The sequence below is a fragment of the Sus scrofa genome, chromosome 18, assembly GCF_054392235.1.
Source record: "Sus scrofa isolate SSC_HxYL_T2T_F1_AM1 chromosome 18, Sscrofa_HxYL_maternal_Yorkshire_Landrace_v2.0, whole genome shotgun sequence".
In the NCBI taxonomy this organism is placed as follows: Eukaryota; Metazoa; Chordata; class Mammalia; order Artiodactyla; family Suidae; genus Sus; species Sus scrofa.
Window position 1 is genome coordinate 63510615 of NC_139400.1, and position 1114429 is coordinate 64625043.

The 1114429-nt window shown below is 46.9% G+C and overlaps 9 protein-coding genes, 5 long non-coding RNA genes, 5 other non-coding genes and 1 pseudogene across 96 annotated transcripts; 10 read left to right on the top strand and 10 right to left on the bottom strand.

The window, feature by feature from the left end:
• Nucleotides 1–3407: 3407 nt before the first annotated feature.
• Nucleotides 3408–84604, bottom strand: RALA (RAS like proto-oncogene A). Of its 3 annotated transcripts, none has more exons than XM_021079219.2 (5): nt 84390–84604; nt 18508–18660; nt 17014–17222; nt 13596–13770; nt 3408–5305 (listed from the first exon to the last, which is right to left on the bottom strand). In XM_021079219.2, exons 2-5 carry the CDS (start codon nt 18619–18621, stop codon nt 5183–5185), a joined length of 621 nt encoding a protein of 206 aa, XP_020934878.1. In that variant the 5' UTR covers nt 18622–18660; nt 84390–84604; the 3' UTR covers nt 3408–5182. The 3 variants fall into 3 exon arrangements, with proteins under 3 accessions (XP_020934878.1, XP_013841295.1, XP_020934877.1); XM_013985841.3 differs by lacking the exon at nt 84390–84604 and adding an exon at nt 70059–70292 and having other exon boundaries at nt 3408–3678; XM_021079218.2 differs by lacking the exon at nt 84390–84604 and adding an exon at nt 70059–70292.
• Nucleotides 84605–102201: 17597 nt separating this feature from the next.
• YAE1 (YAE1 maturation factor of ABCE1) lies at nt 102202–118082 on the bottom strand. 2 transcript variants are annotated; one of them, XM_085004911.1, is made up of 4 exons: nt 117910–118082; nt 116477–116598; nt 113760–114022; nt 102202–103392 (listed from the first exon to the last, which is right to left on the bottom strand). In XM_085004911.1, the coding sequence occupies exons 1-4, from the start codon at nt 118036–118038 to the stop codon at nt 103364–103366; spliced, it is 543 nt and encodes a 180-aa protein (XP_084861037.1). In that variant the 5' UTR covers nt 118039–118082; the 3' UTR covers nt 102202–103363. The 2 variants fall into 2 exon arrangements, with proteins under 2 accessions (XP_084861037.1, XP_003360265.4); XM_003360217.6 differs by lacking the exon at nt 102202–103392 and having other exon boundaries at nt 111409–114022.
• A 103-nt stretch (nt 118083–118185) lies between these two features.
• On the top strand, nt 118186–263568 carry LOC102158154 (uncharacterized). 44 transcript variants are annotated; one of them, XM_085004944.1, is made up of 13 exons: nt 118186–118649; nt 119946–120012; nt 154602–154664; nt 223755–223847; nt 229475–229624; nt 229724–229854; nt 229961–230054; nt 239100–239306; nt 252009–252170; nt 253567–253687; nt 254827–254938; nt 256509–256643; nt 258634–263568. In XM_085004944.1, exons 3-6 carry the CDS (start codon nt 154658–154660, stop codon nt 229747–229749), a joined length of 276 nt encoding a protein of 91 aa, XP_084861070.1. In that variant the 5' UTR covers nt 118186–118649; nt 119946–120012; nt 154602–154657; the 3' UTR covers nt 229750–229854; nt 229961–230054; nt 239100–239306; nt 252009–252170; nt 253567–253687; nt 254827–254938; nt 256509–256643; nt 258634–263568. The 44 variants fall into 44 exon arrangements, with proteins under 44 accessions (XP_084861070.1, XP_084861078.1, XP_084861039.1 ...); XM_085004952.1 differs by lacking the exons at nt 239100–239306; nt 252009–252170; nt 253567–253687 and adding an exon at nt 255068–255670 and having other exon boundaries at nt 118186–118537; nt 258634–259675; XM_085004913.1 differs by lacking the exons at nt 229724–229854; nt 229961–230054; nt 239100–239306; nt 252009–252170 and adding an exon at nt 255068–256376 and having other exon boundaries at nt 229475–229672; nt 258634–259675.
• Nucleotides 200832–687030, bottom strand: POU6F2 (POU class 6 homeobox 2). 5 transcript variants are annotated; one of them, XM_013985842.3, is made up of 10 exons: nt 686798–687030; nt 594600–594771; nt 483124–483215; nt 479845–480073; nt 343752–344083; nt 271040–271186; nt 238307–238513; nt 219167–219335; nt 208530–208698; nt 200832–204524 (listed from the first exon to the last, which is right to left on the bottom strand). In XM_013985842.3, the coding sequence occupies exons 1-10, from the start codon at nt 686900–686902 to the stop codon at nt 204020–204022; spliced, it is 2127 nt and encodes a 708-aa protein (XP_013841296.1). In that variant the 5' UTR covers nt 686903–687030; the 3' UTR covers nt 200832–204019. The 5 variants fall into 5 exon arrangements, with proteins under 5 accessions (XP_013841296.1, XP_020934743.1, XP_084861014.1 ...); XM_021079084.2 differs by lacking the exon at nt 686798–687030 and adding an exon at nt 685983–686120; XM_085004888.1 differs by lacking the exon at nt 686798–687030 and adding an exon at nt 680046–680236.
• Nucleotides 224534–227665, bottom strand: LOC146395115 (uncharacterized). The gene is made up of 2 exons (XR_014833342.1): nt 226971–227665; nt 224534–226518 (listed from the first exon to the last, which is right to left on the bottom strand). It is a non-coding gene; the product is annotated as an uncharacterized LOC146395115 (long non-coding RNA).
• On the top strand, nt 514684–527276 carry LOC146395116 (uncharacterized). Its single transcript, XR_014833326.1, has 2 exons — nt 514684–514796; nt 522999–527276. It is a non-coding gene; the product is annotated as an uncharacterized LOC146395116 (long non-coding RNA).
• LOC146395117 (uncharacterized) lies at nt 680130–681015 on the bottom strand. The gene is made up of 3 exons (XR_014833329.1): nt 680928–681015; nt 680707–680753; nt 680130–680201 (listed from the first exon to the last, which is right to left on the bottom strand). It is a non-coding gene; the product is annotated as an uncharacterized LOC146395117 (long non-coding RNA).
• A 40049-nt stretch (nt 687031–727079) lies between the features above and the next one.
• Nucleotides 727080–727907, top strand: LOC100519753 (uncharacterized; annotated as a pseudogene).
• Nucleotides 727908–757161: 29254 nt separating this feature from the next.
• Nucleotides 757162–922176, top strand: VPS41 (VPS41 subunit of HOPS complex). Of its 5 annotated transcripts, none has more exons than XR_014833344.1 (29): nt 757162–757199; nt 768228–768266; nt 798154–798261; nt 805598–805675; nt 828788–828862; nt 835177–835239; nt 838186–838251; nt 857521–857640; nt 858688–858834; nt 866750–866816; nt 878021–878118; nt 882424–882553; nt 883960–884075; nt 885580–885636; nt 887826–887887; nt 889542–889623; nt 892052–892144; nt 894729–895726; nt 897077–897675; nt 899906–899947; nt 900092–900142; nt 902135–902272; nt 909908–909962; nt 910659–910799; nt 912413–912549; nt 919093–919192; nt 919294–919338; nt 921135–921214; nt 921782–922176. XR_014833344.1 is itself a non-coding variant. In XM_085004958.1 (29 exons), exons 1-29 carry the CDS (start codon nt 757179–757181, stop codon nt 921931–921933), a joined length of 2640 nt encoding a protein of 879 aa, XP_084861084.1. In that variant the 5' UTR covers nt 757162–757178; the 3' UTR covers nt 921934–922176. The 5 variants fall into 5 exon arrangements, 4 of the variants coding, with proteins under 4 accessions (XP_084861084.1, XP_003134954.3, XP_084861085.1 ...); XM_085004958.1 differs by having other exon boundaries at nt 894729–894856; nt 897531–897675; nt 919093–919196; XM_003134906.7 differs by having other exon boundaries at nt 894729–894856; nt 897531–897675.
• Nucleotides 922177–936277: 14101 nt separating this feature from the next.
• Nucleotides 936278–936776, bottom strand: LOC146395118 (uncharacterized). The gene is made up of 2 exons (XR_014833345.1): nt 936581–936776; nt 936278–936510 (listed from the first exon to the last, which is right to left on the bottom strand). It is a non-coding gene; the product is annotated as an uncharacterized LOC146395118 (long non-coding RNA).
• Nucleotides 936777–950754: 13978 nt separating this feature from the next.
• On the top strand, nt 950755–976106 carry LOC100520117 (zinc finger protein 282). 3 transcript variants are annotated; one of them, XM_021078538.2, is made up of 8 exons: nt 950755–950963; nt 953780–954199; nt 962644–962770; nt 963248–963367; nt 965597–965716; nt 967089–967205; nt 968669–968782; nt 973647–976106. In XM_021078538.2, exons 1-8 carry the CDS (start codon nt 950799–950801, stop codon nt 974459–974461), a joined length of 1998 nt encoding a protein of 665 aa, XP_020934197.1. In that variant the 5' UTR covers nt 950755–950798; the 3' UTR covers nt 974462–976106. The 3 variants fall into 3 exon arrangements, with proteins under 3 accessions (XP_020934197.1, XP_020934198.1, XP_020934196.1); XM_021078539.2 differs by having other exon boundaries at nt 967092–967205; XM_021078537.2 differs by lacking the exon at nt 950755–950963 and adding an exon at nt 951912–952058.
• A 7588-nt stretch (nt 976107–983694) lies between these two features.
• ZNF212 (zinc finger protein 212) lies at nt 983695–997405 on the top strand. 6 transcript variants are annotated; one of them, XM_085004963.1, is made up of 5 exons: nt 983695–983851; nt 992455–992839; nt 992960–993086; nt 994281–994373; nt 995400–997405. In XM_085004963.1, exons 1-5 carry the CDS (start codon nt 983706–983708, stop codon nt 995537–995539), a joined length of 891 nt encoding a protein of 296 aa, XP_084861089.1. In that variant the 5' UTR covers nt 983695–983705; the 3' UTR covers nt 995540–997405. The 6 variants fall into 6 exon arrangements, with proteins under 6 accessions (XP_084861089.1, XP_084861087.1, XP_084861088.1 ...); XM_085004961.1 differs by having other exon boundaries at nt 995419–997405; XM_085004962.1 differs by having other exon boundaries at nt 995422–997405.
• A 2996-nt stretch (nt 997406–1000401) lies between these two features.
• Nucleotides 1000402–1016564, top strand: ZNF783 (zinc finger protein 783). 8 transcript variants are annotated; one of them, XM_021078756.2, is made up of 7 exons: nt 1000402–1000593; nt 1004463–1004864; nt 1004950–1005076; nt 1005207–1005335; nt 1010200–1010328; nt 1011586–1011693; nt 1013542–1016564. In XM_021078756.2, exons 1-7 carry the CDS (start codon nt 1000570–1000572, stop codon nt 1014360–1014362), a joined length of 1740 nt encoding a protein of 579 aa, XP_020934415.1. In that variant the 5' UTR covers nt 1000402–1000569; the 3' UTR covers nt 1014363–1016564. The 8 variants fall into 8 exon arrangements, with proteins under 8 accessions (XP_020934415.1, XP_084861127.1, XP_084861130.1 ...); XM_085005001.1 differs by having other exon boundaries at nt 1004995–1005076; XM_085005004.1 differs by lacking the exon at nt 1013542–1016564 and adding an exon at nt 1011854–1012116.
• Nucleotides 1016565–1028661: 12097 nt separating this feature from the next.
• On the top strand, nt 1028662–1028733 carry TRNAC-GCA (transfer RNA cysteine (anticodon GCA)). The gene has a single exon. It is a non-coding gene; the product is annotated as a tRNA-Cys (tRNA).
• Nucleotides 1028734–1032319: 3586 nt separating this feature from the next.
• TRNAC-GCA (transfer RNA cysteine (anticodon GCA)) lies at nt 1032320–1032391 on the top strand. Its single transcript has one exon. It is a non-coding gene; the product is annotated as a tRNA-Cys (tRNA).
• A 5707-nt stretch (nt 1032392–1038098) lies between these two features.
• TRNAC-GCA (transfer RNA cysteine (anticodon GCA)) lies at nt 1038099–1038170 on the bottom strand. Its single transcript has one exon. It is a non-coding gene; the product is annotated as a tRNA-Cys (tRNA).
• Nucleotides 1038171–1048876: 10706 nt separating this feature from the next.
• Nucleotides 1048877–1048948, bottom strand: TRNAC-GCA (transfer RNA cysteine (anticodon GCA)). Its single transcript has one exon. It is a non-coding gene; the product is annotated as a tRNA-Cys (tRNA).
• Nucleotides 1048949–1055739: 6791 nt separating this feature from the next.
• Nucleotides 1055740–1055811, bottom strand: TRNAC-GCA (transfer RNA cysteine (anticodon GCA)). The gene has a single exon. It is a non-coding gene; the product is annotated as a tRNA-Cys (tRNA).
• Nucleotides 1055812–1061671: 5860 nt separating this feature from the next.
• LOC102160792 (uncharacterized) lies at nt 1061672–1082054 on the top strand. 7 transcript variants are annotated; one of them, XR_014833362.1, is made up of 6 exons: nt 1061672–1061857; nt 1062366–1062487; nt 1065267–1065396; nt 1068703–1069528; nt 1080309–1080454; nt 1080553–1082054. It is a non-coding gene; the product is annotated as an uncharacterized LOC102160792 (long non-coding RNA). The 7 variants fall into 7 exon arrangements; XR_014833364.1 differs by lacking the exon at nt 1068703–1069528 and having other exon boundaries at nt 1061672–1062059; XR_014833361.1 differs by lacking the exons at nt 1080309–1080454; nt 1080553–1082054 and adding an exon at nt 1072984–1075075 and having other exon boundaries at nt 1061672–1062059.
• Nucleotides 1070386–1101120, bottom strand: ZNF777 (zinc finger protein 777). Of its 4 annotated transcripts, XM_085004984.1 has the most exons (7): nt 1100756–1100844; nt 1100314–1100421; nt 1095311–1096171; nt 1093861–1093987; nt 1091511–1091624; nt 1076012–1076263; nt 1070386–1071871 (listed from the first exon to the last, which is right to left on the bottom strand). In XM_085004984.1, exons 3-7 carry the CDS (start codon nt 1096154–1096156, stop codon nt 1070718–1070720), a joined length of 2493 nt encoding a protein of 830 aa, XP_084861110.1. In that variant the 5' UTR covers nt 1096157–1096171; nt 1100314–1100421; nt 1100756–1100844; the 3' UTR covers nt 1070386–1070717. The 4 variants fall into 4 exon arrangements, with proteins under 4 accessions (XP_084861110.1, XP_003134958.4, XP_020934347.2 ...); XM_003134910.6 differs by lacking the exons at nt 1100314–1100421; nt 1100756–1100844 and adding an exon at nt 1101059–1101120; XM_021078688.2 differs by lacking the exon at nt 1100756–1100844 and having other exon boundaries at nt 1100314–1100490.
• Between the last annotated feature and the right edge of the window lie 13309 nt (nt 1101121–1114429).

Sequence of the window (1114429 nt, forward strand, 5' to 3'; positions counted from 1 at the left end):
TGCATTTCATGACGAGGAACCTCTTTTTGTGCGCTTATTTGCCATGTAGTGAAGTATCTGGTTTATGTCTTTTGTCCATTTTCTAATTTTCTGTTATTTTGGAAGTTCTCTCTACATTCCAGATATAAAGCCTTTGGAGGCTCTATGTAATCATATATTTAAGAAAATTTCGATTATTTCAAGCAGTACCCGAATGCATCCTTCATCAGAACGTAGGATCACGTTTAACCCTCAAGCCCTTTCTCTCACCATCCTCTCTTGGGTAACCATGATTATATATTTTAGGTATATCCATCTAGATTTTTTAAAAACAGCTTTCTCAAGATAAACTTATAGAATGTACACAGTGTGGTTGGTATAAGGGTTTTACAAAAATGCTATCTATGTCTCAGGAATATTTTAGAGGCGTTCCTGTTTGGGTGCAGTGGAAACGAATCTGACTAGTATCCACGAGGATGCAGGTTCGATCCCTGGCCTTGCTCAGTGGGTTAAGGTTCCGGCGTTGCCGGGAGCTGTGGGGTAGGTCACAGAGGCGGCTCGGATCCTGCATGGCTGTGGCTGGGGTGTAGGCCGGCAGCTGTAGCTCTGGTTCAGCCTCTAGCCTGGGAACCTCCATATGCCGTGGGTGTGGCCCTAAGCAAAAGCGAAAACGAGTGTTTTAGAGCCCTCTATGCTGACAAGCACCTCCAGTCCGGTCCTCTAAGCTGCTGTGCCGTATGGACGTGCGAACGAAGGGTGTGTGTTCTCCTGCCTGGGCTGTCATGCGGGTCTCGGCGGTCTCACCGCCTGCAGCCTGACTCTGGGCGCATGCGCAAGCTGTTCTTTCGGGCGAGGTGGCGAAAGGGGATCCTGAGAGCGTGAGGCCCGGGCCTTGGCTGGTGTCGCTGTGCTGCCTTGACGCCCTCCCAGGTGTGTGTTTCCCAGGCCCCGGCCAACAGCCGCCTCTCTTCCGCGTGTAAGACGCACCCGCTGGCATGCCACTTGTCCACCGCCCGCAGACGCGAGCCGTGTCCGAGCGAGGCCTGGAAGGGGGTGGGGTCCGGACGCGTTGCTGGGGAGGGTCCCCTCCCGAGCGCCTCCTGTGCCCGGGCGCGAGCCCGCCCACCCGCTGTTCGCCGCTCTTTAGCGGGCGGCGTCGGGGAAGGACACATGGGGACGACGCGAATGCTCAGGTGGCTTCCAGGCCGACTTCCAGGTGCCCGGGAAAACGTCTAAGTATCTTCCCACCCAGTCTGGCGTCTCTGCAAAGATCCGCCCGCACCAAGCAGCGGCGCCGGCGCTGCTCCGGGCGACCCGCGGAGCGGGGGAGGCCTCTCGTGACCCGCTCCGTCCCTTCCGCGTGGACAGACCTTGACTCCCGCTTGGGGGCCCTTGTGACCGCTTTGCCCTTGGCAGCGAGCAGGCACCTAAACGTTCAGCTGTTGGCTTTCCTGGGGGCTTTGGCTAAAGGCGACCTTGTTCCTCCATCAGCTGAACTGTGCACGTCACCAGGGCTCTCACGGCCTCTCTTCAGCGGCTGTGACATGCTCTCCTGCCCGCTCCCTCTCCCCAGAAAGGCTGCTCTTCGAGGACGGAGGCAACACGAGCCCGACGTCCCTCCCCACCCACCCGGCAGCTGCACGCAGGGCTGCTGGCGCGAGGGCCTGGGAAATTCTTTTGCAGTTGGAGGAACAGGGGGCGAGAGCTTTGGGGCCGCCAGAGAAGGCGGCCTCTTGACAGATGTTATGGAAAAAGCCCTGGAAGACCGACTCTGCCGCTGAGCTCTGAAGTTTTCCCTCTGGAGCGTGGTCTTTCTCTTTGCAGCGGGGCCGCAAGCACGGGAGGCCTCTGTGTTCAGCAACCTCTGCAAGCTCTCCGCAGACCGTCGCTGACCAGGTGGCTGCAGCCTTGGGGAAACCTTGGCCGTTTCCCACCTTGGTGCAGGCCTTCAATAATTAATCCTAGTCTCTGCTCTGCCTCTTCCCTCTGCCGTGATTCAGAGCATGGGCTAGGGAGCTAGACGACTTGGCTTCCAAGCTCAGCTAAATCGTTTTACCAGCTTTGGGGCCCCGGGCAAGTCATTCAACTGCTCCATGCCTCAGTTTCTCCATCTGCAAAATAGGGACTTAAGGGTAGCACCTACCTCATCAGGTTAATACTAAATTACAAAAAACACAGCTTTGCTCAGGGCGTGCACAGATGTGTTTGCTATTATGACGACTTTGCAATCACAAGAAATAGGGGATTTAGCCCAGTGTAAGGAGACCCAGACCTATTTTCTCATCTTTTTAAAACTTCCTTTTCTTAGGCATGAAACACTTAGGTACTTTTTCAGTGTGAATTTCTGTACTTGTCCCTAATTCATGTTTGTCCTTCCATCTGTTGTCCCAGCAGTGGCCAGAGTAGGTGGTCCATAAAAACCTGCTGATAATGCACCGTACATCAGCTATACTTCAACTAAAACAAATCAGGAGTTCCCTGGTGGCTCAATGGGTTAAGGACCTGGAGTTGCCACTGCTGTGGCACAGAAGCTCGGGAACTTCTGAGTGCTGTGGACACAGCCTCCACTGCCTCCCACACTTGACTCGCAAAGTGATTTGCTAAAGGAGACCTCTACCTAGATTAGATAAGAGGATTACTTTGAAAACTTTATAGGAAGTTTTGATGAATGTTTTAAGGCAGTTATGTAAGGTTGCCGAATCTTAAGTATTACATCCTTGCCACGGAATTTTGAAAATGACATTCTGACTGAGTCTGAGACCAGAACTTCCTCTAAGTACCTATTCAACATCATGGCCTTGATGGGTGTAAACATGGGTCCCAGAGTGAAGTTAAAAGTATGCCAAGCCTAACGTGAGTGTGCTCACACTGGCACCGTTTAGGAGTAAGAAATGCGAGTGAATTGGATGTTGAAAGGTTGTGCTCAGCTTTGGGCCGGATGGTTTCTAACCCGGAGGCTGAGAGTGTTAATGGGCCACCGTTTCTCACCAGACAGCAAATGTGAGGCACGGGCCTGAAGCTGGACGAAATGCGGTTGGGGGGTGGGGGTGGGGTCTTCCTGCTCCAGCTTGGAAATGAACGTGTCTGTGGATCAGTCTGACTTAGAACAGGGATATAGAGCTGCCACCCACTCACTCTAGAGTGGGCTATTCGAGAAGCAGCATTTGCGTCTGTGACTTTCGCGACAGCAGAAGAGTATCTGCTGTGCAGCTGTGCACACGGGCGCGTCCATTTCTGAGCCTTGGTTAAACCAGAGCCACAGAGGTCACTGACAGTGAGGAAATCTGGCAGATTTCTTCTCGCACAGAAGCCCCTAAACTGATAGCTCCAAAGATTTCGTTGACTTAAAATCTCGGGTAAGGATGCCCAGGTCAATAAATCTGAATTTTACACGTAACGTTGTAAACATCAAGGAACACCACAAACGCTAAAAAAAAAAAAAAGAGAAAGTTTATTGGTCTTTAAATGGCTCAAATTGCAAAGAAATCAATCGGGTAGTGGCATCAGCCTAAGACACATGATGCTTCTTTGTCGTTTGGCTTCATAGCACCTCGGTACCCAGGAGAGGAAAGGCCTCAAAGCAGAGTCACAATGGTAGTGGTTGGGCCCGGCTCAGGGACACGGCGATGCGTTCACACGGAGAGCGCTGTGCCCGAGGGCCGGGCTTCCATGGACGTTTACTTCTGCACACAGCACAGCCTATGGAAACAGGAAGGGAAAGATGTACACCTCGACCCCTGAAGGGCAAATGTTCCGCATGACAAGCTGGACGCAGCATCTAAGGAGTTCGGTTCCTAAAGAGCCTAGTTGAGCTTCACATATGCACATCTGCTACCTGGAAGGCCAAGCACGTCTTTGACTTGTTGAAATTAGGACGGAGCCAAAAGAAACACTCTGGGATGAAACCAGGACAGCTCATTCGACAGAGAGGAATCTGACAGGGGCGTGTTTCCCCCTGGATTAGGTTCTCGAGTGGCCGGTGGGCCCCAGCGGCGCAGCGCACGGCCCGGGCCTACCGTCTGGGGCACACGCGCCGTCTGCGCTGTGCTTGGCTTTGGTGGTTTGAGGACAGCTTGGGGGGTGCAGCTGTGGTCCTCATTACAGCCACAGACCACAGGGACGCCCGGCACCTCCCGTGCAGCCAAACTGCAGCCCCAGGAGCACAAGCGGAGCCGTTCACGGGCGGCAGCACCACGGTTCCCGAAGGTTCTGGCTTCTCTGCGCCCGGCTCCCGGGCGTCAGAAACTTCCCACACACTGGCCACTTGCCGAAAGGGATCTGCAGGGTCCAGCATCTTGGAGAAAGAGGGTTGGTTCACTGAAACACTAGTACGGAATCCTACAAGCAAATGCTGGCCCTTCCTTTTCAACTCCATTAGGGTTAATTAAAAGCGAGCAAGGCGCTCTGGAACCTTCCTTTCGAGAACCAGAGTATGGCACACAGTTTCAATTGGACAGACTCCTAGCAGTTATTTCTCGAGAGTCTTCTACACAGAAGTTGTTCTCCACTCTGCGTGGACCTCTAGTCCCTCTCTAGGACACCTGGGCAGCGGGGCCAGGCTCAGGGAGGACACACCCAGAACGACGAGCGGGTATGTTCGGTTTCTAAATTAAGGCATAGAAAACATTTCCATGTACAAGTTGCCACCACTTTTCTAAGTTAATCACCAGTAATGGAAGCTCACAGACGAATGACTCTCGATTTAACTGTATGCAACAATCATGCCAGTAACGGCGTCTCTGTATTTCGCATAACAATGGTTAAAAAGTGGTACAGCTTAACAATCATGTTCACAACTGTCATTTTTCAAGGCAGTAGAAGACCAAGACAGTTTAAAAGGATATAAAATCTAAGCTTTATAACAAACCAGAGGACGCGGCCTTTCCTCCCACTGCCCACCCCGATCTCATCTGAGTAAGTTCAAGAAAGATTGCCGGCAAAACACAAGCTCCCACGCTACATTCAGACCGTGATACATGTAGGCGATTATGAAATAAGTTGAACTTTGCTTCTTGGTGAAGCCACATTAATTTCTTTTTTAAGTGAATTTGACTTTCAGTGCAGTTCCAATTCATGCTTTTAGAGATACATAACAATTTCCAAAATGTTAAAGTAATTTCAGTCAATTGAGCCTTCAATGGCAAAGCTTATAAATTATATTTATTAGTATATGGTCAAGATAAGAAAGGAGTTTGGGCTTTGATTATAAAATGCAGCATCTTTCTCTGATTCTCTTGGCTAAACTTTTCCTCTTCTTTTTTCCATTCTTTTCTTTGCTGTCTTCCATCTTTCGGGCTCGAATTTCCCTCATTAAATCAAAAAACACCTAGAAAGAAGAGAAGAGGTTAAATTAAGTAAGAGGTGCCTGGTGCTTCTCCGAATGACAGCAGTAAACCTGGGGACATCATGTGACTGTTTAAGAGCGCTTGTTGGGGGAGTGCAGGGAGAGGGGAGCACACAACTGAAGCCTGCTTCTCCAAGTACATACTGACGAAGTGGGAAGAGGATTTTCCGAATTTTTGGCAAAATGTGTTTATCTAATATAATCTAATCTCTCCATCTGAATTTCCAAGGTAAAAATGAAAAAAAAAAAACCCCAAAAACCACAAGTGATGATAGCTCCAAAACTAAAACTTGATGGATTACATCTGAGTAAATTTCTTTTTTTTTTTTTTTGGTCTTTTTGCTATTTCTTGGGCCGCTCCCGCGGCATATGGAGATTCCCAGGCTAGGGGTCCAATCGGAGCTGTAGCTGCCGGCCCACGCCAGAGCCACAGCAATGCGGGATCCGAGCCGCGTCTGCAACCTACACCACAGCTCACGGCAACGCCGGATTGTTAACCCACTGAGCAAGGTTAGGGATTGAACCCGCAACCTCATGGTTCCTAGTCGGATTCGTTAACCACTGCGTCACGACGGGAACTCCACATCTGAGTAAATTTCTAGTTAGCAAATATAACTTTATCAACTAATTAATTCGTATTTAACACAATTACAATGAATAACCTGTTTTCCTTCAGCTCCATTTTAAAGAACAGACTGCTTCCTTTGTTTTGATGCCAGGCACTAGGGCTTATGGGACTATACTTGAAGACTTATCAATTCTTGTTTGATGTCTAGAACTTGGCAAATATGGGGTATATTAGCATAATAATTTAAAAAATTACTGGTATAACAATTCAAAAGTTAAATATCAATAACTAATGTTTGGGGGCACACACCAAGAAGGGCCTGGAAGGATATGGACTCACTGTACACGAATAGTTAGAAGTGTGTGAAAAACTTTATGGGTGACACTTTTGCATTCTGGATTTTTAAAAAAAATTCAGTTATTCTAGAATAAAAAAACTTGATAAGATTAAAAACAAACAAGAAATATAAAAGAGATAATGTTCTAAATACCACAGCCAAAGCCATCCTGAGAAAGAAAAACGGACCTGGAGGAGTCAGGACCCCTGACTTCAGACTATACTACAAAGCTAGAATCATCAAAACAGTTTGGTACTGGCACGAAAACAGCGCTGTAGATCAATGGAACAGGACAGAACGCCCAGAAATAAAGGTGCACACTTAGGATCAATTAAGCTAAGACTAAGAAGGCAAGCGCACACAATGGAGAAAAGACAGTCTCTTCAAGAAGTGGTGCTGGGAAAACTGGAGAGCTCCATGTAGAATAAAATCGGAACATTCGCTACCACCATCTGCAAAAGGAAAGACCTAAAGCTCAGACCAGATTCTGTAAAACTCTTAGAGGGAAACACAGGCAATATTCTGACATACGCTGCAGTCACATCTTTTTGGATCCACCTCCTCATAAGGAAAAGAAGAACAAAAGTAAACAAATGGGACCCAATTTAACTTAAAAGCTTTGGTAACAGCAAAGGAAACCATAAATAAAACCAAAGCTAACCCAGAGGATGGGAACATATATTTGCAAAGTGGACCAATAAGGGATTAGATAGAGAAACAGCTCGGGCAGCTCAGTATCAGAAAAGTAAACAGCCCAATAAAAAAATGGCAGATCTAAATGGACATATCTCCACAGACAGATGGCCAAAAGTTATATTAAAAGATGCGCAGCACTGCTAAGGATTAAAGAAATGCAAATCAAAACTACAATGAGGTACCACCTCATGCTTGCTATATGAATGGCCATCTTCGAAGAGTTAGAATAAATGCTGGAGAGGGAGAGGAGAAAAGAACCTTCCTACACTGTTGGTGGGAACATAAATTGGTACAACCACCATGAAGAACAGTAGGGAGTTTCCTTAAAAAATTAAAAATAGGAGTTCCCGTCGTGGCTCAGTGGTTAGCGAATCCAGCTGGGACCCATGAGGTTGCAGGTTCAATCCCTGGCTTTGCTCAGTGGGTTAAGGATCCGGTGTTGCCATGAGCTGTGGTGTAGGTCGCAGACGCGGCTTGGATGTGGCATTTCTGTGGCTGTGGTGCAGGTCAGCGGCAACAGCTCCGATTAGACCCCTAGCCTGGGAACTTCCATATGCCACAGGTGCGGCCCTAAAAAAGACAAAAAAATTAAAAAATAAATAAAACTAGATAATCAACAAGAACCTGTCTACTCAATACTCTGCAATAGCCCTACATGGGGAAGAATCTGAAACACAATGGCTGTGTGTATGTAAAACAGAACCACCTTGCTGTGCACCTGAAACTACAAACTGTAAACCAGCTATATTCCAACATAAAACAAACACCCTACAAATGCATGTTAGGTAAGACTGCTGCGCCTTTTCAAATGTGTCCAGAGCTCTCTCATGGAAACTTTTTTTTTTTTTTTTTTTTTGCTTTTTAGGGCTGCCCCTCTGGGGTCAAACTGGAGCTGCAGCTGCCGGCCTACCGCACAGCCATGTGGGGTCCAAGCCACGTCTGTGACCTACACCATAGCTCATGGCCATGCTGGACCCTAAGCTACTGAGCGAGGCCAGGAACCGAGCCTGCATCCTCATGGATATTAGTTGGGTTCGTGACCCACTGAGCCACAACAGGAACTCCCTCTAATGGAAACTTTAATTGAAAAGCCAGGCGCCAAACAGTATATGTTTGGGTTCAGAACCGAACTTACATGCATTTGCCTGCATTTTCAGAAAGGATCAATGAAATGATAAACCAAACACTACCAATTTCCTTTTCAGGAGAAAAGGAACAGAATAAAAAGAATAATGGAGCATCTCTGAATATACTTCGTTATATAATTTCTAGTTTGGAGAATTTAATGTTTTACATATTCGAAAATGAAGTTAAAAACACAAAAGCAACTGCTAAAACTGAAAATCAAACTAAAACGAAGACTATATGTCAAGATGGTGACATAATCATCCAGAGGAAAGAATTATTTCAAAAGACATACTGAAATATTCCTCTCAGAACAACAGATGCTCAGAATAAAAATAAAAACAAAACCTCAACTTCAACAAAAAACAACTCTACGCTGCAGTTCAGTCATGAGTGGTAATAGTGGTATTCTGCTCTTTTAGAATATGTATGTATATAAATATGCATTGGAACATGACAAGTAATTGTGTCACACTAGTTTAGAACCCAAAACTTCCAGTGTAAGAGAAAAGAGATGAAAACAAATCCAGGAGGTAAATGTCCTGAGCGCTAAAACCGGATGGGCAAGAGCAGTACAACCTCATGCTTTCACTCTTAATAACTGACAGGTTGGAGTTCCCGTCGTGGCGCAGTGGGAACGAATTTGACTACTATCCATGAGGATGCGGGTTTGATCCCTGGCCTTGCTCAGTGGGTCAGGGATCCAGCGTTGCTGTGAGCTGTGGTACAGACTGCAGACTCTGCTCAGACCCTGCGGTGCTGCAGCTGTGGTGTAGGCCGGCAGCTACAGCTCCAATTGGACTCCTACCCTGGGAACTTCTACATGCTGCCAAGTGTGGCCCTAAAAAGCAAAAAAAGCAAACAAAAAAAAAGAAAAAAATCCACATGTTTTTTAGCGCTATTCACTGAAAGGCCAGGAAGCCACGAAACCCAACAACAACAAGCAGACTGGCCCCCAGGTTGTGGCTGCTAAATACAGTTGCTCCCACTGAGACTATGGTTGCTTTCAGCTGGATGGCTGATTCCTGAGCTGGAGTGAGAACAGAATGGAAGTCAGAAAGCCGGGACGAACAGACTAACGGGCTGAAGTCAAATGGACACAGGACCAACACAAAAGGACACAAACAGTCAGAAGGGAAAACGGAGGAGCTGCTGCTTTGGCGCAGTGGTTTAGTGATCTGGTTTGTCTTCGTGGAGCTTGGATCCTTGTCGTGGCACAGTGGGTTAAAGGATCCGGCGTTGCCTTAGCAACAGCCCAGGTGGCAGGTGTGGCTCACTCGATCCTGGCTGACATAACCCCCTGAGTTCTTCCCTGTTTGCTGCTGCTCCACTTCCCAGAGCCTGGGACTTGGGGATATGCCTCTGCTTCGAGTCCCTACCTGCCCGGCTGGGCGGGAACCTCCAAGCTGACTACGGGTGATTAGCAGAGTCCTCCCGGCACTGCTTTCTGATGTGGATGCATCACAACGAATCGGATATGAGAAGATCTGTGTTCTGATTTCAGATACGTCCCTGCAGTAAACTTCAAAGGAATCCCTATTGCAACCCGCCAAAGGTCACCCTAACTAGCAAACCTGGCGGGAAACATTTTAGGTCTCCGTCAGCCAACGTGGCCAATTACAGCTAAAGGAGGTCCTGTTTCGAGTGCCCAGTGGGAGGAAATGAGCAAAACGGAGAACCGGTTCTGATGAACTCAGGCAGGCGATGATTCCCGAAGCACGGGGCTCCTTCCGACCTCTGGTAACAGCTTTCAAACTCTTCTCGCCTTCACTCCCTCCCTCTCTTCTTCTCGTTCCCTTTTCTTTCTTTTTTCCCCGCTGTAGGGCAGCTCCGCCTGTAAAAACTTGAGTCTTCTAAATTCCAAACCCCTCTTCTCACATAAATCAAAATCAAAACTAGTTAAACACACACAGGCTCAAAATGCTTAGCCCGGAATAGAGCTGGAAAAACACATATAAACGTTATCAGAAATGACCGCACTCTCTCTTTAACATCGTGGGCTGTTAGCTTTAATTTTAAACCTTTGCCTTCACCAGTTTCCTTATTTTCAGTACATAGCGGCCCCTAGGTTACCACACAGATACAAAGGAATTAAGGATCTACTGAGAGCGCCAACACAGAAAGAAAGTAACAAGCACAGGTAGGTGTTTTTTTAAATTTAGGCTTGGAAGGCATGGTGTGGATGAGGAGACAATATTCGCAACAGATAGAAGGGGGCTTGTGAGTAAGAAAGCCGCCCCTGCCCCATCTGATCAAGGGGCAGAAGAAAGCAACTGGGTAGCAGATGCAGCGCCACAGGTATTCCAACCCTTGTTTTCCGGGAAACGGTGAGGAGGCCACACCCGCCCTGTGACTCGGAGCCGGGAATGTCCTTTCTCCGCAGCTCAGTTTCTCATCTGCAAAGGCAGCGCTGGGGGGAGACCTACGCCCCCCAGGGTTAAAGACCAAGCAGCCAGCGCTCACACGTGCCTGGAACCATGGGATACACCACCTCCTCGGGAAGAACAAAGGTAACCTAAGTGCAACCTAATTTCCGGAAGTGAAAGAGCTGCTGCAAGTTACTCTTCCTGAGCCCCGGGGGTTCCTATCTGGCAGCCACTCTTCAGGATGCAGCGGTGAAAATGCATCTACCTGGGACTTAGGTCTCTGGTCAGATTCTTACCTACAGTCCTGATATATACACACATGTGTGCTTGGGGGTCTGCGTGTGAGTGCGTTTCAAACACAGGTGGCAACCAATGACAGACCAAGTACAAATACAGTGTTCGTACTTTGCTTTTTTCCCCCATTTGCCAAAACAATGGAGAGAAACTAAGCAGGTAGGGGTCAACAAGGAGAGTAGGATTTATTACGTCAAGAGAGCCGCTTGTGGAGTTCCCACTGTGGCGGAAACAAATCTGACTGGCATCCATGAGGTTGTGGTTCAATCCCTGGCCTCGTTCAGTGGGTTAAGGATCTGGCGTGGCTGTGGCTGTGGTGTAGGCTGGCAGCTGCAGCTCCGATTCAACCCCTAGCCTGGCAACCTCCGTGCGCCGAGAGTGCGGCCCTCAAAAGAGTAACTAATTAAATAAATAAAAAGAGAGGCACTTTTATGTTGAAGAAAGAATTTTAGAAATGGACTGGTTTTTCAAATGTGCCAAGTACACTGTTCTGAACTGTGCTTTGTCATGTACAATGTTGACGAGCATTCCACACAAAGACATTTAGCTCTCTCTTCATTTCTTTCTTTCTTTCTTTTTTTTTTTGCTTTTTGGGGGTGTACTCTCGGCATATGGAGGTTCCCAGGCTGGGGTTGAATCAGAGCTGTAGCTGCTGGCCACAGCCACACAGGATCCAAGCCACGTGTGCAGCCTACACCACAGCTCATGGCAACAGCCAGATCCTTAACCCACTGAGCAAAGCCAGGGATCGAACCTGCGTCCTCATGGATGCTCGTCAGATCTGCAATGGCTGAGCCACGATGGGAACTCCTCTTCACTTCTTGTTGATGACTGCATAGTGTTCCACTGTATGCACACACCAGAATTTAAAGCAGTTGCTGGACACCTGGATGTTTCTAGTCTTTACCACTAGACATACACTGACGTGTCAATGTATTATTTTATCTCTCTGTTAACATTCTTCGAATTTGAATTGTTGCAGCCATGACTTTGATAGATAATTGCCAAATTGCCCTTCCATGAACATATGAAGTTTCCTTTTTTATCCATACTCCTGTCAACAGTATTACATCAACACCGTAATACAGCTTTTTTATCTGTCACACTGGGAAAAAAGGATCATTGTATTTTCAGATTGCACTTCCCTTTTTTTAAGTGAGACTAAACCTCTTTTCAAGTTTGAAAGGGGTTTGCATTTCTTTTTTTTTTCTTTTTTCTTTTTAGGGCCGCACCTGTGGCATATGGACACTCCCCAGGTTAGGGGTCAAATGGGAGCTGCAGCTGCTGGCCTCCACCAAGGCTACAACAACGCCAGATCTGAGTCAGGTCTGTGACCTACCCTGCAGCTCACAGCAACGCTGGATCCTTTAACCCACTGAGTGAGGCCAAGGATCAAACCCACGTCCTCATGGATACTAGTCAGGTTCTTAACCCGGTGAGCCACAATGGGAACTCCTACATTTCTGTGACCATTTTTTTCTGACCATTTCTCCACTGGGTTGCTGGTCTTTTTCCTACTGTCCTGGGACAGCTCTGATAATGCACACCACCGTCCTTGCCCAGGGCCTCTGAAGACAGCAGGTGACACCACAGGACGGCTCTGAGCCTCGGAACTTGGACTGTTACTGTTTTTGCCTCTGTTCTACGACCCACTCAAGACACTGACGAGGAGGAAACAAAGCACGTATCTGCGGTGATGATGTTCAGTGTTGCCTTTCAAACCCCCAAACACGCTGAACCTTCAAGTACGTTTCACTATTGCTTTAAAAACATGTGCCCTAACTTCAGAGGAAATGGGTACAGGGAGCAGAAACGCCGCAGTGCTCATTTTGTACAGAGATCTTCAGCCTATAGGAATCTGACCATGTGACTAAAAAATCAATCCGCTTAAGACAGCAATGACACTGTCTTACGACTTCCATTAAATGAACAGAAGGAATTGCTGATTTTTTTCAAACATGACTTTTGGACCAGGTTATTACACATCTGCGGGCAGGGCAGACGGGCTCACTAACACCTGCAGCCTCCTGCACGGTGTCCCTCTCAGGACGGTCCACAGTCCCCACCCTGCAAACCCAGGAGCTCACGCCACAAGCCAATTCTCAAGTCTCACCTCAACCAAACGGATCCACCTCTCCAGGGAAGCCCCAGGAATCGTGTTTATCAGGCTTTACAGGCAATTCTTCTGCACATGAGTTTGTGAAAGGCACTCACTGAGGAGAGCCTAGAGAGCTGGGGCTGCAAAGGGCTCCCCCCGACTGCCGGAGGGCCCTCAGAACCTGTGCTGCCCTCGCCCAGGGCAGGCCGCCTGAGTGCTGCTGACAGCAGGTCCAAGGCCCTGGGGAGGCTCCCGGGAGTGAGGTAAGGGTGTCCCTCTCCGGGTCTGCAGGAAGGGCCCAGCTGAACAAAGCGGGACGATGAAAGGGCAGAGGGCCGAGGAGTTCCCTTTCCCGGGGGTGGGGAACAGAGGCTGGAGTGGGAGTGCTGTGGGGGTGACAGAGGCGACGAACTCCTCGCCCCTGGGGCTCCTGCATCTTGGGAGGATGTCAACGGGGCCGGGAAGGCTTCGGCTCAGGGGACTTGGCAAATGCCTTCCAGATTCTCCAGCCAACCAGAATACGGGGGAGAAAAGGCAGGGCTTCAGGTCAGGCCTCGTAGTGAAGCCAGTCTCGCTGCAGTGTCTCTGGTTTTAATGCCTCTGGGGAAACTACGGACAAGGGGAGGTAAGACATCCTACCACGCTGTCCTGGAGCACTCGGGCTGATAAAAACCAACGTGGGTTACATCTCTACTGGAAAGTCTCGCAGCACCTCCAGACAAAAGGGGGCAGCGTTAGCGCAAACCAACGGTTTTCCACACAACGCAGCGGCGAGAAGGGCGGCCTACCTTGTCGACATTGGCTCGCGTTTTAGCGGATGTTTCCACGTAGTTAACATTCCACTGATCCGCTCTGGTTTTGGCCTCTTCTACAGAAACCTGCCTTTTATCTTCTAAATCTGATTTGTTTCCAACCAGCAGAAATGGAACGTTCTCATCTTCTTTTACTCTTAAAATCTGCTCCCTGGAAGTAAAAAAAAGAAAAAAAAATTGGCAAGAAATATGAACGCCATCTCTACATGTTCAAATGGCACAGCAACCACTGACCTGTGCCAGGAGCACTGAGTTGTTCCTGTCCAGGAACAGTCGGCTCACGTAGCACCTGGGAGGTAGGAAGCACGTCTTCCTCCTTCCACCTCTGGCCCCTCGAGCAGCAAGCTCACTGCACCAAAGAGGGAAAAATCACCCCCAGGAAGAGTATGGACCCGGCTGCGGAGCTAAGAAACCAAAGTACCGCCTCCGAAACGCCTTTTTAGAAATGAACTGCTCGTATCAGAGTTTTAGACTCACAGGCAGCGGTGTGGAGCGTACAGCCTGTTCCCACACACTCGGCGGCCAGTCCCTACTCTGAGCCCTGGAGCCACTCATCACTGTCTACGCACCAGTAAACCACGACGATGACCCGCGACTCCATGACATGACCTAGACGGCTGTGAGCTGCGAATCACACCTGATGAACCAACACGGTTACAAGGAAGCCCCATCTGCCTCGATGCTACTGTGCTGCACAGATACCGGGTTTTTCACAGGCTGAAGATCTGCAGTCGCCCTGCGTCAAGCACGTTTACTGGTGTCATTTTCCAAAAGCATCCGTCCACCTTGTGTCTGCGTCACATTTTGGTGATTGGCACAGCACACCAAACTTTCCCACCATTGTCACATCTGTCACGGTGATCTGTGGTCAATGACCTTTGATGGGACAGCTGTAATAGTTCGGGCATTTTTGCTTAATGTGACGCTCCCGTTATTTTGATTTTTTTGTCTTTTTAGGGCCTTACCCGCGGCATATGGAGGTTCCCAGGCTAGGGGCTGACTTGGAGCTGTAGCTGCTGGTTACACCACAGCCACAGCAACATGGGATCTGAGCCGTGTCTGCGACCTACACCACAGCTCATGGCGACGTGTTTTGGAGGCTATTACAGAATTTTAGAATGGGAAGAAGGGCAAAGCACCTTTACAAACTGGTGCAACCTCTTCATTTTTATCCTAAGGAAAGTGAGAGCCAACAAAGATAAGAGGGGTTTCTAACATTTCTATCAAACATTTAGTAAGCACTACAAATTACATGCTAGCACCTGGGCCAAAGGTGGGTGCTGGGGACACTGCAATGGGTAAGAAACGGGCTTTACTCCCAAGGGTTTTTATCTCCTCAGGGAAAAAACCCACATAAATGAATCTCAGTATAGAGTGTGGTGAGTGAGCTACTGGAGTTGTGGCGAGTGTGTAGCACACACCCCGATACGGAAACACGGGGTTCCGCCCTGGTGATGGGAGGCCCAGGAAGGCCAAGGGCAGAGGAGCTGACACGCCACTTGCTGCAGGTGAGACACGGGGACTGCCCCGGAACCATTCCGACAATCTCCAACATGGCTTTCCTAGGGCTGGGCGGTTACTCAGACCATGTTTTCTTTAAGGAAAAGCCAACACATTGGAGGTACAACAGAAGGGTGATGAATGATTCACTGATTTTCCGTAACAGCAACAGCCTGAGATTCCTTCTCTTGGCATAAAAATATTTCCTTCCTTTGAGATTCCACTTTGGCTTTGGTGACAAAATTTATTCCATTACTTAGGCCAGAACCTGCTACATAATAAACACTCTGATTTTGTTTGTTTTTTGTCTTTTTAGGGCCGCACCCTCAGCATATGGAAGTTCCCAGGCTGGGGATGGAACTGGAGCTGCAGCTGCCGGCCTACACGACAACCACAGCAATATGGGATCCGAGCCACCTATACCACAGCTCACAGCAACACTGGACCCTTAACCCACTGAGTGAGGCCAGGGATCGAACCTGCGCCCTCATGGATGCTGGTCAGATTCACTTCCGCCGAGCCATGACGGGAACTCCTACAAATAATTTTTCAAGTTTCTCAGCAGAGCCTCCTTGCATCTCTCACAAGGGTCCCATCTTAATAAACCTATTTCTTGACTATCAAAATAAAGTTTCTCACTGACTTTTTTTTTTTTTTTTTTACAAAGAAGGTTCTCTCAGAATCTTTTACGGTCTCGAGACTTTCATTTATGTGTTAAAGGAATGCTTTGGGAGTTCCTGTGGTGGCTCAGCAGAAACGAATCTGACTGGTATCTAGAGGATGCAGGTTTGATCCCTGGCTTCGCTCAAGAGGTTAAGGATCTGGAGTTGCCCTTGAGCTGTGGTGTAGGTTGCAGATGTGGCTTGGATCTGGCATTGCTGTGGCTGTGGTGTAGGCCAGCAGGTGTAGCTCCTATTCAAGGTCTAGCCCGGGAACCTCCATATGCCATTGGTGCAAACCTAAAAAGCCAAAAAAAAGCGTTGGTTAAGCCCACGTGCAATTTCTTGTTTGAGCACAGGAATGACCTTGCCCGGCTGTGGAAGCCTCCTTAGCCTTCGGGGCTCGCTCGCTCTGTCTGTCTCCCTGTCCCTCTGGCGCGCGCGCGCACAGGCCTCTCCCCATTCTCTCCCGTCCTCGGGATCCCGCGGGCGGTCCCTGCCCACGTCTCCTGCTCGGTCACGCGCTTGCTCGGGGTCCTGGCTCATTGCAGGAGGCTGTGTGCATCTCGAAAGCAGAGGACGTCAGAACACATACACGTGCGAGGAGGTACAGTCTTGGCGAGGCCACAAAGGACTAAAGGACGCTGTATTTCTCTGATGTTCAGAGCGAACCCCTCTCCCCCCAAAAGGACAGACCTGGACTAATAAGCCAACCGTGCATGAGAAAGAACAGCCACAGCGTAACGAAGCCCGGCCGCCAGTCTACGGCGGCGTCACCCCTTTAGAAGCTGCCTTGGGCGGAGCACAACTACCCGGGGAGGAGGCCGGCGCTGTGCCCGCCCCGCGTGACCCAGGCGCTGGGCCCCAGGGACCCGCCCCGAAAGCGTCCCCATGGGTCAGAGCCCCTCCTGCGAGCCGAGCACAAGGCCGACGGCAGCCGCGGCTCTGTGCTCCAGAGCGAGACCGTGAGCCCCGCGCAGGGAGACGCCGGGCACAGAGACGGCCGCGGGCACGGAGACGCCGCGGGCACGCAGACGGCCGCGGGCACGGAGACGCCGCGGGCACGCAGACGGCCGCGGGATCGCGAGCAGCCATGCGCCGGCCCCGGGAGGGCGGACGCCGGGGGCAACGGCGGGCGTCTCGCGGGTGCCCGAGTGGAAATGAGCCCGGAGACCCGAGGGCCAGACCCCCGGGGAGAAGCCGCCCCGCAGCGGAAGGTCACGCCCCCGACCCACCTGAAGTCGGCGGTGGCCGCGAAGGACTCCAGCTCCGTGATGGAGAAGACGCAGAGGAAGCCCTCGCCGCTGCGGAAGTAGTTGTCTCTGATGGCCGCGTAGTCCTCCTGGCCCGCCGTGTCCAGGATGTCGATCTGCACCTCCTCCCCGTCCAGCACCACCTTCTTCCGATAGCTGTCTGCCTTCGTCGGCTCGTAGTCCTCCACAAACTGGCAAAGACGAGAAGCCCGGGCGCTTTAAAATCATCTCCGACACCCACCATCCTTCCGGGGCGGAGGTCCCGTCACGGCTCAGGGAAATGAAACTGCCTACCATCCCCGAGGACGCAGGTTCAAGGCCTGGCCTCGCTCAGTGGGCTAAGGATCTGGCGTTGCCGTGGGCCGTGGTGCAGGTCACAGACGCGGCTGGGATCCCGCGTGGCTGTGGCGTAGGCTGCAGCTCCAATCGGACCCCTAGCCTGGGAACCTCCATGTGCCGCAGGTGAAGCCCTAAAACGACAAAAAAAAAAAAAAAAAAAAAAAAAAATTCAAAAAATCAAATAAAGTACTTTTTCACTTTTCCCCTCTCCAAATTTTTTACCATCGTTGCCTGTAAAGCAGGACAACTGGTGGATGTGAGGGTTCTGCGTGTGCGAAAGAAATGTTGATAAGCAAGCAGTGAAAAGGGACACTGAGTGACAAAAATCTGCACAAGTGCTTCTCAGAAGATGCGGCCGAGCTCTTGGTTCCTCATCAGAGATGGCTCTCCTTGGGCAGGCTGGGTACCTCCCCGAGGTTGTTTTCTCGTAACAGAGAAAGCATTGTTTTGAGGATTAAGAGAGGAACCATACCTCTTTGCCTCTATTTGGGAGGAAGAAAAATTGAGAAATGCTTAAATTTGATTCCCAACCCTTGAATCCTTTAGCCTTGGTAAGAGTCCTTTGGGGAAAGAACAATTGCCAGGCCTGGGCTAAGATCTTAAAGCTGGGCAATGACGTCCGATGTAAACACACGCTCACTGATCTGTACCCTGTCTAGTAGGTTTATTATTTTTTATTTATTTTTAATTACTCAAATGAATTTATCACATCTATAGTTGTATAATTAATGTCTAGTAGGTTTATTTTAGGGACACAGCCTTGATGTGACCATGCCAAATACACAATAAATAACTGATGTTTCACTGAAGTTATTAAAAGACTCCTTCTGTGTGCTAACGTCAAGTCGGTTGGGTACTATATCCACCAGCTGTATTAATTCAAGGTGGGACTCTCCATGAAAACACGAAAAATGAAAAAGCCACAGATTGCTCAAAAATAGACACCGTTTCCAGTATGGTTCTGTTTTTTTAGAAGCATAAGGATTTTAAGGACCTTGAGTTCTTGACGTGTTAAATCAAGTTGTATACGAATGTTGGCTCTCAAGACAAAAACAGATGAGAAGGAGCTTTCGAGGATTCTAAGAATCCACCCAAAACCGCACCCCAACAAAGCTAGAGGACTACTGCGATACCCACCTCGTCGTACATGAACTGCAGAGTCAGAGCGGACTTGCCCACGCCGCCGCTGCCCACCATGATGACCTTGTGCAAGGCCAAGGAATTCTGGCCCTTGGGCTTGTTTGCAGCCATCTCGCGTCACAGGGTGTTCACCAAAGGCTTAGGAAGAATCTAAGAAAATGAAGGAACGAGCAATGTGCAATACAGTCTTCCTCCGAATTCCGGCGTAGCAAAGAGAGAGGATCCCTAGGCTTCGAGAGATTACTTTCCCCCTGCAGGGACTTCAGACAGATGGCCAATGAAGCGTGCTCACTTGGGGGAAGAGCCACTCATCAGAGAACACCATGGCAATAAGACAGGTACATGACCCAAGGGCTTTCCAAGGGTTTTCAGTAAGGAGCTTCGTGACCGAAAGTGAAAACGTCCCAACGCGATCACATGCCGACAACCGCGGAGTCTCGGGGGTACCGGAGGACGGTCACACAGGTTACAAAAGAGGCGGAACGAGCACTCTGTTTTCTTAGTAACCCCTACTGGCAATAATTGGAGAGACGTTTCTTCTAATTTCAGTAAGAAACTGAGCAACCAAACTCATTCCAGCCACCTGCTAGTGGACGTAGAAACAGAATCTAACACCCGGCTCCCGAGTGTCACGATTCTGGAACATCTGTGTATCTCGGGATGGACGGCTCGTCCGACTTCCGCACCTCCATCTAGTGAGCCCTCACTTTCCTTAAAACGTGCCAAGTCTCCTCCATCCAGGGGCCCCGTGTGGAAAGACCAGCTTCCCTGGAAGCTGAGGTGGTGATGCTCGCTAATGGTGCCCAGGTGCCTCTGGCCATGGTACCAGGTCTTAGAAAAAGAGGCGGTGAGGTCATGGCAAACACCGATTCTATGCGGAGGCCCCCATAGGAGACTGGTTTTTGGTTTTCTTTTTTGGGGTTTCTTTTTGCTTTTATTTTTAAGGGCCATACCCGCAGCATATGCAAGTTCCAAGGCTGGGGGTTGATTCGGAGCTACAGCTGCCGGCCTACACCACAGCCACAGCAATGCCAGATCCGAGTCACATCTGCAACCTACACCACAGCTCACGGCAACGCCGGATCGTTAACCCACTGAGCAGGGGCAGGGACCGAGCCTGCAACCTCATGGTTCCTAGTCAGATTCGTTAACCACTGTGCCACGACGGGAACTCCTTGCTTTTATTTTTAAGGGCCACACCCGCAGCATATGCAAGTTCCGAGGCTGGGGGTTGATTCGGAGCTACAGCTGCGCGCCTACACCACAGCCACAGCAATGCCAGATCCGAGTCACATCTGCAACCTACAACACAAGCTCACGGCAATGCCGAATCCTTAACCCACTGAGCGAGGCCAGGGATGGAACCCACATCCTCGTAGACCCTAGTCGGGTTCAGCGGGTCCTGAGCCATGAAGGGAAGGCCAAGGAGACTTTGGTAACAGAGGTCCTAGGGGGCGCCCGTCCTCCTGAGCGCCTCTCTGACTTGCTCGGTCAGGGCACAGCTCTCCCAAGATGCATCTTGTGGGAACACCCCCAGCCTGCCCACCACTCCACCCTGTACCAGCCTCGCCCAGCGGGTCTCTCCTTCAGCTCTGCACATGCTCTTCTCTGCCGCGCAGCCTTTGCCACGCAGCTCCCCCATCTGGCATTTGCATTCTCATCAACCCCTCTGGCCTTTGGGGCAGCCTTACCTGAAACGCTCAGCCTACATCAGACTCTCCCCAGCCCCGTGCTCACGTGGCATCTGATGCTTTTCCTTCATAACCATCACAAGTTGAAATCGTCTGAGCATGTGAGTTGTTTAGCATGGGTCTTCTTTCTTAAGAACCAGCAGTAGAGTGGGTACCTGCTGGGGCTGCGTCTGTGTGGTTTGCTTCGTGCTTCGGTTAAGCAACACGGCTTGGCCAAGTCAGTCATGCAGGACATGAGTCTGACTTCGCCTCGGGGAGTGCTCCGGGCTGCACTGCTTTACAGCAGCTGCTGCTACGGGAGAGTCACTCTCAAGTTCGGGCAAGGAGGTCTGTGCCTCACGCAGTGGCTGTTCAGGGCACGCAAGAGCTGGGCACTGCTTAGGCTGCCCCAGAAACCATGGCCACATGCCCAACTGCCCCATATGGAAAAGCCTTGAGGAAAAAAAAAGCAACCCATAATCCTGCTTTCCGCTTGACAATATGACTGTGCTATACTTCGTCAGAGACGGCTGCGATCTGCACAGAGCCTAAGTGAGGTCACGGTCTGTGTGCCATTTGCGATTCTGTTTTTTTTAGTTTTTGCTTTTTAGGGCCCCACCCATGGCGTGTGGAAGTTCCCAGGCTAGGAGCTAAGTAAGAGTTGCAGCTGCCGGCTTAGGCCGTAGCCACAGCCCTGTGGGATCCGAGCCGAGTCTGCAGTCTACACCGCAGCTCACGGCAATGCCAGATGATGAACACGCCGAGTGAGCCCAGGGATAGAACCTGCGACCTCACGGATACTAGTTGGGTTTATTACCGCTCAGCCATAATGGGAACACCTGCTCCTGTTATTCTTATAAACATTTTAGCAGAGGGAGCTTGGACTGTGAAGTGTATGGTAAAGAATCCACATTTGGAGGCTAGACGTTCAATTTTACCTAATAAACAAGGATCAAGCCCCTCTTTTTCCTGGATACCAAGAACATGATCATTGGATTCTGAAAACTCTCACCATTTCTGAGCAGTGATAATCAAACAGCGCAGTTCAGATCAGTAACTGAAAGTCGAAAAGCTCTCCTGTATGAGCAAGTTTATGGAGCATATGCTGCTGCTCATGTTCCTCAAATGCGTCAGCAAATGACGTCTTTCTCATCACTGTGACCTTTACTTGCCGGCAGCCATAACCATTTCGTGGCTACGTAAGGACTCTTTTTAAGACAGTAATACCTCATGAGCTCAGGGTGTTACCACATCATTAAGTGAAGAGCTGAGTACGTGTGTTTTGTTTTTGTTTTTTGTCTTTTCTAGGGCAGCAGCTGCGGCTAGGAGTCGAATCAGAGCTGTAGCCCCCAGCCTACGCCACAGCCACAGCCACTCGGGATCGAGCTGTGTCTGTGACCTACACCGCAGCTCACAGCAACACCGGATCCTTGACCTGCTGAGCGAGGCCAGGGATCAAACCCGCAACCTCATGGTTCCTAGTCAGATTTGTTAACCACTGAGCCACGAAGGGAACTCCGAGTGTGTGTTTTCAAAGCAAAACATTTAGCAGTTATACCGACTGGGTAGAAGCATTTTCCCTTCCAGTCTGTGGCTTAGACAAAGCAGGGGCCCCAAAGCCGTCTTCCCAAAGTGCAAAAGCCCCTCAGAACTACTAGCACATCCCATTCTACCCAAAAAAGCAGCTCCCTAAGGCCCTGTCCCCGTTTCAAAATCCTGGCTTTCCACAACTTAGCCCTTAGTCCAGATGTTGGAACTTTAGACAATGTACACGTAAGTAAGCAAAGCCTATTAGTGCTCTAAGCACAACGAAGCAGACACGGGCCACTGGGAGAAAGGGACAGGGAGGGGCTACTTTAACCAGGATGGTCGTGGGTGACTCCTCCGAAGAGGCAGCCTGTGAGCTGAGACCTGAATTGGATAAAGGAACCCGCTGCCTCTGAGGGAAGAGCATTCCAGACCCAGGAAGGACGAGTGCAAGGCCTCAGATGGGGAGGGCCTGCCATGTTCCAGGGGCCAGAGGAAGAGCGGAGTGGATGGAGCCCCGTGAGCAACGGCAGTGCTCACAGGAGGGGAGCTTGCGAGGGAGGAGAGGCCAGATCATAAAAGCCTTGCAGGCCGTGGAAAGATGCCTGCATTTTATTCTAATTGTAATGAGAAGACTGTGGGGTGTGTCTAAGCAGGATTAGGACATGATTTATGTTTTTAAAAAGATGACCCTGCCGGGTGTGTGGCGAATGGATGCTGGCTGTGCAGGTGCTGAGAAAGCAAAGGGGTCTATCCCATCATCCGTGACCAGGTTTGGCAAGGTGGAGGCTGCCAGTGACCTCGGGAAGGGTCACGTCACCGCAGCCTGGACGGGGTGGGCTGAGGAGAAAACAGAAGCCGCAGAAAATGGACTTTCACTCAGAAGATGAATGGAGACACGGGCCACAGATCGACATGGATTTTGTTTGGGTTGCTTTTTAACTATAACTACGGGATGTTTACATGAAAATCATCTACAAGAGGCAGAAGCTAATGATGAAGAAGGGAAGGTGCCTCTAGGAGCAGATCAGGGGACTTGAGACCCAGGGTGCACAGGAGCAGGTATGACAGAAGGTGCGGTAAAGCAGAGAACAGGGGTACAGGTCCGGGCGGCAGACAGATTTGGCTATTACTTTGCTTCCTCAATGAAATACGATTCACAGAGCAATATCGTGAGGAGCTAGAATTCAAAAGCAAGCCTGTCTAGACAGATTAAGGGAACAGAAGATACAGAAATAGATTCAAGGACACACTAGAGTGTGTAATAAAGGCATTTCAGACGCAGGGTCAGAGAGAGAAGCCAGGAGGATAAGTCAGTGCACGGGGCTGGGTAACTGGTGGCCACACAGAAAACATACACTGGACCCTGTCTCCTCACACCAATGTAAACTGTGAGCAAGAAAATAATAGTAACAAAAATAAATTGTGAGCAGATCAAAGATTTATATGACAAAACGAAATCACAAAAGCACCAGGAAAAAAACCCACAAAAATTTTGTTTTATAATCTTAGAAAGGGAAAGACATAAAGTGTTACATAAAACAACTTTGATAAATTTTACTGCTCAAAACAATTTCTACGTGGTAAAATCTTTTATAAGTAAAAAGGTAAACTGAGGACTATATTTGCAATTCACTTCAAAGATAAGAGGCAATTTCTCTCTATAAAGAGTTATTAGAAATAAGACCAACAACTCTAAGAAAATGGGCAAAAAATATGAACTGTCACGGAAAGGGAAATACAAATGCTCGAATATGCTCCGGCTTTTTGCTGAAAAGAGAAATAAGATTAGCTGGGAACATCACTGTTTTACCCAAGAGACCTGTAACAGTATCGCACAAGGGCTAACAAGCTGTAGCCCCCCCTGGCCTGCTTTTTGTGTGGCCTGTGGCTAAGAATGGTTTTATGTTTTTGAAGGGTTATAAACAAAACAAAGCATAACCAGGAAGAACATGCAATAGAGAAAGTATGTGGCCCCGAAGATGTTTACTCTCTGTCCTAAACAGAAAAAGCTTATCCCTGGGAGTTCCCATTGTGGCTCAGAGGTAATGAATCTCACTTGTGTCCATGCGGATGCAGGTTCAATCCCTTGCCTCACTCAGTGGGTTAAGGATCCGGCATTGCCTTGACGTGTGCTGTAGGTTGAAGATGTGGCTCGGATCCCACATGGCTGTGGCTGTCCTGTGGTGTAGGCCGGCAGCTACAGCTCCAATTCAACCCCTAGTCCGGAAACTTCTATAGGTCATGGGTGCGGCCCTAAAAAGCAAAAAGAAAAAGAAAAGAAAAGAAAAAAAAGAAAAAAGAGAGAGCGAGAGAGAAAAGGCTCCTCTCTCCCTGGTGCAGCAGAGGTATAAATGGAAACATAGAGTAACTAGTAACCATTAAAAAAAAAAAAAAAAAAAAAAAAAAAGACACTCTTTACCCACTGATATGCAGGGAGCTCAAACATCATTAAAGTGAAAAAAACAAGATATAGAACAATGTACCCTGTATGCTACAAATTGCAAAAAAGGTGAGAAAAGATTATTTAGAAGTTTCTTGGTTTTATATCTGAAAGGATATAAAAACATAGCAACATCCTGTGAGGGTGGAAATTAAGTCACTGGTGGAGAGAAGTGGGATAATGGCTTTGTACTAATTACCACTGTGATTTTTGTTATCATGTGAACATATGTCTTATTTTAAAATTACAATTAGTTACAAAATAAGCTAATAACAGGAGCCTGCTTATTTTCTGCCCTCACTCGGAAAAAGTGCAATTAACTACTTTCTTGGTACAAACTAGGCACGGGAGGAATGACCCTGAATTTTAAGTGAAATGTGACTTCTCCGTGTGTGTTCACAGACTCCTGTTTCCCCCTTCGACTAACGAGACAGGAACCCGCATTTCAAATTGTTTGGTTTATTTGCTTCAACTATCTTCTACCTTTTACGGTTCAAAAAAATTTTTTTTAAATTACAAAACTGCTGCCTCCCCTTTGAGTAACATTATATTTCCATGACTTACATATTATTAATTTTGCTTTTAAGGCTGCACTTGCGGCATATGGAAGTTCCCAGGCTGGGGGTTGAATTGCTGCAGCTGCCGGCCTACACCACAGTCACAGCCACGCGGGATCCAAGCTGCATCTGAGACCTGCACCACGGCTCATGGCTACACCGGATCCTTAACCCACTGAGCAAGGCCAGGGATCAAACCCACATCTGCATGGATACTAGTCAGGTTCGTTTCCACTGCGCCACAAAGGGAACGCCAAGATTTCCTTTTTTCCGTGGCTGACTAACACTCCATTGTGTGTGTGTGTGCACATGCGTGCGTGCACGTGTGTCTGTGCCACGTTTCCTGCATCTGTTCATTAATGGGCATGTTCGTTGTTCTGTGTCTTGGCTACTGCAAATAATGCTGCAATGAACATGGGGGTGCATGCATCTTTCTGAGTCAGTGTTTTCGGGTTTTTTTTGGATAAATACCCAGAAGCAGAACTGCTGGATGATGCGGTAGTTCTATTTTTTAAAAGTCCTCAAATAATCCCATAGAATCTATTTGGTTATGATAGGCTTCCAGTTTTCAACCTTACCGTTATCTCTGCTTCACCCAGAAGCTAGACACCTATGCAGTGCTCGCAATGGTGACTTAAATTAGGAAGCACCTAACTTCTCCCTCCCCCCGCTTCCTCCATCACAAATACATTGAGCATGTGTGGCACAGTTCTAGGTACTGGGGACACGGAGTTGAATTCTATACGCCTAGACTGTCTTACGGTTCTTGGTATCAGAAGTCCAAAATGAATCTTAAGGGGCTAATTAAAGTCAAGCTGTCTGCAGGGCAGGTTCCTTCTGGAGGCGACAGAGGAAAACTGTTTCCTACTTCTTCCACTTGTAGAGACTGGCTTTCCTTGGTCCCTGGCGGCATCACTACAATCTCTGCTTCCTGGCCATGCTTCTCCTCCACTGTAGTCAAATTTCCCTCTGCCTCTTTTTTTTTTTTTTTTTTTTTAATTTTTAACATTTACTTTTTAATTTTTTAAATTTTTTATGAATTTTATTATATTTATAGTTTTGTACAGTGATCATCACAACCCAATTTTATAGCATTTCCATCCCCTTCTGCCTCCTCTTATAAGGGGACTTGTGGTCACATTTAAGGCCCTCAAGGAAAATGCAGAAAAATCATCCCCAAAGCCTTAACTTAATCACACCTGCAAAATCCCTTTTGCCACAGGAGGTAATATTTAGATTCTGGGGACCAGGACAGGGGTCTCGTCAGGTCATTGTTCAGCCTACCTCACCCAAGAGGAAGTGGGTCATGGCGCCTCACACCACCCATCTTCAACCCAAACTCTAACCTATTTTAAACTTTATGAAAATTTCTAAGAAACAATCCATTCTCCAATATTTAATAAGGAATACTCTTCCAAGTAAGATATCAAACACACCCTGTCCAGTAAGAACAAAAAAACCAACGATCTTTGTATTTCCAGAGTTTACTATTACCTTTTTCAGACTTTGAAAATAAAGACAATCATTATTAGGCTTTAGTTTAACAAAGCGAGTAGCTGGTAAAAGTTCTTACTGGGAGATTCCTTGTTAATAAAAGAGATTCAGTGAAGCACCTCCCCCTCCAATGTGAAGAGTGTACTAAAGGCTGTGATCCCTGAGGTTCAGTTCCTATCGACTCATCGCAAACCACTACTGAGCACGAGGAGGCCAAATCAGCGACTCACCCTCAAATGGAAAGTGTTTCATATTCATAACTCATAAATGACACCCCCTATCTGCAACAAGAATACCTGCTCAAGGAGCTCCTGTTGTGGCACAGTGGAAACAAAGCTAACTAGTATCCATGAGGATGCAAGTCTGTCCCCTGGCCTCGCCCAGTGGGTTAAGGATCTGGTGTTGCTGTGAGCTGTGGTGTGGGTCAAAGACGAGGCTCGGATCCCACACTGCTGTGGCTGTGGTGCAGGCCCCTAGTCTGGGAACTTCCATATGCCCCGGGTGGCTGTGGCCCTAAAAAGCAAAAAAACAGAAGCAAAAACAAAACAAAAAAAGAAAAAGAATACCTGCTCAGTAAAGGAATTCAGTTTAAAATAATTTTAGAAGAGCTAGAATATACTTGATCAAGAAAGCAAGATACAGAATTCTATTCTGAAAGAGATCTGAGACTTTGGGTTTATTACCAGGTACAGATAATATCACTGGCACATTTCTCCAACCATTTAAGGAATAGGTATTATTAATACTATTTAATGTTTTACAACATTGGGGAGTTCCCGTCGTGGCGCAGTGGTTAAGGAATCTGACTAGGAACCATGAGGTTGCGGGTTCGGTCCCTGCCCTTGCTCAGTGGGTTAACGATCCGGCGTTGCCGTGAGCTGTGGTATAGGTTGCAGACGCGGCTCGGATCCTGCGTTGCTGTGGCTCTGGCGTAGGCCGGTGGCTACAGCTCCGATTCAACTCCTAGCCTGGGAACCTCCATATGCCGTGGGAGCGGCCCAAGAAATAGCAAAAAGACCAAAAAAAAAAAAAAAGTTTTACAACATAGATAGAGCCTCCAAAGAATCCAGCACATTAGAAAAATAAACCAAAGTGACCAAGCAGGATTCGACCAGATACGCAAGAATGTCTATACATTAGGAAGTCAATGCAATTCTTCCTATTAATAGATGAGAGAAGTCAAAGATTATTTCTACATTATCAGGAATGACATTTGATAAAATTCAAAGTCCACTTCCTATACTGATAATATAATTTCACACTTAGGCCAAAGGAATCAACTAAAAAAGTTACTATAGATTTCAAAGGTAAATGGTTATAAAATCAATCCAGACAAAACTACAATTCAAAAAGGCACATGCATCCTTATGTTCACTGCAGCCCTATTCACAATAGCCAAGATACGGAAACAACCTAAATGTCCATCAACAGATGAATGGATTAAGAAGATGTGGTACATGTACACACTGGAATACTACTCGGCCAAAGAAAAGAATGAAATAATGCCATTTGCAACATGGATGTGACTAGAGATTATCATACTAAATGAAATAAGTCATAAGAAGAAACACAAATACTATATATTACCACTTAGATGTGGAATCCAAATTATGGCACAAATCAACTACCTACCTACAAAACAGAAACAGACTCAGACACAGAGACTTGTGGATGCCGAAGGGAAGGAAGGAGAGAGTGGGACGGCCTCAGAGTTTGGGGTTAGTAGAGGCAAACTAACACATTTAGAATGGACAAACAATAAGGGCCTACTGTACAGCGCAGGGAACCATGTCCAGTCTCTTGGGATGGGCCAGGACGGAAGGTTACTTGAGAAAAGGAATGTACATGTGCGTACGACTGGATCACCCTATGCTGGACAGCGAAGCTGACACAATGTGGCAAATCAACTCTACTTTAATAAAGAAAATGATAAATGGTTATACGATCAGTATGTTATATAAAAAGATAAGTTTCTTGTCAAATAACTGGTTAGATATATAATGCATGTCTCTTTACGACAAGACTCACAAAGACTATATACAACTAAGAATAAAAGGAACAAAAAACTGTGTAAGATATTCATGAAGGGAGTTCCCTTAGAGGCTCAGCGGTTAACAATCCCAACTAGGATCCATGAGGATTCGGGTTCAATCCCTGGCCTCGCTCAGTGGGTCAGGGATCTGGCACTGCTGTGAGCTGTGGTGTAGTTCACACACTCGGCTTGGATCCTGCATTGCTGTGGCTGTGGCACAGCCTGCCAGTTGCAGCTCCTATTCAACCCCTAGCCTGGGAACTTCCATATGCCACAGGTGTGGCCCTAAAAAGCCAAAAATAAAAAATAAGTAAAAACAAGGGTTTTTTGAAAGCAGGTTTCCAAAATTAGTATGGTAATCAATGTTGTGCATTCTTTGTATGGTTTGGATGAGTGGGTAGTATATCCAATTAGCTCTTAATCTAGCCTGCTCTAATTAATACCATGTCCTATCGTCTCTCCTGTCTCTGTTGCTACTGACTCAAGCTTACAGTCTTTTCAGGACTCTATGGGGAACAAAGACTCCACTTGCAGCTTCCCTCATGGGTATGCTGGGCTGGGACTTCCTCCACCCAGGTTCATCCTCCAACCCCATCTGTTTTCTGTCTTCTGGAACCTGGAAAGTCTCTGTTTTGCTGAGGCTCATTCCATCTGTTCTCATTCTCGGTTATGGATTTACCAAGGTCTGACTGCAAATTCCCCCCCCCCCCCCCCGTCATTTCACAGGGAGCTGGGGCTACAAAGGAACAGGGCACAGTAATTTAGTCCATCGGCTTTCCCTGTAAATGAGTTAAAATCAAGAGCTGATTTAATTTGGAATCCCCAAATACTTCAAATTTAGGAACTATGAAAATCTCTACTAAAGACATCTAATTAAAATTAGCCTGAGGGTTTTGTTTTTGTTTTCGTTTTTTTGCGGAGCAAAGAAAACCATAAACAGAATGAAAAGATAACCTACTGAAATGGGAGAAAATATTTGCAAATGATATGACCGATAAGGGATTAATATCCAACATATATAAACAGCTCATATAACTCAACATCGAAAAGCAAATAACCTGATTAAAAAGAATGGAGAGAAGACCTGAATAAACATTTTTTCCAGAGGAGGCGCAGATGGCCAACAGGCACATGAAAAGATTCTCAACGCTTGCTAATCATCAAGAAAATGCAAATCAAAACCAGTGATAATCACCTCACACTGGTCAGAATGGCTATCATCAAAAAGACAACCAATAAATGTTAGCAAGGATGTGGAGAACAGGAAACCCTCACACACTGCTGGGGAGAATGCAAACTGCTGTGGCCACCGTGGAAAACAGTATAAAAAACAGAACAACCATATGTGATCCAGTAACTCCACTCCTGGGTATAGACATGAAAAAAAATGAAAACACCAATTCAAAAAGATACATGCGCCCCAACGATCACAGCAACATTACTTACAATAGCCAAGATAGAGAAGCAACCTAAGTTTCCATCAACAGATGCACAGATAAAGAAGATATGGTATATACACACAAGGGAATACTACACAGCCATAAAAAGAACGAAATTTTTGCCATTTGCAGCAATATGGATGGATATGGAGAGCATTATGCTAAGTGAAATAAGACAGAAAGACAAATGCTGTAAGAAAAATGCAGCAAACTAGCGAATATAACAAAAAATAAACAGACTCACAGATACAGAGAACAACTAGTGGTTACCAGTGTGGAAAGGGAAGGGGGGAAGGGCAATCAACAGGTAGGGGAACAAAGAGGTAAAAATTATTAGGTAGAAGATACAAGAATATACTGCACAACACAGAAAATAGAGCCAATACTTTATAATCACTCTATTGTATACCTGTGACTTAAATACTACTGTCCAACAATTACCATAAAAAAAAAAATGAGTTTAGCCTGAATTTTAAAGAATACAAGTTATTAAAGAGTTCCCATCATGGCGCAGCAGAAACGAATCCTATCAGGAACCATGAGGTTGTGGGTTCAATCCCTGGCCCTGCAGTGAGCTGTGGTGTAGGTCGCAGATGCGGCTCGGATCCTGAGTTGCTTTGACTCTGATGTAGGCCGGCAGCTGTAGCTCCGATTTGACCCTTAGCCTGGGAACCTCCATATGCCACTGGTGCGGCCCTTAAACAAAAAAAGAATACAATTTATTCAGTACCAGCCATAAGAATACATCAGTTTGCCGATGTCAACTGAAGAAAGACGCACAAGCTACAAGTTACGAGGTGTTTTACTCGGAGACCTTAGCGAGGATGACAGCCTGGGAGGCAGCCTCTCAGACGCTCTGAGGACCTGGTCCAAAGAGATGAGGGAGGAGCCAGGACACACAGGAGTCCCTGCTGAAAACCACCCACCCAACCCCAAGAACCACCCCCACACACAAAGACATCTAACGTTAACGCCTTCAGGGCTTCCTGAGTATGGGAAGACTCAGGAGGCTGGGCTCACCGAACATACTCCTTAGACGTGCGTCCCAACTGTCTAGGGCCAGTATCCTGTTTTCCCCACCCTGAAGTCCCCTCGGGTGCACTGCAAGGGTGCCTGCAGTGGCTTTTTACAGCTTGATGGCAGGCGACATTCGTGGTTTACCGGAACAGCAGATCACATTTTTTCTCTGTCCCCACAACAACTGGGTGACCAAGAATCACCAACAAGGAAGTCGTTAGGATGCGGCTACATCTGGCATAAAAGGGGTGGGAGTGAGGCACAAGAGGGAGAGCAGAGAAAGGGGGGCCAGTAGCGGGCATCACTAGAGAGGAGCGTGGAAATGATTCCGTCCTGCCGTTGTCTTTAGCCCGGGACAGGTAGCTGAATGCAGTTCTCAGGGAGCCTACTGACGAGTTACGGCCCTGCAAGTTACGGGCCCTGACACTCTGCTAACAAACCAGGAATTCAAGGCTAACGTTTAACTCTACGGGAAGAAAGAAAAACTCCCTTTGGGTCCATTGGCCTTTACTAAGGCTCTTTAATAGCTCACCCACTGAATTTCTACTTCATGGAATTGTTGTTGAACAGCCAATTCTTTTTAAAGAATAACAAGGAGCCACTAAAGAATGAGAAAGAAAAAAATGTAAACTAGTAACTGCTGAAATCCTGGCTTGCTCTGCACAGCACCATGTTAACCTCTTCGTATGTGTGATAAGATGCTCACTGTTGAGTGTGGCTCAACAAATATATAGGAAATACCACTTTTTATTTTTATTTTTTTGGCCGAGCCTGTGGCACGTGCAAGTTCCTGGGCCAGGGACTGAACCCAAGCCACAGCAGTAACCAGAGCCACCGCAGTGACAGCGCTGGGTCCTTAACCTCTAGGCCACCAGAGAACCCCAGGAATATCAGTTTTTAAATTAAAAACTTCCTCTGGGAGTTCCCGTCGTGGTGCAGTGGTTAACGAATCCGACTAGGAACCATGAGGTTGCGGGTTCAATCCCTGGCCTCGCTCAGCGGGTTAAGGATCTGGCGTTGATTGAGCTGTGGTGTAGGTCACAGACGCGGCTCAGATCCCGCGTTGCTGTGGCTGTGGTGTAGGCCGGCAGCTACAGCTCCAATTCGACCCCTAGCCTGGGAACCTCCTTATGCCGCGGGAGCGGCCCAAGAAATGGCAAAAAGACAAAAAAAAAAAAAAACAAACAAAAAACTTCCTCTGACAATGAACACAAGGAATATATTATATGAACTTATATTTAATGGTAACTTTATATCCTCAGTTAAATTCTCCCCTGAGCACCTGTGTACCACAGGTTCACTTCCAAGGGCTCTGCTGAGGGCGGTGAACACTCCTCGTCCTACCTGGAGGGCTCACCGCCAGCCGCCCACACACGCAGCACACACGCATGCACGCGTGGGACGGGGGCTCCTTCCTCCCGCAACGATTTTCCACGATCTCAAAAGCAATGCGTGTTCATCACAGAGAACGCGGAGAGTGAGGGGGCGAGTCACCGTGTGTTCCTACCACTCACGGTTAATATTTTTGAATGTGTATCTTCTTCTAGGACTACCTTATATGAAGCATTTAACCAGTCATATGGTTCAAGAAACTGGGAGAAACATTTAAAGGAAAGCAGAAGAGAGAAAAGGAGATTTAAAAGATCGTAACATCTAGAGATGGGACAATGACATTCGAAGAAAATATTTTTTTCATTTATCGAGTGTTTATGACAGATACTTTTTCAACTACTTGAATATCTCACAAAACTCTCAAAAGACTTAATAACTACTATCCACTTTTTATAGGTGAAAAACCTGGGCCACACAGAACTTTAAAAAAAGTCTCAAATCACACTGCTGATGTGGAATGAGGATTTAAAAAAATCCAGATCCTGAGTGTTACCACCTAAAGTTTACTACACTGTGGAAGAAAATCCTAAGAATGACTTTTTAACAAAGCTTGGGACACAGACAGTTTTCGATGCAATTTCTTTTAAAGATAAACAGATAATTCTCATGGGTATTTACAGAAAAACTACCCACATCATTTTATCTGAGTTATAAAGTCCATGGCACAAGAAGAGGGATAATCCTATCAGAAAAGCCGTACTGCAACTGCATTCATGAATGCGGAAAGTCATGAAATACAGACGCCGGAGTTTTACCTCTTAATAAAACAACAATCCACTAGAGCTAAATGTTTTATCCCAGAAATATAATAATAGCTTAATATTAAGAATGCTAGAAAATAATATAATCACATTAGGCCCAATGAGAAGAGCCATATAATCAACACAAGAGAGAAGAAAAAGACATCAGAAGGAACGCAATACTCCTTCCCAATAAAAAGGTTTCTGAATTAAACACCAGAGGCTGTCCATATGTATTCTTCTTCTTCTTCTTTTTTTTGCTTTTTAGGGCCACACCCATGGCATATGGAGGTTCATGGGCTAGGGGTCGAATCGGAGCTACAGCTGCTGGCCTGTACCACAGCAACTCAGGATCCGGGCCCAGTTTGGGCCTACACCACAGCACATGGCAACGCCGGATCCTTAACCCACCGGGTGAGGCCAGGGATCAAACCCGCAACCTCATGGTTCCTAGTCGGATTCGTTTCTGCTGCGCCTCGACAGGAACTCCTGTCCATATGTATTTCTAACAAAATGCTTCACACACAAATTTGAAAGCCATTTTTGTACAGGAGCCACACTAAACTTCTATTTTAGAAAAGTATACTCGTGACGAAAGCAAGCACACTTCATGTGTTGGGAAAATGCAAATGAGAGAGAACATGTTAGTGGGAGTTAGAAAAATGGCTCCAAATTCTCTTTTCTGGGTCTTACTATTCTTGTCTACAGCTGCCAATGAACTAAGTGAAAAAGTCTGCCCATAATTCTGGACTTATCTAAAGCCCACCTACCTGGAGATTTCAAAACAATGGTTAAAACTAAGAGGACAACACAAATAAATAACCATCAGTGAAGGGAGACAGCTGCTGTTCAAAAACCTCCTTCCGTTTTCTCCCGGCTACATTAAAATTATGAATCATACAGAGAAACCGCACTGTGAGTCTAGTGAGTCAAGGAAGTTAATACTGAACTGCTGTCTGCTCACTACTGTTCATTCTCTTTTTCATGAACAGGCAAAAGAGTATCTGAAAAGCACAAAATTCTAACTTCAAGTTGTAGGAAAGATAATGTGAAGTTACAGACTAGGGGGAAAAGAGATTTGGGAATTCCCAGAAAATCAAGAAAATATTTTGTAGCACCTAGATTTCTCTTTCCAAGATTGAGTACTGATAAATCTTAATTTGAGATTTGATCATATCTTAAAGTTAAAAATGAGAGTCATCTGTAGAGTCATAACACCAAAGTTGCAGTTCATGACCAGACGACCGACTATATCAAGGACACACAGGAGTTCCCGCTGTGGTGCGAGTTAAGGATCCAGCGTCACTGCAGCTGTGGCTTGGATTCAGTCCCTGTCCTGGGATCGTCCACAGGCCACTGGTACAGCCAAAAGACAAACAAACAAAAAACCCACACAGGTCTGTATTAAAAAAAAAAAAAAAAACAACAAACCTATATTAAAATAAGAATAACCTGAAGGGAAGATTCTTTCACAAGTATTTTAAAGCTGGAATATGAGTTCGAACCATCTGGGAAGCCTCTTAAAAATATAATTATCCAGGACCTCTGCATGAAGAGTCTAACTCACTGGTCCAAGATGAGGACAGTGTATTTCTTGTAAAAAGCTGCCGAGATGATACCAATTGCATCTTGGTTAAGAATCACTGCTCTGTACGTACATCTATAAAGCTAAGCCGTATGAACTGCCAACAGATCTTCTTTTTTTGTACATAAAAAAGCAATTTCATATGATTCATCTAATAGAAGGTGGCCAAGGATTAACAACAGCTACCACTTACTGAATGTGCGACTTTGTACTGGCACCAAGTTCTTCCTAGCTGCTGTGGAAACTCTGATAACACGAGACAACGGGGCACAGGCTGACTCTGCACGCGGAGGTGAGGGGACAGAGAGGCAGCTGAGAAAGAAGAGCAGCTGAGTCAGGTACGATGCCACCGGGCAAATTACTGTTCTGTTTGGGATAAAGACCATGGCGTTACAGATGTATCCATGGGGACAGGAGAGACGGGAGATGCTAATTTAAAACGAGCCCTGCATTAAGCAGCTGACTGTGGTCGAGGAAGGGACCACCCTTCTCAGGAGTGTCCAACGAGTCTTTAAACATCGGGAACACAGACCAGAATGCAAGTCCTTCCACTCGAAGGGAAAGAGAGGGCTTTCTGGGACAGTCACGGCTGATCAGGAATAGTCGGGAGTCACAGGCCGGGCAGCAGCCCCATGCACAAGTAAACCCTCCCATCTTTCCAAACACCCAGTCATACGTTTAAAATTGAAATATTATAACATGTGCACCTAAATTCAAACCAGTGGAGAGAAGCTGTAGTATTTCTGATACTGACTCACAAACTTTGAAAAACTTATGGTTTCCAAAGATTGGGGGGGTGGGGGAATGGGCTGGGGGTTTGAGATGGCAAGGCTACAAAACTGGGTTGTGGAGTTCCCGTCGTGGCTCGGTGGTTAACGAACCTGACGAGCATCCATGACAAAGCGGGTTCCATCCCTGGCCTCACTCAGGGGGTTAAGGATCCAGTGTTGTGGGGAGCTGTGGCGTAGGTCGCAGACGAAGCCTGGATCCCATGTTGCTGTGGCTGTGGTATTAGGCAGGCAGCTACAGCTCTGATTGGACCCCTAGCCTGGGAACCTCCATACCTATGGGTGCGGCCTAAAAAAACAAAACAACCCCCCCCACAAAGACCCCCAAAAAACTACACAGAATCAAAAAGCCCCAGGGCTGATCATGGGAGGATGAAGGGGGTAACGGTGCTCCTGGGCCCTCTCACTGGGCCTTAAATAATGGGAATAAACCACAAAATCCGGAGTTCCGTTGTGGCTCGGCGGGTTAAGAACCTGACTAGAATCTATGAGGATGTGGGTTCGATCCCTGGCCACACTCAATGTGTTAAGGGTCTGGTGTTGCCGTGAGCTGTGGAGTAGGTTGCAGACACGGCCCAGATTCCGAGGTGCTGTGGCTGTGGCGGAGGCCAGCAGCTGTAGCTCTGATTCGACCCCTAGCGGCCCTATTAAAAAAAAAAAAAAAAAAAAATTGGGTTGTGATGATCATTGTACAACTAAAAGTGTAATAAAACTGAGTAATAAAAAATTAAAAAAAAATAAAAAAATAAACTTCCAGGGAAACAAACAAAAAAATTTGTAACATTTCATTATCAGGCTTCCGCTAACGTAGAAGATAATCTGATGATAAAAGAGATGACATTTGGAAGGTCTGGACCAGAGAAATGGAGATTTTCCTGGAGACCTCAAACAATAGTCTTCGGTGGTATTCTAGTCTATTTCTTCCAATTTTACGTCTGATATGATCTTAGTAACTTATTTTCATTTTTACCTGAAACTTTCACTGCAAGATATTTTTTAATGTCAGGTCAATACAATGCAACTAAGTAACCACAGAAGGAAGTCTTTAAATAATCCAGTCCTGGAGTTGCCATTGTGGCTCTGTGGTAACAAACCCAACTAGCATCCAGGAGGATGTGGGTTCGATCCCTGGCCTCGCTCAGTGGGTTAAGGATCCGGCACTGCTGTGAGCTGTGGTGTAGGTTGCAGACACGGCTCAGATCCCACGTTGCTGTGGCTGTGGCGCAGGCTGGTGGTTACAGCTCCAATTCAACCTCTAGCCTGGGAACTTCCATATGCTGCACGTGCAGCCCTAAAAAGCCAAACAACAACAACCACCACCCAATCCTCTCATTTTTCACATGAGGAAACAGGGGCTGGAGAAGAGTTATTAAGTCACTTGCAAGAAACTCAACAGAAAGTTGTGGCAGTTAAAATCGGAACTGACCCAGGGGTATGATCCAGCAGAGTCTACAAGTCTGTGCCAAGGCAGGCAGATTTGATGTGAAATCACTGTGTACTCACAGATGACTTCTGAAGCAAATATACTTACCCTCTCTCATGCCGGCATTCTACTCTTAAATCCAGGGTTCAGTTCAAGGGACGGGCTGAGCACATTTGTTCTTCTTGCTAACCGGTACCCACCTACACGTCTCCACATTCACCCATCCATCATACTGGCAACTGACTCAACTAATGAAGTCAGTTTAACTAACCTCCTGAGGGATCTAGTAGTTTTCTGTTATGCCAGGTGTTCAAAAACGGGGTCTTGGTTACAACAGTGACAGGTGCTGAATGAAGACAAAGAGACTTGTTACAATAGACTCTCTGTAACAACAGAGCATTCTGGTTGCTAGATAACTGGCTGCTTTTCATAAATCACCTTTTTTCTCCTTTCTGAGTTCTTGGCGCTGTCAAGCAGGGACCTCAAAGAAGATCATTATTAACCAAATTAGTGAACCTTGACTCTAAAGGCTTGAAAGGAAAAAAAAAAAAAAAATTAAAGCTTTTACATGCCTTGAGTTCACACTGAGAAACAGCCAGTACGAACAGATGAAGCCTATATTTGTTAAATCCCAGCAGACTAAATTCTTAGGCCTAAATATAGCTGTCATTTTCATAAAACCAAGAAGTAGCCAGAAACAAGAAAATTCAAGTAGTTCTGGGCTTTGAATTGCTAGTTATATTTTAGACAGGATACAATTGTAATATACAAAGCCTGGCATCAAATATAAGACATCAGCATAGGGGTTTTGATCCTGCTACCCCCCCAAAACTATATACAAACTAAAATACCAAAGAGATTGACACAAATCCCCCAGCCTTTTATATAAGCACAACCTATCACAATACAAAGTAAAATTACCTGGACGTGGCTTACTTAAAATCCCCCGGGGTCCACACTGCTCCGGGGTGAAAGTCAAAAGCCTCTGTACTGTCTCCATTACCTGTCCCTCGTCTACTCTTCGCCCTAGACTTTACACGCCCCGATCCTGATGCATTTTTCAGTTTCTACGCGTGAAATACGTGTAGACAATTCGGGGAAGTTTGGATTAAATGATACCAAGTAAAGAGGATCTGTAGGTAGCTGCACACTGTGCTCCCAAGGAAGCTGAAGAGAGCCTGTAGGCACCGGCATGACATACTAATGACCCGAACAAAGAAATAAAAGGTAGCGTCGAAGTAAGTCTGTAATAATCACAACATCTTCCTGATGCTATGTTCCCACCCACACATCTTTTAAAAATAGGAATAATAAACTAGGGTCACAGTATGAAGAAAAGATTAAGACACTGGAAAAGAAAAACTCCGGCTACCAAAAGTGTACCCAACTACTGTCTACATAATTTAAAAAATTTTATGTGTAACAGCTTTACTGAGGTAGAACTTAAGAAACCACACGTATTTCAAAGTTCGCCCCTCCCTTCCCCGTTCCCTCCCTAATACATCAATCTGCTTTCCGTAACTATGAATTAGTTAGCATTTGCTAGACAAAATGTTTAGAATTTAAAACTAAAATTGCTGACAGTGGGTTAAGGATCTGGTATTATCACTGCAGTGGCTTGTGTGCCGGCTGCGGGGTGAGTTTGATCCCTGGCCCTCGAACTTCCACATGCCACAGGCCTGGCTTAATAAATCAATAAATCTAAAATTACTGAGGAAGAGAGAAAGAAAGGCAGATTTTCACTCACTGGCAGGATCTCAAAAGTGGAATGAGCTGTCTAACTTCCCATCAGAGAATTCAGGCAGAAAGAAAGGGAGGTAGGTAGACCGAGCTGATTAAATAATTCCTTCTCACGCCATACACATTTCAGCTATTTCTAAGATGACTAACTTAATGCATAGCTGATATGTGACACTGTGTTAAATCAATGGTGAAAGAAGGTCTTGACCCATATAACTTAATAAAAATGTTTACAGCTAAAACATTGTTGCCCAATAGGGTGATGCAAACGTGTGAGTAAAGAGAAAGACCCACTGTCCAAACAGAACCGTTTCTGTGATGCATTCCCGGCCTTCCGACCGTTCTCCAGGCCTGAGTGGGTAATTTCTTGGTGGTTCCAGAGCATTTTAGACAAAACTTTTTCCCGTGCTTCTCACCACATTAATTACTGGGAGCTTTTCAACAGCAAAGAGGTGCCTTCCCACCCCACCCCCCAATTCTGTAGTTCTGCCATTTAGCACAGTATCGAGCAAAGAACTAGCATATGCAGAGACATTTGAAAAAGAAATTAAACTCCTGAAAATGACTTCGGAGAACAGATGACCAGTACTGGTAAAATTCTGAGACATTCCCCTGAAGAAGAGGAACCCCAGTAAAGAAGAATTGATTAAGGGATGGGCAGGGAGAGGAGAGCCAGCAAAGGAGACAGGGAGACCGCTCCCACATCCGACAACACTTTGCTGTATGACCTGCAACTACGATGGACTGTGCATTACGGACAAATTGAACACTGGTCTCAGAGGCTAAGTTAGCATTTACCAAACTAAAAAAACAAGAAAAAACCTCTGAAAAAAGAAATGGAATTGTCAGATAGTTCTGCTGTGCTGAGCTGAGCTGACACTTCATGCCATTTTCTTAATAAATTAATACAACTGTGTCAATTTATATAACATTTGATACAAAGAAATCCAATCTTCTGATAATAAGGTCATTTATTAAAATCACCATAGCAAGTTACAAATCTCTAGGAAACATTTTTGCTTCTTAATTTATATAAGGTTGTATAAGTATTAGACCTGCTCTATTCTTACAGCCAACCCAGTAAGTTTATCTATGTTAAGCTATGTTCACAGTGACTGAACTATTTTCACAAATTAGCTGAGGACATAACAGGGTCCCCTTTGAGAACCCAATAAAGTCCATGGACCCTCAACATGGAAACCCCACCATGGTTCTAGTTAAAAACTAATATAAATGAGGAGTTTCGTCCTGGCTCAGTGATTAATGAACCCAACTAGCATCTATGAGAACTTGAGTTTGATCCCTGGCCTCGCTCAGTGGGTTAAGGATCTGGCATTGCCATGCGCTGTGGTGTAGGCTGCAGACTTGGCTCAGATCCTGTGCAGCTGCAGCTCCAATTCGACCCCTAGCCTGGGAACCTCCATATACCATGGATGTGGCCCTAAAAAGACAAACACACACACACACACACACACACACAAACTAATATAAATGCAATAAAGCTTATACCTACAGTTAGTGCTTCTGCTGAATTTTTTTGTGAGTTATTAGTAAAAACCGGTATTTGTTTTTTTGAAAAAAGGTTACTGTAATCATGGTTGTCAAGGAGACCTAATGACAGGGATATTTCTATAATACAATCCATAATAAAAGTGGAGGGTTAAATTATAAATAGCTATATAACACAATTATAAAGCAATCATTAAAAATGACACCAAGGACAGAATGACACTGAAAAATGTTCACAAAATATGGGAAAGTAGCTTACAAACAGTATTTCTGCATGAGCTTTTTAAAAAGATTCATATTAGTACAGACGGGAAAAAACATTAGGTAGCAAAACAAAAATACAGTAAGAGCAATCAAAACAGAAGAACATGAAAAATGTTTAATTTCCAGGGCTATTCATTTATCTACATTACAGGTTTTTTTTTATTTGTTTGTTTGTTTTTGTTTTTACTAATAATATTACTTTTGTAATCAGAAGAAAAAGCTTTCAAAAAAGAAAAATATTTAAAACAGTGTGGCTGGGCTTTGATAGAATCAAATTGCTGCAAGCTGCCATGCGCACCTGAGCGACTGGTCACATACGGCAAAGCTGAAGTCCACAGCGCAGCGCACAGAGTGTGGCAGAGGTGGAAGCAGGTCTGTGGTCGCCGCCTTGAGTGCCTGCAGTCCCTGCCTCCCCTAATCACACCCTTGTTTCGTCTCTTCCTACACGGAACCAGCCTTGATGAGTGTGATCAATGTAACACAGCAGAAACGAAGGCATGACACTCCCTGGAACCGGTAATAAAAGACTGAGGCCTCTGCCCTGGATGTGAGCTGAAAAGGAAGCCGACCCTCTGGACCCAGACAAAGGCTGCGGTGTCAGACCAAGTCCTGCCTGACAACTTGATGACAGCCTCAGGAGACTGAGTCGGAACTACACAGCTAAGCGACTGCCCCCCAGAAACTGTGAGCTAAGGGTTTTTTGTTTTAAGCTGCTAAGATTGCAGTCATGGGTAAGCAGTGACAGCTACCTACACAGACTACACAGTTAGCTCGCAGCTTTGGAGACTAGAGCCCTTCTAAGAATCTACCTGAGGAAACAGCACCTAAGTGAGAATTCATTTTGCTCAAATTCAAGGTTCTGACTTCTTACCTGGTCTGACCCAAGCAGAAAAGATATCTGAATACCTTTACAAACTGTTCATTAGGAGTTCCCGCTGTGGTGCAATGCGATGGGCAGCACCTTGGGGGCACGTGGGATGCAGGCTGCACCCCTGGCCCAGCAGAGTGGGTTAAGGATCTGGCATTGCTGAAGCTGCAGCTTAGGTTGTACCTTCAGCTCAGATCTGGTCCCTGGCCAGGAAATGCCACCTGCCTTGGGGTGGTCAAAGAGGACGGGAGAAAAGTTCGGTTCCTTAGATTTACCCTCTACGTCTTCACCTCGCCCTCTCACATCTCACCCCCCGCCCCCGCTCCTTCAATCTAGAGTTAGGAAACTCCTTCTGTAGAAAGCCAGAGAGTGAGTATTTTAAGTTGGTAGGTATCTCAGGGTTCAGACTGGACCCGTTCTTCCTGTCTACAGCCATTCTCTTCATGATCTCACTCAATATGTTTCTATAAGGGGAGGGTCAAAAATCTCTACCTCCAGATTTCATCTCTCCCCTGAACACCAGACATATTCAACTGCCAACTCAGCATCAACTGGCTATCTTAACAGGTAATCCAAACTTAATTGTCCAAACTCCAAACTGTCCAAACTCTACTCTTATCTAATTTCACCAACCAGCCTCTCTTCGTTTGCCCTTTATCAATAAAAGGCAACCCCATTCTTCAAGTCACTCAGGCCAAAACCACTGGAATCATTCGTGACTCCTCTTTCTCAGCCCACATCTGATCTGTTGGCAAATCTGTAGGCTCTGCTCTCAAAATATACCCATTCCTAAAAGACTTCCTATGTCTCTCGGAATAAAACTTTACAATGGTCTGTAACGTCCAAAACTATCTTGCCATTTCTTCTACTAGAAAATAAACAATGGCTCACTTCCTCGTATCCGTTAGGACTCTCTTCTGTAGAATGGAAGATTCATGAGGGCAGGGAATTTTTCTTTGTTCACTGCTATATCTTCATCACCTTAGACAGTGCCTGACACTTAGTAAATCCTTAAGAAATACTTGAACAAATGAGTTAGTTGTGAAAAGAGACCGAAACAAACAAAAACACACCAACCAACCAAAAAGCCTTGCAAACTTGATGGAAAACCTACTGGCAAATGTATATTAACTTTCTTCTCAATTTCCATTTCACAGTGTTTTAAAATCATCATCAAAGCCCCTGATAACTTACAGCAGAAAGACTAAGTCGACGCACCTAAGCTTTGCCATGTACTCAGTCTCTAAAGACTCTGGCTTTTCTAACACTTAACTGACCTCTGATGACTATGGTTTTCAGGTCTGCAAAATGATGACTGAACCAGGAGCCCTGGACCCTTCAAAATCTACAAACTTCTACAATTTTACATATAACTTCGGATGTTCCCCAAACCCACGGGGATCTGACCGTGGCTTCTATAAAGGCATGCTGATAGGGAAATGCAAGTCTGACTTCCTGGAAAAAATGTCACACTATATAAGAGAACAGTCATACCAGCTTATGTGATACAGAAGTGAAACAAACTTTTTTTTTTCCCCGACTGCACCTAAGGCATATGGAAGTTCCCAAGGCAGGCATCCCGACACAGGCCACAGCTGTGGCTGCACTGGATCCCCAGCACACTGCTCTGGGCCAGGGTGAAACCCGAGCTGCCTCAGAGACAACGCTGATCCTCAACCTGCTGGGCCACAGCAGGAACTCCCGAAACAAACATTTGCTTAAGGGCTTAAAATGTCCAAAGTGTTAAGCTAGACATGAAAAAAGTTATCTTCTGGTCTCCAGTGATAACCATGGAAAGTAGGTAGGAATTTTCATCCTTTTTTCAGATGTTCGTAGTAGACCATGTAAATGAGTCCATTAAAGCTATCTAACATGTACAAGGTCACAGAGCTTCTAAGTGGCTGCGCAAGAATTCAAATACAGGCTTATGAAACCCCAACTCTACACTATTTCCAATGTAGCATATACCCAAACTGGACACAACACATGTGGAATGGCCACAGACAGTGAAGGAATCTTTTGATTAGAGAGACAACGTGCTGGACCCCACCTCCAGCATATTTACAAAAATCATCTTCATTGTTCAGTCATAGGTCATTGTGAAAAATAGTTCCAGAATTCACAAAATAACTCCTCTAAGAGCAGAAGCTATGTAGATTTCCTACCAGAAAGAATCCTTTCATAAGCTAATAGGAACACACAGATATATTTCTGAATACAAAGTACTGAGATAAGCCTGCTTATTTTTAAAGAAAAAAAAAGCTTAAATCTGTGGATAAACATCTACTGTATCCTAATATTTTAGTGTTTATCAAAACAATTCTATAAAGCAGGCATCATATAAAAAAATAGGGCTTGGGAGTTTCCATCGCGGTGCAATGGAAACGAATCCAATTGGTATCCATGGGGATGCAGGTTCGATTCCTGGCCTTGCTCAGTGGGTGGGAGATCTGGCTTGCCATGAGCTGTGGTGGCGGTCGCAGACACGGCTGGGATCCCGAGTGGCTGTGGTGTAGGCCGGCAGCTGCAGCTTTGGTTTGACCCCTATCCTGGGAACTTCCATATGCCGTGGGCAAGTGCAGCCCTAAGAAAACAAAAAACAAAACAAAACAAAACAAAAAAAGGGCGTGGCATTCTTGGAGTTCCCATCGTGGCTCAATGGTTAACGAATCTGACTAGGAACCATGAATGAGGTTTTGGGTTCAATCCCTGGCCTCGCTCAGTGGGTTAAGGATCTGGCATTGCCGTGAGCTGTGGTGTAGGCCGGCAGCTGAGGTTCTGATTTGACCCCTAGCCTGGGAACCTCCATATGCCGCAGGAGCGGCCCTAGATAGGAAAGGCAAAAAGACAAAAAAAAAAAAAAAAAAAAAGGCATGGCACTCTCTTGTGGCACAGCAGGTTAAGCATCTAGTGCTGTCACTGCAGTGGCTCAGGTTGTTGTTGTGGCGTGGATTTGATCCCTGGACCAGGAACTTTCATATGCTGTGGGCGCGGCCAAACACCAAACAAAACAAATCAACAAAAAAGACTCGTAAGACTATGCAAGAGATTATGCATCCCCAACATTAATCAACCGCATAGCAACGGGAATAAAGCCCATCTGTTCCCAACTGCTACTGCCCATATCTACATGGATATTCACAGAGAACTCCAACTCCAGCTAGTTAATAACCTGTTCCTTCTCCTATGGTCCTCATTTCCACGAATGGCAACATCATCTACTTGGGCCTGAGAATGACTGAGGACCTTCACACGCTCACTAGGATGGCTGCTATTAGAAACAAACAAATAAAAAACCGAAAATAACAAGCGTCAGCAAGAATGTGGTGAGACTGGAACCCTTGCACTCTTGTTGGGAATGTAAAATGGTACAGCTGCTGTGGAAAACAGTATGGTGCTGCCTCAAAAAATTAGAAACAGAATAATCATATGATCCAGCAATTCCTCTTGTGAGTATAAATACACACCAAGGAATTGAAAGCAGGGTCTCGAGATATTTGTACACCCATGTTCATAGCAGCCTTATTCACAACAGCGAAAGCATGGAAACAAACGTGTCCATCAATGGATGCACAGATAAGCCAAATGTTATACGTACATACAAAGGAATATTATTCAACATGAAAGGCAAGGAAAGTCTGCAGTCTGCTACAACATGGATGACCCTTGAGGACACTGGGCTAAGTGAAATAAGCTAGTCACAAAAAGACACATTACGTATGATTCCACTTATGTGGGGTATTTAGTCAAAAACATAAAGACGGAAGTAGGAATGGTGGTTACCAGGGGCTCGGGGAAGGGCACATGCAGAGTTAGTGTTTAATGAAGACAGAATTCCCATTTTACAAGATGAAGGGTTACGGGGAAGGATGGTGGTGACACTGCCCGACAATGTGAGCACAGTAACACCACTGACCCGTACTCTTCAACACAGTTAGCCGGTAAATGTTATGTTAGTGTACTTTCACCACAAAAAAAGGTGGAAACAAGCAAAGAATAATTATACAGAACTAAAAAATTAAAAACTGTAGTAAACTACATACATATCTGTATTAGTTAGCTACTGCTGCGTAACACATTACTCTAAACTTACGGCTCAAAGAACAATTACTTTCTTAAGGCCTGAGCAACTTGGCGAGGTGGTGCTCGCCCAGGGACGCTCACGAGGTTGCAGACTGCAGTCATCTGAAGGCTTCAACAGAGCAGGAGGCTCTGCCTCCAAGATGACTCACTCACAAGGCTGTTGCCAGGAGGGCCCAGAGCTCCTCCACATCTGGGCCTCCTCCCTGGGCTGCTTAAATGGCCTCATGACATGAGAGGTGGCTCCCTCCAGATGAGTGATCCAAGAGAGCGAAGCCGAAACCGCATACCTTTTATGATCTAGTTTTGGAAGTCACCCAATGTCATTTGGTCAGCCTTATTCAATGTGAAAGGGAACCATATACAAAGGGGTATGTGACTAGCAAGAGGTAAAAATCTCTGGTGGGCTTTTCAAAGGTGGCAACCCCAAAGAACGTTATATACAAAACGATGAAACACTGCTGTGAAAATCTAAAGACATAAATAAGGTCATGCTGATGGATTGGAACACTCATTACTGCAGTATCAACCCTCCCCAAATTTATCTTAGCTTCAATGTAATCCCAATAAAAATCTCAGCAGGTTTTTTTTTTTTTTGGTGGAAATTGATAAATTAATTTTAAAATTTGTATGGAAACAGTAACAACAAGAATATCCAGGAGAGCATCAAAGTATGTAGGGGGTTGTCAAACTAGGCTGCCTGTTTTTGTTTTTCTGCAACAAATTTACTTGCTGTTAATGATACATGTTTTAAGAATGCTGAAACAATGTCTCAAACTTATAGAATAAGTTGCAAGTACAATACAAAACCATTTTTCCCCTGTGTCCTTTGAGAGTAAGCTGCTGACAGTGATGCTCCATCTCACCCAGACACCTTTGTGTTTATTTCCAACAAGGACAATCTCCTACAACAAATAATGCAGCCATCACCATTGGGAAATAGGTGATAACACATTTCTACCACAGAATGTTCAGACTTGTTCAAGATTCTGACTAGTTAGAACCACATGTTGCATTTAGTTGTCATATCTCTTTGGTCTCCTTCAACCTAGAATAATTTTCATGCTTTCTTTGTCCTTATGAACTTGATAATTCTGAAGTTTACTGGCCAATTATCTTGCAGAATGTCCCTTAATTAAGTTCTGTCTGATGATCGGATTTAGGTTATACATCACTGTCGAGAAGAATACAAAAATGATGCTGTTGCTTCTGTCTTCGTTTCTTTCTTCCTTCTTCCTTCATTTCTTCCTTCCTTCCTTTCTTTTTTAGGGCATAGAATCGGAGCTGCAGCTGCTGGCCTACACCACAGCCACAGCAACACAAGATCTGAGCCGCATCTTCAATCTACACCATGGCAACGCTGGATCCTTAACCCACTGATCGAGGCCAGAGATTGCAGCCACAGCCTCAGGGATACTAGTCTGGTTTGTTACTGCTGAGCCACGATGGGAACTCTGGGCTTTCCTTTCAGCAGACTTTATTTTCTCAGACCAGTTTCAGGTTCACAGCAATGTGCCTCTTTTTGTAAATAAAGTTTTCCTGGGACATAGTCACTCTACATTGTTCATGTACTGTCTACAGCTACTTCCTATCTACAGTAGTTGAGGTGAGTAGTGTGCAGAGACCATCCGGCCTGCAAAGCCTACAACATTTCATATCTGGCCCTTTAAGAACATGGTTGCTGGAGTTCCTGTTGTGGCTCAAGAAGTTAAGGACCCGATGTGGTCTCTGTGAGGATGCAGGTTCAATCCTCGGCCTCATTCAATGGGTTAAGGATCGGGCATTGCCACAAGCTGTGGTGCAGGTTGCAGATTCAGTGTTGCCAGTGGCATAAGCCCCTGCTGCAGTTCTGATTTGACCCCTGGCCTGGGAACTTGCATATGCTGCAGATGCAGCCCTAAAAAGAAAAAAAGAAGTTTGCTGACAATTGCATGCAAATCAATGAAGTCTGAACACATCTCACACCATACATAAATTTAACTCAATATGGCTTAAAGACTTAAATGTAAGACAGAGCACCGTAAAACTCCTACAAAAAAACACAGGCAAAACATTCTGACATAAATTGTACCGACGTTTTCTTAGGTCAGTCTCCCAAGGCAAAAAAAATAAAAACAAAGACAAACAAATGGGACCTAATCAAATTTACATGCTTTTGCACAGTAAAGTAAACCCCATAAGCAAAACAAAAAGACGACTTACAGACTGGGAGAAATAGTTGCAAATAGTGCTACCCACAAGGGCTTAACTTCCAAAATATACAAACTTCTCATACAATTCAACAACAAAAAAACAACCCAATCAAAAAATACACATTTCTTCAAAGAAGATATACATATGGATAGGAGGTACACGGAAAAAAATGCTCTCTATCTCTAATTAGTGAGAGGCAAATCAAGACTACAGTGAAGGACCACCTCACACTGGTTGGTATGGCCATGATTACTAAGTCTACAAATAACAAACGCTGGGGAAGGTGTGGAGAAAAGGGAACCCTCCTCCACTGTGGGCGGCAATGTAAACTGGTAGAACCACTACGAAGATCAGAATGGAGTTTCATATTAAGAAACATATGACCCAGCAATCCCACTCCAGGGCATATATCCAGAGAAAACCGTAATTTGAAAAGATACATGCACCCAAAGTTCAATGCAGCACTACTTAGGATAGCCAAGACATGGAGGCAACCTAAATGTCCATCAACAGATGAATGGATAAAGATGTGTGTGTGTGTGTGTGTGTGTGTGAATATACACACAATGGACTATTACTCAGCCATAAAAAAGAATAACGCCATTTGCAGCAGCACATGGATAGACCTAGATTATCATACTAAGCAAAGTAACTCAGAAAGAGAAAGACAAATCCATATGCTATCACTTATATGTGGAATCTTAACTGCAACAAATCAACATATCTAGGAAACAAAGACAGACAGATACAGAGAATAGACTTGTGGTTACCAAGGAGGAGAAGCTGGGGAGGGGAGGATTGGGAGATGCAAACTATTACAGAGAGGATGGATAAACAACGAGGTCCTACTGTATGGCACACGGAACTATATTCCATGTCTTGTGATGAACCATAATTGAATATAAAAATACATATGTACAAATAAATCACTGCGCTGTAGAGCACAACATTGTAATGCAGCTATACTTCAAGAAGAGGAAGAACATGTTTGCGGACTCCTAGTCTATTGCCCAGGAAGACTTATAAAAGCTAAAGTAATTAGGACAGTAAGACTAAAGTAATCTATTAGTGAACAGATACACGGCGAGTTGGCAAGCTTTTACAGTTACAAATGTAAACGAACCCACTTTAAAAAGATAATCTCACCTGAACATCACCTTGAAAATTAATAATTCCTAACCTGTTTAAATCCACAGTTTCACTAGGTTTTGAAAAAATGTATTAAAAATACACACATGCGTGGGAGTTCCTGTTGTGGCTCAGTGGTTAACGAATCTGACTACCATCCATGAGGACAGAGGTTCAATCCCTGGCCTTTCTCAGTGGGTTAAGGATCTGGCATTGCCATGAGCTCTGGTTAGGTCACAGACGTGGCTCGGATCCTGCATTGCTGTAACTGTGGTGTAGGCTGGCAGCTACAGCTCCAATTAGACCCCTAGCATGGGAACCTCCATATGCCGTGGGTGTGGCCCTAAAAAACAAAAAAACCCAAACCAAAACAAAACAACACATTCTGATGAGTGTGCAAGAAATGATCAACATCAGGGAAAAAGAAAATGAGCAGACAAATTTCAATACAAACCTGTCCAGAATTGTTAGATAATATTGAAAACTGAAGACCATTATTAAGGAAACACAAATACCATAATTATCCCATTTTTATCTGTATACCTTGGAAGGAAGGCATTTATTTCAACAACGACAGCAACCAAAACAAATATAAAACAAGCTCAACCCTAAAACCAGAGTTCAATGACCATATCACAAAATGTTAACCTCCACTAGAAAGAAGATTCCATGTGTGCAAGGATTTTTGTATTTATCATGGTCTAGTATCACCTGAAGAGGGCTTAGATTATTTTTTATTTAATTTTCCAGCTTTATTAAAGTATAATTGACAAATGTTAATTGTATATATTTTAATTGTATAATGCCATGGGTTTAATACACTAATTATTTGTTTTATGAATGAACCAAGGCTTTCAAAAGTTTTAAAGCATTTTCAACTACACTGCTTTCACTAAACAATATTTTAGTGAACTATTTTACTATTAATAATAAATTTTAAAAATTTAAAATAGCATATACAATCTTTAGTTATTTTCTAATTTATAGTGCACATTGTATAACTGCACAGAAGTACATGCATACGATTTAAATGCAAGCAACACATGGCAGTTTCTAGAATTCTGAACTGATGGGGTATATGATCAAAAAGAAATTACTTGGGGAGTTCCCATCATGGCTCAGCGGTTAATGAACTCGACTAGCACCCACGAGGTTGCGGGTTCAATCCCTGGCCTGGCTCAGTGAGTTAAGGATCTGGCATTGCTGTGAGCTGTGGTGTAGGTTGTAGACACGGCTCAGATCCCACGTTGCTGTGGTGTAGGCCCACAGCTACAGCTCTGATTGAACCCCTAGCCTGGGAACCTCCATATGCCGCGGGTGCAGCCCTAAAGCCAAAAAAAAAGAAAAGAAGTTACTCCTCCACAGGAGAGGTACTCAAAGCACAAGCAGCTCATGAACAGGAAAGAATAAATTTGAGACCACACATTCAGAAACTTACAGAGGAACCTGACAGTATTTTTATGTCTGTTCACTTTAATTTTTAAAATGAGCTTGTTTTCTACTAAAATTTCATTTTTCTACTAATTTATTTTTATTGTACTTTATAAAAGTATCAGTCTGCTATGCATAGAGAATTTTTAAAAACAGTCCTTCATCAAAGATAATTTCAGGAGTTCCGTCATGGCAGGGCAGAAACGAATCCGACTAGGAACCGTTAGGTTGCGGGTTCGATCCCTGGCCTCACTCAGTGGGTTAACGATCTGGCATTGCTGTGAGCTGTGGTGCAGGCCGGCGGCTACAGCTCCAATTAGACTCCTAGCCTGGGAACCTCCATAAGCTGTGGATGCAGCCCTCAAAAGACAAAAAAAAAAGATAATTTCAGAAGCACTGCTGCAGAGAACAGCCAAGAGGCAAGCTGATCATAAAGCTCCCTCCATTCTTTTCAACTGCTCTCCAAGGGCCTGAGATGAGGGGGGTTAAGGTCTGTTTACAGCCCTCCCAGCTCTCTCCCCCAGGCCCATTTTGCTTCGCTCCCTCACCCCTCAGGAATCCACCACACTCATGCCAAAGGCAGGAGTGAACTTGATGCGGTGGTTCTAACACTCGGTGTCCAACTCAACCTGACCCACCTCCTTCACCAAACTCCCACTCACCCTCCTCTTGGCCACTTCCGCAAAGCTCTCCCTGTTCCTCAAGCCTAGGGCAAGAGCCCGCCCTCTTGTGCGCCTGGCGCACAACAGATGCTGACTGATTTGGCAAACATTTTATTAAACAAAACTTACGTTCATGTCATCAGACCACACTGTCTCCCCCAGAATGCTCTACACTTTTATTTAAAATTTTACACTCTACTGAGAATAAATGGATGTCCACCAACTCCAAATGTTAAAGAAAAAACAACTATAACTTCTTAAAAACCCCACCCTCAATTACTACCTTTCTTCCCTTTTTCATTTAGCTCCTAAGGCCGTCATTGCCATCACGCTCCAGTTGCGGAATGAGGAAGACACACGCTGGCAACGACGTTCATCTAAACGACTTTGCTGCGACCGCCCCCAAGGGAAGGCTGCTCTTGGAACCCAACTGCCCGCCTCCCACCCTGACACAGGTTTAAAGTACAGCCGTACGGACTGAGATCTCGCAAAGAAGCTACGGGAAGAAGCCTGCTGCTGTTCGTCCTTGGCCCAAGCGTTTTACTGTAACCGATACCATTCTATACTGACATTAAGTTGACAAATGAGTTCTGGACCCAAAAAATGTTACAACTATAATCAGGACTTTAAACCAAAGAGCACTTCACATTTTTAAGATTTAAGGGAAGCCTGGTCACATCATACTTCTTGATGTATCAATAAAAAAACAGGAGTTCCCGTCATGGCGCAGTGGTTAACGAATCCGACTAGGAACCATGAGGTTGCGGGTTCGGTCCCTGCCCTTGCTCAGTGGGTTAACGATCCGGCATTGCTGTGAGCTGTGGTGTAGGTTGCAGACGCGGCTTGGATCCCGAGTTGCTGTGGCTCTGGCATAGGCTGGCAGCTACAGCTCCGATTCGACCCCTAGCCTGGGAACCTCCATATGCCATGGGAGCGGCCCAAATAGCAAAAATACAAAAAAATAAATAAAAAAAATAAAAATAAAAAAACAGCAAAAAGTAATTTATAGGCAGAAATTGGGTTTCCTGTATGTTACACTCAAGGGGCAGGCGATGACATGCATTTTACACTGCACAACACAACTATTCTTAATAGGAAGTTACTAAAACTTCACTAAGAGCACAGGTGAGCTTACTGTTTTACAGTTCGCTATGGTAGTAATGTGCTCACAAGATTACTGCCAGGTTTTAAAGCACCAAAAAAAGACCCCATCAATATCTGGACTGTACATTTTAACTAATCTTTTTTGACTGAAGAATGAATTGTCAAAACCAAAGAACAGACTGTACCAAAACTTTAAAGATGTAATAAAATTAGATACAGGTTAAACTCATAAGATAATGGACAGTAGCTATTTCACTAATTAACCCAAAAGAACAACCAAATGAACAGTCTGGAGGAAAAGGAAATGAAGGCTGAAACCTAAAATATTTCTGAAGTAATACAGTCTTCTTTTACCTCCTAATTTAAAAGAAAGCAACTGTTAACTAGATAATTTTTTAAAGTAAATACATACTTTTTTGTTTGTCTGGTTTTTTTTTTTTAGGGCCAAACCCCCAGCATATAGAAGTTCCCAGGCTAGGGGTCAAATTGGAGCTACAGGTGCTGGCCTACGCCACAGCCACAGCAACACCAGATCCAAGCCGTATCTGTGACCTACACCACAGCTCACGCCAACGCCAGATCCTTAACTCACGGAGCAAGGCCAGGGATCGAACCCGCAACCTCATGGTTCCTAGTCGGATTCGTCTTCCCTGTGCCACAACGCAAACTCCTCACATACATTTTTATGTGAAAGTTTAAACTATGTTTCACTTAGCCTACTAACAGCATTCTCTAAATACGTAACAACTGGCAGCAGGGGAAGTGGATCAGAATACGCTAGTCAAGTTGTGAATAACCTTAACACATCCACGATGGGACAATCTTGGTAATCAGGCCACAGTTATGAGATGGTAAGTTCCAACTGCATAGACTATCTTCCAAAATCAATCAATGAGCGATAACTACTATTTACCACACTTAATGCTCATCATACACACATCAAAACAAAAAACCCAAAAAACCCATTAGAATCACTCAACAAGACAATAATCAATCTGGCCACCAGAAATGGTATCTGGATAGGACAGCATTTTACTTTTTCAGTTGCATTCAACAAAGATTTTGCGTTCAGAATTTTATGTCTTACAAATTTCTCAAATTAATTGAATAGTTTTAAAAAATTTCTTCTTGATAACCCAGAATCATAAGAATCAACCATTATCCTGTTCCTGGAGACTATTATGAATTCAGGGCGGGTTTCCTGGACTGAACAGCCCTAGAAGCTGGAACTCTGAATTCTCCTATGGCCATTTTACAGTCTCTCTCTGCCTCTTCCCTTCCTGTCATAGTTGTCCCTCACTGCTGCCACTGCCTGTGTGTCTTCAGAGCACCCCTTAATCCCTAACAATTGTTTGGACACAAACTCCCAGGCTTACTGTAAGTGGATATAAAGAGCAGAACGTTCTGAATGATGACTGTTCTCTTGAGCATTGGATGAATAATAGCCTTTAGTGCCAAGACCTTACCTTTCCACTTTGGTCAAAAGTATGTTTTTTTCTCCCCCATTTGTTTGTTTTTAAACTTTATTTCCTGATTCTTAATGGTGTAGCCTTGTTTCCTATCTTCTACCTCACAGGGCTGTGTCTGGATAATTAAATGGAAAGAATGAATCTGAAACTGCTTGGGTCAGGGTCTGGACGCAGGAGGAAATCTACAGACTCCAGTAATTTCCTCCTCCCTCTTCAAGTGAGTTTCATATTTCAAGCTGTCAAATTTGACCAAGTAAGTGGATGCTACCGTGTTATCTTTAGAAGCTTCTGATCAGGATGGTTAAGAACTAACTACAGACATGAAGGATGAGTCTGAACAGGCAGACACTTGGGAAGGTGGCAAGGGAGTGGTATGACTGCCGTCTTCAATTACTTGAAGAAATGTATATGTAAAAATGACTATTCTTTTTTCTTTCTTTTCTTTTCTTTTTTTTTTTTTTTTTGTCTTTTTGTCTTTTGTTGTTGCTGTTGTTGCTATTTCTTGGGCCGCTCCCACGGCATATGGAGGTTCCCAGGCTAGGGGTCCAATCGGAGCTGTAGCCACCGGCCTACGCCAGAGCCACAGCAACACGGGATCTGAGCCGCGTCTACAACCTACACCATAGCTCACGGCAACGCCGGATCGTTAACCCACTGAGCAAGGGCAGGGACCGAACCCGCAACCTCATGGTTCCTAGTCAGATTCGTTAACCACTGCACCACGACAGGAACTCCTTCTTTTCTTTTTCTTTCTTTTTTTTTTTTTTTTTTGTCATCTTTTTAGGGCCACATACACGGCATATGGAGGTTCCCAGGCTAGGGGTCTAACCAGAGCTCTAGCTGCCGGCCTACACCACAGCCACAGCCAAGCCAGATCCAAGCTGCGTCTTCGACCTACATCACAGCTCACGGCAATGCCTGGATCCTCAACCCACTGATCAGGGCCAGGGATTGAACCTGCAACGTCATGGTTCCCAGTCGGATTCGTTTCCACCATGCCACGGTGGGAACTCCTAAAGATGACCATTCTTAATTCTGTCAAGAGATGCACTGTTTAACAAGAGCTCAAAAACTCATCTGTGTGCTAAGTGCTTCTCCAGAGCAAAGGGGGATAAGATCACAAGATAGCAGACTTCAGTTCAAAACAAGGATGGATTTTTAAATTAAAACATCCAAAACAACACATTTCCACAACATCACTACATGTGTTTAAGCAGCAGGAAGTGGCGAGGTAGTTCTGGGGGGATCTCAGTTAAGGCTGGAGGATTCTATCAGATGCCCTTTAAATGCCTGTTCTCACTCTATAAAGAATACATTTTTACAGACAGTCCAAAACCAGAAGTTATTTCAACACTTAATTTTCACACTAAAAATATATCCTGACAGGTACTGGAAGCAACACAAGAACCACACAGTATTCAAAGTTATTTGTTCAGCTTCATGATGGTATTTATGTATCACCTATATCTATCTATTGAGTTTAGATTAGAAGCACTCCGTGATAAAAAGTATTTTCCTTTTTGAGCAGGAAAATCGCAACCACATCAACAGCACTGTCCCCATCACCACATACTCAGTGTCATGAAAAGGAACTGGGAAACTAGCCTGAAATTCAAGGGGGAAAAAATTGCTTCAGAGATGAATCATACAACATATGGACAATGACAGAGCTTGAGAGTCCAAGTAAATGAAAGAAAGAATCTAATCACAAAAATGGGTTTCAGCAATCTGTAGGGAGGCAGGAACTTCAAGAGAGTTGGATACACCCCCCCCCCCCCCCCCCCCGTCTCAGAGAGCTAAAGAAACTACATAAAAGAACTCTCAAAAGAAGTATGTATTTTATTTGTTGTCTTTTTAGGGCCGCACCCGAAGCATATGGAGGTTTCCAGGCTAGGGGTCGAATTGGACCTGGAGCTGCTGGCATACACCACAGCCATAGCAACGCCGGATCCTTAACCCACAGGGCAAGGCCAGGGATTGAACCGGCAACCTCATGGTTCCTAGTCGGATGCGTTTCTGCTGTGCCACGACGGGAACTCAAGAGAAGTATATAAAATCAGGCCTGACGGTCGGTCACGCTGGAAGGCAGGTCTTCCCCTCACTTCCATGGGCAGCAGGAAGAAGTATGTGAAACGTTTTAGCTTAAATGAGCATGTTTAGATAAGAAAGAACTACAAGTAAAGGCTCATTTAGAGTTAAAATTAATCAGACAATGAGTGCGATTTTTTTTCTGCCAAAACTCCAGATATTAATCTCCTATTCATTACTTTTGGTTTAATTTCATAAAAGTGGGCCAAAAAAATGACCCGACGCCCTTAAAAAGCATACATATGATCTGTCTGCCCGGCGCCCCTTCTTCTAGTGGGAAGCACCTTCTCCTTACTGCATCATGACAGGACTACAAAACAGGGCATCCAGCTCCCTCGAACGCTGGGCGAGAGACCCAGGCTGGCCAGAGCACGCTCTTCCTTAAGCTAGTGAGAAAGACTGGCTCCTAGATGAATCTGAAGATGAAAGTGGCCACCACAGTTGGCCAGCACAATTCAGAAAGCAGCCGAGCTGCGGAAGGAGCAACCCAGGCAATTTGTTTCGCCTCAACTGGACATCTGGCTCTTACCACTGGAGGAGCACTGATACCCACAGGATCTCTGTCTGCTTCTTGCGGTTCAGAAGGGAAAAGCTTCTCACTGCTTAACTGCAAAGTGAAAATGAAGGTAACTACACTGTCTTTAGGTAATCTACTACCTTAGGACTAGACATGACGAACAGAAGATTTAGCTTTTATTTCAACCTCCAAAAAGCCCCGCGGCAAATTAGAAAAACTAAGCAAGGCTCACAGTTAGCATCACCACAAAAAAAAAAAAAAAAAAAAAAAAAAAAAAAAAAAAAAATTTGCACTCTGCGAGAAAATCTTTGCAAATCACATAACTGACGGACTTGTATCCAGAACACACAAAGAACTCTAATGACTCAATAATGAGAAGAAAAATAAAATAACCCAAGTCTTAAAAAAAATGGGCAATAGATTTCAGTAGACATTTCACGCAGGAAAATAGGTAAAAGACTAACGAGCACATGTAGAGATGCTCAACACTATTATTCATTAGAGAAATGTGAATTAAACCACAATGAGATACTTATTTATACCCACTGGAATGGCTGCATGATGTTTTTTAAAAAAACTGTAACAACTATTGGTAATGATGCCGAGAAATGAGAATCCTCAAAACACTGCTGGTGGGAATGCAAAATAATGTACAACCACTCTGGAAACCAGTTTGGCAGTTTCTTAAAAGATTAAACATAAATCCACCATACAACCCAGAGATTTCACTCTATAACACCCATGAGAAATGAAAACACGTCCACGCAGAGACTGTGCATGAGTGTTCATGACAGGATTATTCATAGGACCCCAAGAGGGGAAACAACCCGAATGGCCATCAACTGGTAAACGGAGAAACAACACGTGGTCTAGCCCGGAACGGACACCCACCAGCTGCTCACCAATAAGACGCACTACTGACACATGACACAGCATGATAACCAAAATGCTGTGCGAAGAAACCCAGAAGGACTGCCTGCTGTGTGTTTCTATTTATACCTAATGTCCAGACAAGGCAAATCTGTAGACAGAATATAAACCAATGGTTTCCTAGGGGCAGGAATGGGAATTAACTACAAAGGGGTAGAAGTGATGTTATACTGCAGTGACAAAAATGTTTTAAAACTGGATTGTGGTACTGACTTTTACAACTTAGTACTAAGTCAGTAAAAAATCACTCTAAACCTAAAGTGGGTGAATTTTATGATATGTACATTGTGTCAAAAAAGCTAATTAGAAAAAAATGAAATAGACTAGAAAAGACATAATAAGCAGAAATTATGAATCTTGATTGGATTCTACATCAGAGGAAAAAACAGCTGTAAAAGACAACAGAACGAAAATCATGGACTTGGAGAATAGACTTGTGGTTGCCGAGGGGGAGGGGAAGGGAGTGGGGTGGATTGGGAGCTTGGGGTTAATAGATGCAGACTATTGCCTTTGGACTGGATGAGCCATGAGATGCTGCTGTGTAGCACTGGGGACTATGTCCAGTCACTTGTGATGGAGCAGGATCATGGGAGAAAATAGAATGTGTACATGTACGTGTGACTGGGTCACAATGCTGTACAGTAGAAAAAAAAACTGCAGTGGGGAAACAACAATTAAAAAATAAAAACAAAAGTTTCCAAAAAGTAAAAACAAAACAAAACAAACAAAGACAATGGAAGACACTAAGGAAATCTGACTTTGAACTAGACATCATGTCATGGACTCTGCTAAACGCCTTAGGTATCATCACGATGCCGCAGTCACACAGGAGAATGTCTTCCTTCTCAGCAGATGTAAGCTCAAGTACACAGAGGCAAAATTTCACGTTTCCCATCTTCTTTGAAATAGCTCAGAAAAATAAAAGCATCTATACCTAGAAAGATAAAGCGAATGGGGAAAACAAGAACTGGCGGTTGGTGCACACAGGGTGATGAGCAAACACCAGTATTCCACATACTGCTCTGGAGAACCGTTGCATAGGTTTGAAATGATTCAAAGCACAAAGCTGGGGGGTGGGGGGAAGCACTTTATTTTTTCTTTAAAATTTTTTAATTGAGGTAATATTGGTTTATAATATTAGTAAGTTTCATGTACACATTATATTTCTACTTCTGTATATCCTACAATGTACTCACCACCAAAAACATACTTTTCATCATCTGTCACCTACAGCTGGTCTCCTTTATCCACTCTGCCCCCACCCCTTCTCCTCAGATAACCACTACTCCGCTCTGTGTATCTATGTGTTTGTCTCTGTGGTTTGTTCGTTTGCTTTTGTTTTTTTTTTAATATTCCACATAAGTAAAATCAAAAGTATTAAAAACAAAAGAAAGGGGGAGTTCCTGTTGTGGCTCAGTGGGTTACAAATGCAACCAGTATCCATGAAGTTGAGGGTTCGATCCCTGGCCTCACTCAATGGGTTAAAGATATGGCGTTGCTGTGAGCTGTGGTGTAGGTCTCAGACGCAGCTTGGATCCTGTGTTGCTGTGGCTGTGGTGGAGGCTGGCAGCTGGAGCTCGGATCTGCTCCCTAGCCTGAGAACCTCCATATGCCCCAGATGTGGCCCCAAAAGGCCAAAAAAAAAAAAAAAAAAAAGCAGTATTTATCTTTCTGTGTCTGACTTACTTCACTTAGTATAATACCCGCAGGGTCCATGTTGTCACGAATCACAAGATTTCACATTTTTATGGCTGAGTAGTATTCCGGTATGTGTGTGTGTCTTTATCTATTCATCGGTTGATGGGCACTTAGACCGTTTCCAAATCTTAGCTATCGTAAATAATGCTACACTGAACACGGGGTTCATATATGTTTTACCCATTGCAATAGGCATGGGGTGATATCTCATTGTGATTTTGATGTGCATTTCCTTAAAAACTGGTGTTGCTGAAAATCTTTTCATGGAGCACTCTCATTGTAAAATCTAACTAGGGATAAATGGACTCACCAAAGTAGTTTGCTGTGCATTTCAGAAAGAGGCACATGGTTGAGGTATAAAGACTGTCGCTGCCACCTCTTCCGTCTATAACCATGTTAAAATACAGAAAAAAATGGAGGGAACAAATGAAAACTGAAAGTATAAAATAATTATGCACAGACTCAGCAAATTAGAGCTTCCTGGAACTGCTACTGCCAACCAATACTTTCTGGAGTAGTCATTTTAGACCAAGCAACGCAGTTATTACTTGGTGCAGAAATCTCTGAGCTGTATAGGAGCATCCACGAAAACACGGCGGAAGGAAGGTCAGTAAATTTTTCCTACCTGAAAGAGCACCCATCCCATCTCTCTCTTGGATGATGTAAAGATCAAATGAAACCATATACATAAAAGTGCTAAATTTCAATAAAAAAATTTGGGGGGGGGGCTTTTTAGGGCTGCACCCACAGACTAAGGAAGTTCCTAGGCTAGGGGGCAAATCAGAGCTGTGGCCTCTGGTCTACACCACAGCCAGAGCAACGCAGGATGCAAGCCACATCTGTGCCCTCCTCCACAGTTCACGGCAACGCCAGATCCTTACCCCACTGAGTGAGGCTAAGTACGGAACCCTCAACCTCATGGATCATAGTTGGGTTCGTTAACCACTGAGCCAAGAAGGGAACTCCCATTAAAAAACTTAATCACTCACACTTTGTACTTTCTTGGTAAGAACAGGAATAGAAACAGGATTACACCTCGCATCAGGAGTTCTCGTGGCTGAGCGGAAACAAACCTGACTCGGAATCCTGAGGACGCACAGGTTTGATCCCCGGCAGCTCAGTGGGGTAAGGATCTGGCATTGCCGGGAGCTGTGGCAGAGGCCAGAGGCTACAGCTCCGATTTGACCCCAGCCTGGGAACTTTCATATGTTGGGGCTGTGGCCCTTAAAAAAAAAAAAAAAAGAAAAGAAAACAACCTAGCCTCATATTTGGTTACTCTTGTCTAGAATTGGAGTTCCTCAATTTGGTAGTCAACACTGCCCTAACGATTCTTCAAAACCTTATCAGTGTTCATTATGAATAATTCCCTTTCACTACTGTAACTTAGGCATTTTTGTCTTACTACCTACTATGCCACAATTTGTTAACAGTGTACTTTTTAAACAATTTTAAACAGTTTTAACAGCCTAAATTCATCAGACACACTCATGTAAAACAGGAATCTTGTTATGAATCAAAAGGAATTGGAGTTCCTGTCGTGGCTCAGTGGTTAACGAATCTGACTAGGAACCATGAGGTTGCAGGTTCGACCCCCGGCCTTGCTCAGCAAGTTAAGGATCCGGCGTTGCTGTGAGCCGTGGTGTAGGTTGCAGACTCGGCTTGGATCCCGTGTTGCTGTGGCTCTGGTGTAGGCCAGCGGCTACAGCTCCGATTCGACCCCTAGAATGGGAACCTCCATATGCAGTGGGAGTGGCTCAAGAAATGGCAAAAAGAAAAAAAAAAAAGAAAGAAAAAAAAGGAATGTTCACCTGGAAGTTCAAACAAAAAGTCACATTTATCGTTTTTACAATAAAGGAAACACTCTTGGAACTGGACCTTAGATATGTAAGAAGACAGATGTGATATGCTAAGAGGTAGATTACCTCATGCACACAGGACAGCTTAGACAAAGCACCCTAGCAGACGGCAGAAGATGCGGCAGTTACAATAAAAAAGATGGGGAGTTCCTGCTGTGGCTCAGTAGTGACGAACAGGTTTGATCCCATGGGTTCGGATGTGGGTTCAATCCCTGGCCCTGCTCAGTGGGTTGAAGATCCAGTGTTGTGGTGAGCTGTGGTGTAGGTCGCAGACACAGCTCAGACCCTGCGTTGCTGTGGCGCAGGCTGGCAGCTGGAGCTCCAATTTGACCCCTAGCCTGGGAGCTTCTATATGCTGTGAGTGCAGCCCTAAAAAAGACCCCCCCCCCAGGCAAAAAAAAAGAAAAAAGAAAAGAAAAAAGATGGAAAACCATACATATTGGTGAAGATGTGGAGAAACTGGAAAACCTCAAATACCAATAGTGAGAAGGTACAATGGTACAGGTGCCTCAGAAAACAGTTTGTCAGTTACTTAAAATGTTAAATGTGGAGTTGTCACGTGACCTAGTAATTCTACTTCTAGATATACAACCAGAGAAATGAAAATACATGGCCATGCAAAAACATGTACATCAATGTTCATGGCAGCATTATCCAAAATAAGCCAAAAAGCAGAAACATCCAGCTGTCTGTGAACTGATGAAGAGATAAACAAAATGTGGTATAACCATTCGATGGAACATTATTCAGCCATGAAAAGGAATGAAGTACTGATACATGCAAAAACATGGATGAGCCTTGAAACATTACGTTAAATGAAAGAAGCCAGAAACAAAAGACTATCTATTGCATGTTCCATTTATGGAACCAGAAATGTCCAGAATGAGCAAATCTGTACAGATGAGAAGTAGATTTATAGGAAGGAATGAGGAATGATGGTTAATGAGCATGAAGTTTCTTTTGGGGGTAATGAAAATGATTTTGAATTAGACAGGACCATGGCTGCACAGTTCTGTAATTATACTAAAAACCACTGAGTTATACACTTTAAAAGTACATTTGAGGGTTATGTGAATGACATCTTAATAAATCTGTTATTTTAAAAAAAATCAAGCCTTCCTCCATTCCCCCAAATAAGCAAAGGACATAAAAAGACAATTCGCAGAATAAATGATATAAATCACCAATGAATGTGCAAAAAGTTCAAACAGTTGTAACCAAATAAATATAAACTTAGTAACAAAACATAAAAACAAGAATAGGCTTTATGATCAAGGCCAAAGCAAAGAATAAGAAGAGGTAGGCAAAGCAAATGATCAAATTTTATTTTACTCTGGGGGATTTTGCCTCTCACCACATCTGTCGCCATTAAGCATCTTTTACAGAAAACCCTGCTAAAAACCACAACCAGCAAATGACGAAGTAAGAGACATAGAGAATTACGTCTCTGTGTTGTAGCTGCAGTGCACAGGCAAGGGAAATAGGGAGGTCTCAGAGACTGATGGGGTAACGGGAAAGTTACCAATAACCCAAGAACTAAGAGACAATGGCTGATGCTCCAGAAACCTAAGACCTCAGGGGATAGGAATTTCCTGTCACAAATACAACGTCTTAGGCAGAAAGATGAAGGAAGACAAAACGTCTTCAGACTAAGAAGGTGGGGGTAGGGAAGGGAGGCAGAAAAGAGGGGCCCGAAAAGACCAGCTTCCTCTCCCCAGACCTCAGCGCGGCAGCACAGAGCAGAGGGTGAGACCCCAGGATCCGCAAGGCAGGAAAGCCCCTGAGCGCCACCCACAAAGGCAGAACCGGGCCAGGGGGCAACAAGACCCAGAGAGAAAAAGGCAGCAAGAGTCCCAGGAAGAGTGGAAACGGACCCCTGGCCAGGGACCTGGTGAGTGAGAGCGCCTCAGCCTGGCGACGTACCAGCTGTCCCAGAGGACAGCAAAGACGGTCGCAGACTGCAAGTTGAAGGGACTTCTAAGGAGGAGCTCCTGGGCATCGGGATAAGAAATTCATAAACACCTACCACCCTGGGGAAGGAAATGCTCAGAATGACCGAAACAGAACAGGATGCGGACGTGGAGTTGACAAAATAGACCCAGATGAGCTTGAAATGAGAAGAACCTAAAGAAGATACGCTACTTGAACTTTCCGGGTGCATTAAATGGCAGTAAAATGAAAACACTCTTCAGAACATGGGAGACTGAGCACTGGCGTGTCCATAACTGCCACGCGGACACCATGTGTGCAGGATGCCAGGCCAACACCTGATTCCGCATGAACATACACTTCCCGCCAGGGGACTAGATCTTTACACATGAATTCTAGAGAGAGAACTGCCTCAAGCCAGACGGACCCAGGCCCTACAAACTTGTCTAGAACTACCCCATATCACAGATGAAAATGTACCATGGGCCACCCCATGGATAAACCCATGTAGTAACAAGCCTGACTTGCCATATGACCTAGAGATACAAGGACTCAAGCCATAACCACACCAATGCAAGGTGAGCCTAATTCATCCGCAAAGCACAGAAGCCACTCAAGACTGGGAAGCCTGGACGGAAACCTTGTTTTAGCCGCGAGCAGAAATGGAGGCTCCAAGGCACCCGCGACCAACTGAGTGAAAATTACAACGAGGTCTGGAGGAACTGTGTAAGGGCAAGAACAAAACTCAGCACTGGGAAACTACCTTGCTTATCATCACACTTTGCTGCTGCCCACCAAAAAGTCAGCCTTCTTGCCTCTTGCCAAATCTATCGCCATTAAGCATCTCTTACAGAAACAGAGAAGGACGGCAGTCTTTGAAAGGCGTTCCATAATTAAATTAATACCTAGCACAATGCGCATCTTTATACAGCCACAGAGAAGATAATAAAGCACTCAACATCCCTATTAAAGACACTGCATACCACTATTTAACATTGTTCTGGAGATATCAATGCTATTAGATAAGATAAACACCTTAAGGCACAAACACTGGAAAATAAGAGGATAAAATATTTCCAGGGGACATGATAGTGTATTTGGGCCAAACCAGAAGCGATGATAAAAGTAACTCAAACAGTAAGAATTCAGCAAGGTAACAGAAAAACATGCAGAAATCAGCAATATTCATATACATGAATAATAATCAGTATGCATAACAGGTAAGAAAATTCTATTAATAATACCAACAATAACGAAAAAGGTAAAATACAAAATATGTAGGAATAAACTTCACAAGAAATGTTCAAAATGTATATGAAGTAAATATCAACCATTCCATAGAGACACAACAGTAGATTTAAGAAAATGAAGACATTGCCCGTTCCAGACGATGTTTCAGTACCATCAAGAGATCAGTTCTAAGTTAAATAACAACCCGATACAATCTCAATAAAAAATAGCAATGAGCTTTTTACTATGATTTTTATTTTTTCCGTTATAGCTGATGTACAAGCTCTGTCGATTTTCTACCGCACAGCAACACCCTGTACACATACGCATTTACCTTCTTTTTTCTCACATTATCGTCTCCATCCTAAGTGACTAGATATAGTTCCCAGTGCTACACAGCAGGATCAGCAGTGAGCTTTTTAATGAACTTAAGACAAACTGATGCTAAAGTTCCTATGAAAAAATAACACGTGCAAGGCTAGTAGGGAAAACACTGAAGAGGAAGAGCAATAATGGGGCACCAGCCCCACCAGACAGTAAATCACATACAAAGCCCCCGTTATTAAAACAGTGTAGTACTGATACATGAATAGTCAGACAATCCAAAAAACTGTAGCTACAGCCAACTACATACAGAAATCTAATATACGATAAAGGGGGCAAAGCCGCTTCTTTTTGTTACCTAAATGCTACTGGGACCACTTGACAACCACGTGGAAAAGAGAACATCACACCCATTCCTCACACCATAAACAGAAATATACCACGAATGGATCAGAGACCTGAATGTTCTCTGTATCATACATGAAACTGTATTAGTTCTACAAGAAAGTATGGTTGGATTCCCCTATAAGCTGTGGGCAGCAAAAAGGCTATATCTACGACTAAAAATCCAAATGCAATAAATTTAATATATTTGACTACACAGAAACAAACTTTTGCACGTCAAAAAAAACAAACCACAAGCAATGCCAAAAGAAAATGTATGCAATATATGTCCAGGTTAAACGACTTATTCTTAAATATAAAGCCTTTTAAAACTGAAGGGAAAAGACCAAAATCTACTTAGAAAGTGAGCAAATACCATGAACAATTTTTTAAATGTAAAAAATGGCCCTCAAACATGAAAAAATGTTCAATTCACCTATAATAAGAGAAATACAAATTAAAACTACACTCTGATACCATTCCTCACCTATGAGGTTAGCAGAAATTCAAAAGCTTGACAGTATGTTCTGCTGCTAAGCCTTTGGCAATATCTAATAAATCCTACATATGCACATATCCCGAAGATATACGTCCAACAATACAAAGAAAAACATAACACAAAGATTTTCATTACATCATTTGCAAATGAAAAATACTGGAAATTAATGTCCAAGTATAAGAGAACAGGCTGAATAAACCATGGAGTACTATGCAGTTAAAAATGAAAGCTACTTAACTTTTGCGTGTTACTTTTTTCAAATAGTTACTAAACTGTCAGTACATAAATACTTATTAAGTTGTCTGGAGCTAACTGATAAATTAAATCACTAGGTGTTTCTTTTGACCTAAGGATGCTGCGAAAAAATTACTGACACAATAAAGATGTCATGAGCTGAGAAAGTCTGGGAGCTTCTGATAAAGGCCTGTGAAGGCTTTTGAGCGTGTGTGCGTACCTGTAGTTAGGAGGCTACTACAGACTGGGGTCAACACAATTTACAACGGGCCCATGAAGGCACTGTCCATAGCAGTAAGTGCCATGGCAGATTTTATGGCAGCATGTAAGGAGAGCAACAAGCCAAGCTTAGAAGTTGTTGTTGTTGTTTAATTTCTATTATTTATTTATTTATTTTGCGGGATGGGGTTGAAAGAAGAGAATCAAAATACAATTTTTGGAGAGTATAAGCTAAACTGAGTTCTAAAAGACAAGTAGGAGCATATATCAGGGGGAAGAAGGAGTGGTTAGAATTACAGAAGAGGGAATGAGGGGCTGAGAAACGGCTAGCATACCAAAAGCTGGACTGCTGGAACTGAAGACCCTGGGGAAAAAAAAAATGAGGCTACAGAGTTAGTTATTCGGTAAGAAGGGGATCTTAAAAGTTTTACATATGAAATTAAGGATAAAAGGAATTTGGGTTTTGCTAATTACCAAGAAGGAGCAGTAAAAGGGTTTTAAGCAGGAAAGTATCAAGACTGCACTAAGGAAATGTAGGGAAAGACTAACACAAGGGACGCAACCAGAGGCGAAAAGCTTACACCAGTAATCCAGAACACATCGAGAGAGGGCAACCGAACTAAAGTGTTCGCAATCACTCAGTAGTGGGGCACCGTCCATTTTCAACGGATTCCTACGCTGGCTACTCAGCTGCTTAAGCAGAGACCCTGTGGCTTCGAAGATGCAATCAGGGTCTGTGTGCAAACTGGGGGTCTCTGCCCCCCCTTCGCAACCCATCTCAAAGTCGAATTCATTCCATCATCTTGTTGGGTTTTATTCTCGGAGATAACACTGTCAACCCTGATATTTAGTTTCAGTAAGTAAATTCTGCAATGAAATTGGATCCAAGACGTCAAGGAGATTACGTGTGTCAAGTGCCATGTCTACTGGGTCTAACACAGGACTCTAGAAGCGAAGGCCTTTAAGAAAACCATCATATTTTACAGACGCCTGCTGTGTGGCCGGTAGAGAATACCCTCCTGACACTGAGGAATTAAGTTTTCACCTCCAGGTATAATTGCATCAAAGATGCAAATTCTCTTCTAAAATTTACTCAAATATCTTTTAAGAACTCACAGAGGGAGTTCTCATCATGGCTCAGCAGTATTATCCCAACTATAGTATTAACCTGACTGTTATCCCTGAGGACGAGGGTTTGATCCCTGGCCTCACCTAGTGGGTTAAGGATCTGACATTGCTGTGGCTGTGGTGTAGGCCAGCAGCTACAGCTACTATTTGACCCCTAGCCTGAGAACTTTCATATGCCATGGGTGGGGCCCTAAAAAGAACCCCCCCTTCCCCAAAAAAAGAACTCACAGAGCTTTGATCACATTTTTCCTAAAAGATAACCAATCCTTATGAGTGCAATAGGGTGGTAAGAAAGGTGTTTTAGAGCTGAAGAAAAAAAGGCAAAGAATAGCTGTTACTAACCAGGTCTGTAGAATAAGCTGTTTTTTACTTAGAACTGTACATTTCCATTTTTTAAACCAAGAAATAAACACATTCTCCAAATTAAGCCCACTTTTTAAAGTCTTTTTAGGGCCACACCTGTGGCATGTGGAAATTCCCAAGCTAGGGTCAAATCAAAGCTACAGCAACCTGGAACCCGAGCCATGTCTGTGACCTACACCACACCTCATGGCAACGCCAGATCCTTAACCCACTGAGTGAAGCCAGGGATTGAACCCATGTCCTCATAGATACTAGTTGGGTTCGTTACCACTGAGCCACAATGGGAACTCCAAGCTTTTTCTCTTTTTTTTTTTTTCGACAAGGTCCACAGGCTTGGAAAGAGTGAAGAGAAACCTATTGCCACTGAGGAGCAATTAGACCCTTACGAGCGTTCTGCCACCTTTAAGCCTCCATGCTAAACCCAAAGAGAAGATGGCAAACAATCTGAAACAGTAAAAACGGACCCATACCTTTACTTTTACCATCCTTCCCGCTTTCACACAACCTCTCCTCTGTCTCCTTCCCTCCTTCCTTTTCTTTCTTCCTTTCTTTACTGGCCGTGCCCACAGCACAGAAGTTCCTGAGCCAGGGTTCAAACCTGCGCCACTACAGTGACCCAAGCCACAGCAATGCAATGCTGGATCCTTTAATTGCTAGGCCACCAGGGAACTCCCTCCTTCACCGCCTTTAGTTCAAGAAAGAACTAAGAAACAATAGGATTTCAGGAAAGGTCTCTACATATAGGCTTCTGCTAGTCTTCTCCAATAGGGACTATTCAGGTACTTGAAAGGTACAGAGCAGTGATCAAACACCAAAGCTGAGTTCCTAATACCGCACTCTCCCAAACACCTACATGAACAATGCCCAACCATTCTTCCCTCATGGCACACACAGATGGTGGTAACACACTGAAGGGCACAAACAGAAGCCTGCTGTCTCAGGCCACCTGGCCAGGGTCACTGGTTACCCCAGGCCCCTTGTGATGGCCAAGAGTACTGAGGAGACCAGTATCTTTGCTTTCTTAAAACTCAGCTCAAGCAGAACCAAACTTTTCCTCAGCCTTTTCGGAGTAACTGCAATAGCCAATGCTCTCAGAAATCATCACTCGAAAATCCAAACCCTATTACACACTGCTTCTGGCAAATAACTTCGCTTAGGCTTAAGTAAGCATGGGAAAACTACCTGTCTTGCAGAAGTATTGTGGAGAATAAAAATAATGTAAGTAAAGCCCCTCTAACAGCGCTTCACACAATCCATGTGAAAACTTTATTACCTAGACCGTTGTTGAAGTAAGAGAAATCTGACCTCTATATAGCAGTAATGTCACTGAGAAAAGAAACTGCAGGCTTCCCTCTCCTCAATGTCTAAAATTAAAACATTTTATACAACATGGAAACCATACGTTGTCGTCCAACTTCAAAATCATAATCTTCTCCCCCATTAATATCTGCAGCCTCTTATTCCAGGATTTTAAGTGGCTGTCTTCACAACTCATGATTACTGATACACTCGTGTAAGAAGTGACACCGGTACATTTGGTTATGTTCTGTAGAAGCTGCACTTGGAAAACCAGTGCAGGACCCAGACATCCGGCGAGGAAAGACGACATCAGCACTTTTTTCACTTGAGACTCCCTCCAGTGAAAATAACCCAACCATCTATAGACAAAAATTATCTCCCCAGACAAATGGTAGACAGGATTCTTTCCTATAATTAGCCTCTTTTCTCAGAAAGCCTTGCAAAGCAAGTGTTGTATGAGGAATTACTTCAAAATAATTGATACAGATGATTCCACACTCGGCAGACCCACCGGAGAACAGCGCTTGGACCTCTGGGGGCGGGGAAGTGAGAAAGTGGCTACTGGTAAATCATGTCAAGGTCACAGAGGATGTCAGAGGACTTCCATGTACCCATGGGGAAAAAATAAGCCAGATAAGCAGTCCTGCAACGTACCACATTATCCCAACAACGGTAACTCCCTGTTTCCTCTCTTTGGTTATGATAGGATACTGTTATCAACTCCAAACATACAGCACTACCACGCCAAGGAAATCTCTTCCTGATAACCCTGGGCAAAAAAGCCCAAGTAGTGACCATTTAATATCGGAATGCAAGTTATTACAATGCCCCATCACAATACCCCACATATAATTTTAACCTTTCAGGGAAGGATAGTTTTGGAAGAATGGCAAAAGATTCTTCTCAATTTGCCCTTTGACCCTGCTAAAGAACAGAATCTGCATGTGTCCCCACACCGAAAACACACACACACACACAAAGAAAACCTTAGCCCAACGAAATAATGTGACTACTAGACGGCAACTGTGAGATCACCTACACCTTCACTGATTCCGGGAAGAACTGTGCCAGGAACTTCTATGTTCTGGGCACGTGGCAGGGAAACCCAGGAATGAGTAGGACATGGCTCCTGCCCTGAAGAAATTCAAAGGCTAAAAATAATGTTTTAAGAGTCACAAGAGTCATTCTGCAATAATATTGCACTGGTACAGGCAGAAAAACCTACGCTAATAAGACGCTGATTACATTAATAAACATAAGCTAAAAGGAATACCTTTCAGTGGAAACTGTGAGTTTACTAATGAAGTTTGTTATCCGACTCCTGGAGCATGATTAAAGTTGTAATTTACTTCCCGGACAAGAATGTAACTCAAGACACGTATTTCATAATGATCCCTCCCTGCCCCCAACACAAGTCCTAAATGAGGTGCTTTTCCGCTTGACAGGCAGGGCGTGGCACTGGATTCTCACACAAGCTCAATGACACTTGGACGAGGTCTCCCAAGTCTGGACATTCAGGTTTCCACGCAAAGGCCAGTCAACACCCTAATTCCCCCTAAACCTTGAAACAACACCGCCACCTCTCTGCGCCGTGTCCCCCCCGCCCCTTACACACACATACCCGGGCTGCAGCACACAAACCACGTCTTCCACTTCTGGAAAACCTTTAGGAACCAGCCATGGAGAAAACACCCCCTCATTCAAAATGCCTATATTCTCTTCCTCGTTTCAGAGGCTTGATTCTCAATTACCGGCCAAACCTGTGCAAGAGCCCAGGCCCGGCTATTCATCTAATGACCGGACCATCCAACGACGTCGGCCTGAAAAAGCCATTCCTTTAAACTGGCACAAAACCCTGCTGGAGGTGCTTAAAAAGCAACTGCTCCCACACCGTCAAGGGCTGGAAAGCGAGGAGAGGGGCGGAGGGAGGCGCGGGGACTGCGGCGGCGGGTCTCCCCAGGTCGCGGGCACCGCCCAGGCGGGGACCTCGGCGCGCCGGGCCAGAGATGCGAGGTGACCTTCCGACGAGGCCGACTCGAGGGGGTGCCGCGCTCGGGAGACCTCGCCGCAACCTCTCGCCCTCGAGGGTGCACCCGCCCGCACCGCGGCGAACACGACGCCCCGGGTTCCAACGCGAGCTCGTCCCGCAGCTGGTTCCCGGGCAGAACGCGGGAGGTGCAATCTCGGCGTCTGGGCCCTGCTCCTGGGCCGCGGCCCCCCGCCGCCCGGACACACCCCCGCCGCCGCCCAGGCGCCCCCAACCCTCCCGGGGCGGCCCGGGCGGGCATCGCTCACCTGCACCGCAAGCGGGTCCGCCGCCCCGCGGGCTCCGAAAGCCGCAGCTGCGCTGGCTCCGGCCGGAGCGTGCTCGGCCCTAGTCGTCCGGGAGGCTCTGCGCCAGGAGCGGCGGAAGGTGGAGCCCGACGGGCGGCGGCAGAGCCCGGCGGCAGGAGGAGGTGGAAGAGGACTCGGGGCGCTCGGCTCTCAGGAGATCCACCCTCCTCCTGGCCGCTCTGCCGCAGCCGCCCCCGATCACTTCCGGGGCGCTGGGGAGTGGGCGGGGCCGGCTGGAAACAACTTCCTGCCCGCGGGCGGCGGGCAGGGGAGGGGTGGGGTTGGGAGCCGCGGCCGGAGAACAATGGCCGGGAGGGCGCGGGGCGCCGGCGCCCGCCCTCGGCGCGCGGAGGCCCGCGGCCCTGCCTTTCGGGCGGCCCCGCCCCGGCCCTCGGCGCCCGGCCAGGTGAAGTCACCTCCCGGGGGGCTGGGAGGGGCCGCGGGCCTCGCAGAGGTTCCCGGATCTCGGCGTCGGCGCCGCGACGTCCCTGTGCCCCGTCTGGGGACCAGGAGGGGCTCCGGGGAAGGAGGGAGCGCGGGGCCGCCATCTTGCCTCGGGGCAGCCCCTCGCCCGGCCGCCGCGCGGGGAAGCGGAGCTGGCGACGTGGCTCCCGGCGGGCCGGCGCTGCTCGCGACCTCACGGCCAACTGCTGGCCCCCGAGGACGGGCCTCCGCCGCAGTCTGGGGTCCCTTGCTGAGGCGACTCGAGCCTCCTACCGCCCGGCCCGTCCGGTGTCCGGTGCGGCCCCGAGAGCCCCCGGCCCCGTCCTGTGATTCGGTGGCCCACGTTGGAAGTGGTTCCCCTAAGGCGTGGGCTTTGTTTAATCCGTCCGCAGGCTCGGAAGAGGTCCTTAGACACCTGCGAGCAGCTGCGGAGTCTTTTAACATCTATTTATTCCCTGTCCTTGCGCCTCCCCATCCCCCGATGGAGCTTAACTCCGTGCTTAACACCGTCCATGCGAGGGACGCCCTCTGTAATGGAAGCATGGCATACGGAGGGAAGAATGGATGGTGTTAGATTTTTAAAGATAAATAGGGATGTCACAGCATAGAAAAGGGGTGGGATGGCAAATTCAGATCCTGACTCAGAGGGCATGCAAGAAAGGGAGAAATAATGAGTGTTGAGAAGTCTAGGTAGTAATTACGGAGTTACAGGTTCAAGCCCAGCTTGCTGAGAAGGATGAATCTGAAGAAGCAGACAGGAGCCAAACATGAGCCGTCTTTGATGCCTTGGTGAAGCAATGAATAGAGGCATGCCTGACCTTGGACAGATAAACAACTGAAACTGTTTTTAGGAGGACAGGTTAGTTAAAGGGAGGAGAAGGGGAAGCAGAGAGCTTGTAGACGAGGGGCTGTTACAGAATCTAAAGAAAGGGTACGAACCATAGTGCGAGTGCCAGTGAGCATCCAGAGAAACTAAAATATTCGAGCTGTCCAGTCAAGGGATCATGATTGATTGATTCCTGGGGGCAGGTGTTGGCTGAGTAAGAGAATGCAGGTGTCAATGATGCCTTGTTCTGCCTTTTCAGGGAGGATAAAGGTGTATTTTGCCAAACGAGTTAAGGAGGGTTGGACTGCTGTGGGAAAGGGGGTGGAGAAAACGCGTGCCATTTTGGACGTGGTGCCCTCAGGCACAGGTGGTGCTGTCCGATGGTAGTTTCTGTGTGGATCTAGAGCTCTGGGTAGGATGTGGTGTGAAGTCAGAAACACCGCAGGCTTGTATTAGCACATCCAAGTCAGCTGCGCAGTCACTTCATCGCGCCCAGATTCACAACCCCTTCCGTCCCTACTTTTTCTTGGGAAAATTGCTGAAATACTCCATTGAAAAAAACCCCCAAAACAAAAACACCACATATGCTTAATGTTCTTTTAAGGGCCATATTTTTTCTAAGGACAGTACAAGAAATTGAGCTGACAAGACTAATCTGTCTTTAATTAACCTGTTAAACTGGCCACAGAGGGCTGATTGAGGATGGTGAGTTGTACAAATACCTGTTGAATGGAGAACTAGGAGGAGGGTGACTTCAAGAAGAGGGAGCAATGGGAACCCAAAGCCAGCCTGAAGTTCACTAGTCAGCCTGCCTCAGCTGCTGCTTGGTTGGTCACAGCTATGCTAACCCAGCTTAAAGCAGTCAGAAATGGGTCGTTTCTGAGCAGAGGCTTTGGAAAGCCAAAAGTAGCAAAAGCCCTACAAATAATAGCTAAGTGGCAAACCAAAAGCTAATTACTAGTTTTTATTCTATATTCCTGTATAGCAGCATTTTTGGAACACAAAAGTGAGAAATTCTCATCTTTAGTTCTGTGATTATTCAAATACACTATTCTTAATTTTCCTAGAATAGAAATACATTTAAGGTGTATTAAACAACCATGTAATGGATGATACACCGAACCAGAAATGAGAACAACAGCCTTGAGTCCCAGAGCTCTTTTCACTGCATGACCCCGGCAAAGCCATTTCACCTCTCCATGCCCTAGTTTCTTTGACTGTAAAAGAGAGAGAATCATAACTTTCTACCCACCTGCCTCACAGAGATATTCTAAGAAATAAAAAATTAATGCTTTAAAAGCTCTTTGAGGTACTCAGATGAGAGGGCATAATTGTAAGTTTATGTAATTAATAATTTGCTCTAATACCCAGTAGAACTCATGAGCATTCCAAAATTTACTGCCTGGGCCACTCAATATGAAGCTTTTTCTGTTTTAAAATACACTTAGATTTCTTCTTGACTTGCTAGTTTTTATTATTTATAAACCAACTTTTTTGTTTGTTTCTTTTTTCTTTTTAGGGCTGCACCCACGGCATATGGAAGTTCCCAAGCTATGGGCCGAATCAGCCTACACCACAGCAACACCAGATCCAAGCAGCGTCTGCGACCTACACCACAGCTCATGGCAACGCCAGATCCTTAACCCACTGAGTGAGGCCAGGGATTGAACCTGCATCCTCATGGTTCCTGGTTGGATTCATTTCCTCTGTGCCACAACCGGAACTCCTAAACCAACATTTTGTTGTATGGATAAAAACTAAAAGAAAAGTTTTACCAACTACGGTTCTTGTGTTTGCCGCTACTTAGAGCTAATATATGCTTTGGGGGAAGTACAAGACACATATGCTTTTGTCAGAATCATAATTTAGAATTAATGACTACTGCTGTCATTTCACTGGAATTTTCTTTTTCTTTTTTATTTATGGCCACACCTGTGGCACATGAGTTCCTCCGGCCAGGGGTTGAATCCGAGCCACAGCTGTGACCTACATCCCAGCTGCAGCAATGCCAAATCCTTTAACCCAATGCTCTGGGCTGGGGCTCATCAAACCCAGGCTTCTGAAGCGACCTGAGCTGCTGCTGCTGGATTCTAAGCCCACTGCACCACAGTGGGAACTCCTGGAATTTTCTGTTAAAGCATTACTCACGTCCCCATAGAATAATAAGAATTTACATGAACTTTCGTGTTTCATCTGAAGCATGAACGTGAGCATTCCTGTAAATCTGTCATTCCCATCACTGGTTAATCAAAAATACAAGATAGGGAAGTTCCCGTGTGGCTCAGTGGTAATGAGCTCAACCAGTATCCATGAGGACGCGGGTTCGATCCCTGGCCTAACTCAGTGGGTTAAGGACACAGCGTTGTGGTGAGCTGAGGGGTAAGTCTCAGACCTGGCTGGATCCCACGTTGCTGTGGCTGTGGTGTAGGCCCGCAGTTACAGCTCTGGTCAACCCCTAGCCAGGGAACTTCCTTATGCTGCAAGTGCAGCCCTAAAAAAAATTACAAAAGAATGTATGGTCTTTTAAGGTTTCATCCTATGTCTATCCCTAAAATAGATGAAATTTTGCCCCTTAAATTAGTATCTTCAGTAATTATCTTTTGAAAGGTATATGCAGATGCAAACATATAAATTTAAATATATTCATGGTAAATAATGTCTTAATTTTCATACATGTGCTTACTGTATACCGATTTATAAAAGTACTGTGTCAAGGTACGATTACTATACATATAGAAATAACAACAAAAGGCTCCTAGATGTACTAGGGATCAGATGAGAAAGTAGTTGGTTATTAGCAATTTATCTCTATTGGTGGAAAAACAACTCAAAGTACACATTTTATTAGAAGTGGAGTTTTATAAGTATTGTCTGAAATACCCATGGCACCCTGACATTTGTATTACTTCCTCTTGTTTTCACAATTTTGTAAGACATGCATTGTTCACAAAAAAAAAAAAAAAAAGGCTCAGAAAAGATTGTCTTCATCTGCAGATGACATGATACTACGTGTAGAAAACCTTAAAGACCCCCCACAAACTGCTAGAACTGGTAAATGAATTCAGCGAGGTGGCAGGATGCAAGATTCACACATAGACATCAGTTGCATTTCTTTTTTTTGCTATTTCAGGGCCCCACCTGTGGCATATGGAGGTTCACAGGTTAGGGGTCGAATCAGAGCTTCTGACCTACACCACAGCCACAGCAACTCGGGATCCGAGCCGAGTCTGCGACCTACACCACAGCTCTGGCAAGCGGAATCCTTAACCCACTGTCCGAGGCCAGGGATCGAACCCACATCCTCACGGATCTCAGTCGGGTTCATTAACCTCTGAGCCCCGGAGAGAACTCCCCAGTTGCATTTCTTTACACTAACAATGAAATATCAGAAAGGGAATGCAAACAAATAATCCCTTTAAAAGCTGCATCAGAAAGATACAATCTACAGATGTAATGTGACCCTATCATTATTCATGACATTTTTCATAGAACTAGAAAAAATAATTCTAAAATTTTTATGGAACCACGAAAGACCCATAAAAGCATTCCTGAGGAACAAAGCAGGAGGAAAAACCCTCCCAGCTTCAAAGACAGTATGACAAAGCTGCAGTAATCAGGGTGATATTGGCACAAAAACAGACACATGGATCAATGGAAGAGAATAGAGAGCCCGGAAATAAACCCAGACACCTATAGGCAATTAATCTTTGACTAAGGAGGCAAGAATATACAAGGAAAAATACTTTTCGGCAGGTCGTGTTGCGAAGTTGGACAGCCACTTGAAAATGAAGTTAGAACACACCCTCACGCCATATACACAAACTCAAAATGGCTCGAAGACTTAAAATATAAGCCAGGACATCATAAAACTCCTAGAAGAGAACATGGGCAAAACATTCTCTGACATATATCATACCAGTGTTTTCTTAGGTCAGTCTCCCAAGGCAATAAAGATAAAAACAAAAATAAGCAAATGGGACCTAATCAAATTTACAAGCTGTTGCACAGCAAAGAGACCATAAACAAAGCGAAAAGACAACCTACAGACTGGGAGAAAATAGTTGCAAATGATGCTACCCATAAAGGCTTAATTTCCAAAACAGTTCATACAATTCCATGACGTAAAAGCAAACACTCCAATGGAAAAATGGACAGAAGCAATGAGGTCCTGCTGTATAGCTAGGGTACTATATCCGGTCTCTTGGGACAGACCGGGATGAAAGAGAAGACAGGGAATGTATGTATGACTCGGTCACAGCAGAAGTTGGCACAACATTGTAAATCAGCTACAATTAAAAAAAAAAAAGAAAACGAAAAATGGGCAGAAGACCTAAAGGGACATTTCTCCAAATAAGAAATACAGCTGGTTGGTTAGGAGGCACACGAAAAGACGCTTGTCATCGCTAGTGTTAGAGAAATACAGATCAGCTCACACCAGTCAGAATGGCTATCACCAAAAAGTCTACAAAAAACAAATGCTGGAGAGGGTGTGGGGAAAGGGAACCCTCCTACACTGTTGGTGAGGATGTAAATTGGTGCAGCCCCCATGCAAAACAACATGGAGGTTCTTCCAAACACTAAAGACAAAAAAAAAAAAAAAAAAAAAAAAAAAAAAAAAAAGAGTTCCCGTCGTGGCGCAGTGGTTAGCGAATCCGACTAGGAATCATGAGGTTGCGGGTTCGGTCCCTGCCCTTGCTCAGTGGGTTAACGATCCGGCATTGCCGTGAGCTGTGGTGTAGGTTGCAGACGCGGCTCGGATCCCCTGTTGCTGTGGCTCTGGCGTAGGCCGGTGGCTACAGCTCCGATTCGACCTCTAGCCTGGGAACCTCCATATGCCGCGGGAGCGGCCCAAGAAATAGCAACAACAAACAAACAAAAAAAGCTAAATCCCAGCTTTCTCTTGAGAACAGATTCTTTAGCAAGTTGCATCCATGTTCCCATTTACACCCTGTTCTTTCATTGAACATGAATCCATGTTTGAATCACTGGACCGCTTACGGATGGTAATTATCCACTCATAATTGTCACAACCTCCTATTTCGTTGGTCATCATCCTGTTTTATGTTTTAGACACAGCGGTCAAGGATAAATGTCTAGCGCTTTAATATAGTTCTTTTTCTTCACATTTGAACCCCTAGGCAATCAACTTCAAGTCCAATGAGCATCTGATCTGGGCTAAAATTTCACAACTTTAGGCATATATGATGGGTTTTTTTTGTTTTGTTTTGTTTTGTTTTTGCCTTTGTCTAAATTTTACTGCGATCCCAGTTCACCCAAGAAAAAGCAGACGACAGGGTGGGGGGGGATTAGCGTGCAGTGTCCACTGCCACCTCTCCCGTGTTCTCATCTCTGCTGTTCTTCCGTCCGGAGAGCATCGCCTCACGCCTCCCCTTCCTCCCTCGACTCCCCTTCGCTCATCTTTCAGTTCACGTCCCCACTCGTCATGACTCCTACCCTTCTTGGACATCATAACTTAGACGTCGCTTCATTCGGGAAGACTCCGCCCAGCTTCCCCGCCGACGGAGGGCGACTTTTTCCACATCTTTGTTTCTTTCTGTAGGACGACGTCTCTCTCCTCCAGCACAGAAGGACCACCTCTTCACGTGGCCCCTGATACTTTCCAATCCTCGCATCTCACAGCTCTCATCCCAACAAAAGGGCCAAATGCTGTTTTTCCTGTTTCCTCACAAACTCTTGGGTAAGGCTGCCGAGTGGTCGGGTGGGGTGAGAGGTCCCCCCTGGAAGCAGCCATCAGCAGGAGTCACAGAGAACAACGGGGTGCCCACTACCCACCCCTCAAGAGTTGAGGGCTCTGATGGCTAAGTTTATGTATTAAGTACACTACGGTGTTTAATTATTTAATTAAACTCAGATCCAGGTGTTGCTGTGAAAGCATTTTACAGGTGTGGTGAACCTCTGCAATCAGAATTGATTTTAACTAAAAGAGGTTTTACTTTTGATAACGTGGGTGGGCGTCATCCAATCAGGTTTTTGTTTTGTTTTGTTTTGTTTTTTTAGGGCCACACTCATGGCCTATGGAGGTTCCCAGGCTAGGGGTGGAATCAGAGCTACAGCTGCCGGCCTACGCCACAGCCACGGCCATGCCAGATCCGAGCTGTGTCTGTGACCTACACCACAGCTCATGGCAACGCCGGAGCCTTAACATACTGAGCAACGTTAGACATTGAACCCACATCCTCATGGATACTAGTCAGGTCCATAACCCACTGAGCTACAATAGCAACTCCCATCTGGGGCTATTTTTTAAAGCTTCCCAGCGGATAACAAGGTACAATCAAGGTTGAAAAACCGCTGTGCTAACCATACAGCTGTGGGAGCCCCACAACCCTGAGCCGCAATGGGAACTTCCATCCCATCAGATGAAGGCCTTCAGAGCAAAAACATGTTTCCTGGCAAACAGGAAATTCTGTCTCCAGTCTATAGTGTTATCTTGTTTTCCCCTTGGCTGCACCCACAGAATGTGGAAGTTCCCAGGCCAGGGATGGAGTCCAAGCCAGAGCTGCGACCTATGCAGCATTGGATCCTTAACCCACAGCACCAGGCCGGGGATCAAACCAGCACCTGCAGGGAGTTCCCATTGTGGCTCAGTGGTTAATGAATCTGCCTAGGAACCATGAGGCTGTGGGTTCAGTCCCTGGCCTTGCTCAGTGGGTTAAGGATCTGGTGTTGCCATGAGCTGTGGTGTAGTCCGGCAGTTACAGCTCCAATTAGATAGACCCCTAGCCTGGGAACCTCCATGTGCCGAGGGAGTGGCCCTAGAAAAGACAAAACAAAACAAAACCTAGCATCTCCACAGAGACAAGCCGGCTCATTAACCCACTGGGCCACAGCAGGAACTCCTGTAGTGTTACCTCCTGCTGAGTTTATAGCCTGCCCGATGGATTTTGGACTTGCCGGCCCCACAGTCATGTGAGCCAGCTCATGAAAATAAATCTTTCTATATGTGATTGGTTCTGTTTCTCTGGAGAACCCTGACTACACAGGGACCGTTCCAGGATATGATAGAATCACTGGGATGGGAGCCAGGCAGCAATCCCAACGGTGTGTCAGTGACAGGAAGATACACGAAGAAAAGGGAAGGAAAAAAGGGAAGAACAGTGGTAATAAAAAGGCAAGAATATTAGAATGTGGCTGCGCACCGACTCATGCAGAGCTATCCTTAAGTTTTCTAACCCTTCCCTAATGCAGGAGTAACATAATCGTATAAATACACGGAAACTACCGTCCCTTTCTAAGTCAGATGAAATTTATCCCTTCATTTTGAATTACTTTCGTCAGTAGACAGTAAGTTTTCTAGAATTCATACCTTACTCTGTTGACTCTCTCTCTCCCACTGTTTCTTTTTGTCTTTTTTACGGCTGTACTTGGGGCACATTGAATTTCCCGGGCTGGGGATTGAATCTGAGCCACAGCTACAGCAACACCCGATCCTTTAACTCACTGTGCCCGCCTGAGGCTAGAACCCTCGCCTCTGCAGCGACCTCAGCCCCTGCAGTTGGGTCTTAACTCACTGTGCCACATCAGGAACTCTGGTTTTCTTACTTAACATTCTTATACCTTATTTTCTAAATAAATGTATTAGCTTCCTATTGTTGCTATGACAAATTACTACAAATTTAGTCGCTTAAAAATAAAAACAGGAGTCCTCTAGTGGCTCAGTGGGTTAAGGGTCTGGTGTCATCACGGATGCTGCTTGGGTCGCTGTGATGATGCCGGTTCCACCTCGGACCCTAGAACATCTGCACGCTTCGGGCGAGGCAAAAAAAACCAAAAAAGAAAAAAAAGTGTTCTTTTACCGTTCTGGTCAGAGGTCTCACATGCTTTGGCAGCCTTCTGTTCCTGCCGGAGGCTCTAGGGGAGCATGTCCTACTCTTTGCCTTTTCCAGCTTCTAGAGGCTGCTGGGTTCAAGGTCTCCTCCATCTTCAAAGTCAGCTGCATCACTCCGGCCTCTGCTTCTGTCGTCATACCTCCTCTCGGAATCCGCCCTTCCCGCCTCCTCCTTCCAGGGACCGGTTTCGTTTCCTGATCGCAAGAGCCTTGAATTCATCACATCTGTCCATTTTTTCCTTTTTCTTTATTTCTATGTGTTGCCACGTGAAGTAACATATTCGCAAGTTGCAGGGATTCAGGACAGGACTTTGGATGGGGGCCTTTTACAGGATACCACAATAAATAACCATCAAACTGATACACATGAGTAAAAATCAAATAATATTGAAAGTCACTTTCTCCTAGGCTAGTATTTTTAGGGTTTTTTTGTTTTTGTGGTTTTTTGTTTGTTTGTTCTTGCCTTTTTAGGGCTGCACCCGTGGCATAGGGAGGTTCCCAGGCTAGGGGTTGAATTGGAGCTACAGCTGCTGGCCTACACCACAGCAATGTCAGATCTGAGCCATGTCTGTGACCTACACCACAGCTCATGGCAATGCTGGTTCCTTAACCCACCGAGCAAGGCCAGGGATCGAACCTGCATCCTCATGGATACTAGTCAGATTCGTTTCTGCTGAACCAGGACGTGAACTTCTATGTTTAGCTGTTGTTTCTATTTCTTCTCATATCTATCTTCCTCTTTCTCAATAATGGGACTTTGCCGTTGCTTTTTCAACTGTAGATGTTAACAGCTTTTGTGTCTATTTCTTCTTGTATTTATCTTCCTCTGGCTCAGTAATGGGACTTTGCTCTTTTCAACTGTAGATGTTACAGCTGTGGACGTGCACGGTGATGGAGAAGGATTTGGCTCTGTCAGAAGCACCCTTCACCTTTCTCAGTCCTCCCAGCTGGGTAATGTCGTTTTTGATGAATGAATAATAAAGGTTGACATCATTGTGATGATACAAATATTCTTTCCTTTAAATCCAAATAGAGCCGTCTGGCTACATTTTGTTTCCTAGACACTTGTCTTTGGGTACTTGCTCGGTTGTTTCCTGTACATGATTTGCTATCCAGATGTTCTTAATGCTTCAAAGTCTTTCATCATATTATCCATCAGGTTTCCTTCCTCCTGGGCCTTTTTCCTCCTGATCTGTGGCCTGGCTCTTCTCTGGGTCTACGGCAGACTTTCTTCTTGTCCTTTCTTTTCACTGCTTTCGTAGATTAAGTTGTGTTAAAAAAAAATGGTGGAGAGTGAGTAGAAAGTTGTATTTCTGACATGTTGGACTATTTTCCATGTTCTACAGTGGAAAGAAAAATGTTAAAATTACTTAGTCGTTAGGATCAGAAGTCAGGCTTGACTTGGGTGTAATGTGAATCCTGACAACCAGATGACACTCAGAATGAGTACGGGTCGTTTCTTTTCCAGCTTTATTGAGGTGTAATTGACACGTAACTTTGTCTCAGTCTAAAGTGGACACAGTGACTTGGTAAAGTCTCTGCAGGTTGGAAGAGGGCGGTTGCCGTGGACACACCCGTCACCTCACGTGTATTCTTCTCTGTGTGATGACAAGGTCATCAGTATTGTTGACAAGGTCACCGCGGCGTCCAGCACATCCCCGGAACTTACCATCTTGTAAATGGAGTTTAGACCTTTGACTGCCTTTGCCCACCCCACCCCCCAGTCCCCACCAGTAACCACCCATCTGCCCTTTTTCTCTGAGCTTGGTTCTTTTAGATGTCGCATATGTGAGATCGTAGAGCGTTTGTCTTCCTCTGGCTATTTCACTTCGAGTAATGGCCTCAGGGTTCATCCACGGGATGACAAATGGCAGGCAGGATTTTCTTCTTTTTCAGCGGCTCAGTCATTCTCCGTTTTGTGTGTGGGCATCACGTTTTCTTTGCCCATTCATCCTTAGATAGAGGTTTAGGTTGCTTCCATGTCTTGGCTACTTTAGATAATGTGGCAGCAAACGTGGGACCCAGACGGCTCTCAAGACAGTGCTGTCCTTTCCTCAAGGTGTATGTACCCCAAGTGGAATTGCTGGACCCTATACGGTGGTTCCATTTTTTTCTTCAGTTACCAGTCCCCAATATTTTATCTGATGAATGAAAGAATTGTTGAGAGCATTTGTGTACATGCCCATCTGATATTTTTCTGAAGAGCAGGTAGATCCCTTATCAGTAACACCGACAATGAATTCGTGCACAACCAGTAAAATCCTGTAATATGGAGTGAAACTCCAGAAAATGTAAACTTTTAATTAGACTTTAATTCCATCTAATATGTATGTTAAATAACACGAGCCTCTTTCCTGGCTCTCCACTGAGAAGGAATCACAGTCAGTCCTTCTGTAAATATTTCTCGGGTACTTATTATGTTAAGACAGCAAGTCTCCCAAGAGTTCTGATTTTTGCCGCGTTCTCTTCTCTTCTCTATCTCCTTCTTTTTCTCCATTCTAGAATCACCCATTAAACGTCCTCTCCGGCCTGTTCCATCTATCTTTCACTCCCTGTCTCTCCGTCTCTCCCTCGTCTCCTCCCCTCTCAGCTGTCACTCGCTCAACCCCGGTGCCCTCTGTGCGTTCACAAGGCCTTGGCCATATGCAGCTTCCCAGCGCTGAGCTGAATGGTTTATAGGCATTCAAGAAATTACTGGCTATTGAAAGATTTTAGAACTGTAGGCAAATGGTATTTCACTTACGCCGTCGCATCTAAGTCAGTTGTTTGTTTTTTTAGGGCCTGCACCCAGAGTATACGGAAGTTCCCAGGCTCGGGTTGAATCGGAGCTACAGCTACCGGCCTGCACCACAGCTACAGCAATGTGGGGTCCAAGCCGTGTCTGTGACCTACACCACAGCTCATGGCAATGCCGGATTCCCGACCCGAGTGACGCCAGGGATCGAACCTGCATCCTCTCAGATACTAGTCGGAGTCGTTTCTGCTGTGCCCCTAAGTCAGTGCCTAAGAACTGCCCATCTCTATGCCCTTGTAACAGCAGGCGTCTTTGTCGACATCAGGATTATCCCGTAGTTTCATCAGTTAATCGTCTAACAGAGGAAGAACCCAAGGAGGATTCATAAATCCTGTGATCTTTGGACTTGGCCAGAAGGTCATTAAGGATTTTGGTGGAAATGGAATCGGTGCAGAGGAAAAAGGCCAAAACCAAACAGACGCATTCGTTTTCTAGTGCTGCTGCAAGTTGTCATAAACTTAATGGCTTAAAACAACGTGAACGTTTTATCTTACGGTTCTGCAGATCAGAAGCTCTACCCAGATTTCACTGGGCTGAGAGCAGATTGTCAGCCAGGTGCATTCTAGAGGCTGCCTGGTTTCCGTGGCTCGTGGCCCCTTTCTTTGCCTTCAAAGGCAGCAACCTCATCTCTCTGCTTCTCTTCTACTTTTAGGATTCTTGGCCATTGCACTGAGCCCATTGGAATAATCAAGGCTCACTTCCCTAAAATCAGCTCATTAGCTGATTAATTCCAACTGTGACCTTCACGTCCCTTTGGTATGTAACGTGACATATTCAGAGGTTCCAGGGACTAGGACACAGACATTCTAGGGGAGATGGGTATTATTCTTTTTATGTATCTATATCTTTATTGTATGTATTGTGTTTTAATTGATGTATATAGTTGACTCACAGAGAGGGGCATGATTCTCTCTGCTACAACGAACAAACAATAAGAGAGGATCCAGGCAGAGTCCTGAAAAAGGGACAAATTACGGCATCATCTGGAGTAGTGATAACAAAGAAGCACGGAAAGTAAGGGAGCCCATTGGTGCTGGGAATACTAGTATTTTCATAGGCTGGAAAGAACTTGGGTGTGTCAGGAAATAAAACACCAAAGCAAATTTATACTAGCAAAAAAGTATTAAAATTTCAGAAAAGAATAAGAAGTGTACCAGTTATCTCTCGAAGGACTCAAACGAAATGACAGCAGGCAAATTTGTGCAAATCACTCTTGAAACAAGAAAGTATATTTCTCTTAGGTTCGATAACAATTTCAAAAGGATAATACCCCACACCTGCACGATTTGGTGAATTTTGGACTGTGAACTGATAAACACATATATAGGACTTCTCACAACTGCTACATAATGCTCTCTTGGAGTTTGGTTTTTTCCAAGTGCTATTTTGGTATCATGCCTGAGGTCTTTTAATTTGCCTCTAAACCTAGATGGAAAAATCCTGGTCACATCCTCATGTGTGCACAAACACAGCAACTGGGGTTTTCTCTCTATCCCACCATTCACCCCCTCCTACCTCCATGCTCAGAAAAAAATCACAAGGGTGGAATAGATTTATGCAGCACAGAATCAAAGTTCTACTTTTTCCTGCCTTTCTCACTCTGAGCCACAAACTGATCGTCGTCAAAGAGGGCAAGGTTAAAAGTCTCCTTTCCTTTTGAATTTGCCTGAGGTTTCCTAATGTTAAAAACTGCAGGTGGAATCGAATACACTAGCATTCTTTTTTTTTTTTTTATCTTTACTCACTAGTATTCTTCTAGTTGCCAAAATTTTATTAAGTGAAATGCGAAGTCTAAATATTAAACGTATATTTCTGAAATGGCTTTTTTAAAATTTTTTTTTTTTTTTTTTGGCTATGCCCACACCATGTGCAAGTTCCTGGGCTAGAGATCAAACCTGCTCCACAGGAATGGCCCAAGCCACTGATCCCCAACCCGCTGAGACATCGGGAAACTCCTAAAACGGCTAAACACAATCTATAGCTCTCTTTATTCTGCTTTTGACTCAATGGGCTTGCATTTTCTCTTTTCGGAGTGCAAAAAAGTGAAGCTAGATGTCCCAAAGGGAAAAAAAAAAAATGGAAGCAGTGAATTAATACAATCATGGGATTTTAAAGTTGTAGGAAAATAAATAAATAAATAAATAAAGTTGTAGGAGACTTTTGAGGCAGCGTCTAAACCAGAGAATTGCTCAGCTGTTTTACTATGATCCTTGGACAGACGACGAAGGGAAAAACATCCCGAGGCCCACCTGTTTCCATTTTCGAATGAAAAGAGATCAGTGATGGTGAACCGATGGTAGAAAATGAAGTAGAATCAGAATTCTAGTAATCCTCAAACCAGCAATAAGCAAAAGGGGTAATCTGCAGAATGTGACTCACCTGTTAGAACTGAAGAAAGGGCTTGCTTTCTGGGGACCCAGGAGAGCCAACGGTCTAGTTCAGGCCAAGTCCAAGGGCCTGAGGCCAGAAGAGCCGATGATTAAGTTCAGGTAGAAAGTCAGCAGGGTAGAGACTGAAGAAGAGTCAACATCGGTTTGACTCTGAAGGCAGGAAAAAAGCTGATGTCCCAGCTCAAAGGCAGGAGCAGTTCCCTCTTACTTGCGGGAGGGTCGGCTTTTTTATTTTATTCAGGTCTTCAGCTGATTGGCTGAATCCCACCCGCGTTAGGGAGGGATATCCGCTTTACTCAATCTGCTGATGGAAAGGTCAGCCTTCTCCAAAAACCCGTACCAGGTGCTTTCACCTGGTCTGGTTTCCCACCAAAGCAAGAATCTCTCAACACCACGGTTGCTGGATGGCTATGTTATATTGGCCTGAAGAGTGTCTCAGTGGAGTTTCAGTTTGTCCTACTTCTAACTTGTGGAACTACCCAGAATAAGTCTATACTCTATTCCACATAATAGCCTTTCAAATAGACTAAAGTGCCTATTATATTCTGCCAAGCATTGTTTTGTTTCGTTTTCCAAGTTAAATATCCCCTGCTTATTTGTCTGATCGTCACAGTACGTGCTTTCTTTGAGGCACTCTGGTTTTGTCAGTTTTCATAAAATGTGATACCTTTAACCAAACCCATTATTCTAAATGTGCTCCAACTCCTTTATGCTGAAAAAACAAACTTCAAGTCTCCATTTACGTCCTTCCCAGAAAGGAACGTTTTGTTGAGCCACTCAAACCCTCATTTGTGACCATAGTTGATAACGAAACCAGCCATAATATAAGTGGTCAAAGTGCCTTACACAAATGATTGAAATGTGTGTGTATCTCTACTGCTGGAAATACATGTATCTCACATTTCCTGTAATGGATCATTTTCCATGAGACTCAAAGTCAGTGGGGGGCACACTAAATATCTAAAAACCCTAATTTTCTTTTCTTTCGCTTTTTAGGGCCACAGCTGCAGCATATGGAGGTTCCCAGGCTAGGCGGTGAATCAGAGCTACAGCTGCCAGCCTATGCCACAGCCACAGAAATTCTAGATTCGAGCTGCATCTGCGACCTACACCACAGCTTACGGCAATGCCGGATCCTTAACCCACGGAGCGAGGCCAGGGATCAAACCTGCAACCTCATAATTCCCAGTTGGCTTCATTTCCGCTTTGCCACAAATGGGAACTCCTAAAAATCCTGATTTTCTTAAGCCTCTACCCATCCCTCTTGTGACCCAGGTGAAGTGACTCATCCCAGCCCATGAGTAAATCCTGATTGGTCCAAGCCAGTTAGGATGTTTCCAAGGAGATTGGTTTACTGGCAGGCTTGTGATCCAGATCTGGCCAATTCGACACATAGGAAAGTCTGCTGGGAGTATTTCTTGGAAAGAGTTCCTCGTTCATAAACAGGAGATGCCAAGAAATGGCCTCCTTCCTGCCTCTGGATGTTATAAGTGGATATACTGCCAGGAACTGCTGTAGCCATTTGGCTATCAGCTGAAAATGTCAGAGGAAAAAGATATCGAAAGAACCCGAGTCCTCGACACCACCCAGCCCTCCTCCGTCCTTTCCGTCCTTCCTCTGTACCTGCTGTCACACCGGAGTGCGAGCTCCCTTACTGATCAAGTCACGCTGAACCAGGGCTTTCTGCCACTCGTGGCCCAAATCATCTTCATCGCCACATTCGTCCCCTGAGCATTTCAGAAACGGAGTTAACCTTCCAAAAAATGAGCTAATCTTCCCCAAACGGAGTTAACCTTCAAATCTCAGCTGGCGGGGAATCCAATATCCTCCCAATATCTCTCTGAATTTCCTCGGCTGACATTCTCCAAGTCCAGCCTCTTGATTCTGTTGAACTCTTGCTGTCTCATCTCATCTCCTTTGGCGAAGTGTCTCCTTATACACCGCGTCGGTCCAGCCACGGAACGTGGCTTCTTTTCCTCCATACAAAAAAAGATCCGCTCATGGCAGACCCACAAAGTGTGTCCGTGCGCGTGTGTGCGCGCGTGTGCTCGCGTGCGCGCCAAACCTTATTGAAGGTTTAGGGCAAGGGAATAGCGTTTACATTACTCCATTAAAACAGTTTAAAGTGGATTATTAGATATCCTTGTTTTTAAACATCCTCAGCAATTCTATCTCTTGGAAATTTTCACGGTCACCTTTCAGAGTCACTGGTCTCTGTTTTCATTCGCCGGACTCATCTTTTCAGGGAGAAGGACTTCTTTGCAATTCTCAGACCCTGTTTTCAAATCAATTTAGTTTTGCCCATGCTTAGGGACTCCAGTTTATTTTTGCATATCAAAACCCAGTGTGTGCACTGCTAAATTAAGAGCCATCTACTTAACTTTGCGTCTTACTTTGGAGAAGCAGAGAAAAATTGGCGGATACTTACAACTTTCAGTCTCTCCTTTCTTCCTCGTCTACCAGTCTCTGCAAAAGGAAGGAAGCAACACAGTGAGTTATTTTTCCACTGATAGAATTCTGCCACTCCGCCTTAGAAGAAGGAAGCAGCTGTAGTCCCTCTGAGTTTTAAATAACATTTTCTTTCCTGTGATACACATGCGTGCTAATATAATGAGTAATTTTGCTAGAATATTTGCAAAGTGAATCCTCTTGGAAACTGGATTTTTTGGTGTGTGTTGGCAAAGAGCTCTGCAGCATCCCTATTTCACCAGTTTCTACTTCTATTAAAACGGGAATAAAATCAAATTCTACTTTTACAACATCTCAGAAATGTACTGTCTAATGAGCTCTGCAAGTCTCTTAGGTAGCAAGGAAGCCAAGTCATGTGACTGTTCTTGCTTCAGTGGTCCACCGGCTGGAGTGCCTTGGGTTGGAGTGTGGTGTCTTTCTGGCATCAGCAGATGGAGGAATTTTCAGGGAGAGACTCTCAAGGCTTAGCCAGCCCTGAATTTAATCCTGCACCTCCAACTGGATATTCCTTTAGGTCTCGTCTTTTCTCACTGGTTGTTTCCTTGAGTCGCTCTAGTCTGCTCCTAAAAGGATGGCAAACATGATCCGAGGACAGTGACGATGCCACAGAAATTCCTGTTAATTACCCCTCGGTGGTTCAGTTTTCAAAAGACACCTGCTCTTAACCAATTAATTCTCCCCTCCTTCATTCCTTCATTTAATACCTGTTGTGGGTCTTCTGTGTGCAGCGAGTTGCTGGGTACTTTTCATCATGACTCCCCTGGAAGTTAGAATATGCATGAAAATACTTCAGATTTCTCATTTCATATCAGTATCAAATCTGTATAATGACCCACCTAAGTGTTGGCTTATTTTCAATGGGATTCAGTGCCACAAAGACCAGCCAAGTTAAGGTAGCCAGATTGTTCCTGATAGTTCATTGCTGCACTTACTGTCAGTTATCCTGGAGAATTCAAAAGCAATACTTTTATAAGCAGAAGACTTGTTTACTGGTGTTCTTGGCCCATAAACCTGTCACAGTTTTTTTTTTTTTTCCCTTTCTTCAGCCCCACCTGAGGCTTATGGAATTTCCTGGGCCAGGGGTCCAGTCTGAGCCATGGCAACGCTGAGTCACAGCAGGAATACCTACAATTCTGGTTTTATTGTTTGTTTGTTTTTTAATATTAAAGGTGATGACAGAACTTTGACTTAAGTAAGTTAGACAATGAGAATTATTGTGTAGCTGATCTCAATCTGCTTACTGTATCTACCAACTTAGTCAGCTGTAATGTCAGAAATTAAACATGCTTCTGGAATTTAGTAATATCATGCTGGTTCCAAAAACTGACTTAGATAACTTTTTAGAACTATGCTTACCCAAAAAGTCATTTCATTTTGCCCTTGATTGTATTTTATTTGAATAGTGTTGGCTTACACAAAATAATACTCAAGCCTCTCAGAATGTATTCAAACCACAAAAAGCTACACTTACGTATTCACATATATAGCACTTTTTAAGATGACGATGCGACTAACTTGTTGAATTGGTTTCCTGAGGCTACAGCAACGTACATCGTTCTGGAGGCTGTACGGTGCTGGGAAGGATTGGCTGTTCTGAGGATTTGTGAGAAAGAATTGTTCCAGCCTCTGATCGAGCTCCTGGCAGTTTGCTGCCAGTCTTTGGCATCCCTCTGTAGATTCATCACCTCAATGCACGCCTTTGCCTTCGTGCGGTGCTCTCCCCGGTGTGTGTCTGTCCCCACGTTCCGACTTTTAATAAGGATACCAGGAGTGCTGGATTAGGCTCCTAACATTCTCCAGTTATGACCTCACTTTTTTTTTTTTTTTTTTTTTTTTTTTTTGCCTTTTTGCCTTTTTGCCTTTTTGCCTTTTCTAGGGCCGCTCCTGCGGCATATGGAGGTTCCCAGGCTAGTGGTCTAATCAGAGCTGTAGCCACCAGCCTACACCACAGCCACAGCAACACGGGATCTGAGCCTTGACTGTGACCTACACCCCAGCTCATGACAACACCAGATCCTTAACCCACTGAGTGGGGCCTGGGATCGAACCTGTGTCCTCATGGTTCCTCGTCGGATTTGTTAACCACTGTGCCATGACAGGAACTCCAGACCTCACCTTTAAAAATAATGAAAAAATGTTTTCCTTATTGAAATATAGTTGATTTACAATGCTGTGTTAATTTCTGATGTACAGCAAAGGGATTCTGTGTGTGTGTGTGTGTGTATATATATATATATAGAGAGAGAGAGAGCCAGCTGTGTACATATATGTATATAGTATATAGTAAAAAATACGCATACGCACTTTTTTACATTCTTTCCCGTCATAGTTTGTTACAGGGTACTGAATATAGTTCCCTGTGCTGAACAGTAGTTTATCTATTTTATACATAGTATAAATAAAAATACATATAGTATATATATATATTTTTTAAATGAGAGTCGCAATGTTTATTTCAGGCTCTCTCTCTCTCTCTTTTTTTTTTTTTTTGTATTTTTTTTCCCTTTTTGCCACACAGGCAGTATGTGGGAATTCCTGGGCCAGGGATTGAACCTACGCTGCAGAGCAGCCACCAGAGCCACAGCAGTGAGAACGCAGGAGCCTCAACCCGCTAGGCCATCAGAGAACTCCCTATATTTTTATTTATAGTCGCTTGTATCCGTTCATCCCAAACTCCTAATTTATCCCTCCCCCCACCTTCCCCTTTGGTAACCATGACTTTGTTTTCTATGGCTGTGACTCTGCTTTTGTTTTACAAATAAGTTCATTTGCATCATATTTTTTTTATTATTTTTATTTTATTTTTTGTCTTTTTAGGGCTGTACCCGTGGCATATGGAAGTTCCCAGGCTAGAGGCTGAATCGGAGCTATAGCTGCCAGTCAATGACACAGCCGCAGCAACGCCAGATCTGAGCCGTGTCTGTGACCTACACCACAGCCACAGCAATGCTGGATCCTTAACCCACTGAGCAAGGCCAGGGATCCAACCTACGTCCTCAAGGATACTAGTCGGGTTTGTCACCACTGAGCCACTAAGGGAACTCCCTGTATCTTATTTCAGATTCTGCATAGAATGGAATGGTATTCGTTTTTCTTTTTCTGACAGACTTTACTTAGTAGGTCATCTCTGGGTCCATGTTCTGTAAATGGCATGACTTCATTCTTTTTTATAGCCGAGTAGTAGTCCTTGAGATGCACACAGTTAAACCCATAACACTGTGGAGTTCCCCTTATGGCTCAGTGAAAAGGAATCTGACTGTAGCCATGAGGACGCAGGTTCGATCCCTGGCCTTGCTCAGTGGGTTAAGGATCTGGTGTTGCTGTGGCTGCGGTGTAGGCTGGTGGGTACAGCTCCGATTTGACCCCTAGCCGGGGCACCTCCATATGCCCTGGATGTGGCCCTTAAAACAAAACAAAACCCTATAACACTTGTAATTAAAAAATTTTAAGTTTTATAAAGTTATTCTTCCATTCCTCCAACAAATATTTATAGTCTATATGCCGAAAACTATGCTAAGTACTGGGAATTTGATTCTAAATAAGATGCCATCCTTATTCTCAGGAAAGTTCAGTTCATGGACCTATGCCTCTTCATCTATAGCTTTTTCACTTTCAACGAAATGAAATGATATAAATAATTAAAGATTATTACTTACTGGGATAAAGACAATAATGACGACCAATATTTGCTGAACACTGCGAAACATCATTGTGCAAATTATCTCAGTTAATCCTTAAAACAACACATCGTGGCAGGAGCTGTTATTTACAAATGAGGACGCTCGGGCTTTCAGAATACGGCAGAGTGAGGGTATAAACCTAGATGGCCTGGCCCCTGAGCCGGACCCTCCTCTACAAGCCTCACAGTCTGTGTCTCCTGATGGTGGAAGAATGGAAAGAACGCCTGTCTTCTATTTCTTTTTCTTTTTCGTCTTTTTGCCATTTCTGGGGCCGCTCCCGCGGCATATGGAGGTTCTCGGGCTAGGGGTCTAATCGGAGCTGTAGCCGCCAGCCTCCACCAGAGCCACAGCAATGCCAGATCCGAGCCGGGTCTGTGACCCACCCCACCGCTCATGGCAACGCGGGATCCTTAACCCACGGAGCAAGGCCAGGGATCGAACCCGCAACCTCATGGTTCCTAGTCGGATTCGTTAACCGCTGCGCCACGACGGGAACTCCTGTCTTCTATTTCTAATGTAAGTTGGATGATTCCGTGAGTCATTACGGAAGGGGATCCAGCCTAAATGTTTCAAAATGTTCCTGAAGACGTTAATAGGATCTTTTCTACTGTGAAGAAGCCATAGTTCAAAGGTGACTGCGTATTAGGGACAAGCCTTGCCTTTGCAGGCTGTTAAGCAATGGCAAATACCGCGAGGGAGCGAGCACGGGTCACAACCTAACCCAGGTTGTGACGTCGGGAAAGTTGTCCAGGAGATGGCAACATTTAAGCTACCTCATGACGAATAACTCTTGCTGGGAGTGGCTTAGAGGTCGCTGGAGCTGGTAAGCTTTTATTTTGTCAGTTTCCACATGTTCCAAGTAAAAAAATGCCTCTCTTTCGCAAACTCTAAAAGAAATATCATTTTGGTGATGGAGAATTTAGCCGTGTGCCTACCTTTGTCTTTGACTATGAAGGTCAGACATTGAAAAAGAGACACAGGCAGTACAGCCGACTGTGTATATAACAACTGGGCAGGGCTGTCGCTGCTCGAGTTAGAGAAAGAAACTTGCTGTATGCAGATGTGATCAGAAAAACACAGGTGACTCCTTGTCTTCTCAGGAGGGCTTGATGCGAGGCAGTTTCCAAATGATTTCCTGGAGTTCCGAATCTCTTTGCGTCTTCAAACCCGACCCTTCCAGACCTGAAGTCCCCATGTATCTGTGTGTCGCCCGCACAGGACGGCCTTTAGAAGTGTGAGGAGGTCGCCGAGCATTGCACTGGGAGTAGGAGGTGAGGACGCCACTGCCCTCTTCATCCACGACGTAGTAGCTGTTTAGGAACCAGTTATTTATTCATTCTTCAAATTTTACAGTCGGGTATATAAACTGTACCATCTTTTTTTATTAAAGTATAGTTGATTTACAATGTTTTGTCAAGTTCTGCTGTATAGCATGGTGATCCAGTCATACACACACACACATTCTTTTTGTCATATTATCTTCCATCACGTTCTATCACAAGTGATTGGCTGTAGTTCCCCGTGTTATACAGCAGGACCTCACGGCTTATCCATTCTAAATGTAAATGTTTTCATCGACTGACCCCAAACTCCTCGCCCATCCCACTCCCTCCCTCTCCCCCTTGGCAACCACAAGTCTGTTCTCCAGGTCTGTGAGACTGTTTCTGTTCTATAGATAGGTTTATCTGCGCCATATTTTAGATTCCACATATAAGTGATATCATATGGTATTTGTCTACCTCTTTCAGTTGGTATGAGAATCTCTAATTGCATCCATGTTGCTACAAATGGCATTATTTCAATTCTTTTTTATGGCGAGAAACATTCCATTGTGTATACGGACCACGTCATCTCAATCCATTCATCTGTCGATGGACATTTAGGTTGTTCCTATGTCTTGGCTGTTGTGAATAGGGCTGCAGTGAACACAGGGGTACAAGTATCTCCTTGGATTGTCGTTTTGTCTGGACAGATGCCCAGGAGTGGCATTGTTGGATCATATGGTAGCTGTGTATTTAGTTTTCTGAGGAACGGCCAGACTGTTCTCCATAGTGGTTGTACCAGTTTACTTTCCCACCAACAGTGCAGGAGGCTTCCCTTTTCTCCACACCCTCTCCAGCAATTGTTGGCCAGCAGGCACATGAAAAAATGCTCAGCATCACCAATTATTACAGAAGTGCAAATCAAAAGTACAATGAGGTACACCTTCCACCCGTCAGAATGGCTATTATTAATACGTCTACGTATAAAGTATCCTAATAAAGCTGTATTTAAAAGGACATTTCTGTGCGTTCCAATGTTTCTTCCCCCAGAGACTCACACAGTTGGGCACACAAAGGTTTCCAGCACGGTTGGCAGTGCGGCCTGGCTCACGTCCCATGGTAGGCTCTGCACCGCCTCAGGACCAAGTCCCAGGGCGCTCATCCTTTCTCGTTTCAAGGTTATGCCAGAGGATGTGAATTCAGAAATTTCCTGTGCAGCCCTCCAAAGACCTTCTATGTATATGTCCTTGTCAACAAAAAGAAAACATTTGAGTGGCGTGTTTAGGACTGTTCCAAGGCACGTCCTCAACCTTAGAAAACACCCCCAGTCTGTATCGTTTCTGCTCGCTAATCCTCAGGTATAAAACAAAACAGGAAGGGTAAGTCAGAACAAGTGGCCCGGCAGCATCTTTTCAGCAAGAAAATGAGATAGGAGCACCGGAGGATGAGAAGGGAGACAGTCCTCTTTCCAATAGGTTTAGCTCTAAACTTAAAAAAAGAGTTCCTTTCGTGGCTCAGCAGTTAACTAACCCGGCTAGTGTCCATGAGGACTCAGGTTCGATCCCTGGCCTTGCTCAGTGGGTTAAGGATCCAGTACTGCTGTGAGCTGTGGTGTGGGTCACAGACATGGCTTGGATCTCTTGTGGCTGTGGCTGTGGTGTAGGCCGGCGACTACAGCTCCGATTGGACCCGTAGCCTGGGAACCTCCATGTGCCACTGGTGTGGCCCTAAAAAGACAATACATACATACATATATATATATATCAGCACGAGTAACTTATATCAGGCAAACCATTCCATAGCTAACATTTACAAAGTCTGGACAAAACATAAGAGAACAACTATATGAAGGCATTGAAAGTGACCAAAGCAGGCAGAAATTTGGAAGGGAATCAACACTTGGAAGAAAGGAAAAACATTGGGTGAGTTTTCCATTTTTTTTTTTTTAATAACTCTTTACCTGAGGGTAGGCTGGAGGCAGCAGCACACAGGGAGCTAAGTCTCAGAAATCTGCAGTCTTGTGGGTTAAGTATTCAGAATCAACGCAAGGAACAACCACAGCTGAAACGTGAAGGAGACTATTTCAGAAAAGAGAGCGCCTTAGAAAGGCCCTCAAGTTAGGCGTATAAAGTCTGCTTGAAAATCTGACTCAACCCTGTGCTATGTATGTGCAGGGCAGAATCCAAGCAGCCCGTGTGAGGCTAAAAGAACTTGATAGAGTTTTCAGCTGCTGCTTGACATGGAGAGACAAATTTGGAGTTCAAATTCTGCCCAATTAATTGTCAACTAAAACAAAAATCACTATTTTGGAGACCGTAACAGTTTAGAGTCTCTACAGCCTGCTCTTCCACGTGTGCAGGATACGATCCAGAATTAGAAAGAGGAAACGGGAAATCGCAACCTCTGTTCAAAAGGCAAAGGAGATCAACCCCAGGACCCTCACATGCCGTAAACTAGCAGACAAGGATGCTGAGGCAACTGCTGGGACTACACTTCAGGATGAAAAACAAAACACTTTTTTTTTCCATTTTTGGCCACACCCATGGTATGTGGAAGTTCCTGCGCCAGGGATGGACTCAGAGCTGCATCTGTGACCTATGCCACTGCAGCAGTAATGCTGGATCCTTAACCCACTGTCACAGTGGGAACTCCAGCAAAATGTAATGGGTGAATATATAGGAAATCTCAGCAGAGAAACAGAAACCAACAAAGAAATAACCCAATGAAAATTCTAGGACTAGATATTAAAATATCTGGTATAAAAATGGACTGGATGGGCTGAACTGCAGATGGAGGTAGCAGAAGCAAGAGTTATTTGGACAGGTCAATGGAAGTGATCCAATCTGAAAAAAACAGTAGAAAGCCTGGGAAAAAATGAGCAGAGTCCCAGTGACTCTTTGAACAATATCAAGAGGTCTAATGTTATGTATAATTGGAGTCCTGTGGGGAGAGAGAGAGGGCGAGCAAATGACCAACATTTTGAATATTCAATGGCCACAGTGTTCCCAAATTGGGTAAAATACTCAAGATACTTGGTGAACACCAAGCCGTGTAAGTTCAAAGAGACCGACCATGTGGGCTCCTCATACTCAAACTACTGAAACACTCAATTAAAGACAGCATCTTTAAAGCAGCCGGAGGAAAACAGGCCATTGTCAGCAGGGCAACAATGAAACACAACGACAGCTGACTTCTTATCAGAAGCCAGATGGCAACTGAAGGGCATGTTTAAAGTTTTGAAGGAAAGAAAACATTTGAACTTTATGTTGGTTTTATATCTAGTAAAAATACACTTCCAAAATGAAATCGAGGTGTTCCCGTCATAGCTCAGCGTTAATGAACCTGACTAGCATCCATGAGGTTGCGCGTTCAATCCCTGGCCTCGCTCAGTGGGTTAAGGACCCCGAGTTGCCATGAGTGTGGTGTAGGTTGCACTTTCGGCTCGGATCTGGCAATGCGGTGGCTGCGGTGCCGGCCGGCAGCTGTAGCTCTGATTCCACCCCCAGCCTGGGAACCTCTGTGTGCCGCGGGTGCTGCCTTAAAAAGACAAAAAAAAAGGGGGGGGGGGAGTGAAATAAGGGTATTTTAACGTAAATGAAAACAAAGCGTTCATAGCCAGTAGACCAACCCTACAAAAAATCTTAGAGACATTTTTGTCCTGGGCGCCAAACAGCTTCCTCCACACTTTCTGCAGGCACCTGTGTCCAAACCTGGAACAACGTTGCCACTGAAGCCGTTTACCTGGTGGATGTTAGGTGCCAAGTTGTGTGGAATTCGAACTTACGTGTCGAGTCCTAATTCCCAGCACCTCCGAACATAACCTGCTTGGAAGTGAGGCTTTCGTGAGGTGATTAAGTCAAAGTGAGGTTTTCCCGGTGGGCCTCATCCAGCGAGATGCTGGTCCTTGTAGGAGGAGGACATGTGGACACATGGAGAGACAGAGGGATGGGCGTGCCCAGGGAGAGGACCCTGAGGGCGCAGCTAGAAGGTGGCCGGCCATCCGCAAGCCAGAGAGCGAGGCCTCAGGAGGGGCCGCACCTGCTGACACCTGCATCTCAGACCGCTTGTCCCCAGAACTGTGACAAAGCAATTTCGGTTGTGCAGCCACTCAGGCTGTGGCATTTTCCCATGGCAGCCCTAGCAAAGTAGTCTAATGGGCGATCCCAGGAAGCCGGAGAGGGTAGGGATGGAAGAGAGGGAAAGAAAGGCAGTATCATTAAGATCGATGGACACAGAGGCTTCGTCGCGAAGGCCGGAGGGAACAGTGTTAGGGCCACACCAGCTAAGGGGACGGGCTCTGGAGCCTGGCAGATATGCGCTCAATCTTACTAGCTCTTTATGTATTTATAACACAGCGATAATATCACCACCTAATGAGAATAAACGAACACTGTGTAATATCCTTGGCCAGTATTTGACATACTTTAAATGCTCCCCAGTATCATCATTTGATCATTTGATTCCATGACAGTGGCGTGAGATTAATGTACATGAAGATAATTCCTTTAGTATTTCTAGTAATTAAATCAATTAAAATTTAAGTTGTGGTGGGAATCTTACCAATATCACTGTGATTTCGAGTGCTCTGTACAGTGTCTTAGGAAGTAGCTAATATCCTAAGTGCTTACATATACAGTATATACTCGATCATAACTCATTCATTTATATATCTGAGTTTTATGTTGGTGGGGCTGGGCCATCGTGGAGTTAGATGCCGTAGTGATCTGAGTTTCCTGCTGCTACAGTCGCATCCTGCCAAGCACAACACACACATATTTTATTCGTGGCACCTGTCGGGTGTTTTCTTTCTCCAAGCCCTGGGGTTTAGAAAGGGAATTTTGGTGAGTCATTGTCTTGGTGTCTTGTGGTGACGTGCGACCTTATCGCCTGCCTACTGCCTCCAAGCACGGCTTCCTGAAACCAGGCTGCAGTTCCCTAAATGCCGACTGGTTGCAATGGTTTTGTCACTGCTGCAGACGCTGCCACGCCATTCCTGGAATTACCCTTGATAGGCCTCATGGGGCCTTCTGGCAAACAGGAGAGTATTTTGTAACAGAGATGTCAGGTGCTTAAGTAAATTACTTTTAATTATGAAAATTACAAAGGCTCATAACAGAATTAGTCATCAAAACAGATTATTCTTTTATTAGCAGTAATTACGAAGAATAAAAATTTAAATAGAGAAGGTCTATCTTCACATTTAAAAAAACTTTAGATCATATAACTGAGACTGAAAGAGCCGATTTACTTAAAGAATTTATTAAGGGAATGTTGAAAATACATTTTTTTTTTTTTTTTTTGTCTTTTTGCTATTTCTTGGGCCGCTCCTGCGGCATATGGAGATTCCCAGGCTAGGGGTCCAATCGGAGCTGTAGCTGCCGGCCTACGCCAGAGCCACAGCAACGTGGGATCCGAGCCGCATCTGCAACCTACACCACAGCTCACGGCAACGCCAGATCGTTAACCCACTGAGCAAGGGCAGGGACTGAACCCGCAACCTTATGGTTCCTAGTCGGATTCGTTAACCACTGTGCCACGACGGGAACTACTGAAAATACATTTTTAACAGTTTTGTTTTTATTAAAAGCATGACAAGCATTTTATTGATTTCGGTAAAAGAAGAAATCAATTTATGTGTGTACTATAACTAGTACTAGGCATTGGGAGATAAAAAAGGGATTTGATTTAAAATGTTTACTCATTTCTTGAACAGCTATTTATCAAGCAGTAAATATTACCAAGCACTAGTCTAGGTGCTATAGTCATAACTGTGAATAAAATCCTTAAAAAAAAAGAAAGAAAAATTTACTACCCTTACATTTGAAAGAAATATTCTAACGAACATATCCAGAAAAAAATTTTGAAAGAATAATGACCAAAACGAATTCTTTATGTCAGCAAATGTTAAAAGAAACAGTCAATTAAATCCCAGGTGATGATCAGTGACGGCCGAGTTATTTCTACTTTGGAAAATGATTTACCACAACCAAAACAACATGCATATTACAGGTAACTGAGAAAGCTACCATGAAAGTGGCAACGCAATACTGAACAGAATAGTCAAAGAATGGTGGCCATTTGAAAACTTTAAAACCCTGCACCAACAAGCAATCCTAGATGACCTATAGAGCTATCCGTTCCGGGGAGGTAAGATTCCAGGGATAAAATAAAAGGGACACTAACAGAAAATACGTTCCCAGAAGGTGTCCATCTTGCTGGGCTCCCCGGACGCCTGTCAGGCCCTCACGAGGTGTTCAGGAGCCTACTTCTGTTCAGAGGAATCAAGTCCTGGCCAATTAAGTCGCATAAACTAAATTCAAGAGACCTGGACAAGCCAGACTGATTATGTCACTTTATGCATGAATACCTTTCCAGAGAATAAAATCCTCAAAGACATTCAAGACATCTTTCCCCAGAAAAAAGGCGCTTGGATGAGTTTAAGGACGTCTGATGCAGACTGCGGGACAGCTCACGGGATCATCCTGGGGAAAGCCATTCCCTCCGGGTGTCTGCTGAGCCTTTAGCACGTGTCTAGCGCTGCGCGAAATGCTGAGGAGTCAGCGCTTAGGAGCATCTGTTGAGGAGTTCCCGTCGAGGCGCGGCGGAAATGAATCCGACTCGGAAGCATGAGGTTGCAGGCTCGATCCCTGGCCTCTCTCCGTGGGTTAAGGATCCGGCGTTGCTGATCCGTGAGCTGTGGTGTAGGCCACAGACGAGGCTCAGATCCTGAGGGGCTGTGGCTGTGGGGGAGGCCCGTGGCTCCAGCTCCTATTCGACCCCTAGACCCCTAGCCTGGGAACCTCCATATGCTGTGGGTGCGGCCCTAAAAAGACAAAAGACAGAAAAAAAAAGAGAATCTGTTCAGTCCTTCTGAGAGTTAACGAGCTCACGGGGTAACACTGTGTAGGCAGCACCAGGGGAGCAAAGAGGAGAAAGTTACGCCGTGGCCTTGGGACAGTGAGTCATGGTTTCCCAGAGGCGATGACACTTCAGCTGAATTTAAAGGAGGAGACAGTGGAAAAATTCATTCCAGCCGCCGCAACACTCACAGCGACACGGAGTAGTTGGGAAACAGCCGACGTTACTGTCGCTGATGTGTGAGGTCATCTGACATGGGGACACTGGAAGCGGAGGCTGGGCCAGGGCTCTCGGGCCTAAGGAGATATGACCAGACGGGTGTCTCAGAAGATCCCTCTGACCACGCTGCGGAGGACGGGACGTGAAGCGGGAACTCCGCGGCCCAGGCCAACGCTGTCAGGCAGGCGACGTGAAAACCCATGGGTTTGAAGCTGTTTCTGAACCTGCCTGAGCATGTGCGGCTATAGGAAACCTTTCCCCTTGGACGGGGCTGGGTCCACACCGACGAGTGCGTCTGAATAGATTCTTTTGCTCGCATCCATCCCGACAATAAGAAAACAATGAATCCGAGTGTTTATCTCTCCGCAGACACTGGGTGTCCGCCTTTCCTTGGCGCTGAGGACACCACCTAAATCACCGATGAGGTTTGAGAGCGAGCAGGCAACACAAACGCTAACACTCCCTCCCACGCAGTGAGTCCAGCAAGCCCCTCACTAGAGAGAGAGCAAACAAGCCTGAGTTACGCAGGACTCCTCAGGAGGTGGGGGCGCTGGGCTCACTCCAGCGGGGGGGAGTGGAGGGAGGGCTGTGGGATGGGTGGGGAATTTGAGCCTCGGTGGTTAAACACTCTGCGGAAGAAGACAGGATTTCTCACACAGCTAAGAACCGGGTTTATCCACTTTGAAGAAGAGGAGGGTTTGGCCTGGTTTTGTTTCACTAAGAGACAACAGAATTTGGGGTCCCCAGTTATACAGAAAAGATGATTGGTAAGTAATTCCACACACAGCAACAGCACTGTTTGAACACTGCTGACTGTAACTAAGCGACCCAGGTACTGCCAAACTGATGTTCCAGCGGGAGGACACATTTCAGAGGGGACGCCGCTGCTCCTTTGCGCGTGTTTAGGATTGTGCAATCACCAACCAACAAACAGCTTCAATTTTAGATTTCAGAGTCTAAACTACATGCGCTCTCGAGGCCGCCTGAACTATAGCTACATAGACAGCTACATAGTAGGGCCTTTTATCCATTGCTACCACTTTTCAGTATTCATCAATTTGTAAGGTAAATTAATTTCTATCGTTTCTAAAATTATGACTTTTTTTCAGTGTTAATTTTAATTTTGGCTGCACACTCAGCATGTGGAAGTTCCCAGTCCAGGGATCAAACTTCCATCACGGCAGCGACCCAGCTGCTGCAGTGACAAGAGACACCCTTAAGCTGCTGCACCATGAGCGAGCTCCTAAGTGACTCACCCTTTTTATAATAAAAGCCCTTTATTTTAAACTACAACTAAAATGGTATGATACTTAAATTTTTAAAGTAAACCCTAAAAATGGAGTGTGATTTCTTGAAACATCAAAAAGGAGCAAAAGGGAATAGAGGAATCTTGTTTCATCTGCTGCTAAGACCCAGTGCATGTACCTCGTGAACAACGTTTGACCAAACAGCTACATACCTGATGCACGTGGGGAAGCCCTGTCCTCGGAGGGACACATGGGGAAGCCCTGTCCTCGGAGGAAAGGCTGTTAACGTGAAGAAACGCTGTGGCAGCTCCTGCCACCGCTGTGCAGGAGGACAGCTATCATTTCCCTTCTTCCGGGCGTTGCCAAGCGCCCGACTCTAGAAGGAAAGCGTAACGCTAGCTTCTCAGGACCAAGACGTCCTCAGTGCAGGTCGTTAATCCAGGGCGAGTGAAAGACAGCCCGGAGGAACGCTAACCTGAGAGACAGGACAGCGGTTTGGATCTTTTAAAAGTCCTGGACTCGAGCCAAGACTGAGATCGACTGGAAACAATGAGCCACGAAAAGGAAATAAAACTAGCAGTGACTGGAGAGAAGGGAGGACGATACACACGGAAGTCTGTGCCTTCTAATTTCCTCCTGAGTTTTATCCTTCAGGCAGTGGCTTTAGACATCGCCTCTTCCAGAACCCAGGTGTTGTAACGCTTCCTTTAGTACCTCGAAACGAAGTTGGGAGGTAATTTATCGACTCAGGTAACTAAAAAAATTATGAGGGGGCCCTAACGATAACATAAAGGAGAAATAAAAGGAAGAATATTCACAGCAGAGGAACCTGTATTGCGATGCTCAGATGCTGGTGCACAAGCCCACTAAGCCATGACAGAGGCACAGGCAAGGGGCAGCCGGGCAGGTGCGTTAAACTGGTGACTTGATACGGGAGCAGTGTTGTCATCAGCTGGCCAAGTTACAAGCACAGCACAGCACAGTCCTTCCATTAAGACAGTGGTCACATCCCCGGAAAATTCAATGTAGATTAAGCCGTACCCCCGCCCCCCATAAAGATATTTCATGTTTTAAAGAAACCATGGCATGAGGAAGTTTGAGTAAAGAAAAGGGTTGTAGAAAAAGGTGGAAGTGAAAGTTCAATTCAAGTCCCGAACGCTCCCCCGTGTAGTGGACCCTGGCCCTTTTGGGTGCCCAGCATCAGCCTCCTTCCCTGATTGGGGATCCCCCTCCCACGGCGGGAGGCTTGCTGGCAGACGTGACTCTCTTAGTGTGGGTGCAAGAGGTCCCTCTCTCTGTCCCCGGCAGGACGATTAACTGCACACTCTTGCCTGGGATTCAGGGTGGGAAGGGATTAGGGAAAACCCCGGATGACAGATTATCTGCAGCATCAGCAGCGTCGTCAAGTGTCGAAGTGGCTAGTGGTGGCTGGCAGGCTGCTGTCCCCCTCCCTTAAATTTCTGAGCTTGGTTTCCCCTTGGTTCCCTGCGATCCTCCAAGAATCTGGGGCTCGGGGGGGGGGGGGCGCTTCCGTTGACCAGAATCCATTCGCTGAGCACAGCCAAGAGCCCCGACAGGGCTCATCTCCTCGGGGCCTCAGTTTCCGCGTAAACACAATGATTTACCATCCAGGCTTGCGGGCCACAGTGGAGGGCAGATTGCACACTAGCTTGAGCTTTAGTTTCTCCAAGAGGCTTTTCCAATCCATCATCTCATTGGGCTCGGAGGGACAGGGGTACTCTAAGACACTGTAAGCAGTGCTTGTCCCCGTGCCGGAGCCTCAAGAAATGACAGCCACCGTGACTGACACAGATACGTGGGATATATTTTTAAGCGAAAAGATAAACCTGCTTTTGTTTATTCGGTATGATCTCATTTCAGTGGGATTTGTTTTGCACACCAACAAATCCTCTCTGAATATAGTAAGTACTCAATAGAGATCTGTTGAAACAATGAATTTCTATGAAATAACGTTGTGCCATTTGCTAGAAAGATCCTGGAAGAATCTGGAGAGGTTATTTACTAGTTTGCCAGGGGTGCTGTAACAAGATACCATGGACCAGATGTTCAACAACAGAAATTTATTTCCTCGTAGTCCTGGGGATTAGATACCCAAAGTTACGAGGCCTCACTCCTTGGCTTGCAGGCGGCAGGCTTCTTGCCGTGTGTTCACAGGCTCTTTCCTCCATGCACTCAGCGGGACGGCTCTGGGGGCGTCCAAATTTCTTCTTTAAGGGTAGTAGTCAGACTGGGGATGAGGCCCATCCTAACAGCCTCATTTAAACCCCATCGACTCCTTAGAGGCCCTTGCTCTCTCTCTTGGAACATTCTGAGGCCCTAGGGGCTAAGGCTTCGACATGAATTTGGGGGGACATACAGTTTAGTCCACAACTGGTGGCCACATGGTAGGTTTACTTTTCCTAAATAATCTTTTGACAATGTTTCTGTAATGTTTGGGTATTATTTTACATAGAGTCTAATTACTTTATCATTTGGAAAAGTAAGTGTTAGGATGAAAGTGTTTGTAATTGAGATGCAGTGACACCCTAGTGAGACCCTAGGCTTAGATCATTATTGTCGTCGTTGGCGTGACCGTCTGCCGGAGATTTGACGTTCTTTGCTGCAGGACTGACCTGGGCAGTGCAGGATGCATGGCAGCCCCTCCCCACAACTACTGCCAGGAGTACCCTTCCCTCCATCACTCTGGCAGCCAAAAACCGCCCCACCCCGCGCTTCCAAAAACCTCACTGATCACCGCCACTTTACTTTTATTTTTTAAATTTTTTGTCTTTTTGCCTTTTCTAGGGCTGCACCCGTGGCATGTGGAGGTTCCCATTCTAGGAGTCTAATCAGAGCTGTAGCCGCCAGCCTACGCCAGAGCCACAGCAATGCAGGAACCAAGCTGAATCTGGGACCTACACCACAGCTCACGGGAACATTGGATCCTTAACCCACTGAGCAAGGCCAGGGATCGAACCCGCAACCCCATGGCTCCCAGTCGGATTCGTCAACCACTGAGCCACGACGGGACCTCCTATGTCAGGGGAAGCTTGATTGTGTCTGAGTGAAGGCAGAGAATCAAGACAGGTCAACCTCTTGCTGCAGTTTATCCAAATTGCAGGCGTGATGCTCAGGAGAAAATGCAGCAAGAGCTAACGTGCGGTGAGAGCCAGGAACCTGCGCCAGGAGCTGTGCGCAGTGCTTCGCGCGTGCAGATTCACTCCATCTTTACCGCAACCTGCGATGAGCACCAGCACCTGCGAGAGGAAGAGACAGGCACAGGGTCCGCGACTTGTGGGAGACGGAGCTGCGGCTCAGAGCCGACGTTCTCAGCCACTGCAGGGTGCCCGCCCTCCCCTCCTGAGCGCGGAGGGTGCCCAACGCCTGGCAAGCGCTGCCTTACACCCCTCATGGTGCGTGATCCCCACGGAACAAGACGACGGCTGCCATGAGTTCCGCTTTACACACTCGGACACGAAGGGGCTCAAATCTCCTTGGGGAAGTAGACGGCTCACACGCACACCGTTTATTCACGGCAAACTTAACCAACGTTATTGCCACAATCAAGTCCATATCGAGAACCAAAGAAACGATATGAATATACAGACTCCTTCAAATCCCTGTAAGTTAGCAGTCACTTCTCATTGAATTTTCTGAGGTTCTGTCCGAGTGTCTTATTACTGGATATTATACATTGTGTAGAAGCGATTTATATGTATGATATTGGTTTTCCCCAGGAGTGAGTGCAAAAGAACACAACTGGGCTAACAGTAGTCCCAATTTTTTGAACCTTATTGATCTTTCTCTTTTAAAACAGAAGTAATATTGTAACAAATCCGATAAAAACTTTATTTCTTTAAGAGAAGGCAGTCCCAGAGATTTTTAAGAAAGCCAGTTTACTCATGCTGCCAAGAATGCACCCATGTTCTTGGCACACTACTCCCGTTATGGCTGGTGTAACTGGTAGCATCAGCCGAAGTAAAACCTTACAAAGCCTGGCCGAAAGAGAACTGAAGGCAAAAAGCAATGGCTTTTTTGGCATACTTGGAAAAATGTGTGAACTTCATAAACTTTTGCTGATTTCTTGTACCCCTTACCAGAGAGTAGTCCGGGGATCTTTTCCTGATCAACTGCTTGAATTAAGCATATTTGTCTTTTTCCCAGATTCTGATTTCCAGGATAAAGTAAATATTGTTCTTTTTCTTGAAAACGAATACTTCTCCAAATGGTTTTCTTTTCTTATTGTCAAATAGCCCAATGACATAAAAGATAGTTCTGAAAGGAAGTTCCCGTTGTGGCTCAGTGGTAACGAGCCCGACTAGTATCCACAAGGACTCGGGTTCGATTCCTGGCCTCACTCAGAGGGTTAAAGGATCCAGCGTTGCCGTGAGCTGTGGTGTACGCTGCAGATGTGGCTCAGATCTGGTGCGGCTGTGGCTTTGGTGTAGACCGGTAGGTGCCGTTCCTACTTGACCCCTAGCCTGGGAACTACCATATGCCACAGGTGTGGCCCTAAAAGGTAAAAAAAGAAGAAAAGTTCTGAAAAAGAAAAAACTCCTCTAATCCTGACTCTTTAATACATTTACCATAACTGAGAATAATCTTCAGATTTTTATCTCCGAAGTTTTACATCATTTGTACACATGCGTACATGACATCTGATGGCGACTTCCACTTAAAAAATGAGTATATGGTGTTTCCTTGCATGGATGTGTCAACATTTACTTAGCAATTCTATTGCTGGTTGTTTGTTTCCAATTACTTTCTAGTCGACATAGGCAGCCAATCTTTGTGTTGAAAGTTTCTGTTGCCCGTTTACTATTTTCTCAGGTCAAATTCCTGGCAGTGGGGTACCGCTGATTTGGTACCTACTCTGTCAAACCAGAAGCTACCCTGATTTTCACCACACTTAGCCCCTCTGCTCATTCTATCAATTGAACCACACCTGTCAATGGCCACTTACTCTGCCTCATTTTTTTCAAGCTGTCCCCTGGTTACTTGCTTTGCAACAGCCGTGACTGTGAGGAGGTCAGAGGTCTCCTGAGCACAGCACAGAGGTGGAGCCTGTGAGCAGCTGAGCAAACGCGGATCACACCCCTGACCCCAGTCCTGCTGCTGCCTTCGGGAGGCACGCCTTTGTTCTAGTACATCGAAATAAAACCTGGTCTCTGAGCTCTCGGACGGGATCACCATCAACACCACGCCCGACTCAGGAGGCCCACGAACCTCACTCGGGCCCACAAGGTTAAAATGCAGACTAATGACGTCTCGTTTGGCATCCTGAACAGCAAAACAAAGTTATTTCAAATGAAAATAATTTAATTGGCACCCACTGGGGATTTAAATGTCTAAATGAATTAAATGAGTTTTGGTCTGTGGCAGTAGTTTCTAGTACAGCTGGTAGATTAACATTTATGGTTAATTTTTAACAAGCAGTGATTTTATCACTGAAGGTTCCTAATGTACAATTTGCTGTTTCCCTGTACTTTATAATCACAAATTAGAATCCCTGGTTATTTTAGGATCTGATATTTGAAGAAAAGTGTTTTGCAATGTCTCCGAAGAAGAAAAAGTTCATTTTCAAGTTATTTACATTAGATCTTCATTTTGGTCCAGCTTCACTTTATTGACAAGAATGGTCGGTACTACTGCTGTCAAATCACTCATATATTATTACAAAGGATCTAACAAAATAATTTATGCTCAAAATTCTTTAGGAAACCTTGTAAGAAAGGAATATTATATAACAGTAAGTCTGCAATTCTTAAGGGAACAAGCTTAAATATGAGCTGGAATGAGTTTTATCTGATATGAGAAAAACTTACCTATAGATTTGCTGACTTAAAAAAAAGGTTGCAATGTATTTGCTAGGGTAACAAAGTAAGCTGTGGTCTCTCTGGACCTTCCTATCCGGTGAATCCTGAGTTGCCTGAGAGTGTGCGAAACAGAGTGAGGGGTGAGGCGGAGGGGGAGGTTACAGTTGAGGCAGTGCCCTCGGACAGAGGAGAAATGCTTCATGCATGTAAAATTCTGATTTTATACCACTTCCGTTCAAAGGCTTTGGGGTCTAGGTGTTTATTTTTAGGCCTCAGGGATTTAGAGACTGAAGGGTGTTTTCTGCTATGAACCAGCTTCCTGCCTGATGATTCTTTCATTTTTAAAATTCTTAGCCTCGAATTTTTAAAAAAGGGGTGCACCCTAACCCACCCAATTTTATAAACGACTTAATCTGGCACAGATAAGAGCTTCGGGATGATCGCTGGCTCCCTGCTCTTGGGCGCACAGCACATATCGGGGTGCACTAGCGCCACCCGGTGGCCTTGAGCGAATCCAACAGCTCCTTGGAAATAAACAGGATGCAGCTCAGGGCCTCTCTCTCAAGACAGAAACACGCAGGAAAGCACCAGGTTGGCGTCTGCAAAAGTGAATCTGCTGCACGTGGTTTGGATTCTACGTTGTTAACCTTCCCTATGGGAATATCGGGCTATTTACAGGGCAAGAAAAGAGTCTGGTGTATGTGAAAGACTCTTGGTTCTTTTCCGCAGACCTGTAGCAATAGCTACACCTCTCAATAGTGAATGCCTTGTTTTCGAAAGTAGGAATTTATGAAAAAGCTAAAGAAACATTATCACAGTGAGTGACACCAATTATCCTCTCCATGAGGCGTGTAGAGGGTCTAAGGAGTCCAAGGAGAATTTAGTTTCTGTTTATGCTACACACACTTTTTTTGGGTCTTTTTAGGGCTCCACCCATGACACACGGAGGGTCCCAGGCTAGGGGTCAAATTGGAGCTGCCGCTGCCGGCCTACACCACAGCCACAGCCACGCTGGATCCAAGCCACATCTCTGTACCTACACCACAGCTCATGGCAACACGGGGTGCTCACCCACGGAGGGAGGCCAGGGATCAAACCCAAGTCCTCGTGGATACTGGTGATTCGTTAACCATTAACCGCAGAGCCACGGCGGGAGCTCCCAAACACAGCTGTCTCTTCCCTTTCCTAGATGACCCAGTTTCTCCTCCCAGTGGGGAATGGAATCTCTCTTGATGTAAACAAAATTTTCGTTCCTTGTAGCTGCTTCTCATTACACACCATAAATACTACGTGCTGACTGGGGACGACTGGAAAAATGCAGCAAAGGAGACGCGAAGGGCCAGGGGAAGGTGCAGCTGCGCCCGCCCGCGAACGGTCGCCGCGGCCGTGTCGGTTCTGCACCTGCTCGCCGGGCGCCGGGGTCGCACGTGGGCTGCTCGGCACACGTGGTGCGGCCACAGGGCCCTGGGCTCCTCGCCTCCGGGGTGGGGGGACACCGCACAGCGCTGCTCAAAGGGCTGCCACGGGGAGGAGCAGATGACGCGGTGCAGCCTTCCGCCGCGCGTGTGCACATCGTGCCCCCGCTCCTGCTCTTGCTGCACCTCTCGACTGTGAGCGGACACGACGCTCCCGCTCCAAGCGTCCAAGGCCTTCTGCCAGGAGCACTTTTTGCGTCCTTCCGCATTTCTTCTTTTGCAGCTGTTTCTCTCTTCTGAATAGCTAAACTGCATAAGCGTAATTTAGTATCATTAAAAGTTACATTGAAATATTACTCATTTGTGTGGATTTTTTCTTTTTTCGGCTTTTTTAAGGGCCGCTCCTGGGGCAGCACATGCAGGTTCCTCGGCGAGGGGTTGAACTGGAGGTGCAGCCGCCGGCCTACCCCGCAGCCACGGCCACAGCCACGCCAGATGAGTCACATCTGTGACCCACAGCACAGCTCACAGCCACGCCAGATACCGAACCCACTGAGCGAAGCCAGGGATGGAACCTGCGTCCTCACGGATACCAGTGGGGTTCGTTAACCACAGAGCCACGACAGGAATGCCCCCATTTGTGTGATTTTTAATGATTGGTAAATATTACTGCTTTTGTGTTTCTATTTAGCTTAGTACAAGATGAAACCAGAATTTGTATAGTGGGTTTTTATTAATATGAAAATTAAAAGAAAAAACTAAAGGGCAAACATAAAGGTTAGTTTTCCCTTCTAAAAACAAAAGGCTGTACCATGATGTATTTTGGAACCCTGAATTCCCAGTTTTATTTCATTTTGGCTGGAAGACTCAGTTAATTTTCCTCGTATCAAGCGCCACATACGCATCTACACTCAGGCTGTGGTGCTAAGTGCCGGGATACAAGAGTGAGCAAGGGGTTTTCCTGAACAAATCTGAACTCTGAGGTACTGAAAGCGGCACAGAGGGAGCCCTGGGAAGGGCGACTACCTCTGCCTGAGAGTCAAAACATGAGCTGGCACTGAAGGATAAGTAGGAACGTGCTGGAAAGGATGAGGAGCTGAAGTGTCCTGGGCAGCCGGGAGTAAATTCAGAAGTTGGGAACTACCCATAAAGCACTGAAGCACTGTCCATAAGGAGTGTGGTATGGGAGTTCCCGTTGTGGTGCAGTGGAAATGCATCTGAGAGGAACCATGAGGTTGTGGGTTCGATCCCTGGCCTCACCCCGTGGGTTAAGGATCTGGAGTTGCTGTGAGCTGTGGTGTAGGTCACCGATGCAGCTCGGATCTGGCATGGCTGTGGCTGTGGCGAAGGCTGGTGGCTGTAGCTCTGATTAGACCCCTAGCCTGGGAACCTTCATATGCTGTGGGTGCGGCCCTAAAAAGCCAAAAAAAAGCAAAAGCAAAAGCAAGAGCGTAGCATGTGCCTGGTGGAGCAGGAGGCGCTTGGGCCTGGAAATGAAATTCAAGTTTACACTTTATCCAGTAGAAGTAAGGCGTAACGAGCAGGATGAGAAGCGCTGCTGCAGAGGAACTGTAAAGGGGACGGTGCAAAACGTGCAAAGATGGAGGGACAAGTGGGAGAACTGAGAGCCCGTCCGGCAGTTGCTGGTTCCGCAGCCACCAGGGATCTTAGCAAAACAGTCTGAAGCTGAGGAGTGAATGGGGAGACGGCTGACTCTCCCTCCAGTACGTTTGTTGAGAGAAGGAAGCAAATGAGAACAAAAGCAAAAAAAGCAACTATGGTGAAGTATCTTCATGATGGAGACCTGCGACTTTCACTGGAATAGAAACTGTAGAGCGAGAAGTCTGAAGGGCAGTCCACAAACACGACATGCGATGTTTACTTGTCTCTGGGTCTGAAATTACGCACGTCTCTCTAAAACGCCAAGTAAAGCTCTAAGGAGGTACCACCACACACCGGCCACAACGGCCATCACGAAAACACCTACAAATAAGGAACGTTGGAGAGGGTGTGGAGAAGGGACCCCTCCTGCCCGTTTACTGGGAATGTAAATTAGCACAGCCACTACGGAAAACCGTGGGGAGGCACCACCAAAAACTAAAGATAAGAGTTGCCACATGATCCAGCAATCCCACTTGTGGGCATATATCCAGACAACACTGTAATCTGAAAAGATCCATGCACCCCTATGTTCAAAGCAGCACTATTTATAACAGCCAAGACATGGAAACAACCTAAATGTCCATCAACAGAGGCATGGATAAAGAAAATGTGGTACATATATACAATGGAATAATACTCAGCCATGGAAACTACGGAAATAATGCCACTTGCAGCAACATGGATGCACCTACAGATTATCATACTCAGTGAGGTCAAAGGAGAAAAAGACTGTATGACATCATTTATATGTGCAATCTAAAACATGACTCAAATGAACTCACCTACGGAACAGAAACAGACTCGCAGACATTTAAAAAAACAGACTTGTGGTTGCCAAGTGGGGGTGGGATGGACTGGGAGTTTGGGACTGGCAGATGCAAACTATTACATGCAGAATGCATAAGCAAGGTCCTACCATATAGCACAGGTGACTACCTTCAATATCCTGTGATAGCCCACATGGAAAAAGAGTATTTAGAAAAAAAAGGGTGTCTCTATACCTATCTCTCCATCTTCGCCCGGAACACAAAGCTTTATTTCAGTTTGAAGATAGGTGACAACTACAACTTGGGCTTGGCTCAAGGCTTTTATTTTGGTTTAGCATAAACACAGTTTATGCTTAGTGCTAAGGAGATAAGCGAGGTAAGGATATAGGTAGGTGAATTCAGCTGCCCACTCCCTGCTTGTTTGTGTATCACAAAAATTTTGGTGGTCTCAGGAGCTCCAATGACTTCTGCATGTTGTGGGCACGGCCAAAACAAACAACAACAACAAAACAAAACACCCCCAAATTGGCCGTCAAATGTCACTTGATATCCTCAGCATGTCTGAATATGTCCTGAAATACTATGCGCTCTTCTGGCTTAAATCTGTTGCTTGAATTTCGTCATGTTCAGTGAGCTCTGAGGAGGTTCTAAGATCACAAGAGTACATTTTCTCAATCTCTCTTTTTTTTTTTTTTTGTCTTTTTGCCTTTTCTAGGGCCGCTCCTGCGGCATATGGAGATTCCCAGGCTAGGGGTCCAATAGGAGCTGTAGCTACTGGCCTACGCCAGAGCCACAGCAACATGGGATCCGAGCCACGTCTGCAAACTACATCACAGCTCATGGCAACGCCAAGTCCTTAACCCACTCAGCAAGGGCAGGGATTGAACCCGCAACCTCAAGGTTCCTAGTCGGATTTGTTAACTACTGCGCCACGACGGGAACTCCTCAATCTCTTGAAAGACCCATTTTATCAGATTTTCTCTCTCACCGTGTCTTTTAGAATAGATGGTAGATACACATTAAGATTATCAATGAGGCAACCATTTGGTGTCTCTGAAGTAAAGCGTGTTTTATATATATATACAAATTTGTATTCTGGGCCAAAATATAATGAAAAACCCTTTTCTGATCTTATATGCTTAGGTCCTGGAGCAAAAATCTGGATCTAATTTTTCCACGCTAGACTAAGAATATTGCTACAAGTAATAGAGATGTCAGTGGTTTGATGCTTTATCACTAAGTGAATATGAAGCAAAACTGTAATTAGGAATAATCTGGCACATTGTCAGGTAGCAGGCTAACTCATTCATACTTGGAAAGACTAAGTACTTGAGCATGAAACATACATACATACATATATATATTTTTGGTCTTTTTGCCATTTCTTGGGCCGCTCCCACGGCATATGGATGTTCCCAGGCTAGGGGTCCAATTGGAGCTGTAGCCACTGACCTACACCACAGCCACAGCAACGCAGGATCCGAGCCGCCTCTGCAACCTACACTACAGCTCACAGCAATCGCCAGATGCTTAACCCGAGCGGGGCCAGGGATTGAACCCACAACCTCATGGTTCCTAGTCGGATTCGTTAACCACTGAGCCACGATGGGAACTCCCATGAAATGTATTTTTAATGGAATTGTATCCTTACTTTTAAATAAAACTAAAACAAACTTCAACAAATATTATATGATATCATTCATATGTGGAATCTAAAAAATATACAAATGAACTTATTTATAAAACAGAAATAGATTCACAGACATAGAAAACAAATTTATGATTACAAAAGGGGGAAGGGGTGAGGAATAAATTAAGAATTTGAAATTAACACACATACCCTAGTATATACAAAACAGATAAGCAACAAGGACCTACTGCACAGCACAGGGAACTACAGCCAATATTTGGTAAGAAGATACAAGGGAAACAACGTGTGTGACTGAATCACTTTGCTGCACACCCGAGACCTCAGTCAATCATACTTCAGTAACAACCGAAACCATTTTTTTTTTTTTTTTTTTGTCTTTTTAGGGCAGCACCAGCAGCATATGGAGGTTCCCAGGCTAGGGGTCGAATTGGAGCTGTAGCTGCTGGCCTGCACCACAGCAACGTGGGATCCAAGCCTTGTCTGTGACCTACACCACAGATCATGGCAATGTCAGATCCTGAACCCATCGAGGGAGGCCAGGGATTGAACCCGAGTCCTCATGGATGCTAATCGGGTGAGTCAATCCCTGAGCCTCGACCGGAGCTCCCTTTTTTCTTTAAAATTTCGGGATAAACCTTTTGGAGAGAGGACTGTCTCCCTTCTCATCTTGGATGCCAGTCAGATTCACTTCTGCTGAGCAGAGATGGGAACTCCCTGAAGCAAACTTTAGTATCTTACTTTTAATCATCAGTATAAACATTTCTTCAGCTTCTTAAACTTATTAGCCTCTTAATTTCAATATCTATAGGTATCTACATATCTATATATCTATGTGTGTCTACTTACAACTTTAGCCATTAGGTTTTTATTTATTTTATTTTTTGTCTTTTTTGCCATTTTCTTGGGCCACTCCTGTGGCATATGGAGGTTCCCAGGCTAGGGGTCCAATGGGAGCTGTAGCCGCCGGCCTACGCCAGAGCCCCAGCAACGCGGGATCCGAGCCGCGTCTGCGACCTACACCACAGCTCACGGCAACGCTGGATCCTTAACCCACTGAGCAAGGGCAGGGACTGAACCCGCAACCTCATGGTTCCTAGTCGGATTCGTTAATCACTGCGCCACGACGGGAACTCTGCCATTACATTATTTTTTATTCCTCTGATTAGCTGATGAGGTCCTAACCACAAGACAACATGACAGGCGCAGAAGGCTAAGTCCTCACAAAACAACAGTTGATGGAGTTCTTGATATATTCAATGGACTGGTTGTGTCTCTGGAGCCCCAGGACACAGGCTTGATCCCTGGTCTGACACGGTGGGCTACAGGACCCAGTGTGGCCACAGCCATGGCACAGGTTACAACTGTGGCTTGGATCTGATCCCTGGCCTGGGAACTACATGTGCTGTGGGGTGGCCAAAAACGAAAAACAAAACAGCAACTGATGCTTGAACCACATGGGTCTGAATTGCAAGGAGGGTCTACTTATGCTTGGATTTTTTTCAACAGTAAATACCACAGTACTACACGATCTGAAGTTGATTTAATGGCAGACCCATAACTGTAGACATGGAGGGCCGGCCATGAGTTAGTTATATGAGAATTTTTGACCTCATGCTGGGTGGGCACACCTAACGCCTGTGTTGTTCAAGGGTCAACTGTGGCCTGATTCTTTCTTCATTGTTGTTAATTCAGAGTCTGAAAACGCTTGACTTTCATCAGAAACTGGAATTTCTGAGCACATCTTAACACTACATAAAAATTACCAGTGACAGGAGTTCCCAATGTGGCTCAGTGAGTTATGAACCTAACTAGTATCCATGAGAATGTGGGTTTGATCCCTGGCCTCCATCAGTGGGTAAAGCATCTGGAGTTGCTGTGGCCACAGTGTAGACTGGCAGCCACAGCTCCAATTGGACCCCAGCCTGGGAACTTACATATGCTGAAGGTGTGGCCCTAAAAAAAAATTACCAGTGACAAAGATAACAGGCTTATGGTACATTTAAGAGTGTTAATTCTGAAAACCTTTCAAACTTCTGTGAAGTGTTCAATGTGGAAACCAGTACAAGTTTTGGTTCTAGCTTGTTCAGAAACAAAACGCTCTATGAATGTTCCTGACATTATTTTCATTATTACAGCGAAGATAATTTTACAGCTGTTTGAGGTGCTGTAACACGTCTACTGACACCCCCAGCTGTTTCACCAAACTGGCCGTCTGCTCCAAAATCCAAGTGAGGCTTGGGTTTTCGGAACGTGCAGGCTCCTGCGTTCCGCAACATTTTAAAGATGAACAGGCTACCCCACTGAGGTTCTTACCACAGCTTTCGTTAACCTCAGCGTGACCGTCACAGAATCTTTCCTCCTCGGCTTCGTCAAGCTCTTCCTCAGCTGGAGCTACATGACCAAGGTCCATGTCCTGAATGGAGTCCAACAAACCCACAACACGGGGCTGTGAAATGACTGATTTCAGACGTCTGAGCACATACTCTTCACACTGGCCAACTGCATCCAGAAGATTATTTATCTCACTGATCAAAGCTGAACTATTATCATGAAGGTGACACCAGGAGAGCAAAGCGCTGAGCAAAAATATAAACAAGAGTTAAACAGGAAAACAATTACGCAATCAAAGGCTTTTAGAATTCTTGACGCTAAGCTTACAAGTTTCTCTTAAAATTATTAATAATAGTAACACAAGTCAATAATCAGGAAACTAAAAAATACAAGGATATTATCTTTCAATAGGAATTAAACAATTGGACTTAATCGTATAAACTGTTTCTAAGTCACGACCTCTTCTTCAAGCTCCACACCCACTTTTCTTGATTTTAGATTCTCCCCTCATGACTGTGTCGCTTCTGCTGAAGAGGGACACAACTCAGAGAACGAGCTGAGAAATTAGCTCCTCCTTTAAGGACATCGACCTGCTTCCAAACCAGTGATTTGCAAGACGGGAGGCACACAGAAGCACCTGGGAAACTTTTAAACTCAGCAAGGCCCAGTCATACCCAAGACCAATTAAATCAGAATCTCTCCGGGGATTTTTTTTTTTCCCCTTTTTTCTTTTTAGGGCTGCGCCTGCAGCATGTGGAAGTTCCCAGGCTAGGGGTCAAATCAGAGATGCAGCTGCCGACCTACACCAGAGCCTCAGCAACACGGGATCCGAGTCAGGTCTGCAACCTATACCACAGCTCACGGCAACGCCAGATCCTTAACCCATTGAGTGAGGCCAGGGACCGAACCCACATCCTGATGGATACCAGTCAGGTTCATAACCCACTGAGCCACAACAGGAACTCCCATCTGCGGATAATTTTTAAAGCTTCTCAGCTGATAAGAACGTACAATCAGGGTTAAAAACCACTGTTCTAACCATACAGTTGTTTGCCATCAAAACTAAAGGTTTGGGGGGGAAAAATATTTTTTGGTCTTTTTGTCTTTTTAGGGCTGCACCTGAGGCATATGGAGGTTCCCAGGCTAGGGGTCCCATCAGGGCTGTAGCTGCCGGCCTACACCAGAGCCACAGCAACTCGGGATCCGAGCTGCGTCTGTGACCTACACCATAGCTCAGGGCAATGCCGGATCCTTAACCCACTGATCGAGGCCAGGGATCGAACCCTTGGCCTCATGCATGCTGGTCAGGCTCGCTAACCGCTGAGCCACCAGGGGATGAAAGTTTTCGGACAACTTCACCTTTTCAACTTATGTGAGAGAGCAGACACTTTGCTGAGCAAACAATTTTCTTGAAAGTTAGAATTCTTCCAGCCTTAATAAATACCTTTACTTTTCCTGTACAGATAGTACTTGTATCTTTTGACATTTGAGACTGCTCATGTCATGAAATAACAGTTGTGGGAAGTAATAATGTTTTTAAAAATGGAATCAGTTGATATAAGATTTAGCAATAGGCTTTCTAAATATAAAAGATTAATTTAACTTGATGGAAGGACAAATACGTGATCTTTTTCCCACTGTGCACTATAAATGCTGATTCCTGACAGCTGAATTTTATAAAACTTCAAAAAATTTTTTTCCTTTTTTTATGGCCACACCTGCAACATATGGAAATTCCCAGACTTGGGGTCGAATAAGAGTTGCAGCTGCAAGCCTTTGCCACAGCCATGGCAACACCACATCTGGGCCCCATCTGTGACCCACCCCACAGCTTGAGACACCGGATTCTTAACTCACTGAGCAAGGCCAGGGATTGAACCGGCGTCCTCATGGAGACTATGTCAGTTTTTAACCTGCTGAGCCACAAAAGGAATGCCTCAAACCTCAAACTTTTTGTTTTGATAGTTTTTATTTTTTATCTTTTTTTTTTTTTTTTGGCTGTACCCATAGCATGCAGAAGTTTGTGGGCCAGAGGTCAAACCCAAATTGCAGTTGCAACCTGCATCACAGCTGGGGCAATGCCAGATCCTTAACCCACCATGCCACAAGGGAACTTCTTATATCTTCCTAAAATCAGTGACTTCTTGAAGCATTTTATGCTGTTCTCTAAAGAAGGCAGTTTAAAATGTACAAAGCATCAAGGATACACCTGTCATGCTCCCAGCTCCATGTGTCATGTGATCACTTGGTTCTGAAACACGTCATTACTGCCATGGAATCTTGATGGGTGTTCAAAGTTCAGGATAAAGTAAATGGAATCATTTTTCTATCACCGGCTACAATCTTCATCAAGTCCTTCTGGTCTAGATGTCTAGTAGACTGTTGTGCCACATGCGCAAGACTAAAAGCTTTATTCAAAATTTGAAGTTCTTTTTAATTCCTTGAGGTATAGATTGGCGGTGATTCCGTTAGCAAACAAATACATATCCCTATCGTTTCTTGGCAATAAAGACAACACCTGGCTCACATATTAAAGCGGATGAACTTTTGACGTTTTGAAGGCGACTTTATTCTACTCTCTGCAGCACCCTCTTACAGTTAACACTAGGAAAAGCACTTCAGTTTAAACATTTTATTTTTAAAAGTCCTCCAGTAGTACTGAGGTTAAAATGATTCAGCATTTAAGTTTTAAAAATTACCTCAATGTTCCTCTGAGTTGTCCATAACTTATAATGACTCCTGCACCTTCCTTATAGCCTTGATTGAAGCCTTGCTGAAGAGTTACTGCTTTGCCAGCATCTATCCCATCTCTATAACCCTCCTAAATATAAGGAGATAACGAAGAAATTACCGCTGTAACTAACACCAAGTAAACCACCGTAGGTTTTCCCAATAAGTCAGAGACCCAATGTACAAAACTGATGAGATAGGCCTTACTGTGTTATCCTGCTTCTGTAACACATGGCATTGCCACCCACACAACCAGAGTAGACTATGCTTCTCATAAAAGTTTACTATTGGTTTTTCCCTTCTTGACGTCTAGACCCACTGGGCGCATTTACAGATACTGATTCTATATAGTTTAAAAAACTGTGTTAGCAATAGCTCCACAGAAAGTAAACATGAAGAATTAAGCGTCTGGTCCCTTGGCGACTGGATGGGTGTGGGTGGATGGGGCGGGGCAGTGAACAGGGCTACCGAGGTCTTGGAAGTGAAGTAGGGAAATAGGAAACTGGTTTAGCAAAAAGATGAGAGGCTTGGTTTCGGAAATTTTGCTTGATCCCTACATTCAAATAACCTGCAAATTCTCTGTGGCAGGGATTCTGTCCTGCAAAGCACTCAAAAGATGCCCAACACATACTGGTCTAGGCTCAGCCTCACATACGGCATTTCTATTTCAGAGTATTTGCCAAGCAACTATTATTTTACTGAAACATTAAATAAGGGCAGATTTGATGGCAATTTAATGGCTGGCAAGGATATTAGGTGGAATGAACTTCATCATTTGGTACTCATCCCGAGCTGAGCTCCCAGCGCTTCGCCCGGAAACTGGGTGTGTGGTATTAAGCAGCGTCCCGGTGAATAGCAAGACAAATTAGAGACAGATAATTCACATTCAGTCACAACCCCCCCCCCAACCCCACAATCACAGTCCCTTACCGGCCACCGGCATTCCACTCTCGCCTTCCCACACCGCCCTTCGACACCAGTCTCAGTTCAGTTTTTCCACCTGTCTCGGTGAACTCCCCTTCTACCTTTCGGGTGCCCCATCCCCCAAGCAACCCACGTACACTGTGCACGTGTCCTTCGACAGACGTCATTAGAACGGTGTATACTTTTCTCCCCCACCCCTTCCTCGCCGTCCCCAGCAAACCGAAGCGCTTCCAAGCCCAGAACGACTTTATTTCAGTCCGTCCCCAGCATCCCACGCAGCCCGCGGGCGCCCGCGGAGCGCGCACGCTTCCAGGTACCGCCCTGGGAAATGCTGGCAGGACGCGGACCGCGCTGAGCGGCAAAGGGTCGGGAGGGCAGCGCCGGGCCAGGCCCGGACTCGCCGGCCTCCTCGCTCGGGACCGCGCTTCCCCGCAACGCCCGGCACGGCAAGGGCCCCCCGCCCCCCACGCAGCTTTACTTTGACTCGTCTCTGCATGTGGCTCCGCCATTCCCGCTGCACCAGGAGCGTCTCGTCCGCTTCCTCGTCAAACACGTCCCCCTCCTCGCCAGGACCTGGGACCAGAGCTGCGGCTTGAATCCACGACATCACCGAGGGAGCCCCCGCGCGGCACGGCACCGGAAGCGCCGGCCACTCCTTCCGGCCCGGGGGCGGGGCGGAGGCTGCGAGCCGAGCCCGCGGGACCGTTGCGCGTGCGCGTGGGGGCGCACGACGTGCTCGCGGCGTCAGCGCTCTGCGCGCGCGTCCGGGACGGTCTGCGCTCCCGCCGGCGTTTGCCGCGCCGCTGCCTCGCTCGTGGGCGACGCGGCCTCCCCCGCCGTGGGGTCTGTCCGACCTCGGTGCCTGCGGAGGGCAGTGCCGACTCTCAGTGAGCCTGTCCGCTCCCGTCGCGGTCTCCGCCGGGGTCTGGGCGTGGGGACGCGCGAGTGGGCACCCGCGCAAGGTAGTCGGCTTCTGGGAGGCCGTTGGAGACTCCGCCGCCACCCCCCGCCCGGTGCTTCGCGGAGGTTGGAGCGCCCGATGCGCTTTAGTTGTTAGGAGCGTGGAGCCGAGGGTAACATAAAGTTGGATGCTACGGCATTTCGAGGTCCGTACATATAGAGTCCACTTTCAAAACGAAGTCCTTTTCTCGTTGCTTCACAGTATCCTCCGACGACCCCGTTCCTTCTCAAGTGCCGGAAAAGGAGCTTATTGGCTGGGTGAGGACTGGCACCTGTGCATCTCTGCGTTCTCAGCGCCGTCACTGTTCTGACCTGTAGCAGGTGTTGAAACATGTTAATGAATGGGCACCGGCAGGACTCCTGTTTTGCCCTTTACTGGCTCATGTAATGATGATTTATTTAGCTAACAGATACTCCTGAGGAACTGCCGTGTGCCAGGCACCTTTGTAGGCTATTGGGATACATCGTGAAGGACACAGACGAAAGTCCCAGCTTCGGTGGACTTTAATCTAGATTTGACAGAGAGTAAACACTAAGCGCTATAAAAGTAAATTATGGTCGTAATACATACATGCCATGAAAAAAAATTAAGAACAAGCAAAGTAAGGAGAATCATGATTATGTATGGGTGATACAGGTTATAACCTTAGGTGTTCACAGAGATTCTTTTGTATATATTTTTTGTATATATGAAAAAATATATGTGATGTACTCGTAGGTCCATGGAATATGTATAAAAACAGTCTATACTTTACCATAAAAAAAATACCGTAATAAACGACAAAGCAGATTTTACAGGTCATAGTCTTTGTAATCCAACAAAATTGGTATGAAATAATAAAAACTGCCCCAACAAGGTTAACTGTAATTTAAATATCATATTGGACATTAGAAACACCTCCCTAAATAACATTTGGATCAAAAAAGGAATAAAAATTAGAACAACATATTCAGTAAACAAATCAGAATACTTCCTACCAAAAACCTTGGGAACAAATGAAAGCTGCCCTACTAGGCAATTCTGTAGGCTTTAATGTCTTTATTATTAAAGAAGAGGGAAAAAAAGATACAAAATTACTATCAGAAACAAAATGGTAGTACGAGAAGAAATAAAGAAAACAATTGAAATTAGTAAAACAAAAAAACCCCCCAAACTTGCATCAGTAAATCCAAAAGCTTGTTTTTTGAAAACACCAATAAAACAGATAATCCTTTTTTGACCCTGATTTTAAAAGAAGAGAACAAAATTATACAAGCTAGAAATGAGAATGGAGGTGAGGGTGGAGAAGGAAATTCAAATGTAAACTATTAACTAAAACTCAAAAGCAACATGTTTGAAAACTTAAAAGATATGAATGACTGCCTAGTAAAATTTATCTAACAAGTGGAAAACATGAAGAGACTAATTACCCTAGAAAAATTGGAGATTCAATGTCTACTATAAAAAATAGCATGGAGACTTGACAGTTTCACAGTTATTAAATGTTTTCACAGTTAGATCCTTTTTAATCTTTAAAGAGTTATAATTAATTTTTTTTTTTTTTACTCTTCTAGGGCACAGAAAAAGATAGAAACTCCCTAAATCATTTCATGAAGCCAGCTTTACTGTAACCTGATAAAGGTAATATTTTAAAAAAAACTCCACAGTTCAGGTTATTTTGTGAATATGTATTCAAAAGAGAATCCAGTGCCTATGAAAGGAGTAATTCAAGGGTTGTATTTTGTTAGAGATTAGGAAATCTGTAAGTATATTTCATTGCATCCATAATTTAAAGGAGAAACACCATATATTGTGTGAGTGAATGTGAAAAAGGCATGTGGAAAACTAAAAAAAATCATTCTTAATAAAATAGAAGTTACGAACTCATAGGGACTATGTAAAGTCCAACAGCGAGTACTATTCTCAACACTCAGAGGTTAAGATACTTCCTATAGAGTAGGGAAAAAAGAGGACATCTGCTGAGTACCATTGTTATTCAGTGTTCTTTGGAAGACTAGTGAATGCCAAAAAGAAGTTAACGTAGGCTTAGAAAATCCGCCGGATTTCAGTTAAAAACAACTGAATAAGGGAATTTGGTAAGATTTCTGGATATAAGAAATATAAACAGGCATTCTTGTTGTGCCTCAGGGGTAATGAACCTCAGTAGTCTCCGTGAGGGTGCAGGTTTGATCCCTGGCCTCTCTCAGTGGGTTAAGGATCTGGCGTTGCAATGAGCTGCGGTGTAGGTCGCAGACATGGCTTGGATCTGGTGTTGCTGTGGCTGTGGGGTAGGCCAGCATCCGCAGCTCTGATTTGACCCCTGGCCTGGGAACTTCCATATGCCACCAGTGTGGCCCTAAAAAGACAAAAAAAAAAAAAAAAAAAAATGTGTGTGTGTGTGTGTGTGTGTGTCTATAAACAAACCAATAGGCTCTTTATTTTCTATCAATAACCATCCAGAAATGTAGTGAGGTAAATATTCCCCTTGCAATACAGCACGTACTATTAGAAATAGTATTTATGTATTTGTTCAGTATTTGGTATTTATTTAGTGTAGATATTTATAAATGTTGGGAATGGATGTTAAAAAATCAGTTTTATTAAAAAGGTATGATTTATATGCAATAATATGCATACATTTTGAATATGCAGTTTGTTGAGTTTTGACATATATATACCTATATAACCATCACCCAATCAAGCTATAGAAATTTCCATCACTCTAGAGAATTCTCTCATACTTCTTTGCAGTCAGTTCCTCACCAATGCCTCACAGAGGCAACCCCAATCTAATTTCTATCACTGGAATCACATAGGCTCTTTTATGTATTTGGCTTCTTGAACTCAATTGAATGTTTCTGAGATTTATTCATGCGTTTGCATGGGCCAGCAGGTTGTTCTGTTTTAGTGCTAACTACTCTTTTCATTGTATGGATGTACCATGGTTTGTCCTTTCTCTGGTTGGACATTTGGATGGCTTTCCGTTTGGATTGTTTTCAGTTTTGGACTCTTGTGAATAAAGCTGTAACGAACATTCTTGTACAGGTCATTTTGTGTTCACATGTTTTCCTTTCTCTTGGGTAAATATCCAGAAGTGGAACTGCTAAATCGGATGGTGTGTATACATTTAACTGTATGAGAAATTGCTAAACTGTTTCCATAGTGACTGGACCACTTTACATTCCCAGCAGCATCGTACGCCAGGGTCACTTGCTCCACATTTTCTTCCTCACCTGGAATTTTCAGTCTTTTAAGTATTAGCTGTCTTTTTTTGAAGTTCCCAGGCCAGGGATTGAACCCACGCTGCAGCAGCTACCAGAGCCACAGCAGTGACAGTGCTGCATCCTTAATGCACTGAGCCACCAGGGAACTCTAATATTGGCTATTCTGATAGGTGTGTAGTGGTGTCTTTTTGTGGTTGAAATGTCCATTTTCCAGATATTTTCAGATGCTTATTTGTCATGTATATATTTTAAAAAATGAAGTCTTTGCTTATTAAAAATTGGGTTGTCTTGTTATATTTAAAAGTTTCTTTATATATTCTGGGTATAAGTCTTTGGTCAGATATATGAATTGCAGATAAATTCTTTGCATTAGTTGTATCCATCAGATAGTTGTGGAGCTAGTGGTGGGAGTTGATGAGGCTTTTTTGGGGGAGAGGGGGCACAATACCTGTGGAAGAGGAGGAAGCATGATTAGGCAGGGAAAGCTTATATAAAGGGGTGCCGAGCTGATCCCCATGCTAAGATAGGAAGGGAGAAGGAAGTGGGATTGGGCAGGGGGAGCTTCAGGCAGTAGGTAGATCTGGGCAAGTCTCGGCTAACATACAAGAGGGGTCTGGAGCAAAGGGCAAAGAGGAATTCTGCATTAGGCACACATGGCCAGGCCTAGGTACCCCTGCCCTGCTCAGTAGTGGCTGGGGGAATGCCCTGGATGCCTTGGCTAGAAATCTGAGGGGAATCCCACAGGTGCCAGTGGCTGGAGACTGACAGCCTACTCCGTTGTCAAGAACTTGATCTTTCAAGGTCCTTTCAAGTGTATGATTCTATTTTTTCCAAAAGAGCTTTCCTTTCCTTTCCTTTTTTTTTTTTTTAATGAGCTATAAATAACAACGACGTCTCCTGCATAAATTTTGGTGTCACAGTGTGAACTTACTCAAAATATTTAGTAAACTTATCTTGCATCTCAGTATCTCTTATATAAATACCCTATGATGAGGTCAAGCTTCAGGATTCACTCTGTTCTCTCCCAAGTCTTCTGCTTATCGTTCATCCTTGTCTCGTCTTTCAAAGCCTTCAATAACTCTTTTTTATGTCCTTCTCTTTCCCATCTCTTGCTCAGTTTCATTCTTTATCTCAGTCTTCCACACTTTATTTGTGCCTTTTGCCAACTGCTCTTTTGTGGTTGGTGTAATAAACTCCGAGAGGGCACAGACCTTTCTCGGTTCCTCTTCAAAGCTTCGCACATATACTGGCTTTAATCATTGTCTCTGGCGACCAGCCAGCACAACTCCAGAGCTCTTGATGCCAAGGGAAGTAGTTTTCCACTTTTTCTTGTCCCTTCTAAATTTTCATGTTCTGTGAACCTCCGGGGCATCCAGTTAGTCACTGGAGTCTTTGGGTGCTGACTTTTAATTGCTTACATGGCGTTTTCTCGAAGCCGTGAAATATGTACTGGAAAAATAAAGTCATTGCTAGCAGTGAAAATGATAGGAGAGCATTAAAAACATGGCCTCTAAAGTCAGGGCCTGAGAATTCGTAACCTGCTGAACTGCAATGGGAACTCCCCGCAGCTTAGGCTCTTAAAGCGCTTATCTGAGCCCCAGCTGTCTCTTCCCACTTCCCAGCAATCCAAGGGGCCGTGAACTGGGATGGTGGGGTCGCAAGACAGAGCCAGCCTGGACCCCTGAGCGACCACTCTGAGGGAGCTTCCCTGGAGAGCCCAGGTCTAAGGTAAGGAGGACTTTAACTTGTGAAGCTGCTAGGCGTACACGTGTTACCCTGCAGAGCCCTGCAGATGTGAGTACTGTATGTGCTCGCTGATCTTTCTAGGTATTTCCTCATGCTCTCATGGTTTCAAACAGCATCCAGCTGCCTCACCTCACCCTCTCCTCATGGGTGTCGTTACACCAGACCTTACCTCTGCTTTAGACTTGCGCGTTCAGCTATAGGTTGGACATTTGTACAAAGAAGTACCAGAGGAACCTCCTACTTAATCTGTGTAAAACTGAACTCATTGTCTTTCTGCCCCAAACCCACTCTTCTTCCTGGGTTCTCAGTGTCAGGGGGTAGCACACCTGTGCCCTCACGTTTTGAAAGGCGCGGTCGTGAGGGGAGTTGGTTGAATATGGCCCTGGAAGGCAGATGTCTGTGCAAGGGACTATCATTCAGCCATAAAGAGAATGAAGTCCGGAACCTGCTTCGGCACGGGTGAACCTTGAAAACAGTGTGCCAAGTGAAAAGAAGCCAGTCCCCAAAGGCCACGTATTATGTGATTTCATTATGTAAACTGTCTAGAATAGGCAGATCCACAGAGCTGAAGATTGTCTGTCACGGGTCAGGAGGAGGGTGAAGTGGAGGGGCCTGCAGGTGGTGCAAGGTTTTCTGTGGAATAATGAAAATATTCTGGAATTAGATAATGTTGATAGCACGCACCTTTGTGAATATACTAAAAGCCACTGAACTGTATACTTTGAAAGGTGAATTTTATGGTATGAGAAATATCTCGTTTAAAAAAATTAACAGAAGAGAAGATGAAATTTTAAAAAGTCAATAGGTTACAGTTCTAGATCAAAACAGAAGGTCAAAGGCTAGTTTTGAAGAAAGCCTGTTATCTTGTCGCACAGATTTCACCGTCAGTGTTTGGAGAACACGGTGTCTCTGATAATGATGTAACCTCAGTTTTACACTATAAAGCCAAACTCGACAGTGCAGTTTATACTAAGCAGTGTTACTTCAAGATGGCTAGCAGAGTGAGAATGGAAAAAGAAGAAGCTTTGAAAATGGTGAAGCACATGCAAGTGTAAGATTAAAAGCTGCATCATACAAATCTAGACATCAAAAATGTTTTGTGGGATGCCAAAGTTATATTCACTTGTATAGTTATTTATCATGTAATTGAAATCTAGTTGGTTAAAAAAACCCGCGATAGAGTATGGGCTCTGGTTTTAGACCACTGGGGTTCAGTCAAAATTTAGCGCTTCTAGCTGTGTGGCCTTGGACCGAACTTGTCTCTGTCTCGGTTTTCTCATCCATAAAATGGAAATCGTGCCATAAATTTTAAGATGTACCGTTATATTATGTACCACTAAAACCAAATGTTTCGGTCAGAACCACAGTGAGGTACCACTTTATACTCATTAGATGTCTTTAATCAAAAAGTAACCGAGAGACTTTGGCCCGTGAGAGAGTAGAAGTTGCCACTCTGTCCTAATAACGATTGAAATACTGAACAGATAGAACAATCAACAGCTCTTCTTCCAGATGCATTAGAGAAATGAGATCCCAGGGCAGACTATCTCTCCCAAATTGGAGAGACAGAAAGTGGACACAGAATCACAGCATACTGGAGCATAAACCCCAAAGCAGACAGCAGTGCCAGGGTAGGAAAACCTGAACAGTAATTGATGACTCCCTGGAGGCCCAGGAGGCCCTGGAGTGAGTCCCCCCCACTTAGAAGCAACCAAGATGTCCTTCAGTAGGTGAATTGGTAGGTTCCGTTACATCTGAATGGTAGACTATTACCCAGTGATAGTAAGAAATGAACCATCAAGCCCTGGAAGGACATGGGGGGAACTTGATGCATGTTATTAAGTGAAAGAACCTGGTGTGAAGAGACTGTCTATTGTAGGGTTGAGCTGGCAGAGAGGGATGAATAAGTGAGGCTCAAAGGGCTTGCGGGCGGTGAAACTACCCTGTATGAATCTTACCGTGGTAGATACACTCTGTTATAAATTTGTGCAAACCATGGAATGTGCAACACCGAGAGTGACCCCTGAAAGAAACTGTAGACTCTGGGTGATAAGGACGTGTCCACGTAGATCCATCAGTTGAAAGGAATGTCCTACCGCAGTTCGGGGAGGCTGGGGCAGGGGCAGGAGCTATGTGGGACATCTCTGTCTTGTGCCCAGTTTTGGTGCAAACCTAAAGCTGCTCTAAAAGACAAAGTATTATGAAGAAAATACTGGTGAGAGTTCCCTGGTGGCTCGGTGGGTTAAGTGTCCAGCGTCGTCACTGCTGTGGCTTGGGTCACTGCTCTGGTGCAGATTCGATCCCTGGCCCGGAACTTCAGCATGCCCTGGGCGCAGCCAAAAAAAAAAAAAAAAATATTGAGCAACTTCCGACAAAAAGGTCGAATCTTGTAAGATAATGGAAAGAGAGACTGAGGGAGAAAAAAGACGGAAGAAGTTTTATTCCTGATACTTCGCTATGCCTCAACTTTGCTGGCCCTTCTGAAAACATGCAGTACAGGAGATGAGGACAGACAGTCCTCAAGGAAGGCAGGCAGATGAAAAGAAGTCCAGCATCACTGATCATCAGGTAAATCAAATCAAAACCACAGGACGCCACTACACCCCTGTTAGAATGGCCAGTAGGAAAAGCAATGACCGTACCAGTTGCTGGTGAGGATGTGAAGGAACTGGAACTCTCAGATTCTGCCTCTGGAGGTCAGATGCCAAAAATGTGAGAGCCACTTAGTAAAACACCCTGGCACTTTCTTAAAAAATTACTGTGTAACCCAACGATTTCACTGGTAGGTATTTGCCCAAGAGAAATTAAAGCCTCTGTCCGTGCAGAGGCTTGTGCATGATGATCCAGCAGTGACAGCAGGTTTGCTGTTGTTTTGTCATAGCTGCATTGTAGTCTGTCCTATGGATGTGACTGCCCAGCACTGAAAAGGATCGGCCGTTGATGCCACACCAGCATCGATACATTTCAGAATCATCATGCTAAGTGAAAGAAGCCGTACAAAAAAGGATATATATGCTGAGTCAATTTGTATAAAACTCCAGGCAATGAAAACGAACCTCTAGTGACAGCCGGCAGATCAATGGTGGCCAAGAGATGGCAGGTGGAGGGTGAGGCGGGAGGATGGAAGGATTACGTGGATACGCTCATTGTCTTGACGTGTGATAACTTCTCAGCTGCGAGCGTCTCAGTGTTTATCGCATGGCACACTTTACAAGTTTGCATGTTGGAGGTGCCTGTTGTGGTTCAGTGGGTTAAGAACCTGACAGTGTCCGTGAGGATGCGCGTTGGATCCCTGGCCGCGCTCAGTGGGTTAAGGGCCTAGTATTGCTGCAAAACTTCGGCGTAGGTTGCAGATGCTGCTCACATCATGCAGATGTTCCCGTGGCTGAGGTGTAGGCTGGCAGCTGCAGCTGTGGTTCGACTCCTGGCCTGGGAACTTCAGTATGCTGCGGGTGCAGCCATTAAAAAAAAAAAAAAAAAAAAAAAAAAAAAATTCAGCAGTTCCTGCCGTGGCTCAGTGGTTAATGAATCCGACTGGGAACCACAAAGCTGCGGGTTCCATCCCTGGCCTCGCTCAGTGGGTTAAGGATCCAGCGTTGTCATGAGCTGTGGTGTAGGTTGCAGACGCAGCTCGGATCCTGTGTTGCTGTGGCTGTGGTGTAGGCCGATGGCTACAGCTCCGATTAGGCCCCTAGCCTGGGAACCTCCGTATGCTGCTGGTGTGGCCCTAAAAAAGGCAAAAAGACCAAAAAAACCCACAAAAAACAAACAAACAAAATTCATGTCTGAGGAAAAAGCCATAAAGATTAGACGATCACCACAGCGGATGCAGCGACACAAGCCCTTGAGACTATCCACTGCCCAGTCCCAATGAAAAGGACCTTAGCAAACAAGGCAAACCAGGAGCTAGACAAGTCACTGACACATAGAAAAATAAAGTTAAAAAATTGTAACATTTATGATAGGATCACATCATCCAGTATTTGCGAATAAGTAACAAAAATGTATAAAACTTCCGTGTTAAAAACTATAAAATGCTGGGAAAAACTAGAGTTTCGCGGATTGAAAGGCTCCATGTTGTGAGCTGCTGATCTCGCACGTCCAGGAGGGTTGGGGCAGGGCTGTGAGAAGGGTGGGAAGCACCCGGAATTCCCAGACGCTGATGGTGGGCGTGTAGGCTTGTGACATCACCTTGGATCCTCGGCAGTGTCGGAATGCACACGTGGCCCCACACCGAACGCAGCTCAGCACTTCCACTCCCTGGTGCACGTCCGACAGGAGTGAGTGTGTGCAGCGCTGAAGGACATGTGCTGGGCTGCTCGCAGCAGGCCTGCTCCTAATGCCCCAAATCTGGAAATGCCTCTTCGTTCGCTTAGTTCTGCTTCGACATCTTAGATTTCGTAGTTTTCCTCATGTTTTGTTAGGTTTCTACCTAAGTATTTCATTTTTAGGAATGCTAACGTAAATGCGCATGTGTTTTATTTTATATTCCATTTGCTCATTGTCAGTATAAGGCAAAGTGACTGATTTTTGTATATTAACTGAAACCTTCCTGTAATTGCTTATTAGTTCCTGGAGTATTTTTGTCTTTTTTTTTGTTTGTTTTGGCTAATGCTCTACATTAGATCTCCAGAAAATATTTACCTTCTAACTGCAAGTTTATAACCTTTGATCAGTATCTCCACAGGCCCCCCCGCCTCCTGCCAGTCCCTGGTAACCACCATTCTACTCTGTTTCTCCAAGTTCAGCCTTTTAAGGTTTCACATGTAGGTGGTGTCATGCAGTACTTGTCTCCGTCTGACTCATCTCACTTGGCCCAGGGCCCTCAGGCCCATCCACATTGTTGCAAATGGCAGGGTCTCCTCCTTTCTCATGGCTGAGTACTGCTTCACGGCACTCAGAAACCACGTCTTTGTCCATTCATCCATTGATGGGTATACAGGTTACTTCATGTCTTGGCTGTTGGGAATAATGCTGCAGAAACCTATTTTTTGTTCCTTTGTATATATACCCATACGTGTGATTGCTTGATCTTAGGATAGTTCCTTTTTTTTTTCATTTGTTGGGGAACCTCTTATGTGTTTTCTTTAGTGCCTGAACCAGTTTACATTCCTGGCAAGAGTGCACAAGAGTTCCCGTTTCTCCACGTCCTCGCCAAGGCTTGTTATCTCTTGTCTTTCTGATGATAGCCATTCTAACAGGTGTGAGGGGATATCTCATTTTAGTTTTGACTTGCATTTTTGTGATGATTAGTGATGTTGCCCATTTTATCTTTTTTCTCTTTTTTAGAGCTGTACTAGAAGCATATGGAAGTTCGTAGGCTAGGGGTTGAATTGGAGCTGCAGCTGCCGGCCTACACCACAGCCGTAGCAACTCGGGATCTGAGCCACGTCTATGACCTATGCTTCAGCTCATGGTAATGCTGGATCCTTAACCCACTGAGCGAGGCCAGGGATCGAACCCACATCCTCATGGTCGGGTTCGTTACTGCTGAGCCACAAAGGGAACTCCTCCTCTGCCCATTTTAAAAGGAGATTGTTTTGTTTGTGTTTTGTTATTGAGTTGCATGAGTTTTTAAAAAATATATTTTGGATGTTAACCCCTTATGAGATAGGTATATAGTTTACAGATATTTTCACCCATTCTGTAGATGGCATTTTTATGTTGTTGTTTCTTTTGCTTGTTAGTTTGATGTGGTTCCACTTGTTGATTTTTGCTTTTGTCGCCTGTGCTTTTGGTGTCACATCTGAAAAGTCATTGCCAAGACCAGCGGTGAATTTACCCATTTTCTTCTAGAAGTTTTATGGGTTTAGGTGGTATGTTTTAAGTCTTCAATCCATTTCAGGTTAGCTTTGAGCGTGTGAGATAGGGTCCCATTTTATTTTTCGGCACGTGGTTAGCCAGTTTTCCCAGCATCATTTATTGAAGAGGTTATCCTTCCCCCATTGAACATCCTTGGTGCCCTTGGCAAATATTTGTTGACTATACATGCGGGGGTTTATTTCTGGGTTCTCTTTCTCTGTTCTGTTCCATTGGTCTATTTGTCTGTTTTTATTTCAGTAGCACACTAAAAACTGTACTGTAGCTTTTTTTTTTTTTTTTTTTTTGTCTTTTTGCCATTTCTTTGGGCCGCTTCCATGGCATATGGAGTTTCCCAGGCTAGGAGTCTAATTGGAGCTGTAGCCACCGGCCTACACTGAAGCCACAGCAACGTGGGATCTGAGCCGCGTCTGCAACCTACACCACAGCTCATGGCAACGCCGGATCCTTGACCCACTGAGCAAGGGCAGGGATCGAACCCGCAACCTCATGGTTCCTAGTCGGATCACTAGGAACCGATGCGCCACGATGGGAACTCCTGTACTGTAGCTTTGTAAGATAGTTGAAATCAGTTGCCTCCAGTTTTGTTCTTCTTTCTCCTGATTACTTTGGCTATTTGGGTTCTTCTTTGGTTCCATAGAAATTTTGGATTATTTTCTCTATTTCTGTGAAAAATGGCACTTGGTTTTTGATGGGGATTGTGGCTTTGGGCAGTGGGGACATCTTAACAATATTTACTCTTCCAACTGATGAATATGGGTTATCTTTCAATTTTTTTCTTCACTTTTTTCCATCGGCTTTATAGTTTTCATTGTATAGATGTTTCACTCCCTTATTTTTTTATTCTTAAGTATTTATTGTTTTTGATGCTATTGTGAATGGGGTTGTTTTGTTTCTTTTTCAGATATTTTGTTGTTTGTTTATAAAATTATGGAGTTCCTGTGGTGGCACAGTGGTAACAAACCCAACTAGTATCTATGAGGAAGTGGGTTTGATCCCTGGCCTCGCTTGGTGGGTTAAGGATCTGGCTTTGTTGTGAGCTGTGGTATAGGTTGCAGACATGGCTCGGATCTGGCACTGCTGTGACTGTGGCATAGTCTGGCAGCTACAGCTCCTATTCGATCCCTAAGCCTGGGAACTCCCATATGCCGTGGGTGCAGCCCTCAAAAGATTAAATAAATAAATAAATAAAGCTGATTTATGTATATTGATTTTGTGTCCTGCAATTTTACTGAATTCATTGATTAGTTCCAACAGTTTTTTTGGTTTAGTCTAGGATTTCTTTTTAAATATATAGTCATATCATCTGTAAATAAAGACAATTTTACTTCTTCCTTTCTGATTTAGATGGTCTTTCTTTTTCTTCCTTCCTTCCTTTCTTCCTTCCTTCCTTCCTTCCTTCCTTCCTTTCTTTCTTTCTTTCTTTCTTTCTTTCTTTCTTTCTTTCTTTCTTTCTTTCTTTCTTTCTTTCTTTCTCTTTTGTCTTTTTAGGGCCACACCTGCGGCATATGGAGGTTCCCAGACTGGGGGTCTAATCGGAGCTGCAGCTGCCAGCCTACGCCAGAGTCACAGTAATGCCAGATCCGAGCTGAGTCTGTGACCTACACCATAGCTCATGGCAATGCCGGATCCTTAACCCACTGAGTGAGGCCAAGGATCAAACCCGCAACCTCATGGTTCCTAGTCAGACTTGTTTCTGCTGCACCATGATGGGAGCTCCAGTCTTTTATTTCTTTATCTTGCTTGATTGCTCTATAGCTGGAACTTTTAGGGCTGTATTGAATAAGAGTGGTGATGGTTTGCACCCTAGTTTTCTTTCCGATCTTATAGGAAAAACTTCGTCTTTCATCACTGAGTATGATGTGAACTATGAGTTTGTTGGTTATAACACTTACTATGTTGAGATACATCCTTTCTATACCCACTTTGTTGAGGGTTTTTTTGTCTTTATTTAGGGCCACTCCCGCGGCATGTGGAGGTTCCCAGGCTAGGGGTCGAATCAGAGCTGTAGTTGCTGGCCTACACTGCAGCTCATGGCAACACCGGATCCCTAATCCACTGAGTGAGGCCAGGGATCGAACCTCTGTACTCATGGATACTAGTTAGATTTGTTTCTACTGAGCCACGATGGGAACTCCTGAGATTTTTTTTTAAATCATGAAATAATGCTGTATTTTGTCACATGCTTTTTTGCATCTGTTTAGATGCTTATACAATTTTTATCTTTTATTCTATTAATACGGTGAATCATACTTATTGATTTCATTTGTTGAACTCTTCTTACATCCCAGAGATAAATCCCTCTTTATCATGGTGTATGATCCATTTAGTGTACTATTATATTTGATTTGCTAATATTTTGTTGAGAGTTTTTAAGTATCTATTTTCATCAGAAATAATTGATCTATGATTTTCTTTTCGTGTAGTGTCTTTATCTGGCTTTGGTATCAGGGTAGTGCTGGCTTTGTAAAAATGAGTTTGGGAGTGTTTCATCCTTTTTGACTTTTTTAGAAAAGCTTGAGAAGGCAGTAGTCCTTTTTAAAATGTTTGGATGAATTTGCCAGTGAACCCCATCTGGTCCTGGGCTTTTCTGTATTAGGAAGTTTTTGGTTACTGATTCAATGTCCTTACTCATTGCTGGTCTGGTCAGATTTTCCATTTCTTTATGATTCAGTCTCGACAGGTTGTGTGTTTCTGGGAATTTGTCCGATTTCTTGGCGTCTGTTTGCTCATGGTGGTTTCTTATGCTCCTGGGTACTTTTGTGGTATCAGTTATGACTCCCCCCATTCATCTGACTTTGCGTATTCTCTTTTTTTCTTAATTTGGGTAAAGATTTAGTCTTTTTTTAATCTTTTCAAACAATCCAGCTCTTAGATATTTTCTGTTGTTTTTCTAGTCTCTGTTTGACTTATTTCTGTTCTGATTTTTATCATTGCCTTTTCCTGGTTATCTTGGGCTTGGTTTGTTCTTCCCTTTCTAGGTCCTAAAGTTGTAAAGTTAGGTTGTTCTGAGTTCTTTCTTTTGTCTTAATAAATGCATTTATTGTCATAGACTTCCCTCAAAGAACTACTTCTGCAACATCCCATAAGCTTTAGTATGTTGCATTCCTGTCTTCATTAGTTTTGAGATATTTTTATTTATTTTTTTTTTTTTTTATTTTTTTTTTTGTCTTTTTGCCATTTCTTGGGCCGCTCCCGCGGCATATGGAGGTTCCCAGGCTAGGGGTCAAATCGGAGCTGTAGCTGCCAGCCTACGCCAGAGCCACAGCAACGCAGGATCCGAGCCGCGTCTGCGACCTACACCACAGCTCACGGCAACGCCGGAACCTTGACCCACTGAGCAAGGGCAGGGATCGAACCCGCAACCTCATGGTTCCTAGTCGGATTCGTTAACCACTGCGCCACGAAGGGAACTCCTGAGATATTTTTAGATTTCTCTTTTGATTTACTCTCTGACTTTTTGGTTGTTAAGGAGTATGTTGTTTAGTTGCCGCATGTTTGTAAATTTGCTTGTTTTTCATGACCTTGACATCTCTGTGGAGTACTGGCAAGGCATCCTGAAGACTGTCCCCAGTATGAGTTTGCCTGATAATTTTTAAGAGTTAGCCTAGAGTTATGTTTTTTGGGGAAGGAATACCAGCGAGGTGAGCTGTCCTTTTAATCACATCCCGTCAGGGGATAAATGACCTTCACATGACACTAACTCCCATCACTTGGTCACCGTGGTGTTTTCCAGGTCTCGCCGTGGTGAAGATACTATTTATTGCTTGTCTTCGCCCTCACAGTAGAAGGTCTGTGAGCTAGGGGTGCTGCGTGTCGTGCGTGCTTCTGCGTCCTCAGGGTCTGGGGCAGTGCACAACCTGCAGGCACTCGGTGGGCGTGTGTCGAGAGGGTAAGTGCGTAAATGGAAGGATGCGCTGGGTTATCCCTAGCTTCCCGCGTCATCAGCTCTTTCCCCAGTTCGTGCTGACCCTACTTGCGATTACTAACAGCAGCGGTGTGAGAGCGTATCGTCTGCGTGCAGTACTGCCACCCGTTGCTCAGTGCCTGTGGGCATTAGCACCCCTTTGTGGACGGGGGACTTTCGAAAACTGTGTTTAATTGTGGCTCGAGAAGCCAGGGCAAGAGCGTCGAGGCCCCGTCCTTCCAGGCTAGGCGCGTGCACAAGCAGCTCGGGTGACAGTCGAGTGTGGAGAGCCAGGTCCCCTTCCCTCCGCTTCTGAGCCCCACGTTTCTGGGCGATCGGCTCAGCCTCTTTGACTGTCCCATCTCTGGAATGGGGGTGGCTGTTCTTCCCTGGCAGGTTGGTGTTGGGATCAGGGACTTCGCACTGCGCTGCGTTTCTCTTTCGGTGTCGGGATTTTACTCAGCAAGTGCTGGTTTTTACTTCACAATCTTCTGAAGCACGTGGTTGAATTAATTCTGTATTTTGGGACAGTCATTTTCTACAGAAGAGCATCTTTTATCTGGAAGATCAGTGCAGACAATTCCATTTCATCCAGAGCTGCTGATTTCAACATTTGCTTAGAAGCGGGCTGCGGCTTCCATTGTAAAACGCATCTGGCATAAGCGCAAAGAACTGCTGTTATTTTCCTACAGGCAAGAAAGCTGATGGAAGAGAAATACTTCACCCATGTGCACAGAACAGTTTACCCTCGTGCTGTGTGTGCACCTGAAGAGATACCGTAGGGTGCCCTGCAGCGGATGTGGCCCAAGCACTTGGCATTCACCAGAGCCCCGCCCTGCAGGTGCTTTTTTGGTAATGCGGCTCTTGCCTCCTTATTTCAGGAGCCGAAGTGACACAGCCCTGGTTTCTAATTTGCCCAGTGACTGAAGGTGCTGGTAACGTCACGGATTCCTAGTTCTTGAAGAAAGGACAGCGGGCATCGGGCTTGAGGGTCACATGTTCTGTGGGACTCGCTGCACGTCGTCGATGATTTGTTCTCCTGTTCCAGCCAGAGGAGTGGAGGGACGTATTTCAAATGCCCACTGGCAAGGGCTCCAGGTTCTTCTGTAAAGATTTGTGAAATTCCATGCCTTTGAATCTTGTCGGCAGTCCGTGGACATCTTCCAGGCTTCCTTGCGTAGAGCTTTCAACATGCAGAGCTGAGCTGGCTGGGCAGGAAACGTGTACATGAGCCTGTGTGCTTGCGTGTGTGTTGTGTGCTTGTGTACATGTATGTCTCTGTGAAGCTGCCTGGATCAAAATGCCAGTGTTCTGTCCCTTTCTGGTCGGAATTTACTCTGGTGATGAAACGGAAGCACCTCCTGCGTGGTGAAGCGGACCAGTCGAGTCCCGCTATTTATTTAGTCGAGTCGGCTCGGCTTTTTGGCTCCTTTCTTGTCCTCTTCTCAGCTTCTCATGAGCTGTTGAGTTCAGGGCAAAACCCTTTCCCTGCACCTCTGACAGTTCCCTCTGTGGGGAGAGGCAGGGGCAGTAGGTGTGAGTGAAATTCCTCTAGAGCCTTCAGTTTCTGTTGGCACCTCCATTCACGTGTAAATCACCAAATCTTGTCGGGCAGTTTCCACCTCTTCCCAAGTCATCAGGTGGTGGGTGGTGGAGGTGGCATAGCCCCAGAAGTTGGTTCGTGGGCTGCAGGTTCAAAAAAAGCACTCGTGACTGTTCTCAGCCGCTTTCGAGGTTTAGGAGCAGATGACGGAAAGGCAGAATTAAGCAAAAGTCATCTTATTAGGAGGAAGGACTTCAGCTGTTTGCTTTACCCTTTGTGGGTTGGTTCAGATTCAGAAGTTTCTATGGTTCTGTGAAGCAGGATTCTGGGCAAAAAATAAAATGAGCGGTAGGTCCCGCCAAATAGGTGCGATTTGCGATTTCCCTGCGAACCCTCTGAGGGTCCGCGGGGCTTACGGGATGTCCACGTAGCTGGTAAACATTTTTGGGTGTCTCAGGAAGAGATTAACATTTGCTTTTTTTTTTTTTAGGGCTGCACCTCTGGCATATGGAAGTTCCCAGGCTAGGGGTCCAATCGGAGCTGTAGCTGTCAGCCTACACCACAGCCACAGCACAGAGCTGCATCTGCGACCTACACCACAGCTCACGGCAATGCGGGATTCTTAACCCACTGACCGAGGCCAGGGGTCGAACCCACAACCTCCTGGTTCCCAGTCAGATTCGTTTCCGCTGCTCCAGGATGGGAACTCCTGCCTAGGGCTTTCTGAGCTCTAACCTAGGGCAGTTTAGAAGAGAAAATGACTTTACCATATGTTTCTTTTTTCTTCGTTTAAACAGAAGATGGCTGTTGTTGGGGTGATGCTCTCACAGAGAAGGGAAAGCAGGGCCAAGGTAGAGCCAGTTCTGGCTGATCATCCGGCACACTCACCTTCTCTGCCAGCTGAGGGGGTGCATCTTGTTAGCGAAGAGGAAATATATTTGTAGAGTGATTTGAAGAACATGCTGACAAGCTGGCTCGAATCATTTAAAATGTTCACGCTTTTCCCTTTGCTGCTGGCAGAGGAATCCTGGCAGGGGAGGGTGTAACTAAATGGTCCTGTCGCTGAAGTCGAGAGGCCAGCCCAGGACGCCACAGAACTCGACGGTCCCCTTTCCCTTTGCCCTCGGAGCTGGTCTGTGTGACATCCCTGAACCCTCCGAGGAAGCGACCTTAGAATCCGCCCTCGTCTCTTGGGGCTGCTGTCACAAAAGACCGCAGACGGGGGAGCTTATAAATGGCAGAAACGTATTTCTCACCGTTCTGGAGGCTGGAAGTCCCAGATCAGGGTGCCAGCCCAGGCAGGTTCCGTGGGCACCCACTTGCGGGTTGCGGAATGCCGATGGCTCGCCGTGTCCTCCCGTGGTGGGGGTGGGTTGGGGGGCAGGTGAGCTCCCAGGGCCTCTCACGAAGGCCAGGGCGTGAAAGCAGGGCGGCGGAGCTGGGTCTGAGGCACCGTGGAGGAGCGCCAGCAGGAGGGGCTGCCGAGCGGGACTGGGCCCGGTGGTGGCTGCCCCGCTAGGATGTTTGGATTTGGTGTGAAGACGCAGATGGCCCCTGGCATCTTCTAAGCAAAGGAGCGGCCTGACGCCCGTCCCGTCTTTAAAAGCTCACTCCGACTACAACCTGGAGAGTGGCTCGGAGGGAGGTCCCCGGTGCAAAGCGTGACGGACCCCACTCTGGCTTGAGGACCGTGCTGTGTAGTCCCCCAGCGTCGGGTGTTTATTGGAGCGCGTCCGAGTCACAGTCCCGACTGCCCATTGACAGTCGGTTGCCTCCACCAGGCTGCGCTCCTTTAGAACAGGGACTATGACTTTGATCTCAACGCCGTATAATAACTGTTCGTAGGAAAATGAAAAGAAGCCCTGTGAACAGAGCACCACGTCCAAGTGTTTCTAAATCTCTCGTTCTCTCTTCTTAAAAAAAAACCAGCCTTGGAGTTCCCTTTGCGGCTTAGTGGAAATGAACCCGACTAGTATCCACGAGGATGCAGGTTCCATCCCTGGCCTCGCTCGTTGGGTTAAGGATGAGCTGTGGTGTAGGTCACAGATGCGGCTTGGACCTGGCGTTGCTGTGGCTGTGGTGGAGGCCGGCAGCTGTAGCTCTGATTTGACCCCTGGCCTGGGAACTTCCATATGCCAATTTTTTTTTTCTTTTAGGGCCGAAAGAAAAGAAAAAAACAAAACAAAACGAGAGGCGGTGGGTGGGGGATGAAGGGGCATAAAGGGGGTGAAGGGGGCTGAAGGGGGGATGGTGGGGATGAAGGGAGGCTCCCTTGACAAAAGGGCTGGAGGTTCAACAGCCACTGCCTTTTCTTTTTAGGGCCATACCCATGGCCTATGGAAATTCACAGGCTAGGAGTAAATGCAGGTGCAGCTGCTGGCCTGTGCTACAGCCACAGCAGCACCAGATCCGGATTTGAGCCGCATCCGTGACCTACATGGCAGCTTAAGGCAACACCGGATCCTTCACTCACTGAGCGAGGCCAGGATTGAACCGGCATCCTCACAGACACTGTGTTGGGTTCTTAACCCGCTGAGCCACAACAGGAACTCCAACAGTCGTCTTTAAGTACTGGTATTTTTCTGGATTGCGAGATAGGGTTCTCCATGTAGGGGGAAAGCCACCAAATCCCCCACATTCATCAGGACAGAAACGAGGCTGACACCCACTCGGGCAGCCTGCTCTCAGAGCCCACCTCGGCTCCTCTCCCCAAAACAAGGAGCCGATAAGCTCTTAACTCTCAAAACTTCGTACCATGAGAATTTGTGTCCCACCCACCCATTTCTGCATGATAATACAGTGAGATGAAAAGTATGGAAGCCAGTGAAGGAAATGAAGGCTCCATGGGGGATAAATTTGGCCTTTCATAAAGGCATCGCGCAGGAGGGCGGACGCATTAGGCTGTGAATATGAATCACGGTCAGACAGGGTCCCACTGGCAGAGCCTCCCCCCCCCGCAGAGCCAGCCTGCCATTGTCGCGGGGCTCTGCGTGGAGTGTGGATTGATGACGAGCCTTTCCTTGGTGAGATTTTGGGCTCACGTCTCGTTGATGCCTCTGCCTGCCAGGTGGCAGAGCCTTTATTTGTCGTTGCATTTCTCAGCCACTTCTTGATCTCTGAGGCTTAAGTGCATAGATGCTGAAGCAGTGCAGTACGTAGGCCCTGGAAATGAATTGGTAAACATGGAGAAGACAGAGCCGAGGGCAGGAGCTTATCCCACAGGATGACAGGGATGAAGAGAAGAGAAGGAGAGATGGGTGCACAGTATCAGGAAAAATAACCCTGGCCGCTCAGCTCTAAGAGTTAACCTCCCAGGGGAGGCCGAGAAAATCCCGCCGCGTGGGGCATTCGAGAGTGGATTTGGATGGTGTGTTGGAGCTTCTCCTGGAGGGGGTGAACTCAGACAGCACCCTCCCCCCCCGCCCAGTGGTCCTTTGTGGTTAGGATTCTGGGTGTGTGGTCAGGTCTTGCTTTATTGAATCCTTTGCTACAACCAGTATGCATCTCCGCAGGCCGAACTGAAGAGCAGCATCTGAGGTGTTGGGCCATGGTGGGCACGCGTGCCGTGCCCGTGGTCTGGCTGGTTGAGGGCTCTCCATGTGGCATCTGATTGGCAGTGTGACCCCTGCTCCCTCCCCTCGCTGCTTTTCCTGTCCCCCGACTTCTTCCCTGCTCCCGATTCCTCCTCGCCTCCCTCCATAAAGGAAACAGAAGGCTGGTGGCAAAAGCTTGGGAACCATCCTGTGCGGACAGGTCACCCCGATGTGCCCGTTGGCTGCCAGCTCTCCGCTGCTCACGGCAGAGTGTGGTTTGGCGTTTAGAGGAGAACATGGCGCTCAGCCCCTAGAGTCGGCGAGAGGCCAGGAACTGCTGAGACCCGCTGGCTGGCCCGCAGCGGACCAGCCCTGCAAAGCCTATACAGTTGCCGTTAAAATCTTCTCCCTGCTCCCGCCCCAGAGGTCTCTTGGGGGTTCGGGTCTTTTCTGTAAAACGTTGCTAATGATTGGATGGCATGAGGGTGGGAGGGGGAGGAGCAAAGGGTTAATTCCCTACGCATAAACCACACCTGTCGGTGGAGTTCCGGTAGGAGAGTCCAGAGGGAACACGTTGAAGGCTAGCTGCTCATTCTTTTTCTTCTCCTGATTAGTTGTAATTGATTAAAAATACTTATATTTGTGAAAGTCTCTGAAGCTGGAGCTGGATCAAGTTGCTGATGTGATCTCAGAACTGGATCTGAGGCAGGCACAGGAGCCTTGGCAAATCAAACGGTTGCAAAGCCATTTTTCATAGACATGGAACAATCTAAGCTTTGTGGGGAACCACGAGAGACTGAAAAGCCAGGGCACTTTTGGGAAAGAAGATCAAAGGTGAAGGAGTTCCCGCTGTGGCTCAGCAGGTTACAGACTGGTATCCATGTGGACGTGAGTTCAATCTCTGGCCTCACTCAGTGGGTTAAAGATCCCACATCGCTGTGGCTGTGGTGTAGGCTGGCAGCTGCAGCTCCGATGAGACCCCTAGTCTGGGAACTTCCACGTGCTGCAGGTGTGGCCCTAGAAAGGAAAAAGAAACGAAGATGGAGACGTCATGTCCCCTGATTTCAAACTGTGGTAATCAGAACAGGGTGGACTTGTTGTAAAAATGGACACACAGATCACTGGGACAGAATACAGAAAAGAGAGCCGGGAAGTAAACCCACGCGCGTGTATCGCCAGTTAGCTTACAACAAAGCAGCCAAGAATGCGCAGCGAGGAATGGATAATCTCTTTAGTAAGCGGTGTCGGAAAACTGGAAGCTACACGTAAAAGGATGAGACTGGACTGCTGTCCTACACCATACACAAAAATGAACTCGAAATGGTCAGAGACTTGAGTGTGAGATCTGAAACCTTAAAAATCCTAGAGGAAGACGAAGGCAGTGAGCTCCTTGACACCGTCTTGGCAGTAAGTATTGACTCTTGACACCATTAAGCAGAGGCAGCACGAGCAAATACCAAGTGGGACTAGATGGAACTAAAAAGCTTCTGCAAAGGAACCACCAGCCCAGTGAAAAGGCAGCCTTGTGAATGGAAGAAAACATTTGCGAATCACATATCTGATCCATACACAAAATACGTAAACTGGAGTTCCCGTCGTGGCTCAGTGGAAACCAATCTAACTAGTATCCACGAGGATGCAGGTTCGATCCCTGGCCTCGCTCAGTGGGTTAAGGATCCGGCGTTGCCGAGAGCTGTGGTGTAGGTTGCAGATGCAGCTCCGATTCAGCCCTAGCCTGGGAACCTCCATATGCCTTGGGTGCCGCCCTCAAAACACAAAACAAACAAAATGTATGTAAACAATACATGCAACTCAATGGGAAAAACAATCTGATTAAGAAAATGACAAAAGATCCGAGTAGACCTTTTTCCAAAGACGGCACTGATGGCCAACAGTTGCCTGGAAAGGTGCTCAGCATCACTCATCACCAGGGAGTGGGGTTCCCACAACCCCCCTTTAGGGGTAGTAATTTGCCAGAATGGGTCACAGAATTCAGGGACTCACTTTCCTTACGTTTACCAGTTTATCGTAAAAGATATTATAGGGGATACAAATGAAGGCTAGGTGAGGGGGTACATAGGATGAGGTCTGGGGGGGTCTCGAGCACAGGAGCTTCCACCCTGTGAAGTTGGGGTGTACCACCCTCTCAGCATGTGGATTCGCACCAACTCAGAAGTTTCCTGAACCCCATTGTTTAGGGTTTCCTTACATGTGAATGACGGGTTAAATCATTGGCCCTTGGTGAGTGGACTCTCTCCTGCCCCTGTTTCCTTCCTGAAGGTTGGAGGGAGGGGCTGAAAGTTCCAAGCTTCTTATCAAGCCCCATCCAGAAGCTATCCAGAACTAACTCCCCGCCCCAGCAATTCGTCTCATTAGCCTAAGAAAGACATTCATTGCTGGAGAGTCCAAGGGATTTAGGAACGGTGCACAGGAACTGGGGGTAAAACCAAATATTTATTTTTATTGCATCACAACCACCAAAGGAAATTACAAGTGTTCCATGACATCAGAGAAAAGTCAGATCCATTTTTAAGACCTCATCTTGCGATATTAGACTATCATGTAGTGGGAAAGGACTTGGATTCTGGAGTCTGCCGGTCCTGGCTTTGCCTTCTGGGGCAACTCAGAGCCCCTCCTCTCCCTCTGCATCACAAAGTTGAACAATGTCAGTTCCCGGGAAAGTGTGAGTTCCCCCAGCTCTCCTACAGGACAGGGACTTCTTGCCTAGGGTGTTATTTTGTTGGCTTGTCTGTTCAGGCCTCTGCAGGTTTGTGTTGTCTCCCCGCCCCCGCCCCCTGAAACCACGTAAAATGGGGAGATTACTGCTTGGAACTTGCAATCCCATTATCTGTCAGCCTATGAAAGATAAAAACCGCCACTAGTGTATCCAGAAAGTCATTTTTCAGTAGCCATCGGTGACAAGAATTACATTTCTCCTCAAGGACATCTTGATGTGGCGTATAAATATTCAGGTTCTGTAGACTTTTAAAAAAGATACCTCCTTTCTTGTGTAACACGAGCTCCAAGGTCAGATTCAGGATGACTCAAAGCTGGGAACTGGGAATTCTCATACAGAGAGACGAGGAGCAGTTGGGGAGCAGGCTGAGGGGGTTGAGGCATTAGGACCTGGGTCCTGAAGCAGGGTTGGCCTGTGGGTTTGAGAACCATGTGGCAAGTCCCTTACCCTTAGGCCCACGTAGACTGGCCTGTTTGTGCCCCGAGGGCCTTGCTGCCCTTGTGGGGGTTGGGGAGGAAGATCTGTCTCGTCCAAGAAAACCTGGGGCCTTGGGGGCGTCACTGGGGCCGTGTGAGTTCTTGGACGGGCTCCTTTCACAGTTTTTAAAAACCCTTCAAGTACTTGCTGGGACCAGTTCCTCATTTTGAGTTGGCAGCTTCAGAGCACAACACCCTCCCTCTGCTCTTTAAAGGTAACTGAAAAAACCTGAAGAGTAGGTGTGAGGTATTGACATTCAAGAAGAAGGGGGAGAGAGAATCACCCAAACGCTTGAAAACCTCTCCAGAACCCCTCGTGCGAAATAACTGACCAGACTCACTCAGGAAACCAGCGGCAGGTCAAGTCTGATTTGGAGGAGCGGAGGCTGGCTTAGGTCCCTCGCAGAGATGCAAACCAGTCCCCATCAGTGTCATGGCCCTTGGGCCACCCCGGTCCTGGGATTGCAGACGCGGCTCAGATTTTGTGTTGCTGTGGCTGTGGTGTAGGCTGGCGGCTGTAGCTCTGATTAGAGCCCTAGCCTGGGAGCCTTCGTATGCCAAGGCTTTGGCCCTAAAGAGCAAAACAGAAAAAAAAAATTTGTTTTTCAGCCTGTTGGCGCCCGTAGCTTTGAATTCTTGATGCTGTGACAGCAGCACAGAGTCCTTCCCCGCGCGGGTAGCAGCTGCGGAACTCAGAGTTGGTCTGGTCCAGATCCCCAGAAAGTCTGGGGCTGGGGAGCGGCGTTGAGCCACCTGCAACACCGGTCACTCCTGGGAGAAGCCCTGGGAATGCTGTACCTGTGCTGCTCGAGGGTCACTCCGCTTCTTTTGACAGAAACGGGTCCACACTGAGCTTTATGGTGAACCAGCAGTGACACTTGGAGCAAGTCGCTTAACCTCTCTCAACACCCAGCTTCCTCTTCTCTAAACCATGGAAAGGAGAAATTGGCACAACATTGTAAATCAGCTATACTTCAATTTTTTTTTTTCTTTGTCTTTTGCCTTTTTTAGGGCCTCACCCACGGCATATGGAGGTTCCCAGGGTAGGGGTCTAATCAGAGCTGTTGCCACCAACCTACACCACAGCCACAGCAACGCCACATCCGAGCCGTGTCTGCGACCTATACCACAGCTCATGGCAATGATGGATCCTTAACCCACTGAGTGAGGCCAGGGGTTGAACCCACAACCTCATGGTTCCTAGTCTGATTTGTTTCCGCTGCGCCATGATGGGAGCTCCATATACTTTAATTTTTAAAAAAGGGAAAAATAAAACACAGAAAGAATAGTTACTCTACTTACAGGAAAAGTTGAGAGGAATAGTAGACATCATACATAAATGATACAAATGAACTGATTTACAAAACAGAGACTTATAGACGTAGAAAACAAATGATGGTTTTACCAAAAGGGGAAGGGTGAGGACACATTAGGCGTTGGGATGAACAACACAGATTACTAGACATAAAACAGCAACCAGGACCCACTGTGTAGCTCAAGGAACTGTATTCAGTACCTTGGAATAACCTGTAATGGAAAAGAATCTGCAAGAGAAGAGCTGTCCACCTGAAACGAACACAGCGTTGTAAATCAACTTACTTCAATTTAAAAAAAGGCTCCCGTGGTGGCTCAGTGTGTTAAGAACCCAGCACAGTGCCCATGAAGATAAGGGTTTGATCTCTGCCCTTGCTCAGTGGGTTAAGGATCCGGAGTTGCTGCAAGCTGTGGCACGGGTCGGAGATGTGGCTTGGATCCGGTGTTGCTGTGGCTGGGGCATAGGCCTTCAGTCGCAACTCTGGTTTGACCCCTAGCCTGGGAACTTCCGTATGCCCGTGTGCCGCTGGTGCCTCGGTAAGCAAAGAAAAGAAGTGTGAAGCTCAGTGCTGCCACCTAGCAAATGTCTAATAATAGCAGCTGTGCAACAGGTGGAATGTACTTGCAGCCACAGCCTATACCCAGCCCTGGGCTGCAGTAATATGAGTTAAGGCAAGTGTTCCTAAGATTGTATTCTTTCTTCCTCCTTGGGAAATGAGAGAACTTTCTCCGAGGTTCCTGCCTGGTGGCTGAGGAGGTCGTGGGGGTGCTGAAGGTAGTTGGAGAAACATCTCAGTAATGGAGGGTGGGCGGAGCCTCGGGCCTCATGGTGCCGCACAGCCTGGCTTTTTAGCGGCAGAGCAGAGGGTTACTCACGGCACCGCCACTGAGACCTGTGCAGCTTGGGGTTTCCTTCTGTTCTTTCATCTCCTGCATCAGGTCCTTCAGCAAGTTCCGCCTCTTCTTTCAAACCTCACTTTTCTTTTCTTTTTTGACACTGTTCTTGCTCTGGCCCAAGCTCTTGTCTCACGCCTGAGTTATTGCCAAAGTCCTTTCCTACTTTGCCCCCTCATTTCATCTGTAAAATATTAAAACTACTGTAGTTGATTTTTGTTTCAGAAACAAAGAGAGTCAAAAGTAGGAAAACAGTGAGAAGGCACAAGGAAGAAGTAAGTCTCCACCTGGCGGTGGCAGCGTCTTGATTTCTTCCTACTTAAGCACTGATACAGTTGCAGCTCAGAAGGAATCGTATGTGCGTAATGTTTTACCCCTTTGGCTCTTTTACTCAAGACGGCGTCTATTGCTGTGTAACAAACCACCCCCAAAGTTAGCAGCTTAGAGCAGCGGGCTCGTATCACCTCACTTGGTCGGAGGGTCAGGGGACCGCAGGAAGTGCTTAGCCAATGATTCTGGCTCACGGCATCTCATGAGACTACGGTCAAGGTGTGGCCTGGGCCGCAGTCATCCGAAGGCTTGGCCCGGTGGGAGGACCTGCTTGCAGGATGACTTATTCCCATGGCTTTTGACCGGAGGCCTCAGGGCCTCTGCCACCTGCACTTCTTCCAACAAGGCAGCTGGCCCCCCCCCAGAGAGAGGGGTCCGGGAGAGAGGAGGGCACGGCAGGGCCGTGCTGTCTTTTTTTCCGACAGCGTTTCGAGACATGGTTCACGTATCTCACAGTTCACCGCAGTGGTTTTTAGTGTATTTATGGGGCTGCACTACCGTTAGCTCCACGTCGTCCCAGAACTTCTACTAGGCCAAATGAAGAGTGGTGCTCCCCCCGCCCCGCCCCCGATTGCTCTGTTTCTATACATCGGCCTCTGGTGGACATGCAGTCATATGCTGTGTGGCCTTTGTGTTCGGGCTCGTTTCCTTAGCATGATGTTGTCAAGGACTGTCCGTGTTAGAACACGTCCGTGCTTTCTTTCCATGGCTGGGTAGTATTCTGCTATATGGAAAGCATTTTGTTCATTCATTAGTGGGTGGACATTTGTGTTTTCACCTTTCAGCTAACATGAATACTCCTGCTAGCTCATTCGTGTGCAGGTTTTTGTGTGGACATTTGTTTTCATTTCTTTGGAGTATGCATTTAGGAGGGAATGGCTGGGTCATGTGATAACTCTGTGCTTAACATTTTGGAGAGCTGCCTGATGTTTTTCCGAAGAAACTGCACCATTTTGTCTTTCCATCAGCGGGACGGGAGGGTCCAGCTTTTCCACATCGTCACCAACACTGTGTCTTTCAGTATAGCCATCCTAGTGCCTGTGAGGCAGTGCCTCATTGTGGTTTTGATTCGTGTTTCCCTAATGACTCATGATGCCAAGCAACTTTTTAAAAGGTGCTTATTAGTCGTTTGTACGTTTGTATGTCTTTTTTTTTTTTTGGTCCTTTTAGGGCCACACCCTTGGCATATGGAAGTTCCCAGGTTAGGGGTGGAATCAGAGCTATAGCTGCCAGCCTATATTGCAGGTCATGGCAATGCAGGATCCTTAACCCATTGAGCGAGGCCATGGATCCAACCTGCATCCTCATGGATGCTAGTTACATTCTTAACCCACTGAGCCACAATGGGAACTCCCTGTATGTCTTCTTTTGAGAAATGTTTATTCTAATTCTTTGCTCATTTATGCAGTCGGGTTGTCTTTTTATTGTTGAGTTGTATGAGTTCTTTACATATATTGGATACAAATTCCTAATCAGTATATGATATGCAAATATTTTATTCCATTCTGTATGTTTTCTTTTCACATTCTTGATGGTATTGTTTGCGGCAAGAAAGTTTTGAACTTGGTTTTTTTTTTAGCTGCACCTGTGGCATGCCAGCCTGAGCTGCTGCAGTGACAATGCTGGATCCTTAACCCACTGCACCACAGGAGAACTTCAAGAGTATTTTTTTAAATTCAGTTTTTTTTATAGTTGATTTACAGTGGTGTGCCAACTTCTTATACAGTAAAGTGACCCAGTTATATTATTTTTGCCCTTTCTTATATTATCTTCCATCATGGTATATCCCAAGAGGTGAAAAAATATGGTGGTTTCTCAGAAAACTAAATAGAGAACTACCATATGATCCAGCAATCCCACTCCTGGGCATCTCTCCAGACAAAACTACAATTCAAGAAGATACCTGCACCTCTGTGTTCCTAGCAGCACTATTCCCAACAGCCAGGGCATGGAAGCCACCTGAATGTCTATCAACAGATGAATGGACTAAGAAGATGCGGTGCATAGATACAGTGACACACCACTCAGCCGTAGCAAAGTAGAAGATAACGCCGTTTGCAGCAACATGAATGCAACTAGAGATTCTCATATTGAGTGACGTCAGTCAGAAAGAGAAAGGCAGAGACCCTATGCTACCACTTATATGTGGAACCTACAATATGGCATAAACGAGCCATCTATTCCGCAGAGACGGACTCACAGATGTGGAGAACAGACTCCTTGCCAAGGGGGGGGCAGTGGGATAGACTGGGAGTTTTGCAGTCCATACGGTTGCATTTAGAGTGGACACAGAGTCAGGTCGTCCTGTTCAGCACAAGGAACTCTGTCCCGGTTCATGGGATAGAGCCTGGCGGACGGCAAGAGAGGGGATGTGTGTGTGTCTGACTGGGTCCCTTTGCTGTGCAGCAGACATCGGACCAGCACTGTAACTAACTATCCTTTCGTAAAAAAGACTTCGTCCGCGAGGGAATTCGGAAGCAGTCAAAGCTTCTGTTATTTCTGAAATTTCCCTTTCCTCGGGGGCGGGGATGGGGGGACGCTGACACCCTATTTGATAGGGACTTGCTGAAATATGAGACGCGGCGTTCCTGTCATGGCTCAGTGGAAACGAAGCTGACTGCTGTCCATGAGGGCGCAGGTTTGATCCCTGGCCTTGCTCAGTGGGTTAGGGATCCGGCGTTCCTGTGAGCTGTGGTGTAGGTCGCAGATGCGGCTCAGATCCCGCGTTGCTGTGGCTGTGGTGTAGGCCAGCGGCCACAGCTCCTATTTGACCTCTAGCCTGGGAACCTCCATATGCTGTGAGTTCAGCACCAAAAAGACAAAAAACTAAGCAAAAAAAGAAACATAGCCCCTTGTTATGGATAAAATCAGTGAGGGCCAGCTTGTCTTTCCTTAAGCATTTTAATTACTCAAGGTATTGTCTCTTTAACAATAGGACTATTCTTGCTAGATTTCCAGTGAACTATTTCTCGTGCCTCATAAAGTACAGTTCATTGATAGTCTGAAAAAACTCCCGTATCTCAGACATGACACATTCTCCTGAATCCCCCAGCTTGGAAGTCTGTTGACAGCAGCAATGGTGACAGGAGAAACAGCCTCGCCCTGTGATTCCCAAACAGTGATGCTAATGCCGTCCTGTCCTCTGAATCGTGTCTTCCTAAGTGAGCTTGGCCCTGTGTTAATCCGACTTTTGTGCTGTCGGGACTTTCAAAAAGAAGTTTATAAGGGTAGTTTTCATTTTATTGGCCGAAAGAGTGATTGAAAAGCTGGCAGCAGGTGGCGCTGAAGGACTGAACTTGGAAATGGCCCGTGGGGTGTCTGGCCTGTGGACTGGGCTTTGGGCCCTGCGCCCTGTGTCCCAGGCCCGTTAAAGGAAGGAAGGGCGAGCGCAGCCCTGGCGTCCGGCGAGCGCCCAGAGCCAGCGATGCTGGCCTCGCCCTGCCTACCTGTCTCGGTCTCTTCCCTCGAGAGGCGACCCCCCGAAGGTGTGGGTAGACGAAGGCCTCAAGGGGCAAAAACACCAAAACCAACCCAGGTTTTGTGAAGGACAATGAAAACGCACTGCTCAGAAGCGGCTTTGGAGGGCCGGCCTTGCTCTCGCCGCTGCGGACTCCTCTCCAGGAATGTAGCCTGGTCGGGGTGGCGGCGGAAGAAAAGAGCATCCGGAAATTCCTTCTCGGGGACCTTGTGCAGAAGCAGCCTCCATCGCTCCAGGCCCAAACATGGCAGGGGGATGGGCCCGATTTCCCGCCAGCCTGCTCTTATTATCTGCCCCGTCCCCTGCTTTCTAGAAGTCTCCAATGTGCCCAGAAATGTTTTTCTCTAGGGCCGTTACCAGGAAAGTAAAATTCAAAAGGGAGACTTTGGAATTTTTTAAATTTTTGGACCATATTCACAGCATGCCGAAGTTCCCATATCAGGGTTTGAATCCAAGCCGCTGTGGTGACAATGCCAGATCCTTAACCTGCTGAGTCACATGGGAACTCTGAGAGGCTGTGGATTTAAAGAGGAAAATAAACTTCCACCGGGCCTCCAAGAGGACGGAAAGGAGACCAGCAGGAGGTGAAGTGGAAAGGTCTGCTTTGGAGCTCCCGTCGGGGCGCAGCGGTTCACGAACCCGACTAGGAACCTCGAGGTTGCGGCTTCGATCCCTGGCCTTGCTCAGTGGGTTAAGGATCCGGTGTTGCCGTGAGCTGGGGTGTATGTTGTAGGCGCAGTTTGGATCCCGAGTTGCTGTGGTTGTGGTGTAGGCCAGCGGCTACAGCTCCGATTCGACCCCTAGCCTGGGAACCTCCATATGCCGCGGGTGCGGCCCTAGAAAAGAAAAGAAAAGAAAAGAAAAGAAAAAAAGCCAAAAAAAGCAAAGATCTGCTTCAGGGAGCCTGAAAAAGCCACTAAGTTGAAGCATGACAAATATTCAGGGAGAGAGTGGGCACGTGGAAGGTGCCTCCTGGGGCAGAAATACTGGAACATTGAGAGGGAGGGTCTCTGGGAAGTGAATTTGGCGGGGGGGCCACTGGGGAAGGAGGGATGTTTTTAAATTGTCTGGAATTTCCACCCATCAGCGTTTTTCTTTTCTCAGGTCAGGTTCACTGAAAAAGCAAGCTGAGGGGTAAAGGTCTTACCGATGCTTGATTGACATGAATCTCTTGCAGGGTGGTTGTGGGTACCCTTTAGAGAAACAGGGCACATCGCCCAGGGACACTTGGGGACACTAGAACCAAGTAAATGACTCTCCACGAGTGATTCAGCATCATGTCCAGCCGGATCTGACCCTGGGTCCACACAACGCGTGCTGTCTCTTCATTCCCTGGTCGCATTATTCTCCCGCTGTCGGAGGGAGGCTGAGCGTGGAGCCTCCTGAGTGGGTCAGCCCCAAAGACAGTGGCAGCAGGAGTGGGATTGCTGACGTAAGGCGACGTGATTTATCCTCCATCCCCACTGCCCTCCTCCCTGGTCAAGGTCCTCCCCATGACGGGGTGGGGGGGAGGACGTGGTGGCAGGTGAACCGTCTTGGGGCCTTTGGCTTGGTTCTCACCTTTAGCTCGGCATGACCTGGACAGCTGGGTGTTCCTTGGCCAACAGGGAGGCAGCCTTTTCTCTTCGTCTTCAACGTTTGGTCCATTTAGTTCGACATTCTCTTCTGGAACCGTTATTTAGACACCGTGCTGCCAATTGACACTCGTTCAGCCCATGCGAGCCGTGCCATCAAAGAAGGGACGTGACTGGCTTTTTCAGGAGCTGAGTCCGAGATGGGAATGTGATTGATAACCTCCTCTGCCCACAGATTAGCCGCTGCGCCTGCTGGGGACCGTTCACGACTTCCCACCGCTCTGCTGTCTTTCATTTAAGGCCTCAAAGGGATTCTAGAAACGTGTGCCCATGTTGGCTGACACATAAGATTGGTCCCCTCACCCTGTTTTATTGAGATATAATTAACAGATAACGTTGTATAAGGGCAAGGTGTTCAAACAATGATTTTTTTTTTTTCTTTTTACGGCCTCACCTGATGGATATGGAAGTTCCTGGAGCCAGGGGTTGAATTGGAGCTGCAGCTGCAACCTGTGCCACAGCCACGGCGACACCAGATCCTTAACCCACTGAGCAAGGCTTGGGATCGAACCTGCGTCCTCATGGAGATGACCTCGGGTCCTTAGCATGCTGAGTCACAGCGGGGACTCCTGCGTCGTGACTTGATGTGTGTGTTTGTTGCTCATGTCCCCAGGGTTTCCTTAATGATGGTTTAAGGTGGGAAATGATGTTGAAAAATGAGCACAGTGTTCGTAGACCAAAACATCAGCCGTGGCATCGTCAGCAATTTGCTGTGGTGCAAACTCTCTTGGTGTCAGTTTCTCCTTGGCCAAATGGGTGTCGTCTGAGGGAGGTGTCCCCTCCTCTAGTCAGTTCTGGGACTGAGGGATGACTCCCTCCCTACTGACAGCCCCTTATTTCCCTGCCCTCAATCCAGCCTTTCTCACAGGACAGGGGACGCTCCACTTACTGTCTGGGACGTGTTACCTCAACTCACTGGGGCTGGCATTGCCCTTGATTCTGCTCCTGATAATAGAGCCCTGTCTCTCCACCAAGAGTGCGCGGGGCTCTCAGGCCGTAGAGAGCAGAGCTCATGGGTCTCCTCTTTGGGGGAATTTTCAAGGAAGGACAGTAATTCTTGGCCTCAGTGGGGTCTGAACCTGTAGAGGCATCCTTTCCTAGTTGTCCTGATAATAGGCAAAGCCACCTCTCTCCTGGTGGCTGTGCCAGCTCAGGGTGTTATTAGTTTTTGGTTTTTTTAGGACTGCACCCGAGGCATATGGTAGTTCCCAGGCTGGGGTCACATTGGAGCTGCAGCTGCCGGCCTACACCACGGCCACAGCAATGCCAGCTCTGAGCCACCTCTGTGACCTACACCGCAGCTCAGGGGAGCGCCAGATCTTTAACCCGCCGAGTGGAGCCAGGGATTGCAGCTGTGTCCTCGTAGATACCAGTCTACTGCTGAGCCACAGTGGGAACTCGAGTCGTCCTTTCATGCTCTTGCACCGTGGTTTCTGCCACCACCTACTCTTTGGTGATGACACCATCCCGCGGGGGCAGGGCAGGAAGAGCACCTCATGTGTTGTCCTGAAATGGTTCCGATCAGCCACCTCCTCTAGGTGCCCCGGGCTCTGTGACCACGGTGTGGGCACAGGCACGCCACGCTGTCACACACCAGGAGAGGTGATGGGATTCAGACTTGGGTGGTGCCCGGGCAGAGCTGCTATAGACAGGAATGTCTCTTATTCTCCTTTCAAAGGCAGCCGCCTCCTGTTGTCATAAACCCTGACAAAAGCTTGATGTCCGGGGCACTTCTTCCTGGTGGATCTCGGTAAAGAGGTGGAGCCACCACATGAATTCGTCTTGGATGACAGAACCACCTGGACATTGGGCGGGGCCAAGCTGAGGCCTTCGGGAGCATCAGCGCCCCCTTCTGTCCACTCCGCAGTGGGCAGCGCCAGGCAGCATTGCACATTTAGTTTTGGGGTTTTGGAATTCGTTTTTTGTTTTTGCTTTTTAGGGCCACACCTGCAGCATATGGAAGTTCCCAGGCTAGGGGTCGAATAGGAGCTGTAGCTGCCGGCCTACACCACAGCCACAGCAACGTAGGATCCAAGCCGCATTTGCGACCTACACCATGGCTCATGGCAAGGCCGGATCCTTAACCCACGGAGTGTGACCAGGCATCGAACCCGCGTCCTCATGGATACTAGTCAGATTTGTTCCCACTGAGCCACAATGGGAACTCCAGCCCTGCACATCTAGGATTAGAGGGTTCTTAGAAAACACCTAAGGCATTGAAGGGATCATTACAAGTTAAAGCAGCACTTTGATTATGTGTCCATGCCGTCCAGGTCTGTTAGCTGTGAAGTCTCAAACATAGATGCTATTAAAAAATCTCCACACCCAAGCTACGCTGTGTGTGTACGTGCGTGTGCAGGTACGTGCTTAATGCTCACTTACTGTCAAGCTGCGTGTCGTTTCATGAGTGTATTTGTATGGCAGGGGTTATATTACACATGCATTTTCCTTCAGTCACTGGAAGCTTTTAAAGTCAGAAAATTTGCACTAATAGAGCTAATATTTTATGTATTCCCTTAGTGCATCTGTTTAACATGTAGTCAAGGAGTTCATTGAAATAAATGCTGCGGTTGAATTTTTAACAGTGGCAGCATAAATATACAGCCATCTATAGTCTTTATGCCCATGGGGCCCAGGAAAATGAGCTGTGTAATGAACCCCTGATTGATCTGGTCTTTTGGCTGCTAGGGAGAGTCTGATTTCCGTGCAGAGCAGGATGTACCCCTGAAGCTGAAGGTAGCTCGATATTTTTTGTGAGAGAAAGTTTCTTTGGAAGGACTAAGCAAGCATTTATGCAGCAGAATCCTTATGTTATTCCACCTCCTTGAATGTCTCCATTTACGCCGAAGAGTTGGGAGGCGGGGGGCACAGCCTCTGAGATCTCGGGTTATTTACTCTGATTCCATAGGTGTGGCAGCTAGAAGCTCGCAGATGTGATTAAAAATTAAGTGGAGATTTATAGCCTCTCGTAAGCGTTCCAGTTTTCACCATGATGGAGAAGGTGAAAGCTGGGGCGCCGCTGACAGTCGTCTCAGACTTTGGCAGATTGTCCTGCATCGCACTCCAGGCCTCCATAGCTGGTAGAGGAATGGAATCGGTGCCTCTAACTGTGTGTCAGCTCTGCAGTTGCTTTCCAGCTCTTTCTTGACCAACTCCCCACCCCCCCACCCCCGCTCCCCGGCTCTCGTCTCATCTTCACTTGTTTTTGTCGAGTAATTTTTGAAGTTAAGAACATTCAGCTCTGTGGAGGTTTACCTAGTAGAAAACAGCTAGGGCTTGCTTAATCCTGAGGCATTTTACTTCTCTCTTCGTAATCTCAGTGCTCCCGGTATAATATAGGGGTACTGCTGTGACTCTGTCAGTTCAACCATCTGGATTGTTGTTGTTTTAGTTAATGCTGTACCCATGACCCAAATAGGAAGGCTCTGCTCTCTCCAGGCATTGCTATGTCAGAAAAGGTTTTACAGCCTTGCCGAGGGACTCCAAGGAAAAAAACAGGAACCTTGAGGTAGACGTTGCTCTGAACGTGGCTTGGTGTCACGACTGCCCTGCCCAGGTCTGTTGGAATAGGACATGGGAGTGTGTGCGTGAGTGTGGGGGGCGGGGTGGAGGCTAGTGGTGAGCCCGTGTGACAGGAAGAGGGCCTGAGCAGCGCCGCAGTCAGGTGCACATCTGGGAGATACATAGCATCCTTTTATTCGGTGTCAAAAGCAGGCTAACTAGCTAGGATATTTTTTCAGCCTTCTTCCAATGGTAGCTTTATTTTTTATAACTTTTTTGTCTTTTTGGAGATATACCGATTTTTTTCCCCCTGCAGCTCAGACAGCAGAAGAAGGTCAGCGTCTCCAAGCCCCCAGCCCCACTGTGGCTCCCCTGTGCTGAGTTCTGTTCCATTAGGATATGAGACTCTACCGGCCCAAGCTGCCTTTTCAGAGCCGCATGTCTTAGTCTGTGTGTTGGGCTAGTAATCAAATTTTCTTCTTTCTGGGGAAGAGAGGAGGTCGGGAGGAAGGGAGCCTCATGTATCTTTTTTGTATTTTCGCTGTCACTATTCATCCCCCTTTGGTCAAGCTTTATAAACGAATAAAAATGTTGTGTATGGGACAGCTCCTGGGGACTGGGGAATCCTATACAAACCGGTCAAACGTGTTTTTGTTTTTGTTTTTGTTTTTAGTTCTGAGCAGAGGTCATCTATTATTTTGTAAAATAAGACCCCTTCACCCTTCTTTAGGTAGAATAATGGCCTAAATTATATATGATTGTGATGTGTGGAACCGAGGGGTGGCTAGTGTGCTCGGATGCTACTTTGTCGTTTAGAAGATGGACGTACAGAGGAGTCTCAGCTGCCCAAGTGACAGGCACTCGGGTCCGTACTGACAGCTGCAGACGTGCACAGGCGCTTTAGACAAGGTTATAACCCAAGTAAACATACGGGGCGAAGGACTCAACCTGATGTTTATGGTTGAAGAAATCGTGGTGGAAGGTGGTGTGAGGCAAAGAATGGGTGTGTATGCACAGCGCTCTAAATCAACTATAACAAAAAGAAAGAAGAAAAAAAGTCTCAAACGTGGGGAGCTGTGTTCCATTTCCCTTCTGGAGCAATTATGAGCTCTTAATAATAGTGCTTTTGCTTTTTTTTTTTTTCGGCTGCACCTGTAGCAAGCATGTGGAGGTTCCCAGGCAAGGGGTGGCACCTGAGCCCCAGCAATGACCTGAGCTACTGCTACTGTGACAACGCCAGGTCCTTAACCTGCTGCACCACAAGAATACTATGCTCTTTGGTGGTGAAATTTGTCTAGAGAAATCTATATTCAAATTTAAAAGTATTTATTGTGCCTTAGCAGGTTTATTGGTTTAACAGTGGTGGTTTGAAGGCGAAGTGGTGTTAGAGCCGTTGGTGGTAGTTAATAGCGATTATAAACTCTGTTGAGAAGTTTGGGTTCTGGTAAATCCAACTCAACCAGCAGACATAGTCTCTGTAGCAGTCACTTCTCTGCCAATGGCTCCTTGTCATCATTGCTCCAGGCTTGTCACACTGTTGCCGTTGGAAATATGTTATCAGCTGGCTGAGAAGAATAATAGGGTATCTCAATTGTGTGTTGGCTTTGGAGCATGGATCTCAAGTTTGGGGTGTTTGAATCTATTTGTTAATTAGTGTTACAAATGGTCCATTTGTCCCTGGGCACACCCTGTTTCAGCAGTCAGCCTGGTGTTAGGTGATCATGGAACATTTACAAGAGTAGCTGTAAGAGTTTCCTTATGAGAAGACAGCCACTGGCTTGGCTAGGGTTCAGCTCAGAGGCATGCACCGTCTAGAATATGAGGGCTCTTTGGGAATGAGTATTTGATAAGACGTGGAGTGGAACGGGCCAGCTCAGTGGTTCCTAGGTGCAGGCAGATCTGATCCCGCCCGGGGCCAGTTAGCCAGAACTAAGGGGAGAGTATTCAGGAAGAAGGCGGTCACAGGGCGGGAGGTGAACGTCAGGACACCAGCTTGGGGTTTCAGCTGTTAGTCTGTGGTCGTGCCAGTGGTACTGATGCGAGTGGGGAGAAGGCTATGTAGGAGAATTAATATCTCATTTTAATTTCTCCAGGGCACCGTTTCCTGAACGTTTCGCCAAACTCTAGGATTTCTCAAGATGTCAACACAATGCCAAGTAAGTTTGACAGACATGCTGTATCATGTTCCCATAATGACATTCATAGTGAGTATTGGATTACTGATGATTCCAGTCAAAATTCTGCAGAATGGAACCCTAATTATTTTGTTTAATTAACCATTCACTACCCTTATTTGCCTGTGGAAATGCCCTTAGCTCCTAGTTGATTTGTGCTGCAAGAAGACCTACTGATGATCAAGCAACCAGCCTTTTCTCATTTAGGTTATCGTCTCGTGTCTGTTCTCTGGTTGTGTCTAGATGGTTCTGGGGACCACACGCCTGAGGGCCAGTGTGCATTTTCACCAGAGCCCAAAGAGCTGAAACACACAGTGACAGTGACGGTCATTATTCTTTTACCCTTCCAAGCTTCCATGACTTAAACTTTTAGCAGTCTCTTCAGGCCCCATCTGTTAAGAAGGTGAGTGGACTATTCCAAAATCCTGGAAACCTTGGATCTTGGCTGTCAAATTCTCTTCTCAGATGCGAAACGAGAGCTTTAGGAAGAGAGTCTAAAGACCATTGCATACATCAAGGAAGGACATTTTAGTGGGGAGAGAAAGCAACGTCTCTAAACTGTTACAAAAAATACCATCTAAATATTACCTGTCTGTGAAATAGAAGGACAAGCTACAGGTTGAAACTGTTGAAGCTGAGTGGCAGGTATTCTGAAGTTCATTGTAGCATTCTTTCTACTTTTCTCCCCATGTTTGAAATTTTCCATGAAAAAAGTTTTTTCTTTTTTTAATAACTATATGTTTTCAAAAAGAATGAGTCTGTGCTCGAAGAGATATTTGCACATCCGTGTTCATAGCAGCATCGTTTGCAACAGTCCGAAAGTAAAAGCAACCCAGTGTCCCTGGGTGAATATTCGCGAACAGAATGTGGTGTGTGCATGCGATGGAGTATTTTTAGCCTTAAAAAGCAAGGAAGTTCTGACACCCGCTACTACCTGGATGGATCTTGAGGACAAATTCTCAGTGAAATAAACCAGTCACAAACAGACAAATACTGTATGATTTCACTTATAGGAGGTATCCAGAGTGATCAGACTCAGAGACAGAAAGTAGAACTGGGGTTGCCCGGGGGGGGGGGGGGGGTGGGTGTTTAAGGGTCTAGGGTTTCAGTTTTGCAAGATAAAAGCATTCTTCTGGAGGTTGGCCTCACGATACGAATGTACTTAACACGACTGAGCTGTACACTTAGAAGTAGGGAGGTAAGTCTTATGTGTATTTTATCACAATTAAAAATATTTTTCAAAAGAATGAAGAAAAAAGCTACCTGTGTGTAACGGGCATTCTGAGGCGCACCCGTGTCCAGTGCTCATCTCTCCGAGCACCCACGTGGGTATGTGGGTGTGTCTCTCCTGGCAGATAGGTGGCGCCATGCAGCTAATTCTGGCCAACGCGTTGTGAGTCGATGCTTTTAAAAGCTTTCGCCTTTGAGTACTGGTGTGAGAACTCCAGCTCTCCTTCTTTGTCTGCTGTGTCTTTTGAGGCTTTACGGTCCTGACTGTGCCTGGGGGGACCGTGGCCTTGAAGAGTCACCTGGATCTGCGGCTGACTCCGTGTGAATGGGAAACACACTTTGTTGTGTGAAACCAGTGAACTTTGTGGGTTTCAGTTACTGCCTGTCTCGAGTTATTGTGAAACCAAAGGAGATGATCCAGGTGAACTTCCCAAGACTTAGCTGCCCTTCTGTAAAGCACGGCGATCGTTCCTGACGCCCAGCGGGGTGAGGATTAACTGTCAGAGAGCCTTTCGCCCCGAGTCTGTCCCTAAAAAGTCTCAAGAACTCTGAGGTGTTAAAACAGTACTAGTACTATCTGTGGGCACGTTTTCTGACTCGAAGTCCTTTATCTGATTTGCAAACACGTTCTCGTCGGTTTGTGGCTTGTCTTTCATTCTCTCAGTCGTGTCTTCCAAAGAGCAGACGTTTTAAATTTTGATGAAATTCAGTTTAGTTATTTGTTTTTTATGTGTTGTGCTATTGGCATTTACTAAAAAGGCTCTGCCTTGGGAGTTCCTTGGTGGCACAGTGGGTTAAGGATCTGACACTGGCACTGCTGTGGTGCAGGTTTGATCCTGGCCTGGGAACTCCTGCTGCAGGTATAGCCAAAAAAAAAAAAAAAAAAAGCTCTGCCGACCCAATGCCACAAAGCTTTTCTCCTGTATTTTCCTCCCAAAAGTTTTATTGTTTTAAAACATACATTTAGGTATGATCCATTTTGCGTTAATTTTAAGTAAAATGTGAGGCATGGATCCAGATTAATTTTTTTTCTTTTTGGCATATGGTTATCCAGTTGTTTCAGAACCATTTGTTGAAAAGGTATTGTCCTCCACCAGTTACTTTTGCACGTTTGTAAAATAATCACCTGTCCCCGTGTGTGAGGGTCTATTTCTTCACGCTTCATTCTGTAGCACTGATCTGTTTATTGATCTTCATGCCAGTGCCACATTGTCTTTAGTACTGTAGCTCTGTAACAGCTCTTGAAATCAGCTAGTGTTAGTCTTCCAAATCGCTCATCTCTTTCGTAATTATTTTGGTGATTCTAGATAATACTTTGCACTTCTGTATGAACATAAGAACTAGTTTAGTCCATTTGTACAAAAAAAGACTTAAGATTTTCATTGGAAATTCACAGAATTATTGATCTAGTTGGGGAAATTGACAATTTAATAATACCTCGTCTTCTGGTCCATGAACATATTAGATCTTCTTTAACTTCTCTCAGTAGTTTGTTACAGTTCTCAATGTATTAGTCTTTCAGTTTTGTCAGACTTCACCCTTACGTATTTTATGTCTATTGATGTTGTTATAAATGATACATTTTTTTTTTTGTCTTTTTAGGGCCTCACCCATGGCATATGGAGGTTCCCAGGCTAGGGGTCTAATTGGAGCTGTAGCCGCTGGCCTACGCCACAGCCACAGCAGCACAGATCCGAGCCGCGTCTTCGACCTACACCACAGCTCATGGCAACACTAGATCCTTAACCCACTGAGCAAGGCCAGGGATCGAACCTGCAACCTCATGGCTCCTAGTCGGATTTGTTTCTGCTGCGCCACGACAGGAACTCCTAATGATATGATTTTTGAATTTCAATTTCTGATTATTCATGGTCAGTACGTAGAAGTGCAGTGGGGTTTGGTTTATCGGTACGACACCCTGCCACTCTGCCAAACTCTGATTTGCTTATTCTAGTTAGCTTTGTTTTTGGTAGGTTCCAGAGGACAGTCCACATACATGGTCATGCTCTCTGTAGAGAAGAATGAGTTTCTCCTACTCTTTTCCAAACCGCGTGCCTTTCCCCCTTGGCTGGCTCCAGCCTCCGGTACAGTGTTGGACAGGAGGGGTGAATGGACGCTCGGGGGGAGCCTCCAGTCTTTGGTCATGAAGGACGGGATCAGCTCTAGTGTTTTCATAGATGCGCTTTTCCAGGGTGAGGGAGTTCCTTTCTACTTCGGGTGTGCTGAGGGGTTTCTTCCTTCTTTTTTAAAAATCAAGAATGGATGTTGTATTTCGTCAAATACCTTTTCTGCATCTGTTGGCCTTCTTCAAGCCAATGAACCAGTAGCCAAAAGATAAAGATAGTTTCCTGTTTTGGCCTGAGGAGATAAATGTGGCATTCAGTTCTTTTCATAATGCCTGTTTTCAGTTGCAAAGGACATTGTTTAGAGTCAGTCAGCACGGTTTGTTGAAAAATGAAATTATAACTTATCATCTCCTGGAATTCGTGATTCTTTCTTCCACAATCCCAAGCTGCTTCTTTTCCTGGCTCTCTTACTTATTTATTTGTCTTTTTAGGGCCGCACCCATGGCATATGGAGGTTCCCGGGTTAGGGGTTGAACTGGAGCTGCATCTGCGGCCTACACCACAGCTCACAGCAACGCCAGATCCTTAACCCACGGAGTGGGGCCAGGGATTGAACCCGCGTCCTCATGGATGCTCGTCAGACTTGTTTCCACTGCACCACGACGGGAACTCTCTGGTTCTCTTATTTTTGTTACTAGAACTACTATTTTTCTAGTTAGTTATAATAAAATACTATTCATTCTCTGAGTAAAACAGGAATTATGATAATAAAGGTTTTGATTTAGTCCAGTCAGCAATCAAAGGTTTGATTTAGTCTAGCAATTTGGTCTGGTCTGGTCATGTTACCTCTTGCCGATGGTTTAGCTGAGTTCTTGGAGAAGCAGATGCCAGGATGGACTTGGGATGGCGGTAGGAAATGACTGTCAGGTGTTGCCACAGCAGAATATCATGCAGTGGGTGGCTTAAACAGCAGCGATTAACTTCTCACTGGTCTGGAGGCAGGGAAGTCCAGGATCAGGATGCGGGCCGATTCGGTTCCTGGTGAGGGAGCCTGGAGATGACCAGCTCACACAGAGCTGTCGGGGTCTCTCCTTGTGTCCTTGCAGGACCCTGACCTCGTTGAATCAGGCCGGTCCCGTGGCCGCGTGGAACCTTGGTCGCCCTCTCCAGGTGCACTCGTACTGGGGGGTTAAGGCTGCAGCGTAAGGTCGGGGTGGGAACACAGCTTGGTTCATGGCGGAGGGAAGGAGCCGGAGGCGAGGGGAGCCTTCCGCGTGTGGCGCAGGCCTGGCACTTCTGAAGGAGGAGAGGAGGAGGATGGTGGGGCAGCAGGAGCCTCAGACTGCAGCACAGCTCGAAGAGCGCTCTGGTCAGCCGGCGGGGCCTCCTGGGGCCAAAGTCCCCTGTCGAAGGAGCCCTGTTCACAAGCAGTGGGCCCACATTGGGACCTGCCCTGTGCTCCGTCGCCGTCTGGGAGCAGGGTGGGAAATGTGGCCTCCGTGTGCACGTGGGGATGGGTCCGGAAGGGCCGAAGCTGGGGGCATTCGTCAGCTTTGTTTCTTGCAGCAGATCTGAGAGGTCCATGCATGTGGCTGCCACCCCGATCGGTCATTGGTAAAAATGACAGTATTGGACTTTCAGGTTTAAACTACTACTTGTAAGTGTGTTTTATTTGGAAGTACAGTTTTATGTGAAAAGAATTCGATTCTAACATCTAAACATCTTGGAATTTGGAGTTTCCATTGTGGCTCAGTGGGTTACAAACCCAACTAGTATCCATGAGGATGCGGGTTCGATCCCGGACCTCACTCAGTGGGTCAGGGATTTAGCATTGCTGGGAACTGTGGTGTAGGTCGCAGGTGCAGCTTGGATCTGGTGTTGCTGTGGCTGTGATGTAGGCCAGCAGCTGCAGCTTTGATTTGACCCCTAGTTAGGGAACTTCCATATGCTGCAGGTATGGCCCTAAAAAGCAAAAAGCAAAAAAAAAAAAAAAAAAAAAAAAAAAGAGGGGGCGGGGAGGAAAAGAAAAAATCTTGACATTTCACCTGAAATGTGTATGTCTAGATTCTGGTGACACCGGGCCATTTCCTGCGTGCCTGTAATGGTCCAGAGCTGCGTAGATATGGCGCCTCCCGTGAGCCTCTCTGTATTGCTGCTGTCTCTACCCAGGCTGCTCCCTGCACTTACAGCAAGTGATAGGCTCTCCCTCTAAGGAAGACCTTGAAAAGCAATTTAATAAGTGGGTTGGGAAAGAGAGAGTTTATAAGATGTTACAATTGGAAAGGGAACAAAAAATATGAGCAAAATACATTAAAAGTTCACAAAAGACATATACATGGTCACATATAAACCATCCAATCTTCTGATTAGTTTGGTGCCTGCTCTTAGTTATTGTCTTAAGACAAATTATCGTTACAACGAGTTGATGGTTGTATCAGTTTACACTCCTGGCAGCAACATTGTGAGGTACTGTTTCCCTGAAACCATGCTAACCTTGAATCATACCTTTTCTCTTTCATTTTTGCCAGTGTGCAGGGGGAAGGGTATCTCGTTACTGTCTTAATTGGCATGTGTTCTATCGCTGAAGTCTTCTTTCCTTTGCGATAAGCCTTATTTGCAGTATGTGTATGTTTCTCCGGAATAATGATGGCTGCTTTATTTTTCACCTCTTGGGGGTTTCAAATTCACGACATTGTGACGCTTTTCCTAACTGGTAGATATCCTACGTTGTCATTAAATACGTAGTAGGGTATCAGGGTGTGCCAGCCTGAGGTCCTATGAGAAGCAGATGTCAAGATGGGATTTGAAGTGTGTGACTCATTCGAAGGAAACTCCTGTGTGAGAGAAGAACAGGGAAGAAGCTGGATGAAGAGGGGGAGCCGCGACCACAAAGCAGGTCTGATCTTGTGTGAAAGGAAGGCGAGACGACGGGGAGGAAATGTTTCAGACGGTCCCGCAGTCTCAGGCAGTCTTGGTCTGGCTCTTGGGTAACCTGGAGCCAAATGTCTTGGGTCGGGGAGCCCTGCATCTCCCAGGAGTGTCGACTGGACTTGGTGTTTATTCCTGTCGTGCTGGGTCGTTGCCTGGGAGCATCCAGGGGAAGCATGGCCTTGGCACGCACTGTGATGGGCTTCAGAGCACAGCAGCTGGGTTCTTGGCTATGAGGCCCCCTGTGCGGATCCGTGAGGCAGCTGTCGCTGCTGCCTCAGTTCCCTTCACACCAGGAGTTCTCTTCTAGTGGAGAGAGGAGTGCCTGCACGAGTAGCACTTGTCGGAGGACCGGAGAGCCTCGCAGAGAGCAGCTCATCCTGTAGGAAGAGGTGGTCACGCCCGGGGCTGAGCGTAGACACCAAAGTTTACTCGTGCTGAGGGAAACGTCCGAGCAGGGCCTCCTGCCTAGCTCTGGACTCCGCCTGCTGGCCCAGCCTCATGGAGAGGCGAGGAGGTTCAAAAGCTGTAAGGAACAACAGAGAGCTGGTTCAACTAAAGTTTATTAAGGACACAGGTAGCACTGCTCTCATAGTCTTGTAATGGGGCTTAACGCACAGAAAGAGAGAGAGGCATTCTTCCAACTTCTGTCTCAAAATTCTAAGCGGTAGCTAATAATGCAGGGCCTGGTGGGAAGTGGTTGTGGAAATAGGGGCTGCGGTGGTGCCTGGGGAGTTGGCATCTTTCAGGCAGAGGGATTCTGTCGAGTCAGTAGGAAGGTCTGGAAGGAAAAGAGGGAGATCAAGAAGAGAGAAGAGAAGAAGAGCAAACTAACTCATGGTAGACTCTTCGGTGGCCCCAAAGTGGTCTTGCTCCTGAGTTGCTTGTGGCCATGGGTGTGTGCGTGCGTGCGTGTGTGTGTGTGTGTGTGTGTGTGTGTATGGGGAGTTTGGGGAGGCCAGTTGCATAACTGCTTTCATCTAGAACTGGAGTTATCTTAGGGTTGCTCACGGACTCTGTATCAGTTAAGCTGGGCAAAGTTATGCTGCACTAACAAATAACCCCTACGCATAGTGGTTTAAACAACAAAAGTTTACTTCTTGCTCACGTTACTTTCGTCGTGGGCTGGCTGCTGTTACAGCTGGAACGCTGCTTGTTATCTGGTCCCCTGGGTGACCTGGCGAAGGGGAAGGAGGAAGGACACAAGGAAGCACATTTGACTATGAATATTTTTGCCTGGAAGTGATGCATCATTGGCCCAACAAGCCAGGGACACACCTGAGTGCCATTGGGGGGGGCGTGCAGAGAACATTGACAAAGACTCATGAGGTCTGTTATAGTCCCCGCTTTCGGGGGGCTCCACCTCAGCTGTGTTCAGGCGTCAGGGTCTTGGGGAGGAGTTACACATTAGTTCCATGCATTTTTCTCTTCAGCTGCTGTCTTAGCATCGTGAGACTCGGCTTATTTGTGCTCTGGGGATGCTGCTCTAGCTGTTCCCTCTTCCTAGAGAACGTTTCTCTCGAGTGTTTGCAGGACTAGCTTTCTCTTGTCATTTAGATGTCAGCCTCCAAGTCACCTCCCCAGAAATGTCTTTCTCCATTGCCCGACAGGTGGGACCCTGGCTCTCCTCCCCGCCAGCTCGCCTTTTTCACTTTACCTTCTCCTGCTTTCTTTGCGGTACAGTGTCGATCAGAAAACACTCGATCTGATAATTTTGGTGTCCTGCTCATTGACTGTCCATATTCCTCGTCAGAACACAAGCTTTATCCTTATTACTCTATGCTGCCTTTGCCAGCCCCGTTCACAGGGTTGTGTGATGAGGCAGAAAAAGATCGGATAGTGGTGGAAGGAGGAGGAAAAGAGGCTGGGGCGAGGGGCGGGGCGCCAAGGAGACCTGGGACCCAGAGTTGAGGGAAGGGGGTTTGTGCAGTGAAGAAGGGCTGCTGAGTGCTAATATTCCTTGAGAGGTTCGAGAAGAGGTGAAACCACTCTTGAATTCTCTCGACGAGAACGTGTGCCTGTGGTCAGGAAACTGCAAATGAAGAGAGGCTGATTTCACAGTCCAAGGGCTGCCATTGCAGGCTTGTCCTCTGCTGGACTCTGGTTGTGTGTGTCCCCGTCCGTAAAGGTGGCCTCTAAGGTAACGTCTGCGTCTCTGTAATGGGGGCGGGGTGGAGGATTCTGGAACAACCCCTCACTTATGCGCCAGTGGGGCCAGAACAGTACTTGACCACAGGAGGGGCCATTTCTTCATGCCAGCTCCTAGGGAAGCTGCAGTGGTCATGAGCCAGGTGAGAGCGGGTGGTAGCAAGGAGGTGGATCCTGCCAAAGCCTGGCCACTGTGCACGGGTGCTGAATAGAAACGCGGAGGCGGTGTGTGGGCCAAAGGAGAAATGAGTAGCTTTTATGGCTCAGCTGGCAAAGGAGGCCATGGCGGGCTAATGCCCTAAAGACTGTGCCCTCCCGTGGGAGGGAGTAGGAGGCGGTCTCGTAGTTTCTGGAGTGGGAAATAGGCCCACAGATGACTTTCAGGGTAGATGCAAGTTTTCATTCTTCTTCTTCTTTTTTTTTTTTTTTGTCTTTTGTCGTTTTAGGGCCGCTCTGGCAGCATATGGAGGTTCCCAGGCCAAGGGTCCAATCGGAGCTGTAGCCGCCAGCCTACACCACCCTTCCCAGCAACGCCGGGTCCTTAACCCACTGAGCGAGGCCAGGGATTAAACCCACAACGGATTCGTTTCCATGGCGCCGCGACAGGAACTCCAAGTTTTAATTCTTCTTAAAAGCTGGCGTTTAGTGGCCCTGGAGGTGGTTCTGGTTACCCTCCTCCTTTCTGGAATGAGGAAAAAGCGTCACCAGGTAGTTACTGTCTTCCATTTGTTGGGGGTTTTGTTCTGCAGAAGGCCTCCGAGATACCGTTCTGTGTATCCCTTGGGGGGGAACCAGGACCTGCCCCACGGCTGCACTGTTGTTTCTTGACGGCTCCTCCCTGGTCTCTGCATCCCCGCCTGTCTCTGATCAGCAGCTGGCCAGCTTGCCCTTTGGAGCTCAGGGAAGGTCATGGAGACTGAAATCAAGAAAGTGGGGCACACAGAAAGTCTTTTTTGCCCAGGAGCCCCCCAGGGCCCTGCTCGGTTTCATGGGCTGATGCTTTCCTCCGTTCCCTTGATGTGAGTGCGAGTGTGTGTGTGTCTGTGTGTGTGGGGGGAGAGAGGTAGCAATCTCATTTGAATAATTTAAGTATTACCATGGACTTGTCCTTTGGGGAGAGAACAGTAAGAGAACACTCTAGAAAATGACTGTTTGTTGAAATAGGGACAGAAGACTGGCTACTATTCTTCCGCTACCCTTTGAACTTGTAACCTGGTGGGCGAATAGGCCGGTCCATGAAGTGTGAGTCTCCCAAGGCATTTCTGAAGTGAAGTGTTAAGTAAGACGCCTCGGTGGCCTGCAGATGGGATCGTTAAGAGAGGGCCCTGCTGAGCAGGTGGGTCCCAGCCCGGCTGCTGGATGACGAGGGAGCCCTTGCTTTGGCAGAAGGCCAGGTGAGAAGGCTTCCAAGTTGGAGTGTTCTTGTGTCCTTGATGGCAGGATCCCAGATTAAAACTCTAAAACCTGGGGTTGCTGGGAGTTCCCGTTGTGGCTCAGGGGGTTACGAACCCGACTAGTATCCATGAGGATTCAAGTTCAGTCCCTGGCCTCAGTGGCGTTGATGTGGGCTGTGGTCTAGATCACAGATGCCGTTCAGATCCGGCGGTGCTGGGGCTGTGGTGTAGGCCGGCAGCTGCAGCTCCAATTTGACCCCTAGCCTGGAACTTCTATGTGCCGCAGGTGCGGCTCTAAAAATCAAACAACCCCCCCCCCCGCCCCCCACAAAACCCCAGGTCGCTGCTGCAGCGCAAGTTTGATCTTTGGCCTGGGAAATTCGCATGCGTTGTATGTGGCCAAAAAAGAAAAACAAACAACAAAACAAAACTCTGAAACCCAAAACTTCGTGGTGTCTCCATTAGTGTTCTTGATTGGGACAGGCCGCAAGGAGGGGACCTTGGTCCAGCTCACGCCCAGCTCACTTTTCCAAAGGATCCTGACCAGGGGCAGTCCATGCCCCAGACACGTGTAGACCACCTTGAGTGAGGAGATCAGGATTGGAGGGCAAACTCCAATGGCCAGGCATGAAAATAACATGAAGGTAAAAGTAACGCGTTGAGGAGTTGGAGGAAAATTTTATTTCACATTCCTTTTGAATGAAAGCACATCCACAAGACGTCCTAGAATTAAGTATTTTTGTCAATTATTTAGTAAGTGCCTAATTTGCTCTTGCTCGGGAAGAAAATGACATGGTTGTTCCTAAATTATTCAACAGTGTTTTGATGGCATTGACAGAGCAAGTAGGGAAGTATTGACCACTCGCCCTGCTATAGGAAACCTCTAGTGCGGCTCGGGTTTGTCTTGCGAGATGAAATTGAAGAGAAGAAAGGTCATTAACTCCTGCGAACTACATCTGCAAACTGTGATGGAAAGTCACATGTAGAGTTCACTGTCCTTTACCACACAAGGTAGAAGGCCCACAAATGAATTCTTTTACGAAACCTAAATGAACTTCAAAACTGAAATCTGGTCGTTGCTCAAGGTTTCATTGTCCTGGCTTCCGCAAGGAAATTTAGTTTGGTGATAAGATCTTTCTCAAGTTTTCCTCTATGGGATTTCATAATCCAGCCCATCTTTCTTGCCCTTGTAGATGTCTCTCTCTCTCTCAGTACCTAGGACAGTAAAGAAATGAAGGATCTTTCTGGGGAGTTTTTCTTAAGGTTGACTTTCTTGCTGCGTCCTCTGAAGAGGATGAAGAGAAAGCGAGAAACCGGGGTTATTGCTAAATCCTGATGAACTGTCTCTGGACTCAGTGAGTTGCTCTAGCAGGTTTTTGGGGCTGCTGGACACCTTGTCACGTTGTTCTCCTCCGGGTCAGAATTCAGTGAGGAAACATGATGCTTGGCAAGAATCTTTGACCCCAAACTGGAAGACCGAATCCCATCCCTCTTGGTATTGAGTGCTGGACAGATGTGTTATCTAGATACAGCCTATCAAGACGAAAGAACATTAAGTGGCAAAAATATAATCCTTTTAAGGATTACCTATTAAGTGCCTGTTGGATGCTTTGGTCCTTGGTTCTCACATCAACCCTATGAGATGATTATTTTTTCAGCCCCACTTGATGGGGAAGTTAGGATTTCAGGAGACTCAATAAGTTGATCAAACGTTCACTGGTGGGGAGGGGAATGGTGGGTGGAGGGGAGCTTGGATTTGAACCCATCATCTTTAACTTCCGGTCACAGCATCACACCTAGTAGCGGAGTGATCACTCCATCTGAGGACCTGACAGTATGGTTGGAAAGACGAGCAGCGTGCATTGGAAGGGTCCATAGTTCAGGGAGGGTAGAGATGTTTTGAGCATCTGCCATGAACCAGTGCTCCAGTCCATTCTTTTGAATCAAGACCTCTCAGATGGAGTTTCTGTCGTGGTTCAGTGGTTAATGAACCTCACTAGCATCCATGAGGACTTGGGTTTGATCCCTGGCCTTGCTCAGTGGGTTAAGGATCTGGCATTGCTCTGAGCTGTGGTGTAGGCCAGTGGCTACAGCTCCGACTCAACCCCTAGCCCAGCTGTCCCTTTTTTTTTTTTTTTTTTTTTTTGTCTTTTTTTTTTTAAGGGCCGAGCCCATGGCATATGGAAGTTCCTAGGCTAGGGGTCCAGTCGGAGCTGTAGCCACTGGCCTACACCACAGCCACAGCAGCATGGGATCTGAGCCTCATCTGTGACCTATACCACAGCTCCTGGCAATGCTGGATCCTTAATCCACTGAGCAAGGCCAGGGATCTAACCTGCATTCTCATGGATACTAGTCAGATTCGTTTCCACTGAGCCGTGACGGGAACTCCTGGAGGACCTTATTCTAACGAAGAAATAATAGAGAGGCTTTCAGTAGCTGAGCCCTAATACTTAAGATCCTTAGGCAAAAGTGGAACTATTTTGGTGTAATCAGTTACGTTGGCAACTTTTTCAGTCATTTACTTGGGGCAAGATTTCAGAATTCATGGTCTTAATTTCAGTTGAAACTGTTCTTTCGTGTCTAATGGGGACTGAATTGTGATAGTTTTTCCGTTTTCTCAGAAATCTTCTTTGTTTATGACAGTCCTGGTACATCTGCAGCCCTGCATTTCAAGCAGAGATGAGGAAACGGTATGTAAACATTGAGCCATCTAGTTGAGTTACTTAGTTGCACAATAATCCACACTTGGTTTTTTTTTCAAAGAGTGAAGATTCGCGCCATCATAACTGTGCCCTGGGGCCCCTAACTCGGTGCCTGAGGTGCTCGGGCTGCTCAAGCAACTTGAACTCTGCGGATTAGATGCTTTCTGTGGGACCGAGCGCTGGCGTGCTGTCCGTTGGCCGCTGGCATCTGTCTTCTTCTCGCAGGTCCTCTTCTCTCTGAGCGTCGCGTGTTGTCGACCTGAGCTGTGGCCCAGAGGCGCGCTGTTGAGCTGGGGTCGCCTGGAGCCCCAGTGCCTACGCGGCAGTTTCGAAGCTTTTCCTTTTTAAACGCGGGTTTCAAGGCCGACTCCTGCCGTCTCTGTGTCTCCGTTTACTCCCGCGAAGAGGGTTCTCATGAAGCCACCGTGGGCGGTGCGCTCAGCCCCGCGGGCCGTTTCTGCCGCCTGGTCGTGGGGGGGGGGGTGTCTGCGGGGAAGGCCCCCCCCCCTCCTGGTGGGGGCAGCGGCGGAATGAATACAAACCTCTCAGGTCGCGCCCCCTGCCTGCTCCACACCGTTCGCCTGCTGGTCGCTGTGAGCGGCCGTCACGTGGGCCCGGCGCCCATCAGCACGTAGGTCAGAATATGTCCTTTTGCCCCGGGGACGAGGCCTGTGTCTTGGCGGGCGGGGGCGGGAAGCTTCGGTAGAGCTGCAGCAATGCATCCTTCAGGGGGTGTCCGCGGGTGCGTGAATTATTGACAGTCAGTGGGTTTGTCTGCCTCTGATTTCCTGCTCCTGTTCCCACAAGCTAACCAGGAATTGTGCTGTCCTCCCAAGCAGAATGGAAAGCTTTGTTGTTTGAAAGCAGCCCCCTTCCGTTCTGTTGGTTTTGGCAAAGATGAGCTTCTCCAGGAGACCCAGGGAGGAGGAGAGAAAGGTGCGTGTCTCTTGGGGAAGATGGTGGAGAGCAGAAGGGAGAGGGAGGCCTGGGTCTTGGCATCGGAACCACAAGGTGGCAAGGATGGCTGGGCCTGAGGGAGAAGGAGCTGCCTTCCAGGGACCGCGCAGGCTTCTCTCGGAGGCGTGGGTGGTGACCAGTTTGGACGGAAGAACAGAAGGTGTCTTTGCGCAGGGACTCTGCCAAAGCTCCTGGGCCTTTTCATCACCCCGGGGCATGGAGAAGCCTTATGAATGACACCCGAGGGCCTCAGGATCAGACTTCATTTGAAGGAAAGGAAGTAAAGCGAGCGAGATTTCCGAGTCCTCGGGTCCTCGGCGTGATTTCATTCCTGCTTCGAGTCCAGCTGCGCCAGGTGGGGAAGGCCCCAAAGACTCGTGGCATTGGCGCCAGCCCCGCAGAGCTGCCACTTGCCTCTTGCAAAAGTTTTCAGTTGAAGAAGCCTAAGAGACAGAGTAGGAGGAGTGTTACATTGTATGTGACAAAGACATTACGTCGTCATTAATATTGCAGGTCACTGCTTTGGGGGCAAAGTCCTTGTTTTATTTTAAGATTTTTAGTAGGGTTTATTCCGAGGCTTAGAAAACTCAGGAGAGTCGGGCCTTCCAGACAAATGCATTCGCCTTGACCAAATGCATTTGCAGCAGCTTTCCAACAAAGGCCTGGAGACTACTCCCAATTCACCCTGGACTTAAAAAAAAAAAATGTGTATTTTTTTATCCTGCTTTGAAAATGGACCAGGTTTGGGGCACTAGTTCACAGAGCTACCACACCCCCTTTTTCTGCCCAGGGAGTGGGGAGAATGAATAGGTCAATCAGCTGACATATTTCCATCCAATTTCAAGGATAGAATGTGTTCATTTTCTGACTAATGGCATGTCATTTTGCAGAAGCCTTTGGTCGCGAATTAATCCTGGAATCAAAACAGATTTTCCGGGGAGCAATCTTCCATCAAGTATTGATTTTTTTACACTCATGGAGTCTGTACTCCCTAATTTAACCTGACAATGATTCTGCACAATGGCCTGGGAGCACCTTGGCAGCTCGCTGGAGGAACTTTTACTGTCTTTTCTTTCGGCAAAGTAGAAAGGAAAAAACCCATACCAGCTAGCCCAGTGGGTCACTGGGGGGTGTTTATGACCTGCTACTTCACTGGTGGTGCTTGGGATGGACAGGAGGCTGCCTTCTAACTTGGAAAGCAGTGCTGCGAGAGAGAGCTGGGCCTTGCTGAGACTCTTCAAAGGACCTTTTTTTTTTTTTTTTTAAAACTGCCACTATTAAACAAATCCCTAATATATCGTTCAGTCATGGCTGGTGTTTTCAAATGATGCCATCTTGCTGTGCCCACCAAACGGAAGAAAATGAGAAAGCATTTTCTGAAGGGAGGCTTTTGCTTTTGAATTTCCATAAACTGTGCTGCTCTTTTCTTCCCTCTGTTTTCTCCAAGGTGCTTTTGGATTCGTCCCTTCCTGGGTGCCTATCCGATTCTGGTGAACTCAGCAAAGATCCTTGAGCTGTGCTAAGTTTAAAAAGGGGGCCTTGGGAGTTCTTGAGTCCCACTAGTATCCGTGAGGATGCGGGTTCAATCCCTGGCCTTGCTCAGTGGGTTGGGGATTTGGCGTTGTGGTGAGCTGTGGTGTAGCTCGCAGATGCAGCTTGGATCCCATGTTGCTGTGGCACACATAGGCCGGCAGCTGCAGCTCTCATTCGACCCCCAGCTTGGGAGCTTCCATACGCCAAGGATGTCCCTCTAAAAAGCAAAAAAAAAAAGGGGGGGTGCTTAAAGACCTGAATATGACAGAGTCCCTCCTTCAAGGAGCCTGGGGTTCGAAAAGCATGGATGAAACAAGCACATTGCATCTGTGGCAGAGAAAATAAAATATGGAATATATGGACATGGGCCATTAGGGTGTTGGGAATTTGTTTTTATTTTGTTTTGTTTTTAAACAAGTGGCCACACCTGTGGCATATAGAAGTTCCTGGGCCAAGGGTAGAACCAGAGCCACAGCAGAGAGAAGGCCGAGTTGTCATGAAGTGAGCCACAGGGGAGTCCAAGGGGTGTTGGGAATTTGGAACGAAGATGAGCCCACACCTACTTGGGGAAGATTGGAGAGAGCTTTCTGTAGGAAAAGGCATTTGAGCTGGGCCTTGAAGGCTGGTGTGTCACAGACTGTTAATCACTGCTGCTGAGTGTCTCTGTGCTTCCTGACATTTCCCAGCTTCCCTTGCAGGTGGGTTGGGACCATATGACCATTTCTGACCAATGGACTGAAAGTGAAAGAGACATGAGTCATTTCAGGCGGAAGCAGCTGTCCCTCCCCTACCTGCCGTCTTCCCGGCAGAGTGACCGGATGGGGGAGAACCTAGCTCTCCAAAGCAAGGACTGGTGTGTGAGCCAAACCTAACCTTTCATGTCGCAGAACTGCTAAGAAATCTGGGTTCCTTTGATGTCGCAGCCTAGACTAGCTGAACTCATTCACGTGATCTTAGCCGCGAGGCCGAGAAGCAATAGCTGAACTGATTCAGATGGGTGGAACTGCTGAATGAGAAGTGATGTCAAAATCCAGAGCAAGGTAATTAAGGTGGTTCTTCATAGACAACCCTGTTTGATGGGCCGAAGAGCTCTGAGCTCGTGGAAAGTAAGTGCTTCCGTAGCTCATAGAAACCAGGGGAGGTCGTAAGTGAAGCTGAAGTGTCTCCCACTCCTGAGGTTATTTGGGATGACAGCAGGTACGTTTATTACAGATGGAAAATGGAATCAATGAATCGGCTGAATAATGCATTAGGCAGTCTTAGGGTTTCCCTGAGTCGTGGTATCTTGATAGATGAGTGCAGTTTGGAAGTCCTATCTTCTGCATTTGATGTCTTTAACCTAAGGAAGAATAAAAAGGATCAGTAGTGCATTCATTTAACCTGGCATCTGGAGAGACAGGAGCAGTGGAAGTAGAATTCTGGCCCTCGAAGAACTCGCAGCCCGATTGGGGAAGCAAGATTCCCAGCCTTGGAGCGAAGGATGGAAGAAGGAAGTGAGGTATGACCGGCCTGGAGAGTCGCAGGCCAGAGAAAGCTTTCTGGAAGCTGCGAGCTGGGTCCGCAGGAAGTGAGAGTTCCAGACGGTTGGAGAGGAGGGGAACAGACAGTCCCACTGGAGGGAGCGAGGGACTGTGTGGAAAGAACCCTCGGAAAGTTTGTATAAAAGCCATCCCAGCTGTCATCAAAGAGGCCGGGTCCTGCCCTGGCGCATTGGGTTAGGAATCCGGACTGCAGCGGCTTGGGTCCATCCCTGGCCCAGCGCCCCTGGCCTGGTGCAGTGGGTTAAGGGGTGTGGTGTGGCTGTGGCTCAGATTCAATACCTGAGCCCGGGAACTTCCATATCCTGCACAGCAGCCGTTAAAAAAAGTAATAATAAAAAAAAAAAAAAAAAAGGAAGAGGAAGGAGCAGATTTAAGGAAGAACCAGGGACCCCCCCGCCCCCGGCACTGTTTTCTTGGTATTTGTTGTTTCTTACAGGCCTGGAAATCTCATGAAAGATCTCCGGTTGGCCCGGGCTGTGCTCTGCTCGGGAGAGAGGCTGTCCTGCCTCTCAGCCCGAGGCTTCTTTCCTTCTCTCCTTGGTTATGCATCAGGTTGTTACTGCTTTTGACAGCCATGAAATTACTCCGTTAGACCAACTCGTATTTAAACAAATCCAAAATGAGGCCTGACCAATACCTTGTGTTGCTTTCTAGTGCTGTGACCCTCGTGAGCACCAGTCTCTTTTTATGTGAGGTGAGAAGTAAATTAAATGAGGTATCGACGTGATGCACTTGGTGCAGCGTTGGGTCTGGTAGACTCCTGGCCACCGAGAAGGCTCTTACCAGTTTATTGTTTTCATCGTGACATTGAAATGCGTTTGTGGTCAGAGGGAAAGCTCTCCTGGATGGTGGTAGAAAACGGAAGTTGACTTTGTTTTCAGTAATTTCAGGTCCTGTTTATTTGCCTTGTTGGAAATCCACAGTTCCACACTGTTGGGAGCAGAGCCATTACTAATATTTATGGCTTTTAAACGATTCACTCTCTGAGTGTTTTCCTTGCTTTCGTCACCAAAATAAGGAAGTTGTTTTCATGTGTTTTGCACGTGAGAAATGCAGTTACTAACTCAGGTTTTTAGCTTCTTGGAAATTACGGTTTTTCAGAAATGGACAAAATACATCAGTTCCTGTTTTGTAAATTCTCCAACTCCATCTTCCTGTCTTAGTACCTTCAGGGTGAGACATTAGCCAACTGTTTCCCCCCTGCCTTGTTGTATAATAGGGGAAAGCCACAGTTACTATGCCTGATTCTCTTGCCTTTTTTATTTCTCTGTAGGAACAAAAGGTTAAATTAACAAAAAATGGATCAACTGTCATTTGAACAAGTGAACATTATAGCACAAGTTTTGAGGAGGTTAAACTCTAGGTTGTAACCAACGGGCAAGATCCCTTGGGTTGGAAACGGTGATTGAAGCAGCGTGTTTCAGTGGCTTTACGCAGATGTCCTTTTAGAGAAGTCTTTTTTTTTCTCTCTTACAAATTAAAGAAAACTTCTGCTCAGTTGAAAGAGAGCCGCCTTTATTCTTCCATTAAAGATCTTAAAAAGAGAAAGTCAGAGCGGGTCTGTACATTAGCGACCTTGAACGTGATTGCAGAGTGTCCGTGATACGCAAGAGCCGTGGAGGGAGGTGGGCTTTTCACCCCGGTGAATTTCCAACTTTATCCCTTTTCAAAACACATCAGTGATTCTACTGCAGTAAAGATCTTTAGATTTGCGTGAAGCCGCTTTCTGATTCTCCAGAGATGCTGCCATTTCGTTGTATTGGTGGTTTGAGTTGTGTTTTGGAGCCAGACTTCAAAGACTCGAGACAGCTGATTGTTCCTCGGAGCCTTCAAGGTGGGGAGGGTTGCGGGGGGGGAACATCATTTCTTGTCCTCTGACTCCAGGTGTGAGTGATTGTCAGAGACCACGTCTCATGCGTCACCTTCACTGCCACATAGGCCTCCAGGTTGGGAAATCCGAGAAGGCCCTGGCAGCTTGAAAGCTGGAGTTTGGCTCTGGGTTCCCAGTAGAGTGAGGACCTTCCACCAGTGATTCTGGGGCTGGAGGTCCACGTCCTTGGATGAGAAGCCCTTAAGAAATGAGGCGGGTGCAACACGTACAACATGGGCCTTTTGGGGGGAGACTCAGGGCACAGACCATTAGTCCGATAGACATGGGTTTCACTTCTCTCTCGGTTATTTTCTTGGGCAAGTTGCTTAAACTTTCCAAGCTTTCTTTTCCTCAGGCTTATAACGGCGGTAAGAAGATCTCCTGGATGGGATTGTTGTGAAAATCCAGTACACGGAGTCCCATGCATGCTGCATTCACCCATGTGCTCCTGCACGTGTGTGCACGTGCACACACACTCAGGAACACATGTACATAATTTTTTCATGACGCACTTAGTTCAGTTCCTGGCAGGAAGAGTTTAATAAGCGGCAGTTGTTCCTATTACAGATAAATAGCTTTGTCCACACTTCTGTCATGGCACACAGATGCAAGTGGAGAACTCGGATAAAATGGAAAAATCCGGAGAAATAAGATTTCCTAAGGTCTAGTCCTCAGCCAAAGTGAAATGGGGAGAAGCATTGTTTAAGATTTTCTTGGCCAGGTACCTTCTGTGGGCAGAGTGGAGTGTGGCTTGATTTGTCTCTTCTCTCTGGGCACTTGGGACAGAGACAGTTCCGGAATCATTGCTTCCCTAACCTCAAGACCTGACTCTTTTTTCTTTTTTTTTTTGCCTCTCCACAGCACGCGTAAGTTCCTGGGCCAGGGATCAAACCCTCGCCAGAGCAGCCACCCAAGCTGCTGCAGTGACAACCCCAGATCCTTAACCCCTGCTCCACAGGGGAGTTCCAAGACCTGACGTTAGAATAGAGAGTTTTCTTAATATACATATATGTTTTCTTTCTGAACATCTGCATTAAGTGCTTCTCACTGGTCGTTAGAAGGACCTGGCCGCGTCTAGACTGTTGAGCGACACGGTGGAAGAACCGTGTTCTGTGTGGGCGTCTGGGTCCTTTTGAGCGTGTGTGTCTCAGTGCGTAGAGTCCCGTTGTCAGAGAAGGAGGGAGTGTCGTGTCTAAGTTCAGGTTTGAGATCTTAAAAGCCTTTTTAAAAGGTGCACTAACGCATAGAATTGCTTTGCATGGTTTAGAAACAGGGAAAAAAGGAAGCGTCTAAGCTTTACGTTTGGTTCTGATTTAGTTATTTTTATGGTTGGGAAAGAACTTTAAAATGCAGGTTTGAAAAAATACCTTGGGGGTCTGTTTTGTTCACTTTTACCAAAAAGACTCACTTGTAATCACTGAGTAGGAGATAATGATCATTTGAAATAATGAGATTTAAAAATCCCATATTAAAAACATGTAGCCACTCAAAAATAAAGACCATTAAAAATATTTGTAAACAAGCAGAGGTGTGATCCCAGAAAATACACTGTAGGAAAACAAAAAAGGCCACGGATTTCAGCTTAGCAAGATGTACAAAGCCCTATAGTAATTACATCATAAGACGTCTTGCAGTGGGCACGCTCCTAAGATGTGTGCATTTTAATTTGGGGACTTTGGATCCTGTTCCGTCAAATAAAATTTTCCTAACAAAATTTGGTTGACTTGAGCACGTTTCTGATGTGCGATGGGAAAACAAGGATCTCGGACAGTTAGAAAGCAAATCATCTTTGTGGATTTAATTGCCGTTGACAGAACAAGGCCACTGGGCTGGAAAGATAATCATCATTCAGCCAAGAGGCATTATATAGTTTGAAATCAAGGAAAAAAATTCTATTAAGTTAAAACAGCTGGAAAATGAAATCAAATAAAGAAAATATTTAATTTAAAGGATTTGCTTTATTTTTTATTTTATTTTTTGGTCAGTGAACTTTTTTACGGCAAATGTGGCATGTATGACTAAGTCTCACATGTCCAGGCCAGGCATAAACCGATATTTATTGATAAATGTCAATCTTGAGAGAAAATAATGGACCTGCTGCTTTTAAGTGTATTGCATTTCTATAGCAAACCATTTTTTTTTTTTTTTTTTTTTTTGGCCAAGGCTAAAGAAGAACCCTGGTTCATCTTAGCTTCAGGCCCAGGAAAGCCAGTCCCTGGGAGGGCATTTGGTCCAACAGTTCACTTGTAAAGGGATTCAGACAAGGTCACAGCAAGGCGGACCTCTCTCTCCCTTCCCGAGCTGGACCCCTGCTCAGATGAAGGCATCTGTTCCTCCCAGACCGTTGCCGTCATAGTGGCTTGGTTTTGTGTCTGTGAAGCCTACTGCTTCTTTTGCTGTCCTTGCTGCTGCTTCTCACCCTGCCGGCTTTGTAAAGGTCCTTTCAAAGCCTGGTCCACTGCCCTTTGGAGACCATTCCTTCCTGGCCCTCAGCCCTCAGCCCATGGAGGACCATGGCAAGGAAGGGTGCGCACGTGGTCACGTGATTAAAGGATACTGTGCAGTATTGACGCAGACATAGCCTGGATTCGAGTGCGTTTTCCTCCTTCCCCAGGGTCTGAGCCTCTGTACTGAAGACAGACAGCATCTCCTGGATCTAAATAGGGTCCCTGGGCCAGTAGTACTTCCGCTATTCAGTCTCTCTCGAATCTCTTTTTTCCAGGAGCCACCAGCCATCGTGGGTATAGGAGATTCACTCATGTTGCTTCTTCATGGACTTACTCGTCTTGCTTTTACCTGGTGCCAGGCACCTGTACCTGCCCTGGGAAGTACAAGGATAGTTACGAAGGAACTACTGCTTAAGATGAGCAGTGGTGCTCTAGAACGAAGCTTAGGTTCTTTTCCCATTTCCCTGAGATCAGGCCCTGAGGTCACGCGCCCCGACTCTGACCGTCTCGCTCTGCTGCTGCTCCTTCTCGTCAGCACTGCTCCAGCCCCTGGAGGTGCCCTGGCATGTTCGCACTCGCTCGCCCCTGTCATTCTGCCTCGGGAGTGCAGGGCAGGAGTTCGGCTTTGGTACCTGGAGGTGAGGTGGGGAATTACGGAGGACCTGTGAAGTGGGAGGCAGACTCAGCGCGCAGAGGCGCTGGAAGACGAAAGGAAGAGATTAGGAAGAGTGGAGTCTAGTGTAACCTGGTCACTCGAGCTCGGCAGCTCCTGTTTCAGCAGGTCCAGCCGCCCCTCAAGGAACCCTCCGTGCCTCAGGGGCTACCAGAGTGTCCTTCCCACGCTCAGGGGCCCACTCTCTGCGTGGTGTCAGGGTCTCCATAAAGCGCACTGGGCACCCTGGGTTTCCTGCCTCGGCCCCAGTAGGTAGTGGCTGCTGCATGGCCGGGCACAGAGGTCGCTCCTCTGGCCTCCCCTCTCCTCTGGGCTGTGGTCCTGCCCGCTCTTCCTTCTGACCTGGCCGTCTCCTGCCGCTGGCCCCGTTGGCTTTCTCTTACGGCGCTCCAAAGCCGTGGTACCTCGGCCTGCTGGGCTTCCGTACGAAGGGGAACAGTTCTTGTGGTTTTTACTTCTTTCTCCCTCGTGTATACGGGCAAGTGCCCAGAAACTGGCTCAGGCGTAGGTTTGCATCGTAGCCCCCTTGCTGCTCTCAGAATCCCTGCTGTGCTCCAGTGGCTGAGGCCCTATGGCCAGATCAACACCACCAAGCCTTCTGTCTTGAAAGCTTCTCATCTCCCGCTTCACCTCACCACATCGTCTAAAACCTGGCTGAGGGGTTCCTGTCGTGGCTCATCGGGTGAAGAGCCTCGTAGTCTCCGTGAGAGTGTGGGCCTGTTCCCTGGCCTCACTCCGTGGGTTACGGATCCAGTGTTGTTGATGTAGGTTGTTGTAGGTTGTTGATGGTGTAGGTCGCAGATGTGGCTCAGATCCGGTGTGGCTGTGGCTGTGGCACCGGCTGGCAGCCGCAGCTTCAATTCGACCCCTAGCCTGGAAACTTCCCATAGGTTGCAGATGCAGCCATAAAAAGAAACAAAATAAAACAAAAAAACCAGCTGAGGATGCAACCCAAATCCCCATGTCAGCAGATTTCAGAGAACCTTCTCTTGGTAGCTCCCCACACACCCAGACAGGCCCGAACATGGCAGCACAAACTAAGACGTAGGTTAAACTCCACGCCAGAAGTTTCAGAACAGCTCCCTCGGGGCTGGAAAATGTACCAGACCCGAAGTTACAAAAGTGCTGAATTCCACTTGGTGTTCCATGGAGGCTGGAGACCTTAAATTGAAATGGTACCATCCAGCCCCTGTCCGTCATTTTTCCAGCAGTGTTGAGCAGCCCAGGAAGAAAAGAGAGGTTTGAATCGAATCGGGATTGAGGATGATCAGGGCTCGTAGGGCGTGGAATACAGAGTGTGAGGGATTGAAACAGTTCGTAGGACGTGTTGTCGGGATGTCGATTGGGAAGCTCGGCTGGGTGGAGCAGAGAAGGAAGGGGAGTTTGGGGAGTTGCTGGAGTCATTTGTTTAGTAAGCGTTTATCAGTCACTGACAACACGCCGGGCAGGTGCAGCACAAATTCTGGGAAAACTGCTCCCGAGAAGTTTCCAGGCTCGTTGGAGAGGTAGGAGAGGACGAGTGTAGGGTGCCAGCGGCTGCAGTGCTCTGGGAACTGAAGGAGCACAGCGGAGGGGTGTCCAGCTTCGCCTTAAAGATGGGTGGAAGGGAATCACACCTGCATGGGAGGATCTAGTAGACAAGAAGGAATCAGCCAGGAGGAGAGACAGGAAACGTAGGCTCCCAGGCCGAAGGACAGCGTAGGCGGAGGCTTGGAGCTAAGAGAGGAAGAGGGTGGCAGGATCGGTGCAGGATGGCGGGCGCGCGGAGGCCTGTGGAGGAGTGGCGAGGGATGCGGTTGGGTCGTCAGGGACCAGGTCGGGAAGGGTCATGGAGCCTCGTGGCACAGTTTCAGGGCGATCCACCCAGCTCTGTCGCTTCGCTTCCGCCCCTCCTTCCCGTCCCCCACGAAACTCCCTCACTGCTCCCTGGCCGGAGCTGGTGGTGTCCAAGTGGGCACCCAGGGCCCAAGTCCGGCATATTCAGAGGGGATCATAGGCAGCTGGGCATAGAGAGGTAGACAGAAATCAGAATGTGGGGAGAGAGGGAGGGAGGGAGAGAGAGTGAGCAGCTACCAGCTTCCTGGTTTTCCAAGAGCCTGCAGTTGATAACAAAGCTTATGCCCTTGTAATTAAGTTTCCCCTTTGGCACTCAGTCTAGCTCGCATGCGTTACTGCTTCTCATAACCAAAGGAGCCTTGACGAGGCTCATCAGGGAGAGGACGAGAAGAAAAGGCCTAGACAGACTCTGCGGGACCCCACCTTGGGTGGAGTTGTTTTATGTCTCAAGTCGTCAGAAAGAGAAGGACACATACCATGTGATATCACTTACATCTGGAATCTAATATATGGCACAAGGGAACCTTTCCACAGAAAAGGAACAAACTCATGGACTTGGAGAACAGACCTGTGGTTGCCAAGGGCGAGGAGAGGGAGTGGGATGGACTGGGAGTTTGGGGTTAGTAGACGCAGACTGTTGCATTTGGAGTGGACGAGCAACGAGGTCCTGCTCCATAGCACAACGAACCGTATCTAACCACTTGTGATGGAACACGATGGAGGATCGTGTGAAAAAAGGAATGTATATGTGTGTGTGACTGGATCGCTTTGCTGTACAGCAGAAATTGATAGAACATTGTAAATCAACTACAATAAAAAATTTTTAAAAAGTCAGTCACAAGCTTTTCTAATCTAGGTTGTAATTTCCTTGGCTGTACAAGTCACTTCAAAAGCTTACTGGGATTTTATTCTAGTTCAGAGGCCACCAGACCCTGACCCATGGATCAAGTCCGGACCGCTCCTTATTTTTGTAAATAAAGTTTTACTGGAACACAGAGACATTTCTTCATTCGTATGTTGTCTATGGTTGCTTTGGCTCTACAAAAACAGAATCCAGCAGGTGCAACAGAGACCGTAATGGCCTGTATGTACTTTTTCAGAAAAAGTTTGCTGACGCTTAAACTAGTTGATTGCTCTCAGCTCCATGTAGCCCATCCACAATTCTTTTCATATTTAGGTTTTTTTAATAATTCTTTTCGTTTTCATCCTCATGTCAGCCTTTCTTTTTCTTGCCCTAATTGTCCAGTTTCTTGAGCTCATCAGATTTAGACTGAAGATCCACATGTTAAGTCTCTATTGACTGAAATATTTCTTCCAATAGGAAGGATTTTCTGGGCATCACATCCTTAGTTAAACCATAAGTCTGAGGCCTCTGAATCTCTTCAAAGGTTTGAACAGTACGTTGATACCGTGGTCTTGAGTTGACTTTATCTCAGGGCTGAGTTTTATTTGGCCCTCATTGCTTTGAGGCCATCTAAGTTTTATCTTCCCCAGTTGGGGTAGATTAGAGAGCTTTCTTCTTTCAGCCTACAAGTCCTTGAATTTCTAGCCTTTCTTTTCTTTCTCATTCTTACTCGTGCACCTGCAGATACTTTTCTGAGCTTACAGTTTTCCTGCGGTACCTTGTCAGCAGCAGCCAACACATCCCTTAATATTCTGCTTTCTACCCCTTTCCCTAAAACTGCAGGTTCATTCAGGACGTTATTTACCTTTCAGGTAATCTGAAATTACAGTTTTGCCCACATTTCACCACTTTTGGATGGCATCATCTTCCTAGCTTCCAATAACTGGTTCTTCAATGTTCTAATTGCCCACTTAGCCAATGCCACAGATATTATAGGTATTTCTTGTGGTGGCAGCTCATTTCTAGGTACCATTGAAGCCTATCCACCAAAGCCACAAGAAACATTCCTACAGCCAAATAAAATTAGGTGTATTAACTTGCTCTAGCAAAGGAAATTGCGCACTAGGGGAACTGTGGGTGGGTGTGTTGGAGAGAGGAGTCAGGAGAGACTTGTTCTAGGACCTGGCTTGTGCTGGGTAATGGTTTAAGGAAGTGAGGGGTCATTCTAGATTGGGGACTTTCAGGAATGAGAGAAGTTCAGTGATTGGGAATCTCCCCAATTTTCTTATCTAGGAGATGGAGGAACGAAGCAGAGCTAGGGTTGTCCCTGGTGAGGAAGCAGGGGTCACTCAAGTGTGGTGGTCCTGCGTCCTATCACTAGGGCAGCCACGAAGGACAGTGGGACCAAAACAAGAAGAGCTGATGGTGGACAGCGGCTGCCTGGGCGAGAAGGCGGCAAAGCGCCCTCCTGGACTAGAGACGCATTGCCCTGGTCGGGAGAACTGCGGAGAGAGGGGCTCCAGGGGGACCTTCCCACAGGGCCACGAGGGTGAGCCAGCCGAGAGAGTCTGCGCTCAGCTCACCAGGCCCAGAGTCACACACCCCAGTGATGATAGGCTGTCTCTCACGTCTCCTCCTCTCTCTTCCTCCCTTCCCCTCAGGCAAGGAATGACACAGAAACTAATGGGTAGGGGAGAAGGGGGCCCAGGGACCATCTTCCTTCTTGACTGAAGGCTTCCAGTCTGGGGAGGGGAGGCATTTCCACGCGAAGTCATTTCCGGAATCGAGGAGGCTCTGTTTCCAGTGTCACGTGACCACCAGGCAGTCGTCCAACAGGAGTGGGGATTCAGGGGGCCTCTGGCAGGTGGAGGGAGGCCCTGCCCAATGGAAATGGTGGTGACATTGTGTCTGTCACAAATGGCACTTGTTCACCGTCCTGTGACGCTCTGGTTTGCTGCCTGAATGTTCCTACTGGAGCGTGAGCCCCGTGGGCAGAGCAAGCAGGTCTTTCTTGCGTGTCACAGTATTCTCGGCAAGTGGAATGTGGAGAAAGTGTGGGTACTCACGAAACAGTTCCAGAACGAACGAACGAATAAGGGAAGGAATGAATTGTCCCTCTAACCCCTCAGGCTCTGCTTTCAAAAATTTTTAATCAAAGTGTAGTTGATTTACAATAGTGTGCCAATTTCTGCTGTACAATGAAAAGTCATTCATATTTCTTGGGCTCTTCTTGTTTGTATTGTAATCAGTTTGTTTTTATTTTTGGTTGTGGTAGCCCGTGCCCAGGCTAGATTTCCCCTCAGAAGGAGATGCTGTTTTGAGTATGGGAGGAGCCAAGATGCTCTTTGACTTAGAGCTGGGCTTAGGTCGTCAGTAACCTTTGTCAGTCATTGACCTGAGATGATTCCTGGTTTTGAGCTCAGTAGGCTACCCAGGGAGCCTTGGCTGTATGTGTTTGTTCCATGTCTGAAGTTAATTAGGTCCAGCCTGCACATTTTTTTTTTTTTTTAACTTAGGAATGATCTTTTTATTTTATTTTTTTAAATGATTTTTAAATGATTTTAAATGATTTAAAATGATTTTTAAATGATTTCCCATTATATTGGTTTACAGTGTTCTGTCAGTTTTCTTCTGTACAGCGAGGTGACACAGTCACACATGCATGTATACATTCTTTTTCTGACATTATCCTCCACCATGCTCCATCACAAGTGACTAGATGTAGTTCCCAGTGCTATACAGCAGGATCTCATTGCTTATCCATCCAAAGGCAATAGTTTACATCAGTTAACTCCAGATTCCCAGTCCATCCCACTCCCTCCACCTCCCCCTTGGCAACCACCAGTCTGTTCTCCAAGTCCGTGAGTTTCTTTTCTGTGGAAAGGTTCATTTGTGCCATATAATTAGATTCCAGATATAAGTGATATCATATGGTATTTGTCTTTCTCTTTCTGACTTACTTCAGTTAGTATGAGAGTTTCTAGTTCCATCCATGTTGCTGCAAATGGCACTATGTTGTTCTTCTTTATGGCTGAGTAGTATTCCATTGTGTGTGTGTGTGTGTGTGTGTGTGTGTGTGTGTGTGTGTGTGTGTTTATATGTCACATCTTCTTAATCCATTTATCTGTTGATGGACGTTTAGGTTGTTTCCATGTCTTCGGCCTGAGCATTTTCACCAGCAGTTTCTCTGTGTTGACTGTTTCTTAATCCCAGTTACACATTAATGTCATCTAGGGGTTTTTTTAAAAGATATCCATACCCTGGGTCCACTGAAGACCTGGAAGTAGAACCCAGGAGTATTGTTACTCATATCTTTGGAAAGAGTTCCCACCATGGCAGGTGTTGACAAAGCTGTGTGATGAATCTTACGTGGTGTGAACTGTTTCCTGGTCATGGACTGTAGGACTATATGTTGGCCCATGGGTAGGGTTGTTGATAAAATTCAGAACGTCCAGTTCAAATGGGTTCTACGAATAATGTTTATTATATTGTTAATGTATTAATTTTAATGCTCTTGTGACAAGCATACTTAATATTAAAGCATTATTCATTGTTTATCTGAAATTCAAACTCAACTGGGCTTCCATATTTTAATTTTCTATATCTAGCAATCTGGCACAAGGAATTAGGTAACAAAATAACCAGTCCTTCACTAGAGATTGTTTGAGAGGCCCTGGTGTGAAACACCCAAATGCTGGTCAGTGCTAATTAGGGGGAGGTCTCTAGGCAGGGTTGTTGGCTGCAGATAGCAGAAACCTGCTTTGGCTAATTTAAGCAGAAGAGAAATTTGCTGGAAGTGTAGGTAGTATATAGATAATCCATAGGACCAATGGAAAAGATGTACAACCAGGCTAAGAAAAGGTAAGAACTAGGGGGTCTGGGAAGCCCAGGGCACAGCCAAAGCCATGCTGCCGAAGCATCTGGTTAGGAGGTGCCCCTGGAGCCACTGACTCTTTGCCTGTCCTTTGCTGGCTTTTAGCTCTGCCTCCATCAAAGTCTCTAATCACCTCTGGACCCGTAGTTCAAGTTTCCAAGTTCCAGGTGGGAGCACGTGCACTGGGCCATGCAGCCAAGCCCTCTGGCTGCCAGGGCGTGGGGAAGGAACCTCCTTAGACCTGTACAGGGGGAAGCAATTCCCCAAAGGGAAAACTTTTTTTTTTTTTTTTTTGCATTGGGGTGGCAAGAAATGATAAACCTGCACTGCCGGGGGCCGAGGTGGACTTCTCGTGGGAGCTGTGGGGGTTTGGAGCGCCATCTGTTCTTCTGAATCATGCCATTAACTGGCTGGGGCTTAGCAGTCACTCCGCCTCACTGACCCTCAGTTTTCTTATCTGCAAAATCAAAGGTTTCCAGATTTTGAATTTCACTGAATGGTAAAATTTCAAAGGGAATTTTGGGGATGAACATATGCATCTTGCCTTTTTTTTTCTTGCTTTGTCCAGTAAAGACATCACTTAAAACGACTCTCGGTTACTGTCACTCTCATTTTGTAAAATGTACTATATTTTAATACCAAAAGTTAGGAAGGGCATCATCTCAAAATACTGATTAGGTCTTTAAACCGAGGTAGCATTTAGAAAAACGTAGTTGTTTACATTGGCATTTTTCTTTTTTTCTAACTTCCCTTGGACTAGCGAAGGACTAGCTCTACACCGCGGGTTAGCGCTGGGGAAGCAGCAGTCTTAACGGCTCTTCTGAGATGATGATGCTTCGAATTTCCGGAGGCCGGAGGAGGGGAATTTTTTAGGCTTGTCGTTGGCAATGAAAACTTGGGCCTTTCGACCCCTCAGCAGATCTTGTTTGGGTGAACTCCAGCGCGTGGCATACGGTCTGCCTTTTAATGTGCATTAAACACACACAGACGCCTCCAAGGGCAGGAGACCTTTGGGACAGGACCGTCCGCCTCTTTGTATTGCTTGGCGTTACTGCCGTGGGGTTGCCCAGAGACCTTGGCAGCGAGTGCATTTCTATACAGCTTAGAAATCAACCCGCTGGTCAGTACGAAGGGAGAGCTGGTAGACGTGCCCACTGACATGACTGACTGCTGGTTCGGCTTGGCCTCCCCTGGCAGAGGCGCTGGTGAAATGGGGGTGCACGAAGCTCACGAGGACGGCCCCCATCTCGCCTTCCCGCTCTGCAGAATCATGCATTCTGGGCAGCGGGGGTTGAGGGAAGCGAATGTGCACGTTTCCAGGAAAGAAACCACTGACGCCTCTGTAGATACTGAGGAGTGACAGCGGAAGGAAGAGGGACCCGTTACCGACCGTGGTTGAAAGTGTAACGCAGGGGAGTGGCCCATCAGAAGGAGGGAAGCTTTTCAGCTGTGAAGACCCGGGTTCCAACAGGGGGAAGTGGGGCGAGGTCCCCGGGTTCCAACAGGGGGAAGTGGGGCGAGGTTGGGAGACAGAGGCCAAACGGATGAAAAACGAGCGGGTTTTAGTGCAGCGGACAGCCCTGCCTTCACCAGGGGCTTTATGTGGCCCCAGTGGTTTGCTTTCTCTGCCCTAAGATCTATAATTCTGTTTTTCTTCGTAGATTTTGTGTTGACTCGTTTCGAGTCCTCCATTTTCTCCCCTCCCCTTGCCCTCCTGTGCCTGTGGTTGTCTCTTTTTAAAATTTTATCTGGCGAGTCCAGTTTGCTTTCCTCTTTGTGCTGATCCTTTTGGTTTATTGAATGTATGCCCATGTTATTCATTCTGATGTTTTTCCTTGCAACTCTCTCTTGTTGGTGTGGATGCTAGGCTATTTGAACACAATAGCTACCCTTTTCAAAGTAATCTTTCTTTTACTCACTTTCTTAGCCCAAGTTGCCCATTGCTGCTCTTTGCCAAGTTCATAACTAAGCCAGCTGGTGGGCTGGTGGTTTTTATATGTGGGTACTTTTGTCCTGGGACAGCGTGATGAAAAAACTGACTCCTAAAGAAATACACCAGCATTTCTGTATAAAAACATAAAAAACAAAAACAAAAAAACTACCCTTCACCATAGCCTTCTTATCCCAGTGCTACTGCCAAAGGTTAAAAAACTTTTGGACTCCTCTTTTGAAACTGTTCTTAGAGCTCATTTAGAAATCATACCAGGAGTTCCTGTCGTGGCACAGCGGAAACGAATCGACTAGGAACCATGAGGTTGCGGATTTGATCCCTGGCCTTGCTCAGTGGGTTAAGGATCTGGTGTTGCCATGAGCTGTGGTGTAGGTCGCAGATGCGGCTCAGATCTGGTGTTGCTGTGGCTGTGATGTAGCCAGCAGCTGTAGCTCCGATTAGACTCCTAGCCTGGGAACCTCCATGTGCTGTGGGTGCGGCCCTAAAAAGCCAAAAAAAACAAAAAGAAAAAAATAGAAATCGCACCAGAAAAGTGGTCGGATTGCTTATTAGTTACATCTTTTGGGGGGGGGCTGCAGTTGTGGCATATGGAAGTTCCCTGGTTGGGGGTTGAATCGGAGCTACAGCTGCCAGCCTACATCACAGCCACAGCAACACCAGATCTGAGCCGCGTCTGCGACCTACACCACAGCTCATGGTGACGCCAGATCCTTAACCCACTGAGAGGGGCCAGGGATTGAACCTGCATCCTCAAGGATACTAGTTGGGTTCATTATCATTGAGCCACAATGGGAGCTCCTTAATCACATCTTTTTATTTGACCTAAGTTTATATTATTTAGCATTATCACTCCTTATTTAATTAAATCTTCTTCGTATGGCTCTATTTATAGGATAATATTAAAAATCTAACAACACAGGCTGATCAGAACAGGTGCTGGTTATACCTATAGTGATATATATCCTCTGAATATCAGTTCTGCCTTACGGTATTCTAAAATATTAAAAAAAAAAAAAACCACATATGGTGAACTTTGATATTTTTTTGACTTTCCAGTGTACAATTCTAGCTACTCTGTAATGTGTTTTTTTGTTTGTTTGTTTGTTTTTGTCTTTTCTAGGGCTGCACCCACAGCACATAGAGGTTCCCAGGCTAGGGGTTGAATCAGAGCCTGCCAGCCTACACCAGAGCCACAGCAACGTGGGATCCGAGCCATGTCTGCAACCTACACCACAGCTCACAGCAATGCCAGATCCTTAACCCACTGAGTGAGGTCAGGGATCAAACCCGAAACCTCATGGTTCCTAGTTGGGTTCGTTAACCACTGTGCCACGACGGGAGCTCTTTTTTTTTTTCCGATCTGTGATGCTACAGTGAGTACTGCTTGGCCTCTTGCTCCTGAGGATAAAGGGCTTGAGCTTTTCCTCTCTCCACTCCATGGCTCCCAGGGATGGGGCAGAGTCTTGGCCAGATACCCTCTTGAGAAAATCCAAACCAGGCAAAAGTATTTTTAGCATTCCTTCCAGATGGAGGCCGCATCCGTGTCCTGTGTGATGGCAGTGGTGTCCGATGCTGACCATCGTGGGGGAAGGAAATATCCACCTCAAGATCTTCCTAGGCTTTGATGTGGGGGGAGGAGGATACTCAGCTCAGGCTCACTAAAGGACTGAGACCTGTTCATAGAATTACAGGATGCTTCCCCTTGCCCCACACCGTACCATTGCAGTAGGGCGTCTATTGCATAACATAGGAACGACAATGGAAATCCTAACGGGACAGCAATGGAAAAACTACATGTCTCAGACCTGACTTAACGAGAAACCTCTAGGGAAACTCAGAGACAACAGAGGAGCAAGAACAAGGACACAAGAGGAAAATTTAGCCTCTGACCCCACAGCTATGGCAAATAGTGAGCACTGCCTTACTCTGAGCCAGAAAAACCTAAAATCTCATGCAAGAAGCCTGCCTACCTCAGTTCCTTTTACTTGCTACACCATGTCAGTTTTTTTTTTTTTTTTTTGGTCTTTTTGCTATTTCTTTGGGCCACTCCCGTGGCATATGGCGGTTCCCAGGCTAGGGGTCGAATCGGAGCTGTAGCCACTGGCCTACGCCAGAGCCACAGCAACGCAGGATCCGAGCCGCATCTGCAACCTACACCACAGCTCACAGCAATGCCGGATCGTTAACCCACTGAGCAGGGGCAGGGACCGAACCCGCAACCTCATGGTTCCTAGTCGGATTCGTTAACCACTGCGCCACGACAGGAACTCCCACCATGTCAGTTTTCATCAAAAGATTACAAAGCATGATAAAAGGCAAAAAGCAAAACAAACAGAAAACACAATCTGAAGTGACAAAGCAAGCATCAGAATGAGACTTAGATATGGCAGATATTTTGGAGCCATTAGACACAGAATGGAAAGTAACTATAATTATGACAACATTGTAAATCAACTATATTTTAATTAAAAAAGAAAATAAGTAGAATTAAATGCTAAAAACATCAATGGAAAAGGCAGACAGTATGCCAGAAGAGATGGATTATGTATGCAGAGAAATAGAAAGGCTAAGGAAGAATCAAAAAATGTTGGAAATAAAAAGTGTTGTAACAGAAATGAGGGATTGCTTTAATGAGCTCATCGGTAGAATGGATACAGCTGAGGAAAGAATTAGCAAACTTGAAGATATGTCAGTAGAAACTTCTTGGATAGAAAAGCGAAGAGAGAAAGGAATGAAAAAGATGGAACAGAATATCCAGGAACTGAGGGCAAGTATAAAAGGCATAAGATGTGTCGTGGGAACAGCAGGAGGAAAGAGGGAAAGGAACAGAGAAATGCTGGACGCAATAATGTTTGAGAATCTTTTGAAATTAGTGACAGACACAAAACCACAGATCCAGGAAACTCAGAGAATAAGCAGGAAAAATAACAAACAATCTACACCTACCTACAACCAGTCGTCTCTGATATTGAGGCCATTATCATATTCAAACTGCAGAACATCAAAGTCAAAGAGAAAATCTTGAAAGCATCCAGAAGAAAAAAAAATACCTTTGTTACAGAGGAGCAAAGATCAGAATTGTATTGGACTTCTCTTCAAAAACGATGCAAGCAGGAAGAGTGAAGAGAAATATTAAAAATGTTAAAAGAAAGAAAGCACCAACCTGGCATTCTATATCCAGCAGAATTATCCCTCGAAAGTGACGAAATAAAGACATTCTCAGAGAAACAAAAATTGAAGGAATTTGTTGTCAGTAGACCTGCCCTGCAAGAAATGTTGAAATAAACCTTCAGAGAGATGCAATGTAATACAGGTCAGAAATTCAGATCTATGTAAAGAGCATTAAAGAAGGAACAAATGATGGTAGAATAAAGTATTTTTTCTTGACCTAATAGACAATAGCTTGTTCAAAATAATAACAGCAGTGTGTTTGGTCACAGCTTAGATGTGAAATGAATGACAGCAGTATCATAAGGGACAGAGAGGGACGGAGGGTATTCCATTCCAGGAACTTGCACTACCTGTGAACCAGTGTAATGTTATGTTATTTGAAAGTGGGCTTGGGTTAGTTGTGAGTGTGTATTGCAAACTCTAGGGCAACCACTAAAAAAAAAAAAAAAAAATTGAAGAAGAAAGTATAATTGGTATGAAAAGACAGGAAAGAAAATGGAATCATAAAATACTCAGTTAAAACCAGAGAAGGCAGAGAAAGAGAGGAAATAAGAAAACAAAAAAGCGATCAGAAAACAGAGGCAATGAGTAGAAAACACAAATATAGGAAATATTAATCTAATGGTATCACTTTAAATGTGAATGGTCTAAATAATAAGTAAGTGTTTTTAATCCACCAGAAAGAAAGTATCCAGATCCCCCCTTCTGCTTTTCTTGATAAAGGCTCTGATTATTATGTTACCCTGATGGCATTGGTATCAGAAGTTGGGGGCACGGTTTCTGAATCGCAAGAGAATTAGAGAAGACATTGAGTTGGCCTTGAGATGCCACCTGGGCTGCTCTCAGGGTGCTGGCGGTCTTCCTGGGGTCAATAGATTTTCCAGTATATCTGGGGTCCAGACCCACCTGTTTTTCCAGTTACCCAGGGCTCCCCGAGGACCACAGCTACAAGGATCAACTGCAGTGGTGGTTCAGTATTTCAGCTCAGTCAGCATTTGTGGGTCACTTAGTACACACCCAGAGCAGGGGCTGGACACTCCAAAAGGAGTGAGACCCAGCACTCCGATCACAGTGCTGAGCAGATGGACATTTAAACGAATTACTTATAGGATGAGCAGCAAGTTGCTGGACTTCACGATGTATGCATTGTCTCATTTTTATCCTCAGAGGTCAGAAAGCAGGAGTGTTCAGGTAGAGCTTGTTTAGTCTGCATCTGTTTCGATTTTTAACAATTGTGGCCAATATTATGATTTAGGAGCATTCACATAAAAATAAAGGTAGAAGATCTGATGGCTCTGGCCCTGCCCTTCCGCGCGGAGGTGACAGGCCAGAGCTGACACAGGGCTCTGTCCTGGAGACAAGGCGTGCCCTCCCCAGCTGTTGTCCCTGCCATCGAGGCCCAGCACCAGTGGCTTTTCATCCTGTGCTTACACTGCTCTCCTGGGTCCGTTTTACTCATATACATTATCTTCCAGCCCTGCAGGCATTTAAGTTTCTGACCTTTGTTACAACTTTAATTCTCATAAAAAGCAAATCTATAAGTAAAAGCCAAAGGAGGAGTTCCCGTGGTGGCTCAGCAGTAACTAACCCAACCAGTATCCGTGAGGACTCAGGTTCCATCCCTGGCCTCGCTCAGTGGGTTAAGGATCCGGCGTTGCTGTGAATTGCCATGTAGGTTGCAGATGAGGCTCTGATCTGGCGTTGCAGTGGCTGTGGTGTAGGTGGCAGCTGTAGCTCCGATTCAGCCCCTAGCCTGGGAACTTCCATGTGCTGAGGGTGTGGCCGTTTAAAAAAAGGAAAGAAAAAGAAAGAGAAGTAAAATGAATAGTATTTTATTTAATGACCTACATTTAAAGGAGGTCGTAGTTTATACTTGTCCTTAACATCCTCTAAAGTGTCTGGATGATGCATAAGCAAAGTAGGCGTTTATCCTCAGAGGCTTCCAGATCACAGACAAGGAGTCAGCCTCTCCAGCTCTCTCTGTTCTGGGCTGGGCCTTTTTTTTTTTTTTTTTCTTTCTTTCTTTTTTTTTTTTTTATGGCTGCACCCACGTTATATGGAAGTTCCCAGCCCAGTGAGTGAATCCAAGCAGCAGCTATGACTTATGCTGCAGCTGCGGCAATGCTGCAGCCGTAACCCACTGCACTGGACCAAACTTGTGCCTCCCCAGCGACCTGAGCCTCAGCAGTTGGATTCTTAACCCACTGCACCACACTGGGAACTCCCCAGCTTGTATGATTTATCATAGTTTTGCAGCAGGGTTTCAGCATCCTCTGGATGATGGACATCCTTCGGTCTCAAGCTGGCCGTGTGCATCCTTTCTCTGAGAGGCCCAGGGTAGGCACCGGAGGTGGGCATCTGTAGCTGGAGGAAGCACGGCGTCAGCTCCAGGGTTTCCACCTGCAGTTTGTGTGATGCTTTCTTCGGCCAGGATTAGATGGAAATGGTAAAAAGGCACAGTGGCAGGTGCCGGGCAGGACGTAATTCTGGAAAGAAACAAGGGAGAAGAGTCACACATGGTGCTTGTGCAATGCTCTGGGCACCTGGGGCGGGGAGTCTGGTTTTCGTTGGGGGCATGGAGGGTGAAGCAGTGCGGCTTCAGTTTGGTGAGCAGGTCTTGAGTGCAGACTGACCTGGTCTCTTAGCTCATTTTCCCACTGACGAGCCAGAAGACTGGGCTGGAATCTTAGCTTCTCTCTGCTTCAGTTTCCTCTGCAAAAGGAAGAAACTAGACACAGGCCCAGCTAGTTTTATTGTGCTTCGCAGATCGTGTGCTTTTTACAGATTGAAGCTTTGTGGCATCCCTTCATTGAGCAAGTCTGTCTGTGTCCTTTTCCCAACAGCGTTCACTCACTTTGTGTCTCTGTGGTGTATTTTGGTAATATTCCCGATATTTCAGACTTTTTCATTATTATTGTATTTGTTGTAATGATCTGTGGTCAGTGATTTTTTTTTCATGCTTTTCAGGGCCACATCTGCAGCATATGGAAGTCGAATCAGAGCTGTAGCTGCCGTCCTACGCCACAGCCATAGCAACGTGGGATCCGAGCCACATCTGTGACCTACACCACAGCTCATGGCAACACTGGATCCTTAAGCTACTGAGCGAGGCCAGGGACTGAACCCACATCCTCATGGATACTAGTCGGGTTCGTTTCTGCTGCGCCACAGTGGGAACTTCTGTGATCAGTGATCTTTGATGCTTCTGTTGCCAAAAGATCACAGCTTTTACTGAAGGCTCAGGTGGCGGTTTATCATTTTCTAGCATTGAAGTATGTTGTAAATTAAAGTCTGCATGTTGTTTTTATGGCATGCCGTCCCACACTTAATAAACAACACTATAGTGTAAGCATAACTTTTCGATGCACTGGGAAGCCAGAATTTGCGTGACCTGTCTCACTGAAATATTTTTTTTATCGTGGTGGTCTGGAATCAAAACCGCAATGTCTCTGAATATGCCTCTGGCATCTTACAGCGTTGTCGTAAAGACGAAACATGAGTAAAACCCGGAATACAGTGCCTGGCACGTTGCAATTGTTCAGTCACCAAATGGTGATTATCATTGTAGCTGTAACCAGTATAGACTCACTAAATCAGGTCAGGCTGCCCAGTTAAATGCGAATTTCAGATAGGCTATCTATCTATCTAACATGTAAGAATGTCTCATGCAGTATTGCTGGTATCCTTTTATTAAATTTGTGTTGTTGTTTATATGATATGCAATTTTAATTGCGTGTCCTGTGTAGTATCTGCTGTATCTGGCAACCCTCACCCGGCCTGCTCCCAGACTTAGGCCTTCATTCAGGCGCCACAGATTTACTGAGCACAGGTGTCTGCCGGGTGCTCTTCTCTGGCTGACAAAAAGGAAGTCAGACCGCGGCTGCGGATGTCGAGGAGGAAGAGACAGGCCACAAACGCAGACCGTAAATCATTAAACTGCGTCACGTGGGAGCTGATTTCGAGTGCAGGGGGGAGAAGGACCTGAGCGGGGGCTTAGAGAGGCTGGAGCTGGCCGTGCAGGTAGCGACACTCTTGAAGGTGGCCCTTATAGTCACTCGAAAGATAAGATTTGAGCAAAGACAGGAAGAAGGGGCAGGAGTAGGAGCTTGGCCAACATGTCCAGTTTAAGCCGAGCTGCCGAGCCAGGCCTGGTGCCTGGCACATTCTAGGAGAGGCAAGGAGGCTGGGTCCACTGGCCCTGTGCAGGGCATGGCCTCCGGGCTGAGCTCCGCCCTTGCTGTTACCTTCAAGTTGCCAGTGTCCCCTGGAGCTGACCCCTGGAGCTCTTCTTTGGCCGGGGGAGCTGTCCCTCTGCTTCTTGGACCAGCCCCTCTAGAGGGGCCAGGATGAGAGGGAGGCCAGTGAGGTGCTAGGATGCAATTTTCAGGAGGCGCTCGCTCTCAGGGGGTGCCCAACGGCTTACATTTCGTGGCCTCGGGGTCTCCTTGGATCATCTGATCCCGGCCTTGCTTCTCGAGGTGAAAGTGGGAACTTTATACCCCAATGCCCCTTCGCTTTCAGTTCACACAGGACCTCCTCCCGTGTCCCGGGAACCACTGCCAGGGCTGTGCTGAGCTCAGGCTGGTCCCCTCTGCTGGGCCCTCCCACACTCACGGCCGTCTCCTTGTGTCCGATCTGGCTGTGGAACCCCCCCCCCCGTCTTAGGTGTTCTGCCTGTGTTTGAACCCCAGTGGCGGGCTGGCTTTCAGGCTTTTCCTGCAGGACTTCTGGGCCCCATGCAGATCTCGGGGTGTGTCTGAGCCTCTGTTCCAGGGTCAGCAAACATTTCATGGACATAGGAAGTTCTGGACACATCCTGAAATGGTGCCTGAGGTTGGGTTTCCCAGAGACAAAGATTCAGTACAAGCGATTTATCAAGAGGGGGCTTCCAGGAGTTCCCGTTGTGGCGCAGTGGTTAACGAATCCGACTAGGAACCATGAGGACTCGGGTTCAATCCCTGGTCTTGCTCAGCGTGTTAAAGATCCAGCGTTGCCGTGAGCAGTGGTGTAGGTCCCAGGCAAGGTTCGGATCTGGCGTTGCTGTGGCTGTGCTGTAGGCCAACAGCTGTAGCTCCAATTCCCAAGCCTGGGAACTTTCATATGCTGAGAAAAGCAAAAAAAAAAAAAAAAGAAAGAAAGAAAAGGAAAAAGTCCTAGGGGGTCTGGGTGGAGCAGAAAGTGAATCCACACCCAGAGTCCAGGGAGGACTTATGCGGACGTGTGACCCTCAGGCCAGCATGACCCAAGGGATCGGGGTGGGCAGACTTAGCTCACTCGGTGAATGCAGTCAGCCGCTGTTACTGGTAACGAAGATGTTGGAACACGACGCCGCTGTTTGCACACCAGCTATGGTCGCTTTTGTGCAGTAACAGCAGAGCGCAGCCCTCGAAGCCTAAAATATTTGCTCTCTCTCTGCCCTTCACAGAAAAACTGCGCCAAGCCCTGTGCTAAACCTCGAACTTCCTGCCCTCGGGTCCACGTGCTCAGCTGCACTGTCCTTTGTCTTCCCCTCGTCATCTGGCCCAGGGAGGGGCCAGGTTTGGGACGTGGGGACAGGGAGGGGGCAGGAGGCCAAGAGCACCCGAGACGTACCCCGGCTGAGAGAGCTGAGCCATGTGTGCAGGAAGCAGTGAGTTTCCGTGTGGCTGAAGCGGAGACGCCCCTCACACTCTGAGTTTGGGGGAGCAAAGACGGAGGGAGAGGAGGGGCGCGGGGTCGCTGCCCACTCCGCTGCCACCACCGGGAGGGCCGTTTGCTATTCTTGGCGGGAGGTGTACGGAGCCGCCCTCAGAGGCCAGTGCTGCCCTCGGAAGGAAGGCTTGAGAAACCCACTGTTCTGACTCTCTTTGAAGACTCAGAGACACTCACTTTTCCTTTTTTTGCTTCTCCTGAGGAGTCTGATAGTTCTAGAAGCAGAAATAAAAAATACATCTACGGCAAGTGCTTGAGCCCACATCACTTTTTGCAAAGATGGGCTGGACTGTAACCTCCCGGGAGCGAAGCCAGGAGCCTGTGGCTGGATTCAAAGAAAAAGTAGGATCTGCATACTGATGGCTCGGCGGAGGGGCTCGGCGGGTGAGCCTGAAGCCTGTGTTATTGGAGAGAAACAATTAAAAATATTTGGGAGAGTTCCTCTTGTGGCTTAGCGGAAACAAATCCGACTGGTATCCAGGGGGATGTGGGTTCAATCCCTGGCCTTGCTCAGTGGGTTAAGGATCCAGTGTTGCCATGAGCTGTGGTGAAGGTCGTAGATGTGGCTCAGAACCCGCATTGCTGTGACTGTGGTGTAGGCCGGCAGCTGCAGCTCTGGTTTGACCCCTAGCCTGGGAACCTCCCTATGCTGTGGGAGCGGCCCTGAAAAGCAAATAATAATAATAATACTAACATAAAAATTAAAAAACAAAAATATTTGGGGTGCGTGTATGTGTGTGTGTGTGTGTCGGAGTGTGTTGTCAGGTAGCAGAGAAGGTCTTGATGGGTTTCAGTTCTCTTCCCGTGCCATTGTATCCTGGACTGGCTCCCCATTAGGTCGCGTGTATGACGCCTGATGTGGGCATGATGTGGTCATAGAAGGTGTGGCTAGAAGACGTGGATGAGACAGACGACGTGGTGACTCAATTGGAAGACAGAACTGTCCTTGGGATGTAAGAGGAAGGGTCTCACCTTAGGAAGGAGCTCACGCCGCCAGCTCCCCCAGTCCTGCCCGAGCCCCTGGGACTCGGCGTCTCTGTGACTGAAGCCTCCTCTTCTGCTTCTTCACTGTGCCTCTTGGCTGGTGTGTGGACCCGTCTCAGGTATCGCATCTCTTCTCAGACAGCCAGGGGCGCTTGCGCTTACCTCCAGGACGAGCTGCATGGTGGGTCTAGTGAGGATTCTGGGTAAATAATTACTGATTCGGGGCAACTCATGCAGCTGTGGTGTTCCATTGAGATGGGATTTCAAGATGCATGCGTTCCGTTTTTGATTTCCTGATTTACCCTCTGTCCCTGGACTTCAAGACAATCGTTTAAGATAGCCTGTAAATGTCAGAATAGAGCGCTGTTAAGAAACACAGCTGAACTATGATATTCTTACAATGGAAATTTCTTTCTTTGTATTTTCTAGTTTTTCCACTTCAAGCATAGCTTACTTACAGAGTAAGAGATATGGACACCAACAAAAACTGGAAGGAAAAATAAGCAAAAATGTCTCCCAGTTTATATCTTTTCCTTCATTTATAGTCATAGACGTGACCCAAGTGGTGGCCAGACCCATGGGCTCCAAAGTGGAGCCTCACGAGGCCCAGTGATCCTCTCCGGTGACGGTTCGCTCGGGAGTATATGCCTCCCCATCCACGTGATTCTCAGCGGGGCGGCCCCAGAGCAGTTGTCGGCAGCACTGAGTGTAGCGAAGCGGGAGCCCCAGATCTCGGAGGAGAGTGCACGATTCGGAGCCATGCCCGTGTGTGGTAGGAACCCAGAAACGCCAGGCTCTTTGCCGCTTTTTCTAGGGCCTTGATAAAGCAGCTGCGGAAGACGACAGTAGTCCAGGTCACCACAGATGTTGTCTTTGCACACGGGCCGCTTGCTTTTTGACTGAAGTTCCGTGTTTGGAGCAGCTCCAGTGCTGGGTCTGTGTGGTTACACTGGCTCGCCCGCCGCTGTGTATACACATGTAGCCAACGCCCTAGGAGCATTCTCACTTTCAGAGATGATGCCACAATGTGTTAATAAGGCCCATTAACACATACTGAGGCTGCCATGCAGGCCCCAGACAGCAGTGGTGCTACAATGGGAAGCAATGGGAAAGTGTGACCTGCCCCTAAACGGGGCATCTCAGCAGGTCTGGTAAGGAGCACAACTTGAGGTCTTAAAAGCGACCTAAGAGGAGTCCCCATTGTGGCTCAGCAGGTTAAGGACCTGAAGTCTCTGTGAGGATGCAGGTTGAATCCCTGACCTCCCTCAGTGGTTAAGGATCCAGTGCTGCCACTAGCTGCAGCGTACGTTGAAGATGCGGCTTGGATCTGGTGTCCTGTGGCTGTGGCCCAGGCCGTCGCTACAGCTCTGATTTGACCCCTAGTCCAGGAACTTCCATGTGCTGCAGGTTTGGCTGTAAAAAGAAGGAAAAAAGATGACATAAGATTATTAAAGACGGTTTTGGAGCGGACCCACTCCACCAGGTTCTGGTTCAGCTTCTGTTTCTACACACTGCAGTTTCTTCGATTGCTGATGGAATTACTCAAATAACTTGCTATTTTCCTCTCTCCCTTTTCCATTGTTTCCAATGCATTTGCCTTTGGAATGATTAAAACTCTGCATTCTTCTTGGAGTTCCTGTCGTGGTGCAGTGGAAACAAATCTGACTAGGAACCATGAGGTTGCGGGTTCAATCCCTGGCCTTGCTCAGTGGGTTAAGGATCTGGCGTTGCCGTGAGCTGTGGTGTAGGTCGCAGACGCGGCTCGGATCTGGCATTGTCATGGCTGTGGTGTAGGCCGGAGGCTACAGCTCCGATTCGACCCCTAGCCTGGGAACCTCCGTATGCCGCAGTTATGGCCCTAAAAAGACAAAAAGACAAAAGAAAAACAAAGTACGTGGAGGAGAAAACTTTGAAAAATAAAACATGTTAAAAAAAAAAAGTCTCTGCATTCTTATCTAGAGCCCCTAACTCTCAGTCCTAATGAAGACACACACACGTATAGGCGTTTCTAACTTTCCTTCATGTATTTTTTTTTTTCGTTTTTTACTATTTCTGCCAAGTACTAGTCATTCAGTACTTGGCAGAAGTTGTGTTATTATGTTCCCCTAAATCTTGGTGGACTTGGTAATTAGATAATTGGAATTTATCATCAACAACAGGAAGCCTTTCCCTAAACCATCCATACGTCAGGTAGTGTACATTGGCAACTCAGAGACAGGGGGTGTCAGACCCCGTTTCACTGCGGTTTATGTGTGTTCACCTTGGCTGATACTCTATTTCCTGATGTATTCAGATGCTGGCTCCACTCCTGTGCTTTGGGTTCTTGGTCAAGCCTGTTGACTTTTATAATTCTTAGTTCTCATGTGTAAAGTAGAAATCACCCTTCCAAGGGTTTCTGTTAGGAGCAAATAAAACAATGTACATGAAGAAGCTTTGAAAACTACAAATATGAGATTCCTGTCCTTAATTAGACAGAGAAGATGTCACATACAAGTGACACCTGGCTTAAAGGGTAAGCTAAGTTCGTGGGTCATTCAGCGGCATCTGGCAGTAGTTTTGTAACGTGTCCGCGGTGGCTGATGAATGGGCAGACCTGGTCCGTGCTGCGATGGGGTGGCACAGTGACAAACACAGAGTAGAAGTCCAGCACCTGTTTGTGGAATTGAAGAGAATTGAATCTTAATGAGCGGAAGTTGGATAGGTCAGCAGTGCATCGGATGCTCTTCTGAGCAGCAGGCACAGCACCAAAGGTGCTTGGGGCGCTGGGGAACTTTGGTGAGAGGTTTGGTGGGGCTCGGGTGAACTGGGAATGGATGAGAGGTGGGGCTTTAGAAGGAACAAGGGCCAGAACATGAAAGGCGCGTATGTCGTGCTGGAGTTTGTGGTCCATCCTGAGGGCAGTGGTGAGCATCGGAAAGATTTTAAATAAAAGAGGGATATATGTTCACACAGGCTTTTCTTGGGGGCGGGGGCTGTGCCTGCAACCTGTGGAAGTTCCTGGGCCAGGGATCGAGCCCACACTACAGCAGTGACCTGAGCCACAGCAGTGACAACGCCAGATCCTCAACCACCAGGGACGTCCCATACAGGCCTTTTAGACTTTCTGTGGTGGCGTGTACCTGCTGCGAGGAGCCCAGCGTGATGGTCTGGGGAGAGGTGGGCGCGTCTGAGCTGAACAGCGCAGTGCGGGGCGGGGAGATGCAGACAAGAGACGGGGTCACAAGGGACTCGTGAGGCAGAATTGCCAGTTTGGGCAGTTTGCTCTGAGTGTGTGTGTGTGTGTGTGTGTGTGTGTGTGTGTGTGTGTGTGTAGATCATGATGACTCCCAGGCTTCTGCTTCGGGGGCTGACAGATGGGGCCGTGAGCGAGGAGGAGGCAAGCGGAGAAAGGCTGCTGAGAAGAGAGGGTACCTTATGTCCATGACCTGATCTTAGACAACAGAGAAGTGTGGCATGTGTGTTTCAGTTTCGTCCAGTGACACTGAAAACCGCCTTGGGTGTCATCTTCCCCGGCCAGGACTGTCCACGTGGTTCAGTAGGTAAATGGTGCAGAAGTGCTATTTCTTGGACTCCCTTCAAAGGGCAGAACAATGAGTGAGGACTCTGGGCCTCTGTGTGTTCGTGGGGAGCTGGTTTCAACTACTTTGTGATAGACTGCTTCGGAATTCTTTCCAGCCACAGAGGGTTGGTTTGTTTGTGTTTGTTTTTTGTCTTTTTAGGGCCGAACCCGTGGCGTGTGGAGGTTCTCAGGCTAGGGGTTGAATTGGAGCTGTAGCTGCCGGCCTACCCCACAGCCACAGCAACACCAGATATGAGCTGCGTCTGCCACCTACACCACAGCTCATGGCAGTGCTGGATCCTTAACTCACTAAGCGAGGCCAGGGCTGCATCCTCGTGGATACTAGTCAGGTTCATTACCGCTGAGCCACAACAGGAACTCCCCCTGTAGAGTTTTGATTACACTCATCAACCTGCATACGTGACACTGATCAGGTTATGTATATGCGGTTGGTTTAGCAGACATTTCTTTTTGGAACAGCTTCTGAAATAGTTTAAAACAGATACTGGCGATTGTCTTGTAGGCCAAGGCTGTTTCTCCCCATTCATTTACTGCTTTGAAATCAGCTTCAGAATTGCTTTCCATCAATTTAATTCTGAAATGTATTTTATTTGTAAAATATTGTGGTACAAGAAACATGGGATGGTTTTCATTTCTGGGGAAACACCACTGCTTTTGCAGAATGAATGTGAGTTTCTTGAAGGCTTCATTTTATTTCTGAGTCCCCAGCACATAGAAGTTTCTGGCACATACAAAGTGCTTAGCAGATATTTGTACAATACTGAATGACTGAATTTAAATGATAGCTATTTTTTTAAAGAAGACATTTCAGAGTTTCCTAAGCCAAACGTATTTCATAATAATAGGTATATTAGGCAAGACCTTAGCCCAGAATATTTTTAGGGTATCTTAGATGGAAACCTTTGAAAACGACTGCTTTGTCTTTCCCTACCCATGAGGGCAGTAGAATCTGTATTTTTTAAATTCTTTTCTTTAATTTTTATTTTTTTATGGCTGTACCTGCTGCAAATGGAAATTCCCAGGCTAGGGGTCTAAGTGGAGCAGCAGCTGCCAGCCTACACCACAGCCACAGCAACACCAGATCCGAGCTGCACTGGCAAGTTACACTGCAGCTCTCGGCAATGCTGGATCCTTAACCCACGGAGCGGGGCCAAGGATCAAACCCGTGTCCTTATGGACACTAGCTGAGTTCGTTACCACAGACCACAACGGGAATTCACTGTTTTTGCTACTCTTGAGTCATGCCATGCCTGTGACTGCATGTTCTGGAAAGTTTTGGCATTTAGACGGTGCTGCTACCTGTGGGCAGGAGGAAGGAGTTCATGTTATGTGATTTACTCATTCCAAAGGACGTGGGAACGTCTTGCTGAAAAAAAAAGAAGTAAGTCTTTTAAATTAGAATCACAATCTCTGTACTTGCAGTAACCGTAGCAAACGTTTCTTATTACCTAGAGATCACCCAGGTTTTTTTTTCTTGTGTCTTTTTAGGGCTGCAGCTTTGGCACATGGAGGTTCCCAGGCCAGGGGTCAAATTGGAGCCGTATCCACCAGCCTACGCCACAGCCACGCCAGATCCGAGCCATGTCTTAGACCTACACCACAGCTCATGGCAAGACTGGATCCTTAACCCACTGAGCACGGCCAGGGATGGAACCTGCGTCCTCATGGATACTAGTCGGGTTCATTAACCACTGACGGAACTCCCACCAACCAGACTTTTAAGACTTTGTTTGAACAAGTTTGACTTGGGATTTCTGTAACTTGCAACCAAAGGAATCCTAATTCCCTTAGTATTTGAAAAGTTAAAATAATCATGGTATTAACCAGTCTGTCGTGAACCCTCCTTTTCTTAACACAAATGAACATGCTCATTTACATGCTCACCACTTAACCAGAATGTCTGAGTTCAAGACACATTTCGCCTAGAAGCTCATGTCAAACAGTTGTTTATTTTTCATGGTACAAATTAAAAGTGACAGATCTGAAGCTGTTAAGAAATACACAAAGTGCAGCTTTACTGACCGTACAGATATTGCTCTAGATTAAGTACAGTTTTGTCAGTTTTTTTTTTTTTTCAAAACGTTAAGCAACCTGTGCAGATAAATCAGCTTTGGTTTCAATGTCAGAGCAAGTAAGGAGCTTTTAAATATCCAGTTTGGCTTCTTGGTCACAAGTCCATCATGTCAACCCGTTGTCATGATGCTTTTTTCAAAACAACCCAGTCTGTTTCCCCGCCCTCCTTCCTGCTGCTGCTCAGGGCACAGAGAAGCAGCTTGTCTTTGTGGTGCCTCCTCAGTGACCCGGTGGCCAGTCTGAATCACAGCACGTAGGACAAAAAAAACCAAACAAAAAAACAAAATCACTTCCTTAACAACAAAGAAACAAATGTGCCTCACATAATTTCAAGTTGAAGACAAGCAAATCACGTGACAAAAAGCTCATTACAAAATCTTATCCAAACATTTTACAGTCAAACATTGAAATGAAACTCAATTTCCTTTTTCTCCATTTTTTTTTAAGCTTGGTCATTAACTGGGTACAAGTAGAGTGCTGAGGTAAAACATTGATGAACAGTTTGTATTTCTTTTTTTTTTTTTCTTAAAATAGTAACAGTTTAGTATTGCAAGATTGTCAGCAACATTTAGCCATAGCTATACAATGTGCATATACCTACAAATACTGAGCTTTGGTCCAGCGTAGAGAAGATGAGCAAAGGCATTTTACAATTTCTTTTTGGTTATAGCTTGAGTTCTTTGATACGCCTCTACTTGTTTTTGTTTTTTTTTTTTCCCTAGCTCCTTTTGTTTTTATGTTCTCTCTTTTGTGGAGTGTGTGCATGAGTGAGTGAGTGTGTGTGTGTGTGGATGTGTATCGTGTGATTTACAAAATAAAGAAACCAAAAACCTTGCAATGCAATGAAAACTCTTAACTGTTCACAATGCTTTTTTTTTTGATCGAAAAAGAAAATGAACCCACAAGTGTAAAATATAACATCAGTCATTTTCTCTTTTTCATCAAGCAATGAAGAAGATGAAGACGACAATAATTTAAAGATATGTAAGAAAAATATCGAAGCTTGAAATACAATCATGTTATGCCTGACACGGCTTTTATTTTTTGTAAGTGGCAACCTTAACCTTCAGTTCATGGAAACATAAAAACACTGAAATGCTGCTGGCATATGAAGTTGTTTACAAGTGGAAATAAGAAATGTAAATGAGGCGGTAGGTGTGGCCCCAAAGACTTACAAGTTACACAGTGTAATTTATATTCCTAAGAATCTGTTCAGGCACCTTTTTATGCCTTGTAGCAAAAAATTTATCTGTAAAAAATTAATATAAGAAGCATTACAACACCTTATAAATAATTTATAAAACAATACAAAATTATAAAACTATAAAAAAAATCACTGCACGTGAATGGTTTTATGACTGTGGGATGAAGGTGTGATTTTATTCCACTCTGGAAGATTACTTTTGTTTTATATTTTCACTGTTCTAGTTATACTCTCCCAATTATAGATCTCTGAACTGAGCGGGCCTTATGTAACTGCTGCTGGCATGTGTTTAAACATTTAGCATCCATCACATTTTATCTTGTTAACTTCTCTTCTTGGGGAGCTTTTCTTGATGGAATTTGGAGAAGGTCCTAGGAGAATACAAAATCCGTGTAATCAGTACATTATCGGATTTCTGGGTTGGTGGTGTTTGTGCTGTTTTGAGCTGGCCAAGCGGGTACCGGGATGTTGGTGACACAGGAGGTCAAGTTGGCTGTGGTCCAGTCGGCATCAGGCTGGCCAAATGGAAACCCCTGTGCAAGCAACTGGTTCGACTTGCAGGATTTCACTTTAGACTCTCCTTGCTGGTGGTCTGTCTCCTGATTCCTGTATGAATCATCTGGGGAGGGGACGAAGGGTGGGGACAGTCACACCATTGCACTGACGCCACCGGCACAGGGGCCAGCAGAAGAACCTCAGGTCCCTACTGGGAGGGAGTGTGTTAGGGGAAAACGATGGCGTTTCTGATCACTTGGGCAACTCGAGGTTGTTTTGTTTTGTTTTGTTTCCTCTCACGATTTACTTCTAGATAGTACTAATTATGAATTACTTATTCCGGAGTATTTGCATCTCAGCAGGAGGCAGACTGCCATCCTCTCTTGCCTGTTCCTGTAACGCAACGCCTTTTGCCTCTCGGCGCAGAAGACCAGGGCAGGTGCCGAGTGTTTACCTGCACAGCCATCCTCGCATCTTTGCCTTTCTTCCTGGCTTATTAGGTTATTTTGGCCCACGGGTCTCTGGAGTAAGGTACTTTGAAAAGTGCAGTAATCCCCTAGTTCTAAGAGTGAAGGCTATCCTCTGTGTCTGATAAGCCACTTCAGTGCTTTTCCTTTCAGTGGAGGCACGTTCTTGTTAGAACTTCCTGTCCCCTCAAGAACCCAGGTGCACTTCCAGTTGTTTAATGCGTCTGCGAGAACTTTCGGCTCCACTCATACAACGCAAGAGTAATCAGCCCCCGCCCCAGAAGTCTGCTGGGGCTCCTGGAATGAAAGTGGGAGCAGAGAAGACAGGGTTTACGGCTGCGAGGCGGCCTCCCACAGCCCAGCCCCGCTTTTTGGCCTGTTTTCTTTGTCTGTGTGTGTGGCTGTGTGCATGCTGTGTGTGTATTTGACTGAAATCGCGAGACATTTCTTTGGCTATCAGACTTCTGAGAGAAATTGCTTTGCACAGAAGCATAACAGAGATGTAAGCATCGAACCAAGTGTGCAGCTTATGTTTATATTACAAAATTAGTTTTGGTCAGCTCTCCATGGCCGTGGCCAGCAGACGGAGAAGAATCCCACGCTCCGGTGTGGGCAGGGAGCACAGTTGCAGCTTATGCCAGTGTCGACCGTCCATCGAGCAAAGCCCTAGTTATGTTGGAGTCTCTCCTGCATTTCCCTGGGGTCTGAGTGGAAAAGACCCCGTCCCGCGCTGCGGCCTCCCAGCAGACCCTGGCGGCCGTGCCCAGGGGCGCGGGCGCGATAGAGGAGGATGCGGAATGCCAGCTCCGTTCCCTTTTCTCAGACCCACACGTCACACGTGAGAAGCAAGCACACGCTCCGGGACGCCCTCCCCACACAAAGGGAAACCACGACGCGCGCGCCACCCCCCCCCCCCCCCCAGCGACAGGGAGCCTCCCAGAATGGCTTGAGCAGCGGCACCCAGCCGGCAGGTGGTGACGGCGGAGGGGGAGGATGGGAGAAGCCAGGCTTGCTGCTTTCCCGGAAAGTACAAGGGTAAAAACTCGGAACACAACTTGACACGCAAAGAGGAGACTGGTGGTGGCGTTTCTGACTTTGGTTAATAGGTTTCTAGTGAATCAGCACTGGGACCCTGAAGGAGTGCCGTCCGCAGTCCCTCCTCCAGGGGGCAGGCTTGTATTCGCTTTGAACAGAGAAAAGTTTTTGTGGGTTTTGTTGTTGTTTGTGAGTTTTTTTTTTTTTTTTTTTTGGTTTAGTTGTTTTTCTTTTTCCTTAAAATGTGTTCATATTTTTCATAATATACAGAAAAAAGTATGTGGTTATTTGGTTTGCTTTAAGTCCATTAAAAAACTGGCTTTGGGGAGACAGGTGGGGGAGGGGACTATCCCCCCAACACCTGCACTGTCGTGTATTCCTTGTTTAAAAATTTTCAAAAAAAATTGTTTTTTCCTTTTCTGGAGAAAATCCAATGGACACGTATAATCCACCCCGTCCACTTGTAGATTTCTTAGTCTTTTACTTTCAAGGGTGATGATGGGGGCTACTTTAAAATTTATTTTTAGTGTAATTTTTTTTTTTTTTCTTTTTGAGGGGTTAGGGGATGAAGTCCCAAGAGTGGAGTTTAGTTTCTGCAGATTTTTTTTTCTTTTTTTTCGGATTCCAGGTGGGCATCTCTTTAGGAATTTTCCTCCAGCGAGTCTGTTAAGGGCTCCAGAGGGACTGCCGTGGCCGGCTCGTGCTGTTTTAAGCGTTTAATTGTGTTCTTCAGGGCTTGCCTCTTATTGCAGAACCAAACTCTAACTACTTCCCGGTCATAGTTCAGCTTCTCGGCAATTTCGGTCATTTCCTGCCCCGAGGGGTGTGTGTTCTTCTCAAAGTGAGCATTGAGGATCTCAAGGGCCTGGGGCGTGAAGGAGGTGCGCCTCTTGCGCTTTTTGGACGGTTCGCTCCCGATAAACTCGGTCAGGTTCTGCATACCTGCTCGGTGGCGGGCCTCAGCCTCAGCCATCCACCGCTCAAGCACCGGCTTGATCTTCTGGGCACTTTTAGGGGTGATGTCCAGCTTTTCAAACCTGGCAGGATACAAAAGGCCAGGGTTCAGTTTGGCTGTCAGACTGCTAGCTATAGTGCTCTCTTGGGCTTCCTGTGGTAGGAAAAAGTGGCTTCTCAGGATGGTGTGTCTGGGGGGAGAATTGAGAAAGAACAGTCTTACACTGAGTCCTCTGCCAGGGTGGGCCGCCTGCCTGCCTGCCTGCCTGCCTGACTGACTGGCAGAGCGAGTTCACTCCGGATGAGCAGCCAGCTGCAAGGTGCCCATCCCCCCCGCCTCCCCGCTCAAGCCAGCGTCCCCCGGCCCCCGCATGCTTCATGCCCCCGCATGCAGCCCGCACACCCACACACGGACCAGGTGAGCAAGGATGGAGACAGCACGACACGCCAGCCATCACGATGGAAACGAAACACCTCGCAGATCTTTTTCCTGGAGACGCTAGAGATCTAGGCTTTGATTTGAACCAAGCCCAGCACCCTTCCCCCCACACTGCAGAATCCTCTAGGCAGAAATTAATGCCAGGAAGTGACATCAAAGACACCGGCTGTCATGTTCTTCCATTTAAATGGAGTCTTTTTATGTTTCCCATTTGGGTTCCTTAAATTCCCCCCATTGACTTGGTGATAAAAATGTTCTCGCTATTATAATCATCAGGGCTGGCAACTGGGACACGGTTTTTTATGGTTCTCTTTTCATCTCTGTTTTGTGGCTCATTTTAATCTTTCTCCCTCCCCTCAACCCCTCCTGTCTCTCTCTCTCCCTGGTAACAAACAATTTTCACCGTATGTAAGTTAACAACCTGCTCCCGTTTCGGGTACGACACAGCCCCTTGCTCCTTTACTATTGGACTCAAACAGCTGGACACATCGTCATTACTGTGGACACCCCTCCCTGGATGTGCTGGGGCGACCTCCTGCCTTCCCTCGCCGTCCAGTGTAATGGTGTGCTTTTGCACCAGGGTATCAAGCTGCGTTTAATGTGCTATATCTGCAAACTGTACTTGAATGGTACCATTTTCTGTAAATGAGGTCTTCTATATATCAACTGCCATCAGCAATTCTTTGCCACACTGACTTAAAAAAATACGAAGCATCTTGGACAGTGATATACAGGGTTTTCAGAGGTTAGCCTCATATCAAATCCGTACTCACTCTCAAGGAAATACCCAGAAGTACCAATTCCTTTTATTTGTGTGTTTGTTTATTCGAAATCCAAATTCACAGCCCTCCAGGATGACAGCGTGGGCTGCACAGAGTTCTCCTCCATCTTTGAAAGTTCAGTGCTGTTGAAAAACAACCCTCTGACTGCAGAGTGCACCTTACTGCAATAGACTGTTTTCCTCGTGCTAAAATGAACCTGCTCTAGTCACAGTGTGTTTTATAAGGATGCTTGCAAAAGGACACAAAAGGGTAGGCTTCCTTTATGTACATTAATCTTATTTTTAGCACTGCATTTTAGATATCTTATGTTGTGATAAGCAGCACAAATAGTATCAAATTTTAATGGGATTCCCATAGCATTCCCTCCCACGTATAGTTGAAGGAATTATTTGTTTATTTAAAAAAACCCAACTTTTGGCTGGTCAAAGAGGAAAGAAGTACATTTTGCTTTCAGTATAAAACGAATTCATTATTTAATATCATTTCATGAGCTTTGCATTCGTGGCCAGCCCCCCCAAGGCCCTCATTGTTGTGTTGATTTGCTGTATACCATGTTTTATCGTCCTTCGCAGTGAAAGTGCTGAAGCTAAGTTCTGAACAGCCTGACAGCAGGCTTTATGACATCATGGCACAGTGGAGGAGGGGCAGCGTTTGTGATGGGCGGTCCAGTGTGCTGCTGGTGTTTCTTCCTGGGTCTCTGATGAGGAGGGACTTGTCAAGGCAGCAGCGGGAGCTGCTGCAGCTAATAAGGAAGAAGTGACACCAGGGTGTGCGGGCTCGAATGCAGATTCCTTCCCACCCTTACCTTCACTGGAATTTTTCCACTGTCAGACCTCTTTTTCTTTTTCTGGCTTTTCAGAGCTGCGCTCACGGCATATGGAGGTTCCCAGGCTAGGGGTCAAATCGGAGCTGTGGCTGCTGGTCTACACCACAGCCACAGCAACTCGGGATCTGAGCCAAGTACTCAGCCTACGCCGCAGCTCAGGGCAACGCCAGATCCTTAACCCACTGATCTGGGCCAGGATTCGGACCTGCGTCCTCATGGTTACTAGTCAGATGCGTTTCCACTGAGCCACGAGGGGAACTCCCCACTGTCAGGTCTTGGTCTCTTTTACGACTTCCATTTTTGTTTTCTTACCCCACTGAAGCACTAGAAGCTAGAGAGAGGCGTTCCTGTTGCGGCTCAGTGGGTCAAGAACTTGACTAGTATCCATGAGGATTCGGGATTGATCCATGGCCCCCCTCAGTGGGTTAAGAATCCGGGGTAGCTGTGAGATGCAGTGTAGGTCACAGATGTGGCTCGGATCTGGCATTACTGTGGCTGTGGCATAGGCCATGGCTGCTGCTCTGATTCGTCCCCTAGCGTGGGAACCTCCACATGCCATGGGATTGGCCCTAAAAAGCCAAAAAAAAGAAAGAAAGAAAGAAAGAAAACTAGGGGGAGGCCGAATAGTCAGGGCATCTGACATATTCCGTTATATAGTGAATCCCCCAGGTCCCTTTTCATTTCAGCCGTAGCTGTTTTTGAGCTTCCCCGGGGAAGATTTGAGAAATCAGCATCATTGAGTGGGAATGCCCAGGAACACTATGTGTGTTAGTGAAAACCCGAGCGCTTAAACCTCCGAAAGGAAATCACATTTTAGGGCTAAAAAGAAGCCATAGAGGATTTTAGCAACAACAGCAAATGGGCAACAACTGAAAAACCTGTGGCTGCCTTTATCACAAGGCTGTGGAGATGAAACCAAATTAATGTCTCCCAGCAAGGAGCAGCGGTATTCATATCATTTGATGCTGCTTGTTAGTGTTGAGGCTTCTGCACATGTCGTTTGGAATAACATATACAAGCCTTGAAACAAATTTCCCAGCAGTAGCATCCTTGTGTAGACTGAATAAAGGTTATTTTCTACAGGGAGGTATCTTATAAGAAAAAGCAGTAGGGGGACCCTACAAGCGCGAGGATCCCACGGCGCGTTTTGTATTTAACAGCAATCAGTGGGTTTTATGGAAAATCATTGAGCAAAATGTGAGCCGCAAGCCGCTGCCCCTACTGATGTCGTTTATAACCTCAGTCTTAAACTGCAGGGAAAGCGCACTTCCGTCCTTTGGGGAATACATTCAAAGTATAAAGAGCAGATAAAAAGACAGCGTTTCATGGATCACCAAGAACAAAATCCACTTAAATGAGTTTAGAGTTGGTTCCTTGGATTTTCCTGATGGAGGAGGACTCCTAAGACATTGCCCAGGAGGAAAAAGCTCTTACCCAAGTGCCTTTGTTACCTCATGCATAAACTCGGGATTAGTGCAACACACACATGCACGCGCGGGGTCCGCTTCTGGCGGCTTGACCCAGTCAACTCGAACAGACCGAGGCCGGCTTCTGTCACTTACTTATTGAACTTGGGGAGGGAGCAGGCGAGCTTAGGCCGAATGCTCCCTGCCCTTTTCTGAGCTGCGGAAAGCAGCCGCTTCTTTGGAAAAGTGAATGTGCTTTTAAAGTTGCGTCTGGCAAAAGGCAAGTTGACAAAATTCCTTCGTGGTCACAAGACGGTTAAGTTTGTTGTTTTTTTTTTAAGGTGAGTTTGCTTGCACCAACCAGACAGCCATCCCTGAGCAGAAGTGGCGGGAGCATGAGCGCCAGCTGGGACTGGCAGCTTCACAGAGGCCACTCTCTAGAAGAGAGGCCCCGCATGGGACGGTGGGTCCAGGGGGAGGCCTCGGCCCAGGGCGGGGTATTTCCAGTGAAACCGCCTCGGAAGCTCTTTGCGAGTTGACAGGAGTTATCAAGCCAGGTCCCCAAGTCTGCTTGAGCAGCTCCATTTCTATCAGTATCAGCAGTGCCAGCACACAGCCACCCCGAACTCCGTTCCCACACTCTAACCCTCCAGCTTTGCCCACCCGAAGGAGAGAAGCCGGGCCGAGAGGACAAGGAGGCCCGGGCCGGCCCGGAGAGGTGACAGCATGCGGGCACGGGTTACCTGCAGATGGCCGACTGGCTGTACGCGGGGCCCTCGGTGGCACTGAGAGCCTGGCCCACCTGAGTCTGGGTCAGGCCAAGGGACAGGCGCCGGATTTTAAAAGCTTTGGCAAATTCTCGGATCTCCTCCAGATTAACCCCATCCACCTCACCCGCTGCCGTTTGAGGATCTGTGGAGATGTGTTTAAAAATAGGATCAATACGTCACCGCACATCTGGGTACGATGGGTTCATCCCGGTTGAGCAGAAAGTGGCTGCATTTATGACAGCCAAGCGGTGGGGCAGCCAGGGTCGAATGTTCCTTGTCTCCCCAGTGAGGCACACAGGCCCCCATCCTCAACTCATTACATGGCCACACGTCCTCCTTCGAGAGAGCTGTAGCCCAGATCAAGCCACCGCTAGCCCACGGTCCCCCTTCCACAAGGCGAGGGCGCCTTCCTTAGGGCCTGTAACCATCAACGGCCAGGCCCTGGCTCGGGGGACGGCGCTCCATTTTGCCCATAGACATGTTCCGATATCATGCAAAGATACCGAGATGGAGAGGTGTCCATTTGAAGTGTCTTAATCGGACTCTTTAGTGCTAAAAATCGTCCCTGAAAAAGGCAGTATTTTGCATTTTCCATCCCCGGTCACCACGGCACTGTTACACAGATGGTAACGTCGCCTGATTTCCTGTGTTCACATCAGCCCCTCGGAAGAGCCTGCTGATGAAGCTGCGAGAACACCGTTGTGGTTTGTTTCCCCCCAGTAGCAGTTTAGTGACACAGACAGCTTTGTCCCCTGAAAGGGCGCATGATAAAAAATGCCTACTGCAGGAAGGCTCCTTTGGTGCCAGATAACGCGGTCAATTTAGGACTTATCAAGGGAAATGACACAACAGCTGGAGAATGAACACCCCCGCCCCCCGCCACCCTGGCCCGGGCTCCTGATCTCTGGATACAAGAACGCCTGCTCCAGGCTGGAGACAACACGGCTGGCCGGGGATGGTGGCGACTTCCAAGTGCCCCTCCGTCCTGCCTGGAGTGAAGCCCTCTCCTGCGAGCTGACCCTGCCGTTTGTCCCTCATTCCTCCGACTTAGGTGAAAGGTTTTTCTCTTCCTCTCCCTACACAAGAACCCCCCACTTGCAGCCCATCCCACGACTTGTCTAAGGCGCTCCTGTTACCGTGAGAAGAACTAAACATCTGTCGCCCAATGGCCAGTTTCTCAAGGACTTTGAAACAAAGCTGTTCATATCAATGGGGGGCTTAGCGCTTATGTAGATTCTGTCATTACAGGGGAGAGGGGCTGCGTCACTGGCATCAGCCAGGGAGGGTACGCTGTGCTCTCCTCTCTCATTAAAACAGAGTCCTGTAGGACGTTCACACGCCACTAGGCCTAATCTCGCTGGGGGAAGACAGGTGCAAAGTGGGCGTAGCCACAGCGGTTCGTCCGTCCGTACTTCCCAGGCGACTCCTGGGAGTCCCAGCGAGTGCAGAGAAGGAGCAAGAGAAAGAGAAGAGGGTTCCAGCCTCTGTGGAGTTCGCTGCCTGCAGGCGGCTGGGGCCCAGCCTTACCAAGGAGACACGATGCGAGGAAAATACCAGGTCGAGGGTAGTCAGGACTGACCGCGGGGCACCCGCACTGGAATTTACAGCGGAGGCGAGGTGACGGGGAGGGTACATCTGTCTGGGATGTCTCTGGGACATGTCACTGGGAGGGCCCCGCCCAGCGGGCAGCTTTTAGAGAATACTCTGGTCGGTGGCAGCCGGGTGTGGGCGGGCACCGCTGCAGCGAGGCAAGCGGGGCTGTGGGGCCCTCGAGGGTTTGAGTAGCAGGAGGAGGGAGCTTGTGCTGGGAGTGGGGACTTTCGTTTAGGACATTGAGAATCTACGTCCATGGGCAGGGGCCGAGGGTGGCTATAAAACTGATTTGGCTGCTTTTTCTCCCCAAATTCACCCCAGAAAGCTGGCATCACTCTGTTAATGAGGATTTGTTTGGGTTCTGCCTGGTGGGTGATACCTTCTGGATTTTTTTTTTTTTTTTTTTTTTGGCTGCACTGTTCCCAGGCTAGGGGTAGACCCTGAGCTGCAGCTGCCAGCCTGCACCACAGCTACAGCAATGCCACATCTGAGACGCTTCTGCCACCTACACCACAGCTCACAGCAACTCTGGATCCTTAACCCCTTGAGCAAGGCCAGGGATTGAACCCGAGTCCTCATGGACACTAGTTGGGTTCGTTACTGCTGAGCCGCAGTGGGAACTCCTGCCCTCTGGATCTTAATTCCCACCAGCAGAGCAGTCTGGGGCAGCTTGGAGGGTTTGCTAAGGATTCTGGGAAGTCACCTCCACGCACAGAGCAGCTCTGAGCCCCTTCTCCATTTCTTCATTTAAAAATTCCTGGAGTAGAAGTTGCAGATGAGCAGCTTGCAGAGAACACTCAGCTTTTCGAGTGCTTCAGTCTGGGAGAATTACTTGCCAACATTAAACCCTGGGAAATTTCCGGAGGACATTTGGGTTTCCTGTTTTGAAAGGCTAGAAGATTTGGCGGCCAGGGCCGCGTCTGCGCTTGGGCCCCGTCAGTGGGAAGTGGTCCCGGCTGCGCCTTCAGCTCCTCCTCCTCCTCCTCCTCCTCCTCCCCCTCCCCTGCAGCCTCCTCAGTCCTGCCGCCTTGCCGAGCCCTTTCTGCTGATCCTGCCCGTGGAGCGTGCACCCCCCAGGGGGCGGGAGTGGGTTCGGAGGTGGCGGTAGGGAGGTGGAAACGCCTTCGGGCAGTGGTGGTTGTCTTCTGAAAGGGCAGGACGAGCACAAACGGGCCGACCCCGTGCTGGGACCGATGGGACCGCTTCCTGGGGCGGGGGCGGGCAACTCCGAAGAGCCCAAACGGGCTCCTTGTTGTGGGAGAAGGTCCTAAGGAGAGAGCAGCCCGGAAGCTCCGCTGTAGAACAGAGCGGGACACGTGGCACAGGACAGCGCAGGTAGGGGGCCTGGCCACTGTCCAAGAGAGAATGAGGACCCGGCCGGCCTGCGGCTTCAAAACCAAGAGTGGGAAGTGGAAGCCGGGGCATTTCCTTGTCACGGATGGTTTTTAGGACAGTGGTTTTCTTAGTGCAGGAGGTCTTGCAGTCACCGATGGGGCCTGGGAGGGCTGTTTTTAACAAGCACCGCAGGCCATTCCGATGCCTGTGGGGGAACCCCTGACCCCCCAGACAGGAGCTTTCTCTGTGGCTCTGGTCTGGTGGAGTTGGGGCGTGGCCTCCTTTGACCCTTCATTATCCACAGACCCTACCCGCTGTGTAGGCAGCTCTGCAGGCACCTTGGCTTTGCCCTCCCTCCACCGATCCCGTGATTTATGGCAAGTGGCAAGAGTCTGGGGGTCAGTGGGCTGGGGTGGCCAGTGGAATCTGGAGTTGGGGGGGAGGGTTTTTCTCTGAGCAGAACTAAGCAGGTCCTGTGGGGGGTACATTCGTTGCCTTGTGTCGGCCCCACCTCTAGACGAACATGAACTTGAGTTAGGCTGGAAGGACCTGCGAGGTCTGCTCTACTCCAGTCCTAATTTGGCAAAATGCAGAAGCCGGCGGGTTAGGCCTTGGGATGCAGCTTTGGGTGAGTCCATTCTATTTCTATCTTCCCTTCCCTGGCTGCCTTTATTGTTGTCTCCTTACTAGTTCCTCGAGACTAGCAGCTAAATCCATGTGTGTGATTTGTGCAGGATGCTTTTGGCCAGATCACTAATAATAACCAGAGTTGAAAAGAAAGCTGTGGGAGTTCCTGTCGTGGCGCAGCAGAAATGAATCTGACTAGGAACCATGAGGTTTCAGGCTCGATCCCTGGCCTCGCTCAGTGGGCTGAGGATCCAGCGTTGCTGTGAGCTGTTGTGTAGGTCACAGACTTGGCTCGGATCTGGCGTTGCTGTGGCTGTGGTGTAGGCTGGCAGCTGTAGCTCTGATTCAACCCCTAGCCTGGGAACCTCCATATGCTGCGGGAGTGGCCCTAAAAAGACAAAAAAAAAAAAGAAAAGAAAAGAAAGCCGTGGCCTCTCACGCCCTCGCACTGAGCAGCGTTGTGTGGATTATCAACAGTTTTACTCTAAAGCTGGGGAGGGGGGTTCCTGGCCCACTGAGCCCGTGGACTTCTGTGAGGCCCCAAGCAAACCCTCCTAACACCGGGAAGCTGAACTCCTTCTTCCGTCTCTCACACGTATCCCACGCTTGTCTTTTTCCTGGTTCTACTTAGCGGATAAGACGGGAATTCTGGTGAAATTTAAACAGGGTAATGGTCTGTTGGGCAGAGGCCTGGGGAGGAGAAATCAGTATTTCTTTGTGCAATTTGTTGATGCTCGAGATGAGCTGCCTGGCTTTTTTTATATGATCGTTCTCATCCAGACAGTCAGATGACAAAATATATTATTGTGGTTTCCATGAATCCCAAGACCACAAAAATTTCTGCATCCAAAACAAGGGCCCACCTGTGGACAGATACTAATTTTGCCCCAATTAGAACATGTGGGTCTTGTCTCCCAAATTGGGAGAATGTGTCAGATGATGGCTGTAAGGTGGTTGGAATTAATGAAAAACGAATGCTGTTTTTATTCAGTCCTAAAGTTTGTCTTAAACTCTTGGTCTTTCTCCCCCACTGTTGGACAGTTCTTTCTTAAGCGATACAGGCTTTTCTGTTTGGGGAGGGGCAACAAGAGGCGAATGTGGTGAACAGACGCGCCCCCGGGAGGTCACTGTAGCGCTCAGTCCGCCCCAGAGGTTCGCAGCCCACCCTGTGGTCAGTCAGTCCGTCTGGCCTTTTTCCCCCTGTTCTGTTCTTCAGCCTTTTTGTCATAATTTATTTACAGTGTTCTGTCAATTTCTGCTGTACCGCAAAGTGACACAGTCACACACCTATCTGACTATAGATCTAGACACACACACACATCTATCCGTATCTATAGATATACACGCACATACATATCTCTCTGTATATACAGATACACACACACACCTATCTGTCTATAGATCTAGACACACACACATCTATCTGTATATGTAGATACACACACACACACATTCTTTTTCTCCTATTACCTTCCATCATGTTCTATCATAAGAGACTAGATATAGTTCCCTGTGCTGTAGTACGGCAGGACCTCATTTCTTATCCATTCTAAATGAAATAGTTTGCATCTACTAACCCCAGACTCCCAGTCCATCCACAGTCTGGCTTTCCATCATGTCATCCATTCTCTTGGTTCAGGGGAGGCTGGGTTAATTCTAAGGATGAATCTGAGGCCAACCTCAAATGAGAACCCCAGAAGGAGCCCCCAGATCCCCCACAAGACAGACCCAATACGATTAAGCAGCTCTAGGGTAACCCAGACTTGGATTTCTCTGCACAGAGAAGGAAAAGGCATCTTTTATAGAAGTTTGCTCCAGGCCATGTCGGCCCAATATATTAAATACCAGAGTGAGAAAGCAGTGATTTCCAGGGTTCACCCTGAATCTGAGCCTTGCTAAAGGAGCCAGCCTCTGTAGGGAATGACTGGCCCGAGATTTATACTGGCATTGACTGTTGGCAGCAGTTCGCAAGTATAATGATGATATTTCCCAAATCAATCTGGAAGGCATGGGCTGAAAAAGGAAAGATTTTTATGGCAGCTAAATGCAAATTCTGTGAAATCAAGCCTGTTCCATAGACTCTGTTTGCATGGTCACTGGGCCCATGTGAGCACAGAGGATGGATCCGGACAGGTGTTTTGCTTTGCTTAATTTAAAACACTTCACTCCTTCCAGTGTCCACCTGGGCCTCAGTGTAAAGGAGATGCTAAGTGGACGGCACAACTGCCCTCGGTCAAGGTCCTCTTTCCACAGCCTCTGCTGGTGGGGTTGTCCCAGGAGAAATAGGCGTCTATCGAGAAGGTGCCATGTATGAATTAACTGCCTTCTAAACAGCTGTCTGCATTCTAGTGCTGTCGTCACAGCAAATAATGGGCGTATCCACCAAATATTTCTGAGAAATAAGCTGTTTGGGAAAGTGCAACGCAGTTTGGGAGAACAGCTTGCTTGCCTTCTGGTGACTTCGTTGAGTCGTGGAAAATGGTGTGAGGTGTGATCCAGTGCTCAGGGCCTCCGCTGTGCCGTAAACAATCACCACATGCACCTTTACGCTCACTTTTAACTGGGGTTTTTCTGCTTTTAACAATCTGTCCTTTTGGTGTCTGAGAATTAGGTTTACAGGCCGAGGGTTTAAAAAAGGATCCTGAAGAACCAGACCAAACCCAGCAAAGAGTTAAAAACTCGTACCGTGTACATCTTCAGCCAGTTTGGGATTTTGTCAAGTCATGGGTGTGACTCTTCCAGACTTTCCAAAAGCCTTGCTTATGGAAACGAGAGTTACCTCTGGTGATGGTAGAGACGAGGCAGTGTTGACACAGGCGGCTGTGCAGGAGGTGGGGACAGGTGTGCAAAGGTCTCAAGGGTGTGCGTGTTTGGTATCGACTCTGTTCTTGTGCCTGGAGTAGGGCAGGTGGTGGAGGACCCACCAGTCCATCTGGAACAGTGGCAGGCTGCCCAGCTCTAGGCAGCCTCGACCAGGACTTTGGAGGTCCATTCACCAAGGTTTTGACCACAGGTTCAAAATCAGTTTGACCTGGCTTAACTGTGGCCTTGGCCAAGTGGAGGGTTTGTTGACCCATTAAACACCCAACTTAAAGATTATTTACTGCAACAGGTCCTTCTGTTCTGTCTCAGTCGCTGAAACTGAGATAACCGCCTACTAAATTGCCATAGTCCTTATTCATACATTGATCACACTATTTATTTCCCCTCATTGTAACTGTGTTTCTTTTGTTATCCGTTTGTCACCTCCCCCGGGGCAGGGACCACATCTTGCTTATTTTTGCCTTTCTCAATTTCTGTTCCTGTGCCTGCATATACCTGGTGCTGAAAAAGTTTGTTTGTTTTGTTTTTATTTTTTGTCTTTTTAGGGCCGTACCAGCAGCACATGGAAGTTCCCAAGCTAGGGGTCAAATCAGAGCTACACCTGCTGCTCTACGCCACAGCCAGAGCAACGGAGGATCTGAGCCGCGTCTGCAACCTGCACCGCAGCTCGTGGCAGTGCTGAATCCTTAACCCACTCATCGAGGCCAGGGATCAAACCTGCGTCCTCATGGCTACTAGTCAGGTTTATTACCACCGAGCCATGACGGGAACTCCTCAAAAAGTTTTTTGTTTTTAAGTTGGCATCTTCTGACTAAAACACGCTTTTCTCTCCTGTGATTTAACCTGTGTAACAACTATATTTGAAGTATGGGGTTGGGTTTCCCCTCATTAGCCTACCTGAAAATTTGGTGAAGTTTAGTTTCAGACAAAAGTAATTTTAAATGTATATCTCATGCTTGAATATAAATTTCAAAATATGCAAGACATCCAGTTTTTCTCTTCGTATTGGCCGGGAGAAAAAGCCTGTGCTTTACTCATGAGACATGAGTTCAGGCTTTTAAAAATTACTTGAAAAATATGTAGGTGATTTGAGCTATTCTGTCATTCAAATTTCACTGGATAAAATTTACATGAAAGCATCATGTCTTTTAAGGCAGCAGTGGCTTGTAAAAGTGTATGACCCATTGAAGCAGGCTGCCTGGGTCGCCATCCTGGCCTCGTCACCCAGGGAATTGTCACACACAGTGGCACCGTCTCTCAGCTCAGGCTGACTCTGGTCTCTCTGACATGAGGTGGTCAAGATGGGTGGTACTTTGAGGCCAGCTTCAGTATCTGAAAATGAGTATTTGTATTACTTGCTGCGAGTCTTAAAAATCTGTAAAATATTGAATGTGCTTTGAAAACCCTATTTGTAAATGAAGTCTTAGAGTTTTGTTGGGGGTAATTGATATCAGAAAATGCACCAGGTATTGCTCTTTCTGTGGTTGGATTTTGAGACAGAAGGGAATTAACTCAACAACATGCTCTAAACCTGTAGTTCTAAGCCCAGCGATGAGTTTGGGTCAAGTCTGACCCCCGGCGGTGGGGGTCCTCCTGGACCCTGACATATCTGCCAGAGAAAGTTCCTCATTCGGGTTCTTTATTATTTTTTTCCCTTAAAGTTATAGTTGATTTACACTGTTTCTTCAAGTTCTGTTGTACAGCAAAGTGAGCTAATCACTCACAGCTTCCTGTGCTGTACAGTAGGGCCCCATTGCCCATCCATTCCAAATATAACGGTTCCATCCCAAGACCCCAGACTGCCCGTCCATCCCACTCCCTCCCCTGGGAAGCAAAAGTCTGCTCTCTCTGGCTGTGATCTGGTTCTGTGATGTAGGCAGGATCATCTGTGCCATATTTAGATCCCACAGATAGGTGATATCATCTGGCATTTGTCTTTTTCTTTCTGGCTTACTGCACTTGTGTGAGAGTCTCTAGAGTTTCTTCAATAAATGGTACTGGGAAGACTGGAAAGCTACGTGGAAAAGAATGAAATGAGAACACGATCTCACACCATGCTCGTTCAGGTTCGGAATAGGAATTTGGAGTTTGCAGCTTCAAGTGCCTGCGGAGGTTCTCTCCCCCAGGTCTTTGTGTCGTAGCAAGCATGTGGAATGTGGTTCTCACCTTGTGCACCTAGAACCTGGATGTCCCCTTGGCCACTGTGCAGCTGAAATGTCATTTGGCCCATGAAGTAGCTTGCACTGATTGCCGAAAAGGCTAATCCATCCCTGCTCAGCTGGAGACAAGTGGCCAGAGAGAAACCAGTGCCCTTCACCTCTCCATCCATCCATCCATTCACTTCTGTATCCATCCAACATATGTTGAGTGTTTACCCTGTGTAAAATATCGTATTTGGTGGGGGAGGCCTGCACTTTCCGTATTTAAATATTTCACAGTAACTTATTCTCTAGAAGATGTTCGGTATCAGTTCCTTTTCTTTCAGGACCAAAGCTTAACAGCCTATCATAAATTTATGACCTTGCTGCTATTCAGAAATAGAGTGGGGAGTTCCCATCATGGCTCAGTGCTAATGAACCCGACTACTGTCCACGAGGGTGTGGGTTCAATCCCTGGCCTTGCTCAGTGGATTAAGGATTTGGCATTGCTGTGAGCTGCGGTATAGTTCGCAGATGTGGCTCAGATCTGCTGTTGCTGTGGTTGTGGTGTGGGCTGGCAGCTATAGCTCAGATTCGACCCCTAGCCTGGGAACCTCCATATGCCACAGGTCTGGCCCTAAAAAGACAAAAAAGGAAAAAAAAAAAAAACAAAAAGAAAGAAAAAAAATAGAGTGTTTTGTGGAAACTTATGCAGAAGATTGGATTGGAACAAAGTTTGAATTTTTTCCTACAACCACCCTAAGAAGAGTTTCTTTGTTGGAGAAAAACCTGGCTATAATTAAATTAATTTTGCATAGGAGTTTATTCAAGTAAGACTAGAGTTTTTGGCTCAAATGAGAACAGTTGTATAACTAAACAACCTAAAATGACAGGCTCTTGGCAATCTCTGTGTGAACTCTGAAACGCTGGTGTCAGCCCATTTTTAGCATCAGGAGCCTCCAGGCTGGTCCACTGAAGTCTGTGGGCATGTGTTTTAAGATCGTCCCGTGGTCTGTCCTTGTCTTCCCCGCTCCACAAGCATCTCTCTTGCCTGAGTTGCCCATGTCAGTGAACACATAGGTGGACATGCACGGATATGTGCACATGCGTATATTCTCTTGGGGGGTGTTGCTTGTGGGGGAAGACACGGCAGCCCTCCCTTTTGCTTTGCATCCCAGACTTGCCCCACGACATGCGAGAATCCCGACTGTTCCTGTTGTGACAGGTCACTCATGACACTTGACCAAACGCAGGTATTCACATGTGTCCTTGTTTTATCGCACAGATGCCTCTGCAGTGCTTGAGCCCTTTAAACCCATACCTGTTGGATTTGGGGTGCCTGTGCCCATACTCTGTGACTTTATATAAAAATAAAAATTGCACGAACGGTGAATAACATTCATTTAGACCATTGTCACATTCATGTCAGCATGTTTCTATCTGAGCGTGATACATAGGCCGTCTTCCCGTAGGGCCAAATACCAGCTCTAAAATGTATATATAGGGCCTGCTTAGGGAAGCGGGCTTGCAGGCTCACGTTACTTTATGAATGGCTGGGCAGAGGCTTCTCACCAGATTCCAGCCCATTCCGCTTCCCCCTCACACCACCGGGGGCAACTGTGAACCGACCCACCCTCCCAAAGGCATGCTGTCTTTTGTTTCCTCTGACGCCTCCAAGGAGAATGGCAGGGACCTCAAACACCCAGCAAAGCAGCTTGACCTGCAGCCCCAGTGCCTGTCGTTGGTTCTTTCAGTTCTGAGCAACATGGCTCATGCCCTGAAAGCTGCTCCGTTTCTCCCTTCTGAAGTGGCAGGGCTGACTCAGCTCATCCGAGAGCCCTTGTGATGCAAAAGGCCCTGCACACACTCACCGAGGGGGAGCTGCTTCCCAAAGAACCGTCTGGCCATGGGCACTGACCCCATCCCAGTGCTGGCCTTGCAGGGCCAAGCCATCCCTCTTCATCTTGAAAGACTCAGAGAGAGAGGGAGGGAGGAAGCGACGGGGAAGAGAGAGAGACAGAGAGAGAGAGAAAGGCATTGCAATTAGTCCGGAGGGGGCCACCATGACTTCCCCGAGCCAGAAGGGATACTTACTGCTGACTAACTGGCCCACGCTCAAAGCTGAAGAGGAGGAGGAGGAGGAGGAGGAGGAGGAAGCCTGCCGGACGGGGCTTTGAGACATGGATGCTTGGCTGTGAGCCAGGTGCAGAAGGCTGCTTTGGGAGGCTGCTTGACCCACTGACGTCTGGGAGGGTTGGTGGAGCTACAGAGGAGGATGTAAAAATACACAAAGGCATGAAAAATTAGGAGGAAAATGCCAGGGAACAGAAGTTTCATCTGGGGTTGAAACATTTTATTTCTAAAAACGTACACTTCTCTGAAAGAGTGCACGCCTCTTCCACAATTCGCAGGTCCCTTTTTTTTTTTTTTTTTTTTTTTCTGTATACAGTATGTTGCTGCTGCCTTGACAGGCAGTTTATGAGTAATTCTAAATATACTATTAATTTCCTACTCGGCTTGCTGGAGCGCCCAATTTGCTATACTTCTTGACCACGGCGTGCGAGTGGATTACCTCTGCCGATTCGGGCAGTTTCGGTGCACTTGGCAGGCTTCTCAAGTACGTACAGATTAAACATAACACCTGCCATCCACTCCGGGGTGCAAAGCAAGAGCAAAGGTGCACTGAGCCCAACCACTTTGTCTTGTGTAACCGGTGTTTTGAGGAAAGTTCCAGTTTAGGCTGAGTATGTGGGAACTTTCCGCTCCCCAAGACCAGAGAGTCTGAGTGTATCACTGCGGAGCTGAGACAGATGCTAAGACTCTGTAGGAATTCAGAGGGAGGTTGGGGTAGTCAGGACAGAAACCTCAATGTTTGCAGCTCTCTGTCATCACTTTCTTACTCTGCGCCAGCACCGGCCTCACTTAACTCTCACCTCCGCCTGTGGAGTGCGCATTATTCTGATGCCTCTTTTACCACGGGGAAGCTGAGGCACAGAGAGTTGAAAGGCTTTCGTAGGGTCACCCAGCAGATGCGGAGGAGCTGGTGTCTGGACCTATAGAGTCTGATCCTGGGGCTCAAGCTCATAGTCACGATGACGCAAGTAAGAATTTACTAATTTAGAGAGTCCCTGTTGTAGCGCGGCAGTAACGAACCCAACTAGGATCCATGAGGATGCAGGTTCGATACCTGGCCCCGCTCAGTGGATTAAGGATCCAGCATTGCTGTGGCTGTGGTGTAGGTCAGCAGCTGCAGCTCCGATTCGACCCCTAGTCTGGAAACTTCCATATGCCACAGATGTGCTCCCCCTCACCCCCCCAGAAGAATGAAGTAATTAAAAACTTCTGTGTGCCATACGGAAGGCTGTCTTTTTTCCTGTGCATTCATGACTCCTTTCCAAGTTATCAAAGCGCCGTCTTTCTGGGAGTGAGAGGAGTGTGATTGAAGGGAGGAAGGAGAGGGAAAGGCAAAGGCTTGCAGGGGCTGGGCCACTTGGAGGGGTCTCTCCCCGCTCGTGTGCAGACCTCCCAGGAAGCTGGCACCAAGGGCAGCCCCGGACCCGGCTCAGGTGCACAGGTGGCCTCAGCCGCAGCCACTCTGTTGATGGGACAGGGTACTTCACCGAGTGCTTTCCTAGCCATCATCACACCCCCAGAGGCTGGGAAGCTTTTATAAAAGGTTTTTAGAAAAGGAAGTCAGACCGGGATTAGAATCAGGCCGGGCCCTGAACTTGGGTAGGGGAGCCAGCTGCCGAAAGGCCCTGATGGCTCTCACTGATCTGAGAGTCAGCCTGGGAGGTTTCAACTTCAGATTTGTCACCGCTTTCCCAGGGTGTGTATGTGTGTGTGTTTCCATTCAGCTTTATTGAGAGAGAATTTACAGATAATAAAGGGCACCCATTTTATGCATAGAGTTTGATGAGCTTTGCCAGTGTATTCTTCTGTGGACCCACCATGTAATTAAGATACAGAACCTTTGCCTCATTCTATAAAATTCCCTAATCCCCTTTGCAATCAATTTTCCCTCAACGCCTGGCCTCAGACCAGACTCCTCCGCTTTCTTTCCACAATGGACTCGTTTGGCATGATCCTAAAAATAGAATCATTCGGTATGTACTCTTCCTACATCTGGCTTCTTTTGCTCAGATACTGCTTTAGAGATTTACCCATTTCGTTGCATAATCAGTAGCTCATTCTTTTTTTTTTTTTAATTGCTGAATAGTGTCTACAGTATATATGTATATCTCTGCCATAGACTGCTTGTTTATTCGTCTGTTGATGGACATTTGGGTTATTTTCAGCTTGGGGCTATTATGAATAAAGCTGTTATAAACATTTATGTACAAGTCTTGAGTGTCCTGTGTTTTCATTTCCTATATGCAAATACCTAAGAGCCGGAGTGTAGAGACTGCTGAGTCATACTGTAAATGCACGTGTAATCTCCAAAGTGGTGTCACACTGTAAATGCACGTGTAATCTCCAAAGTGGTGGTGGCCTTGAATGTGGCAGTGGGTGAGGATCCCGGTTGCTCCACGCCTCTCACCAGCACCTGGGTTATCAGTCTTTTTAATTCACTAAACCCTTTATAACCATCAATTAACAGTTCACTTGCAAACACTTGCTGGTATAGTGCTCCTTTGGAAATGCGCTTGGGGAGCTATTTCCCCTCTGGTCCTCTGAGCGCTTGCGCATCCTGTGTTCACAGAACATCCCTGTGCGGCATTATGGGAAGTAAATGACTGTCTCAAGACCTTGCGTCTGATGACAGAATCCAGGCTCCTCCCCCACAGTTCAGGGCTCTTTCCAGGGTGCGCAGCTCCCCCGCTCCAGATCTGCCTGCGGTTAATCTAAGTGAACATCTTTACTGCTGCACCCCTGTGCTAAGCGGCGGCTGGATGGTGAACTAAAGACAGTTATAATTGACACGGAACCCAAATTAATATGCATCAAGCATCCGCCTAAAGTAATCAGCCAATCTGCTGAGCACATCATCAGCAACTGAATCTAGTAAATTCTATCCTGCAGGGACACACGCCGAAGACTGAATCTATTTTTAATGTGTGTACTAAAATGTGCTGGGTATTTGCTTGTCAGTCACCCCCCCGGCCTACTGAGTTGTCCTTCTAAATACTGTTACTTGACAAAAGCTTTTCACAGGTTCGAGTTACTGAAGCCTGCAATGGTCTTCAGTTTTGCCATATTCCATCGATGTTTTTTTGGCCCTGGGTGTGGTAAAGTACCATCAAGGAACTGGATAAAACAGTAATCAATTAACATTTTTCTTCCTCAGACACAACTCAGTAAAGAAAAAATTACTAGGTTGCAATCGCACTTAGGAGTCATTAAGGCGAGCTAGGTTTTACGCACTAAGCTATGAAGGAGAAGGAATTCTAGAGATAAAATAGTTCTTTTACGAGTCTGTTTCACGTCTACACAGTCAGAGAGAGAGAGAGAGATGAATATAAGATATCTAAGAATCTAAGAAAAATGTCTTTTTTTCCAAAGGAAATAAGCATTTTTTTTTTTAGGACTCCAGGGTCCTGCTTACCCTCCAGAGTTCAACCAGACAGTTCAGAACAAGCAATAAAAATTCTGAAAGGTTCTTACTTGTCGAGAGTCAAGATTTTTATCAGCAGTAACATCCTAATGGAGCCCTTCTATCTCATCCCAGTTGCCAGTGTAGACATGCGTCTGTTAATTCTAGAATCACTCGGAAGCTTAGATGGATGAAGCTTCCTGTACATATCAAAATCATGCTGAAGCCTAACCCTGCTTTCGTAGCTCCTTCTCTCAGAAAAAGAGGTGCCACTTCTGTGACCTCTTCTCCCTGAAACTGCAATTTCAAAGATTAACCTATAAAAATATTCCATATCTTTGATATTCTTAGTTTAATGAATTTGGTGCATTGTTTTAAAAATGTGTTTAAAAATGTGTTTAAAAACGTTTAAAAATCTCAAATAAGAAAAGAGAAAGTAGAGTTTACAGAATTTACTTCATGAAACAACTCTGGGATTCAGTATAAAAACTTAATATGCTTTAAATCAGCTTCATTAAGAAAATGTTATTTAATTCAATTTAATTATGTTGTTTTTCAGACACTGACCTAACTGTGAAAATCACATATGTTTGTATTGGCAAAAAATATATGTATGATACCCAATAACATAACTGCCCCTAAACGGTTTACCAAAAGAAAATGCAGGAAGTTTGGGAATAACTAGAAGCGTGAAGGAAAAGGACTCCTTTTCCTTCCTGGAGAGAAAGGGAAACGTAGAAGCTTCTGTAAAGGCAAGTGTTTGTTACGCGGCTTTGAGCTTGAGAGGCCAGCTATACGGCTACCATTTGTTGGATGCTTCCACCTGTTTTTCATATGTTGTTTTTATCTTTTAAAAATTTATTTATTTATTTGTCTTTTTAGGGCCGCATGAGTGGCATATGGAAGATCCCATGTTAGAGGCTGTATTGGAGCTGTAGCCACGGGCCTTTGCCACAGTCGCAGCATTGCAGAATCCAAGCCACATCTGCAGCCCACACCATAGCTCACGGCAACACTGGATCCTTAACCAATTGAGCGAGGCCAGGGATTGAACCCAAGTCCTCATGGATACTAGGTGTGTTCATTACTGCTGAGCCACGACAGGAATTCCATACATGGTTTTTAATCTGCAATAACCCTCTTCATTAGGTACTGGCGACGCTGTTCCAGAAGAGGAAACGGGGGCCTTAAAAGTGGTTTACCTGGGATCGCACGGCTGGCATGAGCGAGCTTTGAATCCAGGTAAGTCTGACTCAAGCGCCCTCACTCCTTCCCTGGGAGCCTCTCAACTCCTGTCTTCTGCCCCAGGCAGTGCTTACTAGTCAGGGAAACAGCTGGAAGCTTGAGCCGGGACTTGTGGGAAGAAAGGCCATATATTCAGACTGATCTTGGCGAGCTGCCCTCAGGGCGGACAAGCACTCAAGTGGCCATCACGAGCATTCGATTCGAACACTGCTCATCTTTTTAAGTATGAAAATTTAAATAATTTTCTAACTTAGGATTATTCATTATGGGTTCCAAAGTATTTAAAATTTCATATATTTTAGAAAACATAATGGCTAGAGCATTATCCAAAAGTATGCTTTTGGTGTCGTCTGGGACACATCTCAGAGTTGTTTGTGGATTGTTCTCTGGTTTGTATAATGAATGCTGGTTACCTGCAGCGCCCCAAGTTTACTTTTCTCAGCACTGCATCCTGTTTCTGTGTCATCTTTTCTATTTATTCACCATATACCCCGTTAGACCGCCTGAAGGAACGAGCTGGAGTTTCTCTCCATCTAAGCTGAGATCATTGCTTTTTCTTTTCCTTTCCTTTTCTTTCTTTTCTTCCCTCCCTCCCTCTACCTTCCTTCCCTCCCCTGCTTCTTTCTTCCGTCCCTCCTTCCCTCCCTTTCTTTCTTTCCTCCTTCCCTTCCTTTCTTTCTTCCTTCCTCTTTCCTTCCTTCCTTTCTTGCTTGCTTGCCTCTGAATCAGGCCTGCATACGCTGCGTTATGGGCTGAACTGTGTCCCACCCCAGCTTCATATGTTAAGTCTGATATCTCGGAATGTGACCATTTGGAAACAGGGTCTCTAACGACACACTTTAGTGAGAGGAGGTTATCAGGGCGGGCTGGGGTCTTTATACGAGGAGGAGATTTGGACACAGGCAGGAACAGAGGAAAGGCCCCGGCATACAGCGGGGAGAAGGTGGGCGTCTGCAGGCCAAGGAGGGCGGCCTCGGGAGGAAGCCCCCCCGCCGACACCTTGGTCTCGGTCTTCCAGCCTCCAGAGCTGTGACCGCAGGATCTCTGTCACCTGAACCACCCGGTCTGTCGCACTGGTTACGACACTTCCAGCAGGTCAGCACAGGCCGAGAGGATGGAGGGCCACCCAAAAAAGCAGGAAAGGAAAGGGGCAGTTTGTGTCAGAGGCTTTGCTTCGTCGGTCCCACAGGGAGGGGCAGGATTCGGTCTGAAAAGCTTGATACTTCCTGCTGCCTCTCACAGGCTGGCCTCGTTGGGTGTTTTGTGCTGGTCATCAGTGCCAGAGAGGTTTCAGATGGTCAACAAAAGCAGATTCAAGTGCAAGCATACTTTAAAGGCTTTCTTGATTTTCCCTGCCACTTACACACATAACACAACGTATCCTTAATAATGCTTTAGTTTCTGGAACAAAGCCTCTTCGAATAAAATTCACAGTTGTTATGAAGATAAGTGGGGGTGACGAGTCTTGGAAAATGGGGTAAAATGCAGAAGCAGAATGTGATATACAAGTTGGAAAAGTCAATTCCGATAAACAGGAAAAGTCAAATGGGATTAAACATAGAGAAATTCATTTGGGAAGAGAGGAGAAACGCTACAAACATGTAACGGCAAAAAACAGAGGCGACCTGGGCTTTTATAAATACGTCAGAGGGCCGTGATGGACCACAGGCCAAAGCCCCAGTGCAGGGAGGCAGTGAGTGTCACCCTGAGCGTCCAGCAGGAGAAGGGCGGGCAGGGGCCACAGCCGGCCTCCCTGCCCTGGCTGGCATTTTCCCCTGTGCTGTGTGCCCGATGAGACCGTGCAGAGCAATGACCTCAGTGGTTCCCAGGATGGAGTGCTTTCAGCATCATCTGGAGAGCTGTTAAAACACACATCCCTGGCCCCACCCCACGGTGTCTGGTTCAGCAGGTGCAGGGCGGGGCGCAAGACTGCACTTCTACCACGTTCCCAGAGGCTGCTGAGGCTGCTGGCTGGGAGAACACACAAGGTTTTGGAAGGAGCTCCTCTTAGGAAAAGGAAAAGGGTAAAGAAAGTGGATTTATGATGCCTCGATAAGAGAAGCCAGAGCTCAGATTTAAGAACTGAGTAATTAAGGAGGCATGATGAATGCCTTGCTGTTACTGAGGAGTTCCTTCTCCTGTGGACAGGAAAACTGCACTACGTTTGCTGAAAGATTTAGGGTTCACCTCAGGACAGCTGAAATACTTGAACATTTCTGAGGATGGGAATTCTTGCTGTGGTGCAGTAGGTGAAGAATCCAGTGGCAGTGGCTCAGGCCACTGTGGAGATGCGGGTTTGATCCCTGGCCTGGCGCAGCGGGTTAAAGGAGCTGGCACTGCCACAGCCGTGGCGTAGGTCACAGCTGCAGCTCAGATTCCATCCCCAGCCCAGGAACTCCACATGCAGGAAGTGCAGCCATAAAAAGAAAAAAAGAAAAAAATTGAGGATATAGAACATGATACCCCAGGGGGATTTTAGTTATTACTGTGGAAAGTTTAAAAAAGTCAGGAGGGGCGATCCCGTTGTGGCGCAGTGGAAACGAATCTGACCAGCATCCATGAGGACACAGGTTCGATCCCTGGCCTCCCTCAGTGGGTTAAGGATCCAGGCTGTGGTGATGTGGCTGTGGCCGTGGCCAGCGGCTGCAGCTCCAATTCGACCCCTAGCCTGGGAACCTCCATATGTCATGGGTGCAGCCCTAAAAAATAAAAAGTCTAGAGGGAGTGATCCTTTTGGTAGAGTTTAGGGGACCTGCTGCGTTTCCTTTCCACTCAGTTCTGTGATTCTGAAACATCACTTTAACCTAAGCAGGAAGAAGGGCCTTAGGTGTAAGGCCCCATTACAGACACCTGCTTGCAGAGGGTAGATACGGGAAGAAGCGCTCCTGGCCTCGAGAAGGAGCTGAGAGCAGCGTCACCCCTCCAGGCACTTCGGAGGAAGAGAGGCGTGAGGAGACTCAGAATCTGAGCGGGATTCTGGGGAGACAGGGGCAGGAAACGCCCAGGCAGTCGCCCCACAAACCTGGGCCTCACGACCAGGACTCAGCGGGGACAATGACGGGAGGGCAGGCAGATCTGAGAGCCGAGAAGGAAACGAGGGATTAAACGGAGGGGAGACACTGAGGTGGGAGAGTCGGGAGAGAGGAAGGAGCCGGCAGAGGAAACAGAGGAGCGAATCCAGGCTGTGGGAGGGTCTTCCCAAGCTGCCGGCAGGTGCTCATTTAGAACAAACTGGAAAACGACCGAGGACAGCATCGGGGGCCCTGGAAGGGCCTGGCTGGGCTGCCCCGGAAGCGCGGCTCTGCGGTCTGGGGCCCCAGACAGGGCAGCGCGGTGGTTCTACAGCCGTTAGGTTGAACAGGATGGAGGGAGCCCCCAGTGCGGTCTGGGTCCTGAGCGAGGCTCAGTCTGCCCCTGCCCTTCAGGTCTAGACGCGCAGTGACGGCACAGTGCGACGCCAGTGAGCAGAGTGCGGGGAGAGCAGAGGGAGGAGGCCCTGCAGGGAAGCCTTACAAGGGAGGGACCCGGACGGGGGGTGGTGGGGGGGGACAGTGGTGGGCGTGTGCCAGACAGAGGAGGTGGGAAAGGCTAGGGCTCCCAGGCCAGGGGGCAGAGTTGCTGGCAGCCTGCCCTGGCACCTGAGCTTGGCAGGGAGTGACAAGAGGAGACCAGAGAGGGCAGACGCCCAGCTGTGTGGCTGGCAGGTCAAGGTCTCTTTTGCCCGGGGTCCGCATTTCATCCATCTAGGAAACCCTGCACTGTTTCAAATCCCTATGGGTGGAAATGCCTCATTTGTATCTCATTCTGGGGGCTCCAAGAAAAAAAATCATATGGCATTTTAGAGAGCTAATTTATTTTTCCTATTTACCTACCTGTCTGTCTGTCTGTCTATCTATCTATCTATTTTTAGGGCCACATGCCCAGCATATGCAAGTTCCCAGGCTAGGGGTTAAATCAAAGCTGCAGCTGCCAGCCTATGCCACAGTCACGGTAGTGTGGAATTGGAGCCGTGTCTGGGACCTACACCACAGCTCATGGCAACGCCAGATCCTTAACCCACTGAGCGAGGCCAGGGAGCGAACCAGAGTCCTCATGGATACTATTTGGGTTCTTAACTCACTGAGCCACAATGGGAACTCCTATTTATATTTTTATTTTTTATGGCTGCACTCACCACACATAGGAGTTCCTGGGCTAGGGATCAAATCCCAGCCACAGCTTCGACCTACACGGCAGCTGCAGCAACTCCAGATCCTTTAACCCACTCTGCTGGGCCAGGGATCAAACCCTTTTCTCCACAGTACCACAAGCCACTGCAGTCGGAGCCCACTGTGCCGCAGGGGAAACTCTCTAGAGGGCTAATTTAAATCAATTGGCTTCCTATTAGCACCCAGATTCCATTTTGAAGAACAACTGAGTGCCTTCATGGCTGGCTGTCTCCAAGCATTAGAGCTGTGGTATTTAATTTTTGAAAAATACTTGATTTTACAAATTGTAACATTTTTTTCCACATTCAAATGTCTCTGTTTCCTTTCTGACACTAAAAACTCCCCTTAATTTTTGTTGGGATTTAGAGGAAGGATAAATATACACAAAAATGATGTCTGTGCTGCTCATGAGGAGTCATTAACTTAGAGTCACAGGATTCTAAGGGCAAACCCAGGCATCTGGGGCACTCTGACTTTTGGGGGGCAGTTCCCTGTAATCCGCAGGAGTGAAGATTCCTAGGGAGGGGACAAAAGGTTGCTTTCAAGCGCCACCACACGTTTCTGAAGTCAGCGATTGTTTCACGCTCAGTAAGGTCCTTCTTTCTCTCTCTCCTTTTTATCTAGTCTTCTCCTGACTTTTATTTTCTCTCATTGCCCACCGAGGAGCTCTGATGAGACACGATGGAAGCGATATCTAGGGCTATCCGATTCTGCTGTATCTTTAAAAAAATATTGTTCCCGTTTCAGATGATGGCTTTACAGGTTCTCAGTCTTTCATCACTGGGATTAATCACCATCAAGAGCAGGTTTTATTCAGGTTCTCTGAGTTAGGGGAGGGCAGATGTAAAGATTAAAGATGCAATGACTTCTATTACATTAAAGCGAATCACCCAGCTCGTCTGGTCCGAGAGCTCCGTCCTTCCCTCCATAAACGTGGGCCTCCTTCTGAGTGTGGTTAGGGAACTCGGCTCCTGTAATTTATGACCTGTTTTACTGTTGGAGCGATGCTCTTGTGAGATCAAGCATTTGTCATAAATCACGTGAAAAAATAAATTGAGCAACTTCTCTACTGTGTAGAAATCCTCTATTTTCAGTGGTTGCTCATCTCATCGTTCTCCACTGGAAAGGGTAACAGTTAAAGAAAAAGTTGAAGGCCACCCTCCTGACGCCTCCAGCTCTGAGCTTTTTCCTTTTGGACTCTGGGCATTTTATGACCTGCTCTCCTCAGCATCCCAGCTTTCATATCAGGGGCTCCGACTTGAGCGATTCCTGTCGAGTCCCCAACGTGTTAACTGTACCGCACATTCCAAGGTGCTTCCATCAGAGCTGATGCCGAGAAGGAGTACCAGTCACCCACTGCCACCACCTTCCCACCATTTCTCACCAGACGCGTGATCTGCTCCTTTCCCTGTCCAGGTTTCCGGGGCTTGGATAGACCACGGCACGCGAGCCCTGAACAGCAGGACGGGCCACTGGAGCCTGTGCGACGGGAGGAGTCAGGAAGGTTCTCGTGTCACTCTTCTCAGCTGTGCCCACGTGTCCTTTCAGCAAGCACAGACCTGCCAGGTGTGTGCACGTCCGCCAGCAAGGAGGGTCCTGCCGCCCGGGCTGCTGGTGAGTTGCATCTGCGAGGCACATCCCTGGAGCCTGGCTGTTTCTTCCCAGTTACCCGATCTCCGACTCCACCGTGATGAGGACGGCGGCAGCGGTTGGCCCAGCAGAGGACCAGACAGTCTGCCACAGTAATGAGGCTTCATTCCAGGGGCCAACAGGTGCTGCTTGAGGAAGCTTCTGAGGTGTGTCTGTGCGCTCGAGAGAGACCGGGAATGGATGGGTGATGTCTGCCGTGGGTGAGGAGGTGAGGGGCAGGGCCCCACATGCCTCTGTTTTGCTGTTTCTCAGGTCCTTCTGGATTATAACCGTAGTACCTCGAACACAGCTGTCCCCTTCTGTAACAGCCAGTCTGTCACCCACACACCTTCCTTAGAAATGCAAGGTGAGAGTGAGAGCTCTTTATGCTAATTAATGCATCACCTTTTTGGCAATTTACAACTTGGCTGTGCTGACAGGTAGTTTGTAGCAGACTGTATGAAAGGAGGATGATCTCATTTTTCCCCTTTGCGATAATGTTGAACCAAAGTTTGAACAGATTAAAAAGCCACTGAGAAGCTCCCCTTGTGGCTCAGCTGGTTAATAACCTGACGGAGTGTCCAAGAAGATTCAGACTCGATCCCTGGTCTCACTCAGGGGTTAAGGATCCAGCACTGCCACAGTGTAGGGTACAGATGCGGCTTGGATCTGGCATGACTGTGGCTGTGGCATAGGCCTGGCACTGCAGCTCTGATTTGACCCTTGGCCTCGGAACTTCCATATGCCACAGGTGTGGCCATTAAAAAAAAGCCAATGAAACAGAGAACCTTGCCTTTTTGGGGGGAACTATTTAGAAGGTTGAGACTCCAATGGAATTTTGTAAATAGTAAAAGGAAGCAGGAGGGAGGTAGGGAGGGGGCGGAATGCCTCATGATCCTTCGTATTTCTGTGATGTCCGTTGTTACTTCTCCTTTTTCATTTCTACTTTTATTGATTTGAGTCCTCTCTCTTTTTTTCTTAAGAAGTCTGGCTAAGGGTTTATCAATTTTGTTGATCTTTTCAAAGAACCAGCTTTTCGTTTCATTCATCTTTTCTATGGTTTTGTTTCCATTTCATTGATTTCTGCTCTGATCTTTATGATTTCTTTCCTTCTACTAACTTTAGGTCTTGTATGTTCTTCTCTCTCAAGCTGCTTTAGATGTAAAGTTAGCTTGTTTATTTGAGCTTTTTCTTATTGCCTGAGGTGGGCTTGTGTTGCTATAAACTTTCCTCTTAGAACGGCTTTTGCTGCATCCCATAGGTTTTAGAGTGTCGTATCTTCCTTGTCATTTGCTTCTAGGTATTTTTTAATTTCCTCTTTGATTTCTTCAGTGATCCATTGGTTGTTTAGTAGCATGTTGTTGAGTCTCCACGTGTTTGTGTTTTTTGCAGCTTTTTTCTTGTTGTTGATTTCCAGTTGTATAGCATTGTGGTCAGAAAAGATGCTTGATATGATTTCAGTTTTCTTAAAGTTACCGAGGCTTGATTTATAGCCCAAGATGTGATCAATCTTAGAGAATGTTCCATGTGCACTTGAGAAGAATGCATATTCTGTTGCTTTTGGATGGAATGTCCTGTAAATATCTATTAAGTCCATCTGGTCTAATGATTCATTCAGGTCCTGTGTTTCCTTATTGATTTTCTGTCTGGATGATCTGTCCATTGCTGTAAGTGGGGTGTTAAAATCCTCCACTATGATTGTGTTATTGTCGATTTGTCCTTTTAAGGTTGTTAGAAGTTGCTTTATATATTGTGGTGAACCTATGTTGGATGCATAGATAGTTAAAATTGTTATATCTTCTTCTTGGATTGATCCTTTGATCATTATGTAGTGACCTTCCTTGTCTCTTAAAATATTCTTCATTTTAAAGTCTATTTTGCCTGATATGAGTATTGCTACTCCAGCTTTCTTTTGATTCCCGTTTGCATGAGATATTTTCTTCCATCCTCTCACTTTCAACTTGTATGTGTCCCTAGAAGTGAAGTGGGTCTCTTGAACAAGACAGCATATATATGGGTCTTGTTTTTGTATCCATTCAGCCAGTCTATGTCTTTTGGTTGGGGCGTTTATTTCATTATTGATATGTATGTTCTTAATGTCATTTTATTAATTGCTTTGGATTTGTTTTTGTTGCTCTTTTTTTCTTCCCTTCTTTTCTTGTTCTCTCCTCTTCTGGTTTGATGACTATCTTTAGTGTTGTATTTGAGTTTATTTTTCTTTGTTTGTGTATCAATTGTAGATTTTTGGTTTGCAGTTATTCTTAAGTTTTGATATAAGAGTCTATATATATATATGAGATTCTTTTAAGTTGTTGGTCTCTTAATTGCAAGTGCATCTCCAGTGTCCTGCATGTTTACCCTCCTCTTCTCATGATTTCTGATTTTGGTGGTATAATTGTACATGGATGATTTCATATCTTTACTGTATATATGCCTTTACTGGTGAGCCTTGTCATCTGTGGTATCTTTGTTCCCTGTTGCTGCCTTTTCTTTTCTGCCTAGAGAAGTTCCTTTAGTATTTGTTGTAAGGCTGGTTTAGTGTTGCTGAATTCTCTTAGCTTTTGCTTATCTGTAAATCTTTTGCTTTCTCCTTCAAATCTGAATGAGAGCCTTGTTGGGTAAAGTAATCTTGGTTAGAGGTTTTTTTCCTTTCATCACATTAAGTATATCATGCCACTCCCTTCTGGCCTGCAGAGTTTTCTGCTGAAAATCTGCCAATAGCCTCATCGGGGCTCCCTTGTATGTTATTTGTTTCTTTTCCCTAGCTGCTTTCAATATTTTCTCTTTGCCTTTAATTTTGGTCAGTTTGATTAATATGTTTCAGGGTGTTCCTCCTTGGGTTTATTTTACATGGCACTTGTTGTGCTTCCTGGATTTGAGCGAGTGGTTCCTCTCCCATTTTAGGGAAGCTTTTGGCTACTATCTATTCAAATATTTTTTCTGTGCATTTCTCTGTCTCTTCTCCTTCTGGCACCCCTATAATACAGATGTTGGTGCATTTAACGTTGTCCCAGAGTTCCCTGAGACTCTCTTCGTTTGTTTTCAATCTTTTTTCTCTTTTCTGTTCCCCATCAGTGATTTCCACTAGCCTGTCCTCCACCTCACTTATTCGTTCTTCTGCCTCCTGTATTCTGCTGTTGGCTGCTTCTAATGAATTTTTATTTCAGTTATCATATTTTGCATCTCTTCTTGCTTAAGTTTTATATCTTGTATCTCTTTGCTCAGTGTTTCCTGTAAGTTATCCATCTTTGCCTCCAGTTTATTTCCAATGTCTTGCATCATCTTCAGCATCAACAGTGTAAAGTCTTTTTCCTGGAGGCTGAGAATCTCCTGATCACTTAGCTGACTTTCTGGGGTTTCTTCTTTCTCCCTCATCTGAGTTATAGTTCTCTGTCTTTTCATTTTTATAGGTTTTTAGTGTGGTGACCTTTTTATAGATAATAGAGTAATAGCCTCTCTTGTTTCTGATGTCTGCCCCCCTTGTGGCTGAAGTAGGTATGGGGACTTGCTGTAGGCTTCCTCACAGGGAGGGACTGGTGCCTGCCCACTGGTGGATGGGGCTTATTCCTATTCCTCTGGTGGGTGGTGCCTTGTCTCTGGGTGAGATTAGAGGAGGCTGTGTGCCTGGGGGGTCTTTAGGTAGCCTGTTTACTGACGGGTGGGGCTACGATCCCACCTGGATTGTTGTTTGCCCTGGGGCTTCTCAGCGGCTGGCTGACGGGTAGGGCCAGATTTTCCCAAAATGGCCCCCTCCAGAGAAAGGCACTGCTGATGAACATTCCTGAGAGCTTTGCTTCCAATGACCTTCCCTCACAACAAGCCACGTTTACCCCTGTTTTCCCAGGATGTCCTCCAAAAACTGCAGTCAGGTTTGACCCAGATTCCTATGGAGACCTCACTATGCCCTGGGACCCAGTGCACGTGAAAGTCTCTGTGTGCCTTTTAAGAATGGGGTCTCTGTTTCCCCCCAGTCCTGCGGAGCTCCTCCGCACAAGCCCCACAGGCCTTCAATGCCAGATGCTCTGGGGCTCTTTCTCCCCGTGCCAGATCCCCACACGTGAGGGTTTGATGTGGGGCTCAGAACTCTCACTCCTGTAGGTGCGTCTCTGTGAACCAGTTAGTTTCCAGTCTGTGGGGCTTCCCACCCAGGAGGTATGGGGTTGCTTATATCACGTAATTGCCCTCTTACCTCTTGATGTGAACTCCTCTTTGTCTTCTGGAGTAGGATATCTTTTTTAAGGTTTCCATTCCTTTTGGTTGAAGAATGCTCAGCCTTTAGTTGTGAATTTTGTTGTTTTTAGGAGAGAAGTTGAGCTCTAGTCCTTCTATTCCGCCATCTTAATCCCTTCTGCTGGAATTCCTCATGACAGTTGGGCAGCGACTGTCCCCTACCTGAGAGCAAGCTGAGGAAGAGAAGGACGGTGGGGACCTTGGTTCCCCAGGCAGCGGTTCAGATTCCCAGCGAGAACCAGCAAGACTGGGAGGTGGTGTCAGCCTCTGGGAGGGACGTGTGCTCGGCTCTGTCTTGGTTTTCCTGGTGTCGGCCCCTCACTGGAGGAGGTCCTCTTGCTGGACACTCCCCTGCTCCCCTCACTGCTCCCATGTGGCACTTATTACAGATCTCAGGCACATATTTGGACCAGTCTTTGATGAATGTGCATCTCCCTTGCTGGACTGTAAACTCCACGAAGAAAGGGCTCATGTCCACCAGCCTAGCTTCCAGGTTCCGGGCCCGAAATAGGTGGTCAATAATCAGCATTGCTATTAAACAGATTTTTAAGTAGTCATCAAACCAACAAGTGGCTTTTCCAAGCATCGCCTTTGAGTGCCACCAAGAACGAGTGGTATTCATGGTTGGGTCAGAAGCCAAATCGGAGGCTGTGGCTGAGGTCTCTGGAAGATGGCATCTGCTTTGCTGCAGATGAATGATGAATCAGTGTCTTCTTCTTCCCTTTTCCTTTGTATTTTATTTCCCTGCTAAAGGCTTTGCATAATACCGCCTCCCAGCAGCTCATGAAACCACATCCTCTGTCACACACTCACCAAGGGTCTTCATCTTTCCTTTCCACCCCTTCCTTTGTTACTGCACCTTCCAGCTTCTCAACACACCCAGGTCACAGGGGTGCTTGTTTCAAAATGTTTCAGAGCTGATACAGACTTTAGAACATTACAACAAAGAACTGGAAGAACTGGGAGTTCCCACGGTGGCTCAGTGTGTTAAGAGCATGACTAGAATCCTCAAGGATGCGGGTTCAAGAAGAGACAGCCTGTTCAATAATGGTGCTGGGAAAACTGGACAGCCACATGTAAAAGAATGAAATTAGAACACTCCCTAACACCATACACAAAAATAAACTCCAAATGGATTAAACACCTAGATATAAGACCAGACACTATAAAACTCTTAGAGGAAGACATAGGCCAAACACTCTCTGACATAAACGACAGCAACATCTTCTCAGATCCACCTCTTAGAGTAATGACAATACAAATAAACGAATGGGACTTAGTTAAACTCAAACGTTTCTGCACAGCAAAGGAAACCCTAAACAAAATGAAAAGACAACCCACAGAAGGGGAGAAAATATTTGCAAGTGAATTGACTGACAAGGGATTAATCTCTAAAATTTATAAACACCCCTTACAGCTCAATACCAAAAAAACAAACAACCCCATCAAAAAATGGGCAGAAGATCTAAACAGACATTTCTCCAAAGAAGACACACGGGTGGCCAAAAAACACATGAAAAGATGTTCAACATCACTCCTCATCAGAGAAATGCAAATCAAAACCACTATGAGGTACCACCTCACACCAGCCAGAATGGCCATCACCAAAAAGTCTACAAACAGTAAGTGCTGGAGAGGGTGTGGAGAAAAAGGAAGCCTGTCACACTGTTGGTGGGAATGTAAATTGGGGCAACCACTGTGGAAAACAGTATGGAGATGCCTCAGAACACTAAAAATAGAACTCCCATTTGACCCAGCAATCCCACTCCTGGGCATCTCTCCAGAGAAAACCCTGACTCGCAAGGACACATGTACTCCGATGTTCACTGCAGCACTATGTGCAACAGCCAAGACATGGAAACCACCTAAATGCCCATCGACAGAGGAGTGGCTCAAGAAGAGGTGGTCCATATACACAAGGGAATATTACTCAGCCATTGAAAGGAAGGAAATACCAAACATTTTTAGCAACGTGGATGGACCTAGAAATTATCATGCTGAGCGAAGTCAGTCAGACAATGAGACACCAGCATCAAATGCTATCATTTGCATGTGGAATCTGAAAAAAGGACACAATGAACTTCTTTGCAGAACAGAAGCTGACTCATAGACTTTGAAAAACTTATGGTTTCCAAAGGAGACAGTTTGGGGGGTGGGGGGATGAACTGAGGGTTTGGGATGGAAATGCGATAAAATTTGGTTGCGATGATCATTGTACAACTATAGATGTAATAAATTCATTGAGTAATTTAAAAAAATATAATCTATGTGCAAATAAAACAAAATAAAATAAAATCAGGTTCAATCCTTGGCCTTGCTCAGTGGGTTAAGGATCCAGCGTTGCTGTGAGCTGCCATGTAGGTTGTAGATCTGGCTTGGATCTGGCATCGTTGTGGCTGTGGTACAGGCTGGCAGCTGCAGCTCTGATTCAGCCCCTAGCCTGGGCACTTCCATAGGCCACAGGTGTGGCCCTAAAAAAACAAAAAAAAGAAAAAAAAAATAGAAGTGATGTTTCTCCATCACTTTACCTGGTTTCACCTCTGCAGCATTTGACACTGTGTCTACTTCCTGCTTTTTAACCTGCTGGATGTGAAGTCTTCCCCCTTCTGGGCTCCTCTCCTACTTACCTGACCGTTTCTTCTCTCTCTGGCTGCCTCCTCCATCCCTAAAAGCTGGTGTTTCGCGAGGCGATTCCCTGGGCCTCCTTCCTCCTCCTGCTCCCCGTGCTTCCTCTGCTCTCCCTTCTCCTCCTGCTCCCGGTGCCTTCTCTGTCCACCTCACTTGTTTGCAGCTGCCACAGATCACCTGTGACTCTCAGGTCCAGCTCGCCCCTCCCGAGCTCAGCTGTAATTCCCGACGCGCAGATTCAGCACAGGCTCGCCCTCCCACTTTCTGATTTGTGTCTCACTCTCGTCTCCTGAATGGTTTGTATACAGTAGACGTTTCACCTTTTCAGTTCAACTTCCATTTGCTGCCAGAGTTGGTCTCTGGAAAAATGAAGCCGCCTACCATCCCCCTCCTTAGATCCCCCTCACCGGTTCCCGGGGTGCGGGGTAAACCACCACGTCACCGTCGCGGTGACTGTGTGAGTGCTTACTGGTCGGCACTATTCTGACCGCTTCACCTGTGGCACCCGCTTCCTCGTCCCCACTGCTCTGTGAAGCAGGTCCTGCTGTGTCCTGTGTCAAGATGCGCCTGATGTGTTCAGGGTCACACCAAGTGTGTCCTTTTCAGCTCGATTAGGAAGCCCTTTCTATGACTCCGTCTATGTTCCAATCCCAGGAACCTTCCTCTCCCTTCTTTTTTTTTTTTTTTTTTTTTTTTTTTTTGGCTTTTTAGGGCCGCACCTGAGGCATGTGGAGGTTCCCAGGCTAGGGGTCCAATCCGGAGCTACAGCTGCCAACCTACACCACAGCTCTTGGCAATGCCGGATCCTTAACCCACTGAGTGAGGCCAGGGGATCGAACCCGCAACCTCATGGTTCCCAGCCGGATTCATTTCCGCTGTGCCACAGCAGGAACTCCCTCTCATTTCTTAACACTCTCTCCTCCTGCACACCCCCTGCCTCCTGCCTGCTGGACCACTGCCTGCAATATTGTGGATCCATCTCTCACCTGCTTGACTCCTACGCATCCGTCAAGACTCAGTACCCAAACCATCTTCTCTGTCAAGACTCAAAACTCCCTGGACAAACTTGGTCCCTCTCATCTCTGTGATGAGACTCCCTTCCAGCCCAGAACTTTCTCTTCTGTTGCACACGGGGGCTCTGCTTATGCATCTGTGTTTTCTGCAAGACAACCAGCTTCTTGAAACCAGGAAGTGTCAGTCTCTCACCCCTGTTTCTTAGCATCTGGCAGGGCCTGCTATACAGTGGGTCATCCAGAAAGGGTTATTGAGGACAGCAATTAACCAGAAGCTCCATGAGGTCAGGAACCATGTCTCTCTTTTTCAGTGCTGTGTACCCAGCCCTGCGCATAATACACAGGAAGTGCTTGATCAAGTTCGATCTCTTGGTGTGTAATAGTTTGTTTCTTATTTATACTTAAGACATCAAGGGTCTTCTTGATACCTTTTAGAATTGACTGAAAATTAGGTATCATAAGCAGAGATAAATAAGAACATACCTATTGAATTTTAGGCCATCGTCTCTGTTATAACTGAATGCATTCATGTTTTTAGATTGGGAGCTGTTTAGTTATCACTCATACTCACTAAGAATGAAAAATAAAGTTACTTGCTTTTTAAAAAATAGGTACTGACGTGTTAGGATTGCTGGGATTCAGTACTTTCCAATTTAAAAGTGACTTTTCATCAGTTGAGCCCAAACAGAAGAAGGGAGGTAAGGAGCGGTGTCCTGGGAGCCACGGCTGCCGGGACAGGAGCCTTTACCTGCTGGCCGGGCTTGATGGGGGACAGCGTGATGCCCTGGGTGTTGATCACGGGCAGGATCTGGTTCCCGATGACGGTGGCGATGATCTGGCCCTGAGCGTTGGTCAGGAGCTGGGGGGTGATGGGCTGCACCTGAAGGCCCTGCGCGCCGCTGGCCGCTTGGCCGGCCGGCCCCGGACTCGGCAGCAGAGGAATGGTCCCGATAATCTGCAAGAGACATGACCGCGGGTGAGGCCTGGCCTCTGCGCAGGGTGTGCACGCGCCTGGGAGACCACCCACGCCCCGGCCTCTGTCGGGGCTCCCCAGGAGCCGATGCGGAGTCGGCGATCAGCTCTGGGGGTTCGGGTGTGGAAGAAAGTGGCAGATGGGAGCCTCGGAAGTGGAGAGAGACACACGCTGACCGAGTGCATGGAGGGAAGGGAAAAACATCTTATTCAAAAATAAAATCAGGAGTTTCCTGGTGGCCTAGCGGGTTAAGGGTCCAGTGTTGTCACTGCTGAGGCTCGGGTCACCGCTATGGTGAGGGTTTGATCCCTGGCCCCCGAAGTTCCGCATGCCACGGGCGTGGCAAAAAAAAAATTCGAAAATAAAATAAAGCATCAGTGGGGCAGAAACATTTGACTTCAGCCCGGGCAGCACAGACACCTGCTCTGTCTCAGAACCAGATGGAAACTCCTGCAGGCAAGGTCCTCCCCTGGCTGGGGGGCTGCACCTCTTCCCTGCAGGGCTCCTCAGAACAGCCTTGCTCTCTCATCTCTCCTGCCCTTCCCTGACATCCTGCTTCTCTCTCAAGGTCGGGGTCCGCTCCCCGACACCCCAGCAGGACGAGGGGCCTCAGTCCACTGGTGGTCATGATGGTCTGGAGCCTGGGTTCTGGAGTCAAGGACATGGGGTCCATGCCCAGCTGTGCCCTGTCCTCTCCAACACTGTCAAGGAGCCTGAGCTTTCTGAAGGCTTGAAAAAACGGATCACCAACACATAGCTGACCCTCAAAATACAGGTAAAATGACCACCCAGGACGAAACATGTCTAAAATGCATTTTAAATGATGTGTCTTAAACCAGGGCCTTCGTGGCAGGTGCGGAGAAGGCTCTTCTCTGCATCTGGTGGCCTCTGGCTTCAGTGGAGGCCTCGTGGGGAGCATCATGGCGTGGAAGGGGGGCTAGCCCTGTGTGGCGGAGAAAGGGAGCTTGCCCAGAGCACACGGTGTTTGTGGGGTCTGCAGACACAGTTCACACTGGTCCACCGTCAGGGACGGATCTGATCTGTAAGGGACACGGACAGCAGACGGGCTGCCAAAGGGGAGAGGGGAGGGAGTGGGCTGCACTGGGAGCTTGGGGTTCATGGATGCAAAGTGTTACATTAAGAAAGGTTAGGCAGTGAGGCCCTGCTGTATAGCCCAGGGAACTGTGTCCAGTCACTTGGGAGGGAGCATGATGAAAGACACTGTGAGAAAGAGAGTGTGTTTAGACGTGCTCCTGGGTCACTTTGCTGTCGGCGTAAATTGACAGAATTATAGTAAAATTTACGAAAGCTCATCTGTGAAAAAGAAAACACGATGCGTGTTTCCCAACATCACAGGCAGGTCCAGGGAACGTCGCAGAGCGTGGGTGCAGGCACCACAGGTTGCTTACACGGCTCTGCTCTGCGGGGCCCCTTCCAGGCTGCCTTCCAGTCGGGGACTGGGGTGACAAGGCCCCGGGGCCTCGTGGCATAGTGATGCTGTCTCCGGAAGGGCTTTCACGGGTGTGGTTTCCATTCATGCCCCATTCTCTCAGCGGCTCAGTCCCATGGCTCCCAGTCCGGCCCGCTGTGAGTGGACGCAGCGGTGGAGGGTCAGGGAGGAGTTTGTCGGCGGCGGAGCGGCTTCCCGGTGTGGCAGCCGCCAGTGCTCGCTGATCCTTGTGTCACTGGCTCGTCCCCCTGGGAGGACACAGCTGGGGCGGCGGGAGGGGCACCCGCACTTAGAAGAGGCCCTGCCTGCGTCCCCTTTGCAATTTCCCACTAGATGATAAGCTGTTGGTGCCCCGAGTTGATGGGGGACTCCACTTTCTGCCCCACAGTAGCCCAAATGGGGCTTTGAACGTGGTTTCTCAAGATCTGTCTTCGGCGTGAATGGCTTCTAGAACTCCGCCACTGCTGGGGTTCCAGAGGCAACTGGCCCCACAGAGGGCCTGCAGGATCACAGGATTCAGTATCAAAGGTTGGGATGGAGAAACGCCCCCTTCTCACCGTTGTTGCATCGCCCACAAAAGCGCCTGTGGGATGGTGTTAACGGCGGAGGCCCGCGAATATCGAGTGTCCACGGCAGTGGTCAGCGGCTGCCGATGAAGGCCAGGTAATCCTGCGAGAGGGGTCAGCCACGGGCCCTCGGGGCGTCTGCGGCTCCGCAGTCTCGCTGAGCAGGCCTGCACTGTCCCCCGAGCGGCATCGTGATGAGCTTGTCCCATCGGTGGCAGCGAGGTCGGGAGGCGTCCCCGTCAGTAGATCATGCGCGTGAGTACGTGGTGACGAGTGGTCCTGCATCAAGCAGCTCAGGCTTCAAAGTCTGTTCCTACCCCCACAGGCAATGTGGGGGCAGGCTCCTGGTCTCACTCTGGTGCTGGCTACTCCCCCTTTCCCCGCTGGCCTGGCACCGTGAAGTGTGCAAGCCCCCTTCCCCAGCGGCCGGTAAAAGCTCAGCGGCTGACCCATCCCTTCTGGCTTCCTTGCGTCTTGGGCCTGGGAGGCTCTGCTCCACCTGATGGGCCCGAGTCGAAAGCCTACAGAAGCTGGATTCTCGTAGGCGGCAGGGGCTGTGGTTCTATTTTAGGTGGGGTGTCAGCATGTTTACCTGGGAGAAAGCTTCAGACAGGCACAGCACCGGGCAGCACAGAACATGCCGTGGTGCAGAGAGAGGCGTTCTGCTCCCAGAAGATTTGACACGAGTCTGTTCTTTCCGGGCTAATGAGATGCTCTGCCTGCCTTCCGGGTAGAAAGAAGAAGCCAACGCGAACATCTCACCAGCCCCTTCCCCAAGTGCAGCCTTGCCTGCCAACCCTGCACGGCGACATTACTAAAACACGGTGCCAGGCTGGCTCCCCACCCCGCCCCCTTCCTCGCTTCTCCGGGGCTCTGGCATCACTTGCGGAGGATGGGACAGCGCTGGTGTCAGCCAGAGGGTCTGCAGTGGCACGATGGAGGGAACCCTTTAAGAGGAGGGTTTGCCTGCAAGGTGGCCGTTGGGGCGGGGCAGACGGGGGTGGGTGGTTTTAAAGTCAAGAAGGCCTCTGTGAAGCCGAGCCTTTCTCATCTTTATTCCCCTTTCGGGGCGCTGGGATCACCATCGCACTTTTGCCAAAACCTGGCGGTGCTTCATGGGGCGTCTTCTAACATTCCCGAGTCTTAACACACTCATTTTAATTTGCTCCCGGGCATCAAAGCAGGGAGATGGTCACACACCGTGTTGCTTAAACGCCTCGGATGTGCCCGTTTTGTCTAGGCTGGTCGCTCCCCCCCGCACTTCCACAGATCTCTCCCTGAAACTCCTCCGCAGACTCTGATTTCAGAAAGGCCGCAACAAGGAAAGGAGAGGAGCCGAGACAGAAAGGTGGGAGGTTCCTTACCTGGGAAGCTGTATTTTATTATTTTGTTTTCTTTGTAGGGCTGCACCCTCGGCATATGGAGGTTCCCAGGCTAGGGGTCAAATCAGAGCTACAGCTACTGGCCTACACCACAGCCACAGCAACGTCATATCCGAGGTGCATGCGACCCACACCACAGCTCACGGCAACGCCGGATCCTTAACTCACAGGCCAGAGCCAGGGATGGGACCTGCATCCTCATGGATACTACTCACGTTTGTTACGACTGAGCCACACGGGAACTTCGGAAAGTGTATTTTACATGAAAAGCCTTTCCCTTGTCAAGGGGAGTATTTGCATCTGCACATATTTCAGCTAAACCAGGGAATCAAGATGCTGGGGTTTGAAGGGCGATAGGAAAACTGATTTAAGGGCAAAGATGGAAAGAGGCAGCTTTCGAGACAAAGTTCTAGGACTAGTATTTGGAGTTTGATTTTCTGGCTGCCAGAGCCCCAGATTTCCTGCTGGGAGGAAGACCTGTCACGGAGCAAACAAAGCCACTAGGCTGGGACTTCAGATCCAGGTCCCAACCACACCAGACAAATTCCGGCTCTCCTGAGATGCTGAGGACTGGCAGACCCTTCTCTGAGTAAGGCACGGTGTCATGTGCCCCACCGAGGACACCAAGAAGACACGACAGGGGCAGGGGCAAGGCAATGAGACCGGCCCGGTGCTGCCGGGTACTGGCAGACCCTTCTCTGAGTAAGGCACGGTGTCATGTGCCCCACCGAGGACACCAAGAAGACACGACAGGGGCAGGGGCAAGGCAATGAGACCGGCACGGTGCGTGCAGAGATGCTAAGAACCCAGCCGAGACGTGATCTGCACCAAATGAGTGGCAAGGACTCTGATAGAAATCTCTGTACTCACGGGTCGGTGCTCAAAAGAGGTGGGAGTGAATGAGTGATTGAGAAAAAGAAGGGTGGGGATAGGCGGCTGGGAAGACTTCCTAGAAGAAAGGGGGCAGAGCCTGGTCTTGGAGTTTGGGCAGGATCAGGCAGGGCAGAGAAACCATTCTAAAGGAGAGAGCAACCTAGCGGAGAGAAACGTGGGGCAGTGCGAGTTGACTAGTTTGCATGCAAAAGAGGGTGCAGACACTGGGCAGTGGCAGATCGGCCTGGAAGGATCCATTTCCGGCCAGGCAAGACGTTTCCATGAATTGTTTTTGAGGGGGTGTGGGGAAAGAGTACTGAAACGGAGCTATTTCGATGGGGGATGGGACCAGGTTGGAGCAAACAGACGGCAGAGTCGGTCGAGAGACTGGAGACCAGGAGGCGAGTTGCCAGGGTGCCGTTGTAGTCGTCCCAGGGAGAAGCGCAAGGCGTCAGTGAATCCTTGACATGTGACCGGCTTCCACTTCAGTTCAGAAAGCATGGCCTGTTTTATGCCTAGGTTGCAACATTAGAGATTTTTGAGTGAGGTTATTGCCCCATCAATCCCGCAGCAAATAGCTCAGGCATCATTTGCGATGATCCTCTCTGTTTTTGCCCTGACTCCACCGGTAATGACTCATCTCGGATGAACGCCTGAGCCAGGACGAGGCCCATACTGGTATTGTAATGATAATTTGTGGCCTAAAAGAGTTCCAGCCTCTGACAGGGGACTTATTTGGACGGGGCTGCTCAGGTGTGCTTGTCTCTTCGCTTAGAGGAGTTACGAGCGTAAACCACAACTGAGAATAAAGTCCACGTTGTAAGAGCAACTAAAAGGAAAAAAAATCACTAAGTGATGACTGCTGTTCATCAGCACACCCCATTTCCATAAGGCTTGAAGTGGCTTCCACCTAACTCTGATTATCATTATTCAGCAGCACTTGTAACTTAAGCCACCGTAAAGATTATCTTGTGACTCCGCAGTTCAGGGCCATGGAAACGCCTTTGGGTTACCAGGTCATCATAACTATGCCCCTTTAGACCTCAGTTTAATTGAGGTATTCGTAGGGATGAATTATGGCTGATGGAGGGGGACGGGTGTTGAGTTTATTCACTGCCAGCACGTAGGTGTTACTGGCAGCAGTTGAGGGTGGTATCACAGAAGCCGAGGGCCTCCAGACAAGCCGTCTGATGGGCCACATGTCCTAATAGTCTATGACATGCTGTTAAACTCTGCCCCGGAGAATGTGATTGCAGATGTCGGTGTGACAAGGAGTTCTGTCGCACACATCTTTAGGAAAAGGAAACCCGCCAGTGCTGTAAATCAATGACTTTTCAGGTCTTTCAACCCATCAGCAGAGACAATTCTTTGCCAAACATTTGTGTAACCTCAGCACTTTTTGGTCAAGAGGCTTTTGTTAACACCTGGCATCACTTCGTCCATCCTTGAACATAGAGCTTCAGCATGCCAGAGCCGAGGAGCCATCGTGAGTGATCAGCAGTGCGGGAAGAGCCGGTCCCCTTCCCCTTCCTTTCTGGCCACAGCCACTGTTCTCTCTTCCTCCAAGGGATGAGTTTCGTCTTCTTTATATAATATGTTCACTTTAGTCTCACCGTGTTCCCAGGTTTAAGGTTAAATTCACAGTTACTTTGGCAGCTCTGATTAGAATGTTGATCCAGGAAGAACAGGAGAATACAGTTATTTCCCAAACAAAATTTAGTTTTGCATCGTGCAGTTGAGGGCCTTCTTGCATATGTCCAAGATGGGGAGGAGAGAAGTGTGCATGTTTAGAGGGTCTCTAGCAGAGACTCTGAACCACAGGTGTTAAAGGCATGAAGATCACCTGAGCTAGGAGTCCAGTCAGAGGAAGACACTCAGCTGAGGACAAAGAGTTGAATCTTGCAAAAAACGCTCATCAGTTGACCATGTTCAGAATCAGTCAGTGTCACGACTGATTAACAATGTCTGGCAAGGGTATGGGCACAGGGCATGCAGTATGCCTGAAGGTGGCATAACTGAAGCCCAGGACATGAGACAGATGAGCTTAGATCAACTTGTAAGAACTGAATGATATGCCTTGTCTTAATGAGCTACTGTGAGAAAGAGTCTTTCACAGTGTACATTTTAACACTTACGTTATGGGTGTCAGTAAGTACCCCACTCCTGGGAATACCTACCTACTCAGTGTTTTTCACTGTTGGTTAGAATTAGGATCCCTACTGGGTGCCCTTGTATTTGGCTTCAACTTCAGAAACACATTCACAGACGAGAGTAAGAACTGGAGGTGTCATGATCTTTAAAATGTCACTTTCACTCACATGATGAAAAGGATAATTTGCATGAAAACATGTAAAAACAGCAATGACAACAATAAAAAAATCCTCTTCCTTAAAAGTTTCTTAAAAGCCAGTACTTTCCTCACTGGTTGGGTTCCAGCCCAGGCTTTGCCGTAACTAGTGAGAAATTGTTGGTGAATTATTTCACCTCTTAGAACCTCAGTCTGATCATCTATAAAATGGGAATCATACTGTACACTTCATAAGGCTATTGTGAGGATTAAGTTAACACATGCAAAGCGCCCCCCCCATTCTGTGCTCTGACAACCAAAGAGGTGTTCCTTAAACGTTTGTTCATAACTTCATTTTTTTTACATTCTTTCGTGGTAATTCCTGGGCTTTTTTTTTTCTTTTTTCTTTTTAGGGCTGTACCCATGGCATATGGAACTTCCCAGGCTAGGGGTCGAATCAGAGCTACAGCTGCTGGCCTACACCACAGCCATAGCGATGTGGGGTCCAAGCTGTGTCTGAGACCTATACCACAGCTCAGGGCAACGCTGGACCCTTAACCCACTGAATGAGGCCAGGGATCAAACCATCATCCTTATGGATACTAGTTGGGTCATTACAGCTGAGCCACTAAGGGAACTCCTCTTGGGTTTTTTTTTTTTTTTTTTAATTGCAAGAGCTTTTTTTGAATTTCTCTGAATGTTATAATTTCACCATGAAAAGGATTTACCATGAAGAACAGAACACAGTACTTTGCCACAAAAAATAACAAAACCAGAGATGGGGTTCAGATGGCGGAAAAGAGGGACTGGAGCTCAACTTCTCTCATAAAAACAACAAAATTACAACCAAATGCTGAGCAACCTTCAACCAAATGGACTGGAAACTTTCAAAAAGATACCCTACTCCTGGAGTTCCCGTTGTGGTTGCAATAGAAATGAATCCAACCAGGAACTGTGAGGTTGCAGGTTCGATCCCTGGCCTTGCTCAGTGGATGAAATGATCAGATCTGACTGTAGTTCTTGGAGGATCTCCTGGGAAAACAGGGGTGAGTGTGGCTCTTGTGGGGGAAGGACACTGGAGGCAAAGCTCTCAGGAATGTTCATCAGCATGCGTTTCTCTGGAGGGGGCCATTTTGAGAAAATCTGGCCCCACCCATCATCACTGAGAAGCCCCAGGGCAAACAACAATCCAGGTGGGATCGTAGCCCTGCCCCTCAGTAAACAGGCTACCTAAAGACCCCCCAGGCACACAGCCTCCTCTAATCTCACCCAGAGACAAGGCACCACCCACCAGAGGAATAGGAATAAGCCCCATCCACCAGTGGGCAGGCACCAGTCCCTCCCCATCAGGAAGCCTACAGCAAGTCCCCATACCAACTTCAGCCACAAGGGGGGCAGACATCAGAAACAAGAGAGGCTATTACTCTATTATCTATAAAAAGGTCACCACACTAAAAACCTATAAAAATGAAAAGACAGAGAACTATAACTCAGATGAGGGAGAAAGAAGAAACCCCAGAAAATCAGCTAAGTGGTCAGGAGATTCTCAGCCTCCAGGAAAAAGACTTTACACTGTTGATGCTGAAGATGATGCAAGACATTGGAAATAAACTGGAGGCAAAGATGGATAACTTACAGGAAACACTGAGCAAAGAGATACAAGATATAAAACTTAAGCAAGAAGAGATGCAAAATATGATAACTGAAATAAAAATTCATTAGAAGCAGCCAACAGCAGGATACAGGAGGCAGAAGAACAAATAAGCGAGGTGGAGGACAGGCTAGTGGAAATCACTGATGGGGAACAGAAAAGAGAAAAAAGATTGAAAACAAATGAAGAGAGTCTCAAGGAACTCTGGGACAACGTTAAATGCACCAACATCTGTATTATAGGGGTGCCAGAAGGAGAAGAGACAGAGAAATGGACAGAAAAAATATTTGAATAGATAGTAGCCAAAAGCTTCCCTAAAATGGGAGAGGAACCACTCGCTCAAATCCAGGAAGCACAACAAGTGCCATGTAAAATAAACCCAAGGAGGAACACCCTGAAACATATTAATCAAACTGACCAAAATTAAAGGCAAAGAGAAAATATTGAAAGCAGCTAGGGAAAAGAAACAAATAACATACAAGGGAACCCTGATAAGGTTACTGGCAGATTTTTCAGCAGAAACTCTGCAGGCCAGAAAGGAGTGGCATGATATACTTAATGTGATGAAAGGAAAAAAACCTCCAACCAAGATTACTTTACCCAACAAGACTCTCATTCAGATTTGAAGGAGAAAGCAAAAGATTTACAGATAAGCAAAAGCTAAGAGAATTCAGCAACACTAAACCAGCCTTACAACAAATACTAAAGGAACTTCTCTAGGCAGAAAAGAAAAGGCAGCAACAGGGAACAAAGATACCACAGATGACAAGGCTCACCAGTAAAGGCATATATACAGTAAAGATACGAAATCATCCGTGCACAATTATACCACCAAAATCAGAAATCATGAGAAGAGGAGGGTAAACATGCAGGACACTGGAGATGCACTTGCAATTAAGAGACCAACAACTTAAAGGAATCTCATATATATATATAGACTCTTATATCAAAACTTCAGAATAAATATATATATATAGACTGGTAGGTGGAGCTGATTCCCATCCCTCTGATGGGTGGGGCTGTGTCTCTGGATGAGATTAGAGGCTGGCTGTGTGCCTGAGGGGTCTTTAGGCAGCCTGTTTACTGAGGGGTGGGGCTGTGATCCCACCTGGATTGTTGTTTGCCTTGGGGCTTCTCAGCGCTGACTGCATTTCTATATACTAACAGCAAAAGATCAGAAAGAGAAATTAGGGAAGCAATCCCGTTTACCATTGCATCAAAAAGAATAAAATACCTAGGAATAAACCTACCTAAAGGAACAAAAGACCTGTACTCTGAAAACTACAAGACACTGATGAAAGAAATCAAAGATGACACAAACAGATGGAAAGACATACCATGCTCTTGGATTGGAAGAGCAATATTACCAAAATGAGTATACTACCCGAGGCAATCTACAGATTCGATGCAATCCCTATCAAATTACCAAGGACATTTTTCACAGAACTAGAACAAAATACTCTAAAGTTTGTTTGGAAGAAGAAAAGGCCCAGAATAGCCAAAGACATCCTGAAAAAGAAAAATGGAGCTGGAGGAATCAGACTCCTTGACTTCAGACTATACCACAAAGCGACAGTTACTAAAACCGTATGGTTCTGGCACAAAGACAGAAATACAGATCAGTGGAACAGGATAGAAAGCCCAGAATTAAACCCACGCACCTACAGTCAACTAATCTATGATAAAGGAGGCAAGAATATACAATGGAGAAAAGACAGCCCCTGCAGTAAGTGGTGCTGGGAAAACTGGGCAGCCACATGTAAAAGAATGAAATTAGAACACTCCCTAACACCATACACAAAAATAAACTCCAAATGGATTAAAGACCTAGATATAAGACCAGACACTATAAAACTCTTAGAGGAAGACATAGGCCAAACACTCTCTGACATAAACGACAGCAACATCTTCTCAGATCCACCTCTTAGAGTAATGACAATACAAATAAACGAATGGGACTTAGTTAAACTCAAACGTTTCTGCACAGCAAAGGAAACCCTAAACAAAATGAAAAGACAACCCACAGAAGGGGAGAAAATATTTGCAAGTGAATTGACTGACAAGGGATTAATCTCTAAAATTTATAAACACCCCTTACAGCTCAATACCAAAAAAACAAACAACCCCATCAAAAAATGGGCAGAAGATCTAAACAGACATTTCTCCAAAGAAGACACATGGATGGCCAAAAGACACATGAAAAGATGTTCAACATCACTCCTCATCAGAGAAATGCAAATCAAAACCACTATGAGGTACCACCTCACACCAGCCAGAATGGCCATCACCAAAAAGTCTACAAACAGTAAGTGCTGGAGAGGGTGTGGAGAAAAAGGAAGCCTGTCACACTGTTGGTGGGAATGTAAATTGGGGCAACCACTGTGGAAAACAGTATGGAGATGCCTCAGAACACTAAAAATAGAACTCCCATTTGACCCAGCAATCCCACTCCTGGGCATCTCTCCAGAGAAAACCCTGACTCGCAAAGACACATGTACTCCGATGTTCACTGCAGCACTATGTGCAACAGCCAAGACATGGAAACCACCTAAATGCCCATCGACAGAGGTGTGGCTCAAGAAGAGGTGGTCCATATACACAAGGGAATATTACTCAGCCATTGAAAGGAAGGAAATACCAAACATTTTTAGCAACGTGGATGGACCTAGAAATTATCATGCTGAGTGAAGTCAGTCAGACAATGAGACACCAGCATCAAATGCTATCATTTGCATGTGGAATCTGAAAAAAGGACACAATGAACTTCTTTGCAGAACAGAAGCTGACTCATAGACTTTGAAAAACTTATGGTTTCCAAAGGAGACAGTTTGGGGGGTGGGGGGATGAATTGAGGGTTTGGGATGGAAATGCGATAAAATTTGGTTGCGGTGATCGTTGTACAACTACAGATGTAATAAAATTCATTGATTAAAAATATAAAAGTAAATAAAAATAAAAAAATATATTTAGATGAAAAAAGGAAATGAAAAATAATGAAATCTTCCTTGTCATTGAATATGCAAAGTTGGGATTTTCTGTGGAGGTACTAAGATTCAATAGGTGCTTCATCCCAAAAGAAGGGCTAGATCTTTATGCTTTTACAGAAGAGGTTTCTGAAAACCAGTTAGATGATTCCAGAACTCAGACACTCACAGTGAGGGTAGATGAAGAATTTTTTTTTTTTTTTTTGATACAGAGAATTTTTGAAATTCCGTGTGTCTTCGCTCTCAGGGATGAGGCACGGGTGCCTTCTCTTCCCCTCAGCATTAATGAAAGTGGCTGAATAAATACTGTCCTCTCCGTTTGGGGGACACACCCCGGGAAAATCTGGAGTTGAGATGCTGTGGCTTTAAGAGCTGACTGGGGAGGAGAGAAAGGCAGGGAGAGGAAGAAGGGAGGGAGGGAGGGAGAAGGGAGAGAGAAAAGAAGGAGGAGAAGAGGAGGAGCTTTTGGGGGGGCGGGGGCAGGAGGAGGTTGGGGGAAGGGGGGGGACGGGCACGAGCTTCAGTGCATCCATGCCAGCTCCACCCCGGGATGTGAGTGTCTTCCTGAACTGGTTACCATGGGTCTGAGCCATTTAAAATACTTGTCCCCGAGGGCCTCCTGGGCAGTGGGCACTGGGACAGCATCATCGATCGAGCTTTGAGGAGTGGTGGTGGAGAAAACCAAGCTCCGAAAGGGGAGTGGGCGGCTGGAAGAAGCCACTTAGCCACAGCAACGTGCCCTTGGAAGGTCGCATCAGGGCCTCGGAAGACCTTGCGAAAACGCTCCCAAGAGTTGGCCCGAGCCATCTGCCGGCCCAGAGATCAGAGGCCGTCCTAGGACAGGTCAGCCAAACGGGGCCATTCTTACCTCCCATCTGTCCTCAGCCTGACCTGTCAGAAACTGAGTCTGAAAGCTGAGGCAAGGAGCCAGTCCAACAGGGGAGGAAAGGGGACAAGCCACCCATTCCCAGGGCAGCAACACCAGGAAGGGGGCCCAGTCGTGGCTGCTACTGGCAGTGCAGGGAAATTTATTAGGCTCGCAATTTTGATTATGGTCGGGGAGTTGGGCATCTTAGTTGCAATTTAGGCCATCATAGGAGACTGTACTCCCCTAAAGGCAGCCCTGGGGCAAGAACCCCCACTTTTATCCAGGGGGAGAGGAAGGCCTATGGCCACTGCAAAGGTTGAAAGGGACAGGGGGGCTTTGATGACTATCACCCAGCACCAGGTCTGCCCTCTTTCCCCACTTATATGGGAAATTAAATTACTAGACAAAGAAATTCTAACTTGTAAACCTCTCCCAGTTTCCCACCCCTCTGGCTAACCCCCGAGTATATGTGAGGGGGGATCACGTGTGAGAGTAACGTACTATCTTTTTATTTTTAAATTTAATTTTAGCATTTGGAGCCTATAATGGAGTAGCTTGTCTAAATTAAACAAGACTTGTTCATGAATACTCGTGAGTGTTTTCTAAGCCCACTGCCACTTGTCATTTTAAAAACAGGTGAAAATAGGGACTCTCTTTACCTAAATTATTAAGGTCAATCAATAACACTAAAAAGCCTTTGTGGATCACACTATCAAGACTTGGTTACCTAAGGATGCTTGAAAAATTGAGGAGAAAGATAAGCAAGAAGGGGACATGGAGGAAGAGAGGAGCGGATTGAACGAGGTAGAGAATTTTACATTGTGAGCAGAATATACATTTCCCCGTAAACTGTGAATTGGTTTATTTCTGAGAAGTAGTTCCACTGCTATTTACAACACTGATTGTTGAAGTTTCAGGACCTAAAAACAGATACTCTTCAAATGCCTTCATCCCTGAAGTTCTTTTGAAGCTTCTGAAAACCTGGAAATGCCAACTGGGAGAGACTGGTGTCCGTCAAAGGAGAACACAGTGATACTACTGGGAAAAGGCAAGGTCAGAAAAGTCAGGGAATTTTGATATGGTCATTTGATGGTTAGGTTAGCAAGATTATTCTCCTTAGTAATCAGCAATATTTCTGAGTTGTAGTAATGATGTGTTTTTATGGGTCTCCATTTCCTCTCTCATCTTTAATTAAACACAAGACACGCATCAAATTCCCAATGCACTGATGAACACAGCCTTTGTTTGTTTAATGGTTAAGCCTCAACAGAGAAAATTTCTGCTGTACCCCCAGTGACCCAGTCACTGTAAATCAACTGCACCCTACTAAAAAATAAATTCAAACGAAAGGACGCACAGAGACAGGAGAAATGTCATGTGCATGCCTTTGTTTTCACGTCCGAACGACGAGCACAGGTAAAAGGACCGTAGAGCGCAGTGAGGATGACCACCAGCAGTTCCAAAGGAGTTTTGAGGAGCCATGTGCCGACAGAGCAGCGGCTGCATCCACTTACGCAGCCCCTTAGCAGCAAACGTCACGGAAGGGACCGCACGTCTCAGAAAACCGACAGGCCTCCGGTAAGAGTCCACCTGGGTGATACAATGACCATTCTTATTGGACCTGAGTCTTTCTCGAGCCCTTTGGCAAAATGGAGTTAGCAGCTGCAGCCCTGCTCTAATAATACTGTAGCCGAATCAGGCACCCCTACACTTTACAGCCGGGTGCTTCTTATTTCTTTTCTGCTTTAACTTTTTAATTTTTTTTTAAGGCATAGTTGATTTACAGTGTGGCGTCAGTTTCTTCTGTACAGCAAAGTGACTCAGTCATCCATATATATATACATTCTTTTCCTCACATCATCTTGTATCACGTTCTATCACAAGTGATCGGACAGGGTTCCCTGGGCTGTACAGCAGTTCCCCATTGCTTGTCCATTCTCAGTGTAATAGCCTGCATCTACTAACCCCTTTTTAGAGCCGCACCTGCAGCATATGGAAGTTCCCAGGCTAATGGCTGAATCGGAGCTGCAGCTGCTGGCCTAACCCACAATGACAGATCCAAGCCGCGTCTGCAACCTATGCTGCAGCTCATGGCAACGCTGGCTCCTTAACCCACTGAGCGAGGCCAGGGATCAAACCCGCATCCTCATGGATACTAGTCAGGTTTGTAACCCACTGAGCCACAGTGAGAACTCCTCATTTTAAATTTTAAGATGCATCCTGTCTGTTCTTAAATATTTTACTGTATTTGTGAGATCTGCAATTTTCTCTTCTATTTGGGTCCCCACTCAAGGGCTAGGAAATATTGACAGGAGAAAAGATGTATTGATCCAGAGCATAATCAGAAGATGAAATAAATTTACACAAGATGATATTACACTGAGATGAGAAGGAAGTGAGGGGGATCGTAAGTGCATGTGGGGCTAATTCCCGGAGTCGCTGGAAGGAGCCAGATCCTCTTCTTGAACACAGTGTAGGTACCTACCACCAACACCAGGTTTAAAATCGTATCTGAGTTACAGATTCACGATCCTGAGAAGCAGACTGGCAAGCCCTGGATTATTTGGGGGTTCTTGATTTCTCCATGGCTCTGTTTTCCCTCTACTTGCTCTGCTTACTTATTACTCAGCTGGCAGGTGGGATGTGGAAGACAGAAGGGGGAGAGTCAGCTTGGCAAAAGGGTAGCTCAGGTTTGGTTGGGCATGATCGTGGAACCAGAGGCTTCATCCAGGACTGGGAAGAAAAGCTCCGGGAGGTGCGGTCAGTTCTCCCAGCAAAGGTCAAAGAAGCAAGACGCTTACTGCTACTGAGATTTTCTTGGGCAAAGGACGTGGAACGCAGCGAGGTCCTTTGGAAACGGACAGAGAGCTTGCCGCTCTGTCCCCTGCCTGTTCTCCTCGGAAGTGCATTGCTTGTGGTTAGCATATGAGTATGAGTTTGGTGCTTATACAAATATTAATTCTTTACACACCAGAAGCATGCCTGTGTGGATGGGTAACACAGACATATCGGCAGAACTTTCGGTGTCAAGAGTGGAGGACTGAGATCATTCTTATAAAGGGGACAACAGCCCTCTTCAACTTTGTCTGGAGAAGGTAGGCAATTGTCTAAACCTGTCTGCTTTGTTCTGAATGGTTTAAAAGGAGGAGTGCTGCCTTCGTGCATTTAGTCATGCGCAGCTGCTCAAAGGCTCACTCACCCGCCCACTCACTCAGCAAATCCCAGTGCCCAGCACCGGGCCGTACCACACTGCTCTCCCTCCCGCTGTGGAAGGCTGGGCAACGACCCAGCTATCTGGATCCACGAAAACTTCCTGTAAGTCTTGCCATCCATGGCAGTAGCAATCCACCAACAAAGAAGAAAGTCTAGGCTCCCAGTGGTGAGGACAGTCAAGACGGCAGAAGTTCACACAAAACTAAAACCCCTGCTGCGGACAGGCGCCCTGTTGGCTCTTTTCCCTCCAGGGAAGCTGCTGTGGTTGCCAGCGACTGAGGGCCATCTCCCTTAGGTCCCTGTGTTGGAGGACCAAGAACTGCGAACTCAGGTGCGCCACGGGACGGCTGAATCACCCTTCACTGAGATAGGCTCTTATAGGCTCCTTATCCTCCTTTTTTCCCTTTTAGGGCAGCACCTGTGGCATATGGAAGTTCCCAGGCTAGGGGTCAAATTGGAGCTGCAGCTGCCAGCCTGCACCACAGCCACAGCATGGTCTGTGACCTACACCCCAGCTCACGGCAGTGCTGCACGGTTAACCCACTGGTTGGGGCCAGGGATCGAACCGCATCCTCATGGATACTGTCATGTTCGTTCCCACTGAGTCACAGTGGGAACTCCAGTATTATTAAACTTTGATTTCTGCACTCCACTGATTGAATGCCCACTATGTGCCAGGCACTGTTCTAGATTTGGGGCATCTGAGAAAGACGAACCTAAATTTTGTTTTTAGATAACTTTCTTTATGAAAAAGGAGATGGCTAAAAGGCCTGCAAAAGTCAGGCAGCAATAAGGGCTGGGTTATTTCTGGAGGGAGGGTGGGGTAGGTGGGAAAGAGACCCCCCCGCGCCCCAGGAACTGGTAGTTCTGGTCTCCAAGGACGTCACTGAAACCCCCACTTCCCGTGGCAGAGTAGAAATGACAGGCGCACAGGGGGAAATGCCCTCCAGTTTTCAGGACACGAGATTCCTCCTCAGCGACCACATCGTAACCCTGACTCTGCCATTTGCTTCCGCCACAGGGATCGACGTGAGCCCATTACACGGTCTATCATGCCCTCAAAGTGCCCACTCCTTCAGTGACGATGCGAGAATCTGCCTGTCGACTGAGGCCAAGTTGGAGTAAAAACAAAGGTATGTTTCAATGTGTAATCATTTATCACGAGTTAAAGTGTGACGCCTGATACAAAAGCAAATGCCTTCATGACCCTGCTTTCAATTTGTAGCTTCTTACATGTTCTTTTCTTTTTTTTGTCTTTTCAGGGCTGCGTGTGTGGCTCACGAGAGCTCCCAGGCTAGGGGTCACATCGGAGCTAGAGCTGCTAGGGGTCACATCAGAGCTAGAGCTGCCGGCCGATGCCACAGCCACAGCAACACCAGATCCGAGCCGCACGTGCAACCTACACCACAGCTCACGGCAACGCTGGGTCCTTAACCCACGGATTGAGGCCAGGAATCGAACGCATGTGCTCATGGATACTAGTTGGATTCGTTACTGCTGAGCCACAATGGGAACTCTATTCTTACATAATTTTTCAATGAGAAGAAAACAAAATATTTATAAATATAATCTAATGTGTCAATTTCCAATTCTCTTGAGCGATTTCACATTGTCATTATAATACTCATTATATCTGTCCAGCAGGGTGGTCCATACCAGAAAACAACTACACATTCTCAAGGGTGAACTAGAAACATTTCTTTTCATCATCCCTTTCCCCTTTTCCCCAGTGACTACAAATTAAACTATGAGTATTTTCACTTTCTTTAAAGCTGCCAACAGGGTGGAATTACTACCATTTTTTTTCCCTGCAAAAGAGAGTCACAACTGGGGTGAAGCCATCATTTTGCAGAAAGACGAACTTTGTAAATCTTTACATGACTTTGCCTAAGACTTTAAGTTGTAATGCCAACAACAACAACAACAAAACACCTAAAATGTGGGGAAGTATTTCTGCTTCTGCCTGTTGATGCCAGATTAAGAGACTAAATCAGATTAAAGTTATTTATTGCTTGGGAGAGCACTTTTTAGTCTGACTCAGCCTTAGACCTTGGAAGCTTAGTAAACATCCCTAAATGAAACCCTGGATCTATGTACTGTTTCTTACACATTTCTTCCCAGATGAGAGACAAAAGAGCTACAGCAAAGACAGCAAAAAAGCTAAATCAGGGACCAGTGATGTCCACAATGCCAAAATTCTTTGGAGCGGGGGGAAGTGGTGAAGGAAATGTTTGGCACTTACTTAAGGAAGTGCTGTGTGGAGGTCGGGGTTTTGAGCACAAGCCACCCACTCCCCTCACTTGGCCCTGCAACAAACCTTTCTCTGTGCAAAAAAAAAAAAAAAAATGCTGCATGCATTTAGCATCACCTAATGCTGTGAGTGCATTCAGGCTGTAAAGCTGAATTTAAATTAGTATAAACAACAAGCCTCTAGGAAAAGAAAAAGCATTGGGGGGAATGAACTCACACCAGGTGTCATTAAAGAAACGTCTGTTTATCCCCAGCCAGTTTCATGAGTCCAAGATGATTCGTTTGCTTTTGGTGAAGAGAATTTCTATTGTTGTGGCAAAAGTAAATGTATTTGGATACTTGCATGCAATATTTCTCTCTCTGTTCAATCGGAAAAAAAGTTATCTTCATCACTCTACCATAGATTACTTTTTCAATTTCCTCTCAGTCATGTTTTTTTTTAATGTTCTTTAGGGGGAGACCACTGGATTTCTCATTTCTCACAACAACGGCTGTAACTCATTAGAAATGCGCTGAGGAGACGGCCTCATGAGACGGCACCCTCATCTTCCTGGGTGACCAGTCTGCCCTCTTGTCACTAACCATCAGGTGGGTTTCGAGAGTGGTAACTGATAAGGGGCACCTCACTCTTTCAGTTGTGGTTTCTTAAATTTCTCTGGTTCTTATTTTCTTTATTTATTTACTTTTGACCTTTTAGGGCCACACCCACGGCATATGGACGTTCCCAGGCTAGGGGCTGAATCAGAGCTGTAGCTGCTGGCTTATACCACAGCTCACAGCAATGCTGGATCCCCAACCCACTGAGCAAGGCCAAGGATCCAACCCACATCCTCATGGATACTAGTCAGGTTCCTTAACCACTGAGCCACAGTGGGAACTCTTGGTTCCTATTTTAAATGTCCCTCAAAGTATATACATAAAATATATAGTATAATGTGTTTATATATATATATATATAATATATAACTAGACATAATATATATGATATATATTTAACACACACATACACACACACACACACACACACACACACACACACACACACACACACACACACATATATATCCAGTACTTCAAATTTAGTCCTGGGAAATGTCAACTCATTATAACAAATAAGCCGCTAGTGTAATGGTTTTCCAACAGTCTTGTTCTAAGCTCGGTAATTTAAAATTTATGTCAATAGTATGAATTTTGGTATTTTTAATTTCAAAGATATTTTTGAAGTACAGCCTTGTCATGAATGTTTCACAGTCATACCGGATGGTTCATTCATCTGCGGTATTAAATCATGAAGACCCTGACATTGAAGAGCAAGGGAGGTATTCAGTCACAAAACCATTAACTTAATGCACAGCTCAGAACTCAGAGATCGTCTGCTTACCTTCTCTAAAAAGTTTCGAGCAATGTTTGTGGCACCAGACTGAGTGTCTGAGAAGGGTGCTTTCTTACTACTTTCGGATTTTTCTGGGCTCCGCCTGCAAGGACAAGTCTACGTATGAAAACCACTGACATTACCCCATTTGTTTTTTAGCCACATCTGAGGCACATGGACGTCTCCGGGTCAGGGATCGAACCTGTGCCGCAGCTGTGACCTGTGTGAATCTGAGCCCCTGCAGAGACAATGCTAGATCTTAACCTGTTGCACTTCAGCAGAAATTCTGACATTATCCCCATTTATACTGTGTTATCTCTGTGTGAGCTGAGCGTGAGCAGACTCTACTTCTTCATTTTTAAAAAAGTATGATTTTGTGATGTCAGAACATCAAAATGAGTTCTTAGAATCCTGAGTAGATGTCACATTTCACCCTATGTTGCTCTAATATGTATATCGCTTTTTAAATGTAAATAATGATTTGAGTATCTTTCTTCTGAAAGGATATTGCCTTTTTACATTTAAAAAAAACCCTTAAGTCCTTCTTTGATAGAAGCGATGATACTGAGAAGAGATCCTCACGTTAAAATCCATTTTCAACTTGCAAACAACTCTTCAAGTTCTGTGTGAGTTTCAAACAGACTTTGGGGTTTTGCTGGCTGTGCAGATCACAAAATCTCTTCCTTTTGGTTGTGTCTGCGAGAGCCTGAGTACAGATTTACTGAAGGTTGACGGGCATGTGTTTACTCTAGAGCATAAGGGGAACCCAGAGACCTTTAATGAACCTCGCAGGTAAAACCCCCGCGGCCCTGCCTTTTGCTTAAAGCCAACACAACATTCTGTCTTAAGGAAAAGTGGAGGCTGTCCTATCCAGCCGCTCCATGGTCCTGGTACCAAGGCAAGCTAGACGTCACCTAGCCTGCTGGTGGTGACGATAAGGAGAAAAGAAAACAGTCCGCTCACTCTGTTGCTGATGGCCTCTGAGTCATCACACTGGCCCCTCTGCATGCTGGGGCCACCGCGGGTCTCGAGACGCAGGTGGTCAAGGGACTGAGGCGGGAGAAGCAGGGCCTGCCTGGTGCTCCCTGCGCCAAGCACTTCACATCCTTTACTGCCTTGATTCCTTACAACAACCCTGAAATGTTAGCACAGTGGCTGAAAAAATTGAAGAAAGGTAAGTAAATAGACAAATGCCGTTTTCCTCAGGTGCAGTAACGCCGGATGGCAGAAGGCTTAAAAGCACGTCCATGTAAAACTTCAGGACACTAAACAGACCTCCTTTGGATCAGCCACCCTCAGTGGATTAAAAGACACACAAGTGAGGAGGACAGCCTGATATTTACGGCAGGCACGGTACTAGGCACTTAGACGCATGACGCTGAAAGCGCCCCTCAGAGGAAAGCGATGCTTTGATGCAGCCAGATCTGGGCTCCAATCCAGGCTCTTTCCCTTTTCTCTAACCCTGCGGCCCAGGGCAGCTGGTTCTGAACGTCTGTTTCCTCAGTGGTCAATTAGACAGTAGCACAAGACCATCGCAGGAATGAAAAGCAATGATGAATGTACACAGCATCTGCCGAGCGTGTTAGCTCACATGGAGTGCTCGATTCATCCAGTCCACAGATGTTATTACTGTGTCTACGCTTACTGTGGGCTCTTCTAGCCACTGGGATCCGTCAGGGAACAAAGCAAAACGTTTTCAGTTAGTATTAGAGCACAGTAAGAAGGATCTCTGGTATCAGACAAAGTGGAGTTGGAATCCTGGCATTTCCAGGTGGATAATCCTGGAAGTTTCTTAACCTATGAAACGGATAAGCCGTGTTCCATCGAGATGAAATGAAACAGCATGTTGAATGCTAGCGACTCTCGGCATGTAGGAAGTGCTCAATGAATGGGAGCAATGGATTGATTTTATTGTTGTTTGTAATAATCCCCAACAACCCCGAATGAATATTGTCATTGCAAGGAGGAGACCACTGCAGCTGAGTGAGATCAGGTGCCTTGCCCGGGGTTGCGGAGCTGCCCGGGGATGAAGTCTAATTCAAACGCCCGTGGTCTTTACTGTGGGCCGCCTTCCACGTGAGCACATGGCGCTTCGCACCTTCCACCTCTGTTACTCTGAGACTGGACTCTTGTGCACATCTACGGACAGGTGTCAGACTAGGGGATGGGTGAGGTTTTTGTCCTTGTGTGTCTGTGTGCTGCTTGACTGATGCCATTGACTTCAAGTATAAAGCTGTATCGATCTTGATTTCACTGTCATCTTCTGAACTCCTCCCCCATGACATCTTCTCGGGATCTACTTGTGTTGGTATTTTACAGGGTGGAAAGTGTTAGCCGATGAGATGCATAGCAGTTTAGAGCAGTGCTCTCTGGCTCATGCATTAGGTTCAATTGGATCGTGTGGGCTTATTTCTGTACATCTGAACTTGCACCTGGCTCCTCTCACTGTTCGGAGTTGTGACTTTTCCAGTCCTACCGACCTCTGATCTATTTCTCATTTCTCTCTTACTGGCCCTTAAGTTGATGATGTGATGCCTACAGCTTTAAGAAGAATGCATCATATCAACAACTTGTGGGCCAACGAGAAAGCTGAGTGCATTATTGGGCATGTGGTGTAATAAACGGGACGGTCAGCATTGATTGGGAGGTTGACTGCATCTCATGTGAATGTGACGTCTTCGCCTCTCTGATAATATTCTTCTTAACCATAAAATTGTTTGCAGGAAAAGCTGCTGTTGCTCTAGAGTTGCTAAGTCACAGTTCAGGCCTCCCTCTCTTTCCTTACCCCCGACCTAAATCAAGTGTAGTTTTCAATCTTCCGCCGGAAAAGGTGAGACATAAACAGCTTCTACCTCCACTCCTGACTGTCATGAACAGCCCCAGGGACAGTCTTCCTGATACTGGCTCTGGTTAAGGTTATTCATCAAATAAATAACATCATCTCGATTACAAGCCCCCACACTTTTCTAGTTTTTAATATTGGTGAACTTAGGCTGCCCCTGACAACTGATCTGTTTAATGTGGCAATGTAGTTTCCCATTACAGAAAAGCTGTTATTAATTGATGATATAACTTCAAATCAGGAGTTTCTGAGACTCATAATACAGAATTGGATAGTTCTCTTTTTTTTACTGAGGGTTTACCTCATTAGAGGGGCAGCTTCCAAAGGAAAGAATCTAGAAACGTATGGAGCTTTGCCACTTTGGGAGCTTAACCAGTTCTAAAATCACGTTCCTGCGTCATACTACAAAAAGCCCCACCCAAGGATTTACGGGGCTAGAGTTCCCTGTGCGGCTCTGAAAGGCTCGCTTTGGTGAGCCTCCATGTGAGGCGCCCACCTCCTTCTCCATGGTTGTCCTCCTGGCTAGCAAGCCTTGCAGGAAGGCAGGGGACCTACGGTCCCTCAGACCCTGGCACCTTAAGTCTTATTTTTCTCTGGCAAGATGAAGTAGAGATCTGAGGTCAGCTTTTCAAGATTATCTCGTTGCTGTAGAGACTTCCCCCAAACGACTTCTCTAGTTCCTCTGATCAGCAAAAAATAACAATGGTGGGAATATTGATTGCAATACTCTCTATTTATTTTGGCAAGATCTATAGTTCTTTGCAGTGTTCAAGTGAGTGAAGGTTTATATATCTTCAAGAGAAATTCAGGAGGTTGATAGGGCAAGAATTACAGTTCCTGTTTGTAGATGGAGCAGTGAAGTTTCTGGATTTGTGACAAATCTATGGAGCATCCAGAAGATGAACCTAAGTCTTTGAAGCCCAGGAAGCAAGGGAAATGGGGGAGGGTGGGTATGGCTTCGGGGCTCACATCTCGGGCCACTTACTAAAGGGAGAGCTGTCTTTTTTTTTTTTTGGAGAAGCAGATTTAATTTTTTAGTAACGATTTTTTTCCATTATAGTTGGTTTACAGTGTTCTGCCAGGGTCTACTGTCCAGCAAAGTGACCCAGTCACACACACACATGTACACATTCTTTCTCTCACAGTAGCCTCCATCATGTTCCATCATTAGTGACCAGATATAGCTTCCTCTGCTACACAGCAGGATCTCATTGCTTAGCCACCCCAGATGCAGTCGTTTGCATCTGTTCACCCCAGACTCCGGGTGCATCCCACTCCCTCCCTGTCTTAACTCTCCCACGAGTTTGCTCATCTGCACAGCTGGGATAATCAGACCTACGGAGAAGCGTCCTGCGATCACACGTGACACCCGGCCGCGGTGAGGCCTCAGTGCGTGCGAGCTCTTATTTCCGTTGTTTTTTTCTAAAATCGCTTAGCCTAAAGGACCATTCTGCAAAAACACAGCACTGGGCTAAGACATAAAGATGGTTAAAGAGCTTTGCACATTGAAATGGTCCCCGTGGACATCAGTTAGGGATATTATTTTGCCACAAGGATGCATCAGTTGGAATGTAAACCATGCTAGTGAAACAAAGAGTGGAAACGTCACCCTTCCTTTGAGAGAGCTAGGTGTCTTCAGACTTACTGCTTGTCTAGAGTTACAGCTGGTTATTAGGTTGCTTCCTAAGTTAACTGGCCCCTTTCCCATTCTTTAGTCAGAACCATTGTGCCAACCGTCCCGACCCAGAACCCACACAAGAACACATTTCCCTATTTTCAGGAAAATGAAATATTCGTGGAGGAAGAATTTTTTTTTTTCAAAAATGCAGTGGCCAGAGGAAAAGAAATGTGTCAGCACACAAATCCAAAGTGCTGGTTTAGATGAGAGAGAGGGACCTGGCTCAGTCGTCAAAGGGAACCCCCTCACTGGCTGGTGCATTGTTTCTGCCCATGGCTTTGACGGTCCAGGACAGTTTGCCCCACTGATTTTGGCGGGGGGAGGACGGTAGCAGGATTTCAGAGGGCGCTTAATCTTCCAGGTTGGCTAGCTCGCTCGGCCGATGGCCCTGATGGAATTAACCCTTTCATTTCAGAACTGGGGCGGTAAAGAGGGAGCAGGAGGCGAGCGGGGCGACCTTTGGCAGGGCAGCGAAGGTTGGGCCGAACAATTCGCTGTCGTTCTGAGGCCCGACTGGGCTCTGAGACCCGCCTACGCAGCCGAGCCACCGCAGAAGCAAAGGCCTCGCATCAAATCCATCCCCCGTAATCACTGCACGCCTTCGGGGCTCGTTAGCGCCTTTTACCGCGAAGGGCGCCCCCACCCCCCAGAAGGGCGAGGACCTGAGGCCAGGCCTCCTCGCACTGAGCCCTCCACTCTCTCTACCCCTGCCCGGGCCTGCAGGTGACAAAGCTCGGGACCGCGGGGAGCCTGCGGGCTGCCTTCCGTTTTTTTGCCCGCTGCCTGTGTCGGGACTGTAGCCCCCAGGGGCTCTTCGGAGCGGCCTGGGGTCCCTTCTTTCCGCAAACGTGCTATGCAGGCGGGTGCACTCGAAACAGCAGCGCAGACATCACCGCAGAGCCCCGTTGGCAGAGCAGAACCTCCCTGGCGGTGGCTCCTTTTTGATCGAAGTCATTATTTCACGTTCGAAAACGTGGCATTTCCCAAAGAGAAAATTCTCCGAGATGTCAGGTGGACAAGGGAGTTTGGGGAAAGCGGGGTTAGAGAAATTAGAGGGGTTTGTGGCGCATTCGCTCGGTGGGGCGCCCCCCCGGCGGGTCCTCATCCATATTCATCAGCCGCTGGGCCCTCCCGCCCACCTGCCGCCTGGGACTCAAGTCCCCGGGCTCCGGGCTCCGGGGATGCGCACGCGACACCGGCGCAGCATCTCCTTGCGTCTCCCCTGGAAGCCCGGTTTGTGCGGAGTCGTGAGAGGCGCATGTAAGGAAACATTGCTTTAATGCAACAGCCTCTCCTGCAATGAGGAAACAGAGCTTTTAACTGGGCTCAGAGGGGAAATTTGATCTGTTAGTGGAAAGAGGGAGGCGGTTTATTGTGGTTATTGTTTTATCTTTATTACTCGGACGAAGCCAGGGTAAAATTCTTATAATGTTACTAACCCCCTTACACATAGATTTCCCAGCCTCTAGAATGAGCAGATGTAAAACAAAAATGTCATTCTACTAAACAATGTTACTTGCTATGCATTTCCCTGAGTGTGATTTAATTCTTTTACACCTTTAGAACAAACTTCATATAATACTTGCAAATGAGAAAATAAAATGTTTTTTATATGGAAACATAACTGCCTACAAGCCTTAGTTCTGGGGGCACAACACAGTGATGGGATATGAGAAAACAAAATCTCTTGCCGGATTGTTTTCAGTTTTAGTTTGGAAAACATGGCCAAACCCATTCGTTGAACGGATGGCCTACACAGATTGCTCTGTTCATAATATTTTGGGGGAAATACTACAGTCGCCAACTCTGAAGTTTTAGATACCTACTCTGAATTTTTAGATACCTACTCTGAATTTTCAACAGAGTGTGTTTGATGCTTATTTATTCAAAATACATAAATATATATTCTATTTTTGTATTACAATAGTATTCTGTAATATGATTTTGTAACTTTAAAAAAACCCCAATGTTTTAGGAGTTCCCTTCGTGGCTCAGCAGAAACAAATCTGACTAGCATCCATGAGGATGCAGGTTCGATTCCTAGTCCCCCCTCAGTGCGTTAAGGAGCTGGTGTTGCTGCGGCTGTGGTGTGTGTGGGCCGAAGGCTATAGCTCCTACTTGACCCCTAGCCTTGGAACGTCCATATGCTTTGGTTGCGGCCCTAAATAAAGAAGACAAAAAAAAAAAAACCAAAACAATGTTTTATAGTAAAAATTCAAAACTCACACAAAAGGCACCCCCGTCTTTCTCATTCTGATCACCCGAGGAAGCAAGGAGAGGGTGGAGGGAGGGGTGTTAGGACTTGGCTGTATCCGTGATGCTCCACTTGTAAAAACAAGCAAACGAGCTGAAGCTTGGGTGGAAAAAAGTTAGCGTCTAGGTGGCTGAACAAAGATGTCTTTTGTACTATTTTCCATGTAAAAATTATTGCTATTTTTCTATACATTTAACTTGCTTCATTGTAAAAAAATGAAACTCCAGCATTTATGTGAAACTCCCTAAACTGCTGACCAGCTGGCTTTAGCTGGATGTGGCTAAGGCACCTCGTTGGCTCTGGTCCCACGTCAGAGCGCCACACTTGATCTCCTTTGCGTAAAGTTTAAAATTAGCTTTACAGACGCGGCCAGCTGTGTCTTTGTTAGTTCTCTAATGCAACAGACCTAATAAAACCCACCAAGGGGCTCAGGGGACACTTACTGAATGAGTTCATTGCCTCTCAATCCTTTGGGTAAGATTTGCATGTATTATAACTGTATCTTTGTTCATCTTGTAGCGATTGTCTCCAAAAGAGTCTCACCTTTCTATTTAAATTATGGGTGGAATGACCTTAGCAACCCATAGTTCAGGGTGAGGTGCTGCTTTTTCATCCTCAAAGAATAGCTCTTGCATTAACGTATGGACAAATTCACATAATTTATTAAATTCTTAAGACACAGCAGACCCCATGGTAAGCACACTCCCTGCTCTTATCACATCTAAAACGCCACAACAAAAGTATGTGAAAAGTCTTATCACTCCCATTTTGCTGATGAGAAACAGAGGCCCAGAAAAGTCCTGTAACGTCTCTGAGGCCACAGAGCTAGAAACGTGTTCCTATCAGACCTGTTTCCTTCATTGCCTGTGTTCTTAGCAACTCTACTGCCTTCTAAAGATGTGAGTCGGCTTATGATTTATTACAATTCAGAGGAGCATCCCAATGTTGGCATTAAGTGTCTTCAATTCTGAAACGTGTAGTTTTTTTTTTTTTTTTCTTCTTTTGGCCATGCCCTCAGCATGTGGAAGTTCCCTGGCCAGAGATCAAACCCTTGCCATATCAGTGACAACGTCGAATCCTTAACCACTGGGCACCAGGGAATGCCCCTAATATGCCCCTAATACATGTATTTTTCACCACTTTTGAACGCACTTTTGATACTGCAGTGGTCCTCCAGCTGTGCTGGTGGTGTTCCTGCCTCTCCACCCATCCCCCCCTCCAGCCCGGGCTACTATTCATATCAGCACATTGTTTTTCTTTAATCACGGTCTTGTGGTCATTTAGGAAGTGGCCCCTATTCTGCAGCAAATCCTTCCTTCTCGCCAAACCAGCTCTGCTTAGCTGTCGTTTATTCATACAATGCTGTATTCTTGGTAACCTGAATGGTAAGTTAAGGTAAGTCCCTTCAAATTTTTCTTCCACTTACGTATAAAAAAGTAATGTTTGTTTTGTTTGTTTGTTTGTTTGTTTTGCTTGAATGGGTCTTTAAAGGCTAAAAAGAGGGTTTTTGACTTGCTGCCACTTAAGAAAATTTCACAGTGGTCGAGAACTAATTTCATCAGGAAACATTCTGAGCTTCAGTTAAAATGTAAAATGCTTTCCTTAGCCCCAGGATAAAATAAAATTTCATTTGCTTTTACTTATCTGCAATAATGCCAATAAAGAGATATTGCCGGGGGAACATGAGGGAAGCCAATTCTGTAGCTGAACAAATCGATGGTAAATCTACTTGCCAAATCCTGAACAATCCCACTGAATAAGTGTTGGGAACACACACCCCCCCTGCACAGCCATAAACTGCAAACGCATAGCTTCTTGATGAACAGTAACAGGTGACGCTCACGAGCGATGGCGTTATTGAATGTGTGCCGGGGTACTGGACGTTTCTAAGCCCTTTCGCCCTAAAAGCTGGTGCCATCATAGTCCCCATTGTTCAGATAAAGAAACTGAGGTACAGAGAGGGTAGGTCAACCAAGAGAGGGTCAAGGGTGAGTGGTTCTGGAACCCATTTGCTTTTCCTGTACACTGTACTGCCCCTGAGATATCTATCTCCAAACCAAAGGAAGGTTTCCAGAAGATGCTAGAAAAACTCCAAACCATGATGGTGACAGTGAGAATTATGACAATCATTGAGTCTTTCACAGCCTACTCAGGTACTATGGTAGGTATTTTTTTCACATGTTATCTCATTTAATCTTTATAACCTAGGAGTTTAGATTTGATTAGTTTTAATTTTTACTTATTTATTTGCTTCTTAGGGCCGCACCTGTGGCATATGGAAGTTCCCAGGCTAGGGGTTGAATCAAAACTGTAGCTGCTGGCCTACACCACAGCTACAGCAATGCCAGATCCGAGCTGCATCTTCGACCTACCCCACAGCTCATGGTAACACCGGATCCTTAACCCACTGAGGGGGGCCAGGGATTGAACCTGCATCCTTATGGATACTAGTTGGATTTGTTTCTGTTGCACCACAACAGGAACTCCTAGATTTGATTATTTTTTATTTTATAATGAAACAGGCTCAGAGAGCTTAGGTAATTTGCTTAAGGTCACAGAGCTAGTTATTGCTAACTTTGGATACAAACATGTCTACAGCTAGTGCTTCTCCCATTACCTGGCTTCCACACCTGTGTCAGTTCCCGATTCAGTAAGCAGAGGGGACCAAAATGTTCTTCTCTAAACAGAGAATTCTCCAAAGAAGACACATGGATGGCCAAAAGACACATGAAAAGATGTTCAACATCACTCATCATCAGAGAAATGCAAATCAAAACCACTCGGAGGTACCACCTCACACCAGCCAGAATGGCCATCATCCAAAAGTCTACAAACAATAAGTGCTGGAGAAAAGGGAACCCTATTACACTGTTGGTGGAAATGTAAATTGGTGCAACCACTGTGGAAAACAGCATGGAGATGCCTCAGAACACTAAAAATAGAACTCCCATTTGACCCAGCAATCCCACTCCTGGGCATCTATCCAGAGAAAACCCTGACTCGCAAAGACACATGTACTCCAATATTCACTGCAGTACCATATACAATAGCCAAGACATGGAAACAACCTAAATGCCCATCGACAGAGGAGTGGATAAAGAAGAGGTGGTCCATATACACAATGGAATATTACTCAGCCATTAAAAAGAACAAAATACCGGCATTTGCAGCAACATGGATAGACCTAGAAATTCTCATGCTAAGCGAAGTCAGTCAGACAATGACACCAACATCAAATGGTTTCATTTGCATGTGGAATCTGAAAAAAGGACACATGAACTTCTTTGCAGAACAGACACTGACTCACAGACGTTGAAACCTATGGTCTCCACATAGGTTTGGGGGGTGGGGAGATGCCTGGGGATGGATTGTGATGATCATTATACAACTAATTACCATTGGGACACTGTGAAGTTGCGTGTGATGTAATTTTAAAATACTTTAACATACCCGGGTAAGGCGTATGCTTTGTGAATTTAGAATGTAGCATTTTATTAGAATTATTCACTCTTAGGACTGGTGTCTGACTCCTAAATTAACTAAATGAATGGCAGGGTTAAAAGGGTCTAGTGCGGCTGAAGTTTTTCCTCCATATATGCTCATAACTACTAATTGGGAAAAAAAAAAAACATAAAAATCCTTAGCTATAATGACACATCCCATCCCTTTAAATTTACTGAGGTCCAGTAAATGGAAACTGATTCCAGGACAGGGAAGCAAAATTTCAAGTCCCAGGGGATGGGATGTCTTCCTGCTGAGAGTCTAAGCCCTAGAGCCAGAAGGAAGATCTGGACACGTCTTCTTGTGTGGGGTGGACATCTGTGCGGCCAAGGGCACAGACCTAGGACTCCCTGCCCTCTGAGCACGAGCCACTGGCCCAGGCTGCCTTGGAGGGGTGGCGTTCGAATTTTGAGGATGAGGCTCTGGTTTAGGAAGGCCAAGTCATTGCTCCAGTGTCATAGGACCAGCACGAGGCAGAGCCTAAACCCCATCCCAGGCAGGTATGAGTTCAGTCCCGCTCTTACCTATGGAATCGTGCCACCTTGGTCTCCACGGAGCCAAGATCGTAGCAGTGGGGAGCAGGGACCAGGGCATTTCTGAGAACACAACGCCTCCCCCCGACCCCCGCCGCGCCCCGAGACGCCTTCTCAACAGACCTACCTGACCAAATTATCAGTGGAATGAAACCCACTTTTCTAACTTGGGTTGGGATTTCAATGTTTTCCCTTGTGGGAAAGCGCTGATGTCAAGAATGCAGAATGAAAGGGTCTCGAACGGCAGGAGGGTTTCTCTTCGTCTCTTTTCTGGGAAAGCTCCACGGAGATTTTTAAGGAACTGAAAGGGGGCTGAATACGTCATCCTAGTTTCCGTGGTATTTTGCGCGTGGCTCATACGCACCCACGCCAAATACGGTCTGCCTTTGGGGGTGCAGTCTGACTACTTTACTTTGCAAAGCTCAAACAAGTGCTGTTGTGCTAAGGATATAGGGCTTCCCTTTTTCTGGGGAGGTGACGGTTTTCTATCACAAGGAGTAAAAGAACCCCCAGTGCGCTAATGAATGTAGCCCATTCCGCTAGGGCACGATGCCATGGGGTGTGTCTAAACTCTCAGACAAGACGTCACAAGCAGGCAAGATGGATTTCTCTGTAAATGTAAGTTGGGTCTCTTTTTTTTTTTTTTTTTTTAGGGCCACACCCGCAGCATATGGAAGTTCTGGGGCTAGGGGTCAAATCAGAGCTGCAGTTACTGGCCTACACCAGAGCCACAGCAATGCCAGACCTGAGCCTCATCTGCTACCTACACCACAGCTCAGGGCCATGTTGGATCCTTAACCCACTGAGCAAGACCAAGGATCGAACCCGCATCCTTAAGGACAGTATGTTGGGTTCTTAACCCACTGAGCCACAACAGGAACTCCTTTTTTTTAACTTTAGGAGATTCGTATACCATCTCAAACCAACTATCCTAACACAGTTTCTAAAATAGAAAAAGTAAAGCTAAAATCAACGCTTATTCAATAGATAGAGAGTGCCAATCGAGATTCTACTCGGAAGCCCATTTTCCCAAGGGTACTCGTGGGCTGGGAGAGCTGTCCCAGGACGGGGGCTGGTCAAGGCTGCACAACGCAAAGGTGGTAACTCTAGCCCCTGAGAAGGAGGCAATGTGTAACTGGCAAAAATTCAGCCATCCAACCATCAGAAGCATAAAACTCCTTAATAATTCCTTCTAAACAATAAAGCATTTTTCTCCCTCAAAAATACTTAAGTGGCAGGGCAGCGTGGTACCTTTCACGTGGACATTGGAATAAAGAAATCAGAGGGCCTACACATCAGTGGTTACGCTGTCTCTTGAACTCTTAAAATTTACATTTCCAGGCCCATCGGGGTGTCCTACCGGGGGCGTGACGCAAGGGAGTGGCTTCCAGGATGGGCCTGACCTGAGTCTGCGTTACAGACATCATAACCAACCTTCCTCCACTCCAATTCCCCACCCTCCAGAAATCTTAATAGGCTTCTGTGAGCCTCCATGCAGAGCCAGCTGCATAAAATGATCCTTTGCTGAAAAGGGATTGGAACAGGGTTCAAGCCGACATTGAAAGGTGACTGCAGAGGGCACGCTGTTCACACAACCCTTCTTTGATGTGTGTGGTGTGCACCTGTGATCAGATGATTCATTACCTGGGGCCGCTCTTTGACAAGCTCCATCGTTCAGGCCTTGGGGTTCTGACGGGGCAATCCCACACCGGCCCAGGAAATAGAACAAGGTCAGCTTCTTCTCTCCCCCCTACCCGCCCGGATGTGGATGGAGCCGGTTTAGTCTATAATGCATCTCTGTTTACTCTTTATGTAAAATCCAAACAGGGTACAAGACACTGGCCATGCCTGTTCTCCCGAGAGCGGGCCAAGCAAGACGTGGGAACCCCACTGCTGGGTACATAACCCGGGGAGGGAAAATCTTGGCAAGGATGCAGGCTCCTTCTCTCTTGCGTTTCATCATCAGAAACAGCTACACCCGAGAACCAGGTGCCCCAGCCGAGCGCCACCTTTGAAGGGAGGGCACCGCTGACACTATCGGCTTCAACCTCTTAGGCTCTGCAGGCAGCTTTTAGGTTTACTGGAGCCTTGAAAAGGGACCAACCACCCGCATTTGAAGCTTCGCCAGCATCTTGGTGGCAGGACACAGGCACTTAGTGATATGAGGGGACAGCCTGTGCTGTGGGGAAGTGTTATTGGTCCTGGCAGATTGAGTAAAACGCCAAGGCCGCTAGAGTCTGCTTCTTTTGTGAGAATTTGCAAGAGGCCAGGCAGGTGCGCAATTGGCAGTTGGCATCACTCTAACTCACTTTGTTAACCTTCACGAGACATCTTGACTGGAAACCCACCACCTCCCCTTGCATCCAGAAATTGGCTTTCTTAAGGCTAATTTAGAAATTGTCGAGCAATTAGGAAAGGAAACTTACCAGTTTCCTCCATTACCCAAGTTTCAAAAAAAATGAAAAAAAAAAAAAGCAAAACTGAAATTTTCTTTATAAAATATAACTTTAAAAAAAAAGGAGTCTCCTAGTCACGAAAAGTAAATTTTTTTCAATTAAGGTCATAACACGAGTCATTATATAAATAAAACCCAAAGAAAACTTAGACATTATAGGGGAAGGAAAAAAAAAATCTTGCTGCTAAAATAGACCCCTCCCAACCCTTGTCCTCATCATGGCCAGTAAACATAATTTATTTGCCTCGAATGGCTGTGATTACATATCACTGTCATGCAAAAGAAATTCATTTCCTTTCCAAGTTCAATCTGCCATAAAAATTCACTCTTGTTCCCGTCTCCCACTCACCTGTCCTTGTGCATTAGTAACTAGTTGACCCGTGACCCCCTGAAGACTGGAGAGGGCATTGCCAAAGCCCTGTGAACTTGCTATGGAGCCCATGGCTGCTGCTGCTGCAGCCGCTGCAGCCTGACTTGCTAGTGGATTATTAACCAGCTGCAAAGAGAGAAAAGATTAGGGTGAAACCACCGAGACAGGCACAGCACACGGCAACAACATTCACTTGGGGAGGCAGTTCTCACTCCGAATGGCTCATGCAAAGGGCCTGGAACCCGTGGGCGGGGGGCATTCCCTCTGAGGCTGTGGGGTTGGGGTGAGGTTGGAAACGGGGCTGGAAGGGACCTCGTCTTCACCAACCCCGGCTGCTCCGTGGAGCCTGGGTTTGGGACTCGAGCAGGTGGGCCGGGAGCCAGGTGGGCTGTCAGGACCTCCCCGACGGAGAAATGATTTGAGAGAGGTCTCTAAGTTTTGTTCTCTAGACTAAATGCAGTTCTGAGACACTGTCTGCTTTCCTGGAGGCAGCCAGTCCAAACGCGGGATGAACGCAGGATGGGAGGCAGTGGGGAGGAGGGAAGAGCGGGTGGGAATTTCTGCAAGCGGGTTTAGCGCTTTCACGGGTGCATCGCAGTCTCTTTTAGGGTCCAAGGTCATTCCACTGCCTTCTCCAAGGAAGAAGGAAACCAAAGTCAGGAGAAATGGAAACCTCCAGCCTCTGTGCTCTCAGAGCAAGAGCCTGCAGTGGGGGCATTTGGGGTCGGGGAGGGCCGCTCCTCCGAACCACGGGGTTCACGGCCAAGGACAAGAGGACCCTTGGTGAGCGGTCAGGTTGACCTCGGCTTGCTGTTGTAGTTGGTGTATGGCCTTCCCTTGGCCTCTTTCCTGGGACAAGAGGAAACAAGGGAGGAGAATTTGACTGGGGTCAGGGGAGGGAGCAGCCCAAGGAGGCGGTTAGGGCTGCCAAATTTTGTTTTTCTGTGGAGACCAATTCAATATTCTTTATCCTGCCAATTTTCCACGTCGCAGGTTTTCAAGCCTTCTGACCATGAGGCAGAAGTGTAGCCTGAACTAAAATCTGCATTTAGGTTAATGACTAGATATAAATGCAAGAAACATTTAAACTATTTTCACAGTATTGGTTTTGATACATGAATTTCATTTGTATTTATTCTAGGCTGTTATTTTTTTTCATACAGTTCCTCTCAAGTACAACAATTGTGTATAATAATGCATTTTTCCATCACCCATCCCCACATCCATGAAATTCCTGCATTTAGCAGAAACCTGCCAAGACTAAGCCTTGGTGGAAAAAAATTAATGCCATATTTAATTCAAGTTCTAGAAGTTCTTTTAAAGATGCTTCTTCTTTTTTCTTTTTAACCTGCTTCACTTTGTCTTTACTGTCTCTGTTTCTTTTCTTTTTCTCTTTTTTTCTTCTTTTCTACTCTTTCCTTCCCTCAAAACCTATTTTATCACCGAATTCCTTTGGAAATTTGCTGAGAGCTTACATCATCTGGTGAGGACAGAAATACTATCAAAGGAAATATGAAAAAGGACCAGAATTTAATAATTCCTTTTTCCCCCTCGTTAATGTGGTGTTTTTATCTTCTTGACTCATTTATAACCAAATTTCATAGAACTAATTCTACAGCAATACTATTGGCCCAGCACATTTTTTTTTGTTTTTTTAAGGAATGGATACCTATTTTCAGCTCATTACTTGGCCTTTATCTCTTTCCTAAAAGATAATAATGATTTTCTTTTTAAGAAGAAAAAAAAAAAAAATTCTCATTCATCAGCCGCAAGAGAAACCCTGTCTTATCCTAGATAACCACCATGGGATTTAAACTTCGAATTGGCCTTGATCTTGGTTTCCGGAGTAGATGTGTTTAGTGCATCTGAGGCCAGTAATGGTGGATGTTTAATATAAACGCTCCTTCCTCTTGGCTTGATTCCCTAAAGTGAAAGAGCCCACGGTGTGTTCTTTGCTGTCGCTCCTCCGCTGAGAAGACCGCTCTGGGAGCACCTGCTCCAAATGGCCAGGATGGACACTGCCCAGCGCCACACAAGTCCCAGGTCATCTGCCAGCTGCTGTGTGCACTTCTTTCATACAACACAAACTGAACTCATAAGCAGATTCCTGGGTTTCAGGGAGATCTCACAATAAACTTCTCCATCTCAAAGACTGAATTATGTGCAATTTGGTTTTAACGCTGCAAATGCAATTTTGTGGATAAATTTGGGGTGAACTTTTATTTATCTACTGCCTTTTTTTTTTTTTTTTTTTCCCCAGGACTGCACCTGTGGCATATGAAGGTTCCCAGGCTAGGGGTCGAATCGGAGCTGCAGCTGCCAGCCTACACCACAGCCACAGCAATGTGGGATCCAAGCCCCATCTGCGACCTCCACCACAGCTCACGGAAATGTCAGATCCTTAACCCACAGAGCGAGGCCGGGGATGAAACCTGGGCCCTCATGGACGCTAGTCAGATTCTTAATCCACGGAGCCACAACACAAACTCCAGCAGTGATTCCTACTTAAAAGCAAATACTTAAAAAAAATTGTAAGACATTTCCTTAATATCTAGGTCAATCAAAAATTCAGGTAGGAAATTTTGGAATTATTTTCTAGATACAACACAATGGTGTAGGTAAGAATTCCTGACATCCAGCTCACTTGCATATTGTTCAGCTCGAATCCCATGTCACTGCAATACAAGTAGGCATTATATAAAGGATAAACTATTGTTCTGAATATAAAACAAAGCAGCCACTTAAAGGCAGGCTCTGACCTTTTGTGATATGGGGCCAGCAACGGGTGCCTGTCTTTGCCTTGGAAGATGGCCTCAGCCATCACAGATTTAGATTTGGTTAATTTTTTTTTGAATTTTTCACCTTACTGTTATTCAAGTTTTCATAAAGGTATTACCTGCATTGGATACTGCAAAAGGTACAAATAGATGGAAAATGTATTCTCCCCTTCCCTACCTCCTGGTGCAAAATGTCCCCCGTAGCAGCAATCACGGAACCATTGGCTGCGTAGCCTCCTCAAGGCACACACCAGAGTGCACGTCTGCTGGTTAATTTTTTAAAACATGTTGATTTCCTCTATCTCGTGGTCTTCGTTTGTTCCTTTTTCTGCCACCTTCCCCTCTTAATGGAGCAAATGCCAACTGGCAGGCGCTCCTCCTTCCTGCTCTGCATCTGTAGGTCTTTGTGAAGGTCATGGGGTGGGGGCGCTCGCCATCCCTGAGAGGCGGGGCTAGACGTGAGGGCGGGGGAGTGAGTGGCGTGTCCGGCCGGGGGCCGGGGAGGGGGGGCAGGTCAATCTGTAAGTTGACGGCATCTCGGGTGGAGCGCTGGTGATGGAGGCAGCGTCGTAACTGCCTTTCGGCTCTTCTGTGTGTGACTCTGCCGGGGCCGGGCTGTACCATGCATGTGCATTTGCGGCAGGGATGGGGCGGGATGGCTGGGCAACCGCAGCCTTCTCATCACCTCGGGCCGCGGCGCTCGGTGTGGTCTCCAGCCACGTCCTATTAGCAGTGCTCCTCTCAGCACGTCTTCCTGATGGGACTCCCCGCGCGGATCCGGACAGCGGGGCGCCCAGGCACCGCGCACGCGCACGGCGAGCATCTTGACGTCCTGGGACCGACCGGATGTTCGCAGTTGCGGCCAAGGGCAGCCCTCAGAGCTCTCCGGCCCACGCGCCTCACCGCCAAGCACGGCCCCAATGAGGGCCCCGCGGCGCGTACTTGTGTTTTCATCGGGCCCCTCAAAAGGCGCATGCTGGCTTCTGCGCCTGCTTGTTTATGAACGTGGACGCTCTCTCAGCAGGGATGTGCAGACGGAAAGAGGCCTCATGCCACGTGCCCCTGGGTTCTGGGCCTTGAATACATTCAGCTCTCCTTTGCTAAACCTCACTCTAGACACCTACTACTAGAAACACTTTTTGTTTGGATTTTTAGGGCTGCACTAGCAGCATGTGGAAGTTTCCAGGCTAGGGGTGGAGCAGGAGCTGCAGCTGCTGGCCTATGCCACAGCCACAGCCATGCCAGATCTGAGCCGCATCTGCGATGGACACCACAGCTCACTGCAATGCCATCCTTAACCCACTGAGCAAAGCCAGGGATCAAGCCTGCATCCTCATGGTTACTAGTTGGGTTCCTTACCCCTGAGCTGCAGCGGGAACTCTGAAACACTAACTTCTTAAGACAGCTCTGTGTGCCCAAATTTTAGAGAGTGAAATAACAGAATGCTACAACCAAACCTGTTTCGTCCTGGTAAGGAAGGGCTCCAAACCTCACAGAGCCTGGGCCATCCGCTCATGCCGCTGTGGGCATCAGCTCTGAGAACAGACCCCCTTGGCCTGTGACTGCAAGAAAACCATGCCTCCCATTCTCAGAGGTTAAACGGGTGTAAAGATGGCACCGCAGCTCAGAGTGATGATGAGAATTAAGTGAGACAACATATACAAAAGGTTTGGAACAATACTTAGCGTATAGCGTGTTCTCATTAATGTCAGAGCCGTGATTCTCACCGTTCATTCTGTGCGTCGGGATTTTGAACTAGTAAGCTTATCAGAATTACAACTCCCTCCACAAATATCTTCTTATTCTGGAAATAATGTGAACACAGGTAACTGAATTCTGTTTATATATACATATATATATTTTTTTAAATTTTTTTTGGTCTTTTTGCCATTTCTTGGGCTGCTCCCGCGGCACATGGCTGGTCCCAGGCTAGGGGTTGAATTGGAGCTGTAGCCGCCGGCCTACACCGCAGCCACTGCCACACGGGATCCGAGCCGTGCCTGTGACCTACACCACAGCTCATGGCAACACCAGATCCTTAACCCACTGAGCAAGGCCAGGGATTGAACCCGCAATCTCACGGTTCCTAGTCAGATTCGTTAACCACTGCGCCACCACGGGAACTCCTGTTTTTATATTTTAAACTGAATTCTCTCACTATATTTTGCTTATTTTTATTTTACTTTAAAATTTTTATTATTTTTTGCTAACTTTTTATTATTTTATTTTTTTTGTCTTTTGAGGGCTGCACCTGTGGCATATGGAGGTTTCCAGGCTAGGGGTTGAATCAGAGCTACAGCTGCCGGCCTCTACCACAGCCACATCATATTTTGCTTATTTTTCAAGAGCAGCTTGAAGGAAGCTATTAGCCAAGTAATGTGACTATTGAATGAGGTGAGTTTCATAATTGAAAAGATAAACATGCTGTTTAAAAATATTTGGGATGGGAGTTCCTTTGTGGCACAGTAGGTTGAGGATCTTGTGTTGCCACGGTCGCTGCTGTGGGGTGGGTTTGATCGCTGGCCCCTGGAACGTCCACACACTGCAGATGGGGCCCAAAAAATTATTTGGAACTGGAGGGCGTCAGAAAGAAGTATGTAAAGCATGCTGCTGCTGCTTGCTTGGCTGGGACCTCTCATATTTGATCATTTACAGAGAAATGTACAGAGAAAGCACTGTTTTGATTCTGAGGCCAGGCTAGAGAGAGGGCAGACCAGCCACCTTTTCTAGTCTGTTATCTCACACTTTCTCCCCAACACGTTAAGTTAGGTTTCCAGAAGGAATTCCATTTGCCATTTAATTCCTGCCTCGTGCCAAAATACTGTGAGTGAGTCGGTCCCACGGTTACTGATTTGACAGTGAGGGCACAGAGGAAGAGGATTTATAAAAAGAATTTCCCGTAGGATGTGCAGGGGTTGATTTCTATATTCACGTATCACCAGGGGTACTCGTTACTCATCTCATCATGAGAATAGACCCACATTCTCAAATCTATAGTGCTTTCTGCACATTTTCATTAACTGTGGACACTAACTGGTAACGAGAAGAAAAGCTTCGCTAAACTTTCTTCAAGGATTCCTCTTAGGAGTTCCCTTGTGCCACAGCAGAGTAAGGATCTGGCATTGCCACTGCAGTGGCGCAGGTTTGATCCCGGCCTGGGAACATTCACAGGTGGCAGGTACAGCCAAAAACATAAAAGGATTGCTCTGTGATGATGTCATAGGTGTGACGTCAGATGGTGTCGCTGCACAACGGCGGGTCTTGCCCCTTCTTCTCTTTCTCTGAAAGACTCATCCTGCAGCCTGCGAAAGCGCGCAGGTTTGTTGAATCTGGGCATTCGTCATCAGGATGTTCTGTGTGAAAAGTGGCTGATGACATCCGTCTGTCATCATAAACCTCGTTTGCAAACATGTCAGCGTGGGTGGCATTCGCCTGTGGCCCTACATTCTATGGCTCTGTCTCTCTGCGGGGAGGACCTTGTGAATGCAACGGGCTCCAACCACTCTTGGGAGCATAATTGCCCACGATCTACAGTTTTATCCTTCGCCTCATGAGCTCCGTGAGTTTTACGGAGTATGGGTTTTGGAGCCGCTCTTTTTGCTACTAACTTTTCAGTTGAAAACTCGGGAACTGCGGTGCCACTTGTTTTTCCATGAGGGTGTCGATAAGCACACTTGTTGCAATCCCCCCCATTGAAGGTCTGAAATGACTCGCATCGCCTGCCTAGAAACATGGCTTTTCAAGTTCATCTACACAGAACTGGACTATACTTATGCTGTTCACATGAAGAACCCATGGGGACTCTTTTACCCAAACCAGTATCTCCCCCTCCTCCTCTCAAGTCCTCTCTTAAAGGGCAAGGAAGCGCCAGTAGGCAAATAGGGGCAGGGCGGCCGACTCATCTCAACGGTCCCCTTGCTGTGAGGTTGATCCTCCAGGTTTTCCTCGGGGTCTCATGATTATCATGTGTTATAAAACCTCATAACAGTTAGAAACCAGTTTTGTGCGTTTTAATATTGAGCCAAGCTTTGCTGCTTGCTCTCTGCCCCCTTCCCTGGAGAGATGACAGCGTGATGGATGCTAACCATCTTTCTGCCAACCAAGAGGCTCCATTCCCGTTGCTGGGAAGGCTCAGACTGGACGACTGAGGTTTGCAGTGAGGACTCTCGGGCACTGGAACGTCCTGAAACACCTGGGAGTCATCCGCGTAAAATCACACGGATTTCAGTGTGGTCTCAGAATGGATTTGATTTTAATTTTGTGGCAAAGCTGTTAAGTATAGTAACTTTCCATTAACACTCCAGTAACTTTTTTTTTAATGGCCACGCACACAGCACATAGAAATTCCTGGGCCAGAGGTTGAATTTGAGCCATAGCTGTGACCTACACCACAGGTGCAGCAATGCCAGACCCTTTAACCCCCTCTACTGGGCTGAGGACCCAACATGCACTTGTGCAGCAACCCGAGCCACTTCAGACTCCTAATCCACTGTGCCATAGAGGGAGCTCCTCCAGGAATCTTCTATCAACACTCAGCCATACTGACGAACAGAGGAATTTTCCAAATAACTGAAGTCTGAGGTTGAGTCCTCCAGAAACAGGATGGAGGGCGGGAGGGAGGAATTCCAGTCTGGGAGGGGCTCTGGGGCGTGACTTCCCACCCGAGGTAAGGAAACAGGCGGCCCTCACTCCACATCTGACAGTCAAGGCAACAGCCCTGGGTAGAGGAGAGGCTTGGGAATCAAATCCCCCGGCATTGTTGGTGGTGGGTTCCCAGGAGGATGGACACAGACGCCCCCCACCCCCCGCCCGCATCCCGAATGTGGCTGTTCATCTTGGGGACCTGCTGCGGGCATGGGTACAGCCCAGCACCCAGCACAAAATCTCTACCCTTCCTGGAATGTGGTTGCTCAAGCTGGGCAGCAAGACACAATGGCCTGCGGAAAACACCTGTCTGCGTAGACTCACCACCTGCAAGGACGAACTGCCCTCTGTCCTGGGACTCGACCCCCTCCCCCTCCCCTGACCGCCCCCTCCTCCTTCGCTGTTCCCACCACAGGTTCCCGCCATGAACTCCATCCAGCCACAGATGCCCGCCACAGAAGCCGGAGAAGCCCAGCGCCTCCTCACCGTCGGGCCGGTGCCATCTGGGGCTCAGCCCGCCCCCCTCTGAGGCCTTCATAAATCTCTCTGGCTGTACCCACGTGGCCTTGCACCTTCCTCCCTCGGCAAACCTGACCAGTGGCTCTTTGCTCCTGGGGCAAAGTAGAGTCCTGCCAGTGAGTGCCCTGGGTGCTGGTTGCTGAAAGCTCCCCCCACCCGCCCCGAGGTGGGGGCAACTTACAGAAAAGAAGCCTTCCAGGGAATCTGGGCGGGGACGGGAACACTGACTGCGACAGGCCAAACGTCACTCCCCTTCCCTCAGTAAAGCCTCCGCCCTGCAAACATTCATGCAGGGGGTCCCCGCTATGTTTTGGACACAGTGGGAGGGAGCCGGTGACAGACTGACATGTTCCTACCCTCTGGGAGCTTCCCGTCAAACAGGGAAGGCGATCTGGTGGGAGGAGATGGGAAGCGGGAGAAGATGAGCCGCCCGGGAGCAGCACCCGGACCTGGAGGGGGTGGCGTCCGGGCGGCGTCGGGGAGAGCGGAGGGCAGCCCTGGGTCTCAGAGTTGCAGGGACACGCGGCTGGCAGGGCCCGAGACATTCGGGCTGAAGGGGACAGGGAAGCAGCGCAGGCTGAGGATGAGGCGCTCGTCTTCCGCAACCGACTGCCTGGGGTCCCGTTGCGAGGCTGCCAGGCACGGAACCTCTCTGCTACGGTCTGCGGGCGCATCTCCTCTCTCCAGTTTCTCCCCGGCATCTTCATCCCCGACGGTGGTGCTCTGGGAGCGGGGCCCTCGGGGAGGCGCTCACGTCACAGGGGCGGAGCCTGTCTGAGTGGGATCCGTGCCTTTTAGGAAAGAGGCGCCCAAGGACACAGCCAGCAGGCACTGGGAACCAGGAAGAGGGCTCTCAGCAGAATCAGCCCTGCTGGGGCCTTGATCTTGGACTTCCCAGCCTCCAGAACTGTGAGAATTACACTTCTGCTTCATTAAGCCCTGCAGTCTGTGGTATTTTGCTACAGCAGCCGGAGAGGACGGAAACACTCGCCGTGTCTTGCTTTCTTCAGTTTTAGTAAAATGGGGACACGAAGAGAAGGGACGATGTCATAGGGATGGCGTGAAAAATACATGAATTAACACATTGCAAAAAACGCTCCTGGCCTGTCGTAAACACCATGCAAGTTTTGCTGTAGTAATTTCTATTCCTCCAGGAAGGTGTGGCCATTCTGCTGTTCTAGGGTTGAGTCCCCGTGGCCCCTCGCTCCCTCTGGAGTCACACCGGGCTTTTTGCAAGTCCTCAACCACCCTGGGGTGTTGGCGCTTGCTGTTTCTACAGATGCAACCCTTTCCCATTCACGCCTCTCTTCCCCCGGGTCAGCTCCTGAGAGACACCTTCTTCAACTACTTTATCTAAAAAGCTTTCTTTTAGAGATTCATGCCAAGACATGTACACGGAAATGAGGCTGAGGATGCATTTTAAAATCATCAGTGCGATGGAGAGAGAGGGTGGGGGTATCATGCAAGGGGGTCGGTCCACAGTTGGTCACTGGAGAAGCTGGATGGTGAATCGGTACGGTTCATGACACTATTTTTTTCTACTTTTATATGTGCTTGCAATTTTCCCTAATACAACGTTTTAACCAATTCCCTTTCGCTCTCCACCTAGTCTTCTCATGTATTTCATGGCACTTGTAGAGTCTAACATTCAATCGCTTACTTGTTTTTGCTCTTCATCCCTCTCTTTAGAATGCAGATTTGGGGTCGCTGCTGTATCGTCAGCTCCTTCAATACTTCCAGGCACCAAATACTACTGAGTCAGCCTTCGATCGACTCTGACTGAGTGAACGTGTGAGCTGACGATACCTCGGTCTTGCTGGGACCTTGGCGGGAGCTCGACCCTTCAACTTACAGAAAAGACTAAGAATTTCGGAGGCAAATTTCTTTACACTCATCTTTGAAAAAATACAGCACCATACTTTGGTCGATCACACCCGCTCACTGACTGGCTGGAAGCCGGAACACGGTGACTCTGTCCTGAGGGTTCACGAATCATCCCTGATGGGTCAGTTCCTCCTATGAGTCAGCACCAGCTGGCCTCTCAGCTGCCCTGGGGAGACTCCCGCAAGGCATCCTGGGAATATCCCAGGATATAAGGCTCAGCAATGGCAGCCTCAGAGATGAAGGCCCAGCTCTTCCCTGGACACCCCGGATCAAAACTGCATGCTTGGAATCGAGTGGGGACGGGGCTGGGTGGAGGGCGTAAGCTCTAGGTTTGATGCTATCTGGGAGCTGAAGGATCAGGTGGCAGTGAGTGGGGGCTTTTAGTGTCATTATTTTTTAATCCTTGGTTCGTGGTGGTGGAGATGGAGTTGGGCTAAGACGTCTACATGGCCAGCCCAGCCTTGTGGACTGGAGCAAAGCCCCTGCAGACAGCAGCATGGGCGGGAGCAGAAAGGCCTGGTTTCCCCAGATAAGGATGGATCCATGTGCAATGCTGCTTTGAGGCCAGATGACAGCGTGTGACCTCAACGGGGAAGGGGCGTGCTCTTGCACAGCCTCACTGAGCTGGGATGTCGGGAGGTATCTGGGCGCTTGGGCATTTAGATGGTCTGTGGTCACTGGATGCAGAGTCAAAAGTAAGGTTCTACTCAGATGGCTTCACAAACCCTGCACACCATTGCGGGCGGATGATGAGGGGGGTGGGGCATCTACGAGCACAGGTGGATGCCCTGGGAATGTTCTAGAAGTACACTGGAGAGAGAGGTGGATTGGCAGGGGGCCGGGTCCAGCTCTGCAGGCTGACTGATGAGATCTGTATCCAGGAAACAAGGACCACTTGAGGCAGGGGAAGAAAAAGAACAAGCCTGGCCAGCAAACTGTGATTTGGTGGCAAAATCTTAGAAAGCTCTGCGAAGGGATGCATTTCTTTTTTATGTTTAAATTTGCTGATAAAATTGTCAAACCCAGAGTTGAGGGGAAAACTAGCTTTTAACTTACCCCGGTCATTCGATTTTGAAGCAGAAAGGTCAACATTGTGGAAACCCATCAACCCCACATCAGATTTTATCCAAGTCCTGTGTACACCAATGCCGTGTTACCACGCGCTTACACATCTCATTTCCTTTTCTGTCTAGCCCTCCATTTAATAACCTGAAAATCTGTCTTTTTATTGAGTTTCATGCTATTCGCTTACTTACATACAATAGTGCTCTTCTTACCAATTGCCTACTGTCATGGCACATTAGTTAGGTGAATTTGTTGATGTTTCAAAATTACTCCTGTATTTTTTATTCTATCATCCAGTTTAAACAAGAGATTGGGAGCACTCCTCCGATGAAAGAAAAAGGGCTATTTTTTTAACAGAGTAAATTGCTTCCATGGTGCAGTCGTTGGTACTATTCTCATTTCTATAGCTATGAGAACGCACAGCTCACGCTTGCCCCACCCACACCTAATCAAGTTACTCCCCAACACGGGTTGAGCCCCTGCAGGGAACACAGGTACTACTGAGAGCAGAAGAAAGATAAGGAAGGACGAGGCACTCAGAGAAAGACAAGACAGGGGCTGCTCTATGGAGCCACAGGACAACTCTGTTCATCAAATATTGAAGATATTCTTTTTTTTTTTTTTGTCTTTTTGCTATTTCTGGGGCTGCTCCTGCAGTATATGGAGGTTCCCAGGCTGGGGGTCGAATCGGAGCTGTAGCCGCCAGCCTATGCCAGAGCCATAGCAACGCGGGATCTGAGCCACATCTGCAAACTACACCACAGCTCATGGCAACGCCGGATCCTTAACCCACTGAGCAAGGCCAGGGATGGAACCCGCAACCTCATGGTTCCTAGTCAGATTCGTTAACCAATGGGCCACAACGGGAACTCCTGAAGATATTAATTCTGCTCGTAGCCATGGGCCAGGCTCTGAGCCACAGCCCAGGGTAGCTTCTTACTTTGACTGCTTCCAGTCTAATGGATGAACTGCTGATTTCCACCTGCTGTAGCCATGCCATAAGAAAGTGGTACCCATGTCTGTGAGTCTGTTTCTGTTTTGTAGATAGGCTCATTTGTGCCACATTTTAGATTCCGCATATAAGTGATATCATACAGTATTTGTCTACAGAACCAGACTTAGAGACATAAAGAACAGACTTGTGGTTGCCAAGGGGGTAGGGAGAGGGAGTGGGATGGACGGGGAGTTTGGGGTTGGTAGATGCAAACTTTTACATTTAGAATAGATAAGCCATGAAGTCCTACTGTGCAGCACAGGGAGCTATATCCAGTCTCTCGTGAGAGAACATATGATGGAAAACAGGATGAGAAAAAGAATGTGTGTGTGTGTGTGTGTGTGTGTGTGTGTGTGTGTGTGTGTGTGCGACTGGGTGACTGTGCAGCAGAAACTGGCACAACACTGTAAATCAACTATCAACTGTACTTTAAAAAAATTTTAAAAATAGGAGTTCCCATCGTGGTGCAGTGGTTAACAAATCCGACTAGGAACCATGAGGTTGGGGGTTCAATCCCTGGCCTTGCTCAGTGGGTTAAGGATCTGGCATTGCCATGAGCTCTGGTGTGGACTGCAGACACGGCTTGGATCCCATGTTGCTGTGGCTCTGGTGTAGGCCGGTGGCTGCAGCTCCGATTCAACCCCTAGCCTGGGAACCTCCATATGCCGCGGGAGCAGCCCTAGAAAGGCAAAAAGACAAAAATAAATAAATAAAAATAAATAAATTAATTAATTAATTAAAAAATTAAAATTAAAAAAAGAAAGTGGTACCCAGAGCCCAGATGAGGGACCCTCACGAGACCTCAGGCATCCAAACCACCCAGGATGTTAGAATCCTAAAGGATGATTAGGAATCGATTAGGGAGAGTTGAGAAGGGGAGAAAAGGCTTCTCAGCCACTGGGAGTAGCGCGGTTACAGTGAGGGTCAGAGAGGGCATTTCGTGGGTGTTGAGCCACTGCACTGGCGCTTGATTTGGGGAACGTGAAGTAGCGGGGGGGGGAGGCAGAGGATGGGGTGAGGTGTGAGATTATGGAAGGAGCACTTTGCATGTCACTTTACAGGCTCTGCCCTTCGTTGTGTAGGTGAGGGTGGAGGGACCTGATCAGATCTGAGGTTTCGCGTGGTCACTTTGGAGATGGTTAGACTGGGGTGAGGGTGGGCCAGCCGGAGGCAAAGAAGATGAGAAAGCAGCTAGAGCAGAGAGGAAGGGCTGCCCCTCAGTAGGAGAAGGGGTGCGGCTCGGGGTAGCTTGGGACACGGAAGACAGTCTAGTCCACTATCCATTTTTAAAAATTAATTCATTTAAAAATTTTTTACTATGATTGATGAGTTCACTGTCCATTGATTCATGGAGCATCGACTCCCTGCTTCTCCTACAAAGAGCTTCCAGGCTGTGGGGAAGACATACCTGGATAGATTCGTTAAGAGACAGGGGTGCAAATCCAAACCATGATAAGAGATTACCTCATACCTGTTAGAACAGTTACTGTCAAATAGACAAGAAATAACAAGTGTGGGTGAGGACGAGGAGGAGAGGGAACGCTCACGCACTGTTGGGGGAAACGTAAACTGATGCAGCCGCTATGGGAAACAGCACGGCGGGTCCTCAAAGATTAAGAAGACAACTGCCCTGTGATCGCACGATTCCACTGCTGTATGTTTACAGAGAGAGAACAAATACACTAACTCGAAAAGATATCTGGGAGTTCCCCTCATGGCGCAGTGGAAACGAATCCGACCAGGAACCATGAGGTGGCAGGTTCGATCCCTGGCCTTGCTCAGTGGGTTAAGGATCCGGTGTTGCCATGAACTGTCGTGTAGGTGGCAGACAGATCCTGCGTTGCTGTGGCTTAGATCCTGCGTTGCTGCGGCCCTGGTGTAGGCCAGCAGCTACAGCTCCGATTCGACCCCTAGCCTGGGAACCTTCATATGCCATGGGTGTGTCCCTAAAAAGACAAAAAAAAAAAAAAAAAGATATCTGTACCCCCATGTCCATTGCAGCATCATTTACAATAGGCAAGACAAGGAAGCAACCTGAATATTCATCAGTGGATGAAAGAAAATATGGTGTGTGTGTATATATTAATATCCATATACTATGAATATTATTTAGCCATGAAAAGGATTGAATCTTGCCATTTGCAAAGCATGGACGGACCCCAAGAGCATTATGCTAAGTGATGTAAGTCAGACAGAGAAAGACAAGGACAGCGTGATGTCACTTGTCTGTGAACAGCAGCAACAACAGCCCCAGCCCGCAGGTGCAGAAACACACTGGTGGTTGCCAGAGATGAGGGTGGGAAGGTGGGCAAAATGGATGAAGGGGCCCAAAAGCTATAAACTTCCAGTAATAAAATAAACGTCATGGGGATATAAGGGACAGTATGGGGACTAAAGCTAATAATACCGTCTTGTGCATTTGCAAGGCGCTAAAAGAGTAGCTCTTAAAAGTTCTTATCACAAGAAAATAATTTCTAACTAGGCATGGTGATGGACGTTAACTAGACCAATTGTAGTGATCACTTCCCATGACATACAAATGTCGAATCATTTTGTTGTGTTTGATACTAATATAATGGTGTGTGTCAATTATGTCTCAGCAAAAAAACAGGAAGCGCCGGTGGGCACAGCAGGGAGCAGTGTGATTGGCGAACTGTGGGAAGAGGGGGCAACTGGATGGTTCACTAGGAGAGGAGCGAGGTGCGAGGGAAGCTCCAGGAAATAATGGATCGGAGCTCAACCCCGAAGAAATGGCAGATCCCCCAGCAGACGGGAGAAGAAGGGCGGTTAGAACACATACAGATTTACGGGAACATCAGAAATGCCTGGTGCGTTTGGAATGGCCAGAGCGGGGTTAGGGCAGGAGGTGGGGCTAGGAAGACCCTGAGATGGGTTGCGAAGGCCAAGGAAAAGAGAAACTGGGAAGCGCCTGTCTGAACGGCATGCGTGTGTCCACATGACGGAAGCATCTCCTGCGAGACTCCCCAGCAAGCTGGTGCGAAGAAAGCACCTGGAAGTTCACAGCCTCTTCCAGTGACGGAGACGCAGCCTTGACAGCTTTGCAGCTTGGGAAGCGAACTAAATGACACGCACGAAATCATAAAACACTTCATTGATTTTCGCTAAAGGGAAATCTAAACGGAAGACTAACCAAAAAAATTTGCATTTTGAACAATTAAAAAAACCCATTGTCTTTTTAATTTTAAACCCGTCATCTTTTAAAATACGGAATGTTCTCTGTTACCAAAAAACCCACAAAGATGGTTAATCTTAACCATGTAGCCAACCATCGTATCCATGGCTGTGTGCATGTGTCTTGAGCTGTGGTTTTATAAATGATAATTCTGTCAACTAAGTATAAGAGTCATATTCATTTGTAAGATCTCAAGTCTCAGAATCTGCCCAGAGGGAACGGAAGTCTTTTATTTACTTTGGGGCTATTTTACCCCTGAATATGTGTATTCTCTATAGATACTAATTTTACCACTGAAACTCATAAACTTTTTTTTGTCTTTTTGCCTTTTCTAGGGCCACACCCGAGGCATATGGAGGTTCCCAGGCTAGGGGTCGAATCGGAGCTGTCTCCACCGGCCTACGCCAGAGCCACAGCAACGCCAGAACCACAGCTCATGGCCACACCAGATCCTTAACCCATGGAGCGAGGCCAGGGATCGAACCCGCAACCTCATGGTTCCTAGTTGGATTTGTTTCTGCTGAGCCACAACGGGAACTCTGAAACTTTGTGTAGATCCAAACGAGTTCCATCTATCACTTATTTGTTTTCCTCTGCCCATTTAAAAAATTTTAAATGATTTTTATATCTTCCGTTACAGTTGGTTTACAGTGTTCTGTCAGTGTCTACTGTCCAGCAAAGTGACCCAGTCACACACACACACATATATACATCCTTCCTCTCACAGTAGCCCCCATCATGTTCCATCGTAAGTGACTAGAGTTCCCTGTGCTGCGCAGCAGGATCTCACTGCTTAGAGGCTCCAAAGGCAGCAGTTTGCAGCTATTCACCCCAGACCCCCAGTCCATCCCACTCCCTCCCATTCACCCTCGGCAACCCCAAGTCGGTTCTCCAAGTCCCCATCTATCACTTATAAAAGAACAAAACATGTGCTTCCTCTTTCTTCCACCCCAATAACCACATTGGTTATTAAAATATGCCTGTAACAAATGTTACACATAATATCGTGGTCTTATCCACCCATGGGCAGTGGAGAGCCTTGTGTAAGCTGTTACTGAATTCTTTTATTATGCATAATGGCTTGCTTGCTTCATAAAATTTACTCACTGAGCAGCTGTTGTAGAAGAAAGCTAATGAGAAGATATGCTATTCTTCCTGCAAAACAAGACCACATCTGAGGCAGGCATTATTTTTTCCCAAGGACCAGCAGAAGTCAACCTAGTTATTACTGATGAGTGACGGAAACTTTCGAACAGCCACTCTGAGTTTACGAGAGGATTAGATTTACTATTTAGAACAGGGAGAGAAGAACATGCATCTCTGGCCATGTCACACCCATCTTTAAGTGACGCCCTTAAGCACCTGCGTTCTTGCTCTGCCGTAAAGACGCCGAGGTAGAGAGCACAGCTCCACCTGCGTCAGGCATGCCTCACCTCAGCGCCCGCAAGCGCACTTTGCCTTCGGGAAGAACAAGTGGTCCAAATTATTAGAGGAAATACGACTCTGTAGATAGAGAAAGATAAGTAAGGGAAAGGAAAAAAAAACAAAAAAACCAAAAACAAAAAACCAAAAAACAGGACCAGAATGCTCAGAGGTAAGTAAAATCCTTCTGCGTTCACAAAATATATTGGTTATAGGTTGTTTGAAAAACATTAAGCTAACAGGAGAACCACTACCTGTAGGAGCCGTAAGCCAAGAAGATATAAAAAGTTGTTGTAGAGATCGTTTGGGAAGTTTCCATTAATAAAACCGAACACAGGTTAAAAAGCATAAAGCTTAATCTCACCAAGAGCAAAAGCAAGGCTGTGTCAGAATTTTCCGCATTTAGGGAGAAAAGAACAGGTCGTCCCCGATGGAAGAAACCGATCTACCCAATCAGCGCAGAGGCAAAATACATTTCAAATGTTTTTGCCCAGACTGGTAACTACTGAGAAAAGCCTGGCTGCACCTTAACAGGCAGAATCTAGGTTCCAGGGATGCAGCAGCGGATGTGAAACTGCTGGACATCAGGGCAGCGGGCTTCCTTCCTGAGTCAGCAGCTACCTGGACGTGGCGTCTTGCCCTGCCCCAACTCCATCTGGTTTGTCAGACGAGAAGGCTGAGCTAAACCAGTGGCTCTCAAGGTGCGGTCCCTGCTGATGGGCAGTTAAGGCACTAGAGTTTCAGAGGCGTGTGTTTAGGGTTAGCTCTGCTGGCGAACACTCCCAGTGAACCCTGAGGTCGCCGATGCATCAGCCCTCGTGCTGCTCCAAGGCCTGGAGACAGCACGGCTTCCTCCCCTCCGCGAGAGCTCTGCAGGGTTTGGGTTTCAGGCCAGCTCTAGGGAGGTTCAGGTTCACTGGAGTGGGCTGGAAGGGCTTTTTCCCACCGCAGTGGTTTGCAACGTGGCGTCCAGGGACTAGCGAACGAGGAGAGAACTGAAATGCCCGTTTTCAGCCTTCGCCCTAGACCTGCGGATTCGGAAACTCTGGGGCGGGAGTGGCGATCTGGGATTTAGCAGCTCTTCGGGTGGTGCTAATGCACAGCAAGGCTGGAGAACCCCCACTAGGTGTGCTCAAGCCCCTTCAAACTGTAAAATTCTGATGCTAAATGGTGGAATAAAACTTCAAACAGTGCTGTGGTGCTCTATGTTCCTGGAAGAGTTACTAAATAAATATATTACATTAAAAATGTTGGAGTTCCCATCAGGGCTCAGTAGTTAATGAACCCAACTAGTACCCATGAGGATGTGGGTTTGATCCCTGGCCCTGCTCAGTGGGTGAAGGATCTGGCGTTGCTCTGAGCTGTGGTGTGGGTTGCAGACGCGGCTTGGATCCTGCACTGCTGTGGCTCTGGCGTAGGCCAGCAGCTACTGCTCCGATTTCACCTCTCGCCTGGGAACCTCCATATGCCATGGGTGCAGCCCTAAAAAGACAAAAGACTGTCTGTCTGTCTATCTATCTATCTTTTCTAACAGTATGGAGGGTTCCTCAAAAAACTAAAAATAGAGTTGCCGGGTGATCCAACAATCCCACTCCTGGGCATCTATCCAGACAAAACTTTAATTCAAAAGATATACACTCCCCTACGTACATAGGTTTACTTTTCCAAAATTTTGGTTTTAAGAACTTAGACAAATTGATTAAGATAATCACATGGCTTTTTAAGAAAAAGCATCACACAACAAGGGGCAATGTAATTTCCTAGGGTTTACCAAAATAAATTGGAAGTTGGCAATGTCTTTAGAACAATGTATTTTTAGCTTGTAGCTCTACATGCTAGCAAGCAATGTTTTTATTTAATTAATTAATTAATTAATTTTATTTTTATGGCCGCACCTGCGGCATATGGAAGCTCCTGTGCCAGGGGTCGAATTGTAGCTACAGCTTCGGGCCTCCTCGACAGCCGCAGCCACACCAGATCTGAGATGCACCTGCTTCCTCCGCCACAGCTTTGAACCCCCATCCTCATAGAAACCACATCGGGTCCTGAGCCAAAAGGGAACTCCAAGCAATGATATTTTAGCAGAACACCTGAAAATTACAGCCATTCCAAAAGTGTGTTTAATGGAACCCTGGTCCTGGATGGGCTCTCCAATAAAAGGTTCGGGAAACGGCATGAAGCATCTTCGTCCTGGGGATTTACAGAAGAAAACCTGTCCAGCGTGCCCCATTCTGTATTTCCCAGTCGTTCTTGATCAGTCTCGCCTCGGTGTGTGATGCTGCTGACATCCCCAGGACCGGCCCTCTGTGTTGCGAACTCTGAGAAAAGGTGGATGCTCTATTATTTTGCTATCCACAGATTTAACAAATGGGCTAATGGAATAAGCTTGTAATCCACTCTGGCTACTCTCATCAATTATTTTTTAAAGGCAGGGCTTTCTATTCCAAGCCTAGATGCTCCACAAACCCTCTAGGTCAGAGCAAAATTCCCTCTGGTGCTTTTGTCAATGTTCATGCAAATTGGCTAAAATCAAACTTATTGATTTCAGAAGAAGCCCGGGGACCGCACATACTTGGAGCGCTCACAAACACACGGCATGACCGTTAAGTGAGCAGGATGGGAGCATTTCTGAATGACTCTGAGGTGGACTATCACCATTAAGTGAACGCAGGGCGTCTGAGCTGTCCTCGTTATCGTCATCTGACACAGCACCGCTGACAGCCCAGAAAGCGAGGGCTTCGGAATGGAATGGACTGGAACCAGAAAGCAAGACGGGCGCTAGAAGAGGGACCCTCGAGCGGAAAACCGAAAGACGGTTCTCTGGAGATTTGGAGAAGGGCCCTGTGTGTCCCTGTGTGTCTGTTCGAAAGGCTAAGGTTTCAAACTCCGTCTGTGGATGACTTGCCCAAGCTCAGCCTAAGAATAAAACTCTCTTTATTTTCTATTGCAGGCACCTTAGTAGCTAAGTGCTAAACAGGAAACAGTGGCCACTACAGCTTTCGTTTTAAGTCTTCAATATTAGTGAAACCAAGGGACACATTGTTTCGTACATGTCTAAGATACTGAAGTTAAGAAAAAAATTTTCGAATTAAGAAGCAAATTTAAGAGTTCCTGTTGTGCTCAGCGGGTTGAGGACAGACTCTCTCTGCGAGGATGTGGGTTTGATCCCCGGCCTTGCTCAGTGGGTTAAGGAGCTACATTGCTGCAAGCTGCGGCATAGGTCACAGATGCAGCTCAACCCCATATTGCTGTGGCTGTGGTGTAGACCAGCAGCAGCAGCAGCTCCGATTCAACCCCTAGCCTGGAACTTCCATGTGCCACAGATGTGGCCATAAAAAAGAAAAAAGAAAAAAAAAAAAAAGAAGAAGAAGAAGAAGGAAATTTACCAATTTACGTTTGGTTCTCCATTTTCCTTAGTTTCTGTAATCAGCATTTTTTTTAAAAAAAACCTTACTTCCAAGTTCCAAAAAGGGTTTCCTTAACACAAAATAGAGTCATTATAAAGGCATAATTAAATCCTACAGTTAAAAGCCTGGCTTTAAAACAAATCATTTTTGTATTTTAGACCTTGTCGTTGGCAAGACTCTTTTGAAGCATGTCAGAAACTAAAGCATGCAGGCTTGCTGCTCTGGGAAATAAATCTATTCAAAATATGACATAGTCATGTGCTACTGTCTTCTCCCTTAATTTTCACACAGTCTGTACAGCATCTGCCCCGTGCGGTACAGCGACAGTGTATGTTTCTGAAAATGAATGACCCTGCTTTTCCTCTTACGGCCGCATCATTATTAACCCCGTAACCACTACAGACATAATTCTCCGTAAGGAGTATCTTCTCCAGAGGTAGGGTCAATAAACGATGTACAGAAATGTCCCCAAATTGCCCAAAGTAAAACAAGGAGACCATGATAAATAAACCTGTGAATTGTAGCGAAAACTGTATTCCATTTATGAACATTTTGAAGCAATCCTGTAATTTCGTAAACATTTCAAAATGCATCTCCCTTTCATGACCTTTGTCACCTAGTATTCAAACAGCAACCATGGACTACATTATAAAATGCATTATCTCAAGTAGCAATGATTTCAAATATAAAATGGGGTTGAGATACTAGCCATTAATTTAACAATAGATAGAAGGTGAACTTGGCAGCAAAATAAGGTGCCCCCCCCTTTTTCCTTAGAAGACTAAGTGCAGGGAGTTCATTTCACCATGAGGAGAGACGCTCCACAGCCAACTTTTCTTTGTTTAAAAATCATTTTTGGAGTTCCCTGGTGGCCTAGCAATTAAAGATCCCTCCAGCCACGGTCACTGCTGTGGTATGGGTGTGTATCCCCGGTCTGGGAATTTCCGCATGCCATGGGTATGGCCGAAAAATGAAAAAAAAATCATTTTGATAATCAAACAAGGGTACCACAGGACAGTTAAACAGTAGACGTAAGCAGATGACTTTTGTTGACTGGGGGTCTGTGATGAGCCCTAGGGAAGTTCCTGCTTCTATTCCTGGTGATGGGCTGGTGGAGTCCAACGGTTTCCCACTCTCCCAGCAGGGGGCGCTTCACGTGGGCTCCACCTGCTACAGGGCTGCTCCTTATGCCTGGTCTCAGGCAGCGGGTACTCCCAGCTGGTAGCCAGCCCCTCTGAACAGTTGGTACTCAAGCTTAGACTGTTTCTGCTGCACTTTAAAGGCTGACATCATGAGCCCAATCAATAGAAGGTGAGAAGCCAGGAGAGCCCGGCATTGGCTGTTAGCATCATCTAACCGGCTCGCGGGCTGTGCATTCAAAGGCCTTTTTGTGTGGAATGGAAATCAGAAGTTATCCATCCATCTAAGGACTCTGCATAGGACACATGTGCTCTTAACTGCATCCCGCTACTCTTCAGTCCAACTTATTCTCGCTCTCCTTTGCACTGTTCTCAGAAAGTTAAAGAAGGCAACATACGGAAGGTGAGACCCAATCGGGGCCGTCATGGGGACCAGCTGACCTTCCCCCTCACAGTCCAGTCCCTGTGCCGCTACCGGAGCGACCGTCCCACAATATTTTCTGAGCTCATCCTGCCATTTAAAATCCTTGCTGGGTTTCCCTGGGACTCAGAATAACATCTCACATCTTTGGGATGAAACAAATGGGCAGTCACAATTTACACTTGCCTGGTGCAAATTTATAATCTAGCCTCCTCTTTGTTCTGCATCAGGGGTCAGAGAGCTAAACAAAAATGACAGGGCTCTGGGGCCCTACTGCCTGGGTTCTAAGAAAAGCTCCACCACCCTGTCACCTTGGTTGAGTTACAGGTGCGTTTGACAGGGAGCCGACGCTGAGAGTTTAGCTGCTCATGAGGTCATCCTGGAGGGGCTGCTGACAGCTGAAGGCTGGGTGATTACCAGGCAGTGGGAGCAACGTGCCCCCAAGATGCCTCCATCGAAGGGCGATCTGGGGCATCCCAGTGTCCATCGTAGTTACCCTCCCCAAGCCTCAGCTCCGTGCCCGTGGGAGGAAGAAGAGCATTCACCTTATGGCATCCGTTCGAAGTGCCCAGGCACATCGTAAATGCTCAAAAAATGGGTTTTATATGCTTATCACTGGACACGTTCCGCCCCAACATTTGAATAACTTGCTGCTTCTAGAACCTGGCCTTCTCTCATGCTTCCCAGCCTCTGACCAGAGTACTTCTGTTTCACTGGCAAGCTCCCTCCCAACCCAGAGCCAACGCCATCTCCCTTCTAAGACCCCCCCCCCCCCGGCAGAATGAATCACTCCCTTCTGTTTTGCCCATAGCACGTTGCATGTGATTATAATACGGTGTCATCACAGCACAATGAATCAGCCATGTCTGATCCCCTCCCAGGACCAGGAGTAACTCAGGGCAGAGACATGTTTTACTCTTTATTTCCTGCACTCCTGGCACTGAGCAAAGTGCCTTGTGAGGCAACCGATGTGTGTTTGTTGAATGAATACAGGAACGAGAGGAGAGGTCATTTGCGACATGGAACTTGCTGACGCAAGAATTTGAGACGTACAGAATCCACTGTCCCTTTCTACCTTCACCCAAAGGAAGTCCAGGGTTAGATTTAATGAGAAATTGTCGAAATGATATGAGCAACTTGGGTACCATTTTCCTTTCATGCTGCATGGATTTAGGTGTTTGTTTCATTGACTCTGCTTATGAGTGTCCTGTTTTGTTTTATTTTGTCTTTTTAGGGCTGCACCTGCAGCATATGGAAGTTCCCAGGCTAGGTTCAGTCGGAGCTGTAGCCGCCGGCCTACACCACAGCCACAGCAACATGGAATCCAAGCCACATCTGCAACCTACACCACGGCTCACGGCAACACCTGATCCTTAACCCACTGAGCAAGGCCAGGGATTGAACCTGTGTCCTCATGGATACTAGTCGGGTTCATTACCACTGAGCCACGATGAGAACTCCACGAATATTCTGTTCTTGACCATTAAGCCCTCTCAGATCACTTCTGGAATTCGGCAGGTTGTGAATGACATCTGTGCAAACAGCAACATCTTCTAAATGCTGGCCTTCTGGAACATTTAGGTTTTACTGCCAGAAGCCATCCCTCTACCTAGATTTATTTATAGAACGCAAAGCTTCCAGTTGTATTCCAAGTCGCCTTGACCCAAAACAGTTTGCTCCCATTCTAGGTTTACAGGGATATAATCAAGATGTTGGCGGGATCTTGCCTAAACATGGTCCATAGGACAGAAACACAGATGCTGGGACAAAGGGGAAGCTAAGTGAAATCATTCATTCAGCCTGTACTTACAGAGTGCCTGTCACATGCTTGGCACAGAACGCATGTACCTGCAGTTCAGCGGGGGGAGACAGAAGTAAACGGGTAAGCAATGGACAGGATCATTTTAGGTAGCAGGAAGAGCTAGGAAGAAACTAAAACAGGAAAATGTGATAGAAGGACTGGTGGGGGCAGAGGGAACAGAAACTTTAGACAGGGTGGTCAGGAGACATCTCTCTGAGAAGCTGAGACTTGAGGTGGGAGTTTAGAGATGAGAGAGAGCCAGCAGAGCGAATAACTCAGTACCTAACTGGGCAGAGGGGACCATCAACAGATGAATGGATAAAGAAGATGTGGTACATACACACAATGGAATATTACTCAGCCATAAAAAAGAATGAGATAGTGCCATGTGCAGCAACATGGATGCAACTGGAGATTATCATGCTAAGTGAAGTCGGTCAGACAGAAAGACAAAATATCATTTGAGATCACTAATAAAAGTGATACAAAAGAACTTATTTATAAAACAGAACCAAACTCACAGATTTAGAAATTAAACTGATGGTCACCATAGGGGAAACTGTGGGGGAAGATGGATAAATTAGTAATAACATATACATGCTACTGTACAGAAAACAGATATTTAATAAGGACTTACTGCACAGCATAGGGAAAGCTACTCAATAGCCTGTAATAACCCATATGGGACAAAAGAATGGATATATGAATAACAGATTCACTCTTCTGTACACAATCAAACATTGTAAGTCAACTATACTCTAATAAAATTTTTAAAAATTGGGCTGGGGCGGGGGGGAGGGAAGGCAGCACATGCAAAGGCCCCGAGGCAGAAACATGCAAGTTTGTTTACAAGCCCCAGGCTTGAAAACCATTTGTAGTTATTGGGATATTGGTTATTTTAGTTTATACCCAATACACATGGCAGATTTTCTGGGTAGAGAATCACAAAACAACTGCAGACGGCAAGTGACTCTTCAGCATTCAACTCCTTTCTTACCCTGTATTTGTACAGACCACAGGTACGAGCACCAATACGAGCACACTCCGAGTTGCATTTTGTTAAAACTTTAAAATTTTTACAAGGTTTTTAACATGGCAATCTGTCACTGCTATTGCAAAAAGGGAAAACATCGCAGCCATGGTATCTGGTCCAAGCCCTGGAGCATTTGATCTGAACCAACTGCAAGAATTTCTAAGGATGAAGTATCTATTATTTTATGAGCCGCAGCCAATAAAATTCCTTTCTCCAGACGTTCACTGGAACAAATGAGAACCACTGGGGCTAGTAATGGATGAATCCCCCACTCCCTGACCTCTAACTGGGCAGTGCTCTGGATTACTGAATCAGAATCAGCCTTCAAATTAAAAATCTTTGAGTTCCCTACGTTTGAATGATTTGTTGCTTCTCACAAATTTAAGAGCCCCGTCTGGGGGGCCCATTGGGAGAGGACGATGGAATTAAAACATCCCGCCCTTGCAGAAAAGGGTGAGAGAGGACAGCAAACATGGAAGCTGCATCTCCATGCAAAACCCCATGCAACAGGCATGCTGGGAGGCAGACGACTGACAAATGAAGAAAATGAAGCTTAGACAAGTTGCCCCAATTCTTTCAGGTGCGGAATGCCCTGACCACTTTACACGTGTGCAGCTGCCCCTGCTGTCGGGTCACTGCTGTGGCTTCAGGCAACCCTTCCAGGTTTTGGTCCCAGGATAAACATCCGGAGCGAATTCTATGACTCAGAGGTGACTTGGACACCCCATTGGTAAAGACCAAGAACGTCAAAGACGCAGCCCTCAATGCGGAAGCGTTTGCATCACTGGGGTAATCTAATTAGGGCTCTCTGACCTCTGGATCAAAGAGAATTTAACATTTTCCTAAAGAACAAGCTAAAATATTGCAGGGGACAGCAGTATAAAAAGTTTCTGCGACCTGGTGGCTCAGGCTGAGGTTCTCATTTCAATGGCTGTGTGGGGTTCCTGGAAGCAGGAGTCGTAGGAGATGTGACCGAGACGTCTAGCCGAGGGTTTTCAAAAACAGGTTTACTCTCGTGCGTGGAAATACTTAAAAAATGGACCGCCAACGTCACCACCTTCTTTTTACCTTTTATCGCTTTTATGACATACGAGGTGCATGTTTGTTGTAGAAAATTGTAGAGACAAGCAAATAAGGCAGAAATTAGAACTATCCCCCAAATCCCAGAGACAACAGTGTCAACATTTTGATGCCTGTTCTCTTGCACTTCTTTACAGCAACAGGAGCACAATACAGGTACTTGTGGGGTGAAGGTAATCCTTTTCATTCACTTAAAAAACCCGCATTATATACAGTTCATACCTTTCCATACCAATGTGTTTTTTGGTACCTCTCTAGGCTTAATGGAATTTCTCTTTCTTTCTTCAATAGTTGACTTTATTTTCATTTTTTAAAATGAAGTATGTTGCTGTACAATATTATAAGTTATAGGTGTACAATACAGCAATTCACAATTTAAAATTTTTTTCTTTTTCTTTTTATGGCCGCACCCGTGGCATATGGAAGTTCCCAGGCCAGGGGGTGAATCGGAGCAGCAGCTGGGACACAGCAACATGGGATCCGAGCCACATCTGCAACCGACACCACAGCTTGCAGCATCATCAGATCCTTAACCCACTGAGTGAGGCCGGGGATCAAACCTGCGTATCCTCACGGAGACAACATCGGATCCTGAACCCACTGAGCCACAAAGGCAACACCCATGACTCACGATTTCTAAAGGTTATGCTCCATGTATAGCTAGTCTAAAACATTGGCTTATTCTCTGTGTCACTCACCAGAGCCTTGTAGTTTATTTTACACGTCCTCGTGTGTACCTCTTAAATGCCCTACCCCTGTGCTGCCCCTGCCCCCTGGTAACCACGAGTTTGTTCTCTCTGTCTGCTGCTTTCTTTTTGTTGTATTTACTAGTTTGCTGTGCTTTTTAGATTCCACAGACAAGGGACGTCGCCCTGCGTTTCTCTTCCTCTGCGACTTTTTCCACCAGGCCTAAGGCCCTCCCAGTCCATCCCTGGCGCTGCAAATGGCCAGAGGTCATTCTTTTCCCGGCCGACGGGTGGCGTTTCTCTTTCTGGGTGACCCCCGGCGCGGTTAGAGGAAAACCAGTCATTGTCGCGGGCGCCCCACCTGCCGGTCTTGTCCTCCGGGGAGTTGAGGGATCTCGGCCCTGGCCCAGCAACGGTCCCCCCGCAGCCGCTCTGGCCTGGGCCCCATCGCGAGCTTTTCTCCCAGGTCCGGCTCCGCTCGCGTGTTTCGGTTCCTCCCGGGGACCGGCGAGGCCGGGCGCCCTCTGTCCTTGCCGGCTCCTTCCCGCAGGGCCGGCGTCACCGCCCGCGGACCCCCGGGGCCGGGGCGCTCTCCTCTCTGCTGGGTCTGCGGCTCGGGTCTGTTCCAGCCGCTGCCACACCTCATTTCCTCTTCTGCCTGGTTTCCCGCTGCTGGTCCCGCGCTGGGGCTCAGAGCTGGTCCTGCCCGCCTGGCCGCTGGACTCTGGGCCTCCGCCCCCCCAGGCCCCGGGGCTGCGGGCAGTGCCTTTCCACCTGAGCGTTTCTGCATCTTCCTGTCCCGAGAGGCAATGCCGTTTATTTCCGTTGTCCTCAGACCTGCTTCTAGAAACACTTCTTCCCCTTTTGCTGCTTATAATTTGCTGTGGGAGTTCCCTTGTGGCTCCGTGGTAACGAACCTGACTAGTACCCATAAGGAGGCAGGTTCGATCCCCGGCCTCGCTCGGTGGGTTCAGGATCCGGCATTGCCCTGAGCGGTGGTGTGGGTCGCAGACGTGGCTCGGATCCTGCCTTGCTGGGGCTGTGGTGTAGACGGGCAGCTGTAGCTCTGATTCCTCCCTGAGCCTGGGAACCTCCATATACTGCACGTGCCGCCCTACAAAGACAAAAACAAACAAAAGCAAAAACAACCTGCTGTGGCCTTTACAATCACCTTTAGGCAAATTAAAAAATAAACATTTTTAAAAACAGCCAGTTGTTTTGGGTTGGGTGAGAGCCTGACTGGCTTTTCTCTCCTCTGAATGATGAAGAGTTTTACAACGTTTACCAGTATCAGTTATCGCCTGGTTCTCAACCCTTTCAGAGTCAAGTAGCTGGATAAAGGAGTTTCCAATAGGAGAGTTGCCACCTTGAGAAAATTTGCTTTTCTTATACTTTGATGGAAGTTACACAGCTATTAGTTCAAGAGACTTCTCAAAAGTGTCTGTCACCAGGTTCTAGGAGAGTGTATGTAACTTTCCTACAGACACGCACTGGGTTAACAAACAGGAAATCTGGAATCTAATCAACTGAGTAGGAGACTCCATTGTGTGACCAGGTCGTTTTTTCTGTTTAAACTGGAAGAGGGGCCTGTGCCCCTGCAATCATGCCGATATTCCCCAGGAAGAGAAAGCTCTGTATAGACAAACCAGTGTTTTGTAACCCAGAACAAAGACTTCACTGGGGTTCTCTTGAAAGCAGCTTTGGATGGGCTGGCGAGAAGTGACTCGAGGTGAAATGCCAGGTGTTTAAGGAGGCGCGAGAGAGCCCACCAAGTTCAGAGAGATGGGGAGGGACGGGCGGACGGATTGCTGACGATGTTTCTCCCACATCGCACACGGGCCCTGGGCTCCTGCATGAAGCGTCTCTCCCTTCATGATGGGTAATTGGAGGATGAGCTACTCGCCCCCTGAATATTACGGATGCTTCTCCCTGGCTCCACTGGTCTGAAAATGAGTAGAGTTTCTGGGGAGCCTGGTACCACGCAGCAGGATGCGGGGATCTGCTGTGAACTCCGTCTTACTAATGACATTACTAAATATCACAGGGAAGGGAGCCCGAGACTTTTAGGAGCAAAAGGCAGGAGACAAGGCTTCAGTAGCTCCCGGTTGCTTTGCCTCTGTACGGACGGGTGTCACAGAGGCAGACAGGATCATCAAAGAGAGTGATGGCAAAAAGGATTCACTTTTGCGCAGTGAGTGATTATTTTTAGTGCCAGCATCTAACACGCTCACCTTTAAAATATTCTTATTTAAATTTTTTTTAAAATTATAGTTGCTTTATGGTGTTGCGCCCATTTCTGCGGTACAGCAAAGTGATTCAGGTGTACATGTATGTACACAGATACACACACATACACACTCACACTCTTCCTTAGCTTCCGAAACGTTCTTGTTTGAACTGAAACATCTCCCACAGTGTGCAGTACAAGCAGTGCTGAGCTGAGAATAAAGGTGTGAAACACAGCACACTCCCCATTAGGCTGGCAAAGTCGTGTACCATCCAAAATACTGCAGACACAAAAAGATGCCTGCAAAATACGACGTGACCACGTGTGAGAATATTCACGGTATAAAGCAGATGTTTAACGTCTCATTTAATCACACGACTCTCCGCAAAACAGACTCTATTATCCTTGAAGGTAAACAACTTGTCTAAGGGGCAGGGAGGCAGCTGCAATTAGAATCTGGGTCTCCCTCACTCCAGGGATTATGCTGCCTTCTTCGAGTATCACAAATAAAAGAACACTTTGTAGGCCAGGTTTATACAGCGCACATGAAATGGAGCTATGAAAACATTCGGTGGGAGCTTCTATGCTCCTCATGTGAATAATGTGGCCATTTTTTCCTGAGTTATCTATATTTCTTCAATTGGGTTCGGAAGAATAGATCATTTCTAAATAAAACAGGAGAGCATAAAAAAATGAAATGAATGGGCTCAATCCCAGTTGAAGCAGGAGAGTAAAACACATTTCCCTGCTTGAAAGAAAACGATTCATCTGTTTGAGGTTCTATAAATGCCTTCTTTCAGAAAGTCGTACAGCTCTGTCTAGAAGGGCATTTTACCTCGAAATGACAAGGGCTTTCATTCTAAGCAGGAACACCCTCTCCTGCGCTGACCCAAGTGTACGGTTTGCTCGGAAAACCAGAGAAGTTTGGGTTGGTGATACGGAGGGGAAGGCCCCGCATTTCTTTTTGTTAAAAAAAAATTCTTTTTTTAAATATAAAGGAAGAACAATAGAAACCGCTGTGGGAAATAGCAGAGCTTCTTAGCTCTCTGGTACCATGGCAAGATCACGGGAACTGGGTAAAGTTTTACCTGCAGAGCATTTAGTAACAGGTTATGCAAAAGGAAAAACCAACTATTTATACAAGTTCCTTGACCTCCAGGTTAGGAGGGATGGAACTTAAGAGCTGATATGATACTGAAAATAAGTGACAGGTTTTTGGTTTTGTTTTTTTTTTTTTTTTTTTGGATAAAAGAGGAAAGCGGCTTACTGGCTACATCACTTTCAAGATGCAACACTGACCTTAAAGCCAAGAGTATTTTTTTTTTCTCTGTGGCATATGGAAGTTCCAGGCTAGGGGTTGAATCTGACAGGCAGCTGCTGGCCTACACCACAGCCACAGCAATGGCTGATCTGAGCAGCATCTGCAACCTACACCACAGCTTGTGGCAACTCTGGATTCCTAACCCACTGAACAAGGCCAGGGATGGAACCCACATCCTCATGGATACTCGTCGGGTTTGTTAATGCTGAGCCACAACGGGACGTCCAGCCAAGCCCTCCTCCCAAGCCTACCCTTAGTTCTTTCGGGAACTTTGGAGATGACACCCACGTTTTTCAGGTGCTAAAGCCATCTCTGACCCATGTGGCAATGCAAGTATATTTGAGTCCTTTTGTCTCAAGGTTGATGCAGCAAGGTGGGGACAGGGAGCTGGTCACTGTCATTTGAAGCATCAACTGGAGCCATTAAATAAAGCTCTGAAAACCCCTCCTGGAAAGCAGCCACAGCTTAGGTGCCTCTGGAAATTCTGGGAACGTGGGCCCAGGAAGAGAATCCTGGAATTAATCTCAAGTTTGGCAAACATTTAAATTTACTGATAAAATGATATATTTATATATAATTACATACATAAGTCCACATATATTTATATATAAGATACGAGAACACATGTATTTACATATAATTAAAATAAAAGTATGCATGTAGACATACTAAATATTAAACTACACAAATATTAAAATATACTAAATTACTATGAAATAAAATAAAAACAATGCTACAAATAAATGAACAAGCTACGTCCATTGCAGACAATCATACAGCTATAGAGTGTCACTGAGATGGAGGGGACCCCTGGTCCTTCCCGCCATGTCCTCCGCCGGCCTTTGGTCTGTAGACAAACTTTAGTCGAAGAGTAAGTTTAATCAGAGAAGTGTGAACAGGCAGAAGCCCAAGGAAAGCAGTCAAATCGGGCAAAATAATCATAGTTGGTCATTCAGCAACGTCAAGGGCCTTTAGTCCCTCCTCAAGGGCTGTCCGTTGAGCCATGTCTTTGAAACTGTTTTGGCAGGTGCTGAACCCCCACCAGGCAGAAGAACTTAACTGCCCGACGGCCAGGCTCCAGCCATGACACCAGCTGCCACAGTTCCAAGAACTGGCCTCCAAGTATCGCCATCCAGTAACACCTTTTCCGCGGCACACACATCACCGGACGGATTAGCCGTGGAGGCCTGTGTGAGGCCATAAGGCAAACTCATCACCAGTCGCAATACTGGCGTCAGAAAAGGACAGGCTTGAGGTGGTAACACCAGCTACCGTTCACCGGTAGGAAGCGTGCTAAGCGGCTTTTTCTCCTTCTCCTTCAAATGAAAACGCCTTCCGAGGGAGGTCCTAGGCTAGGCCCATTTTACAGCTGAGGAAACTGAGGTTCAGACAGTTGAAATAGCTTGGCCAAGGTCACACAGCTAGTGAGGGGGCAGAGCAGGCCTTAAATTCAGTATCGCCGCGCTGCCCCAGGGCCTTTCTGAAAGGGGGCAGGGATAGAGTTGGGTGGGGAGAAATGCTAAAACTGCCCTCTTAGAGATTACTCTCTCTGCCAAAGGGTCTCCACGGGGGAACGCTGCCGTGGGGCCCTGAACACGAGACAAAGGACAGCTCTGGGTGTGTCCCTGGGGATCCTGCTGCTCCTTCAGTGTTCACTGCTTTTCCTGGAGGATGAGGGGAGGTTGGTTCAACTGCATCTTCTGCATTCCCTTCTAGGGAGTTTTCTGTGCTTCTGCAGTTAAATAGGACCCTTAAAGATCTGAAAAAATTCAAGGTGGAAGCATCGGCCTTGGCCACAGAGTCCACCTGTCCCACCCTCGCTCCAAAGTTAAAGGCACGAGTGCTGAGCAAGAGGGTGGGCAGGAGTAACCAGAAAGGAGTGCCATTTGGCTGACTGATGGGGGAGCCACGGGCAGGGCCCGAGGGCGGGGCAGCTCCAAGGGCACCAGAGACTCCCCGGCTCGGCTTAAACGGAGGTTGAATTTCCTCTCCCTCCTGCTTTTCACCCGAGTAAGTGCTGGAGAGTAAATGAAAACAGCCACCCCCAGGAGAAAAATATTTATTCATTTAGTGGCTGAAACAAAATGCCATCTCTGTTGTGATAACAAAAGGTTTAAAGAGCATTCCTGCCGTCTCTCAATACACTTGCGGTCTGGCTCCCGGGTCAGGGGAGCGACAGTGCATGTAATCCCCCGAACGGAAAAAAATGAGGCTCCAAGTGCCACGTGGACGCCCACAACCGAATATCAAGTAAAACAAGCATATTCCTCCTTCCTCCCCTCCTTCCCAAACCTCCCTAAAAGTGAGAGAAATAGGGAGAAATTCCAGTCATTTCTCATTACTGTGAAGGTCAGTCTGGCTGGGAAAATTGTTTCTGCTTTACAATTCCCCAAACTGTAGAAAGCGGTTATAGACTTCTGGACAAAACTAATGTTGCATTCAAAGGGAAAAGAGGCCGAGACGGCCTTGCTGCAGTAATAAGAGAATTTTTTACTCTTTCCACTTCCCTGTGAACCTAATCAGCTGTGACATGAGAAAATATACTGGGCTCACCCAGCCAGAATCTGACTGCCACCTGAAAATGTCCTCAAGATTCCACTGTTTGGGACTTTACGATGATCCTTCCAACATCAATTTTGCGCATGTACATCAAAATGCCATTAGAAATGCCTGCACACTGCTCCCCTCGCGGGCCTGCCCTGCGCCCCCAACTCCAGTCTCCCCGTCAAGACGCTGGGATTGACGAATGGTTCCTCCCTGTTACCCATCTGAGAGCGTCTGCTTCGATGCAAAGTTGTCTGGGGAAAAGGAGGAGGTGACAAATCGCTCTGCCGACCTCGCCCCCACAGCAGTCTGCGTGTGTGGTGTGTGTGTGTGTGTGTGTGTGTGTGTTGTAAGGCCTCGCTGGGGGCATACGGAGGTTCCCAGGCTAGGGGTTGAATCGGAGCTGTAGCCACCAGCCTACACCCCAGCCACAGCAACACGGGATCCGATCCGCGCCGCATCTGCAACCTACACCACAGCTCACAGCAGCGCCGGGTCCTTAACCCCCTGAGCGGGGCCAGGGATCGAACCCTGGGCCTCATGCACACCAGTCGGGTTTGTTACCGCTGAGCTGCGACGGGAACTCCCCCCAGAGCACTCTCGAATGTTGTTAGGTGGGGACGTGCACCCAAGGGGATTAAGAACCTGCCTTAAGCTTTTGATTAGGATTGGCTGACTTACTGAGTCGCAAGGCTTCCCCCGATGGAGTGTCCCCTAGTAGAGGAGTTCAGGAAAAAGCAGAACCGAACAAGTGTGTGTACAGAGGCTCCCGAGTAATCCTAGCGTCTGTCACTCACCTGTGCAGGTGGAAAGGCAGGCAGATGGCCCCGCACCCCCTCCTCCTTTACGGCGCAGTGTGTGCGTGTTTCTGGGCTCACACGCGGGCACCTACACATGCAGAAATGACGTGCCGGGGTTTTTGACAAGTGCCTGGGATATGTAATGAAATTCTTGATGACAGCTGTATTATTTCTCAGTGACATAAAGCTGAACAAACCTGATGTGACACTGCACGGGTGGCATTATCATCTTCTCCCTTTCCCCTAATATTTACAGGAAATATTACAAGTGTTTGACATATAAATTCAGCATTTGACTGACTTTAATAACCATGTGATCAATAAGAAGTGATATTTTTATAGTCCAAGTTCAATATTTAAAGGGTCACGGGTGGTGAATCTTCATCAAAGCAATAAGGCTGGATCTTTTTATTTTCCAGAATTCATCATTTTTTTTTTTCCTAAATCTTCTCTTTGGCATGAGTACAATTAAGAGTTAAGGTCTCTACAAACTTGGCCGCATTACAAAGGATGGGGGTATTATAAGGGTACCAATACGTCTGCTTTCTCAGTGGCTTGATTTTTGGATACTAAGAAATTCAACATGATGCATATAGATAGAAACTGGAGAGAAAATCAATGAATGTAAATCTGGGAGCTTATTCTTTATTCAATAAGATTCCCAGCCTCTTTGTAAAATTATTGCTTCTCCCGTAAACTCACAGTTAGCTAGGACGAGGTAGGCAGGTCTGCATCTCCTGCATGCTGGGTTCTAGAATCATTTCTGAAGGTCCGTATCAGAATTCTCCCACCCCTGCATGCTCCCCCAGCCGCTACTTCTCCTAGGCTATTGGGTTTTCAGAGTGAAAGAAACACTCATAATTCTGATGCCTGGGCTACAAGGCAAGACCACGACTCTTGGTGCTTGGAATACAAGAGTCTGTCCCAGGTTTGAGTTGTTCATGGGATTGGTCAGTCCACACATCAGGTTTCTAGTAGGTTCTCCACCTGGAGAAGCAGCTCAGGGTCCTGGCATCGTAACGATTTATTTCCCTTTTTTTGTGTGTCTCTGCTTCTCCCTCTTCTTCCCCCTTCTCGCATCAGCATCGCCCCCTCATCACGTCTTTGACTTAGATATTACTACGTATCAGACATTTTTCTGAGAACTTTAAAGGCACTAATTTCATCTCCATGGGAAGCCTATGAGGCTGATGCTTTCATTTGCGGTTTAAAAAGATAGAAACTGAAGCACAGAAAGCCTGTGCAACATGAGTGATATCACGCGGCTTCTAAGTGAGAGAGTCACGTTTCACCCCCAGGCAGGCAGGCTTCAGCCTCCTCTCCTAACCACGCACTGTACGGATTCGTGTCATTGTTATTTTGGGGGGAGCCCCGTCCTTATTATCATTACAATGTTATTCTATAGCAAGATCTGCAAACTGCGTCTCGCAGGCCAAATGCGGCCCGTGGTTTGTTTTCCACAACCTACAAGCTAAGAATGCTTTTTGCGGGTGAGTAGTTGCACTTCCTTGGGTGATAAGAACCACGGGTTCTGAAGTCCAGGGAAGTGACATGTCACCTCCCTGTGACGGCGAATTTTATGAGTCCGTTTGACTAAGCCAAGGAGTGCCTAGATATTTGGTCAAACAGTCTGGATGTTTCTATGGGAATGTGTTTACATGACCTACGTTTAAATCATACACACACATATTTTTTCAGTAAACCCTTGAACAATGTGACATGGGGAAGGGGCGCCGACTCCCTGCAGTGAAGGGTCTTCTTATTGGCCCTCTGCATCCATGGTTCAAACACCGCAGATCGTGTAGTGCTATACTCATGTATTTGTTGAAAAAATCCACTTATAAGTGGACCCGTGCAGTTCAAACCTGTGTTGTTCAAGGGTTAACTGTGTATATGTAATATGTACAATGTATGTGGATATATACACATCGTGCGTCTATATATGTGTGTGCGTTTACACACACACACACACACACACACGTACTTTGAACCTATTGCTTTTGTTTCTCTGCAGACCCCTAATACAACACCCCCTCCAAAGAATTCATCCTTCTCATTAGCAATCGTATCACAAAAAATTCTACTCAGTTGCTAGCATTACGCTTTCTTTTCAAATGAGAACTCTGTGGCAATTTGGTTTCTCTTGTCACATGAGCACGTAAAGAATATTCTCAATTCTGCCTCAAACCGCAAAGCCCCAAATGTTTCCTGCTTGACTCTCTGCATAAATGTTTCCCAACTCCGGCCTTACGGCAGGGAGCCTGTGGTTACGTCTGAGCTGGGAAGTTAGTCTGATCAAGTGTCCACCTTGACTGTTTGGCAGAATTATCAGGGGAATAACATGGCAGGGCAACCACAGCATGTCCAGCACAGTTCCCCTTTGGGTGGTGGTGGGAAGAGGCAGAGCTGGCTCAAGAGGGAAACCTGTCCGTGACAGGATAACCAGTGGACTGGTTCTGGGTAGAGCAGGGAGGGCTTGCAATGCTCCGAGTCTGGGTTTTTCTCCCAGGCGGAACCTGAAGAAACACTTCCCAGAGTCTGGCTTCTTTGGCCTTGACAAACCCACAGGCACATCCTTCACCCTGTCAACTTTATAAGCCAGTGCTCTTTCTTTCACTCACTGCACACACTCATACTCCGCAGCAGAGGAGAAGGTATCCCTTTTGTCTTTCTAGAAATTCGTACAATTTACGGGAAAGCACAGCATTCGTTACGGTTCTCCAGAAAAACAGAACCAATGGGATATTTACTATTTACTTAATGGACTCGGTTCACGTGCATACGGGGGCGGGCAAGTGCAAAATCTGCAGGGTGGGCTGGCAGCCTGGATACCCGGGGTGAAGCCGATGTTGAAGTTCAAGTCTGAAGGCTGTTTGCTGCAGCATTCCCGCTTTCTCAGGGGAGGTCAGCCTTTCGTTCTCTTCAGACCTTCAACTGATGGAACACAGCCCACCTACACGATGGAGGGCAATCTGCTTTATTCCAAGTTCACTGATTTCAATGTAAATCTCATCGAGAAACATTCTCACAGGAACATGCAGAATAATGTTTGACCACATATCTAGGCATTATGACTCCACCGAACTGACACAAAAATCAACCATCACGGGGAACAATTTAGGTGGGGGGGGATGGTGGGGAGGGGGCACAAGGCAGTGGTATTCATTTACTGCAAGACAGAAATCATCCAGGTCCAACCTCCAAGAGCACCCTTACGCTAACTTTCCCTGGCTGTTGCCCTCAGAAAATCTATCAGGACTTGAGAGCTCTGCTCAAGCTCCACCACCTCCAGGAAGTCCTCTGGGACATCCCAGTCCGCGGCTGGCTGCTCTCTGGGTCTCTGAGGGCACGTGCTATCTGCCCACACAGCTGGATCTTTCCTTATGTTCTCTGAGATCTTGTTAGCCTTGCCTTGGGGGATATTCTCATGACCTATCCCAACAACAAGGGCCCAGGGTCATCAGGAAGTTGCAGTGAGGTTCCCTTTCATCTACACTGGACAATTCACACCCCTGTGAAAGTCCATATCGCCGATCTGTCAAGTCTTTGAAACACCTCCTTTCCCAGGATAGTATGAGATAATGTTCCTGAAAGTACTTTGGAAACCACAAGGCATAATACAAATAGAAGATTTTATTATCATGATACTCTGTTTAAGGAGGCAGGAGGTGGGAGTAAGATGCTTTTAAGTGATTTACATTTTACAAGTCTTATTGTTCTGCACTAAAAGGTTTAACCCTTCACTCTTCTGGGAAAACTCAGCTATCAAGAGGACTTACTTCCTTGAGGGTGGGTGGATAGGCAAGATTTTCCTGTGCTATCGTGATGTTTCTTCTATTCTGTGTTTTTGAAAGTACATGCTTTCTCAGATTTAAAAATTAACATGTATTTTCCTGGCATGGGTATCTATGAGGTAAATAGCTTACCAAGTTTTTTATATATTCGAATGTTCAAATATAAAGATTCCAATTTAAATGTCTCTGAATTTTCTAATTCATCAACTTTTTTTTTTTTTTTTTGCACCCGTGGCATGTAGAAGTTCCTGGGCCAGGGATTGAACGTGCGCCATAGCCGTGACTCAGGCCGCTGCAGTGACAATGCCAGATCCTTAGTCCACTATATTGCAAGGGAACAACATTTTTAAAAAGGAATTTTGATTTAAATTTTGTAAATTAAGGTATAGCTGACTGAGAGTGTTGTGCCAACACTGTGTTCTGCTCCACAGAAAAGGGACTCAGTTATACGTCCACTTATATTCCCCTTCTTAAATCATCTTCCTTCATGGTCTATCCCAAAAGACTGCACAGAGTCCCCTGCTGTACAGTAGGACCTCGCGGCTTATCCTTCTAAAGGTACTAGTGTGTCTACCAACCCCAGCTCCCAGTCCATCCCACGCCCTCCTCCTTCCCCTTGGCAACCACGGGTTTGTTTCTACGTCTGTGAGTCTGTTTCTGCTTTGTAGTTAGGTTCATTTGTGCCATATTTTAGAGTCCACATATGGCATCTGTTTTTCTCTTTCTGACTTATTTCACTTCGTATGATTATCTCTAGTTGCAGCATGTTGCTGCAAATGCCATTATTTCATTCTTTTTATGGCTGAGTCGTATTCCATGGTGTATATGCACCCCATCTTCTTCATTCATTCATTTGTTGATGGACATTAATATTTTTTCCATGTCTTGGCTGTTGTGAACAGTGCTGCTGTGAACATACAGGTGGATAAAAATTTTTAAATAAACGATTTCAGCCAAATAAGCATTTTTCACGAGTGAATAGGACCTGAAAGCCTCCTTGTGGTTCCCAAAATATTGTCCCTCTCTTAGTTTCCACCTTTATCTTTGGGAGCAAAGATGAGTCCCCCAAACGCATCACTCTGGAATAATCCTCATCTCTCTGTCCTCTGGGCTTTCAAAGCTCCCGCCAGAGTGTCCTGGAGGCCACCAGGAGTAAGCCATCATGTCCTGTATCCCTATTTGTATGCGTCACTTCAGGAAGCCCCAGTATCCAAGCCAGCCCTCATCATCCGGACAGGCTTCCTCAAGTGGCCCCGCATACCCCATCTCCTCCACCTTCCCTGAGACTCTTCCACTGAGGTCCCTCATCAGCCAAAGCACCTGTCTCCTCAACCTCATCTTGGAACATGCTCCTTTTTGCACCAACAGAAATTTGGCTCTCTGAGGACACTGCTTCTCTGAAGACTTCCTATGTGGTGGCTATTATCTACCTGTTGCTAGTGTCTCTGGGCCTGGAGGTGGGGAGTATGCTTGCTTATCCTTGGTGGCCTCAGGCCACTTCCCCTCCCATGTCTTTGAAAACCCTCACTTTGAAGCACATGCCCTTGGAATCCTCCTTGCTGCTCTTTGTTGCAATAATCTATAGATGCTTAGGTAATCTATAGATGCCTCTTTCCTCGAAATGTTGGCTCTTGGACCTTTGCTACCTTCCGGTGCCACCTCCAGAGTTAATTCTCCACTCTTTTCCTACTTGATCTCTCAAAACTAGCAGACACAGGGACCACTCCCTCCTTGAAGCACCTGATTTACTTCAGCTTCTGGGTCTCTCGTTTCCTACCGCAGTGACTCCACTTCTTAGTCTCCTGCCCATTTTTCTTCCCCCGCAGGACTCTTCATGTTGAGGTGCTCCAGAGCCCAGTGCTTGAACCTCTTTCCTCTCTCGAACCTCTTGTCTTATATCTTCATTCTCTGGGTGATCCTACCAGGCTTTCATAGCAGCAGTACACGATGAACTCTCAATTTGATATCTCCAGCAAGGACCTTCCTCCAGCACTTGATAGCTCGGCTACCTACTCCATATTTCCTCTCAAACACTGAGTAATCTCTTAAATATCAACTGTCCCGAACTGACATGCTAAAGACAAGACAGGTTCCTACACCTGCTCTTTGCATAGTTTTCCCGTCTCAATCGATGGGAACGTCATACCTCCAGTCAAAATCACTGCAGACAACTTAGACTCCTCTTTTTCTTATATCCCAAAGCCAATCCATCAGCCAACCCTGTCAGCTCTTCTTTCAAAATATATGCGTGAGATGTGGCACATATACACAATGGAATACTACTCAGTCATAAAAAAGACAAACGAATGCCATTTGTAGCAACATGGATGGAATAAGAGATTCTCACACTAGGTGAAGTAAGCCATAAAGAAAAGACAAATATTACTTATTTGTGGCTATCACTTATTTATGGAAAATCTAAAATATGGCACATATGATCCTATCTACAAAACAGAAACAGATCACAGCCAAGGACAGCAGACTTGTGGTTCCCAGTGAGGAGTGGGGTAGACTGGATAGGCAGTTGAGGGTATTTTTTTTTGTTTTTGTTTGTTTGCCTTGCTTTTTAGGGTCACACCTGTGGCATATGGAAGTTCCCAGGCTAAGGGTGGAATTGGAGCTGCAGCTGCTGGCCTATGCCACCCACTGAGCAAGGCCAGGGATAGAACCCACATCCTTATGGGCACTAGTAAGGTTCATTACCACTGAGCCACAATGGGAACTCCCCATTTCAGGGTTTTGGATGTAAACTGTTACGTCTGGAATGGATGGACAAGGGGGCCCTACTGTCAGCACGGGGAACTGTGTGTGATTGGGTCACTTTGCTGTACAACAGAAACTGAAAGAAACATTGTAAATCAACTCTACTTTAATGAAAAAATAAATAAATTTAAAAATAAATAAAACAGACTTTAAAGTCAGAAAAAAAAACACAACCCATACGCAGAATCCGATTCCCTGCCACCACCACCACCCCCAACTTGTTTCTGCTCTTGACTCCAAAAGTCTATTCTCTCCAAAAGCATCTATGGGTTTCCTGTTTCATGCAGAGAGATGACTACAGTCCTGACCGGGACCTGCAAGATCCCAGGTGGCCTGGCTCCTGCCTCCTTATGCCCCTTCTGCCGCCACTCTGCCCTTTGCCCACTTGGCTTGAGCCTTGCCGCCCATTCCCCAGTTCCCCGAACCTGCCCGGCGTCTTCCCACTCAGGGCTCTGCACTGGTCCTCTCCCCTGGAGCACCCTCCCTCTACCTATCAGCACGTTATCTCCGGACAAGTCTCCGTTCCAACAGAGACACCCCTGCTGATCAGCCTACGTCCGACAGCAGCCCCCCCGCCCCCGGCACCTCCTTTCTCTTTGACCCCATTTAGGATCCTCCAGAGCAGTTATCAGTGTTTGCTAGACTCTTCATCTATGTGTCTGTCTGATTTATTTGTACACATCCCGACTCCCGCTCTGGCTCTACGAAGAGTGCTTGACCTCTCCAGACACACACACAAACATATACGCAGAGTTTTGGACGAATGAATCCATGACTCAAAGAATGAAAATGGCAGAAGTTCCTGCTACGGCTCAGCGGTAAGGAGCCTGCACTAGTATCCAGGAGAATGTGGGTTTGATCCCAGGCCTTGCTCAGTGGGATAAGAATCCGGCATTGCCATGAGCTGTGGTGTAGGTCACAGATGTGGCTCAAATCTGGCATTGCTGTGCTGTGGTGTAGGCCAGCAGCTGCAGCTCCAATTCGACCCCTAGCCTGGGAACTTCCATATGCCACAGGTACAGTCCTAAAAAGCAAAAAAAAAAAAGGAAAAAAAATGGCATCGGAAATCTAACATGGAACCTTCATAAAAGTCGCTAGACAGGAGTCCCCTGGTGGCTCAGTGGGTTAAGGACCTGGTGCTGTCACTGTAGTGGCGTGGGTCACTGTTGTGGCTTGAGTTTGATTTCTGGCCTGGGAACCCCTGCATGCCAGGGGCATGGCCAAAAAAAAAAAAAAAAAAAAAAGGCCCCAGATGAAGTCTGGATGAGTTTGCCATGGAATCCTCTGTGACTCTGCCATGGAATGCTCCTGATTTTGTTCTTCCAAGCAAACGTGCCCAGAGAGGTGGGCCTCTGCCAGGGGGCCATGGCAGGTTCACTCTCAACCCTTTTACGCATCGGAACAAACGTTTTCCTTTCTTCCTCTCCTCCTTCCTCCCCCACCTTGCCGAGGCTGACGGCTTCCAGTAGGAAATAAAAAGGCACTTTCTCAAGGTAAGTTCTCTGAATTTGGGTCTGGACTGGACACTTCAAGATGTATTTTACTGGAAGGTGGGATTTTTTTTTTTTTTTTTTGAGCAATTTAAGGCTAGATTATACTTTTACTGGGATTTACTGAAAGAGCCACTCCGTGTCTCCAGGTAAGGGACACAAAGACACCTAGGGAAACGTAGGCTGAATGAGCTGAGTCGCGTTATCAGACACAGCTACCAGGTACGGGCACTCGAAGGAGGTCAGGCACCTGCCCGGCGTGCCCCGGGGTTCGTCTGCTGGCAGCGTGTGAAGGACACAGCATCTCTCGGGGACAGAGACACTTGCTGGGGGCACCTCCCCTGGTCTGACCCATTCGCTTCTGCAAATAACCTCAGGTCCTCTCTGAAACTAGAGCTCAAACATTTGTGGGTGCTTTTCCTGGGCCCCCAGAACTTGCAATTTCCCGTGACCTCTTCCAACTGTGTGGGTGGCGCCAAGCGGGGGGAGAAAATGCATCTTCTCGTGCTGCTCTCTGGCTCTCAAAGTAAGTTACACAAAAAGAATAAACTTTAAACCGTTTTTGAACTGTCATTTGATGATGCGTTCCACGATCTTCAGAAGACACAGGTGCATGTTCCCACCACATGAGGGAGAAAAGAAGTTAAAGAAGAATTTCCAGCAGCCAGCCTGAAGGCTATCATATTGTCACTCAATAATCTGTTTCTGAAAATCCCCAAACGCATTTTAGTAGGTCTGCAAGCTTTCAACTTTCTGGATCACATACCATTCAAAGTACACCCAAAAGAAACAGTCAAACTGACAGATTCTAATTTAGAAACCAAAAAGTGAATCTTCTACTGTTTTTGAAGGTAAAAAAAAATTGACAGTCTTGCCTCTTCGCCTGAAAACTTATCTATAATTATGCTTTGTGGCAGAAAGAAAACAGCATACTTGCTGTACACAACACTTGAGGTTTGAAAATTACTTTGGATAAATTCATTCACATTTGTTACAGGTGGTCAAGGAGTCTGCTTTCCAGAGCTCATGCCCACAGTTACGCTTTTTTTTTTTTTTTTTCTTGGCTGCACATGCAGCACGTGGACATTCCCAGGTCAGGGATCAAACCTGTGCCACAGCAACAAGCTGAGCCACGGCAGTGACACCTCCAGATCCTTAACCTGCAGAGCCACACAGGAACTCCAGTAAATCTTGATTTGGAAGATAAATCAGAGCTGATCACAGGGAACTCATCACATACCAATGCAAAGCAAGTTTTACAGTGAGGGCTTCGTGAGATGAAAATCTTTGGCCTCTCTGTGGTTTGTTCTTTTTTTGTGTTGGATTTCTTAAGTCCCTCAGGCAGAGCGGAAAACCCTGACTCTCTGTACCCCTCAGACTCCTCCTGCATCTCAGGGATGCTGAGGGGTCAGGTCTGGTCAGGCTCTCCAGCTGACCCAGAATGCAGGACAGGACCCTTTGCAGGGCCTCCAAAGGCGACACCGTCACCCTGAGAACAGACATGAGAGGGGTCCTTGAACTCAGTCAGCAGAGGGGAGGAAAGAAAGGGACAGAAATGAGAGTCGCCGAGGGACCTCTACGTCCTGGGTGCCGAAAGGCGCTTTATCTACATTATTTAATCAAGTAAAGTCACATTTAAGGCAACTGAGTAGGCCGTGTAAGATTGTACAGTTGCAGAAAGTCTCAATGTTTTTTTTTATTTGTCTGTTTTTGGTCTTTTTTAGGGCCGCTCCCGCGGCATATGGAGGTTCCCAGGCTAGGGCTCTAATGGGAGCTGCAGCCGCCGGCCTACACCACAGCCACAGCAACACCAGATCCTAGCTGCGTCTGAGACCTACACCACAGCTCATGGCAACACCCTATCCTTAACCCAAGTGAGCAAGGCCAGGGATCGAACCCGCAACCTCATGGTTCCCAGTTGGATTCGTTAACCCCTGAGCCATGATGGGAACTCCTCAGAATGTTTATACGTGACGTCAAAGTTTCTCTTCTACTTTAAAACTTAAGCCTGAGGTTTACAGAAATTGTTTACATTTAATGCTTCTATTTTCTTTCTTTTTTTTTTTTTTTTTGTCTTTTTGCCATTTCTTGGGCCACTCCTGCGGCATATGGAGGTTCCCAGGCTAGGGGTCGAATCGGAGCTGTACACCACAGCCACAGCAACATGGGATCCGAGCCGAGTCTGTGACCACACCACAGCTCACAGCAACACTGGATCGTTAACCCACTGAGCAAGGCCAGGGATCGAACCCGCAACCTCATGGTTCCTAGTTGGATTCATTAACCACTGTGCCATGATGGCAACTCCAATGCTTCTACTTTCTTTATTTCGACAACTGGGTTTGGCTGGTCTCTCATCTCTCTAAGAACAAACTCAGTATGACTGCACTTTGTCAATACTGCGTCTTATTGCACTTTGCAGATACTGTGTTTTTACAAATTGAAGTTGGTGGCGACCCTGCGTCCAGCAAGTCTGTTGGCGCCATTCTTTCCAACAGCCTCTGCTCCCTTTGAGTCTGTCGGTCACATTTTGGTACTTTTCACCCCACTTAAAACTTTTTCGTGATTATTCTATCTGTTCTGGGGATCCGTGATCCATGGTCTTTGATGTTACTGTGCTGACTCCCTGAAGGCTTGGATGGTGGCCAGCAGGTTTTAGCGACATTTCCTGAAGGTACGTACATTGACTTTTTCGACAGATTGCTTTTGCCCACTTATAGACGATGGTATGCTGTAAATATACCTTTTACATGCACTGGGCAACCAAAAAATGTGTGCAACTTGCTTTGTTGAGATATTTGCTTTCTGCGGTGGTCTAGACTGGAACCCAGAGTATCTCCAGGGTATGCCTCTGTTCATTAGAAAGTCTCTGTCTGATACTAAGTAACTGATATTAATCAACAAAGTTCTGATTAATAGGTGACTACACTGCAGGCAGTGTATCTCGTTACGGACACTTTCCTTTGGTTAACATTTCACAGGTACTTAGAAAACACACTTAACAGTTACCAGAGAGGAGAACAGGGGCAGGAAGGGGAATAAATTAGGAGCTGGGGATGAACAGAGATACACTGTACTGTATATGAAAGAGATAACCAGCCAGGACCTATTGTATCGTACAGGGAACGGTATTCAATGTCTTGTCATAACCTCTCATGGAAAAGAATCTGAAACAGTGTGTATACATGCACGTAATTAACATGTACGTATGACATATATGCATGTATATCTGTATACGAAACTGGATCACTTTGCTGTACACCTGAAGCCAACACAACACTGTAAAGTAACCATACTTCAACTTGAAAGATTAAAAAATATTTCAATTGGACTCCAACAGTAGGAGGACTCTATCTGAAAATGCGATTCTACATAAGGCTGTTAAGCACCCCCTTGAAAAGCACCTGGATGCTTCACTGCAAACAACTCCTGCACGTAAAATATAAAAATCCTCTGTGTTGCATTTGAAATCGGATAAATATTTATTATCAATGCTGTTTGCTTTTAATCTGTTCAGGATATCGTTTCTCCAGCTTCTTAGTAGTTAAACAAAAATGGCATTTACATTACAATATTGCTTTGCCAACAATCTCATTTTCTGGTTTAGTCAGCAGCACTTCCTGCTTGATTAGTCTTTAATTATACAAATACCTACATATTAAAAAAAGTTTTCTTTTTTCCATACTTTGAGCATGTAATTATTTTCTCTTGCATGCAATAACCTTTAATTTTAGGATTAAGCAACTGATTCTTTTTAGTATGGATGGGCCTTTTCAAGTGGTAAAGCAAATTTGGTTATTGTATTATGTGAAAAATTAACTTCGGGAAACCTCTCATCAGTGCATTTGCCAGCACTCTGATCAGCTGTTACAGAAAGTCCTGGATATATTACTGAAAGATAAAACAGGACTTCGTTTCTGTAGTTTTTTTTTTCTTCCTATTTCTCTCTATGTCTTTGGTCTAGGAATGTGATTGTTTAAGCAACTAAAACGCCTGCAATATACCTAATTTTTCTATTTCCATAAATTAGGGCTGCGAGCAGATGCTTCAGAGAAAAATATTTTGATACAAAAGCTTTTTTTAGTTCTGGTAGGGAAAACCACAAACTTCAAACTTTTATTTTTTTTCCCCCTCTTTTTAGGGCTGCACCTGTGGCATATGGATGTTCCCAGGTTAGGGGTCAAATTGGAGTTACCTCTGAGGCCTACGCCGCAGCCACAGCAATACCAGATCTGAGCTGCATCTGTGACCTATGCCGCTGCTTGTGGCAACACCAGATCCTTAACCCACTGAGCAAGGCCAGGGATCGAACTCGCATCCTCATGGATACTAGTCGGGTTCTCCACCACAACAGGAACTTTCCTAAACTTTAATTGTCAAAGAGTTTTCTATAACTAACCCACAAAAAGAATGTTTAAAAATACAGGAGCATCTTAATGGGTTAGACGGTGTTTCTCTCTATACTCCATGCTAATACTTGGGGCCAATGAGAAAGCCAAACAGCGATGAGGCTGAGAAGTGGTACCTCCCTTTCTAAAACCAAAGAGTATCCTCAGGAAAAACCCCCTCTATATCGCCTGACTTATCGCCAGATGCTCACTTCGTATCAGGTTCCTTTCCTCTCCTCTCACATTAAGCTCATTTCCTCGCGGGAGTCATCTCAGAGAGCAAACCCATCTGAGGACCTCACAGCGCTCAATTAGCCGCATTCAAAGTTCTCGGTTCCGTATTAAGCGTGATGGATACAGAGGCAAATGAGATGCATCAGTTCGAGTCTAAGACAAGCAGACTCCAGCCTGTGCTTACAGTGCTGCCAAGCTTTCTTTTTCATGATTTTTCCCATTGCAGTTGATTTAACTTTTTTTAAAATTTTATGATTTTTCCCATTAGCGCTGATTCATGAAGCTACTTTAACTTTCCTCTGTCATCTCCAGCTTGTGCAGCCGGGGATGGAGACATCTTTCTTGCGCGCGTGGCTCTTCCTCAGAAGCACCTCTCCTTCCGTGCTCTTTCTCTTCTCAAGCTCGACCACAGACTGTCAGAGTTGGACGGGACCACGAGGCTCATGTGGCCCAACATGTCCACACTCCCGGAGAAGCACGGAAGCGGATACCGCTTCTCTCTGATGGGCATTTTGCCGGCTCACCTGACCGCACACCCCGTCTCGGCATGCATCTCTTAGAAGCGCCTTCTTAGAGAATTTGTACCCACTGGTCCTTGTTCGACCACCGCAGGCACTTGATTGCTGCTGGGAACTGTGATGGTGACATTGACATTCTAGTTGGACGAAGACAATAAATGAGCAAACAAATGCATGATGTGCCAGGTGGTGATAAAGCCCTTGAGGAAACAGGGGCCAATGAGGCCGTCCTCTCTCTGAGGTCGGGGGGAGCGGTGTCAAATGTGCATATTCAATTATGTTAATTAATTAATTTATTTTTAGGGCTGCGCCTCTGACGCGTGGATGTTCCCGGGCCAGGGGTCGAATGGGAGCTGCAGCCATACGGCAACACCAGATCTGAGCCGCGTCTTCCACCTGCGCTACAGCTCACGGCAACGCCGGATTCTTAACCCACTGAGCAAGGCCAGGGATCGAACCTGCATCTTCATGGATACCAGTTGGGTTCATTTCCACTGAGCCACAACAGGAACTCCGGTGCAACTTTACCTAAGACGGTGAGGGAAGGACCCTTGGATGAGGCAACATTTAATCCCAGACCTGAGTGAGGTGGGAACGGCGAGCACTCAGGTCTTAAGCAGAGAACACCAAGCCTGGGAAGAGCAGCGACTTGTATAACGCACGCACCTGTACCCCTAAAACTCCTCTCCAAAGTCTCCAAATTCTTCAGCGTCTCTTTCGGTATTCACTTGCGTATTTCTCAATGACATGCTTAAATGAGCTTTCTGAAGCTGCCGGTGTGGGGCGTCATCTAGCGTCTTCCAGTGTGGAAGGGGAGGAAGAGACACCCTCTTGGCCCAGGGCGCGCTTCCCCATCGCCCGCTTCCCTGCCCTCCAACGACGCCGGCCCAGTCCAGCCCGCCTGTGACTGGCCAAGTTCTGCTTACCGCTGAGCCTGTGGCTGCACAAAGCTATCGCTTCCCTTCTTACGGGAGCTCTTGTTCTTAGCAAAGTTTTCTCCTGCTCTGCTGCTTCGAAGCTGGACCTCCCACGCTCCCCGCCCCACTACTCCTTCCCCGGTTTACTTACTGCTCTTTTTTCCCCACCACGTCTCGGTCCTTTTGTGCTACATTCTGATAGGTTTTCTTTATTTTCTAAACCTTCTATTGAGCTTTTCCATTTCCGCTGTAATTATCTTAGCTGTTATCTAAACGCCCTCTGAATTGTTTTTGAAATGCTCCTTGTGGGTCGCACCTATTATGCGTTTTGTTGAGGCATTGCTGTTTCTGTGACTATCCTCCAGGATATTAATTTTTAAGTTTATATAAAGTTTTCCTCCTTCCTGTGTTGTCTCTATCTTCTATGGATTCCTCCCACCGCCCCTTCCTCCCCAGTCCGTTTTGGTTTGGTTGCTGAGTTCAGCCTCAGAACTCAGAAATACTTCAAAGGCATTTCTGAAATATTTACTCACTCTTTGCTGTCTTTTCAGGTGTAAGAACAAGGCAGGGACCTGGCCGTGTCTTGGGAGCTCCTCAAGACCTACAGCGGAGTCTTTCCTCTCTGCGGAGCTGTGCCACCCGCTACCTGGGGTGGTGATAACGTAGGAGGTGGCGAGATGCCTGCACATTTGAGCACCTGTGTATACATCTGATCGGCCCAACGAGGCCAGGTCTCATCATTCGGGATACAGACTCCCTCCACCGCAGCGTAGCGCCAGGCCTAGGTCTCCACGTCCAGAGTGGCTCTCATTCCGTTTCTCATGTGTTAAGCTGCTGCAGAGACAGCTGCCTGTCTGCTTGGACTGGGGAGGAGTGAGGAGCTCTGTTCGTCACACAGTCGTTAACCAACCCCCCTGCCTTCAGCCACGTGCCCGTCCACCCCCACCTTTGGCAGCAGCCAGGGCCTCCAATCCCCCAGGCTCCGGAGGGCTCCAGAGCTGCCTTGTGTGTATCTCTTAGGCCCTGGGTATTTAGCTTTCTCTGCTGAGTTAATTCCTCCTCCTGCTCTTCCAAAAGTTTATTGACACTGCTTGTCCACAGCTGTTTTTTCTCCACTTCTCTTTGCCCTTTTGGATTTACACATGTTAAAAAGACTTCTCTTGAATGCAAAGTAAAAACTGCGATAAGGTATCGCCTCACTGGACAGAATGCTCATCCTCAAAATGTCTAGAAACAATCAATGCTAGAGAGAGGATGTTTAGAAAAGGGAACGGCCACTGTGGAGAGCAGCATGGAGAGTCCCTCAGAAACTAAAAAGAGAACTACCGTATGACCCAGCAATCCCACTCCTGGCTGTATCTCTGGGGAAAAGCATAATTTGAACAGATGCATGCACCCAGTGTTCACGGAAGCACTGCCTACAATAGTCAAGACATGGAAGCAACCTAGATGCCATCATAGAGGAGTAGATAAAGAAGAGATGATACATATATCCAATGGAATATTACTTGGTCATAAAAAAGAATGAAATAATGCCATTTGTAGCAACATAGATGGACCTAGAGATTACCACACTAAGTGAAATAAATCAGACAAATATCATGAGATTACTACTATATGGAATATTTTTTATTTAAAAAATTTATTTTTGCTTTTTAGGGCCACACCTGTGGCATATGGAAGCTCCCTGGCTAGGGGTCCAATTGGAGCTACAGTTACTGGCCTACACCACAGCCACAGCAATGCAGGATCCGAGCCACGTCTGCAACCTACACCACAGCTCAAGGCAATGCCAGATCCTTAACCCACTGAGCGAGGCCAGAGATGGAACCCACATCCTCAGGGATACTAGTTGGGCTCGTCATCACTGAGCCACAATGGGAACTTCCTAATATGTGGAATTTAATAAAAAAATGATACAAAAGCACTTATTCACAAAACAGAACCAGATTCAAAAATTTCGAAACCAAACTTATTGTTAAAAAAGGGGAAATGTTGAGGGAATGGATAATTTGGGAAGTTGGGATTGGCATAAACATACTACGATAACAAAATTGGTAAGTAACAAGAACCTACTGTACAGCACAGGTAAATCTACTCAGTACTCTGTGATGATCTATCTGGGAAAAGACTCTTTTTCTCTTTTTTTTTTTTTTGCTTTTTAGGGCAACCTCATGGTTCCTGGTTGGATTCCTTTACACTGCGCCACGACAGGAACTCCATGGGAAAAGACTCTTTAAAAGAATATATATATATATCTGATTCACTTTGCTGCACACCTGAAGTTAACACAACGTTGTAAGTCAACTTTACTCCGTTAATTTCTTTTTTTTGGGCTTTTCAGGGCCGCACTCGTGGCATATGGAGGTTCCCAGGCTAGGGGTCGAATCAGAGCTACAGCTGCCCACCTGCACCACAGCCACAGCCACACAGGATCCAAGCTGCTTCTGCTCACGCAACGCCAGATCCTTAACCCACTGAGTGAGACGAGGGATTGAACCCACAACCTCACGGTTCCTGGTTGGATTCGTCTCCACTGCATGACGACAGGAAGTCCTACTCCATTAAGTTTTTTAAAAATTAAAAAAAAAATTCTTCTGGTATCATCTTAGCGGAGGGTGTAGAGATGTATGTATTCAATTTTCCCCGCTGAAGAGGAAGGCCTCTTGTTTTTTTCTTTTCAAGAATTGTAAAGACCTGTGCTATTTTTCAGTTTTTTGGTACCTTTCCCAGTCTTTACGATTCCTCAGATATTAGCAACCATCTTAAGTTCTTTAAATTTTAATTGAAAAATCTGTTTCTTAAGAGACTGTGTCTTAACCTGCCAACCGCTGTGTGTGTGCCGCCCCTAAGCCTCGACTCACCTGCCTTGATCCAACGATCTATTCACCATAGAGCAGGAGTTCCCAAACTCTGCTGACCATCAGAATCACTGGCTCCAACCTAGAGAGTCTGATTTTGCAGTTCTTAGGTTGGGTGAGGGTCGTTTACATTATTAAACAATCTCCAGGTGATTAAAACTATTTTTCTTTAATTTTTTCTCGTGGGAAATTTTAAATACATGTTGAAGATGAAATAGTATAATTACATCACATGGGCCCATCACCCAGGTTTAGTAATTATCAACTCATGGGAAGCTTTCCTCTCTACTCCCCCCCCCATCCACATACTGTTTCCCCCCACATCCTTTGAGAAAACATTCCAGACACCCTATTATTTCACTGGTATTTCAAAATGTGTCTTCAAAAGACACTCAAAAGTATGACCGTGTACCACCAACACACCTAAAAACACTTAAAATCATCACTTAACATCGTTGGATTTCCAGTCAGTGGCCTATTTTCAATCGTCTCACGAGCATCGTTCTTTTTCCCTTTTGCACTTTGCTCGAACTATAATCTAAACAAAATCCACATAAATAAATGGGCTGCTATGTCTTTTGATCTACAGGACCAACCCTCCAGATCTACCTCGCTCTCTCTTTTTCTTACAATGTATCTGTTGAAGGACTCTCCCCATGGGGACTTTGATGTATGGTCAATCCGGGGGTCATGACGGCTCTGAAGCACCCTCAGGCGCCACCGAGCCCAGGGGCCTGAGCGACCCATGCTCCGGAGCCCCCAGCTCTGTCTATGAAACCTTGCACCCCTTCGCCTCCAGGTCACCTTTTAATATCATTGCATTTTTGGCTCAGGATGGACAGGGAGTTTGGGGTTAGTAGATGCAAACTATTCCATTTAGAATGGCTAAGCAATGAGGTCCTATGGCACAGCACAGGGACCTCTGTCCAGTCTCTTGGGATAGAACATGATGGAAGACAGCATGAGAAAAAGAATGTGTGTATGTGTGACTGGGTCGCTATGCTGTACAGCAGAAATTGGCACAACACTGTAAATCAACTCTACTTTCATAAAAACAAGGTACACACCTTAAAAATAACATAAAATAAAATCATTAATTCTACTTTCTTATATGTATGTGTGATTTCTTTTCCTCTCCTTACAACACGTGTGTTTAACCTTATGGAGCATCATATTGGGAGGGGTGCTGGGAAATCTCTCTGTTCTAAGTTACAGTTCTGCTAGCATGGCATTGGGCACGGCAGCCAGGATCCAAGAGCTGTCCCATTAGGTTCTTGAAGGAGGGCGGTGTCTCCTACGGCCCTTCATCCAAGGATTTTCTTGTCTCAGGTAGCATCACATTTTTGAAGAATTATTACTTAAGTTGTTAACTAGCAAGCCGTCAATCTGTTTATCAGAACCACTAGTTCCTTCTTCTCAGTAGATTAAGAAGACGTCTAAGTACCTCCACTTTTGTGGCGTCCAGTGGGGTGAAGTCAGGTGGAGGCGGTGGGGGTAAACGCTGGCGGGGGGGGGCATAGTGGACATGTGGCATGACTTGCATTTCCTCTTTCTATTTGGTCATGGTGTGCAGCCAGGGTTGAACCTGGGCCGCAGTGGTGACAGCACCAAATCCTAACCACTAGACCACCAGGGAACTCCCACTGGGACAGTGGTATAAACACGGTTATGAACTTCCTTTTTTTCCTTTTTTTTTTAATGAGTTGAAATAAGATGCCCAAGTATTCTATTGCCCTGAACTGGGCAGTGCTGAGAGGGAAACGGGTGGTCTTCGTAAGTGCACTGGACAGAAGACAGACACAGAGACCGCCCTGCTTAAAACGGCACGTGTGGTCCCCCCGGTCGGAGCCCATCAGATGGGACTCAAATCCCAGCCTCACCTCTGACAAACTTTGGGCTTTGGGGTGGGTCCCCAGCTCCTGTGACACTTGTTTACGTACTCCGTAAGTCATTGCCAGGCAAAGTAGGAAAACCCAGCACTGTGCCTTGCAGGGGTTGAGCGCTCAACATTGCCTATTTTTTAAACCAGACTTTCATTGTTCTATCGGGAGAGTCTGTATGTTTGTCCACTTTACCAGGGGGCTTGGGGCATCCAGGGTGTCACACGAGGGTCTCTGACACCCAGTGACGGGGGCCTGAGGTGCACCCCCAGTGGGAGAGCCACTTTCCTTGTCTTTGGGTCTTCCTGTCTGCTTTAGAAGACTTTTATGCTTTGAAAAATATAATGTAACTCACAGATCAATCAGCTCTATAAAATATTAAGACGGCCTGCTCCACTGTCTATGCTATTCTGAATATCAAGAACCATCATGTGTGGTTGAGATGATGGGGCAAAGGAAACAAAAGATTAATTAGAAAAGGGTGGTTCTTGCTTTGATGTACATTCCCCCCCAGTGAAAAAGGCTGATTGAAAGCAGAGTCTAAACCAAGTCTGCCTTTCCCAAAGCCCGCTGAGAAGACAGTGCGAAGAAAAACAGGGCTGCCACAATTTCAAAGGAATCACCTCCTAATAAAATCTATTTCACTTATGACCCTTACTCTACGTTCTAGGCACCATATGCTAAATATAAAAACAAATAGGCAGCATTTCTCTCACTGGTAACTGCTATCTTCATCGAGTAATTTTGCAAATAAATTTAAGACAGGCACAGGCCCTACGTATTTACGGAGCGAGTGACTGTTAAAGGAGAAATCATGACTTAACCCCCACTATTGACAGGCCTGCGGTGAACAGAGGTGTGAGACTTACTGTCTGTTCCTAAGGGGCTTACAATTTAAGCAAGATAACAAATGTGTCCATTTTTGAGAAAAGAAAAAACGACTGGCATTGCAAGGGCAAAGTGCCTACCTAGCACATGAGGTCAGAGAACAGAGCAATCATGGAGAGCAGGGCAAGTGTGGGCACTTCGTGGAAGGAGCAGGAGGTGATGGCGCCAGGAGGGACCAGTCATGAGGAGAGTGGGTGCTCCTGGTGATGGGCCCAACACCTGCAGAGCCAGGGATGCAGGCGGCACAGGTGCACCAGGCACTGGGAGAGGCTGAGGGCAGTGGAGGAGCATGGAGGTGCGGGGCAGGGAGGGCAAAGCACCCAGGCTAAGAGGCAGAAAGAGGGCTCTGAGTGCGGGGATGCTGTGAACAGACTGCCTTTAGGAAGAGCCTTGCTTGGTGGTGCTTTGCAAAGTGGGCTGAACCAAGGAGAAAACGGACGTATGAAGACCAGGTCAGGGAGGAGGGGGCCAGACGAGGTGGGAGAACTGAGGAAAGCTGCAGCCACCTTGGATGCACAGCTCTACAGCCCAGGATTCGTCTGACCAGGGCCCGTGGACCTGGCCCCTGGTGTGCGCCTCTGGGGAACCAGGCTTTGCCCCCCGGGGAAATAAATCCTCAGAACCTAAGTCAGTCGGTTAATCGGTGTGGGGCCCTGCGTTTCCCTCCCACCTTTTCTCTCTCCCACGTTCACTTCCTCTTTAGAATGAGCTCTTCATTTTTGGTAGGATAACTTGGCTTTTAATACATCATTTTGTTTCTCAATTTAATAGGTTTGTGAAACTATTCATCTTCTGTGAGTTTTCAGCTGCATGGCCAGTAGCATGATTTTTGTTTTTTTAAATCGTAGTTGATTTACAATGTTCAGCAAAGTGACCCAGTTATACATATATACCTTCTTTTTCTCATGCTGATCTTGAATTTTCATGTGACGTGCAGGGTGTAGGGAGGTGGTTGACCTCAGTGTCTTGGTCTTTTTGACCTTGTGGAGGGCGGTTAGGAGTTAGGGGCTCATCAACGCATTCCGTGTGATGCGGTACGGATAAATCTGCTCCCCAGGCTGTCATATGTCTGAGAAGCCCCGCCTCTGTCCTCTGGAATAGCCAGGGCTTTTAAAGGACTGTGTTTCAAATTCTTCTCACCTTGTTCCACAGTAAGGAGTGGGTTTTGCAACTCAAGCCAACGTATATATACATACAAATATATATGCGTCTATATCTATGAACAAATGTCTCTCCTCTCTATACATTACACACACACATCTCTCTACATATAACTACATACGTCCATACACAGCTCTCCACATGCAACTACATACGTCCATACACAGCTCTCCACATGTAACTGTATGTCTGCCTCCATACGTATGTATCATAAACAGAAGCGCTCGTTCGTCCTCTTGATAAAATCCTGGTCATACACCCCGACCAGACATCATGGCCACTCACAGCGTGGTTACCACATCCTTCCCCAGTCTGGGCATGTGGCCCCGAATCTTCCTGAGGAACCACGGAAAGGCCCGGAAGGTCCAGCCTTCGGAGTGCCAAGGCCAGCTTGACTTCTGTGACTGCTCATCTCCCTCATTTACAAAACGTAGCAGGTTCATTCCTGGTGGGATGGAGAAAGGCGGGGGCCCTTCCAGGCTGGAGCGAACAAGGGTATAAGCTCTAGTCTAGGGGTGAATACCTGGGATTCGGACAACCCATCACGTGGTCAAAGGGAGGGGTCTGATGGATAACTGTTGACTGGGGAGGAGGCCGCCTTCCCCCACGCCTTCCAGTCATCTGTTTTAGGGTGAGTCCCCCCCAGACCGGCTCATCTAGTTCCTTGATCAAGCAGAACTTAGGAGAAAGGTCCTACACTGCTGCTAAAATCTAACCAGCCCCACGGAAGGGCTACACGGGGTGTGCTGCAGGGCCCCCTCTTGGTGTGGCTAAAGGAGACGGGGTTTTGTGAACACGGAATGAATCACAGTTCAGTGTCGGGGCTATAGACGCTGGAAAGAATCTGGACTCTGAGTTGTCTTCTTAAAAAAGCAGTGCATTCTGTTCTTGCCCCACCCCAAACACTCGGTGTGGGGTGAAGCGGTGTTTATATTAAAATTAGAAAACCAGGACCACCCTCCAGGGAACAATCAGCCCTTACAGGTGTGGTTTCCCCCTCCCCTGTTGTGACACTTTAGATTATTTCAATCCAGGCCCGAACTGTGGAGACAGGTTGGCAGGGAGATTTTTCTAAAGGTTTTTTCCTCATGGCTTAGAGCCAAAGGTTTCGTCCTCTGACCTTTTGATTCCCGTTCTGCATCTCATCCATGTCAGGTCACCGCAAAGAAAACTAAAAGGAGGTTAAGTGGAAAAACCCAAAGCGGAAACCCCAGCAAGCACAAAGCCCCAAGCCGGCGGGTCTGGTTTTAGAGGCTCCCCGTTTTGAAAGAGTGCGATCGCTGGGGGAGAGAATATTTCTCGTTTGCCTCCCTCCACTCGCCATTTGTTTGGTGCCTGATTTGTTTCTAGTTGCAGCGGCGAGGTCAGAGCAAGCCAGGAAAATGAATGGAATCAGCCTCCTGCCGGGCCGCCTGGAGCGGGCGGGGGTTACGGCTCAGCGTAAAGCCAGCTCCCTTTCCCGGGCCGGGCCGATGTAACTCACTGGAGTGGCAAATTACATCAGACCTACAGCTGTAACCCGACATTATGATTAATTTGATCCGTAATTTCTCCTGTTTTTCATTTTAATCGGTGTGACTATTCTGCTGTGGCAGGTCTTTCAGATCTAATTAAGATAAATTTCCGAGTAAAAGACTTGGCAGACTTTCCGAGTCACATCCAGGCATCAAGTGTGAAGACCTGCAGCCCCAGTCAATCACCTCTGGGGAGGGCCCGCGGGGCACTCAGCCGTCAGCCATTCACACTTAAGCAAATTCATAATCTCCAGCACTGCTTCGTCATTCTCTCAAAACCAACGTCCCAGGCAGAAAAGGAGAGAAAAGGAAAGCCTCAGACAATGTCGTTGCTCCCCCTGAGCTCACACCCCACTGATCGGCCCGGAGTCCACGGAGAGCCCTGTAAGTGGACACTTGACGGCATCCCTGAGTTGATGTTGCTGGAAAAAGACGTTAAATACATACGTGCATATGTACGTATCAGACAAACACGGATATGAATATGCACAAACATGGGACACACGCGTGTGACTCTGAGGACTTAGAGCCTGTAGACCAATGTAGAGTCTGATCCTTTAACGCCAGTGTATGGCCAGCCATGTGTCGGATTCAGGTTGGCAGGGCTTAAGGATGCATTTTCTTACTTTTTTTTAAGTTTCTTTACCCTCTATTACTATTAATTTTTTTTTTCGGGCTGCACCTGCGGCATATGGAAGTTCCCAGGCTCGAGGTCAGATTGGAGCTGCAGCTGCAGGCTTGTGCCACAGCCACAACAACATCGGATCTGAGATGCATCTGTGACCTACAGCCGCAGGTATGGCAACACCAAGGATCCTTAACCCACTGAGCGAGGCCAGGGATTGAACCGGCATCCCCACAGACACTACGTCGGGTTCTTAACCTGCTGAGCCACAAGAGGAACTCCGGCATTTCCCTAATTTGTTTTCTTTTAGGTCAACTCACGCGCTCATACAGGCGTCCTAAGGCGAGTGGCTGATACTTGCACAAGTTCAGTTCGGTTTCTGTTCTTTGAAAATGAAGATGACAGTGAGTCTCCCCCTGCAAAGCAGTTTAATCAGCAGGATCTGCCTGTCCAACCCGACGTAGGCAGACACTGGGCTAGTATCAAGGATGTGCTGCCCTCCTGGGTTTACACGTCCACATACAGGAAACACAAGGGAGGAAAACCTTCAAAGGAGCGGGTGGTTTTTGAAGACTTATCTTGCATCTTATGAAGAGAACAACACTGCTTCGCCATGATGATGGCACAGCTCCCAGTGATCACAAAGCAGATTCCCCATTCTAACAGGAATGGCTGTTTTGGAAAACAAAGGTGCCTGGAGCAAAGATGCCAAATTTGAATGTCATTTTGTAGACAGCTCCCACCCCCTGATGAAGAGAGTCAAGTATCGTGACAAGCTGCCCTAGAGCATCTTTCATCAGCTAAAATACTACATTGGACTCTTTGCATCTATCTTGGCTTCTGCTCTTGAAAAAGTGTATTGAAATGACGGCAGGGAAGAGTCCCTTGCCCCCTGCGAAGGAAGCCAGTCTCAGATGCTCCCTCACAGCTGCAGGAAAGGCGGTGGTGAGAAAGGCAGCAGGTGCGGTCTTTGTACCTGGTTACGTAGCTGGCGATCCTAAAACCTGGAATGAGACCTTGAGACTGCTCAAGAGATCCTGTTGGCTATCTCAGCTCTAAGGTAGGCAGTGGTCGAAGGCTGCTTTCATCTCTGCGCCTGAGCGTCAGTTTGGTAGAAACAGTGTCAACGAAACTAGCATATTTACCAAATAAAGAGAAGAAGGCGGGGGCGAGTTCTCACCCTCAACCTCAGAGTTACTGGTTCTTGAGCCTCGGTAAGATGGAGATTGAGATCAGGAAGAAAAACCAGGGCCAGAAAGTGAGTCTTTCTGCCAACAGGGCCTCTACCTTCATCTTCCTCTGCAGAGAGGATTCACCATGTGATGTAAGTGAGACCGCTTGGGAAAGACGGCAGTGCCATGGTGGAAAAAGGCTGCAGAGAGGTAGATCAGCACAGTGGGCAAGGCTTTGGGTGGGGAGGCCTCGGCTTGACTCTTGCTTCTCACAGGCATTACCCCTAACTTCCTCATCTGTGAAATGGAGCTGGTGGGACCTTGAGGCGTCACTGAGTAGAGCCTTGCTACTCAAGATAAGGATGGAGGACCAGCAGCAGTGCCATACCAGACCCTGGACTTCCAGTCATGGCTCAGTGGTAATGATCCCGACTCATATCCGTGAGGATGCGGGTTGGCCCCCTGGCCTGGCTCAGTGGGTTAAGGATCCGGGGTTGCGGTGAGCTGTGGTGTAGGTCGCAGCAGCAGCTCATATCCCACGCTGCTGTGGCTGTGGTGTAGGCCGGCAGCTAGATCTCCGACCCCTAGCCTGGGAACGTCCATGTGGCCGCGGGTGTGGTCCTAAAAAGGACAAAGAAAGAAAGAAACGCAGACTCTACTGTAGGCCAACTACCCCAGAGCTGCAGAATCAGAGTCTACACGTGTCAGGGAGATTCATACATAAATAAAAGCTTGAAAAGCCCTAGTTGGGATTAGATGGGACAACATCTAACACCAAGTTGGAACATCTAACAGGCTCTCAATCAGTAGCAGTTGTTCTTGCTTGGAGAGAAGGCTAAAGATTCTGAAAGGATTAGGCATTTCCCCTGTTAAGTTCTGAGCATCAGATGTGAATCATCGAGTTTGAGACTCTTCTGCAAATACTGGCCAGTAACCCAACTTCAGACCTGGGGAGAGGTTCCAGTGGATAACAAAACACACACACGGCTGTTTCCATTTCCGTGATGGGCTGTGAATCTAGGGGTTGGGTGGAAGGAGCACTGGCTCGTTCTATTTTTCTTGCCACACCCATGGAATGTAGAAGTTCCTGGGCCAGGGATTGGACCACTACCCCAGCACCGGCCTGAGCCCCAGCAGTGACAATGCCAGATCTTAACCTGATGTGCCACCAGGAAACCCCAACACTGGCTTATTCTGTTTTTATAAATGAAGACCTAGTTTTATCGTATCATAAAAGTAAACTTAACACCAACTCACACAGCTAACGCATTCAGAAAAAGCATTTTGTATAAACAAGAAGTAGGAATTTGCTCCTATGAAATGGGAGTCTATTCGTAAGACCACAGGTAGTTGTCCCTAACCCTGGCCCCACATTGGAATCCCCTGGGGAGCTTAAAAAAATGCTCACACCAACGCTTCACCACATTAGGTTCACTCAGAACGTCTGGGTGGGACCCAGGCAAACGCTCTTCTTTAAAAACTCCTCAGGTGACAACTATGGTCAATTAATCTTTGACAAAGGAGGCAAGGACATAAAATGAGAAAAAGACAGTCTTTTCAGCAAGCATTGCTGGGAAACCTGGACAGCTGCATGCAAATCAATGAAACTAGAACACACCCTCACACCACGCACTAAAAATAAACTCAAAATGGCTGAAAGACTTAAATATAAGACAGGACACCATCAAACTCCTGGAAGAGAACATAGGCAAAACCTTATATTTTCTCAGGTCAATCTCCCAAAGCAACAGAAATAAAAGCAAAAATAAACCAATGGGATCTAATCAAACTGAAAAGCTTTTGCACAGCAAAGGAGACCAAAAAGAAAACAAAAGACAGCTCACAGAATGGGAGAAAATAGTTTCAAATGATGCAACTGACAAGGGCTTAATCTCTAGACTATACAAGCAACATATACAACTCAACAGCAAAAAAGCCAACAACCCAATGGAAAAATGGGCAAAGGACCTGAATAGACATTTCTCCAAGGAAGATGTGCAGATGGCCAACAAGCACATGAAACAATGCTCGACATCACTGATTATTAGAGAAATGCAAGTCAAAACTACCATGAGATACCTCACACCAGGCAGAATGGCCATCATTAATAAGCCCACAAATAACAAATGCTGGAGGGGGTGTGGAGAAAAGGGAACCCTCCTGCACTGTTGGTGGGAAGGTACACTGGTACAACCACTATGGAGAACAGTATAGAGGTACCTTAGAAATCTATACATAGAACTACCATATGACCTAGCAGTCCCACTCTTGGGCATTTATCCGGACAAAACTTTTCTTAAAAAAGACACATGCACCTGCATGTCCATTGCAGCTCTATTCACAATAGCCAGGGCATGGAAACAACTCAAATGTCCATCAGCAGATGATTGGATTAGGAAGAAGTGGTATATATACACAATGGAATACTACTCAGCCATAAAAAAGAATGACATGATGCCATTTGCAGCAACATGGATGGAACTAGAGACTCTCATACTGAGTGAAGTAAGTCAGAAAGAAAGAAAAAGACAAACACCAAATGATATCACTTATATCTGGAATCTCATACATGGCACAAAAGAACCTTTCCACAGAAAAGAAAATCATGGATTTGGAGAACAGACTTGTGGTTGCCAAGGGGGAGGGGGAGGGAGTGGGGTGGTTGGGAGCTTGGGGTTAATAGATGCAGACTATCACCTTTGGACTGGATGAGCCATGAGATGCTGCTGTGTAGCGCTGGGGACTATGTCCAGTCACTTGTGATGGAGCAGGAGCACGTGAGAAAATAGAATGTGAACATGTATGTGTAACTGGGTCACCAGGCTGTACAGTAGAAACAAATTTGTATTGGGGAAATAATTTAAAAAATAAAATAAAATAAAAAAACTTCTCAGGGAATTCCAATGTGCCTCCAATGAGGAGAACCACAGGCACTGAATTTGGAAAATTTCTTTTGGAAAACCAAGTAAAGAACTGAACAAAATACTGTGGGCAGGAGTGTGGGCATGGCCTCCGCTGTTTGGAGATGGCCTGGCTTGGGCCAAGAAGAGGGAGGAGGTCAGCAAGGCAGGGAGATGTTGGGCCCCTGGGGTCTTTACCTCTAATACCCAGATCCCCGCTTTATCACTTCGGGAGACTCACTGGCGATGCAGACGGTATGCAGACTGTGCTGTGGAGAGGCTTAAAATGAATTCATTGTGGTCGTTACAGGCAGGGAGCTTGGAAATGACCCCAGTTGTGCTTCCTGCCTTTAATACTTTTCTGCCTTGTCCAGATTGGTCTTAAGACTGTTTTAGCCCTAACCTGTTCCGATTCCTTCCAAGGGGTACGAACCCCTGGAGGTGGTAACTCCTCCGAGGAATGTTACTTTTTGGAGCCTCAGACAAGAGGATGAGCTTATTTGCCCTCGATTGAAAAAAGAGAATTTTCGAAGCCAGCCAGACTCTGGAGAGCTTTCCTTGGGGGCAGTGAGAGGGGTTTCTCTGAATCTCATCCTCTCTGAACCTTCCGACACGGCTTTGCTCTCTGTAAATGCTGCATTTGTCACCTCCCGGTTCAGGGACGAAGAGTTCGACTCTGTAAGAGTTAGCCTCTGGGAGGGTATGGAGTCCAGCTGAGAAAAAGAAGGCGGTCCCTAACTTTCCTTCTTTTTTATGTCCCTTAAATACCTTCTGGTGTGGAAAACTGCGTGGTGGCGCCAGGCGGATCCCTGTCAAATGGCAGTTCACACGGAACGCGTCGGCCTGGAAAGGCTGCATTGATTGGAGCCCAACTGGGCCTTCAGACAACAGAGTTCCCAGAAGAGAGCTGTCAGCATACAAATGCTGAGCTCTGCGGCCTCGCGGGCATCTTCCCCCTGGCTGAGGACACAGAACTGCCCTTTCCCATTGACGGCCACTCCAAGGGGACATTTGAGCCTTTGCCATGTGGGTTCCTCTTGGGCACGAAAGAAGAGACTCTGGGAGTGGTACTCTCAGCGTGTTGCCTTTCTCTGTTTTGTCTCTGCACTCGAGGAGCCCCAGAAATGGTGTCTGAAGCCAGAGCGCCCAATTTAGTTCTCACTGGTGGGGGGAAAAGAGAAGGACAACACCAGCGCCTGAAAGGTCTTTTTTTTTTTTTTTTTTTTTTTTTTTTTTAATAGGAAACAGAAAAAGAGCCAGGATAAGAGCCTTAGGACTACAAGAATGTCCCACAGACACAGAGTTTAGACAGCCTGGTACCCTAGGGGACTTGGCCCCAGCTACAGGTTTTAGACTAAATTGACCCATTGTCTGGAATCCATGCCCCCTCTTAAAACACAGGGGTGCAGAATGAGGCTGGCAGGGTACTGGGGAATCTCCTGACTCCTGGACTCAGTCACAAGATGGGAGGATGGAGGTGAGGTGAGGAAAGACGTGCCTCTCCCTGTCCTGGTGACTCCATGGGTTTGCCAGGGCTATGGGGTTGAGTGGTACCTGCTGCCACTTCTCCAGGTCTTGGCTTTGGGGAGACATGACTGCAGGTGCCGTGGTGTGAACAGGTGAAGCAATGGGCAGGGAAGAAGGGGAGAGGGAGGGAGGACCATTGGAAGGAGAAGGTCTCCAAGACCTCGGCTGCCCTGAGGGCACCCCGGCCAGACCTTCCTTTCATTTTTTTGATAGGGTGATTCTGCTCATGGCCAAAGGTAAGCACCACCCTTGGCGTCAGCTTTCTCTGCTCCTGCTTTGGTTTTGAGTATTTCCTTCTCCTCTTTCCTCAATCTTTCTACACATTCTTTTCTCCACTGTCCAGTCCATTGGATTAGATCTACGGCTTTTTGCATGATGCTCTAGGTAAGGAAATGCAAGGTGATTTTAGTTGTGTGGATGCTTCGGTACAGAAGCCTTAGATTTCCCGTGGGATGTTTACTGGGGTTGCGTGAGAAAGGTTCAGTGGTTAGATAAGTTTGAGTATTTCTTGGTTAAATAACATCAACGAGACATCTTTTCTACAGGAGGTTTTTAGTTTTCAGTATTATCGAGAAGAATCCAGGAGCAGCACACCTTGTCCAACCTTTATCTCTCTATCCACCTAGCACCTATCTGCTTATTTACCCACCTACCTACCAACCCTGGAACCATTATTCAATAAAATGCCTTTGGACTAGCATTTTGTGGAGGACACTTTCGGAAATGTTTCCTTTTAGGAAATGCTGGCAGCCATATAAGAGAACATAGGCAAAACATTCTTTGACATAAATTATACCCACGTTTTCTTAGGTCAGTTTCCCAAGGCAACAGAAATAAAAGCAAAAAATAAACAAGTGAGACCTAATCAAATTTATAAGCTTTTGCACAGCAAAGGAAACTATAAACAAAATGAAAAGACACCCTATGGACTGGAAGTAAATATCTGCAAATGATGCAACCAACAAGGGCTTAATTTCCAAAATATGCAAACAGCTCATACAATTCAATACCAGAAAGAACAAACAACCCAACTGAAAAATGGGCAGAAGACCTAAACAAACATTTCTCCAAAGAAGACATACAGATGGCCAATAGGCATATGAAAAGATGCTCATCATTGCTAATTATCAATGAAATGCAAATAAATTACAAACTCCTCACACCAGTCAGAATGGCTGTCATTAAAAAGCCTGCGAACCACAAATGCTGGAGAGATAATATGGACAAAAGAGAACCTTCTTACACAGGTGGTGGGAATGCAAATTGGTGCAGTCACTATGGAGAACAGTATGGAGGTTCCTTAGAAAATTAAAAACAGAATTACCATAGGATCCAGCAACCCCACTCCTGGGTATATACCCAGACGAAACTAATTCAAAAAGATACATGCACCCTTATGTTCATAGCAGCACTAGCTACAATAGCCAAGACATGGAAACAACTTAAATATCTATCCACAGATGAATGGATTAAGATGTGGTATATATACACAATGGAATACTACTCAGCCATAAAAAGAATAAAACAATGCCATTTGTAGCAACATGGATGCAACTAGAGATTCTCATACTAAGTAAAGTAAGTCAGAAAGAGAAAGACGAATACCATATGATATCAGCTATACATGGAATCTAAAATATGACACAAATCAACATATCTATGAAACAGAAACAGTCTCACGGATAATAGAGAAGAGATTTGTAGTTGCCAAGGGGGAGGGGAGGTGGGAGAGGGAAGGACGGGGAGTTTGGGATCAGCAGATGCAAACTATTACATAGAGGATGGATAAACAACGAGGTCCTTTGCGTGGCTCAGGAAACTAAATTCAATATCCTGGGATGAACCATCATGGAAAGGAAAGTGAGAAAGAATATGCGTGCGTGCATGCGTGCGTGCGTGCGTGTGTGTGTGTGTATCTGAGTCGCTTTTCTGTACAGCAGAAGTTAATACATTGTAAATCAACTATACTTCAGTAAAATTAAAACTAGAAAAGAAAAGAAAAAATGCTGGCAACCAAGTAAGGAAAGAAGACCATACCAATAACCCGAATGAACATTTGGCCGAGGAGTGAAAAACGAAGGGAGGTGCTTTGAAGTCTGACAGCCTCCTTCCTCGGATCTGAATGAAGACACTGTTTGCCCCTCTTGGGTTATGGTGAGAGGAGCAAACGAGAGGCCGAAGTCCTTAGAGAGTATAAGATGCGCAGACAGATGCAGTGGGAGAATGATAGTGGTCCTTCCTGACTGGAGCTGTGAGCCCACGAGGACAGCGCATGAAATAATGCACATAAAGCCCACTTGGTGAATTTCAACACACTCTGCCAGTGTTAGTCAAGTATTATCAGGAGCATCTCTTGAGTCCTGCATTCGTGTTGTGCACATATAGTTCTTTCTTCCCACAACAAACCACCTTTTTTGGGGGGTGATGCCATAAATAGAATGTGAAGCTGGGGTGGACCTAAAGACGGTTTAGTGTAAATTTTCCTGTACTAAGCGACACTGAGTCCCAGAGGTTAGGTGACTTGCCCAAGGTCACACAGCTCGCTAGAGGCCGAACCAGCATCACCGAGACTCTTCCGGTTTACTTACACATCAAAAACCACAACCTTGGGAATTTAGAAGGATACAGGAAATGTCGGTTCTCGCTAATGTTGACGGAGAAACAGAACTTCTGTGGGTTGAAGTGAGGATTCTTTCAAATGATGCGAGCACACGGCTCCACTTTCCTCCGCCTGCTCTCCATGCCTCCACCCGCCCTCTGCTAAGTCCCCCTCCTTGGCCGTCCTCCTAGTCTCTCTGATGCTACAAAACTCACGTGCGTTATTAGCTGCATCCTAGCTTACAGGGGGCCTCTCGTAGTGTGCCGAGCATAATTTTATGGTGTACACGTGCATTTTTAGTCACATGATTTTTTTCTTTTTGTCCAACCTTGACTGGGTCTGCTTGTTTCATAGTCTTCCATGAATTATAATATCTACAGTCAAGGGAGGGGAAAAAGAAGGCAGGATACTGATAATTTTTGAGCACCAGCTATCAGAAGCTGAACTAGATACTTTCATACACATCATCTTATTTAATCCTTGGTCAACCCTCCACCCCGACGAGGGAATGGAGGTGATGGGCTGACCTCACCTGACTTCCTGGGAGAACCAGCATCTGAGCCCAAGTCTGTCTGCTTTTAAAGACCACGTTGGCTCTAATGGAATCACACTATAGTACAAACCTTCCTTAAGGGCACAGGGCACCGTGGGTGCTTAATAAACGCAGATAACCATCGAAGTGCTTTCTTTACCATGTGGAGAATATTCACTTGCAAGCCCATATGCTGGGAGTCAATTTAAAAGTTTGGGGAAAATTGACCCCAAACTCACGGGGACTGAATTGAGGCCAAATTATGAGGAATAAGATTTGCACATGAAAACACAAGAATATTGCATCAGGTTAACATAAATACAGGCTATGCCTTGCTCATTCAGAGCAAAATGCCAACCAGCACATTTTGGTTGCCACGCGAACCTGCATCTGTGCACATGGAGGCAGAACGTTTCAGGAGCATTCTGAACTGGAGTTGGGGATTAGCTTATCAGCCACCTCCATCAGTGATGGGACCTGGGGATGTGTGGCCCCACACTCACTGCTGGACTCGTTGCAGACAAGGCCAGGGGTCTGTCCCACTCTCACAATCAGAGCGGAGCTGGTTTCCTGCAAAAGTGTAACTCTCCATGTTCCAACGCTGTAGGAACCTTGCTGCCCCCTCCCCTTCCCCCGTTGAGTCTGGCACCCTCTCCATCCATCGCTACTTGACAATGAACGTCCAGAGTCAGTGGTATGGACATGCCACCTGCTTTGTTAAACCCCTTTCTACATGATTTGACTAATGTGCAGAACGGTATCCAGGAATGGCAAATCTAGACAATGACAGAGAAGCACCACGGTATATAAGTATATTCTCGGTAAACTAATTTTTCCCCTGCCACTCTCAAAGCAATATAGACTTTGTTGTTCCTCCTGGATCTCAAATGCTTGTAATAAATTCTTTGAAATGTCAGTAATGGTGAACAGAGTGGTTTTTTTTTTAGAGGAGATTTTCTTTCTTTCATAAAAGGAAAAATTGTGCCTTGTAGAGAATGGAGCAAAAGATGTTTTGTTTATTTTATCAGTGTTGAGTATTGTTGGGCAAAGGGACCGCCATGTCTCACCTGACCTCCTGCTGCTGAATGAGCGACTCGTGCATGAAGACCTCAATGTACTGGATGGCCATGAGAACAGACATAAATTCATACGCTTTCATGTCTGTGGTATAATCAGCATTTACTTAACAAATTTACAGCATCCAAAGCGTTTTCATTAGTATGTTACCTTTAATCTTCATGGGAACTCTCTGGGCGTGGATGGATTTTCTCATCCATAATAATGAAGTTTTCTTTGGTCCTTGAGCCCAAGAGGAAGCCTTACTCACTCTCTGTGGACAATTCCACAGTCCTTCTATAAGGACTTTTAGAAGGTCCTGATAGCCTGGATGGCTCTGGGAAAATGTTGTCTACATAGCAATACAGAATATGCCACCCCTAAATACGCCACTTTGGCATGAGAATTATTTTGAGCTGAAGGCAATTGAGAATCGAGCTCCCCACTATCCTCCTATTTCGCCTAAAAGCAAGACATAAATTTGTAAATGTTTTTCTCTGAACGCACTTAATTTCATAAAGCCATAAATTAGTTCAGTGAAAAGTATCGGCCAAAGGAGTTATCTGATTGTCAGAACATTCCAATTCAATAAAAATGATTGGCTCATTGGACCTGTCCAACACACAAGGAGGATGAGTGTCTGCTCCATCTCCCTGCCCCAATCCGGGGCCCAAGAGGCACTTGTCTTTCTCCCTTTCTGCCTTTCCTTTCCTCCCTCCCTCCCTCCTTTCTTTCTTTTTGGCTTTTTAGGGCTGCACCCACGGCATATGGCAGCTGCCAGGCTAGGCATTGAATCAGAGCTATAACTGCCAGCCTACACCACAGCCACAGCAATTTGGGATCCGAGCCACATCTGCGGCCTATACCACAGTTCATGGCAATGCCGGATCCTGAACCCACTGAGTGAGGCCAGGGATCGAACCCACGTCCTCATGGGTATGAGTTGGACTCATTTCTGCTGAGTCACACCAGGAACTCCTGCACTTGATTTTCTACTGTACAAAATGTGGTGTGATTTTCAAGTTCAATGAGAAAGTGGCATGTAAGATCTGGCTGAAGTTTCCAGCAGACAGAATGCCACTGACCTTGGAGAATATTTGCTAAGTAGATAATTTACACAGCTGGTAGCCAAGCTCAGGCAAATGACGTACTCATCTCAGGCACAAAAGTCAAGGGCATGCCCCAAACACACTCATCAAGATGAATGACATCTAATGCAATATTTGAAAAAAATCAAAATGAATGCAAAAAAAAAGTCATGACCAACAAAATCAGAGTTAGTGATTTTTCCTTTTGCTTCAGACCCCAACATGGCTCAATACGGTGACTGATCCTATTTATCTTGAAATGTGATATTCAGCTCATCAAGGATTTTGGCATTCATTTTGAGTTGTTCAAATATTGCATTAAAGTATTATCTATCTTGATGACTGCATTTTGGGGTGCACCTTGAATTATGCACCTGACATGGACACTTCTCTCGTCTTACCTGAGTCTTGGTTGAGGTGAGAAGAATTTTATACTTGATTCAGCCCTGTGGGGGTTGAGTTCTACTAGAATTTACAACGGCCACAAAGGGGATATATGACCATGCCTGCAAAAGGTAGCAGAATGTGCTATCCCCAAATATGCCACTTTGGCATGAGGGTTATTTCGAGCTGGAGGCATCATCAGATGTAAGAAAGGCTCTCTGCCATCCTCCCATCTTCCCCAAAAGCAAGACACACATTTGTAAAGGTGCCCCCCCTTCAGGAAGGACAGGAGTTCATTACGTGAGACAAGTCTGTAGACTCTTAGCCCAGAGATGGCACCAGAGGAATCTGTGCAACAAATCTTGCTTGTCGACTGTTGGTTTCCCCATATATTTGCCTTCCCACAATTCGCCACCCCGAGGAAGTCACAGTCCTTTTTCTCTGTTTTGTTTGCTTCTCTAAAACGTACGGTGCTTTGGTTCAGCCCCTACGCGAGCCCGAGTACTAACTACCCCTTTGGGCTGCTCATCACCGAGGGCTCCAGGGTGCCGCGCTCATCATGAGCTCCTGCTCGTCTCTTATTCATCTGTCTTCTGCTCATCTAGTTTACAGGCCCCCCGCTTGAGAATCCAGGACAAGTAGAGGAGAAAAGAGTTTTTTCTCCCCTGTACCTATACAGGGCACCCGACTGATTTTTAGGGGTTTGTAACACGAAACTCCAAAAGGAGGAAAGAGTTCCAGAAAGTATTTAATCTTATCCCCCTCCAAGGATAAATGAAAAAACTTAGGCCTACAAAGCTTTGACTAGTATTGTATTAAATTAAGACTAACTTCTGGGGAGAGAGGGAGCTGGCTCTGGGCCTTAGACCTTTTCTATAGGAAGGAGTCACAATTGGAAAAGGATGAAAAAGAGAAAAAAAGGGGGAAAAAAAGGATGGCAACCACACAGATCTAATGACTTCTGGGCTCTTGGTTTGAAAAAGGGCTCATGTGCCACCCTCTCCTTCGCTCACATGCCTTGAAACTTGGGACTGAAAATCTGCCAGGAGGAAAACACGCCACCTGAGAAGATGAGGAGGCTGGGCCCGCTGCCTGGCAGAGGCGGAATCTGAACGCAGCTTTACTCCTGGCTGTCTGAGTGGTCACAAGACCTGTACATCAGCAAATGCACGTGGGGGAGAACAATTTACGCTCACTCTCTAACCACTTCACCTCGGAGGAGGTGACTGTGCTTCTCACTCCTCATCCAAGCACAGAGAGCTTCTCTCCCCTGTTGCCACTGATATCTCTCTCCCTCTGTATTTTTTTTATTATTAAATGTGCACTATAGCAAGGAAAGGGAAAGATGATCCCGCTTCCTGCCAGGCGAGGCAGTACGCAGAAGGCCGAGGTTAAACGCAGCATTTGGTTTCTTAAGCTTCTCTAACGTTGGAGTGCGAAAAAGCCATCTGGGACCAGTTTCCAGTGATGACTCTCAGAGGATGAGAACTCGACCTTAATGCGGACTCTCTGGCTAAGATAAAATCTGCTTCTGCTGTGGTTGTCCCAGTTACATTTGTCCTCACTCTCCTGCTACTCCGTCACCCAGCTGAGTGGGAAGAACGTAAGCTGACCTTGAAGAATACTCAGAGAATCTTCAGGACCATCGGTTTTCCAGTAGCCGGTAAAACTCTAGAGGCCTACCAACATTTAGATCATAGACTCAAAGGATCTCAAAAGTCATATACACTACACTTTGAACAGATGAGGAAAACCAGGCCCAAGGAGCTTGTCCAAAGTTGTGAGTTAGTTGGAAACAGGGTCAGAGTGAGAACAAGCTCGGACCCTCAAGCTCCATCTTTCGGTGGCACCATGACGAGGCTCCAACCATGCCCAGCTCATCTCCAGGTCCCTCAGGACTACTCGCGGTTTTTGGACAATGTTTGGGGTTTCCTTAGTGCAAGTTAAAAACTCCCAAGAACAGTCTCCAGAAAAGCCATCCCAAAAGTCATAGAAAGGAGGCAGTCCACCTTCTTAGGCTTAAGGGGTCTTTATCACATCACTACCATATATTGAAATTAAAACTGTGTATTGTTTTTTCTACCCAGGATGATGAGACCCTCTCTGTTCCCCTCCCCAAAGTTGCTTCCACTTTCGTTTCGAATGTGCTCCTATCTGACACAGGCCGCATCTCTGGTTTTAGATTCCGGTGCAGCTCGTGGCAGGCGGGTTAGAGCAAGAATGAGTATATGGACTGATACCCATCCTGGGACCTAAGGGTTCAGTTAAACGCACAGATGTATTTTATTGGTCCTGCACACTGCTCTCGACATCTCACTCTGGGCTTTACACTCAAGCCTGCTTTGCCTGGCCCTGAAGATCTTCGCACATATAAGCCCTGTTTGGAACTCCCTTCTTCATCCTTCCTGAGAATGAAATGGTGAGTGGATGGGTCTTGTGTCTCCATGAAGACTTTAAAGACAGGCTTCTGGGGACCAGCTTCTGGCGTCCATGATGGACCATCAGCCCTCCTATACCCTGAGCAGTCAAAATTAGTCCTCTGAAGTGATGAGAATTTAGACTCATATGTGTCTTGAAACAACAACCTGGTTTTGTAAATGCAATCCATTTAATGGAATTGGGTAAAAGAGTGAAAAAAACTTATAATATTAGATAAAAACCTCACCAGAACTCTTTGGAGAATTTTAGTCTAGGATGTTACTACCTGCCAGTACTATTAATTTGTTTCTCAAGAAATTACCTCACCAGATACACCTATATAAGCTATTTTCATTTTTTATTTTTCCTGAAGACATGACAGCATCTGCACAGTTTTAGAAATGATTATTACCCTTCAAATTTCTTTGAAAACAAAAGGCCTTCTGAATTACTGGCTTTCTCTGACAACCTAGACTGCAGGTTCTAAACTCATATCTCTCAGAAAGATTTTGAATAATGTAAAAGGCCAAAGCCCAGAAGAAAATAAAGAATTGTAAAATAGAATTTAAGCTGTCATATATGAATTTAGCTTATCTTTTTTCTCTTAATCATCTTTAAATGAAATCACTTTATTCTAGTTGATAAAAACCATTACCTTTGAGAGTTAAATGTCTTTGCAGTTCCTTTTAAACAGTTTTCTTTTTCAAAAGTTCAAACATTTCATGTTCCACAAACTCAAAACCCTTTAGCTAATGTAGCAAAAACCAGTATGTCAAAACCATGGCATTCTCCATTTCCTTTACACATGCCTACAGCGAAAGGGAAAAAAAAAACATTCCTACTGATTTAGACTTATTCAAAATTAGTTCTCCATCTACTCAGCAATATTTACGAAATCTCACCAACTCACTCCTTCAGTGGTCATCCGCTGGACCCACAGAAGAAAGGAGTAAAGTTGACCAACTGACAAACTGGCGGAAGTTAGTAAGTTTATCAGTTCAAACTCCAGCAATGAAAAGTTAGGATAGCCTCTCAAGGTCATAAAGAAATAAGTGTGGCTCTGAGCCTTCCTGGGTTGCAGAAACGGAATGAACCATCTCCTGGGTTTCCGTGGGAAACCATTGGGAGAACTTTGGGAATTCTCCTCAAAGAATTTATTTCCATGAGGCTAAGTGGTCATTTCATCTAAAGTTCTATCAACAGCCATTCGAAGGGGTGGTCTGCCCTCGTCTTTCATTGGCTGATAGAGATTTATAAGCTGTTGACAGCTTTCAGAGAAGGCTATGTCTGCAGAACTCAAAGCTTTCGCTCAATCAGCCTACACAGAGCCGCTGGGAACATGAGTAATCTCATCCTTCAGATCGGGGCAAGTGTTTTCTTTGGTAATTTCACCTATTTTGATGACTCAGATAGAGGAAGTACTTAGTCATGGGGTGCTGAGGCATATCTCGTTTAACTGCTCTTTAAAAAAGCATTAAATCCATTCTTTGGAATAACCAGAGCTGAATTCCAATGCTGAAAACATTAGGATTGCTGTAATCATGCGGTCAATGAATTTGATTCTACCTACTCTCCCCCATATGTCAAGTGTACAATGAAAAAAATTTTTTTAGCCTGTGTTCTTTTCTGCCTTATGTCAAAGCTTGTTGTCTAATACTTGCAAGATTAAAAACAAAAAACAAAAAACCCCCCCACATACCTGCAAATCTGACTCAGGGAAAATGTTCAGATTGAAAGTAGCCATGACCTGAGTTCCCAGGAACACACCACTCCTCATCTCACTTGAATGTTTCCATTTCTGGGAAAATCCTGGGCCACCCTCTGAGACTCCAAGCCCACAGAAACCAAGTCAGGGGACACGACGTGAAGTTGGTTCTGAAATACGAAGTCCCTCGTCCTCTCCTCTTCCTGCCTGCAGGCCAATCTGTCTTGACTCTGTACACTTCGCAGTTTAGACTTAGGGCTACCATCCCTCTTGCGGTCCCCGGGTCGGGGGCAGGGGGCTGGACTGACGGCGGAACGTGCCCGCCGTCGAAGGAGGGAGGTGGGCTGGCATTTGAGAGGAGGACATAGGCTGCTCCCTCTGTGGGGTATAGGTCATCCTATTCCAGATACACTAGACCATCTGAAATCTCACTGGAAAAAAACCATCATTACGTTTTTTGATTTCTTATGTTTTTGAAGTCAAACACTGAGCCACTAATTTCTGGGTCTGATGGGTTGACATCGTAGTCATTATCTTTTGAAGCCAATTTATTTTAAAGGCATCTAGGAGTTTCTGGACGCTGGAGTTACCTATTCTTGAATGCTCCTAGCCATGGCTTCCCAGGGACAGCAGATTAAAGATGAGCTTTCCTGATTAGCCTGAAAGGCTCTTCTGGAAGCCCTCGGCCTCACGTCAATAAGGTAAATACACAGCAGCTTTATTGTTTTCGAAAGATGCTTATTTGTTGAGGTTCTCCGCATGAATTTAGAGGACTTGTTGGTCCATGGAGTAATGGCTGGAATCTGGGACAGAGACCCGGGCTGATTTCCTTACCCTCCTAACCCCGGAGAGTCTTTAGAAAAACAGAAACAAAAGAGCGCCGAGCACTCAGAGTGAGACACTGCCGTATTCATAATCTGGAGAAATAACCGCCCTGCCTCGTGGACCGGAGACGCGGTTCTCCACGGGGCCACAAAGCTCTGCTAGTAATAATTTTAATTGGATGCTATCTCCGCTGCCTTCACAAAGTATCATAAAGAGGAGTTATTACAGGCTCCAAGCGCACTTCCAGGACGGGCCTCTCACAGGAGGGAACAGCTGACATTTATCCTTCGGGGGCCACCTCGACGGGCCTCTGTCTGCCTCGTTTACATGCATCCCCGGCTGCCTGCTCTGGCTCCCTCTCTCCCTCCGTCTAAGAGGTGAGCTGCAGCGAGACGCAGCAGACGTGGATGCCAAGCTAGACGGGCCCTCTGCCCCGGGGGAGGGCGCCACCCGGCGGCCAGGGCCTCGGGGCCCCGGGCGGGGCGGGGAGCCTACCTGCAGCGGATTGGGTGGCGTGAGCGGCGACGGGAGGCCGTGTCCCGGAGACTGGCTGGCTTTCTGCGGGGGGCTGGCGCTCTGCTGAGTCGGAGACGGCTGGTTCGGGGTCGGCGGCTGCGGGGTCTGCGCCGGGGGCGCGGGCAGCGGCTGGGAGGCGGGCGGCGGCTGCGGCGCCGGCGGGGCGGGCTGCGGCGGCGGCTGCTGGGGCTGCGGGGCCGCCTGCGGGGCCGGCTGCGGGTGCTGGCTGCCGGGCGGGGCGGGCGGCGGCTGCTGCTGGAGCTGCTGGAGCTGCTGGAGCTGCTGGAGCTGGGAGTTCAGGGATGAGGTAGCTGCAAGGAGAGACAGGCGACGTGCAGTTGAAACAGACGCGTGGAGTTGACACCGACACGTGCAGCTGAAACCTACACGGCCCCACAGCTCGCTGTGGCTTGGACACCGGCCCCGTGCGAGCCAAGAAGGCTCTCCTTTAGAAAAAGTTTACGGCATTGACACGCTACTGTGTGTGCAATAGATAGGTAGCAGGGACCTGCTGTACAGCACAGGCTAATCTATCAAGACTGTGTAATACGGGGGAGAACAAGCGAGAAGGAACGGCTATTTGTGTATGTGTTACTGATTTACTTGGCTGTGCACCTGAAACGAACACAACTTTCCAAGTCAGCTCTACGCCAATCAAATTTATTAACAACAACAACAAGAGCTGAAAAAAAAAAAAAAAAAAAAAAGAAACAAAAAAAGTTTGCCCTCATGTCCTGAAACCCCTTGGCATTTCAAAGGGCTGTGGGGAGAACAAGTCACTTGTCACGGAAATTTTAAAATTTAGGGAGGACAAGCCTGGAACACATCAGGCAAAGGATCGAGCAAAGCGAGGGGAGGTACTAGGAACAGAAGTCACCTTTAAGGACTCCCCCTCTCCTTTTCCACACAGGGACATACACTTAGACCCTCTGGATGCGATTCACACGTTTGAAGTTCAGCCCATTTCACTCCTTTGGCAGCTGCTCAAGTGGAGTTAAGAACAGAAAGCTGAAGTGTCTGTCATCTCCTTTGCATCATCAGCACCACGAAGGGTGTCATTTCCACTTGCTGCTTTAAACCTCTGCCAACTCGCTTAGACATTTGAGTTTCCAGTTTCTAGTTTGTTTGTTTTTTAATGTAAAGATAGTATAGGCTTCTCAGTTTTGCAGAATCAAAAGCTTGAGTCTGAATTTTTTGCCTGCTCATCCGAGGGGCAGAGCAACCCCTAGACCGGAAGGGTTCTAGTCGGCCACTGGGAATGGTTTACCGTGGTGACTAGACCCAGTGGACCCTGAAGGACAGGCCCGGACCTGAGAGGATGAAATCGCCTTTCCAGATTTCCTTGTTCTATGAAGACGAAGCGGTGGTGGGATAAGCTGGCTTAACACAGAGCTCACTAAATTTGTTCTCGTATGCCCATCTAGCTCTGAATGATTGCTGCAGCAGGGTCACAGTCTGGCCAAAGAATGAGCTAGAGAAAATTTCTGCTGCAAGCTCACTTCCTTCTTTGCCTGACGGTCAGTCTCAAAGCTTTCTCGTAAGCCTGCAAATAAATAAAATGGCGGGAACCCAATGGCCTTGGCTGCAGTGTTATCCCCTCCTCCTCTCCCTAGAACTAGTCACGCTTTCCAAAGGTAGGACTCCTGTTTGCAACATGAAAGTCCCCATTTAAAAAAAATGCTCCTTCTAATCCCTGTCCCGGGAACTTCCATATGCTAGGGGTGTGGCTATAAAAAAGAAAAAAATGCTCCCTAAAAAAAATCTAGTGGTTCTGAAAGTGCATATCATACACCCACCTTCATACAACAAAGACGTTCTTAAAAACATATGTTTGTGGAACCATATGTTGAGCACATCTGAGAACTTTCTCTGTAAGGAAATCAATCGGTAACTGTTTTTAAATTAAAAAAAGTATTTTTTATTAAAAAAAAAATTTTTTTTGCACCCATGGCATGTATAAGTTCCCAGGCCAGGGATCCAACCTGCGCCCCAGCAGCAGCTGCTGCTATGACAACGTTGGATCCTTAGCCTGCTGCACCACAAGAGAACTCCTTAACTTTTTAAAACCTGCGGTACAGCAGTAAGTTGTAGGTGTAAAATAGAGTGACGTGTAATTTTTAAGGTTATGCTCCATTTAGTTATAAAATATTTGCTCTGTTCCCAGTGTGGTACAATATATTCCTGTGGCATGTTTATTTTTAATAACCAGTGATTATTTTGGTAAGCTAAGAATCATTTTGTAAAAGGTATTGAACCTGCTGGGTGCTAACGCTGTGTGTGGTAATGTTAGGATTTAGCAAGGTGACATAGTCTTGCCTTTAAGGTGTTTGTAGTCTATTTGTGGAGATAAGATTAAGTCATAAGAAATAACCAGGTTTGGGGTGCCTGTTACAGAGCTCTGCCAATGGTACATGCTTGATACACATCCGTTACTTGCCTAAATGGGCAATGGTGTGGAAACTGACCCAAAGGGCCAGGAGAAGGAGGAGAGGCTAGAGATGCCACGGCAGTGTGCATGAAGCAGGCGGAACGACGACAGAGAGCTCTCTAGAGAGTGAGCTCTGTATTTGGAAAGAAGAGAGGATGTTTCAGGCTCCTGAATGACAGCATGGCTTAGAGACCCGGGGACAGCCTGGCTTAGAGACCCGGGGACAGCCTGGCTTAGAGACCCGGGGACAGCCTGGCTTAGAGACCCGGGGACAGCCTGGCTTAGAGACCCGGGGACAGCCCATCTTAGAGACCCGGGGACAGCATGGCTTAGAGACCTGGGGACAGCCCGGCTTAGAGACCCGGGGACAGCCCATCTTAGAGACCCGGGGACAGCCCGGCTTAGAGACCCGGGGACAGCATGGCTTAGAGACCCGGGACATCCCGGCTTAGGGATGTTTCTGAAGGACACTGTGAATAGTGGACTGCCTGGAACAGAGGCTCCAGGCAGTCTTGATGACTTTCGACCTTGGAGAAGGTGGGAGCTTGTCTTTGAAAGTGGTAGGAAGATGGATCACCCCTCAATTCACACTTGGTATAAGTCAGGTTTTAAGTATATAATCAACTTTGTTTAGAGCAAGGCATAGCTGTACTGAAGAAATGACAGTTTGACGGACCCCAGGGGCGCCGAGGACCCTTCTGTGCTGTCAGGTCCATGTGGGCTTCCATGTTGGACCAGTGGGGATGGCAAGTCCTCACTGGGTCTCTGAATGACTCTGGGCCCGTTCGAAGGTGCCGTCCAGTGTGTGTCCTGCCTTGCGTGTCAATCCGTAGTGCTCTGGGACTCTACAGGTAGAGATGCTGTGTGAGAGGGGACTGCAAGATACCCAGTCAAGGGAATGTTTTGACCTTTCTGCTCAATTTTGCTGCATACCTAAAGCTGCTCTAAAAATAAAGTCCATAAAGAAATACCCTTTATAGGAGCTGTTTTTTTTTTTTCTCTCTCTTTGATTTGCTTTTTAGGGCCGCATTTGCAGCATATGGAAGTTCCTAGAGGCTAGGGGTTGAATCAGAGCTGCAGCACCAGCATACACCACAGCCCCAGCAACGCATGATCCAAGCCTCCTCTACGAGCTGCACCACAGCTCATGGTAACACTGGATCCTTAACCCACTGAACGGGGCCAGGGATCGAACCTGCATCCTTACGGATACTGGTTGGATTTATTACTGCTGAGCCACAACGGGAACTCCTATTGGAGCTTTAAGAGAATGATTAGGTTTTGCCGTTTTCCCCTCTCCCTGCTCCTATTGTACAGAATCCCACTTTATTGAAGAGCTGGGAGCCCAGCTCAATTCTGGCCTCCCAGAATCTTCTGCAGTCTGGAGGGTCCTGGGGGAGCGAAGTTCGATCTCTCCTTTTGGTGGAACCTGATTGCATCTGGCCTCCTGCCTGATTCAGATCAAGCCGGTCCTGATTTCTCCAGGTGGTGGTGGTGGGGCACAGGTGTCTGAGCTTATTTTCATGGTTGACTTAAATACCATCCTGTTTCATTTTGGTTAGAAAAGCATTTATCTACATCAGCATCTGAAATCAGGAAAGACGGGGACATACTGGCAGATAGATACTGGCAGATGGGCAGGTACAGCAGACCCTAACCTTCTCATGAGATGTGGCCCCAAATGTGCCTTCGCTCCTTTACGCTGGTGAGTTCCCATTGCTTGGCTCTGTCTTTCCGGTAACCTGCATTTTGCCTGGAAAGGCATTAACCTCCACTGAAGCTCTTTGAGTGACATAAACTAATTTGGCATCTGCAGGCAGGAAATGACGGGCAAGAAAAAATGTTCAGGTGTGTACTGGCTTCAGAGAAAAGCTCAAGGGCGTGGTACAAGAATGTAACTCTAGTCTTAAAAAAATGCCAAAGGCACCTCCACAATCACATGAAAACAAAAGTGAAAAATGCTAAGGCACGAAGCCTCCAAATGTTCCTTATACACATACCGAGACATGAACACAAGTTAGGAAGGTTCAAGGACATGTTTGATCTACTGAGAATGTTTGCTGATGAAATGATGATTGTTGGGCTAGAGCTTTGACCCTGTGCATAGAAAACCAAACATTTTACTTTCTTCCAAGGTATTCATATGGTTTTATGATCAGTTCCTCTCTGTCTGGTTATTACACACTCCATGGGCCAGCGCTGAATGTAAAATTTAATTCCAGTAGCAGCAGGTCCCAAAGAACTTAAAGAGATGCACAGAAATTTACATTAGGGTTTTGAACTTTTAAAAACTTGGAATTTTGAAAAAGAACGACACAATAAAATTTCACCAAACTGAATTTCCTAGAGAGACGAAAGGACCATGGCAAAACAAGTGGGTTGGAACTTCCCAAATAAATAATTTAATATGATAAAGGAGTAGTCAGGAAGCTTGCGTTTCTCCATTTGTTGTTTCTCTATATTAACTGCAAATTAGGAAAAAGGGTTCTCCTTTGTAGTCTTTGTTCAAAGTGTTCTCAGGAAAGCACACACACAAGTGGAGCCACACCACAGGGGTATCCGAAATATAGCGGATGGCTTTTACATAAAATTGCTTCCGAGGCGGAGATGTGAAAAGTGAACACATCCTCTTGATGTACCTGCACGTGAAGAGCAAGCTCATGAACGAGTCTGGAGAAATGTACGTGTGTCTTGTACTTATTAGCAAAGGTACTGAAACACCTTGGGATCCACAGAAAGCCCAATGGGACTCCAACGCTAAAGGGAGTGTGATTCTTAGCAACAGGCTCTCACCTGTGTTAACACAAAGCACAGCATCGGACTATTATAATCACTCTAGCTGGGGGCTCCGCTTCGGCATTTTCTGGGACTTTCCACATTCAAGGATCTGTGAGCATGGTTGGCAAACTGGAGGCGTGGGTTTGAGAGTCTGCAGGGAAGAAGCACAAGCTCTGGACCGGCTTGGGGCTGAAGTTGCCTCACAGCAGTCCATTCACCAACCGGGGAGGACCTGCGCTAAGGAGGAAGGAAGCGGATGGGGTGTATCTCGGAAAGGGACCGGGAGCCCTGCGAAGAGTTTGACGCTCACCATCCTTAGCCCAGTCCCCTGGGGCAAGCCGGGGAGAGGGAGGGAAAGAGCACCAAGGAAGAGCACCAAGGGCAACCTTGAACTTGCTGCCAAGTGCAAGAAGCCAGACGCCAGAGACCACACACGGTATACTTCCACTTACATGGAATGAGCAGAATAGGTGAAACCACAGAGACAGACAGCAGATGAGTGGTGGTCAGAGGCTGAGGGAGGAAGATGAGAGAATAACTGCTCACGGGTTCCTTGCGGGGGGTGGGGGAGGAAAACGTGCTAGAACTAGACAGTGGTGAGAGGGCTGGGCAACATTCTGCATGTACTTAATGTCCCTGAATTGTACCCTTCAAGATGGTCAAAATGGCCAGTTTTAGCCAGTGTGTATTTTACTCTAATAGGAATATTAATTGAGAACAGTTGTTTTCCAGATGCACACTCTGGAGACCAAACTACACCACGAGGGAAGAGAAATCCTCCTTCTCTACTCTGCAGGGCTGTGTAGTCTCCAGGGCCAGGGCTGTGCCTGGCAGAGCAGAGGGAGCCGTGGCCAGGGCCCCGATGCCGGAAGCACAGGGAGGAAAATGCTGTGTCTGCTGGAGATGAGGAGACACAGGCCTGGCGTGAGAGCAATGGATTGCTGTCAGCACGGACCGTGGGCCCACTCCTAGACACCCCTTTAGAAACGCTGCTGCAGAAGTTCCCATTGTGGTTCAGTGGTTATGAACCCGACTAGTATCCATGAGGATGTGGGTTCGATCCCTGGTCCCCCTCAGTGAGTTAAGGATCTGGCGTTTCGGTGAGCTGTGGTGTAGGTCGAAGTCGAAGCTTGGATCTGGTGTTGCTGTGGCTCTGGTAGCAGCAGCTCCGATTTGACCCCTAGCCTGGGAACCTCCATATGCCACAGGTGTGGCCCTGAAAACAAAACAAAACAGAAGAAAAAAAAGAAATGTTGCTGAAACTGGACTCTGGGCACGTGAACAGGGATGGCAGTTAGGGTTCAAAATAAGACAGGGCTTCACAATTTAGAAAGCACTTTCATTTAATAAGGAAGAAGGAACGTTTTAGGACAACCGTGTGGATAGGTGATATCACTGCCATGTTATAAGCACATCGAACTTGGGCTCAGCAAGGCTAGTGACCATCCCGCATGAGTGGTCTTGGGTCTGCCACTCGGCAACGCTTCTTGCCATAACCAATCAGCGGCAACCTAGTTCCTCCTGAGGGTTGGAGCAAAGATAACTACCCACTCGCAGAGGGCTGTTCTCCACGCCCCTGCCCTTGGTTGGGAAGAGGTGGCACAGGCACCTGGCTAAGGCAGGCTCATTTGAAGGTGTCCGCTCGGTGATGAATCACTCAGCTCCTGGGAGAGTGTATCTTGTTCACCTTGTCCCTTGTAGAGTTGAACCTCTGCCCTGCTGCAGGCACAATGTTTTGGGAGCCTGCTGATATGAAATGTACATGAGCCCTTGGAGGATAAAGATGCTGATTTGAGTGTGAGCCAGGAGTCATTAGAAGAGCAGGGACACGCGGTCGACGGAAGGGGTGTGAGAGGCCCGAGGCTGGGAGGTGGGGAAGGGCCACCGTGCACTTTATTCGTGTCACAAGTTTGCCTTGATGGTGAGAGAATGTTTCCTCTACACACAGACACTGGGCAGCAGCAACACTGTGCCCAGAGTGGTGACATTTTAAGGAAAGTAACGGAGTGGGGCCTCAGCTTAGTCCGTAGCACTCTGGGCTGTGTCATTTCTATTGTCAGATGGCATCTAAGAGCTCTCCGTATGGGCTTGTCCCTTCACTGGGACAGTGACTCCCGGGTCAACCCCAGTTTTGTAAATCGGTGGGCTCCTGGGCCACTGAAAAGGAAACCCATGCTCCCTGATGGATGCGGCCTTAGCCTCCCTACCTCTATTGACTGTTCACGTTTGTTGCCTACTGAAATCCCTAGAACAAAAAGGAAAAAAGGAATCTAGAACAACCCGGCTAGAAGAATCTGAGTTGGCAAAATGAGACGTCTTCCCCCTCCCCAAACCTCCCAAGTGAAAACCGGTAAGGTGGCCGAGGCAATGATGAAGGTCATGAACTCGCCTTGGCACCCTCATTAAGCGCATCCCTGGCCTGCACAGACGTTTTGCGAAGTAGATGGAAAGCGTGTGTTGGGGACTTGGGATTTTGAAAAAGTGCAGAAGGTGAAGACTTTCTGAAAAATTCACCATTATTTTTGGCAACCATGCCGATGCCCCCAAATAAAGTCAGTTCTGCCTCAAAGGTTGTATATACATATCTTTAATCTGTCATTTGCTTCTTTGGTATGTAAGGCAGAGATCTGCGCATTTCTTGAGATGTCAGGGAAAAACAAAGAGCGAAATTCTTCCAATGAAGATATCTCCACAAATTTCCATACATCGCCTGAACCACACAAGCTTCCTTCTTAGGTCAGTTGTTTTCACCAACTCTAGCTTAAATTATGGGCCAGAATCACCTGGGGAGCTTGTTAGACGAGTGTATGCCAGAGCATAGGACAAAGTCTGCATTCTAAAGCACCCCCTTGGGGATCAGGAGCCACTGGCCTTGGGGCTCCTAGCAGCCCCATCCAGGAGGAGAAGGCTCTTCCTGTGGCCTTTAACCTGAGCAGCTTGTTTCTCAATCTTCATAACTTTGAGACTATTTCTTTTCAGAAAGCGAGTCTGTTCTTCTATTAGCAAAAACTATCAAAATAAAGTCACTGATTGGAAAGACCAGAAAACAGACACTTGGGACTCTTCCAGAATGCTTTAGCACCTTCTTTTAGCTGGTAGAGCCATTCAACACCGCTTACTGCCTTTGTTGGCATTTGGGGGAGCACCTTGTCTAGAGTGTCTGAGACATGTTAGCTCTGAGATGCCCCACTAAATATGGAAGATGGAATGTGAAAGGACACACTCCCACCGTAAAGCCAAGGATCAAGTGGTGGCAAGGCCCTTCCCGAGGGGAGCCGCACCTGTCCCGCGATGTGTCAGACAGACTGAGGACTCAGAGGTGGCAGGTTCCCCCTGAATTCCCAGAGGGGTTTGCTGAGGCCTTTCTCTGGAACAGCTGACCTCCCAACATCTCTGCCTGCAGAATGGCCTAGGCGCCCAGAAAAAGAGTGGAAAGGCTCTCCTCTAAAGAAACTGAAAGATTGGGGAGGAATGAAGATTTCCAGTGTGGCCGAGGCACACCAAAGTCCTTCTAACTCTGAGAAAACCAGTCAGCTCACAGTCTCCCCCCAACGCTCTGAGCCCTCAATCCCTCCTCCAAGCCCCCCGAAGTCCATCCAGCTTCTACTGAGCACCAACCCGGGTGAAAGGAAAGCCCCCCCCCTCCGCCCGGGGATACTGAGAGTTCCCTTATGCACGGCAGAACACCGAAGATAAACCCTAAAAAAAAAAAAAAAGATTTCAGAGAGACAAATAGAAAGTCCACAAGAAACTTAAATCAAATGGGCACCATACTTCTCATAAGCTAAACAATAAAAAGCTATAATCATTGGAGCAACGGCCTTCACGTTCTGAAAGAAAATGATCTCCAGCCAAGAATTTTATTGTTGGCAAAACTCCCTGTCAACAGCAAGAGTGGAAGAAGAGGCCTATTTTGGGACTTACCAGGACTTAATGTATATATATATGTGTGTACACACACACACACATATATATTTTTTGCTTTTTAGAGTCTCACCCGCAGCATATGGAAGTTCCCGGGCTAGGGCTCAAATTGGAGCTATAGCCTACACCAGAGCCACAGCAATGCCAGATCCGAGCCACATCTATGACGTACACCCCAGCTCATGGCAACGCTGGATCCTTAACCCAATGAGTGAGGCCAGGGATCAAACCCACGTCCTTATGGAGACTAGTCAGGCTTGTTACTGGGGAGCCACAATGGGAACTTCCAGGACTTAGCTCATCTTTACATACTTTTTCTTAGGAAGTTGAATAGATGCCTCAGCAAAATAAGGTGATGAACCAAGGAAGAGGAAGATTTAGGATCTAGGAATTAGTGGGTGTTCCTCAGAAGAATATAAAGGAGCAGCTGTCTGGGAGTTCAGAGAAGTAGCCGGTCCAGGCTGCAGCATTTAGGAAGCGTTCCAGTGAAACACGTCCAGAATAAAGGATGATTCCACAGACGTGATAAAATGTGTGTGCTTTTGGAAGAGTTTGAGACTATGAAAAAAAAAAAAAAAAAAAGAAGAAGAAGAAAAAAAAAAAAAGGAAACTAGACACTTCAGAGAAAACAAAGGCTGTCTGGGAAAGCCACAATCTAGAAATGATGCAGCTGTTCCAAATTAGAAGAAGTTCTTGAGCTCCAAGAAGAAAAACGGAACGGATCCAATACTACAGAAAAGGTAAGAAGCTAGACGATGGTGCCACTCCCACAGAGGGTGTACATTTCTTCTCATAATTCAGTGCCACTCCCACAGAGGGTGTACATTTCTTCTCATAATTCAGTGCCACTCCCACAGAGGGTGTACATTTCTTCTCATAATTCAGTGCCACTCCCACAGAGGGTGTACATTTCTTCTCATAATTCAAAAAAGGATGGACAATAAGACACTTCAGGCAAAATAAACAATAGAAGAGAGAATATATACTTTAATAAGAAACACTCTAAAATACAGCACAAATGAGCAGAAACAGACTCGCAGACATGGAGAACAGACTTGGGGTTGCCAAGGGGGAGGAAAGAGAGAGTGGGATGGATGGGGAGTTTGGGGTTGGTAGATACAAACTATTACATTTAGAATAGATAGGCCATGAGATCCTACTGCACAGCACAGGGAACTATATCCAGTCTCTTGGGACAGAACGTGATGGAAGACAGCATGAGAAAAGAATGTATATAACTGGGTCACTTTGATAATGGCAGAAATTGACAGAACATCGTAAATCAACTGTAATGGAAAAAATTTTTTAAGAAGAATGTATATATATATGCATGACTGGGTCACTATACTATACAGAAGAAATGGATACAACAGTGTAAATTAACCATAATTTAATAAAAATAATTTTCAAAAAATAATAAAAGAGAAACATGACCCAGTTGTGCAAGATGTGGCATAATTTTGATGTTTGGTAGAACATGGAAGGATAAGCTATTTGAGTATTTTCTTTGAGAGGCACTAAAAACCAAACTGAGAAAGACCCCTGACCACAGTATAGTTTTGGCTCTGCAGAAAATCATTAGGTTGCTATATTAAGGTTAAGAGTGTTTCCTGGATTTCAGTTTTTGAAACAACCTGTAAACAAGGCAGGAAGGATTTAATGAGAACGCAAATGCTATCATCATACACGTACATGACAATGCAGAAGTGAGAGCTTGGTGGGAGGGAAGAGAGGCGTAAGGACCAGAGCACGGAGTGGGGAATGAAGAAACACCTCTGTAGTGGACAGAACAAATGGGGATTTAAATGTGCTATTTAAAGTTGCACAGTTAACTGAAGATAGCTCTCTGTGCTTCTATGAAGAGAGGGGAGGAAGACAAAGCGGAGAGGCTCTAAGTGAGCGCAATCCAAATACACTGTAGCAGAAATGAACAAGTGATACAGAAAGCTAATACATCAAAAGTCAGAGGTCAATGGAAAGTTTTTAGAAACATGGAAGTAAATCTTTAAGGCCCGAGAGCAGGAATGCAGCGTGATTGCCTTGGGGACCTAATTCTGAGCGTGGAAAGGAGCCTCGCTGAGACACTGTGACATTCAGTCTGTCCCAGGACACTGTTTGGATTGAGTTTCTTGAGCTCCTTACACGGAGATCTAGACCCTGGGTGGGACTGGATTTGCCTCGGGCTTTGCCGATGACACTGTGGCATGAAACTTTTTTGGAAAAGTCCACAATAGACATTTGTTCCTGATAGTCTGAGCCCTGTTCCCAGAGATCAATCTACAGGCTGCTAGTCCCCAGATACGTCCCATGACTGGAAGACGTACCATGTTCAAATGGGTGATGAGACTTGACATGCTGTCTCCTAGTTTTGGAAATCCATGGTTAGCATGAGACTATTAATGACTTAGAACGTCAGCATTAAAGAAACCTGATTAACATTTTTTTTTCTTGCTATTTCTTGGGCCACTTCCGCGCCATATGGAGATTCCCAGGCTAGGGGTCGAATCGGAGCTGTAGCCACGGGCCTACGCCAGAGCCACAGCAACGCCAGATCATTAACCCACTGAGCAAGGGCAGGGACCGAACCGGCAACCTCATGGTTCCTAGTCGGATTCGTTAACCACTGCGCCACGACGGGAACTCCCTGATTAACATTTTTCATCTAACACGGACCAAACGAATTTGACTTTGGAACGCCATTATCTTGCTTTTTTGGACCCAAATTTATGCAAGAGTGTGGAACTAATATTACGAAGGACCCATTCAGGAGTAACCTGAGGGTGTATCTATCTGATGTAGTCGGACACGACCATTTTATAGATGGAGGATTACAGATACATGTATATACACAGTGTACATGCAACTCACATACACCCCCCCACACACAATGTATATATAAGGTACACAGACAATGTACCGTGAAGGATGGATATATATGGACACTGTACATATTTGCAGCATGTATGTAACACAACGTACATATGTATGATATAGACAAAGTACATATATACAATGTCCACACACGCCTCATGTCACATGTAGAATGTATTATATACACACTTACAAACCTTTATATATATGATATATACGTTATATATCAGGGTCTCTGGAGGAATAATGTGCTATTTTCAATATAATGAAATTCTCAAGTTTGCCCCAGATAAGACTGCATGGATTCGTCTATAACCATGCTCACCCAGTGTGCTGAAACTGGTTAATTCATGCTGAAGAGAAACTTTAAAAGAGTATAATGAACATCTCTGGCTGATTAAAAATGTACTTTTAAAGTTGTTAAGAGTATGTGCCTATGAATTTCCCAAAAATTCCATTTCCTTGAAGGCCACGCCTTTCAGGCAGTCTAATAGGAAAGGAGAAAGAAATACAAAAAGTACTTTTGAAAGGTTCAAAGATGGGAACTCAGAGCTGGAACTTGCTATGACTGGCCAGGACAGCCTGGGGCTAGCAGAACGCTCCCCAAGCACTGGGAAAGCATTCCTGTTACAGATTTTTAGCTCTGAGGAACCTGGCATATGCGTATCTTCTTCTCAAAGGAGCGCACGGCACGAGCAAGGAAAACGGAGCTCCAGCAATACGAAACTTTTAAAAATAAGGAATCCTCGTTGTGGCTCAGCAGGTTATGAACCTGACCAACATCCATGAGGATGTGGGTCGGATCCCTGGCCTTGCTCAGTGGGTTAAGGATCTGGTGTTGCTGTGGCTGTGGTGTAGGCTGGCACCTACAGCTCTGATTCGACTCCTAGACTGGGAACCTCCACATGCTGCAGGTGCAGCCCTAAAAATAAATAAATAAACAGACCAACAAATATAAAAAATAAAACTTTTCTTCAGAAAAAAGATTTGAACAACCCCCTCCTGTGCATTGCCATCAGATTTTCAAGTCTTCTTCAGGTGGTAACACCATATCAAATTAGAACTTGCAGGGTTTTGAGTGTGCATTTTGACTAAATTCCACTGGATAGATTCTACATGTTCCTTGATTTTGCTTGATTGATTTTTTCCGTGACCTGCAGGGAATCATAGACTGTGTACGGAAACATTCACTCTTGATTTGAAATCCATTTGCTCCACAGATGAGACCAAATTTATTCATCAGAGAATCCTAACTGGTTTCCTTCTCTCACGGAGTTTGGCGGAGGCTTGGTAAAGAATCTGGCTGAAACAAGGTGCTGCTTGGGTGTGTCAGTTCTCTGTGCTCTGCTCCTTCTCCTCTAGGTGGATGGTCAAGGCGGTTTTGTTTGCTGAGTTTTTAGAGTCTGAGACGAAGAGCACAGCCCTGATGTGCCACCCTCCCTTCCGAACGCCGCACTGGTTTAATGACGGAAGATGCATTTGGGTGAATTAGAAGGCAGCTCAACGAAGCACTTGTGTAACATTCAATCCCATTATTTCTCCTCCTTAAATGTGAAAACCAGTTATTTACAACCTTGACGACCCCTTCTCAGAGGGCCAACCCCCCTTTTAACTCGAGGTTAAAAGGTTTAAAATTATAGCTACCATTTACTGAGCATGGTTTTTCCCGGGATATTTAAACATTATTAGGGTAGAAGTGCAACCGTATTCTCTGAAAATGAAATGATGGATAAGGGAGACATGCTCATTTTATATTCCTTTATATGCTGATAAACTAATAGCATCATTTAAAATTTTTATTCTTTTATATTTAAATATTATAAATAATATTTATATTACATTATTATTATTAATGGCACAATTTTTTAAGCTTAGCAGGTGAACAAAATATACCCTGGCTTTCAGCGCATCAGCATTTGCCTTTCCCTTCAAATGGACATTTGCAGGAGAAAATGCTACAGGGAGTTCGATGGATACGGCGCCTGGTTTAAACACAGCACTGTGTTCGCTCAGATTTCTTTTAGGCTATAGGCACATGGGCCAGTGCTTATTCTCATGGTTGATTTAATCCATCCCCTCTGCCAGCGTGGGGATTATTCCCTACAGTTATTCTCCAGTGATCTGTCAGTTGAGATTAAAAAAAGTTAAGTGACAAAGATACGGTGGCTGATTTCCCCAGAAGCCTGTGGACATGGTCTGCACTGCAAGACATTTCCTTTTAAGAATCTGACTATGTTCTCTTCGTTTTAAATTCCCCCAGACCACCACAAATCTTCCTGATATGGGCTGAACTTTAAATTCCATAAGCAGGCAGTTCAGTTTTGTCCCTATACAACAACTTCTGGGTTGCCGAAAGCTTTCCAGATCATACTTTCTTGATTCTTTCTGATTTTCTGAGAAGAGGAGATGGCGCACATATCTCCCCGCTTTACAAGTGAAGAAATCTAAACTCAGATATGATTCTAGGACCATATGTGTTCTAGCTTTCCTTGGCCTGCACAATAAATTACAAAAGTTTCTTGAAGCTACATCTATTTTAATATTTGGAGACACAGAAATAAAAACATACTCTTGTCAGATTTGCAATTCTATTCTAGATTCATAGGAAAGAAACCTGTAACAATTGACTTTGGGTAGCAAAATATTTGCTATTTAAATTTCCTCATTACGTCATAAACATCATTCCCCTCCTCAGTCTTATTTTCTCTTTCCATCGCTACAAGTAGAATTCTTTAGTAGGATAAGTAATACACTGTATGGGTAATTTGGTTATTTTGTACTGATGTGCAAATGAGTCATTCACTTTACATAGTTTATTTTAGGTGTTCATATAAGTTAAACAAGAAGACAACATATACTTTTAGTGAAATCATTAATTACACTAATGATAACACTACTGGAAGAAAAGAGTCCTGGGTAAAAAAAAAAAAAAAAAAAAAAGAATCCTGGGAAACTTCATAAAAAGCAATAGATGCTGGAATATCAATTGGGTTAGACTGTAATGTGGAACGTGGGTAGAAGTGTTTCTGCCAATGCCTCATGGATTTTTGCCAGGCTGGTTGAGTTGAGCTTGCTATAGGAATTCAAATGACTTTCGTTTTAGTTTATCAGTCAGTATAGGTTAGTTCTATTGCGGTAACAAGCAGCCCCCAGCAGCACTGGCTTAGTCCAACAAAGTTTCGTGCCATCATAAGTTGACAGGGAGTCTTAGCTTAGTGTAGTCACATAGGTACCCAGCTAATGGGGCAGTCACTAGCTTGACTGTTGCACATGATTTGAAAAGGATAGAGGGCTTTTTCGGGTGGGAATGAACCCTGTCACTTTCTCTCACAGCTCTCTGGAGCACTTGTCACATGGCACCCCTACAATGCAAGGGGGCCCGGAGGCGCCATACTGTCAAGTCCCAGAGAGGGGGAGAGTCGGAAAAATTTGGTGACCAGCATTAATGATCTCCACAAAGGCATCACTCTGCCTCTCGGTCCGTTGCTGCGTGTCTTACTTTCTTGCCATTTCCATCTTCCTGAGTGTAGCTTCCTTAGGCCTGGTCTGGACCATTGAAAGGGCCTATTGACTGGCCTCTTAAACTCTTACCTTCTCTGCACCCTCTTTTTCTCATTCATTTATTCAACAAACACTATCAGGTCATGTGTCAAGTGCCCCTCTGCCACCAGAGTTAATTTTCTAAAACATAGCTGGGATTATATCACTAATTAAAAAACTAAAAAGAGAATGTAGGATAATTCCCATTCATCAGAGAATGAAACCATAGCTTTCAGCCTGTGTTGGAGAATAAATTGGCTGCACTCTGCCTCCAGCCCACCTTTCCAGACTCATTCTTACCTCTTCTGAGTACCCTCATTTCAGAGGTAGAAGCTGGTAGTACACGGACAGACATAAAGACGGGTGCCCCACTCCCATACAGAGAAAGGGCTTTTAGAAAGTTTGAACTGGTTGACAGGATTAAAAAATCAGGAGCGCCTACATAAAATATGCATAGTCCATTTCTCTTAAAAATAATCCAGAAGGTGTGGCCATGCAACTCGCCTTCCCATATGGGAGCCAGAGTTCAGTAGCAGTTGGCCTGCTAGGTAGGGCTCTGCACTTCCAGAAACGGGACATTCACAGGGTGCCCTGTACTACAATGAATAATATGCAGTTTGTTGCTTCGGTTTACCTACAGAAAGGAACCGTATTTTATTCAGTTCTCCTCCCGACCCCAACTTCCTGCCTTGTCTCAGCAACCTGCGTATAGCAGGTGTTCACAGAGTAATTCGGAAATGACAATTGCAGGGAACCATAGTTTGCTTTGCCACTTGTTAATTTCCTCTTACTCTTTTAACCCTAACTGTGTCACATGCTTGCTCTGGTTTGGCTCACACGAGGAGAGATATAACGGCAGAATTCTTGAGGTTAAAAAGAGCCACTGCTTTTAGGCAACTACATACAAGTTATGTGATTTCTGAAGATGTGAGTATCTTCACAATGAACTTTGGAGAAGGATATGCACGTATATAAAAAAACTAAGGCAAATTCCTATGTTCCTTTTAATGCAGGCAAAAGAAGCCATTCTGACACATCCGGAGCCATGTCCTAACATTCTGTAGAATAATTTTGTTTATGAACTAGAAAGTTCATAAAGGAAATGAATGAACATTTAAAGATTCAACATTTGAAGGTGTGCTGTAGAAATCCAACATGAAATAACCTTTATAAGATGTGGTCAGAGAGGAAAGGACAAGCTTAGAATGCCCTGAAAGGTTATCTGGAAAAACAGAAAAGTGCTTCAGGTGGGTCTGAGATGGGCAGATTAAATCATAATCTTAGAAGAGGGAAAAAATGTCATCACAACCCAGACTGATCCAAATTTCACCCCATCTGGGGAGAAACATCATAGAGCAATGGATTAAGAGGGTTTGAGTTGAAGGTCAGGTCCTTAGTGTGTCTGGGCTAGCAGGATGTGAAAGGCAGGCATGACAAGCGTTGCAAAGCCGATGGGGAGGCTCCTGGGTCAGTTACGATCTCGGGTTGTGGTTCCATGCTGTGCTGTACCCGCCATTGGCAAACACCTACTCTGTTCATCTCGGAAACGGGGCAAAAGTGTAGGATGGGGGGGGCACATTCACTAACAGTGTCTCTTAAACACCACTTACAGAGCCTCCTACTTACAATGAATGAAATCATTACATACAAATCCTAGGCAGGTGTAGAAAAGCTGTCTAGAGGAAGATGAGAGCTCAAATTCTATGGCAACAAAACATCCCATAAATACATTACTCTCTCCCTCAGGAATGCTCTCATTGGTGCTGAACCAGGGCGACCACCTCCTGTTTTCTCTTCTGATGCGTCTACTTTCAAAGACAAGCTCTCTCCTCCTGCAATCACCTCTCCCCTCCTGTCCCCCCTCCTTCGTCCTCCCCCACTCTCCTCCTTCCTTCTTTTCTAGACATCTTCCCTCTTTTAGAAGTTATTAAGTATCTACCCCACGCTGGGGGATGTGCAGGAAGCATAAACATGAACTAGACTGATTCTGCTTTCCCAAAGGTCATTCACGGTCTACCTGGGAAAACAGACAAGCAAACGCCCAATCAAACGCCCAATCGTGATACAATGTGATGTATTAATACTTCTTCTCATTCAATGATTTTCACCATTTCCCTTTATTTCTCCAAAATAAGTATAAGTCTTTACCCTTCATGTTAAAACCATTCACGACTTTCCCACCCCCGCTTTCCGGTGTGGGCTCTGCCATCCTCCTACGGGTGCCCTCCTTGCCCAATGGACAACCTGCATGGCATCTGCCACACGCCCTTGGCTTTCCTGTGCCCGTGCTTCTGCTCCCATCTGTCATATGCCTCCTGAAATGGTCTTTCTCCCCATCCTGCTCTGTCATGACCCCGGTCTCCTTTCAGAACCCAGTTCATCTTTCTGTGTAGTCTCTTCTGCCCTCAGCACATAGTAGGTGCAAAGAAGTACCTGGTTATGGTACATATGTGTCTCTTCTACACTTGTTAGGCACGTTGCATTGTGTCTGTTGAGACCATGTGGAGACTCAAAGGTTTTTTGATCATGAAACTCCTTGAGAAGTTGATAAAAATATATTCCTCTCCTAGAGATATGTTTATACTTGTAAATTTGACTTAACTTTTTAGGGGATTTCAGACCCCTATCCATAGATATCTACCCAAAGGCTAAGAACTTCTGCTGGGGGATCAGGCTACAGCTTAGGGTGAAGGGCAGCTGGCTTTCTGGGAAATATGGGGCCCTTGATGGCGTCCATAGATGGGGAGAGGTAGGTCTTCAGACAAAGATTCAAAGACTGGAAGATGCACCACAGGTGGTTAAAGGAACTCTGGCCCTTTGACGGTTTTTATTCTCTCGGGTAAGGTCTTGACAATTCCTGGCTGTGCTTTGGGCCTCCCAGTTGGGGAGAATTGAAAGCTTTCTCTGCCGCATGGAGATTCATCCTGAGTGAGCTCAATTACTCTCTGAGCTTCTCCTAACATCATGTTTAAATATTCTATTGCTGTCTCATTCTGTTATGGGGGCTTAAGCTGATGCTACGGCGGCAGGTATCAGACTCTGCAGGGCCCTGCTGGACGAAGGTGCAGATTTTATAAAGAGGTTGTCTGAGAATTAAGTGGATACCTCTTAACTCTTCACCTATGTTATAAAGGCATATGTTTTTTTCTAGCCACAAATATTTATTGTGGTTTTAACTCATGCTAAGCTTTCAAAAATTAAAATATAGTTGATTTACACTGTTGTGCCAATTTCTGCTGTACAGAAAAGTGACTCAGTCACACACACACACACACACACATACACATACATTATTTTTTTAACATTATTTTTCATCACGGTCTAACCCAGGAGATTGGATAGAGTTCCCTGTGCTATACTATAGGACCTCATTGCTTGTCCATTCGAAATATAATAATTTGCATCTATTAACCCTAAACTCCCAGTCCATCCCACTCCCTCCCCCTTCCCCTTTGGCAACCACGAATCTGTTCTTTATGTCTGTGAGTCTGCTTTGTAGATAGGTTCACTTGTGCCATGTTTTAGGTTCCACATATAAATGATGTCATGCGGTGTTTCTCTTTCTCTTTCTGACTTAACTTCCCTTGGTGATCATCTCTAGTTGCATCCATGTTGCTGCAAATGGCATTATTTTATTTTTCACGGCTGAGTAGTATTCCATTGTGTATACGTACCCCATCTTCTTAATCCATTCACCTTAAAGGCATATGAGTTTAAATCACATTTTGGGAAGAGCTACTGGTGTTCTATGAGTCCAGCTCCCTCCAGAGAGTAGGGGCTCTTTTCCCTTTCACCTGATCTCAAGAAAGAGGAGTTTCCATGGAGTGACAAAAAGAGCTTGCTTATCTCCTTGCAGTGGGGACACGTCACCTTGTGTCAGGTGTTTACTTGGAAAATGCAGAGGGTAAGAGACAGACTTGTTACCTGCTCCAATGAGGAAGCTGGCAAGAGATGGCGGCCCCGGGGGGTGGTGCCTCCGGTTTGAGTGAGGATTTCCTGGGGCCGGATGAGGGCCTCATGCATGGGACAGCGCTGGCGTGGACCATCTTAGACCCCGCCTGAGGGAGCCCACGGAGGGGGGGATAGATGCCAGCACAGAGAACACAGAGGTGGTGCATCACTCCCAGCAGGGGATCTATATGTGAGAGACTATGGTTGGGTGATCTCTAAAAAACCACAAAGTCATGCTCAGAAAAAGGGTCAACTGAGAGTATATCCCCATGAGCATGAGGCCAGCTGGCAGAGCGCCAGTCAGACCTGCCCGCTTTCCCCACCTCTGAAGGGGACAGAAACTGAAGACAGTCAGAGGAGAAGGTGTCCAAACCTGAGGTGGGAACAAAGAGAGGGAACCGACAGACTCCTCTCCTCAAATACAGGCTCTCTGCTCACCACGTGGCCGAGAGAGGAGGATGTGGGAGGTGAGGCGGCTGAAACTGCAAATCAGACTGGACTTGTGACTGTTACCATGGTCTGTACATTGTTTTATTGAAACAGGGTAGTGTTTGTATCACCTAGGAGTGACCACAGAGGCTGGGGGACTTCCTTGAGTTGTCATTTGTGAGCAGGGGAGGAACCAGCCCTGATCAGTGAATTTCAAGTGACAGTAGGGTCAACATAAAGTTGAACAAGTGCCTGTTCAGTGTATGGTTACACTAACTTTAGAGGAACAGAGCCTGGGTCTGCCTTGTCCTAAGTGTGCCAATGGGTACTTGGCAGTGGATACTTAATAACTACTGGTTTAAGGGCAGGATATTTTTTTCCCCTGTGTCTTCTCTCCTTGATGTCGCCTTTGTGAATCTAAGGTCTTTGTTGGGGCAAAGGGTAAGTTTCCCTTTCTCCGGTATTCATTCTGTAGTGGACACGTATTTCTGAGCTCTATGCTGCAGAGGCTGTGGAACTGCAGTGTACAGAGGGGTCACCAAGGATGCTTATTAAAATGCTGATTCCAGGGCTCCCCCTCCAGAGATTTTGATGACGTTGATCTCCAGGGGGTTGGGGGACTGGCAACTTATAACAAGCTTCTGGCACGTCCATACGTGAATAGCTCTGGTCTCTACTGGATTCCAGTCTTGTGCTGGGTACTTTCAATGCCACAAACAACCAGGTATATTTCTTGATCTCAAAAATCTAAAAGTTTGGTGGCATATGAAGAGAGTCTACAAATTATCAACATTTATGAGCATGTGTTTATTTCTTTGGAAGTATGTAGAAGCCATGGAACAGCAATAGGATTAGTGCAGGAAAAGAGAGAAAACCCACTCTACATTCCAAGAAGGAAAAGTGTTCCTATGGGTGTGAGAGTTGGGTTTGATGAGAAAAGGAAAATGAAGGATGAAAATCTTTAAGGAGCACTCACAGTGAAAGCGTGAATTCTAATTTGAGGATTCTTCTGCCAGGATTCTGCCAAACGCATAAGAATCAGAGCTGGCAGGATCCTTGGAACTCATCAGACCAAACCTCACCCCTGAGAAATAAGGAAAATGAGACCCCAGCGACCTTTGGTAATTTGCTCAAGTGCACACAGAGGAAGAGGTAGGCTTGCTCGTCTGTACATTTTGGAACTATCTTGAACCAATAACCACTTCTACCAGGGGAATCTTTTATTGGCTTCAAATTTTTCAGGCAGTTCTAATCTAATAGTTAGTTTCCCTGCAAATGTGCAATTAAATGAAATAATCAGGCCTCTAAGAGAACTATTTTATCTAACATAATACCAGCAAGTGAAAAAAATCCCCATGGTGATTTATTATCTCTTTGCTTTTGATCATAAATTATTAAACCTGAAAAATATCAATGGTACAAAAACTGAACTTTGTATATACATCTTCATTTGTTCAGGTCACACATATTTACTGAGTGCCTGCTGTGTTCCAGGCACTGCTGCTCCCAAGAAAATCTGGAATATTATAGGAGAAATTCACTTTAGAAAGGACAGAAGCTTTCTCTGGGTACGTGCTGTCTTTTACAAACCCTCAGAGTGCCGGCCGTGTGGGCAGCCAGTTTCTCGGGCCAGCTGGCTGAGAGTGACTTTTACATGTTACTTAATCAGGGAGCCTCCAGGAGCTATTGTCCCTGTAATGCGCTCGAGCACGGGTACAGTATCCTGGTGACACTTACTTCCCTCCAGCCTAAAGGATGGCTTGCTGCAGAGGAAGCGGGATTGAAGGAGAAATCCCTGCTCCGGAATAGAGCATCTTGCTCATCCCAAGAAGGGAGGTGAGTCCCCGACCCCTCCCTCGGGAGGATTTCGGAGGCACGCCACTCAGACCGAGACAATCCCACGTCACCCGGAAGCTTTCATCATCCCAGGCCCTGCCTGCATGGGCTTTGCCCCCGCTTTTCAAGTGAAAACACTTGAACAGAGAATGGATATTTGAAAAGACTCAGGTCCACATTAGTTCAGGTTTTTCTTTTTTATTATTAGACAGTTAATAAAATCACTTTCTACCCTGAAAGTCAATTGCAACCTTTTATCTTCCTTCAGCCACAGCAAAGAGGAGCAGTATTTCCAAGAAATACTTACTTGGAAAGTATGTGGATCTAAACTTGGAAGGGTGATGAAGAAAGTGAAAGCCTTTCGACATAGAGAACAGACCTGTGGTTGCCAAGGTAGGGGAGGGATGGACTGGGAGTTTGGGATTAGCAGGTGCAAACTATCATACACGTAAGGATGGGTAAACAGCAAGGTCCTGCTCTAGAGCCCAGAGAACTGTATTCATCCCGTAATAAACCACAGGGGAGAAGAATATAAAAAAGAATACATATCAGTGTAAATGAACCAATTTGCTCTAGAGCAGAAATTAATACAACATTGTAAATCAATTAAATTTCAACAAAATAAAAAATTTTAAATTTATTACAGTTGATTCACAATGTTCTGTCAATTTCTGCTGTACAGCATGGTGACTCTCTCTCTCTCTCTCTCACACACACACACGTGTTTAATATTATTTTCCATCATGTTCTTTCCCAGGAGACTGGATACAGTTCTTTGTGCTATACCAAAGGATCTCATTGCTTATCCATTCTACATGTAATAGTCTGCATCTATTAACCCCAACTCCCGTCCAACTCACCCCCTCCTCCTCCCGCTTGGCAACCACAAGTCTGCTCTCCAAGTCTGTGGATCTATTTCTGTTCTTTAGATCGGTTTATCTGTGCCATATGTTAGATTCCACATATAAGTGATATCATATGGTATTTGTCTCTCTCTTTCTGACTTACATCACTTAGTATGAGAATCTCTAGTTGCAATCCATATTGTTGCAAATGACAGCATTTCATTCCTTTTTATGGCTGAGTAGTATTCCATTGTGTACATGTACCACATCTTCTTAATCCATTCATCTGTCGATGGACATTGAGGTTGTTTCCGTGTCTTGGCTGTTGTGAATAGGGCTGCAGTGAACATAGGGATGCATGCATCTTTTTGAATTACGATTTTCTCTGGCATGGGATTGCTGGGTCATATGTAGTTCTATACTTAGTTTTCTGAGGAGCCTCCATACTGTTTTCCATAGTGGTTCTACCAATTTACATTCCTACAACAGTGTAGGAGGGTTCCCTTGTCTCTACATCTTCTCCAGCATTTGATATTTCTAGACTTATTAAAGATGGTCATTTTGACCGGTGTGAGGTGGTAACTCATTGTAGTTTTGATTTGCATCTCTCTCATAATTAGTGGTGTTAAGTATTTTCAAGGAAATTAATTTTAAAAAAAGAAAGTGAAAGCCTTTCAGATGATGCTATACACAGAGCACTGGGTGCTAGACTGACGTAGTCACTCCCAAGTCCTACGTCTCCATGGGAAAGAACTGCAGGAACTTTGCAGATGTGGGGCTTCTTGGTGCCCCTTTCCCATCCCTACACTTGATGCTGCCAGCCCCCTTGTGGTGTGACCCACTCACACCGCAGCCAGCAGGCACTGGCCAGGAGGTCCCAGGGGCCTCAGGCAAGCTCTGTTCCCAGGAACTTCTCGGCCACAGTGCTCGGGATCATAAGCCTTTGTTGACAAATCCCATTTGAGTCCCTGGATCTGTGGGGATAAGTGTCCAACACAGCCTCGAATCGGATCAGAGTCACTTGTTGGAGTTAAAAATGGAAATCAAAACACTGTGTTCCCACCAGTGTCCAAAGGACCCCCGGCCACAAGGCAGATTCAGATCCATAAACTCGGGGACCCGACTGGTGCTGTTCGAACGTCTAAAACAGGAATACTGAAGGGATAGGAAGTTGAATGTGGAACTCGATCAACAGATCAGGAGAAATCGAGTATTTCTACCACGTTCTTACTGTCATACCACTGTTCCTGTTCTCACTGCTGTTACCTGCATTGCTATCACCACGATTAAGAGTCTCCTACTTTAATTGGCAGGATTTCCTCACAGGACAAGCATAGCAAAAAGATGAAATAACTAACTTGTGGCAGGTTGTTTACCCAAATTCTAGGTCTTCTGTCTAAAGACTAGAAAAGTGAGTGACTCCACCTGAATGTTTTAAAGGTAACTTGATGTCTTGCATGTCATGCTCAGGGCCATCTGAGATGTAGGACCATCCCTGACCCACCACTCCTGCTGCTCTGCAGGCGCCATCCAGGATGGAAGTAAGAGATCTGCGAGGTCAGTGGGGGCGTTTGAAGGAGAAAGAGGAAGGGAATAAAGAGGAATAGAGGGAAGACGGCCCCCTAGGAAAGCAGGGCTGCATTACTCTGGGAGCTGCGACGTGAGGCCATTAGTACAGGCTACCTGCCAGAAGGAAGGGGGAGGGTGGAAGCTGTCCACGAACTAGGGGGCATTTACTTTTCCAATGATAACAAATAATCAGCCCGAAAACACCAATTAACACAACCACAGAGCTTGCTGAGCATTCATCGAGCACTTACTATGTGCCACACTCAACCTGCTGTACCCCTCCTGCTAATGCCAGTGGTTAACGCCCACGAAGGGCTCAAGGGCCTTTTCCAATGACTTCCTGCCAAGTTATGCCACGCACGTCCTTCTAGCAGTGCCCTGGTGTCAGGATGCACCTCTGGGAAAGTGAATGCTGTGAGCTGTTAAGGAAACATTTACAAACGGAAAGAGAGGGTTTACAGAATCAGACCAGTGAGCCTCGCTCAAAAGCCCCAACCTGCGCGTGGCTATCCCTCACTCAGTAGGGAATGGGAAACACAAACCTGTCTTTCTGGGGGTCCTCAGTACCCTGGATCTCAGTCATGGAAGTGGTATGAAACACAGTGACATGTGGTTCTTAAGGCCACAGAGGCTTGAGGTTTTGTTGTGTTTTAATTTGGATCAGTCCAAGCTTCATCCAGACTATCTTCTGGAAGGTTTACCACTGTCATGTTTCCACGGTCAAAAGACTGGGTTTTTTTTTTGTTTGTTTGTTTGTTTTTTGTCTTTTTGCCATTTCTTGGGCCGCTCCTGTGGCATATGGAGGTTCCCAGGCCAGGGGTCTAATAGGAGCTGTAGCTGCCAGCCTACGCCAGAGCCACAGCAACGTGAGATCCGAGCCACATCTGCAACCTACACCACAGCTCACGGCAACGCCGGATCGTTAACCCACTGGGCAAGGGCAGGGACCGAACCTGCAACCTCATGGTTCCTAGTCGGATTCGTTAACCACTGCGCCACGAAGGGAACTCCAAAAGATTGTTTTTTTTAGGAGTTTCTGTCATGGCTCAGTGGTTAATGAACCTGACTAATATCCATGAGGACATGGGTTTGATCCCTGGCCTTGCTCAGTGGGTTAAGGATCCGGCATTGCTGTGAGCTGTGGTGTAGGTCACAGACACGGCTTGGATCTGGCGTTGCTGGGGCTGTGGCGTAGGCTGGGGGCTACAGCTCCGATTCGACCCCAGCCTCGGAATTTCCACATGCCCAGGGTGCGGCCCTAAAAAGACAAAAGACCAAAAAAAAAAAAAAAGATTTTTTTTTTAAGGTGCCCACTTTAAAGCTCAGGAGTCTGATCACCATCATTTGGGCTTAACATGGTACATTTCTAAAGAACAACTGGGAACAAAGCCTCAGATCTTTCTAATGCCTTCGCTACAGTTTAGTTCATGTCTCCTATAGAACACAGTCATGATTAATTTTGCTTCCAGCGTTCCAGTTCAAATAAGTATTTTTTTAACAATATAGGAATAAGAGTTTTAAGTTTTGACTATTGGAAAGTATGCTCCTTTGAATTCCACATCTTGTCAACTGGACTCAGAGATAGCAACAGCCACACAAAATATGGTTATTTGGAAAATGATAACAACAAAACAGAAATGCAAACAAACAGAAAATTTGTTTCATGCATTTCCCTCAGACTCCCCAACAATAATGTGCCCTCTTTCCCCATGCCCAGAACTAACTCAACTCTCTCTAAAATCTTTATTTCCTTCACGTAAGGTCTTTGCTCTTTACTGCAGGGAAATGTAGAATCTTGCTTTAACCAAGGTATATGTCCAGCTTGGAGAAATTGCCTGGAGGTTGTATTAATGAAGTCATGATTTTTTTCCAAAAGAAATATGAGGTGACTTGCTTACTCAATTATAGTAAACAGATTACTCCTGGTGGAACTACTGCTAAATAGTAAATCTCCTCAAAAAAGGCTGGTCAACCAGCTCTGCTGGGATCCTGCCCACCAGCAGGGCTCCGATTCAAAGCACAGTCAGGAGGAGTTGAGGTCCAGCCAGGGGGACCCATGGTCAGGAGCAGGACTCCAGCCCCCAGGTGTAACTGTCTGAAAAACAGCATCACACACCACAGAGCAATGAAAACTGTGTGTGCCACGTGAACAGAGCATTCTAAAACATCAGCGGGAGAGAAACTTGGGAGATCTCTCTAAAAGAGTTGAACTAAAAATCCTTAACCTGGTGGGAATTTCTCCATAGGGTTCAGGTCAGAAAACACCCAATACCTATTTCCCAAACCCTGCTGCCAGGGAATCTCCTCAGCATTCATCAGGAGGCCGATTCCACTGTTAATTCTGACTGTAAGGTTATTTTCTTAGAAAACAGAAGAAGAATCTCGCGGTAAACGTCCAAACTCTAGTCTGCAGCAGACACCAAAGAAGCAAGACGACACTTCTTTGACATTCCCTCTAACACATTTAGGGTCGATTCACACAAAGCTCATTAGCTTGTTGTAACAAGACAGCTTGCTCAGCTTCTGGGGTCGTTCGGAATACAAGCTTTTGAGGGGATGGATGGGAAAGGACGGATTTGCACCTCAGGGGATTTATTCATCCATTGAATAAATATCTGAATACCTACTATGTTCCAGGCACTGTTCTAGGGATAAGGAAATAGAGAAAACATGTAACAATTTATGTTCTTAAGGAACTTATATTCTAGTGGGGGGTAGACAGATAAGAAACAAGATATATGAACAAAGCGGATAGTATGTTAGATGGTGATGTCATCAAACAGGAACCTATAGGGCCTTCCTGGGACAGACACCCCACCTCCCCATGCCCTATGCCTGGCTCTTATCTCTTTAACCAAAGAATAAATCTAACCAGAGAAGTGAGAAAATGCTGAAACAAAGGGAAACAGTCAAGCAAAGCAAAATAATGGTAGTTTAGTTAGCCATTAAACAAGAGCAAGAAATTTAGCTCCTCCTCCAGGGCTGTAGGTAATATTTTGAGCCATATCCTGTGAGCTGTTTTTGCAGATACTGAAACCTCCATGAGGTGGAAGAAGTTAACTGTATGCTGATCACAAACACATAGACTCCAGGTAGGCTGGAACCAGAACAGAGATCTGGTTCCTCTCACAAGCGAGACATGGCAGCTACCTGGACCCGGGTGACGGAGACAATCATCTCTGGGAATAGGAGACTCTTCCCTCCTCAGCATAAAGCCCCTTCCTCCCCTATGTTTTCTCCAATCAAAACCTGGGGAGTTGGGAGTTGGGAGTTGGTTCTTTGGGACATGAGTCCACCTTCTCCCCAGGATCGCCAGCTTCCTCAGCAAAGCTGTCTTTCCTTTTACCCAACACTTGTCTCTCCATACTGGATTCTTGAGCAGTAGGAAGCCAAACCTGGGTTCAGTAATAGTGATAACTGCTAAGGGGAAAAATCAAGCAGAGAAGAGAAAAAGAGGGTGTCAGGGAGTACTGACATTTTACATACGGAAGTGAGGAAGGCTTCACCAAAGAGCTGAGGGAACCAGGCGTCAGACACACGGAGAAGAACCCTCCAGGCAGGGGGCGTGGCAAGGCCAGTGGTGTGGTTAGTGTGTTTGAGGATCAGTTAGGAGGTGAGTGAGGCTGAAGTGCTCGGGAGGGGCGGGGAGGGGAGGGAAGTTCATGGGAAATGGGGTTAGAAAGGTCAGCAGGTGTGGGATCTTGTAAAAACCATCATAAGCACTTTGGGTTTTACACGGAGTGGGATGGATTCTCCCTGACCCTTTTCTTTCCTCTCAGAGGCCCCTCAGAGCTTCCACTGAGGGCTGAGGTTCCTCACTGATTAAGGGAGAGAGGTCAGTTGGAACCTTGGACAGCGACTTGGCCATGCACCTCTGCTCTCCTTTCTTGAGATACTGTTAAAAACTGCACAACCAGAATGACTCCACCCAAAGAGATGTGTAGCTGGCTTCCCTGGGGGCTTATCCTCCTGACCTTTCCCGGTTCAGGATGAAGGTCCTCCCACTGGGAACAAAGCGGGTCAATGCCAGGTGTTCCTCTCTCTGCTTCCTGCCTTCACCCTCCCTGCCCAAGCATCTTTCCTCACGGCTCTCTTGAAAGATGGGAAAGGAGAGGATGGTGGGGGCCTCATCTGCAGTAGCAGGACACTTCTGCCAGGGCCTCTCTCCAGCGGCTCTTGACTCAGCCAAAGCCCTGGTTTTCACTCTGGGTGATGACAAACAGTCCTGCCTTCCTCCTAGCGGGGAGAACAAAGCTAGAGTTTTAATACTTCAAAACAGAAGGCATTGAACATTACCCCTCAGCATCACCACATATAAACTGAGTGGGGATGTTCTCTTAATTTTAAAAAGAAGCAGTCCTGTTTCAAGGGGATTGCATCTTCATTTTGAGGTGTAAGGCACTGAGAAATGCTTTTCATCAACGCTTGAGGATTTGGCTTTCTATCTCAAGACTGGCAGTGGGAACGAGGGTCTTTTATGAATAAGTCTGTGCTTATGGATGACAACTTGCTTTGTGTTCCTGAGTCTTATGAAACGAAAGCATAAACAGATGTTTGTGTCTCCACCAATAAGGACCCTTATCCCTCCTGCATCTTATATATAAAGCTGTTATTTTCCTGAGTGTGTGTAATGTGTTAAAACTTACTTCAGCTACTTTTCAACCTTGCAAAGTTATTTTTTTAAAAAGAAAAAAAAAAAGTCCAGTGCAAAGATCTGAAAGGCTTCCCATCTTTTACAAGATTTTTTTCCCCTTTTTCTTTTCCTGCTCATTGTAAAACACTGTGAAGTATTGCACTGCGGGGCTATATGCCCTGGATTGCCCTAGATTCAGGGAAATCAGAGTTAAGGCTCCAACAGTAACCTCAACATTGCCTTCTCCCAGGGATACAGCAGCCTTTTGTTACGTGATCACATCGTCCAAAAGAGCTAAATTCTCCACCGCTTATCTGCTCTTCCACCTGCAAACCTCTCTTTGAAGTCGACAGGGCTCTGGGCATGGGGGGGCCAGACATACTACAGGAGAATTAGGCCCTGTGCATTCAAAAACTACAAAATGACACCTATATGTGCATTTCTTATCTACGAGGAAAGGTTTAAAAGGCCGCAGTTTAGCTACTTGGTGCCTTCGGGAGGAGCTATGTGGAGAAGCAGTGTGAGCGCCTCCATTTATGTAAAAGTCACATCGGTGTCATGTCACCAACTCGTATACAGTTGTCAGATAAAAGCCTCCATTGTACAGGAAAGGTAACCTTGTAAAAATGACAAGCGGAGGCTTTCTCGGTGTTTTATGCAATTAAAACGTTAACCTTGACGTTGTCCTAACCCTTCCGTTTTCTTTAGATGTCCTTCGGTTTGCGAACTTGAGGAAATTCTGTTAAAGCGTAGACTGTGTACAGCCACGCAACCTCCCTCCTGCCCGAGCTCCCTTTACACAGGGTGCCCCTGGCGCTCTCTGGGCCTTCCTTCACCACCTCTATTCCCTCGTTTCTTCTAAGAACCTGCCGTCTCTCCCGCTCCCACCTCCCCTGCTCTTCAGCGGGTAGAGGGCTAGTGGAGGAAGGGGAGCGAGCAGACGGCAAAGACGGTTCCACCCACTGAGGTCCTCCCCAGAGAGACACCGGCTTCCCTCTCGTGGAGAATCCTGGACGGCCTCAGAGAAAATTCCTTGGGCCCCAAGTCCGGACCTTCCTGAAATGCAGTTGAGTCCTTTTCAGTTCTTTCTCTATTCTGTGCCTCTCTCTGCTCTGTTTTTAATCTATACCCAGAATGGCTTGTTTTTATCTACACAGGGAAAAAACCGAACAGGACATGGGTGACATAGAAGGAGCCTTTTCATGGCTGCTTGCAAGAAGCACGGTTCTCTTAGAAAGACCTCATGAAGGGGTGTGTGTGTGTGTGTGAGTGTGCACGCGAGCGTGTGCTTGTGCCACAGGACACAAAGGGAGCAGCTGTGAGACAGTTTCCAGAAACAGCTATCGAAACCTTGGGCTGAAAATGCGCGGCAACATGGATGCACCTGGAGTCTACCCTCCTAAGTGAGGTAAGTCAGAGAAAGACAAAAATCATGTGATGTCACTTACATGTGGAATCTAAGAAAATGACACAAAGAAACTTATTGACAAAACAGAAACAGACTCACAGACATGGAAAACAAATTTATGGTTACCAGAGTGGAAAAGGGGGAGGGATAAATGAGGAGTTTGGGACTAACAGATACAGATTACTGAATACACACTAGCTAAACAATAAAGACCTACCATATGCATAGGAACTATATTCAATATCTTATAACAACCTATAATGGAAATAATCCGAAAAAGAATGTGTATAGACACCACTGGAACCTCGGTAGTGATAAAGGGGGAACATGGGTTTTTGGAGACCTGTTTTGTTTTTTTAATTTTACTGGAGTATAGTGGATTTATAATGTTGTACTAGCTTCAGATGTACAGCAAAGTGAATCAGCCGTACATATAAATATATTCATTCTTTTTTCCTATACAGGTTATTACAAACTATTAAGTAGATTTTCTTGTGCTTTAAGCAGGTTCTTACGTTATTCTCACGCTCCCAGTTCTTCCCTTCCCCAACGGCTTCACCTGTGGTGGCCATGAGACTGATCTGGAAATCTGTGGTTTGTTCCTATTTTTTAAATAAGTTCTTTCGTATCCATTTGAAATTAGACTCCACCTACAAATTGCGTCGTGATCGTTGTCTTCCTCTGTCTGACTTACTTCACTCAGTATGACCATCTTTAGGTCCGTCCACATGGCTGCAAATGGCCAGATTTCGCTCTTTTTGTGGGTAATATTCCACTGTATGGATGGGCCACATCTTCTCCACTCCTTCCTGTGTCGATGGACATTCAGGCTGCGTCCACGGAACACCTGGGTTTAAGTCTCACCCTCCTAATCGACCCTGCAGGTGCTGCTGCATCTCTCGGAACCTCAGCTTCCTCATCTGCAGCACGAGCTTCTTGATACCCACCCACCCGGATGTGACAGTGAGCGTCTACCGTGCTGCGGGTAGAGCATCTGGGCACTGACGGTAACTCGATGGATGACAGCTACGACTTGCTTGGTGGGTTTATGCCACCACTGCCGGTCAAAGGTCAAAGTCTTAGTCTCATCATTAACAGCTGCTTTTATAAGGAAGTATGACTTTATTTTCAACAATGCTAATTTATTGTTTACTGACAGGCTGGCTGTTCTGGTTGAGCTCTCTTGATGTGTGGACTTGGTTTCCATTCGTTAGGAGCCCAGCAGTTTTCAATATTGTTCATGTATCTAGGATTTCATGGACTGCATTTGCAAATATAAAGTCTCTCCCCACAGTTAAGTAACGGTCGATAAAAGAAAAAAAAAAAGGAGAATGAAACAGTGATGAGGGTTATTTTTAAAGGAAAGGAAATTGGGTCAGAGTCCAGGGTGGCTGAAGAATTTCCCATTCTCTTCCAACAATGAAAACGATCTATTGAAGCTTCCTAGGAGAGGACTTAGCTCATTTCTCTTTTCTTCTACGTATATTCAGTGGGAATCACGGACATGACAATTCAAGGCATCATGCTCCAGGTCGTTCTATGTGCACTGAAGCACATTAGCAAAGTCCTGTTTACCTCCCTCCATTTTCTGAAAGACGTAATATTGCCAATTTAAGGCAGCCTTTCCCCTTCAGGTTGTACTTGTATACATATATTCTCAATGGAATTGCACAGCAGGGGAAAGTCTCTAAAGAAGCCCCCACCTGTAAATACAATGCCTGGAAACCTTCTCCAAATTTCTACCTCGAGGACTATAACTACTAATAAAAACCACAAACCCTTCCCGCACATCTGTATAAACATCTTGATTTCGGCATGAACACTTGTGACCAGCCTGTTTATACTGGTCCCGTGTCAATAAACCCAGTATACTGCCATTCTGCTGTAAGAGCTATAAGAAAGGTACTTTTAAGTTAAAGCACATTTTTAGTTAAACACATTTTAGGAAACAACTAGATGGGCATATGTTGCTGATCACAGAGTGAGAAGGGCAAACTCAGTGATATTATTATACCAACTGTATGCCCTTGGGCCAGTTAACTTGATTTCGTTAAGAATTAGCTTCTTCTAGAGTAAAAGGAGGAAGGATGCCCTCTTAATAAATTTACTGTGAAGAGGAAATGAATAAAGTATCCAAAAAACTTTTCTCAGCATCAAGTGTTCAACAATGCTAATTATTATTATTTTGGCCTATGAGATTCATATCGGCTTTTGGAATCAAACATGCTAACTGGTGAACTGGCATATTATATTGCAATACTTTGTAAACTATATTTGTGTACTTGAATAAAGGTTTATTTTTATTTATTTTTTAATTTTTAAATTTTCTTTTTCTTTTTAGGGCCGCACCTGCAGCATATGGAAGTTCCCAGGCTAGGGTTTGAATCGGAGCTGCAGCTGCCAGCCTACACCACAGCCACAGCAACGTGGGATGCCAGCTGTGTCTGCGACCTACACCACAGCTCACAGCAATGCCAGATCCTTAACCCACTGAGCAAGGCCAGGGAGTGTACCCGCATCCTCAGGCATTCTAGCTGTGTTCATTACTGCTGAGCCAAGATGGGAACTCTGAAAGGTTTATTTTTTGACAAGATAGGCTATGAACTTGTTTGGGCAAGCACCGGCCAGAAGGTATAAATCGTGCTCTTACCGTGCCTTATTTGACTGAGATTTTCAGCTAAATGATGGTCTGGATGATGCCACTTCCTAGGATTTATTATCACACCCTGGCATCCGCAGGCGTCATTGTCTCGGGGAATTTAGCCCTGAGCTCACCTCTCGGTCACGTCACCATGAGTGGCTCCTATTGAACCTCTTCTCCTAAGTCTCCATCTGAGAGGTACATGTATCCCACAGTCTCCCCAAACGTCTGGTCCCAAATTAGAGCCAGCAGAAAGGACAGCCAGTTAGAGACAGGAGCGAAGAAATCAGGCACCATCTCCATCCCAGCCCCGTGACACAGATGATAAACGGCCCGCCCCTGCCTAAGAACGAACCCATCCCGTCGATTCCAGATCTTCCAAAGTGACCATCAGACCGATGTGCCTCAAAAGCTGCAAACAGACATAAATGCTATGCCTGTCTATGCGGAAAGGAATTTCTAGGTTTAGCATGTGCTCCAAGAAATTCTAAATTCCTGAACAGTTTTACTGGAATTTAGTCAGATACTTAGATTAGGTGGTGACCCCAGAGGTGAGCTCAGGGCTAAATTCCCCGAGACAATGACGGGCTTGTTCAGACGTCCCGGACTCTCACCAAACGTTGGTTCAACAGATGTTGACCTGAGGAGTTCCCTAGTGGCTCAGTGGATTAAGGAGCCATGGTCACTGCACTGGCTCAGACTGCTGTGGTGAGGGTTTGATCCCCGGCCCAAGAACTTCCACATGTCTCGGGCGCAGCCAAAAAAGAAAAGAGAGAGAGAGCGCGCAAGAAAGAGATGTTGACCTGAATTCTCTAAAGATCTCCAAAGTCCATTTCTGCAGTTTGCACATTTTTCTCTCTTGTGTTCCTGCCCATCGTTTCCGGTACCACAGTCATCTTTTCATCATTGATGTGTAAAATCTTTTATGTTAAAGGTACTTCCTTCTGTCCTGTATGTATGTACAACTGTTTTTCTTCTCCCTCAGGTTGGTATTTACTCTCTCACTTTGGGTTTTAAAAAAATATAGAGATCTTTTTGGTTTTTATATATCAAATCTTTGAAGATTTTCCTCATGGATTTTTTTCCCTTTTGCTTTTATTTTTAGAAACACCTAATCCCCTTTGAGAGGAGATAAATATCACTGAAAGGGTGTCTGAGCAAGGGGGTGACATGATCAGGGTTGCGGTTTTGTGAAACAGCTGGACTCTGTAAATGGGATAGTTGGAAGCAGACTAAAGAGAGAGGGGTTGTTGAGTGGAACACTTTTGGTAAGAAATAATAAAGGTCTGAACCAGGTCTTCCACGAATTAGTTTTTCCAAGTAGTTTTCTCCTCTGGGAGGAATTAATGAGATTATTTCTTGGGGTTTATGTGCATCCCCCCCACCCCACCCGCACGCACTCCTTTTCTGTGAACACATAGACCGCATGGTCGTTCCAAAGGCTGCAGCTTGATGGGACTTGGCCACACAGGACGAAGTGGGTGCCAACATTCTCCTTCCACTTTACCGAAGGAAGGGAAGTCAGTCCACCCTGCAGAGTATCTCCCACTCAATCCAGTCCACAAGATCAATTCCTTTTGCATCTCCCAACAGTCACAGGTATGAAACTATTGTGAAAGGATAAAGGATAAAAACCATTTACCAACCGAGAATGTGAGCCGTTTCTACACATTCACGTAAGATAGCCAAGGAGAGAAACAAAACATAAAGCGGCACTAGTAGGAAAGGCAGGAGTTCTGTTGTGACAACTGCTGCCTTTGCAAGCATCTTGGCAAGAGCAGCAGTTCCGGTTCCCAGTCGGTCCCTGATCCAGCAGCATCAGAATCACTTAGGAACTGGTAAGCAATACAAATTCTCAGGCCACATCCTAGACCACCTGATAGAAAGCTCCTGGTAGAGCCCAGCAATCTTTTTTTTTGACAAGCCCTACAAGTGATTCTGCTGCATGTTCAAGTTTGAGAAGCACTGGACTAGGTCAGCCCTCAGGTCTTGATCTCTGACAGTCAAGCATCAGTCACCCAGTATTAAATGCCTACTATGTGTTCAGTTCCATAAGCACTTGTGATGCTCTGCCTGTAACCAGCTCTATGATGGATGCTCAAGCTGCAAGGAAAGGAAAGCTATAGGTGCGCATGTCGTGAAAAACATAATTTGAATTTTAGCCCAATTTCTTGGCTCTCATTGATTGTTTCTTTCAAGTCCAGACAACCAGTACCTATCGAAATTCTGTAAGTTTTTTTCACTGTGCAAGTTGTGGTGGAGGCGTCCAAGGAAAGAACATACATAACCCCTGTCCTCAAGGAATTCAGAATTTCCCTGGGACCAATCAAACATGCAGGAAAGGGGTAGAGTCAAGATAAGATATAGATTAAATATTCAATTCAGGGGTATAAATATTTAGAGTTGGAATACTTAGAGCTTTTCCTTTTCCACTGTACTGATCTTTAAATGATTGTTTTATCCAAGATTTTGGCTTTGGAAAAAAATGCACAAGAAGAAATAAATACCACCCTCAAAAGCCCATGTTTTTGGTTGGACCCATCTGTTTTGATCTTTCTTCCTGGGTGGAGAGGGATTTTCCCTGTAATCCTTTATCCACCCTTTCTGATGAGTTCTAAGGTTACATTAGTTGAAAGCTTATTTGAACAAAACTTGCCTAGTAACTTTTGAATTTGCATAGGAGAATGGAGTGTGAAATTGAGAAAATTGATAATTTTCAAAAGAGGAAAGAAGGTGGTTTCTGGAAACTGTCGACTGTAGAAATTGACATTCTCACGCAAAACTCACAGCTAATGGATTAAACAAGTGATTTGTAACTGCTTAAAAGGAGCAGTGTTGACAACTAAAAGCTGCCACACATTAACCATGAACAAATTAATGGAAGAAGTCTTTGCCTTTCCCTTCAAAACTTAGCTTTGTGGATTTGGAGGAAGCTGTAAAAAAAAAAAAAGAGTACTATTATTATTTGAATTTAGGCAGAAGAGTCAACAAAATCTCTCGTATGGCTATGTGAGTAAGTTTGGAAAATGTAGGCTGCCTGGCTTCATAAAGTTCATAAACCATTGAGCAAGCAAATCCAGAGAACTTTTTAATGGGGCAGCATTGACCCAGATAGAACTCTCTGATGCACCACCTAAAAGATCTGTCCTCGGCTCTTTCCTGTTTAACATTTTCATTATTGACTGGGATAAGGGATAGAGGGAATGACTGCCAACGCCATGATTGGCAGAACAAGGGTCCAAAAAGTTCATGACAAGCTGGAATGATAAACAGACCTGAAAAAATATGATATCACAAAGATAAAGTTAATTTAGGTGGTGGTTTAAAATACACACACAGGGACATGCATGCACATAATGCACATACACAGGCGTGCACGCGCACATACACACACACACACACACACGCCTCTGCAGAAGTGCAAGAATGAGGACCCATGAGGCACATATTGAAAAGCTTTTCAGGTTCTTGAGGACAATAAGCAACAACAACTATATGATGTGGCTGCCCACAGCTACCATGAGTGATCAAAGAACAGAGCCCGGAACAAATGCTGTAAAATCCCCTCCACTCAGGCCTGGCAGATGCTACTGGGAATATTGTGTTCAGTTCTGGATGCCATGATTTACAAGGAGCACTGAGAAGATTTCCATCATTTCTTGATGATGTTGGAAGACCTTGCAATAATTAAAATTGAAACTTCTAGACCTATCAGTACTAACTTCATAGGATGGCCAAGAGAAGGAGTAGAAAAACTACTAAATAATACTGCAAAATACTTCTGAACTTCTAGATGGTCTTTTTCCATCCTAGAGGACTGAAGTGTAAAATTCCCAAGGCAAAAAGGGGCAAACTTACTCTATAGCATTTTATCAAGATACAAATGGGGTACAATTTTCCCTCCAAAATTAAAGACAGTGCTCCAAGGACCACGGCTTTTCTAAAGAGTGAGTGGTAAACTTTCCAGTAAGGAGGGGCTGAATTGTGTCTCCCCCAAAATTCATACGTTGAACTCCTCCCCTCAAACCTCAGAACGTGCCTGTATTTAGAGGCACTATAAAGAAGACATTCAGTTAAAATGAAGTCATTCAAGTAGGCCTTCATCCAACATGACTGAGGCTGGGAAAGAACTAGCCCTGCTGACACCTGACCTTGAACTTCCAGCCTCCAGGACAATAAGGAAATAAAATTCTGTTGTGCAAGCTACTCAGGCTATGGCACTTGGTTATGGCAGCTTGAACAGACCAACACAGTTAAGTGAGGGCTGAAGATGGTGGCTGTCCTCTGGCTCTGGCATTTGTCACCTGCCATGGGGACAGGACCTGAGAGCCATGAGCCCCTCTCCTAAGCCCTTTCCAATGCTCCTGTGGAATTTGGCACTTTAAAGCACATTCCGAAGGCCCCTGCCGCTCCTCCACCAGCTTTCCGCCCCCCGCCCCCGGTCTTCGGGAATCCTAGCGTGCTCCTATTATTTGGCACACCTCCATTCCACACTTAACTGACTTCTCACCTCCACTTTATTTCTGGTTATTTGCTACAATGTTTAGTTGAGTCATTTAGAAGTTTTATTTTATTTATTTACCTTTCTTTTATGGCTACACCGTGGCATAGGGACGTTCCCAGGCTAGGGACTGAATCCCCTATGCCACAGCTGCATTAATGCCAGATCTTTTAACTCACGGTGCCTGGCGAGGGATCAAACCCACACCTCCACAGCAAGCTGAGCCGCTGTAGTTGGATTCTTAACCCACTGATCCACAGCAGGAACTCCCTAGAACTTCTAAACTTTCACAAAATCAAATCTGTTCATCTTTTTCCCTACGACCTTTTAGTGAAGGAAGCACTTTCCTACCCTTGGTTGGAGGGTTTCATTGTGACTGAAGGGTATCAGTCTGGGGGAGTGTTCCAGGTGCCAGGTCTTCCCTGTCTGGCTTGCCTTTGGAGAGAAGCAAGTGCATTGGCTCTCCAGACAGAAGTCGGGCAGGCTCTTTGGGACTGCCGAGAGAGGCAGGCAGGATGCTGAGATGGAGCCTTCGCCTGCTGGCTGGGGAATGAAAGAACAGTGGCTGGCAGCACAAAGCATGGCCTGGAGGAAGTTGCCTGGGGCAGACGCCTGCGTGCTAAGTTAATCAAGTCGTGCTCCCCACCTTCTCCCTGGCTGCGAACTCTCCCGGGCCTTCCCCGCCTGGGGGACCTTGACATCCACAATGGCCCTTTGCAGCTCAGTGAGGACCCATGTGCAGAAACAGCACAAATGCCAGAGAGACCGGGAGCCTTGAAGCATTGTTTAGGTTTCAAGCAAATCCTCAAGTCCGTGTGTTTAATTCTCACCATTTCCAGATTTCGACATTCAATTATAAATGAAGCCTGGACCCAGTCTGAAACAATTCCAGCTCCTCATTAGGTACTTCCTGTAGTTTTCTGCTGGGCACGGAGGGTCGTTTTCACAGCCTGCTGTGAAACTGACTCACTTCTGGCTGGTTTTATTTTGTTTATTTTCCAGTGTCTTTGAGAAGTACTAATGCTGTGGGCACAATTCAGGGAATGGGGTTTATTAATTATTTGGGCCCCCTCTCTAAGGGAACCCAAACAGGTCTTTATGAGCTGGATGAAATACACAGCAGGAGCCAAAAGGGTCGACAGATAAGACTGTCCGTTTATTCAAAAAAGATGAAAAGAAATATGTGAAGTCAGCGATGAAAAATAAAACTGCACCTGTCTGACAGGCCAGACAGAAAGCAGGTGAGGGGCAGTCTAATTTGACTGGGCTGGATCCCAGCCCATGCTGCCAGTGACACGTCACAAATGGGACTGCTGCAGCCTGGCAGCTATTGTGTAGCAATATCCACCAGGACACTAACCTTCATTTAAGAGTGGCGTTCTGAGGGGAAAATGTATGCCACAAGGGTTTCCCACACAAATTCAGGCTGTGATTATATATATATTAAAGCAATGGGTTTCTGGACCCCCAAGTTTCTAGTTCTAGGACGAGTCAGATAAGAGACTGAACGTAGGCAGAACTATCTACTTAACTTGTTCTTTTATTATAATAATATGGCCCATGTCATCACTTTTTTTCTTCTTTTTAGGGCCACAGGTGGGGTGTATGGAGGTTCCCAGGCTGGGGTTGAATTGGAGCTACGGCTGTTGACGTACGCCACAGCCAGAGCAACGCGGGATCCAAGCCTTGTCTGCCACCCACACCACAGCTCACGGCTACGCCAGATCCCTAATCCACTGAGCAAGGCCAGGGATCGAACCTGCATCATCATGGATACCCATCGGATTCACTTCTGCTGCGCCACAATGGTAACTCCTGTCATCACTTCTTAAATATGAGTTTCAAGTGACTTTTATTTTTTATTATTTTTTTTTGTCTCTCTTTTTTTTTTTTTTTGTTGTTGTTGTTGCTATTTCTTGGGCCGCTCCCGCGGCGTAAGGAGGTTCCCAGGCTAGGGGTTGAATCGGAGCTGTAGCCACCGGCCTACGCCAGAGCCACAGCAACGTGAGATCCGAGCCGCGTCTGCAACCTACACCACAGCTCACGGCAACGCCGGATCGTTAACCCACTGAGCAAGGGCAGGGATCGAACCCGCAACCTCATGGTTCCTAGTCGGATTCGTTAACCACTGCGCCACGACGGGAACTCCTCAAGTGACTTTTAACTCAGAGTGAAAGTCAAGGGACAACAGGAATCTGGTGGTGGTTATGGCGTCACGGTGCAAGTTTCCAGGCTTCCTACGGGCACGCATCATTCATTCCCAGGACAGAAGATGTGTATGTGTGTAAGCGTGTATGTGTGAGAGAAAGTGTGAACGTGTGTGTGTGTGTGTAAAAAGCTTTATTAAAATAAGTATGCACAAAAATTAAAGAATACAATTTAAAGAGAATTTCTATTAGCGATTTTACAGTAATCAATAATTCTCCTTAATTTTTCTTAAACTTAATTCATTTCCCAGGTAGAAACAGACCTAGGCTCTCAAAATTATGTATGCATGTATGCATGTATGTATGTATGTATGCATTTTTGTCTTTTTAGGGCCGCACCCGCAGCATATGGAGTTTCCCAGGCTAGGGGCTGAATCGGAGCTGCCGGCCTACACCACAGCCACAGCAACGCCTGATCCAAGCCGTGACTGCAAACTGCACCATAGCTCATGGCAACGGTGGATCCTTAACCCACCAAGTGAGCCCAGGGATCGAACCTGCGTCCTCATGGATGCTAGTCAGATGCGTTTCCACCGAGCCATGATGGGAATTCCCCGTGAAAAATTATTTTAGAATTAAAAACTCTCTAGGCTTTGCATACTGTAATGCTTTAGGGTTTCAGAGGACCTTAGGATTAAAAACTCCTGTGTCCTCCAATCGGATTGATTCACTGAGACTTCACTGGGCAGTTAAACTCACTCACTCATTCATTCATTCATTGCCAGGCACTGGCAGATACAGGGAAGCAACAGCAGACAAAACCAGGCACAGAGCCTGTTGTCCCAGAGCTACAGGACTCTGCCATCCAAGAGGGAACACACGCACTGGCCCTGTAACACACACACACACACACACACGTGCAAACTGACGCCTCGCCTTCTTCTGGACACTCTTCTACGCAGGTGGGAAGGTAAGTGGCCCCAAGGACACATCTGGGCCAATGAGGGAGGGAGGAAGGGGCTTCCAGGCAGAGGGAACAGTACCTGCCAAGACTCTGAGCAGGAGAGAGAGTGGGCATAGCTGGAGGTGAAGCCAGAGGAGGTGAAGCTGGAGAAGGAGGTTATGTGGCTGCGTCTGGGGCTGGGATTTTATTTCCCAGAGACACAGGGGTGCAGTGTGCTCAGATTTGCACTTTGAAAAGATGTGTCTAGTTGCAATGAGAAGAGCAGATTGGTTTGTGGAGGGGAGGGAGGAGGGGCTATTGCTTATTTAAGTGAGTTTATCTGGCCCTCCAGGGTGGGCTTCAGAGGAGAGGCAAAAATACAGATTTACAATTAGTTTTGGAAAATAACAGGGGAAATGATTTATTTTAAAAAATACTTATTTGTTTATTTATTTTCTTTTCAGGGCTGTACCTACGGCATATAGAAGTTTCCAGGCTAGGGGTCCAATCAGAGCTGCAGCTGCCAGCCTATGCCAGTCACAGCAACGTGGGATCTGAGCTGCATCTGCAACCTATACCACAGCTCACGCCAATGCCAGATCCTTAACTCACTGAGTGAGGCCAGGGATCCAACCTGCATCCTCACAGAGACAACCTCAGGTCCTTAACCCACTGAGCCACAATGGGAACTACTATTTTAGAGTTCACATAATTAATGAACCTCAACTAACTCTTTTATTTTCTTGTGATCCCACGAAAGATAAAAATCCAGAGAATTCTCAGCAGGAGTTTGTTTGGAAAAATGGAGCTACACTTTGCTAAGAAGAAAGCAGTAAGCTTAATATCTCTAGGTTCCAATTTCCTGAAATCTATGGTGTGGCTTTGTTCTTATGAGGATATCACAGAAGATGTTTATGTGATAAATGAATTCACATGACGTGGTGAAGGGCCGATTACAGCGTCACCAGCTCCTAGTTAATTTCTCCGGGGTGTGGAGGGCTGACAGCGGTGAGATGCCATCTGTGGGGGCAGGGACCAGGCTTCTTCTTTAAACCCTCAGGTCTCGCTCAGTGTCTGGTACAGAGTTGTTACTATGGAATGAAACTAAGTTAATTGTCCCAAGTTGCTCGTGGTGTGAAAAGATGCGTTTAATTATATAAAGGAAGGACTTTCTAAGGGATGAAGTTCAGACCACTTGGCAGAGAGACTGTGGCGGCTAAGTGAAGTGACCCGGACTCTCTGATGGTTATCAAGACACAAGGATGCACAGGCCCCCTCTACCTCAAGACGGAGTCAGGCAGCCACATCCCACTTCTTACTGTTGCATCGCGATCCTCCCACCGGTCCCGAGAGCAGTGAGACCGAGTTTCCTGGGCTTCGTCTAGAACCCAGTCACACATGCCTCCAGGGGTTCAGTTCAGGAACCTCGCAAGTGTGAGCTGTCCTGGAACTGCCCAGAGAGCGACGCGGACTAAATGTTTTGGGGAAGGAATACAACAAAAGCTCTTCAAATAATCTTGCATAGGACTCTAAGAATTCAAGCCCAGAAATGGAGTCTTTCGACCTTTGGTGAGACCCAGAGGAGGCTGGGTTCATCCTTTATCAGCATCCAGGCTGGGGGAGGTCCTGAGGCACCTGCCAGACGGAGGGGTCTCTTTCCCTGGACCCACCTCTTACCCCATTGAGGAGCATTCACTGAGGCAAGTCCCAGATTGGACTCTGGAATGCCCTCATGTCATGAGCGCAGTCCAGCAGGTGTCCTACAGGAGAGCTTTTCTGGGGTCAGATGCAAATCAGCCTGGATGGGGTTGGAGGTCAAATGACTTTTCCCCTGTAAACGAGGTTGACATAAACTTTGTTTGGAGGCAGACAGGCTACTTTCATAGCTCTTTGGGTCTAGAGAGGTAGAAAAAAGAAGAGTTGCTTTATTATTGTTTTTCTGATCTGAGATAGTTTTTTTTTTTTTTTTGTCTTTTTGCCTTTTCTGGGGCCGCACCCGTGGCATATGGAGGTTCCCAGGCTAGGGGTCTAATAGGAGCTGTAGCCCCCGGCCACGGCTACAGCCACAGCCACAGCCACAGCAACACCAGATCTGAGCCGCGTCTGCGACCTACACCACTGCTCACGGCAACACTGGATCCTTAACCCACTGAGCAAGGCCAGGGATCAAACCCGCAACCTCATGGTTCCTAGTCGGATTCGTTAATCACTGAGCCATGATGGGAACTCCTGAGATAGTTCATTTTATCTTTCTCTTTCGCCGATGAATTGTGAAGTACTGTCAGCAGCAAAAATTATATATGATGAGTCTTAATAATCCGACTGGGAAACCCAACTTTTAATACTTATGACTGACAAATAATTCTGAGCCAGAGCGGAAATGAAGACAGCTGCCGCCGTTGTGGTGGTGGGTTTCTGGGAAGACTTTTGAGTCTCTCATGGTGAAGTGATCTCCTTAGATCTAACTCTCAAAATTTGAAAACAAGCCATATTTCATCTCCTGTGACTGACTCACTTAGGTTCTCGAGAGCTTTTACAACTAATAAATTCTATTATCCAACTGTCTTCTCATTTGAATATCAGAAGTGATTCGATTATATCTTTTTTACTCCTCCCTCTCACTTTTCAAATCCTTCGCTCCGTTCTTGTTTAGCTAAGTTCACCTCTCCAAGTCTTCCCTGATGATCTGGGCCATAGTAATTCCACACCAGGGACAAACCAATTCATCCCCACCTCATCAAGTTATGAAAAAACAGATGTCACCATTCACTGGGATTAAAAGGACAGTGGACTTAGAAAAGCAACTGCAACGCGTTTCTTGTTTTAAGATGAACATTTTAACTTAGTCTTAAGAAGTCGCTCGTTTGGTTCCACATTCAGATTTCACCCAAGAGGCCAGTTTTGGCCCCCAGAGCTCTCCATCGCAGTGGACACACAGACCAGAGGGCAGCCACGGGTCCCCAAGAGGGAGCGGCCCGTCTGCCTCTGCTCTGACACGGTCCAGAGTGGTCAGGGTTTTACTTGGATGAGAAAGGGAGGCCAAGGAAGAGCAGTCAACAGAAAAGAAGAGAAGGAAGGAGAGCAAATTCAAGGGGGGTAACGACGGGCCCCCGGTGGCCTTATTACATGAACAGACTGCAGAGAACGCCGTCCCTCTACGGCAGCACGTCATAAATTCTGTCGTCTCGTTAGCACCGTCAGAGCACTGACCCCACTTCCTCCATTAACGAGCCCGCGACACGCAGCTCAGGAACACCTCATACGCAGCTTGTCAGCCTTTGATTCTGGAAGTAACGGGGTCCAGGCCCAGGAGGGGGAGGGCGACGCCTGGGAGACTGGCTGACCAGGGAGATGGGGCTGCAGGATGTGCCTGGCTCGGTTGCGGCTGGAGCGTGGGCACAGGACAGGTTTGGGCAGCAGCTAAGAGCAAAGAGTTGTCCTTGCTTATTGAGAAAAGTGTCAGCGACGGATAGATGGCTTTTCAGATAATAACCGGCATTCTGTTTATTTGCCTGGATGCCTTTTTTTTTTTTTTTTTTCAGTAAGACAGAAGCAGCCAGAGTGCAAGATTCAGCTTTGAAAACATGCTACCGAAAGGACCAACTGGTACCCAGCCCACTCGGATGTTTTTTTGTCTTTAAAAATTCTTTTAAATTAAAAAAAAAATTTATGGCCATACCCATGGAGTGTGGAAGTTCCTGGGCCAGGGATTGAATCCAAGCTGCAGCGTCAACCTATGCCACAGCTGCAGCAACGCAGGATCCTTAACTCACTGTGCCAGGCCGGGATCGAACCCTCGCCTTTGGAGCGACCTGAGCTGCTGCAGTGGATTCTTAACCCACCGCACCACAGTGGGAACTCTCGTTTTTGTTTTTGAGGGCTATTGCAAGACTCCACCCATCACCCCACCACCCAACCTGGCTCTTAGTCCAGGCCAGACTAGGAAATCAGCTTGGTGTCCCAGTGACCCGGGATGGATTAAATGGTCGGAAATGGCATCCTGCTTCTAGAGGGCGAGTTTGTGCCGAAGTCTCCAGCACGGTCATGAAAAAGCCTCTCGACTCTATAAAGGCAAGAAGACATCCCCACGGCCAGCTTATGCAGCGGGCGAGCTCCATAAAGTTGGCTTTTGCTGACGAGCCTGGGTTTGAGTGTCTCGGGACCAACAGCATCAAATTATATATAACAACAAAGCATCTCCAGTGCTTATCTCTCATTCCTGAGACGTCTCCCCTCCCTCCCCAGTAAGGTGGTCTTCACCCCTGCTGATTTACGCGCCCTCGGTGGATGCAAGGTGGACAGAGCACAAACTGTTTAGAGTTTGCCTCGGTGCCGTCAACATATCACACGCACAGCTCGTGGCCTGGACCCAACGCCCTTGCTTTCCTGTAATGATGGCACCGAAACCCTTCCCATCTCACTCCTAATCAGAGCCCGCGGATGGGAACGGATTCATCAAGATTCATTGGATGCCTCTGGGGGCGGGTGGAGGTGGGGAGCAGCGGGGAGGCGGGCTTCGATCTCAGCCCCTACTCTCTGGGGTTTCACGTCGGGACCCGGTGTATGGGGTCATCCGTTATTCCCAGCTGCTATTTTGGTCAGTCACATAAAACATAGCCCTGACAATTCCGAATTGCATGTATAAACCATTTTATGGCTGTTAGTCTTGTTGTCGCTCTCTCCTCTCTTTCTCAGTTTTTTTCCCCCTTCTGAGTATCCCATATTTCCTCCTCTCTGCTACATAAAACATAAACATTTATCTTCTTGGACCATGTATTCCAAAAAAAAAAAAAAAAAAAAGGTAAAGGGAATAGTAAAAATCCGGAGTCAAATGTGAGTGGCAGAGCTATAATTCTTTATGAAGTAGTAGGTAAGATTGATTGTCAAGGGTCAAAAGGCTAGGTCAAACTCCGCTCATTCGTCAGCTGAATGTCATTTTTGTTTTCCCTGTCACCAGATAGCTTTAAAAAAATTGCAACTCCTCCCTCATTATCTGGAACTTGGCTCCTTTTCTGCCATCCAGTATTAATGAAACCGTGCTTCAAGCCTGGCCTCATCTTCTGAGGCTCTTCTGCCTGTGCTGACTTCCTTCCTTACACACGACAGAGAGAGCCCTGTTTCAAAGGCCATTTTCTCCCACAGCCACACTGGGAAATTGCCACTGGAGTGAGAATGATTTGAAAACACACACGAGGTGTAAATGTTTGAGTGAACGAAAATGTAATTAAATCTTAGCAGGTGTAAAGCTTGTGAGCCAGTGTAATTGGAGGGTGGCGATATCTTTGCATCCCATCCAGAGGAAAACAAAATGAGATGTAGCGTCTGGAGGCCATCTAAATGTGTCATATACAAGGGGAAAATTTCCCCTTACAATTACGGCTGGCCACAACAACATCATGAGAAACCTAAAGTGATGCATTGATTTCACTGGGAGTCTAACCCACCGTCCACAGCAGGCTGAATGTAGGTTAACACTAGCAAATAACGTCCCCTCCAAAAGACTCATTTAATTAGCTCATGTTTAATTTTCCTAGAGGGAAAGAAAATGATGATGAGTTTGGGATTCATTTGTGAATTCTTAAGCATAGCTCTGCCAAATGCTATTTTATCAGCGAACAGAGGAAACGCGTGAGTCACAGATTTATATCCATCGCTGGAGAACAGCTTACAGTCGAAACTTTGAGCAATGATGATTATTTTGTAGCCCTGTGCTGTCTCGTTTTCCATCCTCTTTGCCTCTAAATGTCGTTATGGAGACCTGGACCAAAGTGAACTGATAAACTCTAGGTTAAAATTGGTCTTTATAGTCATGACAGTTTTTGGACCAGTCGTCTCTACAAGCATTTGTAATTTCATTAGCCCAGCTCATTCCTGTTGGTGGGCAACTGGACTGCGTGATTAAAGTCTAAAAACGGCCAGTGAGTTTCACTTTGTTTCTATTTCATGTGTGTAGTCAGCACCCACTGAATATCTCAGGAGGTGGTAAAGAGAAGTCAGGGCTGGGTCTATGTAAGATCAACACGCTCCATCATAGGGAGGAAAAACAATAATGGCAGCACACAAAAACCTTCAGTGAAATTCTAGGCTAATTTCAATTTACCAGAAATTACGATTAGCGTTGAATAGAGCGTCTATTGATTTTGCAGCATGGTGTGCATGGTCCTTGAAAAATGGCTCTTGCAAAGCCACTCATCAGGTTCAGCTTGAAGACCTCAATTGAAAGGAATGTGGCGCAGCCAGGTTTAGAATCTGGACTATAAGAGCAAGATGCTCAGAGAAAAAATTCTGGATGGGGTGGCTTGGTAGAGAGACTTGCCCATGTAACCTGAAGCTGTCCACCCAGCACCAGGGAGATGCTCCAGGTTAAAGGTGAGCGGGCTGCCGCCACCGAAATCCTGGCAGTGAGATCTGGGCTCCGGAAGGGGACGGGTAGGGGATGGGCAGCCTTGGAGGGCGGGTCTTGAAGAGCAATTCAGTCCTCCCACAAGGAGATGGACCAATATGAAAAAGGAAGCTGACAACCCAAACTGCGAAACGGAATAAAAAAAATCTTCAACGTCCTCCTCTACAAGAAAGGGTCTAAAATAAACTTCATGTGCTCTATAAAGTATATATACTTTTCCGCAAGCCGTTTTTCCCCTAACTTTGGACAGTGCTTTATTGGACAATTTCTAGTAAAAAGAAGTGGCTTTACATATCGTTACGATGAGTGATATTTTTTGTGTCCTTGGGGCGGTCAGTACAAAGGTCCAGAGGTGACGTCGTAAGCACCCCCCGCCCCGCCCCGCCCCGAGGCTTGTCCGAGTCTACGAGTACTAACAGGAATGCAGCATCTCTAACCGTAAATGACCTAGCTTCTACCTATCAAGAGCGGGGCCAACTCTTTTGACTCATAAATTCAGATTATTGGAGGAAACGGTTAAAAACTGACTGCATACACTTTCCTTTGCAAGGGCATTTTAATGATGTTGAAGGATCAACAGTCATCCTCGAACTGCAAACAGCCAGAAACCGGATCACTGATGAGCACGGTCAGTGAATGACGACAGCGAATGTTTTCCACAGTTGAATCAAAAGGCTAGAAGATCCTGATAGGTTTTTAAATGGGTATCGACAGGAAAAAATGTCAAGTCCTGCTTTTTTTGGTTAAAAAAAAAAAAGCTCTACAAATATAAGACCAGAAAAACTTAGCTTAATAGCGGTGTCTAGGAAACAATGAAAGGGTTTTTATTGATTATAACCCAAGAATTTGACGATGGCTCTAAAGTGGTTGTGTGGTGGGTGGTTTTCAGGTCTGGACTGGGGTCTAAATCAAGGGTACACTAGCCCTTCTGGGCTCTGTTATCTCTAGTCTGCAGGGCCGGAGCTGACGGCCTGGGGAAGTAGAGACTTGTAGGGTATTGGTGGGAGGTGCCAAGGTGCCAAGGTGCCAAGGTGGGAGGGATTACGGGGGGGGATGATGAGCAGAAAAGGTAGGATAAGGGGTATCTTAGTACATGAGTAGATGCTCTCCTGAAAAAAGACTGGTCCTTAGAGAGTGCAGCTCTAGTTTGAGGCAAGATCAGGACCACTGCGGGGAGCTGGGGGACAGGGAAATCTGGGACCAAAACAAACCCTGATGACTTGATTACAGGGATGGAGCTCTACTGGCCCCTGGTTGGGCCACTGCAGCTGGTCTCCTGAAGACGCCTCAAGACGGGACTGGGGGCCCCGTTTGGCTGCATTCCTGTGCCTTTTCCAGCCTGACGCTTATGCACAGGAAACCTTCCGTCCAGAGGAAGGACAGAAGCAGGCAGAAGACACCAGCTGGCGTCCGTCTGGGCTGGGAGATGCTCACGTACCCCAGGACCAAGTGTGGAGACGACGGGCCAGGAAAGGCCCCAGAGCACCGCCCCCGTATCTGCAACCTGAGCTGCCCCTGCGGCAGGCGACGCCTCCGAATCGGCTCACATGTTCTTCCACATGCACTTGCTTATAATCAACGCTTTTGTCTTTTTCACGATCTTGGTCTCTCGGCTGAATTTTTTCTTCAGAGAAGACAAAGACGGGAGTCTCTCTCCTACCTTTTCGTGACCAGAATCAGAATTGCTAGACTGTGAAGCACTGAGTGCCTGATGCTGGGGCCCCATAGGCAGCGCCTGGGTGACCACCTGTATGGAAGAATACCCACATAGGATGGGGGCTCAGACTGCATGCCCTCCACGGCTCAATTTTACGCACTGATTGATGAATAAATTAGAAAAACCACTAACTGAGCGTCTTCAACGTGCCAGACACTATAACCTATGGCGTGTCTGGTGTTGTCAGCATCCATATAATATTCCGACTTGACTGCTTTTTAAAAATCATGTGGTCTCTACGGCAGGTAATTGAAGAATGGGTGAAAACGGTCCCTTTGCTCCCTACGATGACAGAGGGATCACGATCCATGCTTTGCCAATGGGCTTGCAAACCACTGAACCGTGTGGATGTGCATCTAAAAAGCACATTGATTTTCCCCTTCGTCATGGTTTTCCTGAAGAGGAGGGTGGCATGTGGTGAAGAAGGAGAGAACCAGTGTTGGCTGAGTGCCTGTCGCGTGCGAAGGACGATGCCGGGTGATGCAGGACATGACATCAGTTGGTCCTTCTCTGCCCTGGTACAGAGGCAGTTGGATGCCCTTCTTACAGGCGAGGGCATCGAAGCTCAAGCGGCGATCTGCCCAGTGTCATGCAGCTGATAAGAGGTGGAGCTAAGCTCTGCACTCAGGTCTGTCTCAAAGCAAAGACCACACGCTTGACGTCCTATCTTGTCACCTCCGAGGACAGACAGTCCCCTGAATGGTTAATTCTACCCCTCACGGGGAGTTCCTGCTGTGGCTCAGTGGGTTTTGAACCTGACAAGTATTCATGAGGATGCAGGCTCAATCCCTGGCCGACTCAGTGTGTTAAGGATCCATTGTTGCTGTGGCTGTGGTGCAGGCTGGCAGCTGCTGCTAAACTTGACACCTAGCCCGGAACATTCATGTGCCACAGGTGCAACCCTAAAAAGCAAAAAACAAAACAAAACAAAACAAAAACAACCTATCATACTTTAAAGCTTTGATTATATCAAAAGAAGACTAAGTAATTGAAAAATAATTAAAAGAAAAGATAATTCAAAAGTCTTTACTTTTCTGTGTTTAATCTGTATCTGCTCTTAATCTTATTTAGGCAAATTATAGCAAAAATTGCCATGAGGCTATTATAGCCCCTCTCTGTTTACCTTGTGTATATTTTCAACTCCAGAATTTCTCAGTCAGCAATCCCCCCTGCTACTTTCATACAGTTCACTTAAAAAACACTGATGCTACAAAGCCCCATGGAGCCCCTGCTGTGTGCAGAGCCCTGGGCTGGGTGCCGTGGGGGGAGGAGAGGCTCCGTGCTGTGCACACCCTCCAGGCCAGTGCATCTCAACTCATGTGCTCAGGAATCACCTTGAGAAAATGCAGGTTCGGATTCAGAAAATCGGGGCTGGGGTCTGAGAGTCTCTCCCTTTAACCAGTTCCTGGTAACTGGGAAGTAGCACGGCTCTTGGAAACCGAAGGATAACCAGAGACAGGTAAGACAAGATCCTGAGACGGCTGACCCCAGGTTTCCTCTCTGGAGTCTGAATGTGAAAGGCAGGAACAGAACACGTTTAAGAGGGAATGGGCCCCACATAGAAGAGAAGACAGAAAAGCATCCCAGAGCCAGCACGGACGCAGCACTTCCCCTCAGCGAACCTATTTATCTTCAGAACGACTCAGTGAGGTCAGTAGGCAAGACTTTCCCCATTTTTTCGATGAGGAAACTAAGGCGCAGAGCGGGTGAGCCACAGAGCCTGCAGCTGCTCTAAGTCTGACATTCTCCTTGAATGCGTTGTGCCTTAGAAGAGGGAGAGCACAGGCTTCGGGAAAAATCGAGGAAGAGCGTCCAAGCGCTGAAGGCTAAAACTTCCTCGGGGAGGAGTCCTCTGGGAACTCGGACGCTTAGCCTGGATTTAGTGCCCGTCCTCCTTGAAACTTTCTTCAGACATTCAGAGCGCTGTAGATGGAAGGGGAGGTAGATTTATTTTGTTTATTTGGGTCACTATTTGCAAACACCGCTTGTTGCGCTATTAAGCTGGAGGAAGGCTCTGTAGAAAAAAGTGATGCTGCAGTCTCGGGACTGCCCTGTGCCCCTCCGCAGACAGATTCGCCGCCCCATTAGTCTAGTCAAGGCTCTGAGAAGTCCCCGAGCAAGTAGGTACATATGGTGGCTTTGAAGTTGGGATTTTCATTCTTATTTAGCCACAGCCCCCTCTCGTCCCTTAAAAAAATAATATTCTTTGCCTACCATGGATGAAATTAATATGCTCAGGACACACTCTGGGAAACACAGACATCAACAAATGGGTGAGGGCCGATGAGTCAAAGTGACAGGGAAGCCAATGCCAGAGTGAAGTCAAGGAGAACCTTCTAACAATCTGACCTGTCCAAAGCACCAAACTCCCATCGCCAGGAGCCTTCAGAGAGAGGCTGGCAGGCCTCCTGGAGAGAAAGCTGAACACACTGGAAGGACAGGCCATTTTACACAACGTGCTGTTGGTGTTACAACACCGTGTGTGTGGGTGGTCTGGTTAATTTTGTCTTGTAATGTGCTAGTAAGATTAAACCATGCTATGGCACTAAACCCATCACATTAGGGAATAATGGTACAGGACGACTGTAAGTAATTATTTTGGTCTTTGTTTAAGGGCTGCACCCGCAGCATTGTAAATAATTAAACTGTCCTACCTTCGCTTGGAATCAGGAGGGTCTCTCCTTATAACCCACACGTGCCCCAGCCATGCTCTTACAGGAACGCTTTTGCAATCCTTGGCCTGGGCAAGAGTTCTAGGGTCTTTGAATTTATGAAACGTGGCACAGAGGCCCATCTGTATGTAAGCGGGGTAGGTGTGTGCCTGTGTAAACCATCACCCCCACGCCTCACTTCCAAGACAAGTCTCTCAAAGACACCCTGGGGATTAAAGATCCTTTGACAGGAGAAAAGCTGTACGGTCAACAGGGAGAGAGGAAGCTTCGCGTTCAAATGCTGGTAAGAGTAGGAATCCATGCCATTTGCAGCAACATGGATGGAACTAGAGACTCTCGTACTGAGCGAAATGAGCCAGAAAGACAAAGACAAATACCATATGATATCACTTATAACTGGAATGTAATATCCAGCACAAATGAACATCTCCTCAGAAAAGAAAATCATGGACTTGGAGAAGAGACTTGTGGCTGCCCGACAGGAGAGGGAGGGAGTGGGAGGGATCGGGAGCTTGGGCTTATCAGACACAACTTGGAATAGATTTACAAAGAGATCCTGCTGAGAAGCATCGAGAACTATGTCTAGATACTCATATTGCAACAGAACAAAGGGTGGGGGAAAAAATGTATACGTGTAAGAGGAACTTGGTCTCCATGCTGTACAGTGGGGGAAAAAATTAAAAATAATAAAACAAGAAAAAAAAATAAGATTATTTTCTCCATTAAACCATCAATATGGTGAATTACATTTGTGGGTTTTGTGATTTTAAACCATCCTGATGGTCATGGAACATAAAGTTTTATAATTTAAGTATTAAAAAAATAAAATTTAAAGATTCTCTTCCAAAAAAAAAAAAGCACAGGAATCCATTGGCTCCTTTTGACTCACTCATTCACCAATTCCCTCTGTCAATCAATGTTTAGGAGAATCAACACATGCCATGTGCTGGGAATACGGAGCCACAGGCTTCCTGAGCTTAGGGAGTAAATGCTGAGAGCATGTGCCTTCCTGAAAACAGGTCTAGCTATGAGGATGGGGAGGAGGGCTCTGGGTGGGGAGGGGTCAAAGAGGAGAACAGGGAACTCATGGGTTAGCCCTGGAAACATCTGCATCTCGTGTAGGAGACGAGGGCCCGTCCTATGAATGCATTTTAAATAACCTCTATGGCTGGTTAATACAGATGTATTTTCAAAACGTGACTCACCCAATTAAAAAAGGTTTTACTTCCTTAATAGGAGTCTTTCAGTTTTTGCAAAATGTTAAGACCCACACACTTGACATCCAAAGTTTCAAAACACTGCACAGCAATTGGGTCCTGCACAAATATCGTTTCTTGAAATAATTCGCAATTCTGCCTGTATTCCCAAGTAGGAATTCCCAAATCTTTGCTACTGGTTTTGGAAACAAATCTCATACTCAAAAGTCTTCTTTTTTTTTTTTTTTTGGCTAGTCCGTAGTTCATCAGGAAAACATGGACGATGAATACACAAGTACAATGGACAGATGGCCTTACGTTTTAGGTTTCTGGGGCTGTCTTGGAAATCTTCCTGTCTCATTGCCGGTAGATGCATCATACACATAACCAACCAGAGCATCTGAGTCTTTGGGGGGAGGGGGTTAGGATACGTGAAGTGAGGGGTGCATCACAGGAGGTCCAAGGTGAGCTTCAAACCTCCCAGATGAAAAAGCCAACGAATACATGTGACAAAGCAGAAAGAGTGGTTGATTCCAGAGCTGAAGACCTGGGGCTGAAATCCAGGCTTTGCTACCTTCTACACTACTAAGCCAGCTGGGTTTGCTTGTCCATGAGGTGGAAGGTCATCCCCTGTGAGGGCCCACACCAAGCGCTGTGGGCTCCAGGACTGCATGGAGATGCCCAAGGGGGAAGCTGGCACAGAGGGAGTGGAGACGTTAGCCTTCGCTCGGAGTGGATCCCACGGGCCTAGCCAAGAAGCAGCGGCTTCTGAGAACACCCCCGACTGCACGAGTCAGAGCAGCCAAGTGTTAAGGGCTGCATGTACCCAGGGGTTTTACAGGGTCAGAGGAGGAGGCAACGGTCCCGCCTTAGCAATCTCAGCTGAATTGAACTTAGGAGAAAGTTCTTACCAATCTCAGCATATTTTAACTAAGGGTTAAAAAAACATCAATTTCTCATTCCTTGAGTGGTATGGAGAAACCCAAACCTGTTATAATTTTAATGGTAAGCACTTCACCAAGAGAAAGTATTTGAAAGCTCACACACACACAAAAGAGATGTGTATTTCTCCAAAGGATAGAGTGTCTTACTCCCACTCAGGAGGCAATATCACTATTTTAAAGAACAAAGATCAAATTAAATGTCCAATGTTACCGTGTGCTGTTGCCGAGGATGTCAGTATATTTATGAACAATTCATAATTTGAAGTGTTTTCCAGACAGCTGGTCATATGTACATTAAAGCAGTCATAATAACCTGTCAGGAGAAATTTCCTACAGCACATTCATTGGAGAAAATACAGGTAAGCCTGGCAGCCTTTGAAAACCCCACCAGATCCCTTTATCTTGTAAACAGCTACCACCACAGCTGCAAAGCCCACAGAAAGCCCAGAGCTCACAAGGCTTATTGTATCCCTGCCTTGTACGTCTGCCCCCCACTGTGCAGAATTTGGACGAAATATGCCTTTATATATACAGAGTTTGCCAGCTCCGCACGGAATCAAACAGATCTCCAACGTCCACGCTAAAGATCTGTCTTAATCACGTGCCTGGAGGGAGACTGCTCTCCCTACGAGCTCTCTTTTGCAAAACAACTGCCTGGCTTCTCAAGACTGAAGGATCTTGATAGCATGGCAGGACTTGAACGGCGGTGTCGGGAAAAGGCTCAGGCGTGGAGGTATACAGACAGATTTGCATCCTGGTTTCATCACTTACTAGATGTGTGTGGGCAAGTTACTTAAACGTCTAAGCGTTTTATTTTCTTCTGTCTTTTTGTAGGGCTGCACCCACGGTATATGGATGTTCCCAGGCTAGGGGATGAATTGGAGCTGCAGCTGCCAGTCTACACCCCAGCCACAGCCATATGGGATCTGAACCGCATCTGCAACCTACACTACAGCTCACGGCAACGCCAGATCCTTAACCCACTGAGCTAGGTCAGGGATCGAACCCACATCCTCATGGATACTAGTCGGGTTTATTAATTACTGAGCCACAAAGGGAACTCTAAAACATCTAAACATTTGTATCCTCATTTGCAGCAACTGCAGTAATAACAGATATGCGTCACATCGGAGAGCTGAGGTGCTACACTTTTCAGAAGTGATGCAAGAGGGGTTCCCCTCGTGGCGCAGCAGAAATGAGTCTGACTAGCATCCATGAGGATGCAGGTTTGATCCCTGGCCAATCTCAGTGGGTTAAGGATCCGGTGTTGCCATGAGCTGTGGTGTAGGTCATACACACAGCGTGGATCCTGTGTTGCTGTGGCTGTGGTGCAGGCCAGCAGCTATAGCTCCGATTTGACCCCTAGCCTGGGAACCTCCATATGCTGCAGGAGCAGCCATAAAAAAAAAATGCAAAAAAAAAGAAGTTATGAAAGAAAATGAGTTAAGTATCTTTTCGCTGAGCTATTTCAGAAAGTGTTTCTTTGCCATGTTCAGTGGATAAAATCCATAGGTTTGTGCAAGTTAAATAAAGTAGCTTAAAAAGTCATGACTGGGAGTTCCCTTCGTGGCGCAGTGGTTAACGAATCCGACTAGGAACCATGAGGTTGCGGGTTCGATCCCTGCCCTTGCTCAGTGGGTCAAGGTTCCGGCGTTGCCGTGAGCTGTGGTGTAGGTCGCAGACGCGGCTCGGATCCTGCGTTGCTGTGGCTCTGGCGTAGGCTGGCAGCTACAGCTCCGATTTGACCCCTAGCCTGGGAACCTCCATATGCCGCGGGAGCGGCCCAAGAAATGGCAAAAAGACAAAAAAAAAAAAAAAAAAAAAAAAAAAAAAAAAAAAAAAAAAAAAAAAAAAAAAAAAAAAGTCATGACTGGCAAAACTACAACGAGGCATTGCCTCACATAGGTCGGAATGGCCATCATTAAAAAGTCTACAAATAAATATGCTGTGTAGACAGGAGTTCCCACTGTGGTGCAGCAGAAGCGAATCCCACTGGTAACCTTGAGGTTGCAGGTTCCATCCCTGGCCTCACTCAGTGGGTTAAGGTTCTGACATTGCTGTGAGCTGGGGTGTAGGTCGAAGATGCGGCTTGGACCTACATTGCTGTGGCTGTGGCGTAGGCCAGCAGCTATAGTTCTGATTTGATCCCTAGCCTGGGAACCTCCCTATGCCACAGGTGTGGCCCTAAAAAGCAATAAAATAAAATAAAATAAAATAAAATAAAATAAAATAAAATAAAATAGAAATGCTGGAGACAATGTGGAGAAAAGGGAACCCCCCTACACTGTTGGTGGGAATGTGAACTGATACAGCCACTACAGAAAACAGTATAGAAGTTCCTCAAAAAACTAAAAATAGAGTTGACATATGATCCAGAAATCCCACTCCTCGGCGTATATCCAGAGCAGACTCTAATTTGAAAGGACACCTGCACCCCTATGTTCCCTGCAGCACTATTCACAGTAGCCAAGATACGGAAACAACCTGAATGTCCATTGACAGAGGAGTGGACCCAGAAGATGTGGTAGACACACACACATGCACACACACACACACACACACACACACACACACACACACACACACACAGTGGAATACCACTCAGCCATAAAAAAGAGTGACACGATGAAATGACGCCATCTACAGCAAGATGGACGGGCCTGGAGATGACCACACTTGGTGAAATCAGTCAGAAAGAACAGCACCCGAGAGGAGGGTCCCACTTACAGGTCGAACCTAAGATCCCACCCAAAGGAACGTATTTACAAAACAGAAGCAGACGCAGACGCAGACAAGAAACTTATGTTTACCAAAGGGAAAAGGGGAGGGGGAGGGATAACTTAAGAGTTTGGGATTAGCAGACACAAACTATTATATATCAAATAGATAAGCCAGGACCTACTGTACAGCCAAGGAAAGAATATTCAGTATCCTGCGATGAACCGTAAAGGAGAAAAGGAAGATATACGTGAACATACACAGCTGCCTCGCGCTGCTGTACATCAGAAACTGACACCGCCCTGTACGGAGGCGCACTTAAACCAGAAAGTTTTACAGTAATACAGTTACATTTCAATAACAAAAGGTCAAAATTGGCACAAAAGCCCAAAGGGAGAAACAATCCCTGTGCCCACTGATGCATAATAGGATAAACAAAATGTGTTTTATACACACACACAGACACACACGTATGCATATACACACATCATTTATATATGATGGAATATTATTCAGCCTTAAAAAGGAAGGAAATTCTGACACAGGCTGTAACATTGCTGTAACATGGATGGCCCTTGGAGACATTATGCTGAGTGAAATAACCAGACATGAAAGGACAAACCAACTCTGTATTTATCTGAGGTACCGAGAGTAATCAGATTCACAGAGGCAGAAGCTCCTAGGATGGGTGTGAAGCTAGAACGGTGCTTGCCAGGGGCTGGGGAAGTCCGTGTTTTATGGGCACAGAGTTTCAGCTTGGGAAAGAAACAGGAGAGAGTTCTGGCGACGGACAGTGGTGATGGTTGCACGGCAGTGTGAATGCACTTAATGCCAGGGTCAACGATGCCGTTAAAAGTGGGTAAAATGGACATTTTCATGTTATGTATATGTTACCACACTTAAGAAACTAAATGTGAAAAGGTCATGATTTGTAAATGAATTTGCTGTCATATTTCTCGCTTTCTCTGTTTATTTCCATGGTGTTTTCCATTAGTAAACCCTAAAATTTTACAAGCTGCATTTCTCTTGCCAAGCGTCCCTTAGGACAATCCTCGGACATTTTGCATCAGGGTGCTCTGGATTCTAGGAAGACCATGACTATGTGGGACGTCACTGGCGTCTGTCCCCACGTTTTAGTGACCTTAGATGGTATTCGATGACCACTTTGTGGGCAGCTGGTGTCTTAAGGCTCAGGTCTTTCCCAGTGCTTCAGTTGTGAGATTCTAGTGAAATCCCAAAGCAATCAGCATGTTAACTTATTTTCTCTTGGTTGCATTATCTGATGCTCACTTATGTAGTTTTCTTCCTCCATTATGTTGTTCAATTATCTAGTGTGAGCTTTCAGTGAAAGAACGCGCACACACCACTTCACTGCCCCCTTAAATTACCTATGAGAAATATAACAAATACATAATTTCAGAAAGTAGTCATAATTATTTCCATTACCAACACGCAGCTGTAATTGCCTCTTCAGCAATTTGCAGAAGCAATTGAAAGAAAGTTCCAGAGACAGGGTCCATATGAATCTTTATCTTTGGGCTGGTATTACACCTTAGTGGCACAGTTTCTGACTCTGGGGTCCCTAAAGGTCTGCTGTGAACACACCCCTGGGGGGAAAGGGAAAGAAAGGCAGCAGCACCAACCGCCCTTCCTCTGTTGAAGATGCACGTTGCGTTGCCCGGCCTTGATCTGGGGTTTTCCCTGAGAGGGGAGGGAGCGAGCTGTCTGAACACACTGTGGGAAAGCACAGGCTTAGCACATCCCCAGACTTAGTGTTTATGATTCCTCATGGGTGAATTAAGTTCCCCCCAAAGGTATGTTGAAATCCTAACAATCAGTACCCCAGACTCCAACCTTACCTGGAAATAATGTCTTTACAGAAGCAAATGAGTTAAAATGAGGTCATGAGGGGACCCTAATCCAATATAACTGGTGTCCTGATGAAAAAAGGACATCTGGACACAGGCATGGACACACACAGAGGGACGATGACCACGGGAAGAGGGAGCCTTGGCATGATGCATCTGTGAGCAAGGGATGCCAAAGATTGCCAGGAACCCACCAAACTAGGAGGAGGCAAAGCAGGAAAAGGCAAGAACGACACCTTGACCTTGGACTCCTAGACTGTCTAAGTGCAAGATCCTGAATTTCTGTGGTTTCAAAGCTACCCGGTTTGTGGTATTTTGTTAGGACAGCCCTAGGAAACCGGTACGTTATTTCATTTCATTCCTACAACCATTTACGCCACGGGACCTACAACTCTGGGAGAGAGGTTATGTTTTTCTCTCTTATTTTACCAATGTGGAAACTGGCGCTCAGAAAGGTAAGGACTGGAACAAAAAGTCAGACAAGTTATCTCGGGAACGCTCCAGGCAGGAGCAGCTTGGGGTGCCGGAGAGGCTGCCTCGTGGCATCTGAGTTGGACTTGTAACCGGAGCAGAGTTTGCTCGATGGGTGCGAGAGCGCGTCCCAGGCGGTGTGAACAAAGAGGATGCTGAGGATGGAGAGAAGAGCTGGGTGAACAGAACACAGGGTGGGTGGCATGAAGGGGGTGGGATGGGACTGGGAAGGGTGGGTGGAGCCCAGTTCTGAACAGCTGTGTCTGTCGTGCCAGGCAGTTTTGAGAGACCAGGGCCGTGGAGGAGTTGGGAACCTGGGCGGTTCCTCATCCCAGTTAGAAGCAATGAGGCTGGGATCTGGGCTGGAAGAATGGGGTTAGGAAGCAGGACGAGACTTTGGTGCCATTTCAGAGGCAGATTCTAAAATGTGGGGGTTTACGGGTTGGGAGTTGTTCGTTTCGAGGAAGAAGGAGGTTTGAGATGCAATTCTCCAGCTTGAGAAACGCTTGGATGGCGATGCCTTGACTGTGAAAGCTAACACACAGGGGAGAATTGCACAAAAATGCTTCTCAGCTGAGTCACGTGCTTGGCTTGGTGACAGGCACTTAGCATGTCGTTCATGCCTGTAGAGCCTCCCCTGGATACCGGTGTGAAGAAAGGGGACAGACATGGCACCCTTCAGCGAAGGAGCTTTTCCGAGTCCACGAAGAAGCAAAGGATCATCAGTGATCAGAAAGAAGGGCCCTACAGCAGTAACGAGGATTCTGCCACCTGGCCCAGAGCGGGACAAATGCAAGGGGGCTGCCCGCCTGAAACCTAGTCATACTTCAGATCTGGAAACCAGTGTCGGAATCCAGGGAACAACCGTTGTCCACTGCATCCCCACCTACAGTAAGTTATGAACATTCTCATCGGAGACTGTGGGCTCAGCCTCTCTCCACTAACTCCTTTTCGTGAAGGGCAGAGCTGAAGGATACGGGAACCTGGGCCTGCTTGACCTCTGCGGAGGAAGCAAAAGGAGGTGAGCCAACTTCCCACAACCTCCAAGGCGACGCTAGAAGCAAGGTGGCTGTAAGTGAGGTCAATGCCATTGCTGGGGCTTTCTGCACCTGCATTTACGAGGCGGACTTGCGCTGTCTGACCGCGCTGTAATGCGGATGTGTCCAGGGCTCCCCATCGCAGGTTCTTTTCTGAAACCCGTCTCTGCCTTTGCCTGGAGTTCCTCTGGCACGTGACCTAGAGGAGCTGCTTCTCAGCCACGGCTCCCCGCATCCCACCCAGTAAGGCGGCCTGACGTCAGTGGCTTCCCTGCTTCTCCCCAACCGTATCAGACCTGCCCCTCGTGAAAGGTTTTGAAGGGAAATTCAACCAGGGCCTCGATCCTTTTCCCTTTCGCTGCATCTGTCCAGTTCAACCCATGAGGACAAAGGTTCTGAGATCCTGGATATTCCGCGTTTCTCCGGGGCTGAAATCGGGCACCGGGGCCTGGAGACGCGCTCTCCAGTGTTTTCTGGTCTGCTGGGGGATTTGAAAAACAGAAACCTTCCTGTCTACCTCTGTTTACTGGAAATTGTGCTGTTTCTAAAACTTTATTGTTTTTTTTCCCAATGGAAACGCAGTGCTCCTAGCTAGGTTCTGAGAGAGAATTTTATACACATGAAATGCCGGTAGGCAGCAATAAATATTTCGGTGGGTAGTTTGAAGGTGAAGTGAAGGGTTCACCCAATTTTTGAATACAGTTGTTGAGCAAATTAAATTTGTTGGGACTGAGCATGCAAAGCCGCCATATCCGTACGGTTATTATCCATACTTTTCTTCTACCCTTTACATTTTATAAAAGAAATTCCAAAAGTTGATTTAGCCATATCATGTTTTACTCATTTACATTTTCATCATTTTATCACGACAATTTTGTCGCCAATAAATACAGACTTTTTGTGGTGTACTTTGTGAGAGGAGTCCTCCCATCTAGTTAATTAACACCTTCGGTTCCTCTCTGATGGTATCATTTAAGTCCCATTTCCCAGCGGATTTCAGTTCTGTAGTACAGTGACATCAACCAGAGTCACCCTGTTTCCTTCAACTTTTCTGAGCATCTGAACACTGAGAAAGCAGCTCCAGAAAAGTTGTGATCTCCTGGGATAAAGGAAGGCAAGAACTGTATTTATTCTGATCCGCCTTCCCCCGCCTTTTAAACGTAAATTCTATACCTAATTTGGCTTTCACTAGTTTTTCCACCGATGTCGTCTTTCTGTCCCAGGTCCAATCCAGGGAAACATATCACCCTTAGCTGTCAAGTACCCTCCCTCTCCTCTGTTTTGTAATATTTTCTCATTCTTTCTTCTTCTTCTTCTTCTTTTTTAATTTTAGGGCCACACCTGGGAGTTCCCACAGCAACACAGGATCCAGGCTGCATCTGTGACCTACACCACAGCTCATAGCCATGTGGGATCCTTGACCGGTTGAGCAAAGCCAGGGATCAAACCCACGTCCTCATGGAGACGAGGCGGGTTTGTTTCCACTGAGCCACAGTGGGAACTCCCTATTTTCTCATTCTTTCCACTGTTCTTCAAGACCTTAAAGGTCCGTGGCGGACTGGCTGCGTATTGCATGGACAGTCCCCCCAGTCTGGATCTGTCAGCAGTCACGGGTTTGTGGCGAGAACGGCACAGGGGGAAACGCCCTTCTCGTGAATGCTGTCAGGGGTTCACAACACCCATCTACAAAGCATCACTGGGACGTCAGCCTTCGTCGATTGGTGAAGACGGTTTTCCAGCATTGTTCCCTGGGAAGATCTCTTTTTCCCTTTCGTTCTCTGTTCTAAGGGAGGGAGTCACCAAGTCCAGCCCACCCTGGGGGAGGGCAGAATTGAGCTCCACCTCCTAGAGGGTGGGGCATATCTGTATAAGTTCGTTCTTTTTTTGGTCTTTTTGCCATTTTCTTGGGCCACTCCCATGGCACATGGAGGTTCCCAGGCTAGGGGTCCAATCAGAGCTGTAGTCGCCGGCCTACGCCACAGCCACAGCAACATGGGATCCAAGCCGCATCTGCAACCTACACCACATCTCATGGCAATGCCGGATCCTTAACCCACGAGTGAGGCCAGGGATTGAACCCGCAACCTCATGGCTCCCAGTTGGATTCGTTAACCACTGAGCCATGACAGGAACTCCTGTATGAGTTATTTCTAATTCTTCTTTAAGGAAGACTTAAGACTTCTTGTGGTCTCTTTCTTGTCTCTGCTGTTAGTATTTAAGGCTTCTGGGTTAATGTCTTGCAAAGTATCATATTCTCATGCCTTTTCCCATCATTGTCCACCAGCTTTCATTCCCTAAAATGTTCATAATTTTCTTTAAGTCATCTTCTACCCTCATCATCAAAGAATTTTCCAGAAGGACGTCAGTGGCTTTAACTTTCTCACTGCTTGTTCTTTAACTAGTGTTAACTGCTGCTTCAGTAACACACTCTATGTCTCACGAAGTCCTCTCCCACCTGTTGTAGAGAGGAAGAGTTCGGGGAAGGGAATGTTTTGCCATCAGATAAATCACTTTATGGACATCTTTTCCTTTCTTCTTAAAAATAGATCTTTCTAAAAACACATCATTAAAAAAATCCAAGAGTAAGACACAGCAAATTGGCTCATATTTTTTGTTGAGGTGCACTGAACCAGTATTTGAGGAACTCAATCTTGAACTTCAAGTTTGAAGAAAATCTAATGCTATAATACCTAGTTTATTTGTTCTCAGAGATCTAAACCCAACACACACTTCCTCTTTCCCTCACTCCCTCCACATTTGGCTTCATCCAGCAACCGTCTTATTTACTGGGTCCCTATTACGACTCTGGGCTGGAGGGCGGTCCTTGGATTCACGGATGAGTAAAACCCTGGTCTCCAGGGGCTTCTAGGTTGGTAGGGAAAGGAGACACATCCACAGATACATTCAACACAACCCGGCCAGTGCTGAACAGAATGTGTCCTATGTACCACGGGAGCGTGAGAGGGTCCCCTGGTCCAGAGCGGGAGACTGACCCGGCTGGCTGGGGAGACTGCAGCAGCTGGCTGTGCTGGCAGTGAGTAGGAGCCAGCCTGAACTCTGGACCTCCCTGGGGTGCCTGAGAGGAGGCTGGGTTGCCTAGTTTCTTTTTCTTTGTCTTTTTAGGGCCGCACCCGTGGCATATGGAGGTTCCCAGGCTAGGAGTCGAATCGGAGCTGCAGCTGCTGGCCTACACCATAGCCACGGAAACGCCAGATCCAAGCCGCGTCTGTGACCTACACCGCAGCTCAAGGCAGCGCCAGATCCTTAACCCACTGAGCGAGGCCAGGGATCAAACCCGCATCCTCATGGTTCCTAGTTGGGTTCGTTAACCACAGAGCCATGGCAGGAACTCCAAGTTGCCTAGTTCTTAATCAACTTCTATGTGGTACTTGTGACTCATCTTTACCCACGCAACTACCTTGCATAAAATCGATAACCAACAAGGCCTACTGCACAGCACAGGGAACGGTATTCAGTGTCTTGTAACAACCTATGATGGAAGAGAATCCCTGTATCGAGTCGCTTCCCTATTCAGCAGAAATGAACAGAGTGTTGTAAATCAACTACGCTTCACTTTTAAAATGGCATAGTTTCCCCCCCGTGATCCTGGGTTATCTCTGGACCTCCCCCAGGGCGTCTGTGTAACCACCACCACATTTAAATTTACCTCCACACCAGCCACCTACATGTTTTCCAGCAGCACTTGCTTTTTTGGAATCTGGTCGAACAACCACCACACACAACGCACAGTCACGGACACCAGTTCCTCGCCTCCTCGCCTCCTCACGGATCAAATCAGGCCAGCCTCCTACCTGATCAGGAACAATCAATTCCCTCGGGTTTTGTTCTTCCCCAGCAAACTGGTTTTCCTGAACACATGTCCATCTCCAGGATTTTTCTTTGTTGTTGTTGACTTTATTTTTTAAGAGTGAAATAAATCGAATGACTTGCTGAACCACCTCTGGACTTCTTACCCCCGCATTACAGCAAATTATCCCTCCTGGTGGAGATAATGTTTGGAAATGAACGTTGAGGCACGTTACTGATGGGAAGTTGGGGCACAAGAAGCAGGCTTGCTCCGCCACAACAGGGGCATATTTCAACAGGCTCCCGCTGCTGAAATAACCTGCCGCTCCCCACCGCTCACGCAGCCACCTCGGCCACTTCGGCGGGTGTGCTGCCAGCACGGGGCTTTCTGTAATTTCTTGACTGTGGGGACTGCTCCCTGGTCATCAGGGTTATGTGTTTCACTGATTGAACACAGGACACTACCTGGATTTCCTCTGAGAGAAAAAGCAGGACAAAGCAGAACCTGGACAAATTCCCTCTTGTTCACTGCGGTCTAGGGTTGGCCAGCTTTTTCGGTCCAGTACCCAATAGTACAGGTCTTCCCGACTTTGTGTCTCTACGGTCTCTGTTGTAATTCCTCAGCTCTGTCAGTGGGTACCAGCCATACCTAACAGGCAAACGAATAAGCAAGGCTGGCTTTCAATAAATCTTTCTTTATGGATGCAAACTTGAATTTCATGTAATTTTCATGTGTCTTGCAAGATGATTCACCGTTGGATTTTTTTCAGCCATTAAAAAATGTAAAAGCCATTCTTAGCTCACAGGTGTACAAAGCAGGGTGGGCTCGGGGTGGCCCACGTCTCCGAAAGAGCATCCTAGAGTCCTCAGGAGGGAAGGCGTCTTGGAGCACACTGAAATAAAATAGCCCCATTTGACAGGTAGAGAAAGCAAGTCTTAGACAAGGTAAGCAGCTGACCTGAAGAGAGTTGGGTGACGAGTGGGGAGCAGAACACTGGTGTGTGGACTCTCTGATCTGGACGTCTTTCTATCATCCACCGTTTAGGGAGCCGATAGGAACCAAGCTGGAGTGGCAGCATGACCTGCTGTGCTGAGTCTCTCAGGGACCCACAAGGATGAATGCGGCATCGCAACCTCATTTCTGAGCACGACAAGAATCAGGTCTGGGCAGTACAGGCTGTGGGAGCCAGAGGCCCCCGACTCTTTGTCCTTTAGCTGCAAAAGCTTGTGTCCCGTTGGTTCTCTCCATTCCACAGAGGAAGGGCAGAGGAGGAAAGGACGCTAACAGCAACACCGCTACCACTTACTAGACGCCTTTTCTAGGACAACGCGGCAGATGAGTTAGAAGCAGAGGCTCCACAGCCAAAGTGCCTGGGTTCAAGTCCCTTCTCTACCGCGTGCTCTTTATGGGACCTTGGCAAGGTCTCTAGCCTCCCTGTGTGTCCTGAGGTTGAACCAGAAGATGCTTAAGATAGTACTTGGAGCGTTGCTGGTGTTTACACTCCCTCATCCTCAAAATGACCCTTACAGGCAAGAACAAATCATGTGACATATAAGGACACCAAGATTTGGACAAGTGACTTGACCAAGGTCCCCCCACTGGAATTTGAAGCCAGCTCTGCCCATTCTCTGAACTGTGAGGCTATTCTTTCTCCTCCTGAAGGAAAAACAGAGAGAAAAATGAGCAGGGGCTGCCATGGATTATTCCAAGTTCCCCGTTGTGGTTCATCTCTTCATGATCGCAGCTTCAACCACAAGAGTGCTAAGCCGACTTCCTGTTTTTTAAAAATATGTCGAGAGCTCACCTTGACTTTGTCCTGACATTGAGAGTCCAGTTTTGGTGAGACCAGAATGGGGCCGTGTGGATTCTTTTTCATCTGCTTTCCTTTATCTTTGATGGACTTTACAATAGCAGCAAAAATACTGTCAGTATGGCCCCCTGACCATATGACTCTCAGTGTCTGTTGTCTTGTTTTCCGCATGAACAGTGCATCAAAGAGAGCATCACAAGCCCTGAGTTTGCACCAAGAACTGAACATAAAGCTTGGAGCTGCCTGTGTGCCAGTAGGTTCAGGGGGCTTCCCAAGGAGTTGTGCCTGGTCCCCAAGCCCTGCCTCATTCTCTAGAAGGTGGGAGGTGTTGGGGAGGCAGGTCCTGTGGCCGGATGTAAAAGGAGCTGATGAGGGAAGGAGAGCCACGTCCAGGGGGAGAGGAAAATGATGAAATAGACGGAATGGCTTGCCCTGGGATGGCTGGCTTGTCTTGGCCAGGCTGGCCCAGGAGGGCTGTGTCAAAGGGCTGGGAGTGTCCCAGGAGGAACCTCAGGAAGGTCAGGTCTCCCTCCTGATCCCTGAAGCAAATGCATTCCCATACTGGGAGGATTCTTCCAGGAAAGGTCAATATCACACGTAATGAGAGAACCCACGTGCCTCTGGGTGGGTGGGACCACTTGTAGCTAACGTGTGAATGTAAACTGGTACAGCCACTATGGAGAACAGTTTGGAGATCCCTTAGAAATCTATACATAGAACTTCCATATGACCCTGCAATCCCACTCTTGGGCATCTACCTGGACAAAACTCTACTTAAAAGAGACACATGCACCCGCATGTTCATAGCAGCACTATTCACAATAGCCAAGACATGGAAACAACCCAAATGTCCATCGACAGAGGATTGGATTCGGAAGATGTGGTATATATACACAATGGAATACTACTCAGCCATAAAAAAGGATGACATAATGCAATTTGCAGCAACATGGATGGAACTAGAGACTCTCGTACTGAGTGAAATGAGTCAGAAAGACAAAGATAAATACCATATGATATCACTTATAACTGGAATCTAATATCCAGCACAAATGAACATCTCCTCAGAAAAGAAAATCATGGACTTGGAGAAGAGACTTGTGGCTGCCTGATGGGAGGGGGAGGGAGTGGGAGGGACTGGGAGCTTAGGCTTATCAGACACAACTTAGAATAGATTTACAAGGAGATCCTGCTGAATAGCATTGAGAACTTTGTCTAGATATTCATGTTGCAACAGAACAAAGGGTAGGGGAAAAAAATGCAATTGTAATGTATACATGTAAGGATAACTTGATCCCGTTGCTGTACAGTGGGAAAAAAAAAAACTTCTGGAGTTCCCGTTGTGGCTCAGTGGTTAACAAATCCAACTAGGAACCAAGAGGAAGCGGGTTCGATCCCTGGCATTGCTGTGGCTCTGGAGTAGGCCGCTGGCAACAGCTCCAATTAGACCCCTGGCCTGGGGACCTCCACAAGCCATGGGTGCGGCCCTAGAAAAGACAGAAAGACAAAAAAAAAAAAAAAAAAAAAAAACTTCTTCCTTCTCTTGTACTGGGTCCTCACATCAGACCCATGCCCGCTTCTTCATAACAAATATTTAAAACATCCTTTAGTAGCTGAAATGAACCTACCAATGCACATCATTTCTATTAAAAAAAAACCCCATAATATAATCTCTCAACTCTAACATAAAGAAGAAGGAGAAGGAACCTGACTTGTAAAAATTATACTGAAAGACAAAGTAAAGTCATCTGATTTTGTAGCCATATGTAGAAGCCCATGAAGACGACATGAACAGAATGACACAGGAGCCTGAGATGAGCTGTGTAAATGCCACCCGCAACGTAGGAACTGGAGGCTTTTCAGATCCTTGAAAACCCCTGGTGGTGAATTTGGGGCAAATGCAAACAAAACCATGTTAATCCCCCTTTGATGTCAACATCAGAGAGTGGCATTCCCAGAAAATTCAATGTGTATCAGCTCTGCACCAGGACAATTATGTGGGTTTCTATGTCCCATGGATCTCAGTTTATCAGCTCCAGTCACGAAATAAAAAGCTTTTTCACCAACGTGAATGTCTGGCAGGACATTTAAGAGTCGGACTGAATCAGCGCAACGACCCGGGTGTTGGAGGACTTCAGCTGCTCTGCCCCTCACCCAATCTCCTGTGCAACATGAGGTGGCAAAGGGGTCTTTTCAAACCCTGCCACGGGGAGTGCCCGGCAGACACTTCTGCTTGAGCAACTTAACAACAGTTCTCTCTCTCAGCTTATGAACATCTATGAAAAGTCATCACGCGCCTTTTGCTCAGCGTTTTATGGACTTGGCTCCCTTCGCGGGCGTGAGCTGTCACCCCAGTGTCTTCTGTGATCGTCCCAGCGCCCATAAAGATACCATCAGGCAGATCTAAACGGGCACCAATTAGTGTCTCGGCGCTGAACTTCCAGCTCGGGTGGGAGCAGAACGAGCCTGTGATTTTATTTTATCTACTTTCCATTATCTCTGATGGACTTTACGCCGGTAACAAAATCACAGCCCGTCTGGCACGTGACTCCGTGACTTTCACAGTCTGTGGCCGCATCTCCTTATGCAGACAACACATAAAAACCTGGCCTATTGTCTCCGAGGCTGAAATTGAGAAAGTCACCAAGAGCTAATGCTTCTCGGGAACGCGTGTATTTTAAAATGAAGGCCAGCCTGGCTGTAGGACCAACCTCAGCAATCTCTTCTCCTCAGACTCTCCTCCCGGGCACACTGGGTACCAGTCACCTTATTTAAAGGTCTGACCAATGGACAAAGGGCTTGGGTGGGGTGGACCTCCTCGTAGGAACGAATTAAATATAGGGACAAATCTAACAAGAGGCGTCAGAGTGAGAGCAGGTCGGCTCCTTACAGTTAATATGTGCTGCAAGTTTCTTAAGGGAACCTGCAGCATTTAATGAAAAGTCAAAGCTAGTACTAGTTGGGAACGCTGCTTGATAGAAGCAGTTCTTTTCCCAGTCACGCCAGTTACAGAGTCACCGGGCTCCTCCCTGTGGCTGGTCACAAGTCAGACCTTTGCAGGGTATGTGGTGATGGACAGCAGACGGGGGGCTCCTTGCTGCCTCCCCAGGGTCTGGCTCACGCCTTGTCCAGGAGAGACACTCGGGAAACACGCGTTGAAGACATAAACGAATTAATGCATGATCCAATGAAAATAAGGGGTGGCTCCAGGGCTGTGAAAACTGCAGAAAACCACACTGCATATCTGAAGAATGGAGAACCCAGAAGCACATTTCCCTTTGTTTTTGTCTACAATATAATTTTTATTTGCACTTACTTATTTTTTGGCCATGCCTGCAGCATGTGAAAAGTCCTGGGCCGGGGACAGAATCCACGCCACAGCAGCGACCCGAGGTGCTGCAGTGACACCACATCTTTAACCCGCTGTGCCACAAGAGAACGCCTCCAATTTAACTTTTAAAATACTCCTCCAATAACATTTTTAAAATAAAATGCTCTTTCAGAGCAGCTTTAGGTTCACAGCAGAAGGTAGGGAATTTCCCATGTATTCCTGCCCCCATGCAGGCATCGCGTCCCCCATTCTCAGCTCCCCCACCAGAGGGGTACACTTGTTACACCTGATGAACCTGCATGGCTGCTTCATCATCACCCAAACTCCACAGTGTACATTAGGGTTGAGCCTTCTTTTTTTTTTTTTTTTTTTAGGGCCACACCCACGGCATATGGAAGTTCCCAAGCAAGGGGTCCAATCAGAGCTGCAGCTGCCTGCCTGCACCATATCCACAGGAATGTCAGATTTGGGCCGTGTCTCCGACTTACACCACAGCTTGTGGCCACGCTGGGTCCTTAACCCACTGATCTGAACTGGCATCCTCATGGATACTGTTCGGGTTCATTACCACCGAGCCACGATGGGGACTCCAGGGTTCAGCCTTGATGCGGTACATTCTATGGGTTTGGGTAATAAATTCATAATGACACACACCCACCATTATAACACTGTACAGAGGATCAGAGTATATTCCCTGACCCCCAAATCCCCTGGGCTCCTCTTATTCACCCCTCCCTCCCCCGACCCCTGACAACTACGGATCTTTTAGTGTTTTCATAGTTTTGCCTTTTCAGGGCCATTAGTTGGGATCACACAGTGTGGAGTCTTTCCAGGTCGGCATCTTTCGCTTGGAAAAATGTCCATTTAAGTTCCCTCCATGTCTTCTCGCAGCTCGATAGCTCATTTGTTTTTAGTGCTGAATAATATTCCGCTGTCAGAGGCCCACAGTTTACTTATCCACTGACCGACTGAAGGATGTCTTTGTTGCTTCCAAGTACAGTATAATTTGTGTGTGTGTGTGTTCTCTTTCTTATTCCCCATCCTCAAACTTTTATTCCTTATTCAGACTTTTTTTTGTTTTCTCATTTTTGGCCATCCCCGCGGTGTATGGCAGTTCCTGGGCCAGGGATTGAATCTGAGCCCCAGCTGCGACAACCCTGGATCCTTAACCGACTGCACTGGGCCAGGGATCGAACTGACATCTCCACAGAAACAAGCTGGATTATTAACCCCCTGCACCACAGTGGGAACTCCACCTCTTATTTCCAACCTGCCTCTTTTTCAGTTGTCTACTGCCATGTGACTCTCCAGTGATGCTCTTTAAGCAAGCACTCCACCCCCAGCACTCACCAGTACAGCGCTGGTCACGGTCATAATAAAACACAAGGCGGCTGGTGCTCAGAAGATGGAATCTTCATTTAAAAATCACTACACAGGGAAATGCAAGGGCTAAACCCAGAGCTAGGCTGACAATGATTCCTGAGGCCAGAAAAGCAGTGCAGGTTAGCAGGGCCGAGCCATTTCCTGGGGAAACCAGCTTGACCAGGAGCCTCCGGCTGACGACCGATGACGTCCTTGAGGTCTGAGCCACACGATGTCTGATGACCTTGAACTCTTCCTCCTGGTCAGCTCCGGCTTTTGTCTGACCCTGCTCACACAGACGCCCCCGCGCCTAATCAAAGGTATCTCTCGGACACTTTTTAATGATAAAAACGTCAGGAAATCTCCCATGGATCTTTGCCCAGGGAATTCAACTGGTGGGTCAAACACAAGCCCAGCAGGATTCCAATCTATGAAAAGGCCCTGGAGAATCACAGTGTCTTCCCGGGAATTATTCCCTCTCAGTGGGGTGAGGGGCTTTGAAACATCTGAAAACCCACCCTCGGGGGGGGGGGGGCAGCTCCCTCCTTCGGGGAGTCTGCCATCCTCTCCCATTACTTGATATTTTAACAATTAGAAGACTTACGGACATTGAACATGAAGCTCTCCACAGACTTTAACTGATAAGGGAGACTTTGTCCTGGAAACTCCTTCGAGACACTTGTAATTAATTTGATCTTCTTTAGTCATTAACTCAGGCCCATAGTGAATCGTCGGCACACATCTCTACGAATTCACTGGAGAGCACTTCCTGGGATTCATTTAGTTAAGCAGCACCATCGGATTACATTTTAAAACCCTTAAAACCCTTAAAACTGGTTGTAATTGATGTCTGTTTATAGAAGCCTACTTTAATGGAGTCTAAGTGAGACGGGGAACTCGCCTGCCAGCCTTACCACAGAAAGCCCAGCTCTGAGCACCGAGTCAAATAAAAACCCTGCCGATTAACATGTTATTATTTTAATCTTGATAGCAGGTCCCAAAGCAGGGGGGATCTCAGTTGTAACAACATGGATAACTTAATGACAATGGCACACTCCTCTTGAAAACACGTGTAAACACGCGTGAATGTATGGGCTCCACTTTCAAACGGACTCAACTACTAAACATAAGCAGTAATAACACAGATTAGATGTTGTGAAAAAAGCCTTGGCTCAGAGATTTTGAGGATCGGAAATAAGCACAGAAAGAAACTTCTAGGCAGAGGAATAGCAAGAGCTAAGGTGCCACTACGCGCGTGTGCACCTGTGTGTGTGCACGTGTGTGTGTGTGTGTAATTTGATGCATTTCTAGTGGATTTCGCAAATCAAAGACCAATATCAGTTATATCAGAATCTTTCTTTTTTTTTTTTTTCCTTTTTATGGCTGCATCCATGGCATATGGAAATTTCCCAGCTAGGGGTCCAATAAGAGCTGCAGCTGCTGCCTATGCCACAGCCATGGCAACACCAGATCCTGAACCCACTGAGAAATGCCAGGGATCGAACCCACATCCTCATGGATGCTGGTCATGTTCGTTAACCGCTGAGCCACGACAGGAACTCCAACTCTACTTTTCTTTCTTTCTTTTTTTTTGTCTTTTTGTTGTTGTTGTTGTTGTTGCTATTTCTTGGGCCGCTCCCGCGGCATATGGAGGTTCCCAGGCTAGGGGTCGAATCGGAGCTGTAGCTGCCGGCCCACGCCAGAGCCATAGCAATGCGGGATCCGAGCCGCGTCTGCAACCTACACCACAGCTTACGGCAACGCCGGATCGTTAACCCACTGAGCAAGGGCAGGGACCGAACCCGCAACCTCATGGTTCCTAGTCGGATTCGTTAACCACTGCGCCACGACGGGAACTCCTCTACTTTTCTTTATTCGTACATTGTATCCAAGAGAAAACCACATCATATAACCATGTGCATCTTAATTAAACAAATACAATAACCCCCCACTCCAATCTATACAGATCTACTTAAGTTCAAAACTAAAGGTACTGCTTGAGGAATACACTCAAAGATGCTAAATAAAGAGCCCTGTTTACTATAAGAGAGTGCAATTTCAACTTGAAATAATACAGACACAGTCTGCATGGTTAGCGAAACACTGGAAGGAAAGGCTATTAAAATATTACCAACCATCAATGGAATTCTAGAATTCCCAGTGAATTCAAAATGAATCTTTAATTTTTAGAATACTGAAAAGAGAAAGAGGGAAAGAAGATTTTCCTTAATCTCAAGACAAATTAGAAGTGCACTGTATTTTTCTTTTTAATACTTTTCCGCATTTTTTTGAATTTTCAAATTGTGATATATGTCTTGATAATAATGAAAAGCACACAAAAGAGGTCTCTAAAAATGTGCTTGAATTTCTGGGGACAGCATGTGGTTTCACAACAAGAGGAAACAAATTGCCACAATCATCTTTATCTCACATTGGATGAGTTGAACACCCTACCTTAGGAAGCCCATAGAAACTTGGCTGTTTTCAGTCAAATAAAAGTGAGGGGAAATGGTGATTTTCCTAGCAATAGCACTCTTGCTGTCAGAAGAGAAGGGGGAGAGAGTTGGGTACTATTCACAGAAAATGCACTGGGTAATTTTGTTAAGTATATGTTATAGGTTCCAATGCATTTTATATTAAAAAAAAAAAAGTCTGACTCCATGATTCACGAAGGTTGGGGAAAAAAAAAAACACTGCAACTATGCTATAAATAAAATGCATTATTCTAAGACTTGAAAGTAAAGAAGTTTATGTTCTGATATGAAAAATCTACACATTTCTGGGCTGATAAAGGTTTTCCCAGTGTGGTGTTGATCAGTATGTTATGATGCTTTTCCTAAGTAGTAAAATAAAACTTATTTATAAGAAGGAGCACAAAATTGCTCTAGGCAGGTGCATGGGTGTGGGTCTGGCAATTACTGGAGGAAGAGTTGAACAGTGATCCAATGCGAAGTCCATCAATGAACTTTTACTAACACCGAGGCACATGGGAAAGAAAATGGGTTTGAAATTGAGGCCAGGAGTTCCTGCTGTGGCTCAGTCCCTGAGGATGCAGGTTCAATCTCTGGCTTCACAGTGGGTCAAGGATCCAATGTTACCATAAGCTGCAGCATAGGTCACAGATGCAGCTGGGATCTGGTGTGGCTGTAGCTGTGGTATAGGCTGCAGCTGCAACTCGAACCCTAGCCCAGGAACTTCCATATGCCACAGGTGCAACCCTAAAAAGAAAAGAAAGAAAGAAATTGAGGCCAAACAAGCATCTGTGAAGATTTGAGCTTGTTGGGGTCTCTGGCCACTGTGACTATGGGCACAAGTGCACTGGGACAGCTCAGGCGTCACTCACTCCTGGCCCCGTAGGCTATCCGTCCCTAAGACTTGACTGTTGGCAGTTGAGTCTCTTCCTCTTGATGGCCATCTGAGGCCTAAAAACAACCCTATTTTCTGACCACAAACAAGAATCTTCGGAGTCACTGTCTTCAACTTAGTCATGTAATGTGTCTTCAGCTTAGTTATCTAATGTATGAAGGTTGTATTTGGCTATATACTTTTTCTTTTCTTTTTTTGTCTTTTTAGGGTCACACCTGTGGGATATGGAGGTTCCCAGGCTAGGGGTCAAATTGGAGCTATAGGCTCTGGCCATAGCCACAGCCACAGCCACAGCCACGTCAGATCCAAGCTGTGTCTGCGACCTACACCACAACTCACAGCAATGCTGGATCTTTAACCCACTGAGCAAGGTCAGGGATTGAACCTGCATCCTCATAGGTGCTAGTCAGATTCGTTTTCGCTGAGCTGCGACGGGAACTCCGGTATACACCTGTTTGAGGTGAGCTTTTAGAGGTGTCCCGAAACTGAGCGTGTTGAGCGACTTTTTGTGTCCTGGACCCTCTTTCCAGTGTGACATCATCCTTCTAAACTACCTCCCGCAGCAGCCCACTCAGAAAGCACACTTCAAGCTCCATCTCTACCGAGTCCCACGAAGCCTAACATCAAGAGGAGAGAAAATACTGAATGTATTTTAGATTTCCTGGCTCATTTCTTTTCTATCTGCTCTGACTTCTTAAAGCCATAAATACTAGTGAATTTGCTGGTTAAGCCAATCTGCATCAATGTGACGAAAATAAAACCTCATTTCCCTGAACAGCAGAGTATGAGACAGATCCCAGAACTAACAGAAATGAAGAGGCCCCCTGGGAGGACTGGCTCTGTTTTGCCATTTCTTAGATGAGAAAAGACAGCAAAGCATAGCGTGGCTGGAACCAAGTTTAAATCTCCTGCCTCCGCCCCCTACGAGCTGAGTGGGCTTTGAGCAAGTTAAACATTCTGCGCCACGGTTTTCTCATCTATAAGACAGAGGTAATAATAGCACCTCCCTGAAGCTTGAAGCTAAGGATGAGTGCAATGCCTTCGAAAGGTGAGGTGCGGAAAAGCTAATTCTTAGTGATGTGACTGGCAAGGGGTTAACAACCAAAATACACAGCTCATACAACTTATATCAAAATACCCCCCAACTGATTAAAAAGTGGACGGAAGACTTAGATAGACATTTTTTCCCAAAGAAAATACACACATGGCCAAGAGACACATGAAAAGATGTTCAACATTATTAATCATGGAGAGAAACGCAATTCAAAACCACAGCGGGGTAGCCCCTTGCACCTATTAGAATGGCCATCATCAAAAAGCTTACAAATAACAAGTGTTAGTGATGTGGAGAAAGGGAACCCTATTATACTCTGGGTGGGAATGTAAATTGGTGCAACCACTGTGGAAAACAGTGTGGAGGATCCTCTAAAAACAAAAATGAGACCTAGCACATGACCTGGCAATTCCACTCCTGGGTATATATATCAGATGGATGGATTCAAAGATGTGGCGATGTACAAGGGAATACTCTTCAGCCATAAAAAAGAATGAAATAATGCCATTTGCAGTAACATGGATGGAACTAGAGACTCTCACACTAAGTGAAGTAAGTCAGAAAGAGAAAGACAAATACCATATGATATCACTTATATCTGGAATCTAATATATGGCACCAATGAACCTTTCCACAGAAAAGAAACTCATGGACTTGGAGAACAGACTTGCAGTTGCCAAGGAGGAGGGGGAGGGAATGGGAGGGACTGGGCATCTGGGTTTAATAGATGCAAACTCCTGCCTTTGGAGTGGATAAGCAATGAGATCCTGCTGTGTAGCCCTGGGAACGATATCTAGTCACTTGTGATGGAGAATGATAAAGTGAGAAAAAAGAATGTATAAAGGGGAGTTCCCATCATGGCTCAGTGGTTAACAAACCTGACTAACACCCATGAGGATGACGGTTTGATCCCTGGCCTTGCTCAGTGGGTTAAGGATCTGGAGTTGCTGTGAGCTGAGGTGTAGGTCACAGATGTGGCTTGGATCTGGCATTGCAGTGGCTGTGGTGTAGGCCGGCAGCTACAGCTCCAGTTCTAGCCTGGGACCCCTGGCCTGGGAACCTCCATACACCGCAGGTGTGGCCCAAGAAAGACAAAAAGACCAAAAAAAGAAAAAGAAAAAGAATGCATATATGCATTTGTGACTGGTTCACTATACATGCATAAAACTGACAGAACACTGTAAACTAACTATAATGGAAAAAATAAAAATCATTAAAATAAAACACAATGCAATAAAATAAGATATATGCACTCCTATGTTCACAGCAGCATTATTTATAATGGCCAAGATATGGAAGCAACTTCAGTGTCCATCAACAGATGAGTGGATAAAAAGATGTCATACATACATGACACAAAGGAATACTGCTTAGCCATAAGGAAGAATGAAATCCTGCCATTTGCAACAAAAACAAGGATGGGCCTAAAAGACATTATGCCTAGTGAAATGTCAGACAGAGGAAGCCAAATGCTGTGTGTTACCACTTATATGCAGAATCTAAAAAAGCAAAATGAATGACTATAACGAAGCAGAAACAGACTCAGAGATAAAGAAAACAAACCAGTGGTGACCAGCGGAGAGAGGGACGGGGGGAGGGCACGACAGGGGTAAGGGAATAAGGGTACAAACTACTGTGTATGACGTAAATAAGCTACAGGGATAGACTGTACCACCCAGGGAAATACAGCCATCATTGTACAGTAACCTTAGATGAAGTATAATCTACAAAAATACTGAATCACTATGTTTACACTTGAAGCTAATATTGAAATCAACTATTCTTCAATTTTTTCTTTCTTTCTTTTTTCTTTTCTAGTTCTCTTTATGGCCACATCTGTGGCATACCAAAATTCTCAGGCTAGGGGTGGAACTGGAGCTGCAGCTGAGGCCTACACGACAGCCAAGGCAACGCCGATCCAAGCTGCATCTGCAACCTACACCACAGCTTGTGGCAATGCTGGATCCTCAACCCACTGAGCAAGGCCAGGGATTGAAGCCCCATCCTCATGGATACTAGTCAGGTTCTCAACCTACTGGACCACAACAAGGACTCCCTAATTCTTCATTTTTTAAAAAGAGAAAAGCTAATTCTTTAAGAGAGCCAAAAATAGGAAGTTAGTTCCAAGTGAATAGAGAAATACATATTATGATTTGAATGAGTACTGAAACTAATCATCTAATGTATGCAATTTAATAATAAAGTGATGAAGGTGTTAAGGGGAATTTGACATTTTGGAGACACCTGGCTGATGGGTCAGGTGCTGGTGAGGCAGGAAGAGCCTCCCATCTGTCTGTTGCCCTTCAGGACAGACAACTTGGTTGAGCCTTGGTTGGTTGTGGAATTAGTGGCATCAGAACCTTTGTCTGGGATTGTCTCCATGGCAGCTCTTATTGTTAGCTGCAGGAGGCAAGGAGACAAACTGTGTGTGTGTGTTGGGGGGGTGCATGCACACCCATGCACATGGGCTCCCGGCCCCACTGGCATCTCCCAGGTCCTGAAGCTGCAGTTATGCTCTCAAGCTGGGGAAGCCCTGGGCATCTGGGCTCTGCCTAGTTTCTAACAAAGCTGGAACTGAGTGGGCGAATGGGCTGGCCTGCACACTCCACCAATTTCCCTAAGGGGAAGGGGAGGCTATTGGACAGTTAAAGGACACAAACAGAGAAATAAAACCGGGGGCAGCCGGGTGAAGGGCTCTGAGACAGAAACTTCTGCTGCTGCAGACGCAGGTACGGCCATGACAGGGAGAAGCCAGGGGGTTGGTGTTGGCGTGGAGGTTGAGAGGCCGTGGTTAGAGAAGAGAAAGGCGTCATTCAGAGAGTCAGAGGCATGTGTGGGAGCTGGATTCATGCTGAGACGGGCTTTGACAGAGCCCATGTCTGCTCTCCAGGCCTGAGAAAACTGGAACCACACGGGACAGGGTGCTCGTGTGGCCCTGAGCCACATGGCCATTGACTCTGGCGGAGCGGCCCTGCCCTAGGGTCACCCTCAGAGGAGTCTGGCCCCAAGGACTCTGAGCTTGCTGCACAGCACTGGGCGCCTCCTGCCTGCAGTCCTGACCGGTCACTTGCCTCTGACCTCTCTGCACCAGTCTCAATGGGCCTGTCGCCTCCCGGCGGGGTCGGGGGTGGGGGGCAGGGGTGGGGACAGGCCATTTTGTTTTCTCTCTCCTCAGGGCAGGCAGTGGCTTGTGTATACTTTAGAAGCATGGTCTGTGTTCAAGGGCCAGGAAGCTTCTCAACATACAATCAGTCTAAAGAGCTCATCGAGGCTACCTCTAGATAGTAAATTGGCTTAAAACGCGCTCCACTGTTTTGGGTTTTTTCTCATTACGGCACATATCGCAGGCGGTGAGACCAAAACCAAAAATGAGCTGCTCTGAAGTTCGCAGCCTGCACGGTTTCCAGGAAGGCCGAGCTGTTGGTTTTACCAGGCTATGGGCTTTACACGTGTCTGCTTAACGTGGCTTCTAGATAATCATCCCACTTTTGATAGAGCGATTACCAGGTAAGGCTATCAAATAACAATCATGATTAAACAAGTTACATGAGCCCTCAGGCCCTGAAGCAATTTCTATGAAGAATGAGTTTGTCCTTCAAATGGCATCATAAGAAAAAAATTAGGTGCCATTCACCCAGGAGCGTGGGTTACACTGAGAGAAGGGCAATGTGTTTTACCTCTTCTCAGCAGGTACCAGTGCCCTGCAAGTAGCTGGCTTTCATTTGGGCTTCCTTCCTCTCCCTGTGTACCGTCCAGTCTTTGTCAAGGGCCATGAGCAAGGTGGCTTAGAGCCGCCCCTGCGATTTTCTGTCCACATGGACCACCTCCCATCACATGTCCCGCCCCCTCCTCTCTGTGTTTTACCATGTAGAGTGAAAATACTCAAAGCGGCCAGAAAACAATTTGTGACCATTGGGGATTTTTACACCTGAGACGTCAAAAAGCTGTTAAACATACTTTGAGCCCAGCAAGAAAAGTGCAAAGCCGCAATTGCGTTACCACACTCCAGACCGTCCCAGAAGCGTCTCTACGGGATGAAACAGCCAGGAATAAGATGCGTTGATGAACTGATTATATGCGAGGTTTAGGCATGAGCTTCTTAAAATGTAAAACCTGGGGCCCACGCCAGCTACTGATGAGGACAGGACGAAGTCAAGCCCCCTGTAAACCCAACATGTGGATCTACTGCATGAAACCCAAAGCCCCAGAATCAAGAGTTTGTGAATATTCCTCCCTATTTTTTTCATCTCCACTCAGCAAATGTTTTCAGCAAGTAAAAGGCAGATCTGCCTCCTTCAAATCTCTCGGAGTTCAATGGGTGCTGTTGCCACCGTGTATTTTTTCTATTTTGTGAGCCAAATAAATGAAAACACAAAACTATGGGACTGTTGTTTCTTTTGTGAGGTGCAGTCATACCCGAGCCATCCACGTGGTGCTATCTGAATGTTAATTCCACCCAAGGACGTGAGAGCTAAGAATATGTGATGTCCTTACTTATGGGCAGTCTCCATTTACATTAAATTTCTCTCCACCACACACCCGGCATCGGTGCGAAATGAGGGGATATACTAGCAGACCTAATAATTTACTTTCAAAATTGTGGACGTAAATAGTATTAAGCACCAATATTTTCTTTTAAGAATTTTTTGCTTCTTTTGCATAAGTGTCTGAAAGCTCTTACATGCATGAAAACTTATCTACAGGAAATAATAAAAATAGAATAAGCAAGTGGGTGCAGAGTACGTGTGAATTCCCCGTGTTCACTCTGCCTCCCAGGCACACAACGATTCGGTAATGGCTCTTCGCTGAGTGGAATTTGTAATGCTGTATGTGATTTTTATTCAGATGCATAAATATTATCTTTTTATTTTAGGTGTTTGGGGCTTGGGGTTGCATTTTCGTCTCTATTTGAAGCCCATTTCTCTCGCCTTTGTAGTTTTGTTTTGTTCCCTAGTAGGCCTCTTCTCAAAGCTTCATTGGTAGGTATGGAGCCCCAGCTCGTGCCTTTCACACCTCCCATGGCAGGTTTGTGAGTATATAATCCCGCAGAGACACTGGGCAGACAGTTTAAAGAAAGCTGGTTATAGTTTTCATTGCTAGATAATGTATGGCGATTTTTGGATGGGTAGCAGAAAAAGAAAGACCCACAGAAATATGAATGTAAAATTGCACGGTATTAGTAAGATTTTCAAAAGTTGAAAATTATATCTAAGCATATTAAATGATTTGAAATGGTCAGTAGACTTTACAATGGCTAAGATTACCTGAGTCTTCCAGAATTTAAACTACTCCTGACTCTAGGCACATATCTTTCCCCCAAAGTGTTAGGAAGTATTTCAGTCATGATATGAGACAGGGGAGAATTGCCACCCATTCCTTCTCTACCCATTCTCCTTTGTCATCGAGGCTAAGTTTTCCCAAATATAGATATATATGTGGCTGGCAAGCTTAGCTTTGCTGGTGGGAAAAAACAGATGTGACAATCTTCCTCCGAGAGGGTCTGATGGGCGTCCTACCTGAGAGCACTGGCAAACTACAAGGTGCACAGGTGCCGTTTCCTGCTAGACGGCCAGGGTGTGTATGAGTTTGTATTTGCCACTGTAACAAGTTGTCACAAACTTAGCAGTATGAACAACGTGAATTTGATTTCTGCTAGTGTGTTTCTCATTTCAGTTACTGTATCCTTCAAACTCTCTTTGGTCATTCTTTATATTTCCTATCTCTTTGCTAAGAACTTCTTGCAAATTTTTGATCTGTGCCTCCATTCTTTTTTTTTTAAGTGACCACACCGGAGGCACATGGACGTTCCCAGGCTAGGGGTTGAATCTGAGCTGCATCTGCAATCCATGCCGTGGCTCGTGGCAATGCCAGATCCTTAACCCACTGGGCAAGATCAGGGATTGAACCTGCATCCTCGTGGACATTATGCTGGGTTCTTAACCCACTGAGCCACAATGGGAACTCCTGTGCATCCACTCTTTCCTGAGTTCTTGGATCATCTTTATCATCTGAAATCTTTCTCAAGGAGGCTGCCTATCTTCCATTCACTAACCTGTTCTGGTTTCTCTGCTGTTCCTTCATCTGGAAAGTATTCCTTTGCGGTCTCATTTTGTTTACATTTCTATTTCTATTTTTAGGAATGTCGTAGCTTAGTCATGTTTCTTGACCTTGGCGACGTGGCCCTCTGTAGGGCATGTCCCGGGTCAGAGCCAACAGATTCCATCCTCCTTGAACTAAGTACGTGTTAAGGGCCGACTATGCGCAAGGCCATGCACTCCAAACAGCAGAAGCAGATGTACACAAGCAATAACCTCAGAGTGATGAGAGCAACGGAAAAGAAAAATGACCGGGATCAGAAAAGAAGAGTACGCCAAACAACCTCACTGCGGAATGAAGAAGAAAGGGGGATTCAAGGGATGTCGTTGGGAAGGGCAAAAATCATTCTAACTGTGGCCCTCTCAAATCCACGAGCACAATGAGATCCTACCCCATAGTTCCAGGTGTTTTTAAATTTTTCTCACGTATGGAAAAACCTATTCATTCAGCAAACATGTACTAGACACTATCTAGAAGCTGGAAAAGGAGAAGGTACTCCCCTTAAGGAAGTCAAGAGCCAAAAACTGGGAGGATTGAGGAGGGGGCTTTTTTAAAAGGGAGGAGGAGACAGACATGCATACCACAAGTGCCTTGAGCGAAATCATCTAGAACCCCTCGGAGTGCCCTCGGCGTTGGGGGACAGGCTGCCTCAAGTGGTTTCCTCATCCAGGGCTATGGCTGTCCCTTAAATTTCGACAGGTTACAGGCTAACCATGATTTAAATGGTGATTGAGTCATTCAAACCAGGCATTTAACTGGTTTAATTTTTAAATAACTTGAGCTAAAACCTTTTCACTTCCCAAAGTAGTTTATATTCTGCTCTATTTCCCAAAATATTAAGACCATATTCATTTATTATTAATTCCCCAAACATTATTGACCACTAAATATATGTCAGGTTCTTAGCAAACCTAATAATTTAGTGGCATGTATTCTCATTTATTCTGTGAAGGTATACTTTGTGATTTAGCTTTTCTATTGAGACCATTTAGGATTTTCTTTTAATCTAGTAGCTGTGATCTACTGATTCCTAAAATTTTATTCCCCATGGAAATAATTTTAACCAGAAGTAAGTGTTTGCCATTAAGTAAGAATGCCGCTTGCACTGCAATAGAAAGAATTCGAGTTAATCTTCAAAAGTTGTAAGGATTTCTTTAAAACCGAAGTTTCACTTTTGAGGAGTGTTTCAAACCATCTTATCTACTTGTACAGCTAATTGTTCATCAAATGACATGGTCACACTCTCAAAATTACCTAGACATTTCATACATTTACGACATGCTATTTGCAGCCTCTGGAGACTAATCTGTGCAGCTGTTCTTGGGCTGCAAAATGACCTGAATAGGTTGAGCAGAACTGCAAAATTTTGAAACATTCTAAGTCTAAAGCTATGTCCCTGCCAAGGCCCTGAGGTGGGCCCACCTTCTTGAGGAAGCCTCCAGGGTCTGCCAGCTCCCTACGAATCCTCTCTTAGAAGATGTACGTGCTGTGGCTTAAATGATCAGGGCCAATCCTCTTTCTCTTTGACATGTGAAATCAGGACCTGAAAGAGCTCTAGTCATGGCTACTAAAGCTGAAGTCACAAAGAGGAGCCAGAAATCAGCTGGAGGATGATCCAAATGGCTGTAGAAGCCAGAAGCATGGGGGAATATGATAAATGAGCAGAGCCCTTTGGTTTGTTGAGGGAGGGGACGAGGCCAATGCGTGGAGAAATGCTTGAGACGCTATGAGACAGAGCCACCAGGAGCACAGGGTAGGTTCCTGATGGTTTCTCAAAGCTGGCTCCTTGAGAGTCAATTGTTTGGCAGTGCCTCTGATTCTCAAGAGATCCCCACCAATATTTATCCTATAATAAGAGGCTCCCTCTGACTTGAAGCAACTCAAGCGAGGCCCTGCCTCTCACACTACAAGAGCCAGACGAGCCTGCAAGCTCATTCATCTTACAAACCTCCACCCTCCACGTGACAACTTCCGGTAATGCAGGAGCTACCCTGTTCTTTGAAGGAAGGGTGGAAAGCAAATTGTGGTCATTGGGCTGTTGGAAATATTTTAGCAAAAAGATGGGAAGCAAACCTCACTGTTGTTGGCTTTCAAGTTTTTCAGTCTTCTATCTTTTCTGCAAATATTTGGGCAGGGGTCACAAATCCAGAGAGGACTAAGCCGGTGCCTGCCCTGGAGACAGGCAGCCTCCGGGAAGGGGTTGGGGAGATGAGACGGCGAGACCAAGCAGCAAGTGCAGAGGCCGAAGAAAGCAGAGGTTGACGCGGCCATCTCCCTTGCACCCCTCTCCCGGAGACCCTGAACCCGGCTCTGGCTTTTGAATGGGCTTGTGGCAACCGGAGGTAGGTCCCTGTCAGGTGCATAACATTCCAGGCAAGACAAATGTTAGCACATCCATGGAGGTGATTTCCTAGATAAAGAGGCAGCATTTTGATAATGAGCAAATTATTATTATTTTTTTTTCTAAGAGCCACACTCCTGGCATATGGAGGTTCCCAGGCCAGGGGTCTAATTGGAGCTATTGCTATACCAAGCCTACACCAGAGCCACAGCAACGCAGGATCTGAGCCATGTCTGCAACCTACACCACAGCTCACGGCAACGCCTGACCCTTAACCCACTGAGCGAGGCCAGGAATTGAACCCACAACCTCATGGATACTGGTCGGGTTCGTTAACCACTGAGCCATGACAGGAACGCCATGGGTGAATTCTAAGAGAAAGAAAGTAACGGTTTATTTCCTTGTATGTGAAGAATAGGAAAGAAACAGTTAAATCACTTTACCACACACCTAGGAAAGAAACAGAGGTTTCTTCACAGTTCCCCATCTCCGCCGTGGCTCCAGGCCCCTCCGTGCCTCCTCCCCTCCCCTGCACACCCCGCTCTAGCGCCCCACACTCGCAGGACACGGGGTCCCCAGCTCCTCAGTATCGTGACCCACATCACCGGCTCCTCATTTAGGCAACGGCGGGAGGGATCGGCCGTTGTTCTGGGTCGGTAGCAACTCTGCAATTTCATTCCCTCATTAGAAGGCGTGTGCTTATTTACTGAAGCTGCACTGTGCCCAAAGGCAACGTACCAAAAAATACAGAAATGCCAAAATTAAATAAAAGCTATCATTGCTGTTATTTTATAAAGCGTGTCTATCACAGGCCACTGTGTGTACCTGGACAGAACAGAAGCTCCGTGAACCAGGTGCTCCTCAACCGGCAGACGTTGCGCCTACCCGCTTCCTGCCTCTATCAGCACACAGGTCCCCTCCCCGAGGCGACAGACACCGTTCAGAATCTTGCATCTTGGAGGAACTTCTCCAAACAGCCTCTCCCAGGGGCCGCAAGGGCCCCCCTCTGGGGTCTTTCCAGGGTTGAGCTCTAACACTGGGCGCTTTGTCCTGCGCTGCATCCGGAGCCAAAAGGACATCTTTGTGTCTGGATGGGCTCTCTCCTCGCCCAGATGAGGGCACGCAGGGAGCCGGTTAGGCTTCCTTCACTGCAGGGACCGGGACGGCCCACAGGGGGCGGTGTCTCCGGCTGGGAGGCCAGCAGTGAGTACACAGGCAGTCACCACTGTGCTGGAGCTTAGGTTCCACGGCGGGTGGGGTGGGGTAGGAAATGGACAAATACTCAGAAAATGTATGGTGGCCCCGGGATTTCAGAGTCATGGCTAACGTGAAATAGCAAGAGGGCATAAAGTGTGTCAGGGTGGGAGTTGGAAGGGGCTATTTTCTACAGGGTAGTGCAAGAAGGTCTCGCTGCTAAGAGGCTTAGAGGCAGTGAGTAGGAGAACCGTGCAGACACTGGAGGGAAAAGTATTCCAAGGGAAGGGAACAGCACGTGCAAAAACTCTGAGCAAAGTGTGAGTGAAATGGAGGCTCTGCGTTTCTCCAAACACAAGTGCCCGACCTCTATACACAGGATGCTTGTTCATAACTTGATGTAAGAACAATTTCTGTGGCAGTGAAAGCTGTGTGAACACTGAAACTGGTTTGGGTTAATGCTTTTCATTTCATGCTGGTAAAAATGTCTCTATTTCTAGTTGTTGGTAAGTCAGTAGATTTTTTTTTTTTTTTTTTGCCTCAATTTGTAATACTTACACTCGAACTAGGAGAGACTTAACCAAACCATGTCCCCAGCTCAGCCTGCACAGACAAGCCCTTCCTCTCCATTCTCCCTCCGAAGTTCACACCAATATTTGTATCATGAGGCCACTGCTAGTGCGGGGGGGGGGGGGGCTAGAGGGAGGAAGCGTGTGAGTTTGGAAGGCAGAGACCAACACGCAAACCCGCAGGGCGTCACTTAGTGTTCACCAGCCCGGAGACCTCGCCGAGTCAACGCCTTTCTCCCTCCAAATCTCAGTTTTTCATAAAACTTCTTAAACGTTTAAATAAAGAGAATCTACTCGACTCAGAAAGACAGCTGTGCAGATGAAGTCACAGAGCAGCTGTAAACACCCGGCACCCTGCCTGGCACGGGGCAAATGACAGCCTCCTCTTCCACCTGTTCTTTCATTTTCTCTTTCTCTACACACACACACACACACACACACACACACACACACACTACATGCAGCCGAATCTGGGACCAGAAGACACTCTGGGAGGCTGCTCTGTCAGCATACCCCATAACTCGTGTCTAAATACCCAGGGGAGCTAGGACGGGTCCAGGGCTGCTCTGCAGGGTGTGTGCGCGTGCATGTCTCTGTGTGTGCACATGTGTGTGTGTGTGTGTCTGTCGTTCCTGGCGAAGGTGAAGAGTCCATGAAACCTGTGGATCTAAACTTTGCCGCTGCCTGCACGAAAACCCTAAGCTCCCCAGGCTCCTCCGTGGCTCCGCGGGACCCCCATTCTGACTGGGGAGCAGGCAGAGGGAAGCTCGACGGGGATCCGCCGCGTGGGGAGAAACGCTCCCGAGCTCAGGGGACACACTCGGGCCTCCTTTCCCCTTAGGTGCTGATCTCTCGCCCCGGGGCTGGAGGACCACCGGGCACCTGCGGGCGGAGCCACCCGTCTGAGAGGCCGCGGAGGTGGCCAGCACGTGTCCGACAGGCCACGGATGGGGCAGGACCCACTTCTGGACTCCGGGGTGGATGCGCGGCGACAGGCCCTCCAGGGACTCCAGCGGCATCTCCGCCAGCGCCTCCGTGTCGCGAGGTCTCCTTATTCCCTCCCCTTGGGTATCATCGAGTTTTGTGGGGACGTGGGTAGGGGCATGGGGAAAGGACAAAGAAAATAAAGAAAAGAGCAAAGCAGAAGAAAGAGCCGTGCTCTCCGTGCCGGCGGGCTGGGAAGCAGATGCTGCGCCCAGGGGGCACCTGCTCCCGGATCACCTCCCAGGACCCCAGGGCTGAGAGGGCCTCTCCTTCCGCGGGGCGGGGGGAAGGGGGGGTCGGCGGAGCTGCTGCGTCCTCTTCTCATTTCCATTGCTTCTCACTCCACACGAAGGCATCCTTACTGTGCCCCGTTGGTATGTGAGCCGATTTTAAGGGGGAGGGGCCATCCGGTAAAGCATCCGCAAGAGCATTTGCTCTCTCTTCTCCACGGACTGTTCGCTTCCTGTGAGAACAAACAAACCGGGCCTCCCCTCACACTCCAGCCTGGAGAACAAATCAGACTCACAAGCATCCTTTTGCTCCTTCGCCTTGGCCAGGCCTCATTTCAGAGAACACTGCGCGCTACAATAACTTCGGTTTTAAGTAGAACTATCTCCTATGATGCCATCAACTGGAAATAAAAATAATTTTCAAAACTCTTTTCAGACAACGAGCAGCAGTGATGAAGCCGATCACAAGGAGAAAAAAAAAAAGAAAAGAGAAAAGAAAAAGCAGGCGGCTGCCTCTGGAAAGGGGAAATATTAAAGGAATTAAGAGACAGAGTCCTAGCTCCTTTCCGAGCAACGGAGGGCTCCCGGATGAATGCCACCTGCTCCTCTTAAAAATAAACCACACCCCGTTTACATTTGCCATGTCAGCTAATGCGGCTGGGGTGCGAGGTTTACACCCGTCCTAAGATCCCGACGTTTGGGGGGCTTTCTACCAGGTGGAGCACCTCTCTTCCTCCAGGTTAGCAAGTTTCAAGGTGAAGGATATTCCTGATGGTTGCATGAAGGGGAAAAGTAAACACATCTGCCGGTTTGCAGGGGTGCAAGTCCTCTGTGCACCGATTTTTATTTAAAAGCAAATGGTAACCTCCTGGTTGACTCCATTTGGCAAACAGGAATTTCTAGTCTTGGTAGATAGCTTTTCCTCCAAGACAATTCACCTTACACTTGAGACCTCTCCCCAGCACAGTGTGAGTCAATTACATCAATACCCAAGTGCCTAGGACTGGGCAGTAGCGGGGACTGCGTGATGCGAGCCACGCACGCTGGCACTTGAGACAGGATGCATCAGGGTAGGATGTTCGTCACCCCTTGTTGCCACTGGCAACATCTCCGAACAGAATGATTGCTCTTCCGGTGAACGTTGGAAGGCCGTGAGCTAAAGAAGTCTTAGTGAATAAGGAGCTTTCCAGCAGGGCCGAGGCAGGTTAAAGAGAATACAGCTATTAAGGAGGGTGGCTTCCTGGTCTCTGTGTATCAACGAGCCACATCTTTAGATAAGCCTGTGTTTTGTTTTGTTTGTTTTCAGCCCGATCTACGATCTTATCAAATGTCATTACGTACTCTTTCTCAGCTCCAGAGCTGACACAAAAGAAGGGCCAGGGAGGACAGAGCACAACCCAACAACACGGAAAACCCGTGGAAAACAGAGGGAGGTGGGTTCTGTCACCAGCCCAGTGACTCTCTCCCCAAAGCGGGTCTGACCTGGAGTGGCTGGAGAAGATGCGATGCGTGTGCGTGTGTGTGTGTGTGTGTGTGTGTGTGTGTGTGTGTGTGGTAGGGGCTTTTTAGAAAAGGGGATGGGAAAATACAGGCGGGAAGTCGAAACACAGTCGCGCCGGGGCTGCCAAGATGGAGATGATGTTTGCTTTCCCGGGCCCTGCCCGGCGAGGCGCTCCTCTCCCCAGCTCAGCTTTTGTCCTTCAGAGCGGCACGAGCCCGGCTTTAGTGCCTGCAGGTTGACCACATATTGTTATTACACAGGCTTCCTGTTCACATCATGTGTCATCTGACCAAAGGAGAGTCTACAAAGCGAAGGGCTCATGCAAAATTTATGCTTATATGGCTGTTTCAGTCAGTGGAAAAATCAATACTGCGGGCTTGATGCACAGAAATGACTGAGTGCTCTCTCTGACTGACACTAAAAGCACGGGGAGATTGAGAGCCGTATTCGCCGTTCAAGGAATCGAGCGTGCTAGAGCTCTCATAATAGTCTGCTCACCTTATATTAGCCTTTCCTTGGGATTATTTTTTGATAACAATTATGATTGTGGGGTTTACGGCAATTACACTATCACAAAGAAAAAGCTGCTTTTTATGTCCTGTAAAGCTGTCATATATTTCACACCGCAACTGCCTTCCAATTATTTTGCTACAATGCACTTTGGAAGCAAAATGTCCTAACTGATATATATTAGTCCTTTATGTTTTATAAATAAAAATCAAAGCCGTAATGCAATCCTTCAAAAGGAGCTTCTCAGTTTCCCCAGACGTGATCTGAGAAAGCATGGAAATGGCGTGGGCGCCAGACGGTTTGAGAGAGACACATCACAGCATCTGCGGGTCCCTGGGAAGAGCGGACACCCCAGGGGTGATGCAGAAGACAGAGAGCGAGACCAAGTCCCATCCCTCGTTTAAAATGCTAATGGCATCTGCTAAGTGAAGGCTCAGGAAGGCTCACACGTTGGAATTTAATGATGAAGCAAAAAAAAAAAAAAAATCCTTGAAATTAATTCAGTTGGAAAGGAACCCCAAAGACACGTTGTGACAGCACATTAAGTAGTCAGCAACAACACGGAGATCTTTCTCTTCTTCTTCCGACCCGCTGCAATGAAGATTTTACAGCTAGCTCGGGGGCCGGGATGTCAGAGGGGTGGGCGGGTGGAATGAGGAGCTTGGCACGCGGAACCAGGGGGAAAGTGAAGTCATGGACCCAAGTGAGCCCGCCTCACTGGGATGTGGAGGTTAAACCATGTGTTTATGTGGTCTTGTCCCGGGGGGGTGGGGGGGAGATGCTACTCTTTCCAACTCGGAAAACCCTCTGGCAAGACAGGCAGTCAGTGCAGTGGGGACAGGAGAGCTCTCGTGCGGTAACTAACAAAGCTAGCCTGTCTCTTCTACACGCGACACACCATCACCCTGAGGCAGCCATGCAAGTAAGTTAAGCCTCTAAATTTACAGTGTGAAGTGGCTTAATGTCTGGGTTCTAAAAGTAAACAACAGATTACTAAAATCTGCTGGAAGGAGTTCCCACTGTGGCATGGTGGGCTAAGGACCCAGCTGCAGCAGCTCGCATCGCTGTGGAGGCCTGGGTTTGATCCCCGGCCCTGCCGCAGTGGGTTAAAACACGGGCGTTGCCAGAGCTGTGGCATAGGTTGCAGCTGAGGCTTGGATTTGATCCCTGGCCCTGGGAACTTCCCTATGCTGCGGGAACAAAAACAAGGACCAAAGCAATGGCCGGAAGTACCATGGTTATTCTGATAATAAGGATTTGAACTGTGGCTGTGGCATGTACTATGGATGCATTTCACAAAAATGACCCACCCAGGCATTTTACCCACACACGCATTGAGAAGGGCCTTTGGGGCTTAAACGCCAATGCAGAAAGGATTTCCATGATGGCTGGGCCACCATGGTCTCCTGGCAAGCCCAGGAGCATCCTCTCTGGGGATTCTGTGTTGGGCGGAGGATGGGAAAGGCAGCGCAAGCAGCACGGATGATCCTTCGTTTTTTCCCGAACACTCCTTGTCATTTTGAAAGACCTTTCTATTAGCTCCCTGGTAAGGATTCTTTCCTAGGTTTTGTTTTGGTTTGAATTGGGAAGATACTTTTCCTCTTTGCTGATGCTTGGTCTGAAAGTAAATTCATTGGCCAGACATACTATTTTAATCCTATATTTTAAGCATCTTTCTGAAACTTGAAAAACCAGAAACAGCTCATAATAAGACAACATACCCACTTCTCTCAGAGTGGTAAGTACCACTGTGCTTTTTGTCCTGGAAAAGAGACTCTTTACTGTGGCGTCTACTAGAATCAACACGCCAAATCCCGTCTTTAACAGTGGGTATGGTGTGAGGTTTCCTCGTGCGACATATCGCAAGAAGTTAAATGTACCTTATAATCCTTTGGGAGAAGGATCCATCCCAGACTGCCGGGAAAGACCTAACCTCTACCCAGAAGTGGCAGTGGAAAATAAAAAAAATTCAGAGATGCCTGGTTTGGGCTGAAGCACATGCGAGCCCAGGGGAAGGGGGTGATTTCTGAAATCCCTTCCCGGTCTCTCATGGGAGCGAGAAGGCTCATTAAACAGGCGTCGATGAGTACCTGAAACGTCAGGGACGAGACCGATGCCTCAGTGACTGCCTTAGAGCAGAAAGGACATTGGACTTGAGGTTGGCATCCTTGATCGAAATCCTTCTTCATCATGTATTAGCTGTGTGACCTGAAGCAAACTTCTTGAATCTCTTTGAGCTTTCCTTTCCTTATCTGTCCAGCGAAAATAATAATCCCAGACCAGCCGTGGCTGTGAGTAAATGGCAGCTTTCTAAGAGGAAACACCTAACACAGAGCTTGGGCTGCTAGGAGCCATTGGGGTACCGTTTGTTCTCTGACTTGCTCTCCACTCAGAGTGATGACTGGCTGAAAAAACGTCCTCCTGGATTTGAGGCGAGCTAGAATGTGTCTCAGTGCTGAGCAGAAAGATGACTCTCTAGCTCCCTTCTTGGCAAGAAACATCCACGGAATGAGCCGCTACGGCAAAACTGAACGCTCAAGACTGTCTTGATTCACGGGGTTCAGCACGCCGTTACTAACGGCGACCACACCACACCGTGGATGACGCTGACGGTGAAGGTGATGACAGCTGATATTTACTAAACCACTGATGGGATTTAGCTCATTCTCAGAGAACCATCCCATCATTTTCATGAGACAGATTATTCTTGTCATCCCCATTTTCCGTGAAGGAACCAAGGCTCAGACAGGTTAAGTAACTTTTCCAGGGTCAGATGACTAGGGCTGGAGTTGAGATCCAGTACCAGGCAGCCTGGCTTGGCCGCGCCATCGCACTGCCCTCCATTCATGTTCCTTAAAGGTCACGTTCAGCAGGGGGTCGACCTGAACCCTTTGAATCTAAATTACATCCCCCTTCTGTCTCCTGACAGTGTTTTCCTTCTTCCCACTGCGGATAAGGACGACCCTGTCCGTGCACTGTGGCTACACACCTGCCCTCCCAGAAGAATGCTGCCTGGGAGACCAGGCCTTTCGGGTCCCCTGTGTCAGTCCCAGGGACTCCCCTCATGCCTGGGATATAGAGGGGGACTCCGTGTGTACTTGCTGATAGAAGGAAAACATGATTTCATTTGTTGTGCTCCTAACGGCTGACCAACACTACCCTGACAAGCCAATTTTATCCTATTTATTTATTTTTGGGGACCACAACTGTGGCTTGCAGAAGTTCCTGGACTAGTGGTCGAATCAGAACTGCAGCTGCTGGTCTAGGCTGCAGCCACAGCAATGCAAGATCTGACCTACACTGCAGCTCACTGCCACACCGGACCCTTAACCCACTCAGCGAGGCCAGGGGTTGAACTCTCATCCTCATGGATACTAGTCGGGTTTGTTACCACTGAGCCACAGCGGAAACTCCAGTGAGTCAATTTTATTTTTATGTATTTATTTACTTATTTTGGGGTTTGTTTTTTTTGTTTGTTTGTTTGTTTGTTTTTGCTTTTTTAGGGCCGTGCTCACAGCATAGGGAGGTTCCCAAGCCAGGTGTCTCATCGGAGTGGTCCAATTGGAGCTGGAGCCGCCGGCCTATGCTATAGCCACAGCAACACCAGATCCGAGCCACTCCACCACAGCTCATGGCAACACCGGATCCTTCACCCACTGAGCGAGGCCAGGGATCGAACCGGCAACCCCATGGTTCCTCGTCGGATTCATTTCTGCTGCGCCACAACAGGAACTCCTCCACGGAGTCCATTGTAAAGGATGGTGGTAGCAGGGGACACAAAATCCTTGTGTGCAAAGAAGACACAACTTCTTTGTCTCTCTCTCTCTCAGCAGTGTCCACAAGACATAGGGATGTGCAGCTTCCAGGAATTGTTTTTTGGTTTTCAGTTTTTTGGTGGGGAAAGGAAGAAACGGAATTATGAATAATCCTTAAGTTCCTCCTCTGTACCCCTATTGCTTGTCTTTAGAGGTCCTCTTTGAGCCTTTCACCACGTTTGCAGAAAGAGAATTGGAAATGGTGAAGCAACAAAGGCCATCAGAGCCAAGACACGCTTGGCCAAATTGTTGGTTCACCTACAACGAACTCTGGGAGGACTCTGTCTTTCCCCGCCACTGCCCTCCACAGAAATCCCGCGGGAGCTACGTGCAGTCCCCTATGTCATACTGGGGACGACCGAGGTTTGTACTGGGATGATGACACGATGTCCTAAAAAACTAGGGTGGAAAGAGACTCGCATTCGTGTTCAATCCTATACATCGGGGAGAATTAAGAGACTGCCAAACACAGGAGGATGTGTCAGGACAGCGTCTCTGGCTAACAGGTTGAAGGGAAAAGGTGAAAAACTTACCAAAGGGCAAATGGCAAGGAAAGATTTTCTTTCAAGGGGGAGGACGTTATTGCTGTTGAGACAATATTTTGGCCTAATGGCTTTGCTAATATTCTCCTAGCGGGTCTAACAATAAGCAGAAAGGACAGAGTCTGCTGAGGCGATGCCCAAGTGGAGGGTAAGGGATCTCACGTCACTTGTGTCTTTCAGCTCTCAGGACTGAAGGAGAGAGAGCTCAACGTTCTATGGGAGTCAAGTTTAATGAAACCATCTGCTTGCTTCGGAGAAATTAATTTTGATATTATCTTCAGCTCAAGATCCTAAAGTAGGGCCAGATATTTTCCCCAGGCAAGCCTAACCTTTAAAGACATTTATTTCTATGGTTTATAAAACCAAAGCAGACTTATCTTTGCCTGACAGAAATTCACTCAACAAAATTCCTAACTTTGGCAATTTCTTATCTAAGCCCCACATTATTTCTATGAAATACCTACAAGGTTTAGAATGGGGACATCTTCAGGACACCGTTTTTCCCCACGGGCTGCTGCGAAGTTCAGAGATCCTTGATGTTCCTTCAGAAATATTAAAGGTATTTGGAGTATTTGTGGCTGCCACGGACTTCCAGCTCGTTCAAACATAGAATTTTTATAAATCAAATCTTTTTCAAGGGAAGGGTCCTTTCTGGGCCTGTGAAGCAATGCTGATAAAGAACTTACAGCAGCTTGAGGTCCTCTGAGTTGGTTACGGTGATTCTGCTAAGTATAAATGGGAGCCAAGATTTTAAAGACCTGACTCGGACTTGGGGCCTTTACATGGTAGATCACTGTAGGCTATGGTCTCTCCCATATTAACATTATACAGCTTGTTTGAAAGGGGAGAGGGGGAGAGAGAGAGAGAGAGAGAGAGAGAGTGTGTGTGTGTGTGTGTGTGAGTGTGTGAGAATGAACAATTACATGAAATTCCTTGGGATTTTTATGGGATTTTATATCATGTTAGGAAAAAGAAACTATCCACTACTTAGTGACTATTCTGTTCCAGCTATTATTTCACACACATTAATGGACACCCACTCTACAGTAAGGAAATTTGGTTTTAGGGAAATCCTCCATGGCCACACAGGCAATGAGTAGGGCAGAACTTGCCAAGGAATCAGACTTTCCCCGCAATTAAGCGAAAGGATGACGTGTGGGATTCTGCATAGTATGTGCTGGGGGTAAAGTATTTTCCGTCATCTTTTTAGAAGCAATTTAAAACATGACTATGCCTCAGAAAGACACAGCGCAATCTAAAGTTAATGATAATAGGTGAGACAATGTCTCATCACGAAACTTAGGTGTTTTTTTTGTTTGTTTGTTTGTTTGTTTGTTTGTTTTTTACAAATCCGAGGGTTTCTGCTTTCCACTTTTAGTCCTACTGTCTTTGGAAATAGAGTAAAACCCCAAATTTCCTCTTGAGACAACCAATTGCTGATTTCATGATGGATCATTATGGTGAAAGGATTAAGTCAGCTAGTGGAAATTTATCAAAAACCTTTGCCTTTTTGATTAAAAATTTCCTTGAGTCTCTTTCCTCAACAAGCATCTCATTTTGACGTGTTGAAGACGGATGCTGTGAATCTTGAAACCATCAATGGCCTGAAAACTTTCTGGCACCAAAAATAGGCCTAACACTTCTCTATAACCTCTCAGACTCTCATTGTCCATATACGCATCTTTGCTAGAGCCCAGGATCAAATACCTGTTTCAAAGAAGGTTCCCAGTTTCAAAAAAAAAAGCAAAGTCTCAATTTCCTGATTGACTGAGACACAAACTAGATAGATTGTAGGGACTTCATTTCTGGGGATTAATGTACTATCTTGATAAAGCTGGGTTCTTCTCACTCTTGGGATACAAAATCTCTAAAACTGTCCATTTTGAGCTAGTAGCACAAATTGCTCTGGTTCCTAGACTAAATTACTGGCACCACAATTAGCACCTCTTGCCTCTTCTTGGAGCACTCAGTGAAATAACCGTCCTCTAGCTGAGCCACGAAATGAGAAAGGATAAACGGGCTTTTGGTTGTGTTTTTTGTTTGTTTTCCCGCACCCTTCAGGCGCTATGGAGGTGGTTTCCAAGCTGGGTGTCGCCGTGCCCCCGAAGGGCCTAAGTGCTCCCAAGCTGTGATGCCGGCCTTCCGGGGAGCCGGCGTGCAGCGCGCTGAGAGAAGAAACGGCTCGAATACCACTAGCTAAGTGGGACAGGGCAGAGGTGGGGTGGGGTGGCTCCCCTGTCCTTCAGCAGGTGGACAGATTCGAGACAGAATCAAAAAGCAGATAAAGAATCCCACAGTCTGCTACGTTTGGGGACCACCACTCTTGATCAAGGCTGGATAAATAAGGAAGAACGTTGTCCTTATTCTTGTCCAAACAATATGGTATATGTGCTGTGTATCTTTTTTTCTTTTTAGGGCTGCACCTGCAGCCTATGGAAGTTCCCAAGCTAGGGGTAGAATCAGAGCTGCAGCTGTAGGCCTATGCCACAGCCATGGCAATGCCAGATCCGAGCCACATCTGCAACCTACACCACAGCTCACTGCGACCCTGGATCCTTAACCCCCTGAGGAGACCAGGGACGGAACCAGCATCCTCATGGATGGGAGTCAGGTTCTTAACCTGCTGAACTACCACGGGAACTCCCTTTGGTGTATATCATGGAGACATGACATTTGCTGTCTTTGTCAAGCAGTTTTAATTCTAAATAGGTATGACCGGTGATTTCTTAGAGTCTATGAATTCAGTTAATTTCACAGACCTTCATGGAGGTGCTTTTTGGAGGGCAACATCGTGTGGGGGGCACAGAGGCAGACAACCGGGGTTCAAATCCCTCAGAAGCCACTAATGGCTACGTGATCTTAGGTGAGCACCTTTGCTTTCTGTACGTCAGTTTTCTGGGGTGAAACGTGGGAGGGAACTGGGATCCCACGGAGGTGGCCTCATCGCTTTCACCACACTGGCGGTCACAGTGCACAGTGCCGTCAGTACTTGGTATCTCTTTGTGAGGGCGAAATACACTCGTAGGTTAGAGACCCACTGCCTTGTTCATCACCTCTGATCTGACTTATGCAACAGCCCCCACCTATTTCTGTATCCCCACTACTGTCCTTCCAGACTCAGACTCATCTCTCTAAAGTTTTGCGTTTACCATGCTATGATCCAAAAAGAAAACTTTTCTCATTAGTTTTCTCATTCTTTACTGAAGAAGATATGTGGACGGCAAATAAGCAGATAAAAAGATGTTCAACATCTTTGTTGTCATCAGAGATGTTATTAGAGAAAAGTAAAAATCAAAACGAGACACCGCTACACATCTGCTAGATTGGCTAAACTTACAAAAAGGAAAAAACTGTCAATTCCAAGTTCTGCCAAGGCTGTGAAATAACTAAACTGTTCATGCCTTGCTGGTAGGATTATAACGTGGCAATGCCACTTTAGAGGAGTGTGGCAGTCTTCTTATAAAGTTAAACATCCAATCCAGAAACCCCACTCCTAAATATATTAGCAGAGAGAAACAAAACTTATATTCACAGAAGCAGCTGTATCCAAATGTTCAGAGTGGCTTTATTCATAATTGTTAAAAAACGAGACACCATCAAAATAACTCTCAACTGGGGAATAGATAAACAAACTGTGCTAAATCCGTATCATGAAATTCCACTCAACCCAAAAGGAACTAACTGCCACAGTACAAGCTTGCATGAATCTCAGATGCATGTGTTAAGTGAAAGGCACTAGCTCAAAAGGCCATAGATGACATTCAGAAAAAGGCAAAACTACCAGACAGAAAAGAGACCGGAGGTTGCCAGGGGCTGGCGGGTCACGGAGAGGTTAATCACAAAGGCACATGACGGGACGTTTTTATAACTATCCTCTCCTGACTGCAGTGATAGTGACACTGGTTGTACGTATCTGCCAAAAGTCCCAGAGCAGGAACTAAAAAGGGTGCATTTCAGTTTATGTAAAGGACAGCTCACTAAACCCGACCGAGAAGGAAATCCTTCCCATTATCAACTGCAGAAAGTCCAGCCAATTAGCTGAGTGATAAAATCCATTCTCCAAATTGATCCTTAATTACTGTCCCTATTGACCCTTCCTCTCCTCATTCAATGTCTCCTTTGCTGCTAATACATGTTATATATGGCTCTGTCCCTGCAAATGAAATGACTTCACCAGCCCCTGAGCCACACTGAGCCATTCAAGTTCAGGTCATAAGCCATCATCTCAGCCGCCCCTTCCTGCTCACGCGAGTCCACCCGCGTAGGCTTTGGCGCACTCATTTGGCATTTTAACATGTGACTTCTTAGCTTGATGCCATTTGCATCTTCATTCATTCATATTCTTTTATTATTGATCAGATACTTATTAAACAGATATTTAATACTCGAGTGATCGACCACTATTGGTTGATGTATCTCTTCCTGTTCTTCCTCCTAAGAGAGCCCTAACTTTGTACAGGGTTCAACCATCTCCCCTAAATGATCGAAGCGCGAACATCGGCCCTCTTACCAGGAAGACATTAAGGGTGGACATGGGACCTAATTTGGGCCAATGAGAAAGGAAGAGGACGTCTCCTAGGATCCTCTAGAAAAAGTGACACCTGGAAGTACAGTAGCTGTTTTGCAAGCACCGATAATCCAGCCGCAAGAAAGCTGGCATGTGCCCAAGACACCAGAGGGTCCTGACGCGGAAGAATCTTTGAGGACCGTCTTGAGCCCCAAATAAGCCAATAAAAACCTGTCTACTGCTTGAATTCCTGTTATAGGAGACAGGGCTTTTTCCTCGAAAGTCACTCTGAGCCGTGGTTTTCCATACAGCTGAAACTATTCTACCCGCAATTTGCAATCATTAAATAATATAAACTTTACTAGCATTTAAGGCATCAAAGAGCATTGCTGCCTCAATAGCAGATCGATCACAAAAATCACCATTCGTCATTTATTCAACAACACTTTTCTGAGTACCTACTTCATGCCAGGTAGTGTTTTAGATACCGAGGATGCCACAGGAAACACAACAAAGCCACGTTTTAAAACACGTTTTATAAAGTTCCTCGTGTGTCTGTACCGGTTCCATCATACAGAATTTTGAAATGATTGGTAATAACTGGTTTCCGGCCGGGCCGTCCAAAATCGAGACAACCAGAATTCATAGAATAGGTAGGCATATTCAAAATTAACTTCAAATCTCCAAGATCCCTTCACATTATAAATGGGGAAACGGAGGCCCATCGAGGTTGTCCAGCTAGTCGGAGTGGAAGCCAGAGCTGGCACTGGATACTTAGAGCCATCACTCTTCCCGCTAAAGCAGGACCATATTCTTTCTATGATTTCCAGGTCCTGAAAATCCTTCTGTAGGATCTGCTATGCAATTTACTTTTTCGGCTAATTGTTCCTTCCCTTGTTCTGATTTGAGAGAACTTCTAAGCTCAGTGCCCCCTTAATCCCAGCACAAGCAAAGACGTCGGGGACAATGGAGTCCCTTCAGTGGAAGGCTTCAAACACACATGCTCTAAATGGTGTGGTTTTTAAACTCAGGCAGAATCAGCACTAGATAGAAACCCCTCTCCCGGTCCTTCAGAGAAGCCCTCATACCTCGTTCAAGGACACTTAGCAATTTCTGTTTTAGTGGAAGAAGTAGCCACTTGGAGATGAGGTAGAAAACAGCCTGCTTTTAAGAGAGACCCACTTGTGACACTTGCCTGCTGATAAGTCAGGGCTTTGCCCGCTGTGAGCTTTTCACCTCTTTCCCATAAAGTTTGCTCAAGGGGAAGTTTATAGACTGTGGTGCTTAGAGATCAGCCTCATGGTGGTTTTCCACCAATTGCTGTCAACGGGCCCTACAGAAAACGACAGTTACAAGCTTTCCTGGAGTGGGACCGGAGACCAGCGTTAATGAGAATATTAATCTTGTGGAGTGAGTACATGGGAAAGGCATTGTTTTAAGGGTTCTTTGGGTCTTATTTAATTCTCATAAACTCCATAAGGCAGGCATAAGCCCACCATCCCTTAAAGCATGAAGCCCTTGGGGTAGAGGTATTAGAATTAAGAATTTTTTGTATTTTAGAAAGTTAATACAGAAACTATACACTAGACATCGCATAACACCCTGGGAACAATCTAGAATGGCATTCCATAATCAAAAACATTACTATTTCTGCAGCAAAGTGTATTATTTTTATTGGAGTAGCATTGATTTACAGTGTTGTATCAATTGCTGCTGTACAGCATAGTGACCCAGTCATGTATATGTATATATATGTGTAGGCATGTATTTGTATGTACCTATGTATATATACACAGTTTTTTCTCATACTATCTTCCATCAGGTTCTCTTCCAGGAGACTGGACATAGTTCCCTGTGCTGCAGAGCAAGACCTCATTGCCTATCCATTCAAAAAGTAACGGCTTGCATCTACCAACCCCAGACTCCTAGCGCATCTGACTCCCTCTCCTTGACCCCCAGAAACCACAAGTCTGCTCTCCCTGATCTGTTTGTTTTAATAGATGTGATTATTTATGCCATATTTTAGATTCACAATGGCCAAGACATGGGAACAAAATGTATTACTTTTTGTAGTAAGTGCAATTGATAAAAATGCAAAATATCTTGATATTAGTTAAGCTCAGTTTTGCTGCTAAATGAATTATGGAAACACTTTTGCTTTTCAGAGCTGTGTGGGTTTTGGAATGGTAGACAAGAAAACTTAGACCTATGCCAACTCTTCGGGCATTTTATTGTTGAAAAAACTGAGGTACCACAAAGACAGCTGCCCAAAGTCCCCAAACTAGTTGGTGGTGGAACTGGGATTTGAACCTGGACGAGTCAGAGCATCTTCTTTCTCCCTCTCCTTCTCTCTCTGTGTCTCTGTTTCTCTCTCTCTAGCTTCAGTTCATTTCAGATAGAACATACCAAGTACTGAAAGTGCGCTCATATTAAGCATACATCTAAACATTTTTTTACATATTTTACTATCATCTTGAGCTAAGGGATCAAGGTAGAGAATATCCAGCAGCTCAGAAGGTTTTCTTCGTACCCCCTTCCCAGGGACCACCCTCGCCCCCACTGCTCTGGCATGTCACCATGAATTGGTTTTGCATGTTCTAGAACTTCATTAGATGCGGCCACACAGTGCTCTTCTCTCCCCGGTTGTCTTTGTTGAATCCCTGTCTCTTCTCGCTGCTGTGTCCTATTTCACTGCGCAACTGCACTGTGAGGCATTCGTTCATTTTCTCCTCGATGGACATTTGAGTTGATTCCAGCTTGGAGCTTCTCAGACCTCCTTGCCACTGTCATCATCTACTCCTTATGCAGCCTCCAACAGGGCCAGGTCACCACAGGGATCAACAGACTGCACCAATCCGAACGAAGGGAAGAGGCTGCAAATGACCTTGACTCGTGTTGATGGCTCTAGGGCAGGGGTTGGCAGATTTTTTTCTATAAAGAACCTGAGTAAATATCTTGGTTTTGAGAGCCAAAGAATCTCTATGACAGCTGCTCATTTCTGCCATTGTGGCACAAAAGTAGTCACAGACAATAAGTGAACAAATGCATGTGACTGTGTTCCAATAAAGCCCTATTTAGAAAAGCAGGTGCTGGGTCAGATTTGGGCCGGCCCTGCTTTCCAGCCGATGACTGCTGCAGGTAGCTTAGTGCAAGAAAGGAAAGCAAACCAGCGCTGACTAAGCAGCTACTGTGTGCCTGGCAGAACTTGTCCTCGTCCGGCTACTGTTTCGCTTAATCTTCACAACCACCTGCTTAGGCAGGTATTATCTTTGTGCTCAATCTACAGATGCTCAACCTGAGTTCTGAAAGGCTGAACCACCTGCTCTGGTTATTAGCTAGCAATTTGAATCTGGTGCTCTCTCCACCGCACCCAGGGACCACTGAGTAAGCCTCAAGCCCTCTGTGTACCCCCTGAATGATAAGCACACCTCCCGGGGTGCATGCTTTCTTTCTTCCTGTGGAGAAGATCCATGCTTTCATTAGCATCACACAGATTTTGGGATCCACAGAGGAAGAACAACCAAGGCCTAGAGATTCATCAACAAGAGAAACAGAGACAATCAAATAGCTGACTGCCGATTATCTAGTCAGGGTGTTTTATCAGTGGCCAGAAGGGATGTGACATTTAAATCCTGCATCCTAGTCTTCTTTAGGAAACAATCATCAAGGGGTTCCCACTGAGGCACAGCGGGTCAAGGCTGGTGTTGCCTCAGCTGTGGTGTAGGCTGTAGCTGCGGCTCGGATTTGGTCCCTGGCCCAGGAACTTCCATGTGCCGCAGGTGTGACCAAAAAAAAAAAAACAAACTATAACTGATTTTTCACTTGAAAGGCACCTCCCCTTTCGTAGGCCCACCTGAGACACGCTTACCTTCAGGATGGCAGTGCCGCTGGGATGCACTATGGCACCACTGTTGTTTCTTCTTTTTCCCTTAAAAATTTTTTTTTAAAAATTGAGGTATAGTTGATTTACAGTGTTGTGTTAGTTTCAGGTGTAAAGTGATTCAGTTATAAACATACACACACACACACATATATATTTATAGTCTCTTCCGTGATAGGTTATTATAAGATATTGAGTAGAGCTCCCTGTGCTATGCAGTAGGTCCTTGTTGGTTATCTATTATATATATATATATATATATATATATATATATATATATATATATGTACACACACACATGTATATAATCCCAAACTCCTAATTCTGCCCCCCATCAGCAAAGTAGTTTCTGAAGGACAGCAGTCTATACAAACAAGAACGCCTGGCCTCTATCCGTGTTTGTATCTTCACACGTGTGCACAAAGCCCCTGCCTCTCCACATGGGTTCTGTTCAGCTAAAGTGCTCCCTAGACTCTGAAGAGCAGGGAGAGGGCAACTGCCTAATTGTTAGCTATATCTCATGTTCACGAGTCCTTCGAGAAAGGTCCTAATTAGTCTTAGCAGTGTTTAATGTAAATCAAGTTTCACTTTCAAAATTTCAAAGGCCCCCTGGTGACAGGATGTAGATTTTTTTATGCTACACATAAAACATGGGTGCTAGTAAAAGAATGTAGAGACAGACGGGGGACGAGCCGAAATCGATACATGAAAACTTACTGAAACTGGGGAGGCATGACCTCCTGAAGCAGCCTCAGAAAACCACCCTTAAAAAGGGACTTTCTAGCTTTGTCTTTCTTGCTTTCCTTTCAGAGATGCACGTCTTCTCTCTCCAGCCTGATTCAAACTTCTCAAGATGTGGGTTCTGACTGATGGCAGTTTTCACTCAAGGCAGCAGGAGGAAACCATTAAGGAGCCTCCCCCGACGAGAAGGGTGGCACCAGAGAATGCTGGAAGCACTGCTGAGAGATCCTCAGTGCCCTGATTTATTTCACAGGGTAATTCGATTATTGAAAACAGACAGCGTGTTTATATTCTCCAATTCTCTTATTCACCAAATCACAAAAGCCAGACCCCTTCTATTAATGTTTAATAGCTGTGGTTAGCAGGGTTATAAAAAAAAATGAAAAGTACTTACAGCTTTAGTATAAACTATTATTAATTTTTATTAAGAGGATACATTGATGTATCATAAACGGACCATGTATTTGAAGATCTGTGTCTGCGTCTGTGTGTGTGAGTTAGGTAGCTCCCCTCTGTGCAGCATGCAGAATTGTATATGAGATATTTGAGTGTCTAAAACGATGTATGATAAATGAAGTAGCATGCTACTTATACGCTTATCATGTTCCCTGACTAGCAACAGGTTCAGCAAAGGGCACAGCCAGTAAATGAAATTTTCCACCAGGACAATATATCATCACAAGAAATGGATGCGCTGGAAACTTACAAGCTTGCTCAAGATGCGGACAAGGTGTGAAATGGTAAAAAATGAAAAGCAGAAGCATCATACGGTAAATTTCAAATTCAACTGCATATGAGTTGGAGCCGATGCTTTAACTGTTTCAAACCACGAGGATGAGGGGGAAATGCAAACGCCCTCCGAAGGCAGGAATGGGCTTCCATGATTACTGAATGCATTCACCGCTTCCATCATAGGCACCAGTGAAGCAGAGAAAAGTAAGGGGTCCAGAAACGTATTTAACCGCCACGATATTAATTGAGGAGAGAGGGACCCTTTAGTTGTGTTCTTTGAGGTAACCTCACAACGTTTGACCTTGAGCAAGTTCCTTAATATCTATGCACCTCAATTTCTTTTGTTGCCAAACAGAGGCGGGGGAACAAGTAATTGCTAACGTCTCTTCCATTTAAAGGAAACTCTGTGATCCCCTGACGCTCATCTTTGAACACTCAAAAGGAAATGGTCAGTGCGGTTGGTTTTCCATACGTGGTGTATCGATAGTTTCTCTGAAGAAAATTGCAGCTGCATTTTACTACTGCCTGCCAGAGTAAAAAAATCCACCAGAAGGAAGTTTCCGAAAAGGCAGGTACACCTGTCCAGTATTTTATTGCAATAAGGATCATATCTTAGGGGCTAGTCCTCTCTTTTGGTTTTGCTCAGCGTCATTAAAGGATGCTCTTTCTCAGAAACAAGGCATCTCTGTGGTCCAAGAGGGACAGGCTCAGCTTTCCCCACGTACGTTTGCATCCCATGACACAAGGCCCTCGATTGATAGGCACTGTACATCCGATTTCCCTTTGCTAGCTACTTCTGGTGACAGTGGAAAGTGACTGTTTGCAAGGGTGAATTACCTGCAGGAAAGTGTCAATAGGTATAAATTACAATAGGCCCGGGTGACAGCTATTCCAACACTCAGTGGAGACAAGGCCTGGGGAATAAAGGGGTAAAATGAATCTGACTGAGGTTTTTGTCAACACCAAGGACCTCAGAGAGAAGCCAGGCTTTGACTCCTAGGGGAGAAGGCCCAGGGAACAGGAAGGAGAAGGGACAGTGGGGTACAGCGGCGAAGGCAGAGAGACTTTGGTTTTTCATCTTAGCATCACTTCCAGCAGTGCGACCTTGAACAAGTGAAACGGAGATGATAATAACGACTGCATGAGATCATTACGTGTATAAAAGCGACACCAGACGGCGGTCCTGAGCCCAGGACTCGGGGGGCCGTTTTGACGATGATCTATCTGCCTGATACATCTCATGTGTTGCTTTGATTCCTTCCTCCTTCTTTTATAAAAATGAGAGGCCACGGATCTGGGTCAGCTAAAGGCAGGCTGCACCGAGAGGTGGGACCAAGAGGAGCAGGTGCGTATACAGCGAGGGAAGGAAAAGGATGGTGTAATCAGGAAGGGAAATGTAGGGCGAGGCAGGTACGAGGTGGAACCAGAATCACTCCCTCGGCGGTCGAGTGTGGCCGCGAAAAGACAGCAGAGCGGGCTCGACAGGGCGTTAGAAACGCATGAATTAAAAGTGGGAAGACTGATGTTTTGTTGGCTTAATATGAAAGAACTGGCTTCGGAAGACAGCGAAAAAGCCAAGCCCAGGGAGTCATGTACGAGATAGCTTTTATCCAGGTAGCAGTCTGGAAAAAAAAATTATTCTGCATCTGAATAGTTTTACTTCTAGAAAAAATACCACGTGTAATAGAAATAGACGGGAGCCATGAATGGTGTGAACGACGCATGGACAATTCAATGTGTTGGCAAGAAAACTGCCATTAGCAGAGAACAAATTTCTTGTAAGTCTCGATTAAACAGTGGTTTTGCTCACATGAAAAAGGAATGAGTGGTATCATCGGAACAAAGGATGCTTTTGCGTCAACACAGAGGCTGCCTGCGAGGCAGCCCATGGAAAAGCAAAGGAAGAATTTCCAAGGCCTATCAAGGTGAGCACATTCCGTTTCCGTCAGCCTTCGTCCCAGAACTGAGCGTCTAGCAAGGTGGCTACATTCTGCGCTCCCCAGAAAATACCAAGAAATCTAATACCTGATCGAAATGCTCGCCTGCACATCAAACTCACAGAGGCCGAGGCTCAGGGGTGCGTAGCCCGCAGCACCGCACAGCTCTGGGGGCACCACTTATACGTGTTTTCAGGGACTGGGGGGGGACACTCGCTTAGAATAAACACACCAAGGACGTTAATACAACAGGGCATGGCCGAAAGTACCCGAGCACTAACTAGAGGCCCACAAACTATTTCCAGACTCTTTTTTCCCCTCCGTAACCTAATTTTAATCATAAGAAAGCCTTAGAGTGCCATCTACTCAATATTTGAACAGACCGATTCATCATTCAAAGGGAAAGATGCATTGTAGCTAACAGAGAAATTATAATACCCTTGAATTACTTTCCACAAGGTGAGCCTCTTATGGCGCTGTCTGCCTGGCACATACCAAAGATGCAGTTTCCGTAAAATTCATACTAAAACAAGCAGGACAGGAGGCCGCCTATACATGGGGAGCTGAACATTAAAGATTCAGCACTGCCATTCAATGAAAAGTCTCAGAGGACATATTCACTGGCTCTGATTTCACCACCGGGAGCCTGGGAAACACAAGTGGAGGACAGCTAAGCAGACGGATTGAAATAATTAAGGTTCTCGGGTTTTAAAGACTTAGCTATGCAGGAGAAAAGGAGTCGCCGGCAGGCCGAGTCCTGTGACCGTCACGAGTGGGGTGACAGTCGTTGGCTCTTTCTGGTGCGGGATGGCTAGTGCCCGCAGAGCCCTGGCCGTTGGCATCAGCGGTGTGACCACGATGGGGGGACGAAGAGAGTCCCAGAGGATGAGAACAAATAGCAAGTGCGTGATGCTTCGCAGGAACAGATGTCTAAAAACATTCTGAATTAGATTATTGGCAATATTGGCGGCTTAAGAACGCAGTTAACGATCATTCTGAAGAAAATCAAATGCTGAGTTCAGATCAGATGTCACTTAATAGAAGTAATTTGGGGGTAAGAACTAAAGCCATCAATTCTTCTTTTGGACATTTTTAAAATAATTCATTATGCTTTCTAGGGCTGCACCTGCAGCATTTGGAGGTTCCCAGGTTGGGGGTCGAATTGGAGCTACAGCCACTGGCCCATACCACAGCCACAGCCACGCCAGCTCTGAGCTGCATCTGCGGCCTACACCACAGCTCATGGCAATGCCGGATCCTTAACGTACTAAGCGAGGCCAAGGATGGAACCCACACCCTCCTGGATACTAGTTGGGTTCTTAACCCGCTGAGCCACAATGGGAAGTTGTTTTTCTGACACTGTGAATACCTGGCTTTTTTTTCATATACATACATTGATTTTTTTCAGATTCCTTCCCTATGAAGCTTATCACAGAATATCGGGCAGAGTGCCCTGTGCCACAGGGCAGGTTCCCACTGACCATCCATTCCACGCGGTGCACATGCCATCCCACTCAATAGAAGTCACTTTTTGGTGAGACAATAAGACCATCAGTTCTCCATCAATTATTTTGTAATGTCCTTATTTATGTGTCTACTACTAAACCATGAGCTCTTTGTAACTCCTGTTGGAATGTTGTATTTTTTTTTTTTTTTGTCTTTTTTTCAGGGCTGCACCTGCAGCATATGGAAGTTCACAGGCTAGGGGTTGAATTGGAGCTGCAGCCGCCGGCCTACGCCAGAGTCACAGCCACGCCAGATCTGAGCTGCATCTGCGACCTACACCACAACTCATGGCAATGCCGGATCCTTAACCCACTGAGAGAGGCCAGGGATTGAACCTGCGTCCTCATGGATGCTAGTCAGGCTCGTTAACTGCTGAGCCACCACAGGAACTCCCAGAATGTTGCATTATTAAGTGCAGGTTTTAGATAATGGGCATCTCCTAAGTACAGCATGGGGTAGACAGTTAATAAAACGATGAATACATGAGTTAATGAGTAAATTCCACATAATTTATAAGAAAGCATCTTAAATACACAGTAAGCCATGGAGTGATGTGCAATAAGCAAAGTTACTGACAATGAGCTTAAAGGCTTAAAAACCAAAAAACAGTCCCCCAAAGAGTGAAAAACTCACACACAGTCGAGGCATCTTGTCGTGTCTTTGAGAGACAAACTTCCTCTCCTAGGCGAGCCCTTAGATAAATGCCATGGGAACTGATGCCACCTCGAAGTTTCCTCAGCTTTAACCTGCACATCATTTCAGGCAAAGGGCAAGGGGCATGCGCTATAACCACACGTGATCTCGGGATGTCAGGGCAGCAGAGAATGGCAGTCACAGCAGTGATACCTGCTTGAGTTCAGTGAGGTCCTCGGCAGCAGGACGGGAAAGGAAACCTCCCAACGACTCTACTGCGTGTTCGTTGTGTTCGGAGCCCAACATCACGCGGACCTACTACTGTTCACACTCATTCGATGGGTGTTTGAAAACCCACCCTGCGCGGAAGGGAGCTACACAGTCTTCTAACTGCACCTTTTCCATTAGGGAGTTCTCAGCTGGTGACCACGGATCACGGTGTCTTTGGAGGCCCCTCCTTTTTCCTCCAGCTTGGAAACGCAATGCTCACCTTCCTAGCTGATGGCCTCAACCATTCATCAGGAGTCAGCATTTTTTTTTTTCTTTTTCTTTTTAGGGCCGCACCTGCAGCACACGGAAATTCCTGGGCTAGGGGTCAAATGGGAGCTGCAGCTGCCGGCCTACGCCACAGCCACAGCAACCCAGATCCGAGGTGCATCTGTGACTTATGCCACAACTTGCAGCAATGCTGGATCCTTTAACCCATGGAGCGAGGCCAGGGATGGAACCCACATCCTTATGGATACTAGTCGGATTATTAGCCCACCACACAACAGCAACTCCAAGGGTCGGCATTTTAACTTCACTTGGAATAGGAACAAGTAAGTGTCACATGGTCCTTGTAGCTTAGAAACATTTTCTCTCTCTTCTCCGTTTTTTCCCCCTGAAATCGCTGTGATCTACTTACCCGTGTTTTGTCCTTGGAAACCAGACAGATGGTAGGCACCTAGCTCACGTCTCAAGAACAAGGCAAGAATAGTATCTATTCATACGGTAATCATAAAATCATATATTTTTACCTGCTTCTAAAATTGCTGAATCTTTACACACTCCAGGGATACGTCTGGATCCATTTATAAAATCTCAGTGATGATTACTCTGACTGTTCTATCCAGAAGAAACAGAAAAATTATGATCTTTTAATATCTATTTCTTGAAAATAATTTATACTTGTGGAGCTCCTGTCGTGGCTCAGTGGGTCAAGAACCCGCCTGGTGTCCATGAGGATGGGGGCTCAATCCCTGGCCTTGCTTGGTGGGTTAAGGATTCAGTGTTGCCGCAAGCGGCAGTGTCGGTCGCAGATGGGGCTTGGATCTGGTGTTGCAGTGGCTGTGGTGTAGGCCAGTGGCTGTATCTCCTGTCTGATCCCTAGCCTGGGAACCTCTGTATGCCGCAGGTACAGCCCTAGTAAGAAAAGATAATAATACTTTACACTTGTTTAGAAAAGGTTCCCTATCATTTATATGCAGAACAACGTCGTAAACATGAGCGGGCTTGTGTTCGAATTCCAGATGACTTACAAGCTGCTTGTGTTAATCTGGGCACACCAACTACTTCAGGAAGCAGCCTCAATTTCTTCACGGCGAAATGCAGTGTAGATTTTTTCGTTCACATTAAGACCCTGAGCGAGGCAGAGGGGGTTCTGCTCCACACAACCCTTCAGGGACCTGCTGGACCCCAGGCCATCCCCCCAGGTCCCCGAGTCCTCCCCGGGAGCCTCTGCAACGGCCAGCAGCTGAGGGGCGCCGTCAAGTTGGCGAGGCACTGGGGAGAGGTTTAGGATCCAGTCCCCAGGGGCAGATTTCGCTTCGCCCACATCCCCTTGGCCAGGGTCCATCCTTCTGGGAGATAGAAACCCGTTCTATCTCCTTCCATTTCTCTCACACTGAACGGCAGGAGGAGAGATGGAAAATACGGTTTGTGTGCCCAGGAGGAAGCGGCACCAGGGTTGGCGAACACGAATAAATCTCCCTACCCCACCACGCACTCTCTCACAGCCGAGACGTCCTCATGTATAAAAGGGTCCGACCACACATCCCAGGTGTGATGAGTCCATGTTTCTACGCAAAAGTAATGCCTGGAATACAGTCGTTGGTCAAAAGCGCTGCTTCTTATCACTACTGTTTTCCAGGAATTCAACTCCAACTCAGACTGAAGTTTCTTATGAGGCTAATCTTGGTAAACTGTGAAAAATAATGAAATAATTTCCCTTTCCTTCCTTCCTTCCTTCCTTCGGGCCTATGCCACAGCCACAGCCACGCCAGATCCTTAACCCACTGAGTGAGGCCAGGGATCGAACCTGCGTCCTCAAGGACACTATGTGAGGGTCTTAACGCTGAGTCACAATGAGAACGCCATGAAATAATTTTTCCACCAAACTAAGGACATGAAGCAAAGAGGGCCTGTTGTACATCACAGGGAACCACACCCAACCACTTTCACGTTTGTTGGTTTTGGCCGCGCCTGTGGCATGTACAGCAGTTCCTGAGCCAGGGGTGGAGCCACAGCCACTGCGGAAGCAACGCCAAGCAGTTACGCTGTGGGTCACACGGGAAGTCCTATATCCAATCACGTGATGGACGATAATATGAGAAAAAGAATATATGTGTGTGTGTGTGTGTGTGTGTGACTGGGTCACTTTGCTGTATAGCAGAAATTGACAGAACACTGTAGATCAACTATAACAAATTTAAAAAAATTAACAATATTGAGACTCATTTCTTATTGCAGCTTCTCCCAAATACACTTCCCCTCTGAATTATAAACTCTTCTGGGTTTCTTTATCTTTTGCCATTTCCCCCCTAACATTAATTCTCAAGGGCTTCTCAATCTTAGCACAAATAATATTTGGGGCCTGACACCTCTTTGTTGTGGGGCTGTCCTGTGCCTCCCAGGATGTTTAGCAGCTTTCCTGGCCTCTACTCTCTGGAAGCCAGTAGCATCACCACCCTCGGCTGTAACACTGAAAATATTTCCAGATATTGCCAAATGAACCTTGGAGGAGGGAGAGAATCCCTCCCTGCTGAGAACCACCGCTTTAGTCCTTGGTCTAATTTTAACATTTTAGCAATAATATTCATCAGACACAAAAAAAGCCACATCACGTATACCGACCAGTACCATCTAAAAGTCATTCTTTGCTTATTTAAGAATGGAAGAAACTCTTTGAAATCAGTTCTGATCCTTCGGTGGGACCCCTAATGATTTTCTTCCTGTCTGGAGTTACTGCTGTGGGAAGAAGAAACGCTACATGAAAATGCATGAGGTTGCTCCAGTGAATCAATTCCACTCCTCATTTTATTGAGCACCTACTAATATGATACCAGGTCTATGTCACCCAACCATGCTCTCTTGAGCTGGCCCTTGTGGGAGCCGTTGTCAATATCCCAAACCCACGGCAGGTAAACAGGGGTCCCTAAATCACTGCAGCCTTACAGTGGGAGGAATAAGGGAGCCCCAGCAGAAAACTTAAGTTCAAACTCAGACTCGGCTGCTTCCTCACTGTCTCACTGCGGGAAATCTCTGCATCACCCTCGTGCCTTGCTTTGCTGCTGTGCACAGCGAGGAGAATCATGCCTGGTTCACAGGGGCTGGGGTGGAGCAAGGTGAGTTTTGAGTGTTCAGCATTTAGTGTACACTCAGTAAACGTGAGCTGGATTTGAGTCAGAACACCAGCATCGAGGTCCTCGAAATGTGTGAGGTACTGTCTCCCCTTCCCTCACGAGGTCCAGGATTGCACAGGTGGTTTAGGGCAAAGACTGCAAGGCCGAGAGTTCCCATCGTGACTCAGCTGTAACAAACCTGACCGGATCCGTGAGGACACGGGTTCCACCCCTGGCCTCACTTAGTGGGTTCAAGATATGGCATTGCCATGAGCTGTGGTGCAGACTGCAGACACGGCTTGGACCCTGCGCTGCTGTGGCAGTGGCCGGCAGCTGCAGTTCCAATTCAGCTCTTGGCCTGAGAACGTCCATATGCCGCACGTGCAGCCCTACAAAGCAAAAAAAAAGATTGCGAGGCAAGTACCACAAAACGCCGACCTGCTTCCTCACACATACACTGGGAAAGCGCGGGTGTGGACATTTTTTGCGAGACTCCATTTGGATCGTTGCTGAGGCAACTCTGCTCAGTGGGGCTCCTCCGACATGGCCCGCGCTTCGGCTTATGTGCTTCGAAATCACTGGCCCAACGATGACTTAGCTCCTCGAGAAGTCGTATCTCCTCCGCGAGGTCAGTCGGGCTCCAGGCCGAGGAGGGAACTGGCAGGGTTTTTCCTTCCCTTCCAAAGTAATTCCCAAGCCCTGCTGAGCGATGCTTGGGTTGCGCCTCTGCTTCCCGTGAACGTCTCTGGAAACATTCTTGGGAACTCAGGCCTCAGAAGGTGCGAGGTCATGGGCACGTTTCCCGAGAGGAGGCTGGGACCAGGAGCGGAGGCAGAGGTTCCTGGTGGCCCGGGGCGGGGATGGCAGGTGAGCAGGGGAGGGAGGGAGCGGCACAGAGGAGGCCAAAGGAAACCGAGGGCCGCAAACACACTTGGCTTTGTTCAGGGCTGCCTGAGCCTGGCTCTTCAGACAAGAGTCTCTCCCTTCAAGACACAGTGGGGACTGAAGAGGGGCTGGGGGATCGACAGGCAGAATCCACGCTGTTAGGGTCTCCGGCGCGAGCTCCTTCCGCAGTTCCAGGCCAAGGTCAAGAGGCCTGCCGTCCTCCTCCCAGAGCCATCTGTCCCCCGGAGGCAGCACACAGTTAAGGCTCTCTTTACGACACAGGAACCCAGGGCCAAATGGACCCCTCTCTCCATCCTTCTCTGCCGCCTCCTCTCACCACGTTGCGGTCTGTGGAGAGAGCTATCTGATCGCCAGGGATGTTCCCGTGGTTAGAAAAAGACGGGGGCCAGGGGGCTTCCCAGCGCCTGAGCTGGGTCCCCTGGGTCTGTTTACCCCGCTGACACCCTCGGCAGAGCCAGAAGGCGCTCCCCGGGCAGCCGTTCTGAAATCGCCCGTGTGCCCGGGGAGCAAGGGTGCAGGTTTAGCAGCTATTAATTAGGGCAATGATTCCCAGGGCTTCAATTACAAACCCAAAGATCCACTTAGCATCTCTTCTTGGGTCTCTTGTTTCTGTAATGCTGATGTCCCCAAAAGATTCATTTGCAAGCACTTACTGATTACATTCCCTGCAGGGTATTGTTTCGGATGGACAGGACGGAAAGCCAATACGGGATATTGACCTCGGCGGCGCGCTGCGATGACTCGGGTGGCCCGGTACCATTAACCACCCCGCTTTATGTTCTGAGTGCCACAAACACTGCCGGTGACAGATCCCTGGCCTTTCCCCTAGAAATGTCAGAACCCAAAATGCCACAGAGATGACGGGAGGGATGGACGTCCAATGGCTGTTTGAACCCTACGTCAGCACCCACAGCTCCAGTCTCAGATTGGGACGCCGGAGGGCACCGTGGGCGGGGCGGTGGCGGGGATCTCTGCTTTCCTCTTGAATGAGACGACTGAAAAATCAAGCTGAAAGGATGGAGGCTGGAGGCCGTCCTCTGCTCCAGGAACGGACGCTGCTAGCCAGCTCCCGGGAGCAAGTGTTAAGCTGTTTACAATTGTATGTTACATCGGAAGTCTCGATGTAAGCCCTCAAACAACCGCAGAAGAAGAGATTCAAAGTATATTTTGAGTATAGATTGAAAACCCAGTTAACTCAGCAGCACAGTATTCTTTTCTAATCTGGCAGTATGTGTGTTTAGTCCAATGCACCAATCCAGGTACTGTGGGCCAAACACTGATGCCTGGAACATCAGAATTGCATGCAGAAGAAGGTGGAGTTGTGTTCCTGGTAAAGGGGGGGTGAATCCAGCTCCACCTCCCCCCAGTTCTCACCTCCTCTTCCCCCTCGCCTGCCGTATTGTCACTGCGTAGACAGCTCCTCTATGGCTTGTTCTTGTAAAACTATAGGCTCCAGCCTGGCTGCATGGTCAACTGAGCAGGGAGTTTTTAAAAGGAACCAATGTCAGGAGTAGCCTGGATCCACGGAATCAAAACTCTGTCATGGGGCCTAGGAATGGATATTTTCCACAAAGCTTCCAAGTGCTGCTTCTTTTTCTATTCCTTTTTTTCCCTCTTTTTTCTTTTTAGGGCCACACCTGCAGCATGTGGAAGTCCCCCGGCTAGGGGCTGAATCAGAGCTGCAGCTGACAGCCTACACCACAGCTCACAGCAACGCCAGATCCCTGACCCACTGATTGAGGACAGGGATCAAACCTGCATCCTCATGGATACTAGTCAGGTTCTTAACCCACCAAGTCACAGTGGGAACTCCCTCCCAGCCTGGGCTTGAGAGCCACCCCTAAGGCTACAGGGATGGAAGGTTATCATTCTGGCTGCAATAAATATGCTACAGTTTTAATCTACTGAAATAATTAGCTATCCCTTATTAGAGAAAATCATAAGTAAAAGTGAGACACTTCAGAAATGAAAAGTGCTTGATGAAAATAATTTAAAAGAGGACAAACCAAACCGCCAATCCTAAAAGTAAGATTTCCCACATTGAGTGGATTTGTTCAAACATAGGAGAGTTAGCCAACAACCTTAATCTTTAGAATTTTTTAGAATTTCCACCTATGTTCAGCTGTGGTTCACAGAGGAAGAGAGGAAAGGAGACAAAAGAGGCAGAAAACAGATTTTGAAATCCTAAGGCACATAATTCCGCGGCATATGCTTTAGCACAGGGTCAAAGTAGTTACATTCTGTCAAATGTTTAAGATACAGTTAACTCAGATGCCATATACTTTCAAGAAATCATGACCGTCTGCCAAACAGAGTAAATGTAAAGGGAAAAGAAAGCAACATACGGAATTAAACCCACGATGCTTTCTCCCTTTTAAAGTTCGCGTCAGTTAGTTACTACTGAGATATGATGGACGTTCCATATCAAACAGGAGGTTTTTCATCACAGACACAACTGTGACTGCTTTTGTAAAATGAGAAGAAAAGGGGAGAAAATGAACAGATTAAAAGGGAGAAAAGGATGCATTTCTAGGAAGACATAAAGTGTCATTCTGCTAATACGTTTTAGGGTTTGGTGAGGAGGTAATCATATTTTGAGACGAAAAAAGCCAGGTTAAGGTACAAGCTTTACATCCAGCGCTCTTGCTTCTTTCGTGCACGTTTTGAAGGTTCTTTCTCGGACATTACCTAAACAATGCAGAACTAGCGAAGCTGCAGTGTTGCTTTTAAAAGTGCAGTTAGATTGTATTTGTGAGCGTTTGATGTTCTTCTTTAATAACTTCAAGTAAAAGGCTGAATGCATTCAACAACAGTCGCCGAAAAAAGTGCAATGAGTCATATTATAGGAAAATGGAGAAAAGGATACAGGACTCTCCACTGAACACAATCCTATATTGTAGGCAATCTGTGATAACACCCTTTTCATTTCAGTTCAGTCCCATAAAATTACCACTAACATTACAGCTCATGCAGAACACAGATAAATGTAAAAATGTCACAGAATTCTTCCAGATGGGACTTTTAGTTCCACTAGATCACCATCTACTTTTTTACTTGTCTAATATTTCATTACAACCTTCCATAAGTTAATTTTCTTTCCACTGACCATGTAAATCACAAATCAATTTTCATTTAAAATGCCTGACTACAGATTGCTCCTGAAAGCTCAGAGCATATGCTTCAGTGAACGTCTCCCACATCCTTAATGTACATTAGAAAAATGTTGTGTTTTTAAAAATCTTTTTTTTAAGGAATTAATTTTACATTAAAATCCGGCATGAGACCTGAGGCATCCTAGCCCCCCCACCACCAAAAAAAATGCAGATGTAATTTTAAGGTATCACACGTGGTCAAGCACTTGTCATAACAAAATTGACAAACACGGCCACGTTCTACATCAGTAAAAGGTACAGCACAGTTGCTGCAGGGCTCACATAGTCTCGCACATCTAGTCCACGCACGGGCATGTGGGTACATGTCCAGTTTTAAAAAATAAAATTATAGATCAAGTCTCTTTGATACCTGATAATTCTGTGAGTGTTTGGGATGTGGAAATTTTGCCGTGATAGGAACATGCTTTGGGATTCCAGGTTTCTCCTTGGTGGAGAGGAAGGAATTCAATCTCAGGACACAGAGATTCTTCTCAGAAACAGACCAAAAAAGGGCATCTTTTGCTCCTGTTTTGAGCACGTAAACTATCCAGATTAAAACAGTAATATAGGAGAGAGCTGGGCAATTGCAGATGCCCCTAATCACCATAAAAGAGGCCTCTTTTTGAGTTTTAGCTCCTTAATTTAAAGTTTATTATTTTAATGGTATTCTAAATTGAATAGGTTTTTACATCTGATGGTATAATCTATTCCACGAGCCTGTGAAATTCAAAGTGGCTTAAAGTTTTTTTTTCAATTCATAAATGATATTTTTACAGGAACACAATTGAAATACTTCAGGTGAGACGCACGAGGAGCTCTCATTTGAAAAATACAGTGGACACATGACTGTAAGGCCGTAAATCACGTGGTCACTTACTACCCTGGAACACTCAGGAAGCAGGCGCCAGCATGGAAGCCTTCCCAGAGCTCACAGGGAAAAGTGCTCTTAGAGACTTTGTCACATCTCTGAGGGACTCCCAGAATTTCTGAAGAGCTGGGGTGGTGGTTGGGCACGTTCTTTTTCTGGACTTAGCATGTGAGGGAACGTGTCACTGCAGAGGTTCTGGGGGCTGATCAACGGTTATTTGTCTTTCCAGTAGCAGTGATTTGGGGCAGGGGAGTTGCATTTCTTAAGATTATCCGTCTTCTAACCAGTAAATTAAATTATATTTTCAAGTTGCTAGTTGGGATAAGGTAAGACACTCACTCATCTGTGGCTCTAAGATGTGCCTTCTGGGGAAAGTCCTTAGCCACGCCCTGTCTTCTCATTAGCCTTCTGCCCCAAACACCTCATCTTCACCCCCAGGAAACTAGGAGTTTAATTCAAGACATGACTGAGTAGGAAGACTGGATAGCTGAGCAAGTTCCATTGCTACTTTTCCTCTCTTCATTTTTTTTAAGTGAAGAAATGTGATGGCATTAGTTTTTTTTTAATTTTATTATAGTTGATTTACAGTGTTATGTCAATCCTGCTGAATAGCATAGTGAACCAGTCATATATATATATACACACACATTCTTTTTTCTCATATTATCTTCCACTCTGGTCTATTCCTAGAGACTGGACATAGTTCCCAGTGCTATACAGTAGGACCTCACTGATTATCCATTCTACAGGTAATAATGTGCATTAGTTTTCTGAACTGCAAATAGTTTCAGAGCAAGGCTTTACCCGCTGGAAAAAGACCATCTAGGAAATGCAACTTTCGGGTGGGAATTTGGCCAAATGTTAATGCTATTTTATGACCCGCTCGTTAATCTCCTGAAAAAAGTGTGCAGTATAGTTTTATGAGCACCAAAGACGTTATGATTTTGAGGGGCTTTGGTACACCAGCTCCTTCCTTTGAGGAGACCCGCCTATCTTATCCTGTATTCTATTCTCTGCCCGAGTATAGCGCAGATGGTGGACTATGAAAATGCAAAAAACAAACAAACAAAAAACCTTGCTGCTAAAGTGTAGCTCTGCTAACAGCAGGTACCCCTTGACTTGAACAATAACCATCCACTGCATATGAAAATGCACCAGCAATGTTCAAAAGCATATTAGGCATAGAGGATTGAACAGAAATGCTAACGTAGAGAAAGAACTTTCTGTTAAAACTGTAACTTGAGTCTTAAAGGATAAAAAATTAGGCTAGAATAAAACAAGAACTAGAGCATAGCATTCACCAGAAAAGTAAATATTACACTCCAATGGATTAAGAGTGGTCGCCACTAGACCAAAGCATGAATATGATATAGCAACCCTGGTGGCATTCAAAGCAGGTAATAAAGCAATACCCTGGCATGAAAGAAACTCTTATGATTCAGGAAGGAGCTTAGATAGATGCAAAGGTGGGGGAGATTTCAAGACTGGGAAACAAAATGCTGCAAAGAAAAAGAAAACTGCTGTGTAGGTTCCGAATCTCTTCAAAGGTACTCTTCCACTGAGGTCCAGGAGGCAGTGTTTCACTCATCAGGCCACTACCTGAAAATCTTCTTCAAGGAAAATATTCCCTGTGTCGATAGGTAAATACGCACATACACTTTTGTCCAGTGAAATGTCTAATTGCAATGGACGAGAACATTCCCACTGCAGGAACCTCTTTCCTGGTAGCTACTGCTGGTACTTACCTGCTTATATACACATTTGCACACAAATACCTGAAAACGCAAATTCAGCTCAGCTATACAAAGACTGTAACCGTATACTTATCGTTTGAAGGGCATGAAACAGCAATCAGGCAACCCCTAAAGTATACATTTCCAGAGTTTCTGTCGTGGTGCAGTGGAAACAAATCCAACTAGGAACCATGAGGTTGCGGGTTCGATCTCTGGCCTCACTCAGTGGGTTAAGGATCCTGCATGGCTGTGGCTGTGGTGTGGGTTGGCAGCCCCGTCGCTCCGATTAGACCCCTAGCCTGGGAACTTCCATATGCTGCAGGTGCAGCCCTAAAAAGACAAACAGACCAGAAGGAAAGAAAGAATGAAAGAAAGAATACATTCTCCTTAGGGTTATTTTAAAGTTTGAGATCATACCTAAACCTGATTAAGTAATACCAGGCGACGTCATTAAGTAATTAACTGTTTTCTCAAAAATATTCCTTCAGTCACAATGAGATACCACTTTACAGCTCTTAGAATGGCTGTTATCAAAACACAAGAAACAGAAAACAATGCGTGTTGGCAAGGACATGGAAAATTGGAACCCTGTGTTTTGTTGGTAGGAATGTAGAATGGTGCTGTGGTTGTGAAAAATAATTAAGCTTGGACTTATCATATGATCTAGCAATTCCATTTCTGGATATAGACCCCAAATAACTGAAATCAAGGAAAACATAATTTATACACCCATATTCATAGCAGCATGATTAACAACATTCAAAAGGCGGAAGCTACTCCAAAGCCTCTCAACAGACGACTGAATAAACAAAAAGTAGTATATCTGTACAATGAAATACTACTCAGTCTTAAAAAGGAAGGAAATTTTGTCAAATGCTACAACATGGATGAATCTTGAAGGCATTATTCTAAGCGAAATAAGTCAGACACAAAGTTCAAATAATGTATCATTCCAAATAAATGAAGTACCTAGTCAAATTCATAGAGACAGAAAATAGAATCACGGTGCCAGGGGCTGGGGACAGGGTTAATGGCAGTGACTGTTTAGCAGGTATAGAGGTTCAGTTGCGTGAGATGGAAAAGTTCTAGACATGATGGTGGTAGATGCACAGCAATGTGAATGTATTAAGCTACTGCAGTGTACACTGAAAAATGGTTAAAGCGGTAAATTTTATGTGGTGCATACTTTACCATAATAAAAAAAAAAAAAAGAGGGAAGGAGGGGAATGGGATCCGAGAGTGCTACAAAAAGTACTTCAATTGCACTCAACTTTTTTTTTAAAGAAAAAATGCTGTGGAGTTCCCATTGCAGCTCAGCGGTACCAAACCCAACTAATATCCATGAGGACCCAGGTCCCATTCCTGGCCCGGATCTGGCATGGCCATGAGCTGTTGTGTAGGTTGCAGATGAGTCTTGGATCTGGCATTGCAGTGGTTGTGGTGTAGGCCAGTGGCTACAGCTCCAATTCGATCTCTAGCCTGGGAACTTCCATATGCTGCAGGTATGGCCCTAAAAGAGACAAAGAAGAAACAATATTAAGCCAGAAGGGAAAAATGTTAGGATTTCGTATAAGAGTATGGTAGGTACACAGGTGTTCTTTCGTTATTCACTTTATTCCTCTGTTATGGTTTAAATCTCTCAAAATAAAAATATTAAGAGTTTTAAAAGGCAGCATTCAGAATTAACTTCCACACCCTTAATAAATTAAAAATGTCTTAAATTCATAAATCAAAATTTATTTTATTTGAAATTCAAAAGTTCAAAAATATCATGCATGCTATTTCCTAAACTGACACATTCCTTCACCTATTTGTGATATCTGCTGATTACTTATTTCCATGAGCCAAGGTGAGCTGAGTACGCTTGGGCATCCACACAGAACCTGGCTTGTTTAATAAGAACCGTGGCCATATCTATTACTCAGGAATATCTCCGAGGGCACGTCAGAGCACAATATTACGTATATTTGTAATGGGCCTACTGCTTTCTTACTAAAAATCTGCAATCAATTCCACAAAGGATTTTTGCAGATTTCTGACGTTTCCAGAAAAAAAAACTGATTTAAGTCAGTATCAAACACAATAGAATGCTGGAAATTTTTAGGAATTCTCTATCTGCTCAGGAGTAATTATCCAGACTACCTAGATATTCTGACAACAGGAAAAGGAAGAAAATTTTCACGACGAAATATTAGACTGACCACACACAGACAAACGTTCTGCTTCCAACAGGTAGAAACCCTGGGTAAAACATCCCAAATATTTAAACATACAGGCAGAAAGGCAAATCCTGAGGCATCACGAATCAAGACCAGGGAGACCAGCAACTGATACCCTGTTTTCCTAGAAAGCAGGCATAGCTGCAGGCTTGGCCACCTTGGGGATGATGTTTGGTCACCAACCCAGGGAGGGGATACGGGGGCTTGAGCTCATGCAAGGAGAGCTGTTTGACATGAGTCCCCCCTAGAGATCCAGCACCCTCAAAGGCTCCCCCAACATTGAAAAGAGATGAGACAAACCCCAATCAGTAGCCCAGGGAATTAACAACGATGTTTATTTCTGATCAAGGTTCTGGGTAGGGAAAGTGTCCATGAGATACTGTAGCCCCATTCTGCACAGTTTGTAGTCTAAATCTATACTGTGTACATGGTGCAGCTGTGTCCTAGCAGACAGATCATTTGTGAAATGTTTGGCCGAAGCAAGTGCAAAGATTCATATTAGCCATATACTCACGTAACCCAAGTTCAAAGGATTTCACAGGAAACCTCTCTGCTTAACGTGAGTTCAAAATAAAAAGTTACTGACAACATGAGGAAATTGTCGGCTATCACGAAGAGAGAGACAGCAGGAATTAGCTCCTTGGGTACTTAAGCTAAGAGGCAGTCTGAAGAAAATTGTAAAACTATGTTTATAGTTATCAGAGAAGTAAGAAAAACAGAACCCATAAAGAAAAATGCAACTTCTAGAAGTGAAAAATATAGTCTTTGAAATGAAAAAGGTAAGGTTAAATGTAAGAGGAAACATAATTGCAGAGAGACTTAGTAAACTGGATAATCGATCTGAGGAACTCTCCCAAATGCAGCGCAAAATATACAGAGAGTGAAAACATGTGAAGGAGGTTGTGAGACAGAGAAGACAGGGCACATGCAATCGGAGTTCCTGGAACAAAGAATTGAGGGAATTGGAGAGAATAAACCATCACGGAAATGTCAGGAATCATGATTTCAAGCACGATTAAAAGAAAAAGAATCCATGCTGAAGTCTTTCATCATAAAATTGGTGAATCCCAAAGACAGAGAGAAACAATCTTAACGCTAACCCTGATTAAAAGACATTGCACCCATGAAAGAATGACTGAATTAAACTGCTAAAACATTTATTGTCATCAAAATAGAGCCTGGAAGATGCCTTCATTCACTAAGGAATAATTACCAACTTACAATGCTAGGTCCAGCTAAACAATAAAAATAAGGACAAAAGGAGCATTTTCAAACAAATGAAACTCAGTTTACCACTCAAAGACTTCTACTAAAAGAATTAGAATGCTCTGGAGGGAAAGAATGGGATACGAGACATGATTTAAGTAAAAAATTGCAACAGTGATGAAGGCTAAGTGAGTTTGTAAACACAACAATGTGGAGAATGACTAATGCTGGGCAGTGATAAACAGAAGACGGCGGGAGATGACGGAAAGGTTGTGACTATCACTTAGGAAGACAGATGGCTCTTCAGAACAAACACATATTCAAAATACATGGGTAACGGCTAACAACAAAAATCGATGTTAACTTCTAATCCAGCAGGGGGAGGGAAAAAACAACTCATGATAACGGGGATGTAATGTACAGCCTAAGAAATAGAGTCAATGATACTTCAGTAGCTTTGCACGGTGACAGACAGTAACCAGACTTATCATCGTGATAATTTAATAGTGTATAAAAATGCTGTACACCCGAAACCAATATAATATTGTAACTCAATTATACTTTGATTTTTTTTAAAAGGGAAAATATGATAAATCCACTTAGAATGCAAGAAAAAAAGTATGGTTTAAAAAAGCACAAAAAATAATATGATTGAAATAAATTCTAATTCATCCCTATTTAAATGTATCAACATGGATAAGTCTCAAGGCAAAATTTGAAAGAAAAAATTTTTAATATATCTAATATATCTAATTTTTAATGTATATAATATATCTAAGAGTTCCACTTGTGGCTCAGTGGTTTAAGAACCTGACATAGTGTCTATGAGGATGTGGGTTCGATCCCTGGCATTGCTCGATCCTTAATGGATCCGGCATTGCTGCAAAGCTGTGGCATAGATTGCAGATGGGACTCAGATCCAGCGTTGCTGTGGCTGCAGCCTAGGCTGGCAACTGCAGCTCCAACTTGATGCCTAACCTAGGAACTTCCATATGCTGCAGATGAAGCTGTAAAAAAATTATATATGTAATAATATTATATACATAATTTATAAATATATAAATATTAATAATTTATAAACATACACATTTATAAAATATATATAATTTTATATATTATGTAATATATACATATATTTGCATTTACAGCACATATAAATTTGTACACTCTAGATGGAAAGATGTATTTCTATCTAAGGTGTGCTACCATTATGTAACGCTTTAATATCTCCAAAATACTACCACGTATTTCATGTACATATATGGAGTAAATTTATAAGCAAATGCCCTGGAGGAGTAGTGCTTGCTTCTAGAAGAGAGGGAATGCCATAGAGTGACTGCGGAGAGAGGGTGGAAGGATCTCAGTATTATTTACATTATTGCTTTTTTTTTTTTTTTTTTTTTGTCTTTTTGTCTTTTTGCCATTTCTTGGGCCGCTCCCACGGCATATGGAGGTTCCCAGGCAAGGGGTCGAATCGGAGCTGAAGCCACTGGCCTACACCAGAGCCACAGCAACGCGGGATCTGAGCTGCGTCTGCAACCTACACCCCAGCTCACGCCAACGCCGGATCCCTAACCCACTGAGCAAGGACAGGGATCGAACCCGCAACCTCATGGTTCCTAGTCGGATTCATTAACCACTGCGCCACGACGGGAACTCCAGATTGTTACATTTTTTTAAGAAAAGATCTTAAGTGAATGTGGCAAAATGTTAACGGTTGTTAAATCTAGATCACTGTATTACATAATATGTATATATATGTGTGTATATATACCTCTCTTCTATATTTCAGAGGACAAAGTATAACAATTTTGGAAAACAAAAGAGAATTTTAGACTCTGATCAATGGAAGTTGCTCATAACTTTATCCTTTTTCTCTCTTTATTATCCTTTTTCTCTCTTTACAGATAAAAATCTCAAGCAGGAGTTCCCGCTTAGAACCCTGACCTGGGAACCTCCACATGCCGCAGGAGCGGCCCTAGAAAAGGCAAAAAGACCAAAAAAAAATTAAAAAATAAAAATCTCAAGCAGTTCCTAAACCACAGCAGAGACTCTACAAAACGTGTTCTAATGTTTGATACCAAAGAGGATCCTTTGTGATTTTCTGCCTGGGGGGGGGGTGTGTGTCTAAAATTTGAATATGAGCTAATTCTTTCTATTTGAATGAACATTGCTTTGAACCAGTGCCACATGTGTATGAGAGTTAGAAGGATCCTCCAGGCCAGGCCAGTGCAATTCAATAGGAATATAATTTGAACCACACATGTGAGTGACATGTATAATTTAAAACGTTCTAGTAGCCACATTAAAAAAGTAAAAAAAAAAAAATAGATAAATAAAATAAAAAAGTAAAAACGAACAGGTGGAATCAGTTTTAATAATAGATTACATTGGATCTAATATATCCAAAACTATCACTTCAACACGTTACCAGGATGAAAATATTACTGAGATGTTTGGGCAGTTTCGTGGATTTTGCATTTACAGTACTTGTCGATTTGGAGGGGCCCCATTCGAAAGGCCCAGTAGCTACCTGTGGCTCATGGCTACCGCCCTGACTTGGCAGCTCTAAGTAACGAGAGCGGCTCTCATTCATCTTGCACGTCCCAAGTGTCAGGCACTACCTTGGGCACGTTCCATGGAGCATCACATTTAATCCTTAAAACAACCTTAGGAAACATCCGAGGAAAGCAGATCTCAGCAGTCAGGTCACACAGCCAGCAAGCTGTAGAGGTGGAGTTAAAATCACGGCTCACTCTGTTAACCCACTGTGCTGGAGGATGGCCTAGAGACAGAGCCTTTCTCCTAATTAATCTTCCCCCGACCTTTGAGCTTCTCCACTCAATCTGATTCCTATCAGGCATTTGGGTTTTCAGTTGGGTAAGCGCCCCTGGTCTGGGCCCAGTAAGGATACGAAGCACATGCGTGTCTTTTGCCCATCGCCTCTCAAGGAGCTGGAAAATGGGATCTAATATTTGCTCCGATGCAGAATCACTTCCAAATGAGGTGAAAGCAGAAGAGCAGCAACTGGCAAAAGAAAGGGAATGGCTGCTATCGCTCAGCTCAGCGCCCTGCCGCCGCCTGCCATCCTTTTGTCTACATCCATTGTTCAGCTACTTGACAAACTTCTATTTCTAGCCTCTCCATAAAAGTCTCCCTAGTTGGGGAAGTCATGCACCTTTCATGGTTTCATAATAAACTGAAGGTGAGTACCAGTTCGGAATCAAAGGAAATAAAACTCCAGTTGCTGCAGCCGCCAGGGTTGCTTTCTGAACGTGGCTGATACAATATTTCATCTGTGCTGACACCTTTCACTCTCAATTATTTGGCTGCTGTCAAAACAAATCAATCAAATTATAGCACTGTGTCTTCATGTTACCATTCCATTGTAACTTAGCGACATTAGCTTTGAAATATATGGAAGTATAAATTTTATCTCTATTATTTATTTAATACAACTTTCTCCCATGTGAGTTATTTTCCAAACACAGCAAACTCAAATTATCTTATGTCAAATATTGAATATATATATGTTTTGCTAAGAATTTCTAAAATAATAGCACACAGGGGAGCAGAGATGCATAAGCATGTGTTAATGGGCCTGCCTATTTTTGCTAATCCTAATCCAGTGACAGTGACAACCACACTCAGTTCTGTTTTTTCTTTGCTTTTTTAGTTTGGGCTATAAACTTGGTGAGCACAGTTGATTAATATTATCTGGGAGAAGATGAGACTAAACCAAAGGAAAAGGTGAATGTGGAACCAGATTGTTTTCAGAGGTTAATTTTGCTTACAATAAGAGGCAACTTTCCAAGATAAACCATTTCCAAAAATTAAAGCTACAATTTTCCCCAAGCATAGATATCTTCTTCTCTTTTTTATTTTTTTTCTTTTTCTCTCTCTTTTCTTCCTTCCTTCCCTCCCTCCTTTCTTTTCTCTTTTTCTTTCTTCTTCCTTTCCCTTCCTTCCTTCCTTCTTTCTTTCCTTCTTCCTTCCTTCCTTCCTTCCTTCCTTCCTTCCTTTTCTTTCTTTCTTTCTTTCTTTGCCTGTGCCCATGGCATCTGGAAGTTCCAGGGTCAGGGATCAAACCTGTGCCACAGCAGTGACCCAAGCCACAGCAGTGACCACGCCAGATCCTTAACCTGCTGCGCCACAGGTAAACTCCCAAATAGCCTCTTCCTGAGCATCAAGGCCAAGGAAAGCATGCTGCTCCCAGTGCCTTGAGAGGCTACAGTGGGCATGACCCAATGTGCTTTGAAGAGAAGAAAAGGGGAAAGGGACTGCAACATTTTCACTTTGAGATTTTAAGGCTACAGCTACATTTTTAAATAATAGATTTACATCACTTGAGTAACTTTTCAGCAAAAGAGCAAACACTGTTGAAGCTTTTATGTACAAGCTCTTAAAACAGCTTCTTTATACATGGAAACTTGGCACGTCCTTAGAGAAAAAGCACACTGACAGATGCGTTTTTGGGGCTCCTTCTTGTTGCACTCTGGCCACGTAAAGGCTTCTCCACAGTCAGAAGCGCCAACGAGAACGTGCAGATTATGCCCAATGAAAGGGAAGCTGAACAAGGAGGATGCCAGAAACCTCAGCCCACCTGAAGCAGAGCGATCGTACACACTGGGAGCGCCCCCTTTCCTTCTTCCCAGTGGCCTGGATTGCGGTGCTCCTTCCCTAACCTCTTCTTCCCCAGAAATGTCTCCCCGCCCCCCGGCTTCTGTGATACGTGTTGATGGTTCTACTTCAGGGTCTCTAGCACCGATCCCACTCTGAGCTTTAGATCCATGTTCTTCCAGTTGGCTACTGGCATCTCCATTTAAATTTTCCACAGGAAGCTTGGACCAGTCACATCCCACAGAACTAAGGTGCTCCCACTCTTCCCTCTCATCTCTCCACATTTAACCCATCCACAAGCCCTACCAAACCCACCTTGTTAACGTCTCCTAAACCAGCCCTCTGCTCTTCGTCACTGCTACCAGGGCCCCGCATGAACGCCACAGCCTCCTTCCTAACTATGCTGGAGTGCCTACGGCGGTGCCTGGTAAATTAGTATGTCTTTGCGAAAATGTTTAATCTTTGTGCCCAGTTCATGGGAGGAGAGGAGGTTCAGCTTCCCCCAGAGGCAGGTGAGAAACCACAGCCACCACCTGTCCCTGGCAATCTGTCCTGCGATCCCTGGGCACCAGGGAAGACAGAACTTCCTTGGAGCGCATCAGCTCTCCCTTCTCTAAGTGATGGGCAGCGGGGAGCTGGAGACCACCTCCCGGTCCCCATGTTCAATACCTCCCCACTCCTTGACCCCACGCCTTGACTCCCCTCGGATACAGAGGTCCTCTTTACTTTGGTGCCAGAGGAGATCGGACCAAAGAACCCTGGTTCGCTCTCGTTCTTGACAATGGCGTGAGACGGGGAGGCAGGTCGAGTGGTTTTTCCCTTCTTCAGGCGCCCGCAGTGGCGGCCATCTTGGAAAAGCATTCCCATGGCTGCCCTGGAATCCAATCCAGTTTGCACCTGCTAGTGTAGACACATCGACAGATGCCATCAAGAGCCCCAATGGATTTGCAGCCTTATTATGTGCCACCTGGGGATCCCATTACTTCCCTGCCTTTGGCTTTGAAAATAAACGCTTTGGCTTTGCTTTGACATGTATGTGGCAGCTGGAAACTATTATCCTTTGACAATGCTTTATTCCATTGACAGTATCTCTTAAACACACACTACACTAGTCAGACTTCTCATTCACGTGCTTCCAGTTTAATCCATGCCCCAGTGCCTCGGCAAAGCCTGCTTCAAGGATAATGTACTGCAGAACGAGCTCTTCAAGTGTTTTCAATAAAAAGTCTGAAGCCTCGGAGATATGGAGGTTTGAAAAGCTGCCAAAGTGAGACACGTTGCAACAACTCTTCATACCTTCTTTATGGTGGATTTGGTATGACTGCGTAGTGTGTCAGGTGGGGCTCTTCCGACTAACACTGCACGTATGAATTATGCTCTAGGTATTTTTAATATTGGACTTTGAGACAGCAGGCCCCGTACCAGAGGCTGAGGAACCACGACGTATGAAAAGCCTGAGCCCGTTCTTCTCGGGTCTGTGGCAGGTACTGCACTGTCCATCCTGAGAGTGCGAGCAGAAGTGATGTGTGCTAGACCTCGGCTCTCGTGCACCTCAGGCCCCTGCGAAGGCGACTTTCTTCTGAGTGTGGGCATCGCTAGACCAGCACCAAAGGAAACCACAAGGGAAGGCAGAGCCCATGGCCAGCTACCTGCCTCGTCCTTCAGGAAGGACGCCAGAACGCTGCCCCGCTCCCACGCCCTGTCCACTCTCCTCCTCGGATCCATAAAATCTCCCACGTGTAAAGGCAACACTGTAACAGTAGACACTGCTCACACATAACGAATGCATAGAGTTGTTTGGTGGTGGTATTGGGTTTAGTTTGAGAGTCAATCCACTTTGAGGCAAGACATGCTGTTCTAAAAAGTTGGTTAGAAGGTCAAGACAACAGACCCACAGACCTAACCTTGTCAGCGCAGTAAGGATGTCTTGGGTATATGCCCCTGCGCCTTCACATGTACAAAGCATTCTGATTTTAAAATAATATTTAACACAGATACTTTAAGAAAGAAAGCAATCGCCCATAATCTCTCACTGTCTAGAGGCAGCTAGGAGTACTTTGTTATAGATGATGTTTTTCTTTCTTTCTTTCTGTGTGGTGTGTGTGTTTGGGCTTCTTTGAAAGGATTGGGATCGAACTGTGTACATGTGAAATCTTTATTATTTTAGCTTAGCTTCTGCATCTGAGAAACAGAGCCATTAACATTTTCTTTGATAGGAGAACCTGGAGTCCCATTCCCAGGAAGCTTTTCCAGCTTTCATTCCATTAGCAGTTTTGTACTCACACACGTTTTTCAATGTTATACAATAAATTGTTATTTTGTTAGTATTTCATAAGCCCCGCAGCATCCACTTCCCTCTTTTTGAAAAAAAAAATAGAGGTATATTTTGTATATTCGGTGCAATTCAGACTTTCTAAGTGAACAGCTGTCCGAGTTCAACAAACACGGAACGTCACGTACCCACCACCTTGATCACGGTAGGAACAGTTGCCTCAGCCCCTCCCAAGCTCCCTGTGCTCCTTCACCATTAATTCCTGCCACCCCTGCCCCCGGGCGACCACTGAGCGCCCTGCTCTCCTGACTTCCCTCTTCCTGAACGTGACGCAAGTGGAGCTGCGCTTTTGGATGTGCTCACTTGCTATACTAAATCATCCCCAGCCGTCCCATGTATTTGTTCTCTATTTTGTATTTGTCCTTTGAGGTCTGCTCCTTTAGGAAATCGTGGCCGTGCTGTGTTCTGAGGGTTCTGAGGAGCGACACCCCTGCTCCCCGGATCCGAATGGGTTCACCTAATCTAGGCGCTCAGTGTCGGAAAGAACCTTAAACCAAAGTCAAATACTCCTGCAGTGTATCTTTAATTCAATGGCCACCGAACACCATGGCAGCCCCTTGTAACACAGCTTCTACCTCCCTCCCCTTCAAGGAGCTTCATTCCCACAGGCAGCTGGTTGACCAGGTGGCCTGCCTGGCTCAGGGGATGCGAGCAAAAGTGATGTGTGCCACTTGTGACCCAAAGCTGTGAGCGCCATGGTGGTTCTGCGGGTCTGTCTTCCCTTTGTGCGGAGAAAGGTCTGTCCCAGGGAGCGTCTGATCCTGCAGCCTGGATCCTAGGATGAAGACGTGCAGCGGAACCACGGCCAGCCCACGGGCAACACAGATGATGGTGTAAACGGGAACCATAAACCTTGGCTGCCCCTCCTTGAGACTTTGTGCCTGTTTGTTCCTGTAGCAAGACCTATGAAAGCTAAAAGATAAACATCCTGTCCATCAGGCTTTTGGATGTTTCTTCCCTGAGAATCTGTATCGTTAACTTTTCTAAGCACCTGGATTCACTTGGCGACATGCAGATATTGTAGGACTTAGTCCCTCCTGTCCTCTGGGGCTCTGACCAGGGTGGGGGGGGGGAACAACACCGATGATCCCGTATAAACACGTCATGCCCCATTCCCGCCACCCTTCATCTTTCCATCGCTTTGCTCCCCACACAAGCAGAGAAGTGCCTGCGGGGGCTCTCTGGTTTGTTTCCTGCTTTATCCCAGGTCTAGAATCCCATGAAAGTTCGATCATCTTTGTTGAGCAAATGAATAAACGCAGTAAAAAACCAAAAACCAAAATAAATCAGCCCATTTCTGGCTAAGCTGGTATGATTTCTTAATGCTATCAGATAATTGAGACTAGGTCATGTGATGGGTCTCCCCTCGGACGTCTCTTCTAGTTCCACTGTCTAGGCTTCTTACCTTCCTAACAAACTGCTTTTGTCTTTCATGCTTCTTACATTGCAAGCTGCTTTGAATCCTTGGAATTACACTGGCACAGCTGCACAAACACACACCTATAACCATGCAAATGTCATAGCATAGTCGCAGTGTCTTTAGGTACGTGCGTCCTTATGAACACATGCAGTTAAGGACCATGTAATTACGTACTCATTGTGCCCAGAAGAGGCATACGAGCCCCTCCAGTGTCACCCCTTCCTGCCCCTCCAGCTTGACTTCTTGTTGCCTCAGACGCCTAAACTTCACAAACCACCAAAACCGTCCGCAGAGCCCCGTAGACTCCATGTTCCCCATTCCTCTTCTTGTGCTCTCGTAACTTCTCTCCACTTGACTAACTCCTACCGGTATAGTTTTGTTGACGTGTGTACAATGCTATGTGAGTTTCAAGTGTGCAGCACAGTGGGTCAGTAGGTTTGCGGATGCTGGTCCATTACAAGCTGTTTATTATGAGATAGTGGCCATAAGTCTCTGTGCTGTGCACGCAGCCTTGATGTTCCTCTGTTTTACAGACACAGCAGTTTGTCCCCGTGAATCCAGGCCCCTAATGCACCCTCCCCCTTCCCTCTCCCCTTTGGTAACCCCGAGTTTGTTTTCAGTGTCTGTGAATGTGTTTCCACCTTGCATACAAATTCATTTGTATTATTTTCCACATATAAGTGAGGTCATACAGTATTGTCTGACTTATTTCACTAAGTATAATATTCTCTAGGTCTATTCGCATGGCTGCACATGGCAGAATTTCATTCTTTTTCATGGCTCAGTTATATATAATGAAATATAACTGAGCCATGAAAAAGAATGAATATATATATGTTTTTTTCCTTTTATGAAGGAATATGTATATATCATGAAAAAGAATGAATATATATATATTTTTTCTTTTTATGAATGAATATATATATATATATCATTTTTTTTTTTCTCTTTATGGCCACACATGTAGCACATGGAAGTTCCCATGCTAGGGGTCGATGAATCAGAGCTACAGCTGCTAGCCTGCGCCACAGCCGCAGCAACACTGGATCTGAACCACATCTGAAATCTACACCGCAGCTTGCAGCAACCCTGGATCCTTAACCCACCAAGTAAGGCCCCATCCTCATGGATACCATGGCGGGTCCTTAACCCACGGAGCCCCAGCGGGAACTCCTATAACTCCTATACCACATCATCTTCATTTGATCATCTGCTGACGGGCACTTGGGTAGCTTCCATGCCTTGGCTATGCAAACAGTGCTGTCAGGTCGTCGGAGTGCATATATCTTCACTCATCTGTTTATCCAGCATCTATTCTAGAGTTCCTATACTGAGCAGCATGGCTGGACCACATCGAAGAACCCAGCAAAGATGCTGACCTCAGGGCTTACATTCTAGGACACAGCCAGACATAAACCATGCATATCATAGAGAACCCTCTCCTTGAGTTCCAGGGCCAAGCATCACAACGCTGCCTCCCCTGCTCCCCATGCCACAGTAGGCATGTCCCAAAGTAAAAAAGAAAGGAAGAACAAGCCTCAATCATTTTTGAAACTTCAAAGTTATGTAGAAGGTCATAAGTATTATGAACAAAAGAGATAAGGAAAAGTGGGTGATGGGAACTGGAGTCTCGAGGCAGGGACAAGGGGGGCGTGAGGCCTGATGCTTTCTGGGGACAGAGTTTTTCAGGCCGAGGGAGCAGCCTGTGCAAAGCCTTTGGGCAGGAGCATGTTTAAAGAGCAGCACGGTGGCCAGAAGCCCCTCATAACGGGAAAAGGAGAGTGTGGGGTTTAAGAAGCAAAATAAATTAGATGGAAGATGTATGTCTTAGAAAAAACATCGGCCCATGGAACTGGCTGAAAGCACGGGGTCAGAAGCATCCTCCATGTCTGAGGGACCTCGATTCCCAAAGAAGCTACAAATCTTTAACTGCTGGAAACTTCAAGCTACCTTCAGCCCCCAAGCTTCCATAAGCTGTATATGAACCGAGACAGCCCCCAAAGAAAGCTATACGCCTCAACTTTCTCTTCAGAGGTACTCAAGGAAGATAATGGACAGAGAAGAATCTTCCTGGGATGTAGCCGAGGGCGAACCGTGCTCAGGGGTGTTTTCCAAGAAGTGCCCACTGGAGGAACCCGCCCTCCCCCAAGGGAGGGGACTCTCTCCATGTCCGCCTCCTAGGATGTGGTGGAGACCGTGGAGACACAAATCGCGGCACATTCTCATGCTGGAAAACTCCTGGGAGAGGAAAGGAAACACCTGGTCCATACACAACAACATGGGTGAATCGCAGCAGCATCGGGCTGAGCAAGCAAAACCGGGCACCAAAGAACACGTGCGGTATGGATCCACATGCATGAAGTTCGAGAGCAGACAACACTAAATGACAGGGACGGAAAGCAGATCGGAGGTTGCCTGGCTGGAGGGAGGAGATGGACTGCAAAGGGACACGGGGGACCCTGGGGATAGCGAGGAGTTTTCCGTATGGACTGCGGTGGGTGGAGTTGGCACAGGTATGAACGATCGTGCACTTAAGATCCGTGTGCTTTATTGCATGTAGACGACGCCTCAATTAAAGTAAGAACAGCAACTCCAAGGGAAGGGAAATGCAACCTCACTCGCACATGAAATTCCTAACCCCAAGACTATGCCCACATGCCCTCTAAGGGCTTTGATTTGGAGCCTTGGAGAAAACCAGGCTGGATTTCCGACCCCTGCTAAGGGCAAGAAAACCATTCTTGGCCTTGATTTTCCAACTTGCCTTGAACCTAATTGCTTTTCCATGTTCAGGGTAAGCAGGACTCTCTAATGTATTTTTGGCCATTAACTTAAATGCTATGCTTGACTTAACTGGAATGTTCACACTTGGATATAAATCTCCTACGTAGCGCATTTAAATTCCCCATTTATGTTGCCCTCAGCGATTAGAGGGTTATCTCGGCCGGTGCGAAGGGAACAAGTCACTCGCCTGAATCATCTGTCCCAGACAGTGACCCACCTCTGCTGCTGTCACTTGCATTGAGGTTTGCAATCTGCATTTTCTGCCTACATCTAAAAAAAGGAAACAAGCCAACACATGGGCGTGAGTTCCATAGCGGGGTCTTAGTTTCGCCGCATCAAATAGTAATCTAGTTCCCACACTAGGATAATTGCAAATTACATTTTTAGTACAGATATCTGTGTTCCACAAGAGGAAGGAAAATGGAAGACAGTGATTTAAGGGGACTTATAAAGTCTGTGACGGAGCAGCCTTAGTCATTTTCTTTCTTTGAGTTTTATGGTCATGATTAATCTTATTTCACAGGTATGGGCTGGCTGACAGGCACCTGGAACCAGAGGCCTATGAGCACAGGACAGACAAAGCTCACAGGAACGGAGGGACCCCGATGCTGACGGTGGGCGGAACCTGGAAGGGGAAAGGGCTCTCAGAGGAAAGACAGGAGAGAACACCCAACTACACCTACTTCAGGTAGCGACGCAGGATGTTGAGTAGGCTCTTTCTAGGTCTTAGCTGCATTTAGAGAATTTCTGGACTTGCATCCCAGCCAGAACCTTCAAAGACTTCCCTTAAAACATTTAGAAGCTAGACCCCAGCTTTGGTATCTCCAAATTTAGACCGCAGAGGTCCTAGTGGTTTCTTAAGGAGGCTGCCCATGTCCCATACACCACGTCATCCTGGCTTCCTCCCACCCACATCATAGCTGATTGGGCGGAAAGGAACCCTCAGTGTGAGCAGTCACTCTCTGGTCCCACCGGGTGGGCAGCCTAGAGTGAAAAGCCTCAGCCCAGCATGAAGGTGAGTTTCAGGGAGTTTGAACTTTAGATAGATGTGGAGATAGAGATAAAGGGGACAGAGAGAGGGGAGGAGAGAGAGAGAGATAGCCACGGAGAGTTGCTGAGAGGTACATGAGTTGGGAAGATGCCAAGGAGACAAAATGGACCAAAATTATGGGTTAGCTAAAAGTCAACCAACAAACTAGAAAAGAGTCACAAGGGGAGCAAGGGAAAAGAGAAGACAGAGTATGAGTTACCCGGAGCGGGGGCAGACCCCTGCCTGCTCAGAGGGGAGAATGATGCACCCTGCATCCTAGTGGTTCACTCGACTCTCTGATCCCCAAACCTCCTTCCAGGCTCCCTGAGGCTGGGCTGCAAGGCTGTTCCTAGGATTCTGCAAGATTTCTGCCTCCTCACTCCCAACTGTTCCCTTAGAAGAAGGCCCCATCTTTGGTGAGACAGGAGTGCCTGTCTTTTTCGCATCGAAGACTCTGAAGAGAAAGGGAAAACAACCCCCAGGCCATGCAGATGGGTTTTCTGCAGGGCAATGCGATCTCTTTTTCAGGAAGGCAAAGCTTTTGCTGAATAAAATCTCAGAGCAAGGGCTTCCAAATGTATTCATTCGCAAGAGAATGCCCCTTGGTCCTGGGGATCTAACTGTCCTAACGGAAGTGAAAATGTTCTCAAATAAGTCACCCTTTCAGTCATTACCCTCATTTAGAGCCTGGCGTGATGAGAGAGAGCAGAAGAATTAATGAAGGCACTTATCACAGGCACATGGCTCCCCACGACCCTAAGATGCTCAGAATCTGGAGGTGGACGCTAGAGATGGCGGGGAGGAGCCAAATGAGGTTTGCACGTGCTCCTTAGCCCAGGCTTGCCTAGACTTCAGTGTGCATAGGAATCTCCTTTTAAGGATGCAGCTTCTCTTCAGGCTGTCTGCGGTGGAGCCTTGATAAGATGCTGATGCCGCTGGTCTGGGGACAACACATAAGGGAGGAGATGGTGATAGGACCCCTGCTGCCTGAGCAGAGAGAGAAGCCACTCTCGGGGTAACGGGCCATTAATGCTCATTAAAACACAGGCGAGAATCACAGCCTCAGAGGCTCTGAGAGCTGGTCCGAGTCACTTGATAGGGAACATAAATGAACCAGCTCTCAGTCCCTTTAGTAAAAAGAAAAACAGTTGAAAATCTATCCCTGGATCCCAAACCCTTAAGAAACCAATGTCAGTATTTTTTTTCTTAGCAAATTTGTTGCTTATCAGCTAGAAGAACAGACAGGCTGAAGGGTTAGGCAAGAGAGTTGGAGAATAATCAGAGACAATTCCAGTTGGCAGACTAATGTCATGTGTAAAATCTCAATGCTTCACAATGAAAGAAACAGGACCAACTGCAGACTGGGGGGTTAATGCTTCAATCCCTCCCCCTCACACTAACTAATCAGCTCTGTCCTGGAAAACCACTCAGAAAGATACGCTGCCTATGATAGGTGGGCAGACTTATTGGTTGTTTGACTTACTGACTGATGGATTTAAAACTCTTTAAGTTTTATTGAAGTTTAGTTAATTTACAAAGCTGCGATAATTTCTGCTGTGCGACAAAGTGACCCAGTCATACATACACACATATCCATTCTCTCTCAGATTCTTTTCCCACGTTGATTATCACAGAATACCGGGGAGGGTTCTCTGGTTGTTTTGAAAGACTTAAAAGCCTTGGGCAGAGGTTATTTTGCTCACCGTCTGGAAGCAGGCCATGGGGAGGTGGCAGAGCATTCTACCCAGCTGATGATATAAACGCGTGTAAGGACTTTTGCAGCCCATTTACAAGACCGCCACCCCTGAAAAAGTATAAGACTCAAGAACATCTGGGACTGGCTCAGTCTCAAAGTCAACTAGGAAGCCTGCGGATGACTTCCTGTCCGCCAGCCATCCACTCACCATCCTGAGTTCCACTACCGTCTGTGACACAACCTGGGACGCTACCCGAGCCCTAGACACTGCCTAGGGACTGTCAAGGGCTGCACTAGGTTTCTGAAAAGTGGTGAAACCATCCTTGGATTGGCTGCTGGCCAACAAGGTGACCAAGTGGCATTGTCCTTCAGGTGGTGGATCCAGATCTTGGACAGCTTAAAGAAATGAGACATTTCTCTGATTCCCATTCTTTTTGCCCTTGACTTTTTTTTAGGGTAACCAACTCTTTCTGGTGTGCTTGGAACTTGGCTGGTTTCAACACTGGAAGTCCCACATCCCGGAAAACCCCCAGCTCCAGGCAAACCGGGATGGTTGATCCCTTAGACTAGTGAGGTCTGGGTGGCGAAGAACTTACGTAGGAAGAGACGGAAGGAAGAAAAAGCCCAAGGAGACGGGGAGGTGGAACCTTCCTGGATCCTAACAGTGACTTGCAATTGGGATTCCTTCATAAGGATATAAGCGGCAAGGGTGTTGGAAGAAGTGCCTGTGTGTTAGGAATAACTAGGAAGCGTTTTCTCCAACTGGCTGACGTGCAGCGAGGAGGTGTTGACTTCATGGCCTCCCTACCCCCCTCCCGCATCTCTGAAATGTCAGAGATGGAGCCCACGGGAGAAAGGTCCCCTTGTGCCTGTGGACTAGACAAGACCTTGACCGTCAACCCCAATACCCTTCTGAGGATGAGACCAATAAGGAAATTGAGTAAGAAGCGCCAAGGGATAAAAAGAGCTCTGACTGAAATGACTTAGGACACAAACCATAGGAATTCACTTTCTGAAACCAAAGGCACCAAAAAGAACCAAATTCCTAACTATGAGTTCACACTAAATTTGATATTTTTTTAAAAAACGAGAGAAAGAACATCTTGATGGAAGTCAACATTGGACGAGTCACTAACTCTGAACCCTTGAAATAAACCTGGTAGGAAAATCCTAAGAACACCAAACCATAATTAAGATATAACAGGCCCGTCTTTTGGACTCTGTATTTGGCGTACATTTTAACCAAGCAGGATTAATGCGTGACCTAGGAGCTCCGTGAGCTTATGTTTATTTATAATAGTCGATATTCCCATAGGCATAAATGTTCCCAGTGGAAGGCTGCATTTTGATAATGTGCATTTCTTCATTAAGATTTCATCATCCACCTACATTAAAAAGCCTCTCCCTACACTCTGTTGCTTTTGCTTTCACCTTGTTTATTCCTGCCTTATTTGCTTAATCTTGAGATCCTGGCTTCCCAGGCACTTTCAAATTTGAAACAAGCAAAATTTGTGCATTAGCGTGTCCTGGACATGCATGATTTATGAATGGCAGGTTTCTTGGCACAATTTAATGGTATAAGAGAGACTTTGTTTTAAACATTAAAGGGAAAGTCAAGAAGTGGCAACAATGAGCAGCATGTACTGGAACACAGCGCGTGCAGAGGAGTCTGGGTCAAGGGTTAGCCGGGTCTTACGCGGCCTATTTCTTAAACTACGGCCCGACAAGAGACCAAGGGACCAACCAGTTCAACAGGTTATAAGGAGCCCTGACTTTTGACCCACTCGAAAAGTACTTTAAATTGTTATTCTGATCACTTGCCCAACCAAACGCCCTCGGTACAAAAGAAATGTAACTGCGAACATTTACATCGATGGAGAAAACGACCCTCTTTGATCCAAAATAATGCGTTTTCTCTTTTTCAGGCAACCTAATCATATCGGAGCTCTCTCCCACCACAGCAGCTCTTCCTCGGACAGTCTTCCGTAAGTCGACCAATCAGTCGGTGTTACCAAATCTTTTCAAGAAAAGTCACAGCCTGCAAAATACCCAGACCCCTCCTGAGTAGAGTCCCACTCTTACAGCACACGCCCGTGACTGCATGAGATAAGCATTCTCTATATGTCTATTTTTCTCATCACAAAATATGACCTCCAATACTACAATTGTTGTTTAAAAATTATAACTAGAATATGCTACCTTGTATCTGAGATGTTCCAAACACCTCACAGCAAAGTAACGTCTAAGCTTTCTTCGCAGATGGGAAACTGAAGAACTCATGAAACTGTAACCAAGCTCCTCAAGCAACAACACAATAATTTTACACCTAAGTTTTTGAGGTGTCATGCAATGATTGCTCATAAATGCTTCTAGAAGACGTGACAGGTTTCGAATCAATGTTAAGAAATGAAGACAGATAAAGCCCACAGCAAACTCAGGATTCAAAGGCAAACTGAAACTTGGCTTTTCCACGCCCTTTATGGTGGAAGCACCCTTGAACCACATTCAACGTTCAGGGAAGCCGTCCACTTCGGAGAGCACTGCCCAGTGGACGGAGCCCTACAGGACACAAGGACACAGTGGGTTACCTTGTAGATTTTGCAATGGCAGAGTCATAATGCCTCCAGCTGCAGCTGCTGCTACCAGCCCTTGGATATTGGTGAGATTCGCAGTAGGCAGTGTGAGGACCAGTCCTTGCTGCCCTCCTAGCTGACCGGCCATGCTGAAGGGGATGAGGATAGGCTGGTTGAGGGCCGGCGTGCCGCCTGGCATTGCCCCGGCCACAGCAGAGGCTAACTGCTGGGCCGTCAGAAGTGGCTGCAAGGAAACAGACAATCCTAGGTCACTTTCCAGGGGCCAAGACATGGACTGTTAGAGCATTTTGCTTTCACTCAAGCAGGGTCAGAAAGCTCCTGAACAAGTAGCAGAGAAACATGTTTCGTCCCAAGGAAAAGAGCTGGACTTGCAGAAAAAAATTGAAGTTGTATTTCACTAATATTTTGGGGAAAAGTGCATCTGAGTTGGAAGGCCCACTTATCTTTCAAAGGAAAATCCTATCCTTAGAGTCTTCCAATGAATTCCCAACTGTTGCTGCTCACATAGTTGAAACTCTGCTAATTTATTCTGTTGTTCCAGACAAAACTCATCGGGATCAGTGGAATTTTTCTTTGGTTCAAAAATAGCCGTGAAATACTATTTCTGTCTATTAAAGTAGCAAAAATAATGTAAAAGCTTTACTCAATGCTGGTAAGTCCACAGTGACACTACTGAATGGATTTAGAACATGTGGACTGGCACAAGCCTTTTAGAAAGCAGTGTGACAATTCCTATCAAGAGCTATGAAAATATTCACCCCCCCCCTTTGGCTCAGAATATATTCCTGGGATATGCCCCTGAAGATAGAATTTTTTTAAAAAGAGAAATGATGAAAATACGTATTACATTTTAAAATATATTAATGTTAAAAAATAGTTTGTTACAGTAATAACTTAAGATATTATATAGCCTTTTTTCTTTCTTTCCTTTTTTTTTTTTTTGAGGGGGGAGGCTGTGTCCACGGCATGTGGAAGTTCCCAGGCCAGGGATGGAACCTGTGTCACAGCAGTGACCAGAGCCACAGCATGACCATGCTGGGTCCTTAACCCGCTGAGCCACCAGGGAACTCCATAAGATATTAGATAATTCTGACACCGCTTTAGAAATTTAGAAAATGTTCATGAGAATATATAAAATAAGCTGGATAATAATCAAGAAAATGATGATGAAATCATAATCCAAGCGGTAAAACTGTCTATGTATAATGACAAAGATCTAAAAATAAAAATATTTGATGCGGATAAATTTCAAAACCTTTAAAAATGTTCTTTTGTTATTCCCTAACATTCTTTGTCCAGTTAAAATGGCATTAAAAACACATGTTGATGTTCCGTATTTATCCCACAGCCATTGTTCGATACGGAAAGGCAGCTGATAGGTGTGCCCTTCTGGGCACTGCAGGTATCTGAGCTCGGGGTGGGCTCTTCACCAGGATGACGTAGGAAGGACTGCTGTCCAGCCGTGACCAGAAGGGTGGCTGCGATCAGAGTCCTCCATCTGGGACTTTCACTGCACCCCTGTGGGAGCTGTGGGAGACCTAAGCCCATGTCCACTTTTCTTCTAGAGGAACCACAACTCTCATTGGAGGATGCCAACTTTTGTGTGTGTGTGTGTGTGTGTGTGTGTGTGTGTGTGTGTGTTTTATTAAAGTATAGCTGATTTGCTGTGTCGTGCCATCTCTGCGGTACAGCACCGTGAGCCAGTCATACCCACACATCCTGTTTCTGTCATTATCCTCCGTTACGGTCTCGCCCAAGACACTGGACGCCGCTCCCTGGGCTCCACAGCGGGATCTCCTTGCCCATCCATTCTGCATGTAACAGTTCGCACCTACCAACCCCAAAGTCCCGGTCCCTCCCACTTCCTCCTCAACTTTTCGGTGTTTAATGCAGCATGAGTCTGTAAAGTAAAAGGTAATTCGGTGTAGGCATAGTACAAAGCCCAATATTTAATAGCCGGGCACTGTTCTAATGCGGATTAACTCCAGTGTCCTACCGAGGACATACGGAGGGGCCAGAAAGGTGCCCAAAGTCACAGAGTCAGAGGGGTGAGGGGATTCAAATCCAGCCAGGCTGTACCAGAGCCCAGGTTTCACCCCTTCTCAGTAACAAAACAGGTCGGAAGAAGTGGGAGCTTTATTTGAAGAATGGGGGGAGGACTGAGAATAGGGGATGCTCCACCTTCCCTGTGGTCACCCCACAAGGCCCCTTCCGGGGAGCCCTGAGAAAAAGCCCTGGGAGTCCGTGCACCCTGGTTTTAGAACCATTGTTCTGGACCCCATGGACCTGGCTCCTCACAGATCTGCTAGACTTTGCTACATTTTTACACAAAGTAATTGTGACTCCCTTGAGAAAAAAAAAAATTACACTAGGAGTTCCTATTGTGGCTCAGCAGAAACGAACCTGACTAGTATCCTTGAGAATGCAGGTTCGATCCATGGCCTCTCTCAGTGGGTTAAGGATCTGGTGTTGCCGTGAGCTGTGGTGTAGGTCGCAGACATGGCTCAGATCGGGCTGTGGCGTAGGCCAGCAGCTACCACTCTGACTCAACCCCTAGCCTGGGAACCTCCATACGCTTGGGCACAGCCATAAATAGACAAAAAAAGAGAGAGAGAGAGAGATTCGATATCAGCTTGTTTTTCTATAAAAGCGGGTAAACTCAGAGAACTTCACAATAAATGATAGAGGTTAAAAAAAAAAAAAAAAAGCCCAGCTTTTTATAATTGTGTTCTACTTCTCCATATAACCACGCCAGGCTGCAAAAAACAAATATTGGACTTTAAAAAATAATGAATGTATTTCTTTATTAATGCAGGAGTCGTGTGTGATGTACAGTATTGTCAAACCCAATAAGCTGAACTTGCATTAAAATTGCATTAACTTTTTTCTATTAAATCACATCTTGTATTTCAAAAGTGGCTACAGTAAGGTTGAAATAACTTAATTTTCTTCACACTCCAGTCATTAAAGTTTGACTTTCCAGAAAACGGCATGGTAACCACCAGCGCGAGGGCAACGGGTTTTAAGACGGAAACAAAGTTTCCAAATGATTAACAGGAACGTTCCCTTTAAAAAGAGAGTTCTGCTAACACATTTTTTTCTTGGTGGTATTTAATAAATAATGTAGTCATACAGCTTCCTGTACAAAAATTTATCACCGTCTTTGCTCGGTTGGAGCTAATTGGTTTCAACTCATTATTATTTATTTGGTTAGTTCTGCGGCTAAATCATCCCATAACCGGAGCCGAGATGCAGCAGCGGAGGGGTACTGACCTGAGGCCCAATCGGGAACGGGGAGTGGGTCTGGCCCGCCTGGTGGTGCTCGGGGGTGCCGGGGTCGGACAGCGCAGGGTTTCCTCTGGCCCCTGGAATTCAAAAGAGAAGGGCACCCTTAATATAAGGTCCAGCCCGGGATCCACACGGAACCCCATTCTGCTATGATGTCACGACACATAAAGGCACGGATAATATACGTTTTATCCGGAGTTCCGGGGCTCGGACCCCTTGTCAACTGCAGAGCTCATGCTACGGGACAAAGTCATTCCGGGAGGGAGAAGGCCGTGGCGGCGGCGAAAGTGACCCAGTCTTCAGTCGTGCTAATAGGCTTGCATTATACATCAGTTTGCATGGGGTGTGCCAGCGTGACCCCTGTGTGGAAACCCGCATCCTTTATGCATAGGCAGGCAACGGTTAATCTAATTCCCCAAAGTCAGAGAAAAGCGGCATCTTAGACCTCACCAAGCGCATCTATATGAGCCCGTAATATTGCTTCAGACCCTTAAGCTCCTTCTCTACACAAGCTTCAGACACTGAATCTTACGGATGTGTTTTCCTAAAAACAAAGCCTTTTTTCTTTGGTGCTGGGAAAACTGGACAGCTAGGGGTAAGAGAATGAGATCAGAACGTTCTCAACACCAGACACAGAAAAGGAAACTCGAAATGGATCGAAGACCTAAACATAAGGGCAGGAACTACAAAACTCCTGGAGGAAAACCTGGGCAGAACACTCTTTGACATAAATTGTAGCAATATCTTGTTTGATCCTTCTCCTAGAATAAGGGCAATAAGAACACAAATAAACCAATGGAGCCTAATTAAACGCGAAAGTTTTTGCATAGCAAAGGAAATCATAAAAAAAAAAAGGCAACCCACAGAATGGGAGAAAATCTTTTATTATTTTTTTTAGATTGAAGTATCATTGGTTTACAATGTTGTATTAGTTTCAGGCGTATAGCACAGAGACTCAGTTACACATATTAAAAATACGTATGTTATTTTTCAGATTCTTTTCCCTTACAGGTTATTACAAAACACGGAGTAGAGTTCATTGTGCTCCATGGCAGGTCCTTGCTGATATCATCTTATGTCCTAAAAAGCTCATGGATCTCCTTAAGCAAATTTCCGGGGTGCTGTTTGAAACAGGAACACCCCACCCCCCACGCCACCCCCAGGGGTGCCCACAATGGTGAGCAGAGCACCCAAGTCCTTCCTTGGCTAGAATCCCGTTGGACACCAAAGCATGAACAATGAAATGCCACCACAGCACATCGCTCAAGGCTTCCTCAACACGACAGCTTCTCTGCGTGTGCCTGTGTGCTTTGTTTCAGGACAAAGCACAGAGGGTGAGATGGGCAGTAACAATAAATACATAAACAAACAAACAAAGGTCGCTAGGATTGTTGAGGGCTCTTAGTGGGTAGTTTTGTTTTCTTGGAGGCTGAAATCCAATTCCAAGCCACATCCCTAATAAGATCCTCTCTCCCGATGTTTGTCCTATGAATAGCAAGCAGAAGACAATTCAAACCCCGTTTACCGGGCTGCCATGGACGGCCACGAAAAAAAGATACGATTCTGTCACACTTATAAATTTTAAAGAAGGTATTATTGGCTCATTTAAAACCAATTCTTCTATATAGTCTCCAAAGGGACAGCCTTATAAATAATGGAAATGCGGAAAAAAATACTTCAGCACATTAAGCTACAAATAAAATTGACTGCTACATATTATTCAATTGACTTCTACCTCCACAGCCATGTGTCAATCATAACAGCATTTTATAATAGGATTAAGCAATGAATGTGCAAAGCCATTATGCAGAAATCCAAAAATCTGATTAATTTGTAATATTTTTTTTGTGTGCAGAAAGTCAAGAATGGACATTGCTTGGGGAATACTTACAAGCATTCTATTGAAATTTCTAAATTGATTTGGAACAAACTAATAAAAAACACAGACTTGCTGACATTTTATAAAGTGAATTCTGTCAAAATATGTTTGGCATTTTAATGATTGCTGTCATTTAATAACAAGGCTAAGGTGACCCATCATAAGATGTCATAATGTGCAGGAGATCTTTCTTCTACATTTGTTATATGTGATTTACTTATTATGCTTGAGTTGCAGGGCACTTTATTATTATTTTCATTTTCTATTTTTTTTTTTTGTCTTTTTAGGGCCACACCCGCAGTATCTTGAGGTTCCCAGGCTAGAGGTCCAATCAGAGCTGTAGGTGCCGGCCTGTGCCACAGCCACAGCAATGCAGGACCCCAGCGTCTGCAACCTACACCACAGCTCATGGCATCGCCAGATCCTTAACCCACTGAGCCAGGCCAGGGATGGAACCTGCATCTTCATGGATACCAGTTGGGTTCGTTAACCCCTGAGCCACGATGGAAACTCCCACAGGCACTTTAAACCGGGAGGTGCCTTATGCAGCGGAAATTTCACAACTTCAGTTCTTCTACACCTACATCCTATTTTGCCTTAGAATCCTTAGTAGCGTTTTATACCCTTTTATACAGCTAACCTGGTCCCAAAGGGAGGCTTTCCGCCAATTAGATAAATTCTCAAGTGGCTAAAAGTCCACCTTGGTTTAGCTAATGAACAGGTCTTTAAACGTCTCTTTGTTTTTTATACTCGCCAGGCATGGATTTTTCACGTCGGACTGTGAAAACAAGTTTCGCAATACACAGGAGAGAAACCTTTTTATACAGTTAGAAAGATAGCCATCTTCATTAAAAATTCTTTTTTTTTTTTTTTTGATACCGTGCCAGGCCCTTCGCCTTATGCTTCTTTCACGCGTGCTGGGCCCACTTTTCGTCTGGGCTCCTAAGGACCCACCAAGGTACCACTTGGGACCGTCCCACAGAGGCACTGGGTCATCGAGATGCTGGCTCTGGTCCCCGTCCCTTACACAGATTACATTCGCCGCCAGGTCCCTCTCTGCTGCTGGGACTCTCTGCAGCGCTCGGCCGCTTGTGCAGAGGCTGGCAATCCACACCCTGTCCGGTGCCAAGGGAAGTCTTCCCCAGGCTCTGGAGGAGAGGATGCCCGCTCCCCTGCCTGGGTCAAGACGCAGCGTCGCTCCTAATGCGCGTCCCCACCCCCAACCCCAGGCGCCAGGCTTCCTCTTTCGGACCATAAAGGCTCCCACCTCAGGGGCCTTCTCGAAGCCAGAGAGGATCCAGCCGTCGGGATGCATAAAGGAGGTGGGCTGAGGGCTTCGGAGAGACGGGGAGCGGGGCCCAGCCATCCGCAAGCAGAGGCGTCAGGCAGGGGCCTCCGCATCGGGGTCCTCGGCAAACAGGCTTCCTTCCTCTCTGGAGACAAGGAAGCCCAGGAAGCTCTCTGTGGCCGGTTCCAAACTGAAGAGTCTGGGCTTTTCCGCAGTCACCGGGAGCTCAGGGCGGCGCTCCCTGGTTTGTCCCTGCACCAGCAAGGCAATGGGCGGCCTAACTCCCACGACAGACTATTCCCGCCGTGGAAACAGAGACTTGGCTTTAAGTGGGGGCTGGTACAATAATCCCTTCAAGACAGGTGTCGACATCTGCTCCATGAGTCATTGTTGTTTAGCATAAACCTTGGGCAATCTCTAAATATTAGCTTCTTGGCAAATTCTACCACCCTTCTGATTTAGATATTCAAAGCGGTTTGGTTGCAGGTTCAAAGCAAGGCCGCTTAAATTTGAAGCCCTGCTGATGGAGACTGAGCTTCGCCACTTAACCAAATGTGAGAACTTGGGCTAGTTTTCCAGTTTCTTTCTTTCTTTAATTTTATTTTATTTTTACTTTTTAGGGCCACACCCGTGGCACATGGAAGTTCCCAGGCGAGGGGTCAAAGCAGAACTACAGCAGCAGGCCTACACCACAGCCACATCCATGTGGGATCTGAGCCACATCTCCAACCTACACCACAGCTCACGGCAACACTGGATCCTTAACTCATGAGCGAGGCCAGGAATCAAACCTGTGTCCTCATGGACACCAGTCGGGTTCATTAACCACTGAGCCACGACGGGAACTCCCTCCAGTTTCTTTACACAGCAGCTTCCTCTCATAAGAGCCTGAGAAATCATGGTAGATCATTCATAGAGTTGATACGGTGAGGATGAAATGAGCAGATATACTTGTAAACATCTTAGAACAGTGCTTGCTTGCTCTGAAGTGCTATTTCTTTTGGCTATAATTATTTAATGAGATCAAATTTGTCTTTAATACAATATTTATTATTAATATTATTTAATTTACCCATAATATCTACCTGCCCCAAGTCAACACATATTCTCAATACATATTCCCACGCCTATGTGTGCTGTCTGCGTTTCCTCCCACACCACCCAACTGTGTCCATTTGATAGATGTTTGGAACTGAACTAAATGAACAGAACTTTAAGACCCGATGAAGTGAGATGTCCATGCATACGCTCCCTTTATCCATGGTTCCATGACTACATAATAGGGCACAAAGATACTGGCAATTAGCTCCCACATTCTCACCCAGACTGTAGTGTAGACCAGGAGTTCTCACCAGGGCTACGAATCAGAATTGCCTGTGGATCTTCCTGAACGCAGAGAGGTTCCCAGCCCTCATGGGGCTACTGACAGAGGGTCTAAAGGGCGGCTTATGTGTACACTCTACAAAACTCCAGTGGTGATTGAAGACCACAGGGAGAAAACAGGGGCTTCGATGCTGTCCAGGTAAGTCTGAATCTCCTCTGCACGGAGGACGCCACATACAATCGGCTTCACAAGTCACCAGCCAGCATGACCCCACCCCCCGCCTTCCAGGCTTCTTCACCTGGAGCTTTTTTCTTCCACTGCAACCGGGTGGACATGTAGCTTCGAAAGGGGAAGAACCATCCTAGGTGCATCTCTTTTACAGGTTTCACAGGTAATTCAAGGAGTATAAAAACTGACTGCAAAGGGATCATAATACAAAACTTAAAATGGCTCTAACATAGGCATCGACTCTCTAAATCCAGAGCCCTGAGAGTAGTCTGCTAAGGAAAGCATAGGTCATGCATATTAGAGGCCCTGAAAGACTGAGGAGTTTGGCTGGGACACTGCAAGAAAACTTAATTTTAATTGTTAAAATGCCTGCTTGTCAGAGAATCAGTTCACTCCACACCGTCTTTCCAGTGTGGATACTGTATCCCCAACCTGCACAGCTGCGCACAGCTCTCTCTGCTCTGGAGGCCTGGAGTAGCCACGGACCTGGGGGTGGGGATCAGCGGGGGGTGGGGGTGGGGGGTGAGACCCCAGGCCCTCGGCCCCTCCCCCTTCAGTGCCTTCCTGATTGAGGAAGCCTGAAGGTTTTACCCGCCCCCCAACTCAAGGTTTCTGAAGGTCCATCACTGCGTTCCTCATGGCAAGGTAGCTGTTCTTATGCAAGTTCCTCATTAAATTTCTGTATCGCGTTTTCATTAACTAAGACCAACAAGACACAGCAGCTTCAAGCAACTCTAAAAGGAAAACAGACTCCAGTACGGAGTTTCGAACCCGACCTCCTCTACGCCCCGCCCCCACCCTGGCCTACCACTTTGGAGTTGACTCTTCCAAAGAAGAGCCTTGCTCCGTGACCTTGCACAGAGGCTCCAAGGGCCACAGCAGATGGAGAAGAACACAGAGCTGCACGTGTGAACGGCTTGTGCGAATACACCAGTTTCACCTTCTCCCATGTGTCGGCCATCCGTGCATCCTGCCAGCCTCCAGCGCGTGAGATTCCCTCGTTAACGACCAATGCACTTTTAATGAATTGGGTTCTTCAGAGGGAGAGTTTGGGAGACTGCTCTCTATGCATTAGCACAAACATAATCACACGGAGGTCACAGGGACGCCTCGGCTTTTTCCGGTATATTTATACCTACCTCGCCCACTATTGGCAATTTTCACCAGCGAGCGAGGTGATGCCGTGGTTGCTTGTTAGAAGATGGACAGTTGAGTGCATTATTATTTCATAGTGGGCATGTGAACCCAGCTAAGTGGGGCCGAAGGCGCCTCTAAATTAAACTTCCTTTTCTTTCAATTTGTTCAAGATTTCGAAATGCCAAGGAGGAAGTGGAAAAGGGCCATAAACATCTTTTCAGAGCCACGGCCATTGTTTGCTCTTTTTTATTGCCCACTGGGATTTCTTTATGATACGGTCCACACAGGTATTTATGTGCAGACCACTAGACAGCACCCCCCTCCCGCCCTCCACGGGGAACTGGAGACTCTGAAGTAACAAGCCACACTTGAAAAATCCAACATCCGTTAATTCATGTAGGGTTTGCGTGTGTTTCCAAGTCCCGTTGTCAAGTGCTTACAACTCCACCGGTGAGGCTCGGGGAACACTTAATGTCTGATGACACTAATGTGCAGACCTGATTCCTTTATTCCTCGCGCCCGTGACTTCTCTGGCCTTTGGAGGAGGGAAATCCAGTTACCTCTGAGCGAGGGGTCTAGGTCCTCAGTGCTTTTAAACGCTGATCTTTATTTAAAGGCTGCACATGAGCAGGAAAAGACAAAGGGAGATTCGAGATAAAGCACAAGGAACCCTACAAATCTCTTATTTGGACTCGATTGTCTGAAGATGTTCTTGGAATATCTACCAAAATTGTCCAATAATTACCTCAGTCCTCCATGCAGACTTAGTCTATGGGAGCCCTGGAAGACTTTAAGGACGTTTTTTCCTCTCAAAATTTCCTAAATCTCCTTTCAGTCTTCCTCCAACCATTTTTTTCTTTTATCACTTGTTTTCACATCCGTCTAATAAAAGCAGAGCTGAATTCCTGTGATATCCAGGCCAATAAAGGTCTCAACGTCTGCAAATGCTTCCTCTCAGAAAAGAGATGAAAAGAGGAGACATCGTCAAATATACTTAAGCAAAATTTCACGACACACTGTGAAGAGAGCTTTGCGCTGCGGATTATCCCTGGAGCGCTGCTGTCTCTACAGGAGTATAAGTTGTTTTAGGGCCCAAACTCTTTCTCACTCGCCTCTGTAGCTCCTGCAGGCCAGCTCTGGCCCCTGGCATGCATGCATGGATCTGTGTGTGTGTGTGTGTGTGTGTGTGTGTGTGTGTGTGTACGTATGCGCCTGTGCATGTATGGGCCTGTGTGTGTGTGTGCGTGTGTGTACGTATGGACCTGTGTGTGTATGTGTGTGTGCGCGTGCGCGCGTGTTGCCATTTAGGTAGGTTGGCGTGAGCTGGTATTCTTAAAATGATGGAGGTGGGGATCGGAGTGGGCTAAAACAATTTAGAAACAGATTTTAAACCACTTTAAAAGGATATGTCTAATTTTTACAATGTTCTTTTTTTTCCTGTTCTCAGCAGGAGTTTTTTTCTGTTTGTTTTTTTTGTTTTTTTTTAAATTTTGTTGGCATACAGCTGACCTACCAAGGTGTGTTAGTTTCAGGTGTAAAGAAAAGTTCATCAATAATGCACATACACACATCCGTTCCTTTTCAGATTCTTTCGCCATGGCGGTTGTTACATAGCCTTGAGTAAATTTCCCTGTGCTACACAGTAGGTCCTACTGCCCATCTATTTTATATAGAGTAGGGTGTACAGTCTCAATCCCAACCCCTAATTTATCCCCCCCCACGTCCACATTTCCGCTTTGGTAACCATAAGTTCAATATATCTTTCGTCTGTTTCTGTTTTGTGAGTTCCAGCGTATCATTTTTTGTTAGATCCCGCGTGTTGGTGATCTCATACAATGTGTCTTTCACTAACTTCACTTAGCGTGAGAATCTCTAGGTACATCCATGTTGCTGCAAATAGCATAAAACGCCCTTCCTGATCTAAGAAGCTGTGCTAATTTCTACACACTTCTCCCAGGAAATGGACACATCCTCCGACAAGGTCATTGCCAGGGGCCATGCTCAACACTGCACTGGATCCGGGGTGACGTCCTCGCTCTCAAGCTACTGATGGGACTCTGGCACAGCCCCCTGGACATGGAGGCTGTGCAGTCCCTGTGTGTTTAAGCCCATCCCGGGAGCTCGCTTCATCCGTGCTCAACTCTACACGAGGGCCGGCTACATAATTCATGGGGCTCCGTGCCAAGTGAAAATGCAAGTCCCTAGCCTGGGACTGAGAAGTCAATCTTCCCCTTCCCCGGGGCTGCAGGCTTAATCCACGGCAGGCGGACGGGTGAACTCAAGGGACTGCAACCTTCCCGCTGGGATGCGCTGGACGCCTGGATCCGGGTGAGTTGCACGCTGATCCCATAACCTTCCCTGCACCTGAGCCCAGGCCCCAGAGATGGGCAGAAGGGAGAAGGCCACAGCTCCACTCAGGCTTCGGGGAGTCCAGGGGCACCAGGGGCAAGGAGCAGGTGGCTGAGGAGTGCCCTGTCCTGGGGAGGTGGTGGCTGGACCGCAGCAGCTCTTTTTACAATAGCCCAGCCTCCGATCCAAGCCTCCCTGCCTCCGACCCCCTGCTCTTGTGGTCCCACTGCACTTGACTCACAAAACACAGTTTCACAGATAAACTACTCAGAATTTCAAGACAGTGACCTCGCACCATTAAACTCCAAACATGGGGCCCTGCTAGATGGGGGGCCATGGGCCGCTGCAGTGGTTGATGGCCCACAAAGCAGGCCCTGGCCAAGACACCTGCTCATCGAGGGGCCTCAAATCCTGAACACTGCTTTGAGAGCCATTTTCCGCATCGGCAAATGCTGACAAGACTGTTTATGTCTACAGAGGAATTTACTCATTTACTTTCCGCCTTTTTTTTAGGGCCACACCTGCAGCATAGGGAAGTTCCCGGCTGGGGTCCAATCAGAGCAGTAGCCGCCGGCCTACACCACGGCCACAGCAACTCAGAATCCAAGCTGAATCTGCGACCTCCACCACAGCTCACGGCAACACCTCCAGGGATCGAACCTGCATCCTCATGGATACTAGATGGGTTCGTCACCCCCTGAGCCACGGCAGGAACCCCCTCTATAGAGGCTTTTCTTCCCCAGCAAGAAACCGGACTTAATCATCCACACGTCTACTGAATGTCATTGTCAGTGACCACACAAATACGTCGCTTGGTGGACTCTCCAGGTGATTGTTTCCTATCAATTCTCAGTTACCTACCCCTCGAACGGGGAGACCGGGCACCGATGCCTCGAGAGAGAAATCACGTAGAAGATAGCTGTCCTCAGTCGTGGATCTATCAGTTACACTTTCACTAACGAAATCACAGCTTCCCCTCTCGACTGGCTGCCAAGCCTGAGAACAAGGGGATGATGAGACCCAGACACTCCAGGCAGTGCAACTGGCCTGGGTCTGAACGTCTCCCAGGCTCCTTAGCCACGTGGTGAAACACGCAAGAGCTACTGAGAGCTCTGACGCCAAGTGTGCTTGGAAAATGCTCAAAGCTGATAAATAACCTGCTTTAAAATTCCGATACAAGCTCATGTGAAGTGTGTGTGTGCGCGTGCACTGGGGTGGAGGGAGGGGTGGAAAAGTGGGGAGCTGGTCCGTGCTTCCTTACCTGACATCTTCATCATGGTATGGTGGGGACGAGAGCTAGGGTCGGAGTAGCAGCAGCTCTTTTTACAATAGCCCAGCCTCCAGCCTCTCGCAGCAAATACTTGGGTTTGTTTCTAATATCGGCAAGGCTCTAATTGCAGCCCACAGACCTACAGAAAAATCTCATTATGAGCTTTTGCTTTTTTGGTTTTTTGGGGGGAGTAGGTAGGAAAGGGAGCTAGGAGGTTACCCGTATGTCCAATGTCTGTCTGTCTGTCTTTTTTTTTTTTTTTTTTTGTCTTTTTGCCTTTTCTAGAGCCACTCCCACGGCATATGGAGGTTCCCAGGCTAGGGGTCGAATCGGAGCTGTAGTCACCGGCCTACGCCACAGCCACAGCAACGCAGGATCCGAGCCGCGTCTGCGACCTACACCACAGCTCACGGCAACGCTGGATCCTTAACCCACTGAGCAAGGGCAGGGACCGAACCCGCAACCTCATGGTTCCTAGTCAGATTCGTTAACCACTGCGCCACGACGGGAACTCCTGTCTGTCTGTCTTTCATTCATTCATTCATTCATTATTATTTTTTAGCTTTTCAGGGCCACACCCACAGAGCATATGGAGGTTCCCAGGCTAGGGGTTGAATTGGAGCTGCAGCTGCCGGCCTACACTACAGCCACAGCAACACAGGATCCAAGCCATGTCTGCCACCTACACCAGCTCACAACGACGTGAGATCATTAACCTACTGAGCAAGGCCAGGGATGAAACCCGTGTCCTCAAGGATGTTAGTCAGGTTCATTACTGCGGAGCCACAACAGGAAATCCTTTTTTAACTTTTTTAACTTTTTAAGTATAGTTGATTTATAATGTGCCAATTTCTGCTGCAAATTACCAATGACATTTTTCACAGAACTAGAACAAAATGTTTTAAAATGTGTATGGAAACACAAAAAGACCCCAAAGAGCCCAAGCAATATTGAAAAAGAAAAGCAGAACCGAGGAATCGTTACGAGTTTTTAAGCTGTTTTCAGTTTGTTGAGATTTTTCACGCAGCAGTCCCCAGTACAGGCGGACCGCAGAGATACAGTGGTCTGGTCTAGACTCCCCCGTAGCAAAGCAAATATTGCAATAAAGGAAGTCCCATGACTATTTTCGGTTTCCAGTGCATGTAAAAGTCGCCTTTCCACTCTCCTGTGGTCTATTCAGTGCGCAACAGCCTTAGTACACACTGTATTTTAAAAATTCTGCCAAGGAGTTCCTGTTGTGGCTCAGCGGTAACGAACCCAACTAGTATCCGGTTCGATCCCTGGCCCTGCTCCGGGGGTTAAGGATCCGGCATTGCCGTGAGCTGCAGCATAGGTCGCAGACGTGGCTCAGATCTGGCGTTGCTGTGGCTGTGGTGCAGGCCGGCAGCTGCAGCTCTGATTGGACCCCTAACCTAGGAACATCCATACGCCACAGGTTCAGCCCTAAAAAGACAAAATCAAGTAACATAAAATAACACAAAACATACTGCTAAAAAAGGCTAACCACCATCTGATAAGGCAGAGTGGCCGCAACCCTCCACTTTGTAGAAATGCGGTATCTGTGAAGTACATTAAAGGGCCGCTGCATGGAACAAGAGCTGCCCGTGGATACCTGGACCGCGGCTGGGAAGGCGGTGAGGGTGAAATGGAGCTACTGCGGTTCCACGAGCCCAGACTCCCGGCTCAGACCCCGGTCAGGGAGCCGCCGTGAGGCATGGCTCTCTTCTTCTCCAAACCCAGCTGCCCCTGCTCAGCCTCTCCTCCCGGGCAAGGAGGCTGCTGCTCTGACATTCCGAACGCGCTTTAACCGAGAGCCACAGAGGGAGACACCATTATTTCAATTGGAAATGACGGCCTCTGGGTGCAGTCGCTTTCGATCGTGCTCGAGGTGCGAGGTCCCGGAGCCCCGCTGCGCGGAAGGCGCGCGGCCCTCGGTCCTCGGCGGCTGCGAACAGCGAGGGAGCAGATCATCACAGACGGGTGACCTTCCCAGACGCTGGGGTTTTACAGGCCGGCAAGTTGGAGGAGCCCGTTAACGACCGTGTGAAGCGGGAGACCTCGGCATTTCTTTGTCGAGTAAACACCTTTCTTAAACTGCCACGCGCTCTCATTATCCTGCCACAAAGGCACCTCCCACCGCCAGGTCGTGTTCTCGGCGGGAAAACCCTCTGCGCCGAAGCCATTCACGCCACCGCGCAACCCACTGCGTCCAGTCCGCCCTTTGCCCGGTGGCCGCTCTGCGCAGAGCGACGCTGATCTGCCACCGAGCCTCCAGGAGCTTCCGGTCGTCATGGTAGGACTCGAGGAGTCAGAGCCACCCCGTCCTTTCACTCCTCCAGGCATGAGGAATGTCTGACCAAACAGTCCTAAAATGGTTCTTCTTTCCAAAGTGTAATTCCTCTTTTCCTTTTATCTTTTCGTATGCGGTCCTGCTGCACAGCTCAGGGAACTCTATCCAATCTCTTGGGATAGAACATAATGGAAGATAATATGAGAAAAAGAATGTATATGTGTGTGTGTGCGTATGTATGACTGGGTCACTTTGCTGTACAGCAGAAATTGACAGAATACTGTAAATCAACTATAATAAAAAACTACAAAATAGAGAGTTCCCATCGTGGCTCGGTGGTAACGAACCTGACTGGTAGCCATGAGGACTGGGGTTCCATCCCAGGCCTCAATCAGTGGGTTAAGGATCTGGCATTGCCATGAGCCGTGGTGTAGGTTGCAGACGCGGCTTGGATCTGGGGTTGCTGTGGCTGTGATGTAGGCCGGCAGCTCCAGCTCCAGTTTGACCCCTAGCCTGGGAATTTCCTTATGCTGCAGGTGAGGCCCTAAAAAGACAAAAATAAAATAAAAAATATATACGTTAAACGTTAAAAAATGTCCTCTTTTCCCTTGATCCTTTTGTAGAGATGTCAGTATAATTTTCTTTATATGTAAAGTTCTATGTGCCAAGTAATACGGTAATTATTTGTATGTATTATCAACCTCATAATGACCCCTTCCTTCCTTCCTTCCTTCCTTCCTTCCTTCCTTCCTTCCTTCCCTTGGTTGGCATTCAATGTGGCAATGCACCTAAAACACCCAGCTTTTATCAGACATTCACAGTCTATCTCACAAAAGTCAGGTGGGGGCAGGTGGGGATGCAGGGAAGGAAGACGTCCAAGAGGCACCCTCTCCATCACAGGAATAGCCTGGACCGCGTCTCACCCTGTGCATCCGGGGGGAGGACTCCCAGTGAAGAGGCTCTCACGGCGGGAAGAGCTGCGCCTACATTCCTAAAGGGAAGCATATTTATCCTTTTTAAAACACAGCAACACTGATGCCAAATGCAGCCCAATATCCTCGCTCTGTGATTGATGGCGATTTTCCTGACACTTTCTCCTTCCACATCCGCATCTCTGCTTCTCCATTTGTGAGGGTCCGTGAAGATAAGAGTCTGGCCTTTCCACTTCAGTTATTTACTCTCCGAACACCACTTCTTGGCAAAAGTAGCCGGAGCGCCACTTTAAAAAGGGGGGAATAAAAATTTTAAATCCCTTAAAGCTGAAATAAAACTGCATTTCTACACAGACGCTCCGAAAGGGTAGCATTTGCAATCACTCTTGCGTGCAACTAAAGATTGGTGAAAGTGGGGTCATTTAGAAATCAGCAAAGGACAGGAAGGAAATTCCCCCAGAGGAATTCCATTGCATGAAATTGTAGCATCACACCTAGTTAGCAACCCCTTACGGTAATGGAGCCTCTGTGACAGCACAACAGCACAAAATTGTGCAGGACGGGAAGGATGTCGCACGACTCACTGTGTACAAATTGCTAAGTGCTACAAAACCTTCCTCGGAGATGGGGTAGCAAACGCTGCATCCGTGATGAGATTAAGTAGGTCTAGAATACGAAAACTCAAATGAATGCCCCATCAATAGATTATTGGTTAGATCTTTTCCCCCCAGAGAGCTGGTTATAAAAAACCAAACAGCCAAACAGCTAGTCCAATTCATACGTCTCTGGCCATTTTTCTCTCACTTAGCCGATTTATTTCTTCGCATTACTGTAATTGAAAAAGTATCTATTGCTAAAAGATGCTATTAACTTGAGTGCATTCATAGAGTGTTCTATCACTAATAGACTTAGGTCATATTCTTTTATCCTTTTAGCAAAGCATTATTTTGTTGCCCTCGTGTTCAGAAGATTTTGTTCCACTTAAAGTCAAACAGAACAAAAGCTTCGCAGAAGTTGTTCAGATTGTTTTTTTTTTTTAATCATTATTTTAACTCCATTACATGACAGGATCAAATGTGTAGCAATTTCCATTTGTTATATGGACTTATTTTTGGATCTGTGTCAGAGCTCATATGATAAAAATATGCCTCCTCAAGAAGACCTGGACTCAGATTCTAATGGTAAGGTTTTCAGCCCAAACGCTTTTCGAAAATCTACGTCTTGAGCTTACGTTGGGCTTGAAGTAGCAATGTCCAAAAGGAAGTAGGAAACGGAACCAGCCACTCACTCCAATAGTGAAAAGGTGCAAGCGTCGATGAGCCGTCACTTAAAAATATACACCACATTCCATCACATCTAGGAGGCTACTGCTGTAAAATTCGTGACTATTTTATGTTCCACTAAGAAAGACAAAAAAATCTGCCAAGTACACCACGGCATGACACTGATTAAAAGACACACCCCAATTTTTATCCTAAAATCTTCCCTTTCAGATGTCACATTCAACTACGAGGGGGAAAGCTGTGTTTCTCAGAATGAGTAAAATACATTAGGAGTCCTTGGCCTTCATGTAGCTATAAATTAAGGCACAGAGAAGAGGCAAAAGCATAAACTGGAACTTTTACATTAAATCTCTAAATATCCTCAAGATTGGGTGGGTTAGACTTTACGACTGGGATATGATGGTTGGATAAAATGCCTGGGAAGCAATGGGTTCAATCAAGAAGAGCTCAGGGAACGAGATCAACAGTTCCGAGCAGCAGCGCTAGCGTATGCTACACCCGCCACTCCACCTACTCTTCATACCACCCCACGATGTCAGCACTCAGGCTGAGAAAATTTAAGTAACTGACGTCCGTCTACAACTTTTCTTGTTTTTACTGGAGGAGGAGGAGGAAGAGGAGCTGGAACTCAAACTCACATCTGGCCGAGTTTGGGGGTTCAAGTCGCACTGTAGGAAAATCTGGATTGCAGGAAAACCTAAGTCGATGTGCCTCAGCCCGAGACCATCGTGGAGCTGGACTTTGCTTTATAGACTCAGAGACAGAAGAAAACACCCGCCATGGGTTTGGGGAGCCGCAGAGCATCGCGGCAAGAAGAGATGGCGCGGATCTGGGCTCGTGTTGCGTGATTCTGGAAAGGGTTGGAGGATGTGGGGCTTTGCTCTGGACTGGACACTATCTGGGAGTCAGAGCCGTCTTGGGATTTAATCGGTTGGTAATTCTTGTGCAGAAGATAAGAAAGAGGGATCGAGGTGAAAAAGCTACAATCAGGAAAAGAACAATATTCACTCATAGTAGGCAGGATGGGTGAACATTTGGTCATTTTATGGTCTGGGCAACGTCCTTGCTGTTGTCCGTCGTCAGCCATGTGACCATGGGGGTGGCCTTGGCTTTGTCCTGACCCATCCTGGTCAGAGTGGCTGTGTCTCATGTTCTTCTGAGAAACTGTGTTCCGAAGGACACATGGAGGCCTCCTGCGAGCGCCAGGCCATAACATTCTGACACTACAACGTGGAGTCAAAATGACTTGTGTTTTCATCTTTGCTTCCCCCATGCTATCTCTGTGACTTTGGATAAGTTACTCAACTTCTCTGATCTTAAGTGTCTTCAACTGTAAAGTGGAGGTGGTTACGGCAAGCTTATTATCGCTGTGATGGGGCAACAGGTTGCTGAATGCAGCGAGCCCAGCAGTGCCTGGCACAGAATAAATGCTCAAGAAAGTTGGCTGTCATTAGCAGTTACTGCTGGAGCATTACTACAAATGATATTGGCAAGTGATGATCCAATCACAAGTGATTTTGAGAAAGAAGGAGAAGAACGCACGTGACCAGAGAGGGCGCACTTAGGAGGAGCCTGTAGAAACAGACACAGCAACCAATACCCAAGAAAGAATTCAGGTAGAGGGAAAAAACGCAAGAAGACTGGGGAACAAGGGTGATATCTGAATCTAAAAGGACACTTATAGGAGTTCCCTGGTGGCTCAGTGGGTTAAGGATCTGGCATTGTCACTGCTGTGGTGTAGGTTTGACCCCTGGCCCAGGAACTTCTACTGCAGGTATGGGAAATAAAATAAATAAACAAATGTCCACTTCTAAAAACTCCTCTGAGGCGTTCCCGTCGTGGCGCAGTGGTTAACGAATCCGACTAGGAACCATGAGGTTGCGGGTTCGGTCCCTGTCCTTGCTCAGTGGGTTAACAATCCGGAGTTGTCATGAGCTGTGGTGTAGGTCGCAGTCGTGGCTCGGATCCTGTGTTGCTGTGGCTCTGGCGTAGGCTGGAGGCTACAGCTCCGATTAGACCCCTAGCCTGGGAACCTCCATATGCCGCAGGAGTGGCCCAAGAAATGGCAAAAAAGACAAAAAAAAAAAACCAAAAAACAAAAACTCCTCTGAACTCCTGACCAGTGTTTCCAAATAGCACATTCCCCCCCCAAAAAAAAAAAAATTTAAAAAAAAGGACGAAACCTCAGTATCTCCCCTCTCAGAAATTCTAGACGTCTTAACTACATGATTTCTGTTCTGTCCAATCACACATGCTCCCAAATGAAATCTCTAAATTCCCTTGGCCTGGTCTCTCTGCTCCACCATCAGAGACCGCAAATCTTGCACCCCAGTATCACTGACCACTGTTTCCTTCTGTGTCGCTGTCCCCCTCGTTGTCACGCACTCAGAGTGTGGGGATGGTCCCCAGACCTCTGGTCTGTCCTGTCTCCTGTGCATCCTACACACCGATGGCAGGGAGACCTGTAAATACTAGAGATGCCTGCACCTTTGGCTTCTCCCTCTCAGACAGAAAGCTGGGTCTGTATTTGGGGGTGGGGTGGGGTGGCATGGGGTGGCAGGCAAGGCCTCAGCCTCCATCAGGAGACCTGTCAGGGTAAGGTTGGCCCTGGGGAGAGGTCTAGGAGGGAATGAAAGCCTCATGAGAAGGAGCACAGGCTCAGAAGCCAGACTGCTCATCCCCGCCACCTACCAGATGCGGGACCTCAAGCAACTGGCTTAATCTTTCTCCGCTCAGTTTCATCATTTGTAAAACTGAAATTAAAATGGTACCGCCCTTGGAGTTCCTGCTGTGGCTCAGTGGTAACAAGCCTGACTAGTATCCATAAGAAGGCAGGTTCGATCCCTGGCTTCGCTCAGTGGATGAAGGATCCAGCTTGGATCTGGCGTTGCTGTGGCTGTGGCGTAGGCCGGCAGCTGCAGCTCCGAGTCGACCCCTGGCCTGGGAAATTCCATATGCTGTGGGTGCAGCCCTAAAAAGACAAAAATAAAATAAAACGGTACCCTCCTCACAAAGTGAGGATGAAAGACCCTTATCCACATAAGTAAATGGCATAATCTGAGCTTCTGGCAATGGGAAACGCTGAATAGATGTGAGCTTTCTTATTATCATTAGCCTCATGTTTCAAGGGAGACAGAGCCCCATGCTGAGGTCTGCATGGCAGGGGGTGTCGCCCAGCAAGGCTGTCACACGCAGGGCGGGCAGTGGGCCAGGCAGCCAGGCTGGGAACCGCGGCCGCAGCTGTTTGATCTTTCGAGATGCTGAACATTAGCCTCAAACACAGTCAATGCCTGGAGGGCAGGGTAGAGCCCACAGGTGTATCAGGCGAGGAGCACAGGCAGGATGAAGCAGAACCTGACAGCAACCGCCCCCAGAGGTCTGCGGAGGCTCTGTGGGCAGGGGGCTGGCAGGCACTGCTCACGGCTCAGACACAGGGGAGAGGGAGCCCAGGACAGATGTACACGCGGGCAAGCGTGAGCTGTGGTGGGAGAAGAATGAGAGACATTATACTTTCCAAGTGCAAGGTATGAGTTTCAGGGCCATGTCGGGCAGTGAGGGCTTTGGCCAAAATGGTGCAATTGAAGCCTAGGGATCCGTGCACGGGCTGGGTGGTGTCTGAACGGGAGTCCAAAAGAGAACTCGGCTCCTAAATAGATCATAAGCATGCGCACGCGCCTACACACACACACACACACACACACACACACACACACACACACAGGCTCGTGCATGGATTCTTAAAATAAGGACCAGACAGACAACAGCCGTGAAGGAGGTGGTGACAGCCAGCCCTCGCGGGGAGTGAACAGCGAGCAACTGCTCACAGGTCAGCCTGTGTTCTACTCGTGTTTTCCAGTTTATTTTCCTTTTGCTTCACTTCTTTTTATTCTACTTTATTGTGGTAAGAACACAACATGTTTTGCACGAATGGTATGGTTAAATACAGGCGCAAAGCAGTACCTAAAGCCCCTGTTCATCTGGTTTTTCTTCTTTTTTTTTTGGGTCACACCCACACGGAGGCTCCCAGGCTAGGGATCGAATCAGAGCTGCAGCTGCTGGCCTACGCCACAGCCACAGCAACGCCAGATCCTTAACTCACTGAGTGAGGCCTGGGATGCAACCCAAGTCCTCATGGACACCAGTGTGTAGCCTACTGAGCCACAACGGAAACTTCCAGTTGTTGGGTTTTGTTGTTTTTTTTTTTTTTCTTTTTATGGCCATACCCACGATATATGGCAGTTCCTGGGCCAGGGATTATAAGGAGCATTTTTTTAAAAGAGAGACTAGTTTAATGTTGCTAACAGGAGTTAACTACCTTTGGAAATCTTGACTAATTCTAGGTAGGGAAGGAGAGGATACACTGCAGTCCAGGCCTTTGGGTTCAACACTGATCCTCATGGATACTAGTCTGGTTCATTACTGCTGAGCCACGATGGGAACTCTGAGACTTGCTCATCTTCAGTCACTGAAACATCACACCCATTGAAGAGCAAGCCCCCTCCCCCCCTTCTCCTGGCAAGAACCATTCAACGCCCTGTCTGGAAGAGTTTGACTATTTCAGAAACTTCGTAGAAGTGGAATCATAAAGCACCTGTCCTTCTGTGTCTGACATTTCATAACGTGCTCCAGGTTTATCCATGTCACCTACGGCAGGATTTCTTTGTTTTTGAAGGCTGAATAGTATTCCATAGTGTGGATACACCACGTTTCGTTTATGCATTCATCCCTCCGTGAACACTAGGTGCTTTCCATATCGTGGCTACGGTGGACAGCAAGGTATCACACCTGTTAGCATAGCTCAAAACAACAAAAGATACGTGTTGGCAAGGTCGTGGAGACATGGGCCCCACTGGTGGGAATGTGAAATGGTGCGGCTGCCACGGAAAACAGTGTGGAGGTTCCTCAAAACCACGACAGAGAGAACCACCACAGGACCCAGCAATCTCACTCCGGGGTATGACCAAGGAAATGAAGTCAGGATCCTGAAGACACATCTGCACTCCTGTAGTCACTGCAGCCAGTCACGGAGGCCGACATACATGGTGCATTTCCTGCAGGTGCCCTTTATCCACACTTTCTTCCAGCAGCAACCTCGCCCTTGCTCTGTAGCAGAGTCACTCTTGCAGGATCCTGAGCCCTGAAATCTGAGTCTGATTCCAAACTCACGACCAAATGTGAGCTCTGGCCATCTTTTCTGAAACCTGGGATGCTCTCTGATTATCCCTTCTTCACGATATTACTCAGTTCTTGCTAGTGGAGGGTATTTTACAAGATGCTAGGGACAAATAAAAATAACGCTATGTTGTCCCACTTCTCATTAATTAATTCACCAACTCCCAACAAATATTTACTGAATAAAGACCAGATAGAGTTCCTGGAACTTTGGGGCTTGCAGCCTAGCAGGGAAGCTAAGCGTTAAACCAACAGTTAAACAAAGAGCTATTTCAGGAGACCCTCTGAACAAGGCTACAGGGACCCCAAGAGGGTTGGGGGCAGCCTCAGGGCATCAGTCTCCACGTCCACCAGGGCCCCATCAAGAGAAGGCGTTTGGAAGTGCTTGACTTCTCCTCATAAAACTTCCTTTGAGGGAGTCCCTACCGTGACTCAGCAGGTTATGAACCTGACTCGTATCCATGAGGACTCGGGCTCAATCGCGGCCCCGCTCAGGGGGTGAAGGATCCGGCGTTGCTGTGAGCTGTGGTGTAGGTCACAGACATGGCTCAGATCCCACGTTGCTGTGGCTGTGGTGTAGGCTGGCAGCTGCAGCTCCGATTCGACCCCTAGCCTGGGAACCTCCATATGGCACAGGTGCAGCCCTAAAAAGCAAGACAAAACACAACAGAACTTCCTCTGAGATATAGCTGCATGTTTAAAAAACAAAATCTTCTATCAGAATCGTAACGGCTGGCACAATTCAAACAGAAGTTTAAAGACCTGGATCCCTTAAGCCAATGGTCTCCTTGACAGCTTTTCTGTGCTGGCAGCAGGAAGATGAGCAGCTCTATCTGGATCTGATCACCCCAGGGTGATTCACTGCACATTTTGGCTGGGCTGAGACTCTGGTCCTACTTCCCTCTTGTTCCTTCCCCTCCTCCTTCTCCCTCGCCTGTTGCAATGCTGCTCCAACGACAGCACGGGTGTGTATGCTCAGCCGTCACAGCTTCCCTGGGTAACAATGGATAAACAGCAGCTTGAGAAATCTCAGGTCTATATTATTTATGAAGCTGCAATTCTCCTGTAAATAACCCAGTTGTTAAAATGATATGTATCTATGTAATTGAGTCTTCTGTATACAAATAAATAAGACTTTATTGCAATGTCAGAAGTTAACAGACCAGTCAATAAAATCAATACCTCACTTTTTCTTGCTTATATATCTAACTTTTCTCCACCTTTCCTATGTCCTCTGTTTGTTCTGCTTACATATTACCGCTCATGAGAAAACACAGCTCTCGTGCTTCTATTTCTTAAATGGTAGGTGAGCGGGGAGGAGGCAAACAAAGAGAGAGAGAAAACCATGAAAACTTCCTCTCGGGTAATGTTTCACGTGTGTTTATTTAAGGAAACTAAAGAGGAGAGAAAAATGTCTTGTTTTATAAATCAGAGTGCAGATATTTTTAATCTGAGTGCCCACTACAGGCACGAGTAAGTCAGGTCACAGCCATAGGCATGGTGAATGTCTCCAGGCCAGTATCGCCTTGTCCCCTAACTGCTGTCAGAACAGCCCTGCTGACCCCACTCCTGGGGATATACCCCGAGAAGACCATAATTCAAAAAGATACATGCACCCTTATGTTCAACCGCAGCACTATTTATAAGAGCCAAGACATGGAAGCAACTTAAATGTCCATCAGCAGAGGACTGGATAAAGAAGATGTGGTACATAGATACAATGGAATATTACTCAGCCATAAAAAAGCATGAAGCAATGCCATTTGCAGCAACATGGATGGATCTAGAGACTATCATACTAAATCAGTCAGTCAGAAAGATAAATATCATATGAGATGACTAATACATGGAATCTAATAAAAATGATACAGAAAGATCTTTCAAAACAGAAACAGACTCAGATTTTGAAACCAAACTTATGGTTACCAAAGGGGAAACATGGGTAGGAGGAAGGATAAATTAGGGGGTTGGGATTGACATGTACATTCTACTACATACAAAATAGGTAACAAGGACCTACTATATATACTGTGAAATAATCTATACGGGGAAAATCTACGCCATACTGTGTAACAACCTACACAGGAAAAGAATCTGGAAAAGAATGGATATATGTGTGTGTACAATTGGTTTACTCTGCTGTACACTTGAAACGACCACAACTTTATAAGTCAACGATGCTCCAATAAAATTGAAAAAACGAAGACAACCAAACAAAAAAACAAGCTGTGCTGGATCAGAGCTGTCCCCTTTCACCACCACGGCTGAGATCCCCAGGGAGAGTGTCGGCATTCCCCTCTAAATCCCCAGTTTTGAGAAGTTGGTAATTCAGCTGGAAGAATGTGTTCTGCATAAACCACGGCATACACTGTCTCTGAAGTCGGGGAGAGGTTTATTTGGAATTAGTAGGTATTTTTAAAGCAATTTTCTTAATTGATTTGGCCCTTGTCAAGCTCACTAAAAGAGCTTAAAAGAACTGCTGGATATTTCTTCGTGTGTGCTTATTTTAAAAATCCAATTACACAAATTGGCATTGATCCAAATTTTCTGCACCTGAAGGGGGGAGAAAAGAACCGAAATTGAGAAAAAAAGGTTAATAGATTATGTCACGCTAATCTTTTCTTTTTTCTTTTTTATTAGGGCTGCACCCGCAGCATATGGCAGTTCCCAGGCTAGGGGTCAAATCGGAGCTGCCACAGCAACACCAGATCCGAGCCAAATCCACAGCTCACGGCAATGCTGGATCCTTTAACCCACTGAGCGAGGCCAAGGATCGAACCCACGTTCTCATGGATACTAATCAGGTTCTTAACCTGTGAGCCACAACGGGAACTCCAAGATTACTCTGACCTTCATGATGCTTGTATTAATGGTCCATCCACATGGACCAGTTTGTCCTCTCCCAAGAACTAGACAGATACACGAAACTGCCCCTCCTTATTGTGTAAGAGAACAGGATGGGACTCTTGGGAATGGAGGCCCTCGGCATTTATGAGAATTGGTGAAGAATGCAGGTGTCACTGTGCAGGACTGTGATCAGGGAGGTGGAATACGGAATTCTTAGTGGGTCTATGCGGAGAACATGGCGTTTTCATCCTATAACTCTAATGACAGAGTTATAGGTGTGACAGCGCATGTCCTTGGAGAAGAGGTGCCGTCCACTGGAGCTGAGGCGGCCAAAGAATGCTGCCTTCGCAGCACATGAAGCACACAGCATGTTGCGGGAGAGCGCTCTGCAAGGACGACGGTGGGGAAAGCACTGTTAGCAACATTTGGAGCATGAGGCACTGCTGTTCAAGAACGATTAGTCCCGGAGTTCCCGTCGTGGCGCAGTGGTTAACGAATCCGACTAGGAACCATGAGGCTGCGGGTTCGATCCCTGCCCTTGCTCAGAGGGTTAAAGGATCCGGCGTTGCCGATGAGCTGTGGTGTAGGTTGCAGACGCGGCTCGGATCTCGCGTTGCTGTTGCTCTGGTGTGCAGACTGGTGGCTACAGCTCTGATTTGACCCCTAGCCTGGGAACCTCCATATGCCGAGGGAGCGGCTCAAGAAAAACACAAAAAGACAGAAAAAAAAAAAAAAAAAAGAATGATCAGTCCCTAATTGAAAGGACGCCAAAGCAAGCCACGTCCATAGGGGACCGTCAAGTTTCAGTTAAATCCAGGATGCTTTCTGCAAAATGGATAGTTATTCTCAGCCGGAATCTTCTTCTCAACGTGGACTTATTCCCTGCAGTGGACACATGCTAAGAATCACGTGCATATCTCAACACGTATGTTCATGCAGACCTGGGCCCCAGCCCCAGAAATCCTGCTCTAATTGGGGAGAATTTAGATATTCTCATTATTTAAAGCACCTCAGGTGATACCGACGTGCAGCTGATTGAGAACCATTGACGCAACAGATTATCACCAAAAAAGTGTTTCTAGAAGGCAAAAGGGAGGCAGGGTTGGTAAGAAGGTCAGTGGTGGGTAGTTGGGGGGGAGAAGAGTTAGTACGAACGCAGCAATGGGGCCCAGTGCAAAGTGAAACTGCAGCAGCCCCTAGTCACAATTATCAGGAGTTTCTCTTTCTTTTCAGGGCCGCACATGAAGCACATGGAAGTTCCCAGGGGTCAAATCAGAGCTGCAGCTGCAGGCCCATGCCACAGCCACAGCCACGCGGGATCCAAGCCTCGTCTTCAACCTACACCACCGCTCATGGCAACGTTGGATCCCTAACCCCCTGAGCAAGGCCAGGGATCGAACCCACATCCTCATGGATATTAGTAGGGTTTATAACCCATTGCTGAACCACAATGGGAACTCCCATCAAAATTATTAGGAATTTCAAGACAGTGACAGGAAAGCACTAAACTAAACACAGGCCCTCTCAACGTGGGGCCATGTCCAACCCCAGAGACATCCATGAAGACACTGGCAGAAGGCCTATGACCAAGCAGGCAAAGATGCAAGGCAGGTGTTTCCCATACAATTCTGGGATCAAACCTCTGGTGCAGACACAGGCAGGTCCTTGGGAGAGTCCAGGCCTCGTGGCGACAGTCTTAGTGACCAGGAGCTCAGAGGTGTCATCTGCATGACGCACCTGCCAAGGGGGGAGCTGTTCGCTAAACAGGCAACAGTGGAAGTGCCTTGCGAAATAATACCTCTTTTGCCGCTGCATCCACTCTGAAGGTTGCAATCGAGATTTCAGATGTGGTATTCTTTCCTCTCATGCTCTTTGCCGCACCATTTAAAAAAAAAAAAAAAATCTCCTATCTCATCAGTTCCTCGGGACAGAGCCTGGCCGTTTGCTGTGGTTCTCGTGCAGGGATGTGCCTACGAGACGCATCTGCTTCTGTCTTTGTGTGTTCTCCCCCAGTTACCTCTCCTTTGGAATAACAGCAAGTCGGCCTCGCTCACCCCCTTCCAGCCCAAGCTCAGAGGTTGCTCTTCCGGGGAGCCCTCTGTTACCCAACATCCCTCGGCCCACCCCTCCTTCTGCTACTATTGATCCCTTTCCAACTGGACAGCACTTTTAATTTTCAAAGAGCTTTCACATGCGTTTTCTCATTTGACCCTGACGACAGTCGCGTGAAGTAGGGAGAGCAGGTGTTATTATCCCCATTTGGAAGATGGGGAAATGAGAGACGACGCACTTAGGCGGCAGCCCTAAGTGATACGACGTCCGGCTGGTGCACGGCAGTGGCAGGGCCAGACGCAGAATCTGCTCCACGCCCTGCCAGCTCTGGACATGTCCAGGGGGCAGGGAGGGATTCTAACGGGGGCATGTTGATTTTCCACTCTTAATCATATTTTCTGTAAACACTGCTCTTCATCTGCTCTGGACCCCGGTACGGAAGGTGTGGTCTACAGACCAGAAGCAATCACCGAATCTCCCATCACCCTGGACCCACTGGATCAGAATCCGTGGCTTACGATCCCCAGGTGGGTTCGTTTCTGTGGGAATAACACACACACACTACTATACATAAAACAGGTAACTATCAAGGACCAACTGTATAGCACAGGGAAATCTACTCAATATTTGGTAAGAACCTATATGGAAAAAAAGGGATGGATTTATGTGTATGCATTGCATAACTGATTCAATGTGCTGTACACCTGAAACTAATACAACATTGTCAGCCAACAATACTCCAACAAAATAAAAAAAGATTCCCATGTGGTTTCTACGTGTATCAAAAATTGATTGGCCTCACTCAGTGGGTCAGGGATCTGGCATTGCCCTGAGCTGTGGTGTAGGTTGCAGACGCAGCTCGGATCCCCATGTAGCTGTGGGTGTAGGCTGGCAGCTGTAGCTCCAATTTCAACCCCTAGACTGGAAACTCCTATATGCTGCAAGTGCAGCCCTAAAAAGAAAAAAAAAAAAAAAAAGTTAGGACACAGACACACACAGAGGGAAAACCACATGAAGATACAGAGAGAAGGTGGCATCTAAGCCAAGGATAGAAGCCTCAGAAGAAACCAACCCTGCTGACACTTTGATCTTGGACTTCTAGCCTCTGGAATTGTGAGAAACTAAATTTCTGCTGCTTAAGCCCAAGAAAGAAAGAAAGAAAAATGTTCTTGATCTAATGTCAAACATCCAATAGCATCTTAAATATGTGAACACTGTCTGCAAAGAAAAAACAGAAGAGAGTACCACCAAAATGTGAACAATGCCCATCTCCTGGAGAAGATGAAATTGGGACGATATAAAAAAAAAATCTCTTTACTCCTTTTTGATTTTCTGATTTCTCTGAAAGGAGCAAGTATTTCTTTTATAAACATGATGCTTTCAGGAAGCCAATCACCTTTCCTTTTCCAGACTCTCTCTGCTCCCCTTCTCCACCCCCAATAAAACGAACAAATAAATAACAAGCACACAAAAAAGCAACTGCAAAAATTGTCTGATGGCCCTACTCCAACAACCATGAAACTGTTGAGCATGAAGGAAGTGAGGTAAATACAAGGAAGATTCTCCCGACTTTAAGTTTCTAACAGTTGAATGTGCTAAGAGACTGAAACGACTTTCAAAGAGAAGACTGAGCAGACGGGGCTGCCGCCCAAGACAGGGCCAAGGACAGGGTACCATCTCTTCCTTTCTAAGACTGCATGAAAAGAAGCAATAATGGGTGTCCTAGGGCTAAATACGCTGAAATTTGGATTTCTTGCTGCAGTCTATCAAGGACAGCCATTAACCAATTGAAGGATTATTTTTGTTTTCTAGTTGAATATCTTTTTTAAAAAAAGTCCAACAGTCTCTTGTTCTTTGTTCTTCATTTTTTTTTTTTTTTTTGGAACAAAGACAATGCTCTAAGATAGATGCTTTCTTAAAATGTCTAAGAAAAATCTAAATAATATCTTATAATTTATAGACTGTTTCCCAAATTAAAATGTGCCCTGATATCTAAAACTCAGGTGTTCTGCCTTTAAATATAACTATGAAAACATTTGGCTAAGGAAGTTATTTAATTTTTAGTTGATAAATTAATAGCAAAACTCATAGAAATATTTTACAGCAGAACTTATGGGATAAAATATATTATAAAATACAACTAAGATACATGGGAACTCCATTTCAATTCAAACTTCTGTTACTGAAAAGTCATTTAAAAGGGTTAATCATTTTTGGGACTATGGAGGTTCTCGGATTTTAGGTAAATGAAGATTAAGACAGTCTTAATACATTTACTGTCTCTATTGCTCCTAATTTATGATTACATACATATAAGGACACTGCAGCACTGAAATTGCATGGCCATGCTGTTCAGAGCCAGGATGTTGGAAAATTTTAGTCCTCTTGGCTATGTGAACTCATCCACAGTACACAGAGCCAATTGTTTTAATAAAATTATTATTAAAGTCTATATACAGTACATAGTTTGCAAAAGATCTGGGGTATCTTTTATTTCATGTTTTCCTCTGTAGAAGATAGACAAAATATAAGAATTTGCACTTTTTTTAACCAATCCAACTCTCCAACATGCAAAAGTATAGTAAGAGGCAGAAATATGCAGAGCCTAAGCAAAAAACATCATAATAGCCAGTAGGATATGTTATCTTTTAACTCAATTTTATAGCCACAAAATGATACCTAACATTATAACAAAAAAAATTCTTTGGAAAACACAAGTACTTTGCTCCGAGCATTCGCCTTTTTAAACAGTTTTATTGATGTATAGTTGATTTATAAGGTGGTGGATCACTCCTGCTGTACAGCAAAGTGATTCAGTCATACATACACACCTACCCACTCTCTTCCAGATTCTTCTCCCACACAGATTTCACAGAATATTGGGTAGGGTTCTCCGTGCTATACAGCAGGTCCCTGGGGCCAATCATTCCATGTGCCTCAGTGTGCGCATGCTAATCCCCAGCCCCCATTTTCACTAACTTATCCAGTTATTCAACAAATAATTGTTGTACCAGGCTGGACACTGTTCTCTGTGCTGTCACAGGTCAGCTATCAACTGGGCTTGGTGGAAGGTCCAGATATACTCAGTCACAATCAGATCTCATTCCTAGAAGAGGCCCAAGGCGAACACAGAAGTTATCCTCTCGCAGCAAAAAGTTCTAAACCTTGTGTGATTTGATGGCATTCTATTCACTGCAATGGATTATGTACCTGTTACAGGCTTATTCTGTTCCGACAGTTTTTGCGGTTCCGTTTTTGTTGTTGTTTGCTCGTTTATTGGGGGGGCTGACACTTTATGACTATGTCTCGGCTCATACATATGCTTGACAAGTCTAACAATTCCCCTTTCAAAGCACTCTCAAAGCATCATGACTTCAAAAAATTAAGGTAATAGATAAATTAAAGAGGATTTCAATCTCAGAATTTTCTCGGAGACAAAAATCAGTGAGCACTAAGGTAATGGTGTAAAAATCAGACACTGGATCTAATCAGATCTAAGGAAGGCATGATCTAAAGAACATTTCAACAAAATAAAGCTCTTTCCTTCGTGTTCAAACTTCCTCCCCCATCTGCATTCTTTTCATAGTCCAGGCTTCCTTTGGGGATGCTACTGAAAATATACACCTCAGTTAATTTCACGACACAAGATTGTTAAACATAAAATAATGCACTGAGTGTCACGCCATCCATCACGACAGACAACTGGGGAAACACAACAGCACTGCATTTTCAGAGTAAAGCGCAATATAATGGCCATTGCTTAGAGATGGATCAATCTGGCCACACTGGCTCAGCTGCACGGCATTCAAAGCAGCAATCACTGCTGGCTCTGGTGTGGTAGTTTTCTTCCCAATGTCATCTCATTTTATCCCCTTGGAAAATGACAGTGGGGACAAAAAAGATGCAGGAGAGACACATCAGGTTCTCCTTCAGAGTCCTTTCTGTTGTGTTAACAGCTCTCAATTGTGCTAGCAATTTTCCACTGTCTTGTATTAGGAATTACACTGGCACAATTTGCACCTCTCCAGTTAAGCCTGCACCAGGCACCCACCCCACTCCCATTTCCAGCAGGTTTGTAACTCAGTCATGGCCATTTATGTAAGGCCAGAGATGGGGAGAAAGGGCTTGTGATCAATGGTTTTAACAAATCTATATTGCTTAACTTAAATCTTTCACTTTTATCATAGTCAAGACTTTCTGCCTTGAAATTTTTTTTTGTTTGTTTGTTTTCTAATATAGAGTCATACCTGGTCCACAGGTTATAACTGTTATAATAGTAGAGAGAGTACTGGGAAGTAAAGGGAGCTGGTTCCTGGCATCAATAAAACCATTAATTCTCCTAGAGACTTTATACACAAGCTATTTAAAACAGATAATAGCATCTGCTCTCCCTCAAAAGGCTGATGCCGATAGAGCGAGGGCAGATACAAAAATGTTTGGGAATTTTTAAAGTGCTACAAAAACATGAAGCAGTTTGTCAATGTTATGACTCTGGAGAAAATAAACATAGCTTATATACTTGGCCAAAACATCTATTTTTATTTTTACTAAACTTTAACAAATATTTTTTAAAATGCAATAAATAGTGGTACAATCCTAGATATGTTTTCCATGGTATCCTTCCCACCTTGAAAATTCCTAGTATGTACCATCCACAAAAATAAATTCCAGATAGATTAAACATCTATTTGTAAAAAAAATTAGGTTGAGAAAGTACCATATGAAAATATGAGAGTAGTTTTATAAGCCTGAGTTAGAAAAAGACTTACTTGCAGGACACAAAATCTAAAAGCCAAGAGAAAGAGTGTAATATATGTGACTACATAAAAATATATAACTTCTCTGAGGCACAAATAAATTTTGAAGACAATGAAGAATTGGTATAAAGAATTTCCACAAATGTAACAGGACACGAACATCCATAAAATATAGCATTGCCTATAAATCAACAATAAAAAGATAAACAATCTAACTGAAGAATAAGCAACAGATATGAATAAACAATTCATAAAAGAAATACAAACAGCTAACAAAGGAACAGAGTGCTCAGTATCACTAATAATTGAAGAAGGGTGTACAATGGTACAGTGGTTTCGAAGGGAAAGTTCGTAATATCTATTACAGTGGAAGATGTGCATTCATGAGATACAGCACTTCTGTTTCCAGCCGTCCTGCCCACAGTAATAGTCACATTAACACCAGGAGGTTCATGGAATGCTATTCATGGGGCCATTATTTTACAAGTAAATATTTTACAAATGATCCAAAGATAAAGCATTCAATAGGAGACTATTTAAATAAATTATGAATCATCCATAACATGAGGTACTAGGATACCAAGCAGACGTTACAAAGTAAGCCAGGCCCATATATCCAGATAAAACAATAATTTGAAAAGATACATGCGCCCCTATGTTCACAGCAGCACTATTTATAATAGCCTAGACAAGGAAACAACCTAAATGACCATCAACAGATGAACGGATAAAGATGTGGTCCATATATACAAAGGAATATTACTCAGCCATTAAAAAGAATGAAATAATGCCATTTGCAGCAACATAGATGGACCAAGAGATTATCCTTCTAAGTAAGTCAGAAAGAGAAAGGCAAATACCATATGATATCTGCTTCTATGTGGAATCTAAAATATGACCTAGATGAACCTATCTATGAAACAGAAATAGACTCACAGACATAGAGAACAGACTTGCAGTTGCCAAGGGGGAGTGGGAGGGAGTGGATGGACTGGGAGTTTGGGGTTCGCAGACACAAACTATTACACAGAGTGGATAAGCGAGAAGGCCCTACTGTACAGTACGAGTGTCTATATTCGACATCCTGGATTAACCATAATGGAAAAGAAAATGAAAAAGAACGAATATCTATACAAATTAATCACTTTGCTCTAGAGAAATTAGCACATTTCAAATAAATTATATTTCAATCATTTTTTTAAAAAGTAAGATCTACCATGGAAAGATGTTCATGGTGTCTTGGGAGTAAAAGAAGAAAATTTCAGAATGATATTCATAGGATGAGCCTGTTAGGTAACAAAACAACTGTATTTATAAACTGACATATTACCTATATCTCTGTTTACATTCATTTGTATTGTTTGTTTGACTATGCAGAGTATCTCGAAGACTATAAACCAAACTATGCAAAATGTTTACTGGAGGATGGAATGAGGCAGTGAAGGAAGATACCATATTATGTGAATATACTGCAAAAGGCATGTTTCATTCATTAACAGCAAAACCACGAAAGTTTTCTACAATACTAAGTTTCTCTATATCTCTATATAAAACTGACGGAGCTAACACTAGTCTGTAGGGAAACCCCATTCAAGGCTGGGACACCAGTGGTTACAGAAATGTCTCCTTCATCCTCCAAGAAGTATGCCTACTTGAAAAGAGGTGTCGGCCACTGTGCCTTGGAACGGAGAGTCCAGCACTCCGACGGTACACGACACAGGCAGGTGTAACGTGCACAGTCATAACCGAGGACCGAGCAGAGTAAACAAGCGTCCCAGGTTAGAGAGGAAGAAGCTCGGGGGCCCAGGGCTGGGCGTGGGCAGGAGCAAGCTCCCAGTTCCCTCGGGCGAGCGTTTTCTAATCGCTAGCGACATGATCCAGCTTTCAGAGATAACAGGCTGGCAGTAGGCTCTGCCAGAAGCAAACTGCTGACCCTCCTCCCAAGCACACCCACCTTCACCAGAGGCCTGTTCCCCAGCCAGCATCTTGCAGGATATTTACTACCGGGAACACCAGATCAGTGAAAGAATAAAGTCTCCAGGATCAAATAAGTTTGGGAAAGTCCACGCCAAGCCGAGATTAATAGCTAACTACCCTTAATATGTAAATTGTACTGTAGATATATAAGGGGTTATAGCATACAGCATTTTTCAAAGTTACTTTTTAATTAATTAATTAATTTGTCTTTTGTCTTTGTCTTTTTAGGGCCACACCTGCGGCATATGGATGTTCCCAGGCTAGGAGTCGAATCGGAGCTGTAGCCGCCAGCCTATGCCAGAGCCACATCAATGAGGGATCTGAGCCACATCTGTGACCTACACCACAGCTCACGGCAACACCAGATCCTTAACCCACTGAGCGAGGCCAGGGATTGAACCCGCGTCCTCATGCATACTAGTCAGGTTCATTAACCACTAAGCCACGACAAGAACTCCTCAAAGTTACTTTTACTTTTGTGACTATAGTCAAGTTTTCCACCTTGTCTGCAGAATGTTAGTTCAGAAAACGGAACCTAAAACAATACAATGTCTTAGGTCTTGGCAGCAAGGCTCATTTATGTATTTATTTTTTTCCTGATCCAACCGCTATTGGTAAAATATCTGTGTTTGACAATTTGCTGGGTATTGAAACACTCCAGTCATGTGGCACGGTTTGGTTGATGAGATAAAGACAAACAGCAGGTGGTGGTGATGACAGGGGCCCGACGGAGACGTGGCAGGAGGGCGGAGCCTGACATAACGGGTCGGAAGGAGGAGAGGAAGGAGTGGGAAGAGGGTCTCTGGGAGGAGGTCATTGCTCATCACGAGTCAAGAGTTAAAACCCAGGGCTGCAACGTCTTATGTAGATTTGGTGAGTTGGGACTTGGAAAAGCTTTACTCATTTTTGGTGGGTCAACTCCTGCTTCTTATTCCATATATTGGCTAATTACTATTTCTTGCCTTTTGAACGTTGTTCATCTTGATCCCTAGATGGAAAGCTCTCCCTTCTCCTCTCTCGTCTCTCTTGGGTCCTTCGTTTCTCACCATCGAGAGCTCAACTAATCTTCTCTCATAGTATCCAGGTCTTGGAAGACGTTTAGGCTAAACAAACAGTACTGGTTTAATAATATTTCCATCCCATTTCTATTTACCAAAATGCATATGATGACCATCCAGAGTTAATTTACAAAAGTAGTATAATTTTAGTCTAACTGAAGAAATTTGATTCGGTTGCATATTGTGAGTAAAGGTGTCATTCTCATTCGGCTTCCGAAACAACAAACACGGTCAATGCACTGCCATTATCGCCGTTAGACGCTCTTGGGGTCCAGGGATTCATGTAAAGTATCACCATTTCAGGCAATTAATTTATAACTGGCTTAACCGCAATTGTTCATACTTCAGTGGAAGTGCATTCTCTCGCATGTCTTCAGCTGGGACTGTGGGCAAAGAATAAGCCCCTCTGGGCAGTTGAACACATGACTATTGCAAGGGAGCACTTCAGTAGTTCACTTCCCAGCCTCCTCTTCTCTATCCAATGATGTATTTGTGGGGAGGATGTGCATTTTTTACAGATCGCAGACACAAGTTTCACATTCCATGGTCACTAATATTACCAAGAACTCTTTGCATGATGGGGAAAGAGAGTGGCCTGCGAGCTATATTTATTTCTCAGAACTGCCAGCATTTTCTGAATTAGCTTTTTGTTGGTTGTTGTTGCAGGGAACACATAGTATTTCTAAGTGGCAAAACTCAATCGCAAGCACTGATTCTAGGAAGCACGTATACCAGACACAGAGCAGTTTGGGAATCACTGACAGTTTAGTCATTTCCCTCGTCCTTTCAATTTCAGACTGTTCCTACCATTCCAGAGCTCTCACTTTTATGCACATCATCTCTCCGGCTCTCACCCCTTTTTAATATGAAAAAGGTAAATCAAGTACATTGGGAACTTCTGATTTTTTGTTGTTATTGTTTTGCTTGTTTTTTTCTGTCTTTTCCAGGGCCACACCCGCGGCATATGGAGGTTCCCAGGCCAGGGGTCTAAACGGAGGTGTAGCCACTAGCCTACGCCAGAGCCACAGCAACGCCAGATCCGAGCTGCATCTGCAACCTACACCACAGCTCACGGCAATGCCGGATCCTTAACCCACTGAGCGAGGCCAGGGATCGAACCCACAACCTCATGGTTCCTAGTCGGATTCGTTAACCACTGAGCCATGACGGACACTCTGGGAACTTCTAATTTAAAGAAGCTTTTGCCTGTGGTTGAGTTGGGGCTGGGAAGTACAATACCTCTCTCCAAGTTCTCAAGATTATGACAGGAGAGGACTTAATAAAGTCGGTGGGACATGTTTCTCATCTGTAAAACAGTGGGTCAGACTAATTGTCCTCTAAGTATGGGACACCAGGTACAGGGTGAGGCCACTCGTGACACAGGGACAGCAGCAAGTACAAAACCAACAGGAGGAAAAGGAAGCTGAGCAGAAAGATGACAGGCCTGCTGGGTCTGAGTTGTCTAAGACATCCAGGTGGAGAGTCTGGACACAGGTACATAGTTATGAAGCCCAAGTTCCAGAAGGAGGTTTGAGAGAGAAAAACCAATGATGAAATCATCTGCATATATAGTAATGAAACCTTGGGACTTGAGAGGAAAGCTCAGGGAGAGTGAGAAGATGGAATCTTAAAAACCAGTGGAGACAGAAAGAAAAAAGAAAACCATCAAAAACAGAAGAACTAGAACAGAATGGTGTCCCGAGGCCAAGGGAGGAGGAATGGAAAAGATGAAGACAGCATGTGTGTCTGAAGCCAGTGAGACTGGGAAAGGGCCGCTGGATTTGCCCACGGGGTCACTGCACAGAAACACAGTATCGGAGTACGGCCAAGATTGGTGAGGGTGGGCTGTGCAGCGAAAGGCATCTTTGCTGGGGTGTCAGATAGGCAGCTGAGAGAACCTGAATTAGCTACATAAGCGCCCTGGACCTGAGAATTCCTGCGTATGGAGTGCAAGTTCTGCATTTATATCCGACTTTCAAGGTAATCTGTGGAATGAATAAACCAATGCATGTAAAGCTTTTATTACGCTATGTGACATTGTGTTTTTACAGTGGATTTTCAAAAAATGTTCACGTTTCTCTCGAAATAGAATTCCTACCAACATCAGCATTTGAAACTTTGAAGCCAGTTTCAACTCATTCTCGGCATCTCATACGTCTAACTCATCATCCACTTAAAAAAAAAGAAAAAATGAAGTTGGGAGTCCCCGTCGTGGCTCAGCGGTAACAAACCCGACTAGTATCCATGAGGATGTGGGTTTGATCCCTGGCCTCACTCAGTGGGTTAGGGATCCAGTGTTGTCATGAGCTGTAGTATAGGCTGCAGACACGGCTTGGATCCCGCGTTGCTGTGGCTCTGGCATAGGCCAGCAGTTACAGCTCGGATTTGACCCCTAGCCTGGGAACTTCCATATGTTTTGGGTGTGCCCCTAAAAAGACAAAAAAAATGAAGTATAGTTGATTTACAATGTTTAAGGTGTATAGGAAAGTGATTTAACTATACATGTTTATATACATATATATACACACACACATATAGGTATTCTTTCTCAGACTCTTTCCTACTACAGGTTATTGCAGGATATTGACTATAGTTCCCTGTGCAACACATTAGGTCTTTGTTGTTTATCTATTTTATACACAATAGTAGAGTCATCCACTTTCTTTAGTCCACTTTTGTTTGATCTCTTTTAGCAAGTTATCGCATATCCTACTCCATATTTTCACCTCCTTGTACTGAATTGCTTTCATAAGCTCCTAGCTTCCCTTCCTGCTGGCTCGACTCTCCCCTGGCTCTAGTGTCCTCTGCCACCTGTCCTCTCACGGATGTCCATCAATCGTCATCGTCATTAAGCGTTTCCTGGGCTCACAGCCTTTCCGGGCTCCTGGCACTCTCAGGGTAAAATGTAAATCTTCAGGGTAGTTTCCGAGTCCCCTACCCCAGGCTTCTGGACCCGCCTCCCAAGGTGACCTTCCCCTTCCCAGGACTGCTTACATTACAGAGTAAATTGCGCCCTCCGTTCTCTTCTTACCAAGTCACCCATACAGGCTCTGTGGGGCTTTTTGTGCCTCTCACCTCCCATTTCCAGGCGTGGAATGACCTCCTTCCATTTGTCATCACCTAACCCACAATTCGAACTTACTTCAAGCCCCTGAAACCCACAGATTTTTTTTTTCTCTTAACAATTCTGGGAAGATTTAATATCCATGATGATTATTTAGGCATTTGGTCTGTTAAATTGTTTCATGGGAATAGGTTTTATTTCATGCAAACTATAAGCTCCTTGAAGGCTAAGACCAAGTGTTACACTTCTTTGCTTCCTTCCGTAAGGCCGAGTATAGTCCTGGACATGTTTCAAGTGCTTGATAAATACTTATTGAAATGAAATACAATTTTGAAACAGCCAAAAGCAATTTAATAACTGTTTTATTGGTGGCGAGCTCACAAATACTGTCTCTAATAAATAAAAGGCTTTTCAAAATTAATAAATAATGCAGGAGCATGATCTTAGTGCTAGAGGTACAAGAAGGAAAGAATTAATCTTTCTGATACAGGAGAGAAACAAATCTACTCAGGCATGTGGATTCAAGCACAAATACGTAACATAAAATACAGTACACAAAAGAGAATACAAAGACTGCTCAATCAGTGTTCAGGAACTTGGCCTTTAATCTACACCCAGTTCTCAATAGGCATGCTGTGGCTTAGAGGTGCCCTAAAAACCCTCGTAGGGCAGGCTGCCAAACTGTGATGAATGTGTATCATTTACTTGTCCAACAAGTGAAGAGGTATTTACTATGATGTCTGTTAGAAAGAATTTTGAGCAGAGAAGTTCAGAGATTTAAAGTTAAACAGGAGAGCTATGAGTGAGGGGCAGCGGATAAAAGGTAGAACCATGATTCCTGTCTAATAGGAGGATCAAGAATGATATGCATCCAGAAGAGAGGGCATCATTTGGGTACCAGCATCTCTGGTGAGACAGCAACACCATTTGCCAGGGGACTAGAGTGATCACTGTAGGTTGTTTTCTTCTTCTTTTTTTTTTTTTTTTTTGGTCTTCTTTTTTTTTTTTTATTGGCTGAACTCCATACCATATGGAAATTCCTGGGCCAGGGACTGAATCCAAGCTGCAGCTGCTACACTGCAGCTCAATCCCTGCACGTCCACAGGGGCCAGAGCCACTGCAGTCAGGGTCTTAACCCACTGTACCACAGAGGGAACTTCATTTTTTTATGTTTTAATGAGAATAGCATTTTAAAAATTGGCAACCCACCAAAACTGTGGTAAGAACAGAAAAAACAAACTATGAGAGCTACTGGCAATGAGATGGGCCCAGAGCGGTGGATGGTAGGGCAGTAGGAGAGGCATATACTCAGAGCCAAAGAGAGGGGTTCGGGCAAATCCAGCCACTCATGACTGACTGTGCAGACGTAAAACGTGGGCAATTAGTCTAAGGTCTGTGGTCCTCAACCTTCTCATCAGCAAAACAAGGCCACTGAGTCCACGGCGGCAGTGCAGAGAACGAAGACACAGTAACAGATACCGCGCTTATGCTTGTCAGGTTGCGGGTCTATAAATGTTGATGTCATCATTAGTCTCACCTCTGCTCTGACAAGTCACGTCCCTCCACTCTCTCGCATGAAATGCGATGGAATGCACTGGATCATGTGATCTCCAAGGTCTCCTCGGACCCTCAAGTTCCATGAGGCTTCATCACGACGAACACAATCAACGCGCAGACAAGACCTGGCTTTAAAAGGGTTAGCCTGTGAAGGGGGAGTTAGTCCCACCTGGGATGCCACTTTCTGATTGGCTGGGGGAGCGGGGCTGCATTTTCACTAAGTTCCTCGGATTCGAAGGGTCTAGAAAAACCCTGAGTGGCTGTCTGTCAGCGGCCGGAATCCCCTGGGAAGTGCAGCATAATAACGGATCCTAGTGAAGCTGTCATCTTAGGAAACACAAACTCTCTGCATAATTTAAGTAAATAGGCCAACGACGGCCTCAAAGAAGAGAAATACTGGATGGCGCTGTGCTTCATATTAATGAGAAGGGAGGCGCTGCGTCTAATGCAGAGTTGGGAACTGACGCGGGGAGAGCCTTACCCGGCTCATGGTAGGACCAGCATCTCTTCGCAAAGCCTCCTGTAAAGAAATAACTGGCGGGCCCCAAATCCTTGGTAGAATCCCACCTTTAATTAAGGTTAGGAGAAGATTTGAGCTTTTCCTTCTGCTCTTTGCCTCCACTGTGAGGCCAGGGTGCTCTGTTCCCCCCCCCTACACAGAACTACACCGACCCATAACCCCCTTCGAGCTCTGGACCTGCATCACTGCAGACCTGGTGACCAGCAGCGGCTTCGGACAGCGAGTGCCTCCCCAGGCCCCTCCCACCCGACGCCGCATTCAGCCCTTATTGAGACTGAGCAAGCACGGAGCCGCCGGATGGGGATACGGGCCTTGGAGAGAGAGGGTGCTCCTCCCCGGGCCCACAAAGCCCTACCCGGAGGCCCCAGGGGATGCCCTGGGGAAGCAACAGGGCAGCAGAGCAGGGGAACCTGAGCCTCCCTTTGATCTTAGCATGTACGCTTTTTACTCGTTTCATAGAAATGATTTCATTTGACAAATCGTGGATGTGAGAAGGGAAAGATTATGAAAAACGCATCAGTGGTTAACCCATCATATGTTAAAGATACAAGTGAGAACAGGAGAGGTTTTAGAGGCTGGTTCATGGTCACTTGGGAAGTAAAGTGTCAAAGCAGGGACTAGGCCTTGAACCTGTAGCTAGAACGTTTCCCAGAGCAGAGGGTGCCTTGGGGGGTGCCTTGTTCTCTCCGCTGTGGCTTCCACCACCCCCGGAGCCTTCTCCATGTCTGCATTGGCTCTAATGGGCAGACACCTAACCAGAGTCAAACAGGGGAATCAAAGTGGCTCCTTTAGGTCAGCACTGATGGTCTGCAGACACGCTTCTTGGGGGCCTTTTAGACATCATCCAATTGCCCATCAATTTCACTCCACCTCAGTCAGATGCTACTTGGTCATACTGCTCTGACTCTTTGCATTTTTAATCATCTCTGGCAAGGAAATAAGAATTCACCTCGTACTAGCAAACAATCACCAGGCATTGTCTAAGAGCTCGGGGGGGGGGGGGGGGGGCTGGCAGAGTCGTGTATGGACCCTCTACCGAAAGTGAGAAGCATCAAGGGCCACAAGGTGACTGGGCTCTACTATTCCTGAGCCAAACTTCCTTCCAGTGTTGACAGATGATGTCCCAGACCCTGGGACACCCAGGCTCTATCACAGCATTTACCCAGTGCCTTAGTTTTTTAAGAGATCTTCATGTTTGTTCCAGGGAAAAGTGTTTTGTTTACGAAAACGTCAGGGAAACACTTAATACCGTCCTCCCCACCTCCCCCAGAACCTCCCGCAGAACATACCATAACGGCCCTGCGAATGTCAGACGGTTTAGCTCTGGTTTGCATCAAACGTGCTGACACGGCGCTGCGGTTTTCCATTGTACCCATGAGCGTTCTACCGAAGTGGTACCCGTGAGACACACTTTGGCAAACACGGTGTCACTGGGGTGACTGGTGGCTTGCAGGGTAGGGATTTCTCTGACTTGCTAAATGGACACTATCTGGATCTTGGACAAAATGAGGGGTACCAGTAATAAAACCTTCTCAAGTTGCATGTAGCCAGGCCCACTTAGTGAACACACCTCATTCTCTAAAAGAGATTCTAGAAAATCAAAATTGAAAAAAACCCATATCCTAAGTACCTGAAATGCTCCTCACTAAATCTCATTTGCACGCTTCTGCTCTCCTCTCAAGCTCTTTCTATAATATTACACCGCTGCATTTACCAAGTTTCTCTATGGTGACAGATGCTCTTCGCTTCTCCAAGTTTTACAGCTTCAGAAAGTAGCCCCAGCCCCCAACCATGTGTCTTATAAAAAGGCGTCCTGGTCACGATGGAAACGCAGTATGAGGGTTTACATGGATGCGCAGAAAGGCATCCCTACAGATAGGAAAACAACAACAACATTCAACGCCTGTGTCATGATGAATGGCGGGGCAGGTGCTTTATTTTCTGATCCGAGAACAGTGTAACTACACGACGAGGACTAAATGAACCTTGACGACGACCAGGGGACCACAGGGGATGACGATCCACAGGACAGCAAAACCCCGAGTCCCAAATATCAGAGCAAAAGAGACTTAAGCAGGGGCAGGGCAGTCTATTTCCTGTCACTCGTGATGGATTTATCTTTTCTCCTATTCTTCAGCTGTTTTTTCCTGATAGTCCCTAATTTCCATAGCACTGCTCTTGCATCATGAAATTGTGGGGAGATAAGGAAACTGGCATAAATGAATGGGGCCATACGCCAAGCAACACCCACATGGCTTTGCTCTCAGATACCTCATCCGTCTACACAGGCCATTCTGAAGCCAGCCACCTTGAGCAAATCACTTGACCTCTCTGGGCTCCTATTTTCTCATCTATAAAACAAAGACACCAATATGGATCTGCCCAGCAGGGTTAATACCTATGCCAACATATCTGTCTTACAGCTGGCTTTGGCAGACGGAAAACTGAGGAAACACTAAATTTCAGTATGACAATTCTGCTGACCTTTGCAGAAATGAGACCAAGTTGGCACAAAGAAATATACTCAAGGCAGATTGAGATGACTCACGTAGCATATCAGTTTCAATGGGATGCAGGTGATGTTCTTTTGAAAAGATAAAGAACTACATGAATTGGGAGGTCTGAAACCATCTCTGTATCAAAGGATTTGTGATGATAAACCTCAGTACAGAAAAGAAAAAAAAAAGATAAAAGTCTTAGACGTCGTAGTTAGAAATAGATGGTGACGAGAATAGGAGATGGACCAGAAAAGATAACTAAGATATGGTGACTTCTCTCCAGTACCAACCCCTTAGGATTTGCTTCTCCCAAGATCCAGCAGTTCTGTCTGTCCAACCAAGGATTTTCACTGGAATGTATTCTTACTTTGTGCACAGGGGTGAAGATTTAAGGGTTAGGGAAAGACATCGGTGACTGCCATGAATTCAGTTCAACATCTGCTTAACAAGCAACTATTATGTGCCCTGTCTGGGACCCAGGGAGGCACCAAAAAAGGTAACGTTCTTCCTCAGCCACTCTGACAAAAGTTACCCTCTGGGTCCTTACAACACGCAAGGGGCTGAAACCTAGCAAGGAGAATGGGAAGAGTTTACAATGGCCACACGAGTTAGACTCTTGTAAGTACTTTCAGAATATTACAGCAAAGAGGAAGAAACCAAGTCGGAAGAATTAACCAGCCAAGTCTTCAAGAAATACCCTTATTCTCTAAAACAGAGCTTAAATAGAGGCAGGACTTTGACTAGTGGAGATGAAGATGGGCTTTGAGAAAAGATCCCGAAGAGGAAGGCGGAAGGCCCAGATTTAGCTGAAAATCAGGTACTAACAGAGAAACATCCCCTGACGCAGAGCCCAGATTGGTCCTCTCGCGCAGACAGCTGAGGAGTTTGCTACGGACTAAACGGAACTGGGGAATCGATGACAGTCTGTGAGCAAAGCCGAGAGCCCAGCTGGAGAGACCAAGGCAGAGGGAAACAGGAGGATGACAGTAGGACAAAGGAAGGGACGGGCTTGAGTGCCTAAAATAAGCCTCCATCACCCATTTCCTGAAGTTACAAAATCTGCTTGCCGTTTCTTAGCCTTCCTCTTGCTGGATGCTCCGTACGGAATTTATGAGTGATTTTAATAACTCGCATTTATTAAGTGTTACCATAGCTGACAGGAGCCTCAGCACGGACGTTACTCCAGCCACACCCTCTTTTGGAAACCCTCTCTCACCTTTTTGGGGCCTTGTCCTCTCCTGCATCTCCTGATATCCTGTGATGCCTCCTCCTCTGCTCCCTTCCTGAATCCACTTCTGAATAAACCATCAGAGACACAGAATCTGAAGGGCTGGCCTCTCAGGTTGTATCGGAGTCTCAGGAGTGGGGGGCGGCCCATCCAAAGATTCTGAGAAGGCATGTCTTTCTGGTGCCTCTCCTTTTTGACCAGCTCCAGCGGATTCGGGTCTGTGCTCCTGCCTCTCTTCCTCTTCTTCCCCCTCTCATTTTTTCACTCATTGCCGAACTCCCATTTTCAATTCTCTGCCTACCAAACAGCATATTTTGCCTTGTCTTCTTCCTCTATCTTTCTTTCTTTCTTCCTATCTATCTGCCTGTCTATCTATCATCTTTCTGCTACATCTCCCCCACTACAGTACCTACTATAACACCCATTTTAATAAATGTTCTATATATTTTTGGGAGCAGGGACATGCACAGAGTAGGTCTGCAAATATTGCCTAGGTTGAGCTAAAGATGCTCATGCATGTACAAAGTAGAAAGGCGTGTGCATGTCGGCCCTCACACAAAACTACAGAGCAATTTAAGATGCTGGCCAAGGCTGCACAAGCATAAGTCTTTGGACAACAAAGTCTGAGTGGATTCGTTACATCCAGCATCTCCCCCGCGCTTAGATTTGGAGTCTTCCGTTCAATACCACTCCTTGGATGAGTTTTGAAGGGTGAATTGGGGGAGAAACAGAAGAAGAAGAAAGAGTTGTTACATACTTGCGTCCTTATAAAGTGCCAGTGAAAGACACAAGGAGCCCACAGGAACATAATCCTCTGGGCACCAGAGGCGGCATTCAAGGTCCTCACAGTCCCCAGTCAGGTCCAGGAATTCGGCAAAGTCCACCAAACTCAAGGGACTGCTCTTCATCACTCTACCCCCAGTTCTGCCAAATGGTCAATTTAATAATTGCTACCGCATTCATGAGTGAATAAAAAACGCTTTATAAAAATGACTAGCAATTATTGAGCATCGTGAGCAACAGAGTGTATGGGGCTTGATAGGTATCATTCCTTTAATCTCCAGAATACCCTAGGAGGAATATATTATAATGACTCCCATTTTACAGATGAAGCAAACGAAGCTCAGAGATTATGCGACCTGTCCAAGCTGGGAAGAAATGGAATCCAGACAGCCCGCTGCAAGCCCCTGCCCCTCCCCCGGAGGAGGGCTTCCGGATAATGGCTGGCACGCTGAGTTTTTATCTACTATATGAAGCATCTTACTCCAAGGAGATATATTACCTGACAGCAACCTAGCATTCATTTTTACTGCTTTATTAGACTCCTCAGAAGGAATAACCATTAACTCTTTAGGGATACATCAAAACTTTGGCAGTATATTGAAGTCACCTCTACACCAATGCGTTGCCTGTTGAAAGAGGGTACATTTAATCCAACTTATTCTCAGCAGTTGCACATGGTTCAACTGGAGGACAGAACCATCTGCAGTCATTGCAACCGTTGACCAAAGGCAGGTATTGTAATCACGCATCATGAACAACGAGAGGGTCAAACCTTGAAAAGGCTTTATTTGCCAAGTAAATGTAGCTGTAAATTAATTTCTTGCAATCACTGTTCATGCATATTTAATATATTTATATGAAGAATACCTCCTTCCCAATTCCCTACACATTCAGCATTTAATAATGTAAAAAGAGCGTATCTTCTTCAACTCACCGAGACTAGATTTGCAATAACTAGTAATGTGAAATGTATTTTTAAAAAATCAATAATAAATAAATGCATAAGCACTTCCCTCTAGAATGCTTCTGATGTTATTTACAAAATTAAAAAAAAAGACGACAGGCCCACAAGGGACTTTATAACCATTTCATTACCGCCTCCCTAATTGCATATGGTGGAACTCCGTAATCTGTTTACTGAAATTGAAATCTCTGGAACGGACCCTCCCCACAGACATTAGCAATAAGCATCTCGTGCAATAACATCGTACTTAATGTAATATTAACATTATATGCAGCAGGCTTTAACCGCTCGCTGGATCCCCCACCGGAATTGAACATTCTTAACACTCTGTGCTCTGCCTCGGTATTCGACTCTGTATCTAATTTACAAGCTGTAAAACACAATAGTCACAGATTACAATACATACGAAAAAGTGCTAAGGACATATCTGCTGGTGACTAGGCTGAGAGAGACCAGTTTCTTCAAAGTGGAGACAAAAGAAAATAGAAAGCAAACTTGTGGTTTTACCAAAGGCAAAAGGACGTGGAGATAAACGAGGGGTTTGGGCTGGGCAGAAACACGCGGCTACACAGAAAATGCATACCCAACAAGGGCCTACTGTGCAGCACGGGGAACTCTACTCGGGATCTTGTAATAACCTCTAGTGGAAAAGACTCTGAAGGAGGACCCATGCACGTGTGTGTCTGTGTGTGTGTGTGTGTCTTTATACACATATGCACGTGTGCATAACTGAATCGCTTTGCGGCACACATGAAACGAACACATTGTAAATCAGCTACACTTCAATTCTCTAAAAATCTAGGACTAAGCCTTTCGTGTGCAGTAACTGCTTGGCACAGCCCGCTCCGATCTCTTCCCCACTCTCCTTGACGCGTACCTCTGAAATTTCTGGCTCCTCTCTATGGAACAGAGCAGTGATCATGGCCTTGGTCTCATGCTGCACGATCTCCTAAACCGATTTTAAAAGCAGATAATTCCAATTAATCAAAAGCACTGTGCGGGACATAAACTTGGTGGTTGCGATGAAGACTAGAGACGAGGCTAAAAGGGCAAAATCACAGGAAACTGCAAAATAACTACTGAATAATGGAAAAGCCTCAAAAGTCAATGAACACTGGTCAATTTTTTCATGAGCACTCAGCTAACGAAATGGCCTGACAGAGGTCTGTGGTTAGGATGGCCTTTTGCCAAAGGCATCTTTCGCTACCATATCACAACGTATAGTCTTAGGCACAGCATGTGCGTCCCTCCGCTAAGTGCCGATGTCAAGCAAGAAGCTGGCGATTACAAGTTTACCTGGTGGTTTAGAACAAGGCATGGACATTCCTTTGTTTCCCCAACAGCCAAAATGTGTACTTGATTTGTATTTTTTTTGAAAAAGTGTCTACTAGCTAGTTACCAAATGCATCTTGGAAGCAAGGAGGGAACTTTGTTGGAGGAGAGACACCTGAGGGCTTCAGCTGCAGCATGTTCTCTTCTCTGTTCTGAGTGGCTGACAGAAGAGCGTCTGCCATGTTGTTATTTACACATTGTATCCTAAATACATATGTTAAATTTTCATGCTCAACATTAACAGGTTAAGTTTTAAAATGAATTTCCTTCTCTCAAGCCAGTTTTTTTTTTTCTTGAAAGTTCAGGGGACAAAGATGAAAACCACAGAATTAGAATGTGAATTATGAAATTGGGTATTCGGCCTTTATTTCGTTCATTTTCTGATACAAAGGGGAGTTGCCTCAAATTTAAAACATGACAGGAAACACGAAACCAGTTTAAGACAAATGCTACAGAATACATTTGATTTAAATTTGCTAGCAGAGTTTTTCAAAGATATTTGCAACTTCAGAGCTTACAATTCGCAAACTGAGGTTTTCTACATGGAAATTATACTCTTCAGAAAGCCCTCCAAAAGACCACCCTCTTATCCCATTCCTTCTTTTTCCCCAAATGAAAACCACTTTTTTGCCATTTGCATGGATATCGGGAAAGCAGGCTATTCTGACTATAGTGAGAGATACTTAATGTCCTTTCCAAAGCATCCTCTTCATTCTCCTCATCTCACAAAAAGCTGCTCTATCTCACACCTAAAAAATATCTTTGATACTAAACTCCTCAAAAAAAAAAATCAATACATGCAAGATAAATACTGGTTTGGTATTATCATTCCTTTCCAAAGTTGCTCTGTTCCCTTCAAACCCCCAAATGCTTTATCTTCAATCGGATCTTGTTTTGTTGCTTTGGGTGTGAGGTTGCCTCGTTACTCTCTGCATTGCATTGGTCAGTGAAGAGAAACCCTGTTAAACCTTTCAACTTATGAACAAGACCCTCCAGGTACAGGGTTTTTTACTTTTGGATCCAGGTACTGGAGTCATTTTATCCAAAAGATCCAGCGGTCCTACAACCTGGAGCAGGAATTAGGCATTAGCAGAGTATACTCTCAGTTGGAAGGGGCATGTTGAGCCGTTTTCCTGTTTCTGTGCCCTGAGACCACTACAGAAACAGAGCCAACGTCTCCACTGTCCTGCTTCTCTCTAGATTCACAGCAAAGAGATGGAATGAGTACTGCGCCTTGAACCAGGACACTCACCAGCACTCTGTCCATTTCCACAGAGGCGTTCTCTGCCCCAGTCTTCTTCCACTCAGCCCGGGGGCCCCAGCCTCACCCACAGAACCTCTACAGAAAAGAAGGGCATGAATTCGTGTTTCACTCGGGATCCATCAACACCTGGCAATGGCTCAGGCCCATGGTTGCGATTTCTTGTTTTAACCATTTCATTTTAAAATTTATTTTATTTTCTTAATTGAAGTACAGTTGACTTGCAATGTTGTGTTAATTTCTACTGTATAGCAAGGTGATTCCGTTTTATATACACATACGTCTACGCATTCTTTTCCACATTCTTTTCCATGTAGAGTTTATTGCGGGATGTTGAACACAGTTCCCTGTGCTATGAGTAGGTCCTTGCTGTTTATCCATCTTAAATGTAATAATGTGCATCTACTAATCCTCAACTCCTCAGCCACCCCTCCCCGGCCCCCCACCCTGGCAACTGCAACTCTTTTCTCTCTGTCTGTTGAGTCTGTAAAAACCTTCCTGACTCACAGATAGAAAGAATAAACTAATGGTTACCAGTGGGGAGGGGGGCGGCCATTTAGGGCTAGAGGACTAAGAACCACAACCTATTATGTATAAAATAAGCCACAGGGATATACTGCACAACACAGCGAACATAGCCAATATTTTACAGTCGCTATAAATGGCGTCCAAACTTTAAAAATTGCGAATCACGACATTGCACATCTGAAACTTGTGTAATGTTGTCCAGCAACTATAACTTAGTAAAGAAATGGAAAAAAATAAGGACCATCTGCTTAACTGCTGTACCTGTTCTACTCTTTTAATTAATTTTTAAATTAATTGTGATGCACAGTGGTAGTATGAGGACTCACTGGTTTCTTTTCACTGATTTACCCTGATTCGAAATGCATCAAAATCCTTTTGCTGAAATCCAGAATCCAGAATTGCATAAATTTAGATGTTTTGAAATGATTCAATTTTTTTTTTTTAATTTTATGGCCACACTCAAGGCATATCGAAACTCCCAGGCCAGGGATTGAATTTGGAGCCACAGCTGCAACCTACGTCACAGCTGTGGCAATGCTGGATTCTTTAACCCATGGTGCTGGGCCAAGGATCAAACCCATGACTCTGCAATGATCCTACAGCCACTGTGGTTGGATGCCTAACCCACCGTGTCATAGCAGGAACTCCTTGAAATGATTCTTAATTTTTCATGCTCTTGGCCCTCTTTTCCAAAAGAGCTGGATGCAACCCTATCATAGCAAGATAAGAGAAGCCACTGTGTTTGGGACACTTGACTGGTGCAGGCACAGTGCTGGCTGTGTCCCATCAGTCGCAACTTGGTCTCATGAACGGATGCTATACCAACTCAAGTAACAGACAAATCTACTTTTTAAAGCAATAGAAACTTCCATCATTGGTGTGGAACACTCAAGATTGCTCTCCAACCCTTTATACATATATAATTCTTTTTATTTAATTTAATTTATTTATTTATTTATTTTTTGTCTTTCTGCCTTTTCTAGGGCTGCTCCCTTAGCATATGGAGGTCCCCAGGCCAGGGGTCCAATCGGAGCTGTAGCCGCCGGCCTACGCCACAGCCACAGCCACACGGGATCCGAACCACATCTGCAACCTACACCACAGTTCACAGCAATGCCGGATCCTTAACCACTGAGCAAGGCCAGGGATCAAACCCGCAACCTCATGGTTCCTAGTCAGATTCATTAACCACTGCGCCACGACGGGAACTCCTATAATTCTTAATATAAATATATATAACTAAGTATAAATATATATAGTATATAATCTTTATACATTATATATAATAATCTCTCTCTCTCTATTATATATATAATCTTTTCTCCATAAATATTATATTGGCTGCTGGTTTTGCCTCTAAGTCTCCCCAAACCTCCTTTGCCCAGTGCATATCTCTGCAGGAACCATTTCTTATTGGCTAAGAGCAGACAAACCTGCCAACAGCCAGTGCTTCTTTCTTTCCCAGGAGACCACACTTGAGTAAGCGTAAGTGAGCATGACCCCGTGGGTTTTCTCACCCAAAGTGACAGGCAGCCTGAGAACAGAAGATCTCTGCCTCTTAGCTCGGCACCTGGATTCGGATGATTTAACTATATACAAAGGCAGCAGTGGGTTGATTTGAAAGATACATTTTGTCAAGTTGTCAGCTTTCCAGGGCCAACTGTTTCAGAATCACTTATAAGTAAACTAGAAAATGATTTGGACTGTAGGAAATTTAAACCTTACTTTCCTAGAATGGCGTAGCAAATAGTTGAAAAATAGACATAGACGCAAACTCTGAAATTAAAGTGTCCGGAGGGTGTTGTGCTGGCAGGAGAGGCAGCGTGGTCTAATGGACGGAGAGCAGAATGCAGAGTCAGGGGACCTAGGAACTGATTTCCCTTCTGGCACAAATCACTGAGTGTGACCCTGGGACTGAGCCCGCCTAGCCACACAGCTACTGAGTTCTTGGGCTCACACCCCTCATCTCGTGTGCACTCATCATTTGGGGTGGGGGGGGTGTGCTACGCCAACAGGAATGGGAAACCTCTTGGTGCAGAGACAAGGGAGGCAAGACTCGGACCCCAAAGAGAATGGCAGCCTGGATCACTTTCCTCACCTCTCTCCAGTGCCAGGATGACAGGCAGGCACTGTGGGGACAGAGTGGTTGTCGTGCCATTTCCAGGCCAGTGAGATAAGCAACTGCCACGGTCAGTCCCTCACAACCAGCGGGGGGCTGCTTATCCACCCGCAAGTCCAGAAGCAATCGTCTCCCTTGGTTGGTGTCCCTGGGACTCACTGAGGAGGGTGAATTAGGTTCTGAGTCTTCAGGACTTTTGCTGAAGGATGCTGAGCACCTCAGGGATGGGACGTTTCCTGGTACTTTCAGAGTCTTCAGCTTTCGACATAACCACGCCCAACTGAAACGCACGGTTAGCTACATGTTCTAGCATTGTGCACGCACGCACACACACACACACACAGATCTGCAGTGTGGACAGTGTCCCTGGGCCTGCAGATCGCTGCTGCTTCTCTCCCGGGCCCCCCTGGCTACAGAAGGAAGATGAGGAACCCCTAGTGCCACTCTCATCCCGATAATCTCACCAGCCACAAAGCACAGGAGAAAAAACACAGAAATCGCTGTGATCTCATGACAAAGAGCAGCCTGGCAGTAGGACTTTTCAGCCTCATTGGCAGTACTGTCCTGGCATTATACACAGCAGGATGTGGTAGAAACCCAGTTTCCTGGCTTTCCAGAGGATTTACAACAGTTTTTTGTTGTTTTTTTTTTTTCCTTTTTTGGCCACACCTGTGGCCTATGGAAGTTACCTGGGCAGGGATAGAATCTGAGCCGCAGCTGTGACCTACACCACAGCTGCAGCAACACCCGGATCCTTATCCCACTGCACACTGGGCTGGGGACTGAACCTGAGCACCACGGAGACAAAGCGGATGATTAACCTGCTGTGCCACAGCAGGAACTCCCATAACTGTCCCCCTTCTTTTCTTCTTCTTTTTTTTTTTTTTTTTTTTTTGCTTTTTAGGGATGTACTTGTGGCATATGGAAGTTCCCAGGCTGGGGGCCTAACTGGAGCTGCAGCTGCTGGCCTACACCACAGCCACAGTAATATGGGATCCGAGCCACATCTGTGACCAACACCACACTCACGGCAACAGGACCTACCCCACAGCTCACAGCAATGCCGTTTCCTTAATCCACTCAGCAGGGCCAGGGACTGAACCCACATCATCCGGGATACTAGTTGGGTTCGTAACCTGCTGAGCCACAGTGGGAACTCCCATCTGTCCCATTCTTTATTAATTCCTGCCTCCAATCTTCTGCAGTAGTTGGGGAACTACTGAATTTGAAAGCTTCTTTCCCCTAAACCCTCATAGCATCTGTGGCAGAGTTTAGGGTGTGGAATTATCAACCGAAGCCCATCACTATCTGACATATGGTGTTTCAAAGACTCAAACGGATCCAGCCATTTCAGAAGAGCCCTAAATACACCTTATTTGACAGATGAAAAGACAAGGCACAGGATAGATCAGGCATGGCCTCCTCTTTCTGAAAAGGGGTCCTGGATAATGTGCTGCCCCCCGGACAGCAAATGATGCTTCTCCACACATCCAACTACGTGAAGCTCAATTTACTTACCTCTGAAGAGCCAAGAGCTACCTCAGCTCAACAGGGATTTGAACGTGTGGTCCCAAGGATTTCTGGTCTGCGGAAGCTGGTGGTGAGATGCCTAAGTCATCACCACCAGCTAATGGGCCTCCAGAGGGGATCCATGTGATCAGAATGATTTATTGATTAACACTGACCTCTAAAACTACTTTAAGACAGGCATTGGAAACATAAAACCACTCTTACTGTGCGGTGGCTTAGGCCGTTGTTACTTCGGCTTCGTAAGTGCCGCACGGGGCTGGATCAATCACGGCGAGACCTTGCAGCTTGCTGACGACCTCCATCAGGAAAAAGAACTTTCTAGAAGAGGCCGAAAATGTCCGTGTTTAATAGCGAAGAAAACAACGCCACTTCAGCACGGATTTGAGATTATGAGACCTCAGAGGGAGAGCTCCCCACTTCCCAAAGGACAGAAGATTTTCTAGGAGAGTCAAAGGAGCGGGAAGAGTCAATTTCACAGAGTCCCCCAGGAACACGTTGTATTATCAGAAAAACCTTTTTTTTTCCCCGAACGAAGACGCTTCCCTCGATCCTACCCATTACCTCCTGTATTGTTTCAATGGTATTCTGATGCGATTTTGCCATAAAATTCCCTGCAAGTAAGGATGTGGCTGGACATAGACTCGAATTGTACACAGGCTAATTAATGGAGGTTCTGTTATCATTAGCGCATGGCAAGTACAACAGGCCACCTGCCTGAGGGACCGGGAGAAACAGCAATGGATGGAGCCGAGTAAATACATCATAACCTACAGACCGCCAACTCGAGAGTGCCTCGGGGGCTCCGATTCCCCCCAGGCCCCTCCTCCCCGCTTTCCCACGGGGCCCCTTCATCAACAATCCCCTCTCTGCTCTGGATTCTCAACCTCTCCTCCACAGATAGACATGCTGACGTCTCTGCACCCAAGCACAAGCCTCCACCTTCCCAAGGAGTCCCTCCCACTCCTTCCACTCGCGACTGACAAAATCCCTCAACGCCAGCACTCACAGCACCCACATCCCCGCATCCCTACGCCCCCCCTGCTGCTCCCGGTGCCCGATAACTGTTTTGACCAAGCAGGATCTCTGGAGTGAGGCACATGGTTGGGAGGCTGGAGCGTTTCACTCGACAGGTTAACGCGAGGAAGTTAGTCTGTGTCCCTTCTATAAGGGAATGGGCTGACGTGGTATTCCCGCACAGAGTTCCTGCTGCGTCCACAGGAAGCTCTCAGGAAGCGTCACTGCCTCGCTGGAGTTGACGCTCTTCCTGGGGAGGGTACCCAAGACCAGGATGGACCAAAGGAATAGGGTCTGTGACCAGCAGGTGGTCCTGCCAGAGACTGAGGGGAAACGGGAAACCCGGTGAGCAGGGAGCAAGGGCAGCCAGAGGTCAGAGTGCAGCCAGGGGCAAAGGAGCTTCTGAGCCGACGTGCCCCAGGCCTGACCCTGGTCTCATCTCCACATTTCGTAAGGGGTATAACCTGACCTTGGAGTCTCCCGACTAGAGGGGAGTGCTCGTGGGCAAAGAGGCAACCATACCCTAGGCAAGATGAAAACCCCTCTCTGTCCTGTGCCAACCTTTCTGTGGATGGCTGAGACCCGTCCCAAGTGTGGGACAGCTCCTTACATCCCTGGGAGAACGTCGCCAAGGTCACGGTATGGGGAAAGTCATTAAAAAGGTGCGGCTGGAGGTGGGGCCTGGGGTGAGAAGGGGTAAGGGCTTCCTTTGCAAAACCTTTGAAATATTTCAAAAACTGCTTGTGAAGACGGGGCGTGGCCCCATGCAAATGAGAGTGAGGTGCACATTTCTGCTTTTTCTAGGGGTCTGAGGCTTCCGTGGTAAGAGGGTCTCCCTGAAACAAAGAACAGATTAGGTCACTGTAGACAAGCTATAGCCCCGATCATCTGTGTGTACTCCGGCCTGAGAGAAGTTCATTTACTTCCCACCATAACGTCCAGAGCACCCCAACTTCTCCCAACACTCAGCCCTCCTCCCGGGTCTAAGCTGCTCTGTGAACAATGGCAAGGAAAACAGAAATGCAAACACCCCAGAGCGCTTTTCCTTGGAGGAGAGGAAAGAAAAAGACGGATCGGAGAAAATGAATGGGGCAGAGACACTCAAGCCTGGTCTGGGGTTCCTTCCTGTTCATTTCAAAGTATGTTTCATAAAATCAATCCTTACAAATGAAAACATGTTTCCTTGTTCAGTCTTTATTAGTTTACAAGCAACTTCAGCTCAAGCATAGGTTAAATTTGTATTTTTCCAGAATGTTCGTACACTCAGGGCGAAACAGCTCACGTATTGTCTCCTACAGTTAAATACATATACATGCGCACTGTGCTTGCAGTAGGACCTACTCCATTATGCTGTATTTAGTTTTTCTGAAAATTTCATCAGAGAGGAAAATATTTATAACCTAAAATTATTTTTAATAATTTAAAAAGCAACACATTCTGATCATCAAAATTTAGGAAATATAAATAAATATGTAGAAAGGAGTTAATAAAACCTGTCCATAATCCCACCGCTCAGATAAAATAATGTTTTAATATACATTCTTCCATGCGTGTCTCTATGTATATATGCAAACACACTTAGAAATATATGGAAATGTATTTACATAGTTAAACTCTTATTTGTATCTAGTGTTTCATAACTTACTTTTTCATATAAGGTTACACAGTGTTAGAAATATTCAAGCTATTGCATTCTTTTTTTTCTCCTCTTTTTTGGCCTGGCCACCCCACGGCGTATGGTGTTCTCAGGCCAGGAATCAGACCCGAGCTGCAGTTGCAACCTGAAGCAACACGGGATCCTTTAACCTGCTGTGCTGCACGAGGGATTGAACCTGTGTCCTGGTGCTTCAGAGATGCTGTGATCCTGTTGTGCCACAGAGGGAACTCCAAGCCATGGGATTCTTTATACAATCACTTTAAATGATATGAACCAATCACCAGGGGCATAGAAAGCAGCCGAGTGGAAAAACACCTTGCCTGGGAATAGTCTGCTCTTCCACCAACATGCTGTGTGACCTTGGGGAACTCACGGTGTTTCTCTGGGTCTCTCTGATTGAGAGTTAGGAAAAAAGTAATTCCCCCCAATGCATCACCTCTTCGGAGGAAGATCGTCACTTGACCTTCCAGCCTCCACGCCCCTCGGGGAGCTTTGTCCCCAGGCTGGGCTGCATCGCGCCCTGCCCGCTGCTAGGTACAATCCTTTTCCAACTCCCAGTGGTGACCTCAGACATCAAACGAATGAAACTTTACAGTCAGGATTTGGTGCTTTCATTGTAGCCCGACTTCCTTTTATCTCTCCTTTTTTTCAATATATAAACACGTCTTGCCCATCGCTCTTCAAGTAATACCCACCAACAGCCCAGAGCTGCTCTTATCAAGGCTTTGCCTACACTGACCCCCAGTGACCCCCAATCTCATTTCTTATCTGCTGCTCCCTCTCGCTCGGCCTGCCCTCCCACACCCTTCAGCTCCTCGAGGACATTGAGCCCTGCAGCCTCTAGGACTTGGCATCCAGGGTTCCACCAGCTCCATGCACCGCTGTCCCCATCGACGCCCAGCCCATCCTCCAAAAGGAGTCCATCCTTTGGCCTTCAGGGATGCTGTAACATCCACCTCCCTCCCTTGAGTTAATGAAATCATAATTCCATGTGCTCCAGGCCTGTAACATTAATCAATCTGTGTCTATGTCTATTTAATATGCTCCTGCCTTCCCCTTTAGACTAGAAGCTCCAGGCAAACAGAGCTGTTTGGTTCGTCACTGTATTCTGAGCACATAGCAGGCACTTAATACATATTTGTTTAAACAAGTGAATAAATTTATCTTTGCCTATTTCCTCCTCCAAACAGGTTAAGTTGCATTTTTGCCTTGAAGAGTCTCCATTAAGAAAACTTCCTCACAGCCTCTATGGTATCATGCACAGAAATAGTAAGCAAAGAAAAACAAATGCAGGGTGAATTATGTTACTCTTTCTCTCTCTTCCAGAAACTATATTTAAAAAAGTAAGAATCATTCACAATCCCACTGCTTAGAAATACACACTACAGCTCCTGAGGGTGGGGCAGGGAACAGGGGCGACCACTCTGGGGGTACTCTTCCCCTGATCTTTCTAACATGACTAATGAGATGAAAATGCCCCAGACCCAACCACCTAACCTGCGGCCAAAGGGTAAGAGTCTTCCAGCACTAATCATACACTTGACAGACCTATTTTCAAAGTCCTTCCATTTTTGTTAGGACTGGTTAAAGCCACCGCCGGGTAGAACAGAAAGGCTGGGATTCAGGTTTGTTCCACTCGACGTATTTGCAAACAGGCCCAACGGATGCACTGAGGACATTTCTCTCTGTTGAGGCAGATTTTACTCAACTGCTTATAATAAAATGGTGCAGTGTGGTTTCTCTGTCACTCTCTCCCATCTACGTCGCACACGCACTGATGCCAAATACGATCTAAAGTGACAATGTAACTATTTCCAGCGTCCCTTTCTATGTAAGTCTGATATCTTGTCTTACTGCCGATTTCTCAAAGAACATACTGGTCCATCAACTTGCAGGAAGATTATTTGTGTTGGTATTTTCTAATTTTTATAGATATTACAGAGAAGCAACGGTTGGCTCATTCTTATTTCTTTCCCCCTGAAATATCATATATAAGTGGAGAGGGAAGTCGGAGGAGGCCCAGCTGGAAAACTGGCCTGGAAGGTCCACAGAAAGTGACTGAACATGTTGCATTGTGGGAGAATCAAGCCTTCATTCCAGAAAACCGTCAACATCTTGCCTATGAGTGAAAAATGGTCCAGGCTGCCTGCCTCCACTGGAGAAAAGAGGCCAGGACAGCCAAAGAAGCCTGCGGGAGGAGAAGCCAGAAGAACCTGTGCCCAGTAGTATGCCTAACACCCCAGACGAAGAAGAAAGCACTGGGTAACTCTAAGGGGATTTGTCATCACAGTGACACCAGCTGAGAGCTGTGCCCGAGGTCTCCCAGGTAAAAAGTCAGCATTTGGAAAGATGGTTGGTAATTTCCAGGGGGAATTAGAGTGCAGCAGAGACCATCTAAATCCTAAGAGAAACTCACAGAGGTGCCGGCCAACCACACAGAATTATGGGGTAATTATTCAGAGTCCAACACTTTACGAACGATGTCCCAAATAACAGAGTTGTTTACTCCCAGGGACAATTAGGAGCTGGCTGGAGGATGAAAATGATACTAGAGTAAACCTAACAGAAACTGAGAGACGACAGTGCTGCCTCCAGGGCCATCGCCAATTGAGAAGAAAATACAATGCAAATAAGGCAGATCAAAGGAAATAAGGCTTTATTTTTTAAATTACTCAGATTTGTCCACAGTTTTTCGAAACAATCATCATGTAACATGAGAAACGTTTTTTAAAAAGCAGGCTTTCCCATAGCCCAGTAGTTCCTTTGCCACAAGCAAGGATGAGATCCAGATTGCCATCCTTGAAAATGAGCTTTTCCACATATTTGCTCTATGATTTCATTGGGGAGCAAGGAGACCATAGCAGTTTTCTTGCAAAGAAGGCAAACTCTTCGAAGGCAGAGGCCAAGCTGTGCTCAGTTCCATGTTCTCAGTGCCTGGCACCTAGCAGCTAGTCAATACATATTTGATGAGGGGAAGGAGGAAGACAGGGAGGGAAATAAGGGAGGACTTTGGATACGATGAGCTGTTTGGCTGGTGCAGGTAGCCTTCGTGTTTTAGACGTCCTAAAAATGTCCCCATAGTTTGCCTGCTTGTCCGAAGCCCTCTGTTCGACCTCTGAAGACCTCTCAGCTTCTTCCATCCATCAGTGACCCTTTAAAAAAGCCGTGATAACTGCAGCAGTTCAGTAATTCTTCCACACTGAATGCATTCCTGCAAGTTTCAGCTCTTCAGCCTAACTGTCCAGACGCTCAGAATGGTTCCTTTCTTCCCCGCTCCTCCACCCCTTCTCTCTGTACTTCAGCAAGGATGCCCAAACCTGAGTGAGGTCCTGGGATTCAATGGCCAGTACCAAACCCTCAGCCCCACAGAGTCCCCAGCCCTCACCCCTTCATTGGTTCTTATTCTCCAGGTGCCCACTTCTGCTCAGTCAAGGCACCTTGCTTATATGAAGCAGAGGTGGTTGGGGCAAATATTCTTGTTCCTTTTGTGTACAGTGCTCTTCCTTTTTTTTTTTTTTACGACTTTTAAAATTCTCCATCTTCAAAGCTTGCAACAGTTTTTTTGAAATCTTTAAAAAACGTTTGAATTGAGGTGTCATTCATTTACAATGTTGCGCTAGTTTCAGGTGTACAGAAACTGATTCAGTTACATGTGCGTCTATTTTTTTTCAGATTCTTTTCCATTATAGGTTATTACAAGATGCAGTGCAGCATCCTGTGCTATAAGTAGGTCCTTGCTGCTTACCTCCTTTATATACAGTAGTATGTATCCGTTGGTCCCAAACTCCCAATGTACCTGCCTATCATCCCCCTCCTCCCCTCTTCCCTGCTATCTGCTTCATCCTCTGATGAGTCAAATTTAATTCCAGCCAATGTTTTCTGCATGCTCCTTCCGAAGTTCTCAGGAAGCTGTACAGAAGCATTTTATCGCCTCCGTTGGACCAAATCCTTCGCAGGCGAGCGCAGACCTGGGTCTTCCCGCCTTTCGCAAACAGGGCAGTGTTCCTGGGAACATGCTCGTTTCCCCTCACGTGTCCAAGTGCCCCGTTGGCAGCGCTCTTCTGCCTCGAAACGCCATCGCAGTGAGGTCCAACTTGGAGGCCACCAGAAGTCAGAGAGCTCCCTAAAGAGGTCGGATGCATCACACTTCTCAAAACTAAAGCTATTTCAGATCTTCAGACTTCCTTCAGGAAAAAAAAATCCACTGGAATGATTGTGAGAGTGGTGGGGTGGGTTTGACTTGTTTCGTTCATGCTACATCACCAGCATCTAGACAGTGCTGGGAAAATTTAACAATTCAATAAAAAATCTGTTTAATAAACTATTGTTTTTAAATAACTTTTATTGGATAAATATACATGTCTCACAAATCTAAATATGTTTCCATATGTTTTTAAATGTGCACGAAAGCATATGACACGGAAGACCACATGGACAACTGTTAACAATCATTAGCTTAACAGCCTTAGAGGAAACAAGCTTAGTGGGTCCATATTTTTTCCTTCTCTACAAGGAGAAAGAGAAGATCAATTTTGAGGACCTTAACTAAAAATTCAAAATTCCTCCAGGGCCAGAACTAGATGACTCAATCTATTTCTTCCTTTTCTTTGTTTTTGTTTTTTTTTTTTTTTTTTTTTTTTTGTCTTTTTAGGGCTGCACCCACGGCATATGGAGATTCCTAGGCTAGGGGTCCAATCGGAGCTGTAGCTGCCAGCCTACACCACAGCCACAGCAATGCCACACCTGAGCCACATCTGCAACCTACACCACAGCTCACGGCAATGCCGGATTCTTCACCCACTGAGCGAGGCCAGGGATCCAGCCTGCGTCCTCATGGATGCTGGTTGGATTTTTTCACCGCTCAGCTACGTCGGGAGCTCCCTTCTGTGTATTTCCAATCGCCAAGAGTGTTACAATTCAGCCAAAAACATCCATAAGGACACAAAAGCAAGGGCGTATGAAGTTTCAGGGAAAATCTAATTTCACCAACTTGAGGAAATAATAGTTTTATTCATTTCTAAAAAGCAGCCCTTATCTTTTCTTCTTCATTAGTTACAAGTGAATTCTTTCTCCTCCTTTAAAATAGACGTGTAGCTAAATGCAAAGGGACATCTACAAGCCTGTAAAAATTCCAGCAGTGCTCGGTTCGTGACCCACCTCTCCTGCCACAAAGAGGAGTACAAGAAACACGACAAGCAACATGCACATTCCCTTCTACTGCCCATCACACTGGGTTCTGAGGCCCAGGAGCAGACCACCTGCTCTCTGCAAAGGCAGAGCTCAAGCTGCCAGTCACCAGGGCAGGCCCTGGTGCTTTAGCTCATTCCGTTAGCTTGTCACAAAAAGAGGGAAAGAGCTGAGCCAGATGCTAGGACACACTTTGGTATTTTCTTAAGACAGCAAGGATTTGGGTTTGGTGTGATAATATTTGTAATATCATTTTTCAGTCTTCCTTCATGGCATTCCCAAAGCTCCACCTGAAAATGCATTTTTTTCAACAATGCAAATATTCATTATGATTATTATTGATACCTTATTGTGGGATTGGATCAGGGAATTTAAGACCATAATATTTCATTTTTATTTGCAGTATTCTGCACTCAGGACTGTGAGATCAACTTTCAGGATAGAACTATACGGCACTAAAGATCTCGGGAATTATGCTTAAGATGTATAAAAAATATGATACAACTGCAGTAACAAGGAGGCCACTGGTATCTTAAAGAATAAATAAATCACTTTAGGCTTGGGTCTCCCTGCTTCTTCTTGTGCCACATCCCAAAGTGAAAGAAAGTTCCAGATGTCTGGGTGTGAGCTGGGATTTGGGAAAGTCCTAAGAACAGGGTAGACGTTGCCCCTAGAAAGGTGACATTCCATTTCGCCCAAACCCCCTCCAACTTCTTCCCAATACCGGAAATCCCAAGTTGCTTTATTAAGACTCTGCGGCTCATTAAATTAGAAATGTTTCTGGGGAGTTCCCGTAGTGGTTAACGAATCCGACTAGGAACCATGAGGTTGCGGGTTCGATCCCTGCCCTTGCTCAGTGGGTTAAGGATCCGGTGTTGCCGTGAGCTGGGGTGTAGGTCGCAGACACGGCTCGGATCCCATGTTGCTGTGGCTCTGGCCTGGGCCAGTGGCTACAGCTCCGATTTGACCCCTAGCCTGGGAACCTCCACATGCTGCGGGATCGGCCCAAGAAATGGCAAAAAGACAAAAAAAAAAAAAAGAAAGAAAGAAAGAAGTGTTTCTGGGAAAGGTGAGATTTTTGCAGTAATGGTCAGTTCAGCTTGTGTGTGCTCTCAATCCTTTCCTGGTAAAAGAAAGAACCCGAGTAGGTGCCCTCAGTGAGAGGCCTCAGGGTTAGAAAGCAGTTAACGCCCCCACGAGCAGAGGCAGTGTCCTTTCGGTAATGCACACGAATAAGACAGAGCAGACAGCAGTAAGCGTTCACGGCCAAAGAGTAGTGGTCACTCTGACAAATAACTCAGGGAGCAGACAGCGCAAGCAGAACGGTCTACACCCGGAGTCCCAGGATGAGCAGCCAAACTCAGTTCATCAGCACCAAAGTGATCCCCTAAGCCTGGTCTCCCGAGCTGCTGCCTCTCTTGGGTGAAGACGGCGCCTCCGATGACAGATAAGGGGAGTTAGACAAGCCGTACCCCTAAAGCCTCGATAATCTAGGAACTGCGACAGTCCATTGGCGAGCATCCCCTGCGAGCAACCACTGCGGCATCAGTAAGATGGGGGAGCTTACCGAGCAGGGCTGCCTACAAAATTTAAAGAGCCTGGTGCAAAACGAAAACGCAGGGCCTTCTGTTCAAAATTATTACACGTTTCCGATGGGGAGAGGAGAGCATTAAACCAAGTGTGGCCCCTTGTGAGCCCGGAGTCCTGTGTGACCAAGTCTCATGCCTATAATGTTGACTCTCCCATGAACGATGGCTCCCTTGCCAGACAGGTGATAAATTATAGTTTAATTATAGTTTAAGGAGGAGGTGGGTGAGGGAAAGAGGAAGATGGGGGCGTTCTAGTCAGACTATTGTAAATAACAGAATTCCTCTGATGACGCATGTGCTGCATGAAAGACTCATTGTGGGCAGGCATTGTGCCTATGAGCTCGCATCACCTCATTTAATTTTTACCACCACCCACCAGTAAGTAATATGGTTCTCCAAATGTTACTGATGAAGAGACAGGTTCACAGGGGTTAAGATTTCCAAGGTCGAAAAGTCTGGTTTGTGATTTCTACGATCCTATCTCCTCACATTTAGCAAGTGCCTAGAAATGCACCACCACCTAAATGAACAGCAAAAGAGTTCAGATCTCCAATTCCTGTAACACACAGGATGACATACACTTGCTAAGACGGCCAACTCTGCACTCATGTTCCTCAGGTCCCGTGTTAACTGCAGCATCTCTTTACACAACCATATGCTGTGGACACCTTTCTTCAGCATTTTTTAATGATTCCCACAGGAAATCCTTAGCTAAGGCAGGCAACCCCAAGAAGCTTAGAATTCAGTGGAAGGATCAATTAAATGGAAGAGATTGCACACAATAACTCACCTAAGAGTGTTCTATATGGGATTACAAAGAGACACGTGGAGTTCGTAAGAACTCAGGAGAAGGAAGATTAGTTCTGGTTGGGAAATCTGTCAGGAGTTCGCAAAAGAGGTGATAGTTGAGCTGGGCATGAAGTAACATGAAGAGTTGTTAATGCTTATGTTACTGTTTATTCGTGTGACACTTAACTGGAAGTTTTGAGAAATTAAAAGTTTTTAATAACTATTAAAAAATCTATATCCAGACAAAACTTTCATTGAAAAAAATGCATTCAGCTCTATGTTCATTGCAGCTCTATTCACAATAGCCAAGACATGGAACAACTGAGATGTCCTTGACAGATGAATGAACTAAGAAGACATGGTATATACACACCGTGGAATACGACTCAACCATAAAAAGAAGAAAATAATGCCATTTGCATCCACCAACATGGATGGAACTAGAGACTCTCACGCTAAGTGAAGAAAGTCAGGAAGACAAATATATGACATCACTTATATCTGGCATCTAATAACCACACAAATGAACCTGTCTACAGAAAAGAAACGAACTCATGGACATGGAGAACAGACTTGTGGTTGGAGAACAAGGGGGATGGGGAGAAAGTGGGATGGACTGGGAATTTGGGGCCAGCAGATGCAAACTACTGCATTTGGAGTGGATAAGCAATGAGATCCTGCTGTGTAGCACAGGGAACTACATCTAGTCACTTGTGATGGAACATGATGGAGGATAATGTGAGAAAAAGAATGTGTGTGTGTGTGTGTGTTGTGTGTGTGTGAGATGCGGTCTTTTTTTTGTACAGCAGAAATTGACAGAACATTTTAAATCAGCCATAATAGAAAAAATAAAAATCTTACCAAAAAATTTGCAAGTCCACCATCCCAAGAGTAATCATTGCTAACAATAGGATACATTTTATAATATTTTGCATGTGCGCATATTGAATAAAAATTTGGGATTTTATAGTGAACATAATTTGAATCTTTGCTTTTTAATTTAATAAATTTGAGTCATTCAAATCACATTTTTAATAATTTCAAAATACTCCAATTTATGAAAGTGCTGTAATTTATTTGACATGTTCCTTGTTCCTAGTCAATGAAGTTATTTGAGTTTTTTTAACTTTTTTTTTTTTTAATTTTATGGCTGTGGTTGCAGCACATGGAAGTTCATGGGCCAGGGACTGAATCTGAGCTGCAGTTGCGACCTGTGCGACAGCTGTGACAATGCTGGATATTTTAACCCAGGCTGCTGGGCTGGGGATGAAACCTGTACCTCTACAGTGACCCAAGCCACTAAAATCAAATTCTTAACCCACTGCACCATGGCAGGAACTCCTATTTTGAGTTTCAGTGTTACTTTTAACAGTGTTGCAAGGAACATCTCTAGTTTTAATAACTGATCGGTGCCTTTAATTATTCATTTCTGGGATTCTTTGAGTAAGAACAATGGGGTCAAAGACTATTCTTATATTTAAAATTGCATATTTTGTAAGCATATGAAGATTGATCTCTTAAAAACAAATATTCCGATGTGTACAAAACTTAGTCACATTAGACTTCAGCTCTGCAACATGTCAATCCCTTTCTACCCCAGGACTTTTACACATGCCGTTCTATTCACCCTGCTGGAACATTCATGTATTCTCGGACCAGCCTCAGAGGTATGTGTAACTGTTCTTTGTTTTGACCTTTAATTCCCAGGTCAGTACCCTGCTGTTAGAATGTTTATGCCATTACAATGCATGTTAGTATCTAGGAGGATAATTCTACTCCACTCTCTTTACTTTTCAAAAATTTCTTCGTATTTTTAAAGAGTTTATTTAGGTTATGTCAGGCCAACTGAATAATCTCATACAGATTTTGATTGGAATTATATGAAAACTGTTTATTTGGGGAAAAGGAAGTTCATTTAATTTTACAGTATTTCCATTCAAGAAGGTAGATGCATTTCCATTTATTTAAATCTGCTTTTATATTGCTCAATAAAATTTTGTGGTTTTCTTCGTATAGGTGTCACACATTCCTTGATAATTCATAGTTTTAGTTGCCACTACATCTTCTAGCATGTTTATTGCTGTTATACAGAACTGTCATTGATTCTTGTGTATTTATCCTGCAGCTATCCACTCTTGATGAACTTGCTCATTAATTCAAAACATTATTTAGTTGTTGCCCTGGGTTTCCTAGATGTGTCTAATCATGCTGTCATCATTTACCTTCCCTTGCTATAGGTATTCTTCTTATTTTCACGGTTTATTGTATCTTCCTGAACTTTCAGACAGCGCTAAATAACAATGGTGACAGTAAGAATTCATCTCTTGTCTCTGGTTTAAATGGAAATCCTTCCACTGTCTTAACAAGAAGTATGATGTTGGCTCTTGGCTGCAGATACCCTTTGTCAGGTTAAGGAAATATCCTCCTCTTCCTACTGTTCCAGGGGATTTTTATCAGGAATAGATACTGAATTGAATCGAAGATCTTTTCAGCATCTACTGAGATAACATGATTAAAATTAGTAGACACTGATTTCAGGCATTATATTAATGCAGCTGCTCATAGTAAACTATCATTACAATCCTGGAATGAGTGCGGATGAGTTTGTTTTTTTTTTAATGTGCTGTTGAACTTAGTTTCTTGGTCATTTACTTACATTTTCCATGTTTTTCTACATATGATTGGTCTACTGCCCTCTGTGTATGCAGTTATTGGAGTCTGATGCTTAGGTTCATAAAAAGCAAACTCCACAAGGGCTGGGATTTCTGTCTCTCTGCCTATGACAGTGCCTGGTACACAGTAAGCACTTAATAAATATTTGTTGAGCTAAAGAATACAGTTTTTTTTAAGTTCTTGGCCCAGTTCCTAATTGCTTTCTCATAAAATTGTCTCTCTCATTGATTTTTCGAATTTCTTAGGGTATATTTACTCGTGTATTGACCAGAGGTTTGTCTATCTCAGTTTCCTCAAGATCTGTTGCCTAGACTTCATTTCCTTTCTATTTGTTTCTAGTTTTCTAATTTACTAAATCCTCCTGTCTTCATTTTTATGTCAGTCTATAAATTTTCTTTTATTGTTCTCTGCATAATTTAAAATTATTGCCTATTTCATTTTAAGTCATTCTTTTAATATGAAAAGTTATAAAATTATGGACTGGCTTTTGACTATAACCTTGCCCACATCCAAGAAGTTGGTAATATTGTGCAATTGGACACCAGCATCATCTGCAGCTTCGGCAATGCCGGGTCATTTAACCCACTGTGCGGGGCCAGGGCTTGAATCCTCGCCTCAGCAGCAACTGGAGGGGCTGCAGTTGGGGTCTTAACACACTGCAACACCGTGGGAACTCCCTGCGAAGCCTTTTTTAAAAGGCAGGGCTCACCTGGAACCCACTGGATCAGAATCCCTAGAACAGAGTCCAGGCATCTGTCTTTTGGGAGGGCTTCCTGGGTGACTTCGATGCACAGCCAGAGTCCAGGTCCGTGGTTCTATGTGCTCTCCCGCGGGGTTTGGGGTGGGACAGAGGAGCAGGGTGGGTGACTCTCAGTGATGACGGATGGCTTTCAGCTGCGTGAAAGGATTTGAACTTTGTGCTTTTTTTTTTTTTTTGTCTTTTTTGCTATTTCTTGGGCCGCGCCTGCGGCATATGGAGCTTCCCAGGCCAGGGGTTGAATCGGAGCTGTAGCTGCCAGCCTATGCCAGAGCCACAGCAACGCGGGATCCGAGCTGCGTCTGCAACCTACACCACAGCTCACGGCAACGCCGGATCGTTAACCCACTGAGCAAGGGCAGGGACCGAACCCGCAACCTCATGGTTCTTAGTCGGATTCGTTAACCACTGTGCCACGACAGGAACTCCTGAACTTTGTGCTTTAGACACAAGGAGTCCACGGAAGTTGACAGCAGGGTTAAGGTTTGGATTGGATCAGCTGTTTTATGATAATAACACTGGGGGGGGGGTTCCAAAGTGAAAGATGGAATGAAGAGGGAGCATGAGGACCCGCCATGGCATCATGTCTCATCGCCTTCAGCATCCTCACTGTCTGTGGGCCCCTAGCAGTGGTTCTCCAACCGTGGTCCTGGACCAGCAGCCTTCGCACCACCCAGGAAAGTGTTAAAATACAGATTCTTTTGCCCCACTCCAGATCTGCTAAATCCAACTTTCCGGGGGTAACGCTCAGTAATTTGTGTTTTAGAAAAGCTTCCAGATGATTCTCAGGTATGCGAAAGAACCACTCCCATGCAGCTATTCACTATTTATCAATAAAGTGATACTTTATATGTCCACAGTGACATAAGAAAATGCATTTATTCGTTTCAAAGACATTATCTCTTGTGTTCTAGCCCCTCAGGGCCACCGTGTAGAACACGCACAGGTTGTACACCGCAGACAACGCTAGAGCACCCCTGGAGTTGTGCAGGGCACAGCACAATCCACCAAGCCATGGGCTGTTGCTCTGCCCCAGCTTTGCATTCCGGGGCTATTACGGAGAACAAGGCAGACAGTGTTACTGTGCTCCTGGAGTCTACGGTCTCGTAGGGGAGACACATTAACATGGCCAACAAATGCACAGGAGAATCGTAGACTGGGAGCGTATTCTGAAGAAACTGAACAGGCTTCGTAATGGAGAAAAAAAAAATCTCCATTCAAATCCTTCGGTTTATTCACCGACGCACCCATACTCCTTTGGAAACATAATAAAGGAAAGTGATGCCTCTTTCCAAACCCATCCCATCCCTTGACTTTACTCACTGCAGAGACCAGACACCGCCACAGCCCTGCTTCCTCTTACACAATAGTTCAGAAAGCCCAGCAACTGATGTGGCTACTGGCGACTCAACCACACACCGGCTACACGCAGCAGCTGACTTCCTCTGTCGGGGACAGTCTCTTATCAGTCATATGTGCGCTTGCGGCAGATGGAGCCCAGAAACAGCTGACTGCAGTGCTCAGAGGCACCATGAGGAATGATGCAGCCTGGCTCTACGGCAGGATTACAGGACTACACGAAAAGGATGGAAAGACTTTCCTAATCTGCGTTCAAAAGACGATTCCTGTTCATAGGCAGAGAAATGCATATTGCATAATGCACTGTTTGATCAACTAAGTGGATTTGCTTCATTGTCCACAGGAGCCTACAGGGCTTCTGTCAGAGGTCATCTCCCACACCTTCCAGAAGATATTCCTCGAGCGAAACCTCAAATCTGAGCTTTAAATGAGCTCCCTCTAATTCCCCCTCCATGTCGCCAGTGGGAAAAAACTGAGATCCTGAAAATGTGTTCCATTGTGAAGCACCGTGGCTGGAGAACACAAACCATCGTGATGTAAGCAGACGGAGCGAAAGCATTCTCCTTCCCTTCCCCATAAACACGGAGTCTAAAGGCTTCGGGCCGCTTTCACCCTGAACTCCATTTTTGTCAGATCAATGGCAAGTCACGTTAACAGCAGTGTTTAATTCTATCAATATGTGACCAATTGTGTTAGATTGTTTGGCCATTGATTTCACTTAGTGCTACAGGTGAGTCTGAAAGGAGCGGCTTTTCCTTATAATGCCTCGCCCGGTGACAAATGCTGAGTGCCGACTCTCGGTCTGGCTTGCACACACCGGTTCCACTTTAAGAACAGTCAGCTCACATATCAAAGCCCAACCACATGATCCAAATATTTCTGAAATCATAGGGTCATCCCTTGCCCCCTTGATGAGCCTTGAAAGAGAGTGTGGCCCAAAATGAACAAGCGGAGAGATAAGACATCAGATTTAGGCAACTGAAAAAAAAAATTCAGTGCCCCAGTGGGTCACAAAACACAAGCTTAGGCAGATTCAAATGGTTAGCCTCCGGTGCGCGCCTATGACTTTGGTCCTACAAAGAGTTTTCTAAAATGGCCCGATTATTTTTGATCTGGAAATACGGTCGTTGTTTACTATCCCGTGCATTCTCTCTGCCGCATGTCAACACACGCTCATACATGGACACACGGGTCCATGGTTCCTTTACTCCGATGAAATGACTGCCACCGGTGCGAAGGTAAAGCCTGCTCTTATCCAGGCAGCCAAAGGGGCCTCTCCACCCTTTAGGTGAAAGATCAGAAGATAAAAGCAAAATAGAGTTAATAATTTCCTAAATACCAACCCACCATCTCCCCAGTTAGTCAGTTTCTCAACAGGGCCTTAAGACACTTAAAATAGCCATCCCAGCTCCAGGAAAGGGTCCCCCTTTAAGAAAGAGGGACCCAGACATTCAAGGTGACCTGAGATGTAGAGCCTTGGCTCCTCCGATCCACCCGAGTCACGGTCAAGGGGTCTTCTGAAAAGCTGGCATCCCTGGTCAGTGCAGGGGGTCAGCAGTCATCCCCACGGCCCTGGGCGCTGCGAGGCCCCGGCAGCAGCATGCCGCTGCCGCCGGAGTGCTCGGCCCCGCGCCGTTACAGCACTCAGCTTATCAATTTACTTGCAAATGGCTCCCTGAAGTATTAACCCAGGTTAATTATTCGTCAAATATGATTATGCAATGGTAATGTAAAAAATCGGAAATGCGGGATGGAATTTTTCACTCCAGCGGTTTGGCGATTGTGGCAGCTGGTGGAGGAGCTGGAGTAATTACCAGGCCATTCCAGCTGGTGGATCAGCACTCTGGTTCAGGAGGGGAAGGGGAAAAAAAGCAATAAAGAACCAGAGGAGCGGGAATATGAGCCGTGCCAATCGACGTGGGGAAAATTTCACAGCTGCCGGTGGTGATAAATGAGAAACGGTGGCCCTGCTTCTAATCAATACATGTAAATGCTACTCATTACAGCCTTTATACACACTTCTCAATTAGCCTTTCCTCCCACTGGTAACAGGGAATGTCATGCTTTCTGGACTGTGAAAGTGGTTCAGTACCAGGTTCACCTGCATCCGGGGCCGCGGTGACAGCGCTGGCGGCGCGCTGGGCAGCAGGTGGCAGTGCGGAGGGTCCCGGCCTCCCAAACGCTGGGGGAGGAAACCCCAAGTGTGCGCTTTTAATTAAACGGCGCCTTTTAAGACACCACTTGTTCATCGGGGGTGACTGGCAATCCCACCCAAAGCCGGCTTCGCATCTCAAGTTTCAGACGCACTTGAGCACGTGGTCCAGAACAGATATATACATTTTTTTAAACAAATCCTTTTCTTCCTATTTGAAAAAAATATATACCTACTTATTTTCTGCTGCTCTTCTGAGTAATAAACTTCATTGTGGCTTGGTGCTCTCTCCAAATATATTTGGCAAACGGTTTTCTAAAAACAATCTGTGGAGTCCCCCATGTGAGAGATGCCGTTTCCTTTTACTTGTGTAGGGAGATGAGGAAGCACTTTAAATCAGAAAATTCCAAGCCATGGCCTGCTGAGCTCAGCATGTTGGGTTGTACCTACATAACTCCTCTCCAGTGAATTTTTTTACAGCTGATACAGTTCCATACATTGTCAACAAAGTAGGAAGGCCTCTGTGTATCTGGATCAGGCATCCTGATAAAATTCTTAAGGAAAAAATGCCAAAATTTGGCATTTTTTGAATTTTTCTTTCAGTAAAATTCTTAAGGAAAAAGTCTCCTAACCCATAGGTGCCGCGTTCCTCTGCCTTCCAGGCAAATTTTGTATAATATAAAATATAATTTCCTCAGCTGATAAAGAAGATCCTACAGAAAGGAAAAGAAAACTTTAAATAATTCTAATAATGCTAAAGTTTGAACGTTTATATCATCTGATGGGAAAAAAAATTCCTCAAATTAGGTTAAAATGAATAAGGAGCCAGAAGTTTGACTATCCATCAGCCATCTGGACACATGAAAAATATTTTGCTAGTAGTTTGAGTATAATATTACAACTGACAAACAACCTTTAGGGTTAAATGCCAAAAAATATCTGTTACTTCGGAATCAAATTATATGATAAGACCACTGTCAGTTAAATTGAAGGCGGGCACAAGGGGGGGAATCCGTTGTAGTTCTAAAGGTTTTCCTAAAGAATATTTCATATTTAGGCCCATCCAGGTCAAATTTCATCTAACTGGTATTTATTAGAGAGCATCTATTGCAGGCTAAGTGCCCTCTGGAAACAAGAATGCAGTGCCGAACAAGATAAGCACAACTGCTGCTCTCATGGAGCTTGGGAGTCTAACCGACTTTGGTGTTACTGCATCTTGAGACGCCCAAGGAGACAGCTGCTCTCCTAAGAAAGCACAGATACAATGGCCGAGCACAACTTAAAAACAATTTTTCTGACCACACGAAGAAATAACCAATTACCAAGATAAAGAGTCTCCCGTTTGAATCCTTCGCCAGCCTTTTATGCTGTCTCGACTCCGGGGGCATCCCTGTCTTTTCAGATGTGTTTATTTTCACTGTGATATCCCAAAGCAACACCCACTCCTACCCTGATCCCGGATTTCATCCCGACTGCATTTAGAGAGTCTTTCACTGAATAAGGATGCCGGCAAGAGATTTGCTCTTAGAGTCCAATATACTCCCACGGAATTTCAGCTGAATTCCTTTTCAGAGGTAAATGTACTTTTTTCACTCCGCAGAAAACTTACATCAGAGAGCGGGAATAACTTGTGATTCTAATAGGAGATAAGAAACGGCTTATATCCGGCTACTAGGCTGCCTGAGAACACATGGCGATCACAGATCTAAACAACTGGATATCTTTGGCTCTCTTTCTGGTTTCCTAGTGATACACACTTTGAATAAGGCTAACCCCCCCCCCCCGCCCCGTTCGTTCCATCCTGTGTGCTTTCATCACGGATGATAATCAGAATTTTGTGTAAAGACTGACGGCAGACTGGAATTCTACAAAAACACGCCCGAAAGTCAAACATGCAGTCCTTGTGGGGGACGGCTTCCCTCTCTCGCCATCACACTAAGATGCGCATCTACCGTAGCCCGTTTATCTGCAGTCATCCACGCACCCCATTTTTTGCGAATGGTCAGATGAGCTGCCTGGCCTTTGCTCTAACGTGCAATTTATGGCTAGGATTTGGTTCCTCAGTATTTGGGAGGCAGACCTCATTGTTTGTTCCCTGATTAATAATGGCCTTGACTTGCTGCCAAGGGGGAAGAGGGATGGGGGAGGAAGGGACTGGGAGTTTGGGATGAGCAGAGGCAACTGTTATATAGAGGATGGATAAACAGCAGGTCCTACTGTACAGCACATGGAACTGTAGATAACACCCTGTGATAAACCATAACGGAGAAGAATTTTTTAAAATAATAGCCGTTTTTGAGTAGGATTCAAAAATGTCAACTTGCTCCATATTGAATTTCATCTGGGAGCAACGCAATGCCTAAAAGTGGATCAGCACAAAGAAATACAAATATAAACGCATACATGCATAAACAGCACAAAACTGTCTAAACAGAAGGCCTGCATTGTCTGTTCTCCATGGAGAATCCAGATAGATCTTGTCATCCCTGGCTCACAACTTTAAATCAAAGCCGGAGGCCTTACAGTGGCCTCCAAGGACCCTACGAGACTTATCCTCCTGCCCCAGGGTCTTTGCGGCTACTCCCTGAAACAGTCTTTTCGGGGAGACCCACAGGACTCAGTGTCCTCCTTCATGGGGGTCTCTGCTCAAATGTACCCTTCCCTTCGTGGCCCCTCCAACCTACCACCGGCACCCCATCGCTTCCTAGTTCCTGCCCTGCTTTACCCACCTGATGGGTTACACGTTCACTTGTCTCCCCCCCTCCCCGTACCCTTTACAGGAGTGTCAGCTCCGTGACAGAAGCCGACCACGACTGACCTTGTCGGTCTTTTTCACCTCTACACACCACCCCCATTCCCACCGGCTACGTGCCTTGTGTTCCTCCGACGCCTGGTACACGATGGGCCCTGGACACTGGCTGAATGAACACATAAATGACTGAATGTTGCTTTTGCCCAAACCAAGGTGCTCTCAAGATCCCTGCTATGGTCTGAATGTTTGTATCCCCACCCCCCGCCCCCAGTTCATCTGCTGACACCCAAATGCCCTACGTGATGGTATCAGGAGGGCAGGGCCTTTGAGAGATGCTCAGGTCGTAAGGGTGGAGTCCTCATTCGTGAGATTAGTGTTCTCCCAAAAAGACTCGCCAAAGACGCCCCGTCCCTCCCACCAGATGCCAGGGCACACTGAGTGTGTCAGCGTGCAACCCCGAGGAGGGCTTGCACCAGAACCCAACCAGGCTGGCACCCTGATTTCGGACCTTCTAAGAACTGTGAGAGATAATATTTCTGGGGCTATTTTTTTCAATTTAAACATATTTTTAGGCGTTCCCAGTTGTGGCCCAGTGGGTTAAGAATCCCCAGCGTCGCTGCAAGCTGCAGCATAGGTCACAGATGTGGCTGGGATCCAGTGTTGCCATGGCTGCGGCACAGGCTGCAGCTGCAACTCCAATTTGACTCCTGGCCCCGGAACATAGGCCTCAGGTGCAGCCATAAAAAGAAAAATATATATACAATTTTTAAAGGTTACTTTCCATTTACAGTTATTACAAAATATTGGTTCTATTCCCTGTGCTGTACAATAGATCCTTGAGGCTCTCTCATACTCAGGAGTTTATAGGTCCCCTTCTCCCACCCTACACTGCCCCCTCTTCTCTGCAGTGGTAACCACTAGTTTATTCTCTGTATCTGTGAGGCCGCTTCTTCCTCTTTAGGTATACGTTTATTTGTTCATAGTTCTGGAGGCTGAAAGTCTGAGATCAGGGTATCATGACATGGTCAAGTTTGAGAGCTCTCCCCCCAGTTTGCAGGCTGCTTCTTTTTTGTTATATTCACTATGTTGCTGTAAATTTGTGCAGCCACTGTGGGGAAAAGCTACGGAGGCTTCTCAAAAAACCAAAACTGGAACTACCCTACGACCCAGCAATTCCGCTCTTGGGTGTATATCCAAAGAAAATGAAAACACTAATCCAGAGAGATACATGCACCCCAATGTTCATAGCAGTGCTATTTACAATAGCTAAGATATGGAAACAATTTAAGGGTCCATCAACAGAGGAATGGATAAAGAAGTGGTGTGTGTGCGCGCGCGCGCGCGTGTGTGTGTGTGTGTGTGTGTGTATTTATATATATGATGGCATACTACTCAGCCATGAAAACAAATGAAACCTTTCCATTTGCACAACATGGATAGACTTAGAGGGCATTATACTAAGTGAAATGAGTCAGACCGAGAAAGACAAATACTGTGTGATGTCACTTATACGTGGAATCTGCTGGGGGTTTTAAGCCATCCAGTTTGTGATATTTTGCTAAAGCATCCAGAGCAGACAAAAACAACCCCTCTTCATTTGTCTCAAATAGCTTCCTTTTAGTAAGAAACCGTGACTTCCTCTGAGTCACCACGTCTGTCCACACAAATCCCATGTGGCTATTGAGCACTTAAAATGCGCCGAGTCTGATTGAAGCGTGCTGTTAAGTATAAACGACATACTGGATTGCAAAGACTGGATATGAAAAGGAAGCCTATAAACTATCCCAATAATTTACATCTTATCCCATAAATGATGTTAATGTGCATGTTGAAATAATAGTATTTTGTATATGCTAGATTAAGGAAAACTTACTAAAATTCATTTTACCTGTTTCTTTGTATGTCTTATATATGCTTACTAGAAAATGCAAAATTACATATGTGGCTCACATTTAATTTCTACTGGAGAGTGCTGGGAAAGCATATCTAAAACATATTTCACCTACGTTTTAGTCTTTTATTTATTTCTTTAGCCCATTTATCTAACTCACCTACGTTTTAGTCTTTTATTTATTCCTTTAGCCCATTTATCTAACTCACCCTATCTAAACTCAATACTCAAGCACCTTGCAGATAAGTATCTCTTGGTATGGGTTATTCACGTGTACATATCTCTGCTACACACACACACATGCATAACATATGTATATATGTCTGCACAGGTATATACGCATAGCACAGCTCTGTCACACACGCAAATGGCTTCAGCGCTCACGTGCAACGTTAGAGAGGGTCAGCTTTCAAGCAGAGGGGACTAGATCCTCGCTAAAACACTAAAACACGGAGAAGTTGGACTGTCTTTGAATGGCTGGCAGAAGTACGCTTAGGAAAAGCCAAAGCCAGATTTGATTCTATTTCTAAAGAAAGACTGAGTTTGGCAGAAATCCACGCATCGCGCCACAGTTCATGCAGCCTTTCCTAGAGGGAAAACGCAGGATGCAGATTTCACCGGCACGGGCTGACCCAGTATCCAGCCTCAAGACCACATGCTCATGGCCAAATAGGAACCAAGGACAGAGCCGAGGAGCCTTGCGTCTATATCCGGACCCACATCTTAAATCTGCCCACACCCTCTCACTGCTGGACACCCCTCAGGAGTTGTCTTGCTCTCTACGCGGTGGACCTGAGTCACACAGAAGTCTTTCGGTGTGTGAGTCCTGAGCAATCCATGCCTCTCCTCCACTGTGCTTTCTTTCCGATCCTTTCGCCATGACGTGGTCTGCACGCACGCTCACGTTACTTTATACCACGTACCTTAGCCAAGGCCAAATTCAGTTTATGTGGCGACGAGGGTTCGTTCCAATGTGCAGATAACTATGTGTGTCCCCGCTGTCTGCTATAAGAGCGGATCATGAGCCGGACTGAGATGGAAGCTGTCACTTTGCATTGCATCAGACTGACCTGAGCCTCGAAAAGAAATTAAAAGTTCCCGGTGGCAATGGATCCCATTTCAGTCATTAGCTGCATGGGAGGGACAGGCACCATTCGGGAGACTGGAACCAGTGGGAATTTTGGGTCCTCGGGGAATGTGCCACTAATGCTACTCTATGCCCCACTTCTCCTAATGCACACCGGCACGAATGAATTGCTATGATTTGTTTTTATTATTATTTAGGTCTGGCACTGTGGATGGAGGGGGGATAAAAGCAAGACAAGGGAGGCAAGAAAGACCCAATGCATTGATCTAGCCATCAAGACAGTGCAAAAAGGGTTTTTTTAACAAATGCATATGCCAAAGTATATTTGTGTGCTCATGGGAGAGATATTAGCCCATAATGAATTTGAAAGTGCGACTTCTTTCTACTTTCTATCTCTCTCACCCTCTTCTCTTTCTTTCTCTCTCTGGTTTGAAGCTGGCCTGCTGAAAATGAATGAGACAAGCAAACCCAGGACTGACTCTCATTTCAGGCTCAGAAATATGAAAAAAATGTAATATATTTTTTAACAGAAAAGTCTCAGAATATATGCTTCAATCTTGGAGTTTCAAAAAAAGGCAGCGAATCAGGCAGAAGGACAGAAGGTTACAGATTAGTACTGGTCATTGCTCAAAGAGTACGGGTTATAAATAATAAAGCAGGAAAGGGTGAAGGACACTAAACTATAACTGGGGACCCACAATGGAATAATCAAAGTAGAGAATCTAATTTCAGCTTTAAAAATACCATCCAACATCGGGTTCCAACTGCACAGGAAGCTTGCTGTAACACACTGCCACGGATACATAAATGCCCACTTCACACAGACGTGCTTCCCAAGCTTCAAGGTAGGTCCATGATTTCAAATCTAAAGGCGTGATATTTTTTTGCTCATTTGTGACAGGAATAACAGTATTTTCTGTGGAAGTGAAAGTGCAATTAAAAAGACAAAAAGGGGGAGTTCCCGTCGTGGCGCAGTGGTTAACGAATCCCACTAGGAACCATGAGGTTGCGGGTTCGGTCCCTGCCTTTGCTCAGTGGGTTGAGGATCCGGTGTTGCCGTGAACTGTGGTGTAGGCTGCAGACGCGGCTTGGATCCCGCGTTGCTGTGGCTCTGGCGTAGGCCGGTGGCTACAGCTCCGATTTGACCCCTAGCCTGGGAACCTCCATATGCCACCGGAGCGGCCCAAAGAAATAGCAAAAAGACAAAAAAAAAAAAAAAAAGACAAAAAGGGGAAAACAAAGGGGATCGTGCTAAGTATTTTCATGTAAAAGGGCCCAGGATCTGGAAATAGCACATAAGTTATGTAAATACAGAGACGTGTTAACAGCCACTTAACAGCAGGTGCTTCACACACCCGATCGTCACACACACAATCTACCAATGTGTCCAAAGACGAGATCAACCACGCCTCCTCCGTGCAGAAACACACACACACACACATCAAAGAGGGACAAAAAGAAAAATGAAGCCTGACCAGAAGCCTCAGGGTGTGTCCACACCTTCACTAACTGCCCAACCAAAACGAAGGCAAACTTGACTTCTGAAGGTACGCCTGGCTTTGCAGAGCTGGGAAAACTTGTGAGGTGAAGCTTGGTCACAACGGAGTTATCCCGTGAGTCACGTGATTTGTAGCCGTGGAGTGTTTACCGTGGTGTTGCAGTTGTCGCCAAAGGGCTTTTGATTGTGCAGGTTGTTGCTCTTTACTTTTATCTGCTTCTGTGAAACGAGCCCCTGGTACCGTGCAGGAGAACCCTGGAGAATTACACCCTCCGGTATGTCTCAGAAGCTACGACTGATGTCACCAGAATGATGACAACAGGGTCTTTGTGCGGCCTGGGAAGTGATTCTTATTTATTTCAAAACCAGCCAGGTCATAAAAAGCAGAGTCGTTGATCACCAAACACTACATGTGCACGGTGCATTTTCATTTCTGAAAATGTGCAGAGATAAACAGAATTTCCATATCGGTGAAAATTTACTAGCAAATTGAATTTCATGGCCAACTAGTCAGGAATTGCGTTCTTTTCTACCGCGCTTGCTTCCCAAAGTGTTCAGATAAAATGTTCCGTGGACACAAACTCGTTAATCTGCGCCAGACCCACACAAGCAGACGTCAGGAAAAGCCTACACGACAGATGAGGAAGGGCCGGCAGAGCAGGCTTATGGAGGGTCAAAGACACAACTGTTTCCTAGCCACGCAGAGTCACATGCGTGTGCAGAGATGCAACGTAGTCTATGTCCTGGGTGTGTGTACAAATACTCATTACTAATTTAAAGGTCTTAAAACAAGTTGTATTACTTGATTTGTTTCTTCTTGACCTATGCAAAGCTGTTGAAATGTCAAAATATATGCTGTAAATTTTTAAAAAGAATAAAAAAATAAAAACCAAGGAATCCCGAAACTCCCTCTCCAAGAAACTGAGCAGTCATTGCCATGAGGTGGTATCATCAAAATAGATGCCTCTGGAGTTCCCGTCGTGGCGCAGCGGAAACGAATCCGACTAGGAACCACGAGGTTGCAGGTTCGACCCCTGGCCTTGCTCAGTGGGTTAAGGATCCGGCATTGCCATGAGTTGCGGTGTAGGTCGCCACATGGCTCGGACCTGGCATTGCTGTGGCTGTGGTGCAGGCTGGCAGCTGTAGCACCCATTAGACCCCTAGCCTGGGAACCTCTATATGCCACGGGGCTAAAAAAAAAAAAAAAAAAAAAAAAAAAAATAGACGCCTTAAAAGTACCCAAGACATTACGAAAATGAGCAAGAGATAACAGAAGTGCTTTTACATTTCAAGCCCTGATCAAGCCAAAAAAGCACAATAGAGGATAATCCTCAAACGTTTTGAAAATGCCCCCAAATTTGCAAGCAATTGATTTTCTAATATTTGGGGAAATCGTGCTTAACTCTAAGGAAAGACCTTTTAAGAGTGGATATTTTAATTCCTGCCCAAAGCAAAGAAAATTGAAGTTTTTTTTTTCCCCACAAGTATCTAATCAAACAAGTGTTCTATTTCCTACCACCTTTCTGAGCACCTGATTCCTTTTGAACAAAGATTCTGGGCCAAATGCACAAATTAAGAGAACAGCAAACATACTGCAAAGTGATGAATGAGGAAGAATAATGAGAAGCACCTATTCTGACAGAGAAATACTGACCAATTCTTCCTAACCAGTTGGGAAAGTCATTCATTTATAAATTGCCAGTCTTCATCAAGCCACACAGAATTCTAGTGAGAGACACGTCTGGATGAGAGAAAACATTTGACGTGAAAGCCAGCCTCTTCCGAGGGTTTTCTCTCTGTCGTGAACTGGGAAAAAGTATAGCAGGGATTATCACATTTCATTGCGGAAAGAATCACGTGAGGAAGAGGTCATTCCCACTTAATACGTAAGGAAACTGAAGTTCACAAAGGAAAAGGAACTTGCCCAAGTTGTGTATGTACGTGTGTGTATATGTACTCACCCATCTGTCTCTCTGTGCCTATCTCCTTCTCTCTTTCTCTATCTATCTATTTCTGAAACAAAAGTTTTACAGAACATCAACTGTCCTTACTTACATTCCTGGCATACTGACCTTTTTTTCACTATGGATCATGGTAAAAAACAACAAAAAAAAAAAACCGTTTTTAAGGGATTGAAAAACTAGCTAAGTAGCCTAGAAGAATCTTGCAAGTTGGCTAGAAATGTGGCTGAGCACCGACAGTGCTGGTGCACCAAATCTCTCTAGCCGATGTCATTCTCGCCACTCGTGGCACACCTGAGCAGATTCCAAAGAGGACGAAGCCTTTGAAAGGTACGATGAAAGGGACAGAGTTTCTACGAAGGCAACAATGTGGAATTGTGCGGTAGTGTTCGAATTATGGGTCACAAATACTATATTCCATAATTTCCTGCAATATTTTGTTTTTATTCCATTTTCTTAAATAGGCAAATGCAGCCAGTAACTCACTTAGATTGATTTCATGACACTGGATGGAAATCAACCATTTAAAAATGAAACAGAAAGAATGGGATATAACTATTTTTATTTTATTTATTTATTTTTGTCTTTTTGCTATTTCTTGGGCCCCTCCCGCGGCATATGGAGGTTCTCAGGCTAGGGGTCCAATCGGAGCTGTAGCCACCGGCCTACACCAGAGCCACAGCAACGCGGGATTCGAGCCTCGTCTGCAACCTACACCCCAGCTCACGGCAACGCCGGATCCTCAACCCACTGAGCGAAGGCAGGGACCGAACCCGCAACCTCATGGTTCTTAGCTGGATTCGTTAACCACTGCGCCACAACGGGAACTCCAGAACTATTTTTAATATAAAGGTTGCCTTGCTGAGTTGAGTCAATAAATAAATGAGAGAATGTGGCTTTCTCTTCATCTATTTCTAACACAGAATAGCTACCAAAAGGGTCTATTTTATTGCTCAACAGACTGACACAATCATCAGCATTATGTCACGTATAATGCTGTGCTGCTTTTTAAAAGCAGGAATTTTCACGACAGATAGAGGTCTTTTGCATTGGTTGGTGTCTTATGTCTGTGTTATAAGTAATTATTTTAGGTATACAGGGCATCATAAAGTCAGATATATGAAGTTTCATAGAGTACTGAATTTGATACATATTATCATATCCATGGAATTAATCGGCTTCTGGCCAGTAAATGGTGTGATACTTGTCAAGCTCCTACTGAGAAATGCTGGTTTATAATTTCTCCCTACCATGCAGCAACTTACCTTCTCTGTCACACTATTGCAGACAGCATCAAATAAGGGCTTGCGGTCCTCTGCTCTAACAACTTCATCACAGACTCCTTTCACTTTTACGAATTGCAAGACTTTGGTTTCAACATCTTGCCTTGCATTTGAACCATTTGTATCATTTATTTTTACCAATCTGGAGAAATTATACTGGCTTTGGTTAGCCATGATTAATTTATTTTGGGTCTCAAATAAGAGTACTTTTTCTCTAAGTCAGATTTTCAGGTTTTTAAACTCATTTTTAATTTTTTTTTTCTTTTTACGGCTGCACCTGTGGCATATGGAAGTTCCCAGGCTGGGAGTCCAACTGGAGCTGCAGCTGAGGCCTCTGCCACAGCCACAGCAATACTGGATCCAAGCCATATCTGCAACCTACACCACAGCTTACAGCAATGCCAGATCCTTAACCCACTGAGCAAGGCCAGGGATCAAACCCACATCCTCACAGAGACAATGTTGGGTCCTTAACCCACTGAACCACAGTGGGAACGCCAACTCATTTTCAATTTTTACTAAAGTAATACACCAGCAGGTTTTCTTTAAAGCCGAATAGTACAAAGCTTACAAGAAAAATTGCTTATCCTATGCCTTCCTTTTTCACTCCCTTTTTCATCTCAACACTCGTATTTCTAAATAATATGCTTACCATTCTATTCTTGATTTTTCCTATTTTAGCCATTATTGATGGCTTTCTCATTTGGAAGATGAGAACTTAGTTCCCTTTCCCATTTTCTCTCTCCTCCCCCATCCCTCTTTTTGCTCCCCTCCCAAAATAATGACACCACTGCCTCTGAATACATCAGTCTTTGATGTTCAAATATTATGATGCACTTGTTCCCCGCTGGGACAGCGCACACTTTTTATGTTTAGTTCTTAGAACGCTTTGGTATGCATAACTGCCCTGTTTGTTCAGTAATTGCCTATGAATCCTTGTTTCTTCTCCCAACCTCTGTAAGTGCCGTCGACACTGCTCAACACATCGCGGATCTAACTCGACCCCCCCCCCCCCGCCCCCCAGCAGCCCCAGCCACTCCAGTGCTGTCTTGCTCCACGCAGGGTCCAGGCCTTGTTTACCATCTTCCCGGGAACGTCCTCCACCTTTGCCTTGGGCCACAAACCCTGTATGGCTCTCAGGTCCTCTTTCTTGGTTTATCCTCTCATTTGGGTGGAGTACACATTCCAGCAGCTTCCCAAGAAGCAGTGAACGGGAGATGCGTTTTTTGAAAGTTGAACACAAGAGAATGAAAACCACCTCTTGTCTCGTAGAAGTCTAAGTATTCCGCTCGCGTCCTCTAACTTCTCCTGTTACATTGAGAAAACAAATACCATCTCAATCCTTGATAGGTGCGCTTTCGTTGTTTCTGAAAATGTTTAGAGTCTTCCAAAAGTGCGTAATATGCCATATCTTTTGTCATTTACTATATTCAAGGTACTTCGTGGGCTTTTTGACTTCTGACCTGAAAGCTCGTGTCCTTCAGTTCTGGGAAAACCGTTTTGTGCTATTTCTTCAATAATTCTCTCCCTTCCATTTTCTGCATTCTTCTGCTGCCCCCGTGAACTAAACAGTGAATTTCCTGGTTCTGTCCTCTAATTTCCAATCTTTTCTACGCTATGTTCAAGTTCTGTATTTCTCTGAAAACTGATATATTTCAATGATCTATTCCAAAGCTTCTACTGATTTTTTTTATTTCTGCTACCAGATTTTTTGTGTATTTCCAGGAACTCTCTATTTATCTCTGTATGTCCCTTTTCTGTAGCATCCTTTTCCTGTTTCATAATGGTAGCATCTTGAGTTGCTGAGGATTTTTCTTTTCTTCAATTTTTATCTTATTGTAAGCATTGCCTCTATTTTTTCAGAGTCCCTCCTCCAAAACCTGTCTCTTTATTATCTGTCTTTCATATTCAAAGTTTTCCTCAAATATTAAGCACTCCTTGGATGTCAGTGGTTATTTTAAAGTAAGGCAATAAAACACTGATTGGATCCTCTATGCATTGGTGGATTTTACTGACTTCTCGTTTATGAGGCTGAGAACCAGTCGTTTAGCTGGGAAACACTCAATGTCAAACCTACAGGTCTTCTCCATTGGACCAAACCATGTCTCCAGAGAAGATTCCTCCAATCTTTTGTTTAAGGGAGAATGTGGAGGTGGTGGTGGTATAAGGGAGTAAGATTCACTGCTGGTGTTCTAGAGCCTATGCAGGGGAAGGGGCTAGAGCATCCAACTTTCTGTCCAGCTCTTATGCAATGCTTTTGCTTTCAGAGCTCTGGGTTCCCCCTGTGGGTCTGCGTATCCCCAACACCGGAAGCTCTCTGTTTCAGATTTCAGAGACTAAGGCTGCTGCACCTTCTGGGTTGGGAGATCACTCACCTTCTAAGGGGGATGCAGAAAAGGTCTTGGAGATCTAACTGCTCTTCATAAGATCTCAAACAACGCTCTTATTTCCCCAGAATGGCCTGTGCAGAGGGACTAGTTCTCTCAGTTCCAGAGAGGACCAGGAACCCAGGTGTGTGGACTGGCTCGTGTCTTTCTGCTCAGCTTTGTCAGCTGTGACTTATCCACTTCCCTCCCTGAAAGCTTGTTGACACACCCTGTCCAGGACCATCTCCTTCCTGCTCCTCTTTGTCCTTTGAATATCTTACCTCTTAAAATTCCTTTGTGAGGAGTTCCCGCCATGGTGCAGTGGTTAGCGAACCCGACTAGGAACCATGAGGTCGCGGGTTCGGTCCCTGCCCTTGCTCAGTGGGTTAAGGATCCGGCGTTGCCGTGAACTGGGGTGTAGGTCGCAGACGCGGCTCGGATCCTGCGTTGCTGTGGCTCTGGCGTAGGCCGGTGGCTACAGCTCCGATTGGACCCCTGGCCTGGGAACCTCCTTACGCCGCGGGAGCGGCCCAAGAAATGGCACAAAGACAAAAAAAAAATTTTTTTTAAATTAAAATTCCTTTGCGTTTATGGTGATTGTATTTAGGTAGTGAGTAGAGAGAAATAAATGCGTTCAATCTCCCATGTTTAACCAAAAGTTCACGCTGGTGTTTTTATTTATTTTTGTTTGTTTGATTCTTTATTTGTTTTATTTCTCCTAGGGGTATCAATTTAGGACTTGCTTTCCCGGGGAGGATAACTTGGTAATTCAAGTTTATCTTTCCTTGTGAGTCATTTATGTATACTTCTCTGCTGTTCCACAATCCCTAAGCCCAAGCTTTCAGTCACCCTACAGATTTATTATCATAAGAACGTATTATATAACAAGCGAAGCAATGATTCACTTGCTATTAAGTAATTTTCTGGGTACACACTGCTGAATTCTCTTGAAACAAATATATCTTTCAAAATGCAGAAAATTGATAGGCAACTGAATACATGGGCCTCCTGGCTGCAATTCACTTTGAAAAGGGAATTTTCTCAAGTTCAATATACAAACAAGAAGGTACTTACTATATACTGTCATTTTATGGTGCATCAGGATAGGTACCTAATTCAGTCCAGAATCTCTAAAATTCCTGCCTAAAACTCTGTTTTCAGGTTTTGCTTTTTTTTTTTTTTTCTAGCCGAAGCATTTTTCACCTTGATGTGTAAGTACTCACAGGAGGTGTCATATAAAAATCATGCTGTAAATGAACACTCTGAAGATTTTATTTGGAGGGAGATTATTAAGGTACTTGACACTGGAGGCAAGAGAGAAAGACATTCTGGAGAAAAGGAAGAGCCTAGAGTTGAGGAGAGTGAAAGGCACCAAATATCCCATTAGGGTGCTTACTCAGATCAGCAATTTAGCATAAGAGGATTTGGGGGCCAGAGAGACCTGGGTTCCAGTCCCACTATTCTCGCTTATTATTTGTTTTAAAGTTATAGTCAGACCTTTACTTAAAAAAACCAGTCTGCCAACTTAGCACTTTCCACCAACTCGAGGAGCAGAAAACTTTACAAGCTTCACAATCTTTTGCTTAGGGACTGCATTTGTGGGGGCCCTTGCAGCAGCCATTGCTGTCTTTTTAGATACTTGCATAGCCTTTTTTGCTTCCTTGGCAGCCCTGATAGCTTGTTTTCATAGAGCCTTTCTAACCTCAGGTTTCTGAGTCTTCTTGGCGCCGATAATCAACAAGAGATCACCAGTCATGGCCCTCCGGAATTTGACTGCATGGTGGGTTCTTTTCTCATTTTTTGGTTGCGTAATGGTAAACAGTTAGCCTAGCCCTTCATTTTCTCATCTTCAGAACAGAGATGACATCCACTTCAAGAGTTGTGGGATGAAATGAAGTTCTACGAGTACTGAGCAAAGTGACCGAAACTTCAATAAATGCTCAACAAACAATAACTGCTCAAGAATAACGGTAGTGATATGATAATAATAACTTGCTTTCCAAATTAAACTAGAGCTGGCTCTGGGTGTCTTAGGGCCAAAGATAATACCCAGCTGCAGGTCTGTTGAGTAGATGTGCCTAAATTCACTGTAAGACAGTGAATGGGTTACTTAACCTCAGAACAATCTCTTACTTTCCTGTCTATAAATGAGAACAAGTGCTCAGAACTGAATTGGGCCCATAACCAAATAAATGCCTACACAATCCTGGTAAGAGCAGCCACTGCCAGAGCTACATGCTTACATTATACAAAGAGAAGTTGCCTTTTAATAAAAGAGATCATTCTTCATTTTATTTTATGCTAAACGCTCTCATTCTTCTCCCGATTAAAAATGGCAGCTTCCAAAACACAAACAAGCCTGACATCTGAGTTCAGGGGCTTTACCTTGACCAACAACTACCTTCCCTCAAAAGACCTTGATTTCTTAGCCCCAGAGGCATAGAAACCTAACTTAGGGTTAACAAAGGGGAAGTGGGGGTGAGGGGGATACATCAGGAGACTCGTATTAACATTACACGCTATTATGTACCAAAGAGATAACCAACAGGGACCTGCTGTACAGCACAGGGAACTACAGCCACTGTTTTGGGATAACCCATACGGGAAAAGGATCTGAAAAGTTTTATATATATACATATACATATATAAAACACTGAATCACTTTGCTATGCCCTGAAACTAACCCAACCTTGTAAATAAACTATACTTCAATAAAACAATTATGTTTAAAAAATTAGGTAGAGGTGCGGGGAAAAAAGTTGATTTCTATCTCAGAAAATACAGAGAAGTTTCTGCTCTCACTTCTAAGATGTCCATGTAATTGAAGAAACCCCTGTGGACTAGGCAAAGCCCGGGTCTGGCTGTTACAGACGTGAAATCTTGGGTGAAAGGGGAGGAGCCCAGGGGAAAGGCAGGGTGCAAGGAGGTGCTTCTGACCGCAGCTGCCGCCTTGGAGCCCCAGGCATGGGAAACAAAGGAACCCAGGAGGAACGGGAAGACGTGAACTGAAGACACACTGAAAAAGCTCCGAAGGTCTTGAGGAAAGCTGAGACTGACCTGAGGCCGAAAAGAGGTTGAACTTGCTAAGAAGGAAGATGGGGTTGCTTTCACGTCTCCCGACACCTGCCCACACAATAACTAAGAGAGGTCTGAAGGCTGCTGGACAGAAAGCCGGGGGACCGCGGCTGGCTCTGGCTTTCCCTCACCCCTGGTCTCAGAGCTCCCGGCGGTGAATGCAAAGTACGGTCTACAATCCCAAAGGTTCGATTTCCATGTCTGCCTGATCTGGAGGGTACCTCCTCCCTCCTTTTACACCAGGGGACATAAACTGCTAATTCCACGTACTTGAGCAGCTAATATGTACTTTAGCTACCTAAATCACGGTAATTAGTACAGGCATATCATGCAAACACACAAATACACACGTAACTATCCGCCCATCTATCTGCATGTGTACTCACATAAGCATTTACATTACACATCTTTCACAACCTTTAAAATTCTTCTTCAGCTAAGATCCATTGGTAATTTCTCCAATTAGCAGCACAGTGTTCGCAGCACAAGAAATATAATGAAACACTAAAAGACAATAATCTTCTTCGGTGGAAGGCTTAAAAACATCAGTCTAATAGCATAAAAACTGTAATTCTGCATCTTGCCGACAACGATTTTTTAAAATGAAATTCCTAGCTTTTAGTATCACCAAAAATCAGTTCCATTTCCTTTCTTTTTTCAGAAAAATCATCTTTCATTAACTTGAGGTGATGATTTCCATGTGAATGATATTGTTTATCTGCACTTTCCCCACACTTGACCTCATTTCTTCTAAGAAATATGGAATATTGCTCTGGGCCTTTGAAAAGCAGGCCTGGAGGAAGTTTCTATTAGAATAATCTCCACCTAAAGAGGTTTTAAGACTCACCTACCCATTGACCCATGAAGGGTAAATGCTAAGTTCCTACAGTCAAATAGTCATTCTAACCCTTCAAAATAGATGCATGAGTTGCCCCTTATTTAAATTACTCTAAGACGGATAAAATTTTTACCATCAGATGAAGGGTGATCATCACGACTCTACCATCACCACACAATGACAAAGACGACAAAGACGCTTGGCTTCACCCAATCACTTCCTTTGTCGTGTGTGTGTGTGTGAGAGAGAGAGAGAGAGAAATAACTAGCCACGTCTTTGCAACTGCATGTCCATGTTCAAGATATGTTTACCTATAAACTAGGCATTCATGCATTTTTTCGTAGACCTAGTAGTCTAGCATCCTGGTGGACCCCAAATTAGTGTTTCATACGCTGATCACTCCCTATCAGAAGTGTGCTGTGGACCTAGCCAGAAGGGGGACTTCCTGGGATTCTGCTCCCTGATGAAGGGCACCCGTGTCCATTCTCTGTACTTGCTCACCTCTAGTCACCTGGGACCAACCACAGGGCACCACGTTGGAAGCAAACGTCTTTTGGTGACTCTCCATTGTGCGCATGTGCTTCACAGAAGGTTCTGATCTACGACGGATTTCAGCGGCATGAGGCACCTTCCTAGCTTATAGAAACTAGAGATGAATTATTTCTGAGGCTCGGTCCTTGAAGAGGCGATGTGCGATGAAAAGAAACTAATCTAGGAAGAGAGATGAACTGACATCACACCCGGTTTGCCCTCAATTTCTACCCCATTTGTGAGTTGACTCGGGAGGGAGCCAACCCAACAGAAGCCCTGATTTTACCTTGACTCACTTAAGCTCTCATTTCCTTTAATCTCGAGAAGACAAATCTTCTATCCCAACAACTATTCTTCTCACCTTGAATGTTCTCCCCCTTCAATTCTGACTGAAGAGAAAACACGAGGTTTGTTTTCTCCTTAAAGGGCCGCCTCAAGTAGAAGCCTGGATTGATGCAGCCGTGAATTCCGAGACAGCAACATCAACCCCGGGGTAAGACTTCTCGATGGTGGTGGTGGTGGTGAAAAGTCCTAGGAAGTTTCACCTTCTCAGTTCACTTGGGGGCTCTCTTTTCTATTCCTGCTGCTTAAAAAGTTAAATTAAATCAAAACTAAGCCGAGAGCACCTGGTCTCTGCTTTCGTTGTTTTGCAAACAAGGTAATATAGTTTCACAGAATGAGAACCAAGAGACACTTTCTTGAATTTAAACTCAAAACACTGATATACTTCAAAAGTTTTCCACATGTTTCTTCCTATTTCTTGTGTTTCTTTGTAATTTATAGTCCAAACTGGTTCAAGGATAAAATTGGGATATTCATGTGAGTTTCCTGATCCCTAGAAATAATCTTTTCCTGTTGAGAACAAAACTGAAATTTAAAAATTTCAACTGTTCTGTAAAAATCAGGAATAGTTAGAGAGTAAAAATATAAACATCTAATCCGTAATAGCTTAAGATGGCAGTATGTTTTCTCCAGGGAACAGAAATTTTAGAATTGTGATTAGCATTGCTGATCAACACAGATCCTTGAAGTACACAGTTATTAAATAGCTACATGCCAAGTATAATTAATATTCCAGAGTGCCAGTCAAGATTCATTTCTGTTCATTTGATCTATGAACTTTTTCAAGTAAAACACTGATTTGGAGGAGATAATTGGCCCCCGGAGGGTAGAATGTATTTTAAAAGTAGAAGGAAAAAAAGCCACTCAACTCTTAGGCCCTATGCAATTCCCCGTGTGTACTTATTGAAATAGCTTGCCAGGGGCAACTCAGTTTAGACAGTATTTTTAATGTCTCCTCTCTGACCGGCCCATTTTTTAGCTATAAAATAATTGTATTGAAAAATGAGTAGGCAAAGAAGGAATTTGTGATTAAGCATATTATATGATATAAGCATACAATATGTAATCCACTATCAGTGGAAACGTTTTTGTTATAAAGAATACGTCTTTGTAGAGGGATTTGTTCCAAAATGATTTTTGAGTGGAATTCTTTTTTTTTTTTTTTGTCTCTTTAGGGCCACCCCCGCGGCATATGGAGGTTCCCAGGCTAGGGGTCGAATTGGAGCTGTAACCGCCGGCCTACACCCCAGCCACAGCAACGCCAGATCTGAGCCACATCTCCAACCTATACCACAGCTCACAGCAACGCCGGATCCTTAACCCACTGAGCAAGGCCAGGGATTGAACCCACAACCTCGTGGTTCCTGGTTGGATTTGTTTCCTCTGTGCCACGACAGGAACTCCTGGAATTCGTTTTTCTAAAGTAGTATATGGTCACATGTATATTTCACCTCACATCTGAAAGATTAATTTCAATTTTTAACTTTTTGAACCAATATGTTCAGCCAATTTTCAAATCAGCCAACACATTTATAAGGGCTGGCTCCTGCTTTGGGTTTAACACACAAGTGAGAAATCAGGTAACTCAGAGAATTACAGAACTGGAAGGGTGAACACAGAGGTTCCTCTGAATCTCATCGCTAACAATCCTCAGCTCTGCTTGAGGACGTGTAATGATAGAGAGACCGCCCCTTCTTTAGGAGGCGTTTTCACTTTGGACAGTCCTAGCTGGCCGACAGGTCTTCTTACAGTCTATCCATCGGGATTTGCTAAGCCCTCTGAAACCACCCAGAATAAGCAAAATGAGCCCAGCATTTCTCCAAGATTAAAAAAAAAAAAAACCTTCCAGTGTCTGCAGACCTCCCACAGCCTTCCAGGTCTCCCTCACGGCAGGCGGCTGTTGCCTCTCACCAGTCAGTCCTTGTGACAGATCGTGAGTCCTTTTCTCTTCCAGGAAACTCTCACCGGAGCACATGCGACAGTCTTCGTTTTCTGACCAGTGGCGTCTAAAACAATGGCCCCACTTTGAAGAGCAGACCACGTCCGCCTGGTGTGTCTCCAGGTATCCGTACGTCTCTACTGAAACCCATTCCTCTCCCCAATCTATTCGAGTAAATCTGCCCACAGTGTCGCTCCAGAACCCAAGGGGGACGCCCGCGACTTTCTGTCGCTTAAAATCCTTCTGCCGAGAGACATTAACACACTCGGTGGTTGGGAGAAAGGCTACGCTCGTCTACACCGGCGACAACTTCACTGTAATTTTACTAGCCAGAGAAATCTCAATACTAAGAGAAATGCATAAGCAGGTTTTCCTCTTAAAAGAACGTATAGGTATTGCTGCCAAAATGCTACTACAGCAATACTTTCTCAAAGTCTTCATGACGTTAGTGGGGTTGAATCCTTCACAGTAAAACTTCTTAATTCTTTGTGGGTCCCCACAAATCTAAAGCTAGTATGTTGGGACCAAGACACAGAGCTTCCAAGACCTGTTTTTAGAACTAACAATATCTAACCAACTGTGTTCTGAGGACTGCTTTATGGCCAGCTCTCTGCCAAAAAAAAAAAAAAGTATGCATATCATGCATATATACATTTATTATAAATAGATATAAAGAATCGAAACAGTTTACAAATAACAGAATACGCAGTACTATTTATTTAAAGCTATAGCTGTGATTTCCTAGTTCTTACAAAATCCACTGCTCAAGTCTATTATCCACCGTGGTATTACAAGATCAGACTACACTCTCAGACTATTACTCTCTGATTCGCCAACAAGTCACTCATGCCACTGACAAACATGCTGAGGAAATGTTGGTTGGTATTTGCATCTGTTATCAAGCAAAAGACGAAAGTGAAATAACGACACGTCAGACTCTCACTTGTTTGTCAACAATCTGTGACGACCTCGTAGAATCACGTAATATATTTTTTGAACACTAGAAAAGTGTTTCTTCTTTCTTTGTGGTATTCGCAATATGATGCCTGCAGTGACTACACATGCTTAACTTTAATCTATATCAACCTTAAAATCACTTTCTCAGGTCTAGACAATCAACAAGACAATAAAGGTAATGCTGACTTTCAGCATTTGCTGCTTTCCTGGTATCAATACTCTCTCCATGGCCGGTTTCAGCACATCACTGAAGGCAGAGGTGGGAAAGATACGCTCTATCGTGATACAGTACTTCCACCATGAAGACAGATATAAATAACCGCAAAAGCACAGATTTCAAAACGCAAAATATTTAGGAAGTAGTGAGTCTTGTGTATGATTTACCTTCGTTCTTCAACATAATTTATGTATCATAAAATTATATAATTTAATTTTCTTTTTTTTTTTTTTTTTTGGTCTTTTCAGGGCTGCACCCTCGGCATATGGAGGTTCCCAGGCTAGGGGTCTAATCGGAGCTACAGCTGCCAGCCTACGCCACAGCCAGAGCAATGCCAGATCTGAGCCACATCTGTGACCTACACCACAGCTCACAGCAATGCCGGATCCTTAACCCACTGAGCAAGGCCAGGGATTGAACCCACAACCTCATGGTTCCTAGTCGGATTGGTTTCTGCTGTGCCACGATGGGCACTCCTATAATTTAATTCTTAACGGGGACTGCATTTAACAACTGGCTCACAACATTCCTGAAAGTATAACAGTTGTCTCTCCCAAGCCAGTATGAACTGGCTACAGTACCCCACCAGTAACAGACCTGGATAGGCATTCAATTGCTCAGTCTCCCTTGATCTCCTAGACTCCCGAGTTCTGAAATCACGACTCAAGTGGGAAACACTGCTCAAAACTTCAAGCCAACCAAACTTACGGTCTCCAAATGCGACATGTTGGGAGGTGGGGGATGCACCGAGGGTGTGGGATGGAGATGCTATAAAATCTGGTTGTGATGATCACTGTACAGCTATAAAGGCAGTAAAATTTACTGAGCAATAAAAAAAAGTTAAAGCTAAAATAGCTTAATCAGTAATGCCCCTCCTATGACTCACACGTCCTACTGTTACAACAGATGAGGCAGACTACATCTCTAATATTCATTCAGCCGTTAAACTACAACAGAAATTACCTGACCAAACTTAACAATTCTTTTACCAATCCTATAAAAATACTGGAAGCTTGTCCCCAAGAACCAAAGTTGCTTCCTAGCAGATGGAGAGAATGTCTCATTAGATACCTGATCACATTATGTTAACATTCACCAGGCAGAATTTATTCCTTTTCAAAACCAACTCAAGCCAGGTATCCATGCCTTGAATTAATACTACTAAGCACAAATGTGGCAATTTCATACCCATTAGTGAGTATTAAAATGGTATTCACTGTATATAAAATTATTGTTACTTCATTCAGAAAGCAATAAGCACTAATAAAATTAGAAAACCAAACACACGAAACACTAAAAGCTCCCGGGAAGTGATTTTTGCATGTAATTGTATTCTTGACGTTTTCTTCTAGTTTCACTTGGGAAGATAATGTTTGAAACCAATGTTTCAAAAGAAGACAGAGTTTATGTCGCAAAATACTTCCTAGAAAATCCGAAGAGTGGGTATAACTCTGTGTCCATGCATATGCCATACCCAATCCACAAACATCTCCACACATACATTTTGTTGGGTTGATGGTTTTCTTTCATTTTTAATCTAGAAGCCAAACACTGAAACCAAAGCCTGTAGATAAATGCTAACGATTCATCTCATATGGCTACTGTGAGAATATGAAAAAAAAAATCCCTTTGGGAAGCTTTACTGATTTTATTTCATGATTTCTTTGAGCAAGTGAAAGCATCTCCAGGAAAGATTCCCTCATGTGTGTGCCACAGCTGGAAAGTGCACAGGCTGGAAAAATCTGGTGAAATAGCTGGGGACATGGCCCCCCAGAGCCTCCCACAGGTCAGTGGTCAGAGGATCCAGAGAGTGATGTGCGGGTCTGACTGGGTGGGGGGTCGCCTGCTGCCATGACCCTTCCAGCAGAGGGCTGAGGAGAGGGGCAGGGCTGGCTCCTGCGATTTGCGCTCCAGGTACCAGCCAGAGCCCAACCAGCAAGCAGACATGCCAGAAGCGGGGACTGTCCAAGAAAGGGGGCATGGGAAAGAGAGGGAAGACATCGACAAGAGGAAACACCTCAGCTTTCTCAGACCCTCAACTGCACACACATCACACACACTCCACGCCAAGGCTACACCAAGGGTTTAAGTGCTTTCGCCACACAACAACCGTGGGAGGTGGGTACTGCGGTTCTCCTCATGTTACAGGGGAAGCCCAGAGGTTAAGGACGGTTACTCAGCAGAGCTGAGAAGCTGAGCCTTCCTGAGACCAGTTCCGGAAGAGTTAGGAGTGAAACCATCTGTCCCTACAGGGAGCGCTGTTACTTTTTCCCATCTTGCCGGCTGCCCCGAAAGGCTGACCTACAAGGACTACATCAAAACCTTTCTTTCCCTCTGGCTTCCAGTTGGGTGTTGTCAGTGGAGAGAGGGAAGGACATAAAACTGGGTGTTGGCTGCCTCGCCTCCCCTCCTGTGGGGTCTTGGAACGGCTGTGCCCCCAACAGAGGTGGTCCTCTCCCAACACGCCCTCTCCCTCAGTTTTCCTTTCTGTCCTTTTCCTTCGCCCTTTCAGAGTAACCGCGTCCTCTAAGGAAAGGGAGCGGACGACGGGATCCAAGGGTCCAAGGGTGATAAAGAGGTTGCGTTGCTCATTTTTGGAGGGAGAACGATTTCTATGATCCTTTGCATTTCCCCACATTCCATCCAAACTCTTACAAATGGTACCATTATTCGACTTGCCCCAATTTGCCCAGTTTGACTGTGCTGTCTCTTTCCTGCCAGGATCCTGACTAAAATAGCTACAGTAATATTCTGTCCGGTGTAAACAAGTGTTGGTCTTTAGCGAAGTAGCCAATTCAAAAGAAAACGTTTTCCCATCATGCTTTTGTTAATATGTTTTATTTCCTCTCGCTAGCAAAGTCTGGAAGTTTGTCAATATGGGAAATTTAATACTGGTGTCTTTTTATATAAAGAGCTCACAAAAGCAACAAGAAAAAAAAGCTGGGTTCTCCAGAAGGAGAACTCAAGAACAGGTAATTCAGAGAGGAATTATCAATAGCCAAAAATCACAAAAGGAAGATTTAAGCTGGATTTGTAGTCAAAGAAATGCAAAGTAAAAGATATCATTTCTACCTTTCAAGTTACCAGAGACCAAAAATAAAGATAAAAATCAGAAAATGGTCAATCTCAAATCCTCTTCATGGATGTAAAAATTTGCATATCCTTTTTGGAGAGCCTTCAAACATACATACATATTAACCTAGTAATTCTATGTCATACTAATTAATTGTATTAATTTATCTTAAGGAAATAGTTAAGGATATACACAAGCTTGTTCATTTTAAAAAATCAGAAACTGTCCAGCAATACTTGACGGTACACGCATGCGACAAGATACCTCATAGTCATTTAAGCTATTGCTATAAAAGTGCTTGTTCTCATAGAAAAAGTGTTTACCATATATAGTTCCCCTACAAGCAAGCTAAATGAGGAAAAGGCAAACTACAAAAGCATTTCATTTCAGCAGTTAGAGATCACCTGCAGGTAAACAGGGGCATATTTTCTGGAACATGAAGTTCATGTTATGAAAGTTTGAAATTATTCTGAGTTCGGTAGGAAGCCACAGTAAGGAGACTCTTTTTCCCCATTTAAAAAAAAAATTGTTTTATGTTCAATTGATTTTTTTTTCTAAGCAGTGGAGAAAAACAACACTCACAACCCTATAAACTCTATCTTTCTTGACGTCTAAGAGCCAAATCCCAATCAAATTCTCCCTGGAATTTCTGCAGGTAGCAATACTTTGAAAATGCCAATCTGTGCAGCCGTCCTCCTCGGTCTCATCATCACCGTCCTCGGTCTCATCATCACCGTCATTGTTAAAGACCGGAGAGGGAGGGGTTCAGCCTGTCGACATACCTGGAAATGCACTTCATCACGAAGTTCTTCTCACTGGATTTAAAGGCGTGTTTCTGTAAGACTTTTTGCAGATAGGGTCTCATAACCATCTATCAGCACCACATACGCCACGACCTATAGAGAATGGACATTGGCACCAGGCTCAACAGTCTCCCATGGTGCCCTAATCCCCTTCCCATCCAGGGGTACTCAGCCCTGTGCGTGAAGACGGGCCACCGCAAATTTCTACACTGACCGCTCATGTATTCCCTGGGGGAAAAGCAGGCCAGAGGGTGTTGGTCCAAGGGGAGAAAAAGATTCTGGGCTAGAATTCTTGTACTACTGAAAAGAATTCAGAATTCAGTTCTTGACTTTTTCAGTTACTAAAAACCTCTTGGTCTGCCCACCATTCGAACCACGTAAAGGACAAGTGCACATTTTGCTTTGCTGAGTCCATACTTAAAATAACCACAGCTAATTACGATTTTTAGTGGGGTCTGTTGCTCCCCTACTTTCCACAATAGGATCAGAAAGAACTTTATGCCTCATTTATCTCTCCATCTGTCTACAACACAGAATATTTATTCTTGCCTTTGATAACCATTCTTTATAGAAATTATTTCACAGTAGAAAATGTGGAATCAGGAGTTCCCGTTGTGACGCAGCGGAAATGAATCCAACTAGGAACCATGAGGTTGCGGGTTCGATCCCTGGCCTCACTCAGTGGGTTATGGACCCGGCATTGCCGTGAGCTGTGGTGTAGGTCACAGATGCGGCTCCGATCTGGCGTTGCTGTGGCTGTGGCGAAGGCTGGCAGCTGTAGCTCTGATTGGACCCCTAGCCGGGGAACCTCCATATGCCGCCTGTGCGGCCCTAAAAAAAAGGACAAAAGACAAAAAAATGAAAGAAAGAAAAAGTGGAATCAGGTTTTATAGGAATTCAAGGTGCTCAAAGAGGGAGTATCCTACATATAATCAGAAAAAACTAAGGTTGGATGTTCCCCTTGTGTCTCAGTGGAAATGAATCCAACTAGCATCCATGAGGATGCAGGTTTGGTCCTGGCCTTGCTCGGTGGGTTAAGGATCCAGCATTGCTGTGAGCTGTGGTGTAGGTTGCAGACGCAGCACAGACCCCACGTGGCTGTGGCTGTGGCGCAGGCTGGCAGCTGCAGCTCCAATTCGACCCCTAGCCTGGGAACCTCCATGTGCTGCAGGTACGGCCCTAAAAGGCAAAAAAGAAAGACAGGAAGGAAGGATGTAGGTAAAACTCCTCAGAGGCAGAGTTAACTTTATTTAATTTTAAAATGTTTTTAGAAAATTGTGGTGTGGATGATTTTCTTATAAATGACAATGGTTACATGAAATGCCTTCAAACACACCAATCTTCTTTCACCAGCTCACTCTTCTTTAGAATGTCTAGTGGTAGACATAAAGGCTCAGAAATCGTTTATTATAACTGAAATTTCTGTCTGTTATTACCAAAGAGAAAAATATGGGACTTAATATGTTAGGTCTGGGAAATCTATTTTCATTCGCTATAACCAATGGTCTGTCATAAATGTGGACAGAGTGGACGTCCATCTGCCCCAGACCCTAAGATGAGACTTCATTTTGTGTGTGTGTTTGTTTTTAGAGACCCAGTTCCCCAAATCTAAACTAAACCTCTTAGTCTTTATGAGAAAAATGAAAGTGATAAAAGTAAGGTAACTTTCAACAGAACTAAACACCCAGATATCTACAAGATACTGAGCTACACTCATTAACTGGTAAAGAATTTGTCCTCCATTTAACTTGGCCACTAATAAGATCTTCTGATTCATTAGGCATATCTGTTCACCAAATAAGAGGACACTGCCTCCGAAATGCATTTACTTATTTTAATTTATCAAAGAGAAAAGAAAGAGATACGTAGAAACGTTGCCTTTGTGGTGGTTTTCTAATTTGTCCACAAGTTTGTTGACACTCTTCTCAACAAAAAATTAAGAGTTTAACTTCCCTCTTCTTAAATATGCAAAAACCTTAATGCTCAGTTTTAATGGCTAGAAAGTGGCGGAAGGGATGCTATTGGCTTCCAAGAATAGGTTAGGAAAGTCTAATTCATGAAAGCCAGATTCCACATCCTCTCCCTCCCTCCCTCCCTCCCGACCCCCCCTCCTTTCCTCCCTCTCATAGCTTGCCCTTGAAACCCAGCTACCATATTGCGAGGAAGCCCAGGTCACATGAAAAAAAACAAAAACAAAAAACACATGCAGGTCTTCCAGTCAACAACCCCAGATACAGTCCCAGCCAACAGTCGGCATCAACCACCAGACAGGGAGAAACAAGCCTTCAGATGATTCCAGCCTTTGAACTGCCTCAGTTGAAATCAAGTGGAAGAGAAATGCCCCCCCCCCCACCAACCCCTTGCCAAACTGAAGATGTGTGAACAAAACAAATTTTGTCACTGTTTAAGCCGCTAAGTTTTGATGTGGGTGGTGATGCAGCAAAGAGATCATGAGAACAACGAATCACTGTACCTAGAGTATGTGTTCCTTAAGGATCAGTGGTGCTTTAAACCAAAATTTAGTAGAAGAACTTAGAGCTGGCGGTGGGCGCTCTGGCTGGGTCTCAAGGCTGGGCAGGAGGAATGGGAGGGAGAGAGGAAGTTTAGCCCACGTCGCATCCCTCGGGCGGCCCAGCTTTTCTAATTCTGAAGGCGGATTTCAGTTACGGACATGAACCCTCACCTGGCCCCACCCCTTTCTCTTCCAGGAAGTCCTAATTCTTTACTTCCATCCTACAAAGTTGCAGCTGAACATAACTCTCTCACTCTGTTCCTGTGCCCATGCTGTTTGCCCAACTAGGAATGCCTTCTCTGTTCTCATTTTGAGATACCGTTTTTAGAAAAATGTCTTATCTGAATGCAGCTCTGGAGATCCTGAGCATATCAGTAAAAGAGTTCTTTAGTTGCAAGTCATATAAACTTAGTCTTTGGAAAATAAGTTTTTGAAACAGTTGATTTACAACGTTGTGTTCCTGTCAGATGTGCGGCAAAGTGACTTAGTTACATATTTTATGTATAAGAATACATGTGTATATCTTTTTTACATTATTCTCCATTATAGGTTATTACAAAATATTGAGTATAGTTCCCTGGCTATATAAAGTAGGTCCTTCTTGGTTATCTATTATATATACAGTAGTGTATATATTTTAATCCCAAACTCCTAATTTATCCTTCTCCCCTCTCCCCTTTTGGTAACCATAAGTTTGTTTTCTATGTGTATGAGTGTCCTTTCTGTTTTAAAACAAGTTCATTTGTACCATTTTTTTTAGATTCCACATATAAATGATATATATCATATGATGCTTGTCTTTCCCTGTCTGACTGACTTCACTTAGTATGATAATCTCTAGTTCCTTACCTAAGCAAAAAAAAAGAGAGAAAGGGAGATAAAAGAATCCATAATAAGGGTTTAGGGGCAGCTCACAGAGTCAAATGAAAAAGCTAATGATTTAGAACCCTGAAAGGACGGCCATAAAGAACCTTCCAGGCTTTAGGTGGTAAAACCAGTGGCGGTCTCTGGGGTCGTCACCATCTAGTTGTTTTTCAGTCCTTGGTCACTCGGTTCAAGAATTATTTTCCCAGGAAAGAGAGCACCTGATTGTCTGCTTTGGGGCGCATATCATCCCTTTGTCCAGGAGAAGACAGAGCATCTTGTGTGAAAGCTCCAGCAAGACTGCTTCCAAAGGAGAGGAGCAATTTGTCAAATGTCCACAGGTTGTCCCTCCATGTCCACTGTCACGCCTGGACCTCCAGACTAAGTCACAACCTCTGCTCATTCCTGTGGCATCCAAACGTCTCCTGCAAAGCACCTCTCACAACAGCAAGTTATTAAATTTCTGGTCAGTTACTGTTTCATAGCTGAGTTCCCTATCATCTGTAAACACCATGAAAAAAATTTCAGTTCTATCTAGTTTATTACTGTAGTCTCAGCACTTGGTCCAATACGTGGCACAAGGGTGCTCAATAAATATTTGTAGACGAGGTGAACAAACACACCTTACCTTTGTTTTGTTATTCATTTTCGTGCCTACACATGCCACACACACACACGCACACACACATTCTTCCTTCAGGTGAACAGGAGACTCCTGTGAGTAGAGTCTATTTCCCCTTAATATTCAGTAAGTATTGACCATGCGGATGATGTCCAGAAACATCCAATTCAGAAGCAGTTCAATTCAAAAAACATTTATCCGGCGCGTAATATATGCAAGATCTATTATCTGTCCTCTGGGGGCTCGATCCTCAGCAAGGGAGGCAGACAAATGCACACGTCATCATAGCACTGGGCAAACACTGGGAAGAGCTGCAAAAGAGGTTTAAAAATGAGAGAAGAGTCAGAGAACAAGGGAAGGCAAGAGTCACTGTCATGAGGGAAAGAAGAAAGCTTAGTCCAAACATTTTGACCGCAAAAAAAGGCGGGGGAGGAGCAGAAGACTGGGACACAGTACATGTTTCTGAATAAATTAACCCCTCAATAAGTTCATTATAAACAACTTAGAGAACACATCAAGACGTTACATAGGGAGTTCCCGTTGTGGCGCAGGGGTTGACAAATCCAACTAGGAACTATGAGGTTGCGGGTTCGATCCCTGGCCTTGCTCACTGGGTGAAGGATCCCACGTTGCCGTGAGCTGTGGTGTATGTAGCTCGCAGACGTGGCTCGGATCCCATGTTGCTATGGCTTTGGCGTAGGCTGGCAGCTACAGCTCCGATTCGACCCCTAGCCTGGGACCCTCCATATGCTGTGGGAGCAGCCCAAGAAATGGCAAAAAGACAAAAAAAAAAAAAAAAAAAAGACATTACACAGTTAACTGCACCTAGCCCCTCTAACCTAACTGAAGTAAAGAGACATTAGCTAATACATGCTGCTATATGGATGCCATAATTTCTCTCTAAAAGGCTGGTGATATCTGACAGGAGAGAAAGGATCTCTGAATGATAAGAAGACCAAGAACCAAGACGTCCTTTGAAAGGGTAGCACAGAAACAGAGCCATTTTCATGGGGGAGGATCGCCTTAAAGAAAAAGCCTAATAGTGGGCAAGCCTATTTCAATATTTAAATAAGAAGGTAAGCTGCAAATCCCTACTGGGTGTCTAAGACTGTTAAAGTCTTGAGGATTTTGAGACATGGAAGATTTCTGAACTACCATGAAACATAAAAGCAGAGAGATGAGTTAAAAAAGAAAGAAAGAAAGAAAAGAAAGAAAAATCTTAACTTAGAAGAAGCAATTCTTCTAAGCACTGATTTTAGTCAGGACAGATTAAGAACGCAACCTAACTTTTATTAAAAAATGAAAAAGTGGAGGATTCGGCTGTTGCACAGTGCTTGATGAAAGTACCTAGTAGGTGGCGGCCAGAAGGGAAGAGCATGGGAGAAGCACATCAGAGCCTCCTGGCACAGCAGGAAGAGCTGGGTTCCTGCCCTCTGTATGATGTAAACCCTGAAACAGGGCTCAGTCTTGTATTCGTTTTCCCAACATTATCCTTTCCATGCTGTCGCTACCCAGGGGCACAGCCAATTGAACAGATCTGTTTGTTCGCCCAATGACAAAGCCACAGAGGGATCAGTGATAACAGCGGGGACATCTAAGGGGCAAAACAGCCTCTACATTCAGAGAAGAAAGTCGAAACTGTCAAGTAGACACGTTCTGTACGAAGGGAATGGTCACTGCCACTGGCTCTGAGGAGAGTTTGTCTTGTCTCCTTAACACGAACACAAACACGTCCATTAATCCAATCTGAAGGCGTGATTTAATATTTTTCAATAGTGCCGCACAGTTATTGACATCAATTGACATGTGCTAAATACGTGGTTTTAGAAGTGCCAATAATTTCTGATAAACGTGCATAAGGCATGAATAAATACATAATTGCAAATATGTGGGGCCGCCACGGTAACAACAGGAGAGAGATGCTCCCTTGGTGATGCTGACTACTTTGGCATCTATAAAAGGAAGTAAGTTTTAACTTAGTTTTCTCAGATTCCATAACCTTTATAAAACTTCCTGGGAAAAGCCTAATTATATTGTTATATGTCTCTTTTCCTCTTATAAGCATTGTTAGAATATGCCTTTTGCATTTGGGGACCTTTAATAGAAGCCACCCATGTAGCTATTCCCAATTTATGTTTATAAAAGATGATAATGATAAGATTATAGCAGCAGCAAAAACAGGGAAGTAGGTTTTAGCAATCTCAAGCAGAATCTCTAAGCACCCTTACTAAAGATAATACATTTTCCCACAAACACGGCTTCAAACGTCAGTTTAACCTACCCACATACCGGTAGCATGTTCAGTTCTCAGAAGTGTTGTGCTGACAGGTTTTCTGAGGTTGTCCTCCTGTTTGGGGTTTATTTCCTTTTTTGAAAGAAACAGGAAGGGTTCATGCTTGAAGATGAGAACATCCTAATTAAACATTGGCTGTAAAAATCCCCAAAGTTATAAAGACATGGATGTCTAGTCGCAGCCTAGAGTTACCCAACTAGCACATGACTGACACACAACACTTTGAAAGAAGTGCTTTATTTTGAAGGCAGAAAAGAGCGCCCATTTGGATGGAGAAATCCCGCAAGCTAGTGGAATCCACTTTATTTCTGGGGCAGAGGTTATTCTATTTCTAGCTTGAGTTTGGGCTTTTCTGGAGAAAGGTAGATTCGGAGAGCAGGTCTGATCCGTCAAAACTCCCGCCTCATCTGATCATCAATATCTGATCCACATTCCATAGGATCCCTTCTCAGATCTAAGAAAGTTACACTTGGTCTAAGAAGTGGAAGCAAGGAACTCAGGTTTACTTAACAGCCCCACGTGCAGGCACCTTAACTTCTTTCCTTTACGTAATGTCTAATGCCCTTCCGAACTGTTGCTCGAACTCTCGTGTTACAGGAGAGGAAACAGAGCCGCAAGAGGTCCTATCTCTGAGCAAAGGTCAAGAGCAGTGAACGGAACCCCCGTTATACTCCTTCTGCCGTATCATTCCCCCTAACTTCGGCGACTTCAATGGAATGTTTCTCTCTTTCCGAAATGGTGTGTGGTTGATCTTGGCAGGTCACAAAAGCATCCTCTGAAAGATCTCTGGGCCTTTAATGGGAGGCAAGTGCTATGTTCCGAATTTTGGCAACAATGTGGTCAAGGCAGAAAGAAACACGTGCTTGGCCTGAGAGCTGGCAAATTCCCTCGGAGAGACAGCTGTCCCCCTTGGAGAAACACTGCCCACCGGCGGCCTGCCATGAGGGTATCCGACTGAACCACAAATCAGAGAAGCATTTGCTGCCGCCCACAGACATATGGCTTCATATCACTTCCCACTGCCGAGAGTATCTTTAAACTCTCTACGATTTGATGGAATTGTACATTCCAACGTTTCAAGTTTAGAGAAGAGGCAGCTATGAAACTGCCCTCTCCCCTGGCTCATCACCTTGCCCCACGTTCTCCAAGATGAAGACAGTGAATCAGACTGTCCTCTACTTATAAGTCTGAGTCCTTCCCTGAATGGACTTCGGAAGAAAGCCGTGACGGCTGCTCCCGAAGAGGAGCAGGTGTCATCCAGGAGGAAAGAGCCCCCCAACTTTTGTTTGGCCAAGAGAACTTGGGAGCTGATGTTTTGGGGGAAATTTTTTAGGAATTCAAATACCTCCAAATTATTGTCATTGGTTTTCAATGTCCATCGCTAAAACTTCATCCCATTCCTTCGAAAAAGTTCGTTTTTCACCTCAGTATAGTGTGGTCCGTCTGGTACTTGCTGAGAGCTGGTTACCTTCCGGGCGCTCCACAGGGCTCTACCCGCGACGCAGCACTTCCACCTCAAGAGTGTCCTGCGAAGTAAGTACCACTGGTACCTCACTGAGAGATGGCGAGGCTGAGGTTTAAACATATTGACGTGCCTGGCCAGACCAGCTGACAGGTAACACAGCCAGGCTCAAATCCAAAGAGCCTGCCTCCGGAGCCTTGACTCGTTACACCATATTGTGTGATAAACAAAGAATCTTGGAAGGGGAATAAAGTCAGGAGAGGACAAGATACATCTACGTCATGGTCCCTTTGGATGCGACTAAGAGACACTTGCTAAAGAGTCGCATTTGTGTTCCATCTCATGAGCACCAGTGAAAACATGATGAATGCCATGCGCCCTGAAACTGAAGCATCCTTTCTTCTTCCGCATTTTTTGGAGATAAGAGATTTTCGAAATGTTTAGGCTATGACCAATGACCACCTTTTGAAATTCCTGACATTGACGATGAAGCTTTCCTGCAGAGGCAGAGAGAATGTCACCAGCTGATGTTGGTTGTGGGCTGAGGGTGGGGCGACCATGTCTTGTTCATTTTTGCAACCTCAGCATCCTGTGGAGTAGGTGAGCCAGACCAGGTGACTGATGCTGTCTGGCGCACCCCCCACCAAGTCCTCAGAGCACAGCGCCTGCCACAAAGTGGGTGCTCCCACATATCGGTTGAGTGGATGAATTCACAGCTGAATGGTGAGTGCATACTCTGCCTAGTAGAAAAGGATGCCTGTGCAACGAGGAGGACGAATTCCGGGTTGGCTTCTGACACCCTCCTCTAATCACACGGCATGCACATCCACCTCCTTTGTTTTGAGATGTTAAAGGAGAGCAAAGGTCAGGAAGTGGGTTTCAAAACACTTCACGACAGAAAAAGAGAAACTCTACGCGATGGAGACCCATAGAGTTGATGAAAATTCCTAGGAGAAGTAATTTCAAAGATTCAATATAGAAATGATCCCAGGATATTGTGGTTTGATTTTCATCAATTGTTTTATTTTGAGAGGAAAAGCTGATTCTTCTCACATCTATAGATCTGCCCCACCCCCACCCCTCCTGCCACTAAAAAATAAAAATAGAATGTTTCTTTGTATGGCTCTGTGGCTGTCAAAGAGCAAAGGAGGAGATGTGATGAATTTTGAAGGAGAATAATAATAATAATTTTAAAACTCCTTTATATATTCTTTAATACGCTCTCTGGAAAGGGGCATATATACTAAAAATGGCAGAAAATGACAAATATAATGACACTGTAATTTCAAACAGTACAAAATGTTAAAAATTTGATAACCATTGTAAACTAACCTCATAATTACATTTATATTGAAAATGTCATCACCTTTTATCTATATATTAAATACATGAAATCAATTTTTAAAGTTTTAAAAAATAATTTCACATATGTATTTCTTTCCTCTCCTAGGCAACCGTGCTGTTTTGTTTTTCCACTGCATGAAGTATTTCATTCTATAAGCTAATTTCAAACATTGTTCAACTAAAAGCATGAAATTATTTTTACGCTCACTTGTTAAAATGCTCAAATGTGATCACATTGAAGGAAACAGTTTTAGCTTCCAGCCCTCTCTCGGAAAATCTTAAGTCATCTTTTTTTTTTTTTTTTTCTGGGCTGCAAAAGTGTATTACCAAATAAACTGACAAAACATCTCAGCAACTAACATAAACGTGCAATTTTAATGCCTTCTAATCACACAAATCAATATGAGATTTTTGTGCGTGTGCATATGACCTTCTTCAAATTATCCCCCCATTTTGGCTGAATCAGAATGAGTGTGGGCTATTTGATAAAAAAAAAAAAAAAAAAAAAAAAACCCTAAGTGTGTGAAATAAGAGCCCTTGCCTCTTCTGCCAGACTCCTCTTGACAGAAAGATGATAGAAGCATCACATCCCTGGGAGAGTAAATGCAAACTGACAAGAGATGAGCCTTTAGATGTTGAATATAATCTTGAATTGTGCTTGAAGTGTCTTATTATCTTGTCTTTTGATGTCTGAAGGGGTGGCTCATTGTTAGAAAAAGGAAAACCCTCCCGCGTCTTTGCCACATCTTTAAAAATTGTTTGGCCTTTAACAACTGCTCTTCCAACGACTGTCCATTTCTCCTGACAATAAATATGGCAGGTCGGCGGCGAGGGACAAACAATTTACTTCGCATGCCACACTTTATGGGCTGGGAGAGCTCGTGTGGAAGAGGGGATTTTAAAAGCCCGGAGAAATTAGCAGCATTGCCCATGTTAAGACTGGTATCTCTGGGCACCGATGCCGTGAGGCTCTTTGGCACGGTCCCGTCCTGCTGTTGCCGGTTTCCTCTCTCACGGGGGCCACATGCAAAATTCAAGTCCTTTAGGCATCACTGCCGAAAAAATAACCAGGGAAGATTAAAAAACACAAACCCCCACGAAGGACCGCACGCCTGCGGCTTTCCAGGCTCCGCGGCGCCGTGTTCGGGGCGGAACAGACGCCAACGTCCCTTTCGGAGGGAGGATGCCCGGGTCCCCACTGGCCTTGCCACGTTCTGCCTCTCATCGCAGCCCCTTCGGCACTTTCCAATTTCTGCCGCCCTTGGGGGTCCCCTTCACCGTCCAGCCCCAGCGTTTGTCTCGCAGGGTTTGTTTTAACTTAAAAGTTTAAGGATGTTCCGAGTCAACAGGATCCCCTAGCAGCTAAATCACAGTCATGCCAGCTTTCTGTCACCCAGCCAGATTTTGTGAAAGCTTTCAAGATCTTTTCTCAGACCTCCGTCACCGCAAGAATCCATAAGAATTCTCGAAAGGACCATAAACTGTTACAGGGTTCAGGTTATGGAATTGTTAGAAAAACATATCGATACACTACAGATGACAAGACAGGGACCGACCCCGCTAGGCTAGGACAGCCATCTCAACGCCAACAGCAACCTTCAACCCGACCCGCTTTTTTTTTTTTTCTAAACAGGCAGCTGTAGACATCAATCCCATTTGAAGCTATGCCTAATTTTAACACGTCTTCCGGATTTCCTGCAGATTCCTGTTAGTGTTTCTGAATTACTGCGCACATGGAGTATAGTGGGAAAAGTAAAGACGCCAAACTAAAGCAAAGAAATAGACCCGCTATACCTGAAAATGTGACCAATGCTTTAGGTAACTCTTAAGATTAAAAGCTGCCTTAATTTTAGAAATCAGAACAAGATGAGCTCCAGCTACACCGAAAACCGTGATGGCTGTGACTTCCCAAAAGCGTATGAGAGCTTCCCACATAATCAAGACGATCCCTGTTCTGAATATTGACCCACGTGCATCCATAACCGTGCGGTACGTTCATATAATTAAGTGGAGTCATTACAACGTTAGCTTTACTCCATAGTTTTTTCATGCTTCGCATTTTGAAAATTAGATGTTTCCTACTGGATACATTCCTTCTTTGCCATATTTTGCTAAATCAAATTAGACATAGTAAAGAAAAAAATGCAGGTTTGGAAGACAGCTTTTCACCCCACATACCACTTCTGCATCTATACTTTTTTTAACTCAGGAAAAGGTGTTTTTCTATTTGATTTTTTATTCTCTTCCACTCTTGGTGGATTTTTTGGCAAAAATTCACCCTGCAATAAAATTTTTTCATGCTTTTTAAACAGCTTTAAATGTTTGCATTTTTCAATCAAATTAATCCCTCAGCCCTTCTCCAACTGTGTGACGATTCTCTCCTGCAATAAGTAACCCCAAACCATTCATTTATAAAAATAAATCCTGCCATATTGATATTAAAAGACAAATCACCACATATGTGGCCATCAAGAACTGCAAAAGGAGATTAATTATCCCGCATGGCTTTAATACCAAATGTTTAAAATGGGATTTTTTTTTTAAATCGTGCATCAATCATACATCCCAACTGGATATGTCTATATGTACATGAACATTTAGGCACATGGAATTCTTACAGGAATGTGTAACCAAAATTGTGCTTTTACTAACTCTTGCACAAATGCCTTTTACTTCAAAAAAAGAGAAGAGATAAATGTTTATATTATAATGTATATATTGTATTGTATATGTATTTATACAATATAAATATTATAGGCAAATATTTAAGTTTCCAATATTTAGAGGTTTTCTTAGCAGGGGCAAGTTCTGTATGTTTTAAAAATGTATACTTATTCTGTATAAGTCCAACTCTGCAGAAACCCCTACATCGCTTTACTGAATGAAACTGCACAAATTCTGAGAAATCCAGTTGTCTCCTCTGCTCAGTGAACAGCAGCTTCAAAGATGACACTGGAACTTGGATTACAGCCCCACTATGCCTGAAGCAATGCTCTAACGTAACTAGTCGTTCTTTACTGGCAATCCATTAATTGTGTTAAGTTTATCTGGAAACTACTTTTTAACATCTACGTAGGTCTAGGAAAAGTACATTTAAATGATGTATGGAGAGTGTGAACTAAAAGCTTATTACTACAAGCTAGACGTCCTTAATTTACAACAGAGAAAGCATGCATCCTGCAAATTTAGCAGGACAATTTGAAGTGACGTGACCACAGGAGAAACTACGGAGAACAGAGCCGACTCGCATGATGTGCATGGGCAGTGCTACATGCATTCACAGTGCACTCAGCACCTATAAAGAAAATACAAGAAAGCAGGGATACAGTATGGAAGTGATAAGAAAATGGAAGATGGGTATTGTTATTTTACAGCACTGGATTAATACTAATTTTTAAATATGGGTTTCTTGGCTTTCACAAACTTTTATCACAATTGGGGATTTTTTTCCTCATTCATAGGAGAAAATTAAAATAGCACAAGATATTTGGAAAATACATCCGTCTGGAAAATAGTATTATTTCACGTAAAGAGATGAAATATGAAAACAACACCTAATGCCAAACAATATATACAGCAGGACAAATATTCATTAAATTGTTAAATTGTTTCACCTTGGGTACCATTGGTAGATTACAAGTGTCCTAAAAATATTAAACAGTTCTGATGGCAATGCAGTCCTCTTATCAAAGGGACTCAGACTATATGTTAGGTTGTTCCTGGTAGCTAATTTTTAATTAAAATAAAAACCAGTATGTTTTTCCCCATCTGGGACCTTGAAAGCACTTTAAAAAGAAAGACTAAGAGACGTTTGAGCACGGATTTGTCTTTTAAATTCTCCAATGAAATAGAGAAATTCATATAACACCCTACGATTGTTTTTTAAGTGTTGGTTAACTATTTAAAAACAGATGCAAGGAGCTCTACAATTTGACTAGGTGGTTTTTAAAGATGATCTTTGAACCCTTACCCTCAAAAAAGTTAATTTCCGTTTCTCCGAGAATGACAACTTTCTTCAACCAAAAGCAATTCAGTGTTCTTTTTTTCTAACTTCCGTTCACACTAGAAAGGCTGAGACCAATTTGACAGCTAACAATGGTCACAACACAGGGCAAGACATGTACCCAAACCAGTGTGCCCTTGTTTCTTACCTGCGTGAAATCCGACTTTTTTTTAGGGTGGACTAGCTTTCTTTTTTGATAGCGGTTATTTTTTAATGGACGTATAATTAATGTACAACACTGTTAATTTCCACTGTACAGCAAAGTGATTCAGATATACACACCTTTTCAGATTATCTTCCACTATGGGTTATTACAGACCACTGAGTAGAGTTCTCTATGCTGCACAGTAGGTCCCTGTTGCTTATCTATTTTACACACAGTAGTAGTAGTACGTCTGTGTTAAAATCCCAGCCTCCTAATTGATACCCTCCCCATCTCCCACTAGCCCTTTGGTAATCATAAGTTTTTTCTCTATGTCTATGAGTCTATTTCTTTTCTATAAATAAATTCATATGTCATCATTTTTTTTAAGATACATTGTTTTCTAATGTTGAGAACCAGGTCGGCGTTGACATTTAAAGCACTGAGTCAGGTCAATAGGTTTAATAAACGTACCTCATCAAAGCCCCCATATTTGCCAAAGCCCAAATATTCCTTTCTGAATGAATTTTAATATAAACACTACTTGGAGCTATTCCCAGAGAAAAGCTCAGTGTTGACAGATTTAGCACCTCATCCAGGCTTATAACAAAGTATAGGTGCAACTATAAAATCCATCTTGCAACAAAGTATATGCTCACTTATCTCCGCCTCCAAGGAAAGACTGGAAATTTAAAAGGGAAAACATTTCAAAGTGAGGCTGAAATGGCATTAATAAAAGGAAAGGTGAACAAAACCTCCAGCGAGGGAAAGAAGCAAGGAGGACAACAAACAAGAAAATTCCAGAGCCACCTTGGAAATTAAAGAGAAACCCATCTGCTGGAGAATGGCAACTGTTACTAGGAGCTTTCTCCAGCTACCTCTGCCTTTGGATATTTTTTAAAAATTCATTAACCTGACAGCAGGAAACTTTACACAGATTGCCCCCTGACAGGGTGCCAGGTTGGTATAAACACGTTGCTACCTTTTTCTTTAGCATAAGGAAAGCAAGACACAGGTGAAACGGAGCCAGGTGAAACTTGGGCAAATGGGAGGGCTCCTCGGACGGTCTCCGTTCCCAGAGAAGGTCCAGAAAATCAGGAGCAGCCCCAACAACAGGACTGCATCCTCCTCCCTTCCTCCTTCACATCCACTTCCCTTTTAATGTGGGAGTGTCTGATGTATTATTAATCCCCAAACATAAACCAGCAAGGTCGCCAATCAAAGAAAGTACCACCTCGCTCACAAATTATCTGTTTACTGTCCAATAACCAGCAAAGTCCACTTCCAAAAGATGCTGACATCGCATTTCTGAAGGGGGGGAAATACGTGGTCAATTCTTGCAAAGAATAATACTAACTCCGTAATTAAATCAGGTAATTGAGGAAGAAAGCCATCTACTTAAGGGCTGAGCCTTGAGAGCCTGATCCCAAATGCACCTCTATGTATTAATTACGACATAAACTGAGCTGGGTGATCTACAAAAACACCGTAGTGCCAAGTAACCTTTAAATCAGAACATCGCAGACATTAAAAAGGCTAACATGGGATCATTTTAAGGGTGATGGTGCAGACAGATTAATGTATTTTCTACCACTTAGTCTTGTTTCCAATTGTTTATAGGACCATTTAACAACAATAACAAAAAAAAAAAAAAATAGAAGCCTATTGGGCCATCAAAGTCAAAGAGAAAGTGTAAATCTGTATCAGCATTTTGATTTGCTAATGCGTCACTGTGTAATAGCATCCTCGGACACTGCAAGATTGAACCCTCTTCTGCATACAGAGGTCTGACCTGAGTCCCCCAGGCATGGCAAAGAGACGGAAAAAAAAGGCACCCAGAAAGACCCCACTGAATCTGATGTCAGGCACTGTGCACTCTTCTCCACTGAAGTGCCATGGGGAGGTGAGAACACCGCTCCATGAACGAGCACGATGAGACGTTTAAACCCCAGGGCCATCTCCTATGAATTCAGTTGTGATTGCAAAGTTTACACATTAATGCCTTTAAAGGGGATCTATTTATCAGCACAGGATCGCAATGGTTTTCTGGAAGGAAAACACTAAACTAAATTCGTCTAAACACACACCCTGGATTTTTTAAAGAAACCCTTCGGTGCAGTCGACGATCCTAAATGTTTGGGAATGTCTCTAAACGCGCACTTCCCCCTCAGCAGTCAGAGATCACCACCACATGGGCTCGTTTGACTGTGAAACCCTAATTGATTTTTGACAAATACCTTACCATGCATCCCGTTCACTCACACAAATACAGGTTTCTGCTGGGTTCTTTTAAACAACCGGTGTAGCTGCAATTCTGTTACTCGAATTACTTAGTTTATTTAAAAATATGCTGTTTTAATGTTTCTCTAGCAAAACACACTCTCTCCAGTGAAAAATGAGTATGAATTTTCAATAGCTATAATAGCAAAACTTGTAAAGATACAGAAGCATGGTGCATATTTTAAATAAATATATTTCTCTAGGCAATTTTCCCCATCAGCTCCCAGCTAAATCCCTCCTGGGTTTAAGCCGCATTACTGATTATTGGCCCCAGCATATTTTATCAGAATATAAGGCATTGAACGATGTTTAAATAAAGTAATAGAGAGAGAGAGATGCCATAATGAGGGCCTCCGCTCATGCACAGGCGAGGGGCAGCTTCACCACAAAGTACAGTCCCCACCTTGCCCTACCAATGACCTCCATGCTGACCTGCAGAGACCACTGTCTCAAGGGGTGACAGACAATTTAGTCCTTTATCCTTTTGTCATTGGAAACGACTCCACTGCCATAAATTTTAATCAAGTCAAACTGGATGGCAATTTAAAAAAAAAAAAAAAAAAGTCTAATGCATGTTTCCATGAGAAAGACAACAGAAAGGAAAGGGAAAGAAAACCCTTATAGATAGTGCAGCATTTTCTGGCTAGGAGGAATCACTGGCCCAACTTTCCACCCTTTTGCAATAGTTCATAGATAAATGATGCTGAAAATACTCACCCTTCCAAGTATCATTGCATGCAATTTCTTTTAACCTAGAAAAAAACCCACTATCCTAAGAGAAGACCAACACCAATTTTTATTTCAGATAAAATGTTTATCAATGGGGAGCTGTTTGCTTGCTTGTTTATGTCTTGGCTCAAGGCTTTCGAGATGTGTGCCCAGTTTCTGTGTGGTGTGGTGCCCCTAAGAAGTAAGCCACAGAGACTGCCCCAGCCACCCGAGGTAACTGGGACTTGAGAAAAGCAATCATGAGGCTTAACTTGAAACAATAAAAAATATTCCCGGGAGGAAGACTGTTAATAAATCACCTCTCGAATTTCAAATAGTATGAGAAAAAATATTTAGGGCATGGTTTGCACTGTCTCACTTCTTCTGCTGAGACTGCACGGGAAAACTTGCGTGCAGATCTTTTTTGAGGGATATATATTATTTTTATCCTTTCTGGGGCCATTTTCCTCACCAAGTTGTTGAGGCTGCCATTTGAATTGCAGCATTCGACTTGGCTGAACGTGGAACACTGAATTCTTGATGGGCGTAACTAAAAACGAAGCACCACACTGACACAAGCTCTCTGTGAATGTCACTGGAGAAACACAGCCTCCTTTTCCCTCTGAGGTCGTTTGCCAAAGGCCAGTTTGGAGAATGGTCTCGAATATGTACATCACTCATCACATATTAAATGACTGGCCCTGTCTGGCATCACTCATCTGATCACGCAGCTGAAACCCAGTGAGACACAGAGCCCGATTCTCTGATAAAACCCCCTGACATGCAAGCCTTTTCGGCTCCACACTGTTTCCCACTGCTCGGAGCTTCGCCTAATACAGTCATGAGCTGAAAAAGGAAGTTATTCCACAGGCTTTCCAGGAATCAGTAATGCACCCCTTGATGACATCACAGACAGCGAGCTAACCACACGTTCCTCAACAAAATGTGGACTCGTCTCTCCAAAGTGTACTTTAGTTGCCACGGCTGTTCAAGTTAAGCAAAACATGATCTCGGATGTAATTACTTTATAAAACACAAGGGCCCCTTTCAGAACTTTCTCCTTAGGCTTCTGGTTTCTCCTTCTGGTGCTCTGAGCTGCTCAGAGCCCTGAAACATTCTGCACAGTATCTTTCCCTTTGGATGCTGCTAAGTGCAGAGGCGCAATTTAAGGAGAGGCATAAAAGACCCAGGGCTTCCTGGAATTTCCTTTGTTTATCCATAGAGGGCATCAGGATCAGCCTTTCTCCCATAGTTTTGGGCCGAAGGGGTCCTACTGTGAGAGAAACAGACTTGTCCTCTGGGTTGCTAATTTCAACAAGACACAGACGGGGGACTAAGCGCCAAAGAGATCCATTTATCCTGAAATTTCAGCTACAATAAAAATCAGAACCCTTCTTGTCCCCCGTGGCCAGGAAAGGTCCCTCCACAAAAGTACACACAGCAAGATGCACCGTTTGCTTCCACCTGCTCCTGTCATGACAGAAGCTCCATTTTCAAAACCGCAACGCACATGCTCTCGGAATCTTGCTTTGAGAGAGGACGTCAGAACAGCATCGTTCAGAGATAAACCTGGACGCCCTCCCTGCGTGATTCGGGAGGAAGGAAATTCCTCCTTTTACCAGGTAAAGACCATAAGCACAGCTACACAGAAAAACAAAAGGCGTGAACATACTCCGGTCAAAGAAAATAATGGTTCATTAGATGATTACTGGTTAAGCGTTGCCAACGTTGCTAAAAATTCTGAGAGAATGACTCTAGAAAGTCGCAGCCAGTTCCATGAACTAGAATTCCTAATGCCGCAGCCCCAATACCGCTAAGCGGTGAAAGCCTAACAGACCCCGGGGCCGAGGAAATCTTGAAGAACATCGGGGTTCCTCCCTTTTGGGGGGCGCTTTCTCTTGTGTCTGTCTCACCCTGTCTTCAATTTTGTTTCTTAAGTTTTTCAAAACTGCTCTGCTACTGATGTCTTCTTTGCCTCATTGGAAACTGGAAAATAGTCCCACTGTGTTTGAAAAGCCCTCTAGAGACCCCCAAAAAATTAAGGGAATAAATAAGAAATAGTAGGTATGAGACGCAGGTTCTGAGGGCTTCTCTCTCGCCAGTTCAGGTGAGCATATGCCAAAGCAAAGACGGACACCTTCTAAAACCCACCGACCTTTCTAAGCTACACCACGACGCCTTAGTTTACCCCGTAAAGAGTCCACTTAAGCTATATTTTCAAAGAACTCTGAATTCAAATTTCTCTGAGTTCCCCTTGGACTTCTCTTTTTTTAAGCTGATGTCTCTACACATGCCCATCAGTAAGAGGTGACATAACAAATCTCTGGCAGTTTTCGACACTGGAAAATCTAAACAGATGTTGAGGTGCCAAATTAATTACCCTTCCATTGGTTTACTCGGGGGAAGAACGGGGTTTTAAGGCAAACTCTACAAAAAGCATTCATTTTGGAAAATGCCCGCCAAGTTTAGTAACCCACAGTCCATTCTCTGCAGTTATGTTGAATTCACAATTGATTACTTCTTAAAAGTCAAAGTGCCCAGTGTTAGCATTCAGCATCAAAGAGGCTAGAGCATGGCTTCTGCCTTTCTGTCATTTACGAGTCCATCTGACTTCTCTCACTAACCCCTTGAAATGAAATGAGTGTTTTAGGACATAACTCTTCCCACACAGATAAAAACTTAGACAACAACAAAATATTTCTTTAGAGTGAAAACGCTAAAACCTTAATGCCTAGGTATGGAAAATTAACGTCAGAGGTGGAACTGCTGCCTTTCGAAGAAAAAGAGTAACACAACAAAATTCCTTGCAACTGGAAGCGGTTACGCTCTTAACTATAGGACAGTGTTTTTACCAATGGAACACTGGATACAGAAAGTTTCTCTGCCACACTCCTCTAAAGTTGGATCATTTAAAATCAGAGGACAGCTCCCTGTTGAAGCTGGCCTAGAGCTACCACACTGTCCAAGTCGCTTTCTGTCCATAGGGTTTTGTTTTTGTTTTTGTTTTGTTAAGCTTATCTTTTTAACTGAATGAATGGCTTCCTTAATAAAGCAGTCTATGCAACGATGCTGTGCTTCTTTCAAGTTCAGACGCACGATTAACCTGAGCTCAAGCAGTTTTCTGTCTAATAAATGCACACACATCCATACTGAGATGTGAGGGTGTGTGTATATATATTTAAGTACATATACATCAGGTAAACATATATATATGCACAGGTTAGTATGTCATATATGTGCATACCTAACACACAGATTCAGTCTTATAAGCTTATGGATACCAGAAAACAATTAAAAGCACGTGCTTCAGGAGCAACTGTTCTGAAAGCCTCCTGTCATTCTATCCCGTAAGCGCCCCTCCAGCGGGGACATCTACCCTCCATCCGTCAGTCACGCGCCTCCCCAGCCTGCTCCCCTTCTGATTAGAGATCACAGTTGCCTGAGTTGGCTTACAGAGTGTCATCTGTTTGAATGACAGATGTCTTTGCTGGAGTGGCACTCCGCTTGTTCCTGTTTTGTTTATGAAACAAAGATTTCTAACAGGATCGGGCTGCCTCCACACTTAGGACGAGGCTATAAACTCTGGCCAGAGGGGAGAGGCAAAGGGGAGGGGCGCCAAGGACCTATTTTCTGTCCTCCTCTCCCCCCTCCCCCGTTTAAAAGAAGAGATAGCCATTCTGACTGCGATTATGAAATGTTTGTTCTTCGAGCACTTCCCGTAGCCACCTTTGTTTACCTGGCAGCGGACGCCGGTATTGATATTTTTCAGTTCCCCTCTCTGGTCTTTTGACTACAGATAATAACTCTTTACTCTCCTTCCCCTTAACAAAAGGCTGCGAAGCAACCCGAAACTGAGTCGATATTTATTCAATAAACGTTAACCAGTTCTCACAATGGAACTGATTTCCTGATGATACTACCATCTTCTTCTTCTTTTTCCCCCCAAATGATTTCTCGCCTGCGGACTCAAGCGAAATCTGACCAGTCCAAAGGCGCAGGAGGAAGTTCCTTGTTGGGAAAAGTTTGGAGGACACCCTCCCGGCCAGTGGGCCTCCGCCTGGGGGTGGGGGGGGTGGGCACCCAAGATGCCAAGGTCCTCTTTGGGTACTTGGAAGAAACTCGCACGAACAGCCCTGGGGTGGGGGGGGAGGGGGGTGCGGGTGCTCTTCTAGGCAACACGGTAGGAGCGAAATGAAACACCTAGACGGACTCACCCAAGAGCTTGCTGGGAGTGTCCTCGCTGTCATTGGATTCCACCGGCGCAAGCAGGGGCTCATTCAGCTCGCTGTCTGAAGTAGCAGCCTTGTCCTCACCTCCCAACTCTGCATTCATTTCACTCCGCACTGACAGCAAGGGCTTGCTGACTTGTCCAGCTATCATTGGATCCTAGGATGGGGAAAAGCGGGAAGGGAGGAAGACGAAGTGGCCGCTTTAGTGTGAGCGTGTCCTCGCTCCTCTCTCCCTCTCTCTCCCCACACACACCCTCTTCCTCTCTCCCTCTCTCTTATCTCTGCCTGCTCCCGCTGTTAGTGCTGGCTGCAGTCAAGTGAAGAGCTATTACAGAGCCGAGGAGTTCTCCATTACTCCCTCCCTATTAAAGCTCAACTAGCATGTGAGAGATGCAGGAGGCTTCCGAGAGAGGAGGGAAAAAAAAAAAAAACAAACTTCTTTGAAAGCAACCTAACCAACGCAGCTTTAATTGTGGGACGTGCTTTTGTGTGACTGTTTTTACACCTTGCGCCTCTTCAACGCAGTAAGGGGGGGGGGGAGAGAAAGAAAAAGAAAGGAAAGGAAGAAAGTGCGGGGTTGGTACTTTGGCCACAGACTCAAAAGGAAGGAGCACCCTACGGAGGAGCCAGGGGCTATTTTAGGAAGCCCTCTCCCTGGGGGAGAAGCAATTAAACCCGATCCCAGAGCAGAGAAAAGAGAGAGGGAGAAAGAGGCCCTCCGGAGGCTTTCGCTGGAATGAAAGAGACGTCTTATGTAAATGCCACCAGCGCCGCCGAAGTTGACTCCGCTGGTCCCAGATCCGACGGAAGCTGACCCCACCTCCGAAGAACATCTGAAAGCGAACCATACACGACAAAAAGACATGAACACGGGTTGACATTTTTTTAAAGGAATCGGAAAAATACTTACAAACTGTGTTCAATAGCTCGGATACCCAGAGCATCATACGCCCAGAGCATGAAAGAAAACAAAAAGCACCTCCGAAAAGGCAAACTTGACACCCCCCCAATAATGTAAATCTGCTTGATCTTCAGCTCATTAGGAAGGCATTTTAGGATCAGCAATGTTCTCCAAGTGTAGCCCTTTATTCCACTTGCCAACTAAGACGCATGATACTGTTGTGGCACAGATATCGGAGGCAGAGGGAAAGAAAAGCCAGAAGCGCCCTTTTTGCGTGATCTGGGAGCTATTTATTGCCAAGTTCATGCCTAAATGGTTCCTGAGCAGGAAACAGGTGACCAGCGCAGGAGCAGGTGTGGCGCAGATCCCCTGTCCCATCATGACATTGGTTGCGGTATGCCTGTGGTGATGGTTTTTTTTTTAATGTATTCATGCCTGAAAAGTGAATTTGATATGACACATGATAATCTATGAAAATGTTAATCAATACAAATAGTTTAAGCTGTCATCAAATGCACTTCTTTAGTCAATACTCATACCATGGAAAACAATGTCACTGTCACCAGGGCTTAATTTGCACAGCACTTAAATATTGGACTCTGTGCATCAATGCACTTCTTCTTCAAATACTGGAGGTAAACACATTTTCTCCCTATTTAAGGCTGGAGCACTCAGCGCGCATTTAGCTGAGCCGAGTCCTCCCTTTTGAATATACCTTGATAGGTCCACTGGAGGGCAAAATTAATACTTAATTGAATCTCACAGTCATCAAAATAATCAATACTTTTTTATTATTTATTCTTTACAGTCTGTTGACTGTTTCAAACCTCTGAGGGACTGGTGGAAAGGATTCATGGCTTTGAAACACTGTCATTTAACAAGGTAATTTTCAGTGGGGCATTAGGGGTTGTGAAACATATAATAAAGCAAAAATGGTGGCTTATAATAGGAAGAAAGAAAAGAATTATATTTCTGCCATCTAACAAAACAGGATAAATAAAAAAGCAAGTGCAGAGAGAGATGGAGAAAGGAGGGGGAGGGGGGGCGGGGGGGAAGCCTGGCTTTGAAGGGTTTTATCATATCAAGAGCAGAGCCGAGCTTTCATAATGCTGACATTTCTCATCCTGACAATCCTAAACAAGTGGAAAGGATGAGATCGCAGATATCATCTTTCATCACATCCCCCAGCCTAAGAACCAACATGACAGCTTCTCCCCTTTACACTGTTAATTACTAAATAAAATACTCCTCTCTGTCAGCATCCGATTATTGCAGATAGCAACCGCAAACGTTTCTCCATTGTCTCCCCCTCCCTGCCCCTCGGAAACGGGGAGACCTACCTTGAACTCCTTAGGAAATAAATTAGGCTTGTCTCGCCATATTGTAAATATTTGAAAAGTAATCAATGTCATCCATGCGGTCGACGAGGGGTATTGTCAGCCCAAATTTGCCGGGGACAGATTAGCATTTCATTGACTGTCTTTGGAGGCTGAGGTTTGGAGGGCTGGACAATGGGGGTGGGTGGGGGCGAGATGGGGCAGGCCGCGGGAGAGGAGACACAGAATTCTCCCAGTGGCCCCCGTTTCTTTCCCAGGGATCGAAGAACGAGCACGTGTTTGGACTGTGATCCGGTTCGGTTCGTGGAGCGGGGCGAGGTAGGGAAGGGACCATCGCTTGACCTCCCAGCTTCACGGGAAGCAAAGGCCCCCGGTCTAAATTCCAGGACCCTCCTTTTACTTTCTAAAAGGTTACGTCCTCAATCTCTCCGCTCCAAAGGAGGGGGTGTGATGTATGCCCTCAGGGCACCCAGTCCCTGGGGTCACACTGCTTTGACCATCTTGGAAGCCGGTGGTGAAGGCAGACTTGCGTTTGGAACGCGTTCCCACCCTCGTGATAAGCCAAACGTGGTGAGTCATGTATCAGCGAGAATCCGGGCAGACGGAATAGACTTAGTCTAGCCCTGCTTTCTTTGTGCATGGTCGAACTGAACCCCGAATCCCACAGAGGAGCTGAGATGCAGCTGCTGGGTTCAAGTGCACTTAAACCTTTGAGATGTTCAGTCTGGCTGACGTGTGCAACGCATGTGCTGGCAGATGGTGTATATTCACTGACCATTAGCTCTGCTTCTTTAAATTCCTTTTATGTATCTCATCCATGGCTAGTTTTCCCAACTAGTGCCCCGCAGTGACTTGAGCTTCAAAAATTCACTAGTTTGTCACTCAGGGGCTCATCTGGTTTTCCATGACACAGCTGTATCCCACATACGTATGGCCACGACATGGTTAAACAGCAGACCCCCAGCGAGGCAGAGAGCAGAGAGCTTTTAATCACAGCTGCAGCCACTGGGGGGTCCATCTGAAAATGTGTCACAAGCAGTAGCCACTGAGTACCATCTTACAAATGATGGGGCATAACTCTGTCAAGCAGCACTTGCCTTGGAAGCCGTTCTCTTCCTGCCAAAAGCCATGGCAGCCTGTAAACTCCCTTCTCCCTGCAGAAGGAAAGGATTTCCAACCTAGACCTACGTGGGTGCTCGCAGGAAAGTAGGAGAGTTACAACTCCAAGATGTACAAGGATCTCTGCAGCAGCAAACAGGAACAGAAAGAGTGAGTAAGCCAAAAAAAAAGAGAGAGAGAGAGAGAGAGAGAGAGAGTTGGAGAAGAGACTTCTGAAAATCTGAAACTGTCACAAGGAGCGCTGAGGAAGTTGGGACTTCCCTGCGGTGTGTTAATTAGCCCTGATCCCCAGCGAGGGACTGGTCCAAGATGGGACAGTGGCAAGTATGAACAAGGATAGGACATGCCTGTGCCAATGCAGGATACTCCCAAGGGTCACAAGAGACCCAAGAGCCAGATGCTAAAAAAGAAGAAATATGGGACATAAACCGTCTTAGCAAAATCTCACAAAAATTCTCACTACGTCCTATAATGAAAGGACTGCAGTCAACATCAGAAGCACACGGGAATTATTCACACGTCCTCTGGGCAAAATGTTAAAAAATAAAAATAAAAATGTTGTGGTGTGGTGGAAACGAATCCGACGAGGAACCACGGGGTTGTGGGTTCGATCCCTGGCCTCGCTCAGGGGGTTAAGGATCCAGCGCGGCCGTGAGCTGTGGTGTGGGTCCCACATGCAGCTCGGGATTCCGCATGGCTGTGGCTGTGGTGTAGGCTGGCGGCTTCAGCTCCCTTAGACCCCTAGTCTGGGAACGGCCATGGGTGCGGCCCTAAACAGACCAAAAAAAAAAAAAAAAAAAAAAAAAAAAAAGAATAAAAATGAGGGCGGGAATTAGAAGGTTGGGATTAACATATACATTGTAAATCAAGTATACGTCAATAAAAAGGTTTTTAAAAATATTAAAAATGAGGGGGTTCCTGCTGCGGTGAAGTGGCTTAAGAATCCAACTGCATAAAATAAAAGCAAAAATTTAAAAATAAAAAAATAGTAAATAAATAAAAATAAAATAAAAAGGAATTCCCGTTGTGGCTCAGCGGTAATGAACCTGACTGACATCCACGAGGACGTGGGTTCGATCCCTGGCCTCACTCAGTGGGTTAAGGATCTGACGTTGCCATGAGCTGTGGTTTAGGTCGCAGACACAGCTCGGATCTGGCATTGCCGTGGCTGTGGTGTAGGCCGGCAGCTGCAGCTCAGATTCGCCCCCTAGCCCAGGAACTTCCATAAGCCTCAGGTGGGGCCCCAAAAATAAAAAAATAAAAAAAGAATCGGACTGCAGAGGCTGGGGTCACTGTGAAAGCGTGATCGAGATCCCTGGCCCAGCACAGTGGGTTAAGGGATCCAGCGTAGCTGCCTCGGGTGCCACCAAAAAGAAAAGAAAAACAGGTCACATGTATCGAATGCCTTTGCCAATAGATACTTTTAATGTCCCTCAGTCTATGCAAAGTATTCACCCCATTTTAGGAATAATAGATGGGAACTCAGAGAGGCTAGGTGAGTACCCCAAAGCCACACAGCTACTAAGTGGTGAAGCTGTATTCTGAATCCCAGTAGGTTCGTCTCCAAGGGTGAGCACCTCTTAGACAGCACCCTCTACTGGGTGACAAACCGAGGCTCACGGACCGGGTAACTCAGAACTCGCATTGCAGGCTGTGAGGCGTGTCAAACCCTGGACGACTGACTCCCACAGCACGCTGTGTGTTGCCCCTTCTTCCTCTGAGACTCTAGGAATGAAACACCTCTCTGTCTGATGCTGCCTGGGTGAAATCCACGACGAGACAGCAACTGGCAGACAGGGCATCAGACAGTGGCAAACATGCAGGCTCGTGTTCAGGTCAAGCTCTGCCTAAGCTTAGGATCACCTAACCATTTTCATCCTCAGTTTTCTCATCCGGAAAATGAAAAGGCTGGAATAAAACGGATTTTCCAAAGTGCACGCCACAGGAGACCGGTCCTCAAAGAGAGGCGACAACAAGGGAGTTTGGAGATGACGGGAAAACTTCAGCACAGGGGAAACACAGCCAAAAAGTCTCCCAGGAGAGAACCCAGGGCAACGCCGCTTGAGCCAGCATTTCCCCGCGTTATCTGACCCTGGAAGACTTTTCCTGAAGGTCTTCATCACGTCACCTGGCGGGTGGAGTCCTCCTTGAGGCAATTTGGAATGTGGCCGCCCAGATCACAGCTCGTGGAAATCGCAGCTCTGACTTTTAGCCACTCTACACCCATGGGCTAGAGGCGTTAACACGTACACACCTGTCCACGCTTCTCACACTCTTTCACCTTATTAATATTCCTTTGCTTGTTCATTTACAGTTAGACACAGCTTAGTATATACCAGCTCTAGTCTCATCATTTGCTAATTCCTGACACCTTTTAAGTAAGTGTTTATTAAGAGAGACGGTACGTGTGGAGAAAGCACAGGCAGGCCTGGGAGTGGGGTGGAGAGACAGACAGACAGACAAAGGAACAGACAGAGAGAAAGAGGGGGCATAAATAAGTATGTCCCTGTGTATTTCTGTGGCTATAGAGCCCTGTGCAAAGGGAAGACTTCAACGTGGGTTTTCCGCAGGCTGTTCAAAAGAATGCCAGATAAACAAAGACACGATTCAGTTAAAGGCCTTCCGTAATTTAACCAAGAGGTCTGTGAGCCAAATCACTCTCGTCCGATAGTCAGAGAAACTAAGGATGGCGAGACCGTTAGCTCCGCAGAGCGCCTGTGTCCAGCGGCAGCCACACGACAGAAACGCCCTCGCGGGCGACACTGAGCTTGAACCCAAGTCCAGGTGTCTTATGTACAAACAAACCGGCTGTGACGCAGGCCCTCAGAACAGCTTTGAGGAAGATGCGAAGAAGATACGCGGGCAGCTTGAGATGTTGAGGAAGCAAGTGCACTGGAGGGCAAAGCGCCCGAGGAGGGCAACCTACACTCAGTACATCTGTCTCTAGAATTCAACAGAAAATTACATCATTTGTAAAGGAAAACAAGATGGGGGGGGGGGGAATTTGGATTCTCCCCCCACCTTAAAATGCCGCATTTCAACTTAGGGAACAGTAGAAACGCATCACCTACAGCTGATTTAAGATGCAAAGACAGTATCCCGTTTTGTATTTAATTTCTCCCGCTGAGAAGAAGTAAAAATCAACATCACAAATGAACAAAAAGGAAGAAAGTAGCCCTTCGTGGGCTGGGAGAAAATGAACCTTCCAAGTGTGAAATCTGTTATCATAGTCATGAAAAAATTTTTTTTCTCTTTAACTAATTACCAATTATTAAGGTGAAGTTAGTTCTCAATATGAAATTTAATGTCCTAAAAAAGGTTTCCCCCAGGAGTTCCCTTTGTGGCTCAGTGGAAACGAACCTGACTGGTATCCATGAGGGCACAGGTTCAATCCCTGGCCTCGCTCAGGGGGTTAAGAACTCAGGGTTACTGTGAGCTGTGGTGTAGGTCGCAGATGCTGCTCGGATCTGGCATTGCTATGGCTGTGGTGTGGGTCAGTGGCTACAGCTCAGGATCGCCCCCTAGCCTGGGAACCTCCATATGCCATGAGTGAGGCTCTAAAAAAAACAAAAGAAAAGCTTCCCCGCAAAGCCACAAAGAATTTACCATTCAACACTTCCTCCTTCTATCAGCAAGCTTTAAAAAGATATTCTGTTTGACTTTTAGAAATAAGACCATAGTGTGTTTTAAGTGTTTTCTATTGATGTCTATTTATCAATTTATTTATTTTGATATATAAATGTACACACATTTGAAAATTGACGACTATCACAAGACATTAAAAATGCCATAAATTTACCCACCACTGAGTGTTTTCTTTTGACTGTCACTTCGGAGACTGCCAACAAAACTTGTTTTGCGGAAAAACAGAAAATGCCACATTTTTTAGCAAAGACTCAGCAGACAAAAGTTTGCATTACAGAAAACGGAATTCCAAAGCTCAAACATATACACCTGCAACTGTCCCAAACAGATTCCAGAGCGACGTGGTGACCCCAACCTCAATGGCCGTCTTCAACCTAATATTCCCAACAATTATTTCTTTCTCATCTCTCCAATTTTAGGTAGTGTGGCTACCATTTTCTTTTACCCTCTCCCGTAATTAAGATGAATGTTGTGTGAATATCAGCAGGACATTCAGAAGTCAAAACACAGGCTGGGTTTCGGGGAGTGACGTACAGAAACGCCAGGAGACCTCACCTGCGGACCTGACGGTGAGTCAGCATCTCTTCTTCCATCTTGGAGTCTTTTTTGGTTTGTTTTTTATCTGTTTAGGGCTGCACCCGTGGCATATGGAAGTTTCCAGGCTAGGGGCAGAGTTGGAGCTGTTGCTGCCGGCCTACACCGCAGCCGCAGCCGCAGCCACTCCAGATCTGAGCTGAGTCTGAAACATACACCACGGTCCAGGGGCTGGCATTTAATCCAGAAGTGCCCACTCCAGGCGTGGCCACCACAAATCCCACAGCTACCTCTGTTCACTAGCCTGCACTTTGCTAATTTGTTCAGATTGTATTCATCTTGAAGCTGCTGATGAGCATTAATGGAGGTTAGAAATGAATTCTCCTTGGGTCAAATTAGCCGTATTCAGGACTTACGTATTGGCTAAAATATCTTGAAGATGCTCCCCTTCCTGGCCAGAGAATATAAAGAATCTAGCGAGTCCTATCACCTATGCTCTTGGCCTCAGGCACGATCCCCAAACTGTCCCGTGTCCATCTTCGGGTCAGAGAATTTGAGTTGTCTAATGCTACTGTGAGGGAAACACACCCTGTTTCTAGAATCTAGCCACTTCAGGTCTTAATGAACCTTCCATACCAGGTTGCTGGGTTCACCCAAAATGACAAAGATCAACTCTAACAAGCTCACAAACAGTTTGAACAAACTGTTTTAGAATAACTAATAATTGGGGGATAATAATATTTGGGGATAATTAATAAATATCTTGTATGTACGGCAGCTTTTAGTCTCAGAGCTTGTTTTTCTTATAACCAGGTAGCGAGGTTTGGGGGGTGTAGGAAAGTTCTCCTCCACTTCTAATCATTACTGACTATCATTATCTACCCAAAAGAACTCAGTAATTGTACAAATAAAATCTGGCTTAGCATTAGGGAATACGGTATGGAAGTTCTTCAAAACACTAAAACCGGTGTTGCTGTATGATCCAGCAATTCCGCTCCTGAGCCTATACCCAGACAAAACTCTAATGTGGAAAGACACATGCACCCCCATATTCACAGCAGCACTGTTTACAACAGCCTGGACGTGGAAACGACCTAAATGTCCATCAACAGGTGAATGGATAAAGAAGGTGCAGTACAGATATACATTGGAATATTACTTAGCCATAAAAAAGAATTAAATAATGCAATTTGCAGCTACGTGGATGGACTTAGAGATGATCGTACTAAGGGAAGTAAATCAGAAAGAGAAAGACCAGTACTGTACGATATCACTTATATGTGGAATCTGAAATACAGCACCAGGGAACTTATCTATGAAACAGAAACAAACTCACATAGAGAATAGACTTTTGGTTGCCGGGGGAATGATTGGGAGTTTGGGACTATTTAATGGATAAACAACAAGGTCCTACTCTATAGCCCAGGGGGCAATATTCGATATTCTGTGATAAACTGTAATGGAAAAGAATACAAAAAATAATATATAGATGTGTGTATAACTGAGTCACTTTGCTGAACAGCAGAAGCTAAACACAACACTGTATCTTTAAAAAAAAAAAAAGTCTTGCTGAGGCCATTGCCACACAACCCACTATGCTGGGTGATGACACCATGTCTTAGGGGGCAGGCGAGATCATTTACAGAATGAAATAGGGTCCAGAACACCTGTGCACAAAACTCCCTGAGCAAATTACACTACTTGTTACCTCCACCAATCCCCCAACAGTCTATCTTGGGGAGATTTAGCTGGGCAAACACCCAGAATCATAAAATAAGATTGCAAAGTATCTGATTTGCTTTGGTGTCAGAGGGTGGGATTTCATTTTGTCCACATGGGCACAGCGGAAAAGTCTTCAGGTTTTTTGTTGAGGTGAGTTGAACCTCAGTGAAACGTACGTCTCCTTCTCCCCCGTCAGTTGCCACCTAGGGCTTCTATCTTCCTCCAAGTCCCACCATGAGTGCCATGGCCTCTTGACTCTGCCAATGCTACAGAGAAACTCCAATTAAAGACCAGAGCATCAGACACAGCTGTATTTAAACACAAACAAGCACACAAACAGGCAAAAGAGCCCATCAAGCTAAGATGAAATAACAACATCCTAATCAACCCAACAGCAGTCTGCTCGTTCTGGGTTTCTGCAAAGCATCTAGCGTGCAAATAGACACACCTCTTCTAGCTCATTACCTGAAACCTCTATAGCTCCTTTGCCCCCAGGAGGTTGAAATGACTGTATGGGCGATGCTTCATGTATACTTATCTGGGAAGAAAGGGAGACACTGGTATTGACAACCTAATAGCACCATCAATTCAATTTCCTGCTGCCTTTGTGAAAAAGCATCAATAAGAGTTCAATCCAGGCTCGTCTGGATCTGGTCTTTGGGTAATGGGGTTACACAGCAGTATCGACATTGCAAGCACATACCCTATATTCATACATTCTTTATAATCCGATGGCTTCAACTAGGTATCAGAATTTAATCAGGAAACGACTCAGATTAAAGTGGACTTGCATTTAGAGATTTGAATATGTAGTTACTAAGGAGTTACAAAGAAAAAAAATCTTATCTCTGTCCTAAAAATACTTACTTTCCATCATCTTAAAAATTCTAATATATTTGTAAACGTCTGCAAAAGTGGATGCTATAGCTGTTTCACTCGCAGCACATTAGAAATATTTTATTACACATGTTTTATTACAAATGGAAAGACCTAGTCTCCAGTCTCAAGAGTTTTCAAATTGAGCACTGATCTGAGAAGCCCTAAAGTTTTTAGGGAGGTACCTCCAGGACCTCCAAGGAGGCAGGAGGTCCAAAGTGCCCACTCCCAGGTTTTAACACCATGTTGGCTTCTCGCATCTATTCTGTATGGAGTCTTCAGTGCACTTGAAAGTGTTTCATGGGTCTGCCCACGTTACACATTTGCAGTGCGTCACAGAGGCAATAAAATCATGACAGGTTTGCGGCTGGTTAATCACTTACTTTTCCAAAAGACGGAAGCATCCTATGCTACAGCTGAGATGTTGGGGTGCTCTGTGGGCAGACATGGCTCAGAATCCCCAAGATGGGGGTCCCCGTACGGTGTCTGATACAACAACAGGCTCTCAATAAATGGGTTTTGAGTCATTCATTGGTTGATTGCGAGGAGAAACGAAGGAAGGAAGGAGAGAAGGAGGGAAGGGGGAGGGAGGTTAAGGGCAAGGATTGTCCTGGATTAACATTTTTAATATTTTAAACATATATTCAGTCATGTCTGACATTTTTTTAATGACAGTTGATTTGCAATGTTCGGTCAATTTCGGCTACATAGCAAACTGATTCAGTCATACGCACACACACATACACACACACATTCTTTTCCTCCTATTTTTTGTGGTGTGAAACTAAGGCCTGACTTGGCTGTCTTACTTGTCTGCCATCCACACACACTGACCCACATTCTGCTTCCAGAAATGGGAGTGTGCTTTTGCGTGATTGTGTTACTTTGTTTTACTGTAAGACAAAGTGGAAGAATGCAACAGCAGCCCTGAAAAGGAAGAGGAAGATTTTCTTTCTCTTTAGGACTGAGGTTGAAGGGGCCAAAAGCTACCTGCGGTCTGGGGGATAAGCTCAGCCACGCAGAGGCATCAGCGCTGGACTCAGGCGGCCCCGGGGAGGACGTGGCCAGCGCAGCCCAGGCCTTAGCCTCCCAGCCTCCCGCTCGGCCTGGCGAATCTCCCTCCGACCCTGTCGCTACACCATTCGCTCTGGTTCCCAGTGCCCTCATGGTCCTGCAGGAGCAATAGCGGCAAGCACTCGCAGCGCGTTAGAAATATTTGATTACAAATGTTCTAAATCTGTCATTTTTCTCAGACGCAAATATTCGTTTAAATGAACAGTACATTAAATATGCACACCGAATTCTATTTTCCCACTCTGAATAGCAAAAGACAGCTGAGGAGAAAAACTTCCTATTCAACAGCATCCAGATCCCAGAAGTTTCAAATTTCCATAAATAAATAGAAATATCCATTCTGCCCCCTGCTGACAGACTAACATTCCTAAAAATCCAGTGTGAAGCTTGAAGGTTCAGCACTACCTCCCGGTGCTGCCTGAGATGCCAGCCCCTCCCCATGTGGCTGGGTCTTGCTTTTCTCTGGCTGCGGAGGACGGCTGGGCGATGCACAGCCATACAATACGCTACTCACATTTTTATAATGACGGCAAACCTACTGAGGTGATCTTCTGGGAGGTGGTGATGAAGTCGCTGGGGCTGTCCGGTCGGATTTGCACAGAGATGCTCTCTGACTCTGGCCAGCCTCGCCGGGATCTCGAATGTCCACAGGCCACGGTGCCAGGGTGAGAACTCGGGCTCTGGAGCCAGAGAGCCGGTGCCCAGGCCTGGGTCACTTTCTACTCACGGCAGGGCCTGCGCAAGGACCGTGCTACGCCTCTCCGAGCCCCCGTTTCCCAGAGAGGAACTGGCAGTGATAACGGAAGGTGCCTCGTGGGCTAGCTTTGCAGATGCAGTGCATGATTCCCAGACGGTGCTTGCAAGAGGCCAAGTGAACAGCGCTCGAGAGAGGAACACACTGGCCTGCGTCTGAGACTCGCCTGGCAAAAGGTGTAAATATGCGTGCCTCTTGTCTTGGACAAACTTGGCCCGGTTCACCCGACGTTTAAAGGGGTTCACGACGCATGTCCTGTCTCCCGACACACACCAAGTCAGCGAGCACCACGAGGAGCAGGGCCTGGCTTTGCATCTCCCTTCGCGAAACTGTAGGATGGTGCTTGGCACAGAATGAGCCCTCACTAAATGTCCACTGATTTTATCTGAACAATAAAAAGAAGACTTGATGGCGCTAAAGGGTGGGAGAAAGACCCCAAATCCCTTCTATTTTTGAAAACTTTGATGTCCTCTGAGAAGGAATTTGCATGATAAATCCCAAGGCCTTCTTGTTTGAAGGTGGGGGGGCCCTGTCCATTCTGCGGAATTGTACCCCTGAGTTAAAAGGTATCTGGCTTTTAATTTTCCAAGATTTAGCCACGTTCTCTAAAGGAGCCATTCTATTTCTGCTCCAAAAGGCCACCGTCTAATTGATTTCACCAAGACGTGCTTCCCTCTCCTCTCCCGGCCTCGCGAAGGGCAACGGCACAGGCTGGACACGCACAACACGGGGCTGCGCCCTCGTCCCCTCCCGGCCTTTCCCGCAGTCCCGGCGGCTTTCTCTGGGCCAACCCGGCGCCTGTGGAGCCCGCCTCGCCACCTGCCTGGGTCTGCGCAGGCCACCTCTAGCCCCAGCTGCTCGCTTTCCCTCCTGCGCCTGTGATCCGCTCTCCTTTAATATTCCAAGGGTGACCCTTGACTGTCCTTTGAATGCTGCTCCAATTCAAAAGGCTTCTGAGCTTTTAAGACGAGCAGAGATAACATAATTCCAAGGAGCCAGGGGTGGGGAGAGAGGGAGAATGCGATTGGAAAGATGAGCTCAATCTTCTCATTCCTGGGGACGTGCGTCTCACAAACACGTGAACTGGGAGGTTTGTTTTTGTATGGATTCTCTCCCCGCCCCCCTCAGCTATCTTATTAAATATTTGTTTCCAATCCCAACCATAAAAAGAGACTTAACGAAATATGTCTCAAAATCTCCAGCCTTTGAAATCGAGGGCAATTTTAAAGCAAGGCTGGCTTTTGTTAATATTTATTTATGTCCCCTTTAGTTGGCATGATTGGGGATGGCTCTGAATCGGGGTCTAGTTAAGTCAAAAACTGAGAGTTCCCATCGTGGCTCAGCAGAAACAAATCTGACTAGCATCCATGAGGACGCAGGTTCGATCCCTGGCCTTGTTCAGTGGGTTAAGGATCATGCATTGCCGTGAGCTGTGGTGTAGGTCACAGATGCTGCTTGGATCTGGTGTAGCTGAGGCTGTGGCATAGGCCAGCAGTTACAGCTCCAATTCGAGCCCTAGCCTGGGAACCTCCACATGCCTCATGCCCAGCCCTAACAAAAAAAAAAAAAAAAAAAAAAAAAAAAAAGACAAAACGGATACAATTTAACAAAGATTTCTTTGACAGCCTACTGAGTAGGAGGTGTCATGCCAGGGATGATGGGGAATGTGAGGATGGAGAAACATTTGCTATCATCAAAAATTCCACCATCTACACACAGTAAAGGAACGGCACTCAGCACCTTCCAAAGCTTCCTACGCTTTTTCTTTCACAGGTGTAACACTTTATGGGCACCCCTTACCCTCCTTTTAGGTAAAATGCCAAGTAGACTGAGCAGGTGGATGCCATGCACACTTGCGGGTGTGCACGTGTGCACACACACATACACACGGCACCCTTTCTTTGAAGCATTATTTTAACATCGTTAAAAAGATGCGAACGAATAAACATGTTACTCTCTTCAGGGTGTTTTAAGGGGGTTTTCCAGGCTTAATTCCTTGCTTTAATCCTCAGCAGATGACCCACAATGAGGTAGCAACCTAGCCACCCCTGGGATCAGGAGCAGTCAAGGCCACGTTACCAAACGCAGCAGAGGAAGCATCGGAGTTGCTACTGTTTGTCACTGAGTATTTTTAAAGAATTCTTTCTGTAATATCCTCAAGCACCTACAGTAACGAGACGGGGTAATGTGCTGTCAAGAGGGAAACAGACCTGTTTTAAGCAAATCAGTAAGGCACACTCATAAAACCAAGAAAAACAGATGTGCTGAGGTCTTTACAAACAACTGGCTCTTCTCAGAGGTTCAGAAGCCTCTATCCCCCTTCCCACCCTCTACCATCACCTCGCTTAGACGAATGTTTCGTGATTAAAAATACACAATGCTAACTTGAGGCCGGCTGAATTACCCCGCATCTGTGAAAGTGGGCCCATCCCCATGACGTTAAGGCACCGCTGGCCCCCGAAATCTCAACCATCCATGTCTGGAATGCAGCCTCATGGCACAGTCCTCTTTCATTCTATTCCATGGAGCTTCAGCACCACTTCTCCCCACGCACCTGCATGTTGCCTGAGAAGTTTCCTGATTCTTTCCCAAAACCAACGAGAGGTGGACTATCGCTGAGTGTTCCTTTCTCACAGCTTCAGCCAGAAGAGCCCACATCTCTACTTTTCTCCATGCCCACTAGCAGATGGGTCCTGCTGGGAAGCCCTGCGGGATGTGTACTCTGCCTGCAAGCCTCACTCTTGGCTTCCAGATCTTGAGGGGCCACCTGCCGGCCGTCATTCCCTTAGCGTGTCCAGCAAAACTCTAATCACACCTGCTGAGAGCTCAGTTAAAAAAAAATCTGGAGAAAAATCACTTCGAACTGAAAACAAGCAGGAAAGTACATTCCAATTAGCACCAAAATCAACTAGGAAATGCATCCCCAAGTTTTTGATATAAAAATAGATGTAGTCAATTATAAGAGATTTTTAACAATTGAGTTTTTTAAAAATTCAGTGGAAAAGAGTTTGATGTGTTATTGCAGAAGGATTACTGGAGATTCTTTTCTCCTCATTTAACTCTGATGTTGGGAGTGTTTTTAATGCTATTGATTGATTGATTGATTGACTGACTGACTGCTTTTTAGGGCCGCACCCATAGCATATGGAAGTCCCCAGGCTAGGAGTCAAATGGGAGCATAGCCAACTGGCCTACACCACAGCCACAGCAACATGGGATCTGAGCCTTGTCTGTGACCTACACCACAGCTCACGGCAACACCGGATCCTTAACTCACTGAGCAAGGCCGGGGATCGAACCCACATCCTCACAGATCCTAGTCAGATTTGTTTCTGCTGAGCCACAATGGGAACCCCCTTTTTCATGCTATTTATTTATTCAACAAACAGGTATTGACTGAGTGCTACCTGTCAAGCCACCCAGGGTTCAAGGGGATGGGAACATATCACTGAGCACAAAAGGTCAAGGGCAGACCACTCTGCAGCTCTAATAACTTGGAGAGACTGACCACAGGCCGGTCGACAACTGAAGAAATGTCAGGACGTTGGGTAGTGACCAGCACCCTGGGCAGCAAGGAGGCAAAGTGACGGGGGAGGAGGAGTGTGTAACAAACGGGGTGTCAGAGAGGCCGCACAGACAAGGGACCTTTGAGCAGAGGCTGCCAGGAGCAAGAGGAGGGGCAGGGAGCCTCATAAGGGGAGGCTGATACAAAGACTCTGGCCTGGGAGCCTGTTTGGGGCCCTCTAGGGACCAGGAGGCTGAGGTGGCTAAAAGAGGAGTGAGTGAGCAGTGAGGCCAAAGAATTGGGTGCCAGAGAGATGGCCAAGGGTAAGATCAAGTGGGCTTTGGGGGGCCACTGGGGGACTTGGGGGACTTCGTTCCAAGCACAAGAGGGTTTTGAGCAAGAAGCAACAAGGTCTGACTCGGCCTTCAAAAGGCTGCTTTGTGGGGAGGCGAGAGCAAAGTATGCAGAGGACGCCTTGCAGTTTGGGTACCAGATAAGAACACTTCGTACAGCTTTCCTGAGACACAGGGATATGCAAAACCACAGGTATTTAAGGGAGACAATTTGCTAAGTCTGGACGTATGCACACAGGTGACGCCATCACAATAACATTCCATCACCTCTAAAAGTTTCCTCCTGCCTCCCATTTTTGGGTAAAAATTTAATTACAAATAAAAGATTACAAAAATATCTACTGTACCATATAAAAGGTGTTAGTTCTATGGAACCAGAAAACACTGCAATAACTCAAATCTTAGGAAAATACTAATTCCAGCCACAATTTTTTTCTTGCTATCTTATCCCCAACAGCCTTTATAGCAATTAATTTCTTTTGAGAAATTAATTGAATGAATCATCTCTCAGGTTTACCTGCCTTTGTAGAAGCTGCCCTGGCTGCTTCCTCCTTGCTTTTCAGGATTAATTAAATTATTGCCGAAGTCCGCCAGGCTAAGGGAGGGAGGAGGGGGTCCCCACCATCCCTGAAGTCCATTCTTGTTGACACTTAAGTAGCTCCCAACACAGCTTTAGAAAAGTCACTTTAAATTCTCTGAATGTTTCCTTTAGCCAAAATAAAATCTGTGACTTACTTCCCAGTGGGGCTTAAGGATTGTGCAGTGACCGTCACCTCTGGGACTCTCCAGGCGTTAACTTCCCCCAAACCCCTGGCCTGGGCATCCTTGTGGAAGGGGCCTCTGCTCTACCTGTAAAAGCCAGTCTCTTCTAAGACACTTGGCTACTCGCATTCTGGGCTCTTTGACCTGGTCCCACACAAAGCCACCTTTTCAAATGCTAACGGCATTAAGAGGGGACTTCTTAAGGCACTTTTTGGTTCCAGGGTGGCCCTGGCAAGAAGCCCGTGCTTTTTCAGTCCCACCCCATCTCTCCGTCATCACCCATCCTGACCCACAGGAGGGTCGTGGCACGAGGTTCTGGGTGATTCAGGGCCAGCGCCGGGTCCTGCTCCCAACCCCCTGTAACTGTGATCCTGAGTCCTGTGGGTTGGAGCCGCCTGGGGGGAAGGGGATGAATTCAGATTCCTGGCTCCCTCCTCAACCTGCCAAATCAGACTCTCAGAGTCAGGGGCTCGGAAATCTATACTTGTCACAAGTTCCTCAGAGAATTCTTACCAACACTAAAATAAGGGAACTCCTACCTTAGAGGTATATTCCAAGGAATAAGGGGAGGGCTACCCACGTCCCGCAGCATTTCAGAAGGAAGCCTGCCATAGCCGTGCGCAGATTCATAATAACTTTTAACAGAACACTTTTTATCATTTCTCTTATTCTGTCCTCTGAGTCATAAAACTTGGGGTGTTGAACTATTTATTTCCTGTTGCCTAAATTTCAGACTTTATCTTTTATCCTTTCAACATCATCATTCATTTTGACAGTCACATTATATTTTAAGCTGTATTTTTTTCATCCCTATCTACTTGGGTTTTATTTAGAATTATGGGACTCACTGCAGAAGTCTTTGAAAAGTATACACCTATGTGTGTATACATGCACACACACACAGATACATAATTTTTTATTTTATAATGATTTTTATTTTTTCCATTTTAGTTGGTTTACAGTGTTCTGTCAATTTTCTACTGTACAGCAAGGGGACCCAGTTACACATACATGTATACATGCCTTTTCCTCACATGATCCTGCTCCATCATAAATGACTAGACAGAGTTCCCAGGGCTACACGGCGAGGCACAGATATATAACTTATCTATACAATCTTTGCTAACTTTGTTAATGTTTATAGATCCATGTCGCATACAAGTTAGTATCCTGTTTTTGTAATTCGCTTTTTATTTAGTAAATATTTGTCGGAGACCTAACGAGGGCTACCAGCTAGCACACGGTGAGCCAGCCGGGCACCGTATTTTGCCAACACACACATTATTATGTTATAGCGTAACCGTGTTCTCGAAATGAATGATTATGCAAAATTGCGATTTCAAACAGCTAAATAATAACTACTTTGATGGAAGTCCTATGGTTAATTTAATTCTTTTCTAGTTGCGGGACACTCTGGGCTGTGGGCTTTCGCAAAAGGGTACATGCACACAAAAAGATGTGCAAGACAATACATTGAGGTGCAGGAAGAAAGTATTCGAATTTCAATTTTTATTGCAACTTTTTCAGTTCTATTTTGCGTATGATTTTTAGCAGTGAAAACCTGTAACACCAAAAAAAGTATATAAATAAATTTATATATGGTGGGAGTCCTTGGGAAAAATTATTTTCATTGTTCAAATTGGGCTATCCCCAAACCTTGCAATCCTTAGATTTAAGACGCTTCCAATTATTCACATAAAAATAAAATTGTGACAGTTTTAAACATATTCTCAGGAGTGAAATTACAAGCAAAAGGGGATGGACCATTGCCAAATTGCCTTCTAGGTCAGTTGGTGGAAAATTTATGCTCCCAGTGTCTGAGAAAGCTTTTTTTGTATTATATTTAAATTTTTTGATTTATTAGATGGAAACTGACATTTTATTAATGTTTTAATTTGCATCTCACTAGCAGGGCTAAATTTTTCAAGTTTATTAGCTAATTAGGTTTTTCCTTTCATAAATTCCTCACATCCTTTGCCCGTCTTTCTATTGGGATCTAAGTATTTTTCTCATTGACCTTTCTGCAGATACATAGAAATACTAATAATTTTTAAAAGCAGTGGCTGACATTTACCGTGTTAAACAGGTGCTGTGCTGTAAATACAGACTCTGTTCCTAGTTTTCTAAACAGTGAAAAGTGTTATTATCCCCATTCCACTGAGGATGAACTTGACATGTTATGAAGTCAAACTACATGTAACTTGGCAAAGTCTTCCTGATTCCAAACAAGAGCTCCAAATATTTTTCTGGAATTTGTCATCCCTTTAATTTTTATTTAAAAATATATTTTAAAAACTGTTATCCAGTCATATTTATCAATCCTTTCCTTTATATGTTATTGCTTTTATCATAAGAAATCATCCATGAAAAATATAAATATCCACCACTGTTTCAATTATTTTATTTGTAACAATTCTGGAATTTAACTGGAATGTGCGTATATGGCATTAACTGAAATTCTTAGTTTTCCAGCCAATTTTCAGAGCACGACTAGTTGAATTACTCATTGGCATATTATGTTTCCTTTTTTTTTTTTTTTGTCTTTTTTGTTGTTGTTGTTGTTGTTGCTATTTCTTGGGCCGCTTCCGCGGCATATGGAGGTTCCCAGGCTAGGGGTCGAATCGGAGCTGTAGCCCCCGGCCTACGCCAGAGCCACAGCAACGCGGGATCCAGCCGCGTCTGCAACCTACACCACAGCTCACGGCAACGCCGGATCCTTAACCCACTGAGCAAGGGCAGGGACCGAACCCGCAACCTCATGTTTCCTAGTCGGATTCGTTAACCACTGCGCCACGACGGGAACTCCTATGTTTTCTTTTTTTTTAAATCAAAAACTAAGTTCTAATGGAAACTTATGTTTTGTACCATATATAAGTGTGACCATGCATAATGCAATATAGATATATTTGTCAAGTATGTAATACATACATTTTAGACATTGTAAACATAAACATATTTATATATAATTATGTATGTGTTCTATATAATACACATGAAAAAGAATAAATCCTCTTTATATTTTATTATTTTTCAAAAATTTCTTACATATTCTCTGCCATTCTTTCCAGATGAACTTTAGAACATTTTAACTAATTTTTAAATTAAACAGGTAAATGTCAGCTTTATAATACTCAGTGTCACCATCAAGAAACATAGTCTTTCTTCATTTATTTACATTTTCTTGTATTGTTATCAGTGATGTGTGGTTATTTTTTATATCTACTGCAAACACTTTTGCTTAAAATTTTTCAAATTTTTTTGTTTTGTTCCTATTATAAATAAAATCAATTTACCTTTCAAGGACAAAATGATATATAGTTATTGCTCTTATTTATAAAAGCTACTGAGTTTTTAGTTGAGTCTACTAGGACTGTACATATATATTCATGTCTTTAACAAATAAAAAGAGATGTCTCCTCCTCTGTATTTATGGATGTTTCATATCGTGTAACGCTATAAGAAAAATAGGGCATGACAACAGTGGCATGATGCCTGAAGGTATTTGTAGTATTTTTGTTGTTGCTTTAAAGGTCAGCTTTATGATATAAGAAAGTCCCAAATCATTAGGGATTTTTTACGGCTGCTTTATAGTATGGAGTTTCCTTTAAGAACTGAAAATTGAGTTGTGCTGCCATATGATCCAGCAATCCTACTCCTGGGTCTATATCCAGAAAAGACAAAAATTCTAATTTGACGAAATACATGCACCCCAATGTTTATAGCAGGACTATTCACAATAGCCAAGACATGGAAGTAACCTAAGTGTCTATCAGCAGAGGAGCGGATAAAGAAGAAGGAGTACTATACGCAAGGAAATATTACTCAGCCATAAAAAAGAATGAAATAATGTCATCTGCAGCAACATGGACGGACCTAGAGATTTTCTTACTAAGTGAAATAAGTCAGACAGAGAAAGACAGATGTTAAAATATCACTTACATGTGGAATCTAAAAAATAATACAAACGAATGTATTTACAAAACAGAACAGAATCATGGACATAGAAACAAACTTACAGTTACCAAAGGGAAAATACGGGGAGAAGGATAAATCAGGAGTTGGGATTAGAATATTTACACACTACTATATATAAAATAGATAACCACAAGGACCCACTGCACAGCGCCAGGAACTATACTCAATATTTTGTAATAATCTCTAAGGAAAAAGAATCTGAAAAAGAATATATATACACACATATATAAATGAATCACTTTGGTGGACTCAGAAACTAATACAATGCTGTAAATCAATTCTACTTCAATAGAAAAATTAAATTAAAAATTAGATGTTTATTATTAATTTTTAATTTTAATATATTTTGGAAGAGAACATGATTTTTGAGTCCTTTTTGAGATAATTTTTATGTGTGCAGTCAAGTTTATGGCCAGCTTTTGTAAATATTCTGTGGACGTATAAGAATATAAAGTATGTTCTATATTTGTATAAGAACCTGATATATGAATCAAATACTTAAAATGTAATTAAAACGGAAATTTATGTCATTATTTACTTTGCGAATCCTTGGTCCAGCTAGTTGATTGACTTGCTATTTCTCAGAATTCTGTATTTTAATCAATTTTGCATTAAAATTCTGAGTTTCTGCTTTATGTATTTTTAACTTTGGTATTTGGTTTGAAATGTCTCAATTAGTTGTCAGTTGTATCGTCCATCATTATAAATGAGCTTTTTCTCATTTAGCCCTTCTTGTCTTGAATTCTACTTTGGGTTTGGGTTTGTTTAAATTTTACAGATAAATAATTGCTTCCTTGCTTTTAACATTTTTACAACATTTTATTTTAGATATGCCTCTTGTTAGTAAAATGTCTGGATTTTAAATGCAAACTTGCAGTGTGTATTTTATGGAGAAATTTTAAATATTTATGCTTATTTTCATAATCAATATATTTGATCTTGATTACCTCCGTTTTTATTTTTGGTTACACAGTTATAATTTTGTTATTTTCTGTTTTATTTTCATTTTTGTTTTCAGTTATTATGCTGTGGGTTTTTGTTTTTGTTTTTGCCTCTTTTCTTTTTTGGAGTTTTTGTTTGTCTTGCTAATTTTTGTTTCATTTGTGTGTGTTTTTACTGATCTTGTCAGAAATTTGGAAGTTTTATATTCTGCTTTTAGTTCTTCAAATAGTTACTACCATATATATTTAGCTTTCACCTATCAGAACAATTGAGAATGTGATGATAAAACTGAAGCCATTCTCTCTCTTTTTTTTGTTTTTTTTGTTTTTTTGTTGTTGTTGTTTTTTGCTTTTTAAGGCTGCACTTGCAGCATATGGAAGTTTCCAGGCTAGGGTTCAAATTGGAGCTACAGCTGCTGGTCTACACCACAGCAACAGCAACACCAGATGCGAGTCATGTCCACGACCTACACCACAGCTCATAGCAAAGCCAGATCCCCGACCCACTGAGCATGGCCAGACATCGAACTCGCATCCTCAGGGATACTAGTCAGAGTCGTTTCTGCTGCGCCACAGTGGGAACTCCTGAAGTCTCTCTCAATAAGAGACTTTTTTTTAAAAGGAATTGTTTTATATACAACCACGAACCGTACCTCATTCCAAGTCATTAATTTGGAATTTTGCACCACATTTACTATTATTATAAACTATTTCATAGTCTGGAATCTTTTCGATCAACATTATTTTGTTTTCGTCTTCAATTTCTTAACTAAATGAACCATAATTATCGAGCCCATTTTGCATTTAATTGGCTTCAGAGTTCGAGAGCCGTCCCTTTACTCCTGACGGCCTCCTTCCTTGCTCTTCATTTTGATTCATCTCTCGTTTGTCTCTTAGTATATTCTGTCCACGAGCAAAATTCAGATCTCAGGGTGGACTGGGCAGTTACCTCTACCCTTTACTTTCTCTGTCATCCCTTTGGACAAGAATATTGTAAGTCTGACTGTACACAAAGGCGACGACAAATGGCAGAAGGTCCACAGTTTGATCTGTGTTCAAACTCCCTCCATGCAGGTACGGGGAGCCTCACGAGTTCTTTCAGCCCATCGTTATCAAAGCAGGAGCTACACATTTCTGAGGGTCCCCGAGATCCTTCAGGGAAGTCTGCAGGATGGAAATCATTTTCAGAGCAATGCTACAATATTATAATGTGAAGTGCTTTGTGGGAACACCTCCACATTAATCGCCTGTTCACCACGTTGACACTAACGCTGATGCAAAAGCAACGGTGGGTAAAATTGCTCGTGCCTTGGCATAAATCATACAATGGCACCCAACGATACTTGGGGTACCCATGAACTCACATTAACATTTCAAAAAAGCAGAAGATAGTTTCACTTTAAAATGTCCTTGATGGAGTGGCAAAGAACCGTCAACTTTATTAAACTGCAGTCCTTGAGTACATTTTTTAATATTCCGTGTGATGAACTGGGATGTACACACAAAGCGCCTTGGCTGGACACCAAAATACCAAGAAAAAGCATTCCCATGATTGTTTAAGTGGCATACTTAAAAAACCAGTGAAAGACAAACTACGATTTTTTTGGCAGGCGGACATTTTGGGGGGAAATGAATGAAATGAGCCTGTCACTTCAAAAAAAATAACTGAAAGTATTTGCTGTCAATGATAAAATTCAAGCTCTAAAGAGAAAATTAGAATTTTGGGAAACTTACATCTGCCACCAAAAGTTTAAGAACTTTCCAACATTTAAAGGCTTTTCTGCTGAAGTAGTGATTTTAAGAAATACTATTTTTTAGATATTGTGTAATGAAATGTGTCAACATTTGGAAGAGCTGCATAACACAATGAATCAATACTTTCCAAGTGACCAAAGCATGACGTGGCAAAATTATGCACTGGTAAAAGATCAATTCGAAGTGCAAGACTGATCAATGGGCTTTTAGTGTAAACGAGCACCAAAAAATTGTGAACATGATTTCTGGTTCTACATTTTGCCACAAAGCTTTACGAAACTACCACTTGTCAGACCGTGACGTGATGCCGAAGAAAAACCACCACCATCAAAAGGGCAGAGAAAATACTTCTTATCTGCAGGACAGTCAATTTCCTCCTAAACTTTGATGAAAGGAGCATATCACGGCATAATAGACGCTAAAGTAGATATCTGATTCCAACTGCCTTTCATGAAATTTTTATGCAAGAAATTTGTCAAAATGTAAAACAATACCACTCTCCTAAATTATTTTAAGAAAATATTTTTAACAAAAATATTTGAGTTTATTATTATTTTTAAATGTCTTAGAATATAACTCAAATTGTCCTCATTTGTACTCCTAATTTGATAAATATCAATAGGTATTACCCACAAAAAGGAAAGCCCTTTGCAATTCTCAATAATTTTTAAGATTGTAATCAAGTCTTGAGTTCAAAAGTGAGAGCCACCACTCTATTTTGCGCAGCTAGAAAGGGACAACAAAAACTTTCTGGGTCTGGCTAATAAAGCATTGTTTTACCACCAATGGTATTTTTCATTCAAATTTCTTCCATCTTGAAGTTTGCAAAAATCCCTCTCAGATTTGGAAAATAAATAGGTGGATATGTGCTCTATTTGGGGATTTTGTAAATTTCAATGTTATCAATTCCTTCATGTATTTTAGTGGAAAATGAAGAATTTTTTTTTAATCTGCGATGTAATTCACATACTAAAAAAAGCCACCATTTTATTTTTTATTATTTTCTTTATTTTATGGCCACACCTGGCATATTGCCGTTCCCAGGCCAGGGACTGAATCCAAGCTCCAACTGCAGCTGCAATCTATGCCGCAGCTGTGGCAACACCAGACCCTTCAACCCACTGCACTGGGCCGGGGATTGTGGCCTCCACAGCGACCAAGCTGCTGCTCTTGGGCTCTAACCCACTGGGCTACGGCAGGCACTCCCCACCACTTTTAACGTATACAGCTCAGTGATTTCTATGGTATTCACAGAGCTGTGCAACCACCACCACAGTAAATTTGAGACTACTTCCACACTTCCAAAAAGAAGACCCTTCAGCTCGACCCTCCTATCGCCTCATTCCTCCAGCTCTAAGAAACCACTAATCGTCTTTCCATGTCTACACGTGTGCCTGTTCTGGACACCCCAGATGCACGGGACACGCAACACGCGACTACGGTGTCTGGTTCCTTTAACTTCGCGCAACGTGTCAAGGTTCATCCATACCACAGCAGGTGTCCTTGGTCTCTTCTTCTTAGGGCTGAATAACGCCCCATGGTAGGCATGCACCCGCTGGTGAGTGGCCGGGTCGCGCCCACTCTTTTGGCTCTGATGAATATGATGCCGTTACTGACATCCGAGTGCACATTGTTTACACACGCGTTTCTAAACGCTTTTATTAACACATAGTCGACTTACAATGTGGTGCCAAATTCTGCTGCACAGAAAAGTGCAAAGTGACTCAACCGTACACACTTATACCTTCTTTTTTATACGTATGTCTTTAAATTCTCTTGGAAATGCACTCAGGAGTGTAACTGCGGAGTCCTATCGTAATTACACAGTAAACTTTTTTAGGAGCTGCCACTACCTTCCACAGCAGCTGCGCCTTTTCACGTTCCCGCCAGCAGCGTCAGAGGGGCCCATGTCTCTACCTTTTCCGGCACTCGTTCTCTTCCACTTTTAAACCACAGCTGCCTAGTGGGTGGAGAGTGCTCACTGCGCTTTCCAGAAATTGAGCATGTTTTTAAAATTACATTTACGAATGAGGTCTGGTCACTCATTTCAAATATTTCGTGCAAGTTTCCGAGTCTCTTTTTTTAATTTTAGGGCCACGCCCGTGGCATCTGGTGGTTCCCAGGCTAAGGGTTCAATCAGAGCTGCAACTGCTGGCCTACGCCACAGCCACAGCCACAGCAGATCCGAGCCATGTCTGTGACCTACACCACAGCTCACAGCAACGCCAGATCCTCAACCCACTGAGAGAAGCCAGGGCTCGAACCTGTGGCCTCATGGATGCTGGCCAGATTCGCTTCTGCTGAGCCATGACGGGAACTCCACTCCTGAGTCTCTTTGAAGCACATGTGCATTTATCTAAGAGCTTGACCTAAAAGCTCTCAACATTGCTTTCTTTTCCTAATTAAAATCTTTGTCTTATCTCTAAATATAATATTCTAAAATTCTCCCTGAAACTTACGATGGAGTTCCTAAGTGAACACTTACGGATGCTGCAGCACATTGTCTGAGAAGTCATTATGGAAATGACTCTGCTGTTTCATTATTTCCATGCTATTTTGTCAGCGTACGAAAAAGGCACAAAAACATTCCAAGAACCTTAATTTGCTTTGACAGCATCTTTCTAAAAGGTGCATATTTCTTTACATTTTTATTTTCCTAAGTCTTTGAGACTATTTCTTAACTTCTCAGGAAATTAAACACTTGATTTCATAAAATCTAAATTGTTTCCATAAAATAAGTTTAAAGAAAAAAAAATGAAGACTCTGGGAGTTGGTCTGGTGTCAGCTTCTGTGAATACTCAAACTAATAAAAACCTAAATTATAAATGAGCCACAATTTGAATTTTTGGAGATGTCCCCTTTACCACTTGAACTACATAAAAATGTTACTGAATATTCGCAATACAAAACTGATAAGCAAGTAACCCCCATACATGTCTAATCACGTAAAGAATGACCCACTCCCCGAAGGCTCTGCAAATGTTGGCATCATCTAAGTCTGTTCCCTGCGATGCCAGGCCTCCATGGTGACAGATTCACTCACCTCCAAATTCTACTCATTAAGAGTCTGAAAAAATAGCTAAACATTAGGACTAAGAAGGCAGACTGAGGAAGAAAGACGATTTCCCAAATTCCAGTGGGGAGATGCAGAGCAACTGCAGAGTCAGTGCTTAGGGATGGATTGAGGTCACTACAGAAATTCGTTCCCAAAACACGGGCACTCTGCCCTGTGCAGGCCGGCCGGCTCATCCCTTTGCCTGGCCTTACTCCTGACATGCAAGGATTCACCACCAAGAATCTTCTTCCTCTCTCCTCATTCCACTCCCCACATCCATCTGTGGCTCCATTCATCTGGAAGTTCTGGTTGACTCCTAGTACAGAACTCACCAAAATGTTGGTGAATTGCCCTCTGGGAGACCACAACACTGAGAAAACTGCAGGTGGCTTGGAGAAGAGGATGCATGCTGGGGTGTGCTGCCCTTCGGGCAGTACACTTAAACAGGAGGTGACTTGTGGAATAATGAAAGAGTCCAAGAGCTGGAAGAAAGACATTAACTTGAGTCAACTGGATCTTACAGCCGAAGCACCTACTGGGCTAAGGTTAATGGACCAATTCTGTTTTTAACCTTCTTTGTCAGCCAGAAGTTGGGCAGACAGGACAGCTGGAGACAATACTGGTTTCCCTCTGGAAAGAATAAGCCAGCATTCAGGTGTGGGCCTCAATATGTGAGCCATAAACTATGCTAGAAAACTCATAGAAAACATCATAAATCAGTGGGCGAGGAAGAATGTTCCAGTGAACGACTTGGGGAAAGGACTGCTTGAGGAACCCCAAGCCTCGCCTGACACTGAGCACTGACATAAACCCGAAACAGAAAGCTAAACACAACAAGCGAAACTACGAAGAAAAAAAAAAAAAAAAGTAGAATACAAATGTGAAAATTAGCAGCTCTCGGAATAAGGAACTATTTTCTAAGCACGGAAGAGTGAAGAAATCACAAAGAAGAACAATTTACACAAAAGTATTGAACTTTATGTGTCAAAACATGATAAAACAGGAGGCAAATGACACGCTGAGACTAATAACTACAACAAACTAGGGATATGACAGGTGAATGTTCTCTTGCAAAGCAATTTTTAAAAATGGGTAAATGTTTAAAACAAAGCACATAAGAATTATAAAAACGCTATGAAGAGCCAAATGACTAATACTAAAGAAAACGCAAAAGAACCTAAAATCGTGATCTTTTTAAATCAAAAATATTTTAAAAGTATTATTTCACCTGGTAGTATAACTTTACCAGCACACTAAGTGAGGTCAGAAGGAGAAGGACAAATATGCCATATGATACCACTTTTTTGTTTTTTGGTTTTTGTCTTTCTAGGGCTGCACCCACAGCACATGGAGGTTCCCAGGCTAGGGGTCCAGTCGGAGCTGTAGCTGCCGGCCTACACCACAGCCACAGCAACACGGTTCCGAGTCGCGTCTGCGACCTACGCCACAGCTCACGCGGCTCACAGCAGCACTGGATCCCTAACCCACGGAGCAGGAGGTGGAATCTAAAATAGGGCGCAAGTGAACCTTCTACAGAACAGAAACAGACTCACAGACACAGAGAAGAGACTTGTTGCCCAGGGGGAGGGAGTGGGACAGGCGGGAGCTGGGATGAATAGATGTGGACTGTTGCATTTAGAATGGAGAAGCAATGAGGTCCTGCTGTGTAGCACAGAGAACTGTATCCAATCTCCTAGGACAGCGCATGATGGAAAATACCGCTTCAAAAAGCATGTATATGCATATGTGTGTGTGTGCGTATGTATGACTGAGTCGATTTGCTGTGCAAATTGGCACAACAGTAGACATCAACGACAATTTGAAAAAGCCAAACAGTATAAAAGTTTCACTAGTAAAAGGTTCATCTCATCAGAAAATATATTCTTATTTCGGGTTTCAGAACAGAGGTGTAAACGTAAGGCTTCCCCATGCACCTCCTTCCAAGCAAGTGAAAGCAGCCAGGAAGCGCACACTCGCCTTCAACCGAACCGGGAGCCGCTGACCCCAGAGCCGTGACAGCACCGAGGCAGCGCGGGGAGGGCAGACGAAGAGGAGGACAGCCGCGCCTGCGCAATGCTGCCAGTGCCCCCTTCTCCAGACGAAGGGCCACTCTAAGGTCAGATCCAAACATCACGACTTCCCAGCAAAGACGCTGGGGGGTCAACACTGACAGAGACATGAATCCGCTCTGACTCTTGTCTGACTCCGGTGAAGAGAGAAGAAAGAACCACACAGGAAGCATCAGTGAGACAGAGTAAAGAAGACACACAGTCCCTACTGCCAGCCTGGGAGCCCGCCCACCGCGCCTCCCTCAGTTGACCCGGGAGAAGCCGAGTCTACAAAAGCACGATCGTGTGCACACCCTGTCATTACAAAAGTCCTGGGGCGTCCCGCTGTGGCGCAGCAGAAGGGAACCCAGCCCTTGTCCATGAGGATGCGGGTTTGACCCCTGGCCCCCATCGGTGGGTTAAGGATCCGGCGTTGCCGTGAGCTGCAGTGTAGGTCGCACACACGGCTCAGATCTGGCATTGAGGTGGCTGTGGCATAGGCTGGCAGCTGCAGCTCCGATTCCACCCCTACCCTAGCCTGGGAACTGCCATACGCCGCAGAGGCGACCTTTAAAAAAAAAGTCTTGCTGGAGTTCCCTTGTGGCACAATGGGATACGGATCTGGCCTTGTCACTGTAGAGGCTTGGGTCACTGCTGTGGTGCAGGCTTGATCCCTGGCCTGGGAACTTCCACATGCCATGGGCACACACACACACAAAGTCTTGCTGGCATAGAACGTAGCAGTAGCAACCACCACCCCTTGCACACATATACATATAGCTTCTGCTGAGTTCTAATCTTGAGTTCTAGGAAGTCTTAGAGTATTCTAATAAAAAGAAACCAATAGTTTATCTATATAAAAGTACTATTAAAAGGATGGGGGAAGAGCAATAACCAAAAAATCACCAGGTAAAGAACAGTCACCAGAAAACTTCTACCACGGGGCAATTTAAAGGACATGTCCAAATATATTTTTAAACCTAATGGAATAATAGTCTCTATAAACAAGAATACAAAGCAGAGATTCAAAAACTCAGTGAGATATGGTTAGACCACAGAGATAAAGCATGTTGGCAGAGCTTTAGAAAAACAGAATCACAAAAATAAAGACAAAACTGAAGCCACGTATGCGAAAACACAGTGGAATGGATTGAAAGCCGAAATTAAATACAAAACAAAAACCACAATTTTTGAAAAAAAGATTGGGGTAGAGAGATATCGGTAGGCAGAGAATCCAGACAAAAATTATTCAAAGAGAATACCAGAAGAACTGTAACATCGAGAAAAAATATTTTAATAACTCATTTAGACACGAAAGACTTAAAATGTAGAGTCTGGAAGCCCCACTGTGCCTCAGGAAGTACTGACACAAAGCTCAACATCGAGACACAGTCATGTTAGTAGGTTACAGAAGAAAACTGTGTGTGTTTTGCTTGTGTGGCTCTAGAAGGAATTTACTGTTTTCAGTTTCAGGAGGGTTTTTTTTGTTTGTTTTTTTTCTTTCCCCTACCAGATCTAGAATACTATTTACCTGCTTCGTATTTTTGTTTTGGCCAAACATATAGAATCTGACCACAAAATGAAACAAACAGGACTTAACAGAGAAAGGAAAGAAGAACTAATTTATGATTTAAAGGAAAAAAATTCCCATTTGCTCCTAACTAAAGGCTTTAAGGCTAATCATCTTTAACTGGTGGAGTCACTCCCATAACACTCTTACTCATGAAGGCAGAATTGTTTAAAATTATGACTCTTTCTCATAATGATCAGAACAACAGGATTTGCTGTCAAAAATAAGATTCAAGCTTGGCAGTGTTCTGAGCCTGGGGGCTTCCTGAAATGCAACTCTGGATTATCTCGTGCCTTGGAGGTAGAAAGCCTGCCGTGGCACCTTTTCTCTTATCCAAAGAGAAAACCGTAAATGGCATGTAAATCATAGCATATGGCTTCATCAATAGCTTAAAAAAACAACACCAAACGAATTCTAAAAGCCGCAGTGAAATCCATCTCCCCTGCTCACCAGCCACAATTCATCTCCAGATTCAGTCTTTCTTCTGAGTAGCTTTTGGTGGTATCTTCTCCTTCGTCCCCAGTCCGTTACTTCCAATCCAAGTCACTTTCGGGTAACCATTCATGGTGTGCCCATCTAATCTGCCCTTCGCTCTGTCCTTAAAGTGACCCTTTTAAATAGTAAGTATGATCATTTCCTCTCCACCCATCAACAGCCTCCAACCCCCACTTAAGGTTCCTTAGAGGCTCTCTATTACCTGGAGGATAATGAAAAAAATCCTACGGGAGGTGCCCCCACCCACCTCTCATCCTAAGCTCCTCTGATTTTTCCATGCGCTGACACAGTGGTTCTTTCAGTTCCTCCGAAGGGCTCTGATTCTTCCCCTGGGCTCTGCGGGGAGAAATTCTCCCTCCTCCTTCCTCCAACCCCACCGCGGCCCACAGACAGCTCCTACTCAGCAGTTGTGTCTGTTTCAACTTCCTACCTCCGGGTAGCCTTTGCTGAGCCATTTCTCCCTGTCCTCTCAATATCTGTCTCATTTTATTTCATTTGGTTTTTATTTTTTGCTTTTTAGGGCCACACCTGAGGCATATGGAAGTTCCCAGGCTAGGGATATAATCAGAGCTATAGCTGCCAGCCTACACCACAGCCACAGCAACATGAGACCCAAGCCGCATCTGTGACCCACGCCACAGCTCACTGCAATGCCGGATCCCCGACCCACTAGGTGAGGCCAGGAATCAAACCTGCATCCTCATGGATACTAGTTGGATTCGTTTCCACTGAGCCACGACAGTAACTCTCCTTTAATTTTATATTCATGCTCGAAGGACCGTCACCTGGGTTAATTCATATTTACATTCTACCGCCCAGTCCCAGAACATTAAATAAAACATGGTTATTCTGAAGTTATCAGAGATCCAAGATAAACTCGCCCTGTTTAATATGCATTTAGTCAATGCTCTCACAAAACTGTAGGTTGGAGTAAGTTCCTTAAACTTCCTGTGGCTTATTTGCCTTACCTATAGAATAAGAACAATTATCCCTCCCCTGACTGCTGTGAGGGTCAGAGTTGATGAGGAATTTTATAACTTTTTATAAATAATTGTGTAGTTATGGTCATTTTAACAAATACTAATTCTTCTAATCCAAGAATATGGCATATCTTTCCATCTGCAATCCCTATCAAAATACCACTGGCATTTTTCACAGAACTAGAGTAAATAATTTCAAAATATGCATGGAAGCACAAAAGAGCCTGAAGAGCCAAAACAATCTTGAGAAAGAAGAACAGAGATGGAGTCATGTTCCCTGACTTCAGGCTACACGGCAAAGCTACAGTCTTCAAAACAGTATGGCAGTGGCACAAAAACAGAAAGATAGATCAGTGGAACAGGAGAGAAAGCCCAGAAATAAACCCATGCACCTATGGTCAACTAATCCCTGATGAAGGAGGCAAGAATATACAATGGAGAAAGGACAGTTTCTTCAATAAGTGGTGCTGGGACAACTGGACAGCTACATGCAAAAGACTGAAATTAGAACACTCTTTAACACCGTACACAAAAATAAGCTCAAAATGGATTATATACGTAACTGTAAGACCAGATGCTATAAAACTCTCAGAGGCAAACACAGGTAGAAGGCTCTTTGACATACATTGCAGCAATATATTTTTGGATCCACCTCCTGGAGTAAGAAAAATAAAAATAAAAATAAGCAAATGGGACCTAATTAAACGTAAAAGCTTTTGCACAGCAAAGGAAACCGTAGACCAAATGAAAAGACAACCCACACAATGGAAGAAAACATTTGCGAATGAAGAGACCGACAAGGGATTAATGCCATCTGGCATGGTTATGCTGGGGCGTAGGCCAGCGGCTACAGCTCTCATTCGACCCCTAGCCTGGGAACCTCCATATGCCGCCAGTGTAGCCCTAAAAAGACCAAAAAAAAAAAAATGGGCAAGAAATTTATATATTCTCTCACCAAAGCAGATTACAGATGGCTAAAAGGCATATGAATAGATGTCCAACTTCCTTAGCCATTAAGCAAGTTCAGATTAAAGCACAAGACACCACTATACACCCACGAAATAGCTATAAAGAAAAATACAACAACGCCAATTTGGGACAAGATCTTAGAGACACTGGGCCCTTGGTATGTTGCTGGCAGCAATGCAAAATGATCCAACCATTTTGGAAAACTGGCGGCTTCCTAAAAAGTGGCACATCACTCTATCAATATGACCCAGACATCCCACCCTTAGGAATCTGCCTAAGAAAAATGAAAACATATGTGCAAACCACGATGACAGAGGGATGGTCATGACAACACCATTCACGACAGCAGAAGTGCTGTGGCCGTGGCGTGGGCCGGCAGCTGCAGCTCCGATGGGAGCCTGGGAACCTCCATGTGCCTCTAGTGCAGCCCTTAAAAAAAAAAAAAAAAAAAGCAAAATAAAATAACTTCCATAATAGCCAAAGACTGAGAAAAATCCAAGCATCCAACAGCTGAATGGGCAGGTAACATGTGGTGGTAATTAAACATTTTAAAGAGAAATAAAATATCTGGAAAAGGCAATTTGTAGTGGAAGCAAGCAGCTCCGTGGTTGTCTGAGATTGGGGTCAGAGTGGAAACTGGCTGCCGATGGACATGAGGAATATTTTGGGATTATGCAAATATCCTCCAACCGGTTTGTGGGGATGGTTGCATAACTCTGCACATTTACTAGAAATTACCGAAGGGTACCTTTACAGTGAGTGGATATATCACGTGTAAGTTATGCCTAGACAAAGATTTTTTTAAAAAAATCCAAGTTGGTCATCACTTCAAAAAACCTAATCTTCATGTGAGACTGTAGATAACCACGGAAGGGAAGTCAGAAGAGAGGTTTAAGGCAAATAAACAAATATTGGAAAATATCATAAAATCTGCTCATTGCAGTCTTAGCAAGGAGAGTAGAAAGAGCTATGACCTAGGCTGGAAACTCCTTCCTCCACCTCCTGGAATGAATAAGGGCTGGAGTTGCCACTGGGTTATGTTTAGAATAAGCCTAATGCTTATTTTAAGGTGAGAGCTGGAATTCCGGGCCCCTCTGGTTTCTACCCCTTGAGCCCTGGAGCTGACCAAGGTGCTAACAATTTCTCAGTTCAAGGTATGGGTACAGGTGTGAATGTATGTTTGTACCTGTGAGGAACCGGAAATGATAGAGTGGTGTCTCAGGGTCCTAACTACAGGCTTGTCAGCCTTAAAGAGTTTCGAGAAGGGAGCCCCTTGGAGTTCCCGTCATGGCACAGCAGAAACAAATCCGACTAGGAACCATGAGGTTGCGGGTTTGATCCCTGGCCTTGCTCGGTGGGTCAAGGATCCGGCGTTGCCATGAGCTGGGGTGTAGGTCACAGACGCAGCTCAGATCCCACGTTGCTATGACTGTGGCACAGGTCACAGCTGCAGCTCCAATATGACCCCTAGCCTGGGAACTTCCATATGCCACAGGTGCAGCCCTAAAAAGGAAAAAAAAGAAAAGAAAGAGTTGAAAGAAGGCATTGCAGTGAGTAGGGTGCATGTGTACCAAGAGAAATTGCTGAGAAGAGGCCTGTATCCCGTGGACCATCCGCCTCGACACAGGGTTGTAAACTGGTCACGTAAGATTAGCACCTAACGAGAGCTCAGAACCGGGTGAGCCCGTGCCACCGGGATGATCACAAGCAGGAACTCAAGTTCGGGCTCTAACGGGGGCGGATAATAATCACCGCTTGATGTTTCCCAATTAAAGCAATCATAATTGCAAAACGGCACAGCCTTCTCCGAAGAGAGCATATGAAGAGATGTCCTTTCTTCTCCTGAATGCTAACTTGTGCACACTTTTTTTCCCTGCAGAAAAACGCTCATATTTGTCACAACTTATTCATGGGCTCGGTCAGCAATTTTTAGCCTGTGAGAAATGACATCCTGTGTTTGACCACAACAACTTGTAAGAACAGAAATGGCTTTCTAATTTCATCACACCACACTAGTGGTCAGTCCCAGGAAACATTTATTATTTCACAACGGAGGTGGCAATATTTTTAGAATCGCTTTATAAACTTGGGTCCGTCTCAGACAAACAAGCACGTTTTAATTTCACACAAAAATGTGACAGTCTGTTTCCTTACCAGATACGATGTTCTTGAAATATCTGGAAGCATTTCACAGTCAAAAATGGCACAGGTGAACTCTAAGCAAGGTCCCTCCATAAAATATACTATAGTTCCTGTGTAAGCGTAAAATATATGGGCATGTATTCTTCCGCATAACACATCTTGAATGTAACCTGCCTCAAAGCAACCTGAAAGCTGGTGAACTCGGATTTCTGAGTTTCCCCGAGTAAAGGTATGACGCAAGTGTAATACCAGATGATAATGAAAATAAAACCCAGATATTCTTTAAACAACTTCCTATGAGTCATAGCTGATGTAAGTGTTTGCTCCCTTCCAGGCTCCCAGGCTCTACTGTGCAACCGAATCCACTAAGGCGCTTCTTCAAAACGCACCGTTCACGGCCCTGCCCCCCGGAGACTGTGAGTCCTTATGTCTAAGACAGGACCCAGCAACCGGGTGACCCGAGGCAGGCAGTGGGAGAATTACTCATTGACTGACACCACCCCAAGACTCCCATGCCATGTGCAAAGAGAGCGGTCTTTCCCTGAGCTTTTGTACAGGAGCCTGAGATACTGTAAAGGACACAACAGAGGGTGTTATGGGGAGAAGTTCAGGAAAACGCGGAGGATTGGAGACCAAAAGGACAGAAGAGATGCGGACGAAATCACAGAAACAGCCTCAAGAGGCTTTCCTTTGGATGGTTCAAATACGTGCCCCGAACCAAACCCAGGCCGCACAATACCCATGCGACCGTGAGCGTTCAAGCAGGACAATTGCTAATAATAACTCCCTGATTACTGAACAACCCTAAATGCAAGGCAGCCTAAGGAATCTGTGTGCGCGTAACCATGCTCTTTTCTGGCCATAAAATCCAGTGGGTGTGCAATTACTCCAATGTGACATCTTATATAAGCTAGAAATCATGTCTCACTCTAAACATTGTAAATCAATGAAATTATATTGTAGCCATTGACAACAGGTACAATTTTGCCTGTTTGATGCCCCATTACCGCAAGAGCACTCTCCTTGGTTTGGAAAGCACGGCGTCTCTTTCCTAAGCGAGCATGACAGGGGAGGTCCCCCTCCTTAGCCGTCTTGCATCTAGAACATATTTATAGGCAGCAGAATAATGTCACACAAATTGCTCTCACAAACAGCCCTTGAAACTTTGCAGGATGAGTGTCCACTCTAGGCCAGATAGTGAAATTTCCAAGAGTTACATTTTTCCCCCAACACATTCTCTTACTGTTTTTAAAGGTGATGGAGTTTGGGCCCTGAATTCCTGAATTAAATGTGTCACGTGTAAAGACAAGCGTGTACAAGATACAACCTTGCTAAAACTGCTTCCCGGGCAAACGCATTCATTTCCTCTGAGGGTAAAGCTAAGGAGAATGCCGTCTGTGGGGTCTCAGGACGCCCAGCATCCCCCGTTATCCCCTCCGGTTCCACCCACAGAGAACACACACACACTCAAGAATCACCGCCCAAGGGAGATCAAAGCACCAGTTTTATGGATGTCCTGATAGGTATCCCCAACCCTAAAAGGGCTTCTAACAGGAGGGTGCAGCATAGGCGTCTGAGCTGAAAAGAAGACACATCTATTTCCTCTGCCCAACTGAAAACACGTCAGTGTGCCCTGAAGGTGTGACTGAGCCGCATCTGCATGAACCTTTCATACTTTGGTATTGCTGGAATTGGTTCCCTTGAACCTGATTGCTTTATTACTTTTCTTAAGATTTAAGCATTTTATTACAAAAGTAATACATTATTACTGTAGGAAACCTGTAAAACGTAAAGGATTATAAAGGAGAAACTATAAATTACCCACAGTCCTTCTGCTTCAGGATAACCACACATATTTTTGCGTCTTTTCTTCCAGTTGCTTTTCCTGGAAAAACATAGCTTTGGGTTTTTGCCCAACAAGTTTACATTTTGTGAGTAATTCGTTAACTCTACATAAATTTTGATTCTATTTCTGATTATTTCCTTAGGAAATGATGCTGTTTATGATCTTAGAAGTGGTATTAATTACTGATTAAAGGTAAGACTACAAAATACATCTTAAAGAGATGATGACTATATTTTATTCATTGCAATTCAGGTGGATACTATGTCATCAAAATATTTATTTATTTCTTGAGAAAAGCATGGACAATGGAGAACAGACTTGTGGTTGCCAAGGGGGAGGGAGTGGGATGGACTGGGAATTCGGGGTTAATAGATGCAAACTACTGCCTTGGGAATGGCTAAGCAATGAGATCCTGCTGTGTAGCACTGGGAACTACATCTAGTCACTCATGATAGAGCAGGATCATGTGAGAAAAAAGAATGTATGTGTGTATGTGTGACTGGGTCACCTTGCTGTACAATGAAAAACTGACAGAACACTGTAAACCAGCTAAAAGGGAAAAAAATAAAAATCATTAAATATAGAAAAATATTTCTTGGAGTTCCTCTTGCGGCGCAGTGGAGACAAATCCGACTAGGAACCATGAGGTTGCAGGTTCAATCCCTGGCCTTGCTCAGTGGGTTAAGGATCCAGCGTTGCTGTGAGCTGTGGTGTAGGTCGAAGACGTGGCTTGGATCTGGTTCTGCTGTGGCTGTGGTGTAGGCCGGCGCAATAGATCTAATTAGACCCCTAGCCTGGGAACCTCTATATGCCGTGGGTGCGGCCCTAAAAAGACCAAAAAAAAAAAATTTCTTAAATTTACTAAAAACATGTAGTTATTTATGGCAGTAGGCATTAAAAATGCTATTGATGTATTTGTTATATGCATATAGGTACATATAAAGATATACACATTCCTACACATACACACATGTGTGCATGATACACACATGTATACATTTACATGCATAAACATATGTATTACATGCACATGTAATATTACTACATTACATGCATACATATATATTACTACATGTACATTATTTTACAAGAAAACTGTGGGCCATGTCATGCGTTCTGCAGAAAGCAAGGACGGAGGAAGATGACTGGGTTAATTCCAGGTAAAGGACTTCGAAGGGAAGAAGAATGTCTTCACAGGAAGAAAAGCGGCGTCGGAATGCAGGTAGGATGACGACGTCAGAGGGGACCGAGACGATGAGTTACCTTTATATACACACACACACACACACATCAAACTTTAAGGGGACACTTCGGAAGCAACGAAGCCTTTTGTCAATGCAGCTGCAGATAAAAAGCAGTGAGCGAACCGAGTACGAGAAGCCTCAGCCCCAGATTCCAGACGCAAGCCTCCACCAGGGACTTGAAGTCACCGAGTCGCGCTCTGTACTTAAACAGCACCAAGTCCAGCTCCCATCACACTTCTGGTGTCACAGTGTCCTTTTGAAATCCACCCTTCACCTAACCTTCGCTTGTTACTCAAAAACTAGAGACGCAAATTTTCAGACACGTCTTTCACCAGGTGCTACAGTCAGAGGTATCCCAAGACCAGAGTCTGGGGCATTATCTGTGTTTCACGCTGTTTGTTTTACTGGGGACCGCCAACCTACATGACAAATGACTCTTCACCCAACATACCCCCACTTCCTAAGTTATCTGAGTAATTGACAGAGCTCAAATATCCATTGAGCTAATTAGGATTTCTTGGGATGGCTACTGTACCTTTCTTTGGCAGTGATGGAGTATGTCTATAGTGTCTGAGTAACAAAAAAAAAATAGTCTCTTTTTTTTTTCTTTAAGTGAACGCAATTAGTTGATGCATCCATAAAGTGGCTCATCTCTACTTCGCAAAATTAAAGATGGAGACTTCAGAGAACAGAGATGGCCCCCAAAAGTCAGACCCCCATGGAAATTAGCTAACAAGACCTCTCGGCTATTGATTCTACTTCTTCTTTTAATAAATTATAGAGAACAGAGTGAATGTGCCAGAATCAAGGAAATTAAATGGGATGCCAGCATTTCGTACAAGAGTAACCTTTTGTACCTGCCATCCCCAAACAGAACTTTTGACCACAGTCAAATAGCAAGGGAAATGTTGAGAAAAATCAGATAGAGAGTAATGGAATCACAGAACCAATAAACTGCAAATCAGTAGAGAAAGGGACACCCCAGAGGCCCTAGTCTGGACTTGAGTCAATATTGTGATGCAATTGTCCAGCAAAAGTTATGTGAATTCAAACCGGCTTGAATCTGTGCCCCTCACCCATGTATTTATATATGATTTCTTCCCAAGGAACTAAAACATTTTAAAAGCAGTTTTGTCTTCCACCTTATTAAGCACCCACAACTTCCCCTCTGACGTCTTTCTGACATCATATTCTCTGTCACCAGAAAGTGAGACGGGGGTAGGAGGAAACTCTCTCATTTGCCCAAGACAGAGCAGGAAAGTCTAACTGTGGGCAGCCCCAGCAGTGCTGTTTTCGTGGGGCCCGCTACACGCCAGTCAAGACTTAATAGAGAACTGAAGGCTAACGAAGGTAACAGGAACAAACAAAGGAAGTGTAGACACTAAGGCAAGGCTCCTAGAAGTTCTGCAGCATTACCAGGGAGGTTTGTAAAGGGGTGGCCAAGAAAGAAGGAACTCTGCCCTTAATTCCAAGGTTATAAGAACATCAAGCCATACTGGAAAATGGGAAGACTCTTCTCCAAGGTTCACACTGCCTTAAGGCTCAGTTTTAGAGATGTGCATTTTTCATCCAGCCTCCTTGGCCTTCCCTTTGCCATTGGTTACCTTCCTTTAAACTAACTTAAACCTTTTGGGATTCAAACACGTTTACCCCTGGCAAAAGGAAGATACCATTTTCTGTGAAAGCTAGAGGGCTTCATGGGAGAATTCAAATTCCTCAGAAAGAGTCCGCTTAATGTTCCCCTGAAGCGAATGCAAATTGTGCAGCGTCCAGCCTGGACGGCCTGAAGGAGGGAAACGTACGGAAGAAGGAAAAAGTTGGTGTGACCCAAGCACAAAGCGTGAACTGCACCTGCGCCCTGGGGGAACAGTGAGGCCTGCCCTCCATTCTCCCAGGTGGAGAGCAATGGTCTTATGAGACAAGAGAAGGGCCCCAGAGTTGGGGGAGGGAGCAAAACGTGCCACTTCAAAGTGTCTCTTTGGCACTGGATTAGTTCACGCTGAAAACCACCCAGGCCCAAAAGTCTCAGAAAGAATAATGGATCGGCCCCAACTGCCTAATGAATGTAGCTATAGGGCTGTGTGCCAGGAAGGCTGCCCAAGCACAGGATCTAGAATGCGAAGGAGCTCTGCAGGTGGGAGGAAGCCCTGCTGAGATTCTTCTCTGGGTCCCGTGATCTCCACGGGCCCAGCAAACCCCTGTGTTCACCAAACATCTGCCTTCGCCCTCGCCGTGTCACTGCCCTCCTCCCGTTTGAGGGCTCAAGCCACTTGCCTGCCATGTCCTCTTTGGTCTAAGCTGAAGATGGTATGCGTTTCAGCCGTGCCCAGAGGGCATTCCCTTGTACGCATGGCAGTGAATTGGGGGGTGATTTTCTCCTGTGAATCTGTCTTAATGTGCTTCTTAGACCGTCCAGAAGAACCTAGAAGTGTCGCCGAGCAGGGCACTGAGGGGCTCCTGGGCACAAAAGCCTTTCTGTGTCCTTGTTTGAGGAAGTGGGCCTCATTCAGCCTCTGTGGCCTTTCCCGAGCTCCGAGGGGCAGGACGGCTGCTGAGCGGGGAAGGGGGGCTGGAAAGACAGGGGGACCAGTCAAGAAACAGAGTTCAGCCTTCGGGCGGGACCCTGGCTTCCTCTCAGGAGATAAATGTGATGATGTAGCCGTCTTACACCCCTAAGATAAAAGTTCCACGGCTCCTGCTTCTCTCAGAAAAGAATACGTAAGAACTAAACAGCTTGGAGTTCCCGTCGTGGCGCAGTGGTTAACGAACCCGACTGGGAACCATGAGGTTTCGGGTTCAGTCCCTGCCCTTGCTCAGTGGGTTAACGATCCGGCGTTGCCGTGAGCTGTGGTGTAGGTCGCAGACGCGGCTCGGATCCCGCATGGCTGTGGCTGTGGGGTAGGCCGGCGGCTGCAGCTCCGATTGGACCCCTGGCCTGGGAACCTCCATATGCTGTGAGAGCGGCCCAAAGAAATGGCAAAAAGACAAAAAAAAAAAAAAAAAAAAAAAAAAAACCAAACAGCTTGGAGCCCGTCCTTGTGTTCCTCCCTTGACTCACTGCACCCCAAACACAATCACCCATTCGCTAAAGACTGGGCACCCTGAGCACAACTGCCTGTGGGTTGAAGGTGAGTCGCACGTTTTTCTGGAACGTTCCTAGTCTGTTCTCATCTCTGATCAATACGCCCTTTTCGCAAGTGCTGTTCCTCTCGCTGATAACCTAAAAGCCCCCATCATGATCACGCCGAGACCTCCTGACTCCCGCTTCCATGACTAAGGTTCCCCCAAAGAAAGAGGAATGTGCATGTTTGCCCCAATCCTCCTTCTTATCTGAAACCCTGTTTTCCTCCTCTCGGACTATAAAGCTCCTGGCAGTTCTTCCCCAAAAGAGGGCACAGTCTATAAGGCATTAGTCTGCTGTGGCCTCCTTTGCCTGGCAAAGCGATAAAAGCTGTTTTTTCTCCTTCACCCAAAACACTGTCTCCACGTTTCTAGTCGGCATCGGTGGACAGTGGCCAAATTTCCAGCAACAGAATCAGAAAGGAAAATTTCTTCCCCGCTGACACTGGTCAGCCACTTCCCTAATTCTTGAGTGTTCAGTTAGCTAGAGTTTCTACCGGCGGACAGCACGCTTTCCCTCAGGTGGTCCCTTGAGCCAGTTACCCAGGAGAGTTAACCAGTCCAACGGGGCCCTCCTTAAGACGATCAACACGTGGGAGTTCCCGCTGTGGCTCGGCAGTAAGGAACCTGACTAATATCCATGAGGATGTCGGTCGATCCCCAGTCTTGCCAGTGGGTTAAGTTTCCGGTGTTGCTGTGAGCTGTGGTGTAGGTCCCAGATGCAGCTTGAATCCTGGGTTGCGGTGGCTGTGGCTTAAGCCAGCAGCTGCAGCTCCAATTTGATTCCCTAGCTCGGGAGCTCCCATAGAACAAAGACGCATCCCTAAAAAAAGAGGAAAAAAAGGCCTATCGCTATAAACCTACTACATATTTGAAATATCGGGGAGTTTCTATTGCGGCTCCGTAGGTTGAGAGCCTGACCTAGTGTCCTGAAAACGCAGCTTAGATCCCTGGCCTCCCTCCGTGGGTTAAGAATGTGGTGTTTCCACAAGCTGCAGTGTAGGTCACAGATGCACCTTGGATCCCCTGTTGCTGTGACTGTGCTACATATAGGCCAGCAGCTGCAGGTCCAATTCGACCCCTAGCCTGGGAACTTCCATGTGCCGCATGTGCAGCCCAAAAAGTAAATAAATAAACAAATAAGAGGAACTGGAAGACTGGACGTATTAGATGACCTGCCCGAGATCATGTATTTAGGAAAAAAATGAAATATGGGAAAATCATGGGAAATTGTTTATTGCGTGTCTCCTCTTTGCCCAATCTGCTTGGGGGTGATTACTGGTGGAGAGAGCCTTTCTTTACTCTAGGTCTTCGGAAAACAGGAGCGCCGTCCTAACTTCAGCGACAGTGCTGCTGCGGGAGGAGGATCTCTCCAGAGGACTTGGGCCGTCGAAACCTTTCCCCAGAAAGAGACCAACTCTTCTTCTCCTTTTACGGCCGCACCTGCAGCATATGGAGGTTCCCAGGCTAGGGGTCGGATCGGAGCTGGAGCCGCCGGCCTCCACCACAGCTCACGGCAACGCCGGATCCTTAACCCACTGAGCGAGGCCAGGGATCAAACCCGTGTCCTCATGGATGCTAGTTGGGCTCCTTAACCACTGCGCCACGATGGGAACTCCGTGAACTGGACCGATTTTTGAGAAAGATCAATAAACATGGCTCGCCGGTCTGCGGTATTGCAAAACAGGGAAGGGGTGCCGCCAAATGAAAAAGAAATCCTCTAAGTGCAGAATAAGAGCCTATACCTTTATTCGCCTCATACATTACTGAAGATGCACCCGTCAAACCAGAAAGTGGGATTTTCCCAGAAAGAGCCACAGTAGACATTTTTTTCAGAAAAAAATATTAAGACAAAAAAGATAGTAGCCTTTGTCTCTGAAATCGAAGAAAAGCCTGTTTGGGTCTAAGACATTGAAAAAAATTGCTCATGAGCAGTTCATCTGGGTGAAAATATGACCTCTGCGCTGTTGTCAAGGTCTCTGAAATCCAGGGTTCTGCTGAGTAAATGCTGGTTGCATAAGTTAGGGCGGCTAAAGGGACACTTTAATTTATGTGCTCAATTTTTCCAAAGATCTCAAAAAAGAAGAAAAATGAAAGAGGGGGAAATGGATGAATGAGGTTAATTTTCGGGGTGGCACGTTCAGGGATGCTTTTGAGATTAAGGATTTTTCCATTACCCCAGTATCCTCATCAGAAGGGACGTGATTTTGTAGGAAGAAGCATCTCAGTGGCAGTCTCAATTCACCCTCCCCCAAAGCCTCAGGGTCTTTAAGAAGCAGTAACTGAGTCACTCAAAGCCATTTTTCGAAGGACCGTGGAAGAAAGGTTTCAAAATCAGAATCCATGAGGGGTATTCTTGCATTTTCCCATGGACCCTATGGGTTAAAATACGATGAGTTAAATGGAATAACAAATGTAAAAATGAATGCAAAAATAAAATACTACACATAAGGAATAATAAATATAAATGGAATGTTAAACAGCACACATGACAAAACATAAAACAATACACATCGTAAGTTCATAGGCAAAGTACATTTCCTTTTTCCCATTTACCACGTTTTCTTGGAATGTCAAATGTGTGATCTTTTTTAAAATCTACCTCAAAGAAAACTCAGTAGCCTATTATTTTCACCAACAGACTTATTCTAGCAAGTAAGAATCACAACCATAAATCTCAAAGTTCCCCCTTCCTCTCACTTCTAAAGGGCACATACCTTATAGAATCACTGGTAAAACAAAGAAAAAACATCATCTGCCCATAAGTCAAATTTTGTATTTAGTGTTATACGGAGTAAATGTTGATGGCTCCGTTAAGGAAATACCATAGTAACTAGAAGGAAACAGTACAGCGTCATTCGTGACCATTAAATATGATTACACCATTCTTTCCCTGTCTTCCAGGTATTTGCAAAGTTCAAATTCCTAAGGCTCAAGGTTCTCCTCAACTGGAGACACACTCTAAGATGCCATTTTCAGTAGCTGGTTCCCGCGTTATTTGAGGAGATGATAATTAAACACATAGACTCCAAATGGTCTGGCTAAGAACCCTCACCAGTCCTACTGCACAGAGCTCGAGAGACCATGAAAAGATTTTCCAGGAATAAGGACGCTAATGCAAAGCAAATTACTCCAGTCGGGCGCTGCACACACAGACCCGGGATTCAGGATGAAGACGCTGTCCGGGCAGCAGGAGCCCTGTCCCCTCCACACCTCTTCTCCCCGCCTCTCACCCTCTGGGGGCATCTTTCCAGTTTCAGCAGATCAGTGTAGACCTCTCTGTACTTGGCCTCCGCTGTTGCAAAGATGCTCAATTAGCTCTCTGTAAAAAACCGTTTCTTTGGATGTGAAAGGCAGCCAGGGCCTGTGTGAGGGAGTGTGAACTTGGCCTTCTGCCACAGGTCAACGGGGGGGGGGGGGGGTCCACCACTTCTTCTTGCCTTCTTTTACTAAATTAAAACCCTGGAAGCTTAAATTAAATTAAGTTTACATTAAAAGCTAGGCAGCAATGTTATCATTTAGAGTGGAAGAAAAAAAAATCAAGTGCCAATTCAGAGGCAAAAGTATTTCAGTGTAATGGAGGGTTACTTTTCTTTAATTCCTCCAGTTTCAGGGCCCCTTAGTACCTGGGAGACTGGGGTTCCTCTCAGTAGATTAGAAGCTGAGATGCTGCTGTGGAGCACAGGGAACTCTATCGAGACACGTGTGATGGAACATGATGGAGGATAATGTGAGAAAAAGAATGGATATAAATACACGTATGTATGTCTGATGAGGTCACTTTGCTGTACAGCAGAAATTGACAGAACATTGTAAATCAACCACAATAAAAAATTATAAAAAAGAACCCCAATTTGCAGGAAAAAGTAAAGTTTCACCCCGAGTAAAATGCAGAAGCTGCCAGTTACTCGCCTCTGTCACTGCAGTCCTCCCGGGGGAGAGAGCACAAGTCGGGTCCTTCAGAGACCTCGAATACGTTTTAAAAATCCCAGTCTTTTCAGATGCACCTTCTCCCCCAAACAGCCAAGAGCAGTGCGTTCCCTCTGTGATCTGTTTCCCTAAATGACACGCAGCATACCTCGGTGGCAATGTAACATGACGAAGAGAGACCCTTCAGCAGCTCCAGAACTTCCATTCCGGTGGGAAAACTGCACTTGTAATTTGTCCCTTTAAATAGGAAGCTGCTTGCCTGCACCAAGAACACAAGAGCTTGAAGAAACCATGGAAAAGTAGAAGTCTTCTGGATTTGCAGAGACTCCAAGGCCTTCGGTTCACATCCAACAGGACAAAACTTCCACGAAATTTTCATAAATGGTATTGATGAAAAAGTACATTAGAGAAGTTCCCATTGTGGCTCAGCAGTAACACCCAACTACTAACATGAGGATGCAGGTTCCAACCCTGGCCTCACTCAGTGGATTAAGTATCTGGCGTTGCCGTGAGCTGTGGTGTAGGTTGCAGAAGTGGCTCGTATCTGGTGTTGCTGTGGCTGTGGCGTAGGCCCCTGGCTACAGCTCCGATTCAACGTCTATAGCCTGGAAACTTCCATATGCCCCGGGTGCAGCCCTAAAAAGACAAAAGGAAGGAAGGAAGGAAGGAAGGAAGGAAGGAAGGAAGAAAGAAAGAAAGAAAGAAAGAAAGAAAGAAAGAAAGAAAGAAAGAAAGAAAGAAAGAACAGACAGACAGACATCAGAAAATCCTTCTATCTTCCACTCAGCAAACCCTAATGATAGATTATGGATGGATAGAAAATAGACAAGATCTAGAAATAGTCTGGTTTCTGTAAGAATTCATTTTTTGTATTTACAGGGTTCCCCCCTGAATTCTGGACTCATTAAAAATTGCAAAAATAAACAGAGATCAAGGTATTCTCGCAGCCACCAAGCAGCTACTAATTTGCTTGCTCAAAAAACAGGGCGCCGAACTTGAAAGCAGTGTTTGCCTCTCCTGTTCTGCAGTGACCGTCTCATCTCAGATGTGATCATAAACCACCGATTTGCATTTGCCATCTACCCTTGATCTGAAAAAAGCTGAGCCAAACCACCTCTGAAGCTCGAGGCTCACACCCTGCCGTGTCCAGAAAAATCGCATTGATTGCAGGAGACTCAGGGCTCATTTTGGTCCATCGATTCCCCTCGTGACCTCCCAACAGCACCAGAGCCCGGAGCGAACCCCGTCTGACCCCGACTTTATGTGCATTATTATATCAAGAGACAGGAGCCGCTTACAGTCCACGCCTTTGTCTCCCTGGGTGTGTAATAAAGTATATTCTAGAGCTGCCCCTGCCGAGAGCGGATCAGGTGCACACCGTTTTCTTCGCAGGCTCTCTCGCCGGCTCTCCTGCTCATAGGCAGACCCATCCACACTCGCCCCGTCAGTACTCAAATTCTTTGTTTACCGTTCTTCCCTCCCATGCAGAAGCACTGCAAAGAGCAAGCCCAGACTTCTGACTAATACCCACCTAACTCCCCGTCAACATCCTTCACCCGGATCCGTAACTAATACGAACGCTCTTCATTAACCCTCCTGTGAAACAATACGTCCAAGGCAAAGCTCCCCTCCACGCTGTTTTAATTATAATAAATCACCTTCGTTAGGAGGCTCACTTCACTAGTCCACGCAGGCTGCTTCGCTGCTACCACGGATACTCCCAGGATGAGCGGCGAGCAGACATGTGCGTGGCTGCGAAGTTATTTACTCACACACTGAGAGATGCTGCCGCATCCTCCGGCTGTGCAGCACGAATTTCAACAACTTTTATCTTACCTCACTGTCCACATCACCGCTGAGAAGACAGGCGGAGAAAAGGAAAAGGAAAAGGAAAACCACCGCATCTGAAAAATGTGATTTACACAAATAACAGTACCCTGAATACATCCACGACCACAGAAAAATAAGTCCTTGCAGTGCAATCACTTCTCTACAAACGTATGAAAGTATTTTACCGCCTGGTGCAACAAATCAGTGATGAGACCCTGGGCCGCGCTGGGTGAGTTTCCAGGGACCCCGAGTCCAAGTCAACTTCCGGGCGCTCCCCTGACAACCATGCCCGGCACACTCTCATGAAAGGTGTGAAAATCTGATTTTCTAAAATGGATCAGTAATTCTCTATGAAGGGGGAAGGATCGATAAATCTTTGCTAAGTAGATTGTAAAGGAAAAATTATTCTTTCAGTGACAGTGCATTAGGATCCCCCAAACCATCTCAATAAAGTAAAGACACAGCTTTCTCCACCAGCTCCTTTTGACTTCTGATATATTTTTGTAATCTCAGATCACTCGGCAATGCACAGACATTTATATTTGCTAAGCCATGTTCTGTGCTGATGTTGATGTATGGTTTGTGCCCGTCTAATGTTTGGCTGGGACTAGAAAAAAGAAAATTATAAGCTGCTTGTAACCTGATAGATGTGGCACAAGGAAATGTCATTACGGCCGCACACACACGTGTGTTTCTAACCACAGTCCTCCGGGTAGCCACGCGATGTGCTGTTGGAATTCCTCGGATGTGTCTGTGTGGTTTTAGGCACCTGCTCATCAATATAAAGCGTGCGTTCTCTCCGTGTCTGAACATACCGGGGTGTCTTATGCTCAGAGTCAGGGGGTGTCACCCGTCCTTCCAGGAACCCCTCTTTCAATTCCCAGGCAAAGACCAAGGAAACCCCAGGCCCTGGTTTTATCACGCACGCTCTGCGACACTGAACTGGGGTGCCGCCAGTTCTCCCCACTTCCACATGCCCTGTTTGTGGGCTGTCTGTGGTCCCTCCCACTCCAGACGCCAAGAATCCTTGCTACGGAATTTCGACGGAAGACGTGTGTCATGAGAAAACAAGCCTCGGAGTGGACCAGCGGCTCCCAGGAGAGTCTCTGCTGATAGCATCCTGAGCTGCGTGTGGCTGAGATTTCCCCTGTAAGAGCGGTTATTAAAAAATACGGCCTGCGTGGCAGCGAGGCATTGCAGGGGCCTCAGAGCCTGCTAAACAGCCCTGTGCCCCGTGATACCCGGTTCAAACCAAGCAAACGCTCAGCACGGCAGGCTCAAACCTGAGTTTTTCTGGTCTTCATGCACATTTATGTCAGAATGAGCATCAGGATAGCAGCTGGGGGAACACAAAGCTCGGCCGCGGGAGGCACTCTGCTCACGCACAATATCCGGGCACAAAGGAAGGAGCGAGAGAGCTGGGCATTCCCAGAGTGACGACTACACAAACCGTACAGGATGGAAGGGACACGTGTTACGGGAACTGTACACCCCGGTATCTTTTCAAGGGTGGGGGCTGTGGCCAAGTTTTTCTCACTAACCGCCTCCTTCTGTTTCGTCACTGAATGATGCTATGTGGACACTCTTTCAGCTACGAGAGAGAGTGACTATCGTTTCCTCGGGAAGCAAAAGGACTCATGGGACCATACACTCCCCACCGTCTGGCCTTGCAAAGTTTTCTGAGCAGAGGATGGAAGAGCCCTAAGAAGCAAGGTCCAAGTTTCTACACCAAGTCAACACCCAATGCCCACCAGGTAACCACACGGGGCAGAGCAGCCTACGGGGTAGCAAAGGAAACAAGAGCCCTTGGTCTCTCTAAACGTTTGGGGGACGTGTACCTTCTTTGAAGTGTATCCAAAAAGAGCATGGATCTAGAAACGACAGACGGCGTCTTTTCTGATGCAGATTCAGTGGGAACAACTATTCGAGAATGAAAGCGCACATTCCTCCAAGTCAGAGCTTGGGACAAGGCGTCTGGAGTCTTACTCACTGAGCGCCAAGTGCCATTTTCGGGACAGTAAAGGATACAGCAGGGAGGCCGTTCAGCCCCTTTTCAAGGCAGAGATGGAGGCTGCTTCGTCAATAAAACCGCCGAGAGGGGTCCGGAGGAGGCGTCTTGTGAGACGCTCGCACTCGCGAGGGGCCTTCGGATGGAAGGTTTCCTCCGACGCGGTTCCGGTTTGCACCCTGATTCCAAGAGCGTCATGAGTACCAGAGGTTTGTTTTGGGATCCTAACCATCATCCTTTACTAAGCCTCTAATAAAATACTTGATGGACAATTTTTCTAAAATCAGTATACCGTGGGTTTTGGCCAAACGCATCACTTCTCGGGCAGCATCACAAGGTAGCCACGACATCGATCGGCGGACGCTTCTCAGAAGACAGAGGGTGCCAGCAGTTAAGTGGGACCATTGCACCCACAGTCTTATGTGCAGCTGATGCATCGAGGTTTTGGTAAATTGAGTGGTTCTTCCTGTCCACTTTCTTTTTCTTTCTCGGCCGCCCTGCAGCACGTGGAGGTCCAGGGCCAGGGATCAGATCCGAGCCGCAGCTGCAACTTACACCGCAGCTGTGGCAACACCAGATGCTTAACCCACTGAGCGAGGCCAGGGATCAAACCCACATCCTCATGGATCCTAGTCAGATTCGTGACCTGCTGAGCCACGACCGGGCCTCCCAATGCTCTTGATGACATCATCCCTCGCTTTTACGCTCCCTTTTTTCTCCTGACCCCTTTGTGTCAGTATATGTGACTATAAGCATTAATGTAATGTATTGCATAAGAATTAATATAATAATACGTAAAGAAGCACTTGCTTATGGAAGACAATTTTGAAAATATACTTATGAATTTTAAAATGTATACATGCCACAGTCACACTATTTGACATATTTCTTTAAGACATACACACACACATTCGGTATCATATATGGTATATTTACTATCCTAATTCACTCCGTTTAAGCTTATAATCTAACCATTGTCCAAACTCAGCATTCCTCAACAATTGTACTGGCTCTGTAACAGTTAAGACAGTCCCTGCGTTAAGGCCAGACGGTTAAGCTAGTCACAATATTTCAGTATTCAAGGAGACGATGAGAATCTCTTTTAGATGTATTTTCCTGGATCACTGTTACCACATAATAGTTTCTAACATAAAAATTACCTCACTCATCAAATTGCATGAATTCTTCACAGGAATGAGGCTGATCCTTTGCCACATTTATGCAAATTTTTTAGTGAGACCGAATGTGTCCTATAGCATCCCATGCGTTTCATACCACACGTCTCAAATTTGTATGTGGTGTGAAGTGATCGCCACAGGCAGACAGTTTTTCACTGTCCTCTTGAATGTGGTTCACAGTATTTTTGGGTCTTGGAAGCGTCACGTTTTGATTTCACCACATCTCTCTGTTTTCCACTCTCGCATCTCCTTCCAGGCTCGTTTGCACCTGGGACAATGTCTTCCTAAACTGGGAGCAGATCAATGTTGCCTTATTTTTTTATTCTACGCTTAAAACTAATTTTCTTTTCTATTGGACTGTTACATCCATCTGAAATTTATCCTGGTGTACCTTGTGAACTGAAGCTCTAACATTTAAAAAACAGATCATCTATTAAATAAAGGTTCTTGGTGAGCCCTTTGGTCTGCAGACCTGGGGCGTTCGCTGGCACAGGAGAGACTTTTCTGTTAGAACAGAGTGGGGCACACGTCCCTGGGATGACGTTCTTGCCAGGCTCTCCTACATCGCTGGCCGCTCCTTCTCCATCTCCTTTGATGCTTCTAAATGTTCTAGAACTTTCTCGAGGTATATCAGCAATGAATAGATTGAGTTCATAGTCTCTGCTTCCACAGCTTCTACCCTGGCATCATCTTTTTCACACGCTGAGCTTCATTCATCCTCTGCCTGTACCAGGTACTGGAAGGGGGTAAAGCCAATACCAGCTGTTATTTAATGAAGAGTTTTAATTCTGCTGCAATCGCACCAGCACCTCCCCTGCCCCACGGGGCTTGTCAAGTTCTCTCCCCTTCTGTTGAGGACTACTTTTTTTTTTTTTGCTTTTTGCTGTTTAGGGCCGCGCCAGCGGCATATGGAAATTCCCTGCCTAGGGGTTCAATCCAAGCTACAGCTGCCGGCTTACGCCACAGCCATAGCAATGCAGGATCCAAGCCACGTCTGCGACCTACACCACAGCTCATGGCAACACCGCATCCTTTAACCCACTGAGCGAGGCCAGGGATCAAACATGCATCCTCCTGGATATCAGTCAAGTTCATTACCACTGAGCCACGGCAGGAACTCTGGAGGGCCACCTGAAATGGACAGCCTCGAACTGAATCCCAGTGCCTGGCTGTCACCTGCCTTGTGGCACCGCTGTGCTGAAGCAGAGATGCAGGGACCTCAGTCCTGGTGGGCAGCAGTCCCAGGGCATTATGCCACTGGGACAGCACAAGGAGCAGGCTCTGTCTGCCCACCTGTGTCACGGGCAGGTGAAAACACCGGGCATTCTTCTTGGCAGCTGCTTTCTGCAGAGCGAAGTAGAAGCGGCAGCCCGGCAATCCGACGGACAATGACAGCGAACGCTTGTCCCTGGATGCCTCCACCAGGCTTGACGCGGCTCCCTTCTTAACAATCCATGGAGAGGGTACTGGTGACTACACACTGCTCAACTAAAGGTCACCAGATCCACCACATTTCTGAGTCAAATCGTCAATGCTCAGTGCTCATATGCCTTGACCTTTTAGCAGCCCTTGACACAATCCATCACCCGCTTCTCCTTAAAACCCTCCTGGCTTCCAGTACGTGACGTTTGTCACTTGTTCCTTCGACCTCCCAGGCCTCGTCGTCTTCGCAGGTGTCTCTCCGATTCCCACCTCCGAGCACCAAAGGACCCTAGAGCCTGGTCCGCTGGTCTCTTCTCCAGCCTCCCTCTGTCCTGTGGACACATTACCTAGGCTCCTGGCTTCAAAGCCCAGCCACAGGCTAATGTCCCCAAATGCTAAATTCCAGCCTAGACCTGGCTCCTCAGTGCGAGTCTCAAATACCCAACCAAACACTCCGTGTATTTCCACTTGAATATCAAATAGCATCCAAAAGTTTTCTTGTGCAAAAGTAAATGGCTGCTTTCACCCCACAAGGCCTGCACCTCCTCTAGGCACCTGCATCTCAGCAAATGCCACCTTCATCCCTCCGGCAGCTCAGGTTATGTTCGGGATTGTGCTTGACTCTTTTTCCCACATCGCACATCGAATCCAGGAGTAAATCAAACTATACCCAGACTCCAACTACTTCTCACCAGCTGCAACCCTTCCACCCTAGAAAACGATAAAATATTTGATCCACTTGGAAAAAACCAAAACATTGTGAAACGTACATGTATCTAGTCAGGTAGTATAAAACTAGAGGTATTTTGTTTATTATTTATTATTTAACTTTTTGTCTTTTTAGGGCCATACCCGTGGCATGTGGAGGTTCGCAGGTTAGGGGGCAAATAGGAGCTGTAGCTGCCGGCCTATACCACAGCCACAGTAACGCTGGATCCTTAACCCACTAAGCACGGCCAGGGATGGAACCCGCATCCTCATGGATACTAGTCAAATTCGTTTCCACTGAGCCACGACAGGAACTCTTGCAGAGATATTTTAAAAACCTATCACCAGAGTGGGAGATTTTCATATCTATTTTGCGAGGAAAAACATACAAAAATTAGTCAAACCACAGAAAATGTGAACAATATAATTAACAAACATGAGCTCCTGGTATAGGAGTCTGCACCCAGTAATAATAACTACTCTCCATGAATAACACAAGAAATCATCATAGAAATTTAAAATACTTAGACTTGGATAAAGCATAGTACATTGAAACTTGTGGGGAGTTCCCTTCATGGCTCAGAGGTTAACAAACCCGACTAGGATCCATGAGGTTGCAGATTCGACTCCTGGCAGCCCTCAGTGGGTTAAGGATCCAGCGCTGCCATGAGCTGTGGTGTATGTTGCAGATGAGGCCTGGATCCTACATTGCTGTGACTGTAGTGTAGGCTGGCAGCTATAACTCGGATTCAACCCCTAGCTTGGGAACCTCCATATGCCACAGGTGCAGCTCTAAAAAGCAAAACAAACAAAAACTTGTGAGATACAGAGAAAGCAATTCTGCTAGAGGAAGTTGTACATTTAAGTGCACATATTTGAAAAGAATAAAGACCAATATTAATGAGCTAGATATCCATCTCAATAGTTAGTGGGAAAAAACAACAAAATGAACTCACCAAGAGTAGAAGGAGAGCGCTAAAATGATAAAATTTAGTTACAGCTATTAAAAAATGATTCAACAGAGAAGAAGAGCAAAAATTCTTCCTTTGAAAAGGCAAATAAATACTCAAATCTCAACAAGCATGATTTCAAAAAGAAGAGAATGTACAAATAAACCATATTAGGAATAAAAATGGAAACATATTTAAAAGAGGAGATGAGAGAATTCAATGAAAAACTCTTGTCAAAGAATACAAATTCCTATTTAAAAAACGGCCAATTTCCAGGAAAATTTCCCAAAAGGTTCAGGAAGAGATAGAAAGTATGAAAGCCCCAACATTAGTAAATAAATTGAATCTGTAACTTTAAGCTTACATCCACACACGCACACGCAAACTCTCAGATGAGTCTACAGATGAAACTTCTAAAAAGCCAAATCTGATCTTTAAAAACACTTTCAAAGAGAAAAAAAGAGAGGGACTACTCCCCCATCTATGAAGTTAGACTTTAACACCACAACTCGACTAGGACACAGGACAAATCATGTTCCCAGGCTAATCTCATTCGTGAATAAAGGATGCAAAATCTATAAAATATCAAACAGAATCTCATGGTATATGAAAATAATATATCTTAACCAAGTTACATGTATCCCAGAAACGCAAGGATGATTTAACTTTTTGACACCTGTAAGGGACATTCGATATATTAAATGATTAAAGTGAACAATTACATGATTGTCTCAATATATTCCGAAGAAGCATATGAATAAGATTCCACTATAGGTATAGAACGTAAGATAAATTTTTTAGCAAAGTAGGAATAGAAGAGCATGGCCTCACCACTTTAAAAGGCACCTACATCAAACTTATGGGAAACGCTATTCTTGATCATGAAAGATTCAAGTACCCTTTAAAACGAAGGGAAAGCCAAACAGTCTCACTATCACTATTTGTATTAAATATTGGAGTCAAGATCTCAGCCAGTGTCATACAAGCTAAAATGAAAGGTATAAAAGAAAAGAAAAAAATGTTTGATTAGATAGCTGTCGTCATAGACAACCCAAAGAAGTGACAAAGTCTTACAAATGGAGACAAAGTGATTAATCTACGACAAGATGACGGATTGACGACCTTCCCATCGGCAACTGTAATTAGAAAACCTAAGTTAAAAAGGTGGCAAAGGTATCTAGGTATCTAGGAATACATCTAAAATGATATTCAAGTCCCGCACAGTGAGAACACACATTTTCTAAAAATGCATATGAGCTATTTTAGAAAGAAAACCTACATAAGTGAGGAGACAGGCCATGATCACTGGTTAGAAAATTCTATGGCTAAAGATGTTGAGCTGCCCCAATTTTTTCAAAAAAGACATGCAAATTAAAATCTCAACAAGGTTTTAGGCCCTTGCCCTACTAGATATCAAGACCTTTATGAAACAGCAGTAATGGAGACAGAATGGAAGTGAATGAATTAAAAGCCAAGAAATAAACCCTCACACATACTGAATTTTAATCTGTAACAGAGTGACATTGCAGATAACTGGGGAAGAGGGTGAATATTTAATAAATATGGCTGGGACACTGGGTTATCCATATAGAGAAAAGCTGACATTGGATTCCTGTTTTCAGCAAACAGAAAAATTAATTCCAGGTAGAGAGAAAATTTAAATGGGAAAATAAAATTTTAACATATTTAAAAAACATAAAACAGAATATCCTTAAAACACTGAGGAGAGTTAAGATTTCTTAAGCACAACACTTTTTTAGTTGTGCCTAAAACAGTTTTAACATTCGTTTCATTTGCATCATAAAGAAAGATACCACAAAGAAAGCAAAAATATAAGGAAAAAATAGGGAGACTATTTTTAGAATAGTCCCTATTCTATCAATAGACAAAATATTGGTATTCTGCATATGCAATGAATATATAACATGGGAAAAAGAATAGAAAAATCTGCAAAAATCACGAACCCACTTTTCACAGATCATCATCTGTGAAAGATAAAATGGCAAACAAATGTGTGAAAAGATGCTTCACCTCATTAACACTCAGGGAAATGCACTTAGAGACCAGTAAGATCCAACTTTTCTCCCATAAGAATTGGGAAAAATTAATAATTTGATTGCATTAAGTATTGGAGAAGATGTGGATCAATGGAGACTTTTAACTGTCACCTCGTAGGAATATAAACTGGTCCATTTGAAACACAAGTTGCCTTTATCTTTCAAACGGAATTTTCTCATACTCCAGATAGAAAAGAATGGCAAAGAACTCAGAGTAAAACCACTACGCATGTACAAATCGATGGAGGAATGAAATAATAAGACCTCTTCAGAGAACTCCAGAAAAGGGTACCAAGTTTCTATGGATGGAGCACAGGGTGCATGTTTACGGAGGAAGAGGAGACCTGATCAGCGACTTTGGAGGCAACTCGCGGCCAGTGTTCTGTAGTCTTAACTCTTTGTCCTTTGACCTACATATACCAGAATCTGCAAGTATCTTTAGTCGAAAGACCCCTCGGAATCAAACTTCCAAAATGTGAAAAATCACAGTAACAGAGCTGCTCTAACCTGAACTTGGAGGAATCTGGTCCCTGCTGCCACAGCCCCTCCTTGCTCCCCATGGAGGCCGGAGGACATGTCGTAATGTACCTAAGTCTTGGGCACAAGTTAGAAAAAACCCTTGTGGGCAATGGGTTTGGAGCTCTGCAGTACCAGAGTTTAATGTACATTACAGAAGCATGCTAGGGCGTGCCCGTCGTGGCACAGTGGTTAACGAATCCCACTAGCAACCATGAGGGTTCCGTCCCTGGCCTCGCTCAGAGGGTCTCGATCAGTGGGTTAAGGATCCGGCATTGCCATGAGCTGTGGTGTAGGTTGCAGATGCAGCTCGGATCCCGCGTTGCTGTGGCTGTGGTGTAGGCTGGCGGCTACAGCTCCGATTGGACCCCTAGCCTGGGAACCTCCATATGCCACGGGAATCGCCCTAGAAAAGGCAAAAAACAACAAAACTAAATAAAAATAAAAATACAGAGGCATCCTAGAACCTCAAGAGGGACTGGAGGATGGCAGAGAGCCCAGGGAGTGTGTCTTAGAGAACACACCTGCTCAACACGCCACAGTGGGCAGGATTTCTGGAAAAACATCAAGTGTATCCCATGTCTTTGAAAGAAGCCTCCAAGGTCTCAGGCATACAAATATATTTCCTATTACTCGCTCAACTTGCTCAAAGCGCTCCGGAAGTACACTAAGCTGCATAAGCAGTTTGCTCACCTTGTTTTCCATGCTGTCAGGAGAAACTGCTAATGTCTTTTCTTAATCCTAAGCAAAACCTACTCAATACTGCTTTCCATCATCAGGAAGTTGGACAGTCAAATGGAAAACAAAAACAGTGGACGTGCCAAAATGAATTGCCGAAATTCATCCCTGGGTGTCAGACGCGGCACTTGGGCTCAGTTTCTTAGTTTGGCGACCTCCGAGACGGAAATGAAAATACTGTATCTTACTGCCCTACCTTTCAAGCTGAATTACTCTATCATCACGGTACAAACACAGCACACCTATTTTTGAGTATCAGTATTAGTTTAACATTAACGTAAATTTAAGTGATAGGTTGTTTTATATGAAAATAAACACAAAAAACCAGAGTCTTAGAGTAAACTATCACACTGACCTACACAGAAATCCTGGCTCTTTGACCCGTGGGCCTTTTTCCTTCCTGGTTTCAGATTCTCCATTTGCGAAGTGGGAGAACGCCTACTGGTCAGGCTGCAGTGAGATACTACGCACAGGACACAGAAGCAACCCTGCTCGGAGGAAGGACGAGCTCAGTGGCACTGCAGACGAGATGGAGACTATTAGGCCTCCTAAATGTCTAACTTAGAAGGGAACATCCTAGTAAGAACTCCCCGTAAGAAAACAAGGAAAGGGCGTTCCCATCTCGGCTCAGTGGAAACGAATCTGACTAGTATCCACAAGAACGCAGGTTCGATTCCTGGCTTCACACAATGGGTTAGGGATCTGGCGTTGCCGTGAGCTGTGGTGTAGGTCACAGACGTGGCTCAGATCTGGCGTTGCTATGGCTATGGTGTAGGCTGGCAGCTGTAGCTCTGACTGGACCCCGAGCCTGCGAACCTCCATATGCTGCGGGTGTGGCCCTAAAAAGCCAAAAAAAAAAAAAGGAAAGAAAGAAAGGAAAACTTACTGGACGTTTGTGAGTCACTTTGAACCAGGATTTCTGATACATTCAAAAATATGAATGAGTCTCATAGACATTATATGGGGAAGAAGCAAGACATAAAAGAGTACACACTATATGCTTCTATTTATGTGGAGCTCTAGAAAAGGCAAAAAATAAATTATGATAAGAAAATCAGAATAGCTGTTGCCTCTGAGGAGCTAGGGAGCTTTTTGTGCCCATGAGAATATTCTGTCTTAAGTGGAGTAGTGGTCAACAGGTGTACATATGTATCAAAATTGATTGAAATTCACACCTGCGTGTCTTACTGTAAAAAATAATGAGGGATAGGGGGTTTACCAGGTGAGCAATCAGAATAATAATACCTACAGAAAAAAAGTGAATGTTAAATACACCTACATATTCAAGACATTTCTGTGAATTTAAGAACATATTTTATCCAGGGGGAAAAAAAAAAGCAAACAAGCGTGAAAAATGAGCAGTTGAGGAGCTCCTTGGTGGCCTCTTGGTTAAGGAACCACATGGTCACTGCTGTGGCACAGGTGTGATCCCTGGCCTGGGAACTTCCACATGTCGTGGGCACGGCCAAAAGAAATGAAAAGAAAAAGGAGTAATTGACAAAAAAGAAAAAAGACAAAGTAGTAAACTGGAAATCCAGAGAAAAGAATACAGGAAAAAAAACAAAAAAACAGAATATCATAAAAGAAAAGGGAACAGAGAAAATGAAAGATGAGCATTAATCAGAGATATAATAAAATTTCCCCAAGTTGAAGAAATCCACAAGTCTTATACCCAAAGACCTTCTAAAGAGCAATTCTTTCTTAAGGGGTTTTTTCTTAAGGGCCTGTCTCTTGACATTCCTGACAAATTTCTGAATTCTAAGACTAAAGATGAAATCCTGAATATGCGTAGAAAGAAGAAAGAAAGAAAAAAGATTACTTTCAAAGAAAATATGCTAGCACCGTGGGCTGCCAGAACTGGATTTTAGGTACCAATATAAAAAATTTTAAATGGTTGCCGAATTTTACTTTTGTACAAGTTAAAACTATAAAATTTCAACATCTGCTATCACCTTTACCTAACAGCACCACAAGAAAACAAGAAGGATATATCAAAAGTATAGGCAGGAATTCCTCAAAAATGATACAACATATGCCTACACATTTTTCATATTTCCTCATTTCTTTACAGATAAGTCCAAATAATTTCATAGAAGAGTCTCCAAATAAATGCTAAGAATGCAATAAGGAATCTTTAGCAAAATGAACTATTTTCCTAAATTCTATTCTCATACATATCATCATTTTTATATTTTTTTAATGTGAGGACTGAAGTACTGTACAGTAGAAAATTGACAGAACACTGTAAACCAGCTATGATGGAAAAAATAAAAATCATTATATAAAAATAAATAAATAATAAAATAAGCTACAAGGATATACTGCAAAAAAAAAAAAAAAAGAAATACTATGACACCTATGTGCCCTTTGTAAAAATTACTGGAGGAAGGTATGAATCAAAATAAATGTAATAGAATCAATTTGTTGTATACAGGAAATAATTGGGGAATAAAATCCATAAAATAGATATTAAGCCTAAGAAATTAACAATATGGTTTTGAAGTTTAGATCAATTATGAAGAAAAGATTCATCAAAGGAAAAATAACCTTATTTTTAACAAATTCTGGAACCAAAATTTCATGTAATTTCAATAAAATATGTCAATGAAATATGGCAAAGATTATGGGAGAAGCAACAAATAAAGTTTGGATCTTGCTGCTAGGAAAAAAAACTGGTCAAGTGTATTTCTTACAAAAATTAATACTGCTCACTAGTAGAAGAGATACAAGATACAGAACCTCCAAACCAGTAAGAAAAAGAATTGATCACTCCAAAAAAGAATGCAAAAAAAAAAAGAAAGAAAGAAAGAGAAAAAAGAAAAGTACCAAACACAGTAAGTATCAGGTAAGAATAAGACCAAGAGCAAACAAATCAATTACCATAACAAATGGAATGAACTAAAGCTTCCTGTAAGAAACAATGTCTAAAACTGTGGTTAAAGAAGAAAGACAAAAACCGGCCAGAGGCTGCTTAAGAACATTTAGGAATTCCCCGGTGGCCTAGCAGGTTAAGGATCTGGCATTGTCACTTCGTCGTATACAGGAAATATCTGGGCAATAAAATCAATAAAATAGATAAGCCTAAGAAATTAACAATATGGTTTTTAAATTTAGATTGTCACTGCTGTAGCTTGGGTTGTTGCTGTGGTGTGGGTTCAATCCCTGGCCCAGGAATCGCCACATGCCATGGGCACAAACAAATAAATAAAAGAGCATTTTAAACAAAACGACAGGGAAAGGCCGAAGGTCATTAATGATGTGATAAGCAGGTGCGGAAAAAAGAAAAGCAGGTGGCAATATACTATCGAAGCACAGCCCCAGCAAAAGCCATTAAATGGGTGTTTCATATTTATAAAAGGTACATTCTGTCAATATTTGTCAAGAAACTTTAAATATATTGAAAAAAATAACCTCAAAAAACACATTAGATGACGAACTTTTAGAAGGACAATAAGGAATTGGCAGAAACTACAGTCTTAGCGGAGAGAACACGTCCTGCAGATGTGACGGATCAAGTAGACAAAAAATAGAGTCCTTGCATAATACAATTAAGGAGTTTGATTTATTGAGGAGAAAGGGTAGGAGAGGAACGCTGTACCTTACAGACGTAAAAGATGGATTCTTTTCAAATGGTCACGGAATGGTAACGAAAAGGAGTCGCCCATAAGACTGGAAAGACCATCTCAACAGATTCCTCCAAGAATGACAGCAGTTAGCCCATGCGTTATCTTCAGTGCCGTGATGTGGAAATTAACACTTCTGCACAGACTTTGGAAATGAAACAAATCACATCGGAGTAGCTTGAGAAGGAGTTCCCACTGTGGTTTGGTGGGTTAAGAACCTGACTAGTATCCATGAGGATGCATGTTCAATCCTTGGCCCCGCTCAGTGGGTTAAGGATCCGGTGGTGCCAAGAGCTGTGGTGTAGGTTGCAGATGCAGCTCAGATCCCACATAGCTATGGCTGTGGCGCAGGCCGGCAGCTGCAACAATCTGACCCCTAGCCTGGGAACTTCCACACGCCATGGGTGTGGCCCTAAAAACAAAACAAAAAAAGAGTAGCCTGAGAAAACAATATGGTGATATCTGGTTATTACCTAATAATATCCTGAGTAGAAAACTGAGTATCTTGAGTAGATTAAAATCCATTTATCCATTTCTCTCACTATTTTGGATATTTCATCTCACAGCCTTATAAAAACATGTCCTTATTTAATCGGGACCTGAGAGGAAGTCCCCTCTGATCCCCACCAACACTTTTCAAAGGGAGGCACTGGCTTCCAGAATGAGGCCTGGGACCCCCAGAGTGGAGGCCAGCTTTCCTTTTGGGTCTGGGAGGGCACAGTCACTCTGCTTACCTGCTCCTAATTCCACACGTCACAGGGTGAAGGCTGACATAGGTACACTTCAAAGGGAAGCCATGAAAGCAACACACAATCAGCATCCTACTCCTTCATTCATAACTATAAATGGACAACAAACCTTTGTCAGATGCTCGAGGAAAAACATGGCAATGAAACAAAAAAAACTATAAAAGAACAAACAATCCACTGATGCTGGAGGAAAGAAATCATTCAAGGAAGGAAAGAGAATTTTAATTGGTCTTACGAGAGAGTTGACAAATTATTTTATCCATAAAACAAGAGGATGCAATGATAAAAGGAACTAGGGTTTGTGAAAATTCAAAAGGTATTTCTTATCATTTGAAATCTTGATATAGGATACCAGATGAAACAGTCAAGGAAGCTTCTAAAAATCTAGGGGAAAAAATGATAAATAAACAGAAAATGTAAAATATTTCAACACAGACAGTCAATCCAGGAAGATAAACATTTGTTTAGTAGTTCCAGAAAGAGATAGCTAAGAAAAGGGACATGGTCAATTTATCAAAAAAAATAATAATAAAAATTAGAATTACCCAAAGCTCAAATGAACCAACAAAAAGACTGTCTTCATTTTGAAAGATTCCATCGGGTGCTGAGGAGAAAGATGAGGGGAAAAAAATCTAAGCACATTATTGTAAGATTTCTGAAGACCAGGATTCTAAAGATCTTAAAAGCTTTCATAGTGATTATAACATTTATCTTCAAAGGAAGAAGGACAAAACTGGTTTCAGATATCTCTTAGGCAAGGCTGGATGCCAAAAAAAAAAAAAAAAAATCAGAGCAATGTCTTCAAAGTTCTGAGGGAAAGTTATTTGGAACCAGGAATTCTAGCTATCGATCAAAAGTAAAGATAAAATAATCATTTTTAGACATGCAGGGACATGCAAATTTCACCATCTACAGATTTGCTCTTGAAGAATTACTTGAAAATATACTCCAACAACAATAACGACAAAAACATGGAATTCAAGAGTGAGGAAAATATGAGATTTAAGAAACGAGGCACCAGAGTTCCCATTGTGGCGCAATGGAAACAAATCCAACTAGGAACCACAAGGTTGCGGGTTCTATCCCTGGCCTCGCTCAGTGGGTTGGGGATCCAGCATTGCTGTGACCTGTGGTGTAGGTCGCAGATGCAGCTTGGATCCCACATTTCCCACGTTGCTGTGGCTGTGGTGTAGACCGGCAGCTATAGTTCCATTTGGACCCCTAGTCTGGGAACCTCCATGTGCCGCAAGTGAGAACCTAAAAAAAAAAGTAAAAAGAAAAAAAGAAACCAGGGACCAAGTAAGGCAGCAGCATGAAAGGAAATCCCAGGAGATGGCCGTTCGGTGGGGCTGGAAAACCAGGCTGCAGCTTAACTTGAAGTCGTGGACCTCTGAAGGGAGTGTTTTTAAGAAGCAAACGAATTCGAAGGAGTACATTTCTTCGTGTGGGAAGTGAATCTTCTTGATGATTAAAGGCATATTAAATATTTTAAAGTAAAAATACCCTGCTCCATTTCCCTCCCCACTTCAAACTTTTACTAATCATATCGCCTCTTTTAGTGATACAGCTTTCAAGACATAAGACTATATGTCTTCGCCTATAAGACACTCTATTTTGTTTTATAAGGCATATTTCAAATACTGGAATGGTTCTCCATTTTTAGATTCACCTTAAAGATGCATATGGAAAATTTAATTATACTGGCTTACAATCAATCCCCTGTATTTCTTGGACCAAGACATGCATCAGAACTCAGAATTTTAGAGATTTTGCAAGCACAATACAATGCTTAGACTACATATTAAGCAACACTCCCAGCAAATTCTGGAACAGCACACATTTCTGCAGGGGAAGAAAAAAAAAAAAAAACGTGTAAACATGTCAGTCCAGGTCAGGTTTTATGGCCCAGGGAATTCAGGCCACTGGCTCAAGCATGGTTAATCTTGCCACGCCACATAGAACTTGAACTAAAGGGTGAGAGCTTGTAACCTCAGAAAGACTAATCAGAATCATTCCATATCTCCTACTACAGGGAGAACGTGTTTCTTAGAATACACTGACACAATGGAAAATAATGGTGAGGGACAGAAACAGAGACAGTCCTGATAGAATTATCTCAACTTCAGAGTTTGCCTCTGCCTGAAGACAGTCTCTCCCTGGGCTTATCAATTAGTTAAGTAAGCCAGCTTGCTTAACAGTTTGATTTGGGGTTTCTGTCCTTTGTAACTGAAAAATTTTAGACTGATTTTATACTGAACACAAATCACAAAGACTTTCAACAGGATGGGACCAAAACAAAGGTGCCTGCCATCACTACAAGTTTCTCACATTGATATGCGAGTAATAGACAATGCAACAAGACATGAAAAAGAAATTAAAAAGTATAACTATTTAAAAAGACAATATAGGAGTTCCTGTCGTGCCTCAGCAGTAACGAACCCAACTAGTATCAATGAGGATGTGGGTTAGATCCCCGACCTCACTCCGGGGGTCAAGGATCTGACTTTGCCATGAGTTATGGTGTAGGTCGCAGACATGGCTTTGATCTAGTGTTGCTGTGGCTATGGTGTAGGCTGGCGGCTGCAGCTGTAATTCAACCCCTAGACTGGGAAACTTCCATATGCCATGGATGCAGCCCTAAAAAGCAAAAAAATAAAAGGAGAATATATATTAATATAATTTACAAAAAATATACAGAAAATCCACGATAATTACTTAACAAATTAAGAGAAATATAAGAGAACTCTGAAACAAATCCCTTAAAATCACACACACACACAACGTACATGTGTAATATTGGACTAAGCTTAATAAAAAATTTGAATGTCATATCAAGAGGGAGTCATATAACTATTTGGGCGAAGTGCTGCCAAGCAGAGAGGACAGAAAGGTTTCTAAGCTGAGAGCATGCTTGGCATGTCTGAGGAACTACAAGAATCCTAGTGCGGCCACACTAAAAGGATGAGGGACTTGAGGAAGGAGACTGTCACCTACGGGCCATCAGAAGACAGGGGACCACATGCATCATCTCCCAATTCCGAGGGCTGTGCTTGGCTCATGGTAGGGATTCAACAAGTAGTTCTTAGTTGGATGAATTGAAGCAATTATCCTTATGTTGCGAATTATGTGTTGACCTATTTTTTACAATAAACCATAAACTCCTGAAGAACAGAAGCCATGCATATTTTTACTTTTATCTTCAACAGTCAATAAAACACCTACCATTTAATAAAGCTGAACAAATATCTGCTGACTAACTGGCGAATAACTAAGTGAATGAATAAAATGAGTGAGCAAACAAACAAATTAAGCAAATTAACATTTTCCTCAAACCAACTTCCCCTTCTAGAAGAAATCTCTTTCTACTTTAGGTCGTGGGGAAAGGGAGCTAATCAGACCTACAGGTATGATGAATGGCCATCACAATTTTTAAAAAAGAAACAGAAGGGGAAAACAGATTTGAAGAACAAAACATGTTTAGGCATCCAGATATTTTTTAAATTCTTCTTGTTGACAAAAGAAACTATTCTGACACCATTACTAATACAGTTTTTTTTAACTCAGTGTTTTTAAAAATCTATAGGTAAGCAGCTAAATATTCTTAGTGGTCATCTAAAAGGGAACTACAAGAAAGGAGACAGTAATTTATTCTCATATGCCATTCTTTTTGTCAAAAGCCTTTTGAACCCACCAACAGGAGAGAAAGGTCAACAGTCCTGGAAAGAAAAGCAACAGCTTCGTGGAAATAATTCAGCTTTTGCCAAAAGGAAATGAAGAACTAGGGAGGGCCTGTCATTTACTAAACCAGGGATATATTTTTATTGCCTACTGTGAAAAAGAGCTTTTTCCAGCACTTGTGAGAGAATGTTCCATGTGACCCTCGAAGTTCCCCGGCGACCAGGAAAAGAGGCAGAACCAAAACCCAGAAACCTGCAGTTTCTTTTCCAGGACTAAGCAATAGTGACAAGTAGAGAGTTACAAAAGAATAAAAATAAATGGTCAAACTGCGACTACGCTACAAGTCAGTTTTGACTGAATCCATAACATTCAACACAACGTTTTCATGGGCTTCCCCAGGAGAATTAAGACGTCCTGCACGTAACACTCACCCTAAAACTACCCAATAATGTGGTCTTCATATGACCTAAGCCACCGAAAGAGGAAAGGTCTTCTTAACATTAAGAGCTGGTGAACAATGTCTAAACTTTTATTATTCCTTTAAACTAATTGTATTCTTTTTTTCAGTATATTCACCTTCATCTTTGTAACAATAGAACACATGCTTGTGAAAACATGCTTTTCTAATTAGCTAGGAGAGGACACCACGCCACCTGCCTTTTCCACAGGCCCATCTGAAATGATCTCCTGTGGGGAAATATTCATTTAAAGCAGCTTTGCTGAACTGTCCGCATTGGGTTATGCTTCTCTGAAAGTTCTCCCGGTAAACACTGGCTTTTACATAATTGCTTAAAGACACTCCCAAGAGATATCCAGTTAAAGGCCCCATAATGAGTTGCTTCTCTTGGCAAGAAAAGATATTCCTGCCACATCCATATTTGATTTTCTGGAAAATCGATAGTCACCTAAGCTTCATGCATGAGCCAGTATAAGCTTAATATACGCCTATAGTTTTTCTTTTTGCGACTCATGCAGACTCTCTCCGTTGTTCTGGGGTGGGGGGGATCTAGAAACAAAGTAACTTGCCAAGCTGAGTTCATAAATTAAGTGCATAAATTCTTTACAAATAGGGCTCTTGACAGTATATTTAAAGTGCAAACAGTAGTCCTACAGCACACTCAGGGAGCACAGTTTTTTAAATGAGTGAAATGATGCTGGAAAGAGGACGTTTTAGAATTATTGCCTCCACTCCTTGACTGGCATCAGCTCCACACTCAATGCTTTCAAACGGATGATAGTATTGGAAGGGACAAGGATTTAAATAGATGCTGCCTGTTTAATCTGTGGAACTCTGCCAAATATCGTTATAAGAGCCAAATGTGTTGATTATATTATCCGTAGGGTCCTAAAACTCTACAGACCAAGACATTCTGAAGGGCTGGCCCATCCTAGAGAAGCGAGTATCGATAGAGAGAAGAAAATTAGAAAGCTAGGGGAAAATTCTCTTCCCAGATCCAACAGCACTGACCTAGGTTCCCCTAAACACAGGTCTTTTGTGCCTTCAAGATGGAGTACATTCTACTGGAAATGTCCTTCCCACCTTCTTCCCAAGGAGGCTATGGGCATCACTGGCCTCACGCCATGGAAACACACCGAGCTTCCCAGAGAGGTCAAAACACAAGGGCAGGTAACGCATCAAGACCCACGGTCCATTTCCCCATTAAAGCCACACCCTCTCTATCTTATTTTTTAAGGAGATACAAAAATAGCAATTAAAAATTCCACAGTGTCATCTATAAACAGCTTGTAGTTAGAAGATAAGCTCTTTTTTCCTTTTTTTAAAGTATAGTTGATTTACGATGTTGTGCCAATTTGTGCTGTACAATAAAGTGACCCAGTCATACATGTATGTGTGTGTGTGTGTTTGTATACATATGTTCTTTTTCTCTTGCTAACTTCCATCGTGGTCTATCCCAAGGTATTGGGTATCGTTCCCTGTGCTGGACAGCAGGACCTCACTGCTTACCATTCTCAATGTAACAGTTTGCATCTATCAACCCCAAACTCCCCGGCCATCTCTCTCCCTCCCTCTCCCCCTCCGCAATCAACATGCACTCAGTGTGTGTTCAGGAAAAGTAACCGCACCATCGCCCATGGATACCGACTTCACCAGAGGTGGGAGGGGGGTAATGAAGTAGGCACTAACTGTGGCATAAGATAAATGTAACCTGGAGAAGCAGCAGATCAGAGCAAAGGGGATCGGCACTCATCTGACTAAAGGAAACGCGACAGTGCCCCCCACACACACCGCGATTTCATACAAGAAACGCACGGATGACAGTTGTGTGGAAGTCTTCCCAGCACCAGGTATTCTGAAAAATCAACGGAAGGCCTGAAGAAGGGCACTCATTTGCCACTTCCTCTGGGATCTTTAAAAGAACATTCGCTCAGCATCTTGACAGTGAACGGCAAACAGGGCAACACAACCCCAGAGAGTTCATGCCTAGAAGAAAACCCCGAATTTTGGTTTAAACGATGGCCTTGAAAAGAAAACGCAGCTGAACTGACACACATAGGTTTCCTAGGACTTGGCAGATGAAACACTAACCAACTGAGTTCTAACTCTGATTCAGCCACAGAGCTCCCAAGGAGCTATATAGACAAACGGAAACCCCCTAATGCCAGCCTCTGACTGTATCTCAAAATAAAGGAAAGTTGGGAGTTCCTGCCCCAGTGCAATGGGTTACAGGATCCAGCATTGCCACAGCTGCAGCCTGGATTAATCCCCTGCCCACGAATTCCATATGCCACGGTGCAGACATAAAATGTTTAAAAAATAAAGGAAAAGTCATTTTGAAAGTGTGATTTATAGACGACTTTTGTTTTGTTTTGTTTTGAACCAGTCCTGGGTCTGCTGTTAATAACAGGACGAGGAACCTAGAAATGTGATCAGGTATAACAAGTTTATGAATGTCCCTGAACCCTCTGCTTTTAAACTGGACCCCCCCATATCACTGCTCCCCAACACCACATAAATAAAGGGAGGGTGCAACAGTCCCTCCCTTTAGGTAGAATTTTTCGGGGAGAAAATTTTTTATCATATTTTCTGTAATTAAAATGTATTTATAGTAACAAATTTATAGACTTTGTTAAATTATTCATTAATGCTGTCCTGGATCCCTGCCAGAGATTAAGTAAATATCCACGTGTGTGAGGAGCGCTCCTTTCTCTTACGCCTGTCTTGCCACTTGACGCCAAGGTGTGATGAAGAGGCGCAAGGGTTTCTGAACAGAAATGGAAATGCACACTTGCAGAAATCGGATAGATCTCTTAGGAAAGTCACTCTTGATATTATTACACACAATTGGCCTTAGGAAAGTCTGTGCCAAAACAAAGAAAGTCTCAAAACTCAAAACCAAACCAGAGGGTGGTCCATTCTCTCACATTTATACTCAGTCCATGTCGCTTCGCATTCACTTCCGGGGTGAAACAAACAAAAACGAAAGGCTACCACTGTAGGGCAGGCGAACAAGCAACTGTCGACCAAACCTGCGTGCACACACACTCACACACACACACACACACACACACACACACACGTTCCTCTCTTTTTCCAAAAAGCCCTCACGGTAAATAGCCAGGCAGACAAAAGCCTGGGTTTCCGTATTGCTTTTGTATGCAGTGGCAGGAAGCAGTTGTCAGCTGCATCAGTGAAAAATAACAACGGCAAACACTCAGACACCCAGACACATGCCACAATGTTCCCGTGGAAATCAAACTCTGAGAAATTTTTAAAATGTTTTCAACACATCAGCATGAAGCATCGACCTAGTTGGAATCACTTAGATCTAAAGCAAATGCACTGATTGTTTTCACAGCAGGCTTTTCTTCTTGGAGCTGAAACAGGCGCACTGGCGAGGCTGGCAAGGAACGGTTTTCCAGCCCCCTGCCTTGGTCGGCTATAGCCTGTGACACGATCAATACCGGGGCGAGCGGCGGAGGAAGCTCAGGGAAGATTATGAAGATGAGGTGAGTGGCAGAATTACCTTCCAGGATTTGTTCTTTCTGCTCCCGTGAATCCCAGCCGCCTCAGATGGAGACGGAACGCCATCAGGACGCAGACCAAGACTGAGAGGTGGGCAGGGGGTGAAGGCTATTAGACACCCTAGGTGCTGAGAGCCTGGCTGTTGTCTTTTCACATGCGATAGCCGCCAGGAACAGACCAGAGCAAATCAGGGGCAGGCATCACTGATGAAGAAGACGCATGCCAGCAGCTCTCCTAGGACCTGGCACACGGTAGGGGCACAATCACTGGTAGCCATAATTTTCACTATCTTTTCATTACAATTAATACAATTACTCCGGCCATTTTGACTTTTTACCCCAGACAGGTACCATCTGTGTAAACATCATATATAAAACACTTGCTTCCCAGTTAAAACTGCGGAGGGGATACAGGCAGGATCAAATGCGCTTTAGTTGCTCTCTGATCACTCACTGATGTATTGAGGCCTCTTCTGCGCAAGGCACTGCTAATCCACGGGTTTTCTTCCCATGAGCCGGAGGCCCAAGGACACCTAAGCCATTGGGTCAGTTCATATGTGGGTCTGTCCTACAGCCTAACAGGGGCACTGAGGTTAATACATTCGACTGTTATTCCATGTGTCCAAGATGCGAGACAAGCTTTAGGAGATGCTTCTGTTGCTTATTAATCTGAATGGACGACCCTAATCAATGGACAAGGGTCAATGATGTCGCTAATGATCGTATTACCAATAATCCATCCGAGCTTCTAACTGCAGAGGCCGTCCAGTAATTCAGCCTTAAAGCCTGAGATTTCTCTGTATTTCAACAGTCTCTAAGAAGTGTCCAAGAAATTTGAGGCTATTATTTGCTACGGGTTACTTACACCACCAGATGAACATGGAGAAAAGAAACATTTTTCCAGGCCTATCTACTTTCACCCAAACATCTAAATGAATTCTTGCCACCTTGTTCTGATTTTTCCAATTATAATGTGTGTGTGTGTGTGTGTGTGTGTGTGTATTTTTTTTTTTTTTAAGGAATGCCTCCTCTTTGAAAAATTAGGAAACATGATTCCCCAAACCTAGGAATTACCACTGCCAAAAATTTGGTTCTTTATTTATGGTCTTTTTTCCCAGACATGTATTATCTTTTCGACATAATTAGTATCTTACTACATAAACTAATCTTATTCATTTAACATTACACATTACATTGTAAGCATAACCTGTGTCACTCAATTTCTTTGAAAACGATTTTAATGTCTCATGATTTATGGATTTACCTTCGTGTAATTTAACCACTCCCCTCTTCTAAGACTTCAGGGCTTTTCTTTCTGTGTGTGAGTGCTAATATAGGTGACAGAAGGGAACACATTTGTTCACCCAGATCTCTGGTTATTTTCTAAATTACTAGAATTACCAGGTCAAAGGCCAAGACAAGCTGTTGTTTTGTTTGTGGTTTGTTTCAAAATTATTCCTTTCATTGCTGAAATTTTAGAACTTAGGAAAGGAAAAAACATCAAAATTTTTTCAAAATATCCCACTGATAAGACATAAATGGATGTCTTAGTGTATATGACGGCTTTTATACGCAAATGTAAATATTTCCATATGCATTTCATATTTTTGTTTTATAAAATTGACAAATACAGAATGTATTATAATTTGTTTTTTCTAATTTAAAAATAACAGGTTCTTTTCATGTCATTATATCTTTCAAATTCAAAAACAAAAGATAACTAAATGGTGCTGGTTTTCCACAGGTGCTCTCCCATAGATAATGAATAAGACTGAATATAATTCAAAGCCACTTGACAAAGTCTAAAACGCCATCTCTGTTTAACATTAATACCTGATCCTTAATGAGAACTTTACATGTCTCTGCTAAGGATGCTTTGGAAGGAGAGGAGGCCGGAAGGAGAAGATAACATCAGGAGATACTCAGAAACTCCCCCGAAGAGAGGACTGAGCGTAGAGCTTTGGAGAAGTTGATCAAATCAATAAATTACCAAAACAGCAGGCCAGTAATCAGTTAATTACCCTAAAATGTTATTTTCCTCCTTAATACTTGTAAATCATTGACCTCAAGGCAAAACCAGAACGATATCAAAAAACTCGTTTCAAAACTTGTGGATTTTGCCTAAAGAAGAAGAAAGTAACAGCAGTCACTTTGGTTTTTTTCTAGAATTCCTCATCTACAAAAGAAAACACAAGCTGGGAAAATATCGTTTGCTCTTTGCTACTAAATGTACTTTCAATTGATTTAAAAGAGTAAATTGATGACAGGCAAGGGCACGTTTTAAAAGTCATTTAATCTCACCCTAATTGTCATTACCTCCAGGTCTTCTTAGACAAGCTGTCAAAGACGGACTAACATTTGACGTAGCTCTGTTATTTTTACCAGAGAGGAGTTTTAAGCCTCAGTGTGGTTAATCATCTCCATCACCCTTGTCATCTGCATCACCCTCGTCATCCCATCACCCTCGTCAACTCCATCACCCTCAACTCCATCACCCTCGTCATCTGCATCACCCTCGTCATCCCATCACCCTCGTCAACTCCATCACCCTCAACTCCATCACCCTCGTCATCTCCATCACCCTCGTCAACTCCATCACCCTCGTCAACTCCATCACCCTCGTCATCTCCATCACCCTCGTCAACTCCATCACCCTCGTCATCTGCATCACCCTCGTCATCCCATCACCCTCGTCATCTCCATCACCCTCAACTCCATCACCCTCGTCATCTGCATCACCCTCGTCATCTCCATCACCCTCGTCAACTCCATCACCCTCGTCAACTCCATCACCCTCGTCAACTCCATCACCCTCGTCAACTCCATCACCCTCGTCATCTCCATCACCCTCGTCATCTCCATCACCCTCAACTCCATCACCCTCAACTCCATCACCCTCGTCATCTGCATCACCCTCGTCATCTGCATCACCCTCAACTCCATCACCCTCAACTCCATCACCCTCGTCAACTCCATCACCCTCATCATCTGCATCACCACTATCTGCATCACCATCATCATCATGTCTCCCAACCCATCACCCATTCTCCACAACCTTCAAGTCTTAGCTTAAACATGGCCTTCTTGCATTTCCCCATCTAAATTCGGATGCCCACATTCAATCATAATTCACCATCTTAGGGATATTTTTAATGTCTTCTCTGGTACTTATCACAAGTCAGGATTGTTTGTTTGTTTTTTTGTTTGGGGCTGGGCTCAGCATATGGAGGTTCCCAGGCTAGACGTCAAATAGGAGCTGTAGCTGCTGGCCTACATCACAGCCACAACAATGTGAGATCCAAGCCGCACCTGCAGCCTACACCACAGCTCACGGCAACGCCGGATCCTTAACCCATTGAGCGGGGCCAGGGACCAAACCTGCATCCTCATGGATGCTAGTCAGATTCTGTTCTGCGGAGCCACGACAGGAACGCCTCTTTGTTTTTTAACTTATTTTTCATCTCTTTCTTTATCTACACTGCAGTCTAAGTGTGGTCAGTGATCACCATTTTCAAGAGCATCATTCTAGCCCCAGAACATTCCAGAGTGTCTGGCCCAGAGCAGGCGCTCAATAAAAAGCACATGAATTAATCAATTATCCACCTATCCTCACCTCACACACACACACACACACACACACACACACACACGCCTGTGATGCAAAATGATCTTTCCAGTGTGTTTTGTCCCAGTATGGAAATGGAGTGCTGCCATGCCCATAAGTAGTCATTTTCTAAACTGTCTAAAACCACAGAGGCATTGCACTGAGGCAGAGCAAGTGGCCTCATGAAGTCGTGTGACTGGAGAGGCTGCGTGAGCTCTTCGCTCAGAAACATCTCTGTCACCTGCCCAACAAGAAATCCCCACCATTAAATTAATCTTTAAGATGAACACACTGTAAGGCCAAGAAATTCCTTTTAAAATAAGAATACTAGATGGTAGTTCATATATTTACACTTAGGTGTGAATTCATTTATCAGACGCGTTGAACCAAGACCACTGGACAGGCTGTTTTTGACTTGCCAAGGACTGAGGTGTCGGAAGATGCAAGGGAAGGAAAGCCACGTGGTTGAAAAGGAGGGACCAGACGCCGCGCCAGGAGACCTGCGCTTGCAAGGCCAAGGGATGCCAATGGATGCGAATGAAAAAAATACCTTGCTTGGCGCCAGGCTTTTCCAGGTTTTCCCGTCAGTAAAATGTGGGAGCATTTTTATTACATTTCAACAAATGTGTTTGAATGAACCCAGTCATGACACATGAAAGAGAAGCAAAGACGGCAGGTGTTCCGTCTGAGGCCAGGGCCCCACGCGTAAAAGGTGGAGACTCAGGAGGAGGGGGGAGGACGTGTGCGTGCGCGTGTTGAGAGGCTGAAGAAGGTGAGACACAGACATGTAGACGGATCAAGAGACGCTTTAGCAGAAAACACCTGGCGGAGCAGAGGCTGATGCTAGTTGATGATGGGTTGTAAACATTGGTAAAACATCATGCTTGCTTCACTAACTGTTTACGTGATCACCAGAAGGGGAACAGTCTTAGGAGTAAAGCAGTTTTAACAATACGATGCTCTCAATTCAGGGAGTTCCCGCTGTGGCTCAGCGAAAACGAACCCAACTAGTATCCATGAGGATGTGGGTTCAAGCCCCTGCCCTACTGTCTGGCACAGGGAACTATAATCGATGTCTCGTAATTACCTATAATGGTAAAGAATCTGAAAAAGAATATATACATCTCCACACAACTGAATCACTTTGCTGTACACTTGAAAGTAACACAACGGGGAGTTTCTACTGTAGCTCAGCACTCAGCGGGTTAGGAACCTCACTAGTACCCATGAGGATGCAGGTTCGATCCCCAGTCCCACTCAGTAGGTTAAGGATCTGGCGTTGCTGTGAGCTGCGGTGTAGGTCACAGACGAGTCTCGGATCCCGCACTGCTGTGGCTGTGGCGCGGGCCAGAGGCTGCAGCTCCAATTCGACCCCTAGCCTGGGAACTTCCATCTGCCGAGGGTGCAGCCCTAAAAGGTTTTTTAAGTAGGAGAAAGAAAGAAACACAACATTATAAATTAACTATACTTCAATTTTAAAAGTCTGTAATTATAAACAGTAAAGAAAAAGTTACAGGTGCTGCTTTCGGAAAACAAAGCTATCACACTTCCTCTGTGGTTGCGCAAGGCAGGATGAGGAATGCAGGTATTCCACGTCCTTGCTCTAGGAATATTTCACACAGCCAGACCAACTCTTGAATCGAGCCCCTTTTTCAAAGTGTAGCAATAATACGAAAGTAACCTCTGACAGAACCAGAGCCAATGTAAAAATGGCCTTCAGAAATACTAATGTCATAATGTCAGTAGCGGGAGTTCCTACGGTGGCTCAGTGGTTAGTGAACCCGACCAGGAACCATGACATTGCAGGTTCAATCCCTGGCCTCGGTCAGTGGGTTAAGGATCCCACGTTGCTGTGGCTGTGGTGTAGGCCAGTGGCTACACAGCTGCAATTCAACCCCATTCAACCCCTAGCCTGGGAACCTCCATTTGCAGCAGGTGCTGCCCTAAAAAGCTAAAAAAAAAAGTCTTTTCATGCTCAGCCATTATCCCTGACATGTGCATGTTTTTTCTTTTTAGATATCCTTTTATTTTTTATAGTTTACAGAATTATAATTTGAAACTTGAAACACAGCTTTTGCATGTCACTCATTCAAATAAATGAAACCAATCATTTCATTTTTTACTGATCTAGTCTAAAAATCTTTTTTCTAACTATGCCTATATTCCTTTTTTCTCAATTTGTTTTGCAAAAGAGCAATACTTACGAAAATAAAAATGTGTGTATTTATGTACATATATCTTCATTACTTGTTTAAAACTCAGTGGGAAAACCAAGAAAATGATTAAATGTTTTTTAATTTGCTTATCTGCTTATCCCATCAAAATATAAAAGTTTAATAACTTTACTTATACATTATTTTGAGAAAAACTTACTCAAGAATCACCTAGCATAGGTCCTAAATTCACGCTATTGTTTTCCAGGTACCAAAATGCTCTCTTCATTGGTTGTAATTTTTTATTCATCAACTTTTATCATGTTTAAGTACACAGGTAGCTGCTCATTTAATGTGCCACTCTGTAGCCTTTTGTATTAAAAGTTTAAAACATGATTTGAATAATCCATTTCCCAGACAGAGGAAAGATAAAAATTAGTCACAGTCAATTGATTTGTATTGCTTGAAATGTTGCTAAAGTGAGCAGTAATCTAATCTTTCCGCCCGGAGTAATATTTTGAGGAATATATTTTAGAGGTGACATCGTGTTAGAACAGATTTGTTTTCACCACTAAACAAATAAAAGAATATTTTCATGGCATCCCTGAAGATGATGATATCAGATTTACAAGATGTCCTTTAGCTGGTTTTATTTTGGGGCCACAGCTTGTTTATTTGACACGTAGGTTAACCTCTAGCCAGTGTAAACTTCTGCAACACAGATTCTGTGCCTTCGTTCTCCACTCACTCTTCTCTGTCTTTCAAGGTCTGTTAAATTGGACCTTGTGTCCCTCCTCTGTGCTTTAACAAGGAGCATGGATGCTTATGAAGTCCACTTTCAGCACCTGAACATGTGCTAAAAAAAAAAAAAAAGCGCCCCCTGGATGTGGGGGTGATGGATGCTTCAATTAAATGCAATACGGAAAATGAGCCAGAATCCACAGCTGGGGAAGCCCCGTCCTTGTAGAAGCAACATGAAAATGGAAAATAATCCTTCTGAAGCCTCACTGGCATGTTCTGAAATGAAACTGGTAGCAGAACAACAACAGATCCCAGACAAGAAATTCCGAGAGATGAGTAAACGGAGCCAAGTCTCCACCGGGAAGAGGGTTCTTCCCCAAGATACAGATTAGAAGGGTGACAGCTGTCTTGGGGGAACCTTCCCAAAGCAAATACTGAGGCCCCGCTACACGCCGGACGTACCTCGAGAAAGACCTAGGAGTTTGGGGAGAGAGTAAGACGATGAGGATAAAGAGAGAGGAAAAAGCTGTCTCCTCTCCAGCAGCGCTTTCGACTCTTTATTCCGAGGATGTGTCCGTGTCTCAGAAAGGAAGACAGACGGAGGGAAGGAGAGGAGAGGGGAAGAAGAAAAGGCAAGAAGGAAGGAAAGGTAGAGAGGCAAAAAGAGGAGGGAAAGAAAAGGAAACATTTCCTTTTCTAATTTGAAAATGCAAAATGTCCAGGAGGTACTTCTATTCATAAATTAATTTTACTTTATTCCCCTTGGACTCTCAGTCCGATAACGACTCCAGTAAGAGCCCAATGGCACCCATTTCCTGCAAAAACAGGCCAAATGGAACTGCCCAGACAAAGGGGGCTCTGACGCCCTGGCCCCATGTTCCCAGGTGAACGGTCTTCTCGCCCAAGAGAGGAGACGCCTGTGCCAGAGGCTGACGAGTGACAAGAGTGTGACACCGGGGCCCTCACAGCCGCAGAGACCTTGATTCTTCCCTCCTCCCGCCGCCAGTGGGAGGTGGAAGCCCTACGTGGTGAGCCTCTGCATCGGACCCAAGCGCGCCTTGGACGGCAGAGGCTGTCCCAAGAGCCAGACGAAGGCACCACAGAACCCAGCAAGTCCGCCCGGCTGCTGACCTAAGGCCACCTTTTCCGGTGAGTGCACAAAACCAAAACCAAACTCGAGAACGCCGCAAAGGTCGTCTTTACCGCCTTCGTGAAACCCTAATAGAATTGTTTAAATGGGTGCATGAAGCACCTGGCTATTTTCTATTGTCACAAGATGATAGTTTTTCCTAACCTTAAACAATGGCTGGGGAAGTTCCTGTCACGGCTCCTCGGAAACGAATCCGACTCGTACCCATGAGGATGCGGGTTCGATCCCTGGCCTCGCTCAGTGGGTTAAGGATCCGGCGCTGCCCTGAGCTGTGGTGTAGGTCGCAGACACGGCTGGGATCCCACGTTGCTGTGGCTATGGCTGATTCGACCCCTGGCCTGGGAACTTCCATATGCCGTGGGTGTGGCCCTAAAAAGCAAATAATGATGACAACGACGGGCAGGGGATCAGGGATATACTGTTCCAGTCACTTGCTCATAAATATAATTTGAGACCCTGTGTTAGTGACGGTGAGCTAGCAAATTCAGGTGCAGACTTTAAATAAAACGCCCAGGAGGCAGCATATGATCCCACACCTTCAATGTCTCCTTCAAAGGCTCTCTCTCTTGCTTTTTCTTTTTTTGCCACAACCACGGAATGTGAAGTTTTCTGCAGCGGGGGATCGAACCTGTGCCACAGCTGTAACCAAAGCCACAGCAGGGACAGCTCTGGATCCTTAACATGCTGAACCACCAGGAGACTCCTAACGCTCTATTTCTTTTTTTTTTTTTTTTGGTCTTTTTTGCTATTTCTTGGGCCGCTCCCGCGGCACATGGAGGTTCCCAGGCTAGGGGTCCAATCGGAGCTGTAGCCATCCGCCTACACCAAAGCCACAGCAACGCGGGATCCGAGCCGCGTCTGCGACCTACACCACAGCTCACGGCAACGCCGGATCCTTAACCCACTGAGCAAGGGCAGGGACCGAACCCGCAACCTCATGGTTCCTAGTCGGATTCGCTAACCACTGACCACGACGGGAACTCCTAACGCTCTATTTCTAATAGAGATTTGATTCAACTGGAAAGAATGAAAACCACCAAGAAATATTAGAGAAGGAGAGGTGTGATTAGAGGCAGAGACCTTCAAAGATCTCAGTGCACAGATCCTTCGACTCTACCCTTGTCTGCGTCCTTGAATTCCGGCGTACTCCTCACTCTTGCTCCCTCTCAACAGGCCCGACCCAGTCCCCCCGACTGCTGGGCTCTTGCGGACGAAGTTGTCAAGACTCAGCTCCCCTGTCTGAGCAATGAGGGTCTCCTGCCTCTGATTCCCAGTGGTCGTTGAGAGGAGGGGTGTGGGTGGGGAAGAGGTGGCAACCAGAAGCAGAAGACGTATTAGCCTAAAGGGGATTGCAAGCTCCAGGCAAAAAACAAAACAAACAAGCACACCCGCTGCAACGCCGTCTTTACCAAGTATCGTGCGAGTGTTCTCTTCTCTTCGGAGGTTCCAAAGCAATAATCACTTTGCTGAAGACCATGGCTCATGTCCCCCAAATCATCATGTTGTTTCCTGATAATACCTAAGGGTTCCGACGTAACTGACTTACGGTAAAGGTTAAAGGAGACGTTTCAGGGTAAAAACTCTACTTGGTTCTGCAGGCATAACACAAATGCAAATGAAGGCTGAAAATTTCCAACTACCGGGTGGGGAGAGATTTCTTTGTTTCAGCCCCACCACTGACTTCAGGTTCACAAGTGTTGAAAAGGTCACTTGACAGGAAGAAATTTAACTGAAAATCGGTAACCAGGATAAAAGATACCCTTTCCTTATTGCAATTTCCAAAAAATGGAGTTGAAGTAGGTGAAATACCACAGTATTATTTTAAAGCTTCCCAAAATTTGAGTTAAGAAATACCACCACTGATTTCTCAACACACTACGCCTTCATGGTTAGTATAACTAGGTTCGAAGGGTCAATGCACACTTGGCCGGAATGTAGTTGAGATTTTATGAAGAGTGAGTACAAAAGCAAGTTCACTGGGCCAATGTAGCAGCACGCTTTCAAATCCAGGCAAGGATGTTAATTAGTCAAGAGACAGAGAGACAGAGAAGATAAACTGTTGATCCATTAAAAGACAAAAGATAGAGTATCTGATGCCAAGAGGGTCCAATAGTGAGGACTATCATGAAATAGAAAGTTGTTTTCTATCTTACATTCTCACATAGTATAATCCTATCACGTATGTATATATTACATACTTAGACATATTATAAAACACAAATACATGTTCAAAAAGGTCTCTGACCCTCTCCAGGAACTTGGCTCCTCTGCACACAGAGCCGCGCCTGCTGGCCCCTCTGCGTCTTGTCTGTTGTGTCTGCAGGCACAGCTCCTGGAGCGCTGGGGAATCGAGGCCAGCGTGACTCCTCCTTTAGCCAGGAGCAACTCTTTTTAGGGACGCCTCCCGGACAGCACCAACCCGCTCTTCCTCCCCCTAACTATTCTACGCTTTCGCATTTCAAGAAAGAATCACTTTCCAGACCGCCGTGTAGCACCCGATTGTAACAGGGAGTGATGGCAACACTCCAGTTCTTACCTAGGAAACGAGTCAGGGGTTCTTACCGGGAAAGAGGTGGGGAGAGGAAGGAGGAGGAGGCGGAGGAGGGCAGGGGAGAAGGGGAGAAACAGAGACGTTTCTGCGATCAAGTTAGGCCTTCATCAGAGATGACCCTAAGAAGCGTACTTTCCACAGGCAGTGCTAGGCCATGTTTCTCTCCTGTGAGTTCCGGCTCCACTAAGGATTTACGCTCTGGCTTCCAACATGCTTAGGTCAAAGGCCAGTTTTGCCACTTACGGTCCGTGACAACTTGTGCCACCTCGTCTGTCACCTAATTGGTGAACTGGAGATTATGACAGTAACTACCCCACAGAGCAACTGTGAGGTTTCACTTACACCTGTACCTAGTAAGCGCCCCCTAATTGATAGGTTATTACTAGTGATGCTATTTCTGAAATGACTGAGTATCTAGCTCTAGGTCTTTTCTGGATGAAAAATGTTATCGAACGTTTTCTTGGCTATTCAACAAAACTGACATGATTCCCACTGAAATACACACACACACACACACGAATACCAGACTAAATTTCCTCCATTCTTCTCCTGTGGATTTAGGATTGTGTGTATGCGTGTGGGGGTCGGGGGGAGTACAAGTCAACATTGATTACCCTTCATTATCTCACCTTATTTAAAACGACGTTCACTCCATGTAAGATGTGCTGTGATAGGTTCATTAGAGTCACCTGTAAGGCTTTCTTCACACTGCCGACACTCAGGCCCTACCCAGGGAGAGTGAATCAGAATTTCTGTGCATGGGTCCCATATATCAGCAGTTGCCCCCAGGTGATTCTAAAAGGTAGCCAGGAGTTCCCTGCACTGTCCAGCACTGTCACTGTTGTGGCGCAGGTTTGATCCCTGGCCTGGGAACTTCCACATGCTGCAGTTGCAGCCAAAACCAAAAATGAATTCATTCACTCATTTTAAAAAGGCATGGAGTGGAGCAGCGGGTTGAGGATCTGGCGTTGTCATGGCAGCAGCTCAGGTTGCTGCTGAGGCAACAGGTTCAGTCCCTGACCTAGGAAATTCCATATGCCCTGGGCACAGCCAAAACAACACAAAATAAAAATTAAAGAGTCGATAATAAATAAAATAAAAAGGCAGCCACAGTTAAGAACTGGTGTTGAGGAAAATAATGGAACACTATCTGGGGGCGTTTCCATTGTGGAGGAGACGGTTAAAGATTCAGCTTTGCTACAGCTACGGCCCAAGTCACAGCTGCAGCTCAGATTCAATCCCTGGCCTGGGGAACTTCCCCATGTATGGTGTGGGTGCAGCCAAAAATAAGTAACTAAATAAATGAAAGAAAGGAAGGGGTCTAGGCCTCACTCTGCTCACTGGCGCTATGGCTCCGAATAAGACCAGTGAGCTCTCTGCAGTTTCCACTTCCATGGACTGGGCGGGATGCTTTGTACCTGCTTTCAAGTGAGAGCATCAACATCAGAGAGCTACTCTGCAACGCGGACTCGAAATCCTGCTTTCAGCGTCACACGAGAGAGCCAGCTAGCTTTTTTTTTTTTCCTTCAGGGCCGCACCTGTAGCACATGGAGGTGCCCAGGCTAGGGGTCCAACCGGAGCTGCAGCTACCAGTCCACCCACAGCCACAGGCAAGGTGGGAACCGAGCCGCATCTGAGACCTACACCACAGCTCAGGGCAACACCGGATCCTTAACCTGGTGAGCGAGGCCAGGGATGGAACCCGCATCCTTGTGGATATGAGTCAGGTTCGTTGATCCCTGAGCCACGCTGGGAACTCCGGGAGTCAGCTACTTTTAAACCTATAAAAGAAGCGTGATCGCCTTCTACACAGGAACTTCTCCCAGCATCTTCAGGGAAGAAGAGAGAAGGAGGAAGCACATACCCACCCAACAGGCAGTTTTCTAGAATCAGTTTAGGGAATCCGCACAGTGAAAGATGTCACAGGCAGCCCACACCTCCATCTCTCATACAAATACGATTTCATTATTCCCCACTTCTCTTCTTGGATGTGTGAAATGATGTGGTTAAGACGAATGAAAGACATTCCCTAAAAGAAATGTAAAGCATAACTTCTCACAATCTCTTAAATATTTCAGTGGCGTGCATTTTGTCTACTTCACCAAAACCCTAAATTAGTGGAATACGGGCATGATGTCTGATGAGTTTTGATTCGGCCCTTCCCCTGCCTGCATTATTTAACCTATGAATCATGGCTGAAGGATTGGTCTGACAAGGTGAAATATAGAAAAGAGGAATTTAACTGACATTAATTACCATGAATTTCTTCTGGTCTCCTTTTCACTAATCGAGGTATCCTAACTGAATCATGCATGGGGAGCATATATCTCTGTCAATTACCTTAATAAATGGCATGGAAGTTCACGAAAGAAAACAAGTTATGCATTTTGTTCCTCCTGGAACAGACACAGAGGTTTTAAAGTCATAATGTATCCGAATGAGAACAGTCTATGCTATTACCTCTTCATCTTACTTCTTTATCACTGACTACAATACTGCCATCTTTACGGCTATTTTAACTGGCTTGAGTTTTCAATACATAAATGATAAATATCTGTTCCTGTGGCACCCGTTATCCTTCATTTTTATCATTACATCTCACCTTCTTTTAGGAGTCTCTACTTGGAGTTATTTTGGTAAAGCCAAACCCTATTTGGAAGGAAGGTTCTGGAATTTTTTACATTAAGAGAAATGAAACATCTCTGCTTGTCGGTATCATGACAGAGACTAACTTATATTTGAAAAACTAGGTGTTCATCAAGAGGCACGGTTACTTACTGTTGCGATTATTTTGCAATTTGTACAAATAACGAATCCTTATGTTGTACACCTGAAAGCAATATACTGCTACATGCAATTATACCTCAACTTTTTAAAAAGAGAACTGGTTAAATAAATCAGTGTATATTTGTGGGACTGTAAACTGGTGGAGCTACAATGGAGAACAGTGTGGAGGTTCCTTATAAAACTAAAAATAGAGTTACACTATGATCCAGCAATCCCACTCCTGGGCACATACCCAGAAAAGATGAAAACTCCAATTCAAAATGATACTTCAGTGTTCACAGCAGCACTGTTTACAATAGCCAAGACATAGGAAGCAAGCTAAATGTCCACGGACAGATAAATGGATAAAGAAGATGTGGTACATATATGCAAAGGAATACTACTCAGCCATTAAAAAGAATGGAATAATGCCATTTGCAGCAACATGGAGATCAGCCTACTAAGCAAAGTAAATTAAAGATAAATATATGATATCAATTATATGTGGGATCATTTTTTTTTTAAGGGCCATACATGCAGTATATAGAAGTTCCCAGGCTAGGGGTCAAATCAGAGCTACAGCTGCCAGCCACACACCACAGCCACAGCTGCCAGCCTACACCACAGCCACTGCAAGGCCAGATCTGAACTGTGTCTGCAAGCTACACTGCAGCTCGCAGCAACACCAGATCTTTAACCCACTGAGTGTGGCCAGGGATCAAACCTGCATCCTCATGAGTACTTGCCAGCTTCGTTTCTGCTGAGCCACAGTGGGAACTCCCTGTGGAATCTTTGAAAAGTGATACAAATGAACTTATTTACAAAACAGAAAAAGACATAAACAAAGACAACAAACCTATGGTTACCAAAAGGTTTCCCCTTTTAGGAGGAGATAATTTAGGAATTTGGGATTAACAGACACACACCACACTATATATTAAACAAATACACAACAAGGACCTATGGAGAATACAGGGAACCATATTCAATATCTTGTAATAATACAATGGGAAAGAATTTGAAAAAGAGTATGTGTGTGTGTGTAACTGAATCACTTTGCTGTATATCTGAAACTAATGCAACACTGTAAATCAAATACACTTCACAGAGTGGAAGGGAAGTCAGTGAGTATCCTCAAAAGGGACTCATACAGAAGAGGGTGCAGCAGCAAGGCCCTGCGGTACAGCACACGCGACTGCACTAGTGTTTTGTAATAACCTGTATGAAAACAACATGAAAAAGAAATAATATACAACTATGTGTGTGTGTGTAACTGAATCACTTTGCTGTATACCTGAAACGAATACAACATTGTAAATCAACCGTACTTCAATAAAAAATGAAATAAATAAAGGATGCAGATCTTCTGGTGGTGATATGACTTGTTAAAAATGCATTTTTAGGGGAGTTCCCTTCATGGCTCCGCAGTTAACAAACCCGACTAGGATCCATGAGGATGCCGGTTTGATCCCTGGCCTCACTCAGTGGGTTAAGGATCCTGCGTTGCTGCGGCTGTGGTGTTGGCCAGCAGCTGTCGCTCTGACTGGCCCCGTAGCCTGGGAACTTCCATATGCCAAGGGTGCAGCCCTAAAAAAACCTCTATGTACAGTGAATCTACTTGGGTTGTATGAAGATTTTTCTCTGCTTTTACATGAATAGAATATTTACAGAAGGATCTATAAGAAATTATTTGTGAGGAAGGAAATGAGGGGGCACCTTACCTTTCACTCTACACTTCCCTGTGTTGTTGAAACTCTTTGTCATACGCACCATCACTGCTATAATTTGTTTAATAAAAAATGTTTAAAGACTTGTAGGATTCCGCTCTGTCACTCCCCTCAATCACATGCATTTCAGAATTGCGTTCATGCTCCGGTAGGTTTTACTCCGGGGCTTCCCTCTGCCTGAACTATTGAAATGCTACATGGTGGGTAACGGCAGACAAAGAGGAAACAAGCCACTTGATGTTTCAGCACTTGTAAAAAGTAGCTAAGTCATGGACGTCCACTGCCCGACCAAGCCCGAGCACCTGCTCGGGGTCTGGAAGGCGACAGAACCACGCTAACTTCCCTCTGGCAGCACAGTGATCAACCAAATGCTCAAACCTCGACAATAATCCGGATTTCTAGAAGCTGCAAAGTACCTTTCCATTGCCTCTGAACTGTGTCTGCAAGCTACACTGCAGCTCGCAGCAACACCAGATCTTTAACCCACTGAGTGTGGCCAGGGATCAAACCTGGCCACACAGTCAAGAGAAGGAGTATGGCGAGTGAACACCTACCATGATTTTTTTTCATGTATTAAAGCTGAAAACAGTTACGATATTTTCAGTTATTAGAGGTTTAAATAATCAAGAATTCCTAAAACATTGAAGGGGTGTGGGGGTGTTTTCACTAGACTGCCTCATTTTCATTCTTCCTCTAAATTCCCTAAGTCTCTGGAAATCTAGACATAGGTTTGTTTACCAACGGAAAAAATTTTTCAAAAAAGAAACAACTTCAGTTCCTGAATTACGTATTAACATTTGCCAAGAACAAAGTCTACCTGTCCTGGATTAGAGCAATGTTATTCTTTGGTCCCAAAAAACCTTTTGACTATTACTACAGACACCTTGTATATGAGCAGCGTTAGAAACACACTAAGAAATACACCTAAGAATGCGTAAAAACTCCGTTAGGGAAAGATTTGAGGCCGAGAAAATGAATACAGCAGTGGTCTACTTTTCAGACCTTTGACCCATCTGCTAATATGAGCGGTGAGGAAAATGTCAAATTTGGGGTTCTTCTATCAAGGCCAAATTTCCACACACACACAAAATCTCTTATTTTCCCAAATTCTGACCTGGGGCCCTTTATCCCACAATCATCACTTGTGCCTACCATCCGACCAGCATCTTGTCAAATCTGGCTGCAAGATTAAGTTTCCCAATGCAGAATTCAATATTGTAACCCTAAGGATATAAGATCCAAGCTGGAACATTCTGTTTTGAAAAAAAAAGAAAGAAAGTGGATGGAACTGTTTCCGCCCAGGGACCACGGTTTGCCCTGGCCATCGTGATGGATCATCAGGACTGACACGAAGTGAAATGAGCCTCATGTTCTCAGCGTCCTTCGTGTACACTGAGCAGCATTTTACATTTGTCCCGACTCTCAACCTCTTCTCCAAAAGGTTCAAAGAGCCTTGTTTTCAAGTAGTTTTAAGGCTTACAGAATTAACTAGCTCGGTCTGAATCGAGTCTGGCCAGCCACAGCCTTACATTACAAGCTTGGCTCCATCCTCACCCACACTGGCCTTCAAGGCTGGAAGGACACAACTGAAGACCTAAGAAATATGCACATTTTAAAATATATCTTCCGTATCGATTAGGGTTTCTTGTACCCATACTTCCGTGATGGTGCAATATTTGTCTCTCTCATCAAGTATTTCATTTAGGAGTTCCCGTTGTGGTGCAGTGGAAATGAATCCGACTAGGAACCATGAGGTTGCAGGTTCGATGCCTGGCCTCACTCAGTGAGCTGTGGGGTAGGTAGGTCGAAGACCCAGCTCAGATCTGGCCTTGCTGTGGCTGTGGTATAGGCTGGCAGCTGTAGCTCTGGTTAGACCCCTGGCCTGGGAACCTCCATATGCTGCAGCTGCAGCTCTGAAAAGACAAAAAAAAATTTTTTTAATTTTAAGTATTTCACTTAAAAAAAATCTATGTATAAATTCTGCACTGAAGATGAAGCTTTCTATAAAGATGCCCTTTGTTCTTTTAAAGTTTATCTGAGTTCTTTTTTTTTCTTTTTCTTCTTCTTCTTATTATTTTTTTGGACACACCCAGGCAAGCAGAAGCTCCCTGGCCAGGGAGAAAACCTGCGCCACAACAGCAACCTGAGCCGAAGCAGCAACATCAGATCCTTAACTCACTGGGTCACAAGGAAACGCCTTACCTCAGTTCTTCTGATCAATGCTAAGAACCCCATTTAACAGGTATTGAATCTTTTAAAAAGTAGATCTGTTTCTTTAAGGTTTTAGGTATTAGAGGTTTTCTTCTTCAATTCCTTGCTAATTAATCATGAAAAATCAAAAAAAGCCATAAAATATGCAGAGTTAACACATCATCATCACCACCAAACACCTGTTTTAGTCAGGTTGCTATTTCACAGCACCAAGCACCTACGACGTTCCTGTAAAAAGCTCCCCCTGCAAGTGTCTCTTAATTTTGAAATTTGTGTTCCATGGCTCCAGCACAGTGAAGCTCATTTTTTTTTTCCTTCTGGCATTGTTTTAAATTTCTGTCTGCCCCCTCCCAAACCATTGTTTCACTGCTTATTTGTGTGGTCTACGATCGACGATTGCGAGACAAGGGGAAGGAAGCTTATAAAATTCCTCACCAAAGATACTAACTGCAGGAGCAAGTGCGTTGATGAGTTTTCCGCCAGCATCTTGCTTTGTTTTGCTTCAGGCCTTTTCTCTCTTTCCAGAGTGCCCTTTGCTGCCTGGGCCGCCCGCAAGGATTCACTTTTCACTCCTTACTCATCCAGCTGACTCTGGATTACAGTGGGAAAGAAAAGGAAGCTGACAGAGAAACGACGCTAGAGGAAGAGAGCAAAGCACGCAGAGCACCGTGTTACCGGAACTGTGTCCTTTTCGTTGGAGGTGTCCGCGCGTGTATTTGCATCTTTGACCTTGGGAGGAGCTGGAAATTATGAGTAGCTCTTCCCACTGAAATAAGCCCCGGGGGTGAGGGTGCGGAGCTGGACTAAAAACAGGTAAAATTTAGAGTATTCTGCTGCTCCTCAATTTTGTTTTCTTGTTCTATGGTTGGAAAAACACTCCAAAGGGAATAGGGTTTCAGGTCACCTGGAATCAGTACCAAGTATCGACAGCTCATCTCTCTCTTCAGAAGAAAGAGTTCTTCATATCATGGGGGTTTTAAAGCTGGTGATAAAACAAAAAGCAATTTTCCAAAAAACGGCCACCTTGAAAAATAAAGGGCTTTTAAAATCTAGAGCGTTGCCTTTAATATAAACAATCAGAAATGTTTTCAATTACCTTGCTACTTACATACAATGGTTTTCTGTTCAGGAGAAGTGGGAGCCCTGAAATCACAATAAGATGGCCATTTAAACTGGGTAAAGAAAATAACAGGAGCATAGGGCAACCCAGGAAAGAATTTATCAAATGATAATCAGTCAATTTTCACCATAATTGGCTCACATCGTCTAACTGGGAAGACCAAGAAAATAACAGATAAAAAGGAAAATGAATCTTACTGAAATGGAACGGTAATCTCTCCCAACCCCTTCTACAACTTCTGATTACAATTTTGGACCAGCTCGAAGCATTACGGCTCAACAGAGTAATTGACACGTGATCTCAGAACAAGGCGTCCCTGGGTAATTTTCTTTATTGAACACACATTTCACCTACCAAAAAAAAAAAAGAAGAAGGAAGGATGGAAGAGGGAGAGAGGAATAAAGGCAGGCTTGAAATTATATTCGGAGCAGTTATTAGCTCCCACGTAAAAGTTTGGCTACGAAATACACGTTTATTTAAAAGTTCTGTAATTTGGATTTTCTCCTAGTGTTCAAAATCAGGTCAATATTTATCATTTTGCACATTGTTTCTTCAGGTCTGATCCCTTTATATTTGCAGTTTATTTCAGATTATTTTCTACTCAAACAAGTGTTAGAAAAAATCAACAGCTCATGTATCATAATGCAACTGAAAAGTGAAGTTTTTCAATATTGGCAAACATGTTCTGTTCTAATTTTGGTCAAAACAATAAAGTTGAAAAGATAAAGATGCTTTAAACTGATTCAATGCAGTTTACACAGCAAAGAAATGGAATACCTTCCTCCAATGACCTACAGAGTGAGTACTATAGTACAGATTTTACATGCAAGACATATTATATTCAAATGTTTTCACAAGCATTCATATTTGAAGTATTTCAGCAGCCTCTCTCCATATTCTAGAGATATGAATCCAAAAGCTTTAAGTTTTTAAGCAACAGAATTATATTTGAATAGTATGGAGAATTTCATTCATTGACCTTAGAAATAAAAAAGCAAATTTAGTTTCAAAACCAGATTTCATGTGCTGGTTGTTCGGCATTACTATTAATATTATTGTATAGTATTATTACTGACAAATTTTACCGTAAGGGGAAAAAATAGCTTTACAGTTTAAATACCTGCTCCAGTAACATACGGAACTTCAATTTTAAAATATTTTAAAGATAATAAAAATTGAGTCTATCTGATAGAAAATAAAAAGCTAACATCAACTTTAAGTGGAACATTGAGTGTTTAAGGACAATTAGAAACACATGGTACAAATTCAATATTTTGGTGAGCCCTGTACTTAGAAAAGGCAAACTGGCACCATTTTGCATTCAGAAAGTATAATCCTTAATTCATTTGTATTTTTCTAATATACTATTGACCTATGCTATTCTGGAAAAAAGTGTTCTCAAAGTCCAAACCACAACAATTATGTAGCGTTTGTACATATACTTGTTGAAGCAAATATGTCAGTTTACCAAAAATGGGCATTCACACTACAAAGAAATGACTTCTTGAAAGTACATGAGAGCTAGGCTTGGCATGCATAAGACAGGAGTAGGTTGGCCTCAAGGTTTAATTTTTATATAAGGGGCTTGAAAAACAGTCTCAATGGACCGAGAACAATCTGCAGGTGTGTTATTTACACACAAAGGGTATCCTCTCCCTAAGCCACCTCGACTTCACATCGAGCTTAAGTAGGGTCCAGGTAAGCACACTGTTCTTAGAGCAACATTAAAATGAGTTTATAGGCGTTCCCGTCGTGGCGCAGGGGTTAAGGAATCCGACTAGGAACCATGAGGTTTCGGGTTCGATCCCTGGCCTTGCTCAGTGGGTTAAGGATCCGGCGTTGCTGTGAGCTGTGGTGTAGGTTGCAGACAGGGCTCGGATCTGGCATTGCTGGTGGCTCTGGCGTGGGCCAGCGGCTATAGCTCCAACTGGACCCCTAGCCTGGGAACCTCCATATGCCGCGGGAGCGGCCCAAGAAACAGCAAAAAGAAAATAAAAATAAAAAATAAAACAAGTTTATAAACAAGGGAGGTTATAAACAAACCCACACAGCAGGTTATTTTTTTTGGAACAAGGGAGGTTATAAACAAACCCACAGAGCAGGTTGTTTTGAGGCTAGAACAATGAAATATTTGTGTGTTCCAGAACCTTCATATGGGCTAGGCATCCAGGTAGTGCCCTTGCTTTCTGGGCCATTAGCTCACTCGCTGAGCGTGGTCTCAGACAATTGTCTGCACTTTCTAATGTGCCACTTTCAAACCCTTTAAAGCGTTCGAATCTGTCTTTTAAAAGAACGACCCATTTTCCTGGTAAGGAAAATGGCAAAAGCTTTTGACTGCACTTCCCACGTGACTATACACGGTTTCTCCACTCCTCTCGAGTCCTTCGGCCATGCCCATGGGGAGTGCACCCCAAAACACTTTCACCCAGCTGTTTCTCTCCCATTCCTAGGAAATTCTTAGAGGCCTGATAAATATTTTTATCTAATTTTCCTCCTCTGTGGTTTTAATAAAAACAGCTCTTTAATAGCCTCTGTTGTGTATTATTTGCCGAAGTCGGTCCGTAGAGACACACGGCCAGCCTGGACCCTCAGGCCTGCACCTCGAGATGGCAGGCTGGCCAAGGGTTCTCTGGGGACACCAGCGCCAGAAGGAGGATTGGAAACAGTGACCCGTCTGCATGACATGAGAAAAACAAAAACAAAAAACAGGAGGGGCCGTAACACTGACAGCTAATCACTCACGAGCCACAGGCTCGGTCTGCAGACAAGGAAAGATGCAGTAAACATGTAATGACAGGTGAAAACAGGGGTCTGCATTTTAAACTGATATTCCAGCCCACGGTTCGGAACCTGCTTAACTGTGTAGTTTGAACTGATGATGTGAAAAGCATCAGAAGGTAAAATCCATCCTACGGTTCGAAGGCTGAGGAAGCTTGCTACAGGTAACTATCAAAAATCTGGTTTGAGTTCCAGAAACTGTGTGGATGAACCAAGTTTCCTGATCTTGAGATACCGGGCGGGGGAGTGTTCTTACGTCCGGGAGGCGGGTGGCTCGCCTGGGGGAGGGAGGGGACCGCCGGGGAAAGGCACACACGAGCTCTGTCTGCTCCGGGAAGCCACCGCACTTTTCTGAGCTGGATCATGGCCCCTCTCCCCGTCCGCTGGAAGCAACCAGAACTGTGATCCAAGAGGAGAATGAGAACACCTGAAGGTCGCCTTTCACGGGACTCTTTCGGGATATTCCGGATGGAAGAGAGCCTCGAGCCGGGGATCTGCTCCTCCCTCACAGCCACGGAGCAAGAGAACTCAGACCGGCGTGGGGGGGACAAAAGCAACTACTACTCCAATACGTAATTGAGAAACACTGCACACAAACATGTGGCTCATCCATTGGGACTGAGTCACACCTGCCGAGTAGGTACAAGATGATATTGAAAGCAAAAGCTGAAAATAAACCATCTCTTTCCAGCTATGAGTGACTGAAAAGCGAGAAAAATTATTTTTATATTCCTGTCCTTATTGTTAGGAGGAGTCATTTGAGTCAATATTCCTATCTTTGCTATAACAATTAAAAGGAAATCATTTCAAATCTGGATGTCGTCTTTCTTTTGATATCCATAAATATGGGTTCAGTTAGGTTTTCTGACCTCATGGTAAGCCTACGGGAGGGCCAGCATGCTATTTTTCTTTTAAATATTAGTGTTTCAGTTTCCAAAAAATAAGCCTTTCAGTTTTTGTACATTTTTAGTACAGAAAATTTTACAACCTTCAGCATAACTGCTTTCATAATTTACTAGTTTGACATATGTATCTGGGTTTTTTTTTTTAACAGACAATTTATAAGAAATGAAATCTTCCGAAAAACAATGGCTAGTTTGATGCAATTATTTTAGTAAGTATCATAGCAACCAACATATATCATTCCTGGACACGCCGAGCCTTTAAAAATCACTTAAAGTACACACAAAATACAGAGTGATGGGGCAATAACAACCCGCTTTAAATCCTGACACATCAGAAGTTTAAGCCTGGTGCCTGTAAAATGCCTGCCAGTTCCTGTTTTTAGTATCTGTGCTTGAACCTTTTAACAGTATACACATCAGCAGTTATTTCCCATAAACAATACTGAATAACAAATTAGAAGTATCTCTCCTGCTTTTTTTAACCAAGCTTGCTTTTCCCAACTAAGGAAACAACATGCCAAAGGAATCTGTATTTCTTATTCGGTACTGAAACACTGAATTTGCACAGTAGTAAAGGCCATTCTATGATCCACGGAGGACAGAACATGCTTGCCAACTAAGAAAAGTTTCATTAAGCAGGACAAGATAGTTACCAAGAGCTCAAGTTTTATTTATACATGAAACGGTCACCTGTTTTAACAGGTATGTATTTAATTCCGTACGGTCCAACGATTTCAGCTGTATTTCACACACTTACTTGGTCATCCGAGAACAACTTACACTGGTTATTAACAGTGTCTAAAATCCGTCTTTACAGATTTTTTTCCTGACGGATATATGCCCAGAGACTTCACTTTATATATGCCTGTATAACAAAAAGCCACTTGAAAGTTTTAAAAAATATTGTTCAGTTGAAGCAGCTATCTACTGCTTTTAAAATAGTGTGAGCCTGTAAAAATATGGTATTACATATCTGACACTTTCCACGGAAAAATACATTACGAAGCATGCCGGCATTAATCAACCATGTGTTTCCAGAACCCTAAGGTGCTCTGCTATAATTTTGTTGAAAACCGAGTAAGGTGGTAGATTTTTCCTCCATGCTATTAACACAGAGCAAACAAATTTGAGGTCATCACCTGGCGGGCTTGTCTTGATTGGCAAGTGTGCAAAAAAAAGAGGAAAAAAAAACTTTCAGGAGTTCATCAATATTCGTTACCATATTCCGATTTATGAGTTAACCGTTCCTAAGTAAGCAGAGGTAACTCAGAAACATTTTGGTCAAAAACACCTTCCAAAAAACAAACAAACAAAATGCAGAAGGAAAGCACATACACTCCCTTTTTTCCTCACCCCACCCCCACCACCGTCAGGGAAAAAATCACCCTTCCTCGGCAGCAGGGCAAGCTCATTCCTCTCACCCCTTCGGTTATTGGAAGGCAAATGAAAAGACAACGACCCTTTCCCTCTTCTGATTTAGCGCTCGACGCAAACCTTTACCCACAAGCAGAAACTACCGATTTCCCGCGAGGCACCAGAACCAGAACAGAAAGAGCGAGACTCACTGACCCATTTGGAAGACAAAGACGACAGGACGGGAAAGCTCTAAAAATCAGCTCCTGAGGCCTCTGAGAGAGATTCTTCTGGCATTTCATCACAGCAGCCCCAGACCAGGTCCCCTCCCGGATCCGGGAGGAGGCACTAAATAGAGCTGTTTATTAAAGCCGCCGCGGCGCGGGCTGCATTAGGAGGCGCGAGCGGAGCACCTGGACCTTCCAGAGCGTGGCGTGTTTAATTTGCAGCCTGCCCTCTGCAGCGGCCAAGACCACGGCTCCATCCATCTACCAGGCAATCACACATTATCTGGGTTAGAAGTGAAAGCACGTGCATTTACACATGTATCTTTTCCATAGAGAAAGGGAGAGCGAGCGAGACAGACAGACAGAACGCAATCCAGACCCAAATAATAATCAGAAAATTGTTAACCACTACCTAGAAAACAGAACACTTGAACCTCTTCTCATACTTTCTTTCAGAGATCACAATCTCAACCGAATATAAATTCTAAACAACATATATTTTTAAACATTCAGGCCAAATGATAAATTCAATTTCTTCTTTGGCTTTTTTTCTTTCTTTCTTTTTTTTTTTTTTTTTTGTGGTTGTATTTAGTTGGGGGTTTTAAGCATCGCATTGAAGTTTTAAGCTGAGGCTGCCTAGCTAGATTTTAATGGGTGTCTTTTCCCTTTTGCACTTTCAGCGGCTATACTGGCAGGTAGCTGAAGATACAGATAGAAAGATGGTACTGTAAATATGAATTATGTGAATCATATGGTGAGACCCTTGTGGAAAAAAGGGGAGTTGAGAAATGGCTGACTCCATACCTGACCAATTACAGCTTGCATGGTCCCCGTGTCCTGCTGGGCTGAGAGATCGCAATCCATCATATGTTGTCTTTGAAAAGGAGAATGGGGGTTTCTGGCATGCATCTGTCAATCAACTCCTGCACTCACAACCATCACCAAAAGCAAGGGGGAAAAAAGTCAAGCTGCTCCACCAAATAGGATGAAACTGTCATGTGACCTCCGGCAGACACGCGCACACACATTCACTACCTCCATGGAGCGTAAGAATTTTCTGTAGATATGAAATGACATTGACAAATATCCAATACCAAGTAAATAAAGTGAAACAAACAGCTACTCACCAAAGACAGAACATTGGCTGTAATCTTCCGCTAAAGGTTTAACAAACCTAAGAGGATTTTTTAATGCTCTAGGAATCTATGTTTAAAACAAAAACAGAACCAAAATTAACTACTTCATGTGCTAATTGAGACTTTGATTTCTATGCCACCACATACGTTTTTTGGATGACGGGTCCGTGACCCTCTCTCAGCCTCTGTTCCCAATGATTTTATCTTCAGATTCTTTAAATGACCTTGTGATAATATCTCTGTAGTTTTACATAACACCGCCTTTATGGGAAAGCCTGAGATGTGAACCCTCAAATAACACGGACACCCTAATGTTTGTTGATTGGAAACAGATATGCATAATCATGTGTGCAAACTGTGGTGACCATGCAAACATAAAATATTCAAAGTGTGTAAACAGTAGCCACCAAACTTTTCATCTTTTAAAAGGTTGGGAACCGATTTACTGGCAGCTCCTCTGTGATGGCAGATATTTCAACTTTTTTGCGTTTAATTTAAGCTATTTGATCCCACACACCCTGCGATAGATTGTGGATGTATATGGGTCGGAATTGTAAGAATGTCATGAATATAACCGAGATGCTTTTTAACCCTTTCAGCATTAAGATCAGAACCTGATTATTCAAGACACCCTGGCAGATACTGCAAAGTTACTCTTGGAAAATCCAAATCCATAAAAGTAGCCATTGATTTGGCGGCTTTGTAGAGTTATTGACATTTGCAAGAGTCCACTTTTTAAACTTAAGTTCATTGGTTCATGTAGTCTAACTTTTTCAAAAAAAAAATTTATAGGAAAACTTTGTGTTATTAAAATGGGTTTTTGCCCCCAAGGTTCAAAAGTAAGGTTAAACTTGAGAAGTAAAGGAGTTATAAGAAATGTTTAATACAGAATATATATTATTACATGTATTATAGCATTGTACTGTATCATCATTTGAAAATTAAATAAAAGGAACTTCAAGTAAGCAAAGAAACAAATTTCCATGTTTAAAGAAAGCTTTAGGAGGGAAGCACGAGGATTGAAATCTCATTTGCCTCTCACTGAGTTGCTCCACAATATAAAGATTACACACACACACACACACACACACACACACACACAAATGGCACCAACTGGAGAGCCCTCCTAGGAACTGACAGCAGGAAAATCCTCCTAGACATGATTAAAACGCACAGTTGGCGCTGACACCCTGTCCCTGCCGCTGGAGACGGAGACACACCCGGGTGTTTGTGCAGCCGCCCCAGATCGGACGCTGCCCGCGCGAGGTCGCCACGTCTGGCGAGGGAGGGGAGGGGAGGCGACAGAGGGAAGGGGAGGCGGGGGCACCCCCTCCCAAGCCCCGAGCCCGGAAATCAGGGCCGGGGTCGCCGTGGAACCCGCGAGGGCTGTGCCAAACTTGCCCAAAGCCTGCGGGCAGGTGGGGCTCCTAGCGTCGCCTGCCTGGGATAGAGAGACAGACACACAGACAGGCAGCCTGTCGGACCGGGAAAGTTGCGGAGGAGGGGCGAGACGAGCTGGGGCTGGGCTGCAGCTCCCATCTCAGCAGAGCAGCTCAGCCCAGTCTCGCTGTCACCTCACTGCAGGCTCTAGACACACACACACACACACAAACACACACCCGGGGATGGAAACTTCGGATAGTTGGAGGGTGGGGGTGGGGATGGAGGGCAGGCTGCAGGATGAGGTCCAAGACCCCACTTGAAGCTCCAGGGGGTCCAGGCTCCCGTAAGGACAACTCTTTGCTTGCCCTCGGGTTATTTACATGACCTTCTGGCCTAGGATAATTGCAAGAGTCACTGGCCAACACGAATGGAGCCCCGAGCCAGCAAGACGTCAGACACCTGACACCGTGCGAGCTCTCACGAAAGCCTCATCCCAACTCAGTGAGGCAGAGGAGCAGTCCCTCCCGTTCTGTAGATGAGCTGCCAAAAGATACGACGACTCAGGATTCACAGGGCCGTGATCTAACGCTGCTCGGCATCGGAAGACGGCGCTTTTCAAGGGAAAGCGGAGAGTGAAGACTGCCGTTCAGTCTACTGAACAGACTCTCTCAGTACATGGATCCGGAGCGGGCGCTAAGAGCTAGGTGCCGTGTTAAGTACTAGAGGCACAGCCAAACATAGATCCTCAGAGGCCTTCATTTTCTAGTGATTGGATAGAGATTTGTCAACGAGTCACAGAAATGTACATTTTTAAATTATTCTGAGAGCTGTGGAGGAAAGCAAAACCCTAATAAGAGAACTTATTTCCAAGGAATTGACTTCATCTTGAGAGTGCAGGTGAACAGAGGGGGATTCGGCAGTTAACCTGAAAGAAACTAAAACCGGAAGAATGTTGGGGCGGGGGAGGGGCATGACGGTGGAAACATTCCCTGCGGAGGAACCTGCAGAAGCTGCAAGGAGACTGGCTCATTGGAGGAGCTTGAAGAAAGCTTTCTGCCTTGCGTGGAGCTGGGGCCGGAAGGGAGAGAGAGGCTGGCGGCGAGACCAGAGCACACAGTGTCACTTAGGCTGCATCAGAGCGTCCTCGCCTGAGCCAGGAGCACTGTGATGCCACTGAGACTATTTCAGCAGTGGGTCACCCTTATTTGAAAGATGTCTCTGGCACAGTGTGGAAAGTTGGGGGGGTGATAAAAGTGGATTTGGGGAGACCAGCTAATTATAGTGAGAGGTATAATTCACAGGAACTCTCTGATGCGTAAGAGAACTTGAAGAAGAGGGAGGTGTCTTTCTGGATTTGCACAAAATATACAGGTGCTGATGCCGTTTTCTGTGCTAGGAATCGGGAGGAAGAGCAAGTTAGAGAAAGGGCCGTATGGATCATAATCGGAGCTTGAGGTTTATTTTCACTGCAGTCCTCGGGAAGAATGGTCAGCCCCCTTTCTCAGAGGAAAAAACCTAGGGATCTGAGGGAGGAAGCCACTTGCCCGCAGCCAGGCAGCAGCAGGGGAGGTTCCTCCGAGGGAATCCAGGTTCCTGACGGCTTTGGAATGAGTTGGTTGTTCTGGGTTATCCAACAGATTAAAATTATCCTACCAGGGGAGCTCCTGTTGTGGCGCAGCGGTAAGGAGTCCGACTAGGAGCCGTGAGGATGCGGGTTCTATCCCTGGCCTTACTCAGGGGGTTAAGGACCCGGCGTTGCCTTGAGCTGTGGTGTAGGTCACAGACGCAGCCTGGATGCTGCATTGCTATGGTTGTGGTGCAGGCTGGCAGGTGCAGCTCCAATTTGACCCTTAACCTGGGAACCTCCATATGTTGCAGGTTTGGCCTTAAAAAGCAAAAAAAAAAAAGTCCTACCAGGAAACCAAGGTAACACTGGTGACCGGAGCTGTTCTTAGGAGTCCCTTGGACAGGTGTCCGGATGGAATGAGTTAAGGCGCCGCCCTTTTGTATAAAAGTTTGCTCGAGACCCTAGACCTGCCCATGTGAAGGGAAGGACTGAGGTTCAGGTCAAGCACGGCCACGATAGAAGAGTGTAAGGATGAACACGCCAGGGTAGTTTTGAGTGATTCGACCGATGGCTTATATTTAGCGGGGTCTCTAGTGATATCTCCTGGTAGGTACTCCGGGTAATACAGAGACCTGCTTCATGACATTCAAAGACTCGTAACCACGTAGGAAACACGGATACATGTAAAGGACTGAAATACAGCACAGATTGCTTTAAAAATAAATAAATAAACTAAACGTGTAAAAAATGTATCTGTGGGGATTGTCTGATCCTATTTGGTGAAAGAGGCTTCCATATCACAACGTAGAGGCTGGGGCCAGCATCCGCTCCAGTCCTCCCCTCTGACTGGGTGCGGCCCGGGGGAAGCGGCCACTTCGCTGGCCTTGTGAGCCCCTCGTCTTAGAACTCCTCAAGGGGAGATGGTGCCGCATGAGTTTATGGAGTTATTCTCTGTAGGTACCCAGCAAATGTTAGTGATTTTCCCCTATGCGAGGACTACAAAAAAGGCAGGAAAGATGAATTCTGTCGGGGAGTCGAGGAGGGCTCTGTGAAGACGCTGGGAGGATTTTGACTGTGATACAAACAGGGCATCTTCTGTTCCGGGCAAAGGGAATAGCACAACGAAACCGTCCGCCCCTCTGCCAGTGTGGGTGGCAGACACTCTCATGGTTATCCCGATGGAAAACCAATGGAGAAGGGCAGGAAGCGTCTCGACTAATTTTCGCTCCCACGGAAGAACTTAGGGAAGAAAACTCCTTCAGTGAAACAGTCCTCGTTACCTTCACCACCTCTGCTCTCCCCTCTTGCCGCCAAATTTCCACAAAATGATGCCGTTCCCATCCTTTAAGCCCGTCTCCTTGTATCACAGATCAGCTAGGCACACCCATTTCCCAGCAGCTCTGATGTATGTGACAGCAGCAGGTCCCCACAAATTCTAGCCCCCCAGCTTCTCAGGGCGTGAGGTAGAGATGGCCTTCATCTCTTTTTTATTGAAGAATAGTTGATGTGTGATACTATGTAAGTTCCAGGTACAGCAAAGAGTGATTCAGCATTTTTCAAGGTCATACTCCATTTATAGTTAGTATGAAATATTGGCTGCATTCCCCAAGATGTCCTTAGTTTCTTAAAGACTAAAACTCTAAGGATATGGAGAGATTCATAAATCCTGCGCAGGGAATCAAGATAGCACAGAGGAATTGGTTGTATCTGTTTTCAGTACGTCCTCTGCAGTGTGTAAAGTGAGAAGAGATAATACAACTGAGTGCTTCTAGACGCAAGAACCAAGAGAAGGAGACATTCAACAAGTCACCAAGAAGAATCTACTCTTCCTTAGTCTGTTTCCACTGACGCTTTCATGATGTGCAGGTGTACTTCCACGCGGGACAAGCTGCCTTTCTCTCCAAGATTTGTTCTTTCTCCAGCTAATTGTTTGTGTTTTAATTTTTTTCGACCACTCTTTCTTCCTCTGCTTCCTGGTCTCTAGAAGGTTAATTTCACTGTTCCTCCACTAGCTCGTTCATTTCTTCCCCTGATCTCTCCACCCCTGTTCAGCCTTCTTCCGAGAGGATGCATCATGGCAGGGCATCCGCTGGAGCATGGCGCACCGTGCCGCTGCCCCGTGATTTCCCAGCCAGATCACAGGCCGCAGCACAGAGGAAGGAGACAGACACGGTCCAGACTTCCCGACTTCCTTTCTAGAGTCTTTAATTCACTGCCCCTTGGCTCCTCGCCTAATCTCGTGTTCAAGGTCAATTTTTCCTAGAATGTTATTTGGCACCATCGGCTTCCGCAATGATCCGCTGCCTCTCTCTTTGCTCCTCCCCCTCCACATCGCACTTCTGCTCCCCCTTTCAAGTGTGGTAGATCATGTTTCTGGAAGAGACTCTTCAGCCACCATTATTTTCCCTAAGCGGTCTAAGCATTCCCAATATTAGACGGATTTTACTTCCATGGGTCTTGAGCAGCATAACTACCCGGTACCCTGGGATCTTTAGTTGTTGTTATTGTCATATTTCTAGGGAAATTGAGGACAGGAGAAGCACAAAAGCAGAATGATTAATTTTATTATTTTTTATTTTTTTAGGGCCACACCCATGGCCTACAGAAGTTCCCCGGCTAGGGGTGGAATCGGACCTCTAGCTGCCAGTCTACACCACAGCCACAGCAACGCTGGATCCAAGCCACGTCTGTGGCCTACACCACAGCTCATGGCAACACCGGATCCTTAACCTCCTGGGCGAGGCCAGGGATCGAACCTGCATCCTCATGGATGCTAGCTGGGTTCGTTACTGCTGTGCCGCCATGCAAATTCCCAGAATGATTATTTTTAAAAGGAAACTGCTCCACAGCGAGACCCAGGAACTACAGTATTAACAGTGACGTGGCAGTGTTGAGCCAGAGCCCCCTGGTCGTGAGAACCTGGGATTTAGTTTTTCTCTGTAACATAGTTTGGGAGCAGTGTTTTTCCACTGAGTGAAAATGACAAGATTTTGCCTTTAAAATAGGTAGCTGAGATGCTCAAGACCCTGTTGACTCTGGGCAAGGATAGCCTATGACATAATTATGCCATACAAACTGGGTCGTGCTGATCATCGTACAACTATACATGTAATAAAATTCATCAGAAAGCAACGTACTATCAAAGATTTAATACCAACATCTTCACTATCAGATGACTATCCTGAGCAAAAAACAGAAAAAATCCAGCACAAGGAGCCAGTGTCCCTTAATTTCCATTTGCTCCTTTCATGAAATGCTTTGGTTACAGTTACGCATTTTAGCCTTTCAGAATATATTTCTGCTGCCTAAACATCCTTGAAAAAAGGCATTAGCGTGTTCCTGGGTTTCGCTGCACTCTCCCAAGACTGCTGTGCAGTTTTGGTGTCTGAGCCCGATGCTAACACGTAACTCCTCATGAAAAGTCTCCCGGGTTACACAAACACACACACGCGGTTGCCTACAGCAACAGGGCCCTAGGGGACTTTTTCCTCTTTAATTCTCAGCTGTAGCTCCACCTGCCTGAAGAAGCTAAATGCCGCTGTCCATTTATTCTGAGTATCAACAGGTTCACAGCACTTTGACCCAAGGCCGGCTCCCCTCTTTCAAAGACAAGTGCTTTTATTTTTATCTATCTATTTTCAGTTATGTATTTACTTACTTTTTGCAGCTGAACCTATGGCATAGGGAAGCTCCCAGACGAGGGGTCAAATCGGAGCTGCAGCTGTGGGCCTACATCAAAGCCGCAGCAACAACGAATCGGACCCTCATCTGCCATCTATGCTACCGCTCGTGGCGATGCAGGATCCTTAACCCACTGGTTGAGGCCAGGGGTGGAACCCACATCCTCAGAGAGAGACTGTGTGGGGTCTTAACCCGCTGAGCCACAGTGGGAACTCCAAGGACAAGTGCTTTTAAAGGAGCATCCGCACAGAACCAGTGTCATTAAGAGAACTGCACCATTCAGAGCGCTAGCTTTGGAAAGGCCACTTCCACTCTGGTTTTCTCCATTATCAGCATCAATAACCGCAACCATAATATTAACAGGCAACATGAGGTGGGTCTCAAGCTGGCATTCAGTCGAGGGTGCCTGGGAGTCTTTTGGGTGGTCCCTGAGGGCAAGACTTTTTGAAATAATGAAAAATGAGGTTCTCCTTTTTCACTCTCATTTGCTGAGGAGAGGACATGGGCGTTCGAGGCTTCCCGATGTGTGGTCAGCAGGAGACTGACTGCAAACGCAGGGGTAGTTCCAACCACCTTCTTGTAAGCCAGACCCTGCCACGATCTGCAAAAATGTCAAACAGTGCCACTCTTCTCACTGAAGGTTGGGGGGAAATATAGTTATTTTTCACTTAAAAATTACCGTTATCATATAATTATTTTAAATGACTTCATAAATAAACCATTTAAAAAGTTTCTTGGTTTTGGCGGTCCCATCATGGCGCAGCGGAAACAAATCCGACGAGGAGCCATAAGGTTGCAGGTTTGATCCCTGGCCTCACTCAGTGGGTTAAGGATCTGACATTGCCATGAGCTGTGGTGTAGGTCGCAGACGCCGCTTGGATCCCGTGTTTGCTGTGACTATGCCGTAGGCTGGCAGCTGTAGCTTCGCTGGACCCTTAGCCTTGGAACATCCATATGCCATGGGTGTGGCCCTAAAGCAACATAAATAAATAAACAAACAAACAAACAAATAAAATATAAACTTAAAAAAGTTTCTTGGTTTTAAGTGCTTATGTAGTAAATATTGATAAATATAACTCATAAGCACTAAAGTTTTGGGGGATGCTAATAATTTTATAATAGTTTATAGGTCCTAATTTAAAAGTCTGAGAATGAGCCGTCACAGAGCAGTTACCATGGGCCGTGCGCTGTCCCAAGCACTTTGTATGTATTAACACATGTAGTCCTCACACTGATCCCAGGAGGCAAATATTTTCTGTTTAGTTTTTACAAATGAGGACACTGGAGTATTTGATTGACGATTATATCTTCTTTGGGAAAATGTCTATTCAGGTTTTTTGCCATTTTTAAATTGGAATTTTTTTGGTCAGAGTTCTTTATGTATTTTGGATATTAGCCCCTTATTAGATCTATCATCTGCAAGTACTTTTCCATTCTGCAGGTTGTCTTTTGAGAATCTTTGCATTTGTAATAGTCAATAAACTACTATAACTCAATAGCAAAAAAAAAAAAATGCAATTTAAAATGGGCAAAGGACCTGAATAGACATTTTTTCCAAAGAAGATGTGTGAATGGACAACAGGTACACGCAAAGGTGCTCAGTAGCACTGATCGGAAGGGAAATACAAAACTGCAATGAGTCTTCACCGCCGGGCTCCACTGGAATGACCATCATCGAAAAGACAAAGGACAGCAAACGCTGGAGAGGGGAAGCGGAGAAAAAGGAACCCTAGTGCACTGCTGGTGGGACTGTAAATTGGTATAGCCACTACGGAAAACGGGGAGCTCCCGTTGTGGCTCAGCAGTTAACGAATCTGACTAGCATCCATGAGGATGCAGGTTTGATCCCTGGCCTCGTTCAGTGAGTTAAGGATCCGGCATTGCCATGAGCTGTGGTATAGGTTGCACACATGGCTCGGATCCCACGTTGCTGTGGCTGTGGCATAGGCTGGTGGCTACAGCTCTGATTCAACCCCTAGCCTGGGAACTTCCATATGCCGTAAGTGCAGCCCTAAAAAGCAAAAAATAAATAAATAAATAAATAAAAATAAAGCTATCCTATGATCCAGCAATTCTCCTTCTGGAAATATATCTGAAGGAAATGAAACATGATATTGAATAAATAACTCTATTTCCATGTTCATCATAGCATTATTTACAATAATCAACATAGGAAAACAACATAAGTGTCCATCAATGTATTAAGGCATAAAGAAAATGTGAAAAAAATATATATATACGCACACAATAGGAACAATGGAATATTAGTCACAAAAAGTGAGAAATCCTACCATCTGCAATAACGTGAATGGGCCTTAAGGGCATCGTGCTACATGAAATAAGTCTGATAAAGAAAAACACTGTGTGTGTCTCACTTATACACATATCTCACTTATATGTAGAATCTAGAGAAAGAAAAAAACAAATTCATAGAAAGAGATTAGATTTGCGCTTATTAGAGATGGGGTCATGAGGTCAGAGGAGGAGGAATTGGACAAAGCTGGTCAAAAGATACAAACTTCCAAAGTTCCCATCGTGGCTCACAGGAAACAAATCTGACTGGCATCCACGAGGACGCAGGTTCAATCCATGGCCTCACTCAGTGGGTTAAGGATCTGGTGTTGCCATGAGCTGTGGTGTAGATTTCAGACGTGGCTTGGATTTGGTGTTGCTGTGGCTGTGGTGCAGGCCAGCCCCTACAGCAGTTCTGATTCGGTCCCTAACCTGGGAACCTCCGTATGCTGCAGGTGCAGCCCTAAAAAAAAAGAGAGAGAGATACAAACTTCCAGTTGTGAGTTAAATAAGTACCAGGGATATAATATACGATATACCGACCATAGTTAACACTGCCGTCTGCTGTATCTTAAGCTTGTTAAGAGAGTGTGGATCCTAAGAGCTCTCATCGCAAGGGAAAAAAATCTTTTACCTTGGTTTTGTTTTGTATCTGTGGGAGATTGTGTGCACCTTTAACTTGGCAGTGCTGTGTGTCGATTCTACCTCAAAACTCTGGGGAAAATAAAGGCGAAGTTTCTTAGAGATGAACCCACCCAAAACGATAACTGTATACGCACGTAAACCGACATATACAACACCTCCCAGACAGGAATATTGTAAAAACTCATTACGCTAAGGTCGTTAAAGATTTTATACAGAACATACATCTGTGATCAGTATCACACTGACGGTGCAGTAATGCCGGAGTGTCCCTGGTGACTGTCACACAGGCCTCGAAGTGGAGCCCAAAGGAGCAGGGATTTTCTGGTCCCCTTAATGCCTTCACGACACTGGGCCGGGATGAGAGTGTTGGGTTTTAACACCCTCTCCAGTTAGAACATTTGTATCTGCCAAATCCCCGTGTCAGTTAGCAAACAGATCTATGCAGAACATAAAAGAGTAAAATCTATAATTCTTAAACATCCATTCAATTGTAAAACTACAGTTGAAGTGTTGGGCAAAAAAAAAAAAAAAAAAAAAAAAAAAAGACACTCATGAAACAGCAGAATTTACAGAATGTATACAATAGCATAATCATCTAACCCTGCTCTCCCCTTAGGGAGGGAATCTTACTACTTCAGGAAAATATTTGATCAACTGCTTAGCCAGGACGGTACAAAGCAAGGTGGAAAAAGACAAGGTAACAGAGCCATAGTTAAGTAAAATAAAATTACATGTCAGGGAAAGCAGGAACGAGGGGAGGCTGAGTGTGCAGGAATGGGTGAAAATTCCCACGAGATGAATGAGAGAGCCTCTTACAGACAGAAATAGCTACTATTCAATGTTAATTGAATATGCTGTTATCATTGGGCTTTTTTCCTGCATTGTACGTATTCTTTGATTCCCAAACCTTCAGCAAAATCTGCGACCCACACAACTTCTTGTGTAAGGGATTTTTTTTAGAAGAAGAGCTGAATTCCACATCTGGGTCAACAGCAACAAGCAGAGGTGTTAAGTAGGAGTGTGCCCTCTGTAACGGAAATCAAACACAGAAGAAGATGTGGTCCCTGCTCGCAACCAGCTTACAGACTCATGATTGGAATCAGAACTTAAACAAACTTGTACGTAAAGACCTAAATTCGTAATTCTGATAAACATCATACAACAGACCAAGGGCTATAAAAGAATATCAGGATTGTTCTATCATTAATTTTTAAAGTAACATGTTTTATAAAAATAATTAGCACAACTCTTAGAATTATTCCAATGATTAAACGGACCCAAGGTTTTCACCAGTCCTTGAATAACACTAATCCGTACTCGTGTAGTCCTGAGCACGGGTCATATTTAAGCAGAGGCGATATTATCTTTTCAGACAAGGCTTTTGGCCAGTGCGAGCCTGACTACTACACAGGTACCACTGCCTTTATGTAACTAAGTCCCTGGTTAGATAGTGTCGTGAGTTACATCCCTTTTTATTCAACTTTGTAGACGTTTCTCCATGATTACTTTTGCCTCAACATTTCAGAAGAAAAATCTTTTGTAGGTAACCAGCTTCATATGCTTGAATATTTGAAACGTTTTAGTCTTTACTTTTTTGAATTGATGCTTTGCCAAGTGTCAAATCATTCCCTTTTGTTCCTTTTTTTAAAATTTGTTTATTTTTTATTTTTGCTGTTTTGGGCCACACACCCACAGCCTATGGAAGTTCCCGGGCTAAGGGCCGAATGGAAGCTGCATCTGCCAGCCAGCACCACAGCCACAGCCACATCAGGTCTGAGCTGCGTCTGTGACCCACATCGCAGCTCATAGCAATGCTGGGTCCTTTTTTTTTTTTTTTTTTTTTTTTTGTCTTTTTGCCTTTTCTAGGGCTGCTCCCGCGGCATATGGAGGTTCCCAGGCTGGGGGTCGAATCAGAGCTATAGCTATCAGCCTACGCCAGAGCCACAGCAACGCAGGATCCAAGCCACGTCTTCAACCTACACCACAGCTCACGGAAATGCCAGATCCTTAACCCACTGAGCCGGGCCAGGAATCAAACCCACAACTTCATGGTTCCTAGTCGGATTTGTTAACCACTGAGCCACGACAGGAACTCTGAGCAATGCCAGATCCTTAACCCACTGAGTGAGGCCAGGGATCAAACCCACATCCTCATGGATACTACTCTGGTTCTTAACCCACTGGGCCACAACAGGAACTCCTGTTCCTTTTTTAAAAGTTGAAGTATAGTTTATGTACAGTGTTGTGGGGGATTCACGACTTTTTATTAGGAAAAATTGCCATAATACGCAAAAGTAAAGAGTGCAAGGCACCGCCGTGTAACAACCATCCAGCCTACCACCAGATTTGTTTTATTATCCCACTCTCTGCCTTCTTGGCTAGAATATGCTTTTTTTTTTTTTTTTTTGGTTAGAATATTCTAGAGCAAAACTCAGAGGCCATGCTCCCTTACTCCTAAAATTATAATGTGAATTAAAAAAAAAAGAACATTTTCTGACATGACTACAGGCCATTATTTTTACTTACTACTATTAATCATTTAGTCATTTTTGTATCATTTAATAGTCAATATTATAACATTCAGTCCACATTCAAACTCAAGATTTATATATTGTCAAAAGATGTGTTTTTACTACTGTTTTAATTGAATTGAGATTCAAATACATTTCATTTTTAGATTTTGTTATCTCTTTCAAGTTTCTCAAAAAAAAAAAAAACCCTTCCTATAAGATATCTCCTCTTCATTTTGCTTCTTACCCTTTAAATGTTGAAGCAATGGAGTCTGTTTCACTTCTCGAATTGGCTGATTGTTTCCTCCTGATATGATTTAATTTGTTTCTCCAGCTCCCGTATTTCCTCCAGGGTGGATGTTAGAACTAGAGGCTTGCTTATATTTAACTTCAAATTTCATCATGGATGGTGCAGGTTCACACTGCATTTTATTAGGAGGCACCTAAGATCTGGGTTGCATCACTTTTAGACTAAGTTTCAGGGTCCCATTGCTGACAAACTGTTCCCTTCATTGCAAAAATTTCCATTGACATTTCATCAACAGTTTTATGGCCCATTGATGACCATGGCCTGAAATCGTTATATTTCAGAAGAGGCAAAATGGTGATTTTTCTAATTCCATAATTCCTTCTCTATTTATAAACACGTTTCGTACAGAAAAACTTGCCCTCATCTGCTGAAGACATCTGGTTCCTCTGAATCACAGTTCCTGCTGCAAAGGCAGGATAAATGCTCAGTTCTTTTCCTTTCATTATCAATTTTCAGAGTGAGTTTGTGCCCTGGCAACCTCCAATATTGTACCATGAGTTATGTTTGATTTCTTCTTTTAATATCACTAATAACTCATAGATTTTTATATTTTCAGTGAGTTTTAAACGATTGCAATCATCACTCTCATTGATGCTCTGGTTGCCACATCTCGTGCCCTGGGAGCCCATCAAGCTGCTCTATGCCTTTGATGTGACCCCGTTAGCCTTGCTTGCTTTTTGTCCAAAAAGATGTCCCAGGATCTTCCTGCACTTTTCCCACACCAATCCTTGGTTCTTTTTAGGGAATAGGATTGGGAACCACTGATTACACATTGTTTCAGAGATCCAAATTCAAAAAGAAAATTTTTTAAGTAGAAAAATCCTAAGTTCACTCTGATATTTCCAATTCAAAACTTAAAATTTGCGGTTTTTCTTGACCTCTTTTATTTTGCACTTCCATCTTATCTCTGTTTTCTCTTATGATAAATATCTTGGTTCAAGATAACATGAACGTAGGTACGTGCTCATTTTACCCTAGAGTATATGCAAAATAGTTCATAAAATGAAACGTGCTTGGTGATTTTATATCCATTTACTAATTTTTTAGAACAAGATAAGCCGTTTTCATGAACGTATTCACTCTTTCATTTGTGGGAAGTTTAAATTCTATCTGTGAGTATTTTTTGTTCCATTGATCACTAATTATTACTAAGTGTATATTGTTTAAAACTTCTTTCTCTGCTATATGTTTAACATCTATTACATATATTTAATACCTAAGATATGACCATTTAAACCATTATATCATCATTTAGTTCTTTTCCTTTGTATGATTTTCTGCATGGTTGGGTTAGGCCCAGCTGGACGACTTATGGCTGTGTTTCCTGTTGTCATGGTTACTTATTCACTTAAGCGTGGGTGACCTTATAGGATTTGAGGATAAACAAACTACTTTGGTGCCAGGCTTTGGAAAACTTGGGAGTCCCCATTACATGTGAATTGGGAGAAGCCCAAGTCCCAGCAAACTTTTGGATCTTTCACTGGATAGATTCTTCTGAGTGCTGGTCCCCACTTCAAACCGTACAGGAAAGTATAGTCACATGGAATAGCCTATGAAATAACACTACATGTTTAAGGGCAAAGCCACTCTGATCAGAAAGAAAGGGAAGGGCCTGGGAAACAGAAATAAGAAGAACATGGAAAACCCACACAGTAAGCAGTCGAGGAGACACAAACCACTGGAGATGGACTTTTGGATCTGGTAGTGAAAATGGGCTGGGAGGACAAGAACTGCACCTCCAAGTAATGACAGGCAGGAAATAGAATAAAGCCCCTTCGTGAAGCTCATCTAATAGGCTGAAACCCAAACCTAGTCCTGGCATATGTTTTAAGGGTGTATTTACTTTTTTTGTTTGTCTGCATAGTAGTCATAATGAAAACAGGTCCAAGGCCCATGACTTACCTGGCAGACAGGACAGAGGCACATGGGAAACTGTAGAAGACACTCTCATGGTTTTTCCCATATAGCATTCACCCAGGGGAAAAAATTAAAGACAAGCTTGAAATTTAAAAAACTAAAAACACACGAGAAAACAATCCACCAGTAGCAAGAGTCATCAGAAACAATAAACGGGAGGATAAATACCTCCTGCTCTTCAGATTTTTAAAAAGGATTAAATGGGTAGAATTATAATAAGTGAATTTAAAGAGATACCAAGTCTTAAAGAAGAAAATCAGTAGGAAGAAAAAAAGAGTGTCAAAGGATCAAATAGAGCTTCTCGTAATGAAAAATACAACTAAAATCAAAGCTCAGTGTATAAGCTAAAGAGTAGAATTTAACTGAAGAGGGTGAAGTAAAGAGAAGAGACAAAGGGGAGCCCAAAAAGAAAAGACTTGTTCAAGCAGGTTGCAGGAACGTGGAGCATAGCAAAGTCCAGCACATTTCCAATCTAGGAGAACTCTATCTGAAAGGATTGCTCAAAGGCGGGTACTTCAGGAAGAAGAAAATTGAACGCAAACTGAAGAACCCAAGAACCAATGATAAGCAAACAAAGCAAAAAGTGACACCGTTTTTCACAAATCTCTACTAAAAACTGGTTAACATGTGGATGAATCTAAATAAGCAAAGACTGGGGGGGGGACTACCTTTAACAGGAGATGAGGGATTAAAAACAAGGTGGAATTAAATGACTAAATAACGATAATTTGTAAAATGAGAGAAACGGAGAGTGAAGTTAAAATATTGAAATGTCTTATTATTCAGAAGAAGAGTATGAATATTGGTACTCTCTAGACAGCAGTATGCATGTTAAATTCTTATAGGTCATCACCCAATAAAGAGTACTATGACTTCTTAGCCAATAGAGGGAGAAAAGAAAAGAACGTATAATCCCTTCAATAGAAGGCGAGAAAGGAAATATATGAAAGCAGTGCGCTGTAAGTATAAAGCAAAACATTGACTGTAGAAATAAGTTGATACATTGGAAAGTTGAAAACACAGTCGCCTTTAGGACGGATAAGCAATGAGGTCCTACCGTGCGGCACAGGGAACCATGTCCGATCTCTGGACGGGAAATAGCGCACATAAGCCTGGGTCACTGCACTGGACAGCAGAAATTGACACAACGCTGTCAATCAACTATACTTTAGTCAAAATATAATTTATGTCAGAGATAAATGTACATCGGAAGTTATTAAATATCTAGAATTAACAATGAGATCGATATGCGAAATTAACAAAAATTACTTAGCGGGCAATGTTTATACCCTTGAATACTGTGGTTGGCAGCTTCTAAGATGATTGCCCGGGTAACTCCCACTTCATGGAATTTGGGTCCTGGTCCCCCTTCTACTTGAGTGGCAGCGGGACTTGATGCTTTGTTTGAATAACTAGAACATGGCAAACCGGAAGGATGTCACTGAGACCCGGTCCAAAGGACGGGCACTTCCACCTCGCTTGTGCTGCTGCCTCTTCTCACTTGTTCACTCCGATAACGCCACCAGGGGGTAGCTGCTTTACAGAGAGGCCGAGGGGGAGGAGCTCAGGTCCTCAGTTGGACCCGCGGCAAAGGGAAATCACCCACAGACACCCACGTGAGCTTGCAGACGCATCCTTGCGCAGGGGAGCCTGAAGGTGACTACAGCCCCAGGTGGCCCTTCGTTGTAGCTCTTTGAGGCCACACAGCCCGAGAACCAGCTAAGCTGAGCCCAGATCCTGATCCACAAAAATTGTGAGGTTGCTAAAGGTTCATTGCTTTAAGCTACCAAATTTGGGGTGATTTGTTACACAGAAATGTGTAACTTGTACAAATGCATTTGCAAGAAATGACAAAAGCATTAAAAATGATAAGCTGAGAATCCAACAGAGGAAGCTAAAAAAGGGGAAGGAAAGAGTAAACTAACAAAATCAAATCGCAAACGATTTGGCTTTTAGCTTTTACTTTTGTTTGAAATAATTGCGGACTCCCCAAAAATATTGCAAAAATAAACTAACAAAATCAAATAGCAAAGGATTTGGCTTTTAGCTTTTACTTTTATTTGAAATAATTGCAGACTCCCCAAAAATATTGCAAAAATATCCCAAAGAGTTTCCATTTACCTTTACCTAGCTTTGTCTCATAGCATCCTACAGAACCAGAGTAAATGTATCAAAACCAAGAAATTAATACTGATACAATTCTATGAGCTAATCTACAGGCATTGTTTGAATTTTGCCATTTGTCCCACTCTTGTGGGAGCTAAAGTTCAGATTTCAATTCAGTATTCCATGTTGCATTTAGTTGTTGTGTTTCCTTAGTATCCTTTAATCTGGGACAGTTGTTATGGTTTGTTTGTCATGAACTTGATAATTCTGAAGAGTACTGGCCAGTTATATTGTAGGATGTCTCTCAGTCAATTTATGTGATGCTCCTTATATTTAAATTTAAGTTTTACACTTTTAGCAAAAAATTCCTCAGGGAAGATATATGATCTTCTCAGCGCGTTCTTACAGGACGTACCTGATATCAATGTGTTCCAGTACTGATGACATTAATTTTGCTCATTCGGTTAAGATAGTATCTGCTAAGTGTCTCAGATGTAAAGCTATTAATTTTCTCTTTGTAATTAATAAATATCTCATGGGGAGGTATTTTAAGACTACACAAATAACCTCTTATTGTGCTTTGATCTATTAATTTTAACATCCATCAATGGCTCTTGCCTGCCAATTTGTTACTGTGATGCTTGCTGACCAGTGATTGTCTGTTCTATCATTCCTTCGATAGTTACCAGTGGTAATTATACTCTAAGGAAGAGACGTCCCTCTCCCTCCATAGAAGAGTTCTTTCGTTTTCCTGACAAAAACTAATAACATAGACAGTATTGGGCACTAATGACTCTGTTGAAAACGAGGAAGTGCAGATAACACTGCTGGAGTTCAAGTGCAATAATGACCAGCGATGTAAAAAGACGTTTTTACAATTAGCAGTTTATAACACCATACTAGTGAGCCTGACAACAACTGAAATGAACAACATTACATAAAAATATAAATTCCCAAAATTTATAATTTAAAATCAATAGCTTAAAATCTACCAAAAACTAGCACCAGGTCGAGGCATCTTCTAACTCAGCAAAAATCTAGGGAATGAGTAATATGTGGCTTGTACAATCCACTTATAACCCGCTATCATCTCAACAACCCTGGACGAGGAATTAGAATAAAAGAAATGATGTCCATGTTTCACTAAAACCAAAGCGACAAAATTCTAACGATATGTTAGGAGGCAGATACATCAGCGCACTGGAGAAATGTGGGGTGGTTTGTTGTTGCTGTTGTTGTTTTGTTGGGTTTATTTTGCCTTTTTCCAGGGCCGCTCCCGTGGCATATGGAGGTTCCCAGGCTAGGGGTCGAATCGGAGCTACAGCTGCCAGCCTGCGCCAGAGCCACAGCAACGTGGGATCCGAGCCGCGTCTGCAACCTACACCACAGCTCACAGCAGCGCCGGATCGTTAACCCACAAGGAAGGCCAGGGATGGAACCCGCAGCCTGATGGTTCCTAGTCGGATTCGTTAACCACTGAGCCAGGATGGGAATCCTGTGGGGTGGTTTTGCATTGTATTTTACAGTTAATTTGGAAGTCCTTTATTGATTTTATTTACAAAATAACTTGCACAAGGGTAGTTTCTTTGTTTCAAAGTCTCCCTCTAGGTTGTCTCATTGGGTGGGGCAGAGAGTTGTAAATAAAAGTTATTTGGGAATTATCTTTTTCCTACAACATTAAACAGTATAAATCACAAACAAGTAGTATTTTCTGCGGAATGCAAAAGTTTGCATTCTCAGTAAGTTGGAAGATTTACTACTGTATCTCATTATGTAAACAGGTTAACAGGAAAACCATTTGATGATCTCAATAGGTGTAGAAATGGCATTTGATGAAATTCATCACTTTTTTATGATTTTAAAAAGTCCTCAGACCAAAATATGAAGAGGAGAAAGTTTAAACCTTTAGAAGAAAATGTGCAAGATGACATGTATTACACGAGGGGGGGAAAAAAAACAGCTTCTTAAGGCAAAACCACAAATCATGAAGATGAAATGGGTAAATTTAAACCTTACGAATTTATTTCTCATAAAATAAATCACCTTAAAACTTACAAGTCATTCATTTCCAAAAAATATTTTCAATACCTTTAATCCATGAGGGATTGATACCCAGAGTAAATGGGTAAAAGATACACGAATGGACAATTCCTGTAAGAGGACTCGGGATGGGCTCTCAGAGTTCTGGAAAGATGCTCAGTCCTATTAGCAAATCAGGAGGGCAAATTAAACCACTCTGAGATACCATCTCACGACCGTCAGTTGTCAAGTATTTAGCAAGGATGGGGGGGGAGTGGAACTATTTACATTCCCATGAGAATATAATCTGGAGAAAAATCGACAGTACTTTGTCACGTTGAAGGCGTGCGTGGTTTTGACCTCTTTTAGAAGTCTGCTCTAGAGAACAATCTTGCATCGATATGTGCTTAAGGAGACATAGAAACAGATATTAATTCCATGTCCACTGACAATAGCAACAAATAAAGAAAATCCTGTGAGGAGGAGAATGGATAAATTGAGGCTTATTTCTGTAATGGAATGATATGCACCAGTTCAACTGACTGATATGGATCAACATGGAAACATTTTGTATTTTTATTTTATTTTTTGTCTTTTGTCTTTTTAGGGCTGCACCCTTGGCATATGGGGGTTCCCAGGCTAGGGGTCAAATCCGAGCTGTAGCCGCCGGCCTGCACCAGAGCCACACGAGATCCCTAAGCCACTGAGGGAAGCCAGGGATCAAACCTGCGTTCTCATGGTTGCTAGTCGGGTTCGTTAACCACTGAGCCATGACAGGAACTCCAGAAAAACTTTTTAAAGGTAATATTGAGTTAAAAAGAAAAGTAAATTGTAATAGTACTGCATATGGTATTATGTGGATTGTATAAATTCCAAAATCATAAAATATCATCCCTTATTTATGATCACGTTCACTTGCAGTAAAAGTATAAAATCATGCATAGAAAGGAAACACACCAAATTAAGGAGTGTGATTATGTCAAGAGATAGAATTAGAAAGAGTTGCTGTTGGCTTTAACTGTATTTAACTGTTTTGGTTCTTTTACTGCAAAGGATATTTGAATCAAAAACCAAAAGTGCAATACATTTTGCTTGTCTTCAATTTTTCACAGCTCTACTAGTTTCACTTTATTTCTTACTCTTCTATCACATATATTTTGTGGTTTTCACAGCATTCATGTGCCTCGAAATTTCTTTTATGTTTCTAGCAATACCAAAATTACCTTTTCTTATTCTTCAAAAAAAGTCCTTTTTTTTGGCTGCGCCCACAGCATGTGGAAGTTCCTGGGCCAGGGATCAAATCCACACCACAGCAGCAACCCTAGCCACAGTAGTGACAATACCAGGTCCTTAACCTGCTGAGCCGTCAGGGAACTCCATTCAAAAAGTACTTTTAATCTGTAGTCAGCAGCCTAATTTTTTTTGCCACACTCACAGCATATGGAAGTTCCCAGGCCAGGGACTGAATCCAAGCAGCAGCTGGGACTCATGCCACAGCTACCGCAATACTGGATCCCTAAATCGATTTTGCTGGGCCAGGGTTGGAACCTATACCTCTGCAGCTGCCAGAGCTTCACCGACTGTGCCACATTGGGAACTCCAAACCTAAATTTTTGAAGTTTATGCAAAATGATTTCATGAGTTCCACACCAATTTATATCATTTTTGGTTTGTTCACGTTGGAATGGGGCCAAGTTCCATTTACACCTGTGATTTTTCCAAGGGCAGCGATGGCTGGGTTCTTAACTCCTAACCTTGTTTACTCGTCTCTAGTTGAATCTTTCCCTTCACAAATGAGTGGTTTGGGTGCTTTGTCTAACCACTTGGGTGCTTGTGGGTCTGTGGGGTGGGAACTGGGACAGGAAACAGCCATAGCCCAGGAACAGTGTATTTCTACATTCAGCCAGGGTATTGTCTGAGTTCTATCGAAACTCAGAAGAGTTTATGGATGTATTTTGTTCCTATGCTCTTGACCAATACTCTCACTTGTAAAACGGGCATCGTAACACCCACGTCACAGAGTTGTGAGCACATTAAGTGGATACAACCCATACAAAGCCCCAAGGACATAGTTCACGCTCGGCGATGTGACAGATACTAATATTTATTAAAGAGCAGGAATTTGAGTATCAGGAAAAGCGATGAGCGAAGACAGGAGAGAAAAAGGGCTTCACGCCTCAGTGAGAAGCTGGAGCCGAGGTGACAGAACTGAGGCTTCATAAGAACACAAACTCACTCTTATGCTTTCAGTTTTCTACTAGGTGATGCTGGAATGAACCCAACACAACCTCCACCTTCCCACCCCTGCCTTTTGCCATCACACCCCTGAAACTAAAGGAAACAAACACATACTCCCTCTTTGCTGACACGCATTTGAAGGATGGAAGCATTAAGGAGAAGCAGGTGTGTTGTGTGTCTGGGAAACACGGGGACAGAAATGCACACACTAACTTTTTAAAATCCGACAGAAGGCAGACATCACAGCCAGAGGTAACTTGGAGGCTTGCAAGGTCCTGAGAGTTTTTATAAATCTTGATAAAACCAGAGGGTCCGCCGACTAGAGTGTGCGGAGATCTTGCAAAATAGCGAAGTTCTGTGTATCCCGTCCCAAGGTTAACCCTGGAGGGGGCTGCCCCGAAGCGTCAGGGGTCCGCAGTGGCCCATCTCGGAGAACCTGCCTCTCGGTCATGAGCATGAAACTGAAATACCTCCATTTAGCTCATCAGCAACTTCCTCGCCCCGCCTGCCCGGGCGCGACGGCAATGACGGCAGGACGGGGGAACGAATGCGTCCCCTCGGGAGGCTGACCGGGACTGGACCGGGACCAGGAAATGTCTGACTCGACGCCCTCCCCTCCTCGTGTAAAAGAGGCCTGAAGCTCACCTCAGGGAAGATGGATCCTCGGGCCCCACGTCTGTCACCCTCGCCGCCTGCTGGCTTTCCAAGTAAAGTCGCTCTTCCTCGCCCCAGGCTCGTGCCGTGGCCAGCACAAGGTTGGACTCAGTGACACATGCCGGCGAAGCCAGCTGGGGGCCTTGCTGCTCCTGGCCAGCTGGCCCCGAGGGGGCGAATCTTGAGCAAGGCCCTAGCACTTGCTCAGGCAACCGACCCTGAGTCTGCCCTTCAAAGGCCCCCAAAGAAGCACTGGCTGCCCCAGCACGTGGCACTGGGACAAGGAAGGGACGGCTGGGAGCCGATGGACTCAATACAGCGGGGAGTCCTCCTGTGCGCACAGCCAGAAAGCCTTTTTCCTGCGTTTGGGGCTTTTTTCCTCTGGAGAAAGCCCGTGTCTTGTATGTGAATGGGGTACCCGGCGGACCCAGCGGTAGAGAGGGTACAGTTGCTGGGCTTTTACCCACTTTGTGAACGAGTTTCTTTGCTTCTGTTCCATGTTCATTCGTGTTGGAATGTGTTTCTGCTCTTGGTGCTTTGTTGGTTGTTTTTTGTTTTTGTTTTGTTTTTAGGGCAGCATATGGAGGTTCCCAGGCTAGGGATTGAATCAGAGCTGTAGCTGCAGGCCTATGCCACAGCCACAGCCACACAGGATCCGAGCCATGTCTGCAACCTACACCACAGCTCATGGCAACACTGGATCCTTAACCCACTAGACGAGGCCAGGGATCGAACCCACGTCCTCATGGATACTAGTTGCTTCATTAACCACTGAGCCACGAAGGGAACTCCAAGGTATTTTGTAGTTCTTGAACTTATAAATATGAGAAATAGTCCATGTGTCCCTAAGGAAGCCCTTTAGGGAACATCTTAACTGGGCAAAATACGGCTGTGACCCTGTGACTAAGAAACAGGTGATACTCTATTGTAATAATGTGTGAGCCCCGAGATATGTGTTAGAATCAGAAGCGTGATAATGGTGCCCAAATTGCTCGCTCAGTTCCTGTGCAAATCTTGCGATTGGAATTGTTTTGTGGGGAAAAAAAGCACAGGGGAAAATGATGAGATTCCATACGCACAGGTACTTAGGATTATCACACTGGGTGGGAGAAAGTCAGACAGTTGTCACTTACGGTGAAAGAAAGTCTGCCACACGAGAAGACAGACAAGGGAACGAGGGGAGGATATGGCGCTTGAAGCGCCGCCGTGCTGGCCGGCCCAGCGGCTCCAGCGGTGATGCTGATGCACTGACCCTTCCACCACCTCCCCTTCCCAGCCAGCCCGAGGTCCCACCGCTGGGGCTCAGGGGATGGACAGACTGGCTCCCCCTCCTCATAGGCATTAATTCAAAAATTGTGTGTAGGTTCCTGGAGCACAGGGACCTGGTCTGGCGCCCCCATCTAAGATTCAACGGGGCACCCAATTTGGGCCAGAAACCACTCCCAGGCCAGGCAGTGGCCCTTAGGCTCAGATGCAAAGGGCCGGCCAGCTGCGGTGCTGTGGATGCAGAGTCCTTTCTCCATCGCACACTTGTTTAATTGCCGCAGGATCCTCTGCAAGTGATAGAACTGTTCACGTCTGCTCTTGCCACGCACCAGCCTTCGTGGGCAGCCTTTGTCATGTGATGCTCACAGGAGATGAAGGAGAATGGGTACCCATAAGGCCAGGGAAGAAGCGTAACACCTCCACCTAACAGACCCAAATGGTACACCTGAAGCCCACGTGGCAGCACCCACAGCTGAAGCAGGTTGGGACCCCAGCAAGGGCGGAATGCCCTAACGAGAGCAGGACTTGTCAGTGCCTCTTAGCAGCGATTTAAAAGGGGGAGCCAAAGCAAATGAGTTTGAGCACAGTTCAAGAAGCTCATGGGGAGTGTAGGGTTGGTAGCTGCAGGCTGTTACATTTAGAATGGATGAGCCGTGGTGTCCTGCTGTACAGCACAGAGAACTGTGTCCAGGCTCTTGGGTAAGAGCCGGATGGGGAACTAAAAAAAAAAAAAGGATGTGTATGGGTGACTGGGTCGCTTTGCTGTACAGCAGAAATTGAAAGAACACTGTAAATCAACTCTATTTTAATAAAAATTTTAAAATATCTCAATAAAACAATAAGGTAAAAAGAAATTTCAAGAAATCCAGCAAAAAACAAATGAGGACTCCTCTGAATTTGGGGGAAGGATTATCAGGCCTACAGGTGTCATATGGATGCAGATCATAAGGCCTCTGAAGATATTAAAATGGTAAATTTGATCTTTTGGGGGGTAAAGCACCTCCGATATTAGGAGAAATTTGCAAAATTTATACGGTGCATTTGGAGGAAAAAAGTTCTCAAGTGCTGTTTCTAGAATGTTCAACAGGAAACAGTGACAGAAGAAAGAAGACGCAAAACAAAAGGCATTTTTCTGGCAGCGGCACTGGGCACGGTGGGGGGGGGGGCAGGGGGAGGTCAGCTGGAGAGAAGATGAGCCACCATCGAGGAAAGAACAACGTGCTTATTGTACGAGGAAGGACTTTGGGGAGAAAACAGATTATCCTTGGCTAAAACAGGAGAAGCACAACAATAAACGAAGGACAAAACCTCTCACCTGGTAGAAAGAGGAACACGGACAAGTGAAGGAGCCCAGGGGCCCCGCCACCCTCCAGGTGTCCGGTTCCAATTTCCCCACAGGAGCCACAGGACATTCATGGCAGCGAGTGATACTCTGTGGGAAACCCCAAGGTGCCCAGAAAACATCTCCACCCATCCTGGTCATGGCACTCTCTGGAGGAAGACAAAAGCCTTCATTCTTGTCTAGAATGCCAGCTGGGGACCTCAGCTTGAGACAGTCTCTTTGCATGCCAGAGTGTCCAAACCCTCTTGGGGCGGAGATCGCCTTTGTAGCAAAGGATAAAGGCAGGGCCCCAAAGGAGGGTTTCACTCTCGGCCACACCGCAGCTGGCTGGAAATCTGGTGCACAAGGAATTGTTTTGATCCCTGGGGCTTCTTCCTCTCACGTGGTGCCCATTACGGGAAATCTGCCACCTTACAATGGATTCAAACGTGTGTAATGAGGTCTGACCTACAAAAGACAACCCAGCAACTCATTCAGAAGTGCGTGATTTGTGCTGTCAGACCTCACCGGATGGGGACTCAACACCGAGGAAGCTGCCCCCCAAGAACTGGCAAAGAGACCGAACTCATACCTTGAGCTGCAGGACATTTTGGACCATCTGCTAATATCTGCGGACGCTTTCACAGGATGGGGGAAGGCATATTCCACCCAGACAGAAAAAATCCCCGGAAATGTCAAAGGAAATTATTACCCAGCTTGGATTAAAGGGTTGCAAATTAACTGGAAACTGCACTCATCCCGAAGACCCCAATCAATGGGGAAACCTAGCAAATGAACATACATCAAAAAGGAGGATTTCTAAAGTACGTCGAGACTTACTTGGGATGAGGCCTAGCCAGTTGCCCTGCTACAGGTCAGAGTGGATCCCAGCAGCAGGCTTACATTCAGAAGCTTTGGTTCCAGGTGCCTGCTCAGGTGAAAGAACCTGTAAATACTTTAGAAGACCTAGCAGTTGCAAACAATGTTAACACCTTGGGCACCATACTAACCTTTGTGAGTTTGCCTCCAAAGGTCTGCCTGTCCAACTCAAGTAGCCTTACGTCTTCTCCCTAAAACCTGGAGAGAACAGGCTCTGAACTTCAGCTGACCGCTGGGTGGACACATGGTACTCCTTACCACACACTCAGCCATCAGGTTAGCTGGCGTAAAACCATAGATTCACCACACTTGGATTAAAGCAGCACCATCATCATCAGAAAAACTAAACTCCTGAGAAGCCTGGGGGAAAATGGGCTTGCAAACGCTTAGACGTAAGTTCTTGCTTAAAAAAAAAAAAAAAAAAAAAAAAAGGGGGAGTTCCCATCGTGGCTCAGGGGTAATGAACCCAACTGGCATCCATGAGGATGTGGGTTCAGTCCCTGGCCTCGCTCAGTGGGTTAAGGACCTGGAGTCGCCGTGACCTGTGGTGTAGGTTGCAGACACGGCTCAGATCCCGAGTGGCTGTGGTGTAGGCCAGCAGCTGCAGCTCTGATTTGACCCCTAGCCCGGGAACTGCCATATGCCATGCATGTGGCCCTAAAATAAATACCCAAAAAAAGTATTGAGACTACAATTTCATTGTAGCTGGAGAAGGGACGATCTAATTTTGTCCAAATAAATAACCCAGACACTGAGAGTAATTATAGCACAAAGTTAAAATTATTAATAGATGGGGCTTGTATTGGGAATTGTAACCAAAACCCCAAGTTCAATTACAAATTAGACAACAAAGTGCTAAGGGGTTCCATCAGGCTCAAATAGCTGCAGATAAAAGAAAGAGGATTCCTGCCTAAAGATTCTAAGGAATAGTCCCCATCCACGGCTGATCAATTCCATTCCACAATCATCTCATCCTCACCCCACTCAACAGCAAGCAGCCAGAGCCGTCTGCATGCCTTTGTCCACCGGCGTGCGGAATGGACACGGACAGTGGGAAACTGTCAGAGGGAAGAACCTCTGTGTGGTTACAGGTTAATCTCTAAAGGGATGTTGCCTACCACACATCACGGCCCATCTCTGGGAACCCCGCCTCCCAGGTAATGAGAATTAAGCTAAAACACCTTCATTCAGCTCACAGGGAACAGCCTGACCAGGCCCAGCTGTGTACCAAGGCGGGCGGGAGGAAACATCTCCCTCCGGAGACTGACGAGAACCAGGAAATGTCTGACTGTACGCCCTCCCCTCTCAGTATAAAAGAAGCCTGAATGCTAACTCAGGAGAGATGGTTCTTTGGGACAGAAGTCAGTCCCGCATCTCCTTGGTCTGCTGGCTTTCTGAGAAAGCTGCTATCCGCCCCAGCATCTCCGGTCTCGACGTACTGGCCCGTTGCGTGGTAAGCAGCAGAAGCCTGGACAACAATCTTAACAAGATCTTAAGGGACAACGTTAGCTCTATTGACATCTGGTTTCATAACGTGCTTTTAGCATTTAATGCAGATGATAAAAACAACTACTAAAGAGATATAGTGCATAAAAAATATACTATGACTCTCAAATCTCTTATTATTCCAGCAAATACCGACGATTCAGCAAAAGGGAAGCAGTAAAACAATGCTAAGGAGATCCTACACAGTCAACAGGTGTATTGCGGGTTCCTCGTGAATAGAGAAATACAGGTTTGATCCTGCCAGGCAAGTTATCGCACTAGTCCACGCTCTTAACGACATCTTGCCAAAGGGTCTGGAGAGCTAGAAGGATCAGAAACCCTAGATGCCTGGATGACCCACAGTGCTCGAGAGCGCCCCCTTCGGGGCGTCCCAGTTCCATTTTAAACGCGGTTTCCTTCATTGTCACACTATTAATAAAATATTTAAGAAAAAGAATATGAGACTTTCCTTGAAGTTAGGGGAAAAGCAAGAACAAAACTCTCCCAATGTACAGGTTTGGATTAGCTTGTCCAGCAGCTTAGGTTGTACACTGTACAACTCCAGAGAGTCCCATCCACATAGACTGTGATGAAAATGAGGTTCCCCGGATTTGACCCCTAGCCTCGCTCAGTGGGTTAAGGATCCGGCATTGCCGTGAGCTGTGGGGTAGGTCACAGACGTGGCTCCAATCTGGCATTGCTGTGGCTGTGGCGTAGGCCGCGCTGTAGCTCCGATTCAACGTCTAGCTTGAGAACCTCCATGTGCCTCGGATGTGGCCCTAAAACAAAAAATAAATAAATAAGAAAACAAGAAAACGGTACCCCCAGAGGGGTACAATACATGTCCCTGCAGTATCAAACAAAGGCAGGGAGCCCCCAGGTCACCAATGACATGCTACCACTCAGCATGCAAAGGCACTTTCTTGCTTAAAACAGAGTAAAATTTTAATAACCTTTTCCTGGTTAAAAAAAAATGTGGGAGTTCCCATTGTGGCTCAGTGGTTAACGAATCCAACTAGGAACCATGAGGTTGCGGGTTCCATCCCTGGCCTCGCTCAGGGGGTTAAGGATTCCGCCGTTGCCATGAGCTGTGGTGTAGGTCGCAGACATGGTCAGGATCCTGCGTTGCTGTGGCTGTGGTATAGGCCGGCGGCTACAGCTCCGATTGGACCCGTAGCCTGGGAACCTCCATATGCCACAGGTGCGGCCCTAAAAAGGCAAAAAGGCCAAAAAAAAAAAAGTGTGTGTATGTGTGTATATGTTTCTTTTTTTTTTTTTTTTTTTTTTTGTCTTTTTGCTAATTTCTTTGGGCCGCTCCCGCGGCATATGGAGGTTCCCAGGCTAGGGGTTGAATCGGAGCTGTAGCCACTGGCCTACGCCAGAGCCACAGCAACGTGGGATCCGAGCCGAGTCTGCAACCTACACCACAGCTCACGGCAACGCCAGATCGTTAACCCACTGAGCAAGGGCAGGGACCGAACCCGCAACCTCATGGTTCCTAGTCGGATTCGTTAACCACTGCGCCACGACGGGAACTCCTATATGTTTCTTTTATAAAGTTTAGTATCTCCAGAAAAGTACAACCAAGAGAATTGAAATTGTCAGAAACATATCGCTAATTTATCTATTAGAATGTATTAATTTACAAATAGTTGTCATCTTGACTATCTTTAGTCACTCATCCAAGAGTCTCCGTTTTCCACTTTTTATACGTTTCGGTGGAATGTTGTCATTTTCTTTTTATAACTTCCTCACAACTCTTGCTAAGGCTCTTGGGAGCTTTGGGGTTGGGTTTTTATTGTGAGTAGAATTTTTTGGTGTGAGATATGTAAATCTTGACCTTCTGGTTATATTGCATGCTTCCTCCAAATCTATTTTTCTGGATCCTCCAAAACTAGACTGTTTGCCTTTTCTTAACTTCATCTTTGATTCTCTGCTCTGAACGCTGAATATGTATGGCTTGCTCAGTAACTAGCTGGAAACCATATGTCAAAACAAAAGCTTTGGTATTTTGTTATTTCTTGTACTCCAGCGAGAGCACATGATTAACACTGTGTGTGAAGTTGCTGATGCTATTCTGAAAAACTCTCATCAAGACATCTCGTGCAATCTGTGTTACTCAATTACTGATACGAAAGGCACACTTGATGATAAGTGGCGAATCATTACCGTGTCCCTCCAAATGAGACATCTAACTTGCGAAGGGATCCTGCGACAAATGTTTCACTAGGTTTGCAGGTTGAATGATGTAATTCTATTCAACTTGAGTTACTTTAAGTATATGCTGCTATGAATATTTCCAACACATCTTCCTCTGTGGGCACAATTATGTCTTCCTGAACAGCATCAAAAGAGAACGATTTGAACAGCCCCAACACTGACTTGGATGTCAAGAAATCATAGTTTTGCAACAGCTAAACACAGACAACAATTTTGTTTACACCTGTGTGGGGGGATGGCTGAAGGTTACTGTTTCCTACCTGAGAAAATATTTGCAATGGCAAGTATCCTGTAGCCTTAATGCTGAACACGGTAGACAGAACAGATGAAGCAGCAGCAGAATCCTCTAGTACTGAATTCAAAATAAATCTGAAAGTTGATAGACCAACCAACCCACCTCCTCCAAGAGAGTCTGGGGAGGTGTGACCAAGTGCGTCTTCTAAAATGTTCTCAATACAGCAGACTGACACCTGCCTGCAAACACCAGCTAGAACTGAGCTACCCAGTGAGATGTCTGGTCGTGGACTCTACCAGTTACTGAAGGCTCCATGAAATACACTTTAAATAGCCCTGGCGTAAATACCGCGGAGGCTTTGGGGCGTTTTGTTTACCAATCTTACTCATGATTTAGGGCAAAGGGCAATATTCTCACTCAATATGAGTCTAGTACATGAGGACCGAATAGGCAACTTTGGGCTATTTACCAGCAATTTTTCCAAACAATGAAGTCCCTGAATGATTGACACACAGCTGAATGTTTGCATGATTACTGGACGGTAATCAAATCAAATGTTTTAAAATAAATCAGGGCGTTCCCATCGTGGCTCAGCAGTAACGAACCTCAGTAGGATCCATGAGGACACGGGTTCTATCCCTAGCCTTGCGCAGTGGGTTAAGGATCTGGCGTTGCCATGAGCTGTGGTGTAGATTGTAGATGCAGCTCAGATCCCATGTGGCTGTGGCTGTGGTGTAGACCAGCAGCTGAAGCTCTGATTTGACCCCTAGCCTGGAACTTTAATATGCCTCGGATGCGGCCCTAAAAAGCAAAAATAAATAAAATAAAATAAATCACAGTATATCAGTCCCCATATGAATTTGAACTGCTATAACAAAATTCTGAACATTGGATGGCTTAAACAACAGAAATTGGTTTTCTCACAATTCTGGAACCTAGAGTCCAGAACCAAAGCGTCAGCCAGAGGAGCTGCCTTCTCCTGAGAACTTTCTTTGCTCGCAGAAGAGGCCACCTTCTCCCAGTGCCTCCTCCTGGTCTTCCCTGCGTGTGTGTCCCAACCTCTTCTTCTATGAAGACAGCAGTCATGTTGGATTAGGGCCCACCCATATGGCCACATTGCTTTTAGTGCTTGTATTTTATATTGGAGTCATAGTTAATTTACAGTGTTGGGTTAGTTTCAAGTGTATAGCAAACTGATACACATACATATATTTTCTTTTTAGATTCTTCCCCCATATAGGTTATTACAGAATACTGAATAGAGTTCTGTGTATTATACGGTTGGTCCTTTGTAATTATCTATTTGATATGTAGTAGTGTGCAGACATTAATCCCAAACTCCTAATTTATCCCTTCCCCCACCCGCATTTCCCCTTTGGTAATCATAACTTTGTTTTTGAAATCTGTACTCTGTTTCTGTTGTGTAAAGAAGTTAATTTCCATCATTTCAGATTCCACATATAGTGATGTGATATTTGTCTTTGTCTTACTGCACTTGATAATCTCTATATATTCGGATAATGTCTAGCTCAATTTCGTGTTGCTGCGAATGACATTATTTCATGCGTTTACGGCTGAGTAGTATTCCACTGCATGTGTGCACCATACCGTCTTTATTCATCCCTCTGTCGATAAACACTTAGGTTGCTCCCATGCCCTGGCTTCTGCAGATAGTGCTGCAATGAATACTGGGGAGCATGTATCCTTTCGAATTATGATTTTCTCCAGATATATACCCAGGAGTGGGATTGCTGGATCATAAGGTAGTTCTCTTCTTAGTTTTTTGCTTTTTTTTTTTTTTTTTTTGCCTTTTCTAGGGCTGCTCCCACGACATATGGAGGTTCCCAGGCTAGGGGTCGAATTGGAGCTGCATTCGCTGGCCTACCCCACAGCCACAGCCATGTGGGATCCGAGCCACATCTGCGACCTACACCACAGCTCATGGCAATGCCGGATCCTTAACCCACCGAGCAAGGCCAGGGACCGAACCCGCAACCTCATGGTTTCAAGTCGGATTTGTTAACCACTACGCCACGACGGGAACTCCTCTTTTTAGTTTTTAAGGAATCTCCATGCCGTTCTCCACAGGGGCTGCACCAATTTACCTTCCATCCAGCAGTGGAGGGACCAGACACCCTCTCCAACATGTATTGTTTGTAGGCTTTTGTTTTCTTTTGTCATTTTAGGGCCACACCCACAGCATATGGAGGGTCCCAGACTAGCAGTGGAATGGGATCTACAGCTGCTGGCCTACACCACAGCCACAGCCACCCCAGATCCCATCCGCATCTGCAACCTACACCACAGCTGATGGCAATACCCAATCCTTAACCTGCTGAGCGAGGCCAGGGATCAAACCTGCATCCTCATGGATACTGGCCAGGTTCGTTTCCACTGAGCCACCACGGGAGCTCCTGCAGGCTTTTTGATGATGGCCTTTCTGACATGTGTGAGGTTATACCTCCTGCAGTTTTGTTTGCATTTCTCTGTTAATTGGTGATGTTGAGCATCTTTTCATGTGCTTGCTGGCCCTCTACATGTCATCTTTGGAGAAAGGTCTATTTAGATTTTCTAAATATAAACAGGCAGTTTTTTGGGCTGTTTGTTTTTTGGTGTTGCGCTGCGTGAGCCATTGGTATATTTTAGAGATTAAGCCCTTGTCAGTCACTTGTTTTGCAGATTTTCGCCCGTTCTGAGGGCTGCCTTTTCATTTTGTTTATGGTTTCCTTTGCCATGCAGAAGCTTTAAATTTTGTCCCATTTGTTTATTTTTGTTTTTACTTTCATTACTCTAGGAAGTGGATCAAAAAAGATCCTACTGCAATTTATGTCTAAAAGTGTTCTGCCAATGCTTTCCTCTAAGGGTTTTTACTGTATCTGATCTTACATTTCGGTCTTTAATCCCTTTTCAGTTTATTTTTTGTATGGTGTGAGAGTGTTCAGATTTCATGCTTCTACATGCGGCTGTCCAGTTTCCCCAACACCACTTATGGAAGAGACTATCTTTTCTCCATTGTATATTCCATGTGCACTTTAGAAACACGTGAGCTCTACTGCTTTCAGATGGAATGTTCTACTGTGTCCCTGAAGGTCTGTGTTTCCTCATTGATTTTCTGTCTGGGTGATCTGCCCGCTGCAGTAACTGGGGAGTTAAGGTCCCCCGCTATTATCGTGTTACTGGAGATTTCTCCTTTTATGGCGGCTTGAATTTGTCTTACTGAGGCACCCCTATGTTGGGTGCATATCTATTTGCAATTGCTGTGTCTTCTTCTTGGGCTGATCCTTTGATCATTATGTGATGTCCCTTGAAATGGTCTTTGTTTTAAAGTCTACCTTGTCTGATGTCAGTATTTTTTTGATTTCTGTTCACATGGAGACCTTTTTCCATGCCCTCCCTTTCAGTCTGTATGTGCCCGAGATCTGAGTGGGTCTCTTGTAGACAGCATGCATATGGGTCTTGTTTTGTGTCCATTCAGTCAGTCTGTGTTCAGGTTGGAGCACTTAATCCATTTGCATTTAAGGTAATTATCGATATGTAGGTTCTTCTTGCCATTTTGTTACTTGCCTTGGGTTTGTTTTTGTGGGTCTTTTTTCTTCCCTTTTTTTGTTCTCTTCTCCTTCAAATACTGTCTGTAGTGTCGTTTGGATTCCTTTTTCTTTTTCCTGTGTGTATCTATTGCAGATTTTCAGTTAGTGTTTACCGGGGGGTTTTGATGTAGCAGTCTATATGTGCATATGATTGTTTTAAGTCACTGAGCTCTTACTTTCAAATGCATTTCAAATGTTCTGCATTTCTTACCTCCTCCTCTTCTAGGACCTAGGACGACTGGTTTAGACATCACGTTTGTGTGCGGATGACGTCCTGCCTTTACAGTATGTTTGCCTGTACTCGTGAACTCTCCCGCTTGCAACTTTCTTGTTTCTAGTTGCGGCCTTTTCTTTTCCACCTAAAGAAGTTCCTTTAGCCTTTGTTGTAAAGCTGGTCTGATGGTACTGAATTTGTTGAGCTTTTGCTTCTCTGTAGAGGTTTTGATTTCTCCATCAAATCTGAATGAGAGCCTTGCTGGATATTTTTGGCTACAGGTTTTTCCCTGCTTAAATATATTTTGCTACTCCCTTCTGGCTTGCAGAGTTTCCGCTGAACAACTAGCTGAGAACCTTATGGGTTGTCATGTATGTCATTTGTTGCTTTTATCTCATTCCTGTCAATATTTTTGTCTTTAACTTTTGTCGGTTTGATTACTATGTGTGTTGGCTTGTTCCTCCTTGGGGTGATCCTGTATGGGATTCTTTGCATTTTTTTGGACATGGCTGACTGTCTCCTTTCCCATTTTAGGGAATTTTTCAGCCAATATCTTTCAAATATCTTTTCAGGCCCTTGATCTCTCTCTTTTTCTGGGACCCCTGAATTTTGGTGTGTTTAATGTTGTCCCAGAGGTCTCTGAGACTGTCCCTGTTTCTTTTCATTCCTTTTTCTTTATTCTGTTTTGTGACAGTGATTTCTATCACTGTCTTCTAGCTCACTTTTCCATTCCTCTGCCTCATTTTTTTCTGCTTCTGATTTTTTCCTAATATATTTTTCATTCAGTTATTGTATTCTTCAACTCTGGTTTTTCTTTATTTTTTTTCTAATTTTTTGTTAAAAATGTCTTGTGGCTTCTTGCTCTGTGCATCTATTCTTTTCCCAATTTCTTGGATTGTCTTTACAATCATTCCTCTGAACTCTTTCTCAGTAGATTGCCTATCTCCATGTCACTTAGTTCTCTTCTGGGATTTTAACTTGTCCCTTCATCCGGAATATATTCCTTTGCCATCTCAGTTTGTCCAAACTTCAGTAGTTAGTTGTGATTTGGATGTTTTTGTAGAAGGAGGTGAGCTCAAGTTCTGCTACTTAGCCATCTTGTCTTGGCTCCCATCTCTTAGTTTTTAAATTACAGTTATACTTTTTAATTTCCAAAAGGTGACTTGAGTTTTTTTCCTTATGTTTATACTTTCTCCAATCCTCTTGAACATGTGATGTTTAATAGTTGTTTTCATGTCCTTATCAATTAAATTTATTATCTGTATCATTTCTTTGAATGTATCTATTAAAACATGTTTATTATATATACATTTATATTTTATATATATTTATCACATATATATTAAGTTACAGATTTTATTTCCTGTTTCTTTCTTTTCAAATTCTCATTGGTTACCAGACATCATGGATTTTATATTGTTGAGTGACTTACTTTTATCATTCATTTAAATAATTTCAGCCTTGGTTCTGGAATAGAGTTAGGTTGCTGGGGATCAGTTTGCTCCTCATGAGCATTGCTTATACATTTTGTGTGCAGAACAGCCCTTACTCTAGATCGAATTTGATCCCACTGCTGACAAATAACACTCCTGAGAACTTTACTTGATAGCCTGTGAGTCGGAAGTCTTTTCTTTCTGGCTGGTTAAACAAACTCCCCTGGACCTTCTGTGAGCCCTCAAGATTATTCTGCCCATTCCTTTCCAGGGGTCCTTTCCCCAAGTTCAGTAGTTTCCTCAGACATGCTCACCAACTGATACTCAGCCAAAAACTGCCTCTGCACTTTCTCTCTCTGTCCACAAATTCCCATTGCCATCCTTCTCCAAACTCTGTTCCTTCAACTCAACAAGGTAGTTGGATTCTTCTTGGATTCACCCCTCCCTACCTGTGACCTGCAGACTCTCCCTAATTGTGAGCTGATGTACTCATAGGGTGCAACTTATGTGTTTTCCTTCTCTTAGAGATCATTGTTCTTTGTTGTCTGTTGCCAATGGTTTAAGGCTATTGTTATGCAAATTTTGTCTGATTTTATAGTCATTTAGATGAGAAAGCAATATAGTTCTTTTTGTTGACCAAAAGTGGAAATGACCTATTGATTAATTTCAAATCTTCTTAATCATAAAATTTATAACTTTAAGGCAATCGCTAGATGGATAGAATTAAGTACATGTTATCCAAAATAGTAGAGTAAAAACAATGGGATGAAGAAGGATCAATAATTTAAAAGAAAAAGAGAAATAGGACAGACAGGAAAAAATAGCATAAAATAAGGTGTTGGAAATATATCCATATATGTAAGTAACTACAAGAAATGTGAAACAAACTAAATAATCCAAGAAAGTAGAGAATATTGTCAGACTGATTAAAAATATCAAAATCCAGGTCTGTACTATCTACAAGAAGCAAATTTTAAAGTAAAAAATAGGTCAGATCATCTATGCAAATTATAATCAAATTACTAGTTCGTCCGCAGTAATATCAGGCTTTTCAGAAAGTCTCTGCCTTCCCAAATTTCAGGGGATAATTCCTCATGCTCATGTGCCAGAAATGGAAGGAAGCTAATCATTTCTATGTGTCCATCAGGTTCATGTCATTATACATTTCAATAAGCAAATAAAAATAGTTTTGCATACTACTTCCTGTGTTAAAAGACCTCTTAACACTAAATATCTCATTCGTCATCTCTTTGGATTCAAGATCTCGCCTTTCAGCATCTCCAACATCAGGATGCGTTTTACAACTGATGGTGTGATGGTTCCGTTGAGTTTTTCTTTCCTTAGCTGAGCATAAAAAAACTATGTTTTATAATCAATCATATCTTAGATTCTACGAAATGTTGTAAACTAGCCAAAATCTTCTTCATAGTATTACACGAATTTTACTGATGGGGGAACTGAGGCTAAAAGAGGTAATAAGTTTTCACACAGATTTGAAGGGAGGGAGGGATGTTTCCTGAGTTCAAAATCTGATTTACCACAGTCGGGCCCATCCAGCGTGGCCAGATGATGTGGAAGGAAAAGAGGGACCGAAGAATGGTCAAGACACCAAACTGCAAGTAAGGGGCCAGAACACAGGTCATCTGCTGCACATCTTTGCACCCCCTTTACCTGTGCCCTCAGCTCCAACACACTCATTCAGAGAGCCAGCCACCGACGCCGTTTACCCCCCTCTAATCATTCCCAGTCTTCCCATTTCTCGTCGAAAAGTTGCAACTATAGGAGTTCCCGTGGTGGCTCAGTGGAAATGAATCTGACTAGTATCCATGAGGAGGCAGGGTCGATCCCTGGCCTCGCTCAGTGGGTTAAGGATTAGGTATTGCCGTGAGCTATGGTGTAGGCCACAGACCTGGCTCGGATCTGGCATTGCTGTGGCTGTGGTGTAGGCTGGCAGCTGTAGGTCTGATTTGACCCCTGGTCTGGGAAACTATATGCTGCAGGTGCAGTCCTAAAAAAAAAAAAAAAAAAAAAAAAAAAAAATTGCAAATAAAAAAATAACAGTTGCAACTCCAGTACCAGGACTTGATGTCCTAAACTTCCTCCACATGGTAACCAGTGCCTCGCCCACTCTGGACCCAGCGCCACAACACCCTGCAGAAGAATTCTCCTGCCATCCTTTGGATCATGTCGCTCACGCTTCAGAAAGCCCAATGAGCATCCACTGACCTCCTTCTTAATGTTGTCTCAAGGCTGGATGTGTTGGAACAAACCGTGAGTGGTACCCATAAGATGAAAATGATCAGATTTTCCAGATACTGTCAGCCTAGTGTTTTTAGACCTGTTAAAACTCAAGGTGAATGGGGAGCCCCAGGTGATCACAAACCTTGAGAACCATCACAACGCCTTGGACAGGGTGGGAAATGATGCCCAGAGATGGTTTGCTTCTGAATAAACTTAAATCTCAAAGGCACGTTGGCTTCTTCAGAATCAGAACCTAGGGGCTGGGCCCGCCCTGAACATCCTCAGCACAAAAAATCTCTTTGGGCGACTGCGGTGTGGCCAGCGGCTACAACTCCAATTAGACCCCTGTCCTGGGAACCTCCATATGCCGCAGATGTGGCCCTAGAAAATAGACCAAAAAAAACCCCAAAAAAAACCCTCTTTGGGATCCATTTTACAGGAATGTTTATTTTATGATCTCAAAGTTATCATAGTAGGTTTTGAAAGGCTGCTCAGAAAGAATCATCAGATTCCGTGAAATTCAATAGTATTTCCCTTTCTCCCAGCAGGAGCTTGAAGAGGGCGTCAACTGTCTTCCTGTCTGTGTAGCTTCAACGCGTGGTACCATGCCAGACCCCTGGTACCGGGCGGGGTGTAGAGGCAGCAGCTATGATTTATGTTGCGATCTTGCTTTAAACACCAAGTCATTCTGGCATCAAAACATTTTTAATAAATATGTACATCTTTTTTTATGGGTCAAAGGTACAGTATATGGAAGTTCCCAGGCTAAGGGTCAAACAGGAGCTACAGCTTCTGGCCTATGTTACAGCCACAGCAACGCCAGAACTGAGACGCATCTGTGGCATACACCGCAGCTCACAGCAACGCCCGATCCTTAACCCACTGCGTGGGGCCAGGGATCACACCCGCATCCTCATGGATACTAGTCTGGTTTGTTTCTGCTGAGCCACAACAGGAACTCCAAAGGTGTATTTTTAACTGTAGAAAGAAAATTGCTGGCTTAAAACAAACAAACAAAAAAACAATTTTCAGAGTTCCCGTTGTAGCTCAGTGCCTGAGAACCTGACATGGTGTCCATGAGGATGTGGGTTCGATCCCTGGCCTCTACTGGGTTAAGGATTGGGCACTGCCACAAGCTGTGGCATAGCCCTGAAGCTGCAACTCCGATTCAAACAGTAACCCAGGAACTTCCATATACCACAGGTACGGTCCTAAAATGAGGGTTAAAAAAACCCAAAAATTTCCAACATAAGAAAACAATTCATTTTCTCAGTTGAATAAACAAAAATCCTCGAATAAACTCCCTGTATTTGGGGACAGTCATTATTGGATGAAAGTTTTCTCATTATTCCACTATAAGTTCAACTTGCTTAATTATCTAGAACAAAATGTAACAAATGGATCACATGTCAAGTGATACATCCTAGACTTAACTGTTTTTATTTAATAAAATACCTTCTGGGTCTAGATGTCTTGTGGTCTCTCGGGGCTTTCCTGTCCTTTAATATCTGAAGTAGGATGGCGCCAACTTAAGCTACAGGAATTGTAGGAATTTCAAGCCTTCCCCAAGATTTTAGAATTCCTGGTCACCTCCTATCTAAATGCATGAACTTCCTGAAATCTTTTTTTTTTTTTTTTTTTTTTTTTGGTCTTTTTATGGCTACAGGTGCGGCATATGGACGTTCCCAGGCTAGGGGTCAAATCAGAGTTCCACCTGCTGGCCTACACCACAGCCACAGCAATGTGGGATCCGAGCTACATCTGAAGCCTATACCACAGCTCATGGCAATGCCAGATCCATAACCCCCTGAGTGAGGCCAGGGATCGAACCTATGTCCTCATGGATAGCCCGGTTCATTACTGTTGAGCCACAATGGGAACTCCCCTCTTTCTGAATTCTTAATTGGTCTGTTGAGTTCAGAGCGAGACCGATACCCCTTGGTCAATGCACGGGCGGCTGTCCTCTCTCTGAACTCCCTTAATCCATACTCTGCCGCAGCTCTTGTCTTTCATTTCCTCCAAGGACCACTAACCACAGCTGTTCAGTGTAGCAGGCATTCTATTGAAGGCTCAGGCTAACAGAAGTGAGTTACGCACAGACGGGTTGGAATTGGCAACCACATAAAACTGAGTGTTAGATGCCACTGTGCTAAGATCCCGGGGTCATCTCTACTGCAGATGATCCTGCGTGGGTCTTTCTTCCCTCCAGGCTCCACTGTTTCCATTTCCCTGGGTCCCTCCTCTCGGCTCTATCACTTTTTCTCCATCTCTCCTCCTCTGCCCCCAACTCCCACTCAATCTTGGAGCCTCCTGAGGACTCATTTTATCGGGGGAGAATTCCCATTACTTTATAACGCCGGCTAGTTTAGTTGTCTACTGGCCTCCATCCTAACTTTCCAGGTTATCCCTACAGACTCGGAGTGTCAAGTAAGCTATTTTATTCTAAAACAGAGACGTTTGTACCCTAAGAAGAATTCTGCCTTTCTCCTAGGCCTGCGAGCTTCAACAGAGAAGTAAAGGATAGATAAGCAAATAACTTTAAAATGACATTTTTCCTATCTTAATAGAGTTGTCATTAAGGAGTATATTTAATACAGATAATTTCAGGGAGGGGTCAAACTCCATCCTTCCAAAGCTCTTCCTGAGCTTTGCTACTATTCAGAAGGAACTAAAATGGTATTGAAACTGCGTGTATCTTGAAGCCCTGCGTTGTCTATAATTTGCTTAGAAATACAGTAACCCAGACAGCATGACGTACATGGATTACGTGTTAATTTTAATCCACACCCTCGGGCTGTCACTTATCCTAATCAGGAGTTCACACTCAAAGGGGGTCAGCCAGCATTTCATCCAAAAGGCCACAGCTATCCCGAGGCTACAGCCCTCTTTATCTTCAATCCAAACGAGACCCTGTGCTAATTTACATACTGAGTATTGAAATCGATTTGTGTTGGTGAAATTACTGGCTTCATGATTAGGGCAAAGACAGTTAGAAATGGCTAAATTAGTTAAATAAGTGGCATTTGAGGTATACAGTTAGTTATTTAGGAACGCCTGGTCTTTGCATGAACTGGCAAAGCCCTCAGGATGGCACCTGCAGTATGTTGCCAGGCCCAACTTTAAAGGCTTTTCTCTCGCCAATTATCAGGTCACCTAACTTCTATCTTTGGTCTGCGGCTACATTTGCTTCAAATGGGCCCTCAGTCAAGGTGTTTGCAGAGCACTCAGAGAACAGAGAGCTAGGTCCCCGTGGAACTTGCAGACTGAGTTACATGGTGATTTGTGTGCCTGCTTTGCTAAAAGTGTTTATCGAATAAATATTTGTGTGGGTGTCAGAATTTGTTCTGAAACACTGCTTTAAAACCAGATTCTGGAGGAGTTCCCTGATGGCCTAGTGGGTTAAGGATCCAGCATTGTCCTTGCTGTGGCTCAAGCCACGGCTGTGGCACAGGTTCAATCCCCGGCCCAGAAACTTCCCATGCTGAGGGCACAGCCAAAAGAAAAAAAAAAAAAATAGCAAGACAGAACCACCAGACTGTGGAGAATTAGCTAACCATCAGAGTTTTGATGTTGGTGGCTACCAGTATTTAATAAAAGAATGTAATAGTTATGCACCACCAAACTGACGCAGATGGGTTTGAAGCCCTCTGGTTGAGGGCGGAGCAGGTGGAAGCATGGGTGGGAAGCAGGGGCAGCCCGGCGCAGAGGAGGCAGGAACCCGAGGGCACAGCAGGAGCTGGGGATGCCATGGCCAGAATCACCCCCATCCAGGCCGTGCAGCCAGAGATCCAGGGTCCGCAGCGGCAGCAGCCGGATGATGCGGGGGAGAGGGCCCAGCGCCTCCAGCGGGCAGTGGAGGGAGAAAGGCGAGCCGGGAACAGGCCGGGGCTGAGGTGGCCTCCTTGAACCGTAGGAGGCAACTGGCTGCAGAGGAGCTGGGCCGCGCTCAGGAGCGCCTGGCCACTGCCCTGCAAACGCGGCAGGAAGCTGAGAAAGCTGCTGATGAGCGCGAGAGGGGTCCGAAAGTTACCGAAACCGAGCCTTAAGAGATGAGGAAGAAATGGGACAACGCCAGGACGTCCACTCCAAGAAGCCAAGCACACGGCCGAAGAGGCGGCCGGGAACCACGACGACGGGCCCCTAAGTTATTGAGGGGGACTTGGAAGCACCGAGGAGCGAGCTGAGCGGGCGGCGGCCCGTTGCCCAGAGCGGGAGGAGCAGATCAGGCTGAGGGGCCCGAGGCCGAAGGGTCTGAGGTCTGAGCGCTGCCGAAGAAAAGCGCCCTCGAGAAGGACACAGCTCCGGGGAAGAGAGAAGGAGTCTTGCTGCGCAGGTGCAGGAGGCGGCGTCTGCCGAGAGACGGGTGGCCGAGCCGCAAGGGACGCGGGACGACTGGGAAGAGACCCCGAAAAGGACCAAAGAGGACACCTCTGCACACGCGGGATGCCGGACCGGGCTCTGCTTGACCCCAATGCGGAGCGGGGCCCGGCCCGCCCTGCCGCTGCCCCTGCCTGCGCCTCCGAGGGCCCGAGGCCCGCCCGCCCCTGCCGAGGCCCCCTTCGGCCCGAGGGCTGAGCTCGACCGGAGGCCGCGGCCTCCTGCGCCGCCTCTCCCACCCCCGCCCTGTGCCCTCGACCCCGACCGGCCCCCGCCCCGGGAGATGCCCGCGGGCCCGAGGCTGAGCGCCGCTGAGAGGGACGTCGGAGGGGACCGAGCGCGATGCCGCGTGTCTTTAAGGCCTGCGAGGCACGCATTTCGTATACCTTTTTCGCTGGTGGTGGTGGAGCAAAACCATTTGTAAAACACATTCCGGATAATTTCACGGTTTTGAAGCAGCAGCCTAATCCCTTGCTCACTTTTGGAAGGTACTTTTCAGCTCAATCCACATTGCCCTCTGCACAGAGGAGGGAGAGCCGGCCGGCCCGCTGCCCAGAGAAAGGCCTCCTCCTGGGAACCCTTGGCGCTCTGCCAAAAGCACCTGCCAAACCGGAAAGGTGATTCCGGGAGTTAGCAAAAAAAAGTGTGTGGGGGGGGCTATTCAGGTTTTCAGCTTTACAGTATCTTTGGGCAACTTTTATGTTTTTCATCGGAAGTGACCAAACGAATTGGGATGATGAGGCCTCTCTGAGACCAAATCCTCGACCCCCTTCCCGGCTGCTCGCAGAAGGGACCATGTGCTCCTCCTGTTGAGGCGACCACTTATTTGCTCCCTCCCCCCTGGAATTCTTGGCTACCAATTTGTATGTGGTCCTTTGTTTTTGCTATTTTAGGGCCGCACCCATGGCACATGGAGGTTCCCAGGCTAGGGGTCCAATCAGAGGCAGCTGCTGGCCTGACCACAGCCACGTGGGATCCAAGCCATGTCTGCGACCTACACCACAGCTCATGGCAACACCGGATCCTTAACCCATTGAGTGAGACCAGGGACCGAACCCACATCCTCATGGATCCTGGTCAGGTTCGTTAACCACTGAGCCATGAAGGAACGCCTATATGTGATCTTTAAAGATGAACATTTAATGATAAAAATGTGTTGCTTCCTTTTAAGCGTTTTTGCCCACAATTTAAAAGATCAAATCTATATTTCTCTTATTTTTTTTATTTTAATCTTCATAACCTCTAATAGAATGTAAGTATGTTACGTTTCTTCATGTGCTTATTGACCATTTCTGTTTCTCTTTTGCGAATTGTCTTTTCCCCCTTCCTCTCGGAATGGTTTGCTCTAATTTATATGTGATCCTTAAAGATGAGCATTTCATCTTTGGCGTGGATAAGCAATGCGATCCTGCTGTATAGCACGGGGAACTGTATCTGGTCACTTGTGATGGAGCATGACGGAGGATCGTGTGAGAAAAAGAATGTATGTGTGACTGGGTCACCTTGCTGTACAGTAGAAAATTGACAGACCACTGTAAACCAACTTTAATAGAAAAAATTAAAATCATTTGAAAAAAGAAATTTAAAAAAGATGAACATTCCATGATAAACTTATTGTTTCCTTTTAAAGGGTTTTTGCGCACAATTTATAAAATCAAATCTATCATTTCTCTTTTAATATATTTCGTCGTACTTATAATCAGAAAGTCTTTTGCCATACTAAGTTGAGTTACGTGTATCATCTGTATGGTATTTTCTTTTTTTTTTCAAACGTTAAAAAATTAACTACGTTTGCAATTTATATCAGTGTATTAACCCTAAAAAGACAAAAGACCCAAAAAATTAAAAATAAAAAAATTTTAAAAAGAAAAGCTTGAGGCCAACCAGAGCTGGATTTTAAATTAGCCATGGTCCTTTTTCCCTTACCAATGGAGCAGGAACATAGAGGCTTCCCCGAAGGCCAGATGGCAATGGCAGCTCCACCAAGGAGCTGATCCCAGGCCTGGGAACTTCCATCTGCCACAGGTGTGGCCAAAGGGGGGGAAAAAGGAATTTAGACTCTTACTAAGCCACATATTGAAACATTAACTCAAAATTGATCAAAGACCTAAACAATAAGAGCTAAAACGTAAAATTCTTAGAAGAAAACACTGAGGAAGAGGTTCAGGACATTGGATTTGGCAATGATTTCTTAGCTATGACACCAAAAACACAGGCAACAGAAGAAAAATAGACAAATTGGGCTATTTCAAGATTTAAAATTTCTGTGCATTAAAGGGTACAATCAAGAGAATGAAAAGGCAACCCACAGAATAGAAAAAAGTAAATCTTCCATCTGATTAATATCCAGAATATATGGAGAACTCCTACAACTGAACAAAACAAAAATCTTATGAAAAATGGGCAAAGAGGGAGTTCCCGTTGTGGCTCAGCAGTAACGAACCTGCCTAGTATCCGTGAGGATGTGGGTTCCATCCCTGGCCTCACTCAGTGGGTTAAGGATCCAGCATTGTCGTGAGCTGTGGCGTAGGCAGGCAGGTACAGCCCCGATACAACCTGTAGCCTGGGAACTTCCATGTGGTGCAGGTGCAGCTCTAAAAAGACAAAAGAAAGAAAGAGAGAGAGAGAGAGAAAGAAAGAGAGAGAGAGAAGGAAAGAAAGAAAGAAAGAAAGAAAGAAAGAAAGAAAGAAAGAAAGAAAGAAAGAAAGAAAGAAAGAAAGAAGGAAAGAAAGAAGGGAAGAAAGAAAGAAAGAAAGAAAGAAGGAAAGAAAGAAGGGAAGAAAGAAAGAAAGAAAGAAAGAAAGAAAGAAAGAAAGAAAGAAAGAAAGAAAGGAAGAAAGAAAGAAGGGAAGGAAGGAAGGAAGAAAGAAGGGAAGGAAGGAAGAAGGGAAGGAAGGAAGGAAGGAAATGGGCAAAGAACTTGAATAGATATTTTCAAATAGACCAAATATACAAATGGTCAATAAGCACATGAAAAGATTCTCCACATCACTAATCATTAGGGAATGCAAATCAAAACTGCAAGAGGAGTGCCCTTCATGGTGCAGTGGAAACGAATCCGACTAGGAACCATGAAGTTGCAAGTTCGATCCCTGGCCTTGCTCAGTGGGTTAAGGATCTGGCATTACCATGAGCTGCGATGTAGGTCACAGATGCGGCTCAGATCCTGCGTTGCTGTGGCTGTGGTGTAGACCAGCAGCTTTAGCTCTGACCGGACCCCTAGCCTGGGACGCTCCATATGCCACAAGTGTGGCCCTAAAAAGCAAAAAAAAAAAAACATAAAACAAAAAAAACAAAAAACAACTGCAAGAAGATACCACCCATACCCAAATGATGGCTACTGTAAAACATATTTTTAAAGAAAGAAAATAACAAGTTTTGGTGAGGAGTGGATAAATTGGAACCTTTGTGCACAATTGGTGAGAATGTAGCAGTACAGCCACAATGAAAAACAGTATGGCAGTTTCTCAAAAAATTAAACATAGAATTACCATTTGATCCAGCAGTTCCACTTCTGGGTATTTATCCACAAGAACTGAAAGCAGAGTCTGGAAGATATATTTGTACTCCCGTATTCACAGCAGCATTATTCCCAAGAGACAAAAGGTAGAAGCAACCCAAGAGTCCATCGACAAATAAATGGATCCCTCCGTCCATGTTGCTGCAAATGCCATTATTTCTTGCCTTTGAATGGCTGAGTAATATTCCATTGTGTATACATACCACATCTTCTTTATCCACTCCTCTGTCCATGGGCACTTAGGTTGTTTCCATATCTTGGCTATGGATGGACCTAGAGATTATCATGTTAAGTGGAGTTAGTCAGAAAGTGAGACACCAACGTCATGTGCTATCACTTGACATGTGGAATCTAAAAAAAGGACACAATGAACTTCTTTGCAGGCACAGAACAGATACTAACTCACAGACTTTGAAAAACTTATGGTTCCCGAAGGAGACAGGTTGGGGGTTAGGGGATGAGCTGGGGGTTTGGGATGGAAATGCTGTAAAATTGGGTCGTGATGATTGTTGTACAACTATAAACGTTAGAAAATTCATTGAGTTAAAAATAAATAAAATAAAATAAAATAAACGGATAAACAAAACATGGTGTGTCCATACAATGGGATGTTGCTTAGCCTTGAAAAGGAAGGGAATTCTGACGCCCGCTGCAGTACGGCTGAGCCTTGTGGACATGATGCTCAGGGAGATGAGGCAGCCACAAAAAGACAAATACCGTATGATTCCAATTACATGAGGTATCTAAACTCCTTGAGACAGAAAATAGAATGGGGGTTTCCAGGCACAGGGGGAGAGAAAAAATGGAGAGCTGTTTCGAATGGGTATAGAGTTTCGGTTTTTCAAGATAAAAACAGTCCTAGAGATGGAGTGACAACAATGAAAATGTGCCCAACGCGACTGACCCCATTTATAAAAGACAAATGTCCCGAACAGATAGTTTATGCCTTACGGTCACTTTTGAGGATTTAATTGGATATATGCGGAGGACAGATAAGGGCAGAGGCAATGGGAGGGCAGGGGAGAGACGCCTGACTCCTCTCACGGCCATCTTCACAGCCTCTGCACCTGCCAGGACACCAGCGTCTACGAGTGTAATGCTACGCTGCTTTGCTTGATTCCTTGGGTACTTCAGCAGGAAAATGTGGCAGAATGAGTCAGGAATTGTTCGTTAGCCATCGTTTTGAGAAGCTTCCCTTTAAAAAATAACATACAACATTTTGCAATAATACTCACTTCTGCCATCATGTTGGACCCATTACCGTGATGTCGTAGAAGGAATGGGGAAGAATGCACATTCTTTTAAAGTCAGCGATACACCAGGGCATTTTTGATGCTCCTTGTTTTCATCTCGGATCGGATTCCAAACCTGAAGATCCACAGCCTCCTCTTGCTAATTCTTCTCCCCCCACTGCAAAGAGCAAACTCTGGTTTAGAGCAGTGGTGCAGGGTCAGGACTATAACTGAAGGTATTGTCCTAAGATATCGGGCTTAGAGTAAACCTCTTCCTTCTCAGAAGCTTTGTGTATGTGGATTTTTTTTTTTTTTTTTTGTCTTTTTGCTATTTCTTGGGCTGCTCCCGCGGCAGATGGAGGTTCCCAGGCTAGGGGTTGAATCGGAGCTGTAGCCACCGGCCTACGCCAGAGCCACAGCAACGCGGGATCCGAGCCGCGTCTGCAACCTACACCACAGCTCACGGCAACGCCGGATCATTAACCCACTGAGCAAGGGCAGGGACCGAACCCGCAACCTCATGGCTCCTAGTTGGATTTGTTAACCACTGCGCCACGACGGGAACTCCTGTATATGGATTTTAATGTCCTCCGATTCCGCCCACTGATGACGGAGGGTCCCCCCACCCCTGGCGTGGGGGCGGGGGATGGTTGAACACATGATACCAAGACTGGAGGGATGAGATCGGCAGCAGTCTGCACAAACCCACAGAGAGACCGGGACACTCCACACAGGGCCACGTAGCATTTGTGCTCAGGGACACGGTGGACACCCCAGAGCAAGAACAGAGGTGCCCTGGGGTAGTTAGCTAATAAATTTATGTTTTTTACCAAAAAAAAAAAAAAAGGAGAGAGAGAGACAGCTGTTGAGAGGCAATCTTAGTATTATCAAGAGGCCAGGGTGCCCCTGGTTCTCACAGGGGCGTGTGATTGCCTTGTTGGAATAATTCTGTGCTGGCAGGAAAGTGAAACCCATCGCTAAGGAATAAGCAGGAGTGGTGCTGGTCCTTTGTTAGGAGGGTTATTTAGCAGGTGACTGTATCCGTGGGAACAGAGAGGGAAGGGGAGCCTTTGGTTAAGTCATTCGAGTCTTTTCCAGTTTTACCAGCTGTCAAGGCAGCACCCAAGACAAACCTTAATTTTAGGCCTTAAACAACTGCATGTGTCTTCGGGGGGTGGGGGGGTGCATACGTGTGTGCGCGTGTGCTGGGATGAGGGGAGGAAGGGGGGATGTGTAGCCACTGTGTGTTTCAGGGGCGGGCAGCACTCGGAGGGTAGAAGGAGGCCTACAGACTGAAGGGCCCTTCCCCTCCTCACGCTCAGATCAGTGGTCTCCGAGTGTGGGGTGCAGACCCGCGCTGGCCCCCAAACCACCATCACCCACAAAACAATGGGACAGGTACCAAATTCCCGAGTAAGCCTTCAGATACTGTCTTAGCAACTGGACACCGACCTGGTGGTACCTGTTTCTAGGCACATGGACAAAGCAAGGGAATGGACAAAGCAAGGCATCGCCCGGGAAGTGGCGCCACACCCAGGAGCCCTCAGGCGTTTTACCAACCAAGTTGGAAACTGGTGAATGCTGGTCGAGAGGCGTCTCATTTCATTAATGGTTAGTTCTGCTCCTGCCCTCCTATCCCCATTCCAATTAAGTATAAAATACACATTTCAGGATTTGATGCCAAACCGTAAAGGCTAGAGACAAGGCTTGCCACCTAAGCCGCAGATACTCGGGGAGAGATTTAATGTAAACAGCAGCATGTGGCAGTGCTCATGATTTCTCATAAACTACATGGACTAATTTAGAAAGGGCAAAAAAGGCAGAGAAGCCTTCAAGGAAGTAATAACCCAGAGGTAAAAAATATTGATTAGGGAAAAATATTATCTTCATCAAAATATGTCTTTTAGCTAGAAGTTGTTTGGGCTCCGGAAAGAAAAAAACGAAGTATGTTTCTAAGACGCACATTTTTTTCCTGGTGGTTTTTGTTGAATAATGAACCGGGCCTCCCGCTTCCTGAAGCCTTTGCTGTGTAAATCAAAATAAGGCTTTGAGAAACTTCTATGGGAAACCTCAGTTCCCAGTCTGGTCGAAAGTCAGCAATGTGAAATATTTTTTAAATATCGCAATACCTATTTTGCATTAAAGTACCGTTGCTTTCCAACATTTCTTCAGTTTCTGTCGTACAGCAGAGTGAGCCACCACAGAGAGTTCCCTGTGCTGCACAGTAGGGCCCCACTGCCCCTCCGTTCCAAAGACAAGAGTGTGCATCCGCCTGTGACTTTTGAGACCCTTAACGATATATCCCCATCGTTTTTACAGGGCTCACTACATGCTGTGTTTTCTTCTAAATGGGAGCTGGTTACTTGTGATCTGCCTCTGTCTTCACAGGCAAATGATTCTAAATAACTTGTCTGGTATCCGAGCATCTTCTTTTTAGTCGCCTTCCAAGTTTACGCTTGATCTATCAAACATTACAATATTTAGATATGCCATGTATCTTTTTATTTTATTTGCTTATGCGTCTTTATTTTTAGGGATTGGTATCAATTGGAACTGTGCCCCGGTAGATAAGAGCTGCTCAACTCCTAACTCCTCTCGTTTTTCCGTCACCTCGGAAGACACAGTTGCCGTCAACATTCTCTATGCCAAAATGCCTGTATAATTTTCGTAGGCCATTTGGACAAATGAAGCGGATTTGTAGGAGAAAGTGTCCGTAGGAACCCACGACCCCGCCCCCTGCATCTGTACCTGGAGCAGCTGAGACTGAGCACCGAGTGACAGGCGAGGCGTCACGGGGCTGGGGCTCAGCGAGAAGCAAAACGGGAACATGTTTCCTCAATGTTTACCCTGTTTCTGCAAACGCAGAGTAAGAAGTTGATAAATTGTCCAATAAATATCGTCATTGGAGCCAAGAAAATTCAGGTGTAATTGATGATCAGTGAGCCAAATCCTCCCGGGACCCAAGTCCCGGAGCAGCTCAGTCCCCACTTGGTGGATAACTACAGGCTCTCCCGACACCCCTTCGCTGACCAGAGCTTCCCTTCACTTTGCTTCGGGATATATTTGCAAACCTTTGTGTGTGAGAAGAATGAATCGCCTTTACTTTTGCATTGAAAGGAAAGAAAAAAACCAAAGATTGTTCGAATCTTTTTTTTCCCCTTTGTCCTAATATGCAGTGAGCACCCCCTGTTGGCTGCCTGGCAGCAGAGGCGTCATAAACACACAGCCCTGTCCATCATCCGCACACAAAGAAAGGAGCAGAGACCAGAAGGGCCACGGTCACCAGGACGCTCCTGTATCAAAAGCGGGGGAGGGGAGGTCGATATTTGCTCAATAGAAAAGGAAAACATGGATAGGAGAGGCAGTTTTATTCTCAAGCTGCTAATAGGCCGTTTCAACACTAGGGCGGGGAACATTCTGGTTCTTTTCTGTCCACCCCCCACCTTTTTTTTTTTTTTTTTACACTTAAAGCTATATCCATTTTCGATGTTAGATCGGTGAGAGTTTCTGAAGAGTGTGCAGAAAACCTAACAAATATATTTGCCTTTGCCAAGGCCGCATCTGACTTTTTAGGTTGTGCCTTGATTCTGTCGGTGTCAAAGGCTAAGAAATCTACTGCAAATGCTAGATTCGGCTTCCCCCAAATTTTCACGCAGGATGACTTGCGCGTTGAAAGAAAGAAAAATGTTGAGGAGAATAATATGGTATCATACACATATACTTTCACTCTGATATCCTAAGGATTGAGTCAATAAAAATAGATTTCCTATTTATCATAAATATGCTTCCAGCACCTTCAAGACTACCTGATAAAATCTGGTTTTACTCATCTACAGGGAAGCATAGATTTTACTTTAAAAAATCTGTTTTAAAAGTACAATAATGGGTTATTTTTAAAACAATATATGTTATGTCAATCCTGCCAATAGAGGAATAAGATGAACATTTCTCCAAGAAATCTCTTCTCTTAGAAGGTTTACATGTGTGTTCTTTCATCCTTAATTATACTGCTTCCTAATTATAAATTTTAAATATATGATTCATGAGTGGCATGGCAAGAAGAATAAGAATCAAAGGACTTGGATTCTAACCATCTAAGCTCCCTGAGTTCCAGTTTCCTCATCTGAGAAGTGAAAGTCATGCATTTAGCCATCAGTTCATAGTACATGAGATGCCAGTTACCAGAAGCGCTGCCAGGTGCTCAGCTCCGGATGCCATGTGGCAGAAGGACTTATCACAACAATAAGCTTGTGGTGAGCTTCAGTATGTCCCCATCACTGGGAACATCAGTGACCTGCTTCACAGACACTCACAGGAGCTCAGCTCTGGAGTCGCACTGGCTCCCAACTCCATCTGTGCCATTTCCATCCAGTTAATGCTTCTGAAACGCAGTTTCCTACATGGAAAAGAGAAACGGGGTTGTTTCTAGGCGTCAACAAGGATGGGAAGTGGCAGAAAGAGCCCTGGAAAGCAATCATGGGCTCGAAGACTACAGTCTAGAAGGGAACTGGCCACAAATACATCGTCAGAGGGCTGTTCAGGTTTGATTTTTTATTTTCCATTCCGCTTCCTGAAGGATGCTAGGTGTCAGGCCAAAGAATTTAGACTTTAGCTTGTAGTTTAAGGGGAGTTGGTGGACTGTTTTGAGTAGAGAAGGGTCATGGTCATGATTAACTCTCCAGTAGGCTGAGAGAAATTAAGAAGTAATTACATGCGGGAGTTCCCATCATGGCTCAGTGGTTAACGAATCTGACGGGCATCCATGAGGACACAGGTTCGATCCCTGACCTTGCTCAGTGGATTAAGGATCCGGCGTTGCCGTGAGCTGTGGTGTAGGTCACAGGCACATCTCGGATCCCGCATTGCTGTGGCTGTGGCATGGGCCAGCAGCTGCAGCTCCATTTGACCCCTAGCCTGGGAATCTCTATATGCCACGGGTGTGGCCCTAAAAAAAGAGAAGTAACTATATGTGAATGGCATAGTATTTGTGTGAATTACTATGATGCTGTTTCTCATCAGTGATCAGTTACAGTTGATCCTGTAGGAAAAGACCCACATACGGTCTCTTCCGTCAATATCAGACCGTGGTGTTCTACTAACACGGTATCCCAGGGAAATAAAAGGAGGCTACCCCTTGAAGTTCAGAGATGCATTTTCTCCTAGAAGGGGAAACTTCCTATGTGCCCATCATACTGCGCAGACTATTCCAGAACAGGAAATTAGAAACTGAGAACTGAGCCTTTTCATCAGGAGCCAGAGGTAAACCTTTCTTGCCTAAAGCCATCTATTCCTTTGGCTTGGATTCTTAAAAAAACAAAAACAAAACCAAAAAACCTTGAGAACTGTCTACACTGATGTGGAAAAATGGCCTCGGCCAAGGGAGGCAGCCAGGGCTGGGCAGCCAGTCCTTCCGATCTGAAATTTCCCTCTCTCTTGCCAGCCCTGGCACCTAACAATGAGATGAAGTTGCTACCATACAGGTGAAGAACATAAATCATCTTAATGTTTTTGTTTTCAGAGAGGTGCCCATTATAGCAACTATAAATCAGCAATGGCACTTCAGTTCAGTATCTGGTCCTTAATAATCTAACCGGTTAATTTTTGCCAAAACATGACAGGGTTAGTTAAACCCTGGCCATAACGCCTAGTGCGTGTAGTTCTTGATTTCTGGATTGAACCCTGTGGAGTTCATTTTGGGGCTGGGAGCTGGGAGGGGTGAACGGTGCTTATTATGAAAGGTCAACATGCAGTAACTACAGCTTTCCTACATCCAGGTTAGGGGTTCATAAAGGGCTTCTGAGCCATCAAAATACCTTCTCTGAGTCTCTAGAATGAAAAGAATGTAGAAAAGCCATGTTTTAAGGAAGTTCTCTGCCTTTTCTTAAGATGCGGTCTGTTGAGTTATTGACTTAGTCGGGTCCACAGTCACCCAGTTAGAATGTTCTGCTTAAGGTGTAAGTCTTTTGGAACGCCAGATCCTCTCCTCAGAAGCATGTGCCTTCCGCTTCGCGAAAATTCCTCTCTCTCACGGTCGGGATGGTGGGTCACTCTTCTCCAGGAGAGCCGTTGGGCTCCATCTTAACCAGCCTGCAGGGGAGTGGCCTGCTTTGTAATTCCTTGAAACATACAGACATACTCTTCACCCTGGAAGAAGCTCTTAGCTCGAAATGTATTTCTTTAGAAAGGCTCACTGAGAAGAAGAAATGGGGGGGGAACCCACCCCAAAGCCGTGTACTTAAGCCGTCTCTTTCAAGCACCACTTAATGGCATGGAGCTGACCTCGGAGACCAGGACGCGGACATGGAAGGCGGCCACTCGATGGCGTCTTAATCAAGGGCTGCCCAAGGGTGCCGGGCTCCAGCTTAGCCTCAATTATTGAAGGGGCCTGGGGAGGAGGCGGGGAAGTAGGAAGGGCCGGCTGTTTCTCTGAAGAGGAGAAAGAAAATGGATACAGCACTGGAGTGGAAATTGCACTGAAGGAGGCCATCCTGTTGGCAAGGGCGTGATTAGGGCCGGACCCTGTGGCCGCACCGCCGCCGATGGAACCGGCCCTGCGCGCTCCCGCCAGAATCTACCAACAGAGGTGGGGAGAAGGGTCTCTCAGAGGCTCCTTCCCGCATCATTTACTCTGGGTCTTTGAAACTGTAATTAACACCGAATATTACCCCTCAGGAAATAGAGGAAAACTCCCGCATCGAACTATCCAGGTTGAATGTTTATGGCTAAACTGAAATGAGAATTGTGACAAAGCAGGGTAGTTTTTGACAAATAATAATAATAATTACCCGATGATAGAATGGAAGAAGCCTTGGGAGGCCACCCAGGCAGACTCCCATTCAATCGGTCCTTTGAATGGGATCTGGTACCTACATCTTTCTGTCCCCACCAGTCCCCTGCACTGTGGGCAACGTGAGGGCATCTCGCCTTGTCAGCTGCATGTCATCAGTGCCTGGCACCGGGTGTCATTAACCTTGCTTAACATCCTTCTCCGCTGAGAAGCCGTGACATCAAGATGTATAGAAGAGTTTAGTACAGCCTGACCTGTGTGTACACGTAATTATTTAATATTTAAATAATATTTAAGTGGAGTGGTGGTGGTGGTGGTTGGAAGACTTGGGGATCAGATTGGGTCTTTTAATTATTATTATTCCTGCCTGACTCTGAAGAAACTTCAGACTAGCAATAACTTGCTTCATCCAAGTTCAGGTAAAGGGAGCTTTCCTTTCTCCTCAGGAATATCTGCATATCCAGGCCCCTTACTCTCCCCTTCAGGGGGCTTTTGGGCATCCTGGTAGGCAGTGCCTACCCGGGGTTGATGGGATGTGGACATGACGACAGAGAGGGGCAGTCCTTCTACCAGACACGCAGCAGCCACGTGGTAACGCAACGGAAGAGAGATTCTCACTGAACCTCAGCATAAGACTGACTAACAAGGAGTTCCCGTCGTGGTGCAGTGGAAATGAATCCGACTACGAACCATGAGGTTGCGGGTTCAATCCCTGGCCTTGCTCAGTGGGTTAAGGATCCGGCATCACCGTGAGCTGTGGTGTAGGTGGCAGATGCAGCTCGGATTCCGCGTTGCTGGGGCTGTGGTGTAGGCCGGCAGCTGTAGCTCCGATTTGACCCCTAGCCTGGGAACCTCCATATGCCACAGATGTGGCCCTACAAAGCAAAAAAAAAAAAGATTGACAAACAAAACTCCTCAGCTCAGGTCCTGTGTGGTCCTCGCCTGAATGGATCCAGGAAGTGCCCCGGGCGCGGGTGTGGATCTTGCTCACGGGATCAGACGCAGAACTGGGTGACCGCTTCCTCAGGGCCTCTCCCCACGTCCTCCCGTTGTCCCCTCACTTCTCACCCACCTCAGCCCAGGTGTCCCTTACTCACCTTACAGGCAGAAAGCTTTTTATCTTATGCATCGCATCTCCCTCGGGCTCTCCTAGAAAAATGCAAAGCCAAGGCTCTGCATTTCTGCTGTGTCACTCCTTTTTCTGAGGATTTGCATAAAGGATGCAAAGCTGAGCGGTTGGGAGAAAGGGGTGGAAGGACTGGTGGGGGATGACATGCAAATTAACACTTCAGAGCCTCTTAAAATTGATTATCTTGCCACATAAACCAGCGAACAACCCCTTTCTCCATAGATTAGGAAGGGAGGCGGGAGGCGGCCTTTATGAATCCTTCCCACGTGGACACAGGCATATGCCTGCCCTCTCTGCGCTCAAGTATCAAGCCCTGTGTCCATCCGGTTTACCTTTCTATCCAGACTCTTCCACGGGGCAGGTGAGAACACTCGGTTCAAAACAGCCCAAAGAACGGGAAAACTTTACTACCTCGGAGACCTGAGCAACGCGAGAGGCAGCTCGAACTCCTCCCACCTCCATCCAGGTGCTGAAACACGGCCCGGGCGCGCTCTGCCTCTTGCCATCCCTCTGAGGACGGCGGCTTTGTTATTCTCTCAGGCTTTTCTGCAGCAAGATGAAGATGGCTGTCAACAACCCACACCCACGTCCTTGCAGCTCAGCGACCCCAGCAGGAAGAGGCCACATCCGCCACACTCTTTCCAGCAGAGGAGTTTTGAACCAGGCGCCTTGGCGTTAATATCCTTCCTTATCTGGAGGGATTGCTGTGTCCAGGAGGAAATGCGTTGTATTGGCCCAGCTTCGTTGCTCATCTCCGTGGCTGGAAGTGGTGAAGAAGCCTGTGTGATTAGGTCCCGCCAGGATCACCTGGAGATCAAAGGAAAGGGATGGGAAAATGTTCTAGAAAGTTAAAAACCAGAGATGCTCCAGTCTACTTTAGCTGCCTTGTTTTCTTACTGTCAAAAATTACAATCCGGGAGTTTCTGTCGTGGCACAGTGGAAACGAATCTGACTAGATCCCAGGTTCGATTCCTGGCCTTGCTTAGTGGGTCACGGATCCAGCATTGCCATGAGCTGTGGTGTAGGTCACAGACACAGCTCAGATCTGGCATTGCTGTGGCTGTGGTATAGGCCAGTGGCTGCATCTCTGATTAGACCCCTAGCCTGGGCACCTCCATATACGGCAGGTGCGGCCCTAAAAAGACAAAAAAAAAAATTATGATCCAGTCCTTTTCAAATTGCAAGGTTGTACCCCAATTGCAGATAATGAAATCAACATAATGGGGACCAGAATATTGTAGGGGAGAATAGCATAAGACTGGATAGAATGAAAAATTTCATGCTGTCAGTGTGACTCACATAAACAAAGGTATTCCTGCATGGAAATTTGGTTTCAGTTGTGTGGGTATGTGATGGATCTATCTAGGTCATGATGTAGCATGAGTTTCTTCCTGTGGGATACAGTAGGTAGAGAACAAAAGAAAATGAAACAAAATAAAACCCTTTAAGGCACAGTGAGTTGATATACCTAGCAATGAGATTTTCAAGCACACTCTTAATTTTCTGGAAGATGAAAATTAATTCTACTTTGAGAGTTCCCACTATGGAGCAGAGGGTTAAGGATCTGGCATGGGTTCAATCCTTGGTGCAGTGGGTTAAGGATCCAACGCTACCGTAGCTGTGGCATAGGTCACAGCTGCAGCTTGGGTTCAGTCCCTGGCCTAGGAATTTAAATATGCCATGGGTGCGGCCAAAATAAATAAACAAATCAATTCTACTTAGTACTTGGAAAGATTAAATATTCCCATTGAGAAAGCAAATTTTTTTCCATATTTAATGATTTAATGTCAATATATTTTTAAAGCCTTTGGTCATGAAAGCAATGAAACAAAAAAGTTTTATAGCTGTAGCAATAAGCGCCCACAAAAACAAACAAACAAAACAATAAGTGCCCACGACTTGAATGTTCTGGACTGGGTACTGCAAACTCGGAATCTCAGAAGCAGCCCACAGAGCTGGCTCTGAAACAGCACAAATGTATTTGTCAAATGCATCTTCCAAGGGTTACAGCAAATCATTTCCCAGGTATGAAATCACACTGAAAGTATACCAGGTCTGCAAAGACTATCACAGCTAACGTCTGAATATTTTCCTCAACGCTTCAGTTTAGCACAGAGGGAGCACCATAGATAATGTTTCCACATTGTGGGTCAGAGTGAAAACTTAGCAATACTTTACATCATTAGGAAGAGAAAAACCTGTCATTCACTTCAGTCTGTTTTTGGAAGAGGCAAGATTTCCAAGAATTATAAGATGAGAACTCAAAGGACAGAGAAATCCAATGCTGTGAGAGTGGATTGCACCCTATTCAGCAAGGGCTGTACTGCTCGCGTTTAAGTCCTAGTTGTTTAGTGCTTTATTCCTTTCCATAGACAAGCAGGAGCCTTATCTTCCAACCACAGGCCTTTTACCTGAGAGGAGATCTGTTCATTTGAACTCAAAGTATTCTCAGCACAAGAGGAATCCTCCAGGGCAATGGCCCGGAGGCTCTGGGCTGGCCGCCGGGCCAGTCGCCCTCAGGAGTATCTTGAACATTCTCTCGTGCACGGCCCCCGGCCCCCAGATCAGCCAGGAACGGACCCCAAAGCTAGTACACTGCTGACCTAGTCCCTGCACCGGGTAATTGAGCCAGTATCTTTGAGGGGCTGCGTATTACAGTTTCTCCTGAACTTGAAACTGCCTTTCAAAGGGATTTCCGGTCTGGTATTCAGCTCATCTACAGTTTATCTGAAATCTAGCACAGGAGCCTGTGGTAAAATCAGCTGGGGGCTGAAGTTCCGCTCACAGAAGGGTGGCACAGTCCTGCAGGCCACGAGGGGACCTAGAGGAGAGGTGAGAGTGCCGATTGTATCCAAAGGGCAGGGAATTGAGTCCTATTTTCATTCTGAGATTTGTTTCCTTAATCCCTAAGGGCTGGGAATGGGGACTGTTTCCCTGGTTACCAAAGCCCATTTACTAGAGCAAAGAGCAAGGAGGATATGACAGAAAGATGGCCTAGAGGAGAAAGCCAGTTGTGAATGTGTGTGTGTGTGCGTGTGTGTCCATACCAGTTTAAAGAGTGAGTGATTTTATTTATTCATTTATTTACTTGTTTATTTTACTGTAAGCATCAGAAAACTAAATTTGTTTCAACAACAAAAATTATTCTGGGATAGCTCACAGAATCAGGAAATCTTTTGACCTCTTGCAGTCTTATTTCTAAAATTTCCGAGAAAGGGATGAAGAGCAATTAAATTATATCCAGCAAGTGGGAGGGCCTTGCAGGCACCACGTGGGTGGTGGGCGAGGTGCACGGGCGGCAGGGAGGAAAAGCCTAGGAGAGGGTGCTGGATAGACCGTCCAATCAGTGGCTACTGCGCCATGTCATGAACACTTCAAACAGGCTTTCTGTACCAACAGGCCTTCTCGACCACTGCAAAGAGTTCAGAGAGGGAGAAGGCCAGGGGCAGCCTTGGTAGAGGGAAGCCCTTCGTTTCTCTCAACCTACGGTAAGACATGATCTTCTTCTCCGTGGCAAATCGTGTCATAAAGATCTTTCCACTCACCTGCCAATGTCAGGTGTTGAAGCACAGCGAAAAGGAGGACGGCGAGTCTCCAGCGTGGATTTAAGTGGGGAAGGGGTAGGACCTGGCTTGTGGGAACAGCAAGGCTAGAGCATCCCCGTTAGAAGTGGGAACTACGGGAACCAGAGCGAGGCAAACGCATGAAAGGAGGACATTCTGGATGGCCTTGGGAGGTGGCTGGGGGGGGGGGGTGTGCGGCAGGAGCGGTTCCTCCAGAACTTCCCAGGCATCTATATGCCAAAGAAGTTGGTGCTACATCAACTAGAGATGTCAGGCCTTGGGTTCTTGTGCTGCTACGTAAGCATGGCGGGGCTGGAGCAACTGCTTTTCTCCAGTAGCTGTCAAACCAGCTAGAAATGTCCCATGGGAATCTAACAAGGGCGACTGCAAGATGCAGGTCTGGCTTCGCGTTAGGCCACGATGCTACCTTACATGCTCGTTTTGGGAATGTCCTTCTTTCTCCTTGGCGGAGCTCTCTTTTTGAGGGGATATGTCTTCTCTAGTAATGGTTAAAGCCATTTCTCTCCTTAAGGCAACAATCAAAAGTCTCTAAACCCTTTTCTGGGTCAGGGGCCTATAAGGACGTGGGGCCCTCCTGTGACAGTGATGCCTGAAATGGCAGATAAGCCCCTCGGTTGGAATAACTGCAAATTGAGAAAGAGGAGGAAGAGAAGAGAAGAGACGACTAGAATCCTAGAGAAACACAATAAAGTAAAAAATAAAGCCGCGTGATGACGAGGTTTGGTTTTCTTCATGAGCCAACGTTCAACGTAAGTACAAACCATCACCCCAACATCACAGTGTTTTAGTTTATCGCTGGTACCGCAATAGTATTTTCTGTTTCTCCGCAGGTATAGACGCCACAGTATTGCGGATTAAATAGGGGTCTGGCTAGAAATCATTGACACTACTATTTATGCAAACAACTGACGGTGAAGTTTCAATCAGTTAACACAGGCGACATTAAATTTTGAGGCACAGCTAAGGACGGGCATGGCCTTTACTTAGTGAAGCAGACCCTCCCTCCCCGTCGCCTCTTCTCTCCTCTTCCTCCTCTTTCTCAATTTGCAGTGTCTTTGTGTTTAAAGGCCTCAGGTTTATAGGAGAGAAAGTCTCTTGCTCCACAAACATACCTTGAAATTGGATTCTTGCTGAGAAATGGACCTTGTTTCACAAATGATATTTGGATCCAATGGGCAGGATGTGTTTAAGTATTTTGTTTCAAAATTTTGATTGAAAATGAAAGATTCTCTATAAAATAATACATTTTCTTGGCACCGCTAAACACCTGGATTCTGAACAGATTGAATCCATGCTTTAGGTTAAAAAAATTAGTTTTGTGCTTTTCTGTCAAAAATATGAAAGAAGTTCAGTAAATGGGTTACACATAAGCAGGTCTGTGTCTGGGGACCGACCAGACGGTCTCTGGAACATTCGTTAGTGAGACAGACGACGGAAATGCAAAAGATGAATAGAAGACTTCCTGAATTATTCAGAACTACCACAGTAGAGTATTCAAAAGACGAGGTTTTTTAGGCATTTCTTGATATTTCTGAAGAACTCTTATGGCAACTTCAAAGGGCCTCTGACCAAGCCATTCCATCGCTGAACATTTTTCTAAGGAAATATTTATAAACGGTGCAAGTACACAAAGTTAGAATGCACATCACAATATGTCTTCACAGCAAAAAATTGAAAGCACTTTAAATATTCAAAAGTGGAGTTCCCGTCGTGGCGCAGTGGTTAACGGGAATCCGACTAGGAACCCAGGGTTCGATCCCTGGCCTTGCTCAGCGGGTTAAGGACCCACCGTGGCTGTGAGCTGTGGTGCAGGTCGCAGACGCAGCTCGGATCCCGCGTTGCTGTGGCTGTGGTGTAGGCCGGCGGCTACGGCTCCCATTAGACCCCTAGCCTGGGAACCTCCATATGCCGTGGGGGTGGCCCTAGAAAAGGCGAAAAGAAAAAATAAATAAATATTCAAAAGTAAGGGACTGCTGCATAAATTACGATAACGCAATAGAAGACTATCCAAGCATAAACCATCGTGTAACTCCATACCAATTTATGTGGAATTACATTTTTGGTATGTTAATAGTTTTAAAAACTGTGCTGCAGAACAGTAGAGCATAATCAAACTAGGTTTGAAAACTCATGTGCAGGCCGCCCTCTGTATGCGCATATGAGGGAAAAAACCTGAGAAAAAAATCCCAAGAAAATGAATGTAAGAAAAAATCCTTCCAGGGCTCTTCTCTGAGTCATTACTGAGTAATATTTGACAGGTCACTTACCGTTACCTTTTGCTTCTTACGAAGAGATTAAACGCCACCATTCCTTTTATATATCCTTAGATGTAAGGGTCAACCCACCTAAAGCGATGGCCACTGGTGGGAAAAGCATGGCCAGTAGGGTTCTACCATCATAACTGGTAAGATACAACTTTGTACCCACTCTAATTATACAGAAAAATACATTATTTTTAGCATAGTTTTTTTTTTTCATTTCATTTATATATTTATTTATTTATTTTGTCTTTTTGCTATTTCTTTGGGCCACTCCTGCGGCATATGCAGGTTCCCAGGCTAGGGGTTGAATCGGAGCTGTAGCCACCGGCCTACACCAGAGCCACAGCAACGAGGGATCCGAGCCGCGTCTGCAACCTACACCACAGCTCACGGCAACACCAGATCATTAACCCACTGAGCAAGGGCAGGGACCGAACCCGCAACCTCATGGCTCCTAGTTGGATTTGTTAACCACTGCGCCACGACGGGAACTCCCTGTTTTTAGCAGTTTTAAGGTCACAGCAAGATTGAGAGGAAGGTGCAGAGATTTCTCATACATCATCATTTTCTGATTTCCCAAGTTGGAAACTTTAGATGACTGAATTTAGATTTTTCTCTTTTTTTAATATATGCATTTGATGCTATAAATTCCCCTCTTTGCACTGATTTTTAATAAAGTGTATTTTAATTTTCATTTAGTTCAAAATATTTAAAAATTTTTGAGATTTCTTCTTTGACCCATGTATTATTTAGAAGTATTTTATTTAATCTCCATGTATCTTGGGATTTTCCAATTACCTTTTCATTATAGTTTCTAGCTTAATTCCACTGTGGCCTATGGGGAGACAGTGTATAATTTCTACTTTTTAAAATTTGCTCAGGTGTGTTTCATGGCCCAGAGTGCAGTCCATCTTGATGAATATTCCATGTGAGCTTGAGAAAAATGTGTATTCTGTTCCTGTTGGACACAGTAGTCTAGAGATGTCCATTCTATCCAACTGACTCGTGGCACTGTTGAGTTCAACTACGTCCTTACTGATTTTCGGTCTGTTCAACCTGTCCATTCTTGGTAGAATTCTCCAGCTATCACAGTGCATTCTTCTACTTCTCCTTGAAGTTCTATCAGTTTTTGCCTCTCGTAGTTTGACACGGTGTCGTTAGGCACATGCATGGTAAGAACTGCTACATCTTCTTGGACAACTGCCCCCTAACTTTTCTTGCTTTGAAGGTTGCTCTGTCTGCAATTAAACAGTTGCTCCTGCTTTCTGTTGAATAGTGCTAGCATGCTATTTCTCCATCCATATACTTTTTTTTTTTTTTTTGTCTTTTTGTCTTTTAGGGCTGCACACGCAGCATATGGAGGTTCCCAGGCTAGGGGTGCAGTCGGTCCTCACGGATGCTAGTCGTGTTCGCTGACCGCTGAGCCACGGCAGGAACCCCTCCATCCATTTACTTTTAATGTATGTGTGTCTTTATAGTTAAAATGGGTTTCTTATAGCCAACACCCAGCTGAGTAGTGAGGTCTCCTGTGGTCTGCTCTGATAATCTTCGTCTTTTAATGGGTGCATTTAAGCCACTGACATTCAGAGCGATTACTGATACAGTTAGATTCGTATTTACCGTATTCATCACACTTTCTATTTGTTGTCCTTGTCTTTTTTAAAAAAAAAAAAAAAAAAAAAACAGTATTTGACTTCCAGTTCTTTCTGCTTGTTACGGTTTACATTGAGCATTTTATATAATTCCATTTTCTCTTCCTTCGTAGCATATCAGCTATAGTTTTTTTTTCTTTTTAGGGCTGCACCTGCGGCATATGGAAGTTCCCAGGCTAGGCGTTGAATCAAAGCTGTAGCAGCCAGCTTAAACCACAGCAACAGCGACACCAGATCCGAGCCACATCTTCGACCTACACCACAGCTCACGGCAACGCCAGATCCTTAACACACTGAGCAAGGCCAGGGATCGAACCCACATCCTCATGGATCCTCGTCGAGTTCGTTAACTGCTGAGTCACGAAGGGAACCCCCTCAGCTATATTTCTTTTAAAAAAAATTTTTTAGAGGTTGCCCTCGAGTTTGCAATATCCATTTACAACTAATCCAAGTTCACTTTCAGATAACACTGTACCACTTTACAGATCGTATGAGCATCTGACGATGACCAAATGATCCTAATTTTTTCTTCTCATCCTTTGAGTCTTTGCTGTCATTCGTTTTACTTATATAAAAGCATATACATAAGCATATGTACATATACACAAATGTATACATAAGTATCCATTGTAGTTGAAAACATTATTATCATCAAACAAACTTGTAACTACAGATCAGGTAATAGTAAGAAAATTAAAGGTTTTGTTTTACCATCACGTATTCCTTCTTTGACGCTCTTCCTTTCTTCCTGTAGATCTGAGTTTCTGACTTTTAAAAATGTCTTTTAACATTTCTTGCAAGGCAGGCCGACTCGCAACAAAGTCTTTCAGTTCTCGTTTGCTGAGAGTCTGTTCCTCCTTCACTGTCCGAGGATCATTTCACGAGACCACAGAATTCGAAGCCGAGGTTTTGTTTGTTTGTTTCTTTTTCAATGTTCTCACTATATCACTCCATTTTCTTCTTGCTTGCATGGTTTCTGAGGAGAAGTTAGACGTAATTCTTATTTTTATTCCTCTATAGGTGAGGCATTTTGTGTTTTTTTTATTTTCCCTCTGCCTTCTTTCAGGAGTTTTTCCTTATCTTTGGTCTTCTGTAATTTGAAAATGATATGCCTAGTCGTAGTGGGTTTTTTTTTTTTTTTTTTCCCACATTTACCCTGTTTGACGTGCTCTGAGCCTGTTGGATCTGTGATTTGGTGTCTCACATTAATTTGAGGAAATTCTCAGACATTGTTTCAAATATTTCTTCTGTTGCTTTCTTTTGCTGTTGTTTTGTTTTGTTTTTTAGGGCCGCACCCACAGCATATGGAGGTTCCCAGGCTAGGGGTCTAATGGGAGCTGTAGCCACCGGCCTACACCACAGCCTACACCAGGCCCACAGCAATGCTAGATCTGAGCTGTGTCTGTGACCTAGACCACCCCTCATGGCAACGCTGGATCCTTAACCCACTGAGCGAGGCCAGGGATCAAACCCTCAACCTCGTGGCTCCTAGAAGGATGCGTTTCCGCTGTGCCACGACGGGAACTCCTCTTCTGTTGCCTTCTTTTCCTTCTGGTATTCCCCCATCACGCCTGTTTCTCCTTTGGTAGGTGTCCCACAGTCCTTGGATATTCTGTCCTCTTTTGGTTTTCCTGTCTTGTTCTCTTTGCTTTTTGATTTTCGAGGATTCTTTTGGTATATCTTTTGGTTCAGAGATACTTTCCTCAGCGATGTCTAGCTTATTTATAAGCCCATCCAAGGCATTTCTCCATTTTCATTACACTGTTTTTATTGCTAGCATTTACTCTGGTTCTTTCCTGGGATTTACAGCTCGCTACGGATGCTGCCCATCTGCTCTTGTGCACTGTCTACTTCGTCCTTCAGCGTATTGATTGAATATGATGAGCGTTTTAATCATAGTTGTTTTAAATTCCCAGTCTGATCATTCCTGCGTCTCTGCCCTGTCTGGGTCTGGTGCTTGCTCTGTCTCTCCAAGTTGTGCTTTTGCCTTTTAGTGTGCCTTGTACTTCTTTCTTAATAGCTGGCCATGATATTCTAGGTAAAAAGAAGTGCCACAATAAAGCCTTTAGTAATGCGGTGTAAGGCGTGGAGGGAGGAAAAGTGCCCCTGTAATTAGGTCTCAGGCTTTGAGGGAGCCTGTGCCTCTGGACTCTAAACTCCACAAGTGCTTCTCTGTTTTTTTCCTTCCTCCTTAGGTGGGACAGGATGGCTAGAGTGGGGCTGGAATTAGGTATTTCCCTTCTCCCAGGGGAGTGAGGCTCTGGTTAACTACTTTACCTGAGAGCTGGCCTTGTTAAGAACAAAGCTGACTTCACGATGGTTTCTTTTTGCCTCCTTTCCCTGGGAACATGATGGGACTTTCCCCCAGTATCTACCCTGGGAAGCTGATTGAGCTCCTGGTGGCGAATCTCACAGTATTGCTGGGGGGACACACACTGGGGCCCCTAGAGTTTCTAACCGTCAGGCTTGTCCACGGTGAGCCTCCAGCACTGTGTCACATTCAGTTCAGATGTTCCTACCCTGGCATTCGTTTCCACTGTGGCTTCTCCGTGTGAGTCCCTGCTCTGGGATGCCCTGACTCTCCCTGTCGCCCTGTGGGTCTCTCTGATCTAGAGGACAGGGCTTTGCCCTGTGCCCTCCCCTCACACAGATCCTAGAATTATTCATCTTTTCCCTCGTGTTCAGCATTTGACTTGTTGTTAGGGTGGAGTGGGGACCTCCACCTTCCTTGTTTGAAGAAATGGAAGTCGGAAGTCCCCAGAAAATAACATTTTTTAAGGCTACTTTCCTTTTATCTGTACAAGCCCTCTGATGATCCCTGCATAAAGTTTCCTTTAAGGGGCACGAATCCCCAGTTCTTTGTTTTCTTTTTATGTAAACAAATAAGGCTGAAGAATGGTCACCAGGAACTAACACAACATTGTGAGTCAATTATACTTCAATTAAAAAAGTAAAATTAAAAAATAGATACATTTTCTTAAAAAGCACCACCTGATGCAGTACTTCCTCCGTGAAGTCTTCCGAACCTTCCAACCAACGCCCATCACGCCCATCTGGAGGCCTCCTGCGGCCTCTGACTTGACCAAACACCACCCTCGTCATGCCATTCCACTGCTCTGCTTAAATCCTCAGTGTCTCCTCGCTTTCTCATAGATGGGATGGTGGCAGGACACCAAGAAAGTCTATTTCTTGGGAAAACATAATGAAATGGAGATACATTCAATGAATTCATTCCCTAATTAATTGATTTAGTCATCAAATAATTATAAAGGTCCAATTATATGCCAGCACTGCTGTAGGTGCTGGGCACATGTTTATTTAAAAATAAGTGGCTATCTTACTATTTTAAATATATTTTTTGGTTTTAGTGCTTGTTTGTAGCTAAGCAATAGCAAAGTCAAAGACTCCAAGAAAACATGTAAGAGAAAAATTTTAAATGTTATATGTTCTCGATTAATTAATTTTCCCGTCTGAATTGGGAAAATGCTGTGAATGTTTCATTTTAGTGATAAATCCTTTTATCCAAATTAAGGCACCCTTGTTTCGCAGAACCTAGCTGAGAACCACCACACTGAGTCTAAATTACATCCTCTTCGGTGTTCCTTCAAATTTGCATATTCGCAAAGATTATATTTTAGTTTGCATTTTGCCTTTATTGCGTAGTCCCCTTGTACTTCAAAGACCATTCACCTCTAGCACCAGACTTCTCTGAGCTTCAAAACCAAATAACCAACTGTCTTTTGGACATTAGTTTTCAAGTCAATAAAAAAAAAGATCAATTTCCCAGCAGAAAGAAGAGCAAGAGTAGAAAAATGCAGAAAACAACTGAAAATCACGAGCAAATACATGAAAAACATAGACTGTTCAGAAATCAAACAAATACAAGTTGAAACAACAAGTAAAGGACTACGTCTCGGATGGCAGAAAAGGAACCAGTGTTTTGGACTCCCGGCAAACATGCATTCTGTATCAAGTCCAGAGGACATAGATGGAAGATATACTCCTTTTTTGATGAGGTATTTTATTTATTTATTTATTTATTTATTTTTGGTCTTTTGTCTTTTGTTGTTGTTGTTGCTATTTCTTGGGCCGCTCCCGCGGCATATGGAGGTTCCCAGGCTAGGGGTCCAATCGGAGCTGTAGCCACCGGCCTACGCCAGAGCCACAGCAACTCGGGATCCGAGCCGCGTCTGCAACCTACACCACAGCTCACGGCAACGCCGGATCATTAACCCACTGAGCAAGGGCAGGGACCGAACCCGCAACCTCATGGTTCCTAGTCGGATTCGTTAACCACTGCGCCACGACAGGAACTCTTGATGAGGTATTTTTAACACAGTGTTCGCTTAACCTGCACAGAAACTGAATACTGAAATGCACCAAAATGGCATGCTTTGTCTTAGTCGCTGAGGGTTTCCTGCTTTTTGATCTACAAGGAGATTATTTTGTGCATAAATTCAACTACAACTCTTCTTAGGAACAATGACAAAAATCACAGGAACGGGGCAGGATGAAGGCACACGAAATCAGTTGGGCTTAATTTGGAATTTTTTAGCAATTTCATCCCAATATCAGAAAGTAGGTTATGGTCTCAGGTATCACACTTCTTTTGCATCCTTGTTTATATCCTGCAGTCAAAGTGGAACTTGTTAAAATAATTTCGTAAGAATGTAAACAAACAAAATGATGGGACCTACCATCCCACCTACAGAAGCAATCACTTCACCATGTTATATTTTCCTCCGGTTTAATTTCTATGCACTTTATGTTGTTGACATCACATTGTATGAATAAAACCATCCTATACGTATTTGAACAACAAACAGACAAAAGGTAAAGTATTATTTTTCCCCAACGAAACTGATGACATTTTTAAGAAAATGAAAACACTAATGTTTGATGGTAGGAAGGTCAAGAGATCTCCTACACAACTCTTAGCAATATAAACTGTGGGAGATGGAACATTCAGACAGACAATGGCCAGACCGTATATGAAAACAGAACACTGACCCACACCTGCAGCAACCTGCCCGGGAAATCAACCCCTTACCAACAGCCCAGGAAACCTGGCTGCTATTAAATCAGACTTATAGGCAGTCAGACTGCTGTCTAGCAACAGCCAGGAAGCCAAACAGTAATTTCTGTAACAACTGACTGAAAGTGGCCAAGACTTGATTAATAACTGACAGCTTCCCTAATTTTCGCCCCTGCTTCCAACTTAGAACCTGAAAAAGCTAAATATGCATTCTTAGCCAATTTCATAGCATTTCTGGCTTCCGGTGGTTCACTTATGGCTTCCCCGTGCCAACAGCCTCTAATCTGTGTGTTCCCAGAAGCCTTCTCTTTTCCCACCGTGAAGTTTACCACGCCTCTGCTTGTACCTGTGTCTCTGCCAAAACGCCAGTGACGGTGGCTGATTTCCATGCTGGAGCAGGCTCTGAATGAATAGCCATGGCTTTTCTCATCTGGTTATTGCTGTATTTGTTTCTATAATGGATACCGCCTTTCATTAGCACACCTACCAAAATGATGTACGACGACGTTAATTAAATGTACTCAAAGTATGCAACCGAAAAAGAGTTGATTATATAAACTACGGTATTTTCACAGAGTGCGATTTGATTGTGCACCATTAAATTATATATTAGAACAACATTTTATGAGCTTATTGGAAATTGATCTTGAAATATGATTAAGTGACGAAAACAGATGATAAAATGATATGACTTTTGCTAGAATTTTTTAAAAAAATGAACACAGAGAAAGAGAAAAGGAAGAGAAGGAAAGAGAGAGAGAATAAATTTATCCATAAATGATGATCTCATAGTTCCCTGGTGGTTTAGTTGGTTAAGGACTTGGTGTTGTCACTGCTAGGGCTCTGGTTAAATCTCTGGCCTACACGCTGTGGGTGCAGAAAAAAAAAATCATCTAGAAGGAGAAATTATGAATGACTTTTGAATTTAGTTAATAATTTTGGGGGGAGTTGCCACCATGGCTCGGCATGTTAAGGACCCAACTAGTCTCCATGAGGATGCAGGTTTGATCCCTGGCCTTGCTCACTGGGCTAAGGATACAACATTGCCTCAAGCTACCACATAGGTTGCAGATGTGGCTCAGATCCAGTGTGGCTGTGGCGTAGCCCAGCAGCTATATCTCCGATTTGACCCCTAGCCTGGGAATTTCTGTATACCATGAGTGAGGCCCTAAAAAAAAGAAAAGAAAAAATATAAATAAATAAATAAAACTAGGCAGCTCCAGCCTCCAAGGAAAGAAAAGAGAGCATAGTTAACAGTGAAATCAGGGAGCAGCACAGGCCTGGCCAAGGAGCTGACTGTGGCTCTCAGAAGACTCTGGCAATAAAGGCTTTCACCCTAATTCTACCATCAGCACAGGCCCAGGCCGCAGTGGTCTGGGGGAAGACCCGGGATAGCTGGCCTGGCCTCTGAAGGACCCCTCTGAAGGCCGGGAGGGGTTCAAAGTAAGACCGACCGCCAGCCGAGAGGGAGAGGGAGAAGCTAGCCCCTCCTCTGGGTGTGAAGTCCTCAGAGTTCTGATGGTGCACAGACCGTTTTTGGGGAAAGAAAAGCAGAATTTATTTTTTTTAACTTTTTCCTTTTCTTTTTTATTGAAGTATAGTTAATTTGCAATATGCTGCGTTAGTTTCAAACGTACAACAAAGTGATTCGGTTATATACACTTTTTCTTTTTCAGATTCTTTTCCGTTATAGGTTATTGTAAGATATTGAGTATAGGAGTTCCTGTTGTGGCTCAGGGGAAACGAATCTGACTAGTATCCATGAGATGCAGGTTCAATCCCTGGCCTTGCTCAGTGGGTTAAGGATCCAGTGTTGCTGTGAGCTGTGGTGTAGGTCACAGATGTGGCTCAGATCTGGGGTTGCTGTCTGTGGTGCAGGTCGGCAGCTACAGCTCTGATTCAACCTCTAGCCTGGGAAGCTTCATATGTTTAGGGTGCGGTCCTAAAAATACCAAAAAAAAAAAAAAAATACTGCGTGTAGTTGCCCGTGTAATGCAGTAGGTCATGTTGTGTATCTATTTTATTATATATCTATGTATATATGAATCCCAAACTCCTCATTTAAAGAAAACCAGAATTGGAGGAGCACAGGATTTTGTTCTGAATTTCAGGGGTGAATTTCCCACGTATTTCTCAGTGTTTAGTCCCTCTTTTTCCGGAGGCATGATCTGAACTCTCACGACAGTAAAACTGAACAATAAAACAAAAACGCCTTAGGGGCAAAGACAGGGCTTATCGTCCTCTATTTTGCTTCCTCATTCTGAGCCTGCGTTCCGTCGAGGCAGAGGAGATCGCCGACCTGGAGGGGGGACGTCGTCCTAGAAACCTACGTGGGGGTCCAGCTCCTCATGGAAAAGGGGAACTTACAGTGTGAGCGGAAAGTCAGAGAAGTAGACAGCTCGGCTCATTTCTCTTTTTCTGCGGAGAATGGCCGGGGGCTTCCGCAGCCTCTGGTTGGCATAAGGACCCTTGCGGGGCTTGGAGTCCCTCCTGAGAGCGTTTGGCCCCAGGCGGTTGTGTAGGAGAAGAGCTTAGAAAGTCACACCAGCAAGGTTGCCCCTTGGGGCCCTGGGGGCTTGGCTGTATGTGGGTGCAGACACCTCGGGGTCGATCTCTCTTTACCGCCTGGGACTGAGTGATTCGCAGACGGAAAGAGGGACCCCTGCACCCAAGACTCGGACGAAGGGGGTGGAGCGAAGGGTCTTTGGGCTGTGGGGGGTGGGGCGGGGGAGAAGACCAGCCTCCCAGATGACGTCACCCTGACCGGATGGGGAGCCTTGTGCTGAGCAGGTTCCCGCCAGAGACCTGGGAGGCCCCGAGCCCTGAGCCCCCACTTCCTAAGTCGGAGGCCAGCAGCACAGCGGTCACCGCGCTGCTCGTTAGGATACCCTCTGCTAGTTCCTACCTACTGGAGATGGATGGAAAGAAGGAAATGCCTGGCTTTGGGCAGGACACTACGGATTCCCAAGGGCCAGGAAGGGGAGTGTATGCTGCCCAGGAACATGGAGAGGTCATTCGTTCTAAAGGATGGAAGTAATACAGCAGTTTCAGAGATTTTACCAAAGACATTTATATTCTATCTTGAATGTTTACCTACAGAATATACTCCACAAAAATTTAGACAGATATTTTAATTAAACAGTAGAGATTTTTCCCGATTCATAAGCACTTAATTTTTAATGATTTTTACTTTTTCCATTAAAGTTGGTTTACAGTGTGGTCTGTCAATTTCTACCGTAGAGCAAAGCGGCCCAGTCACATGTATATACACACATGCATTCTTTTTCTCACACTGTCCTCCATCACGTTCCATCATAAGTGAGTAGATATAGTTCCCTGTGCTATACAGCAGGATCTCTTGCTTATCCCCGGCAAATGCAATAGTTTGCATCTATTAACCCCAGACTCCCAGCCCATCCCACTCCCCCGCACCCTGGCAACCACAAGTCTTAAACAATAGAGACTTAAAAACATTTCAATGTCCAGAAGCTAGAAAAAGAAGCCAAATTAATGTAGCAGCAACAGTAGGGTCTAAAGAGTTTTGGACTGTAAATTGCCTCTGATTCCCTTTTTAAAAGACTGCTTTAGGAGTTCCCGCTGCGGTGCAACCAGATTGGCCGGGTTTGGGGAGCACTGCATCGCAGGTTGGATCCCTGACCTGGCACAGTGGTTTAAGGATCGGGCTGCAGCTTAGCTCATGACTATGGCTGGAATCGGATCCCTGGCTCTGGAACTCCATATGCTGCAGTGTGGCCAAAAACGGGGGCGAGGGGAGGGGGGAAAGGCAAGAACACTTTTAGACTACGCAGGATCTGGTAATCACAGAGTCTTTGGCATCAGAAAAAAACAAAATTGAAACCCTAGTTCTATCCTTTATTGGCTGTGTTACATCTGGCCAAGGTGTTCTCTTCTATAAATGGGAATAATAGTAGGGATCTCTACTGTTACGGAGGATTAAATAAAATAATTCATATAAAACTGTAAATCCAGGGCCTGATACACAGTAAATATAATAAAAACTCTAGTAACCATGTAACAATATGACCCACCAAAAAATAAATCGTAGCACTAACAGTGGTTATGTCTGTATTCTCCATAGTACAACTGCGCCGAGCTTGGAGAATTGGCAGCCAAAATGAGGCACAATAGATTCATCAGCAAAACACCTTCCGGCTCAGATGCTGCTAAAACTACATTTCCCAGCAGGCGTCGGACCCCGGGCCCTGTTACTCACTTCCGGGTGTGTCACGTGACTCCCTGGCTGCGCCATGGCGGAAGCAGAGGAGCGGGTGAGGGCTACAACTGTTAGGCAGGGGAAGGAGGGAAGAGGGTGAGCGGTCGGGGGCTCGGAGTGGAGCGTGCGGAGGCGCGGGGCTGTGGCGGGGCTGTGGCGGGGCGGGGCAGACCCTCGCCGGGCTGGGCGGCGGCAGAGTCCGTTTTGGGGGAGCCTAGAGGCGGGCGGGATGCCGGCTCTTGGACGGCTTGCGGGGACACCGCCCGGACACACCCCCGGCTTTCTCAGGGCGGCCTTTCCTTTGGTGCCACCCTCGTGGCCTCAGCCTAGTGAAATTTGGGCTCGAGGGCAGCCGGGGATCTCCTAGGGGCTGACTGCCCTTGGGAGGCGTCACAACTGATTTGAGTTTTGAGGTCAGGTGATTGCAATTTAAGTTCCTTTCCACTGGAAGTAGGACAGGGCTGATTTGCTGAAGGGCTGGGAGAGAGTAGACGCAATGAGCTTTGTTTCGAATCTATTTCATTTAGTTACAATCGAAGTGAGTGTTAAGTGCGTCAGTCACCTCGGGAGCAAAAATGTCTTAGGCTCCAGTGCTGGTTATTTTTCTTAACATGTGACTTTGGGCTAGTTATTTGACGTATATATGAGATGGAGATAATAATATCACTGTCCTCGAAGGGTGGTTTAAGATGGAATGAGTAACACAAAGCTAAAGTGCTTAGGGAAAGTTGGACTCAGTAAAAGTTATTTGGGATTATTTGTTGCTGGCAGGACATCAGATGGCAGCGTTTAGTGGACACTTGGCATTGTGGAACTGGAGTTTAGGGAAAAGTCAGCAATGGCAATAGAGTTATTTTCATATGGGATGTAGTGGTAGCCAGACCAGATGGAATGAGAAAAGAACATCAAGAAGCCAAAAAAAAAAAAAAAAAGCAGACAAAGGCCCGAATTTGGAGAAGTGCATTAAATTTCTATTTCCAGTGTTACTTTAGCTTGACACTGTTTTTCTTGCAAATTAGCAGAGCTGTCAGTTTCCATAATTGCTTCTAAAAAGTGACTTGGGCTGTTTAGTATCATAGTAAGAGAAGTTAATTCAGTTTAATAAGGTAATTTGTACCATTTGCAGCATACTTCACTTCATGATGAAGATTGGCCCTGTGTGCATTTTGTATATGCCAATAAAGAAGAAAACTGCCTAGGTAGAAATTAGGTTTGGGCAGTCATTATGGTAACAGGAGAGTCTGTTCTCTTTTCCATTTCAAGTGGTTCAAAGGGACATGCTCATTAAGCATGTGTAGTTTCATGACTCACAGGGGTTGGATGATAGTGGTGATACTGGTTTTCACACTGTTTCAGCTTCCATGTTGAAATTATGTTTTTGGTGGTTTGATTTACAAGCAAAAAAAGAACCTACGTTCTTAGCTATAGCATAGAATGGAGAGAATTGTTCTAAGTATTTATGACTGTTTTGTGCAGAAGAAGAGTCCAGCAAAGGTGTCCAATGTAAAAAGACAGTGATAGGAGTTTCTGTCATGGCTCGGCAGGTTGCAAACTTGACTGGTATCCATGAAGATACAGGTTCAGTCTCTGGCTTCGATCAGTGGGTTAAGGATCCGGCATTGCCATGAGCTGTGGCCTGAGTCAAAGGTGGGGCTTGGATCTGCCGTTGCTATGGCTGTGGCATAGGCTGGCAGCTGCAGCTTCAGTTGGACCCCTATCCTGGGAACTTCCATATGCTGCAAGTGAGGCCCTAAAAAGCCAAAAAAAAAAAAAAAAAGGTGATATAATGAGCATGCTTTGCATTTTTTTCAGCACATTCCAATTTATTTATTTGTTTTTTATAATTATTTTTTATTTTTCTGTTTTTGCTTTTTAGGGCCTCACCCTCAGCATATGGAGAGTCCCTGGCCAGGGGTCAAATCAGAGCTACAGCTGCCGGCCTACACCACAGCCACAGCAACATCAGGTCCAACCCATTCTGCAACCTATATACCACAGCTCTTGGCAACGCCAGATCCTTAACCCACTGAGCAGGCCAGGGATTGAACCGCAACCTCATGGTTCCTGTTCAGATTCGTTTCCACTGAGCCACAACGGGAATTCCACATTCCAGTTGAAAGGACCCTTTCAAATTGCATTTGGTTCTCACAAAAGAATTCTATTGGCAGATTTTATTCTGATACATTAATCAGATCAAGTACCTCCTATGTGCCAAACCTTCCAGTGGCTTCTTGTTTCACTCTGCAAAAAGCCAGAGTCCTTGGAATAAATAGTCTAGCTGCCCTACAGCATCTTGTCACGGTTGCTCCCTGGATCTGGTCTCAGACCTCATTTTCCACTGTTCTTTCCCCCTTAATCACTCTGCATCAGCTGTCTTGGCTTTCTTGTCTCCAACAAGCTAGGTGTGTCCCTACCTCAGGACCTTTGCTCATGCTGCTCCCTTTTTTGAACCCCAGTTATGAACAGGGCTTTCCCCTTCCCTTCGTTCAAGTATTATCTCTTTTTTTTTTTTTTTTTTTTCTTTTCATTTTTGGCTGCTCAGAGGCATGTGGAGCTCCCCCTAGGCCAGGGATCAGATCTGAGCCACAGCTTTGGCAGCACAGATCCTTCACCCACTGTGCCAGCCTGGGATCAAACCCTAGTCCCAGCGCTCCCGAGGGGCCACCCGTCCTGTTCCACCACAGCAGGTGCTCCCAAGTGTTATCTTTTTGATTGAGACCTTCCCTGCCCATATTTGAAACTTCTTCTCTGCATTATTTTCTCCTTAGCATTCATCACCGTCTGACATATTGTGTTCTTACATTTCTTTTTTTCCCGTCTATATTCTGTATATTCTCTCTGAAAGAAAATAAACTCCACGATGGAAAGGATTTGCTCGCTGCTGTATGCCTGACACCTAGAATAGTGCTGGGCTTTCAATACGTGTTAAATAATTAAATTTTACAGATAAGTAAATTGAAATTCAGGCAACTTAAGCAACTTACCCAGGCTTATGTCTGTAATAAATCTCCAGTCTTCTGTTTCCAAAGCTTACAGTTTTTCATTGGACCACCCTGGCTTTTAAAAAATACATAAGAACTGGAGCTCCCACTGTGGCACCTTGGGATCGGCAGCATTTTGGGATTGCTGAGACATGGGTTTGATCCCAGGCCCAGCACGGTGGATCAGGATCCGGCATTGCCTCGGATGTGGCTTAGTTTGAGGCTGTGGTTTTGATCTGATCCCTGGCCTGGGAGCTCCATATGCTCTGGGGTGGCCAAAAAAAAACCAACCTTAAGAACCTAATTTTTTCCGCTTTGGCTGAACCCAGGGCCTGTGGAAGTTCCCGGGCCAGGGATCAAATATGAGCCACAATGGTGACCTACACCACAGCCGTGACAAACGGTAGGTGCTCTGAGAGGCATTTGTCCCCTCTGGTGTCAGTGTCATTCTCAAAAAGACCAGTAGTCTTTTTTCAACAGCAGAAAGAAGCTAACATTCACAAATTGTTGTTCTGTTTAATTTTTTCTAAGAAAGCTGCTAAATAATTGTGCCTGTATTATCAGGCCTTGATAGATTAAAAATGGTTGGACTTGGGGTTCCTGTCGTGGCGCAGTGGTTAACGGATCCGACTAGGAACCATGAGGTTGCGGGTTCGGTCCCTGGCCTTGCTCAGTGGGTTAAGGATCCGGTGTTGCCGTGAGCTGTGGTGTAGGTCACAGATGCGGCTCAGATCCCACGTTGCTGTGTCTCTGGCTTAGGCTGGTGGCTACAGCTCTGATTCGACCCCTAGCCTGGGAACCTCCATATGCTGTGGGAAGCATCCATAGAAAAGACAAAAAAAAAGGCTGAACTTTTCCCACTCTGCTTGACGTTATTTTGCGTTTCACATAGGAAGCCACTAAATTCTGACCAAGATAATAGGCCTTCGTTATATACTTTTTTGAAGGCACAAAAGTGATGTTAAATAAATTTGTGACTTGTTCTATCCTACTGCTTTGAACCTTTTAGACAATTTTGACATAAACCAACCCCACCCCCACCCCCGCCCCTGGTGCTTTAAGAACCAAGATGTTTATTAAAATTAAACACGGTGAGCAAGTTAGAGCAAAGGAAGCTTTTTCCCTTAGCACCGTTACTGACCAGGGTTCTTGGACGCCTTAGTCAATAGCAATTGGCAAGAGGCGGGGTGAGAAATTTGGGCGAGTCTTACTGGGATTTACTGTGGTCAAGAGGGAGGGAAAACAAGCAGTCAGTTCCCTTGCCCGCTCCCTAAGTAGGGGGTGAGCGGTCTCTTAAGTGGGGTGAGGGTAAGGCTGGGTCTAGGGTTGGGTGGGAGTGGTGGCTTGGGTGGTTTCCCCCCCCCCAACGCGGTGCTGTGTGCAGGGATCATGCCGCCCACCCTGTTTGCTCCTGACACTGCGGAAGTAGCATGGGGGTTTTTGGTCTTTCTGTATCTTGTTCATCATTTCCCCCATCGGTGCCGAAATGGAGTGAATTTTAGTCCCTTACAGTGTCTTTGAATTCTGTTGCTCGAGACGCTTGTGCAGGTATCGGCACTGCGGCAGAAGTTCCAGGTCGCAGCCTGCTCACCTGTACTGAGCCTGTAGCGCCCAGCCCTCCACGCTGAGCAGGACGGAAAGAAAGCTCCTCACTTTGCTGAGCGCTGCGCTTTGGGCGGCTGCTCTTTTCTTCCCCCTTCAGTGTGGGAAGACACAGGTGGTGAGAGCTGTACGGAGTTAACATGGCACAGGTCACAGACTCAGACTCACAGTCACTTTCTGGAGTTCCCACTGTAGCACAGCGAGAGCAGCGGTGTCTGCAGAGCCAGGACACAGCTTCCATCCCTGGCCTGGGAACCGCATGTGCCACATGCCAGCTAGAAAAACAACAACACAGGAGTTCCTGTCGTGGCGCAGTGGTTAACGAATCTGACTAGGAACCATGAGGTTGCGGGTTTGATCCCTGCCCTTGCTCAGTGGGTTAAGGATCCGGCGTTGCCGTGAGCTGTGGTGTAGGTTGCAGACTTGGCTTGGATCCTGTGTTACTGTGGCTCTGGCGTAGGCCAGTGGCTACAGCTCCAATTGAATCCATATGCCGCGGACGACAAAAAAAAAAAAAAGCAACAACACAGAACAACACAAAAACGTCACTCTTTGGATATGAATGCACATTTTTAAAAAGGCATTGGGAAATCCGTGTTTGTGCTGAGTGTGGTTAAGGCATTGAGTAAAAATCAGTACATGTATATTGGAGTTCACAGAAAGAACTAGGACCCTGCACTGTGCCTGGAGACCATCTAGCCAGCTATTTTACCCAGTTCCAAAAAGACGTATTGCTGCGTTTCATAATCACAGATGCCCAGCACCATCTGTCCACACCTCGCTCATGAGCAACACGAGGCCTGAAGTCTGGTTCCTGCGTCTGACTTATCCCACCTGCAGATTGCTGAGGCCTCCAGTTTACTCGTGTCTGTTTTCCTCACACGGCCAGTGCTTTGTGGGTACCAGGTGCTTAACAATATGTTTCAGTGGATTTTTTAGGGGGAGAATAGCCTTCTGGATTGAAAATGTCAAATCGTCAAGATGCGGTAGAATTTGTGTCGTTATTTTAACTTGAAACGTTTGAATATTATTAAGTCTGGTGAATGGTAGGTTACATTTCCTATGTTCCTTACTCTGCCAGCTCCCTGGGTACCCTTTCATCTTTCCTGCCAACCAGCAGGGGACCTGGTCCCTGGAACGGTTTGGTCACTCAGGCCATCTATTCCTTGACCAGAGAGGAGAATTTCTACTTGGAATTTTGAAATTAGGGACATTCTCTCTGGATTGTAGAGCACGGAAGGATTAGCCAGTGGGACGTTCATAAGCATGTATATACCCCACTGCGATTGTGCCCCGGGTATAAAATAAAAATCGACACATCCTTAAGTGCTGCAGTTTTCTTTCCTGTAGATTGGGGATTTTACCCGCCAGGACTCTTGTGAGTGTGAAATGAGCGTGTTAAGTGCTAGGTTGCAGTGGTCGGCTTGTAAATAGAACTGTGATTTATCATCCAAACTTGGGCGTGGCTTGGGGTGCACAGTTCTCTTTTCATGTAGCTTGGCCTGGACAGAGCTTCTGAAAGCAACTTTACTGATAAACGCAAGGGAGAACAAACTCCCGAGGAGAAGTTGCAAAAGCAGAGGATCAGAGAAATTTTTAGAGGGCCCACTGTTTACAGTCGTAAAACGAAAATGGCACAAGTTAGCTCAAGGGATGTGCTTATGACCTTGTGAGTTTCTCCTCTCCTCCTGCTCTTTGGGTGGCTGGAGGCCAGTGACACTAGCTGATGAGAGTTCGCCTCCCCGGTGCCCCCAGTTACCACCTTGGAGAGGGCGCGCCCATCACATCAGGGCTTCTGTGTTTTATGAGGTTCTCCACTCGTGATGGCTCAGTCACAGTCACCTTTGTTCTTTCAGAAGCTTGGTCCTTCGTGGAGTTTCTTTTCTTTCCATTTTCTTTTCTTTTTCCTTACTTTCTTTTTTTTTTTTTAGAATTCTTGTGATTCTGGTCTCTTATTTATGCCCACTGAATTAGAATCTGAGATGGAGTGGCTACTCAGTGAAGTAAGTCAGAGTGAGAAAGACATTGTAGGCTGTCACTCATCGTGGGATCTAAAAGTACGACACAGATAAACACATCCACGAAACAGAAACAGGCTCCCAGACAGAATAGACTGGCGGTTGCGGGGGGGGGGGGGGGTTGGAGGGGGCGTCTGGGATTAGCAGGTGTAAACAGGCATATGTAGACTGGATAAACAACAGAGTCCCCTGTACAGCACAGGGAACTGTATTCAGTATCCTGTGATAAACCGTAATAGAAAGAAAAAAAAAAGCTGGCGATGGAGTGGTTTAGCAAAGTATCAGCCAGCTCCCCAAACCCAGTTTAGATGACTCTGCGGCACAGTCACATTGGGCCCTGGGGCACTAGGGCACCAAGCTGGGGCTGACCTCGCGGCTTGTCATCATTTGCAGATCAAAGCTAGTGCTGTGGTTGAGCCTGGTGTGTGGAACAGGGCTGAGAACCTGAGTCTCGGGCTCCTGCCAGCTCCTCGGGTACCTGTCATCTTTCCTCCTCAGCCAGCCCAGTCTTCGGGGACCCAGAAGCGTTTTGAAATGGAGGCTCTGTGCCCAGGACGTCAGCTCCATCTCACACAAAACACTTCCTCTTTCCCCAGCCTTTGCCTGGGCGCCCCCCCTTGGGCTCAGCGGGGCCACAGTTTGTCGGGAAGGGGGGAGGCGGCCGCAGCGTGCTCTGTTTCCCCTCTGTCCCCAGCCCGGTCTGGGTCCCGGGGGCCTGGTCTCTGCCCTGTTTCCTGCAGCGCTGGGAGCCGGCCTCCCTCAGGCTCCAGCTCCCCCGCCCCGATCTGTTAGTTTCCCTTGACGAGCGGTGTGTCTTCCCTGCAAGGACTTCACCGCCTGGGAGGTCCCGGCTTCTCTTTCTCCTCCCGGGCCCACTGTCCCCTAACCCCTCCTGGCCTCTGAGGCCGGTGGTGCGGAGTCTTCTCCCAGGCCACTGTCGCGGGGCCCTAATGGTGGGACTGGGGCTTGGTGGGGGTTTGTGCAGAGAGTGGGGAGTGGGGGCTAAAATTGCACCGGGGACCAGCTTGGGGTGGGCTTGGATGAGCTTCCTGAGGAATCGGCCGTCTCCTGACTCCCGAGGGTTCTTTAAGGGGCGCGGTGACCAGTCAGAGGTGTGTTTTAGGAAGATGTTCCTGCTGCTTCAGGAGGTCACGTGTCAGGGCACTGAGAGCCTTAGTTAGAGCTGTTTGGAGAGAAGATCAGGTTAAAAGGGACCAGTTTGCAAAAGAAAGATAAAGTCAAACAATTGCTGAGTTTAGCTTTCAGGCTGTTGCCCAGAATTTGCCCAGCTAGTATACATTCGTGTCACTGGGTGCTTTCTAGCCCTTCGTTTTTGCTTCAAGCAGAACAGCAGAATTTTTTTTTTTTTTGGTGGTAAAATATGGTATTTACCATTTTAACCCTTTTTCGGTGTAACGATTCATTGGCATTAAGTACATTCTCGTTGTCACGCAGCCATCACCACCCCCCATCTGCAGCACTTTTCATCATCACAAAGTGGACCTGAAGCCGTGAAAGAGTAACTCGCATCTCGCCCTGCCCCCAGCACCTGCTAACCTCTAGTCACCTTTCTGTCTCAATCAGCGGAATCCTGTAATATTTGTCTTTTTGTGTCTGTTTCTTTATCTTAGGAGCGAGCACCATTTTTATAGCTTAGACTTCAGGGTTTGAGGGTAGATTCTTGCAAAGAGAGTGTGAAGTTAAAGAATGTTTGAAGATCCTTGACTATTTCTGAATCATAACCTTTCTTGAGGTTCAGCCTTGCTTCTGGGACCCCTCCCTGGGGACATGGCTTCCGTTTTCCTGTTGCCGCTGTCTCCGGAGTGCTAAGCAGGGGACTCGATGAATGAAGGGTGCTGAGAAGCAACAGACCAGCCAATTCCCGGAGGCACTCAGGCATTGCTGTGGCGGCATTGCTGTGCACAGAAGTATACATTCTCTGAGGCCCTGGCTGGATTTGGGGGTTCATCCTGATGCTGAGACGAAGTCTGAGAGGGCCCTGCAATAAATGCTCTCCACCGATACCAGCAGCCGCAGGAGGCTACTCTGAGAGCCTGATTTTCCTGGAAGACTCAGGTTTCTGAGCTTTGTGTGCCTTGGGGTGTCAGATTCTGCCAGTGTGTGCTTTCTGGTGGGAACCAAAGCGTAATTGGATGTTGAGTTTTCAGATTAAAATCGCTAGCTGGGGACTTAGGTTATTGTTTTAACAAAGCATGTAAGTGGGATGTTTGCCCTTCTATGCCACGAGCATATTTGAATGGATTCCAAACTAGGAAAAAAATTTTCCTTCGGTTTAATGTAATTTTTGGAAAACTGCCCGTTTAGAGTTCTAGAGGTGGGAAATAGGAGTCTGGCTGTGACTTTGGGGGCACATTTGTCAAAGCCTAGATTTGCTAATGCTAATACCTTAATATGTAGGAACTGTCAGGGATGTTGCAAGTCATTTAGGTTCAACCTCTAAGCCCCAGAGGTTGTTAGGAAATCTCAGAATGCTACGTGTGGAAACATTTAGCATCGTGACCCGTGTGTTATAGCTGTTCAGTGAAGATGTCAGAATCGTGACTGTTAATAGTAAGCGGACCATATCCGGGTCCAAACAGAGTGATCTGGAGGGTGAGTGGACTAAACCAGCGACGGGGAAGGTTGGCACCGGGGGGAAACCACGTAGGAGGCTCGGCAGCGTAACTGCCTGGAGACCTAGCAGGCAGCAGACGCATTGGGTTTTTTATGTGTCCTGTTAGGACTAAGAACTAAAAGTTACTGCAGAGAGATAGTGGCTCCAGATTAGTAAGGACTTTCTGATGCTTCGATTACAGTGACATTAAACAGCCTACACTGGAATGTGGAGGGGCTTCCCATGTTCATGATGGCTAATGATATGACTACAGTCTAATTTTTTTTTCTTTTTTACGGCCACCTCTTTGGCATATGGAAGTTTCCCGGACTAGGGGTTGTATTGGATCTGCAGCTTCAGGCCTACACCACAGCAACACTGGATCCAAGCCACATCTGCAACCTCTCCTTCAGCTTATAGAAATACTGTATCCGTAACCCACTGAGCAAGGCCAGGGGTCGAACCCGCATCCTCACAACAGGAACTCCTAGCATCCAATTCTTAATTACAAGTAACATTCATTCCCATTTTACGGGTGAACTTTGAGAGCAGGGACCTGACAGCCTCTTCCTGATTTTCGATGAAGGGAATTCAAGTATTTTCAAACACTCATTTGTGTTTCTCCTGCAGTCCTGTTTGCATTGAGTAATACATGCATCCAACTTTCTTTAAAATGTTCAATTTTTTTTTTTTTTGCTCTTGAAAAAGTACTAGTTGTATCCAAAATGTCCTTGACCAATCTTTTTGATCTTTTTCTTTATCTCATGGATTGTTGTGAAGTGCTTACATTCGGTGTCAGCATAGTAGTTGTAACCTTTTATTGCTGTTGATATCTATAAGCACGTTAAGTAAATCTTCATTTTGCTGACTTCTTTGAGGATACGTGGCATCAGCAGATTCTCTCTTTCTCTGGGCAGGTGAGAGATTAGCAGGATCAAGTTGGTGTTTTTTTTCCCCCTTTTTGCTTTGTTTTCTCCAGGGCAGTAAGATTCATTGTCTAGCAGGAGGGAAACTGTGTTAAATGGCAGAATTTGTCTTCTGGTTAATGGTTTAAAGAGTGGATGTAAATTATACCGCTTGTTTGCGCCGTGCCGGAGAGGTACCACTCTGGGGGGATGCTTTGGTAAAGGCTGTTTAAGCAAGACAGTCGTTTTGACTCAGCCAGATTAATAGCATAATAATTACTAGCACAGGAGCTTTGCGGCATAAAAATGGGCTCATAGATAACCTGAGACGGCCGTTTCCTCTTCCCTTCTGAGGTCACGGAGGCGGCTCTGCCAGACCCACTTCCATCTTTAGGAATAGCCTCCCGTGCACTCCCAGGGTGAGTTCCTGGGGTCGTTTGTTAGCCTGCTGACTAATCGAGGTGCGTCAGCAGGAGCCGTGGATCCAGGTGGCCCCAGAGCTTTGTAGGGTGTGGAGCAGTGGTAGGAGGCCTAGGAAGAGTCGGACTGTGTGGCGTTCTTTAAACTAGAGTTGCAGTTACTTTTAGGATGGATAAGCAGTGAGGTCTTGCTGTACAGCCCAGGGAATTATATGTGGTCTCTTGGGATAGACCATGATGGAAGATAATAGAAGAAAGGGGGTGTGGGTGTGTGTGGGTGGGTGTGTGTGTGTGTCCATACACGCACACACATATATGTACGACTGGGTCACTGCTGTATGGCAGAAATTGGCACAAGATTGTAAATCCACTATGCATTAATTAAATATATGTACGTTTATGTAGAAAACTAGAGTTGCAGACTTGCATCCCGAAAAGGGCCAGTGGGTATTGCTGGTGGGGACATGAGGACTCTTTTTCTCTTGGAAAATGTTTTTCTTCTTTTGTCATGTGTTCTGACCATGTCTCCCTCTATGCTTTGTAGGAAACCGGGTCTCTTGAAGAATCTACAGATGAGTCTGAGGTAAGGTGACGATTCAGAAGTCTGGGGATTTCTAGCTCAGCCGTTAGCTTGAGCTGGCCATGCCTCGGCGAATGCAGTGTGCCCAGGGTGGTGAAGTCAGGGCTATGGGTTTCAAGACTTGGGGAAGAACCTGCTGGTCATCTTTAAAGACATTAAATGAATTAGCTTGAAAAATAAATGAGAAGGAATGAAGGTTTTTCCTCATTTTGAGCAATGTTTTCACCTGAAGCGTGTTGGCGGGGCGGGGGGTGGGGGGGGTGGGGGGTGGGCAGAGTGTCCAAACCAGTCTTGACACTTGAAAAACCTGCTTTTCCAAGTAACCACAGTAGGGTCTGCAATGTTTAATCTTTCTTTCTTCTTTTAATGAACATGGGGTGCTCATCGGTATAATTTCTGAATCTTTGAAATTATAGTTAGAAAAGGAAGTACCTTAAAAATTATTGGGGAGCCAAGTGTATTAAAGATGGTATTTTATGGAGAAAAAAAGTAATATATAAAGGAAGACTCTTTTCCTAGGGCCGCTCCCGAGACATATGGAAATTCCCAGGCTAGGGGTCTAATCAGAGCTGTAGCCACCAGCCTACACCACAGCCACAGCAATGCGGGATCCGAGCCGCGTCTGCGACCTACACCACAGCTCATGGCAATGCGGGATCCTTAACCCACTGAGCAAGGCCAGGGATCGAACCCGCAACCTCAGGGTTCCTAGTCGGATTTGTTAACCATAGTACCACGACAGGAACTCCTAAAGGAAGACTCTTAAAAAAATTTCTTCTCAAGGCTGTGCGTAAAAAATAAGTTTAGGAGTTCCTGTGTGGCTCAGCGAGTTAGGTAGGCAGTGTTGTCGGCTCTGTGGTGCAGGTTTGGTCCTTGGCCTGGGAATGTCCTCAAGCTGAATGCTGCCCAAAAAAAAAAAAAAAGGTTTAAGCATAACACCGATTAATCAGCTTATTAATTTTAGACCTGGACTAACAATAATAATTGTATATTTTTTTCATTTATTTCCTTTGGCTCAAAGGACTATGTAAAGATCAGCTTATGATAACCTACCAGAAGTCTACACCCATGTTACTGTAGCCATCATGAGCTATTAAATTTGGGTTGATATTGCAGATTGTTATCATATGGATTTTCTTTGCTTTTTGGGGGAAAAGTTGGGCTTATACACATGCCTCTAGGAAACATCTTACATGTTATGCCAGCATGCCTGTGTCGTTTGGCTGTAGAGCTGTGGTTCCCAACATGTTCGCACTCCAGTACTGTCTTTGGAGCCCCTGGGAAGGCATTACGGAGTTTGCTTATAGCCAGGATGTAGTAGCTGTTCATCTTTGATAACGTGTTGAGAGCATTTCAGATCGCCATTCTTAGTTTTGGAAAGCTTTTCTTCACTGAGAAGCCCGTGTTAGCCGAATCACTGGTGCAGAGCCCTGCGGTGCTGGAGCCCCGTCCAGGTGTTTCATTTCAGAGGTGAGCATGATGTTGGCAGCCACCTACATCTACCTGTCTTCACCCATCCTTCAGACCCTGAGTGGATCCGGAGGGACGGCAAACAAAAGCCTGCGTAACTCACGCCCCAGCAGTAATTAGTCGCAGGGAGTATTATAAAACTAAGACCTCAGTAGACATTTCTCCCAAGAAGACATGGCTGATAGGCACATGAAAAAATGGTCGGCAGCACTAATTACTAGAGAAATGCAAACAAAACTGCAGTGAGGTACCACCTCACACCAGTCAGAATGGCTGTCATTAATAAGTCTACAAATAACAAATGCCAGAGAGGGTGTGGAGGAAAGGGAACCCTCTGATACTGCTGGTGGGAGTGTAAATTGGTACAACCATTATGGAAAACAGTATGGCATTTCCTCAGAAAACTAAATAGAGAACTACCATATGATAAAGTAATCCCACTCCTGGGCATCTATCCAGACAAAACTTTCATTCAAAAAGATACATGCACCCCTGTGTTCATTGCAGCCCTATTCGTAATAGCCAAGACATGGAAACAACCTCAACATCCATTGACAGATGGGTTAAAAAGATGTGGTACATATATACAATGGAATACCACTCAGCCATCAAAAAGGACAAAATAATGCCATTTGCAACAACATAGGTGCAACTGGAGATTCTCATACTAAGTGAAGTAAGTCAGAAAGAGGGGGAAGAATACCATATGATATCACTTATATGTGGAATCTAAAATATGGGACAGATGATCGTATCTGCAAAACAGAAACGAACTCTTGGACATAGAGAACAGACTTGTAGTGCCAAGGGGGGAGGGGGAAGGAGTGGGACGGACTGGGAGTTTGGGATTAGTCGATGCAGACTATTACATTTAGAATGGATAAGCAGTGAAGTCCTGCTGTATGGCATAGGGCACAAGATCCAGTCACTTGTGATAGAAAATGATAGAGGATAAAATGCAAAAAAAATGTATGTACACACACACACACACACACACACGCACACACAAATGACTGGATCATACTGTACAACAGAAATTGACAGAACATTGTAAATCAAGTATAATTTAAAAATTTTTTAAATAAACTTCAGTAGAAGTGGGGAAATAACTATCCAAAACCAGCAGAGCCGGCTCTGGATTAACTTCGGAACTGAGGGTCAGATGGGGCAAGTGAGGAGACTGCCTCCGGCCCCGGCTCTGGCAGAATACAGAGGGAGGTCACTCCCAGGAGAGGGAGGGCCCCACCCTGAGTGGGGAAGAGTGGAGAAGCCTGAGACTGGTGGAAAAACAAAAAATAGAAGTACCACATGAACCAGCAGTCCTACTCCTGGGCACATATCTGAAGAAAACCGTAATTCGAAAAGATGCATGCACTCCAGCGTTGACTGCATCACTGTTTACAATCGCCGAGATACGGAGGCAACCTAAAGTTCCGTCCACAGGAGAATGGATGAAGATGTGGTACATATATACACAACGGAATATTAGTCAGCCGTAAAAGTGGATTGTTGCAGCAACATGGATGGACCTAGAGATTATCATACTAAGTGAAGAAAGTCAAAGACAAACAACATACGATATCACTTATATGTGGACTCTAAAAAAAGGATGCAAATGACCTTATTTCCAGAGCAGACACAGAGTCAAGTTTATGGTTATGAAAGGGGGCAGGTCGGGGGAGGGATGGACTTGGGGTCTGGGATTCGCATGTGCACACTGTGGTCTGTGGAATGCGTGATTAACGGGGACCTGCTGTACAGCACAGAGAACCCCACCTGGTGGGCTGCAATAACCTGTGTGGGAAAAGAATCTGAAAAAAGTGGATGTGTGTCTCTGTAGAACTGAATTGCTTTGTTGTACAGCAGAGATTATCAGTAACTGTAAACCAACTGTACTTCATTAAAACTAAAAAAAAAAGATTAAGGGGTTTGACATTGCATGAAACAGGAGGGATGACAGTGTGGGAGTGGAGCTGCTTTTGGGGGGCGAATTCCCTGGCAGCATAGGTGGTGAGGGGAAAAGGAAAAAGCAGAGAAATCAGGGCACCCAGAAACAAAACCATCTCATAGAATCAGGAGATTTGCTTCTTTTTCTCGCCTCCAAAAAAGGATGCCATTTCATTACTAATGAAAATGCCCTTCATTTACCAGTCTAACGAAGAACCCTAGTAAACCACCCAAGTACCCACCCTTCCACAGGAGCACCTGATGATGCCATCTGGGAAAATCTAAGACGCATAAAGATGGTTTGAACCAGCAGGTAGTATCCGTACAAATCTATTATAAGAAAGAAGAACCCCGAGCTCCTGTTGTGGCTCAGCGGAAATGAACCCAACTAGTATCCCTGAGGCTGTAGGTTCCATCCCTGGCCTTGCTCGGTGGGTTAATTAAGGTGTGGGCACGCTGAGAGCTGTGGTAATAGTTTGCAGACTCGGCGCTGATCTGGCATTGCTGTGGCTGTGGGGTAGGCCAGCAGCTGTAGCTCTCATTCGACCCCTGGCCTGGGAACGTACATATGCTGCACCTGCAGCCCTGACCCCCCCCAAAAAAAAGAATCAGCAATTTTCGAAGAAAACACCAAGATTGTGGTCCATCCTGTGCTGAGTACCTTAAACAAGTACTTGCACATTTGAAAGACTATCTTAAACCAGAAATATAAAATCCCAGAAGTGAACCAAGAGCTAGGAAGTTAGGGACTAAGAGTTGACCACACTCAAGAAAGAAATGGCAGGAAAAAATACTTCTTACACTGAAGAAACTGAGACCCAGAAAGTAACCTCACCATCTGATGTCGTGGCCGTTTCGTGGGAGAAATGGGTTCAGACTGGAGTCCCCAGACCCTGGGCTCTTTTGGTCACTTTGCCTTCCAGCTCCAGTGCCTCCTGCTGAGGATGGTACCTCCAGTTCATTGTCTGAGCTGTGCTTCATACTTGCTGTACGACCTTGGCATAGCATTTAACCCTTCCATTCTTCAGTCTCCTGCTGTGAAAAACGGGAGTTACTGCTAACCTTGTATGCTCGTCATGAGGATTGGAGAAATTGGTGTTGGCAGAGCATCTTGTTTAGCACCTAAACAAGATGGGAAGCACTCGTGAATATTAGTGATCTTACGCTTATATTTTGGATGTGGTGCTGGTGGCTGATTTTACAGCCTGATGCTTCAACCTGCCGGCCAGAGAGACTTCCCACCGGCTCGAAGAAAGTGGTTACCCTCCCGGATAGTGCTGGTTCTGGTGAGTTTATGGACCAGCAGAGTAGTCAGGCTGATGGTCGTGCCAGTTGTAGGCTTGGCGGTAGCGTGGGCTGGCCTGCAGTCCAGTCTTTGGAGAAGATTTTCTTGGTTTCTCACTCAGGGTGGACCACTATCCAGTTCCAGGATTGATACTGTGAGACACTGTTTGGTTTACAAAGAATCTTTGTTCTTTTCTTTCTTCCTCTGTCTCTTCTTCCCATTGGTTTTGTAGTTAATTAAGCTTTCCCGGGGCAGCTGTTGCCCTTATGTACACATACCTCGTCTTTGTTCAAGTGCTCAGATGCTTCCGTTTTCTGTGAACAGCAGTGCTTAGTGTCTTCAGCCATGTCGTGTAACGGTTTTTCTATCACTTCACAAAGTGCTGCAGTTCCTCTAACCTGAGCTTTTGTATTTTATTAGAAAGCCCATAGTGTTAGGTTATTCTAAAGCTCTTTTAAAGTTTTTAATTAATTTTAAATTGAAAAATCTTTAATTGTGATGAAATACACGTACCTCAAAATGTAGCATCTTCACCACTTGGACGTGTGTGGCTCGGGTGTGAAGGACACTCGGTGGTTAGGCAGCCTGTCTCTGGAACTTGTCCCACGGCCCCACCCACACTTCTGTTTCCTTCTGGCTGTTTTTGATAGCAGCTGTCCTGCTAGGGGTGAGGTGGTCCCCAGGAGGGTTCGGTTTGCGCTTCCCTAACAATGAGCGATGTTAAGCATCTCCTCAGAGGCCCCTTGGCCACTTGTTTATCTGTGAAGGTGTAGATGGACCTACATCTGCTCACGTCCTTTGCCCCTTATCCGGTTCTGTGGGGTTTTTTTGGGTTGTTGTTGCGTTAAGGACTTCTTCCTGTATTCTGGGTGTAGATATAGATATAGTCTATATTTTCCTTCCTATGTATCAGGTGTAGATATGGATATCAGGTAGATACCTGGCTATCTACCCCTTATTAGAGAGCGATACATCTCAACAACCTGTGGTTAGGATGGATGGCTGAATAGATAGCTAGCTAGATAGGATAGAGCTGTAGAGTTATAAGACTTACCCGTATCTATATGTATCTAAATAATATGTATCAAGAATGTTTATTACTATATCTGTGTGTCCCTTTTTAGTTATATGACTTGCAAGTATTTTAATATTTTCTCTCATTCCATAGGTTGCTTTTTCACTGAGTGTACCCTTTGACATATACAAAATTTTAATTTCGATGTAGTCCGTTTTATCCACGTTTACTTTTATTTCCTGTGCTCTTGGTGTCATATTCAAGGAGTCATTGCCAAAGCCAATGTCAGGAAGCTTCCCTGTGGTTTCTTCAAAGTTCTTATTTTAATGTATGTTTGAGAAAAGAATATTGACTGCTTAAAATTGCCCTTATATTTTTCATTAATCTTGAAAACTGCAGCCAAAGGAAATGAATTTGCTGTGTGTCATATAGTTAAAATAATTGGAAGTGGTGTATATGTCAGGATGTTGAACTTTAGGAATTTTACTTTGTTCTTTGCACTTAAAGTAGAAATTTAAAACCAGGTCACAACCAAGATAGTCATGTTCGTTGGTAAGCTGTGTAGTTAGGGGTCTTGTATTCGTGTAATAATTAATTATGGCAAATTTGGAAGATAACTAAGCTTGTCCTCAGGTCTAAGATTTTTTGTTATTAATGTGCAATCCACTGTCTTTTACACTTTGATACGAGCAGCCAGATTCTTTCTTTCTTCCTTTTTTTTCTCTTTTGGCCGCCCCACGGCATATGGGGTTCCTGGGCCGGGGATCAGATCCGGAGCCACAGTCGTGACCCAGGCTGCAGCTGCAGCAACACCGGATCCTTAACCCACTGTGCTGGGCCAGGGATCCAGCATGTGTCCCAGAGCTGCCAAGACACCGCTGAACCCGTTGTGCCACAGGGGGAACTCCCAGACGATTTCTTTGATGGCGTTTCTCTTGTAAAGCCTAACAAGGACGTATGTTATCTTCAAAAGGATTTCCTTCCCGCTTTAAAGCTCTAGGATCTTTGCGGTCCTCGGGGGCGGCTGGCTGCCGTGTGTGTGGGTGGTGGAGTGCTGTGGGAACAGGGGAGTGGGTGGGTAGTTGGGCTTGACTTCATTGGGAGCCCTCAGGAGTTCTGGAGCATGAGTCTGGGCAGAGAGGCCGGGCATGTCTCTGGGAGGGAGGGCGCGTGTGTGCAGAGGCCGAGCCGTGAACGTGGGTGCAGGTTCAGCCGCCTGGGATGTGCTCTGTGTGGTTGCAAGATGCGGGAGGAAGTTGGGAAAATCAGGCTGGACGGGGAAGCTCGGGTGAGGGCGTGAAGCTCCCGCTGTGTCAAACGCGGCAGTTTGGACTTGACCCTGAGGGCGCGGCCAAAGCCTAGATTGTTGGGAGAGGGGAGAGGGGCTGGTGACTGATGAACTGGCAGGAGCGACCCACGGCAGGAAGTTCCAGTGGGAGCCCCCATTAGAGATACAGGGTCCCGGGCAGAAGACAAAGAGGAAGTGTTGCCCAGGTTCAGTGAGCAGGCAGTGCAGGACGGAATGTGAGAGATGAGCTCGAAGCGGGCGTCAAGGAGGTTCCCGGAGTATCTAGCTCAGCTGTGTTGTAGGAAACAGAGTTGACTCCATGGTGAGGCAGTTCCAGGAAAAAGACTTTCTAAGCCTAAAATTGAAACCTCTCTATTTAGATGATTTTTTTTCCTGAAGGTAGTTCTTTTAATCCATTGGTGTTTCCTTTTGTAATGGCTTTGTTCTGACAGAACCAAATAAGAAGCTTTCCTATATATTCATATATATATATATATATATATATATATATATCTTTAAACAGAAACAAGTGAGCAAGCTAATATCTGGGATTTTATTTTATTTTTATTTTGAGAGTTTAAATGATTTTTATTTTTTCCATTATAGCTGGTTTACGGTGTTCTGCCAACTTTCTACTGTCCAGCAAGGGGACCCAGTCACGCACACATGTGTACATTCTTTTCCTCGCGTGATCCTCCATCACAAGTGACTTGATAGCGCTCCCAGGCCTGTACAGCAGGATCTCATTGCTTATCCCTTCAAAGGCAATAGTTTGCATCTATTAACCCCAGATTCCCAGTCCACCCCCTCCCTCCCCCATGTTATTTTATCTTAAAAATCTGACACATTATAGGAAGTTTCTGAGCTGTCTTTGGAGCAAAGATGGTGTAGTGGGCTGAGCCCAGTGTTGGGATCTGTTTTGATGAGATCACTGCAAAACCAAACACATTCAGTGGAGCAAACAGTGCTTAGGTCCTCTAATCGGCCCTGTGACTTGGCCGTGATAATTGCTTCTGTTTTACGCATAAAGAAGCAGACTTAGCGTGTTGAGTTAGCTTGCGCTGGGTCACCTGGCTCATAGATCAGTTTGAGTCCAGCAGTCTGAATTAAAAGCCTGGTCTTCTAACTCAGTTTTACCACCTCTGATTTCACTGTGATCTAACTTTATGCCGGACTCTTCCTCTCTGTACCTTTAAGGGGTTGGACAGAGGATTTAAAGACCAAAATCTTCCTTGGAACTCTTACCTATGTATAAAGTGGTGTTTTGGGTGATGTTACAAATTTTGGCTTATTCAATTAGTAGGATAAGATATCAATTACAGAATCTGTGAACTTGCTTTCTAGTCTGGAGAAGAGAGGATTGTCTAGCTAATTTATATATGAATTAATAATTCCAGTAAAATTCCTGTTTGTCATAAAATAAATGATGTTATTTATTTATACAATAATAATTATAAACATTTATAAAAACTTAGCTATAAAATAATGTTAGTTATAAGTTATATCCCCTTTGAAAAGTACGTCCATCTCTGTGCAGAAGTTTAGCTGCAAAATGTTCCCTGTAACTTTGTATAATATAAACATTTGGGAACAGGCTAACTATCTAGAAAATAAAGAGTTGTATTTTCTTTTTAATTGAAAAAATTTGTACAAAAATGCCATTTAGAGCAAGGGTTGGCAGCTCTCTTTGTAAATGTTTTCGATACTAAGTACTTAAAGCTTTGCAATCAAAGAGGCAGTATTGAGGGTATCATGTAGTTATGTAACCAGGTAAAAATGTAAAAACCCTTCTTTGCGGGATGTACAAAACCAGGCATCAGGCTGGGTTTGGCCATCGGCTGCGGCTTGCTGATTATCGATTTAGAGTACGATCCAGTCTCTCTTCGCCCTCCTAGTCCACATGTGATTATAGAAAGAAAGACTACAAGGCCAGGCAAGAATCACGTTGGATCATGTGATTCTTACTTTGCTTACTATCATTAGCTGCCTTCATTTTTCCAAATCTGTCCTAACGAATATGTGTTACTTATATACTTAGCAAAACAACACAGTTATTCCATTTTTAACAAACCCCTATTACAGCCGTCCGTCTGTGGCAGTCGATGTGACAGAACTTCGGGGCTGCCGAGCCGTGGAACCGGAAGTGAAGCTGTGTGTCCTCTCCTTTCCCACCTCAGACTCTGATAGAGGAATTGCGAGGAACAGTTTGGTTTATTTCTTGGCTTCTTTATTTCATCCAAAATTTTATATAAAAGCCAAAATCGATTTTACTCCAATCGACGTTTTTTCTCGAGTTTAAAAAAAAAGTTTTAAATTTTGAGGTAATTGTAGATTCATATGCAGTTCTAAGAAATAATAGATTCTCTTACTTTTTATCTTTTGAAAAGTTTATTTTTCTCGAGTATAGTGGATTTATAATGTGCTGGTTTCTGCTGTCCGGCACAGTGATTCAAGCTACACAGACCCACACGCTTCATGTGCTTTTCCATACGGTTTATCCCAGGTATTGAATACAGTTCCCTCTGCTACGCAGTGGGACCTCGTTCTTTATTCCTTCTGTACGTAATAGTTTGCATCTGCTAATCTCAAACCCCCAGCTCATCCCTCCCCCCTCCCCTTTGGCAACCACAAGTCTCTTTTCTTTGTACCAAGATTCTTTACACCCTTCAGCTGTTTCCCAAAGGGTAACATCTTTGCAACCAGGACCTGATGTGTTTCGTGGTTGATGTTGTCCCAATTTATAGACCTTATGCAGCTTTCACCCGTTTCACATGCATTCATTCGCATATGTGCGTGGGTGTGTGTGTGTTTGGTTCTGTGCCCTTGCATCACATGTAAGGATTCTCGTGACCTCCAGTGCTGTCAAGGTACAGAACCGTTTTACTGCGGAGGAAGAGCAAGCTCCCTGTGCTACTGTTCGGAGTCACAGCCACTCCCTCCTCCGCCCCCCGGCAACCAGCATTCTGTTCTCCATCTCTGTAAATCTGTCCTTTTAAGCATGTTTTGCAGATGCAAACATACATTGTATTTACCATTTGAGACTGACTTTTTCCTCCGCTGCCACTCTTGTCTTTTAATTGGTGTGGTTAGACTATTCACATTTAAGGTAATGATTGACTTTTAGGGCTTAAGTCTGCCATTTTTTTGGTTTTCTGTTTGTTTTTCCTTTCTTTCCTTTCAACAAATGGAACATTTTTCTAAAGATTGCATATTGATTTATAGTGTTTTTGAGTACATGACTATACAAAGTTTTCTTTTTTCTTTTTTTTTTTTAGGGTCACACTCAAGCATATGGAAATTCCTAAGCTAGAGGTTGAATCAGAGCTGCAGCTGCTGGCTCATGCCACAGCCATAGCAGTGCAGATCTGAGCCACATCTGTGACCTATACCACAGCTCACAGCAGTGCCAGATCCTTAACCCACTGAGCGGGGCCAGAGATCAAACCCATGTCCTCATGGATGCTAGTCAGGTTCTTACCATTGGGCCACAATGGGAACTCCCCAAAGTTTTCTTAATGGTTGCCCTACATATTAAAATATGCATACGTAACTGATCAGTCTACTGGTATCATGCCATTTTATTCATTCTAGTCATGTGTAGACTCTTGCATTTATGTCCCTTTACTGTTACCAGTTTTTTAAATAGTTGGCTTAAATATTTACATTTATTGAATACATCAGTTGGTATTAAAATTTTTAATTCAACCATCAGATGTGATTTAGGAAACTCATAAAAGAAGGATGATTTACTGTCTTTATCCCTGTTTTCACTCATTTTTATGTTCTTTTTAAGGTTCTAAGCCTTCTTCTGTGATCATCTATCTTCTGTTCAGAAAGCTTCCTTTAGCCCACCCTTTAGGGATAGATTTGCAAGCCGCACATTCTCGTAGTTTCTCTTCATCTGAGAATGTCTTTATTTCTCTTTCATTCTTGAGGGACATTTTTTAACTAGATAGGGCATTTGTGGTCAACAGTTCTTTTCTCTCAGAACTTGAGAAATGAGTTGCCACTTCCTTCTGGCCTCTGTCATCTCAAATGAGAAATCTGCTGTCACTTGAATTAATGCCCCCTTATAAGTAATGTGTCGTGTTTCCCTGGCTACTTGCAAGATTTTTTTTTTTTTACATTAGTTTTTAGGAGTTTAATTAGGATGTCTCTCGGTGTGGGTTCCTTTGATTGATCTTCGGAATTTGCTCGCTAGTTGAGTCTGTAGGTTTATGTCCTTCACCAAATTTGGAAAATTTTCAGCCATTATTTCTTCAAATATTTTTTCTCTTCTCCTTCTGGGACTTGAATAATATGCAGGTTAGCCCTTTCTTTATTGTTCCACAAGTCCCTGAGACTGTTCATTTCTTTAGTCTGTTCTCTCTCTGTTGTTCAGATTAAGTAAAATCTATTGATCCCTAAATTCATAGGTTTTGTCCTTGTCACCTCTGCTCTCCTATCGAGCCCAACAAGTGAGTTATTTCTTTTAGGTATTCTATTTTCCAGTTCTAAAGTTTCCATTTTTAAAATAATTTCTGGGTTTTTTTGTTGTTGTTGAAATATCATATTGTTTCATTTGTTTCAAGGGAATTTATAATTGCTTGTTGAAGCACTTTTTTGATGTCTTCTTTGAAATCCTTGCCAGATAGTTCCATTTTGTTCTTACGATTTACATTGTAATAGAAGACAGTATTTAAATCCTGAAGAATCATCAGTTACTTCCATTTGGGGGCTCACTTATTATTTCCATGTGTTGTGCTCACTGCTGTTTACATGGATTATTTCCTTTAATATGGACCATGATCTTATGAAGTACTGCATAAGGCAGGATGCTGCAGTTACAAACAATTCCAAAATCGGAGTGGCTTCAAACAGCACAGATTCATTTCTGAGTCAATCAGCGGTACAGAGAGAGGAAATTGAGGCATCAACAACACAGAAATGCCATCCTCTTCCTTAAGGTCTTTCCTCTTTCTGGACCAGGTATAATGTGCTGTGAAAAAGTTGGTCACAGAGGGGGCAGCTGAAGCTGCTCTGCTTCATGGAGATACGTACTTTTTAAACCCTGCTTTGAATAGGTTTTTAGTGTATTGTTTGTTTTAGGGGGTATGGTGGGTTACACAAAAATTTTTGCTGTAGAAACATCGCATTGTGAGCCTAGCCTTTCGAGATCAAGCTTGCGCAGCAGAGAGGAGAACAACGAGGACCATCAGGCTAAGGAGGGTGTGAAGGAGGAGAGGAGCACCAGCTGGAGCCTGGCAGGTGGTGAGGTCCGCCTCTACCAGGAAAGGGCGCCAGGGACTGTTCGCTGTCTGTGGACGCAGTGGGCAGCTAAACGAAGGCACCTTCTGCCTGTAGGGTGGTCCTTTGAAGCAAGGACGGCATCTAAATTGCGTAGCCTGTGCCTGGGCCACGGCGTAGAATACCAGAGCGTTAATCAGTGTCGCTTCTGTCTTTGTAAGTTTTGTTGCCATCATGAATGGACATGCCTCCTTAAGACCTGGCTTAGTTCTCTCAGACACCACAGTTAGGAGGCCTTGACTGTGTTAGATAAATTAATTTTAGTAAACTTAGAAGACGGACAGGTGGTTGAACCTATTTAAAATAAACCTATGTACAATTTATGTTGAATGAGAAATTGATTTGAAAATGCACATTCTTTTTTTAAGTTTTATTGCGGTAGAGTTGATTTACGAGGTTGTGATGGTTTTTGCTGCACAGCACAGTGACTCATTTACACACACACACACGCATCCATTGTCTTTCAGATTCTTTGCCCTCATAGATTTTCGTAGAATATTTGGTGGAGTTCTCTGTGCTGTACAGCAGGTCTTCGTTGGCCAATCGTTTCTTACACCTCAGTGTGCCTGTGCCGAGGTGCATCAGCCACCAGGAAAATTCCTTTCAGTTATGTTAAAATGAAAACTAGTCATTGTGAGAAATCAGGAGATAGCTTTTTTATTTTTTATTTTTCTTAGGAGATAGCTTTTTTATGTCAGAAAATGTATCACACAAAAGTGATTTATTTATTTTACCTGGTGGGTAGAACATTGTGAATCATTTATTGAAACTTAAATTGATTCTTTACATCATTAATTTTAATAAACAAATTTATAGCAGCTAGAACTAAAATGGTAATGTACCTTGTTATGCGATTGATTGCTGAGAAAAATGGAGCATAGGGTTATAATATTATATCCTTCCAAATAGCCCTTGGATTGAAATTTTGCTTTTTCATTTAATGAGCTATTAATATTAACAGGTTCTCCTGATTATTGCATCATTCGGGCAAGAATAAACATTCCCTGTGAAGCATATATTATAAAAATTATATGTTTGGAAACTTAGTAGAAACTTTCCAGAAGCAAGCTTTGCGAATCTGTGTTTCTGTCACTTGTCAGAGATGGAGAAGATGAACGTGACTCTTCCTGGCATGATAGATACTCGAACGGAATTTATCATTGCACCACCTCGGAGAAAAATTATTTTAGACAACCCCAGATGGGCTGATTATTTTATTTACTCAAAAAATGTTTATTGAATACTGTTATGTTTTGGGTGCTAGGATACAGCATCATTTGATGACGGAGGCAGACAATGAGCAAATATGTATCAGGTGGTAATAAATATTGCGGATAAAAATAAAATAACATTGGGTGAAGGGATTGTTAAGTCAGTTTAGGGACTTGTTTTTTATTGTGAGTAAGATGGAAAGCCGTGGGGGGGGGGGGCCGTCATTGTTGTAGTTTGGATGATGTTTGAAAAAAGTCAAGGGGTGGTGGCCAGTAGGAAGTAGTGAGACTGACGAGGAGTCCTTGGCAGAAAGGGAGCTCGAAGTGACGAAGGTCTAGGCTGCTTCTGAGATGGAGCCAGTGGATTTCTTGACCTGGATATGGAGGCGTAAACGAAGGAGAGGGTTCAGGGATGAGCACCTAGAAAAGCGGAGTTGTTGTTAACTGAGGTGGGAGGATTCTAGCTGGAGCTGGTTTTGGTGCTGAGGGTGAGCAGGCGCTGATGGGGGCATGGGGGGCATACGTCAGAAATTCCATTTGGCTATTTTAAGTTGGAGATGTCAGTTAGACTTCCACTGGAAATGTCAAGTAGTTAGTTGGACAAAGAAGACTGGTACAGGTCTGGGCTGAAGCTAAGAACTTGTGAGTCAGCATTTAGATGGTGTTGAAAACCACGAAACTGGGAGTTCCCGTCGTGGCGCAGTGGTTAACAAATCCAACTAGGAACCATGAGGTTGCAGGTTCGGTCCCTGCGCTTGCTCAGTGGGTTAAGGATCCGGCGTTGGTCGTGGCGCAGTGGTTAACAAATACGACTAGGAACCATGAGGTTGCAGGTTCAGTCCCTGCCCTTGCTCAGTGAGTTAACGATCCGGCGTTGCCGTGAGCTGTGGTGTAGGTTGCAGACACGGCTCGGATCCCGCGTTGCTGTGGCTCTGGCGTAGGCCGGTGGCTACGGCTCCAATTCGACCCCTAGCCTGGGTCCCGCGGCCCAAGAAATAGCAAAAAAGACAAAACAAAAACAAAAAATAACAAACCACGAAACTGGATAAGATCATTCAGGGTGTGAGGACGGATGCGTAGGAGGCCTGATGTCTGAACCCGGGGTGTGGTGACATTTTAGCCATCTGGTGGATGAAGAGAAAATCTTCAAAGAAGGGGGAGGAGTAGCCGGTGAAGTAGGAAGAGGACCACCCACTAGGGAGCAGAGGCCCAGAGGCCCTGGGAGGAATGCATCCTCGAGGAAGACCTGGGCAGTTATACCAGATCCTTGGGGAGGAGGAATAAGATGAGGTCTAGGGCTTCAGCCCCAGTTCCGTAAAGGTGAGGCCGTTGGCGACCTTTCCAAGGGGACCCGTAGCCAAGGAGTGCAGGTGGCCTCTGGAAGCTGGAAAAGACAAGGAACCAGATTCTTCCCCAGAAACCTCCAGAAGGCAGTCTGCTCCATCTCGATTTAGCCTCGTGACTTCTGAATTGGACTGTAAGACAACAAATTGGTGTTTCACGCCACTGAGTGTATGGTAATTAGTTACAGCAGCCGTAGGAAAGGCCGGTACAGTAAGTAATGTGCTGGGATGATCTTGTTCCCTGAGCACTTTCCTTAGTCCTTATTCTCAGGTTTTGGGGAGTGAAATACGTTCAGCGAGGGAGGGCACACAGAAAACATTTGTAAGGAAATGGCCGATGCTGTCCGGAGCTGGAGCTGTCTTTATATTCTGATGCCTGTTGGAGAACATGGTTTAAACGATAATTAGGGCTCGAGGACTCAAGATTTCCCTGTCAAGGCTTTAAGGCATTCTTTTCTCTGCAGACTCAGAAAGGCTCTAACAGATTTCTTTTCATTCATGAGCTATCTCAGTTTGAGTGCAGCTGTTTTTCAGTATAGAAATTCACAGGCATTTATGTAATCATAGTTCTTTTTTTTTTTGGTCTTTGTAGGGCTGCACCCACAGCATATGGAAGTTCCCAGGCTAGGGGTTGAATCAGAGCTGCAGCTGCTGGCCTACCCCACAGCCATAGCAATATCAGATCTGAGCCACATTTGCAACCTACACCATAGCTCAAGGCAATGCCAGATCCTTAACCCACTGAGCAGGGCCAGGGATTGAACCTATGTCCTCATGGATACTAGTCGAGTTTGTTACCACTGAGCCACAACAGGAACTCCATATGTGATCATAATTCTTTACTTTAGAATATGACTTTCTTCTCCAAAGACCTCAGTGTAAATATCTCTCTCAAAATAGTATCAGAAGTGAATGGAGTGGGAAAACCTCTGATAAAGCTTAAGATTTTAGTCTCTGTTGTCAGTGGTTGGGCATTTTTGAGATATTTGGCCTCTGATGGGCGACTTTAAGTCTGTACAAATCTCCAGGAGAGACTCTTGGCTCAATAAGTAAGGGGCTGTAGCATTTCCTTTTACGTTCATAATAACAAGATTCACACTTAGATATTTTTGAAAACATCTTTTTTAATGATGTGACAAAACGCAAAAGTAATGTGTCTTCATTTTTTCTGTAAGTAGTATGAAACAAAGAGCTAATTAGGTTAGAGATGTTATGTTTACTCAATTCTGTGTCTGGAAACAGGCTCAGAAGGGAGGCTCTGAGTTGTACGTTTAAAAGTGGGTGCTCTCCTACCAGTAAAGAGTATGTTTAGTCACTGACATTCACTGGGTCCTCAGCTGATACTGTGGTTTGTACTTTACACACGCTCACTACACTTAATCCTTAACAGCAATTCTGTAAGGACACGTGACCATCCTCTTTCACAAAAGATGAGGTACCTGAGGCTTAAGCACCTTGCCTGGTGTATTAGGGCTGCATATGGTGGAACTGGCATAAGAAGACTTTATTTTAGCTTATTTTGTGATTGGCCACTCGATTATGGATGCCAGTCGGTTTTTGAATAATTTTCTTTCCTTTCTTCCTTTGTCCTTTTTTAACAAATGACATTAGGGAACTTTATCAAGTTTTCTTGTTTTTTTCCCTGTTTTGGCTGCCCCACGGCTTACGGAGTTCCCAGGCCAGGAATCAGATCCGAGCTGCAGTTGCGACCTAAGCCACAGCTGCAGCAGTCTGGACCCTTAACCCACCGTACCAGGCCAGAGACTGAACTGCGTCCCAGGGCTCCTAGGAAGACACCCATCCCGCTGCGCCACAGCAGGAACTCTTTACCAAGATTTTTTGATCGGCCTTATTTCTCTTACCTCTTACGGTACCTCCTAGATCTTCTCTTTCTATTTGAACATGGAACAGTATGTTTCGGTGTGGAAATTTGTGCCACAGGTCTTCTTTGTGAAGTGCCCTTGTCCGCTTCTGGGCCAGGGGATCGATGGGAAGCAGCGCTGGGCAGAGGTGACTCCAGCTGGAGGAGCGGAGGCTAGGAAGCAGGAGTGAATGCAGGTCAGCCCCACCCTGCCAGGGCTCAGGTGCTCTGGTCGACTCTGCAGCGAGTGGCACTGCGAAACCTCCTCGGGCACCTCGGGGGAGAGGTGAGCGCCGGTTCTACACAGCTCCCCTTGCTGGATGATTTCACTTAAGCTCAGGAGTTCTTCACTCAGGGATATGGTTCCGGAATCCCTCCTTCTTTTCATTTTTATCCAGTGCTTAGGATTGATTTGGGTGAAGGGGTTCAGCAGCCCAGACCAGCGCTCTCTGTCTTGGCAAGAGCTGTGTGTTGGTCAGGGTTCTTTAGGGAACAAGAACCACTGGGCTGTATTTAAGACGGAGAGAGAGAGGGAAAGAGGGAGAGATGGCAGGGTGGGAGGGAGGGAGGGATTTGAGAGAGGATTTGAAAAGAGAGAGAAGATTTATTGAAGCAACTGGGTCATGTGATTATGGAGCTGACACCGCTCAAGGCCTGCATGGGGAGTCCGCAAGCTGGAGACCCCGAAAGAGCCCATGTCTCACTCCAGATCCTAAGACAGGAAAAAAGCCACCCACTTGGAAGGCAGTTAGGCCAGAAGACCTCTTTCACTGGGGGGAGAGTCAGCCCTTTTGGTGTGTTTGGACTTTCAACTGATTGGATGTGGCCCACCCACAGTGGGGAGGGTGATTGGCTTTACTCAGTCTACCAATTTAGAGGTTAATCTTATCCAAAACTCCCTCTCAGAAGCACCTGGAATGATGATCGACCAAATATCTGGGCCCACGGTGACCCAATCGAGTTGACAGAAAATTCGTCATTGTATGCTGTGTTGCCCCTCCCATCGTCTTCAAATAAGACCATACCAACAGTGATACATTCATTGGTTTTTCATTTTCTTGTCCCTCTCCTTGGCTAAAATTTCTAAATCAGTTTTGAAAAATAAAGCAGTAGTAGACGTTTTTAGTTACTGGAAAACATTTTTTTAAAATCAGAAATGAGTGTAAAAGTTTGTCAAATACTATTTCAGTATCTGTGGGCTTTTCCTGCTTTGACTTCTCAGATGATGAAACAGATTTCTTAGGCTTTAGTCTTTGAATTCCTGCAGTGTGTGATCTGGGCGATCACCTAGTTTTCTAACGATAAATGCAGGGTTTGCTCTGTGATCTTCCCTTTTGAATGTTTACATTTAAATTCCGAACTGCATTTTTTCCCTTCGATGTATTCTTGGGGAGTTTTGATTTTAGGGCTACTTTAACGCTACCTTTTTGAGATCAGTTGGGAAGTGTTCGGTAGTTCACTGTTTCGGGACAGTTTAAATAACTTGGGAATTTTCTCTACTCTTGGAGTTTTTAATAGAACTTGCTGCTACAATAGTCTGGGCTAGGTCCCTTCCTACAGGAGATAGGTAGTACTTTAATGTTAAGTTTCTCAATTTATTCTGTGGTTATCACATTCTGTTTGTCTTTAAAAAGTGCTAACCTTTGGACTTATTAGTCAGTCTTCTAGTTTTTTGCTGATTTTTGCTTTTCCCTTTATTATTAGTGTGCTCTCGTTCCTGCAGGGCCCACCTTCCCGCTACCCGTGTATTCTTGGTCCTGCTGTGCTTACAGCGGGGACTCCTGGACTGTCACTGTCAGTGCTGCAGCGCCCGGGTGTCAGGGCTAAGAGTCTCTGCCTGTAGGAGGGAGGTGGGGACAGATGGTGGCCAGGGCTGGAAGTGCAGGTGTGGAGAAACAGGGGCAGCAGCTGCAGTCGCCCCTTTCTGGAGAAAACAGTCCCTACTAGGTGGGGTTGGGTGTCCGCTCTGTCCAGTGGGGCAGGTTCTGAGTCATGGGCTGGAGGTTTGCAGGGAGAGTGAAAGCGTCCTTCTCCATTTTGTTCAGGCGGGTTGTGCTTTCGTGAAACAAATCGAAATATGTCATGAGTTCAGATTCATGTTCAATATATGTAACAGCTTCTCCTTGGTTTTGTTAATAGTTTGTCTTATTTATTGCTATTTGGGGTTTTGATCTAGATTTCTTTTTCATGGACATTATTGAGAAGCTGTTGGAGGCTTTGGTGAGAGTCGCTAGCAAGGTGCTTCTTTGCAGCTGGAATGTAGAATATACTGGATATACTGGAAGATGCTTGAGAGAGATTTAATCACCTCTCAAAAAAGATAGTCTCCAGAACTGTGGCACTTTATTTTTTAGTACAATAAACATATAAATTACAAATACATGTAACTTTTTCATGAAAATGGAGTTTGCAGGACCTCTCTTGCTGCTGCTGCTCTGTGCTGCTGCTGCCATTTGCTGCTCCTCCTTCGTTGGGTACCCCCCTCCCTCCTCCCTCCCCCCTCCCCTCCGCCGTCTCTCACCCCCAGGTCTGTAAGAGAAGCCTACCTTCAAAGATCTCTGAGGTTCCTTCTGGCTGCTGTGCTGTGATTTGGATTTTCCTGCATGGAACTCTAAATGAGAATGTCTTAGAAAAGCTTCTTACTCAACTCCTTCGGCTGTTACCATGTACTTTTGTTTTCACTGGTCTTTATTAGGTACCCACAGTTCTGTTAGGTGAAGTTCAGAACAATGAAAAGGCCTAAACCCTGCTTCTCAGGATCTTGCGATCACCAAGGGATATTGGGAAGAAAGGAAAAGAGGGTTATGTTGGCTTTGGTGGCGGAAATTGCCCACCTGATGGCATGTCTTGAAGTTGGTCCGGTTATTCCAACGGCTGGACGGAAATGAAAAGCTTATTTGCTTTTCTCATTTTTCCCCTCCCTGTGTTCTTATCGCGTTCCCAATATAAAGGAAATGATAGGAGTCGATCCTGCGTGGGATGTGGCTTAGGGCGCGGAGACCTTCACCTCTTCTTTTTCTCCTGCTTGAATTGAACATGAAATTCTGACACGACAGGGCAAAGAGGGGCCGGGGTTTATGAAGCCTGCATATCTTGTGAATCTTAAGCAGAGCTCTTCAATTATTAGAGGCTCAACTTTTTCTCACTTTTCTAGTCAAAGTTTTAAACAGTCAGGAGAGCAGCTTTGAGAGATAAGAATCTTATTTCAGTGGATAGGAAGCATTGAACACTAGCTTTAAAGTGTATAGAAATATCGGAAATCCTGTGAAATTGGATTGTTATGATCATGACACAACTACAGATGTGATAAATTCATTCGAGTAATAGGAAAAAATAAAGCAAAACAAAACAGAATGATAAAGTATATGGAAATGTAACAATTCTATAATAAATAAATATATACATATTTAATATAATAAATAAATACATATTTATTTTGGAAGATATAGGAAATATTGACAGTAGCTCACATTAGTGTGTGTGTGTATGTGTGTGTGTGTTTAGGGCAGCACTTGAGGCATGTGTAAGTTCCCTGGTTAGGGGTCAAATCAGAGCTGCAGCTGCTGGCCTGTGCCCCAGCCACAGCCACTCCAGATCCGAGCTGCATCTCTGACCTGTGCCTCAGGTTGTGGTAACACTGGATCCTTAACCTGCTGAGCGAGACCAGGGATCAAACCCGCATCCTCACAGACACTGTGTCGGGTTTTTTACCCTCTGAGCCACAACAAGAATTCCTAGAAAACAGACTTTTCTTCTGGCCACACCTGCAGCATGTGCAAGTTCCTGGGTCAGGGATTGAACCTGAGCCACAACAGGGACCCAGGCTGTTGCAGTGATACTGCCAGATCCTTAAGCCACTGCACCACAGGGGAACGCCCCGAAAACAGATTTTTAAGGTCTGCGTAGTATTTAATCTTGTGAAATTTCTTTAATGCAGGATTTCTTGACCTTGGCACTGTTGGCATTTTTGGCCCTATAAATTTTTGTTCTGGGAGGTTGTTCTGTCCATTGTAGGATGTTTGGTATCACCTCTGCCCTCTACCCTCTAGATACCAGTACCCCCTTCTCCCAACTCAGGTGTGACAACAAAAATGTCCCCAGACATTGCCAAGTAATGTCCTGGGGTGGGGGGACAAAATTGCCTGCAGTCGAGAAGCATGTGTGTTTTAAGCTATTAAAAATAATATATGGGAGTTCCCGTTGTGGCTCCCATATATTAAGGAACCCTGCTAGCATCCATGAGGACACAGGTTTGATCCCTGGCCTTGCTCAGTGGGTTAAGGATCCAGTGTTGCTGTGAGCCGTGGTGTAGGTCACAGACTCAGCTCAGATCTGGCGTTGCTGTGGCTGTGGTGTAGGCCAGCGGCTACAGCTCCGATTGGACCCCTAGTCTGAACCTCCACATGCCAAGGGTGTGGCCCTAAAAGACACACAGGCCCTAAAAAGACACAAGGGTGTGTGTGTGTGTGTGTGTGGATAAGAGTAGACTCATTCTAACTCTCTGTATGAAAAAGTAGACCCATGGCGTCTAGATTTACATTTATCAGCTCCTAATTTCAGCTACCTTTTTTTGGGTTAATATATCTTTTTAATAATAGCAGTATTGCTCGAAAGTGAAAAATGTAACAACATTATTTGCATTCACATAAGAATGTAATTGCTTGTCTGTCCCGGCCTGATGGGAAGGCGTCCTGGGAGCTTTGACCACAGTTGCTTTATTGTAGATGAATTACATTATTTCCATGTCACTTTCTTAAAAAGTTTGGTCATTGAGGCAGCTGTAATACCTTGTGTTATTAATGGAAACCAGAAGTTACTCTCTAGGCTTGTTTATGTAGTTTTCTTGATCTGCTTTGACATTTAGAAGGATATATGAAGCCATATTTCCTACCAGATAGTCATCCTTTTGTGTAAAGAAAATCGTCCTTTTGTAATGGAACTATAGCCTGTAATAATTAATACGCGCACTTGGCCTTTTTCGGAGCCGGCATCACTGAGGGAAGGAGCAAATACAAAGCCAGTAAGAGTCATTAGTTCCTGATGAATTAGGAACCTTGTTTTTTTGAGTCTTTTTTTTTTCCCTACAGTTTTTCTCATCTGTGAATCTCTTCTCTTTCTGGAAAAGCTCAAGTCTGCTATCACATCATTGGAGATGTCCTTTGTTGTCCGTGTACATTTACCGCTAACATTACAGTTTCACATAAGTGCATGTGCAAAATAAGATGGAATTCTTGCCTATTTATATTAATTGCCTTTGTTAATAATAAAGTTGATACAATTGCTGTTGTAGTAAATGGATCTGTATTCCTTAAAAATTGGTAGTTATGTTCTTGAGATTCAAATTATCTTGCAGTATAATTTCTTTTTTTTTTTTTTTTTTTTTTTGTCTTTTTGCTGTTTCTTTGGGCCACTCCCGTGGCATATGGAGGTTCCCAGGCTAGGGGTCGAATCAGAGCCGTAGCCACCGGCCTACGCCAGAGCCACAGCAACGCGGGATCCGAGCTGCATCTGCAACCTACACCACAGCTCACGACGGCAATGCTGGATCATTAACCCACTGAGCAAGGGCAGGGACCGAACCCGCAACCTCATGGTTCCTAGTCGGCTTCGTTAACCACTGCGCCACGACGGGAACTCCTTGCAGTATAATTTCAATTATACTTTTAAAAAAATTCTTATTTGTATCTGGCACCCACTGTGTCTTGTATAATTTTCCTCTTCTCTCTCTAGCTCTTCTAGTAAATAGTGATCAAAAAGAAATATTTTAGTATATCCTGGGGCTTCTCATGCAGTCAGTTATTTGAAAAGAAAGAAAATGTTTCAAAATACAGATTTTTAAAAATTCAAATGTCTAGATTTCTCATTGCACAACCGATTAAAGGTGTCTGGCATTGTTACTGCCGTAGCTTGGGTCACTGCTGTGGCACAGATTCGATCCCTGGCCCAGGAACTTCCACATGCTGCAGGCGCGATCAAAAAAAAAATTTCAGATGTTGGATGTGAGATTTTGATAGCTTTTTAAAGATGTCTTCTATGGGTGACTATCAATTTTGAGCTTTTTAATTCTTCTTAAGGTAATTAGAATTCTAGAGAAAATGTTCTCGAGGGAGAGAGCCTTTATTTTTCACCTGTAGACTGATGGTTGATTATTGATTTGCTTTTTATTAACACTTGGTTTTTTCCTGTGGAAATTCAAACTGCATTCCTTAAACAACGAGGGTTTGGCTTGGTCTGGTTGGTTTCTGAGCATCTCAGTGTCCCCTGTTGCACTTACAGCCTTAACACGCCGGGTGTTTGTTAGAAGGCTTTGCCCCTGGTCACAGGTAGTTGATGACATGAGATCAGTTAAACCGTTCATCTTAGTAAAATCCTAGAAGTCCTGCTGAGGTCCTGCTCAGGTGTGAGGCTGGACGGGATCGAGGGCATCTCCGTGCATGACGTCACGGATGGTTTCCCAGCTCCACTGGCGAAGTTTCCCACCGGCTTTACGTGGACTTTGTAAATATCTCAGTCACCTCTCTGTAGACCTAGTACCACTTTTTGTGTGTGGGGAAGAAAGAACCCGCCAAAGGCAAAACGGTGTTTTACTAAAGAACTGATACCCAGAAGTAAAGTGTTAAGTTCTGTATTAACAGAAACAACAGGAAATGGGATGATCTTGCTGTTAACTCCTTGAATTCATAGGACACACGTTATTTCAAAGCAAAGTCCAGGTCTTCGTTTGAGCCGCCACGGTGGTACATAAAATGCCCGGACGTGTGAGAGACGTGGTTAAAGTTAGGCCGAAAAATTGGTTACGATCCCCACCCGATTTTTCCCTGCATCCGAAATTTGAATTCTCGGCTGAAAAGGACGGTCAGTACTCACGTTGGTGTCTCAGGTCCGAGTTAGGGACAGGGCTTCCTCTGTGAACACTCACCCTGTGGTGGTAGCTATAAATGATGAAATAGTTTTTCAGATGGAAACCTTTAATTGCCTTCATCTCTTGTCCCCAAAAGCAATTTTTTTCACTTTTAAGTGCGAAACTCCCTAAAAATAACCGTGGTAAGAAATTCATTTTCAGGTGGCGTTTTAGAATCCTATAGGATGATCTAAAGGACTTGTCTTTAATTAAAAGTGCTATACACTTAATGAAAATCCATGTTGGCTGAGGAATTGATTCTTTTTAAAGGAAAGCTGCACAGTTTTCTTGTATGGGTAAATGTCACTCTGTTCCTATCTTCGCTTAGCTGCAAGTCAGGACTTGTACTATTCCTCTAGGTTGTCATAGAAACGCAGTTAACTGTCATCTCAACTCAGACTGTTGATGGTTTTATTTGTAGGCTTGCAAGATTATTAAAATTTAACAAAAATTATTGATTTGCTTTTTATTAACACCGGGTTGTTTTCCATGGAAGTTCACATTGCATGAGAGTCTTTTTTTCTGTTTAAATTTTTTTTACAGTGAAACTCTGTGTTAAATCTACCTGCTTCCTTAAAATGTTTTTTATTTAAAATGTGATATATAGTCTGCAGCAGTAGAATAACCTCCACGAATTGTATTTTTGAATCACTTTCCATTTTCTTTGTTGACAGCAAGCAGAAAACACCTTAAAAATTCACCTTTAGCCTGCTTTTAACTTAACATAAAAGATACCTGTCAGAAAAGCGTGAAATGCTACATCAAGTGCCTAATGCTGGAGTTTTCATTTTCAGTACGGTTTTGGAAGCCTAGCACGAATGCTTCAGTGACCTGTGTTGTGAAAGTGTTTATTTCCGTATATTTATGTGAGAGAAATTATTTAGTTTTCACTTATAACTAAGACAGGCAAAGCTTATTTACAGTAACTTTATCTAATGGTCCGTGGATGAGTGCTTTTATGCAGAATAGTCAAGAGGCTAGAATTAACTTTTCACGTTGGATGCACATTTGACGTCCAGACGTGAACACCATGTGGCATCTTATTATAAAGACTAACATGCAGGGTTCAGTTTGTATTTAAGGCATTTCCTTCAGAATGCACACATCGTCTTTGCTGCATTTGCTGTTAACTTTGTAGTGATTTCTATTTCTTGCTTGTAGATGCATAAGTAGAAGTGTTTAGTTGTTGTTGTTCGTGGTTTTTTCCCGAGGATTTTTAGACTTGGTTAACTAGCTATTTTAATGACAGGTCACTTTTGGACATGCAGCAGCTCCTTGGGTTGGGTTGATTTATCATTAGGTACCTTTTTTTTAAAAAGGGGTTTTTTTGGTTGGTTTGGTTTTTATTTTTGCTTAGGAGGAATATAATTTTTTGTTGGTTAATTTTTTTTATTAACGTATAGTCGATTTACAACGGTGTGCCAAATTCTTCTCGACAGCAAAGTGACCCAGTCATATGTATACAGACATTCAGAAAGCGTAGGTTTTTAAAATTACCATGCAATTATACATCCTTTTGTTGCTATTAGTTCTTAGAGTTTTTCTTGGAAAGTTAATAGTAGGTGTATCGTCTTTGACTTTAACATCCTTTTACTAAATAAACAACTCAAAACTTGTGTATACTTGGAGAAGAAAATTTAAGACAGCTCATTAGGAGACGTGGAATATTAATTTTTTTTTTTTTTTTGTATTTTTGCTATTTCTTTGGGCCGCTCCTGCGGCATATGGAGGTTCCCAGGCTAGGGGTCGAATCGGAGCTGTAGCCACCGGCCTACACCGGAGCCACAGCAACGCGGGATCCGAGCCGCGTCTGCAACCTACATCACAGCTCACGGCAACGCCGGATCCTTAACCCACTGAGCAAGGGCAGGGACCGAACCCGCAACCTCATGGTTCCTAGTTGGATTCGTTAACCACAGCGCCACGACGGGAACTCCGAATATTAATTTTTAATTAAACCATGTTTATTGCTCTTAGAGTTTGATTACTCCTCTTGAAACTAGTCTGCTGCCGCTGACCCCCCAGTGACCCTCGGCTCCTCTCGTTCCCGCCCTCCTGTCCTCCCTCCTACCCGGAAGCGGGGCTGGCCTGTGTGATCAGTGCAAGACTGCAGGAGTGTCGGTGTGTGACCTCTGAGAGGAGGTCATATGAATCACTCAGGTTTCCAGTGTGCATTCTCTTCGCTCGCTCACTCTGGGAGAAGCCATCTCTGCCATGTTCTGGGGAGAGTCAGGCAGCCCTTTGGAGAAGTCCAGGAGGCCAGGAACCGAACCCTCCTGCCAAGAGCCAGCACCACCTTGCCCCCCCATTTGAGTGAGCCATCTTGGAAGCCAGGACTCTGACCCCAGTAAAGTCATTAGATGCCCAGCTCATGTCATGCCTGCAAGCCCAGAAGGGTACTGGAGTCTGAACCAATCAGCTGAGCCACTTCAGGATTGTTTACCTGCAGAAATTCTGTTAAATAATACATATTGTTGTTTTCAAGTCAGTAAATGTTATAATCATGTGTATCTATGAATAACTTACCCACCTGCTAAACAAACATACTCTTAAACATTTCCTATTGAGCACACAGTTTATATTTTTTTGCAGGCATAAAAGTCATGGAGGTGCCTATTGTGACATGCATTATAATTTTCTTTCTTTTTTTTTTGTCTTTTTGCCATTTTCTTGGGCCACTCCCGCGGCATATGGAGGTTCCCAGGCTAGGGGTTGAATCGGAGCTGTAGCCACCAGCCTACGCCAGAGCCACAGCAACGCTGGATCCGAGCCGCGTCTGCAACCTACACCACAGCTCACGGCAATGCCGGATCCTTAACCCACTGAGCAAGGGCAGGGATCGAACCCGCAACCTCATGGTTCCTAGTCGGGTTCGTTAACCACTGCGCCACAACGGGAACTCCCCCCGCATTGTAATTTTCATAGGAGTGTGGAGTAATACACTGTATAAGGCATTGGTGGTAGAGCATTCATGGCTGAACTCGAGTTTTGGCTTTATCTTCTACCCACTGTGTGTCTTGAGGAGATTACCTACAATTTCTGATCATCAGGTTTTACTGAAAATCTGTAAAATGGGGTAATTATACTTAACCCTCTATAATTTTTTTAAGTCAGGATAAAATAATGTTAAGTCCGTTGCATGATGTTTGATATCCAGAAATTAGTGTCTTTGCCCGTGAAGATGCAGTTCTTTACCCCAGAGGTAAAGCCCCGTGAGCGTCTGAGTTCTCCGTCTGTGTGTCTTAACCGTGTTGTAGTCCTCCTCAGGCCCTTGCTTGCTACCCTCCGTTTTCTTTTTTTTTTTTTTATTATTATTATTTTCCCACTGTACAGCAAGGGGGTCAGGTTATCCTTACATGTATACATTACAGTTACATTTTTCCCCCACCCTTTGTTCTGTTGCAACATGAGTATCTAGACATAGTTCTCACAAGTCCGTTTTCTTTTACGTAACTTTCTTTGTATTGTGATGTGCCCGGGTGTCATTTTTCTTCATATTTATCTCGCTTGGGTTTGCAGAGCTTCTTGAGTTTATGGGGTGGTCTCTTAACAGTTCTGGAAAATCCTCAGCTGTTAGCTCTGCGAATGTTCCTCCTGCCCGACGAGACGCCGAGACGGGGCCTGAGCCCTGGGTGGCTGCCTTGAGAGGCTCCTCAGCCCTCGCCACCGTGTTCCACATCTATTTTTTTTTTTTTTTTCTGTATTTTCCATCCATCTTTCTTCTCTGGGCTTCCCTTTGGATATCTTTTGACCCGTTTTTCATTTCACTAATCCTGTCTTCTGCTTTGCTAATCCTCTCTTGCACCATCTTTTGAGTTCTTAATTTCAGTCACATTTTTCAGTTCTAACATTTTCATTTGATTCTTTTTTACAGATTATAATTCTCCATTGAAAATCTCTTTTTATCTATTTTATTACTCCCTTCCTCCCTGTCTTTCTTTTTCCCTTCCTTCCTTTTCTCTCCTTTTTTTTTTTTTTTTTCTTCCTTTCTTCATACTAGTTACAGCTAAATTAAAGTCCTTTTCTGTTAACTCCATTTTCTAGGTCACCCATGGGTCTGTTTTTATAATCTTTTTTTTCTCCTTAATTTTTAGTCCTGTCTTGTGATGTACCTGGTAGTTTTCCTATTGAATTCTCGGTACTGTAAGTAAAGAATTACAGAAGCCTCATAGTATTCTTTCTCCAAGGAGTCACCCTTTGCTTTACTGGACAAATACTGGACAGGTTGGGGGCTACATACCTTATCCTAGTCGGGGATTGAACGGAGTCAGAGCTAGTTGGAGGTTTTGGTAAGCTATTGTTCATGTCGCCTGGAGACCAGTGGTCCCAAATGAGAGCCTATGGTGTTTCTCCCAGGGCCTCTCTTCCTGATGGCTTCTGATCTCTAGGCTTCCCGGCACATCAAGGCAGTGACTTTGCTTTTTTGAGGCTTTCTGTTCAGTTTCTTTTTGTCTTGTATCTCATGTAGCTTTGAAAATCGAGAGTTGTCTTCTGGTGAAAAGTAGTAGGCAGCAAACTCACTTCTTTGCCTCTCGCCTCCACTGGGTCTTAGCCCGTTGAGTCCCCACTCCCTACGAATACCAAAAGGCTTGCTCTTTTCTGTGCTCCCAGGAGTGGCCATTTTTCCAAGCAGAGATTGAGTTCTCAGCCTCTTGTTGATTCAGTAAGAATGGCTGTAGGATGCCAGCCAGCCTGTGTGGTTTCTCCCCCATCTTGGAATCCCTACTCTTCTAGTTCAAGTTGCCTTGCCAGCCCTTTATTGAGTGCCTTAGAACTGATGTTGCACTGTATTTCATTAAGCCTTCCTGGTTTTTCTGAATGGGAGTATTGATGTGCCTCAGGCTACCCAAATGTTAGTTGAAGGTGAGGAGTATGCAATTATTTTTGAAGGAAATTTCAATGAGTGGGTTATTTCTTTGACCTTTTTCGGCCAGCTTTAGCCCATCACAATTGTCAGTATATGCATATTTTTTTGTTTCTCATTGCATATTGATGCAGTAAAATAAAATATTTTTCTCAATCACTGTAGTAGTTTTTATAATTATCCTCGATTGATTCATTCATGGCCATTAGAGTCAGTATAGATTCCTAACTTTTTATAACTCTGAGGATTAAGGCTGCCTTATGATGTGTGAACGGTGAAGTTGAACATATAAAGTTGATAATAATCCACACGAATGATTAAGAAAATTTTAATGCATAAGTAGTTTTATTCAGGTGAGAGCAAACAGTGTATATTCTGACATAAACTAAATAAATTATGACTGCTTTATCAGTTACTTACTTACTTAGTCTTTTGTCTTTCTAGGGCTCACCTGCGGCACATGGAAGTTCCCAGGCTAAGGGTTGAATCAGAGCTGTAGCCATCTGCAACCTGCACCACAGCTCACAGCAATGCTGGATCCTTAACCCACTGAGCAAGGCCGGGGATCGAACCTACGTCCTCGTGAATCCTAGTCGGGTTTGTTAACCACTGAGCCATGACAGGAACTCCTCAGTTATTTAAAACAAATATTAAAATACTTTTGTCTGAAGGGTAAGTATATACTTTGCTTTATATATAACAATTTTAGGAATTCCTGCAGTGGCGCAGTGGGTTAAGGATCTGACTGCAGTGGCTCAGGTCGCTGCAGAGGCGCAGGTTTGCTCCCCGGCCCAACGCAGCGGATTGAAAGGATCTGCCGTTGCCGCAGCTTCAGCACAGGTCGCAGCTGTGGCTTGGATTCAATCCCTGGCCCAGAAGCTTCCATATGCAGCAAGTGTGGCCGTGAAATTTTTTTAAATTTTTCTAATTTTCTTTCACTTTGACTTAATTTTCATAGTTATATTTTTCTAATTAAATCGGGATATTCGCCGATCTGTCTGTCACAAATACTTAGAACCTTGAAATGCAAAGTTCATGATTTCAGAGGTTTATTGTGCTCCTGTCTCGCCGCTCTTTTTACGTCCACGTGGTCACACTGACTAGTGTGTCACCCACACACCTTTTATGGGCTTTTGTCCGCGTAGTGGGACAGACAGTTTTGTATTTACACTAATAGGCCCCGGTGCCCACTGCCAGCAGCGAGTATACATCGTCCTGTTTCCAGCTTTTGAGTTTGGTCGGCCGTAGACGTTGCCAGGCCGGCTGCAGACGTGCCCTGTGAGGGCCTTGCCTTCACGGCGGTTGGAGGGTTGGCCATCACCGAGGGAGTCGTCTCTGGGTCCCCCGAGGCCTGTGTTTTGAGTCTTTGACTATTTGGGATACGTCGCGAGGGCTCTCACGGTCTCTGCCTTCCTGCAGGAAGAAGAAAGTGAGGAGGAGCCCAAACTGAAGTATGAAAGGCTCTCCAATGGGGTAACGGAAATCCTTCAGAAGGATGCGGCCAGCTGCATGACAGTCCATGACAAGGTGAGGTGGCCCTTGAAGAGGCTGCGGCTGCAAGTCGTTCCTCCTACAAGTTTCTTTATGCTGTGGCGTCTGGGTGCTTTTGGGGGGTGGTAAGTGTGTCTCCCTGCCACTTTGTTCTTTCTCACCAACAAAAAATCAAAACAACCACCAGAGATGTGTCTTTGTGTACACACACACACACACACACACACCCACCCACACACACCCCCCACTGCAAGGGTGTATTGAGTAGAATTTAGACGATGTTGGGTGTGAAAGGTTTGTAGCAAGTAGTTCTTAGAAACTCTAAATTCCTCGAATCTTAAGTCAGAGAGTAGCAAAGTGTTAGGATTAGAATCGTTGTGGAGCTATTGCTTTTATGAGGGTAGAAGAGATTAACCTTGGGGGCCTTCAGAGAGGCCCCCAGTTATAACTTATTTGTTAGACGGATGAATGAATGAATTCCATATCTGGGTCTTTGCTCTGACAAAACCCCCCCACCTTTCTGAGTCCAGGCTAAGGACTCTACGGGACCCTTAGCTCGTTCTTGGACCAAAACCATCCACAGTCGTGGTTGGAGTGTTGGAGGCCAGGCGGCTTCAGCCATTGCCCTCTCTTCCCTCTGAGCCCGGACGGTGGGCCTTTGGTGCCTCCACAAAGCAGAGCCCCAGCTGTGACCCAGCTCCTGGCTGTGTCCCCGTGACCGGCAGTGTCACCTCATTCTCCTCCTGCCTTCCACCCCATTCCCCTTTACTGCAGGTTTCATTCCGTTATAAACAGATTCCAGCCCTCACTCAGCGTGCCGGTGGACTGTGTGCTCTCTGGCTGGTTTCTCCAGAAACCCCTTCCTTGGAGGCACCTGCCCTGTGGCTGCAGCGCCACCTCCCCGCCTCTCTGCCCTCACTGAAGCCTGGCCTTGCAGTTCCTCAGCCTGATTGAATCTCAGCAGCTTGGCCTTTGCTCTTTTTCATTTCTCCACCATCAAGGCCACACCCTGGAGGGTCCGTCCCTGGGCCATGTCTCCCCCCACCCCACCCCCACTTTTTTTAGGTCTGCGTCTATGGCATATGGAGGTTCCCAGGCTAGGGGTCAAATTGGAGCTATAGATGCTGGCCAGCACTACAGCCACAGCAGTGCCAGTTCCTATAGAACAGCTCATAGCGACACCAGATCCCCGACCCGCAGAGCGACGCCAGGGGTAGCACCCGCATCCTTATGGAAACGAGTCGGATTCGTTTCTGCTGCACCCCAACGGGAACTCCTGAGCGTCCTACTTTAAATTGACTGCCACCTGGCCGGCGGAATTGATAGGGCTAGAGTGGGCACAGCTGGTCGTGGAAGTCCCTATAGGGGATCATAGATAAAGAGAGAAACCTGGGAGGTGTTGGGAGACCCCAGTAAGTTCAGGAAAACCTTCAGAACAAGCCAGATGCTTAACTGCTGGAGGTGCGAGAATGGCCTCAGGTTGTTGGGGGTGGTGGGATGAGGCCTGGATTCAGATTCAGCCAAAGGGCAGGAGTGTGAGGACCGCCCTGCAGCTGATGTGAATACACACCTTACCGGGTACCAAGGAGGAGCTGCTACTCCTGGAAAGGAAGAGGGGAGCCCTTCCAGTCCCCAAGCCCCTTGGAGGATAAAACCAGCCCCCGGATCCTCAGGCAGAGAGCTTCCTTGCCCGCCTGCTCGCACCTCTTATAAGCGTCCTATCCTGATCAATCTGTTTCTTGCCTACCACTTTGTCTCTCGCAACCTGAGCCTTGGTGAGTCCAGACACAGGGTGAGTAATTCGAATTTGAAACGGTGGGTTTAAGTCCTAATCTGGCTTTAGGTTGGGTTTGAGTCCTGGCACGTGGGTTCTAGTGCCAGCCTGTGTTTTGGCTCGGTTCAGGCCCTTAGTGCTGTCAGTTTCAGAATGATATGTTGAAAATACAGATTTTAAAACCCTCTTCTGGAGTTGCTACCACGGTGCAGTGGGTTAAGAATCTGATTGTAGTGGCCTGGGTCCCTGGAGAGGTACTGTCGGATCCCCAGCCCAGCCCAGCCCAGTGGATTAAAGGATCAGGTGTTGCCGCAGCTGTGGCGTAGGTCACAGCTGCAGCTTGGAGTCCGTGGCTCAGGAACTTCCATTTGCCACGGCTGTGGCCATACAATTAAAACAAATCCAAACACCTTGTCAGATTTTCATCACCTACTCATGTGGTGTCTGTGGCCCTCTGAGATCTTGCCTCCCTGTGTAATTGGCCCAGTGTCTGACCCCTTTCTGCCACAAGTATGGTGCTCTGGCAGCACCCCCGGCTCGTGTTACTCACAGCATCTCTTCTGCCTGTAGGTGCTGCCTGTCCGTGTCCCCTGTTTGAATCCACTCCCATCCTAAGCAAGGATCCCTGGGATGAATGAAGCGTTCTCCCTGGAACACACTGTCAGCCAGTCTGTTTAGATTCAGTTTCATTCCCGTCCTTATAGCACCTCTTTTGATTGAAATAATCTTCCAGAAGTTCAGATCCGAGCGTGTGATTACCCTTTTCCCAGAACTCTTCACTGGCGTCCTCTTAACCGGCCTTTCCGATCTCGCGGCCGGTCTCCTCCCCCCCGCTGCTTCCACCACCCGAACTACTTGTAATTTCTTGACGTTGTCCTGCTCTTCCTGTGACTGTACCCCTTGTGCAAGTTGTGTCCTCTCTGCCTGACATGGGCTCTACCTCAAGCCCATCCTCCGCCTCGGTGTCTGCTGTCTCCTCCTCCTTCAGAGTTCAGCACAGCTGGATCCTCTGGGCTCCTCAGGCCCTTAGAAGGACAGTGACCCTTGAACAACACAGGTTGGAACTGCAGGTGTCACTTGTCCATGGGTGTTTTTCGGTAGGAAATACTGCTGCACAGGAGTTCCCGTCATGGCGCAGTGGTTAATGAATCCGACTAGGAACCATGAGGTTGCGGGTTCGGTCCCTGCCCTTGCTCAGTGGGTTAACGATCCGGCGTTGCCGTGAGCTGTGGTGTAGGTTGCAGACGCGGCTCGGATCCCGCGTTGCTGTGTCTCTGGCACAGGCCAGTGGCTACAGCTCCGATTCTACCCCTAGCCCGGGAACCTCCATATGCCGTGGGAGCGGCCCAAAGAAATAGCAAAAAAAGACAAAAAAAAAAAAAAAAGAAAAAATAAATTAAAAAAAATAAAAAATAAAAATAAAAAATACTGCTGCACGGTCCCTGGTTGGTCGTGGAAGCCGTGCTCGTGGCACCGCTGATCGAGAGGAACCGTCGAGGCGCAGAGGGCCGGCTCTTGAGTTGCCCGCACACTTTCAACTGCAGGGAGGATTGGTGTCCCCTAACCCCCAACACTGTTCGAAGGCCAGCTGTTTACTGTTAAAAAAACCTGTGTATAAGTGGGCCCTCCCAGTTCAAACCTGTGTTATTCAGAAAACAACTTTTCTTACATATAAGCACCCCCCCCCCTTTCTTTTTTTGACCACCCTGCAACATAGGGATTCCATGGCCCGGGATCAGATCCGAGCCGTGGCTGAGACCTGAGCCACAGCTGCGGCAGTGCTGGCTCCCTGACCCACTGTGCTGGGATGGAGATCTCGCACCTGCATCCCGGCCCCCCAAGACACTGCCAACGCCGTCGTGCCACAGCGGGAACGCCTCAAGCGTACTCTTTAATTTTCATTAAAGAGAATTTAATTTTAATTGGCCAGCTTTTTGTGTCTGTCTCTGCCCTTGTACCATCGCCCTTTTAAGACATACTTGCGTATTGTCTAAGCATATTTTAGGTGTTTTTTGGGTGTCTGTTGAATAAGCCACTGAATGGCCGACGCGGAGAACAGCGTCTGCCTCCCCAGAGAGCAGACGTTATTGACACCACGCTTGACCCAGCTTGAGCCCAATGGCGGGCCTGTAAGCAGACTGTTTTAGAACATGCATTCGTTTTGGGGGCGGGGGTAGTAAGGGATTTATTTTTTATTTACAAATTGTTTTTTATTTTTAATGACTACACCACATTAAAGTTTTTGTTAATTTTTAAAAAATTTTTTTGTCTTTTTTGGGCTTCACCCCCAGCATGTGGAGGTTCCCAGGCTAGGGGTCGAATCAGAGCTGCAGCTGCTGGCCTGCACCACAGCCACAGCAACTTGGGATCCAAGCCATGTCTGCCCCCTATACCACAGCTCACGCAGCACTGGATCCTTTACCCGCTGAGCGAGGCCAGGCCTGGAACCCGAGTCCTCATGGATACTAGTCAGGTTCATTACCACTGAGCCACGATGAGAACTCCCGAAAGATACTTTTTGAGCTGTAATTCACATACCAAATAATTGACCCATTTAATGTGTACAGTTCAGTGGTTTAGTATATTCACAGAGCTGTGCAGCCGTCGCCAGAGTCAATTTTAGAACATTTTCGTCATCATCCCCCAAAGAAGCCCCATACCCCTTAGACACCACCCTCGTTTCCCCACCAACCCTCCCAGCCCGAGCAGCTGCCAGGCTGCTTAGAATATGCACCTGATCCGAAACCCTTGTTTCAGTTTACCAGGCTTCTTCTGATCCTGTGGAGAGTATTTTAGCTCTTAATTCTGGCCTTGCTCTGCCACTCATTGGAGCTCTCCAGGGCAGCCACATCAACTCCCAGAACCGACTTCCTCACATGGAATTAAAGGCCCTGCGCTAATGCTTTGAGTGCTATTAAGTGCCAGGTGAGATGCGGATGCTGTTATTACACAGCTGACCACGTCTGGAACATGCTACGTCTCGTTTCTTTCATATCCTCAAGTCTGCGAATCACTTCTACTTGGTGTGTTTGTTTGTTTGTCTTTTGTCCTTTGTCAGGGCCACACCCACTGCACATGGAGGCTCCCTGGCGGGGGTCTAATCGGAGCTGTAGCCACCGGCCTACGCCAGAGCCACAGCAACACCAGATCCGAGCCACGTCTGCGACCTACACCCCAGCTCACAGCAGCGCCGGATCCTTAACCCACTAACCCACTGAGCGAGGCCAGGGATCAAACCCGCAACCTCATGGTTCCTAGTCGGATTCGTTTCCACTGAGCTGCTTGTTTACTTACAAGAAGTCCAGTTATGCTAGTGGGTGGTTGGGAAGGATTGGATGCCCAAATGCTAGTTTATAGGACGAGTCTAGTTTCTGTATTTAAACAGGAAAGGGCTAATTAAATTGTTCTTATTCTCTGCCCACGCTGGGCTTGAAGCGCTCTCAGATTAAACGGGAAAAAAAGAAAAAAAGCTCAGTAGCGACAGAAGCACAGTTGTTAATTTCTGGAAGGAGAGTCATAGTTAAAGATTGTGTATTTGTGTGTGTGATTTGTGGCCAGTTTTGCCCTTGTTCTTGTCTTTTAAGTAGTCGAAAGCACTAGCAAGTGAAAGCGTGACCCATTAATAGTTTGGGTAGTTAAGTAAAAATTTTTAAGAGCTGTGCAGTTGCCTTATCCAATTTGATGTTTTAAGAGCACATAAAGTTATTTATGTCTGAAAGGGAGCAGCAATAATTAAATGATGAACTGTTTTCCAAAGCAAAAGGTAGATTGTCATAAAAACCATTGCGTTTGTTTTCCAAAGATATTCTAAAGTAATTGTAGTTCTAGGTTGAAAGTGTAAAATCGAAATAATTAGTTTATGTTTTCTTCCTGTGTTCAATATTAAGTGGATGAAACGTAGTTTTGAGGGGAAGGAAGTGAATTGGGGTAAAGTACTCCGAGTAGAACCTTAAAACTTTGATGGAGTGAATGTGATCGGAAGTTCAAGAGTGGCCTTCACAGAGGTGATCCAGCATTAACGCCTTTTCAGGACCCAAACCCCTTTGTCTTCTAACCAGCGAAATGCAGTATTTATGAGGAAAGTCAATACAGCCGCGTACTCGGGCGCAGTGAGCTTTTAAGACCTACTCTTGCAGCGTGGACGGCCTCAGGATCAAGCGGAGCATTGTTTGTTTGCAGCTGGTATTCGGCAGTGTCTTTCTACTTGGATATTGTCGGAGTCTCACTGTGGAGACAAAATTCACAACCATCTGGGTCCTCCCCTTCTGCTTAGAGTGTTCTTTTGCTTTGGAGGCAACATCCCTGTTTGGTTTAAATATTCAGACTAATTTCCCCCCAGAGTTGCCCCTTCCCCTTCGCCTTCCAGGACCCCGGCATCCTGTTTGCACCAGGCTCGCTGTCTGCCCTGGATGAGTAATCGGCCTGGCACCTGGTGCATCCAGGCAGGCCGTGCGGCGGGATCGTCACACCTAGTTATGTCTGCACACCTGATGTTTTATTAACCAGTATTGATTTTTTTACCCGGGGGACTTTTTTCTTCCTGAAAAAAGGCAACCTTGCAGGAGTGAAAGGCATTGCAGGGGCTGAATTTCTGATGAGTCCCTGCGTTTCCTCTTTGCGACTCCCCTTTAATGGAGCGTCATATTTTAAGTGCCTGATCTGAAATTTCATTTTCAGCAATTCCATTTCGATAAATCCTTTCAAATCTTGAGTTTCTGTAAGGTTATTTTTTAAAGATTGTGCTGCTTGACTGAAACGCTTAGCAGTGCCTGTAAATTTGAGCATTTCGTTATAGGTTGCGATGCAGCATGCTCACATGTAACAAAATAGAGAATTTGGAACTATTTGAGTAATGCTTGGAGAAAGGAGAAGGAAGAGAACTCTCGTGTCCTATCAGGTAGAACGTTTCTCCTCATTTGTTTAGGGTTCGTTCAGAGAATTAAAGAAACAGTAGGACTGACTAACTAGTCTTTGTCCTAAAATGAATATGCAGCTCAACAGTTATTTAGGTGCCAGAAAGGGATTTTTTTTTTTTTGCATTTAGAAATAAACACTGACACTTAACGTCATACATTTACTTACAGACGTGTCCCATGATCACAGCAGTCTAAGTACGTCTGTATTTTTTCATCTCTCAACGTGGCATGGATTTTCCTTTCTAAGAAAGAATACTCGTGCTGTGTGTGTGTAGCTGTGTGTGTTGAACCTAAAAGAGTGCACAGATTTGCACATTTGCCGCACACTAGACGGCGTTTCCTAACCATCCCCTTCTTGGACGCGGAGTTCGGCCGTAGGCGGCCGTGCTTTCCTAGCTGCATCTTAATTCGTGGCCTCAGTCTGTCAGGCGAGGTGTGTAGACCACATCCCCACCTCCAGCTGTGAGTAGACGAGGGTCCCCCGGGAGTCACCGGGCCGCGGGCTCGCGCCGTCACCGTGATGGAGGCCTGTGCTGTTATTTCCTCAAAGCTGGAAACAAGGCTTCTGGAAGGACTGCCTGTCTGAGTAAGTGACGCAGATCCAGGCGCCTTAGGAGCCTTGACCTTGCACCTGGTTTCATTACTACTTGTGTGTTAACGGCCCCCTCTGATCTTCTTGCAGTTCTTGGCCCTGGGCACGCATTACGGCAAAGTGTATCTGCTGGACGTGCAGGGGAACATCACTCAGAAGTTCGATGTAGTAAGTATTCAGTACTGAATACTCTGCGAGCTAAATTTCCTGCAAGAATTTGTACTTTAGACTATTTGTTTTAGCAGTTTGTTTTATCATTATCAATTAAATCAGAGTGCTGATTTGTAGGTTTTATAACTCTGAACTTTATGAGCCTATGCTAAAAATTTTAAAGGTGAACTCGTAAAGAAAGAGGTGTGTGTGTGTATGTTTACATGTAAATACATGTAATTTATATATTGTATATAATGTAGTTTCCCTGGCTATCTTTATATATGAACTTCTTTTAAGATTCTATTTTTGTATATTTTTTATATTAATATACATTATGGTGTCACTGGGTATCTCATATGAACTTTAAAAATGTTATTTTTATACATCTGTTTGATTACAATTCTTTAGTTATTCTAGTCACCCGCTTGGCTTTACATGGAGCACTTAAGATAGTTCTCTGTGCGCGTGTGTGGTCACAGAGGGCACCGTCTAGGCGCATTGTTGTTAAAACATTCCGCCTCCGTTGGTGACTAATGCCGCTGACAGGCATCCTCGACGGGGGTGTGGCCCCTTAAAGTGTGACCCCCGTCGTCGTCTCCAGAGGCCAGATGTAATGGAAATCGATCAAAAACCCTTCTTGTTCCGTTTATCTCTTCTAAACATATAAAGCTCATATTTTATGTGAATGTTTTGAGGCGCGGACTCTTAGGGGGTGATATTGATTGAAAGAGAAGAGCCAGGCTTTTTATTTCCTTCATCGTGGTTTGGGATCACCGAGAATGAAGAAAATGGTGAATTGGAAGCTTGCTTTTGGTGTTCAGGATGTGCCTTGAAAGTGTCAGGTATCCGTGGTGTGTAAATGTGAACCTTTGGGGAGGAAAAAAGTGATCCTTCGGGGGAACAGATGGTCCTGTTTTGAAGAAAGCCTCAGGACGTGTTGAAAGATCCATCATGAGGAATTGGTGTCGTTTACAAAGGAGACCGCGGTCTCTAAAGCTGACACGTTGTGTGTGAAAGGTACCAGGTTGCTTTGTTTGGCTTAAAAGAAACAGAACCACAGAATGAGGCCAGAATCCTTGGGATCTGTGGACTAATCCGGGAAGGGAATTATGTGCTCTCCTCACACGGATCCATCAGGCAAAGGGCGGGTTCTCGTTCGGCTTCGAGGCCCTTTCAGACAAAAAGGAATATGCTTTTGGCCCTCCCGCTTCCCCCTCCTGGACACAGGGCACCTATTTTGATGATTTAGTAAATGTTTGTTCTTCCCATTGCCATCCATTAAAACGTGAGCCGGCGCTGAGCAGAGCTTTCCTTTTCTTTTCCTTTTTTGGCTGCCCCTCGACGCATGGAGTTCCCAGGCCGGGGATCAGATCCGAGCTGCAGTTGTGACCTAAACCTCAGCGGTCACAGCGCCAGATCCTAAACCCACTGCGCAGGGCTGGGGCCCGAACCTGTATCCCAGTGCTCTCCAGAGGCTGCTGATCCCATTTCCCTGCAGCGGGAACTCCATGGGCAGAGCTCTTTTTTTTTTTTTGTGGTGGTGCCCATATCTCCTCACGTTTGAAAAAAGGGGCTTGCTTGGATGGTCTCTGAAATGTCTGGCTCCAGTTCAATGATTCTATTACATTCTGCTTCTAAGTAAGTCTTTTTAATATTGTATAGAAATTGCCTGATGGCTAAGGTTCACAGGGCAGACACTGCTGGTTCCAGGGCCGGAAGAGAAACCGAGAGAAGCACGGTAGGCGTTTACTCGCGTCTTTGCTCACCCAGTCAGTCATCCAGGTAGGCTGATGGCCGTGTGACTCGGTAAATGCCTTCAGTTGTCTCTTCTCTGACGTCCGTTTCAAGTCAGGTGTGTGCTGTATCCTTTTCCATGTAATTTCCGGTTCTTTTTTTCTTTCAGTCCTGCCTGTACGACATGCTTGAATATTAAGTTCGTTTTAGCCTTGCACTTGTTTTTTGGCAGGGGAGGAAGTTGGTTTGGTGCTGTTTGTTTATCTCACACAGAAATTCAATGGTGTGCTCTGGAGAAGCCTTATTACGAGGCCCTGTGCCTTCACGACCCTTACATTGTAGGTATCTGACTTTGAGGTGACAGATTTCAGAATGTCATTATCTTTTGCAAGGAGCCTTAATCTTCAGCTTCTCAGCTCAGATGAGTTTTTTGCCTTTATTATTTTATTTTCCTGTTTCTGATTATGTGGTTGCTTTGAGTGGGGGCGATGTATCATTCTTCTTTAAAAAAAATAATGTTTTCAATTCTAAAAACACTGTGAATTTGCAGATTTTCTTTGGGTGAAGCAATGGCCATATTCAGTCAAGAACAGGTTTTGTCATTAGACGTTCAGGGAGAGCGAAACACATATTAACAAAAATCAGGAAACACGTCTGACTTTAGTTTTTACTTCTGGGTCAAAATAACTTGAACAAATTAAAACTTGATAGGAGGTTGGGGTTGGCATGTGCACACTGAGGTGTGCGGAGTGACTGGCCAGCCGGGACCCGCGGTAGAGCGCAGAGAACGCTGACCCGTATTCCGTGACAGCCTGCGTGGGCGGAGAATCGGAGGAGAAGGGTGCGGGTGCGGGTCTAACTGCATGACTTGGTTGTACAGCAGAGATGCTCACAACGGTGCAGGTCAAACCCACTTCAATAAAACTCTTGAAGATGGAAAAAAAATGGAAGTAATACTTCTTTTGCATAGCATTTAAACAATTTTCCCTGAAAGTGTCTCTTCAGCTCATTCATTGCACTTACGGTTTCCGATTTTGCAACAGTAAAGTCATGAAGCAGTAGCTGAAAATTCCCACCTATCATAGGGTCTTATTTGGCAGAGGGTGGGGACATAGAGGAGTCTTTATTTCTAAAAGGTTTCTCAGATGATTCTGCTCTGTGTGTTGGGATGGAATACTGCACTAGACGCTGTATAACTTTATATGATATAGACGAAGAAATAACTAAACCAGTCATTCTGCACGTTGAAGAATATTATTTTTCCATTACTATTTCAAGAGAAATACTGTTAAGCAGAGTCTACGAAAGCTAAGCGTATGCTTCCTAATGACCCACCAGTTCTGCTCGTCGGTATATAGTCAAGGAAACGGAACGCAGTGCCTGTGTCCACAGAACACATGTGCGGGGAGAGGAGTATTAACAGTGGCTTAATTTGTAATGGCCGCAAGCTCGAAACAACCCAGATGTTCATCAGTAGTAGAGGGATGGACAAATGTGGTGTAGTCTTAGTGAGTAGCTTGTTCTTTTTAACTGTCGATTCATGCAGCAAATACGGATGACTGTTGATGTTCAGCCAGAGAAGCCAGACGCGAATGTGCACGCGTCGCATGATTCCTTTTAGTGATGGCTGGGAGAAGGCAAAATCCGACCACGGTGATGGAGGCCAGGTAGGATGTTCTGAAAGGAAGGATGTTCTGAAATACTGACGATCGTCACTGTCCTGACAGCCTCCCAGGTACACACACTGGTAAAAATCCTGGACCGCACACTTGAGATGCGTGCATTTTATTCTGCACAGGTTATACCTCAACGGCGGACACACACGAACGGAAATACCTATACACGTGTCCGTGTCTTTGACCTGGAGCAATGCTCAATTTATCCTGTGTCTGTTGAAGCAGCCTTTTCCTCTCCTCACTTCTAAATGCCAGCTCCTTTCTAGGTTGGTATCTTGTTCCGAGATCTTTATATGAATGAATCATGCCACTAAGATTATTTGGACAGCTGTATGTTCTGCTACAATTGCATTATAAGAGTTAATAAAAAGGATTTGGTGCCACTCAGCCGTCTGCGACTGCTCTTCTGTTGCTCAGAAGTGAAAACCACCAGAGTGATATCCCTTTTGCATGTTGACAGTCTGATTTCGGTACGCGAGAGGGGTATTCAGAATACACGTTAATTAAAATGCTTTAGCTACACTTGGTTTTTTTTGTTTGTTTGTTTGTGGGGTTTTTTTGGTTTTTTTTTTTTTTTGGTCTTTTTGCCGTTTCTTGGGCCGCTCCCACGGCATATGGAGGTTCCCAGACTAAGGGTCCAATCAGAGCAGGATCCGAGCTGAGTCTGCAACCTACACCACAGCTCACGGCAACACACCAGATCCTCAACCCACTGAGCAAGGCCAGGGATCAAACCCACAACCTCATGGTTCCTAGTTGGATTCGTTAACCACTGCACCACGATGGGAACTCCACGTGTGTTTTTTAAAGTTTTTTCCTAGGTATAACTTTATGTTCAGATTTAATTGATAAAGTTCAATTTTACTTGAATCACAGAATGAAAATAAAATAGGCCTAGCTTCTCATGTAAAGGGGCTCAAGTTGCTAAGAAAATTGCCTTCTTGAATATAGATGAGGCTGTATTCTCCTGAATAACGTTGTCTTAACTGCTTACACGGTATGTGACCTACGACTTCAAAAGCCTTAGAGGATCTCAGATTCCGCTTAAATGCCCGTGCGGTGTCCTTAGTCATTGTAGTGGCGTTCTCTTTCACAGCCTCCCCTTGCCTAAAGCCTGTCACCGCGTGGCTTACTCGTTAGGAGTTCTTCCTTTAAGCAGTGGGCGAGTTATTTCGGAGCATTAGTCGTGTGCCTCGCATCTTTCTTCTTTTAGGAGTGTGCTGGAGGGAAGCCAGGAGCTCTCCTTCCCAAGCAGACGTCCACTCTTTACCGTTGTGTGTGTTCCTTCTCTGCTAGAAAGAGAAAACGACGAAGTCGGGCCACCGGGGAGCCGTGGCAGGAGACCTACGACAAATACCTGTAAGAAGGGCAGGAAAACAAAATTAAACAGAGCAGGGCATTTTATATTGAGACAAGCACAAAGCTTAAAAACAGTCTCTCTTGAAGAAGCATTTAGAATTCTTGCATTTATGATAGCAAAGTCAATTGATATTTCTTTTCTTGTTTTTTTTTTTTATTTTCATGATTTTTATTTTTTCCACTATAGCTGGTTTACAGTGTTCTGTCAATTTTCTACTATACAGCAAGGGGACCCAGTCACACAAACATGTATACATGCCTTTTTCTCACATGATCCTGCTCCATCACAAGTGACCAGACATAGTGCCAGTGCTATGATAGCAGCAGGATCTCATGGCTTATCCACTCCCAAGGCAACAGTTTGCATCTGTTAACTCCAAATTCCCAGTCCACCCCACTCCCTCCCCCTTTGATTTGGGGTTAAACGAACACGCTCAGTTCCTCACTGCTGATCTTTGGTCCTTCCGTACAGTGGTGTAGTATGAAAAACCCAGACTTCTCTGAAAGCTAGCTCATGCCACAGTGTTCCACAGCCTCCTAACAGGCCTCTCTGTTTCTGCTCATCTTCCCTACCCTGCCTCCTGTCGCCGTGTCTCTCAGAACCCTGGACAGCTCCTCCCGCCTTCCCAGGTCCGGTCCTACTCTTGGCCGAGCATCCCAGGATCCCAGTCTTGGGTTCGGTTTCTCCCTTGCCCACTCATTCTGACCCACGCCCCATCTTCTGAGTATGGACGTGGACATGCTTGTTCCAGCCTGTTGATCGCGGGGTTTCGAGAATGCCCTTCTTCCATTCAAGCCCCGTTCTTCCTGTGACATGCTCGTCCTGCGGTGTCGTCTCCTTTCTCCGAGCTCCTGGATTATTGCCGTCTCACTTGCGGTGCTAGGTCCTCACCAGTTCAGGCCTCATGTTCCTAGTTGGTATCCAAGGCTTTGGAGGGCAGGGGTCGTGTCTCCTGCTGTAACTGTCCCCTCTTCCTCTTTTTGGTGCCCAGTAGGCACATTGACTGATAATAGCGTCTGGAAAAACCCCTGTGAAATGGGCTCTTGGCTGTCATTACGTAGCCTCTCAGGGGGCCTCTGGGAGTCAGAGCTCTGCTCTTCCGTGTATTATTCAACCCTCGGCTCCCCATGGGATTCATAATTCAGCATGTTTACATGGATAGCAGAACCTTAACTCCTACCTTTGGAAAGTAAGCCCTTTATTCAGTGATTCTCAGCAGGTTTTTAAGATAAACTCCGACCGTAAAAAGGTGCCGAGTCAGGAAATTTGAGGGACCCTGGGCTTGAACTGCTTTGGTTTTGTATTCCCTGCCCACTCACTCTTCTGCCTCCTCTTCTGGTTCATTCTGCCTTCCTCACAAGCTATGCGTTTTTGCCCTCACTTAAGTTTTACCAAGATGGTTTGGGCGCTGGATCCTGCCAGGAGCGGCCACGGTTTCATTTCTCTCTCTGAGATTTGGGGCTCAGTCGTCTTTTGGATTCCATCCCTAGACCTTTTCTGCTCTCTGTGGCTTCGAGGAATTCATCTCTAATATAAATCAGCTCCTCTTTTCTCTTGTATTGATGTATAAATGTTGTTTAGAGGGTCGCCCATCTTTATTTTTTATGTTCCAGCAAAAGAAATGCTTATCTTCTCTCTCTCTCTCTCTCTCTCTCTCTCTCTCTCTCTCTCGGCCAGTAGAGCCCTGAAAATTGAGTGCTCCTTTAAGCGTCTTCGGTGGCATCTTTAATAGACACAAACCCTCTCATCCTTCACGCGGTTCAGCCACCTTCTGCCTGTCACTTCCACTTCCAGAACATACAGTACTTCTGTTGAGACGATTTGCATCTGTGCCATTCTCCCCAGAATATACGCTTCCTAAGGGCGGTTTCTGTGTCGCGCTTCTGTCTACATCCTTAGTGCTCAGCGGAAAGCTGGTGAATAGTGAGAAGTTGATAGCACCTGGCTGGATGGGTGGTTGCGGGTCTGGAAATGTCCACATACCTGGACTGCTTTCCAGACAACCAGGGTTTTGCACCTTTCTTTCCTCCACGGGATGATCCTGTGTGCGTTATGGGGGACGATATGGGCGTGACCATCTCTCTGCGGGTGAAGCCGGGTACCCGGCGGTCGTCAGTACCCTGAAGAGCCCAGTGCTTTGGGCTTCCTTCAGAATGTAGCCAGATTAGTGTGGGAAGGCTGTTCATTGAAGAACCCGTGGAGCGGAGCTCAGGACCCAAGCCGTATACTCTTGAACAGAGAACCCTGCTCTGCTGTTGGCTGCATGGTACTTGTCTTTCAACCTGAAGCAACTCCCATCCACAGTGTGCAGTTCCAGGTGTGGGACGCATGGCATGTATCTTTTGATGTTGTATCCAAGTGGTGCCTTGTTGGCCCAAATGTGCCGGTGTCTGTGCTGTCTGTCTAAGACTGACTGGCAGGTCTCAGGTTCTTATGTGTTCCGGTTTTCCCTCATTGCAGGATACTTTCAACAGTTAAACAAAAAAGTACTTCCGAATGACTTTGAGAATGGCAAGGGCTGTTTGATTCACAAGCAGTCTTATAAAGGCAGAAAACTTAAAACTCAAGTGTTAACTTAAAAACAGCGATGACTATGGATTGAGAAAATTCTTTTTTTCCAAACAAGGTGACTCCGCCTCAGAACTTATTTCCATTCTTTTCCCCAGATGGTTTTTATTTTGCTTGGACTGTTTTCAAGATTTTGGTTAGAGTTTAGATCAAGGAATTCGTTGTCTAATAAGGTGCTTTGTTTATTTGATCATTAGAATGGAAGCTAAATTTTGGTGGAGGATTAGAGATACTTAGTAAAAAATTTTTTTTCCTCTTTAACCGTGTTTTTCTTGTGAAATGGACAGAACAGGAAGCCTGCGTGGTGATAAGTGTAGACAGTGGACTCCATCCCCTAAAGTAATCATTTCGTATCATTCACGTGCGTTTTGCAGCGTCAAGGGAAAGATGTGATGAACCGCAAAGCCACCAGAGGCGCTAGAGCTAGTTCGCAATCGCTGTGAGACGAACCATCTGTAGTTCAATAAATTGTGATATTGGGGGAGTGTTTTTGAATTCTCGTGTTAGGCGTACAGCAGGCCTCACCTGAAATAACAGACATGTAATTGTTTCGTGTTATTAAAATAACAGTATTGGTATGCTGTGCTCAGTATTTAACATAAAAGTTATTCAGATAATTTTCAATTAGGTATCAGCTTTACATAAGCAGGTTGTATTTTCTATTGAAGTGTAGTGGACTTAGAGGATTGTGTTTGTTTCAGGTGTACAGCGAAGTGACCGAGGTGTGTACGTATTGACTGTAAATACACACACACGTTCTTTTCAGATTCTTTTCCCTTGTGGGTATCACAAGATGTTGAATGTGTTCCCTGTGCTGTAGGTAGTGGGTTCTCCTTCACCTGTTTCACACACAGCCGTGTGTACCTGCCTGTTCATCCCAAACTCCTAATTTATTCCCCCCCCCACGTTGGTAACCAGAGTTTGTTTTCTGTGTCTGTGGGCCTGTTCTGTTTTTTCAGTATGTTTATTCGTATCATTTTTTAAGATCCCACATATCAGCAGCATTTTCCGATGTGACTTTATTTTTCTAGCTCATGGACGTAATGCATGATGTGCGATGCTTTGAACACACACACGTGCTGTGAAATGTTTACCACCGTAAGACTGGTTAACACAGTCTCCGCTCATGTAATTACCGTTTTGTCGTTGATGCTGTCATGAGGAGAACATTAAAGCCCTGCGCTCATAGTAACCTCCGCGTGTACGGTGCAGTGTTGCCAACTCCAGTCACCGTGCCGTACCTCTGACCCTGGCGCTGCCTCAGAGCTGAAAGTTGCGGCTCTCTGATGCACCTCTCCCCACGAGCCCCTGCCACCCCCATTCTGTCTCGTTTCCAAGAGTCCTTGTTTTTAGAGTCCACTTAAAGTGAGATTACACAGTATTTGTCTTTGTCTTTCGGACTGATTTGACTTAGTATAATGTCCAGAAGGCCCATCCGTGTTGTTGAAAAAGGCAGGGTTTCCTTCCTTTTCACGGGTGAATACTGTTCTGTATAAGCACACGGTTACGTTTTCTTTTTTCATTCGTCAGTGGACGCTTGGGTCACCCGCAGGTCCCGGCTGTTGTGAATGATGCGGAAATGACTGCGGACGTGCAGGTGCCTATTTGAGATCCTGATTTCGCTTCCTCTGGATACTTATCCCGGAGTGGAAGTGCTGGACCATGGAGGCGGTCCGTTTTTCCTCTTTTGAGGACTCCCCGTGTCTTCTCCCTGGTGGTGGCACCAGTCCACATGCCCACCAGCAGGGCACAGGGTTCTTTTTCTCCACAGCCTGGCCAACGCTTCTTTCTCGTCTTTGAGGTAAGTCATTTCAGCAGGTGCGCGGTGATAGCTCACTGTGGTTGTGATTTGTTTCCCTGATGCCTGGTGAAGCTGAGCACCTCGTCATGTGCTGCTGGTCTTTCGTATGTCGTCTTTGGAGAAATGTAGAGTCAAGTCCTCTGCCCATTTTTTAATCAAGTTGTTTTTTGCTCTTGAAGTGTCTGAGTTCCTTATATATTGGGGGCATTAACCCCTTATCGGTTATTTTCTTTCATTCTTTGTATTGTCTTCTCATGTTGCCGGTTGTCTCTTTTGCTGCATGGAAGATGTTTAGCTTGACATAGTCCTACTTGTTGATTTTTCGTTTTATTACTTGTGCTTTTGATACGTCGTTCAAAATGTCATTGCCAAGACTCAAGTTAGGGAGCTTTCCCCTTTGTTTTCTTACAAGAGTTTGAGAGTTTCAGGTTTATCCATTTTGAGTTAATTTTTGTCTGTGGTGTAAGATAGGGTCCAGTTTCATTCTTGTACATGTGACTGTCTGGTTTTCCCACATTTATTGAGGAGACCGTCTTCTCCCCACTGAGTATGTTTGGCTTCCTTATCAAACACTAGGTGAGCTTATATGTGTGGGTTTATTGATTCTGTTCCATGCATCTATGTGTCTGTTTTCATGCCAGTAGCCATACTCTTCTGATTACTGTAGGTTTGTAACATAGCTTGAAGTCAGAAGTGTGATGCCTCCAGGTCTTTCTTTCTCAAGATTGCTTGGCTATTCGGGGTCTTTTGTGATTCCATTGGAATTTTAGAATTTTTTTTTCTATTTCTGTGGAAAAGGCTGTACTTTTGAAGGGATAAATTTATAAGAGATGATCAGTAGTTGTTTCTGGAATGAGGCACATTCCAGCCACATTATCATGGCCGAGTTTACATGTAACATGTTTGCAGCTATGCCACATCTCACCGCTGCCACTTCGGTTTGTTCAGAGTGGAAAACTGTGCAACTTTTAAAAAATCCCAGTTCTTTCTCAAGTTGGAATGAACTGCTCTTGATAAACGTTTTCCCGCATCTGCGGAAACAGCAGCTTCTGGTCAAAGCTGGATTATCCCTCCAAGAGGGTCATATTAACGTAGTTATTACATCTTAGAGAGGTGGAGTCACCTTTAAAACCTCATAAGAAGACACAGCTCCTGAATGTTCGTTTGAACTTTCTAAGGTACAGTTAATACCACGGGGAAATGATTGCCTTAAGGAAGCCTCCGCTTCTCTCTAGCTTTTTCATCCTGATACTGGGTGTTGAAGACCTTGGGTCCCAGAAGAGCATGGGCGTCTTGGGCCTCCACTCTTTCCATTGGCCTTCTTTTGAGCCTTTGCCCTTCTTTAAGGAATTGAGAGGAATAGACCGCCGTTTCCTTTATGTCCCTCGTGTGACCGGTTCCTTGTGAGAGCCTTCCTTTTCTCATCACCTGGCCAAACAGGTGACACGGCGTAGGGTGTGTCTCACACCCGTGACTGTGAGAAATGGAAAAGACGCATGAATGGGGCCAGTGACCCAAGCTGCTTTGTTGGTGGATGATCAGATTTAAACAACATGATGATGTTTGGCAAAAGCAGTGCTTCTCTTTATTTTTGTGGACAAGTTCTGGGCTCTTGCGAAGTGGTTTTCGTAACTTCAGTTCTCGGAGTACTTACCTGATGGTCTGCATGCTTCCGCCTCTCCATTTCCTCGCTTGGTTCTGAGTGGAAGCGGAGGGGACAGGAGGAGAAGTTGCTGCCAGCACCGTGGTGACCGGAGAGCAAGGTCACCGGAGAAGCTCCCGGGCACATGTGAAGTGTCAGACGGGTGACCAGGACCCGAGAGTCGGTCCTGCCTGGTCCTTGTCTGCCCCTGGTGTGAAAGCGGGAAAGAGCATTTAAATGGGAAATGCCGTTTAAACAGCGGTCATCTTCTGGCTTCCTGGGAACTAATTTGATATTTTAAATTTCTGGTGGTAACTGAAGTTTCCAGCCTCCTCATTTTTCTCTGTCATTTGAAATTGAGTGCTCATTTTTGCATTCTTCTGTTTCTAAAAATCCCGAGCCAGTTTTTAGTGTATGTTTAGTCATTGTGGTTTCTGTCTTCTGTTAAAGATTTTTAAACTCGTCACCGTAATCAGTTTAACATTTGTTAACTATCCAGAGTTCAGTCCTGTCTGGAAGTCGGGGTGCAGGAGTGTATCCTCCATCTTTTCTTGTGGGTGTTTCTCGGCCTCTTTCCCTAATGTTTGTCTTGGGTGTTCACTTGAGATTTAAAGTTTTTTGATGGTTTAACCCCCCCCCCCCATTTTCTTAAAGGAAAACATTATCCTGTTCCCCCAAAGAATATACCGCGGGTTCACGTTTTCTTAGCTTTGGCTTATTTGAACTGACGCGTTAGGTAAGAATGGTGTGTTTCAGGACTGTAAGTCGGTGTATTGCCTTCTTAGAGGAGGACGTGCTCAGCCCTGCTGAGGGAAGAGCGAGCTGGAGGCACCGCTGGGCAGCAGGGTCCTTGGTCACAGAGCAGAGTAGGGCCTCGGGCGTTCCTGGGGCTGAAGCCCCAGGAAGTGCTCGGTGGCCTGGGGAGAGTGCTTGGCAGGGAGAATGGGCCGGGCCGCTGGCCACGATGTCAGGAGTGACGGGGATCCGGGGCCCCCTGGGACAGGGACAGCTTGTCGAGGGACAGGCTGGACTCTCCACACCATCCCTTCTGATTTTACTGACCCGCCTTCTGAGACTTGCCAGAAAGCGCCACAAAAGTCTTCCACCTGGAAGATGGCCCGTTGATAGATTTGTTCTCCGTCTGGCCTGGGAGAAAGATTTCCTGAGAACCCAGAGACGAAATCTCAGAGCAGGTGAGAAGATGGCAGAGTTTACCGTGACCGGTTAGGCCCTTCTGGCCCAGGAAACGTCCACAGAACTTAAACGTGTTGATTGATTTTGTTTTGTAGATGCGTAGAAAACCCACAATTAGGCATATTTCCCAGGGACTTCTTCAATCCAGGTGGCAGTCTTGGCGACCTCAGGGGCGTCGTCAGGGAAGAGGGACAAGGAGCAGGAACCCGCGCTTTCCCCGGGTCTGGAAGGGGAGGGTTTGCCTTTCCCGCCGCTGGTGGACGTGCCGCTCGCTGGCCGGCGGGACTGAGGCGCCTGAAGCTGCAGAGGCCGCCCCGCGGCCGCGGGTCACAACCAGTGGATCCCTGGGAGGACGCAGCCGAAATTGCATCTTCGGTTTCTTATTCATTCCGCCCTGGGTGCGTGGGGCTGCAGCATTTGTGAAGGAATCAATGATCCATTTGTTAGTCAGAGGAGCTTTGCACATGATACATTAGCAGATTGATTTCTTTGGTTCACGTTGGGGGACCGATAGCTTAAGGTGGGATGATGAGGAGTGTCCGGGGAAAAGAAGTTGCCACAAAGAACACCATTAAAAGCAGCTTTCGCAACGACCGTGAATTTGTTCCTAATTGAAGAGCTGCCATAATCCGCACTGAGTGTATTTATTTCCGGTGTCGCGCATTAGGTAATTGATTGTCACACGAGGCGTGCGTGTGGGTGACTTTGCCTTTTCTTTAAGACCTTGCGACCACCTATCGTGGGCTCGGATTTAGAAGGTAGGCGCTGGTCTCGGCCCCCTCCTGCTCGCTCGGGCTTCTTTTTTTTCGTTCCATTAAGGAAACATTTTTGTGCGTTCTATAGTGTCAGCTTGACATTATTGATTTTTGAACAAACTCACTTATATTGTCCAGAATTCCAAACATGTCTCCATTAGGAATAAAATTGTAGCTAATGGAAGATGCAGCTGAGGCCGATTTTCTCTGGTCTTTTTCCCCTCGCGTCCCTTACCTCGTCTCAGCTGTTCCAGGAGCCCCGCTCTGCGGAGAGTTTGTGTGTAAGGCAAGCGAGTTGGAAAAGCCGGTGCTGAGGAAAGACGAGATCCTGCACTTCCGTTTCCCTCCTGCACCTCCCTCCCTTCCTTCCTGTTTTCTTACAGTTGTTGCTTATTTCTGGTGCATAGAAATGGCAGCTAGATGTAAGGCATTTGTTTCTGAGAGGAAGTGAGTATGTACCATTAGCAGCTGTACTATTGAAATCCTATTATTTATTCTTTATTAGATGTCATTGGAACTGTTACAGAACTGAAGTGCATGGGGATGGCACTGAGTGTCACTCAGGATTAGACATAGGTGCTTGCAGGCACTCGGGATGATGGAGTTAACCATTAAGCTTAATTGTGGTTTCTTTTGTTTATAGAGTCACAATTTTACTACGTAATCATTTTTAAAATTATCTTTTGCTAACAAACAAAATAAATATTTCGTTAGAAAATCAGCAAAACCAAGAAAGGGGCCACCTACACAGTAGCAGTACGTCAGCACCCCGATGTAGGCAGGGCCGATATTAGGGAGCATCGACCTCTTGCCACATACATGCAAATGCTCGTCCGTAGAGGAGGATGGAGAAACGTGGGATTGTACGTAGCCCGAGTAGCCAAATCCTGAGGCTGGAGGGCGCAGTCTTCCGGGCTGCGAGTCTGCTGAGGACTTGGGGCAGCTGCTCCAAGTTCTGAGGGCTCCCCAAGCCACCCTCCCCTTTGATCGGCTAAAGACCTCCCAGAGCTCCCTGGAAGCTGTAACACTCACAGTTGTGCTTCGCTGCAGGGACAGGATACGGGTCAAGAATGGAGCCAGAGCAGGGGTAGCGCCTGGGATGGTTCCCGGGGTGGCGTGTCCTTGGCCTCAGGACATGCCGAGTACCGTCCCCCCGCGTCCGCGTAGATGCATGCCAGCCAGCTCAGCTCAGCCCGTGTTCAGGGGTGTCACTGGGTCTTTATTACGGAGGCATGCTTGGTGGATGGGTTGTCCACCTGGCTGATCTCTGCTTTCAGATTGATCCAAAGCACCCCCCTAAATCACAGGGTGGTCTTTCTGGCACGGGCAGCCCCACGGCAGGACACTCCCATCAGGTACGCAGGTGTGACACAGATCCCAGAAGCCAAGGGCAAGGGCCAGAGCTCTCTTTGGCTGAGGCCAGATTCTTTTCTACGTAAGATTTCTTTTTTGTCTTAATTTATAAAAATTATCGTGTAGGTTCCGGGCGTATAGAAATTTCGGTCACTTCCATGTATCAGTGTCTTACAAAAGAAGACACTGTGGACAAGCACCTTGCTGCGAAATAATCTTCGTCCTTTCTTGGCTGTGGTAGGCAGTGTGTGTTTTAAGGAGTTGACACACGTTGCCGAACCATCCTTCGGACAGTTTCTCCAAATTCGAATTACAAGGAGTAGGGTAACGGGAGTGTCTTGTTTTTGTGCTTCCTCGCTAAAACTAGGTATTGGAAAAATCTTTGCCGATGCCGTAGTTAAAACATTTCACAGCTTTACTTTTCATGTTTTGATTACTACTGAGGTTGATTCGTGTTCTTATTTATCTATAATTTGTCTGTTTCTTTTGTGAGTTGACTGTCTACTTATTTTGATTTGCTTGAGTTAAAAAAAAAAGGAAATCCAAATTTCTTCAAACTAAAGAATATTTTGAAATGTACAATAAGCTGCAGCGTGGTTTGCAGTATTCATGATAAGGGGTAAACATCCCGAATCTATAAGGACCTGTTGCGAATCAGTCTTAAAATTGTGGACACCCTGAGAGCAAAGCAGATTCCTCCTCTGGCTTCATTCTTAGAACTTAGCGTTGAAGATTGCAGTCCTTGCTGGTGTATTAACAAGCTTCTCTTTCCAATTCTTTTTGAAGTGACCTATGAAATAGAAAATATGTGTGCTCTTGTTTTAAAATAGAGAATGAAGGAGGTCATAAATAAATGCACTAAATACCTGGTCTTCTAAATGAGTCAGTTAATGCAGTTGCGTTGATTTGGGGAGTGGGGGGGACAAAATTCAGGAATTTATAGCAATGTAAAGATAATCACAAATAAGATAAAAGTGGAATTAACAGTGTCTAAGTTCTTTTTCAATAGACCAAGAAAAAAGGATTTGAGTCATAATAGCAAAAGTATAATAATGAAATGGAGAAACATAATTTTTTAAAGTAAAAAACAATATAAGCAGCTAAGACAACACTGAATGGGCGAGGTATTCTGTTAACTAAAAGAATAAAAGCTTTAAAGCTTTAAAGGTCACATATCCCCTAAGATGATGGAAGTGATAAATAAAGATGTGAGCAAAAATGTGCTGTGAAAAGCCAAACAAGAGTGAAGCGCGTTGGCAGTAAAAATGTGAGGAAACAATCGTTTAAGGCAAAAAAGCATTAAGCAGCAGAAGACGTATTGTGTTGATGACATGTACAAGGTAGAAGGAAAATAGAACGATTACCAGCTTTGTAATTATAGGTCGTCTAACACACAGACCAAAATGTACTTGAAAATCAAGGAGGCGTGGACAGAACTGCAGTCGCACTGAGATGTCGATAAGCTGTGTTTCCATCAGTCTGTGCCAGGTCCAGGAGGAAAAACCACGGATGTACGGAAATTAAAGAACGCAACCAAATGATTTTAAAATAAATAATTAAAATTCTGAATTTTAAATGATAAAATGTATGTATTTTGAGGGAGTCCCCATCGTGGCACAGTGGAAACAAACCCAGCTAGTATCCATGAGGAGGGTTCAATCCCTGGCCTCCCTCAGTGGGTCAAGGATCCGGTGTTGCCATGAGCTGTGGTGTAGGTCGCAGACGCAGCTCGGATCTGGCCTGGCTGTGGCTGTGGTATAGGCTGGCAGCCGCAGCTCCAGTTTGACCCCTAGTCTGGGAACTTCCACATGCCGCAGGTGTGGCGCTAAAAAGCAAAAAAACAAAACCAAAACAAAACAGCAAACAAACAAAAATATGTTTGTGTATGTATGTATTTGAACCCCAAAAGAGAGAATATGAATTACTTCAAAATGATCGTATTTTAAGTTTCAAAGAGCACCAATTAATTTAACAAATAAATACAAACCACACAGCTGATTACAATTGTAGACACACTAGAGTTTACTAATAGTTTAATAAATAAGCAGATAGGGAGTTCCTGTTGTGGCGCAGTGGTTAACGAATCCGACTAGGAACCATGAGGTTGCGGGTTCGGTCCCTGCCCTTGCTCAGTGGGTTAACGATCCGGCGTTGCCGTGAGCTGTGGTGTAGGTTGCAGGTGCAGCTCGGATCCCGCGTTGCTGTGGCTCTGGCGTAGGCCGGTGGCTACAGCTCCGATTAGACCCCTAGCCTGGGAACCTCCATATGCGGCGGGAGCAGCCCAAGAAATAGCAACAACAAAGACAAAAAGACCAAAATAAATAAATAAATAAATAAATAAGCAGATAACTATCACCCTCCTTAAAAACAAAACAAAATGTTACTTTTCTCAAAGGGGACATAATTATCGCAGTTACACAGTATTTTCTGGTCTCTGGTTTGTGGCCATTGCTGTTCCCCAAAGGAAATTCAAAGCATTTGATTATTTTATGATGAGCAAATGAGCAATTACAACTAACAGATGATATATAAATACCAGGAAATTAGAGTAAGGTCAACAAAATCGTTCTAAGGCAAAAAGAGAAAATATGGAATAGGTTGATATTAATAAATAGAAAACAAAAAATATAGCAAATTGATTGATGGTAGTATTGCTTCTGTAAAAAGGTAATATACAGCCAATAAATATCTGATAAGGATAATCAAAGAAAAAAGGAAACAAAATATTTATAAACATGTGAAATAGTATTATGTATGTATTTTCATATTTCCACATAGGAACAGGAAGAGTACACACCTCATAGAATTGCTGTGAGGATTCGTTTGTACAGTAGGTGTAGAACTCGTAGAAAAAGAGACCAACGCGTGATGAGCATACAGAGAATGTTTACTTGGCAATAAGAGTATTGGTAGTAATAGCGGTGTTAGTCTCACCGGTTTTATTAAAAGGTTAAAAGAATACAAAATAAAATAAAAATTATGTCATCCTGGAGTTCCCGTCGTGGCACAGTGGTTAATGAATCCGACTAGGAACCATGAGGTTGCAAGTTCGATCCCTGCCCTTGCTCAGTGGGTTAACGATCCGGCGTTGCCGTGAGCTGTGGTGTAGGTCGCAGACTCGGCCCGGATCTTGCACTGCTGTGGCTCTGGTGTAGGCCGGCAGCTACAGCTCTGATTAGACCCCTAGCCTGGGAACCTCCATATGCCGTGGGAGCGGCCCTAGAAAAGACCAAAAAAAAAAAAAATGTCATCCCTAAGAATTTGAAATACGCTCAGGAAATACAAGTGACCAGAATAGAATTAGGACATTTGAGTCACTTGACAGTTATGGGGAAAAAACACCGATGTAATTCAAGAAATAACCCACTAAAGGTGTAGATCCCAGGCATTTTCACGGGCAAATTCTTTTTAGTTTGTTTTAAAATCTTTGATGTTTGTTTTTATTTTGAGATATAACCTTTTTTTTTTTTTTTTTTTTTTTTTTTTTGTCTTTTTAGGGCCGCACCCATGGCACATGGAAGTTCCCAGGCTAGGGGTTGGATTGGAACTGCAGCCGCCAGGCACAGCCACTGCCACCGCCACTCAGGATCCGAGCCGCGTCTGTGACCCACCACTCTGTCCACAACAGATGATGTCACACACACACCCGGCTCGCTCGCCAGTCCCTTCGAGGGAGCCACCGTGGTGACCTTCGTAGTAATCCCTGCTTAGCTTTTCTCTCGCCTTGTGTGCCCTCTACGTGCGCCTTCTGTGTGCTGTGGTGTAGTTGTGTCTGTTTTTGTAAAGTGTGTGAGTGGAGTCATATGTGTACATATCAGGAATAAGAAAAGCCTGCTCACTGTTGTTGCAACTCCCAGAATAAAACAAAGCACGAGGCCACCAAGAAGGCCTAGTAAATGGAGAAATACTCATGTTTATGGGTTGTAAGAGTCAATGTGGTAAACATACTAAAGAGAAAGCTCTCAACCTTCCTCCTTAAATGATTGAGGAATTTTCCCTAAAATGCTAAGAATCATTAACTGTGAACGAGTGTGAGTTTTATCAGAACGCTTTTTGCATCTGTAGAGATGATCTTATGAATTTCCTCTTTAGACATTTTAGGATTTTCCTCTTTTGTTTTAATTGCATAACATTATATGCATTAATTTTCCTATGTTATATCAGCATCGTATTTCTGAAATAAAATTGTCTTTTTTGTATATGCTGACCTTGCTAAAATTTTCTGTAGGATTTTCCATTTCTGTTCATGAATGAGATTTACTCACACTTTCTCAGAGCATCCTTGTTGAGTTGTGTTGTTGCAAGGGTGTGCTGTCTTAGCAAAGTGAGCTGGGGACATTTCCTTTTTATTTGGTTCTCTGGAAGAATTTGTGTAGGATTGGAGTTGATAGTCTTTGAACTCTCCCTCATGAGGTTAATATTGCAGGGAGGGAGTTTGACCGTGAATAAGCTAAGTAACATATACAGATACGTAGTGGAAAACAGCCCCAGTGCTGAGCGCAGGTCTCTGCAGCCCTGTCCTCTGGAACGTTCTGAAATGATGAAAACATGCCGTGACCTGTGTACTTCCTCAGACAGCAGCCCCAGTCACATACAGCTGTTGAGCACTAGGCATGTGTGAATGCAGCTGGGGAAATTTTTTTTTAAGGCTCTCTCCTGTGTTTTATGAAACCCAAGGCCTCTCAGTTTGTCCTTTATTTCCCACTTTTTTTTTTTTTTTTTTTTTTTTTTTTGGTCACATCTGTAGCTTGCGGAAGTTCCCGAGCCGCCGTGGTAACAAGAGCCATAGCAGTGACAACACTGGGTCCTTAACCCACTGAGCCACAAGGAAACTCTGGAAATGGACTTGTGATCGTGGTTGATTTGAACTAATTTAACTTTCCATGTAAGGAGCCCGTGTGGATAAGCACCATATTGAACAGGACAGGAAACCTTGGCAGTGGTGAGGCTCCACACACCTGTTAGATCGTAATCTGAGGTAGCTTGTCGCCAAATGCCAGTTAAGCGACAGCCAGAGGTCTGTGGGGTTTATATTTGCCAAGAGTAAAAGGGGTATTAAAGTGTTGTTTGGTGACTCAAAGATCAGAATAAGGAAACTGTTACCAGGAGATCCTCAGGGAGGACAGCGTTTATCCGAAGAAGCCTGGAGAAGCAGAGCGTTCCGACTTGTGGGCCAGAGGCCCAAACACACCAGCCTCAGGGCTTTCCCAGTTGCGCTTTTGTTCTGCATCTTCCCTGCTGCCCGGCGCAGAGGTCTCTTCCTCCCCTCAAAGTCAGAGCCCTGGCTCTGCTCTTTCTTGTGAACCTTACCTGTGGGTGTCGGTGTATTCTTCTGCAGACGGAGCCGATATCTCTCTTGAAGGTCCTTCCTCTTCCAGCATTTTAGGAATTTATGGAGATAAGCTTGGTTTTCATGAGCTGCATTTCAGGAGCGATTTAGGGGTCAGGATGAGCACGCCCTCTGCAGCCAGCTGTCTCCACTTGTAGCACGGCAGTTTCCCTCCACAGCGTCTGTCAGTGGGTGGCCTTTCCAGGGCCTGGGGGTCTCTGTCTGCCTTGGCCGTTGCTTCCGAGCTCGGATATTCTCCACTGAGCGTGGAACATTCAGTTTTGTGTATTTCCATTTTATTCTTTTCCATAGTATCTTAAGGTTAGGTATTTAAAAAAACTAATTTGCAGGCCCATGTTGTAAGCAATGAAGGCTTACTTCTCTTTTCATAGTTAATTTGTTTTATCATGTTTTGTGGAAGATAGTTGGAAACTGTCATTATTTCAGAAGAAAAAAAAGACGAGCTTGCCATTTTTTTAAATGTTGTCAGTATTTACTGGTTTTTTGACTTCTATTAGAAAATTCACCTGTATGAATATTTTAGTGAGAAAACCGTTGGCTGCATAGAGAACTGGAAAGCTGTAAAAAGTATTAAAAGTACAGTTGTGCGTTTATTACTCTTGGGAAAATATATCCAAAATAGAATGCCTAATTCCTGTCTTTACAGATTTTTTTAAATTTGAGGTTATTCAGAAGAATAGAGCGTGGCAAAGTTAGTTAATATCAATTAGACCCTGTGAATTTTGCCGGGAAAGTACTCAGTATGGAGTGTAAGTAAAAAGTTGATTTAGTCAAAATTCATAAGAAAAGAACAAATAGATTGGCTCGTGAACCAAATTAAAACAACTAAAATTTTAGAGGTGCCATGTGATTTAGCAATCCCACTCCTGGGCATGTATCCAGAGAAAACTATAATTCGAAAAAATTCATATACCCCAGTGTTCATAGTAGCACTGTTTAAAATAGCCAAGACCTGGGAGCAACTTAAATGTCCGTCAACAGATGAATCTCTCTCTCTCTCTCTCTCTCTCTCTCTCTCTCTCTCTCTCTCTCTCTCTCACTCACATACATACACACACAATGGAATACTACGCAGCCATAAAAAGGAATGAAATATTACCATTTGCAGCAAAACAGCTGGACCCAGAGATTATCATAATGAAATAAGTCAGAAAGAGAATGACAAATACCATTTGCTATCACTTATATGTGGAATCTAAAATATGACACAAATGAACTTATCTTTGAAATAGAAACAGACTCACAGATATTGAAAACAAACTTATGATTACCAAAGGAGAAAAGGGGTGGGGAGGGATAAATTAGGAAATTGGGATTAGCAAAGTCCTACTGTATAGCATAGGGTACTGTATTCAGTATCCTGTAATAGCTATTCCTCTGTCCATGGACATTTTGGTTGTTTCCATGTCTTGGCTGTTGTGAATAGTGTTGCAGTGAACTCTGAGGTGCATACGTCTTCTTCGAATTACAGGTTTCTCTGGATAGATGCCCAGAATTGGGGTTGCTGGAGAGTGTGGTAGGTCTATTTTTAGGTTTTGAGGGAAACTTCATACTGTTTTCCATGTTAGTTGTACCAGTTTACTTCTCAGCAACAGCACAGAAGGATTCCCTTTTCTCTGCACCCTCTCCAGCATTTATTTGTAACCTTTTTTGCAGTGGCCATGCTGACTGGTATTAGGTGATTCCTCATTGTAGTTTTAATTTTCATGTCTCTACTTAGAAGTGTTTCATGTGTTTTTTTTTTCTTTTTTTTTTTTTTTTGGCCATCTGTATGTCTTCTTTGGAAAAATGTCTATTTAGATCTTCTGCCCATTTTTTGATTGGGTTGTTTTTTTGATAGTGAGCTGCATGGGTTGTTTGTATATTTTGGAGATTAACCCCTTGTCAGTTGCTTCATTTGCACATATTTTCTCCTAGTCTGTGGATTGTCTTTTTGTTTTGCTTATGGTTTTCTTTGCTGTGTAAAGCTTAATTGGGTTCCATTTGCTTATTTTTGTCTTTATTTTCATTACTCTAGAAGGTGGATCTGAAAAGATATTGCTGTAGTTTATATCAAAGAGTGTTCTGCCTACATGTTCCTCTAAGAGTTTTATAGTCTCCAGTCTTATATTTAGGTCTTTAATCCATTTTAAGTTTACTTTTGTGTATGGGGTTAGAGTGTTCTGATTTCATTCTTTAACATGTGGCTGTCCAGTTTTCCAGCACCACTTACTGAAGAGGCTGTCTCTTTTCTCCATTGTATGTACTTGCCTCCTTTGTCGTAGATTAGTTGACCATGGGTGCATAGGCTTATTTCTGGCTTTCCGTCCTGTTCCACTGATCTGTATTTCTGGGTTTGTGCCAGTACCATACTCTTTTGATGACTGTAGCTTTGCAGTATAGTCTGAAGTCAGGACATGGAAACAACCTAAATGTCCTTCGACAGAGGAATGGATAAAAAGGACGTGGTACATAGGTACAGTGGAATAAAATTACTCAGCCATAAAAAAGAATGAAATAGGAGTTCCTGTCGTGGCATAGTGGAAACGAACCCAACTAGCATCCATGAGGTTGTGGGTTCGATCCCTGACCTCACGCAGTGGGTTAAGGATCCAGCCTTGCCATGAGCTGTGGTGTAGGTCCCAGATGTGGCTCGGATTCCACGTTGCTTTGGCTGTGGCGTAGGCTGGCAGCTGTAGCTCCAGTTCAGCCCCTAGCCTGAGAACTTCCATATGCCAAGGGTGCAGCCCTAAAAAGCAAAAAAAGAAAGAAAGAAGGAAAGAAAGAATGCCATTTGTAGCAACAATGGATGGACCTAGAGATTATCATATTAAGAAAAGTAAATCAGACAGAAAGACAAACATCATATGATACCACTTACATGTGGAATCTAAAAAAAGGGTGCAGGTGAACTTATTTTCAGAACAGAAACAGACTCATAGACTTTGGAAACAAACGTATGGTTACCAAAGGGAACAGGCGGGAGGTAGGGGAGGGGTGGACCGGGGCTTTGGGATTGGTATATGCACACTGTGGTGTATGGAATGACTGGCCAGTGGGGCCCTGCTGTGTAACCCAGAGAACTCTACCCAATATTCCGTGATAATATGTGAAAAGAGGTGAGAGAGAATGGATGTGTGGCTGAATACCTGAATCACTGTGTTGCACAGCAGAAATGATCACGTTGTGAATCAGCTACACTCCAATAAAACTTTTAAGCAAATAAAAAACAAAAAAGGGGTTTTATTGGGAAAATTCCTATAATAAGCCGTAATGGAAAAGATATGAAGGAAATGTATGAATGTATAACTGAATCTCTTTGCTGTACACCAGAAATTAACACAGCATTGTACATCAACATACTTCATTTAAAAGAATTTTTCTTTACATCATGATTTTTGTTTTGTCCTTTTAATGAATTTGGCTGGTGGGAAGGCGTTTTAGGAGTGTGAATTAAATAGAACAGAACTAATAAAAAGGCACATAACAGGTAAGAAAAATACCGTTTCATCAGGGACTTCGAGTCCATGAAGGAGGTAATTCGGGGAAATCTTAGGTCTCCACGCTTTGTGCACATCTGTGAACAAAGCTGTATTTTACCGTTTTCATTTGCAGAAACACCGTATCTTGGGCTCACGCGTCTAAACTGATGGACATTTGACTTTTGATGTGATATATATTCCTAAAGCTTTACATGCTTGTTTGTTTTTAATAGAGTTGCGTGAAGATAAATCAGATAAGCCTGGATGAAAGCGGAGAGCACATGGGCGTGTGTTCCGAGGACGGCAAGGTACGGGGCCGGGTGAGATGCTCCCATCGGGAGCAGTGGTCCAGCCCCGAGATGAGAACGGGGATGAGCTCCGCTCACTGGATACCTGCACTAGAGCTTAATTATGCTTTTGGGGTATTGGACTTGCTCCCGATTGCTCATAATTAAAGTAAAATATATTTTGCGCAAATGTGCCTTAGGAAAAGTAATTACAAGAATGTCAATAATGTAACGAGTATTAAGCTGATTAACAGCTGTGGCAGGGGGACGTGTCACCTTAATCATTACTGCCGTGCCACTTAGACTTCAGCGACTAGTCTGCAGTTCCTGCAAGACAGTGCTTGAATGCCTTGCTGCCATAAATCTACAAAATTGGATTTTGTGGGCATGATTTCTGTGGGCCGGTGGTTTTCATTTTCACACACCCGTTATGAATGTTTCTCTTGAATTATAGAATCTTTTGATAAGCAATCATAGTTTATCAGAAGAATAAAGTGTCCTACAATGGCCACATTAAATAAATGTAAAATCAATATATGTACAGTTTTCTAAAAACCCGGCCCCCACTTCCTCAACCAAGGACATACATCATTTGCACAGCGTATAACTAACAGTTATCAGTGCTTCTTGCTGATGTTGAGCTGTGACATTTAGTGGTTGTGGTGATTGATTTTCCACTTACAAGAATGTCTTTTTTGTTTTCCAGTCGATGCAAGTCTTTTCTAATGTTGGTTTGCAAATAAAATTCTCATGCACAGTGTATTTAAGCTCCTCTTCTAAAATAACAGTTTAGGACGAGAGAGCATTACGAATCATTACAGAACCTTTACATATTCTTGACTGAATAGAGCAGATTTCCTAATCTAATTGTATGTTTTTTTGCGTGATCTAAACTCAGTGGGCCATGAGGATGAGTAAATTAAAAACAGCGTACTCATTGTGAAAGATTTAGACCCATTTAATCTGTTACTGAAAGAAAAATGAAGTCCTCTTGACATACAAGAATGCGTCCCTATGTATCTGAGCCTGATGTTTCCCAAAGAGTCTTTTGAAATAGTAATTGGAACACTCGTGCTTTTCAGAAAGCACTGTCAAATTTTACAGTACTTTCTGAAATTCCGAGATGAGCCAGACTGTCAGAGAGAAGAGAGCAGTTGGTATGTGCAGAAATTGAGAATTATCCAAACTGTTGGAACGTTTCATGTTTATAGAGAAAGAGCAATTTCATTTTTGTTTTTCCAAGAGGCGGGGAGGAATTCCTTCTGGGCTAATGCCAATTTAATTGAACTAATTTGTTGAAGGAGAATATTGGTTTTGAACTAAAAAAGAGCTTTTACCAAGATAGTGCTTCGAAGAATTCTCAGAGGATGTCCTGTGACGGCTCAGCAAGTTAAGAACCCGACACGGTATCCATGAGGATGCAGATTCGATCCCGGGCCTTGCTCAGTGGGTTGAGGAGCTGATGTTGCCGCAAGCTGTTGCATTGGTCACAGATGCAGCTCAGATCCCGCCTTGCTCTGTCGGTGCCTTAGGCCTCAGCTGCAGTTCCAGTTGACCACTAGCCTCGGAAATTTCACATGCCAGGAGTGGGGCAGGGCATAAAAAGGGAAAAAAAAAATTTAGCTAAAAAAAAGAATTCTCAGAACTTTAAATTTTAAAGACTTATTATTTGATGTTACGAAGTGCAGTATTTTAACCGCTATGCCTGCTGAATAATGAGATGACCGTCAGATCATCTCCCGGTACCCCTCTCAGCAAATACCTCTATTCTATTTTAGTCAAATTTATAACTTCCTCATTTTCTTGTAGACCCATGATACATTTTAAAAAACGATTTTCTCATATATTTTATCAGCATTGATAGAATTGAAAACAAATGTTTCAGGGCACATATTTACGCAAGCTAGCCCTTTCCACGGATTAGTCAGGATTGTAAAAATTGAGCTAATGTAGAATGGTCTGGTAAAGTGTTTGATGGTGATAACAAAGATTAACACAGAGATCAGCTTCAGACATCCAGATCCGATGCATCTTTAGGTGACTGCTGTGACTTTTCTTTCCTCAGTGCGTTTTTAATTCTTCAGTGATCTTTCTTTTCTAGGTAAATAATTACCCGCTCTTTCAGTGATAACCTATATTTGTATTCAGTTTTAAAGTCATAATTCTAGCAGTTGTTTAGAAAGTACCCTGTTTATTCATTTCTAATCTTTTTATTCCATGGCTTCTCTAAACTTGAGTTCCAAATTTTGAAATATACTCACACATGTATCGTGTGCATGTGCATGTGTGCCTGTGTGTGTGTCTAGTTTCAGTTTACTGGCACACATTTTTAGGTAACTTTCAGGAGAAACACAAGGCTTATTTTCTGATTTCATGCCTATGTTGCCTTCATACATAAACAAGAATCAATTGAGTGTAGATAGAATTCTGGGTTGAAATATTTTCTCGCAAAATCCTGGAGACTGCGCTCTCTGTCCGACCTTTATTTTCACAGACATGTCAGAGGCTAGCCTACGTTTGTTCTTTCGCAAAACCTTTTTAATTTTTTTTCTGTCCTGCCTTGGAGCTCAGACTAATAATAATGACGACAACAGTAACAGCAGCAACGCACAGCCGTTGTAATTCAGTTTGCTAAGTTAATGTCTTGTTCGAGTCTATTTTCATTCATTTTTGTCCGGAAGAGAGTAAGTCCTTTTGATCCATATGCTGAAGTATTGTTTTCATTTCAGGAAAGTGGACCTCAGTCCTGATTTTGATTATTGCTGCTGTTCCACGTGTTTTCATTTCTTCAAAGAGACGCAATAACACTTGGGCTGGAGGCGGTATCGCACAGAGGCCAAGAGCGCGGCTCTGCCCTGTGCCTGCCTGGGCGGCTCCGCCTCTGCTCTGCGGGGCTGGGGTTGTCGCCTTGAGCCACAGCCCCTCCCCTTCCTCAGCGGGGCCGGGCACGCGGGCCTGGACTGGGCGGGGAGGTTGCAGAGCTGGTGCCCAGTGTGCAGCCAGCTCCCAGGCCATTCGGTTCTGTGGCTGACCTCGCACTTAGCCATTGCCTGGCCTCTTCCGCTCCCACTGTGTTGCACCTAAACTGTTGACGGTGCGCGGGCGAAGGGATAAGCCCTGTTCACCCTTCTTCTCTTTCAAAAATAGGTTGTAGGAAAAATGGGTCGTGTTGTGTCACACACACACACACACCCCCCGCACGTGTGCTTTTTGCTTTCTTGTGATTTTTATCCTCTCCTTTCTCTGTGGCAGGAAGAGTGTCTCTCGTCTTGTCCCTTTGCTGATTTGCTTTTCTTCCAGTGTCACTTTTGCTCTCTGGAGAAGAGTTTCATTATCATTCTTATTATTTTGCTTTTTAGGGCCACACCCGTGGCACATGGAGGTTCCCAGGCCAGGGGTTGAATCGGAGCTGTAGCTGCCGCCCTACACCACAGCCACAGCAGTGCAGGATCTGAGCCACATCTGCAACCTACACTGCAGCTCCTGGTGATGCTGGATCCTTAACCCCCTGAGCAAGGCCAGGGATCGAACCCACATCCTTATGGTTACTGGTCAGGTTCATTACTGCTGAGCCACAATAGGAACTCCCAGAGTTTTATTGTTTTGCATTTTTAATTTTTCTGAAATCCCTCTCTCCCAGCTCGTCTTCATATCAGCCTGATAGATGTTTAATTCTTAAAAACAAAGTTACAACTTTTTTTCTCTTTTGTCTTTTTAGGGCCACACCTGCATCATATGGAAGTTCCCAGGCTAGGCATTGAATCGGAGCCGCGGGCTGCTGGTCACAGCCACAGTCAAGGATAGATCCAAGCCACATCTCTAACCTCACTGCTGCTTGCGGCCAATGCTGGATCCTTAACCCACTGCGAGAGGCCAGGGATCAAACCCTCGTCCTCATGGATCCTAGTCAGATTCATTACTACTGAGCCCTGATGGGAACTCCTGATATTGACCATTTTAGTAGATAACTTTTCCAGAAAGTTTTTTCCTTGTCCAACCGAAGCAGTAACATCACATCTTTGAGAAGGGAAATACACTCTCCGATTCGAATCTCAGCCCAGAGATTGTGCTGTGTCTCCTGCCGTTTTAACCAAGGCTTTCCCATTGGTTAAAATTGAATCAAATTACAGCTAAAAAAAATTTAGAGCTAAGAGGAACTAACGTTCCTAGTTAGAAGTTGACCATAGTGTGAGTGAAAAAATATGATCCACCTGAAAAATTATATATCATTTGACCCCAGCAGAAAGTTTTATTTGTCTAGGGTGGAGTGTGGCCATTAGCATCCAGGGCTCTTAACCATGCATTTAAGTAAAGCACGTGGAAACCTTTAGGGGTCCAAGTTCTTGGTGGGAGTGAAACAAGACCCTGCTGGCAGTGACATTGTCAGAGTAAGTAGAAGCAGCTTTTACGTTTGGAGATTGTGGACTTCCTGGATTAGTGTGAGTTTACAGCGATGTAACCTTAGGAAGCTGACGGCTTGTTAATCTACTCCACTGAGAGTCAGGTGACCCAGTCCCTGTCGGTCTTTGGCCCCATGTTCTCGGCTTCCTTGGGATCATCCAGTAAATCTCCGAATGCAGTGCTTTCCCTTGGAGCATGTCAGCGGTGGTTCTATAAGAAGTTCAGCGTATCCTCTGCTCATACGTTTATGTAAAAGCAGTAATGTGATGCCCTCTGAACCGTGGGAGGCAGGGTGGTCATGGGGCCTGGGTGCATTTGCCATGTCAGGAATACAATTTAACAGACTGCCTCAGGGTGAACCAGATGCCCTCTGTGTTACATTGTACCGTGTGCTGCTTGGCGCAAGGATATGAAAACAGCAGTCACAAGAGAAATGGAATGGTCTAAAGATTTTATAGTTTAAAGAAAGGATTTATCTCCAAAAATTATGTCATAGCATGAGCCCATTTTCCTCTTGGAACTTGCAAGATGAACCACTCAACCACTTACTAAGATTAAAACAAGAAGAAATCAGAAGTCTGGGGAGTTTCATATCTATTTTTAAAATTAAATTTGTAATTAAAACCTCTCTCACTTAGAGCCATTAGACCCGATGGCTTCACGGGTGAAGTCTTACAAAACCTAGACAGGAATTAAGACCACTCTTCTAGAGACTGGAAAAAAGCATGAGACCTCACAAGTGGGGGGGAATAGTTCTCCGTGTCCCCAGCAGCTATTTCCAAGGGTTCGAGAGCTCCTGGAATTCGTAGGCTGTGCTGGTGAGAGTGTAATTGATCAGAACAACCTCGTGAAAGAGTTTGGCTTTCTGGTAGAGACGCAAACAAATGCATAGCCTGCGACTCAACAGTTCCATTCCTGCGTCCACCTCCTTCAGAGCTGGGCGTGTCCAGGTACCAGAGGACTTGTAAAGAGTGTCGCTGCAGCCTTGTTCGTAATAGCCTCAATCAGGAAACAGGCCAAATGATCCGGGAAGATGGATACAAACCGCAGTGAAATACCATGAAATACTATGTGGCATGACAGAGAACCAGCTATCACGGTTCGTAACAGTGAGGATAGATGCCAGCAAGAAAACGGCACCTGAAAGAAGCCAGGGAAAGCGTTTGTGATTCTGCTTACATAGAGTCCAAACACAGCACAGTCCAAACACCTGCACAGCTTACCTGTGGTGACAGATTTCCAGGGCGGCTCGTTGGTGAGGCTGCGCGTGGATGGGTCGAGGCGCAGAGATGCGTCTTCAGTCTCCGTCGTGACCTGGGTGGTCGTCGCAGGGATGCGTTCCTGTCATAAAAATCTGTCAGGCTCTAAATCTATACATTCCCTTGTCTATTATTCAGCTGAACATGTATATTATTCCATTTAAAAAATAAAGCGTTGAGGGAAAAGATTAAACTCCTTCGAGGGAGGCGCTGCTAATTAGAAACGTGAATCTCACATGCCTGTCTTCTCAGCAGATTCAGGAAAAGATTGCAGATGGAGTGCCGCTCACCTGATCTCTCGCTGCTGCTTTGACCTGCATGGTCCCTTTTCCGTCAGGGGAAGGAATAAATAACTCCTTTTAGAAATAGCCTATGGGAAGTTGATAAGAGTATGAATAACTTGCTCATGTCTATTTCATTTTTAAAGTCAGCGTCCATTTGATAAAACATTTGTGGTGTGCAGAGGGAACTCTGTGCCCGAGATGCCTGCATGAACTTAATTGCAGTGGCGTATTCTCACGCTGATGGGATTGGGCACAGTGACTATTTAATGGGATCACAAGGGCTGGCGACAACCCCGTGGTCGTCTTTTTTGTTGAGAGTGTGTTTCTCACCGAGTCCGCAGCCTTCTCTGTTACTGTCACGGTGAACTCACAGGATCCATGTGTTTTTTAGGTTCAGGTGTTTGGACTGTATTCTGGAGAAGAATTTCATGAGACTTTCGACTGTCCCATTAAAGTAAGTATCCAGTTCGTTTTAATTTTTTGAAGGAGTTTCTCAACAAAGGCAATAAGATGGCAATACTTTGAGCCCTACCAGTCTCGCGTTAAATTTGCCATAGGCGTCTGTGCATCCCTTTCAATGTGCAGATACTGTTTGATGCTTGAAGGGGCACAGGGCGTATATGACGTGGCTGTGATCTCAGTCTGTCCTCAGGAATCTCTTGTCGTGGTGGATGAGGATCTCACACACACACACACACACACACACACACAGAGTCTGTGGTTAAAGACCCAAAGAGGTAAAAATAGTATTAAGGAGTCTGGAAAGCTGTGGAAAGTTACTTATAGCCGTTCTTGGTTAGTGATGACTCCACAGGTGAAGTGATTGACTGGCTGTAATGAATGGACAGGATGGGCGGATGGAGAAAAGCTGACTTTGCACGTGCGGAGAGCAGTGTGATAGAGACGAGAGGCCGGGATGCTCACATTGTGTTGAGGAAGTGGCACCCAGGCCAGTGTAGATGGTGCATAAAATACTGACGGGGCAGAAGAGCTGGGCAGGCAGCTCGAGGCTGGCTTTCTATTCAGGCTAAGGAATTTGGACTCCGTCTGGTAGATAAGTGGAAGTTATTGAACGTTGAGGAGCAAGGAAGTGGCGTACACGGAGCTAAGCCTAAGGAAGACTAATAGGGCAGCTGCACACGGTATGGATGGGCGGGCTGACAGACCGAGGCGGGAGGACCAGTTTCAGGCAACAGTGGTGGTGGTTGCATGGCTATTATGGCCGTTAAAGAAGAGGCCATTCTTTTTGTGTGTGTTTATTCAGACACTTATTGATCGCCAGGTAAAGGAGAGATAGGATCTGATGTGTATTTAGGAAGCCAGCCCTGCCAGAACGGAGGAGGATTTGAGCAGGAGAGTGGCTGGGCACGGGAGACAATGCAGCAGGTTAACGCTGAACCCTGGGCCGGGTGTTACAGGAGCTCAGTGAAGAGAGCAGTGGCCGGTGTTCACGTGGAGCCGAAGGAATGAATTGAAAAGGCCTGGAGGAGGCAGATGTAATAAGCCTGAGGGATGGCTCGGCCGAGCGTGATGAAAGATCGGGGAGCTGAGGGAGCATCCAGGCTCTTGCTTAGGCGGTGGTGTGTGGGGCGCCCTCGGTTGCGGCGGGGGTTGGTTTGAGGAAGGACGTGGCCGCTTAGGTCTTGAGTCTGGATAACTGCGGCACATCCGCTGGAAATGCTGTGGGGTTTTGAAAACGTGAACGGGGAGCTCAGCGTGGAGATGGGCCCTAAAACCACCAACTTGCTGACGGTGGCGGCGTGAGATGCAACTGCTTTAAAGATGGGACCCAACCACAGAGGGAGCAGAGAGGGCTGCTGGTGACATTCTCGGAACTGATGTAAAGATTCAGGAAGCGGGACTGGGCGGTCAGCGAGGAATCCAAGAACGAGGTGCGGCTGGGAGGAGGTCTGGAAGAGGGGTGTCCAGGAGGCCAGAGGAGAGGGCGTTTCTAGAAAGAAGGCGTGGGTAGCGCGTGAAAGGGGCTCCCCAATCCCGTGAGGTGAGGGCTGCAGCGGGGCGCTTTGTTGGGAACTGGGGCCCACAGCACCTTCACGAGAGCAGCCTGAGAGCAGGAGGCTCAGCACGTATCGGGGAGTCACAGGAAGCTGAAGAAGTGGAAACAAGCAGTGTAGACCCTTCTCAGAAAATCAGGTCACGAGGGCGGGAGGTGCGCCTGCTCGATGCAGGGAGGGCCGGAGTCCGGGGGATTTCTGCCCACCGTGTCTCGGTGGGTGGTAACAAGTCAGCAGAGGGGGACAGGTTGAAAAGAAGAGAAACGGAGCACGTGCCAAGGGGCGGCGCTAAGGGCTGGGATCCACCGCGTGGGGAGGGGAGAGGCCTTGGATCGAGCCGTGAGACAAGTGTTGCTCGGTTGGGCCGCAAGGGAGCCGCTGTCCAGGGCAGGGAGCCTGGCATCTGTGTTGGCTCCCGGGCGGAGAGGAGGAAGGGTCGGTCCTGCGGTTGAGGCACACGGCACCTGGCAGAGCGGTGCCGTCTAGGGCTGTGCGGTGTGAGAGAACGAAAGGGCTCTCGTGAGAAGGTGTAAGTGTGCAACAGTAGCCTGCATAAATGATGCCATTAGGGTCTAGGATGGATTAGCCAAGTGGTTTGGTTTTTTGGGTTTTTGGCTGCGCCCGTGGCGAGCGCAAGTTCCCAGGCCAGGGATGGAGCCCGAGCCGCAGCCGTGAGGATGCTGCGTCACAGAACATGGGGGTTAGAAGGAGGCAGGCTGACAGGTCTGGAAGGGGACCTCGGAGACGGGCTGGCGTTGAGCGCAGGCAGCCACAGACCTTCCGAAGGCCCCTGGCAGGTGAGCGGTGACGGGGGCTGGAGCAGCCTGGGTCGGGGCCGGCCGGAGATCGGGAGGAGGCGTGAGGCCCGGGGCCCAGAGGTGCGGGGGAGGTCCTGGGCACTGAGCCCGTGGCTCTTGGTCCCGCAGCTCCGGGGTCTGTCCTGTGACGGGGCCCACGGGTCACTTTGTCAGCTGCCGGCGAGGCTGCCTTGCCAGCCCCTTTCTGCTCTGGGCGCCGTCTCTGGACGGCATCTGGACCGGCAGATGGTCGAGTTCCCTCGCCGGGTTCCTTCTGTGAAGGGCATTCGGTTCCAGCCATTGGTGACATCTCGCTGCCTTGATTGACTTCTCTGCTCTCTCCAAAGAGGGGCGCCCCTGCCGAGGGTCCCCCTCACAGAAACCAGAACTGTTCCCTCTCATCTTTTAGTTCGGACCTGGCTTCCTGCAGACGGCCTTTCACACCAGGGCCAGACTCCTCCTCGGTTGGTGCAAAGCATGACCTGAGCGGGTCCCTTCTGAAGCGGGCCAGGAGCAGGCGGTGCTGCTGCTCGCGGTCCGGCGGTCGCGGTGCCTCCTGACCCGCCTCCTGTCTGTGTTTCCTCGTAGATCATCGCCGTGCATCCACATTTCCTGAGGTCCAGCTGCAAGCAGTTCGTGACCGGCGGCAAGAAGGTAAGCACTGCGTGTCGACCCTCGGATGCAGCCTTGGAGGGGATGCTTTTGGCTCTTAAATTAACCCTTGGAGGTCCCGTGGTAGCGCAGTGGTAATAAACCCAACTAGTATCCACGAGGATGTGGGTTCGATCCCTGGCCTCACTCAGTGGGTTAAGGATCCGGTGTTGCTGTGACTGTGGTGCAGGCTGGCGGCTGCAGCTCCAATTCAACCCCTAACCTGGGAACTTCCATTTGCTGTGGGTGCAGCTCTAAAAATCCAAAAAAAAAAAAAAAAAACCCAAAATGTATCCTTCAGATTTTAAATGTCTGACCCTTCATTAGGAGAAAATCTGAGACAGCACAGCGTGGTGAAACTGGAGCCCCGTCCTCCGTTGGGGGAGGGGTGGCCCCAGGACCCCTCCCTACGGCGCCTCTGGAGTAGGTACAGGGCAGACGCGGGGATGTTCCTCAGACTGCCATCTAGGCTTTGAAATGGTGTCCCTTCCACAGAAAAAGGGAGCATTTGAAAATAACAAAAGAGCAGTTAAACCAGTGGTTTTTCCCCCTCGTAGAAAATCTCTTGCAAGACTTGATAAAGTTTTAGAACAATTTTGGCTATTTTTTACTGGCATGGTCCTCGCATATTTTATTGTCTTAGTGCTATTTAAAAAATAAGAGAGTAAAATAATGCTTCTGTTCATTTACATGTTTGCAGATAGAGTAAATTTTAAAATGAAAGAATCTGGGGAGTTCCCGTCGTGGCGCAGTGGTTAACGAATCCGACTAGGAACCATGAGGTTGTGGGTTCGATCCCTGCCCTTGCTTAGTGGGTCAACGATCCGGTGTTGCCGTGAGCTGTGGTGTAGGTCACAGACGCGGCTCGGATCCTGTGTTGCTGTGGCTCTGGCGTAGGCCAGTGGCTGCGGCTCCAATTCGATCCCTAACCTGGGAACCTCCATATTGCCGAGGGAGCGGCCCAAGAAATGGCAAAAAGACAAAAAAATAAATAAAAAATAAAAAAAATAAATAAAATGAAAGAATCTGTTTATAGAACAAGTGGATTTTTTTGTTTTTATTCACTGATGTTTTTTAGAACCATTTTTTTAACAAACGCTGTCACGGCGCTGGAACTCTGTTCTTTCACATTCGGTCAGGAGGAGGCTGTCTGGTTATTTCTGTAGCAGGTGTAGCTATGGAATGGCTGCTTTGCGGTTCATCTACCAAATGGTTTTGGAGTTTTAGGATAGCTGTCTATTGTTTTTTTCCCTTGGTCCACTGTTCCCATGGATGATAGGGCAGGAACGCCTACTGGTTTGCCTCAGCCGACGTCTTCCAAGCACTGGTTTGAGTTCAGTGTAACGGTTGGTCGAGTGGCGGGTCCTGTAGATCCCAGTTCCATTCCACAGCAGAAAGCCAAGACGACACCAGCTCCGACTGCTGGTTAAGAACCCGCTCCTTCCCTCCTCTCCCCACGGTTCTTTGTTATCCTTGGGCGCTAGTATCGCTAGCTTCATATAAAAATGTCTCTGGGGTTAATCAGTGGGAATTAAGGATTTACACTAATATATCTTGGGCCTGCAGCTGATTCATTACTGAAGGAAAAAAAAAGCAAAAAAAAAAAATCTCCCTTACTTGTCTTTGTTGAAAAGAGTATCTTTAAAATTCTTCTTGTTCAAGTTATTTCTTTACTAAACACTTCTCTAGTTAGGAAATTTTAAAGAGATACAGCATACATTACTTAGGTGTAATTTAAACCCATGCATTTTTTATTTAAAAATGGGGATAAAAAATGCTGGGTCACTGGGTTTCGTTTGATTTTTCTGGGGCCTAAAGCAAGAAACTTTCCTTATCTCACAGTTTCAGAGATTAAAGACTGGCTTTCCTGTATGGTTCTGGCTCAGGGTCTCTCAAGAGATTTCAGTCTAGATTTTGACCAGGGCTGTGCTCATCTGAAGGCTTGACTGGGGCTGGAGGATCTGCTTCTGAAATGTCTGCTGCCCTTCTTAAAAGCAAAGCCTTGTAAAAATGTTGCCAACTTAAAATACTGATAAATCACTTTGGTTTAAGTATTGTCCTCGTGTGGGGTGGCATTTTGAGTTCCCCCTTCGAGGTTGCGGAAGTTAGAGCTCGCGCAGTTGTCTGCTGTGTTCTGCGGGTGTTGGTGCAAGAGAACACGTTAGAGGTAATATGGTGGTGATGCCCGTGGACTTGAACTTTGGTGGGATTTTTCTGTGTTGGTTTGTGTTCTCATAGTGAGCTTACTGGTGGTGGTTAGTAATTTCCTTTATACCATGAGGGCACCTGCAGCCTCATCCAGTTTGCTGCGGTAGTTGGTCGCCCTGCAGATGCCCGGGTAACTGCGTCGTTTAATCGCACGTTCTTCATCCTCCTGCTTAGCACTTAGCACGGTAGGAAGGACCTTGCGAATGCAGCTGTTTGGGGCCGGAGCTCATTGAGCAGACTCGGATCCATACAGTTGTATGGACAGCAGTATAGGTCCAGGATCCAGGCGCTGGCAAGGTCACAGGAGAGGAAGTTGGAATTTATGCAAAGACGTACATCGTGATAAGCAGTGAAATGAGAGGAATTCGCTGAAAGCTGAAGAGGCGAGAGCAGCAGAGACTTGCTTTGCCTCTTTGGTTGTCCCTAAGGCCTGGTGAGTGTGTCCGCGTTCGGTGGTTCTAAGAGGGACTGTCGCTTTCCTCCTTTTCCCTGCTCCCTCTCCAGACGTGCAGGTGTAGACGTTTCTTCCCAAGCACGAAAAAGATGTTCAATGACATGTGTACAGAATAAAAACAGTTCAGGCAGTCTGGTGAAGAACCTTTAAAAAATGGTATTGTTAAGTTAGAATTTCTGGATTACAATAATTGAAAAACGAAAAGACGCCACACCAAAGGGTTCGTGTCAGCTATAAAGGGCCTGAGGATCTTGGGCTGGATAAAGGTGGATGTGTGATATTTTGAAGTGAAGAATCCACATGTTAAGGTAAGTGATACCAAGTCGTTTCTTTCTAGATGTTTTAACTGCTTTATTGATGTGTGGTTTGCGTACCGCAGTGCACAGTTGAAGGGGTGCAGTTCCATGGTTTCTCGGGCGTTACCGCCCCCTGCCGCCGGCGCGGTCATCTAGGTTTAGAGCATTTTCGTCACCCCAGTGCGGAAACCTCGTGCCGGTCGCAGTCACTTCCTGTCCCTCCCCTGCTTCCAGCGCCAAGGAACCACTAATGTATCGCATTTCCCCGTGGGTTTGCCTGATGGGGCTGTTTCATTAAGCCCTGGACAGTTCGCGTAAATGGAATCACACACCAAGTGGGGGCCTTTGTTTCTGGCTCCTTTCCTTGGCTTTCCAGGTGCTGCCGTGTTGTGGCGTGTCTTGGTACTTCATGCCTTTTGTGGCGGAATTATATCTCATTGTGTGGATGTAACTTATTTAGCACTTACCAGCTGATGGGCATTTGGGCCCCTTCCGCCTTTGACCATTATGAATCATGCTGTCGTGAACATGCATGTCTAACGTTTTATGCAGCCATGTATTTTCATCCCTCAGGTGTGGAATGGTTGGATCATGTGGTAACTCTGTGTTAAACACTTTGCAGAGCTGTCACACTGTTTTCCAAAGTGCCTGCACCATCAGACATTCCCCCAGCAATGTGGGAGGGTTTCACTTTCTCCACATTCTCACTCACACTCATTTTTGTTTTAAATTTTTATTTTATTTTATTTTATTTTATTATTTTATGGCTGCACGCAGGGCATATGGAAGTTCCCAGGCTAGGGGTAGAATCAGAGCTACAGCTGCCTGCCTACACACAGCCACAGCAATGCCAGATCCACGCTGCATCTGGGACCTACACCACAGCTCACGGCAATGCTGGATCCTTAACCCACTGATTGGGGTCAGGGATTGAACCCATGTCCTCATGGATCCTAGTCGGGTTTGTTGCCTTGAGCCACGAGGGAAGCTCCCAGCCCACACTCATTTTTATCTGTCTTTTTGATTGTAGCCATCTGGCGAGTGGGAAGTGGTGTCTCATTTTTATTTTGACTTGCATTTTCCTAATGACTAATGATATTGAGCATCTTTTCATGTGCTTATTGGCTATTTGCCTGTCTTCTTTGGTGAAATATCTATTCAAATTCTTTGCCCATTTTAAAGAAAAAGGTTATTATAGTTGATTTACGTTGTCGGTTTCTGTCGGTTTCTGCTGCACAGGCAAGTGACCCAGTTACAGATCCAGGTGCCCTGTTTCTCATGTCATCGTCCATCGTGTTCCATCAGGCCCATCACAAGCGACTGGATAGAGTCCCTGTGCTGTGCAGTAGGACCTCATTGCTTAGCCATCCTAAATGGAATAGTTTGCCTCTACTAACCCCAGACTTCTTTGCGCATTCTTTGATTGGGTTCTTTGTCTTTTTATGACGCAGTTGTGAAATTGTTGTATGTATTCTGGATTCACGTCCCTTTTCAATGTGTGATTTGCAAATACTTGCTCCTCGCCCATGAGTTGTCTTTTTACTTTATTGATGGTGTCATTTGAAGTACAAAAATCTTTAATTTTGGTGGAATGCCATTTATGTATTAGTGTTTTCTTTTTTCCGTTGATGCTTGTGCTTTTGGCATTGGATCTGTGAAGTCACTGCCAGATCCAGGGTCATGAAGATTTATGCTTATGTTTCCTTCCAAGAGTTTTCTAGTTTTAACCTTTAAAATTCAGCTCTCAATCCACGTTGAGTTAATTTTTGTGTATGGTGTTTGGGATGGGTCTCAAGTCATCCTTTTGCACGTGGACATCCAGTTGTCCCAGTGCCATTTGTTGAAAAGACTGTTCTTTTGCCATTGTCTTGGGCCCTTTGTCAAAAATCAGTTAACTGTAAATGTTAGGATTTATTTCTAGACTTTCAGTTCTGTTGATCTGTGTATCTGTCCTTGTACCCCATGTAGGTTTAGAGCCACTAATTTTGCTACAGTTACTTATGGGATGACCAACAGATTAACTCTTTGGAAGATATTCTGATTATTTTGAGTTTTTTCCCTTTAAAAGCCATTATAATTTCTCCTGCTTACCGTAGAGGTTTAAGAAACACTGGTATATAAATGTGCCTTCTTCAGGGACTTGTAACATACAGGCTATTGACTGATTTCTCTGGATTCATGAAAGTTTATTATATAAATAAGTATTTTATGAGTGGTAAAAAAGTAGTGTTTATTCACTAAACTATAGTGATTTCTTTGTGTAGCGTTAAATTGGAGATTTCCGGTATGGGCACCAGCCTGATGTCTTCTGAAAAACTCTCCAGAGAGTTCTTCCTTCGCTCTGTGTATGGTATGCACCTTCAAAGATCACTTGCGCTGTACGAGTTTGGCACTACTGTGTTCTCTCTTTTAAAATAGATTTGTTTAGTTGAAGATATTTCAGGAAATATTTCTGATTTTATTAAAGAATGCAACTTTGATTTTAAAAACTAAGAAAAAGGCTTTTGGAAGTTAACATAAAGAAAGAGATACTATTGTGAGAACAAAATAATGCCATTTGCAGCAACATGGATGCAACTAGAGATTCTCATCCTAAGTGAAATCAGAAAGAGAAAGACAGAAACCATATGATATCACTTATATGTGGAATCTAAAATGTGGCACAAATGAATCTATCTACCAAACAGAAACAGACTTAGGGACACAGAGTTGACCTGTGGTTGCCAAGTGGGAGGGGGAGGGAGTGGGTTGGAGGGGCAGTTGGGGGTTAGCAGATGCAAACTATTACATTTAGAATGGAGACGACATGAGGTCCTGCCGGGCAGCCCAGGGAACCATACCCAGTCTCTCGTGAGAGAACGTGATGGAAGACAGGATGAGGAAAAGAATGTGTGTGTGTGTGTGTGACTGGGTCACTGTGCAGCAGAAACTGGCACAACGCTGTAAATCGACTACACTATAATGTTTTTTAATATTAAGAAAGATACTATTGTGAAAAGACTCTTCTTTTTTAAGGCATTAGAAAATTTTTAGGATGAACTACTTTTCAAAAAATTTCTTAAAACAGAATTATGGCATTTTATTCCTTTGAAAAAATGAGAAAAACAAAGACTGCATTGCCCCAATCACAACTCCGATCATTCCAACCGCAGTTTTCAACCAGCACCATCCACTAAGCAGAACAGGTGTGTAGAGTCCACCATTTAGCAAATGGTGATAACCTTGCAATAATCATGTGCTGTAAGACTTCTCTGTTTAGAGTAGATAGCAGATCATATGGGGGGGGGGCAAAGACAAATACCCTATACTGAGAGGTTATGACGTCCTGCCTTCAAGAAATAATTTTATCTTCAATAAAAAAGGAAAAATTGGGGGCATTCCTGTTGTGGCTCAGCAGGTTATGAACCCCACTAGTATCCGTGAAGATGCAGGTTCGATCCCTGGCCTTGCTCGGTGGGTTAAGGATCCAGCATTGCCGTGAGCTGTGGTGTAGGTCTCAGATACCGCTCAGATCTGTTGTTGCTATGACTGAGGCAGAGGCCAGCGGCTGCAGCTCCAGTTCAGCCCCTAGCCTGGGAACGTCCATATCCACAGCTGTGTTCCTAAAAAGAAACAGAAAAAAACAATTGGAGCGAGGACTAGCCAGAGGAAGGTGTGATGTGGGAAAAAGGCATCCTTAACCCTGAAGAACACTGATCTTCCCCAGACTGACAGCTGAACGCATCTTGGAATTATATGCCAGCTTCTGTAAGCAGTGATGAAAACAGCACAGCAGCTGCGGAAATGAACTAGGAAAGATGGATGTCCTGCAATGAGATAGATATTCGTGATGTTATTTCATACTACTTGACAGAGATGTCTGCTTTAATATTTTAGTTGATTTGATTGTATTAGAAAATTTTGATTCCTGGAAAAACATTTTTTTAAGTAATCAGAACAGTGCCACAAAACAGCATTGTAGCAGAAAAAACCTGAAACTGGAATTTGACACATTTATTTCCTTTTTAAGGTTCTAGCTTCTCAGGTCTTTCAAGAGAGCCCCTTATCCACCTGGGACCAGGAAGAGGAGGCTATAGTTCTGTCTGGCATAAACTTTTATTTTAGCTTTTCAAGGTAACTTCTTAGTAGTTGAATGCCATGGCTGGATTCATGGACTCTGCGACTTGACACATGAGCATAGAAAGCTTATTCTAAATTCTGTTTTGTTTCCATGTTGAAAAAGAAAGGAAAAGAAAGAGCACATCTCTTAAGAATGCCATTGGAGAGAGCTTTCAAACACGTGAATCGATGGATTTTTTTTTTTTTTTTTTAACTGCAGCCTCCTTGTGTAGCAAGAATTCTAATGTGTGAGCATAGCAATGAGGTATCTTCCTTAGAAATAAGTCTGCCAAGCAGATCTTGTCTGGGTTTTTTTTTCTTTTTTGAACTGCTCACCTTCCTCTGTCAGCAGGGGAACTTGAGCTCCTTGTGGCCTTTACCTTTGAACTTGAAATATACGTTATAATAACTGGTTCTCCTCCTTTGACAAATTATTTGTCACGATGCTCTTTGCATCAGAGTTCACTTCTAGAAACGAGGCAGTCAGCTGTTTGGCATTGTGGTGGGCTAGAGTGAGGGGACCCGGCTGCAGGGACAGCTTGCTTTGTAAGCGGGAAAATGTCAGTCAGCAAAGGAGGCAGGGACCTGCGTGCGTGAAATGAGGAAAGCGCTTCACTGTTCAGGGCTGAAGGCTTGTGGCCAGTTTTACTCGGAGGACCGAGACAGTAGCATCAACTAGCTTCTCAGTTGCCAACAATGATCAGCAAATAGTGCATTGCATTTGGAATTCTTTTTGGAAGAAATGCAGCAGAGCAGCTTTTTGTAATAATGTAAATCTTTTTAGAATCCAGGCAGCCTGGTACTGCACTGAAATATAGAGGTGCTTCCTTATGTGTCTGCTTATCTCCTGGTCAGATGGAAATGGGTTTTCAGGGTTAAAAAGATTTGACATCCGCTACCCCACATGGTCTGCTGACCAACCGGTGGATCTTGACAATAATAATTCTCCAATAAGAACAAGAATAATAATGCTTGATTTCAGGCAGCTTTTCTACATGCAGATTTTTCTCAGACGTTACTCCTCAGGCAACCACCAAATTTATGTCCTCGCAGTTGCATGTAGAACCATTGTGAACAAACCCCTCGTTTCTACTAGCCACACTGGTGTAAGTGGTGGTCCCATTCCTAGAAATTCATCTCATGCTGTAAACACACCAAAGTTGATTCAAAACCACCAACTGATAGTAAGTAACACAGCGTCACTTTTCCCAGTGTTTGTGAGGCACGTAAAACCAAGTTGTAAAAGAGCCGTGAGATAAAACTGCACTTGGGTGGGGGTTTTCCTCTATGTACCGACCCAGCTGAAGCCAAAAATAGAAATCATTTTCAGTCTCAACAACAGCCATTGCACACTGCTTTCCAAATGAATTTCATCGCCTCAAACGCTGGTTTGTTTTTTCTCACATGAGTGTGTGGACCTCCCGGCACCCTCGAGATGGATCCCTGGCCAAGCGCACTCGCGCGCTCACGCCCCCTTGTTTCACAGCCATCAAACACCTGTTGAGAACAGGAGCCTTTTTTCTTTAATGAGTTCAGCTAATATTTCCATATTGTTTGCAGCTTCCCTCTGGATTCTGACGTTCTGCTTACCATCTGCCGTCTCGGAGCAATCAAACCGTCCTTGGCTCCTTGCTGAAAGATCTTCCTCTGCATGTTGAGAGAGCTGTGATTGTTCCTAAGTATTGGAAGTAGCTGCTGTCTGTACAAGAATCGTTGTGTGCTTTCGAGGGCCCATCCTGCTTTCCTGTAGCGTTGAATACCAGTAAACTCCGCTTAGCACTCGGGAGTGCTCTCCCTCCTCCCCCTCAGATAAGGCTGAGTAGCACAGGGAGCTATATGCAGTATCCTGCAATGACCAATAATGGAAAAGAATCTAAAAAGAGTTTATCTCCCTCCCTCCCTCCCTCTCTATCTAGCTCAATCACTTTGCTGTATACCGGAAGCTAATACAACCTTGCACATCAACTATACCACAATAAAAAAAAATAAAAATTTTAAAAGATAAGGCTGTATAGCTAACTGTCATTAACTTTGAGAAGCTTTTCCTCCCTTTTCTTTTTTTAAGATAAGGCTCTCTGTTGCAAGGGGGTCAGCGTTACGGCAGTTATAAGTTGGCGTCACCAGTAGAGACTGAATCACGGTTATTTCACAGGACTGTTTGGCTTGAACAGTTTTGTCTCTTGGACACACCTTGGTAAGAGGGTCCACATCAGCTGGTGCTGTGAGCACACAGGATCTGAATTTCGGGAACGGTGGTGTGTTTCCAAGAGCGGAGAGGCGAGACACTGCCTGGACAGCAGTTAGTCTGCAAGAGCACTCGTCAGGACGGTGATTTGGTAGGAAAACGCGTTTCCCACCTTCTTTGAGGGAAAGAACATGTGTGTGTCTGTGTCACCGTGGGGTCATTTTGCCGTCCTTTGTCTTTATGCACCTGGGGCTTCATCCCTGCCATCATTTACTTGTTTCCTTTCCGCGTTCTTACTCGTTTTCCAGCCAATATTCCTCTGATGTTTGCGACAGCATAAATTTGAACAAACTCAGCATCTAGTGGGGGTGAATTAGTTTTGTCCGTGCCCTGGAGCCAGAGATCTCCAGGAACACACCCGTGGCGCATGAGGAAGAGGGGGTGTTAGAAAGAGGGCATTGCGGGATTTGGGCTGATGAGAGGTGGTAGGAGAGGGTTCAGGGAAGCAGGGCTTGGCTCTAGATCGGATGCTCTCAGGAAGCAAGAATAACCCCATCACCAGGTATCAGCATACACCTTATCTAGAGGGAGGAAGGACCAAAGCAAAGCGAAGACGGTGAAGACGCAGCCGTCTCTCGTGCTAGTCAGGACAGGGAGGCGTTGGGTCATTTCTGCCGCTTGGAAAACATTCGAACTTCGGCTGTGTCCAGAAGTGATTCTGGAGTGGCCTCATGGCATGGTCGGGGGCCTTGTCTGATGTCGGTGTTGTGTGAAATTATTTATATTCACCCAGAGAACGCCATGGCCCAGCTGCGAATGCCAGGCCAGCTCCTGCCTGCCAGCTTTGCTCTGATGTGACAGATAAAATGCCCAGCATTTTCTAGATGGCTTCTATCAGGAAACTTTATGAAAATATATGTACAGTCTGATTTTATTCCTTTGGTAGAAATATAATCATGTATAATGTGACAGTATTCAGGGAAAGCTGTGTGTACCGAGTGACCAGCAATATCAGTAATATTGACACATACTCATATCTGGGCAGGATCATTTGCATCCTTTCTGACCTTCATTGGCTTTTATTCTCTGCTTTTTGGGGGCAGAAAACATGCCTTTCCTAATAATAAAAGGCAATAATAAAAGAATGTACAAAGCCATCTCAACTATTTTGTTTCCCTTTTCAACTCCGTATCGTAAAGCATATGAAATTCCCTACCTTATTGAAGTCTAATCTTAGCTCAGATGTTCTTCAGTGGTTACATTGCATTCCATCTTGTGGGTCAATTTCATTTTCCTAATCATTCTCATATTACTGCTTGTATCCGGTTTTCGGTTATCATAAATCATACTGTAATGAAGCCAGAAATCTTTGGGCATGGACTTTTATCTTGCTTCCTGAATGTTTTCCTAGCACTGATTCTCCGGATTGGACACCTAGGTCAAAGACGATGATGATTTTTTAGGCTCAGGACACATACTGCCAAGGAAAGTTGCTCTCCAGAAAACACACGGATTTGCATCAGCTGCGTTCGAAGGCCCGTTTCGCGGTATCGATTTGCCAATCTGATATACAGCGAAAGAGATTCCATTGTTCTATTTTGTAACTTCTTTGAATTATTAGTGATTTTGAGTGTTTTTCTTTACTAGTCACCTATATCTCTTCTTTTGTGATTTCTCTGTGTTCTTTGCTCGGGGCAGCTTTTAATATTACCGTAGCAGCCAGGACAATGATGACTGTCCATTTGATATTTATTGTCAGTTTGAGCACAAATTATCGCTGCTTCCTGAATAGCCTGCAGCCTTTCCTCCAATTTTGGAGAAACCTGGAATGATTATTCTTGTTCTAAGGAGGCATATATTATATTGGAGTCATAATGAGACCTTCGGGTAGATGCCGAACTGCGTAAAAAGCGGACAAAGACGTGCTGCTCCCGCGATGCAAGTCCGCCCCCAGACCTCTGTCCTGCGCCTCCTCCTCAAAGACTAGGCGAGATGCCCAGTTAAAAGCAGTTCATCTGACTTGGTTTCTTCTGCCGCGTCTTCATTTTCAGTTGTTCCCCTGCTTTACTTTGCGTCGAGTCAGGTGCTTGCTCGAATCCACAAACCTGCGTGTTCGGGCGCCCCTTTCTGTTCTTGGAGGCTTAGCCGCTTGGTGTTTCTCCTTCATAGCCTCACTGTGCAGAGACCTCCGCACAGTCGTCTGTGACTGAGGTTGTGTGTACTTAAAGTGAGAGCGATTGGCTCATCTCACAGAGCATCCATTCAGGGCTAATCACCCAGTGGATATGGCGTTTGTGTTTGCTCTGCCCTGATGGGGAGGGTCCAGCCTTGAACCCAGACGCACTGTGCCAGGCCGGGGATCGAACCCTCATCCCAGTGCTCTGGGGACGCCGCTGATCCTGTTATGCCACAGTGGGAACTCCTAAAATTTTATTCCTAATCTCCTCCTACCTTGGATTGAAAATCCTTCCGTGACAAGCCTCCGGCTCCTCGTTCCCCTTGCCCTCTGTGTCTTTTACTGAGGCAGTCTTACCTGGCACATTCTAACTTGCTGGGCTTTGCTTTTCTTTCTTTCTCTATTTTATGATCTCAAGCTCCAGCATCCTCTCTGACCAAGCATTTTGTCTTTTCTCCAAGCCCCTCGGTCCTTCCTGATGGAACACCCTTGCCTGTAGTCTTAGACCCCAGCCTCAGAGCTGGCAGTGTTGCTAGTGTTTAGGGAGACTGAAGGACTCGAGTGATTTATATACTTGAAGGATCCCAAGATGATGGGAAAGGGGCCCATCACGCTCCCTGGCCTCCATCAGGGAAGAATGGGTGATGGGTAATGATGGGTGTTATGCTCCCAGAATCGGCAGCTTTATTGCAGCCCGATAGGAATCCCACCCCGTGAGTGGGAGATTCTGGGATGTGTGTCCTCCCCACTCTGTGCTGTAGGAAAGTACTGGATAGATTTATCAGCACAGAACATGGGAGAATAAAGTATATTGCTGAGGATGCGAGGGCTCCTATTGAAATATAAGTACCGAGAGTGCTGACTGCCAGAATGCGGATTTATGGGAAATCAAGCCCTAACATACTTTCTCCAACAAAAAATAGACCTCTTGGAAACAGTGTTTTCTTATGGAGCTTCAGTTCCTCCCATTGAGCTTAAATTGCTGTCAGGATTTGTGATAATGACAATTCAGTATGACAGGATGCGGAAGATGAACCAAATAAATTAACCAGCTGCTTTGAAAAGTGGTCCCCGCAGTGGCTTCCCCTAAAATGCTTTGTAGAACATTCACGCTCAGTAGGTCTCTAGGAGGTTTGATGGCCGGAAGAAAGCAAAGGATTTTATTAAATGTCAATGAAATAACCAGTGTTGTGGTAGTTACATTAGCCTAGAATGTTTGTGAGAAAAGCAGCTTCTCTGGTCTTCAGTCACCAAAGCAGAACTTCCCTGGGCATTGCTGCCAGACGGCGTGTCTCTGCCTGCAGTTCTCAAGGATTAGGATAAAAGAAACCCTCATCGCTCCCGCCTGAAACCGTGTGTCCTGCAGAATGTCACCCATCCGATCCTCGTGTACCGCGCGGTGGCCTTTGGAGAACTTTCAGAGGCCAGTGATGGGAGTAATTCCTTAACTAGTAGCTGAGACTTAGAGCTCTATGCTGTGTGTGCACAGGGCTCAGGAGGAAAGAAGGAAGTTGGATGGGGGGACGATGGACAGACGTGCTTCAAGGGCCAGGCAGGTCGTGTGGAGGCTGGAGAGGCAGGCCAGGCGGAGGATGACCGGAAGTGGGCTCTGTGGCCGTTGAAGAGCCTTGTGCTCGGGGACAGATCCGTTCCAGGGCTTGCTGCTCAGGCCAAGGAGAGGCCAGGAAGCATCCCTGAAATCAGGGAGCCTCCGTTTCCTAAACCAAACAGGGAAGGACTCACCTTCAGAGGACTTTGCAAGGTTTTGCCACGTTGGGCACAGATCATATCCTCTGGCCTTGAGCAAAGGGAGGGAGGCCACCATTTGAGGACAAGGACATGCCGTCAGTATAAATGAGCCATTCCTCAGCGTGCGACGAATGAACTGGATGACTCAGTCTCGGGGCTCCCTCCTTTAGGTCTGTGAGATGAGGGCAGATTCCAGTGTGTCAAAAATACCTCACGGCCAGAGTTCCTGTCGTGGCTCAGCGGCTAACAAATCCGACTAGTATCCATGAGGTCTCGGGTTCGATGCCTGGCCTTGCTCAGCGGGTTAAGGATCCAGTGTTGCCGTGAGCTGTGGTGTAGGTTGCAGATGCAGCTCGGATCCCGCGGTGCTGTGGCTCTGGTGTAGGCTGATGGCTGCAGCTCCGATTCGACCCCTCGCCTGGGAACCTCCATATGCCATGGGAGCGGCCCAAGAAATGGCAAAAAGACACACACACACAAAAAAATGCTTCACAGCCATTTCTTCCTAAAGCTGGGCTGAGTGATGGACGGGGAATCGCACAGGATGCCAGCAGCAAGTGAGAATCATGGGAACCCCGTGTGGAATTGTAATGGAAAAGAGCTCACCTCGCGTCTGCGGACAACGGAGGCAGGAAGGCGCTGTAGACTGGGAAAGTCGCCTCCGGGTCTGATGTTTGTTTCTCCTGGTGTCTGGCAAAGTGCACGTAAGATCTGGTTTCATCCTCTGAGGGATGTGCAGTCCGTCGGGGAGAGGAGAAGTAAATACATGGATTTCAGCGAACTCCGTATGACAGGTGCTCATGGTGCCATGACCCGGGGCCAGGCTGCCCCCAACATGAGTGTAGAACCAGGAAATTAGGCGGAAATTATTTCACTTACAAAACAATTCCCTGAAGTGACAGTCTTCTCTCATACATTTTAGGCTATTTCTTTCCAGATCGTTTCTTATTTTTCAAGTATAAAGTGCTGAAACGGCCGCTGTTTGAAAAACACGAGAGAATAATGCAAATTGTGTCCGAAATTGTAATGGAATTAGTTAAAACTTGCTTCATCCCCAGAAGCTAGGTGTTAGCCGCCCCCTGCTTCTGTTTTGGAGCACCCATGAAAATGGGGAGCACCCATCTCACAGATGGGATGTCCTCTACCCTCGAAACTATACAAATAACGTGGAGAGGCTTCTTTGTTGCCGGATTCCTGTCCAAGCCGGGTACGCAGGTGTATTGTAGTGGAACTCTGGAAACCCGACTGAATTCAGAATTCTCTCCTCTTCCTCCTGCCCTCTGCTGGACGTTTTCCTTGGAGCCGGAGCAGACAAAGGGAGGCCCCAGCTCCCTCCCAGAACCACAGCAGAAGGGGTGGGTTGGCGTGACTTGGATTTGAAGCAGAATTGCAACAAGATTTTATTAACAGTTTCCGAAGAAGTTAGCGTCTTATTTAAAAGGTAGGCACAGTTTACAGGAATTAATTCTCAGGCATAATCAGGAGGCCTCAAATATCCCTTCTTTCTCTAAGGTCCGGTGAGTTTTGATACCATTTTATTTCAGACATTCCCCTGAATTATCCTGACTGTGAAAACGGGAGAATGGACTTTCGTCCCCATACTTGTTAACATCACAAAAACGACCCACCTGTGCCACGCAGAGTGATTATAAAATAGAAATAGTGTGAGTGTCTCCTGTCACCTCTTTCTGGAATCATGAGTACTTCATAATGTGCCTTTTAGATTTTTACATACAGACGCATATTCATGATGTATGTGTATCCATTTATAAAAATGGATGTATAAAACGAAATAGGATGACTTAGAGGTCGTCCTATTGAATCCTGTTTTGCAGTCTGCGTTTTTATTTAATATGCCCTGAACATCTCTTTCTGTGCATTGATGTCCGTATATAGAATCATTTAAAAACAGATGCTGGAATTCTCCTGTGGCACAGCAAGTTAAGGATCCATCGTCGCCCCTGCAGCAGCTTGGGCCATGGCTGTGGCGTGGGTTCGATCCCTGGCCCAGGAACTCCCACTTGCTGCAGGACGGGCCAAATAAATACATACAGACACACGCTCTTCAAGCGTCTAGCTCTGCCACGTTTTACCCAGTGTCTTTCTGGCTGTCATAAATAACCTTACACACACTTTTACCCACTGTCTGGTCACTTGTGAGCAAAACCTTTTAGACGTGGACGTCTGGGGTCATATTTAAAGCTCTGAGCCCATAACGCTAAAGGGCCCTCCAGAAAGACGATGGGACGGTCTTACACACGTGCCCAGCTTCTCCCAGGGTCTGGCCGTAGCATTTGGATTCATCTTTGTCAGGTCCTTCTTTCCTTCTTTCTTCACCTGTCCATTCTAGGACCACTGCTATCTTCGCTCTGGTGTTAATTTCCTACAATATTTTACCCATCTGGCAGGGCAGATCTGCACCCCCACCCCCCAGCCTCAAATGGCTTCCTGTTTGAAAAATTCTTGGTATTCTCACACATTTTCAAATCAATTCAAAGCATTTTGGAAGCTTTGAAACCATTCCTTTGGGATTTTCTTTGGGTTTGCATTAGAATCATAGGTAATTCCTAACCTCATTCCTCAGTGAGAATTTTAAGTTGTAACAGCCAGGAACACGTTATCTATTCATTTCGTTCTCCTTCTCTGTCCCCCAGCACGGTGTTTTTGTTTTTGCCGTGTAGCTGGTTCACACACATCTGGTTTTGTTCATTATTAACTTTTAGAGCTACCATCTCTCCCTTGTTTACAGCTCTGATTGCGTCCTCTTGAGTTTCGGTTTATGCTGTCTGTGTTTTCATTTCCAAGTGCTCTGGTTGCGGTTTGATTTCCTTTCTTACCCAAGGACAGAGAATATTAATTTTTTTACTTCTTTTTTGTTTGTTTTGCTCTACTTTTCTCATAAAGTTGTATTGCAGTAGAGTTGATTTACAGGCTCGTAATGGCCTCTGCTGTGCAGCAGAGCAATCCCACTCTCTGTGTCGGACGGCAGGTCCCCGCTGGCCCGTCGTGCCAACCCCAAACCCCAGTCCTTTTCCCGCCGCCTGTCCCCTGTGGTAACCGTAAGTCTTTCAAAATTAATTTCTTAATTTTCTTGTCACCTGAGAATAAGAATTATTTTAAGGTCCGTCTCTGCTGTACGGAATATCTCATTTATGTGGTGTTGGGAGAGGCAGATCTTTTTTTCTTCTTCCCTAGATCAGTTCTGCTGTTTTCAAATACCACGTTTTCCCACATTGCTAGTGTTTCTTCTTGTTATCTCTTATTTACGAGAAGTGACGGTGAATTTGCCCATAGATTTTGGGAGAACTTTGTCTGGATTTTTTATTCTGGGCAACTGTGGGAGAAGGAAGTTTTATGTTTTCATTGTTGCTGAACTGGAACACAGTTGTCTGTTGGGAAAGTGGCTGAAAGAGAGTGTAATCGTTGGTGCAGCAGGGAAGGGCTGTATTTTCAAGCTTGCTTTCCGTATTTATTGAGACAGTTCAGAGTTTTTATGGATTGCTACAGTTCATGTGCCCAACTTATGTAACTGGCACAACGACCCTTGGGAAACACCCTCCTGTGCCAAGCCCGCCTGCGTCTCCTCCCAAGCTGTGTCTCCAGCCACCGGAAACTGTCCCTGCCTGAGATGCGCCCTATGGCACGGAGATGGGAGTGCTTTGCCGTATTCCTGCTGTGCACCTGACCAAGGAGGGCTCGTCCTTGTAATGCGTCGGGTCACAGGCCTCGCTGGGAGTCTTCTTTCTATCACGTTGTACAGGATTTCTCATTTAAAAATTGGGGCGCATGTCATTTTTCTCCCCAGGTGCCGATCGCTCCCCTTGTGTTACTACTTGGGCCATTTCCAGGTGGGACTTGGTGAGGGCGGGGAAGCTGAGGCCCACAGTCTCCCCCTGCCCATGCATCCAGCATCCCTTCCCACAGGCAGCTGTGGACCCCCCCGCCTGGTACTTTCCGCTCGGCCTGACCCCGCCACGGAGGGAAGATGAACCTCAGTGCAGTGTCATCTCGGGCAGGGCAGGAGCTGCGTCCTCAGGCTTTCACCATTCCCATACTTCAAACCTGTCGCATCCCAAGACACTGGACACCCTCACTGGCCACCTGCGCTCTGTTCTCTGCTGAGAAGAGTGGCTGTGGGAGAGGGTGAATCACAGATGGGGGGCCGGACCCCACGGTCGCTGACGGGGGGCGATTCCCTAGAGCCCGGGCGGGAGGGGAGGTGACGAGGCAGCAGGTTGGGGAGCGTAGGGGAGCCCTGTGCTCTGTTCCCCCGCTGGGAACAGAGGACTCCCCGTGTTAGGACAAGCCTTGTCTCCAGGCCCCCCTCTGGGCATGGTGAGGACACTGTGCTTTTACCGGGTAGTAGAGAACTTGAAACATTTCTGCCGTTTTCAAAGGACTCAACTTGGCTCGTTTGTGAAGACTAACGTTTGTTTATTTTGAGCCTCCCCCCACCCTGCTTTTTGTGCCCCTTTTGTCTGTAGGAGCCTAATGATTGGAAAAGATGTATAAGAAATATAAATAAAATGTGAATTTATTCTACTCTTACCTATTTCCCCCCTTTTTTGGGGGGCTGTACTATGGCAATAAATAATTTTGTAAAATAAATAATATACATTTAATATAAATTTATAAATTTTATAGAGTCAACATTTGCTTTTGTAAAAAGCAAATAATTTTGTAAAATAATATAAATTTAATGTAAATTTATAAATTTTATAGAGTCAGCATTTGCTTTTGAAAAGTAACTGTATTTCTGGATTATATGTCTAAAGTTATATGCTTTGAGTTATCCATTGTATAAAGCATATCTTATATCTATGTATTTATATACTGTATAAAAATCTTTTCTTCTGGGATTTAATTTGGCTATATCAAGAGATTTTTGTAATTGGGGGTTCCCATTGTGAGTCAGAGGAAGTAAACCCGACTGGTGTCCACGAAGATGCGGGTTCTATCCCTGCCCTGCTCAGAGTCCAGCACTGCTGTGAGCCATGGTATAGGTCACAGATGTGGCTTGGATCTCGGGTGGCTGTGGCTGTGGTGTAGGCCAGCAGCTGTAGCTCCGATTTGACTCCTAGCCGGGGAACCTCCATATGCCACAGGTGTGGCCCTAGAAGAAAAAAGAGAGAGAGAAGAAAATGTTTGTAATTGTATCCTTAATAATGCATGAATTTAGAATTACATCTGTATATAGAGGTTTTGATCACTTATTTTTGGTAATAAAATTTGTTCAGCAGATTTTTAAAAATAGTCTCTCTGTTAAAATAAAGACCTTAGCTACTCAGATTTTTTTTTTAAAGAAGCTTACTCCTAAAGCAGATTTCTCTTATACTATGACATGAATTACTGCTCATAAATCATTGTTATTTTTGTTGGATTAAATGAAAGACCCCTTCTAATCATTGCAGTTTCATCTGTGGCTAATATCTTATTTTAAAGGGGAAAACATTAGGAGCTATTGATTCCCCAATTTACTAAATTAATTCCTGGTCAATTATTTGGAGAACTTTGTGTAAGAAAAATCTTTTAGCTAATAGACGGAATTTTCCCTGAATTTTGGTGTCTTGGTGCCATCTTGTGGCTGGACTTCATAGTAACGTCAACACTCAAACATTTTTGAGCAGGTTAATACAGACAGAGTACTTTCCAAAATGGAAAAACAAAAACAAAACGCGGAGTCCCCATCATGGCGCAGTGGAAATGAATCCAGCTAGGAACCATGAGGTTTCGGGTTCGATCCCTGGCCTCACTCAGTGGGTTAAGGATCTGGCGTTGCCATGAGCTGTGGTGTAGGTTGCAGATGCGGCTCGGATCCCACATTGCTGTGGCTGTGGTGTAGGCTGGTGGCTCCAGCTCCGATTGGACCCCTAGCCTGGGAACCTCCATATGCCACGGGTGTGGCCCTAAAAGGACAAAAGACAAAACACACACACACACACACACACACACACACACGCAAAACCCACGTACCACTGCAAGTCTGCAGTTAAAATGTGGAAAACAATTTGTTTTCTACTTGATGAATGGACAGGCCAAAATTATAATGCATTTAATGTATGATTCTCAGTTTTTCAAATTCTGGTGTTGTGATATTTACCCTTAGTTGCTGCTGTTCGAACGGTCTTGGATGAGCAGGTGGAAGTCGTCGGTTCTGCATGAAGGAGAAGGGAACATCAGGAGCGTGAAGTGGAGGGGCCATCTGATTGCCTGGGCGAACAACATGGTAAGAGCACGTCCCCGTCTCCCTGCTGCTCGCTCAGAGCCAGAAGGACCCACCCGAGCGCTGGGGCCAAGGGCGGAGATGCCGCTCCCGCCGCTGCCCTTCCTAAGAGAGACCCAGGGCCAGAGAGACCTTATCCAGAAGCGTGAGGAAATTAGATTGCCTTTGGCTTTCGTCAGAGAGTCATTTCCAGTGTATTCTGGCCTCTGTTTCAGAGGAAGGGCCCGAGGCAGAGAGAACAGCCAGAAAATGAAAAGGCGTCTTAATAACGGAAGCGCAGCTTTGGGAATGTGGTCTGAAAGTACTATTTGCCTATTAGCCAGGGGAGAAGCCAGCGATGGGAAGCCAGGGCAGGGTTTTGCGGTTCTTCTTTCACCCCCAGTATAATCACGGTCCTAATTTTCCGTGTTTCAAGTTTACCCCGTGTGAGTTGGGGCCCAGGAGGGTGTTTCAGTATGACCTTTAGGAGACCTGGCATAGCTTTGGGAATTTGGGGTATAATTTGGCAAATCCGTGGAATGGTAGCAACCTCCCAGAATCTACTGTGCCCGGCAGGACTTCTTCCTCCTGGGTCACGGTCAAGGTAAACAGACGTCCAGCCTCTTGGTTCATTGCGATTTAGCTGCTGCTTTCATGTTTCCAGTTGCGTACTTTTAAAATGTCGAGTGTGGTTTTCTTCACGTAACGTTTTTTCAGATTCAAAGCTTCTCTGAAAACCATACTCCGTATTCGTGGTGGAACAACAGGGCTGTCACTTGCCGGTGGTCTTGGAAGTGGAGTTGTGGACGTCGGTGCATTTCCCACTTGGGTTGGGTTCGAGTCGCCCACACCAAACCCTTGTGAAAGCGCATTTGCCCGGAAAGAAGAGCGGAGGGCTCCTGGGGTGTGGGCTCTCCGCAGGGTTCCTGTGCAGTAGGAGTGGTTCTGTTGGGTGGCTCCTGGCAGTGCGGTACTTTGCAGGGCCGGTCATCACTGCTCAGCAGGAGCCGTTCCTGGCTTTTCCTTCCCTTTTCCCAAGCAGAGGCTGCCTCACGCTCCTGTGTCTTCCAGGGTGTGAAGATTTTTGACGTCACCTCAAAGCAGAGGATCACCAACGTGCCCAGGGACGATGTGAGCCTCCGCCCGGACATGTACCCTTGCAGCCTCTGCTGGAAGGACAGCGTGACCCTGATTGTTGGCTGGGGAACATCTGTCAAGGTGGTTTTGCTTGTCTTTCCCCTCAGTCCACGTTGCTATAAATCTACGGCTGATGGTCCAGGGGAGCCAGGCCATTTTCCCCTGCACATCGTCGTCATGTGATAATCATTTAATGCTGAGGTTTTTCCATACGCATAAGTTTCAAGCTGGAGCCTTTCTGCTCCACGCCATGCAGATCAAATCAGGAATGCTTCCGTGTTTGGATCTTTTTAAAATTTCCCCTAACCCGGTGGGCCTGAGCTGTTGTGGAGCACGTGGTTAGTGGTGTGGTCCCCTTGGGTCCCTTCTTTATCGTTCTTTCCCTCTCCCTTAGCTTTGATCCTGGGCATCTTCATTCAAGCTGGGGGTGGAAAAAGAAGGTTGAAACTAAGTCGTCCTGCTTGCCTGCTAATGGTTTGGTCGGGTAAAGACCCAGGCTCATTGATGATAAGGCTGGGGACGGTTTTGTCACTTTATATTACCTGCCTCTTGGGTGCCTTTCAGTAACGAGGTTCGCTCCCCTTTATTTCCTGCCGGGCAGTGCTTGGCTGGTACCAGGAATTTCAGAGCCCAAAGTTCTTTGCTTCCCTTTAAAAAGATACAGCTTAATCCAAGCAAAGTAAAATAACAGCGGCGATTAAAACAGGAAAGGAGCCCAGCAATAAAGAGTCTCGTTACTAGAAGAGCCCAGGCTTTCAAGGCAGACAGACCCGGGACCCACTCGGGCCTCCCCGCGTCTTCCCGCGTGACCCTCTCCTAGGCTCCTTCCCTCCTCCGCCCAGTAGGGTGCTCCTTGCTCTCACCTCACACGGTTTCGAGAGGATTCAACCAAGAGCTTAGCAGAGAATCTGACATACCATGTTTAAGAAGTATCAGCTGCCATCGTTAGGCCACGCAATTCTGGGAAAGTCATGAAAGAGACATAGCTATTTAAAATTCTTCTGTGGAAAAGAAAGCACAAAAATTATAAATGCAGTGACTGTTATTACCAAAATAAGCATTGCTCATTTGAGGTGAGGTCCTCGCGGCCCTCGCATTGATAGGATTCAGGCTCTCTTCCTTAATTGAACATGCGGTCATTGTTTGCATGTGTTAAATGAACACTGTGTGATTCCTGTTTAGGCAACAAGAAAGAGGTGGTACCCTGTAGTCTAGGATTAGAAAATGTGACCCCAGGGAGTTCCCGCCGTGGTGCGGTGGGTTAAGAATCTGACTGCAGGAGTTCCCGTTGTGGCTCAATGGTTAACAAACCCAACTAGCATCCATGAGGACTCGGATTCAATCCCCGGCCTCGTTTAGTGGGTTAAGGATGCAGGGTCGCTGTGAGCCGTGGTGTAGGTCGCAGACGTGGCTCGAATCCCATATTGCTGTGGCTGTGGTGTAGTCTGGCGGCTGTGGCTCCGATTCACCCCCTAACCTGGGAACCTCAATGTGCCTCAAGTGTGGCTCTAAATAGGGGAAAGACAAAAAAAAAATCTGACTGCAGCAGCTCTGGTTACTGTAGAGATGTGGGTTCCATTCTCGGCCCAGCAGAGTGGGTTAAAGGATCCAGCGTTGCTGCAGTGGCGGCCTAGGTCACGGCTGTGGCTCAGATTCGGTTCCCAGTCCAGGAGCTTCCGTGTGCTCTGTGATTCCCCGTTCCCAGTCCCCCTTCCCTTGCGTGTGTTCACTGATCCAATGAACTGATGTTCTTAATACTTTTAAATTTCTTAAATGGACCAAGTCGCTTTCTCCTTTGTCTTAAAGTTGCAATTTTCTTTTCTTTTGGTTAAAAAAAAAAAAGGAAAATTGGCCCGTAGGGACATGTAAGGAGTTTGCTGATTGCCTCAGAAATACTCCTCTGTTAGGCTGAAAAATGGTCTCCAGGGATAGCAACCCCTGTTTCTTTAGGGAGCAGAAGGTGTGGCATCCTGAGATGGGGAGGTGACCCTGCGTGCTCTGGGCGGGCCCCAAATGCAGCATCCTGACAGGCGGGAGTGGTGCCGCAGGGAGGAGAAGGCAGCGTGAGCAGGGACACAGGCACTGGAGAGACGCGGCCAAGGAACGCAGGAGCCCGGGGGCCAGAGGACGCCCCTTCTGCTGGAGCCTCTGCAGGGAGTGAGGCCCTGCCAACACCTTGACCTCGGCCCAGTGAAACCAGACACTCCGCCTACAGAACTCATTCTGAGAATGAATTTCTGTCCTTTCAAACCTCCAAGTTTGAGGTCATCTGTTACAGCAGCCACTGACAGCTACTGCCCTTCTCTGCCCAGCTCCCAGGCAGTGTTTCATGCCACATGTTGCCGTGAATTGGGGATTTCCTCCGACTCAGTAGCAGGTGGGGCACCGCTTCCCAGGTGAGAATCCTAGTGTCCTGCTGAGGGAAGAGAAGACAGAGTGTGTCCCCTCAGAGAGGGAACATCCTTAGGGAAAACCAAGCACAACAGCCGTGTGTGTGTGTGTGTGTGTGTGTGTGTGTGTGTGTGGTGTGTGGCCCACGTCACGCGGGCACCCCTCCTCGCCGAGCGCCAGGAAGGTTCTGGTGGGGCAAGTCCACACAGAAACCCCTGGGGGACATCGATGCTCTAGTGTGCAAAGATGGACGGGCAGGTGACTATACCAGGTGGATGGTGACAAGTGCCAGGAGGGGGCAGGGACGGGCATGGGGCCCAGTCGCGTGGTGCGTGGGCAGAGATCCGGAGGGAGGGGTGCGGCTCGGGGAGCAGCCCCCGGGGGCGGGGCGGGGGCAGGGTTATTGGCGGAGGAGGGAGCAGGTGTGGGGAGGGAGGGAGCAGGTGTGGGGAGGGAGGGAGGGAAGAGGCGGCGGGTGCTGGGATGGAGCAGGTCACAGGGGCTCTTGGGCCCCTCATGAGATTGCGGGCTTTGATTCCAGCGAGCTCGGGAAGCAGCAGAGGGTTTTGAGCAGTGAATTAGTCAAATGATCTACCTTGGATTTTTTTTTATTTTTTATTAAAGTCGATTCCTTCAACTTCTGCTGTACAGCAAAGTGACCCAGTCATTCATATATATGTATATACATATATATATATATATATATATGTATATACACACACACACACACATATACACACACGCACACTTTTTTTTCTCCCTACTCTCTTCCATCGTGTTCTAACTTGGATTTTAACAAAATTCTTCTGATTGTTGTGCGGTGCTGAACAGCAAAGGGGCGGGAAAAGAGAGGACACTGGCCAGGAGCTTGCGGCAGTAACCTCAGTATAAAGTGACGGGGTCTGGGGTCAGCCCGGTGCTGCTGCTGAGGACCGGCTGGGCTCTGCCTGGTATTTGGGGATGGTCGAATGTGGGCAGTAAGACAAAAGAGAGAGGAGAATGGCAAGTCTTTTCTTTTTTTTTTCACTTGAGCAAAAACTGGGAGGAAACGAAGCTGCCTTTGACTGAAATGGGAAGGCTACTGGCGGAGGTGTTGAGAGGAGGAGGAGGAGGACACGGGCGGGTTTTGGGTGGTGCCAGCGATGCCTCTTAGACTCAAGGAGACAGACCAAGCAGATGAGGGGTCGGGGCCCAGAATGTGCCTGTCCGTGCAGAGGGCTCCTGAGATCATCAGTCTGCACTCATGCAGCAGGAGAGCGAAGGCTGGCCCTTCCCTGTTCCCCAGTGGCACTTGCCTCCACCCCCTGCCCCCCAAGAGGCAGGTGCCAGGACAAGAGCTTAGGCCACAGCTGACAGGGAAGAAGAGGCCACAGCCCAGCCACCAGTGGCATCACATGTCCTTGTCTTTAGAGAGGCTGTGGGTGGGGGGGGGGTTGGGGGGAGCCTTTCTACCTTAGGGCTGAAAGCATCACCTTTCAGGGGTGTCTGAGGATTGGAGGAGGCCCAGGCTGTCTTCAAGTCCTGTCACAGGCCCTCACGTCTCTCCTCTAGCCTCCACTCTCCTGTCGGGTCCCCCTGGCTCTAGTTTCATCCTCCCTTAAATCCGCCCTAGACAGTGCAGCCAGGACGACCTTTCTGGAGGACAGATTTAGAAGCCCCCCAGGGAGTCCCCTTACTCGGAGCCCGGCCGCCGCCTCTTTCACGCCGCTCCCAGGCTTCCGCCCCATCCACTCCCTGTTCCTCTGCACCTTCCTCCCCCATGCTCTCTGCTGCTGTCTGATCACCTTCCAACTGAGGGCCCCATGCTGTCGGGCTGCCCTGTTGCACCCGTCTCATGTCTCCTGCTTACAAGACACTTCTTCCAGGAAGCCTTCCATCCCTGCTGGTAGACGCCTCGGCTCTGTACTTCTGTGCTTCCCCCTCACACTTGAGTGAGATGCCTTGAGCATGTCTCCCTCACTGCCCCCAGATCTTCCAAAGGACAGAGCTACCTCTGTTTTACAAAGCCCATAACTCAGGACTGTTGCCCAGTGGTTACTCAGAAAAACCAGTCGATATCGCTATTTTGTGTATATGTGTACGCACACACATGCACATATAGCTACATACATGCACAGGTGTGCACACGTATGCACATGTGTATGCATATATGTACACACGGCACATATAGATATATGTGCACATGTATATATCTACCTACACACATATACACATGCATGTAGGCACATACACACATGTACACATATGCATAGACACACACATACACGCATATACACACAGGTATTTAAAACCATTTGAAAGCCTGCTCCTCATACACTTTTGTCGGCGCATTAAAGCGGTTGTCCCTTTGGCGTGTGGACTGTGCCTGTTGGACAGTTGAGTAGTTTCCCTCCTGAGTGTGGATTGAAGAGTAGGTAACTTATCAAAAGTCTATTGAAAGAGGAGGAAAACTGGGGAAGGGAACAGGAAATTGTCTGAGATGGACAGGAAACAGCCGACAGAAAGCAGTCAAGGAGGAAAAGAGCAGTCTCTTCTCAGTCGGTGGTTGTGCCTCCACAGCACTGGGGTCAAGTTCAGTGTCAGAGAAAGAACATCAAGACCCCTTGTGTCCGTGGGTCTGCAGCGGTGGATTCAGCCAACCTCGGATTGAAAATAGTTGGGGCACTGTCCGGAAAGTTTCCAACAGCAAAGCTCTAATTTGCTGGACACCAGTAACTACTGATAGCATCCCCATTGTATTAGGTATCATAAGTAATCCAGACACGAGTCATTGTGTACGTGTGTAGGGTACGTGCAAACACTGTGCCGTCTTACATAAGGGACCTGAGCATCCTCAGATGTCCGTGTTCCGGGGTCCTGTGGATGACTCTGCTGCCTTGTAGTCATCGCATTCCTAGACAGCGATGTGGATCTGAATATTAAACAAACAAAACCAAACCTTGCAAAATGTGCATTGATCTGTCAGTTCTACTTCTGGGGATTTATGCTAAGGAAACAAAAGTCCAAAAGTTTTATATACAGGTATGTTGATTGCCCTGGTGCTTGCATCAGAGGGAGAGAGAAAGGCAAATAATTCATGTCTAAAACAGGAATAAGTAGGAGGACCCGCTGTGGTGCAGCGGGTTGAGGATCTACCATTGTCTCTGCAGCGGCTCAGGGTGCTGCTGAGGCTCCGCTTCGACCCCTGGCCTGGGAGCGTCCATGTGCCATGGGTGTGGCCACAAAGAAAAAAAAGCAGTGTTGAGTAAACAAATTACATGACATGCCTGTGATGAAATACTGTAAAGATATTAAAGAATTGTGGAGGAATACCTAAATACATTAAATTATTTGTAGTAAATGTTGGGTTAATAAAAGCAGCTTCCACAAAAATGTGGATTGCTAATAGTGGTTCACGTCCTCCTGGAACAGCAGGTAGTAATTCATTCCTTCCCTGTGAGTTTTCTGTATTTTAGAAATTTTCCCATTGTGGCTATACTTAGGGTTACAGCTGTAAAGTAGCACAATACATGCTGTGTCTAAAAGAAGGAAAAACCTGGCCCCTCTTGAAAGTTGGAGAGGGGTCATCGCTTACCTTGAGGCTCAGTCTTAACCTGGATGGTTGGACTTAATGTGCATTTTTTCTCGTTTCTTATAATGAAATAGAACGTGCTTACTTTAGAAAATGAAGCAAAGAAAGTACAAAATATCGGAGTACCTGTCGTGGCGCAGCGGAAACGAATCCGACAAGGAACCATGAGGTTGCGGGCTCAATCCCTGGCCTCGCTCGGTGGGTTAAGGATCCAGTGTGGCTGTGGCTGTGGTGTAGGTCGCAGACGTGGCTCAGATCCTGTGCTGCTCTGGCTGTGGTGGAGGCCGGCAGCTGCAGCTCCGATTAGCCCCCCAGCCTGGGATCCTCCATGTGCTGTGGGAGGGGCTCTAAAAGGACCAAAGACAAAAAAAAAAAAAAAAAAAAAAAAAGAAAGAAAATGTAAAATATCCATGGTCCTCACCCTAAAACCAAAACACCCGCTGTTGTTGTGTTGTGTGTGTATAAGTGAGGTATATTTAAAAGTAAATATATAAAATGTCTATCCAAAGGAATGAAATAATGCCGCTGGCAGCAACGTGGAGGGACCTAGAGATTATCCACTGAACGAAGTCAGTCAGACAGAGAAGACGAATCTCGTATGATATCGCTTATCTGTGGAATCTTTAAAAAATGATAAATGACTTTATGTACAAAACAGAAATAGACCCACAGACAGAAAACAAAGGCACGGTGACTGAAGGGGAAAGCAGGTGGAAGGACAGATGAGGAGTTTGGGCTGAGCCTGTCCACACGGCTGTGTATAAAATAGATGCCACCAAAGACCTCCTGTTTAGCACAGGAAACTGTACTCAGTATCTTGTAATAACCTGTAAGATTATTACAAAGAAGGGAGAATAATCTGAAAATACACACACACACACACACACACACACACATATATATATATATATATATATATATTTTTTTTTTTTTGTCTTTTTAGGGCCACACCCGTGGCATGTGGAGGTTCCCAGGCTAGGCGTCTAATCGGAGCTGTAGCCACCAGCCTACGCCACAGCCATAGCAACACCAGATCTGAGCTGGTCTGTGACCTACACCACAGCTCACGGCCACGCCACATCCTTAACCCACTGAGCAAGGCCAGGGATCGAACCCGCAACCTCATGGTTCCTAGTCGGATTCATTAACCACTGCGCCACAACGGGAACTCCTATGTATATATATGTGTATTTTAGAACTAAAATCATGTTGCTGTATACCTGCAACTAACAAAGCACTGTAAATCAACTATACTTCAATTAAAAGAAAAAAACTGGGGTGGGGGGACCTGTATCCAAACTGTATACATACAGTTTAAAATAGGGGCTGATAAGCTTTTTCTGTAAAGGGCTGGTGGTAAATGTGTTAAACCTTGCACACTATATACTGTTTCTGCTGAGGATTTTTCTTTTTTTCTTTTTCCTTCCCTTTCTCCCTCCCTCCTTTTCATTTTTTCAAGCCTTCAAAAATGTAAAAACTATTTTTAGCTTACAGGCCATAAAAAAAACAGACAAGTGGCTGGACTGGACTTCGCCAGCGCTGATTTAAATTTTATAATCGGTTGATTTTAACGTGCCCGGGAGAGCATGTGACACTTTTTTTGCGGAAGTGTCATGCATGCGCAGCAGTGAAATACCTTTACTGCTGTGTCATCGGAAACATGGGGAGCCCTGCTGTGCACGTTGCCAGATTGGCCGTTGGGCGGTTTTGGCCACTGCTTCTGCCGGAGCTTCGTTTGGACGGTGGTAGAGGTGGGCCGAGTCCAGTTGCAGAGAGCAGGTCGTTGGAAACACGTGAAAACCGAATTACAGTTCCCTTCCTTCCTTGGCCCTCCAAGGAGACTTTACGGAGCAGTGATGTTGGAGAGTCTAAGTCGCGGAGGTTCACTTCTGTCCCTTGAGTCACAGGGCCGACTGTTCGCTCGCCAGCTGCAGGGCTGCGAGGCTCGATTAGCCGACGTGTCGGGTGTGATTGAAATGGGATGACGCGTGTTGCAGCCGATGAAGAAAGTAACCTGCGGGTTTCTCTTCTCAGATATGCTCGGTGAAGGAGCGGCACGCCGGCGAGATGCGGGACCTACCGAGTCGATACGTTGAAATAGGTACGGCCTCTGTGGTGTGACCTCCCCAAGGGAACCGTGTCGGGAAGGACAGGCCTGACGCCCTGTTCTGCAGGGCTCGCCACCTGCCCCTCGGTGACATGGAGCAGGAAGCTTTTGTTAAGTTATGAAACTTGGCGGGAGAGACCCTTTTTTTCCCAGCTCTGTTCTTACCCAATGATGTTGTCGTGGGCTCTGAAGTTGCACAACCATGGGTGGGGTCCTGGTTCTGTCACTTAGCGCCTGGACTCTGGACAGGTCCCACGTGCCTCAGAATTCTCATCTGTAAAAGGCAGGAAAGAGAAAGAGTTCCCGTTGTGGCTCAGCGGTGACGAACCTGACTAGCATCCGTGAGGAGGTGGGTTCAATCCCTGGCCCCACCCGTGGGTTAAGGATCCAGTGTTGCCCTGGGCTGTGTGTAGGTCGCAGACGCAGCTTGGATCCGTGTTGCTGTGGCTGTGGTGTAGGCCAGCAGCTACAACTCCGATTCAATCCCTAGCCTGGGAACCTCCATGTACTGCAGGTGCAGCCCTAAAAAGCAAAAACAAACAACAAAAAATGCAGAAGAGAATACCTGTCCCACAGGTTGTTCATGAAAATTCTACGAGTCATGCCTGCCCGGCTCGTAATACCGCCATCACCCCTGGCCCCGTCGGCAGTCTGGTCCGCGCTGCCGCGGTCTCACCTGGGTCCTGCAGCGGCCTCCTACCTGGTGTCCCTCTTCCCACTGCGCCTTCCTGGACCTGGGCCCCGCTGCAGTCAGAGCACACGTCAGATGGTGTCACCACCTTCCGTCCCTGCCCTGGTGCTCAGGGTGGAGGTGAGACTTCTCAGCACGACCACAGGGACCTGCGTTGGCCCCTCGCCTGCCTTCCCAGCCTCTCCTCTCGGCCTCTGCTCCAGCCACACGGGGCTGCTTCTGCCCATCCAGGCTGCTGCTTCACTTCTCTCTAGAATGCTCTTCTTGCCCCTTTTCCCTTCACTGACCCCTTGTCATCTTTGATCAGACTTCAGCTCAGGTGTTGCTTTCTTGGGAAAACCCACTGGCCCTTCCTAAGCAGGTCAGATCCGTGCCAGGCATGGGGAAGGTTCCTCTGTCCAGCCCTGGATCATGTGTGGTGATCAGGTGGCTCCTCAGCGCGTTTCTGTCTCTTCTGGACTGAAGCCTCCTTGAGGGCCACACTGGGTCTGTTTTTGCTCAGTGTTTGTATCTCAGGCATGTGACCTGATACCTGGCACATAGTCGGTGTTAAATAATATCTATTGTGTTGAATGACTCGGTGACTGTGGGAAACAGCTATTCAGGAAAAGAATGCCAAGGATGACATGCCAGTCTCGAACTTGGTTCATGACCTAATGCCAAAATTATTCAGACAAAAAGGACCAAAATTGACTGACTTTTGTCCATTAAACAGAGGGTAAAAGCTCTTTTTGTGTTATCTAGAACTGAGCAATAGGAGACAGTTTTGTGGCCAAAAAAAAGTTTGCCCTATTATGAGTCAACTGAAAAGTTGATTTACCCATTTCCATGGTGGATGCGGAGTATACATTTGGTGGCTTGTTAAAACAGGGCAAAGCTGAGATAAATCATTTGCCCCGATTATATTTCTAGAAACAGAAAGATGTGCCGACCTGGCTAATACGGTGACAGCATTTAAACCTGGGATATTTTGTGCTTGAAGTCAGAAGTTGGTGGTAGGGTTTTGGTAGTTTTTTCCGGGGGAGGCATTGCCTTAGAAGGATAAATAAATACATAAATTCATAGTTCAGATTTCTCAGCATATGAACAAAACAGGTATATGCAGAATATAGTGGTCCTGAGAAAAACTGAGGAACAAAATGAAAAGACTGAGAACTGGAAGATAAAGATAACTTTTTTTCAGTATTTCCCTCTTCTTTTCTGCCCCTTCCCTGCCTGCCAGGAAAAAACAAACAAAAACAAAAACCTGAGCATCTCAATGCATAGTATCCTGAGAGATAAGTATTAGAATATTTATATGCAGACAAGTTTAAAAAACAACCACCACCACCACCAAGAACTCTGGGAATTTTAGGATGTAAAAATTGCCAGGAAAACATAAAAATGCAGCCGCCATCATCTCTCCTTGGTCAGCATTTACTGCTCGCTTCCTAGGTGTGGGGGGGCATTGCCTGTGTGCGTTACCTGCTGCCATTCACGTCCCTGTCACAGCGGCCCTTTGAAGGGCAGGTGGCATGTCCCCTGCTCTGCAGCTGAAGAAAACGGAGGCTCAGGAAGGCAACTAAGCTCCAGGGTCATCCTGCCTTGGCATTAAAATGCCTAGAATCTAACTCTGCGGAACCTTCAGATTTCACTCTCAAGGGGACCAGGCCTTTTGCCAGATTCCTGTCTGTCTGGTCAGGTCGCTTGACCTCCGCCCCCGTGTGAAATGGAGGTGATGAGACCTCTACCCTCCCAGGGGGCCGTGAGCCTCAGACGTCAGCGGGGGAAGGAGTGTCACCGTAGGTGGCTTGCAGTGGCGCTGGCTGACTCGAGGCGCATAGCACGTTATCAAGGCGCTGGACCTCGGGCCCGGCCCCAGGGCTGCTGACAGCCGCCCGGTGGCCCTAGAGCCCTGGGATCCCGGTATCAACGTGAGGCGCATCTGTGCTTCAATTTACGTGAAGTAGACCGTGTGTGGGACTCACAGTGTCACCTCCTGGACGTTTTACTACTATGGTTAGTGGTTAAGTACCGTTTTTTTCCCCTCTTGAGAGCAAACCTTTAAGGATATAAACCATTTCCCCAGCAGGAGGCAAAGTGGCTTAGATAAGAGTCCTTGACTAGGATAAAGGAAAAGAGAAATATTAGGAGGGCTGCATTACAATCCGCTCTAGCCCTGAACAGTATGAGCCAGCCTTCCTTAGGAAATGAGGTGAAAAATGGCATTGAGATGCAGGGGATATCCGTGGCCGCACACCTCTTAGGAGCCGCAGGTTTATCACTCTTCCTCCTGAGTCAGAATCTCAGAAACAACACACAGGTATTCCTCTCAAGCGGATAGTACTTTATTCTTACAAGTGAACACTAATAATGATAATAAAGATGAAGCTCACTGGCCAGTCTCCAATCCGTGAAAACATAAGGTTACCTAAGACGCGGGGGTGTCATTTCTTCTTCCAGTGACAGTGTGCAAAGTAGGCTGTGGCCCATTCCCGCTGTACTTATTTCAACTGAAGTTGGGTCTCTGGTTGTCAGAGGACTCTCTGGCACTTTTTACCAAAGTCATCCACGGTCTTAATGGGATGGCATTTGGGAGCTGATGCTGTGTTTGGGAAATGAAGCCAATATGTGTGTGTCCTTCTGGGGGCGTCTCCTGCCTGCCTGGGCTAGATGTAACTTACATGCGAGGAATTAATGATTGACTTCCTGGCCTTGAGCTCAGGTGAAAGTTTGTTTCCCAGCCAGTAATAATCACGAGGAGAGCCACATGGGAATCTGCGTGAAGCGACAGAGAAGCCGGAAGAAAGAGCGGGAGGAGGCAACAGGGGCGTCTTCTTCACCTGAGTCAAGCGGCTCTCTGCCTTGCTCTGTTGCGCGCGTTCTTGCGTTTTCAGCTCTTGACTGATTGGGGAAGCGGTGACTTGGAAATGGAAGGCCTGGTGCCTATGGTGGAGCAGAGCTGGAGATTAATGCCTTTCCTAGATCTAAGTGTCTCTCTCCACCACCTGTCACCCTTCTGACCCAGACACACAGGTTCCAGCAGTGGGACTGTTCTCCTGTGCATGTGAGTGACGCGATTCTTCTCCGTGTCTGAGTCTCAACAGGAGCCGGGACGGCTCTGCTGCCGTTCAGGGTGTTGGGGCTTAAGGATCTAGCTCTGTCTGCTTTTGTTTGTTCTGTTACACGTCTGCTCCTCTCGCCCTTCCTCCTCCTCTTCCCCGCTCTGTGCTGGAGACTCGAGTGTGTGTTGGACATGGAGTTGATAAATGTTCTCCAGAGTAAGTAGCAGTAAGAAACCCGAAGCACTTGAAGTAGTACGTATGTTGTGTCCGTTTTATAACAGCCACACCAAGGCACGTGCTGAACACGTTACTGACAGTTTCATTTGTTCCTCACAGTGACCCCAGCGCGTGGGGCTGTTAGCCCATTTCACAGGCGGAGAAGCTGAGGTTCGGAGGGTTCGAGTAGCCCACTCAGACGCAAAGAAGGCAGCGTGTGATAAGCCTAGGGTTTCAGAGCTGTTGCTCCCAACCGCTGTGCCGTCTGTTCGTCCATGCCCGCCCTCCGCCCAACCCCAGGCCCTCCTTTGCAGCCAGAGGCGCTGATGAGAAGAAAAGAAGCTGGGCTCTCAGATAAAAACCATGGGGTAGAAATTCTCTGAAGACCCTTTAACTATGCCAGTGATAATGTCTGCTCACCTGGTCTTTAAAGATGAAATGGAAAGGCAGTATGCTGGTTTTATTTGCATTCAGTGAAGTGTCTCATTTGGAAAAGTAGGAATTCTCTTTCCCCTCTTGTATCCTGGGATTGGCAGCGCTTCAGTGTTTCCCTCCAAATTCTTAGGGAATCTCTAGAAGCTAGTTGCCTTGAATGGCCATCAAAATTATTTCTAAGGAGGGCGTTCTCGTCATGGCTCAGCGGAAATGAATCTGACTAGCATCCGTGAGGTCACAGGTTTGATTCCTGGCCTCGCTCAGTGGGTTAAGGATCCGGCGCTGCCGCGAGCTGTGGTGTAGGTCGCAGATGCAGCTCGGATCCCACGTTGCCGTGGCGGTGGTGTAGGCAGCTATTGCTCCGATTTGCCCCCTAACCTGGGAACTTCCATGTGCCCCGCCTTTAGCCCTTAAAAAAAAAAAAAAAAAAAAAAAAGATTTCTGAGAAAAGGGAATCAAATCCAAACAGTGACGTGACCCTTTGAAACAGAAGCGCTCTGTGTGCGTGTTCTTGGTGTCTGACCTAAGTTAGTCGTCGCATCAGAGAGGTTGGGGGGGTAGGTCTCAGGACTTACTGTTTGTTTATTTATTTTAAAAGATTATCTCATTGTGGTAAGAACTCTTCACATGAGATCTACCCTCTTACCAGATTTTAAAGGACACGAGACATTGTTAGCGGCCACAGGTGTAAATGTTGGCCGGCAGGTCTCCTGCTTCATTCATCTCGCTTAAGGGCAACTTAATGCCTATTGATTCGCAGCGCCCCAGTTCCCCCTCCCCTTTAAACCTTGATCCTATGAATTTGGCTGTTTTAAGCGCCTTGTGTCAGTGGCCATGTGGTGTTTGTCTTTCAGCAGCTGGCTTCTTTCGCTTGCCTTCCTCAAGGTTCATCTGTATTTGCCGCATATGGTGCGGCATTTTCTTCCTTTGAGGCCGCGTAATATTTCCTTTTATGTATATGCACCGTGCGTGCTTTACCTGTTGCTCTGGTGATGCCGTTTAGGTTGTTTGTGTATCTTGGCTGTTGTAGGTGATGCTGTAGTGAACACGGGTGTGCTGGTGTCTCTCGAAGATCCTACTTTCACTTCTTTGGGATGCACACCCAAAAGGGAATGGCTGGGTCATATGGCAGTTCTTTCTGAAACTTTCTGAAGTTTTCCGTAGTGACTGCACAGTTTGCATTTCAACCACAGTGTACGGGTCACGCAACCAAAAACCCAACAGCACTTTTCCATCGTAGCCCTGGGGACCCCCAGATACACGTAGATGGCAGAACACACCAGTAGTCCAGCACCCACTGTGGTTCCAGTGTCTGAGAGAAAACAGAGGAGGCAAGGGGCTTCTCAGGCACTCGAGGCCAGAACCCCACAACAGCCGGAGGGTGTTTTCTGGAAGAGACCATGGCTGCCCTCGAGGGGCGGGTGCAGGGCTGCGTTAGGGTGAGGGGCTCGGACAGCCCAGCAGCCCCTGTGGACCCTCACAGGTGAGTGGCCAGCCCTTCTTGCAAGCGCCGAGCCCACGGAGAATAAACCCTGAGCGGATGGGCAAGAGGAAAGCAGAACGAGAGGCAGAGTCCAGATGAAGTCCCAGAAAGCGCGGGGCCGGCGCTTTAACGCGGGATGAGGACTGCGGATGAGGGCTTCCGTGAGGTCAGAGGACGGATCCCAGCTCCTGCCTCCTCCTGAGGCATCAGGGACTCCCCCCACACACACACACACAGAAGCAAGCATGGAAAAGTACCAAGCTTGGATTCCACACTAAGGTTTAAGGAAAAACGAACACGGAGCAGAATTAACCTCCTTGGCAATGAAAGCACACCAGAAAGAAACGCCCACAAAAGAGGTCACAACTGTACCGCCTCACAACACCTCCCAGGCGTTCTGAGGGCGCGCTGGACGGCGTGAAAGAACAGTAAGAATCAGAGTCTTGAAATCTCAAAATGACAGAACTCAAGAAATATTTATAAACAAGGTAAGAGATTATTTCAGAAATGAAAACTACACTGGAAGAAATGCAGGAACAATAGAAACAAACATAATAGAAGCTATAGGAGAACTAGAAGAGGAAAAAATTATAAGCACAAATAAAGGGAAAAAAAGATTTGATTAAATGGTAACTATTAAAGGTAGGCAAAGATGATTCAGCCTACAGGTTAGAGTCCCAGAAAACAAAACAAAACAAGAGAATGGAATAAATACCAGAAACAGTAGTTCAAGAAAAATTTCCTAAAACTACGGAGAGACAAAAGTAGAAACCGTAGGGAGTTCCCACTGTGGCACAGTGGGTTAAGGATCCAGCATTGTCTCTGCAGCAGCTTGTGTTCAACCCCCAGCAGGACGCAGTGGGCCAAGGGTTCCTCACTGACGCAGCTGTGGCGTAGGTCACAGCTACAGCTCAGGCTTGACCTTTGGCCCAGGAACCTCCGTGCGCTGAGAGAGTGACCAAAAACAAACAAAAAGCAAATAAAACCCCCTCCTAGAAACTACAAATTAAAGTAATACAGTGTGTATCTGAAAATTATGACCACGGCGAGCATCACCAGAACGTATTTGAGTAAAATTCCTCCCACTTTAAAAACAAATTTGCGGGGCCCTGGACCTGCACTGTTGATGGCAGCCACCTGCCGCTCAGAGATACCAAGTGCTCGACGTGCGGCAGGTGCCATGGGGACGTGCAGTGTGCGGGATTCCGAGACTTAGGATGAAAATTAAAAAAGCAGACGATCTCATTAATATCTTCTTATGCTGTTACACGTTGAGATGGTCATGTTTTGGTTATGTTACATTAAATAAAATACTTTTAAAGTTTCACCTCCTTTTACTCTTTCACATGGCTACTAGAAAATCTTAAATTGCATGCAGAAGCCGTGCTTTCAGCTTTCATCAGTGTCCTGTTGGGTAGCACTGATCTAGAACTCAAGCCGCCTTTCTGGCTCAGGGCTGTGTACAGAATTGCCCTCATTCTGGGACCATAGGACCTGCCTGAATAGCATGTTTATGTGAATGGTCCTTTTGATATTTCTTCCTCTTATTCTCTTATTCTGCTTAGAATCCTTTTCCTGAATTATTTCTTCTAGCATGTCTAGGAGTGCTTTATCCTCTGGAGTAAACCAGAGCACAGCAGACCTTCCACCTCTGCCAGAACGAAGGCTGTGCTGCAGCTGTGATGTGTACCTCAGCTCACCTGCATCGGCGTCCAGGGGACCGAAGAGCAATTCCTGCGGGGCATTCCCGAGGCGCCCCTTTCTGGGTCTCCTTGACTGAAATCTGGCCAGCTGCAGTCTTTTGTGACTCCTTCTAGAAACTCTGCAGGTTTCTCTCCTTTTTTTGCCTCTCCTCCAGCTTTTGCATTCTGTTTTCTTTTAGTGCTCTCCAGCTGAATTTGTCCTTATTTTCTTTACAATCTCGCTTTTCCAGATGTAGTTGGAAGGTTGAGCTTCTGTGGTAGGAGACCTATAAACCACCTGTATTCAAACTGGCTTTCCTTTAGAACATTTTTTTCATTGAAAGTATTAAAAATTGTTATGTGGGGAAAAAACAGTTTCAGGGAAAACAAACAAATTTTGGTCCACTGGAATTTTGAAATAGAAAGGCAGTAACTATTTGAAGATATTTTATACAGCCAGTCAATAAACTCGTACATAATTTATATATGTTCTTCAGGTGAGTAAATATTACCAGTCAGCATTTCTTTTGCTAAATCTGTTCATAATTAATCTATTCATTAAGAATGTTCCTTATACTTCATTCTGACGCCACTGCCTCCAGTCAGCCCTGCATGGATTCAGCATTAATATAAAGGATATGCTGAGTCATGATAGATCTTAAAACAGTCCTGTTTCGCTGCATTCGTAATTAGTGATGAAAAAACAGAACCCCGCCGTTCATTCCAAAATGCCTTTTTTAAAATCCAGAGTAGCTGTAGACATTTCCCTAAACTAGGAACTCGCATTAGGAAGGTGTCTTTTTTCCAGCCGATAGCATTCCTAACAAGTATTGACGGAGATGAATTTCTAAGGGGTGGACTCTTCAAAGCAGCCGTTGTTAGAGCTCTTGATTTGTGACCCATACTGGGTATGACTGTAATTGCAATTTTGTTTTCCATAAGAAGATCTCTGTTGATATTAAATCACTTTAATAAAATGAAGAGAATCATTTAATTGCAGCTTTATCCGAATGTTGAAACTTGCTTACTGTAGCCCTGGAAATCTCAACCATGCCCTTTTATATACCATTTTACCTTCATAAATAACGGTTGTTGGTTTGTAATTGAGTCACTTCTTGTCATTTTTACCTAAATTGTTACTGCTTTTAAATTGGTAAAGTCTGGTAGGATTTAGTACGTAGCAAGTAAGCATTGTTATAGTATCTGGAATTGAGGAGGTGGGTGTGTGCTTCTTCGTCTCTTGCCTTGTTTACACATTAGATTTTCTGCATGTTCGTGGCTGAAGGACAGGACGTCTTCTGTGGTATGAATTATTCCGTCCCTTGAGGACAGAAATCTGGATGTAGAGGAGGAAAGAATTATTTCCCATGGAGTAAAATTATTTCCTAGCTTCTCGGTTCTGATTCCTAGAGCTTATTCATGTAAACCAAGGCCTTGACATGGATTCCGTTAACTTTAGGAGGGCGTCTGTCTGACGCTGCGTGTGAGCCTAAGCAGCCCTTTTAGCATCCAGATGGGGAGGGTACCTCGTTCACCCACCAAGCCGTAGAAGATGCTCTGCCCTGGGTGCCTACGGCAGACAAGCACATCAAAGCCTCCGTGTGGGTGCCCTGAGCAGTCTCTGCGGCATCTCTGATGGCTCGTTCTTCACACAGGTTGCTGGTGAGGGAACTGTGTGTGTGACATTTCAGTGATAGAAAGCGATTTAGTAAAACCAAACTCAAGGCCATCTCTACCAGAGTTTAGGCAACCTCAGGAGTGCTGGCATCCAAAGCTCCTGTTTACATGCCTGTGTATCTTCTAGGACGTGAACCTATCACCTCTTTGACCGCTGGGTCGTGTGTCGCCCCACAGGGTGCATTCCAGCCTTTCCCTGTCCCTACCCCCTGCCCCCACCATGTTCACACCCAGCACTGGGGGAGCCTCTCCAGAACCTTCAGTGCCTGCTGGACGTGCTCGGCTCTGCGCGTGTGGTTGTGGGGGAGGTAGTTCTCTACGCAGGTGCTTCATGTGTGAAACAAGGGTGTTCCGTTCAGATCCTCAGAGGTGGAGGAAAAAGGGTTCGTGGCAGAGCTGGCACCACTCGAACTCTGTCCAGGGCACCCTGACCACCTGCGCAGTCCAACCAAGGACAGAGCTTAAGAAATAGTATCCTTTTTAACATCCTTTTAACATTTAACATAGTTTCCTCTTGTTATTAACTGTTTAGTATTTCCGCAAAATAAAATTTCATTTTGGCGAGAAAATTAAATTTCCAAGACAGTTGTTGAAGGAGCACTCATTGCAGACCGGCACTAAGTATCACTAGGTGATTTACCAGGAGAATGGAGGGGGAAGAAAAACTCGGGACCCTCTCGTTTCATCTGCGTTAGAGGGTTTATTTCTAGGCCAATTCCTTTCTTTTGTAGATGGGAAAATTATACCCACAGAAATGCACATGAATTTTCCAAGTTGAGTTCAATTGCAGGTAAAACCCAGATTTCCCGACTCCACATTCAGTATCGTTTGCAATATGCTGACTTCCGCTGGTTTGAAAAAGATGGTCATTTTAGCATAAAAGTTAACGAAACCTGAAGCCAGTACCACCGAAGTGCTGAGAAGAACAGACTCTGGGTCCCCTTGCTGTGCAGTAGAAAATTGACAGAACACTGTAAACCAGGTATAATGGAAAAAATAAAAATCGTTGTAAAAAAGAAAAAAGAAACTCTTAGAAAATGTGGTGGGTCCAAATGAGCATTTACTCCCGAATGAATCTGTACGTGTAGTTCCTAGAAGAGGCCTTTTCTGGGACCGCTGCTGTCTCAGCTTTACTGCATATAACAAACCCTCCCAAAACTTAGTTGCTTAAAACAAGAGCCATTTATTATAAATGTTCAACAACAGCTAGTCCTTAAAATCATACTGTAGCAATGCTTGTACCGTTGCGCCTTCTGTAAGATCTTAGAGGTCCATTGTAATTAAATCTGTGTATTTCTTAACTGATGCAATAGCTGAGTTTGAATAACTAGCTGTAAGAAGGAAAGAGAAGTTTATTTCCTCTGAGCTCATTTCACTTAAGAAACTGGTGTTTCATCATAGTGGGATCTGTATTTACACGCTTTCTATAAAAACTGTTAAGTCTTTAGAGAAAACGTTTATTAGATGTTGAAAAGTAGTCACAGTTTTTCCATAATTACAAACAGCGTGCTCCTTGAGGTCATCGTACCGCCATAACGCAGAAGACAAAAATGTATGTTTCTTTAAAAATTATTTTGTCATTGATATTTTAAAATTATTTAACATGTAACTTTTTTAAGTTATTGTTATTCATAATTGTTTACACTGGGTTTTCCTGGATGTCAGAGTGTCTTCAATGAGGTTTCACAGTCATTTTTAAACTCGCTACGTGGGTATCACCCTTGACCATCGTTCATGCTGCCGTTTTTGTCAAGGTCGCTTTTTGTTCGTCATAGAAACTTTCAAGTGTAAGTTCCCAGCTGTCCTTTTCTGGTACTGCTCGTTGTCGAGAAGGTGTGTTTATCTGTGCCCTCTTTAGTGCTGGATTTCCCAAGTGAGTCCATCCAGCGTTCGGAGGCGACGTGTCCCGTCCTTTGCGAGCTGCTCTTTGCTGCTGTTGGTGGTGACCCTTGCATCCCTTCTGTTTGCAGTGTCTCAGTTTGAAACTGAATTCTACATCAGCGGGCTGGCGCCTCTCTGGGATCAGCTGGTCGTCCTTTCCTACGTCAAGGAGGTTTCGGAAAAAACGGTAATTTGTTTTCACCCCCAGTACAATGGGAAGCGTGGGTCATCGGTACTCCTTTGCCCAGATCACGTTGCCCCTGAAAGGACTCAGCTCCAGTCTAAGCAGAACCTTCTGACCCATAAAACAAGGTCGACAGAGACCGCCCTGCAGACCTGACGTCTTTACCTTTCAGGAGCTCCATTCAATGGTTGCCTTTGTTCCTTTTGCCAAGCAAAGGGGAGTCTTTTATTTTCTTCTTCTTCTTTCTTTTTTTCCACCTCTCTTGACATTTCAGTCAAAAGGAATGAAGGATTCCTCTTGCTGGAAGGCAAAGCAGCCAAGCTGACACTCTGCATCAGCGGAGATGACAGCAAGGAAGTTGACCTGCAGCAACAGCAGGGGTGCCTGTGGTCGCAGCGAATGACAGAGAGGGCGGGCCATTATGTCTGGGGTCCGGACGTCTTTGTTTACTTCCCAGCGGCCCAGTGATGCTGAGGAACTTGATTCTTGTTTTGAAGTAGCTGGATCATTCCTAAGTCTCACTTATCAGTGCGAATGATGGTATGAGATGAATGGCTGAGGGTAAGCAGCCGAGAATCAGAATCTCGTTGTACATGACTTTGAAATGAAGCCTGTTAGGAGGTCCAGCAGAGGGGCCTGTGTGCTGAGTTTTTGTTTGAAGACTAGATGGGTCCCGTGCCCGGTTTGTCTGTATTGTCAGAGTCTAGGGGCCCTGCCAGGAAGAGGCTAGGGGTGGCTTCAAGGCGCAGTCATTGCAGAGGACTTTCTTTTGGATGCTGTGTGTAAAAGAACTGCAGTTGATGGTCTCGCCCTTTACAAGGAGTGGAGTCTCCTTGTCTTGTTCTCTCCCTGCCCCTTTTCAAACGGCGGGGAGAAGAACCCTGGGAGCCCTGGTTTGGAAGGGGTAGCTGCTCTCCAGCATTTCTCCGAGCAAGCACTTGCATCAGGAAGCCATCACTATGGTAACCGGGAGCTCTGGGCGCCCGTGTTGCTAGGCAATGGGATGCTGTAGACTTAAGTGAACACTCAAACCCGCTGAAATCAATAGGGCTGGCTGCTAGCCCTGTTGCAGGCCATCCATTTATTATTATTTTATTTATTTTTTGGAAAATAAAGAAAAGCAGTGGCTCCTGAGGGAGTAAATGCAGTGCTTTTTGATGAGTGTGAGGAGGACTGAGAAGGTGATTGAAAGACATAAGGAAAGAAGCAGTACAATGAAAACAGAAAGCCTAATCAACAATTGACCCAAAAAAAGAAAGGAAGGAAACCTTTGCTAATAAAAGACACCATTGGAAAGGAGGAAAAATCAAGAAAGGCCAGCCTCGGAGAGCAAATGCAAAAGTGGGATTTTTCCAGAGGACGAAGCGAGGGTCTTGGAGGGACGCACAAGCGTGTGTGCAGTGCGTGTGACCACTCCTCTCCTCCCACCCCAGAGGCCCCAGAGGGCCCTAAAATCCTTACACACAGACGAACCAATACAACAGAAGGAATAAAGAAGCAAGCCTAGGGCCAGCCATGCCCCCTCTTTTTTTTTCATAACAAAAAGCCAGTTTAACTGCAACAGTAAACAGAATTGGTTTTTCTCTGAGTCACAATACTATCCCAGCATATTTTCCCTCGTTGCACCTGTTATACACATGCCGGCCCCCTCACGCAGTGGCAGACACAGTTATAGCCATGTTTTTAGGAGCACTTCTGCATATTCTCTCTCCACATGGCTGTGGGGTCTCCTAGCCTCGCTTCTGGTGGTTGTGAATTATTTCATCTGGCTGATGAAACCTAATTATGAAGCTGTTATCAATTTGTGTTTTGTTTTTCTTTCCTGGTTAAGGATCCAGCATGGTCACTGCTGTGGCATGGGTTTGATTCCTGGCTGGGAAATGCCACGTGTGGGGGGTGCAACTAATAATTCGTAAATTAATTAATTAAACACATGTATGTTAAGAATGGTGCTTAGCATTGACTCTCAAAGATCAGCAAGGCCAAGTTCCGGCTCCTGGAAATTCACATGTAAGCAAGGCTCTTTGACCAGGGAGCAAAGGTTGTAAAATAATGAGAGGATGCATTTCTCATCCATCGCATTTGGCTGATGGAGTCCTCATACACACAAAGGAGCTATTTATATGGCCTAGCAAGATGGTTTTCTTTTAACATTCTTTGGTTCAATTTTTTTTTTTCTATTTTGCTATTTTAATTTTGATATTTTTTGTCATTGTCACAGCAGTTAATTTTTAAAACTTTCAAGTCTGAGTTTGTTTTTTTTCTTTTTGTAGCTATTGTTTTAAAATTCAGATACTGTTTATTTCTCCACAAAACCACTGAATTATCCTGCATATCCACTGGGGTTTTTTTCCCCTACTAATTGATCTTTCCTAGTTGCCTTTTCACTTTTGGAATGCTTTAAATATATGAGATGCAAAGCTAACATAATTGCTTCTCAATTAACCTAACAGAACGGATGAAAAAAAATCTTTGAGGCTTACTGTTTTACTGAGGGACCTTGGAGAGTTGGGGAATGTTCTAGACTTGTTTCATTCTGTTCCTTTCATCCGTGTTCTCTGCACCAGTGCCACGCAGCTTTAGGTCTTGTTGCCTTGCGAAGTCGTCAGGTGTTATGTTTTATGCCTCTGTGCTCAATGGTCAGAGGGCATGTGAGCTTTATGTAAAACACACTGGATTTCAAATCCATAGTCCCAGTTTTTCCACAAATCACTGTCTCACTCTTTATTCATGTAACTTTGGCCTTAGTAAAAAGAATTTTTTAATTTTTTTATTATAGTTTATTTTCAATGGTCCATCAATTTCTGCTATACAGCAGAGTGACCCAATCATACGTGTGTGTGTGTGTACATTTTTATATATATGCATATATATATATATACACACACACATTCTTTTTTCACATTATTTTCCATCATGTTCCAACACAAGTGGCTAAACACAGTCCCCCGTGCTACACAGCAGGACCTCGTTGCTCATCCAGTCCAAATGCAGTCGTTTGCATCTACTGACCCCAAGCTCCCAGTCCCTCCTGCTCCCTCCTCCTCCCCCTTTGGCAGCCGCGGCCTCCGTAAATGTCTTCATCCTCTCACTTCCTTCATCTGCAGGACAGGGAACAACAGTATTTCCCCAGAGGTGATTTAAGGCCTCAAGGAGAATAATCTGTTGACAGTCACCTGGCCAGTCAGTAGAACTGTCAGAGGCCCTCAGCAAAGCATCTGTACCCCTTCTGTCCGGCTCTAGAACTGCCATGGCCAAAACTGTAGTCGTGGCCCTCATGTGCTGTCTACATTTGCTTCTCAGTCACAGGAATCCCGGTCAGGCGAGCGGTGTCCCCCTGTGACCCATGTCCGTCACACCGGCTGGTGCAGGCCGAAACCATTTCCATCAGCTCAGCAGGCACGGCCATAGACATAACTCTTGGTCTCTGGCTTTTCAGCGTAGCCACTGAAATTCCTAGAGGTGGCCGTGGTCTGGCTCGGGGGGCAGGTTCTGGGATGGTTTCGGCTCTTCCTAACCACGTGGTCGAAGGATGCGGGGGCTGCCCTTGGAGATGAAGGGGCTGCAGCGGTGGACCATGGACCTGGCCCAGTGGTGTCCATCCTGTGTGTCTCATACAAGAGGTCAAAGTAAACCACTGCTGTGGGGCCATCCACGGCAGGTGGTCAGAAGGGCTTACATCTGCTGAACTTACAAACCCAAAGTGCTTAATTATGGCTGACTAGAATTAATTCGTATCTAGAGAAAGGCAATTTTTTTTTTTTTGAGTTTTCTTGAGCCACTCCCGTGGCATATGGAAGTTCCCAGGCTAGGGGTTGAATTGGAGCTGTGGCTGCCAGTCTATGCCAGAGCCACAGCAACGCAGGATCCGAGCCACGTCTTCGACCCGCACCACAGCTCATGGCAATGCCAGATCCTTAACCCACTGAGCGAGGTCAGGGATCGAACCCACAACGTCATGGTTCCTAGTTGGATTCGTTAACCACTGTGCCACAATGGGAACTCCGAGAAAGGCAATTTAAATGAGCCTTTTGGAGTTCCCATTGTGGCTCAGTGGGTTAAGAACCTGACTAGTATCCATGAGGATGCAGGTTCAATCCCTGGCCTCACTCAGTGGGTTAAGGAGCTGGCGCGGCCGTGAGCGTGGGATAGGTCACAGACGTGGCTCAGATCTGGCATGGCTGTGGCTGTAGGCTGGCAGCTGCAGCTCCGATTGGACTCCTAGCCTGGGAACTTCCGTATAATGCGGGTGGGGCCCTAAAAGACAAAAAGAGAAACAAACGAGCCTCTCCCCTCTCTTTGCCCCAGGAAAGCGAATACTGCGCCAGGCCCAGACTGGATATCATCCAGCCGCTCTCGGAGACCTGCGAAGAGATTTCTTCTGATGCTCTGACTGTGAGGGGCTTCCAGGAAAATGAATGCAGAGATTATCACTTAGGTGAGAGATGAAGGATCCGACTCGTTTCATTGCTTTCATAGTTTCGCTGCTCTGCTCAAGTAACGCAGTTCGGAATTTCAGTTGAGGTGCTGAAAGGATCTTAGCAATTCCCTGGGCGGGCCTCTTAGGTTGCAGACGAAGGCATCAAGGCCCAGAGGTGCTGCGGAACTCACCTGAGCTCCCACAGCAGGAGGGAGGGGGAGAGATGGAGTCAGGACCAAGGAGGGGAGGCTTCCTGGCCTTGGTTCTTGTATTTGGTCTTCTCTCCTGTTTCCCGTGGCGCCTGACTCGCACTGATGCCAGGCAGTGTGGTGCTGTGGTTGCCACATCACTCCCAACTCCGTGTCCCTAGAAGGTGTTCTCTGGGCTGCAGAGAAGTCGTCTTTCTGTGACCAGTGCTCGGAACTCGGAAGGGCGCCGGGTACCTACTAGGCTTTCGCGGCATATTTGCTGAGCGGGTGGGTGACTAGGTAGTGACTACTCAGAAATAAAGGGAGAACCACTGCCACGGAGTCATAGCAGGGGCGTCATAGCCTTGAAAAATGCATTGATCAGAACCGCTTTGGCTGTTGAGAAATTCTTTCCTGCTTTAAAAACAACTGCCGTGTTTTGAGAATATTCTCAGTTCACATTTTGGTCAAAAGAAAGGAGGAACTCGTCTAAATCCATTTGAGCTTTTAGATGACGCCCTTGATCCGCTGAGAAATGGGAGCGTGGACTCTGGGTGGACACTGCAAGTGAACGCGTCCAGTCAGTGTTTGGCTCAGAGCAAAACTCTGCGGCACACTTAGAAACCCTGCAGAGCAGGCGTCGTCATTTTCTGCAGGAAAGCCTTGCGAGCAGCATCGCAGCTGCCCAAGGGATGGATGACGCCCTGAGGGCTCGGGCGTCTGTCCTTTATGCTTTAGATGGCCTTGACCTTGAGGAGGAGGGAACCATCACGGCCAACTGTGGGGTGTAATTGTTCTGTGAAAATAGAGCAGCGCTGTAAATGGCCGTAAATAAAGGGTATACACAGTAGATGAATTATATGCAGGAGACACGGCAAATTTTGAAGACTCTCTTTCAGCAGAGGGCAGAATGTCAGCGGACGAAACAGAATTTTTAAGCCGACCGTATTTTTTGAAATTTCCTCCCTCTTCCTTTTCTCTCTCCCTTCGGTCCTCCTTCCCTTCTTTTTTTTTTCCAAATAATCTTACATGTAAATATTTTGTTAAGCCCTGGAATATATTCCATCCTTTTCTACCCTGCCTCCCACCCCTACATTGAAACACAGCCAAGCGCACTTGGGCCAAAGGTAGGAGCGTTTTCTGTTAACGCTCAGCTCGGTGGCCTGACCCCCCCCCCACTGCCAAGGTTCCTCCGGTGGAGTCACCCAGGCTGTCCTCCTCTCCTCTCGCCTGTAGAGCACTCGGAAGGGGAGTCGCTCTTCTACATCGTGAGTCCAAGAGATGTTGTCGTTGCCAAGGAACGTGACCAAGACGACCACATCGACTGGCTCCTCGAGAAGAAGAAATACGAGGTGGTTGCTCGGACGCTCTTCAGCGTGTTGACATAGTGGTAGCAGAGAGGGGATGCAAGGTTTTTGTAATAAATCTTTTATGTAGGTGAATTATTACCTCCTACTAACATGTAGGAGGCGAATAACTTGCCAGGGCTCCCCAGAAACTCCTTGCAAGGAGGCCAATTGGCCTCACTGTTCTGCGGAGGAGGAGCTGGCGATGGAGGGAACGGGCTGGGGGGGAGGGTGGGTTAGATCCAGCCTGCTGCCGTGTTTGTTGGGTGGTTCTTCCAGGAAGATACAGAAGCGCTGGTATTTCCGAATCATCCGTTTGGTCACTTTAGGGAAGCCGTTATTTTGTGCTTATTTCACGTGTAACAGTAAACCCGTCTGGCTACACTCGCTCAGGATGATTCAGACGACCCGTTAGGCTTCTTCGAGTCTTGGTTCAGATTAATTTGAGTAGATAATGTCCCATCGTGGCTTTTTTTAAAAAGGAAAACGTTTCTTAATTTTAATGGCGGCAAAGACACGATGGTGTTGACTTAGTTAGAGAAACCCTCTGGGAGTTCCCATCGTGGCTCAGAGAGGTAAGAACCAACATAGTGTCCATGAGGATGCAGGTTTGACCCCTGGCCTCGCTCAGGAGGTTAAGGATCTGGCGTTGCCTCAAGCTGTGGCATAGGTCACCGACGCAGCTCAGATCTGGAGTTGCTGGGGCTGTTTTGTAGGCCTGCAGCTGCGGCTCCGGTTCAACCCTAGCCCAGGCACTTCCATATGCTGTGAGTGTGGCCATAAAAGGAAAAAAGAAAAAAAGAAAAAAAAAAGAAACTTTCTGCTAATCAGCTTAAAAAAAAAAAAGGTCCACTTATTTGTAATCACCTGAAAGGATTTGGGGTAAAATGTGTTTAATTTTAGTGTCCAAGTGTTGATACCAATTTCATACCCCAGTTATTACCATTATTGCTTTAGATCCAGTAGCTTCTTAGAGGAATATTGTGTCTCAAAGATTTTTGTTAAAGTAACTATTGTAAGCTTACCAAGATAAAAGGTAAAATCAGACTTTCAACATCGTAGTGTGTTCACGCCTGAAAGTCTGCATAGAGTTTACTTCTTCTGTTTCGTGAAGGACAAGTGTCCTGTGTTAACACGCATCGTACATACTTAAGTGACAGATGAATTTTTTGTTATTGGAACCTAGGAATTTTGTCGTATTTTGATATTTTGATTTGTGTCTGAAATGCGAGTCCCGCATCCTCATGTGGAAATGGATTCAAATGGAAATAAGCGGAGTCTTCATTTTGGTTGACTGCTTTTGTTTGGGCTTGAATTTGGCGAGGTTCACTCACCCAAAACACAAACAGTTCCTGTGCTTGAAGAAAAAGCCACGGGAAAGGGGGGCTCATTTATGTAGCCTAGAACTTTAAGACATAATAAATATAGTATTTACAACCTCACTATCTTTCTCTCCCGCTCTCTCCCGTTTTCCCTTTTCTGCTCCTTTTACTGTGATCGTTAAATACAGGAAGCTCTGATGGCAGCTGAAATCAGCCAAAAGAACATTAAAAGACATAAGATTCTGGTAAGTATATAATCTTACTATTCGAAACATAAATTTACCTTTCAATAAGTGGTAATGAGACGGAAAATAATTTGAAAAGAACAGATTCTCCCTACCTTTTGAGAATTTATTTCAAACGAATTCTCTGACCTGAGAGGTCCAAATATTTCATTGTATTGAATCACTTTCTGCTTGTAAACAAGAAACTTGAACACCTGCTAGGAGGTAGTTGTAGGTAATTTGGAAACTGGATTTATGAAATACACTTTAAACACCAAGCTTTCCAGTTACGTGTGGGAAAGTTTCTTTAAATCATAGGTAAAGTCACATGGTCATGAAATTTACAAAAGAGTCGTTTCGTAAAACTAGGCTGCTTCAGTGTCTCCGAAATAGCAGACTCAGTTGACTTTGTCATGGAGACCAGTCTGGGACGTGAAGTACTTCCGTCTTGCATCGTAGACTCTGGGAAAATAGATTGCGGGAAAGCCCGTTTCCTGCCTAAACGTGACGGTGACTGTGCCGGCGGAAAGCCGAAGAGAAACTTTATCCTCTGAGTGTGAGTGTCCCTCGAGATGGTCCAGCCCCGGATCCGGTTTCTGGATGAAAGCTAGAAATGTCATCGCTGACGGCTGTTTGGGTTTCGGTGAAATTCCTTCTGCCCGCACGCTCCCCACCGTGACCTTCTCTTTGAAACTCTCGCTAAAAGCCTCACTCCCAGGGCGTATACGAGCAGAGTCACCCGGGAATGAAAAGGAAGAACGAGAACCAGAGCGTCTTGTGTTTTCTCTTCCTTCAAATCTGTAGCAGATGAGCAAGGACCGTCCAGCATTGGCGCGTCCCTCCCAGTAGGAGGGTGCAGCTGAAGGGAGCAGCTCAGGCAGGCTTAGCGAGGCGCTTGCGCACGGGGTCCGGTCACAGGAAGGCGGTGGGTGCATGGTCTGTGTTTATCTGTTCTTACCACGCACGCTTGCTGGAGTGAAACCAAGTAGGAGGCGAGCGAGTCGAGCTGAAATGGACGGATGGGCCAGTGGGCAAGTGGGGAGGCTGCGGCTGGGGGTCCGGCAGCCTGGGCCGGTTCACAGCAGTGGTGGGCTTTTCGTGTAATCTGCTTATGTGCAGAGAAGAGACCAGGTCAGGTTGAGGTTAAAAGAGCACAGAGAACAAGGACGGGGGGCGGGGGGCACGAACCTGAGGAGAGAGTCTGGAGAAGGAAGCACCTCTTCCAGGAACCGGCCCAGAAGGGCTCCCCAGAGCTCCCACGAGAGGTGATGGTTCTTCAGAGAAACAGAGTTGGGCGCCCTTTCCAGCAGAGTGGAGCTACAGTTTGCTACGTAGCGGTCGTGAAAGTCAACGTTTCATAAGCGAGGAACTGTGGGGACGTCCCTTCACTCTGGAAAGGGCGTGTGTTCTATACGTTCATTAGGCCCCTGGGACAGGAGAGCAGAGAGAGAAAGAAGCGTCTTCACTGCCGGCCCCAAATTGTTTTGTGCATAAAGTAGAACTTAGAACCAAGTTTCATTGTCTGTACTGTCTTAGGCTTCTCGTGAAAATGCTTGTAGGCATTGCCATGGCTCTGGTGACACAGGTCACCCCTGGTCCCTTCAAGACCGAGGTGGAATGGGGGACGGAGCACAGACACTGAAACCGGTCAGGTCACTGCTCTGGGCCCGTTTCCTCTTGCGCAGACACGCGGGTTTGAATGACCTGGTTTTCCTGAGCTCGTGTTCACTTTTCACTTTCTAATTTTTAGTATTTCCACTTTATTATGATCTGTCTATTGTAACTTTTCTTATAGCCTTTCTTCACCCTTGATACAGACGGAGACAGGATATGCTCACATGTTATAGACGAAAGCACAAGAAGCAATTTTACCTTCAGTGAAAAGATGAAATTGTCAGATCATGTTTCTAGTATCGGAGGTTTCTTTGGTGGGAAATTTTTTAGAAGCAGGCAGGTTAGGAGCTTTGAAGTAGTAACTTTAAAAAAAGGAAAAAAATAATTGTGAATTCTGAAATTTGTGACAATTCCAGCACATTGAAATAAGCCCGGGGAAGAAGCGAGTGTAGCTACATAAAGCGGTGAAGCCGCATCCGCAGGTCCAGTCGGCCGAGCGGCGGGACCCTCGGGTCGGGCGCGGGCCTCGGGATCCGAGAGCGGCCTTTTCCGTTTGTTCCGGTTCATCAGGAAAGTCCTTGCTTTCGTTTCCCCAGGACATCGGCTTGGCCTACATCAACCACCTGGTGGAGAAGGGGGAGTACGACGCAGCGGCACGGTAATCAGGGCGGCTCGTGGTGGTTTGTGAATGAAAGTAGGATGGAGTCACGGTAACAGCAAAGCTAAGGTGCTCTCTGCAGGTGGCAGACTCTTTTTTTGACACCTCACGGGTCGTTTCTCAGTAGTGAGGGTTTTAATCACGGACCCCGAAGCTGTTGACCCGCCTGTGACCCTCATTTTCCCCAAATGAAAACTGGGCTTCTCGTTGTTTAACGAGCGAGGTGTCAGAAACTCTGAGGAGACGATCCCACCGTGGCTCAGCCGGTTAAGAACCCACCTAGGATCTATGAGGATGCAGGGTGGCTCCCTGGCCCCGCTCAGGGGTTAAGGATCCGGCGTGGCCGTGAGCTGGGGTGTAGGTGGCGGACACAGCTTGGATCCAGCGTTGCTGTGGCTGTGGCGCAGGCCGGTGGCCGCAACTCTACTTAAACCCCTAGTTGGGAACGTCCACATACCTGGGATACGGCCCTAAAAAGAACAAACAACAACAAAAAATCCCCATGAAGCGTCCAAGATTTTACCCTTTGTATAGGGGTACCCGCTTGTCTCATGAGTGCTGGAAGAAGACTTGATTCTCCTGGGTCAGAGACACAGGACCATCTACTTCAGCAACAGCTGTGGCCAGAGTTCCAGCACTTGCTCTGGTTCCCAAGGCACAACGCAGAGAGAGCCAGATGACCCTGCACAGGCAGTGGGTTGTGCTAGAGAAGAGGGGCCCTGAGCTTGGGGTATCTGGTTCTTTACAATGGGCCGTAAGCCTGCCTGCCTGCCCTTGACTCCAGAGGGAGAGGTTATTTTTATTTTGCTGGGCAGCAGCAAACCTGCCCTGTGCTCTGGAGAGGGATGCCATCTGTCTCTACAATGTTCACTTAACACGCATCCCCAAAAAGATGGTCCAGAGAAAGGCCGCCTATGCCTCTGCTCACAGCTCAAGGAGAACTGTCTCCCTCTAGGAGGGCGGCAGTGGAAACGATCAGACCCCAGGCTCCCGGTCTGCAGGGCCTGTGGGTGGACAGACACGTAAATGGGATGTAGCGCTCGTGCGGGCCTCTGGGCACGGTCCCCCCTCAGGCCGTGCAGCGCCACCCGCAGAACTGCCTGGCAGCCCGGAAGGTCGCCTTCAGGCCTGTGTTTTGTCCCTTGACTTAGGGGGCTGTGTTTCTTTGATGTGTAAATCGAAGTTTTATTCACACATGAACATTTTTCCAGATTGTACTAAGGTAGGAGTCCAGTTTTCTAAAGTCTGATTTTGTGGTCCATTATTTAAAGCCAGTGAAGAAGTGGTTTAAATTGACACTTTTAGGTATGATGATATTTCTTCAAGCCAAAGGGGTCCCCAAACTGTCTGGATAAGTAGGAAGCTCAGCTCAGAACAAGAAGATTATTGGGAAACCACCTAACCAACGTCTTTTGAAGGAGACTCATCTTTATTTATAAGTGTTTTGTGTTTGCATGATTTCCAGCAACCTTGCATATGTGGTCAAATAGTACCAGTAATAACGTTATGCTCATGGGCACCTGAGATAGAAATTTGTCCAAACTCTGGGATGAGAGCTGGGTCTGAACCACTGGGGGAAATGGCTCCTTATTCTGCCTCTGTTTATTTTCTTTTTTTATATACTTTCTCTCTCCCCGGATGTTTTTACTTCCAGCAAATGCCAGAAAATTCTTGGGAAAAATGCAGCACTCTGGGAATATGAAGTTTATAAATTTAAAGAAATTGGACAGCTTAAGGTAAGATTAGCTTTCTTTTTTTTTTTTTTTCTTTTTTGGCTGCCCAGCGGCATAGGGAGTTCCCGGGCCAGGGATCAGATCCAAGCCGCAGCTGTGACCTACGCCACAGCTGCAGCAACACAGGATCCTTTAGCCCTATCTCCTGGTCCAGGGATCGAACCTGAGTCCTGGCACTGCAGAAACACCAGCGATCCCATTGCACCACAGTGGAAACTCCAGAATAGCTTTACTTTTAACTCTTGATGTTTGTATGTTGTATATTAATATTGAGATGGACATCAAAATAAGAGAATAACCAGTTCTTACTGGGAAACGAGTACTAAAGCTAGAAAAAGAAATCAGACATTTAGAAATCCGTTAAAAGTGCCACGTAGAAACTAGTTAAAAGTGAAAATCTGACGTATGTTTTATGTGCTCACAACAGGTACGTGTATGATGTGTTCGCTTTCTCTCCCTCTACTTCCCTGTCTGTTCAGATGAAGTTTTCTTCATTCTCCTTAGTGACCGTGGAAAACGGGTATAGTCTCAGCCGGTAGACTAAAACATTTTCCAAATGTCCTCAAGAAATGAATGCGGTTTCAAAAAGCATTTCACTTGCCGGCAGACAGACGGAGAGTTTTGACCAGGTGCCTCCAACCAGTAGTTCTGATAGTTCACTTTTTTTGGCTTCAGCTGAGTGTACAGTATCCAGATGCACATCAGTGAAGTATACCCATGTAGATCTGCTTAAAACTTTTTATTTTCAGTTCTTGTGAGCCTTTGCCGTGTTCTCTTGGTGTTCTGAATATGCGTTCAAAAAGTCCACTTGTTCAGCTGTGCCTGCCCCCAAATGTGGCTTTTCTCCGGGAGACCCGCCAGGACACTCCTCGTCGAGTTTACGGGGCTTGTCGTGGAGGATCTGGTCCAGGGCTTTGGCCGCGTCGACCGAGACGCGCCCCCTGGAATCGCATGCCTGTGTTGCGAGTGCGTGTCGGCCGCTTTTCCTCGTGTGTCCCGCCCATGGTGATGACTCGAGCTCGTGCGAATGCGTCTCCTCCCCACGCTTGGTCCTTCTCCTCTCAGTCTGTGTGTCACAGCCACCGCCACGCGTAGTGGCCCAGAGCCACCGTCCTGCCGAGCACATCTGCCTCACCTCCTCATTCTCTCGCAGCTTTACTTTGTCAGACCCACCCAGGCCTCGCCTCCCCTCTCCGGCCTCATCTCCTGCCGGAGCTATTGCAAGGGCTTCTGGTAGACCTCCGGACAACCCTAAGCCAAGTTAGCCCCTTAAAACTAAAGATGCTCCCTCACTTCCCCCTCTCAGAGTATTTCATCCAGATTCCTTTCATGACCCGCCTCACCTCCCCCTCCAGCCTCATCTCCCTTGCTTGACCCCTCCTCTGCATCCCGGAGCCACTCTGGCCTCCTTCTGTGCAGAGTACACATCCAGGGTGCCCTGCCCTGCCCTGCTCATGCTGTTCCCTCTGCCAGAGCACCCTTCCCCTTCTCCCTCTCTCTCTGATAGGCCCTGGCATCTGTCGGCTCTGCTTCCATCTGCGAGATGCGCCTTGCCACAGCATCTTGTTAACCCGTGTTGTGTGACACGTAGCAGGCAGTGGTGCGATTGGCTGTTTAGATACCTGCCTGTCTTCCCTCTGAGACTGTGAGCCCCTGGAGGTGCCCAGGACAGAGCCTGTGATTGGTGGGTAGTGCACTGCGGAGTCCCCTGTAGTGTTTGGAAATTCGACACAACGCAGCACCGAGATAGCTAAAAACAGAGTGTATTTCCCAGTGATTTCAAATGATGACTAGATGACCTGTAACTGCCGTAAGAAGCTGACTTTTATCATCTCGGTGACATTCTTCCTCCTCTTACTTAGAGTTTCATTAATTCATCAGGAAGAAGAGAAGGTTTAACTTAACCGAGGGAATGTTTTGATTCAAATTTATTCATACATATAGACACCTTACATATGCTTTTTAAATTATATTGTAATTTGCTAAAAGAAGGTCGAGTTTAGGGGAGTTCCCGTTGTGGCGCAGTGGAAACGAATCCAGCTAGTATCCATGAGGACTTAGGTTCAATCCCTGGCCTTGCTCAGGGGGTTGGGGATCCCGTGTTGCCGTGAGCTGTGGTGTAGATCACAGACGAGGCTTGGATCCCGCGTTGCTGTGGCTCTGGCGTAGGTCGGCAGCTACAGCTCTGATTCAACCCCTAGCCTGGGAACCTCCATATACTGCAGGTGCAGCCCTAAAAAAGCAAAAAAAAAAAAAAAAGAGAGAGAGAAGGAAGGTAGAGTTTATTTGAATCTTTTCATAATATTTTTCCAAAGTACTCAGTTGCCTTAAATTTTTTAAGTGAATGTGTGCTTTTTTGTTGGCTGCATGTTTGGAGTACAGTTTTGTTTTGCTACATTTTAAAGAAATTTTTTCCCTTTTCTTTCCTTAGGCTATTAGTCCTTATTTGCCAAGAGGGGATCCAGTTCTGAAACCACTCATCTATGAAATGACCCTCCATGAATTTTTGGAAAGTGATTATGAGGTAGGACATTCTAACATGGTCGTATTTACTTGTTCACAGTGGAAAATATTAAGAAATCTAGAAAAAAATGTGCATTGAAGCAGCTGGTTTAAGAGAAACATAGTTTCTCTGCAGTATGAAACGGGGAGTCCCCGTCATGGCTCAGTGGCAGTGAATCTGTCTGGAATCCATGAGGACAGAGGTTCGATCCCTGGCCTCGGTCAGTGGGTTAAGGATCCGGCATTGCTATGAGCTGGGGTGTAGGTCCCAGACGTGGCTCGAATCTGGCGTTGCTGTGGCTGTGGTGTAGGTCGCAGATGTAGACCCTTAGCCTGGGAACCTCTCTATGCCGCATGTGAGGCCCTAAAAAGCAAAAAAATAAAAAAATAAAAGACCGGAAAAAACCTGAGGTCCATACACTCTGGTGACAACTAGTGTTCTTGCAGACGTTGTCAGAGAAAATATCTAATCCATGTACATTTTGAAGAATTCCGTCAAGCTACCTCCTAGATAATAGCTAAAGGAACAGGACCAAGCACCGCTTGGGGGATTTCCTAAATAAAATAGCATCTGCTGTTGATGCTTCTGCTGCCCCTAAAGAACAGAACTTTCTAAAACCTGAGTCTCAGAACTGAGTTTGCCAAAGGGGGGTTAGAGACAAATTGGGGAGTTCTCGCTGTGACACAGCAGGTTAGGGATCCAGCATTGTCTCTGTAGCAGCTTGGGTCACTGCTGAGGCGCGGGTGCAGTGGGTTAAGGATCTGGCGTTGCTGCAGCTGTGGTCACAGCTGTGACTCAGATTCAGTCCCTGGCTGGGAACGTCTCTGTGTCACTGATAGAGCCAAAGAGTGAAAAGGAGAAAGGGTGGGAGGCAGGAGTGGCGAAGGGGTGGAAATGGTCTGTCTGCTTCCGCAGGCAGCCCTTGAATTGCGCGTGCGCAGCTACCCTGCGCTCTGTGCTTTGATGTGCCTGTTGCAGCGTTATACCCCCCACAACATCGTGCATGATAATAATACCAACGTTTCCGGGACCAAAGATGAAAGGAATAAAATTCCTTGCCCAAGGCCGTACATAGTAGGTATGCCTGGATTTGGGTTTAAATTTCGTGTTTGCGTGCACCCAGAATGGATGATAATGTTTCAGGTTTGTTCCTTTAACACACATTTATTCAAAAAAATATCTCTTTTGCGCTCACTATATTCCAGGAGTGTGCTGGGCCCGAGGCATGCAGATGTGAATGACGCAATGCATATTTAGCGGTTGCTCACTCGTGCTCGGCTCGTTGTCTGGTCACACCCAAGCATGCAAACGAGCAGTTCTCAGCAGGGGCGGACTGCGCCCCCGGGGGGACCTTTGGCGATTGCTGAGGTCATTTTTGATTGTCATGACTGGGGAATTGGCTCTGCTGGCATTTAGCGGGTACAGGCCAGCAAGGCAGCTGGTGAACACCCTGCAAGGCCTAGGACAGCCCCGCGCGCCACAAAGAATTACCTGGCCTCAAAGGTCGACAGTACCGAGCTTGAGAACCCCTGATGTGAGCAGAAAAATCAGTGCACAGTGTGCGGCGTGTTACGACCAGGCCGTCGATGCAGTGTGGCGGGTACTCGGTCTGCTCCCGCTTGTAACTAGAGGAGAAGCTAGGGTTTCTGCTGGGCAGCTTCGGGACAAGGCTGCTAAGCTCCTTTGCAGAGCTGTCACCGGTGCCGGGAAGATCCGTAAACCAGGAGGTGTCAGACGCGGGCTGCTGTCCTCAGGGTCCTGCTCGCCCCTCAGAGTCTGTCGTGGCAGTAGCAGCATCTTCAGCTCCTTAGAAAGCTCAGAGGCTTAACCCAGTGATGTTTTCCTTTTTGGTGCCTCACAGGACATTGCAAGTTGTCATTGCCTCCGTACAATCTGAGGTTATGTTTTACACATAAGGAAAACGTTATTATTTTTTAAATTGTACTGGAATAGAGTTGACTTAAAAAGCCGTGTTAACTTCAGGCATATAGCAAAGTCAATCAGTTGTACATGTATCCATTCCTTTTCAGATTCTGATCCCACATAGGTTCCCACACAGTACTGAGTAAATCTCCTGGTGCTGTGCAGGATGCCCCCAAACCCCCAGACAAAGCTGGGTTTAGCGGCAGGCGTGGAAGGAAGACAGAGACGATGCCTTGGAGGTGGACTGCGGGCGATTCCGTGAGGAGCAAAGCCGCCCGTGCGCGGCGGCTGTGCCGCTGCCCGGACAGTGTCCGTGAGCGGTTAAAGATGTGCCCTCGGCGTGTCCGAGCTGGTCCGGAAAGAGGAGACGGGAAGTCAGGCTAGACTCGGTCTGCGCACTGGTACTTTATGGAAGCACCCGGGGCCTTTCTTCCTTGTGCATTTCGTCCTCCAGGGACAAGGGGAGAGATGGCACCGCCTACTTCCCAGGATCGGCGAGGGGAGAGGCGCCCACCGCCACCCCCCGAGCCCGCAGTCTGAAAATTGATGATAGGTTTATGGACCAATGTTTTTATCGTGAAGTGATTTTGTCTGTTTTCCAGATACTTCTGGGCATTGTTTGAACTCTCTGGATTGTTTTCCCATTTAAAGAGTATTCTTCTTTTTTCCCCTCCTCGGTTAGGGTTTTGCCACGCTGATCCGGGAATGGCCTGGAGATCTGTACAACAACTCGGTAATCGTTCAGGCAGTTCGGGGTCACCTGAAGAAAGACAGTCAGAACAGGACTCTACTTAAAACCCTAGCAGAACTGTGAGTATATTTTAGTGCTTCTTTTTCCAGACCAGTCTCCCTGAAAGGTTTGCCGTCTTTTAGATTTGGCAAAAGCTGAGTGGGGAAGATGCAGATTTCTCTACCGTTTTGCTCTAATCGCTCTTGGTAAAAACCTTCCAGGGACTCCAGCGAACAGCTGGACGGGGAGGGAGGGAAGGCGTGTGAAGCTGTGCCAGCGTGATGACCTCTGTCTGCCGGAGGAGAGGAACCCTGGTCGGCATCGCTGGGTAGAAGCGGTGGTTCAGGGAGGGACGGTGCCAGGTCTTGGCCCAGTGAGGCTCCGGATCCTGTCTTTCTTGGATCTGAAAGTCAGCAAATTTCTCTAACCTTAGACGCCTTATCTGTAAGACCACACGGGCCAGTTCCTCATGGGATGATTTTAACGGAACTTCATAATCAAGAGCTAACTAAGTGCAGTGCCTGGCACTGAGTCAGGCTCAGAAAATGGAAGCTGGGTTCATGCTTTTCATCGCACTTTGAGGGACCCGGGCTTTGCGCTAAAGCCTTGATGCAGAGTTAGATGAGATAGGCCCGTGCCCTCCAGGAGCTATGGTCTAGGAGACAAGCAGCCCTCCCCACACTCCCACCCCCTCAGATGAGCCCCCTGCCACCCTCATCTTACGCCTTGTACCCAAGACCAAGAAAGGTACATCAACATGGCCTAGAATCAGGGCTTTTTAAGATTTGCTCCAGGAGCTCCCTCCATGGCTCAGCGGTTAAAGAACCCCACTAGGATCCATGAGGTTGTAGGTTTGATCCCGGGACTTGCTCGGTGGGTTGGGGACCCAGCGTTGCCGTGAGCTATGGTGTAGATCACAGATGAGGCTCGGACCCCATGTTGCTGTGGCTGTGGCGTGGGCCGGCAGCTGCAGCTCCGATCCGACCCCCTAGTCTGGGAACCTCTGTATGCCATGAGTGCAGCCCTCAAAAGACAAAAAAAAAACAAAAACAAAAACACTCTTGCCCTAGAAAGCTCAAATCCTATCATATGTAAACAAGAGTCTTCCTCGAACACATTTATATGGATAACAGTAATTCCTGCTTTTTAAATTTGTTTAAAATATCAGACCTAGAAATCATAGCATCTATTAAAACAACTTTGTCTTCCGTTTACAGTTCTTAGAAGTTTATGCACTGTTTCGAGTATCTTTGCTCTGTTTAATACGCTTCCAAACTCCCCAGAGACCATGGTACTTGGTGGTCCATGTATCATTCAGCAAGTTGCATTTTAGACGTTGCTTTATCCCAGGACAAGAGCTCAAAATAACCATTCGCAAGAATTACAGTTTATGTTGCTGCCGCCTACTCATGTTCATTTCTGCTTGTTATTTCAGAATTTGACTCTTTAATTATGAAAATTTAATTATCATTAATGCTTCTAATATTTCCTGACTATTACGAGAGGAGACTTAACCTTTCTCTAAATGTAAAAGCCGATTTGGTTTGCCAAGCTTACTACTAACCAATCATCCAAACAATTTCATTTGCATATTAGCCTAGAAGAATAAATTAGAAATTAGCAGAAGCATTTCAAGCATCAGAATATCTGTTTTGACTTGGAAAAAATGTATTTGTATGGTTGTTGGGAAGGAGCACCTTGAAATTTAGGATGCTGTTAAAGTTTCTGTGTTGTCTAAAAACAAAAGCAAAAACAAAACTTGCCTCCACAGAAGAAGTCATGATTGTGGCATTCTGTGTTGGAACGCTAACCATTTTCTCCCAGAAACACTGCTCCAGCTCTCATCAGCCTCTGCAGCACGAAGGCTGTCCTGACAACACTGGTGGTCTTGTGGCACTGATGGTGCACTCACAGTGCCACTCAGGTCCAGTCACCTTTTTTGCCCAACCTAGGGAGTTACACAATGTGAAAAACATTGTTTCAACAGGAGAAACACATTTAAACTTTATACAGTCTCCTTGCAAATAAGCTTTTTGGAATATCATCCACTTGTCAGCTGAACACTGCTTGTAAGAATTTTAACTGATTTTTCTATTACTAGAATAAGAATTGCCTTCATTTTGAGTCTAATTTCTTTGGTATACGGATTTCTCTAAAAAATGTTGAGGCTTTTCTTTCTTTTTTTTAATTGTTTTTTTTTTTGTTTGTTTGTTTTTTTTTTTTTTGTCTTTTTGCTATTTCTTGGGCCGATCCTGCGGCATATGGAGTTTCCCAGGCTAGGGGTCTAATCGGAGCTGTAGCTGCCAGCCTATGCCAGAGCCACAGCAACGCAGGATCCGAGCCGCGTCTGCAACCTACACCACAGCTCACGGCAACGCCGGATTGTTAACCCACTGAGCAAGGGCAGGGACCGAACCCGCAACCTCATGGTTCCTAGTCGGATTCCTTAACCACTGCGCCACGACGGGAACTCCGAGGCTTTTCTTTCTTAAGAAAATTTGTATTAGTTGAATACTGCAAATTTTCCAAAATTTGCGTGAGATAGTTCTGAGAAAGAAATACGTATTGGTCCCATGTAGTTAAATCCCAAGGAAAACTTTCCTAAATAAAGTTCACTTTTCTCTCTGAATAGGTTTTTCTGTGTTCCTGAGTGTAAAACATGGTGTGTGTGTGTGTGTGTGTGTGTGTGTGAGAGTGTGAGTGCTTCGTTAGAAGTGTTGGGGAGCATCAGTGTAAAACCTTGTGTCTTCCCAGGTACACCTATGACAAGAACTACAGCAGCGCCTTGGAGATATACCTAACCTTAAGACACAAGGACGCCTTCCAGCTGATCCACAAGCATAACCTTTTCAGTTCTATCAAGGATAAAATTGTTTTACTAATGGATTTTGATTCCGAGGTAACGTGCTCCTCATTTTCATGCTGACGAATTCTTTGCGCTCTCCCAGATTTGTAGTAATTACCGTTTACCCACACCCTGGGTCGTTACCGAGTCACATTCGTGTTCAGACCCCGACCCTCCCTGGGTGTTATCCTGATCGGCGTGCAGGAGCCCTTTCCTCCCTGTGGTGGGTCTGCAATAGCGATCCAAATTTGCTGTGGAACTTTCGAAGTGTGCGTGTGAAGTTGGCTTTTAGTAAAACAATCCATATATTCATAGAAACAGAGAAACTAGCCATATGCTTTAGCTCATTGTAATTGTGTCCCAGCATTTACTTTTTAAGTGCCCTCTTTCGGTCCATTTGTTGCCGTTTTACCCATTCACAACAGTTCCTGTTGTTCTCGGGTGATGCCCCAGCCCGGGACGCGTGGGATGTGTTATTTACATGTAGGACGAATTTGAATAGCGTGGCGTCTGTCAAATGAGAGCACCAGCCTCCACCGCTCACCCTCGCAGTGGCTCTTGCGAAGTGATACAAACTCTGTGTGTGTGTGTGTGTGTGTGTGTGTGTGTGTGTCTTAAAAACGAAAGCTGCAGAGTTCCTGTTGTGGCTCAGCAGTTTAAGGACCCAGCATAGTCTCTGTGAGGACGCAGGTTCAATCCCTGGCCTCGCTCAGTGGGTTAAAGATCCGGTGTTGACGAAGAGTGTGGTGTGGGCCGCAGCTCCAGCGCCAGTTCAGCCCCTGGCCTGGCAACTTCCTTATGCCACAGGTGCAACTTTAAGCGAGGAAGGAGGGGAGGGAGAGGAGGAGGCTAATGCCCACATTAGCATTCCCGAACTACTTAGGGGAAACAGATTAAAAAAACCACAGTAGTTCTCATTCGGAAAAATTAAAATTTTATGTAAATCAGAGTAGAACCCTTAAGTCTCTGAAAGGGTTATTTGGGATTTGTTTATGGTGCTGTATTTATGGATAGTATGTGCTATATCATATATCTGTGATGTGCTGTATATTAGTCTTCACACATGTAAACAATTTAAATAGCTACATCTACCCTTTTTTTTGAAAGAAGCTTTTAGCCCATTTTTCATACGAAATGGGTCACGTCCTTGGGGAGTACAGATCTGAGTCTTCTGAACGAGTGCAGTTCTGGAGAAAGTTCGGGTACAGAGGTTCTGCTTTTCTGACAGAAGAGGCTTAAGATGAGAGCCTCCTACAGAACCGAATTCCCTTTCCCACACCCAGTCTCCCCTTCTGCCTCTTCCACCCGCCGGGTGTCTCAGGAGCCTAGTTTTGCACACGTAGCTGTAGACAGAGGCGAGTGAGCTCAAGGGCAGAAACCAAAGTTACAAAGTCATAGAACTTTCTAATTAGAAAATAAAGATCCTGACGTTTCAGAGAGAAACAGTTTTGGAGTAGTCGGTCGGCAGTAGAGTCAAGAACGAGGCTCAGAGCAAACAAACAAACAAATCTTAGGGCGTTCGTGCTGGGGCACTGTCTCTGTGGCAGCGCGGGTTTGATCCCTGGCCTGGCGCTGTGGGTTAAGGATCCCCTGTTGCTGCAGCTGTGGTGTAGGTCACAGCTGTGGCTTGGATTTGATCCCTGGCCTGAGAACTTGCATATGCCACCGATGCAGCTGAAAAAGAAGAAAAAACAAATAGAATAAGCCCCAGGTGGTCTGTACAAGGCTCAGTCTGGGCTCCCTTCCCACCACCTCTTGTTACAAGCACAGTCTGTCTCGTTTCCTGAATGTTCGAGGTAGCTAAGGTCAGTCCTAGAAATCTGTAAGCTCTGTGTTGGCCTGAAACCGCAGGCATCTTTTATTTTTTTTTAAACCTCTGGCTCTTACACTTCTCCACATACGACCAGCTCCTTTTATCTGTGGAATCTGTTAGAGGGGCTTAGTCAGTCTTCAGTTGGCCAGAAGCAGAGCTCATTTTTGTGGTCCTGTGAATGACACACTCTAGAACTACTGAGAATCACCTGAAAACTGATAAAGATATCGGACACGCCAAGATGGCCCGTGTTCGTGAGCTGTAGCAAAGCACCAAGACCTCAGATTGAAGCACATTTTAAAGTATATTTAGGAATCTCTCTCTTCGAGACCCTTCTAAAGCCAGAACCTCCTCTCTGCATAAACTAAGACCCTGCCTTTCGTGGTGGTATCCTCTCCAGTACCTTGTGTTCTGTGTTCTCTTTTCTTCGTATGACCAACTTCAATGACTGTGGTTATTTTCTCATTGCAGAAAGCTGTCGACATGCTTCTGGACAACGAAGATAAAATTTCAGTGAGTGTCGTGTTTCCTCTGTGCTCAGACGGATGAGTGTCCGGGAGCCCTGGCTCCATGCGGAAGAGAGATGTTTTCTCAGGTGATTTTGCTGCCGTGTGTATATTCTCCTGACTTTACATTTCAAACATTCTTTTTCTGCAGATTAAAAAGGTTGTGGAAGAATTGGAAGACAGACCGGAGCTGCAGCACGTGGTAAGCCTGACGGTCTCTTTTTTTTCTCTTTTGGCTTTTTATGGCTGCGCTTGCGACCTAGGGAGGTTCCCAGGCTAGGAGTTGAATTGGAGCTGCAGCTGCTGGCCTGTGCCACAGCCACGGCAACAGGGGATCCAAGCCAGGTCTGTGACCTACACCACATCTCACAGCAGCCCTGAGTCTTTTAACCCGCTGAGCGAGCACCCTCATGGCTCCTGGTCAGGGGGGGCTGCCACTGAGCCACAGCGGGAACTTCCGACAGGCTCCTCCTTTGCCCTTTGGTTGGACAGTGCGGCAGCCCACCTTCCAGTGCTGCTTCGAGAACGCGTTCAGCTGGGAGGTTTGCCCGCAAACAGTGTTCCGTGACGGGTGGAACATGCAGCGTGTGCTCTGATTCCGGCCTAACGGTACCAGATCAGGCACTTGAACTTTGTCTCACAATTGAATGGTGATTTTAAAAAAGCTACCATTCATCTTTGCGTTGGCACGTGGCGCCTGGGAGCACAGCCCTGTCCCTCTGGCGGCAGAAGCACAGCGCCCAGCCCGAGAGCGAGAAGGATGTGTTCCCGGGGACGTTCCTGAGCCCGTGGCCTGCGGAGGCCCTGGTCGGAGGGGCCGAGGGAGGGCCGGGGTCTGTAGGAGTTTTGCTGGGGGTGGGGGCGGAACGTGGTCAAGTGTGAGAAGCTGCCTGCGAAGCACATGCAGAAAGCAGCCGCTCCCCGTTAGAGACTCTACTGTCCTTCTCTGCCTGGGACGCTGCGCACGTCTGGGCCCATTGAAATCATCCCTTAAAGATGCCTCTGAACCCCCCTGGGCCAGTATCCTGTTTATCTCCGTCCGAAGGCCCCTCAGAGCCCACCATCCTTGGGCCGCTGTGGCCGAGGGCTGGGTGGGGCTACTGGTTCATTGTTTCCCAGAATCGCAGGCAACGTTTTTGTCCCCGCTTCCATAGAACCAGCTACGGCGCGAATGACAGCAAAGCCGGCCCCGTGCACTGCAGACAGTAGGGTCTCGAGCCGAGCACGTAGCATGCAAGGTGGTCCTCATCCAGGACCCGGAAAGACCCCAGGCCAGTCTCGGTTTTGGTGTCTCACCCTGGGCCCGCGTCTTTCGTGCGGTCTCGCGGGGCGGGGGGGCCAACAGGCCTGTTACTGGGGGGTGGGAGGTGGTCTCTGATGCTCTGCGTAGTTGTCGTCATGGAAGGAAAGCAGCGCTGGCTGTTTTCTGTGGCCTTTTTCAAAATTATCCAAGGAGAATCTTCAGTGAAAACAGGGCTTATTCGAGGAGGACGTGGGCTGGGCACGTCCACCGCAACCACAGCCACCGCAGCAGGGTGCATAACTCTCTGCCCCACAGCGGGAACTCTTGCTTTGGTTTTGACGGCGCCAGGACAGGCGGCATCTTGTTGCAAAGACAGATCTTGACTGTCAGAGAGGAGCTGCAGACCGAATGAGAGTCTTTTTAGCGCTCGTTGCTCTTGGGGGCGTTAGGGACATATTCTTGCCCCTTTATATAGAGGATGGGGGTTTTATGACCTAGGAGCCCCGCTGATCACACGTGTTGTTTCGGAGGCAGCACAGGTGTGATGATGATAGTTCACAGCTCCCGTCGTTAACATCTCTGCGGTGCTCGGTGTGCGCCCACAGCTCGGCTCGGAGCCACTTACGAGTGGTAACTCATTCGGGCCTCACAGCAACCCCCAGAGATGCTTACCAGTGAAGACGCCCAGTCCCAGGGAAGTTAGTGACCTACCCAAGGTGACGAGGTTGGGGTGTGGCAGAGCCAGGCGACTCAGGGCCCTTCTGGAGGGAGCCTGGCGTCTCCCGGCTCCCCAGGGCCTTCTCCTCCCCGCTCCCCCCCTCACCTAGAGGGTCTTCCGGAGACGGCCCTCGCCCGCCTCCCCACGGAAGCTGTTGAGAACCGAAAAGAGCCGTGTGCAACAGGCACTGCTCTTCCGCTTTGAACACGCCCGCGTTATCCCGTTCTTTTTAGTATCTGCACAAGCTTTTCCGGAGAGACCATCGTAAGGGGCAGCGCTACCACGAGAAGCAGATCAGCCTCTACGCCGAATACGACCGTCCGAACCTGCTCCCGTTTCTCCGAGACAGCATCCACTGCCCCCTGGAGAAGGTGAGTCACGGGTGCCCGGCCCACGCGCCGCAGGCCATGCAGCAGGCGGCGGTGGTGACTCCGGGTTACATCCTGGTCTTCCTGTCTCTGCTCATGCATCCGTTCAAGACGAGACTCGCTCACAAAGCAGTAGGTTTGCGGGGCCTCCTGCTGAGAACTAGAGGCCCTGCTGGATTTGACTGTGGTACAGAGCCCAGGTGTTCCCATGAGGGTGGAACTGGGTTAAAAGCTGGATCCAGGGTGCAGGAGTCACTCCACCATAAACCCTGGGGGTCTGAGGCACATTGGCGGGGTCAGCCCGGGAGGCGCATGGACTGCCACAAGCCAGAGGTCAAAGTGGAGCACTGAGTCCTGCAGCCTGAGTGCTTGAAATACCCACCGGAGGTATGTGTGTGTTTTTCCCTCGCACTACATCCCATCGTGACTGTAATCACTGGACTCTCTCTCCCACCGTCCTGTGAATTCTTCAAGGACAGGGAGCTTCACTCACTCACTTTGATAAACTCAGTAGCCAACAGGCATTTGACACAAGTGTTGTTGCGTCTTGAGCGAGTAAATGACACCCGCTGGGCTCGACTGTGGACTCGGGAGTTTTGCGAGCCTGCTGTTTCACAGGGAACTAAGGCACTTACCTGTGTCAGCTGGGCAGTCGCCGACCGTCGCTGCTGTTTCCTGCGGCTCCCCAGACCATCTGCACATGTCAGCAGGTTCAGACAGCCCGGTGACAAGTACGTGTCGTGGTCAGCTGGGTGTGTCGACAAGACAGAAACTCGTGGTTGACCCATAAGGCACAGGTGTGACGCGGGTGGCGGTGACGCCTGCTCCACGTGCCCTCACAGCTTCTGCAGTTGCTCCTTCAGCTCAGGATTAATTCCAAATGTGTTGAATTTAGTGTGAACCAGTTTCAGCTCAGTGAATTTTCAAATTCTGCAGTTAACTTAAAAAAAAAATCTTGCCTGCCTATGATTTTATGAAAAACATTAACATCTTATGTTTGAGCCCTAAGGCTTTTTCTCAGAAGTAAATTTGGAAACACATCATCTTGGCAGAGCAAACGTTCCTCTCTTTTCTCATGATAGACTCTGTCTTCTAGAACAGGGGAGAATCTGACTCTCTGAACAGCGCCCCTTCTTGTATCTCCCTTGCGGAGGAAGCATCGTTTGTTTCCGGGCTGTGTTTTGTCGCCTCCTCAGCCAGAGCCTCACGCCCGAGAGGGATCCATGTCCACTCGGGGCTCCTGCTTCCCGTTCACTGAACAAGGTGCAAAGGCACCTGGCCTCCACGCTCTGGGTTACGGATTCCAGTCCAGCGGTGCGCAACCCAAGCCCACTGCTCCGCCCAAAAGGGAGCGTCGGAAAACCTCGGACCCACGCATGGTGCTTTGAACACCCAAACTCGCTCCACGCCATGCGTCGACCTGGCGGGGTTTTCTTTCCGACCCACTTGGAAGAACCAGCTGCATGTAAGACAGCGCCACGCAAGCGTCTGAAAACAGTTATGGTTTAAACAGTTTTTACGTTATCCCATGTTTTCCACTGAAAGAGAATTGTGAGCAAAATGGATTAGAGAGTCGAAGGGTAGCAGCGTGTCATTATAATCAAGTCAATACTCCACATTTTCAGAACTCCCTAAATGGGCCTTCCGGTTACATAGGTCGTTGAGGCTTCTTCATAAGAGATGATCTTTTTGTCAGGCTCCACTGTGGGAAGTCTGTATGTTTGCAAAAAAGTCCACCACTGTCCTGCCATCTCAAAGCAGTTTTTTGGTGTTTTGGTTTTGTCTTCTTGCCATTTCTAGGGCTGCTCCCACGGCAGATGGAGGTGCCCAGGCGAGGGGTTGAATTGGAGCCACAGCTGCCGGCCTGCAGCACAGCCACAGCCACCCCAGACCCCAGACCCCAGCAGCACAGCACTCGGCAAAGTCAACGCAGAGAGTCTTTTTTAAAGAAGACTGTCTTGGAACAGCTCTTTTTTGTGCTGTCTCCTCGGTGCTGTGCTTCGATGTTCCTTGTTTCGATTTGATCTCTCCCAAGTGCAGCAGGTGGAGAAGGTCGTTTCATACGGGACAAGCCAAGCCTTCAGGAGTTGAAAGCAGCGGCCCAGAGTCTGGAGCTGCCAAGCCAGAGGGCCAGGACCTTGGGACCTGAGCCTCCTCGCCTCGGGTCCCACATTCTTAACACCAGGGGAGGTTCATTAAAATCATCACCACAGCAACAGTAAGAAAGCTGCTCCTCAGTATCGCAGGACTCGGGAACGACGCCAGGCTTTGAACTGTCCCTGCGTCTGAATTTCCACGTGTGGTCCTCAGGCAGGAGTTCTCACCTGCAAACCGGATTTGCTTGTGCGCAGAACAGTCCAACGCAGAGACTCAGCTTCGTCATCCACACCTGAGTTCACGACCACTGTCGCGTCTAATGGCATTCACGAGGTGGCAGCATTTACGAATTTGGAGGACTACAGCTGGGAGATGCAAAGTTTATAGATTTTCATTAAAGACATTTTAAAAGTAAGACTCGATAAAAGAGACAGGGTCCAGGCGAGGTGGAAGTCATAGAATTTATAGTTGACGAGGTTTCTGTTAGTAAATCCTTAAACTTCTAACTCTGTTACTTACCGTTACGTTAAATCAGGAAAAGGGCATTAAAATGTTCTTTACATCATTTTTACTCAATTTACATTATTATTCTGCCTCGTCATTTTTGTTTTCTAGTCTCCTTTTCTGTGCTTGTGCTAGCATGCGTGTGTGTGTGTGTGTGTGTGTGTGTGTCCTACTGGCTTTAAAAATCTTAGTTTCCCTGCTCTTTCCTCTAGAGGGAGCACTCTGGCCCAGGATTATGCCAGGAGCTAAAATAAGAAAACATGCTTTTATGCTTTACTTGTCTCAATATTAGAAAAATCCTCTGTACCAGAAATATTTGCTTTTTACACTTTAGTCACAATGTGCAGAGATTTCTAGAGTCTCTACTTCCTCATATATGAGAAAAGGCTAATTTAAGATACTGCTAGAAACACATCCTAAAACATTAAGAAAATCTGTGAAATTCAAATTCGGAGACTCAGTTGTCACTGAGCTCGGTGTTACACACCTGCTGGCTTTTCAGACCATTCCTGCCTTCAGGCTTTGCCTTCAGACACCTCTTCCACCCAAATGGCCATTTCTGATAATGTCCTGAAACAGCCTCGGGCTGCGCTTTGCAGCAGAATGTTCGGTGCTGAGAGAAATGGGCCAGGGAGCCACTAGCTACACGTGGCCGTTGAGTATTGGAGCTGTTGGCCGTGAGGAACTGAAGTTTTCTTTTGGTTTATTTATTTGTGTGTTTGTGTATTTTACTTTTAAGGGCCACACCTGCAGCACATGGAGGTTCCCAGGCTAGGAGTCAAATCAGAGCTGCAGCTGCCAGCCGGCACCACAGCCACAGCATCGCAGGATCCAAGCCGTGTCTGCGACCTACACCACAGCTCACGGCAATGCCAGATCCTTAACCCACTGGGCGAGGCCAGGGATGGAACCAGTCTTCATGGATACTAGCCAGGTTCATTTCCGCTGAGCCACAACTGGAACTCCCTTCATTTCAAGAGCCACTTATAGCAAGCGGCTCCTGTCTCAGCCAGCTCTGGTGAGCCCTCCGACTTCAGACTCATTGTGGTTTGAGACGTGTGTGTTTTCAAGCAGCCTCCTGTGCTCAAGGAAAGAGGGTGGCTCTGTTTGAAACGTCTGAGTGATGCTCTAACATGTTGGTAAATTTCCAGGTACAAAGGTGATTCATGGATTCCTTTTAGTAATAAATCACTTTAAGCATCCCCTTCCGACTGTATTGCCATGTACCATTGTCTGTGCATGACACGGTCTTACCAGAACGTGAACTGTCTGTCCATCTGTACCTCCGGCAGTTAGCACAAGTTGGTTGGTTTCTCCATGTTTTCACTGGAATAGTCCCAGGTCCTCTGACTTCAGATTGTTTTGCTTTTCCCGTGGCTCTTGAACGCCTCACCTGTGTGTCCTGTTTCTGCTCTTGTATCATTCCAGGAGAGTGAAATGTTTTTAAGAAAGTTCTGTTCAAATGATGACAACTGGGCGGGACCATACAGAGATGTGGGTAAATCACCTTTTAAATCTAAACCAATGAGAACGTTCTCAGTGTTCGGATGAGGTTCAGTATGAGTGATCAGAATCCCTAACTGGCAGTGGTTTAAACGGAAGCAGCAGATTAGGTCTCTGTCACACAGAAGTCCTAACTTCAGTGGCCAGAGGGTCAGAGACCCGGGCTCTGTTCTCTCGTTTCCCACCTTGCACAACCTTAACCTCGTGTTGGAAAATGGTGCCATCCGTGTTTCCAGGAGCACTTTGGATGAAAGGATTAAAAATAAGAGAGCCGGGGGCTCACACGCACCGCTTCGTAAAGAACAGCCCGGAAGCCGCCGGCCCGCGCTTCTGGTTCATCTCCGTGGCGGACTCGTGATGGACTCTAGTCACATAGCTCTCCTGCCGCCGGGGAGCCCTGGAGAGTCTATTTAACCCCCTAAAACCTCGTTACTATAGAAGAAACGGGTGTGGGATTTTGGGGACACCTAGCTATCTTTGCCTTTTTTTCTTTCTTTCTCCTGCACCCATGGCACGTGGACACTCTGGAACCAGGGGTCAAACTTGTGCCACAGCAGCGACCTGCAGCACAGCTGCGGCAGCACTGGATTCCCAACTCACTGAGCCGTAAGGGAACTCCTGTCTCTGCCTTTTTAAAGGGCCCTGTGAGTGATCAGAGGAGTGGTGTCTCCTCCTTACGACGGCCTTTAGGTCTTTGCGTTTTCTCCTTTAAATGGTTATGTGCTTAAAACACTGTCTTGGTTTCATCGCAGTTCTGCAGTCAGAACTGGGCGGGACCATACAGAGATGTGGGTAAATCACCCACATGGTTTTTCCATTTGTGTCATGTTTAGTTTGCCCCCCCCACCCCGTTGATCTCTGTGACCTGCTCCCCCCCGCCCCCCCGCCCCTTTTAGCTGGTAATGTCCAACCAGTGACATGGATTTAAAGATATATTCTGCCCACAGGTTTTCAGTCAAAAATCAAAACGTCAAAACTAGCTCCTGCTGTAACCTCTCAAGACAGACCGTGGAGCTGAAAGCCAATGAATTTGTGCAGTTCTTTTCATCTCCTTGGTTCTTGTTTTGAAAACATCCTTGCTTGGTTGCCCTTTTTTTTTTTTTTTTTTTTTCTTTTTTGGCCCCACCTGCTGCATGTGGGAATACCTGGGCCAGGGACTGAACTCTTGCTGCAGCTGTGACCCGAGCCACAGCTGGGACAACGCTGGATCCTTAACCCACTGCACCGCAAGGGAACTTCCTAGTTACTTTTAAATGACTGACTGTGCAACCCAGTAATCTTCCTCCGAAACCTTTTCTGCCTGCTCCTCTGTATGTTCTCCTTTGGCTGCCACACAGCATGCAGAAGTTCCCAGGCCAGGGATCAAATCCCCTCCACAGCAGTGACAGTGCCAGCTCCTTAACCACTAGGTCATCAAAGAACTCCCATTTACCTGCTCATCTGTATAAAAAATACTTCTTGCACACTTGCTGTGAGCCAGGCAGTGTGCAGAAGGGCTTAGGGTGCACGTGGCTCCTGCCACCAGAAATCAGACGACCAGCTGGGGGAGCCCGTTCACGTCCCTGTGATGGTGGTGAAGTGTGCGGGAGGCGCGGAGAGTGAGGACCTGGGATCTGCCCTGGTCTGGGTCTGAGGAGTGTTTGCTGAGGGACTCGCCAAGGGGTGGGGAGTGGGGACCACAGCTGAGGGACCAGCAAGGTGCGAGGTGGAGCTGCGGCACGAGGCAGGGCCAGACTGCAGATGCCTCATCTTATGGGAAAGATTCTGGGATTTAAGTCGGAGCAGAGCCAGGAAGTAGGCAGGTTACGTGGGAGGGTTGCGGGATGAGGCGTCCTGGTGGACCTGCTCGTCACAGTGCATCCAGTTCAAGTGTCACCTCTTGTCCCAAGCCTGGGCCTGTGTCCTTTCTTGGCGATCGCAGTCCTGGGCTTCCGCGCTGGCCGGGCCCCGTGCACGCCTCTGCTGGACTCCTGCTGGTGCTTCTCCTGCCGCTGCCCCTGCCGCGGTCTTGCCCTCGTATGGTGGCAGCAGAGGCAGTGTTATTACTGTCTGTGCATCTCCATCCACCCTGGGCCCCTCATGCCAGGCAGAGGGCAGAGTGTGTGTGTGCCAGCTCATCCAGAATTATCAGACTCTAAATTCTCAGTGTGTCTTTCCCTTACACTCAAGGAGAGGCTGTCGTCTGTATAGTCCCTCGTTTCTTCATGGGATTTTTGTCAGATAGTTTTGCCTCTTTTATTTTTTATAAGGTTCCCTGTGCTATACAGTAGGACCTTCGTGTTTTATATGTATAGTGTGTATCTCTTAATCCCAAACTTCTAATGTATCCCTGCCTGCCTTCCGCTTGAGTGACTACATTTGTTTGCGCTGTTTCTGTTCTGTAAAAAGGTCACTTGTATCGGTTTTAGAGTCCACATTAAGTGATACGTTTGTCTTTGACTTCACCCAGTGTGATCGCTAGCTGCTGCAAGCGGCACTGTCCCTCCTCCTTAGGCCTGGTCTTGCCTTGTGTACATGCAGCACATCTTGGTCCATCGCTCTCTTAGGGACACTCAGGCTGCTCCGTATCTCGGCTGTCGCGGCCAGTGCCACGACGGACACGGGCTGCATCCTCCCACTCGTGACGGGTCCTTGCGCAGAGTTCTCTTTTAGACCCTGTGAACCAGCAATATAAACATTCCCTGTGTTTTATTTTGTCTTTTGGCCGCCACTGCAGCACATGGAAGTTCCCAGGCCAGGGGTCAAACCTACGCCACAGCAGCGACCCGAGCCACTGCAGTGACAATCTCACTGAGCCACAAGGGACCTCCCAGCATATTCCCGGGGCTTAATTCTTTATGCAGCGGGGTTCGCTGAGTTGCAGGGCGCTCCGTCCTGGGGACGCACACCCGCGAACAGCAGTCCTCTCCTGGCGTTTACAGTCCAGGACGGAGACCAGGCTTACACGGCCGCCTGTGCACTAGAGGGGCAGCGGTGCCGAGAAGAATCCTCACGCGGCGTGAAAGTTTGTGGGAAGGAGGTTTTCTCCCAGCATCTTCTGCCTTTGCTCGTGGAAGGTTCTGAGTTGCCTCAAATATGTTATCAGTGAAGTGCTGTAGGGTGTCCTGCTCCTCTGAGAGGTCCGTCGAGACAGCCGCAGCAAAGCTTGAGGAGGTCTGTGTTTGGTTTTTACTTGATATTGTTGCTTTGGTCTGGTTTGTTGCTTTTTAGGGCCACACCCGCGGCACATGGGGGTTCCCAGGCTGCGGGTTGAATCAGCTGCAGCTGCCAGCCTACGCCACAGCCAGAGCGAGGCCAGAGCGGAGCCACATCCGTGGCCCAGACCACAACTCGTGGCAACGCCAGATGCTTAACCCACTGAGCAAGGCCAGGGATCGAGGTTCTTAACCCACTGAGCCACCAGAGGGAACTCCTACTTCGTGTTGTTTTTCAAGGGAAGCAACGGACAGTCTTTCCAACGTGGGTGATTGGCCCTGTTGACACGCGCTCTTGTCCGGTTCCCCCAGTGACCTTTTCACTCTGCTTTATTCGCAGGCTCTTGAGATCTGTCAACAGAGGAACTTTGTGGAAGAGACAGTTTATCTTCTGAGTAAGTAGCCCTTTTTCGCTTGGGCCCCTGTACGCTAAGGAACGGGTGGCGTCTCGGCTCAAGAGCAGGAGGCGTCATCTCATGGGTGATACTGAGGTGACATATTCGTGCCGCGGAGTAAACAGAACGGGGTCCGTGTCCACCTCACAGCCTAAATGAGGACCCGCGGCGGATGGGTCGCTAAGTTTACGTTGTTTGTAATGTCCAGAAGGAGGTCAGGACCTGCCAGGCTCTGGATTTGGATTCCAGATCTGCCCTTCAGGAGCCGGGAGGTCTCGGCGAGGCCCTCGCACGTCTGTGTCCTCTTTGGCCGAAGCGGACAGGCGGCAGGCGCGACCGCACAGGGTTGTCGTGGTGGCGCGTGATGTGGTTGGAGTGACGCGCGTAAGGGAGGACTCGGCCCACAGGGCACACCCTGTGAGCGATGCCTGTTACACCACGTTCCCGATGTCACGTGAGGAAGCCGGCCTTTGCCGCGGCTCTCCCACGTGTAGACAAACCAAGAGAGGCCTGATTTCTCTTAGATGTTTTATCGGGGAGTTCCTGCTGTGGCGCAGCGGGTTAGGACCTACGTGGTGTGGTCACAGCTGCGGCTCGGATCCGACCCCTGGCCTGGCAGCTCCGTGGGCCGTGGGGCGGTCGTTTGCAGAGTGTCTCGGGAAAGCGTCCTCAGAGGTGCCTGTCGCGTCCCGCCAGGCCGCATGGGCAACAGCCGGAGCGCCCTGAAGATGATCACGCAGGAGCTGCAGGACGTCGACAAAGCCATCGAATTCGCCAAGGAGCAGGACGACGGGGAGCTCTGGGAAGACCTGATTTTATATTCCATCGACAAGCCACGTAAGCAGGAAAGCCGTCTGGGACTGTAACTTGTTGCCTCTCGGTTTAGCCAGCTGTCTGTAGAGTAGGAGTCATCTCAGGGTGCTCTGGGTTGACCATATGGTGACATATGTGTAGTGAAAACAGGCCAGGAGTCCCGCTGGGGCGCACCGTGGATCGGTGGCGTCCTCGGAGCCCTGGGCCGCAGGTTCAGTCCCTGGCCTGGCACAGTGGGTGTTGCTGCAGCGGTGGCTTCAATTTCAGCTGTGGCTCAGATCTGATCCCTGGCCCAGGAACTCCATGTGCCTCAGAGCAGCCAAAAAAGGAAGGAAAAAACCCCACAAAACTAAAAAATCAACATAGGCCAGGTACTTAGTAACGCTTTCCAGTCCTCTTCCTGCACAGGGAAGCCTGGAGCCTCATCGCCTCCTGTTACCTGAACTTGAGACGGACGTGAGGCCGACCTGATGCTGTCAGCTGTGCCCCCCGAAGCATATGTTTACCTACTGCCCCCAAATGGAATAAATAGAATAACAGCCTTGATTTGGGGTTTGTTTGGATACAGGGGGCCTTTACTTTGGAAGCGTATAGTCCAGCCCTCACCCAGTCTCTGGAAACCCATAATCATGCTTGGAGGTGGACTGTATTCGGAGCTTTGCTCCTGGGGTATCTCGTCTGTCTTTCCTGCCATTCGATCAGCGTAGCAGCGAGTGTGTTTTGTTGCCTGCCCCGGCCGTTCGCCTTGCATCTCCCATCTTGGAAAGAAACAAAAGCAGTTACCTAATAGCAACACAGATCCTCTTTAGCAGATGCAGATAAGATTCAGAAACTAGTGGTCGTGATTTAAAATCTTTCCCCTCCTTTGCATTTTTTGGTACGAAGGAAGGCTTATATATTTCAAGATTTTCAAGCTCTAGAAACTTCTGGTTGTTTTTTAATAAGAGATGCAAGGAGTCCCCTGGTGGCCTAGCAGTTAAGGATTCGATGTTGTCATTGCTGTGGCTCCAGTTTGCTTTCTGGCCCAGGAACTTCTGCAAGCTACGGGTGTGGCCAAAAAAAAAGATGCAAGAGGCTGGTGGTGTTGGAGTCCGTGTCAGATTAAGGTAGTTGCGTGTACATGTGTATTTGAGTATCTTTGAGACTGTGGTTTAGCGCTGCCCGGTGGTGGTTTAAGGACCAAAAGGCGGCAAAGTGGGTTAAGGAAGCACGTCGTAACCTGGCCTGGTCTGACCTTGAATTTGGGTTTTAAAGTTGCCAGCTGTGTGGCCCCTGAACGCATTCGTTAGCCACCCCATCTTCCTCGTCTGTAAAATGGGAACAGAGAGCATCCCCTTGCAGAACATTGGAGAAAATCTTCCGTAGCTGAGCCACAGTCAGTTCTCAGTAAATATGAGCTGCCTGCCTTCGATGTCCCGAGCTCTGTTCTGAAGGAATCGTTTGTTCTCCAGTTCATTTCTCGCTTCTCAGTTGGCTTCTCCTTTAAGGAAAGTAAAGGAAGATTAGCTCTTGGAGGGATTTAGAAATGCAAGTGGTTTTACACTTACCGGAGGGAAGTCCCTTTTTCTTGGCGTTACTTTCAGCCTGAAGTCGCCTGAGCTGCCCTGCTGACAGGTGTCTTCCGTGCTGTCTTGCAGCGTTTATCACCGGCTTGCTGAATAACATCGGCACCCATGTTGACCCAATTCTCCTGATTCACCGTATTAAGGAAGGGATGGAGATTCCTAACCTGAGAGACTCCTTGGTCAAAATCCTGCAAGACTACAATTTGCAGGTAAGTAGCGGCTCCCGGGACAGAGGCGTGTGCTGAGTGAGGTGACGCCTGGGTCAGCATTGCTGGGGTCTCCTTTAGATACCAGTTCAGTTCAATAGCCAGGCTTGACTTTGGCCGGGATGCCTGGAACACTGTTCACATAGAGAGACTGGAACCACCACCCTCCACGGAAGCCATCCGTGCTTTTAACCATGCCCAGAGTTTCTCCTCTCGGTGAGCCTTCTTACATTTGCGTGGAAACACAGCAGGCTTTGGTTACCGTGGCTGTGAGATCGGGCCACCCAAACCAGTCTTCAGCAGCTTGGGTACTGTGTCCACTTAGAGGCGTTAAAATGTTTCTCAAATAGTTGGATAATTTCCTTGAAGCCGCTTCGTAACCTAGGGCCTGAAAGATGTTAAAATTCAGGATTTATGGTTAAGCTTTTGTCTGTTTCTTGAGCTCTCTCACTTTATTACGCTCGATCCCTCAGCATCTGTGATAAGAGCCACAGACCTTGTTGCTTTGATGTAAATGATCAGTAAGCGCCTCACGCAGCCTCCTGACCTTTTCCCCACAAAGCCTCTAGCAAAGGCTGCCCTGCAGAGTCCTGGGAGCTCCCACAGAACCTGAAGCTGTTTACAGCACATTTCTCTTAAAATTCTGACTCTTCTCTCTCCATCTCATTTGCACATGGGTTTTCCTTAGAATGTGGGTGGAATTGCTTCCTGGAAACGCAGAGGTTTTGAAGGCAGGGCTGAAAGAGAGATGGCGGGAGAAGGGTGGCCTCGGGGAGGGAGGGGGGGATGCCGGCAGGGGTGCAGAGTCGGGGCCTGCCTGCCAGACCTGGGGCGGTGGCCTTAGGTGATGCACTGGGGCGGCTGTGGGGTGGGAATGCTGAACCCTGACCACTGGACGTAGGTCCCTAGAACTTGTCCCTTTGGAGAAAGAATTCTGCAAAGAGAGAAAGGGTTGTGAGGCAAATAGGAGTTTTAAAGAGAGAAGAGGGGAGTTCCGTCGTGGCGCAGTGGTTAACGAATCCGACTAGGAACCATGAGGTAGCGGGTTCGATCCCTGCCCTTGCTCAGTGGGTTAACAATCCGGCGTTGCCGTGAGCTGTGGTGTGGGTCGCAGACGCGGCTCGGATCCTGCGTGGCTGTGACTCTGGCGTAGGCTGGCGGCTACAGCCCCGATTCAACCCCTAGCCTGGGAACCTCCATATGCCGCAGGAGTGGCCCAAGAAATAGCAAAAAAAAAGACAAAAATAAATAAATAAATCAAGGGAGAAGACAGGAGTAGAGAAAACACAGGCAGGCTGGGGAGGGCGGAAAGGGGGGGAGGGAGACGCAGGGCTTTGGAGGCGAGCGAAGCACGTGTGGGGCGGTCCTTCCGGGCTTCCTCTGGCTTTGGCCGGACTCACCCCGGCTCTCGGGACGGACGGACTGTAGCATCCGGGCCTCTGGGAAGGGGTCAGGATGTCCTGTGGCCCGTGCCCTCCAGTCTCCAACCCCTGAGGAAGCTTTTTGCGAGTATGTAGTTGTGGGGGTTCTGCTGGACCTCGAGGACGAGGCCTAGGTGGTCCCTGTCCTCCCCGGTCTCTGTCCTTCTGTCCACAGGGAAGGGCTTGCGCTTGCTCAGCCGGGCCCATCCGTCTCCTGCTTCAGTGAGAGGCAGGGTGCGCCGGAGGCGGTGGCTCTGCAGCATCGAGAGGAGGAGCCAGCGACATCAGGCCGTGACAGCTGGAGGGCCAAGAGCTGGTGGCCGGGGAGTGGGCTGCTGTTGCATTACAATTTCCACAGGGGTCATTGTGACCTCCTTCAGAAGAGGAGGGTGAGGGCAGAGGTCACGGTGCAGAACCCGGCTCTGGGGCAGGCGTCGTCCGCGTGGGCGCTGGGCTGTGGGCTGGGGTCCCGCGATGTCCTTGAACGCAGAGGCTGACCTCGCAGCCCACCGTGACCGGGGCCTCACGGGGCGAGGCAGCTTTAGAGGAGCGGAGGTTTCCTTGAGGACAGGATGTGACAAAACTAGGAGCCTTCGCTGAGAGGCTTGTGGGAAATCCAGGTCCAGGCAGGTAGTCAGGAGATCTCAGGACGAACAGGAGTCGTTCTCGGTAGCAGGTGGAGGCGAGCGGGCGACCCAGGGACAGGTGATGGGGAGGGTGAGAAAGGCGGGGAAGGAAGGGGACGTGTGGGGATGGGGGGTTAATTGGCGCAGGAGAGGAGCCCCGGGGGCTGGTGTGCGTGGCTCTCGAGGGCTGCAGGGCAGCCGTCCAGGCGGGAAAGATTCACTGAACGCTGAATGTGAGTCTGGGGGAGCGGGCCCAGCGTTAGCCCTTCTAAAGCTCGGGGTGCGGGGGAGCCTGATCATGCTCTGTGCCTCCTGGGCTCCCACCCCCCTTGGGTCTTCCCGGATGTGCTCCAGGTTTGCAGATTCCAGTTTGTCGTGAAGTCCTTTAAGTGTCTGTGAACAGCTCTACCCCAAGGAAGGGGACGAAATAATGACCCCTCTGTCCTCCAGCTCCACGGCCTGCAGCCTAGCTCCTAGGCTGAAAACACTTCTCTCAGCCTCTGCAGTGCCTGCAGAAACACCTGATAGATCCCTCTTCCAAGGCTCTTTCCCGAGAGCCGAGCTCAGGGTACCACTGTGTCTCACTGCTCATTTTTTCCGGCTGTATTTACATAGTTCTGAGTCAGCCAGGAATAAAAAGAAAATTATTATTGGGTGCAAAGTGAATCCTATATGAAAAATTATCTACTAAACAGCTGCTGAATCAATATTTTATCCTCTTAATTATCTTTTAAATGTCCTAAGAGCTTTTCCTTCAATTGTGTAAGAAAAACGCAGTTGGCGAGTTCCCGTCGTGGCGCAGTGGTTAACGAATCCGACTAGGAACCATGAGGTTGCGGGTTCGGTCCCTGCCCTTGCTCAGTGGGTTAACGATCCGGCATTGCCATGAGCTGTGGTGTAGGTTGCAGACGCGGCTCGATTCCCGAGTTGCTGTGGCTCTGGCGTAGGCCGGTGGCTACAGCTCCGATTGGACCCCTAGCCTAGGAACCTCCATGTGCCGCGGGAGCGGCCCAAGAAATAGCAAAAAAGACAAAAAAAGAAAAACGCAGTTGGTGTGTGAAGGAGGCTAAGCTGCATCGGTCCCGACCAGGGAGGGGCTTCTGGGGCTGGAGGGGAGGGCCGGAGCCTTGGGAGCCGCCCTCCTGGGGTCTCCTAGGGGGGGCGGGAGCCTTAGGTGTGGATCCCCGAGAAAACGCTCCACTAAAGCAGGGTGTGCAAAGAATTCCGGGAGGTCCTTCCTGTTGGTATATGAAGAAAGAGTTTACAATGATTTTCTCTGAAAAAGACTACTTTTTTTCCATTACTGGAAATTTATTTCCTTTTTCTGGGGATCACTGTAAAAATAACATCTATTTATAGGACAGTCCGAAGTTTCCAGAAAGGTTTCACATACGTGTTTGTTTGATTCTGTTGTATTCGGTCTAGCCTTTTGTTCATTTCCTAACACTGCAGTTGATTTTTACCTGTTCTAGCAGGATAAAAAGTTTCTTACCCTGTCAACTCATAAAATTTAGGGAAATTTTTGCAGGCCCGTGAATTTGTAAGAATCTGGGACCTGCTGTGCCCGCGGGGCTGGGGGAGAATGGTCCATAGACGCAGGCCCCCGAGGCCAGATGTTGGAGAAAGTTAGGCAGCACCGCACTTTGCTCATTTGCTTCGGGGACCCAGGGGCAGAGTTACAATAAAGCAGAGACACGCTTGGGGAGTTGATTCCTCAGTGAATTGCTGCTTGGAAAGAGACAAGATAGAAAGTGAGGGGAAAAGGCGAGTCATGGTTCCATCTTATTTGCCAAGTGGAGGCATTTCATAGATGACAAGATAAAGTGGTTTCAAGCCGGGCGTGGTTTCTGAAAGTGCCCTCAGAGGCTAGCCAATGCAAATTATTTCAGCGACAAGGTACGTGGCAGATTAAACACAGCTGAAGGGGAGGCTGGAAGAACCGAAACAGAGCTGACGACATTGTTCCACGTGAAACACAAAATCATTAAGGTGGAAAATAGAGAAGCGTCGTTAACAGGGACGTGGAGGTTAGAAGGAAAGCACCTCACCAGAAGGGTTTCAGAAGAATCCAAAACAATAAGAAAATCTCTAACAAAGTTGATCAGGAACATGAAAAAGGGGGGGAGAGTGTACCGAGAGATGCAGACAGGATTTAACAGCTAAGTGATGGAGTTCCCGTCGTGGTTCAGTGGAAAGGAACCTGACTAGTTTCCATGAGGACGAAGGTTGAGTCCCTGGCCTCGCTCCGTGAGGTAAGGGTCCAGCATTGCCATGAGCTGTGGTGTAGGTCGAGGACGCTGCTTGGCTCCTGTGTGGCTGTGGCTGTGCTATAGGCCAGCAACTGCAGCTCTGATTTGACCCCTAGCCTGGGAACCTCCATATGCCGAGAGTGTGGCTCTAAACACACACACACACACACACACACACACACACACACACACACACACAAGCTTAAGTAAATGCTACAGTTTTATATCAGTGTATTGGAAAACTTAGGTAAACAATTTTCTAGGAAAATATAAATTACCAAAATTTACTCAAGAGCAAACAGAATAGACCTGTAGGCCCTATTACACAGATAACTTCAGAGATAGATTTTTTTGTGTGTGTGTGTGTTTTGTGTTTTGTCTTTTGAGGGCCTCACCTGCGGCATATGGAGGTTCCCAGGCTAGGGGTCCAATCGGAACTGTAGCCGCCGGCCTACACCACAGCCACAGCAACGCGGGATCCGAGCCACGTCTTCGACCTACACCACAGCTCCCAGCAACGCCGGATCCTTAACCCACTGAGCAAGGCCAGGGATTGAACCCAAAACCTCATGGTTCCCAGTCGGATTTGTTTCCGCTGCGCCACGACAGAAACTCCCAGAGGCAGATTTTTATCAAAATTTTGTTCTCTCCAAACTAACCACCATCCACATGTTCAATAAAACTGTAATCAAAATCCCAAAAGAACTTTTTCTTGTCATAAATTTGATGTAAAAATAAAAAGGCTGGGAGTTCCCGTCGTGGCTCAGTGGTTAACAAATCCGACTAGGAACCATGGGGTTGCGGGTTTGATCCCTGGCCTCGCTCAGTGGGTTAAGGATCCAGTGTTGCCGTGAGTTGTGGTGTAGGTCACAGACGAGGCTCGGATCTGGTGTTGCTGTGGCTCTGGCAAAGGCCGCAGCTACAGCTCTGATTAGCCCCCTAGCCCTGGAACCTCCATATGCCTCGGGTGTGGCCCTAGAAAAGACCAAAAAAAAAAAAAGAAAAGGCTAAGAATATCTGAGAAGAGTAAAGAGTAAACTGCTTTAGGAAACTGTTTGACAGTTAATTTAGAAATTAAAATATATACCTACCCCGTGACCAGCAGCTTCATTCGCAAGTGTTTCCCCGCGAGAGGAAAAGCAGCTCCACAGAAAGGTGTGTGCTGGCAAACCTCGGTGGCCCTGTAGGTTTGTGGCTCTGCAGTAAAGCAGACGTGTCAGAGAAGCAACTGTAATTGTTCGATTTCTCAAGGCATAAAAAAGGTATGCTTACACTGTACTGTAGTCTAAGTCTGCAGCAGCATTATGTCTTTTAAAAAGAAATGCATACCTTAAAACTACTTTATTGCTAAAAAATGCTAACCATTATCTGATGATAAACGTTTACCACAAACCTTCAATTTGTTAAAAAAATATATATATATATAATATCTTGGAGTTCCCGCTGTGGCGCAGCAGAAACGAATCGGACTAGGAACCATGAGGTTGCGGGTTCGATCCCTGGCCTTGCTCAGTGGGTTAAGGATCCAGTGTTGCCGTGAGCTGTGGTGTAGGTCACAGACACAGCTCGGATCTGGTGTGGCTGTGGCTGTGGTGGAGGCCGGCAGCTGTAGCTCTGATTCGACCCCTAGCCTGGGAACCTCCATATGCCATGGGCATGGCCCTAAAAAGACCAAAAAAAAAGAAAGAAAGAGAAAGTACAGTCGACACTTTATCCACCGTGCACGTTTCGAGCGCCACGCTTAGTAGGGGGATGAGACTGGAAGAAAAGATTGCGCCCTGCACGGGTTTGGGGCACAGACGGTGGCTCTTTAGCTGACTGGTCTGTGCCTTGTGCTTTGTACGTTCTAGGGACCCAGTGCACATTTGTACGATAATAGATGGAGTTACGGAAAAAATGGATGACTTGGGCCTAGCAGGTTTGTTCTCCGGGGCAAAGATCTGGAGGTTGGAGTGAGCCGAGCACGGCAGGCCAGGCTCTGCCAGAGAGAGGAAGCCCTGTGAGAGAATAACAAATAAGGTCGTTCGTAGAGGGGCTTCCTGGCCAGACTGGGATTCGTCTGCGATGTTGCAGAAGCCAGCAGAGCAGCTGCTCTGCGGTCTGACAGCCGCTGGGAGGGAGGGTCCCGAGGGCCGCAGATCAGCGGGCGCCTCGGCGGAGTATTTCCAGCACAGCAAAGACCTGAAGTCTCCCGCCACCCCAAGAGCTGAGTCTTCTTAAGGTGGCTTCCCTTTGCCATGTGTGCATTAGATTCTGCTTCGTGAAGGCTGCAAGAAGATTCTGGTCGCCGACTCTTTGTCCTTACTAAAGAAGATGCACCGAACCCAGATGAAAGGCGTCCTGGTGGATGGTGGGTAAGAGGGAAGGGCGGCCGTGGCCCCGCTGCCCTGCTCTGCGGAGGCCAGAGCAGGGAGGAGCGTGGTCTGAGCGCCGCCGTCTGTGTCCCCGCAGAGGAGAACATCTGCGAGTCGTGCCTGTCCCCGGTCCTCCCCTCAGGTGAGACGTGGGAGGGGCAGAAAACCCCCGAGTGTGTGTTAGTGACCAGCGGAATTAACATTTCAGAGTTAGCTAATTCCTGTCTTGAAAACGATGGAACTTCTGGGATCATCAGCTTCGCGAGGAATGCCAGCCCACGTTCCCACTCACTTGCGCTGGTTCCTTAGAGCCGAGGTTCCCAAGCTCCAGGCTGAGTCAGCATCCGAGGGCAGGCTCGTGAAAACTCTGATTGCTGGTCCCACCCCCAGAGGTGCTGATTGAGTAGTTCAGGGTGGGACCTGAGAATCTGCATTTCTGACGAGTTGCTGGGTGATGTTGAGGCTACCGGGTCAGGGCCAGTCCTCCTGCTATGGAACGAAACACAGTGAAAACTCACCATCACTCTGTTTAGATTCCACGGTGGAGAATCGTGTGTATCTGGGGAAAATCCTGCAGGTAGCTTTTCCTTTTCTTTCATCCTTGCACCGCTCTAGGGTTCTAGGCACCCACATTATGTCTCAGGTCAATAGGGACCAATATTCGCCTTCTTATGGCAACCGTGACTCCTTTAAAGATGCACGCATTGGTTTATTTACAGTTTTTGGTAGCTGTGTTTATCTTCATATAATCAAAGCATTTTAAGTAAAGATCAGAGGACATGAGGAGTGTTCGTGATTTGAAAGTGGAATTTAAAGCATCATTTTAAGATGCTAAAAAAATGCTTCTTATATATAAATTTGGAGTAGAAAAATACTAAAAGACCTGGTTTCTATACCATTTACTTAGCTTTAAGGGATTATTTAACAAGGCGAGGACGTTCCCATTGTGGCTCAATGGATTAAAAACCAAACTAGCATCCATGAGGATGTGAGTTCAATCCCGGGCCTTGCTCAGTGGGTTAAGGACCCAGCGTTGCCATGAGCTGGGGTGTAGGTCGCAGACACAGCGCAGATCCTCCATGGCTGTGGCCATGGTGTAGGCCAGCAGCTGCAGCTCCGATTGGACCCCTAGCCTGGGAAGCTCCACATGCCGCAGGTGTGGCCCTAAAAAGCAAAACAGAACAAAACGGGGCAAGAGCAGAAAAAGTCATTCCACCTTAGGGTCTTTTCTAGAGGTTTGGATTTTCAGGGCTTGTGTTAAAACCTGCAGTGGGTGTAGGGAAAGCAGCGCGCTCTCATCGTGTCTTAGGCAGAGTTTTAACAGAGGGAGACACAGGCACCTGCGTTACATAGTGAGATTCCTAATTTAGTCTGTTGAGGATCCTAAATCTTACGAGAAGTAAGCTGGCCACGCAGAGCAGGAGCAGATGAGGTGAGGTGTCCCAGCAGAAGTGGGGCACAGGGCAAGGTCACTGCCTAGGGTTTTAGCCTGGCCCTCCCGAAGTCAGCGCGTGGTCCTGGCCAGGGCGGCAGCAGCAGCTGAACAGCAGGACGCGTTCTTACACAGCCGCCGAATCCGCTTCCGCGTGCAGTGTGTCCTGACTGTTTGCAAGTGGCTGGTGGGGTTGGTGGCAGGAGGCCATCCATGTGCACACACACTGATGCTCGTTTGTACAACGAAGCCTGGCTGTTGCCTGTGCGGTGGCCTTGTCCCCAGCAGGTAGCTGTGTCACTGACTTGGAGCCCAGGCAGGTCACCTGGGACCCCCGTCGCAACAGGGCTCTCAGACCCGCCCTGTGTGCAGCCGCGCTGCCCCTCGGGAGTGAACTTAAGCGGTAGCCGTCCCCCCACCGCCACCCGAGGCAGGTCGCTGCTGGAAAACCCGGCATCTGCTGTCACCCTGAACTCTCCCCCCCACCGTCCTGCCGTCTCCCCTAGACGCGGCCAAGCCCTTCAGCGTGGTGGTCTTCCACTGCCGGCACATGTTCCACAAGGAGTGCCTGCCCGTGCCCAGCATGGTGAGTTGAGAAAATTGCTGCAGCCAGAGGGACGCGCTCCACATTATAAGCATCATCCGTCAGCTCCGCGGGTTCTCACGGTTATAAGACAGCTTATGTCACATCAGGAAATGAGTGTGCCTCCTTCTCACAGGTAGCACTGCGTGGTACACTAAACCTCACAAGAGCAGAGGCGTGAAAGCGCACCTGCTCGGGTCCCGATTGGCACGTCCACTCTAGACGGGAGCCGCAGTGAGAGGCGCCTTCTGTTTGCATGTAACCTTCTTGCCCTGATTTCTGTATCATGACACTGCTGTTTTTCAGTGTCAGGTCCCCCATGGACCCCCAGGCCACGTTGTCTTGGGGTGGGGTGTCCCTTGAGTCTCGGAATAAAAGCTGGTCCAGACAGAGTCCCATGTGGACCGACAGAAACCCCCCAGGAAAAGGAGCGAGGCGTTCATCGCTTCGTCCACCCCCCACCCCACCCCACCCCCCGCCGCCAACCACCGCCACTCCCGTCAGATTTCTGAGTGTGCGAGCAGGGCGGCCAGGTCGTCTTGTAAACTCTGCGTGTCATTACATTTGCAGAGCTCCCCTGCACAGTTCTGCAACATCTGCAGCGCCAAGCACCGGGGCCCGGGAAGTGCCATTTTGGAGATGAAAAAATAGCTCCTTCTGTGTGTCCGCCTCGTCCTCGCTGCTCTGAAGACGGTTTTTGCAGCAACCGAAGCTTTTGTTGACGCCAGTGCCCTTGAGAGATTTGTGCACGTGTGTGTCCTGCTGGAGAAAAGCTGCTTCCTCTTCTGTCTCTTAGATGTTTCTCTTTGCAGTTGATAAGAAAGTTGGGGTTTGCCCCTTTCCACGAAAGAAATGGGTGGAAAGATGTTTGCCTCGAAAGACGTGGGTTCCTGGTCATTATTTAATCATTCATCTGTTAGGTTTCCCTTCCTAAATAAAGAATGAGCCAGCGTCTGAGTCAGAAAGGACTTTTTAGGTCCTGGTGGCACTGTCCAGCCATAAAATGGGCTCCCGAGAGTCGGCCCCGCCAGCTGCTTGGTCCGGGTTCATGGGCTCCGCCGGCCACAGCTCCCCAGGTCTGGGTTTGGCTCTTTTCTAAGTGTCATCAGCTGTGGTACCTTCTTCAAGGCGCCGAGTGAAGCACCGAGCACCTTGCCACGGACTCGGCCGTGTCTGGGGACAGCGACGGCGGGCTGTCCGGCCTGGCAGGTGCTCGCTGTCGGTTGGAGAAGGAATGTTAGCCCTGCCCGCTGTGAAAGCCTCACCTGCACGGGGTGGCACGAGCATGGGCACCCTCGTAAGGAGCAGAGGAGTTGCAGCAGCGGGAGTGGGGGGCGTGGGGAGGTCGTGCTCAGGGAGGAGGCAGGGGGAACCTGAGGGGGCTGCTCGCGAGCAGGGGGCCTGCGCGGCTCGGGGGGAGCCCGGCCTCGTCTCCGAAGCCTCGCTGGAGCCTCCTTCGCCCGCACTGAGCAGGGGAGCAGAGAGCAGAGGCTGCGAGCTCAAAGCTGGGCCTGTGTCCTCTGGGATCCACGGCCGTCCTGCGACCCGTGAAAATCATGTGCTCGCCGTCCCCCTTTCTCTTTGTCCCACAGACGGGAATAAACGCATCTTCAGAGTCTGCCTTTTGGGGAGAAGGCGGGCTGGGCTGCTGATGACGAGCACGCGCGGACCAGCCGCTGAACGTGGCTCAGTCGGTCCCATGGGCAGCATCTCACTTCATTCTCAAGGGACCCCGCCCCCCACCCCGGGAAGAAGACGTGCATCCCCGAGTTTACCCACGAAGCAGCCAAAATTCAGAGATGTTGTCACAGTCTCCAAGGTGACTGCCTTACTTCAGAGCACAGTTCTGCTCTAAGAAATCACATGGCCCAGTTCAGAAGAGGCACAACACGTCTTTCACAGTGAAGGTTAAAAAAAAAAAAAAAGAGCATTTGGTGGCAGAGAGCAGACTTTTTGTGTTAGTCTGAAATATTTAGAACAGGAGGACTTCCCATTGTGGTTCAGTGGGTTAGTATCCATGAGGATGCAGGTTCAGTCCCCAGCCTTGCTCAGTGGGTTAAGGATCCAGCATTGCCATGAGCTGCAGCACAGGTCACAGACTCGGCTCGGATCCGAGTGGCTGTGGCGTAGGCCAGCGGCTGCAGCTCCAATTTGACCCCTAACGTGGGAATTTCCATGTGCCTCGAGTGTGGTTCTAAAAAATAAATTAGAAAAGTCTTTATTGTTACTGAGTATAGTCCTTAGCCCTCTTGGTACTTGAATATTCCAAGACTAAGGATCTGTAACACTGCTAGTTTTCAGGGGGGTTTTTTGTTTTAACCAGAGAAACCCCTCCACAAAACACCTTACAAGCGAGCCCAGTTTGAAACACAGCTAAAAAGCAAAGCTGCTCTGCCTTGAGGAAAAGGAACATAGTTAAAGACTGCATGTTTCCTGTACTCTCCTTAAAAAAAAAAAAAGCCATTCTCAGAGTTCCCACTGGCATAGCAGCTTAAAGATCTGGCGTGGTCGCAGCTGTAACTCATATTCCATCCCTGGCCCGGGAATTTCCATGTGCTGTTGGTGCTGCCCTAAAAAAGAAAGCCATTCTCTGACTGTGAAACCACCACGTTCAAAGTTATTTTGTGATAGCAGTTTTATTTTGCTCTTGTTCTTAGCCAAAAGGATTTTACACTAGTTTCAGTAGGTCTGTCTTTGTGAATTTGAGACATTCTCAAATTTTTAATTAATTTGATTGTTTTAGTGCAGAACTATATATATTTAATATTACAAAACCAAACATTTGTTGAGCAGTCCCTGTGTGTCAGGCAGTGTTAGAAGTACCTGCCTGTATTATAATACCAACCACACGATACAGGCGTCATCATCTTACAGACGGGGACGCTGGAGCACCTCAAGGTCAAACTGAGGTCGAGCAGCAGGCAAGGGCAAGGGGTACAGCTGGAGTTTAGGCCTAAGCAGTATGGCGTATAGGGTCATGTTTTGTTTTGCTTTTTTTTTTTTTTGGCTGCACCCACGGCACATGGAAGTTCCTGGACCAGGAATCCCACCCAGGCCACCGCAGTGACCACACCAGATCCTTAACCCCACAGAGACACGGGACACGCAGGAGTCCATGATTCCAACCCGTGCGTATTTGACCCTTTTTTTTTAAGTGTTAATGCTTTATTTTTTAGGGCTGCACCTACAGCACATGGAAGTTATCAGGCTAGAGGTTGAATCGGAGCTGCAGCTGCCGGCCTGCGTCACAGCCACAGCAACTCAGGATCTGAGCTACATCTGCCATCTACACCACAGCTTGTGGCAACGCCGGATCCTTAATCTACCAAGTGAGGCCAGGGATTGAACCTATGTCCTCATGGATACTAGTTGGATTCTTAACCCTCTGAGCCACAATAGGAACTCCTGATCCTTTTAAGAAGTGCTTATTTGCCATGCTTTGGTCAGTGTACAGGAAGCAAAATCCACTCTAGCAGCAGAAAGAGATGTGTCATAAAGAATTGAATGAATGGCTTACAGAATCGCTGAGAGGGCTGCAGAAACAGACAGTAGGGAGCGCTTCCAGGAACACCACGAGCAGCCCCCAAAACAGGCCTGCCAGGGCGCCCCAGCCCCCAGCATCAGAGGACAAGTTGGCACAGAGCAGTGTCAATGGCTCTGTTTTTTCTTTTCTGGCCTCCCTGTGGCATACGGAGGTCCCAGGCCAGGGGTCAGATCCAAGCCACAGTTGCAGCCTACACTGCAGCTGGGTCAGTGCTGAATCCTTTAACCCACGGCTCGGCTTGGGAGCGAACCTGCATCCTGGCGCTGCAGAGACGCTGCCCACATCCTCTTGTGCCACAGCGGGAACCTCGGAATTGCTACTTTTAAGTAAACTTTGTGTAAGTAAAAATATGTACATTTCTCAGTTTCTTTTCGCGTTCATTCTTGGGAGCACTAAATAAGGAAGGTTAGTGACGTCCGTATTTGCATCAGGAGACATTTTTGTCTCCTAAATATCACCCCAGTTTACCCTGGTTTCTCTCATCAAGACTTGGGCCATTAAAACTGCACCAATTTTGGTCCTAACAACGGCTTTCTCTTCCCAAACACTTAGTCCTGGGCGTGGAGCCGATTGTCACCTTATAAAAACTGGAAAGAAATGCCTTCCTCCTTTGCCATCAGTGCAGATCTTGGGGTGATGAGAGTCGCCCTGACGTTAGTGGCAAAGATAAGCAGGGGAGAGAATGAGACAGCCTCCGGGAGCAGGTGTCCCAGAGGGAGCCGCTCCCCGGCCTTGTCTTTGCATTCACCCAGAGCAGTGGTTCTGCAGTGACTGCTGTATCCATCCTGCCGTCGTTCCAGCTTCTACGAACAAGGCAACAGTAGCAGAAAACCTGAGGGGCCAGTCCACCCGCCTTGCTTGTTGTACCAGATACCCTGCTCGTTCCACTCAGGTGTCTGTTCCTGCGAGTCGGTGGAGAAGGAGGAACGTTTCATGTGTATCTTTCCCATGGCAGAGGGACACAAAAGAGGCACTTGAGTTCCCACTGTGATGCAATGGGATTGGCAGCTTCTGCAGCACCAGGTTGCAGGTTTGAGCCTCAGGTCGCAGGTTTGATCCCAGCCCGGCACAGTGGGTTAAAGGATCTGGCATTGCTGCAGCTGCCACATAGGTTGCAACTGAGGCTGGGGTCTGATCCCTGGCCCACCCAGGAGCTCCGTACGCCACGGGGCAGCAGAAAAGTTTCATTTACCTGAAAGCTCCTCGCTGGGAACTCTTCCTCCCGTGCCTGCGTCCAGTCTGCCGTCTTTTCTCACCATTGCACTGTCTTTTGTTTTCTCGATGCTGTCGTCCTGGACTCGGATTCTTATCTAGCATCCAGATTGGTTATAAGCAATTTCTTCCCAGCTTTCCTGCCTCCAGTACCAACCCGTCTCTGATTTATTCTGCACCCAGCTTCTAAATTAATCTTCCAGATGATCCAGTCACGTTCCCAGATACTTGGCTACTCAGAATCCTCGAAATCTCCACTGATAACAATTTTCCCAGGTTTTCACTTCCCTCTTCCACCTCCTGATCCATCTAAAGCCCATCAGCCTTCAAATTCCAGCTTCATGTTCCACCATCCCCGTGCCTTCCTCCCCAGCCTAAAGCAGATTTCTCTCCCACCTCCCATTACTGTGGCCCCAACATAACCAAGTTGCTTATGTGATACAGCATCCCGTACCCGTGTCTTAGCCTCTCAGGGGAACTGCTCCTCAAAGGAGACAGATCTCTTCACGTCTCCAAAGGCATGTGCTGCAGAGGGGCGTTCACCGCGGTCCCCGGTAGACCGAGCAAGACCTCGTTCTCCCTTTGGGCGTGGCATTCTTCTCCAGAGGCAGGTGTTGGGGATGCTAGAGGGCAGGTAGAAGGAGGGCAGAGCCTTGCAAGCTTGGCCAGTGCCTATGATGTATGTTTCTTGAAACTTTGTGCTTCCACTTTTTGTCTCTTTTTTTTTTTTTTTTTTTTTTTTTTTTTGCTTTTGAGGGCCACAGACACAGCATATGGAAGTTCCCAGGCTAAGGGTCGAATTGGAGCTGCGCCACAGCCACTTGGGATCTGAGCCAGTCTGTGACCTACACCGCAGTTTGTCGCAATGCTGGGTCCTTAACCCACTGATTGAGGCCAGGGATTGAACCCAGAACCTCATGGATGCTAGTCAGGCTCGTTACCGCTGAGCCAGGACGGGAACTCCCGGCTCCACTCTCTATAGTTCCCCTCTCTTGCTGTGGCTTTTCTAAAGCTGAGCCTATTGACTGTCACAAACCAGACACGTTGTAAGGTCCTGAGCTCCAGACACCATGAATGCCTGAATAGGCCGGGTCATCCCGGGTCCATATATTCCAAGGAATTCAACTAAAATATCTTTTCCTACTGTGACCCTCCTGTTTTGCCCCAGTTGTCCCAAGTAGCCTCAACTGTCCCTTTCACGTTGATGTTGGCACATCACTGATGGGTTTTCAAAATCCCTCCGCTTCTCTTGGGCTGGAATACCATCAGATAATTTGTGATTCCCAAGCAGGACCTTTGGCGAATGTGAGGGGCGGTATGAGGAACTCCTCCCAGCCAACAGGTCTGTCAACCTAAGAATCCCGTCACCTTCCCTGTGACTCAGAGTACCACTGGGTCAGTCCCACAAGTGACAGAGGAAAAAAGGACCGTTACCGAAAAAGCCGAACTGACACCAGGGTCCGCTGCTGAGGCACATCGTGTAAGTCATGCCAGTTAAAAAATAGGCATAAATTTTCTGCCCAGTTCCACTTAGAAAGCCGTGTGGAATGTTGGAGGCTGCAGAGGAGAGGGGAAACACCACAGCTTCGAAACCTCTTCTGAGCCCCTGCTGCCAACAGAGCACATGACTGAATCGTTAGCTGATGAAATGAGCCCAGAGGGAAGGAAATGGGCCGAGCTGCTCTGCTTTCCAGGGTCGGGAGTTGAAAGGGAGGGTTTTAGGGAACAAGGCAAAACCTGGCTGAGCAGGGACTTTTAAGAGGAGGAAAGTTCCTGGCGTGGCTCAGCGGTGATGAAGCCAACTGGTATCCTTGCGGATGTGGGTTCCATCCCTGGCCCTGCTCAGTGGGTTAAGGATCCGGCATTGCCATGAGCTGTGGTGTAGTCGCAGATGTGGCTCGGATCCCACATGGCTGTGGCTGTGGGGTAGGCCGGCAGCTGCAGCTCCATTTGACCCCTAGCCTGGGAACCTCCATGTGCTTCAGGTGCAGCCCTAAAAAGAAAAACAAAAGTATCTTAGTTTAGGAGTTCCTGTTGTGGCTCAGCAGATTACGAACCCAGCTAATACCCATGAGGATGCAGGTTCGCTCAATGGGTTAAGGATCGGGCATTGCCATGAGCTGTGGTGTAGGTCGAAGATGCAGCTCAGATCCCACGGTGCTGTGGCTGTGGCAAAGGCCCGCAGCTATAGCTCTGATTCGACCCCTAGACAGAACTTCCACATGCCAGAGTTGCTACTCTAAAAAGAAAGGGGAAAAAAAGCTATTGCCTTCGGGATGGATTAGCAATGAGATGCTGCTGTGTAGCACTGGGGATGATGTCTAGTCACTTGTGATGGGGCATGACCACGTGAGAAAATAGAATGTGTACATGTATGTGTAACTGGGTCACCAGGCTGTACAGTGGGAAAAAAAATTGTATGGGGAAACAATTTTTAAAAAGGAGAGTTTAGTATTCACTTTTGTGATGCAGTGATGCTGGACCTTCCACCTCCCGGGATGCTCAGTAAAGTCTGGCGCAGAAACAGTTGCCCATGAGTAGTGTTTAGAGAAAACAGAGGAGCTGCGTTCTACATCCTGGACGGTGAAGAGCAGAAAGAAGTGAACAGCGGTGGCTGGAGGCGAGAGCCTGACGCCTGGGAACAGCTGCTCAGACCCTCAAGTGACAAGAAGAATGTAAAACCCCTGGAATTTGCTAAAATGTTGGCAGAAGGCCGGTCTTCCCAAGGGAGGTGGATAAAGGCCCTGAGATAATTTACGTAAATGTCAAAGGACAGACCTCAGCCACGTCGAGTCACCTGTCCACGTCCACATGCATACAGTTCGGCTACAGAGGCCAATTTAACCTTCAGTCTCTTGGCTAATTTCACTTCAAAAACTATGCGTGTTTTATCACCAGGCTTTTATCCTGATCCTCATACGTATCCTGTTTTAAGGACACATCCGTTCATTCTGGTTTCTTCCAGAGCGTCTGCAGTCGACGTCTGTGTGCAGAGAGGAGGATTTGTAGATGGTGCAAAGACAGTGAAAGGAAGTCGCGCCTGACAGATACCGGATATCACGTGCATACGTACGTCTGGTATTCACACGAGTGGGTCACTGTCCTGTCAGCAGAAATTGGCAGAATGTTGTAGATCAACTGCAGCAAAAAGAAAAAATGGAAAGAATAAAAATCACCTTGTGATGTTTAAGAAGTCTGCCAAGTTGATTAAGGGTCAAATGTGAAAGCCTTTGGTTATGCTCAGAAAAGTTATTTGTTCGAGGACGGATCGGGAGAGCCCTGGTTAGTTGTCCAAATGGAAAGAGACCTCGGGTGAAAACCAGGAGTGGGTGTGTTATTTAATATCGCTCAGTCTCAGTTGCCTCAGATGTAAAATGGGATGAGGATCAGAGCACCTGCTTCGAAGGATGCTGAGACCATCCAGTGAGGTGGCGCACGGAACGCGTCAGGTCATGGGCAGAGGAAGAGTAACGCGCACGGAGCCAGTGCCTCAGAAGTGCCAGCCTCCCGGATGGTCGTGGTGATGGCCACCTCTGCCGGGGTTGGTCTGTGTCCAACAGGTATGCAGAGGCGACAGCACCCCACTCCCACGCTTAGGTCGTAAAAGACACCGGCGTGACGCCCCCCGCCCTGGGGGAGGCAGACTGGGGCCGAAGAGGCACGCTTGGCGAGGCACCAAGGCCCCGCGTAAGGGCACCTGGAAGGGACGCTCCAGCGCCTGACAGATCTCAACTTTACTGAAAATTCTTGAAAGACCCGAGCTGGATTTCTGATCCTCAGAAACTGTGAGATACTTGTTGTTTGAAGTTGCTAGATTTGGGGAGAATTTGTTATGCAGCAGTGGCTCACTGATGCAGCAAGTGCTTAGTAATCATTAGGCCACTCGCGGTTGCAGGCCCACAAACACGGACCCGCCATGACGCCTCAAAAAATCTAACGTGGAGTTCCCATCGTGGCACAGTGGTTAACGAATCCGACTAGGAACCATGAGGTTGCGGGCTCGATCCCTGCCCGTGCTCAGTGGGTTAACGATCCGGCGTTGCTGTGAGCTGTGGTGTTGGTCGCAGACGTGGCTCGGATCCTGTGTGGCTGTGGCTGTGGCGTGGGCTGGCAGCTACAGCTCCGGTTCGACCCCTCACCTGGGAACCTCCATATGCCGCGGGAGCAGCCCAAGAAATGGCAAAAAGACAAAAAAAAAAAAAAAAACGAAGGTGACATTTTCATGGACTGTTTGTCCTGCTCCCAGAAAGCAGCGTCCTCTGTTAGCAGAGATTTTGACCACCTAGGAGGGAGTGGTCGCATAGGGACAGAATTTGAAATCACACCGTGAAAGGAACATGCGAGGGGATGGGATGCACATTGTCCCAAACGGGAGAGTCGAGGGGGCACCACACTGAGTGGCACGATTTACAAGGCTGTCACGTGCGAAGGGGAGGAGATGCATTCACGTTGCTTCGGAAGCCCAAAGGCTGACGTTGGCCAGTGGAAGTTCTGGCTAGCGGAGTGTAGCCTGAGAATGTTCGAAGGTCCATGATGTCAGCAGCAGAGGCCTGTGGCCACCCGCCTTGGGGGTCACGCCCCATAGGAGCCGGGCTGCAGCTGGCTGGACCCCAGGCTGCCCGTGAGAGGAGCTGGTCTGTAGAGCCTCGTTCCGCTCTGAGCATATCTACGTCCTCCAGAAACAGCACATTTGGTCAGTTTCTCTCGTGCCCTGCTGCTTTCCTACGCTCGGATCCCACGCCCATCTGCCATGTGTCAGAATAGCCACATCTCGGGCACACGGTCCGCTCCTCGTCATTGTGCTCCCACGAGGTAAGGGCGTTGCCCTCACTTTACAAAGACGGCAGCTGAGACCCAAAGAGGGAAGAGTGACTTGCCTAAGACAGAGGTGGCAGGAGCTCCCGTCGCGGCTCAGCCATAGGAAACCCGACTCGTATCCATAAGGATATGGGGACGGTCCCTGGCCTCCTCAGTGGGTTAAGGATCTGGTTGCCGTGAGCTGTGGTGCAGGTCGCAGCTGTGGCTCAGATCCCGCATTGCTGGGGCTGTGGTGTAGACCGGCAGCTCTAGCTCCCTTTAGACCCTTAGCCTGGAAACCTCCATGTGCCCAGAGTGCGGCCCCAAAAAGACGAAGGAAGGAAGGAAGGAGTCAGAAGTTGTAAGCAAGTTCCCCATTTTCATGCCAGACTTAAAAAAAAAAACAAAACAAAACACCCACATGCCATCCTGTCACAGAAATACGAGTAAGAACGAAAGATGAAGAGGCTTCTGTGCTTCTGTTCCTAAGTATTTTAAACACAGTAGGTTCTCTCATATATACACACACATGTGTTTCTGTTTGAGTCAAAAGTATCTTTATCCAGGCGTTTCCGCTGTGGCGCAATGGGATCGGCGGTGTCTTGGGAGCGCTGGGACGCAGGTTCCATCCCTGGCCCAGCACAGTGGGTTCAAGGATCCGGCATGGCTGCAGCCGCGGCATAGGTCACAGCGGTGACTCCGATCTGACTCCTGGCTGGAGACTCTACATGCCACCGGGTGGCCAAAAAACAAAAGCAAACAAACCAAGTATCTATTAGCATCTCTGCTTTCAATTCTTGCTCCCTCTGTAGCTCAGCGGGTTAAGAACCCAATGTGGTGTCTTGGCCCGGGAGCTCCACATTCTGTGGGGCGGCCAAAAAAGGGGGAAAAAAATCCACATCTCTATCTGTCTGTCATCTGTCTGTCTGTCTATGTAGACAGCTATAGCCATTTTTGACTCAAATGCCCTCAACAGAAGCTGCCATGGCTTTGCCAAGGGCTGGCCTCTCCGGGGCTCACGACTCGCTAACTCCATCCAGAAGCAGGGGCAGGAGCAGCAGTGGGAGAAGGATTCGACCTCGTGGTCCTCCATCCAGGGTTCATGAGACTGGCCGTTTCCCACGGGGCACCACGCTGTCTGGTGCGCAACGTGGAAACCCCGCGAAGGAACGAAGCCCTTGGTGTCAGCTTGCTTTCCTCTGACTCCTCGGTCCTGCCTGCCGCACCTTCGCTTCCTGCCACACAACCTCCGGGTGACCCGCGGCGTGGCTAGGGTACCGCTTCCAGATCGCTGCGGACGCACCGTGGTTTTTCTCCCCAAAGCACCTTCGCTTTCGTGTTTTCATACAATATAGAAAAATGACTTTAATAACCTCGGCAGCTGGTAACTGGCCGTATCCAGGCTCAGATTTTATGACTATAATTTTTCTCTGTGGCTACAAAAATAATGGGAACCTTACTTTTCTTTTTCAATAACAAATGATAAAGTTTCTGAATGGAAAAGACATGTTGGCTTCAGGAGGATTGAGCTAAGGTTTTTCCCAGAAATGCAGTTAAGAGTCCATTTGAGGTCCCATTCAGAGAAAGAGCCTCTCTTCCTGTAGTTCCAGAAAATTCTTTATGGTGACTGTGAGTGGCCCAAATTGCTTCCTAGGTACTCACCTGGAGCCACTGGACGGGAGTCAGTTCCACTCAAACCACACAGATTGAGTGGAGAGAAGGCTGGCTTAGAGGAGGCATTAAAGTGAATGTATTTTTAATACCTTTAAATAACCTGTGTAAAGCCACTTAAAAAAAAAACCTCTCCAAGTATTTTCCCCTCTACATCCTCGCACTTCCAAGACCACTGCGTTGTATGGAGTATGCTAGGCAGTAGGGTTAAAATAAAAGATGAAGAAAAGCATTCCTGGGAGCTCCTGTTGTGGCTCAGTGGGTTATGGACCTGACTAGTATCTTTGAGGATGCAGGTTCGATCCCTGGCCTCGCTCAGGGGGTTAAGGATCGAGCATTGCCATGGGCTATGGTGTAGGTTGGATCCGGTGATGCCGTGGCTGCAGTGTAGGCCGGCAGCCGCGGCTGAGATTCGACCCCTATCGTCTGGGAACCTCCATATGTTGCAGATGCAACCCTAAAAAAAAAGGAAGATTGTTCCTGACTTCAGGAAACCAGAGGGTCTCTCAGACAGAAACTGACCAGGTGAAGAACCCCCCGAAGTATTTCCAAGCGAGGTCCTCTCTCCCACTGGGTCCTCATACACTTCAGAGTCGGTTCCAAGCCAAAGAGGTGCGGTTCGCCCGGGCCAAGCAGGCAGTCCTGCTCGCTCCTCCTGCCAAATCACAGGACAGAGAAGGAAGGTCTGGGGATGGGCGCGCCGGCTGCTGTGCTTTCCCGGGGGCCCTTCCCTCTGAAGGGCCCTGCCGCCCCCGCAGACACGGGCTCTCTTAGCCGACGGGAGCTCGTGTGCACGTGAGCCTCCCCTCTGCGCTCGCCTGCCTTCCAGAGATGGAGGTGAGTGGATGGGGGGAGGCGACCCAGACTCCAGGAGGAATTGCCCGGGACCGTGGACCTCAGAGCCGTCGGCTCAGCCTTGCCGGCCCTTGGCTGTCATCCTCATTTGTCTCTGTCCTTCCCTTGTTCCCATTTTCCTCTCCGCGATTATGCCAGGAACCAACCTGAGGCCTCCACGCAGAGCCAGCCGGAGGGAGACCCTCGGACAGAGGGCAGGCGGGGCCGGAGGGAGCGAGAGTGCCAGCGGCCCCGCGAAGGAAAGTGGGAGAAGAGGTGATTCAGTCCTTGTCTCCTTGTCCCGGTCGGAGAGGATGGCTCCGAGAAGGTTGCAGGGCTGGGGCTTCTAGAGCCTCTCGGTGCTAGAGCAAGAGCTGTGAATTGGTCCCGGGACATTTAAATCGAGCTTAGAAATTGCCGTGTCCAAGGCCTTCCCCCATCCGCACCACACGTCTAAGGGCTATTGAGGGGGTGCCCAGCTGCTCAGAGATGCTGAGGGGCTGGGGGTCTGTGTGGTCCCTCAGAGGTGCCCTTAGCTGGACAACCGTGACGACATCCCCCTGGAGCGAGGCCAAGGATCAAACCGGCACCCTCATGGATAGCAGTCAGATCTGTTTCTGCTAAACTTCAAGGGGAAATCCAAGTTCTTTTATTTTTTTTTTTTCTTTCCGAAAGAATCCCCAAGACCTGAGGAACTTGCAAATATTATTCTCCCCACGCTCGGCGGTCAGGAAACAATACCATGCATCATTTAACAGGCAAAGGTTGTATGTCTTGGAAATGACACAGAGCTGGGAAACTGAAAAATGTTTCTGAACAGTCAGATCTGTGTTTAAACTGACCTAACGTTGTGATTCTGGAAGTGTATTTGCTTTCTTCAGTTTTGTTTTTTATTTTCTCGGCTGCAATGTGCAGCTGCTTGATGCGAGATCTCAGTTCCCAGAGCAGGTATTGAACCTGGGCCTCAGCGGTGTAAGCACCATACCCTAACCATTAGACCACCAGGGAAGTCCCATGTTTTTTAACTAACCTTTTTAAAAAATTTTTGGTCAGTGTTGCTGTGTTTTAAACCAAACTTTGATAATATGGCATTTTCATTATAAATGCTTCCTACTGGCGATTTACTTAAGCTCTGTGGGCTTTCTCTACTTAAACGGAGAAAATATTACCTGCTTCATTATTTCATTAAAAAGCTGTGAGAGGAAAAGATGAAAACACTTTGAAAGTAAGTCTGCTAATAAAATGAAAGGTGCTATTGATTCTAGATTTTTAGGCTGTCATCTCCGAAATAAGAAATTGATTTGTTTTAAAATGTGCTCATCAGAAATAATGAATCAAACTGAGTCTATCATGTAAAAATTCATACATTGGGTCATTTTGGAGTTCCCGCTGTGGCACAGTAGGTTAAGGATCCGGAGTTGTTTCTCTGATGGCCTGTGTTTGATCCCAGGCCCAGTGCCATGGATTAAAGATCCAGCACTGCTGCAGCTGTGGTATTGGTCACGGCTATGGTTCAGATTCAGTCCCTGGCCTGGGAACTTCCATATGCTGTGGGTGCTGCAAAAAAATTGGTTTCATTTTCAACTAATTATTTAGATGTTATATTCATTTTTAAATTTTTATTTATTCATTTGTTTTTGCTTTTTAGGCCGCACCTGCGGCATATGGAGGTTCCCAGTCTAGGGAACCTCTAATCGGAGCTACAGCTGCCGGCCTCCACCCAGCCCCAGCAACGCAGGATCCGAGCCGCGTCTGCGACCTACACCACAGCTCACGGCAACGCCGGATCCTTCACCCCCTGAGCGAGGCCAGGGATCAAACCCGCAACCTCATGGTTCCTAGTCGGCTTTGTTTCCACTAGGCCACGATGGGAACTCCTAGATGTTATACGCATTGTTTAAAGGCTGGTTTTGTTTTGTTGAAATGGTTAATGAGAGATAAATATTTGGGCAGAAAGTAGTATTGAGCAAACCAGCAGTATTTCCACTTTCTGAGTCGGGCCCTAAAGGCCATTCTCTTCCCCACAAGAGCCCAGCATTTCAACATCGGATGTTCCGTCTTGGATTAAACAAGAGGAAGAGACCGTTGGGTGCCCCGCAAGGGCCCAAGGAGAGTGCCATGGGCACAGGCACCTATGCCAGTGAGTGCTGAACCCCCCAGAGCCAGCTTACGCCAAGACCCCTGAGAAGAAACCACAGAGGGAGTGGGCTCTGGAGGCGAGAAGTGGGTGAGGAAGAAGGAAAAGGAAAAAGAGGCACGTCCAAGCCAGTTAGAAGTGCAACTGGAAGCAAACCAAGGTGATTTTTTAAATTATTATTATTATTTTGCTCTTCAGGGCCGCATCTGTGGCACATGGAGGTTCGCAGGCTAGGGGTCGAATCAGAGCTACAGCTGCCAGCCTACACCACAGCACCAGCAACGCGGGATCCACGCTGCCTCTTCAACCTACCCCACAGCTCACGGCAACGCCGGATCCTTAACCCACTGAGCAAGGCCAGGGATCGAACCTGTGTCCTCATGGATCCTAGCCGGGTTCGTTACTGCTGAGCCACGATGGGAACTCCTAGGATAAATTTTAAGTGAGAAAATCCTCCTACATGTGAAAACAAATTAGAATGGTCAGAGGAAGAAAAAGAAGTGCCACAAGTGGACCAAAAGGACGAGGTTGGGGGAAAGAGAGGACTGTTCGAAGATCAGGCAGAAAGGACAGAATGAAGGTGGGGGTGGAGGGGCAGCGTCACTGGAGAGGCGCCAACAGGAATGTTCACGAAGGCACTCCCTCGGGAAACGGCGGCAGGAGGAGAAGCTGTTTCCACCACATTTAGCACCGCCTGTAGTTTGCCATCTGGACGGAAGAGACTCTCGAGGTCAGAAGAGACACGATCATTTATGCACCTTAATGCCACCTGTTTCTCTTCTACCCTCTGTGTTTAGACCCCGGAAAATAAAAAGTAAGAAAAATAAGACCGTTTCTGCTCTTCAAGAAGTTTACACTGGGGACGCAGAGATCAATACCAGGCACGCCTTTTATTAACGTCGGGGACGAATGGGATGGGTGACTTAGGAACGAGAACTAAGTCTGAAGAACATGACGTTCCTTTTAGGTGAGGTGCTTAGAGACAGCCTAAGGGAGGGAGCGAAGCTGGAACTGGCCTTGCAAAGTCCGCCGATGTGGTGGCTGTGTCCCGGGTAGACAGGAAGAGGTGCGGTCTCCAAAAGGGGGCGCAGGATAAGCGAGGCTCTATAAGCAGAAACGTGTCCTTTATTTCTCAGGAAAGTAAAGAGACAGCCGAGGGTAGTGAAGGACTTACCTGGCAGAATAAAAAGGAATGGGGTTCATGCACACGCGACGTTAGAGCTTTTGTCACAACGGGCAACAGAGAGCATTTCAAAGCAGAGGCGAAACAATGAGAGGGGTGCTGGGAAGGCAGAAGTCAGGGTTGGTCCTTCTGCAAACAGGGCGCCCTGGAGAGGTTCAGCGGCGACTGCTCCGCCGAGGACCTCAGCCCTCGCCGACTTTCTCCCCTGAGCCGGTGAGGAGCTGGGAGCGGCCGTCTGCTGGAGCTGGTCAGGGATACAGGAAAGCTGACAGGTGTGAGGCCTCTCTTTCCGACGGGCAGCTTGTCACCAAAGCTGAGCGCCTCGCCAGAGCCTCCTTGCGCCCTGAGGTTCCTGTCCCCTTCTCTCCACCGGTGGCAGCCGCTAAGGATCCCTTTCCAGGCGTGGCTTTCGAAAGCCAGAGGCCCGCGCCTGCGATGCCCTTTGGCCGTCCAGCCACCGACCTGGCCGAAGCCGCGGAGAAACAAGTGACTTTCACGCAGCTGGGCAGCCACCCCCTCACGCCCCCCGCGGGGAGCAGGTGTGGTCAAGCGCCTCCTGCGGCAAGAGCCTCAGTCGGAACACGCTGCCGAAGCGCGAGCGAGCCCCCGGGGCCCGCGCCCAGTGCCCCCAGCACCTGCCCCAGCAGCCCCCGCCGGCCAGCCGCCCGCCCCCTGCCCGCCCTGCACTGAGGCGCCGTGGGGACTCGCCTACCGTCTGCGGGCCCGCCGCTGCGCCCGCGCCCCCGCCCCTGCCCCGCCGCCCCGAGCCCTTCGCCGACCAGGCGCGCCGGGCAGCCCCCGGCGGGCCCGCGCCAGCGAGTGGCCCTTCGCCGCGCAGTGCGGCCGGCACTTGGGCCTGGAGCTCGGCCTGCTGCGCCGCCAGCGGGGCCGCGCGCAGTGCCGCTGCCCGCAGCTGCATCTACTTCCACGGCCCCTCGGCCCTGATCCGCCTCCAGAGCCTCCACACGGGCGAGCGGCCCCACCGGTGCCCGGCCGGCAGCAAGAGCGACCAGCGCCAGGAGCGCCTGCTCGGGCCCCGGCGGCTGCGCACCCGCGAGCCGCCCTGCAGCCGCGCGCACGGTGCCCGGCGCTCCATCCGCAAGCACCACCCCAGGCAGCACCCGCGCCTCCTCGCGGCCCCACCCCTGCGCCTCCTGCGGCCGCAGCTTCCGCTACAAGCGGCCGATCAAGGACCACCTGCGCGCAGGCCACGGCGGAGGCCGCAGGGCGATTCGCGACCCCTCGGGACAGCCACAGGCGCCTGGTCCCCGGGGGCCCTCCTAATTCGGCAGGACGCCTCGGCAGGGCAGGGCGTTAGCACTGAGGGTCTAGAAGCCAATCAGAGGCCAATCAGGGGAAAGGAGTGGAAGCGGGGTTTTGTAAATCCAGCCCCGGGGAAAGCCCGGAGCCCCTCCACCCCCGCAGCCCCTCCGCTGGTCTGGAGACTTGCTCGAGTTTGAACGTCACAAAAGCGCCCTGTTTAGAAACCCAGAAGACCTGGGCAAGGGCTCAGCGTCCCCACCTTTCAAAAATAGTAGCCAAGCAGAAGTGGTCAGGATGGTGCAGAGGCTTGGAAAGCAAGGTTTGGCCTCTGGTGACCCATCCCAGGGTAATAGATGGATCACGGTTCAGCTCTGGGTAAACTTGGGTGCTTGGGAGCCTCCAAGGCTTGAGGCCCACGGTGAGGCAGAGAACGTTTAACTGGGCCTTTCATTACCTCCTGCGCCGCATGCTGGTGGCTGGAAAAAAGTGTCCGAACCTGGCCCAGAGCTTCTGCTCCCCCCAGTTAGCAACTGCAGTCCGCGAGGCACTGTCTCTCCCAAAATGAGGACTCGGGACTGCTGCGAGGGCTCCTGGATCCGTTCTTCTGATCACTGTGTTTGACACTGAGGGAGCAAGAAATCTGACTTTAAAGGCCTCTCGAGAACAGTTCTTTCACTAGCTTGGTGTGGCGCAGCCAGGCTTTTTCTGGCATTTAAACTGTTAGAAACCATTTTAAGCTCTGGTTAAAAATTTGGGAGCACTATTCTCAGCCCCAGCTTCCTTCCTTCCTGCCCCTCTCTCCCTCCCTCCTTCCTTCCTTCCTTTTGTCTTTTTAGGGCCACACCGAGGCATGTGGAGGTTCCCAGGCTAGGGGTCGAATCAGAGCTGTAGCCTCCGGCCTACACCACAGCCACAGCAACGCCAGATCTCTGACCCACTGAGTGAAGCCAGGGATCGAACCCGTGTCCTCAGGGATACTAGTCGGATTCATTTCTGCTGCACCACAGTGGGAACTCTAGCCCCAACTTTAAAAGCTAGAGATCCCAGAGAAATGACAGAGCAGCCTAGAATTTACGCCTGAACCATGTTCTTCAATTGACTCATGTCAGACTCTTCCTTATCTTTTCCAAGCTAGTGAGCTGGCTTTTCCATTTCTGGTGCCTGATATTCTGACAATCATCAGCAGAAAAGGTGGTGGCACTTTCCAGAAGCATTACACAGTTTCAGAAAGTGCCAGTGGACTCTCAGCTTTCACTTCCCTGGTAGCAAGATGACAGTGACAATGCAGCTTTCTTGAGTGTTCACCCCCTGGCGATGGACAGATTCAGCGGCTCTGGAGACCCCGGAGCATGCAGCTCAAGACAGCCTCTCCCTGTGGCCTTGCTTCTGGGGACTTTGGGCCCCATGTGTCTTCTGGTCGGAGTCAGTCCCACTCCTAGGTGGCTTTGCACTGGGGTCACTTTCCTTCATGGATCTCAGGTTTTCATCTGCAAAATGAGGCTGGTGAAGGGGGAAAAAATGAACCTTTAGAAACAAGAAAAAAAAATCCTGTGATACACGCCTTCTCCTGCTAAAATCCTATGTCTGTCTCTGGCTTTTATCCAAGCAAAGCCAAGTAAGACAGCAAAACCAATGCGGAGACATTCTTGCTGAAACTTGACTGAAATCCATTTGATCTGCCGTTTTGCTCTCTCTTGGAGGCGACGCTAGAGGACACAGAAGCCCCAGATCTTGGGCAGAAGAGTTGTTTTGTCCTGCACCCTCTTGCTGCAGGACCACCTGAATCTCCCGGGTGGGGTGTGACAAGTTGTTTGAGTATTTAGACAAGCCACTTTCTTGAGGAAATGATAAAAGACACTTTTTTTATTTTTATTTTTAGGGCCGCACCCATGGCATATGGAAGTTCCCAGGCTAGGGGTCGAATCGGAGCTACAGCTGCCGACCATGGCCACGGCCACAGCCACGCGGGATCCAAGCCATGTCTGCAACCTACCTCACAGCTCACGGCAACGCCAGGTCCTCAACCCTCGGAGCAGGGCCAGGGATGGAACCCGAATCCTCACGGATACTAGTCAGGCTTGTCACCGCTGAGCCACAACGGCAACTTCCTGGAAGGACCCATTTTTTCCCCCCATCGCCCAGCGCACACTTCAGAGCCTAGTTATATGTGAGCCCACTAGGAAAAAGTGTTGCCCGGCTGGCTTTGCTCCTGGGAAGGCCCTGTCTGAACATGCGGCTCTTCAGAATAGTCGCCCTTATAAAATGTCTGCTCTGTGAGTTCACAACACCCGGGGTCACGGGAGGCCCGAGACACGTGAGTGGCACCTCGTCTATCGCCATGTGGTCAAGGTGAAGGCAAAGGTAGAGAGCAGACCAAGAGAGGTGACAACAAGGGCCTCTGGACATTGGGAGTGCGCGTTTTCTGGACCCAAACCTGGGAAATTGGGGGATAACGGGATCCCAAGGCCAGGGGTCCAGCTTCACTGGTGACCCCCTGGGAACCCGAGTGTGCGACCAGCATCTTGACAAAAGAGGGGCGGGTCAAAGCGTTGTCTTTAGGCCGTGAGCTCGCTGTTCTCTGAGCGGATGAACCCGAGCCTTCGCCAGGGTTGGGTGGGGAAGGCGCTCCTACACCAGGCGCGATGATGGACTCGATAATGCGGAAATGTTTTTTGCCCCGAGGTTTACCGAGGACACAGAGCTTATTAATGCCGGAGACCTGTGGGTTCACACGCTGCAGGTAGAGCCCACAGTCCCCTCTGCCCGGAACGGCAGCCAGCAGGGACCCACACTTTGGCAAGAAGTGAGCAGAGTTCAGACACCAATCGATGAGGCAAGAGCCATGAAGCCCAGCGAAAGGGAATGGGCAGGCTCAGGCCAGAAAGACAGAAGCGGTGCTATGCCAACCCTCAGCCCTCGAACACACCAGGGTCCAGCGACTACCCGTCAGGTCTCTCCTCCCTCCACCGGCCAGAACTGCCCGCCAGCTGGAAATCAGAGTTTGCTTCAGATTCAAAAGGAGCAGTTCCCGTCGAGGCGAAGTGGAGATGGATCCAGAGAGTATCCATGAGGATGCGGGTTCCATCCCTGGCTTCGCTCAGTGGGTCGGGGGTCCGGTGTTGCCATGAGCTGTGGTGCAGGTCTCGGTCCTGGTGTTGCTGTGGCTGTGGCGTAGGCCGCAGCTGCAGCTCTGGTTTGACCCCTAGCCTGGGAACCTCCATACGACACGGGTGCGGCCCTAAAAAACAAACAACAAAAAGATTCAAAGTGGGTAACATAGATCATCAGAAAAGGTAAGTCCAGAGACGAGTTCCAGTGTGCGGAGAAACCCAGTCCATCAAGGGCTCCTGAGACTCTTAAGGGTACCCGAGGGCTGGTCACTGTGACCCGACTCAGTAGGAAGGAGGAAAATCCCGCAGCGCACAGGGGGCCGTCCGCCTCTGGGCTGACAGGTCTGGGCTTCGCCCAGAACAAGGCACCGTCTCCTTGCAGTGGACCCAGCTGTTGACCGTAACCAGACTCACGCTCTGCTCCTTCGATTTTTTTTTTTTTTTTTTTGGTCTTTTTTGCCATTTCTTGGGCCGCTCCTGCGGGATATGGAGGTTCCCAGGCGAGGGGTCGAATCGGAGCTGTAGCTGCTGGCCTACACCACAGCCATAGCAACATGGGATCCGAGCCGTATCTGCAACCTACACCCCAGCTCACGACAACACCGGATCCTTAACCCACTGAGCAAGGGCCGGGATCGAACCCGCAACCTCATGGTTCCTAGTCGGATTCGTTAACCACTGAGCGGCGACGGGAACTCTGCTCATTAGGTTTTTTTTTAATGTCTTCATAAGACGAATCTCCGGTTCAGCCACAGAGGTGGACCTATGGGAGCTGACGGTTTAGAAAGTGAAAGAAGACGACTCTGATTTTTTCTGCTGGGTATTTGTTACTAGAACACCGTCATTTGCCCATAACTTCCTAGCAGCGCTTTACATAACTCAGCTCATCCTTAGGAAGCGTCTGCAGGGTGCCTGTCGGACGACTCTGCTGGGCTTCTTTTTGGAGCATTTTAAAATATTTGGGTGACCATGCCTGTCTCAGCCAGGACCAGACCCCATGGCTGATGAGGGCTGCAAAAGTCGTGTTAGTTTAAAAAGAAGGAAAAAAAAAAAAAGGACCTAAGTTCCTTCATCTGTTCATTTCAAATGGGATGGAGCACCTGAAATTCTGCTCAGACGTCCTCTTGAGGAGAGCGGCTGGACACTGTCGCTTCTTCGACAATGAGAAGCATCTTCCTGGGCCCCTCAGGGCGGCTCAGAGCCACGAGGACAAGCAGGTCTCCGCAAAGCGTCTCACAGACCGGGAGCTGGTTAGTCTCCCGGAGGGGGCTGCGCGCCTGGTGGAAGCTTTGCCTTCGTCCTCGGCGCTGCGGAGAAAGCAGCGCTCTCGCAGGGTTTTACGCAGGCACGTCCTTTGAGTTGGGAAGTGGCAGGTGCTTTCACACAAGAGACCCTCCAGGTAGCTCGAGCTGCTGGAGGATGGGGACCCAAGGGCGCGGGCCTCCCAAGACACAGCCTGTGGCTTGGTTACAGCCCAGCCCGTGGATGGCTTCCTACGGCCTCTGAGGGAGACCTAGATTCAAGTCCTGACACCTCATCGGAAGTAACAGAATGTACACGATGTAACCATCACGGGCCTACTTTGCATATCGGTAAAATAAACCGCTGCTGTGTCTCAGGGATGTCAGGGTGCACGCAGAGGTATGGGGGTGGGGGGCTGCTGCGGAACCACCGGAGACGGCACAGCTTGGAGAACAGCTCACGGGGGCTGCGCTGCAGAGGCCCCGGATGGCTCCATGGCTTCGCTTTGCCTACTTTCGGTGGCTTTCACTCTGTCTTTTCTGTATCTTCTGGCTCTCCAAAGTTTCTGAGTGTGACACCACGTGGCCCTGATTTTCTTGGCTTTTCTTCAGATCCTAGGCTGTGGAATCTGGGTAGGGAACCCCCCTCCTCTTGCCATACCAGGCTACGGAAGTTTCCAGCCCGCCCTTGGACTGGCTACCCTGGGAGACAAGCTCATCCTGATTCCATCAGCTGCCATCAGAAGGGAGGGTCCTAAGGACCCTGCATGGGAGCTGCAGGCCTGGCAGATTCACTTCGATGCCACAGTGGGGCGTTTCCAGCACGGCCAGAACAGGAAGAGACTTCTTCATCAGCGCTGACACAGGCCCAGAGCTCACGGTCCTTTGCGCAAAGGGCCTGGAAGCTGCTGCTTCTCTCACAAAAGCTATCGTTTTGTAATTTTGTCAGGTGTTATCCCTTCTTTCTGGCAACTCTGGGGGTTCCCTTGGTGGCTCAGCAGTTGTTGTGGCTTAGCAGTAACGAATCTGACCAGCTTCCAAGAGCATGCAAGCTCCATCCCTGGTCTCGCTCTGTGGGTTAAGGATCCAGTGTTACCGTGAGCTGTGGTGTAGGTCACAGATGAAACTTGGATCTGGTGCTGCTGTGGCTGTGGTGTAGGCTGGCAGCTGCAGCTCCAGTTCGACCCCCAGCCTGGAAACTCCCATATGCTGCGGGTGTGGCCCTAAATAAATAAATAAGTCAGTAACTCTGGCCACAATCCTATGCGCGCACACACAGCGACGCCGCCTCTTCAAAACAAAAAGCATTTCTCCCTTTAGATCAACCACGCACTAAAGAATGCAGAGATGCAGCCAAATCAGAGAGGCATTAAACGCACGGTGCTGCCATGCTCTTAGGATCCCCAGGTGATCCCCAGGTTACATTTCAAATAAAATATCTGATAAAACCTCACTGGGGCATTCCTATCATAGCTCAGTGGTTAATGAACCCGACTAGTATCCATGAGGATGCAGGTTCAAACCCTGGCCTTGCTCAGTGGATTAAGGATCTGGCGTTGCCGTGAGCTGTGATACAGATCGCAGATGCGACTCAGATCCAGCACTGCTGTGGCTGTGGCTAAGTCGGCAGCTACAACTCTGATTCAACTCCTAGCCTGGGAACCTCCATGTGCCACGGGCATGGCCCTCAAAAGACAAACAAAAAGCCCTCACTGGCCTATGTACCTTTGTGTTTGCTCTCAGCAAGGCCAGTATTTCCTGCAGAAGCTTGAATCTGGTCTAAAAATTAAGCTACGCAAGACCTGAGGCCATGTCTTATTTTGTATTCCTCCCAGTGCCACATGCTGTTAGGGGCGTGGGTGCCTGACGGGTAACTGCGCAGTGGGAAGCCCACCCAGTCAGGGTTAACAGTGACTGGTCGCAGCGTGGCGGTCCGTTGCCACTTGATAGAGAGCAGCCACCTCATCTGTGCAGACCTCACTTTGCTCCTTCTAGTGGGCAGATGGACCGAGGGGCTGACATAAGGTCCCTTTCAACTCTACAGTCACAGAATTTAAGGTCTTACTTTCTGGTCCTGTTTTTCTTGTCTGGCTTCTCCCCAGATTCTGCCCTATTGAGTGATGCTTTGATGCAGCAGAAAGAACCCCTCAGACAGGTCTGCTTTATCACGGAATAAAAACCTCGTTCTGGAGTTCCCATCGTGGCGCAGTGGTTAACGAATCCGACTAGGAACCAGGAGGCTGCGGGTTCGATCCCTGCCCTTGCTCAGTGGGTTAAGGATCCGGTGTTGCCGTGGGCTGTGGTGTAGGTTGCAGATGCAGCTCGGATCCCGCATTGCTGTGGCTCTGGCGTAGGCCGGTGGCTGCAGCTCTGACTCGACCCCTAGCCTGGGAACCTCCAGATGCCGCGGGAGCGGCCCAAGAAATAGCAAAAAGACAAAAAAAAAAAAAAAAAAAAAAACCTCGTTCTAACTGTATTATGATTACTCCAAAGCCACACAATCTGACAAAATGCTAGTAAACATAAAAATTTGTTTTAAATAAATAGTGTGTGTTGGATTGTATTTTTAGCCTAGGAAAATACACCGTAGTAACAATGGTTGTTCTAGGTGCTGGGGTCATTCCGTGGTTACTTTTTTCCTGTAAATTTTACGTGATGTGAAACATCTTGCGTATGGATTATTGTTTATTACTATTATTACTCTTATTTGGCGCACCCGAGGCATGTGGAGGTTCCTGGGCCAGGGATCTCCACCTGGGCCACAGCTGTGGCCACGCCAGCTCCCTAACCTGCTGCACTACACAGGAACTTCCTGTATGTGGCATTTGTAATGCTTGTATAAAAATAAGGATTATCTTAGTGAAAGAGGCCCTGAAGGAGTTCCCATCATGGCTCAGCGGTAACGAATCCAACCGGTAGCCATGAGGATGCGGGTTTGATCCCAGGCCTCACTCAGTGGGTTGCGTGAGCTGTGGTGTAGGTCGAAGATGCGGCTCGGATCCGCGTTGCTGTGGCTGCAGTGTAAGCCGGTGGCTACAGCTCCGATTAGACCCCTGGCCTGGGAACCTCCACATGCCCCTCGTGAGGCCCTAAAAAGCAAAAAGGAAAAAAGAAAGAGATCCTGGAAAGGAGGGCAGAGGCCAGAGTTTCGATCTTGTTTGGTCTCGTTTGCAGAGAGAGGCTGGGACACAATTTACCAGGGTTACCGTGTGCTTCGAGGCTCACGTGAGGGCACGTCTTAGAAAGGGCTTTGAAACTTACCACAGGCCTAAGGAAAAAGTGTGGATATAGTAGGTGCCGGAGGATTACTTATGGATCAGTTAAACAATTTCCCGAATGTTCCTTAATAAGCTTCACTCAAGACTGGGCAGTTTTGGGAGTTCCCGTCATGGTGCAGTGGTTAACAAATCCGACTAGGAACCAGGAGGTCGCGGGTTCGATCCCTGCCCCTGCTCAGTGGGTTAAGGGTCCGGCGTTGCCGTGAGCTGTGGTGTAGGTTGCAGATGCGGCTTGGATCCCGCATGGCTGTGGCTCTGGCATAGGCTGGCGGCTACAGCTCCTATTCAACCCCTAGCCTGGGAACCTCCATATGCCAAGGGAGCAGCCCTAGAAAAGGCAAAAAGACAAAAAAAAAAAAAAAAAAGACTGGGCAGTCTTCACTTCCGACTTGCTGGTCTTTGCTGGGGGCGGGGAAGCTGCCTGAGCCGGCTCTTTGGGAAGAGCAGTGAGAGAACAGAGGCGCGTGCGGGTGGAGACTGAAAGCGAAGTTCGATGCAGAAAGTATCAGGGTGACGTATATAACGTGGCCTCTGTGCTGTGTTGACGTCTACCAGCAACTCGGGCAAGAGAACCAGGTTTATGTGAGTGAGGAATTAGAACAAACTGGAAAGGCAGGCACGTCACTGGAGAGACTGGCTTAACGTTTTTGTTTGTTTTTTAAGGGCCGTACCTGCGACATACGGAGGTTCCCAGGCTAGGGGCCGAATTGGAGCTGCAGCTGCCGGCCTACACCACAGCCACAGCAGCACAGGATCAGATCTGAGCCTCTGTGTGACCCACAACACAGTTGCAACAACGCTGGATCCTTTGACCACTGGGCTGGGCCAGGGATTGAACCCGCGTCCTGGTGCTGCAGAGACACTGCCCGTCCTGCTGTGGCACAGCGGGAGCTCTGAATTTGGACCATTTTTAATAATCAAGCCACACTTAAATGTGGAAGCCTTGTCCATTGAGAAGATTCAAGAGAATATACCGCAATTATCACCAACATAAAACATGTCTCCTGTGAAGTTCCTGTTGTGGCTCAGCGGGTTAAGAACCCCATTAGTATCTATGAGGACACAGGTTCGATCCCTGGTCTCACTCACAGGGTTAAGGATCTGGTGTTGCCGTGAGCTGTGGTGTAGGTCGCAGATGCAGCTCAGACCTGACGTTGCTATGGCTGTGGTGTAGCCCGGCTGCTGTAGCTCCGACTTGACCCCTAGCCTGGGAACCCCCATATGCCGCAGCTGTAGCCCTAAAAAGAAATAAGTAAATAAATAGACACAAAATTGAAAAAATAAAACACATCTTCTACATAAAGGATTTCTAAGCCTCGGCTGTGTGTCAGGCCTGATGGGTGTCCTGTTCACTTAAGTCAGCAGACAATCGCACTTGGGGAGAGGACCACAGAGGCCTTAGGAAGAGAAGCCAGTGACTACCACTCTGCTGGGTCAGGGCTCGCGAAGAAAGTGACGGAATCCTATTTCCAGTAGGCTGAGAATAAATTCTCAAGGAAAAGAGTAGTATTTTCTCCAAACTTTGCATAAGTGCAAAGCGGGAACTTTCAGACGTTACTGAGAGGGAGAGAGAAAGAGCGAGATCTCGCGTGTGTGTGTGTGTGTGTGTGTGTGTGTGTGTGTTTGGGCGTTGAAATATTGAATTAAACTGTTGGCACAGGGAGAAGGCACAAATATTAAGAATTTGTTAGCAAGAGCAAATTGACCTTAAAATTGTATAATACGAAATGTTTGACTGTGACCCCACTTTAGCAGTGTCTGCCTCCCCTGAGTGGTCTTGGTGCTCAGTCACCGCAGCCTAGCGACACGCCTTCCGAAAGCCTTGCCTCTGATTGCCGGTCGTACTTAGGGTGTCCCTCACTTGGAAACCCAGTGCGTTATCCTTGCGGGTTGGTATGGCCACGCACAGTGTCCCGCGGTGAGGGGAGGGTGCTGTAGCCAGGGACGAGTCGGAGGAGGGGGCTCGAGGCTGTCCCCTCGCTGATGAGCTGTGGTCCTTTAGCCTGCTTGACGCATGAAGAGACACGGAGAAGTCCGAGTCTGGTTCTCCTCTTCACAAGGGCTAATCTGGGCGTTTTCCTCCTCAAAGAAAGCTCGTGGTTGTTGAAAGGCCACCGAGTATCAGGAATCCCTAGGGAATAATATCAGGGTTCTCCAGAGTAACAGACCCAGGTGATATCTAGAGATTTCTAAGAGGAGATTTATCCTAGGAATTAACTCTCGCAATTACGGAGACCAAGCAGGCCCATGCGCCGCCACCTGCAAGCTGGAAAACCAGGAAAGCAGTGGTGTGATTCATTCCAGGTCCAAGGCCCCCAGAGCCAAGAGCACCGCGGATGTCCAAGGGCCGAGAGAGGGACGTCCCAGCTCCAGGAGAAAGCAAACTTGCCCTTCCTCTGCCTCTTTGTTCTATTCAAGCCCTCGACGGATCAGCTGCTGCCCATCTTCTTTACCCTTGGTGAGGGCGGCCTTCTTTAATCAGCCTCGATGAAATGCTAAATTCTCTGGCAACACCCGGGGATGACGTTTTACCAGCTCTCTGGGCTTCCCTTGGCTCAGTCAAATTGATGCATGAAACCAACCATCGCAACATATAAATGTTTGGAAATTTTGAATTCACTCTCCTTTGGCCTCTCCTGTATCCTTTAGTTCAGCATCTTTCACTTCAAATACCCTGTCCACACCATGAGAGCAGAAGCTGTCTAACTCCTAAGTGAGGAGGGGGAAAGCCGTCAATTCCCACCCGAGACTAAGGGACCAGCCCTGGGACCTTCCATAACCAGAAGAAAAATATTGTTAATGGCTGCATCTGTGGCATATGGAAGTTTCCGAGCCAAGGATAAAAACTGAAGCAGAGCTGCTGACCTATACTCACTGTGCCAGGCTGGGGACAGAACCTGCACCTCTGTAGTGACCAGAGCCACTGCAATTGAATTCTTAACCCACTCGCCACAGCGGGAACTCCAAGTATCAATGTTCATAAACACTTTTTTTCTTTTTGTCTTTTTGTCTTTTCTAGGGCCGCTCCCTCGGCATATGGAGGGTCCCAGGGTAGGGGTCCAATTGGAGCTGTAGCCACCAGCCTACACCACAGCCACAGCAATGTGGGATCCGAGCCGCATCTGCAACCTATACCACAGCTCACGGCAATGCTGGATCTCAACCCACTGAGCCAGGGATCGAACCCGCAAACTCATGGTTCCTAGTCGGATTCGTTAACCACTGCACCATGACGGGAACTCCCATAAACACTTCCTATGGAGTTCCCACTGTGGCACAACGGGATCCGTGGCGTCCCTGGAGCCCTGGGATGCAGGTTTGAGGCCCAGCATCTCTCAGCCCCATCAGCCCATCGATCACTGGAGTCCTTAGGTCTGTGGCATGTGCTGCCACAGTGCCCCCTCCTCATAACCTTGCTTTCCCTCTGGGACGGTCCCCCAATCCCCTCATTCCCCACCCGTCTGCTATATCCACCATCAGCTTCTTTGACCTGTGGTTGCTGGGTTGGCGTGTGTAAAGTAACGCTGGTGCCGCGAAGCCTGGGTCTTTACCGTCTCCTGCGCAGGAGCTCTGCTCCTCTCTCCTGACGGCAAACCGGCCGCCAGGGGTGAACATGTGATGGCGATGCGAAAATGTACCCTCCAGGAAGGACAGGCGGAAAGAGGACGTGCCACGTGGTATCTTACTGTGTGAAAAGGGAGGTAGTTACCCTTTTTAGTTTCAGGCCTAGGAAGGGGAGCAGTCGTAACTGCTTTCTACTGAAATGACAGCTTAAGCCCTTGGGACTCACCCAGCCTCTCTTCCACCTCCAGGAAAGAAGGGCGAGGCTGACGATGAACAGGGCCACACGTGTGCACTGCACTGTGTCTCACTGGTGGAAATGAATTTATCTAAAAGACTTCTTAGATTCCACTTGCCTGGTTCCCCTGACAATAGCGACCTGATGTTTACAATCAGGGGACAGTCGGGGAACAAGACAGAAGGAAACCACTGGCTTCTGAGACACAACCTGCTGACCTGTAAGCTCCTTGAGGATAGCGCAAAGTCTGAGAGATACTCTTCTGGATGCTGGAAGGACGCCTGGCGGAGAAAGCACCTGGCAAGGGCCCTTCTGAAGTCGCTGTTCTCGGCACAGGTCTCGCTTGGGCCCATAACGCCTTTTATTGCACTAAGTGCAGGGTGACAAAAGGGGACCGGTCTCGGGGGGAGGGGTGGTTCCCTGGCGGGCCTGCCTCCACTCGGGCCATAGGCCTTGGTCACCAAGGTGGGACTAGTCATTCGGGAAGGCAGCGTAGACACTACTTTGAGGATCATCACGGGGACTTACCTGTGGGGGGCAGTTACCTTTGTCGAGCGCCTGTAAGCACTGTCCGCGTCTCATTTGATTCTATAGCTGTGGAATAGGCATGATTTTCTACATTTACATACGAAAAGACCAAGCGAAGCTCAGAGACGCGAAATGGCTCGCAGTCGCAGTCGCAGCTAGTGAGTGGGGATTTGGGAATTTAAACAGGTATAGCCAACTGTGACGCCCACCTGCTGTCTAAGCGGCCTGCCACTTAGTAGGTGCTCAGTAAATGTTTGCGGAAGGAATGAACGCCCTTCCCCCTTCTCGTAACTTCTCCAGCAGTCTACCCTGTCTCCTCCCAGCTTCTCCTGTGCCTTGGCCTGATGGTTCAGAGTGACGCTGACCACCACGAGAGGGTTCCGGAAGAGGCTGCTGTTACAGTGTAGGGCACCTTACCTGGGAGGAAGAGCCTGGCCCTCTTCCCACCCAGCTGGGTCACTTCTCTGTCACCCAGACCAGTACAAAGGCGGCCGGAGTTGGTCCAGGTCAGTTTGGACTGGGAAGAGGGAGCGTGGGGAGGGGAGGCCTGCTTGAGGGAAGTGGAGAGGCCAGAACAAAGAGTCAGGAGACCATTGCCCGTGTCCCCAAAGGGTCGGGTCCTCTGGGATGCCCGAGACATGCGGGCAGAAGGGTCAGAACCCCAGCCTGCGGCCCAGCAGCCTGCCTTGTCGAGGGCTCAGGGCAGGCCGCCCCGGCCTGAGGGGCTCGACCGAGCCCGGCCGCACAGGGCCCCCCGGGGGGCGGCGTGGCCCCTGGCCCCGGAGTGGCCACGCCGCTCCCCGCAGGCGGGCGCGAGCTCGGAGGCCATTGGCTGGCGCGCTGGCGGCGGAGGGGCGGGAGCGCCGCCGAGGGGGACTGTTTGCTCCTACGGGCTGTAGATGGAGCTGTCCGGCCCCGGCGAGGGGGAAGGCGCCTGGAAAACGTTCTTCTTCTCCCTGGCCGGCCCGAGCGGGGAACAGCGCTCCCAGGATGCAGTTTGTGTCAACACGGCCGCAGCCTCAGCAGCTGGGCATCCAGGGCCTGGGGCTGGACAGCGGGAGCTGGAGCTGGGCGCAGGCCCTGCCCCCGGAGGAGGTCTGCCACCAGGAGCCGGCGCTGCGCGGGGAGATGGCCGAGGGGATGCCGCCCGTGCAGGTGGGTGCCCGCGGCGCCATGGCCGCCCGGCTGCGTGGGGGCGGGGCGCGGGGCGGAAGCGCAGGCCGGGCCCGGGGCCCCGAACGCGCGATCCCCGGGGCCTGGCGCAGCCGCGGCGGCGCCTCCAGCCCGGGCCCGGGCTCGCCGGCGCGCCGGGAGGCCGAGGCGGGGGCCGGCCGCGCTCGCGCCCGCCGGGCCGGGCCGGGCACGGGGGCGCGCAGGACCCCTCGTCGGGGTCCGCCGCGGCCGCTTGGCCGGAAAGATGTCCTCATTGCGCGGTGTGGCCCTCTTGGGCCAAGTGCAACGAGCGATTCACGCTTCCCCTGCACCGGGTGTGACGGAGGGAAGGGGCCGTGGAGCGGTGACTTTGCCTTCTTTCCAGCGGTGGGTGAACTTGGCCGCACGATAGAAGCACCTGAGCGGCTCGGAGGCCTCCGGAAGCCCAAGCCGGGTCCCAGGCCGGGTTAAACCTGCGGCTCCGTCTCCGGGGTGGAGAGTGGGCCGCAATCATTTCTGAAAGGTCCCTAAGGATCTCAGGGTGCGCACGAGTTCCGGGGCCAGGGCTGCGGAGCTGTGCGTAAGACACGAGGACCGTGATGCCGAGAGAGGCCTGGATGGCCTTGCCAGGAGCAGAGGGTGCCAGCTGACCCTGGGCTGGACCCCGCGGAGGCGCCTTCCGTCCCCCGCGCCTGGTTCTTAGCCCACCGGGTTCTGACGAGTGTTCCAGCAGTTGCTGTGTTGTGTTTGATCATTTTTCAGCCTTAGGTCTCCAAACCTGTGCAGAGGGAACAGAATTTGCCGCCCCCAGATAGCCTCTGTGGCATAAGGATTATTTTAAGACGGTTATTTTAAAGAAACTGCAGGCACAGGAGACGCTCTGAAAACCAAGTAGGAGTTACCCTTTGTGAAAGGAAGTCTCCACTGCTGTACCAGGAAGAGGGCATGACTCCATCTCAAAAAACTCTTATCAATGAGAAGGCAAGGATTTCTATCTGCACAGCAGTCTTGTATGCAGTCCTTTTGCTGGCACCTCCCATAACTGACGCCCCTACCCGCAGCCTCATCCTTTGTCTTTAGCTGAAGATGGTGTTGAAGGTGAGGGCTTGGGACATTCGGGCGAGTGAGTCCGTTTTCCTGGGTCTCTCCCCTGTATTCAGGAGGTTGACATGTTAGCAAACTTTATCTTTCTCGTGGGAATCTGGCTTATGTCAATTTGACTATCGGACTAGCTGAAGAAACCCAAAAAGAAAAATTTTCTTCCCCAACACCTGCAGAAAGTAAACTGGGCCCAGTGACTCTCTGAACTTCTACCGTCAGCCCTCGTCCCCTCTGTGGGCCAGGCTGGAGCGAGGCTCACAGGAGCCCCGGTGCGTGGCTTTGCTCAAAATACTGTCACCTCTCACGGAGCAGGGTCTGGGTCCCCACTCCGCTGCCCTTTCTCCCACGGCAGAGGTGATCCCCCAGAAGCTGTGTGATGCCCTTTCCTGGCTGGCACAGCTGCTCTGAGGTAGGGCAGTGAGCATGCCTGTCCCCTGCTGCCCAGCTCAGCTCTAAGTCACAGGTCTCCACTCTGCCCAGCCTGAGGGCTTCTTCAGCAACCACAGAGAGAACAGGAGGTGACACCTCCCCCTGTCCCAAGCACCCAGGAGAGGCCAATATCAGCCCTGCTGTTGTCCAGCAAGCCCCAGGTGCTGGTATGACATGGGGCCAGTTTCCAGGTCACCAGTGCCCTGTCACCACCCTTTCCTGGTCATAGGGCTCAGCTCCTAACTTGCACCCGTGGGGCCTTGCCTTCCAGGGTGAAGGAGCCAGACCCCGGCAGTGCCAGAGGGCCTGGCCATCGGGAACCCCTCCCCCAGGAAGCAGGAGGGGACCAGGAGGTCTTCTCTGCCTCTTAGGGAATGTCCCCTCCTGCCTCCCCCAGTGAGTGACACTTTGTGGCAGACCCATTTGCATTTTGGAAAACATGAATACACAACTGCACAGGGAGAAACGGCTGCTTGGCGGCTGTCTCGCTCGGGCTCCCTGTGTCTCCCTTGGCCACTGTCCTGCTGTTCAGGCAGGAGCAGTTACTGAACTGCGTTACCTGCTGCACCTAGAACTGCTCCAGTTGGCAGTGCTGTGAGGTGCTGGAGGATGACCAGCTGCTTCTCTGTGCCTCGATTTCATCATCTTTAAAGCAGAGAGATCAACATTCTTGCCCCAACCTGCTTAGAGATGCTGGGAGATTAGGGAATGATGACGGATAGGAAAATTTTTACTTTGAAGCAGCCAACCCTGGGCAGCCCTAAAGAGTTCAGTGTTAAGAAGTGCCTGTTGTAGTTTGGTGGCTTAAGAACCCGACTAGTATCCATGAGGATGCGGGTTCCATCCCTGGCCTCACTCAGTGGGTTAAGGCTCTGATATTGCCATAAGCCATAGCAAAGTTCACAGTGGTAGCTCAGACCTAGTGTTGCTATAGATCTGATTCAACCCCTGGCCTGGGAACTTCCGTATGCTGCAGGTGCGGCCCTAAAAAGCAAAAGAAAAAAGAATTCAACATTGAGTTGCGCCCAGGAAGAAAGCGGCTGTTCTAGTCAGAAAAACATGGTTTTGTGACATTTCAGGCCGGGGTCCCCAGCCTAGACCTGCCGAGATCAAGGTGGGTGGCAGCCTGGTGACCAGCCTCACCGGGCAGGAAGTGGGCAGGTTGGGTGAGTGGCTGCGGCAGCCACTGCTGGGACACGCCGCTTTGTGACAAGGTGTCCCTGCTCTCGGGCCACCTCCCGCCTCCCGCGGGTCTCATCCCTGCTGACACGCTCTCCCCCTGCACACAGGCTCAAGAATGGGACATGGACGCCCGGCGACCGATGCCTTTTCAGTTCCCGCCCTTCCCAGATAGGGCGCCCGTCTTCCCCGACCGCATGATGCGGGAGCCCCAGCTGCCCACGGCAGAGATCTCACTCTGGACCGTGGTGGCCGCCATCCAGGCCGTGGAGAGGAAGGTGGAGGCCCAGGCCAGCCAGCTGCTCAATCTGGAGGGGCGGACGGGCACGGCCGAGAAGAAGCTGGCCGACTGCGAGAAGACGGCCCTGGAGTTCGGGAACCAGCTGGAGGGCAAGTGGGCGGTGCTGGGGACGCTGCTGCAGGAGTACGGGCTGCTGCAGAGGCGCCTGGAGAACATGGAGAACCTGCTGAGGAACCGCAACTTCTGGGTCCTGCGGCTGCCCCCGGGCAGCAGGGGCGAGGCCCCCAAGGTGAGTGGCGTGTCCCCAGGGGCCGGGATGGCCATGAGGAGCGGCACGGGGGAACAAGGCCCTTGACTGCGTCCTGGCAGGCCTTCTCCCAGGTGTCTCTGGCCCCCCGTTGCCCAACCTCAGGGTCTCCTCAAAGCCTGGCTCCACTCCAACAACCTCGTCTGGACGTTCCACCGCCCTGAGGCTGGCCTCCACCGGTCCCCGCAGAGCCCGCACGTCCTGTCCGGGAGCCTTCGCTCTCACTGCTCCCAGGCCCTCCCAGGGGATCTTTTCATGCCTCGGTTTCCCCCGGGCACCTGCAGCTGGCCCCTTGTCTCTGGCTGTCTTTGGGTGTGCTCGCCTGAACACGGCTGGAGGCAGACCCCAAACCAGACTGACCAGAGTCGCCTGAGGCACCCCCTCCCTCCCGTGGGCCCTTCTTGAAGCCAGGAGGTCTCGATCCTCTCTTGTTCCGTTGGCTCTCCCACTCTCCCCGGCTCATTGGCCCCACACTCCCAGTCGCTGGCCCAGCTTTCCAGTCCTCTGAGAAAGCGGGGTCACTCTCTGGAGACCTCCCCGCAGCCGGTGTCCTCTGCCTTCCCTTTACCGTGGGCTCACCGCCCCCCTTCACTTCCTCCAGGAGGCCACGCTGGCATTTCACCCCTTTCTCCCCACGCTGTCACCTCCCCACCTCCGCTGGCTTCTTCACCAGCTGGAGGCATTCTGCAATACCACCCACCACTGAAATAAAAAACTCCCTAGGAGCTCCCTGGTGGTTCAGTGGGTTAAGGACCTGGCATTGTCACTGCTGTGGCTCGGGTTGTTGCTGTGGCAGGGGTTTGATCCCAACAAACCTAAAAAACTCTCTAGACCCTCATCTCCCTGTGGCGCCACCTCGTAGCTCTGCCCCCCTTTAGAGAAATCGATACTTTGCCGTCTCCAGTTCTCTCTTCCCCATTTTCTATCCCTCACTTTTAAACTTTTTTATTACAGAAAACTCAAATCTACATAAAAGTAAATAGAATTGTTTAATGAGGAGTTCCCGTTGTGGCTCCGTGGGTTAAGAACCCGACATAGTATCCATGAGGATTCGGCTTTGATCCCTAGCCTTGCTCAGGAGTTTAAGAACCTGGAGTGGCTGTGGCGAAGGCCAGCAGCTGCAGCGCTGATGCCACCCCTAGCCCAGGAACACCCATAAAAAGAAAAAAAAAAAGAATTGTGACTCCATCCTTCAGCTTCTGGTGTTACCAGCTCTTAAACGGTCTTGTTCTGTCTAAATCCCCACCCACGTCTCCTCCCATCTTACTTTGAAGCACATCTCAGACAGCAGTCCTTTTAATTGTTAATATTTTAGCTCTAAAAGGTAAGGACTCTTTTTTGTACGTAATGATCTCGTTATTATGACCACCCCAACACAAACCTCAGCCTCCTCACACATCCTCAAATGTTCATTTTTTCCAAAAATGTTATACATTTTCTTTCTGTTAGCTTTTGCCCGAATCGGAGCTTAAATACGTCTACACACGGTCATTGCTGTGTCTCTGAAGTCTTATTTCAATCTGTAAGTTCCTCCTCCATCTCTTTCATTCTTCTTTGTAGTTTATCTGTGGGAGAAACTAGGCCACCTGTCCTGTGGAATTTCTTGCAGGCTGGATTCTGCTGCTGCATCCTCCGTGGTCCCACGTAACATGTTCCTCTACCCCCAGTATTGCAGTAAGTCCGTCACTGGACGCATCTCCCTGGAACAGGATGAGGCTGTTGCTACCATGTGTCCACCCTGCTCGTCTCGCCAAAGCTCTAATGACACCATTAGATGTCAGACCCTGAAAGCCAGGGCTCTTAAAGCCGTGGCATTGACGTCCCAGTCTTCATTTCCTGCCCTGTCAGCAGCATTTCATGCAGGAGGCCCCTCCCTCCTCGAAACACCTGTTCGTGCAGCTTCCGGCACTCCTCCCGCCTTGGCTCTCTTCCTACATCACTAGCTGTTCCTTCTCAGTCCTTTCTGCTGCCTTCCCTCCTTTTCCCGACTTCTTATATTTGGAGTGGTCCAGGGCTCAGTCCTGACTTCTGCCTACTCCCTACACCCTGTCCTCGTGATTTCATCCAGGCTCAGGGTTTTGGGTTTTGGTTTTGTTTTGGCCACACCCATGGCATGCAGAGATTCCCAGGCCAGGATCCAAGGATCAGACCTGTGCCAGAGCAATAACAACACCAGATCCCCAACTGCTAGGCCACCAGGGAACTCCCTGGCTCCAGGTTTTAGAGGTAGTCCACATGCTATTAACTCCCAGATGCAGTCTTTTCCTCCCACTTTCTCTCCCATTTTTTTTTTTTCCTCTTTTTATGGTCGCACCTGCAGCGCATGGAAATTCCCAGGCTAGGGATTGAATTGGAGCTGCAGCTGTCAGCCTAAGCTACAGTCATGACTGCGCCAGATCCAAGCCACATCTGTGACCTACACCAGAGCTCACGGCAACACCAGGTCCTTAACCCAGTGAGGAAGGCCAGGGATCGAACCCACATCCTCACAGACACTATGTTGGGTTCTTTACTGGCTGAGCCACAAAGGGAGCTCTGCTCTGTGTATCCTTTCCAGACTTCTTCTCGAACGCCAGATTCACCTTCATACCTGCTGACTGAGCATCTCCCTCGGAACGTCAGTACCTTTCTTAGATTTAACTCAACCACACTGAACTCTCGATTTCTGCCTGAGCCCTTTCTACCCAAAGTCATCCTCGTCTCCATGAAGATAAGAGCATCCTTCCAGCCACAGCCTTGGGGCTGTCCTTGGCTCCTCTCTTTCTCACACCTGGCTTCCACTGCAGATGGTAGTAAATACCATCTGATTTTCCTGCAAAATATATTTAAACCCTGACCACTGCTCCTTCCATCGTCTGGTCAAAGCCACCGTCACCTCTCGTCTGATTATCACCACGCCTCCTCGCTGGTCTCCTTGTTTCCCTCCTTGTCCCCCACCCCATAGAGTCTAGTCTCAGCAGAGCAGCCAGAGTGATCCTTTAAAATATATTAATCAGTTAGAGTTCCCTGGTGGCCTAGCAGGTTAAGGATCTGGCATGGTCACTGTTGTGGCTCAGGTCACAGCTGTGGCGTGGGTTCAATCCCTGGTGCTGGAACTTCTGTATGCCAAGAGCACGGCTAAAAACATATATAAATCAGTCTATTACACCTCTTCCTAAAACCCCCAGATGGGGAGTTCCTGTTGTGGCTCAGCAGGTTGTGAACCCGACTCATATCCATGCGGATGCAGGTTTGATCCCTGACCTCACTTAGTGGGTTCAGGATCCGTGTTCCCATGAGCTGTGGTGCAGGTCCAAGATGTGGCTTGCATCTGGCGTTGCTGTGGCTGTGGCGGAGGCTGGCTGTTGCAGTTCCAATTCGACCCCTAGCCCGGGAACCTCCATATGCTGTGGGTTTGGCCCTAAAAAGGAAAAACCAGACAAAACAACAAAAAACAGATGGCTCCCCATCTTATCCAGTGGAGAAACCCTGTCGTATCAATGGTCCCCTCCCTTCCCTCTCGTCACCCCCCCAAGCTCATCTCCACCGCACCCCCTGGGGACCCCTGTCCGCTCCTTCTTGCCAGGTGCCACAGGGTCCAAGCTCAGGGACTTTCCTCCACTGAAAGTCTCCATCTCTGGGTCCCCGCCCACGGCTCCCTGTCACTTCCATCTGGGGTCTGCTCAGCTGTCACTGGATCAGCGTGACCTTGGCCACCCAACCCCAGCACACTCTTTCCTCCAGCCCTGCCCTCGTCGTCTCCAAAGCACTTGTGCATCCGACGTTTTGAATACTTACTCTTTTTTTTTAATCTCTTGGTTGGTTTCCTCTGCTCGGTTCACTGCTGTGTCTCCATGCCTGTGACCGTACCTGGCTTAGAGCAAAAACGTTTGCTCAGTGACCCTCCAGCTGGAGGGCTTCCGCTTCCGCGCCAGGGACTCTGGGTCTTCTTTGTCTTTGTCGCTGGCAGCCAACCCACGGCTTTGCTAGAGGAGGTGCTTGACAGTGAGCTGCTGAGGCTGCACAGGACTGAGTGGCACAGGTGGCTTTAATTCTTCCCTGAGGCACCTCCTGCACTGCAGCCCACAGGGCCTGGTTTTCAGAACAGGTTGGCACGTGCTTTGTGCCCCGCAGCCAGTCTCCTCCCGCACTGCTCTCTTCTCTGGCCTGAACTCTGCGTTCTGACTCAGGGCTGTGTCTTTACGTGGCCCTGTTGTGTGCTCTCTGCGTTGGATCCGGTGTTGGGGCTTGAGTTGACACGTGCCCTCGTGGAAGAAGGGAGTGGTTGTGGGCTCTGGGAGCCGGAGGCTTGGGTTTGAATCCTGGCTATGCCACGCTGATTTTCCCACCCTGGTCAAGTATGTTTTGCATTGTCTCTGAGCCTCCTCAACTTTTCTCTCAAAAGAAGTGAATAAATAATTTAGAATAAATAATCCCGTAAGTAATTTACCAGGTGGCCCCCCTGCATTTCAGTGTTCTCCCCTGTAAAATACGCTTCGTCCATGGAGTGGGGAGGTTTAGCAGATTTTCTTGATGGGACAACATGAAGTAATTCATTGTATTAGTTGTCTACTTTGCTGTGTAACGAGTTACCCCAAAACTTAGCAGCCTAAAAAAACATTAGTATTTGTGGAGTCCTCTTGTGTCTCAGCAGGTTAAGGATCCAATGTTGCCACAGAAGTGGCTGGGTTGCTGCTGTGGCCCTGGGAGCTTGCGTGTGCCATTGGCACAGCCCCCCCCCCCAAAATATCCTTGATCATTTTGCAGTTTCTGTGGGTTAGGCATTCAGGAGCAGCTTAGCTGAGTGGTTTGGGCTCAGAGTCTCATGAAGTTAGAGCCAGGCTGCTGCCTGGGGCTGCTGTCATCTGAAGGCTTGACCGAGGCTGGAGGATCGGCCTCAGCTGTGCTCACTCGCCTGTGTTGGCAGGAAGCCTTCGTTCCGCATGGTGTGAACCTGCCCCACGAGGCTGCTCGAGTGTCCTTGCCACATGGCAGCTGCCTCCCCCAGAGAGAATGATTCAGCAAAGAGCGACCACGGTGGATGTTGCGGTGTCTCTTAGGACCCAGGCTCAGAAGTCAGGCACCATCACTTCTGTCTTTGTTGGGAGTGAGTCACTGGATCCCGGCCACACTCAAAGTGGGGGAGAATTAGGCTCTGTTTTTTCAAGGGGCCGTCAAAGAATTTGCAGATATGTTTTACTTTATTGTACTGTATTGCATATTTTTAATAAACACAATTATTTATTTATTTACCTTTTTTTAGAGCTGCACCTGCGGCATATGGATGTTCCCAGGTTAGGGATCAAATGGAAGCTACAGCTGCTGACCTACACCAGAGCTACAGCAACGCCGGATCCCCGGCCCACTGAGTAAGGTCAGGGATCGAACCCGTATCCTCATGGATACTAGTCGGATTCATTTCTGGATTCGTTTCCACTGTGCTACAGCGGGAACTCCTGCGGGCATGTTTTCAAACCTCCACAGCCAAAAAGCACCCGTCAGACGTGCGCGTCGCCGGTCGGAGTTAGAATGCAGGTGCTTTGGGCCTCGCCACACGCATTCGTTCTCTCTGTCGGAGTCAAGGGAGGCTCTGGTCCCTCCGCTCCTCTGTGCCTCTCGGGTTCTGTGAGCTGGTTCATTGTTGGCGGACAGTCCCCGAGTCTTTTCTATCCGGTGGGTCTGGAGGCCCCCTGTGGCTCCGCTTTCGGCTGCATCCTCCGAGCGAGGTTTCGGCAAAGCCATGTCTGTCTCCAGCTGTGAGGGTGATTCTAGACCCTCCGCAGACGTGGGGAAGGAGGCCGAGGCGGTGGCGTTTTGGCAAAAATAAGGAACCTGCCTTTGGATACATTTAGTTTGAGGTCTGTCCTTAAAAGGTGCCTGAATGAAGCCACTCAGGAGACTGTTGGTGAGCTTTGAAGGGAGCGAGGGGGGCTGCAGGGGGCCCCTGCAAAGAGGTGACACCGACGTGCTGAAAAGGGTGAATTGCCAACGGAACCGTGAAGACGCAGGGAAGGTGAGGCCAGAGCTTTGGTCTCGGGGGTGGAAGAGGAAGCAGCGAGGAGGCCGCGTGGCTGTGGAAACCGAGCAGGAGGCCCCCGACGACCTTCCGGGGGCGGTTTCGGAAAGGGGGTGTCGTGAGCACATTGAAGGGGCCTCCGTGGGAATTGTGGAGACGAGCACACAGAGCGTGTGTCTGGGGATGTTTCACAGAAAGCAGGCGGCGAGCTGAGTGGGTCGCCCTTGGGTCGGAGGATCCCGAGGGCAGAGCCGGTGGGGAGGGACAGACTGAAGGTGGCAGAGGGCAAAGGGGGCCGAGTTCCACGGGCGGGAGGTCAAGGAGACGTGAAGGGCACGCGCAGGGAGTGGGGCTCGGATTGGCAGGACGAAAGGCAGAGACCAGCGCTTGCCAACAGCCACCTGCATTCAAAGGCAGGCCGGGAGGATGGGGTTTGGGGGAGGATGGGGGGTGGGGGAGGCCGGGAGGATGGGGGGGATGGGGCAGGATGGGGGGAGTGGGACAGGACGGGGGAGGCCCGGAGGATGGGGGAGGCCAGGAGGCCGGGGAGAGGGAAGAGTGTGGAAGAAGCCTCCCAGAAGACTCAGAGATGTCAGCACGACCACCAAGAGGCTCTGGAGCAGCCTTGAGACAAGGGCTATGAGTATGTGTGGATGTCACCTGCAGAATTTGGTGACTTCTCTCTAGGGACAGGCAGTTAAAATGAAGAAGGGTTGGGGATTTGCCCGAATCTGGTGGAAGGTCCAGGGAATTAGAAGTTCTAGTTCTGGAGTTCCCATTGTGGCTCACAGGTTAAGACCCCTACTAGCATCCATGAGGATGTGGGTTCAATCCCTGGCCTTGTCCAGTGGGTTAGGGATCCAGTGTTGCCACAAGCTGCGGTGTAGGTGGCAGATGCAGCTCAGATCCTGGCAAAGCCTTGGCTGTGGTGTAGGCTGGCAGCTGCAGTTCTGATTCAGCCCGTAGCCTGCGGACGTCCATGTGCCACAGGTGCAGCCCTTAAAAAAAAAGTTCTAGTTCTGTTTCTAAAGATGGGGGTGAGCCAGTCAGTAGGTGTCCTCCAGGTGTGCCCGTGGCACCTGCCAGGACGCTAGAACACTGTTAGGGTGATGAGCATCTGATGCAGGGCTGGCATTTGTCATGGACATACAGGCTCCGCCCACCCACCTAGCCCTGCGCCTGTGGGTCTGACATCAAGAGGGCTATTTGTTCTAATTCGCTCCAGGGTGCCTCTTGTGCAGGTGCAAAGACTGATAGCCTAGGACTAGGGCCTTGGGGAGAATCGAGGGCTTGGATTTCAGAGGGAGAGGGACAGGCTGGTCCAGAAGGGATGAAAGTGGCAGCAGGTGAGGCTGCACAGGTAGTGAGGACATGAACCCGAAACCCTCCTGGACGACACCGTCCGGGATGCGGCCGTGCTGGCCACTGAAATGAGGACACACGGGAATCCTAGTCAGGAGCTCCCACTGTGGCACAGTGGGCTCAGCGGCGTCCTGGGGCCGCTGGGACTCCGATTCGATCCCTGGCCTGGCACAGTGAGTTAAGGATCCAGCATTACCGCAGCTGCAGCTTAGGTTGTGACGGCAGCTTAGATCTAATCCCTGGCCAGGAACTCCATGTGCTGTGGGGCAGCCAAAAAAAAAATCCTTGTCAGTCCAATTGCAGTAGCTCTGGTTGCTGCAGAGGCACAGGTTCGATTCCCAGCCTGGCACAGTGGGTTCAAGGATTCAGCATTGCTGCAGCTTCCGCTCAGATTCCATCCCTGGCCCTTTGATACCATGGGTGTGACCGTGGGGTGGGGAGAATCCTTGTTAAAGGGAAGCAGCAGCTTTCTGGAACAGATCAGACTACCTCAATTGCCAGGTGACTGACGTTAGACGTTGGATGACACAGGCTCCAGTGAGACCCTCTTAGTTCGGGCAACAGCTATTCCACGCATTTAACATGCACTTACCGACTCCAAACAGGGCGCTTCTAGATGCTTAGGATACAGCGGTGACCGAAACAGACCAGGATTCCAGAACCTTGGCACGTGCTAGTTTCAGTGACAAAAATGTCACTGGTGCTTGGGGGTGAGCTGACCGGAAATACAGGTGTTGTAACAGGGTTCTATCGTGTCGGCTCCGAGACCCGTTCCGCAAGCCTCCCGCATCTCTGTCCCCTGAACACCGAAAGCGTTAGCCTCAGGTACCCAGTTGAACCTCAGAGGGAAAGTACAAACAATGTGGTTAAATGCTTAAGTTTAGAAAGGCAGCGGTGACCGTCACTGTCACCAGAAGCGCAGGAAGAGACTGGGCCGCCCCACTGAAACGGGCCGGCAGGGCGGCGGAGGATGGGCAGGCGGAGAGCCAGGCCAGGCTCTGGGGCGCTGGGCTCGGGGGCGCGGAGCAAGCGGGTGGTGCCAGACCAGAGCTCTCTCTCGTTGGCCCAGGTGCCCGTGACGTTTGTCGACATCGCCGTTTACTTCTCCGAGGACGAGTGGAAGAACCTGGACGAGTGGCAGAAGGAGCTCTACCACAACCTCGTTAAGGAGAACTACAAAACCCTGATGTCCCTGGGTGAGGACGCCCTCCGCCCTGTGGCAGCATCTTCCCCCCCACGCCGCGCCCCCTGGGCAAGGTGCTCCCTGTTGACACCGCAGGGAACTCAGAAAAGGCCCGTTTGTGGTGCCAGGAGGCTAAATGGTTTAAACCAGGGTGAAAAGGGACAAGCCAGGAACAGGGCCTGTGGCTGTAGACGTGAACGCGCTGCTGCTGCCCTGTTGGAAAGCAGTCAGATAGCATCATCTGCACCTCGCTGCTCGCTGCATCCCGACAGCCTGGGAGAAGCCAGGCTGGCCCCGCTGTCGGCTTGCAGAGACCAGCTCTCTGCACCGAAACTGCGGAGCGCCTCGACTTGCTCTTACGGCTCCTCCTGCAATCACCTGGCAGACCTAAGGGCCCCTGGGGCGGGGGCGGGGGAGCCGGGGGAGGGGACCCGCCTGGGGCCCCACCGCTAACTTCCCTCCGTCCTCCTTCCCTTCCACCGCATTCCAGACGCGGAGGGGCCCGTGCCCAAGCCAGACGCTCCCTCCCAGGCGGAGCCCAGCGACGAGCCCTGCGTGTGGGAGCAGCGTGACCCCGAAGGGAGAGAAATCCTGATGGATCCGGACACAGGTGATGGCAGCTAGGGATCCTGGGCGGGGCCCCACCCTCCAGGCATGGGGCTGGGGGGCTCCTCATGGTTGTTCATGAGGCCAGTTCTGCTGCCCCTGGACTTTGGCGGTCACTTACAGGGAGAGATTTCAGGGCCAGAAAGCACACCGTGGATGTGTGTCTTTTGGGGTTGGAGCCGTGCAGCTCGAGACGTCAGGTAGCCTAGAGAGAAGAGGAAGGGTCCACCTCGCAGCCCCCCAGGCCTCCCCGGGGCCTGTGAAGACCTGGGAGCAGCCGGGCCAGGCAGGTGGGTGGAGGGGCAGGGGCGCTCGGCATGGGTGTGTCGTTGGTGTGGTTGCCTGCTTGGCTGTCACCTCAGTGCCCTCACCCATTGTCACAGACACCCCGACACAGGCAGACCTACCCTTCAAGGCCTTCTCCTCACTCGAGAAGGACCCTGCGTTCTGAGGACATCCAGGTCCTTGAGAATGCCACACCTGGTCAGCTCTCACTGGTTGTGAGGGTTCTAGTCCCGGCTCTGCCCCTGACGCGTTCTCTCCAGACCTTGGCTCTCCTGTGTCCTCTGCCTCGTCACGTGAACCTTCACCCATCAGTGCCCTCGGTCCTTCGTCCCCCCCCCCCTTTTTTTTTATTTTTTGTCTTTTTAGGGCTGCACCCACAGCATATGGAAGTTCCCAGGCTAGGGATCCAATCGGTGCTGCAGCGGCAGGCCTCCGCCACAGCCACAGCCACACACATCCAAGCTGTGTCTGCGACCTACACCGCAGCTCACAGCAAGGCTGGATTCTTAACCCACTGAGCGAGGCCAGGGATCGAACCCACGTCTTCATAGATGCTAGTCAGGTTTGTTACCACTGAGCTACCACAGGAACTCCTGTGCTTCCTCCTTTTTAAGTGGCAAGTGTGTGTCACCGAAACGTCCCTTAGAAGGTGTTTCGATGGCAGCTCCCCCTTTTCCGTCCGTTCTCTTTATTAAGCTATAAGTCACATACTGTAAATTCACTCTTTGGAAGTACATTCGCATGGCAGGGAACCCCACCCGCCAGCAGTCACCCCAGTTCTCCACACCCACAGCCCGCATGGATTTGCCTCTTCTGGATATTTTGTCTACGCGGCTCCTTCCCCATCTTAAGCGCTGCACATGGCTGAGGTCAGCAGCGGTGGTGACCTTCCCCCCGTAAAGTAACCTCAGCAGTTTCACCGGCTTAGCATCGATCACTGCACTGGCTAGAACAGGGACCACTGTGCCCATGTTATGGCTGGACTGAGCAGTCTGAGCCAAAGAGGTCAAGTCAAGGACTCGTCCAGATCCATGTCTTCCGGTTCCCTACCCACCGCCTCTTTCCTGCTGCCTGAGCTGCGTCCTGCCAGGGCTAGTGCTGCACGTCACACCATAGACCCCCCCCCCAAGAGGAAAGCACCCCATTTGTCACGTCTCGGGGTCTACTTGGAAGATAGGTTATTGTCTTTTATCCATAAGCATGCTGTGCGTTATCCATCCAGAGAGGGCCTGGGTTGCTTCTCTTTGCCCAGTCGAACTTCCTCCTAATCGTGTGTGTGTGTGTGTGTGTGTGTGTGTGTGTGTGTGTGTGTGTGTGTGTGTACCTGCAAGAGTGAGCGTGTCTCTGTGTCTGGCCCGCCCTTCTTTTTTTATGCTTTTTAGGGCCACACCTGTGGTGTATGGAAGTTCCTGGACCAGGGTCAAATCAGAGCTGCTGCTGCCGGCCTGAGCCACACCCACGGCAGTCCCAGATCTGAGCCACATCTGTCATCGAAGCCGTAGCTTTCAGCAACACCAATCCCTAACCCAGTGAGCGAGACCAGGGCTCGAACCTGCAAACTCACTTAGACAACATCAGGTCCTTAACCCACTGGGCCACAGTGGGAACTCCTGGCCCATCCTTCTGACTGGGGTTAGAACAGGGACGAATGTCTCACACACAGAAGGGGACCTGGGGCCTGTGCCCATTCGCAGCCATCCAACATGGGAGCTTCCAGAACCCTCTCCCGGCATTACCACCCCTTGTTCCGTGGTTCTGCCGACCCCTCTGTCCTGAGCCTCGTAACCTCTCTGCCCCCAGAACCCTCTTTGTTTCCCTGCAGTTGCCCACGGGAGCCCAAGACCCCCTGCTCTTCCCATGAAAGCTGACCATCACGAAACATGTCAGCTGTGCTCTTGACCCCAGGGCTGTCCGGGTGACGTTACGTGACACAACTCTCTGTCCCCAGGAGCAGAGCCCCTGGTGCCTGCCCAGGACGCGTCCTCGCAGGTGAAGCGGGAGGAGGCCCTGTGCATCCGGGGTCAGCGGGGCCTGGAGGAGAGAACCATCCCCACGGAGTCCATCACCGGTGAGCGGCCGCCCACGCCAGCTGCAGGAGGACAGGTCCAGCGCGGGCGGGGGACAGCATGGGCACACGGCACTCGGCCTGGACGATTTGCCAGCACATCTGGGCTCAGCCGTGCTGTTTCCTCTTCTTTACATGTCAGTTTTTAACTCTTCCTTCCTCCTCGCGAAGAGCAGTAAGAGCGGGGCCTGCGGCAGTACCCAGCGTGAGGGCACATCGCGGCTTGCGGGTGGGGCCGGGACCGCCTCCTGAAGACCTGCTCCCAACTAGCCAGTGGGGGGCGTGCATCACGTGGGCGTGTGTGTACGTGTGTGGAGAGAGATTGGTTGGTTGATTGGATTTAAGGAGGTGGCGTCTGCGGCTGTGCAGAGTGGCAAGAGGCCGGCAGGCTGCAGACCCCAGGCGGTCCGCTGGCCGGACTCCCTTTTCCGCAGGGGACGTCTATCTTTTTCTATTAAGGCCATCAGCCGGTGGGAGGAGGCCCACCCTCGTTATGGAAGGTAATCACTCCAAGTCTACTGATTTAAAAGTTAAACTCCTCAATAGATAAACAAACAAATACCAACAGCCCCGAAACATGGAGAACAATGTTTGGCCCGATGGCTGGGAACCGCAGCCTCGGTGGTGGACACAGAAAGGTGACCATCACAGGATATGTTGGTGCCCTGTTGCCCTTTATCGGCCCCGGACTGGAGCCCTATAAGCCTCCTCCCCCGTAGTCGGGGGGCCTCGCCGTCCTGGGTCCGTGACAATCGTCCCGAGCAGAGGCTGGTCCTGGGTCCGTGACGGTCGTCCCGAGCAGAGGCTGGTCCTGGGTCCGTGACGGTCGTCCGGAGCAGAGGCTGGTCCTGGGTCCGTGACGGTCGTCCCGAGCAGAGGCTGGTCCTGGGTCCATGACAATCGTCCCAAGCAGAGGCTGGTTCCCTTTTCATCCGACACTTTCCTCGAAAGCATCACAGTATCACGATCTGCAAAGGCACCTTAGAGATAAGAAGGCAATAGAGGGTAAATGAGGGTTAATAGACGCTGCGGAGGAAAGAAAATGTAGGATTTGTCTTAGAAAATCCCCTTAAAATGGACGCAATAAAAGGCTTCCCGGGAGGCGGCGGATTCTAGAAAAGCCCCGCGTGAGGGGAACCTCCTTCCACAGTGGCGCACAGGCTCCAGCGTGACCCTCGCTGGAAGGGGTGAAGTTTCTGAAGGACAGAAACACTCCATTCACTTGGGCCAAACTGACCAAAGGCTTTAACTGAGTGGAGTAATTCCTGCTGACGTTTAGGGAAGAGACAGAATTGCATTTGACAGGAGAGACGGACAGCGCGGCCCGGCGGGCGCGGCCGGGTCCCTGACGCCTGTGCCGCTCTGTTCCCACAAGCAGACTCGCCGGCTTCTGCCCAAGACCTCCTGTCCCGGATCAAACAGGAGGAGCACCCGTGCGTGTGGGATCAGCAGGACCTGGCCGAGAGGGACATGCCCACGGACCCCAGCTCAGGTGAGCCCACCGCGGGAGCAGGGAGACCGGTGGCTGCGGGGAGTCGCTGCGATCGATGGCGCATCACTGGGTCCAAGGCCAGTGAAAGGCTCAGGGCCTGGAGCCTGATGGGGTCCTCAGTCGGCCGGTGCAGGCATTTTGGCACATCACTGGAGGCAGCTTTCCTAAAGGACCCGTTAAAGGATAATTTGCTACCTCAGTGTAACTGACACTACAATGACGTCCCTGATTTCTGAAATACAACCAGAAAGTCTTTTAAAAGTTGCATATGTTTCTGTGACAGAAAGTAATTTATAGAGTTCCCTGGTGGCCTAGTGGTTAAGAATCCCCCGTTGTCACCGCTGTGGCTCAAGTCACTGCTGTGGCCTGGGTTCAATCCTTGGCCCGGGAACTTCCGAATGCCATGGCATGGGCACAGCCAAAAAAAAAGGGCAGTACTTTAAAAAAAAAGTCAGAGTTCCCACTGTGGCTCAGTAGGTTAAAGACCCAGCATAGTCTCCATGAGGATGCAGGTTTGATCCCTGGCCTCACTCAGTGGCTTAAGTATCTGGCGTTGCCACAATCTGTGGCATAGGCCACAGATGCGTCTTGGATCCGGCATTGCTGTGGCTGTGGCATAGGCTGGCAGCTGCAGCTCCAGTTCAACCTCTAGCCCTAGAACTTCCATATGCTGCAGGTGTGGCCATAAAAAAGAAAAAAAAGTAATTTACATTTTCCTGGAATTTTCCTTGAGTGACGACTAGTTAGACATCTCCCAGGAAACTTCTGGGAAGTATCCAGGCATAAAAGGAGACATAAAAGAACAGTAGGCAAGACTGAGTGTGAGTGTGTGTGTGTGTGCTGCTTGCAGAGCTGGAGAAAGCCAGTGTCATCGTGTTTGGTAGTTATGACCCCAAAGTCTCATCCCACCCCCGACCCCCTACCAGGAAGAGAAGCAGACGTAAAACCTAAGATTCCTTGTAGGTGGTCTACAGCTTTTCAGTGGGAAGGTGCAGGGGTCCAGGGCAGAAGGGAAAGCAGACCCTTCATGATAAAGGGTGGCGGTGTCCACTGCACGTCTTACTAATGACCTTTGTTCACCGTTGCTAGTCTTTAAGTCCTACCCCTCCTGCCTCCGTCCTGTGGGCCCCAGAGGCCAGGCTTCCCTGTGGCCGGGCAGGACCACAGATTGCGCTGGAGCTCAGTGGACTCAGAAGACCTGGGTTCCGATCCCGACTCTACCACCCCAAGGCCTTTGAGACAAGCCTCCCCCTCGGCCCAGTCGGGATGCAGCGAGCACAGTGGGGTCCCGGTCGGGGAGGCCATCGGGAGGGGAGGACGGCCTGTGCTGAGGGCAGCATAGACACCAGCACTGCCGCCCGCCCTCTGAGCAGAGCAGCAGCCTCTGCATCTACGGTTTTCGAACCTTGGGGGTGCTCGGTGGAAACGAACAGGATCTAAGACCTCCTTCTTTCCACGGACAGAGGCTCTGATCTCCGCACATGACATTTTGTCCTGGATAAAGCAGGAGGAGCAGCCGTACCCGTGGGGCCCGCGCGACTCCATGGATGGCGAGCTCGGACTAGATTCCGGCCCCGGTGAGTGTTGCCCCCGGCCGGGCCCTGGGTCTTTTGTCCAGAGGGATGGATGCTCACCCAGCCCTACCCCTTTGGGGGTGATGCTCTGCCTTGGCAGCCTTTCCAAGGCCTGTATCAAAGCACTGTTCTCTTTCCTTTTGGAGGATGGCAGGTGTGTGTGTTTCCTGGGGCTGTCTTCACAAAATGCCACAAACCGGGTGGCTTAAAACAACAGAAACTTAGGAGCTCCCGTTGTGGCTCAGCAGGTTAAGAACCCAACTACTATCCATGAGGACATGGGTTCGATCCCTGACCCTGTTCAGTGGGTTAAAGATCCTTCCCTGGCCCTGCTGTACACGAGGGGGAAAGATCTGGTATCCTGCTTGGCTCACAGTAAGACATCAGCCTAACCAGACCTGACGCTTAAGTAGAAAGGATTCTTGGATTTACGTATTAGTGAGACTCTTCCTCTCTGCTCTGTGACAGTTAGTGTAACAGGGGAACACAAGCTCGTGCTCGCAAAGGTAAGATGCACGGGGCTCCAGCGAAGCAGGACGTATCAGAGGAGTCTGGGGTCAGTGGCCACTAGGAGTTTCCAGAGTGACTGGGGAGGCTCCAGCCGGACCGCGCCACCCGGATGCCAGCCCTCCGCACTCGCCCTTGCAAATCACAGACATGGTTTGAAAGCACCCTCCTAAAATCCCCACACTATTCACTGCCTCGGGTGAAAACAGGGCTTCCCACCTTTTTTAATTTCTGTTGTTTGAATAATGACTGGAGGAGGCTGGGAGTCGGGGCAGGAAAGGAAGAAACCCCTGCATGCGTTGAGATGATGAGAAGGGGCTGCCCCTGGGGCTGCTGGGCGTGGGGCATTCGCGGGGCTTCAGGAATGAGGTTGGAGCCAAAGACAAGGGGCTGTGTGAGCACATGTGACCTGTGGGCCAGGTTAGCGTTTGGGTTTCACTCTGTTATGAAAGGAGACTTCCCGAGGGTTTTAGACACGGGGGTCATGTGATCTGGTTTCTACTCTAAAAAACTAAGTTTGGGGATTGACTGGACTGGGCTTCAGGCAAGAGCAGAAGCAGGAGACCATGTAGGAGGCGAATGCAGGGGGTAGAGGCCGGTGAGGAGATGACGGTTGGAGGGATAACTGATGGGCTGTCCATCAGTGTCGGGACAGGGGTCAGGAGCAACCTCTAGGTTTTGATTTTGAAAACCTGGGCGGGAGTTCCCATCGTGGTGCAGTGGAAACAAATCTGACTAGGAACCATGAGGTTGCAGGTTCGATCCCTGGCCTCACTCAGCAGGTCAAGGATCTGGCACTGCCATGAGCTGTGGTGTAGGTCACAGGCACAGCTCGGATCCTGAGTTGCTGTAGCTGTGGTGTAGGCAGGCAGCTATAGCTCTGATTAGACCCCTAGCCTGGGAACCTCCATATGCCGCAGATGTGGCCTTGAAAAGACAAAGACAAAAAAAGAAAGAAAGAAAGAAAACCTGGGAGAATGTCGGTGTTCTTTGCTGGAATGCTGAGTCCTGGAGATGCACCATTTAGCTGTGTAAACCAAGCATTGTCCTCCGCACCCGTTCAACTCAAGATGACACCCAAGTAGCAATGTCCCATAGACAGATAAGCCTAAGAGTCTGACGTCTGAGAGCCTGGGGCTAGATGGATTTGGGAGTGACAGGTTGCAAGGACTCCTGACACCAACTACCTGGGCTTAGGGCAAATGCCACAGGCAGAGCACCTCGTCCTCCACAAGACCGCTCTCCCCTTAGACACCAGCTGTAGTTCCCAGGGTCCCCGGGCCACCCTCACTTCTGACCAGCTGGCTGCAAATGCAGAGGTTTCCTTAACCCTTCAGGTTCAGTGGTTCCCTAAAACAACTCACAGAGCTCAGGAACACACGACACTTACCATTCGTTTTATTAGAGCAAAAGGACTCAAATCAGAACCAGCTAAGAGGAGAGACCCAGGGGGCCAGGTCTGGGAGGGTCCTAAGCATGAGGCTTCAGGTTATCTACCCCCTGCGGAATCAGGGGCATCACCCTCCCCACGCGGTGACATGTGACAATATGCAGCACGGAGATACGTGACAATACTGCCTATCAGAGAGCTTCTGTGTCCAGAGTTTTTACTGAGGTTTCTTCACATGTGAATGATTGATTGAATCATTGGCCACAAGGTTGAACTCATTCTCCAGCCCCTGTGCCCTCTCTGGAGGTTGGGCTCAAACTGCCAAGCCTCTAATCATGTGGTTGATCTTTCTGGCACAGCCAGCTCCCGCCCTGAGTCATCTTCTTGGCTTGAAGCATCTAGGGATGCACATTAGTCACCTTGTGAACATAAGCCATCAGGGCCGACTGAGCGTAACAAAGACACACCTGTCACCTGGGAAATTCCAATGACTTAGAAGCTGCCTCTCAGAAACCAAGGCAAAGGCCTGACAAAGTATTACACAGAAGTTGTTTTAAGGCCAGGGACTGTCTGAGATCTAGGGAGAGTGTAGACAAAGAGACTCCAGGTCTGAGCCTAAAGGAAACCCAGAGGAGCGTGGTGGCACAGAGGCTAGGAGAGGAGAATCCTTCAAGAGAGGGCAGGGCTTAACTGTGTTACCTGTGATGGGGGCGGGGCGGACAGGACAGGGAAGAGGCCTGTGGATTTGGCAGTTTGGGAGCTGTTGGTGACCTTGACAAGTTTGACTGGCCTGCTGGGACAAATGCCTGACTGCAATGGTCTGAAAGAGTTAGGAGGCGAAGAACTAGTTAAAGCAAGTGTACATGACTCTTAAAGACTATGGCTAAAGGAGTTCCCTGGCATCTCAAGGGGTTAAGGACCTGGCATTGTTAGTACTGTGGCTCTGGTTACAGCTGTGACATGGGTTTGGTCCATGGCCCAGGAACTCCTGCATGCCATAGACTTAGCCAAAAAAAGGAAAGAGAAAAAAGCATACTGCTATGAACAGGGACAGAGAAATGAGAGGAGAGGGGAGCTGGGGAGGGCAGCCCACGGGGCAAGGGAGTGTTGGGTGGAGCGATGCTGTACCACTGTGTCTGGCAGGGTGCTCCCACTGCTTTAGAACCTGGAAGAATAAAGACATTTCTTCTCTGACATAACTAAAGGCTAATTCAGTTTCGGTGGATTCAAGGACACAGCTGTATTACCAAGGACCCAGTTTCTTTTCAACTCCTTGCTCAGCCATCCTTGGTGGAGATGGAGCCAGGAGGCTGCCACTTTTCCAAGCATCACCTCCAGACCCAGAGGGAAAGGAAAAGCCATCTTTTTTCCCTGAGCTCTCTCTAAGGAGAGAGGAAGCGTCCTGGCAAACACACTTCATTGGCCAGAACAAGGTCACATGCTTGTTCTGAAGCAGTTACTGGCCAATGAGTCCAGAGCAAAGTCCTCCCGTGAGAGGCTGGAGGAGGAGGTATGGCGTGACCCCCACGGAGAGTGGAAAAGTGGGACGCCCCGTCCTGAGGTCAGATGCCAGGCCTTCGAGATGTGTGATCTTCTCCAGCTGCATGAGGGCAGTCACCGCACGGGGTCCCCCAGGCAAAGCCCAGCAGCAGAGGGAAGGGCCGAGGGTCCACGGGAACCAAGCTGGGTCAGGAAGGGAGACCAAAGGAGCAGGTCAGGACAGTGACAATAGCGGCCTGGTGCCCACACCGAGCTTGAAGAATTGTCAGACTCAGGCTGGGATTGGTTGGCGTTGGGTTTCCTGGGAAGCAGCCCGACATGGACGTTTATCTGCACGCGGTTTCCTTGGAGGTCCTCTTGGGAATAACACCTACAGAGGAGTGAGAGTAGCCGCTTGAGCAGAGAAGCAAAGCCCTCGGTGTGGCTGGTCAGAGACCAGAGCCAAAGCTGCAGGATCAGAGCCGCGACATCCGGGATTGAGCCAGGAGAGGGCTTTGGCCTCTGCCCCTGGCTAGCGTCCTCTGGAGACGGTTCTCTGCCTGGTCCGTGTTGGTCGGGATAGAGCCGGGGGTGGCTGGGCCCCGTCTGTGTCACATAAGGAGCACGTGCCATGGGGAGGGGCTCCTCCAGAGAGAAAGGACTGTGAACAGGATCAGGGAGACTCTGGAAGGCAAGGAGAAAAGACTCCCAAGTACAGTCAGCAAACCCAGGCTTTCCTCAGTCGGAAGTCAGAGTCCTGGGCCTCACTTCCATGCTCTGATGCCCGGACCCTGGCTGCTGTGCCCCACTGACCCCCAAGGCAGTGGGGAGCCGTGGCGTCAGGAGACTCCTGGGCGCAAGGAAAGGGCCTCGGTGTGGGAGCAGGAAAGGTGCTTTCTGGGGAGGCCGGCCAGGGTCACACCCACCCAGCTGACCCCGCTGCTGCGGTTCGGGAGGGAAGGCTGCCTGCTCAGCAAAAGCAGGACTGAAGTGGAGGGTGCTTACGCGCCAGCTCCCGCATTCCGCTCCTGCAAGCCTTTAGAACCTGGGATAGGTTCTGGTAGATTCTCTCCCTCCAGTGGAGAGATTCTCCTTAGATAAATGAGCGGCGAATAGCAGAATACAGTGAAGTCTGATTATGGTCAGGCAGTTCTGCCCTCCAAGGAGACCGCCGCAGAGCGGCCCCCGCCCCCAGCCTCTGGCGGTGTTTGCCATCCTAACTGCCAGTCTCCTGCCTGACCCTCTCCAGCTGGTGGCTTTGGGCGGGTCTGGAGGTCAAGGAGCCCTAGAGCCCTAGGGAATGTGACCATTTGCCTTGTCCCCTCACCCTTTAGAGAAGCTGAGGCCTGGCTAGCCTGTGACTCACACAGAGTCGCAGAGGGCAGTTAAGGACCCGGGGGTGGGGTGGGGGGGAGGCTCCTGGCAGGGACAGGGGCGGTCCTGGCCTGAGCGCGGTCAGCACGTCATTTCTTCTTCGTGTCTCCTCCCCAGGTGACAGCCTGCTGATGGTGAAGAACCCGCCCCCGGCCCCGCCGCAGCCCCAGCCCGCGCCGCAGAGCCTGCCCCCGTTGCCCGCGCCCCCCGAGAACGCGGGCCGCCCCCCGAGCCGCGGCGGGGGCTCGCTGCTGGACGACAGTTTCCCGGCGCTGGCCGGGGAGCGCGCGGGCGGGGCGCAGGCGGGCGGCGGGGGCGCGGGCGCGGGTCCGGGCGGCGGGGATGCGGGGGGCGCGGGCGGGGGTCCGGGCGGCGGCGGCGGCGGCGGCGGCGGCGGGGGCTGCGGCAGCTGCTGCCCGGGCGGCCTCCGCCGGAGCCTCCTCCTGCACGGCGCGCGCAGCAAGCCCTACGCGTGCCCCGAGTGCGGCAAGAGCTTCGGCGTGCGCAAGAGCCTCATCATCCACCACCGCAGCCACACCAAGGAGCGGCCCTACGAGTGCGCCGAGTGCGAGAAGAGCTTCAACTGCCACTCGGGCCTCATCCGCCACCAGATGACGCACCGCGGCGAGCGGCCCTACAAGTGCTCCGAGTGCGAGAAGACGTACAGCCGCAAGGAGCACCTGCAGAACCACCAGCGGCTGCACACGGGCGAGCGGCCCTTCCAGTGCGCGCTCTGCGGCAAGAGCTTCATCCGCAAGCAGAACCTGCTCAAGCACCAGCGCATCCACACGGGCGAGCGGCCCTACACGTGCGGCGAGTGCAGCAAGAGCTTCCGCTACAAGGAGTCGCTCAAGGACCACCTGCGCGTGCACAGCGGTGGCCCGGGCCTCGGCGCCCCGCGGCCCCTCCAGGCGCCGCCCGAGCGAGACTAGGGCTGGGCGGGGGGGAGGGGAGGCCCGGCAGCAGGAGCAGGGGGTGGGGGGGCGAGCCCGGGGGCGTCCTGAGGACCCACGATCCTGCCCTTGGTTCTCGGGGCGCCTTCCCTCCCTCTCCCCGCCGCCTGCTGGAAGATCGGGAACAGGAATTGCACTCCAGACAGGGTCCCCCGAGGGTTGGGCAGGGGTCCCTTGAACCTGCCGGGCCTGAATGGACAGCCCAGCTATTCTCACGGGGTGGACCAAGGGGTCGGCCGAGTGGCTTCCCGCAGGGAAGGGGCCAGAAGGACCGTGAGGCGAGCGCCCCCCTGCGGGCACAGCCCCGCTGAACACCGAGCGTGCCCCGTTGGCCTCTGCCGTCACAGGTAGTGACCAGGGGGAGCCACCAGGGAGCCTGGAAACCCTTCTGAGCTACAGAAATAAGGTCTTAAGGTTGAGACCCTAAAAAGGAAGCGAAGGTGTGCCCAAGAAGAGGGGTGTGCTAAGGGACAGCATCTCTTGTGGTGACAACACTGCCTCGCGTTTGAACAGCGCTTTATACTTTTTTAAACACGTTTTCTATCCGTTATCTATTTTCACCCTTAGCCTATCCCTCTGAGGGAGGTGGGGTAGGATCTTCCTGACCTGGTAACAGGAAAAGTGAGACACAGGTGAGACGGTTTACCCCAGATCGCGCGAGAAGAGAGTGGCAGGGCCGGGACCAGGCCCCCCGATCCCGGCGCAGTGTCCCCACCACACGCACACTGCCTACCTCTGGTATTCGAGAGACCTCTCGGGCCTGGCCTGTGGCCTCTGGCCTCTCTTTTTCCCCCGACCCACCAAAAATGCTCTGAAGCAACAGAGGGCCAACCCATTGGGTTCCCGGGAATGGGGAACAAATCGACGACAAAAGGCCCAGGGGTGTGTTTCCAGAAGGCTCTTCCTGTGAGCACCGCGGCGGTAGGGCGGGCCCTTGCCCCCAGCCTGGCCTTCCCACCCCCGGCCCCTCGGTCTGGTGCAGCGGCAGCGTCTTTCCATCGCGTAGCCCCTGCCCTGGGTCAGACCGCCTCCTGATGACTTGCTCCCCAGGGCAAAGGCGGGAGGGGAGGCTCGAGCTGCAGCCGTGGGGGAAGTGGGTCTCTTGCCAGGAGGGCCAGGCCGGTGGGTGCTAGCGTCTGAGAGCTTCAGTCTCTCTCATTCCCTGAGCCTCCCAACTGGTGCTATCTGTTAACCCACTGTGCTGGTGGACATGGACACAGACCCTGCTCTGCTCCAGACCCTGCAGGCGCCTGGGGAGGCGCCCAGAGGACTCCCCGTGTTGGTGCATCTGCTCCAAGGGCCTGACGGGCCCCAGTCTCCATTTCTGCGTCTTGCATGGCCAGGCACTGGGGTGGGGCCGCACGCCCCAGGACCTTGTTTGTGTCAAGAATGACTTCTGCTCCTCCATCCATCCCCCTCCCCTCCCAGCCAGGGAGCCCGCTTGTGAGCACTCTGCTTCTGCCCTTCCCCATCCGTGCCTCTCTGCTTTCCTCCGACCTCTTTTTGCCATGCAAAGGGAATTCTCGAAATTAAATAAAAGGTGTCCAGATTGCAGACTGCATGTTCGCAAGGCCGGAGGGCTCTCCAGCGTGGCTTCGTACAGTAAACCCTCAATGAACTGGAATCCAACCAACTGGGATTTTTTTTTTTTTTTCCTTTATCCTGCTTTCGGAAGGAGGCAAATGAGAAGATGACATGTTAACTATAAAAAAGCTCAGTGGAGTTTTCTTTAGAGCAGAAAGGGACCCTCTAGTCCATTGTGTTGGTTGGGAGGTGGCAGTATTCTGCTTTTCAAAAGCATATGCAGAAAATCAGCATTTAGTAACCTAAGTCATGGGAAGCAAGACCAACACGGGTTTTTTGGTTTGGTTTTGATTTTGGTGTTTTTCCCCCTTTGGCTGCTGAGAGTATGAAGGAGGGGAGAAAGCCCTGTTGAGACAGGCGTTTGAAAGGTTTAGCACGTAGCTTGAGTCTGTCCCTTTACCTTCAAGGAGCTGATTCCCAAAGAGGTTTTGCGACCGGACGAGTGAGAGCAAAGGCTGTTTCTGGTTTCTTGCGCCCCAGTCTGGTAGGTCCCACTGCACCAAGTGCCCCTCAGTCATGCGACAAGTCAACCCAGCCGCCAGCACCAGCCTGGGCCGGGGTGGGGGTGGGGGTGTCCTCCTCGAGTGACCCCTCCCCCCAGGGCTGATCAAAGCCACCAGGCAGCCAGGATCCTTGGTGTGGACCCTGTAGTCCACTTACTGAAGCTGGACCACGGCCCTGCTTTGGGGTGGGTTTTTATTTTCCTTCTGATGATGTGTTAATTAAAAGTAACTATTTTAATGAAAAGATGAATGCATGCAGTAAAAGTTGGTTTAAAAAAAAACTTAAAGAGTAAAACTCTTTCCTACCAGATTCCCGTTGAGAAGCATCCACGGCTAAGAGCTTGTGTGTGGGAACTGGAGGAGTCGGAGCTTAAAGGACGAGTTGCTCGGGGCAGGGAAGGAGGGAGAGGCAATGTGAGAGGAGGGTGGAATAGGCTGGGTGTTGGGGAGGCAGAAATTGGAGGTTGTAGGGCAGGAAGCGGGCCTGGCCCGAGCTGGGGTGGGCGAAGTGGGTGAAGATGCAGGACGGGTCATGGCCAGGCCACAGGAGGGCTTGCAGTGCCACAGCTCTTCCGAAGACAGGCTGCCAGCTCGCCTGCCATCTGCCCCCCTTAGAGCTCCTTGGACACAGAACGTGCACAGCTCCCAGAGGATGAAACTGGACTTCTCGGGAGGCAAGTCCAGGCCAGACGCCGCTGCAAATGAAGAGCCACAGGTGAACACGGTCCTCTTACCATCAGGGATTCGTGCACAGACCTGGCTCCCTGAGACGTGGTCCCAGGATCTTTGGTCGTGGCAGAGAGTAGGGGAAAAATGGGTACGCCTCACCCCAGGAAGGTGAACCAGCCTGCGCCTGTGCTTCACAGTAGTGGCCCGTCTGATTGTTCTTGTTAGACAGATATGTAACGGGGGTTCCTGGTGTGGCTCAGCAGGTTAAGAGCCCAACTGGTAAGAATCCGAATCCGGCGTTGCCATGAGCTGTGGTGTAGGTCACACATGAGGCTCGGATCCTGCGGGGCTGTGGCTGTGGTGTAGGCCGGCGGCTGCAGCTCCAACCCCGCCCCATCCTGGAAACCTCCATACGCCGCTGGTTCGGCCCTAAAAAAAAAAAAAAAGACAAAACAAAAAAAAGGAAATTATGTGATAGCATCTTGCCCTGGGGCCCTGGCAGCTGCGGGGAGGGAGCTATGACTGTCATTCCATCCAACTCGGGGTCCTTAGGGGCCATCCTGGAGGGCGCCAAGTGGTAATTCCCGGGAAGAGGGGTCTGGGGACGTCACAGAACCTCACACGCCTCCCCCACCCTGCCAGCTTCCCACGGGTCTCTCCTGGGGAGCTGCTGGCCCTGTCCCAGAGGCCCAGAGCCTCCGTTCAAACCTCTTTAGGCACTTTAAACCCATACCGTCCCTCAGCATCATAGTCTGTAGGTTTACAGGAGTTCCCTGGTGGTCTAGCAGTTAAGGATCCGTCACTGTCACTGCTGTGGTTCAGTAACTGCTGTGGCGCGGTTCCGGTCCCTGGCCAAGGAACTTCGGCATGGCCGAGGACGTGGCCCCCAAACCCCACAAAGCTGTGTAGGTCCACTATCCCGTGTCATAAAAGAAGACTCCCATTTCAGGGTCGAGAGATCTCATACCGTCTCAGAGGTGAAAGCCAGTGTTGGTTACCCTGGCGTCCCCACCCCTTCCAGCCCATGGGATCAATATCCTTTCCTCGTAAAGTGTCTTGAGTCCCCATGCCACATATGGTGTCAAATCCAGCAGCCCCTGCCCCCCATCTCAAGGACTTGGGGGCGAGGAGAGGCTTATCTTCCTTGGTGAATGCACGCTTTCCGGATCACAAGCTCACCTTCACGCCGCTGGTCTCGCCTCTCAGGCACCCAGGTGCGGCAGCGCGGTGCCTTTGCTTTGCCTTCCCCAGATAAGATGCTTCTGCTTTCACACGTTGGAGGTTACAGCCTCCATCTCAGCCTAGCACAGCAAACATCCCCAAATTAGACCCCAAATACCCAGCATCTCTGCTCTTAAAAGACCTTGAAGGGAGTGTTTGCTGTAGCACAGCACGTAAGAATTTGACTGCAGCAGCTCAGGTCATTGCTGAGGTTCGGGTTTGAGCCTGGGCCTGGGAACGACCGACCATGTACTGCAGGTGTGACCATTTAAAAAAAAAAAAAAAAAAAAAAAGACCCTAACCACTCTCACCCTCAGGAATTTCTCAGCGTTCACCCCCTCTCTCCGTCTTGTACCTTCCCAGCCTGTGAAGAGCAGCTCCCCTCCCACGTGGGCCGCTCCTCCCCCATCCCAGGCACCCAGGCAAACCCCCAAATCCCGATTTACTGTGGAGAGCAATTCAGTTTGGTCTTTGCTCTCCTCTGCCTTCCAAGCCTTGCCCCTGGGGCCTGATTTTCCCCAGTTAAAATGGCCAATTAAAAAAGGGGGGGGGGAAAGGAGTTCTCTTTATGGCTCAGTGGGTGAAGAACCCATCTAGTATCCATGAGGATACAGGTTCAATCCCTGGCCTTGCTCAGTGGGTTAAAGGATCCTGCATGGCCACAAGCTGTGTCATAGGTTTCGGATTGTGGCTTGGATCTGGTGTTGCCGTGGCTGTGATGCAGGCTGGCAGCTGTAGCTCCAGTTCAACCCCTAGCCTGGGAAGCTCCAAATACTACGGGTACGGCCCTAAAAAGACAAAAAGTGGTGGGGGGAAAGCCAATAAGACTCTTTTGCTGAACAAAATGCTATTTGCCCCCTGAAAGGAATTCGGCACCAGCTTGTAATCAACCAATTAACGAAGTTTTGAAAAGATTTTACTTTCCAAATTCAAAGTGCAGAAAAGATGTGCAGTGGAGTTCTCGACATGGTACAAGATGGCAGTGCCCGCTTGAATTACATGGCTTGAGCCTGGCTGGCACCATCCCCAAAGGGAAAGAGGTTAAGGATCTGGACTTGTCATTCCTGTGGCACTGGTTCTGTCTCTGGCCAGGAACCTCCGCATGCCATGGGTGCAGCCAGGGAAAAAATAAAAAATTAAAAAAAAATAAGATGAGCAGTAAAAACTTTCCTTGTCACCCAGACACCCAGCTTCCCTACCTGAGGCATACTGGCCAACCGCAGAGAAAGGGGAAGTTTCTGGAAGGAACCTGGAATCATTCACAGACTCAAAGGAACAGTTGAATAACCAACCCTGGTCAGATGCGTCATCTCTGCGCCTTTCTGAGTGTTGGGATCATTTTTTCAAACCAACTCCAAAAAATGGGGGATAAGACTATTCCTGACCCACAGCTTCACCAGAGAGGAAACCGGCCTGTTCCCTCAGCTCCAGTGAGAAGGATCCCGGGAAGCGCTTGAGTCGTGTTTCCACCTCCGGCTCAAGTACTGCGGCCCGGGGCTGGGGCGCTGTGACTGGGCTGGCTTGAGGCAGATGCCTGCCTTTCAGACAGTCACTGTGACCAGGCCGGGATTGTCATGGCACAAGATGGCAGCCGCCGCCTGAATGACATGCTAGAGCCCGCCTGGCACCCTCCCCAAAGGGAAGGAGGGGCACAGATGGCCAGAGGAAAGTAGAAGTGCCAGGCTGACAAAGTTACCAGACGCCCACTTCACACATAGATATGACCAGGGCGGGGGCAGCTGGAGCCAAGGAGTGTTCATCCGGGCGCTCATTGGCCCAGAAGCTGAGTGGAGCAGGCTCCCCGGGGGTTATTGACGGCAGGAGCACAAAAGTTGTGATCCCTGCCACCTAGAGGCTCGTAGGAAAGTAAGAGGAACAGAATAGAGCCTCAAAGCTGTAGTCTGAAAACTTTCTTGAGCTAAAGTTTCAGGGGCATTCCCATTGTGGCACAAAGGAAACGAATCCGACTAGGAACCTTGAGGTTGCGGGTTCGATTCCCCGCCTTGCTCAGTGGGTTAAGGGTCTGGTGCTGCCATGAGCTGTGGTGTAGGTTGCAGCCACGGCTCGGATCCCTCTTGCTGTGGCTGTGGTGTAGGCCAGAGGCTGCAGCTCCGATTCGACCCCTAGCCTGGGAACCTCCATATGTCACAAGTGTGGCCCTAAAAACCAAAAAAAAAAAAAAAAAAAAGTTTCAACGAGCTCTCTGGTGGCTCAGTGGGTTAAGGATCTGGCGTTACAGCAGCAGCTCAGTTGCTGCTGTGGCGCGGGTTGGATTCCTGGCCTGGAAGCTTCCACGTGCCTCGGGTGTGGCAAAAAAAAAAAAAAAAAAAAAAAGGCTGACTGTCACTGGGAAAGAACAAATGGGTGGCTTCTAAGAGATGCAACAGGGCGACATTGACCTTGGTGAATTCATTGCAGTTCAAGGCTTGGATGTTGCTGAAGCCGGTCCGCAAAGAGAGAAATTGCTTGTACTGAGTCCTTGCTGCACACCAGGCACTCGGCTGCACATCGCACACTTACATCCGTTATTTTGCAAAGAGCAGTGGAGATGAGGCGCGCTTCCTGAGCTCTTAATCTGTGCCAGGCACTGTTCGAAGCCCTTGATTTGAACTAACTCGTTTCACCTGCACAAGGACTCTATCAACTAGGCGCTACTATTATTCCTCACTAATAACGAGGAGGTGTTGAGACGTTCAAATGACTTGCCCACAGTCCATGCCGAGAAAGGGGCAGTAGCGCTGGGCTCCGGACCCGGATTTTCTCACTCCTCAGCCCCACCTTCCCCATCACGGCACCGTCTCTGTGAGCCCGAGAAACTGCAAACCAGTGCCCCATGCCGCTGCCCTTGACGTTGGGATTTGATCTAAATATTTCTCCCAGAGTTCCAGGCGGGGATGCTGAGTCCTGCTGACTCTCGGGGACGGATGGGTAGGCCGAGAATCAGGTGAATAACTTCCACGGGTGGTCTGGACATTGGCGTTGCCATGATCTGTAGGTTGTCTCCCAGTAGCTACACAGGAACCTGCGTCCTCAGAAGGCAGCCTGGTGAACACAGAGACAGAACAGAGAGCATGAATTCTACTCCCGGGCGAGGAGTGGAGCTGGAGCTGCAGCTGAGGCCTGTGCCACAGCCGCAGCAAGACCAGGTTGGAGCCTCAGCTGAGAAACCTACGCCGCAGCTTGCGGCAAGGCCGGATCCTTAACCCGCTTAATTGAGGCCAGGGATCGAACCTGCATCCTCACAGACACTATGTCGCGTTCTTAACCCACTGAGCCACAGTTGGACTCCTGTCCTTACTTCCTGATTCACCATTCAATCGTCCAAACACATTTATGAGCATTTCTGTGTGCAAGGAATGGAGGATACTTCAGTGAAAGAAAAGCTTACAAAATTTACTATGTAGACTAATAAAAAGAAGAGGTTATTTCAGACAGTGATAAATGCTACGAAAAACTTTGAGCAAGGTGAGCAGACTGACTGTTGGGATGGAGGGGGGTTGGGCTATATGCAGACAGGGTGGACGGGGATGACTCTGGGAGCAGGAGGTAAATCTGAACTGAGCCCTCCTGCTAAGAAGGAGCCAGTCATTTGATCATCATTTTTCTGTTGTTCTTAAGAGTTTTATTCATACCTATCATTCAGAGTGGATGATACTGAGACGGTGTGGCACGAATTCGGTAATTATGGTTGCATTAGTGTTGGATACGCCAATGGTAAAGCAACCAGGCTTTTTTTTTTTTTTTTTTTTTTGTCTTTTAGGGCTGCACCTGGGGCAGGCATATGGAAGTGCCCAGACTGGGGGTGAAGTTGGAGCTGCAGCCACCAGCCTGCAACGCAGCCACAGCAACACAGGACCTTAGCAGTGTCTGCAGCCAACACCACAGCTCATGACAACGCTGGAGCCTTAACCCACCAAGCAAGGCCAGGGATCTAACCTGCGCCCTCATGGTTATTAGTCAGGTTCCTTACTGCTGAGCCATGATGGGAACTCTGCAACCATGGGTTTTTTTGTTTGTTTGCTATTTTATTTTTGTAATGATTTTTATTTTTTCCATTATAGCTGGTTTACCGTGTTCTGTCAATTTTCTACTGTACAGCAAGGTGACCCAGTTACACATACATGTATACATTCTTTTTTCTCACATTATCAAACACACGAACCATGCTTTTTCAATCCAAAACTCTGAATGCATGGTTTAACATGCAGCGTGCGGGCTGGATATGAAATCAGGACTTAGACTTTATCTAAAATTGCATTTTCCAAGGCATGTGATTATTATAACTGATAGGCTTCAGTGGATTGGCCTGGGCACCTAACCCACGTTGATGTGAGAAGCGTATTTCTAATTTCTTTCTTTCTTTTTGTCTTTTTGCCGTTTCTGGGGCTGCCCCCGAGGCATATGGAGGTTCCCAGGCTAGGGGTCGAATCAGAGCTGTAGCCACCGGCCTACGCCAGAGCCACAGCAAAGCGGGATCCGAGCCGCGTCTGCAACCTACACCACAGCTCACGGCAACGCCAGATCCTTAACCCACTGAGCAAGGCCAGGGATCGAACCCGCAACCTCATGGCTCCTAGTCGGATTCATTAACCCCTGAGCCACCACGGGAACTCCCTATTTCTAATTTCCAAAAAGCGAAGTAACATGTGTACTTTCGGGGAGTTACCGTCGTGGCGCAGGGGTTAACAAATCCGACTAGGAACCATGAGGTTGCAGGTTCGATCCCTGGCCTTGTTCAGTGGGTTAAGGATCCGGTGTTGTCGTGAGCTGGGGTGTAGGCCGCAGACGCGGCTCGGATCCCGCTTTGCTGTGGCTCTGGCGTAGGCTGGCGGCTACAGCTCCGATTAGACCCCTCGTCTGGGAACCTCCCTATGCCGAGGGAGCGGCCCAAGAACTAGCAAAAAGACAAAAAGAAAAAAGTGTACTTTCGGAATAACACCGCTTGCCGTCTGGGACTGTATCTCTTTTCCCCAACTAGAGTACACGTTCTTCCCTCTGGGCACAGTCTGAGTTTATACAGTTTTGAATCCCTCAAAGCCCTACCAGAGTGCTGGGCACGCAGAAGCGCTGGGCACGCGGTAAATTCCGAGCCTGCCCTCGGCTTGGAAGGACCAAGTCCCGTCCCGCTCCGGCCGAGCTCCCAGCGGCTGTTCACCCTCCTGCCGCACGGGGGCGCAAGGGGACTCCCGCACGGTGAGGATCCGCGGCCGGCGCCCGTCTTGGCCCCGGAGGGCCGCATTCCCACAATGCACCTTGTATCAACACAGCGCTGGGGGCGGCTTCGAGGAGGGGCCAGGGGCGCCCAGCGGACCCTCGCGCAGCCCGGGGCGTATCAGGCGGGGCGGGTGTGGAAGGGCGACTGGCAGCCATGGCGGAGTCGGCGCCCGCTCGGGTAAGCGTCCTCCCGGCGCCCGCCCGGGGGCGCGTTCGGGATGGTGGCGCCCCGACCGGGGCGGGGCTTCGAGGTGCGGACCGGGGAGGGGCTGGGCGTCCACGGGCTGCTGCCGGCGAGGCCAACGCCGACCTGCCCCCCACCCCCCGCGGCCCCAGCGCTGGGCTCTACCCCCGTCGGCTCCTTCCACGTCGGGCTAGAGCCTCCGCGCCACGCGCCTTCGCCGAGAAACTTCTCGGAGGCTTGTTTCATGTTCTTGCATTTGCGACCGTCCCGACACGTTTTCGTCGCGCCCTGGCGAGGTGGCGCGGGTTGGAAACCCTGGGTCCCCAGCAGCGCTGGCGAGCTGGCCCGTGCCCGGGCACCCCAGGGCTCAGGCTCTCAGACCAGCTTGTTCTCTGCCTGATGGGTTTCCTCATGCCTTCTGCCGTGCCTCCGGCTACAGATTTCTGTCCTGGGTTGAAGTCAGGCTGGCCTGCCTCTCCTTGGGGACAGGGTTACCTCACGGTGTAGTTGCTGGGTTTTGTTTTGAAGCTGTCGATCTTTCCCCCTCTTCCCCTCCCCCAGACATCACCCTTCCGGGAATGGCAAGACTGCGGGGCGGGCTTGGGCCTGGAGTCGGGAAACTGGATTTCAGCGTCAGTCAGTTCTCCGCTATCTAGTTGAGTAACTTTAGGCAACAGTGTTGGCGCCGGACCTCCACGTTGGGCTAGTTACTAGATGATCTCTAAGGTTCCAACTGCCTCCGACTCTCATTACTCCCGAGTGTTGGTTTCTTTGATGATACTAGAGGATTTGCTATGGAAAGGGCAGATGGAGTTTAATTGTTTTTTGGTTTTTTTGGCTTTTTTTTGGGGGGGGGGGCTTTTTTAGGGCCGCACCCACAGCACATGGAAGTTCCCAAGCGAGCTAGGGGTGTAGGGGTGTGGCCTACACCACAGCTCATGGCAATGCTGGATCCCCAACCCACTGAGGGAGGCCAGGGATGGAACCCGCGTTGTCACAGATGCTAGTCTGGTTTGTTTTTGCTGAGCCACCGGCGGGAACTCCGGCATTTCTTCATCCAGAAATACCTTCGGAATCCTGTGAGATCTTTGTGAGCATTGAGGGCTAAGGCGATGCTGGAGTGCCTGCACTTGATTTCTTATAGGAAGTGGGTAAGACCTAAGAGTGGAAGGATTGTAAGACTTAAAGAACAGGTGTTTGCTTTTAAAGAAGTTACAGTTGAATTTTGAAGACAAGACAGATGTCAACAATACCACAGTATTTACCTCATCTGACTCCCTTAACCTAAGGTGATCCAGTCAGGGACTTGCCTTTTCCTCAAGACCAAATGAGTCGTCCTAAAGTTGGGCAGGAGGACACGTTACTAACTTCCAGAGGACTTCTTCCTGACCGGTCAGTGCAGTTACCTACGTGTCTTCAACAGACCTTGTTAAAAGGACATCTTAAAGAGCCTCCAAATCCCCAACTCCACTTTAAGTAATTTATTGATCTGTCATTGCGGAACGTATTTAAATTGCCTGTGAACATATTTCCATCCTTATCTTCAGATGAGGATGCTGTACCTCTTATTTGAAGTATGGCCAAGTAGGTGCCTGGATGAAAACACCTAAAAATACTGAGGTGAAAAAACACCAATGTATTTGAAATGCATCTGGTAAAGAATACTTGGAGCCCAAAGACTAAGTGAAAGAGGGAACTCCTGAGAGGTAAACAGAGTTCTGAAGCCAACTTTGAGGGGATTTGCTGAACATTCATCTGTAGTGTTTATGAACTCAAGAGGTCTGGAAAATAGAAGACAAAACTCGGAGCCTAAGGTGGGAGTCTAAAATGCCTCCTACACCAATCCTATAAAGCCGAGACTCCAAAGGGCAACATTCAGGGTGAACTGGAAGTAAGCTCCTACCCCGGCAATTGCAGAGAAAATCCCCTCAAACCTTGGTGTTGAGAGCTGGGTGCACGGTAGCCCTTGAGAATTCATGATGACTCTCAAGTGGGTTTAGTGCCTGAAGTCATACAACCTGGGTGTCTGGGAAAAAACCTTAAGCCAAGAGTTTAGTTTGTCTCCAGCTATCTTTCAGATATAAATACACATCTTCTCTGCAGGAATCTACAGTTAACTCAGACTTCAAATAACTCCATAGATAAAATTCCAAGACAAACAAGTTCACAATAAAAAATTACCAAGCAATGAGAAACTACAAGAGAAAGCTGGTAAAATTAATGGGAAATAAAAGTAGACCTCCAGAGATTTCAGATACTACTATTCTAGAAGAAAAACATGTTGGAATTCAAGTAGGAACACACACACACACACAGTCTGCACTGGAGACCGTATTTGATGAATACCTAATGTTTGAAGATACTGTAGGACTGATGCAGATGCTAATTCTTAGAAGCCCAGAAGATCCTAATCAGGCTAAACATTAAGAAATCTCTACCTAGAAACATGGTGAAAGTACAGAATACAAGACAACTCTTAAAAACAGCCAAAGGAAAAAGATGACCTTCAGACGAACCTTGTAAGACTAATGGGGTGCAGCTTCCCAACAACAATGGAAACCAGACAGCGGTAGAATGGTATCTTCAAAGGGCTAAAAGAAAATAACCATGTAATCCCAGATTTGTATACTCAGCAAAAGCATCTTTCAGAAACCAACAGTAAAATAAAGATTTTTCAGACAAAACTGACAATTTGTTACCAATGTACTCTCATAAAAGGAAATTCAAGTGGAAAATGCAAATACAAGAAAGTATGATGATTCATTATTAAAATGGGTAAATCTAAACAAATGTTAATTGAACAAAATAATCTCTTACATGGTTAAAGACAAGGGCAGAATTAAAATACATGGCAGCATTGATGTAAAAGTTAGGAAGAGATGGTCAGAATTCAGATAAAGATCTTTGTAAGTATGTCTAGGTAATTACATACTTATGTCTATAATTACATACATATGTCTAGGATGGTTGCTAAAAGACTAGAAACTGACTGTATAACTTACAATTTAAAAAGGGGGAATAATAAAAAATCTAAAAAGGTAAGAAATATGGGATAAGCAGCACAAAGGTAAAAATAAGTAAAAATGATGACAATAAGTGTAAATGGACTAAATGTTCTAGCTAAAAGGCAAAGATGGATAGGATGAGTTAAAGCTCAACAAATGGTTTATAAAAGATACAGCTAAAAGAGGTGGAGTTCCTTCGTGGCTCAGTGGTTAACGAACCCAGCTAGTGACCATGAGGTTGCATGTTTGATCCCTGGCCTGGCTCAGTGGATCCGGAGTTGCTGTGGACTGTGGTGTGGGTCGCAGACACAGCTCAGATCCCATGTGGCTGTGGAGTAGGCCCACAGCTGCAGTTCTGACTCAGTCCCTAGCCTGGGAACCTCATATGCCGTGGGTGCGGCCCTAAAAAGACAAAGGACAAAAAAAAAAAAAAAAAAAATATATATATATATATATATATACGTATATATATATACAACTGAAAGACAAAACTATAGAATTAGTTGAATATAAGAGGGTATAAAAATATGTACCAGACTAATATGAAGCAAAAGAAAATTGGCTCAGCTGCATCAATATTGCTAGAGATACAGGGCCCCTACTACTTTTATAATGGCAGAAGACTTCATTTACCAGCCTGATAGGACATTTCTGACTTATATGCACCTGATTATATAGCTCAAAATATATAAAAGAAAAATTGATGGAACTACCAGGAAAATTCACCATCATAGTAGAGATTTTAATGCAACCTTAGTATTTTATGAGCAGAAGAAAATTGCTAAGGGTGTAGTACACCCAGTAGAGACTTCTTAGATGATGGGAATTTACCTCTGTCCTGTTCAGTATGGTAGCCACAAGTTACATGTGGCTTTTGAGCACTCGAAGTGTGTAGCTCAATAGCTGAGGAACTGACATTTTAATTTTTTTTTTTTTTTTGTCTTTTTGTCTTTTTTGTTGTTGTTGTTGTTGCTATTTCTTGGGCCGCTCCCGCGGCATATGGAGGTTCCCAGGCTAGGGGTTGAATTGGAGCTGTAGCCACCAGCCTATGCCAGAGCCACAGCAACTCGGGATCCAAGCCGCGTCTGCAACCTACACCACAGCTCACGGCAACGCCGGATCGTTAACCCACTGAGCATAGGGCAGGGATCGAACCTGCAACCTCATGGTTCCTAGTCGGATTCGTTAACCACTGCGCCACGACGGGAACTCCACATTTTAATTTTTTAATGAAAGCGTCTATGTGTTTCTAGGGCCTGTTATATTGGACCTCACAGATATAGAGGACAATATTCACTTTTTATCCACATACCTGTCAATATATAATTTCAGTGTTTAGAGAGTTTAATGCAGGAAAAAGAGAGGGCAGAAAGATACACCCTATTAGGAATGAAAGTAGGGAGTTCCCGTCATGGCTCAGCAGAAACAAATCTGACTAGTAACCGTGAGGATGCAAGTTTGATTCCTGACCTCGATCCGTGGGTTAAGGATCCGGCATTGCCATGAGCTGTGGTGTAGGTTGCAGACATGGCTTGGATCCTGCGTTGCTGTGGCTGTGGTGTAGGCCACTGGCCACAACTCAGATTTGACCCCTAGCCTGGGAACCTCCATATGCTGTGGGGTAGCCCTAAAAAGACAAAAAAAAGGGAATGCAAGTGTGTTCTGCTGGTTGATGCTAACTGTAAAATGGGACCTCGGGAGGTGGTTGACCAGAACATCACCCTGCACGCGTCCCGTGCGGCTTGGGATTCATCGGGTGATTCCAGAACCTGCCAGCCTGTGATTGGTTCCTCTTGAGCTGGAGTCGGGCAGAGACAGACTGTCCCTGCCGGACCTCCTTAATTGCAGATTCGTGAGCGAAACAGCTTGTGTATAGCAATTGACGATTGGGACAGGTACCTATGGAATATGTTTCAATATCAAGATATATTAAAAATACCTTAGAAAGTAATGTATACTGTATGTATGAGTGGAAGCATTTTCTTCTAAAAATGTCATTTCTCCAGTTTATCCGTAGATTTGATACAGTTCCACAGTCTTTAAAGATATTTTTGTGAAACCATTCAAGCTTGTACACTATCAACAGGCCAAAAATAGCCACGACACTCCTGTAAGACAGGGAGCCAGGACCTGTCATACCAGGTGTTGTTAGTTACCCAAAAGCTGTGGTCCATTTCCCCAGTCCCAGCTCCTGGCAACCACTCATCTCTGGTTTCTGTCCTTATAGGTTTGCCTTTTCCGGAATGGCATGTAAATGGCACACAGCATGTGGCTTTTTGTGTCTGGCTTCTTTCACTTGGCTTAGTGATTTCGAGGTTCATCCATGTTGTTACAAGTATCAATAATTGGTTCCTTTTAATAGCCGAGTTGCATTCTAACCTGTGGCGTGTTTCTTTCCTCAGGCTGAGTAACAGCAGGCTTGTTGTCTCGTGGTTCTGGAGGCGAGAAGCCTGAAATCAAGGTGTCGCTGGGTTGGTTCCTTAGGAGGACCATGAGGGAGAAGCTGTTCCATGCCCCCGTCTAGCTTCTGGTGGGGCCACGTGTTTCCTTGACTGGTGGCAGCGTACCTGCGCCTCCATTCTCCCGTGCCCCTCTTCTCGCTCTGCTGCCCGCCCCCTCCTCCCTGTGTGCGTCTGTCTCTGTGCTCACATCTCTCCTACTTGATAAGGGCGCTACTCACACCAGTCACACTGGAATAGAGCCCACCCTCGTGACCTCACTTTCTTGATTGTTTGTGGATGGTTGCTTTTTAGGGCCGCACTTGGGGCATCTGGAAGTTCCCAGGCTAGGGGTCGAATCAGAGCTTCAGCTGCCAGTTTACACCACAGCCACGGTAATGCCAGATCCACGCCTTGTCTGCAACCTACACCACAGCTCACAGCAATGCCAGATCCTTAACCCACTGAGCGAGGCCAGGGCTCAAACCCTCGTGCTCATGGATACTAGTTGGGTTTGTTACCGCCGAGCCACAACGGCAACTCCCATGACCTCACTCTAAATTGACGACCCCAGTAAAGGCTGTCTCCAACTAAGAGCGAGTTTTGAGGTACAGAGGGTGAGGACTTCCACGTGTCTTTTTGGGGAGACATGATCCAACCCATAATATATAAACGGAGCAGGTGGTTTATCCATTCGCCTACCAGTTGATGGACATTTGAATTGTGATAGATCGTGATAGATAATTTAAAACAGAAGGGAGAGAAACTTGGCTTAACCACGCTTTTTAACCTTTGACCCTGTGGGGGAGGAGGATGCTATTTTTCTGCTCAGGTCCCAGCCCACCTTCCTGTTTGGAAGAAGTGCTAGCAGGCAAAACAGTGCTGGGCCAAAGAGGCGCCTCCAAAAAGCTACAGACTTAAAAGCGGGACGTATGATGAAATGAATTTATTCAGAAATCTGATGTTTTGTTTTATTTGTGTTTTTCTTTTAATTAAACTTTTCTTTAAATTTTTTTAAGGGCATATTGAAGTTTTTGACTCCTATGCTCAGTAGTGGACTGAGGTGGGTCACCGGAGTAGGTCACGGCCAAACCGAAGTGTTCGGTTCTGTGCCATTTGGTTTCGTGTTGTTCCCTGTTCTGGTGACCATGAGCTCAGGCCCTTGCAGTTCTTCCCAAGATACTTCCTTTCAGCGTCTTGGTTTCACTGTCCCCATTGTGGTTAGAGCAGCAGCCTTGAAGAAAGTGTGTGCCGTGGAAGGGAATACGAAGCTTTAGGGCTTTAGGACTGAAATGAACATGCAGTGGGATGATGGGGCGAGAGGACAGCTTCAGGAAGACATCTCAAGTGTTGGGTTTCGTCATTTGAAGCTTCAACCACAGTGATTTTTCTACTGTCACGGACAGACCATAAAAATGTGAAGTGGAAGGAAAATGTCAGAGAACTTAAACCATATAAGCAAATGTGTATTCACAATTTAGTAGGTGTTTTACTGTTGGTGGGAATGTAGATTGGTGCAACCACTGTGGAAAACTGTGGAGATTCCTCAGAGAACTAAACCACCATTTGATCCAGCAGTCCCACTCCTGGGCATCTATCCAGAGAAAACCATGACTCAAAACGATACATGTTCCCCAGTGTTCGGTGCAGCACCTTATCTACAACAGGGAAGACATGTGATCAGCCTAAATACCCATCAGCAGAGGAGTGGGTCCAGAAGATGTGGTACATACACACAATGGAATATTACTCAGCCTTTAAAAGGAACGAAATAATGGCATCTGCAGCAACATGGATGGACATAGAAATTATGCTAAGTGAGTCAGTCAGACAATGAGACACCAACATCATGTGCTATCACTGACATGTGGAATCTAAAAAAAGGACACAATGAACTTCTTTGCAGAGCAGAAACTGACTCACAGACTTTGAAAAACTTACAGTTTCCTAATGAGACATGTTGGATGCACTGAGAGTTTGGGATGGAAATCCCAAATTTGGTTGTGATGAGTATTGTGCAACTATAAATGTAATAAAATTCATTGAGTAATGAAAAGGAATTTAGTAGGTGTTTTCACTGTATTAGCTGCTAGGTTACAAAGGTGACTGAGGTGAGACTTGTAGGTCCTGCTAAGGATTTTGTCTTGACTTGGGGGAGCTGCCGAGAGGTTTTCAGCAGGAGTGACATGATCAGCTGTGAAGCGGCAGGAATGTGGAGTCAGCAGTGAGTGTAAATCACCTCATCTATCATAGCAAAGTATACAAACAGTCCCAAATATCAAACAGAGAAAAAAAGGCTTAAAACACAGGAAAGTCTCATGGAGTATTCTGACAGTGAAATGCAGGTAACAAAACATATACAATATGATTGCAGTTTTGCTGAAAAAGAAATAAGTTGAAAGATGAAAAAACCTTATAGGAAATATACCAAAATTCTAACAGCTTATTTCTGAATGGTGGTATTTTACATAATTTTTTCTTTTTTTTCCTTCTTTTTTTTCCCCTGCACCCAGGGTGTATGGGAGTTCCCTGGCCAGAGATCAGATCTGAATGGCAGCTGAGACCTACACCACAGCTGCAGCAATGCTGGATCCTTAACCCACTGTGCTTGCTGGGCCAGGGATCAAACTCATGCCTCAGGAGCAACATAAGCCACTGCAGAGACAATGTTGAATCCTTAACCCTCTGTGTTACAGGGGGAACTCCCATAATTTTTTCTTTCTTTCTTTTCAGTATTTTCTTGTTACAGTGTATGTATATAATTTGCAGTATCAGGATATAAAAGCACATGCTTTTTAAATTTTAAACAGAAACTGGGGAGTTCCCAGTGTAGCTCCGCAGTAACAAACCTGACTAGCATCCATGAGGACATGGGTTCGATCCCTGGCCTTGCTGTGAGCGTTGGTGTAGATCACAGACACAGCTCGGATTTGGTGTGGCTGTGGCTGTGGCCTAGGCCTACAGCTGCAGCTGCAATTCGACCTCTAGCCTAGGAACTTCCATATGCCACAGGTGCAGCCCTAAAAAACGGAAAAAAAAAGAAAGAAAAAGAAAAACTGGACAGCTGTAAACGCTTCTGGACCCACTGTGCTTTATACCTCTTGTTTGGAAGTGACACTGACCGCCTGACCCTGTGCCTGCTTCTTCAGCACAGGAGGAAGCGCCGCTCCACCCCTTTGACTTCCTCCTTGTTGCCCCCACAAGCCACAGAGAAAAGCTCCTACTTGCCAGCCACGGAGATCTCACTCTGGACGGTGGTGGCCGCCATCCAGGCCGTGGAGAAGAAGGTGGAGGCCCAGGCCGCCCGGCTGCAGAGCCTGGAGGGGCGGACGGGCACGGCCGAGAAGAAGCTGGCCGACTGCGAGAAGACGGCCCTGGAGTTCGGGAACCAGCTGGAGGGCAAGTGGGCGGTGCTGGGGACGCTGCTGCAGGAGTACGGGCTGCTGCAGAGGCGCCTGGAGAACATGGAGAACCTGCTGAGGAACCGCAACTTCTGGGTCCTGCGGCTGCCCCCGGGCAGCAGGGGCGAGGCCCCCAAGGTGAGCCCGGGGTGGGGAGTCCGACCGGAGGGCGGGGCCCAGCCCTTAGGGAAGATTCACAGTGGCTTTTCCTCGTGCCCGTAACTGGCGGTCCTCACTGTGTGACATTTGTGATTTCAGGTGTCCAGGTCACTTGAGAGTGATGGGGTCTGCTTCTCTGAGCAGGACTGGGAGAACCTGGAGGGCTGGCAGAAGGAGCTCTACGCTAACGTGATGAGGAGCAACTATGAGGCTCTGGTCTCTCTGAGTGAGTAGCCGTTTCTCTAGACATCCTGCGGTTCCCGGCCGAGAAGCTTGCAACCCAGGCCACATCTGTGATTCCGGTGGGCTTTGGATCCTCCCTTGACCTCGGCTGGCTTGAGAAATGGGGGTCTCCAAGCCTGCAGTTTATGGAGACTTTTGGAAGGGCCCCGGTGTTTTGCATTTTAAGTCCTTCTTTATGGGGTCACAGTCAGTTCTTGATAATATTTACTGCTAGATAAGACGTCATCGCGGGCCTCATGTTTTTAATACTTAAGACCGTTCAACAAGAAATCCTCTGTTACCTGGGGGCCGGGCATGCAGCAGAGGCTCACCAGACAGGGTCTCTTGGCATTTGCCTGGGATTGACAGCCAGTGTTTGTGGTCTCAGTGTTCATTTTGTGTTGATTTGAAGCGCTGCCTGATAGATGTACATCTTTGTGTGTAAAATATAGGTTGTTACATAATAAGTGCATTTTGTTTGGTTGACAAAATTTTTCTTTTCTTTTTTTTTTTTCAGGGCCACACCTGCTGCATATGGAGGTTCCCAAGCTAGGGGTGGAATCGGACCTATAGCTGCCGGCCTACACCACAGCCACAGCAATGCAGGATCTGAGCTGAGTCTGTGACTTACAGCACAGCTGATGGTAGTGGCAGATCCTTAACCCACTGAGCGAGGCCAAGGATTGAACCTGCATCCTCATGGATACTGGTCAGGTTCGTGATGGCTGAGGCGCAATGGGAACTCCTGACAGAGTCTTTAAAAACCTAGGTCCATGGAGGGTTGCAAGGCCAGTGTGACCGGAGCGGGGTGGCGGGGGGGGGGGGGGGGCGGTGGCAGATGGGTCAGAAGTGACTGTGATTTCGGCTTGGCCACCTGTTCTGCCAGTGGCAGTTTCCTCTGCTGTCACGGGGGGATGGCAGAGCCCCTGTTAGCTTGCAGTGCTGTGGCCCAGGTGAAATTAGGTTCCCGGGAGGGAGACCGTGTCACTGGAAGGGGGTTGGAGAAGAGCCCCACCACCTGCGCCACAAGCAGATGAGAAGGAGCAGCGAAGGCAGCAGGCAGCTGAAGGGATTGCTCCAATTGCCATCCTTTTCGCATCGAAGCTTTAATGTCAGCGCCATGACGCTGGTCACCTTTTTCATTGGCAAATGACCCGGTCCTCTCTCCTGGGCTCACATTGTGCCATTTCCACCCCAGAGGTGCTGGGCCAGCCAGAAGGAGAAGCAGAGTTGGGTACAGAGATGCTGGGAGACTTGGAGGAGGGAGAAGGCCCTGGTGGTGACCACCCAGGTGAGTGGCTCCAGAATATTCCACCCGTCCCCACGCCCTGCAACCTAGAGTGAGCTTTCCCACTGTTAAACTGAACAACACTGATGCTCTGTAGCCTCAGCTGGCATCTGTTTGTTCCAGGTTCCTTTATGATTAGCATTAGTTCATCTGTTATATGTGTACCTCCCCCTTAACTGCCGTGTGGCGTCCTTAAGACTCACGGCCGCATCCTGCTTCCTCACGCCCTACAGAGTGCAGAGCCTGACAGGCCTCAGTCTAACCCCCAGAGACTGAGAATAGGGTTGTCACTTCTTCAGGAGGGAAGTTAACTGGGTCAGAGGCAGGAGAAACAGCTGTAAACCAGGTAATGGGAGAAAATGTAGGGAGAACAGAGCTGGATACATGAAATTTTAAACTACAGGTTTGGGGTTTTTTTTCCTTTTATTCACATTTATTTTAGCACTCTGTAACACTTAAATTAGTATAGGTGTTACAGTATATTTTGCCTTTTTTTTTTTTTTTTTTTTTTTTTGCCATTTCTTGGGCCGCTCCCACAGCATATGGAGGGTCCCAGGCTAAGGGTCAAATTGGAGCTGTAGCTGCCAGCCTACGCCAGAGCCACAGCAACGCGGGATCTGAGCCACATCTGCGAGCTACATACACCACAGCTCACGGCAACGCAGGATCCTCCACCCAGTGAGCAAGGCCAGAGATCGAACCTGCAACCTCATGGTTCCTAGTCGGATTTGTCAACCCCTGAGCCACTAAGGGAACTCCCCTATTTGCCATTTTTCACAGAGGTTGAAGACAAGCTTTTAGACAAGCTTGGAGAGTTTATAACATTGTCCTGTAAGAATGAAATATCTAGATTTCCAATCAGTCTCTACCTGAGTGTAGGTTTAGTTTTTGGAACCCAGACAGTCTCATCTTCTTCCAAACTGTCCTAACCCCTTGGTCCTGGGTACTTTGAGGTGAGCCCTTGTGGAATTCCCAGATGTTTGTTTAGCTCTGAAAAAAACCGAAGGTGCTAGAATGTGCTCTTCTCAGTGGCTCCTCTTTGTCTTAGCAGCAGAGGGGCGTCTGATGAAGCAGGAGCTGCAGTGCGCGCGGGACGGCGCTGTGCACCCCCGCGGGGCGATCTCGGGCCTCGCCCAAGCGCACGCTTTCCTGAGCCCGGAGCCGACTGAGCTCGGGGACGGTCAGGGCGGCTCTGGCCTCTCGGAGTCAGGTCCTGGGGACACGCATGCAGAGGAGCCCGTTGAGGGCAGGAGAGACCCTGGTGGTGGCCGGACTCTGGGCTGCTCCCCGAAGCAGACATCTCACAGGCCCCTGCAGCTGGGGCAGGAGTGCAGGCAGGGCCCGAAGCTGAAAAGAGACATTCCTGGCCCCTACGAATGTTCCGAGTGCGAGCTCAGCTTCCGCTGTAAGCAGCAGCTGGCCGCCCATCTGCGGACCCACACGGAGTCGGGGTCTCACACAGCCTTGGAGCCAGAGAGCCTTCGGCCCCGGCCCCGGCTCAAGCCCCCATCCAGGAAGGCGAAGCTGCATCAGTGTGACGTGTGCCCCCGGAGCTTCAGCTGCAGGGTGAGCCTGCTGACCCACCAGCGCTGCCACCTGCAGGCGGGGCCCAGCGCCAGCCCCCAGGTCCAGGAGCGGTTCTCGCCCAACAGCCTGGTCGCATTGCCCGGCCATATCCCTTGGAGGAAAAGCCGGAGTTCCCTCATCTGCAGTTACTGCGGCAAGAGCTTCAGCCACCCATCGGACTTGGTGCGGCACCAGCGCATCCACACGGGCGAGCGGCCCTACAGCTGCACCGAGTGTGAGAAGAGCTTTGTCCAGAAGCAGCACCTCCTGCAGCACCAGAAGATCCACCAGCGGGAGCGGGGTGGGCCGGCCCTGGAGCCGGGAAGGCCCAATGGCCAGCTTTAGAAGTGCCAGCCCCTCGCCCGGCTGGGGGGGGCGGAGGGGGCTGGCACTGTCCCCCCAAAGAGACACTGCAGAGTCAGGGACTGATGCTTCCTGAGGAGAGTCGCTCTGACTTCTTCCCCGTGACCAGGCGTCAGGCCAAGCCCCTAGGGCTCTCCTGCTATGTCTTTTCACCCTGCTGCCAAGTTGCCATCTCTTTGGCACCTCGAGTGTCTGGTTTCCCATCTGAGCTGATGGTTCTGGGCCAGGGTTGGCTCCTTGAGCCCGCAGGCTGGTGCCCAGTTCCAGGGCCTGTCCGGCTCTCGGGTCTTCCAGGGGTGGAGTCGGGCTGGAAGAGTGAGCTGGGCGGGGAAGAGCCTTGGGGGCAGAGCCCACGTCCTCTTCCTTTGTAGTCTCTCTGTTAATAACAAGTGAAGGAATAATTTAAATGAACTGCTCACCCTGCTCTAAAGAACCTTTTTTCAAATTAGATTTTAGTTGATTTAAACAAAAGTCTGATACTTTAAAATTTTTCCAAGGTTATAGCAGTTGCTCCTAACGTGGGGACCGGGCCTGCCCTCTAGGAGGGGGTCATTTCCAGGGCTTCTTCAGCCCACCCACCACTAGGCCTGAGACCAGGCCATGTGCTGGGCTCCCTTGCACGGTGGCCCCAGCACTCTGGAGGTGGGCAGCTGACCAGGGGAAGGACGTGGGGAGGGTAGACCCCCTGCCCCTGTTGGGCGCCAAGGTCCTGGAAAGGAGCTGAGAGCACAGCGCCGCTTCCTCGAGCTTGGATCTCTGTCCATGGCCCTCTCTGCTCCTCGCGTGGTTCCGCAGCCTCCCAGGCCAGAAGACTGCTTTGTTACTTCAGGTCGTTCAGCCTGTGCCAGTGGTTGCTTGAGTTAGTTCCCGTCACACCCGTTGTTTCTTGAGGCAGTTCCAGTCACACGCTTTTCCACATTAGTTCTGGGATTGGCTGTTCTCGAGATGATGGAGAAAAGGCACACGGGTGCCTGTCTCTTGGGAGTGTTGAACGCCTGCCCCACTGCTGTCGGGGGGGAGTGGGCTCCTGGGCCCTATGTGAGTGTCCCCTTTGATGATCTGCAGTTGCCTAGAATAAAACTTGCTACTAGTAAAAAGAAAAAAAAGTGCTTGTGTTTGATGTTTCCGTCTACCTGTGAAAAACACCCTTTGGGGCCAGGTGGAGGCAGTGTCTGACCTGGAGCAGTGCCAGAGGCCTGGGCACGCCTGACCCGTGTCCTCACACCAGGAGGGCGTGCCTGGGAATGTTCTCAGGACCTGCCAAGGTGGTCAAGGTGCAGGCGGTCTGGGAGTTAGAAGGTGGGAGGGAGAGAGCAGGTGCGCCCGGAGCACTGGGGACCTTAGATGGATGTCTAGCTGTGTGGGTCCATCTTAAACATTCGGGGTGAGTGGGAAATTAAGAATTTGGGAGGTCTTTAACAGTACCATTTCTGTAAATTAAAAAACACATGTACACCAAACAAATCATCTTGGAGTTCCTGTCATGGCGCAGCAGAAACAAATCCAGCTAGGAACCATGAGGTTGTGGGTTCGAGCCCTGGCCTTGCTCAGTGGGTTAAGGATCTGGCGTTGCTGTGAGCTGTGGTGTACGTTGCAGACGCGGCTCGGATCCCACGTTGCTGTGGCTGTGGTGTAGGCCGGCAGCTGTAGCTCCGATTCGACCCCTAGCCTGGGAACCTCCGTATGCCGTGGGTGTGGCCCTAAAAAAAGGGGGAAAAAATCATTTTGCAAAAACATGTAGAAACAAAAAGTTGCATAGAAGCATTACAGTTGCCCAGGGGAGGAGTGAGTGGGATACGGGCCTAAAAAGGAGTAAATTAAATAAATAGGTAAAAAAGAACTTGGTCGCTGTGAGGCATCCGTGAACTTGGTGTAGGTACGGACGTGCAGGGAGGTTGTCACAGGGCCTCGCCGTGAGAGGTCTCAGCTGCGTTGTGAGGAGGACAACCGGAGTGGCTCCTAAATCCCTCCCACGGTCTCCTGCCCCCAGGCTCTTGCCTCATAGACTTCACGGTTCCTACCTCCCGACCAAGGCGTGAAGGTGACCAAACTTTGCCTTGCATTGCGGGGAGAAAAGCAAAGGACAAGAGAAAGTTAGCAAAGTTAGCATCTTCTTGAGGCAAGGAAATAATTGCATTGAGCAGTCAGAATAGTGTAGTAATAATGGCTGGTATTTACTGAGCACTCATGCGATAGTCACTGCTTTAAGTTCATGAGGAAAAAAAACCCTCACAAGACCCTCTGTGGTGGGTGTGATTATTACCCGATTTTACACGTGAGACTCGGGAAGAGACCTGAGAGGTGGCAGTGAACCCCAGGCCATCTTACTTCAGAGCCCACACACTTGACTACAATCAGGTTCCGTGTGTCTGGGTTGGATTCTAAGTCCTTGTTACCCGAGTGTGGTCTCTGTACCAGCAGCATCCCCTGGGAGCTTGGTACACATGCAGACTCTGACTCACTGATGGTGGGCTTTTGTTTTGTTTTTGGCTGTGCCTGAAGCATGCAGGAGTTCCCCTGCCAGGGATCAAACCCTGGGAGCCACTGCAATGACAACACTGGATCCTTACCCCACTGAGCCACATGGGAACTCCATATACCGAAGTCTGAATACCACTGATTTACTGAAGCTTTTCTAAACAAGACCAGCTGTCAAAAATTAGAGCGTTCTTCACTGAACACAGCTTGTTAAATACTAACATTTTCTTTCGAATCCATTTTTCAGACTCTGCTTGCCTCTTATTTTATGAGGTCACAATTTACCAGAAATTTATAATCCTTAATATATCTTTGAGGTCTGACTGACTCCTCCTGAGAATGGCGGGGAGGGGGGGGTTGAAAGTCTCTTCCTGTCTTCAGCACAAGTTTGCAAACTGTTAGATTGGGTTATTTCAGCAAGGGTTTCCTCAATGAACAATGCCACATACTGATTTGATTTCTTGTTACCTTAAAGTAACACTTCTTGTAACCTTCTGCGGATTTCTAGGGGTGCACCTTACTTGGAGAAGATATCAATTTCTTTATGTTTCTACTATGTTAATTGACCACATCTTGCTTGGGTCGAATATATGGGCAAACCATTTCTCCCTTCCCTCCAAGAGAAAAATCCTAAAAAAAAAAAAAAAAAGAAACAAAACCGGCGAGTAATTTCTAGTGGGAAGAGTTGGCAGGCTGTTGAAAGAAAGACTGAGATGAATGGGAAATGCAGGAAAGATAGATGATAAAGCGGAAACTGTGTAGGGCGTACTTTGCCTTATATTCAGTGATTAACTCTGTTTTTTCCAGAGTAAGGCTCTTGGGTTGCAGATGAGGAAAATAGGGCCTACATCGAGTCATTTATTCGAGATGCCTCAAGGCCTGAACTGGTGATGTATCTACTCCTGCTACAGGGGATCGATCCCCAGCTGGTGGCTGGTGGGCAGTGAAGACGGGGTGACAGAGAGGGCCTCAGAGCATTCCGGAGGATCCCTGAGCAGGGTATCTGCCGGAGGGTTGGGACCCTGGGAGGGAGGAGAAGACCCAGGATCCCCAAAAAGAGGTTGGGGGCGGCAAGTAGGGCTCTTTGTTTGTTTTAACGAAATAAATTTTTCCTGAGGTCTACTCTGGAAAGCGAAGAAAGGGGTTTAAAAACACTTATCCATCCCTCCCATCCCTCTGGCTTTGGGGCATGATGTCTACCCAAATGGTCACTTAGGGTCCAGAGAGGCGTTAAAACGGCAAATCTGCATCCGTTCGAGATGACCTGGCAGCGACTCCGCTTCTTCCCCCAAAGCTTCGAAGTTTCCTGCGCGTTTCCTTCCTTAGCTCCGCAGCCTGGATTTCCCCGCGTGGGTGTCTGGGGTCCCTCAGCCCCCGGACCCTGGCGAGAGGTTAGGGTCCTGGGCGGGGCCCACCCAGCCGCACCTGCGCTGGACCCGCGCGCTTGCGGCCCCGACGTCGACTCCCGCGGCCCAAGCGAGGGCGGCCGCCCGGCGCCCCTGGCCAGACCCGGGCGGCCGCCGGGGCGGGTGGGCGCGGGAGGCCGCCGGCCGCGGGCGTGCGGTCCTTCGGGCTGCAGGGGGCGCTGTGCGCGCCCTCGGGCCCGGCCGCGAGCGCAGCTCTTGTTTAAAGGGCCGGCGGGGCACGTGGCTCGGACGCAGCTCGCGGCCGCCCGGCAGGACCTCCGAGGCTGGGCGGCTCCGCTCCGCCGCCGCCGCCAGCGCCGCCGCGCCGCGCGGGGCCCGACAGGCCGTGCGGGACAAGAGCCGCCGGGACGGGGACGCGGGCAGCCATGGCCGAAGCGGCGCCCGCCCTGGTAAGCGCCCCGCGCGCGGACGCCTGGCCTGGCCCGGCCGGGCCGCCGCCGCCCCCGCCGCCCCCGCCGCGGGGCCCGCGAGGGTCTCGGCTGGGCGGCCCGAGCGGCCCCGCGGCGCGGCCTCCTCGCCCGCCGCCTGCGCCCAGGCCCGCGCCCGCGCCTCGGGCCCGCTCGGGCCGCCCTGGTCCCCGCCGGGCTTCCAGGCCGAGCGGCCGGGCGGCCCAAACGCCAGGCCGGGCGCGGCGGGCGGGCAGGCGCCTGACGTCGGGGGCGCAGGCTGGGCTTTCCGTCACACTTCAGGTGACAGGCCCTCGCGTGGAAACCGAGTGGCCGGTTCCCCCCCGCCCGCTGTCTCCCCGGGGGTCCGCGGCCCGAGGGCGAGCGAGCGGGCGGGCGGGGCGCGGCCCCGTTCGGCTCTGACCACCGAAGCCCCGGGTCGCCCGCCTCCACCGGGATGAGGCCGGGGCCTGCCGGCCAGGCTGGGGCTCCGGAATCACGGCCCCTTCGAGGGTCCCAGGGAAGGTGTTCCGAGTTGTTTGCTGGAGGGGTTGAAAGTGGTTTTGTTTGGCTGGGGTTTTTTGTTTTTTTTTTTTGGTCTTTTTGCCTTTTCTAGGGCCGCTCCCACGGCATATGGAGGTTCCCAGGCTAGGGGTCCAATTGGAACCGTAGCCACCAGCCTACGCCACAGCTCACAGCAACGCCGGATCCTTAACCCACTGAGCAAGGCCAGGGATCGAACCCGCAACCTCATGGTTCCTAGTCGGATTCATTAACCACAGAGCCACGACGGGAACTCCTGGCTGGGGTTTTTTTAAAGATTAGTTTGGCAGGTATTAGAATGTGCAGTGTGTCCAGTTCGGAGAAAATCATCTCTTGGCCTTTTCTGACTTACTAGAAAAACCTTTGCAAAGAGCGAAACAAACGGTGTCAGCTATTAATTCATCTTAATAAAGGTGACGAAGCCTTGATTTTCCTGGAGCTTTTTAAGGAGAAACCTCTTTCTCCTCTTTAATAGATGAATTTGGAAACTTCCCTGGTGGCTCTGCGGGTTGAGGACCCAGCGCGGTCACCGCTGGGGCTGGGGTCGCTGCTGTCGTGCAGGTTTGATTCCTGGCCTGGGAACTTCCACGTGCCCCAACCTGGACCAAAGGCGAAAGTAAATAAATAAGACATTTGTGCAGGGGGGAAAAAAAAAGGAGGCATTTAGAAGTTAGACGCTGTGTGTGTTTTATTTTAAAGGGTTCTCTGCGGGCAGCGAGGAAAAGAGGGTGGGCGTTCGGGGGGTGTATGGCCCTGCTCCTGGGGAAGCCCCAGGAGGGCCTTCCCGAAGGGGTTCTGGGGACATTTTCAGCTCCCACTCAGCCCGGGAGCCCTCTCTCAGCCCTCTTTGACCATCCTTACCCACCCACTCCTCTCCTGCTGCCCTTCTGGCAACGCCTGCCACCCCAAGAGACTCCCCACACGGGAGAGACTTGCCCCCAGCCTTTGCTAGTGTGCGGTGTCGCACTTATTCACCGTGGCTGTTTTGTACAGAACTTTCCTCCCGGAAAAGGAAGAGTCACGTCTTTTCTCTGCATCCCCGTTGTAGCTTCACCATGACTCGTGTTCCATAATTGAGTAAACATGGTGTTTAATTGTTTAGTCATTCATTCACCTAATATTTGTTGATATTCACCTAGATGCTTGCTGAGTATCTGCTATGAGCCGGGCACTCTGAGAAACTGGGGATGCAGCAGCGGATAGCAGAGCCCCGTGGAGCTTATGTTCTTGCGAGGGAAAGAAAGTGTAGTACAGGAGACGGGGCACAATCGAAGACGGACAGGGGCCTACTTTGGGTGTTAGTTGGCGGAGGGCTCGATGAGGCAGTTTGTCAGCTGAAGCCTTATGAGAGGGAGCCAGGCGTACAGAGAGGTGCAGGAAGAGCTGACACAAAGATGGCGAGAAAGCTGGGAGCATCGTGGGAAGCCAGGGAGGCCAGGGGAGCTGGAGTGTAGGGAATACCCAGGAGGAGATAAGGGGGGTGGGTGGGATACGGTTCGATTTTGCTCTGGGTACGTTGGGAAGCTAGGGAAGAGTTTTAAGCAGGTGACTAAAATGATTTAGTCAGAGTCCCCTTCGTGGCTCAGAGGTTAACGAATCCAACTAGGAACCATGAGATTATGGGTTCGATCCTTGGCCTTGCTCAATGGGTTAAGGATCCGGCGTTGCCGTGAGCTGTGGTGTAGGTTGCAGACACGGCTCGGATGTGGCGTGGCTGTGGCTGTGGCTGTGGTGTAGGCCGGCAGCTACAGCTCCAATTACACCCCTAGCCTGGGAAGCTCAATATGCCGCAGGTGCGGCCCTAGAAAAGACAAAAAAAGACAAAAAAAAAAAAAAAATTTAGTCTGTGGGTGTAAAAGATCACTGACCCGAGTTCCCGTCCTGGTGCAGTGGAAACAGTCCGACTTGCATTCCTGAGGACGTGGGTTCGAGTCCTGGCCTCTCTTAGTGGGTTAAGGATCCAGCATTGCCGTGACCTGTGGTGTAGGTCGCAGACGTGGCTCAGATCTAGTAGTGCCGTGGCTGTGGCTGTGGTTTAGTCAGCAGCTGGAGCTCTGGTTTGACGCCTAGCCTGGGTACCTTCACATGCCATTGGTGTGGCCCTAAAAAGCAAAAAACAAACAAACACAGCTTACTGACGCCGTGTGGAAGGTGTCCTGTGGGGGAGAAGGATGAACCTGGGATACCACCTGGGGGGAATTGCGGTGGTTCAGGGGAAGGGTGGTCGGGGCGTGGACCGGTGACGGCAGAGGAGACAAGAGGACGGATTTGAGATCACGTCAGAGGTCCCGCGCGGAGAACTTGATGGCGACTCGACCATGAGGACACACGCAGTGAGGGTGGAACGTCAGCTCCTCTTTCCAGCAAGGCTCTCAGCGAGACATCTGGGGCTGAGGCCTTGTTGTCAGGCCCCAGGGTAGCTGAGGCGCGTCAGAAGCTCCTTCCCAAGATGCCGAGGGACAGTGCGATCAGAGAGGTGGAGGAAAAGGCGGTGTGAAGGCCGCATCCCTGAGCCAGAAGCGCCAGCATCCTCTTCCGCGTCATCTCGCTGTCACAGCACAGGGCTCACATTTATTGAGTATTTGCCAGGTGCTCAGCATTGCGTTAAGTGCTTTTGACAAAGACTGTGTCATTAATTCTCAGGGTGCTGTCGTGTAGGTGCTGTTAGTATTACCCCGTTTTACAGACGTGGGATTGAAATCAAAAGGCTGAACAAACCTTGAGAGTGGTGGCGTTGGTAGCTGCGCTCGGCTGTTTGACTGCAGGGCTCGAACAGTCCTCCGAGTGTCGGAGGAGGCGTCACACCCAAGAAGGAAAAGCACAGATGCGTCCCCTTTGGTCGTACTTTCCCTCCTGTCTCCTGCTTGCCGACAGCCTGGTCCAGCCAGTGGCTCTGGTCCTGAGGCCGCATGGCCTCCCAGCCTCCCCCACCCCCCCGAGTGGCTGCCTGACTGGTCTTCAGAAGCCTTCGACTTTACCTGGGCAGGGGCCACTCTGAGGTTTGGTTTGGTTTGGTTTTTGTTTTGCTTTTTAGGGCTGCACCCACGGCCTATGGAAGGTCCCAGGCTAGGGGTCGAATCGGAGCTACAGCTGCTGGCCTACACAATAGCAATGTCAGATCCAAGCTGCGTCTGTGACCTACACCTCAGCTCACGGTGGTGCCGGATCCTTAACCCAGGGCTCAAGGCCAGGGGTCAGACCTGCATCTTCAAGGTTATTAGCTGGGTTCTTAACGCACTGAGCTGCAGCGGGAACTCCTGAGGTTTCTCTTTGCACGAGACGTTTTGACTGCATAACTCTTCTACCACTCTCTTTTCTCTTGTGCGCAGGCTCCAGAGAGGGACAAGCAGCCAGGGGAAGAAAGGCCCTCGACGCCGTCTCCATCGCCCCAGTCGGCTGCTGAGAAGGACTCCTACCTTTATTCCACGGAGATCACGCTGTGGACGGTGGTGGCCGCCATCCAGGCCGTGGAGAAGAAGGTGGATTCCTGCCTGGCCCGCCTGCTGACCCTGGAAGGTCGAACCGGGATGGCCGAGAAGAAGCTGGCCGACTGCGAGAAGACGGCCCTGGAGTTCGGGAACCAGCTGGAGGGCAAGTGGGCGGTGCTGGGGACGCTGCTGCAGGAGTACGGGCTGCTGCAGAGGCGCCTGGAGAACATGGAGAACCTGCTGAGGAACCGCAACTTCTGGATCCTGCGGCTGCCCCCGGGCAGCAAGGGCGAGGCCCCCAAGGTGAGCCCCCGGGCACCTGGGGCGGGACACCTGAGGCCTGGGCCTGGGCGTGCGTGGGTGAGCGAGCGTGACACTGTGGTTCCAGGTGCCCGTGACCTTTGATGACGTGGCCGTGTATTTCTCGGAGCAGGAGTGGGGCAAGCTGGATGAGTGGCAGAAGGAGCTGTACAAGCACGTGATGAGAGGCAACTACGAGACGCTCGTCTCCCTGGGTAAGGCTGCGCGGTGGCCACCCAGGCCGCCGTCCCCAGCCGGCCTTTGCTTTGGCTGCTGTTCCTCCGGGCGTCCCTCTGGGCCGCCGGGCGGCAAGGGCCCTGGCCCAGCTCTCTCTTCTGTGCGCAGATTACGCCATCTCCAAACCGGACATCCTCAGCCGCATGGAGAGGGGAGAGGAGCCTTGCCCTGAAGGCACGTGGGGCCGGGAGGAGGGGCGCCAGAGCGAGGAGGCGCGCCCGCAGAGGCCGGCCGCTGGTGAGCGAGCGGGGCGGTTGGGGGCTCTGCCGTGACTCCCGGGGCTGCGAGGTCGGGAAGGAGCAGAGGCCCTCAACCCGGCGGGAGGACCCTGTCCTGGGCCAGCCTGGTCGGCGGGGATGCGGGGCTTTGCCTTGGAGCCTCACGGATTCCACGTCTGTGCAAGGGAGAGTGCTTGGTTGTTAGGACTAAGTGAAATGACAGGCAGGAAGTTGAACCTCTCGTTTTTTATTGTTTTAATTAAAAATATTTTTAGGAGTTCCTGTCGTGGCGCAGAGGTTAACGAATCCGACTAGGAACCAGGAGGTTGCGGATTCGGTCCCTGCCCTTGCTCAGTGGGTTACCGATCCGGCGTTGCCGTGAGCTGTGGTGTAGGTTGCAGACGCGGCTCGGATCCCGCGTTGCTGTGGCTCTGGCGTAGGCCGGTGGCTACAGCTCTGATTCAACCCCTGGCCTGGGAACCTCCATATGCCACGGGAGCGGCCCAAGAAATAGCAACAACAACAACAACAACAAAAAGACCAAAAAAAAAACAAAAAAAAATGTTTTTAATTAAAGTATAGTTGATTTAGGGAGTTCCTGTTGTGGCTCAGCAGTAAGAAATCCGAGTAGTATCCGTGAGGACACAGGTTTGACCCCTGGCCCCGCTCAGTGGGTAAAGGATCCAGCGTTGCTGTGGTGCAGGTCACAGGTGCAGCTCGGATCTGTGTTGCTGTGGCTGTGGCACAGGACGGCAGCTGCAGCTCTGATTCAGCCCCTAGCCTGGGAACTTCCACTTGCCGCAAGTGCGGCCCTAAAAAGACGAAAGTGTAGTTGACTTACAGTGTTGTGCCAGTTTCTGCTCTGTAACAAAGTGACCGTCACACACGTGGACGTTCTTTTCTATATTCTCCTCCATCGTGTTCTGTCCCTGGAGACTGGATGTGGTTCCCTGGGCTGTGCAGTGGGACCTTGTTTATCCATCCTGAGCAGTTGGCATCTGCTGACCCCACACGCCCGGCCCATCCCTCCCCCTCCCCCTCCACAACCACAAGTCTGCTCTCCTTGTCCAGGGATCTGTTTCTGTTTTGTAGATATAGGTTCATTTGTGCCGTATTTTGGGGTTTTTTTACTTTGAAAAAAAATTTTAGGAGTTCCCATTGTGGCTCAGCAGTAATGAACCCAACTAGTATCCGTGAGGATGCAGGTTCGATCCCTGGCTTCACTCAGTGGGTTAAGGATCCAGCATTGCTGCGGCTGTGGTCTAGGCCGGCAGCTGTAGCTGTGATTCAACCCCTAGCCCAGGAACTTCCGTGTGCTGCAGGTGCAGTCCTGAAAAGCAAAAATAAATAAAATTTTTGTTTGTTTTTCTTTTGGGGGCCGTACCTGTGGCATATATAATTTCCCAGGATAGGGGTTGAATCAGAGTTACAGCTGCCGGCCTACACCACAGCCACAGCAACACCAGGCCCAAGCTGCATCTGCAACCTGTGTCACAGCTTGTAGCAACACCGGATCCAAATGATTGTTACCCAGATTCAACAGTGATCAAAATTTTGCCACCTTTGCTTCGTCCGTCTGTTGTTTTCCTTTTTCTAAACAAACCCGATACCATTATCACACCTGACAGTCGTTTAATGCCTAGTTCATGTTCTCTTTTTCCTGATTATCTCAAAAATGTTTTCTGCAGGTGTTGGGATCCTGATCCTATAACCCAAACGTCTTGTGTGCATTTGGTTTATTAAGTCTGTTAAGAAACTTATAAAAGCCCCTCCCTCTATCCTTTTTAATCAACTTTATTGTGATGTAATTGACATACCGTGCAATTCGTGGATTAAAGTATATAATTCAGTGTTTTGTTTGGCTGAGCCTTTTAAAACCACTTGAAATAATTGTTTTCTTTTTGTGGTTATGCCACCAACTGGATATACAGTTAAGTTTATTTGTTTCTGCTTATTTTTTGTGTGTTTAGAGATGGCACTTTTTATTTTTTGTCTACTTAACTTTTTGAATATGTAAGCCCTGATTGCAAAGTCGGAATGATTGAACAGGCAACATTCAGGGAAGTCTCGTTTCCATCCCTGTCCTCTCCCCCTCCTAAGCCAGGACCACCGCTACTTCTTGTTGGTACTTCCGATGTTTCCTTTGGCAAAGGTGAGTAACACCTCGATACCTCTGTGCTCGCCCGTCGTATTTGGCTTGGAGATTCTTCAGAGCAAAACGTAGAGACCTTGCTCGGGTTTTGTGAGCGTGGTGAATATAGAGTGTTCTGGGGTGTGACTCACCAGCGCCCACAGGAGGATTATTTGGGGAAGAGCCAGTTTTTTGCGAGGTAAGTAGTGCTGCAGGGAATATTTCGTGCGTTAAGCCGGTTCATGTTTTTGCCAGTGTATCTTTGGGATGGGTTCCTAGAAGCTGGACTGCTGGGCCAAAGGTAGTGAATATGTAATTTTTAAAGAACTTATCACCCAGTCCCCTCCATAGAGGTTGTATCATCTACATTCCCTTCAGCCCTGTAAAAGAGGGCCTCCTTCCCCGCAGCCTCGCCGCCAGAGAATGTGCTCAGACTTGTAGGATTTTTGTCCTCTTTATAGGTAAGAAGTGTTTCAGTGGAGTTTTTTAAGAAATGGTAGCTCTGTTATAGATAATTCACACCCCATGCAATTCACTCATTTAAAGTATACAGCAGTTCCCGCTGTGGTGCAGTGAGTTAAGGATCTGGCATTGCCATAGCTGGGGCACAGGTCGCAGCTGTGGCTCAGATTCCATCCCTGGCCTGGGGACTTCCATGTGCCATGGGTGCGGCCATTTAAAAAAAACAAACACAAACACCAGGTTGTGGCTCTGGGGTTAACAGATCTGACTAGCATCCATGGGGACACAGGTTCGATCCCTAGCTTGCTCATGGATTAAGGATCTGGTTGCCGTGAGCTGTGGTGTAGGTGGCAGACGTGGTTCAGATCTGGTGTTGCTGTGGCTGTGGTGTAGGCCGGCGGCTACAGTTCCGATTGGACCCCTAGCCTGGGACCCTCCATATGCCGTCGGTGTGGCCCTAAAAAGAAAAACAAAAAGGAAAACCCAAAAAACAAAAACACGAAAAAACCCAGTATCTTTCAACTCTTACCCTGAACCCCTTCCCAGGCCCCCAGCCCTAAGCAAAAGCAAATCTGCTTTCTGACTTTATAGATTGGCCTGTTCTGGAATTTGATATAAATGGAATCATATCATATGTGGTCTTTTGTGTCTGTCTTCTTTCACTGAGCATAGTATTTTCAGGGTTCATCTATGTTGTACTGCGTATCAGCGCTCTATTTTTTCTTATTGTAGTCAAATACACATACCATAAAATTTGCCACCTTTTCTTCAGTGTACAGTTCAGTGGGACTAAATGCATTCATTAAATAGAGTCATGTTGTGCCACCGTCACCGCTGTCCGTCTTTGCAGCTCTTTTCCTCTCGTCAACTGAAATTCTCCACCGTCAGATGGTACCCACCCCCCTAAGGTTGCGCCCTTTCCTACCTCCTGGCACCCACAATTCTGCCTTCTGTCCCTGTGGTTCGGAGTACCTCCGTCGGTAGAATCACACAGAATTTGTCTTTGTGTGCGCGGCTCTTTACCTCACTGCGTGTAGTGTCGGCGGCTCATCGGTGGTGAGGCCTGTGTCGGAATTTCCTTCCTCATCAAGACCCGTGGTACACGAGCTCGTTTCCGTCTGCCCTTGGTTCTGTGAGGCTTTCTTGTTCTTCACCGAAGGGTGCTGAAGTTTGTCAAAGGCTCTTCTGCATCAGCCGAGGTGACCGCGCGGGTCTCCCGTGCGGTGCGTTCCACCTGCCTGGTCTCCTCCGTGAATCACCCTTGCATTCCGCAGATAAACTCGACTTAGTTCTGATGTTTAGTCCTTTTAATTTTTTTTTTTATTTATTGTCTTTTTTTTAGGGTCACACCCATGGCACATGGAGGTTCCCAGGCCAGGGGTCTAATCGGAGCTGCAACTGCCGGCCTCCACCACAGCCACAGCAACGCGGGATCCTCAATCCACTGAGCGAAGCCAGGGATAGAACCCGCGCCCTCATGGCTCCTAGTTGGATTCATTTCCACTGTGCCATGACGGGAACTCCTAGTCCTTTTTAATATTTGGTTTGCTGATATCTTGTTGAGGATTTTGGCATCAGTGCTCCTAAGAGATTTTGGTCTGTAGTTTCCATTTAAATTTTTTATTGTGAAAATATTCATTTTCCCCAGGAAGCTTTTTAAAAATGCATACTTCCTAGGCCCACCCAGGACTACTGATAAGAATCTTGGGGGTGCTCCCCAAGGGATCTTTTTTTTTTTTTTTTTTTTTTTAGGGCTGCATATGCAGCAAATGGAAGTTCCCAAGCTAAGGGTTGAATCTGAGCTGCAGCTGCTGGCCTACACCACAGCCACAGCAACGCCAGATCTAAGCCACATCTGCAACTTACACTGAAGCTTGTGGCAACGCAGAACCCATGGAGGCCATGGCTCGAACCTGCATCCTCATGGATGCTAGTTGGGTTTTTAACCCACTGAGCCACAACGGGCATTCTTCCCCAAGGGATCGTTATATGTGGGCTGGGAGCCACTGTTGTAATGTTCTGAGCCGTGAACCCCTAAAAAGTCAGATCCTTGGTCCTGCTGTGTCACGGCCTGTCTGCTGCTGTCAGAGAACTTGCCGTGTCATGTGTGCCACTTTCTTTTCTCAGATGCGGAGGCTCTAGCCTAGAGCCTAGTCGCTAGACAGTCAGCAAAGCCCTCTTAATGACCATACGCTCTGTGTGACCGGATGGCCCAGGGAGTGCAGTTAGCCATTCCCCAGAGGCCCCGCTCCTCTGTGCTGTCCTCAGTGTCACCGATTTGCATCCTCAGGCCTTGCACCATGTCCAGAGCATACCCTCAGCCCGGTCAGCCCTGCCCAGGGGGAGCCAAAAGAAGGTCAGACTTCCCAGCACCAGCGAGACTCCGAAGCCAGAGCAACCCCACCCGAAACAAGCGCTGGTGAGTGAGGGCTCTGGGCAGCAGTGCACACGCGAGCCCAGCCATGGGCCCAGAGAGTGGTACTGAGAATAAGTGCCACAGCTTGAGATGCAAGAGATGGCCAGACTGGGCTGGGCCGGCCCAGGCTGGGCAGGCTTCCCAGAAAGGGGGGTCCCTGAGACAGGCCTTCGAGGTAGGCCTGCTGGGAACAGGGGGTATTTTTGGCAGGAGAAGACAGTCCGAGCAAAGGCGTAGCTTCCTCAGGAGTGTAGGGCGTGCGGGGCTGGGTGTGCTGGCCCTGCTGGACTGAGGGGGAGGGCATGGGACACGGGAGTTGTGCCTCTTCAGGCTTCTCAGGACAGTCCAGTTGTGGGGCAGTGTGTGTCGTGTGCCTGGCATGCCCCTGGTGAACTCCTCTTTCCGAAGGCCTGTGAGGGCTGTGGCTCCGGTCACCCCTCCCACCATTCTCTGCCTGCTTTTGTTTAGGAAAATTCCTGCTGATCCTTTCACAGAAATGAAATATAATTCAGAAGGCATTTAGCCTAGCACATAGCAGAAAAATGGAGTGCCTGCTGTGGCTCAGTGGCTTAACAACCTGAGAAGCATCCATGAGGACACAGGTTCGATCCCTGGCCTCACTCAGTGGCTTAAGGATCTGGCCTTGCTGTGGCTGTGGTGTAGGCCGGCAGCTAAAGCTCTGATTCGAGCCCTAGCCCAGGAACTTCCATGTGCGGCGGGTGCGGGCGGCCCTACAGAAAGAGAAAAGCAAACCAGAGCCTGTTTTCTGTCTCCAGGGTGCTCTTCGCTGCCTTGGTCCCCCTCCTGCCCAGCTGACTGGTCGGTCTCTGGGTTGCTTTCTCCAGTTATTTCTGCTCCTCTGCCCCACTGAACGTGGCCCCTGCAGTGTGAGGCGACCCCCTCTGCCACCCCTGTGTCTGTCCTTCCCCCGTGGCCTGTGGCCTTCTCATTGCTCCTGCTTTGTTTCCTGGTGCCGAGCCCTGGGGCCTCCCCAAACTCTCTGCCCTTTTGAGGCCCATTAGGGTGACACCCAGATGCTGAGGGACCAACGGGGGGTTGGGGGCGTGGCCTTCACGGCTCTCCTCCCACCGCTGAGACAGAGGCTGCACCTTGGCCACCTGCCAGCCTCGGGACAGAACCCGGGGCCCCGTCCTCCTGGCCTGCAGGCGCTTGAGCAGACCTCAGGCCTGGTGGGGAACAGCCGTGTCCCCCTGCAGGAGCCTGCTGTTGGGAAAAGACCCTCATGGGACTCTCTCACAGGGCCGCCTGCCAGCACCAGCGTTTTGTCCTCCATCAAAGAGGAGGAAGAATCTTCAGATGGAGAGTCACGGTCCCCTCCCCGGGATGTCCCGCCCGGCCCAGGGCCAGGTGAGTGAAGGCAGGGCTTCCAGGCCACTGCAGAGCCTCGGAGGAGCTTGGGGCCCTTTGGGAGTAGCGGGGGGCGCATGATGGGACCTGGGGAGGCGTTTCCGCCTGAGGGCGCCTCCCTCACCCCCGGTATTACTTCTCCGGGCTTCTGGGCACCCAGGTCACCTATGGCCCTGTTCTTCCCCCACCACCCACTGGCCTGGCTGGAAAAGTGCTGCTTGAAACAAGCTTCCTGTCACGAGGAGTGTGGTCTGGTGACAGAGACACGACCTCACCCACCACCCTGTGAAGCGGCCCAGCCCCACAGCCTCTCACGTCTTACAGTTTGAATGTGGTGCGATTTAAATGCAGCTCCGCTCAGAGCCTTGTATTTTCTGTGACCCGAGTGTACACTCCAATAAGCAGTAAAAAGAAAAAAAAAAAGCCATTATTGGCGTTCCTGCTGTGGCGCAGCAAGTTAAAAACGTGGTGCAGCCATAGCTGTGGCGTAGGTTGCAGCTATGGCTCAGATTTGATCCCCAGGCATGTCATGGGTGCGGCGAAAGGAAGGAAGGAAGAAATACAAAAATATACTCTGGACCAATAGAAAGAAATCAGCTGCCCCGCCCATTCCCTCCTGGTTCCCCCTCCAGTGGGAGGCAGACATCCCCCTCGGGGCGGTGGCGCAGCCGCAGGTGGGCTTCAGATGAAGACTTCTGGGAGCCTGGACTCCCCCCCCCCCCCCCCCCGCAAAGAAGGCCTGAGACGTCACTAATTCCTAAGCCCGGGATGAGGACAGCGGCAGCCTCTTAAATGAACCAAGGTTTAACCTCAAAGTTTAGATGATTCTTTGGCTCAAGGACCAAATGTAAAACAGGGGCGTTCCTAACATCAGAGCAAAGTTCTGCACGTGTTATTTGGGTGATGACTGGGTGGACGGTGAGCAGGTGCTGCCCTGGAGGTTCGCCAGTTCAGGGCCCTCCTCCTCCGTGACCTTCCGGCTTGTGGATTAAGCTCACACTTCAGCAAGAATAGAAACTACTCTCGTGCTGGGCCGTGGAAGTTGTCCGCAGAGGGCTGAAGGTTTTTATTCTGATAGGCAGAGGGCAGGCAAGGTTCGCTGTCCGCCCTTGAGCAGACCACGCTGCTGCCAGGGGCTGGACGAGGCCGGAGAGGAGGAGGGTCAGGGGCCACTTCAGAGGAAACCAGCTGAGCCCCCGTTGGAGCATGGGGGGAAAGGCAGTGTTCCAGGCGGGGCTCCAAGGTCAGGACCTGCCTTCCCAGCGTTAGGGACCCCTGGGAGCTGCTGCCGAGACCCGTTCCTGCCTCAGTCCCACCTCAGAGTCGCATGTGACCCACCCAGCCCGGAAGCCCAGGCCCTGGTGCCTGCTCTGCGTTACCAGAGAGCATGGTGCCGGGCACGGGCTGGACGCTCAGCGTGGATTTGTAACATGGCTGAGTAGCTGCAAGTCACGCCCCACCTCCAGGCCCGAAGCCCCTTTCCTGTCCCGGGGCCGTCAGGGCCCACAAGGTTCACTGCATTCACGGATCAGAACCAAAGTCGTCGGAACTGTGGGGGCCTCCGTGGCCAGCACGTCATGTCTCAGGGGCCAGGATGTAGGCTCCCGGTTTGCAGCGTTGTTCCCTCTCTCCCCACAGCCTCCGCTGCCCCTAGAAATGTGGGGCACTGGACCAGGTGGCGAAGGAGGCAGAGGGTGGGGGTGAGGGCGGGGGCACTCAGAGAAGTCAGTGGGGTAGGACGGGGGAGGGGCTGGTGTGGCTGGAGCTGCCCCGGGGCCTGGACTGGGTCTGCGGCGCCTCTGGGGGCCATGTGGCCTGCTGGAAATCATTGCAGATTCCATTTGCCAGGTGCCGGCGGTGTGGTCAAGACAGAAGCACAATCCGAGGACGAGATGATGCCTGAGCAGCTCTTCCTGGGGGAGCCCCCGAGGCAGACCAAGTGCAGACTGCCCAAGGGGCCCAGGAGCCGGCCTGGGGGCTCCGGCCGGCCTCCCCCCGGGGGCGTGCCCAGGGTGCGGGCAGGGGACCCTCGGCCCCCAGGGGCGGTGGGCGAGCCACCCCGCATCCTCCCTCGGCGGCGAGAGCGGGCCTTCCCCTGTCCTGACTGCGGGCAGAGCTTCCGCCTGAAGATCAACCTGACCATTCACCAGCGGAGCCACGTGGAGGAGGAGCACAGGCAGAGCCGGGCCGGCTCGCCCACCGGGTGGGGGGACGCCCACTCGGCCCTGGAGCCTGGGGAGGTGGTGGTGCCCGGGCCCGTCATCCGCTGGCTCCCCGAGGAGCCCGAGGGCCGCCGGGCCTTGGTGGGGCGGAGGCCGGCGGCCGCCAAGCTGTACCACTGCAGCGAGTGCCTGCGCTTCTTCCAGCAGCGCAAGAGCCTGCTGCTGCACCAGCGCCTGCACACGGGCAACAGCCAGGGCTGGCCGGCCTGTCCCTACTGCGGCAAGGCCTTCCGCCGGCCCTCGGACCTCTTCCGGCACCAGCGCATCCACACGGGCGAGCGGCCGTACCGGTGCCCGCAGTGCGGCCGGGCCTTCAACCGGAACCACCACCTGGCTGTGCACATGCAGACGCACGCCCGCGGCCAGCTGGGCCCGCACTTCCCCGCGCCCTCGGCCCGCCCGGGGAGCCCCGGCCTGCCGCGGCCCAGCCGCTCCGAGGAGGGCTGAGCCGGCTCCGGGCCTCCTGCCACCTGCCGGCCCTTCCCACGGGCGCCTGACGCTGGCTCTTGCTGGGATGGCTTTGGGGAGTTTGGGTTTTGTTTCTCATTCCGCGGCCTTCTGGGTGACAGAGTGTATGCCTCTGAGCAGATGTCTCAGTTTCCGGTTTCCTAAGTTTGTCGCTCTTTGCTGCCTTTTCCACATTCCTGACTTCGAAAGGCTCCTGTAAGGCTCAGGGGATGCCAGGTTTGGTGGGGGCCTCTGACAGGGACCAGGGACAGGCAAGAGGACCAGGGGTCCCTGCCTTTCCAATAGGGGCCGATAGAGACATTGAGGGCCTGGGCTTGAATTCGCACACGGAGGTCTGGCCTTGCGTCACAACGAGGAGCCACAGAGTGGACAGACAGGCTGAAGACCAGGCTCTGGAGATTAGTGGCTGTTACTCTGAAACTTTGTTTTCTTTCTGTGGAGTTTGGCTAAGTGCTTTTGTTAAGTGTTGCGTGTGGTTGTCAAGGGGACCGAGAACTCCTGAAGGGCAGGCCTTACTCGCCACCTGCCCGTGTGTGGGGTGGCGGGAGCGCTCTCCAGACCAGCCTGGCTGCTGCCCCGGAAAGCAGGGCTCTTCCCAGGTGTGTGTCGCTTGGTCCAGAGTGATTCCTGAATCATCGTCCTTCCGCCCGTGCATGCTTCAGCCCACGACTGACTCTGCTTATCAGCTGAGAGCCAGACGGAGGCCAGGAGTGGACGACACCTCCCCGCCGTCTCGGTGTTCGTGGGTGTGCACACTGCAGGCTGAAGTGAGCCTCCCCCTGACGTGGGGGCGGTGGGCGGGTCAGATGCCGGGTGGGCCCACACAGTGCCTCCTTGGGAGGAAGATCCGGGTCTGGGCGAGGCCGGTCGGCCAGCCTGGGACATGGGTTTCCAGGCCTGCCTTGCCACCGTAAAGGAGGGCCTGTCTTCTGGAACTCGGGGTCATGGCAGAGTTGGAGCAGGAGATCTAGGTGAACGTTAACCGCCTCCAGCCACACGTTCCTCGTCCGTGGAAGGTGGTAAACCCCAGCGCCTCCTACCTCACCTCGTGTCGCCAGGGTCATCACAGATTTAGAGGCAACGGGCACATAGGAAGCCTGGTTTTGACCTTCCTTTCACGTTCAGAGCCCCCTTTCTCTTCCATGTTGATCTCCACCCCTTTTCCTAGTCAGAATCACTCAAGAAGAACCTTTCTTTCTGGAGTGAAAAGTCCCACGGGTGCCAAGTGAGGTAAGACTTTCCCCTTGGGCTGTACTGCCCAGGAGCCCCATGTACCTCAGTGGAACAGACTCTTACCAAAGCAGTGATGTCCAGACGGGAGGCCCCAGCAGTAGCATCGGGCCTCATGGAGAAGCCTTGATGGCAGCTAGCTTCTTGTGCCTCTTAGATCGAACCACTTCGGGTGCTACCTGTTATAGACCAGCCCCTGGTTTGGGTGATTTTTGAAGCTGGAGTGATGGGTCCTCAGCTCTCTGATTGTCTAATTTGTCTGGCACTCTTTGAAGTTTTCAGGCCTCCTGGCTGAACCACTTCCTGTTGCCCCCTGACCCTCACACGTCTCCTAAAGTCGTGAACCGAGTTGGGGGCAGATGGGTATGTTGCTATCACCTCTGGGGTGAGGGCGAGTACCCACGTCGGTGACAGCTCAGCTTCCCTGGTGTGCTGCTGTGGACTCTGCTTGCTGGGGGCCCCACAAGTCAGGGCTGGGCTGTCAGCAAGTGTTCAGACAGGATGTTGTGCTAGTGTAGCTGCTGAGAGTTTAACCCTCAGCTGCAAAAGCTAGTCTCAGGTGTTTCCTTGGGGATGCTCAGGGCTCAGAGTTTCTAGGCCTTCTAATGCGAAATGCCCTGTGTAAATACACAAGCTCTAACAGAAGGAGCAATTGCCAAGCACTGGTGCTCCCCTTCCAAAGCATTTTTTGTGCCAGGCTCCCAGCTAGTCCTTGTGAGTTTGCCGGGCACGAACAAGTGTGCAAAGGACGTTCTTTACACTGAGTCAACACAGGCTGCGGAGCCTGGGAGAGGCTGGAGCCTAGTTTGGGCCCAGACTCACTCCCAGCTCTGGGTCGCGGCTTCGTCATTTGTAAAACAAAGTTGGGATTCTGGTGTTAAAGGCCCTCAAGAACTGACAGGGGCAGAACCTTGACCCGATCAGTGCTATAAATAAATATGTTGTACTCGATGCGTGCCCGCGATCTGGTTCTTGCTGTCTGCGAGTGAGCGGCGGTATGAGAAGTCTATGCCCGCAACGCCTTTCCCGGTAGGAGTCCGGGGCTAGATTCGCGCGAGAGGGCAGCCCTCGGGCGGGGCGCCAGCCTGGCACCTGCTCCGCGTCCAACACCTGCCCGGCGCCGGCTAGGCCCGCGCTCACGCCGCGGGGGCGGGGCCTCCGCGCCGGCCAATGGGGAGCCTGCTTTCCGCGAGGAGCTCTCCCGCGCACGGGGCGGGGACGGAGCTTCCGGTCCGACCAATGAGGAGCCGTCTCCGCGCCACCGCCCCGCAGGCAGCCGGCGCGGCGCTCGCCTGGTTCTGAGGCTGCCGCTGGGCCTGGTCCGACTGTCTCCGCGCGCTCGGTGCAGCGGGGCCTGACAGCCCCGAGAGCCAGGGAGAGGCCGGCAACGGGCCTGCCCAGGGTCGTCGGGGGCGACGCTCGGGCCCCGCATGACAGTGCAGGGCCGTGGCTGAAGCGGCCCGTCTCCGGGAAGAGCATCACCGAGAAGGTCCTGCCTCCCATCCCCGCCCCGCCTGGAGCTGGGAGGCTCATCCTGGGTAGAGGAATGAGGACACGGACGCTTAAGGCCAGAGGACCTGAGGGGAGCTGTTGGAGGGCTTTCGACAAAATCCCTAATCCGTTCTTGGCCCCGGGCGGGCGCAACTACAGACTTAACACCGACATTTCAGGGACGCCCGCCCGCCAGCCCCAACGTTCTGTGATGTGGCTCAGGGTCGGGGTGCGGGCCGGATGGACTGTGACCATCCGTACTCCAGAGACACCCCAGGGCCTCCATCCTGAACCTGCCCTTCAGCCCTCATCCCCCAAACTGAGCATCTCAGGGATGCCGTCACCCCATTCTCATCCTCTTGCCAAGCTAGTTGTCTGGGGGAGGTTATTGCCACTCCAGTTAGGCCCTTGGCTTCCTCCCCTTAGCAGTCTTGCCTCTGGCAGTGAGGGTCCCTTCAGCTCTTCTAGGTCTGAACCCTGACTCCTATCAGGATGTGTTTGGGTGTCTGCTCCCTCTTGAAATTCCCCAGAATATCCTTGCTACGGCCTCTGAGCATGAGGACTGGTGCTCATAGGGGAACTCACGGGAGATGGGCACCTAGGAGGGCACAGGAGAACCCGGGAGCCCTGGTCCTGAATCCTTTTAATCACGGATCCTTGCCCTTGATCTGAAGCAGACATGATGGAGGTGCTTTTGCAGTGGTTTGGCCAGCAGGGCGCTCTAGTTTGGGGCCAGTGGAGAAGAGGTGGGAGCTGGTTTTAGCTGTTCTCTGAAATGGCTCATGCTGGGCGCCGGTGACCTATACTTCCAGGTGCCGGCAGTGCCTGTCACTGCTGGTGATGGGGCCACGTGCTTCCCAGAGCAGGAGGAGGGCAGCCTGCGGGTCAGGAGGAGGACGGGCAGAGAGGCTCTGTAAGCACGTCATGAAGGCGAGCCCCGGGGACTTCCAAGGCCAAAGTCTTTGGTTTTATTCCTCTTTTTGATCAAATAAGCCTGTCCCATCTGAGAGCTGAAGCAGTTTGAGATAATTTGATTACCCCTCAGATTTCGGGCAGGTAGACTCTATCCTTGATTCTCATTTTTAGGGTTTTTGATTTTTTGGGTTTTTAAGTGTTTTTTTGTTTGTTCGTTTTAGGGCTGGTGTGGCATATGGAAGTTCCCAGGCCAGGGATCAAATTGGAGATGCAGCTGCCAGCCTGTGCCACAACCACAGCAATGCCACATCCTGAGCCATATCTGTGACCTACACCACACACAGCAACGCTGTTATGGCAACGCTGGATCCAGAACACCTGCTGAACGAGGAGCTCCTTGTGGGCAGACTTTAAGGGTGCCCAGGCCTAGGAGTGGAGGTCCAGTCCCAGAAGGCTAAGTTCTTCAGGCAGTGGTTAAAGATCCAGTGTGAGACATAACTGACCTAGGTTGCCCGGCCCCTTTCTGCCCCGGCTCGCATGCCCGCATTTCCCCCCACCCCCAGCTTTGAGCAGGTAAGCAACCTGCTTCTGTCCACGCTCCCCTCCTGGGGAGCCTGAGGCCCAGAACAAGTGCCCTGCTTCCCTTCAGGTGCCTACAAGGTTCCTCTTCCAGAAGGGGGTCAGCTGTGCTGTGAGGCTGTGGGGGAGGCTTCTGAGTGACCCCTGCACCTGCGGAGAGCTGACTTCCAGGCCTGTTTCCCCCTCTGTCCAGCAAGTGGCTGGGCTGTGACTTTGGGCTCCTGTCTCTCTTGGGTTCCACTTCTTCCCCTGTGGGGACAGCAGGACGGAACTTTGGGGCTGGGGAGCCTGGGGGCACCTCTGCTCTGCCTCAAAGGTGGTGCTTTCCCCACCTGTCTGGGAGACGTGGGCAGATCCTGCTCCAGACCCCTGGGGGGCCCGCAGGGCTGAGCGGCATCACTTCCCCATGCAGATGGGCCCCTTGCCTCCCTCATAGGCCGAGTCACCACCCAGCCCAAGCTGCGTGGAGAGGGAAGGAGAGGGGAGGCAGGGAGCCTTGGGGGGCACGGGATGCAGAGGGCGAGGCCCTGAAACCTGCCGCTCAGGCTGTGCGAGGTCCTGGCCTCCGCAGAAACGGAAACAGGCAGAGGAGGGATGAGCTGCCTGTGTCACACGGTTAGGGCAGGACCAGCTGTTTTCTGGTGCCCAGGGAAGGTCCGTGCGCCTTCTCTCTCTCTTTCCCTCTCTTTCTCATGCACACGCACGTGCACACACGCACGTCACTGGGGCCTGAGCTTGGGCGAGGGCAGAGGCCAGCCCAGAGCCCGGGCTGGAGCTGTGGTCAGGCAGGCTGAGCCCGCACAGCAGACATGGGCTGCAGGGTGGCCTTCAGAGCCCCTCTCTGACCTGTGTCTGTCCCCGTGTGTCCCCCGGCACCAGCTCTCAAGTCCTCCTCACTCTGCGCTCCCTTTCCTGCCCCCTTCTCTCTCTCCTGGGCTCTGGTCTCCTGGTGGGAAGGGCCTGAGTCTTTCTGGAAGGTCCCCAGCACCCAACGCAGTGCCCGGTGCAGACACGGATGGTAGTGAGGGTTATTAAACGAAGGATGAACCCGAGAGGAGCTCCGTTTTCTTTGTCTTTCAAATAAGAGCACTGGATCCAATATGCAGTTTTCAAGGGGTTTTGTTTGTTTTTAAGTGAGGACGCTTTTATCCAAATGACAGCTGGAAACCACACAGGGCAAAGTGGAACCTTCCTGGCTGACGCAGGGGATAGGAACCCTGGGGCCCTGTTTCTGGGGACACCAGGGATCAGCTGGGCTCTGCTGTGGAGGTGGAGGAATGAGCGCCTGGGGACTTGGCGCCACCCTGTGCTCGGCGAAGTCCCCATGTCTCAGCAGTTACTTTCCTGCCTTCCACCCTCTGTAAGCTTTCCCAGATTTATCAGGAGGGAGCTCTGCTTCCTGCCCCCAGGACCCGCCCTGCTCCGGGGAGCTATTTCAGTGGCAGACAGTGAATGTGCAAATTGCCTTACTTATTCCGGCCGGGGGTGGGGTGGGGGCTCCTCCTCCTGGGAGTCCCGGAAAGGCGGAAACCCATTCGCCCTCAGGAGGCCCGGGCACGGAAGTTTTAACAGGTTCCCAGGGGGATGGGCGTGGCGGCCCACACTGGAGAACAAAGACTGGGGACCCTCTGAACGGAGACAGACCGGGCTCTAACCTGTTGGCGTTTTGACTCCGCAGATGTGTTCTTATGACAATACACTCTGGCCAAGAAATGTAACGGGTGCACATGAAGCTGAAGGGCTCTCCGTGCTGGTCCCCCTCCCACCCCCTCCCCTCCTGGGGCCCCTAGTACTGCCATTCTAGTATATAGCTTTTCAGGCTCCTTCCTCCTGGTTCTTGTTTGTTCGTTTGCTTGCTTTTTAGGGCTACACCCGTGGCACGTGGAAGTTCCCAGGCTGGGGATCTAATTGGAGCTGTAGCTGCCAGCCTCCACCACAGCTCAAGGCAACGCCAGACCACAGACCCACTGAGGGAGGCCAGACATCGAACCTGCATCTTCATGGATACCAGTCGGATTCATTTCTGCTGCGCTACACAGGAACGCCCCATTGTGTGTTTTCATACATGGAGGTAGTGTGGAAAAACACAGGGTTTAAAAACTGTGCATAGCATACATTCTGCAGCTTGCCGTTTTCACTCAGAAATGTCTTAGGGAACTTCTCCTGTCCGGCACATTTTGATTGGCTGCCTCTCTGAGAGCCTGGGCTTGCATACATGATAGGAACTTGGTTTCCTGGGCGCCGATTAAGTTTGCAGCTAGTACCACAGAAAGCTACTGGAGCTCATCAATGATTTCCATAAAGTAGCAGGATAGAAAATTAATCCACAGTACTCTGTGGAATTTCTATACACTAACAATGGAAGATCAGAACGAGAAATTAAGGAAAGAATCCCTTTTACCACTGCATCGAAGAGAATAAATACCTAGGAACATACCTACCCGAAGAGGCGAAAGATGTGTTCTCTGAAAACGATGATCCTGATGAAAGAAACTGAAGACAACACAGATGGATGGAAAGATATGCTGTGTTCTTGGACCGGAAAAACCAATTTTGTTAAAACGACTATACCATCCAAGGCAATCAACAAGTCCAACGCAATCTTTATCAAATTACCAATGGCATTTTTCACAAAACTAGAATTCAAAAATTTTTAATTTGTATGGAAGTACAAAAGAGTCCAAGTAGCAAGCAATCCCTTTTTTTTTTTTTTTAGGGCTTCACCCACACCATATGGAGTTTCCCAGGCTAGGGGTCAAATTGGAGCTGCAGCTGCTGGCCTACACCACAGCCACAGCCACATCAGATCTGAGCCATGTCTGCAACCCACACCACAACTCATGGCAATGCTGGATCCTTAACCCACTGAGTGAGGCCAGGAATTGAACCCTTGTCCTCCTGGATACTGGTCAGGTTTGTTACCACTGAACCATGATGGGAACTCCAGCAAGCAATCTTGAGAAAGAAAAGTCGAGCTGGAGGAATCAGGCTCCCTGGCTTCAGACTATACCACAAAGCTCCAGTCATCAAAACAGTATGGCACTGGCACAAAAACAGACATATAAATCATGGGAAAAGGATAGAAAGCCCAGAAATGAACCCACATACCTATGGTCAATTAATCTACAACAATGAAAGCAAGAATACACAGTAGAGGAAAGATGGCCCTTTCAATAAGTGGTGCTGGGAAAATTGGACAGCTACATGTAAAAGAAGGAAATTAGAACATTCTCGGAGCTCTCGTCGTGGTGCAGTGGTTAACAAATCCGACTAAGAACCATGAGGTTTTGGGTTTGATCCCTGGCCTTGCTCAGGGGGTTAACGATCCGGAATGTTAAAGAACATTCTCTAACACCATACACAAACATAAACTTATGAGGGATTAAAGATCTAAATGTAAAACTATATACTGTAAAACTCATAGAGGCAAACATAGGCAGAACGCTCTTTGACATCAATCATAGCAATATATTTTGTTTGTTTGTTTTGTTTGTTTGTTTTTGTCTTTTTGCCTTTTCTAGGGCTGCTCCCATGCATATGTAGGTTCCCAGGCTAGGGGTCGAATCGGCACTGTAGCCACCGGCCTACGCCAGAGCCACAGTAACGCAGGATCTGAGCCGTGTCTGCGACCTACACCACAGCTCACGGCAACACCAGATCCTTCACCCACTGAGCAAGGCCAGGGATTGAACCCGCAACCTCATGGTTCCTAATCAGGGCCACAGTGGGAACTCCGATTATAGCAATATATTTTTGGATCCATCTCCTAGAGTAAAGCAAATAAAAATAAGCAAATGAGACCTAATTAAACTTAAAAGCTTTTTTGCACAGCAAAGGAAACCATAAACAAAATGAAAAGAAAACCTATAGAATGGGAAAAAATATTTGCAAGTTATGCAGCCAACAAGGGCTTAATTTCCAAAATATACAAACAGCTCTTACAACTCAATTATCAAAAAAGAACAAAACAAGCAGAGTTTCTGCTGTGGCACAGTGGGTTAAGAATCAAATTACAGAGGTGTGTGTTCAGTCCCCAGCAGTGGGTGAAAAAGATCCAGCATTGCTGCAGCTGTGGCATAAATTGCAGCTGTGGCTTGGATTCAATCCCTGGCCCAGGAACTTCCATTTGTGGTGGGTGTAGCCATAAAATTAAAGCAAACAACCCAATCAAAAAATGGGCAAAAGATCTAAATAGATGGAGTTCGAGTCGTGGCGCAGCTGAAATGAATCCCACTAGGAACCATGAAGTTGTGAGTTCGATCCCTGGCCTCACTCAGTTGTTAACAATCCCGCGTTGCCATTGCTGTGAGCTGTGGTATTGGTCACAGACAAGGCTCAGATGCTGTGTTGCCGTGGCTGTGGTGTAGGCCAGCAGCTATAGCTCCGATTAGACCCCTAGCCTGGGACCCTCCATATGCCTCAAAAAAGATCTAAATAGATATTTCTCCAAAGAAGACATACAGATGGCCAAGAGGCACATGGAAAAAAATGCTCAACATCTCTAATTATTAGAGAAATGCAAATGGAAACTACAACAACGTGTCACCTCATATAAGTCAGAACTGCCTTTACCAAAAAGCCTACAAACCATGCTGGAGAGGTTGTGGAGAAAACGGAATCTTCCTACACCGTTGGTGGGAATGTAAATTGGTACTAAACTATTTTTATTTTTTTCGGTTCCTTAAAGAACTATAAATAGTTACCACAGCGCCTACAGTCTCACTCCTGGGCATATATTTGGAGGCAAATATTATTCAAAAAGATACATGCACCCCAGTGTTCATTGCAGCACCATTTACAACAGCCAAGTCATGAAAGCAACCTAAATGACTCCTGACAGATGAATAAAGAAGATGTGGTATGTTTATACAATGGGTATTACTCAGCCATAAAAAGAATGAAATCATGCCATTTGCAGAACATGGACAGATCTGGAGACGACCATACTAAGTGAAGTAAGTCAGAGAAAGACAAATATCTTATGATACCGCTTATATGTGGAATCTAAAAAAAAAAAAAAAATGAGCAAATGAACTTATTTACAAAATAGAAATAGACCCACAGACATAGAAACCAAACTTATGGTTAACAAAGGAGGAAGGGGCAGGGGAGGCATAAACCAGGAGTTTGGGATTAAGTACTATATATAAAATAATAAGCAACAAGGACTTACTGGATGGCACAGGGGACAATATGCAATATTTCTTAACAACGTATAAGGGAATGTAATATGAAAAAGCACCTATACAACTGAATTGCTTTGCTGTACACCTGAAACTAACACAACACTGTAAATCAATCATACTTCACTTGAAAAACAAATGGAGTAGCCCCGGGCCCAGGTGGCTGGGCTGGCTGTGCCTCAATGTAACAGCATCAAAGTTGCCTCCAGGTACCACGGAAAGGAAAGAGCTCTATCTTTTAGTCCTGAGGACAAAATGCGGCACAGTGTTGTAAGATGTGGGTAAATATTGGTTTTCTGGAATGTTCTTCATCATTTATTTGACAAAAATTGTGCCTACCCTGTGTCAGACCCGAGCAAGAAAAAGGAACAGTCATTATTCCCTATTCTTTATTATTATTTTTAACAGCCATACCTGTGGCATATGGAAGTTTCCAGGCTAGGGGTTGAATCAGAGCTATAGCTGGTGGCCTATGCCACAGCTACACCAACGTGGGATCCTAGCTGCATCTGTGACCTATGCCATGGCAATGCCAGATCCTTAACCCACTGAGTGAGGCCAGGATCAAACCCACACCCTTATGGACACTGTTAGGTTCTTAACCCACTGAGCCACCATGGGAACTCCTATCCCCTATTCTTAATAGCCCTTTTTTTTTTTTTTGTCTTTTTAGGGCTGCATATGCTGCATATGGAGGTTCCAGGGTAGGGGTCAAATCAGAGCTGCAGCTGCCGGCCTGCACTACAGCCACAGCAACGCCAGATCTGAGCTGTGTCTGTGACCTACACTGCAGCTCATGGCAACAATGGATCCTTAACCCACTGAGTGAGGCCAGGGATCGAACCTTCATCCTCATGGATACCAGTCAGGCTCACTACCTCTGAGCGACAAGAGGAACTCCCCTTATTCTTAATATCCTTACTATATCTTAGCGATTGGCACAGATTGGTAAAGTCACCCATTCCATCAGTGTTGCCATCTTAGAATGGCAGTGCTAGATAACAAATAAACAACAAAGAAAAAGCCAAAACGACAATGAAAAAGGATCTTGATCAAGAGACAAACGTTTCTGGAAGGCAATGGGGTGACCAGATTAATTTTGTAGATGTCATGGGCTGAATCGTGCCCTCACCAAAACTTGTAGGTTCAAGTCCCAACTCCTAGTAGTACCTCAGAACACAGTCATAATTAGAGATAAAGCCTTTGCAGAGGTTATTGTGTTGGGTGAGGCCCCAATCCGATAGGACTGACGTCTCTGTAAGAAGAGGAGTGAGGCACACGCACAGCAGAGCTATGGTGTGGGAACACAGCAAGAAGGGCTCGTCTGGAGCTCCTATTGTGGCTCAGCAGCTTATGAACCTGACTAGTATCCGTGAGGATGAGAGTTCGATCCCTGGCCTCGCTCAGTGGGCTAAGGATCTGGCGTAGCTGTGAACTGTGGTGTCGGTCAGCAGCTGCAGCTCAGATTCGAACCCTGGCCTGGGAACTTCCAAATGCCGAAGGTGCAGCCCTAAAAAAAGAAAAAGGAGAGAGAGGAAAAGAAGAAGGGGTTGTCTGTAAGCGGAGGAGAGGAGTCTCAGAAGAAACCAGCCCTGCCACACCTTGATCTTGGACTTCCAGCCTCCAGAACTGTCATTTAAGCCCCCAGTCTGTGGTACTTTGTGATGGCAGCCCAAGCAGACTAAGGCACTGGCTGGGCAGCATAGTGGACAGAGGAAGGAGGTGAGGCTGGTGGGGGGAGGCCACAGGCATGGCCCCCAGACCCCCTCTCTCTGTGGATGCAGCACCAGAATCTGCTGGCACAGGAAGCGCTCATCTCCGCTGGCTGAGCTGGAGAACGTCCGTCAGCGCAGAATGTCTCCAAATCTGAGTTAAATGCCAGGCACTGTGCTAGATGAGGGGCTTCCCAGGGGAGTAAAACAGTGGTTCTTCTCAAGCAGCTCTGTCTAGTGAGGCCACAGGTAAATAAACAAATGATGGCACTGGTGCTAGAGTTGGCGGTCTGTAAAATTAAGGTGCCTAGAAATTGCAAGTGTGCATCCTTTTTTGTTTGTATTTTATTATAATTTACACAAACAAATGGGTGTGGGAACTGTATTACTGTATCGAAGACACTGTATTAAACAGTATCTTTAAAATGTTATGACTATTTTAAAACACATATTCTTCTATCCTAAACTTTTTAAAATGAATTTTCTTGGTGTATAGGCGACTTACACTGCTGTGTCAGTTTCAGGCCTACAGCAAAGTGAATCGGCCACACGCAGACATGTCTATACCCATTCTTTTTCAGACTCTTTCCCCAGACAGGTTCTCACCGAGGACTGAATAGATATGCCCGAGCTATACAGTAGGTTCCTGTCACCCATTTATTTTGTACATAATAATAACTTCCATATTTATTTTTGTACTAAAAAATGTGCATGTTTATGTGGCACATAGATGCCCATTGGCAGGGGGTGGAGGGAGCGCATCACAGAAGTGGTGACACAGGCTTCTGTTCTTGTTTACACTTTATTTATTTACTTATTTAGTCTTTTTAGGGCCGCACCCACCGCATACGGAAGTTCCCAGGCTACGGGTAGAATCAGAGCTACAGCTGCTGGCCCACACCACAGCCAGAGCAACACAGGATCCCAGCCATATCTGCAACCCACACTCGGCTCACAGCAACACCAGGATCCTTAACCCACTGAGCAAGGCCAGGGATCGAACCCACATCCTCATGGATATTAGTCAGGTTTGTCACCTGCTGAGCCACAACGGAACGCCTACGCTTTCTTTTTTAGATGCGTCATGACGTATGGAAATAAAGGATGTACTTGCCTGGTTCAACATTCAAAGGTAGGAAAGGGCAGGCAGGTAGATCTCCTCTCCCCGGGCCCCCCCACCGGCTTCCCCTCCCTGAAGCCAACTAATGTTGAGAGTTTCTTGTATATCTTTCTATAGAATTTTTATGCATAAATGCAACTGTATTTTCTCCATTCTTCTGTTCCCCACTAGTGGTCGCACTCTGTGGTGTAGATACACTCTTCCGCAGCTTGCTTTCCTTGTTTCCTGGTCGCTGAATAAAGAGAAGAGCACCACCATTGTTTTAAATGGCTGTCTATTAGCATCGCATTCTAGGATGTTCCGTGTCGTATTTAACCAGGGCTCCGATGGGGGGCAATTGCGTGGTTGTCGTTGTTCTGGCATTACAAACGCCGAAGCAGTGGAATAGCCTTGTGCAAATGTCATTCCACATAGGTGTGCGTCTAAGTTTCTAGAAATGTCGTCCTGTGTCAAAGTTATGTGCTTTCGTCGTTCCGAGTGTCCTGGCCAGATTCCTGCCACCAAAGTGCATCAGCGCATGCTCCTAGTGGACGCACACCCACTCCTGTTCCTGCGTGTCCATCCCACCGCCCCAGCGAGGCAGCAGGTGGTCAGCTCGCAGGGCACTGCACTGTAAAGCCCCTGGAGAACAATCTGGAGGCCTGGGAAGGGGAGGGAGCTGGAGCTGATAATGTCCCAAAGCAAGGGAGCCAGAGACTCCACACTCTCAACGAGCGATGTTTGCTTGCGGCTGTACTACTAGCCGTAAGGGCAACTTTGTATTAAGCACTTGCTATGCATCCAGCAGAACACTCTAAAGAAATGAAGTCAGGAGTCAGCGCATTTTTTTTTTAAAAAGGGCCAGATAGTACATATTTTTTGTTTTCGGGCTCTACCCACCCTGTTGCAACCACTCACCTGTGCCCTTGTAGAGGAAAGCCTCCACAGGTGGCTGAGAGCTCCGCGCTCCAATACACCTTTATTTGAAAACTCTAGGGGAGTTTCTGTCGTGGCTCAGCGGTAGCGGTTAACGAACCGGACTGGTATCCATCTGGACCAGGGTTTGATCCCTGGCCAGACGAAAGACAGGAAAAAAAAAAAAAAAAAAAAGAAATTGCATAATTTTTACTTGCTACGATGCATCATTTTAGAAATAACAGCTGATATTTACTGAGCACTTACTCTGTACCATTGCCCCATCCCCCTACCTCCATCCCCACCTCTTTAAAAATGTGACCCCTGCTTGATTACTTTTCTTTTTCTTTCCCTTTTTTTTTTATTTTTTATTTTTTATTTTTTGTCGTTTTAGGGCCACACCTGGGCATATGGAAGTTCCCAAACTAGGGGTGGAATAGGAGCTGTAGCCACAGCAACGCTGGGTCCAAGCTGCCTCTGCAACCTACACCACAGTGGGATCCTTTAACCCACAAGGAGGCCAGGAATCGAACCCAGGTCCTCAGGGGCACTCCCTGACGGCTGCTTTAAATGGTCTCATTTAATCCGCACAATTGCAGGGCCTTTTCTAATCCCCATTTACAAGATGTGGAAAAGGAGGCGTAGGAAATCAGCGATCTTGTCTGCCAAGTGGGTCTGATGTGGATAAAAGGAGAGAACGTTTAGAATATGGAGAAGGCACTTGGATTTGAACCCCAGCTCCTGGCTCTGCCATCAAACCGCTAAACCTCAGTCTCAACAGCGGTGTGGCTGATTAGTGCTTCTGTTCCCCTGGTCACAGGCCCAGAACCCAAGCCAGTCCTTCTCTAGGATTTTTCAGACTTAAGCCCTTTTCTCTCAGGCAACCAAGATGCGGAGATGTGAGCCTAGAGATGCTGGAGGTGGGGGTCTCAGAGGCCGGAAGAGATTGGTTTGAGAGATTAAATCTGATTTGAGAGGGAAACAAAGACGAAAGCTGGAGGGAGAGTCCTGATAGCATTTCCGTGCCTGGGAGTTAGTTTTTTCTCTGATCTAAAGTCCTTAAAACAATTTTTATCAGTTGAAATGTAATCATTGCCACTAAGGTAACATGATTCTGGAGGTAAAATGATATTAACTGAACTGGTAGTACAGATGGGGGTATAGCTCAGTGGTAGAGCATTTGACTGCAGATCAAGAGGTCCCCGGTTCAAGTCCGGGTGCCCCCTTAGCCCTTTTATAAGCCTAAAGCGGTCTAGGGTTTAGAGTTCCTCTCTCAGGAGAGAGAAAGGGTGGGTCTGCAGAGTAAGGGGTGGGGGGCGGAAGTTGAGAAATGGGAGATTGCAAAGGAGCACAGCGAGGGATGCTGGGTAAACAGATTCAACAGATGTCCACCAGGGGGAGCGATCACATTGAACAGCATAGCCTTGTCTGGCCCGGCCCTGGCTGGGCTGGAGGAAGACAACACAGGGAGGAAAGAATCGGTGTGTGTGTTCTTTCTCCCTTTTGATCTGGTTTCTTTCACTCAAGAAGATTATTTGAGGAGTTCCCACAGTGGCGCCATGGGTTAAGAATCTGACTGCAGGAGTTCCCGTCGTGGTCAGTGGTTAACGAGTCCGACTAGGAACCATGAGGTTGCGGGTTCGGTCCCTGCCCTTGCTCAGTGGGTTACCGATCCGGCGTTGCCGTGAGCTGTGGTGTAGGTTGCAGGTGCGGCTCGGATCCCGCGTTGCTGTGGCTCTGGCGTAGGCCGGTGGCTACAGCTCCGATTCGACCCCTAGCCTGGAACCTCCATATGCCGCGGGAGCGGCCCAAGAAATGGCAAAAAGGCCAAAAAACAAACAAACAAAACAAACAAAAAAACACAACAATCTGACTGCAGCGGCTTGAGTTGCTGTGGAGGCACGTGTTTGATCCCAAGCCCTGCACAGTGGTTAAAGGATCCGGCATTCCCGCAGCTACGGTGTAGGTTGCAAACCTGGACTGGGAACGTCTATAGGCTGTGAGTGTGGCCATTAAAAAAGGGAAAATTATTTGAGATCTTTGCCTATTGTGGTATGAATTGATTGTTCCTTCGTTTTTTGTTTGATGGAAAGTATTCCATTTTATGCACACACCACAATCTGTTCGGCCCTCACCTGTTGGTAGATGTTTGGGTTGTTTCAGTTTGGGGCTTTAACAGTGACATTTGTACACAAGCATGTGGTAAATGCTTTCGCTGCTCTTGGTTAAATGCTTAGGAGTGGAAGAGCTGGATTATAAGCTAGGCGTGTGTTTAGCTTTTTAAGAAACCGCCAACCATTTTGCAAAGTGGTTGTACCATTTTGCATTCACACGGTGGGTGTGGATGTACTAGCTGCTCCACAACCTACCTCATCAGCACTTGCTACGGTCAGTTTTTTGGGTTTGTTGTTGTTTTGGGTTTTTTTGGTTTGTTTTTACGGTCTCCAGCTTTTTTGCTTGTTTTGAGGTCTCTAGGTTGTTTTGAAGATGGTCACTCTTTCTGATTTACACTCTAACGTCATATAGTAGCATCTCGTTTCTCTCATTACCGATGATGCTGAGTACGTTAATGTGCTCATTGACAGCATGTATCTTCTGTAGTGAAGTGTCTTCAGATCTTTTTTCTCCATTTTTTCATTTGGGTGGTTTGGTTTCTTATGATTGAGTGGTGAGAGTTCTTTATATTTTAGGGTGCAAGTCCCGTATCAGATACGTGGCTTGCAAACACTTGCTCCCAGATTGTGACTTGCCTTTTTATTCTCTTAACAGTGTCAAGAGTGCAAAAGTTTCTAATTTTGATGAAGTCCCATTTATCAGTTGAAATTTTGGTGCCATATCCAAGAAATTCCTGCCTTACTAAAAGTCACACCACCAGCCCTCAGTCTCAGAAAGAAACCAGTTCGCTTTAACTGTTGAAAATAAGACAGCAATGAAAATTTTTCTGAAATTTACTATGTAAAAGCCAAAAGATTCCTGTTTAGTGCTATGACAATTTAAAAATTGCCAGTTTTTCCTCAACATAAAGCAGCAGTAACAGCATCCTTTGACCATTTTCGCAACGAATGGATAGAGGACCCTCCCCTGGGTCCCCTCTCTCATCTCCCCCATCACCAGACCCTCAGCGAGAACTTTCTTCATCTGGTTGAAAAGCCCTACCCGCTCTGATGCACGTTTCTGGCTTCCTGAGTGACCCAACATGCTGCCTGCCCGAGCTAGGGCTGCCTTCTCCTAGCCCAAATGAACTAAAACCCCGCGGAAGTGGCCCTTCCCCACTCTCGGTTTCTCCGTGGCTTGGCCTCTCCTGCAGGCTGTCCTCAGCGTGTCCTCTTTCAGGGGTCTCCTTTCTGTCCTGCCTCCCAGGGCCAGGTCTATGCAGAGGCCCTGACCCTGAGCCGGGGCCGCAAGCCCTTGGCTGCTTCGGCCGCTCCGGCCAGTTTCCTAGCAGAGCTGCTCAAACGAGCCCCCTTCCCAAGGGGCCTGGGGGGACAGCCGACGTCCTGGGGTGGGAAAGGATAAGGGTATGGAGACCTGTGCGGGGGGGCGGGGGGCGTTGGGGGTCCCATATGGAGTGGGACCAGGCCAGTGGTCTCACTGCCAGGTTTCTGGCAGGAAGGTGCCCAGTGGCCTGGGTTGACCCAGGTCCTCCTGCTGAGGGGGAGTTCCGCTCAGGCAGGTGTTGGGCCCTAGGACGCCCGGTGGGGACCAGTTCCAGCTCCGTCAGCTGTGCTGGCGGGCTGATTGCCACCTTCTTCCTCTGTCGTAGCTGAAACTGCAAACATCACTGAAATACTCTACAAATATTTGGGGGCCAATGGAGGGAGGAAGGTCCCAGCGGCCTCGCCAGAAGAGGAGAGCACAGTAAGGGTGTGAGGCAAACTTGCCACAAACCAGCCCGTGGGGACCAGGACCCTCCTCAGTATTTCTGGATAAAATAAGTACTTCCCCAGGGCCCGTGAGCATCATAGGCTGTCCTCTGGGGAGAGAGGAAGAAGCCGCGGGAAGGGTAGAGAGGGGACTTGAAGCCTTTTTCGGCTTCTCCATCAGTGGCTCAGCCCCACGCCAGCTCCCAGCGTTCCCCGGTCGAGCACAGCCTCCTCCCTGGCTGCCTCCCGCTTCTCGCCGCTCATGCAGAGGGGGGTGCCCTGGGCTGTGAAGCTGGCAACCCCGAGGGCTCACAAGCAAGCTTTCGTGGTGTTCCTCCCCCTCTCCAAGTCAGTTTTCTCCTTGACAGGGGATCTGGAGGGGAGCGGACGAGGAGGAAGGGAGAAAGTGGGGCGGGGGAAGGAGAAAGGGGGTCCTCTGTGTCCCAAGAGGGGTTGTCCGCACCAGTTCTTGTCTCTGTTTCCCTGTGTGCGGAGTCCTCTCTGCAGCTCGTTGCCCTTGTGTGCAGCAAGCGAGGGGGGACCAGGGTTCCGTTAGGCCGCCTTTACAGGGCAGATGGAACTGGGATGCCAGAGGGAGGCGGAGCCAGAGGGAGGCGGAGCCAGAGGGAGGCGGAGCCAGAGGGAGGCGGAGCCAGAGGGAGGCGGAGCCAGAGGGAGGCGGAACCAGAGGGAGGCGGAGCCAGAGGGAGGCGGAGCCAGGGGAGGCGGAGCCAGGGGAGGCGGAGCCAGGGGAGGCGGAGCCAGAGAAAACGGAAGGAAGGCTGTGCCTGGCCATTAGTAGGTGTTTATAGATGGGTGAGGGAGTAATGACAGTGAGAACCAAGCTATCGTTGGTCAGGCTGCCTGCTCCCAGAAGCTGGGCTGTAAATCCAGAACAGGCAGTCTGGTGCCCAGATGAAAAGGTACAATTAAGCTATGAGCCCCACATGGGGGTATAGCTCAGCGGTAGAGCATTTGACTGCAGATCAAGAGGTCCCCGGTTCAAGTCCGGGTGCCCCCTGTGTCACACATTTTCAACCACTGAACCATGGGCTATAGTTTCAGCCCCCTTCCTGCACACTTGAACATTATATTAATGTGTAATATCTTATTATAAAAATTTAGGATCCAGACTGGAACCGGCTTCAAGAATCCTCCCTTGGCCAGGTGTCATTCAGACAATAAGGGGAGCAGGTCACATTTCTCTGAAGAGGCTGACTTTGTCCGAACTCGCCCCCATCCCCACCCCCACCTGGACACTGTTGCCCTTCAGGGCTGGTGTGGAGACTTCACTTCCTCATTTTCCCAAGCCCCCTGTCATCTCCGGAAGGAAGGCTATCTCTTTGCTCTTGCTGCTACTGCTTGTAAAGCATGGAGGGTGTATATTCCCCTAATTTCCAGAGGTAACTGTAAAGCCTTGAAAACCACGTCAAAAGCAAAAGTCTCTGCTCTTCCTGGGACGTTCTTGGGGTGTTGCCTCTGCAATAGACACTCTCCTATAGGGCACATGATTCGCCCTTCTCTCTCCTCTCTCTCCTACCATTTCTTTTTTTTCTTTTTGAAACCTCAATCAGTATTTCCTTAGTGAGGAATGCCTAGAAGTAGACCCTGCTTTATACAGTGTTTTTTTCCCAATCCAGACAAAATATTTAGGACATATAAATGGTATAAAGAGTCCTGCAGAAGAATCTCTACCTTCTTTAATGTACAAGGTAATCTGAAACACTCTTTTGTAGGAAGACACGTTTAAAAATTGGAAACGTATTTTTAAAGATCTCATTAAAAGAATCTAAGAGCTAACTTTAGACAGGAAATAATAGATAGAAATTTGGAAAGGATGGGTAACAGAAGGTTAAATCTTCATACTTGAAGCTGCTTTGACCCTGAGTGGATTTTTCAGTCCAGAGGAGAAAGACGAGGCTAAGTGGAACTTTTGGAAGCCTCTCAGGACTATGGGGATAAAAATCAGAATTCTGGGCCCACCTGGATTAGGGACACTGGTGAAACTATCTCTGGCTTCTGGATCCTGAGGAGTAAGGATGAACTGAAAGAAAACAGCTACTGTAAGAACTTCTGGCTGGTCTTTGTGACATCTGAATGGCCCAGGAAACTCCAGCCTTGATATTATGCTGTGGTTCCTTGACCGCTAGAGCCCATTGAGGGCGAGGAAAAAACAAATGAAGGAAAATAGTATCATCCCCTTCCTCCAGCTGGTTATACAAATACATTTTTGAATACAATGCTCAACATAGCCAAGGTGCACAGGGAAGCAAGATGCCATGAGTGAAAATCAATAGAAACAACAGCCCATATAACTAAACACGGGGACGTTTTATCTTAGGACTGCCAGAAAGACACTGTAAAATACCAGTGCTTGCTCTGCTTGGAGAGAGAAAAGACAAACTTGAATATTTCAGTAGGAAATAGGAAAGCAAAAAAAAAAAAAAAAAAAAAAAAAAGGAACTTAAGAAAATTTGAGGAGTTCCCATCATGGCTCAGTGGTTAACAAACCTGACTAGTATCCATGAGGACCTGGGTTCAATACCTGGCTTTGCCCAGTGGGTTAAGGATCCAGCATTGCCATGAGCTGTGGTGTAGATCACAGACACAGCTCAGATCCCAGCTGTGGCTGGGGTGTAGGCCCGCAACTTCAGCTCCGATTGGATCCCTAGCCTGGGAACCTCCATATGCCATGGGTGTGGCCCTAAATAGTCAAAAGACAAAAAAAAAAAAAGAAAAGAAAGAAAGAAAAAGAAAAAGTTCGAAGCGAGAACAACATAGAAACTTTATATCTAAAAATCGATAACTAAAATTAAACACTCAGTGAATATACCCAGTTTCTACTCAATGAGTAGATTCAGTCAAAGAGAAAAATCAATGAATTAGAACATTGGGGGGGAAAAAAACTATCCATAATAAAGCAGAAAGAGACAAAAGTATGGCAAACACAGAATAGAGAGTAGTAAATATAGAGGATAGTTGAGATGGTCTAATGTCCATTTAAATGGAGTCCTGGAAGAAATGAGAGAGAATGAAGAGGATGCAAGATTTGAGGAGACACGAGAGCTCCTGCTGTCACTCAGCAGTAACGAGCCCGACTGGCATCCATGAAGGCATGGCCTCCACCCCTGGCCTTGTTCAGTGAGTTAAGGATCCAGGTCGCTGTGAGCAGTGGTGTAGGTCGCAGACTTGGCTTGAATCTGGCGTTGCGGTGGCTGTGGCTGTGGCCGGCATCTGCAGCTCTGATTAGACCCCCAGCCTGGGAGCTTCCATATGCCACAGCTTTGGCCCTGAAAAGCAAAAAAAAAAAAAAAAAAAATTGAGGAAATAGTACGTTGAGACTATTTCACAGCTAATGAAAGACATCAATTCTAGATTGACTCAGTTCAAGAACCTTAATGAATCTCAAACTTAATAAACAAGATTAAATCCATTACCTAGAGTTACTGGAGTGAAATTGCAGAAAACCAGAAATAATGAGAAACTCAAAAGTATCATTAAAAAAGACATGCCACTTTCAATGGAGTGCCAGTTAGATTAACAACTGAGTTCTCAGGAGAAGTAATAAAAGCCAGAAGGCAGTAGAATTGTGTGTATATTCGGTCTCCTGCATCCAGAAGTCTCTGCTGTGGCTCAGTGGTAAGAACCCAACTAGCATCTATGAGGACATGAGTTTAATCCCTGGCCTCGCTCAGTGGGTTAAGGATCTGGCATTGCCATGTGCTGTGGCTTAGGCTGCAAACACAGCTTGGATCTGGCGTTGCTGTGGCTGTGGTGTGGGCCATCAGCTGTAGCTCCCATTCAACGCCTAGCCTGGGAACTTCCACATGCTGCATGTGTGGCCCTAAAAAGACAAAAAAAAGTACGGTAAAAACTGGACAGGGTAACAAAGAAAACAAATGTAGAATTAGAGTAAGGAAATGTTACATACTTTTTAAAACTAACTAGTACAGTCATACAAAAACATCGTGAATAATTTCTATATATTTTTAGTTTCTTCCCCCCAAGATGTACTGTAGCATAATTGACAAGTAAAATCATAACATATTTAAAGTGCACAGTGTGATGATATGACACAATATACAATATGAAATGATTATCACAATCAAGTTAGTTAACACAGCCATCACCTCACACGGTTACCTTTTCTTTGGGAAGGGTGAGAATGCTTGAGATCAACCCTCAGAGCAACTTTCAAGTATATAATACCTGAAATGTTATTGTCATTATTATTATTATTATTATTTTTGGCTGCACCCACAGCAAGTGGAAGTTCCTGGGCCAGGGATCAAACCCATGCCACAGTAGTGACCTGAGCAGCTGTAGTGACACCACCAGATCCTTAATGCACTGTGCCACCAGGGAACTCCTATAAAACGACATTCTTAACTGTATTCACCATGCTGTACAGCAGAGTCTCAGAACTTACTCATCTTACGATGGAAAGTTTGCATCCTTTGACGAATATCTCCCCCTCGCCCTCCCTCTCTATGAGTTTGACTTTTTTTTTAGATTCCACATCCAAGGGATGTCATTTGATATTTGCCTTTTTCTGCTTGACTTACTTCACTTAGCACAACGCCCTCCAGTTCCATCCATGTGCTGCAGATGCAGGACTTCCTTCTTTCTAATGACTGAATAATATTCTACTGCACACACACACACACACACACACACACACACACACACACACACACAAAATGGATACACACTACAGATGTAGTGTAGATACACACTGTAGACATAGATACACACTACATTTTCCTTCTCCATTCATCCATGACGGACACTAGGTCAGCATTTAGAGGAATACTTATAGATTTGAGCAATATGCTAGAAAAGAAGAATAAACATAAACAAAGAATTCAAGTTAGAAAAAAACTGGATAAAAGGACACTATGAGAACACTCACTTCAGCAGCACATATATTAAGAATTGAAATGCTACAGTGAAGATCAGCATGGACCTTGGGCAAGGATGGCATATGCAGGAGTTCCCATTGTGGTGCAGCGGAAATGAATCTGACTGGTATCCATGAAGACACAAGTTCAATCCCTGGCCTCACTCAGTGGGCTAAGGATCCGACACTGCCATGAGCTGTGGTGTAGGTCAAAGACGTGAGGCTGAGCTCGAGCTTGCATCCTCATGGATACTAGTTAGATTCATTTCCGCTGTGCCACAATGGGAACTCCCTAAGTGTGTTTAATTTATAAAAAGCAATAAGTGTAATTCACCGTTTTAATAGACTAAAGGAGAAAAAAATATGATTATCTCCACAGATGTAAAATTTTTGAGAAAATTCTACATTGATCCTTCTTTTTTTTTTTTTTTTCAAACTAGATGTAGAAGGGAAATTCCCTAATTTGTTATCGTTTGTTTGTTTGTTTGCTTGCTTCTCAGGGCCACACCTGCAGCATACGGAGGTTCCCAGGCTAGGGGTCGAATCGGAACTGCAGCTACCAGCCTACACCACAGGCACAGTAAGGCCAGATCCAAGCCATGTCTGTGACCTACACCACAGCTCATGGCAACCCCAGATCCTTAATTCACTGATCAAGACCAGGGATTGAACCTGCGTCCTCATGGATACTAGTGGGGTTCATAACTCTTTGAGCCACAATGGGAACTCCCCAAATCCCCTAATTTGATAAAGACCATTTACAAAACGTATAATTCACAACATGTACTTAGTGGTGACATGTTTAAAGGTTTTCATCTGAAACCAAAGTGGAATGAGATGTCAACACCGTTATTCAGTATGACACCAGTGGTCTTCGCCATTACAATGAGGCGAGGAAAAGAGAGAATAAGGATTGCACTGCAGGAAATAAAAATTTCAAATGTCTTAGGTGACATGATCATCTGTGTAGGAAAATCTAAAAGGATCAACAAATAAATTACTGGAGTTAATGAGTGTTTAGCGACACTGCTAACAGGTACCCTTCATTCTCTTACCTCCTTTTGCTTCTAGCAGAACTACAACTTTCAGACGCACTGGAAATTTCTGCATGCAAAGGTAAAACCACTAAAGGTAATCAATATCTGGATTTTCTTCCCAAACTACGTAGAGGCGTCCGAACTCTTATCAGCCCTTCCCTAAAATGTTATTGTTACTACCTTAGTTCTATCTTTAAAAAAAAAAACCCTCCAAAGTAGAATTAATACTGCTGTAGACAACGACTTATCAGTCTGGTTGCCTATCTGTTTCTTTGTTCAACACTCCTTCGTATATTTCAGACCTCCTATGCGGGATCATTTTACTTTTGTCTAAAGTATGTATGTTAGAGTTTTCTGTAGTTGGCTCTAAACTCTCAGCTTGTGTCTGTTTTCAAAGAACCGTTTGGCTGGGAATAGAATTCTAAGCTGGCTGTTACTTCCTCTTCAGACAGTGCTTGTGTTACTGCACTGGCTTCTGGCTTCCTCTGCAACTGCTGAGATGTCAGCCAGCAGCTGAACTACTATTCCTTTGTAGGTGATCTCAGCTTTCTCTCTGGCTACCTTCAAAGGACAAAATCCTCATCCTCAGCTTGTAGCATCAAGCACACATTGGACTGCAGTGTAGACCAGGGGAGGGGGGAGATGGGATGAGTGGGACACACATATCAGAATGGAGCTGCCTTGCTTGGGTCAGAGGGGCCTCCTCTAAATCCACCTGCAGCAGAGGCCAGATTCGGGAAGAGGAGAGAGGAAATGGGACCTCCTCTGCCACCTTCAGTGGCTAAAAGAACAGGGGGCACCCAGATTCGAACTGGGGACCTCTTGATCTGCAGTCAAATGCTCTACCCCTGAGCTATACCCCCTGTGGCGTAGGTGAGGGCCATTGAGTGCCTTTCTCTATGCTGCCACACCCAGCCCCAGGGGGTGGGGGCGGGCCTTCAGGATGGGTTGGCTGAGTTGCCAGACCTGCTCTACTGCTGACTCACCTCCCTGCCTTAGGAAGAAGCAGGGTCCCTTCTCCCTCAGCCCCACAGCTCTCCACTGTCCGTCCTGGAGGAAGGCATGACCCCGGGAGCACATTCCCCTGACAGCTGGAAGGCTCTGATGTCTCCACTGTGGCTTTTGGGCTGAGCACCTGAGACTCAAACGCCCAGGGGCTGGGCCCAGCACGCGACGCCTCAAGACAGAACATACTTTGACTGCCTATGAGCTAGCGCTCCACATGACGCCACATCCTAGGGTGCAGGCTGGCCTCTCTCCCACTGCCCACATCCAACCTCTTCCACCCTTACCCTGTTGGGAGAGATGAGCTGTCTAAAGAAATGACTCTCTCAGCCCCCCATCCGCCCTTCTGTGCTCCGCTCTGTGATGCTGGGTCTGGGACTCTGTCAACCTCACTTGTCCTTTGCCAGGCGGCTTCCTGGTTGGTCTTGCCAGTGGGGCTTCAGAGGGAAACTGGAGGGCAGTAGCAGGAAGAAGCACCGTCCTTCCTGCCTGCTGGGTCCCTGTCAGTGTCAGCTGGCAGTGACAGTCATCCCAGGATACTGCCACCTGCACTCGGGCGCTCACAGGCACAGCTCTGTCACGTCTCTGCAAGGACACTACCCACTCCTTACGGGGGTCTGGGTCTCGAGCCACAGAGACCCTCCCCGGGTTTGTAAGACTGACCAAGTTCATCTCCCTCTCTTATTCCCACAGCCCAGGAGCGGGAGCTGCTTCTTGTAGGTAGTTAGTCTTCCCGGTCACTCTCGGTCCTCTGGTTCTGGGGGTTGTGGGTTCAATTGCGTTCCCCTCCAAAAAAAAAAAAGAAAAAAGGAAAGAAAGAAAAGAAAAGAAATGCTGAATCCTAGCCCTGAGGCCCTCATCATGTGACCTTACCTGGAGGGGGCGACCAACCTGCTATTAGTTAAGATGCCATCACCATGGAGACTGGCACGCCCTTATTCCAACGGGCTGGAGTCCTCTTGTCAAGAGGGAAGAGACGGGACTGTGTGGCCATGTGAGCAGGAGGCAGAGACGGGAGAGAGGCTTGTCCGAGCCAAGGAACGCCAACCCACGACAGGAGCTGGGAGGCCAGGAAGCCCCCGACCTGGGTCTCAGACGTTTACCCTCCAGAATGTGAGCCCAAAAGCACCTCCTGCTTCAGGCCGTCTATCTTGTGGTGCTTTGTTACAGCAGACCCAGGATACCGACACACAGGCGAGCAATGATTTATATTGAATTCTCTCTGTTGCAATAATGAGTGCTATTTCTGTCTCTGGATGGGACCCTGGATAATACAGAAATACCATTGGGAAACGGGAAACAGGCCCTCCAAGAGGCCCTGGCGACGGGTTCGGTCTGTGTCAGACTACACCCTGAATCACAAGGGGCGGCCCTCTGGGTGTTGTTTCCTGGGCACTTGCCAGCCTCTCCTTTTGAGGGTGGTCTCTCGAAGACTAGATATTGTCAATTCAGCTCAAGGAGGAAAAAGGATGCCTTCCAGCTGAACCTGGGACTTGAACCAGGAACCTCCTTATCTGCAGGTCTCGGCTCAGCCACTGCACTATCTCCCCACTCTGCCACCACAGTGTGTAATAAACAAGCTTCTTTACATTCTGCTCAGACCCAGGCTGCTCGCTCTAACCCGGCCCGAAGCTGCTTCCGGCTTGACCCCTTGTGCATGCACCCCTGTATGCTGTAACTCTCCTTTTCCAAAAGCACGTCCTTTTTGGGCACTAGCTTGGAAGGTCACTGAAGGTTCTGTCTGAGACAACAAAGCCTGTACCTGGCCTGATGTGCAGACAGAAGATGAAGCCCAGAGGTTCACTGAGAGCTTTTCGGCTGAGATCACGTTCAAAACAGCCTCCAGAGCGGATGACTTTCTCTCCCATCTCACCTCCGAATCCCCCATCTGTTGAAGGCCCTGGAACTTTCAGATTTTTGTTACTTCAGCCCTGGGGCTCGTCTGCTTGCCCCAGGCTGCTCGCTTCCCCTTCCTGTCTCCCTCCAGCCGTCCCCTGCCGTCCATGCTGACATCCGTTTTCTGAGTTTTTCGTTTCTTGGATTGTTCTCTCCTCGCCCAGTCGCTGCCTTTCGTGTCATTTCCCAAAGCGGTCCAGAGGCTTGGCCGACTCCAGGGCGGGTGTCAGGCTGCCGGCGGTAGGACTCCGCTAGTTGGATACCGCTGCATAACAGCGCGTCCCCAAACGCTGCGCTTAGAACCACACGTCTTCACGATGTCATGCAGTCTCAGAGACCGCGCAGTGTCCGGGAGTGGCTCAGCTGGGTGGTTCTGGTTCAGGGTCTCTCCTGAGATTGTGGATAAGGTATCAGCTGCTGGAATGAGGACTCAGGTCCTCACGGGCTGTTAGTTGGTGGCCTCAGTTCCCTGCTTGATGTGCCCCGTGACATGGCAGCTGGCTTCCCCCAGTGTTAATCTCACCAAGTCTCATTTTTAATACTTTTACATTCAGTAACAATACTCAGCATTATTCTGCGTATCTTTAAAAAATCCAAATGGTGGACATGGCTGTGTGGCTCAGCAGTAACAAGCCTGATTAGTATCCATGAGGTTGCAGGTTCGATCCCTGGCCTTGCTCAGTGGGTTAAGGATCTGGCATTGCCGTGAGCTGTGGTGTAGGTCGAAGACACGGCTCGGATCTGGCGTTGCTGTGTCTGTGGTGTAGACTGTCATCTGCAGCTGTGGCTTGGATTAGACCCCTAGTCTGGAAAGCTCCATATGCCGTGGGTTTGGCTGAAAGAGAAAAAAAAAAAAAAAAAAAAAACCCAAATGGCATACGTGCAGAAGTTCTCCATCTTAAGTTCTTTTGCACATGATATCGCATTTTTAGAGCTTTCTGTGTTGCTCTTGTATCTGGTACATTGAACTTGAAGGACTCAAAGAGTAAGAGTAAAAGCCACTTCAGGAGTTCCCGTCATGGCTTAGTGGAAATGGGTCTGACTAGTACCCATGAGGACGCATGGTTCCATCCCTGGCCTCTCTCATTAAGGATACAGTGTTGCCATGAGCTGTGATGCAGGTCACAGACCTGGCTGGGGGTAGGCTGTGGATGGGGCTGGGATCTGGCATTGCTGTGGCTGTGGTGTAGGCTGGTGCGACAGCTGTGATTTTATCCCTAGCCTGGGAAGCGCCACATTCCCAGGCCCTAAAAGACCAAAAAAAAAGGCAACTTCATTTTTGCCGTTCCCTGTCCCTTTAAACTTTCTCAGTGAAATATTTCTCTTGCCCAGCTGAGTTTAATGATATTTTTAGGTAACAGAAAGAAAGTCCTGTGGTCACTGTCTGAACTGGTAACCAGAATGTCCAGTCCCATGTAATAAGCAATTCCCTGGGTGAAACTGGCTTCAGCCTCCCTCCGCCCCAGAAGTGGGAGTGGGGACCTGGTCCCTCTTCTTTCTCCTCCACCAGGCCTTCCTTCCTAGCACTTTGGAGGGAGGAGGAAGGCAGGGAGGACAGTGTGAGAAGGAAGTTCTCTGGGCCTGGGAAGTATTTGAAACGACTCCTTGGGCATCTCGATGGAATTCCTCCCAGGCCTCTATTGATAGCTTTCGACTGCTCCCATGACCTGGCAAAGCATTTTTGTTCTCACTTTCTGGGACTCTCTACTGGAGTTCCTGACCCACCCATCTTGTGCAGGTTCAATCCCTGGGTGTGGCAAAAAACAAAACAAAACAAAACAAACAAACAAACAAACCATGGTTAGTAATGAAATTGTTTGCGTTTTTTAAAAAGACATGCAAAGTTAATAATGAAATTGTTTGCTTTTTTTTTTTTTTTTTTTTTTTTTTTTGCTTTTTCGCTTTTTAGGGCTGCACCCACAGGATATGGAAGTTCCCAGGCTAGGGGTTGAATCAGAGCTACAGCTGCCGGCCTACCCCACAGCCACAGCAATGCAGCTTTGTCTGCAACCACAGCTCACAGCAACACTGGATCCTGAGCCCACTCACGGAGGTAGGATGGAACCCACATCCTCACAGGCACTAGCCATGTTGGTTACCACTGAGCCATGATGGGAACGCCTTGCATTTTTATTCTTGTTACTAAGTATTCCAAAATCCGATAGGACTGCAAAGGGCATTTCCACGTTTTCGGACTGTGCAGAGCCTCTCGAAGGCCCTTGTTTTGTCCAGGGAATTCCTTTCCCTGCAGGAGCAGCAGCCCCGAAAGAGAAGCTAGAAAACCCTGTTCTCCTTTGAGTTTCTGGAACAGATTCAGGCTCCAGTAATACACGTGTCAGGCTTGGAGAGGGAAAAGGGAGGCACTGAGTCCGTTTTGCTCGCAAGGATGGTGTCATCGCCCAGCGTTCGGGGCTTGAGCGTCTGATGTGGATGTGGTACAGGCGCCGCTTTCGGGCAGGAACCGAGGAGCACCTGGAGCTGTGCGGGGCTGGAGCGGTGGTGGTTCTGCAGCTTAGCGTGGGGTATTCTTCCTGGGAGGTTAGTCTGGAGACTTATTTTCAGCCTCTCCTATCTAATGAGATACTTATTTTTAATAAACTTTTGCAGCTTAAACTACCTTCTGTGGCTGGCGCCTAAAGGCCCTGACAGTCACAACAAGCTAACGCCCGAAGCGCTGCTCCAGGCGGAGGATGCTGAGAAATGTGCTCCAAGGTGTAAATTAAAGCAGTGAGTTTCCAGCTGTGTCTTTGGTCAGCAAACAGCGTTGTTTCTTCTTTCCCTGAAAAGCTGCTGCCGCGGCTCAGTACTGATACCCCTGACTTGCGGTCTTCGAGACCGACCTCAACCAGAGCTGGCCGGTGTCAGGCTGTAGGATTTCTAAGCATCGCCCAAGAGGTTCATGGACCACGCTTGGAGCAGCATCCGTCCGAGGGGCAGGCTGACCACGGATTCTTCTGGAATCTAGGGGTGACTTTATCACTGCTAAGTTAGTTATGCAAAACCTCCTCGGAACTGCCCCTTCCAACCGCCAGAAGACTCATACTCCACCAGTTTTCAGCTGCTGGTAACCAATTAGAAATGAGAGTGGCTCTTGTGCTCCTGGTTCAGACTCGCTCACCACAGCACCACGCATCTCTGATGTGAAGGAAAGAAAGTTAGTGGGGGGACTTACAGGGGAGGAAGCAGCCCCGGCATGTGGTCCACGGGGCTCCCTGTCCCACAGGGAAGGGGCTAGACCAGAAGTGGGCACTCTGCGGAGTGTGCGTCTGTAGAAGGCCTTTGCCTGCCCTGCTTTGCCTTGTTCCAGGGGAGCTGAGACCGCCTCGGGGGCACCTGGCTGATTGTGACAATGGGAGGTTCTTGCGGTAGGAAGTGGCTTTCCTAGAAAAGCCTCCTCTTAATGACTAACCCAGACCTACTGAGTTAGGGGCTTAGTAGGTTTTTGGTGGAGAAAGGGCATACGAGCCTCAGAGTCATCCGGACACAAAGCCAGAAATGTCTGTCTTTCTTTGGTAAAAGGCAAGGCAAGCAGACCAGGGCTGGCACGGCCACACCAGGGTGTCTTTAGGGACACAGGCTTTTTTGAATCTCTCTGGTTAGTCTTCATTATTTATTTACTTATGTTTGGCCGAGCCTGAGGCATATGCTGAAGTTCCTGGGCCAGGGATCGACTCTGCACCACCTTAGTAACCCGGGCCACAGCCACGACAATGCCGCATCCTTAACCCTCTGCACCACCAGGGAACTCCAGCCTTCCTTTAAATGCAGGTCCCATTCTCAAGGTTGACTCATAGTCCAAGTTGGCAGCTGGCACTCCAGCCAGCACGTCTCTGCTCCAAGTAGGAAGCATGAGTTAAGGCCAAAAGGCGGCCTTGTGATGTTTCTCCTTCTTTTAGGTTTTCCTAGAAATCTCGACTGATGACTGCTTCTTACTCGTCGTTTGCCTCGCCTGGCAAAGAGAGGCCAGGAATGGGGCTCTTTTAGCTGGAACACAACGGCTTGGCATAAAATCAGGTTGCTGTCAGTAGGGGAGGAGGAAGAATATATTTTGGGTAGTGAACTAGCGAGCTCTGCTCCCTACACACACACACACACACACACACAATTTATATTTCTTCTATCAAAGGGGTAAAATATGGCCAACATCTGGGGTCGGTATGGTGCCTAACTCCAGGGACTGTGCAATTTGTGGAGTTGCATAGTACGCAACCTGTGTGACTGTACTCGGCTGGCCTGGCATAACCATCATCTCTCCAACGTTTCATCTCGAGAGACTTATCATATGAATGCCTGCTGTTTTTCAGAGCTAGGAAAATATTTTGCTCGGTTGATGCATTGGTATGTTTTCCCTTCTGTTTCATTACCAGGAAGCTCAGGGATAAGTTTTGTATGTTCAGCAGCAGTACTTCGCCCTTCAATTTAAAAATTGTACTCAAATACACACAGCATAAAACTTGTCATCGTAACCACGTTTAAGTATACGGCGCAGTGGCATTAGGACTTTCATCGTGTTGTATAACCGTCACCACTATCCATTTCCAGATCTTCTTCATCTTGTGGAAATGAAAGTCTGTCCCCATTAATCAATAACTCCCGCCCCCCAGCCCTGGGAACTGCCCTCTGCTTTCTGTCCATATGATTCTGACTGCCTCGTATAAGTCATCCTTTGCCTTTTTATATTTGCCCCACTGGTGGATTTTTATTGTGTCTTTTATTGCCAGCTGCCTCAGATCCTATTTTTTGAAGCAAGCTTGGTCTAAACAAATAAAAATCAGGATGATAATAATTAGGCACAAGGGAAACGCAGACACACCTTAGGGCAGACTTCCTCTGCCCTCCAGGAAGAGAGTCTGGCTGAGGAAGTGAAAATGTAGCACTTGAGAAATGGCACAGAAGGAACTGGAAATTTCCATTCCATGAGGCTGGGTCTCTGCTTAAGACGAGTAGGTAAAAGCTACATCACACAGGGGGCACCTGGAGTTGAACCAGGGACCTCTTGATCTGCAAAGGCTCTACCACTGAGCTATACCCTCAGTGGCCTATGTGGGTCTCTAAGGTCCTTCTACAACTGCAGTCTTTCCCAAGCTGCCTCTCACCATCCTGTGTCTCCCTGGAGACCCACTACCACACCTGTCAGGGCTGCGCCCCTTCCTCAGACTCTGCACACCTGTGCCTGCCCAAACAGCCCTCTTCCCAGAGCACCCGCTTCTTTGTCTACTGTTATCATTGCTATTACTGTGACGACTGCTGACTGCGGGAGGAACTCTGTCCAGACCCTCCATGTCCAAGACGCTTCATTTCTTTTTTCTCCATCTCCCACTCTCTGTTGCGGTTGCCCTTCCCAGGGACCAAGCCCCGAGACCTACGGGCGGCCGTCGGGATCTCCGCTCACCCCAGGGGAGGCACCTGACCAAGAAGACTGCAGCCCCAGCTGCCTGAGGGGAGAGGCGTGGGCAGGGCTGAACCCAGCTGTCAGCACAGCTCCGGGCCTGGGGCTGGGCTCCTGCCCACTTCTGTGGAACTCAAAACGCCCCTGCTGTGCAGTCATACATTTTGGAGTCCTGAGCCGTCGCTGCCGATCTGTTTGAGTCTTGCTCGGTTACGCGGCATTACCACCGTCCGCTGTTTCATTCAGATTGGTCTGAGCGCCACCGGCCTCCCGGCGGAGGAGGACGGCTCCTTGGTCAAGGGTGTGGGGACAGCCGCAGCCCTTCTCTGACCTCCAAACCAGCGCTCAAGGTCCATTTGTCCAACGTGGGCTCGTCAGGCTTCCGAGGCTCCTGACACGTCGAATGAGGCGCTGCCTGCGGCGGTCCGCCTGCCTCGGGGGAGAAGAGCTCAGAGTGTCAGCAGACGGCGCTTTCCCGGGATCGTAAAACGACCCTCCGGGAACGGGAACCCGCTTCTCAGGCGGTTTCCCTAGGACTGACTCCTGAAAGCCAAGCAGTGGGGCTCCAGGGGCGGCTTCTGCGGCTCACAGCTGCCCTGGGCAGTGACAGTCCCCGGGCTTCTCCTGAGGTCTGTCCTTCAGCCCCCGCCTCCCCCGCGCCGTCCTGCCCTTCCCTGGAGTCCTAACCTGGCAGCACCTCCGGGTGGTCCCCAGGTGGGGAGTTTGGCGTGCAGACCTGCATCGCCAGACCCAACCGGGGATGCAACCGGGCTGGACCTGGCTCTGGAGCCCTCCCTAATCAGGGTCCGAGAGACGGGTGCAGAATAAGCCAGAAGGCCCTCCGGGTTGCCCGGGAAACCAGATGAGCGGTCAGGAGGTTGCTTCCTGAGGCTGCCATCAGGGCACATGGGAATTGAAGGCTCTTGGGGGTAATTTCTCAGGCCACGGAAAATTACTATGAATTATTCCTGTTCCAAAGTAGCTTTCTTTGTTTAGAGGCCAGAATCCTCACAGCCCTGGAGCTGGGAACCTCCGTGTGTCCTCAGGCGCCCCTCCTAGATCCCTGCACCCACCATTCCGCCTCCTGACCCCGAGTCCCTTCTCGGTGCAGCAGGCCCGGGATCTGCTCAGTGTGGACATCTTAGTCCATGGATTTAGGAGATAATTTTTCTACAAAACACCTTGATCTCTGCTTCCTGTCCCACCCCCACTGAGTGGCAGGAATTTAATGAGACAACCTCAGGACTCCCCCAGTTCCCACCCCAGCCCCCTTGGCATTGCCTCTAAGTTCTGAAAGTGCTTTTCCGTATCCATGGGTTTGGGAGCAGGGTTGGCATCTGGCCCCCACGTCGTCCTGACCACATTGGACCTTCTGATCCCAGGCTGGTCCCTTCTGTGCCCCCCCCCCCCCGCCGTTCCCTGGCTATCCCGGCCATGCCGACCCCCCCCCCCCCGTGCTGGCGCAGAGTGGTGCCAACCTTTGTTCCCCGAATCCCCCAGCACCCACAATGTCGGAGCACTGACACCTCGCGATCTTCAGGGTCATCCCTTCCCTGTGTTGTCAGACAAAAGACCTCCCCAGGGGATGGGGTGGGGAGAGAGCAGCCTGGGAGGCGGGGCGGTGACCTTGGCATTAAACCGTGGGAAGACCCCGCTTCCCACGCGCTCTCTCCGTCTTCCCTCCATGACTCTCCTATGCCCCATCCTTCCAAGACTGCTCTTACAGGGGCTTTCCTAGGACGTGGTACAGAAAGCTTTCGGTGAATTGTTGCCTTTCCTCTTCTCATCAATTCTATGAGACAGGTGCCATTATTATCCCCGATTTACAGAGAGAGAAATGAAAGCTCAGAGAAAGTCAGTAACCCAGAGAGACTCACTCCAGAATTAAAACTGATGACCATATTGCAAGAATTCTTTCAAAAACACAGATCCAGTCGGGACTCTGTCTGCCGGGCAGTCCTAGATAAAACGTCATCCAATTCCTTACTGTCTGATTTTCTTTGAAAGTACTCGGAAGGTAGAGTTCCCGCTGTGGTGAAGCAGATTAAGGATCCAGCAGGTGCATCTGCAGCAGCGTGGGTTCCCTCCCCAGCCTAGGGAACTTCCACATACTGCAGTGAGTAAGACACACTTATATCTGGGTTTGTATATATATATTTGTGTACAGACAGAAGCCCTACAATAAACTAAAATTCAGGTAACGCCCCCGGAGCGCTAAGAGAAAACATCCACTGTCAAAGGTGTGCAGGCAGCTGGAGACCAGCCGGGCGGTCGCGCGGCGGCAGCTGGGTGACAGGGATGGAAGGGAGCCTTGACTCTTCTCTGAATGCTGCTTTGTACGTTTTCAAGTCTGTGACACATGATTGCGTCAACTCGCCCAAAGCTAGTTCAGTCACACGTTTAGGAAGTCTCGGTTCAAGCACTGTGACTTCCAGAGGCCTCGGTGGGTCCCTAGGAGGCATCTAGCAAGTCTCTCCAGGAGTTCCCGCTGTGGCACAGTGGGTTAGGAATCTGCAGCAGCTTGGGTCTCAGCGGAGGCACAGGTTAGATCCTGTGGACCAGGAACTTCCATATGCCAGGTATGGACATTAAAAAGAAAAAAAGAGTTCCCATCGTGGCGCAGTGGTAACAGACCCCACTAGCACCTGTGAGGATGATGGGTCCTTCCCTGGCCTCGCTCAGTGGGTTAAGGATCTGGTGTTGCCATGAGCTGTGGTGCAGGTCGCAGATGGGGCTTGGATCCTGCATTGCTGTGGCTGTGGTGGAGGCCGGCAGCCGCAGCTCCAACTCAGCCTCTAGCCTGGGAACTTCCATGTGCCGAGGGCGCAGCCCCAACAAGCAAAAATAAAATAAAATAAATTTTAAAAAAGACGGTCCCTGGCGGAGCTGGTGTCGACGGGTTCTTCTGTGCTCTCCCGCGGACAGTCTGCGCCTGCCAGTCAGTGAAGCGCAGCCTCTCCCCGACTTTATTTATAAACGCAGATGCTGGCATAACTCGCACACGGTGCTGGATCTCGCTTTTTCAGCTTTTGTCATCTTACTTGACTTTGTATAAATAAAAGGCTGTGTTGACTGGGAACCGTTTCTCTTGATAGGACTCAAATCAGCCCCAGGGCCTCTGAGGAATGAAGCCCCAAAGTCAGGGGGCTGGGTCCCCCGGGAGCATCCCAGGCAGTAAGTTTTCCACATCCTCATCCTTGCTGGTTACACTGGAGGGCTGCAGTCCCAGGAGGCCCAGCAAATAATAACTCCCAGGGAGAGGAAGTCCAGGATAATTACAGGGGGCACCCAGACTTGAACTGGGGACCTCTTGATCTGCAGTCAAATGCTCTACCACTGAGCTATACCCCCTGCTGGTGTAACTCCTCGTATCCTCAGAACTTCTCCCTTTGTTGGTCACACCCAGGACACCTGTGATAATTTTAAGACCTGATGTTGATTGGGTGCTTATAATGTGGCTTTGTGACCTTCATTTCCTGTGTATACTTTTAGAAATTATTTGTGATGATGCCACGTGCACCACTCTGCCACCTGCCACATGTGTGACAGTGACACAGGGAACACAAAGCGTAAGTGACAGAATCAAGAGTTAAAAGACTGACACTTGGGAGTCACCGCTGTGGGTCAGTGGATTAAAAAACCTGACACAGTGACCATGAGGATGTGGGTTGGTTCCCTGGCCTCCCTCAGCATGGCTGCAAGCTGCGGTGTAGGTTGTAGCTGTGGCTCCTTCCAACCCAGAGTGGTTGTGGCTGTGGTTGAGGCTGGCAGCTGCAGCTCTGATTCGACCCCTAGCCTGGGAACCTCCATATGCTGAGGGTGTGGCCCTAAAAATCTTTACCATCCTGCCTCAATTCAGCTGCCCTTTGAGGTTGGATCCCAGCACCCTCTGCCTCTGCCTTCTCCCCGCTCTGCAACCCCAGCCGTCCTCACCCCACTTCCCTGGAAACTCTCCCCCCGCCTTCTTTTTTTTGTCTCTTTAAGGCCGAGGTCTATGGAGGGTCCCAGGCGAGGGGTTGAATTGGAGCTGCAGCTGCTGGCCTTCGCCACAGCCACAGGAATGAGGGATCCTTAACCCACAGAGCGGGGCCAGGGATCGAACCCGATTCCTCATGGATACTAGTCAGGTCATTACCACTGAGCCACATGGGGAACTCCAGCTCTCCCCCCTTTTATAATGGGGCTCTTGGGGCGTGGACCCAACCCAGCACCTCCCGAGGACCCACCGAGGCCTCTGGAAGTCACAGTGCTTGAACCGAGACTTCCTAAACGTGTGACTGAACTAGCTTTGGGCGAGTTGACGCAATCATGTGTCACAGACTTGAAAACGTACAAAGCAGCATTCAGAGAAGAGTCAAGGCTCCCTTCCATCCCTGTCACCCAGCCGCCACGCGACCGCCCTACTGGCCTCCAGGTGTGAGCACACCTTGGAAAGTGAACGTGTTCTCTCAGCGCCCCGGGTTAACTGAGCTTTAGTTTATTGCGGTGCTTCTCTCTGTATCCAAATATGTAAACATACCTGGATATAAATGCTTCCTACTTGGAGCTCTCGACACTAATAAGACAAAACCATTCTCGAAATCAATACAAACGAAATCACAAGCCCAACAACGTTCAAGTGCATAGCAATTCCGATGGAAATGTCTTGCCAGATGAGGTTCTTTGCTATTCGCTTGGGAGGCTGCTCCTGCCTGAAGTCCCAGCTATCCCTTTCAACTCCTCTCTGAAACGGCCACCACGCCCGGCAGCGGCCTCCCGCCGCCCAAGTCCGCCTCTGGGGGGCTGAACTCAGTTCACTGTGGCTGAACCGGCCTTGCTCGGCCTGGCCCCGAGCTGCCACGCAGGCTGCAGGTGTGGCTCCTTCGCATCCCGAGGTGCTAAGGTTCAGCGGCTCGATGCACAAAGCCAACAAGGGAGAGGCAGGTGTCGGTAGAAAGAAAGGTGCTTTCGTCAGGAAAGCCGACGGTCTGGGAGAAGAAGGTGGACTCTGGTCCTGGAAGAACTCGGGAGACCCTGCTCAGCCCCGACGGCTTTTAAAGGGAGAAAAGGGGGAAGAACCTGGGTGACTCGCAGAGGCAGGGGGCTGGGCTCTGCATCCTGCTCCAGACCTCCCCTGCATCCTCCGGGCAGACTGGCTGGCTCTCTCCGCAGGGGCTCTCCCCTGGGGGTTCTGCCTGCAGAATTGCTAAGGGGCTCTTGGGGGTAGCAAGCTGGCCGTCCTTGAACTGCTTAATTCTTCCTTCTTACGTCGCTGAATCTAGGGAAAGAACGGATTAGACAAGGCGGGGCGTGCGTTCAGGAGAGTGTGAGTCAGGAGTTAGGGCCAACTGCCTAGTGATCTCATTCCTATAATCAGGTTCTATTAAGGTTAGAGGGGAACAGAAATGGGCAAACAGGAAAGGAGCAAAAGAGCTGCTTTCGGAGTTCCCATCATGGCGCAGCGGGAACTTATCCAACTAGTGTCCATGAGGATGCAGGTTCGATCCCTGGCCTTGCTCAGTGGGTTAAGGATCCAGCGATGCCTTGAGCTGTGGTGTAAATCACAGATGTGGCTCAGATCTGGGGTTGCTGTGGTTGTGGCTGTGGCTGGCAGATGCAGCTCCCATTTGACCCCTAGCCTAGGAACCTCCATATGCCTCAAGTGCGACCCTAAAAAGCCAAAAAAAAAAAAAAAAGCTGCCTTTGAAGTCAGCCTCTGGGAGTTCCCTGGCGGCTCAGTGAGTTAAGGATGCAGCATTGTCACTCTTGTGGCTTGGATCACTGCTGTGACATGGGTTCCCTGACCTGGGAAGTTCCGCATGCTGTGGGTGCAGGAAAAAAACCCAAAAAACGACGTTAGCCTCTCTTCCTCTGTCATTACAGCTATTACAGCCCAGGCGGTGCCAACGTGATCATAAACACGGGCACACGCCGGCACTGGTATCTAGATGATAGGAGGCCATGCAAACCAGCCATAGGATGCCAATCTTTAAACAGTTAAGTTTGTTATTAAAATATGAGGGAGTTCCCACTGTGGTGCTGTGGGTTAAGACTCTGACTGCAGCCCCTTGGGTCACTGTAGAGGCATGAATTTAATCCCGGGCCAGGCGCACTTGCTTAAAACATCCAGCATGGGAGTTCCCGTCATGGCTCAGGGGTTAACGAATCCGACTAGGAACCATGAGGTTGCGGGTTCGATCCCTGGCCTTGCTCAGTGGGTTAAGGATCCAGTGTTCCCATGAGCTGGGTGTAGGTCCCAGATGTGGCTCGGATCCTGCGTTGCTGTGGCTGTGGCTGTGGTGTAGGCCGGCAGCTACAGCTCCGATTGGACCCCTAGCCTGGGAACCTCCATATGCTGAGGGAGTGGCATAGAAAAGGCAAAAAAAAAAAAAAGGTCCATCATTGCCCAAGCTGTGGTACACGTTGAAGCTGAGGCTTGGATTTGATCCCTGACCCCAGAACTTTCACATGCTGCAGGTGCAGCCAAATATATATACATATATATATGAATAGAAACTTTGAAAGATTCTCAGGCGAACTCAAGCACCATTGAAAAACATTGATCTGCCGTCCGCTTCATGCCTGGGCACGTCCGGGCTGCCCACGGGGGTCAGAACCAGACCCTAAAGGTTCTGATTCTGCTCCAGAATCTAGGACCTCAGGCCTCCCCACAAACACCCCGCCCTGCCTTCACTTTCTCCTTCCCACAGGTTGGACTGTGGTCCAACCTCTCCACCAGCCAGCGGGAGGAGCCTTTCCCAGGAGAACCCCCATCTCAGGAACAGGAGGAGCTGGTAAGCTGAGGAACTGCACAGTCTGGTTAACTAGGGCCACGAAAGTTTGTCCCTGGGGAGGGTCTCGCTTTCAGGTCTGTTGTCCTGGCATCTGGTTCATGGATTCCAAGTGAAGCTTTGGGAGTTCATTTTGTCCAAGATGAAACACCTGACAGCTTGTGAATGCTTCTAAACTCCATTTAAAAATGCAGTCAAAGACAGAAGTCTTTGTTTTTGCAGTAATAATATAAGAATGCAACGTCTGGAGCCCAGCATTGTGATAAAAGCAATGCTCTTAGCAAGGAAGTCTTCGGTACATTCTAAGCCAACGAAGCAGAAATGTGGTTGGCAAACTGTGAGATTCTACCAGCTCAGAGAAAAGCTGAATTGGTTTTTTAAAAGTTCTTTTAAAAATAAATAATTTTTTGACAGAGTTGAATGAATACAAGAAAACATGGAGTTCCTTGGTTGGCTCGGTGTGTTAAGGATCTGGCCTTGTCGCTGCTGTGGCTCAGGTCACTGCTGTGGTGCGGGTTCAGTCCCTGGCCCTGGAACCTCAGCATGCCCCAAGTGCAGCCAAAAAAAAAAGAAAAAACATACAAGAAAAAGCAAGAAGGTATTTCATCATGGCAGTATGTATAAGAAAATACAAATAGCTATGGAATTGGACTATTTTGGAGGAGTTCCCATTGTGGCTTAGTGAGTTAGGGACCCTCTGTTGTCTCTGTGAGGATGCAGACTCAATTCCTGGCCTGGATCAGGGAGTTAAGGATCTGACCTTTCAGTGGCTGTGGTGTAGACCATGGCTACAGCTTCCCCGTAGCCTGGGAACTTCCATATGCTGCAGGTACGGCCAAAAAAAGAACTAATGTGTAGGTTTACCCACGCAGTCTCTTAGACATGTCTGTCCCCAGGACCAGTAAGATTTTAGAGACATTTGAGCCTTTGAATAACTACTTCATGAATTAATCTAAGTGTCCTACAGCGATACTGGTATTCAACTTTTTTTTGTGTAAAAATGAGCACCAAAAATTATTGTCGTGTTTTGCACAAATCTACTGGAAATCTTTAACCAAAGTTTTCCACAAGTGGTAGGCCCCCAAAGTCAGCTTTTGAAGCTTTAGGGAGTTGCAATAAATGAACAAAATCTGCAAACAGAAAGACACTGAAATATAATCTTGCAAAAGCAAGAGAGAAACTGAACAAATTAAATAATGAAGGTTCACATGATATGCAAGATTTATTTCTGAAATTCTAAAATTGCTCTTGCGGTGTCTCAGGAGAATCTTTGGCTGGAGCACCTCGTTTAAATTGGATAAATTTACATTCTCTACCTGAAGCGAATGACATTTTCAAAGCTTATGATTTTTCAGCATCTAAATTTGGTGAAATATTCCAAAGAATCATACTTGGTTCAAGAGCTTTGTCTTGTAAATATTTTTGTGGAAGAAATGTACTTTGTCTCCTTTTTTAATTGGTATTTATTTTGTATATTAATTATCATTATTATTTTTTGGCTATACCTAGGGCATGTGGAAGTTCCTGGGCAAGGGATCAAACCCATGCCCGCAAAAATGACCCAGGCCACTACAGTGACAATGCAGATCCTCAAGCCACTGCACCACAAGGGAACTCCATATTTGTATTTATTTTAGAAATGTGCTTGGGGAGTTCCTGCTGTGGCATGGTGGGTTAAGGATCTGGCATTACAGCTGTGGCTCAGATTCAATCCCTGGCCCAGTAACTTCCGTATGTGGCAGATAAGCCCCAAAACGAAAAGCAAAAAGACCCCAAACAAAGAAATGTACATTGAATGGAAGCAAAAAGATGATACCTGTGAAAATTGTGTGGCTAAAATGTTTACATATTGCAATACAAAATAAAAATTACAACCAAAAGTACTTTTCAATTAGCACACTTTGCTCTGAGCTTACCAGTTACCTCAGCACCTGTACTGAAAGTATTGTCATTACACAGACTCTGGGAGTTCCCTGGTGGCTCAGCAGGTTAAGGATCTGGCATTGCCACTGCTGTAGCATAGGTTTGACGGGAACTTCCACAAGCTGTGGGTTTAAAAAAAAAAAAAAATTTGTTCTGCAGAGAAGAGTCAACTGAAAGTGGCTGTGCCTTCCTGGCTCCAGGCTAATGCCCTGCGTGCTGATGAGAAAGGTGGGGTTATGTCAACATTGAGACTGGAATCCTGACATCTGACTCCTCTCAGGGGCTCTTTCCCTTTGCCACACTCTGGGGAGCAAGAGGAGGCTCCCTGGACCCTGGCCAGTCCCACCAGCACCCCCTCCCCGTTTCCTTAAAACTGCAGGCAGCCATCGAAAATCACAGTGTCATGCCAGCTGGTCTGGATGGACAGGTGCCTTAGAGGAAACTCGCACTGCTAGATGGGTCCCAACAAGCAGCCCGTTTATCAATTTTCATATTGATCCCATGTCAAAATGATAATGTTTTGGATATATTGGGTTTAAAAATTTGGAAATTAGTTTCAGCAATGTCTTTTTTAGGGCCACACCCATGGCATATGGAAGTTTCCAGCCTAGGGGTTAAATCGGAGTTGCAGCCACTGGCCTACACCACAGCCACAGCAACGCAGGATCCGAGCCACATCTGGGACCTACACCACAGCTCACGGCAACACTGGATCCTTAACCCACTGAGCGAGGCCAGGGATCGAACCTGCATCCTCATGGATGCTAGTCAGATTCGTTTCTGCTGAACTCCTCCCTGATGTCTTTTTATTTTTATTAAAGCATTTTCTCATTTTTCATAAGATATAACTGACGTACAATCTTGTGTTAAAGATGCTGACACCATAATGGTTTGACATGCGCACGTACTGAGAAAGGATCACGGCAATAGGTCTGGTTAACATCCATCCCTTCCGCAGTTACGTTTTCCCCCTTCTGCCGAGGACTTTAAGACCCAGAGGGAAGTTTGTACTTTTACCGGCCCCCATCTCCCATTTTTAATTTAAATATTTAACGTGGCTGCTGGTAGGTGTAAACATGAGTTCTGTTTCTGGGGGGAGCAAATCTTCGCCCAGGCTCTGTCTCCGCTGGCCAAGCAGAGGGGCCTTGCTGTTCCTCTCTGGCTCTGATTTTTGAGTTCCTGACCTCTCTCTTTCTTTTTCTCGCGGTGCCCTAGGCCTGTGGAAGTTCCCAGGCCAGGAATCAGACCTGACCACAGCAGATCCTTAACTGCTAGGCTGCCAGGGAACTCCTGTCAGACCCACTATCCCCAGACTGTATGGCGTTATGGCCAGGGCAGTTTCCTCTTCGGTAGAGTGGGGCAACCAATGAAAATCCTTCTCTTGCGGGCCTCCTGAAATCACATCCTCAGAGCGGCTAAGGCCCGGACGCTCCAAAAGAGACAACCAGCAGGGGGTACCCGGATTTGAACCGGGGACCTCTTGATCTGCAGTCAAATGCTCTACCGCTGAGCTATACCCCCTAGGCTGCTAGGCTTTCCTCACTAACACCTTTCTAGCCACACCCTGACCTTGCTCTTCCCCCACAGCCTCTGCCTGGGCTTCCGTGCCTGCTTCCTGCTCTGAATTCCAACCTGTTTGGCAGGGCGATGGGTTTGGTCACAATCTTCCGCCCACAGTCGGGAGGTGGCAGTTTCCGGGCCCTTCGCTTTACCCGGAGAAAACGCTGGCGGGCGGGAGCCCTCGCACCTCACCAAGCGCGGTCCGGTGGCCTCGCTGGTTCTGCTCCAACTGCCCGTTTCCGTCCTCTGTCCTTCTAGCTCACTCCCCACCCTCTGTCCTCTTCCCGCCACCCTGATGCCTCTCGGGGCTCTGCTCTCCTATCCGTCCCGGCCTCGGCCAGTCCTTCACCTCCATCGGCCGTGGCCCTTCCACACTCTTGCCCTGAGATGTGCACAGAAGCTCAGGCCTAGTTAAAAGGTAGATCGATTATTTCCAAAACTAAAATAGGTAACGGAAGCCAAGAAAACTGTGAAAATAACAGGAGCGACACCGGAGGACTTTTCCACTGTAAGGATTCCAACATCCTCCAGGGCAGAGTGAGGGCAGGATACCTGGCACCCAGGCCTGGGGAAACAGCTAGTGCAAAAGCTTAATAGACAGTGACGAGTTCCCATGTTGCAGCTGGAACGAGTCCGACAAGGAACCGTAGACGGTCGCAGGTTTGATCTCTGGCCTCGCTCTGTGGGATCTGCTGTTGCGTTGGTATAGGCCTCAGATGCGGCTTGGATCCTGCACCGGCAGCTGCAGCTCCAATTGGACCTCTAGCCTGGGAACCTCCAAGTGCCGCCTGTGCGGCCCTAAAAAAAAAAAGAAAGATCATTGCCAGTGCTTTTGCGCAGCTGAGGAACCCCAAGTGCCAGGACGCTAAGCAAGCCATCCAGGGAGAAATGATTTGTCAGCCGGGCTGCAAACCGGGGAGTGGTATTGTTGTTGGGATAATAATTTTTAGCATTGTAGGAGGTTTAAGATTTGGACATAATCGGTACTATATGTGTTTGATACTATTAGTAATCGTGATAGGCCAAGTGCAGCTTCACAAGCTGCAAATACTAGGCAGCCTGGTGCTAGAGCCCACACGCTTAAGCACAGTGTGTTTCCTTAAAATTTCACTCCTAAGTTCCTTGGCCAGTGATCAAACCCGCACCGTAGCAGCCACCCAAGCCACTGCAGTGAAAACACTGGGTACTTAACCCACTAAGCCACATGGAAACTCTTTAACCACAGTGGTTTAGTGCCAAGAGCTGAGCAGTCACGAATTCATAGGGGAAAGGGAAGGTTATTTCGGTAAATTATGTTGGGAGAATTTAGTTGGCTATTAGGGAAAAATAATTAAAGTAGCAAGGAATCTTCTTTCTGTATCTCAAGATACAGTCCAAGTAGATTAGGCATTGTGTGTAGCAAAATCAAACATGAGGAGTTCCCGTCGTGGCGCAGTGGTTAAGGAACCCGACTAGGAACCATGAGGTTGCAGGTTCCATCCCTGGCCTTGCTCAGTGGGTTAAGGATCTGGCGTTGCTGTGAGCTGTGGTATAGGTTGCAGACGCGGCTCGGATCCCGCGTTGCTGTGGCTCTGGTGTAGGCCGGTGGCTACAGCTCCAATTGGACCCCCTAGCCTGAGAACCTCCATATGCCGCGGGAGCGGCCCAAGAAATAGCAAAAAGACAAAAAAAAAAAAAAAACCACAGACAAACATGAATACAAACGAGTATCTATTGAAAATATTTTATTGGAGTATGGCTGATTTACAATGTTGTGTTCGTTTCAGGTGTACAGCCAAGTGATTTGGTCCTACATATGCAGATATACATTTTTTTCTGAGCAGCAGAAGAGGCTTTTCTGTGGAAGAAACCTCAACAGAAAACACCAATAGAGTTGGCCACATACGCGTTAGAGTTTAGGTATATGAACAAAATTGGAAGGTTAATAGCAAGCTGGGCAAATACTCCCATCATTTACAACAGACGAACTATTACAAATATCCTGAATATGTAAAGGGCCCACTTCGGCCATCAAAGCTGTGTTCCATCTCAGCGAATCAGGGCAAATCCTAGTAAAACCAAAGACATGCAAAATAAAACATTGTAACATTTTTTGCCTAGCGAATTAGGAAAAAATTAAAATAATGATTATCATACTAGTCCTATAAATTTGAACTGTGAATTGGTACACTCTTTCTTGAGGAGAACGGCATTATTATAAAACCAGATTAGTTAAAATAATGGGACTTGAACCCCTCTGAGCCACTCCCGGGACCCTGTCAAGTGGCTACTCCCCATGGCCTTTCAGGAAGCAGACTTACCTGCCTGCGTCACTGTGCCTCCCAGGGACAAGTTTCAGTTTGCACTGTTGGGCCCATAAAGGTGAGACTACAAAGGTAGGGCTGGGAGAGTTCCCGTTGTGGCCCAGTGGGTTAAGGACCTGTCGTTGTCGCTGTGAGGATGTGGGTTTGATCTCTGGCATCTCTCAGTGGGTTAAGGATCTGACCCCACTTCCATATGCCCCAAGTGTGGCAGCGTAAAAGGGGGAATTATGGTTGATTTTTAAACTTTGTTCGTCAACTACTACATATAAACAGATAAATAAGAAGGTCCTACCTTATAGCAAAGGGAAGTATTTTCAATATCCTGTAATAAACCATAATTGAAAAGAATATATAAAAAATATATATATAACTGAACCACGTTGCTGTACACCAGAAACTAACACATTGTAAATCAACTACATTTTAATTAAAAAAAAAACTCTTCTTCATACATTCTATATTCTCCAAATTTTCTGCAAGAAGATGTATTACTTTCGAAGCCAGAAAAAACAACAAATACTACAAATTTAAACACATTCCCTTATAATAATTGCAAGTAATACCATTTACTATGATATAATTAACAAATAATTGCTTTAAGACAAAATGAATGAATGGAATACTAATTGGGGAAATACGCATTGTAACGTACATATAACTCATTTAAGCTTTTATAGGAATAATTATTTTCATTTTGCAGAAGAAAACACAGCTTGGAAAGTGTCCAAGAGACCCAATGTCGAGACCTTTTGGTCCAAGTCCGGGGCTGTTTCAACACCATACTTCTTCCATCCTTTGTGGGAAAGGTGATCAGAGTTGAGTGGCTGAGGATCTGTAAGAGTTACCGCCTCATCTGCCCTCTCATCCCCGTCGACATTAGGATGTGTGTCAATCTAAGCTAATTGACAATGGCTCAGATATATTCCGTGTTTACTGTGCTGGAGGCATGGCATGTACCTCTTCTCATTTAATCCTCCCTCTGAGGCAGGCATTATTATTATACCTCCAACGAAGCAGCTCAGGTTACCCTCATTTCGCAGATGAAAAAGCAGGGGCTGGAGGAGTTTACCCCCTTTCTTCCTTTCCTCTTTTCTTTTTTCTTTTCTTTCTGTCTTTCTGTCTTTCTTTCTTTTCTTTCTTTCTTTCTTTCTTTTCTTTCTTTCTTTCTTTCTTTCTTTCTTTCTTTCTTTCTTTCTTTCTTTCTTTCTTTCTTTCTTTCTTCCTTTCTTTCTTTCTTTCTTTCTTCCTTTTCTTTCTCTCTCTCTCTCTTTCTTTCTTCCTTTTCTTGCTTTCTCTCTCTCTTTTGGTGTACAAATGAAGGAATATTTTATTTTTACAAAAAAATTTTATTAGAGTATTGGAGGGGTTAACTTTCATTCAGTCGTTCACCAAACATCTAGGAAGCACCCACTGTATAGCAGGTTCTAGTCTGGCACTGAGGGCTCAGCAGTGAACAGGCAAACAAATAAGGTCTGTGTCCTCTTAGAGCTTATATTCTGAGAGGTTAGGGTGACACACAGGAAAACAAACAAATGCACAGAATCATCCCAAGATACTGAAAACACTAGAGGACCTTAGGGCAGGTTGATGTGATGGAAGACCACGGGGGTGAGATGGGGCGTAAGGAAGTGACACTGCAGCTGAAGTCGGAAAGCTAAGAAGCCCCTGCGTAAAAATTTGGATGGAGGGCGCTCCAGGCCATGGGCAGAGTCTGCCAAGGCCCTAAGGTGGGAGCTGGCTTGGCAGGATGGATGGAGGAGCAGGAACAGTGCAAAGGGACACCCAGGACAGAGGTGTGAGCAGAGGTCAGTGACGCGGGGCGGGCAGCGTAGAGAGGGCCTCATGAGTCATGGTCAGAGTGAAGTGTGAGCCTGCACTGAACGCAGGTCTGTCTCCTCCTGTGCCCGGGGGCCACCACCTCGGAGACCTTCCTGATGGGCTCTGCAGTGGACTCGACACAGGCCCTGACCCCTCTAGTCCGTCCTATCGCAACCCTGCCGCTTCCTGCCATCATGGGGGTGCTTTCCAGCAGAGGAGGCACAGGTGAGAGTGACGCTGTGACCCAGGCACTTCTTCAGATGGACTTGTGATGTGTCTTTGGCCCATAAAACAGGGGAAGGTCGCCCCTCATCTTCGGGGTTTGGGAGGCTCCCTGGAGGCAGTAACATTTCCACAACGCCTTCGAAGGAGGGGACGTGAGACAGAGATGGGTGGCCCAGAGGTGCCGGGCAAGGTGGGTGGAGGCTGAGCCAGGAGAGAGGAGAGGCCAGGGCCCTGGAGCTGCAGGTTGTGGGGTGAATAGTGTCCCCTCAAATCCATGTCCTTCCAGGAACCTCAGCGTATGGCGTTATTTGGAAGTAGGGTCATGGCAGATAGTTTAAGATGAGGTCAGTCTGGATTGGGGTGAGTCCTTAATTCACCGTCCTTAGGAGAAGAGATAGAGACCAGAACCATGTTTGGCCCCTTAAACGCCAGGTGATTCTCGGCCCCCACCGATCCGGCCAGAGACCACCTTCCCAGCTGCCCACTCTGCCTGCTGGTACCCGACCCACATCCCACAGAGAACAAGATAAACCGGTGGCCATTCTGGAGACAACAGGCACGGGAGTCTTAACAGCTAAAGAGCCCCAGTTCCCCTTGTGGCTAAGCAGTAACAACCCCACTAGTAACCGTGAGGACGCAGGTTCAATCCCTGGCCCCGCTCAGCGGGCTATGGATCCGGCCTTGCCAGTGAGCTACAGTGTAGGTCGCAGACGCTGGGATCCCATGTTGCTGGGGCTGTGGCGGAGGCGGGCAGCGGCAGCTCGCATTCGACCCCCAGCCTCGGAACTTCCATATGCCGCGGGTGCGGCCCTAAAAAGAAGGGGGAAAAAGCCTCCCCTTTGACAGGGCCATGCCATCTTTTGAAAACAACCAAACGTTTGAGCATGGACGCAGAAACAAACAAGTCCAGCCCATGGACACGGCGCATCTCCAGGCCCGCCTCCGCGTGTGTAAACACATCTGCCACCAGCTCAACCGACGCCAGCTTGAGAACGTGGGTGAATGGAGCGCTGCGCGGAAAGGGGCCGGCTCGCTGCGGCTCGGGTCAATGCCGGCGGCCGCCTGCCCGGTCCCCCGGCTCGCGGGTGTCCTCGTTGCTCCTCTGCGGAGCCGCCCCGCGGCCTCCCCTCCGCACCCACGGCCTCCCAGCCTCCGGATCTGCACAAAGAACGCGCCCCGCGAGGCTCGGGGCACCGGCCAGGCCCGCGGACGACGAATCGGGCAAAGCAGAGCGGCTGCGGCCCCAAAGGGCTGGTCTCGGCGCGCGAGGACGCCTCTGGGCCGCGCGCGAGGCAGGGCCGCCCGGCCGGGAGCCCGGCGCGCCGCAGACGCCGGCTCCGGGGGCAGAGCCGCTTCCCGGCGCGACGGCCGCCCCGCCACCACCGAGAGGCCCCGCGTTCCTAGAGCGGCGCGGCGGCCTCCGGGCTCCCGGCTCCGGCCGGCAGGGGGCAGCACGGCCCGCCGCGGCCCCACGTGGCGCGGGCGCCCCAGCGAGGCCCCGGCCCCGCCGCCGGCCCGCGCGCGCTCGGCCGGCCGCAGGGCGAGCGGAGGGTCTGGCGAGGAGCTAAGCACGTTCAGAGGGCTGACAATTAAGTTTCCGCAATACGTATACATTTATTTAAACGGGAACGTCGGAATCTCTGGAAACGCAGTTTTAAAATGTAAACCTATAGGGGCGTTTGCTTGCTTGCTTGCTTGCTTAAGGCCTGCCTCCGTCTCCGCACAGCGTCGCTTTCAGAGCGCCTGGGAGACGGATGATGTAGGTCCTACTTCCCGGGTCCGAACTGGCGCCCAGATGTTTGAGGGAGTCGATGCCTCAGGAAGAGATGGAGTTGGGAGGCCGGCGAAGGAGGCTGAGGACAGGCACGGCTGTCCCCTGGGAGCCTGGGCGGGCTCTGAGGGTCCCCCGGGAAGCCTTCAAGGGGCTGGGGGCCTGGGACTGGGATAGGGCTCTACCCAGGGGCCCCGACGCCTCCGTGATGTGCCATGTGCTGCTGCTCTAGAGAGCAGGAAGGCGCAGCAGAGCAAGGCGACTTAAAATGAGAGGAAGCGGCGAGGGGCTGCTGTCTTGTGCAGAGAAGTGACAATCAATCGGAGAGCTCAGCCAGCCCGGGAAGGTGGGAGGGCTCTGGATGCCAGGGAGAAGCCAACCGCTCCATCCCCCTGCAGTCTAGCTCTGCTGCCTGCCTGCCTACCTTGGACTCCGTATCCGGGAGCTGGGTGGCCTTCCTTCAAAGGGCAGCGCAGCCCAGAAGGATTTCTGTCATCACCCCAGCCACCCTGCAACTCTGGTAAGAGAATTTGCCTGTGACCTGGGAATTCTACCTAGAATTGGAGCTGAACTATCAGCGGGGATGATAAAATACATTTTCTGTGCATTCTTTAAAAGGTTTGGATTAGCTCTTCCTTCCTCCCTTCCTTCCTTTTATTTTGTCATGCCCGCAGCATGTAGAAGTTCTGGGCCAGGGATCAAACCCAGGCGGCAGCAGTGACCTGAGCCACTGCAGTGACAAGGCCAGATCCTTAACCTGCTGCACCAAAAGGGAACTCGGTGGATTAACTTCAATGAAGAAAATCATCTGCATCCCAACTGCACAGAGATTTGGGGTTTTTTACTCCTGTCTCTTTCCTGCATATTTTTACCTGTGTCTTAATTCCCCGGTCACTGAACAGTTGAGTACCTTACCCAGGCCAGACCCCGGTGCCAGACGCTGAAGCAAGCAGGGAAATGACCTGAAGCCTGCCCTTGAGAGTATCAAACACACATATTGCCCAGGGCCCCGGCCAGGCAGGCCCAGAGCCCAGGAAAGCCTGCAGGAGGAAGAGACCCTCAAAGCCTCCCACAGCCAGATTGTGTGGTCAAGGGTCCTTCGGGGCTGTGATGGTCCCTTGCCTTCACAGTGAAAGTGTTTGTGTAAAAATAACTCCTGGGTTCCTTGCAGGGTTTTTCTGGACATCTGTGCCACAATTTCTTTCTGCCTTCCAGGGATTCCTGGTGAGTGTCAGCTTTGCTAGAATTTCACTGGTGAGTTGCAGGGACTCGCCATGAATATCTGCCTCCCAAGGTAGAGGTTAGAGAATAGAGATGCAGGTACACTCTAAAAGGAAGAAATAAACTTTAGAAATCCTGTGCCCTATCAAAAAAAAGTGGAGAGGGAGTTCCCTTCATAGCGCAGCGGAAACGAATCCCGACTAGGAACCATGAGGTTGCTGGTTTGATCCCTGGTCTTGCTCAGTGGGTTAAGGATCCGGTGTTGCTGTAGCTGTGGTGTAGGCTGGCAGCTGTAGCTCCAAATGGACCCCTAGCCTGGGAACCTCCATAAGCCGTGGGTGTGGCCGTAAAAATTAAAAAAAAAAAGTGGATAAATTAAACATAGGGAGACAGGGAGTTCGGATTGAGACTGGGAAAATCGAGGCAAAGCCTAAGGGTCAGCACGATTGCCCAGGGGTGGAAGGGGGCGTTTGAAGCAGCTTCCTCCTGGTAGACCCCTCAGGGCAGCCCTCAGGGCGGGAAGGGCTGAGCAGGTGGCTTTAGCAGCTACCTCCCCACTCAACCCCAGTCCTCTGGCTCCAATTATTTTACATATTTAGCTTATAAAAATGGTTTTCTTAATTGTTATTTTTTTGAAACTGGTTTTATTTAAACAAGGGATTCTGGGGCTAAAAGCTTGGAAACACTGACAGATGCAGCACAGAAAATTTGGCCGATCATGATACATTTGATGAAAATGTTGTGTCCTGACTCTGAAAGAGATTCTAAAATATAATACTGTAGACTTGGTTTCTACAGAGAGGGATGGACACTTCCAAGCAAAATCCATTTAATTTCACAGGGGGAAAGGTGGTTAAAAGTCCTGGCACTGGGTGGTGGGTGAAGTGAATTTCTCCTGGTACATTTATGGATAAGATTTGATGCCTTCTCTTGGAGAAGAGAAGGAAGTGGCTCATTCAGTTGAGATAAGGTTTCATTCTTTGGACCTCAGACATTCTCCTTGCCATAAGAAAAACAGCCACAACAACATCAACGCTATTTTCATTTGGGGAAGAAGGATTTTAAATTAAATTCTGAAACTCAGTTACATGGCAATAACATACTAAAATGTGAGTTAATCCTTTCTGGTAAAATGAACACCCAAGCATGTTTGTATGCCGTTTAGTCGACGCTTGTTCCAAGACTCCGAAGAGCTGGCACAGATCTGGGCAAGAAAAATGTGTCTATTTCTTCTCAATATGTCTACTGTTTGACTTAAATATCCTAGACATTGTTATTTGGATGTTGACTCTGAAACATTGGAGATTTAATTTTTCTCCCAAATTTATCTCAAAATGTGTCACATACCTTTGGCTTAGAAAGGCGTTGATTAATTCAGGATAAGGTGAAGTGGGAAATGAATAATTTTAGTTGGAATTGAATTGTTCAGGGGGCAGCTATGCAAACCAATTTACTGCCTTTACATCTTGTTATGCTCATGTTACTTTGAGAACCCGCCCTTCCTCCCTGCCTTCTTCCTTGGCCGTGGCGTGCGCAAGTTCCCCAGGCCAGGGATAAAACCGAGCCACAGCAGTGACCCAAGCCTCAGCAAGTGACAACACCCAGATCCTTAACTGCCAGGCCACCAGGGAACTCCTGTTTATTTCATAAAGAGAAGCAGAGAGTTTCCTTCATTGCTAGAGGTGAGACCCCAGAGGCAGCAGGCGTCTGGGATTGGAGTCAGGGGGGAGCAGTCTTATTGGGGAGCAGGTGCATTTTCCTTAGGATAATCTTCTTCAGCCAACTCCTTCTCTGAGTTAAACAAATGGCTTCTTAGGTCACAACATGGAAACAAACGCAGACAGGGAGCTTCTTGCCTTAACAGATAGCCCCTTCCCAAAATCCCTACCAGAGAGTAGGGGCCAGCTTAGCGCCCTGCCTCGATTCTGCCTGGTTAGCTGAGCCAGCCACAGTCCCAGTGCTGCCTGGCTGGGCTGGCCTGTCTGCCAGGTCCAGAACTTACACACAGTGTCCATGAGACAGTCAGAGCTGCAGTTTGACAAAAAGTACTGTTTTGCCTTTTTTTTTTTTCTTTTAAGGGCCCCACAAGGGACAACGTTGGATCCAGGCTGCATCTGTGACCTACACTGCAGCTCAAAGAAACACTGGATCCTTAACCCACTGAGGGAGGCCAGGGATTGAACCCACATCCCCATGGATACTAGTCAGGTTTGTAACCCACTGAGCCACAAGGGAACTCCTGTTGTGCCCTCTTTATTAGGGATCGATGTTGAAGAAATTGGGAGGCAGGCTACAACTGCAATTAACAGCATGTGCTTTGGGTCCCACACACTTATATACTTATATTTAAATTCTGGCTGTGTGACCATGGACTAATTGCTTAACTGCTCTGAACTTCATCTGTAAAGGGGGCTATGAATACCAATTTCACAGGTTGTCAAAAGAGAAAACGAAGTGAAAATCTTTACTTAGCGCAGTGCCTGGAACATGGTAAGACCCAATGAACCGTAGTGATAATTATTATTATCCCTAATAAACTCAAGGTAGGGTTTCTTTTTGGTTTTTTTGGGGGTTTTTTTTGTTGTTGTTGTTGTTCTGCTTTTTAAGGTTGCACCTGCGGCATATGAAGTTTCCCAGGCTAGGGGTTGAATCGGAGCTGTAGCCACAGGCCTACACCACAGCCACAGCAACGCAGGATCCCAGCCGCGTCTGCAACCTACCCCACAGCTCATGGCAACACCGGATCCTTAACCCACTGAGTGAGGCCAGGGATGGAACCTGCATCCTCATGGCTCCTCCTCGGATTTGTTTATTCATTTCTGCTGCGCCACGACGGGAACGCCCCACAAGCGGTGATTTCTGGTGAAAGTTTTCATGTGAGGTCACTCACTGTCAGTAGTACTCAGTTTACTTGAAATTTTTTCTTTTTCTCTTTTCTTCCTCCTTCCTCCCTTCTTCCCTCCCTCGCTCCCTCCCTCCCTTTCATCCTTTCTTTTCTAGCTTGGAAACATTATTTTAGTCTGGAGTTACTTTTGTAGAAAATAGAAATAGAAGAGTTAGATTCTATTATGTTTTAACTAAAAATACTCATTCCAAGAGACCTGACCAGACATGGTAAATGCAGAACGGACTTCCTAAACATTCAAATCTAGAAGTTGCCACGGTGCCTGGGAAGCAGTAAGAGGCTTCAGCGGCTGAAACGCTTTCCAGAAAAAGCTGGAGGAGAGGCCTTGGCCTGACTCACTGTTGCCCTGGCAACAGTAGGGCCTGGAGGCCTCTGTCCCTGATCCCTTAATCTGAGGCGCCGCCACAACATTGCCTGAGGAAAGGTCCCCACAGACACCTGGCTGGTTAAGGCTCCCCATCTGAAAGGAGGGCAGAGAAGATGGTGGTGCGGCTCCCCTGCCCCAAGCGCTGCCGAGGGGTCTCCGTCAGCCTTCCGGACCCCAGAGGCTCAGTCCTGAGAATCAGGCTGCAGCATCCACCAGATTCTAAGTGCTGTCCAGGCAGCGGAGGGTCCCCTGATCCCTTGGTGTTTCTCCATGGAGCCTGGTACAATGCTTTGCACACAGCAGATGCCTAATAAATACCGGCGTCCGGGGGGTGATGGGCATCCCCCAGGGCGCCAGACCCCCGCTGCTCCTGCATGAGCGCCGGCCTGGACCACCCGCTCCTCCCTGAATCCATTTGTCCAGCTGCGAGCACGGGCTCCACGATGCTAAGGCCTTTCTTGCCTCGAGAAATCTTTTTTCTAATTCTCTTACCATGTTCGTGATTTTGGCAAACGTAGGGCACAGATCATGTTCTGCTCAATATATTGTTTCACCTCATTGTGTCTGGTTTTTTGTTTGTTTGTTTGTTTGCTTTGGTCTTTTTAGGGCTGAACCCACAGCATATGGAGGTTCCCAGGCTAGGGGTTGAATCAAAGCTGCAGCCGCCGGCCTACACCCCAGCCACAGCAATGCAGGATCTGAGCCGTGTCTGAGACCTACACCCCAGCTCACGGTAAGGCCGGATCCTCAACCCACTGATCGAGGCCAGGGATTGAACCTGCGTCCTCGTGGATACTAGTCGGAGTCATTTCAGCTCTGCCACAACAGGAACTCCCTCGTTGTGACTTAACGTCTTAAATTCCAAAATCTGAAGGTAAAACAGAATAATTTGAAAGGGGCTCTGACTTCCCTTTTTTCAATAACTATTTGGGTTATTCAGTGAAATGGTCAAACACATGGGCTTTGCAGTCAAGACACCAGAGTTCAAATCTTGGCTCTCCTGTGTGGTTGCTGTGTGACTCTGGGCCAACTTAACTTCTCTGTGCCTCAAGCCCTTCACTATAAAGCGAGCGTAGTGGTGCACACGTCGGAGCTATGGGGTAATGTGTGTAAAGCCTTCAAAAGTAAGTGTTCGATAAAATGGCAATTACTCCTTTCGGGGCACAACTCACTCAGCCAGTGGCAACTGACAACTTCCGCTGAAAGCCTGGCTTTCTAGTTAAGTTGAGGGCAGCGGAGGAAAAGCACTGTGAGAACACTGGGTACCCTCGAAGGCGGGTCTTTCTTACACCGTGCAGAGTCTGGTGTGTGGCTGAAAGATGAATTTAGACCCCTGTCCACTCTGACTGCAAGACCAAGTGTAATTGCCTGGGTGGATTGATGTGAACTTCCTCACACCGAAGGAATTTTCTGCTTCTGGCTGTTGGGGAAATTTCCTTCTCAGAGATTCATTCTTTTAAGATACACCCCTAGCCCAAAACCTACCGAACTTCTGCCTTTACTAAGCGAAGCTGTCATTAGCCATAAGCTAATCATGCATTTAGCAAACTTTTATTTAGATCTTAGGATGTACCAACATCTTTACTGTGTGTGTGTGTGTTTCCACCACACCTACGACATGTGGAAGTTCCCGGGGCCAGGGATTGAACCTGTGCCACAGCAGCAACCTGCGTCGCTGCAGTGAAAACACTGACTCCTTAACCCACTACCCCACAAGGGAACTCCTTTGTTGTGTATTTACTCCATTTGTTAAGAAGCCTCAGAACAATGGGACCTTTCTTGTCCCTGGTTGACAGATGAGGACATGGCTGTTAATCAGCTTGTTCAAGGCCACACAGCTATCATGTTTAAATCCACATCCGTTTGATTCCAGAGTCTATAGCAGCCACCTCTGTGTGGCGTTAGTCTGGGACCACTCCCAGAGACTATGGCAGATGGAAAGTGAGAATCAGGATGGTATCAAGGAAGGGGGACAAAGGGAGGCTGATGAGTTCAGGGCGCTGGGCCCCGAGGAGGAAAGGGGCTGGGAGCCAAGGAAGGAGGGGTTGAGGCCCAGAGGGCCCCAGACAGTCCAGGTCTGCACCGCAGGAGAAGTACCAGGCTCTGATCATACCGAACCCCTTGTAAACCAGATTTCCTAGGACAAGAAAGGCCCACAGGCATGGTCCCCACAGCCCCTCAGTGCCCGGAATGTCCTGGCCACAAAGGAAGGTACCCTCTGAGTTTCACCCGAAACCACCAGGGTCTCCCGCACAGGCCGCGACACTTCGGGCTCCCTCTGGTCCTCACGTTCCACGCCTAGTGAAGGTTTTGAGCAGCAGTGACCTTCCACCAAACGTCTCCCAACACCTCCTCCAGCATCTCTTCGAGGCCCCAGACATCTGGTGTTCAAGAGAGTCATTTCCTCCGTCACGCCTTCAACCTCCAGGCCCCAGCTGCGTGGTCCGCAGGCCCGACCACTGCCCGCGGCCGGTTCTCCCGTGTGTCTGCCTGCAGACCGCTTCCATCCGCATCCGCTGCGGCCTCCTGATACCTGCTGGCCCCTGTCTCTCCCCTGCTCAGCTGTCTTCGGAGGCATCTCCTACAAGATCAAATGCAGACTCCACATGCTCCAAGTCTCCAATCCGAGACTCCTCTGCACCGCAGTCTGCTCCCAGCCAGCCTTCGGGACTGGTTTCTCTCCACAAGCCCCTTCTCCAGCATAGCAGGTCTAATCCAGTCGCCCATCTCTAATTCAGCTGGGCCCACTTTCCACACTTCCGCCTTCGGGAACACCCACAGCTGGAAGGCCTTCCTCTTTTCTCTTCACTGTGGAAGCCTCAGCCCAAGGGACCAGCTCGGATTCCAGCTCCACAGAGAAGCTGTCCTGTGTCTACACCCGTGGCCGGCAGAGTACTTAGCATGCGCTTTGCCCTGAAGTGTTCCCGGCGCACCAATGACAGGATTTGCTCCTGGATCTGACTCCGCTCCCAGGTCAAGGGTGAGACTGGCCTCCTCCGGCTGCCAGCCCTGACATCTTGCCAACTTTCAGGAATTCCAGAGTAAACCAACAAGTCCCATCCTTTCAGGTATGAGCTCCTGAGCCACCACTTCCCCTGGTGCCTTACTTTATGCATCTTTGTAAAGGAGGGGGTTGATGGCCTCTAGGGCCTTTTCAAAGTCCTTAAGGTAGCAACTCTGCCCGCCAGTTCTTTTCTGAAGCCCCTGTAAGTATGTCCTCCCCTCTCAGCAGCTCTGGCTCTCAGGCCAGGCTCTGCCCTCGGTCCAAGTCTGCCCCCCAGATCAGGTGGCCCAGCTGGGCACTCCGCTAGCCTCTGTGAATCATCCCTTCAAATTGCTTCAATTCTCTCAGAGTCGCTGCCACCCCCAGGAGCAGAGCAAGAGTAAATAAATGGCTCTGTGGGCAGCGAAACACACCTGCAGCTTCTCCCTGGAGGGAGACTGGAGGTGAAAGAATACCTGGCGAAGCGCGGGAGCCTTGGTGCATTTAACAAGGGAGTCACTGGGGAGCAAGATCCAAGGAAAACGTCTTCCGACTGGTACCTTTTGTGGATTTCCCCAGGATGGGCACCAGGTCCCCTTCCCTGCGCCACCCTCCACCAGCTGGGGTCCAAGCCAGGTGAGAGGGCTGACCGGCCCGAGAGAAGCGCCCAGCCCCTTCCGAACCTGTCACTCTCCCCGCCTCCGTGCTGAACCCCACTAACCCCGAGGCCGGGCGCGGGGAAGGCCTGCCCCGGCACCGCCACCCTCTAGCGGCTCGTTCCCATCTCCAGCTCGGCAGGTCTGCCTCTCCTTTCGCTCCCTTCGCCACCCCTCACGGGGAAGGACTCCACGGAACCTGTCCACTGAGCCTAGGCACACGTCCCTCGGCCACCTTCTCAACCCCTCCCCTTCAAAAGCAAACAAAAACGGCAAACAGGAAACGCTCTTTTAAAAATTACTCTATTATTATCAAATAGAACCACAGTATCCAAAATGTAATTATAAAGTTCTATCCCCGACTAAGAGGCCCTGCCCCGCCCCTCCGAGCGGCCGGCGGCCAAATCACGCCCCCCGTGCCGATTGGTTTCATCCATTTTATTGTCAAGGAAATGAACAGCCCGAAGGGGTTCCCCGGGTCCGCGCTCCCCCCACCCCCCCGCCCCGGGGCCCCGGGGAAACGCGGCGGCGGCAGGCGACCCGCTCTTAGGACCCCGCGTCCTTGGGAAGAGGAGCGGGGGGGGGGGGGGCCTCACAGCAGAGGGGGACAGGGCGCGCTCACTCGCCCGTGTGGGTCCGCAGGTGGTACTTGAGCGACTGCTTGTAGCGGAAGCACTTGGCGCAGTGCGTGCAGGGGTAGGGCCGCTCGCCCGTGTGCGCGCGCTGGTGCTCCAGCAGGTGGTGCTTCTGCGTGAAGCGCTTGCCGCACTCGGCGCAGTGGTAGGGCCGCTCGCCCGTGTGGATGCGCCGGTGCTCCAGCAGGTGGTGCTTGCGGATGAAGCTCTTGCCGCACTCGGGGCAGGCGTGCGGGCGCTCGCGCGAGTGCACGCGGCAGTGGTTGGTGAGCTTGGACTTCTCGCTGAAGCTCTTCTCGCACTCGGGGCACTTGAAGGGCCGCTCGCCCGTGTGAGTCCGCTGGTGGCGCAGCAGGTGCGACGGGCGGCTGAAGCTCTTGCCGCACAGGCTGCAGATGAAGGAGACCTCGTGCTTGCCCGCGTGCACGCGCTGGTGGATGACCAGGCTGATGTGCAGGCGGAAGCTCTTCTTGCACTCGGGGCACGTGTAGGGCCGTTCGCCCGTGTGCGTGATCTGGTGCTTGGTCAGGCTGGACTTGTGGCTGAAGCTGCTGTCGCACTCGGGGCACTTGTAGGGCTTGGGGCCGCCGCCGCTGCCGGAGCTGGGCGACTTGGGGCGCGGCTTGAGCGCGTGCTTGGGGGCGAAGCCCGGCCCGCGCTCGGGCGACGCGTAGCCGCCGCGGACGCGGTGGATGCGCTGGTGCAGCGTGAGCTGCTGCTTGTGCCGGAAGCTGATCTCGCACTCGGCGCACTCGTAGGGCCCCTCCTTGATGTGGTTGCGCTGGTGGATGATGAGGTTGATCTTCAGCCGGAAGCTCTTGCCGCACTCCATGCAGGTGAAGGGCCGCTCGCCGCGCCGGTTCCGCTGCTGCTGGCTGGCCGCGCCCCGGTTCTCGCCCAGGTGCCGCTCGCCGTGCGACGGGGGCGCCAGCCTCTTCACCGCCGGGTTCCCCAGCTGCAGCGGCGGGGGGCTCTCCTCGCCCTCGGGGGACAGCTCCCCCGGCAGCGGTGTGGGGTACATGCTGGCCTCGTACCGCCCGGACAGCTGCCCGAGGGACTGCAGGTGCTGCGGCAACTCGTCCTCCTCCTCCTCTTCCTCCTCCTCCTCCTGCTCCTCGGTTTTGATCACGATCCCCTCTGCTCCGGGGACAGAGAGGGAGAGAGACAAAGGCGGCGTTAGCTGCAGCCTGGTGCCCCTGACCTGGGTCTAGGTAAGCCCGGCTTCACCCTCACCCACGGACGCCGCGTGTGTGCGTGTACCGTGGCCTTCGGGGACTAAGTGCCCCTTTTGGCGCCCTGCGGCCAGACCCCGGCGGGCCACCGAGGGTGGTTCAGGAATGAGCCCGGGGCCTCTCTTGGAATTTATGCGGAGGAAACAGGGCCCACCGCTTCCCAGTGACGGAGGCTGGCGCTGCGCGTGCCCATGCCCCCACCTGCTCGCCAGCAGGCGGCAGCAGGAAAGGAGGCCCCGCGCGCAGAACCCTCCCGGCCGCACCCGGACCCAGGGAGGCTGAGGCTGGCACACTCGTGGACCCACCCGTTATCCAAGCCCATCAACACCTCTTTTTCTTAATTCGCGCCCCTTGAGGGCTGGGTTTCTACCCCCTGATCTATCAAAAGGGTCTCGACGCATCCAGTTCCCGACCTCCTTCCCCCCTGCGGCCTCCTCCTCCCGGACTCTGCGCAGCCTCCCTGCTCTGCTTGCCTGACGCACCCGGGATTCCTCCTGAGGTGCCTCTCCTCCCCCTCCTCGGGCACACTTGCCCTCTTCCGTGTCTCCAAATTCTGCCCGTTACTTAACACCCAGATCCAATCCTGTCTTTTTCTGGAAACCTTCCTGGACCAGCCCAACCTGCACCCCTCACCCACAGTGGCACTGGCGCGCCTCCCCAGGACGTAGGAACGCGGCCTTTTCCCGCAGCACCTCACCTGCACAGGTGGATGACTCACCTGTACAGTCAGACTCCACCAGCCCGACCCCAGGCTGGGGTTTCCTCTGTTTTCCCACAATCTCTGGTGTGCAGCGCCCCAGACATGGTATTTCACCAACACCCCAATGATGCATGCCCTCCCGCTCCCAGGCCCTGGCCCTCTTGCTTGGCCCTAAGATGCCACTTAGCTCTTCTACAGTGTCCCTCAAGGATGTAAGTCTGAGAGAAAAGAAGAGGCCGCCAACACCTGTTGGAATTTTCGCAAGTGCCCCGTACCTGGCGTTCCCTAAACACTTAATGGGCGTGCTCTCTTTTTAGTCATTGACTTTGTGTCACCGGAGAAAGTCCTTCCCTGCTGAGTCCACCTGAGATGGAAGAAGCAATGAGTCTGCAGGTGCGGACTTCGTAAAAGCAAACCCGTGGGAACTTTCTCAAAGCACGTCACACCTCTTCTCTCTCATAGTCACAGTATCTGATTCTAGGAGAAGTCAAGCAAGAATTCTCCCCATTTCACAGACGTGGAGCCTCCGCGCCTGAGGGTATCAAGTAATGTATCCAAGTCCAGTAAATACTTGGAAGACCGTTTCAGAATGTGGAATTTCGGGACCAGCTAGTCTGTCCCCTCAACTGCCAGGGAAGCAGCAGCTGGCAGTCTTGGTGGCCTGGCCAGGGTCTTGTAAGTTTGTCAGTGACCACTAGGCCACAGCTAGTCCTGGCACGCAGTGAGTGTGTTAAAATTAGCACACAGGTGTGCTCAGGCCTCTCGTCATAAGACAATGCTGCCTGGGTACCGGGGGCCTCCTGGGAACACGAAGTTTAAAAGATGAGGAAGGAAGAAGCAGCTTCATAGGTTGGTAACTCGTTGCCCTGGTGTTGATCCTGAAAGTAAGGTTGTTTATGAAAGGCAGAGGGAAAATATGGGCCTTGGAAGATATAAGCCTTCCTGGAGGATCCAAGTTTGTTTGCTTGTTTTGTTGTTGTTTCAATGAAATAAGAAATGAAACAGCTGGCCCTAAAATTCAGGTCTCAAAATCCCACAGAGACCCTCAGAATATTGCTAAATGGTACTAACAGAATTACTGGTGTGTTCAGAGGGCATCTGGAATTCCCGTCATGATGCTCGAATTCAACACACACAATTCACCTGTGTCTTTCGCTATTCTCAAAGGAAAGACACGGCATATATTAAAAAAGATTTCCTGAATGTCATCTCGAATATATTTAAAAATGAGGTAAATAAGCCACATCTTTTGTCCATGATATTTTATTATGTGCAAAAAGGCAAACTGCTATGGAGTTCCCATCGTGGCTCAGTGGTTAACAAATCCAACTAGGAACCATGAGGTTGCGGGTTCGATCCCTGGCCTTGCTCAGTGGGTTAGGGATCCGGCGTTGCTGTGAGCTGTGGCGTTGGTTGCAGACGCAACTCGGATCCCCGAGTTGCTGTGGCTCTGGCGTCAGCTGGTGCCTACAGCTCCGATTAGACTCCTAGCCTGGGAACCTCCATGTGCCACGGGAGCAGCCCAAGAAATGGCAAAAAGACAAAAAAAAAAAAAAAAAAAAAAGGCAAACTGCAAAGGAATAAAATAAGGTGAAAAATACTTTAAAAACCATTGAAACAATACTTTTAAAAGCCTAAATCAAAATGCATGTGGCAATAACAAGTGCTGGAGGGGTTGTGGAGAAAAGGGAACCCTCCTGCACTGTTGGTGGGAATGTAAACTGGCACAGCCACTATGGAGAACAGTTTGGAGATAGTTTAGAAATCTATACATAGAACTTCCATATGACCCCGCAATCCCACTCTTGGGCATACATCCGGACAAAACTCCACTTAAAAGAGACACATGCACCCGCATGTTTCATTGCAGCACTATTCACAATAGCCAGGACATGGAAACAACCTAAATGTCCATCAACAGATGATTGGATTCGGAAGATGTGGTATATATACACAATGGAATACTACTCAGCCATAAAAAAGAATGACATAATGCCATTTGCAGCAACACGGATGGAACTAGAGACTCTCGTACTGAGTGAAATGAGTCAGAAAGACAAAGACAAGTACCATATGATATCACTTATAACTGGAATCTAATATCCAGCACAAATGAACATCTCCTCAGAAAAGAAAATCATGGACTTGGAAAATAGACTTGTGGCTGCCCAGGGGGAGAGGGAGGGAGTGGGAAGGATTGGGAGCTTGGGGTTATCGGATACAACTTGGAATGGATTTACATATGGAGATCCTGCTGAGTAGCATCGAGAAGTATGTCTGGATACTTATATTCAACAGAACAAAGGGTGGGAAAAAAAGTGTACACATGTAAGAGGAACTTGGTCCCCATGCTGTACAATGGGGAAAAAAAGTAAATAAATAAATAAAAATAAAAATATCCAAAAAAAACCGCATGTGGTCACGTTTCTGAGTATAGATGATATATTAATTAATACGATGGCAAGGGACTCTTTTGCACATAAACAAAACATCCAGACAAAAACCAAAACCCAAGTGAGTTCTACCAAATTTTCTACCAAATTACCTAATTCCTATTTTCCATATTATTTTTAGGCTATAGAAAAAAACAAACAAAAAAAGAGCAAAAGCTTCTGAGTTCACTTGATAAGTCCAGTGTAATCTTAATGATTTTTCAAGAAAAATTCAGGTCCATTTCATTTATGAATGTGGTTGTAAAATTCCTGTATAAAATAGCAGCTAAGTCTAGGAGTGTATTTAAAAAATACTCCATACCCAGATAGGGCTCTTCTCAGGCCTGCCAGGCCAGTTCAGCAGTGGTGAACTCACCACCCAAGGTGTCCTGGCAGCACTGTGAGCCCCCTCCTTACGGCTTCCCTCACGCTCACACAGAGCAAGAGTGTGCAGAATGGTGACCCTGAGGTCTTAGGATTAAACAGAAAGGACGCCCAGATTCTACCAGAAGAAGGCAGCACAGTCTCAGCCATGGACAGAGCTGTGCCACCCAAGGGTAGCAATGGTCAAGTCACCGGAGGCTTCTCGTGTGACCAGGGGATGATCAAGACAGGAGACGGAAGCTCTAGCCTTGCCACTACCATGTGAGGCCAATCTATCTGACCTCCTCTGCCTGCAGAGGGAGGGGTGGAGAGACGATCTCTCTCTGTGTCCTCCTCTGACCTGGCCTCTGGCTGTGATGCCATCTTTCCTTCTAAATCTCACAGCAGGGACCCTGTACCTAAGGCCACGTTTGGGGTTGTGTCACACCTGTTGACCCATCGACGTCAAACCACCTCTCTGAAGGAGACCTCAGCTGCCCCACAGGCACGGTCCCCTTCGGGCCTAATGGCACTGGCTCCCCCAACTCACCAGCACAGTTTCTCTGCTGCACCAGCATCTGCTTGAGCTCGCTGAAGGCGTTGGAGCCCTCCGTGGACTCCTCCAGCGCCGTGTCCCGCTCCTGCATGTCCAGGTCCGGCTGCTCGCCACACGGGTCCCCCAGCTCTGAGTCCTGGAAGCCGTGCTCCTCCACCTGTCCCATCAGGGGCTCTGGTGTCTCCAAACTCTCTGAGCCTTCATCGTTGGTCTGCACCTCGATCTTAATCACGATCCCGTCATGGGCTGGGGTGGGGGAAGGGGGGAGACAAAAGAATCCAGAATATGTTCATTCCACCTGCTCAGGTTTTTGCAGCCCTAGAATTTATAGTTCAAAATTTTTTATTTTAGAGGCCCTGAAGACATATCCTAAGCTGGCGGTGAGTAAGCAGAATTTTCTGGACATTGTATAAAGAGGGGTGAAGTTAAAATGGAGGGCGTTTGTTTCCATGACCCCTACAATTTAAAAAGGATACAGTCAGGGTTCCTTTTAAAAAGAGATGCTAACTGCCTTCCCCAGGTTAGGACAGGCACAGCCAATGGTTTCTCTCTCCCTCAATCATGTTGAATAAAGGAAAACGCTAATCGGGGAGTTTCCCTCTGGCCAGCGAGTTAAGGATCCTGTGTCTTCACTGCAGCTGCTGGAATCACTACTATGGCACAGGATCCCTGGTCGCAGAACTGAGGGAGGGACGGAGGGAAGGAAGGAGAGAAGGGGGTAGGGAGGGAGCAAGGGAGGAAGCCATAGCAGTGACCCCAGCGGCTGCTGGGAAAACGAAGGAAGGAAAGAAGGAAAGACGGGAGGGAGGGAGAGAAGGAGGGAAAGAAAGGCAGAAAAGGCTGGCTGTCGTCACTGCAGTCCCCGCCAGGAGTCCTACATCCACAGACCAGAGGCCCCGTGCCCCCGCAGCCCACATGTGCAGGCCCCCAAACACACGCAGTATGGGCTGTAGGGTTTGTTTTTAGTTCCACAGCTCCGATTACATCCATGGCCCTGACATTTTTGAAACTGCCTGTACGTCTGCAGGTTAATTGCAAATGTCCTCACTTTACAGAACTGGGATTAGAGCACACATTTCTGTTTTTCAGGGCAGTATTTCTTCCCTCTTCGCTTGCCTCCCCATCCCTCCCGCCCCAGCTGACCCGCGGGACCCTCCCAGGTCCCTCCCGTGGCTGCCCGGCCCTCTTCCCTCTGCTCGGGCCCTCTTCCCTCTGCTCGCCGAGCAGTCTTCACAGCCGCTTTCCATTTATGCCTTTATTCTCTGGCTGCTATTACTTAAAAACATGAAATTGCCTTAGACATAGTCCTTTGTGTTCTTCTTCTCGCTCCAACGGCCTGGAGAAACCCCTTCGCACCGATTTCCATAGGCTGACGCCCTGCTTTCACAGGCTGCGTGTGGCCCCCGGGAGGACAACACAGCGATGGCATCAACCACGTCCTTATCGGGAACGTTCACTCTCCGTGCCCAGCCTCTTGCCAAGACGAACAATGCTGCCATAAACAGTTGTTGATTTATGTCTCTCACCCTAAAATTGTGCCTTTATTGTTATGAGAGCCCCAGGAGTGGGACTGCAGGGTCAAAAATTAAAATGTTTTAAATTCTGATAGATCATCAGACTGTTTTTCAACAAGGCTTCAATAATTCATATTTCCAGCAGCCCTGCATAAGAACAGCCTTCCCCATGTCCCTGCCAGCAACAGACAGCACTGCTCTTTTTAATTTTCCTCAGTTGGGTTCAAAGGGATAACTTGCTAATACTTTTTTTTTTTCAGTCTTTTTTAGGGCTGCACCTGTGGCATATGGAAGTTCCTGGGCTAGTGGTTGAATCGGAGCTGTCGCTGCTGGTCTACACCACAGCCACAGCAACACCAGATCTGAGCCACATCTTCGACCTACACCACAGCTCACAGCAACGCCAGATCCTTAACCCACTGGGGGAGGCCAGGACTGAAACTGAATCTTCATGGATACTAGTCGGGTTCTTAACCCACTGAGCCACAGTGGGAATGCCAACTTACTGATACTTTAATTCTGCTTCCCTGAGTAGGGTAATCTGATTGTTATTTCTTTCCTGGCCTTCTGGAGTTGATTCTGTGTGAACTGTGTTCTGTTGTCAGTGGGTCAGAGTCCTTTGATTCTGCTATTAAAGATAACCCGTTTTCTCTTACTGGCATTTCAAATTTCCCCCCAAATCTATCATTTGTCTTTGCCTGTGTGTTACCTTTTTATCATATAACTTTCTTAAAGCTTTCACCTTATCAAACATGTCCTTCTTTCTTTTTATGGCTTCTGGGTTTTCTGTCTTAGTTTAAGAGGGTCTCCTCTGGTCCTGGATGGTTCCTCTGGCCACCTGGATTTTATTCCCAGGTTTTTATTGTTTAATTTTGTACATTTAGCTCTTTACTCCACCTGAAATCGCTTTTCATGTTGTGTATCGTGTCAGTGGGGGTTCAGCTTTATTTTCTCGCCTATGGTCAGAGCTGTACCAGCAACACCCCCCTTTACAGGTCCACGACCACCTTGTGAATAAGGAAGTTATAGACATATAATGGGTAAACATATTCTTTCTTTGAACATTGCTTCAGTAGCTATTTGTTAAGCACCAGCCTGTGCCATGCAGTATTCGAATGGCCTGCGGTACATCAGGGAACAAAACAGAGCCCCCGGCCCAACCGCATCTCCCATAAGGCAATAAACATAATTGATAAATTACATGGTATGTTAGCAGGTGAGAAATGCTGTGGGAAAAAGGAATGAGGAACCCAGGGTACAAAGCCACGTGGCATGCCCAAAGTGGGCCACATGGCCCAGAAAGCAGACCGATGGCTCATGCTAGCAACTGATGCCACATGACCCAACACTGGGTTCTTTCTGGAAATCCTTTACTTCCTCTCTGATCAGCCAGTCGATCCGGGCTGCTGGCGAGTGGACGGCCTTTAAGCAGGCTGTGCTCCCCGAAGCCCTCCAAGTAGGCCCGGCTGACTTTCCCTCGGGCGAGTCTCCAAAGACGCCTCCATCCTATTCTCTGTCTCGCACACCCACCCGGGCTTCCTCCTGCTGCAGCTGGATGCAACCCCTGTGCCCCTCCTCGCCCTCTCTCTCCGGCATCCTCTGCTGGTTCCCTCAGCCCTGCTCGGGTTTCTCCCTGCAATTCTGCTCGGTTGGTTGTGCCCCACTTCTTCTTGGCTCTGTACTAGATCCCCGACTGCTATGACACCAGCACCAGAAAAAAATCTTCCCTGACTTCATAAACTCCTGAAAATATCTTGCTTGCCTCATCCCTCCCCCCCCAATTTTTTTAAAGCATGTATACCCCTTTGCGCCTTTTTGGATAAATACATAAACTGCTTCAGTAACTGCAAAAGATGTAATTTCTGGAGTATTGCAAATATTGATATTTTAAAATAAACTCTTTCGTCACCATTTAATGTCGCCAATGGAACTTAAATACTCTGGCAGTTTTAAACCCACCATATTATTCACTTAAAAAATACACGAACAAGTTCTTCTTTGATGCCTGAAGTTTTAATATCATTCCTTTTCACCATGAACTTCTATTTCCATTCCCACAGAATTCTACCCCAATAGAACGTATTTTTTATGCTTAGATGCTTTTTACCCATCACCTCGTCTAATGCTCTGCCACAGAAATGCGTATGCAAATTGAAAGATTAATTTTGCTTTCATTTCTAATAACCACAGGGCTCTAAGCGCTATTTTTTTTTGCCTGGCTTAAGTCGTCCTCAGTCGTTATTATTGTGGAATGCAAAATAATGATTCAAAGTAGGAAACAAAAAAAACCTGTTGGAAATGTATCTCTTACAAGGATGGATAGGGACTTTTTTCCCAATTAGTTCACTTATCTGAAAATGAATATTGTTACTGCTTGAATGAGACTTCGGAATAAAATCCATTCCTATTTTTCGTTTTTATAAATGTAAGCGTTGGGAAAGCTCATTTACATAGATCTGTAGATGGGCTGGCAGGAGCTTTGTTAGAGAATCATCAGTTCATTCTTTGAACTTCTGAATTATAACACTGCCAAAGCACATGCTTAACGTATCATCAAAAATTGTTTTTAATGACCTATTTATTAGCTGACAACTTAATTTGGTCTCTTTTGATTTGTTGAAAGCTAAGTACTGCAAATGATCTAACCTGCAGAAGAATTCACCATCCAGGGCCCAGAGCACTGCGCTTCTGGTCCGGTTCCCCGATGGTCTTTGTTCGTTTGCTTTGTTCTTATTTATTTATTTATTTATTTATGTTTTTGTCTTTGGTCCTTTTAGGGCCACACCCACGGCCTGTGGAGGTCTAATCGGAGCTATGGAGCTACAGCTGCCAGCCTACACCAGAGCCACAGCAATGCCAGATCCGAGCCACATCTGCGGCCTACACCACAGTTCCCAGCAACGCTGGATCCTTAACCCACTGAGTAAGGCCAGGGATTGAACCCGAAACCTCACGGTTTCTAGTCAGATTCATTTCTGCTGCGCCACGATGGGAACTCCATGGACGGTCTCTTTGTTTCAGGACCCAGAAGTTCTTTATACATCAGAGACGCCCTCCAGAACAAGGCGGAGTGGGCAGGAGGAGCCTGTGCTTTTTTTCCCAGCAGCCAGAGACAAGGACCAGCTCTACAGGGCCCTTGCGTGTCCTTCACCCTCGATGATGCGCTTTAGGAAGGAGAACAGATGGGGCAAGTACCTACAAAGCCACCTGTGTTGTGTCCCCTTGGAAAGTCTCTGGTACCCGGAGGCATGGGTCCTCCAGCCCGAAGACCACTGCTTTCTCACCCCTGGCATCTCATTCTTTCCCCCCATTTGCTAGAGAGCAGGGAAGCTGGTGTTTCCCCCTCACCCCTGAAAGTGCTTTCCGCCCCAAACAACTTTTGAAAGAGTACTGACGAGCAGACTGCATTCAGAAGCAGCAACTTGTTCTCCCATTAAAAAATATGAATCGAAGACACAGACATTGTGGGAACACAGTTTATGACTAAAGGTAGCATTTCGATCAGTGGGAAAATGTTTGGGTAAATGAAGTGGAGACAACTGGCTTCCCGACCAGAAAACAGAAAACCAAAAAACTCTCTTCAGGAAGTTCCCATGTGGTACAGTGGGTTAAGGATCCAGTGTTGCTGCAGCTGTGTGGTGCAGGTTGCAACTACAGCATGGGTTCGATTCCTGGCCCAGGAACTTCCAAATGCCGCTCTGGCACAGTAAAACAACAACAAAACCTGAAAACAAAAAACTATCTTCACATATCTCGCCTCAAAATAAATTACTGATGAATCAAAACTTTAGACACCCTAATACTATGGCAGTCATCACTCTGCAATATCTAAGTGTGTCAAGTCCACCTGCTGCACACCTTCAGTTTAATGTTATGTGTCAATGGTACCTCAATAAAGTTGAAAAAGAAAAAAAAACTTTAGATATAAATAATGAAATCATACTAGAATTAGAAAAAAGAGCATAGCTTTTTTCCCTTTCTTTCTCTCTTTCCTTTTTTTTTTTTTTGATTGCACTGTGGTATGTGGAAGTTCCCGGTCAGGGACTGAACCTGTGCCACTGCAGTGACAACACCGGATCCTTACCTGCTGCACCACAGAGAACTCTCTCTCTCTCTCTTTTTTTTTTTTTTTGGTCTTTTTAGGGCTGCACCTGCAGCATATGAAGGTTCTCAGGCTAGGGGTCTCATCGGAGCTGCAGCTGCCAGCCACAGCCACAGCCACGCCAGATCCGAGTTGTGTCTGTGACCTACACCATGGCTCATGGCAATGCCGGATCCTTGACCCACTGAGCGAGGCCAGGGATCAAACCCGCAACTTCATGGATTCGTTTCTGCTGCACCACAATGGGAACTCCAAGAACTCTTCCTTTTTTTTTTTAAACAATTTTGAGCTGAGAAAATTTTTTGCAAAAGAATTTTTATAGCTTTGCCTTGACACTGTTTGGTGATAAGAAACATTTGTGATTGGTTTTTAATTTCTGTAATCATGTTTCTTCATAAAAACTCTTCTGAGATGTGAAAAACCTATCCTACAAATTGTTTTCAAATGGATTCAATGTTTGTGCACATGACATTTAATAATTCATGAAACTGATACAATGTGATAGTGACAGACACTTAAACATTTAATTATGCACATCTTGTAATCTTGCTCCTGTTTTCTGGAGCAAAAATGCCTTATTTCATTTTTCAAATATTTTTATAGGTTTTTGAAAAGCTTATAGGTCCAAGGCCTGTGATCATAATGTTTACGAATAAAACAGGCCAAGTAAATATTTCTACACTCGGTATGAAGCCCACCCACCAAAAAGAAAATTTCTAGTAAATTTAAATACATGGACACTTAAAATTAATAAATTCGAACACATAAAAAATTTAAAACAGCTATAGCAGATACACACAAAAGTAGACCATTAACTCACAAACACATTTCCACATGTAAGACAGCCAAGAGCTAACATCCTTAATTGTTAAAAAATAATTCATAAAATAAGACATAACGGTGACCAATAAAAATATAAAAATATCCTCAACATCACTCTTAAAGAGGTTGCCTAAAAATGTCAAAATGTTGAATTTTCAGCCCATCGTTTGGCAAATAATAAAAAGATAAGTAGGAATTCCCATCCTGGCTCAGTGGTTAATGAACCCGACTAGTATCCATGAGGACACGGGTTCGATCCCTGGCCGTGCTCAGTGGGTTAAGGATCTGGCATTGCCGTGAGCTGTGGCGTGGGTCGCAGATATGGCTCGGATCCAGAGTGGCTGTGGCTGTGGTGCAGGCCGGCTGCTGTAGCTCTGATTCAACCCCCAGCCTGGGAACCTCCATATGTAGTGGGTGCAGCCCTAAAAAGACCAAAAAAAAAAAAAAAAAAAAAAAAAAAAAGATAAGTCATACCTACTGTTGGCATGGGTGTGTGGAAACAGTCTCATGCATAGATGCAGGTGTGTAAATTGTGCACAATTGTTTTGAAGGGTATTTCCTAACATCGATTAGGTTTTTAAATGGGTACATCCTTTGACCCAGAAAGTCTGCTTCTAAATCAGTTTCAGACAAGTGCACAAAGATTTACTTACTAAGGATCTTTAACGAAGCACTGAACTCTGTAAGCACCCGGAATGTACATCAATGGGAGTTTATTTAAATAAGGTATGCAATCAGTATACAGAATACTAGCACATAGCCTGCTCTCTTAAAAGAAGAGACTTATATGTTCTGACTGTAAAGATGCCAAAGATATACTACTGGAAAAAGCAAGTTGCTCAACAACGTACTCCTATATAGTTTGAAATTTTTTAACAGGGAGAAAGCATTTAAGTATTACATAATTACGGCTGTGTGAGTGCGTTACTACATGTCTGCAAAATGGAAGGAATAAATCGTGGACTCTTGAGGGAATTATGTGGGACGTCCACTCTCTCTGCATTTTTTCTTTCTCTTTTGACCGCACTTGCAGCATGTGGCAGTTCCAGGGCCAGGGATGGAACGCACGCCACAGCAGTGACCCGCACCACTGTAGCAACAACACTGGATCCTTAACCCTCTGTGCCACTGGGGAACTCCTGCATTTTTTCTTTTTGCATTATGTTGATGAAACTTCGCTGTTTCATTGGAAGGTAAAAATCAACATTACAACATTTACTTTTTCTACCAGCTCAAAGCAAAGGGATGATGGCCGACACTGACTTTCCAACATTGTCACAGCTACACTTTGTTAGATTTTTTAAACTTTGGTATGGTAATTTTTCAAATCTTCTTTTAAAAGTTACATATGTACATAGGCCAGAGATTTGAAGAGTTCTACAAAGCTTGTTTTTAAAACTCTCCCAGAATTCCTGCGGTGGTGTCACGGGATCAGCAGCATCTCTGTAGCACCAGGATGTAGGTTCGATCCCTGGCCCAGCATAATGGATAAAAGGATACCGCCAAAAAAAAGGAAAAAAAGAAAAAAGGAAAAAAGCTCTTCTGACCCCTTATCACCTGCTCCCCAGAGACAGTCACTTTAGTTCTCTGTCCTTTACCCTCATGACTCTCTGTAACATAATGACATTGCTACTCCTTGAGTTTTCAGTTTGAAGCATCACCTGCTGACTTCCAAGTGCAGGAGGCAAGGGCCATCTCTTCCGCATCCAATCACTTCTCTTCTAAGTCCCTGATTCTCCCAGTGTGTCATTCTGGTTGGATTAAAACTGGGTGTTTACATTCCTAAATTATGCAGATGTACTTTATTTATTTATTTTTGACCTTTCTAGGGCCGCTCCCACGGCATATGGAGGTTCCCAGGCGAGGGGTCTAATTGGAGCTGTAGCCACTGGCCTACACCACAGCCACAGCAACGGAGGATCTGAGCTGCGTCTGCGACCTACACCACAGGTCACGGCAATGCCAGATCCACTGAGCGAGGCCAGGGACTGAACCCGAAACCTCATGGTTCCTAGTCGGATTGGTTAACCACTGAGCCACGACGGGAACTCCTGCCAATGTAATTTAAAATCAAACCATGTAGGATACTAGAAGTACTTTCCTATGCCTGAAACCTTTTCTGCTTTCCCTGGAGCTAGTTTTCTTTTCTTTTGCTTTGCTTGCTATCAGTTACCACTAAGTCAGCTTCTAAGTCTCCCCCACCCTGCCTCGGGAACTCTCAAAACATGTGAGCATAATGGGTATTTCTCAGTTTCATCTCCTTGAAGACAAGTTTTCTGGAACCTCTCATGTGCTCCTCTCTGGATGGGGTGCCTCCAGGCCCACTGGTGTCTTTGGGGGATCCCCTTCGGCAGCACCCCAGGGAGTCCTTCACCTTTCTTGAGCTGGAGCTAACTCCTCTTTCTTGGTTTGCTTCCTCACTTGACAAAGTTCTTGCCCAGCTTGAGGAAGGGCGCCTGGCAGACCTTGAATATCTCAATGTCTCAAGTTCACTCTCATATTTAATTACACTACTCTGCCTAGCTCTCAGTTCTAGAGTGTTGGAAAATATTTTTTAATGTTAAAATTTAGAGAATTTTAAAGGCATTGCTCTACTGTCTTGCAGCTTCCAATCCTGTTGAAAAGTCCAAAGCCACTTTAATTCCTGTTCCTCTGCATGAACCTGGTTTTTCTCCCAGGAGTCTGTCAGACCTCCCAGGTCCTCAGTTGCTCTGATAGTTCTTGCGGAAGTATCGGAGGTGGGGTCTATTTTCATCCCCTCTTCTGGACAGTTGGTGGGCGTTCGATCTGGGAATCTGTCTGGTAAGTGCCAGGCATTTTTCTTGATGTCTTTTATTTGCTAATTCTCTCTTCCTTGCTTCTGCTATATTCTCTTTTTCTGATAATTCTTATTAACTGGACACCGGATTTCTGTCTTTTGATTTTCTTAGTCTCTCCCCATTTTACTGTCTTCTTCTTATATATTCTGGGTTGTGTGCTCAACCTTATTTTCTAACACTGCTACAGAGTCTTTAATTTGTATATTATATTTTTAATTTCCAAGAGTTCCTTTCTGTTCTTTTTAAAAAATAAGCATTATACTTTTGTCATGAGTCCATTCACTTCTTTTATCTGAGAATATGAAAAAATGCATGTGTATGTATATATATATGTGTGTGTGTGTGTCTGTACTGGCTGTGCCCACGGGACCAGGAAGTTCCTGGGCCAGGGATTAATCAACATGAACCACATCAGTGACAATGCCGAAACTTTAACCATTAGGCCACCAGGGAACTGGGAAAAAGTGTGTATTTTAAATAAACGTAAGTGTTTAAACATACTTTTCTCCCTCTCTGCATGATCTGTTTCCTTGAAATTCATTTTTTCTGCCTCCCACCCCCCACCTCCCGCTTTTGTCTCAATATATTAGCGGCTTTTCCACAACGTCTTGCAGTTCTTGGTGATGCATTTATTTTTCCAAGTAGAACACTCAGGAGAGAATGGCGTTTTGTGCATTTGGGTAGGTCTTAGCTTTCCCAGCAGGAAGACCTGGCTTGGTCATTCCACTGAGAAACCTCTTGGGCTTTATGGAGCCCCCGAAGTCTCCAGATAAGATTCTTCTAATATCCTGCCCTGCAGGGTTAATCTTGGATGTCAGGATCATTTTGGGAGCCAGGTTAGGGAAGAAGGCTGGAGATCTCAACATCTCTATGTCAAGCTTCACTTAACCCCTTGTTTACAACATGGTACCCACTGCCCACATGGTACCCACTGCCTGGGGCCTGTGTCTGCAGAGCCCCTCGACCCCTCTCCAAGGAATAAGCCCTGGTCGTCTACCAGAGCTGGGTGAGGCACTGGGGGAATACGGTAGTGTTGAGATGCCTCTTTAAAGATGTTTGACCAATGCTCTGTTTTTAGCTTCGCCTTTCCCGCCATTTCCAAAGATACCTGGACCTCCAGTATTGCTAGTTTCTGAGTCTTGAGTGGGGGGGGGGGGGAGTGCAAATTGGGTTTCTTTTCGGCTTTCCCAAATACCAATTTTGGGTTTTTTTTTTTTCACTGCGCCTGCGCCATTAAGTTCCAGGGCCAGGGATTAAACCCGCATCACAGCAGCAACCCAGGGCACTGAAATGACAACTCTAGATCCTTAACCCGCAGCACCATAAGGGGGCTGGACCTCAATACCAGTTCTGGATTCTGCTCTCTACACGGGTGATCCCCAGCCATCTGCTCTCAGCCTTCCAAAACTTAGTTGCCATTCCTGTTAAAAGCCCCCTTCCCTTTTATTTTAGAAGGATTTGGGGAGGTGGGAGTAAATGCATGTTCAATCTGCCGTCTTTAACCTGGCGTCTTTCTTCATGCACTGTCTTTTTTAAAAAAAAAAAAAAAAGTATTTTTACTAAGAAGTAATACAGGCTCAATTCAGAAAACTCTATGAAATACAGAGAAATATGACTTTGGTAGGTTTCCAGCCAGTTTCTTCTCTATCTTTTGCTGACTCCCTATGTATTTACATCATCCGCTCCTGTATCACCAGCTTCTCCTATTAACCGGATCACTCCCCTCAGCATTTCAAACAGGCTTCAGCATCTCCATCTTAAGCGAAGGAGACTGGCCGCTGGCCCGCCCGCCCGCTCCCAGCTCCACGGGAGCAATGTCCATTTCCTCATCCCCCATCCGCTCCTCAACCCACTCGCTGCGGCTCCCCCCCCCACCTCATGCCACCACCGTTTCCCTCGCTAAGGTCACCGACGTTGCCAGTTAGCAGATCCAACGGACACATCTGTCTCTGCCCCGAAAAACCACCCTGTGGAATTCAACACCTTTAACCGCGCTCCCTCCTTCTGGAAACACTCTTTTCTTGAAACACCCAGTGATGTGCCCTCCTCATGTTTTGCTGCCTTTCTGGCCACTCCTCCTGTTTCCTTTGTCTCCTCTGGTCCTTCCTCCTTCTTGTTCCAAATCCCACAATGGTGATTTTCAGTCCTGGCTGCACAGGAGAATCACTGTGGAAGCTTCAAAAATAAAAACACAAATACTAACACCTGTCCTGGGCCCTGCTCAGACCACATCTCCAAATCCGCCCTATGGCTCAGGGCTCCAAGGGCTCGGCCTGTGCCTCCTCGGCTCCTCTAGGCTGCGAAAGCTAATCCAGGGCCTAAGCCCCGGCCTCTGGCCCCGCCCTCTTTTGCGAGCTCCAGGCTCTCTTCACACCTTCTCCCTGAGGTCCAGGGACCTCACCCCTAACGCCTTCCCACCTTCCCGTCCCTGTTGTCCTCCAGCCACCCTTTCACTCTCGTCACCACTGGGAGTCACCCTGGGGACCCCTCTCCTCATATTCAATATCCGCCAGCCACCAAGTCCTCTCTCTCGCCTCCTGCCAAACACATCTCCAAATACCCACGTCCCCCGGGGCGGTGCCAGGTCTGCCCCCAGGGCGGCACAAAGAGCCTGCCGGTCTCCTGGCCTCCAGGCTCTGCTCCCTCCAGCAGGTGGAACTCCCACTTGTCCCTCCACTGAGAGCCCCCTCCTCCGGGGCCCTTGCTGATCACCGGGTCTCAGTAAGGGCCCCTCCTTATGCCTCAGAACCCCGATGCCTGTCACATGTGTGGGGTATTTAGTTTGTTAACATCAGTCTCCTGACATAGAACCTGGTGCAAAAAGCATCAGATAAACTTAATAACAAAGATACAAGTGAAAATGTGGTGTAAAAACTCATGATTTTAGGGGCTGTCTAACGGTTTATCATAATTTCTTTGTTTGTCCGGGCTGCACCTGTGGCATATGGAGGTTCCCAGGCTAGGGGTCTAATTGGAGCTGTAGCCTTGGGCCTACACCACAGCCACAGCAACGGCAACGCCGGATCCTTAACCCACTGAGCGAGGCCAGGGATCCAGGGATCGAACCCATAACCTCATGGTTCCTAGTCGGATTCATTAACCACTGAGCCATGACAGGAACTCCTTATTTGTACATCTTAATTCATATTTTGGATTCTTTTCTAGACTACAGACTCTGAGAAAGGAAATTATTCAGTTAAGTAAATGAACATTTTAAATATTGAAAACATAGTTTAAGACCAAAAAAAATATCAGGTTGCTTTTTAAAAAGACTGAAGCTACGTATAACATGTGCGAACCTGGATGTCAGCCAGGCCTTCTGGATTGTTTTCTCTGCTAATTGGTTGGGTGACCCTGGTCCCTGGCTTTCCCAGGCCATGAACAGGTGCCCCAGCTCCGAGAATTTTGAGAGCAGGGTCGATACCTGAATCATCTTCAGGTCTCCTGGCCCTTCGGGATCCCAACCGTAAATAATGGTTTATTGGAACATCCACTCAGCCAGCTCGCAAACTTGTCACGCTTGGTGTATTTGCAGCTATGAAAATTCTCCGTTTTCTACACATTTCCCCTTAGTATCACACCTCTGGGTCAGGCCCGGGGCTGGCTCTGTGGCCGTCCCTCTAAGAAGGACACTCGAACAGCAGGCTGCCCCTGGTGTGTTCAGGGCTCTGGCAGCTGCAGACTCACAGTGTAAACCTGTGAGCCCAAGGCCAGGGCCTCAGGTTCCCACAGAGGTACGAGTTCAAGGCCACCCCCGGCCAGCGGTTCCTACGTCCTCCCCCATTCTCCCTCCAGGCAGGCCCCAAGTGGCCAGAGACAGTTCGTGGAAGAAATGGCACATTCCAGCCACACAAGGCAGCCTCTGTGAGCCCGTCACTGCCCACAGAAGCTCCGGCTGTGGATGCACTGGTGCCAGAAACAACCCCGCCCTCGACAGAGCGGGTTGGGGTTATTTGCTTTCGATCCTGGCCCCACACTGTGGGAGGCCCACCTGTGATGAGGGCATGAACAAGAAGACAGAGGAAGGGGCCCGAGTTTCCATCCCCGAGAGCGAGTCTAAGAAGATGCTAGAAGAGAAGCACCCGGATCACAAACCCCCAGGGACACCAGGTGGGCTTTAGGATTTTTTTTTTTTTTTTTTTTTTTTTTTTTTTGTCTTTTTGCCATTTCTTGGGCCGCTCCCCTGACATATGGAGGTTACCAGGCGAGGGGTCGAATCAGAGCTGTAGCTGCTAGCCTACGCCAGAGACACAGCAACACGGGATCCGAGCCGCATCTGCGACCTACACCACAGCTCACGGCAACGCCGGATACTTAACCCACTGATCAAGGCCAGGGATCGAACCTGCAACCTCACGGTTCCTAGTTGGATTCGTTAACCACTGCACCACAATGGGAACTCCCCGGGCTTTAGGATTTTTATCACAAACCGCCTCTCCCCTTTCTCGTCCACTGCCCCCCAAGCCCCCTCTGATTTCTCCTCCTTCAAGTCTCTCTCCAGTCCCACCGACACGTGCTTTCAGACACGGCCACCCAAACCTTTCACATACAGACTTACTTTCCTCCGAACAAAAGATCTGCCACAGGCCACACCTTGTCACACGCCACACTTTGATCCTGACCCCCACTCTCATCTCATCTACATTTATTTTTTCTTTTTCAGCCACACCCTCGGCATATTCAAGTTGCCAGGACAGGGACTGAATCCGAGGCACAGCTGCGACCTACATCACAGCTGTAGCAATGCTGGATCCTTAACCCAGTGCACCAGGCTGGGGATCGAACCAGCGCTGCCACAGAGACACAGCCAGATCACTAACCCACCTCACCACAGCAGGAACTGCATCATCTCATCTCCTTTTTTTTTCTTTTTTTATGGAAGTTCTTGGGCTAAGGGTTGAATCAGAGCTGCAGCTGCTGGCCTACACCACAGCCGCAGCAACACGACACTGGATCGAAGCTGCTTCTCTAACTACACTGCAGCTCGAAGCAACGCCAGATCCTTAACCCACTGAGTGAGGCCAGGGATGGAACCGGGGTCCTCATGGATACTAGTTAGGTTCTTAACCCACTGAGCCATGACAGGAACTCCTCGTCTAACTTTTAAATCCATCCTTTTTGTCTTCCGGAATGAACCAGGATGGCCTCCCTCCAGGCAAACATCTAGAAAGTCATGATGCTTTAGGGTTTCCCTGAAACACATCAGCACTTATTCTTCCTCAGGCTTCTGTCTCTCTGGAAGTGACCTCTGTCCTTACTCCACGGGGCTGCCATCACTCTGTGTGACTCTGGACCTCCTGGGAGCTAGTTTCCACGTTCCAGAGCCAGCGGCGTTATTTCATACAGGGCCTGGCTAACAGCCCCACGAGTTCTCCGGCTAGATTACCCTCCTCTTCCAAAAGCCGGGCTCACCAATGATGTTTGGCTGCAAAGGACAAGGATCTGCTCCTACGAAGACCCAAGGTAAGTGATGCAAGTCCAAGGGCAATTCCAAAGCAGGGGCTTCAAAACCAACCGCACCCCGAAAGCAGCACAGTGCACTTGTGGGACGGCTGAGCGGCCACCGCGGAAGGGACGGCTCCCCACGCAGAGACAGCGGCTGGTGTCTCCTGGGCCGCTGCTACCTGCCCATGCGCATGCCAGGTTCCTCGCTGGCAGGACCAGTCCCGTTTCACAGATGAGAACACAGGCCTCCCACAGGCTGAGTAGCTAAAACCACACAGTGAGGATGCAGAGAAGCTGGGGTTCAAGTGTGGGCGGCCTGACCCTGGCGTCTGCCCTTGAGCCCACAGCCAGGCCTGCCTGCCACACCTCGCCTCCTCGTCTAGACACCGCCCTGCGCTCTGTGGGACGTTTTCAGGTCCACGTCTATCCCTATCCCTTCAATGAGCAGCTGCAGGACCAGGCACCGGCCCTTCTCTGGGAGCTCGCAGCTGCACCAGCACCGCACCCTGACACGCGAGTGCCTTTCTTTCGGTTCTTGTTTAGTTTCCTGCAAAGAGTGAGGTGATGCTCATTCCGTCAAAAACTCCCCGAGACAATGAGCCAACGGCATTCCCGTCTCAGCCACTCGGGCCACTGGCGCTCATGGAGGCCCGAGCAGGTCGCAGCACCTGCAGGCCTCCTCCCTGCCCTCAACCACCAAAAGAGCCCTCCAGGGCCTGCCGTGCGTTGTAAACCCCCCACGCTGGGCCTCCTGAGTGCTGGAAGGTCTAGGTCACCTGGCAGCCACTCACCAGCACTGGGATCTGCAGGCGTCTCGCCCTCCTCAGAGTCCTCCTGCTCCTGCATGACCGGCCGCTCCCCGCGCTCCATCTGTGACATGAGGTCTGGTTTGGAAATTGCATAGTCTGGGCAGGAGGAAGAAGAGAAGACATACTATGGGATGAGATCACACTAGGTGCTACAGAGGGGTCACCTGAGTGAGTGTGACAATGGGAACAGCTGCCCTACCTGAGGCTGGCAGTGTTGCAGAAGGGCTGAGTGTCCAGCACTTGTAGGGCCCACAGAGTGTAGGGGTGTGTGTGTGTGTGTGTGTGTGCGCGCGCGCACGTGCAGCACGTCCGTACACGTGCATGTGTTAACCTCACCCTGTCTCCTCCCATCGGGACCAGCGGTGGGGCACCACCTGCCCACCAGGGGAAATGCCCTCTGTCACCTGCAGCTCACAGGTGGCCAAAGGCTGCTCAGGTTTTCCTGACAAAAGCAGAAGATATTTGAAATTTTATGAACTAAAAAACTAATCCTGATAAGGTTTAGAACCCATGAAACAAAATACTGATAGATTTTTATTTATTTATTTTTTTTTTAGGACTGCACCTGTGGCATATGGAAGTTCCCAGGCTAGGGATCAAATTGCAGCCCGGGCCACGGCCTACGCCACAGCCAGAGCCACACCAGATCTGAGCCACATCCACAACCTACACCACAGCCTGTGGCAACACCAGATCCTTAACCCACTGACTGAGGCCAGGGGTCACACCCAAATCCTCACGGATTCTAGTCGGGCTCTTAACCCACTGAGCCACAACAAGAACTCCAAATACTGACAGATTTTTTTTTTTTTAACATTTAAAAAAAACTTTAAAATTCCTTGGAAGTCAAACTGAAATATGAAGAAACGTGGAGGAGAGTATCACACATGCACATTTGTAAAACACAGGGCAGAGGGTTAATCTCCGTCATTACATAGAAAGCGCCTCTACATTTAGTGAAAAATAAAAAATTAGAGATACAAATAATTCGTAGGAAATAGACAAATGGCCAACAAACGTACAAAAAGAAGCACAAGTTCACTAAGCGTCAAAGAAACACATGTCACAATAACCAAGTGTTATTTTCTAGCCATCAGAAAAGACAAATCTTTTCGGTGGGAGAACCTTGGTCGGGGCCAGGGTGTGGAGAACGGCTTTGCCACATAAACACCACAGCCCTCGGGAGGGCCCGTGACACTGTCACCGAGCCCCCTCCTGGAGTCCATCCTACTGAAATACCCCAGAAGAGCACAAAAGCACAGAGATGCTGACCGTGAACGGCAGCGGCCAGAGCCCCAGCGGCAGCAGCGAGAGCCCCAGCGGCGGCCGCTCATCAGTGGTTCCGTACCTGCGGCGAGTGGGGACACCACGCCCGGCCCGGTGTGCTGATGTGGAAAGCTGTCTCTGACTACCGTTAGGTCAAAGACGTGAGTGATCCCATGTGTGCAAACCACAAACCACATGGGCACAAGTGCACAGAAATGCGGAGAAACAACAAGGGCCCAAGGGTTCTCGGGGTTCCCTCCAGGGAGCAGAACTGGCGGGTGTGTGTGGGGGGGTGCGCTTTATGGTACAAATCTAAATGGCTGCATGTTCACATTCCGTAGAGACTGTGAAAAGAAAAATCCTGTGGAGAGGTATACATGCATGCAATTAATAATTCCAGCAAGAACCAAAGTGTCCATGCAACAGCAGCGTGTTTTTCTAATCCCTTTGTGCCCAAAGAACTCCCCATATCAGAGAAAAGGACACATAGAAGCTAAAGCGTGTACCCCCAGGTCTCCCCTCAAATACTTTCACGAACAGAGGCAAAAGCACCCACAGACCTTGGGGTAAGAGAGAACTCGGGGATACGGTGACTTCCTCGTGGGGACCTAGGATGAGCATGTAATCCCCAGGTCATGCCTGGTCTCTGCACAATGGGGACGAGGACCTGGGGGACCTCCGTCCATGGATGGCAGCGCTCCGCCAGCTGGGCGGAACCTCAGGAGGGCCGACGCCCGGGCTCGCTCTGTGCGGGAGAGGTGACAGGGCTCCCTGGGATTCTCACAGAGACCTCACACTCTGCCTAATGACAGTTTGCTGGCAAGACCATCTGAAGATACACACTGCGGCCACGGGGAAGATAACATACAAAGGTGAGGGGCAGCTGGCCTCTGTCCCCTGGCCCCAGCGGGGCCCTGGCTGAGCTGGGCTGTGCTGCACTGATGTATTTGGGCATGTGGGGTGTCATGTTCTGCAACACTGTTCTGGGGGTTCGGAGCTCCCTAGGGTTCCTGGCGAGCCCCCAGCCCTCGCACGGGCAGCCGCGTGGGCACAAGGGCCTCCTTACCCATGGACACCAGAGACTCGTAGTTGCCCCGCATCACGTTCTTGTACAGCTCCTTCTGCCACTCGGACAGGTTCCCCCACTCCTGCTCCGAGAAATGGACGGCGACGTCATCGAACGTCACGGGGACCTGAAAGCACAGGCAGGCTCAGCTCCGGCCAGGCCCTGGGCTGCCAGCTCCGAAGGCCCTGAATGGCTCTGACCCCCTGAGCCTGGCTCCAACCCCTCTTAGGGCTGGAGGAAGGGCCCCATCTGGTCTGGTCCCTTCCTCTCTAACGGGACAATCCATGGGGCTATCAAGCACCGCCCGCAGACCAGCAGCAATGGCCTCACAGGGAACTTGCTGGAAATGCAGACTCTCGGGCCCCACCTTAGACCCACTGATTCATATTCGGGATTTAACGGGGTGATGTGTGTACACAATAACAATCGGAAAAGTGCTGGCCTAGACAGCATGGTCCCTGGGCTCCCCCTCCATGAGGCCGTGACAACGGGCAGGAGCATAAAAGAGCAGAAAGAACACCAGTCCACATTTAAGTGCTTTCCTCTGAGGGAAAAATATTAAACCTCGCTGTTCCCTAGTTTTTTTAGGATACCTTTTTTTATTTTTATTTTTGGCTGCACCCACAGCATGTAAAACTTCCTGGGCCGGGGATGGGACTTGTGCCACAGCAGCAACAGGAGCCACAGCACTGACAATGTCAGGTCCCTACCCCACTAAGCCACCAGGGAACTCCTAGGATACCTTCTGAAATTACATCTTTACCAGAACGAACATGACTTATAAGATACCTGATAAAAATGTCGAGCAGGACGGAGCCCTGGGACGGTTCATCAAATTCTCCCTCCACCCCGACGTGGACCCACGGGTTCACCCTCGTCCACAGCTCTACCACTTGGCCCTCAGCTTGCCTTCTACCCTCAGCCATCGCGGACGGAGTCCCCATCCACACCCACAGCCAGCGACCATCCCTCTGATCCACAACCTACGCTTTTGTCAAGAGGAGAGGTGGTTTGGCTTTGCTGTGTCCTGTTCTTAGAGATGTGGGACTGGTGACAAGGTCCCATCGTATTGTTTGCCTTCTTTTTTTTTTTTTTTGTCTTTTTGCTATTTCTTGGGCCGCTCCCACGGCATATGGAGGTTCCCAGGCTAGGGGTCGAATGGAGCTGTAGCCGCCAGCCTACCCCAGAGCCACAGCAACTCGGGATCCGAGCCGCATATGCAACCTACACCACAGCTCATGGCAACACCGGATCGTTAACCCACTGAGCAAGGGCAGGGACCAAACCCGCAACCTCATGGTTCCCAGTCGGGTTCGTTAACCACTGCGCCACGACGGGAACTCCTTGTTTGCCTTCTTAACCTTGGCCTTCCCTTTCCTTGATGTCAAAGTCCCAAGACAATTCCCAGTCCCGGACACTCCCCACGAGGCCCCAGTTGGGATGAGGTTACCTTGGGAACTTCTCCGTTGCTGCCCGGGGGCAGCCGGAGGATCCAGAAGTTTCTGTTCTTCAGCAGGTTCTCCATGTTCTCCAGGCGCCTCTGCAGCAGCCCGTACTCCTGCAGCAGCGTCCCCAGCACAACCCACTTGCTCTCCAGGTGGTTTGCAAACTCCACAGCCGTCTTCTCACAGTCGGCGATCTTCTTCTCGTTCGTCCCGGTCCTGCCCTCCAGGGTCAGGAGCCGCATGGCTTGGGCCTCCAGTTTCCTCTCCACTGCTTGGACGGCAGCCCACACGGCCAAGCGGGTGATCTCCGCCGTTGGGAGGGGCGGGTCCTTCTGGGCCCCAGGAGAGGTCTGGAAGGGGGTGTCCTTTTGGGAAGCCGGGCTCTGGAGCAGGGGGTCCATGTCGGCCTCGGGAACCGTCGGGGAGAGGGTCAGGGGGTCTTTCTCGGGAACTTCGGGGGAGTGGAGCGGGGCTTCCTGGTGGTGGGTGGAGTGGGAGAGAAGTGAGGTCTCTCGTTCAGCAGCAGCTGGCGGCGGAAATGGGGTCTCTTCCTGGGGAGTCAGGGGGCCCTGGATCTGAGTCTCTTGCTCGGAAGTGGCAGGATACAGGAGCGAGGGTCCCTTCTGGAGAACACGGGGCATTCGGCCAGAAGTCTCTTGCTTGGGAGGACTGGGAGTCTGGGGTAGGGAGCCTTGCCGGGGAGCAGCGGGGGACAGAGAAGGAGCTTCTTTGGAGGGAAGAACGTGGGACTGGAACAGGGTTTCTCGAGGGAGTCCAGCAGGGGCCTGACCCGGGGTTTCTTCTTGCAGGATGCTGGGGAATGACAGAGGTGAGGAGCGCTGGGCCTCCATGTCCAGCCGCTGGACCTGTATTCCAGGAAAGAAAGGACAGGATTGAGGGCCAGTCTCCAGCTGGCAAAGAAATCCCAACGCCAGGCGCCCACAGGAAAACGGCTTCAGGAGCAAATAAGGTATGTTTCACGGACGTGAACCTCTTCTTGAGGCCCTGGCACCGATCTACACATCAATGGCAAAACGACTGCTGACACCAAATAAAAGGGGGCTATGCCACCTGCTTTTTATAGAGCCAGCTCCTCTTTCACAACATACATGTCACAGGTGTCATTTCACGAGTGGCGGCATGAGAGAGGAGGGAGGGCGCTGGCTCTGAATGAGAACACTTGGCTTTCTGTCCTGTCCACCCCAACGCTGCCCAGGTCGCCTGGCCGTCATGCAGCTTCTCTGTTCTCAGGGCCCTCATCCATCAGGGACACACCTGCTACCTCGCTGAGTTCTTGGAGCATATCGCGCATTAAATAAAACACAACTTTGAAAGACAATAGAGAATTTTGTCAATGCCAGGCTGTCCCAAGGCTGCCAGCAAGGTGGGGCTGGTTCTGTTAAGAGACTTGCCTTGAAGGTGAACCTGACATCCAGCCCCACGGCTTCGGCTTGTGTTATCAGGCAGCCGTGGCGCCCCTGTCCTTCCCCTCACTTTGTCCACCAGGGAGGGCACCCCAGGACCTTAAGTTTCCCAGACTCTGCTAAAAGCTGAAGTGCTGACTTATCAATAACATTTCTCAAAGGGTTAATCCTGGGCGGGTTCGCCTTTACGACCTGCTCTACGACCCGGTCCCTGCTGGAGAGGCAGAATGGGCTACTGGGCCTTGGGGCCGGCTCCCACTGTGTGCAGAGGGGAGAGAGACACCGAGACAGGTGCGAGGATGCCAGTGCAGACTGTCCTGGGGAGCCGAGGCTCCTGGGGCAGATGGCCCACGGCGGTGGGTGTGCCCTGGCCGTGCAGGGTTCCCCCCATGGTCCGCGAGGAGAAACGGAGGCCTGGACCGGAAGCAGAGCTGAAGTAATCAGTTCTGTGATCTGTGTCAAGGTTGGTGGGGACTAGAATCAAAATAAAGGCGGTTCCTTCAGTCAGTCACCCCCCCACCCCACCTTGTGATGACCATGTTGAGAGAATGCTCGTGTCATCAGGGAGGCGAAGCCAAGGGCTTCTGAGTGACCAGCTCTGCGTTCAGCTATCCAGACAATCAATATGCTTATTGGAACTGAACAGAATTTCTTCTGCATCAATGTTTGTCCATTTCTTCATAATCTCCCTTCAGTGAATCTGCTGAATGGCCAATTACTCTGCACCAAATACAAGTTGTCTTTGAAGTACCCGAAAGTCCCCTTTGATTTCTTTGAAAACTAGCATATCCCTGGTGTCCAGTCTGAAATATAGCACGTGCTCAACAAACGTCTGTAGAATGAATAGTGTAAATGATTGTGTTACCAAAAAAAAGGGATTAGACTAAACAAAGTTCCTTTGGTCATCTATCAAAGCCACCAAAACCCATTTGTGTCTTCTATTGCTTTCTTTTCTTTGTTCATTCATTCACTTAGGGATAGCTCAACTGAGACAGCATCACACTTTTAAGCCAGGGATTGAGGGAGTTCCCGTTGTGGTGCAGTGGTTAACGAATCTGATTCAGAACCATGAGGTTGTGGGTTCGATCCCTGGCCTTGCTCACTGGGTTAAGGATCCGGTGTTGCCATGAGCTGTGGTGTAGGTTGCAGACACGGCTCGGATCTGGCGTTGCTGTGGCTGTGGCATAGGCCGGCGGCTACAGCTCCGATTCGACCCCTAGCCTGGGAACCTCCATATGCCATGGGAGCAGCCCTAGAAAAAGGCAAAAAGACAAAAAAAAAAAAAAAAAAAAAAAAGGATTGAAGATTTAAGACCTAGTTCAGGCCAGAGGTTTTGAGTTATTTGATCCCATAGCTCGGCACTGAACCAGATGTGAGACTAATGAGTCAGGTGGCAGCTAACAATTATTTGACATTTATTATGTGCCATGAACTCTGTTTTAAAGGGTTAATCTTCACAAAACCCTATGCACAGGGACTACTAGACTTAGCACAGGGAGGCACCAAGGCCTGGAGAGGCTAAGTAACCAGCCCAAGGTCACAGAGCAGTCTGGCTCCAGAGCCTGGGCCTCTGCCTGCACCGTACAGGTTGCCTCTAGGCCTCATCTGTCAACTGAGACAGCCGGTCAGTATGTGTTCTGAATTCTTTTTGCCTCTAAGATTTGGAGGCTTGCAGATTAAACAAAGACCTGTGGGAAGACATTTCCATCTGATGCTGGGGTCAAAGACCCCTTTGAAAAGCTAATGAGAATTATGGATTCTCTCCCTCAAAAAACACACAAGGGCATCCATACAAAATTCTGCAGGCACTCTCAAGGGTTTCGCAAAGCCCTGAACCTGATGGCTCATCAACAACCAAGCCACCCCTCCACTCTGCACGGGTGAGGGCAAGACTGGCCGACCCTCTGAGATGGGAGCCTCAGCCACAGGGAAAGTGACGAGCATAATGCAACACAACAGGCACATTGATAGCCCTGTCCTCACAGGAGGATTAGGGTCTTTGCCTACGACTAGTAGGAAGAAGGGGGGCCAAGTTAGTCTCCCAGAGTAATACAGAGGTTTAACTGAAACAATGCAGAAAGGCTTCAGGACTGGAAAATAAAGCCATTAGGGCCAAGACATCTTTACTAACTAGTCTAATCGAAGCTCAAAGGAAAATACCAGTTCTTCGCTCTCTGTTATTAGACTGTCTCGATCCATTTCTGGATTTGGAGGACTGCAGAGCACGAGGGGCCACAAGGGCACATCCCCTCCAGTACCCCCGAATGAGAGACCCTTGCTGTAATGTCATCAGTCCCAGGAAACCTGTGGCTCGATATTACCCTAAGCAGATAGAAATGGCCCAAGAGAAGGCTGGAGCTGTAAATACAATATGTAAGAAGCAGCTTGCATTCTTTCCTGTTGGGGGCAGGGAGAGAATTCTCCTGGTTCCTATTTCACAGGATTGAACCCACCCTCCCTACCCGTGCATCATCCTAAGCTGGTGGGGTCTCCAGGATTCATCCATGAGCAGGAAAACACATACTCATACCCATCTGACTTAGAAAAAAAGCTGTGCCATTGTCTTGTCATACCCAGCGTGGTTCACGCAGAACTACACACTATTCAAGGGCCCTAGAGGTCTAAGCATTTCAAAGCCACTTTATTTGATTTTTCCAAGCAGTGTTTACATATCATCACTATTGCTATTATTATTTTAAGACCTGAGAGGCCTTTTAGCAAGCCGTAAATCCCCAGGCCTTGATGGACACAACAGGAAACTGAGGCTCAGGGGCACTGCCTTCCTTCCATGCAGCAATCCTCCTCCCAGCACCGGCTACTGCATCTCAAAGAGCAAGTCTGCGGGCAGGTTTTTAAGAACGGCCCCCCCGAAGAGGCACGCCAGCCCCTCAGGCTGTAGCACATCGCTCCCCAGGCCCCATCCGTCCCGACAGCCAGAGTTCGACCCGGACCCCCGGACGCAGAGACCCGAGGCCCAGGCGCCGGAGCCCGAGAGTCACCTGCTCCCCACGCCGGAGACGATCGGCTGGGCGCTGCCCGGCCTCCCCCCGCCCACCCCCCGACGGGCCGCGTCCCCGGCGCGCCGGCCCAGGCCCCCCACCCCCGGGGAGGCCGCCGCCAGGGCCGCCCGCTCCCCGTCCAGGCCCGCGGCCCCGAGGCAGGCGTTTCTGGGCACGCGGGCGCCGCGCCACGGATGGCTCGCTACGTGACCTTGGGGCAGGCAGGGCCGGTCGCCGCCAGGTGTCCGTGCCTCAGTGTCTCCGCTCTGCGAAATGGGGAGAGCCGCGTCAGCGCCGCGCTCCGGCCGCGGGAGGCTCCGCGGGGCCGAGCTCTGCGGAAGACGTGCGGCGGCAACCCCGACGGACGCAGCGCCGGCTCCGCAGGGAGCGAGGCGCGCCGCCCCGCCGCCCGCCTCCCGGCCCGCGTGCGTGCCAGGCCCCGGGCGTCCCCGCAGCCGCGCCCGGACGGCGGCCGGCTCCGCGGCCCGGCTCCCCGCCCGCCGCCGCCCCCCCGCGCCCGCCCAGCCGGGGCGCGCGAGCCCCCCGGGCCCCCCGCCCCCACGTCGCGGCCGTTCCGTCCCTTACCGAGACCCCAGGCCGGGCCGCCGAGCCCGGGACGCGCAGGCCGTCCCCAGGGCCCCGAGTCCGCGCGTCCGTGCGCGCGCGGGCCGCCCTCACCGGAGCCGGGGCCGCCTCGGCCATGGCCCTGCGCTGTCCGCCCGCCGCCGCCGCCGCCGCCGCGCGGCCCCACGCAGGCCGGCCCCCGGCCTCTCCGCAGGCGGCGCCGGCCCGGCCCGGCCTTGCCCGCCCGGGCTCTCGCGGCCGTCGGGCCCGGCCTGCTCGCGGCGGGCGGGGACGGAGCGGCCGAGCCCGGCGGCGGCGTCGGAGCGGGGCGCGCGGCGGTGCGGCGGCTCCGCGGGCTGCGCCCCGGCCGCGAGCTGGGCCCCGGCCCTCAGCACCGGCCCCCGGCCCGCGCGCAGCCCCTCAGCGGCCGCGGCTGCGACCCCGGCTCCGGCCCCGGCCCCGCTGCGAGCTGCGCTGCCGTCCCGGCGCCTCTTCAGCAGGGGAGCTGCACCGCAGCTGCCATGTTGATACAAACTGCATCCTGGGAGGCATGTCCCTCTCAGGCCGTTTAAAGAGAAACACTCCGAGGCTCGTCGGAGGCGGCAGGAACCCAGACAGCTCCATCTACAGCCGGTAGGAGCGAACAGTGTGTCGAGCGAGCAGCCAGGCGGCGACGGACACGCCCTGAGCCCCGGGCCGGCCCGTCGTGCCGCCCGGGCCGGCCCGCCCGGGCCTCCCCCCGCCCCGGGGCCCCCCGGCCGCTCACCTGGGGTCCTCGCCTCCCCGGGGCGCCTGGGGCGAGACCCGGAGGCGCGAGAGCGGAGCGGCGGCGAGAGCGCGCGGCGAGGCGGCGCGGCGGGGTCTGGAGGCGGCTTGATTGGCTCCGACAGCCTTCCTCCCGCCGGATCCCCCCGCGCCTCTCAAACCCAGAACCCGGGGCGCTCGCTTTCAAAACCTGCGCTCACAAAGGGATCTGGGAAGCCCGTCGCCCCACAGAAAGAGGCCCGGAGTTCATGTGACCAGCGCCGTGCAGCCCGGGTTCCAGGGGCGCAGGGGGTTGGGTGCTTTTGTGAAACGCCCGAGTGGTGTTTTCGACCTGAAAGGACAGCGCGCCGCGCACCGGGGCGGGGGCGGGGGCGGGGGGCGGCCGGCGGCGCAGGCCCCGCGCCGGGGAGGAAACTGAGGCCCGGGGCAGCGGCCTCTCGGGGCCTGGTGGGCGCGCGCGCTCTCACCCGGGGCGCGAGCCTCCAGGCAGCGGGGGAGCGTGGAGTGGGCGACTCCCCTCCCCGGACAGGTTCGCGCCCACCCCCGTTTGCGGAGCGCCCGCGAGCTGGCCAGCGCTGGGCAGGACCCGAGAAAAGAAGGACGGAGGAAGTACAGGCAGGCCTCCTGGTTGCAGGTGGCGAAAACCGCCGGGACTAACGGAAGGAGAGAAGAAGGCAGACGCTCTGTGTTCACCTAAAGGGACCCCAGGGGGCTCAGGGGTGGTGTTGCCCGGGAGGCGGCCGGGCCGGCCTTATTTTGCTGTCAGCTCGGACCCCCCTCGAAAGGGGGACAGTGAGGGCAGAGCCCACGCCGGGGCCCCGGCGTCCTTTCCCTCCCCTTCCCGGCCCTTTCCTATCGGGCAGCATCGAACAGTGCATTCCGCTCGTTTCGCTGTTTCCCATTTTTATGTGGCTGCTGTGCTTCGGCCCACACCCTGTCGGGACTTGCCTTTTTTCGGCGCATCATTATGTTTTTGAGATATAGTCATCTTCAGATAGGCATATCTGGTTCATTTTAACCACTGTATAGTATTTCACTGGAGAAACTCCAGTTGACCCCCCTTCCCGGGAGGGGTGTCTGTAGACATGCCACGTTGCCTACCATGCAGTGGCCCTCCGAGGGACAGGGAGACCCAGACACCCAGGGGCCTGGGTGACAGTGTCGCTTTCATCCTCCCTGGGCTCCGAAGTGCTCACCAGAGGGAGAGGGCCCAGGGGCACGTCCACCAGCAGGGCCTGCGTCCTGTTTTCACATCCTCACCAACGCTTACAGATAATGGCCTGAAAACATTTGCCAGTAGGATGAATGTGAAACCGCAGTTCATTATTTTACTTTGTGTTTAGATTTGTATTTCCCTGATTATGAAGGAAGTTGAGGAGTTCCTGTCATGGCTCAACAGAAACGTATCTGACGAGCATCCATGACGTCGCAGGTTGGTTCCTTGGCCTCACTCAGTGGGTTAAGGATCTGGCATTGCCTTGACGTGCATTGCTTGGATCCTGCATGGCTATGGCTGTGGTGTAGGCCAGCGGCTATGGCTCCAATTTGACCCCTAGCCTGGGAGCCAACATATGACAGGGGTTTGGCCCTAAAAAAAAAAAAAAAAAAAAAAAAAAAAAAAAAAAAAAAAAGGGAAGTTAAACATCTTTTCATATTTACTAGATGTATGGTTTCTTTGTGAATTTCCTCTTTATATCCTTTGTGGGTATTTCTGCTGTAAAGTTTTTTTCTTATTGTTTTATAAGTTTTTTTTGTTTTGTTTTGTTTTTGTTTTTTTGTCTTTTTGCTATTTCTTGGGCCGCTCCCATGGCATATGGAGGTTCCCAGGCTAGGGGTCGAATCGGAGCTGTAGCCCCCGGCCTACGCCAGAGCCACAGCAACGCGGGATCCAAGCCGCGTCTGCAACCTACACCACAGCTCACGGCAACGCCGGATCCTTAACACACTGAGCAAGGCCAGGGACCAAACCCGCAACCTCATGGTTCCTAGTCAGGTTCTTTAACCACTGCGCCACGACGGGAACTCTGGTTTCTTTTTTTTCTAGGGTATTCTGGATATTCATTCTGTCACCAAATACTTAAGGGGATTACTGACTGATACGATTACATTTATGTCTCCCATCTCACTACTTATCACAGTTGCTTTCTGTGTTCCAGGCATTCAATAACATGTTTTTTTTTTCTGTTTTTCCTTTTGCTTGCATCTGGATTGAGTATTTTGTTTAGCAGTTCTATTTTCATCATTCACCTATTAGTTACACCTCATTTTTAGTGGTTGCTGTACATTTCACAATATATATCTTTAATTTCAGCAGCCTGCTTCACATAAACTCTATCACTCCACCATTGTGCTCTAACTTTCCAGCAACTGTCCCACCATCCTCTTGCTGTCGTAGGCATGCATTTTATGTTTCTAGATGTTATAATCCACATAATAAATTGTTGGTTTGCACATGACCCATATCTTCTCCCATTCTGTCTCGTCTTAACATTTTTCATGGTAATTGTTGCACAGATATTTATATTTAAATGTAATCACATTTAGTTTATTTTTAGGGTCTGTACTTTTTTTTTTTTTTTTTTTGTCTTTTTGCTATTTCTTTGGGCCGCTCCCGCGGCATATGGAGGTTCCCAGGCTAGGGGTCGAATCGGAGCTGTAGCCCCCGGCCTACGCCAGAGCCACAGCAACGCGGGATCCAAGCCGCGTCTGCAACCTACACCACAGCTCATGGCAACACCGGATCGTTAACCCACTGAGCAAGGGCAGGGACTGAACCCGCAACCTCATGGTTCCTAGTCAGATTCGTTAACCACTGCGCCACGGCAGGAACTCCTAGGGTCTGTACTTCTAATTTTTGTTTTCTTCCCTACCCAGCGCCTTAAGGATATGCCTCAATGTTTTTATTCTAAAATGTTTACAGTTTACCTTCTACACAGATCTTTAATCTAGAATTAATTTTTTTAGTTTTTAATATAAATTGCATCTTTACTGAGATATAATTCACATAGCATTAAATCTATCCATTTAAAGTGTACATTTGGAGTTGCTATTGTGGCTCAGTGGAAATGAATCTGACTAGTATCCGTGAGGAGGCGGGTTAGATCCATGGCCTTGCTCAGTGGGTTAAGGATCTGGCGTTGCCGTGAGCTGTGGTTTAGGTCGAAGGCGCGGCTTGGATCTGGCATTGCTGTGGCTACAGCTCCAATTCGACCCCTAGTCTGGGAACCTCCGTGTGCCACGGGTGCGGCCCTAAAAATAATAAAGTGTACAATTCATGAGTTCCCTGGTGGCTCAGTGAGTTAAGGATCTGGTGTTGTCACTGCTGTGGTTCAGGTCGCTACAGTGGCACAGGTTTGATTCCTGGCCACATGCCTCGGGCATGGCCAAATAAATAGATAAGTGTACAATTTAGTGGTTTATTAAGTTCACAGAGTTATGCAACCATGACCTGTTTAGAGTATTTTCATCACTCTAAAAAGAGACCCCGTACCCAATAGCAGTCATTACCCATCTGCCCCTAACCACTCCCATTCAGCCCTAGGTAATGACTAATCCATTTTCAGTTTCTATAGATTTGCCTATCCTGGTAATTTCAAATAAATAGAAGCATATATATAGTATGTGGTCAGTTGTTATTGGCTTCTTTTCCTCACGTCATGTTTTTAAGGTTCACCCATGTCGTAGCATGCATCAGTGTATCCTTCCTTGCCATTGCCAAATAGTAGCGCATTGTATGGACAGACCCGGTTTTATCTCTCAGTTCATCGCTCCGTAGACAGATCATTTCTGCTCTGTGTTACCCAAAATGCCACTGTGAGCACTTGTCTACAGGTGTCTGCGTGGATGGATGTTTTCATTTCTCTTGGGTGTTTACCTGAGAGCAGACCAGCTGAGCCAGCTCTTCAATACTTTGAGGAACTGCTGGATTGTTTTCCAAAGCAGCTGCACCGCTTTGCGTTCCCACCAGCAGCACATCCTCACCAAGAGGATTTTCCTTCTTGTTGTCTCTATCGATGGCTGTGGCGTGGCGTCCCACTGTGGTTTTCACCGACATTTCCTCTGTGACTGATGACGTCGCAGGTCTTTTTATGGGCATAGTGGTCCTCTGTGTGTCTTCTCAGAACTTTTGCCATTAAAAATGTTTAAATTGTGGTAAAATACACAGAACATTAAAGTGACCATTTTAACCATTTTAAAGCGTGCAGTTCAGAGGTCAGCAGTATAAAGGACATTGACCTTGTTGTCCAACCAGTCTCCAAAACGCTCTTCATCCGACCAAACTAAAACTCACACCCATCAAACAGTTACTCCCTATTTCCCTGAGCCCAGTGCCTGGGCAACCACCGCCCTTTGCGTCTCGACAAATCTGCCTACTCTAGGTATACCTCCTATGAGGCGAATCGGACACGCTTTGTCTCTTCGTGGCTGGCGCATCTTCCTTGGCATGATGTGGGTCATCGGGCTTCATCCGCGTTGCAGCATATGGGTCATAATGTTCCTCCTTTTCCCGGTGCATAACATTCCGTCCTGTCGTGTGCATGGATCATCCTTCCCTTATCCATTCGTCGCCTAGGGGACAGTTGGATTACGGGCGCCTTATGGCTGTTATGAATAATGCTGCTGCGAACACGGTTGTAGACAGGTCTCTTTGAGACCCTGCTTTCAGTTCTTTGGGTATATGCTCAGAAGCTGAGTTGCTGGATCAAATGGGTTCTGTTTTCACCTTTTCGAGGAAACACTGTCCTGGTTTCCACAGCAGCCGCACCTTCTCACTTTCCTACCAGCAGTGCGCGAGAGCTCCAATTTCTCCACATCCTCACCAGACTTGTCATTTTCTGTTTTTGTTTTTTTTTTTGGTTTTTTTTTTCGGGGGGGGGGGGTTTGGTCTTTTTTGCTATTTCTTGAGCTGCTCCTGCAGCATATGGAGGTTCCCAGGCTAGGGGTCGAATCGGAGCTGCAGCCACCCTCCTACGCCAGAGCCACAGCAACTCGGGATCTGAGCCGTGTCTGCAACCTACACCACAGCTCACAGCAACGCCGGATCGTTAACCCACTGAATAAGGGCAGGGACCAAACCCGCAACCTCATGGTTCCCAGTTGGATTTGTTAACCCCTGCGCCACAACGGGAACTCCTGTTTCTGTTTCTGATAGTAGCCATTCTAACGCATCTCATGATGCCTTTGACCTGCATTTCCCTAAGGAGCAGCGATGCACAGCACTTTTTCCTGTGATTGTTGGCTATGCATATATCTTCTTCAGAAAAGTGTGTATTTAAGTCCTTGGCCCCTTTTTTAAAAAATTGTTTGCTTTGCCCATTTTCCAATTTGGCTGTAAAAGTTCTGTATTCTAGATACAGGTCCCTCATCAAATGTGTTATTCACAAATAGTTTCTCCCATTCTGTAGGTTGTATTTCCCCCCCCCCTTTTTTTTTTTGCTTTTTAGGGCCACACCCACAGTACATAGAGGTTTCCAGGCTAGGGGTCTAATCAGAGCTACAGCTGCTGGCCTACACCACAGCCACAGCCACACCAGATTTGAGCCACATCTTCGACCTACACCGTAGCTCATGGCAACACTGGATCCTTAACCCACTGAGCAGGGGTCGAACCTGCAACCTCATGGTTCCTAGTCAGATTCGTTTCCACTGCACCACGACGGGAACTCCTAGTTTCACTTTCTTAAAGGTGTCCTTTGAAGCACAATTTTTTTTAATTTTGAGGAAACCCAATTTACCTGTTTTTTCCTTTTGTCGTTTGTGCTTTGGGTGTCATATCTAAAGAACCATTGCCTGAAACAAAAACACAAAGGCTTGTGCCTGTTTTCCTTCTGAGGGTGTTATAGTTTTAGCTCCTACATTCAGGTCTGTGAAGTTAAATTTTGTATAAAGTGTGAGGCAGGGTCCAACATCATTCCTTTGCATGTGGATGTCCAGTTGTCCCAGCACCGTTTGTTAAAAAGACCATTTTTTACTCCCCTTGAATTGTCTTGGCACTTTCGTCTAAAAATATCAATTGACCATAAATGTGAGAGTTGATTTTAATTCTGTCCATTGATCTGTATGTTATCTTTGTGCTAGTTCCACACTGTTTTGATCACTGTAGCTTTGTAGCAAGCTTCAAAATCATGAAGTGTGAGTCCTTCGACTTTGCTTTTTTTTTTTCAAGACTGTTTTGACCTCTTCAGGCTCTCCTGAACTTCTGTGTAAATTTTAGAAAGACCTTATCAATTTCTGCAAATAAGCCAGCTGGAATTTTGATGGGGCCCAGAAGCCAAGTAATCAGTTTATATCCCACTAAAAATCTTCGAGGTTAACCAATCTATGATCATTCTTTTTGGATGACTATAAGATGAGAAATTCAGTATTAGCAATTTTGGGAGTTCCTGTCAAGTCATGGCTGAGTGGAAATGAATCTGACTAGGATCCACAAGGACGCAGGTTTGATCCCTGGCCTCGCTCTGTGGGTTAAGGATCCGGCGTTGCCGTGAGCTGTGGTGTAGGTCACAGAAGCAGCTTGGATCCGGCATTGCTGTGGCTGTGGTGTAGGCCAGTGGCTACGGCTCTGATTCAGCCCCTAGCCTGGAACCTCCATATGCAGTGGGTGTGGCCCTAAAAAGCAAAAAAAAAAAAAAAAAAAATTTGGATTTTCTGTTACCAAAATAAAATTAAAGACTTCAATCACCGGAGTAATTAATTCACTGATTGGGGTACATTTATCTTCCTTTGTCTTCTAGACAACATAAAAAGTGCGAAAAATGAAATGTATCTTCCATTCGACATGTTTAATATGAATTTAGTTCTACAATTGTCTGTACTCGTGGTATATTTTCTCCCTCAAGATTACCAGCTGCAGGAGTTCCCGTCGTGGCACAGTGGTTAATGAATCCGACTAGGAACCATGAGGTTGTAGGTTCGATCCCTGGCCTTGCTCAGTGGGTTAAGGATCCGGCATTGCTGTGAGCTATGGTGTGGGTTGCAGACACAGCTCAGATCCCGAGTTGCTGTGGCTGTGGTATAGGCTGGTGGCTACAGCTCCAATTAGACCCCTAGCCTGGGAACCTCCATATGCTGCAGGAGCAGCTCAAGAAAAGGCAAAAAGCCACAAAAAGAATAAATAAAATAAAATTAAAAAAAAAAAAGATTACCAGCTGCGTATCTGACACACTAATATTAAATATTGTGTAATCAGAAGTTCCCATCGTGGCGCAGTTGTTAATGAATCCGACTAGGAACCATGAGGTTTCGGGTTTGGTCCCTGCCCTTGCTCAGTGGGTTAACGATCCGGCGTTGCCGTGAGCTGTGGTGTAGGTTGCAGAGGCGGGTGGGATCCCGCGTTGCTGTGGCTCTGGCGTAGGCGGGTGGCTACAACTCCGATTGGACCCCTAGCCTGGGAACCTCCATATGCCGCAGGAGCGGCCCAAGAAATGGCAAAAAGACAAAAAGACCAAAAAAAAAAAAAAAAAAAATTGTGTAATCAGCTGAAGTTTTTTTGTTAGGAACTTATTACAATAGGAATTGTTCCAAAACACAAGCATATGCGGCAGTATTAAAATGTCAGCAAAATGTTTTTTCTTAAATAAGTGGTTTATCTCTTTAAAAGATATTTCGCATCTCATTTTATTATTTATTTGTAAATATTGCATTGTAATTATAAAAAGGGATCTGAAAAAATGGAAGGTTTGGACTTTGTTGTAACTTGCTTCGCAGCCGATTTTTGTAACTACTCCGTGTATATTTGAAGTAATGTAAAATCTCTTGCTGTTTAGATGACACCAGTGAAATACGCTTTTCAAAGTTTCTATATTCCTGCTAATTTTTGTCCCGGGTTTCTCAAACACAGAGAAAGAGGTATATAGAAAAATTCCATTGTGATTCTTTTCAATTTTTTTCTCGTAATTCTGCCATTGTTTGACTTATATATTTTGAGATCATGCTGTTAGGTACATTGTTCCTTACTTTTTTTCACAATATAGTGACATTTTTATCCTTGTAATGGTTTTTCCTTTAAAGTCTGTGTTGTCTAGTGGTGCTGCTGCCGCTTTCTTTGGGAAGGTGTTCGCTGGTCTGCCTGTTTCCTCGGTCCTTACTTTGCACTATACTGTGCCCTTAAGTTGTGGATAGCTCTTATAAACAGCGTGTTTCAGAGTGTCAAGTGTCTTTTCACCCTTGTCTGGGAATCCAGGCTAAGGTCCAGAGCTGAGGACAAAAGACATAAACTACCCCCCCTTTTAATTGAGGAATAGTTGATTTATTTCATGTAGTCGGTAGGTGTTGGGACAGTCCCTTACCTACAGAGTTACTAGAACCGACAGGAGCCCCCCAGCCTTCCCATGCACAGAAACAGAGGACCTTCTTGGCTGTCCCTCCCTTTGCACCAAGCCAGAGAGTGCTCCGTCCCCTTTTGTTCCCTCGGTCCCCGGGAGTGTGGCTCTTTGCCCTTTGCAGTCTCCCTCTCCCTTTACAGGGAAGCGGAGGGTGTTTGATGTGTGTCCCTGAAGGTGGCGGGCACACTGGACCCTGGAAGCAGACAGGTCTTTTTTTTTTTTTTTTTTTATACGGCCGCACCTGCAGCATAGGGACATTCCCAGGGTCCAACTGGAGCTGCAGCTGCAGCCTACTCCACAGCCATGGCAACACCACATCTGAGCCACGTCTGTAAAGAATCCTGAAGCTCGTGCAGCACTGGACTGTTAACTCACAGAGACAACATCGGGTCCTTAACCTGCTGAGCCGCAATGGGAACTCCAGGGTTTGGTGGGTTGTTGTTTTGGTAGGAAAGAAATATTTATTTTTCTTAATTTAGTTTCATATTAGACCCTTAATCATAAAAGATAAAGCAAGTTTATTTTCATTCGGTTTAGAAGACTGTAATATATCCTACATTTGTCAAGAGCTTTGTTTTGGTTCTAGGCGTTTTCATGGTTTTCGGGACTGTAGTGGGTGGAATGTTTTCACAGTATGATTCTTTTCTTTAAATATGTGGAGTTTTTAAAGTTTGTGTTTTTTTTTGTTTATTTATTTTTTTGCCTTTTTGTCTTTTTTAGGGCCACCCCCCACGGCATATGTAGGTTCCCAGGCTAGGGGTTTAATTGGAGCTGTGACCACTGGCCTACACCACAGCCACAGCAACACCAGATCTGAGACGTGTCTGCGACCTACACCACAGCTCATGGCCACTCTGGATCCTTAACCCACTGAGCAAGGCCAGGGGTCAAACCCACGTCCTCATGGATGCTAGTCGGCTTTGTTAACCGCTGAGCCACGACGGGAACGCCTCTGTTTTTTGTTTTCTGTTTTAAATTTTTTATTGGGAAGCAGACACTTTCTAATGTAGATTTCTGAAGGCTTAAAGGCATCACCCAGAAAAGGCTGGGCGACTCTACCCCATCCTGGTTCCCCTGAGCCCCCGATGGCTCAGGGTAAGACTCAAGCAGCCTCATTCTAACCTCAGTCTGAACCCTACTGGAACTGAGCCGGGGTTCCCTCCGCTCGAGTCGGGCTGGATGGGTCTGGGGCGCTAGCGCCTGGGGTGAAAAGAGCACGAGGTCTGCTGATCAAACGCGCCCTCCGTCCCCCCCCCCCGACCCCCGACCCCCGGTCCTCCCAGCGGCCTTGGCCCGCGCTCTGGCTTTTAGGACTTCTCAAAGCCTCGCTCCTGGCCCAGGCAGGGAGTGTTCAGAAAGGAGGTGGAGGAGGAGGCGACTGCATGTGTTGATCCGAATCCTGGGAGCACTGACTTCCCCCTGGATCGCGCCTCTGGGGCTGCTTTCCAGGTAGGCGGTCTGAGGGCCCCTTGGGGTGCTCAGCTTCACCCTGCCCGCCCCCGACACTTTCTGACAACAGAAAATGATGAAACCTTTTGGAATTTCAGAAAGATGTCACTATTGTACAGTAAGAAAAGAAGGGTTTGGAGTGCCCATCGTGGCTCAGTGGTAGCAAGCCTAACTAGTATCCGGGAGGATGGGGCCCCCATCCTTGGCCTCACTCAGTGGGTTAAGGATGCCACGTTGCTGTGGCCGTGGTGTAGGCCGGCAGCTACAGCTCGGATTTGACCCCTAGCCTGGGAACTTCCATATGTTGACTGTGTGGCCCTAAAAAGCAAAAAAAAAAGTTGACAAAACACCTTTATGGGACAGTCACTGGAGAAAGGGAAACAACTTTGTTTATGCCCCAGTGAATTAATGTTCCTCATGAAACGTCAAGGCACTGAGCTGGATTTTTGTTTAGTTTTATCATCTGACAATTTGCTTTTCAACTGGAGAGCTTATTTTCTTTATAGTGAATGTAGATATATTTGGATTTTTTTCTATCATCTTGTTTAGTGATCCTTATTTACCATAACTTTCCTCTTTCTTTCTTTCTTTCTTTCTTTCTTTCTTTCTTTCTTTCTTTCTTTCTTTCTTTCTTTCTTTCTTTCTTTCTTTCCTTCTTTCTTTCTTTCCTCCTTCCTTCCTTCCTTCCTTCCTTCCTTCCTTTCTTTCTTTTTTTTTAGGGCCGAGGTTCCCAGGCTAGGGGTTGAATCTGAGCAGTAGCTACCAGCCTACACCACAGCCACAGCAACACAGGATCTGGGCTGCATCTGTAACCTACACCACAGCTCACAGCAACACGGGATCCCTCACCCACTGAGCGAGGCCAGGGATTGAACCTGTGACCTCAGGGATGCTAGTCAGATTCGTTAACCACTGAGTCACAATGGGAGCTCCTACCATAACTTTGCTTCTTTCCCCCTTTCCCTACCTTCTTTCTTTGGATTAATTAGGTAATTAGGTTTTCTTTTTCATTTTTCTTTTCTTTTTTTTTTCACTGCTGTATATGGAGAATGTGGAAGTTCCTTGGCCAGGAATTGAACCCACACCACAGCGGTGACCCAAGCCATGCATTGACAATGCCAGATCCTTAACCTGCTGTGCCACAAGAGAATGCCAGTGAGGTTTTCTTTATTCACCTCTTCACTCTCTAGGAGTCATTCTACTTCTGTCCTTTTAGTGGCTATGATGAACATACTAAACATGTATGTTTGAGTTACAGAGTCTAAACGCAATTGCTATCTCTGCCCTTCTCTTGAAAGCGCAAGAAGCATAGGATACTTTCACTGAACTCATGTTCCATCCTTCTTACACGTTGTCTAGTATTACAGCTCCATTTGTTCTGTGCTCCCAAGGCTTGTCTTTATTATTGTCTTACAAAGTCATGCATATTAAAATTTGCCCGTATTAAGATTTACTAAATTTGTTTTGCTCACCATTCTCCTTGTGTCCTTCCTCTCACTGAGTTCAAGTTTGCACTTCCCAAAGGATAGTCCTCATTAGTTTATTTATTTATTTATTTATTTGTCTTTTTGCCATTTCTTGGGCCGCTCTCGCGGCATATGGAGGTTCCCAGGCTAGGGGTCGAATCAGAGCTGTAGCCGACAGCCTACGTCAGAGCCACAGCAACGCAGGATCAGAGCCGTGTCTGCAACTTACACCACAGCTCACAGCAACTCCGGATCGTTAACCCACTGAACAAGGGCAGGGATCGAACCCGCAACCTCATGGTTCCTAGTCGGATTCGTTAACCACTGCGCCACGACGGGAACTCCAGTTTTTCGTTGAGGGTTTATAAATGGTACATTTCCATTTTTTATTTCCTGAAAATATCCTTATTTGGTTTTGCTCAAGTGTGATAATTGGTCAGGGTATAAAATCTAGGTTGACAGTTATTTTCCCACACCATTGTCTATTGAGTCTACTGTCTTCTGACCTCTATGTTTATCATGGAAGAGTTTATTGTCGCTCTACTAGTTCCTTCTTTGATGTCAATCTGTCTTTTTCTCTGTTTGCTTTTTTTTTTTGTTTGTTTGTTTGTCTTTGTGTCTTTTCTAGGGCTGCACCTGTGGCATATGGAGGTTCCCAGGCTAGGGGTCTAATTGGAACTGTAGCCGCTGGCCTATGCCAGAGCCACAGCAACACCAGATCCTTAACCCACTGAGCAAAGCCAGGGATTGACCACACAACCCCATGGTTACTAGTCAGGTTCATTAACCACTGAGCCACGACAGAACTCCTCTGTTTGCTTTTAATACTTACTCTTTGCTTTCGGTGTTCTAATTCCACCACAATGTTTATACATGTGGATTTACATTTGTGCCCCTAGGATTTGAATATTTATATCTTTCATCAGTTGTTGAAGATGGTTAGTTATTTTTTTAAATTTCTCCTAATTTCATAATTATCTGTTTCTGGGTGAGAAAATATGATTTGATAGATGTATGCGAGGTGTTCCTAATTTATGCTCTTAACATACTATGTGTTTCTACCCATCATTTATATATCTTTCCTTCTGGGTCCTTTCCTCATCTGTCATTCAGTTAACTAATTCTTCCCAGCTGTGTTTAGGTCTGCTGTTTAACCTTAACTAGTCCATTGAGTATTTTATTTTATTTTATTGATTTTTACAGCTGCACTTGCAGCATATGGAAGTTCCTGGGCTAGGGGTCTAATTGGAGCTGCAGCTGCCAGCCTATGCTACAGCCTCAGCAATGATGGATCCAAGCCACATCTGTGACCTATGCCACAGCTTGCAGCAGTGCTGGATACTTAACCCACTGAGTGAGGTCAGGGATCAAACCAAAACCTCATGGACACTATGTCAAGTTCTTTTTTTTTTTTTTTTTTTGGTCTTTTTTGCCATTTTCTTGGGCCGCTCTCACAGCATATGGAGGTTCCCAGGCTAGGGGTCTAATCGGAGCTGTAGCCACCGGCCTACACCAGAGCCACAGCAACACGGGATCCGAGCCACGTCTGCAACCTACACCACAGCTCACGGCAACCCCAGGTCCTTAACCCACTGAGCAAGGCCAGAGACTGAACCCGCAACCTCATGGTTCCTAGTCGGATTCATTAACCACTGTGCCACAAAGGGAACTCCTCAAGTTCTTAATTTGTTGAGCCATGGTAGGAACTACCTTTGAGTTTTTTAAAAATTGCAATGGCTCTGTTTTTTTTTTCTTCTTGCTTTCTCAATTTTTTTTCTTTGTAATAGTATCTTGATTTTTCTTGAGGTTTGGTGATTTCTATTTACCTAGATTTTTTTCCATGCTGCTTCTTCCACTTTTTGCCTTTAGTTTTATAAATTATAAAAATATTCACATTGTAGTTTATTTGGATTACTTTACATGAATTCAAGTTCTTGGATATTTGCTCCTATTCTTTTGCTGTGTTCTCACCAATGGTGGACTGTTTCTCTGTGGGTTTTGCAATTTCTGATTGTGAACTTACATTGAGCTGGGTTTGTGGTCTGGATTGTAGGATAACTCCTCTTGTTTTTGTTTCCTTCAGCTAGAAACCTCAGGTGCTATCATTGGCCTAGGTCCTATTTTTAATGTCAG

Bases quoted from the DNA above. Each gene is read 5' to 3' on its own strand.
- RALA (XM_021079219.2), bottom strand. From the start codon at position 18,621: ATGGCTGCAAACAAGCCCAAGGGCCAGAATTCCTTGGCCTTGCACAAG. The intron at 17,223-18,507 runs GTGGGTATCGCA...CGTCTTTGCCAG, and splicing joins TGCAGTTCATGTACGACGAG to TTTGTGGAGGACTACGAGCC. The intron at 5,306-13,595 runs GTAGGCCGCCCT...TCTTCTTTCTAG, and splicing joins CGCGAGCCAATGTCGACAAG to GTGTTTTTTGATTTAATGAG.
- YAE1 (XM_003360217.6), bottom strand. From the start codon at position 118,038: ATGTCGTGGATTCAAGCCGCAGCTCTGGTCCCAGGTCCTGGCGAGGAG. The intron at 116,599-117,909 runs GTAAAGCTGCGT...CCTTATATTTAG, and splicing joins ACATGCAGAGACGAGTCAAA to GAGGGTTATAGAGATGGGAT. The intron at 114,023-116,476 runs GTAATTTTTAAA...ATTTTTGCTCAG, and splicing joins CAACTCAGAGGAACATTGAG to CGCTTTGCTCTCCTGGTGTC.
- LOC102158154 (XM_085004914.1), top strand. The intron at 223,848-229,474 runs GTAAGTCTGACT...TTCCCTGTCCAG, and splicing joins TGAGCGAGCTTTGAATCCAG to GTTTCCGGGGCTTGGATAGA. The intron at 229,673-253,566 runs GTGAGTTGCATC...TTTACACACCAG, and splicing joins TCCTGCCGCCCGGGCTGCTG to AAGCATGCCTGTGTGGATGG.
- POU6F2 (XM_013985842.3), bottom strand. From the start codon at position 686,902: ATGCATGCCAGAAACCCCCATTCTCCTTTTCAAAGACAACATATGATG. The intron at 344,084-479,844 runs GTAACCCACTGT...CTCTCCTTGCAG, and splicing joins GCCATTGCAAAATCTACAAG to CTACCTCATCCCTGAACTCC. The intron at 219,336-238,306 runs GTAAAGGCTCCT...CCTCCTCTGTAG, and splicing joins CCATCAAGCCCGGCCAGCAG to CTCCACCAACCCTCCCAGAC.
- VPS41 (XM_085004958.1), top strand. From the start codon at position 757,179: ATGGCGGAAGCAGAGGAGCGG. The intron at 897,676-899,905 runs GTAACGTGCTCC...TTCTCATTGCAG, and splicing joins TAATGGATTTTGATTCCGAG to AAAGCTGTCGACATGCTTCT. The intron at 899,948-900,091 runs GTGAGTGTCGTG...CTTTTTCTGCAG, and splicing joins ACAACGAAGATAAAATTTCA to ATTAAAAAGGTTGTGGAAGA.
- LOC100520117 (XM_021078538.2), top strand. From the start codon at position 950,799: ATGCAGTTTGTGTCAACACGGCCGCAGCCTCAGCAGCTGGGCATCCAG. The intron at 954,200-962,643 runs GTGAGTGGCGTG...TCGTTGGCCCAG, and splicing joins GCAGGGGCGAGGCCCCCAAG to GTGCCCGTGACGTTTGTCGA. The intron at 963,368-965,596 runs GTGATGGCAGCT...CTCTGTCCCCAG, and splicing joins CCTGATGGATCCGGACACAG to GAGCAGAGCCCCTGGTGCCT.
- ZNF212 (XM_085004961.1), top strand. From the start codon at position 983,706: ATGCACCTTGTATCAACACAGCGCTGGGGGCGGCTTCGAGGAGGGGCC. The intron at 992,840-992,959 runs GTGAGCCCGGGG...TTGTGATTTCAG, and splicing joins GCAGGGGCGAGGCCCCCAAG to GTGTCCAGGTCACTTGAGAG. The intron at 994,374-995,418 runs GTGAGTGGCTCC...TCTTTGTCTTAG, and splicing joins CCCTGGTGGTGACCACCCAG to CAGCAGAGGGGCGTCTGATG.
- ZNF783 (XM_085005002.1), top strand. From the start codon at position 1,004,185: ATGGAAGGTCCCAGGCTAGGGGTCGAATCGGAGCTACAGCTGCTGGCC. The intron at 1,005,336-1,010,199 runs GTGAGCGAGCGG...TTGCATCCTCAG, and splicing joins CCCGCAGAGGCCGGCCGCTG to GCCTTGCACCATGTCCAGAG. The intron at 1,011,694-1,013,541 runs GTGAGTGAAGGC...TCCATTTGCCAG, and splicing joins CCCGCCCGGCCCAGGGCCAG to GTGCCGGCGGTGTGGTCAAG.
- ZNF777 (XM_021078688.2), bottom strand. From the start codon at position 1,100,430: ATGGCCGAGGCGGCCCCGGCTCCGGTGAGGGCGGCCCGCGCGCGCACG. The intron at 1,096,172-1,100,313 runs GTAAGGGACGGA...CCTGGAATACAG, and splicing joins CGGCCCGGCCTGGGGTCTCG to GTCCAGCGGCTGGACATGGA. The intron at 1,071,872-1,076,011 runs GTGAGTTGGGGG...TCCCCGGAGCAG, and splicing joins GCAGCAGAGAAACTGTGCTG to AGGGGATCGTGATCAAAACC.